This window comes from Trachinotus anak, unplaced genomic scaffold, assembly GCF_046630095.1.
Source record: "Trachinotus anak isolate AG129_WGS33_773 ecotype Australia unplaced genomic scaffold, CSIRO_AGI_Tana_v1 ptg000012l, whole genome shotgun sequence".
In the NCBI taxonomy this organism is placed as follows: Eukaryota; Metazoa; Chordata; class Actinopteri; order Carangiformes; family Carangidae; genus Trachinotus; species Trachinotus anak.
Window position 1 is genome coordinate 22,545,139 of NW_027273863.1, and position 1,111,279 is coordinate 23,656,417.

Below are 1,111,279 nucleotides of genomic sequence, written 5' to 3' on the forward strand. Positions count from 1 at the left end.
AGAAACTCAGCGTGTATGTCGAGCAGTTTGCTCGTCCGTCCAATCCTCTGAGGCAGCACTGATCTCTCTGGGGATTCTTGCTCTGCAGAGACAGAGAAGCTTTCAAAAGCCCCCTGAAAATTAGGTCTGTCCAAATCAATCACATATCGTGCAAGAATAATTCCACAAAAAAAAACAAAAAAAAAAACTGGTGCAGAACGATGAAAGGATTCATGGTTCTTCACCAGCAGAGCTGTCTATCTGTCTCACTGCTTCCTGCAGATATCTGAACATTCATGACAAGCTCTGGTTCTTCAGAACTGTGATCCCGGACAACAGGAAGTAGGAAACAACAAAATCTGAGAACTTCTTTTAAAAGTGACCTATATGCTTTTATAATGATTGACAGTGAATTGTTCTCTTTTGTGAGGACAAGTAAGAAGTCAAAGTGGTATTTTCACGCAAATTGCAAAACATATGTTCTCACTTGCCTCTAATGGTTTGTAGCCATGCAGATATTTTTGGTTTCATGTGCCCAGGTTTTGAACTACAGTGCTATATTTACAGAACAGGATTTGAGAGCAGTTTTCATTGGAATTACTTCTGACTGAAGAAATAAGTCACAGTGAAAGCAGTTAACAGTCTGTTCTTTGGACAGTGATGCTGTTTCTGAAAGAAATGCTCCTGCTGAGGTTTGTAAATGTAAAATTTCACAATGAAATTCTGAGTTATTGGACTCCAGTTAAACTTAAATGAAAAAAATGACCCAGGGATGATAATTACTCAAGTGAAGCAGGTGTTTTCCTCCATTTAATGCAGGAATTGTTCTTTTATCTCCTCTTTTGTGAAAAATGAGTAATCAACCATGAAGAGAGTGGTTGCATAAATTTGGTCCACAATCTCCTCAGCTGTGTTGAGAAGACAAGTCTGTACTATTACAACAGTTTTACGACAGTTGCCGGAGGGTTTTGTCACTTGAACATAAACATTTGTGGTTTTTTGGGGCCCTCTCTGAAATGACTGATTCTGTCATTTTTTCTATGAAATTTGTTTTTGGCCTTTTTCAACTTCTATAAGGAAGGAAATATAATTGTAAATATTCTTATTTTTACTGTGAAAATGTCTATGTTTTATTGTATTTTCTGTTGTATTGTATTTGTACCTTTTTTATGCTCATTGGTTTGTATTAGTTTATTTGTACAAGCTACTTTTATGTACCTGGATTTGTTCTGTTATCTGTTCTTCAGTGATTCATGATGTCTTGGTTTGTATTACGGTCGTTATATGTTGGAAAAGTTAATAAAATATGGAAATGCAATTTTCCCTAATCACAAATTGCTTTTCCCACTAACTGAGAGAAGCTCTGCCAAGAAATATCCTCTATCTTCTAACGTCTCCTGAGCAACAGAGATCAAGGACCGAGCAAAGCTAGTTTCATCTCTTATCACCGTATCTTCTGCCATTAAGAAGCAGAAATTAGTAAAGAGGAGAGCTGAACTCTTGACTGAGGTGAAATTACACAATTCTTCTTGTTGCCACTGAAAGTAAAAGAGATGTGCTGGGTGAAGGAAAAGAATTTTCAAAGAAGATTTTACATTTTAGAAATACTGAATGACACATTTCAGTATCATACACTCCTGAGAGAATGAGTGCCGTTTTAAAAAGGCAGGACTACCTTGGCTTTTGCACTGTGATACTATTACAAATGGTTACAGACTCTAATATTCGTCCCTCACTCCTAACCTCTGATAGCTTCCTCGTCACCAAGGACAACTTCCTGAGCATCTGGCACCACTTGCACCACCCCACAAGAGTGAAGCATGTCTGGGCAGACGAGTTTGCCTTTCTCCGGGCCCCGATGATGAAACGGCGCATTTACATTAGCCTAGTGAAGCAGGAGCAGTGGCACGCTGCCAGCACTGAAGCACAGAGCATGCAGCCAGAGCATCTGGTGAGTTTGTGCTAATGCAGCAGCACCAGCCCAGTCTGCCTTCAGACTGAGGAAGCACAAGCAGGCGGGCAGACAAACTGGCACACAGTCAGATCATAAAGTCAGATAAACAATCATATTCAGGAAGTTAATTAGCCATTACTCGTTCAGCCAAACCATTTGTCAGCCAAAGAGGGAGAGAGACTCCTGGCCTGTACCTCAGTCAGTTATAACTAGGGAGTGGATTAGAGAGGAGCAGGGACGGCTTCATTTATGTGGTGTGGCCTCCAGTCTCTTGGCTTGGATAGGGAGGAGACCAGGTTGCTCTGCTCACAGGGAAATTAGGCTGTAGGAATTTTCTTTGGATTTCATCGTGACTTTCAATAAAGATTCAAATGGAGGGAGCTGAGAATAGAACATCCGAGGGGCACTTTGAGAGAGGCACTTAGGTACACCAAATGTGAATTTCCATTAGCTGGAATGGAAAATGGACAAGTTAATGGCAGCGAGCACAGCAACATTTTGAGAAGAGTTGCATCACACCTAGATTTGATGCAACAGAGAGGAGAAATAATGCAGTCCTTTAGCGGAATGGGGTTAAAAATTGCTGTGCACTCTAGCTGAAATAAGCAATAAAAGTAGCACCAATAAGCATTTATTATACACCACAATGCAGCCCAAGCAGCAAAGCAGACAGACACAGTTTAGGGCCTTCTTGTTGAGGGTGTTGTTTACCTTCTCATAGCACGGACTAGTGCAAATACAGAAAGACTAAGATATCAAAATGGGCCTTTATACAAATACATAACTCAAAAGGAAACACATACAAAACAATACAAAACAAATACAGTAATGATCAATTTTGTGTTCCGCTGGTAAGAAGTTCCCTAATTGGGTGGATGTATAGATAAAGACATCTCTCCAAATAAAGTTCTCCCAAAGGACACTTAACAATACCCTGTAGATTCATCCGAAGTCACTGCAGAGATCATCTACCTTAAGAGCAGGACCAAGCATGACCAAGACTTTGCACAGTATCTTAGGTCTTAGAGCAGTTTGAAGAATAGAGTGGTATGCAATCAATGCAATATGTAAAAGCATATGTAAATGTCAACCATTTTTACATGTTTCTACAATTTTAGATGTGAATCTAACATGATACTGAGACATTTCATTTCTTAACCCTGTTGATTACATTGAGCAGTAATTTAACCCATTAACTATTGGATGAAAAGCTCATTGACATAGTGTTCTCAATGTTAAGCGTTAGAAATTAGTTTTCAAACCTACTACTCAGAGTATCATCTGCATGTAACTGAAAGTCAAGTCCTTGACATAATTCTGGTACAGTACTTATGTATAACCTGAACCGAAGTGGACCAAGAACAGAATCCTGTAGAACCATTTTCTTGTCACAAGTCAGGACAAAAAGTATTTAGAAAGTACCAAATACTTTTCTGTTGTTTTTAACTGAATTGTAACTAACTTGCTTACCTGGCTGCAAACCAAATTTTCTTAGGGGTCGTTAAAGATAGAAGAAAATGAGGAGCAATTGTTTTCTCTCTTGTCTCCAGGTTGGGAAGCATTGCTATGGAGTGGCACATAAACAGCCTATTTGTACTTGCGGTTGGTTGGTTGCACAAGTGGTGGTGGAACACTGAGTGCTTGTCTCACCTCCAGCTGAGAAACACAGCAAAGCCAGGGTTTCACAAGGCGTCGGGTCTCTCTCTGTAGCCGGGGCCCAGTCACCCCTGAAACTAGATTCCCTCTTCCATCATGCCTGAGGGAACTATTTAATTAAAGGCCGGCTCAGAGGAAAGAACACACATCACCCTATTCTTGACATGTCCACAGTCAACAAATATTGAGAGTGGACAATGTCCTGGCCTCGCTAGACTAACTGTAAATACACACCAAGTGAACAGATTGTGTTGTAATGACTGTAATTTAATGGGTAAGGGGCAGGATTATATCTTGCTCAAGCTTTGAGTTATTTTCATGAGTATGGTTCTGCTGATTGACGTTATTTAATTGAATCCGGTCCTGGAAACTGTTTTCTAATTTACCTGCAGTCCAACCTGAATGGGGTTCATTTTTTGGTCCCATCTGGTAATGCAGTCCATTCATTTCCCCCCTAATGACTTGTCAGCTGTTATTATCATGTTAACCATGTGTTTATTACACAAAGGGCCTGGACTATCACACAAGCCTGCAGAAATGAGAGGGGTCAAACTGATGTTTCAGCTTTAACTGCCACGACAAACACAAGGGAAACGACCATATCAGATTGCATGTGATGGTGATGATGGTGACATTGTTTTAACCATAAATGATTGGATGGGGTGATAATGGCTGGATGTGCTCCAAGTTTTATGTTATGATTTCACTAATGTGAATTGTTTTATGTGAGTGTGTGGGTCTCTCTCTCCCTTTAGCTCACTTTTTGGTGCCAAAAACTCTCAAGTAAAATCTGGCTCTTCATCTGTATGCTCCACTTTATTCAGCAGCTAGTTGTTTTTTCTCTGATGTTGGGTGCAGGTTGCATACAGTATGGTTATCAAAGCCTTTTTGCTGGAAACAGTTGCAGACTGTAAAACAATGAGCTAAAATGCAATGAAATGCACCACAGGGCTGGAGGGAGCTGGGGAGTGAGTATCTGTGGGTTTGTCACTACAAGCTCTCACATCACTCCCTGTACAGTCATCTGACCCATTGTGAAATATAAAAATATTGATGTGAATGCAGACCTGAGATTCACTGTGGTGGATTCAGCTTCAAGCATCTGTAACTGATTTATCATAAATAGAAACTGAACAACAAATGGCAATAAAAGAAATAAAAGAAATGGAAATCAGGGGCTGTCTAGAAGGTACAAAAATATTTTTTGAATCCAAAAGACAATATGATGGTTTGCAAAGTGTTCAGAAGAAATGTAAAGTATATGATTTAACAGGGCTAATGCATCCACTCAGATATTTTCTAAACGGGATGTGTGAAAAAAAAAACTCCGCTACATTTTGTGTAATACAGTTTGATAATTAAAGTACCTTGTGAATTTGTCTCCTGTCTCCCATTCTCTTGTATGCACTGTAGCTCATTCACCCCGAACAGGACATTCAGTGAGCCTGCATTAAAACAGGCCTCCTCATCATTTGTCACTGGGCCCAGGGGTAATGAACGGGGTGAATTGAATGTACTCTCTAATTATGGAAAGGACAAAAAGCCAGTCAGATTCCCTTGTCAAGGTCCCCCTGCTGCAGCACCACAGGGAGCAGCTTTCACTCATAAATCAGAGGTGGGATACAGATCAGCAGCAGATTAGAGAGAACATAAAAGGGAGAAATATAGGCCCGTGTGGACCCTAGACAATCAACCATGTAACGGCCTACGACAGGCAATAAGTGGGGGCCTGGTTCCTCCTGTGTGTTATAGGCATCGTAAACACCTGCTGATCAGCATCCGCCACTGTCCGTGTGCTAGGCAGCAGCCATCTTTCACAGTAACCTCACCCTCATCATCATCATCATCATGATCATTGAGTTGGCCCCCGGCGATCAGACGCTGCTCTGAAAGCACCGTAACCTCAGCATTAGGAGATTCATTCACAGTACATCGATCAACCTGCTCCCGCCGCTGCTGGTATGTTAGGTTTGCCTGTGTGGCGATTGCATTTTAAATTTGTATGACTGCTCATGGCCTGCACGTCATGGTTAAGATTATATAGAGCTGAGCCGCCCACACTGCTCTGATCTGCACTGGCCCCTCATGAATACTCATAGAGAAGCTTGTTTTAAAAATAACTTGAGTTAAAGAGCACTAAAACTGTAGGTTTTTTTTTTGGGGGGGGGGGGGGGGGGGGGGGGGGGGGTTGCACAATGTTCTTCCTTGGGTCTTTGAGTAAAGAGAGATTACTCCAGCTGCATTACAAGCACAGACTCTCAATAACAGAGTGACTACTGCAACTGACTTCTCTGTCTCTGGGTTTACAACAGTTTCCACAAACTCACCCTGGAGGTTTGATCCTTTTATCTTACAACAGTGTCATGCATAATGCAGAACATTCGAGCTGTAGTAATCGTGGTCATGTTATTTCTGGGACACCAGTATTAGGTGACGCCAGAGTGAAAAAAAATCCTTTCATTTAATCCTTTTTGAAGTATTAAATGACACAATAGACCACACTGATAATTATGTGGAATGTAGAAGCATTCAGTGGATCTGAGGCTGTATGAGACACAACTACCTCATGTTCATATTATGTTGCAAATTTAGATTCTTTTCCAGTTTCTAATTTTATTCTTTACCCCTGTCAAGGGACTGTAGATAAAAACCCGCAGTTTATCAATTCAAGGGGAATTAAAGTGCAGGTGTTGCCATGTCGAAGTCCTGTTTTCGACTAAGTGCTGGTTGAACTTTTGGTACACTTTAGTCCTGTTTCACAATCCCAAAAGGATCAGTGAACATAAAAACAGGCTGTGTTCTCTTTGAAACCCTTGGAAGTTACACTGAATGGTCTGCTCACTGGGGAGACTACAGTTTCATGTCACAAATATTAACTAGGTTTTACTCTAAAGTGTAAAAATCCTGCAGCACCATTCCGAAACAGCCACAGTGAGTTACCTCTGATGATGCCTGCTGCTGCCTATTTGGCAAATTCCCCACTTTTCCATAAATATCCCTGTTAGAGCTCAGAGATCCACATGCCCTTTCGCTGACCTTCACTAAGTGCGCACTTCAAAGATGGCCTTTCTTTGAAACTGCTTTTCTGATGTGCTGTTGTTGTTGTTATTGTTGTCGCTGATCCTTCCAACCTTATGCTGTGTTACCGCACATTATTCCCCAGTGACTCTGATGGCGACAGTGATGTGGATTATTGCTTCGAGGAAGTCTCTCTTGCTTCTCCCATGAGGGCCTGTTTTTTTCATAAGCAGATTATACACAATCACTGGCAAATGGGGGTGAAACATGCAGAAGCTCCAGTCCAGATGTAATGCACTGTTACATGTGCTTTAAGTATCCTTTGCGAACAGAAGCTGCAGTTATGGTGATCAGAGCTGATAGTGTAATTGTACTCTCATTAAAGTCTGCTAGCATCTATTTCTGAATGTCAGTAAAATCCATGGAAAGTTCAAAACCAACAGTAAATTGCTCCGACTAACATGTGTTGACCGTGTAGCCAAAGTCTGGCATAGTTTATTGCTCTGTACCATAGACCTCCACGTTGTCCAGAAACTATTAAAGAAGACATTAGCCAACACACTGTTGCACTGGGTGACAAACACATTCTCACAAGCTCTGTAGTTTGTATTGAACCAATCCCACAGTCTCCATGCTGGCGCTGTAAATACATTTCATATTTACATGCAGTGTTGGGGAGTAAGTGACAGCAACAGTAACATAGTTACGTATTTAAAATCGAAAATAAAATATGAGTGACCGTATTTAGTTAAGGTTATAATTAAATATATGGTAATCAAAATACAGTTACATTCTTAAAATCAACAGATTACATATAGACACACAAACTTGAGATAATGTATATTATGATTTGGCGTTATACAAATAAAATTGAATTGAATTGAATTGACATAGAAGAAATCACTTTTTAAAATAAATATATGCATTATTCACTCTGAAATTTAAAAGTAGTTGTAGTTTAGTTGAATGCTTACTAGTCAAATTACCCACCTAGCAAGCTAAGTACTTAGCCAAATTGCTAGCCAACTGACAATTGCAGTTTAACCTGTTAGCATTGTTGATATAGCTATCTTGCTAAACATATCTAGCTAACAAACAAACAACTGAGCGGAGATCAGCCAATTTACAACAAGTATGATATGTACTATATCTTTGCCAATTATTTCTATCCAATAACGTATATAACTACCTGGGAACTTTTGAACAACCATTTGGGAACAACAGTCTTTTGGTGCGCGAGCTAGCTTCCTCACTCTGTATAGCGTTGCAGATTTATGTTATTGTTATTTATGCTGTGGGAAAACAGAAGGTGAAAACTGCCTTTTCTGGTGCTATTTTTATTCTAAGAGGATTAGATGCAAGGCAACAAACTGAAAACAAAATGTTCTATGGGACTGTGAAGTCACATCATCTTGTTTACTGGTTTTCGCTCCATCATAATGCTGTGGAGAATAAAAGGTAAAGGAAAAACTGGGTCTTCCTCCTTTTTCCCGACAAAACATCACCATCAGAGTGACTCCCGTATTTAATCCAAAGGATTAATTATGTATTAAGGATACATTACTCACTTTGAGTAATCTAACAGAATACATTACAAATGGCATTTAGGGTGTGTATTCTGTAGAGAACCTCCCAGCACTCTTTACACATCCTCCCAAGAAGAACATGTGGTTGACTTGTGAATGATTTATGGCTTTTGTCCACTGAAAGCAAACAAGAAAGTGGTGTGATATTGTTTCACAGCCACAAAGTCTGCAGAGAGAGAAAACAGTGTGAGTCCTGCACAATTCTACAAGCCCTGAATTAGATTCATGACAACATTTTTAACATTCTTACCGTCCACAATATGTCAACATGACAATACTGTTAAAAATAGAGAAATATGGTGATAAAATAAATTATGGTTAGAGTTAGGAAACAAAATAATTTGGTTAAAGGTAGGGAAAGATCTTAGGTAGCAGAAGAGGAAGTGTTAACTGCAGGTCTGTGATGGGACAGATTCCAGTCACCTGCATGAAAGTCTGATGTGCCTCACACACATCCAACAACCTACAAACTACACATAGTGGACACTAATTCTTGCATTGGCTTTGAAAGTGGTTACTGTTTACAAGTTGAGTGTTGCAGAAATGTCCAATTTGAAAATATTTTGTAGGGATACTGGGCTGTTAAACACTCACCACTGTCCAGGAAATCAGTCCAGAAAACTGAAACTGTAGATTTGTATATTATCAGTGCAGCAACAAATGGGCCTGGGGCAGAGAGCCACAGAAAAGGGAAGGGAAATTTGAAAGTAATGAGAGACACATTGTTGGTTTTCTGGTCTGGTCTGACAATATTAAAAATGTAGACAATTCTTAGTCTTATCCTTTAATTGGGAGTTTTTGTAGTTAACTTTATTTTGCGCTCAGTGTCAAGAATTGTAACATGTTTTTCCTTTGGATTTCTGTCACTAAAATTTGAGGCTCTCATTTCTTTATCTATTGCTGCTTCATAAATTATTTCTTTCATACTCATTTCTTCAGAAAACCTCTAAAATACAGCTTTTTTCATTGATAGCTGACCTGGTAAAAGGTGAATTCTGTTAAAAATACAGATCTTTTAAAAATCTCTTTAAAAGGACCAGTAATACTTCATGCCTCTGTCAGTCAGATCCCTCTCCACAGTTAGTACAGACTGCAGCAGCAAGACTCCCAGCTAAATCTCCAGGACTCCATAACCTCTTCTTCACTGGTCAACTCTTAGAATTGTAATTTTTAACATTTCATTGATCATCTTTCAAGTCTTGGACACACGTATAGCAAACCTCTCTGACCTGCCTATAATCTTCAAGTAAAAATCCCAGAGAGAGAGCCTCGGGCAGAAGCCTACTGTTCCCTTTTGTTAATCCAGGAGTGAAGGGAGCTGATCTTCACTGGGAGGGCAAACCAGTAGTATGGATGAAACTGCCAAAAAGTGACATCGCTGTCTTTAAATCACTCTTTTACAAACTTACTGGTGATTTTATGTTTATATTATTGCTGCATAAGATAAGATAAGATAAGATAAGATAAGATAAGATAAGATAAGATAAGATCGCCTTTATCAGTCCCACAGTGGGGAAATTCACAGTGTTACAGCAGCAAAGTGGCAGAAAATAACAATATAATAATGTACAAAATATATAGATACAAAAAAATTACATACATTTGACATTATTTCTTATTAACATGGGTGATTGCATGATTGCATGAAATCACTTCTGCAGATGCTGCTGATCTCCTGTCCTACCACATCCCAAAGTTATTCTACTGGATTCAGATCGACCCTGGAGGTCACTGAAGTTCACTGAACTGAACTCATTGTCATGTTCATGAAACCAGTTTGGCATTAACATGCTGGAGGTCGCCATTAGAAGATGGTATATAGTCAGACAGGCTGTGGCATTTTAAACAATGTGTGATTGGTATCAAGGGGCCCAAAGCGTGCCAGGAAAACTTTCCCCACACCATTACACCAGCACCACCAGCCTGTGGACACAAGGCAGGTTTGGTCAGTGAATTCATGCCAAGCTCCAGCCCCCATCATCAGACCAGGCTATTTTTTTCCAGTCTCCAACTGACAAGTGTTGGTGAGCCTGAGCCCACTGCAGCCTCTGATTTCTGATCTTGGCTGACAGGAGCGAAGCCTGACGAGGCCTCCTGCTGTTGCAGGCCATTCACCTGAAGGTTTGACATGTTGCACATTCTGAGATGGTTTTCTGCAGACCTGCTCGGCCCCGTGTCAACAAACAGTCCCTGTGATTTTACTGCAGCTGCCGTCAGAAAGACGCTGTATAGTCCTGTTCCTGCTGTTTTTTGGTTTGGTAGTTTTCTCTCCCTGCTGCTCCGTGAAAACCTTTGGAAATGTGTTTTGAAAAAAATAAATGTGTTTTGAAAATAAAGTTTATTAATATTTATGTTAAACTGCGGTTGGTACAGCCTGAATCGTAAAATACATCACTTTCAGGACTCCACACAGAGTTTAGAGCCGCAAGTTTAAAATTTTAAGATGTGGATATTTGTTGTTTTACTATATCAGCTTATTGTGCTTCTGTGAGTCCTGCATCTGTTCGCACAGAGGACTTAATCAGAAAAAGGTCCCAGTTGCAGCATGTACACCAACACACACTGTACCTTTACCTCCACTCTTTTATATTTACCTCCGCTTTTTATATTTTGTACATTTGTATATTTTACTCTTTATATATTGTATATTTGTATAATTTGTAATTTTTTATGTACTTATTTATGTACGCTGTTTAGGCTGGGAGAAACAGTATTTCATTCTTGACTGTATGGAGTGCAGGAGACGATGACAATAAACAAACCTGAAATCCATAAAGTTTGTTTAGTTTCTTTAATGTTTAGTGTCAGGTTGAGACTGATGCAACCCAAAAAGGAATAAAAGATTTTCTAGCTTTTCTAGCAACAATGTACAGAGGATTACATTTAAAAGGAGGAATTACAAGATAAAAAATGAAAAGGTATCGGCACAGTATACATCAGTGGGTGTTTTCAGCACTGCAAGCAAACCTTATTTATACAGCACTTTTCAGTATAAAGGATAACGTAAGATTCAAAATGAGAGAACTAAATGTACAACCCATTAAAAACAGGAGAAACTTTAAATCAAGAGGAAGTGGATTCAAAGGTGATAAACTGTTAAATTAGGTCCCCAGTGCATTAAGATGTTTTCAGATATTTTATTTGAGCAAAAGTAGAAACCATTAAAAAGAAGACATACACTGGAAATGTTACTCAAGCGAATATATCTACAAAATACAAGTATAATCAGCAAAATGTATTTCAAGTATGAGAAGTAATTAGCCTGGAAGCAGATGCATGTGGAGCCACTTTGCGTGTTACATTTCATTATTATAAACTAAACTGTAGTGTGGTTTATCATGTTTAATATGTACCACATTTGATAAGTTATATTACGTTTCATATGTTAAATTCTAACTTCTAAAGCAGTGGCTCTCAAACGTTGTCATGTCAAGGACCCCGAAACTGGCACAAACTTCCATCCATTGTTTTACTTATGGATGGAATTATAGTAAATATAATTATTGCCCTACTCTGGGAACCCCCAGAAATCCCCTGAAGGACCCCTGGGGGTCCCTGCACAGCACTTTGAGAGCCACTGTTCCAGAGTAACTTGTGACTAAAGCTGCAGTGAAGTAAAAAGTGCAGCATGTCCCTCTGACATGCAGTGGAGGGGAAATATGAAGTGACTCAAGTACAAACACCTTTAAATTAGTACTTCACTTCAGAATTTGAGTCAATTCAAACTGGTTAACAGAGACTCAATGTTAGGTAGTTATACAGGTTATAATCAGCTCTGTGCAACGTCCCAAGCATTTATAGTCCACCTCATACTTTATGCCGCAGACGTCACAAGGTGCCATGTCGCGGGTTCACAGTAGTCCAGACTCATCCGAGCACAGATTCCCATCAAATATTGCTCAGCAGAAAATAACCATTAAACAAAACGGCCTTATCACCCTTTTGCAGGTACTCTCTTTAATTAACTGCGCCGCGCCTCCACCCTCAGCCCTCTCAAACTCGGGGGGCTTTAAGACCCAGCAGAGGTACAACAGTGAACATCTGTCTCCCCGTCCTCCACTGTGTGAACTGCGCCTGGGCTCCGGTCTGAAGACACACAGGCAGCGGCGGGCTGGCGCAGCGCAGCGCGGACAGAGCGGAGTGGATCCGGGATGCGGACGGACGGCGCCGGACCATGAGAGAAAGTGGAGTCAGACGCACTGAGCCGCAGCGATAAGACAGCGCGCCGCAAGATGAAGACACCTATGGTAAAGGTTCCTGCCGTGAAGCCCTGCAGGCAACTGTTAGTGCTCGCTTTGAAATCCAGCATTGTTCTGAGAAGTGCGCTCCAGCCGCCGTAACGCTGCTGTGTGTACATTGTCGGATCAAAAGATTAGGACCTGAACAATGGACGTCCAGCTGTGCGGGCTGTTTGGCACTAAAAGCTCTGGCTTTTCTCTTGATAAACACAACAGCGTGGACCCCAGCGCGCATGGATGTATGCTTTTCCCTGCGTGTTAATGCAGATGCATACATTTGTGCAAGTGCATGGCATTTTATTGCTTTAATATTAATTGTATCCATGCACGTTGCCCCAGTTTGTTCAGCTGTGGAGAAAAAAAAAAGATCCACACATCCAACAATCAGTGTTAGGCACTGTGCCACGAAACAAATCAAAAGGTGTCAGGAGCTGCTTATCTTATCAATCTGTAATTTAAAATGGGTTTATAAGGTGGCAGCTCAGACTGGCAGCCTACCCCTCTCGACTTCTGCAAGGTCAGGATATCGGTGTGAACTTTTACTTTACATCTCTGTGCGTCCTCCGAGGTGTGGCGCTCACTGTAAATGCGCCTGCAGATGTGCTCCTGAACGCACCGGAGCATTGAAATGCACGCTTGCAAACTCAGTAGCTGAAGGTGATCATTAACATCCTGACAGCCTGTCAATGTCATGAATATGCCTGCGCCCTTAAATTAAGTCGATAAGAGCTGTTTTGTTTTTTTTGTTTTTTTTTTAAGTTTCGGTCGCATGTGACATGAATTACAGGGAAGTTGGTGCTTTATTGACAAGTCAGCTGAGGATGATGTCTGTCACTGGGGGCAGGCTGCCTCTCAGCTGCTGTTCAGCCTGTGGGCGCAGCCTGCCCTCGGTTCAGTGCAGCCGGACTCATTTGTCAGCATCTGCTTGTGTCTCTGTCAGCGCCATGGGGTCGCCGTGCTTCTGGTGCTTCTCCTGTGCGCCAGCTTGTTCCTTGTGTACAACGGCAGCTTCAGCATCGCTTCCAGAGACTCTAACGACACACGCATCCGACAGCATGAGCAGCTGCGGCGGCCCACTGAAGCCTCCGTCAGGGTGGCCGAGCCTCATCCCCCGGTCCTCCAGGGATACAGCGGCATCATCGACCATAAGGTAAACAGATGTGGCTGTGCGCGTTTCCCGTGATGCAGGAAATAGCGCTCAAATGTGTTGCTAAAGCAAAGCAAAGCCTTTGAAAGTGAAGCCAGTTTTACTTTATCCCATTAGGAACCCATTTCTGCACTACATCTTCACTTTCTCCACCTGAAACTCTCTCTCTCTCTCACACTCACACACACACACATTCATGAACACACACCTTTTCTCCTGTCTAATGACCAGCAGTCCTGTGTACCTGCACTGCTCTGTGGAGAGAGAGAGCCTCCCCCCTGTCATTTATCACAATTTTCTCCAGCACAGTGTTGCGCCACACTCAGTACCCACCTGTCGTCACTAATAACAGCTCAGGCCACAAATGAAATCCTTGGCTGCATTCTTACGCTCTAATTGATAAGCCCAGGAGACCTGCAGCTAGGTGAACCCTGACGTCACTGTAGGGGTGTATTGACTTCCATCTATTTACCAAGCCAGGAGAAAACAATCAATGTGAGTACTGGGGAATGAAAGGCGCTGCAAGTAAAGCAGACCTAATCACCTTGTAGAGGTTTTTTTGTGGGTAACATATAATAACAGTTTGCTTCTCTGCAGGCAATTTGGTTGATGGACTGTTGGATGGTTTGTGTAGCGGTCTGCACCACTGACCCAAATGATGGATTTGGATTTGAGATGTTTGAAGTGTAGAGAAATGGGAAGTATGGAAGGACTCATGGAAGGATTGTGGGACAATGGTCTCCTGGGCACAGACACGTAACAGGTCCGTCACCCCTCCTACAAAAGGACCAACAAACCCAGAATGTGAGAGACACAAAACAACCACATGTAATGTGGCCACAGTTGTAGTTGTTTTGTGTCTGTTGTCTCTTTGTATTTCTCCTTCTAGTCATTTTCCATCTCTCTCGTTGTCTGTAGTTGTTTTGCATCTCTTTGTAGTTTTTTTTTTATTTTTATGACAGCCAGGGCTGGAGGCATTGTGTTTTCCAGTTGTCCATCTGTCCGTCCCATTCTCATGAACACGATAGCTCAGTAACGCTTTGAACGAGCTTCTTCAAATTTGACACAAACATTCATTTGGACTCAAGAATGAACTGATTAGAATTACATGGTCGAAGGTCAAAGGTCACATGACCTCTCAAAACATGTTTTTGGCCATAACTCAGAAAGTCATACACTAATTATGACACAATTCCATCCAAATGTCTATAAGGATAAAATTAAGTGATGTCATTTTGTGTCCCATCTGACATCATAATGTTCTGTAAAAACACCTCTGGCCATTATTCAGTGCTGTAACTCAGGAAGGGAAGATTGTGACCAAATGTCCTACAATTTGGCTGGTTGGTGGAGGTTTACAAACCATGAGACGTTAGCTCTAGTTGTCTCTTTGTGGTCACTTTGTTTCACTCTGTCAGAGTCTGGCATCGTGTTGTAGCCATCTGATTGACTTTTGAACAGGAAAGAAGCAGCCTCTTCAAACAGAGCCTCTCGCCCAGGGGTCCCCTGACCTCTCACACCGTGGGTTTGAGCCAGGTAGGCTCTTTGAGTAATGCGTCCATGGCAGAACTGACAACACTTTGAATGGCAGACCAATCAGTACTTCCATCTCTCTTTCACTATGTGTCATATGTTGATTTGCATATGAGTAATTTGACAGCCGCCTCCCTGCTGTCGCTGCATGGATGAGACAAACAAGCAGCATGAACAAGTATCAGCCAGACAGATCTGGAAGTCAACACATCGTTCTCGAACATCAGAAAAAGTAGCCTGGTTGGTAAATGAACTTTTGCTAAATTAAACACCAGGGGCTCTGAAGAGTCACTTAATCTTGTGACAAAGTGATGCAAGTTGGCAACAGAAGGCGGAACTATTATTCATTAAAAGAAATCTCACAGCCGCAGAAACCAACAAGTGTGGAAACCCGTAATGTTGGCTGCTGATAGCTGTGAAAAGATCAGCTGGCAGGGTTTTCTCAGGAGAAATGCTGCTTGTCTATCCACTTAGGTTTCCCTACCTGCAGCTCTACATGTTGCAATGTGTGCTGTGAATTCACTGTTCTCTTTGCAAGTTACATACTGTATGTGAGCAGCATTTTTTTATGGCCTTTTATTTATCTTATTTATGATTATGTTATAATAGCATTTTCCTCACCAGCAAACTATTAAAGCTGCAGTCTGGGGATTTGGTGATGCCACCAAAACAGAGTGCAGTAGGAAAGCAGCACAAGCCGTCAGATAAATAAACACATTGTGGCCAAATCCACAGTTTCTCTACATTATCCAAATGATGAGTCATTTATTAGACTTTGCACAACTACTTTCTGATTAAACATTAACATACACAGCACCCACTGATTAAGACCTCAAGAATGAGGACAGTTATAGAAATGGTGCAGTTACTGGGTATTTTATACAGAGACTTTAGAGACAGGAAGTGAGAGGATATAGAGGTGAGCTGGCTACCAGGAGGTTCCAGAAACAGAAGGCATTTTGCTCAGTCTTTGGTTCTGCAAAGTGCTATTTCAGGGTTAAGGTTTAAACTGGCTTTAGGTTGGAGTAATGGTTAAACATGCAGTTGTAATGGTTAAGATTAGGATGGTTATGCATAAATCATACATTACATGTCTGCACGGCTGCAAGCATTTACCATGGAGCGTTTGCGTGCCTCCAAAAATGAATAACTGGGCAGACATTGTCTGCTGACAACCATGTATGAATGCATCTCTTTATGCAGACACGCAATGCAATATAAATAGTACACGCATAAGCATAGGCTGCTCATGTCTGCATCTGCTTTGGAGAACATCCAGGCCTTTGGGGTCCTGGAGAAATGCATTATGTCAGTGAAGCCCGTCAAAAGTACATTGTAGAAGCTCAGCAATGCATATTTGTACAAACATGCATTTTTTTTCAGTGCAGTGCACAAAGATAACAAACATTTGACATGCATTCAACTTTATTTTAACTTCCAGATAATTTGGTTCAAATACTTGGTTTACACTGGAGATTTTCACAGCCTCTTTGTCACCCGGGTTGCATTAATGAACTCCACTGCAGAACTGTGTGGAGTGAGGCCGTCTTCCCCAGATCTCAGTAATTTAGTAATGACCAAGATTTGTTGTAACAACTGGAAATCATGCCCAAAAACTGCAAAAATAATTTAAAACAAATTAATTCTGTGAAAGTGTGAAAACCTCTACTGGTGTGAATTTGTATGTAGCACTGTGGGATGTGGATCGTTGACATGGCGTGGTACACACCATTAAAATCCAGTTAATTCTAGTTCAGAGCTGTCGTCAATATGCCAAAGGCTGTTCAGGTTTTGGTCTCTGAGTCCGAATTATCGCACAGCAGAGTCACACAGTTCTGTCACAAGTCGAGTGGAGCACAAATAAATACGAAATGAGTCAGTCATATTTGAAGACAGCTGATGGAGCACGCAGCGGCATCCTTTTACTCTCACTGCCTGAAATGCCAATAGTCAGTGACTGTGTTCGTTTTGATTTGATGAGGATTTGTCTGTAATGCGTCAGTAAACCCTGCTATGGATGAGAATTGATTTTCTCCCACTGACGGGAGCAGCTGAGCATTGTAAGTAAACCGCCAATTTATTTTTTCTCTTTGCAATAAACTTATTGACATTTTGGTGACAGGGGACATCAATTAAGGCCCTGGCTTCACTGAACATCATTCACGCTTCTTCAAAAATGCTGTTATGTCACCCTTCACATTCTGCCACCGCAAGCTGTAATCAATACTTTATGATTTGAATGCACTTTGCTACGACAGCATGTGGTAGTGCATAATGCAACACAACCTTCAAATACTTAGCATTCCCTTCTCTAAACCGTTGTATCCTCCCCGCAGTTTGACAACATGCAGGAGCTTTCGCTGTATATATATCGAGAGGTGTAAAAGTCGTGGGCCCTGCCTCGCGTTGGTTCTCCTGCAGTGCAGAATGATCGCTGTCTGACATGAACATTTGTCTTCTTCATCTTTGCTTGCTGACCTCTCTGCCATATTGATCTTTCTGAGATATCAGCTGGCTGGCACGCAGGGTGCAGTGCCAGTCAGCCTTTGACCATTTCGCTTTATCTTTCACCAGAGTATTAAACTCATCACAACCCAAAAACCGTTTTGAAGCCAAACTTTTGGCCAAGATGCTAAAACATTTCCCAGAACATGTCAGGTTATGAACTAAATTTTTTTGTATATTACAGACTTTATTTATGCATCTGCATCCATTAAATCTTACTTACCAAGTATTTTCAATGCAGCATATTTGATTTAGGTCAGAATAATGGCTAATTTATTTCTATCTGTGCAGCAGCTTTGGTTGGACTGAACTTGTGCTGTGAAGACTGTGGAGGAGAGGGACAAGATAAGGAAGCAAAGAAAGGAACTTAGGACAGAGATGAAAAGGCAGAAAAACTCTTGTGGAGTAAGGGCAAAGAGAATGAGGGAAGAGGACAAAACTAGGAAAGGGTTGGATGGAGAGAACGATAAAAGAGAATATAGGACCCAGGAAAGGTTCAGCTTGAGAGAATGAGGGAAGAAGGAGGCAGAAGCAGACACAATAGTGAAAGATAGAGACTGAAATCCCATTGGGCTTCCTTTCTTCTAGCACTATCCTGCTTTTTATTTTCTCGGTGAGCAGGAGGAGGAGGAGGAGGAGAGGAAACCGCTCTCCCCCGTCTCTCGGTGGAGATGCGAGGATGAGGCAGCGTAACCGTCTCCCTTTGATTGCCTCTCTGACACCAGAATCATGCAGATCCCTAACTGATATCCTGCAAGTCAGGTGGAGACGAAGTAATGGAGGAGATTTCTGTGCAGACGAGAGCGAGGCGCCTTATCAGACATGAGGGGCGCCCTGATGTCACGCTGGAGAGGAATGAACGAGGCCGACTTTTCCTGTTGAACAAGAGACAAGATGTTTTTTCATATGATTAAAAGTCAAACCTTTGGCTTCTTAACAAACAAGACTAAGAGTCTACAGCTTGCAGCTAGCAGCTCTGTGAGACTGTACTTAAAGGAGTGGTCCACGGCCCCGCCACGGTTTAAAAATAAAGGTGAAAATAAATGCAGCAGAATCAGCAATGTTTTGTTTAATTAGGTTGTCTGCATTACCCATGATGCAACTCCACCACTGACAGTCCAGTCAGAGATTGGGGTGTGTTATGTTAGTAGCGTCTAATGTAGCCTCAAGCCTCCAGCCTGAAGCAGAGATGAGGAGCGGGCTGCAGAGGTCTGGTAAGTTCACTTCTTCCTGTCTCCACGACAACAGATTTTTTACATTTTTATTTTACTTGGAGTCTTCAACCACAACCAATCACACAGCTGCTTCTGGAGGCATGAAAACCTTTATACACGTGTTTTAACATATGCAGTAGTGAACAGACTTTGATGCGCTCCCCTTTGTGTGGCTCTCTGAGGGATGCTAACACGTTCACAATGTCAATGCTAACATGTTGAAGTTAAGCATGTAATGTATTATATTTATTGTATTTGCCTTCTTAGCTTAGCGTGTAAGCGTGCTAACATTTGCCCATTCGCAGTACATGCAGTACAGCTGAGGCTAATTTGAATTTGGCATCGAGTCAAATGTATCTGACGAATTAAGATTTTGACCTCAAGTCAGAGGATCGACAACGTGATTACCAATCAGCCTCATAGCGGCGTAGAAGAAAAAGTCAGGGGATCCCGTTGGAGCAACGTCGCCCTCCTTAGAGAAGCTATCACGGCTTAAAGAAAAATGTCAGAAAAGGCTGTGCAGCTACAGACAATCCCACTGTGAGGGCACAAGAAATTCACAAAGCAGATTCTTCTGCACAAACCGTGGACAGGGTCGGTTTTTAGACATATCTGGGCTGGAAATCCTCTCTGACTAGGTACGCTTTGCTTGCAGGCATGAGCCAAGGAGAACGAAGCCGTCTGTGCCAAGGAGACATGACAAGGCGTCTTTCTCCCAGCCACAGCTTTAGTGACAGCTGGAGAAGTGAGATGTTTAATATTTCATCTCAGACAGCCACATCTTCTGCGGTTTTCTCCGAGCAACAAAACCATTTTTCACCGTTCATTAGGATTTTGCTATGCAGTCAGCCAGCTGATAGAGAGACAGAAAACTCCTCAATTAGACCATTATGGCCAAGGACTCTGTAGACATTTTATGCCAACCAACAGTGTTTGTGAAGTCTGCGGGGCTGTGTGTGTATGTGTATAACTCTGTGTGTGTGTGTGAGAGGTCTATCTTTGTGTTTTGTACCATTAAGAGTTTTTAAATTACAGTGAGAACGGCACAAAACATTACTGACAGATAACCGCTATTTTTATGCAGAGACCTTGTTAGAATGCTAAAAATGCTCCATTTGGACTGAAGAGAAGAGAATAGTGGTTTTGTTATATCTCAGTGGTCCCAACTGGGGCATAGTCTTGGATTTCAACTTATCTCCAGTGCATTCTGCTCCCGCCAAACATAACACAGCTTCAGGCTCTTTCCAGTGCAGGCCTGGAAAGCAATTATGGATGAAGGAGGGAGAGGGGGGGGGTGGACGCAGCCTCTCGATAAGCATTCCCTTGACGGAGTAATCTCACACTTGGTGCCTTTTGGCATTCTGTGGTTAGGGAATCACTGGTGAAGTCAAACATTTTCAACATAAAGGAAGTAGAGGGAAATTTCTTGAGGCGTGTGTCATGAGCAGAATGGTGATTTCATGCTTCTCCGTGTTTTAACCTTTGGTGCTTGGTAAGCTGTAGCCTGTGGGGCGCTCTCCTTATTTGGCCCCCGAGAGACCTGTGAAGGATGTGAAAAGGTTAAACTACGAGAAATGGATGACACCTTTTGGCACAACACCAGGAGATAGATGAGGGGCTGCCGCCGCCTTCCACATCACTGAGAGTGAATACAAAGAGACGGCTGGCAGGAAGCATCGCAATAAAACTCAATTTCTTTGCTTTTCCATCCTCTGGCTCCTCACACACGCAAGGCCGGCTACATTATTCAGCTCTTTAGGCGTGATTAATGAGCATGTCCTCCATGGTGGGAGAGGGGGGCGATCAAACTGTTATTTGTATTGTGGCGCAATCTCTGTCCGTATGCCCTGAGCACCCCCCCCCCCCCCCCCCCCCCACCCCCCCCCCCACCCCACACACCCCCCCCACCCCACACACACACACACACACACACACACACACACCCCAGATTAGAAACATGTTGGATGCCAGGGTTATTAATTATGGAGACCTGCAGTTTGCCAAAACATTGTGCTTCTTGGCCACAAGTGGAGAAAACTAGGAGCAGAGTCGTATTAAAGTTGGCAAAGTTTTAATATAAAAAAAAAGTGACGGTGTAAAAGTTGCAGCCACGGAGAAAGAAAGATTCTCTGTAGCCTTGTACTGTTTTGCTGATGTGACATTAAATCCCTGCCTGTACCACGTTGTCTGCCTTCAGTGGAAATACGCCCAATTACAGAACGGACTTTGATGTATATCCCATCATCCCCCACCCCCACTGAGAAGACAGTGTCATGGTTCTTCGTCGAAGGTTCTTTGGTCTCCCGCTCTCGCTGACGGGCCGACTGATCACACATCCAGAGATGTGAGCATTTTTCCTGGGTGCACACAGAGCCGCTCCTCTCCGCTGGGGACGCCACATTAATTCAGGTTATATCAACAGCGTGGTCTGTCATGGGAACCCAAATCATCATGGGTAAAACAGATACTGGAGAATAATTCCCGACTGACGCTTCATCCACCATGTTGAGGGTTAGCCACGCTGTCGATACAGACAGGTGAGAAATTAAAGGAAAAACCTGAAGAAACGATCATTGAGACTCACTTCAGAGGAAGTCGCTGGTTTGAGGAAAATAGCCACAAGATCTCAGGCTCAATTTTGGGCCAACGTGTCAGACAGCACTTTCCACTCGCTTCATAAAAACACCTCTTGGGGAATCTGTGCTAATCTGTGCTCAGTGGCACTGAAGCTGTTCTGACGGCTCATGGTGGACCATCAAACCTTTCTTTTAGGAGGTTTCCTGCTGAGCGGCGTCGGCAATTCAGTGATTTTCTCATGAGATTTGGTGACTTTTAAAACCCTTTAACTCCTTTTTTTTTCATAAAAGCAGCTGGTGACATATCTAACAGCTTTTTGGACAAACCTTATCTCCTCTCAGTGAAGAAGCTCTGATGCTGCTTTTGGTTGACTGTCACTGGGTGAGACAGAGCAGCAGCACATTCAGTCAACCAATCACCAGCCAGTAAAAGACATGAATGAGCTGTGAATGGCCGTACCTAACAACCAATCACTGATCCCCATTGTTTCTTCTGAGGGGGAGCCCCTTTAGGGAGGTTTCCTACAGAGATGAAGCTATGAATGAAGTTAACGGCGCACATTTCCACACAGTCTCTGCAGAAAGACATTCTTAATATTGAACTTCAGATGAAAAATGACAAAAATAAGTGACTCAGACAGAAAATTTCGAACCCTTTTCTCACTTCCACACGGCTCCAGTCACAGCTTCTCCCTAATCCAGGCCCTTGTAAAACGCAGATTGGCTGCTTTAGCCACTTCAGTCCTCTGGGGTGGCTTCCTATCAGATCTTAAAAAAAACTAAATGTAAATGCCACCAAGAAACATTTGAGACAGACTGATATCTGATTACATAAAGCACCTTGGGAGGTGGTGCATATTCAAGGCAGATTTAGAAAAAGTGTGAATACATTTGTCTCCTCCAGATGCTTATCTATAGTCCTCCCTAGTGTGGCCGCGTCAGTAAGGAGTCTGTGAAAATAGCCTCTAACAGGGACAGTCCCCTATAATAATAATGGCTCTATATAATGTTTTCAGCACAGTTACACAGAAGCTGTCACAGTGCTCATTTTATCCAGCAACCATTGAATGATCTGTGAGAGAGAGGGACCAGTTTGAGTGAGAACCCTGAACCCTGAAGACGAGCACAGTCTATTTTCTCTCTAGTCTCTCTGTTCACGCAAGTTAGTTTGAGGATAGTTGTTAACTTGTCATAACTAAATTGTTAAATTCCACAAGATCCTCTATTTGAGACATTTTGTTACCTCTCGGCTGGAGCAGGGCAAACGTAGCCTCAGGAAAAGCAATAGACAAACACTTGTCGCTCATATACACTCATTCGGAAGTTTATTAGGTACATATAGCTAAAACTAACGCAGTGTAATACAACAGTCCTGCTATAAATCTTCATGAAGGTTATAATGTTCAGTTTTTTGACTACATTAGTTTTAGCTTTAGTAGTGTACCTAATAAACAGGCAGCAAAGTATATGTGTAAATGTAAACCTGGACACCTTAAATGAAAAGTGAAAACTGGGTCCGATGCCACATTTATGTCACAAAGCCTGTGGCTGGAATGTCGCCAGGTCAATCCCTGGACCGGCAGGATTAAATGTGGAGATGAAAAGTGAAAGAGCAGCACTTACCCTCATCAACACCACTGTGGTGCCTTCCAGGTGTGAATGTGTTCAGGGCGTTCCTGTAAAAGAGAGCTTCCCTCTCAGTGAAACTACCCTGAATGAATAAAGGTTAAAAATAAATAAATAGACAGTAATAGATAAACCATACCCATAAAATCTGTGTTTATTTACACTGAACAACTTTTTTTCTGATGTAAGCAAGAATATTTGTTTTGTTTTTGGAGATTTCGATATTAGTAAGATAAATATATTTTCAGAAAAACTTGATTTTCCCAGTCGTAGCTACAGCTCAAGTCAACACTTTGTAATTACAACAAGTTTGATATGACATGAAGGTGGCATATAACTCTTTATGTTTGTTCTTCCTTTTACTTTTTTACCCATGTTTTCTTTTTTTTAGAGAAGCTACCTTTGAGAAAATCAAAATGTTCACTGACATAAGTGGATAATAGGCAGACTCCAGAATAAAGTACCTCATTTATTTTAGTTTATTTGCTTTATTTGTAAGGGACAAGTACAGAGAAACATTGACAGCTGCTGATGTACTGTACATGTGTGTACAGCCGGAGCTCATTTCAAACTCCAGTCCCTTGATGGGCATTTAGCAAACATGAAGAGCCATCTCCTGCTGTGTGTTGACGACTAGCTGTGGTTCAGAAACATGGAGTGGAGGTCAAAGCAGCAGCGTCTATCAGTTGGCAGTAATCTGCCCTGGTTGTTCTGTCACTTCTCTGATAAAACACTATCTCCATCGCTACCAGAGCAGAGGTGTTAGTGTGGCTCTGCAGTGAACACGGACAGTGGAGGAGGTGGTAATCTGAGGAGTGTGAGAGTTCGCCCTTGTGCTGGTGCAAACCTTGTCAGTCACAGTGGAAATCAAGTGTCTTAGTTGGTTTGTTTGTTGCAGAAAGTTAAAATTGGAGCATTTGACCAAACATCACCTGTGATAAAGTATATTTAATGTACCTGTCACTCCTGCACCATCCCAGAGAGATAGGGACGTTTATGTACACTGAAGATGAGGTTGTAATTTTGTTACTTGAGATCTCGGACAAGCCTCAGTAATAGCAAGTGGGTCACACTGACATGTAGGTCAACACTGGAAGTTTCCACAATTGTCAGTACAACTAAATTGATTTTAGGCGGGGAGGCACAGGGTGTAGCTGATGTGGTGTAACCCTCGCGGCCTCAGCATAATCTCATCAAAACAGCTCTCTGACTCAATTTCCTGCAGTTAGAAATAGATTATTATTGTTAATTGTATATTTAATCATGTTAAACATTTCCAGTACTGTTTAACTATAGCAAAGTTTAATTGCAGCCACAAGATATTCAAAACTCTCAACATCCAGACTGCATTGGAAAAAAAAACGGGTACATAAGAAGAAAAAAAACCCAGCACAGCTTTTCATCTTTCCTAATGTGCTATGAGCAGATTATGAGATTAACATGAATACTCTGTCAGAGGACACATATAATAATTTAAAAAACATCCAAAATATATAGAGAGTCAGATAATCTTCAGATGTTTCAGGGCTGCACAACATTTTTTATCACCCAAGTAAAAGTAGGTATTGCTATTGAGTCCTTGCTCCGCTCTCGGTTGCACTATTGTGGTGCTGCACAGCAAAATTAACCTTTACCGAACGCATAACAGATAGAGACTAAATTACAGCTCGACAGCATCTTTGCAGAATCAATGGATGTTTGTGTTCAGAGATAATAAGATAAAACTCAAGTGGGACTGTGAGCCAGGAGGCCAGTTACTTTAAAAAAGCTGCTCTAACTTTTTGTAAAGAAATAAATTAAATGCATTGTTTGCCAGCGACACAAAATCGGTGGAATTTCTTTCATGGTTAAACATGTGGAGCAGCACTTGTGAATCTCTCTGATCATGCCAGCAGGGATTAAATATTTGTCTAAAGCTACTCGGCTTGTTTAAGGATTGTTTTGAGGCGAGTGATCTTTTGAAACTTCTCCCTCGTCTCAAGCTGACAGTCATTTGTCAGGATAAACATATGGAACGATGAATGAAGTTTCTTTACTTTGGTGAATAGAGGCTTGACGTTGTCCCCAAATACACACATTTCCTCCAAGATCACTGCTGGTGCATTGAAACTCACCGAAATTAAGATTCAACACATTAATGCTGAGCTGAGAAGAAATTTTTGCAATTAGAAAAAAAAAAAAGTTTTCGCACTGAAAACACTCAGAAGAAGAACGATATCAGCACAGCTGGCCACAGCTAATGAAATGAACGGATGCACAAGCTCATTTCACTGATGCAAAGGAATATCTGTCTGTTCATAAGATGAAGATGATTCAATTTCCTCGACTCGTAATCACAGTGTTAATTCTGCCCTCCATCATCATCTCATTAAGAATGCATTGAAACCCTTGATGATGATGATGATGATGATGATGACAGCATCAGATGCTCAGCTAATAACCAAGAGGAACAGTATCGACCACACAGGCATTAATATCACACTTCTTCTTCTCTTGTACATTTGACTGGACTACATTTATCTGACTGCTGTGGACAGTGGTTACTTTCAGATTAGGTTTATATCTGTGTTATTTATTAAATGTATAACACATGAGCCGTGGGTCGACTGTTTACATGGGAAGTGATGTAATACAGTCTGGTGTTTACATGTGCCAAAGCATTTAACTGGAACAGCTGTGTGGTGGGTGATGAATATGTCATGTGTGGAGAAACATACGTCCTGTTTACAGACATCAGGTAAAATCGTGTACATTTGTACAATTTTGCCTTTTCATCTGTTTATGAAACTGCTTAAATGCCACTTGTTTTGGTCCTGTCGATTCTGACTGAGATGTTTATACGGAGCGTTTTGTATTCTTCGGCTTGTGTTTTACAGCTCCTCTCTAAACTTCTCAGATCAAGTCATTTCAGTCTTTGTTTGTCGCTCGAAATTATCCAAAATTTCACAAAACAGCAAAGATATGAAAAAGACCCCATTAATCATCTCACTACCTCTCAAATTTATCTTGTGACCCTTTAGAGGGCCTTCAACCCCATGTTTGGAACCATTGGCCTAGAATACACAGTGGTGTATAATCAGTCACAGGGGTCATTTTTGTGCAGAATGAATATTTATACTTTAAATTCATTTAGGTGATACCGCTTTGGTGTTTTTATCGAAGTAAAAATTTAAATGCAGGACTTTCACTTGCATGGGCGTATTTTCTATTGTTGTATTGGTGCTTTTAGTCTGTAAAGACTCTGAATGCTTCCTCCAGCACTGCAGCTACGTGACATTCACTTTCTCTTCAGCGCGTGATGGCCTGAACAAGGCTGATCAGGGCTCATTATGGGATAAAACAGTGTGGGAGCACCTCGCCGACAGAAAGCTGTTAGCATGCGTGCACACATTGTTCGTGTCTTTATGAATTCCTGCTAGACAGAATACACTCAGGATTAGACTAATGAGCCCTGTGTTTGTGGGGGAGGCTCATCACCTTGGTGAAAAGCTGAAAAAAAAAAGAAACAACCTCCAAACAGTCATTTATTGATGTGAGTTGGATCCAGAGCTGCTGGCAGGAGTGATTTCTTTCACTGTGAGGCTCAAACTGCATGTTCCTAATCACCAGTTTGGCTATTATCACATCTCAGGTGTTTATCCATTAAGTAAATGAATAGGCATTACCTTGGCACTACACATTACCATTGTGATTCATTTCATTAGCGTTTTCCTATTTAAAGTCTGTGTCTCTGCTAAAGCAGTGGGAAAATGCAAGTGCTCCTCTTCTGCATAAGTTCCACCTGGTTGCACAGGGAATTTAAGCTTTATTATACAGATGGCCTTTAGTTATTATTATTATTATTAATATTAATATTAGATCCTTTATTTAATTAAAAGTATCAATGGCACAATGTAGAAATACTCCAATACAAGTGAAAGTCCTACATTCAAAATTCTACTTCAGTAAAAGTACTTTCAAGTATTTGTTCTGCATAAAAATGAACTATGTGGCTGATATATTATTATAAATGACATTATTAGATGACACTGATGCATCAGTGTGCAAGCTTGTAGTTCTGAGTATTGTTAGCTTTGTCTGCTTTATCTACAGTTAGTTAGTTCGCTTTTCCTAACTTATTGGATCCCGAGGGTCGGGCCCCTCCAAAGGGGTCACCAGAGAAATCTGAAGGGTTGTGAGATGATTAATGTGAGAGGGGAGATGAAAAAACAAAGTTCTGCAGCTTTTCTCTAATCTTTGCTTTTTGTGAAACATTTCATACTTTTACCTCTTTGATCTTCTAATTCAGTGAAGTCATCTGAGAAGTTTGGAGGGGAAATCACTCTGTGGAGGAACAGCTAACAACTCATTAGTCAGGTCTCCATCCAAATGTAGCTCCAGTACTTCAACTGAACAACCACAAAATCTGGAAAAAAAAAATAAAGCAAATTCCACCCACTGCTGTTAAGCAAATATTAGGAGGTGGGAACAGCAATGTTTGTTTCATGTATTAATTTGAGGAACATTAGTGTCTCCTCATCAATCCACATATATTGCATCTTTCTCTGCCTTTTACATCATGATTACTCACTGAGTCTGTTTCCACATTTAGTGTTTATTTAGCTTCTTGGGCTATTTTTACTTTTTTTATTCAAATTCCTGGTGTTTTCACTGAAATGCAAAAGTATAGAATTGCACAAAACGTAAATATTCGAACAAAGTACAAGTACCTCCTAACTTTTCTGAGGTGCAGTATTTGGGTGAATGTGATTACTTAATTTCCGCCATTCATGCACATAAACACACTCAAGCACAGAGACACACTCACGTGTCCTGCTTGCCAGTATGAAATCTGCCACCTCCCAGGAGATCCTTCCTGCCTGACGAGTGTTGTCACTGGCAGCTGGTGTTTTATACACTCACACACACCCACACACACACATACCCATGAACACCCTTTTTGGTTACTGTCTCTCATTATCCTCTGTTCCAGCACATAATGGACTCACTCCAACTAGAATATTTACTATTGAAAATGTTTTCAGAGGGAAGCACAGCTTTCCCCCAACACACAGTCTGTAGTATTGCTGATGTATTATTGATGTCTCTCTTTTGTTTTTCTTGGGTTTGTTGTTATATTGTGAGAACGCAACAGTAATTGCTCCTTTGGGATTTAGCTCGATGGGATTTATTACACTCACACTCAAAGATTTAACAGGCAGTCTCCAGCCTGGAAGAAGAAGTTTTTGCATTGGTGGGAAAATTGCCTGTTTGCCCTTGTTCACAACAAACTTGTCATCTCGAGTTTGACGGTTAACAGTTCGTCTTGAGTGCCATATTCAAATTTCCTCCCGCTGTCCCTTCCCATGCATACATTTGGCTCCACGCTAGGATTATGCTGCACCTTTTATCTTTCAGTTTCATTTTCAACTCGCTCTGTCTCATGTAGAAGAGGGACTTCGGTGCTGCAGCAGTGGACGTGATGTGAAAATGAAACAGTGGCGCACACCTTTCGCTCAGACGTCTCTTCCAAGTCAATACTCTCACCAGACTCCTCTTAACAAGATCATCTTCTCGTCATCGATTCACTCCATTGTTTACCACCGGTAACCATGCCTATCACTCCCAACAACTGAGCCAAGAGGATTATGGGAACATATCAGCCCAGCGGATCAATGAGCGGAGTGCTGATGAAGGCTGCCGTGAGCTCACTTGTAAATGCGAAATCTCCTCCAACGCGTGATTGACTTCAGGCACCTGGAAGCACTCAGGAAGGGAAGTCTTGCAGATGTTTTTAATGATGTTTGTGAGATGGCCATTTTGCACTCATGTAATGACCTCATCAGATATCATAACTTCGGTGCAGCTGTGAAGTAGAAGAGTGTGCAAATTCGAAGTTTTCCCCATCAAAGGATGCCCCTGAAATCCCCCCGTGTCTCTGCGAAGGTCCTGCCCTACATTTCCTGTTCTCCAAAGTGCTTCTTTCTCTGACAGCCACTCCTTTTTCTTGTTCCCCTTTTTCATCTCTTTAAGATTGCCTTTCATTTTACCCCCCCCTCGGCCCGCCACTGTCTCTCACCGCCTCCTTCCCCCCTCTTTCTCTTCGTCTTTCTCCTATCTTTCTCCCTCCCTCTCTCTTCCTAATGTCCCCCTGTCATTTCCTCCGGGCTTTTTCCTCCTCTATCTTCTCCGCTTGCCACCTCCTGCTTCAATTTCAGAGCAAAAAAACAAGGGTAAGAAGGAGAGATTCTTTGACCTGGTAAATTGCACCTCGTCTTTTGTATTCATGCCAAGGCAATCGCTCCTACAGGGATGGGTCTGTGTGGTCCTCGCAGCAGCAGCTTGCTCCTCTTCTCTCTGGTTGGAGGTTATAGGGACAAGCAATGGCTGCATCACTGTACACTCTGCACCAGCGGCTAGTAGGCTGATATGGAGCCAATTAAGGCGAAGGAGTGTGTGTTGTAACAAGCTGCAACCCGATTGTCTCCACACTCCCACTGGCTTGACACATTGGGCAGCCTGGATCCAGTCTTTCTTTCCAGCTGCTCATACTAATAGAAACTCACAGCAAGAGGAGCTGTTTGTTCTCTTCTCCGGGTCACCCACACCAGACGAGGTGAGGGAGAGGAGGAGGAGGGGGTTCAACTTTTTTATCTGGGAGAAAAGAGCGAGAGAGGAACAAGGTGCTGCATTGTTCTTTTCACCTTTTCATGCCGGTGGTGAGGAGAGTTAAGGTTTAATGACACGGAGTCTTGCCCTCAGGGCAGAGCCGGGCTGCACACGAGCTGCAGAGGTGTTTGGGATACAAGAGCATTTTTGATTGGGGAGGCAGCGCAGGGAGTGAGAGACGGGAATCAAGCTGTGAATTCAGTGTGGGTGGACACAATAATAGCAACAGCTGTATAATAAGATGCACTCCAGTGTAGTTCTGTAGCACTGAGTTCAAGTTTTGTTGAGAAAGTGGTACAGAGATGATGCCAGAACTTTGTGGTCAGTTGTGTGGCCCTGAAAGCGCTGCATGTAAAAATTGATTCATTTCTAAAAGGGCTCCAGGATAAAAACAAAACACAGGGTCATTCAACAAAAAAGTTTAACTTGGCTCTACTTTTTTCACATCACAATGAAACATCATCCAGTAACACACGACATCAGCCTGTCAAACACATGCAAGTGCACACTCTACTCTGAAACATGAACAGGTTCATTCGTCTATGTGAGCTATAAAATATCTCCTTCGTATCATAAACCACTGCAGAGTTTTTTAGCCCACAAAAATTGAGAGTTTTGGAAACGCTGCTGGCCCCCTTTTAGTTTGAAAATCTGAGGTTGTGTTCTAGTCTGGACAGACAGAAGCAGAGACCTTTGGAAATGATGACGTAACAATGACAGTCGCTCCCTGATTGGTTCTCATCAACCTCAACTACCAGTGGTGAAAGCAACATGAGTGATGGAGGTGTTTTGCTGTTGTGCAGTTAAAATCTTCAGCGCAACACTACAACTGCCTTTACTCTTCCTGGTTCGTAGTGTTTTGTGCGACTAATGAACTGCAGAGCTTCCTGTTTACATGTGTGATGTGTTAGTATGGACGGAGATCGTTTCTGATACAGAGATAAAAACTTGTTTTTTCGTTTTGAAATGCTGCTTTAAAAGAAAAGTCTGTGGATGTGGCCTAATGCGGTGCAAGACTTTTTGCAGTAATATAACATTGCCACACTATTTATGCTTTTCATAACAGATAAAAAATATTACTGCTTAACATAAACAGGACTGTTTTTCTTAGCTCATGAAAAGTTTATGTTTTGGAGATACATGGCTTTCACAGGATAGCTTTTCTACTAAGTATTAAGTTGTATTGTAAGTATTGTGATGTTGGCATCCAGGAGAAATCACGTGTTATTTGAATAAATGACTAGGGCTGCTGCATTAGTCTGTTGCATTAGTCATTATTTTCATGACCCCAAGAGGCCACATGTCAGAAGAACACAAGCACAGGTCGCTTTTAAGAGCTTTAACACGCAACAAATGGTCCATCACTGTACCATGATGGGGATCTAATGGATTCCCTTCTCTTCTCCATTATCTTGAGTCTTCAACTGTCCAACTCTAAAAGCTGTACTGTATGTCTTCTGCCTGTTTACTTACTCCTGAGACTGTATGTGCAACCTAGGTCCAAATCCAAGGTGGCAGTCTGTTCTCTCCGAGATACAATTCAAAACACTCTGTTTCTGTGTTTGGTTGATATAAGATTCGTCACTGATGTGTCTGCGTGAAGTCTCTCTGGACGCCTCGAGTAGAACAGTGAATCCTATCATGCAGCTTCAGACAGTGAACGGTTTATTTGACAGCACCAGGCAGCCATCAATTCCTCAAGCAAGTTTTTATGAGCTGACATTGAAACTGTTTTTTTTTTTTTACTACTTTTAGTCTAATCAATGTTTTTGTTACCCACTCAGGCTACAACACTTATCTATTTGTTATCTGTTCAACCTGGTCCTTCACAACTGAACAGAAACAGCATGAAGCTCTGGTTCACACTTGTTGTGCTACTGAATAATTTGTGTCTTTGTCTGGATTTTTCTTTTTTGGCAGTGACAAAGTTGAAGTTCATAAGTGGCAGATGTATTTTCCAGTGGTGTGTTTTCGCTCTGTTAATGTGCGTGTGTGTGTGTGTGTGCATGAGAGAGAGAGAGAGAGAGAGAGAGAGAGAGAGAGAGACTCGGTTTGATGTCCTCTAAACTGTTGCATCCCTCTCCAGCAGCCGTACACTTTTACTTTGATCACAAACATGCACACAGACACACATTAAATTATTAGATCTTCTCTCTGTGGCACTGTCTGTGTTGAGTCTGTGTGTCTCTCTCTCTCTCTCTCTCTCTGCTCCACACAGACACACACACACACACACACACACACACACACACACACACACACACAGTGAAGAGCCCTCTTTACACCCCTGCTTGCTTTGAAGATCAGAGCTCCGCCGACAATCTCTCCTCTCCTTCAAACACTGTGGATGATATCAGCTCTTGTTTCAACCAGTGCCCTCCTAACAAGATCATCCCCCATGTCACTTATCCAAAAAAAAAAAAAATACACTCTCAACCTCCATCAATGAGTTTTCATCGACTTCTTTTTGGGTCAGATGCTATTTTTTTTCTGAGGTAGATAATTGTCCTCCATCAAAGACGTCTTCTTTTCAAGGTGCTCACAGAAAACTCTGCCCTAATTAAGACCAGAGCGTCAGAGCAGCAGGAGCTGTCAACCTGGAGTATGACTGCTGACCGCTGGAATCCCTAATTGCCCCTGTTTCGATATCCACTCCCTCCTTCTCCTTCCTCCTCCTCGTCTACCTCTTCCTCCTCTCCTCGTCTTCATTAGTTCTCAGCAGAGCCTGTTTCCCACCTCAGCTCTCTCTAATGACTGGCCAAACGTGCATGCTGGACAAACAGCTCCAAATAAGCCCCCCTCCACTGACTCTGCCCTGCAGCACTGAACCTGCCGGAGTGTGTGTGTGTGTGTGTGTGTGTGTGTGTGTGTGTGTGTGTGTGTGTGTGTGCCAACACTCATCAGCACAACAGAAGCAGACTTGATTCTCCACTAAATAGAGTACCTTTACTACCATGAATGCACCTTTCTCTCTCTGCTGTTGCCTCCAGCTGTTGAGACTTTAATCTGGTAACTGTCCTCGTTCAGCCCCTCCCATCTATTCTTCCTTTGCTGCCATTGACTCTAATTGGTGTTTTGTTCCTCCATTTGCTAATTCTGTATTCATTCGATCTTTTACTCTCTATCTGCCTGTTCTCTCTGTCCCTGTCCGTTTCATTTCTTCATCCTGGGATTTCTCCTTTCATTCCCCCCAACGTCCGTTTCCTTTTAATTATAATCATATCATAAATTGAACATTTTGGTTCCCACAGTAAGGAGCAGCTTAAGAAATTAACTTATTTTTACAAGGCATTTTTGTCCCTTTATCTGATTTAAAAGTTTTTTTTTTCATGGTCTTTTTCAGGCAGGCAATTTTACTGACTGATGAAATAATACATTAGCATTGCAAATATACGCTCAATTCATCCCAGTCAGATGTGTTTTAACTTAACCCTGCTGTTAGAAGAAGACTGTGGGTCCATTAGCTCCAACCAGACAGTTCATCACTCTGTACTGTTGTGTATTTTCTTTGAGGATTTTTTTATAACATGGTTTGTTTTATTTGTTACTACTACTGTTGCTTGCTGCTTAGGGTTTTTAGCCAGGCTAGGATCTGCTGTCACTTGGTTGGTCCACACTAAAATATATCTCACCACCAGTGGGGCAAAACTTTCACTCCTTTTGTGAAATATCTCAACATCGACCAGATGTAATATCATGTACTTACATTCAAGGTTTTTAGAGCAGTGCGTCCCAACCTGAGGGCAGGGGCCCACTTGTGGTCCATGAAGGTCTAGGCAGTGGGCCAACAAATAATTAGCAAAACAGTACAATTTTGGTAAAAACATGTGTGTGTGTGTGTGTGTGTGTGTGTGTGTGTGTGTGTGTGTGTGTGTGTGTGTGTGTGTGTGTGTGATGTTTTTAATGCTTTAAAATTAATTGATCTTTAAAACATGCAACTTGCTAAAAGATTACATCCATATCAGAATGGATAACAAGTGGTGGAAAAACTGAGTTTCACCAGCTTTTAGTTCCGTCATGAATGTTCCACCTTTATTAGAATAAAAAGTGTCTCTGTATTGGCAGGTGGTCAGAATTGGGCTGCCAACGTTTTTGAGATTTTCTTGTGGGCCATGAGTTGGGAAAGGTTGGGAACCACTGCTCTAGAGGATTCATGGCTGTGATGATCTAATGACTTTTCTCTAGCGCCACCCTGAGGCTGACATTTGTGGTTTGGAGCAAAATATCACCACAACTGTGGGATGGATTGCTGTGACATTTGGTTCTCCCATTCATCTTCCCCTCAGGATCCCCACTCTGTATCACAGCGACAAAAATACAGTGACGGCACAGAAACATCTCAAATTCACTAATGAGCCAGGCCAGACTTTTCCACCACTGCTGGCATCACAGTGTAAACACAGTCACTGTAGGGAATATAATAAAAGTGCAATACGACTGGACCACAAACAATAATGATGTGATGATGGTGCTATCAAAACTGGAAAATCAAAACCTACGCCCTGTGCTTCAAGTATAAATCTGGCTTTAGTCTTGTTTCTACAATTGATGCTGTGGTGCTAACAGTTTGTACAGCTACAGGCTGTGTATTTGATGTTTTCCCAGTGAAAACCTGCTTTGTTTTCTCACCCATATGACACTAGAAAGTATGACCTAACAATCAATCAATGGGCCACAGAAGATAAAAGCTGCATTCCCAACATTGTCAGTAACATATGAGCAGGGCGACATACCATGAAAGAAACTTATATGTGTATGTTTGGGTCAGAATTTCTCCTCCTTTTGTTTTTTTAAAGACCTTTCATGAGCAGTTTTGCCTCAAGCCCCTGTTAATTTCTGACTGTGGATAGAAATCTTATCTCAGAGGAAGCTATAGAAAACAAAGGTGTCTTTGACAAGACTAAAGGTCAGCCTGGAGGAGGCTGAACACGCTCTGTTCTGTTGTGGTATCTCTGGGTGATACTAGACAGCCAGACAGCATCCTGCTGGGCTGGATGATTGCCGCCTCTCAACGCTCACATTTACCGGCCATATCCTCCATTTCGCATCTTTGAAGACCCGGCATCCTCACTAAGCCCTCTCTCTATCCCTCTTCCCACCGCATTCGCCCACACAAAATCAATAACAACACTCAAATGCTATGTCTCCGCTCGGAGGGGGTATGGCATACGTCGAGCGTAATGGTTCACTGCAGTGAAAGCATGTCTTTCCTCAAGGGACCTTGCTGGTTGGGGAAAAGAAGGGAAGGGGTGGGGGGGTGGGGAGGGGGGTTCGGGTAAGAAATTAAAGCTGATTTCACACCCCCTTAAGACTCATGTGAGTTTTAACCACCAATTATTGCCTGTGTTAACTACGGGCAGCGAAGAGCTCTGAGTGCTGACCACGAAGCCAATCAGGCAAGCCAAACTGCACAATCCTTCCCATTTACGTTCACCTAGTAATAATGATGTGATTCATATTGTGATTATATGAATCCTCTATGGCTTTGCGTCCTCTCTGTTGTTTAATTACTCGCTCTTGTACACGGTCTCCAAGTACCACTCAATAAAGCCAGCCTTTTGACTCACACCTGACGTCTGAGACAGCCTAAAAAAAACACTTTGAATGGTGAACACACATATGCCGAACATGCTTATACACAACATCTCTCTTTGTTCACCAAACACCCACCCACCCCATCTCCCCCCGCCGCTCTCAAGGATACTGCCTCCCCAGGTGGTCCGGGACCGAGCTCCCTCTCCCTTTCATCCCTTCCACCATCTCTCAAGGTTAATCCCCGCTGCTCTGACAGGCGTGTTTTCCTCGGGTCAGGAAGTCAGGCAGGGTGAGCGGCGGGCAGGCAGTGATGGTTCATACAGCACGGTGAAGGACAGGCTCACTGGAAGCATAGGAGGGTTCAGATGCCGACAGAATGAGGAAACAGAGGAGGGCGGCCTGCACTGCCCAGGCTGTCGCTCCGGCAGGCGGAGCCGAGATGTGAGAGGCTGTTGTCTGTCTGCATGTTGGAGTGTTTGTACTTTTACTAGGCCACTGTGGATGGATGGATGGGCTTTATGAATCCAGGACAGGCTCCTGGTGTGCTCCACAAGTGGGACAAGGTTACGCCTCATCCCTCTTAGGCTGAGAATCTCACTGTGAAATGAGAAATGATTTTGTTCTGTGAGCTAATTTTAAATGGCTCGACAGTGCGTTCAGAAAGTGTTCAGACACCTGCAGTTTTTCACATTTTGTTATGTTGCAGCTTTATGCTAAAATCTTTTTTTTTCCACTCATCAATCTACACACAATACTCCATAATGACAAAGTGAAAACTGAATTTTAGAAATGTTTGCAAATTTATTGAAAAGGAAAAACTGACATCAATATTCAGACTCTTTGCTACAACACTTAAAATTCATCTCAGGTTCCTCCCATTTCTCTTGATCATCTTTGAGATGTTTCTGCACCTTGATTGGAGTCAACCTGTGGTCATTACAGCTGATTGGACATGATTTGGACAGACACACATGTCTACATACAATCTCACTGCTGACAGCTGATGTCAGAGCAAACCAAGCCATGAGAAGGAAGGAACTGTCTGCAGAGCTCAGAGACTCGATTGTTTTGTCTGCCATAAAGCCCAGATCATTGGAGTGCTGCAGTGATGGAACTGTTTAGCAACAACTTAAAAACATTTAATTTGACTGTAAAAAAGGTACATTTATCGAGGTTTACAATTAGTAAATTAATCCATTGGTTGACAGAAAAATTATCTGCCTCCATTTTGCTGATTTGTTTGGACTGTTATAATTTTTCTTCCTCTGAAATAACTTTCTATGGACTTTATGTTTGTACTTAATTTCCTTTTATTTTGAAAATACTTACTTTGTGCCTACTGTTTGTTTTATTCCCCGTGTTTGTCTTTGCCTCGTTTCCTGCTTCTGAGCCTAGGGCCCCGCCCTGATGTGTTCCACCTGTGTCCAATCATCCCAGCCTCCCTTGTGTATTTAAGGGTTAGGGTTAACACTTAACCTGTGATGGTGGACACTGGGATTGATCCCAAGTCTCTTGCTGCAGTTAGAAAGTGTTTTCTTTCCTCAGGAAGGTTCCTAACTGAGTGGAATGACCTGGAAGTGTCTAAGTGGGAGCCACAATAAGAGCTGGTCGAAGTCTCTAAACGATAAGGAAAGGAGCTTCGCTGCGTCCTATCTTATCTCCTTTAGCATAGGATACACTGGACCTTCCTTTACGAAAGGAGAGGAGACAATGCTATCCCACAGTTCCTCATTGCAGCAACATTTAAAATGACATACCATTGTAGTTTTACCAAGGCAGAGCCACATGAATGTAGAAACAACAGAGCAGCTGTTTTATGCTTGAGACACAATCCAAAACTTATGGAAATCCTTGTCTGATCAGCTGAGCTCCAGATCAATAAATATAGATTTATTCTCTTCTTATCTCAGTGCGGAGTCATCTTAAACAGCAGGCCTTTCTAGTAAACAATACCATCATCATAACAAAATACTTTATACATAAATGTATACACACACACTCTTAGCCCAGTGATAGATCTGTCCAAAGTGTACCCCACCCTCGCCCAATATTTGCTGGGATTGGCTGCAGCCCCCCTCCCCCTCCCCCGCGACTCTGTACGGATAAGGGGTATAGATAATGGTTGGACACACACCCCTGCAGAGTGTTTCCTGAAAACTGTCATTTTTCTTCTGTCTTATATCTATTTTTACACCTCCAGTAAGACAAAAAGCCAAACAGTTCTCACAATATATTATTTAGTTTGAGAAATCGCTGGGGTTGAATTGCTGATCAAAGCTTTGATCAGGTGTTATAACCAGACACTAATAGAATACACCTAAAAATAAATAAATAAACAGAAAAAAACAAACTTAACACTCACAGTTTAGATGTGGTGAATCTTTTTTAATTATGATCAAAGATATTTTTTTGGAAGAACAAAGGCAGTAATTTCAAATACATAAATGATAGATGTGTCTTGAATTATGAACCATTTAGTGCATGAATCATTGAGCATCAGTAAAACCCTGCTCAGTGGTTTTGTCGAGGATAAATTTTCAGTTTTTTGGAGTCAGGAAACAGCCAGTTCTGAGGTACACTACAGTTTACCCCGACTCCATTGCCTCAGACCAATCCACCATATTGGCTGGGTCACGTAATTCCGGCTGAAATGGAGAGCCTCGTCCAGACCATCCAGCCGATTTCTCGGTAATAGCCTGACCGCGCTCCCTGAAGAGGCCAATTCTGGCCAAGCAAGGCCCACTTAAATTCTCCGTGAGACAGGGGAAGAGAGAATAGGGTCTGCGCAGCCACTTAAAAGCCCCTGGGTGAAAATGGGATTTCTGACCTGCTCCACTGGTGCCGTAGCTCTATAGCCAGATTGGCTGTCAAGGTCCTGCCAGGTGGGAGAGGGAAGGGCAGGGGGAGATGGAAGGAAAGGATGGATGCTGCTGCTGCTGCTGGTGGTGATGCTGTAGACCGCCAGGACCTCATTAGCTCAACATTTCATCAAACACTTTGGCACCGGTGTGGCTCTCACTGGCTCCATATCTCTTTCACCATCTTTTTTTTCCCCCTCTTGTTTTTATCACTTCTCATTCAATCCTCCCCTTTTCTTGTCTCTGTCTCCTTTTCTTCCCCTCCTCTTCTTCATCCATCTCTCTTTCTTCCTTATCCTTGAAGTCTCGTTAACCAGATGAGCCAGTTCTGCTTGGTAATCTGCCACTAAGTCAAAGTCAGCAGATGAGGATGATAATGACACATCTCCCTCCCACACACACACACACACACACACACACACACACACACACACACACACACACACACACACACACACACACACACACACACACACACACACACTCATCCAGGCATCATTTGTTCTTGTTAATGCCACAAAAATGTAAATGTGTTATGGCTGTAAGAATGTAAATAACCACCATATTTCTTCTCGGGAGATATTTCAGGGCACATTAGTGGGCTCTCCACTCCTGGTATGCAAGTCATTGATTTTCAGTGCAGGCGTCTATGTGGAAGCAAGAAAAATCACACGCGCACACACACACACACACACACACACATACACTAACATAAAGGTAAGCTAAGCATACACAAATAGGTGTGTGTTAATGATTTATGAGCATGCACAGCCTCAACTGAGCATGCTACAAAGAAAAAGAGGCCACACACTTAATATACTGCAGCATATGTGCAGAAATGGGAGACCTCCAATGTCGCCTCAAACAGTGGTAATGTTGCATTTGGTGGAAGAGGCCAAGGACACATGTGCTGAAATTCTTGATTCAATCATGATCCTTTTTCTATTTTCACGTCTAATTGATTTGGTCTATAAAATGTCCAATTTGACATATTCAGATAGTTAGTTTGTTTTGTCCAAACAACAGTCTGAAACTCAAAGATATTCAATTTGCTTTCATGGAAAATAAAAATAAAACATGCAAATATTCAAAGATGTGAAGATTTTTGGCTTCTTTGCACTTTTTGTCATTTGTCTTTGTGGCCGTGGCAGTGATTCGCTCATTCTGTTTTTAACTTTTATATTTGACTTGGTGCATTGATGATTTCTTTTCAGTCTTTCTCCTCTTAAACCTGACCCAATGGTCGGGGCAGCTCACCCTGAGCCCGGTTCTGTTGGAGGTCTCGACCTGACCCTGTAAAGTGTCTTGAGATAATGTATATTATGATTTGGCGCAATACAAACAAAACTGAATTGAATTGAATAGTATGATAACAAGTTTTTTTTCTATAGGTTAAGAAAACAGTCACATGATTCACATTGATTCATCACTGTGTTATCATCAGTGGTATTGTTCATGAATTTCCTACAAAAACACACTCACAGAGTACCCTATAGAAACCTGCACACCTGCCTGTTTATGCAGTTATGCAGTCAGCCAATCATGTGGCAGCAGTGCAGTGCATGAAATCAGGTCAGGAGCCACAGTTAATGTTCACTTCAAACATCAGACTGGAGAAAAATGTGTGATTCACTGACTTTGACCATGACATGATTGTTGACTGAGTTTTTCTGTAACTGCTGATCTCCTGGGATTTTCACACACACTGGTCTCCAGAGTTTATTCACATTGCTGCCAAAGTGGTGCAGACTGAAGAATGGTGAGACTGGTTGGAGCTGACAGAGAGGCTACAGTAACTCAGACAGATAGAAACACATGTTGAACCTTTAGACAACAGCAGAAGACCATGTCTCCATGTCACTTGGCAAACTTTGGACCCCTTAATACCAATTCATGGTTTGAATGCCACAGTCTGTCTGTCTGAGTGTTTCTCTGACCATTTGTATCCCTTTATAAAGAGTGTGCAGCTGACAAATCTGCAGAAATGAAGAAATGAGGCTGCTTGAGAGCAAAGGGAGGAGCTACCCAGTGTTAAAATGGTTTTCCTAATGAACTGCTCAGTGTATTTTATGATAAATACTTTAAAGGTTCATATTTAATAAGAATTCCGCATGAATTCAATGCATCACAATGGTGGTTTTGGAGGAAGGCAAACACTCCTCTGTTGTGTGTAAGTGGGAGAAAGATTTAAGGTGAAGCCTTTGTAACACCCCGGGGGTTTCTACCTATCGCAAAGCAATATGACAAGTTACACATACCCAGGCGGCTCCGTCGCTCCCTATTTGTCAACAACGCATTTTCTGCCTCAAACACAGAGTGAAGCTTTTTTTACCAAAGTTCCCTTAGGTGTGCATTTCTGTCTGCTTCGCATATTCTGTATAAAGCAGGACTTTCAGAGCATTTTGACTTCTGAAAGAAAGTTTGTAGATTTTATTATAAATATGGTGCAAAACTAGCATAAAAATTCTGCTGGCAGAGCTGCCGGTGCCTCCACAAGGAGGAGGAGGCCAAATATTTGGATGCATTAGAGATCTGTAAGAAGAAGGACATTTTTTTCTCAGTTTACTTCACTGCTGTTTTTCCTCTCCTGTCTCCATCAATCAGCCTCTGAAGATGCACTGCCAGACCTGCGCCCTGGTGACCAGCTCGGGTCACCTCATCGGAGGCGGTCGGGGTGAAGAGATCGACCGGGCCGAGTGCGTCATCCGCATGAATGACGCCCCCACCGCCAGGGGTTACGCCCGGGACGTCGGCCGCCGCACCTCCCTCCGCGTCATTGCTCACTCCAGCATGCAGAGAGTCCTGCGGAGCCGCCACGAGCTGCTCAATGCCAGCCAGGACACGGTGTTCATCTTCTGGGGCCCCAGCAGCTACATGAGGCGTGACGGGAAGGGCCTGGTATACAACAACCTGAGGCTGATGAACCAGGTGCTGCCCAAACTCAAAGTCTACATCATCTCCTGGCAGAAGATGCTGCAGTTTGACGAGCTCTTCAAGAAGGAGACCGGCAAGGACAGGTGAGGGTGTCACTGCATCTGTCGCAACGAAAGTGCCTGAAGTCTGATTGAGGTTTCTGAGGTATCTCTGGATTTTAGACTGACAAAATATGCAATTTCACAATGTCACCTCAGGCTCAGGGAAATTGTAATTTGGTGTTTTTCACTATTTTTTGTGCATTTTAATGACTAAAAGAGTAATCCCATAACAGAAAAAAGCCACAGCAGACAAGTATATAATCTCCCACATAGCAAAATGAATCGGGCCCGTTCTTGGGCCACATGCTTGTTTTCCTCTGGTCCAGTATACACTCAGTGCCACAGCCCGAATCTGGCCGATATACAGCATGAATGTAAGATACTACTTCCATATCTGGACCAATTCTGGCACAGACACAGAAAATCTTCAGTCAGTTAATATCTGCCCAGATGTGGAAGTATATGGGCCAGAGTCAGGCCGAGGATACAGGCATATGTTGGGCCAGGAGTTTCATTTTGCTATCTAGGCTATAGCTGCACTCATGAGTGACAGTGGCATTACTACGCTGTGGTCCAGGACTGAGCCAGGATTTTCAGAGTCAACCCAGAGTGAACACTGATGCATCGACTCTGAGGTGGGGGTGGGAGGCGTCAGGTGCTTTCTTTAAATGCTCCAAATTGTTCCTGATGCCTTTTCTTCATTACACCGTATCTACATCAACAAATACATGGATATGTTTCACTCCTGTGCACATGTGTTGTCAGTTCGGTTTTTGGAAGCCTCCAAAATTAACGACATGAGAGTTGACTGTCGGAAATCTCGCCCTTGCACTCACATTCTGTGTTGCCTTTGAAAATCAAGCTTGAAAGACATCAGTAGTTAAACCTCGGCTGTCGTGAAAATGTGAGTGTGACGTGACTTTTGTTTGTTTCTTGCAAGAAGGAAGCTCTCAAGGTTAATGTTCAAGTTCAACATAAAATAGTAAGGTAACAAAAAAAGGAAAGAGTCTCGTCTGCCTGCCTGTGAAGAGCAGATGACTTAGTAAACACTGCTCCGAGCTCCTGTGTCTGCACCTTCTCTCAAGCTGAACAGTGTTAAAGGACTCAAATTGAATGAGTCCGAGCTGATTTCTCAGTCCTGTGGCTATCAATGCTTAATGAAAACACCACCATACACACACACACACACACACACACACACACACACACACACACACACACACACACACACACACACACACACTGTTTGTCTCTGCCGCTCTTTGTCTAAGCCTTTGTATCGGGTGTCAGTGGAGATTGAATCTGACTGCAGCTTAAGATAGATGTCAAGGGGGAAATTGCAGAGTAGAGGATTTGGTGACTAGCTCAGACATTCATCCCTCAGAATCTGAGCCTACAGTCATGGTAAATGTTTACAGTGAGCAAGCAGCTTCTGTCACTGTTCTTATTGACTGTTTCTCATCCTTTGTAGCATCAGGCTTTAGCATCTGTGAGGCTTATTTTAGGTCATTTCTGCTGTGGGGAGTGTGGGTGGAGAAAATAATATATTAGTTCCTTGAATGTATTAGTTCTGTATCTTTTTAATATTTGAGAAAAGTTTAAAGGAAGCTATCAGTGTGCAAAAATCGCTGTACTGTTATGAAATAACAATATTTTACTTAATTTATAAAATGAGTCCCATTGTCATTGAGGGTTTGGATCCTGTGGGAGAGAAGCATTAATAGAAGAGTTTCTGGGTAATCAGCTGTGCGATCAGCAACCCTGCAAGCCTGTAATTGTAATTATGGGTTATGCCATTTCAGTAAAGGTAATTAAGATGGTGTGGGATGATGCAATATCCACCCATTATAATCACACCGGCAGAGAAGCAATGGAAAAACGGTATCCCACTGCATCCTCTGTGTTAAATTGCAAAGCCGGAATGAGCCTCAACCGGTGATTAAAGGCAAATTAGCCTTTGGAACAACTTTTTTTTTTTTTTTTTTTTTTATATATTCAGTGTTTTATGTTTCTGTAATGCTTTATTATCATCACTAACTGCTCTTCTGTGGTGTGCTGCTGTGGTATAGTTTGCTGGAATCAAATGTGTGGCTTACAGGTCAGGTGGTTAGACATCACTCACTTAACAGAAGATTATAAGGTTGATCCCTTTAACAGCAAATCTACCTGTGGTGGAAAAGATGCAAGCTCATGCCTGGGCAGTCCTGGAAAAAATATTCTGTGGTAAGAAATGGTCAAAGCTGGGAAAAGAGAAGACTCAGCAGATGAACTGTGCAAAAGCTGCAGGAGAAGAACTATTGGCCAAAACAGGAGCCTTACTGAAATGGATCTGGAGTGATTAAAACCAGATCTCCTCTTAGACCACTGGGACTACATGTCACCAATACCTGAACCTGTATTAATCAAGGCTCCAAGAAGTAGGCTCAGGAATAATGTAGAGAGCCAGATTAGGAATGAAAAAAGTTCCTTTTCTTTTCATTTACCAACAAGTTCATTCCAACTTACAACAAAGTGTATGTGTATGGTCATGCACACCCCCACACATGTTTTCAGTTATCCCGGCTGATAACTCAGGTTTGCTCAGGTTGATGTTGAGCAAACCTGTGCAGGAAAATACAAGATGTCACCAGATTTTGAAAACCAATATAAATGAAATATTAAGGTGTGATTTGTCCCATCGAGTCAGGTGCAACAAAGCTAACAGGAGAGTCAGGGAGGAGTCCAACAATTATAAAGTGTGTAAATGTCCGCTTGTTTTAAGGAGCATTTCCTGTTTGTGCATTAAAAAAAACTGAGTGGAGAATCTTTATTTCTATTATCAATGACCGTTCAACAAAGATTACCACGTTGTCATTATTGTAACTATGACACCATCTTTTCCTAAATGTTGTGCCTTAATCTAACCAAGCCATGATATTATGCAACATAGGTGGTAATGCCATGTTTATTATTAGCTCCTATGGGGTTTAAACGACCTTTATGGTTGTTCAGGTTGGAGGACTTTGTAGAAGAACAGTGACAGATGAAAAGCAGCCTATCAAATCAGACACAAGGATTTAACCAACTTCTTCTCTACATTTTATACCATCTAAAAAATTCTAAGTTGACATAATAAATCTATCTCCAGTAGCGACTAATGGGATGAAATGCACAAGTAGCCTCCAACGATGTCAAGACGGAGGAAGAGGTTGGAAAATTAGACAAACTGTAAACAGAGTGAAAACCAAACTGAAGCAGGAGAGAAAGTCTGCTGCTGGTGGGGAAGAAACATCAGAGAGAACATATAATAAGACTCTGGTAGAAAAAATATGCATGAAAAGAGATTACAAACAAGGGTAAAGGAAGCTTTATTCTTGCCATTTTCACCCCTGAGGATCATAACAAAAAAAAAAAATCTGATGCAAAAAGAACAGGAGCTGTGATCAGACTGAAAGTATAATAAAGCAGATACAGACGGCCTTAGAAAAAAATGAAGGGCCTTAAATTAATAATCGATTGAAAACAACAAAATAAACACCTCTATAACAACCTCTGATCACTGGAGCCACTCAGGTCCAGTATAAACTTGACACTGTGTCTGCCTACTGGTGTTTCGAGTGCAGGAGGCAAATAAATAAATAAATAAATAACTCGTATGAAATAATAATCCACAACAAAAAAATTAAAATTTTTTACATTAATATGCAGCAGGGACATGTGCTGAAAAGATTACACTGATAATGATATTCAACAGGTGTTTCAGCTCGAACTAATTACACCTAATCACACCGTCATGTGACCTTTGTTTCTCAGCAGTTACATAACAGTTGTTACAATAAGCTCAATGACAACACACCTGCGCTTTAGAAATAACAACAATGCAACAACACAAACCCTCTCATCAGCTCCTGTTTTTCTAATTAGAGCTACTGTATATGTTTCTTTATGTTAACATGCCTTTATCTCTCTCTGCCCGCAGGAGCAACCAACATGATTGAGTTGTGTTCTTGTGGGAAGTGCTGTTGTTTTAAAATCAGTCACCTTTTTATGAAATTCAAGCAACATTTGAAAACAATCTCAGTTTTTTAATCGAAATAAGATTTTAAGGCTCAAGGATCAACGCACAATCAAACTACTCAGGTTCTTTTGCTTAGTGTCACAGAACCAAACTGTGCAAACAGGAGGAACCAGCACTGTTCCCATTCACAGGGATAAATCTGTCTTCCTACTCACAGCTTTCTTCTAGTTCTTTTAAAAGACAGCCATTGAAGCAGAGCTTGACATTTCACACCACATTATTCATCAGCATGTTCATAAACAAGGAAATGAGGAAGACTTCTTAAGTGAGATTAGCTGCATGCATCCTGACTAAGACCTCCACGCATCCACGCAGAGTGCTTGATGACAAAATGTCGTGCTTTGAACTTTGAAAGTTTTCTAATTTGCAGAGGGTGTGCGTTTGTGTGTGTGTGTGTGTGTGGTTGACTCACAGGGCTGTTGTCATATTAAAGCCCAGTGGCTGTGTTTGCATATCGCAACAAATCAATATGTTCCAGACAACCTGGCCCCTGTCTTAAAAGAAAATGAGAAATCTGTGCTTCAGCTACGATAGCATCACTTTGGACTGACACTGTTGTTTGTTGCGTGAACAGACTCTAATAGAGATGAAAGTTGCACAAAAGTGCATTGTCACTATTCATCAAGCTGTCACTCAACCAGCGCAGAGCGAATGATGCAAGAGGTTTGGAAACACAGGAAAACAGCAGGAACGGACCATTTGTACACACATTTCACCAGCGAACACAATGTTGTTGCGTCAAAGGTCAGATTGAGGAGGAATAACAGAGGGATGGAGCAGTAGAGTTGTTGTTTGCTTAATTCCTGAAAGAAAACAAAATTAAGGCTCACTCCCTATTTGATATTTAATACACACACACACACACACACACACACACACACACACAGTAATTACATTCAAAAAGTGAAACTTGTATATTATATTCATTCATTACACACAGACTGATATATTTCAAATGTTTATTTCTTTTAATTTTGATGATTATAACTGACAACTAATGAAAACCACAAATTCAGTATCTCAGAAAATTAGAATTTTACTTAAGACCAGTACAAAAAAAGGATTTTTAGAAATGTTAGCCAACTGAAAAGTATGAACATGAAAAGTACGAGCATTTACAGCACTCAATACTTGGTTGGGGCTCCTTTTGCCTGAATTACTGCAGCAATGCGGCGTGGCATGGAGTCGATCAGTCTGTGGCACTGCTCAGGTGTTATGAGAGCCCAGGTTGCTCTGATAGTGGCCTTCAGCTCTTCTGCATTGTTGGGTCTGGCATTTCGCATCTTCCTCTTCACAATACCCATAGATTTTCTATGGGGTTAAGGTCAGGCGAGTTTGCTGGCCAATTAAGAACAGGGATACCATGGTCCTTAAACCAGGTACTGGTAGCTTTGGCACTGTGTGCAGGAGCCAAGTCCTGTTGGAAAATGAAATCTGCATCTCCATAAAGTCTCCATAAACCTCTCTATTAATGTGCTTGGACACAGAGCCCTGTGAACAGCCAGCCTCTTTAGCAATGACCTTTTGTGTCTTGCCCTCCTTGTGCAAGATGTCAATGGTCGTCTTTTGGACAACTGTCAAGTCAGCAGTCTTCCCCATGATTGTGTAGCTACAGAACTAGACTGAGAGACCATTTAAAGGCCTTTGCAGGTGTCTTGAGTGAATTAGCTGATCAGAGTGTGGCACCAGGTGTCTTCAATATTGAACCTTTTCACAATATTCAAATTTTCTGAGATACTGAATTTGTGGTTTTCATTAGTTGTCAGTTATAATCATCAAAATTAAAAGAAATAAACAATTGAAATATATCAGTCTGTGTGGAATGAATGTATACATTATACAAGTTTCACTTTTTTAATGGAATTACTGAAATAAATAAATAAACTTTTTCATGATATTCTAATTATATGATCAGCACCTGTGTGTGTGTGTGTGTGTGTGTGTGTGTGTGTGTGTGTGTGTGTGTGTGTGTGTGTGTGTGTATATATATATATATATATATATATATATATATATATATATATATATATATATATATACGACTTTGTCCTAACAATCCCCCATTTTTGTTTTAGATGTATAGATGTAATAGATGTAAAAAAGAATAATTACAGTATATATACTATAAATAATAAGTGACTGAAATATTGATTTACTGCACATTATGAAGTAAAGTATTACGTGTCTGTAACAGGTAAAGGGAATGTATGTTAGCAAGTTCTGTCACAACTCTTTAAGGGAGGGCCGTAACAAATGTTGCAGCAAATTTCATGACTATCTCTCCCTGGTTTTTCCAGAGAATTCACTTTTGATCAAAGGGTTAGACAGACCAACACGGCAGCACAGCACCAGCATGGCTAAAAATACACAGAGGTGTGGACACAAAGCCTTGCCAGCCCATAACAGCAGAGTATATTTTAATTACACTCAGGGGTCTTGTATATAACGCCCCCCATGATCTCCCTTCAACAATCTGGTAATATTTCCTCACCTCCCTACAGGAGGATGCGTTTCTATTCCACCATCCCCAAAACAGGGGAAATGTTCAAAATACAAATGCTAAACAGGCCTTTTATTTCAAGGTTTTTTGCCTGACGTGTATCCCCCCGCACTGTTCTCTGTGAGAGAATAAAATAAAGAGAGTCTGAACGCCTTTTCAAACAACTGTGTAAACCTTCCACTCCAAATGTGTCACCCTCATCAGCCAGAGCAGAGCAGGGTGTCAAGGTGTCTGCCTGGTTATTCTTGTCAAGTCTTTTCTCATCAGGCCTGGGCTTTGTTTCTCTAACTAGCAGAGTTAAAACCTCAGCCACTGTGGATTTTAGTGTGTGTGGGGGAGCAGACAAGAGGCAGTAACAAGCTTTCTGAAAACAGCAGGGCGAGAGACAGATCATTTAAAATATATATATGTTGACATGTCCTGGAAAAATCACCCAAAAAAATATGATTATTGAGTAAATTACTAACTTTCACACATTTAAAGTCTTATTTGAAGTGTTTGAAGTCTAATTGAAATGAAAAATTATTTATTAGCCATGCAGGCAGCGTGCCTCAGTCGATCAGTCCATCGCTTCAGACTCAAGTATCTCAACAACTACTGGATGGCTTGTCATGAAATTTGGTATAGATGAATCCCGGAGAATGCAGCCTACTGCCTCTATTAATCGCTTAACATTTTATCAAGTCTCAAGTCTCCAGCTTTCAACAATAAATTGAAGACAGTACAGAATTGGTCATCCAGTATGTTCAGAATAAAATGCCAATAGTTCTATTTGCCAACCCATAAGGAAAAAGAACATAATATTTTCCTCTCTAAAAAATCATTTTCTCCCCATCACCCTTCATTTCTTCTGCCCTCTGACAAAGTAAAAGGAGTCTGACAGTCTGAGATTTTGTTTTCTGCTCCAGCCCATTTTCTGCAAAATTCAACAGGGCTTCTGTCAATAAAATAAAATATGTAGGTCAAATTTTTACTTTTAACTGACAGCACACAAATTATTGTGTTGTTCTTGTCCATACTGAATACATCATGAAAATATTCACAGTGTACGTTGGAAAAATGTATGTGAGCCCCTCAGCTAATGACATGAACAAAACCTAACTGGAGTCAGGAGTTAATAAATCTGGAGTCCAGTCAATGAAACGAGATTGGAGGTTTGGGTTGAAGCTACTATGATTTAAAGAAACATTTTGAGTTTGCTGTTCACAAGAAACATCTGCTGATGTGAAAGACAGATCTCAGAAGACCTGGGATCTAGGAGGAATTGTTTTGCATAAAAATGAAAGAGTTACAGAGTAATTCAAAGAGTTTAGATATTCATCAGTCCACAGTCAGACAAACTGTCTGGGCGTCCAGCTAAGATGACTTAAAAGGCACAACGCAGAATAATCAACAAGGTAAAAAAAAAAAAAAAAGAAGCCCAGAGGAACAGCTAAGGGTTTAAAGGTATCATTGGAGCTGGTTACCATCTCTGTTCAGACAACCATATATAGATTATGATGCATTGCTGCGTGGGGCATGGTGTCCATGGCAGGACATTCCAGAGGAAGCTTCTTCTCTCCACAAAACATCACATACATGACTGAAGTTTGTCAGATAGCACCCTGACACTCCACAAGACTACTGGGAAAATGTTTTGTGGACAGATGAAACTAAGGTTGAATAGCTTGGGAAGAAAAGGGGGCTGTACAAAGAGCACTGCATACTAACATGAAAAGAAGGTGAAGTGGGGGCATCATGGTTTGGAGCTGCTTTGCTGCCTCTGGGCCTGGACAGCTTGAGATCAGGGAGGGAAACTTTAAAACTACATTTTTTCAGCTGTTGAACCACCGTATTCCTATGCACCGATTCAAACAGCTGATCTGCAGAGTAACAGAGAGCACGCTGTTGTCACTCTTTTGCGTAGCATTACAGTTTTTCAACAGTTTGCATACTGCTGTTTCAGAGGAAAGGGCAATAATACCAAGGGTGTAGGTTTGCATATGGACGACATATATTTGAACGAACCTGTTTCCACTTTCTGGAGTGAAGCCATCACATCATTTCAATGTGCTCTCCCAGAGGCTACGTCTCCAAGACAACAGATTTAGGCATGCTAGCATTTGATTGGCTGAAAGGGCAGGGACTAACTGGAGGCTCATGTTATTATGTACAAATATTGGACTAACTACAGAGAGTGTAAGTAATAGGTGAACTCACTATCCAGTAGCCACAGTGATTTCAAATGAAAACCTGCTGGCTTCCCAACACCACCATTAGAAAATTAATACTAATGGTGGTAAAATTGACTTTTAATCTTTGATCTGTTCATTTATATTGTTTTATGTAAATACAAGTAAATACAGATCAAATGTTAATAAACCATTCGGTTGACGGCATTGAAAAGTGCTGTTTGTTTTGTTGTGGCCCTATCAATGTTTATATCAAAGCTACGCCCTCGGGTAACATACACTGACTATAGATAAGCACCTCACACAACCCCAAGTCAAATAAGCCCAACTATCACTTTAACCCTGAGATTCTATTGAATGATGTGAAGAGAGGCGCAGATATATTCCTGAGAAAATATCTGAGCTGCAGTAATTCTGGAGGAAGAATGGTGCTAAATTATAATTGTTTGTGTGTTATTAGCCGAAGCACATTGTGTTTGTCTACGCTTGTGACTTGTGAGGAAGATCAGATATTTTATGACCAATTAATGCAGAAAACCAGGTCATTTCAAAGGGTTCACGCACTTTTTCTTGTCACTGTAAATGAATGTGGCAGCAATTTACTGGTCTCGAAGCACTGCCAGTGGCACTACTACATCTTTAATTATTAAATAAGGAATTTAATTTAATGTAATTGCTGTGCTTTAAGTAGAATTGATTTTATTTCCCTCTTTCACTGTTATTTTTTTTCCCTTTTTTAAGTCTTTCCATGTTGTTAGCAACTTGGCGTGGGCAAATTGCAGCATGACAATGGTGCTTAGAAAATGACCCCGTTGGAACAATCATAATAAAGGTTGCAGGATAGAATATCAACATCCTATTTAATATTTCCAAAGGAGCCATGGTGTGGGGCCTGATGACTGATGCATGAATACATCTACTGGTCACCAGTCACAATCCCAGTCAGGCTGAGGTTGAGCTGTGCTGCAGCGGGAGCAGAAAGAGATGCACAGCTGTGCCTGAAGGGTTCAAATCCACCCCTGCTGAATCTTTCATTGTAAACCTGTTACATCAGCTCTTATTTGAATATTTTCACCCTGTGTCCGTGAACATAAGAGCACTTTTGATGCTTTATTTTTTTTTTTTTTTTTTCACTGAAACTAATTCATAAATTGATTTGATGACTATTGATTGTTCCAAAAATGCTTTGGACCACAGCAGCTAAACCCCCTGCTTGACAGTACTTGGCAGTGATTATAGCTGTGGCTACAGGCCAACAAGCTCAGAGATCAGCATCATGACATTTTCTGTCACTGCTGCATTGTGAAAACAAGAAAAAGAGTCTGCAGCCTTTGCTTGCAGCTCTTGAGGTTGTTAGGCACAGCGGTGCTTTGAGCTAAATGCTAATGCTAATCCTAAAATCATGTTGGCATGTCAAAAATGTAAGGTACTTAATTAAAAAAAAGAATTCCCCCAAAGGTTACTTTATATACTCCAATCTGAACAAAAGAAGCTAATCTTATCACCATTTCATGCTGTGTTGAGAATATGTCAGACTGTTCTCATCACCACAGATTTCAGTTAACTCTCAACAGACGTCGGCATTTTGCTGTGAAAAAATCCTCAGAAGAAGTTTTAGTTAATTTTGTTTCATTTTGATTAAAGTAGTTTTCACTTTAAACTGATGCTTTTCATGGCCCTTTATAAAATGTGCAAGTTTCATGACTCTGGAGCCCATTAAATCTGCTGAAAACCAACAAGGAATTCTTAAAAAATGCATGGTAGTCAGACTAGAGGGTTTTTTCATCTGACAGGAACCCTATGAGATGGACCACTCTGATGGGCATTTAGATTTAGAGATTTTTCTCATGCAATGTAAACACATTTCATGTTTCCTCAAAAAACAACATATCTTAAAAAAATATAATTAGCGCTCATCCCCAGCTAATCCTTAAAAAACTTGCCTGAAAGCTCAGCAGTTGAGGCAGGGCTACTTTCTGATTAAGGGTTTGATTATTTGACGTGGTTCATTTGTATCAGTCGATATGTTGGATGGATCTGTATTTTAATGAAGCTGTGTGGGAACTTGAATGATCTCACAGTCAGGGAAATCGACCTCTGGATTTAGATAAATCTATATTCTGCCATAATACACCAACATGAGATTTTCTGATTATCTACCCTCGTTAATCACATTAAAAAAAAAAAAAATCAAATATGGAGCTGTTTCCATCCTTGTGGTCTCCCACATATGAAATCCATCTAACTGTTTTTTTTTTTTTCTCAATCTCTCCTCCTCCACCTCCTCCTCTCCTCTGCAGGAGGATATCAAACTCCTGGCTGAGCACCGGCTGGTTCACTATGACCATCGCCTTGGAGCTGTGCGATAGGATCAATGTCTACGGCATGGTTGCCCCTGACTTCTGCAGGTGAGACAGCGGAGCTGAATGTAAAACATCATCATGAGCTCATCAGCAGGTTCCATCAGGAGTTTTTTAAAGCAGAGCCATATATGCGGCCGCCTCAAGTGTATACAAATTCATAGAGGCAGAGTACAGCCGCCTGATAAGAAAGATTAAAACTGTAAATATATTCAGGCAGCTGATAAATAAAATGTCAGAGTGGCTGGAGATGGTTTTGGAATGCTTAAATAAGTCAGTAAACAAGTCAGTAGAACATCTAGATTAAGGCATTCGATTAGATGTTGAAATTTCACACTGATTTTCATTTCCATGCTCATGTGATGCGTGAGAGGGAGAATAAGCAGAGGTCTCACCCTGGTTCCTTTCTCTGGCCACCACAAACATCAGCGTACAGTCAGCCAGAGTGTGTTAACAAGGCAAAAGTGGTGAAATATGGCTTTATCCTGCAGATATCGTATTGGGTATTACTGACAACACTACATACAAGGTTATTAGAAGAAAACAGCTTTTTTTTTTTTATCAGTAGACAGATTTCCCTCCATTGTGTCTTTTTACAAGAGCCTGGAGGATGGAGTCAGGCCATCAGAGAGATTCAGCTCACCTGGGCTAATTCCCTGCTGCTCTACTTAAGCTAGTGTCAGTCAAGCATCTCCCTTTGTCTCCTGTTGCCTCCACCGATTTGGTTTGGTTTTATTGGATTTTGTTGCTGTGAACAATGTCCCTGCAGCATGTTTTTCACTTTTCATTCAGTGCCCATGCCACAGAAGTGCTATCAGTAAAAACACAACTGACTGACACACAATGGATTATCAGCTACTGTGGGCTGTAAAGGACAAACAAGTTTTCTCTCCTGAAATTCAGGCAAAAGACGGCTGCATTTCTTTGCTACACTTTTTTGTTACCCTTTTTGTTACGATACAGTTTGGATTATTCAATATAGAGATGAACACTTGAGAGGATCCAGCCAATTAAGTGGAACACACTTAAACGAGAGAAATTACCACATGTGCAGCCCAATGGCAGGACTCTCACTTCAGCGATTCCTCTTTCAAAATGGTTTCTAAGGCCTTGTTCAGACCTGGCATTAACATCCATCTGGGGTGATCCAGTCACAAGTGGACAGCTCAAAGTTCAGGTGTGAACACACCTAAGTCGCATTGAGGACACATTAGAGATCCGATCACTCAGACCACATTCGGAGGTGGTCCGGGCCACATGTGGCCACATTCTTTTAGCAGTGTGAACATAAAAACGAGTCCACAGTCAAGTGGCAACCCACTGAGATGTCTCCCACTGGTTTGTGAACTGTCTTTTGCAATTTGGCTGCCACCATCTTCATTTTTGAAAACCAGAAGAAACCATATTTGGACAGAAAGGTGGAGCTGAGGAGGGGTGAGAGGTGGATCTGATCTGCTCTGTACTCAATCCGGATTGTCAGGCAGGTCGCTGTGTGTGGTTCAGGCTGTCAATCACACAGTAGCCCCGGCCTAATGCGTACCCCTCATTTCCTCTAAATAAGACCATAATTTAAAAAATGAACATAATGTTGTCACATAACATAATGAAGAAGACTTGAAACTAGCGACTGAGGCCCCTGATGGTCACTTTTCAGATCCAGAGTCTACGTCCATTTCATATACAGTCTATGGCCACAGTCTAATTAGTCCCCCCCCACAGTTTTATAATTAACCAAAAATATTTTACTAAAACCTATTTCATTATAGAGCTGTGAGCATTGCATTGAATCACTGAGAACCAATCACAAGTGGTCACTGTGGACTTAAAGCCAAGTGTGAACAGACGTACTTACAGCTGACCACTTGTGATGGACTTGTGATGGATCACTGAACAGGGCCTAAAAGTGTTTCTGGTCAGGACAACACATCCACTCTGATGCGGATTCTGTTTCGATGTTAAGAGGCCAACTTTCTCTGACATGAAGCAGACTCTGTGATAGCTCTTTCTCTCAGGTCAGTGCACTCCATGCACACAGTATCTTTCTGTTCCTGTTGTTTTGGGTTTCAGTGCAACAGCTAACACGAAGTGTCACCCTTAACCACATCAACACTTATTAAAAAGTGAAAAGCTGTTGATCACCTTGCACTTTATTTCCCTACATTTGGTTTGGCTAAACCCTTTTTTTGCAGCAAGTGCCTGCTAAATTTTGGAGAAGCATTAATTATTGAGCACATTAGTACATTGGCCTTGACAACTTTTCATGAAATAACCATCTTGTTTTTGAAGGCGTATTCCACTGCTTTACTGTTTCACATGTCATTAATGTGTTAAACTGGTGGAGTGGCCCACTAAGCTTTGACAATGCAGTTGTGAGTTAATTAAAATGAGTGTTTTTAGCCTAAGCAGTTTTTTTATCAACCCCTGAAGGAGGATTTGATCCTAAAAAAATAATCTTTACAAAATGTATTTGCAGCAAATTCAGAGATACATGGTTTTCAGTGGGTAGTGATGGCAACCAAATTTCAGCTTCTCTACATGTCAAGATTATTAGAAGCAGCTAAAAGGAAACTTTAAATAATGATCAAATTAATTGCAAATGTACACAGTACACAGAGGCCCTGAGAGATAACACATGCAAATAGACAAAACACAAACAATTTCAGAAAATATCTTCTACAATTTGACAACAAACGCACTGCAAATACACACAACACAATGGAAGGCTGGAATCTGTAACCATAAATGTATTACAGTACATCCATGTGCACTTGTTCAATTCTTTAAACTTTAAAAAAGTGCATCCCAGCCACAGTAGCATTAAGCATTTTGCTACGACACCACTGAATATGGAATAATAATAATAACAATAATAATAATATATATATATATATATATATATATGATATGATAGATATATAGATATACTTATCAATGAGCTGATGTATGATGATGACTTGGTTGTTATTCCCCCTACAGTGTTGGCTTACAGCAACTGCTCCGAGTATGTTCACAATATGGTTTGCAGTTTGACATCCAGTTTAACCCTAAAAAGAGTGCTGCTATGATTGTTAAAACCAAAGAGGATTTGAGGCACAAGTTTCCTAAATTTTATATGGTAGATCAAGAGCTAAATGTAGTAGACAAAGTAAGATATTTGGGTCATATCATCAGGGAGGACTTAAGTGATGATGACGATGTGTACAAGCCAATATGCTGGCACGGAAATTTCATATGTGCACAGACGATGTTAAGATCACCCTTTTTAGAGCCTACTGTACTCCACTCGATACAGCTCAGTTGTGGTGGAGTTACAGTAAAGCAGAAATGAAAAGGCTTCGGGTGGCATTTAATGACGTTCAGAATCCTGCTTAAGCTCCCAAGATGGACAAGTGGTAGTTGTACGTTTGTGATAAATGTCCCCACTTTTTATGCTGTAATAAGAAATTTTGTGTTTACATATATGGTTCAATTAACTGATTCAAGGAATGAAATCATAATTTCCTTAAGTGAACGTACAAAAAGTGACACAAGGTACTCCTCTTGTCTTCACTGGAATCACTGGAACAGATGTCTGTATGTATTATGATCATTTCCGTTGTTTATCTTATTATCTACTTTTTTATTTTTATTTTGTAACTGATATGGACCTTTCTGTCTGGAATAAAGTAAACATATAATACAACACAATACCAAAATGCAGAAGACAGGTCAGACTGATGGCTTGGCTGCCACAGTGACAAGAGTATTTGAAATAGTTTTACACACATATACATATACAGTGTATATACATAATTTTTGTAGGTGCTCATCTCTGAGCAAAGCCATGTAGAGAATTATTTCCCCTCTATATTCACTGTGCAGCGTACACTTGAAGAATCCACACTTTCCATGTCACTTGGCAACGCTGAGAATTAGCTTTTTTTAATGAGAGAACCACCATGACCACGATGCTACATGGTCCCGTGTCACAGAAATGCAAAGAACCACGGGATACATAACCGGTTCTGCCTCTGTCTTGCTCCTAGCAACCGACTCCTCCCGCCTCATTAGCGGAGTTTAATGGTTTGAATTACAGGTCGCGTCTCCAGCACCTCAGTCAACACTTAAATTGGGGGATTTTATTGGACAAGGAACAAATCTTATTAGATTTCTCAATAAAAAGAACAAACTGTAAAATGTTGAGTCTTTGTTTTATCCTCGTACTTAGCTCTCATTGATTCAAATAATTTTTTTATTTTGGGTTTTGGCACAAATTCAATCTTGATGATAATGAGGAGGGAAAGCCAGTTCATTCCTCCCAGCAGTTGCTGGCTTAAGCTGATACTTAGTAATCCTTTTAGCTCTCATAACGAGTCAAGTCTGTAGATTTTACTGGATGTGATCCAACTGAGAATTCAAAAACCCATCTCTCTCTCTCTCTAACGTCATGTCAAATATGCTTTATGGTGATGCATCAAGGGTTATAGTATCAGAGATATCTGGATTTTAAATTTTCAGTTTATTTTACTCACTTCCTTTTTGCTCTCTTAGCCTCAGAGGAATACAACTGTTCATGCTGCTTCTCAATGTTGCTGTTGCTAGCATTTAAAAAAAAAAAAAAAAAAAAAAAAGTACCATCCTTTTCTTTCTTTTAAAGAAAACATACTTGAAAAATGACTGGCATGATTAAAGCAGGGTTCTTATACAGAACACCAAACATTTACTGAGCCTCAATTCTGCAGTTTTGAACATTTTGGAGCAGAGTCGAGGTGCACATTTTCTCTGGCTGAAGCTTATTTTTGTGACATTTTTGCCTTTTTTTATTTCACTGTGAATACGTGCAGAGAGACTGGAGGATGACAAGAAACTATCCCTGCCCTCGGTTTTTTCATGACATTGTTTGGTATAAACCTTAGACCACCGAGCAATGTCATCGACCGAAAGTTTTACCAAAAGTACCTCAAATCTCTTGTCCGTGACATTTGGACAAACAAAGAAACAAAAGGAATATTCTCCCGCATGAGCTGCTGTAGACACTCACTGTTCCCAAAACCTCAACAAAACATGATTTGATGTCTCTGGAGAGAAGAATAAACAACCAGGACCGGCTTCTCTAGTGTCTGCAAATGAGAGACCACCACTTGTCCAAAAATATCCCCTTTTGCAGGGCTTCATGCTCTCATTTATTCACTTGCTGTTGAAGCATTTTGTGAGAAGCAAACATGCAATATTATTCTCTTGAGATTAATTTGTTCCTGCTAAAAGAAAATATTTAAAATTTAATGCACTCTGAAATGCATACAATCTAAGTCCTGAGATATTTGGGCTGGCTGTGCTGTATATAAAGATGCATAACTGATTCAGTTAAATATGCTGAAATGCAGAGAATGAAAAGCCTCATTAATATTACAGTAGCATCTGAGATATTACATGACAGATGGATCAGAGAACAGTGTGTGAACAGTGTTATCTGCTGGTCTAGGAAGGAAGGACGATTAACTGAATTAAAATAAACAAAATTGGTGGACCTAAATATTCTGAAATACAAGAGGTCTGGTTTTATCACCATGAAATTAATTCAAATGAAAAACCAAGGAGTTACTGCATTAAGGAAAATGAATTATGCCTTCAGAACCATTAGTGCTGTCTTTTCCAATTTAACAACCATATATGGGCAAAAGTGTGGGACACCCCTGTATGAGGGCCCCCATCTTTCTCAACATGACAATGTCCCAATACACGCATCCACATTTTTTTGGCCATGTCATGTCCCCTTTCCTATTCTGCCGATAGTTTAAAGTGAAGTTCAGGACGCTCACATTAAGGTTCTCAATATCTATTAAAATGCACATTGTAGTTTGTGTGTCATGTGATGCTCTGGAATAAATCTGATAAACTGGACACAATACTTATACTCAGCTCATACTAATACTCAGCAGAGACAAAATCCAATGACATGAGACTTTTGGATCTAAATCCCTTCGATGTGTGAGGGCTACAATCCGGATCAGCTCAGCACATGATGTGAAGTCTTCACAATCTATTAGTTTAAAAAAAAAAAAGAAGGTATAAACACATATTTAATCTCATGGAAAGCAAAGAGATGGATGAATGGATTTAGTATTTTAGTACAATCTGAATAATACCTTTTTACTGTATCTGCTATAATTAAATCTGCATGTCACAACTTTGTCAGTAATGTTGCCGAGGCACAGCAGTCCATTTATTACATTAATACTTGTTTTTATCCATTTCATTACATTCCTATTTCCAGAAACTATGAATTTAAGTGTCTTTCCCTCAGAGCCTTTTATCCCTTTTTGACAGTCTGGCCAATACATTACCAGTGCTCTGAAAATGCACATCATTCAATGTTCAGTTACCTGCTGATCCTTGATGACTGGGGTAAATCACAGTATTGCAGACTGGGCAGAATGCATGCTGGGGAAGTCTAGAGATGCAGCGGCATGGTCATCTCTCCTGGAATTTCTATATAGCAGGCACTCGGTGTGCCATGATCTGCTCCATTCATGATGATTATGGGTTTGGCTGCAATAGATAATATTATTAATACTATGAAAAGTCACTTTTAACCATCTGTGACACACAGACAATAAAACTTCATTTGCCAAAGTAAATGACTCATAAACAAACACACTCTCTTACAAATACATACATAATGTTAGACTTAACTTGACAAGTCTCACTCTTTCTCGTCTGTCCCTCTCCACTCCTGCAGGGAGCCTCAGCATCACTCCGTCCCCTACCACTACTACGAGCCTCGTGGTCCGGACGAGTGTGCCATGTACATTTCCCATGAGCGTGGGCGGCGGGGCAGCCACCACCGCTTCATCACAGAGAAGCGGGTCTTCGCCAAATGGGCACGGACGTTTGACATCCACTTCTACCAGCCAGATTGGAGCCCCCCGCCTCTCCCGGCCAACCGGACGCTGGAGGGAACGCTTACAGTGGCACCTCCGGTTACCCAGAAGACGTGACCGGTGTTGGGCTGAAGAAAATGCTGTAGAGATTCATGTCGGAAGGACTGAGGATGGGGTAATGGACCCTCAACGGGAAGGTTACAACATGAAGTAGGCATGAAAACTAGTTACCACAGACGTTGATCCTGCTGGACATTTGTTAGGGACGTTTCTCCAGCTCCACCACTGCAACTCCAGCAGTGTGTTTTGTTTACTGTACTGAACCAGTTCAAAGTTGTTCATCCTTTTCTGGAAATCCTTGTAAAGTGAGGTGGTATGAGAAAGCAAAGGCATCACACAATCCACTCTCAATGCATGCAGTGTCTTACTGTTGATCCTCCCTGTCTTTGTGCACGTGTGTGTGTGTGTGTGAGCGTGTATGCATATATTTACCAAAGGGAATCACATGGGATACAAGTTGGGCTCTCCACAAAGCCTCTGTTGGATGAAGGCTTACAGCTCGTTGAAAGAAAAATACCATTACAATGCCCATAATCTAAGAATGTAATGCTGGAGAAAGTCTGTGCCGAACAGTAATAACAGCCTGGTTTAAATTTGGCTATTTGAAATTATGATCTGTTCAGACGTCATATTCTTCTGTGGTTTTCAAAGATTGAGGTCAGTTTTGGTGCGATTCTTTTAGACTCCTGTGTCACGCATCAAGGCTCAAACTCCTTCAAAGGAGTCACAGACTTTCATTTACACTGCGCGTCAGATATGTGCATCGTAAGCCCACTAAAGGGTCACCACAGTTAAACTGAGCACTTCCTGGCTGAAAAACAAGTAACACTCACTGAGGTTTTATCTCATGCGTGTGCACCTCCTCTGGCCCCCTTATGATACGTGTTTATCATAAGGCCTGGTCGGCTCCTGTCACCAGTTAATAGTGCAATTTATATAGCTACAAGCTGGATTTCCATGTAAATACACAGCCATGTCACACAAGACAAGTGGGAGATTAAGATCGAGAGCAGGGATGCAGCAGCTGCATCCATCCTACTATATTCATCTGCTGCCGCTTGTGTGAGCCTGAATCACCTCGCAAGAGAATTACACCGTTTGGAAGAACACTGGGTTTTTTCTATTTTTGTTAAACTGATGAGTGGATGCATTGTCACTCTCTATTCTCTTGATTGTATTTTATGTGCACTCTGCCATCACTTGATGGAGTACATGCTACATGTACACTGCCCCTCTCTGAGCGCCTCACTTTTTCCTCCCCTCTGCTCCGTCTCCATGAATAAGAATCAGGTGTAAGAAAGTGATGAGACCTGTGATTATCTTGACGATACATCCTGGTTCTAAGTCCCTGTTGGTTTTGCCCTCATCTCTAATGTGAGTAATGAGAGGACAGATGCTGTGGGTCTGATACGTAGGTGCTCGGTCCATGAGAACATGATTCACATCATCTTTCCGCTGCGGAGACGAGGACTTGATTGCTCTTCACACTTCAGCAGCTGCAGGAGTGGCGCTACTGTACGTCGCCTGGTTCTGAGAGCTGCCGACTTTGTCCTGTCGCAGAGACCAATATATGTGTGAGGCTTCCAGAGATGCTGACTCATCTGCGAATGGCTGTGTGCAATTGTGTTTATTAACAAAGTGATAAGCAAAGTTCCTGCCTCATTAACTCTGTACTGAATCACAGTATGTTATTTAGGGCCGCAATTACTCCTTACTACTGTTTTCATTCTCTGTTAATCATTTGGTCTATAAAATGTCAGAAAACAGTAAAGAAATGCCCATCACAAGTACCCAGAGACCAAGGCGATAAGGTTCAAATTGAATTCCTAACCCAAAAGTATTCCATTTACAGTGATACAAAACAGAAATAGAATAAATAGCATCAAATCCTAACATTTCTAAAGGCGAAACCAGAGAAATATTCAACATTTTTTCAAGATAAATAACTTAAAGGAATACAGAAATACAGTTTCTTTCCGAGAGTTTGATGAAAACTAGATGCTTCTTTGATGTCTGTGCAGTAAAAATGTAAATGGAGCTAGTTAGCTTTGTAAAAAGCAAAAACCTACATGTAAAAATGACAGTTGGCCATTTTCTGGCACATAACCCCTAAATGTTGTTTCTACACCTCAGTTTGAGTGATGTGTTAATTAGTGAGATTCAAAGGTGCTGGTGGATCATTTTAGCTACTCTTGGACAGAGTGAGGCTAGCTGTTTTTCCCCGTTTCCACTCTTTATACTAATCTAACTGGCTATTGACTCCAGCCACATATTTACTGTACAGACATGATGCTAGCATCAATGTGAACATCTAACTCTTGGCCAGAAGGAGCATTTCTCAAAATATCATACAGTACCTTATAGCAATTAATCATGTTTCCCTGCTGATTAATTTTCTGTTCCTCAACTAATTGGTTGTGTCGGCACTGGTGTTAATCTGTTTTCTTGTCTTTTTGCATATGGAAAATGTCATTCCACTCAATAAAATAATTTTTATCAGTAATCTTGTGTCAGCTGTTTCCATAATTAACAGTAACTCAATGGTAAAAATGGGACAAATGAAATGAGAGTACTTCCTCTGTGTTTGTAAGCAGCAGCCCTGAGAAACGAAAATGAAACATGGAGGTTTTGAGGAGGATGGGAGGCCAGTGGCTCGCCTTCACCCTCCACTGATGGCAGCTTCCAGTTTTACTTTTCAATCTCTCTTCTTGTCTGCGCACGACATCGGGCTGTGTCATACTGAAATAATAATGAAAGACAGGCAGCGCTACAAGGTCTTCTCATTACTCCCCAGAGCTACAAATAGATCCCTGACCACATTCATAACCGAGCGCAGGGGCATTTTCTGAAGGTATAAAAGGAATAAAGATCAAGGTAACATTAGAAGAAGATGAAGGGAAACCAAGTATTCAGCAGAGAGTCATGAACACTTCAATTATTAGACAGCTTAGCCTTTGCCAGATCGATAAATTGTACTTAATATGCATTGAGGATTAATGGCTCATTATACACCAATCAGCCACAACATCAGAACAGGTTATTGGTTATAATGTTGTGGCTGATCGCTGTATTTTTTGACTTAAAGTAAAGCCATGGAAAATAATTGAAATTACAATTTTACAAAGTTATTGCAATACCAGGTCTGCAGCAAAATTATTTTCACACTTCTTTTTTGATTAGTCAACTAATTGTTTAATCTATAAATAGGTTTCCTGCAATGTTCACCAATTTGGATTTAAGATTTCTAAAGACCTTCTAAAGAAAGTGTGTTGAAAAACCAGTTTGGACTCCTGATGTTTTTTTTATTATTTTTATAATATATTTTCTTAGTATTTCTCAGCAGTATATAACAATAATTTCTAATGATAATTAAATAAACTTATAAATGATAAAATTAAGTTAATGCAAACTGGACCCAGATAAGAGATAAAAATGGATAGATAGATTAAGCCAATGATTAATTCAATTAAGGGAAATTAAGTTTTTGCTAAAATCTTACTTATTATGAGTTGTTGAGCCTGCTCCCTACTGTGCCTATAGCACAGCACAGTGTTTGCTACAGGTCTGATGGTGCTGACTGAAACTCAAAACAAAAAGTGCAGCACACTTTACCATCACAACAAATTCAGGTTATAGTTTTAACTGTTTAACATCTCCTGACAAATCAACACAAACATTTACCGTCTACATCAGGCAAGAGAAAATACTTAATTAAATTTGAGATTTTAATAACCTCTAAAGGTTTTTAGAGTAAAACTGAATTTAATGCATTTTAAACTCTCAGAAAGTAAAGACAAAATGACCCCAAATGACTCAAAACCCAAAGATAGTCAATTTATATTCACATAAAACAGGCAAGACCAGGATAATTAAAGCTGAAAGAAGCTGGAACCGGTGAATGTTTGCTTAAAAAAATTACTTAGTCCATCTGTTAATAGAATGATTATTCATGTCAGTACTACATGATACACTTATCTCACACCAATCTCTTTGAAACAAATGATCAAACTGGGAACAAAGCATGAAAGTTCATTCTTGACTGTGGAAATAGTAGTTTTACCAAAAATACCCAAAACGTGGAGCTTTCCATTTTTCTGAGCACTTCAAGGACATCGTGTTGACAGGAAGCGCATTCTTGATGTTGGAAACAGTAGCTGATAAAAAGGATAAACTGTTAGTAAAACTTCTGTCTCCAGGATCAAACAGCATCTCCAGTCTCATCAGTTTTAGTTTTTATCATTGGATCTAACATACAAACATCTCTTCCTATGCTCATAATACAAATGTCATTTATATCAAGCAGCCCTTCATTTGAATTCTCTTTGCTTTCTTAGTTTATTCATGGTGTAAAGTCAACTTTGCATAGATGAATGAATCTCAAACAAAGCAATCTGGACAGAGAAGACGAAGCTGTTCACATTTATTACTGGGTTTTCTGCCCAAGCAACCGTCAGAGTGTGAGCTTTCCTCTTCTCTCCTTTATTTTCGTCTTCCTAGTCAAAGTTTAAGAAAAAGCCACATGTTAAGTTTAAAAATACTGGAAACGCTGCTGAGCATGATTTATGCCACAGCTATTGTTGCAGATGAGAATGAAAATCTGTGACTGCTAAAATTACTATTATCATTCCTGGGAATGATTGACATGATAAAGGCTCGCTGACAGTCAAGCAGTGGGAAATCCAGAGTTTCCATGGAAATTGGACAACCTGTCAGGCACACACGCTGTCTCCAAACACCGTGAGTGCGCTTGTGTGTGTTTGTGCGTAAATCATTAAATTTAGCAAGCTGCCACAAGGGGCTAATGTCGATGCTCCAGTTCTAAAGACACGCAGCGTATGTGTGCGCTCACCGGAGAACAGCGGCGCCGCTTGACGTTTGAACAACCTGTGTGACATATTCAGATCATCCTGCCTGACATCTCTCTTCCTCTTTGGAAATGGCTGCTCTAATATTGTCCTGTGACTGGTTTCTCCCCACCTAAGTCAGGTGAGAAGGATGACAGACACTGATCTTTATTGTCATAAAGAAACCATAGTGACAGAGGAGACGGTAGAGTGCATCACCACACCGAGAGGCGGAGTGTATTCAATTCCATCTGCCAGTGCCAAAGTAGGAAGGAGAGGCTCAGAGGAGATGAAGTCAATTTTGAAGTGGGTTTAAGAACAAACAAATCCATCTGAGATAGGCTGGCTTTAATTTTTATTGTACCTGCTGCCAGCCTGATATACACACTGATTGTATACTGGGGCTTGGATTCACTGGCTGCCATGTCTTTTTGAAATACAAGACTGGAAGGGAAAGGAAACCGCTTTTAAAAATCTCCCTGGATTGTTTGAAATGTTTCCAGTAAGAGAACAACAGAGCAGGTGTGTAAGTCAACTCAAGCTGCACCAATTTCAAGGATGTCTTTGTGGTATAAAATAAGATTAGACTATCAGCTCTGCCAGGCATGCCTTAAAGGATGTAACAGTAAAGGCAGATCTCAACTTTAAACAGCATTACAGAGTAATTAAAGAGGCTCAATATCTTTTTAAAAAAAAAGGTAGTTAAAGACAAATGTATTCCTTTTGATTCCGTGTTTCATCTTTAATCGGAGCATCAAAATCCTACAAATTCAGGAAATAAAATGTGCTTGCAGTCTCTAAAAGTGGAGCAGGAGGGATGAGATTACAGGAAATAAGAAATAGGAGGGAAAAAGAAATGAGTGTTGCATAAATAATGTATAAGAAAAGGTACATGGTGGCTGACGCAGCAGCTGCCTCCCGATACTTATGGTTTCTACCTCCATCTATTTTCCACCTCAGACACGAGAGAGAGTGGCAGTGGGCACCCGATGGGCCCTTGCGCCAAGGAGCAAAGATAAACTACCAGCGGTTCAATTCAAATGAGTTGAGCATCAGTCACTCCCCCAACAATGACCCTAATGCAGAGTGGTTGTACATAGAGAGAAATGCAGAGGGAAAAAAAAGAAAAAAAAAAAAGGAGGAAAACACGTCCCGGCATAGACGAGATTCATTTGGGACAGCCAGCAGCTTACTTGGTTATCACTCACTTATCGCTGCTGTAGCGCGAGACGCAGAATGGCCAGGGAAATAGCTGTCCATCACCCAGAATACAATCAGCGGAGTACAAGGCTGGGGAGCTAATGGATGTTTCCACAGGGAGGGCAATTTGGTGAATGGGAAAGTGGATGGGTCCATCATGCGAGATGGGATTATGTGCGATTGTTATCCTTCACAAGCGTGATATGACGGTCAAGGGGTGTAATGTATATGGACAGGAGCGACATTAAATAGTAATCTCTCCACAGCCCACTCACAACCAATCAGCCTGCCCTCATCCCACATTTTCTTTTTCTGACCGAGCGGACGTTTCTGAGTAGCACTTAAACAAAAAGGCTGCTGCTGCTGAAATATGCAGAGCAGCGTGCTCTTGAAAATAAATTAAATTCTTATCTGCAGACTCAATTCAGTGCATTTATAACCAAATCAACTCAATTATGCAACGGCTTGACAAAACAGAACAGAACACAAAAAAATAAATAAGTTTCAGTCCCATTCAAAAGGACACAGTTAAGGAAACTGTTGAAAATGGCAGTACCGCTCATGGTATGACCATCCAGAGCAGGGGCTTTGCATATTTGATGCACCACTTTGAAGTATTTGTCCCTTCTCCCTTGTCACATCTGAAATAATACACAAATGTTTACATTTCATCAATAGAGAGCCATCATCCCAAAGTTAAAAAAAAAGCAGCAGGAGCATCACACATCAGCAGTTGAGGTGCCATACATCTTCTTTCTATTTTCAGGAAAATAATCCCGTCACAAACTGCACCTTCGCTCCAAGATTCCTTCAGTAAAAGCTCCTGCTCCGCAGCTTCAAGTCTTCAGGTATCCAGCAGTGTAAGTGCTGAGGCCTCAGAAGATGTGTTTGAGGTGCCTTACGCCGTAGGTCTTGAAAAACACCAGGAGGATTAGAGTCCACAGGCCCAGGATGAAGCCATCAGGAGGATGCCAGTCTTTCTGCTTTGGTTTCTGAGGGGAGGGGCGGGGGTGAGGCAAGGTAAGGTGAGGTGAGGTGAGGGTGTGGGGGAGGAAAGGGGAGAGGAGCGGGGAGAGATTGCAGGTTAGTAATAGTGTGTATATTTCTCCTGTTGAGTCCACGGCTGATTGTTCTGTCATTCACACAGGCAGGCAGGCGCAGAGTCACACATAGGCTCACTTTATCTCTACAAACACTTAATGTACACTATCTGTTGTCTCACACACACAAACACAAAGGTTCGCACAAAAAGCGGGTGGTAAAGCTCATCAGTACACCTCCCCTGTCTTATGTTTGTCCCATTCACTGCCACATCATCACTTTGTGTATGATTATACTTTTAAATCTCGGCCGTATTAAACATGCATCTCACAAGGAGCACATTTATATGCTAATGCGGCTGCAATATTCTGCGGAGAGATGAGATTTAACCTCTAAAAAATCTTTCTAACTCCTCCGCTGGCGACAAAGCTACAGATAGGCTGTGAGGACGCACTTAAGAGATTTCTGTTATCCGTCGCTATACAAGCTGTCATTATCCAGTCGGGAAATCACCAGTCAGAAAAGGCATCCCCTAAAGCCAAAACCCCAAGACTTGGCAAAGAAGATGAACGCTCAGCACGCGCTCCTAGTCTGCCTGAGTCATAAACTATACACACAATGGTAGATTGTCACACAGTACAGGAAAGCTTCTACACAACTACTTGAGAGATGTGTCCGTCTCTAGCTTGCCTCTGTGATACTACAGTACCCAGTGTATATTTTCTCCTCAAGCACATCCATATTGGCCTGACACACTCGCACACACTGCAGTAGGAGCTGCAGCCAGACTGACAGGCCCCGGAGGATTAGACGCAGGTGTGAAGGCCCAGCTCAGAGTCTCTCAGTCTGACTACATCCAAAAGACAAGACACAAAGTTACCTGCGTTGCTGCATTATCTACAACCTGTATTCATCATTAATGGTGATATTGAAATGATGATGAATTTCGGCCACTTTTTAGCCACTTTTAGCTCATTGTATTGGTTTTAAACAGTTCCTCAGTGAATGATTATGAGCTGCTGTTCAAATCCCCCATAGACTAGACAACCATCAGAGTTAAAATAATAGCCAATACCCTAATGAAAGAAAACTGTGAAGTAGTGCGAGCTGCTATCTCATATCTGGTCACATTTGTCTTCTGCTTTATTTATTTTATATTCATCTATTTCATGAATCTTAGTCATAAACTTATTTAAGTAAAGTCCATGTGCAGCTACTAACATTTAGAGAAACGGTCTTGTAGAAAAATGTACTGATTCCTCAAACTATGTCACTGAAAAAAGGTTTAAGTATCAGGACCAAAACACAGAAATATCATCTCCACAATGAAAAAATAATCTATAATACTCAGCCCTCGACTCACATTAATCAGGTGAACAGAAATACAACTTTTAACAAGTATAACTGTCAACTAGAAAATCAGACGTCAGGGATGTCTGTGCTGTATCCTTGTACTAGTTTGAGATTTTCTGCCCTATAGTGGACAAAAATCAATTAATGCACCTTATGATCCGATACCTAAGTATGCCTCATGTAGTTTTAGTGTCCAACAGCAGCCACAAATTCCTTAATTTCACCTACATCAGTATTTCACACTTCATCAGAAAGCTGGAAGAAAACCTCAGGACTTGGTGGCGCTGTTTGGTTCTATGGGCACCATAAAATAACAAGAGGATGTACCTTTTTTTTCCTGAGTTAATTGCAGTGCAGATAGAGTAGTATTTCATTTAATCCTGATGGCTCGTAGTATTTCAGCACTGAATCTGTCCAACTGCCTACATTTATACATAAATTGATCTGCACAACTCAAGCGGACATCTAATATTTTGCTGGATTTCACTTTTTAGAGAGTGATAACTGCTGAATTGGCGCAAGTACAGCACTAAAATATAAAATAAAAGACTGGCACGTACTGTAGAGTAGAGTGTGTTAATATGTGTCTGAAATCACCACCCACTAAGCACCAAATGCCAGCAAAATGTGTCCTTTGCAGCCAAAATCTCCACTGGCAGAGACTGTAACACTAACACCTCAGTTATTTTCAGTTCTTTCTCCCTGCTGACCACTGTATACTCTCTGTCTGTCAGCCAATTGAATCAAAGCACAACAATGGCTATGTTTCAAACAGGCTGTTCAATGGCTGACTGTAACGCTCCTGTTACACAAAGCAGCATTATCTCAGCTTGTGGAGTGGGGGATGATGATGAACGTGACCCACTGTATAAAACAGGGAGTCTTAAAATAACACGCTGCACCTGAGTCTAATCATAAAACAGCATTTAGAACAGGCACGATTATGTGTCTCCTAGAATAATGACTATAAACTGCTTTGGCAGGTGAAAATCATTGCAATTTCTTATTAGTTTAACAGCTCTTGGTAATTTAGGCAAAAACTTTCACAAATTGTGTGGTTGTGTACTCGTGCCTCTGTGTAACCTCTGTGTGCAGGGTTCTGTCTTCTGAAGGCTGTCTTTTCAATCCAAACTCCTGGTTATGTGAGAATGCTGCCAATTCCTAATGTAGAAAGACTGAGGACAGCGAGTAAAATTGGATTACGTCTGACACAAAATTTATTTAACAGCTCAATCAAGTCAAATCAATACAGCTGCACTGCCATTCAGAATGCTAAAGCAGAGACAGTGAGGCCTTTGGAGATGAAATCAGGCATAGCGTCGCACAGAGTCAAGGCTGGAGGTCCAAAGCAAAGAGGCTCTGATTTAAAACTGCATTCACACTGCAGATTCTAGTAATTTTTTTCAGCTTGCACTCATTTTTTATCGTTTAGCAATGTACAACAATAAGCACAGCTAAAAAGAATAAAACAGAAGACTGCAGTAATATTCAGGCTTATAATGGTCGGGCACATCAGTCACGTAGTGAAATGGACCAGTCCTTCCTGTAGCATACAGTGCATTCAGAAAGTTTTCAGAGCCCTACACTTTTCTCACATTTTATGTAGCAACCTAATGCTAAAATTCATTTTTCCCCTCATCAGTCAACACTTATCAATGACAAAGAGAAAACTGAATTTCAGAAATTTCTGAAAACTCATTAAAAAGGAAGAATGTTTTCAGACCCTTTGTTTTTACTCTTGAAATTTAGATGCCTCCCATTTCTCTTGATCATCACTGAGATGTTTCTACACCTTGATTGGAGTCAGTTCATTTGGAAAGACATACTCCATCTCTAAAAGGTCTCACAGCTGATGCTGCATAGCAGAGGCACAGATCTGGGGAAGGCGACAAAAACAAAAAATCCTGCCACACTGAAAGTTCCCAAGAGCACAGTGACTTCCATAATTCCTCAATGGAAGAAGTTTGGAACACCCAGGAGTCTACCTCGAGCAGGCCGACCAGTTCAGACCAATTCTCTGCTCTGATGAAACCAAGACTGAACAGTCTGGCCTGATTCTAAGCCTCATGTCTGGAGAAACCAGGCATCACTCATCACCTTCTCAAAAACATCCCAACGGTGAAGCACGGTGGTGGCAGCATCATGGTGTGGGGGTGTTTTCCTGAAGCAGCGACTGGGAGGATGGTCGAGAGCGACCAGCACCTCAGACTGGGCCAAAGCTTCACCCTCCAACAGGACAGTGACCCTCAGCACACAGCCAACACAGGCTCAGCCACCTGAACTCGATCAAACACCTCTGTTTTGGCTTTGTCATTATGGGGTATTGAGTGTAGATTGATGAGGTAACGATGAGGCAACAATTTTAACACAAGACTCCATCATAATAAAATGTGAAAAAAGTGACGGGGTGTGAACATTGTCTGAATGCACTGTATCTACAGTCGATTGTGTCAGACAGAAACCAAGCTGTCAACAGACAGTGACTTCACTGAACATCAGAGACAATGAAGCTCAAACTGTAAAGACATGGTTTCTGCGTCTGACTCAACGGTGCTTTTGTGAGAGTGACAGAAACTTCAGGAAGCAACATTAAAGATGGCCCGGAAACCTATTTCCCAAATTTTTTTTTAATTCATGAATAATGAGTCTTTGTGAACACATTTTTTATCTGACAGTTGGAGATTTATGGTTATTTTAGATGAGGGATTTGAAGTGGGCAGGACTAAGTCTGAAAATTGATGTACTTTCCACAAATCAATCAGGATTATGCATTATGAATCTGAATCAGGTTCTGGTAACACATGTGGACCTGTTTCCTTTTGTTGCCGGGCAACTGTTAATCAAGTCTGATCAAACCACACTCACACAATCCTCTTGAAGCAGTTTCTGAGTGTTAAATCCTTCATGAATAATACCTAAGGATGTTTTTGTGCCTACCTTTAAATTTGATTGTTGCTCATCTAGTCATGACTATTCTATGTTACACAAAAAATATTAAAAAAAAAAAAAAAAAAAAACAAGCCCCTCAATACCATGTTTTGAGGAGCTTTACAAAAAAGTTGATGCAGACAGCAGTGAGAAGATGAAATGTGTGGCCATTTTGAGAAACAGATCCATCAGTATAACTGCACAGTGGTTTATAAAATGGGATTTTACAACAGATGAACCAGGTTCAAACAGTGGTCTCACTGCACTGAATGAGGGAGCCACATTTTTTGACACAAACTGAAGTCTGTCAGCACAAAGACTGAGTTCATTGGTTGTACAAAGCCATATAATGTTTGACTATTTTAAGCAAGGATAAAAATGTTAATTAACATGTTAAGACAATTTTTTGTTGCCTTGCTACTATACCTGATGTAAATATCCACTAATGCTTGCACAGCACATAGAGCACCAGTTTTTAAACAATGAAACTAGACAGAATTGAGTTTCAATGATTAGTGCCTTTGCTCGTGGAGGTGAAGTAAAGCGTTTCTCTCTGAACTCAGTCCATGTGAACGTTTGTACTAAATTTGAAGAAACTCCCTCCAGGTGTTGCTGAGATATCAAGCTCACAAGAATGGGACTGATGTGTTTTCACGGTGTCTGTACATACAGTGTGTATGATGTCTGTTATCAACGTAAACAGCCTTCTATCCGCACTCAACTGGCAAAATCTTGTCAAGTTAACCAACAGCACGTTTGCAGGTTTTCAGGCTCTTGAGTTTTTGCTGTCTCTGTAAGGAGAACCCCTCAACATTTTGAACACGGGTCAATTTTAAAACGTTTGGTTTTGCTTTGTTGAAACACAGGCTTCATCAAAAATCCAAATTAAATTTGCCAGCATGCTTGAGCTGTCATTCTCCGTGTTGTCCTCTGTCAACAGGACACGCAGCTATCACTAAAGTGATCTGTCCTATGGAGACGCTGACATGGTCACATGAATACTGATCTGACAGTTCAGACACCCAGATGTGTCTCAGATGTATGTTTCATAACAAAATTGGAGTTAGGAGACTCGCAGCTGCAGCCATGGTGACGACGAGGCTGGCAGGAAGAAAAGAGGAGGAGCTAAGAGAGGAACACCTGGAGGTCATAAGAGGTGACTGTGAGCGTGTGGCCATCGGGGGGCAGTTGACCTCTGTGACAGTGGTAGGCAGAGGCGTGCGTGACAGGGAGTGAGTGTGTGGGTGTGTGAGAGAGTGTGTGAGAGTGTGTGTGCGTGTGCGTGTGCGTGTGTGTAAAGCCAAGTCCCTGGGGTAAGGAAGACCAGAGGGAGATGGATCGACTGTGACAGGAAGCCACGTCAGCACAGCCGGCAGAGAGAGGAGCATATGTCAGGAGGGAAATGAGGGAGAGAAACATTAGAAGAGAAGTAGGCAACATGAAGTCAAAGAAAAGACAGTGATACGGTTGAAGTGAAAGCAGTAAATACAACCCATGCACCAAACAGACATTTTTAAAAAGTCAGTCTTCAAATGTTTATACACTGTTAATTTTGATTTTAAAAAATGAAACTGTGATTGTGGCGCATGCTTCAGCACCAAGTCAAAATACTGCATGTGACTGTAACTACACATTTTTACAGTATGAAATATAATCTTTTTTTTTTTTTTTTAATGTAAACAGGCATTTTATTTAAGGATCCCTTAAATCTTTTTATTAAAGAACAGTGAGTATTATATGCACTGAGCTGGACATTTTACACATGAAAAATAAACTTGTCATTATTCTCTGGTGGACAAACTACGTCATGTTGACACTGTGTCTAAATGCTGTAAACTCTGCAATAGAAAGTAGGAATGAATCTCTTACACTGAAAGTTTAAAAAAAAAAAAATGGACTGAGGGAAAAAGGCAGTAGTCCTGGAGTTTTTATAGTCCAAAACAGCATCTTCAAATTACTTGTTTTTGTCTGTCCAAAAAGTTTTTTAAAAAATCACATAAAATAGAGAAAAGCAGATGCTGTCATTTAAGGAGGTGGAACGTGCAAATGTTTTACATTTTTGCTTGATAAATGACCCAGAATGTGCAAAATTAACATTTTAGATCTAGTAATTAATGTATTGATTGTTATCATAATTAAAATTAAATTAAAAATTCTTTCATTAACCAACTGATTAAATGACTAATTGATACAGCCAAGAATTTAGTAACCACTTGTTATTTTAAAGTTTGAGCAGCCTTGGATAGAAATCAAGACCACAGAAAAATTAAAACAAGCAGAAAAAAAAAACAAACAAAAAAAAAACACTGACATGATGACAGCTTCTTCTGACAAAGAAAACCAGACATGGAGGAGGTAGAAGAAAAAAAATATAAATATTAGGTTCAGAAAAGAGAGAGAGGAGATGAACAGCTGGGAGAGACAGAGAGCAGAAAAGAAGCAAGCTTTTGCTGACCTTCACTGACGGAGCCATTCACATCCCTCTGCCAAGGACAGGGACATACACTCAAGCAGCCTGCCTCCATTACACACGCTTTGTGTTGCGTATTCAATTCACCGGTAAAATCAATTAACAGCTACCCATTTGATTGATTGGAGCTAATTAACATGGTCATGGAGGATGCTAATGGTCATCGAGGGGGGTCTGAAATGCCCTGCCAAACACCAGTGCTCCAAGGTCAAAGCTGCAGCAAATTTACGTTGTGCAGAGCCAGATGACAGAACAGCAGCTATTGTATGCTGCCAGGACACTCCACTGTATTGTCTTCACACTCAAGCCTTCAGTGAAAGCAGTGGGAGGATTATTCTCTCATAATTTCTAGAAGATGATATTTGTAACTATTGAGCAGCAAAGCAAATACTAATTGATATTTGGTTAATTGGAGGGAGTTTGTGAGAGTGGGTTCAGCCTATGATCCACACAATCCCAACATCTACTTTTGATAATCGTCATTGTTGCAGCCTGAGTGAGGGGAATGGGGATTTGGCGAGGGATGGGAGGGAGGCAGAGCATTAATTTTCAACGTTTCCATTTTCGATTCTCTGGAGCCATATGGTGTGGCGGCAGGCTGGAAAAAGAACAAATAACAATTTGACGCCAGGGACCAGCACTCACAGCAGCGAAGGAAGAAAAAAAATAATAAACTCGAGAGCAAAAGAAAAAAAAAGAGCTCCTTCTAGTTATTTCCAGAACTGAACATATTGTGATTAGGCATTGGCAACGTGATGAGATGTGTGAGGCTGGGAACAGAAGGTGGCAGGAAGAGGGGACTCACCCTGTCACCACTAGCAAGACAACTGCCAACAGTGACAGGGCATTAATCAACTCCTCACATACACAATGGAGGGAAGTTTGTGTACAGATGCCATACAGCACAGCCTTATATACCCACTGTCAGTCACTCTGATGGCTTTCTTATTTACAGGGCAAGAAAAATGCTTTTCTTAGAAGATAAAACACAGCGAGAAGATTTGTTTTTGTTGTTGGCAGAATTGAAATCAGTTTCAGACAACTTGGGAATATTTTAGACATCAAATCTTATGAGATACGATCACATCTAGTTCTTCAGATGAGTGCAGCTGATCGGCGACAACAATGGGCGCTACCACATATATCTCACATCGCTACCTCAGAGCTCTGCGTCCAGCGTGACAGCTAATCAAAAACAGGAGAGCTGTCAATAGACTTGATGGACATTGGTCATTCTGCTGCAGTGCAGATGGACTGTGGTGAGGGGGAGCAAGATGACTCAGTCTATCAGGACTCCCATCTTCAACCCAGCAGGAGTGCTAGCTGATAATCGAAATCTGTGGCAGGGGTCGTCGGGTTGACGAGTGTGTTTGTGCGTGGTACGTGTGGGTGCATTTAAAAGGAGAGAGAGAGAAACATGAGAAAGACAGCAAAAAGATGTATGAAGATGAACAGACAGAGAAGGGGATAAAAAGAGACAAAAGATTGAGCCAAGACATGAAGCCAAGTAGCAGACGGCGGAGGCTTAATGGTGTGTGTTTGTGGGAGCGAGTGTTCGAGCTTCCAATAGTGTGATTGCTTCTGTATATTGAAACTTACATACGCAGTTGATGGGGCACTCTTACAGAAGCAACGGGCAGCAGATCTGAAACTGGCTTCTGAGGCCGTCCTCAACTAATTTCCCAGTGTGCCGCTGGGTGAGGAGACCCCCTTCTGTTTCCCATCACCATACTCAATAAGTGTCTGACTGGGCTCAGACCTGTGGTCAGCCTCGTTTCTCTGGACTACTTCTCTGTTCACACTAAAGTCGATGTCAGCCAGCCATCTTTCCAGCAGCAGGATCCAAGTTTTTTTATTTTTTTATTTTTCACCACTTACTTACTTCAGCTTGACTTTTGCTATTAACACCAATGGTTTAGTGTCCAACTACACACAGATGACAAAAATCATTTTAAAACCAAACATCTGCAACTCCAACTCTACAGTGACTAAACTGTGAACCAGGAGTATTTCAAACAAATCTGACCTAAACAAATGAATCATTTTTTGCCTCTTCATTTGATGCCTCTGTCTTTACTTACTTATCAGAAAGAGTCATGATCTCACTTCACCTCTTTTTAGAGAAGTGGTCTCCATTGTTCTGGAAACAAACCCCACAAAGCAGCTGCTCTAATCCTCTGCTTTGGCCTTAAAATGGCAAAGCTAGATTTGACACTTGGCATTACTTCAGCAACTGAAATTATTTGGCATCTGCTTAAGCATACAAAGTGAGAGAAGTGCCCAACTGTCACAGTTTCCTCAGCAAAAATACCACATCACATGGTCAGTCGTTGTTTTAATTTGAAATCATAATCCCTAGGAGGGACTGAAAAATGACATCCCACGAGTTTTAGATAGTGCTCCTATGGCTAAAACCAATTTACACTGTATGGGGGATCTAATGCTTGAATGTTAACAACAACTGTTATGAAAATGACAAAGACATACCCATTTAGCTTTGAATATGGACAAAACACAGCTAACTTTAAGGTGGGGTGGAAGCAGCTCTATATTTAAAACAAGAGAAACTGGCTTACAACAGTAAAACACTGAATACTTCCCCTGGTATCAGGATTGAGCTTTCCCACTGACATCACACAGAGAGGGCCCGTTAAGAGACCGACTTAGCCAGTAAAACCTTAAAAAGGTAAAAAACCTTTCTCGGTGAATTAAATTGTTTTTTTCCACTTAGCTTCTTTATTCATGATAAATCTGCAAAGAAATATTACAAAGCCAGTTTATTAAACCTGAACAGCTCGTGCTGCATCCACAGAGCCTGCTATGAACGAACGCTCGCTACGTTACGGTTTCATAGCCTTCATTTGTTTGGTACAAGTAAATGAAACCATTAAAAACACAGACCACTTGTGTTCATTCACCTACATTGCTCAATGACATGTCTGGCTGACTGCCGCATAATATTCTCAATATGATCAAACAATTCATGAAGTCACTAAAATTTGGTCGCGTAATCAGTTATAGTTGACTAATGTAAGTAAACTTGCCACTGGTTACACAACCTTTGAAACAATCCACAACTTAGCCATGTTTGTGCATGTGTGTGTCATAGGTGCACTCTGGGACTTAAACAAATAGCATTCTACCTCTGGTTACAGAGGCCGAGGTGCTCGCCGACTGTCCTGCGTCATGGGTTGACAAAGCGTTTTGACCAACAGATGTTTCCGGTGAGCTTTCACCCAAGCTACAAATTCCCTGATATGTAAGAAACAGCCCAGATCAGCAGCTGGTCTGCTCACCTCTGCATCGGACTCAGCTGCAGCTCAAGTTCCCAGACCACATTATGCTAACTTTGTTGAGGCCAGACGAGATACAATCATCAGCTTCTTCAAACTAGGAGCTCTTTATAGAGATGACAGTCCCCTGGAAGGACTATATGGACCGAGTAGAAGCGGTCCAAGTACCAGCAGCTTTAGGAGCAGTGCCAGAAGGTGGCTGGATAGAGCACTGTGAGCCCATTCAAATGGGGCATTGAGGCTTTGTTGGCCTTTCACTGTGTCTAAACTCTACTTGGCATCACTGGGCCTGCAAAAACAGGTCATCAAGTCCACCACGGAGGCTGCAGAGAGGGACTCCAGATGGCTTTGGATCAGGAGGAGTGATGTGTGGGCGAATGCTGCTGGGACTCAAGCCAGGGTCTGATCAACCGTGGCTGGGTCATCCAAGCCAGGCTGTATGATGATGAAAGACCCAAAACACCTGATGACCTCAGGTACATCACTGAGGATGTGTCCCAGCTCCTAGGATGTATTTGTGAATCACTACAGAGTTTCATCAACACTTCAACACTAAAGCAGCTAAAACATATTACCATAGGCTTCACAAACTTGGCAGTTACTACAGGGACATTGATAATACTGTGATGTTCATATTAAGGCGTCGACTCTATATTTTTAAGTATAGGTTTCTCAGAGCCGAATCCCAAATGTAAGTAACAATAATGACTGCTCTCGCCTGTGGCAAAGATTAAGGTTACTTTGTTACTTCTTTGAGGCACAAGTTGAAATGGAAGTGTAGAAATAGCATTTTTAATAGGCTCATAATAGGAAATCTTAAAAGAGTGATACAGGACCCGAGAACAGCTACTTTCAATGCAGAGCACACATTGTTAAGGTGGAATAAGGAGGAATAGGTGTTCATTTGTGAAGGTCGGCCGCCTGAGAGCCACATTCCATTTGAGAATGAGGTGAATACACAATTCCTTGCCACAATCATGCCTATCCATTCTGCTGGATTTCACGGTGGCCTCTCCGCACTGAGACCAGGAGGCACTTGCATTTCACACTTGGAGCCGTCACCATGGAAACGGCACAAAGACATCTGTTGGTGGATGTTGTACATAACTTTGTGTTCTGTGTCGAAAGTAAGGATGAGCGTGGACACACGTCAAATAATAAAAAATAAAAAAAAACACCAGAGCCCAAATAAATGCCAAGAAACACACAACACAAAAGATGAAAAGTCAATGTTCTATCACGACTAAACCGGACGTCAGAACTGTCTGGATAATGTCAACCTGGGCCCGTTCATGTGGCTTTGAGCGTCCACAACTGACCCTTGGGTTTTTGTTGGTCTCTTACCTGATGGATGATCTCAGACACTGGCAGCTGGTCTGCATACGAGTACGCCTCTTTCTGCAGCTCTCCATTCACAGCACTGAAAGGCAACACACACACACACACACACACACACACACACACACACACACACAAAACAGCGGTGTTTCAGCATTTATCTGAAGTGAGTAAATTGCACTTTGGAAACATTAAGCTTTTGTTATGTAAGACACCATTACTCAGTGATGAAGAAAAGCTGTCAGGAAGAGGAACAGACTCCAGTGTCTCTGCTGGCAGTGTGTATGTGTGTGTGTGCCTGTAGCAGAGGTGTGTGTGTGTGACTGACAGATCGTTTCAGAGCCAAGTCAATGATATGCAGTGCAAATTGATGCAAATGAACCCATTTTCTCCTCTTAATGAATGAAAAACAAAATCATCCTGAGGAACGATAAGAGCCAAAAATCATCTTGTACGTGGATGCATCCATTAGAAAACAGACAAAACACAATTTTGAAGTAAAACACCACCTACAAATCTATCTTTTAAGCAACTCACCACCTTTTTATTTTAATGATTTAAGAGGTGTTAGGAGACCTCCAAACCCCCAGGTCCCCTGTCCTACCCACAGTACACTTTGGTTAGTTTTTCCAAAGACTGGAGGAAACATCAATGCAGCAATCGCTGACAGTTACACAGAGCTACAGGGTCAACTTCAATACTCATACGGGGTTGCCATTAAATTTGTTGTACGGGTAAACGACCTCTGATAGCAGCTAATGTTTGTTGTTGATGCTACACAGCAGCTCTGCACAGCGTCTCATTCACACCCACCACTGCTCTCATTGTGCTTCTCTGGGTAGCTCCTTGCAAGTTTATTCACAAAGGAAATACAAATGAAACTTTGAAAGTGAAGTGTGCTAACTCTGGCTTTTGCTGGGTGGCACAAACTCAAGTGGTTGTTAATAGCACAAAGAAAGAATTAACTTAATGTAGGACAGTGAGAGAATTTAATATGCTCAATAAGTGCACAGACACAGGAACATAATGGAGGGAAGATCCCAAAAAAGCCTCAAACAACAGCTTGTCTGGTTTCCAACATGTTTCAAACTGCTGAGCTCTTCCCGAGTCAGTTTGTATTATCACCACTGGGTAGATACACGAGGCCTGGTTATCATATGCAGCCTCAGAAAATACTAGAGTATTTTAGTTTGGCGACAGGTGCGAACCTTGATATTTGTAATAGATTTTGATAAACATAAAAAAAACCTTATAGAACACAACGAAAGGAAAGAAAAATCATTGGGTTGTCATGGAAACCATGCATTTGTATTTGAGTTGTAGTTTTTTTTACATCTGCCACTGGAACATATTGAATAAAGAGTTATACATACACTCCATTGGACAACTTTATTGTGAGTCTCCCTGTAAACAAGGTCAGGATGTAATGACAGGTCTAAACTTTGCTCAGTTTTCAGAGGAAAGATGGGCCTGTCCCTTAGGAAAGCTGACACTAAACCACATTTGTTCTTGTGAATTCTCGGTGGCCATATGGGACATGATGGATAGACATTAGTTAATGTGCGATAAAATGTATTACGATTTTGACCAGATATGGAACTAGTTTCCAGTATCAGGGTTTTCCTGCTTCCGGTGTTTTTCAACTGTGTAGTTGTTGCGTGATCCTTCACTATGATGAACAGAGGCATTTGCTAAAAAGAAAAATATTTTCTCTGTATACATTAGAAAATTATTCAGCCTTTTTCAAAAATCAAAATATATATGTGTGACCCATTTTCACATTTCCTCAGTAGGAACAAATGGCTTTGAGCAGAAGAGCAGCAGACAGTCTGGAAGGTCGGATAGTATTAAGACTGACAAGACCATTTTTGGCATTGGTATTTTCATGGGATTGATTGACAAGAACAAAAATATAGAACGAGTCCAGCCTTATCCCTTAAAGATGTAGGGCAAGGTTTTCTCTTATCAGCATAAATCACAAATGGGGTTTGAACATGAAAAGTACAAAATAGAAAAATGTTCAGCTCTGGCTGATTTAGTCTACAGTACTACTCTCTGCCTTCAGCTTCTGGAATTCACCACCAAGTGATGAATTAAAACAACTACAACTCTGGAAAAAACCAAAACTACCTTCAATACAGCATTAACTAAATGACTTATATGAATTAGGATTGCTCTGAAGGACAAAACTGAGGATTTTAGAGCAATGTGGTCCCCCTCACTGACTTTCTGGATGAACTCCTTTCCAATTCAAATGCTATATCTTGCACACGCTTAACTATCGTGAATTTCCCAGAGGGATTAATAAAGTATTTCATCTATCTATCTATGTTACGTTCACGTTCTTGTAGGTTTGCCACTAAAGCATACAGCTGAAACAGTTTTATGAACTCTATCGGGGCTTCAACAAAAATACATATGACAAGAGAAAAAACATACAAGCAAGGAAACAAAACTGTCGAATGTTAAAGTTCAAACACTTCTCAAGCCTCTTACAACTGTGTAGATCCACCACCTAGCCACAATTGCCAAGGGCAGTTTTGAAATGCTTTTATGCTTCCATGTATATCTTTTTTGAAAGGTTGTTTGTCTCCAACATCACAGTCTGCTACAGAGTCAGAAAGAAGAGTCTCAGCTAAAGGTCACAGTCGAGTGGAGGCTGTTTTTGGATAATCAAAGAAAGTTCAGGTCAGACGGTTGCTGACAAAGTGGGCCATATCCTCCAGTGAGCCACTATGGCTCTCCTCCAGCCACTTGCTGAGTGAAGCAACCTGTTCTTCTCTTTCTTTTTGTCGCTTTCTTCTCTGAGTTACTTTGTGCTCAACATTTTTTCTCTCTGGCTTTTGCCCTTTTGCTCTTCCTTCTTTATTTTCCTGTCTTTATCCCTTTTCTATTCAGCTCCATTTCTCTTCCCCCTCTCTCTTCTCAACACGTGTATGTGGCAGGGGCAGAAGTTTCTTTGACAGACGGGAACACAGACTGAAGAAAACAGGCCGGGCCTGGCTGGCAGGGAGATGATCTCCTGCCGAGCCCTCCGTGTGCTCCGAGCTCTTTCTGCCACTGGAAGCATGTCACTGAGGGCACCAGCGCCTCACCCCCACAACCCTCACCCCTTTTCACTCAACACAAGATTCAATTCAAACCACTTTCCGCTTTATTTTCCATAAAGAGATTTTTGGAGAGGACTTAGCTGATTCTAATGGATGTGATTACACCTCCAGCTCTGGTATCACTGCTGTCTCTAGCTGCCATCTTAAAGTCAAAGAAATTTCCTCTTAACATCTGCTCTACTAATGACCAGTGAAGTAGTTTTTGTAGACTACCTAGTGCTGGAGGTCACAAATTAGACTGCATTTACTTTACAACTCAATTGGATATGAACTCGGCTTTAATTTGGTACTTGTAATTACTCTGGGAGTCGTGGGATCCACAGGAAGACGCCTTTTGGTCAACAACCAACTATCACTGGAAGTACATAACTGCACAATGTCATTAAACTGTTAAGCTTATGTATAATGAAGAGGACTGAGGTGGTCCTTTAAAATGTCTTCTCCATCAAGTGCAATCCACTTAATGGAAGAGCCTGTTCTGAGGAAAAAAGGCCGTTTGAGGGGGGTGAGAGGAGAAGAGAGAATAAGAGAGGAACGAGAGCGACAGGGGAGAGTGAGCCAGAGAATTAGTAAGAGACAGGCACACACGCATGCAGACACACATGTACCCATCTTCGCTGAATATCCTCCACCACTTGTCTGAGTGGCCGAATGAGCTGACAAAAGTGGATTTAAGCAGCACTATATTTAATAACAGCTTGTTTCAGAGGACATCTGTGGGAACACACAGGGCTCACTACAACCCATTTTCAAGTCTTACGAAATACTACTATTTAACTTTATGAGTGGCATCCTGACAGAGATCTCACAAAAATCCTGACCATTCGTCTCAATCTCAAACATTTTCAGTTTACTATCAAATATGACAGAGAAAAGCAGTGGAATCTCACATTTACAAACCTGTAATAAGGAAATGTTTGGAATTTTTCCTTTAAAAAAAATGAATCGTGACCTGTAAGTGATGTTTTTATCATATCCTGAGCACTGCTGTGATGTTTCACCCCATACTCCAATAATAATTACAGCCCCACTTACCATCTGTTTCATGGCACACTTGCTGATCTTCCCTATAATTGAAGTCCAGAGAGACAGCTTTGTATTTAAAAAATGTATCTCTGTGTTTCTGTGCATAAAGCTGGATCTTCTGATGCTGACTTTTATCAGCTATACACACAGTTTCAGTTTTATATGACAACTAAAAAGTCAAGACGGTTACCTTGTTGACAACAGCGTTCAGTCTATTTTAATTCTATTTTCAGCCAATTCTGTCACGGCTACTCTGTTACTGTACAGCCTGTCTGTTGTAACTATGCTAGCAACACTATTACCTTGCAAACACCAGTTCTTACAATCAGAAAGAGCCATTTGAGTAGTTTGCAACTGTTCAAATAATTCAATTACCAGTAAATGATTTATTAATGCTAATATAATGAAAACATTAAACTACATTATTTGATAAGCCCAGTAGTGATGAAGGGCATGGTTTTCCCACAGAATATTTTTGTGTACTACATCTTGCTATTTGGCCATGGCTAAAATCACTCTGTAATATTAATCTCGTCTGAATGGGGCTAAAGAAACACTAATTATCAGTCTCCCTAATATGTTTGAACTTTCACAAATTTTTTTTTTTTTTTCTTATTTTTAATCATTCTTAAAAGTAGAAAGATGCAACTAGTGCCTTGGTGCATCACTAAACTTCAACTCCATTACACATCAAATGAATCAGGGGATTGCTGCTTTCTTACATCAGAATTGGAGATAAAACATCTCTCTAGGACTGAATCGGGGCAACGGCAAGCTCAATAACAGCGGTGCTGTGTTTCTGTGTTGCATGGGGGGGATCAGCGAGCCTAATGTGTTGACCTCAATCAATAATAAAGTGATAGGGGAAGTCGTGCGCAATGACTAACTAGCCTAAGGCCAAAACAGCCAATGACTAAAATCGCTATGGCAATTGCCTTTAATTACTAATTAGCAGACGACCACATTGGATTATTTGATTATAATACCTCCTAGTGGTTCAATTAAAGCAAAGCTTAATGAAATTAACAGAAGTGGGGGGAGTGTTATCATGAATAAAGTTTTAATTTCTAACACGTGTTTGTAAAGCACCTAAATCTATTCGTTACCCACAGTTTAAAGAGCCAATATGAGGAGGATCGTTTGTATTTTAGTGCATTAGTTGTGTTTCCTATAACTCCTGGTGACTGTCCTTATTATGGGATTAGTGCATTTGTCTGAAAAGGCAAACAATAGATCACCAGACTCTGAATGTAGAAGCGTTTGATGCTACAGCCATCTAGTGGTTGAGTCCATTTATCACACCAAGAGCAAACGCAGTAAACTGGATTCAGATGCATGTGGCCCTGATCATCACAAGGTAGCGCCAGAGATAATCAATTAGAAACACTGCTGCTCACAGTGTTGTGACATAAAGCTTAATAAATATCAGTAGATACTATCTGAATGAGCTGCGCTATTACATCAAACAATAATGTTACCTACAAGGTAGTCATGCCAACATGCACAGTGTGGGTTAGTGTCTCGGTAACAGGCCACTCAACACATCATTAGTAGAAAAATCAATATCACTAATGAAAGATGTTCTAAACAGACATCAAAGCCAAGTTAGTTGGGAATCGAACATGGGACAAATGTGGCCCAAAGCACTTCAATGAAAACAAAGGGGGTGATGTCAATTAAGGCCTTTACATCCAGGCTGCCCCAAATCCCACTCAAAAAAAAAAATCACATCCCTTTAGAGCTAAATCTACCTACCGCAGGGCTTTACCAAGCTTATCAGTATTATTTGCATTATAATATCAGATTTACTCAGATATAGACTATATCTGAATATATAGAATATATTGTACTTGAGCATTTAACATTTTTTTGTAGCTAACTAGTGAAAATCCAGTTTAGACACATTTAAAAAGGAAGGTTTTTGACAGAGATTCAAGGGTAGGAACTAATTTCTCATGCCTTGTTGAGAGTAGCAGATTGTTACAGATGGCCCTCCCTGACAATGTCGGTCAACCTTTAATTTCACAGTTCGAGGAAAAGAGTATTTTCCTATGAAATGTTTCATACAGTCAAATATACAAAGTTTAGTGTTCTAACTAAACTTTTTAGGATCTAACAGATCATATTGTATTTGACAGATCTGGCTTTTTATCAAAGGCTGCTTTTTATATTATAATTACTGTCATATAGGAAAGTTAAACATGACTGAAATCATTCCACTAATGACAACAAGTATATTATTAATTCATCTTACTTCTCCTCCAATTGTTCGATAGGATCGGTCAAGTTGATAGTTTCCATGGTGATCTCCACTTTGCGGACACTACCGAAGAAATCTGTGATGAGGACGCTTCCTGGGTCCCTCAGGAACAGGTCAGTACGGTGGCCCGGAGTGGACACACATTGACTCTTGGGACACACTTTAAACTGGAAAAGCAGAGAACACACAGCTTAGTCCAAACAGGTTAGTGGCTCCAGGCTCATTAAAGCCATGCATGCAAAAAAAAAAAGAAAAAACAATTATATGTTTGAATTGTATTTGTAATTATATACAAATACTAATACTGTAGGTATCTACTCATGGTGCTGTGAGGAGGTTTAGCTGGAACCCAGAGTAGGTCAGTTTTAATGACAATAGTAAATAGTTTGTGTCTCCTCCTTTTCATGCGACCAGCAGCGGACTGTACGCTGTAGCCAGCTGTATCAAGTCAGAGCTGCAGTGGGAAGTGTTAAAATACATGACAATGTGGGGAGAACATTAGAGGCATAAAGCCTGACATTTGTGCATGTCATCATCAATTACAAATCTTTTGCTGCCTGGTGTAATACCACTTGTGGGTTAATCCTCTTAAGTGTGTGATTCATCAGTGTGTTGTCCAACTGGGCTCTTCATTTGAAAAGAGAAATAAAATCATTAAACCGGGTTGAACTTTATCGCTATCAGCCAAACAGACTTGAAAAACACATGATTGCTAAAGGATTTTGTGGTTAGGTGGAGGCAATTTCTGTATCATCAAAAGGGCAAGCCTTTGCAGTCTGGATTAAAAAAAAAAAGCTTGGCGGGTTTACCAGAGAAATCCATAGCATTGATCCTTAATTCCAGCAAATAGCACAAGAACAAAGCATGCATCTTGACGAACAGGAAAATTAGGCAGAATAATAAGGTGTAGTCAGAGCACACTGATTGAAGTCGAGCTGCATCCCCGAGTAAGGATTTGAGGTGTTTTGATTGTAACTCCAGGTGATGTAAGGTGGAGTAGGTGGTGGGGATGATGAGTGGTCCCTAGGGTCAGTGGATCTCAGCAGGGGTGTAAAAGATGAAAAGGGAGATGCTGCTGAGATTGAACCATGGCCCGCAGCAGCAGGAGCTCGCCATCACTACCATCATGTGTCAAAGGCCAACAACCTTAACACAGTATCAGACATTCTGTTTTAAGTGCAGAGTCCTGTGTGACTTTCATCTGGCTCGAGAAACCTCTGCACGAAAAACCTTATAATGTGAGACAGACGAAGAGGGCAGTGCAGGACAGACTCTGTTTCTATGGGAAAAAAGTCTCTCTGCCACAGTCCTGCAGGAATAATCGTTTTACTGTACTGTAATTTTTTTCCTTTTGATTAATCAAATAATTGTTAAATTTGTAAAATGACACTTTCACTGTTTCTTAGAACACAAAGCGATTTATTCAAATTTCTTCTGTTGTCTGACCAACAGCTCAAAACCCAAAGATAATCGTTTAATTTACTGTGACACAAAACAGAAAATCAGCGTCTTTGGCACTTTTTCTTATTGAATGACTCAGTCAGTTATTTGATTATCAAAACTGTTGTCAATGAATTCTCAGTCAAAGATTAGTGCAGTATGATGACCGGATTATTATTGAGCAAAAAATCATTTGTTTTTCTTGTTTACATCATCACTAGAACTTGGATTTCTTTGCTTTGGGACTGTTGGTTAAACTAAAATTTAAAAGGTGTCATCTTGGGCTCCGGAAAACTGATTTTAAAGACCAAATCACTACTTGATTAAACCAAAACTTCCTGGCTGACTAACTCATAATGAGAGTAAATGTTAGTTGCAGCTTTATGGGACAGATGAAGTCTCTGACAGGTTAAAGCACACACATCCTCACCAGGTCATTCATGTTGGTTTTGCTCGCAGGATGGATGTCTTCCAGGAACTCCAGCAGGTAGAAGGTGTACCGGTCCATCAAATGGACTCCGATGGCCAAATCTGGCTGGTGCTAGAAAGAGATGGGGTTTAAAAAAAAAAAATGTAAGAATAAGAATACTTAATATCCAACAGGATATTGTCAGCACAGGTGACAGCTCAGGTCAATTGGATGCTTCCATTAAAGATCATTTTCTTTGGATTATGAAAACAAAAGTCATGTCCCTCAATCAAAACAAATTCATTCCCCTCACAATGCATCACTAAAATGTCATTAAAGCTGCTGAACAAACAAATTTAGTCCAAACATTGTAACCGCACCTGTTTTTACTGTAAAGGAGGGATTACATCACTGTGGCTGGTATAATGTGCAACAGCCATCACCTTAAACTACTGAGTGGCTTTATTTTTTAATGCTCTCGAGACAGAGGTTGAGGAACAGGTCTTCTTTTTGTATTTTGTATACGAGTCATGTTTGAGGCCACCTGGAAAATCTGACTCCAGTATTCACTCTCATTTTGGTCTCTACTGACTCCTGAGGGAAATATGTGGCTATATGTGTTTCTAGCTGCTAAATGCTCCACTATGTTCACCAGCTAGTCTCTAACACTGTCTGCTGTTTTGTGCTGAGCAGGTGTATAGTGGGTTCTGGTTCATCAGTGCTAGCAACCCTTTTCACATTGTTATTTATAAAAAATTTAAAAAAAATACCCATTATTGCCGCTTTAACAGCTTCCACAATAATAGCTGTGAAGTCAGTTGACATTTTGAAGTGCTAATGAAATGAGACGCCATAGTTTGTCTTTAAAATAACACAGCTGAAGTAAACACCAAACTCCTTCCACAGAGTAACTCCTGGACTGTATATAAAGAAGCAAAGAATTGTTACTGAAGAAAATAAAGGAAGTTTGAAATCACTCTGTCATTCAGTCATTCACTACTGGATATGACAGACACTCAATAGTGAGCAGTAAATTGAGGTTTGGCAGATGTCACGTTACTTTACTCGTTTCATTCTCCAGTGGGGCACTATATAATGGATACATTCACAAACAATTCACTCAAATGAAATGGTCAAGCATACGTGTTTATGTAAAAACTGGACATTAGCAACTCACAATTCATTTGACTGTTCACTGTTATTGTTTTTTTTTCGTTATTACTGTGAAAAAAGACTTGAAAGCTGCATGTCCTCGACAGTCTATTAGAAGACATGGACTGTCTTGTGTTGAGGTGTAGATCTAGCCCTGCTATAATTAGTCTAATAAGGAAGATCACATTATAATATTATAATCGTAATAATAAACCTGGCACTTCTTTGGAAAGGGAAAGTTGGTCTTATGGGGCGATTATTCATGAACATATCACTCAAGCTTGGTCTGCAGCTGCAGCGTGCTATCAAACCACACTGCTTATTAGAAAACCTGACAAACTGATTGATGATTTTTATTTATCTCGTCCATATGAGGGCGGGTAACTCACCGACAGGGAGTCCTCTCCTACTTGACTGCTGGCCAAAGCCATGAGGTTTGGAGAGTAGAACCTCTCATACATGGAGGCGCCCTGACAGGTGTCAATGATGAAGAGCAGTTCATTGTACCTGGAGACACACACACACACACACACACACACACACACACACACACACACACACACACACACACACACACACACACACACACACACACACACACACACACACACACACACACACACACACTTATGTACATTCTCAAACAAAACTAATGAGAGAATCCACAGCTGGCATAACATTCATCCATTTGTTCCAATAAACTCTGGTATCACACAAGCCTTCTAACCATCTTTCATGCTGCAGTTGCCATGGTGACCGAGAAAAACCAACAGCTCCATTCAGCTCCTCTAACACACCCACACACTTCCTCCATTTCTTCCTCTATTAAGGAGAAATTTCACTACAAACTTTCCCCCCCCAGCTCAGACAAACGTGATGAGGCTTTTACATCCAGTTGACTGAATCAAGTTGGTTTGGGGAAAATGAGGTGAGGTGGCAAAGTCTCTATAGTGGCTAAGCTTTTATCTAGTAGCCTGAGGCCTGAGTGTAACCCAGACTCTCTATTGATAGGTTTGAAGGACGATATAGGTGCTAATAGCACAGAGCTGCTCATTTAGTGTCCTGCAATTCAAAACTTAAACACTGCAACACCTTGAATAGTAAAACAACTCCATTTATAAAAGAAAACAGTTCCTCCTTCATAGGAGGTTGTGTTAATATATGTAATAATAGTAATTCCCTCACTGTTTTACGGATATATGATGTGTTGTGTCCATGGAAATGAGTCAATTTCAACACCATTTCAACATAACTAACACTGACATATTCTGTTAAAACATTACTTATATAAAGCTGTTATAACCACTATTTTCAATCTGGTGTTAAGTTTCTTTTAAACAGCTCTGCATACAGAATACACTGTCATTCATCAGGCAGCACATTACAACCTAAAGACATTGACTTAAAGAGTGACTTAACCCCATCCTGAACACTTGGTTTCACTGGCCTCTTCTGGTAGAAAGTTTAATATCTGTTGCACCTCCAACCACATTCAACAGTGATACTGAAGTGTGTGTCACCATGACCTGACCACACTTCTGCATCACTGCAGTAGAGAAGAGAATTTCATCACTGGATGTTTTTCAAATACAATGTTTTGAGCTGGTTTTGGCTGCAAAGCACAGTTGCAGTCAAATGAGAGAATCAACACACAATCAACACCTTGCACCTGTGCAATGAGCAAAGAGCAGTGGACAGCAGTTAACAGCTAACTGGCCCTCAGGGAAAAGAAAGACCGAGTCAGGTGGTCTTGCAATAGGAGAGACACAATCTTTGATGTTACTTTGTGAAGCCCTGTTCCATTAATCATTTATGTTTCTTTCCGGTTTGTTTACCTTCTTTTCTGCCACATCTGTTCAAAAGCATCAGCCAGCTCCACGTTACTAATCTCCTCAGAGTCCTGGAACTTCAGAAAACCATTCCCGCCATGGCCTGTTAAACAAACACATATTATAAATAATTCATTTATCTCTGATTCATAATGCAAAACTATGATATGGACTGCAAAATAACAAGACACATGAAGAGGGCTGGCAGCTGTGTGCACTGTGTAGGAGAAACACGTGAAACACTGAAGGTCTGTGGTCACATTCAGCCACAGATGAAGATGACAAAGAAAATGGACTCAACTACATATCTTCACAATATATCACAAGAGTGTGCAGACACACATTACCTACTGGAAGATACTATAATGTGAACTACTCCATTGAATATGTGGTAAATAATTGTCAGTGTTACAGGTCATAAAAATACAGTTTCTTCATTTTGGTTTCCTTTAAAAAAATGTGAAGGTGCTGACATTATTTTTTAACCGTTTGCATTTTAACTGTGGTGAAACAAAGATTCCACCTAAAAACAAAATAGTGTTGATTTCAATATAATTATTTTGTGTAGATTTACAGTCAGGACTAACCAAAAAGACCTGAAGTCGTGTCAGGAAATGATATTTCGAAGCAAAACACTCCATCAACAGCTTAGTACCCTGAAATACAATGTAGTTCTGTGTGGGTTTACAATTGTCCCTTTTTCTCAAAAAGAAAACTGTTGTTCTCACTATGTGTGGTTTCCTGCAGTGTTTTATAGCAGAGGTGGGTTACTTGACCTGAAACAAAAAACCACCTTGGCTATCATCATAAAAAGTAGTTAACTGTAATTTTAAAAACCCATTAACCTTTAGGGGAAAAGAGCAGAGGCACAATTTCACTCAACAACTGCCATAAATTCAATGAGTATGGCTGTTGATGAGGTCATGATCTACAAACTACAATGAAGACCAGACAAGGTATTTCAAGATCTGAATGATTTGCAGCTTTCAACAAAATCATTTCCTGGTGGATACCCTGCTATGATCCTGCTCTCTTCACCTACAAATATAGCAGAAAGCCATCAGGAGTGCATTCACTTCCCTTTTCTGCGAGGTGTTGAAAGTCTAGGATATGTGGAGAATCTTTAACTGAAGTAGAGGTGCAGACACTGTAGGAAACGTGCCCACACACGGAAAATGAATCATAATACTTCAATCATAAAATAGCTCCTAGCACTGAGCATTACACACTCATTAAATTTAAGAGTAGTAGCTGCCGGTGGATTTGTCTTTTAATTACCTGTCAAGTATATGAGGATGTTGCTTCGGTCATCAGAGAGGAGGCGTTTGGAGCGTGGAGTGCTGGGTGGAAGCCTTCCAGTCAAAACCCGCAGGAAGTTCTCCACTGTTACCTGTAACACAGGCAGATACAAAACTCAATGATATTCATTAGCAAATTATGAAATGTACGTCTTCAAATGTAGGACTCCAGGTTTAATAAAACAGTGGGAAGACAGGCTGTCAAAAAGAGGATATGATTAAACTTTTCATCTGCATCAGTTGGGTCAGTTTAAGGTAACAGACAAATATTTTTACCCTGCTCTACTTATTCTTTAATGAAGTAAATGGAAAATCAATTAATCGTTGTATTATTTACTTCTTTTTTCTCCTCTTCAACTTTATCAGCTTTTCTTGTTAATGATTGCCATTTGACAGCAAACATAGAATGAAAGTGCGGAGTTTATTCGTTTTTAAATAACCAGCACAAAGCAGAGTAAATAATCAAAAAGCAAACTATGACAGAGAGTGGAAAAGCCAGCGTGGCTCTGCCATGGTCCGTAACAAACAAAACACTTGGGTGCTCCTCTGTGTAAGGACTCATATGACATCAAGTCATTTCCTGGTCAACAGACAGAGCAAACACTGGACAAACAGTGTTGACCATCCCCAGTCCAATTCCCTACTACACCTGTATATATATCACACATTTCAGATTTTAGCTAACACTAGTGCACACTCCTTTACAAACTTGTTTCACACCGAATTCAGACACGCATACAAACCTTTTGTGCATTGTACATTAGAGTGCAGTTGTGTGTTTAATCGAATACGATGAGAACCAACCTCATATCCTCGGTAGTCCACCTCCACATCGTCACCATACACATTCAGCTCCATGTTCTTGTGGCTAAACACTGTGGCAGGTTTGGGGTTTCTGTGGTTACAAGCCATATCATCAGCCAGCATCAGCACTATGTGGCTGCAGAAAGAGAAAATGACAAGTAAGAAAATGAGTGGATGGTATGAAGGTACGTGTCATTAGCCTGTCAATAAAACATTGCATTTATTTTTCAGATTCTTACTGTCCAAAGAAAAACACACTTTTTAACATAAACAAATAGAGGGATCAGTTTGGGATTCAGTGTCTTGCTCAAGGACACTTTGATGTGCGGACAGCAGGAGCTACCACCAGCCATACAAATTATTGGCTGACCAACTCTACCACCTGAACTAAAGCTGCTGTTAATGTGAGACTGTGTAACTCTGGAGAGCCAAGATTGATGTGATGAACCTTCTTAAGCCTGTAAGTTACAAAAATTGCATATGCATCTCCTCCAAATTGTATATTCTCTGTATAATGTGTGTTAAATGAAAAAAATAAATAAACCAGTTTAAAATAATAGAATACTCATTGTTTCACTGTTTTTGCTGAAAAATGACTGGAATTATTGATCTATTATCAAAATAGTTGGCAGTTTGTTTTCTGTTCACAGACTCGTCGATTAAGTGACTAATCCTTTCAGCTTTAATTTCAATACTACAGTTAGACAACTAGTTAAAGGCAGGTAGACAGAATATATATTGGCAATAGGTGTCCAAATTAATGTTTGGCAACCCCCAAATATATAAGCAGTGGAAACCATCACTGGTCAGTATCCTAAACATTAGTGCTTTATAACTATGAACTGTTCAGTACCTGTCTGTACTTTTGCTTATTATTACCATTCAAAAGCTCAAACTGACACAGTAAATGTGACACATTCAGAAACGCAGTTTCACCACAGTTACCTGTCAGGGATGCCAAGCCTCTTCACACTTCTGTACACAGACAGAGTATTGGCCACATGACGGTAGTTGAACCAGAATCTGGATGTACACACCTGAGTATCAAACATGGAGGACGCCAAAGGGAGAAAAGCCAATTAAGTTGGCACAATTAAGTTCCACCTGATCCCATTAAGAAAAAATCAAGCAGCATGTCCTCTAGCAAAGATGTAACATCAATTAATACTCACCAGAACAGCCCAGTTGTTAGTATGACCACTGCTAAAAAACTGTCCTGCGCTATCCTGAAAAACAAGTGAAAGAAGATAAATAAATACTCATGTGGTCTCAACTTGAATAAGCTACCAGGCTAACCATCAAAACAGCAGTTAACTGGCTAGCATACAAGGCTAACATGGGAACGACATTTCATGTAAAATTCGACGTAAAACACAAAAAAAGGTGGGATATTGAGGGCGGCATGCAATAATATACACTCACCTCGATGTTAACGCTGTCCGCTAACAGGTAGGTGGAAAATAAGATGATTAAATTAAGTATTTTCATTGTGCAGCAGTGATAGCAATGCAGATGTAGGAAGTGAAAACCGGTGGCTCCGCCCTGCTTGTGTTTCCGGTAAAAGACACTTCAAAATAAAAGTTCCGGCGCGGAGAACGTCCTTTAGGAAAAATCATCAATTTTTTACTGGTATAAAAAGGGCTTGTCAAGGTCTCACATAACGGCTCCCCCCACGGTCATACGCCAAGACATTTCAAGGCCCGAGCTGGAAAATCATCACTATTTAAAGATGCTACTGACATAAAGACCCACTGTAGATCATAAAACACAGTGTCAGTTTGTCCCTTTTGTGATGATTTATTTATTGTTTTATAATTTATAATAAAATAGAATATTTTTCCTGCTGTAGTACATGGTCATACCAATACCCAATACATAAAGTGCCCATATATATTGCTCAAACCTTGTTTAAGATTCTTATTAATTATCATTATTATTAATACACAAAGAGTATATGCAATACACAAATACATTTACATATGTAAATGTTAGTGAGAGAAAAACAAATAACTAGGTACATAAAAATACAAAACTCTTTTAGATACCTAATTGTAATACTAAAGCAGATTATTTGTGGTAAATATGCTTGTGCACATGAATGGATATAACTTAACTAATTGTTAATATAATATAAGGCAACTTGTCACTGTCATTGATCTGAACTTACACACATGCCCTGTGAAAGCAAAAAATATCATTTGTTTACTTGTGATCAAAATTCTTTGTTTTTTCTTTTTTTTGAAAAGTGTGTGGAAATAGTATATGTTTTTAAATAATGTAATACTGGTGGATCGGTGCTGAAAAGATTTCTGAGACTGAGTAGTAGCGGCCCTATGTGGTTATCAGATGTCTGTTTGTGCGAGAGGCTTATCATTGCATGAACAGATACAGAATTCATGAGAGAGTGAACTAATCGATTTCAAAGCTAAAATCCAAAGAACCGAGACTATAATCAATGCAGATTAAAGATACTTTAGATGCCCTCAGTGGGATATCATATGTTAATTATTTTATGGACTCAATGCAAAATTGATTTATTTCAGCATTTTATTTGATTTTAACCGACTGTAGACTGTGTTTATATTCCTTCAAGGTCACCATCCAGTCCCCTATACAATCATGTTTTCTTTGCTATTGCCACTAAAATGACAGATAATGGCTTTTTCATGTATGTTTTATTGTGGTGTTACAACAGACCTGTCTACTGCTGTGTGATTTTGTATTATGTGGCAAATCATGTTTACATATGATACTTCAGGGGTTTCACAACACAGATGACCACATGTCTAATTAGGCAAATCTTTGCTAAGATATGGCTGATACACTGACAAGAGAGAAAATATATACATTAGACATAAAATGGTTTTGACAGCTATGTGTTTCCCTCTCCAGCTAATGCATGTCATGCTCCTGCTGAAGTAGCCTAAGTGTCAGGGATCCCTGTAGTAAGGTGAAGCCATGAAAAAAACATATCCTTCATGCAATTCTAATGTAACATTACAGCACAGCAAGCAGACGGTCCGCTGGAAAAGCAGCAACCGAATCAGTTCTGACACACTGCCTCTCCAGGTCTGAAAACCACTTTAATCCTGCAGACAGCTCCTACTTCTGCCGCTCTCCGATCCGCAGCATCACTCTCTTCGCCTGCAGAGCTCATCACAGTAATGTCCTACTCCAAATGCATCACATTAGAAAATGAAATGCCAACTCCGTGCTCCAGCAAAACAGTTCTAAGTTCCATAAATCTAATTATTCTTCCATTTTCAATCCATAAATTAGCATCTTACAGTCAGTTTGCTGTGTCCTTATCTGTGGCTGATTCTTGGTCATGCATGAAATGTTATTCAGACAGAATGATCATCACTTTCTAACACGCTCATGTCTCTGAACTAATCTAATGTTGTTCTGTGATATAACAAGGACACTCAAAGTCAGCTGTCCAGTTGTCAAGAGGATTAGTGGCCTATAAGAATCAAATCCTATGGGACAAACCAGGAAATCAAACTGGCTTATTCCCGGGTTGCCTAAAAAAGCCTTGATTGTGTGACCAGAGGAATTCACCTTTTGCTGAGCTGTTTGTTTCCACGTATAACCCAAAGTAAAGACATTGTTATGCAAGTTAAGAGCCTGACCTGCAGCCAAACACATGCAGAAAGGTGGCACTGAATATCTGTTTAAAAACATTATGCACGACACAGCCTGTAAGGCATTTCATCAAATATTTTTGAGACACATTGGTTGTGATAATTAGGTGACAATAAAGTGAATTAGTTCACATTGGTTAGCTTACAATAAAACTTTACAATAACTAGTCTCAAAACTGTGAACTTAAAGGTTCATTTTGAACTTGGAAACAACAGCTTGACAAAAAAAGGGGGAATGAAATACGCTGAAGAAGGTCATGAGCAGTAAATGGACCCTTTGTTGACAGTATATATATATATTTTTTTTTCAAAATGGCTGAGGCGCAACTTTGCACATCTTTTTTTCAAATAGTGGAAAACCAAAAGTAAATAATTTGTGTAGACATCCACAAGGAGATCAAGTTGACTTACATTTATCACTGGAGTGGTGGAAGTATTCAGTGGCAAAATTAGTACTACTTAATTAAGTACAGTAATAAGTACTGGATGCGAATTCTATTTAGTAAAAGCAACCTACAGCAGTATTAGCAACAAACTACTTAAAATCTCAACAGTGAAGATGTTCATGTTGCAGAATGGCCCCGATAGTGTTATATCATTTTATTATTAGATCAATATTATTGATTCAATAATACAGTAATATACTGCTGGACAGTTAAAGCCATACAAATGCATCGCAGTGAATAAACTGATCGTAGGTTTTATATCCTAAATACACTTTAATGCAAAAAGTGTAAAAAACTAGTCGCTAACTGCAGCTGTCAGTAAAAAGTTGGCTCTGAATTATAGTGTAGAAGAATAAAGAAGCATTAGCCTGATTGAAAATATTCAGTTAAAAGTACAATGCTTAAGTAAAGGTATGCCACTTGGTGACTTTCCACCTCCGTGCACCACATGACTGTTTCCATGCTGACGCTGAAATGCAACTAGTAGAGGCGGTGCGCTTTTTTGGCACACACGGCGCGCAACCTCCGTGCCAACGTCCAGGCACACACACGCACACACGCACACGGCGAGTGGAGGAGGCAGAGCGCTGCGGGAGGGAGCACGGACGAGCCACGCATCCGCATCACCGAGGAGGGTGGCGCGGCGGCACTGCCTGCAGGAATCCGGCTGTAAAGTCCACACCAGAGGCGAAAAATGCGCTGAGGGGAAATCTGTCTGGAGCTCGGTTGTTAACCAAAGATCACCTCACGGCACTGAGACATCTGAAGAGAGAGAGAGAGAGAGAGAGGGAGGAAAAATAAAAAAACGAAATCCGACTGGAGATGAATACCAACGATGCCAAGGAGTATCTCGCACGCCGGGAGATACCTCAACTATTTGAGGTGAGAGCTGGTGTGCGCTTTGCGGGGGTGACATGTCCGGACAGTGCACATCTTGACCGTGTGTTTGACATCGATGCGTTGCGGCGCGTCAGACTCTTTATGATGTGAAGTGCATCTCGTTATGGCTGAGGAGCGAATTACTGCCTGACAGCGTATTTCTAAATTAAATAGTAGTTCAAATAAGAAGGGAAACCCTGGTGATTTATAATTTTTACAAACTGCTTCTTAAAGTTGTGTTTTTTTTTATATAGTGATATATAATCATGACTAAAGTGAGAGTATAAGGGTAATTAAACCAAGCAGACCTTCCTCTGCTCTCGCATAATTCGCTTTTAATTGAGCTGCTCGCAGCGGGAAACATTCTCTTATCACGAAGAATGAAAATGAGGGTGTAAGTAGTGTGACAGAGTAGGCTACAGAGAGAATATCAAAAGTTCAAAATACATCTTAGAATTATTACAGCGAAAATTAATTAATAAATAACATGACTCTTAACTCATCAAGTATGAGAGGTTGTCTTGAAATGACTGCTCCTCTAAACACTTCATTAATAGTTGTGTGAATGTTATACTATCAGAGCTAACGCTATAAGCTCCAATAACATATATACACAGTATGAGGACTTACAGGAATATAATGATGAAATATAATATTCATTTTCCTGAGGGGATAGTTAATTGGCTCATCCACTTAATTAGACTCCTTCTGAGTGCAGTGCATCTAATGTATGCCAGCAATCACTGCTTGTTTATTTACACCCAGTTCAAATTACATTGAGCAGTGAAGTGACACATTACCATCATAACTGCAGTGTCACTTTACTGCTCACAATAGCTGCTCATGTGAAAGTGTGTTCATTATCAATCAGCTCAGTGAGCACCTCAGATTGTTTCCAGCTGGGAGAAGCCTCGTGTTTTCGTGCTGCTGGCAGTGGAAGTTGTTTGTGAGGAGGGTGGAGATGAAGTCCCAGAGGAACGTATTGTTTTAAAACATTCAGGGTCAAGGGGACAAATGTCACGCAAACAAACACTTGACTTGTATTTTGGCACGGAGCCGGTTCTCACATCCATCACAGCCACTGGCTTCCTCCTCCACAAAAATAACAGGTCGTCAGAGTTCTGTGTTTATTTGCCGGGCTGAGTCCAATTTCATGGGCATCTGACAAAATGAGATGTTTTGTTCCCCCGGTGGAGCCAAGCCAAGGCAACCAGATCTGCACTTCAAAACTTCACCTCATTAAGGCGAGCTGCTCTTCGCCGCCACTCTGTCACAGAACAACACATCATTACAAGACGTAGCGATGGCAGAACAAACATCTCCTCCTCCCTCGCTCTTACTCTCCCTCTGTACCTTGTCGTGTTCACCTCCACTGTTTTCTCCAGAGCCTACTGACAGGTTTGATGTACTACCGGCCCGATGACCCCATCGACTACTTGGAGGGCTGTCTGAAGAAAGTCAGGGAGCTCGGAGGACCAGACAAGGTGCGATGGGATACCTTTGTAGGCCAGGAGAAGAAGTCCCTTCCCCCTCTCAACGGGGGCCAATCACGCAGGTCCCTCTTCAGAAATGGTGAGCGGTGAATGCTCATTGTGCAGTATAGTAAAACACATTAGAAATGAAAGAAACAGTCAGTTAACAAGTTAGTTGGTGAACTGAAATTTCATCGGCAAAAATTTTAGTTACTGGTTAATTGTTAAACTTTTGTTTCAAGTTAAAAAGCCAAAACTTTACTAGTTCCAGTCTCTGGAATGTGAAGACTTCCTGCTTTAGTTTGTTGTATGTGATAGTAAATGTTGTTTCTTTGGGTTTAGAACTTTTACAGACAAAACAGGACATCCCGTCAGTTTTTTACATTTTACAGGCTAAATGACTGATTGACAAGGTCCTCCTCTTTCCCCAGATTGAAGGCAATAATCATTAACTGCAGCCATAAAACAGCCAATCCAACACCCGCACCTGTGTTTTATCCATTGACTGGTTTTATCCCATTATGTTTATGGCACAACATCTGTTACTGGAGGCAAAGAAAAAGCTGCCAACTATGAGCCAAAATATATATAAAATATATACTGTGTGTTTATAGACCTTGTCAATCAAATATTTAATCTGTAAATGTCAAAAAATTTAAAATATATATAAACTGTATGTATATATTTTTAGCACTCCGCTTCTTTCTAAGGATGCTGGCAGCAGTACAACTTCCTCTCTCACACAGGATCACACTATCTCAGTGTTTGAACAGGAAAGCGTGTTAACATTTGCCTTATACCCTCACAAGCCCCATTGTATATACACTGTTAAAACTGCTACTCTAGAAGAGTTTGAGGGCGAGATGAGACAGGAGGCTTTTTTTTATCCTCCTACAGTGTGCGGCACAGCTGTCTGCATCACCTCTCGCAGATTGATTTGGTTTCCGAAACAGTGCCAGAAGCATTAGCTGGGACACCAGAGTGCCCTAAAAAGGCACACCGCGTCCAAAAGGCAGCCCCTTCCGCTTCCAAACCGCTGAAATCAACATGTTCAAAGACTGAATCCAGTGAGCAGTTCACAGCCTTGAACATGCCTGTGCTGCCTTCACTGACCTGTCACTTTGTTGGCTCTTACTGTACAATAAAAGACGAATGAGTATGCAAAATTAATTATTAATCTGCGTAGGGATACCAAAAGGCTCTCCATTCATCTCTTATCGATTCCAGCTGTGGCCTCCAGCAGGCTGGTGCAGATGCAAAACTTGGTTAGAATTTGCAAAGCAAAGTTCTCAGTTACGGCTCTCGTATGCAACTGACGTTTTCCATTTGCATTGTTTTGTCACATCTGTTTTAAATTCAGACGTTCACTTCTTTGCGTGACGATGCGAGTGAAGCATGGCAGCAGTGCACCCAGTTGCTAATTGTAAGAATAAAACAGAGCAGAGTTATGCATGCGCAAGTAAAATTTTGTATACTGGCACATCACTCACACCATGCAACTTCACAGATAATGTAGAGTCAGTATTTGAACTATTTAAAACAGAAGTCTCCCACAGTCAGAAAGATGATTTAAGAGACATTTACGTCTCGCGCGATAGCTGAAGCTCAGATCTTTCGTGCTGGAGGGAAATGCTGCTCTCGCTCCCTAAATGTCTTCTTCTTTTGGCCTGACTGTTTGATTTATGCGTTAGAAATGTCAGTAGGGCAAAAGTAAGTCCTTAGATTCAGGCAGGTGGTGCAGCATCAGTTGTAATGTGCAGTGTTTTTCCAAATTGTTTTCATCTTAACAAGAGCAAGTTTTTTTGTGTGTTTTGCTAAATCATTTGCATAAATTACAGTAGCTCCCCTGTTCTCTTCATATTCAACAAAATCTCCATTTCCATCTCTGATGCGTTTATTGTCAATGCTAAAATCGTCTGATCAGTACTAATCTCAGCGCTGTAATTTATGATACAGCGTAAAGAGATAATATTGGTGCTACAAGTAAATCATAGCAATTCTGCTCCCTTTGAAATCGCATGCTGTGATTATGTCTATCTTTGATGAATGTATTATATATCAATACATCATAAGAGGCAGTTGTATAATTGCCAAACTGTATCAACCATCTGTTTGAATTCATCACACTAATGAATTTATGTCAAGTTTGCTGTGTGATGGTTAAAACCGGCACCACTTCCTGATTGGCAGCATTTGAAATAATGTGACAGCTGCACCTATAAATTGACTGACAGCAAGAAATTACAGTTTGTTCTCATTTATACCTTTTTATGTGTGTGTGTGTGTGTGTGTGTGTGTGTGTGTGTGTGTGTCTGTGTGTGCCAACAGTGTTGCCCGACAGTCCCAATTTTCCCTACAGACGCTACGACCGCCTCCCTCCCATCAGCCAGTTCTCCATCGAGAGCGACTCAGACCTGTCGGAGACGGCGGAGCTCATAGAGGAGTACGAGGTGTTTGATCCATCAAGACCACGGCCCAAAGTCATCCTCGTCATCGGTAAAGGACCAGTACAACACACAAACGCCAAAACTGTAAACACATGCGTCCTTACACAGCACAAGAATAAGGAAACTCGGAGACATAAATGAAGGATGATCTATTGACTGTCTCTTCTACTGATGTTTCCGATTTGATCTGGATTTCCCCTGAGTCATGTCTTCCATTAGATAAGACACAGCAGCAAAGATCCATTTGTGTGTAAACATCGCAAAACAATGTGTATAAAAAGATCAACAAAAAATGCAAAATATAAGTTTATATTTGCGTCGCTCGTGATCTAAAAATACATGGCCTGGATAGGAAACTATGACTCGAGGAGAGTGTATGCGTGTGTTTGTGTGTGTTTGTGCAGCAGTATGTTTTTCCTGGTATTTTGAACGTAGCCCCACCTCTCTCTCTCTCTGTTAGTATCAGTGGGGGAGATCTTGTTGCATGTCACTCACTGTGTTAGACACTCACGCTCTCCTAATCTGATTTCCTTGATGGGCCAGCATTAACCTGTCAGATACATTCATTAATCTTAGAAATTAAGCACAGCAGCTGCACAGAAAGAGTAATGACAGTGGTTGAGCAGGACCGAAAATGGGCTGCTATTTATAAACCCTCTTTAAAATAGTTTATTTAAGGTTTTACATCAGCAAGAAAACGACTTCAGTGCCCATTAAAGGCTTCCCAAAAACCTTCTGACAGCCTTCTGCTACAGCATGTTCTCCTTTTGGTGTGTACCTGGGATGTTCCCACTGTCTGTGCTGTGGATGAGTTATTTGTCCTCGCAGCACAAAGCCACTTCCTATCTTGTCTATGTGAGCACATTGTGCCCTATTTTAAAGGGAGAACAGGACGGCAGCAGCTGTCATCTCTTTGGAGGATCATGGCAAATGTTTTGTCTGCCAGGTTCGCACAGAGAGAGAGACAGACTGACAAAGACACGTGTGGTCAGGAGCAGGCTGGGTGGGGACCTGGTCGAGCATTAGAAAACACTGCATGATAAAGCACACGTTTTGCTGAACACATAGGCATATTAGGGGATCTCTCGCCCTTTCTCTCCTCTGCAGAACTTTCATTTGACATGATCAACGTGACAAGAGTCTTTTGTTAAATCTCTGGTCTTTTTTCATGTCAGACATTTGACAGAATTATAGGCTAATAGCAGAAAAACACTCAGGTATAGTTGATATAAATGATAATGGTAGTTTGAGGGTGCTAAATATGTCTGTCGTGAAAAATGTGTCCCATTAATTTCCCTCATATTCTAACATAAAATTCAAATTTAAAATCTCAGCTTTGAACCCATCCTGGTAGGAAATGATTAACAGTTCTATGATAATAATCTTATACAGAAGGTCAGCGGGAGAAGACCGGCACTCTCTCTCTCATGTTAAATATGAAGCTACACCCAGGACACAGTTAGCTTAGCTTTGCATAAAGACTGTAAACAAAGGAAAGCGGCCAGCCTGGCTCTGTCCAAAGGAAACAAAATCAACAAAACACCTCTAATGCTAATGTTTAGGCAGAGCCAGGCTGTTTCCTTCCTTCCAAAGATAATCTATATATTAGTTAAAGGAGCTATTTGTAAGTTTTGCTATTGCTACATAGCTAACATTAGCATTAACAGCTGTTTACTTACCAGTCCAGAAGAAACACGGTGAGTTCAGCATCAAATTTCATTCCTTTACTCACTAAGCGATATCTCCAGCGGTGGAAAGTGAGCGTTTTGTTTTGCATCTATTTTTTTCACTTCTTTTCCTCCACTGAAGTTAGCATGCTAACCAGCTAGCCCCTTGCTCTGTCTTGTCACTTTCCGATAGCAATTCACCGTAGCCTCCAAACTGCCCTGAAGACGTAGCGCTGCTCAGAGGGCAGATTATAACCTCTTGTATTATGAAGACAAGAATGGCCGTCAAGTGACAGTCACCACCACATGCTCCTGGAAAGAAACCACATTCAGTAGCCCCTTTAAGCTGAGCCTCATATGGTTTCGTACTTGCAGACGAGGGAGTTGTATCAATCTTCTCTTTTAACGTTTTAAAGAAATAAGTGATTGAGGTCGCACACAGCATTGTGTGATGACATCCTCACTGCCCTTTTCATCATTTTCAGCAATGATATTAAATGTGGATGTCCTATGCTTTCTGCTGACGGAAAGCAGATATTCAGCACAGTTGCAGAGCAGCAGTTTTTCTGCTTTTCCACAGACCAAACAAACATGAACTTGAACTTATCCCAACTCTAAAAGCCTTAGTATGCTTCAAACAAACTAGGCTGTGTGTGTTGTCTGCCCACATCTAAAAGCTGAAGTGTTTATACCTGTTACAAATGACAGTTTCTCATTCATGCTGTTGAAGTATTTTTCACATCTGCACATCCAGCCAGTCGCTGCATAAAGTGGCCGAGGCTGTCAGAGCCCCTTCCCACTCAGTTTCTGACAACCACTTTGTTCAAAGCATGCTGAGGCCTCAACCCTAACTGTAAATCCTGTAAATCCTGTTTATTAATCCCAGCTGTAAGTCAGACACTGGTCTGGATACCTGCAGGACACTGGCATCACTTGGAGCTCAGCATACTTTATAGGGACACATTACAGTCACTAAGCTGAAACTTGTCTGTCAGAGATGGATGATCTAATTTAAATTCAACCAAATAATATATTAACAGTCACTGACTTGTAATGATTTTCTTCACTTGGGCGCATACTTTTCTCCTCATCCCTAAAAAATCATTTCTGACAGTAATGCCACGATGGAATAAATTACCAACGACACAGTTTGTTCTCCGACTAATTTCACTTCACTCTGGCCTGGCTGTCGACCAGGAGTGATTTTGGAGCGATTGACATTTCTATGGTAACAGCAACATCTCTGAAATCCTGGAGTGAGATTCACTGCAGTTGTCTGTCAGCAAAGCAGCATTCAGGCTGTCAGGTGGCTTTTATAGGCACTTATACAGGCCTTTCACAAACCAATAGTCCACACAGAAAGCCTATTTTACGACATTTAAGATAGTATTGCAAATAGTTGCAGATTCCCTGCGGTCAATTTAACTATATTATTAGAATATTATTGTTATTATTATTGTGATCTCTATTTTTTTATGAATTTTATAATTCATTTAAAATGCACTAAGATGTTAAAACAGGTACTAACATGACTAGGCTATTCATATTAATATTTACCAAATGACGCAGCATTAAAATGTGAGATCTGTCTCATCCTCTCATCATCCTCTGCTCATCCTTTTTCCCACTGAAATATCGAGATGTAGGAGGTTCACACATACCTGTTTCTACCCCCCCTTGCCCTTCTCCCCCACACACACAAAACACACATAAGCAGTAACACAGTCACAGAAAAACACACACAGTCACAAACACCCTCTCACACATGTGCAGACATGAGCATACACACACACAAAGTCTCACATAGTCTGGGATTCTCTCACCAATAAACACATGTGCCTACGCTAACACACCCACACACATAATGTTTCACACTCACACAGATATATTTCACGCACACACGCACACACACACACACACACACACACACACACACACACACACACACACACACACACACACACACACACACACACACACACACAATCTCTCCCAAAACATCAACAACTCTCCCTCTGTGCCTAGGTGGCCCTGGCAGCGGCAAAGGAACACAGTGCCTGAAGATCGCTGAGCGCTACAGCTTCCAGTACGTGTCCGTGGGCGAGCTGCTGAGGAAGAAGATGATCCACAATGCCACCAGCAATAGAAAGTGGAGCCTGATCGCTAAAATCATCACCAATGGAGAGCTGGCACCACAGGTAGCAGAGAAACAGAGAAGGAGAGGGGGACACGTGGGGGTTAGTGTGTCTGTGAAAGAGGGGAGGATATGAGAAGGAGGATGGATGAGCGCTGAGTGTGTCCAGTGGCTCGCCAGTCATTATCACAGTGTGCATGTAACAAGGGACTAATTAGCAGCATCCATATCACACGTGCACTGGAGAGAGGGATGCTGTTCCGTCTTATTAGTGTCCTTCTTTTCAAGATAATTAATCTGCCTGAGAAGAAAATGGGCACAGACCACCGCTGGTTGTTTTTGCTCCACTCTTTCAAACACTGTATAGAAAACACACATGGAGGCCTCACACTTTACAGTTCAGTGTGTGTGAAATTAAGATTGTTTCCTTGATTAAAATTTTAAATGTACATATCCAAGGACCAATCAATAACAATTATTATTTAAAAAATTATGTTTAAGCCCATTAACTAATTAATTCCCCCCTAATTCCTCCTGATGGTCAGGGCAGCACCCTGCATGGTGGCTCCATGCCATTCATGTGTTAGTGAAAGGATGAATAAGAGTAACGTTAAGTGCGTCGGATAACAGTGCTATGTAAACGCTTCCATTTTGGTATAAAAAAACAACTTGCAGAGACCAAGACCATTTCATTGCCTTGATGAAAGGATCGTCAGCACATGATGACTTCTTCAGAGGATGGAGCTGACTCTGGTGTCATCACAAAGGTCTATTGAATATGGTCAAGTTCTGGAAAAAGCTAGTAAATGAACCTTGAGTTAAGAATATTTTACACAGCGAGGCTGCTAGCGGAGGTTTGGTGTAGAGGTAGGTGGTGTGAGGTTGAGCTAAGACACACCATATATGATATAACTTTATTTAAAAATGTATTATATGGGGGTGACACAATAGCCCAGTGGTTAGGGTGAGTACCATGTGAGCGCAGATGCGCTTAGCAGGCGAGTCACGGTTCAACTCCTGACCAGCACGACTCTTTCCTGCATGTCATTCCCCCTCTCTCTGCGCCTTTCCTGTCACTCTCTACTATCCTATCCAATAAAGGTGAAATGCCCAAAAAATATCTTTAAAAAAAGTATTATATGCTAAAAAAATGTCACTGTTAATGTAAAGTTCTTTGACTTAAAGTTGTGGGTCCTTGTGCTCATCCATCCTGATCATTTTTATGTAAAGCTCCTGTGAGCCTCTTTTAGCTTTAGAACAGTGCAGTTTGAGAATACCTGAGAGAGGGGGGGGTCTTTGGAGTCAGCACGGGACCCGTGATGCACTGGGGATGCAGAGGGATTCAAGGCTGTGCCCCCACCTGCTTCGAGACTGGCAGGTCTAAGCTTGTGTCCCATTGTGAGGTATATTCAATAACTGTCCACCTCCCCATTTATCATCCCTTCATTGCATGTCTGGCATGACATTGCATCTTCCTTCTGGCCATTCACCAGGAGCCAGTGAGATAAACAGCAAAGTAGGCCAAGCTGCAGACATATTAGATATGATAAAGTGACTTGTGGCTGTTAGGCAATTAATTTCCTGCCATAATTAGTTTTGCAAAGCAGATTAGAATTTGGTTTCTTAATGATTTTGTGACGGTGAGAGGAAGATGATACCAAAATATGGCCCTGATGATTGACTGGATTGCATAAATATTGTTTTATGATGTTCTGAGAGGCATTCTGCTGATTCACAGCTTGTCTAGTTGGGGCGTAGTTGTTTACTATGGTGTTTACTTTGAGAGTTAAGATTTTCACAGCGAATTAAAGGAATAGTTTGACATTTTGGGAACTACGGTTCTCACCTTCTTGCTGAGAAACGGAAAAAAAGACACTTTGAGTTATTTCCTTTAACTGTGTCACATGGGTTTCTCCATCCCCCCTCAAATGGGTTGATCAGATAATAAGCTAACAGATAAAAACAAGCAGCGAAATCAGGTGCAAAGCCATACTGTATCCTGTACTGAATTGTTGACTTTGGTTTTTGATTAAACAAACGAGATAATCAAGATAAGATGTTCATTTGAGAGCATTAGAGGTGCAGGTAGGCAGATTTTCTGCTTTTGTTTAGAGCCAAAGTAGTTGTTTCCACCTGTTTCTGACTCTTGGCTAAACGTAACCAGCTTCAGCTCCAGCTTTTTTTAACAGAGTGGTATAAATCTTCCCATCTTACTCTTGGCAAGAGAGCAAACACAAAAATTACAACAAAAGTAATGCGTGCATTTCCTCTTGTCATCGAGTATGTAACTGTGCTCGTCTGTGAAGCCACTTCAGTGCTGCAGATGATTCAAAATGCAGCAGGCACACAGCCTCACTTTGCTGACCCTCAGCCAACCACCAAATCAACTTGAAGTTCTTGTTGTTTGTCTGTAACTCGCTGTGGGTCATGTGACTCAGTATATTTCTGACCCTGTGTTCTCTCAGAAATCCCACAGGTCTTCTCATAAGAGGCTCTTAGATGTTGGACAGTCTGGTCTAAAATTAACGACTGATAGCACTTTCACTTTTATATCCACAGACTGTGGAAAAATCTTCATGTTAAGATGGATTCAGCACAATCTAGTGCCTTTTTGTCAAAGCCAGCTGAAGATCCTCATACTAGATAGTAATATACAGTAACTTATTCATTATGTACTTATTTCCACAAGAAATAAATGCACTTTACTATTTGGTACCAACAAAAAAATGATGATATTTTTTTATGCCACTGTTTCACCACAATCCATATTCAATTTAATGTTTTTGGAGCTATTTCATTTTTGCAATGCATTCTGGGGTATTAGCATCCATCAACACCACACTAAAAGACCTCAGCTGGATTGGTCAGATCAATTTGTCAGTTTTGCTATTATGTAGCCAATGTTAGCATCAGCAGCTGTTTACTTACCAGTCACCACTTAAGTTCAGAATCAAGCTTCTTCCCTTTAAGCATCAAGAGCTGTCTCCAGTACTGGAGAGCAACACCTATGTTAACTCTCTTGTTTCTATCACATCTTTTCTTCTACTGAACTTAGCATGCTAACCAGCTAGCCCCAGCTAGCAGCATCACTTTCCTATAGCGACTCACTATAGCCTCCAATCAGCCCTGAAGAAGTAGCACTGCTCAGAGGGTGCATCTATAACCTCTTGGCAGAACTAGAGCTGGATTAATCAATTAATCAATTATTTGATGGATTATTTATCAGCAGCTATTTTCATTAACAAATAATCAAAAAAACTGAGCAAATATTTGCTATTTCCAGATTGTCTAATGTCATTTCTTTTGCTTTTCATTAAACTGAATCAGGGACTAATTCACTATCAAACTCACAGACTAGTTCAGTGAATTTCTTTGGTTTTCAGACTGTTGGTCGGAAAAAAACAAGGCTTTTGAAGACATCACCATGGTGTCTGTGGGACTGCTCCCTTTTGGCTCATACACAATATTTTATTTGTGCCATTTTGTTTAGGCATCCCTATTCTGAGTGTGAAATGTACAGTATGCTTTATACTGTATGGTATACTGTACTGTATGGTTTACAGGGTTCACTGGTACGAATATTACAATTGTGCAACACTACACAGGGAGTATATAAGGAGTGCATGTACATGTATTGGGAGTGGTGAACAAGGGAGAGGTTTGGGATAGAGCTTTAGTGATGATTCTCTCTAGCTGCTTGTCTGCTGTATGATTGGTGGTTTAGTGTTATAGATAGATTGTCTCAATTGGCGTCAGAGATAATTGTCTGATCTGGCATTCCAGCGAGAGCTCAGACGTCAAGCCATGCAGAGGATCAGAGGGCTTTTCTGAGATTAGCTTTTCTCATTTTATCATACATGCATACGATGAAACTGAGATTAGGTTTATTCTCTGGGTGGTCTGTCGGGCCACTGCTCACATTCTGTGGTTGGAAGGAAATTAAACGTTGTGTTAGTCAGTGTTGGCCACCACCACGGCCACAGACGTTATTTTTAGATCGGGGCATTGCTCGTGTATCGCTGCCATATCGCATCATGCGTTCAGCTTGCAGAGATACATTCGAACATGTTGACCTCCTCCAGCCATGAGGACGTGAGCGATGCTGAAAGATGCTCGCGCTCTCTGCCCTCAAGTGCTCTCAAGACAGTGGTTATACCGCATTCAGTAATATTAAAGTGCAATTGGATAAACAGACGAGTTATGTTGTGCAATTCTCCAATGTGCTGTTTTCCATTCACCTTATTTATGACTCTAAATCAGCTACTCATTATTAATTTTCAAGGGGTTTTAACTAATCTACAACCTTAATGAATCTACCGGGAATTGCAACAGAATTAACAAAGCTAATCTCCTCCTTCACACTCTTACTGGAAAAGCTAATTATAATTCAAACTATAAACTTTTTTGATTTATAATTTGTAGCTGAAATGACACCAGCTGTTCACTGGAAAAACATTTGGCATTTGAAATGTGACAAAGGAAAGTAGATGTGGGAGTGGAAAGCTGGAAATCAGAGCATCTCGCTAATTGTTGAGTTATTTGTATTGATCAAAAATCTAGTGAACTCCCTGCAGATATGGTAATTGTTTGCTATCAAGCAGCTTTGGACATTTACAAACAAACTGAGGTGCCAAGTGATGCTAAACATGAATCATGTTTCTGTTTTTTTTGTTTGTTTTTTTCCAGGAGACCACAATAACTGAAATTAAGCAGAAGATTATGAAGATCCCAGATGCTAATGGTATCGTCATAGATGGGTTCCCCCGAGACGTTGGACAGGCCTTGTCCTTTGAGGACCAGGTGAGTTTCTATCAGATCTATACAAATGCAGAAGATTACCTCTGAGGCATTTTCATACTTGATGCTACCGACTCCAGTCATTTGAGAGGGGGAGCCACTACTGTAGGGTTGCTTTCATACACAGAAATCTTGCAGAGCTGTGAACCCATTCTGTAACTTGTCTCAGTGACAAACCAATCAACACATCACTGAGTCAACACATCAGTGAGGTTCTGCAAACGTGGAGAATAGAGGGAGTCTTTTAGTGGTTTGTAGGTGCTCCTTAAATCCATGTCAGATTTACTTTTTTTGAAATTTAAACTAGACTATTACATTCACATGTGGTCTGACCCACTATGACTCCCATGTGGTACATTATGAATGTTGCTTGTAGTTTGTCAATGGGACAACTACTTTTATTGCACCACAAGCAATGGAATAATTATTACATGTCCTGGTAGTGCACCGCACCAGGGTCCAGTAGCTGTCAGGGGCCCATCACACTTACGGTCTTGAGTCATAGTCATTTTTATAAAGAGTATATATTATTTCTACCTACCACTTATGTAATTCAGTTACTTTATTATCAAGAGTTACGAAGTAAAGTCCGCTGGGAAATCGGAATTTGTCCAATAAGCTTGCTCCCTGTCATTTCTAATAACTTGCATGAGTGGATGTCAGTTTTTTTCTAAACCTTTTAGCAAGAAGTGAGTTCTTAAAATGGATGATTCAGTCAGCAGCATAATGTTTTCAAGCCCAAACAAAAAAGTGGCGCTCAGAAGAGGAAGGATAGAAGAGAACAGGAAGAGTTTACGGCTGAACTGACGACATTAGATAAGTTTTTACTCAACCTGCTTCAAGTTCATCGAATCATTGTTGACGTGCAGCAGGAGGCTAATGTTAGCTCACAGCTATACTCTCATTAGAGAACAGAAGAGAAGGAATGTGGGTGAGTACAGGTTTCTATTTATGGAGTGGGATCAGGGATTTAAATCTATAGCTATGTATTTGTTACCTCTCATACATTGGAAATTGCACAGCTACATAACATGTGTGTGTTATAACATGTAGCCGCTGTGTCATTGATGATGAATGATGAATTCTTTAATGCAAATTATTGTGTGGTCAGGTGTCCATCTATTCATACTGTGCAGATCTACAGTATAATGAGTTCTTGCGCTTTTCTTGATGGCTGTTTGTTTGATGCTTGCTGACACTGTGTAAACTACCTTTGAGTTGATCTATTAGTGTTGGCTGGTTAAAGCCAGTTCAGATTTTGATAGTTGCTGTGGTGGTTTGAGTCCAGGACAGGCTCTGATGTGCTGATCAAAGACTAGTTTGCATAATGGGAGTAATGGGGGGGTGCAAGAAACATATTTGCACCAGGCGAATCACAATTATGTGATGCTGCTGATAAGGAGCATCACATAATTGTTGGAACACATGATGTTTTTCTTTTGGCATCCAGACACAGGTGTGTCAGAGTCACTGTTGTTATTTTGTGATGTAGGCACAGCAAAAGTTCTTATCTGTGTCACCAACAGAGAGCTATTCAACCGGCGCCTGCCACAAGCCCAATACGTAAATGGCTTGTTTGCACACCACACACCGGAGCTGTTATCTTTCTGGTTTCACCTCCAGTCGTATGAGATCTAAGGATGGCAGTGTTGGTTGCTCGGTGGTTTGAGTCACATCGCCGGGGTTTGATGTGATATGAGAGGCTGCACGCTGTCTGGAGGTCACTGTCAGGGCATTTAGACTGTTTGGAAAGTTATAAATATACAATCAGTTGTATAAATTTATCTAAAAAGTTTTGCCCCCCGAATGAGCAATCTCCCAGATGTGCATTAAAATTCAGACTAATAAGGATTTTTGCATCTGTTTTACATCAGTGGGTGGCTTTTTTTAAAGTCTAACTGAGGTTTGAATTTTACTTTTTGTGTGGGGAAATGTGAAGTATGATGACAGCTAATGTGCATACTGGCTCATTTTTCAAAGTATAAACATGTCATATTCATGTCTAAGCTACACGCCTCTGGGTGGGTGTTTTCCATGGCAGCAGCTCACTGACATTTGAGAGCTGAAGTTGTTAGGAGACGTACTGTCAACTGATTGGAGCACACCGCTGCTGGCAAATTGAGCCATCTGTCCCTTAACTACTATTTAACAATAGCTGTGTTGCCGACTATTTTTGACTAAAAGCTAAAGCCTGCTCGAAAAGTCACAATGTCACACATTAATCTGCATATTAATGATGTCATGTCAACAGGCTGTAACTTTTCATTATTATTTTTCAAGGTGCTTTATTCACATCACTATCTCTGAATCCACCTAATTTCAAAAGCTTTTTATGTAGACTGCTGTACAGACTGTAGAAGTATCATGAATAGACAGAATCCAAACTCACAGTAGTGTATTTTTAGAAAAAATAAAACTTAAATAGATAAATGTAGGTTTTGATACTTCTTGGGTTAATTGCCCAGACATAGTCTGAACTAATAATTGACACCCCCTGGAGAACACTAATGGAAGGACTGCTATCACTGCAGAATATGTGCTATTTAAAGTGCTATTTCATCATCAGCACTGACCCTGAGTTCACACTGCTAATGCTAACAATGCCTTAAATCAGCATGTTTCAGCTGCTGCTCCTGCTGATAAGCTATTCAACAGTGAAACACTTGTTTTCCATTTCACTGCCAAGTCAATGCTCAGTGTTCCTGAAATGCGAAGGCGGTGGTACTCTGAGCGAGGACTCTGCCCTTTGACTGGCAGGCTGGGTCAGTCCTTTTGTTGTGAAGCATCTGCCCAAATAAAGTGTCCTTGAGCCAGACTAAGAATTGTCTGACAGCAGTCGCTCAAAATGTTTTGACCTGTTGCCTCAGGATCAAGTAATAAGCAGCATCTGCCAGTTTTGTCACACAAGAAAAGACTCTCATAAAACACATTGAAAACATCAATGTCAATGAGAATAAGCAAAGCAAGTAAGAGGGATGATAAAAGATGCTCATACAAACATTACCCTGACAACATGACAGCTTTAGTATATTGTTTATAGCAGTGTTTTTGTCTAAGCTGGAGTCCACTAATGGAAATATATCCTTTACACTTGAGTGCCCAATTCTGTGACACAACGGTCGATTGCTTTTAGAGGGATTGATTATCTTAATCACATTTTAACTCACGTAACATTTATCAACTTTTAAATGATCACTCAGTGACTTTCATGGGAATGGGTTGGGGTCAATCTGGGTCAAAGCAAGTATAGACTGACTTTTGTAATCGGGTTTATAATCTTTAGCTGCATTACATAAGATGAGAGGGATGGACGTCAGAGTCTCAAGCCCCTATATAACAAGAGGAGGTGAATATTTGATTTGTTCCACAGTAACTAAACTCGCTGTTCCAGTTTGGTGATGCAGCTGTTTCCAAATTACAATAGGTGGTTTGTTACAGACATGTTTTTTTTGTTTAGTTTTTTTTACACAGGAAAAGCATGTGTTACCTCGTCACAAGCTTATCAAATTGTTAGTAGTAGTATTATGAGTACTAAACTATTCAGTTTATTTAATATTAACAAACAAGTTCAGAAAGTTTATGTCATTGATCACTTTTGTTTGTACAAAACAATTGAAATGGCAGAAGCTTTTTTTGCACACTGTTGATGTGCCCTCACTTTGCTAACAAAGTTTCAGTCCTCTGACCTTTTTTTTTGTTGTTGTTTTTTCCCCATTTTTCACAGTATATGATCCAACACATTGGTCCTTAAGGTTTTCTGGAGTGCAAGAACTTTGCTGAGATGCTAAAATGAATGACTAAAATTTGTGTTAACAAAAACTGGGGAGCTATTTGTAAGTTTTGCTTTAGCTACATTGCCAGCGTTAGCATTAACAGCTGTTCATTTACCAGTCTTGGCAAAAGCTTCAGCCATCGTTGTGTTTAAAAGACAAGATTTGAAAGGATGGGCTCTAGGGGCAACAGTGAGTGTTTCTATCGACAGGCAATGGGTCTCGTTAATGTGTCACTTAAGGAAGCACTGAAGCAGAGCATGGGTGTAAATATCCAGCAGCATTATAGTCTACAAACTGCGGCTCCCCAGCGGCGCTGAATGGTGATTAAATGCGTGTTTGCGGGCTCCTGCAGAGGAAACCAGATGGGGCTCCTCTGGAGGTACCGTGTAGTGAAAGATGGTGTTGGGCGTTATCTTGTCATCTTTCTAGTTAACTCATGTGAATGGCTTGTTAACATAGGGACTCATGGACAAACAGCTGGCCGTATTGTGTCGAGCTTCTCCAGTCGGTAAACAAACAGTGAAAAAGGCAAAACCTGTCTCTGGCATAATGTTTCATATTCCTTCCACACATTCAGTAACACGCTGTATATATACTCTGCATGCTCACAATTATTGCGTGTATGTGCTCACACATGGACACTCCCTGAAACTTCCAGCCATGTCTGATCTATTGCACTGCAAACTGTTCCAGGCTTTATGTATAGATTCCCATCACACTAACCACTGTGGACGACAGATCCTCCCTCATGTCTTCATTATATTCTTTCGTCTCCCTGGTAATTGTACATTTTTTCCCTCTTTCTCTGAAGAGGCCGAGTCTCAGCCTAATGAGAGCTCATAATGTGGTTGCTGCTGTCTCCTGGTCCACCTCACCTGATGACAGATTCCTCTCAGTACTACAGCCCCTGTCTGAAAGCTGCCTCAGGAATCAAAACAAAGAGATGAGATGATATATGTGGCAAACTTGTGTACAGAGAGAGGGGTTTTGAACCACACAATTCCCACACAATCATCCCCCCTCTCACAATAGAGCTATTACTATGGTTATAATCAGCAATTCCAGCTGTTTCAGATATGGAGCAGATTAGATGTGATTATAGTACCTTCCCTTCATGTCTCCACATCAGCTGAGGCTGTAAACAGAAAAAATAAACGTACACCTAGTGATTAACTCACATTTGTTGCTGAACATTTGAGAATTAACATGCATTTTCACATCCAAGGGCCCTGGAAGTCTCATAATTAAAATGTCATCCCATCTCTCTTATAATTTGGTAAATTACATTACATAATAGATACTCAAAGAAATTTGATTCAGCTGAACAGATTTTTTTGTCACAATGTTATTTAAATGCTGAAAAAAATAAGGATTGCTAAAAAGGGTTGATGATAGTTTGCAAATGGGCCCCAGGGTTAGATAAGGGCCAGAGGAAGTTCACTGCAGATAAAATCACGTAGATAACACGTGTATACAGTTGTGTTTATAATCGTGTCCAGGCAACAGCTCAGAAACAGCTCAGACAGTCATTGATGCCACAGCCGTGGGATTTACAATCGCATAAAGTGACGACTGGTTGTTAAAGAGACTTAAGCTCAGCTCAGGGGCAAAGGGAGAAAATAATGGTGGTATGCTTCGACAAATGAGGTAATGAGACGTTGTGTTGTTGAGGATGTTGAGGATGAGGCCACTTGGCAGTGAGTGAGTCCAGATCTCATATCGTCAGCCCCCAGTTCAACTTAAAACCCATATATTACATATTAAAAATATATAATAAAACAAAAAAATACATAATAAACATAATTTAAAAACACACCAATAAACTAATCAACATTTGTCTGAATTTTAAATTTATCCAGCTCCAATCAGCTGTTAGATCTGTACAAAGTTACATCTCATGAAAAGCTCTTTTTTTTTTACAGCTGCTAATGTTAAACAAGTAGAAACTATATGCAAAACTATATCTGAAACTGCCATTTATTTTACCTATAGATTAATCTGCCAAAGACTGTGCTGATTGACTGATTAATCCTATAATCTTTAAAATGTCAGAAAAACATTTTTAAAAATTTTAAAAATTGCCATCACATTCTTGAATGATTTGTTTTGTCCTCACAACCATTTAAAACCTAAAAATGTCTAATTATCTATGATATAAGACAATGTTAAGCCAGAAACTGCATTTGAGGGCCTGGAACCAGCAGCATTGTTGCTTAAAAAATTACTTCAGTTATTTGATTATCAAAATTTTCTGTCAATTGTCTAATCAATTAATTGACTAATCATCAAACTCTACACAGACAGTCATTTCTACTGGACAGGCACAAAAGATCTGCACCTTAATAATGCTGCGTACTCCCTTTGCAAGCAGACCTGCTGTTAAGCGTCCCAGTGGGGCTGCTGGAGACTCCACCCAGAACTCCTCTCCTCATCATTAGCAGCAACACAACACCTAAGACCTGTGGACCCGGGCCAGAGACTAGAAGAAGAAAGGCTAAGACAGTGAAAGAGAGACCGCTGTGATTAAAGGTGAAGGCCTGAGGCAGATGGTGAGGGATAGAAAATAACACACTCAGCTCTGAAGTCACAGAGTCTGGAGTTGGATTCCTGGCAGGGAAATTAACGTTGATAGAGACACACTGAGTCTGAACACACTGACAATGGCTGAAAAATTATTTGGTGTTTCCAGTTGTTCACAACATGGATCTGTATGTAATTGTTTGATTTACACTGTGGAATTTAACACAATCAAGTAGGAAGCCTGGAATAAATATTAATATTGTTTGCTTATTTGTTTGTTTTAGCTACTGTTCACATGCCATGGTCCTCATTATATATTTACAGCACTTCAATTAAAATGAAAAAATAATTAAAAAAACAATACTAGAAACAGTACTAATGATAAACACAGAGACAAAACAACGCAATGATTCAAAACCTTTACACTACGATACTGCTCCGCAAAGGCAAAACACAGTGACTATATGTTTAATCAGTACTAGTTATAACTGGTGGTGCAGTAGTTAGCTCTGTCATCCTCACAGCAGGAAGGTTATCACGACCAGATAAGCTAATGGGTGAGTTACAACCTGGATCTGACTTTCTGACGTTTGTTTTAATATAATTTCCTTCTTCTGAGAAATTGCTTTTTCAGCTAACTTGCCTCAATCAGGGAGGTGCTGGAGGCTGTTTCCTGTTTCCTTATATACACAACACATTGGTTATTCATGTGATTGACATGTCATCATAGAGGTCATATATCATCTTTGTCTTTAAAAAATGACTTACAAACTATCATTGCCCTTAGCCGATAGAAAAATGTTTTATAGCCATCAATTCTATCAATTAAAATCTACATTTCATCATATTCTCCAATAAATACACTTATTCATTGCCCTCACCAATTTTGTCGACAAATCCAAGCAAGTCCATCGAACACATTCCTCCACTGAGTCATTTTCAAAAGAGTCTGCATTAAGTCTCTTAATGAAAAACAAGTATAATTCATAGGCACTACAGAAACGGCCCCCATTCTAATTCTACATTTAACCCTCTTGGGTGTAAAGTGCCCACTTTAAAAATCCAGAAAGGCTTCCTCCTCAGAAGGATTTGTTTGACTTTGTAAAAACATAATATTGCATATTAATGTCTAATATCTGTGAAACTAGATTTTTAAATTAGCTGTAACTTAGAAAACCAAGCTCAACCGCTGTACCTGCACTTTGTGCTGTGTCACCACTGCATCCTGCCTTTGTATCGCTGTGGGCTGAAGTTAGTGCTTGACGATGTGTGTGCTGTGCATCAATGCACCTTCTCTCTGTCTGTCAGACTGAGTCCCATCAAGCTGATATTAGCCTGCAGTTAAAATGGGCTGATTTGCAAACCATAAATTTCACAGGAGAGCTGTTTTGAGACTTTTTGTAAGACGGCAGCTTCACAAAAAATTGTGGAGTCCCTGAAATGTAAATCATTATAAATGACTTTCTAAATGACTTCCAAACACCCTCTGTGCTGCTTTAAACATCACACAGTGCAGTTAATATTCTGAAAAGGTCAGTATTTTTTTTTAGAACCAATATTCCCCAGCGTCGTGTGGGCTCAGGGGTGATCGAGTGATCCTCTGAGGACCCACAGTATCCATTTTCATTAGTCTCCTCTCACTCCATGCTGCTACTTTGCCCTTTACAACATCACAGCAGCCATTTCTGAGCCGCTCCTGTGGGCCGCTGCAACCATCTTGCTCTCCTTTAAAGCTGCCCAGAGAGACCGTCTATCCCTTCATCCTCCCCTCGAGCCTTTTTACAGACTCTCCTATTGACTATGGAGGTGTCCGTCTCTATTTATGCCTGTCAGTCTCCCTCCTTGGGCATCTGAGTCCACAATACACACATATATCTATCAATCATGGGTGATCATCAAGTCTTTTATCAACCAAAAAGACCAAACATGCACCTGTTCCCGTCTCAAATGTGAGGACTGGCTGCTTTTCTCTGATATTTTTCTCTGATAACTTTCTTTGATATCATCTAGTTGGACAAAACAAGCAAGTTTCTCATCAGCTGTGAGGCAGTGCCAGTCGGCCTTTGATCAGTTTGCTGCATGAATTGGTCACCTTGTCTTGTAAATAATGATGGTGGTGGTTATGAAAAAAGTGGCAGAACAGAGCAGCAGCTGTTCTGCTGTGCTGCAGCGTGTTTGGTGTGGACGTCATAACTCCCTCTGCGCATTCCTCACTTTGAGAAGATTTTGAAATTAATTACTGCATATTGCAAACCGCACATGGCTTCATCCACCTCCTCCTGTGAGATTTCTGGAGCCTTAAGGGGAAGTTGTAAAGAGGGTAATGTTATATAATTCTTCCTTTACCAGTCCAAAAAAAAGAAAAAAAAGGTTTTCACTCCTTTCATTTCCTGTGAGGTTACACCGAGACACATGTCCACTGTGAATAAGCAAAAAAAGTGAAGGTGACATTTACAGAATCTGTACAGGTTACAGATTCTTCACTGATTTCACAGATAAAAGCCTTGATTTCTTGTCACTTTGGGAGAGAATTCACAGATCTCAGTACTCAGTATAAAGGTGGATTAGTGGTTAAAGTAGAGTGGTAAAGCTTAGAAAGTAACTGATTAGTTATGCAAAAGAAAATGAATCTGCAACTATTTTGATAATCTGTTAATCTTTTCAGTCATTTTTTAAAGCAAAAAATGCAAAATATTTGTTGTTTTTTTTTTCACCTTGGGCTGTAGAAAACACTGATGGGCACTTAATTTAGATGTTTTATGCTAAAAATGATCATTCAACAAACTAAAAGATAATCTGCAGATTAATCAGTAATGAAAATAAACTGCTTGCTCAAGCATTATATGTCCATATGCTCTAAGTTAGTATGGTGAAATAACTCTGGATTTCCTGCGTGTGCACAGCTTTAGTTCTGTTTGTTTGGACACGTAAGATTAATGCCATTCAAACCTCGCTGAGACAGCTGAGAATGGAAGTCTGTTGTCCTCCATTAGACCTGCAGGGTGGCAGCTCGAGAGGAAACAACCCGCAGAACGGCTGGGTTTATGGAGACAGATTGAGACGTCTGATAGTCCACAGCTCCACATGCTTAGAGAGCTGAACAGGACAAAATTAACCAACGACAAACAGCGCTCTGGATTGATGTCCACATTCAGCCCTTTGTTTATGTACGAGCATTAACCAGTATGAACCCCAGAGAGGGTCAGTTTCAGAAAGAGTCCATAATTCTGAGCTGTACTTTGAAGAGCTACAATCAGATTTGTTTTTAAACCACCTCTTATCTTATACGAAGACTGGTTCATCAAACTAAACATAGAACTTGATAAAACCTGGTCCAAAAATATTTTACACAGAGGTTTCAACCAAACAAAATAAACAGTGTGAATGTGTTTGATAATTACCTCAGATATCAAAAACTACGCACGGGCATAAAGACTATTATATTTTGTGTGTGTGAGTATCAGTATTATGTAGCTATGGTTTTGCTTTATCAAGGATGTTGACTTTCCTCTGAAGCACAACAGGAAGCCACATTTTCTGCATTTCAGTACTTGAATCTCTGCCATCAGTATTTCTCAGCTTCTTTTTTTTTTCCTTTTGAGCATTTAGAAGAACTCGACTTGGCACAGTGATCAGGTCAACATCTGCCTCCTTATGTGCCTTTTTAGGACTGTGAGTGTGAACTGGCAGCATTAAAAACTGTCTTAAATAGACGCCTCTTTACTCACTGATGTGAGGATGCTACATTTCTGGAGACGCTTTCATAACTAACAGATTCTCATTAGAAGTAACTCTGACTGCTGCACATTTAACAGTAAAACCTGAGGAAAAAAAAAACAAGGACACAAGTGTGGTTACTATGGAAACGGAAACTTTGATTTACAAAGACTCAAAACTGAGTCCTTCTGCCGGAGTGGCGTGCGCCTGAATAAACAGCAAGGTTGGAGCTATTTTTGGCTCTGGCAGAGCGCCAGATCAAACGCAGACTCTGGTGTGTTCATCATGTGCATTTCATCTAACACAGGAGCAAAACAAACGGCAGAGTATGAATAGTAATAAACCACTTTAGGTGCTTTTTATAGAGGAAAGTCCCTGCTGGTGCTGAGCTGGGGGAGCAGATGTCAGGTCCAAGATGAGGAGAGTATTTAACACCCTGACCTCTTCATAAAACTTGAGGCTAGAACCATAGAAACCAAGTTAGCTCATTTTGCATTAGATAGATAACAACATCCTTCAGTGAACTTTAAATACAGAGCGCACACGTCAGTGGGTTTCAGGTTTACATACTCGATGGTTACTAAGGAATGTCTTTGTGTATTGGACTTTGTAAAATAGAAGCTCATTTGAGTGTCACAAATTAAACCTCTATTACTCAGATCAGTCAGCGCTGCTGCTGTCGCCTGACCTTTTCCTTTAAATTAGAATAGTTAGTGTTTATTTGCCCTCTATTATATCTTGGTAACAGGTGCTGTAGGCCTGTCGTAGTTACTTCATCATCTCCTGATTGTAGTAATTTGAGCAGAACAATATCACCTTGCTCAAAGCCTGTCTTTGATTTGTCCAAGGCAGTTGAAATTAGCTTATGCTTCCCTATTTACACACTCACTGGTTAGTGGTTCGGTTTCTATTAATAGCTCATATTACTGACAAACCAACCAACCTGTGGGCTGCGCCAGGAAAGTATCGCAAGTGGGCCAACAAATCATTTGCAAAACAGTACAAGTTTTTGTGAAAAGATAAAATTATATATTATATATTATCAAATGTTTTGAAATGAAAAAATGAAACTCCTAAAAGTCCTGTCACTGTAATAAGCCAATAAATTTTTATATTGTCAACGGCCAAAACACTTTGGCGCCGGACCACATCATATACTTGTTCACTATCTCAGTCTGATTGCGCTCTAAAAGATTTCATCCATGGCAATAACTGGAGTATTCAAATGGAAAGCTGGTTAGCAACAGGAAGAATTAAAAAGGAAAGAGAGTCAAGAGACAGATGGAGAATTGACAACTGATCCCTCCCAACAAACAAAGAAGAAAAATTGAGCTTCCCCTGCTTTCAGTTCAGTCCTGGATCTTCCATCATTATCATTCAAGTAAAAAGTGTCTTCATATTGTTGAGGGGTCAGATGTGGGTCACCAACTTTTTTGAGATTTTCAAGTGGGTCATAAGTTTGAAAAGGTTGGGAACCACTGATGTACAGCATTATACTGACAGATGTTTCTATTATTTCTCCCTCCTCATTATATCAATGGAGGTAGGCTAAATAATACACACACACACACACACACACACACACACACATATATATACACACACACACAGGTTGAAAAATCTTATTGTCAGTCTTTATTAAAGAAAAATAAAATTTAAAAAAAGTATTGTGGCGTTTCTTTAGCAAGGTTCAGTACATAAAATGTGAAAGGTGTCACTCGTGGTGACAGAACGGAAACTGATGTCTTGATTCTGTAGATCCCCTCGGCTCGACAGAGCATTTTAGCATTTTGCTTATACAGCACTTTAATGTTTTGGTTGACTCATCCTGCAGCAGACAGATAAACTACTTACTGTTCTTGGTGAACATATTGGGGCATTTAGCAGCTAAATGGCCAGATATTTTTCGGAGCAGTTGGCAGAAATGAAAACAAAGCTAAAAGGACAGTTAATGTGGACTTAAATTTGTCAGGTTACCAGAAAAATTAACACTAATGTTTTTTCCAGAGATGTAAACAGGAAGCTGTTTCCTAACATGTTCAGCATGTCAACTTTGTGAGGTGATGTCAGTGTTGTGCGTCGTCCCCTAGTGGCTAAAATATTCAAGTAATGCTGCTTTAAGCATCTGTCTGCATTAACAACAAGCTTTAAAATTAACCTCTGTGCAGCACAACAGGTGAAACAGAAAAACAAATGAACCAGAGGAGAATTATTTATATGCCAAGTTATCAGTTTTCTGGCAACGAAGAGTAATGAGCAATCACAGCATTATTCACACACACACAGATGAAATGAGTGAACGCTACATCTCAAGCTGTTGAATTACGCTTCATAACGGGCTCCTCTTCACGTTTGATCTCTAAATAGAAAGCTGTCGTCACAGTTACGGAGGAGGCTGCACGTGTGATCGCACTTTTAAAGTCATTTGCTGTTGCAAACTGATTTTTAAATACTTTGCTGTGATCGTCTGCAGCCTCATTCTCTTCTGTTGGTCAAACACAGCCAGTCAGCTGAAACAAAGACAAGCTGCCTGGTAGGTAATAATGTTCTCGTCTCCTGTTGGGAGCACCTGTATTAAAACTGCATCGTCAGAGGAGCAGCTGCAGACTATTTCACTGGCTTCAGTCTAAAATTCCAGTGAAATACAGCTGGTGGACTTTGCGTTAAAATTTAAAAACCACCCTGAAAAAAAAAAAAAAAGATATTTAATCTTTTCATACCTTACTGAGAGCAAAGTGTTTATTCTCCCATGAATTGAAGCGTTGACATTTTGACCTGGGTGCATAGAATTTCAAATTGAGACTGACCCTGCGCTAGTTCCCTGGTTTGGTGGAGTTTCCTCAGGGTCAGATCAAAATGGAAATTGCGTATGAATGAAAAATGAGCCGAGTGGTGAAGCATCGGCTGTAACGTCTCACACGTCTTCTCTCCTCTCCTCAGATCTGCACTCCTGACCTGGTGGTGTTCCTGGCCTGCACCAACCACCGTTTGAAGGAGAGGCTGCAGAAGCGAGCCGAGCAGCAGGGACGACCTGACGACAACCCGAAGGCCATCGACCGGCGCCTGACCAACTTCAAACAAAACACCATTCCTCTGGTCAAATACTTCCAGGAGAGGGGCCTCATTGTCACGGTAAGGCGGGTGGAATATTGTTTTTATTTGTATATGTGTGTGTGATTACATTATACATGCATGTCTTTTGAAAGAGCAGTCAAATATGTGTGTGCGTGATTTACATCTCAGTGCCAACACAGGAAGTGGGGTGCAGCAAGGCAGGAAGGAAGGGAGTGGAGGTGGGGTTTGTGGATGTGACTGACTTTTACGCCAGAGACAGGAGATCACGCTGCATTCACATCACGTGCGACAGAAAGGAGAGATGGGAAAGATTTTATCATTTACGACCCCAGGCATCATGTGTCACGAGGCTTATTACAAATGTGCAGATAGAACGAGGAACTCAAACACTACCTCACTAATTATTTTCTAAAAAAACACACTGTAATTTGAATGTGGTTGTGTGGTTATGTTAACCTGAAAGTGTATATTCAAACTTCATCATTAACACACACACACACACACACACACACACACACAGATAAAGTCATCAATCTTTCCAAACCATATCTGTTCAGCTGCTGATTCTTTTGTAAGATGAAAGGCAGGACTGTCGCTGTTGGAATAGAGGACTCAGTGTTAATTAGAGACCACTGGGATCTTCACTAGATTGTGTGATTTGGTGCAGAGGGGGGATTGAGTTACCCACAGTATGTGTGAGGCGGGGTGCTAATAGAGCTATTGACTCCTGCAGCCAACAGGAAGTGGCTGCCCACGCTGCCAGTGGGAGCCTTATTGATCTGTCTGAGTCTCAGCGCTGCGTCGTCTTCCTCGCAGCGGAGGGAATACTGACTAACCGCTCCGCTGTATCACTGTGAGGAGGAGAGTCTGTTTGCATGGTGTTAGACTGTTGTCTCAAGACATGTTGAAATCAAATACTCAGGCTGATCTCCAGTGTTTCTCACGTCAACGTTGAAAATGAGGAAAATGTAACTAGGTGTACTCCAGATGTCAAAGCCTGCAGTTTAAGGGGGAAAGTGAAAGTGCAAGTGAAGTGACTCCAGACACATTGAAATGAAATACTGTCTGAATTGTTATTGCAAAAACATACATTTTCCCTGGCATGATACTCTGTCTTTTCCAATATCTTTTAGTATATTGTCTTTTTTATAGTCTGCTTGTTGGATGATTGTCTGGCTGTGTGTTTCCTCCTGCTCCCATGTTTCGTCACAGTTTATAATTTCTGTATGTATGTTTGCGATGTTCCTGCTGAGCCTGTTAAGGTTTCTAAGATTATGTGCCAGCAAGCAATAAGCTTATACTGCTGCACACCTACAGGCAGTGCTTTTGTTTGATTCAAATTCACCCAATCTACATGAGTTTGGACTGTGGGAGGAAAGTGAAGCAGACCTGGGGAGTGTGTGTCTGCATGATTTCATTAATATACCTGAATGCTGCTTCTTGCTATCCCCCTGTGTGTGGTTCGCTGTTGTGGTCCAACCTTGGTGATGTTAATCTATGCTGCTCACCATCTGCCTTTTTACAAGTGGTTTCCTGCATTTTCAGTGTTGTGTATTGCAGCTCGGACTAAATTTTGTCAGGAGCACAGAGTGTGGAAAACTGTCAGGTATCAAAAGTTGGCAGCAAAAAAGTTTTCCCAGATTTATCCTTCTTTCGTTTTGATTAGTGTCTTTTTTAGAATCAGAATTTTGCCAATATTAGACAGATCCAGCCTGAGTTCAGACAACAGGGTGGCAACTAACAATTATTTTCATTATCAACTATCATGACCGGTATTTTCTTGACTAATAAATTAACTGTTTGGTCCTCAAAAAGTCAGAAAACAGCAAAAAAAATAAAAATAAAGGTCCATCCCAAGATGTCAACTCCAAATGTCTCTATTTGTCTGAGTAACAGTCCAAAATTCACGATCGGATATCAAAGATATTCACTTTACTCTCACAGGAGACTAAGAAAACCAGCAAATATTCACAGTCTGGAACAATAGTGAAATCATCATATAATTGTTTAAGTATAATGTACAAAAATAAATACTGCAAAAAAAGGCAAGATAAGTTAGAAAATGGGTGTTTAGTTTTCCAGTGTACAAACCATAAAGTGTATTACCGGATCTGTGTGGGCATTGTATTCATTATGAGTCTCAATTACAGTATTTAATTTTGGCTGTTCTGATTTATTTTCTGATTTATTCCCTTGTGGTGAAGCCATCCAAGTTAAAATTTGTCCTTTTTTGTTTGTGCTCCCTCAGACACTTCAGCCTCTGGGAGAACAGACATATCTACAGTCACACTCTAGAGCATGGTTATTATTATTTTATATTATTACCCAGCAGCCCTCTGTGTCAGCCTTCTTTCTAACAGAGTAATGAAAAACAATCCACCTCAGCATCAAGCTACAGTAAACCTCTGTCAGAGGTGAAGCCACAGACAATTGTGCCCCTTAAATTAAAGCACTTCAGACTGCCTTTGCCAAGAAAAGATGATAAACTTTATATATGCAGCACAAAGGTTACAAAGCACTTTATAGCAGAAATGCAAAAAGAAGACGGGATAAATGGGATTAAAGACTGTAACTTTGTAGATGTTATGAGTCGTGAATTACTTTATAAATTCTAAAACTGATTCTAACACGATCAGACAGCCAGCACAGGGAAGTTAAAGTAACATGATCCCATTTCTTACCTCTGGTTTGAAACCCAGTGGCTGAATCTGAACAGTTAATGCCTGTCGAAAGCTTTTTTTATTAAGACGAGAGAAGGGAAGCGTTTAGTGTCTTTAAAGGTGAGTGCAGGTCTCATCCTCTTGAGCAGATAAAAATGAGACTGAACCATCACAGCATTATAATGATGAAAAATAAAGATTTTTGGTGTGGGTTTAACTGGACTTGTCACTTCCTGTTCAGACAGATTCAGAGTTTAACTGTGAAAAAGCTCCAGCGCACAGTCTGGAGGTGACAGCGCAGAGTCAGACAGATTTACCAGCTAGCAGTGAATCATCAGCATAACAATGAAAAGAGACAGCAAGAAGACAACTAATGACGCCACATGAACTGATAAGGCGGGCAAAGGTCAAAGTTCAAGCTCACTGTGACCTCACGTTCCTGTGAATGTGATATATCAGGAACGCCCAGAGGGATTTTCATTACATCTGGCACAAACATTCACTTGGACTCAAGGATGAACTGATTAGAATTTGGTCATCAAAGGTCAAAGTTCAAGGTCACTGTGGACTCACAAAACACATTTTTGGCCATGACTCAAGCATTCACAGAATACACCAAATATGATACAATGGAACACAATTGTCTCATTGGATCAAATGAAGGAAGTGATGACATTTTATATCCAAATGGTCAAAGGTCAACTTCACTGTGACATCATAAACCCTTCTGACGATTATTCATTATAGCTCAGGAACAGAAGGGGAGATGGTGACCATATTTCCTGCAACTTGGCTGGTTGGTGGAGGCATAAAACCCTGAGGTGGTAATTCTAATTCTATATTATAATAAGATTTTATAATACAATAATTCAGAGACCAGGACACATCGGATACTGAACCCACTGGACCACTAAGCCCTGCTGGCACGACATGTCACTGAGAACTGAATCCACAAATGTGGGCTAACACTTCACTAATGATGTCATTTCATTCTTTATTTGAGTTTTCAGTGTATGTATTTACCGTGTACTGTACCGGATACCGTTCATACATGACCAGAATCTATCTGAACTGATGTAAATCTGAAGAGGAGATCAGATTTTTGCAGCCTGCTACCTGTTGTAACTCCCACCACCTCCTCCCTACATTCCCCGTGGAGTCAGTTTAATTTAGACACAGTGGCTGAATCAGTCTGAAGTACTGTGTTTTTCTTGCAGATGCAGACACATTACGCTGTAAAACTCTCCACAAGCCCGCATGGGCATTTTATCTTTCTATTAATTTGGTTCATTGTGGACATTTATCCACCTAAGCTAATCATAGATTACAGTTGCATGTAAATATTGATTAAACAATGATATCAGATTGTTTTTCAAAGCACTACTACCCTTATCTGTTGAGACAGCCTCTGTCCCTCAATGCTGGATTTTTACTTATTAGCATAATGTCAGTGGGATTCTGAGCGAAGTTTTCTTACTTCTGGAAGTTCCAGTTTCACTTCAGCTCTCTGTTACATACAGTATATTGTTTGGTTAGCTCCAACTACCAGCTCTACAGGGCTGTCCATGCTACAGTGATCAGTGGTCCGCAGCCATTGGTACAATCTTCTGTAAATGTGCAGTTAACGGTGCATAGATTTGTTGGTTTAAGGGCTTTAAATGTTTGCTCTCTAATACAGTTTATGGCTGTAGTAATAATCGCAGGTCAGTATAGCTGTAAATAATGACAGCTGACATATTACATCTGCCATAAACTACAGAAACAACATTTAAAGCTCTTAAACCAACCAAGATCACTAACAGGTACACTCCACCTCTCCAGATGATGAACACCCCCCACCCTCTTCCCCCTCCCCCGTGTAAATTGCTGTCGCCACTCTCTTTGTGGGCCTCAGCGTCAACAGGCAGAAACAGGAAGTCTCAAACAAACAGCGTCACACCCCCTTCACTCTCTGTGTGTCTTTTGCTTGTCAAATCATCCCAATGAAAGGTTGGCAGAGTCTGAAGCGTTATTAAAAAAAAAAAAAAAAAAAAAAAACACACACACAACTGCATGACAGTTGATGTCTGTGCTGAATACTTTGGCGGTTCTTGTCATGAAATATCAGACACAGTTAGAGACAAGCTGGTGAACGCAGTGGAGCGTTCGGGAGCCGGAAACTAGGGCTGAACGATATGCAAAAAAAAAGAAATAATAATCATATTGTGATCATTCTGACAGATGTTGAGATTGTAATATGAGTCACGATCTCAGTTGAAATGATCATTCTTGCATTTAATGTTCACTGAAAATTTTTTAAAATGATGATGATGAGATTTTTATCGGGGCTTGTACCAAACAAGCATGTTCCTTTACATTTAGGGAATATTATTTATAGGGCAGAACATCTCCGCAGCACCACAACACTTGCTCTGTGCTACCAATCCACGACAATGTTTTTACACATTTTACCTTGATCAAAAAAATTGCAGCTCCTATGTTTTTTGCAGCTCCTGCAATTTGGATGTTGCATTTGGCCATATTGCAGTTTTGATTATGTTTTGATTAACTGTGCAGCCCTACTGGATACAGGAGTTGGTGGAGACCCTAAACAGAGGTAAAAGAAAGTTTGCCATATAAACTAAAGTTGTGTTTGCAACGCCCCTTATAAACTGCCCCCAAATGACTCAGGTGTTTCCACTGAGGTGCCACACAGAAAAATTCCACTATGATATAGCACTATATATATATATATATATATATATATATATATATATATATATAAACTTTCATCCACTGTCTTTCAGTTGTGTTGTGTTGTTCTGTTGTAAACACCAAGCAGCTGTTTAATGAACTAAAACAAAATTTGTTAACAGTATTAAATTCAGTCTGACCTGAGCACAAGAATAAATTTGAAAGATTAGATTAAATTCGAATTCTGATTGGATAAGATTCCCTCTTGTTCTTCAGTAGTTATCCCAAGAGAAGGACTCAATACTTTCTTGACTAATGAATGCAATAACCTCTGAGGCTTAATTGCTTTTGCTCAGCAAAAGGCTTTTGTGTGAGAGTGCTCCTTTCATTTGAAATGTCAGCTTCAATATAGGACGACATAACTCTGTAAAATAACAACTACAGTGAGTCATTATGCCGCATCGTCAGCGCTAAATTGGAATGACTGAATTGTCAATACACACGTCTACAAGTCTATTAATTCTTGATGTTTCACTGAATTAACTCATTCCTCTCTGTGAGTTTGTTTTGTCACCTCTGAGCTGTTGTCACTTTTCTGTAATTTTCTGCAGGCATGTCTAATATTGACATTCAGAGTTTTGTGAAGGGGGAATGACTCAACTTATCAAAAACAGACTAACACGCACACCTCCACAACAAACCCTAACCGGAAATTGCATCGAGGAGAGATAATTGTTTGTTGTGCCCTCAACTGAAGCCGTCTCGTCATTCTAGGTAAAAGGAGCGATCTAATTAATTATTTGCTGAGTGAATTCAGCTTCGGTCCCACATGCTGCTTGATGCCACACAGATATAAACAAGAGACACCTTGCTCTGTCTTTCTGGGTCTCTCATCTCTGAGGTGTTTGTTCATTATTCCTGAAATATAAACGAGAAGTAACAAGAACGACAAAAACACAGAACTGACCTGGATTTCAAGATATCTCTCACTTTGAAGAGATGACCTTAAGTCACTACTGAATCTTCAGCTCCATTTCTCTTCCACCTCTCCTCTGTTTTCTCTGTCTTCTTCAAAAGAGAGTGACAACTTTACAACTTTTAGCTTCACATAACTTCAAAGAAAACCGGGCGTGTCTTGCAGGGAGAATCAGTTCTCAAACTCTTTTCAGCTGGACCTTTTGTAGACCTTCCAGAAGATGATCAAACGGATTACACTGAATGAACAGAATATTCTACAGAAAAGAGTTGCAGCCTCTTTTGCCGAGTGCAAATGGAGTCGCTGCGTTAACCCGCTTCAAAGCATAAGACTCCCTCTCCTCCTTTAATCTGCTTCTCCTTCTTGGAGATCTTTGAGATAATGGATGAGGGTTTTTATATATATAAATATGTCTTTTCTTATGTATACATGTTCAATACATGAAGGTAACGCAGTTCCTTGGAATGGATTTTGGCGAAAGGATGTACTTCTGTAGTCTGTAGGCTTGCACCCACTGATAATAGTATTGATGGAAGAAGATGTGAAGGCTAATTCATCTTCCCTCTGTCAATTTTAAGATTTAAATGTAGCACAAAGTGAGAAATTCAAGTGAGGATGCATTATTTTCGGATTAAGGTGGATTTAGTGCAGAGGCATCATTAGATTAAGATTAAGATTAAGATTAAAATAGCCTTTATTAGTTCCCCAGGGGGGAAATTTGCAGTATTACAGCAGCAAAGTGGACAGTGCAAAAGAAAAAACTGCAAATGTCAGTAACAGATACTTAAGAAAACATAAATAATAGATAAGAATATAATAATATATACTATTAGATATTTAGATATTAGATTGGATATTAGATATTAGTTATGATTATTGGGAGACAGGTGCACTTAACTGTGAGAGAAGTTAGTGACACTGAATCTCTCACACAACAGCGAAGCTTTCCCATCTGTCCTTGAAAAAATGACTCTCTCTCATGCAGCGTCTTGTAAGAATGAATGGATTTCACAGAGCCCCTCTGCTGGAGTAGGAGCACATTTAGGAAAGAAAGACACTACAGACACTTTCTCTGCTCTCGATGCCAGACGTGGTGAGATGTGAGTACCCTGATGGGTTTTTTTGAATGCCACACTCTCCAGGGAATCCTCAGTTTGATCCTCTTTGCCTCTTTTCTGCAGGTGCACTCACATGGCCCTCGAGGGCTCGGGGCACCGTCCTCTTTTTTTAGGTTGTTACCATGGCAACCCCAGGAGGAAGTGCTGGTTGTGGGCTATCCTTATCTTATATTTGTTTGACCTCCACTCGCACAGTTGACGTTGACTCATTTGTTTATTTCGCTTACTGCTGAGAATCACTCACCTGAAACTGAGAACAATTACGTCCAGTCTGTTTACTTTTACCTGTTTTTGTGTGCACAAGGTCTCCGTTCAGCCGCTTGTCATCGGCTGTGATGAGAACAGAAGGACGACAAAGAGCAGATTAGGGGGGAGGAGGAGTCTGCTTCAATCAGCTTCTACTTCATTCACAAAGCAGATTCTTCATGGCCAATTTGCCAGTTCTGTACGTGCGAAGGAAGGCGGCCGACCGCCAAATTATCTAAAGGGGACCAACCGACAGAGGGAGAGGATAATTAATCTAGTGTTATTAAAGCTCATAGTGTGTTGAATTCAAAATAACTCAAGTGTGTAGCTCCCAGGACCAGAGCTCATTTCTTATGTTTGATCTTATAATGAGGCTCATTCTGGATGTCACAGCAGCTTAACTCTGACCGAGCGTGTCCGTTTTACATATGATGTTGTGGGTTAAGGTCAGGACTTTTGAGTAGCCTGTGTCTGAAACTGTCACTTTTTTTTTTTTTTTTTTTTTTAAGATTTTATTCAAATGTAATATGTAACATAGATATTATATCCCTATATCAAGAGTGATGTTGCCATATATGTCACCTAAAAGGGGATATGTCATTATCACATATACAGTGTATACCCTCTGGATATATGAAGATATAAGTTTAAAATATTTATGAAATTCCCATTGTAAAATTATAAATGTATATCTATTAAAAATATTTCATGATTTTTTATATGGTATAACATGTTGCCATATTTTTTTAATAATATATATTTAATGCAAGTTTATTAAAACAAAAAACATATATATTCTATATTCTTATACATTTTTGCTCATTAGTTTGTCATAGTTCCTCAATTTTAAACATGTCTATCTTTTTATTCTGGGAAAGTGGTCTCAGACTTTTGACCCTACTGTATATGATATCAATATATACTGACAGGCTTTGGGATGGATATATATTTACATATGTCTACAATATAAGCATACATACGTGAACATAGATATTTGTATGGGCCAGACATAATGTCCATATATGAAATTGTATGAAATAAAAAGTTTGGATTTGATTTTATGTATCAGAGATAACTAAAATCAAACAGTCATCAAATTATGAATAAATAGATGGAGGATCAAATTTGAATTTTTTTTTTTCTTTTCCTTTCAGTTGGATGCCGACCGAGATGAAGAGGAGGTCTTCTGTGACATCAGCATGACTTTGGACAACAAGCTGTTTCCCTCCAAAGAGCCTGCAGCCGGTGAGATGAACTCTTATGTTATAAAACAGTGAGACATGTCATATCATTGACCATATCTTGGTCAATATTACAACCTTATACAGGTGGTGGGACATGACATAAGTACAGCTCATTGAGAACACACTGGACGACATTTTGCATACACTAGTCTTTGCATTGTACGTTTCTGAAATTATTGAAATTACCAAAGTCAGATGGAGGACAGGTAAAATAACCAGAAAAAAATAACTTAAAGTCTGACTTCTCTAAATCTTAACTATGATTTAGTTGCCTGGCAAAGATATTGTAGGGTAGAGCTGCAACGATAAGTTGATTAAACTTTTTTTTTTTTTTCTTATCTGTATATCTATATGCAGTACTGTAAATAGTTATTAGTATTTCTATTGGAGAGGCAAATATTGTACTTTTTACTCGGCTACATTTATTTGATTCAGATTAATAATACATTTACCTATAATATATTATTATAGGTTAAGATAAGACACTACTTATCCCTGGAAATTCACAAGCTAAACAGCAATATATAAAGTATAAGTACATTTTGATACAACTACTTTTGTAGATAGGCAATACTATAGGTTTTGTAAAAGACAGTCATAACAAATCAAAATCCATAATGTTACCCTGTGTCCATGCGTGTTTACATACATACAATGAAGCAGAGGGCATTTGGTGCAGTGGCTATGGGCCAAATAATGATGAAACATGATGCAGTCAGCAGCCCTCAGTCCTAACACCAGCATCAAAACAGCTACAGTCACAGTGGAGAACATCAAGAGGATTTACTGCCTTTTAACAGCTACCAATGCATGTGTGATGAAGAGCAGTGATGAAGAGCTTCTCCAAAACAGTCCACATACAGAAGAAGAGAGAACAAGTGAGAACCAAAAACATCACCCACCAGCTCCCTGGTTACCACAAGAGTTGGCATAGCAACCGGTGAAGCAGGGTTAGCCACGCTTTGTGAGAAATACAGAATCAACAAGGTTAGAATCAGTCTTTGATCCTCAGATGGCATGATGGAGACAACCAGTTATTATGTAAAAGCTGATCATTTACCGCTTTAAAAATGTACCAGACAGATCTGTTCTCCTCACCTTCAGCGAAGGTCTGACTGACACAGCCTCGCAACTGTCGACAAGATATGATCAGTCAGCGCTCTGCAGGGATTTTATAAGTGATATTGATCATAAAGGGTTTAGTGAAAGGAGAAAATATTACCGCTGGCACAGAATTGAGATGGCAAAATATCTGGCAATGCAGCCATTACTATTCATCATAATAATGTGCAACTTGTAAATGTGCCCACACAGCACAAAAACCCACAGTAGAGCATCCTCTGCTAACCGCAGCACATTTTGGTACAATTCTTTTTTCTTTTTTTTTTTTTTGAGGATGTCAAGTGGCAAAAAGAATTCTCTGTGCTTTTACTTTGCAGATCTGTTGATTTGCAGGTCCTGGTTTACAGCCTGGTGATACTTTTCTTGAGGATATTCTGTTCTTTTTTCCACAAGCACATAACATAAACAAACTCCTTTGTCCCTGAATTTGGCTCTTAAAGGAACAGTTCCACATTTTGAAAAATCACTTGTATGAGAAGATCAATACCCGTCTCATATTTGCTAATAAAATATAAGGCTGATTCTCTCAGCATAGCATTGTGGGGATTTCTGGCATAACTCCACTCACTTCCAGGGTACAAGGAGAATTTTCATTTAACAGCAAAACCTGCTGGAAATAACAATCCTCCATCCACTTACCAGCACGACTACAGCTCAGTGTTTAATACACTTTATCTCATTCTGTACAAAACTAAAGTGTTGGAAAATAAACTTTGCCATGCTTTCTGGTGGACAAACTATGTAATGGTGAAACTGTATGGCACCTCAGAATAGTTCAGGGGGACAAAATGTGTTTAGGTACAGAGTCGTTTCAATCAGAGGAGAGCTGCTGCCTCATGATATAATCAGTTACAATAAGTGAGGAGCCAATAAAAGCTTGTCATGGACATGTAGAGACCTTCTGCGTGTTGTGTTATTGTTCCACGAAATTCAATCTTTTTCTGCTTCGAGGGATTGATATTAAAGTCAAATTGACCCAGAAATCATCCATAAAAGCTTCAGCTTGTCTCCAGAATCCATACATCGGGTGATGAAGGCCATGCACGTAAAAGGACTGAAGCTCCCATTCTCACATCCTCGACATCGAAATTGGCTTGTGCTACTTGACAGCTATCTGACGCACTTCTGCACTTCCTCTCCTCACACTTGAGAGCGGTCTGCTTCATGACAAAACACAGAAATACCGAACAGGCAAAGGTGAGAAGAAAACCTGTGCACTTGAGCAACACAAATCCTGCCAAAAGCCACTGAACCTTTCTAATGGTCACTGATTTCTACCAAACCATCACACAGGAAGATCTCATTAGATTGTTCTTAAAATAAAATAGAACTCTTGTAGAATTGAGAAATTTAACAGATTGATCTTTTCCTCATCTACTGCACAACTGGCTGAGAGGGCTCCCCATCGACAGTCCACTTACATATATAGGGCCTGACATGTAGCTGCACTTTGAGATGCATTTGAGTACATTCGTCAAGATGTTCTTTCACATATGTTTTCCATAATGGAGCCTCACAATAGGTGTTCCACACAGGAATGAAGAGAGCAACATCCTGAGTGGAGTGCAATTTGAAAGGATCACTAAAAGGTCTATTTCTGCACTGTGAAACTCTTATATCCTCTCAGAGATCAAGTGATTTCCTTACATTGCGAAGAAAAAGTATAAGGAAAAGCTGCAGGAAACAAAAAAGATCAAGTGAGATTTAAAAATAGATTGGCAGTTGTTGTTACGGCAAACTCTTTGAGAGAAATTGCCTTCAGGTCCGTCTGCTGCTGCTGCTGCCAGTGCCACGTTTCTCCCACTGCCGCCTCTCTCCTCCAGCCTGGTCCATCCTCAGGCCGCGATAATCGCAGCAGCAATGAAGTGACTGCTGATAAACGCAGTCTCTGCCAACTGACATCACAGGCCTCAACAGCAAAAAACAAAAGTCTCCACACTGTCATACCTCAGTCCCCTCACTCTCCGAAGATGAGATGCACTCTGACGTGCTGCTGACTCTTTTAGGTTGTGAACTGTGGAGAGTACGCTGGGCAGTTTTTGTTTTTGTTTTTTTCTCTGTAAATCTGTAGATTATCATGCTTTTTTTCCATATAATGCATCGGAGGAATTCACAGCTGCTGCCTCTCTGGAATCTGCCTGAATGTTTGAAGCTGCATCCTCACAGAATCTAACCCAGTTCTCTAATCAGGAGGCTGTGGCGCGCAGGAAAGAAAGATTGTGCCGAGGGGAAGTGTTATTCACGACCCATTTCCACTGAGGAGACAGATAAAGATGCTAAAGATGCAGCGTGTTAGAATTGATCACGGCATCACTATCAGCAGCTTTCTGACAGGAAGAAGCTCAGGTTCACTTGAAGTTCGATTCAGGTTCAGGGGTTTACGAAGTTAATTAACCTTGATTTGTAGATATTCTGTTTCCCACGTTGCACTGCGTTGCTTAGACTGAACATCAAAGTGCAGATGTGCAGCTGTGTGATTACATCTACAAATGAGATGTTGCTTTGCACATTCTTGCGGTGCACATGGTACAGGGACAAAATTAGCTCCCATGTAATGCAAAGAGATCATGTAATATACATTGGTATAAGCAAATATCTACATATTCATCTGTGTACATCTACTGGCTGTGACAGCTACGACAGTACCAACATTATTTTTTTATAATGTCAGCTCAGAAACTGATCCAAGATTTCCTTTACGTTTCTAATGACATTTTCAGACATGAGATGTGAAAAAAAAAGTTTCAACCACATTTAAATATTTGTGCTACTGAAATTATTAACAGCTTCTTCGATTTTCTGTTTTTTTTTTAACATGAGGAATAATTCAACATATTTGGAAATATGCTTAAATGAGAAGCCTGATTGTTACAAATGTAGGAACACAATGTAAAAACAACAGTTTCTGGTCTTACAGGGCTGTAAATGTTTCTTGACAAATAACAGCAGAGCCCAGTGGCTTCCTGGAGTTTCGCCATCATTGCCAGGCAACCAGGCAACCCTGTCTCCTACTATTTATGTCTATATACAACTAATATAAAACAGCAAATACATTCTGAAGGAACGTAACATGTGACATTTTTTATTAAAGTAATGAAGATGTGTTGTTAATTCGGCAAGTCACCAATATGTTGACACTGAATGCGTCAGTGAAATGTTCACTGACATGTTCACTTCATGTCTTTTCTGCCAAAATATCTGCTCTTGCAGTACAACATCCACTTGTAGTGACTACAGCATCATTTAACATTTATATAGTTATGTTGAGGCACTGGCAGCACTCACAGGTCTAAGTTAGAGAAATACGGTCTGGTTTAATACAGAAAAAAAAATCACAGTGAGAAAACATTTAACCAAAACCACTTTAGCTAAACTTAACAGAGTGTTTCTGTTGCTTAAATCTAACCACAGACCGGAGTCATGATGTCAACATCCACCTGACCACCTGACTCTAGTGTAGTTCATAAATGCAATGCCTCAGTCATTCAAATATACACAATATCTAGGACAGGGTTGAATTAGGAGAGTCTTATCTCCTCTGATCTCTAGCTCCACACTTATCACACGGACATGATCTTCACATCAAAATCTCAGCCAGAAACCAAGATGTTGAAAAGTCCCCTCAGTCTGACTGCACTAAGTCTGTTGTGATTGTTATGGATTTTTCTGTCTTCAGGCCCCAGCGAGTTGGACCTCAGTCTACTGGGAGAGACCAGCAGTCTGGCAGATGCTGCTTGCAAGTACGATGAGGTGAGATTACATGAGATTCATTATTACCTGTTGAGTGTGGAGGGTCTTTCCTGAATTTTGGAGCACGTACAACCAAAACACTACAATCAGCACAAGCACTCTGACGGCTCTGTGGCTGCACAGGCTCGTATGCAGCAGGGTGTAATGCACATGTGTTGTCACACACTATACCTATAATCATTAAAAATGATTACAACTTGCACCACTGACAGGATAGCCTTCATTTGATGGTTCAGACCACTGTCCCTCTTTGCACCTCTGTCAGTAGGTGGTCACCTCTGCTGACAGAAATGCTCCGACGGTCATTCACCTGCATGTTTCTCCCACATCAATAAAAAACTGTCACTCACTGTCTAATATACTAAAACAAAAACATAAACGCAACACTTTTGTCTTTTCTCCCGTTTTTCACAAGCTGAAATGAAACATGCAAGACTTTTTTTAAAAACTCAAAAGATACACAAACACACACACATAACTTGACGGGATCCTGGGGCCTATTGTCGTGCCATTTATCTGCCGCCATCGCCCCATGTTGCGGCGTGATGCACACAATTCCTGGAGGCTTAAAACATCCCAGTTCTTTCGTGGCTCTTTCGTATCGTAGTTCTTTCATTCTGTCTTTTCTTCCACTTCCTGCCAATATCCAGCAACTTTGCAGAGTCTTTTTTTCAAAATAAAACTGCACATTTTAAAATGGGCTTTTATTGTGACCAGCCTGAGGCACACCTGGGCTACAATCATGATGTGTAATCACCATCTTAATCTTGTTTAAACACTTTTGTAAAGAAAATCTGAGTCTTTTGTGTGTTTAGGAAGAGTCTTAGTCTCATGAAAAATTGGAGAAAAAAAACAAAAGTGCCGCATAATTACAAGATAATCAGTGTTATTCACTTCATCTGTGAGTGGTCATAATGTTTTGGCTCATCAGTGTAAACCCAGTGTTCACTTACTGAGCCTTTGTTGAAGCTTTCAGCCACCACCACCTCCTGAAGAAGGCAGTGGAGTAGGGCTGAAAGCAGCAGCAAGGTAAAGATGGATCGTATTTGTTTTCGTGATACAAATCTTAATGCCAACCTTTCACCTCAATCGTCTTCCTAACAACCTTATTCGAGAACTGTCATCAGCATTAACTCACAATCCTATTGTCCTTTCGTAGTGACATTTTTATCCCATTACAGAAATTGAATTTTGAATTCGTCGCTAACGAGCAAAAACCCAAGTCCACGTCCTCCACTCTAACTCTGTCCCTTCTTTTTATTTGCAACACATAACTGACAATCTGCAAATTACCTTTTCAAAAATGGCAAATGGTGAACTCATTTCAAAGGCCAGATGATTCAGGCAGACACATGTCCAGAGATTCAGAACGCTGTTGTGCGACGCTCAGGCGATGGATGCAGACGAGCATCATTCCTCCACACAATCCTGCCGCTGCAGTGAAGAAGAAAAACCCTGAACTCTGTCTCATTTTCCACCCTAAGAGAGTCTAGACACAAATTGCTCATCTCTCTCTGCCTGCTTCTCCTTCTGCTTTTATTTTCCATTTCTTCTCTACTTTTTGTCTCAGGAGTATTGCAGCCTGGTGGAGGGTCTTTATTGTTTTTTTCGGTGTTCCAACCTGGCTGATTTTCAGGGCATAAACACGCTCTCAGCAGCACACCTCTTCGTTTATACAGTGCTCTGAATTCACACTTGGGAGCTGCTCTTGATAACTGAGTCTGTTTATTGTTGGCTGCTCAACAGTGGAGAAGTTTGGGTGTTTTGCTTGGCAGTAATTCACTGCTGGTTGCGTAAATAGCCCTCCTCTGTAGCATTTGCTATCATTTTTTCTCCTTCTCTCCTTATTCTCCTCAATAGTTATAGCTATAAACTTCATGTACTCTTCTTTTTTTTTATTGGAGTTTATCTTAAAAGTTGACATGGGCCAGAGTTAGAGCTTTGAATCAACAGAAATCTGTCTTTCAGGGTAGAGGTTTAATGTCCAGGCCTGGTCTTAATGCTGTTCTTCTAATTGAACCACTTCATTCCTGTACCTTTTAAATGAATGGATTCCACTTTTCCCTTGATTGTGGAGTTTGACATCTATATAAATGTGGGGTATCAGAAACCAAATACTGGTCTCAAACCAGTTCTTTTGTTTCTTTTTTAATTTAAAAAGAATTTTAAGTGTGTAACTGATCTGAATAACTCATGTACAAATGTAATTATATGAATCTAGAAAGTTTAGAATTTTCTTTTTTTATTTGCTTGAGTTGGTAAAGACCAAAAACAGAGCTAAAAGAGTATAAATATTGGACTCCCATTTACCAGATGGTCAGAAACACGACTCCAATGATGAGAAAATAAGCAACCGTTTGCTAACAAGGTCGAAATATCAAATTAAAATGTGATGATATGTCAATGTTGTGTTTGCAACAAGTTTCTGCTGCGCCCAAGTGGCCAAAAACGATGTGTTATTGCAGATATTCAGATTGAATATTTAACAGGTAATGTGGATTTTTCACATCTGGACAATACTTCAGAACAGCTACTGTTTAAAAGGTCAAGAATTAACTTTAGATCTCAACTGTTGAGCCAATGTGGGTGAGAAGTAGCAAAATTCAAAATTTGAACAACTACAGATAGCATTACAGACTGTGTGTATGAACAAAAGCTCCAGAATATCAATCATAATTAAGGGCCCTTGTTTAGTCAAATACTGAGCAGGGAAATGGTCACAATATCAGCACAAAATATCAAGTTGGTTGAAACCTAGAAGCACAATTAAGGGCGTTGCAATCCGGTTCCGGTATTGAAGATAACAGTGATATTTAAAATTTTAATTGAAATATTGTTTTTGGTTTAAAAATACACATATGATAATAATTGTAATTGTTCTTTTTGTTCACTTTTGTACAGTTATAGTTACATAGTCTTTCCATCTCCATTGGGTCTCATTCATTTGCCAAAAAGAGACAAAACACAATAAAGATTAATTTGACTGATAGCATTTATTATTATTATTATTATTATTATTATTATTATTATTATTATTATTATTATTATTTTCTATAGATATCACAATAGTTTTGTTGTGAAATCTTTTGGCCACAATAGTGAAGATCTGATATGATGACAGCCCTGAGAACAATGTGGAATTAAACTGCTGCAGAGTAGGTCTACTTGTCAAAGCACCTTCGTCATCTTCATACTCGAACTGACATTGATATGTTTTGACCATGTGTGGTGCTGTTTACAGAGATGACATTGTTTAATCTTCACCGGCCCTGGACACAAACAGCCGGGTGCTTTGTTACCTGCCAGCCGACGTCCTGCTGGGTGTCTCCTGTGCTTCGTGACCGGCTGTGATTTCCTAATAAAACACCCTTAGTCGTGCCTGATAAAAGTGAATTTTAAGTGAGGCCGGTCGATAATTATTGACCGACGTGACCTACTCATCATTATTCAGACACAATCAGACTGAGGGTAAAGCCTGCTCTGTCGATACGACACCGGGGGTAATCTTTGTGGAGGCTCGAGGACTGGGAGTGCAAACAAAAAGGGGGCAGCCAGCTCACTGGAGACGTCCCTGTGCAGCCCTTCCCGTGGAGAGCTGCGACCATCTTTTCTGTGAGGTGGAACAAAGACGCTGTGCTGCCTTGTCAGTCCATATTTGTGGCCTCAGATATGAGGCGGAGATGGATTTTGTTAGCGTGCTGATCCACAGAAGGTGGCAGAGACAGAAGGGCAGAGCAGCTATTTTGGAGCTCTGGTGTCAAATCTCATGGACATTTTCCTCCAATTATTTCTTACTATCCAGCACCTCCAGTTTAATCCCGATGATCTACAGCTGACAAAGCTTGTATTTGTGAGTCACTTTTCTTTTTGTGGCTTTGAAAACCTTTGTCGTTTGCTCTTTTATGTACAACGTCAACTGTATTTGAATCTATGTCAGTGTCAGCTGTAGATGTTCTTTCAACAGTAATTAATTAGAGGTGGTGTTTGGGATTCAGAGAGTAACGCACAGCAATTCTGCATTACAGCACGATATCTGCAAGTCAAGAGGAAAAATACCCAGAAAAAAGGCAAAAAGCAGGAATCATGTATTAATTCACTGTAGTGTGGTGTCAACTGAGATGAAACAATGTAAAAAATAAAAAATAAAAAGTGCATAGAGTTGTAGCTTAGCGCCTCTTTAGCAGGGAAATTCATTAAGAGTGCCTGCATGTTTTAATAATAATATTGATACTTGAAGCCAGTGTATGGATAAGGTACCACAGGAGGAAGTAATACAGTATATACCCCATATCGATATTTCCTCCCACCACTAATTTTTACACGTTCCTGTCTTTACATTCAGATGACAAACCCCTCTAGTGCCTGTAATACTTAGTCAAGTACTTTTAAGTACTTATTTTAACCTAAAGCAGGATCTTTCCCTAAATATAACCAGGCTGTTTTTGTGCACAAAAACTTGACCATAGCACTGTGGCGTCATAAAAAAGTAAATTATTTTTCCCTGTTCACTTTGTTCCAAACAGTCATGAATTACTCACATTACAACTAAATACATTATTTCTATGTCATGCTTCAAATAGCTCCCAAGCTCGGCTGGAAGTAGAGTATTTGGTAACTATGTATTTGTCCCCAGTTAAAACTATTTCCTGTTGTCAATCAGAGGAAGCACAGAAGCAGTGATTTGATGTGCACATGCCCAGAGCGAAGTCTGCTGGAGAGGCCAGTTTCACTCAGAAGAACTATGAAGTCACACAAAGTGAAACTGTAATATAAAGTGGAGCATCACTTACTGCACTTACTGTGGGAAGTTGGGGAATCATTCCTCAATACAAGATTGAGGAAGTTAAAAACTAAATCTGTCCTCTGCTTCAGTAAATGAGAAGATTAGTTCAAACAAGCTCCCATCATCTCAACACATACTGCTGCTTTCTGTGTGCTGATGATGATGATGACGAGCGTTCTTCGGCCCACCAGAGCGTCTCCAGGCTCATTTAGAGAGATGTGACAGTTCAGCACTGTGGTCCTGAGGCTTAATGAGTTGAGGGCAGCAGCCGCAGCTCATTTGATTAGAAAACACAGGTGACTCACCCGGACGACGACATTTCAACAATGTGGCTCATCATGTGAAAACTGACTAAAATCCAGTGAATTTTCCTTCTAATATTCATGTCAAACAAATGATAAATCATGATGATTTCAGATGATTTCAGTCACGATCTGACAAACTTTTTTAGACATTATAACTCCAAAGGCCAAACAGACACAATATTCACTGTTTCCCTGAGAGAGAACTGCTTTAATTTTGACCCCCTGAGCTCCCCATTATTTCCACTTGCACACCTCAGAATGGTTTACAAGGGTTTGGCAATGTAGCAGTCTTTACCATGACACTACAGATTCACCAGTCAGTGGAGATTTAGCCAGCAGTTATCCCCTTAGTACCTCTGCTTGTATTAGACCATTGTGGAAATTTCTGCATATTAAATTGCTGGACTGAAGCAATATTACATTACTGAAGAGTTGCATTAACGCGATGAAGACCATTGATTTACAAGGTTTTTTTTTTTAATTCACTGGATTAGTCAAAAACATCTGGTCACTTCATCACTTTGGTCCAGACTGAAATATCTCAAAATCTGTTGGCTGGATTGACATGAAATTTCCTAAACATTCAATGACAAAGTGTTATGTAATAACTTTCATTTACCACCATCCATCATCTGGTCATTGTTTTAATTTATCAAATACTTTCATTTACTGCAAAACTAATGATATTTCCATCAGCCTCAGCTGTACCTTGTGTTTAAACCAGCCAGCATTCGTGTCAGCACAAAGAGAGTATCATCGATATCAGATAGTCCCAGTATCTCCAGCTCAGAAGGGCAAGATAATGCAGGGTAAGTGCTAAATAACATATTAGCACAACTAACACACTCATTATCAGCAAAATATCTAAATGCTAAATGTCAGCATGTTAGCACGCTGATGTTAGCATTTAGCTCAAAGCACCGCTGTGTGCAAATACAGCCTCAGAGTAACACTAGAGTTACTTTGCAGGAATCTGCCAGAAACACTGGTAAACATTTTATCTACAATGTGCAGCTGAATCATAAACGATACAAACGCCTGATAGACTTCATCCATATCGCAACAGACTCTGTTCGTGATAAAGTGATAAAGATCTGAGAAAACCAAAGTCGCCTCCCCAGCATCCATCAACAGTTTCATTCCATGGTGTTAAATGAGCATTACAGCATCACTGGGCTGCTAACGTGGACGGAGACTTTAGGTGTTGTTATGTCATGTTTGCGTAGGAGTGTGTGTTTGTGAGTCTTCACGTGTTACTGTGTGTTTCACATACTGTCGTTCATCACCAGTATACAGTATCAACTTCCCAGGAATTAAGAAAAACAGACTTAATATTTGTGTGTGTGTGTGTGTGTGTGTGTGTGTGTGTGTGTGTCTGTGTGTGCATATCTTGTCTCCATCACGTGTAACCAATGTGTGCTGGTGATGTGTTTTTCTCTCTGAGTCATCAGACCAGTTGGTGTACCCACATGCCAAGGCTCTCGGTTGGCACCCAGCCCTCCCCCACACTGACGGCATTTAACTCCAACAGAGCCCTGCTTCACTTTGTTCTGCTTCTCCACTGATCTCCTATTGTGTGTATAACCGCAGCTCCACACTGACCCAGCCAGAGTCGCAGCCATTAGAGGCCAGTATCAGAGCGACGCGAGGCAATAGATGAAACTGTCACAGGAGGTCGTTTTTCTTCAGCTTCCATCTCTCTTTTCTTCCTCATCAGTCTGCAGATGATGACAGTCAGCTGGATCTGACTGCATCTCTCCAGACTGCAAACTGCTCCATAAAATTCAAAAACACTTCAGCTGTGGTCGGGCTTAGTACGAGGACAAGAAGAGCAATGTGTGTTCCAAGCATCGACATCGACACTGAGACTTGATTCATTGGAAATTTAAATCCTGAATAACAGATCTTCTCCTGGACTGAAAGGGGATTTCAACAGACTCATTTGTAATCTTCTCTGTCCTTTGTCCTCGTTGAGCTTTCACTGATGATTTATTATCAGCTACCACATTGCGTCACTGAGAGTTTGTTAAATTTTTTTTCACTTCCTTGTTAGTTTCAACTGTGAATAACAGTGAGTAATATTTTTGTGTAACCAAAATAAGAGTCTACAGCCGTGTTAGTGGTGCTAACAGTAAACAACGTCAACATGCTGATGCTTAGCAGATAGTACAGCTGAGGTCAAAGGGGATGTCACGGTCGTTTTGCTTTGTCTTTGATGCCATGATGATCAGAGGATGGTACTGGATTTAAAAGCCAGGGGATCAAAGTTATTACATTTCTTCCTCTGTAGACCATGAATGTGTGTCTCTAATTTCACTGCAGCAGTCCAGCAGCCAACAGCTGTAGAGATGTTTCAAATATCCTCTTGGGACCCTGAATATATGCAGCAAATTTTATGGCAAATGATCAAGTAGTTGTTGGAGACATTTCACTCTGGACCAAAGTTGTGGAAGACTGACCAACAAGTCAACCGACAGACTGACATTAGCGTCCTACAGCTGTGTCACTGTGTTCGCTCATGGTCAATATCATTAAAATCTTAAGTTATTTGTTTTAATCGGAAGTCTAAGAAGATTGAAGCCATATAATTTGAGAAAAAGAGATGTTTGACTAACTAAACTATAATGAAGTGAATATTAGAGAGCAAACTGCAACAAATGTCAGTAAAACCCTTCAGTAGTATTATTTTTTGTTTTTATTTTTAATATTTTTGTATGCCAGCCTTTATTTTTGGATGACAGATTCGATGCTCCTGGGCACGAAGTCTTACGCATATCTGTGGAGAGATGTTCCGCCATTCGTCACAGATGATTCTTTTCAGCTGCTCTTTGCCAGAGGGGATTTGCTGCTTGATCTTCGGCTTTAAAATACATTGGATCCGAGTCAGGAGACTTACTCAGTCGTAGTTTTCACTTCTTTCTTAAAAAACCTCTTGTGTGTTTGGGATCACTGTCATGCAGGAAAATTCCTCTCTTGTCAAGGCTCTTGAGAGTGGGAGTCATCTGTGCCTTCAGTATTTGGGTATATAAATTAGCATTCATAATGCCATCTATAAATGCCAGCTGCCCTACACCTTGTGCACTTCTGCAGCCTCATAACAGCACACTCCCACCTCCATGATTCATGCTTGGTGCTATGCTGTCACTGTGGTAGTCTCAGCCAGGTCTGCACAAAAACATGCTGAACACATTTATTTTGGTTTCATCTGACCAGTTTTGTCAGAAATTAGCCTAACCTTTGATCACTCACCGACACCGTGGGTTACACGTCTGATTTTATGGCAAGGTTGCATAAATGGCGAATTATGCATGGAGTCATTTTTTTGAGGATGACGACTGCGCCCTCTGTTATTGATAGTAAGGCTCCTCCTGTTCTCCTCCTCCTCACCACTGCTGCCATTGTTTCAGCCTCTGTTCAGTAGCAAACTGATGCTCTTGTTCCCTCACAAGCCGGACAATCTAGTTTCTTACTTGCTCATGCAATTAGCCTTAATGGTAAATCAGGTATAATCACTTTTATTGCATTGGTGTTGTGCCTGTCTTTTCGACGTAGTCTATCTAACCTCTTTGTTATTAACTATATATAAGGTCCAATGCCCTAAACTGTCGGACAATAGAAGCTTGAATCGTTTTTAGTGATATTGCACAGAGGTGTGAGTTTTGTTGTATACTCAGTGAGCAAACACTTTTTCTACATATTGTTTTTGCCAGAGCACCTAATATAATATTGTGGGATGTGTACATAGTACTTTGTGGCTTTATGAAAATACAAAAACAATTAGGTTAAATCACTTGGGCTCAGTAGGAATATGAGAAGAGCGATGTGTATTAATATCTGCACTCATGCTGTATCTATGGGCACATTAGATGTTTTTCTCTCAAGTTGATTTTCAGTTTTGACACATTCACGATGAGGTGCATAATGTAGTCTATTGTCTGGGCTCCTCTCTGACAGCTGCTCGCCTCAGACCTGCCTGTAGAGATAATAGATGCCCAGTTAGACAAATAGTATAAACTGAATAGTTTCTACTGCCACAAACATCATAGCGTTGTGAGCTGCGTTGGGTGATGCAGCCATGTCACAGTTTGTACTAAAAAACAGTGATGACATCAGTATCAGTAAGTTTTAAAGGAACATTCAGGTTGTTCATCCTGGTGAAAACCCAAAAACTTGGGAAACCTAATTTGTACTCTTGATTTACTCCCATTAATTGATATTTGCCATCTAAAAGATCCATTAACATTTTAATTTCAAACTCTCTCTACCTCGTTATCATTTGAATAGAAACGAGACAGCACTTAACTACTGAGTCCATTAGGTATAAATTGATTGTCCCAAATCAATTAACACATCATTCATTCAAACTATTAAACCATCCATCCTGTGTGATAATTATTTCGTTCACTTTATTCAGTCACTTATATCCTCAAATGATTTAATGCATTCAAGCAGTGGTAAGTTATCACCTTTGTCATTTGTCTTCATGCAATGGATGTGTTGTATTTGCAGTATTAAAGATTTATTCTGAGACTTAAATACACTATATACATGTAAACACATAAGATCAAGATAAAGATAAAGAAGTTTATTGACATTGTCACAACGAGATTCTGTTTGGCATCTCATCAAGGAAGAGCAGCAGGACTAACACATGTATATACATGTATATACTGTATTTGGCCGTTTTGATCATCTCTTAAACACCGATATTTAATGAGATGACAGATTGTTTGATGATACATGATGTCACCGAGCTCATAATCTCTCATTAAGCAGCACTTTATGGAAACAACTACTTAAGAAATATGAGGACACAATTTAGCAAATTAAGAGTGCACATTATTAAAACCAGGGAATAAGTTAAAGCTGCAGTGATCAATATTATTTTATTAACAAGTGGGGCAAATATGACTGGTAGAGACAAACCCACAGATGATCATCATCACCGTGACTCTGCAGTTCCCCTCACGTCTACAGAGCTTTTTAAACTTCTTTCAGCTCATTGTTTCGGTTTTACAGCCCACAGCCTGGATGTTAGCTTTACTCTCACCGCTCCTATTATTGTCTGCAGCTGTTTTCTGCATTAAAAAACCCACTGGACAATACCTACTATGACAGACAGTGTTAGCGACTAGCCGCTGAACATAAAGGTGCATTTAGCAGCTCCAGAAATATTGGACTGACATTCAACAGCAGTCAGGAAACATGACTCCAAATAAATGTTTATCTTGCTCTGTATTTGCTGGATGTGTTAATAAGCAACTGTTTCATTCATTAAAGACTGAATAATAATAAGATTCAATTCTTAAAGAGATAATATGTTGTGCTTACAGCGTGTTACACTGCCCTCAAGTGGCCAAAAATCCATCACTTCAGGTTTGATTTAGTTAAAATATTAGTAACTGATCCATAAATCTGAGGAGAAGTGCAGATTACAGTGATAATTCCACATTACACATTATTGTTTAATCCACTTCATATAACAATATTGATTATAGCAGCTTTAAATAATTTAATGGATCAAATCTTAATTCATGGAAGATATTATCTCCCTTTATTATAAAACAACGCTTATATTAAATGTTGATAAAAAATGAATGCCTCAGTCGTGGCTCTGAATATTATCCTCCTCTGTGCACACACACACACACACACACACACACACACACACTTCACAAAGATCAGCACTGATCCCAGTAGCCATCCCGGCTTTACACGTTCGCCTGTTTCTGCTGTGACCAGACTGTTGAATCATTAAATATAATTATTTTTTAATGCTACAACTCAAGTCATTAGCAGGTCATTTGTGCCAGAACGATGCAGATGGCCAAAGCTGAGGAGGATAACCATGGAAACCTGCAGCAATGAGACTTGGGGGGATTATTTTTGGAGGTGGTCTCAAATGTGTGAAATAGTAGACGTGCACTTGAATCAAATGAATCAGATTTTCTCTTGAAAGAGATTAAACGAAGAGGAAATAATCCTTAGCCAATTTTTCTGCCTCCGTTTGACTCTGACATGTGTTTGTAAATGTAATTATCATTCAGTGAACGAGGCTGCGGAGAGTTTCAGACCATGTGTTTGCTCCAGGGGGGTTTACTCAGCACTCAGTCTCATTCCCTCTTTCAACCTTTATTCTTTTCTCTGTCTCAGTCTCTATGCCTGTGCTCTTTTGACATATACTATAGACTCTCTCTTTTTCTCTGTGTCTGTATTTCCATGTCCTTTTCATTTCCACAACCCTGTGTTGCCAGAAAACATATGGACGCAATATTCCTCTGGTCTTAATGATACAGGATTCATTTATGATTTAAGTGTCCTTCCAACTTAATGTCAACAGTCTGAGTAAGGGCCTTCAACATGGCAATGCCCCCACGCACGAAGCCATGGTCTGGATTCACAAAGATATTTTCAACTAGTCTATGCATGGATGAATTATCGAACGGGCTGTCAGGGGCAGGCAAGGTCAGTTGGCCCCTGGGCCAGAGCCTCTGTATGAAGACACTGCTAATATTTCTTGTTTGAAATGAGCTCAGAATGAGCTTATAGACTGAAACAACCAGAAAAAGACATTAAAGGACCACAAACATACAAAATGAACACATAGAGATGGTAAACAACCACAAAGAGACACAAAATGATTGTAAAGAGATGTAAAAAGACAAGAACAACATGTAAAACAAATATAACCCATCCATGATGTCTGCAGTGTTAGTCGAGTCCTAAGTTGCTCTCAGATTAATCAAATGCAATTTAGACAGTTTCACCTACTTCAAGTTAGTGAGTCCAGAGCTCTGCTACTTTAAGATCCTATAACTGAGTGGATGTTTGCAGTGTTACACTTTTAACTTCATTTTCATAGTTAAATGTCTCTGTAGCTGTTGAAATCTTCCAGAGGGAAAAACGTTTCTGCTGGAGAGAAAGACCTGAGCAGTTTCAGAAGAAGACATCTGTTTTTTAAGCTAAAAAAAAGTCTCAATTTAACCAGAATTGATGGTAAATTAGTTGAGCTACCAGCTCCACAACAACTACACAGCTTTGAGCAGGGGAGACGTGTCTGAAGTCTCACTGCTTGATCAAAGTCATAGTCAAAGTGAAACTGCTCAGAAATGGTTTTCACAGTTGGTGACTGGCTTGAGAAAATATGCAAATTCGAGCTAAATAACTGGCAGAGAAAAACAATCATGCGTTGTTCATGTGACTCTCTCCTGTCTTTCCAGGTTGAGGAGGAGGAAGGAATTGGCTATGCTGAAGGAGCTGCAGAAAGTGAGTAGATAAAGTAAATGCTTTTTATCCATTGTCTGTAGAAACAGTCAGAGGATGAGAAAAACAAACGCTCTCCCTCTTTCTTCTGTAACACACAACACCACAGCAGTCACATGTTTATCCCCTTCTGCCTTCTTTCATAAACTAGCAGCCCACTCCATTCAGCATTTCATCACACACACACACACACACACACATCCCAGTAAATGCCACATGTCATGTTACTGTTATTCACCAGATGCCTGAATGAGCCTCACCCTGCTGCCTGTGTGCGTGTACATGTGTGTGTGTGTGTGTGTGTGCGCGCACGTGTGTTTTCATCAGCATGGTTCTGCATAAACATTATTGATTGTGTAATGGAGGGGGAGGAGAAGTCGTCCGTAGCTTCACTGTCATCAGTTGGACCTGATGTTTATCTCGTCAGCTAACTGCAGAGGACAGAGAGGAGGAGGAGGAGGAGGAGGAGGAAGAGGAGGAGGAGGGGGAGGGGGACACCTGTCTGATTAAAGGAGAACAAACCCTGCATTTAGTCAGCATGTAGGCCAGCAGATAGGTGTGGTCACTGCTGATGTAGTTTCACTGGCATCAACTCATCCGCCTGTTGTATAATTTCTGTTTGTGGCTGCGATTAACGATTATTGTCATAATCAATTAATTTACCAATTATGTTTCTGATGAATCAATCAAGTATTAGTCTATTAAATGTCAAAAGATGCTGAAAAATGCCCATTACAACCTGTTAGAGACCAAGGTGACGTCCTCAAATGTGTAATTTTTTTCCAAAAGATATTTACTTAACAATAATATTTAACAGAGAAAAGCAACAATTTTTACTTAAAAAATAAATGAAACAATCGATCATCAAAATAAGTCCTAATTATTTTTCTGTCAATCAACTAATCTATGAATCAACCAATCGTTTCAACCCTATTGCTGCACACAACACTAGGAAGATTAGCACATTAGACATTAAGAAACCGTGGTTCAAGTGGCTCCAGCCTTCAAATGAATTAATAATTACATATTATTATTATTATTATATTAGTGGTATAATTGTTGCTACTGTTATTTTACTAATTGTGAGAACACTCCCATTCATGCCTGATCCCCATTTAATGATCTAAATTATATTATAATAATAAATTATAATTTATATCAGACCAAATTACTCCTCACATCTTTAACTGTTGGTGAACATGCTCTGTCTTCATAAAGCTAATGTAATTAAATAATAAATCATGACAAATGTATTCAGAGGGGATGCCCCCTTTTTTTTTAAGCTACATGTCTGTGCACGTCTATCATCATTTACTCTGTAATACAGCCTGTTTCTTCTGAATATACTGCCAGCACATCTGGAAAGACCCTGTGAGTCCTGTGAGTTTTCCTGGAAATACTCTGAGCGAGTGTTTACTGCAAGAAATGTAATCTAAATGTAAATTAGAAGGAAAAAATTGGTTATTGGTTTCACCTTTTGTGTTAACACTGGGTAGAGCAGTGCAAGTTAGAACTGCAAGTTAGCCTGCAGGATAAAACACATTAAAAACATCCTCACACTGACACTTTTTAATCATGAAGTAGTTTAAATTGAGAAAGTCAGTTGATTATAATAAGCAGATCATCTACCTACAGACCAACAGACCGTTGTCACTGCAGAGATCTTGACTTAGTGCAACAGGAGAAGCTCCTTCTTCCTTTTGAAAAGAATCCAGAGTTTTATATAAAACACATTGCTCTGAACTAAACTGATTTGAGGTGAAGAGATTTAGATTTGAGCATATACATCAGCCAATAAATGACAAGAAATGACAGTTCAGAGATGCTAAAGATCTGTCTGTCACTTGGTAAATGTAGGCGTTATTGGCACATATCAGAGCTGCAACTAATGATTGTTTTCATTATCGATTAATCAACTGTTTCTCTATATAATGTCAGAAAATAGCAAAGTGATGTATTTAAAATGCTTGTTTTGTTCAATGAAGGATCCTAAATATATTTACTTTAAAATCATATATGACTAAGAAAAGCAGCAAAACACATTTGACAAGCTTCAACCAGACAAAAGGTTAAACTGATTAATAGATTAACAAAATAGCTGCTGATTAATCACTTCAATTCAGTCTCATTATAGTTCAGTCAAGATTATTACAGTGGTTTTACTGGATCTTAATTTTCTCATGTCAACTTAAATATATGTTTTGTTGATTACAATAATTTAATTTCTATTGAAGCTGGAAATGTAAAGCTTCAACCATTAAACGTTACATGCGTTCATCATCATCATCATGTTGTTCTCTAATCTTTATTTTATGTCATAAAAATTCTCCTTTTAGCTGCAGAGGCTCATTAACCTGCGCTGCACTCTTCACTGATTGGCCTGAATGTGACTACTCTACGTTTATATGTTCACCGATATCAGCGAATGTATTTGAGCACAGCAGCTTAAAAACAGCTTGAGCGTCAGTAAGAAAAAGTGTGTGTGTGTGTGTCTTTGTGTACATTATGCTACGTGTGTGCTGCTGATCGGCTCTGCATGTTAAACTCTGATTTTCTCTCCTCTGACAGGTTATAGTACAGAACAGAGGAAACCAAAGGTCATCTTCATGATGGGTACGTACATGTGGTGGAGCTCAGACACACACACACACACACACACACACACACACACACTCACACAGAATAATAATGAGCAGCTACTGATGTTCAGCTGGCTGTTAGTCTCATTCATGTACACACTGGCAGACACACACAGACACAGACAGAGGGGAAGTTAATGAAGTGATTTGAAGTGACTCCTGTAGAGTCACTAAAAGTCCTCATTCAAAACTTCACTTACAAAAGGCATCAAAATAATTGTTCTCACTGTAGTGACACAGCATGTTAGCTGAGTGTGTCACTGACTACCTCTCATTACTGCTGCTGAAAATCTCTTTCAACTGCTACTTTTTACAAGCACAGTATCTTTCTTTATAAAGTCCCACCCACCACTGATGGGTGTAGTTACATACACTGTTATTTTGAGATAATTGCTGCATTACCTTTGTCAGGTTTGATGGTTTTAACCCCAAATGTCAGGATCAAAATGTGGTCCGTCTGAGTAAGTCAGCGTGCAGGTGTGACTTTTTCATGTAATGTTGGTTTCCTGTAGTCTTGCATGTAATTACACTCCTTTGTTATTTTTTTCCTGTTCCGAGAACGAGCTCTGAATCTGTTGCCTGAGGTAAAAGCACAGAGCTGAAACTCGGCTGTTTCTCAGAATTCCTTCCAGAAGTTTATACAGGTGCTGAAACAATGTCGAGTCAGTAAATTAATAAAACTTAATTACTGACGGAAGTTTAGTCGACAGAAAATCAGTTATCAGAATAATAACTCATTATTTGTTAAGCAAATGTTTGCTCACCCCAACTTCTCTTGTGAGGATTTGCAGATTTTCTCTGCTTTATATCACTGTTAACTGAATATCTTTGTGTTTTGGGTTCTTAATCAGATGACGAGTCAATTAATTGATTAATTGATCAACAGAAAAAGAATCTACAACATAGCAATTAATTGTTTGGGGTTTTAAACAAAAATGGCAAACATTTGGTGGTTCCAGCTTCTTAAATGTGCAGATTTACTGTCTTTCTTCGTCATATACCATTATAAATTAAATACATTCAGATTTTGAAGACAAATAATTACAAGTAATCAAGACACAAGAGAAATTGATTGACAGATCAGTCATTAATGGAAATAATTATAGTTGCAGCCTTAAAGTTTTGGAGTTATAATAGTTTTATATCAACAATGCCAACATTTTATGAGCTCCTTAAATGTTTAATGTGAAATTTTCAATCTGCAGCCTGAGTATGACCACGGCCATTAGACAGGTTTATAATTAAAAATACATCAAATTAATTATCACCTGCATACATTCACCTAAAAACTGTGCTCAGGTGCAGCAGACGGGTAGAGGTACTTATTTACTTCACACCTCTGGAGGCGGAGGGTGGTGCATTTTTGTCATCAATTAGTATGCGGTGGTGGTATAGTGAGGCTGTGCAGCTCAGTCTGCTAATTGACAGGACAGAGAGCTGAAGGTTAATCAGAGAGCTGGGACACACAGAGTCTCCATTAACCACCATTCACTCTCCTACCATGGAAAAACACTAAAGATACAGTCATTAAAAGATTATTTCATAAGTACTGTGTGTGCGTTTGTGTGTGCGTTTGTGTGTGTGTGTTCCCTTTCACACCCATACAGATTATAGACCAGTCATGTGTATTAGTGTTAAAATCCCCTTCTCTGGAAACTAGCATGACAAATCCCCACTGATCTGTATTAACAGCAGTTTGTCTGATTATGTGAGAAACAGACGTGAAGACAGACCAGGAGCTTTTTCTCAGCAGCAGCGGATAATTGGAGGAAAATGCCAGCTGCATATATAACAACCGTCACCTAGACTCAGATCTGTCTCCTGAGCAGATTGTACTCCATGTAATGAAAGGATGGCCCATTCATGCTAACAGATTCATGATTTTACTCTGTTTACACCAAACTGTGATCATAGCGTCTGTGTGTTGCAACAGAAAGTGGGATCTATTAGAGCCAATAAATTGGATTTCACATCTCATCTTAGACCTGAGCAAAGCATCGGGTTACCCGCTTCAACTTTTGACTGTCGCTGTGATACAGAGCCGTTACCTACAGTATGTACAAGCATGTAGATTTTATCACCATCCTCCTCAGATCTGTCTCCAACCTTTCACCACCCACTGCTCTGCCTGCAGATTGCTGGTAGCACTGTGCGGAACAATTCACAGACTGATAGCTCAATGAAAGGTGTTTTTCCCCTTTGTGTATTCCCATGTGAGTATTTTGTTTAAATGATATCCTGACTTACTGTAACTGAATGCAGAAACCCAGGACTCTCCTGGATAATGTAATGATCCTATAGGTTTATGTTACAGTCACCAGTTTTAATTATTTAAATTTCATTTCTGAGAAATCATGCAGTCACCCAACATTTAAGACTTTAAAAGTGAATGATTTTAACTGCAGGTTGTGTTTTCATTTTTATCAGCGTCGTGACCTGTAGTTTACTTCCTGTAACAGATTTCTAAGCTCTGTGATTGGTTGTTCATTGCCAAAATGCACCTTGGGATTTGTAATTATTGTCTACGTTGAAGTTTTTATCTACACTAGACACAAAAAAACAATGAGTTCTTAATGTTTTGTGCTGATGATTGAACCAGGAGAGTTTCAGGCTGATCCAAGCTGTAGAGGTGCGAGTCATTGAACATCATCTATGGGAAAAATGCACAGAATAGCTCCTCCCACCTCACAATACATTAGACTCGTCTTGTTATTATTGTGGTTATTTTCAAAAAGAATGACCAATCATAAATCTAAATCACTGACAGACTGGTGATCGGTCCAGGGTGTAGCCTGCTCTCGCCCAATATCAGCTGGGATTAGCTCCATAAACCATAAATCTAGGTACAATACGTAACAGAGCACAGAACCAAATCCTTAAAGCTTCACTAATTGATTTTTGGCCCCTTGGGAGCTGTAAGCGCCACATCTGGTATATTATTAGCTTAAAATGTTTTTATATCTTTCTTATTTTCACATCCAACACACACACAACATTTATTTGGAGTCACATTTCTGCCCACCTGACAATTGTGAGTGCAACATTCACTTCGCTTTAAGCTCTCATTCAGTCTCCACCAACCCCTGAGAGAATGATCCAGCTGATCAGCTGTTAAATGTTTCACCAGCTAGTTGCTAGCTTTGTCTGCGTGCTGTTTGGTGCTGAGCAGGCAGAGGGGGTTTTTCAGAGCTGCTAGTGCTGAAAATGAAACTGATAAGAGCAGTGAGAGCGAGCCAAAGCCGTAAAGCCGCAGGCTGTAAAACCAAAACAAGGAGCTGAAAGATGCTAAAACACTCAGAAGAGCCACAAAGTCAAGTGGTGATTTTCTGTGTGCTCATCACTATGAGTAACACCTTTACATTACACAGTCATTTCATCTACTGTTAACATAAAAATAAGGACTGCTGCAGCTTTAAAAACAGTGTGTCTTTAACTTCAAAGCAGCCTGGCAATTCACTTCACTCTTTACAAGGATGTAACGACCAAGAATAGTCCATTTGTTTTAATTTAAGCAGAGCGCCCTCCTTGTTAATGGGCTCATTAGCATTGGTGTTTTGGACAAATCACTTTCACTGCACTACTCTAGGAAAACTGGTCTGAATGATTAATGAAAATCACACAGTGGGTTTATTTCAGAGATGCTGGAGCACACTTGTTTACAGCATTTTCCCCAGTTGTAATGTTTAGTCCAACATAATATGAATCCCTTAATTCTGCTTTATATACAGCATTTTCACATTTTGTCCACAAGTTGCAAAGTACTAAATTGAGCTGTACAAGTAAAACTAAACTTACTACTTAACTGTGTGATACAGTCTGTACAAGTGTAGTGCCTTTTTACACTATGACCCATTTTCTGAGGAAGTGAGTTATTTATGTGAACAGGAAGCCGTACCTGACTATGAAAAATTCTGTCACCGCAGAGGACATGTTTCTTGTCTTACCACTTCAGACGTCAAGCCTGACTTTGAAAACACCCTGACACAGCAATGATGAGTCCTCACTTCTGCATAAAAATGCTCATGTCCTCTTGCCGGCTCCGCCTCCCCCTGTCACGTTTTTCCAGCGCTGCTGATGCTGCTGCTTCAGGGGGAGACGCTGGTTATCTGTCAGACTCTGGTCTCTTCTCAGGTGGAAGACCGGCTCAGGGTGACTTGCTACAAATCTGTCGTCCTTGTTAAATGCTAATGTGAGCAAGTATCAGGTGCTCTTCAAGGACAGAAGCAGTAATATTGCGTAAGAGAAAAACAAAACAAAAAAAAAAACTGCATGGTTGCAATGTTTCTACTCAGAGACTATTTAAACTAGACCAAACTTTTATGTATTAAACTTACATCTGTCTGCTAATAACACACAGCATTTAAATATATGACCATTTAAATATATATGAAATATCATTCACAGTATTTATTCAAATGGAAGAATGCAGATATTGCAACTAAGTGCAACCCTGGGGATGGTTGCAACATATAAAAAAAACATTAAAATTCACAATACCTTCAGCTTTTTGTCTCAATAAGCATAGTTTTCTGAAAATATGCATTTTTTAATATTATGCAGTGTTGTTCATTTATTCATATGATAATAGTATTATTTATTCATTTAGTAATATCTATATTTATATTTGAACTAAAAATGTTGGAAAATACTGTTGTAGTTAAACGTATCTTTTGTCTTCCTGTTGGGGGGAGGGTCTAACAGAGCATTAGTGCAGTATTGCAGTATGAGTCTCATTGCTCTCGCATGTTTCCAATTGGAGGACTAGGACTTGTCTCAACCGTCCCTTGTTGCAACTGTCCCCAGTCTCTCCTACTCAAATTAGAATAAAGGAAACCCTACGGAGTCATTTGTTGAGGTACCAAACATACTGTTGCTAAATAAAAGTTGCACAGATACTGAAAATACATAAAATGTTCCTTTAATTAAGACACACTTGCCTGCTGGAAGCTGCTACGTGCCTTGGTCTGTTAAATCATTAAAATAAATGTTACATCTGTTCAGGAAGAACTATTATATGTTTATTTAAGTTCTAAACTGTTTTAATTAAAAGTTGGGAGAGAGGAGTTTTGGGTCGTGTCCTTTAATGTGGGTTTACCCATCCAGCACCTCCATGACCATAAAAACTTGTGGTAGAGTTGTAACAGTGTTGTGTAGTGGTGACTCAGAAAGAGGCAGTGATAATGCCGGAGGGAAATGCTAATGTGAGGTTTCACCTGTGTCCTCTCTCATTCATGTTCTCATCCCTCTGCTCCTCTCTCACTTCCATCTTCCTCTTTTCCATTTCCCTCCTCTCTGCAGAAAATTACCATTTTTACCCCTGTAATCAGACTTGAATTTAAATGGTGAATAAGCTGTCGTTCGTGAGAGAGGTAATGTCAGTTGTTTTGAATTGATGCAGTGGCAATTTTGCACTTAAGTAAAATTGGGTGGAAAACAGTTTATATAGTGTTAAAGGATGTGAGTAACAAGCAGTTTCACCAATGTGGAAGTTTCTAATTATTTTTTCCACTAGTTTTTTTTTAAGATTATTATAATTATTAAATGATGAATCAATAAATGGATGAACAAATGACCAAAATAATAATTTAATTACTTTATGTAATATATTAAATAAAAGGAAAATAACATTTTTAGGTTGTTTGGATTTGCAGGTTTTATTTCATGTTAATGAGAATTTAATTTCTGGGTTTTTAAACTGTGGCTCAGACAAATTAATTAACTGGAAGCTGAAGTAAACCCCAGCCCCCCTTTTTTACTATTGTTATGCCTGTTAAGAATTTAACAGGCACACACACATCACTGATAACAGCAGCTGTAATAATCTTATTTTTATTAGTTGTAGCTAGCTGACTAAATAACCTGAACCAAAAGGGTCTTAAAAATGTGTTTGATGGCTTCATACATATTATTATAGCTCAGTATAATTAATTAATAAAGCAGGTAATAAAAGGTTTGCTGGTGTCACTCAGGCTACATCCCACCGTCCACATTTGGAACTTGTGGCTCAAAATAAATGACCCGATGGTGACAAACATAAATCCAAAAGCCACGTCTCTGCAGAAAACCACTGGCTCCAGATCAGCCATCTCACTACAGTCTGTGCTCATTACTGAAAAATCTTTTACTGTGACCTCAGTGAACAGCAAGCTTGAAAGTGGATGTTGACACGGAAAAAAAAATCCCTTCAAAGCAGATTCAACCATCATTTGGGAATCAAGCACTCAAACACAACAGCCCTCAATCTTTAGTGTCTGCAAGAACATTTTTTTTCATTTTGTTTTCAGGCTTTGATTTGGCACTTCCTGTTCTACGACAGCTTCCTCCCAGTGATCCTCTGAAACTGAAGTTGATAACTTGAGGTGCCTCAATTAGTGGAGGCGAGAAGCTTGTTACCACTGCAGCCCATTTGTCATTTAGACTGATTTTATTTTTTACATCAAAATATTACCTGCTGGAACTTGAAGGAAAATGCAATTACGTAGCAGCGCTGCATGGGCAGATTAAATTACCAGAGAGAATTTCTTTCCCTCTGTGTGGTCATCTGCCCACTTTGCCTTGTTTCATGTTTTTCATCTTCATCTCTGTCTGCTGCGCCATCTCTTTCTAACATGTTCATCTGTCACTTTGGCTCTAATCAGGGACAGTGCTGCAACAGACCTGTTGACACATGGGAGGTGCTGGTCCCTAAACCTCCTCCCTGAACGCCAGTAGAGAAACTAAAAGATGCAAACATGTTTCCTCATTAGCAAACCTGCAGCTCTAACTTTCTCCTTTTTTTTCATGTTTTATTTTATGCAGATTTTCAATTTGCAAATAAAAATAGGAACACTGGAAATTCAAAAAAAAACAAAAAGGTGATTACACTTGGCTGAGGTGAAGTTGGTTTATCAAATGTGACAAAGTAGGTGACTCATGATGAACATGAAGCATGTCACTCGTGTGCATCATCTTGTTGCTCTCTCTTCCTCTGCAACGGTTTTAATGACACTCAACTGGAGAATCAGCGCCACCAGCTGTCATCTTGGAAAATCCTAATATTCACATAATAGCAAGCAGGTGGAAACGAGCTTTCATTTGCATTTTCTTTTGTGACAAATAAATAAATAATCCAGTTTCATCAATTTTTTTTTTTGTTGCAAATTTTATGGAATTTTTTGGACAAAATTTAACCTTTAGATGAACTAAAACAGGAAGTAAGGAGAAGTTTTATAGCTGTTTTTATTCCCATTTATTTCTAAAACAAAAAGGTGCTATTCCATTTTAAATTGTATTTATACACACTAGGTTTTGGTTTGTTTGTCTTTTTCTCATTTTACTTGTTCTTCATTGACTCACAGTCATATGTTGTCTTGTGATGTTATGTAATGTTGAACATACTACTATATGAAACTTTAATGGACAAAACAAAACTTAAAACAAAGGAACAAAATACAAAACCATTGCAGTAGAATAAAGAACAGCACAGAGGCCTTGCAGACACACTTCATCCTCTCTTAAGCCATGAGTCTCAAGGTCAGGGAATCTAAATTTCAGATGGTCTCAGAGAGAGAAACTATCTTTAGCTGACTCCTATAGTAGGTGCGAGTAACCAGGAGGGTCACTAACAAGCTTCTCAGGGTGTCGGCTTCAGCTCTGGTGGATCATTATTTTACTTCCTGGCAGAGGTGTTAAGCAGCAGAGGAATACTTTCATTGAGTAGGCATGTGTGTGTGTGTGTGTGTGTGTGTGTGTGTGGAGTGGAGGGGGGGGCATTTTGAAGCTGGTTGAAAAAAACAAGTCAGTGTAAATGTGCTGAATGTACAATGAGTGAATCCATAAACTTCCTCGATTCCTCATGGACCTCTTCTGACTTCCCGGTCGTCCCTGGGTGATCCCAGCTCACATCCATCCTCGCACTCTGAGGAAATGGTGATGAGGACGTTTGTTTATGAAGGCGGGCGGAGGGCAGCGACACTCACACTCGAGCGGCATACTGATGAATATGAAGCACCTCCTGAGTTTTATTACTGGGCTCAAGGCTGGCAATGATAAATCACCGCCTCCCACCGATGCTTCACACAGCTTCATGGCCAAGTAATGCAGTTAACCCGCAATAAAACCCCTGCAGACCTCACAGCACGGCGTTCGAGCAGATAGACAGGAACGTTTTCTGCTCTTAACAAGTGAAACCTGCCACAGAGTAGTTTCAAAATGGCAGCTGAATGTTAAAATACTGTGGTGTTCTTCCTGCTTTGGTTGCATTCTTAGGCTTAAAGTTGGGTTTAGTTCTACATCAGGGGTTAGGGTTTGGCGTGAATTGGTTTATGGTTAAGGCTACTTATGTTCTGTTTACATAAAAAATAGCTACGTCCATTTCAAACGATGCAACCATCGTTGGGGTGGATGTTAAGCACTATATCCACTAGAAGGCAGCTCAGAGTCCAACTCATTTGATTCCCCTCCAGTTTTTTCACAGCTGTTCTATAGAAACTGTTCGTCCTCGTATGTTTTAAATTTCTGATCAACTAACACAACCTCTCAGCAAACAATTCTGCCATATTTATTATACACTTTTTTATTTTTTCATCATGTCCCACGGTCTCACTTGAACTATTGGCTACACTGGCCCCATGACTTCCGGTGGTACTGCTAAGTCTAAGGCTGCGGGGCACTATGGAAGTCAATGCAATTTCCTAACAAGAGTAGCTGCACAAAAAGTGTGTGTGTGTGTGTGTGTGTGTGTGTGTGTGTGTGTGTGTGTGTGTGTGTGTGTGTGTGTGTGTGTGTGTGTGTGTGTGTGTGTGTGTGTGTGTGTGTGTGTGTGTGTTAAATCACTGCAGCAGGACAGATTCAGATAATCATCTGTGATAACCTGGCTCTGAGCCCCTGGCAATGAATCAGACCTGTGATGTGCAGGTACATACACACACACACACACACACACACACACACACACACAATGTATTTCCTATTGTCTCCTTCTGGCGCGCTCTTTTTTCACTTCTCAATTTCCTCCTCCTCATCCTCGCCTCACTTGTGCTCTGTCCCTGTTATTGGTTTGTCTGAGGACGGACGGATCCCTGTTGGTATCTGTGTACATGTCTGTCTGTGGCTGTGTGGGCAAATTCTGGTTTGAAACCATCGTTGTGGGGACATTTAGGCTGGTCCTCTAAGCTTCAAAGGTCAGACTTGGTTTTAAGGTCAGATTGAGGTGTAGAGTCAGGGTCAGGGTCAGCGTCAGGCATTCAGCTGTAATGGTTAAGGTTTGGGTAAGGGGCTGTACAGGGGAAAGCTGTACAAACGTGTGTGTGTGTGTGTGTGTGTGTGTGTGTGTGTGTGTGTGTGTGTGTGTGTGTGTGTGTGTGTGTGTGTGTGTGTGTGTGTGTGTGTGTGTGTTCTCAGGTGGTCCGGGCTCAGGGAAGGCTCTCCAGTGTGAGCGGATGGAGTACAGGTTCGGCCTGCGTCGGGTCACCCTGGGTGACCTGTTGTGTAACGAGCTGCAGTCTCACAGCGACAGAGGGCGCCACCTGCGGGACGTCCTGGAGAGAGGAGAGCAGCTGCCTGAGGTCAGTGTGGTCGTCCGGTTACACTGCCAAAGTTTTAGGGCTACAGTCACAACATGTAGAGGCCTGAAGTGACCGCAGAACTTGTTTATTCACTCATTCATCTTGTAATGAACAATACACAACAAACCTTCTGAGAACTGCTTTGCTTTTCCACGGCCAGAGAGCCACATCACTACATGACTCTGTACATCTGTGTACATCTCCGCTTTCCCAGCAACACTAGCAGCAAGCACAACAACAACAACAACAACGGTGGACTCTAAAGTATATCACTTTTATTTCACATCCATACAGGAGCTCACAAAGCTTTAGTTGGTCTTGTTGTAATCTCATGCATATCGATGTATAGAAGGGCCAGCGCTGCAGCCAAAGCTTTTTCAAAATGCTGGAGCTGCACGAGTGGTTGACATGAGCTGATGATGTGTCTTTTCTACTTACACCATAGTACGATTCACTCTGCACTGACTGACTGCACAATGTGACATGCCTCAAGCCAGTATCACACAGTCTGACACAGATTGTGAAGAAGGATTTTATAAGACCTCCAGCACCGTGTGGCATACAGAAATCTATGATTGTCGTTACCACATGGTCTAAAGCCGGTGGAGGAGCAGCTGCAGGAGCTGCTCGTCTGGGCGGCTCTGGAGACATTTTACAAACTTTAAATGTTTTAATTTAAAAAAAAGAAAAATTATAAAGATTTACTAACTGATCTTTTACGTTTCAAGTGTCTATGGAAATATGTTTTTGGCCCACAGGACATTTTTTGCTCCAGATGAGTTGGCAACAAATGAGATGAAGCCAAACTCAGACGTACAGCACTGTGAGAACATGATGTGCCTCTCTGGGCGACTAGACGGATCAAATATGCATTACATCATTTTTACACAGTTACAGAAACAAGCACCACATTTTACTGATAAATGTATCTGTAGTTCCGAAAAGTGCTTTTAAAAAAAAGTGAGAGGATGTGTTTGAAAAAGAGGGCATGTAAAAAAAAAAAAAAAAAGAAGACTTTAGAATGAATATAAGAGCAGGGTATTGCGTAGAAGCAGTGGCTGTAAGATCACTATGTCAATATGCCCCAACAGAAAATTAAATAAAGATGTCACACAACCGCCACCCACACTTTTTGATTGGCAGGCGATGTCTGAGCAGAGCGGTGCAAAAACATGACGGCACTGAGCACAGATGATTAAGTAAAGCAAGCCTCATTTAAAACAAGATCAGACGCATTATTATTTCAGAGAGACAGCTGATGTTGAATGAAGTTTAGTTATAGCAATGGCCTAAAGAAATAAATACAAGAGACGGGAAGGAGCTGAAATATTATACATTCAGTAGTGCTCATAAAGGCTTTCACAAAGACTGCACTCAGAGCTCACAAGGCTGTCTGACTCTCATGGAGCTGAAAATATCAATACACTGACAGAGTGTAAAACCATATAAATTATCTACAACTCCAAACGCGCTCAAAGAAAAACACATTTTCTGAGCAGACGTAAACAAGTTCCCTGGGGAAGTGAGTCGACCTACGCTAGTTGCTAAATGCAACTTGACTCCAGCAGGCAGTTGTTTTCAGTTCATAGAAGATGTGCAGAATCATTCAAATTCACTGTAGCTGTGTTAACAAGCTCACAATACTGTGAAAAGTGCCATTACTCTCAAAATAACAGCAGTCGTTTTCCAATTTGACAATCATCTATAACACTGTTGTTAATATGAGGGAGGTACTTGCGTAGATTATCCACAGAGGATTGAATGAGTCATTAATTGTTAAACATCCTCCCTGACATGTTTTAAGACATGTAAGAAAAAAAAAATCCCCTGCTTTAAATAATGACTCGTGTCTCATGTGGTTTTTCCACAAAAAAACGCCTCCACACAAAACAAGCAGCCAGAACAGGAGGAAGAGTTTTCAGGTTGTCTGTCTGTTCATCCCATTCTCATGAGCACGATACCTCACTAACACCTCGAGGGAATTTACTGAACTTTTGCACATTCACCTGGACTCAAGTGACTGAACTGTTTAGTTTCTGTGGTCAAAGGTCAAAGGTCAAGATCAGTGTGACCTCACAAAACACGGCTTTGGCCTTGTGAAGGTGATATCTGGGGAACTCCTCATGGGAATCCCTTCAAATTTGGCACAAGTGTCTATTTGGACTCAAGGATGAACTGATTAGAATTTTGTGGTCAAAGGTCATAGGTCAAGATCAGTGTGACCTCTCAAAACATGTTTTTGGCCATAAATCACTGATTCATAATCATCATTATGACACAATTAAACACAAATGTCTAATAGGATAAAATGATGAAGTGATGACATTTTGTATCCAAACGGTCAAAGGTCAACTTCACTGTGACATCACCATGTTCTACAAAAACGCTTCAGGTCAATGCTGTAATTCAAGAGGGAGAGATTGCGTCCATATTTCCTGCAGCTCGGCTGGTCAGCAGAGGCATACAAGCATGAGGCGGAAACTCTAGTAAAAAATTCACCACTTCACTGAAAAGCCCTTTTTGTGTCACAGATTCCTGCTCCTGAGTTCGCCTCAAGCTCAGATTTGAGGAGCGCACAGACAAACTTTCCCCCTTCAGCAGATAAATGTGAAAATAGCCTTATAGTTCCTCAGCACATACATCATCCTGCACTCCAACAAAATGATATTAATGCGATGGGATTCAGCACCAAGCTGTACACAGCGGAGGTGTGAGTGCATTTTGTCATTATCATAATCATACATTTTCACCCACGCTGACACGAGAAAGTCAGTCTGTGAGCCCCACAGTCCACAGTCAGCTTTCTCAACCACTAAAGGTTGGATCTACATGAAATCTGCTGCAGACGTTCACAGTCCCGAGGTGATACATCTTAATGACTGGTCCCTGAATTCTCATTTGCTGTCACCAAAAGGTCAGAATTTCCACTCGTCTAAAAGTAGCTAATGACTGTACAGCTGCACTTTGAGGGTGATGCTGACTGTGCTTGGTGGCACACTAACATTAACAAGCTCTCTTAAGTGTAAAAGGTTTAATACTGAATGTAAACATAACTTGTTTTGTTTACAAGGAAGCTCCTCAGGGCAACTTTTAAGATTCTGCTGGTGTGGTGGTCTGTGGTGAGGCGATGAATATTTACAGTCTTCTTTGTACTGATAGTGTTTACTGAGTCACTGAGTCATTCACCTGTTTTCTCTGAGAGACACAATATGTTGAAACTTTCAGTCCTCTGAGACTCAAACTATCATTTACCTCCACTGTACTGAGACGGCAGCACTCGTCAAATATCTACAAACCCACTGGAAGTAAAACAGATTTTTTTGAAATTTGGGTTAGCCAGCTCTTTGTCTTTTCTGCCCTTGAAAATGTCACAGACGAGACGGCAACAAACAACAGATACAACAGTAGAAGACACTAAGTGAAGAGAGGCAGGGGCGTTTAGGCTTTTCATCATTTCAAGATTAAAAAGTGGCGCGTGGAATTGAAAGCAACACATATGAAGACACCCACGCAGAGATTTACTTTAACTTTCTGTCATCTCAGTGGAGAAACCCGGTGGCTTTCAAGCAAGGCTCAGCTGTCTAAGCTTCTTACAGCACATTAAGGTCACGTCCCAATGCGTTCGCCAACACACTCAGTGCCAAACACTTATATTTATGTGTGTGAGTGAGACAGTTATGGAGAGAGAGAGAGACAATGATGAATAATCCCACATTGGGATTACTGAAGTGCACCTCAGCAGGTTTACAGCAGAACACATCACACAGGCTCCTGTAATAAAACAAATCACACCCACACTAGAGTTATGGTTTTTATCTCGACGTGAAATAAAACATTGTCATTTGTGGCCCATTGGTGAGCGTAAAACTGTAACATCCACGAGGTGAAAGTTGCTGCACTGTTGCCCGGCAACACAGAAAGAGCAATTTAATATTCTCTGTCAACTGTAATCCCGCTGCAGACCGTCAGCTCCCCGCCTGGCCACATGTGTGCCACCTGTACGTCTGCACATGAAGAGAGTACAGTCACAGAAGCTCAGTAAGACTTCACCACATGCAGCAATGAGACCCTACCCCCTACCCCCCCCCCCACCCCCCTCCCCGCAGGTGTGGTCTTCGTCTCACCATGCAGAGGTGGAATCACACTTCAGGGAGGAATTTACTCTCAGCTGCAAACTCTGAGCTGAGATCGAAGAGCAAACGTCCTCAATGTTTAACGTGTTAAACGACCGACAGCTTGCACAGGGCCTCAGCCCGGGTTGTAGAGTCGATCACAAACACTCAGTTAAGAGCATATCCACCTCTGGACAAGGTCAGGTCATGACTAATGACACTGCTGTGGCTCTTCCTTCCTGTGAGAGTTTCTCTCATGCTTATTTGGGCACATCAACAAATAGTTAATCCTGTTGCTCAGGAACTTATTGACTGGGGCGTCAAGCAGTTGACCTCCGATGACAGTATCTGACGGTATCTGAGCAATGAGGAGTTTGAACCTGAAATCAATAGTTCTGGATATTTTTGGATACATCCATCCATCCATCCACCCATTTTCATCTGTTTATCCGGGGTCGGGTCGCGGTGGCAGCAGGCTAAGCAGAGAATTCCAGGTATCCTTCTCCCTAGCAGCACTTTCCAGCCTGTTCCCAGGCCAGATGGGATATATAATCCCTCCTCCCAGTATGACTATTTTTGGATACAGTTAAATGTAAAAAAAAAAAAATTAAATAAACAAAAAAAAAAAATTCATGTTTACTCTGTTATATTTTTCTCCATCATTCCTGAACTTCTCAGCTGATGATGATCAAACAGACAAAATGCCACCAAAAAAAACCAAAAAACACTGTACTCCCTTTGAATGGTATTAAAGATTAAAAAAAAAAAAAAAAAACAGTTCAACACAGCTTGCATCTCTTATTAGGTACAATGGAGGGACTGTAAACTCAGTAATTTCTGCACCTGGCTCTATCAGTGCAGTCTAATACAACAGCCCCACAACAACCCACCTTCAAAGGTTAAAATGTTTGGTTCGGATTTATCACAGGGCCTGTACATTAGTTTTAGCCATATGTCTCTAATAAACCGACAGCTGAGTGTGAACTGACATCATCTAAACCCAGCTGATACGCAGCAGGCAGACGCATCAGCTGTGCAGCTAAATTATTCTTAACTTCAGCCCATTTCAATCCAAGCCCACGAGTTCCAGTCCAAGTTATGTAGCATTGATAAGCAGCAGATAAACGTCCATTAGAGACGAGAGCAGCTGAGCGCAGCTGCAGCATTACAGCAGATTTCATATCATTTGTTATGAAGAATGGCACACTATAGAAGAGTGCTGCATATACCAACAGGACTGCTGTGTCCAGTGCTCGGCTGGATAAAAAGGCTTGAATATAACTGTTCATTGTTAATGCAGCAGCAGTCCTGAGTTTCTAATAAAGTCAGTAATACAGGGAAATAATTACATGCAATCACTCACTCTATGTCCCAATGAAGTCAATGTACAATATTATTCTATCCAAGAGACTACAGTCTAAACTGGGCCAGTATGAAACCACCCAAAACAGCAGCAACAACACAGAAATCATGTCACGTCACACAGCAAGTCAAGCATGACTAGCATCATTAAACTCATGCTAAACAACCAGAATGAAGTGCAGCAGCATAAGAACCAGGTTAGCATAACTAGCACAGACAGCTGATGCCAACAAACAGCCACAAGCAGACTTTGGAAGGCAATAACCCACACAAACAGCGCCTGAGCAGAGCAAAGACACAGCAAACACTTACCAGGGTTTGGTGAGGCGAAGCAGTGTGAAGTGCTTCAGTGTTGGCTCCGAGCTAACACTGAAGCACTTCCTGGCTGAAGTGGCTGAAACAAATATGATGAAAGGAGCCAACAAACAAGTCTCCCCGATGTCAGCGGCAACAAGAAGCAACACAAACACAATCATTTCCTCCACAAGGTCCTTCTGATTCAACTTGATACGACTGTCGGCACAGCAGTTTTCACAGCAACATCAGCAGCAGGCCGGCAGAGCCAGGCGGCAGGTGGAGCCTCGCAGCCTTAAATAGGCCGGCTCATTGCAGAGGGTGCGCTTGATTTGTGTCCCAATAAGTAGAATATGTCACATGAGTGTGGTCGTGCCCAGTGTAATACAATCCAACTCTTTTTATGGAGATTTTTGCTGACACTTTGACACACGGCTGTTGATTAAACTCTATTGTCATCATGGAGGGATTAGAAGATCATTTTGCATGTGTTTAGTCCTTTTGTGCGTCTTCCTGGTCGTTTTGTGTCCCTTTGTAGCCATTTTTTAAATCTATTTTGACTCATTTTGTGTCTCTCTGTACTTATTTTGCATCTGTTTGTAGGTAGTTTGTATCTATGGTTACTAATTTTGTGTTTCTTTATAGTCATTTGACTGACTTTCCAACAGGAAATAACAGTAACTTCACACAGAAGCACTGGTCCAGGGCCCTCCTGATCCCTTGGGCCCCTGGACCTGTGCTCATTCAGTAATCAGTCATTTTTTGAAGCTGTAATTTGTCAAGATGTTGGATTATACTACATTGAAAGATCTCTGTTGTCTTGTAAACACCCTGCACACTGGTATCTGTCCAGGGCAACTACAGTCTCCTGTTGGTGCCCAGTGAGCATGAGAACCACCTCTCGCTCCCATCATACATTCAAACTAGCAGCCTCGCAGTCACAGACCTTACATACAGCACATAAATGTAATACCCGCCACTAGATACACCAGGATATAATGCATGAAGGTTATTTATGTACAGTAAAAAAGCTCATATCAATGCATACCAATGCACGTGCCTGATTAACCCACAAGGGGGTCTGTAGGAGACATGAGCTGAGAGGCTCCATTCCTCCACCTAGTTATGAATGTAGCGTGTTGCCTTCAGTGGCTCAGGAGGTAGAACGGAAGAACAACATTAAATATATTAAAAATCTTAAAACTACAAGGTTGAATAAATATTTAAAGAATCCTTTTCATGGCTCATCTTTCAGTTCACAGTGTGATTTAAGTCGAGCACATTGTCAAACTAATTTGCTGTCAATTGTTAACCTGCAGTTTTTGGGGCCCCTGGAGGCGCCTGCAGCAAGACCTCACAGGAATGTTATATATGAACACATGCATCCCTGCTTTTTCAGGTATGGATGGTGATTAATGCTCGTGCTGTGTGCGTGTTTTTGATCTCCAGGACACACTGCTGGAGCTGCTCTGTGATGCGGTGGCGTCGTCAGTACGGCAGGGGAAAGGTCTTGTGATCAGCAGCTTCCCCAGAGACCTGAGACAGGCGGAGGAGTACGAAGCCAAGGTCAGAGCGCCCCCATGTACCCACAAAAACGTAGATGAGCGTGAAGTGAGGAGAGGAGTCAGAGGGAGAGGAAACTCTCAGTTCATTCCATTCTGAAATGTGTTTGACATGCAGCACTGACATCAGTGTGAAAAACGGCAATTAAATATGACTCACGGCGTTCGTGAAGGAGCGACAAAAGTGTGGAAATAATGGCAGGAAATGAGGAGGCAGGACAAACAGAAGTGATGTGTTCATAATGACAAAGACTTGTTTGACAGTGAAGAAAAATGTCATTTATTTGATGCAGAGTTTACACACACAGACACACTCACTCTCACACTGATGGGACAACAGGATCGTGACACACAGGGGAAGAAGTGATGTAAGGTTCACTGTTGTAACTGCACTTTTCCTTCTTCCTGCGCCCTGTGCGTCAGATGGGTGAACCCACTGCAGTTCTTCTGCTCAGCTGCTCAGCTGACACCATGTCCAGCCGTCTGCAGTGCCGTGGCAGGTTCAGCTCCAGCTCCAGCTCGGGCTCCGGCTCCGGCTTCCATCTCGGCACAGACAGAGACGGCGCCGCGCAGAGACGGGCTGAGAGCTTCTGCAGCAGCAGCCAGGCGGTGGCAGCCCACTACGAACGCAAGAGGCTCCTGCACACGGTTAGATTAGAGAGGAATTGCTTTTCTGTTTGTGTGCGTGCAGCTCTCCCTGCCAGGGTTAGGGGTTCAATTCCCATTAAGGCTTACCGCTCAGCCCACCACTCAAATGAGCATTATCTCATTTAAATCTGTGATTGCTTGCATTTATAACACACATGCCCACCTTCTTTTACAGTAAATATGTGAACAGGGAAATTGTCCACAGGAATAATTATATTCACAAAAAGATCAGAGTGTATCCTACGAGTTCCTCAGGTGTTGTGCAGCTGACCAGATGCACTCTGGGTCCAAAAGTCTCCAATTTTTCTTTTTACCTGATTATTTTTCATATTTTTGAGCAAGAATCGAGCAAAACTTTGCCATTTAAGTCTTTGTTTATGAGCAGATTATGAAGTAAACTATAGGACAGTGGCACTCTGTAAAACACAATACAGAACACTTACATCAGGCTTCATGAGCTGTTTGGACAAATAACGCTTGTAATCAAATGATGCGGCAAACCACACATTCAAAAAGAACTTGCCTTCATGTCTACAGTCCTGAACGGATGCACCTGCACTTGTTTTTTCAGATTTTCCTTTTAGTTACATGGGAAAAATGGACATTAAGACTATGCAAATAGTTCATTTGTCTTCTCTTCTAAGCTTTTGACACAAAGTTCAAAGATAGATTCACATTTTTTCATGTATTTCTTAGAACAACACTGACGCAGGTTCTGTTTGCTGTAATCAAACAAAAACCTGTTGATTCTGGCCATGAAGTCCTCATTCTGTGCAAAAATGCATTCCAAACTTTATTTGACACTGAAATGAGGCTTCGGCTGTCCAAGTTTAAGTCAACTCAAGTGTTCTTCCAAAGTTTGTGTTTTCAGTACAAAGTGTTCTCTTTGTGTTACTACTCGTCCTCCGCAACTTAAAAGGCTGGAACTGAGGGTGATACCCACTTGACTTCTCTAACTCTCACTTCCAGAGCTTTAAATAAACTGAATTTCATTTTTGCACAGAACAAGAACAGTGAATTTTGTCCCCCGTCACTTCCATTGCTCACACCAGTTTCAGCGTTGATATGATCCTGATTATCGTTTTAAGAAAGTGAACCAATCCTTGAAACTAAAAACATTAAAAATCAAACAACTATGTAATTTCCACTCATCTTCACACCAGATACAGTTTTTCCTTGAATGTCAGGGGGGCGGCAGGTACAGCACAGTTTCTGGTTGGGCGTGACTCCCTTTAAAATGAGCCGTTTGAACATTTAAATACCACATCAGGTGTTTTGTGTGAGTGTGTGTGTGTGTGTGGAGACCCTGATGGCTTGTGAAAGGCCTCGTCTCAGCCACTTTGTCTCCGTCTGCAGATTGATGCTGAGAAGTCTCCGGATGAGGTGTTTGCCCAGATCTGCCAGGCGATGGAGTCCTCTCCCATCTTCTGATTTCCTCCCACAACACCACTCCCCGCCCTTCAACTCTGCTGCCCAGGAGGTGAAGACCATCCCCCCCCCCCCCCACACACACACACACACACACACACACTTCTCTCAGCCATATCACACCGAGGAGAAGCGCCCACATGACCTCACACCCGCACCAGACATATGCTCATGAACTCCAGCGGTTTGCATGTCCCTTCTCATGTTTTGAAATATTCCCAGCAATCAGTGAAAACCTCTCTCTGCTTTTGACACTGACGAAGCGCCTGGTTGTCACATCCTGCTTCACCTTCTTGCATTGTCTCTCTCTCTCTCTCTCTCTCTCTCTCTCTCTCACATCGACCTCGATATATGCTGCCAACTGCCGGATTGAGGCAAATAAATGTACGGAGAAAATTGCATTGCCTGCTGTGACTGAGAGCGTGTTTTCCAGCTGAATGTGAAATCTCTCTGCGACCCCCCCCCCCACCCAGAGGAGCTCAGAGAGGGTTCCTGCCATGTGAGAAAGTGAAAATGTCAGCGCGCGTTCATGCTCTCATGCACAGCAACATGCTTTACATTGTAACAAGCATGCAAGAATTACAATCAAGCTTAACTGCCTTCTGTGCATTGAATAAAAAAAAAAGCAGAGTATTGCTGAATATTGCATTTGTATGTTTCCAAGCTCATCGTACAAGTGCTTGTTGGAGTCTGGTATTTAACATCCAAATAAAGACAGTGCATTTGCTAAATGGAGGATTTCTGGAGTGTGTGCTTTGGTGTTTATGTGGAGATGTTCACAGCTGATCCGAGAGCCCCATCTGCTGGTGAGAAGCTAATAACAAAGAAGCTGGAATTACAGGAGAGGTAACCAAAGGGAAATCTGATTTAAAAAGCAAAATATAAAAAAAAAAAAAAAGATGATGATTCGTGTGTCCACCTTTAGACCATTGCAATACATGGAACCAACATCAGTGAATGACCTTTAGCTGCAGCAGTCAGTGCATCAGCGAGAGTCTGAAGTTCACACCAATGGTCTCGAGGGAAATGTTGGGAGCATAAATGGGGGAGACAAAGGAAATAAAGGATTGGATCATTTTCACATCTTCCTGACAACAGCTGAGGGTTTATAAATTGCTTTCATTCTATGAATAAGAAAAAAAGCTCTTCTTTTACACCGCGGAGGCACTTCAGCAGGTAGAATAGGTGATAAATTAGCTGTCGCTCATCGTGCTTCTCTGCTGATGAAAGGTAACCAGTCGGATGTTGTGGGAAGTGACTTTTTTTTTTTTCAACATATCCTGTTGTTTTCTTTTACTACAAAAACTCTGGCATACAAGAAAGTCTTATTGACAGGTGTGTGGGATCAAAACCTCTTGTCTGCTAATCTCTTTTCACAGATATCAAAATTACAAAGTATAGATTAGTTTGCACAGGACACTTCCCTCGGGACTCATGCCCGTCCTGAATTATTCAGCATCACTCATGAGGCTTCTTGTCTGTCTGCCAATATAACTCCTAAACAGTCACTGTACATCTTGATATAATTTTACAGCACAGTTCAATCTTATGTTATTGTCTGGAGTAGATTATAGAAATATTGATTAGTTGAGCAACACAAAATACTTGAACATTTGACGGCCACTGCAAGTCAAATGTGAGGATTTTGTGGTTTTGTGTTTTATACTGTCACAGTATCTTTGGGTTTGACGACATCAACTTTGAACTTGGGAAATTGGGATGGACATGAAATTTTCTGATCAAAGGACTAGTTGATTAATCAAGAAACTAACTGACAGATGAATTAATAAAAAATCTTTTTTGTTTATTAAATGATCTTCAGTTGATATTCTCGATGAAAACAACACAATACTGGAATATTGACAGTGTCAGCAAAAACTCTCCAAGTGTCAAGTTACTTATTCAAATGTTTTGTTTTGCTCAACCAACAATCTAATGCCAAAGATGTTCAGTTCAAAATAATATCAAACAGAGCCAATCCTCAGATTTCAGAAGCTGGAACAAGGGAACTACTTTTTCTTTCCTGATCGAGTCAGCTTTAGATTAAGACGACAAACAACTGCAGCTTGGGGAGAAATAATAATAATAATACTTCAGGAACCACATATGTAGAAACACTATTTTCACATACTTTTATTTCCACGGTTCTCCTCTAGCATTTTTTTTTACATTATTTTTTTATTTTTTACATAAGAACAGACTGTTATACACAGATATTGAAGCGGGGCAAAGGGGGTAAGGGAAGGAGACGAAAACCATACAAAATGGTGTCTACTCAAGCACAACAAAATCTATGTGTATAAAATTGTGTGGGTTGTTCCACAGTGGAGGCACCAACCACTACCTCAATTCTTTTTTTTTTTTAAATAGATTAATAAAAATACAATCTTTTAAATGGACCTTTTGAAGTGGACTGCAAAATTAAAGGTGGTCTAGAGGCATGATGACTGGATCGATAATGTAGGATAATGTGGGTCAATGGTGCCACACAAAAAGAGAGAAGTTGTGGCCAAGTTCGGAGGTGGACTTCCCCAAAAACAGAAAAAAATATTTCTTTTTAAAAATGGCACACAGCAACTAGCACTGGCTACTTTTCACCATATACTTGTACACTCAACATGATCAACAACGGCACACATTGGGGGAGGAGAAAAGAAAACAAAAACAAAAACACAGTCTTCTGTATTTTTCCATACGTTCCCAGTCGCCTGCCTTCAAAAACATTTGCTCTCCATGCTGTAGTGCTTCCTTTGTTAGACGTGTTTTAGTGGAGAGAGCACGGGGAAAGGAAATAGAGATGAAAGTGTGCAACTGTGTGTGTGTGTGTTTGTGCATGTGTTTGAAAGGTGAGGGGGTAGAGAGCAGCGTTGTGTGACAGTGGTAGTGACGACTCCATGGTGAAACATGGCGCGCAGTCCGTTAACACATACAGGTCTGTCTGCAGAACGTCATGTGGATCAGCAGAACTTCCTACAGTCTGCAGCCGTAAACACACCGGCCTCGACCTCAGTGTCCGTCTAACGTCTCTCACAGCAGCCCCCCCAACTCCCGCTGGGGAGGCTGCGACTCATAAATACTCAATCTACGGATACCTAGCTAGCACATTTTCCACTCTTGCATAACACGGAGACCACATACACACATACAAACCACCTGTGTGTATCGCAGCTGATGACTTCACAGTCCACTGTGACACACTGGTTGACCACACATCTCCATTCACCAGACTGATCGTCAATTCTCCAGTTTTGAAGCAGCACAGGGAGGTAACTGGAGGGCAATGACGGGAAGAGGGAAACAGGGAAAGCCCTCCTGGAGTCACAGAGCTCGGGAATGTCGGTGTGCCTTCGTTTTTTTTTTTGTTTGTTTGTTTGTTTGTTTTTAAAAATAGTGTATCATTTCCAATCACAGATCCATTGATTAACCTGGCTGAGGTGGAGCTGGGCCCCCTTGTTCTGAGGAACCAACATGGCCGCCCTTTGCTTGAGTCAGGGAGGCCAGTTTACCAACAGCCCCCCACCAGCAGCACTGTGGTCTGCTCTGAGGCCCCTGGCTGTCTGCCTGCCTGCTGGCCTTCCTGCCTGGCGGCGGGTTAAGCGGTTATCTTGGACTTGGAGGATGGAGCCATGCACAGAGTGGCCTGTGGGATATGTGGAGAGAGCCTGGAGCTAGGGGCGCCTGGTACCCTGTCATCTGTTGGCTGGGAAGTAGTTAGGGTCCAGGTAGTTGTAGCCTGTGCTCTGCGGCAGGCAGTAGTCCCTGTCCAGAAAGGTTTCTGGCTGGTACACCGGCTCCAAGTGGTGGTTAGGCTTGTGGGTCTCTGTCTTGAATAAGCTGGAAGACAAGAAGTGGGGAAAAATTAAAACACAATAGTCATGTAAGCACTCATGTCTTTGTGGTCAAACGATCTCATAGTGAGGGCAAAACTAAGTAATACATGTCAGTAATGCTGACCATAAATGTCTTGCTTTTTATATCCTTTAAAATACATATATCACAGAGCACATGTTGGATTATTACATATTCTGCTTTATTAACACTTCAGTATGTCACAAATAGGTACGAAATTTTCAGATAACGTTTTATTTAACTGGTCCCATATTTTCCAGCTAATTTCCTAGAAATGTTTCTCAGAATTACCTAAAAAATTAGCTGATACATTTCTGTAAATTCCTGATATATGTTATAACAGCCTTAAACAAAATCTTCCATAAGCTGAACAAACTTAAGATATAAAGGCTTAAGACAAAAGCCCTTAATATAAATAAACTAAAGACTACTACTACATATCATGATAATATTTACATTTATGGAAAATTCATTAAAAAAGAAAACAGACCGCTTGTTTGATGCAAATCTAAAAATGCAATGTTGTCATAAAGCAGTCATGCCCTCTCATTCACAACACTCCCTATAATGGCCTGACATGGCCACGATTTCAAAAGGGACAGCCAACACTGCATAAACCCCAAGCAGATGGTATGTGTCATCGTTTGGCTCCACCCTCAACACGAGATCTGCATGTGGCAAGTTTACTTTCATGACAGAGGTGGAGGATCTCACCAGTCGGAGCAGTTGGAGCAGAAATCGACCGAGTTGTCTGGTGGACAGTCCTGACAGTGCCATCGCACTCCCTGGATTGGCTCCGTGCCACAGACGTCACACTGCACAAAACACACACACACACACACACACACACACACACACACACACACACACACACACACACACACACACACACACACACACACACACACACCATCTTTAGAGCACAATATTGGACCAGTATAAAACTATTAGTGCTGGTAAAACCTGTCTGTAATGAACTGATTAATAACAGTCGCTGCAACATTTAAAAAACATTTTTTTTACTCTTTCTCTAAATAAAACTACTAAAGATCCATAAGGAAGCACATGCTAAATACTCAATACGCTGTTAGCATTGGTGTGTACTGAGACACAACCTGTCCCTGTTGACCAGCTGACAATCACTCAGGGTGTGATTTCATCTCCCCTCATACATTAACATTACACTTGTATGTGTAGAAGCATATGTGGCTTTATGTTGTGTCAATGATGTGCATAGTCTTCACCTTGTAGCCTAGATGCCGTACCCCGACCTTATCCTCCTGGATCTCCTGGAGCTTCTGTTTTTTCAGTCGCTTCAGTTCCAGAAGCTCTTTGTATTCTGGCAGGCTTCTCAACTCCACAGGTACACTCTCGTCATCCTGGGAGTGCAGGTAAGCAGGCAAACACACACGTACATACACATGCAAACACGGAAAGAAAGAGACAGAGGAGCATCAGGACATGCACACACAAAACATTTCTACAGGACTCCAGTGATCCATTCTGATAATGACATTCTCTAGATCTTTTAGACCCCACTAACAATTCTGCTGACAGTAGCGATCAGTCTAATTTTAGTACAGCAACATATCCGTGAACATCAGTATAGTTTTTCTCCTGTCTGAGCAACAATGTTGTCGTGTCTCTGTAGTGAGCAGAGATTGTCTTTCACCTCAGTGAACACAGGTGAAAACATGGACGTCCTTCACAAAGACAATGAATGTCTATCTCCAGCCTATACCAAACTCCACCGTCCTACAGAGAGGGCAAGTAACACTTCAGAAATGAAAAGAAGGGGCAGAGTGCAATATTTCGTTTTCAACAAAAAATATCACTCGCACTTCCAGGTCTTGACAGTGAATGGCTTTGTGAGCGTCCTGCTAAGCTGCCCACGCACTTGCCCTGAGAAGACTTTCAGTGCGACCCGCAAACACAGCCAAAGTAAAGGACAACCTGGTGAAGTGAAAAATTATTGTGGCCCATGCTGGCAACATCTTTGTGACTTCACTTCATACCGGCGGTGTCAGAGGTTTTGTTAACGCGCTGGTGGAGCCGGCAGCCTGTGTTCTCAGCAGGACACAGCAACCTGGTTTTACTTAAAGGTTACTGCCATCAAAGGGGGAGAAAGAAAATGTCAGTGCTTGGATAATGGCGAGCGTCAGGAGTTCAAATGGAAAAAGGCAAGGCTGGCCAGGCCCCCTGCTCTGATTTAGCAGTTTTCAACAGCACACACTGCCCTGGTAGGAGGAGGAGGATGGGGGGTGGGGGGGCAAGCATGATGCTTCATTTCATCCAAAGGTGTTAAAGGAGTTAGGAGGCAGAGGGACAGTGTGTCATCTGATACACATATAAGAAACAAGGCAGGGAGCATTTCGCCTTGTCTGAAATGGATTTAAATGAACTAGTCAGGTATAAAACAGTCTCCCAAAGGCACATAACATGCAGCTTTTACCAGTCTTTATCGCACAGGCCACTTCTTACATAAGGAGGAGAGGGTAAGACTGTGGATGGTGACAGAGAAGAGGACATGTGAGCTTGTGATTAGCTTAATTAAGCAGCAAAGTCCCACAGTCTGGTCAATGATCAGTGACACGAACAAGGTGAATGAGCTCAGTTACAAAAAAATCCCCCACAACAAATAAAATGGGAGGTGTGTGTGTGTGTGTGTGTGTGTGTGTGTGTGTGTGTGTGTGTGTGTGTGTGTGTGTAAACACAAGTATCCTTAAAGATAAAGACAAAGGCTTTGTGGCCTCCAGTAATTGATGCTCTGTGATGTAACAGATGACTGACCGAGTCGTCGGCAGAGGGGTCCTGCACGCTGCTGTAATACGCCGAGCGCTCGTCATCTTCATCCATGTAGACCGGAGGCTCATAGGAGGTCAAGAAGGTGGACGGCCGGTACAGGTGCTTATTAAGGTGGTGCTGCCTCTTACTGGATGCCTGGAGAACAGTTACAGTTACAATTACAAAAGGCAGACAGTCATTTTAAACATCCCCTTAACATGTACTGTAATAGGGCTGGGCAATATAGGTCAAATCAAAAAAAAAGTAGTAGTACAATGTGTGTTCTGTAAATCAATATTAAATATTAGAGTTGACAAAACTCTTCACTTTAATAACAAATTTTGCTAAAATAGCTGTTGAAATGCACATCGCAATTTGCAATTTGTTTTAGCCTAATAAATACAGACATGAAAAAAAAAGAGAAATGAGTGAAGAAACAGGATGAGAATAACTCATTAAAGAGGGGTCACTGAATGATTTGATGAGTATGAAAATGATGTGAATCATATGCTACGACTGATGCGTCAGAACGCCAAATGAGGGAATATCTCCAGTAGAGCTCAGAGACTTGGAGAATGGATCGGTGACAGGTGGTGGTCCAACATCTTACTACTACACTCTGCTGGTTTATCTTTCATTTAAGTCATCTGTGCAAGGTTCGTGGGATATGATCAGCTGATATGATCATGACTTTTCTCAAATATCCAGTGTAAATCACGCTCCACTCAAAATCACACTCATAACATCACAACACCATTCGACTGACATAGGTCGATATTGAATTCATTGCCCAGTCCTTACTTGAAGACACCTTACATTCATTAAGACGACCATTTGTCTTGATGAAATTAGTAAGTCAAGATGGTTAAAGCGTTTGTATTACATGAGTTAAGCGGTACCTTTTTAGTGTACATGCACAGGTTGGGTGTTCTTCCAGGCACAGGGATACCAGCTTTTGTCAGTTTGATGAAGTACTTTTGAACCCTACTGGCAACCTGGAAAGTTTTAAACAGGAAAATTGCTGCGTTAATTATTTCCAACTGAGGAACAGCTGCTTGAAGTAATTGAGGTCACACACAAACACGCATCATTCAGGTACTTGCAGGGAGTGCAGTTATCATACTAGTTGGTGTAAACTCTACACTTTTGCAATTTAATAGTCTGTTGCCATAGTTAAAGACTGTTAGACACTGACTTTTCAATGTCATGAAAAGCTAATAAAACCACAAGTAAACAGTGATACAACTGATTCACAGACGACTGGCAGCTAATTATTAGCCAATTCACTTTTTTCAGGTTTAGGTCATCATGAAGTTTGTTGCTGCTTTGAAGTGACTTCTTTCCAAAATCTGACCAGAAAATCCTGTAATTTGTTGCCAAGTTTTCATCATTTACAGATAAGTAACTAGATGGGTAATAAATGTGGATCACATAAACATGCATTTTTCTTCTAGTTATTCTGAGCTCTTTGTCACCTGTTTTGCTGTGCGATTTCCCAGCTCATCAGCAATCTTCTGCCATCTTCTGGACTCCACTTCCTCAGGAGGGAACTTAACAAGGAGCTGCTCCAGTTTTTTCTGGAAAATACACAAAACAACAGGTGAAAACCGACAAACTTCCTTATTGTACATATGATGACACTATGCAATGGTACGAAAGTATTCAGATGGACAGACACCAAAAATGAAAATGAGGTGAGTAGAAGAAATGAATAAACATCAGCTGCTTATAAACACGAAGGATGATAGAAATTATGATAGTTTGATAGTTTTGAGTGTAAATTTCAGATTTCTTTTTCTAAATATCAAAGTGGGAAATGGTTTTTATGATTTTTCTCTTTTTTTTTTATTATTTCCAAATAGCCTGTAAATGTTGCTATACCAGTGTCATCACACAATCCCCACACACACTTGGTTGTTCTCTCTCTGTTTATTTATGATGTTGTTTATAGTTTGTTTTGTGTTCCTGTGTTATGTGTAGGTTGTTTTTCCCCTGATGAAGGATGTCAGTCTGATCAAATACAGCGCAACATCTTACATGCTTACTACCTACCTGTTCCTCCACAGTCCACAGCTGGTTGAATGTATCAGGCTTGTTTGGGTGACAAATCCTCCCCCTGATCATCTGTCAGGAAAACAAGTGACAGGCATGTTAAAAGACTGACTCTATGCAAAACAAAAAGGGCAAAATGCTATTTGAAGAGATCTGTGCATATGAACTGCCTGGCACACTGAATCTGTCAGTTTGACAGAGAAAGCCCGGCTGTCAGATGTGACTCGAGACGTGTCATTGGGAAAACGCAGAAAAACAGCAACTCTTTTGAGTGACAAACAAAATCCTGTTAGAATTCAGACAGTGTAGTCCGGGGGAATGCAAATGTGTTTGCACAATATAAAGAGGGAGAGAGACGGAAATAATCAAGGAGTTGTCTGCTCCGTGCTAAATGCTTCGTGTTGTATAATCCCAACAATAAATTAAAAGTGAAACCTTACAGCCTTGAAAATGTGGAAAGAGACACACAGACACTAAAAAAAAAAGGAGGCCAAGAATAAGACATAATAATCAGACGTGTAGGAGAGGCGGTCCCCGCATGTTTCCATAGATACTATCTTTGTGCTCCCATTTCCTGTATGCTTAGAAGTAAGAAAAAGGGAGTTGAGGCTGGAGGAGGCCAGGCAGCGTAAAAATGGCAATAACCTGATGATTTGTAGGGCAAGATGCAGGAAATCAGGGACTCACCAGCTACAGTCAGAAACAGATGTAGCTGCATCTGCACTAATGATACACTGGGAGACAATCACCACTGTGATGACAGCAGCAGCTATTGTACAGAATATTTTAGTGAGGAGGCGGAGCTATACCTGCGTTTGCCTTCCGTTCTCTGGAGCATCACTAGTGGGCAGAGAGGAGTACATGGTGGAGGATTCGCCCTCTTTCTTGGGCTCTACTGGACTTTTTGGTCGAAGAGGCAAACCTGAAGGGAGGAGATAGACAGAACTATTATCTTTACAAGCTGTGAGACGACTAGAGTTTCTCTGGTGTGTGTTTTACTGTACACCCTTCAAAACAAAGAACTAATCTAAATTAAATAAAATTCACAGTCACTAAATTTATACGTGCCTTTGTCAAAGATCAGCTTTAGCCGCCGGGTTTTGCGTTTCTTGTCACAGAACTCTCTCTCAAAGTCACCAAGGCCTGAGGTGTACTGTTCCCACGCAATGTCAGGGAGCTGGACAACTCGCTGAGGACACGGCAGGCCCAAATTCACCTGAGGATCACAATAACCAGGGGTCACGAGCCATTAACAAATTAACACATAACCTCTAAAACTCTCACTGCAGTAATGTTACATATGTGACAACACAGGAGACCAAAAAACATTGCAAGACAAACTTCTATATTTCAGGATATTTCTACATTGGGTATATTTATACACTGGGTATGCTATATAATTTTTCTGAATAACTTCCTCAACAAGGGTTTTAAGTGATCCCTATATCTAGGCTCTGAGCTGAAACAAAAGGTTTCACCACTGTTTAAGCAAATACTTATAATACTTTCATTTTTACAGCAGGTGTCTTGATTGTATTTAGTGGTGTCACAACCTAGTTAAATCTAAATTTAACTGACAAAACTGGCTCATTTACTGATTTGCAAAAATCCTATAGAGTAAGCAGTCATCAAGATCCCAGTGTGCACATTCCAGCCCAGTTGACCTGCACATGCAGAGCAAACATCAGTCATACCATGGAAATGGAATAGCAGTCTGCACCCTGAATTTTAAAAGCTATCAAATATATTTATTCCAGCAACGTTTCAGCAAGCAAGGTATTCCTGAGGCAAAAACCAAACTCAATATCTCACATCTCAGAGAGTGGCTGATGCAGAGTAACTGAACATATCTTAAAATACAAACATGCACAGTGTATTTACACATTTTATGCAACTCCATCACCTCAGGTCTTTGTTGTAAAATTAAACATGACACATTTTTATCCTTGGCACTACTAAGCCTTATGCATGTTATTGAGTCAAGGACCCAGGGCTGTGTTTTGTTTTTTGTTTTTACCCGTTTCTGCAGCTGCTCCACAAAGCTGATGGGATCTGCGAGTGCCTCTCTCTGGTGACGAGCCAACGTCTCCAGGTCCAGGATGGCCTGCGTTCGCTGGGCCTCGAGAACTCCGATGGTCTGCAGCAGCCTCTGATAACTGACATGAAGGGAAGTGAGTTTAGACAAGAGTGGAATGAATGGACTGCTTACATTATTTAACCTGACACTTGCAATGCTGCAGTGCATCAAACTTTCAGACCCCAGACTATGCATAATTCAACCACGCTGCCCAGAACCTAAATGGTTGCACGAGACAGGAAGGGTTCTCCAGTCTTTTCCACCTATTTTGCCTATAACGTGTTTACAGGTGTCTGAGTGATACAAATCTTGCCAGTGGCTATAAAATATGCTCCTCTCTTGTCGTTTTGGCAAATACCTAACACCTTAAGAGTTACTAGTGCCTTCAAGAACTGCAGGTAAATAATAAAAGTTAGTCTGGTAAGAAAAAATGCTCTACAACACTGGTCTGATCTGTAATTATGCACAACACTCAGATTTCACAGCAAATATCAAAAACTTTGCAAGACTAACACTTGAGTTTTGCAGTGCTTGAGGAGTCTCCAGTGCTGGAGAAGTCTGACCTTTCCACTCCCACCCTCTGGGGCAACAAGAGAACTGAAAACTGAGCTGTCAATGACTAAGTGTGGTACTGACTCAGAGGCCTTACAGTGTGAGCAGAGCTGGAGGAATCGACAGGAGCGTGACAGCATCCTACATGGCTATAACCTAATGCAGGTGCTCAGTGGAGCCGAGTGGATCAATCCTTCCTAACAGGACATGAATGAAAATCAATGCACAGGACACAATTTATTCAATAGCTGCCGGTGGTTTGAAAATCCTCCACGTAAAAACATTCAAACAAGTCAACTGTCTTTAACCTCATATCCCTTGATTAGTTACAGACACCATCCATTTACACCAAGTGAGGCTCAGTTGACCTTGTACAGCTTCAGTTTGTACTGTGTTACAATACAAGCTGTAAATCTGTCTGCAATACGGGCACTAAAACATACTACTGCACAGTTTCTGTTCTGCAGTGATTCTGATTAAAATGTAAGATCTCTGCAAGAGAAAGCAGCACGCATGCTGACTTCTTCAGATGAACAGATGATCTGTGCATTAATCCGTTTTAGGGGAATGAGGAGAACTTGGCTCGGCTTCTCAGCACTCTGGACTCCCTCCAGGTGTCCAGGGACAAGTCTGGTGTTCCATTGCCACCTACTGGGCCTGAGGACCACTCACAAACACAGGTGCCAAATGAAAGGCTGGCCAGGACAATGGATTTGCTGTGTTAATGCCTGATAATTAAGGATTGAAGATTGAGTTTTGTTTTGTTTATATATATATATATATATATATATTTACATAATATAGGTAGAGGATAATTTGCCAAAATCCACAAAATTTTGAGGTGCAAACACAACATTTTATCTACACAGATCATCAATCGTGACAGTGTCAATTCTCCATATACAGTGGCCTTAAAATGCCTAGTCACACTTCCCTAAAAATGACTCCTCACTGCATTGATCTGCGCCTTCAAAAATCCCCCTTACTCAGCGCAATGAAACCTTGGCATGACAGAAACTTGATCAAATTACCAATACCAGTGCAGTGAAATCTTATTCTAAAGCCACTATCCAAATCTGAAACATTCACCAATGTTGTTGTCAAAGACAAAAGGACCTCAGCTGATGATGTCTCCAAGCCCCTAAAGCGCTCCACCCATCCTCCTATGAAGATGCATCACGAATCAGCTGACCTGCCACAGTGCAGTTAGCAGAGCCTGACTGCGCACAGCATGAGACCTGTCCACTAACATAAACATAATCTTGCATGACATCTGACAACAAAACTAGGAACAAAGCCCTACACTGAGAAAACCTTTTCCTCTAAAAAAAAAACCTCTTATTCTTATAAGGGAGAGAAGAGAAGCAATCAGAGCAGCAATTTTAACATCCATTTTCCTCAGGCTTTGGAACTGTGACAAATTGGCAGCAAATTCACACAATCACAGCACCAGATTGAAGGTGAAAATTAAATGCTGAAACATGTAAAACCTAAACAATAAGACAGGAGCTATAGTTAGATGCTCACTGATATTCCCATAATGACTGAGAAAAGACTCTAAAAATATAATGCAACATCCTGTCTATGTGTTGGCGGTGCAAAAACCCAGATACTCTTAGATCCCAATTCAGTGTTTTCTTACATTTGTTTTCAAAATAATGATTTTTTCCCATTATATTTACATTAAACCCTTACAAATTATGATAAAGAGTAAAATATAAAAAATAAAAATGATCTAGGTCATAACTCCTTCGCCTTTATCAACACAAGAACAAACAGGCACAGGTTTGCAAGTAGTGCTGCAACAACTAAGTCAATTAATCGATTAGTCCATGGACAAATTAATCAGTAGCAATTTTAATAATCAATTAGTAGTTTCAGTCATTTCTAAAGCAAAACAGCCAAGTATTCCCAGGATGCAGCATCTTCAATGTGAGGATTTGATGCTTTTCTTTTTTATATCATGAGAGTAAACCTATTGTACTTAAGGTATGGACTCCAATAAAACAAGCAATCATGAATATATGAACTTTGGCTGTGGGAAATTCTAACAGCCATTTTTCAATGTTTTCTGACATTTTAATAGACCAAACAATTAATTGAGAAAAAAACAACAGATTAATCAATAATGAAAAGAACTGTTAGTTGCAGCCCTAGTTGCAAGATAAATCTGAATGGTCATGAGATAATTAACCCGAATAGCAAAGAAAAGAAATATTGTTCTGCAACTCATATTTTGACTGTTTTCTTAATAACTTTCCTCTAATCTTGTCTATTGCTTATGAAATTTGGGGAGGTGTTACCTTTGCTCTTCGAACCTTTAACAGTTATTCAAATGAAGCTATCTGAGAGGTTCAGAGGACTGCTCACAACTCATTTACATATTTAGCCTTTAAGGAGGCATCACAAAACGTTTGAGAACTACTGCTGTACGATAATGTTTTGCACACAATAAGATTCTCATATGTACTAAAAATTGACCTAGGACTAAACTGAATAATACTTTAGGTTTTACAAGATGTACCAGTACCTTAAAAATATTCAATGCTTTGAGCACAAAGAAATTCACATTAACCGAAGTGCATCTCTGGTTCATTCAAAACCACAGACCAGAAGTAATGCAATGATCACAGAATGAAGTGATCAACATATGTGAGAGCTAAATCAACAAAAGATGAGGAGAAAGCAGAATCCCAGAGGAGATCCCACATACTCTTTATTGTGTTTAAGAGCCAGGTGGTCAGACTCAAAGTAATACACGTCTGGTTCCTCCTCTTCCTCCTCCTCCTCCTCCTCTGCAGCCTGGGTCTGTGTAAGGTCCTTGCTGCTCTCAGCTTCTTTGCCATCCACAGACACACCAACCTCGCCACCTGCCCTCTCTCCAGGATCCACGGACACTGGCTCCTCACTGGAGAGGCCAACAGAGTCTGATGGAGCAGGTTCCTCCACCATGGGGCAGTCCTCCTCCAGCCCAACCACCACCTCCCCCTCTTCCCTCAAAGGACCATTGTCTCTTGGAGGAGAGCTGGGCTTGGAGGAGGTGGCTTTGCCACCAGTGGCAGCCCTCCTGGGTGAAGTCCGTAGGGTGTATCTGTGTTCATAGAGCTCTGTGAAAGAGGGGGGCGTGCTGGATATTGAGGGGTTGCTCCCTGGCTCTGTGGGGGAGGGGGTTGTTGCTAGTGGGGGTGTAGTTTCTCCTGAGTTGCTGTTGTTGATTGGACTACTGTTCATGTTGGGTGTGTTGGAGGAGGTGGAGGCAGCAGCTCCCTGCACTGGTGTTAGTGGCCGGCCATTGGTATCACTCTCGCTCTCTGTCACCTGCTCCTCATGGGCCAGACACAAAGGCTCGCCCACCACGTCAACCTCCACCTCCTCTACCTCCTGCTCCTTGGCCACTATCAACTCAGGGACAGGATCCTCTGGAACAGCCTCAAGTGCCAGTGCAGATGAGGCTGGTGACTCCCCTGAACCAGAGACCTCCATCTGCCCAGGGACAGAGTTTCTACAAGGCACAGCAGGGTCAGGGGATGAGGGAGCCCCCGCCTGGCTACCATTGATAAGCGACAGGCAGTTGGTGGCAGAGGTGGGATTTGCACTAGGCTCTTCAGTGAGTGTGCTAGCTTCCTCTGCTTTATTCTCTCTGAGTCCATTAGAAGCTTTGTGAGCATTTGAGGGCTGAGGTGCCCCATCACACTCCACATGGCCATCCTCTGCCTTCGCCCCTGTCAGCTCACCTTCCTCTTTACTCAGGACAGGTGAGGAAGGAGCTGTATTAGCAGAGTTTTGGCAGGGAAATTCTTCACAAATGTTGTCCTTGCTAGGCTCTGGGACAGAGACTGGACTTTCAGGTTTCTGAGGCTCAGGGTGCTCTTCGTGTCCCTGAGGCTCTCCAGAGCGGGAGCACCGCTTGGCCCTTTTGATTTGAGGAGAGGCATCCCGCACCCCTTTCCCTCTATCACAGTTCTCAGGCTTCTCAGGAGTAATGTCTTTTTCTAAACAGGACACACCCCGCTTCCTGGAGCTGGTCCATTGCTCCACCTCAGCTGGGGAAGCATTTGAGTCAGTTTCCTTTCCCTGCAATGAGGCCTGTTGCTGGCCATCATGCTGAGTGTCCTGCTTGGCATCCTGCTTTGTATCATGTTTAGCGTCCTGCTTTGAATCCTGCTTAACGTCTTGCTTTGACTCCTGCTTTCCCTCCTGTTTGGTGTCCTGCTTCGATTCCTGCTTTGAATCCTGCTTGCCGTCCTGTTTCGACTCCTGTTTCGACTCCTGCTTGGCATCCTGCTTCGAGTCCTGCTTCTTCTTGGGTGAACGGGCCCTCGGTAGTGGAGACACCGAGGTCTCCTCCGGCTGGGCGATGCTGCGGTTCCTGAGGGTTCGACCACAAAAGTTCTCATCCAATCCATTGAGCCCCACTGATGACCTTGTGACACGCGAGGAACGAGACGCGGCCATACTACGGCGGGTGCCTACAGTCTCCTCATCCTGGTGCTCTCTCCTCTGCAGCAGAATGTGGGCACCTGCAAAACACACACAAACAGATACATGCACTTCATTAGGGTATTATAATGACTGAAGAGCTCAAGAGTTACGCTGTAGCACTAATATTGCAGTAGTTATAGGTTTGACTGTTTACACTGGCCAACCATGCTAAAAATGAATGCACGAGGTGTTTCAAACAAAAGCATCCCTCAAAAGGCCTTTGTTAAATACTGTTCGGGTCATTTCTCAGCTCACACCAGAGGGGTATTGATTTCTCCTGTCATTGTAGCTAAGCAACACCTTCTGGCCACAGGCAAAACAAGCTGTCTTATCCCAGGTGTGTGCTAAGGAAATACATTTGAAAGGTGTGTGATCAAAACAGGAAACGGTAATGTCAGATCTCCCATTTAGCCTAAATGACCAATCACACGGTTTCTTTCAACACTTCACAAAATGTCACAGCTTTGAGACTCATCTGTATGTGCGTGCTTACTCAGGAGATAAAGGTGACTACAGTGCACTGAGCATTTTCTGTGTAGAAAAGCCCAAAAGCAGGTAAGCTGGTGATTGAAAAAAAAAAATCGAAAGAACAAGTTATCATATATAATGTGTGTATTTCAGTGAGAGTATATTAATTTCCTCCCTGCAGAGATCACTGCTTATTCTGTCAGACAAAGAACAAATATGTTTCACTGTTTGATTGATTTCTGGCACAGAAGCTACACTGTAATTCTTAAATCCAATTCAGCAGAGATAACACTGCAGGTGTACGTTTGTCATCCCACACTGTAGTCTGTTTATCTCTTTATAACAGGTGTGCCAGAGGACCTACAGGCTACAATTCTTCCACAGTTTATTAGAACATAAAAAGATTGAAATGCTCCAACAACAAAAGTCCTACACAAGGCTTAAAGGCTTAAAGAGTGGACAAGCATGGAGGTTTAGGACATGATGATTAACTTCCAAACATAATTGAAGGTACAACAAAGCTTCCCAAAACACACTGTGTGTCGCTGATGAAGTGTAATAATGTGCATTACAGCAAAAACACAGTGTGAATTTGAAAATTAGCACTATCCAAATGCAACCACCACAGCAAAGTAGCTTTTATATTACAAATATCAATCCAAGAAACAGATTACATTACACGACATGAAATTCATCATCACAAAGGCCACTCAATACAAAAAATATCAAACTATTCATTTTAGTTGCCAAATCTGCAATTATAAACCATGTAAATACCTTAAATTAGTGATTGTAATGTAGGTATACAGTAATGAGCAATGATTAGCAATTATCTCTTATCACAAACAGTTAATTAAAGTAATTTTTGATGAAAGCAGTTGGATTAAAACAATCCCACCCTGGTTGGAATACATGTATTTATTCCCTAATTCCTGAGAGCATTCCCAATCAAGTCACACGCTTGCCACCACAGTATCCTCTAGATCATAGCTCCAACTAATAAATCTAACAACAGAGGACAATAAAAATGTGACGCAGTGAAGGTGATACTAAAGTGACATTCAGAGGGAGATGATCTCACTGGGTGTCCTTTTGCAGAAGATGGGACATAGTCTTAGACATTAATTGTAGAAGAGAGAAATTATTGCATCAATTAGCATTGGACATGCTGTTCATTTACATTAATTCCTAGCACATCAATCTGTGGTACGACCTCTGTCAAAACTAATTTAATACCTTGTTGCCAGGGACAATCTGTCCTTTCCCCTACACAGTGCTAACACAGCAACATCAAAGCCAAAGGCTACCCTGACAACACATACATTCCGATAATATTCCTTCAGGGAGATAACATAATAGTCACCTGGAATAAGCATTAACACATGCACATATTACTCACACTCCAGTAAAGACTCAAGCTGAGAAAGCTAATGTGATTTGTCCATCCATAAAATAAGAGAGAGAAAGAAAAACACAACGGGGGGAGCAGGGGGCAGGTTATTCAGAGTGAGCTCTCACCCTTAGACTCAACGCGACAGAACTAATTATCTGGCTCATGTGACTTGCTCTGAAAAACTAGAAAACTAATCACTTCTCCAAAATGATCAGGGTTACAGTTAAACAGAATAACTATATAAAATTTAGCCCACACTTCCTTATGCCAATAATTAACAAGTTCTTGGCATAGCTGGCAAGGCTTCAACTAATAATTAATAAATGAAAGTCCAACGTCACATTCAGGTGCCTGTAGGAAACATCAGAATAAGATTTATGTCTCTGTAACAATATAAAGCAAGTTGTGATTACTTGGCAAATGTGACTATCCTATCCAGGGGTACATCCACATTAAGCTGCTTAAATTTGTGCATGCATCTTTTTCTCTCCTTTTCAGCCCTCTGCCTAGACTAACACTGTTTTCCTCCCCCGAACACTGAGCTTTTCTAAAACAGCATCAGAACGTGTAAATCTGAAAAGACAACCTCTATTCACCAGTTTGTACAAGGTAAATAGAGCTATTCCGAAACCAGTAAAGTTAAGACAACCATTAGTCGCCACTAACCTTAACTGTGATCATTCTTTTTTTAAAAATGCCAATATAGCTAAAAAAAAAAAAAAAACACGACACAGTGTCATCAGCCTGGATTTATGGAGATTTTTTTCAGATGATGCTGCAATTATAACATACAGATTTTATCAATGCAGTAGATTCAGACTGCTGGTTAACATGTAGTGTTTATGGGCTGGAATTAAAACACTCTCATTCCATTGTCCAACAACAAAACCAAAATGAAACAAAACGTACATGAGAATTATATCATGAATTCAGCTGCGATAAAACACAGTGTAGGTGACCACAGAGAGCTGAAGGACACTGAACGGAGCCTCAAAATGATGTAACACACACCTAACAGAAGTGTAATGACTGCAATGGTGTACAATAAGGAGAATGCAGGTAGTTGGACAGGGTGTGAGATAGACTGCTATTTTTTCCAGTCCACACTGTTACAGAGTAGGTATGCAAGAACTTTTTTTATGGAGGGCTAATCATTAACACAAACCTCCTTGGCTGTTGATCATGTGGTGAATTAGCAACAAAACACACAGTACTGTGCAAAACAAAAGATGGAATTTTAGATGTATAGATTCTTATCCATCATGCAATACCATCGGGAAGGCATTGCATTGGTCCAAAATGAATTCAGCAGCAGGACAACGACTCCAAAAATACAGTCAGTCATAAAGAACCATCTTTAGTGACAAGAAGAACAAGGAGTCCTGCAACAGATGTTCTGACCCCCACAGAGTCCTGATCCCTAACATCATGGAGTCAGTCCTGGATTAGTGGAAGATACAGAAGACACTGAGACAGCCTGTATCCACAGAAGAACTACAACTACAAGATGCTCAGAACAACATACCTGACAAGTACTTTGAAAAACTGTGCGCAAGTGTACCACAGAGAGCTGGCAGCATTTTAAAGGGAACAAGTTGTCACAGCAAATATTAAGTTTTTTTTCAGTTAACTGCATTTGGTATGACCTTCATTGATAATGAAAATCTATTCATGGCTTTATTTTTGGAAGTATCCTAACTTTACTTTTAGTGCTTAAATCTTTTGCACAGTACTGTATATTATGACACTGGTTCATCTAAGTATACACGCTAGGAACATTAAAACATATATAATTTAAACCAGCAGTTGCCATTTTGGAAAAGACCAATTTGTGACACAGTTATATTTATTATTCTGACTTTATGTGAATTTTTTATTTTTTTACTATTGAAATATATCAGATGCTTTCTACTCTTCAAGCCTCTAAAAGTGCTTCAAATGAAAAAAATCTTACACAGATGCCTGACTCTTTGGTCGAGCTACATGTAATTCATGTCAACACTAAGGTCAAAGTGCCTGATCAGGGGTCTCAACTAGACACTGCTGTGTTTTATGGGGTCAAACAGCAATAAGGTCGGGAAACATTGCTTTGGACAACTTAGCTCTGTTTGATTGTTGCTCTCTCAAGTATTGATGGATAAATGACAGTGGCCCATCCTGATTTACTGAGCAATAATGTCATGTTTTAATGAGCAATTGTGTGTGAGACATAAACATTTAACTATGATTACTACTAATGAATAAAACACTACAAAGAATAAACTATTACTTCTTCAAGGAACATCACAACATACCATATCCGGGTAAACCTCACAAGTGCTAAGTTTCATTTTTGTAGTAGTGGGTTTGAGTGAGTTCATTCTTACCACAATATACTGCCATGCATGGTCACTGATGCCAACAAGGCTGAAAAAACAACAACTTCTGCTCATAGACTCTGCAGCTTAACCTTGCATTTTTAAAGCGGCAAAGCCAGAATATGTTATTAGTCAACACAGGTACCTCGACAGGACACATGTGTGACTTACCTCTCAATCAAACCACTTCCTGTTCTTCTCTAAAGCGCGTTTGGTTGTGAAGTTATGTTAAACACGTGCTGATAGCGTTACTATAATCATGACAAACCAGGGCTTACTTCTTGCTCGTTTGCTTTCATACATCAAACACTGGTTTCATTGAGATTTTGAGATTGTAAACGCAAGCTTTCCATAAGCAAACATACTCCTTACGAGCAAAGTGTGGCTAGTGTTGGGCAAACCAGCTAAGCTAAGTGAGTTTCGGGGGTGGCAAATTTGTCTTCTGATAAACAAGCAAGCTTTGAGCTGTTTTACCGTCGTGTTGGTCAGCTCGTCTCTGTTGCTGATCTGTAGTTCAACACTTCCACAGGGCCTACTGGCAACAAAAAATCCACGAAGTGGTGTTGGTATACATACCGACGAGAATCGCTCAGACCCCCACATCCCAGCTACTCAGCGCCGACAAAGTTGGAGGCATGAGGATGCTGTTAAACTACCGAGACTAGACAACGGTGCCGCCGCATGTGCCGCCGGTTAAGTTAGCCCTAGTTTGCGTCAGGTGAACTCTAAAGTTTACCCGTAAAAACTCCCGAACCACGTCCAGGCAAAACAACACAGGTGGTTCGCAGAGCTGGCGACCAGGGTAAACGTTAGCATGGACCAACTTCCAAGCAAACGTTACTTGACCTAGCTTGCTGCTAATCGAGCTAACCCCAGCAAACAAACTAACTTACCGTTAGCACTCATGGCTAAATATAAAACGTTAACGCTTAAGACACCAAACTGCAGACTGTTGCACCCGTGAAATTCACATTATCTTACACGCTTTCCATGACACCCAACTATCAAGTACACTACAATTTAACCAAGCCAATTTCATTTTAATGTTTTTTTTCTTGTGGACGACTAGTTAGCCAACTTGGCTAACGTTACCATGGCTAGTTTTCCAGTTAACCGCACCGCGCATAGAAGAAATCGTGGCGATTTCAGATGTAGCCGCTCTACTAACGTTACTAACATCGGGTACATGCTAGCTAGCTCGACCACTGACTCAGACGTTAAGTCCATCAACATCACAGAAAAGGAAGCGAATCGCCGCTAACATGATGTTTCGCCGAGGTTTACATTTCAACCTCCCGTACAGACAGGAGTAGCATGGTTAGCAGCTATTTCTATAACGGTAGTTGGTAACCAGTTAGCAGCTAGGGCTAGCCGCAGCAGGTTAATATTAGCTAGCCAAGCTAGCTGATTGTTCCGCGCATAACTTTGCCGATATATTTGTGTACTGCCAATAATGCATGTCGCAGACATTTTTTGGTGGGATATCAAATTCAGGTTTTGTCATTTACTGTGCTACAAGTACAGAATTGGAATCACACTTCTACATAGCTTTTGTAGCTCAAGAATTACACATACCTCACTTCCGTAAATTTGCTGCACGCTCGGCCGCAGCCATGTTTTCAGTCCAGTCAACTAGTCGGGGTGTGTGAGCCGATTCAGCCGCGCTTGTCAAAATGCAACACTATACATTTTTGCCCCTACCAGAAGTGCAGTCGGTCACATACTCTCTGGGCAACTCGATTAATTAATGACTGTTTGCTGACACTTTTTTTTTTTTTACAACGACAACACACACTGATTTACTTTTCTTGTCTACATTATCCCCCGTTTCGCACACAACAAACACTGCACTTAAGAGAAATCAGCAAAGGGTGAAACAATTAATGTGACCACGATGTTCAACATGTTTTCATCAAGTTTTAATAGTGTCAGCCAGCAAAAATCAGGGTAGATCTTACTCAAGTGACATCCATATGCAAAACCTTACAGTACAGCATTCTGTTTACCGCCTATCAGCCAACACATTAAGCAACACCATGCCCATACACAAAAATAATGCCTTTAATTAATTAGATTGCTGATGATGATGCTGATTACATACTGCAATATGCTTTCTATAGCTGTACAATTTAGTCAAGATAGATCCAGATCATGAGTTGCGTGCACATTTTATGAGCAGCTTTGCATTTACATGCAGTTACATGTGATGTTAAACTGGAATTGAGTGTTAAAGCATGCATTCTTAACAGACTCTGCCTGCCACTTATTTTCTACAAAAAATCTATGAACATCATATTAAATCACTCCCTTCTGTGATAAATAACCAAGTGCTGAATCTTGACCAACATACTGTCACAATCAGTACTGGTACATTCAAATACAAACCAGACATTTGCGTGAGCATGCCAATTTGTACGTATAAAGAACAGTGCAAAACACAAAATTCATTCCTGAGACTAGTCAGTAATTAGTCCCTTCATAACCTTCTGATTTTCATCACTTTAAGTGTCACATTTTGCTCTCCTTACCACTCATTGGACAATATTATAACAGGAAAAATGTGTGATATATCTACAGCAAGATGTATTATGATTCATCAATATCAGCAACACAAGACACTTGGACAAACAATATGTGCTCATTTGGTCAAGAAAAAAAAAAAGAAATATGGCATTCAGTGGAATTTTTAGCTGCACATACTTTAAATGCTTGGTTCTGAAAACAACCTGACACATGAATACTACAGTGCTAATAGAAATCGAAGAGCTCTTCGTACAGATTTGTACAAAATGACAAACCTTTTTAGACATGTTAATTCCCTCTGCCGTCAAAGGCTGTCATATAGCGGTAAAGATGAGGTCCTTTGCTTGAATGCTTTTGAAATAAAAGTCAAGTGCAAAATAAAAAGGCTTTTCAATTCTTAAATGTTTCCCATTGTTTGCTGTAGAGTGCTTGTCTAAAGAGAGCGCGTCTCCACCTCAATCTTCTCCTCTGACTGTGATGATTCGGCTTCCTGGTGGCTGACGTTTGGCCGCACCGTCACCAGCGGACCGCCGCCATAGATAGAGTGGAGGAAGTTCCACGTCTCTTCAGAGATCTGCCCCGAGTCAGCTCCTGCAGGGTCAGTTCAAGCACACACACTTAAATATCACAAATATCTGCATAGTACTGCATATCTACTGCAATCTGCAGAGGCTCTACAATACTTGCCCTAAGAAAAAGGATTTTGTTCTTTACAGGATCATCCTGATTTCATTAGTTTATATTTTCAGTTTACTTATGTCATGCTTCTTACAATCCCTAAATACAGATTAAAAACAACACTTTTCTGCAGTATAAAAGCAGAGAAATAAAAAGACAATATGACAATGATAATAGTAAAAGTACCTTGTTTGAGCGTTAAATGGCCGTTCTTGTTTACTGTAATCTTGGAATTATCAATGGGTCCTGGTGGATCTTAAAAGATGAAAAAAAAAAAAATCACTTAGTTGTGGTAATTATATAGAGCAGTAATATCAATGCCTATTTATTCAAGATATATTCTCATGCCTAATTGTTTCAAAGAGCAATGACGTTAAAATGTCAAATGTTTTTGTCACACTATGAAAAGCAATTTCTGCACCCCACTTGCTACAGAGAGAAACAAATATTAGAGGAGCAGAAGTCAGAGGAAAACAGACGTTTGCAGACGTGCCAGATGTAAGCTGTTATAAATAGATATGACAATACAAAGCAAGAGAAGAAAAAAAATGAGAACACGTGAAATGAAAAAGAAATACAGTTTGACGCTACACTTTGCTGTAGCAGGAGGGAAACTTGACTCGGGGGACTAAAGCAAACTCTTTGAAGATAAATCAAGACAAGAAATGGGACTTCACAGTTTCTTTTGAACACGAGCAGCTTTTCCTAACAAGAGGATGTCCTATTTAAAATAGTTTATTGTTTGGCATATTTTCTTGTCCATAAAAATTTATAGATGTGTGACATGTGCCATTCATGAAATAAGATAAATTTAAATCAGACAAAACTCACACCAGCTTTTCCATGAAAAATCATAACCAATCACCAGATACCAAATATGAGACGCAACGGTTAAGTGGGATAGATGTAGCTTTTTAATAAGACATTTAAACCAGACTGGGGGTGGAAAGGCAAGACTTCTGTCCAATTACCATTGTCTTTTCCTTTGACAAAGCCCTCCCACTCACGAAACCACTGCATGCTGATGCAGTATATGACCACTGGAGACTCCTCCTCCTGGAACGCCTTGTTCAGCTACAGAGAGGGAGCAGAAGGAGGCAAGGGGGAGAGGAAATGGGGGAGGAGTGAGCGGTAGAGACAAGAGGGAGGAGAAAGGACACAAACAGATGGGGAGGAGAAATGGGGAGGGGGGTTGGGTGGTTGGGTGTGGGGTGGGAGACAAAAAAAAAAAGAAGTGAGGATAAAAGGATTGAGAGGAGAGGAAATGGAAAAAAACCTAATCAATTCTCTCTGGTAGTTATTCCAATTAGAAGACAGTCTTAACACAACACTGCACCAATTTTCATCTTTCTTGGAAATGACACAATCCCTGCTCTTCTTGTTAGCTTACTGAGGCTAATAACAGGTGCATCTGTCCCAGTGCATTAATGACAAGGCTTTCATCAGGCTCACACCTCTCATCTCCTGCTGGGTGAGGAGCACCAACACATGCAGCCTATCAACTGGTTAAACAGATTGGAAAATGAATATAGGCTGCACACAGGCTCACTGACACACAATGCATTATCACTCACACTATTTCTTTTTTTTTTTTTTTTACTGTATCTGACTAAAGCTGGTCCTCATTACCTACTGCTCGTGGTTTTGCTGGTGAACGTACGGTTTACGAGGCTTACCCGGACAAACATGTCCAGCTCTGACTTGCGCCGTTTCTCCAGTTTCTCTATCTCAGTCTGGCACGTGTGGCAAACATACAGGTGGTTGACAGCTGGTCCCCCTCCATACCTGCAGGGGAGCAGCCCACGTGAACTCACACATTAAAATAAACAGTACAAAATAAATGATAATACACTTCTGAGAAAAAGTGGTGAATAAGAGATCTGAAAACATATTTAATCAATCTCTCAGCCAGTCTGTCTACTGTATGTACCTGCTGTAAAGGTGATCCCACACGTTCTGTGGCAGCATTATCACCAGGTCATCGATGAATGTGGCTTTGTTGGGTGGCACACCTGACGAAACACATCGAAACATCCATCACACATTAACAATGTAACATTTTAAAGGTAATAATAGTGATTCAAGACGTCACATAAAATACAGATCAGTGTTGGAAATATTGTTACTGGCATTATGTTAAATAGGCAAAAATATGTCAAACTCACAGCTCAAATTGTGTAACCTCTCCAATCAAACATCCAGCCCCCCCTCACTCTTTTCCCCGAACCCCTGTACCCATCATCAGAGCAGTGGTTCCCAACCCAAGAAGAATCTGAGGGGTCACAAAATTATTAAAGGGATCAAACAGAAAAGAAAGTTCTGTCTCGCAAAACTGTTCTCCCATTTTTTGCTTTTCCTTGTGAATTATTTTGGGCATTATCCCCCTTTTCATGCCTCTAAAACTCTTTGAATGAAGCAATCTGAGGAGGAACAATCACTCTTGTTTCCACACTGAAGCCATAACCTGTGACAAAAGGGTCACAAGTACACGTTGCCACATTTTAAAGGGTCACAAGACAAAAGAGGTTGGAATCCACTGTGTCAGAGGACAGACAGCTTTTTCTTCATTTCAGTGAGGATTTCAAATCTTGTCCTTTCCTCATCCTTGAAGCTAGATTACTCTAATCCTGCTCCAACATTATATTTCTGAAATGATTTATATATTATAGCTAAATCTGACTAATTCAAAACCAAAAGAAATTAGTATCCAGAGTTGATAGAGAGGATCCTTCATTTTTAGTGTAACCACAGCAGTGTATTTAAGTAGATTGGTGAATGGTAAAATTAGCAACTGGATTTATCAAGTGAGACAGATATGGTGTCCTCAAACATAACATTCACAGAATTCCAGCTGAAATAGTCTACTTGCTTTTTTAATGTTATGTTTATATCACAAAATATGAGGGATCCTAGAATCATAAGAAAGACAAGAAAGACTGGCAGTATGAGCAGAATGTGTGCATACAGAAAAGCTGCTTCAACACAGGGGACGGTGACAAGATAAGCTGATGAACTGTAGAATAAAAAGTGATGCTAAAAGGCTAAAATTCTAAAAATTCATATTAGTCATTCAGTGTAGCAGGTCCTTAAATTCTTTATATTAAACTTATTCAACATCTGATAAGCTTATATAAAAAATAAACAAATCAAATCAAATTATTGTTTGTTTTTTGGACTATTTCCTCTTGAAAAACTTAAAGCCAACAAGTTTTGGCCCTTTATTTGAAAAATCTCCGTTAATAAAAGGCTTTGCATACCGTATCTAATTATCCACTTCTGATGACACCCTTGGCGATGAATAGGAAAGTGAACATAAGGAAGGAGGAAACAACCTGTAGTTGCTTATTTACACCATTCACACATTCTTTACAGCCACTGTAGCCTAACAGCGTTATCATAAATTTACATTTTTCCCACTCAATCTTCAATTCCACAATTTCCAGCATGAATAGAGGAGAGAAAAGAAAACAGCTTGATTGGCACAAACCCTTTAAGAATCCTTCCCTCTTTGCTACAAAAAGGAGAAAGACGGATCCTCTGTACAAAGAGATGTAAAACCCCCTTTTGAAGTCTGCTATGTTGTGAAGGGAATACTCTGCAGTCTTTGTCAAAGTCAAAAATCCCCAGCAAAGATGAAAGCAAAAGCTTTGTGAAGGGAGGGCAGAGCACAGCTTTTCCTCTAACTGTTTGGACACAGGGCAAAGAAAAGGATTCCTGTTCAGAGACGCTTTGACCTCTGGGTGGTTTCGGAAAGAAAATGATTGCCACTGTACGTACCTCCATGCGAACACAGGAAGTCATCATTGGAAATTGGCCCCGGCTCAGCAAAGGTCTTGAACTTGTTAAGCCACTGGCGGGAGATGTAGAACTGCAGAAGGCTGGGCTCCATCATGCTGAATAAACCCGACACCCTCCTACGTTCTTTCACTGCGTCCTCGTTGCTCTTTCTGTGACAGGAACAGACCAATCAACAGTAATCAACAATAAGATGTGAGTAATGGATATCAAAGCAGCACAGGGGATCTTGAAATGTTACCGGGGAGACTGTGGTCACCATGTGATGACTTACTTATAGAAGAGCACATAAGCTTCGGCATTCTGGACGCAGGATTCAGACACCTCGGTCACACTTTGGTCATCGAATTCATACCACAGATTGTTTACATCGTTCCTGCAGTAGGCTATGTAGTGGCCGCCTGGAATCAGACAGAGGGATGTGTTAGAGCAGCATTCATAAACCTAACAAGTGCATGTGAAATTTCCCTACAGGCTAATGAATGCAGGACGCTCATATGTGCCAAATGATGGCAGATGCACCAGTCTGTTGCAGAAAGGGGAGGGGAGCGTGCCCACTCACTGCTGGCAGTGCCGTGGTGACAGATGACTGACAGCAGGTCATAGTTGGTGGTCTGGGCGGAGCTGTCTTTGGCCAGAAAAGGCTGCAGGTCCAGGCCCTCGAGCGGGAAAGAGACGTGGGTGCTTATCTTCGTGGAGAACATCAGTTCGTGTCTGAAGCGCTTCAAGTGGATGCACAGGATCTGGAGCAAACGGAACAAACAAAGATGTTTTATTTTAGAAACCAGGTGTGTGAAAAAACTGAGATTTATTCATGATATTAAGTCCAAGAGCTGGCATACCTCTGGCAAACTTTGCATTTTACAAAACTTGACTCCATTTCGTAATCTAAGAGGAAAAAAGATAAAGAAAGATGGGCGATCATTAGAGTTTGTTTTCTGTTTTTACTGTGAAATCAGTAGGTCAGCTCAATGTTCATCCCGTACTCACTTCTTGCATTTTTCACAGCTGTACATGTTGTCTCCTAGAAAACAACAAACACAGTTATTGAGGCATCAACCTGAGTGTTTGTGTTAGTAGAACAGATTCACACCCACATGCTTACCCTTTAGTTCATCTCTGGCAAAGAAAGCTGCAAGACAGTCTTGTAGCGTAACCACCGGACCCCAGAACCAACTAAATATGGAAACAGACACAAGAGGATTTTCATTTTGAACCAAAAAAAGCAAAGAGCTACTGATGCCTGGTGTGAAATTGTAAGTAAATATAGTGCTGCTATTACACACAAACACACACACACACCTCTTGATGTATTCCATGACAAAAGCAATCCAGCCCTGTGGTGCATAAGCTTCTCCACAGGAGCCTGCTTTTACCATGGAGGTCTGGTGGGTGGAGGAGTGGAGCTTGGCCAGGTCTTCCTTCCCCGGGATGGGCAACGAGATATCCTGGAAGTTCTCCAGGGTTACAGACACCTGCCAGACAGAGAACACACACAGAGGAAAGATTCATCTAAGGAGAACCACAGGGAAAAAGCCATGTTTCAAAAAAGGTATTTATATAGTTTAAGGATTAGTGACTTTGTTGTGGAATATTACTGTCATATGTGGCATGAAAGAGGGTCAACAAATACTCCAACAGTGCATAGGAACATCAGAACTGAGCCACAAAACAGACTGTCCAGAATATTCCTTTTTTTGGGGGGGCCTTGAAATGACTGAATGTCTTCTCTACTTCTGTTGCTCTCACACTCTCAGAAATCCTGTTATCTTTATACAGAACTAACCCGATCGCAGGTGAGGCACTGAACTGAGCTGACTATGGTCCCGTCGAACACATCTGAGATGACACTGCGGTATTTCTTCTGACGCTTGTTCTTTGGTGGAGAGAAGGTGGTCACTGCTGTGGGACAGCAGAGAGAAAAGAGAAACGTCAGGAAAGTGCTTCACAGTATGTCTGCAGAGACAGATGAAGGATTCAACTAAACTAGAAAAACTCTGACTTTTTAAACTTTCAATCTACATGTGACTGTGTCTGATTATTTTACCTTTCTTGTGTGCAGGATTTAGGCTGGGCCAGCCCGAGGCAGCTTTGGGCGGGCTGCTGGACATTTTAGGAATGTGTCCCTCCATCGGGACTGGACTCTGTGGTCTTGTGATGTTGGACATTTGGATGTCAGGGAATGAATCTAGAGGGCAGCAGGCAAAATATTCCATATAATACATTATAATAAAGTAAATATGAGGTTGAATATGAAAAAAAAAGTCAGATACACACAATTACCTGATGTTCTGCCCTGAACCTTGATGGCTCCCTGGCTGCTGATAATGGGTGTCGTCTCAGTGGTGGTGTCAACGTCTTTGTCCACGTCCCCTCCAGAGTTTCCACCCATAACACCGTGAACTCCGGCGCGATAAAGGTCATTAATCATGTTCTTCTCTTTCTGCCACTCCCTGTTGGCCTGGATCTCATCTTGCTCGGGAATCAGCATCTCGGCCTCGTTGGTGACGTCCATGTGCACGTTCCCGCCCTGCACCTCGTTGTCGGCCCGCTCGCTGCTGCCGCAGGACTCGCAGGACTGGAAGTCGTTGTCTGACTGGCTGTGGTTGTCCTCCTCGGGGCTGTCGTCCACTGTGATGGCGCTGGACTGGTCGTAGGGCTCGGGCAGCGGCTCCTTCAGCTCCTCGTGAAGCTGATCCATCAAGCAGCGCAGAAACTCCTGGGAGTCCTGGAGATCGCAAAAAGATTCACTTTCATCTAAATGTTAGTTGAGGCAGCACATCAGTTCTAACCAGTTATAAATCTAGATTTTTTTGCAGTTATTTTGGTCAGAGTTTTCCATGAGAGAAATAGCTAATTTCCTCTCCCCGAATAGAACATTAAAATATAATACATCACTAATTCTTCCTAAATAAAATCGAGCCTGACAGACGCAGCACAGATTTCCCAGAGCTAATTTTTCCCCAAATTACAAACAACAACTGCTTCACCTCGTTTATCCCAATTCTGCATCACAAAACCTGAGACCAAATGCTCATGAATGTGTAATCAAACTTAATGAACCTCAGACACCCAATCTCCCTCTCTAGCCAGATGAACTCTTCTCTCCCAGGACCTGGAATGTTAACCTCATTCATAGCAATGCTAATTTCGAGGCTGCGCAGCCCAGCGTGGCGTGACAAATGAATATTCCTCAGTTTCCTCCTCTGAATAAACACTGGCAAGCTGAGAGGAAACAGGCCCTTTTATCGTTTCTCCATTCAGGCATATAAATCCCTTATTTACAGACACTGGACAAAGACAAGACGCGCTTCAATAAAACACTCTTCGAAAATCCTTTACATGTATAGCGCATGAATCTTTTCATTCAAGCACCTCCTGGGATCAAATCGAGCAACTTACCTTTAGCTTTAATGTGAGCATTTGTGTGTGAATGAAAGTCTGCAGCTCTGGGTTAATAATTGCGAAGCAGAGGATTCAGTTTATCTGGCTGAGTGATTTGAGCTGGAGCTAAAGTAATTTCTGTGAAGAAATGAGCATTGAGGGTTATGGAGTGGAAGAGGAGAAAAAGGAGAGGCTGTATAATATCTGGGACAACTTTATAGTCTGGGCATCAGACCCATAATAACCTCATCTCAGCACAAAGTCAAACTCTGACAGAAATTCTCAAGCACAGAGTAAAGGTTTTTGTGACATGTTTGTGTTTCACACTAGACCTACTGTATTTCAGTGTAATCACAGCAAACACAAGCCAACGCATGACCCACACATCTCTGAACGCACCGAGGCGCCCAAACATCATTACAGATATGAGGACATCCCACAAACTGTACAGTGAAACCAATTCAACCTCATTATATATTTTATTTTACATTCAGATTTCATTTGCAAGAAGCAGTTTTATAAATATATCACTGGAACAAAGTCGCAAACAGCATCTCAAGTGTATTCATCTTGTTTTTATATGATGAATATGCACATGTTTCACCATCTGGGGCGACTCACCTGCTGAGAATATCCTCTGAACATGGGGTTTATGGCTTTGATCCCCTGAAACAAGTTGGTTGGGACCACGTAGGAGGGTCTGCAACATGAGAGGACATGGCCTCTTTAACAGAGCATTATACATACACTGTACCTTCATAAAGTTTAACATCATGTGGAGTGGAAAATGAATACTAGCCTCTACAGACATGTGAACTTCTACTACAACCTGGATCATAGTCTAAACACCACATTTGGCTCAGCACTGAATTTTGAAGTGAGCCGCAGGAAAAACGTTTGTGTTCTCTAAGAAAAAAAGAAGAGATGCCGACCTGTTCTTGTGCCACAGGTCTGACACTAGCTTCTGGTAGCTTTTGCAGAGTGCAGGTTTCTTGTCCGTCCTCACCAGGGCACCACATTCAAGGAAGAACTGTGTCAAAGGCGGGCTGCAGTGGATAGAGTGATAATATATCACATGGGGGGGACTGAACAAGCTTTTTCTGAATATATGTATTTAACAGAGGAGTTGTTACGTGATTACAGTTTCCAGATCTTGCGACTTGCAATTCTCAAAAAACCTTCATCTAAGTCTGAGAAAACTAGCTATAATTTGGTGAAGATTGTGTTATATTATCATAATCTGTTCTGTTTGTTTGATACCTTAAAATCTGCAAGTCATTTTAGGTTGAGTGTGTTTTTGCCTTCATATTCAGAGAGAGTTCACACAAAGCAGAAAAATACTGAAGAGGAAAGGAGATCCGGAGAGTGCAGTATTTCTACATTATGCCATCTTCTGCCTGCATTTTTGATTCATTCTATTTCATTAAATTCATGTTTTACTTCCAGAGTGATATCACAAATTCCCAGAGGTACTAGCTCATGCAGGAAAACTCCCCCCACAGCTGAGAGTTGAAGGACATTGGAAACAGCTGAAAAGGAAAAAAAAAACAGCTGAGGAGATTTCTTTTTTTTTTTTTTTTTTTTTTTTGATGGATACAGAATTGACAGGAATTTGCAAGAAAGAGACAAACTACAGGATGAACAAGGCATGGAGCGTGTTTTTTACCCTTGGCAAGAGAAAAGTCCTTCAAACTGAATAATGACCCGGCAGAGGCTGAAATAATCAGCGTTCACACAAACAGACATCAAAGGAAAAGTTTCCGAAACGCTCCCTCCTTCTGCAGCTGCATGACTCAGTTCCTCCTATTTCTGGAATGTGATTTAGATTGCAAATTTTGACCCACATCTTTTTTTTTTCCATTTTGACTTGTATCCAGACTAGGCATCATCAGTTTAATTTAAAAGTTTACCAGCCCCGGGGTAGAAAAAGGTACAAGATGAAAAGTAAGTAACAACACAGCCTTGGGCTCTGCTGCAGAGTCTTAATTCAAGTGACCTCACCAACAATCCAATCAGAAAGAATGAATCAGAAGTATTGGCAATTCAATTTACAATGTCAAAATGGGAGAGAAACAGTAAAGGGAGACACAAAAAGAGATGTGGTGGTAAAGGGGAAGAAAACAGGAGAAAGGGCAGAGCAGACAGGGAAAGAGTCGGTGTTCATTTGTAACAGAAGACCCTACTGGGATCCACTAAAGGCCATTTCTGCCGTCTCAAATGGTGCACTGCAGCAATTTCACTCAGCCTTCGTGCTCCCAAATAAGCATAGCCTTGGTCGTTTCTCACAGTCAACAAGGAGCAGGCAGGCAGGGAATACAACAGCAAATGGCTACTGAAAAGAAGCGTGCTCAAAGTGTGAGTAATGAGTAGAAAGTAACATGAAGGGAAAAAAAAAATACAGATGCAGTGTCAGAGAGAGGTGATGTGGGGTAGGCATGTTAGACAGGGGGGCAAGGTCTCACCAGTTGGACAGGGCCTGGAGGGCAGCGTTCATGTAGCAGGTGTTGCCTATGTTCTTCAGCCCCGTCAAGCCTGAGGGAGAGAGAACACAGCCGGGACATTAAACCCAGCCACTCATCAGACACTTGTAAATTTTGAAGCAGCCGCAACAACGCCTCTGCATTGTTAAGGAGACCCATTCCATTTCTGAATGAATATTTTATAGCAGGGGCAGAAAAAGTGGCTACCTGGTGTATTTTAAATCAGCTCCAATGGCCGATGGACTCAAATGTTATTTTGAGTCAGCGCAAATCAGAGATAACATAATCATCATCATCTTCTGCAGGGGTTGTAAAGTCTGACACTGTAGGACACCCCTTAGACAGAAATGAAGACTGCTGCCCCACCCGTCCACAACACAATTCAGTTAATATTCATGGATTCTCTCACTCCTACTATTATATTTATAGAAGGTATAATGTCGGTTAGTCAGCTACAAGCTAAAACCTGGCCCTGTTTTTTTTTTTTTTGCCTATATTTGTTGACATTTTTCTATTAAAAGTATATTGCATCAGCTATTATGGATGTACAGACAGTTATCACTGGATCACTCTTCAGAACTTGATGAATTCCAGGCTAATTCTGGAGTAGTAAGGAGCATCTGTGCTGTGATTTCTGGACAGATGAACATCAGGAATAATGGTATTTTCAGAAAGGGAGTGTCATACTTAATCTTAGTGTATGTGTATCATGTCTATGTGTTCAAATTTAACTCAGTTATGACTCTGCAAGAACCAGCAGTCAGTCTGAAGTACGTTCATTGGCACCATGAGGTGTTGGTCACCTCCACTGCTGTTTGTAAGCGAGCCAAATCAGCCAAACTACAATAACTACATCCCCAGAGGAACAAGTCACGCACCTGTCCCTTTCACCTCACACAGCATCTTTGCCTCCCGTCTCTCCCTCCCTGCGCCGTCCCTGCAACTCTCCCTCACTCTGTTGAGGAGGTGCAACTCACAGCTTGAGAACCTCTGGTCTTATATGATTAGACCTGTTCCGCAGACGTTACTCTCACAAAGCCTAATTACTCCGCCTCCTAATCATATGATCTGTATTCGTGACAAAAATAACCGAAGCGATGACTGGTGCCAAAGCATGAGCTGCACCTCAGGAGGTTTAACATGGCATATGCCATTTGGTGGAGCCCGTGTGTGTGTCTCACTGTGTTTCACTGAGTGAAAAGATTATTTGCATTGGTGGCTCCCGTTTGACTGAAGCACTCAGTGTGAGCTGCACAGAAGCAGCCTGTAGTGCTGCTTAGGGGCCACGTATGGCTTTCTACTGCCCATATGTTTGCGGTGTGTCCAGCAGCATTGGTTCAAGTCGGCTCTACGGGACAAACTATTTCAGTACTAGCTGTTTGTCTCTCTGATGATGTTTCCAGATGCTGACGCAGCCTTTGTGGTGCGTTCAAGTACTAACCTTTAACAGAAGACTCAAGGCGGAGTGAGGCCACACATCAGCCGGGGTTCGTACTTTGAAGTCTGCTTGGTGCGTCAGGGTCTTTAAAAACGTTCGTGTTGATGAACTCATTACCTGCTCTTCTTAATTCCAATCACAAGCTTCTCTTTGAACTAAACAAACTGCTGATTACTGAGCTCCGCTGTGTGAGGTGTTCATTTTTTTTTTTTTTGTCATACCTAGATTAAGAGGTGTTACATTGAATTATTTTACTTCAAAAGTTTATGATTTTCATTATTAAAATGACAATATAGGAAAATATGTCTGCTGCGGCAGATCTGAAAAATACACTTAAGTGCATGAATGCTTCATTTACAATATTTAGACTTTTATTTCCCCAATATAATCACTGACCTTGTAGCAGTTATTTGTGGGAAAAACGTGCATTATGCTTACACTGCATTTCTGTGACTGGACTGCAATTACCAGTGTCTCTAAAGGGAGAAGTTTGTTTTTAACATCTAATAGTTTATTTATATGGATATAATTTTGATTGACTTTTATACCTTCCTAAAATCAACTAATTATTTGTGGCGTCCATGTTGTGACGGGATGAACACTGACCTCTGGCTCGCAGGTCATCCTCTTCCTCTGTCTCCATGTCCAGGTCTTCACAGCCTCCATTAGGGGGCATTCTCAGAGAGGTTGGGCTCCCAGGGGCCCTGCTGGTTTCCTGGAGGAACAGCACAGCAGACACCAACCTCATCGTAAAAAGTCTTGTCTAGTAAATGAGTAACTATGCAATTTGACTTGGAGTTCAAACTGTAGCTCAGGATCGACTGGTGGAATTTATTTATCAGTATGACAAGAGAGTGCATGGTTATGTAAGTGAACGATAATGTGATAAGATGTAATGTAAAGTTGTCTATTCAAACAACACAGTCTGGCAAATCGATGACATTCATGATGTTTTTCATTTCTGTTCAACTTTACAACTTTTCCTCATTTTGCTGTATCATCAAACCTGCTTTATGACTCAGCAGCTCTGCAACTGTATCCGTAAGCTGGAAGGGAAATCTTGTGTAATAAAACATGATGACAAATAGGCGGCAGCCTGCTCTCACCTGACCAATGCTCTGTGAAGAGGGGAGGGGTTTGCTGTTGGCGTGGGGCGAGTGAGGACCTAGCTTACGCTCCAGGAAAACCTCCTTGCCGCAGGCGTAGCACCACACTCGAAGCGTGGTCAGGTTCACTGTCAGGTTGTGTCGTGTCTCCTGAAGATGTTAAAGAACAAAACATTTAGTGGACAGACACTGAAGTGTTAACGTTTCTCCAGGAACAGCTGACAGAGCACATGTGTGTTCTGTTATTGACAAGATGCTTTGTAATCTTCAACACAATCTACCAATCAGCATCTCGTTAGTAAATCTACATGTTGCTTTTGCTCTTATATAACAAATACAGGCGTGCCTGCTGGTGGTGCGTCTCTAAGTCTGAGGTGTACAAACTACACTAATATGAAGAATTCTGGCACAATTAACAGTCCAACTGAAATAAGCATTTTCACTCAAGCATAATGCAACTTTTCAGCCCAAATACTGTCTCATATTTCAGACTGTCTCTGTGATTTGACACTGATAGCAGCATAGAAGAAATATATAAAGAAATCCTCAGACAGTTGCAGAGGACTAACTAAATTAAAAAAAACTAAAATTAAAAAAAGAGAAAATCTGCAACATATATCAACCTCAATCTCCAAACAAACCAGTTAATTTGCTTTTACTCTGATTGTTGTTTTTTTTAAATATTGCAGGTCTCATAAATTTGCCATCTATATCACCTAAACAAGGTATTGAGGCTGCAATTACCAATATTTTTATTGAATATCTGCAGATTTCTGTCAATTAATAATTTGGTTCATAAAATGTCAGACAATGGTTGAAAAATGTCCATCTCAATTTGCTATTTTATATTTTCAAATTGCTTGTTTTATTTGACCAAATGTCCAACACTCAAAGATGTTCACTTTACTATCACATCAGCCAAAGAAAAGCTGCAAATCCTCACAACCTTACACACTAGAACAAGGTCATTTTGTGTGTTGTACATCTCCAACTATTAGCAAAGAGAAACCAAATCGAAATCTATAAAATCATGGCATGGGTGGGGCAGCTGTCTTGATTCTCCATTGATTTTCTTTTCTTTCTTGTTATTTATAAAGTTGATACTTGAGAAGCTGAAATTAAAACTAACACTTACTTCCCTTTTTATGAGAGCGCTTGTGGGTAAACAAAATAAACCTTCTAATTCTCTCAAATATAAAAAAAAGCAGTGCAGTGTTGAACCGTACACAGATTTTGGCCACCTCACAAAACATTTAACCACATCCAGATATGAGACTGAATCTAGACATCTCAGGTTACAGGTGGAGGGAGAGGCAGTTGGGGCTGCAGCAGGTCCAGACTTCTGCTGCTGTGGAAACATGGCCGAGTTCTGCTGACCCACTGCTGCTCTGACAAACACCAGCAGACTGGCAGGTTGACAGGAGACTGAACGTGAGCAGCTGCTGACCAGAAGACTCTGCATTATTCATCAGGGCTGTGTAAGCCTTCACACAGCGGGGCAGAGCCGAGCGGAGCAGAGGTGGAAGAGGGAACACGCCAGGCTGAGCACGACCATCAGACTACACCGTTTAAATCATTTATGAAGGGTAGGGTAGCAGGTAGGGCATTAATAACGAGCTGGATTTGTGGGGCTCACAAGATGTTTTTCCAACCCACATCATTTTTTGTTTTGTAGTTGAGACTGTTATATACTGTTACTGTTATGGCATGTCAGTTGGTCTTATCATGTGCTCAACATCGTAACTTCAACATATTCATACAAAGCAAATCCTTAATGTTGGTAGTGCAGACACTGACACACAATGAGAGCCTGTGTCCACAGGCAGCATCGAGTTTCTACACAAATCTGATCAAGTTCAGCGCTGACAGTGCTGAACATCCTGTACATCTGTTTTTTCTGCTTCTCTCACTTTCAGAACATACAGAGCTTTTCAATGTCACTTCTCTCTCACCAACCAATCCAAATCAAGAAGGGGACAGGGCTTACTATATCAACGCTCTCAATGATGTCACAAATAGCAGAGGAAAAAACTGTTAAACTGTAAATAACTGGGTTGTCAGTGACAGCCAGGAACACTGCAGGGATGCAGAAGTGCTAAAAGATGATTTTTGTCACCTAAAGGAAATAATTGATCTGACAGCATCTCATATCATGCTCCCAAATATTTTGGCCAGAATTTACAATGTAAAAACATTTATGTGAGTGGATTTCCAATATTTGCCCAAATGCATCTGAAAGTGGGGAATTGATCAGCACATTTAGTATTTTAAAAGAAACACAAGAAGCCTGGGAGCAGCTGTAAGACTGTGGTGGCCTTACAATCCTTTCTCTGCAAAATAAGATGGATTTCCACAGTTTACTCTTGACTGAATTTGCTTCAGAAGTCCTTTTTGGTGCATAATGCTGTTTGAAATATGATCTATGTGTAAACACTAATTAAATGTCCAATTTTGTTGCCGAAAGCACACACAGAAGTGGAGCTTCAACTTAGAACGAAATTAGCTGACCGAGCTGTAACTTTTAACTCCACACGATTCGCTCTTATTTACTCATAATATTTATGTTCGCATTGAGCCCTCATTCATACATGACTGTATCTGCTCCGATCCAGCAGCAGCAGTTTCTCTCATTGCATAGTCAAGAGATTAGAATGCCCCCCCCCCCCCAGGGCCTCCAGAGCACTAATTAAGCATGGCCCTCTTTCTTACAAGATTTAAAGATGGCTGCTGCTGGAAAAACACAAAAGGCAGCCCAGTGAGCTACACAGACTGATGTCCCAGATACAAGGCAGCAGATATCAAATTCACTGGTGATATCACTTAAAATCGGTCTGCTAATATTGAATTTCTTTACCAGCACGCTGTGTATCAGATATCTGTCTTTCATCTGGGAGGAGAGCTCCACTTCTGAAATGGTTTGCACTTTAACAGGCCCTCTCTCAACAAGGGATTGAGCAGCTGTACAATACGAATAACCAGAGCAAATTACATGTTTGCTTTTGTATTCCTCCTTCTCTCCTTCTAACCCCACTTGGCCCTTGCGTGCTGGAGGAAAAGCCTTAGTCAACACTGAGAACACTGCAGGCTGAGTAAAGCCTCAGAGCAGCGAGGAGGGGCAGATACTGTAACCATGGAACTGACAGTACTGGTGAATCTCTCCCACTTCCCAGGGGAATGGCAATTAATAATGGATGATCCACTGCTGAAACTGCACTGAATGTGGAGATGTAGGCAGACCGAACAGGCTTGGTGGTTTTAACAATGCATGCACTTCAAAAGCTAAAGGGTGCACGTGCAGGTTTGTTTGATGATGGAGAATAAAATGTAATAAAAAAATAAAAAATAAAAAAAAAGCAGTGCTGGAGGCAGTTCTCTTCCAAGTCATGGCTACTGGGACTACGAAGTCATATTCCTGTCCTGGACTGCCATCTGTGCCTCCTGTGCTTTTCTTCTGACATTTCCACTCCTCTTTGTGTTAAATCTTTTTTTTGAAATTCAACATCACAGTCAAGACTTCCCCACTTTTCAGTCCTATCCCTGTCTCTCTCGTTTCTGTGCATTAATTATAATTTCCAAGCTGAGATCTCTTACCTGCGAGTGGACAGTGCTGTGGTCAGTGTGAGATTCTCCACATCCTACATACGCACAGCCATTCTAGAGGAAAATTTCAGACACCAAATCACATGTCTCTGGTGGGAAAAAGTGTGACAAGGTAGTTTTTCAAACTGTCAAATACTCTTTTTGTCTTACCTCCAAACATGCCCACAAGTTTGGTCCTCCAACTTTACAGTCTTGGCACTGGCCCTAGAAAAATAGGAAGACACTCAGGTAAGAGTCTGATGTTTTGAAATAAAAATCAATGAGACAGCACCAAAGTTCAAGCTGAAAAACAAAAGAAATTATGTGTTGAATTCAGACTCTTTGAAGTGATATTAAAGGTCCCATATTGTATAAAGTGAGATTTCCATGTCTTTTTTTAAAATTATAAAGCAGTTCATTATTAATACTGTAAAAGTATAAAAGTGCTCAGTCCACAGAGAAATGCACACAGCCTGTATTCAGAAACTGAGCCTTAAAATGAGCCTTCAGGACTTTCGTAACTTTGTGATGTCACAAGAAAGCAGTTGCTGCTCTCAGCCCCAAGCCTAGCCCACCAGGACTGACCATCCAATCTTGCAGGATTTGGTTTCTCTGAGTGTTTGCCTGAAATCTGCTCTATTTTTATTCCATCACTCAGAAAACAGTCAAAAGAGAGGCTCAGAGCCTCTCTTCTGATTGGCTCGCTGATCTGGTGTTGCTAGGTCTCCAAAGAGAGGTGTGAAAGAGAAGATGTAAAAATACATTGAGATTGTTTTTTGGTGCTTAAAGCTACGACTATATCTTCTTCTCTATTCCAAAACTTCAAATAAAACACCAGAAATGTGTAAAATATGGGACCTTCAAATGAGTTATTAGGAGATTATTAAGTGGTAAGTTACAAGTAGGTCAAGAGGGAGGGTCACTCACGTGGGATTTCTGAATGAGTTCCTCCTTGGTGATTTCCCCCACGCAGTCCAGGTGGGGGCAGTCGCAGCTGGACATGGGCGGCATCGCTCACCCACAGGTCTGAGAGGGAAAGACGGAGAGGAAGGAACAAGACGGTGAGATTAATAGGTAAGATCTTGCATCAGGTGACTTCCTCTTTTAAAAGAATGTTTATCAAGCCCAGATCTGACACTTGACACACTGAGAGGAGATTCAACCAAACAACAGCACAGAGGACAAGTAAAAGAGTCAGCCAACTGTAACATGAGTCATCACCACACAACATAAGTTTTCCCATGCCTGCATGACTGACAAATTCCTTTTATTATCAGCCACTGACACGCTAAGCAGCACATCACACCACGGCTGCCAACAACTCGTGGAACCAGCATTGTATGAATAGTGAGGTGATAAAGATTTTAGTCGTGACTTGGTAGAAAAATGTAGCAATGCAGCAACTATGAGATGCAGAGCAAATTAGAACAAATCTTCTGCAAACCCACATGATTAAAATCTGCTTATCGACAAAGCTCAAAACGTGTCTGTCTTCATGTGACAGTGATTTTATTCCATTTGACAGCACGAAATAAAAGGGTGGCCTACACTGAGATGACCTCGCAAATGTGCGCAAATGTGGGTCATGTGCATAATTATTATCACTGACAGCAGCATTCAAGTGGAAGACACCTCTGTTGGAGTGGGGGATAATGAGTGTCTTCACATGCCTGCTAGTATCCCAGCTGTGTGTGTCGTGCAATAAAACATCAAACCCTGGTATCAGAAACCTGAATAAGCCCTTATCCTGATTTTGACGGATCCAACTATGCAAGCTGTGACACCACAGTGGAGCCTGTGAAACTGCGGTGCGTAAATACTTCACCGTCTGCCCTGTGTGCAGGTGCATCTTCAACTACAGTTGTGCAGCACTTTTTCAATAAAACAAGAAATTGTGATGATCAATGATGTATTGACAATAAGCGGACTTCAATGAAAGTGAAAGTCGAACCAGTTATAACTCAGAGCATAAATTTTATGGTTATTCTCAGTTCCCATTACTGGTAGTCAAACAATGTTTAATCCAGCAGAGCGGTAAATGCTGCAGAGTCAAGGCAGCCAGAAAACAAACTGTGTTCATCCTCTGCTACTGTTGCTCAGTCAGTAGAGAAGGAACGGAAATGTTGAGATATTAAAAACACCAAATCACGTTACTAATGTACTAATTAGCTCTGGCTGGCAGCCCCATTTACACTAGGAAAAAAGAAGAGCACAGCTGTCCAGTTTGGTCCACAAAGGCTTGTCTCTGAGGCAGTAATCTATACAGGTATGATGGTAAACACTTTCTGCAAGTCATTTTTATACTCCCTATTCATTTGTTATACAGTGTATTGGGGTAGTGGTAGCCAAGAGGGGTACGCCCATTCTCTACAGGGATGTCAAATTCATTGAGCTATGTTAACTGACTATAACTATTGATCAGTATTTAAAATTCTGATAATACATGAAATGTCACCACTAAGATGGCCAGCTTTGTGATATACTCACAATGTTTATCCCCCAAATATTCCTTAATCCTAATTTGAGAAAAACTCTGCACCAGATTACTTAGCATTCTCTAAGACTGATTCTGTCTACTTTGATATAAAATTGGACTCTTGTTGTGCTTCTATTTTCCAGTGTGTATGAAAAGAAGAAGAAGGGCAGCCACCCAACAAGCTCTGTACATTGGTATTACAGGAAACCACTGGTGTTTCCTATAATCATGCTTCTTGAGAAGGCCACAGTCCCGTCTCCCGAACAAAAAAAAACACACACTGCCTCAGATAGCCCTTAGGGGAGCAGGGGATTTGCTTGTAGAGTGACAGAGGACAAGGGTAAGTTGGGGTCTGTCTGTCAAGTGTCCTGTTTTTGAAAAACTGCTGCATCATATCATTCCTCTCAAGTTACAAATTATACAAACACGGTTTGTATAAATGGTTTTAAGACACTTCCTCTCAGGGGAGCAGGTGCATCTGATGGAAATAAAGCACACAATTACTCTACTGCGTAACACAAATAATAGTATTAAGCTTTAATCAACCCGTTGAATTATTGCAGGAGTCACTACAGCTGTTAATAATTAATTCTTTATCTGTTGTGTCATAAATGTGTAATAACACTCATTGATCATCATGACTATTTTTGTGTTTCTGAGCAAACTCTCTCTAGCTGCAAGGCCTCTTCAATTCTAAAATTTGTAATCTCAGTGTGTCTGTCACCCACCAAAAAACTAGATCATTGAATGTGTGACCACCTTGCCCATGGCAAAGATCCTAAGTGTGTTCCTTGTTAGATGTTGCACACTGACATTTGGGCTTTTGAGGAGTGTTCAGTTGTCAGTGGCGTAATGACAGCAGATCCTAGCTCATAGCTCTTTACTGTGCTGCATGTGATTCAGCACATTTAAACCACACCGACACAGTAAAAGCCACTTGCTCGGAGTGTCGTGGCATACACCAACCTTCTCTAGAACACAACTTTGGCTTGCCAACAAACACATAAGACAGCTGACAGCTGACAAGAGCAAATGTATCGGGAAAACAAACAAGCCCGATAATGCTCAGGGGTCCAGAAATGATGCTTGTTTGCAGACACAAGGCACTGATGTATCTAGAGCTGCAATGATTAGTTCATTAATCGATGGATAGAAAAGTAGTTAGCAACTATTTTGATAATCATTTAATCATTTAAGGGGTTTCTTGCTCTTATGTTATGGTAAATTGAATATTCTGTGATTTCAACTGTTGGTTTAACAAAACAACTAGTTTAATGACATCATCCCCTGCGTTAGGATGGATGATGCATTTTTTAAAAACTTTCCACTGTTTTGTAAACCAAACTTATATTTCTGCCATGCTAATAGGAGAAAGCATACATACATCTGGTATCCTGACAGCAGGTCAACTGAGAGATCAGTATGAATACAGGAAGAAGCCAAATCTCAGTTAAGTTCATGTTCAGTCTTGCACCAGTCATTATGCCTATTTCCTCACCTAATCGCTGCCATCTGTGAGGAACATACATAAACAAACTGATAAGACTCAAGGTCAACTACAATTCTATTTGTTTTACCAGGCTCCTATAATTAACCTGAACTTTGGAGGCATCCGTTCAAAAGGTCAACAAACTCTCTGTGCCTCAGTAAACATTATTACAGCCAGTAGTACGCATCAGGATAATCAAATTAGCCGGTGGTTCCACTGTCAAGCCTCCGGCGATTACGCAAAGCTGGCGAAAGAAAGAATAACTGTTCCTACTGTTTCTCTCCCGAAACCCATCCTCACCCTTTTACTGCTTTCAAAACCGATACAATAACTGTACTACAACAATAATTCAGGAGATTTAGATCCAAACAAAGAGGTGGTACAGTCAGGGTGTGGCGTTGACCCAAACCAGGCAGTGCTCATCAAACCAATGTTTACTGCCAGATTCCGTATTATCCTTAGCTAGCCTTGAAGCTACAAACTAATAAATTAACACAGTAAAACAAAAAATAGTCAGTCCAAGTGTCCTGCTAGCACAGTTTAGCAAGCAGCCCATTAGCCATTATATTGAAACGAAACATTACCTTGTAGTGGATGTTAGGCGCGTATAAAAGGTGAAAATACTTAATTAACTGCCAAATAGTTTCGCCCAGGTTTACAGCTAAGCAGCGAGTGTAGTCTGTGATAGATAAAGACAGGGTATGTTACAGATGTTTGTGGCTTTGGCCTTGTCCACTGAGCTGTCAAAACCAGGCGAGGCGCTGACAGCGTCACAGCCTGACTAGCAATCTTTTGCTGCTAGCATTAGCCTGTTGCCTAATAACCGGTCATCTAATTCATCTTTTGTTTTGCAAGCAAGCTGTAACACCGGTAATGGCGTACAAAGCTCATTCTGGGTGGATATAGCCACATAAGATGACGGTTCGCTATTGATAACCATCTCGTCAGTAACCTGCTAGCTAATGTTAGCCAGCTAATGCTCCTGTGTTATACGATCACCGTCGGTCCCACAGTGACTGCACAACTAGCTAGCTAGCATCAAATATAAATGTTATCATCGGTTCTTACCTGCGCGGTAGTAAGAAAGAAACGCTTCTCCCGTGTGTCCAACTCTACTCGGCGTCTAAAAGACGAATTCAGTCTGTTTTTAAAGACACATTTCAAAGAGCAATCCTTCACATGAACGATACCCTCCCTGTCGCTCAGCGTGGTTGCTAACGTTACAGCCGTCTCCGCCCCTTTCCGGTTAAAAAAAAAAAAGTCATAAAACCCTCCCCATCCTACTGTAAACATCTGATTTCATGTTAATTCCCTTTACAGTTCTACAGAATTATATTTGTTTCATATCATCAATATCATATTTTTTTACAAACATTGTCAGCGACAGCAATTAAAGACTAATTATGTGACAAGACAAGCCTGGCAGATGTGTATCACAGCAATGGGACTGACATGAAACAGCCTAAATTAGTCTAAAAATAATCTGCTTTGAATAATAATTTGTGTCACATGTGGGGGGGTTATGTGCTATATCTATATATGAAATTGTTCCAATTTTTAATAGGATTTGTATATAATTTTTACATGTATTTTTTTTATTTTATATTTACATATATTTCATATATGGAAATCCAGTATATGAGCATATATGACATTAGCTCATAGGAATATGCAAAAAAAGATACAGCATGTCTCCTGCACATAAGTGTACTTCTTCCAGAGCATGAGTGAGGAAACTGAATATTCACAGATCACATAATCGGGTTGAGGTTGAAATTCTTATAAATTCTTTGATTGCCAGTTTATACAGTCATATCTATCCAGTCTCAACGTCTTGGAAGATAGGTCTTCTCCCCCACTTGTGCTGAACACTTGTCTTTTTAAGTGAAGGAGGATTTCCCCCCTCATCACCTCTGGTCTGCAGGTGCTTGGTAAGAAAGTCATAACCACCACCTATAACTTGACCTTCAATAACATCTCTGAACGACAGAGGATAGCAGTCAAACTAAGCTGTTTCTTCCTTGGTGTTGGGCAGATGGTTAAGATCTCCCGTACAATCACATGAATCAGTTCATGTCTTTCACATCCTGTTGGCTGCTCTTTGTTTTAAGCTTTTCGGTAATCTCTGATGGCTTCTTCCTCAAGGGGATCTCGAAACTTAAGTGCCTGTTGTTGTCCACTGGAGTGTGTCTATGAGGAGTTGGGGGTGCCCTTGAGTTTGAGGTAGACAGTGGAGAGTTGGAAATGTATGCACCTGGAGAAGGCACACAAAAGTCTACAAGTAGTGATTCAATACATTTTTTACTCTGTATAAGCATCAGCTTTACCAGATGTATCTCTTCACGCCACTCTGTTGTTTTCAATAACCCTATTAGACCAGGTCACAAAGCCCAGTGACAGTAAATGGTTTATTGTGTCAGTGGTTTGATGCACACACCTGGAGCTCTTCTCTTAAATTCTATCCTAATTCTACTCTATTCATTTTTAAAACTGTACTTTTATGAACATAATGCATAACATAATAATAATAAATTAAATACTACTCATGGTATTATTTTTTAAAACATCCTCACAGTACTTTTAGTGGTTAAACCTTTTGCACAGTACTATATATCACTCTGCAAAGTAAAGTGAAGTAACGATAAGCAGAACACATTCTGAGTGGAGGGGAACTTTAAATAAGATTTTTTTTAAGACAACAAATTTAAAAAACAAGATTTAAATTGTAGAATTGCTTTTACCTAGCGTTAATTAAAATATCGAAGTACTTGTTATAACAGTTAAATGCTTTGTACAGAAGCTACTCGTGTATAAGTACAACTTTTATAATAAATAACTAATAAATAAAACACGTCCTTATTCTTAAAAAGATTTCTTTTACTGCCTAAAACTTTTGCACAGTGCTCTGGGAATGTATATATCTATGCATACATTTGAACCTCAAAGATGTCAATGTTTTTTCTGTTATGAAATCCCCATCAGTATTTGGTTGGAAAACCCCTACGGTAAAAAGTAAACCCTGAATATATTTGTAATACTTTAGAAAGCCGCGCAGGGGAGCAAAAACTCCATAAAGATGACAGGGAGCGTGCTTTTATTTTGAAATTCAAGCTACATGGTAGACGCTGTGGCCCGAGTCCTTCACTCTGCCGGCGCTGAGGTCAACCGGACGACCGGCTGGAGGACCGGCTGGACCACCGGGGACCGCAGTGGAGGGAACTTCTAAACGTAATGGTGATTTTGTCGATACTTTACGTTTGTCCCGTTCAGTTAGGAGAAAATCACTCAAGCTGACGAGTTTATTTTTGAGACTGTTTAATGCAAGGCTAATAACGGCTAACGTTGCTAGCCGTTATTAGCCTTGTTAGGTGAGTTAGCCGTTAGCTGCTCGGTTAGGCCAGTAACAGCTGGGAGCTCTCTCACTTTCTTACCATGTGTTAATATGATCAACCTGACAGACTGGTCCAGATCTAGGGTGCTGTTTTTTTTTTTTGTTTGTTTGTTTTTTTACCAATTTCAGCGATTTTGTCCCTAAAATATCCCGTGAAGTTGCTGAAACTCTTGTTCTCTCAAGATGTTTTTGGTGCTGTGCTGCTGAATGCAAGTATGAATGAACCTTTGTCCATAACCAGTGTCCAGGCAGCAAAGGAATTAACAAACATGACTATTATGTACAAGCAAGTAGGTGAAACCAAATTAAAAACGGACACACATAGCAACAGCAAACAATATACTATATCTTCATATAAGTCAAACAATTTCTGAAGCTGTAAACAGTGGTGCAGGTATGAAAGAGAGAAGGGAATTACTATTAAATAGGTCATGTAATAAGTTGCTTTATATACATCCAGTAGATGGTTATTTCAAGTCTTTGCTGTAGAGTAACATTCAAAACACTGAAGTAAATAAACTTAGAAAAATACATTAAAGTAGAATACAGTGATGTAAAATACAAAACATAACATACAAGTCGACTAAAAGGAATAGATTACTGAAAAGGATCTATCTGTGCAAAACTTTGCGATTGTAGTTTATAAAATGCAAAAAAAATGACATTAACAGTTCCTCTGAGCCCACAGTGATGTCTTCAGTTTGCCTGTTTTGGTCTGATCAACAGTCCAAAAGTTAAAAGGTATACTAAGTCCTAATTATGAAATAATAACATAAAATTTCGAGTTTTTAAATAAAAATTGTGAGAAAGTCAAAAGTGATAAGTTGAAATTTTGACTTAATTCTGAGAAAATGTTAAATTTTGATTAAGAGAAAAAGATTAAGACAAAAGTATCAGATACTAATAAACTATTTTGACTTGGTTATATCTTAGAATTGTAACTTAAAAGGTTGTGACTCAATAATATAACATGAAAGTTTAATAAAGGAAGTAAAAGCACAATAGAGAAGTGGTGTAACATTTGTATCTGGTATTTATTTCACTCATTCTTAAACATCGAAAATATATCTTCAAACTAGTGTGTGTCTTGATTTCCTTTTACTAACCCTAACCCCAGATTGTTAGTGGTTTAATGCCGACATAGGAAGAGAATTCATTTATAGCCAAATTCCCTGCTTCTTCAGTATTGTTACTGCTTATTTATCAATAGCATATCAATATTTTTAAGCCACTCTGTTGTCTGTGCTTCTACAAATCCCAATGCACACTGTCCCTCAGGATATGATACATCATTAATGTTAACAAAATTCAACCTGGAAAAGAAATTATATTCGAAGAGACAACAAAAACTGTAACATTACTTCATGAACAACATTAAATGACAAAGAAACTACATTTTATCAGGCTGAGACTCAGCTTCAGGAGGGATAATCATCCATGTGATGAGCCACATGAGTCTTGTGCAAACTTAATTGGATGTTGCATGCAGTCGTGTCAGGTGGATAAACAGCAGCTTAGAAGATGTGGTTCTGCAGTGTTGAACTGTGTTTAGAGAAAGCAATAGTGTGTTTGCAGAGAGATGAAACCTGCAGTCTACTCATGTCCTCAGACAGCCACTTTGTTCAGGCATGTACACAATGTTGAGTGAGGTTCGAAATGTTTCATGCCGTTGGTGGACGTGCTGGTAGTCATGTAGATCAGTGAATGACCCGTACATCTGACAGTCTGTCAGTTCTTTCATCTGTTTTCATGCAAGTAATAATTAGGATTGAAGTATTTTATGTAAGATTTTTTTTTTCCTGAGATATTTTAACAAATACATGGCTTATAAGCCCCACCGTACTCACACTGGGCAAGCACAGCTACTTGCAGTTACTGTATGTCAGAGGCTTTATGTAATAACGTCATTTTATCCCCTCCTGAGCCTCCAAGGTTAAACCCTTGCATGTCACTCACTCCTGTCATCCTGTTTAGTTCCAGCAGCATGGTGATGAGGAAAAGGGACCTGCCAAGTCATGGATAGACCGCCACAATGACACATGAGACCCTCACCAGCTCCCAGCTGTCTGTCAAGGCTGCTGCCCTGCGCATGGTTAACCTACCACTGTCCGTCTACAGCTCCCTGGCACAGGTGAGGGTGTGTTTGAGAGAGGCAGGCGTGTTGCAGCACCTTTGTTATACGGAGTTCTTAACTGATGTCTGTCTCTGGGTCATGAAAAGGCGAGGCTTTGCACTTCAAGGTTCTTTCCCCATTCTTTTAACTGCGTTGCAAACATTTGCTGTGTTGCTGTTAATATTTGATTTGTCTAGTCATGATACTGGCTTAAACAAGTAGAAGGAATGAAACATGGGTGCGTGCTCTTAGTCTTATATAATAATAGCTATTATAATATAATAGCTGTTTTACATGCTTTTGATAATATCTGAACCAAATAGCTACCCGGTCATCGTGTAACGTCTTGAGAAAATATAGTGCAGGGCAGCGTCACATGCAACTCATAGAACAGATTCTACAGATTCATCACACCTGTTTCTGAACACAACAAAACAGTGTCAACAATACAAACAACAGCAATGACAGGCAAGGGAAAAAAACAGTACAATTAGATAATTGCAGACTAACACAAAGTTTATGCTTATATTTTAAATGACAGAACAAGCCTGTTATATTGCAGTGCACCCTTTTATATCATAAATATGTGGATATGGGAGGCAATTATTTTTTGATCCTCTCAAAATATGTGAATGATCTACATCAAAAGAGCCACACTGTCTCCACCGTGGCTGATGTGGAACTTAATTTTCTGTTCTGTAGAATCTGTAGAATTTCGCCCACATTAGTGAATTATATTTTATTTCCCTCAGCTCGAACACTCAGACTCGGCTCAAACATCTGTGTCAGTTGGAGTGAGTGGACATAAGTTACATGATCTCACAAAAACCTCATTTATTGAATAGACCTTTGTTATTTAACTTGCAGTGTTTGGTTTGGAGAGGGGAAACTATAACCTCTCACCCCTGTGGTCCACTCACCAAAGCTCTCAGTGTTACAAAGTTGTCAAAAAAAATCCCTCTTGCTTTCTTTTAACCAGTTTTTTCCATGAGTTGTTCCTTTTTTTTTTTTTTTTTTTTTGATCAGAAATGTGTCTTTGCGTAGCACAAGAAGTTTCTTGGAGATCTGATCTTACAGAATTTGGCACAGCTCCATTCATAGTGTTCCCTCTAAGCCAATTAGATAAGCCTGTGGCTGTATCTGCTTGGATGTGAAGTGCTACTACCTGCTTGAGCAGTTAAGTTCTTTGGCTGAAGGCACTGTGTGATGGACAGATACAGTCCGGCAGCACAGCTTGGTAACTCGTGAGATAGTGTTTGTGTCAGACTGACTGGATATTTTACTTAAGTAGAAGCTGAAGTTCTACTGTAAAAATCTATATTAAATACACATGCAGATCTTAGCAAGTATATTAAGTAAGGAAGTAAATAAAGTGCACATTGAAATTACAGTGTAAAAATTTGCACAAAACTTCATTAAAACTCCCGGATCACTGCAACAGGACTCGATGGTTAACTGTTTCCGTCTTTGCACGTGAACATTTCAGTTGATTCCCACTGTCTGTCGTTGCCGGTCTTTGTGTCCTTTAGGGTTTTAACTGGTGTTTTCCTTGAGTGACCCTCAGGTTACTGCTGTGCACAGAGTCACGTAGCAGCGTATCTGATCTCTTCGAGGAGCATGTCTGCCATGTGGTGGAGGCAGAAACAGACACAGCGCAGCAACACTGCAGGCCTGGAGCAGCATTTAATCATCCCAGCCCATTCAGTAGCTTTAGAAAAAAAAAAGTCAATATTATGTCTGTTGTCATAGCTCCAAACTGAGCCTTTATGTAATCCTCATTTGTTGGGAATGTGCAGCAGTGGTGCCTGTGTGGATAATCGGCCCTCCATTCAGTGTTTCTATCTATAGACCAACAGGAGCTATGCATGCTATCTGAAATTGATTCCTTAAAATCTAGATGACAGGCTGGTAGCTGGTCCTCAGTGCTGCCTGTTGTGTAATCGGTATGCACTATATTCTGAGTTGTGTGTCCTCAGTTGAACGTTAAACAAGCAGAAAATGTGGGGTTTTTTTCAAGCGTTGCATTTAATGCATTTCCTCCCATTAGGTTTTTTCCAGCTCTTGTGCTGTTTGGTCATCAAACTATCACCAGTGTTCAGATAACCAGTCTTGGTGCAGAATTTCAAAGATCCATCCTCAGATGTTGGGGACTGTATCACTAATCTGGCAGTCACTGTATTGCCATTGTGAAACCTTTAGGAGTATGTGTTGTGTACAGCTGCTGTGCTCAGTCCTCTGTTTTTAACAATTTGTTTTTTTATCTACTTTAGAGAAAAGGTTTCTGCATTTCCCCAAATTTTTCTCACAATCCCGTTTTAATTTTCTCTGGGGTTTTGATTGATTGATTTCTCTCTGTGTGTTTGCAAAAGTTCAGCTCTGGAAAGAAGCTCCTGCCTTTTGATTCTGACGGGATAACTTCACATCCTCATTTTAACCGTTTATGTTTTATATCATGTTAATATATTCAGCCATTAATCTGCGTTATAGCTGCAGAGAATCAAAAGTCCTGTATCTGGATCTAATGTCACGTCATTTCAGTCTTGTCTGTCTGAATATTTAAAAAGAAAAAAACAACACAAAACATTACTGGAGGTTTTAACTGTGTTTAATTGTTTTAGGATAGATTTTTCTCATTTGACGTTTGGGTTGGGATCTGTTCTGGCTGGGCATCACTTGAAATTTTCTTGTGCTGATGCCAAAGATACTTGTGTTTTTGTGAAAACATGTTTTGTGGAGAATCCTTTCTTATATTAAAGGTGTTGAGCACTCAGTGCTGTGGGCACGTGCAGATTTGTATTGAAATTAGAGTCCCTAATGAAAGATTGTCTTCTTCCCCAGTCAGTTTTACATGTAACAGTCATTTAACAAAACAGTAACAGAGGGGAGACATGTGATGTGTGAGTTTTGAGACTTTATAATTCCCGTGGTTAGATAAACGGATCAGACTTTTATTATTTTGCCCTTCTCAGGCCAACCAAATAAGTCAGGAACCAACCTGCTGTACGGGTTTCTTGTTTAAAACGCATGAACTCTCCTCCCTCCACCTGTCCTCCAGGTGAGTGTCAGCACAGGCACCAAGAAGCTGGTGGCCGCCACTGCCTTTGGTGCCGTCTCGCTCCTCCTCCTTGCACGGCGCTTCCAGAGGAGGAAGGGCAGGAAGAAGGCTCTCTCTCCTCAGTGGGAGCAGGCTGGATTTGAGTTCTTCTCTCCAGCCTCAGCAGGGAACAGTAAGACTTCCTGTGATATTTTTTACCCTCAACCAGCAGCTCCACTTAGTGTTTTAGCCCGTTGCTAGTTGCAGTTTGTGATGTAATCAAACTGACATGTTAGTCTGCTCCTGTAAACAGCAGGTTCCAGATAAATGCTTTAATCTCATTTAGGAAGATTTACTCCTGATTAGCCCTAAAGAGAAATTAACAGAAATGTAGGATTAGATGACTGAACAGTGACTGGATAGATTTTTAAAAAAATCAGCTACAGAAAAAGTTAGTTACACAGTTGTGGTATTTGTGTCATTAAATTGGCAAACATGGCCTCTCCATCGCTGTATTCTGATCATAAATTTTTATCTGTCCAGATAATACCAGTCAAAACATCACTCTCTCCCTCAACTCCAAGAATGGCTACTCCTCTGGTCTGGTCCTCACCACAGCAGACTACAGGAAGCTGTCCGGCTCTCTGCTCAGCTTGGCCTCGGTAAGACAAAGACACGGATTCATTATGAGGAGTTTGGTTACAAATTTTTTTCTGAAATGGCAAAATCCAGAAACATAATGCAGTGAAAAAATTAAAGACAGACAAATATGCTGGTTTTACCTACAAATGGTTTGTCTAAACCTGGTTTATGGTTCCGGGTTGTTGTGGTTCACATTCTCCTAATATATACAAACCTGTGATGATTAAGATTTATCCAGATTGACCTTATTTCACTTCTGAGCTCTCCCACAGATTCAGAAGTCAATGATAAATGAACCCGGTGATTATGTAGGATAATGAGTTGGGTAAATTCCTTGTACATGTGATTTTAATAAGAAGAAATATTCACAGGTGTCAGTTTCATGACAACTTTTCTAGACTAAACACTGTGTAGACCCACATCTGGACTGCAGGAGGAATGGGGTTAACCTGCATTGTGCATGTATTACGATGCTGTTCCCGCTGCTTCAAAGTTAGGTATGGTCGTTTTCTGTCTTCGCAGGTGAAAAGCATGAACTCATCGAGCAGCAGCACCTGTGCTAATGAATCCACCTGTTGGGACAGGGTGGAGGACGCTGACATCTGCAGCGTGGTCAACTTACCAGTCACCACACCTGAAAACCTCTACCTCATGGGTAAAAACACTGATGTGTTTTAATGGGAGTATTCAGTCCACAGTCTGCCATTTTGATTCCTGTTAAAAATCAGTTTTTCGGTGCCTTGTTTTGTTTTGAATTTGTGATTTGTTGATTGTTTTGGGAAATTCAAAGTCTGTGCGTTGTGTTTGCAGGTATGGATTTGTTTGAAGAGGCTCTTCGGCGGTGGGAGGAAGCGCTGACGTTCAGGAGCAGGCAGGCTGAGGACGACGCAAGTTGTGCCTCCGTCAAAACAGGAGCTGGAGACGCCATCGCTGAGCAGAACAAGGAGGTGAGCACACAGACACACACGTTTAAACAGTGATGGGAATAAAGCAGTTCATCAGATGCTGCTTTTTAAGACGCTGTAAATGGCTGATGCAGAGTTCATTTTACCCAAACACTTCATAAAATGATTAGACAGCATCTACCTCAGCCTGAGACTCCAGAGCTGGTGTATTGATTGATTTTCTGTATGCGTCCTCTTTATACCAGAGGAGGGCTGAGAGGAGTAGATCGCCCACAAACACTGCATTACAGGTCACATATGAATAACCAGCTCTCTGACAGCCCACCGGTGTCACAGAGTTTGTTGTGTAACTCACTGGCTTCTGCTACCTGGTTTGAAGGGCTTTGGATTAGTGTGGGTCAAATAGTTAAGCCCGGGCACCCAAACAGACCTCCAGTCTGCTGCTGGGTCTTCTGTCGAGGAGATCCCCTGCACAGTTGGGCCTCTTTAGAAGGCTTATTGCAAATTAGGTCAAGTGGGGGCTCTCACAAAGGAACTGAAAAAGATCTTTGGAGTGAAGAAGCGTTTGAAATAAAAAGAGTATAAACATCTTCAATTTCTTTATTTTACCTCTGCCCTAGCTGGCACCGCCTACATTACTAGATGCATAACATTTGAGTTAGTTAGTCAGGAACTTTATTGTGGAAAATTGATTTTGGATTCATTACAAATTGCACAGCAGAGGACAAAGATGAGGACAAAGAGCAGGGACGTGATTTTAAAATAGGTAGTTATTGGTTTCTCCTGTTTCACCGTGGCTTGATACATGGGGAGCAGGTGTATAACGGGACCATCTGACTTCCCCCAGCAGAGGACAGGACACAGCTTTGTATCAGTGTCAGTCTTCATACTGCTGTAAAGGAGGAGGAAAACTTCCCAGATAACCAGAACTAACAGGTCAATGTTGTGGTAATGTAATAGGTCAATATGCACATATGAAAGTTTACTGAGATAAAGCATTAGGACCTGTCTATCCGAGCCATATTTCTCTCATTGATCTTGAATGTTTTGTGATCAGGACGTCATCAGCGCAGAGTTCATCCACCGGCTGAAGTCTCTGCTGCAGAGGGCTTACCGCCTCCAGGAGGAGTTTGAGGGAGTGTTGGGCATGTCAGAGCCCTCGTCCCACAGCAACAGCCTGGGTGAGTCACTGGTGCAATATTATGCCATTTTTCACAACCAGCACAGGAAAATGGGCACATCTATATCCTGCAATTCAAAGCCTTACAATAGCTTGGTGATAGAGTGCTTTGTAGGTGGACTTCATTATATAAACCACTGTTGTGTGAACATGGTTATTCTCCTTCCCAGATAAAATGGTAGATATTTTGTCCAGAGAGGAGCTGGACGATGTCTGTCTGAGAGACAGCATCAGCATCGCCTCCACTGACTCGTTCGTTTCTGCCGCAGAGGTAAGACAGGTTACGTGTGCAAAACAGAATCCACCTCTGGTAAAAATATACATAAATCACTCTTCTGATGATGATGCCGTACTAATCCGTACAATGTGATGCTGAATGTGTAGTAAAATATCCTAATCATTTGTTAGGATGTTGGTGTGTTCATCTTGCAAAATAATCTGGAAGAATAATCATGTAGCCGTCAGTTGTTGGGATAAAGATTAAGACTGTTGCTATAATATTGAGGTAGGATATGTAGAAGTGTAGTGTAATAAATAAAAGTCGAAGTTTTATTTTTACTTTGGGGGGGGGGGGGCTTTATTGCCTTTATTTGGTAGGACAGTGTGGAGTGACAGGAAATGAGGGGACAGAGTGAGGGGGAATGACATGCAGCAAAGAGTCGAACCAGCAACTCGCCTGCTCAGAGCATCGGCGCTCATGTTGTACCACAGCTATCAGGTCGCTCCACAAGCAAACACCTTAATCCCGAAAGTCCGACTGGTTTACAGCAGGAGTTTGATTCAAATAGCTCTGAGCTTCCTGTGGGTTCTCCACCTGGTGTTTAACGCCACTCGGCTTATCTGTTTTACTCATTAAGTCTCTGTAGGGGCTCGAGCTGTGTATCCGCTGCCACTGGTGCACTTGACCCACAAAGTACTAAAATAAACTGGTGCTTAAGAATCACTGACTTATTTACTGAAGCTACGTCTGAATTCCTTGAAATGAAATGTTCCGACGAGTTGAAGATGTTGCGAAGCTCTACCTGCTGTTACCCTGCACAGTCCACACCATCGATGTAAATAGCTGGTTAACAGATGAACTTAAGTGAGTAGCTAAGTACCTAAGAGCTTAAATAATGTAAATAGTAATATTTATGCCTAAATGGTGCTTAAACTGTTAAATGAATCATTCTTCATCATTTATAAAAGCATAAAATGAAGATACTTCAACCCTCAGACTTGTTTACCATTTCCTGACCAGTGAGCGGAAGGTGGAGGTCTCCGCAGTGAAACTGGGTCACTAATAATAGACCGTCCACATTCCTCCATCAGTGTACAACATACAGCTGCTTCTCTGCAGCTGTTTTCACTGTAACCTCCTCACTACAACAACATGGAGAAGTCTCTGCACTGTCAGGACTGGTTTTCTAATACAGGTCAAAACAGCACAGTTAGATTCGATAATGAATCAGGGTGAAAGCACAGAGGTCGGACGTGACATGAGATTTAACTCTGTCCAGAACATGGTGAACCTGCACTTATTTAGTACAAAAATATGTGCAACAAGAAGTCAGAGTTCACCATTTCTTTATATTGTCTTAAATAAACAACAACATTGTCAGGTTTAACTGTCAGGAAAAAAAAATACAGCAACAGTGAATAAAAAATGATTGTGGGAGCAGTCAGCCGTGTGTTCACCTCAAGCTTCATCTCTGACCTGTTTTAAAATGATCATTAATCATCCATAACTCGCTGTCTGTGTGTGTGCGTCAGCTGTCAGAGCACAGAGAGCTGAGGAGTGTCTTCGCTCTGGGTCACCACTTGTTCTACGAGGAGGCTCTTCAGATGGCCGAGGAAGGCAAGATCTCCTGCAGAGTGCTGCGGTGAATACACAAACAGATTTAACACCCATGAAGCACTAAGTGCATCAGAACATCACAGCGGCTGGACAGTGTTACATTAGTTTGTTTTTTTTTTTGCAGCCTGCGTTGTCACTTTAATGTGAGTGTTTTTCATCCTCAGGACTGAGATGCTGGAGTGTCTGGGGGACTTGGATTTCCTGGCCAAGTTGCACTGTGTGCGACAGGCATGCCAGGTACAGTCAAGCCTGACAAGTTGAAATCCAGAATTATAACATTCCTACTGAGGTGATAGGATTTCTGGAATATTGTGGAACACCAGGGAATTTCATAATTGGATCAAACACACCAGCAGATATATTAAAAGTTGCTCTGCTCTTAAATGGTTTGTGTTTCCCACCTGTGTTGGGGATACACAGCTGATATTCTGCAAGAATATTGAAAAAAAAAAAAAACAACTTCATTGTCTATATGAATAAATGTTGTGTTTTGGAATCTCTGTGCAGATGTAGCTTTGTTCATTAATGGAAAGGCAGCATAAAAACAAACAGGAGGGAATGAAATCTTGGAAGTCTTTGGATTGTGCCACTCCACTGAAGGAACATCATGTCACACAGTGGAAACCATGAAACCTGTTACTTGAACGCCACTTATGTGTAGAGATTGATTTTATATTAAAGTCCCGTTTTGTCTCCAGCTCATTTTGTGCGAGAGGGCGACCAGGATGTTTCTGGCCGAAACAGGAAAGAAAATACTGTCTTCCATTATCGTTAAAGCACAGAAGGTGAGACTGAAGCCACAGTGAGTGAATGAAATAATGGCCTGTGCGTTCATGAGTTGTTCCCCCTCCTGACTGTGACTGTTTGGGTTCCAGAGCCCAAAGAGATTTGAGGAGGTGTTTGAGGAGATGATTTCCTTCCTGGAGCACACGGAGCACTGGGAAAACACCGAGGTGGAGCTGGCCACACGAGGGGTAAGTGTGATGTTAAACTGCTCCGCCACATAGTGTCTGACTGCCCAGTCTTAAATAATAAACCTTTATACTCGCCCTCACCAGGTGAAGCACTTGAACTTCTACGATATAGTGCTGGACTTCATCCTGATGGATTCATTTGAGGACCTGGAGAATCCACCAATCTCCATCCAGAACGTGATCAACAACCGCTGGCTCAACAGCTCCTTCAAGGAAACGGTGAGTGAAACTGCAAGGTGAACAAGCTAAGTAAAATATACCAAGACAGAGAGAAGCGGGAAAACTGCTTCCACGTTTGGCTAAGAAACTTTACACTTTAAATATTTCAGCGTGTTCCAGTTTGAGAATTTTGTCTTTCTGCTCAGTCTGATCTGTGTGTATTTCACAGGCTGTGGCATCAAGCTGTTGGTCGGTGCTGAAGCAGAAGAGGCAGCACATGAAGGTACAAGTGCAACACCCTCACTTTGTTTTCTAGTGCACAGGAACATATGCTGTAGACAATCTGACAGTCCCTCAGTCTCTTCATATCTATCAATAGCTATTTATAGACAATGGAGCACAAATCCTATTCTTTGTTTTTTAAGATAATGAGCAGATAAAATGAACTAACGACCAGGTTAATCAGGTGTTTGATTTTCTCAGAGAGGACGGATAGTAGAGAATCGAATCCCCTCTCTAACCCCTCCTCTGTCTCAGGTGCCCGACGGCTTCATCGCTCATTTCTACGCCGTGTGTGAACAGATCAGCCCCGTCCTGGCCTGGGGCTTCCTGGGGCCCAAGAGCTCCCTGCACGACTTCTGCTGCTTCTTTAAGGTCAGACTCAGCACCAGAAAACGACACCAGGAGCACATGATATCTGTCAGGCCCCTGCTGTGATTATGATCCTCACTTTGTGTCTGTCTCACTCCTGACACCATTGTACTGATACTGGGTTGAACACCACAGCTGCCAGGGCCTGTGCACTGTCAGAAAAGTATTTCATATAAGGCAGATCTGAAATGAGTAGTCAATTAGTTGATCAGTTGATCGTCCAAAAAATAATTGTTTTAGTAATTTTTCAAGCAAAAGTTGTGAGAAAAAGCCAGCGTTTGCTGCCTTTCTCTGTCATCTATCACTGTAATCTGAATAATTGGGGGTTTTTACTTTTGAAAATGTCACCTTCAGATCAGCAAACGATCAGCAGAATAATCGATAATGAAGATTAATTGTAGCCTCATTATAAGGGAAGTGAATTTTGTTTACGTAGCACATTTCAGTTCAGGTAAAACTCAATGTGAATGCTTCACATCAAAGTCCCAAAAAATACAAGGAGAATTTCAAATCAGAGATGTTGGTACATTATCACATTGTGACCAATAAATAGGGCTCATCAACGTAGAATTTAATCCATTGTCACTGTTTATTTTAATTAATAACATCCAAAGTCATCATGTGAAAAGGGCAACTTAAAAATATGCCTTTTAAATTTCAGAACAAATTCCAGTCAAGCCCCACCCACCTTTTTTTTCCCTAAAATATCAAGTAGAGAATTATAAATCAGTTTTGAAAACTGTTGGCAGGGTGAGAATGTATTTGAGAGGTACCTTCCCCCGTTCTGAGAGAAGATGAAGCTGCTGACCTCAAGTTGAAATTCAGTTTTCATCCATTCACTCACGAGTCATGCTTCTCCTGCAGGACCAGGTGCTGTACTTCCTGAAGGACATTTTTGACCTGGACAAAGTGCGTTACACCTCAGTGGAGAGTCTGGCAGAGGACATGCTGCACCTGCTGCACCGCCGCTCCGAACTGCTGCTGGCCTACCTGGGAACCGACTCGCTGCGGCACATCAACGGCTGCAGTCCCCCGCGGGTGCAGCTGGTGCCCAGCGCCCTGCTGGAGGCGGGAGTGCAATGAGAGACGGGGAGAAATCTCCACACGTGGAAACCTCAGCATTTATTCTTGTGTAAGTTCACACCAACTGTGGGACCAAAGAAAGAAACTATCAGTGGGTGTGAATGCTTTTATCTGTGGGGGGTCAGAGCCAGAAGCTTGAGTCTTATGACTTTACCCTCTGACTTTACCTTGGTTAAACTTAATACTCACTGAAGAATTTTAATGTAAAACACGACTTCACCAAGGTCTGAAATCCACACGTCTCCCATCATGCCGTGTGCTCTCATTGCTTCGTGTCTGAGGATCCAGATAAACTGAACCAGCTGTCTGCCTTCACAGATGATCCTTATCTCCGGTGCCGCCTCCTCCTCCTCCTCCCTCCAGCCCCTTTTCACTGTGCCATGGCAGTGCACGTTAGTTTGAAAACATCAGAGCAATAATATGTAACTGAAACTCGCTGGGAGCCTGGCACTGACTCTCCTACAGTAGATATCACGCTTTGTAAATTAAGGCATATTTATTGCCACTAAGATATTTTACCATATTTATTTTATCATACAGCTAAATGATGCAAGATTTATTTTTTAGAAGTCGTAGTCGAGCCTGTTCGCATCAAAGGTTTTGTGATCAGCTTGTAAACTGAACTTTGTCAGATAGATATTTGTTCGATGTTTTTCCACATCCGACTTAACATCAGCAAAGCAAGACCATTAAATGTTGGTTACAAGCACATCTGAACAAAGAGACTCAGTCTGAGAAATGTAAAATGTGTTGACTGGAGTTATTTAAGGGAAGAAGTGGTTCAGGCTTTGCTCTGTCACTTTATTTAGTGACTTCAAAGGGAAAGATGTTGTTTTTTGGCACCAGGACTCACAAACCTTTATGCAGTATTAAATTAATCCCAGCACATTTGGCCCACTAAGACCATGATCCCATCAGCTACAGGAAATAAAAGATTACACACCACTGTTTCATAACCCTCCAGCTGTTTAACAACTGGTGCCCCTCTGTTTTTCACACAAGAAGCCTTACTGTCACATACATATTCAAGCCTTGTCTTCATCACTGAATGTCAGTCTGAAAAGTCTTGTTTTTCATGACCTGTGAGGTTTTGACAATACTAATCTATTATTATTAATGTCTGCTCTGCTGATCCGTCACTGCCATGTACAGAACATGCACAACATGAGAGCTTTGAGCAGTGGAGTCACTGCAGGACTAAATGTGTGTTGACGTTACAGTTTTAGGGCTGATGGACGAAGCGGAAGTGATTCACACCGTCAGCTGTTCTCAGCCCTTTTTGCAGGATGGACTTGAACAATGTGAACCTTAAACAATACTCACACCTCCAGTAAACGTACCCTGATAGTTATGAATCGCTATCATTATTTGTCCTGCTCAAACAGATCCATTCCTACAGGGCTAAAATCCACAGCCCTGCATCTGTGTAAGCATGAACTCTTCAGCTTCCAGAGCAATCTAGACAATCTAGACAAATCAAAGTTTGTTTCAGTTCAGATAATTAATCAGCAACTGGCCAGAATTCAGCTCAGACACGACCGTTTAGACTCTAGTAACTTTTGGTGGAGATGTTTTGATATTGGTTAACAGTCTTTGAGAAAATGATCTGTGAGTGAATCGGTAATAAAGATCATTTGTTGCAGACCTAGTTTCCTCACCGAGCTGTGATGGGTTTTGGCAGGTTTGTGATCATTTTGGTGGTTTTCACTTGAGAATATTAACCTGGGATCAGACTGAGATCGGTGTGAAATAACTGATACACAATGACAACTGAAACCAAATATCATTTCAGTTTCTTACAACTGTTTTCCTTTCAAATTACTCATGGCTCTGTGTTAGTGTCACTAATTTAACTGTGACCTTGACACGGAAGAGCAAAAGAAAATGAATGAATGGATTAACCAATTTTAAAACTGCAACAATCAATTGAGCAGTTGATTAGTTTTTGAGTCTGAGCAATTGTTTCAGAAAAAAATGTCAACATCTGCTTGTCATGAAATGGGATGTCCTTAATGAACATTTTGAATTGATACATTTTTGTGACTGAGCAGGTTCAGTATTTCTCTTTGTTAGTCAAACATGGCAACACCAAAGGGAATTTCATGTTCGACTTAACTTTGGAAAAGCCTTAATTTATTTCAGACACGTTTGATCATAATTTTATAAGGAATGGATCTGTCCCTGGCCAGTTCTGAACAGGATGAATAAATCAGTGTGTGGACACGTGAGTGGCTTTAAGACTTGTGAGACTATCCTTCAAGGTTTAACTCATTGTCGACACACAGGGAATAAAGTTCAACATTTGTGAGTTCACCTTGGTTTTGTGTATAAAATTAAGCAAATAAAGACTTTAATGTGTTTAATGGGTGTTTTTTGTCTTAACTTGAAGCATTGATCTAATAAAATTCAAACACATTAGTCCAGTTTATTTGTTACAACTTTATTAATGAACATGGCAACATCTCAAAAGTCAGAACAGTTACTTCAAAAAAACCAAAACCCAATAGATTTGATAATATACACAGCACATGAAACCTTTTTACCTCTAAGGCATGCTCCTTGTTTAGTCTTCTACACCCTCTCGAACTGTGTTGATGTACAGAGTGAACAGCCTCAAACAAAAACAGTATGTGACCTTTTAACTACAGAGAAGAGTCATTTACACCCCAAAATTACTGCCTATAGAAACAGTGCATATGTCATTGAAGTATATCAGTTCCTGTCCTCATCCAACTTTCTAATGCACATTCCTGTCTACTAAAGGTTACTGATGAAGGCATTCAAGCGATAAAACAACCATCAGACAACTCTATGGCATGGTTAAAACACAACTTAAGTCAATCCGAGCTGGAAAACATGTATCAGACCAACACTTTGTGCAATCACAGAATTTCAATTTCATTGCGTTGCTGTTTTTTTTTTGTTTTTTTTACCTTATCACTGGAGCTCTTGAACGGTCTACGTTCAGCAGTGGCATTGACTCAAAGGATTCCTCCTTTTGGGGACAAACTACGACAGGGCCTGACTCTACGACCTAAGCTTGCAGCATCCTCCAACACTGTGAGCGAGAAGTGAAGGCAGCAGCGTTTCAATAGCAGATTTGCACTGCACTTTGAGGGCAGATTCACACCACGACAGAAAATTATATTAAAAAAAGTATTCATGTATTTCACCGTTTGACCTAACAGTTGAGCACATTGCTAACTTCTGGCAACAGGTTTGCATGGCATGCAGTTTGTTACACCAGTGTCAAAGTTGTCTAAAGCATCGATTGAACATTTCACTGTCAGACTTACCGGGGTGCAAACATAAGGCTATTTCCAAATATTAAGCACATACGACAGTGACATTTCCTCAGTGAACCTACTACACAACAGCTTTTCTGGGTAAAGTCACTTTTTGAAACTTCATGTCATAACTCACATCATGCAGTTCATTCATGAAAGCAGATCTTAAAAGAAGGGCTTAACATATCCTGGACATTTCTTTGCGACTAAGCATGAATGCATTGAGGCATGTAATCGACACAGGTAAGCATTTCTTTGCATGGATATTGGTCATGTCACTGGACAAAAAAAAAAAAAAAAAACAAAAAAAACAAAAACACTGGTTTCCTTAGGTTTCGCTTACCTGTGTTATTGCAGCAGAACCTAAGGTGCAAGGTCTGGGATGACACTGCAAAGATCAGATATATTGCACTGTTTGCCATCAGTGAACAATGCAGTCAAAGATTGTTTTGACCTTTAAAAATCAACAGCCTTTCAACAACAGTGCTCATTCAGAAAATGTCATAAATCAATACTGAGCTAGTCAGAAGCACTTCCACTACTAGCATTCCACATGCTCATATAGGACATTAAAGAAATAACAGCAGAAACCTAAGCATGCTACTCTGGAGTTATGCAGTAGGACTTTTTCTAAAGCAATGTATTGCAATAAATGGCATTTTAAAAACATGAGTCTCAACTACACAATGGCACTTAGCAGGTCAGATATTCAAAAACGCAAAAAAAAAAGAGAAAATCCACATGGACATCCTTAAACATTTCCTACCAGCAGTGTAAGAGTGCTGACATTCAAGCCCTCAGTTCAGATCTCCACCTGGCACTGAAATGCTACCTACACGCAAAATCTATTACAATCTACAGAGAATCAACACACTGTAAAGATTCAGTCTCAGTGTTATGCAGTCAGGAGTCAAACAAGGGAAATAAAGTCTCAGAAACATGTGGTACAAGAGTCAGAGTCTAAAGCACTAAAGCCTCTCCTCAGAACATTTGATACTTACCCACAGACATGGGGAAAATGGCAATATTTGACAAAGAAATACTCCATCTGTTGCAGTTTATAAAGTAGCTCAATCTCAAAGTCAATCACAGTTTTGTACTTACAGTATAGGAGGGCTCAACTGATGGATGACGACTGCTTAGCCACCCCCGACCCTACAACATCTATGTTCTTATACTGGATAAACACTAACAGAATGGGCACAGCAAAAACTTTTTTTTTTGCAATGTTTTTATATTAAAAAAACATTCGTTTAAAAAGACAAATTTATACATGTGAGTTAGTTCACAACTGGAAATGGGCAAGACAAAAGGATTCAATGCATTTTCGATACAGTGGCAATTTACCTGACTGTCCTGGAAAAAGAACAGCACAAAAATATATATATATATATGTGTGTAACACTAAAAAATGCAACATTTCTTGCAACCATGTTTTCTGAGGAACATGTTAGGAAAAATACTTGCTTACCGCTTTTTCTAAACTTGCCTGTGGAGGAGGAAGTGTCTAATCAAGGCAAAATACAATGCATACTACCTCAACAATGTCAGCAAACCAGGCAAAACTTAGAGAGTGCCACAGCAACGCAGTTAATGCATGAGTGACGATACACAGATACCTTCAGCTTCCTAAGGACAAACATCTGTCTACAGCTGATGTCAGAGCAATGTCAAGAAACAGGAAGTGTAAAAAAATGTCTATCAACAAGAGGACGTTTGTTGGTCTGAACCACTTAGTATCATTGCACGCACATAATGTATCTAAGAGCCTTATAGACAGTTGGAGAGAGACAGGACAGCACAACTTTGAGTCATTCATTTTTGGACAAATAAACTGACGTAAGGCCTGCATTTCAAACTCCCTCCCACCCCACCCGGTAAAACAAAAAGGTACAGAGCTTCATCTCAACCCTCTTGGTTTCCAACCACCCCAACTTACCAACACAGGAGGTTTCAGTTTGTTTTATTGCAAAAACACAACAGGCAATAGCATTTTAAAACTGAGATGATTTACATGGTAATGTCAACAGTTCAATAAACATGAATTCTAACCACATTTAATGTAGATACAGGGCTGGAATGACCATATGTATAATTACCTCACTAAAAACAAAGCATTTACAAGAGAAAGAAAAACAAAACAAAAAAAGGAAGAGGACGTGTTCGCCGGGAAATCTGCCATCTATGTGAAACACTTTGAAACCAAGGAAATTTAAGATCTTCATCAAGGCGTCTGCATCCAAACATTTAACAAAGGATTTTGTTTCGACAATGTAGCATTTACTTTATGTCCACTTCACATTACTGGCCCTGTGCAGAAGAAATACATAGAAGATACATTGCATGTTAACAGCAGAAACAGTGGACTCAGCTTCCCAAAATAAAAAGCTAAAAACCTGTGTAGGGAGGAAATTGATTTGGTTAAAGTTTGTGCAGCTGCTGCAGCCACTGGAGCCCTGTAAAAACCTGAGGGAGCAAGGGGGTTATGGCACAAAACAACTGAGTATAAGTGAATGTGGAGGGCAGATTCTTATTGGGGGTGTACCTGAGGGGCTTGTGGTGCTGCGCCCATCGTCTGGGGGTTGGCTGTGCCATAGTAGGCAGCCTGCTGACGGTAGTACTCCGCCCAGGCAGCGCTGTAGTCTGGCTGGCCTCCAGGCTGGGAGGCGGCGGCTGCTGCTGCTGCCGTGGCCTGAGGGGCAGCTTGACCTGGAGGGTGAAACCACAGAAAACTCCTTTGAACAGCTGACAACCTCGAGGAAAACAATGTGCCAGTCACATGAGCTTATTACAAAGCGACGCTGTGATGGAGCTGCACTTTCCCTGCTTAAACCATGACGTACACAAACAGACCAGTTTTACTGCACCTCAGTTTTTCTAGTTTTTATTTAAATTTATAAACCTTAAAGTCTCAAATTACTCTGCAGAAAACAATTTTATATATATATATATATTTGTTTAACAAAACGTAATCTATATTTTTGCCTTTGAGTAGCAACCTTTTACTACATCTACAATAGAAATCAAATATTGTTTGGAAACATCATCCAAACACTGTTGCACAGGTTCAAACAAAGGCTTCCATCAACTTTCTATGTGGCTTTTGATGGTGAAAGAAACTGACACTTTGTCTTTCTTGGCAATTCCTCTAAAGAACTAAAGATCTAGACTTCAGGGTTTTAACTGTGCCTTTACTAATGGCCCTTTTTTAATAGTGAGTAATTGTGCAATATTCTGTTCTACTTCCTGCAGTTCCTGCTTCACAGGGTGCAGCAACACTCTGTTGAAACACTGCCTTTATACAACTGAAAAAGGCCTTCTGTTTTTTTACAACTCAGCTTTGGGTGACCTGAACTTTTTTTTTAAACCTAAGGCAGTTCACCACTCAACTCTAACATCTAGAATCATTCACTGGACTTGAGCTGCTCCCAGGTCAATAAAAGTGGAAATATGGAGCTGCTCTTAAACCTGTGATGTCACCATTTTTATCATGCTAGACATACAGCCACTGCTATAATTCTCACTTTTTAATTTTCAAGTATTTTGCATGTCTGGCCATGCCCCAGTAAGGTATGTAGAGCTGGTATTTTTACTGCTGCTTGCTGCTGAATAAAATCTTGTCCCATCACAGAATGGGGTGTGGCCACGAGCTTGAGGTTTTGAGCTCAGAGACGAGAGCAGCAGCTGCTATGCAAGATTTCAGACCAGCTGAACCAGAATACAAGAGGAAGGCTATTAGTCAACTGACAACATTAACAACCAATTAATCGTTTTAGTCATTATTCAGGCTGCTTCACAGATGAGAACATTTGTCGTTTTCTTCAACATGTAAGTCAGTGAACTGCATTCACTGCATTCGTCTTGCATTAGAGAAAATTGCTTTTCTGACATTTTTAACCAAAAATCAAAACAATTGAGAATAAGTGGTAGACTTATCAGTAATAAACAATCATCAGGTTGCATCTCTATTGGCATATAAGAAGGGGAACGAACCCACCACCGGTTTCTCAGGGTGAGAGGGTCAGAAACCTTCTGCCTTACTGTCGGGCGGCTGTAAGAGCAGCAACTCACTGACAGAGAGCTGCTAGAAGATGCAGCCTCCCTTAAACATCGACACCATCCACCTGCAGGGTTACTGCAGGTTTCATCATGATAGACCCAAAACTTTTTTCATACCATATTCCACTAAATTTTTAAAGCCAAAGTATGAAAATGGACAGACGAAAAGGCCCTGAACTGTTTATCAAGTGCTATCACATTTTTGTTTCTACTTCCCAATGTAACAATAATTCCTAATAATTAAACAAGACCTGACTAAGCATCAGAAAATGGGTGGATGACTAATAGGTTTGAGGTCCACATATAAATTTTAGAGGTCTGGAACAATATTACTGGGGATTTTCCAGACAGTTTCTCTAAAATCACATAGAGAAATATTATATATATATATATATATACTAATATTCAGGACTTTTTTTAGGGAAACTGGAGACTTTTAATGCTGTCTAAGGCCTTTTTGAGGAAACAAAGACTTAAAGACCGATTGCAAGATCTGATTGCACCTAGTTTCTCTTATGAATGACACATCTGCTTTTTTAATTCGACTGACTCAGGTTTCTATCGCAGCCTAAGTTTTTGGGATCACACTAAACCATTTGCCTCACATACACTGCAAACTCATTTCTGATTTTTTCGCCATGGAAACAAAAATGTGAGTTTAATGTGTACTCCATCTCCATTACAAGCCTATGCATCTGTAACAATAGATGAGAAGTCAAATTTTAAATCCTGTCATGACAACAAAAATGCTCAATGAATTGAGGACCAACCTTGTTTCTTGTAATATTCCTCCCAGGCTTTCGTGTAGTCCTGAGGTTGTTGACTCTGTTGACCTGCAATGAGAAGGGAAAAATGTGTCAATGCATTCAAGTGTTGTCACAAAGTGAAATCACAAAGAAGAAATTAACATTAATCCTACATTTTTTTTATTATACATGACCCAAAACCCCAACCCACAAATCAAACATGTTGCATCATTTAACTCTACACACGTTCAGTAGCAGTAACACATTCATGGCACATTGCAGTACTCTGCCATCAGTGTGGATAAAGCATAAACAAAGTCTAGAAAATAAGCTACTCTAAGCTCAGAAAAGGTGGTTCTGTGTCGACAGCTCAGTCCTGTAGACAGTCAAAGTGTTACAGTCTAAACAGCACAGGCAGCAAGTGTCAAACCAAGTGGAGGCACAGTGAAAACGCTCCACAGCAGGCCAGCAGTACTGACAAATACCCAGACCTGAAAAAGAAGCTGACTGAATGCCCAGTGGCTGTTTAGACTGTCTTGTGTCAATAGGTGTACACTGAAACTACGTTCATATACCCATTTTCTTGTAATATTCCTCCCAGGCCTTGGTGTAATCTGCCTGTCCACTCTGACCTGCAGCCTGTGGGTCACCTGTTAAAAAAAACGGTACTTGTAATTAGTGAATCATTCTCAGCAGTTTGTCCTCCACCTGCCTGGGTCGGGCTGTCAGCCTAGGGATGGTGGAGGAAAACTATCCTGTCCTTGGGGTAATATAAAAAAAAGTTTAAAAAGATGCTCTGGAAAAGCAAAGTCATTTAAAAAGGTGAAACCAAACCAACTTGTCTCCTGTTAAGAGACACCACGAAGACATGAGCAAAGGCCACTACTAAAGTAAAGCTAGTAAACTACACTGCTCTGCGCTTGTCTACAACAGTTTCTGCTTCTTCTAGAAGCACTGACACTTGGCTAATTGAGAAACTCTTCAGTTACCTTGGCCGTTGGTTTGAGTCGTGCCAGGAGCTCCACTTGTTGGGGTCATGGGAGCCTGCGGCTGCTGGCTGTACTGAGCATAGTAGGCTGCCCACGCCGCTGCGTTGGCGTCGGCTGCTGCTTTATCTGAACACAACAAACAAGTCTGGTTACAACACATAAAACATACAGTTTTAACAGTCCTACATATGATATGATCAGGGTCTCTTTTGTTATCTGATGAAAGACTTAAAGACCGTGTTAATAAAATGCAAGAACATGAATTTTTTTATCTTTGTATGTGTTCAGGTCTCAGATAAGTTTAGGGTTGGGGTTATACATCAGCTCTTCAGCGTGGTGCATGAGTTTTCATCATAGACCGTCCACATACTAACTGCATCTAAATGACTTTTGCATTTGACCGTGGTCGATTCTCGGGTCTCTTTTGTGACTAAGCAGGCTTCAGCGCTCACCTGGTTTGAACTGAATCCTGACGCCTGTGTCGTTCTAAATTTTCCTACATATAATATGATTGAGCTCTCTTTAGTGTTAAAATTAAATTTGATGAAAGACTTAAAGACCTTGTTAATACAATGCAATAAAATGCAGGGACAGTAAATCCCACAAATATTTATTAAGAACATGAATTTATGGACATGTATATCATGTTCAAACATCAAATATCCGGTGTATCAGCTACTAGCAGGTACTCACTTGGATCAGGTTGTCCCTGCTGCCAATGTGGGTAGCCATTGCCCCATCCCTGGGGCTGGTAAGGCGCAGGAGGGCCACTGATAAAAAAAAAATAATAATATATATTAATAATCAACTTACCAAACCCCTGTTTCAATCTTCTCATCAGCACTAAGAAATTTAAAAGTGAGGAAGAAACACAGGACAAATTGTACTTACTGAGGCCCTGGAGGTCCCTGGTTGTATGGTCCAGGGTTGTATGGGCCCATGGGAGCCCCTGGGGGTCCAGGTGGTCCAGGAGGACCATGTGGGCCTGGACCTCCATGTGGACCAGGAGGACCATGTGGGCCACCCATTGGCGTGACTGGTCCCTGAAAACACAGAGGAAAAAGTCAGGAAAGTTTAGAGTAGACAAACGTGTCTACTGAGGACCTGCACTCAAACACCCAGTATCTCACCCCGATTTTCTCCTCCACCAGCTGCCTGGCGTAGTCGATCTGTTGAGGAGAGCCCCTGACTGTGAACATTTTGATGTTGGGATCCGCGTTGGGTGGAGGATTCCTCTGCAGCTCGATCCGGGCTCCAGACTGCTGGCTGATGCCTTTGATTGTCTCACCACCTGGAAAAGATCACAAATATAATTTGAATTATAAACAGCCACATTCCTTAATCTCTAATGAACTTGATGACAAAACACAAACTGGATAAACATCTTACTGACTCTGTTATACTGTTAATGTGCTGAAGTTTGTTTAACTTTTCCAAGCTTCTCCCCCTTGTCTTAATCTGAACCAGTGGTTTTAATATGTTTTTGCTCTTTCATCCACATTACGTCATTACGTTACCTAAAAGAAATTAAATACCTCCAATACACTTATGTGGCTTTTAGAGAACGATAAGCTGACAAAATCGGTCCATCATTGTTTAAAAAGTAAAAGTGTTTCGGCTGTCTTTGTAGCATTCAACCTGTTGTTGAACAAACCCTGGTGTCGAGAAGCCACTTGCCTTTTCCAATGATGAGGCCGGTCTTCATAGTTGGGACAGTGAAGGTGAACTCCTGCAGGCCACCAGGGGGCCCCATGTTCCAGTTGCCCTGCCCACGACCACGGCCTCTGCCACCACCATGTCCCGGGGGTCCTCCAGCCTGGACACTCCTCAGCAGGTCAGATATGATTTCTGCTGCATGCTGAGCCTGGTCAGGAGGACCCATGATCTGTGCTATCCTGTCTGGTGTGCTGCCATCATCTGCAGGAGAAAATAAGGCGATTACAGACCAACCACACAGGATTTCTTCATTTCTGTTACTGGGACCAACATAAAGATATTTGCATTTACCAAAAATTAACACAAGTGTTGAAAACTGTGGTCTCCACAACTAACACTCCAAATTCTTTGTATGTGTTCAGGTCTCAGATAAGTTTAGGGTTGGGGTTATACATCAGCTCTTCAGCGTGGTGCATGCGTTTTCATCATAGACCGTCCACATTTTAACTGCATCTAAATGACTTTTGCATTTGTTGATTCTCAGATCTTTTTTGTGACTAAACCGGCTTCAGAACTCACCTGGTTTGAACTGAATCCTGACGCCTGTGTCGTTCTGTATTTTCTTGATCATCTCTCCATTTCTGCCGATGACAATTCCTACTGCGAACCGGGGGACGGGAACCTAAATGATGACATTTAAGACAATTATTTCATTTATTTAAGACACTGAATGAAACCTCATCTCCAAGCTTATAAATTAAACAGATTATGACAAACACTCACATCTAAACTGTCTCCTCCTCCTCCTCCAATCCTCGAACCATACTCGCCCCTCTGCTCCCTGAAGCCCTGGTCTCTGATCAGCTCCATCACCATCTCTTTGGCTTGCTGAAGAGAAAACAAACTCTTATTACAGAATTACTCCACCAGTCTCCATGGAGGCAAATAAGGAGGCAAGTAACAGGACTTTTATTGCTCCAGACATTGGTTTGCTCAACAGAGGTTTGAGAGCAGAAGTAGCTCGTACCAGTTAATGTAAAGGTCTGTCTTGTTTTATTATGTCCCAACTATAAAGATGTGCAAGCGCAATGGTCACATGGTCAAGGACCCACCTGGACTTTAAAGGGTTCTCCTGAAATGCGGAGTGGCTTGTCTGCGCCTGTGTTTTGGGGTCCGTCTTGGATCATGACCATCTTCACTCCTGCTCTCTCCTGCAGGTCAGGATCAACGAAAAACATTCATCAAGTGTTTTTGTGAGTCACACTTCACACTGCTACCACCCCCCTCTTTGCTTTTGGTTTTCCAACACTGGCCGAACACTCACCTGTAGGCTTTTGATGGTTTCTCCTCCCTTCCCAATGACAAGTCCGGCTTTAGAGGCAGGGACCATAATCTCCTGAACAGTCATTCCCGGGCCGTCGTTGTGGTGGAACGCTGGAGCTGGACGCCCCTTCTCAACTATCTCTGTTAGTAGCCTCTTTGCAGTCCTGATGGGAGAAAAATTACCATTATACACTGTCTGCAATGCAATTGCTTAGAAAGCTATTTAAAATGGGCGATTGACAGTTTGATTGACAGCATAATGAAAATCTTTCTAAGATTTGCTGCACATTCTTCAGGAGAGAAAGCGCTGATTACTCACTGGATTGACTCTGGTGGTCCTGTTAACGTCACCGACCTATCTGGCATCCCTCCGCTGTCTGAAACACAGAAGGAGCTGTTTAGACAAATCTTTAACAATAACAATCGAAACCAACAAAAATCATCACATCTGATATATTATTCTAAACTTACCAGGGGCGATCTGTATTTTACAACCAGACTCCTGCTGCAGACGTGATATTTGCTCGCCCCCTCTTCCAATAACTAGAAAGGAACAGGAAAAATGCGTTACACCCAAATACTCAACACTGACAACAGTGAAATTATGTTTTCGTCGTTTGCTGTTAAAATGAAAACTTACTGAATCCAACCATGCCATCTGGAACCTTGAATTCTTCTGATGCTGATCTGAGAATTAAAGAAATAAGTCAGTGTGGACATTATAATATGTGGACAAATGTCAAAGGTAAACATTTGAATTCCACTTGTGTGTTTACCTTGGGGGACCACCCATTCCTCCCATCGCTGAAAAGGCTGGGGGGGAAAGAAAGATTAAAATGCATGAGGGGGAAAAAAATAAAACAAAGTGTAACCCATGCACCAAATGTCCATTTAATGCCAACTGTAGGCCAAATACTTTAGGGGGGGAATTACCAAGTACTACCAAGATTACCAAGAATTACCAACAACTACCAACAACTACAGCTATGCCATCAAGTCACTTACCATCATTTGTAGCCACTTTCTTTGTCTCTGGTTGGTCTGTGACAACACAACACGATAACCAGCATAAGTATCTGACATTAAACCCTTTATCACATTACTTCTGGGGACTTAAAGTGCATTGCCTGAAATTTAAATGGTTAAGGCAAAAAGTGTTGAAAGTATTCAACTACAAAGGGCTGAAAAGCCACCAGTTTATTAGGTACACCTGGCTAAATTAACAGTTTGCGGTGCTGTTAAACTATACTACTTTACACCTAATAGTTTGATCATCCCATTCAAGCCAGTGAGGGCAGACTGCATATCTGTCTCTAACACAGTACACGTCTCCAGGAAAAGAACTGTCATGTGTGGATTTACTGCACTGCTGTTGTATTACATTACAGTTCTATATCCTATGTGTACCTAATAAAGTGGAAACAGTTTACAAATATGCTGATATATACTGAAACAGAATCAGGGATTCAACTTACAATCATTTACTTCACACTTGATTTTTTTCTAGCAAAGTGAAACCAGCAGTGACTCAATTAGCTTTGATATTATAACTCCTTGATTTCAGTTAAATCATGAAATCACATGTGTTCACAGCCAGAATAATAATAAAACAGCTGAGGACAGACAGTGAAAACATCATTTAAATACACACATGCTACAGCCGATGTATAACAAAGACAACATGGAAATAAACTGTGGAAACGTGGTTAGTAGTGATGTTAGAATTATTGTTGGAAATGCACATTGATATAAAAACATTACAGCAGATTAATAACATGTCTATGCAATTACGGTTTAGTAGCTGCTAAAACACACAGGCAAGCATTAACTGTAAAGACTTGCATTGAATCGATTTGAGCCACTGACCGATATTCAGGTTAGGCATGGGAAAATACCCACCAGCGTCCTCCAGGGGCCTTTTCTGGCCTCCGTAGCCAAATTCATTTGTTGGAGGTGCCGCAACTCCATCACCACCGATCTTCGCCGCGATCTGAAACGAAAACGATGAGAGAAAAGAAGAGTTTAGTTGATTTTGCTTTTTTTTTTTTCTCGTTGAATTCGTGTCACACGTATAATAAACACGCTGCCTGCGGCCTACACCTCTGTCCGGAAGTCAGAACCAACAAAGGACCGCTTAATCTTACGCTGCACCAACTGATTAATGTTATCACGATATAAAAAAAGCTTAGGGTTCCCGATAACTGGTCATGTTTATTTAATTACACCTGTGCTCGCAGGTATCCCAGCTTCTGTTTTCGCATCGTTTTTGCAGCGTGGCGTTCGCTTAGCTTAGCCTAGCCTAGCCTAGCCTGCCTCGACTCTCCCGTATGTAGCGGCTTAAAGCACAAAAACTCCCCATTTGCGACCGACTTGGAAATTATTTCTACACTTAACAACCTGGCGGGTCTTCTTACCTGTCGTGCTCGCTGCAGCGCGTCTTTAAAAGCATCGTTCATCCCGCCACCGGCGTTAGAGGACGGCGGAGCCACGCTGCTGTAGTCAGCCATATCTTCTTCTTTTTCTTCTTCTTCTGCTCGGCGCGACAAGATGGCGGGTTTCATTCACGGGATGTTGACGGGAAAACTCGCGGTCAAACGCGTATAACATCGCGATAACTGTGACACTTGTTTGTTTTTTTATATACAGCCTATGGTTTGACCACTGTCGAGTCAGGACAACATTGACCTAGATAAAGAATTGATTTTTTCTGTTTTCATAAATAGAATAAAGATTTAGCAAATATGAAATTTAAAAGTTTATATACTCTCCTTGGTAATCTAGATCAGGTGGAACAAGTCTAGTGTACTGGTTTTTGATCCAGACCTGGTTTAGTGTTGGCTGGATGAGGAAAAAAGTTGTGCGGTCACCCATATGCTGTCTTCATAACTAGAATAAAAATTTTGCAAATCTGAAAATGTGCTTTAAATGTGCTTCTTCACCCTCCTTGGAAAATCTAAATCAGATGTAACAAGTCAAGATATAGTGATTTTTTTATATCGACCCGGTCTGGTGTGGCCAATAAAGCGTGATTTCAGTTAAGCCTTTCATTTTTCTGTTATTGTGAAATTCAGTAATACAGCAACCCTTTCTCAGTGCAGGGCCAGAGTTAGATGACTGATCTTATCCTCAGAGTATAACGAAGATGATGGAAATAATCTTCTAAAACCTCACAGTGAAATATTCATCTGTGTCTAAGAGACATTAGAGTCAAAGTCAAAACAAAGAAACATCAACACTGTTTGATGATAAATGAAAAAGAAGATGCCTGACCCCTGTAATGAAGTGAAACGTGATATTTTATTATACATCTCACACTTCAACACATATCCTCATTGACACAGCTCAGTCTGAAGCAGGCAGTTATCACACTTTAGTCACATTGTAAATTTCAAGTCAACCATGTCTGAGCACTCAGTGAGGTTTACTGTAACTTCACCACGTCTCGTCGTCTTAATCAGAGGTAAACTGTTCACTTACCTCTTTGACAAAGCTAGAGAGGTATTAAAGGGTGAATCACACGACGGTCCAAGTCTGGAAGACTTGACTCTTGCTATTGTTTCAGGACTCCAGTTGTTTTAGGGAGACTCAGTTCACATTAATAAGAATTCACAGTTTTTGCATTTGTCTCTGTGTTCCTGATCACATCCCTGAAATGTGTTGTTTAAGAGCCACAGTTCAGCATGCAAAGAAAGCAACCTCTGCTAAATCTCAAGGCTCCATTGAGGAAAACAGATTTTCAAACTTCCTAGTTAAAGTGTAGTTTATCAAGGCACAGGGAACAGCCCTGACGAAGCTTGCCCCCATGCCGTTGTAATATCCTTTAATTCCACGTCTTTCATAAATCCCAATCAGTCCTTGTAAAACTCCTGAAGCTGGGCGTGAATCTGAGCTGAAAGCTGCAAAACATATGAATAATGATGAGGAAAACATGATCTCAGATTATTTCAAATCATCTCAACTGTGTTAAACCAAATAGAAGTGTTACCCTGAGCCTGCTGCTGGGTGCGAATCACTGCCAGCGGGTAACTGGTCATCTGTCCAGAGGCAAAGGCCACAAAACTGAAGAAAAACAGTTTGGAGTCACTGTTGTAGGCCGGATCACTCTTTGCCCAGTTCATAATTGACTGCAATAAGAAGCAAATAGTTACATTTAGCATCCGTAAGACGAACACGGTTTCAATCTTTGATGTTGAGTCTCACCTGATGAACTGCACACTCCACGCCTGCGTAGGGGATCATACAGAGGATGCTGGGCTTGAATCCTCGGTAAAAGGACGACAAAGACTCATGTCTGTAAATGGATCGGGCACAGGCCACCACGCCGTTGTATGTGCCAACTTGCTGCAGGTTCAGCCTCACTTTCAACACCTGAGGGGCAAATAAGAGGAGAGAGATGACTAAAATAAACTTCCACTTCCACGTTCACTGTCTCAAAGTCTTTTTCTTTGTAAAAAAAAAACTTTAAGTTTAGTGCTGTTCAAATAAAGTTGCATTATATTGTATCATTATTGAAAAACACCGCTAATGGCATGGGGATAATTAAGATTTTTAGATGTTATTGTGATTACTGCGAAGGAAAAAAGTCATCAATGAGAAAATATTAATGAATTGCTCTGAATTTTACAATACAGGCAGTTTTAATGTGGTTTACAGCACAGAAAACTGCTTTGTGGCACATCATGGAAAACAGGTGCCACAATCGTAAATAAATTCATAAAAGTTTGTGAAAGGAGAAGAAGAGGGTTTAACTCTCTCTCCCAACATTTTTCACCTCTTGAATGAAGATAAAATTAATTTATTTTATTAATTTATTCAGACAGGACAATATTTCAGTAGTAAATGTATGAGCAAACATATTTTTCATCTTTTCTGTAAAGATCATTAAAAGCCAGCATCTATGAAGATTGTGTGGATGCTTGTGAGCTGCCTCACGATGCTGGAATAGGTTGTTACTTGTTGTGAAGTAACTACCAAAAATTTCCCCAATGGTCTTATTTGTTTACAATAATTAAACCAAAGCATCACAATTAATGTGACGATGACACACTGACATTTAAAATTTGCAACAATCTCTACTTGTTATGGCTGAATATGACAGGACAGAGATGTTCGAGCACTCAGACCTGCCACCGATCTCTGATACCTCTAAAGGGTAGAAGGCAGCGTGAGCAACGGCGCCGGAGACGCAGCCCAACCCGAAACGCTGCTTCACCGTCAGAGTCTCCTGGGTTCTGTTCTGAGTGTACACCTTCATCTGGACAGAGCATGGCGATTAGAAATAGGAAACTGGCTCCTGAATTATTCATACTGCAGAGTCCGTCTGCTGCCATATGCTTCACCTGGGCGTAGATGAGACACTGTAGCGTCGACTGCGGCGTTCCTTTCAGCACGTTGACAGCGTTGCCTTGCCACATCGACCGCAGACCACCTGCTTTCATCTCCTGGAAGCCTTGGGAGAAGGCCTTGGATCCTTGAACCTGTGGAGTACAAAGGAAATAGTTTAAACTGAATCCCTTTCATAGCCAGCTGCAATAAATGTGCAATGTGAAGCTTTAGGTTTTAGGATGAATACAGATACAAAGATAACAGGCGAGTAGAAAGACACACAGTAGAAATTATGTTGTGCTGCTGTCAACCTCTTTTTTTTACTTTATTCATTCCGGGAGGTCAAAGGTCAGTGTCAGCTACATAGAAACATCACTAGGTGTTTGTCTTTGTTAATGATCCTTTAGCATTAAAGGTAGAAAGGAGGGGCACTGATCTAAAGCGGCTGCAAAAACAGCACTAAAGATATGACCCAAAGATAAGTCCCATAAATGATTTGGCCCATTCTCTTTCTCATACATGTCACTGATGAGCTGTAAACCGAATGCTCTTCCATTATCAGGGACAGACAGATTATGTGAAACAAGGCAGACTGGCTGATAACACCCTGAGACAGTCAAGTAAAACAACCTCTCAAATGTAACAACAGGTCTTTTATTATAAAAATCAGTTCCCTTCAGGTTTAAGTCTTTTGTTTGCGTTGGTAAAATGACCTACTGAGAGAAAGTAAGAACAGAATCCAGATGTTAAATGCTCCACTAAAGACAATAAATGATTTTATGTGAGTTTAACCCTGGCGGTTGATATCTCACCTTATCTTTAGGAACACTAACTGTAACACAATGATCTAAGCTCAAAGGACCAGTTTTACTTTTCAGAGCTTTAAAGCATCTCTCAGCAGATAGAACAAGTTTTACTGTGAGATGTGGTTGAAAGCTTTGGAAGTTCGGAAGCAGACCTCAGCTGAAAACTATGAATGAAATATACAGTAACTGGTACTGCACTTAGAAATCTGGAAATCATACCTGCAAGCTTTATGCACAATGAACTCTCCCACCAAAGTGATGCTTTAAACAAAACCGAGAACTTATTGACTTCAGAAGAAACTTCACCACGATAATAACAGTTGAGGCAGCTTCATGCCTGAGGTGTTTTCTTAGATGTGTTTGTTTTTTCTTGCACATGAGCTTAATCTAACTGACTGTCCCACTGAGGAGCATCACCAATCGAAGTGTTGTGAGTAACATGTTCTTGGGGAATCCATGCATGTATTTCACAGATCATATCAGATAAAGTGATGTATTTCACTAATGAAGTGGCACCTGTTCGTAGAGCTGACCTGAAGCTGGGTCTTAAGGCGGTCGATGGGTGCCGTCACAGTCCGGGACACAGCGTCTGCCAGTCCCGCTGCCAGAACAAACGTCCTCCATGCCCCGAAACCAGACGCCTCTTCGGGGAATTCGAGGGGCATCGCGCGGCTCTCCCCCACATCAAAAACCTGCAGACAGACAAAGAAGGAACTACATTCATCCTCCTTTGCAGTAACCTTTTAATCGTTGTGTTATTACATATGCTTAGGTTGCAAGGATGCAATAGTCTGTGACACTGCTGGACCACCTCTTCTTACCAGCTGGTGTTTCCACGAGGTCACCAGCTCGCCGATGTTGTCCACAGGGTTGAGGATGACATGGTGCAGGAATTCACCCCAGTCCACTGTCATTGAACTGTCCTTATCCATCCTGGCATGAGCAAACACAACAAACACAGCAAATATTCAGTGTGTTACTTTCATCATAACATAAAGAATCTTTATATATAAACATGTTTTCTCTAAAAAAATCATCCTAATATCACTTTACAAAAATCCATACTCGTAAAGGTTGCCAGTAATGTCTTCATTCATGATTAATAACTAATTGATTTGTTACAGAGCAGCAATAATCTATTATAATGCAGACATAAAAGAAACTCAGGTGCCAGGTTGTGAGCCCAAATTTAAGGATCCGTTTATTCTGATCTTCCTGCCGCCATAATAAAGAAGGCTGTAATTGTTTTGAACTTATAATGTCCATCATGTCCGCAGTTATAAAATCAGCTAGTATGTCATTAATAAATGGCTTGGGTGCTGTGCTGCCTTCTTGTTGAAGGGGAAATGCTGAATCCATAGAAGGGATGCCTCCACATTAGTCTAATTAAAGACCAAGAGGGATGCCTAAATCAAATAAAGGCTTACAATCTGGCAACCCAAATTTAACTTTGCTTGCACTAGGATGTGTAACTGATCAGCAACCGTGAATAGATGTATTACCATTAACACAGCTATCAATAACATCCTACCAACGAAGTAGGGATACCTTACTGTAAAGTGATACCAGAACCATTTGTTTGTAAAGTACTAATGTGTTGAATGTGCATCACAGCAGTGTGTTTTTTTTTAACTTAATCTGAACTCAACATGACTGTATAGTTAGATTTTTTCAGGCAAATGAGTATTAGTTCAAATATAATAACTGATCCATGAGGTAGTTGGCAAAAAAATCTTACATTTGTATTATTTTTTTTGCATTCGGCTTTGAAATGACCACTCCTAACTCCTTAAACAAACATATGATGTCCTCCTGGTCAATCACTCCTGATCAGAGAAGAAATGCACACAATTACAAACAGATACTGGGACTGCTCTTCCACTCATTGTCTGCAAACTGTCAAGTGATGACTGCACACTCTGAGTGCAAAGGTCACAGTCCGTAGCAGCGCTCAGTGTATTGTCTACAGTGTACCATAAACAGATCTAACTTTTGCATGTCAGCTGTTCCTGTCTGACCTTGAAAACACTGTTTATTGCCAAAAAAATAAAGAATATGTGCAGGTACAACCACACAGTAGTAGAACGCATTATATTCTGTAAAGGAGAACAAAACTGTAGGTGTAGTTCTTCAAAAACAGATGAATTAATATTTGTGTTTATAGTATCTATTCAACAAGCCTAATGTTTGAGGAATAAACATTTTTCAAGTGCCAAGACTCTCACTACTCACCACACTTGTTCTTGTCAAGGTCATGAAAGTAAATTTTCCATGTCCGCTCTCTGTCCATCATGTAGCTGAGGAACTCTGCATAATCCAACAGGCCATCTTTGTCTTTGTCATAAGAGTCCATGATATTCTAGGGGGACAGAAAAATCTTCTATCAGCTGGTTTGAGGTGACGATTGTTAAAATGAATGGATGAAATTAAGACCATGCACAAACACACAGTACCTACACGTTGTGAGATATAAGATAATGAGAATATTACCTGGACCTTGCCATCAGCTGAGAGGATCCCATGCTTCCTCATTTCGTCGTGGAGTTCTGCCACAGATATGAATCCATCTTTGTTTTGGTCCAATTTGACAAACAAACCACGAAACTGATCCATGGTCGGTTTGGAAAATATTTTCTAAAAAAATCGAGGTGTTAAAAAAAAAAAATGAAAAAATGCAGCCAGCTTTAGCGGATGTGGGCAGAGAAATAAAGCATCGACAGTCAGCAGAAATGATTGACCTGCAGCTTCGTACCGACGCTGACTCACGGCAGGGCCCAGAGCCAATGCGGAGAGAGGGCGACGAGCATCGGCTGCAAGAGGAGACCTCACCGTCCCTGCGGCGCAGCAGGTGGCGCTGCGGCTGCAGGAGAGCCGATCGCAGCCCCATCCTCCTCCTCCTCATCCTCCTCCTCATCCTCCTCCTCCTCCTCATCCTCACCCTCCTCATCCTCCTCATCCTCCTCCTCATCCTCCTCCTCATCCTCATCCTCCTCCTCATCCTCACCCTCCTCATCCTCCTCATCCTGCTCCTCCTCCTCCTCCTCACCCTCCTCATCCTCCTCATCCTGCTCCTCCTCATCCTCCTCCTCCTCCTCCTCATCGTCCTCCTCCTCCTCCTCCTCCTCCTCCTCATCCTCCTCCTCCTCCTCCTCCTCCTCATCCTCATCCTCATCCTCATCCTCCTCATCCTCACCCTCCTCATCCTGCTCCTCCTCATCCTCCTCATCCTCACCCTCCTCATTCTCCTCATCCTGCTCCTCCTCCTCCTCATCCTCCTCCTCCTCATCCTCATCCTCACCCTCCTCATCCTCCTCATCCTGCTCCTCCTCCTCCTCCTCCTCATCCTCCTCCTCCTCCTCATCCTCCTGCTCCTCCTCCTCCTCCTCATCCTCATCCTCCTCATCCTCACCCTCCTCATCCTGCTCCTGCTCCTCCTCCTCAGTCAAAAAAAAAAAGGTTAAATCTTCCATGTTTATGGTTTGAGGTGTTGAGCCAACAATAGGAATGGTCTGGATAGCACAGACACACACAAGCTGAAGAAGCCAAAACATACAAACAGTGCCCCAGGTACCTGAAACACACACACACACACACACACAGAGAGACATATAATATATGTCACAGTTTTTTACATGTAAAAAAATTCAGATTCTTCACATGTGTAATTGTTTCACTGAAGTGGCCCAAACCAAACCACATAGTGACCCTGCCTTGAGTCTGAACTGGAGAGTGAGCGACAGCAGCCTTTGTCACAGGGACCGGTTTGCTGTGTGATGCTGTCATCTTCATAATCTACATAAAACACAATGGGCTGGACTTTTCTCACCCCTCACCTGGGTGATGTGTAAAGGAGCCCGGTTTAGTGAATGACGCGCCTCAGTGTGTGCTTTCTAGAAAAAGCCGCTGGATTTCAGTGCGGGGTGTCAAGTTAGACTGGGTTGTGTAGAGCGAAACCGGATGTAATATTTCAAAATAAGATCATGTTTTTGTCTTACATGTCAAATCCATGAAAACATTAATAAAAACTTTTTGAAAAGGCCCAAAGGAAACGGGTCTGTAGAGATATTTTTTGTTACCACAGATTTGGTTTAACCTCATTTCCATTATTTGTGGCCATTAGGCTATTTGTGTTGTGATTTTATTTGGTGGCTTTATTTTCAGGTTAGTACTCTGACAATTTGAACTGCTTTCTTAGGTTGGGCTTTATAAGGTGATTTCAGCTGGATAGCTTATTATGTAGATTGAAGAAATAAAGAAATAAAGGGAAAAAAATAAAGGGTTCTCTCAGGAAGCAAGTATCTATCAGCAAAATAATGAGTAGCTAGTGTGAGTGTCCTCTGCAAACGTATACGGGGCAGTATGAGCTAAAAAATGATCAAAAACTTGGAAAAGTACATTTAAAGTCTCTTTTTCCAGTTTCTGGTTGATGTCACTATGACAGCAAGACTACAAGAGGTACTCTACTGTAACTCTCAACAAAGAACCAAATGAGCACTTTTCCCAAAATGCCAATTTATTGTCTCAACCTAAATACAGGACGCAGGCAGCGACCCCCCCCCCCCTGCTCCATTGGTGGAGATGAATAAATGTCAGGGTCTTTGAATGAAGTTTTCTTACTTGTGGAACAGAACCTAGAGGTTTCGGCTCCACAGGGTCCTGATTTGTGGATATTTAAGACCTTGATATTGTGAAAGTTGATCTTGTGCTTACATGGTGTATATTCCTATTAATCTGAAGGCAGTGGTGGTGGTGTAGGGGCCTTAAGTAGCCTATAAGTGATGATGATGATGATGATGATGATGATGATGAGAAATTACAGCCTCATCTTAAAACAACATTTCAACCTGATTCAAGCCACTCCATCATATTTCGCAGTCCACTCTGATAAATATCACACAGCCACCTGAGTAGACGAGAGCCCTCTTATTCTCCTGCCGGCTCATCCGGACAGAGCAGGTCCACGCACCGGATCCAGAATCTTTTATTGCGTCTGACTTGACTTTGGCGCTGTGGATGCAGGGGAGGGAGCCGTGGTTATTTAAAGAGGGTCATCCAGTCACGGATAAATAACAGAGGGTCCACGGCGTTGACGAACCGCCTCTAAATGGTCTTCATCCCGCACCGTGTGTCCGCCTGCGGCTGCTCATTGTGTCTGAGTCCAGACTGAGGACAGCCCTGCGCCGCCCAGACCCACACCACAATCAGCTCTTCTCTTAGGGCTAGTCCGTTTTTTTATTTATTTTTTTCTAATTTTATTTTATTTCTGGGATACGTGGAAAAATGGGTAAAGATTACTACAAAACCTTGGGTATCTCTAAAGGAGCCACAGAGGAGGATATAAAGAAAGCTTACAGAAAACAAGCGCTGAAATGGCACCCGGACAAAAACAAGTCTGCAGCCGCCGAGGAGAAATTCAAGGAAATCGCTGAGGCATATGAAGTCCTCAGCGACCCGAAGAAAAGGGAGATTTATGACCAGTATGGAGAGGAAGGTAATGTGTGCTTTAAATCGCACTCAAACGCATCTTTAACCTTGTGCGTCGGTTCTTATTTCAGCATTAATACCCGTTTATAAACCCGTTATAAACCTGGAGGGTCGGATGTAAAGCACAGCTGGCTTCAATTCAAGCAAACAGCTGTTCAGCAGACTTAGATTTTGTGCATTTTATTTTAAAGATTATCCTATTTTAACGTCTCTGCACTTATAGGCCCCTGTTACATAAAGAAATAAAGGCTTGTCACCATTTCCACAACGGATTTCCTCAAATATATGGATTCTTTAACAGAAAACAAAGAGTATTTTCATTATGTATTACTGTCTGCACAGTATTTGGTACCTACTGTGTAGATATCTGAACATGGGAGTTTAATTATCAGTCCAGATGGTTATGGGTGGGAAGCATGTCCGGATGTGAGGAAGGGAAGAAAAGATCACGGATCAAGTTTACATCCAAATATTCAAAATGAAAGGTGACACATGAAATTAACTTAAATTTTACTGTTGATGTGACAGGAGGTACACGAGGAACATTGCCAGAAAGGGCCAGTGTACCCAGTGTATTTTAAAAGTAAAGCATACAAAGGTCCAAGAAGAAGCCCAATCTAAAAATATGAACCTGGGAATGTGTCTCAGATGGCCTCTCTAAAGCTTTCTGATGAAATGTAACAAACAGAGCATGTAGATTTGTGCTTTTTTTGGTGATACAAAGACCTGAAACACTGCAGTTGGACAGACCCATTGAGGATTGAACCTATTGTAATGTCTTTAAGTCTCATTTGTAAAGTATTTTAAGGTCAGTATTTGACCTGATACTTATCCAGCCGGTTGGATTGTGCAGCCCTGTTGTCAAAGTAGGCATCACTTGTGGCGCAAAGCCATCCCACTGCTCAGTGTTAATGCCAGGATGACTGATGAGTCATTTCTGCCGTCCACCAGGTCTCAAGGGAGGAAATGGACCCACCACTGACGGACAGGGCAGCACTTTCACCTACACCTTCCATGGGGATCCTCACGCCACCTTCGCCACCTTCTTTGGTGGTTCAAACCCCTTCGAGATGTTCTTTGGGCGTAAAGCCAACGGGCGAGAGGACGAGGACATGGAGGTGGACGGAAACGACCCCTTCGGCTCCTTCACCAGCTTCAACCTGAACGGCTTCCCTCGGGACGGCCACATCGGCCTGGGAGGGCAGCAGCGCCGGAAACAGGACCCGGCTATCATCCATGAACTGAGGGTCTCCCTGGAGGAGGTCTTCCACGGCTGCACCAAGAGGATGAAAATCTCTCGCAAAAGGCTAAATCCAGATGGCAGGACCATGCGCAATGAGGATAAGATCCTCACTATCGAGATCAAGCGGGGCTGGAAAGAGGGAACCAAGATCACGTTCCCACGGGAGGGAGACGAGTCGCCAAACACCATTCCTGCTGACATTGTTTTCGTCATCAAGGACAAGCCACACCCTCACTTCAGGAGAGAAGGCTCCAACATTGTGTATCCTGTTCGCGTGAGCTTACGACAGGTGAGGCATTCGCTATTTTGGCACACTGTGACTGAGTGTGGTCGTATTAATAGTGTCTGATAGGTGGATGAGTCATACACAGGGGAGATTCAGAACAAGCTCACATTTACATCAGGTGCTGCTTTAAAGCTCTGAAAAGTCTGGACACTATAAAAAAATAAATTAAAAAAACCCAAGGTAGAGTGCCTCAAAAGTTCTCCCTGGAAAGTAGAGGCATGAGCATAGTACCGAACTACACACACACTCTGGATGTGCACTTATGTAATCTGGATCATCAGCATTGACAAATAGGTGCTGTATCACAGGGAGGTTAGAGAGGCGGCGGCCGCCCACACACACACACGGTGCAAGATGTACTTGTGTGGTTCCTCCTACTCTCCTCAGCACTCAGAAATCCATCTCTAAATATCTTAATGCTGCAGATCAGCTCTGCATGATGTGAATCATGCTGGAAAATCACGTTATATGAAATTAAATCGACTAGCTGGAAGTTTAGTTTTGATTTTAGTAACTGGAGTTTGATAAAAAAAAAAATGAATAAATGAATCCTTATCAAAAATGGCTGTTTAAATTTTGGCATTGATGACCATTATCAGATTTTCTAAATTCTCTAATAATGATAATGATATCGACTTCAGGAATCCAGCATCAGTTGTGTAATACCATCCAACAGTAGTGCTCTCAAAATCCTGCTTTCTGGGATGAAAGCCCACATGTACAGATTTACTAACATTAGTGTGGCCAGATTACTCATTATTATGGTGTATCAGTTTATTTCTGCTGTCCACATTATGTCCACATTGCATTGGCCTGAATATCAGTTTGATTATTTGATATGTGAATTAAACACATCAATTCTCATACAAATAAACATAAAATATGGGTCGCTGTTCTCCTGCTGATTCTTATATTCCTGTCTCTCCAGTCGTTGTGCGGATGCTCGGTTACCGTGTCGACGATAGACGGGAAGACGTGCAACATGAAGATCACAGACGTCATCAAGCCCGGCATGAGAAAGACTGTTGCCGGGCAGGGTCTCCCTTTCCCCAAAAACCCCGAGCAGAGAGGGGATCTGGTGGTGGAGTTTGACGTGAACTTTCCTGAAACGTTGCCCGGCAACGCCAAGGATGTCCTGAAACGGCATTTACCTGCTTAGGACGAAGGACGCGAACTGAATGAGGGGAGATAACCGCATGACAGCACTCACCCTCGTTACCAAACACACACACACACACACACACACACAAACACACAGGGACAGTTCTGACAGCTCACAGATGGACCCCCGACTGACAAATGTGCAATTTCTATTTTTGAGCTATCTGGTGTTTTTTTTATAAATACCGTGCATGCTGCCAAGGTGACACAGGTGAAAGACTGTCTGGGTTGTTGATATCTGAGAATACGCAATTTATGTATGTGGGTCTTTCCCACAATCACTTTATCTTTTTGTTTGTTGGAAGTGTTTGGTTGTGAATGAGTCTACGGTTGCCAGAAAAACTGCAGTGCCAAACAGTACAGTGTCCTGCTCTCATTTAGGTTTGACAGGCTTCATCGCTGACGTTTCAGCTGTCAGATCGGAGGCTGTCTTAACATTTGTGTACAAGTTATTCAGGAGGAAATTATCTGGATCGTCATGTGTGCATTTTAGAAACTTACATGTGAAGATACTGAAGCTGAATTTTAAAATAAATATTTCCACATGAACTGATCTTGAGCCGTTTCAGTCGTGGAGAGGCACTCGATGACTCCTCCTCCGTGAAATAAACAGTGCATTACCTATAATCACTTTAAAACCACTAATACTGCTTAGGCCTATTTATAGTCAGTCTGCATAGCAATATTACACTGAATGGGCTCTCTGCAGCTCCAGGAAATGATGTGGTTCTTCAGAAATACAGTATATTTTGGTAGTCAAATGTGAATATTTTGTTGTTGTAAAACATATGGTAAAATTTCAAAGATCAAAATTAAAAAATATGTTGTCTGAATTTAATGCTTAAAGTTACTAATGGCAAAACCATGACTGTGTAAATATAGCTGTCTGGTCCCAGCTGCTGGATATCAGCTGCCAACACATGGCCTTTACATTTTCCCACCAGGGGACGCCACATCACTCATCATGGCGTGGGGGGGCCCAGAGAAAGGAGTCCATGACAGACAGAGGGCATTAGAAACAGTGTTTCTCAGTGTGTGGCCTCTAGTGAAGCTGTATAATAGCTACAACGTGGATTTTAATTTACTATCACAGATAAGAATCATATTTTTAACACTTTTTGTCACCGTCCACCACCAATCTATCTAAACGTTACTCAGGTTATTAACTACGGCTCTGGTGACAACATCGTTCCTTTCGATTTGTGTGGTGCCGTCATCCCTAAAATACTTAGACGCACATTTGTGCAAATGATGAGTCACTATTATCCAGGGAGGGTGGAGAGTAAACACACCTGCTCCTGCTCAGTGTGAGTTTACCAGCCTGATGGAATCACTATATGAAAATCATCGTATCCATTATACTTATAGAAGATCAAACTCATGCTACGTCTTTTCTGGGGGAAAAAAAAAACAAACAAAAAACCATTTATGCACTTTTAACCATAGTTAATCTTTGGTTTCTGTCAGTGGTTGCTGGCCTAATTATGACCATTAATTCTAAAGATCGCAGCTTAATGTGATCATCTTTTTATCAGTAAATCACAACATCAACCGTTGTCATTTTCAACATGTGGTATGTGGTATAGCCTTTTTAATAGTTTCTCTTTTAAAAGTGTATAATTTTGAAAAAGGATAATAAGTCTGTATCTCTGTCTTACATTCAGTGAATACCCCACAGTTAAATGCAGTGTATTAAAAGTATTCATTCCAATAGGCCTATTTATAGTCAGTGAAAAGTGGCTAACACAATATGGCACATTTAGGAACCCCTCTTCACGTTAGATAAATAGGTACTAGTGAGCACCATGAAATGGTTCTTCAAAGAGGACTGCTGATATGTAGAAGGATTCTGAGAATCATATTATGATTTTATTATTCTTTTTAATATGCTATACGACGCTTTCATGTGGACTTCCATTCGTTCCCAATGGGTGTGGGGTCCTATTGTTAAACATAATAAGGAGCAGCTTCAATTCACAATTACACATGGGCAGTTCATTTGGACTTTACTCTCAATATATCTTCCCATGTTATACAGTAATAACAATTTACTACTACATTAAAAGCAACAAACACCAGCCTTCTAAAAAAAAGTATCTGCGAATCTGATTTGGATGTGTGTCACATCAAGGCTGTGACAAACCTACTTCTTGAGTTTGTGACCTCAAGTTTTTTTCCCATCTGTTGTCTGAATATCTGTAAATATTTCAAAGGGACATTTTTCTCTACTCAACTCTGCTTGTGTTTATTTTCTCTCTCTTAATCAACAATATGAAATAGTGGGCGTATGATGTGAAAACCTTAAATGCACTGACTGAAAATGACGGTGATGAGTGTCTGCTTGGATATATCCACCTTTAGTTATAGCTTGGACTCAACCGATTCTGTTATTATTGGGGTGAGAGGTGGTGATGCCTTGGGGAACAACACAAAAGTAATGGTCTTACCCTTAATTTGCTTGTTACCCCCATGGACTAAACTAAAGGATAGGTTCACAAGTTTGAACTTTGAAAAATAGTGAGGTGCCAATACTGTGTGTGCATTGAAACAGGCTTTACTTGATGTAATCGTTCCTCCTGCTCATACTGAACATTAGGTTCTCCCATCCTTATAGGCTAAATGGACAAGATCCACAGTCTTTCATCTGTGTAAAAATATATTTCAAAGTTAACCTGAACCTAATATGATGAGTTAGACAAATCAAGTGAGTAGCTTTCAAAATTACGGTATTTTCAGCACAGAATACCTTCTTTGTGCAGTCTCAACAAGGAAACGCTGTTTGTTTAGGAAATTTTACTGCAAAAATATTGTACCTTCGAAAGTTATCCACATGATTTGCCTAATTCAGACAGCTGAAGCTCGGAGAAACTGAGAATGAGGTTTGTGGATTCACTTACATTGAGCGTGCATTAGAACAGGATCCCCGAATGACCAGTATGAACAGGAGGAATGATTACAGGAAGCTAAATCTATTCAAATGGTCTCCATGGATGGACTATGAGAAATTGGGTCTTTGAGCAGACATGTAAAGCCCCCCCACTAGATGTTTTACATCTCTGTTGTATTTATTTTTATCTCTATAGTGGTTTTATGCCTCTCTGTAGATATTTCTTTGTCTCTTTGTGTCCCTTTCGGTTACATTTTGCAGGTAAACCACTCTCAGGTGCCACTGTTTATTACATGAAGTTCAGTATTTTGTTCCCCCCCTGTAGAAGAAGAGAGGTTACACATGCACACTGACATTACTCTGCACAGATTTAACACAAAATACAGCACACTTGACTAAAATTCAATAGGAAACCATCACAGAAATAAAACATATTGGATTGCATTTGCTTGAAGACAGTTCTACTCAATGTTAAAACACTAATACTTGTTTTGTGGGTGTAAGTACTTTAACTTATACTCTTTTGCAGCATGGATAACAGAGTAATAGTTTCAAGGTGCTGCTCCCCTGTGGCGCTGGGCAGGTGCACCGGGACTGACCCCGGGTCGTCCCACTGCGCCTGCGTCCCACGGCACGGAGAGACAAACAGAGCAGCTATTGTTAGCCGGGGACCGGTCAGCAGGTTGTGTCCAGAGTCTGTCTCCCACTCACCATCTACCTGTTGAATACTGACACCGTCGAAGAAGAAAGTCAACCCTCGGCAGGTGAGGAAAGGAAAAGTGTTCGCGGAGGAACGAAGGAAAGGAAGGAAGGGAGGGAGGAAGGAAGAAATCGAGGAAAGAAGGAAGTGAAGAGGGACAGCAGCCGTTGGGCTCGGGGAGGCAACAGGTACTTCAATGTTATAGCAGCGGTCGGACTTTTTGTTTTCGCTCCGAGAAAAACAAAGGAAAACGTGAGAGAAAATGCCGCTGGGACCGTGGAAGAAGAAAAACAAGGCGACGAAGGAACATTTGGTGGACAACGAGGAGGTCAGCGGCGGACACGCAGGTGCCGGGAGCCTGGGTAAATCCGCCGTGAACGGAGCGGGGCTCCCGCCTCCACCTGCCAGCCTGCGGCCCAAACTGGTCTTCCACACGCAGCTGGCTCACGGAAGTCCCACCGGCAGGATCGAGGGATTTAGCAACGTCAAAGAGCTGTACGCAAAAATAGCAGAGGCGTTCAATTTGAGCCCACCTGAGGTAAGAGCTCACCTGTTGTTTCAGGGGAGAAAACAGTCGTGTAAGTGATTTAATGTTGCGTTCAGGGGTTAAAGCTCGATTTTACTGAAAGTGCGTGAAGCACTCGAACGTACCTGTTTCCAGACTCCTGGAGCAGATTAACCTTGGTTTGAGGCCCAGGGGCAAATACTTGTTGATGTTGGGCCCCTGTTGACCCCCACTGCACATGGTAGTTTCATTACTCCCCCAAACACCCAGAAACCAACCAGCACTCTGGAGCTGACATGATTAATGCAATATATGATTCACAGAAAATTAATTTTGATGTCCATCCATTATCTCTGCGGCGAGGGCGGGGTACACCCTGGACAGGACCCCAGTCTGTCACAGGCCTGACATATAGAGACAAACAACCAGTCACGCTCACATTCACATCGACAGGCAAGTTATAATCTTCAATTAACCTAACATGCATGTCTGTGGACTGTGGGAGGAAGCCGGAGAACCCAGAGGGAACCCAGAGGGAACCCAGAGGGAACCCAGAGGGAACCCACACAGACACAGGGAGAACATCAGACTTCACACAGAGAGGCCTTCTAGCTGTGAGGCGACAGCGCTAACCACTGCTCCACTATTTTGAAAACTGATTATCAAAAAGATTATTTTTTTTTATCATTGATTACTGTGTTGATTATTTTCCTTAGTAGTTAAATAAAAATGATGCAAAAATTGTGAAAAACATCTTTCCCAAGATCTAAACTTTGCTATCATAGAGGACTTAGATAGAAGAAACCAGAAAATATACACGAGAGGCTTAAACCAGAGAATTTAACACATCTCCTCAAACATGACTCAAACTGATTGATTGATTATCAGAATAGTTGCTGACTATCATACCGTTGATTAGCTGATCATTGCAGCTCTAAATTGGACTATGTTTATCTGTATTTTTTGGCATTTGACATGCTGAACAATCAATCGATTGATAAACAAAAATAATCGTCAGATGTATTTGTAATTACATTACATTACATTTCTCCTGTGATATATTTATACAACTGTGCCGGAGATTTTCTGTGTCAATTACCTGAAACTACCTTAACTGTATGTTAAGTAGGTAAAACTGGTTCCACCTTAGCCAGCTACAACAGGAAAGTACTGCTTACATAGAATATTTTTCTTGCAAACAAGTATTACTTTTGATAATTTTTACATTTTGCTGATAACTTTTGCTTGATTAAAATTTTTATTCCCGTGGAGTAAATGTTTTCATAGTGTATTATTGCCACCTTTACATGAATTATCTAAATGACAGTGAAACATTTTCTAAAATAATGCACTTAAGCACAATTTTGCAGTACTTGTACTTCAGTATTTCCAATTCCAGTTTTCCATTTAATGCACTATATTTCAGAGACTTTTTACTCTCCTACATTTATTTGAATTTAAGCGCAGGACTCATAATGGAGTATTTGTATGATGTTGGTTCAAAGGTTTTACTTAAGTAAAGAAAGGTAATACTTCTTCCGCTACTGAAAATTGGATGAGACAGTAAAGGTTTGAGTAAACAGTTTTATAAGTGGTGCTTCTCTAAGAGCTCAGTCCCATGGTGGCCATTCAACTTTGCTTGTATTGTGTCAAGACGAGTTTGTGTTTATAATGGCACTCCCTGCCAACTCTCTGCCAGCCTGCACTCATCGATCCTACAGGACTGAGGAATAGCTGCATCTTCATTATTCAGTCACTGGATGTCTGACAAATTAATGTTGCCTCGATCGTTTGATACAGTTTTTCATGGCCGCTCAGAATCAAATTCCACTGGGAAGCAAGCACAAAGCTGCATGTCTCTGTGAAGGTGGAAAACAAAAGCAGCGTCTGTGTCCTCAACTGAGGCCAGACTGCTTGAGCTCTTCTTTTCAAAGGAAAGTGTGAGTGGCATGTTTGGTTTTTGTCAGCCTGAATATGACTAGATAGGCCGGCAGCATCAGCCTCGTTCTCTGCAGGAGCTGGAGACGAGAACTTCTCTCCCCTCTTAAAGCTCAGCAGAGCAGAGATTCATTCAACTAGTGTAAAAACTGGAAAGGTATTTGTCTCAGTTGAATTGGTACACAGCGACACATTTGTATGTACAAGTGGAGCACTTCTTCTGTGAAACTGCCCACTGTCTTTGTGACGTAATGATCCTTAATGAGACTCACGCTTGGCTGTTTTTTTTTTTTTTTGCTGAATGGGTCACCAGCCATTTTTCCACAGGTATTTGTTCCATCATGTCTCCACGTTACATTCATAAGGACTTTCTGTCTGTGTCTAGACCTGTTCCAGGACAGAAACTGCCTCACGGCATGTTCTTGTCCTGACACTAAGCACATTACCACAGAGGAGCTAAATAGATTTGGGGTTTTAGATGATTTTCAGCAGGGTGCATTTGAAGCTTGGATTCAAACTTCCATCTCTGCAAGCACTGATCTGTGTCCTTGAGCAAGACACTGATCATCTGCCATCCTCTCCGTAAGTGTTGTTCTGCATCTGATTTTGAACTTTGACCTCCGTGTAAAGGGGTCAAGAGAGAATTTACAGTAGAGGAATCGGTAAAGAATCACATTCCCTCTGTGCTTACTAAGAAGGTAGCAGAGAAAAATGACCCAAATGTGACTTTATCAAGTTTTCTCATTAATTTCACATTTGCATCCTTTTGTTTATAGTAGATACAGACAGTGTGTGTCACTTGGTACGTTGGCCCATTTGGAAATGTGGCCCAAATATCTATACAGAGAAAGAGTGAGGGGGTGTGATGTGATAATGTCAGATGTTGGACTCCACAGGAAGTCTTTCACTTCCTCCTCAGGCACAGCCTCAAATCTAACCAGATAACCCGTCCCAGCCACAGCCAGAGGGGTCCCAGAGGACCGAGGGGGTCAGCTCTGCCCAGGGCCTCCTCCCTCCATAAACACCACCAAACATCCCCGTGGTGCCCATCCGACTGCTGTGCCCATGTTGAGCGGTGGATGGTGTGAACTCATTGCAACATGGTCCCCGGTTGCTTTTAAACCCTTATCAAGTCTAATTTTAGATAGAAGTCAGTCAATAATTAAACTTATCTTTAAGCATGTAATCAACACAGAATGACTGAGTTAAGATGTTTAGGTAACTCTAGTCTTGATAAAAGGCCCAAAAAGAAACAAGTCAAAACATTTTCTCATAGACTTTACTGTGGTTCTAATTTGGTGGATATTACACACGTTTATTCTGTGACATTGTGAATAAGCTGTGGGGAATTTAGTGGAGCTAACTGTCTAAAGCAGCTGTCGTCTTATTAATCTTGGGCACAGCTGAGCAGAATTTTTTTTAACTTGTGACTGCTCCTGTGTAAACACAGATCTCTAACACTTGAATATGCAAATACTTTGCGTTGGTGATGCTTTAATTTGGCGTTTCTGTAAAGGATGTGGAGGACAAAGTAGTTGCACAGGGAGCCACACAGAAAACCATTAGTGTGGCTGTCTGTAAACCAGTGGCTGTGACGCTGATGATACATGAGTGCTTGGCTGAGCCTGATGAGAATTATGTAATTAATAACGGCATTGTCTTCCTCGGACTCGTTGCTTGAGATAGGTTACACATTTCTTTCCAAACAGACATGACTTTGAATCAAAGCATGTCTGGATAGACTGTGAGGGTGTATTGTTTCCCTTCGTTAGACAGTAGACCTTATGTCACAGTAAAACTCAGAGTTGGTCGCTTTATTTTGAAGGCAGAACTCATGGAAAGGAATTTGTCTTTGAGTAAAATAACCTTCAATTACGGCATTTACACTATAAATAAAGGGACTGAAGACTTTTCAGACAGTTCAGTCTCTTTTATCTCAGCCAGCAATACATACATGTGATGCTGCAGTGTTTCGTTGTAACATGACATGTTTATGTGCTGCTCCTGCTCAGGTCAAAGTCTGGTTATTGTCCCTACAGCTGTAGAGTTTTAGGTGTGGCTCTGTGACTTTGCTTCTTGTCCACCTGTTGCAGCGAGCGTGCTCCCTGCTCACAGAAAGCGCACACACCCATTTGCCTACAGTTTGAATATCTGAGCTGCGGTCGTGTGACAGAAACGCACGTCTTGTTTTTGTTTTGTAGTCTCCAGGTGGTTGTACTTCCATGTTTTGGAACCAGGCATTTCTTAATCAGGGGGTGGGGAGGGGGATTAGGTGAAACAATCTCATTTGATGGAGCTTGAGTCTGCTGGTTGTATTAGCTGAGCTCCTGCAGTCATTTCCTAGATGGTGTAAAAACCAAGCAAGCAGGGGTCAGGTTTAACTGCAGACAAGGCTACTCAGCTGTACACGTACTTTAGATTAAACTGTTTGGGTTGATTCTTCTCTCTCTGCGTGTGGAGACTGTTAGAGCTTCCTGCATCTATCAGGACTCGAGAGACAGCTTATGAGAGCAGCATGACTGAAATCAACATCACATCATATTCATAGTATTTTCTTGATACCAATATATGCTCTCAGGGCAGAGTTGGAAGTGGTGTTTTACTGGACTGCAATATATTGAAAATATATGATAATACAAATATTCTTTCCCTCCCCATGTTTGTAAATGGCTTGGGCAAAACATTAGAAACATCTGATTTAAATCCTGCAAACACTGCAAACTGCAACCTCACTAATAAACATGTAGTTAAATTAATATCTGTCTAACAACAGCGTCAACCAAACTGAACAGCATTGTCTTTGTGAAGGTAGAATTAATGGTTGACATGTTGTATTGGATTTCATTAGATTTTACAGGAGTACCATAAATATTAGCCACTGAGTTGATTTCACAATATAACAAATGGATGTAAAATTACATTATAGTCATATTGATGTTCAGTGCAGTGAAATATAATTTGCTTTTATGCATTACATTAGATAAAACTCTTCACATGTGATAAACAAGAACTTCAATTACTAAATACCAAAATATGGTCACATACAACCACAGTAAGTTGATACATGAAAATATCTCCTAATTATTATTTTAATTAATCAATTATTTGTTTATTCTATATCTAAAAAGTCCCCATCACAAGTTCACAGGACCCAGTTTGATGTTAGTATTCCTTTTTTTCTCCAAAGCTCCCAAGAGATAAAAGTTTTCCATCATTGACAATGATCTAAAACAGAAAAGCACCAAATCAACACAAACTGGAACCAGAGGATGTTTGACTTTAGTTATTGATGAATGGCCTATGCTGTGGTTTCCCAAATTTATTCTTTTTTCTCCTTGGTAGAAAAACTTTTGGGCTAAATTAATTTGTTCATTGTAATCTTGATAATTTTTTCCCCAGGCAACACAATTGTTTTCTTGTGTGTTAAATAGGTCCACTTATGTTATATTAGTGCCTAATAACATGTTGTGAAAGCAGGATTTCAGTGAACATGTGGTTACTGGTAATTGCACTTTATTACTCATGTGACAAGCAAATTCAGTATGAACGCTGCGTGCCTGTGTGCAAATCCATACGGCCGCAAGAAACAAATGTGGTGCTAACAAGGAGTGTGTGAGGCTGCAGGAACAGACCCCAGGTGTGTGTGTGTTCATCGCTGACTGGACTGGATCTGGTTTTATAGTGATTTAACTGGTTTTGTTTGTTTATCAGCAGTGATGCTGAGGAAAGCGTTACCACGACACCGCAGCCCACTGAACAACAGCTGCTTTTCAGAAGTGATTTCAGGTTTACGTTGGTCTCTCTGAGGATCAGCCTGACGGTGAAGACAAACAGCTGTGGATAGAAAGAGAAAACTAATTTAATCAGGCCTCTGTCTCCTGTGATAGTAAATAGTCTTTCGCAGGTCTGTAAGTCGCTGCTTTCTGTCTCTGAGGTAGTAGAACAATGCATTCATTTCAAGATTAAAGGAGGTTTAAATAACTCTGACTACTATATGACCATGGAAACATATCCTGCCACACCATCCTGGTGCTAAACCGGTGTTACAGAGTAAAACACTGAGTTTACTGCTGTGCTGTGATCACTTTTTTTTTTTTTTTTACATGTTGACATAAGCTATGTTTCTTTTGAACCTAAACTCTGAGCCTCACGTTTTGTTATTTAGGACCTAAAATCAAACCTTTTCAGTCTAAAGCATCTGTCCCATATTCCAGTAAACGTGCCGCGTGTGCTTTTAAGTGCAGCGATCACAGAAGTTGTTAACTACCTGTAGAAACTGTCATTCTGAAGAATCTCACATCCGCTAGTTCGATAATGATTACACTGGCTTAAACGCTGATGAGTGTGATTTCCTGTTTAAAACTTAGTCACACTGCAATATGCACAGCTTACATCAGCATTCCCCATCCACTACTAAAACACCCAGCACAGGAATAACAGTATATGAATACAGGCGATGGGAAAAACATTGCTTCGCTGTTGAATGACTCCCCACTGTACGCCTGATATTCTGTTTCATCTTTCCAACCCTCTTTTCTGCCATTAAAAGAGCAGTTGAAGAGGCTGTAAATGGACAGTGGTTCAGTTGCCAAAGAAACAGGTTTCCCAAGCTTTTAGTCACCACTGTTTCAATGCAGGGTATATTTCAGAGGGAGATCCAGTTTAAGGCAGTAATTATCTAGCTTTACCTTTCTTCCTATACAGGAAGAACTCGAATTTACCTGTAGAACCTGTATGATTATAACATTGTATTATAATATAATATAATATATATATATAATATTGCCTGCTTGACAAATCACTCTCATTTTGTTGAATCACAGATTATTTTTTAGAGCTGCTGAACTATTTGCACCATCCTGAAGGGATCAAAACTGTAATTGCAACTGAGTAGTTCTGTTGTGTTGTGCACTGGTGCAGTCAGAAGGCATTAGTTAAAATTAAAACAGCTTTGTTTGGTGAGTGGGGCAGCAGATTATTCTTGTAATTATTGATTAATCTGTTAATTATTTTTTTTGGTTTGATAAGTGAATCACAAACATTGCTCCTCACGGTTACCCAGAACAGGAAGTGTCTGCTTTTCTCTCATTGCACTTGAGAAGTGTTTCTGTTCTCGTGCTGAGATCAAACCATTTGAAATAAAATAATGAGTGATGTCTTAAAAGTTGGAAAATTAATACATAATAGCATCAATACAATAGCAAAGGTGATAAACATCCCCCCCTCTCTTTACCAACGTTATGTGACAGTTCAAATCCTGTGTTTAAGTTAATGTAAAAGCACCACACTCCATGAAAAGACAAACCTGCAATAGCTAATTTTTTGGGGGGGCATTGGAAGCAGATCATCACCTTTTAAATTGATATCGTGAACTTGTTAGTAAACAGCTGCTTGTGTGCACATGGAGAAACATTATCATTCATCCTAAGTCCAATATTCAGACTCTTCTAGCTCTGTTTTTGCTTTCCCCCAACCCCTGAGGGAAATATCCTGCTCTAATGCTGCGTAATGCTCCACTATGTTCACCAGCTTGTCTCTGACTGTGTCTGTTTGGTGTTTGGAGCTGAGCCGTTAGTGTCCAGCGACATATTAAAGGCTGTCACTGAAAACACCAGCCTCCTACGTCTGATAACAGTAGATTGTTTAGTCACAGAGCTAAACATTGAGCTGAAATGAGGGGAGCTAACAATTTTGGATAATTCTCTGCAGGTTCATCACTATGTGCTTCTCCTTTCACCTTGTTGCATTGTTTTAATATTGTAATTTGATACATTGATTTAGTAAAAATATCACATATAGCTGCTGTGTGTCAAAATTAAAAGTACTCCTTAAGCAGAGTCATTTATTTATATATGCAATATTATTGTATGGTTATGTGTGTACAATCTGAATTTACAAAATATGTGGTAACTGTAGATATAAAATAAAATAAATACAATATTTCCCTCTGAAATGTTAGAGGTAATAAGTAGCATAGCAAGTACAAATACCTCAGAATTATAATTAAGTAGAGAACTTGAGTAAATGGACTTAGTTAGATTTCATCTCTGTGCTTCAAACTGTTGATGTAATAAATCAAATGGTCACCTGCTGAGTAGAATCAGACCAATAATGCGTTTCATCTCATCATCAGTGGAGTTACTAAATTAGTTTAGACAGTTGCTTTACTCATTTGAATTTGTGGCCTTTGCTGTGTGATGTAGCGCCACAGCTTCTCAAAGCTTTAAAAGACTGATGGTCTATTTCAAAAAATGTATAATTCCTTCTGACATTAGCACAAACACTCTTTATTTCAGACAAAGTAGGTCACCCCTATTAGAAAATGCTGCCTGCAAATTTTCTCATCAATATCGGCTCAATACTCAAGTTTTTTTTTTTTGTCTGTTTACTTTCATTGGTCTTTTGAAAGCATTGACCCATAAAACGGCTCCGTCCTGGGTGATGCTGAACAGATTGCGGTGCCTCTACTTTCACTTGCCCTTGTCCATGTAGTTATCAAGGTTTTGGTCAGTGTGGTGCCGTCAGTGGGAGGTGTAGTGTCTGTTCTTGTGAGTCAGGTTGTCAGAGGAGAGGCAGTCTCTGCAGTGTGTGCGTCGCCGCTCGCTGCCTCCCAGCTACACCCGGCGGTGTGAGTGTGCTGTAGCTGTCAGCCCAGCAGGAAGAGAGGAGTGCTGAGAGCTGCGTGCGCCGCAGAGAAGCGGCTTAATGCAGTCGGCAGCCTTGGTAACCGGGTGTAGGCGTCCGCTGCTGTTACTCCCACTCACTCTTGGGTAATGCCCTGGCCCAGGCGGGAAGGCAAGGGAGGGTCTGTTATGGAAAAAGAGAGGAAGAGAGCCATCAGTTCGGCTACAGTACACCCCTCCCCTGCCACAGAGATCACTTCCTCTCTCCTCCATATTCTACCCTCCAGTTTCTCCTCTAGTGGCCTCCTCTCCATTATAATCCCATTCTTTATTAGTCTGGTAACCCAAGGCAACGCATGAGGCCGTGTCAGCCAATGTGTGTCTGTGAACAGCGCCTGTTGTTGCATGGAAAAAAAGCCCCAAACAAGCCAGGCCTCGCTGCCAGAGCCTGATTGGTGCACAAAGGTCATCCTCCTGATGAACCAGTACAAATCGGTCCCTTTCTAATGCACAACCCAGAAGTTAGTCACTAAATCCTGGTTCAGTATTTCTCAAAGCTCTTCGAGGAAGCTGATCCCACAACAGAAGTCAGATGCATGACTTAGATATGGGAATATCTGAGGAGGTTTATCTAAGTCCAACAGTTAATAAATAGCAATTAAAGTAGAACTTATAAATATCTCTGGTGCTCCGTCTAGGTGAGTTGGAACAGAATAAATGATTCACAGCCAGTCACCTCTTCGTCCTGGGTTTCACTGTCCTCTCTGTTTAAAGTGCTGTTAAATCTGGCCACTTGTGTATCATGTTCCGGGTGATCACATTTCCCTCTCTGTGACCTGCCAAGATGTGGCAGCCACAATGTGCGAAGCCAGATTTCTGCATTTCTGGCACAGGAGCAAAGGTCATTTTCCCCGGTTGGCTTCATCACAGGCTGGTCCTGCCCCGGGACTTTAAAAATGCACAAACATAGACTGATGACACCCTGGGGTAGAAGAGGACATAACTGCATAACTGAGCCTGCTGCAATAAAGGCAGAGCTCCCCCATGATTCCTGTATTTAGCATACTGACACAGCGCTCGGTCATCTACACTTTTATTTTTGAATCCGGCTCAGTTTTCACACTGAGACTAAAAACAGGGATTCTTTTTTTGATTGTGTATAAAAGATGCAGACTATTCCTTTAGATTTAGAGCCTCAAAAACAAACGACCAATAGTCTTAAAAAGCTTTTATTTTGTAAAATTAGTTTTCTAAACATTTATTTAAGTTTAGATCAAAATCATTTTTTGTTATTGTTGTACATATTTGTTAATGTGCTGCCTATGCCTACTGCATGTCTTTGTACAGATCCTGTTCTGCACCCTGAACACCCACAAGATTGACATGGACAAGCTGCTGGGGGGCCAGATCGGCCTCGAGGATTTTATCTTCGCTCACATTAAAGGGCTCAAGAAGGAAGTGGAAGTTTATAAATCTGAAGATGCTCTTGGCCTCACCATCACCGACAATGGAGCGGGCTACGCTTTCATAAAGGTGAGGACAGAAAGGAGCGTCTCACCTTGAGCGAATCCCAGAAAAGGACCCTCTGCTGTGTTTGCTGTTTGATAAACCTACAATGTGCAGCAACATGTATGTAGCTGTCTTCACATTTATTGTGCTCAGCCAAAGTTGGACTGGAAGAATCAGGTCAAGACAAGTAGATACCATGGACTTGCACACACTGAGCACTTTATTACTTTATAAGGACATACTAATGAAGGGTAGGGCCTCCCTCAGCTCTCAGAACAGCCTCAGTTGTTTGTGGCATGGATTCCACAAGATGTTGGATTGAGATTCTGGTCCTAATGTCCAAATTGACTAAATTCTGCAGAAATCAGACCAAGCTATGTTTTTCCAGTCTTCCAACTGTCCAGCGTTGGTGAGCCTGTGTCTACTGCAGCCTGAGATTTCTGTTCCTATCTGACAGAAGTGAAGTCTGATGTGGTCTCCTGCTGTTGTAGCTCATCCACCTCAAACTTTGATGTGTTGTTCATTCTGAGATGCTTTTCTGCTCTCCTCAGTTATAGAGAGTGGTTGTCTCAGTTACCCTAGCTTTTTGTCAGCTCCTACCAGTCCGACCATTCTCCTCTGAACTCCTTCATCAACAGGGTGTTTCTGACCACAGTGTTTTGGGCACCATCCTGAGTAAAAAGACTGTTGTGAGTGAAGATCCCAGGAGATCAGCAGTTCCAGAAACACTCAAACCGCAAACAATCACGCAACAGTCAAAGTCACTGAGATCACATTTCGTTCCCCCATCCTTATGTTTGGTGTGAACATTAACTGAAGCTCCTGACCTGTATCTCCAAGGTTCAATGCTCTGCTGCCACCTGATTCAGTGTTAATCATCATTGCAACTCATTGTTCATCAATCAATCACTCAGTTAAAAAAAGAAACCTAAAATAATGACGTTTACCGAAGTCTAAAGTGATTAGACTTAGTAGAGTTTCTTATTTGGTCTCAGTGATGTCGCTGCAGCAGGACAAACTGCTCACATGTGCCATCATGTGACTCTGAAGCTGCACTGCATCCTGACAACCTGACAGTGTTTATCACACAGTAAAGCCTCAGGTCAGTACTGCGATGCTGTGAAAGAGATGCTCCAACTTTGAAGAAAAACAAGTCTGATAAACTGGCCGGACCTCTGGAAAATGAAACTGCCGTAGCTCTTCACACATCACAATTTAAACTTTATCCACTTACAGACTGAAACATCCAGAATAATTCAGCTTCTCTGTCACATCTGCACTTTTTACACCTTCTCCTGCACTACATTGTTGACCAGAGGGGATTATAGAGCAAAATGTAGGTCAGGACAGGAAGCATTTACCAGGTTCTTCGTGGAGCTCAAGCTGAAAAAGAAGAGAAAATATAATGAATGAATCCATTCAACATTGTTTATATTAAAAAAAAAAACTCCCACACCGATCCAGTGCAGATGCTCCTGAGCTGCTGGAGCAGATACATTTGCATCACAATTGTTTGTTTCCTTTTTTGTGAAGCCTTTGAAGACCCATATGGAAATAAGCTGTGTTCTTTAGCTGTCCGTGGAAGCTTTTTTTAATAATATATTATTTTGTGTTCTGCTGAGTCCAGTGGTTTCACATCAGTGGGCTCACAAACAAGAAAAAAGGATTATATTGGCCTAATACACACACACGCACTCTCTGGTTTGTTTGTTCTCTTGTTCTGATCTGAGTTTGTCTTGTGCTGCTTGGAAAAGTCCCTCAAACAAACCTCTTTTTATGTGGCAGTTAAACTTTTGCTGTCTTTTAATTATATTTGTGACTGACGTCTTCTTTTTCTGTTCGCCGCTGGCAGCGTATCAAAGAGGGCAGCGTTGCGGACGGGGTGAAGGTGATCTGCATGGGCGACCACATAGAGTGCATCAACGGACGTAACATCGTCGGGACGCGGCATTATGAGGTCGCCCGCATGCTCAAAGAGCTGCCCAGAGACAGAACCTTCACCCTCAAACTGGTGGAGCCGATGAAGGCCTTCGGTGAGTGAGGAACAAGATACAGAGAAAGTGTAGGCGAAACTGACACTCATTCAGAGACACAGTGGCAAAAAAAACAGAAAATGGTCACATTTGAGAAGCTGAAACCAGATTACTTCTGTAGTTTTGGCTTGAAGAATAACTTACATGACTAAGCAATTAGTTGCTGCTCTCGTATATTCTTCTATATTGGAACTCTGAACAATTATTAACATGAATTGCAACCAAGAACTTGAGCGAGTGATCTGTGGGGGTCACTGTGATGTTTATGGTCTCATTTATGAGTTTGTTCAGCAACTGGACAGTCTGCAAAAAACTTGACTCCCTCATGTTGTTTCTCCTCTGATTGACAGAAATGCTTGAGCCCAGGTCAAAAGGTGCCAAACCTGCCAGCGACAACAAGATCGGCACAGGGAGGAGCACTCTGAGGCTCCGCTCCAAGGGCCCAGCCACTGTGGAGGAGGAGGTAAGTCCTTCCATGTCATTGTACCCCAGAGTTTGTATTGTGAATGTTTTTTCTTTTCCCCTGTGGACATGGAACTGTGGACTGTGGACATTATTATAAGGACAGCTTATGTATCCTTGAAGAAGATACACACAGATAACACTAAACAAACAAACAAACAAAAGATGGTACATACTCTTTCCTACATTCCCACCTAAAACATGTGTACTACTGAAATCTGTAATAAAAAGCAACTGTCAGACTGATCTCCTTTTCACATTTTGATGAAAATTCACAACATCCTGGGAGGTATTTTTGTAAGAAGCTTACAGCAGTGAGCCAACAAAATAGAGTAAAATGAGGAACTGAGTGACTGAAACCGAGTTGTTTGTGTTTTTTATAGCCAACAGAGTTTGAGGAGAAGGCAGTGAAGAAAGTGGATGACCTGCTAGAGAGCTACATGGGCATCAGAGACACTGAACTAGGTGAGTGATATTAACACTAGCAACACTAGTGCTACTCCCGTAGTGTCTCCTACGCAAACCCAAGTGGAAACATCATTTATTGTGTGACTCTGTGGCTCTGCAGGCTGGAGCAGTGACCACTGTAGTCTGCAGAAATATAGGATTAAAAGTTATAACACGGGCAAACATAATTCAGTGCAAATGGTGAACATCTGTGGGAGCATGAATATAACACTGAAGGTTAAACCTGCTGCTGGATATCAGATTTAAAAAAAATCCTTTGACTTCTTCTGCTAAAGTTTTGCATAGGGAATGATGTCACCAAATAAGAGTAACGTACAGTTTTTAGATGAACGTCTTTAACCTCAGTTTTATATGATCAAAATTCACGAACTATGGCATTTGAATGTCAGAAAAGGGGCCATATTGTGGCTGTGTTTTTTATGACATGTTAGATGTGTAGCCCAAAGGTAAGAGAGACTATATGGCTCTGAGAAAATGTGCAGCCATCAAGAAGTATGGAAAAGTACATGAAAACTGATCTATGTCTGGTGTGAGCAGCTGCTGACAATTCAGTCTTCATGGTTTTCAAACACAGGAAGTTGAATTTATGTTGTATCATAAATCCTCAGCTCCTCGGTTCTTCCTGTGGTGAAGTATCTGCTGTTCCCTCTCTCCACAGCCGCGACGATGGTTGAAGTTGGACGAGACAAGAAGAACCCGGATGAATTCGCCATGGCGTTAGACGAGACCCTCGGAGACTTCGCTTTCCCGGATGAGTTTGTTTTTGACGTCTGGGGCGCCATCGGAGACGCCAAGCAGGGAAGATTTTAAGTCGGCTCCTGCCTCCCAAACACACACACACACAAACACACACACACACACTCACACACACTCCATCCTTCCCCAGCTCACCTCGTGCTCTCCTCAGAAGTCGACTGGACAAACTTCAACCAGTACAAACAGGGGCGGATGAAATGTTCCTGCCTTCACTTTGTTGTTAGGTGTAGCTTTGCACTTGGATGGAGAATCTTTAAGTCAAGTTCAGTCAGGTGGGTCTACATGAGGAATTTCACATGTCAGGGTTTTGGTGAAATGAAATGCGGACTGCAGTTTCCAACACTGGACCTGCCTCCTACTTGCTGACACGTTGGTGATTTATTCCAGATGTTGTATAAACCTTTTGTCCGCCACCTTGGAGGCAGCGTAGCTCTAAATGCATCTCAGAAACTCATGACGCTGTTCTTCTGTCAGAACAGCTGACCTAGTCAACAGTGGTCTATTACACTGGTTTTAAATGGTACGTGCACAACTTTAAATTTTAAAACAATCACTCAGTTTAAATCACACTTTATAGCTGTGTAATTTTGAGTATACAGATGTATCACAGCTTTTTATAGGCTTTTTTTATATGTGAAAATGCTGCTGATTTTACAGCAGCAGCATTGTGTAATTATAGTGATTGTAGCAATATTTCTCTCTCAAGCAACCTTTTTATTTCCCTCCCATCTTTTGAAATCTTACAAATGACCTCATGGTTTAAAAAAAAAAAAATAGTCAGAGCTTTGACCACACTCACTTTGCTAATGTTCGTTTACTCTGTGATTTTCTTAAAAACTTTTCTCTGTGCCCTTAAACATCTCATCTTGAGCCTTGCGTCAATCTGTCAGCGACTGAGCAATACAGAGAAAAGATGGTTTTATCTCCAAATGCCTTTATTCAAGTTTAACGACACATTCCACCAACATTCCTTATGTTTCTCATGTAGGTATGGTCTGTTAGCACTGATAATGTGTCAGGAAATGAGGCAGATGTAGAGAAGCATGCTTATTTCTTTCCCTGTAATTTATTTTGTCATGAAAAAATCATATGCTGTATGACGTTTTGTATGAAGAGACACGGCTCCACAGGAGAGCCGTGTTGACGGCCGTGTCTGGAACGGGATCAATTGCAATCCAATGTCTTAACCGAATGCACTCGCATTAATGTACCTGCACTATTTAAATCACTGTCAAACTGAATTTAAATAGTGACTCGATTAGTGTCATCTACTGATGTCAACTGCTCACAGCGGTTGCATATTGTTTGACAAACCATAAGGGATCACTATTGTTGCATAGACAATAAAATTTGATATACTGTTATATTACTGCTGTGTCGTGAATGCATCTGGCTCACAGTGACGCAACAACACACACAAATTAGTCAATACAACAAACTTTATTTGCACACTTGACTGTGTACATGTATAAAATACATCAAGACACTTAACCAATGTTTCCATCCCTCATTCAAAGAGTTTAACAAGGCTGGTTCAAAAAAAAAAAAAAAAAACTACAGTGGTGTCACTAAACAAGCAGCAAAACAAATGAACAGAAACAGTTATTCAGATAGAGCTAAATAAGTTTAGATAAATTGGCAGGATTAAATGAACATTATTATTTTAAGGAAAGTGGGTAATAGAAATCAGAAGTACAGAGTCTGTCTAGTGGTGCAGGGTGAATATAGTCGCAGAGGATCTTTGGAAGCACATCACTGTAGGAGTTTATTTATCTTTACTAATATGAAAAAACTGCATCGTTGTTGCTGGGTGAAAACATTAAAACTCTACTGGTTCAACTGAAGGGATTTTTTTATATTCTACAGTGTGTTGGTGAAACTTTTCATGGCTGTCGAGGGACGAGCGAGGCATTTTACTTAGGTGGTAAAAACTTGGCATATTTAAAGATGTGAGGTTTGCATCCAACAACAGATGAGTTAATAAAACACTGCAGTTAACCTGGCTAGCTTGAGTTGTTTGTATCCTCTACAGACAGACAGTACAGTATATGGTGTTTAAGTAACAACAGTACATTATAAATATACATGTTTTAAAAACAAAGACGATGGTAGGAGAAGTGGAAAAAAACCGTATGAGACAAAAAAGAAATACTCAAGCACCGATGCCTTTTAATGATTGGCTTGGTTTGGTCAGTGAGACGGACCCCACTGTCTAAGGTATGAGTATAAATAGTGAAAGAGGTTGAGGGTGGGGGGAGTATTACAGGGCGCTCTGAAGCTCAGGCTCAGGTAGAGGAAGTGTAGCCCTTACAGCCTGATGCCCGTCCCCTCCTCCTCACAGCTCGTCTCCAGTGTGACCGTGCTTGAAGGCGTCGCCCGTCAGCTTCTCCTGCGCCTCCTTCATGCTGGACACAACTGAGGGAGGGAAAGAAAGATCATGGTCATCAGCTGCTTGTAAGGGACTTTACATACAGTCCATCCCATAAGGGTTCAGTTACACTTTTTTGGTTCTCCGGGCTCTGAGCTCCAGCACATCCAATTTGAAATGAAATAATGGATACTTCATTTAGATTGAGGGGGAGTAAAGAGGTGACCGTGCAGGTGAAGAAGATCATGATGGGATATATCAAAAGGTAGTTGGGTCCACAAAGCAGGCGAGCAGGGGAAAACTAGGAAACTGTAAACGAGCCGGTGAACAGGAGCTCGAGTCTCGCGGGTGAGCAGAAAATCATTTGCGTGGTGAAGAAAAGCCCCTTCGTGACCGCACAGTGGGTCAAGAATACTCTGCAGGATGTTTCCTCGTCTACGATCAAGAGGAGACTTCATGACCGTAACCTCACAGAATTCACCACAAGATGCATACCTTTGATAAACCTCAAAAAAAAAAAAAAAAAAGAAAGAAAGAAAAAGGCCAGGCTGCAGAGAGCTGGAACAAACTTCGATGGAATGATGAAGCAAAAATCAACCTCCATCAAAATGATGCAAAGAGGGAAGTATGGAGAGGAAAATGGAGCAGCTCATGACCCAGAGTCGCCTCCTGATATGTGCCCGTTGTTGCCTGAGCATGTATGGCCACCAGGGGAACTGACACTGTGGCATTTACAGAGGATTTCACTGCTGATGGAAGCACAGGAGGATTCTGTGGCTCAGATTGAGTAAAATCAACACTCATTGGAAGACATTTCATCATCAGCAGGGCGACAATCCTAAACATATCACCGACACAACCAAAGAGCTTTTGGGGGTGAAGTCAGTCATCTGATCTGAATCAGCTTTATTCCACTCACTGAGGACCAGACTAAGGCAGAGAGCATCACCAGGGAAGATGCAACGTGCTCGCTGAGTCTGAGTCCAAGACTGAAGGCACTCAGAGACCGCAAAGGATTTTCCAAAATATATTAAATAATATAATTTAGTTTGACTTAATGTGTGTCTGTCCAATTACTTTTGAACCCCTTAACTTTGGGCACTCATTGAACTCTTTCAGTAAACTCAAATTAAAGCTGCGACTTAGCACTTTGATAAATAATTATATTTAATAATAATATTTAATCCCAGCTATTATTCTGGAGAGGCCAGCAGCTGTAATGACATAATATTTTCCCCGAGTAAATGAGAGTTATTTGAATTGTTACCGTGCTCTGCGTTGCTGTAGAAGTACTTGTAGTTTGGATTCCCGTTCTTGTTGGTGATTTCAGGATGGACTTCGCCGCTGGGGTCTGTGCAGGGAATAAGAAGAGTCAAATAAAAGGGTTGTTTAGTTTAAATTAAAATCCAAACAACAAAGGGCTGTAACTAACCATTGCTTTCATTATGATGAATTAGTTGTTTGGTTCAAATAATATAAAATCTATGGAAACACCACTGTATTTAAGCTAAGAAATAAATTAAAATAAGCCAAACGTCCATGTAGCCTTATTCAAATGTACTGTTTGGTCAGACCCACAGTCCAAAATGTTGATGGATTTTAATACGGGTATCTTCTGACTCATTTATTGATTGTTTTGTCTGTAGAATAGTAAATTAAATGTCCACCGCAGTTTCCCAGGCTTCAAGTTGTCTTATTTCATCAGTCCAACAATCCAAAACCCAAAGAAATTCAATTTACAATTCTAGAAAACAGAGAAAAGCTGCAAATATTCACATCTGTGAGGCAGGTACCAGTGAATCTTTGGCATTTTTGCTTAGAAAATGCAACATCGTGGCATTTCCCCGTGTAAATCAAGCTTTATCAGCCAACGCATGTTATTCAGGAAGGCCGGCTGTGCAATCAGTCTCTCCAAAGGAATCCTAATATGTGTTTACATGCAGGGTGACTCAACCCCCTCCGTACCAAGGAAAAGAATCCGAGGAATGTATCCACCATCAGGGCTGAAGGCTTCATCCTTGGGCTCCTCCTCGTCCTGTTCAAAGCAGAGATGACTGATAATGAACACATCTCGAACGTGAGACACATATTAACACTGGCTCCCGGCACAATCAGAGCTCCCGCACTGTTCACAGCATTTCAGTCAAGACCGTTTTTATACAACACAAACACATAACAATAATTTAAAACATGGAGCCTCTTGGTAACTATACATTGAGTGAATTTCATCATACAGTGAACCTACACACACACTGCATACAGTTTATTCAGCGGGTCTGAGTGTGAATCCAATGTTTGAATGTTTCAGTGAAAAATACTCATGTACAGGTGCAAGTAAAAAAACCACACACACAACAAAGAAGACAACTGTCATCTGTCAAAGAAATGTAACCCTGACGTGAGCATTTCCTTACCTCCAGGTTGATCATAACAAAGTTGTGTGCAAGTTCAGAGATTTCCTTGGACTCAGCAAACTTGGGCTTCAGTGCTGATGTGAAAAGAAAACCACATTTATTCATTATCTTCTCGTCTTTTCAACCTGGGACAAATAATAGAGAATAGCTCCACAGTGCAGCTCTGGCCCTGCATCTTTAAAATGAAGCCTGCTCCAGACAAAAGCTGCTTCAGTCATTATGACTTTAAACACACATATAAAAACTTTGAGGTCATTACAGTTCAACTGGAGCAGCAGACCTTTAATTATCCTCAGGTGTCTCCAAATTCACACAGGAGAAACGTACGAGTGGTAGTTAAATTTATCAGCAACTATTTTCATAATCATATAACCACTTCGGTCATTTTTCCAAGCAAAGGTGCAAAATATTTGCTGATTCCAGCTCATCAGATGTGAGGATTAGCTGCTTTTCTTTGTTGTATTTGACAGTAAACAAAACCAGACATCTGCAGACGTCACCTCAGGGTGTGTTAAGATTGTATTGAGGATTTTTCACATATTTTCTGACACTTTATAAACAAAATGAATAATCGAGAAAATAACCTGCAGATTAATTCATAATGAATCATTAGTTGCAGCCCAAGTTTCCCCTTGAAGATGTCATCCTAAATATATATATATACAGTTGTATGAAAAAGTTTGGGCACCCCTCTAAGATTTCATGATAATTTGCTCTAACTTTATAAAAGAAGATCACAGCAACAAGATTTGATTTCCTACAGAGATGTAGACATTTAAGTGTTTTCCAGACCAAAATTCTCAGAGTAGCATTACATAGTTTTATTATGATAAATTAAAATGTAAAAAATGGTATGTGCAAAAGTTTAGGCACCCTTCTAATCACATTGATTTCAAGACCTGTAGGGATTTATAGCTGACAGGTTGCAGCACAGAATTGCTTTGACCAGCTTGTGAGACCTTCAATTACAAAGACAGGTGGAACCAATCATGAAAAAGGCTATTTAACAGAGGCAATTGCTGGTTGTGCTTGTCCTAGGTTCTTTTTGAGAGTGTGGCAACATGGAGGCATCGAAACAACTCTCCACTGACCAAAAAACTAAGATAATTCATTATCATGAATTAGGAGAAGGGTACAAGAAATTATCAAGAAGGTTTGGACTGTGTCTCCACAGTCAGAAATGTGGTGCAGAAATGGAAGGCCACAAGAACAGTCCTTGTGAAAGAAAGATGTGGTAGGCCAAAAAAAATACTGGAAAGGCACAGGCGAAGGATGGTTAGAATGGTCACAGACAAGCCACAGACTACCTCCAGAGAACTACAAGAACATCTGGCTACTGATGGTGTAGTTGTTCATCGTTCCACAATCCAGCGTACTTTGCACCAGGAAAAGCTCTTTGGAAGGCTGATGCGCAAAAAGCCTTTCCTGAGTGTTCATCACAAGAAGAGTCGCATGAGGTATGCAAAAGCACATCTGGACAAGCCAGAAGCATTTTGGAAAAAAATACTGTGGTCAGATGAGACTAAGAGAGAGTTATTTGGTCAGAACAAAAGGAGGTATGCATGGCGAAAAAAACACACTGAATTCCATGAGAAGAACTTATTGCCTACTGTGAAATTTGGTAGAGGGTCCATCATGTTATGGGGCTGTGTGGCTAGCACAGGGACTGGAAACCTTGTTAAAGTTGAGGGCCACATGAATTCCTCTCAGTATCAGCAGATTCTTGACAAGAATGTTCAAGAATCTGTCACAAAGTTGAAGCTACGCCGGGGTTGGATCTTTCAGCAGGACAATGATCCTAAGCACTGTTCAAAATCCACCAAGGAATTCATGCAGAAGCACAAGTACAATCTTCTGGAATGTTTCTGTTTCCATAAAGTATAACATATGTTAAAATAAAGTTGCTGCTTCAAAAGCTCAACAAGTAACAAACTGATGCAATGATTTTCCTAAGGGGTGCCCAAACTTTTTCATACAACTGTATGTATATATATATATATATATATATATATATATATATATATATATATATATATATATATATATATATATATATATATATATATATATATATATATATATATATATATATATATATATATATATATTCAGATATTAAAGTTTCATGTTTGGCATTTTTGCTTAAAAATGATTTAAACTATCAACCAATTATCCAAAGTCTGGATGAATAATTTCCCGTATTTCATTTCAGCTGAATTTGAGGAACACTTCTGCCCTTTGACCTGCTTTATTTCCATAACATTACCGGCTTCACCGGTCTGTTTAAGTGACGGCTTTTGGTCATTCACACATTACTGTTCACTGTGCAGCGGCTTTATTTAGAAAGTGTCATTGGAAAATCCTAACGAGAGCTTTTTTGTAGTAGAATGAAGGGAACATTGTTTTACCTTTGCAGGCTCCACACCAGGTCTTGTGGATGATCACCATGATCGGCAGCCCGCTGTCAACACACACACATGGAAAAAGTATAAACTGTGTGTGCTTGTCAGGCCCGCAACACACTAAATAAAAATATACACTCTGAAATGTGTTATACTTAAAAAACATTCAGTCAGAACGACTAATATCAACTTGTGAGGTCTGGTCACTGTGGATGTTGGGACTCAGGTCGGCTGTAGTTCTGCAGCCGTGAGTGTCTGTGATATTTCAGCTCTCGGTGTGAACCCACCTGGCCTCAGCTTCTTTCTTGCCGTCGTCCAGTGTCCTCCAGTGGATGTTATCTCCAAACCCTGCAGGGGGAACGAATTAATGAGCGCACCAGCTTTGTGTAACAGGTATTATATTTCTACAGCAGGGTGGGTCTGCCCTAAATACAGCATCAGCAGAGAGAAGCGTCAGGAAACCATAGTAAATAACAACTGAATGAGCAGTAATTCAATATCCAGCTGCAGGGGAACATCGACTTGATTAGCTTGTATCTTTAAATGCTAGCAGCAGGACAGATAATCAACACAGCAGTTAACTATATTGTGATGCAGATTCTCTTGTTAAACTGAAGAGAAAGATGAATCTTTCATTTCCTCTTTTGTGCTTTCTGGTGGTTCAGCTTTTTCTGTTTCACATTTGAATGATGTTTCCGTGTAAATGATTCTCTGTCTGTTAATCAGTGCTTTGTGCAATGTGATGTTACACAGTCAGCAGCTGCACAACATCTGGCTTTTAACATAAGTCACATTTCAGTACTTGTAATATATGGTTTTTACATAGGTGTCAATCATCATCAGGTATTTTTAAGCTTGAAGTGTGTAACACTGAGCATCAAAAGAAACTTTTCTTCTACTGTTTGGACTCATTATCTCGCAGCAGGTAACTACATACAGCTCTGCTTCCTGTAGCGCAGTATTGTGCCAGCACCACCTTTGTACAGAGGAGGTTTTAGGTCATCAACATAGGTTGGGTCACCAGTCAGACATGTTTGCATCTACTTTGAAGGTTTCATTTACTTCTGTTGGTGTGGGAAAGCTGTAACCCATTTCTTTGTACCATTAAAGGTAACTCACTAGACTTGAACTGCTAAAATTTAAAAAATCAAATATCCAAAATAGTCAGATGCTCTAAAAGTGGGGCACTAGAAGTGGGACTTTTAGATGTTCTTCAGAAAGTGTCTTCAAATGGATATATAACCCAATAAAGTCACTACATCACTGTATTTTCCTTTCGAATGGAGTCAGAGCACAGGAATTACACTTGTCATTGTGAATTACAACTGTACCTGCACTTTTATTCATATATGTATGTTTTATTCAACTATGAATGAATATATTTATTTGACTATCAAATCTTGAGTAGTTCTGGCATTAAAAAAAAAAAAAAAAGTTATATATTTTCTTCATGGAAACCATTAACAGTAAACTCAAAGGATGTTGTGTCTGCAGGGAAATGAAATAATGCAAATGAAGAATCATGCGTGGCTGTGATCCACCTGTCCGGGACCTGCGGGAACACCACCAATGACCCAGCTCTGAAGCTACACTCTCATCTCCTGCTCCACTTCACAAATGGAGCCCGGATGTGAACTCACCTCTGCTGCTGGACGCCTCCACAACGTCCTGAAGGCACGTCAGGGACAACAAGACGTGCAGGGACGAAAATAAAGCGAGGTTCACTAGAGATGTTTGCATTTTGTTTGGCCTCTTCCTCACAGCAGCGGGTGTGCAGGTAATGGCAGTGACTGTTCGCGAAGCAGTGACCCGGACGTGCAACCGCTACATTTCACAATAAAAGTCTGTTCAGTAAAGTTGAGAAATGTGTGTGCGGGTATGATAAGCGGGCTCCTCCCCCAGTGGTGGTTCTTTTTCCGGGGTGTTCACATGACATCACATCCACACAACCGCATGCTCCTACCTGCAGCTTCAACTAGTCAAGTTAGACGACGGTATGTTTAAGTGAGACCGGAAACTTGTGCGAAAACAAAAGTTTAAAAGCCACAAAGTCGAGGGCCCTAAAAAGCCTGAAATTACACGTTTGGTTTTACCCACAAACTTTAAATTTCACATTAAAAACACGTGGCTGTTGGCTGTATAAATAATTTGACAAACTTTTTTATAACCCTGATAAATTTGGCTTTCCACTTTTGCCTTGTGTTCAGGCTGTAATTATCTCACATGACCTAAAATGTTCTATATTGTCTTTTAACCTCATTGCAATAGCAGTTTATTGTTTATTATGTGAAATAATCGATGTATTAAGAGGAAGAAATACGTGTGAGTTAGTGCAAAGAGTGCTGGAATAAATTAGAGCTTAAATAGTCCAATAATCAATTAGAGTGACAGACAGATAACTACTATAACTAACTATTTTAATAATCGATTAATTGTTTCAGTCATTTGTATATAGGTATAGGTATTTCACGCATGAAATCCCACTTAAATATCTATGAATGTGTGTATATCGTGTTCTCCGTAGGTTAAGTCAAACTTGGTGGTTTTATTGTGAAAACCAGAAGCGGAAGTGTGTTTTATTGCTGCGGGTTTAAACTGCGCAGCCTCAGGCTCATTAGCAGCGTGAACGTTTCAACGGGCTGTCAGTGAACTCCTTTTCAAAGGTGACAAAAACAACGATAACACCGGCGATAATAATCTTATCTCGTGTTAAACATCTGAGTCTATTTGTTTCGTCGTTTGATTTGAAGTTGACGTTAGCAGTTTGCCTAGCCTTGCTGTTCCTGTTTCGTTAGCCACCATGCTAATATTAGCGGAATTAGCATCCTAGCTAGTTAGCGTCCCAACCCGTTACATTTATGTTAAACTTAAATGTCATTTTTAAGGCCGGCTCTAGACACTTTTCCTCTCCGTCTTTACTTCACCTGGTTCGGTGTTGTTAGTGTAGCTTGTGTATAACTGTCGGCTGAGGTGTCAGCAGTCTGCTAGCGGTGCTAATGCGAGGAAATGAGGATTATTGTACCTGTGATTGCTCAACTCTTGCTGTCTTCATTGCATTACAACAAGCCGTCACATGTGCTCCCTTAAACCCGGCTGTGGAAACCTGTGTTATCTGTGATCTGTAGCCATTTGCGCTGAAAAAATAATGTTAAAGTTGTGTTTTTTTTAATTTCCTAACAGAACACTATGAATCAAGAGAAGCTCGCCAAACTTCAGGCACAAGTCCGGATAGGAGGAAAGGTACAGTCTACTACCCTTATTTTTATTTATTTATTTATTGTCTTTTTTGTTTTATGGCTCTTTTATTTAATTCCTAAAGCAATAGACACGAGTGGCCCCAAAAGCCTCAGGTTTACTGTGTGTCCCTTGGGTTTGAACAATTTTTGGAAGGATCCTACACCAGAATGTAGTTATAAGACCTTAACATTGTTAAGTTAACTTAGTTTGAAAAAAGTCCAATCCATCCAAGATCTACTTAAAGCTTTTTCTCCTGAGCTTTCGACAGTTGGTACACGACACCTGCTCATTTGTCACAGAAGTGAATCAGTTGAATCAGTGGCTGTTATGGTTTCATGTATTTTTATTTTGTAACTCATTTCATTGATCAGGACCATGTGATGCATTTGATAGCATAAGACGAAGCGAGTAAGTGGATTTGTAACTCTATTCCCAAGGTCAAGTATGTCCTGCCAATCTTTATTTGTGTTTATAATTTAATGATAATAATTGGGATAGCACAAAAATAATATGGGCAAGTGTTAAAATCAGAATGGGCTCTCAGTTTTTCCCTGTCGTTGCCTCAGTCGTTGCTCGTTTTAAGGAGTGTGATGGCATCCAGCATCTGCCAGGTCTTTTCTCCTGACCTCAGCATTCCCTTTATAGGGTGGGGGCGGGGGCCCCTGGCCTCTTCATCTGCGGCCTCTGTAGCTTTGTTCCAGCTTATTGTGAGGTCTTCAGCCGCCCACTAGGTGGCATTATTTGTTGTTTTTCCTATCACAAAGGCTTCGTGCCAGATCACACCATTCTGTCATTCTCAAATACATTTTTCTTTTTCTGTATTTTACTAGAAGAAGCAAGAAGATCCCACACTCTGCCGATCACGTGTCAGAACGAGAGTAACTTATCAGGCAGGAGTTCTTGACATTGAGCATTTGTCTATGATCTTTGTTTGAGTCACCATTTGAGTGATGAGATCCCTGGTTCAAACATCTGGATCAGTTAAAAACGAACAACGAACAAAAAAAGAAAAAAGTTGGTTGATGGCTTTGACTTGCTACATTCTTGTTTTCAAACTAGTGGATAGGGAAATAAAGTGTCTAAACAAATTAAAGCAAGAGCTCTTTTTCTTTTCACTTTCTTTTCCTCCCTTTTAACTTTTAGTCTTGTTTCTAAACATGTGACCACGATGACACTATTTTAAAACTTTATATACTCTAACAACGCAGTGTGACTGGGACCTTTCAGGGGAATCAGTTCCCTTTCTTGTGGACTGCTGCATCAGGAGCACAGCTTTTTACTGTGTTAGGTTATCTCTGTGCTTTTAATTAATGGAGACTGATGAGCTTTAAAAAACTGGACAAATGAAGCATCTGTACAGTATCTTTGATTGTGATGTCACTTCTTGAATAAAATCTTCTAAATATTTCAAATCTTTTTCTTAAGTCAAATTGCTGAGGGTAAAATGACTCTGAGAAATTGAGTCGTTGATCATTTAGAATACAGATCGTATTGATTTCTTCTGTTTGTAACTGCTTCACCACAGTCTAGAAATGAGTAAATGATCCCAAAAAAGTGTCCCACATAGATTAAAAAAAAAAAGTCTGACACCATGGTATTAAACTGCCATGTTACTTCATTCAGTTCACCCTTTTTTGGCATCCACACCTGTTCTCTCCTCAGGGAACGGCCCGCAGGAAGAAAAAGGTTGTTCACAAAACGGCAACAGCTGACGACAAAAAACTCCAGGGCTCGCTGAAGAAACTGGCCGTGAACAACATCGCAGGGATCGAAGAGGTGAGGCACCTCCGACAAGATTAAAAGGGAAACTGATGTCATTGCTGTCCTGTGTGTTTTTTTTTTTTTGTTTTTTTTTTTTTTGTTTCTTTCTTTCTTTCTTTTCCCTGAGACTCCAGAATCTTTTATCAATGTCGTGTCATAGGAAAGACAAAAGACAGGGAGAGCCTAACTAAAGCGCTCACCAATCATGTCACCATCTAGATTATTTTTAGATTGCTTTGATCCAACAAGTTGCCACACAGAGTGTCAGATAAATAAAATCTCAATGTTGAAGCTTTATGCACAGAATTCCTTCAGTCTCATTCATTCATTCATGCATTCATTCATTCATGCATTCATGCCGTGGCTCAATTCACCTGTTGAATCTTCCAGGGAATTTTTTTCTCAGGGAACTTTTTTTGTGAACCAAGGGTCTGAGGAGGGTGTCATATGCTGTTAAGCCATTTTTCTCCCCCCACTTCCCTCTCAGGTGAACATGATAAAAGACGATGGGACGGTGATCCACTTCAACAACCCCAAAGTGCAGGCTTCTCTGTCTGCCAACACCTTCGCCATCACGGGCCACGCCGAGACCAAGCAGCTGACAGAGATGCTGCCAGGCATCCTGAGCCAGCTGGGAGCCGACAGCCTCAGCAGCCTGCGCAAGCTGGCCGAACAGTTCCCACGGCAATGTGAGAGCACACACACACACACACACACACACACACACACACACACACACACACACACACACACACACACACACACACACACACACACACACACGTAAACACTCAGTGTCAGGGTATCAGCCTGAATATGACAATATTTTTTTTTCCCCCTGGAAATTAGTTTTGAACAAGTTGGGGGTCATCTTATGTTCGAGGACGAGATCAGTGTAACACAATCTTCTACAGAGAGTGTTGAATTGTGGGTAATTTTTAGCCTCTCTGTAGCGAGTCGTTCAGAGTCAGTCCGCCCTTAAGAATGCTGTGTTAGTTCATTTTCGCCTGCAGGGGTTTCTGACGGCTGGTGTAACGTGTTCTGCTGCCGTGGAGGGAGGAAATTCATCACCAGTGAAAACAAGTTCACAGCGTCAGCAGCGTCTTTAATGCAGAAATGACCCTGGGAGAAAATCTCTCAAACAGCCAAGACTTAGATCTGTGACAGATGATGATGAGCTCAAACACACAAAAATGCAAATTGTCAGAGAAAATAATGTGAACAGCTCCGAAGCGTGTGGGTATGAAAGCTGTACAGATGTGGGGTTTTTACAAATTCTTCTGTGTCAAGTTTCACTTCACAATGATTGATTATATTAGTAGGAATAATATGTGCTATAATTCTTGGCCTTGTTTGTTTCCTGTCACACTTCAACTGGTACGACCATGAAAACCGTATTAAACTGTCTTTAAAAGTCTTAAATTCAATATGGTGAACGTTGCAGAAACCCTGTGGTTGATCTTTCCTAAAACAGAAACGCAGTCAAAAACAGTGCCCTGAACATGTCGGTGTACCTGCGCAGACTTGTGTGACGGCTGTGAACAGCAGTATTTTGTTTGTGTTGAATCACTGCAGAACTGGAGGTTAAATCTGTGAATGTGACCTAGAGAAACTGGTTGTGGCTGCGAGGTAAACGTAAGAGGAGCAAGGGGCGTGATGAAAGAGTGAAAACGGCAGCACGGAGATTGTGGAGATTGAGAGACAGACTGACAGGTGCAGGTCTTCTAGTCCAAGTCCACACTGAGGATCAGGACTCGGCTTGAAGTGGTTGGCCTCATGTAGGCAACACAAATAATTATCTGATGTAATATTGTGTAGAGTAAAAACCAAAATCAGGTTCATTTAGGAGCTGTTGTTCATACCACGTTCTTTTTCTTTCTTTTTTTCTGATTTCAGATGCTCTTTTTTTTTTTTTTTCATTTTACTGAGCACTTTAAGAACCTCACATCGTGAAGAGCAGCGCCTCTTTGTTTTTTACAAATGTGTCTGTTTCAGTGGCCAGGTTTTTATCAAAGGGTTTTAGCAGAATAAGAAACAGATCATTGACATCTTGACACAGTTTGGGGTCAGGAAATTTAATCCACACGAGAAAGCAACAATTTTAAAAGGAAGAATTTGATGGAAACAGAAGAACATTAACATAAGTTTACAGTAACTATCAAAGAATTTATTTTTGCCAATTTCCAGCTCAACTTTTGATTCACTTATGTTTTTTCTTTACATGTTTTGCAGCGATGGACATGAAAGCAGTGAAGGAGGAAAACGCAGAAGAGGAGGACGACGATGTACCAGGTACAGATGTGATAATTACTGCGTTAATGTTCATTATGGTTTTCAGGCTTCTCGATAAACAGTCCTTCTTTGTAGAAATCATCTTTGCTGATCTTCTGATATTAGTTTCCTAAATGATACACTACATCTGTTCGAGGTGGTGTTACCATTTTGTCGGCTAAGAAAAGGACTTTGGAGTTTGTCTGCTTCACTGTTATCAAATGGTTTTATTACAACTGTTCAGCAGGAAGATGTTCAGGAAAAAAATGAAATCAGCATCTTTCACTAATTGTGAGCGTCTTGTTTATCAGATAATGTGGCGACTGCTTTCAGAACAAACCCTGACGTACTTTGTTGTTCCTCTGTCTCACAGATCTCGTGGAGAACTTTGATGAAGCCTCAAAGAACGAAGCAAACTGATGAATCCTTCTCTTTCCTCCGTCAACCGTTCTATTTTTTACCTCCTGCGGACTCACAAAGGGCATTTCCTCTTGTGGGGAAACGGTTGTTAAAGGTGCAATGCATCATCTCCGGAGACGTGAACCACTTTGGTTCAGCCTGCCACTACAGCACGACGACGTCGACAACAACAACAACAACAACAACATGCAGATACAGTAGGTTTTGATTTCAGTAGGCGGTGATGCTGCAGACACACCGAGAAACGAGGATCTGTACGACTCTCTGCACCCAAAGGACTCAAACTTCTAAAGAAATACGATTTCTACATGGTTGAACATGGCTAGTATTTAAAAGATTGTTTATTAAATTACAATTAAGTGAATGAATAATTCATTTTACATATAGTGGTGATAATGAATTTAATAAAACATTTTTGGTCTATTGGTGGTCCTCTTTATTATTTGACATTTTTAGATTTGTTTTGGTTGTTGGAACAAAAGCGGCGAGGGAATCCAAAAAGCTTAAACAAGCAGCAGCATCGTATTTTCCTGCTTTGATGAGCAGTTCTGAAGCAGTGGCCAAAGCCTTCACATGTGAAGTATTTATTGATGCTCATTTTATAAAAAGCATGAACAGTTAAGCCACACAGTGCGCCTCTTGCTTTACACTTGCCTGGATTCATAGATATCTGAGCTGTTGTGTAGCACAGTAGTCCGGGGGGTAAATCGTGTACCACTTTGATATATCTGCCCATTGGTCACACTGCAGTAGTTGGGTTGAATTGATTAGAATCAAACAACATCATTCAACATCTATGGAAGACGTTACGACAAAAAAGTAGCAACAGAACAATATAAAATGACTGCAATACAAAGGCTGCACACTTCAAGTACGAAGGAAATATCAGCAAAATATACTTAGTGTTAAAGAATTATATAAAATATTTGATCAATATTATCATTATTAGTTGCATTTGAATGATGTATCTGGTTGAAATGGAGCTGATTTAATGACTATATTGTATTATTTTGCTGTTAACTTGAACTTTTATACTTTTGAGTGGTTGGATCTATCTCCAGCCAACGCACAAAGCCAACAGTAGCTCCAGCTGTCACATGGATGGAGTATGAAGCTCAGCATTTCCCTCCTTAATGCTCTGGAGTTCAAGTATGAAGAAGCAGAAAATGGGATAAACAGAATTTATCTTTCATCTTTGTTTTTCATCATTTATCAGGTAAAAAATCCCAGATGTTGCTGTTAAAACCCCACAAAGGCACTTTAGTTATCAAATAGATGAATTATGAATCAAAAATAAACATTTCTGTCAAACCAGAACTAGGTCTGTGCATGAGGAGGGGTTAACTGAGTTTGGGTGGCTTTTACACATCACTACACCCCCGCCAACGCTGTCACAACTCGTTTCATTGATCATCTGTGACGTTGCACTGCTGCATCGTGCACCTGATCAATGGGCCGCCGCTGTCCTCCCCTGTAGTGGCAGCAGAGGTCCGACAAGGTTACCGGGGATGAATGTGCCATTTTGGATCCAGGGGTGTCATGTCGTGAGCGGGATGGAGCCGCGGAGCCGCCCCGGGGCTCATCACACCACCTCCACCGGCCAGGCTTGAGCCAAAATGTCCCCGTCTCTGCTGCTGCTGCTGCGGCTGCTGCGGCTGGACCACAGCGCAGGAGCTGGATGGAGCCGAGCGTCTCCACTGCGTCAAGTTAGACAGGAAGAGCTGAATCAAAACAGGAAACGCCGTGTTGGCCCCTTGAAAATAAAAGCTCATAAATCGCAGCAGTTTGATTTGGTCCAGTTTTGATGCAAACAACCAAATTGACTTGATAAATTCTTAATGTGTGTGCAAACATGTCTCCTTATTTTGAGAACATTAGCAGAATGGCAACATGACTACAAATGACTTGTCTTGGATAAAAACAAGTGGTAGACACAGAACAAATAAGGAAACTGATGCAGGACAATCTCAACAAACATTTCAAAAGCTGTGAAATCAGACTCTAGACTTTGCCACCAGCTCTATTTACAGCAACATACAATATTCAATAGATACTGTTTTCAAAGGTAATTTGTACTTCTGACATTTTAAATAATGACTTTTGCATAAATTCCACATCTTTTGTTTTGTTACGAGGCTATTTGTGTAATCTTAAGAAAAAATTGAAAACAGTTCCCGTTTGACAATATTATTTGATATGGATCATTTAATTTTGCAGTGTGGCATTGATTTCAACATATAGTGTTGTGATGCTGATACCTGTGGTGTGATGTAGTATATAATAAAAAAAAAAAGAAGTCATTTAATAATTGTTTGCTTGTAGAATCTGTACATAGTTATGTGAGCGTGCGTATAGTTTTGCTTTTGGTAGTTAAAGGCATGTTTAATGTGAGGAAGGGGCCTTACGAGGTGTTCAAGTGAGGCAAACCTGCGGACACCTCTAACTACAGGTTGCAGCTCGATACACCTGTTGCTGATGAGTTTATTGCCGCTGAAAAATTAAAATGATCCGAGCATGAAGGACACTGAGGGGCTATTGTACCCTGGAGAGGGCTGAGCTGAAACCTGTCTGTGATCCTGTTTGATTATTAAAATAAATAAAAAGAACTACCGCACTGATATGTGGTGATACAGGCGTGATGATCATTTCTGTGCTGAGTACAGGTTCGTTTTATTTTGAAATCTATAACCGGAAGTTGCAGATGGACAGTGGCTACCTTGGCGCTGCTCTTTATTTTTCCCGGTATTAAAGCTTAGGGGAGGCACAGCTACGGTCGATCACAGGCTGAACTCTCCGACCTGTGCTGTCGGAGTCGGCCGGGCAGCGGTGGGTCTACACGGGGACACTCACCAAGAGCCTCCAGAGGGGACTGGTATGACGGATACTAACCGAGGGGCTCCGCCGGACTGTGCGTAAAGATGAGGATTCCTCCGGTGAGTGGCTGGATTTGTTTTCATGATATTTCTCAGCGATGCAAACGGCGGGTATGGACTCAGCCGAAGTCGCCGTGGATGGGGCTGTTGTGGTGTTTTCGTTTCGCTAGCTAAAGAGGTGAGGAGCGCCGAGGAGCTGGCGGTTACTCTTTATTTTACGGCAATTACACGACGCGTTAACGGCTCTCCTCGGCATTACAAGCCGTAACTAAACAGCCGCTGAAAGGCTAGCAGGAATTACTCTCAGTGAATATCAGAGAGACGGACCGACTTTTCCAAATCTCCTGTTGACCGTTAAAAACCGCCAGTTGGACACAAAGCCCAGCGAGTCGGTGACGCTGTGAGTGCCCGTCAGAGCGGCGGGTCGCTGCCGTCACTCGGCGCACGACTGCCCGCTGAACCGTCGGGGGCTAACATTAGCTTACTCCTGACACAGCCCGCTGCTATTCGGCGGCATTAAGCGGTGTGTAATCGTTAAAAAATTCACCGTAGTGTTCAGTGGACTTGGTGATAAATGTTTGAAAAACTTACTCTCGGCCTTTCGCTGATGTGGTGTGGACGTTGAATTCAGCTAGCAGCCCTGCTAATACAACTATCCAAGTTCTGCTGCAAACAAAACCTCAGCTGTAGAGGGTTTTTTTTTTTTTTTTAATTTGCAGCTGTTCCGTTTTATTTAACCCACTGCATTTAATTTCACAGTAGTTCTTGAGTAGTCTACCTGTGAGTAATGTTTACCATCTGAGGCTGTGTTTGGCCTGTAGGCAGCAGCCACAGTGCCACTTATGGTTGCATAATCCAAGCTAATGGTCATCTATCAGCTCTTCAGAGTTGGTCTGGTGAGGCTTGTTGGTGCCAGGTCTTTTGCATTTGCCTCATCATTTGGGTCTGCAGGCCTGAGTCAAGCTCTGGAGGTGGATTTATAAAGAAGTGGGGCCCATCCCAGTGCCAAGTTGGATAGTCATCATCAGTAAGATATTAAAAATGAATTTGTTGTTGAAGGGAAGGCCAGATCAGATAATATTAAAGTAGAGCTGAAGCTCTTAGTTGATTGATTGATTAGTTCATTGCCAGAAAAATAATCTGCAGCTATTTCGATGATTTATTAATCATTTTAGTCTCCCTTCATGCAGTAAATTCTGCACAATCCCAGTTTCCAGGTTCTCAAATGACAGTGTCTGCTTATCTTTATCATATATCATGGTAAACCAAATATCGTTTTGGATTTAAGGTCAGACAAATTAAGACATTTGAAGATGTCACCTTGGCTGCAAAGTTGGGTCTGTTTTTTCACTGGCAGCCTGATATTAAAGTGCATTTCCCCTTAAATCTGTGTAACATTCAGGTTTACGCTTTATAACGCTCATTATTATCTTGTCTGATCCTGTTTGGCGTTTTTTCAATCTGGACCGGCTCATTATCCATGATCCATGAAAGATTTTTACTCATAGAAAGAGAGGATGATATCCCACTCTATCTTCAAGTGGTGCTGAAACCCAGGGGGTTGATTGAGTAGACCGATCCAACAGGCTTCCATGTGTGCAGAGACTCCCCAGATGTAGGTTACTGTATGCTTTCAGAAAGTATTACAAGTCTCTCCCTGATGGCAGCCTGGCGGTCTGTCTCTTTTTCTGTCTTGTGGTGGTTAAATGTAGATCAAAACATAAAGGAGAAAGGAAGCTCATAATAGCTTTTGACACTCGCTGTGAAGCAGAGCAGCTCTTTGTAAGAGAAGGACAGCTACTCTCTTCTTTACCTTTCCTTCTTCAAACCTCAATGGATTTACCTCTCCAACCTCTCCTGTCAAAGAAATTATCTTCTCAGAAATTCTGAGGAAGTGTGACCTTTTGGAGGATACAGACCTGTGGCATGTTTTTCTTTTATATGTTCTTCTTTCATCTCTTTTATCTCTAGCAGATCTGGGAAATTTTAATGCAACAAAAACCTGCAGGAGGAGGGAGGAGAGCTCCCAGTGCACTCCCAGTCAGGGCGTTAAACGTTACATAAAGATGTGTCACTCAGTCATGCGATCATGTTGTTAAAAAGTGATGTCAGTCCATTCTTAAAGAGAGGAAGCGATCATTTGAGGTTTCCTGTGCTCACCCTGTGCAGACGGCGTCTGGAGCACGGCCGTGTTGCGTATTGATCTAAAGACACTGTTTATCAGGATGTGAGCTTGCAGCCATGGGAAGTTTGTAGCACCAGGAAAAAAGGAACAGTACAGATACTTGGTGTAGAGCCTTGAGTTCTTGAAGAACTATGTACAAGTTGCACAACCCTGCTCACTTTCACAAAGGGATTTTTCCTCAAGTCTAAAATCCCCAGTTCAGATAAGATGTCACAAAGTAGTGAAAAATTCCAATTATGATTTCTCAAGAGCCCAAGGTGACATGTTCCAGTGCCCTGTTTTATTCAACAAAGAGTCCAAAATAGAGCTGCAAGTAATGGTTATTTTCATTATTGGTGAATCTGCTGATTATTTTTCTAGATTGATTGTTTAGTTTCTAAAAATGTTTTTTTTAAAAAGGAAAAAATGTTAATTAGCTTTAATAAGCTAAATATTAATAGATACAATATTTTTGCTTTAAAAAAATGACTGAAACTGTTGTCAAAATAGATGAGATAGAACAGATATTTCACTTTATCAGCAAATCGTTTCAGGTCTATTTTGAATTTAGGTGATTTATTGATTGTCAGAAACTTCATCTGCAAATATTTTGATAATCAATGAATAATTAGTCATATTTTAAAGCAAAAATTCCAAACATTCTGTAGTTTAAGCTTGAGGATTTTTCCTTATTTTCTTTGTCGAATATGAGAGTAAATCGATATCCCACAAAAAAGGACATTAAAGACATCACAGTGGGCTTGGAGAAATTGTAAGTTTGGAATTTTACTTTTTTTTTTTTTTTTTACATTTTAACAGTAATGAATAATTGAGAAAATAATCGGCAGATTATTTCAGCGTACTTTTGTCAAAACTGTCTACCTGTAAGCAGATGTGTACTACAATACACTAAGAAAAATAACTTGGAACTGCTACCTCCTTTCCTATCCCACTGGCTGAAGTCAGTATTTATATAAAACTGTAATGAACCAATTCTTAGCAAAAAGAAGAACCAAGGCACTTTCAATGAAGACACTAAAACTTTCAGTCAAGTATAAGAATCATTCTCAAGCGCAGGCTTGAATGACGCAAATCAATGTGTTGTAATATAATGAGTATAGTGATGTCAAATACCGTCCCTCTACAAATCAGCCAATAACAGGCCTCCAAACATTATGCGTCAGGGCCTCATCATCCCATTCATCATGATTTAATGCAAAGCTTGTCATGATTAATCCTCCTGACAGACTCCTCATCCTCCTCATCACTCACTGTAACATTTATCCCTCAATACATTAAAGCGCACAACAAATAAGCTCATGATAAGATGTATGTAAACATGACACAAATACCAACTTAAGCTGGCAACATTAGAAATGTTATCTGAGAATTTTAAGCCTGAATAGGTTAAAAAAGGTTAGATCTTCAGTTTTAACTGATGATCAACTGCAGAGTTCTTTCCAAAATTATGTTCAGTTTTTTACGAATTAAATTTAATTCCTGAGCATTGGATCAGTATGTGACCACATGATTTGAACTCAACTACAAAGTCACATGTATATGCAGTTTGCATATAAACAAAATGTATTAGAACTGTAACTAACGATTATTTTAATTATCAGGTCATCTATTAATTAAGTTCTCGATTAAGTGAATTATTGTTGGTCTATAAAATGTCCTGAAATCTTGAAAATAGACCGTCACAATTTCCCAGAATTTCAATTCATGTCTTGTTTTGTCCCAACAAAACTGTCCAGACCCCAAAGAAATGTAATTTAGTTTCATATTAAACAGAGAAAAGCAGCAAATCCTCACATCTGAGGAGCTGCGCACCAAATGTTTGGCATTTTTTATTTTCATAATTAAGCTGCAATGATTAGATCAACAGAAAAATAATCAACAAGATTTTGTTGCTTTTTTTGTCATCTATCAGCAAACTGAACATCTTTGGACATCTGAAGACGGCGCCTTAGACTCTGGGAAGCTGTGATTGTAATCTTTCACTATTTTCTGACATTTAATAGACCAAACAATTAATTGAGTCATTGAAAATAAAATTTGCAGATTAATCAATAAGGAAAATAATCACGAGTTGCAGCCCTGATTCTCAACTCTGTCAGCTTGTTTGTTTTAGTTTATATAATCATATATTTCCAAAACATGTTGTGTCATTGGTGACTGTGTGGTTTCTGTTTCCATATGTGTAAATGCAGACATCAGCTGGTGACTCCTGGGCATTTCGTGAGCTCCCTTAAATACTAAAGTCTCAGTACTTAGGAAGGTTTATGCAGGACATTTATAATGTGAAGAAGAAATCTAATGTCATTCTTAAAAATTTAGACTTAATAAAAACCAAATTCTTACTACTAGATGGCTTCATGCACATTGAAATAGATTTCTTTTTTAATCACAGATTTTGACTTGTTATAGCAAAAAAAAAAAAAAAAACAGAATGCAGGTGGTCTTTAAGGGCCCATGCCAATGAGTCAGTGTGTTAATAATTGATTTCCTTATTGTTCTCAGGTAATTGAGAAATCATTTTATCTGTAAAATGTCAGTAACAGTAAGTGATGCCTGTTAGAACCCAGGGGACTTCAACTGTTTTGTCCAACCAACAGTCTAAAACTCAAGTCTCATGTGACAACAAAGAACCTTAAATCCTAGTGTGAAGCTCGGACCAGTAAATGTTTGGTATTTTTGCTACTTTTTGTCATTCGACTAATCGATTGTTGAATGATAATTGCAGCTACAGTGCACTTAAATGCTGTAATTTCCTTATTAAGCATATTAGATCTGTCATTTTCTTGCTGTGACATATCAAAATGTACAGTGTGAAAAGGACCTACAGCCAAAACCTGGTAGATCAGCACCATCCTAATGCAGGAAGTGGACCTCAGGAAATAATGATAAGAAATAAAAGGGAAAAGGAAACCAGAAACAATAGTCTTGAAGGAAAACATCCTCAAATGGACTAGAGACACTCAACTAAACCAGATGCAAAATTGAGTAAATGTGTATCTATTACATAACCAAAAGATGAATGTCAAACTACACTAATAACTGTGAGGGATTTCCAGCTGATTGGCCAGGAAGTGAGTGCGGCTCCCTCACAGGAAACAACAACAGGAAACAGTCTTGTTCTGACAGCAAGGACTTAACGAACTGCTTCAGCGTTCTAGTTTGTCCGAGCTTCCTCACTATTTATGTGCTTGTCTTATTTAATTATGCTGCCATGCCTGGATGTCCAGTCAGGCATGGTTTATTGTGTTAGTAGTCTGTTAGGCCATTTCATTATTAGCATGTCTGGCTTACAGTGGAAGCTGGAGCAGGACTGACAGTGGATGTGGGTGCAACTTCAATTTGCTTGATTTAAAAATAGAATAGAGTCTCTGGTGTGGTTGTGTTTGGTTCAGCATTATGTTTTATGCTTTTTATGTTTTAATCTTTAGATTTGCTTTTGTTATTATATCAGAGGGAGGTCACATTTTATACGTCTGTCTGCTGTGGTGTTGATCTAATCAATCCTCCACAAACAATATTGGTATTGGTGAAATAATTGGTCAGTTAATTTGTTAGTTGTAAGACAGAAAAGTTATTGACATAACAGTTTTGATAGTTGATTAACTGTTCAACTGATTCATCAAGTAAAAGTACTAAACAGTCTCTGGTTGAAGCTTCTATTATGATAGTTATTACTGTTTTTCTGTGTTTTATACCATATTAAAATAAATATATTTTGGTATTGGATAAAACAAGTAATTATCCCCTAGGATTTGTTACTGTATTGCAAGATTTTTTGGCTATTAGCTGTCAAATGAAGAAGCAGATTTAAGACCTAATAGTCGAGCTGAATCAGAGTCAGGAGTGTTGGATGCAGCTTTATGAGAGAGATGCATGTTTTGGGAGGACTACACAGTCTTGATGTTCTTGTTTTACTGCATGTAGTTGCTTGCCCTTCTGATAGTTTGAGATTAGTCATTAGTACATGAGTTGAAGGTCACATTGTTGGAGTAGCGTGTTTGAACGTTGTGTAGCTGAAGAGACCGGTATAGGCTCTGACTGACACTCTCTCTCGTGCACATATGTCTCCGCTAAAGCATCTTCCCAAGTTTACATGTCTAAAAATACAACTCCTTCACGTACTTTGACTAAAGATGCATTATTCAGCGCTTCTGCAGAGTAATTAAATCTTAATCAGGGACAGGCGCCTGTCGTCATGGAGGCGTGTCTGTGTGTGTGTGTGTCTGTGTGTGTGTGTTTGTTCACATGTATTTGTGTGTGTTCATGAGTGCACTCCCCTGCAGTCTACTGGAGCTTTTCTGAATTGTATCGTGCGAGACGATTTTGGAAGTCTTTGATTCAGTATAAGGCAGAAGTTGGACAGGGTTAAACTTCAGTGCTTAGATGTGTCTCTCATTCAGTGGTCAGTTCAGGTGATGTGAAGGTTATTTATTCTACACAAACTGGATCTCATCATGCACTGGTGGCTTCAGGTTTTTTCCTGTCGATCTTAAAAGCTCCTGGTTGTTTTCATGCCCTGTCCTGGTGAGGCAGTTGAAGTGGGACTTGCACAACACTGCATACACTGGCCTTGAGCTTGGAGTTGGTCAATAATTTAGTTTTTAATTTAAGTAATTTTTCTATGGTTCTGATTTGCTTCACTAAGTAGATATCATAAGAAGAACTAAGACATGAGCCTTTAGTGTTTTTGTTTTCCCAGAACCACTAAAGGTAATGTTAATCAGTTAATACAACAACAATTATTTCAGTCATGACTGAAATCATTTTGGTTGTATTAACTGATTAACAAATATATGGGTTTTTTTAGTTTTTTGATCAAATGGTTCCTGACTGAAATCAAAATTTAGCCAATTTCATTTAATCACTCAATCATCACTCAATCAACTAACTTCACAAATTATCATGATCAATTATTCTACTGATTATTTTTTTTGATTGTTTGGTGTACATAATGTCATAATGCTGCTAATTTCCAAAAGATACCCAACATGTAATAATTAAACTTAAGCTACATGGGTATGTTAAATGCACTACTCAAAATCTATTGGGTTAGCTGACTGGATGCATGTGCCTCATATCAGAAAGGTTTCTTTGAATTATTTGCAGTTATTAGTGTTTTTTACTTTAAAAATCTGAACAGAAAAGTTGAGTGACTAGAAATGAAATGTGAGAAATGAATTCCCTAACTTGAAGTTAGATTGTGATTTCATGGTTAGCAGCTGATCCTTGTGTTGGAGTCTCCCGTGCAGGCCAAGGTTTCATTAACTGGTACAAATGTCACTGCTTAGCTTTATATTAGCAAGTAAAATGAAGTTCACTCCTGTATTAACTGAGCAGTGACGTCACCTGGTGTGTTTTGTTCCTCAACTGAATCATCATACTCCATCTGGACTGTGCTTGCCTAAAGGGTTGTAGTGTGTTCTAATTAATGCACTGTTGATTTGTTTCATTCACTAGTGTTTTTAATAATTTTTGTGGATTTTCTTAATTCAAAGAAGTGGTCTGTGAAATTTTCTGTCTTGTTTGGCTCTGATGGCAGCGTTCTGCCTCAGCCTCATTCCTGCTGTGGATGAGATGGTATGACCCTACAATACAGGATACACACTACACATGTAGCCTCCTGTCCTGTCTCTTTACTGTTTTTGTGCTGACATCGTGCCCATGCTTGCATCTTAAACTAAGCGGAAAATGTGTTGACTCTGCTCCTTTCTCCGAAGCCCCTGCTCTGCGGAATATTTGGTCTCTGGTGTAATCCCTGGTCGCTCTCGTCCTTATGAGAGTGACCCTGAAGTTCAGCCTGGCTGTTACTCATTTGCAGCACTACACGCACATGCACACCCCCTCATGCCCCACCACATCACATCCTCTCTCCAAGGTCTCGTCATCAGACAAGGACAGACAAGGCAGGTTTACTGAGCAGTGATTCAGGCTTCAGCTGTTTTCTATTCATGGCTCTGATTGCCTTGTCGATCTTGCATGGCTAATGGCTAACTATGTTGTTCATGAAGTGTCCTCGACTGATCTAAGACTGTGTTCTGATTCATTATCAGTGTGATGGGTGGAGACATTTACTGTGAAATGTCTAATGCAATGCTATTTCAACACAACTGCGTCATGTTCTTGACTCTGGGCTGTAGCTTTTTATTTATTATTTATCAAATGTTTTATCTATAAAATGTCAGAAACAGGTTAAAATAAAAAAAAATCTACATTATAATTTTCGAGACACCAAGGTGAAATCTTCAGGTTGCCTGTTTTGTCTAACCAACAGTCTAAAACCTGCAGATATTCAGTTTACTGTAATATGGGGAAGATAAAGCATCCAATCCTTTCATTTGTGAAGCTGGAGCCAGTAAATGTGTGGCATTTTTACTTGACAGAATGGCTGAACAGTTAATCATAAGGCTGCAAGTAACAATTATTTTTATTATTGATTCATCTTCTAATTATTTTCTTGATTTAAATGATCATTAGGTTTATAAAATGTCAGATAATTATCCGTCACAAGTTCCCAGAGCCTACGGTTACATCCAACAGTCCAAAACCCAAAGATATTCAGTTTATTGTCACAGGAGAGTAAGAAAACCAGATACTGGCCCCTGTAAAAATTGCTGAGATCATCAGTTGATTATCAAAATACTTGCTGATTTCCAGCTATGGACTAATCAATTATTTGATTACAGACACTTCTCACCCACAAGAATTGAAATATTCAGTTCAGCTGGTTTTACTTTACTATAATCTGAAGTTCATATACTGTTAGCATGATGGGGAATGCACTGCTATTTTTGCTGTGGTGGTACTTAATGTGTCACTTTGCGGTATAACTAGCAGCATGCTTTGCTGCACAGGTTGAGAAGCAGCTCCTTAATGAATGGTGTTTCCCCTCTTTGCCTAAGGTGTGGGCGCTGGGCGCTTGCCAGACTGGGTGAAGTGATAGCTGAGAGGCAAACCTGCTGAGAAATAACACCACCTGGGACTGCTGAGGAGGACCTCTGTGCAGGTGAGGGCTGACAGAAAGGAGCATTATTTCAACTTTGATCTTAGTCGGGAATGTTTAGCAAAGAATGGAAAACCAGTTCCAGTACAGTACACTGAGTGAACACTGAGTAAACCCACATGAAAATATTTGCATTTTATGTTTTAAGATAATGATATTCAAACTAACCTAAGAAGGTTGTAGAAGGCATGTTTTAGTTGCTCGATCTACTTAAAAAACAGGGTTTGCAGACTAATGTCCTTGAAGTAATTATGTCCTTTCTTTCTCCTTTCTTAACCATTTTTTGATTTTAAAAAATGGTTAAAAGAGAAATCTGGACAAAAGCAATCACAGTACTGTGAAATGTTGGCTAAACTTCAGCTACGTAGTTATGCACCGTCACTGGTGGGTGTGTCATCTCGAGCTGAAACAATTGACAGAAAATTAATCTGCAATTATTTTGATAATTGATTTAATGTTTCAAAAGAAAAAAGACAAACATTCTCTTTCTTCTTCTCAAAGGTGTGGCTCCGAGTGTTGGTCAGAGAAAGAAAAATCTGGAGCACTAACATTTTTTGACCAAGTGATTAATTGGTTAATTGAGAGATTAATCAGAGTTATCAGAGTGAAATGCCTCCAATACTGCCTAAAACATGGTATCAGATATCGCCAAGTTTGTAAGATTATGCAGTGATGTGAAACCATGTAATTTATTAATAAACTTTATAGTTTATTTAGACATGTTACACTGAAAAGTCCCACCAGTAAAAAGGCAACGTGTGCAAGGCCCTAATTTGGAGGGGTGACCAGTGTTAGGATAACTATTGTAACTTTATTTTTTTATGATTGACAGTCAAATTAGATAATAAAAGAAAGATTCTTTGGCGATCATGTACCTGTTTATGTTTTACAAGGGGCTTAACCTGAGCCATGCCATATAGGAATGACAGCAATCATATCACATCCACACAGTTAATGTATACAGCTTTTTTTAATGCTATGTTATTGGATCAGTTCTCGTTATCGACCGATGCACTAGTTCAGCTATCGGAATTGGTATCGAGAAGGAAAAATGGTATCGGAATATCTCTCGTTAATTCAGGGGGGAACCTTTCTAATCAAGTGACAATACCCGTACTTCCCCTTTATTATCCCTGTGACCCCAGACTGATCATATAAGAGAGGATTGCTTGGAAGGGAAAGGAGAAGTGAGATTGAAAGAGAATGAGAGGGGATATTTCTGCTTAAACAAATCATATTAAACTGCGTGGAGGACAAAGATATGAAAAAGGAGATATGACTCAGGCCATTGGATACATCTGCATACTGTATGGAAATGAACAGCTTTGGTATTGAGGACACGCTCTCCCTGCTTCTAGGTTCACACGGCCGTCGGCAGGGTGGAGCTTCCTGACCCATGGAGAATTATTTCCAGGCCGAGGCCTTCAACCTGGACAAGGTGCTGGACGAGTTTGAGCAGAACGAAGGTGAGCTAGTGCATTCGATTTAATAAATGTGGAGCTGAGACGGGGACAGACAGTGAGTCATTGTGCTTGAGAAAAGACAGATGGGACAAGGTGTAGCCATGGGATTGAAGTTTCAGAAGAGCTGTGGTAAGGATGACATTATGTAACCCATGAGTAAAGCATCAAGGTGTCAGATCAGCAACAAGCAACCACCGCCCAATGAGTTTGAGTAACATTTACAGGTGGTAATTGAGGGTGTGCAGAGAGGGAATAGGACTAATTGGATTTACCTTTTCCCTTGGGTTTGTGTGAAACTGTGTAATTGGTGCAAGGCAAGAGCATTGTCTTTTTTTCACACTTAATGCTCACAATAGCTAAAAGAATTGAATTAGGACCTTTTTGAAACTGTGCTTTTACAGAGTGTATTTATCGTAATTGTAAAGCAAACACTTTATTACTGAGCTGTGTATCTGCAGACTCCCAGCTCTGCAGTATAAACAATCAGATTATAATAGAAGAAAGACTGTTTTTTTCCTGGATTTATTGTAGATGACCCCAGAAAAATGCAGGTCCTGCTGAAACACACACAGAATGTATTTTGATAGTACTGTGAGCTCAGTTTGTATTTTGGCGGAGTGATTATCTGTGTGTCCTTTGCCAGAGATCCAGCTTGGCAGATTAAGTGTGTGTGTGTGTGTGTGTCTCTGTCTGTGTGTGTGTGTTTTGAACCTAGTACAGCACATACTAAAACAGCTTAGCATGAATTCCAGGGAGGAGAGTGCCATGTAGTAGCTGCCACTGCTGTGTGAGAAAGTTGTTCTGAATAAATATAATAAGAATTTCCATTCGTATTACACAGCATTCATGTGTCAGCTTGACTGATGGCTCCCTGGGGTGATTGAGCCATTTGGCCCACTTTCTCAGAATTTCCCATTCCATCCACACACTAATTTCCCACTCCATGCCAACCTCATTTCTCAATTTGTCCCTTGATATCTTCTGCCATTTTTAGCTCTTTCGATCACCTGGGAGTGTGTGTCTTCACGGTCCACAGTTCTCTGTGGCAGTTCATTTGAGGCTTCCTGTTTTGTTGTTGAGGATCATGGTCTCTTTGCCTGTGGCCACTTCCTCTTGTTGTTTGTTTCATGTCTTAAATGTGATAAGAAACCTGCAAACTATACACAAAGGTTAGATAGCAAAGTCAATCAAAGTGCAGCTGAGCCACTATTGGATCTAGAGTTGAAACAAACAGTGGATTAATTTATTTAGTTGACTAACAGATGAGTGTGATCTTATTCCAGCTTTTCAAATGAAGTTGTGACGTACATGTTGTCACATTTCATAGCTTAAACGAATAATTAATCTAAACAATTTGTCTGCAATCTGTTGGTTGCAACCCTAACTGGATTTATTGATTTATTTTTCTTTGAAGTGACTAAGGTTTTATGACAAGTAGACAAAGTGAGAGCCAACTAATTCTTTGTTTTCCTCTCTTCTGTGTCTACCAGATGAGACGGACACTCCTATTCTCTCAGATGCCAAGTGGACCCAGATCCTGGCCCCGCCAGCCCACCTGCTCTCTCTGAACCCCGCCCTGGCCCACGCAGACCTCAGCCCCCGGGAGAGTCCGCTGACCTTCAAGACTCTCCCTGACTCCTCCTCCAGTGCCTCTCCGGGGGCAGACCCTAAAAGACATCCCGGTACTGAACTTCCGTCTTGGGTAGAGGAGAGGCCGGCAGACGTCCACAGCCCACCGCTCCCCCAGCCCAACATCGGCAAACTGGTGGGAACCGACGACGTCTCGCCGCCCCCTGTGACGGCATGTAGTGCCGTGGAGAACGGTTGCCCTGCAAGCCCACAACATGATGGGCTTAGCCAGGAGATAAGTTCTCCTCCAGGCAACCAGCCTGGAGCTTCTGGCCAGGCGGTTAAACCTCATCAGGAGGAGAGTGCTGCCTCAGCAGGAGGAGGAAGCTCCACTGTTAGTCACACTCATTTTACCTTTGAGCTTGGATTAGGACAGGAAGAAGCTCCATCTGAGAAGATTCATCCGAATGTGGAACCAGCAACACAAATTGGTGAAGGTGTCAAAGAGGAGGCTAGTACAGCTGTTTTACAGGACTATGGTCAAGAAAGGCAAACTGCAAACTCCAACGAGGAGCAGGGAGAAAGTGTCCTGAATGGGGGGAGAGATGTCCACAGTGGTTGTGAGGCAGAGGAGAATGGCGTATCTCCCCCTGACAGTGTTGGAGTGGAGAAGGAGAGGGAATGTGGCCCAGAGGGACAGATAGAACAGCTCCTCAGAATAACGAGCCTTCACAATGGTTTGGAGCAGGAGAGGAGTAGTCATTCCAAGCTGAAAGACACAGAAGAGAAACAAGAGGAGGAGGGTTTTTCTCCCTCTCCTGTCCCTTCCAAAGAGGACTCTGTGACTGAGGAGAAAGAAATGGAGGAGAGCAAGCAGGAGAGCAGTGAGGGAGGAGCAGTGGGGTCTGGTAGCATCCAACCAAAACTCAACAACAACCGGCTGCAGCCAGTCAGTGTTCCCTACGGAGGGGCACGACCGAAGCAGCCGGTCAGCCTCAAGCTCCAGATTCCACAGCCGCTGTCGGGCCAGGTCCAAAATCAGCTTGGCCCGTCCACCAAGAACAAGAACCTTGACAACCAGTGTTGGAGAGGCACACCGTCTGAATCAACGCAAAGTGGGACAGATCAGACTTCAGGGGTGAATGGAGATGGTGTTGTCCACTCTCCTTCCCTGATGCCTCCGGAGAGCCCAGACAATGACCTCCAGGCAGGCCAACAGGGCGCTCTGTGCAAGAAACCTGCCAGCTCTCTGGGAGAGGTTGCCCCTGTGTGGGTGCCCGACTCCCAGGCTCCCGTCTGTATGAAATGTGATGTCAAGTTCACCTTCACCAAGAGGAGGCACCACTGCAGGGCCTGCGGCAAGGTTAGAGGAATACTGCTTTAAAGGGAAAATCCAATCTGAAAACACTGTGACACACTTAAAAATAGGGATAATAGCAATTTGCCTGGCATTTCTGTTTTTTATTCTATTTTGCTAATTATAGGTTACAAATTATAACTGTGATAAGTAACCAGAAACGGACAGTGTCCTGTCACAATGTCACATGTGAAATATTTCCGGTAGTTGCACATATAATGATGACTCGTAGTATGCAAGGCAAGTTAATTTGTACCATAACACAGACGCAATCCAAAGAGCTTTACATGATGCAAAGATATGCAATAGGATGACATTTAAAAACACAGTATCATCATTTTAAGAAATCTGTCTAAAGCATCAACAGTAAAGGTTAGTTTTTGGGGTCAGCCCTTGAGAATAAAAGAAACTTTTGCACCAGTGTCATCTTGGTAGAAATGCTTTAGAAAAAGACAGGTTGCAGTTTCTCTAAGGATTCAGCTGATGCCTTCATGCTGGGTGCTCATGCTCTTAGGAGTGAGTAACCTTTTACTGTATGGACACTTATCAGGAATCATCAATGTTATGGGTGAGTGGTCTTCCACAAGGTCTTCCACAACATAGTTGGATAAGATACACTACTGCTGACAAAATAAGAAAAATATGCACTGAAGGAAAGGCAACATTTATGAGAACAAGAAGAAAAACAATAAGTAATAACTGCAAATTTTACAGAACAATATTTCATCAGTGACTTATAGAAGCTTTGTTGGACTCTCTGGAGTAAGGAGATAAATTAAATGCAGTGCTTTGATAGATGAGGTCCGTTTCTAGGCCTGTCTTTGCAGATAAACGCAGCGGATATGCAGGTAGCCTTCTAGCGTCATGGCCACCCACACATGCAGCGGGACGTCCGCACAGTGTTTTAAAGTGAAGATGCGGTCGCTGACACTGCACTGTAAAATCGCCGGACTGCTACTTAATTTCCCATGGTGGTAAACAAGCACACGCTCTGCCACTTGCGCAGGGAGGAGCTGGCACTGCAGTAATACTGACACCAGCACTGGGGCCACAAAAACAATAGACGCAGCGGGATCCTCAAAGCATCCACGACCAGTCTGGTAGATCCAGAAACCAGCTTATGTTCCTGTGAGGCTCTGAAATTAAAAGGATCCTCCACCCTTAGTCTAATCATTTACTAAATTCATGTTACTGGATAATGATGTATAATGAGGTGCTAATCTATTGAAAGTGCCCTGTACACAGCTGCAGCTTGTTGAAGCGCTGGCTAAGTACAGGAAATCAATATCCATAAAATGGTACATTTGCTGCACACTTAAAAAGTACGTCTTTTTACTTATTCTCCTTTTAAAATCTCTACAATAAATGTGAGACAATTTGGAGATAATGAAAACTTTTGTACGTGCGTGGCACAAATTACATGTTTCTGTGTGTCTGCTTGTTATTTTTAAGGTGTTCTGTGCTGCGTGCTGCAGTCTGAAGTGCAGGCTCACGTACATGGACAAGAAGGAGGCCCGCGTCTGTGTCACATGTCATTCTGCTTTGACAAGTGGTGAGAATCAATGCAAGTAGAAAGTTCGTTCTTTCCAGTTTATAGGTTGCTTTTATGTGTGCACTTCAGATTTTATTTGTTTAAAGTTTCAGGAGGAGAAAGCAAAAGTGAAACAAAACAGGTTTAGGATAATGAAATACTAGGATTGTTTGCTCCCTTAAAGCAATACTGAAAGGGTTGGTCCTGAGATTTATTGAAGCTATGGTAAAGCTTAACCTACAGCAGGTGTAGTTGTTCAGCACCAAAAATGTTGCAGTGTTGCAGCAGGAGGATTTTTGCTCTTTCATACACGTAGAGTGTTGTATGTAGTATGGCTACTGTAAAAATAGACCTTTTTGATGGCAGACAGTCTGACATGTGAAACCAAGAAAAGCGCAGGTGCAATTAATAACTTTAATTACAGCTGCATTTCATCACAAGAATGGTTTACTAGGCTCCTGACTGAAACAGAGCCCTCGTTAATGAAATTTGTTTCACACTGTAATTGTCATACCACGGAAAGCCAAAATGTCTGCTATGAAAAAATGTCCATTCAGAAGCATGTGGAAAAAGTTTATCTACCTATTGATTGACTTTAACTGCCAATATATTTCTGCCAGTACAGCTGGTATTTTTTGAGATTATTAATTTTTTTTTCCAAAAAAGCACACCTACCCATCGTGGACATCGAGCACCTGTTTATATGTAGAACTTGCATTAATTTTTAATCTGTATAGTTTTTAGACTTAACACACACACAGGCACATTTTTCCTAACTTTTAGTGATGATATTTTCTGTCTGTTAGCTCAATCATGGGAGACACCGGCCACTGGAAGCAACCAGAGTCCAAACCCCAACAACCCAGCAGAGTACTGCTCCACCATCCCCCCCCTCCAACAGGCTCAGGCCTCTGGGGTACTCAGCTCCCCTCCTCCCACCGTCATGGTGCCTGTGGGAGTCCTGAAACAGCCTGGCAACGAGGGTACGACCTTTACTAAGCATAAAAATACTCTTAGCACTTTATATTTCACCTTTACAGTGACATTCTGTCCCCACTGCTTTAAAGTACTAACTGCTTTTTTGCTATTCATAAGATTAACTTGCAGTTTTCCTACGTAAGCTCGGTTGGTGTTTCACTGTACCCTTATGAGTGTGGGTGTTCAACTGAGACGTTCAGGTAAAAATTAATTTTGTGTCGCTCATGTTTAGGGTCCCTGTCACGTGATCAGAGGAGGGTGTGGTTTGCTGATGGGGTTCTACCTAATGGAGACACAGCAGAGTCCCCCAAACCTCCGACTTCCAGCACAGCTCCCTCCCAGTCACTGGCCATCTCCACATGTTCAAACAAGTCCTCCACTTCGGATTCCTCAGAGGTAGGCTTGGCACGAAAAACATTCACCCACAGCTAATGCTATTAGGATAGTGTGTATGGTCATATTAGCTGAAGGAAGCCACAAAGAACTCTTTCTGTGGTATTCTCGGTGGCTCAAGGACTGCAATAAATGGCAGTAAACAGAGTTCAAAAGAAACATTCCTTGTGTGCGTAATCAGAAGTCGAAATCCCACAAATCCCAGCAGACTGAAATGCTCAAAGCTGGAACATACTATACTAGATTCCCTGTAAGTCAACATAAGTGACCACTACTTTCTCTCACAGCATTTAATAGAACTGCAAGCTGTGTTTGGTTGTTTGTGTTTGTGCCCCACGCTCATTGGACTTGAATGCCAACTGTCAGGATGATTCATGGCCTGGTGAACAGAGTGATTGTTGGAGCTTTCAAACAGCTTCGCCTGAGATAGCTTGCTGATGCTATGCAGACACAACTTGAGTATAAATTCTTAATTGTGAAAGTCATTCTGACTTGAACTCCATAATACATGGGTTTGAATTTACTGTCACCTTAAAATGTATCAAGAAAAGTGACTTAGAGGCAAAAGTGAAAGAACATCAGTTCAGTTCCATTAGTAATGCTCTACTCAGCCTGTGAAAACAGTTGAATGGTGACGTATGTTCTTCTGAAGGAGCTTCATCAAAACTGAGAAAATTACTCAACTGACGTCACGTAAGGAATCTCATTTTAGTCTTGGAGACATCAAATTTAGAATAGAAAGTTCGGTTACAAACTGGTTGCACGAAGTTGGAAAGCAGCATCCGAGACATTGAGGGTCAAACTAGCTAATTTGAACAAGCACACCTTTTATATCACGCTTAGTAATTTCTTTCCAATGTTAATATACAAATATTTTAGCTTTAAGGAAAAGTAATACTAAATTACTGGAGTGCCCTTTTAGGGACACCAATTCTGGGTGGGTTTTTTCCTCATTTGTTTATAAGCAAGAATTTTTTTCTTCAACACAACCTGATGTTGTGGCAGAGCTTTCCAACATTGAAATAACTGGCAGCAGTGTTTACCTAAATAAACTGGGTTAATAAAGAAGCTAGACAGCGACAGCTCTAGATTTCTCTTTTTTTTTTTTTTTTTTTAAATCCTTAAATTTCTACATAATCAATTGGATGTTACCTGTTCCATAAAGAACCCAGAGGTGCACATTTGACTGTGATTATAGGTGCTGAAGGCAGATTTGGCTGCTCATAATCACAGCCACAAACATGCTTTTTGATTCTGTCTCTGTACTATTACATCTCACTGTGTGTTATAACCTACAGTACCTATAACCCTGCACCCCCACCCCTCCTCTCCACCCTCAGGCAGCCCACACCCCTGTTGCCCCAGTGGGCAGCCCCGTGGGCAGCTCCCTCAGCCTGATTCCAGAGGACGGGCTCCCTCCCATCCTCATCTCCACCGGAGTCAAAGGAGGTACGGGAGGCCACATCACAGGTGCTTGCCCTCATCCTCACCATTCTGCTGCCTCGTCATTGCTCCGTCAGCTGCTGTGTTTGTGCTTGTTCTCATGTGCTTTATATCACGGCTCATGTTACGATCACTCACTGCCAGCAAGAGAAAGGGGGGGGTTTGTACATGGGAATGCTGGGATGATGTTTTTAATCATTCTGTGGGTCTCCAGCTGTTGTTAACTTGGTCTGAACATCATTTCCCTCGCCTACTTCACTTATAATTGCTTCTCCATCTTCACCTCCCCCCTGTTCTCACTCTGACATCTCCACCCTTTTTCATCCTCTCTTCTGTTTACCTAACTTAACCTCAACCCCTCCCTTCCTTCATCCTTGTCTCCTTCTTTTACCCCACCCAAACCCACCTGCAGACTACGCAGTGGAGGAGAGGCCGTCGGAGATAGTCCTCATGCAGCAGCTGGAGGAGGGAGGCCCAGACCCCCTGGTCTTCGTGCTCAATGCTAACCTGCTCGCCATGGTCAAGCTTGTTAACTGTGAGGACCCAGCTGGTGCCTTTCCACCATTTAACACACTGATTTGGAGGTTTTGACGATGCATAAAAATAGTTTTTAGAGGAACAGTAATGAGTGTGCAGACCTACTTTTAAATTTATAAGCTTATGATAGTCTAAGTGAAATATAAAAATACATATTTGTCTGCTATACATTTTTTATATGCCTGATGTCTTACTTCTTTTCTCTTACTATTCTTCTTGCTGAGTAACCATAGCCAAGTATACCCAAAACTCCCGAGCCCAAAAAGGTTGTAGCAGTGATGTATTTTAAAACTTATCTCACTTTGAAGCCTTATGTTGCTCAATTACTGACCAGTGTGGGTGGGAACGATGCTCTTCCACTGTTTCTCACTAATACAGTTTGCGTTTAATTTATCTTTTATTACACAGTTTTCCTGCCTAGTCAATCAGTGTAGAAGCACAGAGTGACAAGACCTTCACACATTAGTTCCTGTTTGCTAATGTCCTTTATCTAAAGCATTTTTGCTGTAGATTTTATTAGAAAATTGAAAATAGAGACAGCTGGTCTACTCTTTGCTTTAGCTGTACAAGATACCAGCACTGTGATGGGAAAAAATCACTTTCAAAGACTGACGTCACATCAGAAGGATTAAGTGATTTGTATTTTATCAAACTAATATTTGCACTTTGTAAATTTACCACTCAAATATCATCTTTGTTCAGAGTGGAACAAGACATTTAACGCATGTAATCTGTCTTTGTCCGTATTTAATCTTGTGCTGCTGTAACAGCGTACCACCATTCAATTCAGTCTTGTGCCAAGTTGGAAGTGTCATGAAAATATGACTAGGTCCATGACTTAATGACTAACACAGTAAAGTCTTCAGTTGTGTTTCCATTGTAGTCCTTGATGTTGAGACCCACTAATCCATACAACAAATCACCAGTGGAATCACTGCAGACCTCTGCTCTCTCGACCCACAGACGTAAACCGGAAGTGCTGGTATGTGACGACTAAAGGCATGCATGCTGTCGGCCAGGCGGAGGTGGTCATTCTGCTCCAGTGTCTCCCTGATGAAAAGACCATCCCTAAAGACATCTTCACCCACTTCGTGCAGCTCTACCAGGAGGCCCTCAGTGGTAAGAACACAATCAGCATCTCCACCAGGAGGCTTTCTGTGAAACTAGCCCACCTCCACTGTGGGCCCCTCTTGGGGGCGATAGCTGCTCATTACTGGTTGTATCTCGAGGTCCACAGGTGAGTCCACCTGTCTCAGTCAGGTGCTGACCAGTTAAAAATGAGGTAACCCGAATGTAATGCAAGGGGAAAATGTTCCAGCTCTACTTTTTGTTCCATTAGGGATGACATGTGCACCATGTCGTCCTCTATTTAGAAACCAGGTTACTCTCCGCTGAATTGTGTCTCTGCCTCTTTTATGAAAAATGGTCCAAATATTAGTGTCCTGCTGTCAGTGCTCTCCCTCCAGGCGTGACACCTCACCACCGCTTGCCTTGCGCTCTTAACTCCGTATGCTGCAGAGCAAATAAGGCTAATATCGGGTGACTTTGACGGCTTGCTCCCCTCAGGCTGTTTCCTTTTTCATATTCACACTGGAGCAGTCTCAGGCTGGTGGAACGGAGCCATATTGCGTGTGTCGTTCCTGATTAAGTTGCCGTCAGTCAGGGCCCGAGAAGTGCTGGCTTTAGCAAGTCTCAGCCACTGAGCTTTGTCTTGTCATTACTGTTATTGTGTTACATGCCATCCAAAGCCAGTGATCCCTCCCGTGGATAATTGGTAACATGAACCCTTTGTTGGTAATATGAGGTTGTAGGTCGAGCAGGCAAGTTTTCATTCACTGTTATAGAACTTGATACAGACCAAGCAGGGCTCTCTATCCGCACAGTAATCCAGTAAAATACACTGAGAGCCTCTGCCTCTCATATCTATCTCTTCTGTTTCTCTCTATTCTTTCCTCTGTTGCTTCTCATTTGTGTTCATTGTCAGCCTTGATGTTTTCTTCCACTTCATCCTTTCATTTTTAATCCTATCTGCTACGTCTCATTCCCTGCTTTTTCTACTTTGTGCCCCCAAACGCCGATTATATTACTTCTCTTACTCTCCCCACCTTCTCCCCCGCTACCCCACAGTGCCTCCCCTCTCCTGTTTCACCAACCCCTCCTCCTCCTCATATCTCTTATATCTCTAACCTCTCTCTTCTCTCCTCTCTCTCCTCTTCTCCCTCATCTCCTAAAGGCAACGTGCTGAGCCACCTGAGTCACTCCTTCTTCACGCAGAGCTTCCTGGGCAGTAGGGAGCATGGCGGCTTCCTCTACATTAGCCCCTCCTTTCAGTCGTTGCAGGACCTCCTGCTACCAAACCCGCCTTACCTCTTTGGCATCCTGATCCAGAAGTGGGAGACACCCTGGGCCAAGGTCTTCCCCATCCGCCTCATGCTGCGGCTGGGTGCAGAGTACCGATGTGAGTTTGCACAACTGGGGTTCACACTATAAACAGTGCACACACCAGCTGGAGCTTTCACTCACAATACATGATCTTCATTGGCAGATATTCCTTATTTTCTGAATGATGGCCAGCGGGATTGTATGTTTTGTTTTTTTTGGTTGTCTCTAGCTCAGTCTCCACCTCATCTCTTAAAATTTTAAAAACTAGTTCAGCCATGATAACTGAGATTCACAATTCTTGCCAATTTTTTTTTAGATACCTTATTTTAATAAATCTAAACATGTTTTTTTTTTTTCTACAAAACCCTTATATTAAACTTTTTTTTTTTTTTTTATCAACTTTTAATTGAACACTGCCACAAAGCTGGCAAAGTTTTCAGCATATGAAAGTTATTGATACTTGGCGCTGTGGGCACATTTTGGTCAGCACTAAGAAAGTAAGAGATTTAATACTTGGCTCTATCTCTGTAACTGTCCTGTGTAAAGTAGTTGCTCCTCTGTTCAGGTACGATCACATTCTCCGCGCACACAGCTCCAAAAAAGGAAATGGTGTCATGTTTCTGATGTGGATAATGTATAAATATTGATCCAAATGATCCCAAAGTGTAATCAGTCTGAGAGCAACGCTGCAGTTTAGAGTGCTGTGTAATGTTGCACTAAACATGATTATAAAACATGCTAAATTAATAACACAGTTTCTACATGTTTGTTGGAGCAGGAAATACATACTTGTAATCCTAGCTTTAGCTGGAGATTGACTGATGTTCAATTCATGTCAGAGTAATGTTACTAAAAAAAACAAACAAAAAAAAACAAAAAACAAAAGGACAGAGAGGCATTGTTCCAGTGTCAGATTTTCAGCTTCACTTTAAAACCATCATCAGGAGCAGTTTGGTGTGAGGGAACAACAACAGAAAGATACCAGCTGATGGCATGAGTTACCTGTGTGGCAAAATGGAGCCCTGGTTTCAAGGTCATTAGCAACCAAAACCCAAACATCACCAAGTTAAATTTGGTGAAAATGAGGCAAAGAACATGTACATCCTCTGATGGTTTCTTATGGTAAAATATATCTATAGAGCTTACTATTACAGTCTGCTTTTAGATTGCTCACAACTTCCCACATGAACGTGGACGTCTTGTGTGGGGTTTCTTATCAGAGAGGTTCCTCTCCACCAAATCCCCGTCTCTCACAGCCAGACCTGCCAGCACGGAGTGCCGCCTGGCTCCGTTAAGCCTCTTGCCTGCTTCCAGTGAGCAGGGATAGAATACATTAACAAAGCCACATAGAGCTGAAGCTCATAAACACTAAATGTTAGCATTACCATGAAATTAATCCACCACACAAACAGTGCAGTTCTCTACGCTCTCACCTCTTGCATTAAGCGCTGACCAGCAGAAGGTTGGGAGGCCTGTGAGCACACGAATCTCCGCTGAACCGTTGTTCCAGGCTGAGATTGGTTTTCATTGCTAATGAGAGTTTGTGGCGAGATCTTATATCCAGCTGTTTGCTGAGATAAGGCTAAAAATAGTCATCTAAGGAGCTTTGGTTGCTGCAGAAAAAAAGCAGCCTTATTTTTCACTTGTGGATTAGGAGCGTTCCTCCTAACTGCAGGCGCAGTTCACTGTATTTGATGTTAGCGTGTGGGGTCTCTTGTTCACTTCATTTGCATTTATGAATGATGAAGATGGGAAAACACAGAAACACAAGTTATGCAGTTAATAGGAATGTTACACATCCTGGAAACATCTCGTCCACAGAACAAAAGACCCACAACTAAGATACATATACATATACATATACATATATACATATACATATATACATATACATATACATATACATATACATATACATATACATATACATATACATATACACACACATATATATATATATATATATATATATATATATATATATATATATATATATATATATATATATATATATATATATATATATATAAAAATACTAAATCAAAATAACCTCCTCTGTGCCCACAGTTCTGCTCATTATTATAGTAATAATAATGATGAGCCCAAAATGCTGAAATAGTTTCCAAATTAGCTTCATTCTGCTGAAGTATTTGACACATTTCCATGACAACTGAATAAGACAGTTGATGAACAATAATAACTGGCCCTGACATTAAAAGTATGTTAGTGACAATACATTTATCAGTCACTGAACATTTTGTTTTGCAGTTTATCCGTGTCCGCTGTTCAGCGTTCGCTTCAGAAAACCACTCTTTGGAGAGACGGGTCACACCATCATGAACCTGCTCGCAGTAAGTGCTTTGTTTCCTCCTGTGCTCTGTTTCTGCTGTGCCATATGTTGTTGATGCGTAACATATGATAACATGAGTCTGTGCTAAGACGATGTTTTCAAATAAGGACGTCACTTACCAAACTTTTCTTTTATTTTGTAAAAATAAGAAGTCTGTTTTTAATTAGTTCATTTTACCAAAATTGCAAAGTATTTGCATTTAACCCCCCCCTTCTGTCCCTGTTGCAGGATTTCCGTAACTACCAGTACACGCTGCCGGTGGTGAAAGGGCTGGTTGTGGATATGGAGGTGAGGAAGACGAGCATCAAGATCCCCAGTAATCGCTACAATGAGGTGAGCTTCCTGCATCTAGTATCTCTGTTAACACCACACAACATCACATACTGGTTCAAGTAAGGTCACTTCCAGTCCTGTAGTTTGATTCAAATCGTCCAGACTGAGGGAAAAAGTTGTCTATTGTTGCCTTTATTCACTCTTTTTTTCCTACAAATAAACCAAAAGTTGTTAACATGAAGCTTCGCAGACTCACAGTAACTCATTCGCTGGTGGCTGTCAAAGTCCTGCAGTTGATCTGCTTTGCTTCCACACCACAAACAGAACAAGTGGAAGCAGACCTTCCTTTTCACACACTCACAGTCCAGTTGTTTTCATACTAGTCTAAATGAACCGAACCAAATGGGCAAATGTACCAGAGCTTGTTTTAACTGCACCAAACTTGTTGTCAAAGCAGCTAAAACTTCACACACTGAAGCATGAAAGCAGATTCTAGACACTGAGGGAAAGCAGAGCTGTTTGTCATGTGTTGCACATTTGAGCATGTTTTCCAGGATTATACATAAATTTTGAAGACGCTAACACAATAAAACCCTCCACCAGACTAATGACTTCAGTGGAGGAGGTTTTTTAAAGCTCTTCGATCATCAACACACACACATGTTCACTCTGTGTAGGTGATATGTGACAAACTCTCCAGGGTCCCTGCAGCTGAACATTAGGCGTAGGCTGCCGACTTGTTATAATGCTGCTGCCTCGAGGGTGTGAATGAACGTCCAACCAGAAGAGGTGATACACACCAAGCACCATTTGCCGGAGAAAATGAGCCATTGGTGAAGAGAGTTGTGCTGGTTGTAGCGTTTGGCTGCTGGAGCAGTAACAGATGGGAACCCAGTAATGTGAAGTGGGAAACCGTTTCTCAACAGCTTGCAGGCGAGCCTTTAGCGCAGCAAGTGGTTAAAGCCCTCCAGATTTTCAGTTTTATTTCTGATTTGCAAAGGACGACTTCAAAGAGATGCAGAGGCAGGGGATTTAGAGGAATTAATATGTGGAATCTTTCAACTATTGATATCCACCCGTGTCAGTGTCTTTCTCCACAATCTGTCATCTCAGCACCATCCCATTTAACTTGAAGACTTTACCCACAAGCCCACTGCAATTAGGCTTAACCAGGCAGCCTCTCTTAAGCCCATTTTCCTCAGCTCACACCCAAAGGGCAGCTTAATTAGACATGGATGTTATTTGTTCCTGCAGCTGATGAAGGCCATGAACAAGTCCAACGAACACGTGCTGGCCATGGGGGCGTGTTTCAACGACCGGGCCGACTCCCACCTGGTGTGCGTCCAGAACGATGATGGGAACTATCAGACGCAGGCCATCAGCATCCATCACCAGCCGCGCAAAGGTGCTGACACAGGAAGAGACTCATCACACTTAAGGCTTCCTTTACCTCTGCACTCTGTGTGGTTGTTACGGCCAGCTGTTTGCCTGTTTGACTGTTGTTATTTCCCTGCTCTGTTTGCCTGAAAATCATTTGCTCTCAGTCAATGTTTGACTTGTGAAGTTGAACTGAAGTTGTGATTATTTTTTTCTCTTTCTGTTTGTGTTTTTTTTTTTTTTACCAGTTACTGGAGCCTGCTTCTTCGTGTTCAGTGGTGCTTTGAAAGCCTCGTCAGGCTTCTTAGCCAAGACCAGCATTGTGGAAGGTGAGAGCTGTGACAACAAACCACATAATTAATAAGAAATATTAGTTGAGTATATTTGTATGAAACTACCACACAAAGGCCACAAAACCTACAAAGAACTATGGCCACGTCGCCACAATTTCATGATTACTGCTGCAACTAGAGGATGGAGTTGGAGATAAGATTTTGCTATAATTTATTCATTCACAACAATTAGTTTGAACACTACTCATGACTGATGTTCTTATTCTCCCACTCTTAGATGGTGTGATGATCCAGATCACAGCTGAGACCATGGACTCTCTACGGCAAGCCCTGAGGGACATGAAAGACTTCACCATCACGTGCGGTAAAGCCGACCAGGAGGAGAACCAGGAGCTGGTCCACATCCAGTGGACGGAGGACGACCACAACTTCAACAAGGGGTGAGAAAGGGAAGGACGGAGACCTCGTGAACAGCCGAGGAGAGGGATCAGGAGAGGAGGAGAGACCTGAGAGAGATGCATTTATGTCACGGACAATTGAACTGATAGCTTCCCGACCACTACATTTACTACTTAGCTATAAAAACTCATCATGCGTGCTGGTGGGATCCCTCTGGAGGAAACTCTTAGCAGCAGCAGGGTGGAATGATGAAGTCTGACGTGGCTCTGACTGAGATACAGACCAGCGCAATCAATTTTACAGCAGCCTGATAAAATCTCCAAATTTAAATGTGACTCTTCACCATTAAATATAATTGAGCTCTTTCAGCAGATACTACTACTACTACCACTAGCAGAAGACTCTCTGCACCGTAGCTGTTTTAACCCTTATCTCACCAGATAAGTGAATTTACTCTGCCGTCATGCTGTCGTCACATCACAGTAATTGAAGTATTTACTACGTCCATTATTTATCTCTACAGTACACTACACATCCTGTGTTTGTTCCACCTCCACTCTTTTGTTCCTTTTAAGCCACAAACAAAAAAAAACTTGACAAGAAAAACAAAAACATAGGATTTCAGTTTGTTTTAAACCAAAATTGAAAAAATGGAAAAACAGCAGCAGTTTTCAAAAATTTTTTTTTTTTTTAGTTTTTGCTTTCAGACTAAAGAAACCAGCCTGAAAGTGCACAGACCCGTCTTGCACTTTATTTTTGCTCTTAAGAGGAAGATGAGAATGAAAAATGGTGCCCACTAGAATTAGAAATTAGAATTGTCTTCAGCTCACTGAAACACAAAAGGCAGCACAAGAACACGCAGCATATCTAACAACACTATCTAGCAGCTGGCAGCTCAGTGCCTTGCTCAAGGGCATATTGACCATATCTCAGCACCCCCTCCTTTTCTTCTACCCTACATTTATGCCCTGTTGGTAAATACTCTAAAAAATTAGTTTAATCAGACACTGATGTTGTGTGTTTGATTATCCAGTGTGATCAGTCCGATCGATGGAAAGTCTATGGAGTCCATCATCAGCGTCAAGATCTTCCACGGCTCCGAGTTCAAAGCCAACGGCAAAGTCATCCGCTGGACAGAGGTACGACTCACACTGGTCCTTCTGCTGAGCACCAGTAAGAAAATCAAGAGCAACCAGGATCTTACTGGGCAAAATGTCAACGTCTCTTTAAAGGGAATTTAAGGGCAAAATAAAAAGCAGCATAATGGAGTCAGTTCTGTATTAACGTTTGATTCACCAACAATCTGATCAAATTTTATTTTTCTTACAAAAACACAATAAAATAAAAGGAAATTTAACTTCAAGAATTGTTGAGTTTACTGTAAGCAATTAACATAATTAAGCGTAAAACTGTCCAACTGTAGCTTTAACTGTAAAAAAACAGAAGAACTTTAAACTTAACATAAACTCGGTTTATCCAAAAGAAAGAGGAAGCTTCACCTAACTTGACTCTTTTTTTTTCTTCTGCTACCTCATCCTTATCAAATATTAAAAAAAAAAAACCAACACCTGCAGAAATCTCACTCAAGACCGTGTTTCTGTGATTTCCTCAGGTCTTCTTCCTCCAGAGTGAAGACCAACCCAATGGTCTGAGCGACCCGGCCGACCACAGCCGGCTGACGGAGAACGTGGCGAGAGCGTTCTGCATGGCGCTGTGTCCGCACCTGAAGCTGCTGAAGGAGGATGGCATGGCCAAGCTGGGACTGAGGGTCACGCTGGACTCAGACCAGGTACGGTGATGGAAGTTTGAGGGACAGAAGGCGGAGCTTTATTTACTCAGACTCAAAGAACAGAGGAACAGGCAGAGGAGGGTGGGTCTGGCATGAAATTTTAAATGTTCGGTGACTGAAGCCACTGATTTGTCACTAGAAACTGCAAATGAAACTTTAGTTGGTTTCAGCTTCACAGACTGTTTCGTGGCTATTGTAATTAGCATTTGTCATCCACTTAAAAATATATTGTAATATGTAGAAATTATTTAAAGCTGCAAATAATTATTATTTTCATTATCAGTTAACCTCTTTAATATCTTGATTTAACTGTTCAGTCTATAAAATATCAGAAAAAGCTGAAAATACCTGTTAGAATTTCCCTAAATGGAATCTCAAGTGTCTCCAAATAGTTTTTTTTTTTTTTTTTTTTTTTTTTTTTTCCCAGATCAACTGTCTAAAACCCAAAATTATCAGTTTCATACTACATAACACAAACACAAACAGCCACTCCTCACAACTGAGCAGCTGGAACTTGATTTATGTTTAACTAAATATTTTTTTACAATAAACCAACGTTATAGAATTACTGACAATATCATCGGCCTAAATTTACTCACATCACAATTTTTCTCTCTGTGTTTTTCAGTTTATGTTTTATGCCTTTTTTAATGTCACACCACAGGACATGATGTCATCATGCTGGCGTCTGTGACTCTGTAAACTTAACGCTTAAACCCCAGATGCTCCGTGTGAAGTAGATGATCTGATTAAAGTTTGAAGAAACCATATTAATAAGAAACACTGATTCCCACAAACTGCTGTAACTCTAACAAGTTGAAAGTGAGCAGGTTTGTCACACACAAGATAAACATGTTAGAATAAAAAAATCTTTGCTCATCAGTGAGATAATTATTTTAATGAGGAGAAAACATAATTCTTATGAAGAATATGTAGTAGAAACTTCTTACTTCCTTCACAGTGACCCCATATAGAGTAGATGATCTGATTAGATCTCAGTGTGCCTTACTGCATGAATTTGCATATTAATGAGATAAATCTGTTAAAAGTCACAAGAAGTTCTTTTGTCATGGAGATCATGGCGGGCCTCTTAATACAGACACACAGGGGAGAGATGAAGGGAGACAACAAAGCTTCCCAGTTGGACTGAAACCAGGGACGTTGTGGTTCATGTCCTGCGTATGAGCTTGTTGCAGCTGTTATCATGTTAGGACCCTTGAAACTGAGTTAGTGAGATTAACTGAGTTAAGAAAACTGATAAAATCATTTTTTTTTCTACTCCTCCTCTACACTGCAGTTAAATGACGTGTAAAAAAAAAAAAAAAAAAAAGATTATCATCCATTTACTGAAACTCTGCGTGGTTAGGATCCTGTCTAAGATCTGTCTTCGTTGTCACAGGTGGGTTACTTGGCAGGAAGTAACGGTCAGCCTCTCCTGCCTCAGTACCTGAGCGACCTGGACAGTGCTCTGATCCCCGTCATCCACAGCGGGGCGTGTCAGCTGAGCGAGGGCCCCGTGGTCATGGAGCTGGTCTTCTACATCCTGGAGATCATCTCCTAGGAGCCGGACACATCCCACCAACCTGGAGCTTCACCTCCGAGCATCTTTTTTTTTTTTTTTTTTTTTTTACCTTCTGACATCATCTCACAGCCTGGTCCTCCATCCCTCCGTCACCTCCCTTCAAACGTTTGCACTTCAAAAGAGCCTGAAAACTGTGCCGTGCCAGGTGGGGTAGCATTCCTCAAGTCAAACCTATGCATCCAACCACCGTCGTTTCTGCTCCGCAGGCCGCCTGGGGCCCGAGGAAGCTCAGAGCAGGATCATCTGTCACATGGCATCTTTCACCTCACCTATCAGGTGAGATCACACGGGGTCTGTCCTTTTACCCACACTGCACTGCAGTATTTGATTAGCCAGGTTAATATTAACCGATAATAATCTGTGGACCTTCTGCCAATAATGTGTAGTGTATGGACATGAGTAATAACAGGTCAATAGCACAAACCTCCTTCAGGCGAGTTGATTGTCGACCTTGAAGCAGCTTATTTGCACAGACAGTACTGACGGCAGACTGCGAGCTACTCTGAGTTGTTTCAGACCAGCACTTTTACATGTAGCACTGCCATCAGTAATTTTAAATGAACAAAACTAAAGCTGCAACTAACGATTATTTTCTTCATATGACCAATTATTCTATTCTTTTCTAGATTAACTGAAACTACGGTTAAAAATGAATACATTATATGTATTATATAATTTATATGAAAACATTAAATGTTTAATTTTGTTTGACCAACAGTCCAAAAGCCCCAGATATTCAGTTTACTGTAAAGTAAGACACATGTGAGAACATGAAAACATCAACTTTTGCTTGAAAACTGAATTAAACAATGAAGCGATTATTAAAATAATTGGCGCTTAATTTTCTTTCAGTTGTTTAATCGACTAACCTCTAAATGAAAACACGATTTGTGTGAGTGTTTCTCATAACTTGATGCTGAATGGCAGGGAAATGCATTAATCTGTTTTTTTAAACACTGCAGTTTCCCTGTCACTGTGAGATTGTGAGGACCTCGGTTATTGTGCGGAAAAAAACTAAAAGGCACTAAAAGTAAAGTGACTCGTTTTCAAAAACAACTCAATAAATAGTTTTTATTTATCAATTTAGATCATACAAAATGCAGTTAAGAGAAAAAACCTAAATCAGTATTTGCTGTGACCACCACAACGTGGTGACACAGCCGCAAGTGTGGGTATCTGGACGGACCCACAGTCCCACTCCAGTGTGGTGTTACGTAGCTCTTCGGCTTTCCAGTCACCCGTCAGTCCAACGTCACTGTGGCAGCCAGCGGTCCTGAAGCACTGAACTCTGTGGCCTCTGTGTAGCACGGATGCTCTTACAAGGGAGACTCATATCCACCTTGGAAAAGTTTGGACATTTTCTCCAAAGTTATGTGAACAAGGAAAACTACAAATCATCGAACGAGGAGGGAGAAGGCGTCGCTGTGTGGGGATTTAGGTTTTTTTGGGGGGTTTTTTTTGCACCGTGGTGCTCAGTGCCTGCAGCAACGATTCATCAAGGGGGAAAAAAAAAAAACAACCATCTCGGCTTCACCTCTTAAGCTTTACTCATCAATCACCAGATGCTTTACTTCATGGACAAATGCATTGACTTGCTGTACATATTTTTGTAGGCAGAGCGATTTCTCCTCCATTATATTATCTAGCATCTGTAGCCTCCAGAGATCCCACTGACAGACAGTATTATTGAAGTAAGCGGCACAGACCCGTGCTGTGAAAAAAGATAACATGTTACTCTGAAGTCAGAAAGAAGCCCTTTTGTCCTTAGATAGACAGCTGATAGAAAAGGTTCCAATGCTTTATTGATAAACTCAAACAATCTGTACATAAAGCTGAAGAAGCAGAAGAGGGAAAACTTTTTAATCTCATCAATCAACTTCAAAATCATCAGCGTGCGGTGTTCGTCCAGCAGTGGTTGGAAATAACCTCTCAAGTTATTTTGGTGTCTTTTTAATCATATAAAGAGAATAACTGTTGAAGATGTAAAGATATATATAAATATATATATAAACTGCAGAAGCAGTGCACTGGATTCTAAGCCATTAACAGGAGAGTTAAAGCGAGCATCGGGGTTACTGCCACTGTGTTCTGGAAGACAAGTTTTTCCAATCGAAAAGTTCAGTGTCTGTAAAGATCCAGGGTTCCTTGCAAGATCGACTTGAAGCTGAATGTATTTCATCTCACATTTTCTACGACTGATCATCCTTCCAAACCGTGAAATCATCACCATCCTGCTCCAGACTTTGCAGACCTGTGTAGGAAACCCTGTAGATCGCCGATATGTTGTCTTCAGAGGCCTCAACTGTTTGTGTATCTAAAAACAGATCAGACTGCTGGAGGTCTACCTGCAGCCCCCTCTCTCTGCTCTGCACTGTGCTCTCCCTCAGCAACGTGGACCTGGAAAATAATTAAGAATGTATTCCCCCCTGTTTCTGTTCAAATCTGCAAAATGTGTTTTTGTTTCCGACCGGACTAATCACCAAAAACCCACCAACAGTCATCATTCTGCATCTTTAATCATGCTAATGTAAAACCAGAAGGGGCTACGCAAAAAAAGTACTGTCATCGCAGTAAGAGAGGTTTCCTCGAGGCGTTTTATTGGAGAAAAACAATCTCGTCGTCACAAGTGAGAATCAGACAATCACATGAAAATCTGCAGAAGAGCCGACGCTTCCAGTTTAAATTAGACCCGTAGGTATTCTGTATTAATTTATTACTCAGTTTGAAGTATTTTAGGAGCTACTGTAGCAAAGTAATGCTAGTACAGCTGATTAAAATGTTGAGAGGTCAAAAGTCACCAGTTCTGGGTTAATTTACTGTGATCATACCAGAACTGGTGTCGCTGAATCACTGTGTCTTCACTGTGTGACGTTCAGCAGTTCTGTTTTTATAAATTAGCATAGATGAAGAGGAGACAAGTTTGTTTTTTTTTCAGACTCCCTGTTTTCTGTTAATTATTATTTTTGGTATTATCTGACGTGTGCAATATGTTCTGAATCCAAAAAAAGGTGCAATTTGTCTGACTGAAAGTAGCATTTTTTTTTTTTTCAGTTGTAAGATGTTACTATCCAAACATATAACACTGCATGCAAACAAAAACGAGCTTGAAAACAGTAAAGAGAGCAAATCAACTTTGCATTGTAACAGTTGTATCCTCTAGACTGTGGATGAAATGCTTCATTGACTGGGTTTTGTTACTTTTTTTTTTTTTTTTTTTTTTAAACAAACATTGGTCAAAAATGTTTGAAAAGCCAAAAACCCTGTACATCTTTTTTTTCTTTACACTACAAATGTCAAGAAAAGTGGTCTTTAAGAAAAAACTGTAGTATATGTAAAATAAAAACTTATAGAAAATTGAAATGAGTGGTTATGATTTTTCCTTGTCGATGAACAAAATTTTCTTTGCTGAATTAGATTTTTTTTTTTTTTTTTTTTTTTTTTTTTACTCAAAGAAAGCAACAAATATTAGAAAATACTTCAGTGCAAAATTAAAACAAGGTATTTTTAATGGAACATTTTTAAGCAGGATAGAGAAATTCAGTCCACAATTAAAAACAAAATAAATTCTCATTTCTGTTTCAGTATTTTGTAGCATTTCTGGAAATCTTTACAACGTGACATCATTGATCTTTGTAAACACGTATTTTAATTAGTTAGGACAATGTTTCGGGTAAACTCAATGTCAGTTGTCAGTTACGCTGATTCATGTTTTCCTAAAAGTGCACAGAATAAAAATTTAACAAAGAAGAGAAACAGAAATGTTGTGACCACAGTAACGTTTGGCAACTAAATCATGTTGCAGACGGTGTTGAGGTAAGCCTGTTTGAAATGGGATTCATGAAGTTGGCTCAGTATGTTTGTTATGGCTTCTTTTATCAGCATTTGTTACAACGCTATAGTTGAAACTTTTAAGGGTCAGTTCACTCAAATTACTTTAAAAAAAAAAAAAAAAAAGAAAAGAAAAAAAGTAAAAAAAAGTCCAAAGCTCACTCTCTTTTAGCTCTGTTTTTGATCTCCACCAACCCCTGATGGAAAAATGTGATCTCTCTTCAGCTGCTAAATGCCTGACTGTGTTCGCCAGCTGATCTCTAACTGTATCTGTCCGTTTGGTGCTGCTCAGGTAGTGCGGGTTTCAAAACAATTAGCTGAAAGAAGCTAAAACTGGGGCTAGATTTCAGTATCTAGTAACATTTTGGCTCCCTTATTGAATCTTTCACTTGTGTTCTCTGTTGACAAGATCTTTTAAATATATATCAACTGTCCACAACGTTGAAGTAAGAACTACAGCTACACTGTTTTCTGTGACCTGTAGCAGCGCAACAATGAGTTTCTGTGCTGAGTGAAATAAAAATGTTACCTTTTTTTTTTTTAACAGATTTCATTGCTCTCTAAACAATCTAGATTTGACAAGTGATTCAGATTCAATAACAACCTATAGAAATCCATCCCCACCTAAAAGTTTTAGAAACTAAAAATGTTCACGTTTTTTCTCCTGTAGGAAGTTGTTTTTTTTGTCTGCCTAATTAGTATTTTATAAGAAGTAAATAAACATTTAATAAATAGGTTGGAACACAGTATAATTCTTATGACATATTAAATATTAAATATCGTGATTATATTCTTAAACTCTTTTACTATATGGTCATTTTATTGCTTCCACTTCTGGGTGCACTTATAGGAGTTAGTTGTTGACAAACACATCACGACTTTTAACTACATATTTATTAAATTTCTTTTTGTAATTTGGGTGAACTGGCCCTTTAAAACAGTGAAGGCTTTATCCCAAGATTCAGTTTCCACCTTATGAGTGAACTGATGCATAGTTTAAAGAAAAAAAAAGTTTGACATTTTGGGAAATTCACCAGCCTGTAAAGATTAGGTAAATGCGATACGACGTGTCAGCTACTTAGTGTCAGAGGGGTTGGTATTTTTTAACTTTGGCGCAAGCTATCTGTGTTTATGCTAAGCTAAGCTAACTGTGTTCTGACTCCAGCTTCATATTTAACAGTCATGAGAGCAGTGTCGATATTCTCATCAAACAACGCAAGTGAATTTCCCAAAAGTTCAAACAATTACTTTAACTGAAATAAGTACAGGATGCTATAATAGTTGAGTCAGCCAATGGTGTTTACTTAGAAATCACCTTTTAACATAATCACCTGTGAAATAATGAATCTGAAGATAAAATTTATATTTAGCTTACTTTCTAGACTGAAACTCTTAAACTTTAGTTTCTCACAAACTTTGCTCAGACTTGTGCTATTCAGTGAAAACGAGACAAGACTAATGTAAGTCCAACACATTTAAAGCCACAGGTAAATAAGTGAACAGTCTCGGGACAAAGTAAAAGGTGCCAAAGAGGGAGTGTGGTCTTTAAAGTAATTATATAATCGTACCTTGTATAGTATCATCTCATTTCTTGGCTTACTCCTGTAACACATCTGTGTAGGTGCTGCTCTGCCTGATATTTTCACACTGAGAAACAGATGAATTGTTTGAAAAAAACAATTTAAAAAAAAAAAAAAAAAAACGTCCCATACATGAACCTCTCGTGTCATCAACTTTCACAGGTTTGGCAGCTAAAGACGATTTCAAATATGCAGGATTTTACAGCAACAGTGATTACTTTGGTATTAGTGCATAGATGCAGTTCTAGATACCAGAGCTGTATAATAAGAGGAATATGTACACATTCTTTGATATATTATATTAACTAAGGTCGTGTTGGGCAGCAGGATCAGGTTAGCTCGACACTGAGCCCCTTCAACATTAGCGCAGCTCACACTGCCGTCCTCCAGGAGCCGCACTGATGCCAGAGGAAAACTTTTTGGGAAACTGAATGTTTCTCTCTGACTTGCATCTTCAAGAGCATTCAGCTTGTTGCCCTAAAGTCTGCCTGAGGCATCACGACCCCACAGCAGCTCCTCAGACTGAAGACAGACTCGAGGTTCATGTCGCTGAGCCAGAGGCCAGCTGACCTACCGTAAACCGGCTCTGGGTCTCCTCCTGGTGGACTGCTGTGTGAAGGGGAGCTCTTGTGTCTTGCAAATGTGCAAAAGTTTTAGACCGGTCTGATTCCAATCTGAACCACGGACCGTCCTCATCAGATCAGAAACGCCTTCCTCTCCCCACCTCTTCCTCCTCTGAGTGTTTATGATTGAGTGCCTTTTATCTGGAAGACAAACACATCATCAATCAGGTGGAAATTTGGAGTAGAAAATCATCAAATTCACTCAAACATATTCTTGAATACATTTAAAGCAGTAGTTTGACATTTTGGGAAATGTGCTGATTTAATTTCTTGCTCAGAGTTGGATGAGAAGATCGATACCACTCTCATGTCCACAGGATAAATATGAAGCCAGCAGCCAGCTAGCTTAGCTTAGCATAATGCCTGGAAGCAGGGGGAAACAGCTAGCTTGGCTCTGTGCGGTATCGACCTTCTCGTCTAACTCTTGACAAAAAGCTTATTTCCCATCGTGTCAAATAAGTCCTTTAACTTAAATAATATTGTGCAGAATTTAACGTAGATAAATAATTACCTGTATCTTGTCAGTCATCTTTAATCTTCATCTACAGAAGAACCTTGAAGTTAAAAAAAACAAAACAAAAACATCAGGAGTTTTAAATAATCTCAGGTTTGTCCTTTGAGATATTCATGCTGCAAAAGCATCAGCGGGGTGTATTCAGTGCTACCTGTGACTGGTCGATCACCAGCCAGCGCTCTGTGTTCGTCTGTGTGTCCTGACCGCTCAGAGGCTCCCGCAGTCGGACCTTCACCTCCACACGACCTCCTGTGGGCTTACGACCATCCATCACCTGGCAGGACAAACACAACACTGATGTTTACAGGTAAACAGTTGTACAGGAGCATCTTTAATCTAAAGCGAGTCTGAGCTCTTTAGCTCAGATTTGCCGCTCACCTCTACGATCTCCCTGATTTCACTCTGCGACTCCAGTTTGTCCAGCTTCACGAGGGCCGTCCCAATCGGCTTGTCGCTCCGCAGGAAACCTCTGTGGGACGACACGACATCACTGTCACAGTCTCAACACGGTCACGCTTTCCTCTGACATAGAAGCATTTGTGACACAGTGAAATGAGCCACTGAACAGCCTTTAACTAAAATCTGAATGTTTTAAATTGTACTTCTGGTTATTTAAGAGAATAAAAGGTTTTAGACAGATTTCTTTGCTCGTCCTGTTTGGTCATTCTCTTCTTTTTTCCTTGATATGGTAACACTGTGACGAGACTCAGGGTTTAACTACAGCTCAGCTGAATGTGATCTGCGTCAGTGCAGGTTTACTTTGCTTCTGTTTTTACTGGAATAAACAGTCTACATGAAGCCTAAAAAGAAGCCAGCAACAGTAACAGCACAGCAAGACGCCAAACGAAAGACATTTGCATGTGGTATCAAATTTCCAGAGAAGTCAGGTCTTAATCACAAGAAAATGAGGGAGTTGTTCTCTACTTCCTGCAACTACTGCTCATGACCAGCTCTACACAGCTTTCTCCAGGGGAAAGAGACGTTATTGAAGGATAAACAGACAAATCAACTGCAAATCAACTGTCAACAAACCCTGAAGTTTTGTCGTCCTTTTTGTTTCTCTTTACCTCAGTAGTAGCTGATGCAGAGCTAAACTTCAATCATTTCTTTCCCTCTGTGTTAAAGGCATCAGATGCAATAACTGCATCTGCCACCATGATCAGATCAAATCTTTGGAGTGTGGGAGGAAACTGGAGAACCTGGATGAAACTCACATCGAGAACATGCAAATTGACTTTAAACAAGATCACATTCATATTTACATTGTGTAAACCTCGGGCAGGATGTTGCCCTGCAGTGTGAGCGAGCCGAGCCGTCTGTGACTCACCCTTTGTGCAGCAGCTCCAGTTTGAGGCCTTTAGACAACACCACCCTCCTGAAGCCGCGGTGGTTCCGGTTGATTGACAGCGTGAAGCTCTGGTTGTATTCTGGTTGAAAGAGATGACAGATGAAGAGATGCAGCTCCCCGCAGAGCTAACATTTAATCAGCAAACATTTAATGCTACAGCCTCACCTGGGGAGTTAGTGTTCTTGATGACAGCTGTTTTGTGTTTCTGAGGCTGCTCCTGGTGGTGACAAAATTTAAAAAAATAATCAGTGGCGTACATCATGTTGGCAGCCTGTGGTAGCTGTGAACAGAAAACAGACTCTTACGGTGCTGGGGTAGGGGAAGTCGAACTTGACGTAAGCATCCAGATCATTTGTTTGGATTCCTGAGAGAATAAGAAACGCGCATCACAACAAATCAAACTGTGTGTGCTTTTCCAACAATGTTTACATCAATTTTATTTTTAGTTTAGACCTTTTTCCAAACTGAATGTGAAGTATTTGGTTTAAAATAAACTGTAAGAGTCAACAACACCATAATGACATAAAGCTAAAAGGTGCAGCAACTTCTATGTGAGGCGTTTAAAGACTTTTTAATGGCACTTAAAATTGAAAATAAGACCAAATCTGAAGTTTTAAGGTTTAACAAAGCAAAAAAATCTACTTTTAAGGCTTCAAAACTGAATTTTAAGGATAAAACAGCACTTTTCAGTGTATTCAAAAACTTGTAAAACCTGGAGGTTCTTTCCAGGACTTCCAGTCCCTGTTTGGACATATTGTCCTGTGCTGATCTGACATGTTTAGACTGTTCTTTTACCACTTGGTGCAGGAAGATTCATCCCTTTCACGATAAAAACAACCATGTCAGTACTGCTCAGCTCTGGAAATATCCTGAAAGGGAGGGAAAGAGGAAGGAAGGAAGAAAAGAAAAAGACATGATGAGTGATTAATGAGTGATGGAGTACAGTCAGAGCACAGACAGTAGCAAAACCGCATCAGGACCAGAGATAACCATCAGTCTGCTCTGGAGAAGAGCTACTATTCACAGTATGATAACATTGTATATTTATTCTCCTCACGTTTTGAGACATGCAGTTCACCACGAGACAAAATAGTTTTTAGGTGAACTGGACATGATGCAAACTATACAACAGAAACAACAGCTGTATCTGCAACAGTGGCAGAAGGTGTCTGCTGTCTTCAAGCTAAATATTCAAAGTTACATTTTCGACCTTGGAGCAAAAGTTTGGACACTCGTGGGCCATTTTCATATTTTATTGATTTTTATTTTATTGAAAGAAGTAAACAACTCGTGCAGCAAACACTTTTCAAACATTTACTCATTTGGCAGACACCAGATGGATAATGCATAATCTTTCTATACCAGTGCTATTTTTCACAAAACAGTTTTAATGAACGTGCCCACCTGACAGTGTGAAACGGTCTCTCCTCAAAGTGATGTTTAGGAGGAGGCAGACCCCTCGACTGAGCCAGCTTCAGGACCTCCAGACTCTTCTTACAACTCTCCGCCATCTTCTCAAACCTGGAGGAGGCAAATGAACGCACACAGAAGGTGTCAGTGAACGCAGCATGTTCATTTTTCTGTATAACATCAGGCTACTGTTGGTCACTGTGTGTTTGAAGATGTAACTAATGAGCAAATGATTTAATCAAAGCATCAAAATGAAGAAAATAAATGAAACAAAAGATCTACAGATGGTTCACATCTTTTAAGTCTTCAATAAGCCAAAATCAACAACCTCAGACACTTTGGACTCTGGGAACTTCTGATTTTTTTCATTTCATAGACTAAATGATAATTTAATTCAGAAATATAAACAAATATATTAATAATAATGATATAACTCTTATTCTAAAGTTTCAAATGTTCAGTTTTTGGTGACATTGTCAGACATGTGTTTGTGTAAAATCATATATTTATTACTGAGGCTGTAGTTGAAGCTGGTGTTGTACTGGCCTGCATCACACTGAGAAATGTTTCTCATTTTATTCTCACCCCATTTACAAACATGAGGGGGGAGAATATTAGAAACTGAACATTACAGGTGTCATAAAGTAGACTTTGTGACAGAGCAGTTGTCCTGGACGACATCAGACTGTACATATGGGCTAATACAGTGGACGCTGTGTGTTTTAGTTCCAGCCTTAACCCAGAGTTAGAACTGAGCTTGGAGTTTGTATGTAAACCAAACCTGAATGAAAACTGTGAGTGACAAAGCAGTCTTACTTTGTAGTTTCGGAGACGTTCCCCAGGTGTGTGAATTGCTTGGAGTGAGTCATACATTTCTAAAAGGAGGAGAGCCAGGAGAATCACAAACAGTGCAGAGAAACCAGAACAGAACAGAAAAGCTGAGCTTTTTGTGGATCTGAATTCATTCTGAGATTTCTAAATATATCAGAGAGCTAAAAATGTTGGGTTCGAGAGAGATTAAAGTTTCTCCTGGCAATGAAAATTCTTATAATGGATACTGCCTCGGTGCTGGCAGAGAATATATGCACACACATTTAAAGAGATTTACTTGTGTAATAAATCATTTCAAAATAAAACATAGAAAACAGACAAACCACAGGTATTAATTTAAACCTGGTTTCAGATACGTGATGCAACATGATACGGTATAGGACAGTTCTGTTGTTGTGTTGTTGTTCAGTCTGTTGTTGTAAACCCTTCAATGGCTGTGATCCATATTTTATCCCCATATAATTAATGTGTAGGCATTCTAAGTTTTGTGTATTTATATAAAACATCCTGTTTCTATTTTATGATGATTTTTCTTCTCGTGTAGGTGTGAAAACATAAGCTCTGTTCAAAGAGTCAAATGTAGAGAGAATTAGTTTTTAGCAATATTATAAATTTTCTTCAAAATAAAAGTTTGGATAGACAACATCATGATAACCTGTAATCAGAGAAATATTTCAGCCAGAATCCTGCAGTTTTACCTCATACTGCTCTTTGAGGATCTTGGCCAGTTGTGTGTAAACCTGCTCAGCTTTCTCTGAGATCTGAACGTCGCTGTGATGAACCAGGATGAAGTCATCGTCTTCGTCACCAGGGGGCGACGGCACCTACAGTAACAGTACAGACAGGGTCACTACAGTGGGACACTACACTACAGTGTGATACCATCAACCATTGTTCATGTTCTGAGGAATAATAGCACTGTCAGTACAGCTCTTCTCAACACTGATCTCTTTTCATCATGATTTTACCAAAAGGACATAATATTTAATCAGAATCTCTTTAATGGCTGAGAAATTATAAATCCTGATACACTTCTTGATTTGCCTTTCTTAAACACATAATTTTATATTTTTCAGCAAAGCATTTTGCACCTATGGCTGCAGCAACATATTCTGTAGAAAACAGGTAAACTTGCCTTATATTAGGGCTAAAACATGAATCAAAGAATAGATTTTTTGGACTTGACTACCCACAAACAAGACATTTTTGCAACTGAGCAAATTCTAAATTGATTTTCTGTTCCTTTCACATTATAATGTCACATGTTCAATTACTGAACCAAAAACAAGGACTATCTTTGTCAACAATGTGACAAGTCCTATAATAATCACAACATTCAGAAGAAAAAAAATACTTTTCATTTCTTTCTGATTTTTACTGTGCGCCTCCTCTTCCGGTCCAAATCAGTTTCTACTGAGAGATATAAATACGACCCATTTCTACCAGTGAACCACGTGAAGGATTCAGTTGAAACCAGGACATAAACTGCCAGTAACACAGTAAATCTACTCCCTGCTCACCGTGCTGATGTCCACAGATTTTCCGCTGCGCGCTGCCTCAATCATGGGGTCGAAGCCCTTGGCGGTGCGGAGGAAAATCTTGGCCTGCTCCATGTCGTTCTTCTGCTTTGCCTGCAGAGCCGCCTTCATGTACTGCTTCTTCCGACCCTCCAGGAACTCCAGCTGCTGAACCGCTGGTGGACAAAGAAAGACAGGAAATTAAAGCTAAAACTGTTCTGAACGATTAGTTGTAGTTTTGAGTGGGGGTCACACTTAATGTTGCAGCTCTACTTTTAAACCCGACCTGTTGGCGAGAGTCCTTCCCTAGCAGCGGATCTGTCAGGAGAAGCTGAAGGAGTCCTCTTCCGTCCTTGACCTCCAGTGGAGACGTCTAACATCAGCTTCTTTGGCTCTTCTGGAACAGCGGCCTTCAACTACAACAGACACATGACACTAACAACAATTTATCCACAAAAACCTGACGAGAACAATCTTGGAATGCTAACACCCACCTCCTCCTCTTTCTCCTCATCGTCTTCCTCATCTGGTGCTTCAGCAGCATCAGTAGAGACGAGCTTATCGGCTGCCACCAGAGCGGCAACAAATCCCTGCTCAGCTCCTGTCGCCTTGTGGCCTGGGATTGGAGGAAAGCCTGTAAGAAAACACAACATTACGCAACAGCAACAACAATAACCACTACACTCAAGATTTTCTTTTTTGGTCAATTGCAAATGTCTTGTGGCACTGGTGCAGAGACTCACAATGTGCTGTGATATACTATAAGTAACACCCCAGGACTACAGAGCTGAAAACACATGCAAATCCAATTTCACAGAGCTACAGGTAACTTGAAAATTACACTGTCAACTCAGAAACATGAATCCCAAAAGAATCTCACCAGGGGGAACTGGCAGCTCATCAAAGTCGACTGCTTTTCCTGCTTTGTGAGCTCGGATGGCGCTCTGGTATTGCTGCAGGAGGGGAGACGTTAAATGGTTTAAAACAACGGAGGAAATGCTAAAATATTTGGTTTGTTCTTATCCATGCATGGTTTCAGGTCAGTGTCATTATAAACATGACAAATCTCTGCAACACTACGTTTAAAAATGAACTGTTATATGCACAAGAACTAAAAAGCAGCTAAACGATTGATCCTTTAACTCAAAGTTTTTCTCACTGTTAACTTTGCACTTTTCCCAGTTCCACAAAATTCACCCTGTATTTTGAATAGAGCTGAAATCATTCGTTGATTAATTGATTAGTCAACTGTTAAACAATCTCTGGTTTCAGCTTCTCAAATATGTGTATTTGCTTCTATTCCTTGTCATTTATGACAGTAAAAAATAACCTTTTTGATTATAGATTGGACAAAACAAGCAACCTGACCTCACTGTGGGCTTTCAGAAACAATATTTTAACTTTTAACTTTAAAGATTACACAGTTAAGAAAACAATCAGCAGATTAATTAATAATAAAAAACAATTGTTAGTTGCATCCTTAAAAAAAGAAAATCATTCATTTAGATGACACCAGCAAGCTTTTTTCCCTCTATGACACCTGTACCCACCGAGAGATAAAGAGAAGGATCAAACCTGTTCACAACATTTTATTTAAGCTCTCTAAACGATATCACCAGTAGATTCTAGTCTCAGCGTACCTTGGCAATGCGGTCGTGCATTCGGGCCTTGCGGTCATCTCCGCTGGCTTTAGCCTGAGCCGACGCCTCCACATACTTGGCTCGTCTCTGCTCGAGAGCCTCCAGCACGTCTTTGGGAGCTGCAGGGGCTGATGGGGCTGCAGGGGCTGACAGAGTAAGACAACACTTTTAGTATCTCAAATAGTTTGGAGATTTTAGGGGCAGCATTGCTAAAATGAACATGCTCACAATGACAATGGTGGTGTTTATATGGTGCAAGGTTAACCATGTCTACCATCTTAGTTTAGGATGTTAGAATGGTAACATTTACTAATTAAAATTAAGTACAGAGTACAAACCTTAAGATCTACTGACTTAACACTAAGCTTGGTTATTGTTTTAAATGTTCTCAAATGCATCAGTGCTGCCTTAATGCAAGAACTGTATCAAAGGTTTGCCACAAAGATATGATCAATATTATGATTTCAACCAGGAAGTATTTTACTGAGCAATAAGTAAATAAGAATCAGACTCAGTACACAAAAATACAAAATTTGTCTGGAATTCAAAAAGTATCAAGACCATTGTCTACTGGTGCGTGACAGTGAGACAGTGTGAATATAGACAAAGACTATTCAAATTAATGTTTCTTTTCTTCTTGTCAACTTGTTTGTGTCAGCTGGTTCACTTTCACACTGCTACAAGTAGCATGTAAACATGAATTCCCATTAGTTCTATTCATTCATAATATCCATATTATCATTGATTATCAGTTGTGTGAAATTTTGGTGAATTATTGTTTGCAGTTTTGTTTTTTTTAAAGTCTAGACAGTGTCTGTAGACGTTCTTATACATAACTATGCTGTGCACAACACGAACAGTGTGTTTCCATCTCTTTGAAGTCACTTCTTATGTAAAACCTCAAGGTGACATTCGCTGACTGATATAAATACTGTTAAGAGACGTGAGGGGGAACTTGAAACAGAACTGCGTGACAAGTCAAACCGAAACTTATTGCACCTCAACACAACAAGCTAGTACATAGTAACTAAATGTTGGAATTACTGTTACCTTGAGCTGCTGCAACCGGTTGGGTGACCTGTGTGTTTTGACCAGAGGAAAGTTCCTTTGCTGGAGCAGAGGTTCCTCCTGAACCTACAACACAATAACAGGAGATGAAGCGTATCACACACAAACAGATCCTGCAGGTTTCTGTTTACATCACTGTACCTTATTATTGCTATTACTTACTTATTTTATGAGATTTGAAAATATTTGTCGATTAAGTTGGTTTTCATTTACATTCCCCTCCTGGGAGTATATTGTGATCTCTGGTGGGGTTCTAGGCTAATTTCTTCTCATGTCTGTATTTTGTTAAAATATAATCAATTTTCTGATAAAAACTAAAAATCTTTTCTTTATTCTTCATTGTTTTTCACCCGAACAATTCAGTGTTTTTTTTTGTTACATTTTTTTTTTTAATAATTTACAAATTCTAAAGCTCATACACCATAGTCAGACATGTTTGTTTTTGGTTTTTTTTTGTAAACTACTACTCTTAGTCTAAGATAAGTCAAATTAGTAAACATCTTTTAAAAAGCATCTTAAAACCCATTTGTTTTCTTTAGCTTTTTCAAGATTTTTTACATTTTTTATTTGTGCTGTATTTCTCCTTCTTCTTTTCTGTCACTTATAGCTCACACTTTCCCTTTTATTCATCCTCCACCGAGTAAATTCTGTAATTTAAGTGCATATAAATAAGGTTTTCTTGCTAGTCTGTTACTAAAATAAAAACATGTTACACCAGGGTTCCTCACCCTGTTCTGGAGACGGAGGAAGACCACTCAGATCAACTGCTTGTCCTTTCTCCAACGCCTCAATCACTGCATCGAACCTCTGCACCAAAAAAAGACAAAACAAATCCCAAGAGTGTCAAACATAATGATGGTCTTTGTCAGCATCTAAATTGTTGGCATGTTTCACATATTTGAGAGAGAAATCCTGCAGTCAGAATGTGGAGCACCAGGCTCAGGCTGTGTTTAGCTCTTCATGATACACAGGTACATGAAAAGTAACAGACACAATCAAGGAAACCGTTATACTTTATCAACAGTTGTAGCTCAGCATCAATACATTTTATTTAATGATGAGGGAAAGTGTCCAGTGATTTATTCTACTGATATTGTATGTTGTCAATTTCAATATACAGATTGCATGCATAAAAAGAACTGCAAAGAACCATTTATTTTTTGCTCCAAACAAATAGAAACTGTACCATCCATTTCTCCTCCAGGTCCAGATTCTATAAGGCAGTGGTCAAGGTTATACACTAGTCTAGTGAACATCTATTCAGCAAATTTCCCCCCCTTACATTAGTTTCCTGACAAGGCTTATTTAAGGCTTTTGAATACCTTCTAAAGATTTTTGAAACCAGAAAATACTGTGTATACAAAACACAACACAGCTGAACAGGAAACAGTGTCTTAGTTTTAAACAAATCACAGTGGACTGCAGTCGTGTATCTCACCTTGCTGGTCCTGAAGTAAAGTTTAGCTTGCTCCACATCTCCCTGCTTCTTGGCTCTCAGAGCCGCCATCTTGTATTCTTTCTGCCTCTCCAAAAGCATGGTCTTGGTTGCCTCGTTGGCTGCAGATTCATGGGACACACAACAATGACCACAGAGAAAGGTCACATTCATCACATATTCAGAGGCTACTTTTTTTAATGAATGCCTCCAAGCAAAAATATTTAAACTAAAACGTTCTACAAGTGAGACTAAATTCCTCAATGTGTCAATATGTAATATCTATATATGATAAACATGATAAAGCCAAGAATTCCCATTGACTGTGACAATGTGTCAGTGTATGATATGTACAGTGTGCTGGAAAACAATGAGAATGTGCTTTGCTTTGACAGGTGAGAGAACAGAGTAGTGCTTTTAAATGGAAAACATGTTTCCTGCTTTTAATTTTCTATTCGAAGCTACTTTCTCTAATAAGCAGTGTGTAATCCACGACAAACTGACCATCTGTTGGAGTGGTCTGTGGCAGGTCAGCAGGTTCCTCTGTCTTCTCCTCTGGAGATGGGATGCTGCTCAGACTGGGTGCAGTGGTGGATGATGTGGAGGGCGTGACGATCTCTGGTACAGCAGCCGGTGGCGTTGTGGCCTCTGACTCCTCCTTTTGATCTGAGGGAGTGGATTCAGGACGCAATGGTACAGGGGGAGCAGGTCGTGCAGGAACTGCGGGCCGAGGGGCAGAGATGGAGGCTCCAGTGGCAACAGGAGGAGGGATTTCTGCCTCGTTCACAGGCCTCCCCTTTTTCACAGCAGCTAACATCGTCTCCAAAGTCTGCAGGGAGCAGCAGTAACAGTCGATTGAAAACAGAGTCCAGAAATACTTAATGCGTAGTAAATAAAGCATCACTGCAGTTCAATCCAAACAAATTAAAAACACAGCTGTAAAACAACAAAAAGAGTAAATACCACAAGTGGGCAGGCACAAATTATATGAAACATGTTATATAATGAAAATGAGAATCTGAGAATTGATTTAAAAGAGGATAAACAACATGAAGCCCTTCAGGGATCTGAACAGTGTGTTCAGACAAATGGACAACAAAAGACAAGCTATCTCTTGAGTTTGTATTAAATGTGTAGCTAAATCCTGACGATCCTGATGCTCTAAAAACAATTCAAAACTCATCAGCGTTGTGGGTGTTGCACTGAGTGACATGTTCCTTGATTACCATGGACTCACACTGTAGTTTATTTGGAGTCGTTACCTTATAAACCATCCTGCTGCAGAAAATACTCTCAACAACAATAAACTGACAGTGGCTGAAACAATGTTAGTGGCTGCGCTTATGCAAACTCTCACTCTCTGTACTGATAAGGTTTCAGTGACTGGTGAAAAGAGCATCAAGCATCCAGATGGTTAGCAGAGGAAGCATCAGAGAGACTCAGCCATGTGTTTTCACTGCAGTTCCACGGTAGAGATGCCCAGCCATGGCACTGACTGCTTATTTCTTGTATTATCTTAATCTTATTACATAAAAACATCTTATGCACATATTAACAAGGTTAAAAACTTGATTTTCATTTGAGATTTGAGGGGATCTTCAAGTTGTCATGCTGGCGTGCACCATCTAGAGTCTATACTGGATCTGTCATCTCCAGTTTTCTTTCTCAAGTTTTAAAGTAAATTTTATGAGGAATCTTACTTGTAAATAGAATGTATTGCCAACATATACAACACATCTTGTTTTAGAACAATAACAGACAATAAGTGATTGTGAAAACACTCCTGTAATTTGGCATCTTCTCATCAGGCAGTGGCGTGACTCACCTTCAGACCGCGATCGAATCTCCTGGCTTTGGAGGTCTCCCCTGCACTCTTGGCATTTTGTAAGGCCGTCTTGTACATGGCTATCCTCTCCTCCAGGGTGTGCTGGAGGCTGCCAGGGGCCGCTGAGGAGATCTTTCCTTCCTGCTTCTTCAGAAGTGCAACACCAAAACAAAAGGTAGGTGCTCTCAACATTGTCTGAGGACATCTGATACATCAATGTTAGGTCAAGAAATTACTCAGCACACAAAAATAGCGGGTTGCGGAAGGAAAGTATTTGTCAAGCATAAATAATACAAGGAAATTCAGCACTAACCACAATATCTGCACATTCATACCTTATCTTTAAATCACTTGTTTAAAATACACAGAGTGTTCAAAATGTGTTTGCAGGATTTACATGCAAATATTGACTAATTTTACCAGTCACATAAAAACTAAAAAAAAAATCCAATTGGCAGAGTTTAAGATAGACAAGAGGTATATAACGACAAGAAGAATGTCTGCCCTTTCCTGTTAGCTGCAGGCAAAAAATGATGCCAACTGACAGGAGTTGTGGTGACTGATGGTGTCAAGGCTGCATGTGCTGTACCTGTGGGGACTCTGGTGTTTCAACTTGAGGAGACTCAACAGCAGCAGAAGAAGCGGAGGAAATAGTTGCATCATCCTCAGCTTCCCCCTCACCCACCACTTCCTGTAGCTCTGCCTAATGAGGAAAAATACAGCAACTGATCAAAAGCCAACTGCTCTTATATGGCTACAGCTGGATTTCAGAGAACAGAGAGTGACACGTTTTCCATTAGCCAGTTTGGTAAATCATGCAGTTGTATGATGAATGACAGTTCTGTAAACCCAGATGTGCAGGTGAAATTAAGACCAACAAAACAATGAATCAACAGCAATTTGCAGCCCAGTTAAACCACAATGTGCGACCTGTAAAATCTGCTTGCACTGATTGCTATCGTAGTCACTGTTGTAGCTGCTCGGCTTGACCTTGAATAAGAGGAATTTGTTGGACGTCTGCACTGGGTTTGTAGAACTACAACAATTTATTCTAGCGAGTTTAAAACGTGTGTGGTAAATGGCCTCCTTGTCCAGAATCTTGAAATCTAAATAGGAACAAAGCCTGTTATGAGATCAGAGATGAATAAGCGCAAACACTAACCAACAGATCTTCATCGTCTTCCACATCATCATCATCTTCTTCCTCGTCCACATCCCTCATACATTCATCAGCCATCCTAGCGATGTCTTCCATGGGCAAAGGGCCTACAACACAAACACACAATTATATATCCAATTGACACCAGCTGCACATATCACATGACAAGACACTTAATACTAAAGTACACAATGGTGTCATCAGTTTCATAAATTTGCATATTATTAGTCCTTTCCCAGGACTATGAATCTGCAGAAACACATTGTTGTAAAAGGTTTTCAGCAACACACTTATATCATAATATACTATACGGCCAAACCCACAGAACTGGGATGTTTTAAAGGCAAAGGCTGATCACAACAAGTGTTGATTTGATTGAGTTTTTTTCCCGTTTAATATGCTTTGTATGAAGTTTGAACTATTCATTGTATTTTTTTGAAGGCATCCTAACTTTACTTATAATGCATAAAAACATTTCACAGTAGTGTATGTTATAGGTTGTGTAAAGGAAATGAATATCAGCTGATATGTCATTATCAGGCCTTTTTTTTTTTTTCTCTTGGGCATTTTTTGCCTTTATTGACAGGACAGTAGAGAGTGACAGGGAAGGGGCAGAGAGGGAGGGGGAATGACACGCAGGAAAGAGTCGGGCCGGTCGGGAGTCGAACCGGCACTCTCCTGCTAAGAGCATCCGCTCCTGTGGCTCTCCGCCATCGGGCTGCTCCATTATCAGGCCTTTTTAAACTCTCAAATATCAATACCACTATCAGCCTCTAAAATTCCATTTACATAGATCAGGTTTGTACTGACTCGATGGGAAAAGCTCCTCAGATCAGACCTTCAGGTTCATGAGGATATTAGTCCAATCCAGAGGCAAATAATACTGACTGATGGTTTAAATAAACTGTTTAGGACTAGACATCATAACCACTGCACTCACTCTTCCCCTTCTGCTTGGCTCTCCCTCTGGCAGCAGGTTTATTTCCAGTGATAGCAGCAAGTTCAGCCTCCAAGTCTTGGTCGTCCAGATTCTCCTCCATGCCCATCATCATCTCCTCAGGATCCAGGTCTACAAACAGACCCATCTGAAACCAGGAAGCAAAAGTTAAAACTTCCCTACCTTGCCGGAAATTAACTAAGTAGTTTTCGCAAGTACTAAACTTAAGTATCTTTTTGATGCAACTGTACTTAACTTTTACTAATATTTCTATTTTATCCTACTTCATGCTTACCCTACATTTCAGGATTAAAATCTGTGTATCACAACTTTGTTTTTTTCCCCCTACCCTACTAAAGCATCTCACAACTCCCTTGATTTTGTCTTGTGACTCTTTGGAAGGGCTGGACCTCTAGGTTAGGAGCCACTGGACTCAACTATCTAACTGTATAAACACTAATGAAAACTAGCTCCGCCTTGAATGGCTGGAATGGTAAAATGTAGCTCAAACATGTCATTAAAAAACATCACTAACAGGGACCACTTTTCTGCAGGATGAGTACTTTTTTAGTAACTCGCGTTAATGAATTTTCCAGGTTATATACAACAGAAGTCTCCCAACATACACAAGCATGCATAGAAAAACCTCAACATAATACACAATATACCAGCACTCTGAACCATTTCCACCCACCAAACCCACCCCTCCCTCTCCAAAAGGCTACAACAATAAATTCAATACTAAACAACAATACATTACAATACTAAACTATAAGAAATATAATATATTGAAAAAAACAAACCATTATAGTTGCAATAAATAATTGCAATATAGTTAAAAGGTATAATCTTTTGATGTGTTCTGTTCTTGGCTATTTGATTATTATATAAGATTAAATCTTAGTCTGAAAAGTGGCTGAAGAACACTGAGATCTGCTGACACTAAGCTTAAAGACACTGATTATGTGGCCAGCATTGTTGTACTGATGAGATATCCTTTCTTTAAATGATGTTCAGATTACTGATGGTATGTTCTCTAGTTGTTAACTAGTATCGTGTTTTCTGGTGTTTGTTTCTGAGTTGTTTTTCTTGCAAAACATGTCTGTTTTTCAAGATTTAACGTTTGCATTTACCACAACTGACTTTGTTTTTCTGCAGCCTGCACGTCACTGACAGCCTTTGCCAGGAACTACAGATGAGATTTAGCTTTCAGCTGCATCTGGTACAACAGTACCCCGTTAAATGAACAACAAATAAACACTTTGAGTACGTTTGGTGATAATACTTCTGCGCTTTTAATTAAATATGAGTTTGGATTGGATTATATATTGGATTGAAATGGATTGTTTTCATGCTGGTGTAGTGGGACTGTTATTTAAGTAAAGGATGTGAGTATGTCACCAGCCTGTGCTTTAATCTGAGTAGTTTTTACCTGCTTGGCTGCAGCAGCGCCCTGGCCTTTGGGCTGCGGGGCTCTCTTCTTTTTACCAAACATGTTGTTGTTGTTGTTGTTGTTGCTGTTTTGGCTTGTTGTTTAACAAGCCCCTCGATGACACTCTAGTGATCCAAACGACACCTAAAACACAAACACATTAGAGAAAATCTCTCCCCTGCTGTCGGCGGGAGCTGGTCGGTAGCTCTCATCATGTGAGCGGTTGTCAGGTGGCTCCCAAACAGACAGCGAGCTGCCAACTGACGGTTGTGTTAGCTAGCGGCTAGCCGCTAGCTAGCCGTGCCTCTCGTCTCTAACTCAAAAAGTTTATTTGTGACTAAGAAGACGACTGTCGCGCTCAGTGCTGGTCAGTGTTTCACAGAGTTTTATCAAGCTTGAAAAGCGTGCGTGTCTTTACCTGCTCGTTCACCACTTCATCTGGTAGTTTTCACAAGAACTGTTTCATTTCTGTGGTTTGACATGGTAATGGGTTTGTTTGAATACGCATGCGCAAAGCGAGGGAGCGTCCAGGGCTTGCAGTCGCCTTTGCCCGGGGCTGTGTCTGCCAGGCAGCCGTGACTCCCGCTGCGCCAGGAGGGATGAACGCATGAATCTGAAGCTGTTGTGCAAGAGCTATGCAGATCCTTTGTTGAAAATACCAGTACTACAACTGTAAAAAAAAAAAAAAAAAAAATTCCTACTTAAGTTGAAAAATATCACCCCCAAGTTGGAGTACCAAAAGTAAAATTACTCCTACAAAAGAGAGGCCTAAAATTATACTTATGTACAGTACCTGAGTAAGTAGTTATTTTTCACCACTGTCCGTAAAGTAACTGTGCATTTTAATTTAAACTACATCTATAAATATGTGACAAGTTCAAGTTCTATAGTTACTGGCAAAGAAAACGGCAGATATTTATACACTGACATTCTTGATCAAGGCACTAGAGTTTATATCACTGCAAATCAAAATTAAGTTATACAGTTATCTACTGGCTATTTGAGATTCACTACAACAATAATTCAGCACTGAATTCTTAGTGAGCACAAAGTAATAATTTATATTAACATTTATATTTCATCAGTAAGATGGATTTTTTAAGTAAACTTTGCTCTTTGATTGCAGAAAACAAGTTGTAAATTCTCAGAATAATCCCTAGATTCAGAATTATGGGAAAAGTGCTCTGAACAATGACTACGGTATGTCATCCACTTTTATCTTCCCCATTAGGGGAAAAACTGGAACTTTTAGTTTCATTTCAGCACTCAATAACTGCTGCCTGTGAGGATGTGTACCTTACAGACTAAAGTCAGGGCAAACTCCCCCATCGACCTCATATACAGTAAAAACATTTTTATAGATATCAGTAGAAATAACTCATTAACAGGGAAGAATAAAATGCAAAGATGAGTTTGTAAACAAAGAAAGTTTTATTTACTCCACAAATGTCTTTAGTAACAATTTATATTCCTTCCATTAATCCAGATCAGGAAGTTGAAGCTAGAATTCTTGCTTGTTATATGTAGTTAAAGCCTGATGTTTAGTGCAAAGAGAACCTGATCCAGGTTTGTTTTGAGATTATACTGCATAGAAATTAAGTCAAAATTTAACAAAAACATGCCGACAGCTTGAGCGGCGAAGTATTACAAATCCCTGTTGTTGCTGCTGAGCAGTTTAGGGAAAGATGTGCCGATGGATCGACCGTGCCGATACACAACCAGCTCCAGCATGTACTCATCCACCTTCACCACCACAGATGTCGTCTTCGAATTTGACATGAGGAAGATGATGGTGAAGAGAGCGACCTCGAACTCAGGGCTAACGCCGATGAAGGAGCCGCCGACCGGTTTCACCAAGCCCTTCCAGCTGAACTGCAGGTTCAGCACATGGTCGTCTTCATCAGGCTATAAAACAATGACAAAAAAAGTTAATTAAGGAACTCGTACTGTTCAGTGTGTTTAATGTCTCCACGGTGCATAAGGTGACAGAGTATTGTCGTACTGTGTCTTTGTTGTCTCTTGCTTTGTATCCTTTGTAGTCAACATGGTTGTGTTTTTCCTGCAGGTAGAACTGGACCCAGTTGTGAAGACCCATGATCTCCTGGCCAAATTTGGTTTCTCCAACAAACACATGTTCAAATCCACAAGAATCTTCACTGTAATGAAAATAAAGTCAGTATATGTTCAGCGACAGGTTTATTAAGTCTCCATTCTTCCTATTAGAGCTTTTTCCCCTTATCTACTATCCACTGTTCTTTGCTGCTTAAACAAAAGATGGTTCCGCTAGAAGGTGAAACAACCTGCTGCTCTCTTTTAAAGACCAGTCAAATGTACAAAGTTAACATGTGAAAATTATTTTCAATAAAACTAACGAAACTGATTAACTCCACCCAGTGAAGATAAACCCATACAATCAAATGTATCTTTAGAGTCAAACTGCTTTTGAGAAAAAAGTAAAGAAAGTTAAGAAAAAACAAACAACAAATTGTCAGATGATCACAGAGCACAACTCCGACAACTGATAGTGACTAAGCAAATGTAATTAAAAGCTCGAGAGAAATCTACTAATTGGATTAGATGCTGTTTTTGTTAAAGATTCATTGCATGCAGAAACAATAACTTAGCAGCAAAAAACAATGTAAAAAAAAAAAAATAGAACACACTGAGTAAATCTGGGGTTTAAATGCTGAATCATTGTATTTACTCATGTATATAATTTCTCATTTGTATTGATTCTCGGGCAGGAAATCCAGTCACCATGTCAGCTGGTTCATCTGCAGAAAAACCAGTCATGGGGCTGGTTAAGGCCAAACTCTATGAGCCAGTCTGTAGATGATTAAACCAGTTCTCTTTCCTCTAACCTGAAGCACAGCCTCTGCACACACAACAGTAGCTCCCCCTGCTGCTACAGTGAAACTCACCCTCCACTCCTCTCCCTGTGGTAGAGGCGGAACCAGATTTCATACAGCTGTCTTTTGAACTGTGCAGGGTCTGATGGCGACTGCCCCTTCCTGACCAGATACTTGTGAGCACACTGTAAAGAAGCAAAATAAACAACATCTGATGATTTTTCAGGCTTCCAAGTAACAAATGTGGTCACAAAAATGGCAAATAGAAACAGTTCTGAACATTTCTACTGTTTCCAAGGTCAAGAATGAACTTTCAAGCCAACGTGAATGAGAAAGTGCTCAGAAAAATGGAAATCTCAATATTATGTAATAAATGAAGATTGAGTGATGAGTGTAAAAACTCCAGAACAGCTAGTAAATGGACTTTGTTTGGATATTATTCTGTTGGATATTAATTCTTATTATCGAGCAATTTAATAAAATAAAATACATTCATACAGCAGACAAAATGTGCATACATAATCATAAGAAAACTTATTAATCATTTTGTCTTCATACTCTGGGGAAGGGAAACTCTTGTGTGCAGTCTATAGCTGATTTTTATATGAATGTTCAGTTTCTTTAAAATTTCAAGCCTGATGCTAAAACCTTTCAGTGTTAAAATGCTTCTTGTTATGGTCGGAAAGCCTCTGAAAAGAAATAACATCATGTTTTCGGGCAGGTGACTTATTTGGCCAGTAACTAAAGAATTATACAGTAGTTATGGGCCAAATCTACAATTCTTTGGTTATAATGGCTGACGGCTGTTTTTCTACGAAGTCACCTTCACATTAACGTCACATCCTCAAGCTCATCAATAAAGAACAGCTTGAAAACAGCTGTGCAAACAGCTGCTGCGTAGGTTCAGTGTGTTATAATTGTATTTGAACATTACAGTTTACGATGACAGATGTGTTTCGGAGGTGACTCCCTCTCTTAAAGTTACTGCACCTTCATGACATCTGTCTCCATCATGGCATCGATGAACAGCTTGTTCTCCTGAAGCTCCTCTGAAGTGACCGTCTCTGACACGCCTGTGGACGTCTCATAGTTGTCCAGCAAGTTGATGAAATCTGCACATAAAGGACACGTGCTTGTCAAAAGTGTAGAAACGTGGTTCTAGCAAAAGGGAAGTGTAATGGGGAAAAAAAGGGACATGAACTGCTACTTGTGCTACTTACGTGCATATGTTTCGATACTCTTGAGTTTGTCTTCGTTGACATATGTGAAGAGTGGAGCCCTGGCTCTGTCTCTGGCATAGTTACTGCCCTGAGCCACATATCCTGCCCTCCCCTGATTAAACACACAGACAGACAGTCATCAGCAAGCATGTTGTCAATACACAAGACAGGAAACCTGATTCAGAACTGATAATCTAAACTATCTAAGACTAAGAGTCTACAGCCATGCACATGGCTCTGTTGGGCAACGCTTACACACAATGTTGCTTTCATCTAGACGCTAATATGCTAAAGTTAACCAATTTAGTTAAGTGAAATTTTGCACATGGTTCCCAAAAGTTCACATTTGTGATTTCAGGACGATACAGAACGCCACAGTTCTGTTTGCATCCTGTAACTAACTTTTACAATGTGAAGCTCTATGCTCTGTGGTTTTGGTCCAGACGGAGTTTGCAAATAACACCTTTATCTTCAGCTGAAGGTTTTGCATTGCAATGAAGCGATGATGGAAGACTTCAAGTGCTGACCTGGAGGGAAATGATGTAATCAGTCCCCGGCTTGAGGCGGTTGGTATCCAGCTGCCAGAGCTGGTTTAGCACCTCAGTGAGCTCCTGGTCGGCCTGCTGACTGTGAAAAGGCAGAAAAGAAAACAATCAAAAAATATTTCCAAGAGGGTTATTTTCTTTTTGGTTTTTTTTTGGTTTTTTGCTCTTCAGAGAGGCAAGACAGAGATAAACATTTTTCACAGCAGATGTTTTGACTGGTCCAAGTAGGACAAACAGGTGTTTCTAATGACTTTAACGATGGCAAATGTCCCTGTTACCACGACAGTTTGACAGTGAGCCTTTTATTTCACTGGTACTGGAGATGGGATCTTTTTTTTTTTCATAAACTTTATTAAACGGCACAATAATATTACAGGAAAAACAACAGTTCTGAAATAAATTTCTGAATAAAAAATACAAAAACAAAAAAAAGAAAAGTACAACAGTCAGCCAGTTGTCTGTGAAAAAAAAGATTAACTTCTTTTCTCCATTCACAGACATGATTAACCAGGATGTGATATCCCTCTATTGACTCTTTATCCTTGACTGACCTGCTTGATCTTTTCCTTTCCAAATAATCACAACCACAGAAGATGCTTTTCCTCCAAAGCATCTACTTTACTCTACAGATTAGAAGTGATTATACACTGGGAGGACTTGATGATTAAGGGGAAGTGTGTCTGTTCTTCCTTGTTTTTCACAGCCATGGCTATGATTAATTTAGCAGCTAACAGAATCAAACACATGCTCCCTTCCCCTCATCTTGGTAGACTTTTCATAGATTGTGTCACTTGACTTATTCATTCAGATAACTCAATTTAACAGGGAGTTGCTGTAATATACAAAACCCTCCTTTTCTAAAAAGCTCATCCTGTGGCTCAAACGATAACAGCTTGAAAACCTGTATCCAACTGGATTTTCAACACATGTTTTGTTTGCAATTTTGAGCAAACCACATAAAAAGTTCCCCTTTTCAAGAATCAACATCCGCACAGACTAGTCTTTTGATCTTGTCCACAAGTATTTCACTAAAATTGATCTTTGCACACACAGGAACTCATAAATGTAAGAGACGTACACCTCAACACTGAAATCTGATCAACGTTGCTCTTAGATTCTCCAACACACGAGAGACAAACCCCCTAGAAAAGCTGTCATTTGCATTTTTAAAACAGTGTTACCTGAAGCCTTCTGTTGTTTTCTGTTTGTCTTGACAGGCCAGTGAGGAAAACCTTAGCTCCATTCAATGACCACATCGCCTCCATAATTAAGTTACACCTACATGGCTCTGTGCTCAGGTTGTAATCTGAGATGTAAATGTTATATCCCTGTTAAGTTTTTATATTTCCCCTAGCATTGGGCTGAATAAATATAATGCAGAATATAATCTGAAACTGTGTTTGAAACTTTTGTATCTGTTCAATCCCACCACACATGTATTGTCTTAAAAAAGGGTAATTGCAATTAAAAGTATCTCAAAAACCACAATAACGGACACACCCTTCCTGTCATAGAAAGAGGACAGATGACTGACACATCAGGAAAAAAAAAAAGGTTGAGTAAGAACCAAGTGACAGGAAGGGGCTCATACTGAGACAGAAACTCCTCTGTTCTTAATTTAGCTTGGGCACAGTTATGAATCTCACAAGGCAGAGCAGCTCAACAACGTTACTGCAGCAGACACAGTTCACTAATCACTCCCAGACCCTGCTGCTCTCACACCCAACAAACAACATGCAGACAGAACCCACTGTCCCAACCTGAGATCTGCACCCAGATCAGCTGTTGGTCGGAGCCAGTGGGACATGCACAGGTAAACTGGAGGAGCAAAAAAACACTACAAACCAAACATTTTTCACCTTATGATCATAAACCAGCAGGAGTGTCGTGTTACAGTGTGGCCATTGTTTACATCAAATATCTCTGTCCTGCATGGAGCCAGTGTCTTAAACAGTCCCACAGAGTGTCACCTCCCAAACCATGACAAACATGCATTAAAAAGAGGTCGAGAAAAACTTTTCCAGCATGAGTTATTCTCTTGTATCTCTTCGGCTTGGCTGTCACAACTTACCCTCTCGCCATGGCTCCGTTCCGTGGAAAAAGTTACTCTGACTTCTCGCATCCTCCTCCTCCTCCTCATCGTCAGCGTTTCAAGGGGGACAGTTATCTGAGACGTCAATCATGACGTTTGCAGGAGAATAAGCCAATCACAAGCCAGGAAAACGCCCCCGCCCCACCCATCTGACATTAGAGGGACAATCCTGTGGTTTTATTAATAATGAACACCGTGCTTACTGTGAATAAAGTGTGCTTTCATAGAGCTACACTCATTACTGTATCAGACATAATCTATCTATCTATCTATCAATCAATCAATCAATCAATCTATCTATCTATCTATCTATCTATCTATCTATCTATCTATCTATCTATCTATCTATCTATCTATCTATCTATCTATCTATCTATCTATCTCTATCTATCTATCTATCGACTCATTTATCCATTATATTTAAGCAAAGCACAAACAAATCCGTAATTCTAATCTATAATATTTAATCTGACTGAATTCAACATTTTTCAAAACATCAACATCAACTCCTCAAATTGCTCTAAATTAAAGAAATTACATGATACATTAGACTAGAAATAAATTTGGAAAGCTGTACATCATGTATGGAAATCAATGCAATCTGTCAGGTAAAAAAAAAAAAAAAACCTGCAGCGCACTTGTTTCACAACACCGGCTTTTATTTTGAAAACCACACTTTACCAGATGAACCGAAGTATACCTCTGCGCATGCGCAACAGCTGCACACGTTGTTTTGGGTTTGGGTGTGAGTGTAGCGACACCAGCCTCACATGTATTGATTAAAGACCTTCACCACGCCGCTTACGTTGTTTATTTCCTCAGAGTTTGTCTCTCAGGTCTCTGTTTGGACGTAAATTAGCTGTCGCTGAAAAAAAGCGACACATTTAGACCCAAAAAAAAGCGTAGTGTTTGAAGAAGGCTAACTGGCTAGCCTAGCCCGCTGCAGCTGTGAGTGGCAGCATGGCGGCTGTACTGGAGCTGATTGCTGGGAGCTACGAGCAGATTGCCTTCGGTTACCGAGTGAAAACAGATGAAGAGGTAAGTTGAGGTCTGTTGTGTTGTAGTGTCCAAGACTGGTCCGCATTGTGTTTTCTGTTCTCTGGCACCTACAAACTAAACTGAGCTGTCATTGGATCTGATGTGCAGTGCTACACAGCAATAACCTGTGAGTAATACTGTGAGGAAGGGTTTAATGTTTGGAGCATGATGGAAGACTATGTTGGTTTTAATGTATTTGCTGATTTTACCCTCTAAAACCTTTTTATAAACTGTTTTATAAACATTTTCTCCTACTTTCAGTATTTAGATGATTTCCCAGTCCCCTCATGTTTTTATGTGTCATGCAGGAGTGGACAGCCAAGGCAGACTTCACACATCACGCCCACACAGCATCCATATCAGCTGTGGCAGCCAGTGAGAGGTTTGTTGTCACAGGAAGCAAAGATGAGACCATTCAGCTGTACGACATGAAGAAGAGGACCGAGCACGGTGCTTTACTGCATCATGACGGTGGGTATCTCAAGTAGATCTTATGTTTAATATACAGAGGCAGCCCTCTCAATTGAAGAGAGTGACAAAAAAATGTAATCTCTTTTTAAACCCTTACATATAATTTTTTTTTTCTTCACTTGAAAAAAAAAAAAAAGCTATATTATTCCTGACATCATCTGACTTAAACCTCCCTGTAACCGCACAGGCACCATCACCTGCCTGGAGTTTTACGGATCGTCGCATTTACTGAGCGGAGGAGAGGACGGGCTCCTGTGCGTGTGGAGCACCAAGAAGTGGGAGTGCCTCAAGTCCATCAAAGCTCACAAGTACGTTCACACATAGAGGTGCCGCAGAAGCGCTCAGATGGTTGTGTTTGCGTGATTGCCGTCTCGTATTTTCTGGGATGTGGACAAGTCGGAGTAACCAGCCTCATTCTCTTGCTTTCTTCAGAGGCCACGTCACGTCGATGTCCGTCCATCCTTCTGGGAAACTTGCGCTTTCAGTGGGGACAGACAAGACTCTCAGGTAAAACCCACAGCTGCGCTCCACAGTCATTCAGGCAGGTGTTTCATTTAACAGGGAATCAGAAGTGACTGATGCATCTTTTTTATCCTTTTAGAACGTGGAATCTAATCGATGGAAGATCAGCCTTCATCAAAAACATAAAACAGAGTAAGTTTCATTGTGAAGTTAACGAACTGACTGCTCTTCAGAGATATTTGTATATTTTAAATGACCCGATTTTTTTTTTTTCTCTCCTCACTTTTAACAGATGCACATATAGTTAGATGGTCTCCAGACGGGAATAAATATGTGGTGGTGGCAAATGACAAGGTGAACATCTACGAGCTGGAGACAGCTTTAGTGACAGGAACAATTACAAACCCCAAAAGGATCTCGTCTATTAAGTTTGTAAATGTAAGTTCTTCGTCTATTACTCACACTTTTTTTGGAGAAACTTGCACAAATAATGACATTTTTAAGTGATAATTTGTATTTGTGTAGTAATCCCACCAAAAGATAACAGTAATTAATTTAGAATAACAACATCCCACCTGTAAATTTAAATGTATGTTGGAATATATATATTTTCTTTTTAAAGAACTCCATCCTGGCCGTTGCAGGAGACGATGAAGTTGTGAGGTTATGTGACATGGGCAAACAGGAATGGGTGTGTGAGTTCAAAGCTCATGAAACCAGGTAATTTCAAAGTTGTTTTTTTTTTTTTTACTTCACAGTTCCAATGTATTTCAATTAAAACATTAAACATATTTCTGATGATGAGCAGAGAAAACACGGAATTTTAAATCAAATGTAGTGAAATGTATTTATGTTTCATTGGTAGAAATTAAAACATAACAGCTATCTTTTTGTGATATTAGGGTGAAAGCAGTCGACAGTTTCATTATGGAGGATTACTGCGTGATGGTGACGGCTTCAAATGACGGATTCATCAAAATGTGGAAGCTCCATCTGAAAGAGGCGAGTCTCTGATGTAGCTTTGAACATATGAGTAGAAAAGATTTACTTGTAACTTTAACTAAATTTCTAAAACATTTACATTTTTAGCGACGTTTAAAAAATTTCCTTGAGGGTCATGACCTATTGACATAATATGTATCTACTTTGTAATACATAGAGTAATAAAGTTCTTTAACAGCAATAATGACTACAGTCAGATTGATGTGTTTAGATTTAATCAGATAAGTAGTAAAATGTCAGACACAATAAAACACGAATAAAGTTACATAGACAAAGACTAGCAAGATTACAGTGTTGTTACCTGCTGAGCTGCTGATTATCTGCTGATGTATCGTTGCTCTCCAACAGGAGCTGGAGCCTCCCACCCTCCTTGGGGAAGTGAACACAACAGCCCGGCTGACGTGCCTCGCTGTGTGGAAACCTTCATCAGTGCAGCAGAAAGCTGAGGAACCAGCAGCTGAGGCGACAACATCTGAAGGTGACATCCTGCAAACACTGACTTTCATTTCACTCTATTATCATGTTTGGAAAGAGACACTAGTGATGGATAAGAGCTGGTGTAGTGAGGACACTGATTATGGTCTTTTTTTGCTGAGTGACTTACTGGAAAGAAGAGTGAAATGAGGGTCAATTGGCTGCAGAAAAGATCTTAACCTTTATACCAAGCCGAACACGTCTCCACTTGGCAGCAGTCTGTATTTACAGTCAAAGCAGCATGAAGCTAGAGTAGCAATAACCCCAAGATGTTTACAGTGCGCAGTGGGAAAACTGGCTGTACTGGAAAACTTCCAAGCTCCGAAGAAGGATGTTTCTAAAGAAAACATGTTGTTTAACTATCTTCCTCTAAATAATTACAAAGCTTCAAGATTTCACATACTATTTTTTGTGTCCTGTTAACACCAACCATCTGTTTTTTTTGTCTGTCCATAGAACTTGCTCGAGAACTTTCAAAGACCAAGAAAGTCCGAATCGCAGAAGAAGTCATTCTAGAAGATGAGAGCAAACCCAAAAAGAAGAAAAAGGACAGTGGAAAATAAAAATGGGCAGCAACAAAAAATCTTTTTAAAGATCTTTCTATGCACTGTTTTAAATCTGGATTTTCAAACATGCCTTTACATGTTGTGAAGTGATAAAGCCCAGTTTGACAGTTTTCAAGTTCTGACTGTATTTTTGTGATTAAATATTTTTGATGTCAAAACCGAAAAGCAGAAAAAAATGGTGGAAAATGAGATGAGCAACAATAAATATGTTTTATAATCCATTTATTTATTAGTTATCAGTACTGAGTTAAATGTGCCCAAACTCTTTGACCTGAGTGAGCTTTCCTGTGTGGCTGTCTGTTAAAATCTGCTTGGCCTGATGAGAGGTGTCACCAATCTGTAGCCCCGACCTAATTTACCTTTAAACTGGCCAAACATACTTTTAAGCTGCTTTTACTTCTACTTTCATCCATGCAAAGAATACATAGTCAGTCAGTCCCACATCTGCATTGTGTTTGTTTAGGTGAAGCTACAGTGGCTGGCCTGGCTGGCTTCTTCTGCAGCTTCACCTCAGGTCCAGGCCTGGTCTCTTGTCCAACCACCATCACTGCATAATTGGTTCCACGAATGTTTTCATTGTTTTATATCTTCATTTTCACTTCATAGTCCAGCATACATTTGCTAATGGTTGCCATGAGTAGATGATGACGCAGATGCTCTCTGCTGATGCTATTCTTTAGAAAATGTCCTTACTCTGCTAAAAATATATTCACTAAGTCAGTTTATTAGGAACACCTAGCTAAAACTAATGCAGTCTCATAATACAATCCTGCAATAAAAATGTTCAAACTTTTGAAGAGAGGAGTTTCAACTGTAATAATTTTGGTGAATATAGTTAGTGGTGCAGTCGCATTATTCAGAGGCCTGTCTGTTATTTAGCCTACTCTGATAGAAATGGGGTGGACAAAGTCTAACAAACTTAAATCAGTGCCTCTCTAACACACGGAACATTATAACGAAACAGATTTATCCATTGATTATTGGGATTAAAAAAGGTTACATAAAGTTTGTATATATATATCCTGCCGAGCATTCTTTTATTTTGAAATTCTCTCACATGACTCCGGAAGTGTAAACGTCCAGGAAGTTTGGAAATTCAGGTTTGATCCTAGACTTCATTTAAAAGAGGGTGATTCATATTTCGAGCATATTTCTCGACAGTGAAACTTCAGCCAGGACCTGACAGACTCTCCCCAGGCCAACAGCTGCAGGTCCACCTGGACATGGCTGTGGACTGGGCTGGCTTCAGCTATGCTGCTCTGGTGTCAGCAGGAGGAATCACTGGGTATCTGAAAGCAGGTAAGGAGGACACACTGACAGTTTGATATGTAACTCTGATATAACTTTTGGTGTAAGTATGTTCATTAAGTTTTTCTAACTAAAACTAATGCAGCAGGAGATCTCAGTTTCTGGCTAACCTCTGATAGAAATGTGCTGGACAAAATATCTGAAGCACCACAGACTCCAGGCAACCATGTGTACAAGGCAGATAGTCAGATTTTAAGGTAAAAGTGGAGGGTTTATAAAAAGACAGTCCATTAAACTTAATTCAACGCTTCACTTAAAAATAAAAGCTTGTGTGTTTGCTCCACAGGCAGCGTCACCTCTCTGGCAGCAGGGCTCCTGTTCGGCCTGTTGGCTGCGGTCGGTGCTTATCTGGCATCTCAAAATCCCAAGAATGTCTGGCTCTCTCTAGGTGAGCAGCTGTGGTTTGTTCAACTGTGACAGTCCAAGTGCAGCTTTCACACACACACACACACGACAACAACTGTCTCCCTCCACTGTGGAAATGCAGGAACCTCAGGAACTCTGACTGTAGTGATGGGTCTGAGATTTCTCAACTCCTGGAAGTTCATGCCAGCGGGTTTAATGACTTTAGCCAGGTAAGAAAAAACATTATTCCACATTTTAAATCCCTCACTTTTAATAACTCGAGAATCTCTTTTCAACCATGTCCTGATATAAATGTTGTCGACTCTTTTCAGTGGACTGATGCTGGCGAAGATCATAACTGGGATGATGAAGAGGCCACGCAAATCTTGAAAGTACTTAAATGTTAATTATCTGGGTGTCTGTAAATATTTTGAACTTGAATAATCTAACATTCCCCTCTGTGTAGTTTTGTATCATGGTCTTCTGTAAAAACGATTATTTTTAAACCTGATTTAATAGGAAAATATCCTTAGACATCAAAACTAATAAAAGAGAATTTTCAATTTTCTGACATTTGAAAAAAAGTGTCTGTCTTTGAAAATAATACACTCACTTACTTAAATACAAAAAATAACTACTTTATTTCATTTTCTATTATTTAACAAATACTGATGGTAGAAGTCATGACAACACTGAACAATATTTGATATCGTGTTAGTAAGAAATGTTGCTGCACACTGTTGGCAGCCCGTCTGGTCTGAAGTCTGTGTTTCCTGGTAGAAGTGCAGTGGGGGTCCCTGGTGGAGCAGAGGGACCTGCTGTGCTACCGGTGACCTCCGTATTTGGCGGTCCAGTTGACTCGTCCGTGCACCGGCTGGATGTTTGTGCTCTGTGGGAAGGTTTTCTTCACCAAAGAGCTGGTGCTTGATCCAGGGATCTGAGGATGCAGAGATCTGCTCCTCCATCCTTCATACTCTGAAATCAGCGTGATAGTGAAGGAAAGGTGTGTTTAGGCGAGAATGAGAAAGCAACGTGAAGCTGCATTTCTTGTGCTCATAATGATGATATGTTTACCTTCGTTTGACGGTGCCAGTTTATTTGCAGAGATTTTGTTCTTACACGTTTTGACTTTAGAGTCAATTCGTAGATCAGCAGCTAAGGACAGGTCAACTAAAAGATTCCCAAAAGAAAAAGAAAGTAAAAGTTCAGTTAAAAACAAGACAAAATCATTAGATCATGTTCTGATAGTAGTAATTATTGAAAGCTCCTGAATCAGTAACAGTCTTCTCAGACTCTTTTGTCTTTAAGGAAAAATACTGATTCTTTTCCAACTCCAGGGGGCGCTTTGCTATAGTACGGTGAAAGAGAAAGTCAAACATGTTTTCCTTCCTTCCGTTTTTTCATTTCTTTGGTAGCATGAATGTATAGAGCTATGGGCTAATTACATGTAACAATGGTTCTTAGCCAGAATTGAACCAGGAATGATACAGTTACATGGTTTGTATCCTAAACCACTTGATCACAAGGACACTTCACAAAGTTACACTTGAACAAACTGCAACTTCAAACCTGAAGAATTATTTCCCCGTACTGTCTAACTCAGGCCTGATTGATCCAGAGCAACACTGAACCAATTTCAGTTTGTCTGACTCGACCAATGAGAAGCTGTCTGTTGTGACTCACTAGCAGAGGCGCCTTCAATCGGGGCCAGTGTGATCCTGTGTCGGGCTGCTCCTGTTTCGGGCTTCGGACAAGCTGATATATACGTCTTGGCTGGATTGTTGGTGTTGCTCATGAAGGAGTCTGGAAAGGACAAAGAAATCGATCACTGTTGATGTTCTTAACTCCAATGTGATTACTTAGAGATATTTTCAGAAGCTTTACTATTAAGACACAGGCTCTAGTTTGAACTGTGTTGTTGTCCACATGAATCCCAAGCAACATTTGTGTTTTTTTTTAATGAGCATTAATACTATTAATAAAATACTACATCACACATATCACATCTAATCCTACGAACCACACATCTTTCCAGTGGTAGGATAAGTATTCAGGTCCTTTTCTTAAATAAATTAAAATATTCAATTACAAGTGACCCTCAAAATCTTAAGTAAAAGCAGAGAAATATTATCAGAAACATATACTTAAACTATCAATTTAATTTTATTATTATATCTATCATATTCTTACTGATGACTTCATTTGTTTGTAAGCTAATATTAATTACTTATGAACAAATTCACATACTGTTTGGTAGTTTCATCAATAATAATGCATCATATTTCACAAGCTGATTATAAGTTTTGCTGTGTGTAAAATCCTTACTTTCAAAGTAACTAATAACTTTAGCTGTCAGATAAATGTAAAAAGTAAAACTATTTCCTTCAGAAATGTAGTGGTGTGGAAGTGTAAAGTAACAAAAAGTAAAATTCAAGTACCTTAAAACTGCACTCATACAGTACTTGGGTAAATCTACCACTGCCTCTTGCATTTGCAGGTGAATTTGAGTGATACCTTTGGAAAGATCGAGATCCTCCGGGGTCCTTTCCTTTAGAGACTGTCTGTCTCGTAGTTTAGGAAGACCAGCTTCTAGAACCACATCACAACAGAGAAAGAGAAGAGGAGGGTTGAGTGGATTGTTGGAGGCATTTTCTAACTTTGTTAAACCAGAATTCCTCACATGAGGACATTCCTTAATAATCTGTATATGAAATAACTTTTCAAATAATTAAAACAATAATCTTTAAACTGTTTGGAGTGTCAGGTGGGAAAAGTTTGTACATAGTCAGAACAATCAGAAAATTCACACCAGGGTCACAAATTAACACCATAAAGAGTCAAAAATGTTTTCTCCGATAAATCATTTGACTGTCAACTTTGATTACAAAGTGAATCCTTTGTATAATTCTGTATTATTTTGCAATTCAAATACAGAGCCATGGTTTGAGTGAAAGAATACAGATCAACATACAGGATTTCATAGGACAGGCACAACAAAATACTGTATGTGTAGGAGAGTTTTCAGCCAAGAAAAAAACACAATGGAAAGTAGTTTCTTTGGAGCCTTTGCCAGGTGACTCCAGAAGTTTATTTCCTCATTGACATTGCATCCTAGTCAACATAAGATCATTTCTACACTCATCTTCGACTCTTTCTTACCTTTATTAAGAGGGAACTCCAGGCCCTGTCCTCTGGCCCACAGGTTTCTGCCGGCCGCCTGGCTTCTTACTGAGGAGTTGCTTTTTGGATTTATGCCTGAAAAGGAGAGACGGGTCAGAGTGAACTCACTGTACCTGAGCCCACATGCAACACTTCAAACAACCCACATCTGATGAAACTCTGACATGTGCTATTTCGATTGAGTATTGCAGTATATGGAAAAGTATAGAACATCCAAAGAATCTATGATATACCATTTTTGAAAATTCCCATCATTTTTGGTCTGAGATGCCACTTTTTGATCCCACATAAGTAATATGTGATAAGACAGGTTTTTTCAGTTGTACTCAAGCTTCTGTCCTCCAGTCTACCACTAGACTGCAGAAGATCACTTTTCTCACCTGGCAGATATCTGGACTGGCGGAGGTAGTGCTGTTTGGCAGACAAGGTGGTGGAGTCAGTTCTGTTTAGCCTGGAGTTGCTCTGTAACTTTGCTACTGTATTGTTCTTTGACTCTGGAAATCTGGACAAAAAAAATGTATTATTATATTTTTTCCAAAACAAATGATGAAGAGGATTTTACATGAAAATGAAGATCTCTAACCGACTGCTGTGCCCATCCAGTGTCCTGTCTTTGACAGAGCTGATGGTGGGTTTTTTGGAGATGGAGGCTCCAGCGTCTGTGTCGTCACCATCGTCCCAGCTGTCGACTGACTTGAAAGACGTCTGACCCCATCGTCTACGTCCGGTCCTGACTCTGGATACAGCGTTCTCTGCTCCAGTAGCTGCTGCTCGCTGAAGCAGAGAGTAGTGGAGAGAGGACTTTTTATAATTCTTGCGGATGTTAAAACTAATCAGTATCAGTAATGAACATTTATCTGCCATTGTCTTTCTAAAACAACAGATCTTCCCTCCAAAAAAAAAATGTTTCAATTCAAATCATTACCAAAGCTGTAAAGACAAATCTGTGACAATTCTCTTTATAAAAAATAAAATAAATAAAACTGAACGAGTTTCACAGCATTAATGGGAAAGCTATAATTTTAAGGTCTTTGTATGGTTGGCTTTGATATGAACATTCAAGGTGTAAAACTGTTCTACAAGGCAAAGAAGCTGAGAAGCTGTAGCTGAGTGATACCTACAGTGTGCCAGCTCATCGGTTGCCTGTTCTTCACCAGGCTGAGCGGTTCCTGCTGCCCCACTGTTGCTTGTTGTGTGCTTGGCTCCATGTGGTCCTGAGGAAGAGCGATCTCCTGCAGAGGCTGGTGTGGAGATTGGGTGGAGGTCTGTGGCTCTGCCTGGGTCTTACTCGGCTCGCTGGACTCCAGGCTTGTCTTACAGAGGGGCAGGTGCTTTGGTTCTGTAGCTGCCTCAGACGTCTTTGCCTGGGCCTTGTGCTGCTCTGCGTACTTCAAAGGTGCACCGAGCACCTGGCCGACGTGAAAGTATGGATACCGCAGAGCCTGGAACACAAATGAGACAAACCAAAGGAAAAATATGTTCACTTACATCTTTTTAGCTCAAGTTCAAACCTCTTTCCACAAATGAGAAGCGTGCAACGTGGCACGAATCAACATATTACATATAATTGACCAAATTTTAAAAAATGAGATGCACTGAAATAAAAGAGTAGACAAGAACAAAGAAATTAGGCAAAGGATTCGAGTCTGTAAGACATAGAACATTATGCATGATCTTTTAAAGAATGAATGAGACCAGCTTCCACTGCACATTTCTCACAGTGAGAAGGCTGTTAATCATGAATATGAGGAACAGCACAAACAACATAGAGCACTGTTCTACTTTGATATTTTCAAGCTTCACTTGTAGTTAAAACTTTTCTGTTTCACACTTTGAATGAAGTCAGTGGATGTGCACTGCCTCAGTACATCTACATGTCAATCTGGCATTACAGAATCAGCCAGGGTAATCTGATTGACGCCCACTTGGGCCTCAAATGCTAAAAATAAGTGCACTCAACAATGTACTCAAAGGTGCTTGGGATAAAAGGATCCACTGAAGGACTTGTGTTACTTTGCAAACACACCTCAACATGAGTCGGTTGTCTTCACTCTAATCTTTGTATTAAACCTCAAGTACCTGAGCAGCACTTGGTCTTTTCTCAGGATCCCACTGCAGCATGTCGTTCATCAGCGTGATGGCCTCGTAGCTGGCGTTGGGGATCAGGGATCTGAGGCTGGTGGGGACACACTTTGGGAAGCGGAAGTTCATCGACATGGCCAGGTTGTAGCCCTCAGGCCAGTCCGACTGACGTAGCAAGGATCAGGAAGACGCAACAAACAGGTAATCTGTGAGTTTGTGTGCAGTCGTATGTGTGTGAATTCATGACAGTATCAAATACACAAAAAAGCATCAAAACGTCCAACAACAGCGAGCGTCACCATAGTCTAAGAAATATACATGGAGGTGATAAATTGAGTTTGGTTGCAGCCACCGTCACGGCAGAGGCAACACATATGACACCTGTTGTGATGGCTCACCTTCTTCAGTGTTCCCAGCACCTGACAGATCTTGAAGATCTCGTCCACCTCGCTGTTGCCGGGGAACAGGGGTCTGAGAGTGTAGAGCTCTGCCATGATGCAGCCCATGGCCCAGATGTCGATGGGTGAGCTGTAGGAGCTGGACTTGAGCAGAACCTCTGGGGCTCGGTACCTGGCACAACAACACGGTGCGATGTTTAAGGAACATGTGCATGTAGAGATTTAACTCTACTCTTGTTCATGTTTATCTGCCAATGTTCTACTTCTCCTGCCATATTTCAAAACTATACGTTGGTCAGTTATCTACATTTCATGATAAGGATCATTAACTTTATCTTATCTTATACACACTAAATGTTTGTGTCACTTAGTAGCACTTAATGCTAGATATGTTTGTTGGTTATTAAAGGGCCAGTTCCTTTATTATTATTTGCCCTGGTTTTAAAATATTCAAGACAGATTTCTGTACGCTCACTTTTAAACTTTTAAAATATTACATCAAAAAATTCAACAACAGCTGCAAGTCTTTCCAGAATCTCTGTCCCCGCTATGCTGAATAATCCTCAGACTTCTTAGCATAGCACTACTTTCTTGTGGGTTGAATTATGCAGTATGTCTGGAATAAGATGTTACTATTGAATCTTTAAAAACCAAATTTTAAAATGTTGTAAACACCACAAATGACGAAACCAGGAAAGTAACAAAATGCGTTTTACGAAATAAAAAAATGTGGACATGTAAATATTCTTACTAATTAAGTGAATGCATGAATAAATTTGTCATTTCTGTCACATCAATGGTGAAAAATCACAAATCATATTACAGATAGTATGACAAACTATACTGTATTATCAACAGAAAGATTAACATGAATTTATGAGTTTTAGAGGTAGTAGATTCATGTTAATTTCCAAATCAATAAAATCTTTTCTTATTTTTTAAGGTACACGCTCAGTGATATAACGGCAGCAGTTACTGTGAGTCAAAAGTCTGATTCTACACATCCCTCACATCTCATTAAGTAGAAGCCAGAAGGAGGAGAAGAGAAGTAGAAGTAGAAGTAGAAGAAGAAAGTCAGTCTCACCATCTCGTGGACACATAATCAGTGTAAGGTGGCTGGGAGCGGATTTCTCTTGCTAGTCCAAAATCAGCAATCTTAACCAGCTCTGGGCCCATGCAGAGCAGGTTCTCCGGTTTCATATCACGATGGAAATACCCTGAAAAACACCAGTCAGTCAAATAAAACTGTGCTGTTGCTGATATTTGTGTAGATTTGCTTTATTTTATGAAACACAATATTTATTGCCTCTAACTTCTACCACTATTGCAACCACTACCATTTATACTGCAACCAAGACACGACTCTCTATTGATGCATATCACAGTTTTATGCCTTTTTAGACATTTATTTTTATTGGAAACACAGAGTTAAAACATCTCTGGGGTAAAAAAGATGCTTTAACCTGACAAAACACAGTCAAGCCAAGCACAGAGAAAAGACAGGAGGAGTCTCTTACCGTGCTTATGCACAAATGCTAAGCCAGACAATATCTGGAACAGAATGTTCCTTATCTCATTTTCAGAAAACATCTTATCTTCCCTGGCAGCAGCAAAGTGGTAAAAGACAAAAGAAAAGAAAGAGGGGATAAAGGAAAAAAACACTCTGCAAACAATCATGCTGTATTGAAGTGGGAATAACACCAACACCCACATGCACTAAAAACAGTGTTGATTTTCTTTTTCTTTTTTTTTCCTGAGAAATAAAACTTTGTTCAGTTAGGCTTTGGTACCACTCACACCTCCTCTTCTCACTAAAACACACGAGAAATGAGTCATTTTTGGTTGTTGAAAATCCTGTGATGCCTGATGTCTTATCAACCGTCCAGCATTTCTATACTGTTTGGGTTTAGATATGTTGTTTTCTGTTTAGTCAATTAATTATGCGCACAAAGGCAGTGCTGACAGTTTGATAACACAGCATTTTACAGCAGAGAAAAGGCAGCAGAGGTATTTTTTTCTTCTATACCTTTCTACTGAAAGGCCGCGCTGAAGTCACCTACCATGTTCATGAATAAAGAACAGTCCCTGTAATATCTGAAATGTCATGTTTCTGATGACTGACTCAGGGAACAACTTGTTTCTGCAAAAACGAAGACTGACACATTATGACTCAAGCTGACCCACATAGTTCTCACATTCCCAATGGTAATGAAAACACACTGCAGGATTACATCACAGGAATAACTCTGTGCACATGACTGAAATTATGTATGAATGCACAAGTAACTTTGGTGTCAGGTGTGTTCTTACCTTTCTTTCATGAGCTGATAGAGGTTTTCTTTCATGTACTCAAAGACAAAGTAGAGGTAGTCATTTTCCCTGATGACTTCCTTCAGTTTCACCACGTTGGCGTGGTTCAGCTTCTTCAGAGACTAATAGCATGAAGTATTTGAGAAACAGTAAATTAGCTCAAATGCCCGGACATATTGTAGTGTCTGATCATGTTTACGTGCCATCAGTAGTTTCAGCTGCCAAAATAATTTGTCACACTACCCACTGTTAGTATTTTTTATGTACAGGCTATTGTCTTCATTTCAAACTTGCTCACTCACTGTGCAATGGATCAAGTAAGGTCATTTATCATGGGGCGCAACTGAGCTGAAGATGACAAAACGACATTTTGAAGTTGCCACCTTCACTAATTGTCTGTCAAAATCTTCATCTATATACGTGAATATACCTTTTATCTATATGGTGGAAGTTTTGTCTTAATCCAGAGGAATGTTGCAAAACTAAAAGGTGGATTTTGCAGGTTGAATCATTGGTGGTTTAAAACGTCAACAAAAAAAGTAGTTGGCTCGTTGATGTTACTGACTGGACATGAACATGATTCTCACCTTCACTTCTCTCAGATTCAAGCACTCATCCCAGGAATAAAACTTCCTCTTCATCCTGTTGAAAAAAAGATTTTCCTGATTATATTATTGTTAACACAGTAATCCTGCTTAGTGGCTCTACTGTAGGACCTGACAGTTGTCGGAAACTAAAATAAAAATAAAACAATTTTCAAGGTTTGACAAACACTGATAGCCAGAATTTATCTAATACAAAGTCCTCAGACTTTTCAGATTTGCTTTTTCATATTTGCCTTTATTGGACACTTCATATTACGGATATCGACAGGATATGGATATGATAAAGATACGGGGAGAGGCATGTTAACCACTGCAAATGAATTCACCTCTATGCGCTGAGCGCTCACTGTTTAGGGTTTAGGAGAACATTTTGTGTTTCATCCCTGTGTCACAGTATCTATCAGATACACAGCAAATGTATGTTGTAGGTTCCTCTTTTGTGGGGTTTGGATGCTGTTGCTTTGTGCAGCTACAATAAACATCTAGACCTGCTTTACTGATGACTGTGGCAACAAGGACCTGGTATTTTCCTGTTTTTACTCATATAACATATCTATTTTAACAAAAAAGCCACAAAATACAGTGAATGTGAGCTACACATTGAAACTGCTGCATTTTGGTAAAAAAAAAAAATAGCAGCCTAACTAAACTTTGATATATTCTATATTCTATATTTGTTGTGACCTCTTTTTCTTACTACTAGACTTTAATAATACCTTTCCCATACTCTTAGGGCTAACACTATGTGGTGTACTTTCACTCCTTTCACTGTCACCAGTAGTATCAGCTTGCACTATAACCTTACATTTACAAACAGTGCCTGGCGGAGCCTCGTAAAACATCCATTATTAATTTCTTGCCAAGGACAAATCCTCAAACAGCTCATTCTTAGATATGTGGCCTATCAGCAAATAAGGGATTTTGATAGATCGACAATAACTGTAATGTAAATTGTGTTGACAAGAAACCTGCATATGTGTATCGTCAAAATGATTCTAAACCTTTGTCATTTCAAGAGCTTACTTAAACACAGACAAAACCTTTGGCTTAAAATGGCAACATTTTCAATCATAATCTATTCTTTTAGTCATTTGTGCCCAGTCTAGAGCCTCAAAGCACGTTGCAGCAGCCACTCAGGGTTTAATCAGCTTAACAGTTTGAGACAAAACAGCAGAGTCTGTCCCTGGCGTGTTCATCGGAGCTACTCTCACCTCTTTATGGCCACCAGCTCCCCAGTCTCATTGCTCTTGCCCAGGAGCACGCTGCCGTAGGTGCCGTCCCCCAGCTGTTTCAGAGCGGTGTAGCGGTTCATCGTCCACAGAGAGCCCTGCCTCTCCTTCACCACGGAGCCTTGACAGTCCCACACAGTCCAACAGTTGGTCATTGTGAGCACAGCAACATCCTGCCACAGATCAACAGCCCTTCACTCTGCTCTACCCGTCTGCTACTGTGAGGCTACTCAAAGGCTTCTACTGCAGGAACACAGACATTAAACATGAGCGGTCACCCTTTACCTTGAGAGTGGAAAAGTGACGCTGTGTCAATCCTGCCTGTTGCACTGTGTCTCGCCTATCCTAAGTTAAGCCTTCACACCAGACAGAGGAAGGGCGATCCACTGCGAGGGGAAGTGGATTAAAGTTGACGTGAGCTTAAGAGTGTGTGCCAGGAAACAGACTAACAGGAGAAGCGGGAGATGTGGTTTTACCTCATGGAAAACAGATGTACCCGGCCGGCACATTTGTGCTTTGTAAGCTGTGATGATTTTGTAATCTTTCAAATCAAGACTACATTCGTGAATTTGATGCAGCAGCAGGGGGCTTTACCTGCTTTTGTCCAACACTGGTCACATAAACGTGAGCACGTGGTCCTGAAAACACTTCCGAGTACACGTCTTGGTGCCAAACATCCGGGATCACTGGACTAAACTTCCCTAAATCCAGGCCTGTTTTTGGTGATAAAGCTTCAAGTGCAGATCTGTTGGACAAATGTAATATAATTTATTCTACTAACGTGGTAGCGGAGGAGCACACCAACCCACTCAGCTCTGCTGAAAGATGTGATCCAACACCTCCAGCTAGAAAGATGGAGGCGGGCTCTTTCAGACGCAGATCCACGTAATGATGACCATTACACTTGTGCTATCAACCCTGATTTCATTCTTGAACAAAGCTATTTCTCCCGCTTTTCTTTTATATCCAGTCAGTCCACATTTTACAGTGGGCAGGACTAGAAAGTACACTTTAGCCGGACTTGAGTGATTAGGGGCAGCGTATTTATATCTGACATAAGAGTAGGTCAGAGTCAAACTGTAGAGTGCAAGTGTAGGAAGGTAGTAAGGAAAACTTACCACTTCTGAAGAAGAAATCCTTTATAAAGGGTTCATACATCATAACCAATGGCTTTATTAATGGTAATTAATTAATACATCTGCTAATGCTTTATTGATCAGTTAAAAGTCAATAAGGGTAGCAGCTTTTGGGTTATGTGGTTGTGAAAATCTTGGGCTGCAACAAACTCATTTTCACTCATTAATGTGACAAATTTTTTCTTCACTCTCCATCACAAGTTCCAAGACTCAAAAAACCACAGACACACACACACAAAACAGCAAATGCTGCCATTATATGGTCATTAAATGTCTAACTAAATGTCTAGATTAGATTTTCTGCCTATCAACTCATCGATTAACTAACAGTTGATCTGACTAACTGCTCAAACTATAGCTGGTTATACTTTAAGATCCTGAATACAGAATTTTTAATTTGACGTTTTTAAGTGTTTTTAAACTTTTAGTTGAACCAATGTTGACCAAGGCGTCAGAAATCCCAAAGTGCTGTTTCTGAATCTATCCATTATTCGCTTTTACACAACCTAACCACTGATTTTCATTTCTAACCATCGTTAAATAAACTGATTATAGCCTGAGCAGAAAACAAACAAGCCCGCTAAGAGCAGCCTTGACACAGGAGCTGGAGCTAAACTAAACTCACCCACCTGTCCATTAATCCTCAATGTCAAATAAGCAATTTTACCAAATATTTACCACGTCTAACATAATATAACCAACACTTAAGAAAGACATACGCACCACAGGAGACATTTCCGGACTGGTGAAGATAACACAGTGACGCGGAGAGATGCTGCTCCGTTTCCAAGGGCGGCCTCCTGTCTCCTAGGCAACGCGGAGACCTCCAAAATAAAATAAAATGAAATAAAATCATAACCACTCTAATATATAAAGTGCATGAAATGCAATTATAAAAACACATTTTTGATATCAATATTCAAAATACAATAGATATAATTAAAAAAAAAAAAAAGAGATAAGATAAAATTTATTTATGATCCGTTATGTTTTTACCCTAAAGCTCTGTAACTATTTTTGTTACAAACATGGAAAAATACACAAAAAAACACAAGGTCCAGTTGTATCACATGGAAAAGTCCTGAAGAAACTAGTGTAAGCAGTGAGAAAAGTTTAAAAGTGTGTAAACTCTGCATTAAGGAGGGAGGCAGCTGTTGGACCCCTGCACCAAGGAGCTAGTGCTGCGGTAAGGACTCAGAGATACAGGACAGGTGCATTTAGGAATGAAAAAAATCATATAAATTATGATTAATTTAAAAAAAGAATTATGACTTGCACAATTTTTGATTGAAATGGTAAAGGGAGTTATAGCTGTTAAATATCTATTAGTGACTACCACAAGGTATTTTGTAGAGGTTCAAATCTCTCCACATGCGTTTAACAAGTTCTCCATCTAGTGGTTCATTTTCATCCCTGCATCTGACTGTGACTTTGGCTCCTATAGCCCTGAGATTCCCAACTTTTTTCTGACCTTTAAATACGTGTCACTTAAAACCCTGATTAGTTCATGTTTCATTCAAATGATCCACAGCTGGAAAGCAGTATGTTGTTGGTTTTGATTTACTGTAGAGGTGTAGGTGAGGAGATCCAAATATTTTTCTATTTTAGACTGTAGGTTTGATTCAGGGGTAAATTAAAGAACTCCTTCTTCTCCCGGGAAGCCTCTGGGACCACCCTAAGGACCCCTAAAACCTCCCAGACCCCACATTTGAAGACCACAGATATGGTCTAACACGTTGAAGACTGTTGAACTTCTCTTTAAAAAGTGATCCCGTACATTATGATAATTGATAAATGACACTTGGATAATGGGAATTTCGAAAACATCACCTTGATAGAATAAGGAAGTAATTGCAATAATCAAAAGGCTGATATAAACAAATGATATTAGGCCTGTGTGTGAATGAGCCTGATTAAATCATCAGGACACTAGAATTAAGGGTTAAAGGATTTTACTGATTTGCGTGAGAATTAAATGAGAATCTCATTTTTTTGACAGACCAGCAGCAAATGTTTTAAAGAAACCTTTAATGGGCCAGGAGCAGAAATGCTGTGTTGTGTAATAATAAAGAGCAGGTTCACTATCTGCCGTGCAGTAGCCTAGACATGCAGGCATGAAATGTGAGGAATGAAAATCATGACCAGCATCCTCGAAATGGCCATACTGTAGAAACACGACGTGCCGCGCATTGCTCCTAACAGCTGTGCAGCCGGGTTGTTGGCTGTGTGCGCAGCGCATGACGCGTTTCTCCTCCCAGCTTGTGCTTTCGGGTACTTACGGTAAGGTGGACCCGCAGTGTCCACTCAGGGATCAGGTGATCCACCAACTACGAAGCGAAGGCTGACTGGGGAAAATGCAAAATGACATATAGCAAATGTCGGAGCATAATTCATTCACATTTTCGGCTCAGTTTCGGACTTGAATCGCGCCGCTGGAGCTCCAGTGTGACCATGGCTCGTTAGGGCTGGTGGCGCAACTGCGATTTTTTTGATATTTTAATTTATGAGAAATCACATTCACAGACAAATATTGGTTTCAACATGGGGCTGTGCTACAGTTTGCGTCCCCGGCTCTTCGGGGACCTGAGCGGGTCTATCTCCAACGCTACCTCGGACTCCGACCAGCCTCCGGACGCCGCCGTGCCGACCCGCGCCGGGGGAGCTCGCCAGGAGGACACCGGGGGATGCGGGGAGACTTCGTCGCTACGCGGCGGTGGCGGCGGCCCGGTGCGCCCCGGGGACCCGGCCAGGCTCCCGGCCGGGGAGCACCGCCGTGGAGACACCGGTACCGACGGTGTGCTCATACAAAACGGAGGTGGTGGTGGTGGAGGAGGAGGAGGAGGAGGAGGAGGAGGCGGTGGTGGAGGCGGCGGTAAGGGGACAGGGAAGGACCGCGGCCGACGCTTACAGCTTCTCCAAAAGACTAGCACCCAAAAGCAGAAAAACTGGGACAAATTGCTGGTGGAGGAGAAGGAGGCCGAGAAGGATGCGAAGAAAGTCAGTAAGAGTATTGACAAGGTGCTGAAGGAGCTCAAGCGGGAGTATAAACAGACGCATCGGCTGCTGCTGCTCGGTAGGTTGTGTCCCTCTCTGCTGTTGTTGGACTTGAAGGTGTTTTATTATTAGAAACCAAAACCTACTGGCCTTTCCAGAAATTATGTCACTGCTCTGGCGAGGCCTGCTGCCACATCTGTAGCTGGGCTGTGGAGACGACCCCCCGCGGCTGTCAATGACAAACGATGAGGATGGACGTTTAGACTCGCTGGGCCTGCTGTGCTGTCCCTGCTGCATTCAGGTCCAAAAGGATTTTCATCAGCCGGTCAAAGGCTGCATCCTGTAGACTGTCAAAATAGTCCAGGTTGCACAGGTTCATAGAGGCCACTTAGCTTTTGGCTACTGGGCCATGTTCCCATGAAAACTAGTACAGGAATACACAGTGTGGTGTTGTGCTCCTTTAGTACAGCTGGTGAGCTATGGTCTAGGACTATAGATGGGAAAATAGCCTTTTGGCTGACTGTGGCAAAGTACAGTAAATAAACAAATAAATGGAGCCTGTACTGTTATATAGTAGAGTATAATGTAGCATAGTGAACTGCAGCATAGTTAGTCTTATACAGAATATAATGTATTTGGCTTTACTGTACTAATACATACCAGACTACTCAGCTTTTTGCTATTGGGGCATGTTTTTGCTGAATATTATACCCGAGTCTGCCTTTCCAGGGACTTGTTACTGTGACACAACCGTAGTAACGTGTAGTGGCCTGCAGTAAAATATATCATAGCAGAGTGTTTTGTGTATAGTATAATGTAGAGTACAGTTTAGTAGGCTTTGGTGTACAAAGCTATATAGAGACAGCTTAGCTTTTGGCTTTTGGCAATGTGTACTATACTATAGTAGTATATTAGGCCTATAGTATTTTGAGCCGGCCTGTTGGACATCTGTCCAGGTGGAATAGAAATAGCCCTTTTGATTGACTGTGGCACATTTACAGTACAATGAATACTCTGTAAAATAGTATCATAGTATTGTATAGTTGCTTATGGTGTAGTGTGACAGTAGGGACAACAGAAAGAACAGCATTTTGACTAATTGTGGCACATGTACAATAAGGTATTTCAGTAAGAAGTGGAGCAGAATGTAGTGTAGTGACCTGTAGTTTAGTATAGTAGTGTATATGTATAGTGTTGCAGTGTAATGTGGAGTATGGTTTAGTGATCCAAACAACAGATGAAAAATAGCGAGTTATAGTATGTTATGACTGGGTGTAGAAAAGTATATGAGAGTGTTGTGTAATATGGCGTAATAAAAAGTGTAATTTAGCAGGCCCTAGAGTAAAGTAAAGTAAAGAACAAAGTTTATAGCACAGTAGAGAGCTTGTGGATAATGTGGAGAGACTGATTTCACTTCTTCACATTTCAGCTTCAATATGATGAAGATGCCAAACGTTTCACACATGCAAAGCACTGCCTGCTTTATTATTTGATATGAGCACAATTAGAAGTTTCTTCCAGCTGCTATACCAGTTCAGTCGAAAGAATCACTTATGGCTCCAATATTGTCGGCATTGGACTTCTTTAATAGATAAATTCATTTGTAATGAAAGTGTGAATATAAGTGGTTGCTCTGACAGGTTTATTTGCATCCTCATAAATCACTTAGTGATCCATTTGAGGTTATTAGTTTTATTACCTGATCTGCAGAAATGTCAGAATAACATGCAGCCGGTCAGTGGAGTCCTGTGGTTGATAGTTAATGTTATTTATTGAGAGAATTTACAAGTATCAGTCAGCAGCTTCCCAGTTTGGACCTCTACCACTGTTGCTCAGTACTTCATTAGAACGTATTTGCGTTATTCCACCACACATACCATCTCAATAGTGAACATGTAGACTAACACAGTCCTGTGGTTTTGACCAGAAACAGAAACGAAAGCGTCGTCACAGCCCTGACGAAGAAAACAATGTTTAAATGTCATAAAAATAGGCACTTTTGGTTTTGATAGTCTTATGTCACACTTATTACCATTTTGCATGTATTTGCTTTACGCTAAACAGTGCAATGCTTTATTACTCTATATAATAAATGGCTACCAGCTTAATTTCCTGAGTAAACAGCCCTCACTAATTACACACAGGAAGAAATGGCTCATCCTAATGAAGTCACACAAGGAAGTGCCATACATTCTTCCATGAGCCACCGTTGACAGCTATACACCATGCGTGACCTGTGTTACCGTGTGATTTCAGCATGTTATTAATGTTGTTATGGTTCGGGTGACTTCCTTCACCGTTACAGAATCACAATAATTTTGGGAGCTGTCCGTCCCGGTACACCCAGGAGCCTCTGCTCGAGCCACAGGCCACTTTTGGTTTCTCTTAAGAGGCCGTCGGTGCTTTATACCCTCCAGGTCTCCAGTATAGGACTCTTGTTGCATGCCAGAGGACTGAGGTGGTTTGTGTTCCTCTGAAAGTGGACACCTTTCAAATAGTGTTACATTTCAAGGCAACGTATGCTAGCTAATCTGGGTCACTTTATCTGTTTGTATTTGCTGCAGGTATTTAGTGGAACAGCGATAGCCACGAAGAACATTTTATTTTAACAGTTTTCCTGAATGGGCGGCCGTGTTTGGCGAGAGCTGGAGTCCGTCGGTTTGAGTCGTATTTATAGCCACTTAAACTTTTGTGTTTGATCGGGTCTGTGGTATGACACAAGCTGACAGTTGGTAATTTTAGACATAGTTACAACTCAGTGGAAAGAATCTGTAGAGTTCAGGGTAGGTTTTGTAAAACGCCTGTGCAAAATAATAAAAATCATTTACATTAAATGTTTCATATTGGTTCAGCTTTAGGGTTTTGTTTCAGTGGTTAGGTGCAGATATGATAAAGGATTATGCTTGTCAATAAACTCTACTCAGTGAAAACTATAGTCACTCAGTGAATACAGATGGGACAGTTGCTTTGCTGTAAAAAATCACACCTGATCTAATTCAAATCAGGTGCAGTAAACCTGAAGCATTAAAGCTTTATAAATCAAATGCTTGATTAAAGGATTTATGGTGGCGAGCAAATCTTCCAAAATCATCTTTTTTTTTTTTTTACAACGTTTTTTTAAACTTAACAAGACATGGCTTGAAAATCCAACAGGGTCATACATAACAAAATTAGATTTATGTTAGAGCTGAAACAATTAGACAACTAATCCATTCATCCATCTGCAGAAACTGTACTTTTACTAATTGTACAAGTCATTTTTCAACAAAAATACCTGGTTCTTTTCTAGTCAGAGTTTATGATCTGATTTCTGGGATGAAAGAGCTGAAAGAGATTTCTTAATCTTCTATAATAATAAACTGAATCTTTAGGTTTTTGACTGTCCGTCAAACAAAACTTTGAAGGAGATCATGTTGGGACCTGGGAAACTGTGATGAGCATTTTTCACTCAATCAGACAGTTTATTGATAATGAAAATATTGGTTGAAGCCCTAATTTTCATACATGACTGATGCTATCACAGAAGTAAATGTTCAGACCTTTAGCCGAGTCTTTAAAAAGATTCTCTCTCCATATTTATAAGATTAACGTAGTTCTTCATCCATCATCCTATGCAAAGCAAGAAGATTTATGTTGATCAAAATGAGGCCTAGCTGTGATGTGACTGGAATTTAGCTTCCTTCAAATGCAACTTGTGTTTCAGACATGGGAAGTCAAGTACATGATATATTTAAAGTAGATCGGAAGTGATGAAAGATATCAGAAATTTTCCACTAATTAAACCATGAATCACTGAGTCACTGGAACAGTGGGTTATTATAAGACTCCTCTAGTGAACACAATAATATTTTTCAAGGTGCTATTAGTGCAAAACTGCCTGTAAAAATGCAGTAACTTACAATAACAAAGGCATTATTAAACACGTTGGACCAGAAGGCAATTCAGAAAATCTAAATTCTTTTAATGGAGTTCTTATGGATTTTATATGTTCGTACATGAGTTCAGGGATGGGTACTGGAAGGCGAGTTCCTATTATTTCTTGGACAGGAAGTTGCTTTATTGTTAGGTCTCTTGGATCAGATTCTGTACAGGCCTGTGATAATATCTGTTACAGCTTTCCTAGAAGTCCTTAACTGGCTGCTTCATATCTCAGCCTTATCAGCCTTCATGAGCCTGAACAACAGGCTCCTAGCAATGTAGTACACTCCACAGAAATGATCACTGAAATCAGGTAGGCCATTAAATGGCTCGTTGGAAGTCACTGTTTGTCATGTCTCGTCAGTTTGGTTTTTTTTTTTCCCCCTTTGTTTTTTGAGCCACTATCCTTCACCCGAGACCATATTTTGGAAAAGCTTACTCATCCACAGAGGTGCACAGTGGAAGGAATAGCCCTGCCCCCCCCCCCCCTTTAAATGCAAGTAGAGTCGGGTGAACTTTGCTTCTGTCTAAATGGGTTTTATCATTGACTTGACTTCATTGAACTTTGCTACTAACTGCACAGAGTTCCCAGCGAAAGTAATGACCAACAGAACGTACTGGAGTTTGAATTATTGTCATACTGATAGCAGGGCTGCAATGTGAATTGTCCTGATACTTCACTCGGCTAAATCAGAGCCACACCACATCAGAAGGACATTGGACTGTGCTTGGTCTCCCGGTTTTGCTTACTGTATAATTCCTGCTTTATCAAGAGCCTCTGTCCCTCAAGAGACTGCTATAAAGTTCTTTCCGGCCTCAGGAAAAAAATTTCAAGGAGCCTAATTTTAGCTGGATATCATTTGGACGTGTGCCCCGTTTTTACAGTACATGCTTCAATTACAGTCAGGGCTAGTAAATAAGTGTGGGAGATTTATACATAGAAAAGGGCTCTTTCCAGTGTCAGATACTCTGAGATTTATTGTAACAGTTCACTGGCAGTTATAATCTTTACCCTGCCAGAAAGCCCATGTATTTGACTGCATTTAATGTATTTATTAAAAGGCAACACTTATGCAGAGCCTCTGTTGTATTTCCAAAATGCAACTTTACATTGTTGATAGTTGATTAGCATCTATTTTTAAGGGCCCTACACTGCCAGAGTAAGGACATCAAATCCCAAACCCTGGCAGTGTGGTTGGCACTTTTGCAGTACAGGTTTGCTATTGGCCTGAAAATACTAAAAATATCTTTGTCAGACTTTGAGAACAGATTTTTTTCCTGTAGTGGAGTATTTTTAGATTGTCTTATTGCTATGTTTACTTAAGAAAAGGATCTGAAAACGTCGTGCAACCCTGCACGTGCACACATACCAACAGAGGAGTTAATTATGGAATATTTCTGCTCTTATTTCCTACCAATGTTGTAACAATAGTTTGAAGCACTCTCCTCTCACGACATGTTGTTTTTCATTTCAAAAGTTTAACCACTTGACACAAGATGTCTCCTACTTCACTGTGAAGTACATTCTCAGTGTATGGGCTTCATGTTCCCACATTGCAAGTGTGTAAACTGCATATTGAACCATGATTCTTTTCCAGAGAAGTTGTTTATGTAAAAAAAAAAAAAAAAAAAAAAAATCCTGCTCATATGTGCACGTTTCAAACTCAGATTTAGGGGGAGCACGGAGAGAAGCTTTTCCCCCCTTCAGCAGATGAATGTGAAAACTGTTTTCAGGCATCAAACTCTGCACAGAGAAGCTCAAACATCCCGGGGAAGTAACAATAAGCGAAACATATTTTTGAGCTTGGGGAGCCTTTAAATGAAATTTGGCTGTTGAAAGGTCAAACTTTCACAAGTGCACACATTCTTCTAGTCTAGTTAAGAGGAAGCCATATGAAGCTAAATATACATATCAGACAGTACTTCCTAAAAAAAAAAAAGGAGGATAATTTATGCAACAAAACCCTGTTCTGTATCATTCATGGGAAACTGATAGTGGTCACAGCATGTGTTGCAATCCTGCCTCTGACCACTAGAGAGTGGTGTGGGCCAGTCACTTGTTTTGACCTTGCTCTCTGAGGTGGGGAGACAGGATTTCTTTTTTTTTTTTTTTTTTGTTATGGTAGGGGTGGGGCTGTGGTGGTACTATTTTCACACCACTATAGGTGAAGTGAGGGTTCCAGTATTGATTTGCATGCTGCACAACTTTGTTGCACTCATTTTACTACATGAAACTAGTATTTGCATTGTGTTTGCATAATGGACATAATAACAGCACACTCCTTGTCATATGTTACACAACAAATCATTCATGGTTGTCTCATGCTATTGAGTGATCTATGAGTGTTTGTAATATAAGCGTACAGCACAGCGTACATGAAATGATTGTTTTTGTCTTACCAGAGTGTAACAGTTTAGAGCTAATGGCAAGTTAGCTCACCATTAGCTCAATGTTAAGGCCGACCTAAGTTTTACCAGTTACTCTTGAATGAAATGTGCTGACAGAGTAGCAGTAATGTCAGTGCTACCGCTACCTACAAAGGGTAGTGTAAACGGAAAGTGCAGTGTTGGATAGTGAAGAGTCAGACCTTAACAAGTCCACACCCCCATTTTGGTCTGGTGGAGAGGAAGCCACAGCAAGCTAAACATAAATGTCAGACAATGCTCACAACAGTGACAGTTTTTCTATTTCCTCCTAAATGTCATAACCATAACTGCCATTGCCAGACTGTCGCTGATGCAGTACCTGTTCTGTGTTTCAGAAGTTTTTTAGGTACAACTTCATCACATGTCACAAACATATTTATTTGTCTGTGACAGTATAGTAAGTGTTATGTAATGTTTTTCATAATGTGAGGCCCTACAGTAGTGATCTGTGGTTGTAAGGAGGTGAGTTTACAGTATTTACTTGTCTTTTGCAGGTAAAAGCTGGTTAATTGTTGCAGAGTCAACAGAGTGGGCCTGCAGTGTGTTCACACTGAGTGGAATTGTTAAAACTATTTATCTTTAATATCACTTTTATTTACAGAAGTGGAGCAAGACAAGTATATTCACTGTAAGAGTGACAATGTGCTTAATATGGAGTGAACTTCATTATTATGTTTCTTTTTTACACCAAAGGTATCACTATAATGTTCTTGTATTATCCTTTTGGTGTAGGCCCAGTAATAACTGGATGATGACCTAACCAAACTGAATATTAGTTTTATTTCCTGTGGTACCATTACAATTTTACAGAAGGTATATGAATATACTGAAGATGATATACTGTGTATAGCTCATTACTTGACTGTGATATTTTGTATGATTTGAATCCAACCCACTTTTGTTTTGTTGAGGATTTGCAGGATGCAAAGTCCACATAAGCAACGACTTCCTATCTTGTTTGGCGTGTGATCCCGCCCCCTTCAACAAACTTTTAGAGGCTTGAAATGGTAAAATTATCCAGCAATTCACACAAAAGGTCTGAAAAAATAAATCTTATGACACCTTAAGGGGAGTCCCAGCCCTCAGGTTGGTAATTGCTGGTCTATAGGACAGATTCATGGTTGTCAAAGGAGCCTGAAATAGACACACATCAGGTGAGAGTCCCAGTTTCTCCTGCAGTGGTGGAAGAACTACTGAGATCCTTGACTACAGTAAAAGTACCAATACCATAGTTTAAAAATATTCAAGTAAAAGTCCTGTATTCAGATTTACTCAAGTATTGTACTGTACAAGGTGCTTGTACATGATCTTAGTAGTTCTATTAAACACTAGTTTATACTTCTACTTCATCTGGTAGCTGTAGTTACTAATTACTTTGCACATATAGATTTTACAAACAGAGAATATGACCAGTAAATACAACATGATGCAGAACTATAAACACCAGCAGTATATAAAGTAGTAGCTTAATTTGCTAATATATAAATGCAAGTATTCAGATCCTTAATGTAAGTAAAAGTTGAAATACTGCAGCATAGAAATACTCCATTACAAGCCCATCAAATTTGCTCCAGAACAACCATCTGCAACTTTAAAATGTTACTACAATAATCAGCAATAATCAGTTGTGGAAAGTAACAAAGCACATTTACTCAAATACTGTACTTGTACTTATTTTTATGTACATTTCCTGCTACTTTATACTTTTATTTCTCTACACTTCATAGGCAAGTAGTGTACTTTTTACTCCACTACATGTATTTCATTTCTTTAGTTAATTTACAGATTCATATTACTAATCCAAAATAAAATCAACAAATAAATTCTTATGTATGGTTATAGGTTAAGATAAGTCTTAACTGATCCTTAAGGGGGGATTTATAAGATACTCCACAGTATATAAAGTAAATATAATGACCCCCACCTTTCCAGCTACAACATTAAAGTGATAATATAACAATAATTATAATCCAATAATGAAATATTAGATATAGTAAAACATTATTCTGCAGTGGTGGAATGTACAGTAACTCAGTACATTTACTCAAGCAATCTACTTAGCATTAATTTGTGGTTCTCGCACAGTACCTTCGTATTTCCATTTCATCCCCCTTTATGCTTCTGCTCCTCAAAATTTCAGAGCACTTGTTTGTCCACTACATTGATTTGACAATTTAACAGCTACCGAAGGGATGTACAAGCACCTAAATGTTTATACAAAAGTACAATACTTAAGTAAATGTACTTAGTTACTTTTCATCACGGGGACTAGTTTAATGTCAGTATAATGTTATAAAAAAGCAGCCGATTGTAGCCACTAATTTACAGAATTAATGTCCCTCCTTCGCAATTTCCATTTGTACAGTATTGACATTTTTGCTAAACTAACGTGTCACAATTGCAGTTTCTTTATGTAAAGGAAATCAGAGGTGGACAGTAACTAAATACACTTACTCAAGTATTGAATTGAATTATAATTTTGACGTATTTGTACTTTATTTAATGCCATGAGGTATTTGTGATTGCGCTACTTTATACTTCTGCTTTACTGCATTTCAGAGGGAAATATTCCACTTGTTCTCCACTACTTTTATTTCACAGCTATAGATTTTACATTCCAAACATATGATCAGTTGATAAAATATGAAGCACTGTCATATTAAACCACCCGACAGTATATAAAGCAGTTACAATAATCTCCACCTTCACCACCTACATCAGTAAATTGCTTCTGACATATTTATGCAGCAATAATAACAGTTATTGAATAATACACAATAATATAACTGACAGGTGTCACTCTGGTGCATAATGACTGCTTTTACTTTTGATACATAATGTACATTTTGCTGATAGTACTTCCTTTAAAAGTAAAAATTCAAATCCTTGAAGTACTTGTAACTCTCACTTAGTGACAACCATGAAACTACCATATAGACCACAGATTTGAATATAGAACTGTCACTTTAATGGAGTATTTTTACACAGTGCTATTGCTGCTTTAACATAACTAACGGGTTCCCAGACTTATTTTAGTATTTAAAAAAAAAAAAAAAAAAAAATCCCTGAGATAGGTAAAGCCCAGCATACACACACATACACACACAAACACACTGTAAAAGGGTTGCCAGTTTGGGCCAGGGCCACCTCTCCGACTGGAGGCCAAGAAGAAGAAGAAGAAGAAGAAGAAGAAGGAGAAGAAGAAGAAGAAGAAGAGACCCAGCCCCTCCTGTAAACCAGCAGAGAGGCGACCGGGTCTCGGGTCTACTTTTGCCGATTAGTTTTGATGGTTCCTCTCCCTTCGCCACACAAGTTATAAAATGCTCTATCAGTGCGGGTTGTTAATGTTACAGTTTAACGGAGGTTTGTTTTCCACCTCCTCCTCCACGGTCCACGGCTACTTCCTGGTGCCACAGAGAGAGGCAGTGCTGAGTTAAAGAGACAGAAATACTGATAGAAATTCAGATAGAAAAAAATACGGAGAGAAGAGAGGGGTTGGAGACGCGACAGGAACAGTTGACTGGATTCCCGGGAATTGAAAACCCTCTCTCTCTCTTCTTATTTATATGTTTTTTGGGGGGTATTCCTCTGTTTAACCGAGTCGTCATTCTTCGGCGGTTGGTAAACTAGCAGGCGGTTTGGATGACGGTTGGCTGCGGCTGAAGCGGAATTGTAACGGGGAACGTATTCCTCCCTCCGACGGAGAAGCCTCGCAGAGATTTTTCCCCCCCTTTTTTATTTTTTTTATTTTTACAGCAGACTCGTTATTGTGATATTTTCAACCACAATATCATCCCCTGGTGTTATTTTCTACATACATTTTTTTTTTTTTAACGATTCCACAAGGAAGGGTTAGGGCGACGGAAGATGGGTTGTTTGGGCAACAGCAAGACTGAAGATCAACGCATCGACGAAAAGGCACAACGAGAGGCTAATAAAAAGATAGAAAAACAGCTGCAAAAGGAAAGACAAGCTTACAAAGCCACACACAGGCTCTTATTACTGGGTAAGGCTGATTTATGTGCGATAGGCTATGTGAAATGTAAGCTAACCGTAATCCCTTTCGTTTACCGAACACGTAGCCCCATTTGACAGCGCTAGCAATAATATGTCATGGGGGTGGATATTGATGGAAGCGAGGCTCCACCAGAGCCTACAATTAACTGGCTTCATTTCCAAAACATTTTTTTTTTTTTTTTTTTTTGGGTAGGGGGGTAGGAGGAGGAGGAGGAGGAGGTGGGGTGTGGGGGGGTAAGCTTTACGCTAACCAGGATATCCTCGTTTGTGGTGATATTTTTTTTTAAATATATATATATATATATATATATATTTTTTTTTTGGTCTATTTTCGAAGGTGCGGGAGAGTCCGGAAAAAGCACCATTGTGAAGCAGATGAGGATCCTACACGTCAACGGCTTCAACGCAGAGTGAGTCCTGCTCAGTGCACTTATCAAACAGCAACGCTAACGCCTCGACATTTACACCAAAGCTTATTTTATTTTATTTTATTTTTTTATTTTTTTATGGCTTCCCTCCTAATGAATAACACTGTCGAGGGCCGGAATATAGCCTGTGAATGGATTTTCCCCAGGCACTGCAGCGCCTGTTGGGCCCAGTATCCCATGCAAAGCAGCTAATATCTTTCCCCTCTTTCTCTCTCTCTCTTTCTCTCTCTTTCTTTCTCTTTTTTTCCCCTCCTTCTTCTTTTCGTGTACATGTACCGCTATCATACATATGCGAGGATCTCGGTGTCACACAGATGCCAAATAATTCACTGTTTCCTGTTTCATGTGAGAGGGTGAAAGGTTGTGATCGACACAGGCCTATTGATGATTTGTTTTGCTGCAAGGCCTTGCATGGCATTGATCTTACCAGTGGTCTATTTTAAACAGGCCGAGTACATGTCAGAGTCCTGTAACTGTATAAAAATCCTCTTTATGTATAAATTCAAAGTGTTTTTTTTTTTTTTTAGAAGAGGCTGGATTTTAGAGGATAGGAGGCATGATCTTGCATTTTTAAGATTAAAAAATGAGAAATCTTGACTACAGCACATCATATCTCTTTACTTTTGCATTTGAATGAACCTCATCTTGCATTTCACTGTTACACGTCCTCCACTGGCACATATCCCAAGCATCGACACCTTTAATGTATGTATACGTGCATTAAAATAAAGTCTAACCTCTTGTCTTACTCATAACCACCTTGATGATGAATCTTTTGTTGTCTGTTGTGGTTCTTGTTTTTTGTAAATGTTGCCTCACACATCTGTTCTCTCCCAACGCAGAGAAAAGAAACAGAAAATCCAAGATATTCGGAAAAACGTGAAGGATGCCATAGTGGTGAGTTTTATCTGTATTGCTTCCCCAAATGTGCTCAATGTCTGTGTTGTTACACTGAATCCCACAGCAATCCCATTTCACTGATTATTATACAGGCTTACCATCAGATTTTTTTGTCCTGTATTTATCCTGCTTAATGCTTGTGTGTTTTTGTTTTTTTTTGTTTCTCCCACAACTTCTGCTTTGTAGACTATAGTGTCTGCGATGAGCACTTTAATACCCCCTGTCCCGCTAGCCAACCCAGAGGACCAATTCAGAATCGAATACATCAAAAGCATAGCACCTCTCTCTGACTTTGACTATTCACAGGTAAGATGATCACTGAGTTTCTGTGAGAGTGTGTGTGTTTGCAGATGAGGATGTGTGTGTGTGTGTGTGAGAGAGAATGAAAGAAGGGATAGAATGGTATAGATGTGCTTTTTATGTCTTTCTTAATGTGTGTTTGTGTTTGCGTGGGTGTTGGATGGTATATGATAAGAGCATTTGCTTTTTTTTTTTATGGCCAACAATGTTGGTCTTAGGGATATAGCTTAGGGTTACAGATGTAATTTTGCTGTAAAGGCCTCATGATGCCTTTTTAAAAAATTTACTCCTTTTCATGAGTTTTTTTTTTTTTTTAAACAAACTAAAGCTAAAGGTCTTGTCTTTGCATTTAGAAGTTTGGAAGAATGAAAATGATGAATAACCTGTTTGAAATCAACAGTGTCAAGAGCTTGTTAATGGTTTGATCCCCCCTTCAGAGCCAAAGCAGATGCACGTACTGTATGTGGATTTGAATGCAAGTCGGAGCATATGGGATTCTCTTCAGTGTGTGATCAGCCATTCAATAGTGTGAGGTCATGTGTTGGAAATGTAGATAATGTTTTACATAATTTTGAAAGTGTTCCTTGTTTGACACTGATTGTGCAGCGCCGCCAAGCAGGAATGACATATCAATACAGAGCTATAGATAAACTCATGGAGGTTTGGATATTTTTAATTTTTTTATTGGTGAACTTTGGAACCAGGTTAATCTTCTTCTGGCGTATGGATCACCACCTTTGCTGTTGGTTGTACTGGAGTTGACAATGACCCCTTTTTCTCATCATGTTTTAACTGAGGTACCAAACACTATTGAAGATTCAGCTGTTACTTTCTAGGGCTGAAACGATCAGTCGATTAGTTGATCGACCAAAAATTACTGAGCAATAGTTTTGATAATTGATTAATTTTAAGTAATTTTACAAGCAAAAAATGGCAAAGATTCCCTAGTTCCAGCTTTTCCAATGTGAGAATTTGCTATTCTACTTTGTTTTTATATTACTGTAAACTGAATGTCTTTTAGTTTTGGACTGTTGTTTGGAAGAAACAAGACATTTGAATGCGTTAGCTGGGGCCTTAGTGATGGACATTTTCCACTATTTTGTGATACTTTTTAGACTAAATGATTAATTGATAAAGGCTTGGTTCATCTTAAGGAAAATATTTTATAAAGTTAGCAGTTCTTCACCATTTTAAAATAAGAAGTGGAATCAGTTTCATATGTGGTTTTGAACCTTTGCTATCATATGGTGTCTGACTTTTCCAACAAGGCCTCAAAGTTTGGATAATGCTGAGGCCTTGTTGACTGGGCACTCAGTGGGTTTTTTTGGTTCTTGCAGTCCTCAGGTCTGAACCAGGCCATGAAAACATTGCTGTGCTTTGTCAGTACAGTAGCACTGTTTTTGCATTGCTACTGTACATCTTAGCATGATGTTTCTCAGGATCCCTCTCAGCTATTTATTATTTAATGGCACATCTTAGGGATATTCATTAAAAGGGTTTGGGTGTTAATTTCCTGACAGGACCCAACAGTGTTAACAGGGCAGCAGTCGTCTGTGCTGCTGTGATGTTGTGTTGTGTGAGGGCCGGGGCCATGGGGAGAGCCGGCGTTGAGTTCCCAGGCCCGGCCAGGCCAACGGGAACAACATGGCTCTGTTTGGAGTGTCTGTGCTTGTCATCAGTCTCAGGCTTCACTTGTGCCGTCAGTGTCACCACTACATTGTCACTTAGTGCCACCAGGCATGATATCCAATACAGCAGGGCAGGAACACGGTCAATCAGTAACCTGTGGCTTTCACCTGTTGGCGCCGTTTTGAAAAGTGGAAGCACATTTTACCTGGAAACTTTTGGACAGATGATGTCATGGTGAACCAAAGTTCATTGATTTCTAATCTTAAGGGGAAAGCCAACTGTTGAGAAACATGGTGTTGCAATGAAATAAATTGTAGCAGTTATCTTGTGATAAGGTGTTGTGATGGGTGAGAAGAAGTAGACAATCATTTTTGACTTCCTACATTTCCCTGAATGACTTGCTGTATATGTGTAGGTGGAGAGAACGATGGTAATAGCTCAGCCTGTACTAGTTGGAAATTTTCTCCAGGGCTGCAACTATTGCAGTTATTTTTATTATCAGTTAATCTGCTGATAGTTGGTTTGGTAAATCTTATAGTCGATAAAATGTAAGAAAGTAGTGAAAAATGTCCGTCACGGCTTCCTGTAGTCCAATGTGATGTCTTCAGATATCAGTCCAGAAGTCAAGATAATTTGATTTATAATGATGTTAAATTTAAAAAAATCTGCAAATTGTCACACTGGAGAAGCTGAAACCAGCAGCTGTTTTGGTTTTTTTTTTTTTTTCTCAAGAAGTGGCTCAGATGATTTATTGATTATCAAAACTGTTGCAAATCACTGTCTCTCAATCGTCTGGTTGACTAAACAGCTAATTGATTTATATATTCAGTTTGCTTTCTTGGCTGCTGATACTCTTTGAAAATGTCCTCAACTCAATTTAATAGTTTTTTGTTTCTGCACATTTTTTTTAAAACTAATACAGAATCTGAGAACTTTGTATATTAATGGTTAAAAAAACATTTTAGCTGTTTTCTTTCTCTCTCAGCTGAGTAAACGTCGTGTTTTCTACCTTCTCCCATGATAAATGTGTATTATACTGCTGTGTCATTGTGATGGTTAATGCAGTATTGCAATAACGATTGAAATCATTACTTTTTAAAAACCAAATTATATTGGTTGGTATTGTGTATGGTCATCTGACGTGACAGCGTAGTAAGATTTTTCCAGCCACAAAAAATGAGAACACTGTGGTGGTGTGATGTGTCTGATTATTCAAATAAGAAGGTGACAAGCAGCAGAGGCCGTGGCTGCCTGGTGTCATGATCTACTGAGGATGTTTATGGTGGAGAAGTTGGTGCCGCTTCTCTAAAGCGACAGATTTCTCCCTTTATGTTTGTTGTATGTTGGTATGAAATTATGACATTTACTGTTGACACTGCTGTCTGAATTGGGTGAAGTATCTTTTTTTGGCATGATCAGTTTTGGGTGAGTCAAGTCAAACAGAACAGGACAGGCCGTGAAATGTCAGCCACACTGTCAGTAGTTTATAGTAAATTTAGGGTGGATTTTTCTCTCAAATTAAAAAAATTAAGATAGCATGTGTTTTCATGACTGGGAATGTTTGCAAGACAACAGTTTCCTGTTGTCCTGTATGCTAGCAGACATACTTAGTTTGATGGCCATCAGTCAATCATCAAAGTATCCCCTTTTCAAAAACTTTTTCCTACAGTAGCTTGGGATAACAGAAGGAAAAAAAAGCACAGATTCAAACGGTCGTCTATGCAAATGGAAACAAATGCCACTGCGGTGGCTATGCTAGCCGCCCAACAGTGTCTGTCAACTGAAGTGGAGCAAATTCAAATGAGCCCTGGCCCCTGTTTTGCACCATGTAGCTTTCCCTCTATCAGACATGTCAAAGCCTACATGTAAAGTTCTCCATTTGAAGCTAAAACAAGCAGGTCACTGTAAAAACGTGAGCAGAATTTGAGGAGCTCCTGTAACCCCTCCCAACAAGAAGACAAGGATTATGTCCACAAAAGTTGCTCTTCGCTTAAAGATATAAATTACAATCAGTTGTTGTATTGCTGCGGAAGGTGAGCTCACTGTATCCAGCCCCACCCTTTGCTGAACTGATCTACTTTTGTGTTTGGGTGCAGAATTACTGTACTGATGAGTTGTTCAAATTTAAATCTGTGGCTACATTTGCATCCATCAACGATTGCCAGTGTGTATGTGATTACAGGCCAACCTGTAATTATGACTTTCTGTTAGAGAACATGACCTGATTTGTGTTTCTTCTTCTTCTTCTTCTTCTTCTTCTTCTTCTTCTTCTTCTTCTTCTTCTTCTTCTTCTTCTTCTTCTTCTTCTTCTTCTTCTTTTTCTTCTTCTTCTTCTTCTGTTCTCCGCTACAACTGTGGGTAACACCTCTGTAGCATTCTCTTGTTGTTAGCCTCCTAGTGATTTCCTCATGACATTTTTTTTTTAGCTAAATTTGTCTGTACTCTTTAACTGAGGTAACCCATGAAAGTCAGGTCTCTCTGTGCTGGGTGACTGTTATCTAACACAGATATTCTATTCAAATCCAATAAATGAGATGATGGTGGTTTACAGAGGTGCTAGCTCGTTGTCCGGCTGGCTATGTATGGAGGGGTTTGGGGGTTATTGGCTATCGATGTGCATCCTCTAAATCCAAAGGTCCCATTACCCAAAGGAATTTCAGTGTCCTTTTCCGACTGAAGATTCAAGCCATTTGCTCCACAACTTTGTTTTGCTAAGTCGAATCAGATTTAGGCCATTTTGTTCTCTGTGTCAGCCTGACCTATATGATTCAAGTGAAATATTACATCACGCACACCCAGCTTGATTAACAGTGAAACTAAGGCTGGACTGAGAATCAGTTCAAGCAGAGCCGCCGGAGAATCGTTGGCGTCTGATGGCTGCTGATGGAGCGGAGGTGAACTGGGAAGAGCAGAGGAAAGAGTTAAAAAAGCTTGTGTTAAAACAAATTCCCTCCTGGTCTCTTTCTGTGTTATCAGTTCCTCTGTAGGGCACTGCAGCACACACTGCATTTATTCAAAGGCCCAGTGTCACACGCCTCTGTGGAAAAGAGCCCTGAGGACCATACTCTGCTTTTTTTTTTTTTTTTTTTTCCTCCCTTCTCTGCCCCTTCCACCCTCTACCCCTCGTCCTCCCTCCATCAAGTCCCAACGCTTGCTAGCTTCGTCAGGCCCGTCTCTGGGTTTTCAGGCCCCTCAGTGTCTGCTGGTGTTAAAGTTTGGAGAGAACTAATAGCAGAAGAATGTAATCAGCACTGTTGAATAGTATTGATATTAGTTGAGACGGGTGGTTAAGTTTGACTGTAACAGAAATGGAAGCAAATACAGGCAAGACAGCAAATATGGCCCCATTTTCTGTGTTAGTGGAGAGTTTGGTGCAATGGGTAAAACGTTACAGGAAACTGAACCTTGGTAGTTACATTGAAAATAATGTATGACCACACTTGCAGATTACATGATGGCATCATGGTGTTTAGGTTATTCCTGACTTATGCCTTTAGAGTGAGAATATATTCATCTGTAACAAAAAAGTAAATAAACATTAACGTCTCCCTCTCTCTCTCTGTGAGACTTTCTCTGTGGACTAGATCAGTGGATTTCCTCCATGTTGAACTTAATCACCGGATCTGCCGAGAGGAGCCCTCCCGAAGCATGTGATCATTTATCAGGCTCCTTCTCCCTCTCTCTCTGGTTCGGGGCTACTTTCACCCTCTCCCCAGTCAGAGCGCAGAGCCAGTGCTGAGTGCAGAGAGTCATGTGGTGGTTCCAGGCTAGAGGAGGAGCCCATCTGAAAGACATGTGCACAGGAGGCGACGAGGGATATTAGCCCAATCATCTTTGTTTGGGGCATACACAGAGAGTCCTGGGAAATGTCTCAAAGTCATTGATAAGATGAGCTCCCCTCATAATGCTCCCCATTGTCCAGGAGCAGGAAGTCAGCTGAAGCGCTCAGACTATGTATCGTTGTATAGTCATTTACGGCATCAGGTCTATGGATGGATTTTACTGGCTATATATGTATACTTTAGAGAACAATTTTTTTTATTCTGTAGTGTGATCTGAATTTGATCACAGTTAAGATCTAAGGTCCGAGTGTACCACCTTTTGTTGCTTTGGCTTAGAATTAAGAGAAGAGAGCTTGTGACCAGAAAGTCATGAGTTTGAATTCAGGAACTGTTGGATAAACCTGTATCGTAGAATTGAATCAAACTCCCTCTGCTACAGCTGACAGAGGTGTAAAGTAGGACTGCAACTAAAGGTTATTTTCATTTTCAGTTGATCTGGCAATTATTTACTCAATTTATGGATCAATCAGTTGGTATATAAAACAGAAAATGGTGAATAATACACACTTTCCTGGAGCACAAAATGGTAAAATGCCTTGTTTTGTACGGCCAACCGTCTGAAACCCACATTTGAGAGTCTGGAATCATCAGAATTATGTTAAACAATCAGTCAATTATCAAAATAGTTGGCAGTTAATTTTCTTTCAAGCAAATAAGCGATTAATTGACTAAGCATAACAGCTCTAGTGTAAAGCAACTGATTTCAAGTACACTCACTACTCCAGGCAGTATTAAACAGCTTTTCTTGTACTTTTTTGGAAATATAAAATCAAAATCACTATATCTGCTGGAAATGTAAACAGTCGTCAGTTGCAGCCTGAATGAGAGGAATAGGATGTTTAAGTTTACTGTGAACTTGTCTTACTCTGTACCTTCAGTAGGTGCTCTAATAAAACATAAAAAAACAAAAAAATGGCCGTCAGACAAATTAAAATATTTACAGTCAGTTGTCACCAGAGATGTGAGTCTGGGTTGAGAAGACTACAGCACAAGTGATTCTTTTTGTACTATTGATACGACCTCTGTAATACTTAAAGAAGTAGTTTTTCTGAGAGTGATATCAATGAAAGTCGATACATTAAGTAGGACGCTGGAGATGGGACGTGGTTAGCTTTGGTTAGCTTAGCATAAAGCCTGGTAGCAGGGAGGAACGGCTAGCCCCGCTCTGTCCACACACACCAACAGCGTTGTGCAGCGCGTCCTGCACAGGTCGCCGGATGAGGTCTGTAATCATGGGTTGTAGTGTACAGTAGGTTCAGTGGAAACATGCTTGATCGGACCAAACCTGACAAACTCCAGGAGGCTGCACACCGTCCCCTGTGCCCGTTACCTGTTTGTCTGGAAATAATACTAGTTTTTCTGCTCCTGCTGGTGGTGGAGCTGGAGCAAAACAATTCTTGAGACCCTTCTATACGGGCAGAGTGAGGCAATGTAATGGGCATGGTGTCGGCATTTGTGTGTATATTTTACATCAATGTGTGCTGTGACAGAGTAGTAGATGAGGACTCCCTTTTAAAACCAACCTAACACCATACAAAAGATCCTATATTACAACTCTAGGAGTCATACATTACATAAGCAAATGGTCATTAAATATGCTTTAAAGAAAGGCTAATATGTGTTCATGAAGCGAGTTTAGGTGGGTTTTCCCTCAATCAAAATGTCTGAGTATGTGCAGTGTTTGTCTCAGTGTCTACTTTAACAGTGTGAATATGATTTCAAGGCCCCTGACCTTTCCACAGTCTCTCTGTTTTCTATGTCTTTATGTTTTACACAATATATTACTGTCTGTTGTTTGTTTCATAACGATTTTGTTTCTTCCTCCTCAGGAGTTCTTTGATCACGCAAAGAAGCTGTGGGATGATGAAGGAGTGAAGGCATGCTTTGAGAGGTCCAATGAGTACCAGCTCATCGACTGCGCACAATAGTGAGTCCAAACTTTCGGATGCATTTTATGGTGTGATTTTGAGCCTTGGATACTTACAGAAGACTGTTCTGAAGTCCATGCTGTACTGTGAATGCACTTGTGCAGCTGTAAGACACTGAGAGGAGGATAGGTGAGCTGGTTTACTTTCGCAGCCTAGAAACTATTGTCACATCCCTGCTCCGTCTGTCCTCTTTGTGTCGTGTTTGAGGCGAAAGCTCTGCGGTGTGTGTGCTGGTGTCATGTCATACATGAATGTGGCTCAGATATGTTTACTCTGGGTGTGGCAAGGCAAGCAACAGTTGTATTCGTCCTTTGGAAAATTATACATATATCTTCTCACGTCTGTGTGTTTGACATTTCACCATGGCAATATGCAAAGCCTCCTCTGGCCTACATTAAAATGCCCAACTGTTCTATTCATTGGGATTGTATTGATGTAGTTTTTGTCTATAAAGCTGCTGTAGTGATGAAGCTTAAGTTGGTATTCATCATTTCAGAGTTGGGGGTGGAGTTAATAGATGAAATTTCAGTGTGTCTGGCTGGACAAAAGCTATTTGGGTCATGATTTGATTTTGGCTATCACCTGTATAAAGTGTTACATAATACAATTGTACTTCAGATACTGTAGTTATGAAATGTTGATAACTGCAGTGTGGCAAGGTGCAGAAACTGATGCCTCTTTGCACGGTGCCCCAGATTGTTTGGAAGGCTCCTACAGTACCTTGGGCCACCGTAGGGTGCTGGTTGTCCACAGCAGAGGGCCCCTCTGTTGCCTGTAAAAGGAAGTTTGGATATGCAAAGTGATTCACTGATTACAGTGCTCTCCTTCTGCTTCCTCTCTGACTCACCTCTGGATTCACATGTAAATATGAGGACATGCACATGGTACAGACTTAGGAGTGCAGCCCGCTGGAAATTGTCCCCTCCCATCCCAAAGGTTGGCTCCCTTTATCTCCCCGGGTTCGGTCAAAGGCACACTTTATCAGTGACTGGGGATATTGTCTCGTTGTCAGCGATTTGTGAGCCCATGTTACATGGGTGTAGAGCTGAGATGGTTTAAAGATGGTATAGCACATAGACAACCCGTCTCTGTGCTCTTTTCCTGAATATCTTCCGTTCCATGAACATAAATTAGACTTTGGGTGAAGTCTTCCCTGGTTGCCCTGCCTGAAAGCAGCTTCCATAGAAAGGAGAGAGATAGTCAGGTGATGGTTGGAGAGTCACATGAATCTGTAAGGTGGAGCTGTTACAGTCCAGGGCCTGTGTTTGTCTTTTCTGCTCTGTCTGTGTTTGTGTGTGGTATGACTGCACAATATGTTAAAAAAAAGCATCTTGTGTTTATATAAGTTAGTATTCCATAATCTTGAGGTATCATAAAATTTAAAATCTTTTACAACTCTGTGAATGCACCGCTCCTCTGAAGGCTGAAATAAGAAACTATACTGTACATTGTAAAAATTAAAACCACAGAGGCGTGCAACCGTCTGAAGCACTGAAAATACAGCTGTCCTGTGACATGAGTAAACATTAACAGAGAGAAATGAAGACAGCACACAGTATTTAAATTGAGTGCTGCTGGTTTACCGGTTTATGTGACTTTTCTGTATATTGGTTTTGAAATTGGTCGCTATGCTTCCTGCACTCCTCTGACTGCGCTTATGTCGTAAAGGGCAGCATCTTGTTCCTCTCAATCAAAAAATACTGCCAAATGACTGATGCTTAATTATTACTTTTAAGTCCTAGTTATCCTCTCCGTTTTCAGTCTTCTCCTCTTTTATATTATATTATATATATATATATATTATATTTTTTCCCCCCTTCTCCTGCTCTTCATGCTCTCGTCCATCTGGCTGTTACATTGCTGCTCCTGATTGGTTAACAGCTGGTGAGCAGTTGTATGTTTGGACAGTAAATCATAATTTTAGTGGTGTGTAAAGTTAGATAAATAGTGATAATAAGTTACAGTGTCATGTGGTTTCGTGTAGAAATGTACAAACTGCGATTTTAAGTCCAGATGTTTTGTGTTTTTCCTACTTGAATAGCAGTTAAGTTGGATGATAGTTATTGTGTTTTGTTGATCAGTCGCTCTTTCTTGAGGGCATGTGTGATTTAGTGCTGTGAGTTTACCAGAAAAAAAAACATTAAAAATCTTGAAAGAGTAGAGGAAAGACCAAGCATCTCAATACCTGCCATTATATATTTTTTCTGATCAGGAAAGATCAGGTTTCACATTTGCAATTCATTTTGTTCTGTAGAAACATCCACAACATGCCTCCATTGTCAGTGTCTTGTGTTTGATTGATATCTGGAATTTGTCAGACTACATGGCCTCTCACTTACTTCCTCTCTCAGTTTTAACCTCTGTATGAACTCTTTGGATTGAGGACATTCATAGATACTCTGTCCTACATGGCAGCAGACCTGTCTGTGTGTAAAGGACCCCCCCCTCCCCCCCCCCTCCCCCAACACACACACACACACACACATACGCACGCACGCACACATACACACACCCCTATTGTTGTTATGACCACTGTTCTCGGCCACTATCCTGGAAGTAGTGAAACACTGGCAGACGGTCTCAGCAGCCAACTGGGTTGAAAGTAAAGGAGCAGAGTTCATATATTTTGGTTCAGGCAGGGTTTTGGAGTGAATATTGTTTGGTGAATGTTTTGTTGTGACATGAAGAAAAGACATGATTGACTATAATGGTCTGATCTCATCCCACCTTCCTCTTATAATCCTATTGTGAGTCCAGGAAGTTGTCGTTTCATCTTTTGTTTTTGTCCTCTGCATCTGCGCTCTCTCATTTCATGTATTGAACTTCCACAGACTTGTGTTTGTGTAGCAAGCCATGTCTTGGATCACAAATGTGATAACAGTGCTTTCAGTCACACTGAGAGTGAATTAAAGAGGAAGTTGGCCTACATGTTGCTGGTTGTGGGAGGAACAGATTGGCAGGCAGCAACCTAACATGCTAACACTCTGAGACAGTAGATACACTGTCATGAAATCAGATCAAAGGGGAAGAAATTTTGGTCTGATATAGCTGTGTGTTGCATTTATATTTTAGTGAAGTCAGATTATATACCCCTGCCATTTTATCTGTGTTGTCCTTCACAGACCTTGCTCCACTGGCAGAATTTTTTTTTTTCCAGCAGGCCCAATGCTGGACGTCCCATTGGACAAAGGCACAGGAAACAAGTATGGGCCGATGGCGAGTGCTTGTTATGCCAAAGAGCATGTCCATATCGATGCTTTTGGAATCCTGTCACCCATTGATCCGCCCTCTGCATTGCACATTTATACGTTTTAAGAGCACAGATATGTGTCTGCCAGTTGATTGATTATGAGCTATTTTCAGCTGCAGTGGGATGGTTCCATTGCAATGCCTTGGATGTGTCAACGGCAAAATCAAACACTTTTTCACACGCAAATCATCCCAGGCCTCTCGCTTTTTCTGTTTTTTTTTTTTTGTTTTTGTTTTTTTTTTGTTTTTTTTTTTCTGTAGTGAGTTTGTGTACCAGTTCCCTAGACACAATTCATGACACAGCTCATAAACTAAAGGTATTTCTAACTACAGTGGATGATTGTTAACAGCATTAGATGCTGTTTGGGCTGGGGTGAAGCTCTCTCTCTGTGGCTGGGATGCCAGGCTGCAGCAGCGGGGACCTGGCCAGAGGAGAGCTGCCCCGGATGGAGATGGTGCTGGAGCTGGAGTTGGGAAATGTAGCTGAAGAAATGAGGCTATGAAACAGCTGGGCGATACAGCTGGGGTTTATTCCTGCAACCAGAACGAGGCGTGGGACAGAGATAGAGCTGATGCTGGGTTAGGCACAGGAGTGTGATGGGGCTGCAGTTTACTTTAGATGACACAAAAAAAATGTTTTAATTATTTATTTTTTTGGACAACCAAGGCCTGACTGACTATTTAGGAAACAGCATATGTTTTTGCCTAAGACACAATGCATTGTGGTCATTGTAGTTTACCAACATGCTTTCAGTGTTTGGCAGCATGAAATAAGTGATACTGGACGGAAACTTTTAATTTGCCAACTTGTGATTGAATTTAACCTGGATTCACTGTTATATGATGAACTTGGCTTTTCATACATTAGAGCTGTAACAGTGATTTGACTAGTTGATAAGTTAATTGACAGAAGAGTAGTCTGCAGCTATTTTGATAATTAATACGCTTTTCTTGGTGAACTGAATATCTTTGGATTTTGGACCACTGTTCAGACAAAAGAGAATAAGTGGCAGATGAATTGATAATAAATATAATTGTTAGTTGCAGCCCTGCTAGCCTTACCCAAATGTCACGTATACTTTTTTTATGTTCTTGTTTTTTCAGATCAAATGACCATCCCTCTGTATTTCACTAACTAAAGCCTTCTACAGTTATTAATTGCCAAAAATCCATCTAGACTGAACCTTGATCACGTCTTTCTACACACCGCACACACGCAAAAATACACACATGAATACAAAACAGATGAGACATACATTAATCCTAATGAGGATTATATAGAAGAGGCAAAGATCAGATCAAATGAGGAAAAGTGTTGGCTGTTCAGGGTGGATTGGTAAATGGGAATATTAAATATCACAACAACATGTCCTCCTGACTGCTGCTGGAACTGCAGTGGCAACTTTTTCACATGCACAACCCTGCACCTTTGAGCAGTTTGGACATCTGAAGTAGAGTCAGTCCAGAATGTGCTATAAAGTTGTTTTAATGATCATCTTATTGTTTGCTTTCATCCTTTAATGTTACAAGTCATGCCAAAATGTTTTGTGAAATTACAGTATTAATATAGTACTAATTAAATGTCAATCCACAGTTTGTCAGTGCTGAAAGTGACATCTTCAAATGTGTTGTTTCCTCTAACCAATGCTCCACAACAGAAAGATGTCCAATTCATAATGATATAAAATAGAAAAGCAGCGAATCTTCACATTGTAAAACCTGGAACCAGAGTTCAGAAATGAAGTTTGGAGATTTTTGCTTAAAAAATGACTTCAGTGTCAATAATTAATCAATTACCAAAAGTTTTTAAGTAATTCGTAGTATTAACTAATTGTTACAGCTGTAAAATACAGATTGTAAAGACTCCACCCTGTCAGAGGAGGGAATTTATTTCCATTAACTGACAGATGACAGTTACATTGTGTTTTAAATAAATTGAACCAGTCTTCATCTGCTCTTCTCTGGGCTTTAAGCATTTAAACTTAAAAAGATGAGTGAGTTTCATGCTGAATGACACTCATGGCATCACTGAAGTTTTTCCAAAGAGAAGGTGTAGTTCTGTGTAGACGGTCCTGGATGGAGACCTATGCTACGGCTGGGACGAGACAAGACTGCAGCAGGGCTGGAGATGGGACTGGGTTGTGGATAGACATAGCTGAGGCTGGGTCTGGTTCTTGGCCTAGGCTGAGGCTGGGGCTGGGGCTGGGGTGTAGTGCTGGTCACGGGACTCTGTCACCAGCCTGGGGGCCACTGACACAGTCATCTGGGGCAGTAAAGTGCTAAGAATGGCCGGCATTGTCAGCCAGCCCTGGCCCCTGAAGGGCCTACAGAGACAGAAGGGCTACGCTTCGCAAACAGTGGCTCTCCTCAATAAGGAGCCTCTTCTGTTCACGGAAGAGCCCGAGAGAGCGATATTTATACACCGGCTGCATGTCACCGCTGCTTTTTTCTGTCACCAATAGCTGATTTGATGTACAAACACAACACCAGGGGATGAGGCAGATTGGGACCATCTCCTGAGCTCTGGGTGTTTCTTAACATGTCTGAACTGATCTGTGCGTTTATATTTCAACGTAATAACTTTTTCAGATTGGTTATCAAGTTATTTTTAATGCATGAGGAATGGATTTTCCGATGGGATGTTTGTCTCACTGCAGCCAGAGCAGCATTTGAAATTGTGTTAAACCTTCATGGACTGCATTGTTTTGTCCACTTTAGGGCTTTGATGTAGGGTCTATGATGCTAACTTTAATGTTAGCTCAGTGATGGACATGTGTGGAGAGGAGGCAAAAACAAAAACAATTGAGAATTTTTACTGGATTATTAATTCTGGTCCAAAAAAGGCAAAAATGATGGATGAGGCAGCCACACAACCAACTTTGTCCACAAAGTTCAACAGTGCTACGAAGAATAAAATTAAAACCATTCAGTAAAAGTGTATCCTTATGTTGGATTAAAAAAAAGATTATGAAACAGCACCGTTTTTATTTAGAAAAGTGCTTTTAAATGCATGTCTAACTGATAATGCTTATCTATTTTTTATAGATATATCCATATCCATAGGTATATCCATATCTTATAGCTGTTGAGTGCTTTAGCCACTTCCAGTAAACAAACTCTTAAAAATAACCTAAATGGTTTCAGTTCAGCTAATTGAATGTCTTTATCTATATCAGTTTAATTCTGTGTCTGTGCTTTTAGCCTTTTAACAAGAGAACAAATTATGTTAACATAAATGTTTACTGTAGTAGAATTGTGATCATAATTAAAACTACACTAATTGTAAAAAACAAACAAAACAAAACACTTTATTCATAAAAAGAATCTTAAAGAGCCTTAATCCAGATTAACAAAAACCTTTGTGTCACTTGTTTAAATCAGATGACCCTGCTGTCAGCTGACTGAGAAATAATCAAAGGGGGCACTATGGAAGTGTGTGTGTGTTTGTGTGTGTGTTTGAATATATCTGTGAGTGTGTAGTTGTGTGTTTGTGTGCATGATTTCTGAGGAAGAGGAAGGAGTGGTTTTGAGCTGAACTGTAGAATCTGATCTACTGGAAGCTCAGTGGGACTCCATCTACACAAACCACTGTCCTTAAGGTTGTTAGAGCCCCCTGTGGGACTGACTCTCTCTCTCTCTCTCTCTCTCTCTCTCTCTCTCTCCACCCTGTCCCTCTTGCTCTCTCTCTCCCTCTCAGTCTGTCTATTCAGTCCTCTCTTGAGGCCAGAAAGCGACAGCAGAGAGGATGTTGCAGAACACATGAGAACACATGTCTTTCCCTATATGAAGTCTTTTTCAAAGTGTGTGTGTGTGTGTGTGTGTAAACCCTTTCCAGACAGGGCATCATTTAAACATTTAACATCCTCAAGTTGAACAGCGGGGCCTGAGATTCAGTGTTACTGTAACTGTTAATGGCTTTTTCTGTCCATTAGTGAAGTGTTTGAAAGTGCCCTGGATGTTGCAGAAGTTGTAGATGTGGGGTGTTGAATGTTCCCCGCCTGCCCGGGCTTTTGGAAACAGTTAAGAGAGCCTAAAGCTGCTCAGCATAGCATGCTACATGTCACAAGATTAGCTACACTGCCAGTGTGTTTTTATTTTGTTTCTAGAGACCAGAGGCTCTGACAGACTGTATTTAGTTAGTCAATGGGTTGGATTACATTAGAAAGACAGCACTGCTCCATGGATGGAAAAAGATATACGTTCAGGGGAGTGTATTCAAAATGTAAATCTACATTAAAATGAGTGAGAAACTAAAAATCAAATTAGCAAAAATTGTGTTATGTTTAGTTTGTTTGTAGGTTTGTGTTAATTGTTAGTGTTGTGGTGTTGCAGAGGAAAATGGGAATTTATGTTCCACTTAAAGAGGGAGAATTGTAGCTATAAATAGATTTTTATTTTTGGGTTAAAATGTGCGTCCATTTTAAAGGACAGACAGAGACACAGAGTGCGGCTGGTGAATGGCGGATATCTGCGAGTCTGTTACTGTGTGCTGACTACACACACACACACACACACACACACACACACATACATACCTCTCTCTCTCTCTCTCTCTCTCTCTCTCTCTCTCTCTCTCTCTCTCTCTCTCTCTCTCTCTCTCTCTCTCTCTCTCTCTCACACACACATACACACCCTGCTGTTGACCAGGAGTGTAAAGGCACAGACTGCTGGAGGACAGCAGTGGCGCTGCAGGTTCCCTGCTCAGAGATTGTGGAATGGTCGTCCATAGACCCCCTCCTCCTCCTCCTCCTCTCTCCCTCTCTCTCTCTTCACTGAGGCCCCCCCTCCTCCTCCTCTCTCCCCCTCTGTCGCTCCCTTTTCTCCCCCTCCCCTTCCACCCCCCACCCCCCTTAGAGCTTATGTAAACTAGCTGTGGAGCCAGGGCAAGCTGAGGCTATTTTTAGCAGCAGCACTGCAGAGCAGAAACTGGCGGAGGGTCACGTGTGCGCAGCCGAATCAAAGGGAGTATCCCGGCAATGCGCTGTAAACAAAGGGAAGGTCAGTAGCAGAAGGTGAGACACAAAACGCCTCTGTGTTGGTTTTGTGTGTGTGTCTGTGTGTGTGTGAGAGAGAGAGAGAGAGAGAGCGAGAGAGAGAGCGACTACGCACTGGCTGGCCATACCTTCTCTTCTCTTAATGCCCTGACATAAACAAATCATCACGAGTGTATGAATGCACCCATATGCTTCCCTGCTCGCTCTGTCTCCCCCTACTCCACGCACACACACACACACACACAGCTCAACCGTTTCTTCCACTGTTAGAGACAGAGAGGGGGGAGCTGAATTGATCAAAGCGGGATTTGACACACGAGGAGACATTTTGCTGTCTAATCATGACAGGGGCTCCCAGCTCCTCACTCCCTCCCTGTTTGCTATCAGTGTGAGCAACAGCAGACTTGGAGCCACGCTAAATCCACCAGAAAGCACATGACCACGTGCGTTTGCCGTTGACAGTAGCATGTTTTTGTATCACAGTTAATTGCAGACCCCTCTGTGTATGTTTGGCCTGGCTGTGTGTACTGTAGCTCTGTACGTTGTGTAGCCTGAGGGCCTGGCTAGCATAAGGGCTAGCAGTTAGCAGTGTCCAGCCACACCCAGGCAAAAGGTCTCCCTCCACCTCAGCCACTAGTCAAACAAGCCTCAACTTTCACCTCCTGTGGAATGTGGTGGAAGGGGGGGGGGGGCATGGAGCACGGATCTATTTATAGAAACCTTTTATATTTTTCTGTCAAGATGGTTTGTTTTCCTAGACAGATTGAGCTGTTGGCTTTTTCATCAGGCTAGCCTGAAGGAGGTAGCTCGGAGGCTAACTTAAGTAAACATCCGGCTCCAGCACAAGCCACGGTTCAGCGGTTCAGGTTGGATGAGTTATTGTGGGAGGGATTCTTAACCTGGGATTCAGTCAGTACTGATGACCACCAAATAAATACTGGTCCATCTGTATCTTAAAGTGTCCCGACAACATAAGTATCCAGTTCCTCTTTGAATGCCTTTGTGGTTCTTTTGAGTGATGGTCAGACAAAAAAAAAAGCAATGTGATAACATCACTTTGACCACTAAGATGAGCATTTTTCATTCTTTTCTGATATTTTAAAGACCCCATATATCTGTAAACCTGCAACCTATATACACTGTTGTCACCTTGTGTTTTCATAGACACACACCAGACACAAAACAGTTGTTGTATTAGTGGATGCTAATACTAATTATGCTTTCATTGGCTTCCACTAGCATTTTGCTATCAAATAAACTTGTACCATGTATATGTTGCATTAATTCTGCTATTTCTACTCCAGTGTAGATCTGTAGCTAATGATTATTTTTATTATCAATTAATCTACCCAGTACTTTCTCAGTTATTCAGTTGATACTTTTGCTCTAAAAAAATTAGAAAATTATGAAAATGCCCATCATATCCTGGAATCAAAAGGCCAAAGCTCAGTATTGTCAGAATAAAAGAGCAAAACCTAAAGATATTCAACTTAGTATCACATAAGACAAAGAAAAGATGCACAACCATAGTATGTTTGGCATTTTTGCTTGAAAAATGACTTAAACAGTGAATCAGTTTATCAGAACAGTTGACGATTCATATCTCTGTGTTGACCAACTAATCGATTTATCAGTGAATTGTTTCAGCTCTAGTCCAGTATATTCATGAAGTGGAGATGAAAGCAAAGGATCTCATGTTACTGAACAGCAATCTGATTAATATTATTTTACATTGAACCTCTGAAATAATCCGCAGTACCCGTGTGGGTCCTCTGACCCTGTAATGACACTGCACACTCATTACTCTGTAGCCCACTAATCACCAACACATCAAATCACTTCAAGTCCATTTCCCCTGATCTGCTGCTATCACAGAAACGACAGAGTAAAATAACTTCATGCACACTAGCTGCATTTTAAGCTCCTGTGAGTTTTTGATTTGGGTTGTTACAACACCATCACAACATCACAACAGTTACCACTTGGCCATAAAGGGTCATTTTCCGGTGTGTATTACTGCAGCCTGGCCCATCTCACGGGACTTCTATTGACTGCTCTGTGACTTGTAACATCCTTATCAATTATCCCCACAGCTCAGCCCTCAACTCATATAACCCTGTGCATCTAATTTATCACCACTGACACGGCGTCTGCCAGGTTGTGACAGAATTCAATAACTCTGTGTCTCTTTACATGCTGCACACTACACATCCCAGTCCTCCCCTCTCTGACAGTGAGACTTCTCTTTGGTTGTGTGCTTGAAAACGGTGACACTCTCCAAAATAATCTGTCTTCATAAGCCTAAATGTGCTGTGCCCTCCCACCGCACACACACACACACACACACACACGCACACACAAACACACACACACACACACTCAGTAACACACGTACAGTGTAGAAAGCTAGCACAGAGCATGGCTCTGCTTTGTGTTGATGTATGGGAGAGTCTGGGAATGGAAGGATACAAGTGCAGCCTGGCTTAGGAAGAGACAGGGGGATAGAGAGAGAGGGAGAGAGAGAGAGAGGGAGGAGTGGTATGGACTGACTGGGGTTGCCATGGGAACCCAGCTGCTAAAAGCAGGCAGGGTCAGTGTGGAAGAGAGGCTGTGTGCAGCAGGAGCGAAGGGATGCCACCCGGAGGCCTGTTGGTGAACTACACAAACAGCACTGAGGCCTTCATGGCTCCAGATCTGACTGAATTTCATCCATAGAATCTACATGTTTTCAATCTTAAAATCAGATTTAAAAGAAAAAAGAAGGAAACAAACAAACAAACTTGTTTTTACTGAGGATTTCTATCCTCCTGTGTAGTTTATGGTTGATTTCTAATCACCAGCCACTTGAGCCTGCACAGCTTGGTTCAGGCTTATGCAATCTACACTGATACAGTAGACTCCCATGCCTGATATTAGTCGTTGGGTATTGAGTTTTGATTAGGGGAAAAGAGGAAAAGCTCATTTTCACTGGGTCACCGGTTGACTTCCTGGCGGAACAACTAATTTGACATGGAGGCTGCGGTTGTTTGCGGGCGAGAGAATAGAAACCTGCTCGATAGTGTTGATTAGACTATTTTTACTTGGTTTTCTATTTTTGGCACAGACTAATTCAGTAGCTGACAGATAGTATATCGATGTTGGGCTTCAATATTATTTAGAGAAACCCATAAGTCAATTTCACTGCGAGAACTGTAAGTCAGGAGCTCCACATGGGACACGGTTCAGGCCCGAGTCCCCACTGTGGCTCAAACACTGAATTTGGGGGCTGAGTCTATTTTAAGCAGAGGTAATGTAATGGTCCACGTAGACACTGAACAGAGACAAAAGGGCATTACAATGTATTTTACATTTTTATACAACACCTTTCAAAACCATGACTTGATGCGGCCCTGGAAGGCGAATTGGCGGCCTTGAGATAAAGCAGGCACTTTTGTTTACACAAGTTTTGGTTTGACTTTCAGGAGTGTCTCCGTTCTTGCTCCTATATTTAGGAAGTACCCACTGAGCCGTTGATGGATTTGTCTAGTTTCAGATCCATCTCCCAAACTGCACAGTGTTCCTGTTTGGATGGATGAGTTGAACCCCGGCTCAGATCTTTCCACCAGGTGACCAGGATCCTGCACAGCTCCACCTTCAGTTGGTCCTGCTGCACGTGGCCGCGTGTGCTGCACCAGCTCAATACCTCCGACAGTCCGCGTTACGTGACGAGCTGTGTCTGTGCTGCCGGTTTTGCTCGGATACTGGGTGGTGTAGCAGGGGAAGACAGATGAAGCATGAAGGAAAAGTTTTCAAGCTGAGATATTAGATTACAGTTTGACAGGCAAATCATTTGAGGAATGATCCAAACGAGCTGAAAGGATTAGTCAAATAATTGATTCATCGGCAAAGTTTTCATAATTTGTATGAGCGGGAAAATACCAAACATTTGCTGTTTCCAGCTGCTCTAATATGAGGATAATTTGTTAATTATCTCTGTCTAATATCATAGTAAATTCAATATCTTTGGGTTGGGAAGAATATGTTACTTTGAAAATAATGAAAAATAAAATTTCCTTGACTTGACAAAATAATAAATGTTATAATCAAGGCAATAATTGACTGATAATGGAAGTGACTGTTAGTTTCAGCTCCAGACTGTCATGTTTAGTGATGAACAGTCATTGCTGTGACTGTCATCTTTCTGCTTTTTACATTTCCCAGACATCATTTGTTTGTGTGGTCAGAACAGTGATGCCATTTGCTCTCGATGTCCAGTAAATGAACTTTGAGTCACTTTAGGTGTGGTTTAAAATTGCTGCTCATGCTGCTTTTATTCTCCCAATTTATTCCACATAAATGTCATGAATCCTTGCTTGATATATGGAACAGAAAAAGATGCATTGGTATGTTTGTAAACTGACACATTGAAATAAAGCTTCAGCAGTGTGATGGTGCCGCTGCTGTGTCCAGCAGAGAGTTTCAAAGCGCTGTCACCAGTCAGTTGGAGACTAAAGTGAAAGTCCATTATGCTGGCCTGGGCGGCTCAAAATATGGAAACTATTGATCGGATCCTCTGCTCTGCTAATTAAAGATGGTCCACTATTTGTAAAAAGTCAACCCAATTATCAAATGAGCACATGAGGCCGGGTGCTGCTGGTTGGTGTGAAGGTTGACTGACTGTTGGAGGGGACTTTTTTCCAGCCTTTACTCCAGCATTGCTGCAACTTTTCACTGTCTTTTTTTCCCCTCTTCTACATGTTCACTAGTGGCTCTTTGTCTTCAGACACATGCTGTCATGATACATTCACTTTACTCTGGCACAAATCTGAGTGTTTTGCCAGTTGGCTACTTTATCTTGTTTGTAGCCTTATTTGTATTTAGGCCTGTTTGTTTGTTTGTTTGTTTGTTTGTTTGTTTGTTTGTTTGTTGTGGCTCTCTGAGCGACCTGGTGCAAGAGCATTGTATCGGTGCTCTGGTTCAGGAAGAAGCCCCTGTGAGCTGGGTGACCTATGTCCCCGAGCCCCGGCATGAAGCGTTTCAATACCTCCGCCTCTCCAGCACCATCACCACCACCACCATCTTCCCTCTACCCCCTTTCCTGCTCAATGGGCAGCAACATGTGACCTCAACCACGTGGGGGCTGAGGCCTGAGGCACCCCAGCATCAACTGTCCCTCAACATATTGGTGTGTGTTTGTGTGTGTAGTCATGCCCGTGTCTGTGTTTTATGGAAAGATGAGGCCAACAACACAGAAAGACCAGGCCAAGTCAAGTGATACTGTCCACAACAAAGCCTATACATAGCAACACAGACTGGCCCGCAGGACGAGTACAATGTGTTTTGGCTAAATACAGAGACAACCCAGCCCCGCAGACAGAGAGAGAGGGACTGTAATAGACAAGATAGTAGTGGACTTTTTAAATTTAACCTGCCAATTCAGAACAGACTGTCATGGAATAGTAAAAGGCCTCTTGATGTGGTGAGGTCAGTGTGTGAGGAGAAAAAGAAAAGTGAGAAATTACAGCTGGATTAATGTGGTTTGATGGTTGCAAACAGACTTTAAAGAGGGAAAAACAAAGGCAAATTCATAACAAATAATAAGTCTCAATATTCCATGTAGGTACAGTAGCCATACTAAGAGCAGAGTGAAAAACCACTGGCCTTTGATTTCTCAAATCCACTAATTTACCCAGAATGACCACATCACATAATGATGTGGAAACAGTTCTGGGAGGAAACTAAAGAGAAACCAGCACAAACCACAGATTTCCTTGGACCTGACACGCAGCTCATTTACTCGTAGCACTCGACCAGAACAGCTGGAGTTACTGAAAACTGCACTAAACCTTTGATAAGGCATTATCTGGACACTCGCTAATCAATGTTATCTTTTACGGTGTTTTTCCTGGATCCAGGACCCTTGTTCTTTTTTTTTTTGCTTGCTGGGTACAAGGACTATATTTGGCTCTCCAGAGCTCTACCAATAGTACTTCTGTCACATGGCAGTCACAAAGCGCTCAGTAATTATAACCTAGCTAGGTTTCTGCAAGGAAGGCTTACTAAAAATACTCCCACATTGTTGGAGTGATGGGGTAAAAGCTGGAGGTTTTTGGAGGTTTTTGCCTGTTTTTGTGTGTGAATACGTGTCTGTGTCTGCTCAGGAGAGATGAGTGTGTGTGAAACTCTATGTTGTGTCTTTTCAAACACAGTCTGATGGGTCTGCTGGTTGCGTTCATCTTGGTTCCAGAGAAGATCTAATTGAAAAAAATAGATGCCATTAATTGTGTGATTTTATTCTAAGTGCATCTCTTGAACCAGCTCGTTGTGCGACTGCAGAGCTGAGACACACTACACCTCTGCATGGTGCTGATTCCAGATGTGTGTTTTAGTCTCTGCTTAGAAAGAAAACTTGCACATCCTCTTTAAACAAACACTGTTCATTTCACATTAAAACAGTCAAACACTCTGTATATTTTATAAACAAAGAAACAAAAGATGGTGAACTGTTTAGTTCATCAGAGAAAAAATGAGCACCTAATATGGTTATTGATGAAACATCAGTTCAGCATGTCAGCATGGGTTGATTTCTCAGTTGTGAGAATTTGCTGCCTTTTTTGTCTCATGTGATGATCAATATTGGTTTTAGGAATATGTGGTAACTATTTATTATTTTTTTTTATTTTATAGAGTTTATTGATTAAACAATACATCAAAGAAATAATCAGCAGATGTTTTAGTTTTAGTTGCATTCCTAATGTGATGAAGAACAAACATTTTTCTCCGTAAAACATTTTGGAAAGCTGCATTGTTTACATCAGCTGCGGTTGCTAACCTGGATGTTGGGAAGCCAACAAGTGAGTTAACGAGATGAAGGTTGCAACAAATTATCACATTCATTATTGATTAATCAGTGGATCATATTTCATAAATCATTTAGTCTATGAAATGTAAAAAAAAATGCCCATCACAACTTTACAGAGCCGGAGCTGACATCTCCAAATGAGAATATTTGGTTCATATTGATACAAACAGCACATTCTTCATCATATGAGAGGCTGAAATCTGCATCTCTTTTTGTATGAAAACAAATAGTCAACTATCAAAATAGTTGATAATTTTTCTGTCAACTGACTAATCAATCAGTTGCAGCTCTAAAGACGATATCCTGGGTAAGAAATCAGACAAAAAAACTTAACTCTCATATAAATATTCTGTGTATGTCTTTATTTTTCTAACTTTTCTCTAATCTTTGATTCTGTCGTGTGAAATTTTTTATACTTTTACTTTTAAAATTATTGATGACCAGGAACTCAAACTTCAATCTAAGTCCCACAACTTGACAAGGCCACAGGATACAAATAAAATTAAAAAATTAAAAAGTAAATAAAAATAGAAGCTCCTGTTCCACAAAAAAAAAACATTTTACAGAGCCTGGGTGTGTTTAAGCTTCAGGCTCAGGTGTTCAGTGTCTGTAGAGAGGTTAAAGTTCAGGTCCATCAGTAACAACTGTTCAAAGGTCAGGCCTCCTCTGTAGCCAGAAAAGAATTGTGGAAATCTGACATAATAGATCAGACCTCTGATCAGCCTGTGGAGATGACTTAGCACATGCATCTCCTCTGGTTAATAATCACATAGTGTACTAAAATAATAAATGAGCAATTTTTAGATCCTCTCTTAAGGATGTGGTAACACTTGGCATGCACTTTCTATTTTTGTGACAGTTCAAGAACTCAACAACTCACCAACAGGTCAATAAAAAGGATTCAAAGAGCACTGAACATTTATGAAATGCTCCTTTCCTTTCCCCTGACTGCGTGTTGTGTCTGGAGATCCAGTACAGCTGCATCTGCCGCACATGAACATGAACTCTGTGTGAGAAAGTCGAGTGCTCTTTCAGAAATAGCCTTACTTCTTCTTTTGTGTGGACTGTGTGAGGCAGAAATAAAGTCGCTGTGATGAAAACATTGTTGTCAGAGCACATGAGTGGTGTCTCTGTTATCTAATGCTTCATAATGGAGCATTCATTCTCAGTCATGTCATCCCAGATGGGGGTGTGAGGTGGGCTCCTTTTTTAAGGTCTGGGTTGAACATGAACTGACAACTCTCCCAGGCTGAAGCCATCCAGAAACCCAGTCCACCCTGAGTACTAATCCTTTGTGCGTCAGGTTTCTTGATTGCCGCAGTCAGGCTGTGTTGTCTTGTGGCATCTTGAAGCTGCAGACGGTTTGGGTGAAAAATGAGGGATGGTGAGATGCAGTGGGCTGTTTGGTCCACATTTGTGTCCTACATACCAGAGTCACCCACCAACTTCTCCTCAAGAAGACGCACCTTCTTTTCCTCTGCTGTATCTTTCACTGAACTTACTCTCAGCACCTGTGTCTCTGTTGTACTTTTCTTCATTTTCCTTTAACAGTATTGTTGCCAGGTCACTAACACGGCTTTGATCTGGACTGTTCCCTGTTCCTTATTTTCCTATTTTGGGTTTAATTGAGGAATAATCCAGGGCAACAGTGGCCTGAAACTCACAACTTGTTGAAAATACCCATCACAATTTCCCAAAGCCCGACGTATTCACATACCTTGATTTGTCAAAAACAAACAAAACCCAAACATAATCTATTTACATTTACAGACAATGAAAAACTAAATCTTAAATCTTTTTTTTTTTTTTGCTGCATAATTTTCTGTTGATCCACTAATCGATAAACACATTCACCTGTAAGAGAGAGGTCTTCACATCCCTGATTGATGCTGGCAAACACTTTCATACCACCAGTATCTTCAGAGGTATTTTTACTTTGAGCCCCAGTTAATTTCTAACCCCGGTGTGGTCCACTGTTGCCCCCACATGAAGTCAGTTAAGGAAAGCCAAATGCCTAATCTGCACTGAAGAGACCTATTGAATGTGAAAGGACTCCTTTATTGATGTCTACATAACCAGTCACATCAAATACCTTTCTAAGTGCTTTTTCCTCAGCAGTGTATTAACACAATCTTTGGTGTGGCCTAGATGCGTTACAGCCCTTTACACTGGCCTTGTTGGGGTCTTTTCATGGCGTGATCCAGACCATCCAGGGGCCTGAGTAACCGCGTGTCCCCAGCCTCGGTGTCTTGAGCCTGCCTGCTGTGCTGCAGAGAGGCCCAGCTGCTGCTGCTGCTGCTGCTGCTGCTGCTACCGCTACCGCTACCACCGCTGCACATGCTCTCTCAGTAGTGAAGAGACGGCAACAGCAAGCTGTCTAACCTCCACAATAACTGCCTTATGTAATCACTCTGGCTAGAGACAGACCAAAATAGCTCAGACTGAGCAGCCCTGCCCTCTTGTGGTAACCATCTTTCTTAACACCGGCCTGTTGGGCCTCTACGGGGAGTCAGACATGGCGGCTGCCTCTTGCAGCATTCGCTCCGGCTCACAAGAACATGAACTAAATATTCATTACAGACTGGTGCAGGACAAGAGATGGATTTGTGACGTCACATTTTTGTTGTGATCAGATTTGAAGATTTGTGTTACAGTTGCAGTTAATGGATGTATTGATATAAATGATTGATTTGTTTGTGGATTGGTTTAGCATGAAAGTGTCTTTGGGTTTTTCTGTGAGATGAGCTGTTGCTCACTGCTTCCGGTTTGGTTTTGACTGTTGTGGAATCAGTATTAATGGAGACAAGTGTCATTTATTTCCTAGTTTTCTTATGTAGTGATGTTACATTTTTTATGTAGTTGAATCTTAATAACTTTGTTGTTCCTGCAGCCTATAAAAATAGATATACCTTAGTGCAAAATCTGAGTTTGTTCTCTTTCTCTTTGCAGTTTCCTGGACAGAATTGACTCTGTAAGACAGAGCGACTACACACCAACGGACCAGGTCAGTCCTCCTGTTCATCTGCTTGGTATAAAATCTGCAAATCACCCCCTAAACATTGCTTTTTGTAATTTCCCTCCATAACTGGATCTCTCCTCTGTTCCCATGTTTCACAGGACCTGTTACGCTGCCGAGTGTTAACTTCAGGGATTTTCGAGACGAGGTTCCAAGTAGACAAAGTGAACTTTCAGTAAGTCTCTGCTCAACTTTTACTGGGATGTAAAGCACACACGATAAAGACATGTTTGCTTCTAGTTTATTTTTTGGTTATTTAACTTTTTTTCTGACCTAGTTAAAAGAAAGGCTCCATCCATCCAGATAACCAAGCAGATCAACACTTTTGAAAAATGAGGCCGCCAAATAAATGTATCATGTAAATGCAAACTCAAAAAACAAGCAGTTTTGGAGCAAATACTTTTTGTGACTTTTGATTTTTATTCTGAAATCTAACGTCTGGACTGTAACTCAGATAAAATAATGTGTTTTATTCCCACCCAAACGCACAAACAAGACAGACAATCAAAATGTCTGCAGGTCTAATGTAAAAAGCCGTCAGCAGTTCAGTTATTTATAAAATGTTTCTGTCATTGATCTTTAGCAAAAACTTGCAAGATGATCTCCAGCACTATTGTTCCAGACCTTACTGTACATGACATTCATGTCCAGGCCTTAAACAGATTAGTCTTTATTAATCAATAAATTCTTCTCTCCATGTTTTGTTGCTCATGAAGTTCTGGGTCATGTTTAATGATTTTAGAGATTATTGTTATACACAGCTGGGAAACACTGACAAAATGACTTTGAGGCCTTTCATACTTTGCTCATCATGATTGTGAAACAAGTATTAAATCACGTTGTATGTGGTATTAAAAATGCCTTTAAAAGTCCTAATTTTACTTGGTCAACACTTCAGAAACCCTGCAGAACAAATAACGCCATAAATAACTCCCACATGGAAATCATGTCAGTGTGCTTCTACAATTATTTTTACACATAAAAAGAAAAGGAAAAAGCAGTCATGCCCCACAAAAGTTTTTCTGTTTTCAGTCCACATCCGGCATGACGTTCATTCTTATGCAGCAACTTGTCCGAACTCTTGTCTCCCAGTCCTAAAAAGGAGGCTCTCCAGGCGTTTCCTAGTTTCTGCGAATGATTTTCCTTTTTTAAAACACTTCTCAGTACCTCCGTATTGCATCACTGATGCACCAATAATCCCAGTTTTAAGAATGCCCTCTTGGGTGTTATTACTATATTTACTTTGGCCTCGTGTTAAGAGCCTGAAATGTCATAAGTTTGTGTCCCGCAACAGCAGTTTGTCCTTTTTGTACAAAACACTGAAGCCAAACCTGCTCAGCAGCTGGAAGCTGAGGCGGGAAAGAACGTCAGCTGTCACAGTTCAAGAAAGGGACCCGAGAACATGACTCAGGAGACAGATGAGAGAGAAAAGAGACTTAACTTAGGGGGAGAAAACTAACAAGGATACAAAAGTCCAAGTAAGCAAAATCCAAAAAGGCATGACCAGGTATACGGTTTGGTACATATATAAACAAGTGAGCTAATGAGGGAATGAGGAGAAGGTGAGTAGGGAGGAGGATGCAGGTCAGGTGATTCTACTGGCGGGAAAGGCAGGCAGGTGGAGTCTTGTATGAAAACACGTGTGCGTCAACAGCTGGGCCGCATGAATGTAAGGATTTAATGTGCAGACTGAAACTCAAAACTGTGACGCTCGTCTAAAATCTCAAATGAATCGTCTGTGGTGGACTGAGCCAGCTCAAACGTATTGACCGCTGGTTGCAGTTATAAGAGCTGCCGATAAAAGTTCGAGTAGATGTTCCGTAACTGCCTTGATGATGTCACATGAGCTGACCCATTTCCGCAGTTGCAGACACAACAGACTTATTCTACCATCTGAAACAGGCCTTTGTATCAAATTATATCATCCCGAATGATTGATAAAAAAGCTCTGGGAAGCCACTTCCCTTTGGGGGGTGCGTTTTACATTATTCATCTGTGATGACTCCCAAACATCCAGCCAGGGTCACGCAGGGTACCGGGTCTGTGCAAATACTGCTCTTCTTCATATTATTTATTCATTAATGGATTTATTCATGTGTCCAGACTGGGTCCATTAAGATCGAGAATCTCTGTTCGCAAACCAGACCTGAGGTCAGGAGCTGATTTGGCTCGAGACAGAGAACAGATCTTTGGTGTTGATCTAAATAAACGTGTCTTTATGTGAATAGTCATTAAAATAAACGTGGTGTGTAAAGGTTCTCAGGCCAGCCAGCTACAGTACAATATGTACCTGACGGCCTCAGTCCCGTCCCAGCAGAGGCATGGACTCTGTGACCACAAGAGGGCAGCAGCGAGTGTGTTGTTGTGTCTGAGTCTGACCCAGTATTTTTCTCCTCCACAGCATGTTTGATGTTGGGGGCCAGAGAGATGAAAGGAGAAAATGGATCCAGTGCTTTAACGGTGAGTCTCTCAGCCTCTTCTCCTCAGATAGTCACACTGTGCATCCTCGACCAACAACGCCGCCTCCTCCCTTCACACCTCGTCTGGCTTTAAGTATTTCCTGCCAGCTTCAGCTTCAGCATCACCTCGTCTCTTACCTGAGGGTCATTTCTACACACATGTTGGACGTAGAACAGCTGCTCTTGATTATTTAGACACATTTATCAAGTGACTTACTTCTACTTACAGCCAAGTGCAGTTCTCGAGTGACACTGATGACATGCATGCTCAGCAAAGGAATAGCCAATCAGAGATGTACTGTGGATTGTCCCTACAGCTGTCATATTGTACATCCTTAAAATAAAATCTTTCCAGTTTCAGTGGTTAGTTTGTCTGCAGGATATAATTCAAATTTCATAAAAAGTTTAGGAACTTGTGTGAAATCTTCAAAGAATAAATGACATGGGGACCATCTAATATATTTATCATACTATGTATATATTAATAATGTGTGATATCTAATATACTTATAATGTATTAATATAAACTGTAAATGAAATGATGAAATCATAGAAAATTGGCTGAAATGGAAACAAAAGCCTGATTCTGCTGTTGGTAGATGAGGTATGTAAATAAGGTCAGTGTCAGATTTTTGGTTGTTTGTTTGCACCACTGATGAATACCAAAAAGAAAAAGTGGTTTGCTGGTGGTGTTCCTATTTTTATATTCATTCTTATTCTCATTCTTTGTACTATTATTATAATTAATGGGACAGAAAACCGAGGTGTGTCCAGCTTGTTTCATGTTGGACCTTTAGAGCAGTGGTTCTCAAACTTTTCCACACCAGGGACCCTAAACTGACACAAATTAGACCACGGACCCCCATCTGATAAGATTTTTTCTTTTAGATGTTTTATTAGAGAAAGTGTTTGAAACCCATGACAAAGATAGTCATAGAGTCTGTCACTGTCTTACTTATGGATGAAATTTAGTGAATTATATTCTTTCCCTTTTTGCTGGGGACTTCCAGGAACCCGCTCAACGATCTCCTAACTTTCAGAGCATTTTTAAGTCAAAAGAAGTTTGATAAATAGTTTTTATTCCTAACTTTGTGAGCAGGTGTAAAAATGTGGGACCGAAGTGTAAAATTGAGCTTGTAGCAGTTTGATAAATACAGACCCTGATGTAGAACCTGTCCTCTTCCTTTTAGACGTCACTGCTATCATCTTTGTGGTGGCCAGCAGCAGCTACAACATGGTAATAAGGGAAGACAATAACACCAACAGGCTACGGGAAGCCCTGGACCTCTTCCGCAGTATTTGGAACAACAGGTGAGACAGAAACATGAGAGAAGGTTGAGCTGGGCGGAGGATTTCAGGCTTTTTCTGCTGTGTCATTCCTGCTGTCTCACTTTCTGCTTTGTTAGTGTTTATCTGTGAAGCTTCACCTCAAACATCCAGGTGGTGCCATGGAGTTTATTTCTGTTTTTTAGTTTTAATTCAACCTTAACTCCAGCGATTTAAGTTCACTTCTCAAGACATGTCCTAGTGTTTAAATAAAGAATAAAACTTCAATGAGGCAGAATTTCATCAATAAAGCAAATGTAATCTCTAAAACTCTCTAAAACAAACCGCTTGATACATCAGCAGCAGTGTTGTTGAGAGACTGCGAGGGCATATCGCTGCTAATCATTCCCGCATCCTCTGGTCATGTGAAAAGAATGATTCATCATGGGAAAATATGTAGTTAATCTTAGGATACGTTTTAGATGATGAGATTCCCAAAGACTGAGATATTTCATTTTGGACAGAAGAGGCCGTTTTAAGAAGTAACTTCATCTCAACCTGTTTGCTACTGATTGTCTGTTTAAAAAAAAAAAAAAAAAAAAGCACTAACTAAAAAGCTGCTGTAACACGACTTGGAGGATATGTTTGATGCAAAAACTGATTAGAAGGAAACATTTCTCATGAAAAAGGAAGAAATTGATCTCCCATTGTTGATAGTTGCAAGAAATTATTTGGATTAATTCTTGCATTTTTTAAGATTCATATTCTTGCAGATCCTGTGGACGACAGCGTTGACCAAATTCTGATATTTGTCTTAAATATATATGTGTGTAACTTTAATTGAAAGGAACAGTTCATGGAAAAATGTTAAAAAGTCATCAGAAACCTAACTGATGTTCAGAGGACCAGTTGTTCATCAGTCCAGATCAGACCACACACATACATGTCTAAATTCTAACAGCTTGTTGTTATAGGGAGCCATGATGCCTGTTGTTACACCCTCTGCATGCAGTGCTGCTGTTTCTCCTCTAATGGTGTTTGTGAATTTGTCTTTCAGATGGTTACGCACTATATCGGTCATATTATTCCTGAACAAGCAGGACATGCTGGCTGAGAAAGTATTAGCTGGAAAATCCAAAATTGAAGACTACTTCCCTGAATATGCTCGCTACACCATACCAAATGAAGGTTTGTGCCCCTCCGAACACACACCTCCCTTTACAGTGTTTAACCATATGACATCAATCCGTGTTAACTGTCCAAGTGTTTGTTCCCTCAGCAACTCCTGAACCTGGCGAGGACCCGAGAGTGACGAGAGCTAAGTTCTTCATCCGAGATGAGTTTCTTGTGAGTATATCTGGACTGTTTGAAGTGAGCTGAAGTTAATGAGTGTCCAGCCATGAACAGCCTCGTCCTGTTAATTCATGACTCAGTTCTCATCTGCTGGATTCAAGCCAAATATATCCACCTGTGCATTTTATGAACCTCCTCTGCTGATTAATACATTCTATACAGTGAACAATAAATAATCTGAACTCAAGGTCCAATTATTAACTTAGTAACTAATGTCTGCTTTGACATTTCATGAAAGTTACATATATCCTGATACTGTTTCCAAGATCAAGGAGAAACTTTGATGCTTAAATCACATCATCATTTATATTAATACTGTATTATTAGTACCGTATTTTCCTCACTATAGGGCGCACTGGATTATAAGGCGCACTGTCAATGAATGGTTGATTTTTCGAACTTTTTTCATATATAAAGCGCACCAGACTATAAGGCGCATTAAGCGAAACAAAACAGTCAGATAAGTCAGTCAAACTTTATTAAACGCGTTCACAATAACTCTCAACATTGTTCAAACGTTAATGAGCGTATTCACAATAACTCCCAACCTTGTTCAGTTGTAACACGTAAAAAAAACACAGTCTGATACCGCTAAATCAAACGTCAGCGTATTCACAATAACTCCTTATAGGTCCTTGTACACACACACCGTAATATTATGGTGAAGCACAGTATGTATTACTCCGCGACGCTCCTGACTACGATAGCCGTAATGCTGCAAGCGGTGTGGCTTTGTAGTTTACCAAAGTCGTACTGAAACATTTTGACAGAGCGCCGTGAGCGCCGTGTACCACACAAAATCGCTTCGAGGTCAGTAAGCACAACCAGAATTAATCCATATATAAGGCGCTCTGGATTTTGGTCGTTTTTTGAGAAAATTAAAGGCTTTTAAGTGCGCCTTATAGTCCGGAAAATACGGTAGTTTTATTGTAGTTAGTACAAAGTGCATAAAATAAAGATACGATACAGTCCACTCTGTTTACTAAATTACACGCACGCTAATTGATGATGCAAAATGATGATGACGATGATTAGAAAGTGTCCAAAACTGCAGTTTACTGCTGACTATTGTGTGAACTGTCAAGTGTCTGTTTTGGGGGAGTGGTGAATGAGTGAATGAGTGAATGAGGTAGTGATTTCAGACACAGCCGTCAGGGTTTTAAATGAAGCACCAGAGGATCTTGAGCCTCGGCTCCTGGTCATATCAGAGATTGAGTGACCCCTCCCCCCACTTAATCCGTGTCTGGTCTCTGTGCCCCCCAGCGGATCAGCACTGCGAGCGGCGACGGCAGACACTACTGCTACCCCCACTTCACCTGTGCCGTGGACACAGAGAACATCCGGCGGGTGTTCAACGACTGCCGGGACATCATCCAGAGAATGCACCTGCGGCAGTACGAACTCTTGTGATGGGAGACCGCCGCCGTCAGCCTTCTGTGTTTTTTCTTCACCATTCTGCATCCTTGACGAACCCTTCCTCCTCCTCCTCCTTCCTCCTGCTCCTCCTCCTCCTCTTCCTCCTCACCCCGAAAATTCTCCACCCTTCTCCTCCCCCCAAAGAAACCCTCAACAACCCCTGACCACCCCTCCTGTCGAGGACTATGAAGTACTACTGAAGTGTGTCAAATCCTCTTCCTCTTCTTAACTTCTTAGCTTTTTGTACTTCTTTTTTTTTTTCTTTCTCTGAGACAGATTCATCCCCATTTCACCAATGTAAAAGGAAGGTTGGGGAACAAAGTTAATGCGTGCCGCTTCTATTTTTATTTTTTTCTCTTTTTCTTTTACTCCTTCCTTTTGAATGCCTTGATTTTTGTCATTCCACTAAGCCTTGGGCTACCTCCTTTTTTTTTTTTTTTTTTGCCCCTTCATGTCCTTCTGTTTTTTGGCTTTTGTCATCGGACCTGAACTGGTGGGTGTGGATACATTAAAACACACCTGCAGGACCTCAGTGTAGAGGCAGTGTGTGTGTGTGTGTGTGTGTGTGTGTGTTTGTAATGAAGACTAGGAGGAATGCCATGTGAGCGAGTGTGTGTGTGTGTGTTTGTTTGTTTGTTTGTTTGTTTGTTTGTTTGTTTGTTTGTTTGTCACCTGCCGGTTAAAAGCTGGCATCACCACCTTGACCTTTGGCCCAGATTTTTTTTTTTTTTTTTTTTTGCCCCGTCACCCCCTCCAACCTGCTTCTTCTTCTCTCTGCGTGGAAGACGACTGGACGCTGGAGAAAGCGGAGAGGACGGAGGGGAAACCGAGTGGATGAAGAGATAAATGCACTTTGCATCAGGTTCCTGAATAACTTTTTTTTTTTTTTTTTTTTTTTTTTTTGTTGTTGTTGTTGTTGTTGTTGTTTTTTCTCCAGAGGAAGCATACACACAATGTAGCATCACAATATTTATTACCCTGTCACGATGTTAGCTTGCCGAGCTGCAGAAGGTGGACCGAGCAGCCAAGAGACATGTGGAGCGAAAGATTATACGACGTAAAATACGACGACAGGTAGAAGGATTTAAATGAAGGAAAGGGGACTGAGCTCTCTGCACCTTAGCCCTGCTGCCTCCACGGACTCGGACCTGCCTCCTTTTTTTTTTTTTTTTTTTTCACACAAACCATCCTTTTAGCTTAGAGATACTGATGGGAGGGGAGGGTGGGGTGGGAGGGGAGAGAAAAATGTATTGTTCTTTTTTTTTTCTTTTTTTCTTTTTTTTTGTTTTGTTTTTTTGTTAACTTGTACACTGTGCAAGGTTGAATTATCCTGTACAGACTGTAAAATGTAATATTATTTTGTACAACTTAATTGAAAGAAAAACAAATCTACTTGTAGATCTTTGTGCCTTGATTATGGCTGTACCTGTAAATGAGCTCAGATGTAAGTATGTTTTCGACTGCGCTGTACAGCTTGATGTCAAACTCTATCGGCAGCGGAAGACTGCGGGTAGGGGACTTTCTCTGTAGAGTTTAGTTTTTTCTGGTTTATAAAAAAAAAAAAAGGAAATGCTGTTTAGTAAAAAATAAAAAATAGGGAAAAAATCCTAAAAACCTGTATACATTATGCAAATTAACCACTTACCTGCAGTGAAGACCAGATGTTGCAGCGCCATGCCTTTTTTTTTTTTTGGTTTTTCTTCTATTGGTTTTATTTTTCCTCCTTTTATTTTATTTTATTATAATTATTTTTTTTGAATTTCACAGCTTTAAACAAACATTGGAAATTCATTGAAAGTGTCCAAATTGCAACCTGGTGTTGTTTTAATAGGAACCAACGTTTTTTCGATATGAAGTGTGTCTGAGATCTGTACTGATGTGCGTGCCTGTGCGCATGTGTACATAAAACAAACATAGACTCACAGACGCATTGTGTGTGTGTGTGTTTGAGGGCGAATGTGCGTTGTGTGTAAAATTTTATAAATGTATGTACATGTAAATTTATAGGTCTATATAAATATATATGTACAATTATACATGTTTAATTATGTGTGTGCCTAGGTGTACATACCTATGTATGTATACGGTAAATATGTATACATACACACATAGGAAAGCATGTTTAGAATGGAGATGAATAAATGAGAGCGTGCAATATTAGTAATTCTTTGGTCCTTTGGAGCCATACCCAATGGCACAGGCACTATGAATGTGTGAGCAGCACCCAACAAGACAAGCTCTTCTCCTTGTACAAACAGCATCAGCCTTTTCTTCTGCTACAGTACACGTCTATCCCCAAAAGAGAGTGAACTGACTGGAGGTGCAAAAACCTTGTTTGGCCTGGGAGGATGATTAAATGACATTTTTATTTTCTTTAAATAAAGAGGCACATTAGAGGACTTTGCTTTATTTCCATCTTGGTGTCCAGTTGTGTCCAGATTTGTTACCGATGAGGTGTTTTGTTTGTTTGTTTGGTTTTTTTTTTGTGTCTTTTTGGTTATTTTATTTTAATTTTTCCCTCTGTGGTGCTGCAGTGGCATTTATATGAAGGGATTCATCTGCTAATTTGCCAGTTTGTTAGGTACACTGAGCTAAAAATAGTGCAATCTGATACGACGCTCCTTGAAGGTTCATGAAGGTTACGCTGCTCAGTTTCTGTTGAAACTTTATCGGGGAGGTTGTTGATTCGACTGCATGAGGACGTAGTTTGTGGTGCTGTTTAGTTGTGTTGTGCTATGAGGACAGGTGTTTCTGTTATTTAGCCAACCCTAGAAAATATCAGCACCTCTTAAATGATCATACAATTGAATCAACACCTCTCTACAAGTTTGAACAAAAGCAGAACAGCGTACCCTTCACGAAGGCAGGATTTACTGCAGGACTGTTGCATTAGATTGTATCTTTATTGTGTTGCATCAGATTCTTTAAGCCATAATATTGAGATATCATGATACACAGTTTGTTTATTCAGATTTAGTGGCTCTGCACACCAACACCAACACAACTCAGGTTGAATTCAGTCAGCGAACTGAAGCCAGTTTAACTTGTGACAGTAGGAAAAGCACAGGAGTAGATAGTAAAATGAATAATGGCTGAAATGCTTTTAGCTGCTCTGTTTTCATGGTCCTGCTGTTGTTCCCGCCGCCTCACTGACATGTTGTCGTGGTTCACAGTGACTTGTGCTTTTCCTGCTATGAAGCCAAATGCCTGCTGCGAAAACAGGCCTCTGAGGGAAAATGAGCGAAAACACACCGGCTCGTTAATAAATGAATACAAAATGAGAAACTAGGGATTATATTTGAAAAATGGTTCTAATGCAATGAATATAGGTTTGACTGAACTGGATCTAGATAAAGATTAAGAACTTCTCACTGATGATTTAAATGCAGGTAAAGCATTTTATTCTTAACTTACTCCCCAGATTTAATGTTTATCAGTCACAGAGAGGTAAGGTAATGGGCAGTATGAATAAAACTCTGGTTGATATCATTTTAAATCGTTCTATTGAGATGTATCGTGATACATTTTCAGGCTAGTGGGAAATTGTAGGAACAACACAGGTGTTGGTGATGACATTAACGGTGGCTCTGCCGCAGTAAGTTGTGACAGTGAGGCAGCACAAACGACACCAAGCAGACAAAGTGCAGTTCAGTCATTCATTTTACTGTTTACACCTGAGCTGGGGGACATACTGGGGGGTCTATTTCCTGCTCTGACTTCAGCCTGAACAGTGGTCTGATCAACCAAAGGCCTCTGCTCAGGTTGGAGCTACGCCGGGAATAACGTGAGTTTACAGGACCACATGCATAAAATGAACCCATATTCCATCCTGAATATGTGGTGTGTTCACGCTGAAAGTTAAGTATAAATCAACAACTTAAACTGAGGGGCTGGAACAAAATTAAAGCTAATTGTTGGTGGCGATAAAACAAGAACAATCTGGCAGGTATTGTACTGCTATCATTATCTTATAGTATAAAACAAATGTTGGTTTCTTCTATAGCATTTGCAATGATGGTATATTTAAGAATATAAGATGTAATTTATTTAATTTATTCAACAGAGAGGCAGGGACATGTCCTGAGAGGACGTTAAAGTAAGTTAAATCACCTTTGCAGGTTTCTTTTGATGGATCCTTTAAAATGCAAATACTGACAAAATGTTTTGTACAAAATGAGGTGTGATTGAAAGAAAATGAGGGATATTTTAACAATACTTCAATCATACATTATATAACTTTACTTCTAATACAGCTGATATTGGTTCCAGTGACATGGAATATCAGGAGTGAGCTATATGGACAAAATCACGATATACGTAATTCTATATAAATATATGCATCATGATATAGAACATTTTCTGAAAATGAATTGAGAAGCAGACTAGAACTAACGATTTTTTTTTTTTCAAATATATATTAATCAATTTATTGATCAGATTGGCTTCTCAAATGTGAGGATTCTCTTTTTCTCTTTCTCTTACTTTAAATGAGTTATATTTTACTTTTGGTCAAACAAAGCACACAATTTGAAGATGTCACTTTGGCTTCTGAGAAACTTCCACAATTTTCAGACTAAATGATAAGCAAGGTAATCGAGAAAAAAAAATTAATTGATAAATTAACTGATGATGAAAATCTGATCTTATCTTGGCTACTTATGTAAGTTAAATACTAAAATTGTACAAAAATCCAACATTGCCATAAAGCAGTCATACTTATAATTAAACAACATGACCAGAAATGTCCCAACAGATGCTTAGATATCAAAGACAGAGCTACTGCAGTGTAAACAAAAACATCTCAGGTGGCTGATGAATTGATGTCTCAGTACACATCCTTGTGTCCATCTGTGTAGAAGACACAGATCAACAGAGAAACAGAATTTTTAAGCTTTGAGACAGATCTAATGTGAAGCTCCGTGTCTCTAAGACGTCCCTGATATTTTGTACTCACACTTTACTTCACAGGATTTTGCAAATACTAAATATTTGTGTTTACATGACTTTAATCTCTTTCGCCTACCGTGACATTTTGAAAAGTTGAACCATCTTACGATATTCAGCGTTTCACAGTGAAGTGAGGCTGTGGATGATCGATTATACCGAGTCAGGGTGCACGTCAGCCTCTGGAACACACCTTAAAGCTCAAAAACACACCTTAAGATTCTGATTTTATTATGTGCAGTTCATCAGAAACGTTTCAACAATTTGGCAAAAACCCTCACAAACATTTGGCACAGAAAGTCATAAATATATTCAGATATGCATCATAAAAACATGATCGGACGACAACAACAGAAACTAACAGTGTTTACACCGGGTCACAGTTAAACATCAGAGTGAAGTAAACTACCACCACATGTCTGACCTTACCACCTTAAATCAGATCAGGGACAGTTACTATTTACATATGTACTTTGTTTGATTTGTCGTTCTTTACGCCACATGTGTACTTTCTATTAAATCAGACAATCACAGTCAAACTTTGCCCGTCTGGTCTTCCTAGGGAAGGTAAAACTCATGATTTGTAACAACAATTTGGCCCAAATCTGCTTTGTCATCACAGGTTATAACCACAGCATCATCATCAATGTCAGAAGTGATAAACTTTAAATCCTTTAAAGACATTTAAAATATATAATCAGGTCCTTCACAGTGCCAGAAAAAACATCAGGACAAAAACAAATCGAGGTTGTATGAACACATTTTTGGCCCCTTCTGGAGGAGGGCAGTCACATCTTGCAAATCCTCACATCAAGTGTTTACCAGCTGCGGTGGAGCCCCACTTCATGGCTCTGCTCCGGAACGTGGTGCACCCTGGGTAACGTAGTTCACAGAGACTTGTGCTTCCCCAGCAGGCAGAGGCTGAGGCACTGCAGCAGGCCTTTCATCCACAGGCAGTGAGCCAGGAACAGCAGCAGCAGGCAGGCGCCGGCCGAGCAGTAGACGCCGATCACAGTGCTCTCCTCCGGCAGGAAACACTTGGACAGAGAGTAGCTGCCAGGCGACACCGACGCCTGAGGGGGACGTATTTTAAAATAATTACAAATAAGAAAGTTTGGGAGCCATCACATCATATAAACACCTTAAAAAAACAGTCTCACCATGAGGTCTTTGTATTGGCTGCTCTTTAAATCATTTCACACAAAAACCCAACACATGGGCAGCAACATTAGGTCAAAATAAATCTCACAGAATGATTTCTAAAGGCGGAAGGGACAAGTGCATAGACGTAAGGATGGAAATCAGTAGACTTTTCACAGGCATGATATCCTGTCACTTTACAGGGAGCCGAGTTGTTGGAGTTTAGGAGGGGTTGCTCCTTTATTTTGCTGCTCGCAGTCAGTCTGCATCACCATCACTCAGCCTCAGTACTGATACAAGGCACAAATAAGAGGCAGCAGATTGTTTATTACAAAAACCAACACTTCAGTGAATTAAAAAACAGCCACATGTTCACCAAACTTATTCATTTAATCCTGCGAGGACGATTACTTTGGCCACTTGGGGGCAGCAGAAACAAGCTGAGGATACAACACCGACACATCATCATGTTTCCAGTCGACACGGTGAACCTGTTAACGAACCGCTGTGTATTTACTCCTCCAGCAGATGTGGAGCAACATTATCTTTCATTCGCAGTCCTCTCTCTCTCTCTTTTAGCTCTGTTTTTGGTCTCTACCAACCCTTGATGGAAATATCTGGCTCTGTAGCTGCTAAATGCTCGGCTGCATCACCAGCTCATTTCTGTCTGTTTGGTGATGAGGAGGTTGTGTATATACAGAGGGGTTTCAGAGCCTAAACCCTGCTATGGAAGCAGTGACAGTGACCCAGAACAATAAAGTTGTGGCTGAGTTTCACTTCAAGGAACCTTAACCTGACACAAATTAGACCACGGATTCCAGTTTGATAAGATTTTGTCCCAGAGATTTTTGCCTTTAGATGTTTTATTACAGAAAGTGTTAGAAACCCGTGACCAAAATATTCATGTATTCTGTCACCGTGTTTCTTATGGATCTTATGGTACTATTAATTTTGAGAAGCACTGAGCCAAACAATGAGATTAAGGTGATAATTCTCTCTCCTCCTTCACATTGTCATTTATTACGTTGTGATGATAAAAATATTGATTATCGCTGCTTTAAAAATTCAGATTACAAACAGTGTCCATCATGTGTTTTTCACCATCATTTAATAACTGATTTTGGAGCAGAACTCAGATGCTTTAATCTTATTGCAAATCAAGAACAAACAAATAAAACATAAAGGTCACAGAGTCTAATGACACTGAGAGGATTTTTTAAGGCTCTGGTGTTTGTAAAATGCTGAATAGATTATATGTTCTTGTGCATTTCATTAAAAATATTACAGCATAAGTGGGATCATCACCTTGTCGGAGGAGTTTGACACAGACAGGTTGTGTCGTCACTCACCAGGATGAAGCTGGGGTTGTTCCTGTTCCTCCAGCTGAAGGACGGCACGCTGATTTCTGGGTACTTGTTGTCATGGAGAACCTCACATCCGCTGTGGGTGTGTCCGCTCAGGATGAGGCGGGGTTTAAACCACTGCAGCAGCTGAGGAGAGAAATCCACATCCACCTCAGAGAGCGGTTGCTGCTGGCTTACATCATCAGTTTCATCATTATCATCGTCATCCTCTGCTGTTTCCACACACAACTGTTTCTGACAGCCGGCTCTTGTACTGTATTTTAATTGGCTGAATCCGCTTCATAAGAGATCTGTGCTTTGAAAAACAATAATAAATAAAAAAAAAACTGAAACCCAGCAGAGGTGGAGTGATGGGACTGCAGAGCACTCACCCTCTGTGAGGCCTCCTTAGACAACACATCATACTTCTCTCTGAACAACAGGTGTCGCTCTTCAGGTGGTGCAGCGTCCTGTCCTGTGCAGCCGGCATCGCTCACCCTGTACAGAGGATAGTGCTGGAGAGCAGGACAGTCAGTCAGCAACAAATGATCTCATTTCTTCAGGTTTCAGGGGTTTTTATCATTACATTATGCTTGAATGCAATTTGAACATCTCAAAGAACAAACAGGAGAGAGAGCGACATGCAGCAAACATCCTGAGACGGGTGTGATAAAGAAGTAATTGTTTAAGCCATTTATCAAGAAGAATATTGGTTCCAACTTCTGAAATGTAAATATTTGCTGCTTTTTTCTGTTTTACATCATTGTAAATAACATTTCTGGGTTTTTGGACTGTTGGTTGAACAAAATTAGTGATCTGACGACCTCATTTTGGGTTTTCTGACACATTAAAGAGCAAATGATTAATAGATTTAAAGGAAATAAAGGACAGATTCATCAGTAGAGCTGAATAAAAAGTTAATTTTTCACCACCAAAAGACAAGATTGGCTGTGTAAAAAAATATTTTTTGTTTCCCCATAAAGTAGCTTTAAGGTTGATGATGATGATGCATTTTAAATAAACTTGATGCTGAGGGAGTTCAAACTTCTGTCTCTTATGTCCAAAGAACAGTTGAAATTTCCAGAGTTACAATGAATGAGAGAAAATCTGCAACCAACCAATTCATGGCTTTTTGTGTTTATGTCACAAAACCAACCAATGGACACAGACACAAAAAAATTACACTGAGACCAAAAAATGACAAATAAATATGCAAACTGACTAAAAAGAGACAGAAAACCAACACACTGGAGGCAGGAATGAACACAAAGACACAAAAATGAACATAAAAAACCCCCAAAATGACCAGAAAGAGATGCAAAATAATCAGACAGACATAAAACACACACAAAAAGAAGAAGCATTAAAACCCTCCAAGGCCATGAACTGAGGGGAACTGAATTCAAGGCTTTTTAAGACTGAGAGCAGCAGATCCCCAGGACGATGTCGGGTTTTCAGACGGAGGCGAGAGTACACCTGCAGTTTACCTGTAACATGATGGGCGGTGTGGGGGGGTAGAGCTGCGAGCCCTCACAGCTGTCAATCACTCCGCTGCTCGACTGCGAGTCCTGCAGAAAAGACAACATCAAGAATTCATCGGCTGTCTTTTCTCCTCGAACATCAGTCGGCTTTTTCATGTCACATCTCTCCCGTCCACCTGTTCGGAGGAAACGTGAGCGGTTTGCAGGAGGACGGAGGAGCAATCAGCTGCAGCTTCAGTGCACGTTCACAAACACTGCATCAGCAAAAAAGATCAAAACACCTGCTCCAAGCACAACTGAGCTCTGGGTGTATTTTTCTCAATTCAATTCAATTCAATTCGATTTTATTTGTATAGCACCAAATCATAATATACATTATCTGGAGGCTCTTTACAGGGTCAGGTCAAGACCTTACTTTGTTACAGAGAAAAACCCAACAGTTCCCACAAAGAGCAAGCGCTTGGCGACAGGGGGGAGGAAAAACTCCCTTTAACAGGAAGAAACCTCCAACAGAACCAGGCTCAGCGTGGGGGGGTCTGCCTCGACCGGTTGGGTTTAGGAGGAGAAAAAAAGGGGGGGTGGGGGGAGGAGAGAGGAGAAAAGAGAGAGAGAGACCAGGAACAGCTGTGTAGGTAATGGTGTGATCAATAATAATGACAGGTAACAGTGGTTAATAGTAAAGATGAGTAGTGGTGGATCTGGGTCCTGCTGCTCCAGAGGCAGAGAGACCTGCAGAATGAGGACAGAGAGAGGGAGAGAGAGAGAGAGAGAGAGAGAGTGAGAGAGAGAGCCCAGTGCATCATGGGAATCCCCCAGCAGTCTAGCCCTATAGCAGCATAGCTAAGGGATGGGTCAGGACATACCCGAGCCAGCCCTAACTATAAGCTTTACCAAACAGGACAGTTTGAAGCCTGATCTTAAAGGTACAGAGGGGGTCTGCCTCCTGAACCCACACTGGGAGCTGGTTCCACAGGAGAGGAGCCTGATAGCTGAAGGCTCTGCCCCCCATTCTGCTCTTACAAACTCTGGGAACCACGAGTAGACCTGCATTTCGAGAGTGAAGCGTCCTATTGGGAAAATAGGGAACTATAAACTCTCCAAGGTACGATGGTGCCTGACCATTAATGGCTTTGTAGGTGAGGACCTTCCTCACCTACAAAGGGACCTTTAAAAACTTTCAATAAATATAACCTTTAAGGCAAAAGGCAGTTTCCTCATCATCTGATATGATCATCCTTCCTCACATGACTTCACACTTCATGAGCAGCAGCAGTGTTCGAGGTGCTGACAGTGTGAGAGCGTGCGACCGACTTCCAGAAATGTGCTCCCACCTGAAGAGAGCAGTTGAGGTCCCGGGAGAGTTTGATCAGCTCCTTCTCCACCGACTGGCAGATGGGACACCCGTCACCGTGCAGGGCCACGCTGTTCACCAGCAGAAAGCTGACGGGAGAGAAACAGTCTCAGTCACTGCGCCGGGAAAAAAACAAGAGCTCTCAGTGAGGCTGCAGAGATGCATCATATCATTGTGTTTTTATTTTGAAAGTCTCAGTGAAATAGGGTTTGTCAGTGCTACTTCATCGATCACCTACAACTGGATCTTGTGTGGAGGAATAGCATTGCTGCGCCGATTTCTGTTTGAGAGGTTTAAAGGTGGACTGCTGAGCTCCTACCTGTCTGTGGGGTCAGCAGTGAACACAGCTATGATGTAACGTTGCACTGCAGCACAGAGCCGCCTCACTGCTAACCATCTAGCCACTGGTTCAGCAGCACAGACACCATTAGAAAATGACACACTGTTCAGTTCTCAGTTTGCACATATTTGTTATAATATCACTACAGGAGGCAAATTAAGTATTATTGGATTTTTTAATAAAAGGATCAATGGTATTTATGGACAATAATGTGGAAAAACAGAGGTTACACAAGTTTTATTAAATTATTTTGTTATAAATATAGAGTTTTTTTAATAAATATTTGATTCTGGTACAGATGTTTTGGTAAGAGTTCTATCTATTAAAATTACAAGTTAAAAAAAATATTTGTTTATTTAACATTTGTTTCTCTTTTTGTCTATTTTCCTAAATTTTTCAGAACAAATTATTTTTTTATTTTGGATAAATAAAGCAAAACATACTAATAAATAACACTAAGCTAAAAAGAATATTATTTTATTTAGACATTTATACATCTGTTACTTTCAGTTCTCTCTAGGCTTTAATAGTCTTTATTTCTAAATTCTACTCCTTTCTTTTCTTAAATTTTTTTGTGTAGATTTCTTGGTTTTATGTTTGTTATTTGTTGTTCATAAAACAAATCTCTCTGCGAAGCCTTCTCTTTTCAAGTAATTCAGATGTATATTGAAGCTCTCTAACCTTTTTTTCTTGAAATGTGTGAAAAACTTTTTACCTGTGTAGTAAGAATATTTCAGCTGGACTTGTTTTATTAAATAATTGAAACAAGTTGCTTTGTATTGGAAATAAAATGAAATATTGTGAGTGTATTGGCAGTTTTTTTTCCCCACTTGTTTTTAAGAAATTAAGATTTTAAAGACAAAAAACCTGATGAAAAGCAGATAGTTGCGAGTGTTTGCAGTGCTTCCTGTATGTGGATCCATACTGATAAATACATTTGTGCAAACTTGAGAGCAAAACATCTCTACAAATGTCTGCCGTCTTGTTATAAAACACTTTTTTTTTTTTGGCAGGGGCTGACTCAGGGGATTAAACCTGTGACCTCTCAGCCGGCTGAGTCACATGTTAGTCCTGCAGCTGGTGTCGCAGGTTATCACGTCGTGTTGGATCCTCCTGTCACTCACTTCACTCCCTTTTTGGTGACGATCCTGGTGGATGAAGCGTTGAAGACCTTCTCGAAGCGCTGCAGCTTGAACCAGTCCATCCTGCAGGGAGACACAACACCGCTCGTCACACAAAAAAAAAACCTAGACCTGCTGCTCAGTCTGTCACGTCTGTCTGCCGCACACTGTTACATAAGGGCCTCGCTTCCTGCTGCACGAGTCGAATCAAAGCACATATGAGCAGCTGCATGTCTGCATAATCCCACATTTCTGAGTCACAGGCATTAAATACTCAACTGTGGGATGGCAACATCTCTGCAATATAATGCAATCTATAACAACAATGCACAAACATACAGGCTCAGAAATGACCATAAATGGAGAGTGTGAAACAATCTTATCAAAGCAAAACACTCTGTATGAGCCGTGGATTATATATTGTACAGGTGCTTCTTTCAGGCCTTTTTCTTATACATGCGCTGATGTGAAGTCTCAGCTTATGTTCAATAAAAATAGCAAAAAAAAAATACTGTTGTATACAAAAAAGGCAAAAACAAAGAAGTTTATATAGTGTTGTTTAGTCGTTCTTCACTTTTCAGTAAATTCTGTGTCTTCATTTCTATATTTTATTGTTTTTTTATTATTTTGATTTATTTTTGACGTTATTTATTGTATATCAGTCATTTCACAACAAAAGTCTTAGTCATCCTGTGACTAAATCTAACTAGGATTTTGGAAATATTTAATTGATGAGTTCAAATCTGTTCTCGCTCTAAAACAGGTTTTGAAAGTTATCTCACAGATAACAGAAAAGTGTAACCTTTGATGAGGGCATGTGAGTTCGCTTGTTATTCTTTGAAAGGTTCACAGAAGCCAAAAAAAAAAAAAAAGAAGCTGGGAATCCAAATGCTTTCAAAGCCACCTCTGCACCACCAGTTTCAGAGAACTATACAATAAGTGGAATCCTTTTTATTGTCACAGAGCGCGTCCACGCCCAAGGTGTGTCCTCTGTTTTGTTTGGTGTTTGAATATATTTCCAGCTGCATTTGATGGTGCTGCCTCAAAACTAAAAAATAGTGAAGAGACTGAAAAAAGACTGAAATCACAAACTTTCAACCTCAACTTGTGTCAGAACCGATTGATGAAACTGATAAATCTGATGTCTTGACAAAATCAAATAAGGCTTTAACACCAATGATTCGTGGCTTCACATCAACGTGAGGAGACTTGCACTCGACCTGAGGGGACTTCATGACAAAGACCTGGGGCGTCCCAGTGACATCTCTGTTCATTTAAAGGTCAAAAATGATTCTGGCCTGTTTTATTTTGAAATGACTTGCGTGTCTGTCGGTTGTGTTAGTTGTGTTTGCGTTGGCCTGCCCTGCCCCAATTCGTTTCACCTGTTTCCAATTAGCCTCACCTTCCTTGTGCATTTAGTCTGTGTGTTCCCTTCACTGTGTCTCTTTGTTCCCCGGTGCTTCCTGGTGCATCTGCTACCTGATTTTGTTTCCTCGTGTTTTTCCCTTTGTGTCAGTCACCAGAGTTTTTTTTCTTTTTCCTGTTATCTGCTCCTGCTTATTTGCCTGCCAGCTCAGCTTCTCACCTTCATCCACCTGTCTGCCTGTGAGCTTGTCTTCATTTATTAAAGACTGCTCGGCTGAATCTGTCTGCCTCTCTGTGCTCGGCTCCTCTCAGCCTGCTCCGTGACAACAAGTTAAGTTTTTATGTAACTGTAGAGTGTAAACTCCTCCTCGGGTCCTTTAAGGATCAGGCTGGTGGGTTGTTTTTTTTTTTTTTCTGTTTAACAAATCCCATGAAAAGACCAAAACCAACAATGTGTTGGTCTCTCAGTGCTTTCCTACTACTAATGCAAATCTCTCAATTCATTCACAACTATAAAGATTCATAAAAATTTTAAAAACTCTTCATAATTTCCTAAATAAGCTGGGCACTGTAGTTTTTTGCAAGCTTCACTCAAACACTAGTAAATACTGTATTTGTTGGGGACTATTTTCACCTGTGGATTAATACAGATTTAGTACTCTAGTGAATATTTACACCAGCAGGAGGCTGAGTGCACACTTGATTTTGAAGGACACGTCACACGAAGTAGGCTCTTGATGTGTTTATAATTATAATAATGGAGCTCTGTGACACAGGAATAAGATGCACTATGTTCTTGCTGTACAGACGTTACTCGTTAGTCTGATTGTTTCATTGCTGTTTATCTTTTCATGGGATTTGTTGGCAGAATATAAATATAAAATATTGTCGTATCCTTTAAAAGCACCAAATTCCTACAAACAACACAGAAGGCATGACGTCAGTGTCCTTACAGGCACCTTCCGTACAGCCCTGACTGGATTGACTGCATCTAGCCCCTTGCATATTTCAGTAAATTTACTTCTGATTGGCTCATCATCAAATATTTTGAAGTTTGTGTAATGTGGACAAAGTCCTTTCATTCAAACGGTTTGCCGGCTCTGCAGGGTAACAGTGTGAGGCTTTTATTGACACTCCCCTGGCAGCCCACAAGTGTCTTCTCTAGTTTATAAAAACTTTGAGTCAAAGACAAACACAAATAGACGTCTGTTATCAGATATTTCTGTAACTAGGCCAGTGAATAAAACTTTAAAAACTCATCATCCTGAAGCGTCCTGAGGTCTAACAAGTGGCAGATAGGGAGGTGAAGATCTGCTCAAACGTTTCCTGAACCCTCCCATGATGCCGCTGAATCAGCCAGTATCTCTGAATGAAGGCTAAACAATGAGGCTGTAAATCATGTTCTTACTCGTAATGGAAACCAATGTCGTGGTTTCCAACCAGTACAACCAGTTCTGTGTCAGTGGAATGCCGGAACATCCTGTGGAAGCGGCGCACGTCGTCCTCCCAGTGCTGTAGAGACACAACAACACAAACGTAGCTGAGGCAGGTTTCACTGTAGGCCTTTAATAAAAAAAAAAAAACTCCCCAAGGAAGCTCATGAGAGTTAATGGGGTCTCTGAGGGTCACCCTGCAGCCCCCATGGGTGACCCAGGCTGCTTTGATTCAGACTCCAGATTCAGTTTTGTACCTGCAGGGGCTGAAGCCGCACACAGGGACCTTTTAATTACATCCGTGGTGTGGGTTTACATGTTTTTAACACTGATGTGACTATGAATGCTTCCCTAATGCTGCTTTTAATCAGCTGTGGAATGATTCATCAGAAGTTGATCATTTACACCATTTAATCATTAATGAACATTTGCAAAGCAAAAATACCAAAGGTTTGCTCCTTTCAGCCTCTCAAATGTGAGAATTTGCTGTTTTTTCTTTATTTTATATCAAAGCAACTTGAATATCTCTGGAATCTGGACAATTTTTCAGACTAGAGTCAAAATAATAAGTAATGGGAAAATATTCTGATAATTGATTAACCTTTGAAGTCACTCACCAGGCAGAAATGCCAAATATTTGATGGTTTTAGGTTCTAAAATGTGCTGGTTTGCTTCCTTTTCATGTTACATCTCACTTTAAATTGAACGTCCTTGAGCTTTCTGCCTGTTGGTTGCACAATATAATATATTAATATAATACATCAGGTATAAAGATGTAACTTTGGGATTTTAGGGAATGTTGGTGGTTATTTGTCACTATTTTCAAACATATATTGATCAGATGATTGATCAGTAAATGTTTGGAAATATTTTATTATTATGTTGCATCTATTCTTTTCTGTGAATTCAAAACTGAATTTCCCCATAGGAAGCTGATGATGATTAATCATTTTAATAATAGATGAAAATTATTATCAGGTAAAAAAAAAAGCCGAACCTGCTGGGTTTCCAGATAAAACAGCTCTGGGGTTTGGGAACTTGTAACTGTGATCACTTGATTTATTGAGAAAAATAAAGAATAGATGAATTGATACTGGAAATATTTGTTACTTTCAGACCTATTTCGGACAAAACAGGCTATTTAGAGTCATCATCTTGGATTCTGGTGACTCCAGAGGCATTTTATTCACTGTTGTAAATGGATCAGTCCAGAAAACAATTTGCAGCCCTGCTCTCACCTTTCCTCTCTCTGGAAAATCAAAGATATGAGCAAAAAAACTCCACAGAATGCAAATTAGATGGGATGCAAACCAGGTGTAAAAATGAGTGAGAAAAGCTGAAGAGGAACACAGTAGATTAGTGAAGACTGCACAGCCTGCGAGCTCCGTTTCCTTTTTTAATGAGGCTTTCTTTTTGTGCCGCACTTGCTCGTCTTGATGGATCCCTTCTGACAATCCAGTGAGGGATGTGTGAGAATTCCCAGGAGGAATTTTTTTTCCCCCCAAAGCAGGATGATGAGGGCTGAGAGGACGCAGGCTGCAGCTGCTGTTGTTGGTGTTTGCCACAAATCCTGCAGCCTCTCGGGCCTGGATGGTACAAGATCATGATGATGGTGATGATGATGATGATGGTGATGATGATGATGATGCTGACCGGAGAGCACTGGCCTCTGCTCTTCTTCCACATTCTGTTGTCTCACAAGCATCACCACCACCATCAGCACTGTGGGTTTGCAGACGCATCATGAAGAGGGGGGGGAATAAGCTGTACGTTACCTTCTGCGAGCTCCACTTGCCTTCATCGAAGATATCCCCGAGAATAAAGACTATTTCGGGCCTGAGCAGCCACAGAGCCGTCTGGAAAGCCCGCTCCATCTGCCATTCCCTGCGCGTTTGGATACACAAGCCAGCGTTATTTCTTGTTTTTGTTTACAAAGGACTCCTGCAAAGCCCAGACGGATGGACGCAGCCTCAGTGATGGGTTGCCCTATAAATAGAAATGAACCATGACATTACCTCCTCAGCTTGTCGAACCAGTGTCCCCCGACGGCTCCCAGGAGGTGGGTGTCCGACAGCACCATAGCGCGGACCGCTGAGTCCGTCGGCCGGCCGTCGATGCTCTCCCCGCCGCGTCCGTGGCTGATCTTCGGCCAGGCGCACTTGAGGATGGTCGGGAAGTAAATGAGATACTCGCAGAAGAAGAAAGCACCGCCGACCACAAGAATCAGCACCAGCGCAACCAGCCACCTGACGCTAAACCTCGGCATTTCTTTGTTACTCGGCGTTTGGGATGCCCTGAAGTGGCGCACTGGCGGCGATGGAGCGGTCCATGAGGCATCTTCACCTCTTCAGACCCGAGTGCTCAGGGCTCCGGCCGTGGGATGCTCATGGCAGGTTGTGAGGATGGAGAAAAGGGGCCGAGTCCGAGTGATTCGAGATATAACATTAAAAAAAAAAAAAAAAAAAAAAAAAAAGACAGAAAGATGAAGGGGGAGGGGGGGTCCTCTGCTGCTGGAGAGGGAGCAGAGGGAACAGTCACAAGCCGCTGTTTGATTATCACAGCACCGCTCAGCCTTAATGGTCAAGTTACAAACAACTCTTCCTCTGCTTGCTTTTCAAAATAAAACAGCCAAAATGGTACAACTGCACCTAATGAGTGTCTTAAAGCCCAAAGAGAGACCTTCACAATGCTTATTTAGTCCACACCTCAACATTATTACACATAAATTAAAATAGTTTACATAACTAAAAGGGAACACGGTAAATAGGCTTCTAACATTTGGGAGGCTGGAACCATGAAAAAATATTATTCAAAATAGTTACTAATTAATTTTCTGCCTAATTGATTAATATTAGTAATTGTTTCTGCTGTACTTGGAGCCGACATAATGATTGTAGTGCAGCAAAGAGTCTAACACTGATAAATGCAGAGTACAGGAGTAAAGCTGCATGGGCACCAGTACGAGGATGATACCTACTGTATTGTTACACTTTACTACTGGCAAAAGGTAAAGTAAAGAGAAAGTAATGAATAAATACAGAAGTTTAATCAGCTAAATGTACATAAAGTATTAACAGTAAAACTTTTTCTCCCAGCCTCAGGGTCAGGCCCCTCCTGAGGATTACGAGGTAAATCTTGAGTGGAGGGGTTGTGACATTAATGGGATTGGAACAAATAAAAAACAAACTAATGAATCTAGACTTTTCTCTCACCTTTGACTTTTTGGTGAAACATTAATTATGACACTTTTGCCTCTTTGGGCCTGAAACAGTTGTTAAACTGAAGTCTGGGAGGTCGAGTGGTGCAGATGTTTCTTTGACACGGAACAGTTTTTATAAGTGTTTAAGTGGCCAAAAGGCAAAAAGGTTGGGAGCCACTGTTTTATTTTATTATCTTATCATATGTATTTTGTGAGTGAAATTGTATCATGAAAGGCAACTAGAGACTGATCAATGCAGAGGAGTAAAGAAGTGTAAAGTAGCACATAATGGAAACACTCAAGTAAAGAACAAGTAGCCTATAATTAGTTGCCTACTTGAATAAAAGTACTGATTTACATTGCACTACAGGAAAACTTAAAAAAAAAAAATATATCAGAGCTTTGTCTGTTTTGTTTTGGCGAATTTAACTCAACTTAAAAGCAAAAATAGCAACTTCCGGTATTTTTCTTGCTCACACTTGCGAGCTTGACTACATGTTTTCTTCTTATGGTTTTTGTGGAGCAGAGGTGGAGGGGTGGGCAGGAGAAAACTAAAACTACTTGAACTCAAAGTTCTCTAAGTTATTGGCCCGAAAAACATTAAATTATTCTACTGATAAATCTGATAAGTGATCAGTAAACCTGGCATCGGCCCACACAGACACACAAATACTGACAGAGGGAAAAGCGCCAACAACTATGGGACAAATGAGATTAAGTGATTAGGAGCAGAAATCTAATCACCAGGAGCCTGAGTAATTGTGCAGCTCTCTGTCGGCTCTGGAGCTGGAACCAGCGAGAGGTTTCACACAGGAAACGGCTCGAACAGAACTGGCCTAATCGTGGCCCCAGAGTAGAGTTACCTGCTGAACCAGTTGGTTTGCAAGGGTCACGCACGTCTGCTCACTCATGCACAAGGAAGAGAAGGAATTTTTTACACCATACACATCTTTCCTGTCCTCACCCAGACATTCAGAGCTGAGGACTGACTCATGCGGAGTGAGGGAGCTGCAGGAGTGAAAAGTAGAGCACTGCAACAGCAGCAGCAGCGGCAGCAGCGCAGAGGGAAACTGAGGCATGGCAGCATGATTCAAGGGAAAGGCATCTGAGTTTTCATACTTCTATGAAAAACTTCAATTCTTCAACACTAGAATGAACACTTTTGTCTCTAGAAACCAAAAGGGTGGAGGCTCAAAGCTCTGCTCCCCTCCAGATGTGCAGCCTGGCTTTGCTCCACTCAGCTACACTTCCTGGACATGAAGAGTATTTGCCAAAATGCTCAAATTTAAACTGCACTGAAATTCCTTAACTCTCTCTGCTTTACACCTTGAAACTGATTAACAAAGCTGTCCTGCACATATCCTTGGTTTTAAGGCCAGGGGAGAAAGCACTGAGCCACACCACACAAAGGCACACCAGCGAGTTGAATCTCTAATTTGAAGCTTCTCTCCTTTGGGTGAAAACAATCAAGCCACACAATTTACAGTCCTTTGTATTACAAATCCTGCTTTCATTCACAGTCAGGATCATGGCTGGATTAGCCTCCTAGGGGCAAACCCCTGGGGCAAACATTTGTTGTTAGGCGCCTATTGACCCTCAATATACATGGCAGTTCCATTATTTCCCAGGCACCAAGAAAACAACCAGTGCCACACAGTGCTTGATTAGTCAATTTACAGAAAATTAATTACCACTAATTTTAATAATTGTTAATTCAATAAATTCAACATCTTTGGGTATTTGACCGTTGGCAAAACAGAAAAGCTATGAATATGTTAATGTGGGTGTCAGGGAATAATGATAGTAATTTAACCAATAAATCAATTATTAAAGAAAATTATTGTCAGATAATTGTTGTTTGGAGTCTTGCAGTTCTCCTGCGATAGAAGAATCCAACCTTGCCCAAGGTTTTGTGTGAATTTAATAACTTGACACAGAAAACATTTCACATATTTAATAAAACACAACTTCACAGCGAATGATCACAACTTAAACCAAAGCAATCGGGTTCTTAAAACTAGATGTTGACACAGGGGCCCCTCTACAAGACCAGGGCCCTAAGATGGACAGATGTGGACCCGTCATAGTTGATAATGTATTTTAGTGGTGATTTGTGATTCATCATGTTTAAGTTAGTGGATATTAACAGAAAAACACGATGCATACATGTTATGTAGAGATGTTGTGTTTTTTGTTTCAGTATTTGAATGTTTTCGTTCATGCAGCTTAAAGCTGTTTATATATTTTTAATATATTTTATTTCATTATCTCTGTACCCTTACTCTTCTGGATTTATGCACTTGTTCTTGGCTTTTCATTGTTTTCTACTTGCATTGTTAATTGTTTTGAGATGTTTATCCCTCTGAGCAGGTTGAATAACAAAGGAGAACTCAGGACTCACATGAGGTGTTTTTTAAAGAGCAGTCACAGTCTGTCCACACCTGCCTCTGCCAAGGTCACCATCTCCTCTTCCTGAGTTACAGCATTAAATCACGGCCAGAAGTGTTTTTGCAGAACATTATGATGTCTCAGTCAAGTTGACCTTTGACCATTTGGATATAAAATGCCATCAGTTCCTTTTATCCTTATAGATATTTGAGTTAAATTGTGTCATAATTAGTGTATGAATTCATGAGTTATGGCCAAAATTGTATTTTGTGAGGTCACAGTGGCCTTGAACTTTGACCTTTGACCACCAAAATTCAGTTCATCCTTGAATCCAATTGGACATTTGTACCAAATTTGAAAAAATAAAAAATAAATAAATAAAAAAATCGCATTCACGAGGATGGGACGGGGATGAAAACATGAGGCCTCTGGCCCTGGCTGTGTCTGGCGTAGAGGCATAAAAATACCTGACCTTGCATCTCCCATAATGCAACTCACTAGTGACGGGTGAAATCACAGAAGACTTACAACTGTTCTCAGGCTGAATAGTACTGAACTTAATGTGAGCAACTGATGGAGAGCCCCTTTAACCACTCCTGGTATCACAGAACCACTCAGCCTGTTGGTTTACTTGTAGGTGTGGTAACCAGTTTTTCAACATTTTCACATGATGCAGTGAACTTAGTTTCCAACATGAAGATCAACTTTTTACACGTTTTAAAATCTCCACACTGCTGGGAATAAAATTCTGGTGGTGGAATAAAAGGTTTAATCATTTAATTTTTTTCCTCAGCCTAGAAATACTTGAATTTAAATCTATTAGGTCTGCCATTAAAACAACCAGAGTGGTGCTTTGTAATTGCAGAATGTGAATTTGCTAAAACTCCCATTATCACAGACATAATGCTGATGATGTGACCTCGGTGTCCTTAACGGCCCTTTTTTTTACTTGAAATCTGCAGAAACACTGATTCATGCTGTCATTAACCTCACACATGAAGGCGACAAAGAACAATTTCCATGTGACTCACATTTGCATATAAGGGAGAGAAAAAGCATCCTGATCCTGTTAACGAGAGCTCTGTGATACTGTGTCAAACCAGATTTAATTCACGTTACATTAGTCTAACTGGTCGGCCTCCAGACGCTCATTAGAAGCTGTTTCTGCAGATCTTGCGCAGTGTGTCGGAGGGTCGGGATGTAACTGTACGCTTCCCTTTCTTCAGACCTGCCAACGCTGTTTCACCACAGGTGGATTTTAATGCAAGTGACTCAGCCCGCCTGTCGCGCAGAGGAGTCGTTTCCCTGAAATGTGTGATAGTGGATCTGAGGTGAAGAACCTGCATTTTCTTGCCGACTGAGTTTATTCAAGCTTAAAATTGAATTCAGGAGCAGGTCATCTGTTTAGGTGGCGCTTTCAGGCAAATGACGCACTGATACTTTGTCAGAATATTTATTTAAATTGAGTGTCTGAATGTGGTTCAGCTTGTGGAGAGCTGTAAACCTAGATCCTCCTTTAACTTACAGTAATAGCTGCAGAGAAAGATGAGAAGCTTGACTAAACTCTCATGTCTGTGTGTTAGTGTGAAGCTAGAGCTAGGGGATGATTAGCTTAGCTTTTCATGGCACAAAGAATGAAAACATGGAAACTGTTAGCCTGGATCTACCCGAAGGCAAATAAAAAAAACAACACCTACAGCCACATGTAAAGCTCACTAATCAACATGTTACTATTCCTTTTCCACATTATCCAAATCATCAACAGTTCATTTCAATAAACCCAACATGACAAACTACGGTCTACTAGTTTATTGAGGTGTCTATGTAACAATAGGATCTCCATATGCACAGTTTTTCTCAATACCCAGGTTGAACCAGTTGCCTTTTCCCCCTTTATAGGCACTGGTGACGATTCTCGCCCATCCGTGCTCGCCCTGAAAACAAAAACACAATGCAACATTATTTACCGTGCAAGCAAAAAGCACAACATCAGTGCAAATGACTTCAAAACACTGACTTTTCTTCCCTGAAACTTTTCTGCATGATCACCCTGTCTACGAGAAAGAAGCTTGCAAAGTACTGGAGTCAGTGCGCAAATTTTAGCCTCAGACTGAGGGCAGCATGTGAAGGCAGGGTGTGGTGCAGAGAGAGGAAAACCAACCCAAAACTCTCCCCAGGAGTTCCTGACAGTCCAGTACTCGGTCCCGTCCTGTGCCACACCCCAGCCAGCCACAGACACGATGTGATTTGGTAAAGACAGTGGGTGAAACTCTGAGAAAATCCCTCCAGAGTATTTCTCCAGGCCGTCTGTGGCCATCAGGGCACAACTGAAAGACAGAGAGAGGAGTTTTCTCAAGTTCTGCAACCACCTGAAGTAAAATGTCACTAAAATGTTGGGGTAACTCTTCAAAGGAGCATTTGTGCAGATTTAAAACTGAGCTTTTTTTGCTTTGCTTTTGGCTGTGCAATCCAAAATTTGTACTGTAAATTAAATGTGTCGTATGCAGTGTGGGAACCTTGAGCGCTGATTCTCACACATAATTTTCTGCTTTGAAGCTGCTCTCGTTTGTTCACTTAAGCAGTTCTTTTTCACGAAAGGTCTTTGAATAACTTAGTGCTGATATAGACTATATTCTTGTTTTCTTTCCAAAACTACAATCTACGTTCATGTTCACAAACTTGAATTTCTCTGCCATGTTTTTGTACAGGTTTAAGAAAGACTGAAACTACAGACTGACACATTAGTTCTGAAAATAAATCCACAAGTTCAAAATCTTTTTGATCCTAATTTGACCCCATACATTACAAGTTCTTGAAAATTTTGATCTTTCCTTTAAGTTAATGCTGCACAAAATTAAATGAAATACAATATAAAGCTGCCGAAGCCAAACCTTCACTAAAAGAATCACAGCTAGGTCAGGTTAGAAAATTATAAATGGGCAGGATTATGTAAAAAAACAATGGTGAACTGTTAAGTGACATAAAATTTAGCTGTGTTTATTAAAACAAATAAATTGTGAAAACCATAGGTCTGAGTTTATGATCATTTCAATGCATTGAGCCTTTGAATTCATGTATTTTAATACTTATCTGAGTGAAATAAAAGTACATTCAGTGCTGTAAAATATCCTCAAAGGTTTTAATACTATGAAATATACATAACTAATAAAAACTGAACTATGACTAAGAACTGCTCTGTGAAAAGTTTAGGCTGAATCTCCTCCTTCACACAGTGGATGTAGGTGGATGAATAATTAGAAATGACTGGGGAGGATGACTTACACTACCTGATGGGCCCGTTGGTGTAAATTTCAGCTTTCATCTTGTCTCTTCCAGAAACTTCTCCGTAGTCTCCCACTTTCCACACGGTGTAGTTCTTCACCACAGCGCACGACTCAAAGAAGGAGCAGGTGCCACACTGGTTAAACAGTTCACACTCTGTGGACCATTAAAAACAAAATGAACACAAGGCTGTTTTTAAATTATTTACAGTGCGGAGCAACATTCATTTCACACCTAATTCCATAACTTTTTAATGATGGCGATATTTCATTTAGAGTTAACAAATACCACATAAAGAGATATCTAGCTTTAAAATGAAAAATAAAAAACACTGCAGGCAACTTTAGATCATCAGTTATTTCCATTAAAATGGATATATGCCTCTGCACATGGCCCAAATTATGACACCAACTATTACAGTCTCACTCCAAACTCATAGCAGTAATATGCTACTAAAACAGACTCCACTTTTCTGGTTTCAGGCTTTCCACCAGATTTTGGAAGGGATTTGCTCCCATTTTAGCCACAAGAGCATTAGTGAGATAAGCCATTGATGATGGATGAAAAGCCCTGGCTTACACTCTGTGTCCCAGTTCACCCCAAAGGTGTTGAATGGGGTTGAAATCAGGGCTCTTTGCAGGCCAATCAAGTTCTTTCAGACTAAACTGGGAAAACCTTTTCTTTATGGAATTAGCTTTGTACTTGGGGGGGGGTACTGTCATGTTGAAACACAAACAGGTCTTCTGCAAACTGTTGCTGCAAAATTGGAAGCACACTTTGGTTGAACATAAAGTTGCCTGCAGTTTCTTTAAGATTTCCCTATATCAGAAATAACCATTAAAAATGAAAGACAGTGCCAGACCTAAAGTATCTGTCCACATACTTTTGGCGATGTGTGTTATGTTAACAGCAGACATAGTGATCATAGGAGACACTGTATATTTTTTTACTTTGGTTTTTGGCTTGGTAGTTGTTGCAGGTTTCATCAGGGATGCCCGTCTCGTGGGCGTAGGCGTAGACCCTCGTGTGATCTCCTCCATAACAAGAGCCCGCCCTCCCGCAGTCTATCACGTTCTGGACCGACAGGTAGGCTGACGGCCACGCGCCTCCACGCTTGATGTTGATACGGTCTTGGACAAAAGAATATAACCAATATTACCGAGCTGAAATGGTCAAATGTAGTCTTTTCTTTCTCCTGTGGATGCTGCTCTCCATCCTCACCGAAGAAACAAACTGTGTAATAAGCATATTTTGAAATGACATGATAACATATATATTGTATATGTATCATATTTATTCTATCCATCCCTCTTGTCTTATCTTGTTTCTTCTAGCCCTCACTCCTTCCCTCCCTCTGTTGTCATGGTTACCAGCTAACGCGCTTGTTGCTCCCATGGCCCAGCAGGAACCACAGTACTGGGGGATGTGTTGGTTCCTTGTGATGCTCACATAATTCTTCCCCTGGATGTTCCTCCAGTCCCACGACAGGGGAAGGTCGGACACCTCCACATACTCGTGCGGCCGGGCCTGTGTCCTGAAATAAGTGAGGGATAAGACTCTTATTTTGTTGCAATAACACAGGTGTTCTCACTTTTTCACTAATTAGTCAGGCAGAGTGCAAAACGCTCGATAGATAGAAACAGGCATGTGCATTTGGACATGTGACGTCTCCACATGTCACCGTGTGAAATTATCACGTTTCACACATTATGTATATAACACAGTGGGGTCCAAAAGTCTGAGACCACTTGAGTGTTAGTTATATATCGGTAAGAGTAAGGTATAAAAACCATGGATGGGTGACTGAGCAGGGCTACCAGGGCCCCTCTGACCTCTCGGGCCCCTGTATGAAGTATGAAGTGTTGGTGTTAGTGTTAATATTTCTTCTTGGATCGTTAAAAAACCCAAAATGATCATTAAGAAAGTCAAAACCATCCCAAAGATACACAACATTGCTCAATGAGACTCACAACAACCACAAGAACACAAAAACGAGTAGACATGCAAGATGAAGAGACTCAAAATGACCACAAAGGCAAATAAAGTGACCAAAAGGAGACACAACATTACCATGTAATAAAAAAGACTTAAATGTTTATAGATAGATTAAAATGACCACAAACATTTTGAGTCTCTCTTGGTCTGGGTCTGTGTGAGAGGGGCCCTTTTACCTGTCTGTGCCCAGGGGCCCGACGTCTCATTATCCATCCATGATAAAAACACAATCTTCAAGTTAACTGACCCATAAACACAAATGTTAGTGAATGCGGTTTACATTTTTCACCAGTAACAGTGTAATAACACCAGGACGAGTCACTAAGTTCCTGAATACCGGAAGAGTCTGTGGAAACACATTTCTGTTGCTATGTTACCGCTTCTCGAGCCCATCTCAGGAGCCAACAACGGAATGAAATCACTGAAATGTGTCGCTGTCAGGAGAAACTGTACATTTTCTCGTCACTTACTTGACATAATCTGGTCTGTCGTCTCTGATTGGTTTGTAACAAGGCTCAGATAGAAGTCTGGAGGAGCTAATTTGCAATGAAAACGATGCTAAACAAAGCAGCAGCGATAAAGTTGTGGTAGACGCCATATTGGCTTCCCCCCGCCTCCCTCCTTCTTCTGACGCAAACACGCACAGAGCGCCCCCTGTGCGTCAGAGCGATCACGTCATCCTCCACTGAACAGCACACACAGCAAAAACAAGGACAACAAAGCTGAGCAAGTGATGAGTAAACATAAACATATGACTATTGTTTTTGATCCATTATTTTTCTATCTGTCAAATTAATTATACATCGTAAAAAGATGTTTTATAACAGAACCCAACAGCTGTGGTATATGAAGTAAGTATATGAATTACATGACCATTTAATAAGTGGGTTATTCAAAGATTGAATGTCATAAGCAGATTTAAATATTAATTACTTTATCAACAACCATAACTCCACCTGTACACATGCACAAGTTGATTCTGGTGTATAAACAAATAATAAATGGCAATATAGTAAAACACAAAGAATTCTGAAATATGTCTTCACAAGAGAAGATACTGTAAAACAAAACAAAAAAATCTGTATGAAATAATAAACAACATACTTTTTTCACAGTTTGAATTTGATTTGCATAAATATGTACTGCAAAAAAAAGCTTTGCACACACACACACACACACACACACACACACACGTATCAGATAGTAAATAATAGATAATCCAATCTTCAAATTAAGGTGAGCATGTACTTTTTTCACCGTTAGCGATAACATTCTTGTTTGTACTGTTTTAAGTATTAATACGTATAACTTCTGCTTTAATATTAACATTCATACTTATATTATTGTCCCTTTCCTCTACAGACCCTTTTTTGCCTTTCACCACAGTGATCAATATGAGAATGTCTTCTAAACAAAAACAACGGAGTAGATTTTGCAGGCTCAGCAGGAAACTTTTAAACAACATAGTCAGTTCCCAGTTACAATCACATTAGCCTACACCTAATGCAGTACCTGATGATTGGTTGGGTTATCATGGATACTATGCAGCTCTTAACAAGGTTATTATATTACAGAATGAGGCTCAACTTCAATCAAGGTCTGGTTTTGTGAAGAGGAAGCACTATTGTTTGTGCTTTTAATGATTAAACTAGAATCAGATTAGATGTGCATTAGGCACGTAATGAAACCTAAACAGGAACACTAGATAAATCACTCACCAGTTGTTGTTTGTTGTGCAATCCATCTTCTGTTTGTGGTCTTCCTCCTGATGATGATGCCGGGCAGCTCATGTAAAAGCTGTCCAGCAGTAAGAGGAAAGGATGTTCATGTGTTGATGTCAGTGTTAGAGATTAGATGTCTTCTCCTGGGTCCCAACCCAGGATGGACTGATATGAAAAGAAATATATGGATTGAAAGCAACTAAGTACATTTACTCAAGTACGATACTAAATACAATTTTAGGTTTTTGTACTTTATTAATGCCAAGCTACTTTATACTTATACGTTTCAGATGGATAGATAGATAACATTTCAGAAAAATATCATATTGTACAGTAAATTTATTTAACACATGTTGTAACCAGTTACATTGCAAATGAAATGCTCTGCACACTCAGCCAGGTGTTTTCAATCACTCTGCCTGCTGGGAATCATGTAACTTCACCATATGTGTTTAAGTACCGGAGCACACCTATGACATGTAAGTTTCTTACTTTCTACGGTTCCTACCATGGCAAGTTTACACACATTAGTCAGCTATAACTGACCATACCATCAAGTCAGCCTGACTTTATGAAAAGATTATAAAGCCATCGTGTTGCAATTCAAAAAGAAGAGGTTACAGTAATTCTTCCATAGAGAATTATGTCCATATTGTCTCAATATGTTGTTATCAGTCCAAACATCGTGAACCACGTTTAAGCCATTTTTATATAAAAAAAATCTTCCACCAACTGGAAACTCATGAGGTTTAGGTGCCATTCAGAAAGAAAGCGTGGATGCTTATGTATTCATGCATATGAATACTGAGGCACTCAACAATCATCATGTGGGAAGAGACGGATCATTGATGAAGCAAGATAACCAATATCTCTTCTGACAGCATCTACTATTGACCTAAATAATTCCTGCTCATACTCTCAGCAGTAGAGGCAAGAAACAAAGTGCCTGTCTTTAGCTGAGCACAGGTAAAAATCTTGAGGCACTTGACTCAAGTGTTTCATTTTTCTGCTGGGGGGATGTTTAAAGTAATTCTTGTAAATCACTGGTTGCAGTAGGGGTCTTTGAGAGAGGCTGAGGTAGAGTTGGTACAACAATAATATAACCAGCGCTTTATCACAAAGTAAATACTGAATCATGACTGTGAACATCAGATAATGATGATGGATGTGGCAGCAAGGATCGAAAGGTTGTTCCCAGAAGGAGTCGCTAACCTCAAATAATTTATTACTCTGGGTTTAAAGCTTCTAAAACATGTACTCAACCAATCTGAAACCAGCCACTAGATGTAAAGTTAAAATAGCAACAATGCAAACAACTCTGTCCAAATCTTATTGACTAAAGCTCCACTGCATTTTAATCACAGACACTCAGCGTTCCTCCTCATTAAGTCACTTATTCTTTGTTTTCTCTCAGAGCTGACACCGTCCACTCCTCTTAAGAAGTCCATTGTGTTTTGCAACATAGAGACTGTTGTCTGCTGCAGGACCAGAGGATTGAAGTCCCGATGACCTTTGACCTCTTAGGTCATAGTTGTTGTGTTAAAAGCTCAACTCTTCCCCGCTTTGGGAGTTCTTCAGAGGCACAAGCAGTCTTCATTAATGCTCAGCCTAACAGCATAAGGCAGTCCTTCAATCTGAGTGCTGTAAATCTTTCGGGACCTAATGTAATGTTAGAAATAGCCCAGAGGTAATACAAGATGTTTGTCAACATATCACTTCTTTATGATGAGGCCGACATCCTGGGTATGTGCATTAACATGAGCATCTTCCTGCCTTCTAACGCTGAGATGACACCACTTCAGTCCTCAGTTAATGAATGCCATTATCCTGCAGTAGTAGCTTACAAAGCTGGTCTCTTGCATTCAGACCATTGACAAGACAATCATGCAGTCATTGCAAGTAAATAATTTCAGCTCAGTCCATTTGTGTTACCTTTCTAAAGGTCGGGCATCATGTCCATAACATTAGCAGAGAGTGCCCTTTGTAATTGGTATGAATATCTTTTAAGCAACAACAACATGATAGTTAGAGCTGAAGTTTGAGGTTTTAAGCCTAACCAGCCGCACAGCTCTGTGAATGGCAAAGTCGAGCCAGCCAGTCCGTCCAGACTGAAATATCTCAACAACTACCAGATGAAAAGGATTTAAATTTAATACAGAGATTTGTGGTTCCCAAGTGAGGGAGGTTCCTTCTCACCTTGGTCCCCTGACTTTTGGCCTAGAGCCACCAAAAGGTCAAACTTTTCACTTCTCTCTTGAAACATCTCAACTTCTATTAGATGGATTTGCACAAAAGTTTTCAAACACATTCATCGTCCCCAGATGATGAATCATACTGACTTGGGTGATCCTCTGACTTCCTGTGCCACCATGAGGTCGGCATTTTTTTCCTGCCTTTTATTCATAGTAGCAGTGAGAGAGAGACAGGAACGCTGAGGAAAGCGAGAGGGGATGAACTGCAGCAAAGGGTCAACGAGTTGGATTTGAACCCTGAGCCGCTGCGGTTAGAACTAAGTCTTAATGGTTCGCGCTTAACCAGGCGAGCCACCGAGCGCCCCAACATTTGTGGTTTTGAGTGAATTATGTTAACCACTATTGGATGATATTTGGTACAGACAAACATGTGCTACTTAAGATTGTTTATCATTATCTTTTCAAAATGTGAAATTGTTCTGTGAGGCACCTTGTCATTCCCATCAGACTCAGCTGTAATTGGCAAATGTAAAAAAACAGCATATTGGCAGTGTAATAGTGAGCATGCTAGCATGCTGATGTTAGCATTTAGCTCAAAGTCCCAAAGTCTGTGTCTACTGTATGTGCAGCTTCACAGAGCGTAGTGTATTTGTGGATACTTGGTCTTGTTACATAATCCCTAAAAAAAACGTTTATAATTTCAAATTGTCATGTTTTAAAGACAGAATTTTTTATATCCATATATATGATTTATATCCAATCAGTTGATGCAATTCTTAGAGCACAAAGATCACAGAATAAACCAACAGGAGGCAAATTCACATGTATGCAATTTACACATGACGGCAACCCAAACTGGATTCATCAGGTTTTCATATGACAGCACAGACAGGCTATATATCTGTCTAAATTCCTAAAGAGATGATCTGCCCGCAGCCACCACAGAAAGACACTAAAAAGCCCACTTAAGCAGCAGCACCTTTAGAGTGCATGGAAAGTGCATCCATGTGAATATTGAACACACACACAGACACACACACAGACACACCGAGTTTAGATTTCTCTCGTGGATCAATATTGAAGCAATCTGGACGTTAATCTCATTTGCGCTTCTGTTTTCTTCTTGGCGAATGCTGCTGCAGACCGGCTGCGTAGGCCCTTCAGTGAAATTACAAGAAATTCAGCATTGAGATAGATTTCCTCTGCTCACATGAATATTTTAGGCTGACAGGGTTTCTGCGCTATTAGATTTTAGAGAGATAATCAATACACTTTGTACACATAATTTATATATTTGTCCATATAATTTTCTACTTTTGCAAGTATCTTTATGATTTAGCTAAAAGGATGATTTTTGGAAAAGAACAATGTCATGTCTCCAGTTTAGTGTCTAATATCTAATAAATATCTGATATCTAAAATCAAGTTCAGCCAAGTTTGTGTTTATTTTTCAGAAGAATTACACAAAAAGTACTGAATGGATTTGCACAGAACTTGGTGGAGGGATGGGTTATGGGCCAGGGAGGAACCCAATCAAAATTCTGGGAATTTCAAGTCTGTCCTGTAAAAAACGAGCTCATAGGTTGTTTGTGCAGCAAGATGTTACGACCCATAGTTACATTTTGTTAGACGAAATCTAGTCACCCACGACGACAACGATTGTCTAATGTTGAGGAAATACTTTTTTTTAACCATAAATAATGATCTTTTCGTAAACCTAACCACGTAGTTTTATCTTTCCATTCTAGTTTCAGTATGATTGAAACAAGAAATCACACTGTCCCTTGTGTGCTGAAATTTTGAAACTCACTGTCACCACCTCTAGGCCAATTTTTGACACTATTCGCTTTGGAGGCCTCAGAAGATCAAGATTCAAATGTTGAAAACCAATAATTCCTGTTGCTTTTGTCCCATTAGAGATTAATGTGAGGCGGGTGAGTCAGGAGAAACTGACCTGAACCCCCACTGTTCACAACAGCGTAAAACTGTTGTGTTCATTTGGCCTGAGAGCTTATCAATAACTCTCTCTCAAGAATCGGATGAATAATGGATCAAAGACAAATGTTACTTAAAATTCACATCCATCTGAGGGATTAGATCAGCAGGACTGGACTTCAAACAGCAGAAACAAATCAAGGGCCGACATGTTTTGAGGTCGGTTATTGATCATTGCTGGCTGCAGTTCAGGGCCCTTGTGGTGACTCTCTGACTGCTCCCAGACCACCACTGCAGCAGAGCATCCAGCCAGTCTGGCTTTCCAGGGAAGAGTGAAGCTTCGGGGCAGGGGTGGGCAGCAAGTCTTTAGATGGTCTCCCAAAGTCAGCTTTTCCCTCAGCAGCACTGAGCTGTTTGTTTTTCTTACTTTCATAAACTGAATCCATTTTGGTGATTAGGCCAAACGATGATTCATCACATCACAAGCAGGACCTTTGCTACTTTAAGTGCCCTGTGTTTCCACGTGGAGGACTGACGACTCCCATCAAACCTTGCTTTTCTCCTGCCTAATGCACTTTGGAGGAAGTAACAGCACGGATCATTTCCTTGTCGATATAGTCTTTAAACATATCAAAGCATGCTTGATTGATTGTTTTTTATCGTATGTTAATGCTTCAGTAAAAACTTGGCTGCTCCTCTTTATCCATACACAACAAGTAAACATAAGGTCAGCGCTCCTTCGCTTGTTCTTAAACGCTCTTTCTTTTTTATAGGGGTGATAAACATCCTAAAGTGGAGTTTTTAGCGTTTTTATCTGGGAAATAAGGGGGAAACCATTTACAGTAATTTCTATATTCATCCCTTTGTTTTTAGTTTAATTTAGTGGATGTTCTCACTTCTTGGTTACTGCTCCTTCAGTGCTCGTAAATGCTCATCAAGACAATCAAAAACATACATTTTGTGCTAAATCAGATCATTTGGTAAGTGGGAGGATTAATTTGTGTCCCAGCAGAAAGGGAATAACCATCAAACATGTCTGTGATGTTATGCTAATGGAGAGCTTTAATGAAAATGGACTTGAAATGAGGAAAAAATGATAGTCAGCCTCTCAGAGAAATCTGGAACGTAATTATTTCCATTATTTAAAAAAAATAAGCTCACAAAGATGCGAGCAAATGTTATATGAGTCAACACCAGCTCCAGGCATCTAATGACATTTTACCTTAAATTTCCATGACTCATGAATGAATGAAAACAACATGATGAACGCAGGTGTTTCCTTACAATATATCATGCTCTGTGACATGCAATGAAATGCTGAGCGGACTCAGTTGAGCTTGATTTCGGAGCAAGAGGAAAAGACACTGAAAGTTTTGATGAGATTGAAAGTGAAGTGTAATATGGTCCACACAGTCACCAGATCACAACCCAACTGAACTTGAATATTTCCATTTTATTTTGCTTCATACTCCCACTCAACATTTGAAGTCTCTGGATTAGATTAGATTTTTACATATAAAAATATGAAGATCTTATACAATATGATGCTTTGGTAAAGATTAAACAACAGCAAATACAAGTGAAGCTGAGATGACATTGTTCAACCTTCTCAAATGAGATGATGAGCTGCTTTTGGTTGGAAAAAAAAAAAGATTGTGATAGTGTCACTTTTTTCTCTGGGTAACTGTGATGGACATTTCTCACTATTTTCTGACTTTTCACAAACCAAACAATCAATCAGTTAATCAAGTAAATAATCAGCAAATGATTCTACAATGAAATAATCCCTGATTGGCGGCCCATGTGGTGATGGTGCCATGATGGGGTCCTGTGTGACTCACATGAGCTGTTTCTGTCGTGCACAGTCAGTAAATTCATTTTATGCCACTAAATCTTTGGAAGAACGATGTTAGTCCCTCCAGTGGAGTCCCGCAGGCTTTGGGAAGCGCTGAGCTACAGACATGAGAGCAGTGTTGAATGCTGAAGAAAAGAAAAGAGGGAAAAAGTTTTTAAGTCAGAGTAATAGACATGAATTAGCCACGTTTGTGACAAAGTCAAGTTCTAGGCTATTCATTTTTGAGCGTTGTTCTCGATTGTAAAAACATTACTGATCACCTGAAGCAGATATGTGTCTTCTTGGTTGTAGTCAGGTCAGAAGGTCAGTCTCAGAGCTGAAGGGAAGCAGCGTCTTTCTTGCTTCAGGACACTTCAGCAGCAGTCACAAGGATTTAACCTCTGACCTTCATAGAATTCAGCAACTGACAACTAACACCACAATGATGCAAAACAACCTCTATGTCCCCAACATTTTTGATGGGGGGGGGGTGGGGGGGATTTTGGAAATTCATAAACAGATGGGAGCACTTCAGGGTTGAGGTTTGAGTCATGACATATGTCTCGTTTACGCAGCAAACAACTGGATTAAATGTAATCAGAGAAGATGCTTTTGAAACAGTGTCCGTAATCATTTCAAGAACTGGAAAGATTTAGGTAAAATGATTTTTCCTGCCTCCAAGGGGACATGTGACAGGCCTGTTTTTGTGGTGGCACCGACTGAAGATGATGTGGTGTTTGGTGCAGGCTGGTCTCAAAACAGTAGGTGTCGCTGTTTCTCTCTAATAAACAGCTGGATAGCAGACCTGAAGGGATGCAGCGCTGAGTGACTCTTTTAAAATTCATAAAATCTTCCGGGGGGTGGTCGTGCTTATTTGATTTTTTTTTTTAGATGTTATTTAAACATAAAACTGTAAAATAATATTTTGTGAAATCAAAGAAAATCTGAGTATTTGTGACACGTTATTTTTTTTAATACTTGTTGTATTCGCATCCATCCCTGCGTCCCACCTCTTGCTTCCAATTATCTCAGAGAGCCGGACCGGTTACCAGACGGAGACTTCTGATTGGCCGGGTCAGGTGTCAATCATAAACGTCGTGTAGCCTCCTGTTGGCGAATTCGGTCCACACCAGAAGTCAGAAAGTCAAATTTCACCAAGGGCACAAAGGGGAAGCGTGCATTTATCCGGCTACTCTGACTGCTCTCATCACGTTTCATAGTAAAGAAGTGGAATTTAACTGTCTAGTTGTTTGAACGCTGCTTGTTTGTGTGGTTTCATATTGGAAAAAAAGAGGGTTAATTGGACTTTAGGAGTTGTTGGCTCATTTCTCCGGCTTTTTTGCGCGCCGTCCCAGCGCAGCTGTTTGCGCACATGAGTCTGCGCCTCAGATTGCGCAGCGTCAACATGACTTTAACGCTCCTGAGCCACTGAACTCTGATGGTCACATCACCCACCGGTGACATGCCTGTCGTGGTGAGCCTCGGGAAACGCGCGACCTCTCACTGTGGAATAACCACCGGAGCCCAGGTGCCATCACCAGGGAGAGCTGATGTGGCCGCTTGGAGGAGCGCACCAGCAGTGTGATGCCTGCTGGGATTTGACAGAGCGCAGGAGTTTGGGATGCGAGAGAAACCTACTCTTACCTGGATTCAACACGGGCTGCCCAGAGCCATGGCCTCTGAGGTGGTGTGCGGGCTGGTCTTCAGGTTGCTGCTGCCAGTGTGTCTTGCAGCTGGTGAGTTTTCTTTTTCTTTTTTTTAAATCCACAATTTCTATACATCTTTATTGGCCTGAAGTGCTACGTGTTCTTCAGGTGGGATTGGCTGATTGATCAATTAATAGTTTATATATTATAAAGTTAATTCACTGTCCTGTGCATCTTGTTTATAATACTACAAAGAAAGGCTGTGGCTTAAACAATTTACTTTAATTTTGTTTTTATTTTGAAAAAAGACTTTTCAGAAATGATCTGTGGTTATTAATTCAAAATCTGACCCACCTTTAGTATTTGTGTATGCAGGATGTTCAGAGCAGCAGTGAAATTCATGGTTGTGTAAAAATGTAATTGAAATCTATGGTGATTTCTAAGACTGACCTCATGATGCTGGAGGTCACAGTTCATCCCTCCTCACTGTTGAGATCTGTGCCTTCAGCGCAGAGAATCATGCATCAGCTATTATATAAATTACAACTAGTGCACCAGCGCTGTTCCTCACTTAGCTGTCACCTTTTATTGGATTTAGTAAAGGAAACACAGCCGACAACAGAGTGAACCGTCACTGCAGAGTGTGCGTCAAAGGCAGCCTTTCCTACTCACTGCACACTGCTCAGGTTGATGTGTCAGTCTGGATGCTTAGATAAACAGGAAACTAATATCAAATTATTATTTTTTGTCTTTTCCATAGTGTTTGATACTAAAATCACCAAATCACAGACTTGTTCACTATTCTGTTTTATTCTAATTACTTTTATTTTAGAAAATTAAATTGCACAGATACTTAAAGTCCATTCACTGTACTGTGGTAATACTAAATACACATGCTTTATAGTATTGTTGATTTAAATCTTTGGTTTCCATTGTGGTTTCTGAGTTTTGCTTAATGGCCATTAATGAATCACCACTGTCGTTATTGATTGTTTAGCTGCTGACTGGACATAGAGTACAGGCCTGTAGTGTTAATATTATTAATTAACATTTATATTGCTTTGACAGGGTTAGAGCTGCATTTGTTCTTTCTCATTCCTCTGAGTTTCAGTCAGAACAAAGTTTGTAACTTTGTTAAGAAAAGTGCTCGACATAGATGGAGTTATTGTTGCCGGGTTATTCAGCGTTTTGCAGATTTGGATGATTCATTCTCAAACGTGGCAGCTGATTAGGTCACTTTTAGCAGCTTTAAGCAGAATGGAGGAGCTTCATCCTTGGAGCTCAGCTATTGCCAGTTTCACTGACAAAGAGGACTCACACTCAAATGCAGATTTGTGGAGATGATGCTCGAGGTCTGATCATGATCACTCCTCGGATGCAGACTCCATTAAATGTAGTTTACTTTGTGTGTAAAGCTGTAATTTTGTGGTAGGCCACAAGTGAAAAATGATTAGCGTCTAACTGCCACTGAGGTTCCACTTTGGTGTCTGTGTAAGACTTATTGCGCTGGCGTACTTTTAAAGCTAACAGCATGCTTTCTATAGATAAGACCCACTCAGTACCACCATAATGCATCACCTGACAGCCCGACGCCCCCTTTATTTCCAAAAGCTATTGCAAGGCCATGCATTGTCTCCATTAATTCGTGGAAAGTCGTTTTAACAGTATGAATTAGTAATGCGGTTGTGAGGGAGAGAAGAATTGCCTTCCCTTTTATCGTAAACATACCTTTTAATATTTTATGTTTTTTCAAAGTGCAAATGAGCACTTGTCATTCACTGCAGCTGTGCAGAGTAACTGACGGGATGGAGGAAATGTAAAGTGGAAAGAAGGGGACGTGTACGAGTGCAGACGGCGTTAGGGATGAGAGAAGGTGTTTCTGTTGTCAGCATCACCAGATTAGCTACTTGGTTTTCAGCATTGTCTCTGTTTTTGTCAGCCAAGGATCTCATCTTAATTAAAACTACCGAATGGATCTGATGTCCATCAATAACCATCAGCAAACAGCTGATAATTGTTTTTTCTCGATTATTTGTCACACTTGTAGCAAGGATCATTTCATTTGTCTCTTGTTTTGGGTCAAACTTTTAGTTTTTGGCTTTAATGTCATGTGTTTTATGGTAAAATAGGGTAACAAGGTATTTTCTGTCCTCTTCGTGCTGAAAAAACAGCACAGCAGATGTTTTCTGACTCACAGACACCTACACCTCTGTATATGTTCTGTGTAACATATGTAGCCGATCCTCGCTGTTCTCGTGTCCTAGTGAAAGACTTGTCTGCTGACGTTACATAGTCTGTGTTTCCTGTTGGCCATCTGACAGCACCTCTATTGAAAAGCACAGAACTGCTGGGCCCATGTGTACACAGTCCCTCTACTACCACACACACACACACACACACACACACACACACACACACACATTTGCACACAGTTACAGTTTCGCTGATCAAACAGGCCGCGGTTTATGTGTTTACTGGCAGAGTTTGGAGTGTGAACACGATCGTGAGCGTGCACTTTCCTAAATGTCTGATCTGATATCGAACATGTCGTGTGAATGTACAGACAGAGCAGCAGGTCAGCTGTGTTGAGGAGGCAGGTTGCAGCAGAGCAAAGCACAAATAAAAGGCAGACAGAGGTGGCAGTGGACGTGCAGATACTTAGCAGCTGGGAGCATCACTGGGACCATGATGCTCATTTCTGTTTGAGTTTTAATTTAATAAGACAAAATCAATTTCTGCCAACACACTGCACCATAGATGCTGTGCTGGTGCATCACACATCTACAAGCAGACACAGCACAAAGTGACAGCCTATTCTAATATTTTAATGGTTATAAACACATAGGAACAAAAACCTTTCAATCAAAACCACATTTAAAACAACATTTTAATGTGCACTTACTTCAAAAGTGCTTCTGCTTTTCATATGATTATGCAAAATAAATCAGAATCATATTTTAACACCAGACTTGGACGATATTCAAACTTTAATATCTTGACACAGTCCAGCCCAAATATCGGATATATGGTATTATCACAATATTTGGGTTATAATATAATTATAGTGTTCTATTTTATATTTCAGGTATAAGTGATACTGCCACTAAAAAGCTGTCCAAAATTTTATTTGTCACATGAACCTAACCCAAACCAATAAGCCACATCTTTACACAAACGTAGAGCAAATCGAGTTTCCGGCACAGATCGAGCAGCAACACAGGTTTACAGATAGATGCAGTGAAACAGAAAACAGAGGGGAAGAGTGAAACGTGGAGATGACAGCAAGAGGCAGTGGAGACTCTCACACTGAGCTGAAATGAAATGAGTGCACATTAATGAGGTAAATAACATTATTTTTCTTTTTTTTTCCCCCGGAGGCAATGGTAGGGGAAACACTGCTTCCTTTTCCTTTTCTGATAGAATATCTGTTCTCAAATTGGAGGTGACTGTGACATAAACAGCCTTGTCTTCAGTTAGCATGGCGCTAACCCCGGCTACTTCAGCTAGCAGGCTAATTTATCATCAGCCACTGGCATTTAATGTAAATCCTGAAAGAAGAAATAACACAGTCTAACTCTTACAAATGAAAACTTTAATTCATAAGCAATATAATATAATATAATATAATATAATATAATATAATATAATATAATATAATATAATATAATATAATATAAGTTTTTAGCAAACTGACATTTCATCATGAAATTGAATTAGAGCTGCAATGAAAAGTTGATTTTTCAGTTGCTCAAGTGAGATAAAAATTTATTTTGATAACTGATTTAATAATTTTTCAAGCAAGAATGGAAAAAAAATCACAGTTTTCAATGTGTGAAATGTGAATATTTTCAGGTTTTCTTCCTCTTCTGTGATGGTAAAGTGATCATGGTTGGGTTTAACTGTTAATCAGATGAAATAAGGTGTCCGAAGTTCTGGGAACCTGAAATGAGCATTTTTTTTTTTTTTTTTTTTACATTTTATTAACCATATTAATAGATTCATTGATAATGAAAGTAATAATTTCTCGCTAATGACATTAGATTTGACAGAGTTGAAGAACATGTCTCACTCCAATTGTTTTTGTCTGTTAAACTCAGTGTGTAGTTGGCAGAATTCAGGCGTCTATTAGCCATCTTGACTTTCACTATAAAAAGTTATTTCTCTAATAAAAAGAATAAACCTCTGCACTGCACAGTGGTGGTATAGTTGATGTGGTATGCTTTTTCAGAGGGGTTTAAATTCCTCTGTTATCTCCACCGTGCTCGGCCTGGCCAGGCACTGCACCACCTTATCTTCTATCACCACATTTATGTTTTTGGGCTCAAACTCTGAAGTTACTTGGCCCTGACTTCACATCTAAGGCTGGTTTGCTCCTCTTGTGCTGAGGCTCTCTGTGTCTGTAATAATAGCTTTTATTGGGAAAGACAAAAGCCTGATTCGCCCATGAATGGGGATTTTTGCAGTAATCTGATGTCTCAAAACAACAGCAGTTTATTTTCATTCCCTGTGTAAAAATCCTCAGATGGTGAGTCATACAGAGAAGGCAAATGGTCAGGAAGACTGCGGTCGAGTGTCTGCAGGCTAGCAGCTGGAGCAGAGCCATGCAGATACAGATCTCCACACAGTATAGATACAAAACGACTGCAATAGATTTGTAACTGAGCAGATGAATAATGGGGGCAGCAGATTCCAGACCGCCAACTTGGGGAAAGTAGGCAGGTTTAGAGCTTATTTAATGCAACATTTAACAGAGATGAAATGAAATGGGTGGGGATAGAAGTGGTGCAGCGAGACCAAAAATTAAAGATTGTGAGTCATTCCCTCCTTATTCACCGGACAGACTTAGGCATAAAAAAACGCTTTCACCTACTTGTTGAAAACATTCGACAAATTATAAACAAATTATGAACAATTATGACGAAGTGCTTTTTTATGTCATTATATTTGTATATTTGTCTGTCAGACCTCTCAAGCATTCATGCATAGTTGAAACTCAGTTGCAGAGATAATCTACAAATCTTTTGTGCTTTGCCCAAAGATGACAGCACCAACAACGTTTATTAACTTTTGTTAGTTTTGATTGGTCTGGAAGTGAGCATAGAGAAAACCAGGAGGTTCAAGTACTGCAGGGCTCCAGCATGGGAAAAGTCACTGCCGAGTCATACATCGATGAATGGGTCCATTGAGTGTGCAAACATAAATAAAAGCACCATTTTCAGCAGTTAAGTGTAATTTTTCAGTAGTTCAGTCGACCAGTAGCTGCCCAGAAGGGCTGATCTCTATGACTTAGACAGTAACTCACGTAGCAGAGCAGGTTGTAAACCTTGTGCTTGTTGATTTAACCGCAAGAAGAAATCTGGGAGGTCAGACTGTGTGTTCACTGCGTACGTTCCTCCCTGCTGCACTACCTACTGACCTACTAAAAATGTTCAAAGAAATGTAAGGACTTAGGCAGCTTATCACACATCTTTTTATGCACGCTTGAGAAAGAAACCTGAAAAACTGGGAGTTGTAAACCTCACGCGATCTGTTATTTGAGCTGTTCTCACAGATGTACTCAGTATTCAGGCTGTTAAAAAACTCAAGATGTGCTTCATGCATTGGCTTCATGTTGAGATGGTGTTTACTACTGAGTGCCTCATTTCGGATCCTTTAATTGATGTTCAGTCAGCAGGTGATGTGAGCTGTTTAACTGGTAAAAGCACCAATCAGGGCAGATGGTCAGCCTGACTCAGGGCGCTTCGGATCAATACATCAATTAATGGTTTTTTGGAAGTCATGTTTGCACTTAAGTGTTTTAACTTTCATCATCAAAAGACTTCCTTCATGTGCTGTGACAGGGTGTTTATATGTGTGTCTAGGGAGAGTGTTCGGGAAAGGGTGAGTGTGTGGAGTTACATAATCCACTGTCTTGTGTAGTTAGACAAAATACTAGATACTGAAACTGTGCATTAAATTCAAGCTTGACTGAATTCAAAGTAGCAATGAACAGTAAATTCTCAGTAAATCTGCTGATTATTTTCTTTGTTAATCTAATAATCAATAGGTCTATAAAACGACATTGCAGTCTGAAAGCTAAGGATATACAGTTTATACAACAAAATAAAAGCAAGAAAAGTGGCAAATATGTAGCTTAACCAATTTATTAATTATCAAAATTAATATAAAATGAATAAAATGCAGAGATTACAGTGAAAATATTACAAAAAGTACAAATTAATAAACATTATGAACAGCTCTCCCAGTAGTATTAAAAAAAAAAAAAAGAAAAGCCTAAAAAAACTGAAGTCTTCAGTCACAGGTCGTGACATTTCACTCTCTTCATGCTCATGTGGCCGTGTTCTGGCAGCAAAAAGTTATTTTCCTGTTTTCCAAACTCCGAGGTACATGATGCATTTTAGGGGCATCGGCTGCACGACGGCACTCTGCTGCAAACTCTCTGATATATTGTTTTCCCAGATTTTCATAATCGAAAAACGATCCCGTTTCAATAACGCTCACAGTCCGTGAAACGCTGCAGGATTCTTTCAAAATGAGATCTTCACATATGACACAAAGCTGCACTCTGTGAGGCATTAAACAGCACGGAGAGGCGTAGCAGATCTGACCGCCAGCAGCACAGTCACTTAATTGTCTCTTTTAACACCCTAGAAACTATCGGGTGATTATTGTACTTCAAAACAAATGTCAATTCCCTGAATGACTGAATTAAGCTCAGGCTCCTTTTGTGATGCAGGCCAGATACTGAACAGATAATGAGGCCTGTGAGTGTAAAGCTTAGTTAGAGGAATGTGCTGGCTTACACCAGGAACATTTTAACGACTTTCACCACATGTTTCTCTCAAATCGGTGTTTAGTTGATCTCAGTGACGACTCCTGACCAAGCAGCCTGTTGCCACTGCCAGCTTCTACTTTTTATTTGCCGTTAAAAGTTATGTAATGCAGTGCTACAAACCCAGCTATAGATATCCTCTTACAGCACTGGGTATAAATGGGGTTTTTGTTGTTTATTGTGATTAAAAGGTGGATTTGTAGCCTAACTCTTCACTCTGTTTTTCTCTCTCTGTTTCTCCAGCTTGCCTGTTCAGGTACAATGCCCTGTCCTTCGTCTACCTCATCTACCTCCTGCTTATCCCACTCTTCGCAGAGCCCACGAGCACGTCGATGCAGGGTAAGATCTGCAGCGTAACTCTCTTTGAAGCCTCACACGTTCGATGGCTTTGGCGTCGCCTGGAGAATCTTGACTGTTTCCCAAAAGCCTCCACTTTGAATTGCAATATTGTTCTCAGTAATACAAACCAGCCCTCCTTCAGGGGACTTGAATTTCCTAGAGATCAGGATGGATTTGGCACGTAGTTCAAACCATGAAAGGTAATATCGGCTGGTGCGTTCATGATTCCATCTGTAATAATAAAGAATTATCCACGGCTGGTCAGATCTGAGATAGAAAGCTACAGTCCGTCAGGGTCAGATCTCATGTCCACTTGATGAATATGATAATTTTCAGCTTAGGTTTGGTTTGTTTGCACAGATAATGTCCATGTGAATAAACTTAAAAGAGAAGAAAACTGAACACACAAGCTGCTCCAGCTGAGACCCACAGAAGCCTATAAAATATCCTTCAAGGAAAAAAAGAGAAAGTTGGGGTGAGGGCTGTTTTTGATAAAGTCTAACCACTTCAGTTTTTTAAAAGAGGGCTATAAAAGTTGCTCCTTAGATTCAAGTTTCATTTAGTAATACCCTGATCTGCCTGCGTTTGACAAGTGTTATTAGTTAATTTGGCTGAGGTGCAGTTTAGTATTTAAGCTCTTTGGTGTTTTGGTTCAGATAAGAGCTCAGCAAATGAAAGCCGCTCTCAGTGCTGGTGAGCTAGCACCCACATTGTCCTTCAGCGACCACATAGTGGCCACTCATCCTGTAAAGAAATGTCAATCACAATGGACCTCTGAGGTTTATGAGAGGTAAACGTTCTCCTTACGGGGTGATGAATGTGGGATTGTGGTCGCCAAGTTCAGCCACGCCTCTGTGCACTCCCACTCGCCGCAAAAATGCTAAACAGCACACCTCTCAGACCTCTCACAATATGGGCTTCTGCAGGAGACCACATGCAGTGTTTAATAATACATCAACCCATATTGACGGAGGGAACAACATCCAGTTCGAGAGCCGTCTCTGCTCGCTCGTCTCCAGCTGAAATAACAATCAGGAAGTAAAGGAGGAAGACAGGGAGAGGAGAGGAGAGGAGGAAGGGAAGAAAGTGGACCACTTACACTCTCATCAATAGTTAAAGAGAGAAGTCTTCTAGTAAAGCTGAATGCTCATGGATCTGATGGCTGTTGACTTCCACAGTTATGTCAGGGTTTACATGGTCTTTTTAGTTTATATGAAAACCAATCTGTCCTATCAGCCTTAAATATGGAGCGAAAAAACGCCCAGTCCCCGACTGAGATTATGTAATTTTACCCAAATTACAGTAGATTAGGTCATAGACACTTTGACACCATCCGGAAATTTAATTAAAACATTAAAAAAAAAATTTATTAAGATAAATAAAACGTTTTCCTGGATTACAAATAAGGCTGCAACTAATGACAGTGTTCATAGTAGGTTCACCTGCTGATTATTTTATTGATTAATTGATTAGTTATAAAACAGAGAAAAACAATAATGGTGTCTTTGCTAGAAAAATGACTCAAACTCTTAATCAGTTATCAAAATAGTTCATCAATGAGTTGGTGGTCTGTGTGTTCAGAAGTAATTTTGCTGCAGTTCTATAGCACATTCATTCTCCACCAGGCGATTGTGTTTAGGTAGTTGTGTATTTTTTTTAACATTGTATTAAGAAGGTTTGGAGTATTAACATATTCACTCCAGCAAAATCAATGATTAAAAACAGGCAAAGATATGAAGAAATTACCTGAACAGAAGTGAAATGTTTTTGCTTATCTGACTCTGATGCCAAATAATATAAATCATACTGATACTTTTTTCTTTTAATTACTGAATTTATATTCTTACATTTGAGAAAAAGAAGATACTGGTCTCCCAGATTATGTTATTATAATAGTTATGGATCATCTGATTCCCATCCAGGCCTTTACACCTTCCACTAATTTGGGGATTCTGGTTTTGCTAATCATACAGTTACATATGTTCTTGTGTTCTGCGTATTAAAAAAAAGTTTTATCACTCTTAAGAACTAATTTACATTTCTGGCCCCAATTCGTTGTTTTTGTTGCTGTTGCAGGCAGACGTAATATCAAAGTGCTGCATTGTGAACAAGGGACATCATTTGTTTCCTAAGTGAACAGCTGAAAGGATCCTGTTCTGCTGGAGCTGTCATACTTCATTTTGGTTCTTGGTTTACAGGAACTCACTAAAGCTTGCATGTCGAGTTGAGAATGCATGAATGAATGCATTCATCATCAAAAATGTTGCAGATCATCATTCAGATGAAAGCATTGTTTGGGCCCTGGAGCCCCCAGCAGGTGCTTCCTGATCAGTGAGCTGGAGTTTCCTCAGAAACTCCTCGATGCTAACTATTAACAGGCTGTTGTATCATTAAAAATAACTCACAGCTTTAAGGCATATTTGAATCAGACTGCTTCTTGTTTTCCGGTAGCATTTACTTTCCACAAAAGCTCACAAATGTCACAAAGCTTGAAGAAGGTGTGAGTAGAACAACCTCTTAAATGCCCTAAAACTTTCTTTCTTTTTGTTTAGAACAAGAAGTTCTCATCGAGGCACTCGGGCTCTTTTTTCCAGCTCGTGACCTAAAATTGATGCGATCAGTTTTTGCCACCTTCTGTTTATGTAACCTTTACACAGCCCTTTGTTGCTTTTACTATAAAGTTATCATGCAGAGGAGCAAAAACACAAAAGAAGTGAAGTTAATAGCCATAGGCGCCAGATAGCATGGAACACTTTTCTAGTCCAGCACCTGCCAGGACGTGAGTCCCATCTGTCTGCCTCACATGTCTGTCATCAGGGAGGAGGAGGAGTAGACAGCATGAGGAAGTTGCAGCAAACAGGGTCTTTGTAACAGGTTCATTCTGAAATGGATGGAAACTATAATCATGTCAAAACAAGCAGGTTATTTTGAGTAAATATCTGCTAAGGGGAGAAATGTTTAGTCTGGGCTCCACATGCTATTGTGAAATCTGAAATAATAGCTGTTTATAGTCGCACTGCAAAAACAAATTTGTATTGTAGTTTTAGCGTCAGTCAACTGTCCATACATTTATGGATGCGAGGTTGTTTAAAAGTAATTACTACATTGTGTTATTGTCTGAATTAATTGTGGTACTTATTATAATCCTAAGTAGATAACCACAGTCATACAGATTGTTCACTTCATTAATGTATGAATACACACACCGACAGTACAGACCTACAAAACACATCTTGCTGTGCAGAAAAGAGAAACACTACATTTTTAAAGTGATTTTGTTTTGATGGTCTGTTTCATTTTGTGCATCCAGACTTGAAGGACTCGCAGAAGTTAAATCGGTAAAGTTAATTTAAACCAAATGTTAGACATGAATAATTCATCAGATGTAAATTGCTTTAAAAAGCCAGGGCAGTACAGTATGCCCAAGGATACGACAACGTACGAGACTCCAGTCCTGTCTGGAGACAAACTTGTTGTTGTTGTTTGTGATTTACTCTCTAATGTTATAATTGGCAGTAATTGGCTCCACTCCCCTTGAAGGCATTCAATTCTCAGTGGAGGTGAACAAAATCTAAACTATTACTCTCATATGGGTAGCAGGCATTTTAAGAGGTTTTACAATAGGTGCCATACGCCTTGTTGAATGGGCACTGACATGACAGTTGCCCTCGGGGGGAGTCTTTTAGTACGGTTGCATGAATTTGTATAAATATTTGATGTTATGGGTGATTTGTTAGGTTTATGTTTTAGCTAGTAGACTTCTAATAGCGGGTGTCTGGCTTTAATGCATCTCCTAGTTTGGCCGAAAATCATCCATCTTCATCACACCTTTTTAAGACCCTGAGACTCTTTTTCTGCTCTTTTGTTGAGTCTGGCATGGGCTTCCTTAAACAGTTTCACTGCCGTTTTCTGAAACTTAACTTTGGCACGAGCGCGTCCTAATGTTGTCAAATGGATACAATTCTCTGATTGATTAGGGAAAAAAGCAGTAACTGTTTAATCGGAACAATGCCCTTGTTTTGGGAGCATTTAAAAAGGACTCTTGGGACGGTGTTTTCAGACTGAATAATGAAGCGAAGTGAAATACTTATTCAAGATGAGTGTCAGGAAACCAAGATAGATGGCTGTCACACCACAAAAATGTTCTATTAAATAGGAAAAAAGGGGGACGGAGCCAAAGCAGTCGCGTTGTCCAGAGCCTTCGCACCAATTTGGACGCAGAAGCTCGCTAACAGTCCTCATTCCTCATCTTTACAAGCATTCTTTTCCCTCTTTGTGAAAGCCCAGGGAATTGCAATGGGAAATTAGCACAAATTGTTTTTACTTCAACATTTAATAAGCCTGCCATGGTGTGCTGTGGCGCACAGTTGATAAGGTTAGCCTTCAGTGGCCTGAGGCTCAGCAGTAGTGCTTCACATTAGCCAGGATATTATGCCAAGCTATAGTAAAACTATAATTTGTTCCCCTGCAAGGATGCAGTCAATTTAATGAGATGGAGATGTTACCCCATGAAGAGCCAGTGGACCAAACTGTGGAGATATGCAAGACAGTTTAATCTCTCAGGGGTGACAGCACAGCAAAGGAGATCATTGTGAGTATTTGTCATCAGAAGAAGCTCATCCTTCCCTGAGGATGATTATTTTCAATTTAATAATAAGACGATGACAGAAAAACCTATTGTAGAGATTCATCACCATAACAACTACTGAAATTATCCCAAATACCTGTAGGTGCACTATAAAAAGGCCATGTGTTGAACAGCTGTGGCAGCTCCTCAGACTCCTCTCATCCATCCCTCCCAGGATCAGTAATACCCACTAACAGCTGTGTTCTTAACCTACATTAGAGGAAGACCCTGGGTCAGTTAATGCCTATATGTTACATTTCATTTCTTCATTTGTGGACTTGAGAACTCGAACCAGAAACAGGTCTGGTTTTACTCCTTCGAGGGTGAATTGGGGTCTTAGAGAGAATTAGAGGTCTTGTGGTCCACCAGAATGTTTATTTGGCTTTACAACCAAAATAAGCTTTGCTCTATGGTAGTGTTGGCAGTTCTTTACAAGGATATGTATCATGATACACAGAAAATCCCCCTTGGTTGCTCTCCCAGTCACCTTCACCTTCTTAACCAGTTCATTCAAAACAGCTCCACAGCTGATCACATGAATATGAAACATTGTTTTCTGAGTTCTGCCGTAGGAAGCAGCTGTCCATGTTCACATACATCCCTTGATTTGCCCTAAGAGTGCTATGAAAATGCAGAAATACCAGGTTGTTTTTAATGTTACCCAACTCAAAAAGGAGCTAAATTTCACCCATGTTATCTGTGACTAAAAACAAGAAACCAAACCAGCAATGTGACTTTTTCTGTGTCAAAGCGGCAGAAATAACATGTGGAAATCCTTAAACTGAGAGCTGGTGGTGGTGGTGGTTGTGAACTCACTGTGGCTGTTCTCCTCCTCTTCAGGCCACACAGGGCGACTGCTGCAGAGTCTCTGCTTCACCAGTATGTCCTTCCTGCTGCTCCACATCATCTATCAGATTACCGTCAACAGCCTCCTGGCCGGGAACTCCATCACCTCCGACTTCAACTGTGAGTACACTGCAGCCTTTATAGTCAAGGCCCGGAGGGTTGTGAGCTTTGTTAGGTAGGTGGGAACCAAAGCAAAGTTGTCTGTTTATAGTAAAGTTGAGGGACTTAAAAAGCCACAATCAACCCTGTTTTCATGTGGCATCATGTTCTTTCATTTGCTGTTGCAAATTTGTATATAAATATAATTTTTAGGAGACAGGGGCGGACACTTGATGCAGATCGCCATGAGTACATGCAATTAAGGTGGTCAAGCCGCCTGACTCAATGATAGCACTAAGTTGCTTTCTCAAAGACAACAACCCACTCACTCTGAGGAGTCATGTAAGACCAAAAGTTGAGAAATCTCTACTTGTTTTCACGACGCTGTGTGTGCACACATGTGTCCCATCCTTCACACAGGCCGTTCTTTGCTTAAACTCTGACCTGAGCTGTTGATTCAGTGTCACAGGGTTTTATGTCACTAGAGAAAGTGTAGCTTTTTCACAGCCTGATGCAAAGTTTCCAAATGAAACAAACTAAGTGAAGACATGCTCCATTTGCAGGAGTGGGTAAAATATGCTCTTTAATAATAATTCACAGTTTCCGCACATACCCTCACTCTTATTGCATTTTGTCACATCATGAAGATTTATGGATCTTATACATTTCTTAATGTAATTAGCTTCCTTGTGCCTTATGGGCGACTCAGAAAAAGAGAGATTGTTGCTGCCAGTAAAGCAAACACTGTTGCGAAGGTGTTAATACTTGGGCTTCTCATGAAACTCTGTATCGAACTGTAAAATTTGAATGTGTCTAGACAGGACAAACCCTGACCCTGTGTTGTAATGACTCGTTCTTTCTAATGTAAGTAAGGTGCTCTCCACTGTCGAAGTACAGCCAACTTTGCTCAGAAGGCAGAACGAACCTTATCGCCTCAGGCAGAAACACACTGAGCCATTCAGAGAGGGTAGACTAAATATTCACTCAAGGAAATCTTTATTACCGAGGTCTCGAGGGCTGCAGTTTTTGGCAGATCAAACCCTGGTGTGAAGAGACCATAAATTCTCTCCATCTACTGTAATCTAACTATGTGTTATCCATCTCTCTGTCTATTGATCTGATTGTTCATTTAAACAATAGTTACTCACATTAACAAGAGTGGAAGTTGTGAAACAAATTAACATATTTTGTTGCACAATTTGTACTTTGAACATTTTCAATTCCCTAACAACCAATTAACCAACTGATTGACTGGTTCACTGGTTTTTATATATAGACCAGATGATATAAAATCCAATGGATGGGAATTACTTATTAGAAAAATGGTTCAGAAGTATTAAAAACCAAAACAGGCAACAACACAAAACATGTAGACATTAATAAGAAAAGCACAATAAACAGCTTCAAATGATAAGGGGGCTGATAGTTTATATTTTTTCCTGTTGTTATTAAATCACAAACAAGACCAAAACCAGCATTTAATTGATCCTGCTAACAAGTGTTGTCTGTGTAGTCAAAGCCTGATATATCTCATTCCTCTGTGCCATAAAGCACCAAAACTATTAAAAACACATGAATGAGCCTCACTGTTGCCCTTGGTGAAATGTTCTTTCATTAACATGAACACACACACTCTAGTTTATTTTGAGCCAATCCCACGTTCCCTGTCCTAATACTCTAAATACTCACAAAAGCACCAAATGTGTATTAATCCGCAGCTGAAAATAGTCCCTACAATACAGTATTTACTTACTTTATGTAATGTTTGGTAAAAATGCCAGTGCCCAGCTGTCTTAGTAGCTGTTTGAGAAAATGAAAGTATGAAAGAGAAGTTTTAAGCCATGCCAGTAGCTAGTGGAGTTTTAAGTTATTATTATTAGCATGTTAGCATCGTCACTGAGGGCATGTTTGCATTCCCACATTAGCATTTGGCTCTAATCACTGCTGTGCCTATGTGCAGCATCACAGAATGAATTAGCATGACTGTAAATTTACTGTGTCCCTCACTGACTGTTCCCTACATAAGAAACTCAATATTTTACTTTATCGTCAGCAGTAAATTGAGATTTTGAACAATTACTTGTCATTATTTTGCATCATCACTAACCAACAGGCTTAGAGCTGAGTACAGCAGACATCTTAGGGGAAGTGGAGAGGTATTACCAGATGGACTAACCAATGCTGGTCTTTTCAAGGGATTTGCTGAGAATGATGAAATACAGAATATCAGCAGCCTTATCCTACACTGTGTTTGTAAATACCTATAAATATGATGTTAGCAACAACTAGGGCCAGGTATCAAATTTCAATACTGATATGGACTGAGGATCGATTGAAGTGCCTTATCCTTCGATACTAAATTTTGATGCCAAAGGACTAAATGAGTAAATCTCATCAGCGTCAGTGAGCCAATAAGCATGCGGCATGCCTGGACCAAGCTCTAATAATGCTGGTGATTGTCTGTTTATTTACACGAACACAGTTGAGTTTGTAAAGAGACCAAGCGTAAAAATAAAACTGAAGTGCAACTAAAATTTGTACTGTAATGTTAACTGTAATTTTCTTTTTTTTTTAATGAAATTGGTGTTGAAAAAAAGCATTGTTAAGAATTGGTATCAAAGTCAACATATTGGTATAAACGATACGCAGCCTTAGCAACAATAAACATTATCTTCATGACTAAAAGAATCTGAATAACACTAATAATAATCAGCGATCAGCTTTGTGGCTTTGGACAATTTGTGACTGTTTCGCTTTGTGTCAACATTGTTTACTCAGAGCTCTTAAATGCAGCCTGGCCCTGGTGTTAATAACATGTTGACTAAGGACTACAGTTATCTGTACTTTTTTGTTTCAGACTTCATATCATAAAGATCCATTGGCACTTGAATGAAAACCATATTGAGTCATTATCTGCAACATTTAACAACAGCGTTGCTGTGTGAGCACAGGACTGCTCACAATAGCCTCTTAGTGAACAGCTGCTGGCTTTTATTTAACAATTAATGAGGCACAGGATGGAGAAATATAATGTCACGCACTCATGATGATAAACTTTATATGGAGCTGAAGAGACACTAAAAAGAATCACGATCAAATGTCAGTGTTGTATTGTGAAGTAAACACTTTACAAGAGAGAACCTGCACCAGTGTTGCATAATATTTCACCTACAGAAACATCTGGAAATGTATGACTTTGCTCCTCTGTGATAATTTGTTTACATATTGTTGGGATTTCTACTTCCTGAAGTTAATGTTACTCTATTCCTATTTTTATTTTTGAGCCACATATGCAACAGGAAGCCAGACTTCTCTTTGTCCACTTGATCTGCTGCCTACATTCTGAGAAAATGCCTTATCTCAGGTTTCTATATCTGGTATTTAGCCCCTTGACACCCTTTTCCTTTTGGCAGCCAAGTATAAACAAGGAGTCCTCCTTCGCATTGAGGCGGTTATCCTTCACCCCTGGATAACTTCATATAATTTACTCTATTCGCTGTAGCCAAATGCACCATTAGAGGAGTAAACTGAATTGAGTATGAATGAGAAAACCCTTCCAAAAAAGCTAACACCTCCAGCTGTTGGAGCAGGTCAGTGACTGGTCACCAGATGAGCCGGAGCCGGCTTCCTTTGGAGTCATCCGTCATTCCTCTGTGCTGACTCAACGCGGTGGGAACTGCATTTACATTTACATTTACTTGTGGGAGTTTGTATTAACCGTCAGAGAGCCTCAGATGGGTGGAGCTGGCTCCGTTTCAGATAATATCAACTGAACTGTCAGATAGTGACAGAAAAATATACACTACACTGAGTTTTGCATACTTTCCTGTGATTGTCTCAACAATTTGGCAGTCATTGTCCTTCGTGAAAACCCCCACCCGTCTGGCCACTAAGTAGGTTAAAACAAACCGTAAAAAAGATGTGAAAGTTTGATTTGGCCCATATCTGATGGTAATGGATATTTCACCAGCTCATAAAGGCTAAACAGCCTGTTTTGTGACAAGCTCCTCAGGGATGGTCTTCATTAAGTCTTGTAATCAGTATTGTTGACCTTTACCGACCTCTGTGTCCACACTTATCCTGTCCGCCATTCCCCAAATGTAAGACATTTACTGAACTCTCCCTCGACATACAGATACTCAGATAATAATTATGATGCGCTGAAATGTTGACGCTGCATATCACCAGTCTCTGCGGAAAAGGGCAACTGGCATTAGGCCCCGGAGATAGAAGAGAGAGAGCGAAGAAATGCTGTGCTGAGAGGTTAACGGCCCAGCAAGTACAAAGGGTGTTTTATGATGTTCACATAAAATCTGAGGGCAGGTATTTTTGGTGCCCAGCTGGGGTGGAAAGCAGCTTTGCCTCGACTTGAAGAAAGCCTCACACACTGTATTACACAATATTCACCTCTTCATCCCATGGGTCAGACCGGCCTAACTTTACCTCTGGCTTTCCTCGTGTATGATTTCACAAGCAGGGTTTCCTCTGACACCTGCAGGCTCAGTTTGGGCTAGGTGAAGTTAGGTGTTGCAGATGTTTTGACTTGGGAATCACTGAAACGTGTACTGTTTTGCCTTTGGTCACGGGGCTGATATTTTAAGCTGAAGGGTTTCTATTTGGAGAATCAAATGGGGCATTGAGTAATTTATGAACTTTATCAACCTCTGTGGTCCATTCTTAGGGATTACAACAACTTCAGTGGACCTTATCTCCTCCTGTGCAAGTCTCTGGCTCTGCCCTGCATCCTGTCTACTTAATCTGCTTTGGCTTGTGAATGACACAAACACTAGTGGCTCACTAATTAGACTAGAAACCCAAAACTGTGTTGATAAGGGGTAATATTAGGCTGGCAGGCAACAAAAAACATTTTGTGTTGTTTTTAATTTAAAGATCCCTTTTGCACAAAGTGAGCTTCCCATGTCTTTTTTGATTATAAAGAAGGTCTAGGTTCTATTTTTAATACTGGGAAAGTATCAAAGTACTTAAGCCACGAAGAAATGCACGCGGCCCATATTCAGAAACTATGCCTTAACATGAGCCATCATGACTTCTGTAACTTTGTGATGTCACAACAAAACGGTCACTGCTCTCGGCCATGCCCCAAGCCCAGTCCGCCTGGACCCACCATCCAACCTTGCAGGGTTTAGTTTCTCTGAGAGTTTACCTAAAATCTGCATTATTTTTATTTAGTCATTCAGAAAACACTCAGCCAATCAGAAGAGAAGCTGAGAGCCTCTCTTCTGATTGGCTCACTGGCCTGTTGTTACTAGAGCCCCAGAGAGAGCAGATGTAAAACTACATTGAGATGGTTTTTGATACTTAAAAACAAGAAACATATATTTTTATGGATATCAACGCTTCAAATAAACACTGGAATAGTGTAAAATATGGGACCTTTAAGTTTCATTAAGCTGTTTTTTGAGCACTAAGGGGCACAAAAAAAACTTAGATATTGATAAAGAGAAGAATAAGGTCCCGATGCTTAAGAGGAATCAGTGTTTTAATACACAGTATTGTTATTGAGGTCCCTTTGTAAAATCATCATGATATGTTCATATTACCTTTCTCAAGTGTGTTGTCATATAATAGTAATAACAGCTTTGCATCTGGTGTTTTGTTATTTTTGGCTTTTACAGGGCTGACGTTTTGCAGCACAGTTCAGTCATAGCACCGTCTGCTGTCCATCACTGAGTAGGAGTAGATGTGCGGAGGCGGACAGAGGAGTCTGGTGTCTTAATATTTCAGCTGGAGGAGAACCGTGGGTGAAATGTTTGATGTCAGAGGTTATGTCAGGGGTTAGTCATGTAGGTTCCTCCCATCGCAGATGCTTTGCTAAATTTCCAGGTATTTCTCTTGTCACATAACCAAACTCCTCTCTTCTACGTCTACCTCAACCAAAATTTGTCTTATTTGTGATAATCTGTTGATCTTAGAAGGAGAAGGTGATGTTTGGCTGTCACACCTTCAGCCAGGCAGAAAGGATTTGGAAACATAACATCATGAATCTATTCTTGCAGCTGTTTTGTCATTGATGAGTAATAAAGAAACACAAGGATTTGTGATTTTATCCACCTTGAGTGGATCTCAGAGACTGTTTCCTGTTTCTAACAAAGTGCCTAATAGAGTGACTCACTTCTTTACTGGATACTTGGTGTGTGTGTGTGTGTGTGTGTGTGTGTCATTTAGGGGAAAAACCCTGAAGATTTTTTTTTTTTAGCCAATTTTCCCTTTTTCTGCTTAACACTGTATTTATTTGCTTCCATTTACAAATGAAGCTTTTCAATCCAAAGTGAAATTTAGTTAAAAAAAACACACCTAAACACATCTTGTTGAAAGATTGAAGGAACTTTTTAAGAGTTAATTCTGTAGAATACAGGTTATAAAAATAGTTTTACAGTCTGAATTTCATATTTCAGACATATTGAACCATCATCCCAAAATTATGGGTTTATGTGCTGTCTGTCCTTAAAATTGAATATTTAACTAAATGTTTTAATAAGCAAACAGATTATAACCTTAACAGCCTCCTAAAAGTGGCTGTGGTTTGCACACAGGTGACACAGTAGATCAAATCTGTCTAATAAAGTACTTTGTTTGCTGTCTGTGTTGACTCGAGCTTGTCACTGGCGCTGAAGTGTGTTAAACATCTTCACTCTCCTCACCGCGCTCCATAAAGCAGAAACTTCAGCGCTGCAGCACTTCAGCAGCCAGTTAGTCTCCTAACACACCACCAGAACAAGCCGGATCTATCAATATGTCAGGGAGTCGAGATCCTCAAGTCACAACCTGAAGCCATGTTTTCTCTGGCAGTAGAAGAAAAGGTTAATCAGCCTTGGTTGGTTCTTCTCAGCGTGCAAGTTGAATACCTGGAAATCTCTCTCTGAGCTCTGGAGTGACGTTCAGGAACACTTCAAACAGTACGAGCAGTGGAAACAAAGCTCACATGAGATGTTTTTATTTTCTTCTTCTCACATGTAGATTATCCCAACAGTGAGCTCAGAGAAATGATTTTTCTTCACCAGGAAACTAAATATCAGCTGAAATGAAAAAAAAAAATCATCGACTTAAAGCAGGATTTTATGACTTTTATGGTTTTGTGGTAGCAGTGGCAGCTCTTTCAGACTAGTCACTCCTCATATTATAGTGATGCTGAATAAGAAACAGCTGTTATAAGCTGCTGAAGGATATGATATACCCTTGTGAGTTGTGTATAACAGCTCTGCTTCTTGTCTGTCCACCTGTTACACCACTGTTTGTTTTCAGTGACTCTTATATAAAAGTGATATTAAAGGTCTTAAGGTGTATGTCAGTGTCTATATCCACTAATTTACTTCTTATTTGTCTGTCCACAGGTTCCACGTGGGAGAAATCCATCAGACAAATTGGCTTTGAGAGGTAAGATAGTAACGAATTCTGTGCTTTCACAACCAGTGCATTCATTAAGGTAATTTGTGCAACTAATAATGACATTGTAATATATTTTGACTGTATATTTATTTCATTTTATCATTAATTTAGCACGACACGGGTTCAAATCTGCGTTGTGCCTGACAATCAAGCAGCATAAAATATGCAAGTGTGGATTTTGTTAAGCTGAGCATTAACCTTTCTCCCAGTTGGGCAATTCAGGAGCTTTTTCAGCAGGTGATAGGACTCAGCTCGGTGATTGTTGGCCGATGGTCGGCAATATCATAACCCTTATGCAACAAATACTGACAGCCTTTATGGTACTTTTTTAAAGTAGGTTTTTCTTTTAAAGTCGACACCAAAAAAAAAAAAAAGAAATTGAGTTACTTCTGTCAGAGATCCTCTGTCCTCTGCAGCCCCATATGAACAATAAACACCATTTTTTGCCTTTAGCCACACCGGCTCGTCATCTGACAAGGTTTCTAAACGCTCCTGACCTGTCCCTGTGTGGATTCTTGATGAACGCTAAACCCAGTTATGTCTGACAATCAGTTGACAGGCCTATTTTTCAAAGCTTTTGCCGTTGCGTCTGTCTCCTCACACCCTCCCCCCTGTGATCGTATTAGATGTGGTTTCCTAAGTACGGGAATGTCCAAACTCAGCCACGTCCTTTTTCCAGTACTCAACGGCCCTCGGTGGATAGTACGCTGTAAGTGGCGGAAGTAGAGCCATAAACATTTTATCCCGCCTGCATTTACCTGTTTGTGTTGAGGGCCATACGCAGTATATACAGTGTTTACAGCTGCACTTGCTGCTGAGGCGGATGCTTTCTCCCTTTTACTGGCTGTGTGGAGGAGAAAACAGAACCCAGGTCAGATGTAGAGGAGTCTAAAGCAAAGTCAGAGCTGTGGTGTGGATTTTCACAGAGAGATACTTTTGTTTCCTCAAGCGTGACCTTTTCAAACTCTCGATGAATACCAAATGTTTATAGTGGTAGGGAGTATTTTGTTGTCTCCCTGTTTTTGTTACCACTGCAGCTTGAGGCAGTGAGGACAGATCTTAGCTGCTGGTGTTATTATAATTCTCTCACATGATCGCAGGGGAAAGTAGGAGTCATTAAAGTTGCTGGCTGAACCTCGCCTGGCTCTGGAGGTTTCCATCTCTTTCATCCATGAGGATGCACAAAGCTCCACAACAATAAAGCACATGGAAACAGACGTCCTTGATTAGATTAAACTCGCCAACAGCAGCCAAAGACCCAACTATTTATCTGAGTGTGGGTTTTCCATCGTCTTTGATTAGCACTCTGTTTTCAACTTGTTACCTTTTATAAGCTTTATATCCAGTCAAGGCCACAATGAGATTGCTTCTGTTAGAAAGGAGCAGTTGTTTTTTATATCTCCATCCAAACATTCGGTCAGCTTTTTCTCTGCAGCCTGCGCCGCAGCATCGCCAGTATGTTTTGTTTATTGTAAACAGTTTAATTACGCTTTGAGCTCAGCATGAAATGTAAAGAAAACATTGCAGTGGCCCAACACAGGATGCAGTGTGAGTGCTGTAAAAGCCAAAATAGAAATTGGTTTGGATGATAAAAGTGAGTTTTAAAGCTTTTTGAAACCTGTTAGCCATTTCAAGGACAATTTTTATTTGCTTCAATTGCACATATAATCATGGCACCTCATAAAGCTCGTCCTCAGGCAGCACAAATGCATCATTCGAAGCCTGTAGCTGTCAAGGCAACCGTCGTCCGCCACAGTCTGCTTCCTGTTTGAACAAACCTTTTGGTATTTAGTTAGAGGTGAGCAAACAGTCAAATCACAAATGTTACAAAAGCTTTGTTTGCCCAGAGATATAACTACACTACTTCAGATGATGTCGTATTTTAGTGGATTAATGAAAAACACACACTGTGTTGACCCAGCTGGGATAAATATATATTCAGTGATTGTTATAACATGATCATCACATTCAATCTGGAAAAAACCAAACCAGCCTCAGTTCTTTTAACTTCATTTCATGCACTTTCATGAGAAAACTGGGCTAATTGTTTACTCTACCTTATTATGAACAAAGGTTGCTTTTCTCAGGGAGTAAACATGTTTTTCACAGTTTAGTGAAAAAAAAAAAAAAAAATTTACCACGCTCTCTCATGGCCTTTTTGTTTGAATGGAATTTCACTCACTTGTTAACAGCAATACATTTAAAACCGGCAAGCCTGATTTCATTAAAGTGGGTGGTACGCCATATAAAAGCTGAAGCGTTCAACGCAACAACACATATTAAAAGAACAGTTGAATCACGGAAAAAACCCAGATTCCCATGCATTCATGTGAACAGGTAGAGTTTCTCTGAGAGACAAGAGCTGCTGCACTAACATCTGCTCCCGTGAGTCTGAGGGAGATGACACTCAGAGATGATTTATTTGCAAGATTGCTGAACCGTTCGTGGCTTTTTAAATGAAAGGCTGGGGCAGACAGAGGGAGGTGACACGTGACACGAGCTATTTGTGGGCCGTGTCCAAGTGAATGAAATGAGCAACCGCAAGTCCCTGGATTTCTCAGAAAAACTGTTTCGTATTAGCAGGGATCGTCCATGAGAAGTTAATTTTGTTGTACTCCGTCCCATTTTCCATCATTTGGTCATGATCCTCACCTGCGAGGTTGCTCCTCATTACAATTTGGTGGAAGATATTGGGATTCATCCGTACTTTCAGGAAACGAGCGTCTGCTTTCTGTCAGCCTGTATCCTCTGCTTTTCTGTTTGTCCCCAGTGTGATCGGTGCAGATGCGGGGAACGGCATCCGAGTGTTCATCCCCGACATCGGCATGTTCGTGGTCGGCTTGGCCATCTGGCTGCTGTGTCGCAGTCTGGTCCAGAAGAGGCCGCCTGAGGACATGGCCCAGTACAACGCTGACTTTGACGCAGAGGAACAAGTGGGTTTCATCTGTGGTGACTTGAAAACAGTGTCTTACTTTCAAACGTTCACTCGGACTCAGGGATGAACTGGTTAGATTTTGGTGGTCAAAGGTCAAGGTCAGTGCTCATACTGTCAGATATGGGTAAGGCAGTGTATTTCAATAAATATCTAAAATATCTAGTGTCCATAAAACTAAACTGAGGAACTGAGGAAATTTAAAGAGGAAATATCAAAATTTGGTTGGAATAAATTTCTCCAAACACCTCAGTTGGCCACAAACTCCAGTACAAACACAAACTGATTTTGGATTTCTGGACTAGTAAAAGGACTAATTCTTTTTCAAACTAGAAGCTCGTCAACATTTCCAGACAGCACTTTGTGTCTCCGACGGTCGTAATAGACGACATTTAATTCTGCCCTCTGACATCTGATGCCGTCACACAGAAAGCGCTGCCCTTTTGGGACCATCATTAATCAGATTTAGTTAATAATGTGACAGTTTTTTCAGCTCCGAAAGTGTTTCTACTTTCTGAAGTGGCCAGCAGAGTGGACAGTCTCTTGTCCTGCTCTACACATACTGTCCACATTCAGCTCCGAGGAGCGGAGCAGGCGTTTCAATAGAGAGTTCCCTGTGGGTGTTGATGACTTGGAGTACTGCCCCCATCCCCTGGCAAGTCCTCCCTTCTCTTTATGACTCAGTGTTAATTAAATCCACATTCACTTTCTCTTCGACTGTGCTGCTTACACTGGCACAGATGGCATCGCTCGCCATTACTGAGAAACACCAGAAATTTCATCTATAGAGCCTGCGTTGTGTTCAGGCTTTTATTCACCATCTGAGCTGAAACTGTTGTTTGATTCAGAACGGGACTTGTACCACCTGCTACGTCCTTTGTCTGGTGCCTTATGTGTCTTATATAAATCACGGTGAATGGCCTTCTTGTAATCATTTTCTCTATTTTATTGAGACTGTTGGAAAAGAAGGATGCATAGTTGGTTAGAGGCAGGAGCCAAGGAAGAACTGACTGGATTGGATTTCAAGCCAACATGTGTTTCCAGATGAAAACATCTGGAAACGACGGCTAATAACTTCTCAGGCAGCCACGCAGAGCACATATATGTTGAAATACGCTGCGACGCATGTTAAACATGCTATAAAATCCTCTCAGCTGAAAGCAGAGTCAGGAATATTCACCCACAGGTTGGACACAGTCTACTTTGTATCATAGTTGATTACACACAGGGATTGTCGTGGTTGTGTTACCTGTAGGAAACAGTTTTCAGCACCATGGAGAGCTCTGACCTCCAAACTGCACCATTCATCACTCAATACTGAAATGTGTTTGTCACTCAGGAAGAGGAGGAGAAGCTGAGCCTGGACGACAACATCCTGCTCGAGGAGGACTTTGAAGCGGGGTACGAGGCCGAGGAGGACGAGGAGCTGGATGACGAGGAAGAAGATGAGGAGGAGGATGAGGAGGAGGAAGAAAAGGAGAGCACAAAGATGAAGGTCCTGCGAATCCTGGCGGAGGTTGCAAATAAAGTGAAGGACATCATCGGGAACTTGATCACCACTGCGGGGAAGGTGGTGGTCACCATCTTGTTGGGCATGACAGGTGAGGAAGTACATACTGTGTGTGAAGTGTACGGTTTGACACGTTAAAGTAAACTTTACTGTATGAACTCCTGTGAATCTGCCGGGTGAAATAACCTCGGACAGATCATTAAACCTCAGTTTTGCGTTTGCAGGCGTCATGTTGCCCTCGTTGACCTCGGCCGTTTACTTCTTCATCTTCCTCTTCCTGTGCACCTGGTGGTCCCTGTGCCGGACCTTCGACACACTCATCTTCAGCTGCATGTGCGTCCTGATGGCCATCTTCAGCGCTGGACACCTCATCGTCCTCTACCTCTACCAGTTCCAGTTCTTCCAGGAGTCCATCCCACCAGGAGACGGCTACATCAGGTCAGACACACGTGGAGTTCGGTCCTGTATATCACCTGGTTTTAAATCAGTAGCTTTGTGCTGTTTGTCTTTTTAGAGTAGTTGCAGGGGTCAAATCTTATTCTTTCAACAATATAAATCAAGAAGTATTATATTAGCAGTGTCTATGCTGATTGAGCTGCTGTAGATGAAACTGCAGACTAAACTTTGCTGGTACACTTGAGCACTGCTCTTCCCACAGACAGAGATAAATCGCACCTTAGCAACAAAATAAAACCCGTCTCCCAAACAGCAGTAAACTTACCAGCTTTAGCTCTGCCTCTGTCATCACACTGATGGATTTGGGAAATAGATTTTTTTTTTCGGTTAAACAGCACAAGCCGACACTAACGCTATCTGACTCCTTAATAATGTGAAAATACATGACGTGATGACAGAGCTCAGCGGCCAGAGCTCCTCTGACTCAAGGATATTTATTGCGCCCAGGGCAAGATTGTTTAAACGTTAATAAATATTTACTGTTGTTACAAACAAGAAGGCAAAGGAAAAGGCAAACCCAGCTGAAGGGGAGATATATCAAACTCCTACACACAGCACATCAATATCAGAAGCCGAGCTTTTAGGCTCCTCACTACAACCAGTGGTGTTTTATTATGCATGAGCGAGGAGACAATCAGCCGTCTGTGGCCGCAGCGCTGAAACGTTGTGGTTGGAGTAAAGCCACATCGTTGCACGTCTTGCCAACACACGATAGTCACGGCTGTAATGAATGCAGACTCAGTAGTGGTGACTAGCAAGGTCACTAAGCTCACTGTGTTTGATTGACAGCTTGGAATGCCAGGAATGCTGTTTATTTAATAAAATAAAAAATACACATCTGGGCTGCAGCTCTGTTTGACAGCTTCCTGCTACAGCAGCAATGTTTAGTCAAATGAGATTTTATAGAGATATAATTATTTAGAATAATAAAGGGTTATAATTTTTAACCACTCCATAAAAGTTAGACAATGCGGTGTTAGTGTAGTTAATACCTCATCCAAGACTTCAAAGTACTTTAAAGTTGATTCTATTTTCATATAATTTTTTATCTGCACTTTGTTCTAAATCTTCTTCAGAATAAATAGTATTAGTAGATAAACAGTTTTTGGATACAGGCGTGGTAAGTTCATGAGGAAATTGTGATAAGCTTAAAAAATGCCCCATATGTCATTATTATTATTACATTTATTTTAATGACATTTCTTAATGTTTTCTTACTTTACTTGTGGCACTGAAGCCGTTGTTAAGCTGTAGCTGTTGTCTCGGTGCCCTTGGTGTTGCAGGGTTTTATTGATCTCATGGTTTCTCATTTGAAAGCTGTGCTGCTGCGTGTCAGGACCGAGGCTATTTACAGCTATGTATAGCTGAGGCTGCCTTGGACAAACCTTGTGTCCTCTCATCCTTCTCCTGCCCCCGACGGCAGATAAGGTGTGAATACAGTGTTGCATTGACAGGTTTTCTCGTTCGAAAACTCATCAGAATGAATGGACTCCTCTCACACCGTCTGCACAGGCAGTAATAGTGTGCATGCTGTAATGACCATACAGTAGGAGCAAATCTAAATCAGTGGGACCCAAGATAAATCTGAAGGATTACCAAATGATTAAATGGATTTAAAAAAAAAATCTGTTACAGAAAATTTCTTTTCTCTTTTGAAATACTGGAATACTTTGACCTCTAAAAAGCCTTTAGGTTAGTATTAAAGTATTAAAGTTAGTGAAATACTAGATACTTTCACCTATTCTAACTTTTAAAAATCTATAAACTTAGTGAAATACTGGAAACTTAACTTATTTGGGCTCTAGAATTAGAAAATATAAATCTTACCAAAATAAAGCTGAATTTTCAACCAAACACGACCAAACTCGACATTTGCCTTTTTTAGTTTCTAGCTGTGAAAATGGGAGAGTGTGTGTAATTCTTTTTAAACAGTCCAATCTCATTTTGGAAAGAAGCTCTTCATTTGTGTATCTGAAGGCCTCAATTTTGCCTAAACAGCTCTTTATTCTTGTTTGGTAGCTCTCTTCACGAACAGTCCAACTATTTCATCATCTGCTGACTCCTCATGTGGTCGTGTTGACTTTCCACAGTGTGGAGGTATTTTTCTGTCCACCGCTGCGTGAAAACTGAGGCCCAATATGACGTTAGAAGGAACGCGTTCTCCTCTGCTCTGCCCTGTTTCCTCTCTGCAGAACCTCAGAGGGAAACTCTTACGGCTGTAAATATGTATGATATACCCACTGGACAATAGGCCACCACGGTGCCTGTCCTAATTGTGCTTGTTGACAGTGACTTGGCCTTGCTGTGGGGCCGGCGCTGAGTGAGACTGTTGAGAGGCCTGGCTTCCACTCTGCTTCCTGCCTCCCCGCCTTACAATGGAAGTCCCCAGTCATGTGACCAGCAGGCCTTCCCCAGCTGTAAGAAGAAACCGTTCAGGAAGTGTGGTGGGGTCAGAGGAGGTGCTCCCTCCTCCATATGGCACAAAAAGAAAAGACTCAGGAGGCTTCTAAATCTGTGTGGCTGTCACTGGAATACGTCAGTGTGGTTCCTGTTGGGTAGATGACCTTTGTTCTGAGCTGAGGAAAAGCGCTGAATCACATGACATCCTCCGTGGTACAAACAGGTTTTTAGCGTCAGTGCATTGTCCAGATTCTTCGGTTGTCCACCCAGCATGACATTTATCATTGACAGTGGTGGAAGAAGTACTCAGGACCTTTACTTAAGCACTGACACTGTTTTGTGCTGCGGGAGGTGTTTAATCCTTTTTCATAGAGGCTCAGGGTGCTCTCACACCCACCTTGTCTGGACTGACCCGTCAGACTTTTCAGTTTGGTCTTAATCAACATAGCAGGAGTGAAAGGTGCCTCTTACTGTGGTCCAGACCAAAGGAGATGGTCCTGGTCTGGATCAAACTGAACCAGGTTTGTTTGCAGCGTGAAAACACTTTTTTTTTTGGATGGTCTGGTCTTTTGGACCAATTACAGGAAGTTGAGGCAGATTCATTATGCATTAAACAATAGAAGAAAAAAAAAATAACTGGAGGAGAAGTAAAGATCAGCTTCGGTAGCACATGAGGGGAGGAGAAGATGAAATATTTGGTCCGACAACAAAATCAAAAATCAACTTGAAAAATGGTGGTAATTACACAATAAAAGTGGCAACGAAATGAATCTGTTTTTCCATTCAAACAGAAAGGCTACCGGCCTGTCCATAAATCAATCAATGCCAAGTATAGGGTGACGCAGCACATGTAGGTGATGATGATAGGATGTAGGATGTGGGTACGTCATACAAATGGCATTTTTCCTCTAAAAAAGAATCATTTATCATTGGTTGGTTGCTGGGGATTCAGGATAAGAATGAAACTGTGCAATCCAGGCAAATAGGGGTCCAGCAACAAATTTTCGTCCTGGGGGCTCATAGGCAGTTAATCCAGGCACAGGCATATTAATGTGTCTCCTGACAGAAGCCTCGAAACCTGAGTAACATGCTTGATTGAGGAAATCAATTCTCTGTTTTCTCATCTGGAATACATGTTCATATCGTACATGTACCATCAGTTTTAGTGTTCTCTTCTCTTTGGGTTAAACCAAAAAGTGATCCTTAATTTAGAGTAAACTAATATAATGACTGAGAGAAAAGTAAATAAAACTTTGGAGCTTATTATCATTATTATCATAGTTGTTTTGTAAACCCAATCATGACCTCTCCAGTTTAACTTGGGACCACTTGAGAGGTCTCGACCTCGAGGTTGGACACCAGTTGTGCAGCGACAGCATGACTCTGCACTTCCCACAAGCTCTGTTGTAATGTTTACATGATCTCATCCATCACCGGCTTTGTTTCTGGAATCGATAATTAGGTACAAAGATGAAGAACCCAAGGACTCCTACGCTGAATTGAAAGTAATGAATTGAACAATACACTTATCTCTATGAGAACAGTCAAATCCACTGATTGATGATGCTGGGCCAGTTCGCAAAAGATCTCAGCTCCTCTATCCCTCTCTCATCTATTTTATCAACTGCTATAGATTTAAAAAGACGCCAAGTTAAATTGTAAACTTGCCGAAAATAAAGAATTTAAGTTCTATTTTTTTTCAAATTCTAAAGCACCGTTATAATTTAGAATAGTGATTAAAACTGTAAACTGATTGAAACTAAAACACCAATTAATGATTATTTTTATTATCAGTTATTCTGCCCAGATGTTTGGTTTTGTTGACCAACTGACCAAAGTATCCAATACACCGCTGTGAAAAACAGAAACAGAAATATCTTATGGGGATAAAATTGTATGATCTTATTTATAAATGACGCTCTTACGACTGTTGCTGATCTCCATGATCAAAACTTTAAGCTTTGTTAAAATTTCAATATCTATGTTGATATGTAGTGTTACTGTAATTCATACCCAAAGTTCCTGTTTACTACTTAAACCCTGGTACAAGTGGCTGTTCCTATCCTCATCCACCCGTCTGCCTGTCTCTGTAGCACGTTCGGCATCTCCCCCATCGTCCAGAGCAACTGCTCCTACACGTGGAAGCTCATCGTGCACCCGGAGCGTAAGTGGTACCACTTTGTGAATCCCATCATGCTGCTGATTCTCTACTACACTCTGGCCACACTCATCCGCCTCTGGCTGCAGGAACCCATCGACCAGCTGACGGTGAGCACCGCAGACTGAAAGCACACGAGTGACTCTTTCAGTTCACAACATTGTGACATTTACTGTTCAGTGTGTCAGTGATTTGAATGATACAGGTTCATTCTATAAGGTGATCACATGGTTGTACAGGATATCTGTGGGTCATGAACAGACAAAAGGACAAAGAATGTATTGAAAAGTGTTGAATATGTTCAGGTGGAAGAGGAAGTATCCTCAATTGATAGATATTGCAATGTGGTCTCATGTTTGCATTTTAAATAACTGTTGTTTTTGTCATTCAGTTTTCACAAACTCTCTCTTTGGCACTTTCTTCATGTCTATTTTTTGTCAAAAACAAAAACACAGAACAGCAACATCGCTGCCAGGCGTCATGACACCCACAACATACACATCATAAACATAATCCATTATGGATTATAGGCAACAGGTATTTCAGTAGCTCTTTGTAATTTGCATTATTCATGACTGGCAAAGTAATAAAGCAAAAGGAAGGTAAATGAGATTTTAAGCAGAGAGGAGGATGGGGACAAACCACCAACCACCGTCCTTAATTATTCCAGCAAATACATTTATTTAACCATGCAATTTATAAATCATTTATTAATTGGAGACAGAGAGTCTGTCTTTCTGTCTATCACACGAATTCCTGGGAATTCTGGGAGATGTAGAACTAGACAGATAAAGACAAGACAAAACAAGACAAGAGAGTAAATTACAACACCTGATCACAAAATTGCAGCTAAAAAGTTTTATACACTATTGAATAATGTCAGTATTGGAGCATCTGAAGGTAACTTTGTTTTTCTAATTACATCCTTGAAGCTAAACAAAAGGGGGAAATGCAGAGAAGGAACCTAGATTATCAAATAAATTCCCCTCCATGAGTTCTAACCTGCAGTCAGTGGGTATCAAAGACGTTTAGTTGAATTCAGCGCAGACACACCTCCGTCACACTCCACAGTAAATTCCAGACAGTGAACTGAAATAGATCCAGATTGAATTAAATGGGCAGCCAGGTGGCCTCGTGATCAGAGAAACTGTATCGATGGAAGATTCCAGGACGATCGATCGACGGCTGCATCTGTCCGCTGTACGTAGCTCAGGTGTTATCTGCGGAAGTTTAGTCTAGTTTGACAAAGCATGAAGGGAGGATGCATTTTGCACTGTTTTCCAGAGTTTCAGTGCTGCCTGTAAGAAACCACTGGTTGCAATTAATGATGCATAAATAGATCTTCTACACCGCGCTGCTGTTGGTTGGAATTGATTTATCTAGCTCAGACTGCTGAAGCCTCTTTCAGAGAAACGTTGGAGAGCATCTTTGTCCAGAATGTGGCACAACTGTGTATTTTTTTGTTTGATCTGACACTGAAGGTGCATCAGAAATTCATCTTTTAAATGATTACAACCTGTTTCTGTGTTCATCATGGCACCTGAGTATCATTTTAAGACAGACTTAAAAATAGTGTGACCCTATCATTTAATACAGTGAGTACAAGTGACAGGATGCAGGATTTATTTATTTTTGTTTACAATTAAAACTGGGGATAAATTCACTCTAATTAACTTGATGAGGAAGGTGTTATTAACAGCTTATCGTAATCTCTTAAAGTTTTAAACCATAAAAGACCAGAACTCCAACGCCACTTGGTTCTGATTGACTGTGAAGCCTCAGTTCACCCAAATGACAAAGCACGCGTTCAAAAATTTTTATAGGAAACGTGTCTTTGATAGAAAGCAGTTCCATTAAAATCAGTTCAGTGTGTTTTGTGGATTTTTTGTACTGGGGATTAACTAGGGATGTTATTGTTTATGTTGTGTGGCCCACTAACAAAATTCCATTCATCTTGAAAATCTCTGAGACAAATAAAACAAAACCGGGTAAATAAAACCAAAACTATCTACATGACCAAACACCAAAATGAGAAAATGTTTTGCCTTTGGGTGAACTGAACCTTTAAAACACTGTTTTATCTTCTAACTCACTGACCTAAGAAGTGCCTAATCGTTATTGAAGACTTTATTTGATACAAGCTCTCTAATACAAACTGCTGCAATAATTAATGAAAAGTGGCAATGACTAGACTTTAATGTGAAAAAAGACCCTCGCTCCTGAATTCACCCAGTCCTCCGTTACCTCAGACCTCGAGGCTCAGCTCCTCTGTCCTGTAATGGAGTTATAGATTAGTGTTTTTATAGAGGGGTCAATACTTCCCTGTAAACCTGTGGGGCTGTATGCATTATTGATCCCTCCACAGAAGGGTATGTGTGTGTTTTCACCTACTCTTACACTTTAGCAGACGCTAATAATAAAACATGATTACGACATAAATCGACAGCTGACAGGTTTGTCCGATAGTGGAGATGCCAGATTATGATGGACGTCATCTTCGCCAAAAATCTGCATGTGCTGTCACCGTTTCTCACTTAATTTAACGCTTGACTTGTAGGACATCGTCTGTGTTTATTCAGCAGTTGTTCACCAATGCAACAAAACCGAGAAAAGCAGAATTATTCAATCAGATATTAATAAATGTACCTTAAGGAATGAGACACGAGGAATCTATATGTAATTGCCGCCTAGCGTCAATAGCATCAGTGTTATAATTAGTTTATAGAGCAAACGTTTAGTTTGTGCAGTCTGAGCTCCATGTTGGTTTGATTGATACTTTTTTGTACTGAATCCACAGATGTGTTTGTTGTGCTGGTTCTGGTGCTAAATAAGTTTTTCTTAGAGCAACCACACAACTAGAAACAAACTGAGAACCAATAATGCAAACTGGAATTCTTACTGCCACTTCAACCTGCAGTGTGTGAAAGTCAAAAATCAGATGTTTCAATAATTATATATAAAAGATTGCACTGAGAACCATAGAAAATATGTCTTAAAGGAGCAATTTCTAGGTTTTGCCATTGCTACATAGCCAGTGTTAGCAAACAGCTGTTTACTCACCAGTCTAGAAGAAAAGTTGCTAGTTCAGCATCCAACTTAATTCCTGTTCTCGCCACGAGCTGTCTCTAGACGTGGAAACCAACAAAATTGTTAACTGTTGCTTCTATCTTTTTCTTCTACTGAAGTTAGCATGCTAACCAGCTAACCCTGGCCCGTCTCATCTCTTTCTTTTTATAACATCCTGTCTTTTAAACCCAAGGCTGAAGCTCCTGTTGAGCCCCAGTTATCACCACCTGCTCCACCATGTTTGGCAGCAGAGAAAACTTACAAAAAGCTCCTTCCAAGATAAGATAAGATAAGATAAAGAATGAAGGGATTGCGAGCACATTATTTTTCGTGGAGTTTTTTTTCTTTATTTTGTGGTATTTGAGCCACCTGGACACTGCCAAAACAAATGCATTGGAAACAAGTGCAGATAATTTACAGTAAACCGCCTAATTTCCTCTTTTTAAAAGGTCACCCTGCTCCTCCTCAGATACTGCACTCCTACACTGTAAAACAACGCTCAATAGAAGCTGATTAAAACTGTCATACATGAGAGTATCATCTCTGCTGTGTAACGGTAGACTGAGCTAACAGTCCAGCGTGTGAGATATGCGTCCTCCAAACTGTCTATCTTTGTTTTTTCAGGACGACAAGGACAGCGACATATGTGAGGAGGAGGATCTGGTCGGAAACAGAACGAGTTACTCAGCCAACAGGAAGAGGCAGCTGTGGTGGGAATCACGCCGAGGCACTGATGAGAAAAACGTACGTGACGGTTAAATTACACATGACTAACAAAGTACAGATTACTGGACAGGTCATGAAGTAATCCTCCTTTGGTTAGGACAACATTGCACAATATGGATCCCATTGTAAAAAAACATGACTGCATTGCTTAAGGAAGGACATGGGTAAAAACATCCTTGAAAATATCTTGAAGATCTGTTTAGAATAGTTTTCCTCAACTTCTGAAATGTTTAACTTCTTTCAACAGAATTTGGCTGCTAAAACCCCAAACAACACATTTCCTTGTTGCATTCTTACAAAGGGTAACTAATGTCCTCTCCAACAATTTGATTCAGTTGAGCTGTTAAACAACAACAGAGTGCAATGGGAAAATGCTGTAACATTTTAGTGCTGCAATTGTTTAAAATAACAGGAAACCGACTCTTTGTTAAACTGTAAACTCCAGCTGTATCTGTTGACTGTGTTCACAAGCTTGCATCTTGTTTTACCCGAGCTTTCACCTTCATAATAGACTCATCCCTGGGAAGATTTCAGCTGGAAATGCACATGCACACGCTGACCTTGTTCCCATATTAAGGTCCGTAGTCTGCCTCCACCGGCCACCTCCTGAGGTTTAAAAGCTTTTAGGGTGTGCAGACACAGATGAGTGATGGGCTCGATTTACAGAGTAGTGCTGCTCTGCTTTGTTCCTGCTTATTAGCGACTATAAAGAACAAGGAGGCCTTTGACTTCAGCAGCTCATCGATAACACACCTTGTCTTGTATGCTCTTTTCTCCTCCTAGCTCCTCTCCACCCAGGATGGCATCAGTACAACTGAGGTGGGGGCTGCTCTGGATGTGTCTAAAACATGTGCATTTTATGCCCATTCACCCCTCAGCCCTGCTGCAAGAAAAGGAATCTCTGCAAAGTGCTTTTCACACTGCAGCCTCATAGACTGGAGCCTGTGTTTAAGAGTTTAACTGAGTCTCCACAGAGCAATCACAGCATTTAGGGTTAATCCTGCTCCAATTCAGCTCACAGTGGTGAGGAGGTCAGGAAGATAAAAATGTTGTTTCAAAATAAAGCCAAAGGAAACATATTTAGTAATAATGTAATAAAGCTATATAAACCATGATTTATTATAATAGGTTAGATTAAATTAAGCCAAAGAATGTGCAGTGTGAAAAGTAGAAATCTCTTCCTCTACTGCCCTAAAAGACAAAGAGAAGTAACAAAGTGGAAACTGAGACTTAAGCAAAAACCTTTCCTGGTTGAAAAGCAGAACATACAACTGTTAAATCACTAAATCACACAAAATGAGTTACTCCTGTTTATCTTTGTGGGGCAGAAAGCTATATAGATGTGTGATCCCATAACACATCAGTTCCTTAGTCGTAGAAATTTTATTTGTAATTTTTAATGATGATCTACAGGTTGTGCCCACCTCCAACGGGACGTCCTTTGACTTTGTCACGGCCGAGAATGGACCAGTCTGTCTGGACTTGTATTCCACCCCCCAGTATAAAATGGACCAGCCCAGTGACGGTACAGGTGAGGTAAATTTTTATTAATGTACTTAATGTACAACTACACAGTTGCTAAAATAAAGAATATGGCTTCACAGGAGGAGCTGCAATTGAGGATAAACACTGTGCATTAATAAACACTTAAAATGACCTTATAGTGCGTTGTAAACCATTTATTACATGTTTGTGTACTGTTTATAAAATGCTAAATGGGGTCTTAAAGTAAAGTGTTACTCTGTCTTAAAAAGACAGAGACAAAGAAGAGACAAAGAAGAGTTAAACTTGAGTAGAACTACAGTTGTAGGAACCTTAACTGAATTACTATAAAATAATAAAATTACAGCTCACTCTGTGTCCTTACATGTGTGTCAGAGTTAAGTCACAGAAGCATTTAATTATGCTGCTTTTGTATCATATGTTTGGATATTGGAAACGAGTCCTGCTCTCTAGATATTTAGTTTAATTTTATCTAAATTCTTTTCTTTGTGGTTTGAGACAAACTCTGAAACTCATGTTGATAAACTTCCTTTAAAGCCAGGTAGATCAGTCAAATGTTGTTTGAAAGTTAACACTGAAGAAGCTGAATAAATGTACAAAAAGATAAAATTACCATTTTGCAGATTAATAAACTGTATATGATTAATAAACTGCACTGTAAATTGCATTTTTGTAATCATAGTGAAATTTAACTGTGTCAGGAATCAATTAATTAGTTTGCTATAATCACAGAGACAATTCCAATAAATAACATTGTGATACAGTTAATGAAACCACCCAACAGGACATAAAATTAATAAATTAGCTCCATTTCCATCAGTTCCAATATTAAAATGTTGCTTATATATGGCTTCATTAATATTATTAATCCAGCAGGATCATATATAATCTCTTCTGCTGCTCTGGATTAGTTTTGTAAAGTCTGAGAAAATCACTTGTTTTGCTTGGAGGCTACAACTTTAACAAAAGTCCTGTGTTATGTGTGTTATGAATTGGGTGTGTGGAGTTTGAAAAATGTGATCCAAAAAAGATTCAATGTTTTTACTTTTTCTTTCTTGATACTCGGGGCTAAAGTCAGGAAGTCTAGGCCTCTCATTCTTTTTAAAATTGGATTTTTGCAGTTGCCCCCAAAGTGCAACACCAAATCACAGGAGTGCCTGACTTAACTGAGGAGACGAGGGCACTGTAACTATTTTATTGTGTTTCTGTGTCCGACCAGAGAAGAAGAATGAGTGCGTGTACGAAGTGTGTTTGCCCCCGGAGGACTCGGCGCTGGACGGAGGAGAGGAGAAGTCTGAGGGAGGCGAGGATGGGATGAAGAAAAGAGGAGTCGGTGCGATGGTCAAAGTCTTCCACTTCATCATGAAACAGAGCTACATCTGTGCTCTCATAGCCATGATGGTGAGTAATGCAACCCACAGGTGGTGTAACGTAAGAGTTACAGAAAGTGGCTTATGCTGCATTTGTGTCAAGTATTTGTTGGATGCTGCAAAGGAAAACATCCAAAATCACTTTAATATGTGAAATCAAGCTCGACCTTAAACAACCTGTTGCTGTTTTTTTAATAGAGTTGCCTGTGTTAGTGTGAATGAATGTGAAAAAAAAATCCCCAAAAACAGATCCTCCCTCAAGACTGTAGCGATGAAGATGTGACTGTTGTTTTCCAGCATGTGGTTTGTGTTCATAGTTTAATCTGATGGGACATGAATGCAGCATTATAGCCAGAAAGTAACAAGCTGAAACTCTCAGACCTCCTGGAAAAATTCTGGCATGGTTAGTAAATACTTCCTTAATCAACTTCAATTTAGATGCCCTCGAGCAAGGCACCAAACCCCTCTGTGCTCCAGTGGGACTGTTGGCTGAGCAACAGGCAGGGAGCTGTGGTTGTACTGGTCCAGCGTGTGGCAGGGTGTTGCTAAAAAGAGCATCTGTTCCCAGTTGAAACATTCCTGGATGAATCATAGTTTAAAGAAATGAGAAACAGTTGCTTACTTTGACTTTTATTATGACTTAGTAATAGAATCTAATGTTTTCTTTTATTGCAGTTCAGAAATACAAGTAAGCAAGTCAGTCTTATTTGTAGTGAGTCACAAGTGAGTGTTTTTATTTCTACACAGCTGCATAAAACTAATATGGAATAAAACCAAATGAAACCTTGTCTCCCAGTTGATGCATTTCACCCTGAATGCTGCATCTCTTCTCCTCACAGTCTTCACTGTCTCCTATGTTGATGAGACGTCCAGAAATCTGTTTAGAAAAAAAAAAGAAATGTAGAAAAAAAAGTAGAAAAAGAGTAAAAAAAAAAGAGCCACCATTGAGGACGCTTTAGGTCAGAGGTTAAGCAAGGGGAGTTTTACAGTAAAAAAACGTAATGCTCTATTTTACATGTCTGCAAATTCCAGTTTATTTCCAAATAATCTCCTGGGATGGATGGAATAGAGAGTGAGGAGTTGGTACACTTCCAGTTATCACTAAATGCTAAGCTAGCACAACCTTGAGACTTCTATTTAGAGGATAGTGGATGAGCTGAACACGCAAAAGGTGAAATGTTTCTACAAACAAACAGACAATTCAGCATAAATGAAGAATAAAGCTTCTACTTATAAACGAATGAGTAATAAATATTTCCTGTGGTTTAAATGGAACAATCTCTTTCATGGAAATTCGTCTGGAAAACAGTAATAAACTCATCACAACTAATCAAATCAACTAAAATAACAGTGTCAGAACTTTCTCTCTATTTTTCCTGCAATTAGCACCAAACTACAAGTTTCTCCCCAGGAAACCTTCAAGAAAATATTTGGAAATATTTGACCTGAAAATAAAATGTCAAACCTTCTTTTTTCCAGTATGTATTCCAGTATTTTTGACCCAGTATCTCTCCACAAAGATTCAGTATTTCTACAACTGAATTTTACTCCTAGGACCATGAAAAGGTTTTAGACATTTAGACTTTCATTTTGAGAAATGTAATAACCTTTATTTCACAGGTAACCATAACAGTTTCCTCAGGAAGCCTCCTACAAAGAACTAAATGATGTGGTAGTAATTATGGGAGAAATAGAGGCAAAACTCTCTTATTTTAGTTAGTTGTGCTTGCAAGCAGTTGATTTTCAGCAGAATTTCACTGAAAGAACAGCTCGGTTTGAATAAATCTTACTATTACACAGAGATTTGTTTTTGATGTCTTGGGTTGAGCTTTTCAGGACTCAGAAAATCTGTGTTTCTAAAATCCTGGCTACAGCCCTGCTCCTCATACAATCAGCTCAAAATGATCAAGTTATGAAATTTACATTTTTTCTTCTTTATCAAAAGTTTTGGTGCACTCACGGTCCATCTCTGACTGAAAGGCAGCAATACACATAAAACCACAGCATGTTCTCCTCTGTCCATTCATACACAGAAATTGTTGCAAACCTGTGGAGACACAGGTAAGAAATCCCAGGTGATTGTATAAAATTTGAAACATGAAAAGAACTGTGCACAGGCCAAATGATGCTGTTTCTGAGTAGCTGAATGTATGTGGAAGTATATGACATGTTAGCTATATCATAAGTCCTGTTGTGCCTCTGTAAATAAAGGGAGCGAAAACTGAGGGTCACTCCACACGCCCTTGTATGTGGCCTTCATTCGTCACTCAGCTACAGTGAAGTTGCAGCATTAAACTGTCTGTGACTTGTTTCTCCTCAGGCTTGGAGCATCACGTACGTCAGCTGGCTGACGTTCGTCTTCCTCATCTGGTCTTGCATGCTGTGGATGGTGAGGGACCGCAGGCGTTACGCCATGCTGTCGTCTCCCTTCATGGTGGCCTACGGAAACCTGGTGATAGTTCTGCAGTACATTTTCAGTTTTGAGAACATGCCTGAAGTCTCGGGGTTCTTTGTGAAGAAGCAAAACCCATTCCACTCACTTTCATCCAAGGTTTGTGAAGTGAAATGAACAGACATACAAAACAACACGTTTGCCCTATTTTTCTGTCTATTACAAATCCATGATACCTTTAAAACTGATGGGATTTAATATGTGCAGTGATTTCTTATGCAACAGATTTACTTTCTGCAGCTAATAGGATTTATTTTAGACTGTGAAACTATATTAGGCTGTCAAACTGTGTCTCTTATTTCATTAAATAAGAAAGGGCAGTCATGTACTCCTGAGGGAGAAGGTCAGGTTTGCAGTATCCTGACATATTTTGGAATTGTCTTTCATCTCGGCAGCTGCTGAACCTGAGCTATTTGTGTTTAGAGAATACATCAGAGGGTAACCACAGACTTGCAGTGGTCTGGCCTTTGCCCCTTTTTTAATCACCCATACCACTGTTTTATTAAACAGTGCACATGTTCTTCCTCACAGAAGTGGAGATGCATTTATATTCCCCACCAGGGTCTTACTGTATTTTAAAGTTTATTCTAAGTCCCAGATGAACTCAAGACATGTCTGAAGGTTTAGACAATTCAATTCAACTTCAGAAGCTCAAATCTGATTTACTACATATACATTTAGTGTATCTGTACCTGTACTGTACTGTCTCAGCAGGCTAAAGTAAATGCAAATGATTTGTTGGTTCGCCTTGTCTTTTCTTGCCGGTCATGTGTATGTCTAAACATTTTATTTATTGTGTGTAGGTCCTGTGTCTGCTGAGCTTCTGGCTGCTGCTGAGACAGACGCTTACAGAGAGATGGGAAAAACAAAATGAGGACAGTGCTGGTCTCTCAGATGTTCATGTGGAGGATCAGGAGAGGAAGGGTAAGCCCCAGGCTCTTATTGTGTTTAGATTACAGTAGAAATACTCTGTGATATTGGTTACAGTATAAATAATTTTGGAAATTACCACCAGCTACTAGCGTCACCCGTCCTGTGAAAATGTTATGTTGGTTGGAACATTTATAAATTGTACCAGCCACAACTATTATTTGCGGGTATCTGAAGGAGCACATAATAGGGCTGGTGACTTTCAGCACTTACCAACATTTATAAATGGTGGATAGAAAAGATTGCAGTTTCTTGTTTTTGTTTGGAAGCCTCCAGGTTTATTTGAGTTTGTTTCCACTGTACACATTATACTCTCTAGTTTCATTTGACAGTGAGGGAGGAATGTTGAGGCTGTTTTGCAATTGATCCACCTCCCTGCTCACGAAGGCAAAAGGTCTGATTACCAGACTTTTCAAACAAATAAAGTTATTCAGTCATACTCCACCGGGCAGTCTAAACATGTTCACCTTCCAGTGTGTTTCCAGCGTTTACATATAGAGGCACTGTTTTGTGGAAGATAGTGTTCACTGTGTACCATCCTTACTTTAACCCACCTATTTAACAAATGTAAGCAGTATATACACATTTGATAGAGTTTATCAAATCTACAAAAAAATACAAAACTACATTACAGTGTGTTGTAAACCGTAGATTAAATGTGTATATACTGCTTGTAAATATTAAAGTGTTATTGTATCATATATATAGTTAAATTAAAGTATTTTAATGTCCTTACTTTGGGTTAGTTTTATTTGTGTATATGTAGGTGTGATGGTGTTTGTTTGCAGTGCATGTGTGTGGATTTTTATGTGTATTGTGTTTAATATTTGAGCATCATATTTCATATTTGACCTCGATAAAATAATGTCAACTCAAGGTGCACTTACAGGGTTTTTCTGGGACTTTCAATCACATTGCATGGTTAAAAGCTGATGGGAATAGAACTGGCTCAGTTGTCAGCTCTGGGGGGAAAAAACTAGTAAGTGGACCTTGAGTTATGCTTTTATGTAACAAGGCTGCAACCAATGATTATTTTCATTGTCAATTCATATGATGATTATTTTCTTGATTAATTGATTAACTGACAGTGAAAAATGCCCATCGCAATTTTCTAGAGCACAATGTGATGCCACTAAATGTCCAAGCAAAATTGCTTGGAAAAATGAAATAGGTAGAAGTCAATTAATTTTCAATTGATGTATTAATTGATTAATTGACTAATCGTTGTAGCTGTAATACGTAATACGATTCACATTGCTGTGTTCATTATGTACAAAATGAATAGTTTCTGTAACCAGGGAGCTCAGTTGACTGACTTGACCACTGGGAAGTTGGTCAGTTTTAGTCAGTTGGTGCATTTTACTGATTCGCTGCTGTGTTTTATAGAGGAGGAGGAGTCTGAGGAGGGAGGCGAGCAGGACATCATGCAGGTTCTGGGCAACATGGTCATGGCTCTGCTGGTCAAATACTGGATCTACATCTGTGGAGGGATGTTCTTCTTTGTCAGCTTCGAGGGAACCATTGTCATGTACAAGATCATCTACATGATGATGTTCCTCTCCTGTGTGGCGCTCTACCAGGTACAGAAACACACCAGTGACTGAGAGCATTCATACACATTTCCAAAAATACAGTACACATTTATATTAAATTAAAGATAGACATTTTTTATATTTATGAATTTTTTTGGATATTAAAATAAAATTATCTTTAATTTGCATAAACTACAGGCCAAAACAGTTTGATGACTTCCTATATGCTTATAAAGCCCTTTGAAAGTAAATTAAGTGTATTGATTAAAGGAGTTATGCTATCGCTACATTGCCAACAGCTGTTTACTTCTCAGTTCTAGAAGAAATTTGCGAGTTCAGCATCAAACTAAATTCCTTTACTCATCTAGAACTGTCCCTTCATTTCTTCTTCTGAAGTTAGCATGCTAACCAGCTAGTTGAAGCCCGTCTTGTCACTTTCTGATAGCAACTGACTGTGGCCTCCAATCTGCCCTGAAGACATAGCACTGCTCAGAGGGCAGATTATAACCTCTTGTAACATAAAGACAACAACAACAAGCTTAAGTGACAGTCACCACCTGCTGCCAGCAAGAAGCCGCACAGAGAAAACTTCCAAATGGCCCCTTTAATGTATTGTCACCATTTAAAATCAGGCTAGAATAAGTGTTAGGTCAGAGTTTATGCCATGTTTTTATTTATATGGGTAGCATGCTGTTAAGATTCCAAATTCAATTTCCTAAAAACAGAAGGTGCTGACAATTTTAGTAGTGTCATAAAGTTTGTATACAGCAGGCTCATAATCCACAGTGTATTCTTGACTGTTTTATAACCCCAGCCACAATAAAAGGGAGCTGTCTCCCTAAATCCTGCTGTCCTCTGGCCACTGTGTGCAGATGAATGCATTGTACCTGTTAATGTCAGATAAATCACAACCTCTGTAAAACAATTACTACAATTATTTTTATCCAGGTTCACTATGAGCGGTGGCGAAGTATCCTGAAGTACTTCTGGATGTCGGTGGTGATGTACACCATGCTGGTCCTCACTCTGGTCTACACCTTCCAGTTTAAAAGCTCAAAGAGAATCTGGTCCAATATGACGGGCATGGATGAACAGAGGTGAGCTCCGCTGAGCGACTGCAGCTCTGAGAAGCAGGTTACTCTTTCACAGGCAACAGGGACGCTTGGATTTTAAGCTTTCCACCAACCTAAACATCAAAACATCTTGTCTCTCTTTAATTTTAACTTGTAGGTATTGAAAACACTGCCTGCATTATAGGTACACTGGTATTTTAGATAATGGAAAAATGTGTGTCCATGAAAATACTGGTGGTTGCTCCAACACATAGTTTACAGATAATGTTTCACGCCTCCCAAATGTGAAAGCCACATGTTTGACTCAACAAAGAGCAGATGACAGAAGTTATACAGGATTAAAACAATGAATAATACAAGAGAAAAAAAACACGATACAGCTGTAAGCAATGTAGGATTTGGTTAAATAGGTTTGATTTAAAAAAAAAAAAGTGTATGAGGGTTGTGGTTGTTAAAAAAAAAAAAAAGTTGTTTTTCAGGGACTTAGTATCTGGTAACATGTATTTATAAGGATCAAAATTTCATTTTAGCCTTAGTTTGTAAACAGTGTATTGTTTTATATGTACATGCACTATGTGTGCTTTGTGTAGCAATATATACATTAGAGGGAATCAGTGAGTGATATATAACAATAATACACAAATCCCAGTTGTACGCCAGCAGCAATGAAAGAAAAGCATTTGATTCCTGCTTGAACTTTTAACTGCTGACAGAGTTTTGACTTTTTATTGATGTTCACCTTTTGTTATCAATCTTCTATTTACTGAAACTGTTGTAAACATTCACATCTTAGAGCTTCCTCACCCACAGGTACCACAAACAGACTGTAACCTCTGTTTGTTTTCTTTGTTTCCTCTAAATGTTTCCGTCGATGCAGCTTGAAGGACCTGGGCCTGGAGGAGTTCTCTGTGTCCGAGCTGTTCACCAGGATTTTCATTCCTACTTCCTTCCTGCTGGCGTGTATTCTCCATCTGCACTACTTCCACGACCGCTTCCTCCAGCTCACCGACCTCCAGGCTGTAATAGCCAAAGAGCAGAGCACTATCTACAGGTGAGACACGGTCTCTTTGTTTTTCTTTGACCCCAGTTTTCATTGAAAAGTTGACTTCTTTGGGTTTTTTGTATTTGGTTTGACTAAGTTCAAACGACTGAATTATAAACTGTAAAGTTTCAACAAAAGTCAAATAGAAAGTGCTTCATATAAAAGTTATGATCACCTGCCTTATTGGAAACTTGTGAGAATATGCTTAACTTTAATGTAATTGCAGTCACTTTTTTACTTGCTCAGCAAGATTTGTCTTTGGTGTTAAACATCCTCTGAAATGGGGATTTGAACTCCTGGGAAAACATTGTATCTTGTGTGGATGACTCTACATGCAAATACTCCAGGGCTGCAGCTCACGATCATTTTCATTATCAATTATTCCCTCACTCAGTCAGTTGGTCTATAAAACGTTTATCCCCATCTCCATCATATTCAAATGTCTTGTTTTGACCAAGAGTCAGAAACTCTGAAATGTTAAGTTTGCAACTTTAAAATGACGCATAATGATTATTCAGTTATCAGACCTGTTGCTTATCTATTTTCTAATGAGCAACTAATGGATTAACTGTTTTTTTCTCCCTTTTATTTCTTCAAATTACACAAAATGTCAGTAACGACACATGTTTACCTGTGACGAGGTTAACTCGGACCTGCATCAAACCAAACTCTGAATAATGAAAAGTTCAGTAACTAATTCTGTTAGTTTCGTTTTTTCTTTTTTTTAACAACTTGCTCATAATCACAAATTTGAACTTTTCAAACTGATCACATGATCAGAATTAACTCCAGCTTCTTGCTTCTTGTGTGTGAGTTGCAACTCGAGAAATTAGTTGAAAATCTTTTTTTAATTTATTTATCAGACAGAATATTCATCCTCATCCAGGTGGTTCAAGACAGCAGTTAAAAAAACAAACAAACAAAAAAAAACTGTCTGTGTTTCTATAAAAGATCAGAAAAAATTAAATCTGTCTTTCTCTCATCGACTCGAATGTGATGAAACACAAGAGGCACAAACTGGGGTTACTTCATAATAACAAGACTCCGCTCACAGATGAACAATGATTCTGAATTATTACCTAAGAGTACCCATTCCTCAACAACAGTAAATGAAACCCAGCAAAGACAAAAACATTCATCCCGTTTCATCACACACTGTTCTGGACGATCACACCCTGTTGAACGCCCATTACACCCACTATCATGCAGCAGTCGTTGTTTTGCAGCTCAGTGTTATAACATTCACATGTTGGCAGTCTGCGGTGTGCTGTGTTTAACTTTATTGTCTTGTTGTTGTGGATTTTCCGCCGCTTGCTCTGCTTCTCCCTGTGACCCGTCGCCATCTCTCCTCTGCCACCATTTTCTCACAGCCATGCTAAAGTCAATGAGCGTGTCTATCTGATCATGAATAGGTGGGTATTTGCTCGCTTTCTGTGGCATCCAACAACATCCCAGTTCACCTCGGAGTCTGAACATCCTTGTCCTACATCCTTCCTCCCTCTACACTGATGTTTCCCCTTTTACCCTTTGATGATCTTGTGGAATATTTTAATTCCTGTGGTGTCAACATGTCACTCATGTGGTTGATGTTCTTCAGGTTTTGTATTGTATTATTTTGCCTGTAGCCTTCTCTTCTTGTCCTCTCTGTTACATTTCTGGGTCTTTAACCCCCCCCTCCAAACCCAAACCCCTCTACTTCTCTCCAATAGTTTTCACGAACTGTCCGACCTTTGTGGCGAACAACTTCTTTCTCAAGCATGTTTGAATCTGCAAGAACTGTTTTTCCCTTTGAGTATCTTGCCAATGATCTTCACCCCCTCTGTGCACTGAGCTCCCTTCCTGAAAAAAGCTCGTCTCCCCCAAACCACAGGAGTCTGTTGGCCAGTTTTCATGCATTTTAAAATGGATATCTTAAAGCGGTTTTTGTGTCAGTCTCTGTCCTCACTGTTCATCTTGACTTCTGTGTAACTTTATTACTCTGAGCAGCATCAAGCAAAAAATTCCCCCTCAAAAGAGCAAGTAAGTATGACCACTGGATAATGAAATGCCTGCCTTGATGTGCAGCCGGTTCATGCAAGCCAAACCTGACCTTTGACCTTGCTCCACTGCCTGAGAAGATTTTTAAAGGGTTAATGCCTCCCTTCAGCTATTACCATTTATCTACTGCAAGAAAAAAAAACAACTCAGATGCTAAAAAACAAGAGATTGTTTGAAAGAATGCAGAAGGAATGTGCACTGCTTTTCATTTACATTTACAATGCCTGACCAAACGGTGCTATGCTGTTCAGTTAGCCGACACGGAGATGACAACTTCCATCCGAATGTTTGCATTGGAGCCTCTTGAGAATCACCTGGACCATGTGTGTGAGTGTGTGTTGTGTTTATATACTTATGAGGACACAGAGTAAGATGGGATTGGTCGAAGAGTCTTACCTGGCTCTATTTCTTTAAGCTCCTCTGCTGGGGTTAGGATGTAGGTTCAGGCTGAGTTAATAATGCAGAAGTGCCACACTGACCAAGCAAACACAGACGTCTCCTGTCAGTCAAAGTTCATCATCCAAGGTAAATAAAGCCAAATTTACCAGATATTAAAATAGATACAGTAAACTGCCTTGAGTTGTTCAGTTACCTGGATGTTGACAGGATGAATCTCTCCCTTCTTCACAGTCAGAGTGATACAAATGCAGCTTAAGAGATGCTTCAAGTCAAAATGATAAAGCAGTAGGTCACATCCAGGGCAAATAAAGGCAAAGGAGGGTTATAGACGTAGCAATAACACCTTCAAAAGTTTCAGGAATAGTCCTGAAGTAAAAAATAAGTGGCCAAAATGCCCTGAAGTTTAGGAATACAGCAATCCTTTCACCTGTTTGCATTTTATTTCATGGATTTATGGGACACAGTCCCACATTGGCCACTACAGGTAATTTGCTAAAGCTTTTGACTGCATGGTTTCAAGTGTGTGAGCAAAAGATCCCAAAACACCCCCTGCATGTTTACATTTCAGTCTGAGACGCCACCGTCCAGGAGCCGACCATCTGATGCACAAACACACACATGCACATCACATCTTAGTGAAGTCCACAATACTGAAAGCTGAACACATAGGAGGAAGCTGAGCTGGTGAACGGAGCTGTGACAGTAAAGGGTGTTGTCTAAAAGATATTCGTAGTCTGTGAGGAAGACCAGGATATAAAGGCTGCCCTCTACAAATGCAAATGACTGTGATTGGATGTTATTAGTCAGCTGGTGGCCAAGCCGCTGATGAATGAGCCACTCATGGTGAAGCATGAGTGAAGCAGATGATGGTAATCAGCTAATGCAGGCATGAATTCAACGTTCTGCCAAAACTAATGCATTGCTCCACATATTAAACAAGTCTTTTGCCATTTCATTTAACATTTAGTAATGGAATTGAATTAAAACAATATTTATTACTACAAATATGGAGTATGAATGTGCTACTTAAGTTTTATTCATGAACTTAGGCAGTCATGGATAAGAAGTGCTAAGAAAATGTCAATTTGAACATTTCTATATTTCCATTATAACTGAGCTAACTCCTGCCGAGGAAGATTATGTGATTTGATCAAAAGCCTCACAACAGCTACTAAATGGACCTTATGGTGAACTGTTATTTACAGATTAAAACCAACAGCTAAATACACCTAAAAAAAATTACTGAAAGTCCTCACAAGTATAGAAATACAACTGGGTGTGAGTCTGCGTGCAGGTGTGTTTATGTGTAACACTTCCTCACCTGTCTTCAGACTGGTGCACCCAGACAGTCTGGCAGACCTTACCATGCTCAGCGCCACCTCGGTGGAAGCAGTCCTGCCCAGAGAGGAGGAGGAGGAGGAGCTGCAGGGGGAGCCGGAGGAGCAGGGGGAGTGGGGGACGGAGAAGGAGAAGAACCAGGCCCTGGTGGTGGTGATGGATGACGCCGACCTGATTGGCGAGAAGCCCAGGAGCTTCTCCGACCCGCGGCAGTCCAGTACAGAGGAGAGCCACCACTGCAGTGCGGGGACCGAGCCAGAACCGAGCACGGAGCAGAGCTCAGGTACTGGAGCTGATGATGCAGTGAAGCATTTCAGACCTGCAACTATTGTCTGTTTTCATTATTAATTCATCTGTTGACTATTCACAAAAATCCCAGCGGCCGTGGCTCAAACCCAGAGATTTACACTCGATGGTGTAAAACAGAAAAACACAAGCCTCACATTTGAGAAGGTGAAACCAGCAAATTCAAGAATCAAGACTCAAGTGATCAATCAGTTATCATTTCTGTTAATTAACTGACTGTGAGCCAACTAATTAATTCATCTAATCATTTCAGCACAAAATCACCTACTGGCCACACCCATGTTAAACTCCCAAAGACACTGCTGCAGGGCACCTTAACCACAACTCAGGCACAAATAGACAAAACAAAGGGACAAACTGATTCATATTTCAAATGAAGATGAAGTTATTGTTGAGCTGCTGGTCTCAAGGCTGTGTGGCTGATTACATCGTAGAGTTTTATTCAAACACCTCAGCGTCTCATGTGACCTATTGCTCGGACTATTTCCACACTGCTGGCCACGTTCACCCCTCCCACATGTACTGTTGTGTAACACACAGAGCTCTCTTGGTCCTGAGCGTCGAGACGTTTTCTCTCAGATCTCTCTCGGCCTGCAGCTCTTCACTCTGCTCTGAAGACATATGTTGCACACAATCTTTAAAGGCCGACGCTCTCTTTAAGAAGCTCAGTCTGCTGCCCAAGTGGCTGCTGCCTGCACTCTCTCCAGCCGGCCGTTAATCATGTCACGCAAAGTTGTAAAAATCTGTTGTATTGCACATTTTTTGGGTTCAGTGAGATTTATCTCCAGTTTTTTTGGTTGTGACACAGTGCGTAGCTCGAGCGTTCACTTTCACCCATTACATCTCCCAGCGAACGCTAACTGAAGCTGCACCATTAGCATATTTACACAGACAGTCAAACGGCTCTTAAATTAAAATGTTGTTTATATACACAGAAAATAAAATAGGTGATAAAACACAACCCCACAAGGCCTCTCGGTTAATAATGAGCTGCAGGCTATACGAGCTATATGCTCTCAGTGTCTCTCATCCAAACAATGAGGCCTCTATTAAAAACCTGAGATAATATGGCTTTTGTAAAAACTTACGTCCACCAAATTGTGGCTGGAGGTTTTATATCCTTTGTGAGAATATAAAACCAAATATGAAGTCTTCATTCTCAGGTAATTAAAGCAACAGTTACAGATTTTAGGTTTGTTTCCATCCATCTTGATCTTATGTGGGGGGAAAAAAATGACATAAACAAACATTTAACAGCTTCAGAATCCATATAAAACACATGTTTGGCTTTTACACTGACCCCAGTTAAACTTGGAGTGGACTGATATACATGCAGCATTATAATTTCTCTGTCCCTCACCTCTTTCATTTGGATCCTTCAACACACACACAGTAAAAACCTATGTTCTTCCCTAATTCGCATGTTGACTGCTTGGATTAACTTTCCATCTACACACCTTTCATAAACTCTAATAGAGCTGCCACTCAGGACCATTTTACCATATTAATTTCTCAATTTATTGATCATTGGTTTATAAAATGTCAGCAAACAATAAAAAAAGTTTGTAAATGTTTGTTTTTCTTTTTATAAATATTATTTTTCTAAATTGTTTTATAAACATTTATAAATACTATAAAACTCAAGAGAATTTAGTTGACTGTCGTAGAGGAAAAAGAAAACCAAAAGGATTTTTCTTTTTTTGCATTTCTGCTGTAATAGTGAGCATCTTAACTGTTTATTGTTTGTTAATTGACAAATTGATTAATTGACAAATTGTTTCAGCTCTCATGATGTGTATTTATTATTTATGGCTCTTGTGGTGAAATGTGTCTCTGACAACTTCAAGATGCAGCTTTATCAGATCTTTAGTGTATCACTCTTCTCTTTGTGTGACTATGATCTAAGTCTACACGGTGCATTTGTTTGGGGACTATTTTCACCCACGGATTAATACGCATTTATCGCAGCAGGATGGTGCTATTTGTGGTGTAACTACAGTGATGACATGGTAGAGGAAGGAACATGTCACCTAGAGCTACGTTGTGGCTCATTAAAGTGTTTTTAGAAGTTTTGGCTGAACATGCCTTTCTTAGTATTATTTTTATTAGCTTTATTGACAAATAAATCACTGATGTATCTCTGCAATATCTGCTAATGTTTTGTTGCCTATTTATTTGTAGTAGTATAAATATATGTATGTTTTTTTTTTCTTTTTCCATTTTTTCTATTCAAAGCTGGTGACCAATGATTAATGGTCAAAAACGACTAATGGAATTAATGAAACTAGTGTAACTGAACTATCAAACTAAATTGTTGAATCTTCCAAAATAAAAGAAGGAGAAAGGTCATGAAGTTAAAAAGCCTTCAGGTAGATGCATCGACCTCTTTTAACTGGGGAGGCGTCACACATTCTTAAAGCAATAACTGACAGACATAAACATGTTGAATATGTTCAGACTTATTTCTGAAGTGTAAAGAGGGAATCACATTATCAGTCAGTTCCAGCTTGAGTTGGTGAATTAGAGGACACCTGAGCAAAATGCCAGGAGTTGGATAATAATGTTTAGACAGAGGACACACTGGTGAAATTGGGACGTGAAACCTGGAAACAATTTCCATTTGTGCCTCTTCACTCTTTGCTTTCCTTCCGTTTAAAGTGTGTCTGGTTTGTATCTCTCCTTCTTCAGATCTGAAGAATAAGTGGCACCTGGTGGTCGACCGTCTGACTGTGCTCTTCCTCAAGTTCCTGGAGTATTTCCACAAACTGCAGCTGTTTATCTGGTGGTTGCTGGAGATCCACATCATCAAGATTGTGTCCTGCTACATCGTTCTGGTCTCTGTCAACGAGGTAAGAAAGCTTGGGATCACTCTAAAGAAAGAAAAGTGTCTCAACTGACTTCCACTTGTCATTCAAATTCTACTTTGATTTGAGCTCTACAGTTACCTCTCATCAAAGGTGATAACGTGAAAGGCTTCCAGATGTTCCTGCTTTTCATTTTCTTGCCCTTGAATCTTGATCAACCAAAATCATAAAAATAAATCATCTGTAAATTGTATCAATAATACAAGAGAGAGCCCTTCTCTTTGACTGTCTGTCAAACAGAGAAATGGAAGAAATAGTCTTGAGTTTGACTGTATTGTTAATTCCACTATGGACATGTTTTTCTCACTGTGTTGCTGTGATCAACTTCCAAAATGCAGTCTCAAAAACACAAATCAGTATATCCTTGCAACATGTTGCTGTGTATATTAGTAGTTGTTTCTTTTATCTCAAATGAAAATGATTCTCAGATGTTCAGAGTGGACTATATTCTGGGTTTGATATCGTTCTTAAACTAAAAGTGCTGCAGGATTTTGGCCCTTTAAGAAAGCTTTTCCTTTTCTGAGCATCTTACAAGTACAGAAGCTAGTGCCAGAAACTCTGACTCTGCATAACTTTGATATCAAGTCAAGTGTTTTTACTGTCTGGTTCACTGTGCTACACTGGAATAATGTGAGCCAGCTTCTGATTAGACTCAACATGTAAAACCAATAACAGCGGTATCCTGAGTGCGTTTATTTGTTTGTATATCGATGACCATCATTGCTTTCTAGCTTTTATGTTAATAACCACAGGTGCAGGAGTCCACTGCTCAAACATTTGTGTTTGATTTTCTTGCTTAGACGCAGTTTAAATAAAGTCGATCAGGATTTTCTACTACACCACAGACTGGTCAGATAATAATCTGCGGTTATTTGGGCAGACTGTGACGGCAGACTGTGAGTTACTGAATGGAAACAAGTCTTACTCAGGACTCTTTGAGTTTGGAACAAACTGCCTGCTCAGACTCAGTCTGTTAGATTCTTATTCAAAGTCACTTAAAGATTTAAATAATTATAAGTAATTTTTAAAATTTTTATTTATAAATCTTGACCCACAGTTTTATGTGTGCATTGTTATGTTTTCGGTTACTTCACATTCTTCTTTGCTTTTTCACCCACTTTTTATTTACACAACTCTTACAATTGGCATTTAATAAAATAAATAATAATATTGGTAATATATAAATCTGATTACCAGTAGTAGTAGGACAAAGAGGATATCAGTGGAAAAAGGATTGACGTGAGCTGTTTTTTAGTCCTCATCGCCTGTATTATCTCCTCTCCAGGTGTCTTTGTTCAACTGTGTGTTCCTGGCGTCCTGGGCCTTCGCGCTGCCCTACAGCCAGTATCGGCCCCTTGCCTCCAGTGTTTGCACTGTGTGGACGTGTGTCATCATCGTATGTAAAATGTTGTACCAGCTGAAGTCCATCAATCCCCCATCCTACTCCAAGAACTGCACTATGGTGAATATAATCAGGATATGTTTCTCAACCCAGCGTATAGAGTTTGTACATCTTCTAAACCTTTTATTTGCTCAGAGCCGACATCATTTATTATTTCCGTCCACAGCCGGAGTACTACTCAGAGCAAGAGAAGACTGTGTTGGAGGAGTCTCTGCTGTATAAAGGACTCGTGGATCCGGCCAACTGGGTGGGCTTGAATAAGTCTGATGACATGCTGGGCTACCTCAGGGTGAGGACTGGAAACATTCATTGACCCATAGTTTGCAGGACACAGCTAGGGAAAAACCATCTAAGCTGTGAACATGAAAACACAAATTTAAAGTGGCAAAAAAGAAAAGACCAGAAGGGGCTGCAGTGTTATGTTAATAAATGGAGTTGAGATGAAGGGGCACATCAGTAAAAGTTTGATTACACTTTGTTCAAACTGAACGTCTGGGTGAAACAATATGACAAATTCCCATCACAAGTTGCACAGATCCCAACTTAAAATGTGTTTTTTAATCAAAAATAAGAAAATATCTGTTTTTACTTTGATAAAATTACTAATTTGATATACAATATATATTGATATATGATATAAAATAATTGGAATCATTAAATTTTCTGTACTATATCTTAGGCTAATTACTGAACCGTAGAATACACATTTTACACACGCCTCTATGTTTTTTTACATGTCAGTAATTTCCTTTTCTATTATTTTCTATTCTCGTGTCCCGAATTTCTGTGTTTCATATCTCATGTTCTATATCCACTGTTACACTACTTTTTTTTAAACTTCCTTTTGCTTAAAACTAATGTTAACAATGTAAAAAAATCCTTTGTATTTTGCTCTTCACTGCTTACATTATGCACAATCTGTGCAATTGGTAATCAAGCATCACTGCACTGTAAATAATTGTGTATGTGAGGAATAAATGTTTGAGTCTTTCCGACTTTCCATGCATGTTCAACAAAAGAAATAAATATCTCCCTCAGTAAAATCCTCTCTCTGCCACCATCTGTGCAGAACAACCTCTTGATGTTGGCTCTCTTGGCGTTCGAGGTGACCATCTACCGCCATCAGGAATTCTTCAGACTGAGGAACAAGCTGCTGCCTCCCGCCGCCCGCATCATCTTCCATGACATCACGCGGCAGCACCTGGACATCGGCATCATCAGCTTCATCAAATACTTCATCAACTACTTCTTCTACAAGTTTGGACTTGAGGTAGAGGCAGTTGGGAAAAGCTGTCACAGACCTGTGGACCCCGCTGATGTGTTTTCCATGTGTTTATTCTTCCTGTGTTTCCCACAGACGTGTCTGCTGTTGGGGGTCAATGTGATCGGGCAGCGCATGGACTTCTATGCCATGCTTCATGCCTTCGCCCTGATAGCCGTCATGTATAGACGAAGGAGGAAAGCCATCGCTGAGATCTGGCCCAAGTACTGCTGCTTCCTGGCCTCCATACTGACCTTCCAGTACTTCATCTGCATCGGGATCCCACCTGCAGCCTGTAAAGGTCGGTGCCGTCAATCAGGTCGTCCTCTCAGGAAAATCAGTTACATTGCTATAATATCACCCTGCAACTAATGATTGTTTTCATTATCAATTAATGTAGCGATTATTTTTTTTCAGTCAATAGCGTTATCTTTTAGTAAAAAATGTAGAAATTGATCATTACATCCAAGGTGACATCTTCAGATTGCTTGTTTTGTTCAGTCAACTGTCTGAAACCTAAAGTTTTTAATTTATAATGATATAAATAGCAGAAAAGCAGTTAATCCTAACGTTTGAGCATCCCAGCTTTGGCATTTTTGCTTGACAAATGACATAAATGATTGACGGAGAATCTAAAATGCTGTTTGTCTCTGTTGTTTTAAGGTGATATCCCCTGGTGCTCTAAGTCTCACCTTAATGTGCATGTTACTTGTACAGGCAATTATATTCTAGTAGAATATAACTACTGTGGTACTCTGAGGCCTTGAATAGTTTTCTGGGTTTTATTTGTTACCATGTCAATGCTCTTATTTCCTTATTTTGTCCTTTTAAAGTGCTCCACAAATAAACATTTTTTTTGTTGTGCATGTCTGATGATAATGGTGCACGTTTCATTTCAGACTATCCCTGGAGGTTTCCCAACTCTACTACAGACTCCAATGTTGTCAAGTGGCTCTATGTTCCAGATTTCCACACCAAGCCTAATCCATGGTTCCTCATCTGTAGGTGTCTTAGATTAGTTTGAAGGAAAAATAAAAGTATTCAGATCCTTTACTTGAGTGAAAGAAACATTACTGTACTATAAACAACTCCAGTACAAGAAAAAGTCCTGTATTTAAAATCTATATAAAATCTAAAGTAAGAAAATCTTTCATTAACAAAATGCACTTGTATTTAAATGAGTATTTATTATTCAGAAAAATGCTTCCTGCCCATGTTAAAATGTTAGAGATTAGTTATGAATCATTGTGTTAGAAGCACTTTATTGTTGTATTTGGTTAAAATTGAGCTAATTTTAACAGTTTTATATAATGTTGAATAGTTTAATCTGCACCAAAGCATCAAATTTAATTAGCTCATCATGTGTGTAAAATCTTAATCTGCAGGGTAACTCAAATAAATATTGTGACGTAAAAAAATACTTAATATTTACCTCAAATAGAAGTATGAAACAGCATTAAATAGAAATATTCAAATAAAGCACAAGTACCTAAAACTTGTGACTCGAGTTACAATAGTTAAGTATATCTACATATGTACACAGCTAATTTCAAGCTAAATATAACTGAGCTAATTTTGTTGTTCACATTGTTCATAGGCAAAAAGAAAAAACTGCATGTTTATTATAGAGAAATAGTTGTTCTAAATGTTATAATACATACTGAAGAATTCATTGTGGAATAAGAATTACAAACGATATCTCTCCTCGTCTTTTCCAGATGACTTCATGCTGCTGCTGTGCGCCTCTCTTCAGAGGCAGGTGTTTGATGATGAGAACAAGGCGGCAGTTCGCCTCATGGCTGGAGACAACGTGGAGATCTGCAGAGACCTGGATGCAGCCTCCTTCAGCGTCCACAACCCCGTCCCTGACTTCATCCACTGCAGGTACAACAACTCACACTACTGCAGCAGGCCTTATTTATTCCTATTACAGCTATATGGATACAGTATATGGCAATGGCTCCCATGCTTGTGTTTCAACGCTTAAATTAGATCTTACATTAGATTCACTTGAAACAGTTGTCGTAATTTTAGTGCCACTGGAGCCTGAGTGAAGCAGCATTAACACAGAGGACGACAACACACACAGGAAGTGAAGTAGCCAGCTTAATTGATGCTTAATGATGTTAGATAGTTACAATAAAGCCAAAACTGGACTGTATTCAAAGCAAGCAGAGCTTTTAAAGCTGTTATATGTTTATTACATTCAGATTACTTCTGAGAATATAATTAGACATCTTGAAAAATAAAATAGGAGCAGCAGTTTGAAATTAAGCCTGAAGATCTGTGGTGTCGATGATGTTTTCATAGTAAAATATTAACCGTTGTTCAGAATGATCAGAAAGGATCTGACTATTACGTGATGAAAATGTTTGATTCTTGTCCTCACAAATATGTATGATTGGTCTATGATGATGATGATGATTATGATGTTATTATTATTATAAATTTAGTCAAATACGAAAAATAAATATTTTAAAAGCATCTTCTGAAAACAGACTTCAGATAAAAATTAATGTCTAAATTTTAATTTTTGCATTTTATTCTTTGTCTTTATGATAATATCACTGGTTGTGACACATTTCCTTGACAGTGTCACCTTCTCTTGTATTATATTTTTCTCTTGTATGTATTTTTTCATTGTAAGTATATGTATGTATATCATCTCATTCTTATCTGGGTTAAAGTTGATACGAGTGTAGTTGTTCTCTGTGGTATTTATCATTGCCATCGTGTGTGTAGGTGGTATTGATTTGTATTGGACCTTAGGATGAAATAGCTGGTGGATACAACATAAACTAGGGATCTAAATAAGTTAGCAAACAAAGTGTTTTGGGTAAATCTGCAGTGAAAATGTGAATAGGTTCCAATATTTCTCACAAAATTTCAGCAACAGCACTCGCTGTGTGCCCACGTCTCTGCAGTGCAGCTGCTCTGAGGCCAGCTCAGTGAAAAGCTGTTGTTGTTTTTGGCTGCTAACTGTGTAACTGTAGAAATCTTAAGAGGGGTGGAGCTGAATGAGAACATTCTCGCTCAGCAAATCCTTTATCCTTGGTAAATAAAGGTAAGAAAGAACTGGCAGATGACAGTAGCTCATGTCAGTAGCTTAGTGAGCGATGTTATTGAATACCCACTGTGTACATAATTCAGAATTTTGGCCGTTGTCCAGTATTTGAATCCAGAGCTTCATACTGACTTTGCACATTAAAAAGGAGTGAACACAGGGTTTAGAGAGGCAGGGAAATAAAGAGCGAGTTAGAAAGACAGCGAGAGCATCCTGACCTGTCCACAGTCATTGATTATGTGCTCTTCACATTCCACTGTTTTGATGTGCAAAGTGGACAAGTCTTTTATTAACGCACTCTGTGTCCATCAACAAGCCCTAGTCGAGAGAAAGAGAGCTGTACAGCCCGTCTGTCCACGCCACAGCAGCTCTGCACTTATTCCATCGTTTCCCTCCAGGATCAAATTACGGATACAGGGTGGGGGAGAAATCCATAATCCACAAAAACACTCTGTCCGTCACTCCGCGACTCAGACGCTTTTGCCCTGTACTCTAACTCAATAAATAGCTTTTAAGTATGGAAAAGGTATTTTCTCCCCCTGATGAAGAAGGACTCTCACTCAGCTATTCCGGCCCATCAACGCGTCGTCCGCTCCAAACCCACTTCATCAGAGCCGCTTCCTCGACAGTGCAGCTGTTGTTGTGGTCCCATGTTTTCCCCAGGTCCATCAAATTAGTGCAGGTTTGCTTCCTATGTTTTCACTGTACACATCACAGTAATGGTGTCTCACATGCTAACACAGGATCCATACACATGTGTTTAGCATGTCAGACACACAGGACATGCAGCAGCGTGTACCTGTGCTGAGTGACAGGAGTCAGGTTTCAGCTCTGGCTCCCATTCATTGATTAGACTCTTACCGGTGCCCTGTCACTGAGTGATACACTAAGTGTGACTGATGGGCAGATTATGTGTGCAGCAACAAAATGAACTGAAATGTTGTTTTGACTGAAATTATCTGGTAACCATGCATCTTTATTGGCAACTTAGCTCAACTGGCTGGGGTCCATATTATGCTATATTATGCTCTCTCTCTCGGTATGATATAGCTGTCTCTGCGGTGCTCCGTTATCATCTGTCTAAAAGCTTTAAGTGAGATCTGAGCATCTTTATTCATCTTTGGAACAATAATCTTTACAAAATGTTTTATCTCGACGTTCATTTGCTAGATTTTTCTGGTGCTTTCAACCACATCTCAGACTCTTCATCAACAAATAGCGTATGCTCAGGTGTCTGTTATCATCAGGTGATCCAACATGGTCTTTATCTGCTGATTAATACTATGAGAGTACACCTTGAATTAAGATTTTATATTAAGCTAATTAAGAAGCTGTATATTGAAACTTAAATGGGTGGTTTGTAGTATGGTTTGGAAAACCCACTGCCCACAGAAATTCATAGAAAGAAATATGAAAGAGCAAAAATATTCCTTCTTTATAGCAACACGTGAGCACTTGATGTTAACTGGACATCACAGACATTTCAATGAAAAAAGAAAAAAATGGACAGGGAACCACTGATAATGACAATCATCTTTATTTACAAAGGAGTTTTCAGAACTCAAGTTACAAAGTGTTTTACACAAGGCAGCAGATTAAGATCAATAAATCTTTATATTTTATGATAAAATAATTTAAGTATTGTGAAAACAGATGAACGACATAAAAATTCAGGAGTGAAACAGATATTTTTAGCGAGCTCAGTCCTGCTGGATGTTGACGAGCTGCTCTTCCAAGCCTTTTTATGTTCTGTATTTATATTCATTTAACCCCCTTTAATATGTACAGCTGATCACTTGTTGGGAAGCGGATTTCTCCGCTGCTTCTATCTGGATTTCAGTGTAAATAAAATCCAATAGAAACACTGACACAATTACATATATAAATATGTGCAATGCAAGTTTCCGTTGATCAGGTGTAAATACAGGGTCGAGAACCGTCTTGGAGAAATTTGTGAATGCTTACGCGTAATAACAATGTAGTGGTTTATTCCCATTCTGCTAGCGTGACCTGAACGCAGCACGAGGACCCTGTACACAGTATGTTGTGTGTCATTTTTTCTTGCATTCCTTATTGGTTTCCTTTCACAATCAGCTTTCCTCCCTCGTCCCGCAGGTCCTACCTCGACATGCTGAAGGTCATCATGTTCAGTTACCTCTTCTGGTTCGTCCTCACCATCATCTTCATCACGGGAACCACACGCATCAGCGTCTTCTGTATGGGGTACCTGGTCGCGTGCTTCTACTTCCTGCTCTTTGGTGGAGAGCTGTTACTGAAGCCAATCAAAAAGATCCTGCACTACTGGGACTTTCTGATTGCCTACAATATCTTTGTCATCACCATGAAGAACATTTTGTCTGTGAGTTGTCGACCGCAAATTCTTTTCTGAAGACGACTTGATTGACTACGTTAGATTTTCAAATGAACTACTTTGTTAAAAATCTGTATAAACTTCTCTGTTCTCACTATTTTTGGATACAGAGATCATAATAACACGATCCGTGCATTATGTGCTATCAAAGATATTTCATAATTTATGCTGTATTTATTATTTTCTTTTACTTAATCATCTTTTATTTTCATATATTTTTATTATTTTTTATTCTATGTAAAATTAAATTGTTAAATATTCTAGGACACAATGAAGGATTGTTTTCTTTTTGACTTGTCTACAGATCCTGGCTTGTGGCTACATCAACTCTCTGATAGAGAAGCAGTGCTGGTTAATCCAGCTGTTCAGTTTGGCCTGCACCATTAAAGAATACAACATCGACACAACCCAGACGGGTCTGCGTAAGTGAATTCAACATGTAACGTCTTGTGTTGTGGAATTGCTATTTATTCATCCACCCATCCCTTTCTTCTGCTTATCTTGCGGTGGCAGCAGCTCAAGCAAGTTTCCAGACATCTCTCTCCCCATTTTCTATCTCCTCCTGGGAGATCCTGAGGCATCCCCAGAATGTAGAGTGGCCTTTTTTTTTTTTTTTTTTGCAATAGGAGGAGCATAAATCCCCATTTTAACAACAACTACTTGTCATATCATAACACATGGGAGAGATTTGCAGCAGCAGATTGTGTGTCCAAGAGCATTTCCCAAGAAGTGGAAATTGACGCCACATCCGTGTTTATTTTCATCTTTCAGGCCAATTTAACTCAGTACATCCCACTGGCAAACTCATTTACAGTGAATAGACAGAAAGCTGCCACAACACTCAGTGAAACTGTGGATTTATGCAAATACAGAAAACAGTCTGCATCAATGTGCTTCAGAGTCTGTGCAGTTCGTCACTTTCTTGTGTCATTAGAGTCAATCAATCGACAACACTGCCTTTCACAATAATATTCTAGCTGCTCACATTATAAGAGATGACCTGTTGTACCTGCTGAGGATGCTCATCACACTGCAGATTATTGGTTTTGGTCCAGCTACTAATTAATCTACTGTGCCCTGAAAAGTCCTTAAGTCAGACACTTATAATTACAGTGTGTATGATTGTGTACTGTTCCAGCTGCTGATCAGCGCTGCGAGCTGCCCAGGAACGAGGCCGGGATCATCTGGGACAGCATCTGCTTCGCCTTCCTGCTGCTGCAGAGACGAGTCTTTATGAGCTACTACTTCCTCCATGTGGTGGCTGATATCAGAGCGTCGCAGATCCTCGCATCCAGGTACGCAGCTTTGATACTGGGCCAGGGATGTTTTCTCCATATTCATACCCCCCTCTTGTGAAGTATTCTTAGTGTACGTTTCTGTGGAAAAACAAGTTTCTTATTAAGCCAGTAAAGACTACTGAAAATACTTTTTTTAACAGCTTATATTTTTATGTGTGTAACTAAAATATTAGTTATTGCACCAGAATAGTGTCATTAATGTTTTTAGTTCCACCTGTGGTTTTCCGCTGTTACTTGAAAAGTCATTTGTGGAAAAGGTCTATGAATATGTTTCATTTGGGAACTATAAGGAAACAGAAGTGCTGTCATGCTGCAAGGCTATCAAGATTCAGGTTAGCAAGGTTTATTCAGAGAGCAAAACAACATGCAAATTAAAACATAGGCTTTTGGCAGAAAGAGAAATTGATGATTTGCATCAAGCAAACACGTTGTCAAAATCCAAAATATGAAAAAAAAAATCTTACTTACTCTTGAGTTAACCGTGAGTCTAGAGTAACGGGAGAACTTCTTGTCTTTTGTGTGTAAAAACTTGGCCCCCTTGGAAAAATTGTAACTTTCATTGCACTGTTCAACTTTGCACAATAGAAATTAATTGGAAACATACAGTTAATGTTAAGTCATAGTTATAGTTCCTGTTTCGGTGGGGGGGGTGCAATAATAATAATAATAATAATAATAATAATAATTCTGTTGGTGCAATAATGTTTCTTTTTGGTCATTAAATACTAAAATAAAGTCAAACCTGCACATGTTTTATTGGTTACTGATGTGTGTCTGTGTGTTTCAGAGGAGCTGAGCTTTTCCAGGCCACTATAGTGAAGGCGGTGAGGGCCAGACTGGAGGAGGAGCGCAAATCTGTGGAGCAGCTGAAAAGACAGTGAGACTCTAAATATTTACCTGACTTCATGTTGTGTGATACTGTGGTTTTGGTTTTGATCATATAAATCTGACACATTATTGTGCAAGACTTGGATATACCTTTAAAGAAGCAATTTGTAAGTTTAGCTGTTGCTACATAGCCAACGTTAACCACACAGCTGTTTACTTACTAATCTAGTTCAGCATCGAACTTTATTCCTTTACTTTATTGAAACCACCTTCAATGTCAACTCTTATCTCTATCACGTCTTTTCTTCTGCTGAAGTTAGCATGCTAACCAGCGAGCCTGTTTCGTCACTTTCTGATAGCGACTCAGTGTAGCCTCCAGTCTCCCTAAAGACATAGCGCTGTTCACGAGGTGTATTACAACAGCTTGTCTTGTAAACGCAATGATGGCTGAAGCTCTTGTCCTGTCTGCTGGGGAGAAACCACATTCAGCAGCAGAGAAACCTTACAAATAGCCCCTTTAAGAGTTATGTGTTTTTACATACACATTATTTAAAAAAACTGTCTTCTTCTGGTTTAGATTAATCAGAAATAAGCAGCAGGATTCTTAAGAGCCACTACAGCATTAGTTCAGAAGATGTTTGCTCAACAAATAACAACAAACAGCCTCAAAAATATATGATTAGTTTTCAGATTTTCTTTGTAAAAAAAAATTATTTACAAGATCTTAATTCTTTAAACATTTTCACTACAGTTCATGCTGCCCAATACTTGTTAGCTCGTGGTTACATCCATTTCAGTGTTGGAGAATCTCTGATGAGTCCCATGAGGTCTAATTGAGTCATTCAGTAAGAAAAGATGATTCAGAAAATGTAAACATGTAACTGGATTAAAAGCAACGTCTGGCTGAGTCTTTATTGTTTCCTGGGAGTCTCCTCTCAGTGTATCATACCACATAAAGCCAACCACTTACACTTACCTCAGGAGTTACTCATGAGCTCTGATTATATCCACTCACCCACTCCAATGAGCACTTCGCTGTTACGTAACGTGCACTAATTTCCATATGAAGCCTGGAGATGTTTATGGTCAGTCAGTTAGGCCGCCGGTGATGTTCCTCTGTGTCGATACTTTGTGTCTCTTCACCGTCTCTCTGATCTAATCAGGATGGAGCGCATTAAAGTGAGGCAGCAAAAGTTTAAGAGGGGCAAGGAGAAGATGCTGAGCATGGCGCAGGAGTCTGGAGATGGACAGACCCTCGTCCAGCCCGAGGACGACGATGATGATGGTATGATGGAGACTGCCAGGGCCTCTCACTGTGCAGTCAATATGGAAAAAAAGTTTGTGTAATTAATAACAGAATGCAACCATGTTGTGTAATCATGTCTTTTCATTGGTATTTGAGCTAAAAGAGCAGCTTCATGCAGTAGAAATATGGCTTGAAGTTTATAGAAAAAACTGATTTTCTTATGAAATGTTGCACTGATGTATTTGTGAAATTTTAGGAGCACAGCGAACGAAAACCAAGACCAAAAAAAAGCAGTGGTGGAGGCCGTGGGTTGACCATGCTTCCAGTAGGTTGACCCCCCAACCCTCTCATTTCTCTTCCTCCACTCTGATCGGCCCTTGTGTCCTTGACCAGAACGCTGAGGATTCCCATACTGCCCCTGGGCTCTGAAGGCACAGACGTACAGTAGCTTTTCTCCATCCAGACTTTAGTCCTTTTCTGTCTCTATTCAAGGGCCCTCTGTTACCTGCTGCTCTCATGTTGTGGAGAGCCACTTCAGTTTTAAGATGATCTTTAAAACTGTGTCAGTATCGGTGCAGCCCAGGGTTTCCTTAAATAGACACAATGAGACGATGAAGACAGAGAAAATGACTAACGACTGGAGGTTCGCACTCAACGTTCTTTAAAACATGAGCACGGGTCTCACCTAAGGAGCCCACAGTAGAGAATCACTATGTGTAAGACGCAAAGATATGAAGTCGACTCACCTTTATTCTCAGTACTGGAATAAAGGATGCAGGGTTCACATTCTTTGCATGTAGACATGATCACCAAACAGGGCAGAGTAAAAGAGCAGGAGCCATGTGATCGAGCACATTAAAAGACGACCTTTACAGTCACTTTGTGGTAAATACAAAAATAGCAGCATCTCTCTGAGTCAATACAGCGGTTGGCCTGTTTGGTTTGAACTCATGTCTCTTATCGTACTCCATCCCCACATGACATTTTCAAATTATTTCTCCATTTTTATCTCTTTGTCATTTGATGTTTCATCTCCATTTCCCAGCATCCTCCCTCACCTCCCACCCACTGCGGTTCTGTTCAAGGACATAAGTCAGCCTTGTCTATCTCAATGCTGCTGACACTTAACCACTGGAGTCTGGAGTCACTTGCTCTGTCAAGTAGCTTAAAGGCGACTGTGCGTACTGGAATAAACAATCCTACATTATAACTTGTGCTCATAGTTATATCAGTCATACTAACGTTCCCGATATGTTGTGTGTGTGTGTGTGTGTGTTTTCTATTTCATCCTCTCATGACCCTGATGTTTTTAAATGTGTGTCTATTTCATGTGTCACTGTAGATTCAGTTCAATGTTTAATATATAATGAAAGAAACAGAATTCGATGTTATTGTGGTTTGATTTTCCAGCATCTTTATCTCAGCAGGGAACCTTCACTGTGCCTTATATTTCCGTTAACTGTGAAAACACGATGACTGACTTCAGCCTCTGTTTGACTGAATGTAACAACACTTAAACCCTCTGCCCCTCAGTGGTTAGAAGTGGAGACTATTACTTGTTTGAAACCGACAGTGAGGAGGAAGAGGAGGAGGAGGAGAAAAAAGACGAGGAGCCCCCAAAGAAGTCAGCATTTCAGGTGACTCCGGCGTGAAGCGAGTTTTTAATTCTCCACACGGTCGCAGCTGTTTAATCAGTTGATGTCATGATTTTAGTATCGATGAGCTTGTGACTCTCAGCAGAGGTGAAGTATAATGATGTGTTTTTACTGAAGTGCAGCCAGTCATTAATACAGATTAATTTTCATCAGTGTGTGAACAGCCTTTACTGTTGTATCTAGTCAAGGTGGAACATTAAAGTTTTAACTACTTTATTTAGTATTAGATAGTTGAGTCCAGTCCAACTGGGGGGTCAGGCTCCCTCCAGAGGGTCACAAGATAAATCTGTGGGGTTGTGAGATAATTAATGAGAAAGGAAAGAGGAAAAAACAAAGTTCAATCATTTTGTTGATATTTAATATTTTCTTAGTTGTGAAATATTGGGTAATTTAACTTCTTTGAACTTCAAACTGTTATTTAAATGAAATCATGCGGAAAGTTTTAATGGGCCTGAATTTTTGGTGGAGCTGCTGACAACTCATAGTCATCTTAAACGAGACAAAAAGCCCCAACGTGGCACTGCTTTCAGTCAACAGTGTTGTATTTTATGAGCTGATCATATGTTTTTTTAATGTAAAGCTTAAGTCCAGAAAGTAACTTGTACCTGCTGCTGCCAGTTAAATGTAGTGGAGTAAAACTGAACTTTTAATTTGTATTTGTGGTCATTTTTACCATGAATTAAAGGAGTAAAGGCTTTAAATGCTAACATTCAGGAGAACGTAGTGAACTGTGTATATTCACCTGCATGGTTTCCTGGGCCACTAAATCCTCTCTTGTTCAGTGTCTCCAAACATAAACCTGTGATGTTTCTAACCACGTGAAATGTTTCTACTAACCCTCTCCCACTCTGTTCCCTCTCTGTAGCGAGCTATTGGGAAGTTTGTCTCTGCTGTCCTGGCTTTGCCCAGGTCTATCATTAAACTGCCTAGAACTATTCTGCACTATGTAGTGAAGGCAGGCAAGGTACTCACCACCACAACTAACACAGCGTGCTTTCTGCTCCAGTAACAGCTAACGCCTCATCACACTGAACTTTCCAGCTTTTGCTCAGCTTCACTTCAAATAACAAAGTGTTCCACATATTAAAGGGCACTAATTTGACATAAATCATATCAAATCTGATTTGGAGTGGAAATACTTTGACCTTTGCTTTTTTTTTTTTTTTCTACTGCACATTGTTCTTGTCTGACTGCCTGCCTTTAAGTCGTTTGCATGAACTGGAGCTTTAATCTGAAATGTGTTGGACATGTGTTAGTGTTTCCTGTTTGTTTTAATCCTTTTCTCAGCCTGATGATCACACAAATTCTCATTTATATCATGATCAATGAAGCAACAGAAGTAGCATTTAGTGTTATGTGTTGTTCCTGCACATGTCAGAGCTTTTGTAAAAAGTATACTGCAAGTATACTGCTGTTTTCCTCAGTAACCTGTACTATATGTTTTTAGATAGATTTCCTACATTTCATGCAGTCATTGACAACTTCTTTTGTACCTCACTGTAAAATCAACTTGCAGATATAAAAAAAGTCTGCTACATTTACAAGCAGTAAAATCCCAAAAAGACTCAGGTAAATTTAGTTGTGCTCTCAGCAACCATCTCTTCAATTAGGGATATTTGAGTTTTCACAAGCACTTGAACGTACCATCAGGCCCAAAATGGAACCCAAGATGCTCCTAACAGCATTACCTTAATGATAATGCCTTTTCAGAAAGTGAAACTAAATGAATGAATAATTAATTAAAGGAGAGTTCCTTGTGATTAATTACCTGTGTCATGGTTGAAGCGCCTGCCTTCATACAGAACCGAAACCATTTGCTAACTCACAAGTAGGAAATCATTTTAAAAGGTCACGGTTTCTTTAGGAACGCTGTGCACGCTGTGATTTGCCTCCTCGACTTCACATCCTTTCACTGATACTAAACTGCTGCCCTCTGTTCTCCAGTTTCTGTACCACGCCTGGATCACAGACCCCAAGGCTGCACTGAGGGCACGCGGCAAAGAGAAGCGCAAATTTTGGAAGAAATACACAAAGGGAGTTAGACACAAGAAAAGCAAGAAAGATGGTAAACAAGTTCAAGAGACAAAAAGCTCACAGGACAAACTGTAATATGAGTCATGAGTGTGGATGAAGTTCATGTTCTTTTAACTGTAGTAAAGTCACCTCACTGTTCCTTCCTGCAGGTCACGTGGCCATAGAGGTCGGTGAGCTATCTGATGGGCAAGAGAAGGGAGAGGAGAACAAGCAGTCTAGTGGTCAAGGTGGGTTTATAAACACCTCTCTGCTCACAGGAAGTGATGAGGGGAAATTTTTAGCAGGTGATTTGCAAACTGTTTTCCAAATCACAGCAACCAGGTGCCCCATCCAGAGAAAGTTGGACTTAATGAACCTTGGATATGTTGCTTTTCTTGTCACTTTTGATATTTGACCTGGTAATGATAATTATCAGTTTGCTGTGAAATTTACTCACGTCGTTTTGCCTGATTTCCATCATTAAAAATCTACTTTTCATTGCCGGTTTGGAGCTACGTTCTTAAGCGCAGAGCCAAAGACGTTGAATTTCTGTGACTGATTTTTTCTTCCCTCAGACAACATCATCAAACGAGTGTTCAACATCATAAAGTTCACCTGGGTGCTCTTCCAGACGACGGTGGACAGCTTCACCAAGTGGATGAACGAAATGTGCAGAGAGTACATCGACATCTCCACTGTGCTGCGTATAGAGCGCTGCATGCTGACGCGAGAGGTCAAAAAGGTACGTGATCCCCCACGCTGACCTTTGACATGTAGAAGAAGAGTCATATTAACTTAAATTTAAACTTAGGTTTATTAGTGTCTTTAGTGAGACTTTTTATAGTGCTACCAGGGAGTCAAGTTTTTATTTTGCCCTTTTCTTTGGCTTATGACCAACTAATGATATTTCCATCAACCTCTGCTGGACTTTATGTTTTCTTCCAAAATAAAAGTGCTTGTTATGCAGAATAGCCCTTTTCAGAATAATGCATATTATGTTATCTGACTGTAGAGCTTAAAGTGAGAGGGAGAAGAAGAAAGTAATGAATTCCTCTCCTCCCACCAGGGTAACGTGCCGTCCAGAGAGAGCATCCATGTCTACTACCGGAAGGCCATGAGGCTCAACATGTCCAGGCAGGCCAGTTTAGATGAGCTCAGCGAGGACGAGTTGGCCTCCGGCTCCTCCAGAGTCCGAAAGAGGCGAGTAGGCCACTGCATGGAGAGCCAGGACTCGACAGCCTCCAGAGACAGCATGTCCAGGTACACAGAGCCTGACGGTGGTCATCAGCAATGCAGCATGGGAGACTGAATGAGTCCCCATCATGAAATATTTGAAGGGAAGGTTTAAAAGAATTAGATTCTAGCCTCATGGCAGGGTCCTCTCTGAACTTAAAGCCTTGTTTGGCATTTGTTTTTTTTTCTGGATTCCCGATTAAATCAAATATGAGAGAAGCAATGAAAACTTGAATGCAATAAATGAATATATATATTTTATTATTATTATTATTATTTATTTTATTATGAAGGACGGAGCAGTGAAAATATATCCTATGCTTTTATCGTAAAAACAAGACTTATTACCTGGAGGTGTATGTGCCATGAGCCACACATTAAAGGGCCCCTTCATCCCAATGACTAAAAACTTGTGCCGTTACTTCTTGGCAGAGCTGTGTTCAGTGCATTGATTCGCTCAGCCCCTCCTCTCCCCCACAGAGCTGCTGTATGTCAGGACCGGGCTCAATATGTAATCAACTCGCCACAAATAGAATTTAATTCCATGTGAAACACTGCGCCATTACAATAGCAACCTACCAAGTTGCAAGCATGCCTAGCTTTTAAAGGGAACGGGAGACGGCGCTCGCCCAAAACACTCCCATGATTAATTAAGAGTCAAATACAACCCTTCTGAACCGTGCACCTGGCGCAGAGGCAAAAAATGATATGGACACGCCCTAAATGCATTTGAGCCACGCGCTTTACACTGTGTTCCTTGGACCATTAAAACAGAGCCGCTTGTTGTCATCAACTCACTGAGCAAATTTCATCCACATTCTTTGGCTGAATCCAGATGTTTGGACTTCACCACACATGCAGACTGGGACTTCACAGACACATTCCTGGGAATTCAGGAAGTCAGTGCTCGAGGGGCCTGAAGTTCACTCTTTTAAAAAAAATATTTTATTATTTTTAACATTTTTTCATTTTTGTTGCAAAAGTTTGTTGCTGTAGTAATATTCATATTGCACATATACAATATGAATATGCTGAAGAATTTGGATTTGTTATAATTTGCAAAACTTTGGGCAAAAGTTGTTTTTTTGTCCATCTTTGGTGTAAAGATGCTCATAATATTGTGTTTGGCTGCTCATGTATAAGGAAAATTCTACTGTGCACTTTGACCAAATCTCTTATGACTACTATGTAAAGCAGGAGACCTGTACAAGTTGTGAGTATCAGTACAGTTAGGAACCATTCAGAAAAATCCTTTGAAATGAGTAACAGGTTGAGGAATTTCAGGTAATCTCCATGGAAACACATGAGGTCTTAAAGCTTTTCATCCCTTGTGGTCCAGCAGGGAAGATGCACATCTGGATTCAGCCTTTGCTGCATTTCATTTTCTGTATGGTCATGTGACACGGTAAACAGGGAGATCATTTCCCCGCTCATTATGAATGTTCAAGTTGATTTAAATGCTTTTATCACACAGAAGATGGGGATCTCTCTGTCTGTGTAACCTAACATCGATCCCATCTCATCTTTCTCACCACTGCTCGTTCCACCTGTCACTCTCACCACCTCTCAGTGCCTTCACTGAGGCCACCACGCTGTTTTCTCGCCAATCCACGCTGGAAGACCTCGATGTGATGCCTGAGTGCATTCCCAAAACCAGCGAGCGTGCCAGGCCCAAACTGCGTAAGATGTGCGGCCTGGATGTGTCCAATTCATCAATGGACAGCGCCAGCAGCTTCATATCCAGGTGCCTGGCCTCTGCATCACCCATATACACACCTGTGTCACTGACATGATTAGTATCCGTGCCTCTCCTGACTCATGTTTGTTTCTTTTTTATTTCTAACTTCAGCTGAATCATTGCATAACTTTTATATAACCCTTTTGTTTATTACATTCTGTCAAACACCCTGAAAAATGCATGTCTCTATTTTCATTTTGAGATTTTTGTCCAAGAACAGTCATATGAAAAGTGTTTCTTTCAAATGTATGATCTGTTCCTTCTCAGCAATCACCTCTATGTTGTTTAGGTTTTGTATAAACATCACTTTTTCATCCTTTATACATATTTCAGGAAGCGTTTATTCGGTTATACTTTACGGTAAATCCCTCTATTTAGCCTTTACAAGCAGCATCTTAATATTTAACAAATGTTTTACAAGTCATTGTTATGTAGTTGTAAGCAGATTTAAGTGTTTATTCATGTGTTAACTACTATCACTCCTCCTGTGGTCACCTATATGTAGAGGCATATGATATGATAATGACAATGTCATAATATATAATGTCTTCAACTTTATACTTGAAGACAAAAACCTTTCATTAATAAACACTTAAAAGTTCCTTATATCTGACTACATTGTACCGAGTTATGAACAATTTATTCGTTTTTTTTTAACTGCTGGAAAAATAATTTCAACAGACACACTAATGGTATCCTTAAGTAATTTTTAAAAGGGAAAAAATCTCATCCATGGTTAGGGTGTGGCAGTTCCAGTCAATTAAGTGGATTGTTATAAATATGAGCTAGTACATTATAAAAATACACCAATGCACCCGGAGGGAGGCAAGTGTGCAGACTGTTTTTTATTTATTCTGCAGAAACTGGGAAACTGACTTCCTGTTACAGACTTCCAGTTTTCCAGTTCCATCCGAACAGATTCCCTGTTGTTTCTGTCCCCTGCAGTGAACCCACCCAGTGCATCTCACTCTACTCCAGACAGGGCACCACAGACACCATAGAAGAAGTGGAGGATGAGCAGGATCAAGGGGAAGACATGCAGCAGGTTCCCTGGGACTCCCAACAGCTGGACGACAGTCAGGGGCCCGAGGGTGGTCCCTGGAGTGATGGAGAATCCGGGGAGAAACAGGAGGAGGATGGTGAGGAACAGGAGGGGATGGAAGGTGAGGAGGTTGAGGAGGAATTAGAGCTACCAAAGAATCAGCAGAGAGAGGAGAGAGAAGAGGCTCCCTGGGAGTCTTTTGGCCCAGGTGAGGGCCCCTCCTGCAGGCTGGAGGAGGCAGAGTGTGCTCCTTCTGTCCAGGACAAAGACTTGATCACTGAGAGTGAAGACGGGGGAGGACAGAGGGACTTCACGCAGACAGAGGGGCGAGCAGGGCTGCTCTACACCCCCGATACAGATGCTTCCAAAACGTCTGACGCCGACGTGCCTCCCAGCTACAGCAAGGCGGTCAGCTTCGACCGCCTGGAAGTCAGCGATGACGAGAGTGACTCGTACAGGAAGCGGCATATGATTATGACCTCTGACAGCCGCTCAGACAGCAGGTCAGACATCATGTTGCCCTCTATGACCACTGAGCTGACTGCCAGCGAGCTGCTGCTCAACAAGTAAGTCCAAAAACACCTGAAGCCTGTTTAGCTTGAAGCCTCACAGGAATTAGCTGCTTGTTTCAGATGCTTTGCTGCAGATTCATCACAATCATTTTTAAATAGCACCTGCTCCATTGTTAAAGTTGTAAATGGTCGAAGCTGCTATTAAACACTATTTTATTACCTGATTTTAATTGTTTTTAATCGTCTTTGACAAAATCATATCACGATTTTGACTATTACAATTTGGCAGCTATACTAGAATTACTAATATAAAAAATAGTAAATAAAATGGTATTGGTAACTAAATTCAGGTAATGCATTGATATTCAAAAGCCTTTTCATCTCTTTGTGGTTGTTTTTTGTCTTTTTGTGGTTATTTTGTGTCTCTTTGTGGTTGTTTGTTGTCTTTGTGGACATATCCATCTCCTTCATAGTCATATTGTGTCTCTTTGTAGTTTGTAGTTGTAGTGTGGTCACTTTGCTTGTCTTAGGCCCCTGAGCCTGTATAATAATCCATCTGTGACTGTAGGACTTTCTCTCCAATAATCTCCAAGTTTGTAATAACACAACGCGATACTGTTTATTCACGTTATAGAATCAAACACCGATCGGTCCATCTCTCTTTGTCTCTGTGTCCAGGATGTTTTATGATGAGGAGCTGGAGCAGTCAGATAGGTTCTACTACAGCCAACCTCTGATACTCCAGCTGTGCTACGCCCTCTACAACATGCTGGTGGCCCACTCAGAGATGGTGTGCTACCTGGTCATCATCATCAACCACATGGTGTCGGCCTCCTGCGCCACCCTGGTCCTCCCCATCACCATCTTCCTCTGGGCCATGCTGTCTGTGCCTCGACCCAGCAAGCGCTACTGGATGACAGCCATCGTCTATACTGAGGTACAGTCACAGATGAAGATGACGTGTGCGCAACAAGTCAGATCTGCAAATGGTGAATGTGTCAGTTGGGAATTAAAATCCAGTACAGGCCTGAACCAAACTATTTCTGTTAAAGATCAATGTATTATGTTTTAAACACTTTTTGACAATAACAATTTATCATAGAGTACAAGATGAATGTGTCAATTTAATGCTGATACTGAGCATAAAACAAGAAAACAGAAAGATAATTACATTATAGTCTTACAGTAAAATCACATTCAGTATTTTTCATACTTATACGACATTTTCTCTCAGGTTTCAGTGTAAATCTTCTGTCCGTAGTCCGGAAAGCTTCACTGACACTGGTGTCGTTTTCTCTCTAGGTCACCATCGTCATCAAATACTTCTTCCAGTTTGGCTTCTTCCCCTTCAACCAGAACAAGATGGATAAGAACAAACCGTATCACCCTCCCAACATCATCGGTGTGGAGAAGAAGGACGGTTACGTCCACTACGACCTGGTGCAGTTACTGGCTCTCTTCTTCCACAGATCCATCCTGAAGGTGCCTGCAAACAGAACATGTGAACAATGTTAACCTGGGTGTCTGTGTCATATGAAGGAGATAAGTCTAGTAGTGATATTTAATTATTTTCTTATTGTCAACAAATTCCTCGAGAAGAGAAAAGCCAACAGTTGGTATTGTGTCATTGGACTCCACTGTTGTCCAGACTCTATTAAAACACATGAGTGAGGGGCGGCTCACCAGGTGTGTGTACCATGTGCTAAGGCTGAATCTTCACCCCGGCATTAGTTACTCTCTCTCTCTCTCTTTCCACTGACTTTCTAGCTCTACCATCACTTAAAATAAAGCAGAAATGCCAAAAAAAAACACTTCAGTGAGCCACAGCTGTTGCACTGAGTAGTTTATTTTGAGTCGCTCGCACACGCCATCCTGCTGATGTAAACCCACTAAAATGCCAGTTGTGTTTTAACCCACAGCTGAAAATAGTCCCTAACAAATACACTACTTATCCCTGTTTGAGTAACTTTTGCTACAGTGCAGCTGAAAAGTGTTGAGAGACAAACACACCACTGGCTTTGGTTTCAAAACTCAAATCGAAACACCAGCTACTGAAATAGTGTTTGCTTCACACATATTCAGTTGTGCTGCTTTTAGAGTTAAATAGGAATTTATTTACAGAGAATTTTATCCAATAGAAAATGTGTAAAAAAAATTTGCAGAGAAGACTGCAGGTTTTGTGTCTCAGAGGATCCTTCTACATATGAGCGTTTGCAGCTTGTAACACTCACTGTCTGATACCCAGCGCTGAATAAAAGACCAGCACTGACCTGATGTAGATTTGTGTGTCCCTGCTGCACTCAGATTGAATCATTTCAGACAGAATCTATTTCTGGAAATTTTCCTTCTTTCTCAGCAAATGAACAAAACTCATTAGAGTGCAGTGTTACCTCTTTACGGGACAAGCGCTGTGACTGTGTTTGTTTGGGATGTGCTCTGAAATTTTATCCATACGACTGCACTCACTCTACCAGACTCTCATTTGATTTGGGCATAAAATCTGACATCTCCTCCATGAATCCCTGCATTGTCCCTCTTATTCTCATTTCCAGTGCCACGGTCTGTGGGATGAGGACGACCCCAAGGACAAGAAAGCGCCCCCTCGTCAGAGTGAGACCGAGGACCAGGTAAAAGACAAGGAGGGGAGCGAGAAGGAGTCTGAACCTTCCTCCTCAGTCATCAGTGAGGGGAGGGGCTCCACTCACACCTTAAAGTCCATAAACTTTGGGACCTCCATAGATTCAGGGCATGTCCAGGTGCACTTCCCACAACAGCAGACCTACCAGCGCCGCAAGAGCTCCAGCGGAGGCTCGCACATCTCCCACCGATCTCTTCACTCCTCCACGAGGTCAAAGAGAGGTGAGGATCCTTTTCTATTGGCTGTTCCCTGCTGCTAAATGGTAGTTTATGGTGATTCAAACATGAGACTGACTGGGGAGAGTCAACAATTAACACGCCATCTCTGCAAAATCACTACTCCTCCAGCAAAAATAAATAGAAGGAATCCTCTGGACTTTCGTCTCACAGAACAACAATGTCTTGTGCTGTCTCTCTCTCTCTCTCTCTCTCTCTCTCTCTGTCCCCCCCTCCCTGACCCTTGGATGTGGTCTCTGTGTGGGGCTGTATCAGTGACTCACGGTTCATTTACAGCTCGAAATGTAAATTGTTTCCACAGGAAGTACCGCCTCCCACAACAGCAGCCGCAAGGATGGCAGCGAGGCCAGCGTCCAGCAGAAGACCCGCAAGCAGATGATCATGGAGAAGCTGAGAGAGCAGCTCTACAAAGGGAAAGCTTTCATCATAAAGCGGTATGATGAAGCGCTCTTAGTTTTTTTTGTTTTTGTAAAACTCCACCCACAGCTGCTCACTTGCGCAACACTTTTAAATGTGGTTGTACAAGGAAGTGTGGAACTTCATGAGGCAGATATTCTGGAGGAATAATGGAGGATGCACCGTGGAAAATCACATCAGGGCTACACCAGCTAAAACCTTTCAAAGGTCTAAATTTAGACCTTTAATTACAGCATTCCCGTCAGGCCAGTCAGTGTCATTTTTGTAAGTGCTACCACAAACAATCAAAAACATTATTGCTCTAAATTTAATCAGAGTCGAAGAAGTGGTTTCTGAGATATCACGTCTAAAACTGTCACTGAAACACAGCAAAATGATACTTGATGCACATAACACACAAATATCCAAATATCCACAAAAACAAAAAAGAAAAATGAAAGAAAATGAAAACAAAACAAAAAAAACATAGATTCAGACATGTAAACAGAAAAAAGAAATAAAAGAAAACATACTATGAATAGCATGTAACACAAACAGGTGTTGATGAACTCCTGTTCTTTGTAGGTTCATGGAGCTCTACCTTCCCATGAGGCAGTTCTTCTACAACCTGATCCACCCAGAGTACAGTGCTGTCACCGACGTCTATGTGCTGATGTTCCTCGCCGACACCGTCGACTTCATCATCATTGTGTTCGGATTCTGGGCGTTTGGTGTAGGTGCATTTAGATACAGATGGAGTTTAATTCTTCTTTCTGATAAACAAAATCAAAATTAACAACCCTGTTCACCTTCACCCTGTAGAAACACTCAGCGGCAGACATCACCTCGTCTCTGTCAGAGGACCAGGTGCCAGGACCCTTTTTGGTCATGGTCCTGATCCAGTTTGGGACCATGGTGGTGGACCGGGCCCTCTACCTCAGAAAGTCTGTTATGGGCAAAGTCATCTTCCAGGTCTTCCTGGTCTTTGGCATCCACTTCTGGATGTTCTTCATCCTGCCAGGAGTCACAAAGAAGTAAGAAGCTAATCTTCCCTCGCATCAGATTGAGTCATTAAGTGACCTGATGAGTCACTGAGGAGCCTCGACGACACAGAATCTGGATCTCCTGAAGAGAAACCTGCTCAAAATATGTTTTAAATCATTGTTAATTTTCAAACAATTAGTTTATAATTGATTAGTCACTTATCAAAAAATAATAGGCAACAATTTTGATAATCAATTAATTGTCTAAGTCATTGTTTGAATGAAGCTTCTCTTGTGTCACAATTTTTTCACTGCTTTTCATCATGATATATGAGTCTTTATTGTTGCTCAGAGAAAATCAGTGATTTGAAGCTTGTGATGCACATTTTTCCTTTTTTTGGACATGTTAAAAAAATCAATAATGAAATTAATCATTAGATTAGAACCCTTATTTTCTCATTTTTAGAGTTTAGAATTCCTCAAAGCCTCCATTTATACTTCGTATGACTCAGAGTGGTTCACAGCTGGCAGGAATTTGTCTAGTGAAGTTACTTTGTTTGTAAACCGTGACAAAATCTGAAATTTTTATGTCATGTGAGGAGTTTTTAAACCATTTGTGGTTTAAAAAAGGGACAAAAAGTCATTCTTTATCCATGTTTACACAGTGTGCTTCTGTTTTCTCTTCCCCTCACAGGCGTTTCAGTGAGAACACAGTCGCTCAGATGTGGTATTTTGTCAAGTGCATCTACTTCGGGCTGTCGGCCTATCAGATCCGCTGCGGTTATCCCACCCGCGTTCTGGGAAACTTCCTCACCAAGAGCTACAATTATGTCAACCTCTTCCTGTTTCAAGGGTGAGTGACGCTGGGAAAGTATCATTTCTTCCAGCTGGGCAAACAGGTCCAAGGCCCCGGTCACGTCAGGATGAGTCAGTCAGCTGCTGCAAAAACATCACACCTGGATTTATTTGTCTCCGAAATGTGGAAACAAAATACTTGTTAAGAGGAGAATAAACATTTCTAATTGTTAGTTTGTCTTTTGCAAAAGTTTGTGTTCAGCTCTTTGTTAGATAATTGTCACTTGCAGAGTCTTACATGTGAAGATTTGCTGCCTCTCTCAGTTTTAACGTCGTTGTAAATTGTATCTTTGGGTTTTGGACAAAACAAGCACATTATAGACGTGCGCACAGTACATTTTAATGACTAAACAATCTTGCGATTAATTGTAGAAAAAAGATAAATTCAAATAATCATTGTATGCAGGTAGAGTCATGCCATGTTTTCTCTAATGCTAAATAGTTTCACTGTAGATATGGGATAAACCTCTGCTTTGTGAAGGTCACTGGAGAAAATCTCATAGAAAAAAGTCTGGATAACTAAATCTGGGACCAAAGGCCCTCCCCTGCTCCTTCACTTATTAGATTATTACATTTCTGTTGAGGTGAAAGAGGAGAAAAAGTTCTCCAGAGCACGCTGTGTAGAATATATGTTTCCAGGGTCACTAACACAGACCACTGTGTTTTCTACTATTTGAACTGACTTTGCTCCAAACACTCAAGAGATCCGGCTACACAAGATTATATAAGATTATATAAGTAAAAAGTAATCTAACAATAAGTATTAGTCAATAGTTGTTCAGTCATACACTTAATTACATTGAAATCATTACAAATGTTTATAATAATAATAAAAACAAAAATGAAATGTGTTCACACAGCAACATAGTAAATGAATATGTTGGAAGATGTGGAAATTTGACTGACAAATAAATAAAAAACATCTTTTTTTCACTTGGTAGCTTTTTCCAGTTCAGTAGTTCACTGTAGTAGCAGTAGTCGTTGTGTAACCTCGTCCACTGAGCCAAACTGTAAGATACTGTTGAAAGTGCCAGAAAAAAATCAAGAAGAAGAAGAATCAAGTCAAGATGTGTTTGTTCCAGAATGAACCTTCACACTAACTGAAAAGCAGTTATCAGACAGATACAGGTGGAAGCCTGTTACATGAGCATGACTCTGTGATTTAAATCCGATTTTGTCTCAGTCTCTTATTTTTACTGTTATAACTGTTGTTTCCAGTTTCCGCCTGGTGCCGTTTCTGACGGAGCTGCGAGCCGTGATGGACTGGGTTTGGACCGACACCTCTCTGTCTCTGTCCAGCTGGATCTGTGTGGAGGACATCTACGCTCACATCTTCATCCTCAAATGCTGGAGAGAGTCTGAGAAGGTGTTTTTCACTGTGGCGTCAGTCTGGTGTGAAAAGAATTACCTTCAGAGCCAAAGCCTGTCATGTTGGAATTGTTTTTTTTTTTAAGTGGCTGATTTTTCTAAAACTCCTTCCTGCTTCTGATCAGCATCAGCTGGGCGATGGCTGAAAATTAAATTTATGGGCTCTTATTATATTAAATAGCAAAGATATATTGTTCCTTTTATGCACATTATTATTCCTGAACACACACTAAACACATCTTTATTCTCTGCCTTGTTCTTGTTCTCTTTTTGTTCCATCTTTACTGATATAACCATGAGCCAGTGAATTTCAGAAATAGTCCTGGCTTAAAAAACCTCCAGCGTCAGGTCTGCTGGATTAAAGATGGCACAAAGTTTCAGGAGCACTGTGAAAACAACAGCTCTCCTTTATCTCACCCTTCTGCAGAGGTACCCCCAGCCGCGAGGCCAGAAGAAGAAGAAGGTGGTGAAGTACGGGATGGGAGGGATGATCGTGGTGCTGCTGATCTGTATCATCTGGTTCCCGCTGCTTTTTATGTCCCTTGTAAAATCTGTAGCTGGAGTCGTCAACCCGCCGCTGGATGTCTCGCTCAAAATCACGCTGGCCGGCTTTCAGGTTTGGACACCGTTTCTTTTATCAAATCATTTATAGCAAAACGAGCTCGCCAGGTGCTTTACTGAGAAACAGAAAAGGCCACAGAGGAATAACGAGACCAAAGGGATGCTCTGCCAGAAGCCAAAGGCTTTTAATGTGACAAGAAATCCTGCTTCTGCTTTCTCCTTTGAGAAGAGTTCAACAGATTTTGATGAAGTAAATAAATCTGTGGCTCATTCTACGGCTCGAGCCCAGGGTTTTTATTTGAACGACACGAACAAGAACTTTTTCTGATCGGGTTATCAGGTTCTGGTGGCCTCAGACGGGAGAGAGAAACCAGATGAATGTGATAATATTTTTTCAGTTGTGAGAGTGATTCTGGTTTCAGGGTCCTTTGACAAATTAAGTGCAGCTAAGTTCAAGTCAAGTTTATGTAGGTTTACACAAGGCTAATGGTACAGAATTATTATTAGAGATAATAGAGTAAATAATAATAATAATATGAAGTAAAAATATAAATAAAGTTTGTGTATGATGCGCATAAGAATAAGTAAAAGTGACAAGTGTTATACACTTCACAAGACTTTGCTTTTTTTCCCTCCCTCCCCTTTTCCTCCCTCCTCCTCCCACAGCCCATCTTCACCATGAGCGCTCAGCAGAAACAGCTGCAGAATGTGACGCCGGCCGAATTAGAAAAATTTACCAAGAGATATTTTGGTAACGATGTAAGTAACACAACACAAATGTCTGTAATGTGCGACGTGTCAGTGAGTTTGAAATGTTTTTATAATCCACTGTGGTGAAAAGGAGCAGCGGGGATCACACTGATGTTTCTCCTAGGGTTCAGCATAATCCACACTGCTCCTTCTCTGACCGTGACCAAGCTTTAAGATAATTATTTACTTGTCAAGTTTCCCCGGAAGATGGAGCTTGTGTAGATATGTGCTAAACTTAACCGTAAAACCCTTTTTAAACACATTTTGTTGTGGCCTCGTGTATAATTGCTGACGTTTGCCATTTAATTCTGATGTGAAACAAGACAAACGGCCTACAGCCATGCTAGCAGCTCTGAGGCTGATGAAAAGTCAGTGGATGACCAAAGGTGAAGGAGACATGAACATCAATGCAAAATATCATGGCAATCTATCTAATAAAGACAAAGTCAGGAGGTCACGTTCTTGCAGTTAATTCTGTCCCAAATTTTGTGCACATTCATTAAATACTGTAGATGTGTAGATATGACCACTAGATAAAATTTGCTTCGCCATTGAATTGAAACATTACTCATTAGTGTAAAATGGAGATGGTGAGATTCTCTTCAGTTCTGTGTGTCAGTGACGTGTTGTGTCGGGGTTAGGAAGCCTTGCAGTGGCTGGAGGGCTACATGCCAGAGGACCTGGTCATCGCTGAGCTGAAAGGCAGCTCCAACTCTTTGTGGACCATCAGCCCACCCAGCAGAGCCAACCTGATAGAGATGTTGAACTCCACTGAGGATTTCCCCCTCACTGCGTCCTGGTCTGTGCAAAGGTACGCAACGATTCCTGTTATTTATGTTATCCAATCACCATTTGTACCTGTAGCTAACTAAGTGACAGTCAGTAGCAGTTTGTATCGTTTAAAATCACCAGTTAATCGTTCAAATATAAAAATGAAGCACACGTACAGACAACTGCAGTCAGTTTAGTATATGTTTCCTCTTGTTGTGATCTCAGAAACCTCAGTCTTGGTGCCAAGGCTGAAACAGCGTCTGGAAAACAAACAACGTCTCTCAACACACAAACAAAGCAGGAGCTCATCATGCTCCTGACCGGGACGGGGCGCATCTCACAAGTGTGAGTACATCAGCTGCTGCTCTGTGCTTTTCCACTGTGAAGTCCAGCATCAGAGATGAGACAGTTTCCTCCCTTTTCATTTACTTTTTGTAGCTTCAGAATATTTAGTTGAGTGCTGTGTGTGAGTGTTGTGGTAGGACATTTTAAACGTCCTAAGGTTGTGTGTTATTCCTTCTAGTCTTGTATTTAACGTAGCAACTCCAGAACAAAAGGAGAAACTGTGACCATATTTCCCATCAACTGCAAAAAGTTGGTTGGAAATTGCTGCTATTTTCTATATAAGGGGAAGTCGCAAAGTGTTAGATTGGTGAACACACACACATGAGCGGAGTCATATTCATCTTTTGGAATTACTTTTTCAACACATTTTCTTGCAATGAATTCACAGCCTTTACTTTGATAGGGTCCCAGGACAACAATGAATATAAAAACTACAGTGTACCGTAATATCAGCCCCCGAGTCTGTCTTTTCACAGAAATAAGCACGAACGACAAACAAAAAGCTGTTCATCGTTTTCGCAGTTATGCTCCAACACATTGAGAACTGAAGGGACACAAACAGTAACAGCCTCTTCTCCTCTGCAGGACCCTGTCGAATGTCTTACCTCGTTACATTCGAGCCCCCAGTGACTCAGAAGCCAGTCATGTCGAGCAGCTTCAAGAAGGTGAATGCCGCCGTCTTTACCACTGCATGGACTGTGACTTTTACATAGTTGTTACTTGACTTGGTCATAGCAGAGTAAAACTTAGGAGCCTCTATTTTAAGTAGAAATTCCACTTGGCGGTAAACTAACACATTTTGTTACAGCTCTTGCACTGATTCATCTTTGTTCATTTACTTTAAGCCACTAAGTATAGAGTTTGAACATTTCTGAATATTCTTCCTCTGTGGTTAAAAAAGCTGCGGCATTAGTATAATCTGATTTTGAATCTAATTTTACTCATAGTGGTTTAAATATTTTCAGCTTTTTTCACAACCGTTACATAATATTTAGTAATACAGTCTTTCTCTTCTCCTCTGAAATGTCTCATTGATTTTTAATGATATGTTTTTTTTGTTTCTCCATTTACATTTGGTCACTGGTGATGGGAGACTGTTCTGTTCTTTTGTTTCAAAAGTCTGACAAAGTCTTCACTCTGATTCGACTCAGTAGCATCATGTCATTCTTTACTGCTGTAGGTAAGGACATGCTGAACATAACCGTGAAGTTGAAGCGAGCTGAGAATGTGTCAGGTCAGGTCCAGGAATGGTGGATCGTCAACCAGACGGAGCTCGGCCCGATCGATAAGAGGACTCAAAAGTACAAGTATGAAGCAGGTCTGGAGATCTACGTGTTCAGTGACCAAGTCAGCCCGCCCAGTCTGGGCTTCCTGGCTGGATACGGGTAAGTGGTGATTGATGTTAGAAATCACGATGATAAATAAAAAAATAAAAAAAGATAGTACTTTGGTGTTTCAGTGAAATCTCAGTACTTTCCTCTTTCCACTCCATCAACTGGGGAAATCCGGTTATAAAGAATCTGAAACCTGAACATATCTCTCCCTCTCCTCCTCTTCTAGCATCATGGGCCTGTACGCTTCGGTGGTTCTGGTCATCAGCAAGTTTGTGCGCGAGTTCTTCAGCGGTATTTCCCACACCATCATGTTTGAGGAGCTGCCCAACGTGGACCGGATCCTCAAGCTGTGCACCGACATCTTCCTGGTCCGAGAGACGGGGGAGCTGGACCTGGAGGAGGACATGTATGCCAAACTCATCTTCCTCTACCGCTCACCAGAAACTATGATAAAGTGGACCCGGGAGAAAACTCAGTGAAACTCAGCGAGGGGGACGTTGAATTGTGAAGGCGAGTCGACGCTGTTTCGGAGACGCCGGGTGGTCGCTCTGTTGGTGTGAGCCACGATTTCAGCCCATTGACCAGCTGAGGGAGCACAAAGCAGCTGAGGACCAACTCTGTCCTCCTCAACCGAGCTCTGATGGCAGTGACGCAGTGTTAGCTCCACACAAAAACACTTTTTTTGAGTTACAAACTGGTATTTTTTACTCCTAACAACAGATTGCAGTCATATTATTAACAATAGAGCACAAAATTTGCCGGTGCTGTATTTATTTTACAAAACCTGGCTCAGTTTGGCATCCGGTGGATATAATAAGCAGCTGGTGTTCAGTTGGAGATGGAGAAATCTTTTAGGACGTTTTTCCTAAGATATAAAAAAGTCTTATCCTTAACATAAAGGGAGATTTTTAAACTATTGTCTTAACTTGTTCCCAGTTGCACAGCAGGCAGAGAGAAGCTCGAACTGGCTGCAACATTAATCTTTAAGGGCTTCCCACCAACAAATAAGTGCACAACAACGACCACATGAGCACAATCTCATATTTTCTCCAACTGGAACACTTTGATTGTGGGACTGTGCAATATCGAGCTCTCGTTTCTCCACGTGGACCGAAAGAAAAGGCCGGTTCTGACCAAGACACATGAACATAGCCCCACCAGTTTTTTCTGTTTTTTTTTAAATCGTCAGAGGCAACACGAGGGCCTCTCCAGAGACACAACGCAGAAAACATTATATCAGACGATCTTTACTTGCCTTATTTTGTTTGTATGAGAAGAACTGAAACTCTTATCAACTACATATCTTTCTCAGGAAGAGCTGTTTCCACAGATATTCATTGTATGAGTTCTATGTTACGATACGTAGGCTTTGATGGAATTTAAAAGAATATGAGGTTGTAGAGAAGATGATTTACTATTTAAATGGCATGAAATTTAATGTGGATATTGTTCAGATGGACTGAGGGTGTTTACTGCACATGGACGCAGTTTAAGGCTGAATATTGAGAGTGAATTTATCGCTGTGGACTTTCTTTCCTCACACCGAATGAGATTAATTGCCAATCATCCACGTTCTGAATCATCTACAGGTTGGCTAGAGTCGCAACCAGCAGAGGGCTGTTTCTGAATCAGGGTAACGTGCATCAGGTGGGAGACTCTTGCACAGCACTTGTGAACCTCTCGCTGTTTTTAACATTCACACTTACGGACACTGTGGCGACCACAGCTGTGCATCAAGATCGTCATCGAGATAAAAAATAATGAGACACAAAAAAAGATTCCTCACGTGAAGGGCTGCAACATGAAGCCCTTTGGTCCAAACTATGCATTAGAGGACACTGTAGCATGAAAGAGAAACTTCATTATTAATTTTCATTACGTGTACATTCAAGTTTTAAGGGGACAGGACACGTCACGGGGGAATGAAATGTGAAATTGTACCTGTATGTTAAGGTAACGTGGTATGACAGAGGTCCAGAGATCTGCAAATAAAACATCTGGAAAGGTGTTGAGTTTTTGTATTACACTGTTGTTTGCTTGTGGAGACTGTGAGTGAGCAGTTAGTGAGTCTGTGTGTTGGTCGACAGTGTTTCAACAGGATTTGGACGGAAAACAACCTTGGATCCTCTGGTTTTGAAGATGGCCACCATCACTAACCAAACCAAACCTACCACATCAACCTCATTTTTAAAATTTCTATCTTATTTTGATTTTATTTTTATTTTTAATTTTTTTACACAATGCAGTACAACTTCAATTGAACATTTTAACATATATTTTCTCTTGCTCAATTGTTTTTTACCAATACTAATTATAATATAGTTGTTAATATGATTTGTATATTAACTATTATAACTTATAATAATAATTTTATATATAATTTTTTTTTTAATCAACCAACATAGCAAAGTTATAGTGCTCTAACAGATTACGTGAATGGAAAGTAAAGAAAAAAATGCAATTGGAAAATAAATAAATTAAACAGTGATAGTACACTATATTACCTAGGTAGTACACTATATTACCTTATATATATATATATATATATATATATAAGGTAATATAGTGTAACTTTAATATACATATAGTGCATTCAGTATGCATTTAGACCCATTCAATTTTTTCACATTTTGTTATGTTGCAGTCTTTATAGTAAATTCAAGTAAAATCATCTTCCTCTTGTCAATCTACACCCAATATCCCATAATGACAAAGTGAAAACAGTTTTAGAAAATGTTATCACATTGACATAAGTCAAAAGACTTATGTCTCAGAAGTTTTAAACTGAATTATTCAGCCTCTTTGCTATGACACTTGAAATTTAGCTCAGCTTCCTCCCATTTCTCTTGATCATCTCTGAGATGTTTCTATGCCTCGATTGGAGTCAAGCTGTGGTGACTTCAGCTGATTGGACCTGATTTGGGAAGACACACACCTGTCTGTATAAGATCTCACAGCTGACAGGGCTTAGAGCAGCTGACCATGAGGTGAAGGAACTGCCTGCAGAGCTCCGACACAGATCTGGGGAAAAGTAAAAAAGAAATTTCTGCTGCACTGAAGGTGCATTATTCTTAAATGGAAGATGTTTGGAACAACCTGGACTCTTCAGAGCTGGCCGCCCAGCCAATCTGAGCAAACAGTGGAGAAGCAAATCCCCAAATCCAGGTGAGCAAAACTTGGTGCATCATACCCAAGACTTTAGGTTGTAATCACTGCCAAAGGTGCTTCAGCCAGGTACTGAGTTAGGAGTGTGAAGACTTATGTCAGTGTGAGATTACGTTTTTCCTTTTTAATAAATTTATGAACATTTAAATTCTGTATTTTGTCATCGTGGGGCATTGAGTGTAGATTGACTTTTGAAAATTGTTTAATTTTAGCGCAAGGCTGCAAAATAAATACAATTTTTTTTTTTTTTTTTTTTTTTTTTTTTTTGAGTTAAGGTTTTCAGTACCTGTGGTTTGAGTGTAGAATGGGTTGCAGGACTCCACCTCTTTATAGATTTGGGCCTTTGAACCATACCACATATATAAACATACACATGAAGTTTCATTTGAAATGTTATTTAATGAGTTGAGTGAACTCTCAGCAGTTCATTGGATCAACTCTTCATTTTAAGTTAAAAGACTTTGAGTCTGAAATTTTAAGTTGAATTAACCTGAAATTAATAAAACTTGTTTGTTAATGAAAAAAATATTATTTGATTAGACTAAATACCTTCAGGTCTATTTTATCAGTTGTAGAAAACTATATAATTGATATACTAGTTTATAATATATAATAGTTTAAAGTGGTGAACTCTAGTACAGTGTTGCCTCACACATTGCTCAATCAAATCAAGTCTTTCACAAATACTGTTCACACAACTTCATGCTACATTTTAGGTTAATAACCCACAGGAGGAGCAGTTTTATCATCACCCGTGCTGGAATTTACTCATGTCCAGATTTGGTCTTGCTGATGTACAGATGCTTTGCAGAGTCCTTCAGAATGGAGGGGCAACACACAAGCAGCACAAATGTGTGCGCATTAAATATCGCTTAACAGAGAGAGAGCATTAGGCTCATCAAACATAAATAGGTCCTAGGAAGCTACACAGTCATTACATGTCTGTCAGAGGCCGGTTTGGTGCAGACATCTGCAGCTGCTGTTAGTATCTCTGATGTGGAAACTGTCTGCTAACTCGTTTAAGAAAATGTACAGAGACCATAAAATGCCACACAACGGAAATGTTTATTGATGCATGGGCAAAGTTTGGAGATTTGCTTTTGAGGAATATACAAGAAGTGGACAATGGCATAAATAAAAATGTAAACAGTCCCTTTTATTTTAAGTGATAATTTTAATTGGCATCTAAATGATCTTGTCCTTTTTATGGAAGGCTAATACACAAGTTCAGCATTTAAAAAAGGAGGAGAAAAAAAAACAAAACTTCATGGTCCCTTTTTGTTTTAGTTCCTTTAATTTAAGGATTGTACTGTGGGAATTGTAATTAAGACACAGCCACGAGTGTTTTATCTGAAGGTGGATGACACACACCTCGAGGTAGACGAATGGAAACAGTCTACGATGGCTACAAGCTGCGTCATCAGGAGTTGTGCGGTTCCTTTAGTTTTCTTGAATAAGCGCTTATGTTGAAGACAATGTGCAAACCATCTTTAAGCATTAATATTAACAAATTCATCACAGCATTGGTTTTGATTAACCATTCATTATTCCAAACATGCACTACCAGACTGACTGCATTTTGTTTCAGTACTTTTAGTCAAGACTGTCGCCATTAATACTGAATAAATTAACTCAGTACAAATAAACACCTATACATTGATCAATTTATTAGACATATTTCTTATAGTATTTCTGATTTTAATATACCTATAGTAACTTTTCCACAAGCAATAACGGCAAAATGTACAGCTTCACAGAGACGAGAAATAATAAAACATTTACATACAACAGGCTTTCATACATTATTGAACATTGAAGAGTGATTTTCCATTACACTGAGGATCCAGCTCAAAGAAACACAAATTAAAAGGCTGTTTAAACTCGACTCTTCAGCAACACCTACTGTAACTGTTGGGGGTTTTAATTTTTCCTTTTTTTTCTTTTTGCACAATACAGATCAAAACTGTCGCCCATCAGGGCTTCAGAGCTGAGAGGGTTTGTCAAGGTTTTGGACTTGTAGACAGAGGGTGTAGTGGTGGAGCAGTGGCTGGGTAGAGTCAGCACGCCGGCAGCTGGAGGCTAACACAGCCCGCCCTCATAATCATCCTCCTCATCGGCAGCAGCTGGTGCCCCACTAGCACCACCCTGTGGAGCAGCTGCAGCCTTCTTCTTCTTGCCTCCTCCCCCAGGTACCCGCAGGGAAATGGCCAGCTTGGCGTACTGCAAGGCAGCGGAGAATAAAATGTGTCCTCAGATCTCAGATTTAAAGGCTGTGAAAACTTTATTTCTCAGCTGTTTACTGTGAATGATACGGTCCTCCATGATGACAACATTTTCAGAAGGGGTTAGAGCAGTTCTGCTTATTGAATGAGATTTCTGAATTTCTGTGCACAGGTCAAGTCCCTAGTCAAGTTTAGACAATTTCACATCAAAATCTAATTAGAGTTGTGGGGCTATTTGCTCATATTAATCACATCTAATCAAACCAGACTCACACGGTCCTGAAGAGGCGGATAATTAAGTATTAAACTCTTCACTGGATTTATGTCTCAAGGTGAAGGGTAAATTTTTTTTTTTTTTTTTTTTTTTTAAGTGAAAAGAAGTAAATATAACCCCTGCAGCAAACAGACATTAGAAAATGAGCCTTTCTTCAAATTTTAATGCACTGTTACTTTATTTCATATAAATAAAATAACAGTAATTGTGACATGTAAAGGTTTGGACAATGCTTTAGGAACAACCCCTGACTTTCACATATTGAAAATCTGTGGGTGGATTTTAAACATGCTGTTTAAATCTGCAGGGAGAGTGGAGGAGAATTCCTAAATCAAAACTATAAAGACTCTTTGCAAGCTATGCCCAAAGGGGATTCGCAAAGCCCTGATTTAGTCGGGCGCCCAAACCTTTGTACTAGCCACAGTTACTGTTTTTTGAGTTCATGAACTCAAAGGTAACTATGCATTAAAATTTGAAGAAAGGCTGAAGCTTTAATGTCTGTTTTCTGCAGGGTTTGAATTAACTACTTTTCACTTAAAAAAAAAAAAAAAAAAAAAAAGTATGTAATTTGCTCACACTGCATACATGGGTAACGCATGGGAAGAAATTCCCTCTAGGTGTTCCTGAGATATTGTGCTCATGGGAATGGGACAGATGACAGTAAACATACCGCCTCCAGCCTCGGCCGTTGCAGGAGTGGAGGCATAAAAAGTAGACGCTGCTCAAAGAGCTCCAACTCAGCAGACCACAAATATAGTCAGTAGTGTCATAGCTGTGTGTGTGTGTATATTATATATATATATATATATATATATATATATATATATATATATATATATATATATAAATCTTAATCCATCTAACATATAAAACTTTAGTGCATTACCAGAGTGAAGCCAAGTGCTTGACACACACTGTTGATAAAATAAGAGTCACTTTAAAAAAATGACTTGAATTACTGCCTCACAGTAGTTTGCCTCAGTGACCATATTTCCTGTGACTGGGCTTGTTGGCCATGTCCCCCTCTGTTCTTTAGTTACAGAGATGAATAATAGCCAGAAGTGTTTTTGTAGAACATTGTGATGTCACAGTGAAGTTGACCTTTGACCACTTGGATATAAAATGTCATTTCATCCTATTAGATGCTTGTGTTAAATTGTGTCATAATTAGCGTATGTATTTGTGAGTGGGTCAAATGCATGTTTTGTGACCTTTGGAGTTCAAGTGAGTGTTTGACAGATGTGCTGAAATTCAAGGTGTCCCTGATAGATATATCGTGCTCACAAGAACGTGAGGTCATCGTGACCTTTGAGTGCCAAAATCTAATCAGTTCATCCTTGAGTTCAAGTGAACATTTGTGCCAAATTTGAAGAAATTCCCTCAAAGTGTTACTGAGGTATTGTGTTCACGAGAACAGGATGGAGGGATAGCTCTGGCTGTCGCTTGCGCTGAGACATTTAAAAACAAACCTCACTTATTATCGCTTAAGATAAAACCATCTGCCAAACGAGTAAATGTCTGTAATTTGTAGTTGTGTGTCAGCAGTACTCACGTCATTGTCCATGTACTTCAGTAAAGGTGAATTGCACACGCGGTAGACCTGGTCCTCGTCCTGCTCATCGTAACCCTGCAGTAGCGTCTCCATGGCAACGCAATCTTCGCTTCCACTGTAGCCAGGCAGACTGGTGGAGATCAAGCAGCACTTCATGTAATGATCCTCAGTGTAAGTGGCAGCAGTTTTACACCATGAAGAGGTGTATATCATCGATAAACAAAGTCACAAGAGAGCCAAGCACAACTGTGCGTTTTTGTTGGGTTTTTTTTTCCTTGGATAAATTTTGACGGGGAAGCATGATGATTTTCCTGTGACCCTTTCTCAAGGAAACATTGTCTCCTTGCAGTTTCAGTAGGCTCTGGATTACAGATGGTAAAGAAACATACTTGAATTCTCGTACCTGTAACTTTCTCTGACACATTTATCAGCTGCTACGTAATCCCCTCGGTGAAGGTGAATCAGCACTTGGGCAGTTGTTTTCTACAGAAAGAGAGGAAGACATCAACTTATGAATTATTTCTATTCACAATTTCCATAAAAAGACAATAAAACAACTTAATCTATTCTACCAACACACATTTGCAGGCCAGCCACCCAGTTTCATTTGATGTGTCATTTATTTTGTAGCAACCTCACGAAAGCATCTTTTATCTCTGCTGCAGTACACTGACAAGCCAAGAGACATAAACTACACCGGCTGTTTTCAACCGATACAGTAAAATCTCCTGAGAAACCATAACAGTGTCTACTCTGTAAATTAAATTCTAACTGACTACAGTAACTCATTAAGTTTTAGCTAGTGTGCATGGAGAATTTAATGACATAAAAACCCACCTTGAAGCACATGGGGAAGTTCTCAATCTCTTTGTACATGTTCTTCTCTTTCTGCAGAGCGACTGCTGCTTCATCCAGCCTGGTTAGAAAGATGAGAACACAGTGAGGACTGAGGAGGAGCAGGTACTGAAGTTCAACGTGATAACATACGATCCAAATATCTGAAATTAAATGCATGAATTTAATACTATTGAGAAGGATAGGAAAGACACAAGTGACAACTCACCTCTGTTTTAATATTACACCATTATAAAGTGGTGAACACTTCTCCACACACAGTCAGAAGTAAACTCATTAAAGAAGCTATGTTGTGGTTATAGTCCTACATTGGGTAAAGTATGTTTTATTTTTTAATGTTTTATTCTTTCATTGAATTTCACATCAAACTAAATTTAAAACTGTCTACAAGTTTTTATTACTGAATAAAATAATACACTGAAATGACCAAACTCATCATCCCAAATACCTTTTGTCTTAAGATTTAAGATTTCTGAACAAAAGTTCTGGGCGAACTTCAGCTCTCTACATCAGCATTCACCTAATGACAGCTGGAACTGATAGTTTGGCAGTGCAGGTGATTAATAGTAACCCCTTTACCTTTTTAACCTGACCAGAAGCCTGGAGGCTTTACCCAGCAGTTCAACAGCCTGACGCAGACGGTCCTCATTCTACAGTCAGAAAACAAGGACGTATTGACTCAATTGAATAAAAGCAACAATAGTTAAATGATTCCGTTATTGCCAGCAGCTCGTCGTTACCTCAAACACACCAGCTGCCTTCTGATACAGGTCCACAGCTTTCTCCAGGTTTATGGGCTCGATCAGTCTGAGGAGAAAAAACATTGTTAGTCCGAGGAAGAATCTCATTCATGCGTGATTAACAACGTGCGTAGAAATTCTAAAACTATTCTCAAAACTGGCAATGCAAAATCAATACAATATAGTGTGTAGTGAAAGAATGCCTCAGCATAATTATAAATTTATCAAATATGTTTCTTGTTAAGAGCTGAGGGATTTCAGTTTGAGCTAATGCCTCAAGTGTGAAATAGAAAGGTATTGTGTTTACTTTCCAGCCCTGTCCAGAGCCATTGCAGCAGTGTCGGGGGTCCCGTTCTCCATGTACATCATACAGGCTTTCTCTATGTACTGGATGGCCTCTGGCATCTTCTTTTGTTCCTGTTGCAGAGCAAACACAGTCAAGTTACAACTCTGCTGCAGACACATTACCTCTGTTAACCTGATATTAATGTCTTCAGTGGCTGCACTCACCTTCATCATCATACCTGCCTGTTCAATAGCCCTGAGGAAGAAAAAGAGTCAGAGTAAAACAAGTGTTTTCATGTTGTTTCCTGCTGACTCAGTATCAGGGGTATACAGCGGTGATACTTACTTTGCAGCGTGAAAAAGGCTGAAGGGAAAGTTAAGGAAATGAGAATACACACTCAAACAATAGTAATGTCTTGTGACAGGACTGCAGAGAGAGTACAGAGAGGATACGCCTTGTTTTCTGTGTGATATTCAGCTTCCTTCAGGTAAGCATCCTTTGCCTGCTCATACTGCTTGGCATTCTTGAAGCACACAGCTAAACACAGGACAAAAGCAGTAAGTAAACTGTGGGTTATCTGTTAAAGGATTAGATTATAGAAAGGCATAACATTGATTTTTATGTTACCTGCTTTGGCGTATTCTGATGCAGCACTGTCATAATCAGGCTTCCACTTTGTCAGACTTGTCTTTAAGCTATAAAAACACATAATTATATGCAAATTACAAATTGCTAAAACAGGCAGAATCAGCTACATTATACGTATATTGTCAATTACAGAACAAGTCAAAAATAGAGGCTAATGTGTTGTCTATGTCGCATTAAATGCCTCAGTGGCCTTACAGCTAGCTAACATCAGTGGTGAAGCAAACTGGTTTTCTGAGCAAGAAATAAACGAGATTTTCGTCGTAACTCACCATTTTTCCGCTTTAGCTATGTGCTCATGAGCTTCATTTATCTTCTGAGCAGCCATGCTGGCGCTGAAGTCGACGGGATTTAACCAATTTGTTGTCGATAAGTCGCCGTGGACGTTGTTACCTCCGTGTTTGGATTAATATGAACTCCTCCTCGGCCGCAACGTCATGGGATGTCGCAGGCTACGGGCGCCGCCGAGGACAAAAAACAAGAAGCGCAGCAAGAGGGGGGTGTTTTACCCCGGTGAGAAAAAGGGCTTTTAGTCAGTCTGCTTTCTATGTAAAAGGTACACAAGCAATGAGCAGATATTAGAGAAATTCACACACATAGTTCAGTTGGACCTCATTTAAATGAATTGATTATCAGCACTAAAAATCTATTTCACCTTGATGTCCCAAGCCTGTCTGCTGTCCCCTGTCCCTACCTTGGTGTAAGAAGTCTGTCCCTAAGTACCTGTACACTGCAAAACACAGCACAGGAATTTAGTGCAATCGGCAAATCTTCTCTCATTAGCCGAATATAAATATGTAAGGTTTGTTAATTTCAGTTTAATTCAACTACAAAGATCTAGTTTTAATTTCCAGACCACTTTCTAACTTGTAAACGTGAGCCGCTCTAACTAAATGATGAATGAATGAACTCATTACATTAATTTTTTTTTAATAAATAATACTAACACATCAACAGACTTCCCAGCATGCATTGTTTTGAGAGTATTATGACTATTTTATTATTATCACTATTACTTTACTAATTTTACTGATACCTTATATACATTAGGCTACATTAAGCTAGATACTACCTAGAGACTAACAGTAAGCTACTGAATATAGGACTTATAATGAGGTATATTTACATTGTTGTATTTATGCTTTTGCTCAAAGAAAACATCTAAATACATTATAATTTTTTGGTGGCTTAACTTTTCACTTTACTGCAGTGATTTTCAGGTGTCCAGCTGGGACATATTTGAGGATGTGAAAATTATGTGCAGCACTTAGGTAAAGTTGCTGTAATAGCTGTAATGTGTAATTGTACTATAGCAAACGTCATGTGGTTACCTTCCGACCACCGTTTGAAAATAAGTCAGAAATCTGCAAAACTCATGAAGGGTGTAAATTGTGATGCGTGAAAAAAACTTCCAGAAGTGATGAGCAGTGATTTTAGAACAGTTGGCTTTTTTTTTTTTTTTTTTTTTTTTTTTGCTAATTCTTCACAGCTGTTCTGGTAAAACAAACAAACAAATAAATAACTAAATAAATAAATAAATAAATTAATTAATAATACAGATATATACTTTATGACAAGAGTTTGCGGCGGAAGCGGAAATGTTTTACAGCGTGGTTAATGACGTCATCGCGGCTCCGGTGTCTAATGGCTGAACAACAACAACCGTCGGCGAGCGACAAACTTTCACAAACTTCCACAGAGACGAGAGAAAGTTGGAAATAGCACATTGTTTCGACTGTGTAACAGTTAAGGCGTATTTGTCTGTTTTTCGGGTTGTCACAAATGTGGAATTACTGATGGATCCGAGATATGATATACCGCGGAGGGCCGCCGGTGGTGGCGGGGGCTCGGCGAACTCGTCTCCCGCTCTGGGAGCTCAGTCGCGCCGCAGGAAGATGCCTCCCAGACCCGCTGATTTTAAACTTCAGATTATCATTATTGGCTCCCGTGGTGTTGGTAAAACCAGCCTCATGGAGAGATACACAGACGACACTTTCTGCGAAGCTTGCAAGTCGACAGTAGGTGAGGACAGGAGGCGTTTACGGGACATGTTTTTGTCAACTTTATATTGACATACAGCAGGGCCCCGTCTACTTACTGGACGGAAGACACCTAAACTACCATGGGGTGGACGGTGTTAGCATTCCGCCTTCTACTCTTTGTGAAATGGGGCTGAGCAGAGGTTACAGCACCGGCTGTAACTGGCCAATTCAAGCTAACTGCAACAACAACACCGCTCAAGCTAACAAAACTGTCCTAGCAACTTGACTGTGTTGCTAAGAAATGTTTTCCTTCTTCTCACACGTTTGAAGCTTGAATTGATTTTAGCTGGTTGTTGTATATTTAAAGCTGTTAGAATAATTTTAGCGTCCAACACAGCATTTTTTAAGTTTTTTAATTTTTTGAAAAGTTGAATTAGAACAGCTGCAAAAACATAGAGGTACACAATAGGTTCAGCATTTGTAAAGTTTGAATATCACAGCCTCAAAATATGATAAAATTATAGTTTGAATAAAGATAAAATAGGCAAAAATGAACAGTAACACGCAATAAAAACAGTCAAACTCAATAAGAAAACATAAGATAGAGCCACATACTGCACAAATGAGGTGCAAATCAAAAAGCAGAATGATAAATTAGTCATTCTTCGCTAAAATAAAAGCTGTATGTGTCAATTAGGTTGTTTTTTTTCAGATTTCTTATTCTTAAGCAGTTTATCAGAGGTGAGTAAAGAGTCTATCTGATACACTGAAAATGTCTCTGAGGCTAAAGGAGTATGGAGCTGACACTGGCAAACCAATAAAGATAATCCCATAATTTCAAGGTTTTCTTGCAGGTGAAGATCAGACAAATAGAAGTTTCTACATATTTTACAGAGAGGGTTGTCACTGTCTGTAAAGTTAGCTGGAGATGAGAGTTTAAAGTCGGTTTCCATTACTTTGCACACAGCACAGCAGGGATCTGCAGCTGTTCAGTAATAGTATAACTTAATTTACAACTGGTGACCCTGTTTGTGTAATTAGATGAGGATAAAATTATGCCCCATCGAATGCCATTCCTCACACCCATTTTTCATATTTCTACTCAAAGAACTGGCACATAATACATATTTCTACACAGTCACTTAAACTCATTGATCACTAGTATCTGAACTCATTGAAAAGTTGCTGTGCTATGATTATAGATGCTGCCATCTTGAAATACATGAGGTCTGTTTATATGTGGAATTGGGTAAACAGTCCTGTGACCAACACAGCAGCCAGCCATAGTGTCCAAACCCAAAATAGTCGCACACAGGCAGCTGCCATGGCAGAGCTCCATTTTGTGCCCTGTCATTCCTGTGACACAGCTCGCAGGTTGTGTGAGCTGCGCGTCATTAACATTGTGCTCCTTTGATCACAGATAATACAGAGGGAATAATCTGACAATCAAGTCTGTGAAAATATTGTCTTTTAATAGATCATAGATTGGTGTTGTCATTGTGCACAGCTTTTATAAGTATGACACAAGTATTAGTAATTTCCTCAGTCATTGTTCAGCAGCTGTCAAACCAAGGAAACCTACCATTCTCATGTAGAAATATAATTTTACCAGACACACGCCCTTAATGCAGAGAAGGGATGTCGGTTTTCTTCATGCAGTTTGATGTAGAACCAACCAACCAAAGTACTAACTTAAATAATACCAACATAAAGGCAAAGCAACACAGGAAATGCTGGTGCATGTACACATTCACATGTGTGTTTTTAATTCCCCTCATAGGTGTTGACTTCAAAATCAAGACCGTTGAGCTGAGAGGGAAGAAGATCAGGCTACAGATATGGTGAGTAATTGTACAGAATATTCCAGAAGTTTCCTTTACTCCTCTACATGGTGCATTTCCTCTGTCTGTCCTATCATGGAGTGTTTCCTCTGTCCTTTCATGCTGCAAACTGCTCTAACAAAAAGCTACTGGTGGCTCAGTCGGTGCATATCAGCTCTGTGTAGTGGGTGAGGCATGTGCAAAAAGAAATACCTTAAATTTGTGGCTAATGAGAAAATATAGTAAAATAATAGCATGTATATATTTTTCAAAACATGTTTTTATCCAATGAGCATGTTGCTCCAGTGGGAATCTAACGTAACTTCTACCTACAGAGCAACAAGGGATCATACTGTCCAATGTTGATATCTAAACAGCTGCTGTGGTCTTGGTGACAACAGCTGATGGTGTATTTGTAACCTTCACATGTAATTCTTGTAATGACTTACACTTACATGTAATTCTGTCCTGCAATAAATTCTCCTTCATGAAGTTTATAATGTTCAGTTTCTTCAGTGAGTTGAGGTTAAATAACAAACACCTTTCTGTATAACACACTGCAGTTCAACAGCACCGCTGACTACATCCTCAAATGATGATGTTGCTGAATTAACACCACCACATTTTAAACTTCATGAAACAAGAATTTATTATGGGACATTTTATTAGCCTGTATTAGTTATAGCCAGGTTTACCTAATAAACTAGCAACTGGGTATATTTTTTAAAGTAAAACCAAGGTCTAAGGGTAAAACACTGCTACTGCTGCAGAAACTGTGGTCCAGACTCAGGCAGCACTACATGCAATTTGCAATTTGGTTATGCATTTAAACCCCTTAAGCCCCTTGCAGGAATGCCAGAGATACCATGTATATTAGAGGAACCACATGGTTGTCTACACCTAAATTTAAATAATTAAGTAGCGCCACTCAAGCCCACCATTTTTTTTAGTGACATCTACTTTACTTTTTCCATCTGATCTAATCTGACAAACCTGATTCATAGTCCAAAATACGAACTAACACCCTTCAGAGTCATTTAAATGTACTAATAATTAGCAGTAATTTGATTTTAATTTAATTTGAGAATTAACAGATTTCTCTTAAATCTTTCTTGCAATAGTACAAATAAGACATGAAAGGAAAAAAAACTCTTGACATGATATTAATCAGTAAGTGATGGATGTCTGTGACTTAAAGTTGTCAGTTAATAGTGAATTGTACAGTAACTGGTCTCTGGAGACATACTGTGTCATTGTTGCTTGGTAATCAGACTCAACTGCCTTTTTGTTTCACTTCATTATTCTAATATATTATTTAAATGGCTGAAATTTGCTCAGAGACATGAGCAGCTATTCAGAAGTCTGAAACCGGTCTTGTAGTGTAATTGCTCAAACAGACCCCCAGTGATGGGGATGATGTTATTTGATTTTCCTGTTCCTCTACTTGTGTCTTGTGACTTTGACTTGGCTTTAATTACATTTTGAAAACATCTAAAACATCCAGTGTTCTTGTCCAACGATTGAAAAACATGCCACAAACTACAGTTAGGAAAGCTTGTATATGCCTTTGTGTGACTGTGTTGGGCTTAAATGTGGGAACTCCATTGCTTATCTCACTAACACATCTGACCTCTTCACTAACCCCCCCCCCCCCCCCCCCCCCAAATCCACCCTCCCACCCCCACATCACATCTGCCGTTTACCACGTCCCATTTTGTTCCCGCTTCTCTCCCCCGTCCTCGACCTGTCCGATCAGGAAGGCCGTCCCCACTGTGTCTTGTCTCTCATTTTGAACTGCTCGCATCAAGCTCCATCACTGCCGCGCCCGGCCTTACCTAACCCTGCCATTGTGCTGCTGTGTCTCTGTCTGCTCTCTTGCTCATAAGCCTGACTGTGACTCACAGGGGGAACAGGGAGAGACTAGCTGGCTGAAGGTACAGTAACACTGCACTGTGAGTGGAGCTCAAACTGCTTGTCATTCTGCTAACCCAGACTCAGATGATCAGCTGAATCATAACATAACCTGAAAAAAATCACATTCAGTTTGAGTAGATGTAATTTCAAGTGTCTGTGATTCTTAGTGATTAACTACTGCTTTTAAAAAAGACTGTCATTTTAATTTGAAGTTGATTGTAAGACTTGGTTTCCAACACCATAATGTAGCTGCCATTGCCATTTTCAACTGTTTATTAATGCAGGATTCTCAACAACTGTAGAGTAACTTCTACTATGAAAACTCATTTTATATAACTACAGCACTATATTGTCAGTAGCTGTCTGTTTATATACCGGCCTTGACTCATGGGTGCCTACAGGAGGCATTATAGTTGTTGACAAATACATTAATAAACACTTATTTCTGCTCACAGCTACATTAAAGTGTGTTTAAAGCCATTTATGAAGTGTAAAAGTAAAGTGTTAGCATTTTTTAGCTAGATACAAGAAGATGATGATTATGTGGGTCCTCATAAAGAGAGATTAAAAATGAATGATGTGTAAAGAAATGAATGTTAATGAGTAAAATTACATTGATAATATGTTCATAGAAGCTAATTCTTCTTTCCCTTTTGTTGTTTGATTTTGATTTAGTGTTCAGATTCACTAATATATTATAAAGATTAATTTCCTTTTTTAATTATGAGCCTATTAGTCACATTCATCCTTGTTGAAAGCAAAATATTGTAAATCATTCAATCAGTATTTTGGTATTCCCAAATGATTGGAGACCCTGCACTGCTCTGACAAATGAAAGCCTTTGTTGTTTTGATGATACTGGATTTCATTTCTTTCGTCCAGGGACACTGCTGGCCAGGAGAGGTTCAACAGCATCACATCAGCCTACTACAGAGGTGCCAAGGGAATAGTGCTAGTGTATGATATCACGAAGCAGGAGACCTTTGACGACCTTCCAAAATGGATGAAAATGATAGACAAGGTAAACAAACACTGTGGACGGTTCCATTTTTCTGAAGAGTCTCATTAGATGAAATATGCCTCTTCCTTGTTGTCCTTGGGTGTGTTCCTCTGCCATTATTCCAACATATCAGAGAGCAGCTGTTTCTCTTGTACAATGACAAAACAGTTCCTCGGGTTGTGCCATGCATCTAGCACTAATGTTTACATAAACATTCGCTAACAGCGCCAACCCAGCCAACATCCTGTAATATCCACGCTTCAGCTCTAACTTTGTCTTTAGGCTCGTTAGCACTGGCAGCAGGTACATGAGCTGGAGGTGTGTTTGGAGGTGTCGCTCTGCAGGGACACTTACAGCCTGACTCATACTGGATCTATTTGAGAGTTTTAGAACTCTGATCATGATACATCAGTTGATACTGAATTTCTTTACACAACATCGGTAAACATTTTTGATTGGGTTTTCCTAAATTAGTTTAACAATTGTGACCAATAAGTGAGAACTGAGCTTTTATTCACTTTAATGGAGGTGGTACATGCGATGAACAGTCATTTTATGTTGACAGTAATATTTAATATTCATTGCAAGTCTCACTTCAGCATCATGCAGAAATAGATCACCCTTGCCCTGTACCTGTGCAGGTAAATTCACCAGAACTTAACAGTTTTCAAGGTGTCAGTACGCTGAACAGATTTCATTGCAGTTATGTAGAATTACTTTTATGAAATGTGAGGGTGCTGATTTCCTGATTTGCCCCCCCCCCCCGTCACTGTTTTGTGTCAGTATGCCTCAGAGGAAGCAGAGCTTCTCCTGGTCGGGAACAAGCTGGACTGTGAGACCGATCGTATCATCTCCAGACAGCAGGGAGAGAGGGTGAGTCCAACACACAACTGCACCCTTTCACCGTATCACAGAACCACATCTACGTTTTCTGTAAATATGAACAGGTCAAAGTACAGAGCTATGTCACTTGAAGTCTAGCTCAGGTGCCATTTCAGTCTTAGAAGCACACAAAGTCCGTGTTCCCTACAGCACAATCCATTGGCACAATGAAATTTGAGAAAACATAATTTTTTGTATTAACTGGACTGTGAGACTTAATTCCTTACAATTTTTATTTATCTATTCTCTAATTATTTATTCTGAACTTTAATTTCTTCTCCTATGAAACGATGCAGTTGTTCTAATTTCACACTTTATCATGTTACAGTTTGCCTCTCGAATAAGTGGAATGCGCTTCTGCGAAGCTAGTGCCAAGGACAACTTTAATGTGGATGAGATCTTCCTGAAGCTTGTGGATGACATTCTTAGCAAGGTTGGTGTAGTATAATTTCCAGTTTTTTTTTTTTTTTTCTGTAAAAATCAACATGCAAGCACACAAGCTGTTTTGAATTTGATGTTTTGACTAAACTAAGTCACCTGTGGTTATTCCACCTGCACCTGGCACAACAGTCTGCTCTGTCCCGCCTTGTTCAGTAGTGTCATTAAATTTCATACAATCTGTCTAAATGACTGAATGAATAAATAGATTAAACCCTGTCCCAACTCTGCCCAATACAACACCTTAACACTTCTTCTAACTATTAGTGAATTCCCACAAAACTCAACCTAAATTCTGATAATGACAAACAGGTGGAAACTGGATGAAAAAATATGTCCCAGCAGAGCTAATTACTATGTGTTCATCATGTTTTTCTCAGTTTTTAATGAGGAACTGTCAAAATACAGAGTAGGACACAAGTACAACACAAGTCTCTTTTATTGTTTGGTCTATGAAATATGAGAAGATAATAAAAAATATACAAATTATTTAAGATAAATAGTTTTCCATCAAAGTTCCAGGAACTTAATTTCACATCATTTGTACATGTGTGAAGTGTTGTCCTCTTCAAAAACAAAGCCTGGCCTTCGGTTTTGGTCCATCAGTTGAAAAATCTCTTGAGCTGCTCCATAATGATCGTTGTGGCCCACAAACTACAAACAAAACATATTTGCAGTTGTGGGTTTTGAAGAATGTCGGCTGTATCACAATGCTGTAGAAAATGCTGGCGTACTGCCACAGTTAGCAACGTTTACCTACACTGAAAAAAATGAACCCTCACCTGAACCCTGACAAAGTACCACCCCCCAAGCAGGGCATTTTTTCACATTAAAACAAAGTCTCTTGATTAAAGTTCTTATGTTGGAAATGCCTGATGTAAAACAAAGAACGCACAGGAGAAGCTGAAGCCAGAGGATATTTGGCACTGATAATATTATTAAAACTGTTGCTTGTATGTTGGTGATTACTGTAAAAATGAATGTCTCTAATTTTCCACTGTACGCTGATTGTACCTATGTGGCTCTTGTTCTGCCTGCACTAGTTGGTGGAAGATTTTATCTTAGTTATCTACTAAATGAGACCTACTCAACAGTCAGTAAGTTGCCCGCTATCTAAAAATTCTACATATTAACCCTGTGTTTTCTGATTTTTTTTTTTCGTCCTGATACAACAGATGCCTCTGGAAGTTGCCAACAAGGAGCTTTCCAACAGTGTCCTGTCTCTGCAGCCTGAACCGGAAGTGCCTCCGGAGTTGCCTCCACCTCGCATGCGCTGTTGCTGAGAGTCAGAGTGGTCCCCCATCCATACACACACACACACACACACACACACACACACACACACACACACACACACACACACACACGCACACACGCACACACAGATGCACAGACATGCACACACTCTCACACATGCAGAGCATCAATCTGGCCACTAGGGGGCAGGACACAGCAGCAGTTTGGAGATATCGAGTACTGCTGTTCCAATGCATGGACTCTCTTTAACAACCAGTATTATCTTCCCCTGTTTCTTCTCTTGTTTTGTAACTGCTGCCACACTAACACTTACGCCTGGCGAATCACCCACTTCCTACCACCTTTCTGTCTACACTTGACCCAGACTACCTCATTCCTCGGACCGCTAGGCTAGCCGTGCCCCACAGGTGCCTTCAAGGTAGAGAGCCCTCTGGTAGCAGTTGCACATTTTCTATGGAGGGGGATTACTGAGGGCCTTACAGCGTGTTCTCTTCCTGTTTTCTTTAGTCATCACACACACTGTACACTATGATTAACATTGTCTGAGTTGCCCTGATGGTGTGTTATCTGCATTTTCTAGCTCAGAGAAAAGGGATAACGATATCTCATGTCTTTTCAGCTTAGGTTGAATTCTGGGTCTGGTACAGTAGTTTTATATTCTTCTTCATAGGTATTATTACCAAGTGACGAGTTGACTTGAGGTAAACAAAAGCACATGATGTAAATATGGTGTGTTGCTGTAATGACTGGACAAGGTGCAGATATTTGTTGCCAGCAGAAGGTGGTTTTGTGGTGGTGATCATATCAGTTTGTATTCCTTTGCCTTAAAGTATTAAAGTGGCTGGAACGGCTCTTTTCACATTTGTATAAATTGTAATGTTTTGCACTACAATCCATCTAAACTAGTTAAGCTGACAAGCAGTAGAAGAAAGTACACAAGTTGTAGTTTAGCACTAATAAAGATCAATGCCGCCACAGTAGTGGCTGCTCAGAACTGCTCTTCCACATCCTGTTAAAGTGGGCTGGAGACGCAAGGAGAGATGGGTAATGTAGTCTTTGAGGGACTGGTGTTTTTCACAGGGACATTTTCCATGTGTGTTACTGGCTTTTCAGAGGGAATAGAGGCAGTAAGAAGCTACACAGACACATGGTTTTAGCCTTCATTTTAATATTTCTAAGTGTTTTGTTTTGACGTTTTTCCTTTGAATTCAGATACAGTTTAGAGAAGACTGTGTGAGTCTCTTTTTTTGGGGGGAAAAGTGCAGGAAGGTTTGTGTAGTATTTGAATGACTCAGGAAACTTCGATTGGCTCATTTTGTCTGGCTTTTTACTGCAGACTTGCTTTGAGTTTCATATCAAATTAATAAAGGAACATCTTCATAAAAAAATCCTGCGTGAAGGGGACTTTTGTGTTTTATAGAGGAGGTTAGCGGCTTTGAATTTATGATTTGGCAGTTTGTTATGGACCAGTATGGTGATTATGCACATTTTCAAAAATACTAGGCTATGCATGTTAAGCCCTCCTTCCGTCATAGATATTGATCATGATTTCAATTCTTCCATCTTTGTTGTGGAACTAATGTCGTAGGAGAAATGTAGCACTGTGGATGTTTCTGATTTGTTGTTACACGTCGAAGTAAAAGCCCAAGTCTGAGGCTGAGGAAGGACGAGATTTGGATTGAATTAAACTGACTTTCTGTAAATTCATTTTATTTTTCGCTGAAGTTTTATGTTAAGTTCAAGCTTTTGTGGACTTAAAAAGGCACATGATGTATTTCTAACAAATGAATAGTTTCATGCCAAAAGAAAAATGTTGAAAATGTGAGACTTTTGCCAACAGAACAGTCACTGACACCTGCGCACAGCGACCTTCGCATACAAATTATGTCCAATTCAGCAATTTGATCACTTGTATTTTTGAAATGGTGAGCGGTGAGCATTTCTTCAGACATTGTTTTTTTGGAATGAAACCTTTCATCCCCCTGCCTCCCCTCCCCCTGACTTTTAGCATTTGCCACTAACCCTGTGGGCTTTGTTTTAGTAGCCAAGCCTCTTGCTACTCAGTGTTTTAAATATACATTTTAAAAAAATGCTTTTATTTGAAATGTGTATCCTTCAAGATGGAAGACTGTACTTTGTATTAAACCTGTTTTAAGTCTTTGGGAAGTTTTGGCACGTTCAAAGCAGATTTGTGGTATTTATAACTTGTGGCATTCTTGAACTAATGAAATGCAATTAAAGATATCTATATTTATTACCAGATTAAGGTCTTGATTTAAATGTGTGGCTGTGTGTTTTGCTTCAAAATGTGGATCTCACTGACGGAAGATAGACAGAGGACTTGCTGCTTCCTCCTTGGTGCGTCTTTGCACATCATGTGAGGGGGTTCAACAGCTGATAGTGTGTGTAAACTGTATATGTGTGTGTGTGTCATTAGGACATGCGCACCAAAGCGTGTCAGACCTGGTCCCGCCTGGTCCCGGAGAAAACAAGGGGGGTGTGCTTGGGTTACTTGTGAGGCAGCAGCGCATGCGCCCCGCAGAAAATCACGGCCGAGCCTCAAACCGCAGCGACTGCAGATCCTACATGTCAGATAGGAAGGAGTGGGAAGGGGGTACGAGACACGGGGGCTCAACACGGTCAGCCCGGTGAAGCAGGGGGATGGAGACCCGGCGTGCAGGGGAGGAGGAAGAGGGCTGACGCGGCTCCGACTGATTCCTCTCTTTCTAACTTGAGCCCTGTCTGCAGATGCAACCTGTCTGCCAGCCCATCCGTCCCGGTAATCCTTTTTTTATTGAAGCGTTTCCCCCAAGGGGGCTAGAGGCAGAGGGGACTACAATGACAACCTGGTGAACGCAGACAGGGATGGAGTAAAACATCCAGCGCAACGCAGGATGCGCATCCCCAGCCCGACGAGGAAGAAGGTAGAGAAACCTGTCTGTTCCCCTGGTGTCGTATGTCAGAGATTTTCCGCGCTGCTGTGGATTGATCGTTTCCTTCAACGCCCTCCTGCTGCCGGTGTCGGTGTATAATGGAGAGCTCCAATGGCTCTGGCAGCGACACCAAACCGCAGAACCACCAGTTGGAGAAGAAGAGACTGAACCGAGCGCCTTCTCCGGCCAGACCTTTCCTCAAGGATGTGCACTCCCGCTCCACCAAACCACCTGCCATCGTACCGAAATCCCCCAAACTCAGCAAGCAGCAGCAGTCTGCCTCAGTGCCCTTAGCCCATCCGAACCGCAGCTCCAGACGCAACACCACCGGGGCGAAGGAGAAGCCGGCCACGGTCAAAAGTAACACCAAGTCTACTGTCGCGAAAAAGCCCACAAAGGTGCCCCAGCATGCAGCCGCCAGCACCAGACCGGACAGCACCAGCAGTCCGACTCTCGCCAAAGGCAAGAAGGGGAAACTAACCTCGGGGTCCCCGGGCCCTCACATCCATGGATCCCCGATTCGGGTGCCGACCGGAGCGCCTCTCGGCCGCGTCAGCCAAACCGACAGCAGCTCAGACCTGTCAGACTGCCCGTCCGAGCCGCTGTCGGACGAGCAGAGGCTGGCACCGGCCGCTAGTAGCGACGCAGAGTCCGGTACCGGCTCCAGTGACCGGGATCAGACCGGGGGAGATAATCCCCTGCGGGCAGAAGCTACCGGAGCCGCCGCCGCTGCTCCTCCGCTGCGCACAACAGAGGCTTCCGCCGCCAAGGGAAGCATGTCTCAGGCTCAGCCCGCTCCGGGGGCGCACGGAGAAAAACACAAGCAGGAGAAACCCTCAACAAGCGCACAATTCAAACTGCCAGGCACCAAGGATGTAACCGAGGAAGACCTGCTGCGGGAAATCGAAGATTTGAGATCTGAAAACGACTACCTCAAGGTAAGACGGCGCTGTCTCAACAAGTAACAGGGGCACCAGCGGAGGCAGTGATGCTTGTTTGTTGCATATGCTTGATATCAGCACCTAGTGACCAATTTTCATTTAAAACACACACAGTTTTTGTGGTGCATCATTTAATCTAATACCAGAGGGGATGGTTTCTAAAGACTGTCCCGGTACAGGAGGGTCCCGGGTTCAGTCCTCACCATCACCTTTTTTTAAAGTGTCCTTGAGCAGCTCCCACCTGCTCAATAATTGAAAGCATAATCTTTCTGAATAAATTACCACAATCTAAACACAGTCCTCTTTGAGGGCAGCTGTTATCCCCATGTAGACTTACTCTCCATCCATCATGCTGTCTTTTTCACCTTCCTGGGCATCCCCCTGGGTTTGACCTTTATTGATGGGAGATGTATTGATAGTGGCTTCACCCTGTGTGTCCTTTAAATTGCAATTAAAAAAAAATATATATATATATATATATATTGTTGCTGTCAAGTCACTAAAGCCTGTTTTAACAGAAAGACTCATCATTTTGGGACACATTGTCTCCATGTGAACAGATTGTACACAGGGACACACTTTGGTTTAACGTTTGATTTTTATCATTGAACTCATAACATACATAACATACATAACATTTTGAAGTTAGTGTATCATCTGTACGAGGACATTAACTGTTGTGCTGACATCAGCCAGACTCAAATATGGGCTGTTTAAGGTGGAAAATAATGGATCTACAACGTGCCACCGTTGTATGTTTGCATGAAGATCCTGCTTGAAGATTTCATGCAGAACCCCCCCCCACCCACCATTCCCCCCTTCTATAAGTAGGCTATCCCCATAAGTTGGGGAGGGGAGGCAAACAGATAATGCGGCAAACAATCTTGCAGGGAGACAGGTTTATTTGCATTTTGCTGCGAGTATTATTTCAAACTTGATCACGCATGTCTGGGTCTCTCTCTGTGGCTCGGTGAAAACACAAGAGAGTTAATCAGCTTTACTGGCTCTCGCTGTAATGGCTTTATCCCACAGGACTCGATAACAGTCAGATGTCCCATGTGTGTGGGGTTCAAACGTCCTCCTGCCTGGCTGTCAGGCTGCCAGCTGGGTCTCTGAGGTGGACAACACCCCCCCATGTCCCAAAATGTCTGGGGAGTCCCCGCCACTGCTGCCTCCTCTGCTCCTGGAAAAACATGTTTATCATATTCATTTTATTTTTCTCAGAGATGACACTTCTCAGTGAAATCCTAGTATTATTCGATTGTAGCATCACTTATCCTCTTATATTCCAGGTATTTTTGCTTGTTTTGATGCATGAAGAGAACAGTGAAAGAAAAGATGGGCTGATGTGTGACAAAGGTCATGAAGGGGATGTAAACCTTTGTTATTGTGTCTACATCACACTAACAGGTTGATGCCAAGAAACAGATTATCGGGGCTTCAGATAACCATTATTTTTATGACTGGATAGAAGAACTAGAACATTTTGGGATTTTATATCTTGAAAAATTCATCATCATCAAAATGATTGCCACTTGAATTTTTTTCTCATTTAGGTGATAGATTAATAAACATTGTTTCAGATTTTCGGAAGCCTGTGACTGCAGCGTATTTGATTTTTGATCAATCAACTGAATTAACTGAGATGAATCTGCATATATTTTCATATTTCATATTTTAAATTCACTGATACCAGTTGTTTGCTGTCAGCTTCTGTAGCGTTTATAACTGAATATGTCTGGATTGTTGGTCAGCCAAAACAAAGCATTAACTAATTTTATTTAACATTATATTGATAAGTAACTATTCAGTGAATCGAGAAAATAATCGTCAGATTAATTGATAATAAAAATAATTGATAGTTGCAGCCCTGATTATTTTCATGATCATACTTTTTGGTTAATAAAGTAATTGTTTGGGCTATAAATTATCAGAAATGATTTTTTTTTTTTAAAAGCTGGTGTCTACAGCTGAAACCGTTAGTTGATTATAGATTACTTAATTCACAGAAATCAATTAATTTGGATTTTGTCCTTTAGATCAAAAATACCAAACATTTGCTGTCTCCTGCTTTTCAGATGTGGGAAATTGCTGCTTTTTTATTGGTTGGACAGAGCTCACTGTATGGAAACGTCACCTATATGAATAATTGGCAGAGAGATCTACTGTATGATGAATGATGATTATTAGTTGCCTGCCTGTGTCCTACCATGATTGCAGCTGGAGCTCAGGAGCAAAAATATTCATTTTCCAATTAGTTACAGCGACTGCTCAGTAAAGATAACCACACTTAACTTCCTTAAAGAAATGACTAAGTGCTGGTGAGGACTCGGTTACACACTGTCCATAAAGATCAGTGACGTTCTCTAAATATACCTGCTCCCAGGATGCTGCTCTGCCTCTGGTTCTGCTTTTAACCTGTCCATCGATTGGACTGACCCTGTGCGAGGTCATTAGCTCCTTCCTCCAGGGCCCTCCTCAGATAACAACGGGCTCTGTGCCTTTCCAAATGAGGATGGATTTAGTTTTCATTAATTGACACACTCTTCTCTCCCTCCCCTCTCAGCATCCAATTGTCTTTTCATCAGGTGCCAGTCAAGGAATATCCATCCCAGGGGAAATCTGCTGAGCAAACTGATTCCCCAGTATAGCAGACAAACAGATGTCCCCTGAGGTTAACAACAAACTATTGTAGTATCTCAGCACAGACTGGGTTGTTTCATGTTGATGGGAGATGGGGAATATGAATGCATCCCATCCAAAAGATAAGATGCTTAGAGCTGTTACTAGTGATGTTACATCATCAGCACTAAAGAGTACTTGTATTACTGGAACTCATATGTAATCATATGAAAGTATTAGCATAATCTACAAAAGTATATTTATATATATATTGTACTTTCTAACAGCTTTAAACCTGAAGCAAAAAAACATGTTGTGGATTGAATGTACTAAAACAGTCCGTCTGCTGTTCTTAAATATTTAGTGCTAAAATCACTGCTTGGGAAAACTAAACTTTTTCCTGTAACAAAGTAATAAAAATACCAGTTTATCTGTCTTTCTCATAGAGCCGTCATCATCTTTAGGTCCTGTCTGTTGTTTTTTTCCAAGTTGTCTGTTGATATGTTTTTTTTATTCCAAGACTCTCTCTCACTCACCAGAAAGATTTGTAAAATGACTTTTTGCCGACATGCTCTGAGCTTTTATCTCGTGCTGCTCTCTGGTCAAGTCATTTTCATTGATGTAGTCCAAAATTACAAATCACAAATTCACATCAGAAGTCTTATACAATCTGTACAACACACAAAACCCCATATCCAGTTTGCATTTGTGAAGACGCTCGGATGAATCTTGCTGTTTTAGGTGATCAAACGATCTGTCCTATAATGTCTCTACTAGCATTTTATGCTTTTTCATATAAAATATCAAGATCTTCTGAATGCTCTGACATTTGAAAGTCAAAGACGGCACACACAAACATGCACAATGTAAAAAAGGAGGCAAAATCTCATGATTGACAAAAAAAAAAAGATATTTTATATCCCCATGGCCTTTTCTTTAGCATCATCTTTAGCATAAGTCATTGAATTGCAGCCGCTCCTCTAGTTTCAGTGAGTTATTTGTTTGAAGGGGGCAGTAAACCTTTAGTTCTGTAGTTCTATGTCAAAACTTTTCCATGACTGTGGAGCTGCTGAATGATAACTCTCTATCGTATCATTGTAACTACAGGACAGTTTATCATGTATAGCAATAGCACTTAAATGTAGATGTTTCCTTCGACCTAAACTCAACTGATCACCTTTAACCTTTATACACAGAAACTCTAATGTACTCGCTGCAAAGAAGAACGATAACATCAAATAGAATAAAACCAGAACAGTCAGCACACCTCTGTCAGGTGTTTTTAGTTTTCACATTTGTTGAACGTGTCAGCTTTAAAAAAGGAGAAATTCTGGACAAAATTGTTGAATGATTTGATGTTTTTCAAGTCTCACAATTACAGAGTTATACTAGAAGCCAAGCAACGTATTGGTGCAAGTGTTGGATATTAAGATTGTAACTGAAGTAACAGCTGGGCCCTGTTTCCTCTCTGTCTGTCAGGATGAAGTGGACGAGCTGCGAGCCGAGATGGAGGAGATGCGAGACAGCTACCTGGAGGAGGAGGTCTACCAGCTCCAGGAGCTGCGGAGGGAACTCGACCGATCCAACAAGAACTGCCGCATCCTGCAATACCGTCTGCGAAAGGCCGAGCAGAAGAGCCTGCGTGTCGCCCAGACCGGCCACGTGGACGGAGAGCTGCTGCGTAGTCTGGAGCAGGACCTGAAGGTCTGTGTCTTTGCTTTTGTCAGAATTCACTGTATGTTTGTTTCCTTGCATTACGCTTTGACCAGTCACCTTATTTGTGCTTTTATTTCATGTTTTTACGTTTGACAGTTTCAATGCCAGTATTCCCTCAGAATTGTGTCATTGCTACCTGGTGACGCCTTCAAAACAGAACATGGAGTCGTCTTGAAACACTGAAGCTCTTCACTGAACCCAGACTAATAAAACACAGTTTTAACTGGTTTCTTAAAGAGCTGATCCATAGCACTCTGTCATTGTTTGTGAAGCCATCGGAACCAGTGTGACTTATAATTTCATTTGATAATAATTTAATAATTTAAATCAGGAAATAAAAATAATGAAAATAATGACTATATCATCATTTTCCACAGTCCAAAACCTGAAGATATTCAGTTTACAATTATTGAAAAACTACAGTTTTAAAATTAGCAGATTGTGTATATTTGTGATTTACATTATATATTAGTGATATTTAGTGATTTTTAACACAGCTATAGGCCGGATATGTTGGTCTAATGTGTGTGCTGGTGTGTATACGTAAATAGGTAAATACATTGATGGTGTATCTTGTGTGTTGAAGGCACGTCTAATTAAATTTTCATGTACTCGCTTTGTACGATGTAGATAAACGCCACGTGTTTGTTCTCCATCTCAGGTGGCCAAAGACGTGTCGGTGCGTCTGCACAACGAGCTGGAGAGCGTGGAGGACAAGCGCAGCAGAGCCGAGGACGAGAACGAGCTGCTCAGACAGAAGATCATCGAGGTGGAGATTTCCAAACAGGCGCTGCACAACGAGCTGGAGAGGACCAAAGAGGTAAGGGGGTGAAGATGGTTACGACGACGTTGGTGCAGGTCGCCACCGCACGTTTGCTTTTGTGCACACTGAGGCCACGTTTTCATCTCAAAAATGATTGTTTTGTTCACGTAGGAAACAAAATCATTAAAAGAATCCAAGAAATTCAATTTTAAGGAAGATGAACAAAACTACCTCAGTCAATGTGAAATAACACTGGTGACATGATTTCAGTACAGTAGTGAAAATGACTGTATTGGTGGATGTGATCATAACTAATTGAATTCTGTTGCCTTTTCAATTAATGCATGTTGGACATTAAAATCCATGGGGATCACCAGCCTGATCAGCAGGGTCATTGCAGTGAATTAATCTCATCAATTGCTTAAATGCTCCTTGACAGCCCCTTCAAAACAACCTTTATTTACAGGCATGTCAATTTTAACACCTCAAGATAATCACTATCGTAACTACAGGTAGGTTGTGTGTCAGCTGCCGAGTTCTACCTGAGCACTGCTACTCGATACTACCTGAAGTAGCAACCCGCCCTCCCCCTCACAGCTCAGGTGTGTTCACAGACTCCAGGCCAAAAATGAAAATTCAGTGTCTGTGAAAGAAAGAGGTTCAGCCGCGACTCATTCCTCCTGCTTTGCTCTGCAGAATTAAAGAGCTCGAGGCCAATCTACATCAGCCAGTTCAGACCAGGATCTTTTACAGTTTTTAAGCTATGTAAACAGAGACCTGGAGCCATCGTTGCCGGGGTTTGATTCCCTTTATTTACAGGCTGATGTCACAGTCACTGCATGTCCTTACCAGGCTTGTCATGTGTTGTTATTCTCAGAATGAGAGGCTGCTCAGAAATCCAATCATTTGGCATCTTAGTAGCACTGAATATAATCCAGGACAGTTTTATGAAAAAACATTTTACGTAGTTTGAAATTATGTAAAACACACTATAAGTTTTATTATTTGGGTATTTTGCCTTTACACAGCAAATATCTGCATATGAATAAAGGAGCATGTCAGTGTTGCACTGATATGCATTAGACTGTAGATTAATAACAGGGCCTATAATGTTGCCACGGCTTCTATAAGTTAAAGTAGCTGCGAGCTACTTCTAGGCTGCTTTTTTCAGCCTGTTTGTTTACAATCTGGTTAATCTGCATAGATGCAGAGACACTTCTTGTTTTTAGTAAATTTTAGCCTTTTGAATTAATCCATAAAAGAGGACTGGAGGTTTTTTCAGTCCCACTTTATAGTTCAGACTTTTATGTATGAAGTTTTGTTTCACTCCCGTGTTGCTCAGCGGAGAGAATATTTGCTTTGGTAGAAGTGGAGGAAGGTCTTCTCACAGGTAATAAGATGAGCGCAGGCTATTCTCAGTGCTGCTCAGGTTCAGCTGCTTAGACTAATCGATTTTGACAACAGCAGGTAACCTGCCGTCTGGCAACAAAGAGAAAGTAGGCTAATACCCGACCAGTCAGCGTGGAGACGGGGCTTTCTCTTGGCAATTGGATGACACTGTTTCTCTTTCACCGCCACAGCGTCTCCGTACAGACCCTCTCTGTTTCTGCCTCTGTCTGCTCTCCAGGCCTTTTCACTCTTTGAAAATCTGTATTCTGAGGCCATTTGTGACCTCAGTTATCGCTGCTTGCAACATTGTTGTTTTCAAAGGCGACTTATCAGCACCTGACCAAGCTGCATGTGCTGAGACAAGGACAGAAAATCCATGTCTACTCTGGATGTGCCAATGCAGCAAATACAAACTCCAGTTTTTGTTGCCGTCGCTCTGCACTGGCAGCCTTTTGAAAGGAAATAACTGGTGAACAGTATGACTGAAGCGACACGATACTGCACATGAGGAGTTTTTCTAATTTGAGCAGCAGTTATAACTTTGCTGTTGGCTCCAGACCCTTAACTCCGAGCGGGATTGTGGCACATGCGACCACAGAGTGACACACAGACGTAGTGTGGAGGGAGTAGGAGAGAGGCTGAGGTAGCGGCTGCTCTAAATGATTGCAGATTTTTTCTTTGTGTGTGTGTGTTCCCCTGAGCTTTGTCCCAGAAAAACAAAAGCCATCTCTGAATCTGCACCTCCAAATCATTTTGTTGCATGGAATCCACACTTTCGTTGGTAGAGTTAGTAACCATGCACTCAATTTGAAAGTCTTTAATTTCTGTGAAATTCATAATGCGCAGCGGGAACCTGTTTATTCTTTTTTTATTGTTGATAGCAGGGGATGATAAGAGTGTTTATGAAGATGCTAAAAGCATTTAGTCAGGGGTAAATTCAATTGACTGAATCTCACAATCTGCCCTCTGCTCTTAGAGTTGCTCAGTCACCGAGATAAACATCAGGGACAGAAGAGAGGAGGAGCACGCTTGATGATAAGAATGTAGTTCAGCTGGACTGAAAGGTGGTTCTCTCCTGAACTACTTTAAATAGTGTAATGTAATGCAGCGAAAAGCGCAAAATCCTCCAGACTTTTTTTTGCTGTCTTTTAATTCATTTTTTTAAAAGGTCTTTTTCAGATCCTCATCACTAACACGTGAATACAAACAAGCTGCTTTAAGATTTCACAATGAAACAAGGTGTTGTTATTGATTTATTTATTGTGTCATGCACATACAAGTGTCCAACCCACATAGAAAATACCATTGCAGTGATGAAGCATTTCTCAGGCATGAACATAACTTACATTACAGTACAAACAAAGGCCTTTGTCTTCTGTGCCAGGCTCTACAAATGCAATTAGCCACATAAAAGGTTCCATCACTAAAACACAGCTCAAGTTTTTTATTTTTTATTTTTTTTATAATAATCATTCATGCAGAAGAACCCACTGGAAATTCAGGACATTTTACTAAAAATGACTCTTAAATCATCATAAAATCAGCAGTGAATATGAAACAGACTTCATCTACAATCTCACATAAATCACATAACAAATAAAGTGTGTCCTCTGCAGTAAAGCAGTAAACCTGCCTGTTTCTGTGCATAGAGACCTTTGACCTTTCTCTGAATTCTGCTGCACATAAAGCTCTTCACTGTAGCTGCTTTTCATCAACTACATAAAAAAAAAAGAAAAATTCTGTTGAACTTTTTTTTTACCATAGTGGTAAAAGGGCAACTGACCTCAGATAGTTTGAACGTGTCTGACCTTTAGAGCCCATCTCCTCCTGTCCCTGCGCCCGCTCTCTGCTATCAGAGGCTACACGGAGTGACTCTGGCTCAGAGATTGGCACCCCTGCTCGGATTAATCCAACAAGAAGGCCTGTTATAAAACAGCCTGGCACGTTTTCATTGGTTCTGACGGGAGGGGAGAGGAGAGGAGGGACGGGGAGAATGCTGCAGCGCCACAGCTCACAGACCTGAGCTGATATTAAACTGTTTAGCAGAGCTGGTTGCTGGACCTTCTGTTGCGACATTACTGGCCTGGGGAGCAAATTACTGCTGCTGCAGCTCCTGTGTGGTCACTGCGACGGCGAGCAGCAGCCGGTCGAGAGATTTTTTCATTCCTCTGACATTTGAAGAAAGGCCCACTGATACGAGTAATGAAATGGAACTAATGAAACGTCAACGTGCATAACACGAGCATCAGGTGATTTATTAGGTGTTTTCCAGTCCCCTGTGATAAACTCATCTTTCATTACGGCAAAATTCAAGTCCTTTGTGCTCAGCGTTTCCTCTACAGTGAGCAGCAGGTATGTCTCATGTCAGATGTCCTCTGCTGACACACACAAGCATCTCATGAGGACAATATGCAGGGAAAAAAAAAAAAAAAAGCCAAAACCTACACATTATGTAACGTATTGTGAAGACGACCATCCTCGGCGGAGGTGTGAGGGTATTTCACTGTGCTAACCCATCTGATTATGCTGGTCAGATTATGCTGGTGTGGGTGTGATTGCACCATCACATATGGAGCGCTCTCTTTTCACTGGCACCAGTCAGAGCATTTATACATCTGAGTCGTTTTATTTAACGGCTGTGAGTCACCCAAATCATCAGACACATCTTTTCTCATTTCCCGTGGCGGTGACTGGCCGTGTGGACAGTTTTCATCAGGACCTCTGTATAAAATAGAGTTCCAATGAAAACTGCTCACAGCAAGGTCTGAGGATGATACTGAGCAAACAGGACAGTGCTTCTGGAGACCCACATAGTTACTGACATTTTTTAAATGTCGTTTTTTTTTTCGTGTAGGTAAAATTCCATTCACTGCTGTTGTATTGTGGTGGAGGCAGAAGTCTCAGGTATAAGTATCTGAAAGCCTACATGTAATACTGCATGATTAGCAGGACTACAATTAAAGATTATTCTCATTGATAATTAATCTTTCTATTACTTTGTAAGTCTATAAGATGTCGGAAATATTAAGAAATTCCCATCAAAGTTTTCCTGAAATTTCTTGTTTTGTCAAAGCAACAAGACCAAACACAAATGATATAAAACAGAACTGAGCGGAAACAGTTAATTAATCAATGTATTGATCACACCTTTGACAGAAGAATATTTTGCTAATTGATTTTTTTAAGCGTAAATGGTGAAAAAGATGCTCAATCCTTTCTGGATTCTGGATGTATCCATCCTCTGAACATTTAAAACGTTAACTGGAGCCAGAGATGGCAGTTATTTGCATTTTCTGCACACATGCAAGAAGATAGGAATCGACGGTGTCTTCCAAGAGGCTCCCATCCTGAGTCTCTTGTCGCGTGTCACTACTACAGAGGTTTGAGAGGGGAATGCCTGCATTGTTAATAAGTCACTCCAACGATGCCTGAGTGAGCGTCACTGCAGACATCATTTGTTTCATGTGAGAGCAGCAGCCGCCTCGTGCTCCTCTCTTCCCTACAAGAGAAGAAGCAGCAGAAGAAACGTTGGCTTTGAAGAATCTCCAGATTCCTCCTCCTCCTCCTCCTCCTCCTCTTCTTCTCATATCTCGCTTCTCACCTCTCCTTCATATCGTACCCTCTCTCCTCTCCTCTGCTGTGCTTCCCTGTTGGAGGAGTGGGAAGGAATCTCATTGACCTATTTAATATCTTGTGTTTGACTGCACCAATGGGAAGGAGAGCAGGCGTGAGGAGAGGAGCAGCGTAGGGACTCTGCTGTAAGTCGAAATCTGCTGCAGTGACACACATCCATATAAAGCTTCTCCATTTACATAATGAACAGCAGAAGGGTAAATATTACTGTTATTCAGGTAGAGACCACATAACTGAAACTTCAGCTCTGGGGATTTTCACATTTTCACTGAAATGAAAAGATGAAAAGGACACACCTGTGTTGTGACAATTAGAAAATTAATTGACTGTATCATAAAAACATCAAAGTCAATTTAAGAATATTCCCTGAAGAAGGAATATAATGTTTATATTTGATGACAGATATATCTATATAGTTCTTAAAGTGAGCAAGATTTGAAAGAGGCCAAACCTGAACCATGTGGTCAGGAAGCATCTTAGCAGCAATGATGCTGCGACTCTATTGGCCGACAAAAAAGGAAATGGGGAAATCATTAATTCAGCAGGAAACCCTGGAGTGATGTGTTATAATTCTGAAGCAGCGTCTTTTGAAGTTGAAACCCTTGAAATGAAATGAAATTTGTTTTTTTTTATGCATACAAACATGTATTGCAACTGTTTCAATTTAAAGAAGCATCAGTGCCGTCACTTTAATAATCATAAAACATCCTGAAGCATTCGCAGTTGCAACGATCAAAGACAAGACAAGGAGCATTTTAAAACATTTAAAAAACACATTTGTAGTCGTCTGAAATCTTGACGGGATGAAGCCCGACTTATGTTTTGAATTTAGATTTAAATCACCACTTTTATGGAAGAGAGCTGACAGAATGCTACGTCCATTTGGCTTTTTGGCAGAAAGCCTGTCAGGAAATTTGTCTTTAAGTATCGTGCTCAATTACAGTAAATAGAGTTTTTATCATGTCTACAAATTAGGCAATTAAGTCATCATTTGTGAAAGCAAGAAACACCTGGGAGCTGCTTTCTGCATGATCGACTTGCTTGTGGGACACACAAATATTTCTGTTTCCGGCGTTGGTATCTTGACTGCTGCAAGTTCAGGTCTATCTGAAGTGATGTTTGTAGCTCCAAAAAATCACTATGAAAGCAAATGTAATCCAGCATCTTTGCTCTGACCCAATAATTATTTTGGATTATGCATATTTAATGTGCTGCAGAAAGATGAATCATATCTAAAAAGGATCATTAAAATCCCATTAATGTTGCCATTGAAGCAGCTGCAGACAGAATTTGAGGTGCTGCAGTAGACACCTATCACAGATATACTCTTTAAATGTGGTGGCCAAGAATACAGTTGAAAGAGCAAACTGAAATTAAGTCTGGAGAAACATCATCTCATCATCCCACAGTTTGCTGCTCAGCTTAACCTAGATCTGAAAACAGTGGAACATACACAGTTCTCCTCTCCACTGTAACAAATGGTATTAGCAGTTATATTTAGGCAGGTTGACAGCAGCTTGGCAGGCTGTAGCTCAGGCTGAGTCACTGTGTTTCTCACCTCTCCTCCAAACACAAGGAACAGACAGGACATCAGAAAAATCCAGCTCCCAGTTTAAAGCTTGGGGCCAAAGCCTTGAGGGAAATACTCCTCAACAAAAGTGTTTTTGGCGTCTGTAAAAGTTGTGTAGAGTAAGAAGATGTTGGTCTTGATCTCTGTTGTGCAGCTGAGTTATATATGAGGAAGGATTTTGGAATCACCTCCAAGCTGTTGGGATTTCTGCCAAGTGGGGGAAAGAGGAGGAACAGTAGGGGTCTGGTTCTAATGAGGCTGTATTAATCAATATTTTTATATCAGCAATGGATCAGATGACCACGTGTGAAGTGAAAGGGGTCACACGTTGACAAACCCACAGATAATTATCACCCCACTCTGTAGATCCTCTCAGCCCTACTTAGATTCATATGTCTCTTTTAGCAGCAGGCTGCACCGCTACACTCTGATTGGACTGACATTCATCAGCCGGGCAGAAACGCGTCAGGAGCATAGACTGTATCTGAAGATGGGTGGAGCCTCTGTGACATCACCCATAGGTTTCTGAAGAGTGGGCTGCTCCGCTGTCACCATCTTGGCAGTGCCTGACTCCCAACTAATCCAGAAATGAGCAAAGAGGTGGGGCCTGCATGGATCCTGGACTCTGGTGCATGCCAGTTTGTGGCAAGCATACCTGTCACTCAAACAGCCTCAATTATACATAAATTAATATAAATTAAAGGCCTTAATAGAATTTAAACAGGTGAGTTCTATGAAGATTCACCCCTTGTACAGTTGTCATGAAGGGGAAAATTAGCTATAGACACCAAAGCTCTTTTGTTCCAGGCTGGAAACATGTTTATTTCTGTTGTTCTGCATTTTAACATGAGAGACTTTGAGGACTGAGTCGCCTGTGGAGCCAGACTCTAGTGGTCATTAGGGGAAATGCAGTTTTTGTGAGGTTGCTGCTTGGTCAGATGTGTGTCTTTCAGCTTTTTCTAGATTTCCTCTGCCCCCTAAAACAAAAATCAACAACTTCAGCTTAAACTGCTCAGTAGAAAGGTGAGTTAATATTGTAAGTGAAGCTGCAACTATTTCATAAGACTCACAATTTATCTAATTTAAATACAAAATTTATCTGCAGCTATACTTGTAATTGATTCATCTTTTAGGTCATTTGTTCAAGAAAAAACTTCAAATATTTCCTGGTTCGTTTATGATAGTAATGTAGTAATATACATCACCTGGGGTTGTGGGGTAATGGGCATTTTTTCAGGATTTTTAGACATTTTACAGAAAATGTATTTATCAATTTATCGAGGAAATAATGTGCAGATAAAAATTAATAAAAATTGCATTAAGTTATCTGACAAATACTTTGCCAACTAAATGAGTCATTAGTTGGAAAAGGATAATTCAGAAATCATCACAGCATCCCTTCATTTCCAAAGGATGCTGCTGTAATCATCAGTTCTGAAGTCTCTATAATAATCCAAGCCCAGTCACATGCTCTCCATCAGACCACAGACCTTTATGTCAAAAACTGTGTGTACCCCTGTTTATAGATGAGACTACAGGGTGTGTGTGGAGTCAGTGAGTCGGCCACTGTACCCTGATGGACTAAAAGAGTTCATTTGATGTGGCAGGGGTCAGAGACTGTCTGAGTCACAGAGGGCTGGCCCACAGCAGCAGAGCCATACAGAGAGGTGAAGTAGAAGAGAGTAGGGTCTAGACAGGATGCCTGGTTGTGTAAAATATCATCACATTTGTCAGGAACAATACATGTTACATACTGGGCACCGCTACATGGGTATTGATTGAACTGGGCACAGAGAACCAAAAACTGTGAAGTACTGAAAGCTGGCAACAGATTTTTTTTGGCCACTGGGGACCAGAAATAAGCTGTAAACACAACACTGGTTCGGTATAGTAGCACCTTTTAATTTGAAATGGTGGACTTGTTAGCAAACAGTTGCCTTTTTACAAATCAGAGCAACATTTTGCTTTAATTGGATTTGTGAAGCCCTGGAGTTCTCTCCTTTATCTGTCTGGGGGAGGTAGGGACAGTTGGATTTTAGACCTTTTTTTTTGCCTGTTGTTGATGATACTGGATCAAAATTATGAGCATCACCTTTCATGTAGAAGTGGTCACATTATCTTAGATTATAAAATATAGATTTTATCTTGTAAGAATTGTGTTTTGCTACAACTGACGATGCTTTTAACTTCAAGAGCACAATAAGCTCGGTGATAAAGTACAGGGCTGTGCCTGGTCAAGCTTGCAGTATCCCTCTGCGTCCGCTGTCATATTCAGAGTGCTCTATTTTGGGCAATATACTGGTCTTGGAGGCTGCGTGAGCAAAACCCCCTGAGTATTTCCTCCATAAAGCAGATGCAGCAGCATGTGTTTGAGCATTATTGCGGAAACCTATAGACAAGTTAGTTTCTCTCGTTTGAAGTGAGGTGTGCTTGTTGTAGAAGAAAAGAAGAAGGGGGGGGGGGGGGGGGCAGACAGAAGCTGGCAGTCTCATTTCTCTGGGGTTGTATGTTGCATGCAAACAGTCATGATTAAATGATGACTTCAGCAATAAAGACAGATTTGCCTACACAGCTTGTTACACTCCAAGGCAAGACTTCATCAAAAGCTGTGACATCTTACTGAGTCTCATCCTTCAGGCTTCCACCTCCTCTGCTTGCTCTCAGTGGCTCTCATTTCACACAGAAACTGACACAATGGCTGAGTGACTTTCAACGGCTCCACGCGCTTCATTCTGTATGCATATGTTATAAAATCAGACCATTCATCCGTCTAAAATAAAAGATTTGAGTAACAAAAACAAAAATCTGTGGGAAAATATCAATGATTATTTTCATTTACTCATTTAGCAGATGCTTTTATCCAAAGCAACTTACAGGTGAAGGACAACACTAAAGCTCCAGTGCATTAGGAGACCTTGAAGTGAGTACAAAATCTATTCAATAAAGTAAAGTGCCAGGAGATCAGGTAAAGAAATGCACGGAAAGTGGATGGTAAGTGCCAGTTAGGCATGTTAGGGTGTTAGAGGTGTTAGGAGAGGAGGTGGATGCCCCCGTTCTGATTGTTCCACCGCCAGGGAACCACACACACGGCGGCTGAGAAGGGAGATCAGTTTGTGTGATGGAGTTATGGTGGATGGTGCACACCCAGAGGTCGCTCTGTAGACAGGAGCTGTCTGTTAACTCTCGTCTCTATCACGTCTTCTCCTTCCACTAAAGTTAGCATGCTAACCAGCTAGCCGCAGCCTGTCTCCTCACTTTCCGATAGCGACTCACTGTAGCCTCCATTCTGCCCTGAAGGTGTAGCGCTGCTCAGAGGGAGAATTATAACCTCTTGTCATGTAAACACAACGATGGGCGAAGCTTCCTTCAATCCATTAAAAAACCAAATTGCTTTTATTGCATAAAAGTAACCACAGACTGGCCTATGGATTCCAAACCTGGTTTCTGGTGTTGCCACCACAACGTAAAACAGTGTAATAAACATGAGTTCTAGGAGCCGTGAGAGAAGCTGATGCTCCAGCTCATGTAAAAAAAAAAAAGATAAATAAATAAAAAGTTTCACAGCTCCAGAAAATCCACTTTAGCTGGTAGCTGTGGCACCTGCTGTACAAGCACAACCCCCCCCCCCCGATGTGGACCCCCCTCTGGGTTCACAACAAGTCTCAGGATTCTCTAGATTGCTGTGGGCCTCTGCTGCCACCTGAGCTCAGATTTCGTTATCTTTTACAATACTCCGTGGCAGCTCGCTTGTCTGTTGGGATCCGATAATAACGCAATATTTCAAATCTCACTTTCCTCCTTTATTGGCTCCCCTCCCACCCTTTTCAAGCCACAAAGACGGCATGTGTGCAGAGGGGAAGGCCCCTCCTGCTTATTACCAAACCTATTGTGAGCCATTTGACACACACAAGGGGACAGTGAAATCCTGAGTGGCGGAAAGTGGCGCGGGGGTGAAGACGACCTCATTATCGGCCAGCTGGGCAGCCCCGCCGTCCACTTCTACTCCCCTTTTTAACCCTCATCCCCCATCCCACACCGTGCCCCCCCCCCCCTCCCATCCAGGCTCCAGTCACAAATGAGGATAACGAGAATCTGTTGTCTGGTTCCCATTAGTGAGCAGAGGAAACTTGGCTAGAGATCTCTGATACAAGTCTGTGATCATAGGATTATTATTATTCATTAAGCTCTTATTACAATAAACCCGTACTTAATGGTCACAGAGTGAAAACCCAGGCTCTTGTAAAACAGCTTGGCTCATGCTAATCATGAATAGCAGAGGATGTTAGAAGTGGCTGCAGTCCCTCGCTATCGTGACCGATGATTATCATGGGCTGAAGGACAATAAGCTGCTGATAAAGGCTCTAATTAAAGCCCCGCAGCCATCTTGAGGTTGTTTACAGAAACAATCAGTCATAGCAGAGACTAAAGAAACTTGTTGTGTTTTTCATTGTATCACTGGAGATTTGATTTGATGAGACGTATTTTCCTGCGTCTACATCACCAATGCACAGGACGCCCTGACAAACCCCCTGTTCCTTCTATGAGATATTCCTAAATTCTAACGTTGCACCCGTCCTTTCTCTCTATTCATTTCCTGTCACCTCTTCCCTCAAAGACGTGAGGACTGCTCCTTACTGAGCTCATGATCTGTTAATGCTCCCCTCTGTAGAATTTCATTTCCTAGGTCATTTTTATATATCATCATGTTTAAGTCACAAATAAAGAGAAATAGGCAGATGAAGATGCTTCTGTTGTTAAAAACGCTCCCTGTAGCTCACTTGTTAATAACGTCACCACACCCTGTTGCTCAGGTAAACGCTTCCTGCCAAAACTGAGGAAAAAGGCTGAAAATCAATCCTTGTTGAATGGATCAGCTAAGAAACGTCAAGAGGCAGCAAACCAGCAACCACACAGACTCCATCAGACTGGTTTAATGTCTCCTTTTCTACGCGTTCGAGTGATAGTTAGAATTTTAAATGAACAGTGAAATTTAGTATTGGTTTTGGTCTTTTCATAGGATCAGTCTACAGAAACAAACAGACAAAGGGATTCGTGTGTGTGTCTGTTTGGATAATTGAATGAATGTAAAGATGAAATGACACCAGCTTTATCCTTTAAGTCTCCTATAAAAGAGGAATTCGTAATCTCGGCAGGACCAACTGGTTCAAGACAGGTTTCGTCAAAAAAAAAAAAAAAAAAAAAGAGATGATTCTCGGTTCTTTCCGTGTCTGAGCCGGTGATATTTGTTGCGGCAGGAACAGTATGGGAAATGCAGTATCTCTTTCCATTTGTGATTCGTCAGCATTATTTCGCCCGGGGGCTGTGGTCGAGTGTAGCTCTCCCATCTTATCCGTCTCCTCTGCACATGATGAGTGCAGAGCGACATTTGCCTTCCCTGCCCTCCCCACATGGCTCCCTCTCTCTCTCTCTCTTATCGCTGCACATTACACACGACTGGCATGCCGCCAGCCCGTCATCCCAGAATACTCGGCGGACCTGCTGAGGAGTTTTGCAGGCAGATGACACGGCAGCTCTTCCCTCCTCCTGGCCTGTCTGAGCCACAGTGTCATTTATAGCTGTTAGTGTTGCTCCACAAATGGGACGGCTCCTATGACACATTGATTTTTTTTCTTCTGTTTTTTTTTTTTTTTTTTTAATAGCCTCCTTTTAGACTCATGGGTGTGAGCTGTCATTGAGAGCGCAGGCTTTTTAGACTGCTTCAGATGACCTCCAGACAGAGCAGCAGAGTAAATGCGTTTCAGATATATTGGCCTCTTTTGGTCACCTGTGTCTCCCCCGGGGGGGTGACGGCTTCTGCTGAGGCTGCATGCTCTTTTTAAAGCACCATCCTGCAGCTCATTGCAACATTTACGCACATCCCCACCTGGGACCTGCCCACTACAGTCTCCTGGCTTCACCAAGGGCTCATTCATCGCTCTCATTTTCAGAGTTGATCTCAAAACAAATACTTTTCTAACCTTGAGGCTGTTGTTGCCTCCCACACTTTATTGTTATGTTGTACTTGCAGCATTCCAGTGAAATGAATAACAACGCCACACTTTTTGTACAAAGGAGTCTTGTTTTCAGTCAGTTGATTAGTCGATTAATCAATTAGTTGACAGTTGATTGACTGAAAAATAATCTGCAATTATTTTGATAAGTGAATAATTTTCTCTTGGTTTCCGTTGGTGGTGTAAAACCAAGCGGTGACCTTTTTTATATAACCCACCTGTTTAAGTTTTATTAAGGCGTGATGCTTTGAGTGACAGGTAAGGGAAAGTATGCTTTCCACAAACCCAACACACCAAACCTCTTTGCCCATATTTGGATTAGCTGGGAGTTAGAGGCGGAGTCAGATGGCGGCAGTGGAGCAGCCCACTCCGAGCTTTAAAACCACTTCAGAAACCTATGAACGACGTCACGGAGGCTACGCCCATCTTTATTTACAACCTATGTTTAAAAAGCTGCTGCAAATGCTTTTCCATCCCTTCGTGGCCATGTAACCATGGAAACAGTTAAATTCAGTTTTAACATTTTACAATACTTTGCTGCCCAATTCAAAAACTTAAATTCAGAAATATCTCTATTAGTCCACATTCAACAGTTTAAACTGTCTGTTTTTCACAAGGTATTTAGTACAAATGGTATTTTAAATAGAGTGGCTGACAAGAGCACACTGTCCACATTGTCACGTTACAGAAAACTTTAGCCATGCAACACAAAAACACACTATAACAAAATAATAAGAGCAGTTTGGAAAAGGTCTCAGGGCTGGATTCAGGGTTTTCAAACTGTTCTTGTTCACTGATGTGGGTTCATCCTGCCCGACCGTCTCCTCATGTCCCTTTTATAACAGAAATATCAATCACCACCTCCCCCTTCTGGCCCCTAGCAGTCCAGGACCTGTCTCCCTGTTTGACTCCACCACCAGCTCCCTCACAGAGCCTCGGGCGGGGGCCGCACTTGTCAACCCTCCACATGAGCGAGGGGGCTAAATCAGGCCCACAGCAGCTCACTGTTTATCATGGCTGCATCCAGTCTGCCAGTTTGCTCTTACAAGCCACAGTGTTTTATGAGACCACATATTGCAAGCAGTTCAGAAATGATTCATAAGAGTACAAGCAGGATCCATCTGCAGTCGCCTGTCACTGAGAGTCAAGAACATTACCAACAGTAACTGTCGAGTAAAAGTCAATTTTTTTAAGTTTAAAATGTACCTGTGATGTTAAATCAATGATTCAGTTCTCTGTTACAGAGGCTCTGTTCCTCGTCTCGGTCTTTCTATTTCCAGGTCAGATTTTTCGATTTGTCCATCTCAAACCATCTGTTACCATGGCAGCCAGTGATGGACAGCCCAGCCAGGCAATGGGTCATTAATTACTGTGAGAAGATTTCCTGGTTTTACGACTGTTCACACGGCAACCGACCAGTGTAGTGTCTGACTCTCTGGAGATGATGTAGTATTTTGTATTTGTATTTAATTAATACAGGTTTTCCTTTTGGTTCCCAACCTGAGGGTCAGGAGTCCTCTAAAGGGCACAAGATGAACCTGAGGGGTCTCAATGTAATTTGTGGACTAGAAAAGAAGATAAAACAGGTCTGTGATACTGTATTTCTTCTGTTTTTTTTATCAAAGTTTTTCTTTTTTCTTGTGAAAACTGGACACTTTTACTTCTTCAGGACTCAGAATTTGTAAATCGGAGAATGAAAATCCAGAATTTGTGAAATCGGACAAAAGGTCACCAGTCGACAGTGCTTTATTTTAAGTGGTACGCAGGTAAAAATCAGTGGGTACCACTAGTTTAGATTATAATTCGCAAAGAATATCCAAAGGGAAAATCTAAATAAATAAAAGTCAGAGGGTTTTGATATTATCATCATTCAAAATAACCTTTTAATTACTTTTACATACATCTTCTATATAATAAAAAACTATGTTAATAATAAGTTATTTATCAAACTCACAGCATTGCTTTTTTATCCTCAACAACAAATATAGAAAACAAAAACAAAAAAGTTATATAATAGTAATGATATAATAAAACATTCATTAAATTTGTAGAAAATATATATTGTACTCGTCCACTGCACTGACAAAACAACAGGAAATTACAGCTCGTTACAGAGGGTGATCAGTAAGCCCATCACTTAATTACCTGAAGATATGACAGGCTGCTAAATAACCTTTTTTCTTTATACATAATATGATTAGAATTTCAACCAAATACATCCTGCATATTTCTTATATTTTGTCTCATTGTCTTATTCCCAAAAGATTTGACTGAAATATTAGTGTCAGGGCAGTATCCATAGAAACAGCTGCTTATCACACATATCTTTTTTGGTGTAGACTCAGTTGTGTTTACAGATCATACACCCCAGGAGCCCGATACTATACAAGAGGACTCTACATGGCCTCCTTCTTATCTGCCTCTGTCTGGTTTAATATGCTCTTATCTTGACGAAGATAACACACAACCCTCGCTGCCTCTCTCCTTACTTTATTTAATGCCAGATATATTGGGATTAAATAACTGCTCCCAAATATATTGCTAAAGCAGAACTCTGTGTCACTGGTTACTGATGCTGATACATGAATATGCAGCCAATACTGCTGCTTTATGCACTGTAAGACACGCTAAAAATGACAGAATAGGAATGAATGTGGCCAGGCTGGGTGTCATGAAGGGACCCTGAGGTGGAGCTGGTTGTAATTATACATTTCAGAGAAGGTGAAGCTGCGAAGGGAAGTGTTCACTGAGGTGAACGCTCTCCTCTCTCTCCTGCTGCCTTCTCACTGTGGGATCTGCAGATTCAGCATTACACGCTCGAGGCGCGCGAGAACCAGTTTGCCAGCAAGTGCACACACACAACATGCACATACACACACATGCACACACAGTGACTTATCACAAAGCTGATGTTGTGTCATCTGACTCATTGTGGAGGAACACACTTTGTAGCCACTCTAACACCCACTTCTTTGAATTCGCTAAGTAGTTTAGCCTTTATCGTCTCATTAGGAAATGTTATTATTAGCAGTTAATTACCGACTCCTGTTGTTTATATAAAATCAGCATGAAACAACAACATTGCTCTGTACTGTACAAGGGATTAGAAGAAAAACTCCTGGGGAATTTCTTGTTTCACCTAAAAGTGGTCTCAACCTTGTGTCTTTGGTTTGTGCCAGTTGGCAGCGCGGCGTCGTGTTTTCTGCACGCAGCGTGCCAGGCTGTCGGGTTGTTCAGGGAGATTTGTAAAGCATGAGTGAAAGCGGAGTGACACGCCCCATAAAAGCTCTATTGTGCTGCTCTTAATGCATGTTGGGTCTCAGACTGAGGTCAGGGCTGGCTTAGTGAAGAGGAACAGTATGGGAGTGACCCTCCGCTGCTCACACGCGACCTCCCGCAGACACGCACGTACACAAACACTCATTTATACACACACACACAGAGGCAGGCATACTGCGCTCATGCTGCTGTATGGGAGGATATATAACCTGTGCTTGTCAGCGTAGGTCTCTATAGCTACCAGTGTCGATTCCTGAGAGAATTACTGTTTTCTCGATCTATCGGCTGCTGTAGGACCTAAAGTCTCTAGTGGGGAACCAAGAATAGAAGCACTGTTGACACCTCGCATAACTCACCTGCCTTTATTTCCACAGGTTAATTGCAAAAGCGGTAACAAGTATTTTACAATGCAAATATGCTTCTTAGGTTGTTTTTCCTCTTAGTTTGAAAACATGAAAATGTATAATTCGATTTGTGTGAAATACAGTTGACAGATGTTCCTTAATCCAATAATCAGTTAATTAGATTTCTGCAATGATATGGATCGAGCATTTCCCATATTATATGACTATAACATACAGCTGCAAACGTGGAAGACGGACCTGAAACCAAGAAACATCTTTATTGCTTATTTTGGTTTTTATTTGGAGCAAAGGTACAGTTGTGCTTGTTATACAGCATAACCAGTTGTTCCCACCACATTCCTGTTTTTGACATTTGCACTTATGCACACCCATCTACACATTGGGTGTATGTGTGTAAAAAACAATTGGATAAAAATAACATTACAAGAAAAGAGAGGAAGAGCAGACAGATAAAAGAAGGAAAAAATATACAAATAAATAAATAAATGTCAGCTAGGATTGGCTCCAGCCCCCCACGACCTTATAAGGATGAGTGGTGTGGATAATGAATGAATGAGCTTATTTTTACCTTAATTTAAGGAAGAGGGAAATAAATCGGAACAGACAATGATACTAAGGCAGCTTGAGAGCTAAAGGGAATTTATTGGTTTCCTTAAAATCTAAATGGTGACGCATAATCAATCCAGGATTTGCAGCAGCTCTCAAACCTCACTTCGTAAATCAAATGTTCATTTCTCCATCACAAAAGCATCATGAAACAATGAGCTGAAAGATGTAAGTAGAAGAAGAACTGAGAGGAACTGCCCGAAAAGCAACCCCTTTCACATCACACACAGTCATTTGATCCATTATTAATATAAAGATATTGATAAGTGCAGAACACATGTATAAACCTTATGACTAAGCTTGCTGTGCAGTCAGTCAGGTGCCTGGCATCCTCTGCAGAGCTCAGCTCCTGCATCCAGGGTTTCACATCCACCACAGGGGCGGAGAGCAATCGCGGGACAGCTATTGATGTCTAGAAGCAGGAGCCATAGAGAGGCCAGAGTCTGTTTACAAGATGCTCACATCCGCTGGGGATGGCCTGACATTGGGATGACCTCAGAGTGCTGCATGCTGCTGCCTGTCTCACCGCCAAATACCGTATGTGCTCGCACCGACAGTGATGCTTGGACCCACAAATGCCTCGTTCACACATGCATCGGGATACATTGACAAATGCGCAAAAACACACACACCCACATGTGGGAGACTGATGCCTGCAGATATACAGCCGTGTACACGCAAACATGCGTGTGTGCACATTATCTGAGCAGCGCACTCTACTGGATTACTCTAATTCAGTCAGCTTTGATTGGTTTAGGGCTTTTTTTGAAATATGCAGCAGCGGTAGCTTCGCTGCAGCCAGCCTGGAGGTCAGTGCTCCGTTTTCAGCAGCAAATTGAATTTCAGTGGGTTGCCTGGTTCATATTTGGCTGGTGGAGCATATCCAGTTGTAGTATATTTAGACCTCTGCAGGTGCTACAAGCCAAAGATTGATCGTCCTTATAAAAATAACACAGCGCTGTAAATCATGTTGCAGCAGCAGCTTTAAAAGAAAAACGCTTGCATACATCAGAACGTGTCCTTGGATGGAGGGAAAATTAAATTAAATGATTCAAAGAGAGGGTTTGACACTTATATGCATCCAGTCAAGCGTGTGTGTGCGCTGTATTAATTAATTTATTGAAACGGATTAGAGTCCAGATTGAGGGCTCATTCATCCAGATCTCACTAATATAATCTGCCTCTAAACATTTCACAGCGACTTATCTCCCCGAGCTCTCCCCCCGGGTGAGCGATATTTATTCTGTTGTGCTGGAGTCTCAGGCTCCTCTGTCAGGGTTGAGAGGGGGTTTATCTGCATCCAGTGGCCATCGCAGCTCCTTTTGTGCTCCACTCCCCTTAGTCCTCCACCAACAACCCACCCCCACCCCTCCAATCCGCCCCCTTTTCGCTGGTCACACCACACTTCCTGTTAAATCCCATTACCAGAGCCAGACGCCACCCTCTGCACTGTAATATGGTCTTTGAGTGAAATCGTAAATAGGCCAAGCTGTTGAGTACAGATGCTGCTGAAAATACACTTGCTGTGTTCCCATTCTTACACATCCTCCACCCCCAAAATATGTTGGGTTTTTTTTTTCCCTCCCTCCCCTTTGGGATTTTTTTCTTTGGTGATGTCACTGTACGATGTCATCTGGCACTTGTTCCAAAAAATGCCTCAGTGTCTTACGCAAACAGGCGTGTCAGAGTACACAGTATTCTCCTGCTCCCTTGTGAGCGCACCAGTTTTTCCAAGATTATGTAGAGAGGCTGCAGCAGCAGTACAGTGTGTTTTCCTTCAGTCTCAGAGCTTCGCTGTGCAAATGTTACCTATCGAGCGATTTTCTTTTACTCATCTCTTGATGAGTCCCCTGAGGCTCGGACTGACACTAATGGCTGACAGAACACACCTAGGAACACACACCGTGATGGCAGCTTCTGACACTTCACTGGTTGTAGCGGAGAGTAGGGCGAAGCTGGAAGCAGCTGTTGAACATAAACACACTCTTTCAGTGAGGCTGCTGCATCAGTGCAGAGGAGGGAATAGGCAAAAAAATTAACCCGGCTCAACCACTGTCGCATCTTGTTATCATAAGACAACATGACAACATTATCCAGCTGTGCACTTGGTTGGCAAATCAAATATACGACGGCCCTGAAGCTCAGCACGCTGCAGTTAAAAAAAACACATGCAAATAGTTTAGTTTTCCCACGTTGCAGCTTTGCAGGAGAAAGAGACGAGTGACATTCTGTACAACAAGTCCTCGACTGGACTCAGACTGGAGACGAGATGATAAAACCCTCCTCGCGCTTCTTTTCTAATGCAGTGCTGTTTTGGGTGAGAACACTGCCTTACCCCTAAACTACAAACTGATCTAAATCTTCGCCATGAAATGCTGACACGGGATCCTTATCCTGTCATAAACCTTCTCCTAAGTCCAACCTTCATTTTAAAGCCAAACATTTAAACATTATCAGATCCTCACTCTCATTTTAACCTTCAACTTTAATCCTCACCTTAAAATTTAGGGCTTTGAAGGTGTTTTTAGTGGCGACATGACCTCATTTCGATGGTCTGAAGTCCAGCCGGTCCTCAGAGGGACGGGACAACACATTAGTGAGCACACACACACTTCCATTAGCCGTCCCCTACATTTCACATGTCCTTCACGGGTGACGAGTGAGTGAGTGAGTGAGTGAGTGAGTGAGTGAGTGAGTGAGTGAGGGCCCACAGCGCCTGCTTCACTCGGTCCCAGCAGGGTAACGACTGTGTAACTACAATCTGCTAATCCCGCAGGCTGGCAGATGCCCAGGGGAGTAAAACCAGCCACACCAGTACTACAGCCAGCTCTGACACCAGCTGGAGCAGCCTGCCAGCCTGACTGCATGACTGCCTGCTCCGAACGCAGGCAAACAGGCGTGAGAGAGCAGCGCGTTCAAATGATGACGAGGAGAGATGCAAGTGTGTGTCTGCGTGTGCATGAGTGCATTTGGGTGTTTAAGTGGAAGAAATGCAATCACACTAAGATGGTGACAGTTTCTTTTAAAAACCCACAGATGTTTAATTTACAGTGATAAAAAAACTGCAACCACAAAGAGCAATTTTTAGCATTTCTGCTTCATAAGTGACTGAAATGACAGATATCAAAAGTATTGTGTTAATATTTATTGGATATATAAATGGATTCAGCATTTTTGACAGCAACTCAATATCAGTTCATATCTTGTAACATGATGACATTCTGACGTCTAAATGAATCATAACAAGCAAATGAAATTAAACTAACAAATAGTTTTATGCAAAAATGCAAAAAAGCTCTGCTTTATTATAATATTAAATACAAATATATATAAAAAAAAATTTAAAAAAAAACTCTTGTTAATGTTGCAATATTGATCCCTGATATCAGGTAACTCTTAAAGGGGAAATCTGTTAACAGGTGTTGGGGAGTACGACACGCACAAATATCCAACCTGGACTGTGGACACTTGAGTTGCATTGTGGGAGATGTAGGCGCCAGGTTTTGACAAGGAGGAAGAATGTGTGGAGAGAAAAAAAAGGATGATATATGTGGGGAAAAGGAAGGAGAAAAAAAGGACAAACAATAGCACTGTCACACACACGTACTGCTTTTATCTCACCACGCAGCAGGTGCCAAAGGGCGACGCCCGAGAGCGGTGGTGACTCAGGAGGCCGAGGTTTAGTGTTAAGCTTGAAGGTGCTTCGCCTCAGAGAGGCACCATCTGCTACAGGGATAAAACCTGTGACCCACAGTTACGACCTCTCCGCTGCACTTCTGCATCTCCCGTTGCACTGTTTGTGTGACCTTGCTTTGTAAAATGCTAATCTCATTGGTCCTGTACAGAGCGAGTAGGATTGTGGGTTCCCCCACTAAAACATACGTCCTCTCTCTCATCTACGCTTACATTCAGGAAGATTTCTGTCACTGGTCACAGGGCTCAGAGTACACGATGTGTTGGCTATTAAAGCAGTTTAAGTGTTGGCAGCACTGTGACTCAGTGACTGGCAATAACAATAGATATGTCCTTATTGTATTTCCAATCAAACTGATTTTGCTTGTTTTCAGAATATAAGTGAAGGGTAAATATCATGTCATTAATAACAACATTAAAGAAGGTGACTTCCCACTCGAAGGCATCGTTAAACAGCTTGACAACTTTCAGACACAAACACTCATCATGAAATGTCTTTATTAATGCAACAAGGTTATTTATTCTATTTCATGCTCGTTGACACTGTTCACATTTGATCTATTCATATTCTGCCTTTCGCTTCCATTTTTCTCCCCCAACGCTTCCTCACCCCTTTTTCTGTTTTCTCTTTGTTGCACAATGTGTTTTGTTCATTTGATTTGTTTTCGTAAGACGGTTTAAATGTCAAGGCAGTGTAAATCAAAATATCAAAATATGCATTAACTTTAAATTTCTACAGCATTTTATGAGATGCTGAAGTTAAAATAATATTCATTAACCAGAAAAAGACCAGAAAATGTGTCAGTATATATTTTTTAACATATTGAATCAAAATAATTACCAAACAAATATTTAGAGGCCTTTTTGGATCAGCGCTAACCAGCATTTGCAGGTGAATTTGCACAGTTGTATTTGCAGGTTAATGGACAAATTATTTGATTGGTCTTTCAATTCCTTTACTCTGTGATCACACTGTTGTTGTCTGTCTGAGCCTCTGACTGACTTCTGTACACAGTCAGCAGGGATCCCTGGTTGTGGCGGTCTGGGGTTCAGAGGAGCTTTGCACAAGATGTCGTCTAATCCGCTGTCTCCCCGGGGAGATTAGCTCTGTCACCAGAGCTGGGAATTAAACCTTGACTGGTGTTGGAGATACTGGACTGGGGGGGAGGGAGAGGGAGGGGCCGGGATTGAGCTGGGACGTGTGTGGATTCACATGTCTGATGTAGCTGTGAATAACGAGAGTAAACAATGAATTACATGATCAAGTTAAAGCAGTTGTAGCCTTGGAGAGGATTCCTGCGGTTGAGGTGGGTTAGAGGTGGAGGGATTATGGGAAAAGACGAGCAGTGGTGCAGTTTGCAAAAGGCAAACAACAGCGACGTGACATCGCTCTCAGTTACTTTGACACGTAACTTCGTGGAAGATCGAAAATCTGAATTTGACAAGTTAAATATGAGGATAAACAAATCTGTTTACTTTACTTTGAGGGGAAAACCAGTCAGTTTGTGCTGTAACTGGATTAAAAAAACATGTCAGACTCATCATGTAACGATGAGTTTTAATATCTACCAGGCAAGGGTTGCCCCAGAAAACTGCATTCAGCTCAAAGCAGAGTGATCTGTTTGAGTGCAGAGGTTGAGTTTGGATCTGACACAGAGACTTTAAACACTGTGAAGGCAAAAAGAGGGAAGGAAGAAGCCTGAAGCTCCTCTGTGTCAGAAATCCAGAGTTTTCTACAGAAATGTGGAAAAGACTGATCACACATTAGCAACTGGAGATCTATGTCAGTAAATCTGTTTGAGTGCTGCAGAAACCTCATCATCAGAAAATTCCAAGGTGAAAGACGCTCTTTCTGTAGCTCTCACTGCCCACAGTTTGGTTATGTTCATGTTTTGGTGCCGTTTCTAAGTAGGCGCTCTCTTCCTGTCACAGAGCCAGCGACTGAGTCAAAGTCGGTCCCTGCTCCGGGCAAAACAGGTTCACCCTCACACTTTCCAGCCGTCTGGCCATGAATGATTCACGCTGGTCTGCTGGTCTTATTTTGGCTGGCAACAGAGCTCGTACAGTGAAGAGTTTGCTTTGCACCAAGTGAAAATGAGAGTGAAGCAGAAGAAGCACATTGTTTACTAAAACAGCAGCAGCTGAAACTGATGAATAATATTCTGTTCTTCACAAAAATGCAAATTAACTCAAAATATTTGTTTCGTTTCTCAAGTGGCACTTTGGGGCAAGCAAGCAGTTCATTCATATTCATAAAATGCTAATGCAGTAGCCAGTCCACAGCTGACCAGCAGCATCCAACACTACAAAGCACAGCTGAACAGAGAGGTGCTGCTCTGCTCCCTCTAACTTCCCTGACAGGAAGAAATCAAGTCCTCATCTTTATCGTCCCGGTAATAAAACGCCACAAAACTGCTGATGATGTAGACATGCAAATGAAATCCTTAAATACACACAGTGAGTGTTCTTTTATGACAACATAAAACAATTTTATGAGTTGATATAAAGGGTGCAGGGGCAGTGGTGGTGCAGTGGTTAGCGCTGTCACCTCAAAGCAAAAGGTTCTGGGTTTGAACCCCGGGCCGGGGTTCTCCGGGTTCCTCCCACAGTCCAAAGAACATGCACGTTATGTTGATTGGTGACTCTAAATTGCCCATAGGTGTGTGTGTGTGTGTGTGTGTGTGGTTGTTGGTCTCAATGTGTTGGCCCTGCAATGGACTGGTGACCTGTCCAGGGTGTACCCTGCGACCTGGTTTTGTTTTTTAATTTGATAGGGACAATGCATGTCAATGAACACCAGTATAAGATTCACAATGTAAAAATGCTGTATTGTAGCAAAAATGCTAATTTGCATCCTTAATCCTGAGGCAGGTAACATAAAACAAAAACAAGCAAACAAAAAAACATTATGAATAACAATACACAAACACAAATATAAAATACACAAATAAAAACACAGATCTGGCTTGACAATATTATTTTTTTTGGAATTAAACCTCTTTATTGGTTTTACTGAAGCAGTTTACAAACATATACTAAACACAAGATTCACACATGAAATAGAAGGTAATAAAAAAGAAAATAAATAACAATCAAAAATAAGAACACAACATGCACATTTGTCAGTGCAGTGAAGTTATTCTTACACAGCAGGCAGGTCTGAAATTCTGTTTAGACATAAGCATGAGCTGGGATTTGAATGGTTGGTTTTTAATAAACAAAAGAAGATAATTAGTGTTAAAATCCATTGTCCTGCTGACTCATCCTTGAAAGAACAAATTATGTAAAACCAGATACAGTAAACTTACATTTCTATGGTGCACACACTTTGTAAATACATATTGCACCTCAACATTGTTACTCAATTCTGAGAAAATCCTATTTATTGACAGGCTACTATGAATCATCACATAAAAACAAGCAAGGATCAAAATTCACTTTTTCACGAAATGATTATCCGACGGTTGAGCTGAGCAGTGGTCAGTTCTACGTCGCTCTCCTCTTCTTCTGTGGCGATTTCATGTTCAACATCAGAGAAGCGTTTGAGTGGGGATGATGTTTATTCAGGACAGTGGCAGTCTGAAAGCCATGAAAGATGAGGATTCAAAATCATTTCCACCATCGCTTTCATCAACACTTGTTACACCAACTCGCAGTCTTCAGAGTTTAGATCGGTGACAGCTGTTTATGGACTAAGATGATTCTGCTAACAACGGTGCTGTTTCCCTGCTTAACTTTGCAGTTTTAGCTGTAAACTTTTTTCTAATTTAATCTTGTGATGTTCTCAGTTTTCTGATTCCTCTGACCATAGCATTTCTTTTTGTACGGTCGTGTAGCATAGCCTCACAGTGCGTCAACATACCTTCATAACCACTTATTTTGTGTATTTATATTTAGGCTTTTTTTTTAAAGTGGTTTTTTGACTCTTACTCTTTGTACCAAGGGTGTGTTGAGCTGGACCTCGTCCCAGTCTGTGAGTTCAACCAGTCCATTCAGTCTGAAAGCTCCTTGGCTGCAGAGTGAGTTACTACAGTGTTTCCAGTGGTTGTCGAGTCCACTGCATCTCTCAAGTCCTGAGGCTTGGCATGATCCTCTACTGTTGGGTCATCCTCAGGCCGGGGAAAGTCGGCCTTGTGTTGCTCAACACAGGTCTCACAGAGGTTGTTGATGAATTGACATTTGCGTGAGTTGGAGGTTTGACGGGATTTGTTTCTGCAGAAGGAACAATAAAGTTTTCTTAGAATCTCATGTTTCAATTGTTTAAAGAAAAGGAATCAGACAGACATCTTGACACCTTTTAAAATAGCATTTCAAATGAAGTTTTGTAAATACTCACTGGATACCACCTCTACCAGGTCTGAACAGGGCAGCAAGGTAAAAGGACAAATTGAATCCCAGGTTTCCCTGAATAAGTCAGTTTGCACCTCAGTGTTACCTGGATTGATGTTTTGTAATGACAAAAGAGAAGAAGTTGGAAAAGCTGCTGAGACTCTAGAGGAAGTTGAGATCCGATGTGAGTTAAGGTGTGACTCCTTGCAGAGGAGAGGGATTAAGGTGTAGCACCTCTCTATTCAGCCAGAGCTAATCACAGCCCCTGGGAAATACAAACAAATGGAGTTTTTTTTATCACACACATTTTTTTTTTTTTATATCACTTTGTATATTGTTTTTTGAATTAACAGCGAGAATGTAGAGACACTATCACACGTTTAGGGTGAAAAAATTATTGATTGTTGTTTATTATTGATTAAACTGCTTAAAAAAATCAACAGATCATCCGCGAATGAAAAGAATCGTTAGTCACAGCCTTAGTGAAATTGATATTGCTGGATTTTCCTGTTTGAAATCTCATGAAGTATGGCTACAGTGAAATGTGATGCAAGTCTGAGATCGGAAATATTAATATCAAATTATGCTTCCTAGAAAGGAGCCTGGCTGTGGCTTAACTTATCATCAGTACCTTTAAATAACTGTGCCGGGGCAGCAATCTGTTCCTGGAGCTCTGCACTCTGCTCTTATAGAGGGGGATTTCTTCTTCTCCCCCTCTCTCACTCCTCCTCTCTCCTCTCTTCATTTCCTCCCTCCTTTTTTCTCACTGCTTGTCTGTCTTGTCTTATGGTTCTGCAGCTGACGTTATAAGAAACTTGATAAAAATGAATGATTTCATATCGTGGGTGAGGCTATAAGCTGGAGTGCAGAGGGCCATCTTTTATCCAGGCTTTGCGTGCGATGCCGACTGTAGTATTAGCTGCGGGACAGATTTCCCCACTGGACGGGCAGATGCTTTCCCTCAGAGCGCTGTGGAAGCGCCATGTGTCACTGAATCTGAGCCGGGATAAGACGTCTGTCACACCGAGCTCTCAATGGGATCTGAAGCGCCCTGTTGCATCATACAACAAAAAGCACGACAGAGCATCCTCATCATCTGAGCTCAGAAGTTTCTCTGAATTTAATGCTGAGCAGAATTTACTTCACAACGTACAAATCACATGGTGGCCGGATGTTGGCCTTTGATTCGGGCTGTTACCACGACTATGTGCAGGAATCAGACAGTAATTATGTCATGTGATCTGCCCTTTGTATCAGAGTAAATGCCTCCTCCATGAGGTGCCATCATTACTGTGAGTTATTATTACTGATTATGATTATTATTATTATCACCAATTGTCAGTTATTGCACAAGCTTGTATAAACTCTGGCTTTATGATGTATGGAAATATCAAAACTGCAGAGATCCTCACTATTCGATTCACCAAACCTCTTTTATTGCTTTAACCAGTGCGTCGTAAAATTGGTGTTTTGAATTTTCCCTCTCCGTCACGCAGCAACAGCAACAGCAACAGCAGCGATGGTTGGAGGAGAACTGATGTGTCAAGATCAGTGAAGTGTCTGTGTTCAGTTACATGTTTTACATCCTTCCTCTTTGCTCTTTTACAGACTGCTCTGAGGAGACGAGGAAGCCGGGAAGCATTTAAAGAGAAGAAGTCCACCAGTCAGGTACAGAATATCTGAACATAAAATCTTCTGCATTTCAGTATCAGAGAATATTTTATGTTGAAGGATGCGTCCTGACTAAACACACTGCTGTTGTACTTGGTTACGTGTTCCTTCATTACAATCAACGTGAGCACTTGACTCAAACCCACTTACATCAGCCTGCTGAAATAAATGCTCACTAGAGCACCAAATGTGTATTAATCCATGGCTGAAAATAGTCTCCAGCGAATGCTCCATTTGCTCCTGTTTTAACTTTATATCCGTGACCTGTTTTTAATAGTTTCCACTTCACTGAGAATGAATGAGCTTGAGGTTGAGAGCCACAGTCAGGCTGGGGAAGTCAAAGTGTTGAGAGAGAAAGAGAGAGTAGAAAACGTGGCAGTGTGAAAGGGGCTGCATGTATCAATGCACCTACAGAGAGTTATCATCTGAATCTGCAGCCCGGCTCGGTCTCGAGAAGCTCCATGGCGAGTTTCAGCTCTCTCTTAAGCTATCTGGCCCGAAGCTTTACTGTGTTGATTCACTCTCTGCTCTGATAACGTCATTTTTGGCTGCAGCAGGGAGATGTTTTCAGTTAAAAACCTGCTGTGCATCACCTTCTCAGCGCCAAACAGCAAACACACACAGTTAGAGATGAGCTGGTGAACAAAGAGAGGCCAGATATTTTCCTCAGGGGCTGGTAAAGACCAGAAACAGAGCTAAAAAAGTTGAGAGCCACAGACTCTCCAGGTTCCCAGACTCAATTCTCCAAATGAATAGTGATGTTTCTCCATAACTGCTACATGTCTGGTTCACAATAGCAGCTTAGAGGGTGATATATCAGTGTTGTATTCACACCTTCTTCCCACTTCCCCCATCAGCCAAAAAATCTGTTACTGCAGTTTAGTTTTTTAGTTTGAGTTTTATATTGTGTCATTCTCATCTCTACCACACAGGAGGACAGTGCAGACCTCAGGTGCCAACTCCAGTTTGCCAAGGAGGAGTCCGGCCTGATGAGGAAAAAGATGGCGAAGCTGGGTCGGGAGAAGGATGAACTGGAGCAGGAGCTGCAAAAGTACAAGTCCATTTACGGGGACGTGGACAGTCCCCTTCCTCTGGCTGAATGCTCTGGCGGGGGCCCTCATACCACTCGAGAGGCTGAGCTGCGATTACGGCTGAAGCTGGTGGAGGAGGAGGCTAACATCCTGGGCAGGAAGATTGTGGAGCTGGAGGTGGAGAACCGCAGCCTGAGGGCAGAAAACGATGACATCCGGTGTCAGTATGAAAGGGACTGCTTCGGGCGGGAACCCTTCTCCAGCATGCCCTCGTCGCCATATGGTGGTGACGCGCTGGAGTCAGCCAGTGAGCTACGTCGCCATCTCCAGTTTGTTGAGGAGGAGGCCGAGCTGTTGCGCCGCTCCATCTCAGAGATTGAGGACCACAACAGGCAGCTGACATCTGAACTCAATCGCTTCAAATTCGGCCCCAGCAGCAGCTCCGGACCAGTCGGCGAGGAAGGTGGTGATGGAGGACTGTTTAAACCCGGTAACGGGGGGAACGGAAATGGCTCCAGTAGTGGGATGATGATGGAGGAGCTCAAGTCAGCCAGGATGCAGATCAACGAGCTGAGTGGAAAGGTGATGAAGCTGCAGTACGAGAACCGTGTCCTCATGTCAAACGTCCAGCGCTGCGACCTGGCCGCACACCTCGGCCTGCGCACCGGCAGCCCTCGAGACAGCGATGCAGACAGTGATGCAGGCCGGCGAGAAGCCGCTGAGGACGAGGAGGCCGGGCGACTTCTTCTTCTTCATCCCAAGAGAGAGGGCCCTATCGGAGGCGAGAGCGACTCTGAAGACATGTTTGAGAAAACAACAACCACCTCAGGGTTCGGAAGCATCAAACCATCAGATGGCAGCGAGCTCAGCGCCACCGAACTGGCCAGTCGCAGGCGGGAAGAGCGGGAGTCGTTCAGCAACGTGAAACGGGAGGCAGAGCGGCTCGGGAAGACGGTTGACCGACTGATCACAGACACTGACAGCCTGGTCTTTGAGGGCAGGCTGCTGGTGACCACAGGAGAGAGCCTGGATGGAGGGTCGGCGTCTGGATCCAAACCAGACACCCAGGTCCTTGACACCATCAACACTCGCATGAAGGCTTTCCGCACTGAGCTCCACATCTTCATGGAGAAGTTGGACCATGTTGGGGAGGGGCTGAGAGAAAGGACAGATGATCTGTCGCCCATGCCAAACCTCACAGAGTCCAGCAGCTTCCTGTCCACAGTCACCTCCATGTCCCGCGACTCTCCCATCGGCACCTTTGGAAGAGACCTGGTGACCGACTTCCAGGTAAGTGCAGTGAATAGACGACCTGTGACCTTTTCTACTGGTTTCAAGGTTACATCTCTATATTTAGATGTTTTTTTTATATATATGAGAAAAGAGAAGGCATGTTAGCCAGTTAACCAAGTCAATACTTCAGTTTTTCTTTTGGCCATTGCAAACAGGATGTTCTTGAAAAATCTTGCATAAAAACAATGATGAGCCTTCAACTGCAAAATCATCCCACCTGGGCGTCCAGATGATTTCATGCCACAGGAAAGAAAGGCTGAAGACAAGAAAAACATCATGCCAGATGGCTTCATTGCTTTATAGCAGCAGTTGGCAAAATGAAATTGTTTGCAAAATTATGTTAAGTATTCGACATAATCCAGATATAGAGATAGCAGCAAGCAAACCCACTGGTGTATTTGTAATTGTGAGAATTCATTTAGGTTTGATTTAAATGGCCCTAAGTGTGCAGTCATTAGTAGACCATTTACAGCCAAAATAAACTAAATGAGATCCTAAGTCAGCAGTGTGCGCAAAAAAAATCGGCTCTAATTAAAGAAAGTGGCAGCGCCATACATCTGAAGCGCACACACACTATCCACTGTCAATGGGAATCTCATTAAGTTGGCTTAAAGGATAGGTTCGGATTTTTTTCAAGTTTGTCTTAATACAAAATGTATGTTGAGAGAGTAATGGGTCACTGTAATCTGTCCCATCCTGCATACTCAATGTAGTGCGACTCCACTGTAAGAAATGATGGACAAAATCCACAGTGCTTGTTCTGGGCAAAAATGTGCTCTTGAAGGGAAAGTGCACAGATTTTACACAGTTTGTTTACAGGTCTTGGGGAGAAATACTACATACATGTATGTGAAAAAGTCTTTTGTGACTCCAGAGTGAACTGAAGTTTGAAAATGTAAGAAATATGAGCATCTGGAGTTAGAAAGAAGTCGTAAAGTTGCTAGCTGCCACTAGCAGTAACACCTGAATCTCTAACTGAACTGTTGGTCGTCAAGGTGCATTTTGGGGGATGTAGGCTTCAGGTTTTGGCAGGGAAGAATAATGTAAAAAGGACAGTATCTTTGGTTCTGTGGCATCAATTTTCCATCGGGGTGCTCCTTTAATTTTAGCCAAAACTAATATGAGGCTTCAGTAGGTGTTTTTGTACAAAATTCCCTGTGTTTTTCCCTAAACAGTGTTTCTTTGCTGAGTTGTGATGGAGGGATACGTCCTCCCAGGATGAAGATACCCACTTGATTCGGCTAACCCAGATTGCTGAAGCCTCATATTAGCTTTGGCTAAACTTAAAACTATATTTTTACACAGAGTGAGCACTGTCGATTTTGTCCACCATCTCTTACAGTAGCGTTGTCCTGCAGCAGGTGAGGATTGTGACTGGGGTGGTAGACCAGTCGAATGATAACACAAGGCTCTGATGTTGGTTTTCAGCATCAATACACACAGTCCTTCTAACTTTCGATGTTCCTGTCATTGTGAGGCAGATTTCACCCAGTGTTGGACTGGTCACCCAGTAACAGGGAAGCTCATGAGAGGTTAGATTGACATGAAAAAGTCCGAACCTATCCTTTAAAGCTTCAACGGGAAATAGGGTTTGTGAGATTCCATAGTTCCTCCCAGATGCCCAGTGCCAGCACAGGGTGACATATCAGGCCCCCCGCTCCACCATGAGCCACCCAGCTCTACCACATTGGCACCACCGCCACTGCCACTGCCACTGCCACCGCCACCGCCACCCCTCCCCTGAACCACCGCCACCGCCATCGCTTCCTGCTGCTGTCACATTCACATCTGCATCTCCATGCACACCCTCATAGCCAGCAGCCCTGCCTGCCTGCCTCCTTCTCCCTGCACTCACTGTCTGCAGCCGCCCTGCTTCCAGTCAGCCAGGGCCAGGGGAGGGTGCCTGGAAGGGTGCTTAGGAGGGTGCTTGAAAGGGTGCTTGGTATGAATGGAGTAAGTACTGAGGAGTTACGGCAGCTTCCTCCATTTGGCTTGATTCAAAAATGTTTCTTGACATAGTAAATTGTTGCATGATGAAGTAAAATCTGTTTCCCTTTACAGCTGAGCTACACCATGCTATCACTTGTATGACTCATTATGACACATAAATGGTGTAGCTGTTGTTTGCACAACATATCATCTCACACACACACACACCCAGAAACACGTGGGACTGGTTACTCCACAGTGTTGCCAAGGAAACAAGCCATAAAAATGTGTGCACCGACTAAAATAACCTCTGTTCAACAAAAAAAAGAGGCTAAAGCAGAGTTGCATGGCGCTGTGTCAGTTGCCTGTGGAAGAACCTCGCTGGCTGGCATCCTGCTTTCTGTCCTTGTTTTATTGCAGCTTAGTATAAGTCAACATGTCAACATACTGTGTACTCTGCCAATGCAGGTCCATTATCTCTGTGCTGCATGATCAGGCAGACATCTTGGATTTCTTTTCTAATCAGCCAGACTGCCGTATGGAACAAAACAAACAGCTATTCAAACATTTCTCACTTCAAGAACCCAGTCTGCTTTGTAGAGATAATAGACTGAAGCTGCCTCCATACTCATTCTATCCAATGACTTGTGTCTGCTTTGCTCCTCTGCCTGTAGGACTCACTGGTTAGTCTGGGTGAAGCTGGGTGGTTTAGTCAAAGCTAACCACTGCACTAACTACTCACACCTGTTTAAAGCAATAAGGCCTTTGTCCATTGAGAGTTGTTGAGGAAAGGCATTGAACACAGTTGCAGAGCGTTAGGGTTTTAAATGTAAAAGGCCGCTCTGCAGCAGCAAAGGGTAGGGTGTGCAGTAGGTGCAAATACAATAAAAAGGTAAAGATACTGTATGTGTGGAAATGCATTCACAAGAGAAAAAAATTACAGATGTTCTCTCGTAATTATAACTTCTGAATCTCTCCTAGCATCTTGTAATTATAAGATGTTTATCAGGTTAATAACAAGAGTTGTATCGTACAAGATTTTTATCTGGAAATTATGTCATTAAGAATTGAAAATATTTTCTAATTATAGTAATTACAGATTTGATATGTTTATATTGTATTTATGAGATCTATGGCTCTTTATTACAAGACTTTTATGTGGAAATTATCTTGTAAAAAAATTTCCAGTACCTTATAGTTATAACTCCTCATCTGGTATCTGTTTATCTTGTAATAAAAAACATCTGTATCACATAATATTTTTATCTTTGATCAAAGAATTGTATTATTTTTCATGCAATGATGACTTCTGTATCTTGTAATTATGTAATTATGGTTATGTTATGTAATTATCTTATCAAGAGCTTGACATTTTTTCCAGCAGTTATGGCTTTCAAACTTAGCATCATGTAATTATCAGAAACTATCTCATAGTTATGTTGACCTTGTAATAACAAGATCTGATTTAAATCTTTTGAGTATCCTGTACACAGGATACTTAAGGTCAAATTCAAGCTATGTCTTGTCTCTTCATTACAATATTTTTAACTCATAATTATCATGTAAAGAAATAGAAGAGAAGTATTTTCTTTCATATCTTATTATTAAGGGAAAAACTTGCTTTTGAAGAAACCAAAGAATTCTGCACTCTGCTGATATTTTTACTCACTTTAGTTGTGATGTTTTGGTTCATAGAGCTTCAGACCATCAGGTGAAATGTTAAAATACAGATCTTGAGAGATGAGTTATAAGATACAGAAGTCAAAATTAGCAGAGAAAACCATCCCAACATTTTTTTCCTTTGGCGAATGCTCAACCCTTATGTATGTATTTACATGAGCGTATTCAGTTCCTGTTAGCTAAGTAGAATCTCAGTACATGAATAAAATGTGGGCACTGCTGCAAAGGGGAGCAGCTAGCATGGCGCTAGCTTAAAGCTCGACTGAAGCCTTAAATGCCTCCAGTGTATTTTAAATGTTGTAATGTCTGAAAAGGAAAAAAAACAACAATGTGCATCGTACAGGCTCAAGATTCAACTTTTCTTTAGTTAACTGCTTCTACAACACACACGGCTGTGCACGGGCATGTGTTGACAACCTTTAGCGTGCTAGCTCTCGCTCTGCAGTTTGCCGTGGTATCTCTCAGCTGTTGGTTTGGACTCATGTATCCCTCATTGCATGCGCTTCATAACAAGTGTTTTGCATTCTTTTCCCCCCCGATTCCCTCTCTTTGTTCCTCTTTCTGTTCCCGCCAGATGTTTCAGCCCATGATTTTGTTCATCCTCATTCTCGTTCTCTTCTCATCTCTCTCATACGCCGTCATCTTTAAGTTGGTCTTTCTCTTTGCGCTTTTCTTCGTACTCTAGTCCGTTTGTTCTTCTCCACACCGTGTAGTCTGCTAGTTAATTTTTCCCCGCTCTGCTTATATTCTTTACCCATCTTCTCTTTTATTTTTTGTTTGTTTCCCCCGCCCACTTTCTTTCCTCGTCCCCTCACCCCGTTGGTTGTCTTCTGTCTGTTTTGTCCACAATCCACCTCACACATCTCCCCCCTTAAATACCACCACCACCACTACCTGCACCCCTGTATCCTGCACCCATCGCCCATCCCCTTAATCCTTCACACCCATCGTCCACACTCGCCCCCCTCACCCCTTTCGTTCCCCTTTCCCACCCCACGTCACTCACAGTCCGGTCAGAGGGATGAGCTGGAGTGGCGTCTAGGACAGGAGCGAGGCGTGGAGCCCCAGAGCCAGAGCCAGGGTGGGGGCCAGGCCCAGAGCAGGGGAGCCACGGGACTCACTAGGTACCACAGGCCCCTGGCTTTAAGAGCAGAGGTCAGTGCCTCCTCCCTCCTCCATCTCCCCTTCCACCTGTGGGACTGAGTTAACACTGGCTCCACCGTGAGCCCCACACAGCACATGGGCCTTCTGTGTAGAGTCTAAAGCATTAATCTGGACACTACTTTCTTACAATTCCTCCCTCAAACCAAAATCTTAACACTTTCTCAACTGTAGAGCAACAAAAATGCAGCTCCACAGGGTGAACGGACACTCCAAAAATCAACCCAAAACTAACTGAAGCATGTAACTTTCAATATACTGATGCATGCACACTGATCAACTGGGATGCGCCCATCTGACTTTCCCTCTTCCAGAACCTCAGCTCTTGGTTTCTGCAATAACATTTGAAATCTGTGAACTTGTGAGGAACTCTACAGGGTCATTTTTTATCTAAGGTAACATGAGGCCAGAAATTGCTTTGGTGCTAAAATTGGTTGCCCACCGTGAAGGACTGAATGTAGCTGATAGCAGCGGAAAGGCTGAATTTTAAAATGACGCAGGTAAATATAAAGAAGCTGTATTTAATGTGGCTCGGTCACATCTGGCCGATAACAGATGCAGTGGAAAGAAATAGTGCATCCCAGCTAGTCCCAGCACAGAATTAGTCTTCTGGCGTTTATTCTTGGAGTGTTTGTTTGTCTATTTGTAAGCAGCAAAAAATAAATCTTGCTCAACAGCAAAGTAATTGATAGACTTTACAGGTACAGGTCAGATGTGAGAAGTTTGACTTTACACATGTATATATATATGTTTTTCAAAATAAATTCTGAAAACGATGATCACGTCATAAACTCTCTGAGGTGTTTTTGCAATATGAATTCTCTCATTTTGAATAACAGGGGGCTGAATTTTCACACAGTTTCCTAAAGGGGTTTTTTATTTGATATCAGAAGGCCGTTCAGTCACTCAGACACTCCAGCCACTGTCACTTTTTTAATGCTGAACACGATTTCACTTCATTCACTTGCTCTACCTTCACACTAAATATCCACTTCCACGGCCACCGGTGTTTATTTTCAACTTTAATTTAGCATTTTCTTTTTGCTTTTTGTAATTTGTACCATGTGCCCCTGGACATTTTGTGACTGACTTACTTCTTAAAGAAGAAGGTAGATTGCATAGTACTTCAGAGTTAAGAAAGTTAAACTGTATTCTACCAAATCTGGAAACTTTAGCTCATTTATTTTGCCAAATTTGTTGATCGTGTGTTGTGTTCTGCAAAACTGATCTGTTTGTTGACAGTTTGTTTCCCTCTGTCTCTGTGAGACTGCAGCCATGCACAGCTACAGTGCATGAACATGACTTGTGAGGCTTATTCATGCAATTCAGGGCTGCAACTAATGATTATTTTCCTTATTGATTAATCTGCAAATTATTTTTTCAATGTATAGATTCATTGTTTTGCCTATTAAATTTCAGACAACAGTAAAATGTCATGATTTCCCACAGACCAAGGTGATCTTCAGATGGACGTATTGGACATTCTGCATAAAATTTGAATAATGATTATTTGCTTGTCAAAACAGTTGCAGCCCTGATGCACTCAGTGTCTCACAGCTGCGTCTGCACACAGTACACGTCTAAGTGATGCCCTGACTCAGGAGATTAAACATACGTAAAAGTGCAGCCTACACACAAGTGTCACACACACACACACACACACACACACACACACACACACACACACACACACAGAAAGTCAGAGAGGCGAGTGGTAGCGTTGCTGCAGGTCTGTTAAACCCTCCAGTGACTCGGCTGTTTAATAAACCGGCTGTGTAATCGCAGGACACTGTGATTCATAATCGCTGCCTCATGCTTGTTTTCAGAGAGAAGTTGCCCGCTGTTATGTAATGCAAAGTGCTGGCAGCAGTGATGTGACACATAACTATTACAGTTACAGTTATGGCACATTCGTGTGGATTCCTTTTTTGTCCCTGTGCTTTCTGCCGCAATGTAATCTGTGAGGTGAAATTAATGAATGGGAAAGCAGCTTGGATATGGCAGGATTAGTGCTGCACTGTAGGCCTGTGTGATTTGCATTTGACATTGGGCTGACAGGGAGGTGATCCAGGGTCAGTACACACTGAACAGCTCAACTTGCTGCCGGAGAGGACAGGAAATGCCCAGCAACGGATAGAGAAAAGAAATCATGTTATAAACTGCTGCAATTTCCTAAATTATGAGTCTGCACTTTGGCTTTTTTTTTGTCAAGAAAGAAAGAGTCTCCAGGGATGTCTTCAAAACAAGTTGACAAGTGTCATTACATTCAATACCATAAACACGAGCATCTCATTTCCCTTTGAGCATTTTTTCACCTGTAAAAACAATCAGACATGACATCCCTTAAGTTCTTACTTCAACTGTTGCATTTTTTGCATTTATGATTTTCTGTTAATTAAATGCACTTTTGGAGCTAATACCTGATACAAGACAACTAATAGCATATTATTAATGTTTAGCAAGTTTAATTTCCATAATATGAGCCATTTTTAGGTGAGACAAAGTTTTAAAGCTGCAGTAAATGCTTCATATGTCTTGTCAGATTCATATTTCTTCTCCGGGAATTATGGCCAAGCTCCCAGCGGAGACTCCAGGAGGTTAAAGTCCAGCACATAACCCACTGTAAAATGACAAATTCTCATCCTGACACTTTGTTTCTATATGGACCAAACAAACAAGATATAACATTTTCATCAGTCAACTAAACGTACTGGTAGCCTGATCTTTGGACAGGTGTTTCCCCTTGTTTCTTGATGCTTAGCTAAGCTAACAAGCTGCTGGCTCCATCTACACATTTACTATACAGACATATATACGGACATGAGAGTGCTATCAATCTTCTCATCTAACTCTCAGTGAAACAGTAAACAAGCATCCTTTACAACTTTGATGTCGGTAGATAAAGAAATGCTGCATTATTCAATAATGACCATTTCCTGAGATGTTGCAGAAGAAGTTATAATTGATTTCTACTAAAGTGAAAATTTGAGTTTTTTCAGTCCTGATCTGTGAGTTTCTGTTTAGCTGCAGAAAATGAAGAGAGCAAATATAATCAAGTCCAGCCGTCTCATACACAAATCCCTGCTTGTGTTGTGGTGAGATGTCAACATTTGATGTAACTTATCGAAAGTGCTTGTAAAGTAACTGTGGACTGTGCTGTTGTGGGTTCAGCTCCGGGACACGCCTGCTTCTGACATCCAGTTTCGCCTGGATCACGAACGAAGGCTGAGAGCTGCGGCAGAGGAGCGGGAGGCTGTCGTGTCCCTGCCTCAGGTACAATAAGACCGTTAGTCACGCCACATTTGAGCTTCTTTAGATTATGAACGTGCCCAGCAGTATCTCACTTCACTGGCTCTGCTATCTTAATGCTAAAGTTGGGACATACTTTTAATTAAGTCCACCACTTGGGAGGGAGGAAAGTTCTGGATTTCAGCTCTGATATTCATACCTTTAATTTGATGTAGACAGGAATTTAAATGACACTGTCTTCAATCTGACACGTGCAATTTCCATAAAACTGCTGATTTGTTCTTGCAGCGTGCCAACCTGACATAAACATGAGATTCAAAATATAATAAACATGACATCCACTCTATCTGAATAAACCCAAAAAGCAACAGCATGTGCAAGTAGCTCAGTTTTTAAATGCTTTTTGTTATCTTAAGCTCACAAAATGAACAGCATCACTTCAGTCAGTTAACAGAAGATCATCCACAACAATCATGTCTTTTTTTTTGCAGCCTTCTGATATTAAACTAAACGTGTTAGAGCTAAATAATTGCATATAATACAACTGACATGAAACATTTTTGTAAGAACTTTAAATGAAAGCTTCATGAGTGATTAGAGAAAAAAAGTCATTTTGAAGTGGTGATAAGTATCATATAAGCTACTCTAAATCCAATAATCCTAGAGACACAGCAGATCCAAAATGTTGTAAATGACAGGATACATTATTCACACGTCACTTATCTAATGTGAGTATTAGACAGTTTTTAATTAAATCCTTTGTCCAGTGTGTTTCTCAGTTTCTTCCCTGATACGTCTCACAACAGGAAGATGACCTTTTGCGTCTGGAGGCCCAGCGTGGAGGCCTGGAGCTACAGGGACTTCAGAGTCACGAGGGGCCCTGGGCTCAGGAGAGGGCCATGCTGCAGCAAGAGGTTCGCCTCTTCAGACGCAACACCATCATCTTCTACATGAAGCTCAGGTGGATCCTTATGCACTGGAGGCTCAGCCGCAAGGACGACTCCGGGGAGGAGACGGCGCAGCCAGAGGTGGGTCAGAGGTTTGATAAGTTGGGCTGGATTTCCTAATTATATGATTGTGTTTCTATTCACCTTCTATTGTGCACGTTCTGCAGGGAGAATTTGGGTTTTTACAAGAGCAGCTCTGAAAGATGAAATGAAAAAATTCACCAATGGATTCTACAGAGAGTTGTATCAACAGGTGCACGGGATTAGGTAAAAGAACATGATGATGTAAGAATTTATGAATGAGAGGAACTCTGATAGTGAGGGAAGCCAAAGTAAAGGAGATAATCAGAGAGGGCAGAGGAAAAAATGAAAAACCTGAGAGAAAAGTGAAGTTTCATTTGCAAGTTGTTGCAGCTGATTCCTGGGGAGTTCCTTCCTTCCTTCCTTGTATTTTTCTGTATTCATACATATTTATTTACGGGAATTGTCTTCAAAAATGAGCAAGATTTATAGTGAGAGAAGTTCTGAAGACAGACAGACTCTAACTTCACTTGTGCTTCATTTTGCATCAGCCATTAAAATACGCAGATATTCTTTGTGTCAGATGTGTCTGTGCTGTTCACTGTTGTGTGGATGGATGCTTCACTTTGTTCTCATCATAATTCTCGGGTCTTCCCAGTATTCACTTTAGATATGTTGAATTGTGGATAAACTTCCTCTGTTTCTTTGTTTCCTCTTTGAGAAGAAATGTTCTTTCGCCTCTATATATTGTGTCAAATGTCAGAATAACCCTCAGTCTATAGGATACATTCAGTTACCAGTTTATTAGGAACACCCAGCTAAAACTAATGCAGTCTAATCCAACAGTCCTGCAATAAATCCTGGTTGTTATGTTCAGTTTTTGTGGAAACTGTTTTAGAGAGGTGTTGATTTAACTTTATGTACGTTGTTGGAGGTTGAATTGTACTGACTGATGTTTCTATTATTTTGTCCACCCTAGTTACATCAGTGAGTGCAGGCTAAATAACAGCAACACCTCTTGTAGGACTGTAGTATTAGATTGCATCAGTTTTAGCTGGATGTACCAAATAAACTGGCAGCTGAGTTTATATTTAAGGTTGTGACCCTTAAAATAAAAACTGTTGCAAATACAGTACAAATATAAAAACAAATAGAGTAGCTGGTCCGCTACAGTTCAAGCACCAGAGCTTGTCAGGTTAAAGTTTGAGTCGATCATTGGGGATGAGAGGGTGGAAATGGCACCAAACAGGTGACTCATCCTGGATCACTTCCAATCCTGTGCCACTGTGAGGTGTGTACTTCCCACCGGGATGCAGGTACAACTGCAGGTACTGAGCGATAGTCCGGTCAACTGGTTTCCTGGCTCATGAAGCAACTCCATCTGTTGTTGGCTCGTTGATCCAGCGGTCGATGAACCACTTTTTCTGCTCAGGCTTCTGGTTGACTAAACTTGTAATTTGTGAGATTCATGTTGTGCTTTGCTCGATCACAGAGCAGTTTGGTGATTTTCCTGTTGATGGACATTGAGTTTCTGTAATTACTGATCTTTTCTCAGCTGTGCTGGATATGACTGCTCACACTGCCCACAAAGCTCCTCCTGTTTATTCCTCACAAACTCTTTATGCCACAGACTTTATTTAATTTTGGGTCGAGTTTCAACAGAATGTAATATTTCTTGATTCAGTGCTGACTCATCAGTTTATTCATGCAGTATCTTGTCAGGAAACCTGGTTTGTGTCTGCAGGTGGTGCAGCAGTGAGCACATCTACCTTGTTGGATGTTCACCACGCGGCCTTGACACTGAATACACACCCAGCAGAGCATTTTCTCAAGTCAGGCTTATTTTTAAAGGCCTTAATCACAGTGCAGTCTGAACGTGCTTCACAGTTCTCACACTTACAAACACAGAATTTAAATGATGCCTCTCAGTTTTATAAACTTGGTAAAAACAAGAAAGAATGGCCCGATTCAAACGCCCTCCCATATGGACTGGCTCTGTGATGGACTGGTAAAAGACTGAAAACTCGTCCAGGGTGTCTTTGTGCCTTTTACCCATTGCATGCTGGGATAGGCTCAGCGACTGTGGGGCTGGAACAGAATGTGTTGGTACAGAAAAACTGAGTGCATGATTTGAAACACAGCTTTTCATGGCGGTATCATCTGTTCCAGTTTGAGAAGTTGGAGGGCATCCCAGAGCTGGGAGTGATAACGGAGCAGGCAGAGGGGGAGTCAGATCGAGACGACAGACTGTGTTTACCACAAACTCCAGGGGACGTCCCGGATCCGGCGCCCATCATCCCTCTGTCGTCACCTGATCAGCACCTGCAGCATCAAAGACAGGTACCCGATCATTTACTCATTTGCTCTTTAGAATTTAACATATTATTATTAATGTTGGTTCATGGTGAAAACTAAATTACAGAGTATATAATCATTCTGAAAAAACAGCACTCAGCTTTTCCAACAGCTTGGAATCGATCATTTGTTTACAGTGGTCTGAATTTTATTTTATTTCACTCTGCTTTAGAAACAGTATATTCTTTCATTTATATTGTGTTTTAAAAGAGGCTGACATGCAAACTCCTCCTCCGCTCACTTTGTTTGTATTTTCTTGAAAAATATTCCTTTGAAAGTTTTTTACTTTTGCTAATTATTTTATGGCAAAGACACTTGTTTTCTTCCCTGTATCTTCAGCTACACAGCTCTTCCAATTTTCACAAATCCATCACCCAAATTTAAATAATTAGAAAACATTGTGGCCAGTTTGGGCCATTTGGACACCGGCACCCTTACTCATTCTTACCAGAATACTGGGACATGCACACTTCCCTCCTTGGTGTTTGGTTGAGCCATTTTTGTCTTAATTAGAAAACTACAGCTACAAACGTTTGCGTTTGGCTGCATATTTTTATTTTTGCTTTTACCTGAAACTCTTCAGATTCAAGAAAACATTCGACTCAATCAAAAATTTCATATAATTGTTTTACTTTTTTACGTTTTTTTTCTTCCATCATTAATCTTTATTGTCATTTTACAATTCAGGATTACATAATTAAATGAAGATGGAGCCCCTCCATACAACACATATAGAAAGTGTATAAAGATGACCAAAACTTATATTAAACTACAATAGAAACACTAATAGCAGGGTAGAATACTCTGCTACATTTACAAAAGAAAACATTATGCAGTTACATATACATATTTATATATACACATAATGAACATTACAATTACATAATGTAACTGTAAAGAAACGATGTAGCAATAACTTGTATTTTCTCCAGTTAATTGATGTATTTAGTGGCTTTGGACATCTATGCCTTTAATTATTTCTCTCATTCATTTTCATTGTGCACAAATGGCTGTTTGGCAGCCGTTTATTAGAGCTGTTTGGCATGGTATGCAGATGAGAATTTTTGACCCAGATAACTATTTAGACCACAAGCAGTAATTATTTTGTCTATGGACAGTTTCATGGTTATTGTTCAAAGAAAAAAACGGACTCTCAGTTACAGTAGAAAAGGGACAAAAGGAGCTGTGTTGTTGAGGCTGACGAGCGTTTCCACCCAGACGTGGTGTGTGTTGAGATCAGTTTTCAGTACCTCTGTCGACCACTTTGCTTTCTGTTAAAGTAAAGAATTTTGGGTGGGATGAATTATTAAACAGCCCTAAGTGCTCTACTTTGTCTTGTGTTTTGATTTTTCGACAACATCGTAAAATTGTGCAATGATCTGACATGGTTGCTTCACTCTGTGAGCAGTTTTTAAACAAGCCTGCCCAGTAGACTACATTAAGCTTAATGCATGAGAGCAGAACTGCAGACTTGCTTTAGTAAGCATTTGCACACGTGGCTACTACAGCAGAGCAGAGCAAGCACCGATGATAATTCCTGCAGCCCAAGTGAGATAATAGTATGTTAAGTCGTAAAGAGGTCATTGAAAGTTTTCAGTGAGGACTTGGAGAGAATTTAGGGATGAACTGCTGAGGGAAAATCCTGATTCATTCGTCCAGGGACTGCCAGTGTCTGATACTGCTGAGGTGTTGAAGTATATTTAAATCCTGTAAGTAGTAGATAAAATGTTTTTCCCACTGTGGTGGTGAACTCTCATCACTTTTGGTGCAGTGAACTCTCCTCAGTGTATTAGAATACATGTAAAACTGGTTTAATGAGGACGTCACAATGACGACAGCTCTCAAATCAGCTTGAACTGTTGAGAGCAGCCCTTTCAGTGGCTTGACTTCAGCAGGAAACTTATGAAGCCAGGCGTCTCAGTGACCCGGAGGATCAGCACTGTCACATCACTGCAGCAAAAAGCACGCGGGCGGGTTTCCTCTGAGTGCTCTGGTTCCCTCCCGTATCAAAATGTGCATGTGATGTGTTAAGAATACACCTGACAAAACTGGAGTTGGTTTCTGGGAGCTGCCTGTTCTTCTGGATTAATTGACCCAATAGATGTTTCTTCACAGGGATGTTAGCTAGCTAGCTTCCAGGCTACATTACTACTAATGATATTCCTTGTGAAGGGGAATCAGAAGAGACTCTATGAAATGTAAAATGTCTGATATCATATGTCATATTGTGTTTATTCAGATACACAGCAGCTGAACTTTAGAAGAATAATGAGGTTCTGTGTTTCGCTGTCGTATCTGCCTTGTTAAAGAAATACACCTCGTGAGTTCCCCTTTTTCCTGGTAAGAGTGGACTGACGTGCTCTGGCCTTTTGGCTGCTGAGCTCACATCGTGCTCTCTGCTGGGGCTGTCAGAGCCAGCAGCACCGTAGTGATTCCTTGCAGTGATGTTTTACTCTCAGAGTCCTTTGTGCTTCGCTACCTCCTGCCAAAAACCTGAAGACTCTCCGCAGCGGGGCCACCAGAGGCGAACAACCCTCCGCACACCTCTCTGAGCACACACTTCAGGGAAAACATGCTGTTCTTTTCTCTCTGACCCATTGCATGTCGCTGCTCATACAGCCTCCAGCCTTATGAATCCAAATCCAGACCGTAGGTGGAACTGTTTCAACTTTCTTGAACCACCTGCTTTTTAATCGGACTAACATAAATTAGATTTCCAGTTGTCCTGCAGCTTTTTTCCTGCAGCTTTACAGATGTTACTGTGTGCATATTCTCTTCAATGCCAGGAGCTGAGACGGGATATATGGGAAAGGACAAGGCAGATCGGAGACAGGAAGTTCAGGTCAAATTGATTTATAAAGCACTTACAAAGCAGGTTCATCCAGGAGCGCTTTAAGGAGAAACAAGATACAGGACACAGATAAAAACTAAAGACAAGCTCATCTCTAATGTAAAGATAAGGAAAGATCTTGCAGAACTTGCTGTGTGTCTAAGTGTGTTGATTAACCTTTTCTACATGTGTGTTTTTGCTGATCGTCTCCGTGCAGTTCGGGGAGAACCGCCGGGTGCTGCAGGCCCTGAGGACACTGCTGGAGGAGTTTCGAGAGGAGCTGCGCGAGGAGGAGGCGCGGCGATGGCAACTGCAGCAGTCCTACGCCAATGACAAAGCCGCCTGGGAGGTCAAGTGGGCAGAGATGAAGTGCCAGGTTGCCCAGGTACAGATGGCGTCTCAGCGCCCATCTTTAAAGGGACAGGACACAATCTGGTGCAGGACACTAGCGGTGCATTCGATAAGCAGCAAGACGACAGTAAACACATTTCCTCCTCCACGGATGAAATCCCACTTAGGGCAAAAATATCCAAATCTTTCCACCTGTAGTTTTAGCTCCCCCGTCGGGCCAATCAGTGTCATTTTAAAATGTAATAACAAGATGAGTAACAGCTCAAAGTTGTGGTTCATTTGTCAAACAAATGGACAGATTTCAATTCATAATCACCCCTCAGCCATTAAATTGAAAGGACAGCATCCTAGAAAATAACAATGAATCACTTTCCTGGCACTTTACAGTGGGAATAATCATTCATTGTGAAAACCAATGAATTCATCTTTGTGCCTCATTTTTCTGTGTTCAGCAAAGTATTTCTTACTCTACTGAAGACGGCAGTTAAAGTGCTCTCTTATATTCTTAGTGGGAGTGTAAAGACTTTTCAGATAAGAAACAAACTATCTTCATCTTGGCTTTCACAAAATCATGGGACACTAACACTCAACACAGACACACAAAACACCAAAACCAGCACACCAGGGTCCTGGGCTGATGATGTACAGACCAGTACAGTCCAGAAAGGCCAGTTTCAGTAACAGATCCATGAGATTGAGGGTTTAAAATACTGTTGGATGGGATTTTACAGTGTCATCATTTGCAGTGACTGCTGGGTAGACAGGTGAGGAACCCTGCTCATGTTACAACGTAATCTACCAGGAGTCTGTGCTTTAAGGATAATGCTGCATTGTTGGCAGCAAAAGTTAAGCGTGGTTGAACTTTACAAGACGACCCAGCTTTATTTTTGTTTTGGTCTGTTTTTTCAGGAGCCTGATGTGACAGCACAAGTGCTTTGTGGCAACACAACAGACAACGTGAAATGAATAAATCATTCTCATACATTTTTTCACAGGGTCTGTCTGAACACAGGTGTCAAAGGCAGGAAAATCACAGGTCATTCATTCAGTCATTCAGTCTTTCAGTCTTTAAGAACATTATTAAAGCCACTGAATGTTTTTTATGTTTCATTTTCATGTCATTATAGCAGTGATCCTGATCCGAGTTACAGTCAGTGTTGTGTGTTTCTAATATTTAGCCTCTCCTCATCAATGTGAGTGGGGGGGGGGGGGGGATTTGTTGCAGGATTTTTGTATTTGACAACTTTGGTTAAAATTAATCTTCTGGCCCAGTATACAGCCTGGTTCCACGGCCCGAGTCCGGCCCATATACTTCCACATCTGGGCAGATTCTGGCTGTTATCCTCTGGTGTTGACTGACAGCTGGATGATTTTCTGTGTGTGTGCCAGAGTTGGTCCAGATGTGGAGGTAGCATCTGACAGTCATTCTGTATATGGGCCAGACTTGGGCCATGGAACCGGGACGTACGCTGGGCCAGAAGAAACACAAGCAAGTGGCCCAAGTATAGGCCAGATGTATCTTCCTATCTGGGTAATAAACTGGCAACTGAGTGTATATTGGTAGTGGACAACATGACTGGATGATATCTGCTGTGTATTTATTTGAAGTGTATATTAGTGCATCATGGAGGGATATTGATTCAGAGTGAGTTCTGTGGTACAGATGGACGATCAGTTTGCAGATGCTGAACATGTTGTTTCTTGACTGTTGGGTCGGAGCAGTGTCTCCTCTCTGCTTCATCTGATATAAAAGGAAACTGCAGCTTTGGGAACCAATTAAAAGGTCTGAGTTATAGGAGGAAGATTATCTCTTTATCTCTCATGCTTTTAATCTGCAGAGCTCTTACATGGTTCATATCCGTCCACAGAGCAGAGGTCGCTCAGGGCCTCAATGAGAACTAATTTACTTAGTTTCTTTTGTTCTGTTAATTCTGGCTCCACAGTTCTGATTAAGACTTCAGAAATATTCTCTAAATTTGCTGTTTACACAGACCAGCAGAGCAGAGCAGATTTGGGAATTACCCTCATCTGTGTATTTATATGTGGATATAAGTAGTGATTGTTTTTTTTAATCACCATCACCAGATGTTAATATCGTTGCTCAGGCCGCCTCCTGTTTCACGCTCCTAAATAACAGTCTATATTTATAATGTCTCACATCTCGGCTCTTAACGTTCAGTCAGCAGCTATTACTGTACATGTCACCCTCTCCGGTGTGTAATCAGACAGTTTTAAAACCCGAGATAAAAGAAGACAAACATTTGTGAATGGGAGTGCTACGAGCTGATGTTTGAAGGCAGCCTTGACTTGCTCTTCACACAGCTTCTATTCTGCAGACTCTAGTTTGTACCATTGTCATGTTTGTGGGATGAAAAGCCCGTCTGCAGATTGCAACAGTCTGTTCTGCCCGGGAAAGGGAAGCTTCGTGAGTGGCTTCCCTCTTGTGGCTCTGCAGCTTTGAAGATTTCTGCAGCACATCTGAACACTCAGTTCAGATTTCCCTGCAAGTGCTCGGTTTGAAATATACATTTTTGAGGGCAGCCCCCGCTCACGTTATCACTGTGTGTCTCTGTCGGCTGCAAAACAACCAGCAGTACTTTGGGATACCTTCTCATCATCTCACCTCGTTTCATACTGTGATTTTTACTGTGCATTAGCATTTCTGTTTGTTCTCTTTATGTTCACTTGTGCTCTTTACCTTGAGTTGAAATAGTTTTGACCCCTTAGCATCTAGTTTTTTCAATGTCTTGTTTCCCTTATGTAGATTAAGGTTGTTAGAGGAGAGGTTAATATTTTGGGAAATACGCTAATTTTCTTGCTGAGAGTTAGCTGAGAAAACTCTCAGGTCTGCAGGGTAATTGTGTGCGATAAATAACCTAGCAGCAGGTTAGCTGAGCGTAATATAAATACTGGAAACAGGCTGGAAGCAGCCACCCTGGCCCTGTCCAGCACCTCTAAAACTCACTGATTTACACATTATAACTCGTTTGTTTCATCTGTACAAAAACTAAAATGTAAAAATTACCTGTAAATCCACAAATAGTTTTTTTTACTTTCTAATTTTTGCACAGATTAAACAAATGAGTTAGAACAGCTACGAGCCAGTGAGCTTCAGAGGCGCTGCAAATGATGTCACCTTTAGACTTTGGCTAGCTGTTTCCCCCTGTTTCCAGTCTTTATGCTAAGCTAAGCTAACTGCCGCCTGGCTCCAGCTTCATATTGAATGGACAGATATGACAGTGGCAATTTTTCTATCTAATGCTAAATCTAAGAAATTAATTAATTATGCATCAGTGGAACCAAGTGTACACAATTTGTTTTTAATAGAATACAATGTACAAAAATCCTCTTTTTCCACTCTTTCTCTCAGACAGTTGCTCATATACAGTCTGTCTAATCTTGTTCCATCTCTTCATTAAACCAAAATGACGCGTGAAACTGAATGAAATACTCAAACTTAAGATTCTGGGAATAGGCCTCATGCATCATTTAAGACACATTTCCCCCTAAAGTTAGCCTGATGTATCTGGTGTCTTTGGGGAATTTTAGATTTTCTCTGGAATTATAAATAAAAAACTGTGGGTTTGAACAAAGTTTAGAAAAACAACTTGAGTTTGTAAAGACTGACTCAGCAGCTGCAGGCAGCAGGCTTTGTTATTGATGGAGATGTGTAATTAATCCTTTTCTATAAATGTGTTTGGTTGTTTGTTTGTTCATCCAAAACTCATAATGTCACAGGCAGACGCTGATTGATTAGTTTCTAATAAACCATCTACATATGACTTCCAGCATTTTTAAATCTACACTGATCAGTCCTGATAATAATTTATAGTGTGAGGAGGTTTGTATGTAACAAGCTATAGCTCTAGTCCACAACTTTTCAGTCAATGCTGTTTTAATATTTATTTATTGTGGGTGTGTGAGCACTTGGTTTAACTTTTGTATTCATTTTTTTATCATTATGTTGAACTCCAAAATCAAATTAAAGACTAAAAGTTCAAAAATGAAGATCAAACAAAAGAAAAAGATCATTAATATGTCATGTACTGTTTGTGAAGTGATGCCGTACTTTGATCATCTCTTTAAAAACATATTGATCCATGGGTGGAGGAGACAGAAACAGATCTAAACAAGTTTGCTATAGACTCTTTTTATCATCTGAAAAAAGTGTGTTGGGATCAATCTGTTTATTCTCATCTTGTTTTCTTTCTTTTAAACTTTTTGTGCCTTCAAATTGACCAGGAATGAGATTTTGGTTTCCATAATGATGCAGTGGAAACAAATGGAATTTCAAATAGGATCCTGCAGCATCTTTTCACAGAAACAATGTCTCAGTTATAGTTTTTAATCCACAGACTCACTGCACCACGTTTTCGTAGGGACAATTTCTTTGGTAGAAAGTATTTCCAATGAAAGTTGTTTTGTAATTTGGGTGAACTGACCCTTTAAGTGCAACCTTTTCCACACATACTGGTCCAGATTATATATCTTATACTATATTCATTATGTCTTTGTAATATACTGTGCAGGTGAATGACTTTAACATTCCTGTGTCTTTGCTCTCTGGCCAGTTGGAGGAGGAGGCGGGAGGCAAGGTGCGAGGTGAAGCGCAGGGAGGTGAAGGGGAACCCGCTGCAGACCCAGAGTGGGCCTTGAAGCAGGAGCGGGAGGAGCACCGGCGTCTGCTGGCCGAGAGCCACAGCACCTCCTTGGACCTCCGCTGGAAGCTGCAGCACGGGGAGAAGAGGTGGAGCCGCGAGAGGGCGGAGCTCTTGGAACACTTCGACCGGGAGCGTCAGGAGTGGGACGGCAGCATGAGAGAGCTCCACCGCAAGATGGAGAGGGTAAGGAAAGAGCGAGAGAGATGGAGATGAAGGGGTTAATTTAGGAGCTATTTTGACGAAATCTTCCTCAGTGTCATGGAATTGCAGATGTTCAAATTTCCATTTTTCCGAGTGCATTCGACACATTCGTGTTGATTTGACAATTTCATACTTGACCTTGGAAACAGAAGCTGAAAAAACAATCTCAACCCAAGGGCCATTGAGTAGCTGTTCTGGAGCTCTCCACCGAATCACACATCTGTTCCCAAGATCAAGATCCAAAGTGTAAAAATAGAACATTTTAAATCTGAGCAGCGACACAACAACAAGCCAACTCCATTTAGTGAGGATAACATCATGTATCACAACAGCTACTCAATGGACCCTGCAATGTGACCATCAACAGCTGCTTCCAAGGTCAGGAACGTATTTTCATTCACAAATGAATCAACCAGTCAAAGGTTTTGCTCAGAGCTGCAACTAATAATTATTTTCAATCTGTCAATTATCAATCTGTCTTAATATTTTTCTTCTATAATATGTAAGGAGATCATAAAAACACTGGCAATCACAACTTCCCAGAGCCTGAGGTGACTTCATCTGAAACCCAAAGATTTTCATTTTACAATCACACACAACAGAAAAACAGAAAATCTGGAGTTTGACTTTTTTTGCTTGATAATAAAACCTGATCAATGGATTATTCAAATCACTTTCCTGACAGTCATTGATTTTCTGCTTTGTGCTTGATATCATTGTGATTGTTGATGAGACCAAACAAATGATTTAAAGTCCTTAAGCTTTAGACCGTTTAATTTTTTTTTTTTTTACCTCCATTTTCTTCTTGAATTTTATTTTATTGTAATTTTTAAGATATTTTTGTGTGTGTTTAGATTTGAGAGAGAAAAAGTGACCAAAGGCGATTATCTTCTCTGTTGTTCGGTTCTTTAGAATTGTGAAGGCGAGATACAATAAACTCTGAGGATTATTAAACAATTGACGTCCGCTGTGAGATTTCATCAGACGAACTGCAGCATCTCACCTCGTGTGTGTCTGAAGTTTAGGGCAGGAAGTGGGAACATGCACCAGTTAATATAATATGAGTGTGAGAGTATGAACATATAAAGCAGGGCCTCTGTCTGAACGCAGCTCACGTTTACCAGCACAGAAAAAAAGAAGAAAAAAAACTGCTGATGCACCGCTGAGGAGTCGCACACAGCAGGAAGCAGAGATGCATTATTCAGCGATGTTGCAGCAAACTACAAAGCTCAGGTCACAGCAGAGCCGCTCACACTGGCAGGGTGGAAGTGAATGAGCAGTGGCTTAACTCCTTTAACCTTAGCAAGGCGCTTAACACTGAATATTACAGGTCGGTTGCTGAGTGTCGAGGAAAACACATGAAGAGAACAGATTGTGTGTCAGTTTAATTCCAGGAAAGCGAACTGTTGCATATTTGGCTTAAACCTGACGCTGCTTAATGAATTATAGTGTAAATCTAGAGAACCACACCAGAGCCTTTGATACATCACCCAGGATGGTTAGCAGGTGATACTAGCTTATTGCATATGTCACCTTATAAATTCACAAAAAATTGTCATAGTGAGATGTTTGAGGTAATGTAGAAGGAGTGTTTGTCCACTTGAGAACATGGCAGCAGTTTCTTTTTTTTTGTTTTTTTTTAGACCATTAACTCAGTTTTAAGATTTATTTCCCCCCTTGAGTGGATACATTTGGACACTGTATCAAGACAAAACCTGCTAAATTATGATCTAACCCTTTAAAAAAGTAAATATGTAAACTTGTCGATCACCAGAGATAAAACAGATACTCTACTGATTTAATTTAGGTTTTGATTTAACCTTTATTTAACCATCAAAGCCTCTTTGAGATGAACAGACTAAGGCAGGCTTTGAATCATATTGATGTTTAACAGGTATAATATTTACCATTAGCTGTAGTTTTAGCATGCTAGCATTAGCTGATTAGCACTAAACACAATGTTTATGACAAAATGACATTTTGACTTGATGGTGGAGCTAAATGAAAACAGCACAAAATATCTGCCACAGTTAAGAAATATAGACATTTTTCTGTTTTAATCCTCAGGAGGAGCAAACCACTTTTACCTACTGTTTGCTGACTGTGTTTGAAGTTTGGGCCTCTAATTTAACAAACTCATACCTGTAGTGTTATTAAAGCCCAGTCTATGATGATGTCATCCTCTGCTCGTCACCAGTAAATCCTCTGACCGGTCGCTTCATGTGTACCTCTGTCTCTTCTCCATGCAGATGCAGAGAGAGCTGAACTCCCGGCGTGGCGAGGGCATCGACATCAAAGACGGCAGCTCGGGCCACAGAGGCGTCTTCTCCCCTCAGGACAGTCCCTGCAGCGCCCCCCGCTCACCTCGCTCCCCACGCTCCCCCTGTACGTCCACCCCTGTGCTGGTCCCCACCACGCGCTCCCACTCTGACTCTGAGGCCATGTTGGAGGGGCAGGGGGCTGCCATGAGGCTGAAAGGTCCGACGGAGAACCTGTTCCTGGACGCACTAACTCTGGACCCCCTCAGCGGCCTGGAGGTGCCCCCACCCTCCAGACTGGAGAGTGAGAAGAGGTTCCCCTGCATGAAGGAGGTAACACACACATCAGTCAAGACAAGTCACCTTTATTAATGCAGCGCTTTAACACATAAAACCAGTTTGCACCGAGATGCTTCACGGAATAAGAACAGTGTGTTACACAGCAGTGAGGAGGAGGCAGAGCTCTGAACAGCAGCACAAACACAGGAGCAGGGTTCAAACTGAAGCTGAAGTGATGGGTCAGTGACTGGCATCATTGATCAATCCATCAGTTTGATCCAGACTGAAACATCTCAACAACTATTAGACGAATTGCCATGAAATCTTTGTAAAGACATTCATGGTTCCCAGAGGATGAATCCTGAATGTGGGTAAAATATCTTTACAAGTATTGGATGGAAGCCCGTGACATTAGGTACACACATTCACGTCCGCCTTAGTAGTTTTTTATCATCCCTGAAATTTTCATCCAATGTGAAATGTGATGCTTGGTAATGGAAGTAATGGCAGTTTATCATTATTTTGTGACATTTTCCAGACAAAGTGATGAATGAATTAATGTTTATTAGTCAATAACTAATGGCAGCTTCATTAGTTGCAGCCCTGGTTCAAACCACTCAATGAAATGATGATAAATGAACAAAAGAACATCTCGGACACAATCAAACACTAACCTGTCCTGACACGACTGTTGGCTGGACGTTGAACCCAGAGCCTCTGTCTTTCACCTCAGCCTGAAGGATTAAAACTGAAGAACTGCACAACTCCAAGCAAACATGAAACATCCATAACATTCATCCAAAGAAAGCTTGACCAGGTTTCTTTTTGTATCCACTACGGGAAAAAAGAAACTGACTATTACTGTAGGTGCTCAGGTGGAAACTCATCCACTTAATGGAAATTCATCTAAATGTAAATTATGATTAAAATGTGTTCACTTTGGAACAGCAGCCTTACACCATGTTTTAATTTTAGCTGAGAGAAGTATCTTCATTACCAAATGTGCATTCATTACATAACAGATTTATTTCTTCTCATTTTATCCTTATTACACAGAATTGCACCAGCTTTACCAAAATAAACCAAAGTAACTCATAATCTTGAGGTTTTTATCTTGAAATGTTTGGTAGAAGCTTTGAATATCAAGTGAGACTTCAATGAATTATATTTAAAGACTATTATGAACTGATACAGTCTCACAAATTCATTATTCTTTCAAATATCCCAAAGAAGATGTAGAATATTTAGCATAAATTGTAGTGAGCCAAAACTCTGTGATATAAGTTGTATAATTTGTTTTAATTTAGTGTTAATAGGTTTCCCAGTTTTCAAATTACATTCACTTATTTTAGAAAAAGCTATTATTATTATTATTAATATTATCTTATTATTCTTTTTTTCAAGAAGCTGCTTATAATTTTAAATAATTTTACACTGATGTGTTTCAGGCCCTGAATGAGATTTCGGAGAGAGAGGCTGATCCTGCATACCCAGAGGAAGAGATGGGCGGTGGGAGTCTGCTCAGGTAACCTGTGTGAACAAGCTTCCAGTCAAATTCAGTTCAAAGAGTCTGTTCACGGGCAAACTGTAAAGTAAAAAGCTGCTGCGTTGTAACAGATGCCAGCGGTGAATAGATGATCCAGCCTCCTGCTGCATTTTTGCTGCTCATACATACACATCCATCCCTTGGGAAATCGGCCATTGAATTTATTAACTGTTACTTGAAGTGACAGTGAGTTTCCCCCTGGTGATTTGTCGGTGAAGTGTCTCTTATGGTGAGGAAGTGATCCAGCTCACTATGCTGCTAAATAATTCAGACACTTTTAAAATGTTAAAAAGAAATGAGTTTCTTTCCAAAAAAATATAAAGCCACACTCTTTCTGTGGAGGGACTATAAAGGCGATGAGATCATGATTGGGTTGTTATGTTTGGTTTTAATGTGTGTTTTGTGTGTGTGTGTTCTCTCCAGAGCCAAGTCCGTGTGCTCCATGAGTGATTTCCAGAGGCTAATGGACAGCTCGCCGTTCCTCCCCGACAAAACTCGCCATGGGGATCAAGGCCAAGACGACGTCACTCCGCCTCTGTCTCCAGACGACCTCAAGTACATTGAGGAGTTCAACAACAAGGGCTGGGACTTCCCATCATCCGCCGCTGGCCCCGGTCCTGCCCGGGAAGTGTGGACAGACAAAACCTCCGAGGCCCGGGGAGGGGAGCCTGTTCCTGATCCATTCCAGCCAGCCTCCTGGTTCCTCACCACCAGCGCCACGTTGACCACCAGCACCCTGAGCAGCCCTGAGCACTGCCACAAGTCCCCGCTGAGGGGCAACGGAGCAGGGGGGGCAGGGGTGGGAGTGGAGCACTATGGGATGCACATCCTCCACAGCCCCACCAGACCTGGGGCAGCTGAGCGCCCAACTGCCCAAGACCCAGACTTCCTGTACGCCAAGGGGACCAAAGCTCGGGGCGGAGGAGAGGCTGGGGTGGGAGCCAGCGGGTCAGAGGAGGTGTTTGGCAGCGGGAGGTGGCCATGTGGGCTTCTGGAGGCTGGTGGGCTGAGGACTTCTCCTAGTCAGTCCCCTATCTGCCCCACGGTAGGCTACGCCTCCTCTCTGGAGCTTCAGCTCTCCAGAAACATGAGTGATGACATGAAGGAGGTGGCCATCTCTGTGAGAAACGCCATCCGCTCGCCACCAGGGCCTGTAGTCCGGGACAGCGCCTGCCAGACCAACGGGTTCACCACGCGAGGCACTCAGACCACCCAGACCATCAGTGTGGGTCTGCAGACGGATTTGCTGAGGAACCTGACCAGCAGCCCCCACCGCTGCCTCACCCCAAAAGGTGGCAGCACGCCCATCTCTTCCCCGTCGCGCAGCCTGAGGAAGGTTCAGTACTCTCCTGTGGTCCAGAGCAAGTTTGAGCGACCCTGCTGCTCACCAAAGTACGGCTCCCCCAAACTCCAGCGCAAACTGTCCACGTCCAGTAAGACTGAGCTACCCAATACCACCCGCGCCCCCACCCCCACCACACCCCAGAAGGGCAACAATGAGTCGGCATGGGCCCGCTCCACCACCACGCGCGACAGCCCCGTCCACACCACCATCAACGACGGCCTCTCCAGCCTCTTCAATATCATCGACCACACCCCCGTGGTCTATGACTCCATGCAGAAGTTCAACAAGTCTCCCAGTCGCTCTCGCCCCACCCCGCCCTCCACCAGTGAGCCCAGCCCTGCTCACGGGGCCCTCGCCACAGACCCCAGGAATGTGCAGGAGTGCTTGCGGACTGCTCGAGGGCGCTCGCCCAGCCCTGTGCAGCTGATAGTGGAGACGCAGGGGGACAAAAATCCAGAGGTGGTGAGCATACGGCAGGACCTGTCAGCCCCGCCGGGCTACACGCTGGCTGAGAACGCAGCCCGCATCCTCAATAAGAAGCTGCAGGAGCAGAACTTTAGGGAGGAGAGGAGGCTGCAGGCTGGAGGACAGAGCAGCCACAGCAGAGACAGCGGCAGGCAGGCCGACTCAGACAGAGGACAGTCTGGATGTATGGAGGTAAATATACAGTCGCACTGGATTCATCGCTTCATCATTCATTTGATCTGGGGCCCATGTTTTATGACACAGTGATATTTATGACTTTGCCTCGGATTTGCCTTTTAATGGTTGACGACAAACTTTAAAGGATGTTTGATTGATCAGAAAAAAAAGCTAAGCAAGAAATCAGCCGTATTATATTGTGCAAGATCACTAAAATGTTCATGCTTTTTTCTCAGATCGAAAGCACTGACTGATGCAATGGTAATGTTAAAATATTTAACCCTCCTCAGTAATACTGAACTTTCCTTCAGCTCTGCACATAGACTCTTAAAGGTTTCTTCTTCTTCTTCTTCTTCTTCTTCGTGTGTATTTTCTTCTTCACTGTAGTGACCTCCTTGTAGTTTGGCTTTTATTTCTGTGCTTTCTGTGCATGATTCATGAATATAGCTGCAGAAGTGAAATCAATGATCTCACAGTTACGGAATCATAGTTACAAAGTTGCATATTTAATCATTATCAGCTCCTTCTGTTTCATGCTTCGACCAGAATTTTGAGAGGGTACCGATCTGATTTTCCCTTTACCAAACTAAACCGAGAAAAGCGCAAATTTTACTTGATGAAATCAGCGCTCTGACTCATCGGTCGGGCCCTTTCCACCACCCATTCAGCTGACCTGCGTGAAAAATAAATGATACATCCATCCAACCATCTTTCTGGTCATGTTTAAATGATGAAACAGAAAGAAAAATGCTTTCAGCGTGGTGTATGTGCTGACACGCCTCTTATTTGGCTCTACATAGAAAGATTAAAACTCCAGAAAAGTATGTCACGCTGTATTAAAGCCGTACATTAAAACAATGTACCCCAGACGGGCTGTATATTTAAAACCACCACATGTGCAGTAAGCAACATAATCCCACACGTGCCGACTTATATGCCCACTAACATCAAGTTGTCACCAGCTGCTGCTCACTGATCTGCAGAACAGACAGAGTAAGATCAGAGTCTGGTATATATTTATATATATTTTTAATGGATGATAGTGGAGTGTGTGTTTCCTGCAGTCATTCGCTGAGTGATGCTGTGACTTCTGTGGACATTCGTTCCAACAGAGCAAAATAATGGTTTGCAATCGTAGTTAAGCACGCGATATGTCAGTATTGGGATATAGTTCTGGATTTGGATGATATTTTACTGTTGCTTTGTGTGTGCTTTCAGTGGATGGACACACACAGAAAACCCAAGATCCCCAACAAAACCATTTTAAAAATTCATTTGGTTTAGGGATGGGCCATATGACTTAGACCATGTATGATGGTCTATGTAATTTAATATTACAATGTCAGTATGTATTTTGATACAGTAAATGATACAGAAACCATTTATAGGTAAATGATCAGATGCGAATGTCTCCTGAATTAGGCCTGCAACAAGCAATTATTTACGATTACGTTTAAACATCAGAGTGTATTTTCAGGTCTTGAGACGTTCTATTGCATACGTGAAAGACTTGTACAAAGCTCCAGCTCCAGAGGGAACTCCTCATCTCTGCTGAAAGCTAGCTGCTCAAAGCTACATTAGCCGCCACATCGGCTAATGCATAACACACCCGAATCTCAGACCGAACTGTCGGTGGTTGAGTTGTAGCGCGGGCAAAAATGTGACATCTCTGGTTCTGTTGCATCAGTTTAGATTTTTTTTTCACAGTTGTAAATCTGGGGTTAATCTTTTAATCATGTAGCTTTAAACGTATGAAAATTGTGATTCATCATGATTCCCTGGAGCTCCCAGTGACACCTTTAAAATTTTTTTTTTTTCTCACCTTTTGTCGATCTCAAACAGAGCTATTCAATTTCCAATCATATACAAGCCCCAACATTTGAGAAACAACTGTAGAACCTCAGAATAATTGACATTTTTGCCGCCCCCAATTCTTATGCTAAGCTAAGCTAAGCTAACCGGCTGCTGATTCAGCTTCATGTGGCATGACTAATGAAATAATGAAATACCTCTTAAATCAATGTACTTCATCTTATTCAAGTAAATGAAATGTAAAACATCCTCCTGCACGTTGAATTGCAGCATTGCACAGTAAATAACCAGAAACATCACAGAGCTGCCTCAGCAGAAATGAACAAAGTGTATATTGTCATATTGCCCAACCCTATTTTGGTGTATTTTTGGCTGTGATCTGTGAAACTGCCTGGCCGGACTGTGTCTATCTGCACCAGGCTGTTTTTTCCAGGGCTAAAGTGAAGGGGTGTGTGCTTACTGCTCCCTGTGTGGTCTGCAGGCTGAAATCAGCCGCCTCACTTCTCCTGGTCAGCCTCTCTGCCTTTGACATGCCAGACTTATCGTGTATCTCCTCTTCCTCTTTGCCTGATTTTACCGATTAACATTTCCCGCTCTATCTTCCCTCCCCCCCCTCTCTCTTCCCCTCTGGGCTTTTCCTCTCCCTCCTCCTCCTACCTGTCCGCTGTGCTCTGATCCAGAACCACACTGTCATACTAACAACTCCTTGGGGACTCTAATTCTGCTTGTCTCCGTGATGTAAGTTCCTCCTCTTCCTCCTCCTCTTCCTCTACGACCTTTGGCGGTGGGTTCACCAACCACATGGACCTCTCACCTCACGCCCTGCAGACCTCGCCCTCCTCACCCTGTTCATTAATGCATGCTTCACAGGGCAGCAGAGTGACAGTGTGTGAAGCCGTCGGGGTCGTGTCAGAAGTTGTGGATGGTCATGCATCTGTTTCGTTGTGTTAATGTACGCATGCTCAGTTTATTTGATATATGTAGACCATCTGTTTTTTTAAAGGACCATACTGGTATTTTTGCATGTTTTAGTCCATTAACCATAAATCACGTCGACTGTTTTCCAAAACCATACCATACATTTTTAGATTATTTGATTTAAATCAAATTTCCACCAGTATGGTATGAAAATCAACCTCTACAGATTTGCATGAGATTACAGGCAAATTACAGTGAACAGTTATTAAGCTGTATTGGTATCAGTGAGCACCATCGCAGCTGAGTGCAGCAGCCGTCTGGATATCTCTTTGTGTTGACGACAGCACAGCTTCATTAGCTATAGTCAAGTTTACATTCAAATTTAGTGCCAGTTTGAACTGAATTCCCAGAGAAATTGGCAAAAGAAAATGCAAATGAATATGTTTCCATCTACTATTGTTATATGAATATGTAAGACCGAGAGAGTCAGTGGCAGCGGTTCTCCAGTCAGGTGCATTAAATCATTGCAGGAGAAAAGAGAGTGAAACATGTCGTCATTAAAAGAAAGCCAGTCAAACCTCTAACAACCAAAAATAACATGGAAAACAGAAATATTAATGTTTTTTGTGTAATAATTTACATTAAAGGAACATTATAATTTCAGTCGGAGGCTTCATGTACGTCACAATTTATTCGCTGTTTCCTCTGCACTTTTATGGATACACCAACCCAAACGCAAAAAAGCGTAAAAAGCATAAAAACTTTTGAGATATTTCTCCTAATTTTTTTGTTTCTGTAACTTCCTCAGCTCCCGTTTGTTTGTAACGATAAAACCCATTAAATATATCCTAGTGAGCTGATGTTGACATGCTGCGCGCAATTTTACAAAGAATATTTGGACAAATGTGAATTTCGGCTTAGTGTCAAATGTTAGCTCAGGCTGCTTGTTGTTAGTTTACCTGAGGGGAGCTAATACTCAGGCTAACTGAATTACCGTGGTTAAAAAGTTGATCCAAAAACATCAGCTAGCAGGTGAGCTGATGCTAACGTAGGCTGCTAACACTGACCAACGCTCCTTCTTAAAAACAAACCTTTAATATTGTGACAAAATACTGTGAATTTGAAGTTTCTAGTTATCATATATACTTTATTTTAATGTGGCGTTTTCCAATGAGCACTTAAAATTACAAAAACGACCTTTCAGTACAACTCTTGCTCTCTGCGTCGGATTAATGTGTGAAGTTGTGATGGCACCATTACTTTGACAAATCAGCCACAACATTAAAACTGGTCACTGGTTGTACTGTACGTATACAATCTGTGTACAATTTGTCATTAATTGGATCCAATGAAACCACTGGTATGGTCCTTTAAAAGCAAACTCATAAAAAAGACAACTGTTTTGGATGTTTTCACACATTCCTCAGCACAGGTTGACGGTTGTCTTTTTGGGCTGCTTTCAGCCTTTTCTGGATTATTCTAACGCTGTGTTTCTACCAGGTCCTCCTCTGTTTGTCAACATGTGTGCGACTGGATGGGCTGTGATTATGTTTTCTTGTGATGTTTTACTTCTTTGTTTTTCACTTATTTATCCATACGGTGTTTTCTTTCCTCTTCTTACAGTTCCCCCCTCACCATTTCCTCTCACACTAACCAGAGATTAACTGATGAAGACGACTGCTAACACTCATCACTTCCTGTGCACTCTCATTTCTCGGTTATATCTGTAATTTCTGGTGGAGATTAACTGAATTCTGGTTCACTTTGCATGCTTAGAGGAAAAATCCACCTTGGGATACACTTTTATGCAGTTAAATCCTCACCATGGAATACACTCCAGGAGCTATTTTGGGATAAAGTGCTGGAAATTAGTTTTCTGGTGGACCCACTCACCAATTCTGATATTTCCCAGAATGCCTTTGACAAAATATGAGAAAATCTGCCTGAATTTTTTGCCTGTAGTCATGGATTACAGAAATATCAGAACTCCTGGTTACAGTTATGCAAATTCCTGTTTGCTCTATTTCTGGAGACATGATGGGAAATTTAAATCGAAAAATATATAGTGTTGTTATTTATTGAATATTCTTGTTTATATTGGCCTTGAACACCATTTCTCATAAGTCTGAGGTGAGTTAAACAGGATCAAAGTTGACAGACTGAGGCCAGATGAGAGACTCTTAGTCTAAACATGGGGTTAAAACATCGCACAGTGTCCGTGGGAGCTCAACACACTACAACTTAAGAAAACATGCAAATAGACAAAACACAAATTTCATTCATCAATTTGACAACAGATGTGCTGCAAGTACTCACAACGCAACCAAATACAGAAACGAGCTGCAAGTAGCACTGACGACAACAGAGGTGTTTCCAGGGGACACAAAAAAGTGATGAACCCGCCTGGGTCGACTTGTTGTTCACTGCTTTGGTACTTTTGAAGTTAAAAGAACTGAACAATAAGTGCGTCCCAGTCAGGTTGGTCAATTTTTTGTGTCCAATAGAAACAATTCTGTCGTCGTCAGTGCTACTTGCAGCTCGTTTCTGTATTTGGTTGTATTGTGAGAATTTGCAGCACATGTGTTGATTAAATTGATGAAGTTTTCAGAATTTTCTTGTGTTTTGTCTGTTTGCATGTTTACTTAAGTTGCAGTGCGTTGACCTCTCAGGGCCACCGTACCTTCTTACTTTTCTCAAAAGCGTAGAAAGAGGCAAAGAGGAGCGTGTGGGTGGAAATGCAAACAAAGTAATCATGTAACGTTGCTGTGATCACAAAGGATGATTTTGTGGAGGTGAAGAGTTCATCTTAGAGAGAAATGCTCGCTGAAACCTGATACTCAACAATGATTTAGCCCAATATTTTACAAAGTCAGAATATTCATGACCGTCAGAGTCCAACGTCTCAACACTTGCAGAGTCAAAGTGTTTTAAGGTGGATTTTTCTTTTAAGGCCAAAGCCTCCACGGAGAAGTCAGGGTCGATGTGAATTTGTTCATGTTGCTGTTTTCAGTAGCCACTCTGCTGCACACTGACTTCCTGTACACATTACTGGTGCATGATCTGTGGTGTTGTGTGACATGATGTACTAGCATCACATGGGAAATCTTGTATTAACCCACAAGCCACCCATTAAACGACGACTGTATTTCCGGTGTGCACACTATGATTTATTGACGGAGACGTCTGTTAGACGCAGGCGCCTCCCATTCATCTCTTTGACTTGTTTTCCTGCCAGTTCATGAGGACTTCCTGCAGATTGTGTAGCACACCAGTCACTGGTGGATCCATCTGTCTGTCCATCTGACTTATTTTTCCTCCGTCTCGTCCTCTCATGCCACCGCAGCCTGACTGCTGTGTATTTTTAGCAGAACTAGATTGTTGCTTTGTGGGCTCAGTGTCCCCCATCCTTCAGCTGAAATCTAACGCCTGGAGATGAACTATTTATAAATCAGGCCAGTGGTGTGATGTCCCGGCGTGATCGCTCACCCAGTCACACTCTGACATCATTCTGAGTGGGGAACACAAAAAAAAAAACTCACCCACAGACACTTTCCTCTCTTCTTCTCGCCCTCTTTTCCACACTTTCTCTTGTTCATCCAGGGGACGAATGCGTAAAGCTCTCTGTGGTTGAATCTGTGCACGTACCACAGTGGAAATATGCACACGCAGCACTGAACCGGATTTATAAACCCCTTCGTTTGCATTGTTCTGTGTTAAACATCCCAGTCATCATGAAATTGTGCTCACGTGCATAAAACATAACAGCATGTGGATGCATCCATGTTTCCACAGACAGTTACTGTGTCTTTACACCTGTAGTTGCTGTGAGCAAGCTGACGGAAAAGTGTCGATTCAGCTGTTTGGTCATTTGTGAGGCTGTAGTTTGTGGCAGTGTTGTGCTCGACTGAATTCTGCTGTGAAAATGCTGCTTCCTTCGCATTTCATGAATCCTGTAGAGTCACGTGGGGTGGATGGCAGTGCCTATTTCCTTGTGTGTAATATTGTGTGTATTTAAAAGCCTGGCAGTAGAAGATCTAAGAGCTCGTGAAGGATTATAAAACGACAGAGACTTTTTTTTAGAAAAAAAAAAAAGTTGTAATTATGACTTCAACTTTGACGTCGATGCTATTTTCAAGTTGGAAACTGGACATTATGATTATGTCAGTTGGACGTGTACGTGGTGTTTCTGCCAGGTCGTCTGGTAATTTAATAGTTAAGTTATGCAAATAACAGAGTAGAGGTTTGTATAAGTTGTGTAGTCTTAGTTGTGTTTCACGCAGTTGTGATCTGTTGAATTGTTTTTTCTCCTGTTGCGCAGCTCGTGGTGTCAGTGCAGGTTGTCTCAATCAGCGGTCGTGAAAACAGGTGTGAGTGAGCAGGTCCTCCGCGTGATGCAGTGATTGTGAAGGGAAAGATGAAGCTGGTCTGCAGCAGAAGACAGACTGTACATCTTTTTTTCACAGCAGGCACCTGTACTTGTCACAGGGAGGGAAAAAAATAATCATTTCAAAACGATGGCTCCATCAAGTGTCTCAGTCAGCCATGACACCACGACCCTGGAACTGAAGAAACAGAAACAGCTGTTTTTTAATGTTGTCAGTCACTTTTTCCTGCTGTGAAAAAAAAGTTTATTAAAGTCAAGGCTCTTGTGTGTGTGTGTGGGTAAAGTTTCAGCAACGTGTCGTTCAAGGTGTCGAGTTTCATTTGTTGATTTTGCTTCAGTTTTCAGTTGATTTATTTGTTCTTTTTGTTTCGTGTCAGCAGAGCACCACTCCTGTTTCCCTGCTCATAGATGTCAGCGTCATGTCTGTTTAAACTGAAGTAATGAAACTAGACTGTGGCACAGCCCCGCTCCACAACACAGGACCTGCTTTAGTTGATACTGTAATTCAGCTAATGCAGCCAATTGATAATGTAGTGATTAGGGACACTTTTCAAAATCGTTCATGGCGATACAACACCACCACTAAATGCAGCCTCATAAATTACCATCGATCTGAGCTGAAGACATCTAGTTTCCATTTCACTGTTGTTTCAACATCGTTTCAGCCATTTTCCAAACATGCATGGGGTCTAATGACAACTTTAAATATAGTCAGTGAAATTCAGTCAAAGCAACAGTTATATGTAACTATGACCTTTTCAACCAGATGTAGCTGCAGCAGCAACTCTCTTCTTTGTTCCCACCACTGAGTTTAAGTCAGCAGCAGTGAGTCTGATGTGTCGGTAACATCGAGATTTCAAAGATTTACCACATTGGTGAAGAGAAGTTTCAAATTAAAATTACCCTCAGATTCCCTCTTGATCATTATCATCAGATTTTACGTTTTTCATCACTTCAGGTCTGCGTTCACCTGCGATCACACCTAAAAACACATTTTGTGAAAGATAATTTTCTATGTCCACAGTGAAACATTCATTCATTCATTTTTGTTTGTGCACCTCATTTTATACATTTGGCCCCTGTTGTCTCTTTTCTTGCTGTTTCATTCACGTTTCCCTGGGCGTCGATCAGCTGCAGGCGCCTCGCCGCTCTCCCCTCTCTCTCTCTGACAGCTCCTTGTCATTGGCAGGACCTGCCTCGCTCTCCGGTGGCTCCGCCCCTGGACTCCTGCTTCCTGAGACCGGCCCGCCCGGCCAACCGCAGACCCCCCTCGCGCTGGGCCGCCCGCTCTCCCTCCTCCTCCCCCAAGTGGAGCGAGGGCTCGAAGAGGAGGTTCACCTTTCCGCCGCCGGGACAACGGAAGACCATCCTGGAGGGCGAGGAGCCGGCATGAGTCCGTCCTCTACCTCCTCTCGCCCTCTTCCACCTCAGCCTAAAAAGACCCAGTACCTCAGAAACCCCCCCCAAATCTAGAGACTCCCTATAAACGGAGCCTGACGGAGGGGGGGGGTGGGATCCACCCAGTAGCACCAGCTGATCATCGGGGAACCAGAACTTCTTTTTAGAAGAACCTGGAATGTACTGTAATCATCATCAAAAAAGACATAAAAAAAACTACATTTCCATAAGAGGTGCCTGCACACACTTGAGTTAATCATCACCCCACATGTGTGTATATATGTATTTAATACATATATATATATATTTTAGTACCTTTAGTAACTGTAGTTCTGCTGTTGCATTTGTATGAAGTTTACACCATTTTTTTCTCATCTGTTTATACTTTTCTTTTCTATGTCGTTTACGTCGTCCTGCATCAATTCATGCAAAAACAATTTTTTAAAAAGAGCATATGTTCTTTTCTTTTTTTTTTTGAAGCTCTGAAGCTTGACTTGTCTGTTTTGTTTCAAGGAGAGGGGGAAAGACAACACAAACAAGCAAACAAACACACAAACAAACAAAAAACAACTTCTGCTTCATCGGGTCTGAAGCGGAGACACATGATGTCATTTCTGATGCTAAATGTCCGTATTTATTTTTACGTTGGGATGAATGTTTGACTCTGTAAACACGTAGACGATGGGTGACAACAAACTTTAACCTTATGCATATTTGGAAGGCAGTTGTACAAATATCAGTCAAATATTTGCATGCCTTTTGAACACTAGCATGTACATATGAGCTCTAGTCATTTTGTGATCACTCAGCTCCACCGTGGGGGAATAAGAAAAAATGTTGTGACGGGAAATCTCGAGCTGTCGTTTTTGTTGTCACATGATTTGCAATGACGAAAAATAAAAACAGTTTTTAAGTAAATTATTGTACCTACCAGACTGTCTTTGTATAGTTGTTACTATTGGATATGAATAACTTTTTCTTTTGACAAGAAAAAGGGATTGTGGAAAAAATATGAATGTTTTAAACAAAAAGTCTATGTCAAAAAGTCTAACGATCTATAGTCTTATGTAAATAATAAATGGTAATAAACATGAATGTGTATTTACAAGACCTCTGTGTGGTCGTGTTTTATATTTATCTCCATGATAAAGTTCAGATACAGCTCATGATAGATTACACGCTCTTTCATTAGACCTGAGTTTGTGTTCTTGGCAGGGACGGATGCTGACCGTGTGTGTGTGTGGATTACAGTGCGGACCACAGGATTACAGTGGGTCAGGGGGCACAGACACACAAACACACACAGTGAATGTGAATAAGAAGATTGTGTCCTCCCAGAAGTCAAATCCTCTTGCATCATGGTCATACATGTGCCACCTTACTCGTGTTTCCCGGCTTGTCACGCAAGAGGAAGATCGGTAGTAAAACCCTGAACTAGTTTATTTAAAGGTCTAAAAAAAACACACACTCATTTCTAGTTGTGCCTGAGCGTGCAGATAATGAATGCAACTCATGGTTTTCAAGTTATCAATTCATTGTTTAGTATAGAAATATCAGAAAATAGATAAAAATGTCCTTTATAAGTTGCTGTCCTTCAATTACTTTTTTTTTTCTAACCAAACCCCCAAAATGTTCAATTCACAATGATAGAAAACAAACCTGTCTCTTAGAAATTACATTAACTGTACAACTATTTGTAACAGCAAATATCTTTTGTAGGAAACATAACTGTGACTGGATTAAATTTTCTTTTAAAGTAAGGAGTCTACAGTGTGTTGTTAATTTACATTATTGGCAAGTCATAAATATGTTGACACTACACGTATCAGTAAAATGTTCAGAGGCAACAGATTTTTTTTTCCGCCAGAATATCTGATCCTGCAGCACGACATCCGCTCGTTGTGACCACAGCATTATTAAACATTTTACGGCTGTTTCTCACAGCACTTGGGGGAGATTGAGGTCTGTTTTAACACAGAAAAAAATCACATTGATGAAACATGAAATGAAATATGTTTATTTGCATTTAACCAAAACCACAATCTTTACCTAATCTAAGCACTTTTGTTGCCTGAACCTAACTTCAGATGGGAGCCCCGGAATCATGGCCTATATTTATGTTCCTCTAAGACTTGACTTTACAATTACATGAGAAAAACAGCCAAGAAACCAGAAAGGATTTAGGTTTTAATCAACCTGCACAATCTACTTGGCAAGAGACAATTACACTTAAAGGAAAAATGTCTTTTTTAAATTTAGGTGAACTGGCCCTTTAAAAAAAAAGTGTATAAAAAATGCTTATGGTGCAGGATCCTCTTAAGAGTGATGCTGCTGCCACCTAATAGAGACAAACGCCCCAATCTTTCTCCTGGTTATTAGACTCATTTTCAGCTTTTCCTCTTTACAGAAAAAATACTTTCGAAGAATTAAATCTGTAAACTGTTGACTTGTACTGCAGAACTCCACGCCTTTAGTGGCTCTGAGGGAGAACGACTGATGGAGGGAGAGAGGGACGGAGGGAGCAATAAAGAGGCAGAGGCAGAGAGCTGAGGCCTCGTATACCTTTCACAGTCCTGACGATGAATCATTAATGCGGCCCGACTGCACGCTGGGAGCTGCTGATGGCACAGAGTGGGTCAGCGGAGGGAAGAGGAAGATGCTCTGCTTTTACTTCCATCCGACCCACCACTGCTGAATAATTTACACCAGCCCTGAAAACACACACACACACACACACACACACACACATATACAACACACACTCTCTATACACCGGACTCTGCTTTAATGTCTGCAGCAAGAACGCTGTGAAATAGAAGTCACACCCAAGTACAGTAGACGTCCTGAAGCAAAGACGGAGAAGGACGAAGGTAAAGTTTGAGCCACTCAGGCTGAATACCCACCTCATCACAAACAAACCCCTGCTGCTGTTTTTGAACTAAAACCTTTGGTCATTTTTGGTGCAGGATTTTAAGCCAACATTACTCTTACAGGAGGAAATAGCTCACCTGTTCGGGACTATTTCGAGCGGTGGATCAACACACATTTGGGCCGTGTTTAGTGACCACGGCAGCAGGACGTAGGTGGGATTAACACCAAATAAACTACAGTGTGTGTGTGTGTCTGTATATCAGGCTTTGGCTATATTCTGTACACAGCAGTAAGACACGTTTATTTTCGGGTTTGGTATTTTTATGGAAATTCTTAACAGTAAGAAAAGTGAAGAGCATCACCAAAATTAGCCTTTAATTGTTTAATTTAAATTTAATTTAAATTTAATAGTAATATCCTCCCTGAAATCAAAGAATACAAATTATGACATAAAAAGTGTTCACTGAATCACCTCTTCACTTTCCTGACCGCTTTATTCTTTGAGTCAGTGCAGATATAAACACTATAGTAACACTGACACTGTTTTTATTTCCCTGTGATCTGTGATTAAATCACAGGGTTTTAGGGTTGACTCAGGGCCGGACCTATAACTTCACAGCCAATTACTTGAGATTTTCTTGTGACGTTCATCATCACCTGGTCCCCAGTGATGCACACCTGCTTCCAGTCCCCTCATCAGCTCAGGTGTATAAAGCTGCCCTTTAGCCCCAACGCTGAGCCAGAGAGTCTGTTCAGTCAGTGTGGTCAGCACACTCCAACTCGTCGCTCCAGTTTTTCCTGAATCTCGCTCGTGCTCTACCTGTTCGGCTCGTTACTTGTTTTACTCTGTATCTCGTTTTATTGAGCCGACCCTAATAAAGTTTAACTGAGCGACTGTAGTCTGATGAGAAGCTCAGGAGTTTCCCTGGAAAAGATTCATGTCTCTGGAACTACAAGTGTCAAATGTTTGGAGGTAGACAGAGCTCAACACACTGTGTCTTCACAGGTTCCACAATAAATTGCAGACTGGTTTGAGATCAGTCTTAACCTTTTAAAATATGCCTTCGCACCTGTGGGGAGCTCTGGCCTTGGCAGCACCACTTTAGGTGTGTTTTGGTTTGTACGGCACTAACTCTTCACACAACCTTGACAAATTATACATTGAAAGCTCCAAGTCTCCTGATTCTGCTTGTGAAAAAAGGATTTTATGATCTCCATCTCACTGCAACAGCTGTTGACACAGAAGTGGTTCAGACTTGTGGCAATGGCTCCAAAGTGTCAAGTTCTTTTACTGCAAGTTTGGCAAAAATAAATTGACTGTTTCAGTGGAAACAGTCAGTAAGCTCTTGTGACCAGTGGCACAAAGACAAGCAAACCTTTGCTCATACATCAATGGTCTGTTGACAAAGTTGTAGAGTGAGTAATGAGAAGAGAGTTACACTCTCGACTGAGTTTTCATGGTAAAATTGCCTTGAAAATGTGAAATGTGTCCTTAAGGGCAAATATTTTCTGCCGGAGTGAAGGAGCTGAGTGGTTTGATGCAATTTGTTTGGTCATGTTGGTTTCTTTTTTTTTTTTTTTTTTACCCAGAATTTATATTCCTATTTAAGATAGATGAATACTAGACAGCTTTGTGCAACAGCTACACTCAGAAAACCACCTGAAGCCTGACTATTAGTTAGAGCTAAGATATAATCAAAGTCTGTCTCTATGAAACCAGACCCAGAAAATGCACACAAAATCTACCATGATCATCAGTGTTTACTAGAAACTTCCTTATGGTTGTAACCTAGTTCAGTTTGCTTTGTACATCTCTGCAGGATTTCAGCATGTGTGTGTGCTTCCTGTATTCGCTGCACGTATCTTTATGTGACTCGGGTGTCGTCAAATTAGTGAAGAGTTTTTCTCAAGTTGCTTGTGTCAACTTTAGTTAAGTGGCATGTTGAGCTTTATCCACAACAGCAAGTACCAATGTCAGCATGTCCTCCTCTGAAAATGTGACAAATAGCTTCCTTCATGTTCTTCTTTCGGAGCACCCATCTTGCTGTTCCACCAATTCTAACATTTTTATGCCACAATATCCATTTCAAAAGAAATACTGGATCTAAAGAATCATCCTGATTATATGAAGGATAAAGTGCTGACATCCCATGACCCTCTTTGTTGAACTCCTAAGAAGATTTTCAGTTTGATGTCATCACCTCCTTTTTCATAATATATATAAAGCTCCTCCTGAATTGAAAATGCACCAGGCTCCAATTCAATATTGCACCGTGACATAAAAATAGGATTATGCTTGTGATTTACGTCTGACATCACCTCACAGTTCATCCCATCTCTGAAATTGCACGTCACTTTTCAAAGTCACTTGTAACAGATTCAATTAACTGATAAGAGAAATGAATCAGACAGAGGCATCAGATGGGATACTGGATGTTTGTCAGGACAGTTGCTGACAAATATCTGCTGGTCTGAAGTGATTGTTGTGTCTTTAACGGGAACCAACCAGTCGTCTAAAAACCAAGTCCCGTAGAATAGAATCAGATTCGTAGAAACTTTCTAACTGTGGTGTTTTCCCTGCATCGCATCTGTTCTCTGACCAAAACACTGGTAGCAAATAGTTCAGATGGGTTTTTGAAGTAAATTGAGTTTGGATGTTTATCGCCCCTCTGCACCACCACTTTACATAAAGCTGCTTTTCAATAGTTTCTCTGATGTGTGACTGAGTGAAAAAGATAAAAAGAGCCACGTTTCCCTCCCCAGCTGTGACGAATAATGCAGCAGCGGCTGTCTGGGCATCTCTGTCAGACTGTTTAGAGCAGTTTCCCCTCGTGTTCCCAAATCTCGGCGTGTTTGACTAACCAGATGAGACGAGCCTGTTGTTGCAGCTGCTGTTTGAGGACTCAGCTGACAGTCGGATCTAAACACTGTGGATCAGTGGAAGGGGTTGAAATCTAAAGGGTATCAAACCACAAACCAAGTGAGGTCCGCAGAGGGGGAGACAGATGTGTTTCACTTGCAGATGTGTCCAAAGAGAAGTTTGTGAAGATGGATTTGTTTGCCAAAGATTCTCATGCAGAAATGAACCAGTTTGAATAATTTGAAATGACCTGAAATGAAGCTGCAGATGAGAAAGGTTTCCCCTCACTCCGTTTTGAAGGGACACACTCAGGTGTGGTCACTGGGTTAAGACTTTATCGCTGCAAAATGTATGAAAATATGAAACTTTTTTCTGTTTCTTTAAGTTTTTCTATTTCACAGCTGTTTACTCATCAGTCTTGAAGAAACGCTGCGAGCTCAGCGTCAAACTTCTTCCTTTTCTGACTGAGAGAACCATCACCAGTGTTAACTCTTGTCTCCATCACATCCTTTCTTCTGCTGAAGTTAGCATGCTAACCAGCTAGCCCCAGCCTGTCTCGTCACTTTCTGATAGCGACGTCTTGTAAAAGCAACAATGGGGGAAGCTCTTGTCGAGTGACCATCACCACCACCACCTGCTCCCAGCTAGAAACCACGTTTAGCGGCAGAGAAAACGTAGAAATAACCTTTTTAAACTTTTCAAAATTAACATTTGTTTCTGACACTGGCCAAAGTATAAAACATTTAAACATGACAGAGTTGAATTTGTTTTTCACTTGGATAACTTAAAATTACTGGCATTGTTTCACAAAAATCCACCACTTCCCTCTTACTCAGTGGAAGGTCAAAGGTAATAACGTAACCACAGTGTCCCTGGTTCGATTCCCACCAGGGACCTTTGTTGCATGTATTGAAGAATGAACTTTCATGCTTAATTGGCTCTACTGTCTAATAAGACAGGCCTTAAAGAGGCTCTATATGCTGTAATTAATGGTTTATTAATGGTTAATGATTCAGTACTTTACAGATCTATAATAAACCATTTAAGAGAAAGACAGAATTTATCATGCAAACCTGTTTTGTCTTTTTATGTAGCTCTTAAATTCAGCAGCAAACAACTTTTTCACAACTTTAACCTTTTGTCATGGCTTATTACTCTTCTATAATATTAACCATCACTAATAAACCATTACTTTACAACTTAAACACCTTTTTACAAAGGTTTCCTCACTGAAAATTTGCACCAAAATATCAAGAAATCCTGAACATCCTCTGAACAGTGAATGAAAGTGTCTTTGTTCACGGGTTGAAACCTGCTGTCAAGACAGTTAAGTAACAGCATGTACAGTCTGACAAGGATAAAGACGTATTTTAATCAGTTTTTCTGAAGTGCACTCATTCTCCATGTGTCCTGCTGACAGAATTAACCTTTTGGAGGCTCCACGCTGCCTTGTTCGGCGTGCAATCTGTCAAAAATTGGACCCCAAACCGCACATGCCTGCAGCTGTGTGCAAAGGCCTCAAACAGACAATGAGCGACACAATGGGCCCGGCTGTGCCATTAGCTGAGAGGTTGTCATGCCAACGTTACAAAAAGCCCCTCTCTCAGCTCAGGCAAAAGGTTTGGCCCCGAGGAGAATTCATATTGAGTGAGAGCTTTGCCTGCAGGCCCTTTATTTCGCTTCACTTTCTGTTACATCATTATTCATGTGAGAAAAAAAGCCCGTCCTGCTCCTGAGGCTCCTGTCGGTGTCCGAAGACCAGAACGGTGGCAGCTACCAGTGTGTTCAAGCTGGGGAAACAGAGTGGCAGAGGCCGGGTGTCCATTTTTATTTTTTTTTTTGGGGGGGGGGGGGGTTAGCTCCACAAGAAATACACTATTGTGTCAGTAAACAGAAAGTCCCATTGTGTGAGGGAGTGTGACGACCATTTGAACTCTGAACTAAACCAGCAGGGCCGTCGCTCCGGCTGGCAGCAATATCAGAAACAATAGGTCCATCAAAAAATAGCATTTGAAGAAAATACATCAGATGTAGAGAAATATGGAGAATACATTGTGGTGCAGGAAGTATTCAGATCCTCTAGATACTTGAGTAAATGTATCACAACAACAATCTAAAAATACTGCAATACAAAGTGTTGCATTTAGAATTATATTTAAGTAAAAGTACAGAAGTATTATCAGCAAAATGTAAATCATCATTTCATCTTAACCTATAATAATCACTATTTATTTGTTGACCACATTTAACATTATTAATATGAATCTACAAAGGAATTATGCACTTGGTTACTTCCCACCACTGATTAAAATGTATAATAAATATACCATGATTTCTGCCACTTGTTCAGTATAAAGACTTAAACACTTTAACCACTGGCTTCATTTTTTTTTTTTTTTTTTTTTTTTTTTGACCCGTAGTTGACCTCCACCTGGTTATCTCAAAACCTACTCTTCAACATACAGTTTAAAAAAAAAAAAAAAAGTCCAACAGGCTTCAAGTTCAGTTACACCATCTGTCTGTCTTTTGAAGAGCAAAAACAAAAAGATGCCATTCATTTGGTGCCTCCTTGGTTCCTCTTTTGTCCGCATAATTTCTTTTGGACGTGCCCAGTCTTCTTCGTGGCACTGGCACAAACAAACACACACAAGAGAACTCACATCTTTGTGTCACTCGCAGCGGGCCTCTGCCTCCACACAGGCTGGGATGTATAGTGGCGAAACCTCTGGGTAACACACGGCATCTGAGGCTCGCTGTCTGTCTGTCTGAGTCTGGTGTGATACCACATCAAAAACAATGACTGAGGATTTGGGGCCGTAATCCTCCTGAGGCTCCGGGTTGAGGAAGCCTGGAGAGGAGTTACAGGCATTTACACACATTAACTCTCTGCTTCTAGATTAATGTGGGAATAGTAAGATTTTTAGCAGTATTCACTATTTTCTATATGTTGTCATGTAGAAGTCTAAGGAGACTTATTTATTTATATACTTCACCCATAAAGTTACGTTACATTTACCCTACAATATCTACCCCACCACTCTTCACACTCCCATACACTCTTGCACAGTCTATTCACAGTTGATAACTGCAGTTTGACCTCTCTATAGACATTGTGTGTTGTTGTCCATTTGTTGTTTATACACATCTATTATATATATACATCTATTTTATGTTAGAAAATTGTCTTTATCTTTATGTTTGTGTTTACTTATCTGTATTTGCTTTGTTCTTTTCTCAGCTGTGTGTATCTTCCTGTACATGTGTTTAAGTACAGTGCATCGAGATCTATTGGAAATTAGAGTCAAATTTCTTGTATACCAACACCGACATACTTGGCAAATAATAATAATAATAATAAAGCTGATTCTGACTGTTACCCTAACCTTAAAGGAGCTATTTGTAAGTTTAGCACAGCTGTTTACTTACTAGTCTAGAAAAAAGGTGAGTTCAGCATCAAACTTTCATTTTACTTACAGAGAGCTGTCTCCAGCAGAGGAGGTAACTTTTTTGTTTTTGCTTCTATCACTTCTTTTTTTTTCTCCTGAAGTTAGCATGCTAACCAGCTAGCTCCAGCACTTTCTGATACTGAGTCAGTGTAGCATCCAGTCGGCCCTGAAGATGTAGCTGTTAATGCTAACAATGGCTAAATAGCAATTGCAAAAGACTCCATACTGCAACTGTGTGAACACAGTCCCCACAGTGTCAATAATACAAGTGCGTACACACACACACACACACACACACAAACACACGCGCTACTTTGAATCAGTGTACCTCAACAGAAATGATACATGCCAAGTTTAGGAGGTTTGTATTTTGTGGGGTGTCTGAAATGTTTTGCTCAAACATCTATAATCTGTTTGAGAAAAACTTTTTTTTCCAAACAGATTATATTTCATCAAAAGATACAAAATCAAAACAGACTGCAGCAACCACAGAAAAAGAAAAAGGACAGTCTGCCACAAAAATGCTTGTATTATGACAGCAACAAACACAAGGCCAAAGCTGAAAGAGACACAAATAAGATGACACACAGAATATCAAGCATCCATTTCCACAAAATCTTTCAATAGCTGACAAGACTCCAACAACCAGGAATGAGGGCAGAAACCCACAGGATGGGATTAGTAAACTGTGGTATGGGTTAAAACAATGAATGATGAAGTAAACCCAATGATTCTGCATCCCCATGATGATTTGTGTGTTATTAGTCTTTATAATTCTGGAGCAGTTCATTAATAATTCAGACTGTCGCTTTGTCAGACCACTCTGTCAGCACTGACCAGCTCCGTCTTGCAGCCATCAGTGCTTTAAGGTCGGAGTTTGTGAAATTCAATCTCCGTAATTCAGTTATGAATACAAAACTGCTGTGTGTCAGACTGATATCTGAGAGCTGATATTTGATTCTAAAAAATCAATAAATTGCTGTCTGGTAACAGTGTTGTTCCCCTTTTGATAAGATGCATCTCATTACATATTTAATGTGTTTTCTATCAATATCAGGTTTCATCTGCCCTGAATCTGAAATGATGCTCAGATCCTGTCTCCTATATACATAGTTACAGTAACATTATATTTGCATGTAAACCACTCAGATCTTTCAAAATGTTTGAGTGTTTTTATGAATGAAAATATCTCTAACTCCCAACTCCAATCTGGTTTCAGTGAACTGGACTCCGGGATCAATAAATCCTGACCCCAGGTAGCTTTTGTAGATGTCATTAACTGGGGGCTTCACATACAACTTCCAACCTATGCTGTGAATGCTTGAATGGTGTTTTCACTATGAACAAGAACAATACAATGATTGTGTCTTATTAGATTGTGTTTTTTCATAATTGTGAGCTAGATGAAGCTCAGACCATATTTTTAAGACTAATTTATATACAAAGGGTTCACTTACTTCACTTTGCCACTGTCGCTCTACACAGCTAACGGTGCATTTGTGCCAGTTTAGAGCTTGTTGTATCCACCACTGGGTCAAAACATTTTAGTTTAAGTGTGAGGAGCCCAAAAGTAATATAAAGAATAAAATATTACAAACACTAGATCAAAACGACACATTGGCACAGGGTAAAGTCAACCCAGTACTGTGGTGCAGCTATTTTGAAATAAATGTTAAACCAAGTGATTTTCAGTCTGCACAGGTTGCAGATGGGACAGGATTGATTTTACCTTCTCACATTGTTTCATTAGAAAAACTTTTCAGATGTAAAAGGAGGCAGTTGATTCACAAGCACTGACCACAAAAGAAGTTAGAAACATTGATACAAATACATTTTGTAGCTAAAACATTTATTTTTTTCAGGTTACAAAACATCTGCAGACTGCTGTTGTGACCAGAGGAAGATGGAGGAGGAGGAGGAGGAGGAGGAGGAGGAGGAGGAGGAGATGGAGGGTAGGGTGCTGGTGGTCGGGGAATGAAGATGTTGTCATGGTAACCACTCCTCTGCTGCTGGGGGTGATGATGTAACACTGCCCATTGCTGTGTTTCTGGGCTCCGTTCTCCTTGTCCTCCTCACCTACACACACACACACACACACACACACACACACACACCGCTGCATGCATGTGACAGAGAGGCAGACTCTGACTCAACATGGCCCAACATTAACGGTATGATAAGAAAACAGTCCCTCTGAGCTACTTTTATGACAACATGCTGCAGCGTAATGTCTTTATTCTCCTTTTCAAGATCACTGATGCTTTTAATTTCAAAAGAACCAAGTGCACTTAAGATAAAACAACCCGCCTTTCTCCTCCTCTGTCTCTGATAATTGCTGCTCCCCGCCGCGCTGATCACACCATCAAAGCCGTGTGTGTTTGTGCTCCGTGCATCATTAGACGACAAAAGGCGGAAAGCCTCTGCAGGAGAGTAAAAAAAAAAAAAAAAATGCTTTTACAGTGAGTGTGAGAAGAGCAGCATCAGAGAGCAGCCGCAGAGGACGAGTCCTGCCACATGAGGGCGTCCAACAGCTGCTCTGTTTGAAGGTAAAAGGACAAAAGCAACAAAACAGATTAAACACTTTTATTTTCAGGTCATAGAAATGTGTCACAGATTGAAAATATACATCAGTCGTCAGTCGAAAACAAAGCTGTGCAAAGCTGACTTCACTATTTCAGGATTAAATCAGATGAGAGAGATTCACTTCCCCCTCCAGACATAAAAAGATTTTTACGATAATATAAAAGATAATAATTCTATGTTTGATATTTTGGCATAAACAGCCCCATATCAGTACGTCTACATTAAAAACAACCCCTGATTTGACTTTTTCCATCATTTTCAATTTTTTTTTCTCCACATAAAACAACATTTTCTGATCCCAGCCCCTTCATTCAGTCCCAAAGAGTGCACACAAACACTCGCTGATGCTGATCCAGAACCAGCAGTTTGTGACAGTCTTCATTTGTGCTGTTGCATAGTTAGAAGAGGGAAAGAGATGGAGGTGTTTGTTCAGGCTGCAGCCTCACATCTCTGGCTGAACAGCACCTCCACCACCTTTGGGTCGGCCAGAGTGGAGAGGTCGCCCAGGTCCTTCTCGTTGCGGGCGATCTGCCGGAGGATACGCCTCATGATCTTCCCTGAATGGATGAAAGAAGAAGAAGAAGAAGAGGAGAAGGGTGAGGAGGAGGAGGGGGAGTAGATGTCGGTTTCAAGAGGTGCTGAGCTGTTTACCTGAGCGAGTTTTTGGGAGCGCCGGGGCATTCTGGATGAAGTCTGGCGTGGCGATTGGACCGATTTTCTCTCTCACTGATTAAAGGATACAGAAAAGAAATCAGCACCATGCAGGATACAGCTCGATTGGACTGAAATTAAACTCCATTGTGGGCTTCAAACACCTTCCAAAAACCTAACCTGGCTGCTCTCCCTCAGAGGTGCCTGTGTGAGCAGTTTGTGAACAATGAGGCAGCTGCACCATCTCCTCAAACTGCACTGAGGCAACTGATGATAACACTAACACTGCCTCCTCTACGTGATTTTCTTTTTCTGAGCTGCTTCTTTGATGTGAGAGATCGACATTAGAAAAATCTGTATTTTTCTTTCTCTGTCTTTCTTTTTTATGATTTTATGATTTAATTTTCCTTTATTTTTCTCTGTCTATTTTTACTTCTACCCTATTTTTTCTTTTTTTTTCTGTCTCTTCTTGGTGTTTTCTCTTTTGTTATATACAGTTTCTAGAAATTGTACTTGTTTTTTAATTACTATCACCCGTGACAATATTTCATTGTAGTGTATACAGCAGCATCAATCAGTCAATTAATAATTGACTGAACAATGGAAAAATAACACAGCATCTATTTTTGCCTATCTATCTGTGAGAATAACTACATTTACTGTCAAGCTGCATAATGCACATTCGAATTAAAGTAACTTCACCAGTAACTGTATTTTTAACAGCACAGACTTTGCATTATAGTAGACTTTTTCTTTGGCTCTAAAAATCAAATTCTAAATAAAATTGCTGAGATAAAAATCTTTAAATCAAAAAAAATTGCAGCATTTTGAGTGAGGATTTTTCCTTTAACCCTCACAAGCCCCCTGAGTCTGAGTCTCACCCAGTCTCTTGAGCTCCTCGATCATTGTGTGGTTAAACTCCCTGCTGTCTTTGAGGGTGACGAAGCAGTAGAGACACTCGCCCTTCACCTTGTGAGGCCGGCTCACCACTGCAGCCTCCGCCACGGCCGGGTGCTCCGTCAGAGCCGCCTCCACCTCTGCTGTGCTCATCAGGTGTCCTGGAGAGCAACGAAACCACACCAAGTCATGAGTTTCATCGGTGATAAGTCATAGAAATATAAGGGATGAATCAGGCGAAAGGGTTTCAGGAGAATAAAATGAAAAATGTTCTCAAGCGGCTGCCAGTTGTAATATTGCACAACAGAGAAAAAATAACTCTGTGTGGTGTTGTAATAACCTTTCTGAAGGTTTTGAGAAGCAGCTGCATTATCAGACAGTAACATCACTTAGTACGGTACCTGACACATTCAGCATGTCGTCTATTCTTCCTGTGATCCAGTAATAGCCGTCTTTATCTCGCCTGCAGCCTGAGAGAGGACAAAACAAGTTGCGTAACCCCAAGAAGAGTTTTTATAGCATTTTCTCTCCCTCAAGAGGCTCTTCAGTATTTTAGTGAGAGACCAACGTGTACATTTTTGGTGCTCAGACTGTTGCTTAATCCAGAGTGATACACAGTCTGTGTGATTGCAGGGTGAACTTGATTTTTCTGGTCTCTTACCGTCACCAGTCACATAAAAGCCTGGGAATTTCTTGAAGTAGGTGTTTTCAAAGCGCTCCTGGTTTCTGTACAAAGTTCGCATTATTCCAGGCCAGGGCCTCCTGAATACCTGCAGCAACACACAGAGAACATACGCAAACCGTAAGAGAAGTGCTGCTACTGCTACCGCTGCCATTAATGACAATAAACCTTTCACAGCACCTTTCAAATCAAAGTGTTTCACATGGCACTTAATATAATTAAACCCATTCAGAACTTTAACATTTCATTAAACTAAATTATGTGAATAAAAGCAGAGACAATTAAATATAATAAAATATACCACAATAAAATAAGATTTAAAAAAAATGTACAAAGAAATTAACAAACAAGGCAAATAAGAATTATAAAACTTCTAGTGTAATCCCATTTACTAGCATTAAACTGAACACAACAATATAACTGCTAAGTGCAAGAGAAAAAACTGCAAATGTCAGTAACAGATACTTGAGAAAAAGATAAATAATAGATGAGAATATTATAATATATACAATTAGATATTTACAAAAATATACAACAGTAATAATAATAATAGTCACTAAAACAAAAACGAATGCCAACAAGCAGAGGAAGATAGAAAAACAAAGACAAAAAGCAAAGATGCTTGTGTATGTTTAGACAACAAAATGAGGTGAACTTACTTAAAAGGTATTTATCAGTGTTTTTATGATCAACTGCACATAACACTTTTTCATCTTACAGCCTTTGAGTGTTTTTAATTTTGTGAATAAGTGCATAAAGATACAGTATTTATCTTTCTTATGTGATGTGTGTGTGTCTGTTGATCAGGCTGCTGCATGTAGTGGCCTTTACAGGTGCACTGAATTGAGTCGAGTTGAAACTTACCAGATAACCCTCAGCCTCACCTTCCAGTTCCTCTCCGTGTTCGTTGAGGATGGTCGGCTGCACCCCGAAGAAAGGGAAGGTCTGAAACAGGAGGCGCGGATTTAATGCAGCGTCTGCTCCAGATCACAACCTGAATCATAATCCTGTCGTGGGAATGAAGAGATGCTGCATCTCCTACAGACTCTCACATACAGAGGTGAAACCCTTCCTTACCAGCATGACTGTTATAGGTTATGTTTAAAGGTAACATAGATTTGTCAGATTGTGAGGGAAACAGTGTTGAAGGAGATGTTTTCACTTACAGCAGAGCCGGGTTTCAGCGGCGTGGCAGCAGGCAGAGGAGTCAACACATGACCTCCCTACAGCGACAGGAAGACACACATTACAGTAACTGATAACTGGTTTTAAAGCGACTCTTCTGAAGTTACACTGATCTTCAACAGACATGGTTCTGAATGTGTGTATATATATATATATATATATATATACACATTCAGAACCATGTCTATATATATATATATATATACATATATATATATATATATATGTATATATATATATAAAACCAAGGCTGGATTACCAAAGTGGTAAAGCAGGAAACTGCCCTGAAAACTCTACTCTATTTCTATTTCTGTCTGCATGATTTTATTAATTGCAAATTTATTTGAATGGAAGTCAAATATTAACTATGATTTGAATTTTTGGCATTTTTTTGTTTAGAAAATGTTTTTAAAAAACACTTTAACATTAAACCAGTTATCAAAATTTACTGTCAATCAACGAAATGACTGATCAACTTATCATTTCAGGTGTCACTGGAGGTGACTAAAACACAGCAATCCATGTTTGTACTCTGGGGCCAACCCTGACACAGTCATGTGTATAACCAGTTGAGGTGTGTGTTCATTACCGTCTCTGTCTGCCAGAAAGTGTCGACCACAGGACACCTGCCCTGACCCACCACCTCGTGGTACCACTGCCACGCCTCTGGGTTGATCGGCTCACCCACCGTACCCAAAATCCTCAGGCTGGAGAGGTCGTACCTGGGGGAGGCAAGTGAGAAGAGTTCCCTCAGATATTCTCACATTCCCTCACTATGTGGTTCTCATCAGTACGATCTGTATCACAAAGCAGGAAGGAAGAGGAGTCATCATCTCATGATGATTGTCTATAAAGCTCTCATCTCACTACACTACACAACCCAATAACCTCGGCAGAACTTGTAGCAGATACTCTGAGGCCTTGGAAATTTAAAGCTGATTTTCTATGACCCTTGTTGTTGTCTGTATTAACTCTATTTGTGGCTGCAATTGCTGGTTTTCTATCCTCACTTTGTGTTGTCTTTATATACTTGTTGTGTGGTTGTGTGGATGAAAATGTTTTCTGATCTCCAGTTTCTCAGAAAGACTAGATCTTGCTCTCACTGGGACTAACAGATACAATAATGATAAAAATGAATCTGTGATGTTAACTATATTCTCCCATATCTGCCTGACTTGTAATTAGTGATTTGCTTCATCTCTATAGATTTCACAGCAAAAGCAAAGATCAGCCACATGCACTGGGGCTAAATTGCAATCTGGTTTCATCATTCATCATTTCATCAGAGCAGAGTGATGCATCCAGGAAGATGGCTTTACACATTTACTACCCCTCCTCCACAAGTGGCATTTTACATGTTTTCTGTTGTTGTTTTAGATTAAAGTTTGATATTATGGGGGAATTATTTATTTGTTTTCTTGTGAGTTAGACAAAAACTTGAAAATTGACAGCCAAGAAGCAATTAGCTTAGCTTAGCATAAAGACTGGAAACAGAGGGAATCAGCCCACTTCAGTCCAAAGTTGACACCACCTCTAAAGCTCACTACCTGACACTGTATATGCCTTCTTCTAAAAATACCAGGGTAGTTGTGTCCCCTGTTTCCAGTTTAATGCTATGCTAACTTTTTTTGCCAAGTTCTAGTGTTATACTGACGAGCTGATGTGAATTCAGACTCTCAAAAACCATCAGTCGAGGGATAATGTCCTCTATTTCCACTGTGAAGCTTACAAGATGAGGTTCAGACGGTTTCTAGTTACATGTGACACTTTACAGTGAGTGTTGATGTACTAAAGAAAAAAGAAGTTCCTGCATCTGTGTTTGACAGATAACCCTGTTTGAAGTTTAAGAATTCTTGCAAATCCACCATAGGAAATGCATGTTCACACGGTTCCAGTCACATCATTACTCTTACAGTTTGGTTTCTTCCGGGCTGAGCAAAACTGTTACATAACAAGTGAGGTCTTTGAAAATCTAAGGTGAAAATTTCCATATGAAAGGTGGGAAAACCCAGATGCAAAAATACACTAGAGACACCTCCCAGGTGAAGCTGTGCTTTGAAAGTCAGACTCTTCCTGTAGCTTTTGGAAAAACCTCTAAAAAATCAAGGACCCTTCTGAACTGCTGTGACTTCAGCAGATGCAGGCGCTTACTTCTGCAGCGGTTCCCGTCCGTACTTCATCAGCAGGCGGATGGCTGTGGGAGCTGTGTAGAACTTGGTCACTTTGTACTTCTCAATAATCTCCCAGAACCGGCCGACATGAGGGTGGACAGGAATACCTTCAAACTGGAAAAAACACACACGTGTCTCTAAGAAGGGCGATACACACCACCACGCCCCTGTGAGGGTCATCTAACCCAGTGGCACTGTGGTGTTTTTTAATCAAAATAACAGGAACAAAGTCTTTTTCCGACTCACTAGGACACCTGTAGCGCCGTTTGCAAGGGGGCCGTAGGTGATGTAGGAGTGGCCGGTGATCCAGCCGATGTCGGCCGTGCACCAGTACACATCGTCATGGTGATGATCAAAAACATACTTGAAGGTCAGCGCCGTGTAGAGTAGATACCCAGCAACAGTGTGAAGAACACCCTGTACCATACACAAGGACAGGAACACGAATGAGGAGATAATTGGTCAACACAAAGACAGCAGATAGCAAAAATAAGGTGCTCTCAAAGCCAGCAGAAGGGACACGCAGGTGTGTGTGCGTGTTTACACAGTCACATTGTGGGGACCGAGGACAAAAGCAAGTCCCCATAAGGTAAACCTTTAATTCTAGGGTGAAGAGTTAGAGTAAATGTGTGTGTAGTGCATGGGTGCACATGTATCTGTTTGAGGCAAAGACAGAGAAATGATTTCATATTATTTGATGCTCTCAGTGCTTTGTTTTGTGCAATAATAAAATATAATTCACACTAATATACGAAACAGAGATGCAGATGCGGAGTTTTCAGAGAGCAGATACATTTCTAGGATTGGAGTTATGCCTCTTAGCATTAGAAAACCATGAATTCTCTCTCAAGACTGAGAGCAGATTATGTAAAAAACCAGCATGCTTAACATCATTACAGGCTCATCAGGGTAGAAAATAGATGCTGTGATTTGTTGTTAAGATGTGGTTTCAGGGAGAATCAGAGAGATGTGTGTGTTTCTGCTCTAAAACTGGTTTCTACCTGCAGCTGTGTCTTACTTTGGGTTTGCCCGTGGAGCCGCTGGTGTAGAGGATGAACAGTGGGTCCTCAGCGTCCAGCCACTCGGGTTCACACTCTTCAGGAGAGTCTCTCATCGCCTCATCCCACCACACATCACACTCTGAGTCCCAGGGGGTCTGAACGCACCAGAGCAACAAAGAACGAACACCTCGCATGAAACCCCTCATCACATCTGCTTAGATCGTGTGCCAGAAGTTCAGGCAGCAGCACACTATGTCAGTTTTGAACTGGCCGTAATTTACTGTGCCCCTCGGAGGCATAGTCTGAATACAGAATTTGTAGAGACCATGTTTTTGGGTTATATTTGTTTTTGTTTTTGCCTTCAACTGAAAGAACCTTAATTCTAAAAAGCTCAAATTTACACACAGAATGGTTTGATGGGTCATTAAATTGAATGCAAGAATCTCAAGCATATTTTTGTAATTTTTCTATGAAAACATTGTGCAAACAAACTTGAGCTAAGAGCTATGAGCTCTGTGATGTGCAGACATTCCAATGGGGTTTTCAATTGCTTATGTCATATAAATAGAAGCAGAATTTTCTGAAATTAAAAATCATTAAATTTGAGCATTCATTTGTGCATTTGAGTTTTTACAACTTCATCTAACAACAAACAAAGTAAAATACATTACACCTTATTAATTGTATGTCCTTTTTATGTATGCATTTACTTTGTCATATAACAAAGATATGTTAAAGGACAATTATTTAGCTTTTTGTCTTTTTAATTGTTCAGATTAAAAACTTTTTTTTCTATTGGCATGTTTAAGCTGCCCTGTGTGGGACAACACTGACATGCATTACACCTTTTACTTTGTTTGTGTATAATTGTACTGTATTTTAACAGAAAAAATGTATTTAATTCTGTCATCATACATGGTTTGTTTTAATTTAGATTTAAGAATAAAGCTGTAAACCAAAATATTAGGTGCTAGTGTTTCATAGTTTTTTTACCTGTAGTTTATTGCATGCAGCTCCACTCTTTGTCCTCAGTGCATGGTGCTTGACGACGAGGCATTTAGTGACACTAGATGACGCTCTGTGAGGAAATGGAAAAATATGTGAAGGTCAGTATAAGGCATAAAACATCATGCCATGGGGACAGAGTGCTTGTGTTACCCCACTTTTCGAGAATTTAAAACATATTTGGATCATGTGAGCCCTTGAGATCTGGTGGTTCCCACATGGGACAATTTTTCTTAAATTTTAAATTATTTTTTTTTATTCTGGCATCTTGTGACAATTTTCACTTGAATATTTTAATTTAAAGTTTTAACTTTATTTCTAGAAAATGTTTGAATCTTTACTTTTTTTTTTTTTTTTTTTACATTTTACCATGCACAGGTGTTATAATTTGGTGCAACACACTGTACAAGTACTCAGGTGATATTTTTTTCATATAAAATACATATATAGCAGCTTTAACATGTATCCTATTATGTAACTTTTTCTTAGTTTCTTTCCCACTGGACTTCTTTTTAGTGATGTTTCAAGATTACCTGATTTTGGACATTTACTATACAGTGTGAGCCAAAATGTGTAAACTCAATAAACTAAGTCAAAAAATGTTTACCAGTAGCTGGTAAGAGTATGCTCCTTTCTCTAATATAAAAAAATATCAATCAAAATCAAGCTGTGGTGTCTCACATGTCTCATATATGACTTGTAACTTCAGTTTACAACCAGAGCCAGAGACACTTCACTCACAAATCGGAATTTAAGTTTAGTTTTTCCACATAAGGCTCGTAAGGTAAAACAGATACCAATTCCCAGCATGCCTCATTTCTCTGCTCTCATCACTCTCAGGCTCATGTTGCCATGGGAGACAAGCAGCTTGGGCTTCCCTGGTGAATCTGAGTGCTCCATGTTGCCCGGCAACCCTGTACTGTGGAAACCAGCCGGTATGTTTCCTCAATGTACCTGATAACAGCTGATAGGGCTTTGCAGTGTGTGTGTTTGTGTGTCCAGTGACTCATATGCCAGGGTTTGAGTCCCATTACCAACTAGTGTAAACAAGGGTGGTTGCTGAGAAGTGGGAAACTGCTGGCCTTGTAAGCAGGACCTACTTTTCCCTGCACTTCTCCAGAGCCTCGTCCGCAATCTGTTTCAGGTTGATCAGCTTGTCCCCTCTGTAAACACCATCTGTATATTACAAAAGGACAGAGGGAGAGAGCGCGACAGATGATATATAGATGATGAGGTGTATCAACCAGCAGGGAGAAGGTGTTTAAACACAGGGTCACTTTACAACTTGAGCATCATCTTTTACAGCCCCTGAGCGCTACAACACATCACATCCTGATGTTGTTGTGTCTCCAAACAGTGTGGTCAAAGGTTATAGGCTGGACCGACCTGCTGTCACCAGGACGCTGCTCTGCGCATCCATTATCCTCTCACACAGAGACTCCGAGGAGAAACCTGCAAACTGAGCGTGCAAAGAGAAAGACAGAGAAGAAGAGATGAAGTAGGAGGTGAGGTGGAACTCATAGCATTCAGAGTGATCCTGATTCATCACAGCTTGGGTCTTATTTTCATGGTCCATCATTTGCATTGCCACCACAAAGACACAAAAATGACTGTAAAGAGACACAAAAAAAACACAAAGAGATGTAAAATCGCCAGAAAGAGACACAAACCATCTACAAAGAGACAAAATAACATACAAAGAGATGCAAAACATCTGCAAAGACACCCAAAAGGACCACAATGGGATGTTAAACAATCACAAAGAGACACAAAATAACCATAAAGAAATGCAATAGGACCACAAAGAGATTTCAGATAACTGCAAAGAGATGATGCAAGACTACAGACAAACCTAACATGACCAGGGAGTGACACAAAACAACTACAAAGAGACATAAGGCGTCTGCAAAGCTCGATGGGTGGTGACCATTTTGTGCCTCTTTCAGTCTGGGTGTCCTGCTCCCATGTAGGAGGGTGTGGGGCCTTTTGCATGTCTGTGCCAACTCACAAGTCCAACAGGGCAAGAAAGAAAAAAAATTAAACTGGTTTAGCCACATTATCTAAACCACTTTATTTGCATTTAAAACCAATGGTGGATACAACTGTAATGTTGGTAATAATCTCTCATTGCACAGGAAAACTTTCTCTTCTGAATAAAGTAAAGCTAACCAGGCTTTGGCTAACCAGCTGGCGGTGTAAAGATTCAAGAGTCAATGTATTTGTAGCCTAGCTCACATTTTTCTAAGCTTAAAATATGTAACACAACAAAAAAAAAAAAACAAATCTAATTTAGGCTTTTTATCCGGTGTAGCTACAGAGTTAGCACTAGGGCTAACCACCTTGAAACTATTCTGCTTGAACTGTTACACTATATTTTAGCTTCTATCATTATTTCTTAGTAGTTACTTGTGGCCATATTGGCTGCTGCTCAGCAAAGGTTTGCTTTAAAGTTCAGACAGACATGGTGATGATGCATACTGCTCCCTCTCAACACCATGTGTGGAGGGGTCACTTTGTTCAACATTACACAATGAACAAGACATTTATTATTTCTGTTTTATTTGATTGTCATTTGTTGCAGTTGCTGCCAGACATTTGTGTTCTGGCCAAGGTTAATAGTTCACAGGGTGTAAAGTTTCAGTGTTCATGACAGCATTATTAATCAGGTCATTGAGGACTCAGCAAAATGTCACTGCATGAGAGGTGTTGGCAGTCCTGTGTAGCTATCTATGACTGGATTTTATGCCAAGATAATTTCTGATAAATATAGTTACATGAGAATCTAAAAAGCTGGTGCTATCCCAACAATTGTGTTGCTAAGTGATGTTCATATCAAATATGATTTTAAAAAAATAGAGCTGGAAAAAATACAACAATGACCATGCACAGACAAGGTCGCTTATACTCAAGTCTGCCAAAAACAGGCCTTAGCAAGCTATAAAAGGAACTCACGTTGGAGCAGCCTGGAGATATTTTTAACAAGGCTGCCAGCCTTTGCATAGATGGGTAAAGTTTAATAGCTAAATTTGTGCTGGCTTTCCTGCAAAACTACACTGACCCTGATGTCTTCCCAAGCTGGATAGAGCCAGTAAATGTCTGACCCATATATTGAGTGCAGGTGCTGCTGTGTTCACACACACGACAGCTGATAACCGCGGGCGCAGAGTAAGTCTGGACTAACAGAAGCAAGAGCTCAGGTTCAGCAGATGTTTTTCCAAGGAAAAGGGTCAGAGCAACAAACACAGCTAACAAACATGTAGATTGACTTAATTTGAACCAAATTCAGATTGATTTCATGCTGAAATTATATGACACCGCATAAAGTAAACTCAAATGATGTGTTGCTTTAAGCAGTACAGAATAAAACTGAATCATGGTTCTTATCTGACTCTTTAAATCCTATGCTAGGACTTAGAAATATAAATATTAAAAATATGGTATATATTTGCTTTGGGAAAAGGGCAAATGCCAAATGAATGTAATAAAAATGCAGAAAAAAATTAAATTTTAAATTCTATGAAGTCAGTGAGTGCTTCATCAAACCACTTACCACAATGGAGTGAACAGCACCTATCCTGGCACAGGCCAGCATAGTGTAGACCAGCTCTGGGATCATGGGAAGGTAGATAGACACCCTGTCTCCCTTTTTCACACCTTGATCAAGGACAAAAGGGCAATTTTAGGCTGAGTTTCGGCATGTTAATTTATGGGCTACATACCATACGGGATGTTCTATATGCAACAAGTACATTGGACATACTGTACAGAGCCATATCTGGTGACTTGTGGCATGCTGGATATGGGCCAAAGGACAATGACAATACAGTGTCATTTCAGGAGAAACTTTGATTTTAGATGATACTTTTATGGTTCAACTTGATAGTTCCCCACTGTGGGACTAATAAAGGCTATCTTATCTTATCTTATCTTATCTTATCTTATCTTATCTTATCTTATCTTATCTTTTCTAGTTGAAAATATGTTAGATCTATACTAATGATATAGACTGGCATGAGAGTAGAAAGCTAGTGATAACACTATTTTAACATTTTGTCAAGGTCAAAGAGGTGGTTGTCCTTTGTACACTCTACAAGGGACAAGCCAAAACCAGTTGCAGTTAAGAACTAAAGATCAACAAGAGTCAGTGGTTTCAGTATGTGTTCTTGCTCCTGACAGTAATTTCTGGTGATTGAATCATACATTTGAGCTATTAAGCAACTCATCTTCAGCTCATCTCATCAGTAGCTAAAGAAGTTTTCAGGTTCTCACCCATTTGCTTGAGGACATTAGCACAGCGGCACACCTGGCTCAACAGCTGGCTGTAGGTGATGGTCATGTGGTGGTCAGGTGAGTTTCCCTCCCTGGGAAGACAGAATACAAGAGGAGAAACACAACCAGGATCTGTCACTGTAATGTAAATCCTATATCAGGTTGCATGAAGCTCTGTATGTATCTGTTGCTTTTTTTATACCACCACATACACTGCTTCATACCACAGTACACCATGAAGTTGTTGAGTTCATTGCGGAGATAACCTGTTCCTGTGTCTATATTAGGTTTGGATGTCTGTCAGGACTTTATGGCACAATGTTTCACAGGGCAGCAGACAGCATGGTAGCAAGCTTCTGGAGTGAGACTGAAGCCAAAACATTGCAAAAACCTGGCATCCACCTTATCACAAGCCAGGGAATGGTGCAATGCATGTGAAAGATCCCACATAGTATTCTCTATGAATTTAAATGAATTCTCCTTATCAGCTCACTCCCATGTTATTTTTTTTTACCATTAATATTAGAACAGCCATCATCAGAGAATGTGATGCCCAGTTAGTGAGCACAGGCCCAAACCAACCTGATCCTAAAATTATTTGGAAAAAGTGTTTTCCAACAACTTTTTCTAGCCTAACTGGCAGAATTACAGCCTTCATTTTATTATTCCTGGGTGCTGTTGAGTAGCGTATTGTACAGATGAAAAAACTAACATTATTTTATTGATCACCTGTGGAATTCCCCTGGTGTCAGTCCTTGGATTTCTGTTATTCAACTGTTACAACCTCCCATTGCTCACATTGTGCAATATTTTTAAAAAATCCTAAATTTAAATAAGAATAAAACTGATAAAACAGTTTTTATGGTGTTTGGTGCCAAATAACAAGACTGAAAGTCAGTGCTCATCATAATTCTCTGTTGCTAAAACACAAGTGAGAAATCTTGGTTTAGCCATGCAATTAGACCCAAACATGAACAGCCATGTTGACAATAACAAAATAACCTATGACCACCTTAAAATATAGCATGAATTAGAGAATCCATGTACAAAAAGATTTTTAGGAAACATTCTTTGTGTCTTTTTCTCAAGTAGATTAGATTTCCTGAGGTTGTCTAAGAAAAACCCTGAATGCTGCTGCTCATTCAGAATGCTGCTGCTTAAGTTCTGAAAAAGACCAAAAAGGCTGAGCACACAGAAATACTACTTCTACATTTAAAAATCACTGAATTGTTTTGAGGCTCTGTGCCATTATATCCAAACATGGTGAAGCAGCTTTAAACTGCTGTGCTGCAGATATCTTGAACAAATTACAGAATATTTCAGACATGACTCATCTATTATGAATCAAAGCTGGAGATGCAATCTATATTTATTATTGCTTTAATCAGACTTTGTTCTGTTTTTCTTTTAATACCTATGCTATTTCATTTACTTGATTTTTTTCTTTGTTTTTCTTTTAGTCTTCTATATAATTTATTTTATGTCATTTATTCAGTCTTGGCGTCGTATTTTTCCCAGTGTCCTACCATTTCAGATAGTTTTCTAAATGCTCGTTGCACAACATGTGCGCTACAGTCATATAAGTGTTTGACAGGCCAAACCAAACCATCTGGTCACTGACAACTTTCATATAAATGCAGTATCAACACAGATGATACTCTATATCCTCCTGACATTGTTGCTGCTGAAACAGGCGTGGGCAAACACTTGAACAGATATATTACATAAGAGCTTTAATGTAGTGCAAACAGTGTTAAGACACTAAGACACATGTGGGTGATGGTTGGTCTGTAATGTGCCCGGTTCCATTGAACCCTTATTACTGCTGAGCTTGCAGAGCAACTATATCTTGTTTGCTAAGATTCTTCAGTTGACAGAACAAATACACTATGTGTCATAACATAAAGTCAAAAAACATTTAGTAAAGCCTTAATGGTGAATTATTGAAGGTGTGAGATTCTTTTAAAGGGTTTAGAAGTCAGAAGTTGGAAAGAGAAGAGTTGTGAAATCTATGAGCTAACATTCAAAATATGCAACTGCAGTTAGTCTTATTCTGTAAACAACTTAGTAGACTCTTATTGGACTTTTATTATCCTAGAAGTCTGTCAAGATTCAAGTAGACACAGGTTTTGTACAAAACATCATAAATGTGCTTTATGAGTTTTGCAGGACTCTTATAATCTGCTGCATTCCTAGAATGTAAAATGTGTTGGACCCAAATCATGGATTCTGGGAAAACTTCGCAACCATCCTGTTAAATGCTTTCTTTTTTATTGTGGCAGCAGAGAGACTGAAACACTGACATTGTGTTGCAGTGACTGTGGTTTGTTTTGGTGCACTGGGGTTGCAACTGGGGACACAGCAGTTGTTATTGACTGGAATACCTGACATAACTCCAGGCAGTATTTCCCATCAAAGCCATCATTCATTCGGTGCACGCGTTGTTGCTTACCAGTAATAGGCAACCTTTTCACCGAGGTTCCTCTCCCTCACATGCCTGTCCAGGACATTATAGCATATGTTGGTTTTGGCCCCCTCCATGCATTTGACATATATGTTCCCTTTTGTCACATCAAAGTTGTACTGCAGCATTGGCCCTGTTGGTGGCTTCTTCCAAAAGAATTCATCAGCAATCTCTTTCCAGAAAGCTGAAATAAAGTGCATTGTTACAGGCTGCAAACAGGGCAGATAAACACTAAGAGATACTGCGCACAGACAGGTTTAGAGGTCGATGAAATGCAAGGAAACACTGCAAGTACTGCACTAAAAATACAGACACGTTTGACCTACCTTCTGGATTCTCAAGAGACTTCCTGTACCGTGTCAGATAAGAGTTAAAATCAGGCACATGAGCATCCCTCTGCAGGTCATCAGAAGGGTAGTACATTTTGCCCTGAGACTCAGGAACAACCATTGTGGAAGGACAGATGTAGACAGGCCTATATCATCTGAGGTTGAGTCAAAAAAAATGGGTTAATCTGGAGTCACTGCTGATCTGTCTGGATCCTCCCGGGTAAGGTAAGAACACTACAAGGCCTTCTGTACTGAAGCAACACAATTCAGCATGCATAAAGACCCACCTCTAATCCCTGAGCTGGAGGCTGTCTCCAGTCTGCTTAGTGCCAGGGCAGCCAATCGGCTCGCAGGGTGCGGCACTCCCACTTTTTCATTGGATGAGCCCTCCCTGGCCTGTTGATAGCATTATTTTTCCAAGCAAGGAAGTGGAGGAGGAAGGGGGAGTGGTGGTGGTGATGGAGGTGGGGGTTGATGAATGCTTGGGATTCAGGCAGGAACAGGAAGGTTTGATTTGACAGAGAGGGTGATCTGTGTTCTAAGATTTAAGAAAAAAAAAAAAAACAAAATCCTTCACTCCACAATATTTTTACTATGGCAGACTGTAGTTACATTTGTTTTAACAGGACTTTAGGCCAGATCAATATATAACCATTGTTAAATTTGTATTCTCTGAATCTGTCAACATGTCATTGTCACATTGTACAATTTATACACATTTTTGTTTTGTCATGTCGAATTTCACCAATTTAAGAATGACATGACAAAAAAAGAAAGATAAAAAGAAATATAAGAAGGAAAAAAATAATTCTTTAAGACTATTACAAATAATTAGAATGCCCAAATCTTTAAAGAACAGCTTGCATTTTTATTCTATATAATTGTATAATTACCTGTGGATAGAGTATCCACTACATATATCTATTTTTTCATATGATTTGTCATATAATTTATTTATCATTTGCCCTCTCCTAACTGACCGCAGTCTTTTGTAATTATGTTAATTAGCATCTCATTTTATCTTATTTGGATTTTATCCTACCTTTACTGAGAAGCACTTTGTAGCTTTAAGTGTTAAACAAAGGTAACCATCAGTATTACATTTCATTGTTATGATAAGTAATAATGCATCATTAAAAATATGAGCTCTTTTTTATAAGTTGGATTATCTGTCCCTAACGGGTGAACATGCAACGTGAACCATCGTTTAGGTTACGTAACACAGCTCAGACGAAATGTCCAAATGGCTGTTGGCATCATTTGTTTTTGATCTCAAACTCCTATCTGGGATCGATTGAGTGACGTCGCGGCTGAAGCGACGTCAGACCGTCCTAATCGAGCGTGATAACTCTTGTGTTGATGTCGACCGCTGCTGTCCCGTCCATCTTTAGACGTGCCGGGACCAAACTTCAAGCCCCAAGATGTTTTTGTCTGCTGTTGTTCGCTCTGCAGTGTCGCAGACGGTAAGGTTGTGATGTTCTTGATGATTCTGGGTAAAGGTGTAAATGCTCTTTTGGGTTATTTGTAGAGAACATGCTGTGACTCCTCACAAGGGCAAGCAGCAGTGGAGGCCGCTAAACCGTACGTTGGGTAACGTTAGCATGCTAGCTAGATTAGCTTTCCCACTGTCAAACGTTTACAAGGTGATTTTTGGACAAATGAGCAATGCAAAAGATGTCTCTTAGGATTTAAATATCTATCTGGTGGAATTAGCTTTCGGTTTTCACAATCGCCTGACATTTACTACCACTTTTATATAAGATATTGCGACTGAAGTGTGAGTTCTGTATGGAAACACGTAACTGTTAGTTCATGTTGCAGCTGTTTATGTCCAAGTATTTAAATCACCTGCTGTATTTAGTAAAACACGGAATTTAGAAAGGTTAAGTTGCCTTATACTATTTTATGACTGTACTATATTTCTGTCGAGTGCCATATAAAGATGTAATTTACTACTAATCTACGACCTTTATTCCCTAAAATGGTAAACGTTAATGAAAATGGACACGTATGTGATTCTGCAGGTAACTTATGTAAATACTCTTTTGTAGCCAATTCAAACTAGTGCACAAGCTATGTTGTGTTGTTTTAAGCATCTTATAGTTAGTCACATACCATGACGAGAACAGTCAGAGTATTAATATTATTAATAATTATAATATTATTAATTAGTATTACATATTTTTGTAAAATTTAGGATATTACACACACTCTGTAGTAAACAATGGCAACATCAGTTTTTTTTCTATTTAAACTCTCCATTTTCACAGTCCTTTCAGGTAGGTAAGTAAATGTCTTCTTTCTCTCTGTGTTTTCAGGCCAGGCAGGTGAGGAGTCTGCATCGGTCAGCTGCACGCGCTGGAGCTGGTGGCATCTTTGTGGTGAGTTGCTATGTCTTTGCCAAAAAAAATAAAGAAGGTGGATATAGAATAGCCACCAGACCAGTGTAATCAGGCTTACATGTTAAATGTCTGTTGATCACCTCACAATTGGCTTTCAGAGTTGAACTGTACATCGTTGGTTACAAAGAATCATCAGCTAATGAGGGAACTTAATATTGTATTAAGAGTTTATTGTCATTTGTACTGCTTAATTGTCATTTTCAGTTCTACCAGGCAGATTTCATTATGGCTCTGAAATCACAGATGAGTCTTGCACGGGAAAGCAGTAAATATACTGAGCAATGAGGTGGAATAGAAATCAGAACTAAAGGACCACTGTAATGGAAACATCAGATTTTTCTTTGTGGCGCTCAAAACATTCTGAAAAATATGCAATTTGGTCTAGATCTGTTAATTTTCCTTATTGCTGACCTGCATAGCCCTCTATCAGTGCAGTCTGTCCAACTAGCTGAAGCATTTCAAATGGGCAAATAAAACAAATGCTGGTACTGGGTCTCATAAAATTGGATTAAACAACTGGAGTAAATCATATCAGCTTTCTTCTCTTGATTCGTTCTGCCATAATTGGGGGAGTGAGGATGTGATGTTCATCTAATGTAGTTATTCCTAATGAAATAAGCCAGTTTTATTGAGATGTTTACACACAATACCAAAGCTAATATTTCACCGCCACAAATTTAGGAAGACTTTTTTTTAAGTATTTGCCTGTGATTACACCAATTGCATTTGTTTCTAAATTAATTACCTTGTAAATTTAATGTGTAAATGTGATCAATGCATAACTCAGTTTCTGCTTCCATGCTTGCTTAAATAATCCCAAAGGTATGTTTTCCAAAAGCTATTATTCACCCAGGGAGTTACCTTTACAGCCTGGTAGAAGCATGCTGTGCAAAAAAACAAAAAAAACAAAAAACATCACATGTGATATTCACGTGTAATGGAAACATGCCATGGTTTCATACTCCCTTGGTAGTAAAACTGTTTTTGATCTGTGATTGGACAAAAAAGGTATGGCTGCATTCTCTTTGAATCACTTCTCTTATATTTTTGACATCTTTAACATCAAACACTATTAAAGTTGTTTTTTTTAATTGCTCAAAGGATAATTTCTGTTCACAAGGGGGCAGTGTGTACAGGAATGTTATCTGTGTTGAGTCTTTTGAATGGTGTGAAATAAGCACCGCTTTGGCCTCTAGGCTCACTCGATGGCCTCACTCGATGGGTTATATTTAACAGATACTATTAGATGCTGCTCGCCTCTTACTCGCACATGAAAGTGGTTACTGTTGAGTAAAGATTTATCTCTAATAGCATCTTCAGATTTTTGATACATATTACTCAAAGATGACTAAGGATAATTATACATTTGGTGTAAATAATATAAGCTGTCCATTACCACCGTGATCTTTCTTTCTGTTTTAGCACAGAGATACTCCTGACAACAATCCTGATATTCCTTTTGAGTTCACTGAGGAGAACAAAAAGGTAAGACATCTGTGCTGAGCTGTACATGTGGGGGGTACACTGATGTGTTTTTATGTCTCCACACTGGCGACAGCTGGGCCAGGGCATTTTATCTTCAACTGATTGATAGTCTACTGATCTCTTGTAAATATCTGAGAGGGCAAAGCTTTTATATGAACATTGCTTTACATTAGTTTAAATGTATCTTGCTGTCAAATAATTTAAGTCCAATGGAGGAACGCAATGATTCAGTTATTTTAAGCTGCAAGCACGTTCACATTCAATGGTAAAATATATTCTTTCCCTCTTTCCCCTGTAGAGGATTGAGGCAATCATTTCAATGTACCCTGAAGGACACAAGCAAGCAGCCACCATCCCGGTGTTGGATTTAGCCCAGAGGCAACATGGGTGGCTCCCCATCTCCGCCATGAACAAGGCACAGTGATTCTTCTGGAATTTGTTTTACAGCTGCGTGATGACAATTTTCCTTAGAAATATCAATTACACAATAGTTTTACTAAGGACCTTTCAACAACCGGTCCTTTGTGTCATTGAATGTAATTGCTTTCATTCAGGTTGCTGAGGTGCTGGAAGTCGCTCCGATGAGAGTGTATGAAGTAGCGACATTCTATACGATGTTCCTGCGTCAGCCCGTGGGAAAATACTTCATTCAGATCTGCACCACAACACCCTGCATGCTCTGCAACTCAGACAGCATCCTGGAGGCCATCCAAAACAAACTGGGTGAGAGAGCCATTTTCCATTTTTACAGCGGAACACAGATGAAGAGATGACAACGCAGATTTTTTAAAATTGTGTATATTTCAGATAAACAGAGATTGTGAACAAACATGTAAATATACAGTTGTCTGTGCTATTCAAACAACAAGCTGTAGCAGCACATGAAGAAATCAAGCCAAACGACAACTAACATACTTCAGTGTGTGTGGGATACTCCTGTTTGTTAATTCTTTCAGTCAACCAAATAATGAGGTTTTATTTTTGGTTATAACTGGCATGTAGTGTAACAGATGTGTATTAGTAGTACGTAGTACTGCTTGAGTTCAGTAACACTATCTGCTGGTTGTCAGGAGATTAGCTACATATATAACATGTCTTCATTTGTTTCTCTACAGGTATCAAGGTTGGAGAGACTACTCCTGACAAGATGTTCTCACTAATAGAAGTGGAATGCCTAGGTGCCTGTGTGAATGCCCCAATGGTCCAGATCAATGACAACTATTATGTGAGTGCAGATGGTGCCCTTACTGAACGTTTTAACCAAGTTAGCAAAATTAGGTTAAAGCCTGAAATTAGTTTTGCAAAGAATGTCTGCAGAGAATTTATCTTTCAGTCCTGTTTGTGGAATGCAAACTCCCCCCCCCCGTTTGGAAGCCAGCGTAGGTGTGGCACAGTGTACAAATGCACAGGCCTGAAAGAAATGAATGTTAGGAAATGGAAACTAATCCATCTTAAATTAATAATAATATGGCTGGGATAACAATGTAGTCACATCTGTGAACTGAAAATAGATTAACTTTATGAGTCAGATGTGATGTGAAAAACTTGCTTTATTTGTGGTTAAATATTATCTGAAGCTATTTCTGCACTTAATTGCCATAGGAAATTCAGTTATTGTAAATTGAGCACAAGTGAATGACCCTGTTAAAGTAAATGTGACTGGGAAAGGATACATTTTCTCTTCACTCCTCAAAATGCAGAGGTATGATCATTAGAGGTGGAAAAGGTACAATGTCTTAACAGCAAAAGTGAGGCTTTAATGAATTTAGCATTTTGTGTGAATTGTCAGAAATACTTGCAGTCTTTGGCTATGAAATGAATTTGGTCACCGATTACATGCATTTAGTTAAATATTAGATGAAACAGTTTGTAAAGAAGCACTTGAACATGTGTCAGATTGTTAATGGTTTCTAAATCTGTGGGTAGACGCTCAGGAGCAGCACCAAAGCAACATTAATGTAGCTGTTAAGATCGGCATGTTAAACAGTATGATACAAAATACTGCAATAACCGAGCCCTTTTTAACACAAGTGTTGTTTCAGGTCTGTCATAGGGCAGACTAGTTATCTAGGTCTTCAACAGGTTGAAGGATGTGAAATAAAAAACTGTTAAGACCTTAATATTCCAGCACAAGACCACTAGCAATGTAAAGCAGTGCATTATGCTGCTTAATCTCATTTATCCTGCTCTCCTGTTGTTTCCAGGAGGACCTTACACCTAAGGACATTGAAGATATTATCGATGAACTTAAAGCAGGCAGAGTCCCTCCACCAGGCCCCAGGTACCAATAATCTATATATTATTCATCTCACTGACACAGTTATATGTACGCTGGCTGCACATTAAGACATATTTTCTTTCCCTTTATCTACAGGGGCGGGCGTTTCTCCTGTGAGCCTGCGGGAGGGTTGACTTCTCTGACCGAGCCTCCTAAAGGACCAGGCTTCGGTGTAAGAGCGGACTTGTAGACATTTTCGGCTACCATCTTGCTTTTTTCAAAAGCAACTTGTCCCTGAAGCTGATATTTTGTTTGACGCAAACATATTGTGTAAATAAATTGTTCATGTACCTGTGCTCTAGGTGTCAGTGTGTCACTTAACAGGGATTCAAACAAGGAGAAGATAATGTAACTGTAAACAGATATAATGATTTATATATTTATATTTTACCCTATTAAGACAGCTACAGAACCTATCAGGTGCACTGGACAAACAACTGAAACTAGGTATCATAAGTATTTTCTGAAATCATTAATAATCTGGTATTCCACTATATGAGACCATTTTCCTAACTGGAACTATTGTAGCTGACTAAAATAAATTACAAATTACAGAAACATACTGTGATACAAGGACACCAAGCTTTACCACATGATGTGGTCAATTGTCAATGCGACTTACATGAGGGCCAACTCTGGCAACAAAGCACCCTCAAATGCATTTTGAAGACTCATTGTAACAATGCCATCAGTCAGAAATCATGTAATAAAAACTCTGTCACAAAAAAGAATATATCCAATTACATTTGTACTTTTCAGAACCACATTTAAAAACACAAATTACATCTGGCCAGTTTATCATATAGGGCTGCCACTGAATATTATTTTCGTTATTGATTAATTTGTAGATTATTTTCCTGATAAATTGGTAAAAATATTGAATGGTGTCTACTATAATTTCCTAAAGCCGAGTGATGTATTGATGTATTCAGATTGCTTGTTTTATTAAACAAACGAGCAACGAAAAAGATTAAATTTGACAAAGAAAAACTGCAAATATTCACATTTGAGACCATTTAAACTGCTAATATTTGGCATAATTGCTCAAAAAATGACTGTAGTAGTTAAAAATATCTCTAATCAAAGTAAGATATCTTTTATTGTTAAAAATGTGATGTTTCTTAGTGTAAAAACAGTCAGAACTAACTTGAAGAAACCTTGAACTTGTGCTTTAGCTACGCCTGATTTAAATGAAGATGTTTACAGATCAGAAATCAAAATTAAACTGTGGACATGATTAAATGGAGGCCACAACTTACTAGCAAAGTAACTCCAATCTTTGACAAATCAAAATGTAATCATAGCCATGTTGCAGCAATATTTTGAGTAGTTATACATGAATTACAGATATATTAACAGTTAATCGACTCAAGCTATCATATGATAAACCCTCCTGCATTGCATTCAACAACAGAGCTCCCTTCCTACAACAGCCTGTGTCATTTCCATCCCGCCCCGGTGGCGTTTTCGTGTCTCGCCGGTGCCCCTCCCCCACTCCGGTTTCCTCTTGCGACTTTCAAGCCTGCTCTGCAACATGTAACGTTTTGCACCACAGCGCATGCGCGTAGTATCCACCATGATGCAAATGTCACTGCGCAACCAATTCAAAGCTGGCCGATACAAAGAACTGGCGGGCAAAGAGGGCGACATAAAGCGTCGGCTTCATGAATAAAGCCGAGGCGAAAATGTGTGGCTGTGTCGAGGAAAAGGGAAAGCAGCCGCCATTCCGCCGATAACCTATATCCGCCGTGATCTTCGAGAAAGTTCGCACTGACCGCAACACAGCAACGGAAAAGATGACGTCAAGTGTCCATTACTGTTCTCCCTCTCTTTAGTCCTGTCGGGCTCAAAAACACGCCAGAGACCGTCTGCACATGTTCACACACGCCGCTAACTGACACAGTGTGACGGCGCGGAGGATATTCTTAACATTAAAGTCGCGGATTTACCGGCAGCATCGCTAAAATGAGAGTTTAAATCGTTTGACACATACCCATCTACAGTCTATCCAGCAGACGGAGACCTTATAAGCTCGGTGGGGCTCAGCTGGTCACATGACTCCGCTCAGCCAATGAGAGCGATGCTTGCATGTTTTGCTGGCTTTTCTCGGAGAGGACGGGCGACGAACGGCTGGGATGTTTTCAAAACCAGCGATGAACGTCACACAGCCGTAGGCTACGGTTAACGTCCAATATTTAGGAAATAACTGTTTATATTGCGCAATATTCACACAACAGAGAAACCGAATGAGTCGGTGGGACCGTGTAACCCCGTTTAAAGGTAAGCACAGAGCGAGGTTTGTTGTTTTATTGCGTCGGAACGTGAGGAGTAAAAAGCCTAGTTAACGTTAGCCATCTGGCTACAGCGAGCAGGGCTAACGCTAAGCTAACTTGACGTAAACTGCGTGCGAAAACTGGAGGTTATGTGTTTGCGTGGGCTCGGTATAGTTGTGCGCCACGTGCGTTACACACATTTAGCACTTTTCTCTGATGTTTCAGCCGATATCTGCTTTTCATTAGCATCTGCCTTTCAGACGAGAGTACACAGAGCCGATGGGGGAAAATGTCGGGGCGAGCAGGGCGAGCTGTTTCAGCCCCAGCCAGCCAGCGAGGCTGTGGAGGGCTGGGGACGAGCTAGCTAGCTATTAAGCGCTGGGGAGGGGAGGGGGGGACGTGGTGAGGGCAGCGAAGGGGCTGCAGTGGGCTTTTGTCTCAGGCTGTACTGTGCTCTAGTGTTGAATATTGCCATTAAAACAAAAAAACATGAACTTGGTCACTTTTCACGTTTGGCCACGCAGTGACACTAAACAACGTGTTTACATGTGGGACCAATTTCTGGACGTAAAAATTAGCGTTACCTTATGTTTACTATACATTGCTAAGTTGAAAATTTGCGCTCAACAACATATTGCTGGCTGTGTATTGAAGGCAAACAGGAGCGGCATTACCGTGAGGTGGGTGGTGTTGTCTGCAATGATCTAGCCAACGCCACAGTTTATTTACACCCAGCACAGTTTAAGACATAATTAGCATCAAATCTAGTTTATAATATAGTTATGATTTGTTCATGCATATAAGGAACTAGCATAGCTTGAATAACCAGGAGCTTGTGCGCCTCCCAGCCAGTAACTGTGACATCTTGGGGGTGTGTTGCCTGATACAAAAGCTGCCTGTTTTTAGATGGCTGTCTGTGCAACGATCGCTCTGAACCAACAAAACGTCAGCCTAAAATTTAATATACCTCAAGTGAATGTGCTATTTCGTAAAGACAGAATTTATATACACTTAAACTGAAAACCACCCATACACCACAATACCAGATTGTGGTATTATTATCAGTATTTTTAATGCTATTCTGACCCTATATATATATATATATATATATATATATATATTAGGGAAAAAGAGAACTATTGTGCCATGAAACTGTAATACATTTTACATAAATATATTAGCATATAGGAGTATAAGCAGTTAATAACCCAGCTTAGTTAGATGTGAAATATATGTAATGTATTGTCTAAGCAAATGGCAGAGAAAGCCTAAAAATATACATCCATGCTGGCATGGTCAGGAAAAGGTAGGCAGCAGTAAACCTTAATGTTCTCTTCTATTTATAAAATAATTGTTTTGTGATTTCAGTATTGAGAACAGTTCACCTTTTTGTGGTGAACACTAATTGTAATCACAAAATAATCATGGCAGATGAAAAGTTTCACATAGAAAAACATGCCATAATTGGTGAATGAATATTTTATTAAATCAATTATATCATGAAAACGAGCTTGTTATACTGGCATCAAAATATTTCTCTTTTAACCACAAAAATGCAACAATGAAAAATGTTAACCCATGCTCTTTCTGGTCCCCATATTAGAATTAATGAAAAATTAACATTTGACCAGTCACTGAAGGCATTAACAGCCACTGGAGGTGTTTGAATACAACAGATCATCTTGATATCTCAAAAGGCAAACTGCCTTTTGGCTTGTGAAATTTGACATTCATCAGAATCAGCCAACCAACATTTGGCCATTTGCTGTTGCTTTTGAATGGTAACCTACATACTTTCAGTCATCCATGAGACATCATGTTTTGACATTACTAATCTAAGACACAGGGCTGACTACCCATCATATTTAGTCCTTGATGATGACTAAATGTGTATGCGCTATAATTACAAACTGCTTTAGAAGTAATCTTGTTAATTGTGCTATAATTACAACCTGCTCTGAAAGTAATATTTTTCTAAAACCCAACAGCTATTTAGATTAACTTTCAATAAGTGTTGTCATCAATGTATCATATCATATACATATATCATATATGCATGCATATATATATATATATATATATATATATATATATATATATATATATATATGCGTGTGTGTTACTAGCACAAACTATAGACTGATTTGTATAAATGTATCTTATACGTTTATATATACGTTTCAGCCCCATATCAGAGAGAATCTCCGTTCTCACTAACATACTCGAAAATGCAAATAACTTGAAAATTCTGTTTGCTTTCTTCCGGAAAAGGGTCATGTGATAGGAGTATGACATATAACATATAACAGCCTGACTTTTTGACTAGATGACGGATAATCCCCCATCAAGAACCAAACGTTGGTGTCCGTGTCATTGTTTCTAAAAGTGTCTGTTTCTGCCCATCTGGACTAAAATGCAACTCCGGAGTCTTTAAAATAAAACAGGCCCAACAGCATATACAAAATTATCCGTACTAGGGGCTCAAAAACTCTGGATGCCTGGGAGCAAGGCGTAAATGTAGTAAAAGCGATGCGTTTTAAAACTAAAGCATATTAGTGTGGATGTAGCCTTATTGTTCTCCTATTAGCATAATGGTGTTTCAGGTGTAAGCATGGTGTCTGCTGCCAGGGTTGATGGTCTGCACAGCCACTTTAAAGTTAATTGTATCAGGTGAGATTAGCAGGCATTTCATTAATGTGCCAATGTAATTAGACTCACTCACTTTACCAAACATGTTTTATGGGTCACTTTAGTTAGGTAGTCTTTTATTGTCCATAATGAGTTTGTGCTAATGTCCAAATACTACTAATATTCAAAAAAGAGAACACAAGGATGGACAAAGACTCCGCAAGTGTACTTGGCAACTGAGGATGCATCAGATAGTGATTTGGCTGAGAATGAATGAGACCACCCACAGGACTAAAGGTTGTAGTGTGAGGGGTAGGGTTAGGACAAATAATTACCTCCACCAAGGCAGTTATGTTTTCACCCATGTCTATTTATTAGTTTATTTGTCAGCAGGATTATACCAGAAGTACTCAACCAATTTACACCAGACTTTGTGGACAAATAGGGCATAGGCCAGGAAAGAAGCCATTAAATTTTGGTGCCCATTTGGTTAAAGGGGCAGATAAAGGATTTTTTTTATCACTTTCCTCAACATTGTTAGATTCTGGATTTTTCACCATTTTTTTATCAGTTTCTCAGGAAATAATGTATGGAACTTGATGTTAAAACATTTGTTGTGGTGGATTTGGTTGAAGAAAATGCCTAATCCACATAACACCTTTATGTGCATTATACATTAATTATACATTATACATTAGTGTTGTATAATGCTGATGTTATCATTTCACACAAAATATAAAACCATACAGTGGTTGTGTGTAAGGATCAAAAACAATAAATAAATAAAGCTATACTTGAGAACAAGAGACTTGTAGGATTGTGTGGCCTTGGCAGAGGTATGCGTTCTGAGTGTCATTCTAGTTGATATTGCAATATACCACCAGTTTCTTGCAATGCATTATGGATACTCTGGCATCAGTACTGCAGTACTTTTTTTGATGTGTCATTGAAATATTTTGCTTTCTGGCGGTTTACTCCTCTGCCAGTTAATGGGTGTGTGAGATTGAAATTAAGGCACTCGTGTTTATGTTACCTTGTGGGTAGAGAAGGCTACATTTCTCTTTATAAGTCTTTGTGGAATTGAAAGCTCTACAGAATGCAGTGAATGAATAGTATCAATATCACGATGCATATTATATCTGTGTATGTATCAGATTTTCATTCAATTCTCTGGAAAATATTTGACAACAAACTATATTATTGACTGATATGGGATTGTCATATCAAGTTAGCACAACAAAAAAAGGCACATTTATGTTTAATTTCATATATAGATATCAAGGGCTGCAACAATTATGAAGCTAACTTTTATTACAGGCCCACTGTGCTGAAATACAGTGGTATTACAGTGCAATGTAATACCATTGTACATAGTTGTACTGTATGTGTTATTAAATGTATACATTTACATATTGCGTAGTTAGATGGCAAATTCTCAGTTATTATTACTAGTGCTTAGAGATGAAACGGTATAAAAATTTAATATTACAATTGTAGTGACAAATTATCATGGTTATCAGTATTATCGTGGTATTGTTAAAATGTGCTGAGAACTATTAAGAATGTTTGCATTTAAACATTAAAATAGTAACATTGCCAACACATCTGTATCACAGATGAGGACAAGGGACTAGTAGCAGTACTGGGTTAGCCTGCAGCATGTCCACACTTCATAAAAAGGGAACAGCAAATGTATTATTATTATTATTATTATTATTATTATTATTTTCCAAGCTGTGACGTCTTTCAGAACACACACCCTGTAAACAGACCTGTTACTTGCCCAGCACGGTGCTGCTAAACCAGAAACACCGCAGCTACACTGCTCTCGGGGATGAAAGAATGAGCTGCAGTCCTGACGTAAGTTTTAAAAACGCACAATCACTGATCGAAGCGTCTCACACGGAGGCTCCGACACTGAGAGAAGCATCAACCTAGGGATGAGACGCCACAGAGCTGTATTATCCAGTTTGCAGGTGACTAGCAGCTCACTCTTTCCCCACAGTGTCTGTGTCTGCTCTGTGTGCAGTTGTGTGTATGTATCCTCTCCGAACAAAAAGGCAAACTCGTCTGGGAGCGTAAAAGCAGTCAGTCGCCTTTTTTAGTGGGTTTACCAACATTTCAAAACGCACTTATACCTAGTCATTTTTCATCTGAAGGGCAGTTTCACTGCCTTCAGCCATGTTTTGACTGACACAAACAAACCCATGTTGCTTGCTGTGCATGTGTAAGGGAGGCTATTGCTGGTTGATGCTGTACAGTAATTAACATGAGTTAAATAAACCACGGCAATTGACTACGGTTATAGTGATAATTAAAATTTAACCGATAATACTAACCGTCTGGCAGTTTTACTGTGATTTAACGTGAAACTGGTAACTGTTTCATCTCTACTGTGGCTCCAACTAACGATTATTTTCGTCATTGATTCATCTTTTTATTTTCTAGATTCCATTAATCCCTACACAATACTATAAAGTATCAGAAAATAATTAACAATACCGATCACATTTTCCTGGGCCTTACAGTGAGTTAGTCAAATTGCACGTTTTCAAGGAACAACTCTCGAAAAGCCAAAAATACTCAGTTTAATATTCACTAAGACAAATAACAGTGGCAGATATTCACAATTCAGAAGCTGAAACATCTCTGAGAAAACGTACGAAACTGAAATATGCCACTGTTGCTCGAAACTTTACTTGAACAATTTTTTGATCAAAATAGGTGGCAATTACCTTTCTGTTGTCTTACTAATCGGCTAAGTGTTTCAGCTCTAGGATACACAGCTCACATGTAACCAGGTGGAGGTTGTGCCACACATTGAGGCATTGCCCATTTAATCTAGGAGGCTGCCACTGTGTGTCATTACAGACAATTTTTCAGTCAAACTCTGAGCAGCAGGTACTTTCTGGCAGTCTCAATTGCCTTGATAGCTTCATCATATTGTATTTTAAAGCCATATTACAGTGCTGTATGGTGCTGCACCTACTGCTAAATATTGCTTTCATGGCCAACTGACTAATGCCAGCATTAAATCTCTATGCACACCACTTGTATAGGGTGAGTTCAACAGCAGCTGATGTTGACCTTGACTGATGACCGTCAATTTGAAGTCCAACATATTCCCACAATAGAGTGTGACCTATTTTTGCATTTGTGTCAGAGTTTGTGTTGGATAAGTTAATTTCCTCCTCCTCATCATCATTTCTAGCAGCGTTTCCTTGGCTGACTCATTTTGTGTTTTTGTTGCTGCTCTAAAGCCTTCTCTTTCACTATTACCCATCTCTTTCTCTCTCATGTTAGATTTGTTTTTACTACCCACATTGCCTGTGCACAGTTAGTCACTTGACGAAACACAGTCTTGTCATTTGTTGGTGCAACTTGGAGATAAATTATGATTTGGTTTGATGGAAGGATTTGGTTTGACGGAAGGATCACCCTGCTGATGTGAAAGCCCTGTAATTGTTGTCATGTACAAGTGAAATTGCATAGATGCATAGATGGAAATTGAAAACCCAAGGAAAATTAATCAGCTATTCAACATGTGACACGTTCTCCTCCACAATGTGGTTGGCCACTGGGTCTGGGATTCCTCTTTCTGTCTAACTTGGTCTTATAATGTAGTGCAGACATTAATAATTCACTAATTTGTGAGTTGATCAAGTAAAAAATTAAAATATTTGTCAGTTGCAGCTTCATAGAAACTAAGAATATGTATATATTTTTTTTTTTGGCTGCTAGTTGAGGTTATTCTGTATTTCAGTAAAATTATTAGCCTATTAATCAATCAATTGCGGAACAGGATAAATGAAATGAAAGCTGATGATGTAGACGGTGATGAATAGTTGTTTGTTCCAACATTTGTGGCTACATCAGATGGATTGAGTGACAGGTCTAAATGAGCAAAAATCAGATATTCCTTTAATTCCTGCTAGATCATGAAAATCACATGAGGGAGGGTCTGCATCACATCAATTTTACACATGCATTCAACTCAGATGTTCATACAAGCAGAGGATGGCAAAAAAGCAAAAGAAATGCACCCTCAAGTGGTGCAGTTTCATTTGGAGGATGTACCATTAACACTGCCTTCATAACCTCATGTATCGTCACATAAAATGGCAAATTTGCTAAATTATTTTAAAACCATTTCAAGATTTCCTTGCTTGATAAACACTATAAGAGAGAGGACCAACTGTACGTGTAACTGGGAAACCATACCATGGCTGCTTTAGCCTTTTCAGACACACTATAAAGCCTTTTAAAGAATAATGTATTGACCAAGGTGCTGCACAGCAGGAACAATTATGTAAGGACATACAGTACTCTCACTAATGTGTATTCTTCACTGTGATGATTTATTTTCCTTAAGTTTTCAGTATTGATTGATGGATACATGCTTTGCCATCTTACTTTTTATGTCATTAGTTTGCTTTTCGTATCCAACAAAATACCAGTTTTAACAGCTTTTGTAATTTATTGAATGAACAGACCAATGGATATGTCCCTGTCAAAAGTTTTGCACTTGAGATATTTTTTGGTGGTACAAGTAACTAAAGTTAAAAAAGAAGATGGCAGTGTAGGACAGTGACCTTCACAATGGGATGGAGGAGGTGGGGTATGCAGATCAGTGGAATTGAAAAGAAAACAATTTAATTCATTATTCTGTATGAAAAGATACAGACGCTTTTGAGTATCACATATAATGGTCTATAATGGTGGACTTAAACCTCCAGTGTGTGGTTCACTGAAGCTCACTTAATGTTTAGGCTCTTTTTTCTGCGAACCATAACAGGAGTCTGAGAAGGTGGTGCCTTTTGTGCATCAGACTTGTCTCATGAGAGTCTTAGCTTTGCTGGCCATGAGGTATTTGGAGTTTTGTCTACAGGGCCTAATTTTTATGTCATCTTGCAGCATTTCACCAGCAACATAGAACTGTTATTAATTCTGCCTCTTGTAAAGCTATGAAATTATTGCAAGTGTATTGACATTTTACCCTAACCCTATGAATGCAGTTCCTCTTTTTTTGTTTTGAGTGATCACACCAGGGCCGTATCTTCAGGGAAACCCCCCAAAACGGTCAGTTTTTGTTTTACTCTTCTTCACTCTTCTCAGTCCCTGTTTAGTTTTGTCAGTTTACTGTTAATCATTGAGGCTTGTGCAGCTCTTGTCTAACATGGTCATGTTAAAGGTAAATTGGCCTAGAAGGTAGAGAGAAATTTGGGAAGGTTGTATTAAACACAAACATGGAGAGCCAAGGGCAGAAATCATCTATTTCCACTGATTTAGGCAGCTTAACATTTTACTTTGTAACACTTTCTCTTCCAAGTTGTCACCCACATTCATTGTGTTGCAGCTCAACCGGACAGTGAGAAAAGCAATAGTGCCGTTTATGATATGAAGTGCTTCTACCCAGGCATGAGCCTATCTGCAGTTGGCTCCATCAGCTGAGTATCTGTGTCTTCGAGAGGCCCAGCAAGTGTTCGTTTTTGCATGTGTGTGTATTTGTGTGTGAAGAGGGTGGAGCCTCCTGATTACACAACATGTGCTAGCCTTTGCCAGCAGCTGAATGTGGGCTGAGCGTTGTTTTTGTTTGGTACGTTGAGTGCAGTATCTCTGTGTGTAACGGCTGATGTTGCGTTGATAAGCCACCATGTGCTTTTAAAGACTGACGATTTGAGAGTTTGTGACCTTTCTACAGGACTCTGAATACAACAAGATAAAGCAGAAGGAAAGAAGGAGGAAGGAAAAGCTGCGCTGTAAATTTACAACATTCAGTGTTTTTAATTTAAAATGAGCCCTTAAAGTTTCCCTTTATGAATGAGCAATGAGAGAGATAAGAGTGTCTGTTGATAGTTTAGGGGGGAAAAGACAATTTGACAATGGGCGTGAGGTTTGCATTCTTTATTACTGGGCTGCTTTCACTTTACTAATGCCAAAGAAAGCGGTCATATCCTGTTTACTCTGGCTCTGTTAGTGACCATGGTTTCTGAGTCCGAAGGGTCCTACTGCTGTAAAATAGGTGAACAAGTATTTGGTGAACAGGACAATTTCTGTGTATGTCTTTTGATTGATTTAGTTGCATCTCCATTTCTGTGTAAAATTAAGCATGCCATTGCTCTAACCTTGAAATTTTTTTTAAAATGTAAAAATTTGGTTCATCATCGACAGTGGAATGGTTTACTGTTCATGCTGCTTCAGTACTATGCATGCCTGTGCTTGTTTTTGTTTACATAGGTTTAGACCTAAGTTAAAAACAACACAGCCACATCTATGAATAGTTCATTTGCAACTTGTTTCTGGAATAGATTATTGGTTTAGACTTACAGTCTTATCAGTTAACACAAATATGTTAACGCAAATATGTTTTAATTTGGACTATTACAGTTGTATGTTTCATTCTCATTTGCACAAAATAATGACTAATATTGAGAGAAGACAACCTTGAAACAGAAAAATACACAGAAAGGATTTAAAGAAACTCCTGCATATATCCAGGATAATGTGGACAGACCTCAGTTAGCTTCAAATTTTTATTTTCTTGTAGTTTATGTTGTCATTCCAGTGCAGAGAACAGTGGTGGTAAACATTCATGTGATATCAGTATTAACATGATGATGACACATTCTTTAGCATTGTTTAGGGCAATTTTGTGTAGCTGCTCTACAAAGTAGGAGTATTTGTTTCACAACTGGTCGCACATTTTCTTATATCCCAGGGCCAGAAATGTATTTTTCAAAATGGGATTCCCCCCTTCAATGCTCCACATAGAGGGGATTTATAAACTTTTTGAGGGGTGGGTCTACTACTTGTGAGTTCAACTACAGGTCTTACCTTCTCCTATTCTTGACTCAGATAGCATTTCAACACACTCTTTATGCCTGTCATTCGAGGTGCTCATGAAAGCATGCAATGCGTGTGGTCAGGACCCGGTTCCAAAATTGAGGAAATTAAAAATTTGTAGTTCACATAATCGGTTGAAATGCATGTCATGTAAGAGAGCCAATAAAAATGGTGTCTTGATTTATTCACAATATCAACACAAGAAAACATTCCAACCAAAAGTTGCAAGAAGCTGCCGGTAGCTTTTAAGCAGCACAGTGAATAAAATTATTTTTTCTTCTTCGCTATCATTAATTACTGAAGATAAAAGGCAGCGAAAGATGAAGAAGCAGGCACTCTTCTGACGGTTTCTTTATTTGTGATGCATTTGCAAAGAAACATTACAAAGGCAGCCTATTAAACTGGGGACAGCTTGAGCTGCATCCACAGTGCCTGCTGGAAATGAAAGCTTGCTTGTAATATTCTCAACATGATGAAACTATTCATACAATCTGTAACATTTGATCATGTGGTCAGTTAAAGTTAACTAAGGTGTGTAAAACCATGTGCAAGTCATATCTGCATCACTGTCCCTAGTCTGTCTTTTCGTGGCTCCCTCCATGCTTTATTCCTTCCCTGTACTTTGTCTCCTACATTCATCTTTTTCCACTTAATGGCAACGTTGTTAAAAAAAAAAATTAAACTGCTCTTGGTCAGGGCCAAGTTGTGAAATGAGTATCAGATTGGTGAGGTGTGTATTGCTCACTGAATTTATGAATTTAGTTTAATAAACTCTTGTGTGCTTTATTCACAATCACACAACATCAGTCTTTGCTGAATATGCCTCATGCTGTTTTTTTTTAAAAGGCTGCTGAATGGGAAACGCCATCGAGTGGCGACTTAGAGTTGATGTTTTGTAACATGTGCGGTAACATGGGCGGTAAAAGGTGCAGTACTGTACATTTTATAAATTAAGTGGCTCACGTTAAAGTTCAGCCACGGATATATTCTGAGCCACTTGGCCTGAAACTTGTCTTCAAAATGGTGCTTCAGCTTAGTAACGATTCTGTCACCGTTCTGAACATCCTGAGGGTTTATGTTGTTAACGTTTGCCATCACTGGCACTACTATTTGTGCTAGTCTTTCCAGGTTCCGTTGGGTTTATTGTTTTTTCTGAGCGGGTTACATCAGATGATGTTTGGGTTGATGATGGTTTTAGTTTTTTAGGGGTCGTCAATAGCCATGTATTGCAGGAGAGAGAGCACCACAGGTGTTTTCATCCACATCAGTGCAGCTGTTGGCTGGATATTAGCAGACATCACTGTAAATGTGTGTGGGACTTTCCCACATTACTAGATTTACAGGCATCTATTAAGTTAGGCGCAATACCTGCAATCTGGCATTGAAATTTAAGTCCGTCATCCACAGGCCTTGAATTTCAGATGGATTATCTTTTTGGCCAGCTCTCCCACCTGACTAAAAGATGGTGAAAAATATATATCTATATTCAGAGCAACCTCTAGTGAGAACAAAGTCAGCCTTTAGTGGCTTTGTGTACAACAATTTAATATGCCTTGTGCCTGCAGCTCCTTCACAGTAAAAACCAGTGCAGCCAATGGTTACTATGTCATGTATTTATTTGCTGACTAACAGTGAAAAAAGTTTTTTTGACTATATATTTAGATGAGGGTTGCTATACTGAGATAAGACAAGCTGATATCATCCACCTCAGCAACACACAAAGCGCAGACGGTCTAAAATCACAATCAAGTTGCTTTTGTCTTAAGTGTTTATTGTGTCTTTTATACACTGAGTGCACATGAGTGTTAATGTGAGGTAGTCAGACCAGCTGTCTACAGTCTGTAATTTACGTAAGTACGTAAGTATCGAAAGCAGTTGGAATAAATTACGCTCAAGGTTTCCTGTTTAAAATGCAGGTACTGTAAAACTGTGAAAAGAAGATAAAGCTCAAACTCCCGATACAGCAATGTTCACAGTAATCTTGTGTTAAATTGGCCTTTTTGACTGGCTTCGTGTCCTTAAGCCCCACACAGCCTCACATTTTAAATGCAGCGCTTACAATATAAATCAATATGGAGAAATTGATATGAATATGCTGTTTCAGAATCAGTGTTGACTATAGAAATACATCAACTCAAAAATGCTAGCATGGCTGGAAATAGTTGTAGTGAATGAGTCGTTGCCTCCAGGAAAGGGTTGTATTTTCACTATTGCTTTGCATTAAGACTATAGTTGGAAATACACACATTAAAAGGTGTAACCCATACTTAATCCAGTCATTTCAGGTCTACTTTTATGATCAATTATCAGTTTACAAGATTATTCATTCATTATTATTTCTTAGTCTTCTATGGCAATAGAGTAAATACCTTTTAGATTTGAACTGGTGGTTGGACAAAAAAAAGCTATGTAAAGATGACACCTTGAGATCTAGAACATTTTATTAATTAATAAAAAAAAAATCAATAGTCACAGCCCTTACTATTTCTTAATGTCACTAAATTGTCTAAGATACGCAGTGAGAAAACTAAGAGAAAAGATGGGATGGTATTGTGTTTATACCAGCTTAAAATGTTTCTATCCTTTTGTTTTCTTCCCTAACAGCGAGCATAATCTTTTTGGTCAGATTTTTTGGTACCATCATGCAACAAGAACATGAGGGGAAGGTTTTTTTGTATTATTAATGTGCACAACAAGGAAGTAGTAGTTTACTTGCTGAGTGTGTTCTGTAGACTGTATCCCTTGTAAATGTGCACCAATTTAAAAGCCCCCATGGTGAATACACCTAAATAAAACTGCTGCATGACTGTTGATCAAAGACTTGTTTGCTCAGTGCTCCATGTATTTCTCCCAGTCTGAAGATGGAGATGCTGTGTCAACCTTTACACACCGGCCTCACCAATGCTTACTCTGGCACTGCAAAGCTGTGGTTTTGGCACAGCACAGGCAGCCATGTGTCGAGCCTATGATCGGATCGACAACTCATCAAGCCTAATAGGATGTGGCAGGTGTAGATGGAGTCATGTCTTGAATGACATAATGAAAACTGACACAACATTTCCCTGATGGTTTATTTTTCAGACTGAGGCCTGCTCGTTGCTCATATGGAACCCAGTGGATGGGGATTTCTTGTGGTTGTGACACCTTGTTAGCAGCTGATGTTTTATTTTATTGTCATGTAGGGGGCTTTTCTGCCTCTAGGAGCTTCAAACACTTCCCACAACTTGTCCTTTGTTGAAAGGAAATTGGGGTGGGTGTTGTTTGTAAGGAAGGTAAATGGGTCCAGAGATGACAAGGCAATTTTATGAATTCATTTTGTACAATATATTGGTATCAAAATATCAGTATTTTGAGTTAGTACATTGTGTCTGCACATTACTTGGAGAGTAATTGTGTTTTTCCACAAAAACATGATGAAAATAAGAAGCATATCTGTCATTTGTATCTCACTGTAATTCGTGCCAATTCAAGTATTTTACTAATTTTGAATTTGATTTTGAATCCTCATGTCCTCTGAGGCTATCAACGTTTCCTTGAAAGTTGAACAGCAACAGTTCACCAGTGTTTGGTTCAGTCATGTGAGCTTGTCACTGTGGTGGAAATAAGAACAAGATCCACGCCTAGGTCCTAACCTTTGCTCTAATCCCTCCCTCATTCCCTACCCCCTCCTTTTTAACCCATAATCAGCAGTAAAGGCTTCATTGTTCTTGTCCGCTGCTTGGGTATCTGATCATTAACCTACATACAGAGCAGTGGCGGTAGGCTTCTTAGGGCTCTCAGACTCGGACCAGTTTAATGGGCGTGTTTGAGTGAGTCCTGGGCTGAGCCTTATTCTCCTGCCAGCAAAGTTAACCCTGTTGACGCCTCTTGCATACAAACATTAGGCTATTTTATGAGGCTTTTGATTTGTGTGCGAGCCATGCCCTGAGCCTCTCCCTTGTAAATTTAGGGCTATTCCTGTTTTATGGAAGCTTTTAAGTGATGGATGAGGCTGTGAAACAGTTCAGCACTCAATCTTACATAAGAATACACATTTAGGACGCATAAAGTACATTATGTCTGGGTCTTACGACAGCTTAATGCTTGGATTATTATGAATTAGGCTTGAAAATTTGGCATCCTGTCAGTATCTTTACCAAACTAACATGATTTGTCCTGAGATAAACTACAGGAGTATGCTCAATGTACTACAGAGTGGGCAGAAAATAACATAACAGGTTATGCCCCTTAAAATAACCAAATTGACCATTTTACTTGCCAGTTTAATTTGGGTCTCTAAATAGCAAGATTTTAATCTGTAAGAGTGGCTGGCACCTTGAAAAAGCTTCTGTGAAATATTGGCAGCAGTTCAGTGGTGTGTAGTCTAACATTTACTCACCTTTATTGGCAATAGTAGCTCATGCCTTTCCCATGTGGAAGAGGTGGAACCAGATCTTTGGCTGATGCATTTATGCAACCTAACAACAACTGTATCGAAGGCCAGACTCTCTGGTTGGAGGAGGCATGTTTTGTCTGTCTGGGGTTAGGGTAGAGAGAGGTGAACTGACGCCTTGAGGGATCCAGTGTCACTTGCTGTTTGTTTGTCCATGTCGAAATATGCCTTCAGTTCAGATGAGCCAGTGACGGGAGGAGGAGAAGTGCACTTATTTTGTGCTGGAAGTTTTATGCTTTAGAATTTGGTTGCACAGTTAGGTTGAATGGATTGCATGAATGTGGCCAAAGAGCAACACTAGACATGACTTATATTTTTTAAAGTAATTTTTTTAGGCTTGTGATTTTGGGCACTTGTTTTAATATGGCATTTTACACAGGTATCGATCTGTACTTCTGGTTTAATGTTACTTTCATCAGTAATTAATCCACAATTGTTTTATTGAATGAATCATTTGCTCCATTAAATATAACAATAATAACTAGGGCTGAACAGTTAATCAAAATATTACCGTAATTGCAATATGGCCAATTGTAATACCAAATGTGCAGGAGCAGCACAAGGTATGTGCTGCGGAGATTCCCTGGCCTATAAATCATATTTTCCTTGATGTAAGGGAACATGCGTATTTGGTACACACCCCAACAAAAATTACATCATTTTCAGATTGTTTTTTTCAGTGAGAATGAAATACAAAAATGACCATTCCAACTGGGATGGTGACTCGTATCAAAATCACAATATCTGCAGATATGATTGTTTTTGCATATTGTTCAGCTCTAATAAAAACACAAGTTACCAAATCTTTAATATAATATGTTAAAATTGCTCACTTTCTCTTACAGTCAAAGCCCCATTGTTCAGTTTATAAAGACATTAAGAATAAACTCAACCAGCACAAATAAACAAATATGATTAATCATGGGAATAATTGAAAATAGGAACTGATCAGTGTTAAATCATTTTAATACTGATCAGTTCAATTTGCATTATAACATGTTGGAGAATAGGGGTTTCCTTTTGTTTTGTCTACAGGAATAAAATTGGACTGTACATTTCTAGGGCACATTACAGAGTTGGTGAACGTAGTGTGTGGTATGTATTTGTTGCCAGCATATAAATAGATTTATAATATAAGCGTGTAAACTGGTAGACTTAGTATGTGATCACGCTGGCTCTTTGCTGGTTATTGTTGCCTCCTCTGCTCGTCTTCTGTAGTCTGTAATCGGGCCTTTGCGTCTGGCTTTGTCCTGCTCCTCTTTTGGGAGGAGGAGGAGGAGGAGACGAAGGCTTGGAGTAGATGCGCAGCTGAGAGAGACCTCCCCCATCATTTAGCCTGACGGCATACAGGACCACAACCACGTGACCGGCTGTTTACTGTCGCAGCAAGTGTAGTGTGTATCTATTAGCATGTTTAACGATATTTGTAGGGAAAATCAGACAATGGCTTTATCATAGATTTCAGATACTCTTCTGGATAATTCAGAACTGGTAATTATTTGTACTTTTGTACCTTTTTGAACAGAGAAATACATTCAGAGCTTGTTTTTCAGGAGGTTCCTTTGTGTGTGCAGTCGTAAGAGCAGCCACATGGGAGACCAGGGGAAAATCACATGTATTTTCCACATGGTGTGTCTGAGAGCTCGCAGCAGGCTGTACTCTGACTGGAAGCTGGAGTAATCGCTGCTGCTTCTGCTGCTGCTGTTGGTGGAGGTGACGGCGGTGGCGTACTGTGTGTCAGACTCAGTGCTATTCTTAGCCCTCCTCCCTCCTTGTCCCATCCTGCAGCCAGTGGATCAGGTTACCGTACTCTGTGTGCTTTTCATCCATCTCAGCTACAACCCCCCACACATGCTTCCCCACCCCCCCAATGTACAGCTCCACACCAGCCCCCACCCAACTCCTCAAACCCCCAAACTGCTACACTCACGCAAGGGCACACACTGAGGCAGGCGCTCTGCTGTCAGGGCCAACATGGTCCAGCTCTACAGGGAAATGGTTGTTATTGTTGTTAGTCAGGAACCAATGGAGTTTAAGTGCAGGAGCACCAAGTTATAAATAAATACAGGGACATCTGCTTCCACACTGACTTAGTTCAGATAGCACAGGTGGATATTTAGAAATTGAAAAATTTATATTTTTTCAGGTCAAGGCTTCAAGAGGATAATTTATAAACATTGTTATAGTTTTAATTCACCAAATCTGACAAGTAGTTTGACCTCCAGCCCTGATAACCAACACGTTTTTGTCATCTAATAAAACTACTTACAATAATGTGGCTACAACATGATTTCATTTACCTAGACAGAAGGATGGTATGTTTAAAAAAAAGGCTCTCAGCTGTTGGAACTTACTGCCGTTCTGTTTTCATGTCATAGTAAACTGAACATCTTTGGTTTTGAGACTGATGTTTGGATAAATCAGGACATTTGAATGTGTCACCTTAGGTTCTGGAAAATTATAAGACATTAGATTTTTCAATATTTCCCGATGTTTTTTAGAGGAAAAAGGATATTCGCTCAGTTGAGAAAAGAATTGGCAGATGAACCAATAATGAAAATAATCATTAGTGGTAGTCCTAGTATATTTTAGTTTTTCTCTTCAGTGTGTTCTCCTCGGCTGCTGAATTATTTACCACATCACTGATGTTTAGACTGAGGGAAGCAGCCATCCTGAGTGTCTCGAGTGTCACATCTTTCTCTGTAGTACATCTCTAAACCTTTCTACAGTTGTGATTCTGCAGTTTGATAGTTTGTTTCTTTGGTATTAAGTGGGTTAGATAATTGTTGCTATCACTTAGATTTCATTGTACGGGATCCCATGCCAAACTAATCTGGTCTTTAGTCTGTGTGAACTCTAGTAGTCATCAAGGCAGGGGTTTGAGCTACACTTGAAACAGCCCAAGGTTAATGGCAGAGCTCGCAGAGGCTTATGCAGCCCTGAGCTGCTCATGAAACGCAGTGAATGTGAATGCCGAACTGGCGAGTGCCCAAATACCTCTGTAATTATAGTCACACCCTCCTCGCCTCGTCTTTGGGCCAGATTGGAGTCCTGTCAGCGTTTGTTTTCTGGTCTGGTCCCGGACTGTCCATACTGCTTTAATACCCCCGATACACTAGCCTCTTTACACCACCGTATTCACTGTGGGCTGCTCAATTCTTCCTTTCAGCTGGCTGAATGACAATGTTGCTGCATACTGGCTATCTGCTGACTAATGATGGACCTCTCACTGGCCTCAGCTGTGCAGCAGGGCTGTGTGTTGGAAAAACGATACCTGTCAACACTTTGCTATTACTTGGGATCAGCAAAGGTTGTAAAGGTATTCGAAGAAACAAAGCGTTGGATTCAAGAAGTCTAGTTGTCTTATTCATGGTGATTCAGTGCTGAAAACAAGTATGACTGAATTCTGTCTGGAAAGGCAAGTGGTATGTGTAACTATTTAAATTTTCCCTGCTGTCTAATAAAGATTAGATAATTTAATAGTGTTGTAGTGTTTATATGTGTTTTTAATCCCAAAAGCATCATTAAATGCAATTTTTATTCACAAAGTAAAATATAATGATAAATGGCATGGCTGCGACTTACAGTTGTTTTATTATAGATTAATTAGCTGTTTCTTTTCTTTCCCCCTTGATTTATTGATATGTCAGTTAAGTATCAGAAAATGGTGGAAAAAGGCCCATTAAAATTTCCCAGAGCTGAAGGTAACAACTTAGATTTTTACTAGCAGCTCAAAACCCAAATATTTATTTAGATTGAAAAAAAGTAGAGAAAAGCAGAAACCGTAACAAAATAGAGTTTGGTGACTTAAAATATGAATCAGTAATCAAAATAGTTGCATATATGCTGTAGATTGGAAAAAATAGTTTAATCATCTCACCTCTAAAAAAAAAAAAGCATGCACTGTATCCAAAACCTATACATACTATACTAGGTCACTAGGAATATTCTGAAAATGTATGATAAAATGAGATGCAGACAGAGGCATCATGTTCTTAGATGTCTGTCTGTCCCATTCTCATGAACGCAATATCTCAGAAACTTGAGGGAATTTCTTCAGATTTGGCCCTAACGTTCACTTGGACTCAAAGACGAACTGATTGGATCTTGGTGGTCGAAGTTCAGGGTCAGCGGGATCTCACATCCGTCCCACTCTTATGAAGGCAATATATTAGGAACCCCTGGAGAGAAATTCATTACACATGGCACAAACATCCACTTGGACTCAAGGATGAACTGATCAAAGTTTTGTGGTCAGTGGTCAAGGTCGCAATGACTTCACAAAACACTCAAGAATTCATATGCTAATTATGACGAAATTTCATATAAATGTCTGAAGGATAAACCAACGGTGGTGACATATCCAAAAGGTCAAAGGTCAACTTCACTGTGACATCATAATGTTCTGCAAAGACACTTAATACCTTTTTATTAAATTCCTTCAAAGTCTTCACTACACATGTTAAGAGTCTGAACAGAGATGAATATAAACTGTTACTTGACTGGTAGACAAAGGCCTACAACCACAAGGCGTCGATTTGGAGCAGTTGCTTTGTTTATGTCTCTGTCTTTGAAGACTTGTGGCTTTCACATAAGTCCTCGACAGGCGTGAAAGTAATGTGTATGAAATGCCGGATCCTTCTTGCAGTCAGGTTGATATCTCGTTATTAAAGGCCTGCAGTCTGTTATGATCCGTTAAGGTACATTTGTAGTATGTTTTTATTTTTGTCTTGTCTTCAATGACATGAAGTCAAATATTTTTGCATTTTTGACTCCTGGTCGATAATGACATTTCATATCCAAATGGTCAAAGGTCGAGTTCACTGTGACATCATAATGTTCTGCAAAAACACTTTTGGCTATTATTTAATGCTGTAACCCTGCAACTTGACTGGTGATGGAGACAAACAACTGTGAGAGGACAGGAACTCTCAGAACAAGTGTCGGTGACCTTTTATGTTTAGCAGACTATGATAGAAACAGAATCATTTTATTCCAGAAAAGGGAATCATGTTATCCTCAACAGCAACAGTAATATCTGTCACTATCTCATAATGTTGATTTTCATTATTTTATAAAAACAATGCCCAGCCTTGGCAGAGGAAACATGCTGCAGATTGGAAGAAATTTCCAAAAATGATGGGAAAGTTTGTACTGCACTTTTTAGCAAAGTAGGTTAACCTAATTAGAAGTGTACAAAAGAAACAATGCTAGTTCTCCTGTGATAGGTTTAATGTTTACTATAGAAATTACTATAGTTAAGTTGGAATTGGATGCATAGAGAGTAATGGGGCTGTCCCATTCATTTTGGTGGCTGCTTAATATCTTATCAGTGGCTCTCAGGTTTGTTAATATAGAGTAAACTGTGGGGGACTTTCATTGGGTGAAGAGATGCTACTTCTGTTGAATTAGATGCTCTTTATACTCTAAAGTGTGTGTGGAAAAAAAAAAGGCAGGGAAAGTTTGTTGGAAGTACTTGAGAAGAAGGTCTTATGACTGAAAATCGTCATGTGACAAGATAACTGACACATGCCGCGTCGGCTTCATGAGCATGTTCAGCTGAGTGTTGTACTTTCTCCCCTCACTGCAGGCATCCACAGTGCCTCTGTTGACGCTGCAGCATGTGTTACTACACTGACACAAACCACATCAGAGGGAAGCTTGGTTACACTGATGAGTAGGCCAGAGTGACAACATGCAGGGGGACGTTTTCCTCTCAGAAACTTAAAGAGTCCCTAAAGCTGTGATTCATGCTGCCTTGTGTAGTTATTTCCTGCCTGTTTTCAAAGGTCGGTCTCGAGAAGCGGAATGGAAATTTCAATAAAAAAATCCCTGATTACTGATCCACTCAACCTACATCATGAAAGCTGAGTAACTCTTTGCAGCAGTACTGTTTTATACACTGCCACTCCTCTCTGGGGTGAAGTGACTTGTCTTAACTTAGCTCTGGTTTCCTCTGTGATGCAGACACTTGCTTAAAGCCTAGCCTGTAAACAGTCTCTATGAAGGATTGTCATTTAATTGTACCTGTATTTAAAAATGTCTTCACAGTGTCTGCTGCACACACCACCTGTTTATACCAAGTCTGAAGAAACGCTAAGCTAGTCATTCGCTCAGACTGTGATGTGGCAGAGTAGAAATCCTTCTCATTGTCTGTCTGTTGTCTGTCTCCAGGTGCATGATGACCATACTGTGCTGTAGCTGTCACAGCTAGTCAGGTGCCGCACCATGGCCAAACCTGGGAGCGACAGAGATGGAGCCATGGTGGATAAGCAGGCGGGGAAGAAGGTATGTGAGCACAGACATACAGTAGCACTGAGGGTAACACATAAGCAGAAGCGTCACAAATGTAAATGTGTATTTTAAATAGTTATAGTTGGATAAACAGTAGAGAATTAGATCTCAGGCTGAGATTCAATGGCCATTCTTGCTTTTGTCTGTTGTGTACTGTTCCTTGCACAAAAACCCAGCTTTTAATTGAAAAAATTAAATCAATATGCAGAAGTAATTAAATGCAGTAAAACATTGTATTGGCTCAGATATGGGATAACTCTGATTATGAGACAACACTCCCTTTTCCAACAGCTGTTTTTGAGAAAAAGAGTCTTTGAGGAAAGCACTTTTCTACTCGTCCTGCTGAGTCCTCATTTTTGAAGACTTTTCTCTTTGTATAACTGAAACTGGAAATTCAGTAATATGTAAATCCCACCTTAGTGTATCTTGTCTATCAGTTAAAGACTCACTCTCTCCTGCCAGAGTGTTGAAGCAGTCAACATCATTTTCTCTGACAGTCTCAGCTGTAATTCTTGGTTGTTTGACAGATTTTTCTCCCTGGTTCATTTCTGCATTAGAGATGTTGGAGAAGCTGTGAAGCTGTTGCTTGTCTTTTTTTTTTTTTATTTCCCCTATCGCTGCAAAACAACATTACTCCTGCAAAACTCCTGCGGCTGATACTGGGCAAACCAAACACTTAGAGGGCTGACTATCCGAAAGACTTACTATTTTCAGCCTTAAAACTCTTGGTTGCTTAGCAGCATTAGGGCTGTAAATGACCCATAATGCAACACTCTGTAGAAAACCTTTTCGCCCTGGTGCTCTCTCTTTTATAAGTATCTGATGTTGTGAACACATAGTTGTGTAGTCCTCGAAATGCTTTTTCAAACATAATCTCCAGGGAAAAACACATCAGTATACTCTGAATATGTCCGTGAATACCTGAATACAACAAAAACATTTTCATTAGTTTTAAGAAATTCAAGAGTTTATTTTTGATTTGGAAAACAGCAGTTGACAAAATGATTTCACATCAAGGTCCAAGCTGCTTTCTGTCATATCTCACGTTCTTCATCAGCAGATGTTTGCCCAGTTGTCATGGAATTGCAGATTTTGGACCATGTTGGTCCATGTTAGCTTCAAAGTTGAGGTTGAGTTCATTTTTGATGTTGGATACTGCTGGTACCAAGATAGTCTCCCCTCAAAGTCCATTTAGTAGCTGCTCTGGATCCCAAATCATCTCATATGTGACCTGCATGTAATTTCAGTGCTTCAGTTACGATTTGTTAGCAATGCCAATAAATAAATCCAGCATTATCTTCTTGAGGCAGTGGTCATAATTTTAGCACTTTTGCTTAGTCACTATGAGATGCAACAATGTCGAGCAGATTTTTCCTCAGTGCTGAAATATCTGATTTTGAGTGTGTTTTCTCTCATAGCACATTTCTGCACCTGGTCACTTGTTGCTTGGTCTTGGTGATGAAGTTTTCTTTCACAAACATTAGCATGAGAGTTTTATACACAAACATTTGGGTCCTGTAAGGGACTATATTTCACCGCCTAGCTACACTATTCTCTGCTATGTTTTGTGGATTCTGAGAGCTGTGCATGTACATGTTGAACACAAATGCTATCATGTTAGACAAACATTGATTTGATCAGATAATATGACAGAACAAATCTATATGTGATAGACCAGAAGTTCACTCATGCAAGTCTTTTTTGACCCAACAAGCAGACTGAGGACTGCTCATTAAATATTTACATATGATGAACTGTACTGGCCTAATATAAAACAACAGTTTGTTTTAACTCCCCAACACTACTTGATTATCCCTTTCTCTGTAAATGAGAGAGACAATCTACATCTGCTTTTATTTTTAAAGCAGAAGTGCCTCTCATCCTCTCTCCTCTACTTTCAACACCGCCAGACACTCCAGCTTTGCACAGCTGGCACATTGCTTCACTGAGATCAAAGAAGCACCACACTGCAGACATTTTTTCTCCTGCCAGAAATGTATTTTCATGCACTAAAGTGCAGCTCACTAAAAGTAATGGTACTGAAAATGCTTTGTATGCAGATCAGGGTACAAGATCCCTGTAACTGGAACTGTAAAACACTGCTCGAACAGATTTACTGGTGTTGCTGGTTAGGCCCGTGCCCCCCCCCCCCCCCCCAATTCCTACCATATTTTAAGGATTGTCTGCAGAATCCAGGTACCCCCTCCATGCACATTCACAGCCAATTTTTGCTGATCTAGTGAAAATACGTTATATTCATAAAAATAAATTGCAGTTCTTCTGTTTTATGAAGTGGGAGTTGTTCTGTTTGCAGCTTAATTATGACCCAGGCTTTGGACACCAAAACAAATGCAGCTAACACTTATGTGGCAGTACATTTGTTTAGCATTAAGCCTATATAGACAAGATTGTATTCAGTGTATATAGAGGTTATTTAGGCCTTTATTTAGTTAGATGAAGTTAGATGAAATCTTGAGTTGATTATTGAGTGATGTTAGACCTCCCGTTTTGTACTTCTGTAGTACATTATGTTTTATTTTTACACCTAAAGATTTGGCTAGCTGTATTTTCTACATTCTTTTTCTATTGTAACATCTGTGTGAAATTTTTGCTTCAGAATGAAATTAGATCTGCAATGTTTCTTTCCATTTAGAGCTGAAATGATTAATTGACGAATTAGTTGACTGAAAGAAAAATTATGAGCATCATCACGTCATCATTTACATCCATTTTATGGTTGTATCTTATTGTGAGGATTTTCTACTTTTTTCAGACTAATATTATAGTAAACTAAATGTCTTTGAGTTTGGACCATTAGTATTAAACGCTATTCTTGGAATGGGATTCACAGTACTGTGAGTCCTACTTCTAACACTGAAACCGTGGACTTTCTTTTCCATGTCTTTATTTCTGTGTGTAAGCAGAGAAAAAAACTAGTCACTCCTGGTCCTTTACTCTTCACTGGGTAGAGATCCTGCCTTGGGACTAAGATTTTAGTGAGTCATGCAGGCAAACCTGCTGCCTGCAAGACCCAAACAATATGTTGCAGAGACACAACACAGCCTGTAATGTAACCATGTGCAGTTTATGTTAGTGTCAAGTTTTAGCAACCGAAACACTGCCCACATGCTAATCTCAACCGATTTGCTATCAAGCCTGTTTTTAAATGGGGCTGCCTCTGTCGTGACTGTGTTGTTTACATATGCAGGCAGACACACATATACCTCACAAATGTGGCCACACCTTTGCTGTATTTCACATATCTAATTTTTCTTGTGTTTTATTTTCTCCTTGCTTCTGACAGAGCAAAGACAAGTTGTCCCCTTTCACCAAAACTCCGAAGCTGGACCGGAGTGAATTACTGGGGAAGGAAGGGAAAGCCAAGTCTTCCATGAAGCGCAAGCTCTCCTTCACTACGAGTCCGCCGCGGACAGACGAGCGAGACTCAGACACCGGTAAGGACCGTTGATGCTCCTCCTTTCTCCTCCTCCTCCTCCAACAGCCATGCTGCTGGCTTGCTGCCATGTCCTCACAGTGCCCCCTGGTGGCCTGGTGTTAAGCCAGGCCACCAGGGGGCCTTTTCTATAGGGACAGTCTATAGGTCAAAGGGTTTGGACTTATTTGGCTACAATATCCAAACCTGACCACGTTGATGAAGTTGAGTTTTTTTGTTTTGTTTTGTTTTTTCTCCTTAATGAGGCAATGGAAAAAGAGTGTAGATGGAGACAAATAATTCTAAACATAGATACATGTATAAAAATAAACATTTGAGCTTCCAAACCTTTTAGGCTTGAGATTTTCCATATATTTTTTTTTTAATAATTGCCAACCAATCCCATGAAAAGACCAAGGCAACAGCAAACTGATCCTGTATCCAAAGCCTGGGGTTGTCTTGGGGATGAGAGCCACAGACTGTAGGAAAGTACTTAAAAACATTTTTGATTTTGATCCTTTTATGGCATTTGACAATATAATGTAAAACATAAATACAATGGTACCCTTCTCCTTTAAAACCTGTTATTGTCCATGCAGTTTTAAGGAAATGTGCAATGATGTTGGAGACATCATGCTTTCATCTTACATCTTTTACTTGTATAATTAGACTATTCTGCTTCCATCACTTAGAGAGATGTTTAACTGTATGTTTACATCAGATTTGAGACCTGAAAATAGTTTATTTGGTTGTCCAGCTGTAATTACAGTAAATGAAATACAGTAATGCATTTGACAGACTGCACGTTTGCCTTCATCTCCTCTGCAGAGAAAAGCTCAACGTAATGATTTTCATTGTGTGGTCCTGTGTCATTTTAACAGTCAAGAACCCTCAGTTTTGAATTCATCAAGTATAATTTATGTTGCACAGGTTGTAAACCTAAACTAGCATGGAGGGTGGTTTTGCCCTCCCAACTTTCCCATAGTGCCTCTCAGGTCCTGTGTTGAGCAGCTGTGAGCAGAAGGGAAGTAATGACTCCACTGACCACCATCTCAGACTGGATCTTCTCTCCTGTCTCTTGTGTTGCCATGACTCATAATCTGTGCGTGGAGTGAGAGTCTGCCTTTGTGCCTGTCTGTATTTGAGTACATGCGAGATGCAGAGGGTGAGAGAGAGAGAGAGAGAGTGTGAGCGAGTGAGCGTTAATGCAGTGCTTTCCCACCCTTCCACCCCCCCTCCTCCCCTTGCTCTCCCCTCCTTCCTGTCTCCCCTTCCCATCCTCTCTGCTTTGCACTGTAGATGACTCAGACCCAGGCCAGTCGAGTGAGACCTGGGGAGAGAGATTAGTGCCTCCCTGCAGGATATACGCAGGTAATCGCTGCAGCCCGATCCTCGGCCCCCGTATCCTCTTCAAGTCTCATCACCCACTTTGCGCTACAGTGCTGCCGTAAACACACATACACACATGCACGTGTGTGTGTTTTCGCCCTGCATCTGCCCCTTTTTACAGCTCACGCATGTCTGTGTTTAGTATCAACTGACCGACGGAGACGGGTGGGGGGAGGGCCCAAGGAGTGCCGCCTGCACTTGGCTGGCTTAAGAGAATGCTGTCTTTTTTTTGTCCCTTTTTCAAACCTCATGCTTGTCATCTGTTTCCTCACGTGCTCAACAGATACAAGGGGAGGAGGAAAACACTGTGACGATTAAATTGCTGTTATAAAGGACTTTTCTTTGGACTCATATCTAAAATTCTTCCTTGGTTTTGTTGCAGATAAAGATGGACCAGACAAGAAGAAGGTGAAAAAGGAAGCTGGGGGCAAGAAGTCCCAGGCTCCCAACCTTTTGTTTGGGTATCCTCTGTCAGAGCGCAAGCAGATGGCTCTCCTAATGCAGATGACTGCCAACAGTCCAGGTTTGTGTTTCTGCCCTCTCACCTTAACCACGTCTCCAACATGGCTCAGAGTATATTTACTGTTGGATGAATCACGCTTCCGAACATTTTACAAGCTTATACTCTAAAATTTCAAGGTTGAAAATAGGGCAATGTTTAATATTTACTGAAGCTGCTCAACTAGAGAGAAAGCTTCTCTGTGGTTTTTAAAAGGGTTTTTACAGTTATTGAATTGTTTCCCTTCAGTACGTAACCAAGCTAAATGACTCAGGTTATTGTTTTTTAAATGAAATGTTCTGAGTAGTTGTAAGTCAATGATTAATACCTGCTGGAACTAAACAGACAAACACAGGAAAGTACAGGTTATTAGGTTTCTAGTAAAACCTGTCTCAGGGTGGTTGCCCAATCTTGTGCCAGGCTTGTTAAAGGAACAGTCTGATAGGACTGTAGACTTTGGCTTTCTGTATACTCAGTAGGTCGGGATGGTAATTTTTCCTTTTTAAATGTTGGTTTATTTTAAAGGTTTGTTGTGTTTCCCGTCTTCGTTAACACAGGTTGCTCACATACCATGTGACAGATGTGTGACCTTTCTTTTCACTACAGTTTCCTCATCTTGTGCAGACGTTTGACTCTCCTCCTCTCCTGTTTGCATATTTTTTATTTTTTTTTGCTGTACATTTGTCAGCTATGTAACAGGAGTCCACACTGATTTTCTGTATACTGTATTTTTCTGGGCCTGAAGGGGGGCTATTAAACCCCGCCTTATGGCCGAGTTGACTGCCGCACCATCCGCTCCCATGGCCACTGTCCTCTCTAACCACCCTGTCTCTGTCACTAGGTGACGAAAGACGTCTTTGGTAGCATCGTAGATGAATAGAAAATCTGTAATTGCCATGCACAATTAAATATGAACTGGAATTGGCGTGTACTGTTCAGTCATGCTCTAAACCTAATCTATGATGTTACTGTGTTAAATGTTTCTTTTGTTCATTGTGCCTGGGGTGAGGCCAAAGATGATTTTCAGGCCGTGGTTGGTACTAGTAATTTTAATCTCCTTTTCCTGATTAATAATATACGTTCCATGGCCTGATATTGTAATTAACAGAGCTTTGAGCTTTCACCAATCCTTTATCATTTCGCTGGTCTTCATTTTCACTGAATCTGCGATAACTACAATCAACTGCACAAATGCTGTGTTGTTGCTGTAAGTCAGATTCACCAGTAAACGTTGGGCCACACAGAGAGCTTTGCTTCTAATACATGCTGTTCCTGTCTTTGCAGTGTCTCAGCCACATAAAGACAAAATAACGTGCTCACTCCTCTTCTGAATGGTCCTCATCAGAAATATTGGGGTGTCATGGCACAGGAGGATCTGAATGATATTTTCTTCTGAAAGATGAATTGATAGTTTGTTTCATTGTCTCTACATGGTCCCCATCCTGCACTATCACACATACACTAGTTTCCCTCCTGGTGTTTTATATGAGATAAGATGGTGATTTAAAAAAGAGGGCCAACAGGGGACATATTTGCAAGTTGCACTAGTGCTCCTAGTTATGAACTTTTAGTAGCACTGTCTCCAAAACTGGTTACAAAATGTGAGTAAATGATCACCCTATAACCCTGTAACCCTATGACTGTAGCCTAATAATGTGATTGTGTAGGTGAAGGTTGACTCAAATGCAGAACAGTTGTACGATTGGTATCAAGCTTCTCATCAAACCCAACAAGAGGGCAAATAAGCATATTACCCAAAATGCTGAACTGCTCCTTTAATTAATGCCTCCTGAAAGACTTTCAGGTTCCCAGTAACAGGAGTTTCACTGTGATTGCTCAGTCTGTTGCTTTGCCTAATGTAGGTTGTCTCAGCATGGGACAGACATTTGCTTTTAGCATCAATTAAGCTGTTTTCTCTCTGCCTGTGCCCAGACTCTACACCCAGTCACCCCTCTCAAACGACCCCTGTGCAGAAGAAAGTCCCCAGCAGCGCCTCATCCAGACAAAAGGACAAGGTCAACAAGAGGAACGAGCGAGGGGAGACGCCCCTTCACATGGCAGCCATCCGGGGAGACGCCAAGCAAGTTAAAGAGCTCATTAGCCTGGGAGCTGATGTCAACGTCAAAGACTTTGCAGGTACGATGCCCCAGGAGGTGATATTCTAACAGCTTTCATCATGTCTGTTTGGTCGCTATTAATGACATAAAACTAACTAACGACTAATGATTCAACATTAATATCTCATGATGAGCTAACAAAAGCAGACATCAGTGTGTAGATTATTACCTTCTGTGCTGGTTTTGTGTGCAGCTAAATTCTCATTCTTTATTTCTTCGTTTTACCTCCATCTGCCTAATTTCCCAACACAGATGGCTGCTAACATTTGAATTTAGTTGCAACTGTACCCCACCTGTAAAGTAAAGGTCCTGTTAATTCTGAAGCCTGTTTGCCGTTTTTGTTTATGTGCCCTCGCCAGGCTGGACTCCTCTCCATGAAGCCTGTAATCTAGGTTACTATGATGTGGCCAAGGTCTTAATAGGAGCAGGCGCAGAGGTTAACACGCAGGGTCTGGATGACGACACGCCGCTCCATGATGCCTCCAGCAGCGGGCACAAAGATGTAAGAGCTCAACCTGAAGGTTGTTCTGCCACAGTAATGTAGGACATGAAAGTTTACATTTATGAACTGTGGTCAAGGTCTTTGCACAGGTTTGAACATATATTGACAAGATTGTTACAGAACAAAAGAAGAAGAAATACTGTACCCACATCCATATGTAGACATGAATTTAGTCATGTCTTGTCATAATGTTGGATGGCAGAAAGATTTATTTCCATCAAGACTATTGATTGTTGGTATATTATTGCAAATGTAGATTGTCTATAGCATTTTCTCACAAGATCACAGTGTCAGTTATTATAATGTTTATACAATTAGACTGTTTTGAATAGTTTATGAAAAATTTCAATGGTCATATTTAAAATATTTGTTTGAAATTAGTTGTTTTAAAGCACATGTTTTCACAATAAATCAAACATTTAAGTTTTTGTTTTTGATTGCATTTTCATATAATAAGTAGCATATTTTCCTACAAACGTGATGTTTATCTTTACAATTCTGTTGGAGAGATTCTCAGTATCAATTTTTGTTATGTTATGTGTAGATTGTGAAGCTGCTTCTACGTCACGGTGGAAACGCCTTCCAGGCCAATAAGCGTGGGGAGCGTCCAGTGGATGTGGCAGACTCCCAGGAGCTGGAGCAGCTATTAAAGGGAGAGGTGCCACTGTCGGACCAAGATGACAGCTCTTCAGGTATGCAGACAATGCAGCGGTGCTTTGCTGAACCTATTTTTTTTGTTACATATTAACATCCTAAGTGTAATATTACTGGACTTTCCTACACACTGCACCTCGTAGCACAATGGGTACACGTGTTTTCACTGTAGTGGGACCAGATGGGGTTTAAAAATTAAATATCAGCAGTTTCATAGGCTTTACTCTACGCATATGCAGTCAGTTTAAAGTCAGTTCATTTTTCTTCTCCTCTCCAGAGTCTGAAGACCCACCGTCTGTTAATCCATCCAGCGTGGATGACAACATGGAAGACTCTGATACTGAAAAGGACTCAGATGGCAAACCAGCCACGAAAGCGTCATCGTCCATGCCAGGGCTGGATGAGTACGAGTTCAAGGATGAGGAAGAGGAGGAGGATCTCAGTAAAGCCCTGAACGACAGACACATCCTCCGGAGGGAACTACGGCAGCGGGAGAAGGAGGACAAAGATAGGAATCATGTGGCAGGAAAGCAGAGTGGCAAGGGAGATTCCTCCTCCAAGTCGAAAAAGCAGAAGACTTCTCGTGTCCACTGCAGTTCGGATACCTCCAGCGATGAAATGGAGAGCCTTTCAGAGAAAAGGAACTCACCCACCTGCTCTCAGAGCTCAGATAGCCTCAAGGCAGAAACAAGGTCTAAAAAGGACAATGCTGAGCAAAAGGATAAGGGCAAAGTAAAGAGGAAGAGCAAGAGTCAGAATAAAAACAAGGAAAACCAAGAGGACGGGAAAGAGAACAGCAAAACGTTGGTCCTCTCTTTAGCAACTGTGTCAGAGAGCACAGAAAAGGGTCGGGAGGAAGACTCCTTTAAGATGTCTTTCAGTCCTAAAGATGACTCATCCGTCCACCTCTTCCATTTGTCATCCATCAAATCTCCTAAACTGAACCACAGCATGACGGATAAACAAACACCACTCAAACAAGAAAATACTAAGATGTGTGTTTCCATCAGTGACAGCTCATGTCCGGTGGACAGTGTCAAATACAACCACTACACAGACGCAGAGTACTGCACTGAAGGCTCCAGTACAAAGGGGTGTAAGCACAAGGAAAAGAGCAAACATCAACAGAAAGACTCCAGTGTAGAGGGGGAGGACGGTCATTCGAGCCCTTACAAAGACGGCAGCATAGGAAACAGTATAGACAGCACTGAAGGTGCCTTACGGAAGACCGACTTAGACGGCAAAGTAGTGAAGAAGCATAAACTTAAACACAAGGAGAAAGACAAACACAGGAGGGAATATGAGGCAGAGCGGAGCCGACATAGGCAGAAGGAGGCCAGAAAAGACAGCCACAGGAATTTGGAGTTTGACAGAGAGTTCTGGAAAGAAAATTTTTTCAAAAGTGATGAGACAGATGAACCCCTGCCAGTGAAAAAGGAAGGTGAAGATACAAGCACGCTTCAGAAGACCTCTGATTCCTCTCCTGTCAAAGATGAGAGAAACACAAAAGAAAAACACTCCAGTAGTAAGGATAAGAGGCCAAGAGAGGAGCGTGAAAAAGACAAGGCCGTGAAAAAAGAGCGGAAGGACGCTGCTGGTAAAGAGGAGAAGGTAAAGGATTCAAAGCCGAGTGAGCGTGACGAGAGGGTGGACTGCCACAGCTCAGGGCGGATTCCTGAGGAGTCGCTGCAGAGCAACAGCATGAAAGAAGAGACAGAAGAGAAACCCATAAGTGGGATCACAGCTGATCAAGAACAGCTGGAGCCTTCTGAGAAAGGCTCACGCGAAAAAACTGAGAAGAGGCTCCCAGGAAAGGAGAAGGATTCCGAAAAAATGGAAAAAAGGCATCCTGACAAGGAAAAAAAGATTAAAATTGAGCACTCTGACAAAGCTGAACCACAGAATTCAGTGGATCGTTGGAAGGAAAAAGAAAGAACGGGAGCCATTTCTTCTCACTCGCCTGGAGATAAAAACTACAAAGAGAATGAAAAACTGAAATCTTTATCCACAACAAAAAAGCACGAAGACAGCAGGAAAAATAAAGATAAGTTTGACAAACGGTCTGATAGGGAGAAGCCGGACAGAGAGTATAGTGTCGGGGATCACAGAGAGAAGGATCGCACAAACTCTGATAAGAAAGGAAAACCTCTGGAGAAGACTACAGATCATAGTAAATCTGATCGCTCCAAAGAAAAGGACTGCGACAGGAAGAAGAGAGATAAAATAAAAGACGGAGCTCTTTCCTCAAGTTCCAATTTGAAATTACTTTTAGAAGAGAAGAAGAGCTATCTGTCTGAGAGCAGCAAGTCCTTATCCACAAAATCAAAGGACGAGGTTGTGAGAACACCAGAGAAGGACCGCGACCGGAGAGACCGTGACAGAGACTCAGAGAGACACAAGGACAAGGATAAAGATAGGCACAAAGACCGCTCCCAGCAGGCCAAGATCAGCAAAGTGAAACCCAACGAGACGGATGCAGACAAGGCCAAGTCGAAAGCCTCGCCAGCAACACGGGACACAAAGCCAAAAGAAAAGAGGCTTGTAAACGACGACTTGATGCAGACCAGCTTTGAGCGCATGCTCAGCATGAAGGACCAGGAGATTGAGCAGTGGCACCGGAAACACCTGGAGAAAATCAAACAGAAAGAGCGGGAAAGGCTTAAACAGCGACCTCTGGCAGACCCAGGGAAACCCAAGCCTAAAGACAGAACAAAAACTGAACCATGTTTGAGTAAGGAGCTAATGCGCTCAAAAAGCTCCGAAGCCTCTGATGTCCACAGCAGAGATAAACCTCTGAAGGACGGCACCAGTCCCAGAACAATGTCGCTTGATGGCAAGAGTCTGCCCTCCATCAGCGCAAAGGTCATGTCAGCGGTGGAAAACTGTCTGAGCAGATCACCCAGACCAGAGAGTGAACGCTGTGGCCTCATGTCCAGGTCTGTATCTCTAGTTTCTGTTGCCAGCTCAGAGGATTCATGTCAGGCTGCAACATTAACACCGAGACACGTTGAATATGACTCTGACATGAATCTGGAAGCCTCAGACTCTCAACCTGCATTCCTCCAGTCTTCCCTTGTTATTCAGGCCACCAGATCTCCGTCTGTTCATGACAAAGATTGCAACAGTCTTCCAGATGCACCGCAAAGTAATCGGACGCTGCTGTCCGGCAGACATGAATCTCCCTACCTCAGGGCTATTCTGGACGAGGACGCCAACTCATCGACTGAAGGTAAAACAGTTGAAAATCTGCCAAAATCCAGCCTGCCGCCTGAGGAGTTGAGAACAAAGGAGACCTCAACAGAAACAGAGGAGAACCTCAATAGTCAACAACATGTGAATTCAGTGGCTGATTCATTCTCAGAGAGAGACGGGAGCACTCCTGGCTGCTTGACCCCTCAAATGTCAAACAAAGATCCTCTGAATAAAAACCTGATTCCGCAGTCCAGCCTCTCACAGTGTAGTGGCTCTCAAACAGGGTCAACAGAGCAGAAAGCTCTTCCCACCTCTGAATCTCCTGTTGTGAAGGACGTCCAGTGTCTGACAGAAAACTCACAGGCAGAATGCAGCAACAAGGATTCTGATCAAACATCAGTACCTACAGCTTCTGTCTCTGCTGAACCATCAGCCCTCACAAACACGAAAACCTTCCAGCAGAGAGAACCACTCCCACCCTCTGGCGTGGAGAGCCAGCAGCAGACAGAAACAGGTGCCACACAGGTTTCTGAGCACAAAGAGAAACTTCCTGAGGACGCTGATAGACCAGAACCAGAGAGCATGGAAATCGTTTCCGAAAGCTTGAGAACAGAAGGAATGGGAAGTCCTGTACCGTCCACCAGCTCACACATTCCCAGCTCCGCTGCGGGAGAGTCTTTGCCAGGTCTTAGCAAAACTAACACAGAGTCCAAATGTTCTCAAGAGGATATGGATGTAAGTAACCAAGACTGCAAGAAAGCAAAAGCTTCCAGTGACACTGCAGGCCCATGTCTTGATGTCCAGCTGGAGAAAAAAGACAGCGTGCCCTGTGTGAGCCCTGAGCACAAGGCTGAAGAGATGACTGACGTCCCACAGAACCCAGAGAACAACAGCAGCGCTGCCGTTTCTGTTACAACAGAAAATCTGTCAGTCGAGGGCAGTGTGGCTACCGAGGGCTCGTTTGACTCAAAAGGAGAGTCCTCCTCAGAACCGATGGAGGTGACGCCTTCTGACGAGAAACCCGAGTCATCTTCAGCCGGAGACGAGTCGAGTCAAAGCACCGTCCAGCAGGCAGCTCAGAGTGACATCAGCACCAGCACTTCAGGGAGCTCCTCTCCACAGTCTGGAGACCGGGAATCTGATTCCTCAGGGGCTAAGGTCAAGGTTCGCTCTACAGACGAGGAAGTGGACATCCACGTTCCCCATCCACGCAAGAGAAAGATGCCTAAAGTGTCGAACTCCCAGCCCTGCTCCACGACTCAGCAGGAGAAGGAGAGGGGCCAGCAGTCCCTGGCTGCGATTGTGGACTCTGTGAAGCTGGAGGAGATTGAACCCTACCAGACAGAGAGGGCCAACCCTTACTACGAGTTCCTGCACATCAGAAAGAAGATCGAGGAGAAGCGCAAAGTGTTGTGCAGCGTCACCCCCCAGCCACCACAGTATTATGATGAATATGTGACCTTCAATGGATCCTACCTCTTAGATGGGAACCCACTCAGCAAACTCTGTATACCGACAGTGAGTGTCCTCACCTCTTTCTGATCTTCTCTGGTTGTGGTCAAGCTGTGTCAAGGAATTCTTGATTGAACTACCTACTCTAATGCGAAAAGCCCCTAATTGTGCTGCACAGTGTGTAATCTGTATTTGTAGGATTCGACACATTTTATGAAGCTTATAGTTCTGTGCTCAAGCATTTTGGATTCACTGAGAGTTGCTCACAATCAGCTGTAGTTTGACTGTACTGAAGTGATCGTTGGGGTTATGTGAGTTGTGACGTGGGGTTGTGTTGAGGTACTTGTACATAGACGGTGTATTACCTGCAGTAGATTCAGATCAGCACCCTCAGAAGCTGAATGATGTACTGCTGTGGACAGGACCAGCCACAAAAATGTTTTAGTTTTTTTTTTTTTTTTTTTAAATACCCCCCCAAAAAAACAGTATCAGTTTCAGTGTATGCTTTATTTTGAATATTTTAAGGCTTCATCTTGCCTTCAAACAGCCCTTTTCTTTTGGAGCTACAATTTCTCAAATGTTGAACTACTGTATTTTAGGATCATATCACTAAGGTTGGGTTAGTGGAAAAAAAAAAGATGAGGGAAAAATTAAACACGACACGCGCAGTGGAGACTCATCGCTAGAGAAACTGCAGCTCACAATTCAGTTGATTTTGGGAAAATCTCCCAGTTAAACATTTATGCACATCATTTGAATGTTTTAGGTCAACAGTTCAGCAGTTGTGAATCAGGATCTTCGATATTTGGATCAAAGCTTGTGAAATTCATTTGATTAGGCTGCAGCTGTTTAATCAGCATTTCTTTCTAATGGTGCTCATCTCATCTTCAGTTTGTAGATACAGGTTGTCAACATGAACTTGGTTGAGGTTGAAGTTGGATTTTAGTCATTTAAAACTTAAATAACTTGCAAATATTGAAAGCTGAACATAATTAGATTTGATAAGAGATTTCAGATTTGATATAATGCTTCCAAACCCCAACCCTGCATTTCACCAAGCTGATTCTCAGCCTGTATTTGAAGTCGCTCAGTGTCATTAACAGTTTATGTCATGTTAATGTTCAATTATAGAAAAGTAAACAAAGTGACGTGCAGTGTCTCATAACCTACATGGAGACTGTATCTAGACATCAGGCTGCAGTGTTGATAAAGTGTTTTGAACCGTTTCTGTCTCTATTGTTGTGCAGATAACTCCACCCCCGTCATTACCTGAGCAGCTGAAAGAGATGTTCAAACAACAAGAGGTCGTCCGCATGAAACTCAGACTACAACACAGCATCGAAAGGGTATGTAGTTTACTCTTGGAGCTTTGTGTTTAAATTCTGTCGTGCCATGGTTAGTTTGAGTACCTTTACACATTTATAGCTGAAGTAGCACAAGTTGTGTTGAGTTGTGTTATGTTTAACTGACTTTGACTTAAACAGGATATCAGTGCTGCAGTTGCATCTTAAAGATGTTTTGTAATATCTTGTTTATTATTACTCTAGTTTTGTATACACAGAAAGATTGTATGCACAATAGTAACTTGACTTTCTTCTTATCTTCCTCTTTCAGGAAAAGCTGATTGTTTCAAACGAGCAGGAAGTCTTACGAGTCCATTACCGGGCAGCAAGAACACTAGCCAATCAGACTCTGCCTTTCAGTGCCTGTACAGTTTTACTGGATGCTGAGGTGTATAACATGCCTCAGGACGTCCAGGTAAGTGGCACGGGTCACACCAGCCCAGCGTGTTCCCTTCAGTCAGTTGCTTGATGACAATGTCGCTGTAATGTGTGGAGATTCAGTGTGTTATTGTGTGTGTCCTTCACAGAGCGATGATGGCAAAACTTCAGTCAGAGACCGATTCAACGCTCGGCAGTTTATGTCCTGGTTACAAGATGTCGACGACAAGTTTGATAAACTGAAGGTAAGATCGCTGTGGTTGTTTTTCATTGCATCTGTTGAATCAGATATTGAATCTAAAGCCTAAGTTAATTAATTGATTAGATGATTTTGGTCCATTTTAGTCATTTTTTTTAAGCATAAATGCCAACCAATAGATGTTACGAATTTCTAGCTTGTCTCTCAGTTCTGTATCATTGTGAATTTAATACTTTGAGTTTTGAACTGTTGGTTGAACCAAGCAAGTCATTTACATACATCATCTTGGTCTGTGGGAAATTATAATGGGCATTTATCATTATTTATTTTGGATTAATTAATAATGAAAGTAATTGTTAGTTGCAGCTCTAGTTACAAGTGGCATATATCTATGAAATCCCACTAAATTAAAAAAATAAATATAAAAATTGTGCAGCAGAACATGTTTTCCTTGTTTTTATCAACTTCATTATTTGTCACCTATTTGTACCAGTTTAAATATTTCACAGGAGAAAGAGGGAAAACAAACAAACATCAACAAAACCTGGGAACCAAGTGTGGCATACGTTTCTTGGCCGACCATCTTAATGTCATTATTGATCTTGGATTTATTCAGAACGAGATGTGATGGTGTCCTTGTTGTTTTTTGTTCAATTTCTCCCATTTTCTAGGAGGTTTCTGGAAAAACATCAGTTTCTCAGTCACATATTTGACCCTTAGATGATTGTTTTGATACTAGTTTTTGGTTGTTTTTTTGCAACTAGGTTTTTACAGATTAATATGACTCCTAACATCTCAAATTTATCTTGTGACCCCTTGGTTTTGATCTCCATGTGCAGGGTCTTGACCATTGACCTGTTTTAACAAAAGACTGTGACGCTACAGAAATCAAGTTAATTCCAAGTTTTTTGTGGGGGCGGGTTAGTTTTCACGGTCGAAGGATCAGTTTAACTTTACCAGCTGTCTCTTTTGGTTCGACAGCAGGTTGGAGAATTGTTCATCTCTGACAAAACTTCTGTTTGTTTTTTTGTTGCCTTTGCACGTTTATGGGTTTTTCTCTGTACTCTTTCCTTGACCAATTGTTTCTTGGAAATAGACATTCTTGATCTAAATGAAAACATCTGGCTGGATAAAATAATGATGTTGTTTTTTTCCCCCTCGGCAGACGTGTCTTCTGATGAGGCAGCAGCACGAGGCGGCGGCCCTGAATGCCGTCCAGCGTCTGGAGTGGCAGCTCAAACTGCAAGAGCTGGACCCAGCCACCTACAAGTCCACCAGCATCTTCGAGATCCCCGAGTTCTACATCCCGCTCGTGGAGGTCAATGACGACTTTGACCTCACCCCGATATGAACTGTAGGACGTGTGCTTTGCCACAGCGGCGGCCATATCACGGACATGAGCGGCAGCCGGCGCATTCGAGGAAGAGGAAGGAAAAATGTGAAGCACTTAGAATGGGGCGGCAATACAAAAGAGCACTTAGAAAAGAGACGATTTTACTCCAGAGCTCTTAGGAGTCCAGACAGGCACGCCCACCACGACGAGGGGGATCGTGGACCGACCAGGAAAAAGGGGGTCCAGGCCACAGATGAAGCCCGGGGAGCAGAGACCAAAAGCTGGGCCAGGAGCTGCAGCAAGAAGCGAAGTGTGGACAACAACTACCGGCTACTGCACCTCATCAAGCAGGGTCACACAGCCGCAAGATTTCAATTGTTTTCAAAGTGAGTGTTCATACATTGTGTACAGATTGTGCTCTTAATTTTTTAACTTATTTTATACATAAAAAATTGTGCATTTGTAAATAGCCATGTAATTATTGTTTTAAACTTGTAAAAACAAAAAATAATAGATATTTTGATTGTAAACTTGTTCTGTCTCATGTTTTAATGGACCAAAGTTGGTTTTTATATCGAGTGTCCTCTTTGTCTGTGATGTTCTTGTTGTTGTTGGCTTAAAATCTTAAGCATGTGTTGGCTTTTGTTGTGTTTTTTGTTTTTACCGTTTCTTCCTTCCTCATCTGGAGTTCCACGCCACAGCTGGTGTTTTTTGACTTTGGCAATTAAATGCTGTGCATGCGTTGCGTTGTTTGTACTTTTTTCCTAAAGAGCTGTACTGTGGACTTAATTGTGAGGTTTACTGAAGTGTTCCAACTTTTTTTTTTTGCGCCATTGTGTTATGTCCTTTTTGCAGCTTCACTCCTCATGTGTTGTCCATTGTGTCTCGCGCACATTAAAGTCTGCTGTGGCTTCCAAGGAGAAAAAAACATACTTTTACAGTTTCAATGTGAGATCACAACAAATCCTATTTTTTCAACATAATGCCTTTTGAACGATAGTTCTAAAAAATGTCTATTTTAATATTTACTTGTTACATGACTTGTACATATTTGTAATATATAATTGAATAAATTTTATTTGTTGTGAAATTAAAACTCTTGGTTTTGGTGTCATTTATTTTAATGTTGCATAAAGATTACAGCTGAGAAATGAGTTGATTAATCAGCTCAATCAGATGTAAGGATTTGTTTGTTTTTAATCATTGCAAACTGAATATTTATTTATTTATTTATTTGGGTTTTACACAGTATGATGACATCACCTCAGATTCTGAGACATTTTTCCCTATTATGACATTTATGCATTAAATAAAACATAGGAACAGATTAATCCATAAGATATTAGAAGTTAGAAAATATTAGTGGTTAATAACAGACATCTGCTTTGGGCTCTGGGAAAATGTAAATCTCTCTATTAGAAAACTGTGAAGTTTTCAAATAGAGAGATGATTAATGGAAAAAATAAAGAGAGTAGTGATTTATGATTTGCTCCAGATTTGTACCAATGTGATCATTCTCTGGGAGCCGTGTGATTCTCAGCCAGTAGATGTCACTGTACGCAGCAACGCACAACCAACCAACAACAATGTGGTGAAAGATGTGATGGTTTTAATGAAGTGATATCGGTGCAGCTCACAGGTAGTCGGTCAGTTATTGAGAAATTACAGTGACGGCTGAGGAGTTTGTCTTGAGACAGATGCACTGATGGTAAAGATGTGAGAAAAGGAAATGAAAACATATTGAACACAGCTTCTTATATATGAAATAGTAAAATCTAGCAGTGGAAAATACATGTATTTAAGTTCAGTACTTTAGATGCTCAGTACTTCATTTATTTCATGGCCTAGTTACTTTTTTAATATTTTACCTGTGAAACATGATTAATCCATAAAATAAACGGATCTCACACAGCAGCAGATACAGTTACTGAATGTACCTCCACCTTGACATGACTGGTGTTATTTTGCATGTGAATCGCACAAGAACTTTTGCTTTTTATACTTAAAGTACATTTTGCAGTTGATACTGAGATTACAGGGATTAAATTCATGGTGAAGTACTCTGATAGGGTGGCACTGCCTCTGGCCTGAGTACTTCCTCTAACACACAAAAGGCAGGAAAAATAAATCAAAGCTGAATCCTTCAAAACAGCAGCAGCTCTCCTGGGTACGCTAACACTCAGGGCCTCCTCAGCACTCAGCAGGTAGGTTACTTCTGCGTCTTAGCCACAGTTCCTCTGTGTGGTGATTTATTCTGTCTCTGTATCTTCATGTGATCCCAGACTGACTCCATGACGTCGAGATCAGAGCTCCGTGTAACATCTGCTGCAGGACTCTTGCAGGTTCTTCCTGTGTCTGGAGAGAGCTCTTTATGACTCTGGCTCCATGTTTGGGCTCATTGTCCTGCTGCAGACTGAATTCACGACTCATCAGCCTCCTGTTCATTATGTGTAATGGATAAGAATCTAAACATGGCAGCTTTTGCATCGTGCTGTTATTAACTATATGTATTGGAACATTTTCAGCACCCAGAACAGTTTGATGAATATTAATTATTTATTTTTTCTTGCTCTTGGTCTTTTGGCTGAAACAAAACACAGGGAGATTGACCTTTCACCTTCCAGTAAAATTACTTATGTTTGCTTCAACATAACTTTTTTTTTTTTTACCCCGTTTATACAATAAACAATTCATGAGTTTGAGATGTATTGTATTAAACTGCATTAGTTTAAACTAAGTGTTCCCAATAAGCTGATAACTGTATTTTCAGGAGGAGAATGATACACAGCTTTTTCTCTTCCTGCAAAGTCACTCAATCTTCTGATCACCTCAGAAAACACAGTAAGAGTCTTAAGCTGAGTAAACTCATCCACGAGCACCAACTTCTCTTTGAATATAAGAATTAAGCCTCAGTCTAACTTCTGATGTGTGGACCCCATGTTTAAGTCATGTGACCTTTGCCCTCTTTGTTGAAACCAATCCCGATCAGTCCTGAATCTGATGGAAATTGAAATGTTCCCGCCTCGATTGAAGGCGTGCCCCCCCCCCCCCCCCCCCCCCCCTGCGGGCTGGAAGCCGGGGCCTGACTGATGTTGTGGCTTTGATGCTGTCTTATGAAAACACATGTAAACACCTGTGGAGGTAAACGACCCATCAGAGCGTTTTCTTGTGCTACTAAATGAGCGCGGGGGGGGGCGCGTCTCAGCGGGACGTCTGCGCAGCCTCACAGCTTCCGAATCGCCCTAATGAGCGCAGCCACAAGTCCGCTGATAAGACCCCAGACAAAGGAGGGTGTTTAATGGAGTGAGGGGGTGGGCCCGCTTGTGCAAAGGGAGCCCTACAGATCTCGCAGGAGTTGGCCACCAATAGCGGGAGCGTTGACTCAAGGGAGAGTTTTACGCACCAGGCTTTTACGCACAGGTCTCCACTGGCAGAGGCTGTGAATTTAACCCCCCCTTGCTAATATCTCCTGTTTGATAAGGCGGCGGAGCATTCATGCCCGCCCCTCTGAGGACACTGAGCCGGAGTGTGAGCGACCTGAGGCCCGGTGTTTTCCTCCACAGGCGCTGGGCAGAAAATGGAGTGTGTGCCTTTAAGGCGCCCGACTGCCTGTCGCTTTGTGCTGCGGAGAGACTGACGCCCTCTGGACACAGTGGACACTCGAGCGGCGGCGCAGCACCATCCTGGAGCGGCTCAAAGGGAGAACAGCCTCGGCCCCTTCAGGAAACAGAAGTCGTGAACTTGTTAACAGCGCTGAGGTAAGTGTCGGACTCCGTCTATCTCCTCCGTCTTTGGTTTTTTATTTTTTATTTTTGCACTCGATCTTGTTTTGGCTGCGCTCGAGTGAAACAAAGTTTGAGCTTAGCCCCCCCCCCCTTAAAAAAAAAAAAAAAAAAGCAAAGTAAAGAAGAGGAGGTGAAGAAACGCGTCCATGACTGCGGGAGCTAATGTCCCTCACATGTTTCCACTGCCTCATGCGGGACGCAGCGACGTGCCGCGGCTGCTGGGCTCGGACGCGGAGATCAGGAGATCAGAGGTGGATTCACCAGATTTCACACCAGACAGTGCTCAAGCGCCGCTGGGGGGAGGAAAAAGCACTAGGTGAAGAAAGCTGATGTTGCCAGATGTGTGTGAGAGTTGGCTTTGAATGAAACGTGACGCAGGCCCTTTTTAGAAATCTGCTGTCTGCATGTCAGAAGGTTTCTCTTCACATTTCCACCTATTCTGATGTGATGTCGCGGCCCAGGTGTGAGAGCTGTGGTTTCAGGTGTCACACTGACACCACATGTGATCTGGCTGGTTCTGTAAAGCAACATGTTGGAGCAGTGAAGCTGTGTCCATCTCCTCCCTGCTGTGTGTTTCACTGTCATCACGCACCTCCTGTTCTGTCCCATTGTCTGTTTGCAGCTCTGAACTTTTCCTCTTGTGGAATTTCAGTGATGAAGGTTTGTTTATTTGTGAGGTCTGGGTCCTGTGCTCTTGTGTTGATGTAGGTGTTTCCAGTGTCGTGCTGGTGAGCCGTCAGGATGAGGCCTGGTCAGCTGATCCTTCCCACCGCCGCCGCCACCACTGCTGCTTTCCTCTTCCTCCTGTCAGGACTGTCTCTGACCTCCGGCTGCAACAAGGCCCTCTGCGCGAGCGACGTCAGCAAGTGCCTCATACAGGTGAGGGGCTTTCACGCTGTCCTCTGAGAGCGCTGGAGGCTGAATTTACACAACAGTTGCACCGTGAACAACCCAAACCCAGCTTAACTAGCTTTGTTTGTACCTTTCTGCTCTGAAATCGAGCCCACTGCACCATCAGATTCGATTTTTCACACCTTAAATTGTGTCAGTCGGTGGTTAAACTACATAAAAATGTGGTCTGCACCTTTTAAAATCCTGTGTTCACTGTGATTTTTTTATTCTGCTGCTGTGAAACAAGCCTCACCTTGCTCAGGCCACTTTGTGTTTGCAGACAGATAATCTCTCTGCTGAGAGCTGGACACAGTCCCTGAGTGTGATGTTCTTCCCTGCAGATTAAAGCTGCAAATCTCTGTGTGAACACATCCAAGTTCAGGCTTTCCATCCTTCAGTGTTCCAGCTGTTTTTGTGTAAACACAGACCGGAGAAGAGCACGGATGAAATGTCGTCTGCAGCTGAAGTCTTTTGCCTCTTATATCTGCATGAAACTTGGCAGGACCGACTGAAAAATGCAACGTTCTTCCTTCCGTAAGCGTCTCTGCAAGTTTCGTACAAATACTTCACATGAAAACAAATATTCAGCGGTAGCCAGAGTCGAGCTAAGATCTTGCCCCGAGTCGAGGACACGATGGATATTTGGACCCGAGAACAAAGATGGAATCTGTTGTGAAGAATGCAGATACATTCCTTCGATAAGCCAGAGAAACGTCTGGAAGGAGGGAGCGAGTCCCGCCTCACAGACACCTGCTCTGTTCTCTACCTGTCAGACTGTGGCTGCTTCGCTTCAGAGTTACTCTTTGATTTATTTTCATTTCGACTGCTCTGACTTTTTTTTTTTTTTTTTTGTCTGTCTAACATCACTTCCTCTGTGTCACATTTTCCCTCCCGTCTGGAGCCCAGTGGGCGATGGGGTGAGGGGTGGTGCCCCCTGGTTAACACACACTCTGGCATCAGTCTTGTTGTTTTAAAGGAGAAGTTGGAAAAAAAAAAAAACGGTGTCGGCCTGTCGAGTTAAATCTGAGCTGCTGCTTGTCCTCTGTCCTCCCTGTGTGTGTGTGTGTGTGTGTGTGTGTGTGTGTGTGTGTGTGTGTGTGTGTGTGTGCGTGCGCGCGCTGTATTTGACCTCTGGCTGTTGTCTGACCTCGGTCACTGTTTTGTAGGAAGGTGAGGTTGACGTGTTGGCGTCACGCAGGAAGCGGAGCTCTGAATGCAGATCTTTGCTCGGGACTGAGAGATGACGTCTATAGATGGAACACATTTGAAGTAAAGCAGATGTAGGAACAATTCGTCGATTGATCTGCAGCGATACTGATAATCAATAAATGATTTAAAATGATCAAACGTTCACTGGTTCCAGCCTCTGGAACGTGAGGAGCTGCTGCTTTTCTTTTTTTTTTTTTTATAGAATTGTGAATTTGACATATTTAGTTTGAAGACTGTCAGTTTGACACAACAAACTTTTTGAAGACGTCACTTTGAACTCTGGGAAACTGTGATGAGCATTGTTTGCTATTTTCTGATTTTATAAATGATTAAGTTGGAAACAAGAACATGTAAACCCTAATTTGAACCAAATTAAGGTAGCCTTGGTTTTGTGGGCATGAGTAATTCCTGTCCGTGGTTAACCCGTGAAGGGGCCCCTGGGCGAACGTAGCTGTTGGCCTCCGTTGTGATGATTTGGTTAAACGCCACTTCATGTAGGAATGTGATGTTTGAGCCCCTCCTCAAGACAGTGCCACACAGTGAGCTAATACTGCAGGGCCTCCTTACTAACAAACAACTGGGGTGCAGTGAATCTGGGGCATTTGGGGCCCTAAAAGAGTTTTTGGACCCCTGGACAGTCGCCCGCTTTCTGCAGTTGGTAATGCGGCCTTGTTGCTGTCTGACCTTTTATATTTCAAGAGAACGTCGCCGTGCAGCAGCCGCTGAATGTGTTACGACAGGACGAGGAATAAATTCAGGCGTCAACGTTAGAAATGCAACAGAAGAGTTAGAGAAGTTACAGGAGAGTAGTTGTATCTGTGGCTTTAAGGGTAAAAGCTGATATTTTTCCTTCATGTGATTTGGACCATAATGCATCTGGATTTGCATTGGATCTGTTGCGACGTCCAAAAGCCTGGAGCTGCAACTAATGGTTCATTTAATTATTGATTCATCAGTCAAGTATTTTTACAATTAACTAATTGATAAATTTTCCTGCCGCGATGATTAAGAAACAGAAATGCTGACATTTGAAAAGCTACAAGCAGCACATGTTTGTTTTTATTATTATTTTTACTTTTCTTATAGATAATTGAATTATCAAATGGTCAGTGATTTCTTTTCATCTCAGCCTTTGCAGTCGACCTCCTCTTGCAGACAGATTAACGTCCTGAACACGGGAGATTTAAAAAAAAATCTTCAAGTCTACTTTTGTTTTACTTTTCTTTGGTCTTTTTTCACAGACTGAATTTTCACAGTGAATTCTATCTTATTAAATCATTACACTCTATATGTTCAGCCTTTTTTTTACCCATTTCTAGCCAACAACCAACATCTGCAGCTTCTGGCTTCAGTTTCTGTGAAGATTCAAACATCCTGTTATCAACACAACGTTTTTTTCCTCCTCGGTACGTCCAGGTGGCTTATTTCGCCTGATGGATCATTGCTCAGGACAACAAGCTCTGTAGCTTCCGCGACCCCGCCGACACCAACTCGCTAGCTGTCAGAGGCGAGAGCGATGGTGCGTGTGCCGTGAAGGAGAAACTTTTCCGCCTCTGGCTCCTCTGTCGAAGCTCCATGTTGCTCGTGATTAGTGGGGATCTGCTGTCTGACGCTCGCTCTTTACGCTCTGCTGCCATCTCAAGTCATTTGTCTGAATTCCCCAAAACCCCTGAGGGTGGGAGAACATGAGAGGAGGAGGAGGAGGAGGAGAGGGAGGGGAGGCTAAGGTCAGGAGGAGGTGTGTGTGTGTATGTGTGTGTCTACTGGGGGAGGTTGGTTGAGGGATGCATACAGTTGGGGACCTGTGAAGTGTGCAGAGATTACCAGGCCGCGCTGTGGAGCAGGGTGGGGCAGCAGAAGTGAACACACACACACACACTTGTACTTCCATCTTTTTGAGGACACTCATTGACATAATGCATTCCCTAGCCCCTTACCCCAACCTTAACCATCACAACTGAGTGCCCAACCCTGACCCTGACCTTAACCTAAACCTAATTCTAACCATAACTCTAAAACCAAGTCTTAACCCTCAACATGTGATTTGAAGGTGTCTCAAAAAGTGAGGACCGGCCAAAATGTCCTCACTTTCCCACAATGTCCTCACTCTGTTAGTAAAATACTTTTTTTGGTCCTTACTATGTAGCAAGTACAACACACACGCACACAGCGGCGGCGGCGGCAGCGGTCGCCCGGCACATGTTCACTTTCTCTCCAGAGCAGCTGGTTTTGACTGATTGCAGTTTCCTCTGTGTAGCAGGAGGAGGCTAATCAGAGCTGTGGAGGTGGTCGCGATAACCTCGTCCATCTCGTCGAGGAAACGCTTGTTTGTGAGGCTGCAACTAAAGATTATCGCTGTTAGTCTGTCGATTAGTGACGTCTTTAAATTGCTTCTGTTGACCGAGCAGCAGTTCAAGAGCTCAAACAAGTTCAGTTTACAGTCACAGGTGAGAAAAGTCACAAGCGTTCACATCAGAGAAGCTGGAAGAAGAAGCTGAATATTTAAAATTTTTGGTCGATAAATGATTAAGCGATGGTCAGAGTTGCAGTTGTTGTTTGCAGGCTCCAGCAGACGATCTGTTTCTGTGACTGTGGATCGAGACCCTGTGGTTTACAGTTTAGTCTCTTGTACCGTTTTTGTTTATTTAATTTATTTAGTCTGAGTTGTATTTATATAGAATCTTCTTTAGAGCGCTAACAGCCAAAGATCCATGAAGTTCACAAATACGTAACGAGAGGTCACAAGTTTTATCTTCTTGCTTTTTCCTTGAATGAAAAGAATCGTCTTGACATTTCTTGCAGACGTGGCTGAGAAGATCGATGCCACTCTCATGAACGGAAGCGTTTAGCTTAGCTTAGCATAGAGAGTGGCAGCAGAGGGAAACAGCTGGCCTCACTCTCTCCTAAACTGAAGAATAATCAAATCCAACTCTAAGTCTGAACATTTAACACCACAGACGCCTGAGCACAGCCATGTTAAAGCCCCCCCCCCTCCCTACAGAAGACCAAAACCCACACATTTTCTTTGTGGTCATTTAGTGTCGTCTTGTACTCAATTTATGTTTCTTTTGTGTGTCCTCTGGGCCCCCTGACACCATGGGCCCCTGGGCCAGTGCCCAGTCGGCCTGTTTAGTAACCTGTGGTAATATTTTAAGTCTGTACAGAGCCGGGCTGTTGCTGCCCCCCCCCCCCCCATGGTAAACCAAGCTAAAATAAAGGCGCTGGTTGGTGGATTTTTAAAACAGATGAGCAGTTTTCACCTGCTAGGCTAAGCTAACAGCTCCACGTCTGATAAAAGAAATTCTGTTTCCATGAGATGGTTTGGAAAAAGTACATTTTTGCCTGATTTGTGAAATGCGAGCTGCATGTTTCCCCCCAGGCAGCTGTTTAGTTTCTTATAATTCCACCTTTGAGAGTCATAATTACTCATGGGATCAGATCTTGATCAGAGGTTTGGGGATTGAGAGGCTGGTGATTAAGTGAGCTGTGTGTGGTTTTGCAATCCCTCACTGGTGAGTCATTGGAGAGTCTTTTATCACCGCTGAAGACTGTTTATGTGTAGGAGACGACTTCTGCAAAGATATAATAGAGGAGCGGGGGGGGGACGAAATTTAAAAGGGAGAGAGTATAAAAGGAAGGGAGGAGAGAGGCTGAACAGAGAGGGGGAAAAAAACGAGGGAGAAAGGGAGGTAAGGAGGGGGAAAGTGTGTTGTTGCGGGGGGAGCAGCCGTGTTCTGTTCTCCAGGTGTTTTCTTCTCCGCCTCCCCCATCGCGCTGACCTTGACTTGGAGGAATGTGCTCCCTGTTCGGGGGGGGAGGAGGGGAGAGAGGAACTCCTCTGGCAGTCTCACCCACTTTTCAATCCCACCTACACATTTCGGTTTGGTTTCCTTCGCTGCGTCTCCGTCCCCAGGGACGAGCTGCGCCGAAGCTGAGGAATGAGGCTGTTCTTCGTCGTGTTTGTGGAAGAGTTGTGGGATCGGCGGAGGTTCGTGTTCTTGGATGTTTGCAGAAGCTCTTGTGATAATATTACCTTCCTTCCATAAAAAGCAACATGAGAAGCGTGTGTGTGTGTGTGTGTGCAGGGAGCAAAGTGAACCCAGTGAACTAGATTATCATCACAAATGTTTCTCATAAATCCTCTAAAATGAAACTACATTTTTATGTCTCCGTGCCGGCGACAGCCAGGGCCGGAGGCTTTATGTTTTCCATTCGTCCCATTTTCATGAACACGATATCTCGGGAACGCCCGCAGGGAATTTCTTCAGATTTGGCACTAACGTTCACTTGGACTCAAGGATGAACTGATTAGTTTTTTGGTGGTCAAAGGTCAAAGGTCAAGCTCACTGTGACCCCCACAAAACACGTTTTTGGCCATGACTCAATAAACCATACGCTGATAATGACACAGTTTAACACAAATTCATGAAACGATGAAGCAAGGCAGTAATTCTAGTCAGTAACAGTATGTAAACTTTTAGCTTTCTTCTATTTCTTCTATTGTTTTTACTTTTTTTTTTTTTTTTTTTTTTTTATCGTGTCTTATTTTTAGTCACAGGTTGTTTTACTCATGACTGGATTACCAACCAGGCAAAGCAGGAAAACTGCCCAGGGGCCCAAAACCAAGGCTTCTCTTATATCATGTGAATCTCCATAATTTGATAAATTGCACATTTGCACAGTTTGCAGCACTGAAGTATAATCAACTACGATGGCTCCTCCCTACAGACCTCATGTTTTTAGTTTAAATTCAATCATTTGTTGAGTCATCAACACACAGAAAACCTTGATCGAAGTTCAGCATTGTTCCATCAGAGCTGCAATTATTTTCATTATATCAATATGTCTGACAGTTATTTTCTTCACTAATCTGTTGATTGTTCAGTGTATAAATTATTAGAAAATATGAAATAATCTCTATCATTATTCCCTGATGCCAAAGTTAACATTGCTTTTGTCGTCCGAACAAAAATCAAAAACCCAAAGATGTGACAACTGACAAATATTCATATTATATTCAATATATTTGAGAAGCTGCTACCAGTTAACATTTGCTCAGAAGTGCCATCAACAATTGATAAATTATCACAATTGTCAATTAATTGTCTGTCAGTGGACTAATCAACTAATAAACAAATCATTTCGGGTCTAGAGAACTGGTCAGGGCCCCTCAGGATGTAAATCCAGCCGTGGCTCGACTCAGTGGCTCAGAGCTGCAGACTCCATTCTTAAACATAAAGGATTTGAGACATAACTTCTTTAGACTTGCTCAACACTTGACTCCTTTAAGGCTTGGCCTGGTGAAAAAGGAACAGTTGTAAGAACACAAACTAGCACTGAACAGGAAAATGTGATGCCATTTTAATCGTCAGCAGTCAAACCTGAAAGCATCTTACATCTTCTGAAGATTTGTTTTGGGCCTAAATCTGCTCCGGACTCCTCTCCCACACGTTCATTCGGCGCCCTGAGCTCAGCCTCTGCTTCGGTGTAAAACCATTCAAGAAGTTACACTTGAGCGGTTTAGACTCTAACGTGTCAGAACCTGCTCCGTTCATGAATAGAAGCACAGCGGAGTTATCACAGTGTCTGTTTTGTGAACGCGATAACACACTTGGAGAAATACCACCAGGGTCATGTGCAGTGTGCGGTTGCTCCGTCTTGTAACGGCTTGTGTGTAATAGTCGCTGTACGTGGAGCGAAGCTGCTGTTGCTCTCTGTGCTGATGTTTTAATGGCACGTCTCCTGTTTGCACAGTATGTCTACATGTTGCCTTCTGCCTGCTGCCTGATGTGTTTTTACTACTGCACCCGGTGCTTTTATTTTGAAAAATATTCTTTGTGTACTTTTATTGTGAGATGAACGAGAGTGAATATTAAATAAATAAATATTAAAAATTAGAAATCCATAGATGCGATATATCTGTATGGGATTTATTGTTTGGGACACTTATTGTTTTATCACCTTGATACTTCATGACTTTTCCTAATTGTATGAAAATGGCTTATTAACATGATTTTGAACTGATGACAGGTTTCAGTTCTGATTTCAGACTTTTCACGCTGCAGCTGTAAAACCCGGTTAGATAAAGCGGGTTTTCATATTCTCTCTATATATGTGGTTGGTGTTGACAGTGTTGTTGATGCAGCTCTTCTCTTGTGTTATGGTCATTTCTTCATTTTATCACCTTCATCATCTCTGAGTCCAGTGAGAGACTGCTCCTTCAGTAATTCACTACATAATGGGTTTAAATAAATAAAAGAAAGATAGATTTAAAGAAAAATAAGATCTAAAGAAAAATAAGATTTAAAGGAAAAACTGGTTGCTTTTGCTATTATTATTATTATTATTATTATTATAAGACATAAAGCAGTCAGACTCCAGTTAAGAACCTGAATAGGCTAAAATACACAGAGACAGTATCACGTAACCGTGTATCAGGTCTGATATCTGCTCCTCAGCCTGCCTCCACTCTGTTTTATCAACACTTCAAATCGTGATGAAGTGAAACAAATCTAATTATCAGGCTGTCGTACATTATTATCCGCAGCACTGCGGCGTCGAGGATCTGTTCGGTGTTGCTTCTGTTTTTGCGTCTTTGCGTTTTGCTGATGCACCTTCGTGTCCTGCAGGAGCTGTGCCAGTGTCGTCCGTCTGACGGGAACTGCTCCTGCTGTAAGGAGTGCATGCTGTGCCTGGGGAACCTCTGGGAGGAGTGCTGCGACTGCGTGGGTGAGTGCTCGTCTCTTAGCCAGTGTTATTTTTAAAGCTGACGGTGAGTTCGTCGGTGTTATCTTGTGTTTGGAAAACTTTACACGCTCCCCGTCCACGCTGACGTTCAGTGACTGAGCAGGTTCAGACGGGCGGCTCGGCAGGACGCACGGCCGCTGAGCTGAACACCTGTAAAACACATCAGGGGCAGCAAAGATTACATTTGAGTTGTGGAAACCTGAATTCATCAGGTTTGTGCTGCATTGCTGCGTTTTAAAAATCTTTAAACAGTTTATAGTTTATAATTTGTAGGTGCAGTGGATGTTTTAGTGATCGCTCTCTCTCATCACATGATTTAACTGATGCTGCTGCATGTTTTCACCTGCACCTGGTGACACTACTGAAATAAAACAAGAACAAAAAAAAAAAACAGTAGTACCTACATGTGCTCTCTTGTTGAATTTAGAAAATGCATAAACAGCCACATTTGGTTTTAATAAGATCTTGTATTCCTGTTTAATTGTTGTCATAAAAACTAATTTCCTACATTAATTTATACAGAATTAATACATTTTTTTAGACTTAAGCAGTTTGTGACTGTGACGGATCCTCTTTAGTGTTATCATCCGTTTAATATATTCAGCATAAACCAGTAATAGAAAATGCAGTTTAGCATCTGACCAGGTAGAACAAACATTAGTCAACTGTGTAAAGATGTACATGAAGATGAACAGTAACATTTTGTTCGCCCCCATATTTTGCATTTATAAGCAGTATATGAATATTGAATAGTTTATCTTTCACTAATATGTTTGTACACAGCAGTTAGGACATTTAAAGAGTTCATAAATGTACAGTATTTGTTAATAATGAGTACTTTTCCTTTGATTACATATTTTATGTTGTATAATACAGCTGTGTTTTACTGTGTTGTTAATCATCATCTGTTTATACAGCAGCCTCCACTTATGGCCTCACAGGAGGAATTGTAGTTGTTGACAGTTACATTAATAAACACTGAAATCTGCTTACAACTGCCTTATGGTGCGTTATAAACTATTTATTACATGTTTATATACGGCTTATAAATAGGGGAAGGTAGCAAGTGAAGAATGTACCAGTGAGGTGATGTAGTCTGAAGAGATGTAACTGTGATTATATACAAAATGAATATAAAACATATCAAAAATATATATATTCTGTGTGTAGTATGGACAGAACCAGTATATATACAGTAGAAAGAAGTTATAGTATAAACAATAGGAAATGAACCAACCAAAAGGAACCATATAATTGTCCAAGCTGTAACTTTAATTTTTTTCAAAATGATTTTGGCCCTCATCTCTTCCCGTACATTCAGTCATGTCTCAGTCCTGTTGTTGAAAACCTCCTCCCTGTAAAAAGCCTGTGAAAAATGAGGCCGTGGCTTTAATGCACTTGGCAGGTTTGGGTTTGTTCAGAGTGTTGGTTGCTCTGATACGAGACGAGTGTGAGGTGAGTGAAGCCAGACACCGAACGTGTCTCTGAGACGGGACGGCGTGGAGGTCGATGCTGAGCAGAGCCGAGACGAGCGGCGCTCATCAGAGCTCAGGAAATTAAAGGAATATCGCCCCTGCTACGTGATGCTGACACACATGTACAGGCGGCCTCAAGGTTTTGCAGGAGATCAAAGGATGAAGGAGCCAGGGAGTGGGGGGAGTGGGGTCAACCTACCAAAATGAACTTTGACCTCCAGCCTCTTCCCAAGGTGCAGTGGGGGTGTAAATCCGCGGGAGATCCAAAACAACCGGATTTGTGAAACAGGAAAACATTTGGCTGTTAAAGTCCTCCTCATCTGGGTCCCACCTCGAACCAGCAGGGGCGGGTTTGAAGATCACCTGATTACATCACCTGATTAGATTTTTGGGGTCAAAGATCAAACGTCACTGTGAAAACACAATTCATACTCATTAATTAGGACAAAATACGCTCGATACCGTTTATGAAATTCTTTTAAAGTCTTCACTAAATACATGAGTCGTGCTTGTTGCATCTCTTGGTGGTCAGTTTGTGTGTCGTCGTGTCTTTTTTGTAGTTTTTTACGTCATTTCTTTAGTTGTTTTTGCCCTTTTGCACGTCTATGTGTTCGATCTATGTTTCTTTATAAGCCACGACAGCGACTCTTTAGTTTTACGACTTGTAAAATGACACATAAAATCTGTTGGTGCGTGTCCTTTGCCGTGGTTGCTTTATGTCTTGTTTTGTGTCTCATATTTTGTCTCTGTCTTTTGTCGTTTTGTGTTATTTGTGTATGTCTTTGTAGTCATTTTGTGCCTCTTTTGGTCGTCTTGTGCCTCTGTGGTTGCTTTATGTCTCTTTGGAGTCATTTTGCGTGTCGCTGTGGTTTTGTGTCTGTTTCTGATGCAGCTCTTCCTGTTTGTTTTACTTCTCTCTGGTTATTTTGTGTCTCTTCACACTTGTTTTGAGTCTCTGTGTCGTCACTTAATTGACTTTCCAACAAGAGCCATCACTTCACACAGAGGTTCTGGTCCCGATCCTGGCGCTGTGGTCCTGAACTTGTAGACCTGCTCCTACACATATTAACAAGCTAAATAACTGTCACCTTCTGACTCTGGTAGCTGGGAGCTGTGGGGGGGCCAAGCCACACCACCCATCCCCTCTGGCCCTGCCCCTGCAAACCAGCAGGCTCTCGGGTCAGCTGTGAGAGACAGATATTGCTCCACGTCCTGACAAGGAGGCTTTATTAAAGCTCTTTCATGCATCTGACTCTGCCGCTGCGGCACAGATGTTGTGGCCGTGGACTTTTCCTCCTGGACAGGCCTCTTACAATATACTGAAGACAACCTGCAGCTTGGAGCATGTGTAGATTTCTCCTTTTTTTCTCATTTTTCATTTTTCTCTGACAACTCTAGCCTTATGACCACTTTAAGTAAGTTTCCACGTTATCTATGCCAAACGCTGGCCGCTTTGAAGTGTGTATCTGCGAGTGGTTAGAGCAGCCCAGCCAGTGGAGGAGGAGAGGACAGTTTGTGTTTCAGAGGAAGGGAGGAGGAGGGAGGGAGGACACGCAGGGAGGACCCATGTGTACGCTTTATCTGAAACAGCTGCTCTGGCTCTGCTGTCCGCGCTGGTTTGTAATCCAATTCCTCTGTCAGACTCCGTTCCTCATTAAATGATTTACCCGTTAGCTATAATTCACTTTGACTCATTTAAAGGGTTAGAGAGATCATATCTGAGGTTGTGGGGACTTTGTCAAGTGATTACTACTGTATTTGGAAATTAAATGAAGTGTTAAAAAGACCCTAATGGAGACAAGATACTGTGACAGTGGTGTGGTTTGGCAGAACTTCCCTCATGAGCTGAAATAATGTTTGAAATAAGCCTCTTTATCTTCAGTAAAATTATGATTTGCAAATAAACTATCCTAGCCTTGCCGATGTGCCTGGAAAGGGTCAGTCCACTAAATTACAACAGAAGAAGAAGTCAGGGCTGGAGCTAGCATTGAGCAGCAGGGTCGTGTTGTTGGTAATATGTCTGGGAGGTTTAATGACAGGAAGACACATATTACACATGTTGGGTTTTAAAAGCTGATTCTGATATTTTTCAGACTAAATGTCTCAAGTTTTTACAGGCAAAATAAATTAAAATGTTATTAAATATGAATAAATAAAATGTGAAACTTTGTGTATAATATTTTTTAAAGAACACGAACATTTGAATAATGTTACAGACTTGAAATGCCGTGGAGAGATTTGAATTTATAGCCTCAGTATTTCCAAATATTGGCTGCAGACTTGACCCCAGTGCAGTGGAGGTGAATGGAATTTGTTTTGTGGAGCTCACTGCACTGAAAATTACTTTTTCTGTTATTAAGTAGTGTTGAAATAAACAGCAATCACAGTTTTTTATTCGGGAAAATCTTGTAACTGCTTTGAACCAGAGTAAAAGTGATATTGTTTCTGGAAATACATTTTGTTGTTTAATATTTTAAAGTGTAATTTATCAGTGTTTTGAACCCCACAAAGCAAATTCTATTTTATTTTATTCCATTGTATTGGGGTGGCAGTGGATATCAGTCAACAGATGAAAATCAAAACCGCTCAACAAAAACCCAAACTAAAATATTTCTAACACTGTGGATGAAGTGACTCTTTACTGTCTCTCTCCATCTCTGTGTGTCAGGGATGTGTAACCCCAAGAACTACAGCGACTCCCCGGCCACGTCGAAGAGCACCGTGGAGGAGCTCCACCGGCCCATCCCCTCGCTGTTCCGTGCCCTCACGGAAGGCGACGCGCCGATCAACATGATGGTCGTGTCATTCCCCGTGGCCGAGGAGCTCTCACATCACGAGAACCTGGTGTCCTTCCTGGAGTCGCTCGACAGCCAGCACCAGAACGTGTCCGTGCCCGGCAACAGCATCCACACCAGCTACGACACTCAAGGTAACGCCAAACTCCCGGAGGGTTATTTCAGCTCACAAAAATGCATTTGTTCCCACTTCTCATGAGCTCATCGTATTAATATTGATCCATAAATTGCACAGGAAAGTGGAGACTCAGTTTTTCAGATTAAAATAGAGGTTCTCATGGGTCTACAAATTGTGTCTATCCTCATATCAGATCAGCAGCAGGAGTGATAGATAGATAGATAGATAGATAGATAGATAGATAGATAGATAGATAGATAATAACCTAACCTTGTACATCTATTACAATATTTCACAGGGAAATGTTGTCGGGCTGCAACGGACAATTATTTTTCTTACTGCTTCATTTTTTAAATTTTATTCTTTTGTTAATAAAATGTCAGATCATGGTAAAAAATGAAGTACTCAAAAAAAAAAAAAAAAAAAATAATAATAGCATTTTAAAAAAGTAACTTGAAGATGTCTCCTGGGAAATCTTGGTAATTTTGATTTTAACATTTTATGACATTTTATAAAATGAACATTAAAGACCGATTTGATTATATGCTGCTTAATATTGGTTTTGAGCCTTTGTGTCATTGCTTGCGTCAAATCCACATGACTAATAAAGTTTTTGAATGAGTTACACATGAATAACACCAGATGAGAAAATTCATGCTTTTCTCACATTTCTTGTCATTGCATAGTTTTCTGGTCCTTTTCGGGCCCAGTCAGATTTTTCACTTGCATCAATGAGGTAATACGATCAGGCCTGACCCAGAGCTGAAGCAGACTACAGAGTCTTCAAATGAGAGCAGTTTGGGTTGGGTCAGATTTTCATGGTTTCAGGGCGACAGTGCTGCCAGAAGGTCTCCACTTTAGGGAATTGTAACTGGGTTGAAGGTTTTGTTCTGCTGCCATTTTTTTATTTTCATTTGCGGCTGTTTTGGCTCTCTCTCTCTCTCTCTCTCTCTCTCTCTCTCTCGCTCTCTCGCTCTCTTGCTCTCTCGCTCTCTCAACCAGGCCTATTTGCTATAAAGACATGCTCATAATAGGAGCGTTCCCGCAGAGCTGAGCAGTTAACTCATTAAGCTCACCAAAACATATGGTCATACTTAGCTGCAGCAAATTCATTTCATCCCTGCAGTAAAAAGCAGGAACATTGAGGGTTAAAGGTAATTACTTTAAAACGCTGCTTGTTTTCATAAACCACATTTACTGGATTTGTGACTCACGTCTTCTGCTTTGCCTGTTTTCTTTTTTTTTTGTTTTGTTTTTTTTTTTAGAAAACATGTGCACAGTGGTCTACTTTGACGACTGCGTGTCTATTCGTCAGTGTAAACTTTACTGTGAGGCAATGGGAGGATCCAAGTACCGCTGGTTTCACAACGCCTGCTGCCAGTGCATCGGACCTGAGTGCGTAGACTACGGCAGCAAGGCTGTGAAGTGCATGAACTGTCTCTTCTGAAGTGCGCGACATATTGGTACCAAATGTCTGGGCTCCACCAGAGGACTGAGGGCAGAGGAAACTATGACTGTTATGTGTTAGCATTCCTCGGTTACCTTGTAAAATACCCCCTACACCCCTCCTCCTACCCCTGCAAATTGTTTTTATTCTGCTGTTATATTTCACTGTATATTTTTAGATATGTTTTCAATAGTGTTTTTTACTAGAGGTGTATATGAATAATGTATTTTTACAATTACGGTCTGCTAAACCCCAGTCTCATGCCAAATAAAGAAAAGTTTGGTGACGTGGACTGCTTTGTCTCACAGAAAGAAGTCTGATTTTCAAATGTCTTTTGTTCCTTTACTATATTTTGTTTGAAAATGTTTGTAAAAAAAAAAAAAAGGCACAGTGGAATAGTAAATGTTTGTCTTCTCCGTGGCCCGTCTCCTGCTCTAATCTTAGCCTAGTGTTGCTTGACTCAGGAAACACATCATTTCCTGAGGGAAACAAAGTTGTTATTATACCATTCTGGTCGACAGGTGTTCCAGTGCTCACTGACCGTCTCATGCAAGCGGAGGGGAAAGGGAACATTTGTTGATGCCAATCTCTCACCGCCACACACAAATGCTCTTTGTAATGCCAGTGCATTTTCAAAAGGCAGCGGGGTGCCCTATCACTGATTCTGTTCCCAATTGGCATGCAACAGCAGTTTGCACAGACTAAATGTACCAGATGCACAATGAGACCTTGTTTGTCTTTTTTTTTTTTTTTATGATATTGAGTCACGACCTCATTTTGCTACTGCAGCTGTGGGTTTGGTGCAGACGGTGCCAAAAAAGATCAGAGGACCAGTGGTGGAAGAAGTATTCAGATCCTTTTAATTAGGGTAAAAGCACAAATGCAACAATGCAAAAATGCTCTATTACAAATAAAAGTCCTGCATGAAATAACCCGCCGAGGTAACAGTGTGGAAATATTATCAGCAAAAGGTACTTTTAATATGAAAGTAAATGTTATTGTTCTCCTATGACTGCTATTTGATTCTATTTGACAATGTGGTGTATTTTATATGCTCATACTTTTCTTTATATAAAATCTTTATGTCAACTAAATATAGCTGTAAAATAAATGGAGTGGAGTAAAAGGTACAATATTTCCCCCTGAAATGTAGTCTAATGTGTGTAGGGCTGCATAAAATGGAAATACTCAAGTAAGGTACAAGTACCTCAAAATTGTACTTAGAGGAAAGTACTTGAGTAAGTGTTGGCTACTTGTAGCACCACTGCAGAGAGCTAATGTGTTTCATATGTCGGGATGACCACCAGTCCTCTGGGTCCAACCACAGCGTTTGGGAAAGTACACATGGTCCAGAATAACAAGTGGTTTCACCAAATTTAGATTATAGTTGCTTTTCAAAACATAGTTTGACAGTTTCTCGTGTGTAACAGAGAACTCGGGGTTAAGAAACAAAACGACACCACAGCCTAAACATCCCTCATTAGTTCCAGATCGGTCTTGGCCAGAAAACTTCATAGATTGTACGTTTGCGGTGCGAGCTCCGTGCAACCGAAGCGTTCTCTGTCGAACTACATCCCCCGTCGTGCACTTTTCCCCCGCGCAAGCGCAGATGGGTTTATTTGGTATACAGACAGCCGGAAGCTCCACTCTGAAATTCACCGAACGGGATAGTGCGGGGTAAAGTTTCTTGTCTTTTGTATTTTGCTTGTTCTGCGACAGTACAGCGGTTGCAAAATAGAGTTTAGCACCTGTAGCTAACTTTATATCTCATGTGGGTTTCGTTTGCACGACACAGCGGTTTCAGTCCTAACGGACAGCCTGGCTATTCAGCTAGCTGCTAAGCTAACGTTAGCATATGGGCCCTTCCATTCAGAGGACAGAATCTATTTTATGACAGATTTTAATATAAATATGCTTAAATTCAATCGTTCACCAACTAATCTTAATATTTTAACAGCAGGTTGATGCTATGTGTGGTTGTATTTGGCTAGTTTTCCTCTGGGAACAGGACAGAGCAAGAAAATGGTGAGGATAATCTTCCCACAGCGAAGGAAGATTAAGATATCAGACAGACAAAGAGACTTTATTGATAGTTTTATATTTAGAGTTCAATAAAGACCGTGTTAGTGAATACGTTACTGTTGTGTTGCTTCAGTTATCACGTCTATCTTCTTGGCCCTCAGCGTAACTTATTGTGAAAAACTGTCCACTTCAAGTTAAGAGCTGTTTCCAGTATCAGTATGTAAGAGTTAGCTCTCCAGCTAGCTGAAGTTTGAGAAGCATTTTACTGTAAACAGCAGGGGAAGTTAAAGCTTTCCCTTTTTAATGTGAACTTAATAAAACGTAAACAAACAAAATGAAAAAAAGCAGCATCAATAAATGAAGTAACCACGACTCCAGATCACAAAATGTATTCAGAAAGACAACATTTGGACGCAACACACATAGATCACCATTATACAGTATTATCCATTGGCACATAGACGCTTTCATGACAGTGTAATTAATCCTTTAACTTCCCCATGTGCTAAACATCTCAAACTACAATGCAACTCAGTTAAAAGTGCATTAATCCCAAGGAGAGGGAGCGCAGAGGCAATAAGAAACATGTGGAGTAAAGCATGTAATTTAATGTCATATTAGATTTATTTATGATATACAATATATTCTTGGATCTTTAGATACATTCATTTAAATATGTTAATAGAAACATGTCATGCAAACATTTTTCATTCATATATGAGACAAAACATTTTCTTTCTTTTAATTTAATTTATTAATTAATTTAATAGACATTTCTGATGTACTTTATTTTTCCGTGGCTTTATGATGACAGGTGTGCCCACTGTGATAAACTCAGAGAACAGCAGTGTGTTATGGTCAGGGACATGATAAGATAGCAGGAAGTTATACTTTAAATAAGTCTAAATTTGAATTTACATAAAATATTTCATATTCCTTATTATCAAATGCCTGTGAGAACATCAGGTTCATCAGATTAACAATTATATTCAATTCAATTCAGTTTTGTTTGTATAACTCCAAATCATAATCTATCTCAAGGCACTTTACAGGGTAAGGTCGAGACCTTACTTTATTATAGAGAAAAACCCAGCAGTTCCCACAAAGAGCAGCACTTGGCTTGTATTTATATTCTTATCTACACTCATCAGTGCTGTTTCTGATAAATAACAGTGTCTATGGCTGGTGGGGTGGACTGTAGCTTTGTTTTTGCTGACTGTGGATGTCAGAAGTAGGACAGGGAAGATGTGTTTGTTGGTATGGCAGAGCCCCATCTGGTGGGTGGACTTCACTGCTGCAGTTGTTCTATTCATGCAGTCATCATCAAAATATTTTAGATTGAAAATTACGTATTTTGAAGACATTATCACAGCTTTTCTGACGATATAATGTATGTTAGTTGTAGCTTAGCTTTAGTATATTTGGGTTTATTTTTCAAATTGTGTAACAGCTGTGTTTTCACTTTGTTCATTTTGTCTGAAATAGCTTATAAATTTCTGTACATAGTCTGTCTTTTCAGTAACACTTAACTGTAAGCCATTAGCAGTGCATAATAAACATGTAATAAATGGCTTATAACACAATGTAATGTATTAATACAGACATGTGGACATTCTTAAGTGTTTATTATTGTAAAGTAATAGTCAACTATATAATATCTCCTATAAAGTTATATTATTACAACTATGTTTTACTGTATTGTAATTCATTATCTGTTTATAGCAGCGAAAACTGTTACTTGCGATTTGATGGTGCACATTCTGTGAAGGAAATGAATAGTGTTTGATTTGATTTTCTGTGTTGCTGTTTGTTTTGCTATAAGGTCCTGTTACTATGTTGATTAATAGTGGTAGAGTACTCTGCATTTTTTTAACCTTTATTTAATCAGATAAATAAGAGACTGAGATCCCTTCTGTGAGTAAAACAATTACAAACATTTCTAAATAGATTAGTTAAAAGTTTAATAATCATTGAGTAATTGATTACATCTCAATGATGAAAAGTACTGGCTGGTTTTCCAAGTTCAGGTCATTGTATCATCTATAGTCATATCATATCTGTTCTATATTAATATAAGTCAACACAAAAATAAATGTACAAATTAATAAAACTAAAAGCCTTGAAATCCTCACGGACCTGGCTACTGTCACATAAATTACACCTTGATACTAACTGAAAAGATGTAGACCTGCTCTGATCAGAAGGATTATTGACAGAATCTATGTGAAAGCTGATCCAGATTATCTGAGAGCTCTGGTTTGTGTTGTGTCAGTATCTTACATTTCTGCTCACTGCAGGTGTGATGGAGAGGTGATGTGTCCACAGCCAGAGGAGTGACAAGGCCAGAGCAGCCATGACTGAGTGCTTCCTGCCCCCCAGCAGCAGCCCCGCCGAGCAGCGCAGGGCTGAGCACCCAGGGGGCGTGGCGCGCACCCCTAGCTCCGAGGAGATCAGCCCCACCAAGTTCCCCGGGTTGTACCGCACCGGCGAACCGTCACCACCTCATGATGGCCATCATCACGAGGCACCTGACACCTATGTCTCAGATGATGACAAAGAGCACAGCAAGAAGAAGAACAAGTTCAAGAAGAAGGAGAAAAGGAGTAAGACATCATCCTGTATTTCAAACTTGAAGGTTTATTATTGAACTTAGACAAAATATTCTTAGCACTCGGTCACTTACTGGACGTTTTGTGAACCTCTGGACCAGAGAGCTCGAGAATTAAAACAATGGTTTGTGGATATGTTAAGGTGACCTCCAGTGGAACTTTTTTATGTCACATTGCTCAAATCTTAATAGAAATCACTGAATTTTTAGTTTATTTTCAGGTAAAGCCACATGTTTGGTTTTTATTCACCGAGGACAGTGACACTCTGTTTACAACAGAGCAACTGAGAACTGAATACTACTGTGATGTTGCTTAATGCCTCCTCACTCGTAGCTGTTGAGTAAAGGAGGAGCTTCCCATTTTTCCATCCTGTTGGCTGTTTTTGTCTGTAGCAGTGAGAAATCGTCCTTCACTGAAAACATTTTTCACTGAGTGGTCGTCAGTCCCTTTGTCCACTTTGTGTCAGGATTTTTCCATGTCTGTATTTAGCTCTCACACCAGAGTACGGTGGGAGAGAGGAAGAGATGTGCAGTTTCAGGGCACACCCAGGGAGCTCTGTGAAGGTGTGTCTCAGGCAGAGATCTGATATACAGTGCCCGTTCTGGGGGAAACCCAGAGTAGAGATAATTTGAGGAGAAAAAAAACAGACTGTCTTTGACACTATCCTGTAGCTGTTTGCTCTGAGGAAGAATATTTAAATCGAGCTGTTTCTGGAGAGGAGAGGCGTAAGGTGCAGTGGGAGCTATGCTAAATCGGTGGCTGACCTCTTTTCCAAGTCCCTATTCTCCCCCTGCTCTGCTGTCTTCTCTCTCTTTCACACATCTCCCTTCCTGTTACTATTTCACTGCTATCACAGTTCTGTCGTCAGAGGAGGATAAGAAAACAGGGGTGTTTCTTCTTTCAGATCTAACCCTATTTCTGCTTCTTCTTACTCTTTCTTTACTTTCACAGCGGAAGGCTACGCTGCCTTCCAGGAGGACAGTTCAGCAGATGAAGCTGAGAGCCCATCCAAGATGAAGCGCTCCAAAGGAATCCATGTGTTCAAGAAGCCGAGCTTCTCCAAGAAGAAAGAAAAGGACTTCAAGGTGAAGGAGAAGGGCCCCAAAGAAGACAAGGCCAAGGATAAGAAATCTAAGGACCTGACGGCTGCAGACGTGGTTAAACAGTGGAAAGAGAAGAAGAAGAAGAAGAAACCAGCAACAGAAGCAGAGCCAGTCCCAGTGGAGACCCCCACCTTCAGGCCTATCTTTGGAGCTCCTCTGGCTGAAGCAGTGAAGAGGACAGCTCTGTATGATGGCATTCAGCTGCCTGCCATCTTCAGAGAGTGTGTGGACTACATTGAAAGTTATGGCATGAAGTGTGAGGGAATCTACCGGGTCTCAGGTATAGAAACTTTGGGATGTTGTTGACTTTTTTTTTTTCTTGTGAAAATAGTTTTGGACTGTGCAAAAAGTGAAAAACGAGTATATAAGGCAGTCTAATTATGTGTATGTGTGATTGATGAAGGTATGAAGTCAAAGGTGGATGAACTGAAAGCAGCATATGACCGCGAGGAGTGCCCCTGCCTGGAGGAGTATGACCCCCACACGGTTGCCAGTCTACTGAAGCAGTACCTCCGCGAGCTGCCAGAGAACCTGTTGGGCCGAGACCTGGCCCAGCGCTTCGAGGACGCCTGCGGGCGACAGGTGGAGGCCGAGAAGGTGACAGAGTTCCAGAGGCTGTTGTCCGAGGTGTCGCCGGACAGCCGACTTCTTCTCTCCTGGCTCATCACGCACATGGACCACGTCATCGCCAGGGAGGCTGAGACCAAGATGAATATTCAGAATATCTCCATCGTCCTCAACCCAACCATACAGGTCAGAGGGGGACGTTAGAAAAAGCAGAGTAAATGGAAATTTTAGATTAATGGAAGAAAAAAGAATAACAAAAAAGGAAATGGGCAGAAAGATGATGAAATGTTGCACAGAGAGCAGTAATTCAACAGCAACAGGCAGACTACACATCAAATAGAAAAATGGAAATTTGGCTGAGGCTCAGCTGTACCTAAAAGATAAGAAACCTCCCCTTAGCAACAAACCAAGCCAGTTTTTATTGGATCAAACACTCAGTTCATCTCAGAAACCCTGGCCCAGTTTAGTGAAGCTCATTTATTCCCACAGGGTACAATATGTGTGGCTGCTCCACTTATTGCGAACCAACAGCAGCAGTAGCCACAGCACTGTAAAATAAACAGTTCTTCCCATTAATGAGTTGGGGTAAAAATGCAGGAATTTGTGATGTGGGGAAACTGGTGCAGAGACAATGCACACCTCATTCTTACACAAAATACAAAGACTACCTCACGTGCGCTGTGAGGCTAGTTGCAGCTTCTGCAGCGCTCTCTCGCTGTGCTGGGTGTTCCATATCTGGGTGTTCACTGATTTGTTTACCTTGTTTTTTTAGATTGGGAACCGTGTTCTTTACATCTTCTTCACACACGTGAGGGAGCTGTTTGGAGACGTGGTGCTGAAGCCGGTGGTGCGACCGCTCCGCTGGTCCAACATGGCAACAATGCCGGCGCTGCCTGAGACCCAGGAGAGCATCAAAGAGGAGATCCGACGACAGGTGGGTTCAGTCTTAATGCAGCCTGTGGTTCAATTTTAGTTCATTATTGATCGATGAAAAATTAAAGGAATAATTTGACTTTCTGGAAAAGAAAATTTGCTTGTTCTAGTTCTTGCCAGGATGAATGATCCATCTCATGTTTGTGTGTTTGATATGAAGCAGAACCAGAGACAAAAAAAAAAAAAAAGCCCAGCACTAAACCCTCTGTAAAACTGCAACTTTGATTTTACACTGTGGCTGTTGTATGGATTAAACAAACCAGATGTAACATGATTTGTAGGGTTTAGAGCTGTTGTTAGGCATATTTTTTTTAATATAGAACTTCTGATGAACCTTTATTTAGACTTTTTTTCAGACATTTGTCGACAAAAATTGTTAATTAATCATAAAAATGTTGTACAGATCGATGGACAATGAGTCATTAGTTGAAGCCCTAATCCATTTCCTGCCAATGAGGCCTTGAACGCTGGACCCTAAACACCTGTTCTCTGATGCCTTTTGTAACATTTAAACATTTGCTGTACATCTTCAGAGAAATATGTGAAGATTTAAAAAGTCCTGACGACAGTGGGCATGTTGCTGTTTCTAAGTTCTGTAAATATTTACACATCTTTTTTTGAAGTAATCAGATGATAAATTGTTATCACTTTAAGCAGGGATTAAAATGTTACAGGGTACAAACATAGTAATGCAGCAGGAATTTATCAAAATAAGCTGCCTGTGTTTATAGTACATCGTCTTGTCAGCACTACAAATCTTTATCTTTGCTGTTTAGTTTATATGCCAGCTCATGCATCACACTGCAATATAAACAAACATTTCACTTTCACTGGTGCAGATGTTCTTAACTTCACATGTTCTTCAGTGAAATGAAATATCATACTTGTTTTATGAAAAAGGGGTTCAAACATGAAAGACTTTTGCATTTGTTTTAGATATGAGTATCAACCTGTAACATAAATGTGTGTGTGTGTGTGTGTGTGTGTGTGTTTTAGGAGTTCCTATTGAACTGCCTGCACAGGGACCTGCAGGCAGGGGTGAAGGACTTGTCCAAAGAGGAGCGACTCTGGGAGGTTCAGCGAATCCTGACGGCCCTTAAACGCAAACTGAGGGAGGCCAAACGTCAGGTGAGTTGTGTCTGGATATTATCTGGATATATATGTCTATATCTTTCTTCTTTGTAAATCTCTGTTTAGGGCGGATTGAATCATACTTCATTACTAATTTACCTTTAGGTGCTTGTTCTGATGTAAAAATGATGGTTAGTTGCTCTTTTTTAGGAACACACTTCTTTGCTGGGAACTGAGCTCTAGATATTTTGTCAAAGAGAACTTGACATATAATTCAGTCTAGTACAACTTCACCACTAACCATGGCTGCAAGATTAACAGAGAGTCTATATTGTTGTTGTGTTTGTGTATGTTTCCTCTGCGCGCCTTCAGGAGTGTGAGAGTAAAATAGCCCAGGAGATAGCAAGCCTGTCGAAGGAAGATGTTTCAAAAGAGGAAATGACCGAGAATGAGGAGGAAGTTATCAACCTCCTCTTAACACAGGCGAGTCATTCATATAAATGGTACATTATATATTTGTAAAGAATGTGCTCAGAACAAAAAAATGATACCAAACCTGGTGCGACAGCCTGAATTGTTTTTAAAAAATCCTCTGAAGTCTCACTCCATGCCAATCTGTGATGGAATAATTTTGTCATTTCCCCACTTCTGTTCCATAATCAGGAAAACGAGATCCTGACAGAGCAGGAGGAGCTGATCTCTCTCGAACAAGTGCTTCGTCGACAAATAGCTACTGAGAAAGAAGAAATCGAGAGACTGAGAGCAGAGATCGCAGACATACAGAGGTAGGAGAAGCCTGAGATCATTCTGAGTATGAAATGTGTTGTAATTTGATGAGAAACTGACATGACTTACCCTGTAAGTCCGTAATCCAGCAATGTTTTCCTCAGTCGGCAGCAGGGTCGCAGTGAGACCGAGGAATATTCATCAGATAGTGAAAGTGAGAGTGAAGATGAGGAAGAGCTGCAGATGATTTTGGAGGATCTGCAGAAGCAAAACGAGGAACTGGAGGTGAGAAAAACATTCAGAAATCACTGGCCACCAAGTATCATCTCTCAGTTGAGCTGTCACAGACTAAAATCTAGAAACTACATCTATAACATAGAGACACTGAGTTTAAGAATTACAGGCTTTCTTTCTCTGGAGGCTTTCTTAAAGGTGGACTTAAACAATATAGAATAAAATCATTTATCTATTCTTAGTGGCATAGCACAAAAATCTGGTCCCCTACATTTGTCGGCTCTCTCCCTGTTTTAATCTCCCATTTTTTAACCAGTATTAATAACTCAATCTTTAAGTAACCAGTAGTTATTTGGGTTTATAACGCTTTTAAGAAAGTTAACATACTGTAAATACTGTGTGAAACTTCACTGGGAGGTTTTAACATTTACATTGTCCAACATTATTACTGTTACAGTTTCCTCAGGTCTTCATTATAATGTTTTATTTGCAAAATTAAGATGAATTAGTTTTTAACCAGTGCAAACTTGATGCAGCACAGAAAGTAGCTCCTAGAAACCTAAAGACACAATCCTTAATAGAAGGAGTAATGTTAAAGGAGGTTTGTGATTTGCTATTGCATAGCCAACATTAGCATTAACAGCTGTTTAGTTTCCAGTTTTGCCAAGAGCTTCAGCCGTCGTTGCTTTTACAACACAAGAGGTTATAATAGGTACGTATACCTCTGAGCAGCGCTACTTCTTCAGGGCAGACTGAACACGCCAGTGATTACATATAGGAAAATGATGAGACAGTCTGTCCAGGCAGGGACTAGCTAGTTATCTTGCTAACTTCCTGTAGAAGTAAAGAAGTGATAGAAATAGAAGCGAAACAAAAGGGTTGCCTTCCACTGCTGGAGACAGCTCTCAATGAAGGAAAGGAAACTTGAAAGCAATAACAAAACTCACAAATGGCTCCTTTAATGAACAGTTCCAATGCTGTTGGTTTTACATTCAAGAAATAGAAAAAATAGAAATAGTAAAAAAAATTGCGAAAGAAAACAAACTTCTAATTCCAGATTTCTTGAGGGCCCTTCCCATGTTGGGGCCCTGTATATTCTCTCTATGAATATTGCCAAATGAACTCATAGGTTTCTTAAGCCCTGTCTGTATTTTGTTGCCCTGTAGAACAAAAACACCCACCTGAACCAGGCCATCCATGAGGAGCAGGAAGCCATCTTGGAGCTCCGCGTCCAGCTTCGCCTCCTGCAGAGCCACAAACTGCAGCAGGAAATGACTGTTCAGCCACCAGCTGAGCAAGCGCCGCCCACACAGCCGAGCCCGGAGGCTCGTAGCGAAGAGCAATCCAAACGCTCCATCGTCACCACGGTGGCCGCCGGCGCAGACCCGGCTGCCTCGGCCAACGGAAAGGCAGCTAAGGATCCTTCAAAACCCTCACCGAGCAAAGACAGGAGAGACACCAACATGTGACAGGTCAGCGATGTGCTTGGTGGCTGTTTGTCTCTGCCGCTGGTCAGTCGTCCTGTAGTGTCACTCGTTATCCACTGGAGATTTCACATTACTGGATCTGTGAGTTCATTAGTGATTGTGTCCACAAAGTGGCAGCCTTGTAAAAAATCTCTTATGTCTAATATCTTTGGCGTCCCGACACGGTCGGCACAAATCAATTACATTGTTTACCATTTTCCCACACAGAACACAAACATAAAAGAACTAGAGATAGATTTGCAGCTGTAGCGGACAACTGGCTACTAATGTGGGAGACGAGGTGGGGTGGGGGGGTGGGGGGGGGTCATATTCTCAAATCCACAGTGCCAAGCCTGTATGAAGGAAGAGGAGCGGGGGAACAAGGCATGAACGGGGATTTATAAAGCATGTAAGGGAAATGGAAGAGAGAGTAGATTACGGAAAGTTTATTTTTCACAGGTAAGGACTTGAGAAATAATCGCTAGATACAATCTCAGTCTCTGTAACTCGCTTTGTCCTTTACCTAGATGCAAATTGGTCATGTAAGGACAGAGACCACTGTGCCATACCTGACGATGCCGGACTGGACAAGTTTCCCCAGAAAACCACTATTACAAAAAGCTCTTTGAAAAATGAAGAATTTATGATTGGTCTATCTATATATTATATATTTAAGTAGTATTCTGAAGAATACAAATGCCTATTCAAGAAAAACATTGATTTTAAATTACAGCTTTTTACTAATATATGACTATATGTATAAATATATTGTAGATGCTTTCTTTTCTTTGAACAGCAGTGGTGTTGTACGTCGCAGCTGACCGGTGGATGAAAACATGAACCGCAAACAAATATGCAGAAAAAGTATATTCATCACTGCAAAATGTTGACAAACAACTGGAGGCAGTTTGCTCTGTCGTGCAGTCATCGTTTCTGTTATCTCTGCCTCTTGCACAAACAGGGAAACACGGGAAAATGACATTTCTCCTGTGTTGTGATGGCATAACAAATCTGTAGTGATGACTTTTGTCTCCAGAATGTGTGCAGAGACACGTGGGAGGCTTATTTAGTTTTGTTGTATATTTGATTGTGTTTTTTTTTTTTTTTTAACTCTCGCAGTGTGGAGTTATAATTCATGGAATCAGTTGGCAGCAAGTGAACACAGCATTAGTCAATCATTTCATTTCACAACTGATCCATGACTATTGCTAAGTACTGTCAGTAGCATGGCCTGACTTACTTACTGTGTCTGTATATTATTGTAAAATTGCAAACATACTGTATTTTCAGCTCATATCGTTTGTCATGTTTTTTTTGTTTTTTTTCTATTAATGACTTGTATGAACTGTGCTAGTGTGACTGCGTCTGCTTTGGTCACGGGTAAATCGAAGCAATCTCATCTGGACTCATGATTCAGTGTGTTAATTAATCCTGTGACTGAAACAGATAAATGCTAGATCGGGCTCAGAAGCTTCTCATAAGGTTATTTTCTTATTGTTCCAGGCTTTTGTAGCTTATTGTTGCAGACAGAATAATGCTGTGAAGAATAAAGTGTCAATCTGAATAATTTCTCTCAATCTCTTGTCTCTTTTTTTGACACAAAGCCCAACTATGTTTGACTGAAAGTGTAGTCCATATTTAGTGCTTCCCATTTTCCATTACACATTCTTTGAATACCTTCCCCTCTCGCAGCCTAATGAGACTGTAAATAAAACATTTGCATACTTTTTGATGAAGTTAGCTGTGTAATTGGTGAGTTTTGACCCAGAGTCAAGGCTCCAGTGTTTAAGAGATAGTGGAAACACCCGAGTTTTTGTCATTGCTGTAACTGGTTTCCGATTTGGAAAGTAGCCTCATCAAGTGGGACAAAAACAGCCAAAAAGACCGGATATAGGCAAATGGTGTTTCAAAGTTAAAGCATATTTTTTTGATTTTATGACTGACTTGTGAAATGAATGAATTCACTTAGTGTAGTGACCCTTTTGACTTGGCATTTGTAGTGATGGAATATAATTAAGGACATTTTCAAATACTTGATAATCATCTTAATCATCATCAGTAACAAATTATAACTTTTGATACTTTAAGCCCATTTTGCTGAAAGTACTTAACATACAAACTATTTTTACTTGAGTACAATTTTGAATGCAAGACTTTCTATGTTATGGAGTATTTTTATTATTATGTTGTTTTTTTTTTGGTGATGTTGTACTCCCACGTTTAAGTAATAGGTTTGAACACTTTTATGACTGGGTGCATGTTTGTTGCGTTTTGTTTCTGCAAGACAAAATGATTATAACCAAAGCAAAAATGTGTTGTACAATTACATCTTGAAATGTTTCTTTTCCAAAAACACAAACCACTATATATCATTAATTAATGGTGGAAGAAGTATGTAGACCCTCCACTTAAGTGCCAGTATATCAATGTAAATACACACTGATGATACAAATTCATTTCAAGTAAAATTACAGTATTATCAGTAAAATGTGCCTAAAATATCAAAGTAAAAATACTCATTGTCCTGTGATTGATATTTGATTCTATGTGATTTTACTAAATGATATATACGAATTTGAAAAGTAACTATAAGTTTAAAATTATAAGTAACTATAGCTGTTATGCAGTAAAAAGTATATTTTCCCTCCGAAATGTACTTAATAAGTATAAAGTAGCATATGTACTTGAACAAATGTAATTTCCACCTTTATGAATTCAGCGTTGAGGGCAATGCGAGTTTTATTTTGAAAGTCGCCACCGGATGTTGTGCTTGCTACTAATATCGCCTGACGCTCGTTTCGGAAAGATGGTCAGTGTGTCCGTGTGAGGGGCTGGGTTTCTCTTCTCCCCCAGAAGAGGAAAAAAATCAGAGTTTCAAGCATGACGAGACAAAGACACTGACTGAATCATTAACAAATAATGATCTAAAAACTTTAACAACTCACCATGGCTATCAGGGAGCTCAAAGTCTGCCTTTTAGGGGTAAGTTGCAGATGTTTTTGTTGATCCGTTTTGGGGGAAAATTCCTGTAGCCTGCTGCGAGTGTAACCAACTAACTAACCGACCACGTTTAACACTGTGAACAGCACAATAATAGAGGCTAGCCGTCTCCAGTCGACTTGCTGTAGCTGCCTTTTCCTCAGCGCGTTGCTCTCGGTTAGAAAACTTTGAATCGACGGCTCGTTGACTGAGAGCTCGTCGCCATCGACCGGTGGGCGCAGCCGTCGTTTTCCTGGGTATGTTTCCTCATCGTCTGCGTCTAATTTCCATCTTTAAACGGACTAAATCTGCTCTCTTGTGTGTGTGTGTGTGTGTGTGTGTTTTTTTTTTTTTTGTTTTTTTTTGTCCAATTTATTTATTTATTTTTTCAACGGCTCTGACAGTTTATCATCCATGACGTCATAGTTAGCCGTTGGGTTCCTGCTGCGTTAGCAAAACACGCTCTCTGTGCAGATGGTGGCAGAGGTGCTCACAGGCGGACAGGCTGCAGACTTGCAGTTTATCAATGGGGTAAAGGGGAACTGGGAATTTGTACGAGCTGCATAACGTTTTACCAGGCCTGTGCATGCAGCCGCAGGCCACTGACACAGTGTGCACCAACCCCTGCTTGTAGATTTGTGCTTTAACTATATACAGGCAGAATGAGAGCTGTCATAATAACCACAAAAAAAAAAACATGAAATCAAGCAAAAAGAAAAAAAAAATAAATAAAAGTATGTCACAAACTTGAAATAGTTCTTTACAGAGTGTGAGCAAGAAAACACATACTCCTACTTACAGAACATATACATTTACAATAAGAAAAAAAAGAGGTTAATCTATTTGTGTGAAATCTTTAAGTCTCTAAGAATAATTACCACAAGGGATTTCTTTTTTATTTCTTTTTTATTTTATTTATTTGCACAAAGTTAAAAGAATACAACATAAAACATGATAGGTAACAATAGGACAGTGCAAGGAGATTAAGATCAGTCTAATCTAAACAATATTTATAACGTATACGTTAACGTATATACGTATAACGTATATAAATCGAGATGAAATAATTGGCTGAAATGGAAACACAAGTCTGCTGCGAGACATCCTGCTGTTGATGAATGAGGTGTGTCAGAGAAATCATATAATAAGGAAATATGCATTTAGTGCCACAATGGCAACCGCAGACAATCAAGATGCTCAGACAGTGCTCGTCACGCTTCACTTGTCTGTGTGATATGTGTGGGTCGTCTTGTGACAAAACCAAACAGGACAAAAAAGGCCCTTAAAGCTCTTAACCTTTTTTTTTTTTTTTTTAAGTTAATAATCTTGTTTTGTCAGTGACAGATAAATGATGTTGTCTTGAACAAATAAGTTATATTGACAATAAATACAGGGCTAGTTGTTGCTGGATTCATGGAATAGCAGGAACCTGTCTGATGGGGTTGGCATGTGACCAGACGGTTGCATAATCAGTAGCGTTCAATAGTGAGCACTGACTCTGTTTACGTGTGTGTTTGGTGTGCTATTAACCATGTGTAACCCTCTGCTTTCAGGACACGGGAGTTGGAAAATCCAGTATTGTTTGCCGGTTCGTTCAGGATCATTTTGACCACAACATTAGTCCCACAATAGGGTAAGAGCATCACAGTACAAATCATGACAGACCATAACAGCAGGAAACGAATCAGTCACATGCAGGTATATTTGTTCCAGACTTTCTGAATTTTATTATTATAATTAACCCATTTTACAGGAGAGAAGAGAATGTGTTTCAGTTTCTTTAGTTAATTTAGCCCAAAAACATACATAAACATATATTTTATGTAATTGTTCATGTCTCTATCGGCAGATATTTAAAACTAACTAACTAAACTAATTATGATTTTTTTTTTTCTTTCTAATTATAACAGTGACCATTACAGTAATTTAATGCCTACTTGGTTTTGCTTAACCTTAGGGGTAAACACAAAATAACATCAGTCCCTGGCCTGTAGGGAGCAGTATTATGCAAAAAGTAAACATGTTGCAAATACAAATGAGTGTACTGCACTGTAGAAAAATGTCAAACTTTAACACTTACAGTAGAGTTTACAAAATGTGGAACATATCTGGGATCAGATTCTTCACAGGGAAACATTAGGCTGAGGTAGATTTTTACAGTTATTATATTATTTTGCTTTGAGATGATGCAGAAACTGAGGATGAATGTAAATGTAAATCCCACCAACAGTCTAGTTTGAGCTAGAGTGTCTGTGTATCCCTGGGGGGGCAGGATCAAACGAGGCAAGGCAAGTTTATTTATATGGACTGTTCAGACACAGGGCGATTCAAAGCGCTTTGCAGACAAACAAACGTCTTTGTTCTCAGTGTTATAGGTCTGCTGCTGACTTGCACTGGCTTGTTTCCTGTGTCTTTTAAAGAACATGCTTACAAAACAAAAAGTAAAAATGCACTATATCATCCACAGAGCGTCATTCCTGACCAAGACAGTGCCATGTGGCAATGAATTACACAAATTTCTGATCTGGGATACAGCCGGACAGGAAAGGGTGAGTGCTTCCACAACAGAAGTTCTTCATCTACATAAAAACTGTTTAGCTTTAAGTTTACACACATGACTCTCTGAGTCACGTTTTTTAAAACGAAGTCAATTTTCTGTTACGTTTCGCATCAGGAAGCTAACAGTGACACAATCGCTTCACTGTCAGGGGTCCTCATGACATGGAGTTATCATCGGGCGTGAAACAGGATGATTCACACAGGGTTCAAAGGTCACAGGACCGTGGTGTCTTCATTGTGATTCATTCGATGGGGGGTGGGGTGGTTGGTGTGTGTGCTTGAAGCTTGGCAGACTTGCTTACAGCATGGAAAAAACCAACAAGTATTTCCTGCGTGTGTGTTAAAATGATACCTTGAAACCTCTGTTACCAGGGTTCATAGTTCTCTTTATCTGTGAGGGGTATGATCTCACTGCAGCTGATCAACAGTGATGATGTGATTATGATTTCTGGAAGAAGGCAAAATAAAGACACTGTGTGAAGTTTTTGACCACGAGTAGCGCTCTCTGGTGGCCAAAGTATGTAATGGAGATGCACTTTCTACACGATTTGGAACCTAGTTTGACATTTCTTTATTGCAAACATCAGCTGACGTATTCACTGACACATCCGCACGAAGCAGATGTCGGCTGATTTGTCAGCTTGAAACATTAAAAAGGTTTTAAAATAGTTTCAATAGGAAATACATTTAAAAAGAAAGAATTTTAACCCGATTGCTAGATCAAAATGAGTGAGAAATGGTGAGAAATGTTGAATGTACTGTAGCCTAAACTCTTGTATACTGAGTATTACATGTACCACAGTTTGTTGTTTTGCTTTTTCAGAATCGGTATCAGGTTTATTGCCAACTAGGTTTTCATATGCAGGGAATTTGCCTTGGTGCATAATGGTCAGAATATACAACGTAAGAGGAAATACAAGTATTAAAGAACTATACAGTGTTTCAGATGAAGGGGATGGATAAATAGAAAATATTGACTAAGGGATGTGCAAATATTCACAGTATAAACAATAGGTGCAGTATGTGGAGGGTTTACTAACGTGCAGATAATGAAGATTTTACGTTAATGTGATGTGTAGTGTCCATGGGGCAGGATAAGAGTCTGTGTCTTCCTTCTAAACACTGGAACAACCTTCAGATTGTGTTGAAAGTGTGAGGAAGTAGCTTTTTTCCATCAGCCGCTCATCACTTAAGAATGTATGGACACAGTGTCCTCACACTACAGCACACTGTGTTAGTTTCTTATGAGTTAACACAACATTTTTAGTTCTGTGAGATGGTTTAACATGTAAGATTAGTTTAGTTATGAAGGTCATGGAGTGTTTTTGAAGTCAGTTTTGTAATGTACCCAGGGTGATACTGCTATGACTTTGCTTTGAAATAAGATGTGGTGTGATAAATTGATCTTGTGAGCTGCTATCAATATGTTCAATGTTGTCTTTTTATAGTTTCACTCATTAGCTCCTATGTACTACCGAGGATCGGCCGCTGCTGTCATTGTCTATGACATAACTAAACTGGTAAGAATAACACAACACTCATCATCTCGATTAAACTTGGGTTGGTTGGTTGGATTGGGTGGTGACGTAGTCAGTGGTTTAAAGCTTCAGAGCTGTTGGCAGAATCCCAGAAGGCAAAAAGAATAATGAACAACTGTTGTTGAAGTGTTCTTGAGCAATGCCCTTCACCCCTAACTGCACCAGTGGAGCTGCTGATGTGTTCAGCTACTTCCTGGTGTATTAAATGTGTGTAAGTGAAGAAGCTGGTTTCACACTAAGGGCTTGATCTAAAATTCAATTACTTTTCCATCGGTCTAGGATGCTTTGCTTCCATGACTACAAATGTCATTCTTTCCTGGTCTGTTAATGGAAACTTGTCTGAAAAAAACTCCGTCTAATGAAATGAATATGTGACACCACTTGAAGAAAATGTGGGGCACATTCTCATAAAGTACCTATCCCAGAATTGACCATGATGTGTTCTTGTTGTTCAGGACTCTTTCCAGACACTGAAGAAGTGGGTGAAGGAGCTGAAGGAACATGGTCCAGAGGACATTGTTGTAGCCATAGCAGGAAACAAGAATGATTTAGGAGACATCAGGTGGGCTAATTTTCTTTTCTTAGCTGTAAAAGAATTTTATTTATATATATATATGTATATATAGGCCCCTTTCAAGACACTGAAGGACGCCTTACAACACACAGTAAACAATAAAATGCAAGAACAAGGCATAAAATACAACTATACAAAATAAATTACAATAAATAATTGTATAAAATAAGTATGAATAAACACTAGTGAGCTAAACAGAAGAAGTGAGCTAGAAGAGGTGTGTTTTGTGGTGGGGTTTGAAAATAATTATAATGTTGCAGATGTCTTGTGGGAGTGAACTCCAGAGGTGAAGGGCAACACGGCTGAAGGCTCTAGACCCCATGGCGGTCAGATGGGCAGAGAAGACAAAGGCCCATTGTTGTAAACAAAACAATAAAGTCACCTTCTTGGTTATGTAGCTTATGTCAAGCTACATCGGTAATGAGACTATAAGAAGACTGCACCACAGCTGGTAGCACAGATCAGTTGAGGGTTTAGGAGTACATTTATTTGTTGGCCTGTAACTGTTCTGTCATTGGCTGTAATTTGTTCTGTACAAACTCGTAAGTTTCATTAATAAGAAAATATAAGTTCAATTAGTTTTTTCCACAATATTGATAAAACACACACGTTCAAAAGCAACAGTCAGACCATACAGAAATAATAAAATGAAAAAAAAAAACAAACAAACAACAAAACACTGTTAAAAAAACACCATAAACATATATGTCATTTCATAGTGTTTTAGTTCAACCAACATTTCTTATTTATTCTGTTGGAGGCTTTTGACTGCAGTATCTAAATTAACACCTCAAATACACACCCAGATCATTTTCCTGTATCTTTTTGAGTCAATCATCTTTGATTTAATCAAAGCACAGCAGTGGATTTGTACCCTGGCTCCTATTTGGGCACATCTGTTCTGATTGCTTGCCCATGCTCATATCAATGAGGAGAATCTGTAAAGTTTGTGTCAAGAATCTTTATGAATTGTCATGCAGTGGCAGGAGCAGCACCATTTTGGTACAGTTTTACCTTTTCATAAACACCTTGACCCCTCCTCCTCCTTCATGTATCATCTTCTCCAACAGTCATCCAGAGCAAACTAGTTAGAGATGGACTGGATGAAAGTCACTGATGAAAATTGAGATTTTTCATGGAACCTTTAACTGTGGACTCCACACTAACTTTAGTGTCCTTCTCTTTTGCAGGGAAGTTCCTATGAAGGAAGCTAAGGAGTTTGCTGAATCAATTGCAGCTATTTTCATCGAGACTAGTGCCAGAAATGCTGTCAACGTTGAGGAGCTCTTCCAGAAAATCAGTAGGTTTCGTGCCTTAATGTTATGCCTCTATCATGTGTGTCAGTGTATTGCCTGAGAGAAAAGAGAGATTTGTGCAACTGAGGAAATGTAGTCAAAGAAACGACTGAAGAAACAGGCCTGTATACAACTAAATATAACTTGTACTGTTTATGAAACATGTCCTGACTTTTGCCTCTAGTGTGGGTCAAGCCCTAAATATGCTGGATCCCACATTTCCCTTAATGCACCTCAGCAGTGCCTTTACTCTCTGCCTCCTTAATGCCCACTCCTTTAAATCCCACACATACAATTTGTAATGCTAAGTTTCTATTAAAAATCTCTTTCCCTCTAGACATGTTTTAAGACATACAAAATTACCCCGCTTGAATGTTCTGATATGTTTTTTTGACAGTTTCCCCTTCAGCACATCATTCTGCACAAACATCCAAGTCATGTAACAATAGCTGAAACACATTTTTCAGCAGAGGGTGGAGGTTTTAACTTCTGCAATAATGTGAGGCAGACAAATTTTAGTGTATTTTTAGTGCATCGGACGATGTTGCAGTGATAAAATCAGCTTTTTAGCAGGAGCAGAGCAGCAGCTTGGAAATTGCTTGGAAGTTAACATGTAGTCTTAATGGGCTGCGTTTAGGTCATTATTACAATTCATGCTCTGTTGTCTGACATCAGAAACAGAAAAACAGGTAAATGAGAACAGCTGTATTGGAAATTCGGCTGTATAAAATTATAGTGCATGTGAGCACAGAGAGTTGGAGAGAAGGAAACAGATTAAGGGCTGAAAGTGGCTGACATGAAGAATTCAAAGAGGACGCATCAGTAGCTCATAGCAGTTTTCAACAATGCCCACAGTTTCACACAATGACTTGACCATGGCCTTGTTTGTTTAATGTATGATAGTACTGGTTGTAATCACAATGCACTGCCAAATAAGTGGAAATATTAACGTCAAACATGGCTTGACTGCTTTGTAAATGACCCGGTGCTGTGTGTGTGTTTAGGTAAACAGATTCCGCCCCTGGAAAATCCTGAGGTCGACAGCAACGAGTCCTTTAAACTCACCCGGCAGCCGGCTTTGTCCACCAGGAGATGCTGCTAGTATCAGCAGTGGCAGATGAGATCACCTCCTTCAGCACCAGGGACCGCACCAGCGCAGCACAGCACAAAGTCCACAATGCACACAGCGTCTTACTCCAGGGACAGACGAGACGGTGGACAGACAGATGTTAGCTTGCACATGTGGTCACCTGCAACATGAAACAGAAAACCTGCCAACAGTATTATATGGGTCAGTGGACGTTCATTTCATTTAATTGTAGCAGTTTCAAGTCTGATGAGGTTACAAAGCAGAAAGCTGTAAGCGTGTCCCCCTCAAGTGGCGTTTTGCCTGAATTGCATTAAGATTTCTGTCTGTGTGGCGTGACACAAAAGCTCATTACAAAAAGGCAGTTTTATCCCACTATCTATGGTAACTATAAAATTAAGCACAAATTAATAACAGGTCATCTGGCTGATGTGCTCATTACAGCTGGGTTTTGATTGTAGATGCAACTACATTCTCATTGCAAGAGTCAACGGCTCTGTAGATTTTCATTGCACTGTGGCTCTTCAGTTTCACACCTTAAATGAGAGTTTTTTCATATTCATTTTTACCAAGAGTACACTTTTTCCTCTGGTGGAGCTTTTGTGCTCATGTATGTGTCACTATAGAACAAGAGGTTGTTCAGATTGAACTTTAGACAAGCATTCAGTTGTATAGCTCAGATGCTGCGGCTTTACATTCCACTTTGTCATGTGTTTTCACACACATTTGCTGCATAAGGGTTTAACTGTAACGCTGCAGAATGAACAGCTTAGAGGCCTAAATTGTAATTGTAGTATGACACCCCCTGTTGAGACACTGTGACCAATACTAGAATTGTTTACATAGTGATTTGTTAAAGATGTTTTCTACATACTAAAATGTGTTGAGATGTCACTACAGGGAATGACTGTAAAAGACTGCCAAACATAAGTTTTTTTTGGTTTTTTTTTCATTCATAACAATAAGAAGAGAAAAGACCAGCATCTATTTTACTCTTAACATGTCTGCAGCTGTTAAAGTTCCAAAAAGGTTGTGTTGTATATACTGACCAAACTTTAAAAGAACTATTGGAATATCATCCTGAATTTTGGTCTTGCAAAAAAGTGGAAAAAATGGTAACAATGGAGATGGTCCTCAGCCCAACTGTGTAAAATGAGATTATGAATTGTATTTGCTAGTGATTCTTTGGCAGCAGTACCTTTGGATTTGACCACTGAAGACATTTATAACAGCACTTTTGTAAACATTGACCACAGTATTAATTCTGACTGACTTTTTAAATGCTGAAACCGTTACAGTATGATGAAAGATTGAAACAGACGTGAAAGTTAACTTTGATAGATACAACATGCTTTCCTGTGTTAACAGTATTCTAGTTCCACATTCCCATAGTATAAAACATGTTTACATTTGTAACTTGTCAGTTAGAAAATGTACAGTTTATCCACTTCTATGGGTTACTGAAGCTTAGTTTATTATGCAAATATAGTCTAACTTTGCCAATAGGTACTGTTCCCTGTATGGAAAGACACACCAAACTCCATTCAAAAATCTACCAATCATTGTGGCTGTGCTTACTGGAAAAAAAAACATACAGTACATTCTTCCCAGAATGTGATCTGGCCCAACTTTGTTTTTAATCCTGCGGTTTTCTTGGGTAAATGTGTCACACATATAATCCACCAATGATCTTTCTCGACAAGCAAATGTCAACCATATGACTGCAATCTTCTGCAAAAAAGCAGGGCAGTGATTAACTGAAACTGAATTAGGAGCTCCTTCATGAGCCAAATGTACAGCACAGCATATCAAATTTTATCACAAGATTGAGAAAAACTCAAAAAAAAGCTGATTTTTCAATGGAGTCTGGCCTGACGCTACCTCCATACAAGAGACAATGACATATTGAGAAAACAAATTTTATTAGCGGTTACATGTTGCCATTTCCAACAAGTATTATGTGTCACCACACAAGTGCCTTTTTATGTTTTTCTAAACAAATGTATGACATGGCTAAAAAAGTGCATACTGCTAGAATAATGCATGAATTACTAGTCTAAATCTGTACAGACTAACTGTACGCATAACAGTCAACTTTGAAACTACCAGTTACCTGCAGCAATCCTTATACTGTATGCCTTAGTCATGCTTCCCTGTATCCTCTGTAGACCAGATTAACTTTTGTATATTAATCCATGTAATAAAGAAATAATTATTCTATTTTTCTCTTGGGTTTGTGTTACCTTTCCCACTGGAAAGATGAAGTATATGTTTTGAAATGTGCATCAAACACACTAGAATGCTCTTAAAGGATTAAAATGAGGCCTTTCTAACTTTATACTTTACACATTGATAGAGACCAGAGAAGAAAGATGAGTGAGAGCAGAGGGTACTCACTGACATAAGGTAGTGATGTGATGCATCTCCACTTAGCCACCTTGACACCTCATAAAGCGAAAGTCACTGTGAAAAAAAACACTTCAGTATAGGAGAAGCCTTCACTCCAGTCACTGCAAACCACATTATGTGAAAAAGAATTCCTTCCTTTATTCACTTCGGCCAAAACAGTCTAAATTTAAAGTTTTGCTCTCCTTTATGTAAGAAACTCCTCCCTTGTTAAAGTTGTATCACTCTCTCTCTCTCTCACACACAACTTTTAGCTTTAATCCCAAAATAGGAAATCATTTACAAATTAGTTTTAAATTAGATTAAATTAGTGTTATTTTGCTCATAGACTCCTGTGGTGGTAGGGTGGTGTCGTATATGATTAACATGTCATTTAGACAAGTTGCAAACAGCACATATTACTTGCAGAATGGAGCTTGCCACAGGGTCCTGTTCAGCACACTGCAGTGGATTACGTCTTCAGGAGCTTACAGAGGGGAGGTCTGCACTTCTTGTCATAAAGACGGATTTAACAACAGCCACAGTTGTCAGCAGTATGAAAACACTCTGTATGAAACATCAGGATTCCTCTCCATAAAAAAATTACCACGTATTCTCTTTTCCTTTAAGTTTTATTGTTATAAAGGTGCAAACTCACATCCATCAGCATCACCTTCATGTTTTTGAAGCCGGCCCCTAGCACTCATTTGGGGAATCGTATGTTGAGGCTCTTCTGCACTGGCTTCAGCATTAAGATATGGCAGTCAGACGTGTTTGATCGTTTATAACTAGAATCTAAACAAAGCCTAAACTGATTCTATAGTTTGACCTGCCCAGCTATGGTAATGTAAACACAATATGCTTGTTTGCAACTCTAATATAAGTCCTCAAAGTCACACAAATGAAAATTATATTTTTATTTATACTGTTTTTTTCATCTGGCTTTGTCAACTCCAACACCTACATTGATTACTTCTTATAATCAGACATCTGAGCTAGTCAGTCCAACATAATGTGTGCCTTTGAAGAGTGAATGTGTTAATAATGTAGGCTACTGATTGACAACATGTCTCTTGTTCTTCTGAGAGGGTAAACAGAGTTAATAATAGTCAAGTGTGGGAGAGAGGAATAGAAAACCTATTCAGCTAAAGTGGTAAATCGTGCTGATGGCACTGGAAGTCATTTCAAGTAAATAAAATATAAAAATCACATATATTTTATGCTTTGATTTTCAGAAAGGTTTTAGTTCATGTTACAAAGATCCTGCAACTAATGATTATTTTCATTATCAATTAATCTGCTGATTATTTGTTTATTAACTAATTAAGCATTCTGTAGTACTAGTAAAAAGTGATAATTATGATTATAGTCATAATTTCTTGAAGATGACATCTTCAGCGGTTTTGTCTGACTAACAGTCCAAAATCCAAATGATTATTTGATTATCAAAATAGTTGTCAATCACCCTGTCGATTGATCGACTAATCAACTCTAAATTATATATGATGTGTCCTTATGAAAGCTATAATCATTGGCAAATTCTGTACATTAATAAACACTTTAAAATGTTCTTATATCTGCTTAAAACTATATTATAGTGTGTTATAAACCATTTATTAAACGTTTATATAGTGGTTATAAATGTGAAATAAGGGCTTTAAAGTAAAGTGTTACCAATATTAGATAATTACCAGTTGCTGATAACATGTGATTTTAAGTGGAGGACCTAACTGAAAGACAAATGAGACCAAATGAGAAACAAATGAGTCCCACATGTTTAGCCCAACATTTTCTTGTGTATAAAATAGCCTCATAGTGTGTAGTTGCTATTTAAACCACAAACACAGACCAGGTGGATTAGCAACTGGCTCTAGATCATCAGGGGCATCAAAAGCCTCAGGTTTATTATATAGGTTTACTATTTATTGTGCCTGTCTACAAAATTTGAGTAATCACAAATTTGATTAAACCTATAGGCTCAAATTATATTGAGTAAACCTGAGGCTTCTGGGGACCTTGAGGATCTGAGGCCCCGGGCAGTTCCTTTTAGTAATCCAGCCTTCATACTTGAACCTGGCATGGTCAGATTAACCTCCTGGGCCCCTAGCAACCTCCACTCTACATGGATGCATCGTTATTTCCCCAGACGCTCAGAAACCAACGAGTAGGCTACTCTGGGGCTGAAATGACTAATTCATTGACAGGAAGTTGATTGGTTTGTCAGTTTTCTATGATGGTAAACTCATAGTTTGAGTCTTTTTTGACTGTTGTCCATATGAGATGAAACAGTTTGAATATGTTAATTTAAGCATCAGGCAATAATGAAGGGCATATTTCACTAAACAATTAATAGATGATTATAATAATGCAGATAATTGCTGGTGGCAGCTTTACAGCTAATCTCAGCTAATTTGCATGTTAATTACTTCACTCAAAGAAAAAAAAATGGGAGCAGTTTCATAAAACACAATTTTAAAGCAAATGAGATCAATGTAAACTGAAACAATTCAGGTTTTTAAACTAGATTTTAACACTGAGTCTCTCGAGTAGATTGGGATGAAAGACTCACAGAGTCAATCTTCTAAGAAAGGTGTGACATTTGATTAAATTAATCAAATCATTGGGGGGCTGACTGTTTCTGCAACAGAAATCTGTAAATAAACATAACATAAGGTTTAAAATAAAAAAATCAAGAGTCGCATCATTTCATATGACTTTTGCCTGTAGTGTGGGTCAAGCCCTAAAAATGCTGGATCCCACATGTCCCTTTACTCTCTGCCTCCTTAATGCCCACTTCATTTCAATCCCACACATACAATTTGTAATGCTAGGTTTGGATGAAAAATCTCTCTCTCTCCCTCTAGACATGTTTTAAGACATACAAAATTATATTGAAATAATAATTTGTATCTGACATGGTTTTTCGACAGGTTCCCCTTCAGCACATCATTCTGCACAAACATCCAAGTCATGTAACAATGGGTTAAACACATTTTTCAGCAGAAAGTGGAGGTTTTACCTTCTGCAATAATGTGGGGCAAACTGAAACAATTTCAGGTTTTAACACTGAGTCTCTCTGGTAGACTGGGATGGAAGACTCACAGATTCAATCTTCTAAGGAAGGTGTGAAATTTAATTAAATTAATCAAATCATGTAAACCCAGATTATATGGAGTAAAACCTGGGTCTTTATGTGTGTGTAAATAAACAACAAGTCCGCTGTAGACAGAAGTAGAACACAAGATTCAAAAAAAAAAAAAAAAAAAAATCCTGATAAGGATTTCATAAGGTGTTTTTTTCCTCTTAAGTATTTCAGAGCGGTCGCGGTATAATTAGTTTACTGTACTATAATCACATCTGAGCGACGGGGGCGCGCAACAGGGTCGTGCACCCGCGCGTTCAAGTATTTGTACCCACATGCTCGTTCACGGAGCTCAGTCAGCATTTGACTCAGTGGTGGCAGGGGATCCAGGATTTCCACTTGTCAGTTACTCCCCGATACCGAAATCAAGTGCATCCCCCCCTTCAGCTAAAAATGTCAAAGTTGGATCAGATCCTTGTCCTTGACCCTCCCTCCGACCTCAGATTTAAAGGTAGGTGGATGAAAATCTCTTGAATGAAGTTGGGAGTAATGTCTGACTGAAGCGATTTCACACTCCCTCAAGCGAATTTCGCTGCTAGCGAGCTAGCTAGCATTCACCGCCATTTTAAGTTAGCCAGGGACGAGACGGGCCGCTGTGTAGCCTCGCAGTGTAGTGACGTGGATAAGCCGGCGTGGCGTGCATCTGGACGGTATCCCGTTCGTGACAACACCTAGCAAAGTGGTGGGAGAATGTGGGGCAGCTGTCTGTGGTTGTGAAACGAAATTAAAGTGAACACCGTGTTTGCCAACACCCCCACTTTAGCAGCAACGTAAGCTAATATGCTGCAGTTGTAGTGTTAGCACCAGCAAACTGTTGTTTCCTTGGGGCTTAGCCTGTTCCTTGAAATGCTCACTGCTCATAACCCGGACGTTATATGGAAGGAAATTAACTTCTTCTTTTTTTTTTTTAATGACAAATGGAGTGCACAACTTGACACACCTCTTTGAGACACTTTGCCATGTCAAGCTGCTGTAGTGACTGACAGCTTGGGTGACAAACTTGGCTAGCCAACGGACACTGTAACGGTAACAACCTGCAGTTTCAGCAACATAAAGAAACGTTTCTGTATGTGTGGGGCTAGCCTTGTTTCGTTTCTCCTCACTCCATTAGCTGTATACACTCAGCAAAATATGTAAACGTGTCCCAGACGACATTGTTGTTTTCATACTCATTGGAAACCAAAGGAATCTAAACATTGGATTACCACTGATTTCTTTGCCAGGCAGTGATAACGTTCAGCGATGTGTCAGTCAACCGTTGGCTAACGGTAGCTAGGCTAGCTTGCTAATTGTAAGAGTTGATGACTAACTAACGACATTGTTGGTTAATCTGCAACAACAAACTGTCTTCTTTTGGATTTGACAGACCACACATCAGCCACATCTCATCAATTAAGAAAGTCACAGATGGAGTTGCTTTAAGTTTGTGACATTTGTGATTCCAACTGTTGCCGTCATTAGTTAAGTGACCATAACAAGTGATTGGGGTAACAGTAAAACTGAATTATCCTGATGTACCTTGAACGTTTCAGTGTAGCTAGTGGTATTGTATAACAATCCCAGCAGCTGATCTATTTATCATAACCACTATTAATTTTGACCCAGAATTTCTCTCTACATTTTTTTTTTAAATTTGTCCCAGTTATTAATCTATGTCTCTGCTGCAGGCATTACTGCCAGTAAGTCACTGTTTTATTGTTGCTGAATGTACCACTGTCTTAGAACCAAGAATCTTTCAGCCTATTGTCTTGCTGACTCTAAGAGGCTGATTGTTAGTCAGCACTAGGTTTGGGTGGGTACTGGTTGTAGCCTGGACCTGACAGGATTGTTAGAAATGTCACCAGCTCAAATACCAGACCCACAGGATAGCTTTGGGTGGGGTGTAGTCATTGTGATGTTTTGATGATGAGGTGTACTATGTGAAACTGATTTGTCACACCTTAATGTACCATTACATAATTCAGAGCCTAAACTTGGCTACAGGCTAAGAAGAAGCAACCTATAAATATTCTACTTACTTTATTAAACTGGTCATGATTTGATTTGTTTCAGAACAGGAAACGTGTTATCTTCTGCCTCTGTCAGGTCTGTGGATGCATCACTTGGTGCAGGACTTGTGGTGATGAATAGATTGCGTCTTCCACGTGAACTGAGTAGTCGGAATTTTTCCTAGTTCCTAGTTGAAAAGTCTAACTGGAACACTCCCTTAAGTGAGATTTGTGACTTGGAAAGTTGAAAGACCCTCACCAGCCCCGACCTCAAAATCCAATATGGCTGCTCTGTGCATCAACAGAAGTGAAAACTGGAGTAATACACTCTTTATTAGCGCTTCTTATTTGTGTCTCATTAAACAAGTTGGACCGGGTACTGTCAAACCTCTATCTGTTTGACATGTTTCTACGGTGTGTCTGTGGGCAAAATACTGTGTAATGTGATGTTATCAACTGGTATTGCTAACATTAACAACAATAAGGAAGCAACAACAATAAAAAGCTTCAGACTTGTTGTACTTGAATGTGGTCACTGCAGGTTTGACATCATTCCCAGCTCCAACATCTGATTTCTGAGGTAAATGGAATGTTACAATAGTCTTTAGGAAGATGCTGACAATTTTTGCATTGGCCTATGGGCACTTCATGAAACTATATATGTCACTTCATGAAACTGCAACAGGATAAAACTGAAAATACATTAGCTCATTTTGAGTTAAGTTCAAAACCAGCTATTTAAAATGTAGCAGCTAGTAGTACTGACTTTAAACTTCAGCTTCTGATCAAGGTTGCCTTTAGTTTGTGCAACAGGTTACTTTTGCTTTAATGGTCAACTTCTTCAGTCAGATTGTTGAAAAGCTAACAGTAGATGTCTCGCTGCAGTGGTCAGCTCAGTCAGTTTGTTTTTGATACATAGAGGTTAAAAAAGGGGGATCAAGAGTAAAATCCAAGCACATAAATTAATGTTTGTCCTTTACCTGAACCTTAGATTGATATTGACAGTCTGATACCAGAGACATGGTTCATCATAATCTGATCATGAACCTCCTCATTTTACCTGATTTAAGACATTCAGATGTAATTTCTGATTATCGATGAGTCACACGGTCTACATTTTCCCTCATCAGATTAAACTTTTACCCTGTTGTGTTCTGGATTGGATACAAGGCTAAATTGCAAAGTTATGACAAAGGTAATGTTGATGCTGATAATAATTAATGAATGACTCATTCTCTTCTATTGCACTGTCAACAAAACATATATAATCTAAGGCATGAGGAAGGAAATCCCAGTGGCTGCGTTTTAAACCCATGCTAATAGCTTAATATGAAAATGTAAATCATAATGCAAAACAGTTGCAAATATTGTTTTTTCTGCTTAGTAGGAGGAAAACTAGCAAGTTATCTTGGCAAGCTCTAGAACATTTTGAGTAGTCCTGGTTTTAACCTCTTGTTTGAATAGTGTGTTATGCACAGACTTTGGTTTTTGCCCCTTGGCACAGACTTATTGTTTACCCGTGGTATGATCCAGCATGAAATGTGAGAGTAATCAAATCTAAACCAAACCCCTAAATTGAAAGAGAAGGGATCATGCCACTTGGACAGGAACACAGAGCAAAATGAAGTGGTTCCTGTGTGGTCTTTGAGAGGCAATATGAGGAGAAGAAAGATGACCAGAGCTCCTCTGCTGTCACAGAGACAGAGCTAAATCGGTCTGCATGTATCTGAGAGCTGGTCTGTTTTAGAGCCTCTGCTGGGATTCCTCCAGCAAGCTAGAGGGGGCAGCCCTCTTTTCCTTGGCTGGTATTTTTAGAATAGGACTGGCCTGGGGGACCCTAACTCAGCATACATGCAACAAGATGAGAGAAACGGTGCTAACGCTGCTTGAGCAAAGGTGGCATCTCAGAGTTAGGCAATGGATGCAGGCAATGTGGGTGTATATCTGATGTGTGCAACTGCTTTCCAGTATTATATCTGTTTTCAGTTTTGGTTTTAGTAATGCTCACATTGTATAAAATACATGTAGTGTAGAAATATATCTGTCAACGTTTTTTTTTTTGTTTGAAGAAGCAATTTCTTAGATGTCTTAATTCTGTGTGTCTTTATTGAGTATGTTTGACAGTACAGGGTCTGACAAATAAATTGAGTCAGTATTTTTATCTCCTCAGTGTTTCTTGTTTAAAGAGCAGGTACTGCTCTCATGTGTGGTGCATTATCCAAAGGTACCCCTTTCCTCTTTGTCCCACCAGCAGGTACAGGACTTCAAAACGGCAGACAAGCAATACAATATATATCTTAAAGATCATTTTTGGACTGACATTACTTCACTGAGTCAACGATATGGACACTGATTTACTATGCAGCAGCACTGTTACTAGTTTCTTCATTTGTGTTTACTAGGGGTAGGATGATGGTAGATGAAGCAGTGCATCTTAAGAAACAACAATCATGGTAATCACACTTTAACAATGTTATAATACTGCGCCTTTGTTACAATAAACAGGTATAGCCATGGCAGGAAGAACCTCATAGTTTTTTTTTTTTATACAACTTTCATAAAACAATTGCCATGAAATAAGATGTTGGAAGCAGAGCTTGCTGGAAAAAAAATATAGCAGATGTTACAAACACAGTACCAGTGACAAGGTTTTTCAGGTTTTCAGGAATGCCTTTGTGACGCACCTGTGCTGAAAACACCGCCCCAGTCATCTCCGTAAAGCCACATGTTAGCTTTTGCTGGGTGGAGCCACTCCAATCTGGTCATGCATTGCTTCTTATCTCTCTGAGCACTGGTTGTGAAGGACGACTGAATGTAGGCTTTGTGAACTCCAGAGCTCCAAACAAGCTGTAATTGGTATAGAAAGTAGTAAGGATATTTTGAACATTTTAATATATGAAAACGATGTAAAGGAGTTAGTACTCTGGGCAAATCACCACCACATTGTGAATTTGTTGACCCTGAATAAAACAGTATGTTGTGTATTAAAACTTTTTTTTTTTTTTTTTTTTTTGATACTTGTACTGCAGGCCAGGGTACAGGAGGCACCTGAGGATGATTAAGTATTTTAAGTTTTCATTTTGAAGTATCATACAGTTGGCTTAACTGAGAAATTGAATTAATTAATTCTAAGAATTGGAACCCAGCATTTAGTGGGTATAATATTTGATAATTTTGCACAAGATCTGTAATTTGTTTAATGATGACAAATCATTCAGCATTCATTAAAAACTTATCTATTAGATTTAGAGGGTTTCAAAGGTAAAAAAGTTTAACTTCATATCTTTTTATTAGATTTATTTATATCGGGGACAGTGTACAAAATATTAATCTAAAAAAAAGGAAAGATTCTTTGAACCAGATTTAGCTTCTAGCTATTTTGCATATCTTGGTCCAAAATCAAAATAAAACTGTATTAAACCCAAGCAATCTAAAACCCAAACACATCTAAAAGCAAAAATCTGGGGCAAAATCATATCAAGTGGGGGTCCATGGTTTAAATTTGTGTTAGTTTAGGGGTCCTTGATATGAAAAAGTTTGAGAACCACTGCTCTATAGGATGCATCCTATAAAAGTGGACCCCTCAAAGGATCTGTATAAAAGTGGATCCCCCAGAGGATCTGGCTTAACCAGGACTTCCCCTCTAAAATCAGATGGTCTAGCCTCACAGACAAAACCAAATTTTCCATTTGTGCGCTCCCTTAGAGCTCAAGTACCATGAAACCCAACTTCTACAGAGAATTTTTGAGATCAAAATAAATGATTGATGGACAGTTGTCAAATACTGTTGCAGGTAAAATCAGTAGACCTCACCCATAGCATGCATGGTGTGATGTCAACTAACCGTGAATCACGGGGCATGTTTTTCTTTTCCAGGCTCCCAGGCTAATTGTGCTGATCGAATTTAGGGTACCTCTGACTTGGCGTCCAGTTTTGTTTTTGACATGTCATGGCTCATCAAAGCTGGATGGTGCTGACCATGGTTAAGGACCTAATTTGAAGCCAGCTCTGTCACAAGATGGAGACCCAACTATTGATCTCCTGATATATGACCTGACTAGGACAGGACCTTAATTTCCAATATGAACATGGGACATCTATATGAAATTAGCTGTCTGGGGAAAATCGTAATTGATTCAGGTGGTTTGGCCCATTGCTTCTGGAAGCATATGCAGGGCCTTGGGGAAGTTTTGTAGATCCAGATCTTCAAGAACTTTTCATGTGAAGCTATGCATTTATAGGTAGTAATACCCTTCCCTCACTTCCATCAGGGTTGATGAAATATTTAAAGATTGATTTTTAATATTGCAACAGGCAGCACTTTTTAGGAGGACAGTTATCTCCATAAACAAGGTGCTCTTAAGCAATGCATTGATTTGTCTTACAAATGAGTTTGAAGTAGCTGAAAAGTCTCTTCAGTAAAACAAACATAATCCTTGGCAAAATGTTTTTAACACAAGAAAAGTAAAATTGATACATTGCAGGTCATCATTGAATCAAATGTATAGCAGTAACTGCTAATATATCAGTGTTGTACTGCCTACAGGTTTTTCATCTATGCTGTTTTTAGAATATTTACAAAATAACTATCCTGAATTCCAGCTTCAAGCCAAGGAACTCATTATTCAGTTAGGCTTCTTAATTATGCAAGCCTAATTGAGTTGCAGCCTGACATTACTTTTTAACTCAATCTTTTTAATGTTCTTTTTGAACCATGCCATCAAAACACTGCAGGCTGTCATCTGTCATCCAGGGATGAGGTACAACTTGAAACACTGAATTTCCCCTACCTAAGCAATTTCACTGTAAACATACAACATATTCACCCTCCATTGTCTGGTATTCTGAATTCAGCCAATTCACTGAAAAATTGTGTTTAGTTTGGATTTTCTTGCTGCTGCATGAAACCATCAGCCCTTCTTTAGTGCAACTAGTACAGGATGTGCTGCCAGAAAAATGTTCCTTAAATGCTGTTTCAATCATTAATCATAGAAGACATACCTTTTTAAAGTAGAGAGCTGCACTGCTTTGTATTTTCTTAAAGAGAAATATGGCTTTTAGAGTATTTTTGTTGCTTTTTATATTTTTTCACTTTTCGGTGCAGCCACAGGGAGAGTGTACTCAAAAATACACAAATAATAATCCACTTGTTTTTTTTTTTCATTCTGTCCATCAGGTCCTTTCACAGATGTAGTCACCACCAACCTCAAACTGAAGAACCCCTCTGACAGAAGAGTGTGTTTCAAAGTGAAGACGACGGCACCGCGCAGGTACTGTGTACGGCCAAACAGTGGTGTCATCGAGGCCGGAGCTTCTGTCAACATCTCTGGTAAGTTTATCCAGACACTTTTTTACAAAATATCTTTTTAATCATTGTCTGTTTTTTCTCTGCAAACTTTGCCTTGGCCTACTAAAGTTTGTTGTTGATTGGAGAGAGATAGCAGAAAACTTGAGAAGCAAACTGGGTCATAGAAATATAGCACAGTTTGGTCACAATTCAACAAGGCCATGTGAAAAGTTGAAGCCACTGACTGTTTAAAAAAAAAAAAACCCGCAGTTCACAAACCAATGGGTGACAACACCATGGGCTGCCACTTGGTTGAAGCTGAGGTGTTAAAAACCCAAGCTGTGATTTGTGAAAGCATTTTTTTATCTAGTCCACACAATCTCTATTCTGATTGTGGCCCATGTAGTGTTGTGTCCAGATACTGACCTGTACAGCAGTTATAGAGTAGACCGTGACCACCTACACCATCAGTGGACACTATAATGGACAAATTCCCTAACTTAAAAACAGAAAAGCGGTCTTGAATCACCTGCTGCAGAATACATTCATCAAAAAGACTGTAGAGACGAGGCTCATTGCCAAAAAAGAAATGACTGTAGAGGATGATGTCGTTAACTCTTAAAATAGACTTGAGAGGAAATTACTTTAAATATGTAATTTCTGTCTAAGCAAAACAACTGAGAAACAACTTTTGGACAGTTATTTGCTACATTTATATGCCATCATGCCATAGTACAATAAAGGCAGTCAGGCTTGGTGGCCTCTTACTTGACCTAACCTTTTCCTCACCTAGGAAAGTCTCACCTTAGTCTCAGTAATGCCTTGAGGGAATTTCTTCAAATTTCATACAAATGTTCACATGTACTCAAGGATGAACTGTTGAGATTTTGGTGGTCAAATGTCAAGGCCACTTACCTTGCAAAACATGTTTTTGGCCTTGTTAATGAATTAATTTCTTCAAAATTGGCACAAACATTCACTTGGACTCAAAGATGAACTGATTAGATTTTGATGGTCAAAGGTCAAAGTCATTGTGACCCCAGAAAAACACATTTCCGGCCATTACTCAAGTACTCACAAGCTAATTAACTCCAACTGCACTGGTTGGTGGCAACATACAACCACGAGGCGGTAGTCGACAAAGATGGCCACAAGGGCCTAACGCAGTAGAGTCGTGACAGAAATATTGGATTTAGATTAAATACAACTGCTGCATAAAACTGGAATGTTAATGGAACTGACCTTAAAGGGCCTGAAAAAAAATACCTTAGTTGGAGGATGTCCTTACCTGCCTTTGAGTTGTGGAGATTATTTGATTATTATGCATGTAAATATAGCTGCTGGCAAATAAGGTTTTCATTCAGTTTTTGAAGGTCAAATTAGCCTCAATTCTGGCTACTATAACTTGGTATTTGGTTCAAGATGGATTCTTATTCAGGCTAGTTGTCTGGCAAATTGTCTGAGGTTACTGAACTAAAATGGTTTCTTTGTTTTAAAATGGTGGCTGTTAAAATTGAATTCATGCAAGGGACAAGGTACTTCACAGATGGCCTTTTTAGAGTGGAGAAAAAACATCGCACACAGACACCTCTCAGCCCATCCCTGCAGCATACTTCACTTCTTTGTCTGTTCACCATGTTATTTGTCCAAAATATGGGCACACAACTTCCTTTTGTTGTTTGTATAGTGATTAAACGGCTGCTTTGAAAACACAACAGTGGAATACATTCTAAGTGACATTTATTCAAGCTGACTACGAACACTGTTCTCTTAGGAGTAGCCAGTCATCAAGGCTACACACGGGATTTCTTTGATTTTATACATTTTGATGGAGTATTAAAGGTACACTTTGTGACTTCACATTCAAATTTCTAAAAATGACTGGACTGATTTTTATAGATATTGTTGAATTGTGTACAATTTCAAACCAAAAGAAATCTAGAATTTTTATCGAGGCAACAGTGCTTATTATTTGGTCTTGTGTAAAAAGCATCATATTCCCTTTGCGCATACGTCAGCATTGTGGTATTCTGTCAACTTTTTATCCAGTTTTAGATCTTGGTTGTTTTTACCTATACATTTTAATAAAATAATTTAATAATATATCTTGATATTATTAGAACTGGATGCAAGATTTTAGTGTTAAGGCAGGTTTTTTCTGTGGACTGTTTGGATATCTGCTCATTTTAACTTATCTTTTTAACTTTCGTTCACAGTCATGCTGCAGCCCTTTGACTATGACCCCAATGAGAAAAGTAAACACAAATTTATGGTGCAGACGATTTTTGCCCCACCAAATGTTTCTGACATGGATGCGCTGGTGAGTGTTTTTAATTTTTAATTTTTTTATTAATTATTTTTTGATTGACTTCATGAAACTCTGCAAAGATGATTTTTAAAATGCATGCGAAAAATCACACTAGCAGTTTTTTTGTACATTATCTGTTGTGGTAGTCACCTTGCCTCCACAAAAATAAATAACCCAAACAGAAGCAGCTAACACAGTTGTCCATGCATGAAGCTCTTTGATTTCTTTTTTTTTTTTTTTTTTTTTTCATATACAAAAGTTTGTTTTTCCTGCTACAAAAAGACACCGTTCATGTATAACCTGGCACTTTTTTGGATCGTCTTAAAATAAATGGGAAGAGCGCTTAAATGGAAATGTTTCAGATGCAATTTACTCATCATTCATTTGTCAACGGCGTGCTGTTGACTGCTCAGAGTTCAGATTGTCTAGAATTAGAGCAGAATTAGATTCTACATGTGACAGATGCAAGCAAGCCCCTGCAAGCCTATTACATATGTTCTGGACATGTCCTAGACTACCTCAGCTCTGGCAGTCAATTTCTAATACTCTCTAAAATACTAACGGAGCCCTTGAATCCATCTGCTCTTATTGCTTTATTTGGTGTTGCACCACAGGGTGCGCATCTAAGCAATCATAAGTGCAACATGCTGACTTTCTGCACTTTGTTGCCCCCCCCCCAATGTGTTCTGTTTGGATCAGAGAGGTTATGCAATATCTCAAGCTAGAGAAGATACTCTCTCCAGGGGTCTGCTCTAAGATTCTGTGCAATTTGGCTGCCATTCTTGACATTTAGAGAAAAAAATGGAAGCAGAGAATGTAATCCTAATTTATTTGTTTCTGCCTCTTTGACAATCATGTAAAATGACTGACTTTGGGATTGGACTGTCTACAGTGTAACGTTTATATTTTGTATATTGTGGAAATCTTCAATAAATAGTAATAATTGATTGAAAAAAACAGTAATGTACAGCCTCCTGTAGCAGCACTGCTCAGTGTGCTTTAGGTAACAGAGAGTGAAGAGCAAAGTGTAAAATCCCTTTTCAACAGGATTTGGTATATTATATATATATATATATATATATATTATACCAAATCCTGTTATATATATTATATATATATATATATATATATATTATACCAAATCCTGTTGAAAAGGGATTTTACACTTTGCTCTTCACTCTCTGTTACCTAAAGCACACTGAGCAGTGTATATATATATATATATATATATATATATATATATATATATATATATATATATATATATACACAAACACAGATTATTATCTTTTTATCTTTTTTGTTGATTCAACAGAGCACTGTTTGTAGATGGAAATGCTTCCGAAATCACCTCCACTAGTGCACATAATGTAGGAATCACTGAAAACTTGTCATCCACAGTGCAAGAGGTATTTGATCATTGACTGTGGCGTGGTTATTGACATTCTGCTGAGATACTTAACCAAGCAGGGTTCTGTGCCTCTGGAGAAGGCTGTTGGTGGAACATTAAACAAATTGAGATGTATTCTCTGGTCATCCACCAGAGGACAGCAAAGGCTGAGTCAGTCAATAAAACATGCACATACCCTGTAAGTGCTGTTCATGAACTGGCTTGTCTTGAATGAGAAGGAAAATCCAGGAAGTGTAGAGGAACAAAGGTCTGACTGATTCTGATAAGTAAACTGGAATCCAGCAAGGTTACTGATCTGTGTTAGATAAATTCGTTCCACGGCATTGCTCTACCCATTTGCAGTTCTGTGTTATACTTTTCTCCAGTGACTCAAATTATTCCCTTTACTCGACCATTAAGAAATTCTGTGCTTCATGAGCACTTTTTAATACACGCACATTTATCATTGTGTTTATAAAATCACATGTTTCTGAGTTAAGGAGCTGACTTTGTGGAAATTTGCCATTTTAAAAATACAGACCTAAAACCAATGTAAAATGGAAAAATGTATACTTAAAATGGTTTGAGGCTATTTTGTGTAGGAAAATGTGTCTGTGGTTATAACTGTTTTTAAATGAAAAGCGGTGCATGTTTTATGTTTTTGTAATTCTTAAAGCTTCAAGGCCGCATTGCATGTGAACAGTATGAAGTAGGTTGAAGTCTATGGGTATGTGTGTGTGGATGGATTCCAGCTGCTAGCAGTTTGAGTTGATGAATAACATGCCCATTTTTCATCTCCACCAGTGGAAAGATGCAAAACCCGATGATCTCATGGATTCCAAGCTGAGATGTGTCTTCGAACTGCCTTCTGAAAACGATAAAGTGGTAAGAGGTGCTGCTGTACATTAAAAACAGCTCATTTCCACATAACTTTAATCATAACCTTTATTTTGTTGAAGGGCTTATTTTGAATGCTAAACTTTGCCAGAAATTGCCAGAGAGGCAAAAACATTGGAAAGATTCCCTGCTATAATGTGAACTAAGTAGAAAGTGTAGTACCAGTGGAAAAACTGGCAAAGACATTGTGTCTCGTGAAAAAATATAGAAACCATAGCTCCATCAGTTTTTCGACTACATGTGCACTTCTCTCACATTCTCACTATCTGATAAATCAAAGCCTCACCTAAAATACTTAATTGTGTCTTTTATGTCATAAGTTTTTTAGATGTTGAAAAATTAATATTGCCGGGCTGATCATGAGACTTTTCACTGTTCGGTAATCGTATGGCAACTTCAGGTGTTTCAGAGGTGGTAAATGGCAGTCCAGATGTTCAGCAAAGTTTGTGATACAGTTGGAAAAGGTGGAAAAATTGGAACAACCACCAAAAATGCCAAATAAAGTTTGATCAACTTTTATTTCCAGCTGGTATTCACTGAAACTCTGTGCTTCATATTTAAAAAGTGTCCATTGTTTCATTGTTTCAACACACAAATCTGCTCGAGTAGTAATTGTTTTGAAAATTACAAACAACATTAACATTCAGCATAATCAGAATTCCCACTGTATGATATGTAACTGTTCCGTCATGGGATGCATAAATTCTTTGCGTGCACGTTGCTGTTGCGGAGCACAAGAGCTGCAGCCGGAGGGTGCCTTTTGCACCCCATTTTGCATTTTAACGACTCACGACACCTATGCCACCTACATCAAGGACGAGTGTGAATAACAACTGCAGCTGCTGTGAAACTTTTTCAAGGTGAGGAAAGAGGTTGAAAGATGTGGGTAAAGTGTAAACAGTGGTTGTTATGTGAGTGAGTAGTAGCTGGTTGCTTCAGCCTCTACAGACTGTGGTAACTAACATTGAAGTGTGTGTACGATGAAGTAGCCCAGTACTAGTTCTGACTTAAGAGTTTTTTTTTTTTTTGTTTAGTTTTTTTTTTTTTTAACCAACTCAGCTTTAAAATGACCATATAGCTGAATAAATACTTGACTAAATTCATTACAGTATCAGCGTTTCAGAGATGACAGGATTTATTATAGGATAGCATTAAGTTTTAGCTAACTGTGAACACTGGGAGCCTGTATTAACGGAGCCCTCAGTGTAATCAGGATTTAGATAAGCAGTGCTGCTGGACAGCTCAACAGGCCCATACAGTCCAGGTGAGACTGCCACCGGGAGCAGCCAGCTTTAGCTTCCACTAAGCTGCTACAGTGCGGATATGTGGATTGCTGAGTCAGCACGTTATCTGTTCTCTGCTTAGGCACGTGTAGCATGCGTGTAATGTGTGTCATGTAAACTTTGGAACTTTATATGATGGAGATGTATTGTCAGGTGTAATATTCTAACGCTGAAATGCAGGATGAGGTGCAACATTTTTGTAGAGTAAAAAAGGCGAAGTATAAAATTTTTACCCCACCCTGTGAGTGTGTGGCTCCAAGTATAAGAAACTAATACTCATAGCAGGTAGCAATTACTATAGAGTTGCACAGTAGGTCAAGACCTTACAACATAATAATGAGAAACCCAACAGTTCCCACCATGAGCAAGCACTTGGCGACAGTGGAGATCAGTAACAGCTATTTAGTAACAGCGTCCAAGCACTAACTGACTGGCTGTCAGAATGAGAAGGGTATTAATGATTTATTTATTTTAATATTAACAATGCTCATCATTTGTTATGATGATGATGATGATGATGAATGTTGAATAGTAGTGGCAGATCCTGATGCTGAAGCTCCGGAGTCAGATACCTGCAGAATTGTCTGTATTGATTAGTGTTTTTTCGTCAAATGAATAAACAGGACTTGTAGAAAAACATCTCAATATTCCTTAGAATAAAGTATCAAAGTATTGTTTTGGTATGGTAAATTTTCAAAAGATGCCCAACCCAATGTGTAAGTACTGTTGGTAACATTCAGCAAGTGCATCAGAGGTGCTTTGTTATTAGTGTTATGGGATGCTTAAATACACTCGAGTTAAAAAAATTAAATGAACAGAACTGCCCACTAGAGTAGGTGGGTGTGGGCCTACACCCACTCTTCTGTCAGACAGGAAAGATCAGTGTCGATCATAACAGTCCTGTTAATTTAAGATTGAACATCCTGATGTTTTCTGTACCACCTAGACAATGAGTCTAAAAATCACATGTATATAAATGCTTGCCTTGGGTTTTGGCACAAGGGAAAATAACATATACTGTCTGTCTGCTGATTGTCATCCATCACCAACAATACAGTTGTTGTATTTTTATTACAAAGCACCCACCGTTTCTCCATGCCGTCATGTTGTCTGCTCCTCAAAACAAAGCCACATCAAACATGACTTCTGGAGGGATATTTCCTCCCTGGTCTCTTTGATCTGGCACTGTGAGCTTCTGGGCCTCAGGACAACGCTGCCTTTCTTTGGCACAGGCTCCCGTCTAGAGGCTAACCTCCCTACTTAGCTGAGGGCATGCTGGATTTCACTTCAGTGGTTCTCTCCCTCTCCTTGTCGGGCAGAATGACGTGGAGGCGACCAAAGCGGCCCCGGTGATGAACTCTGCAAAGGCCGACCCAGCAGCAGCCACGGTGCCTGTCACTGCCCAACTGGACGATACAGAGATGAAGAAAGTGCAGGAGAAGTGCAAGAGGCTGCAAACTGAGATGAACAAGCTGGTTGAGGAGAACCGGCAACTAAAGGTCAGACTTGCTGAAAAAGTAATATTTGTAATGTGATGAAAAATTGTGGCTTTGTTGCACTTTTCATTTTGTACAGGATCCAACTGAAACCTGTTGTGAAAATCAGGAAGCCGTGTCGTATAGCAAAATGAAACTCAGAGCAAGTAATTAGAGTGAATCCGCAGTAAATAAATGTGGGCAGAAAAAGGATCTTTACAAGTTTAGATTTCACTGATTCTATCAACATCGTTCTGTGTTGTGACGTCACCAAAAGTTGTAATCACACAAGACAGAAGGTGGCTGCTACACTGTCTGAGTTTGGTGAGGATTTACTGTCTAAGCCTTTTGACCCCATTTACATTTGGTATTAATAAGCAACCAGTCATCAGGATGTTGAGGATAACATCAGATCATTGTGTTATCACCTAATGTTCTTATTATCTCGATTCGACCTGTGCCTCATTGGATCTCAATATGCTAATTAGGTTGGCACAGCGCCCGGACTTGTTAGCCATCATGGCATGTATGAGGTCAAAGGATGCCCCGCTGAATACTGTTGAAGTACTGTAAGAAAATGCAAGACAAAAGTCACGTGACAGACAGACAGAGCTGAGGCCTCACTAACAGGACTAACGGTACTTGTATAGCTGGAAGTCTAAACCTGGATTATGAATGGTCCAATACAAAATAGACCCTACATGACGTCATGTAACCACAGCTAGAGGCAAAAGTGTATATCTGTTCCAAAGGGGGACACAAAAGCCGGCCGTCGTAGAGAGATGATACACAATAACTGTTCAAATAGGGTTAATTACACACAGTTTTCTCTCCTCAAAAGCATTAATTGTGTTGCACTTGTTATACATGACATGAAAAGGGATGAAGGTGGAAGAGAGAATATTTAAAAAACAGAGCATTTGAGAGAGAAGTTTAAACCATGCTTATTTTACCACCCTCATACAGCTGACCAGTCACCAGGAGAACAGAATGTGCTCATTGGATTGCCTGTTTTGACAACATCGGTCACAGCCCACTCAAATGTCAGAAAAAAGTAAAGGGGGAAGTGGGTTTCAGACTTCTTAAACAATATGACAAACTAGTGCCGTGGCCGATCTGATTCTTTCTGCTTCCTTTTCCCCCTGGCATATTGTCCTCCTTATCCAGATACTGATCACATGTTAATAGCAGTGTGATTGGGGTCTATATGTGCCCTCATTGACTGATCTATTTCAGCTCATTACTGTGTTTTTGCTATATGAATATTTGTGGACATGCTTGGTGAGCACTTGTAAACTTGCCCTACACTGCACTGATCTTTTTTCTGCTCTTCAGTGAAAATCTTCCTTCATACTATGTCATCTATTTTACAGGAGGATGGTATTAGAATGAGAAAGGTACCCCGCTCAGACCACATGACATCAAACTCAACCAGCCTCCTCGGCCGAGAAGCCTCCACCGCCTCCCTGCCCTCCCTTCTTGTTGTCATAGCAGCCATCTTCATCGGTTTCTTCCTAGGGAAGTTCATCTTGTAGACTGGGAGATGCATGCCAGCCGTATCACCCGCCCCAGCTCCGGAATCAAAAAGGCCTGGAAAAACCAACAAGTCTTTCTGTTGACTTTGCCATATCATTGGTAGTGTGGCCGACAGTGAACACATCTGTACAGCATCATTTGAAGGCGTCGCCTTTTTACAATCTCACACGGTTAGTATACACAGAGTTGAGAAGAGAAAGGCGACAAAAAAAAGTGATTGCTCCCCCCCTTTTTTTTGTTTTCTATTTTTTTGATGGCTGGATTATACAGGTAATATGGCGGGACAATGAAAGATGTATACTATCAGTCAACATGGAAGATGCGCCTAGAGTGAACCATGGGCACGAGGCAGTCAAAAGATTAGATTTTTTTCTCTCTCTGTTGTTTTTAATAGGATTTGAATGGAATGTTAGGTGTCTTGTAAATGTTGTTTTAAATCCTTTTAAACAAAAAAAGGAAAGAACTTCCATCAAAATGACATTGCTACCTGTTGCTGGATTGCCTCTGAAGTAAATTTGTTCAGTTTGTAATTTCTACTTCTTGTCTTGGAATGTTCAGAATGTTCAGGTCCAGCTGGGGATATAGGTGCCTCCTCCTTGTACATTTCTATCCTTTCCTTTTCCTCACAAAAACCAATGCAGACTTTATATATTATTATTATTATTGTTATTATTGTTGTTATTATTATTATTATTATTATTATTATTATTATTATTATACAAAGCATATATTCATTCTGAGGCAAATATTGACTGAAATAAAGTCTCCATTCTTAAAATCCTGTCCCATGGTATTAAGCATTGAAGAAATAAAAATGAAAAAATGTGGTTTTGATAGCCGTCTTTTCCTGTGTCTCTCTTCAATGATACACCTCAAAAATTCATTATATCGTGCCAGAAAATGAGTTTACTGTGATTGTGTGCCATGTTTTCCATAAGCGTGACTGCCAGAATTTGTAGTGGATAGTGCTTTTTTTTTTTTTTTTTTTTCTTCCCTCAGTACAATATGAGCTAACCATGTGCTTTAAATACACTTGACATTTCAGTTATTATGATTATTTGGCCTTCAGTTATAAGTTGCCAAGAGTCACAAAAGGAAAAAAATGCTTCTAAACCTCCAACATCTGCTTTTTTTATGAGTTGGAAATGAAGTTCATTCTCTATGTTGTAGTGTAAAGTTATTTTACATGGTTTTTTTATTGACCAGATGAATTAAGGTGGAAGCTTGGATTTAGTCTGGAAGCTACTTAATTAAATTTAGTTAGAAAGGAGAGGGATTTTTATACATTTTAATGATTTAATCTTGCACAGGAGCTGTTACTCTGGATTTTTGGGCTTGTTCCTCCAAGGTAATATTATACAGTTTTCTGGATGACAAAATCAGCTGTGGTCATTTGGCCCTAATTTAACTCAATTCAGCCTGATGAGTAAAGTACAGAACCTTCTTTACAAGAAGCTTGATTTCCCCAAAAAGCAAAGCCTACAATCATTTTATTAAAGCATAAAGTTATATGATTCCTACTGACTCTTTGAGGATGGGGTCTCACGGGAAGAGACCACTGGCTTTTTAGGGTTTTTTTTTTTCTACTTGGAAGTAAAGTAATTACATGTTCTATGCCTTACTGTGACTTTATGGCACCACTTTCAGACATATATTTTTTTTTTTTCACTCTGTAAATTTGATTATCTCCAGTTCATTAACGCCCACATTTAAGGGATCTTTTCTCTAATTTTGACCTCATCAAATCTATTATTGGTTGGGCTCTTGTTGGAATTGTTTATTAAATAGAGTAGACATGTTAAATAAGATCTGTGCACCTAAATTTGATCTGTGGAGCATTTCAAATTGGGGGGAGGGGTTTTCTCTTTCTAGGTGCTGTTATTGGTGGAGGCTCTTTAATTTATTTGCCATTTTTTGTTGTTCCGTGTGAATAAGCGTCGCGAGACATTTGGATTACGCAAAATCCATACTATACTGTCTTGTAGGGATAAATTCAACATACATTTTACTCTAACATGTTAAAATGGTGGTTTACAACCTGTGGGCGGCAAAGGTATTGCAAGTGGGACGACAAATCATTTGCAAAACAGTGCAATTTCTGTTAAACAAAGTCAATTAGAAAATAAAAATATAAATACTAATTTAAATGATAATGAACAAATGATCTTCAAAAACATGAAAAATGTTTAAAATTTCTATCAGTTTGTTTTTTTCTCCTTTCTTGTGTTAAGGCCAGTGATAGCAAGTCTTACATCGCATACTATCTAGTGTTGTTTACTATCTAGTAATCAGTCTAATTGTAGTATCCTGATGGATAGCGGGTTAGCAGTGGGAATAATTCAGAGGAGAGTCAACAGACAGATGGTGAATCGTGATCTCCCCCCTGTCAGACAGAAAAGAAAAACCCTGCTTTCGCTTCAATCCTGAATGTTCGCTCGTTACCATTAAAATAAAAAGTGCTCAGACAAAGTATTATTTGGCCTCCGGATTGTTTTGGAGTCAGATGTGGGTCCCAAACATTTTTGAGATTTTCAAGTCGGCCATGAGTTAAATTCAAAGTTTGGAAACCACAGTGTTAAATCAACCATTGTGCACTTAATTTTGTCACTTTAGCAATGTGATCATGCCACATGCTGAAAACCAGCTTGGAGTTAGTAAGTATGTATGTATGTATGTATGTATGTATGTATGTATGTCTTAGTATGGATTTTGGACACACCATTACATGTTGTTTTGTCATTTTAAGATAAATGGCTCACAGCTGCAGTAGATACAGGCGGTAAATATAAGAAAAATATTGTTTTGGTGTCAGACTTCCATTAACAGAGATTTCCTCTGCCATGTGCCACCATTGTACATCAGAAATCCTCAGTCCCACTCTAACTGCCTCCACTCGCACTTTGTCGCCTCAAAACAGATTTATTTTCATTTATTTAGTTATTCATTTTTTGCTTGCTTTTCTTTTTGTGATTAGATTTTTTAAGGAGGATGCTCTGGAGCCCACCTGGGCTTCTGTCTTCTCCTGCACAGCTGTTTGTTGAGTATTTTTTATCCAATTTTCTTTTTCATGTTATAGCTTCTGTGCTTATTATCAAAACAGGCAGACCTCAGTTTATCCATTAGTGACCTCAGCAGGATGTCAGAGGAAATAAAAGTGAGACATCAGTGAATGAAGTGGAAGTGGCTGCTTGAGAGAACGTGTTCACATTAGTGCTACTTCACAAAACTCCTGAATTGCACTGAACACAAAAGGATGATGATATCTGAAGGTGTTAGCAGTATGGAGGCAGATTTGGCCTCCAGCTGCTCCTGTAGAGCTCCTTAGGTTCCTCCAGCACAGGAATGGTTGTTCTTGGCAGCTTCCATATGTAACTCCCTCGTACACCTACTCCCAAAATCCATAAAAGACGAGGCATTTTAAATGCTCTATCGGGCACCATAAAATCTCATAAAGGGATTAACAGAAATATGTTCTCTGTTAAATGTTCAATACACAAAATCTACCATGTCTGTTAGAAAAGGAATGTGTAATAATAGATCAACAATGAAAAGTATCAAATTTTTAATCTACATGTATTCAGTTACAAAGACATTTCTTGGAGCCTAATAAAGGTTCTTTAGTCTGGGTAGACTGAACAAACCGACCCTTAGAAAGTACTGTCATTTAGTTTTCCCATTGCAGGAATAAAGTATTCTCTCTGTTGAGCACAGCGGTGAAGGTTTTTGTGAGCTACACAGGTACTGGTGACGGCATCTTCAAGCTGAGGACATCCCTGCGACCTCTGTGATCTCACTGGGGAACCGATGGGTGCTGATCCTGTGCCACAACCTGACGACCTTCTTTCCCAGTGGAGGTATTTTGAATTTATTTCCGCTCTCAGATTCAGAAACCACCTGGAGCAGCAAAGAGCACTAAATCTGTTCTTATTTCCTGTCACAGATTCCTCGCTGTAAGACTCAGGGATTCAGGGGGCCACACATCTGGACATCTGGACAGGTAATGTGTGGCATACTATACTTAATTACCATAGTCCAACTGCTTTCCCTATTTCATAGGGTTTACACAGAGTCACTCCAGTTATTCATGCAAGATCCCTGAGGTGAATTTGTTTATTTGTTATTCACTACTGCTTAAAGTGGCAATCTCGAAAATCTCCGTTGTGTAATCTTTGGCGACACATGTGGCGATACATGGTAATCACAGGTTTTTTTTTTTTAACCACCCGAGACACTAACTTTTTTTTCACTAACCCAGTTTTTTTTTTGTTTTTTTATGTCATGAGTGGGTCATAGGCTCAATCACCATTGTTAGACCTCAATCTACGATAGATAGTGACTTAAAAGACACGGCATGTTACCTAAAATGAAGATCTTCGAGGTTGCCACGTTAACAAATAACTTTAGCAGAGACACGACGATCCCACACTGTAAAACATCACGTAAATGGAGGAGCTGCAGGATTTAAAGGTAAAAGTAAATTAAAGGCAGACGTTGATGAATAGTTCTGGAAAAACTCAAAATTATCGAGGGAACAAGAAAAATAAAATGACAACAGCAGGTTGAATTCTGATATGTCCACTTAATCATGCAACCTCTGCATAATTTGCTGTTTGCACAGGTGTATTTTTTTTTGTATTATTGTTTTTTTCAGTAATGTACGTTGACTACCAGTTTTGTTTACTGTGGAAATTGAGAGTGTAAACATTTTTCATGGCCAAATTTAGCCCCAAATCAGTAGCTGAATATTTGTATTTTTTTGCAGGTATTCTTTAACTTTAATGTGCACAAAGCTTCACTGTGATATATAAACAGTGTAACAGCTATGGATGCGTAAAAGACTAGATTCAATTCAACAGTTCAATATTCATATTGTGGTATTGTTTTCCAAAATTCTGCTGCTCCTCCGCTGATTCCAAACAAACTGTAATTTAACATGTTTTCCATGTGAAAAGACAGAGCACAATTTGTTGTATATGATTGTTATTTGCATATATTTACTATGCTTATATCAGATAATTATTCTCATTAATATGATCTTGTCCTAATTGAAGGTTAGGTTGCTTTAATTTTTCAAATTTTACAGTGTCTCTCAAGTCAAGTACAGTTTCCCATAATTTCAAAATAGCCCCGATGGAAACAAGGTCAGGTGTCGACCAGTGAAGATGCAGCTATGAGCAGGAGATGAAAGAGTTTTATTGTATCCAAATTAACAGTATGACCTTTATGTGGAATAGATGACAGAAAATTGCTGCTGCGTTCAGGCTATATTTAAACAAAATGCTGTAGTATAAGTATGGTGGTTCCTTTTTACTGTGAACAGTGACTCACAAGCAGATCTCCTCAAAACAAGGAGCTTATTGTTAGAGTTCAATGTAGAAAATGTTTCCATGAATCAAATTGTTTTGTTTTTTTTGTAGTACCAAACCCAGAAACAACTTGACAGTTGTAGGTAAATACAATGTATAAAACATAGGCCTGTGAGGATATATAGACATCTTTGTATATTTGTGGAAACACAAACAAGTCGCTCTTTGGTTCCACTGTAAAGTGCAGTTTCTGTGGTGCAGCAGTGTTGGAGTCTTTGGAGCTGGGGAGGAGTTCAGAGGATCAGGGGCACCAGTTTTCATCCTCCTCATCAAAGAGGGAAAGTTAAAAGTTTACATATGCTGTTTTTAAAAAAGCAGTCTCCCAGTCTGCTCTTGTAATCCACACTCTTGTTTTGTGTCTTTGTGTAGAAAAAGCTCAAACTGCTCTCTAGCTTTGCCAGAAAAGGAGCGCAGACATGACGAACGCAACCAAAGCCACAGTGACGCGCTTCTCGCTGCCTCTGTGCCATCCCGTGCAGTCATTGTGGTGCAGCAGAGGCCTGTAGCTGTCGTCCCCTTGGCTGTAGTCGGACGTCTGGCTGCTCGCCGAGCACTGGACCAGCGGCATCTGGTAGGACGTGGCCCGCTTCTCCGGCCGGTCCGGGCTGGAGCCGTCGCTGGGACGCTGGCCGTTGTAGAGCAGGTAGCGGCCGTGGGCATCCTGCTCCATGCGGAAGAGCTCGTACTCTGTGTGGGGGAGCCGGATGCCCAGCGCCACACAGCCGTTTGTTACGGTGACATCCTGCTCCACCCCGACCTGCCAGGACCCCTGCGCTCCACACTCGTTACCGTTGAAGACGTTGAGGAGGGAGGTGGTGGCCAAGTCCATGGGCGTCACCCTCATGTGGTTCACTAGAGGAAGGATGACACAAGAAGACGTGATGTAATGCTGTAGGGTTAACGGTGTTACAAACGCCCTGAGACTCTACACTTTAACCTGGACAAGTCAATGAAACAATGGGCCTCATGTTAAAACCACTGGTATGAACAGATGTGTAACATATGAGTGTAAGAATCTCAAGACGTTCCTGCGTGAGGCTCATTGTTTCTCTGCTTATTGTTATAACTTGAGCCTTAGTTTTGGCAGATGTCTCTGTTGATTATGATAATATTGTACTCAGCAAGTTAAACGCAGAGATTTCTGGAACAGTGGAGATGAGAGAATATCCCTCAGTTACCTTTGAAGACAAAGTCTGTCCCACCCATGACTCGAGTGGAGTGAAGCCCTCGGCTGTAGCGTCCACGGGCGTAGATGGTGAAGGTGGGGTGTTTACAGACGGGGTCAGAGTAGTGGTAATAGTGGCCCTCCCAGGTGTGATTGTTGTCATGGAAGATGAAGTGGCGGGTGAGGAAGAGGACCTCAGGGCGGACTTCGCAGCGCTGGCTCACCCACTGGCCGTACAAACCCACGGTCAGGTCGGCCCGCGGCGGCAGGATTGGAGGGTGGAACTCGTCGGAGCGGAAGATGATACGACAGGCGATGCAGCCGTGGTCGTGGTTCTGGAGATAAAGAGAGGGGAAGGTGTGATGAAAAACAGGAGCTTGAAGTAACTCAAAGTAGTTATTTATCAAAATGGGATAAACTGTCAGGTAACATGCCTTTAAGAAATTAATAAAAACTTCAAATAACATTAAAAACTGTGTCAGCTACTTTTACACAACACTTTCTTTAAGTCCCCTAATTTAGAATAAATAAGCAGCTACAGTAACACAACATTTATTTATCAACAAATAAATGGTTTATTACACACTATACTAGAAAAAATAAGTACTTTAAATACTGAAGAAAAAAAATGTATAAATTAAAATCTAAATAAAAAAACTTTCACAGCAAATTCATTTTGGTGGTGGAGGTATTACATTGGCCAGATTTTGTCATATTTTTAAAACTGACAACATTAATACATTGTGATTAGCACAGAGCTGAAAGCAGGACATTAAAACCACCATGTGTAGGATCTGAACATTTCTTGTTTCAGTGAAACACGTGGGATGAAAGCAAAGCGTCGACTGCACTCATTCTCACCAGGGTTGCCTGATTTCAACAGAAGTAAAATTATGTCATCAGAATAATTTAAACTAATAATCAGACAAACTGTACACATGATGGTTTCAAAGCCAATGAGGAAGTCAGTAGATTTTTAAGTAGGTTTAGTGAATTGCACTGTGAATAAAACCTGAAACAATAAATCATGGTGATAACGGACACTAGAAAACGATACATTGGCCTTTTTTTTTAATTTTTTTTTTTTTATATCAAACATAAAACGAAACATTTTTGATAAAGATCCTTAAATTAAGCTGAGTTTTGGCGTTTTGATATCAGCAAAAAACAAGCTGTGAACACAAAACTGACATCATATTTTAAGTTGAATCAGTGAACGTGTTAGCAAACAGTTGCCTATTTACACATCCAGCAGTTGTACAACAATAATACTCTTTTACCCCCGTTTTTCTGACCACCTGGTGAATATAAGTCCAAATTCATTCTCTCTTAGCTCTGTTTTTGTTTTGTACCAACTCCGGAGGGAAACAGCTGCTTCTTTAGCTGCTAAACGCTTCACTATGTTCTACTGCTGTTTTGAGAATTTCATATAGTGGCTTTAACACTAAGTTATCAGATTTTCAGCATTATGTATAATTTGGTGGGTCATTTTATATATATATATATATATATATATATATATATATATATATGTAGAGCAGCAAGTTAGACCAATTTTAATATTTAATTATAATTAGCTATACTTTAACTTTTATTTACAATAAAATGCATCATATACAAACCTTTACATATGGACTAAACTACATATATGAACTAAGAGGGGCATTTTACTGTGAAAAATTAACTTTTAAGTTCTCTCTAGTGGACAATGTAAAGACGACACGCCCTGAATTAGTTACAGAACAAATCTCAGCATTTCTGTTGCTATATCAATCACACACACACACACACACACGAATACATGAGAAAAGCTGGGTCACAAAACCTGAGGTTTACTGACAAACCTGAATCAATGAGCTGCTGAGGCTGTAAAATGTTTACAAACTCAAGAGTTCAAGTTGCCACTCAGCATCACCGTATGAAAATCCAGCACGTTCAATGAAACCCGTCACTGGTGAGCGGTTTTTTAATCCATCACCAGGATATTGTGTCATGAATTTCACATAAAGGACGGCTGGCGTCTGTTCAGAGGTGAAGGAGGAAAAACTATTTCCTTCAGTCTAAACCTCTGGAGCGTTGGAAGCCAGACAACGTTCCAGCATTTTCTCAGAGTGATCACATCATTTTACAGTAAAAGACAGATGTCTGCTCGAACAAAAGCCATGACACAGGAAACAGCGAGTCGAGCTTTCACGCTCCTTACAAACAACACTAGGAATCCTTTGTTCGCCCTGTTATTGACAAGCGAGGGTCTGTAAATCCGTTAGTGTCTATTAATCATATTCAGTTCACATCGTTTCTGGTTTGGTGGAGCCCCAGAGCAGCATGTGATCACAGCGTCCACAGACAGGACAGCTGTGGTGTCTCTGGCTGCAGGAACGACTTGAGGTCCTGGTGGATTCTGAGTTGGAAGCCTTCGAACTGTAATCCGCAAAACTTTTTCCAAAAGACCAAACTCCAGGGAGGCGGTGGAGTTTTTGTTATTTGAGGGTGGTCAAAATTTAAGACCTAACCCTCCTGACCCCATCACTCCTTTTCCCAGACAACATTATGCCTGCAGGAGATTTATGGAGAGTTTAAAAAAAAAAAAACAGGAGTATCACTACTTCCTACAGATGAGATAATCCCAGTGCAGCTCTATCAGCCCTCAGAGCGAGAGGTTAATGGGACGACTGGAGGAGAGAGAGTGATTTTATACACTGGTGCATATCTCAGCACTTATGCATATGAGTAAGGAAGGTATATGTAAAGGGGGAAATAAATACAGCACGCAGCGAGAAAAATATGTCTGTATATTTTTGCATACATACACAATTTATACACTACAGGTTTAAAGTTTTAGAACGCCTCCATCTTTCCAGCTGTTTAAATTTACATGATTCACTGTTTCAATGTACAGTCACTGTTTCTGAAATTAAATCATAGAACAAACAAACAACTGAGATTTTAAAGTAATCACAGAATCTTCTTGTTGAACCAGAATTAATCTCAATTCTTTGACTCATTCAGCTCAGCTTCAAGAGTTTGTCCCAACGCTGCCTCTGTACAGAGGGCTTGTGAGTTTATGTGGGTGTTTGCATTAACTTTCAAGACTTCATTTACCTCCACTGCTGCAGGAACTAATTAATCTTAATCCCAGGAGAAGGCCTGTTTTCTATGAGACTGACATGATTTTTCAGTTTTTGGTGACGTAAACTTTTTAGGATGAGGAGAGAGTTTCTGTAAACGACTCTGAGATCTGCAGGAACTCCCGGCCCATAAAACACAGACAGTCTGTCTGAGCGGAGAAAAAACACGGTCCAACTATGAACATGTTTTCCTTCTATGGATGATGATCATCTAAGACTGTGATTAGTGTGTATGTGTGTGTTGGAGGTGGGTGGAGGTGGTGAACACAAGGTAATGTCCTTCTCTAAGTAACTTAAATGTTCCAGCTCCATGCTTGTGCATTATCCATATTTACAGCGTCATATATCCATTTTTATCTCAGATAACAAACCAAGAATTGCATCGAAGTCATTTTCTTTATCATTCAGGCAGTACATCGAACAAATCCGCTTTTCTTCTGACTGGTTTTAACAGCTAAAATACTTAATCTTAGCTGGACACACAGAAATCTTTGCTTTTTAGATAAATTAACATAATTCTCAGGACCGTATTAATTTTTATTATCCTACATGTACACAGTTTTGGTTCAGTCTGTAAATCCTCAGCCCACTAAGCTTTCCTTTAAGCAAACACACATTCTCTGAACAAACGAATGTTAAGCTTTTCATTATTAAAAGTGAGTCAGCAAACCCAGAGTGTGCATACATCTTTTGACCAACAGCCAATAACTTATCCCTGATAAATATTTTTCTTGTCAGCCTCAGAAAATCAAAGCCATAAACTGAGCTTTGATTATCTTTCTACAAGCCTCATAGATATATATATCTTTTTATTTTCATGCATTCATATATGTATTTAAATTAACTGAGCAAATAACTAATTATAATAAAGCTGGTTATTACGTTTTCCAAAATAATGGTAGCATAGCAGAAAAAATAGAAATCCTATGTAAACTTCTATATCGTAACTATTTTTCAAATCCTTTAGTTTCCTAAACCTGATACTTTGTCATAAATAATGTTGTATTTCTACAACACTTCTGACAGATGTTTAATTCTAGTGTCTTTTTATGAGGATATTAACAGTCAATCAATTAAACAGATTAAGTGATTTCATATCCGAAAATGTTATTTTCAGTCCTAAGTAGTGTCTGCAAGGTTTTATTTTTGCCCCAACAACTACAACAATATGTACGTAGCATGAACCCAGGGCGAAAAAACCTGTTTTTAAACCACTAGCTGTTGCTCCTTAAGTTTATTGCTCTGAGCGCATGATAATGACTGAGGGTAACAGCAGGATAGTTAGATTTTATTAAGAAAAATCAAAGGGACAAAACCAGAATCCCAGTGTGTGGTTTGTAATTAGAAAATTTGCACAAACTTGGAGTCGATCTGTGTAAAACGAAACTAAAAAAGTAAAAGGAAAGACTATAAACTTCTCTTAAATATTTAAATTTAACACATTCTTAACATATTTTTCAATATAGTATTTGAGTCATGCTTATTTGCTCTTAATTTATGTGTATATACTCAGTGTGTCAACAATTACACAAAGAATTTGTTAAAGAATGGTTCAAGTTTTTGGGAAACATGCTTATTAACTTATTAACTATGAAGCTGCCAGGCACAGAAAAAGCCTGCAACATAACTCCAGTTCAAAAACACAATTTGATATTCTTTCACTTTACTTTTGGCTTCATATTTAACAAACACATGAGAGTAGTTTCGTCTCCTGATCTCACTCTCAGCGAGGACGCCTATAAGCATATTTCCCCAAAATGTCTAATTATATCTTTGGGGTTTCAGACGGGTGTGTTTGCCTTGGTTAAAAAGTCTCATACTTCAACTTTTGGCCATGGCGGTTGCAATTTGCTTGCATCATCTCTGTTCCATCTTTTTTTTTTTTTTTTTTTTTTAAACTCTAACCGCAAACAAAATCACAGTAAGCGTTAAACCGAACTCTAGGCTTGCAATCAGTTTCACATTAGCTCAACGTCTTTCCTTCAGTGAGCCTCCTCGGGAAAACTGATGTAAAATAGGTACGGGAACATGGCAGGGGATTTGAGCTGCAACTAATGATCATTTTTATTACTGATAAATCTGTGGATTATTCTTTTGAATAAACTAATTCTTTGGTCTATTAAATGTCTGAAAACAGTGAAAAATTCCTATCACAATTCAACAACATATGTCGGTTGTTTGATTCACACAAAAACAAAAAAAATGTTCAGTTTAATCTAATAAGAAAAACTGCAAATCTGCCAGACTACGCTGGAAGCAAAGGATAGTTCTGCTTGAACAATGACTTGAAAAACTGACTGAGTATTAAAAAAAACAGTTGCCAGTTATTCATCTGTGAACTGACTGAATCGATTGTTTTATTGTTTAATTCCTACAAGGTTTAAACGCCTCCACAGCCCAAACACAGCAGAGCCGCTTTAACGAACTTTCATCCATTTGAGTGGATTTAAAAACTGTAAACGCACAAACAATGACAGTACAAACTTTACATTTGAGAGGGAAGCATTAGTAGGGAGGTTTTCTTGCCATAGAGCACCTACAGTGTCTGACTTGTACAAGCTTGTGTTGTGTTGATGACTTGTTGGACACAGTTTTTTCTGGAAACATTTTATACTCTTACTGGAAGTGAGGAAACACGAGGATATAAGGGAGGACATTACTGCCTTTGCTTCATATAAATTACCTTCATTCATTCCAGTTTTTACTACACTGGGCAGAGGCTTTTGTCTGAAGCGACATACAAGTGAGGTACAATCCAAGCCACAGCAGATCAAGGAGAATTAGAAGTTAATTTCACTTTGTTTGGCAGCCATCTTTCATTTGAACATTTTGGGGATTACTGCCTATAGTCCCAAAGCCAACATTTTACAAGGAACAGAAACCACGTCAGGCTTTAAACTGCTTCTCTAGAGAGAAGCCTGTTGGTGATAGCATAAATACTACACCCATGTTTTTCTAGGTGCTTCTCCTTTAAGTTAGAGATGACTTCCCAGAAATTCATAATAAGAGTCTCATATTAGACTGAGTGGCTTCATTGCTGAAGTTTTGAATGTATTTCAGTAGCTTATAGATTACAAAGACCAAAACAAGACCGAGGGAAGCAGCATCATCACAAATGAAGCTCAACATGAAGGAAACGTGGAAAAACTTAAGAAACCACTTTAACACTTTACTAACAACAACAATATAAAGACACACATCCCCTCCTAACAAGGGTCATTATCAAGTGGTGATGCCTCAGTGACGCAGCAGCGGACCGGCGACAAAAAAACCAGAAACACGTAAAAACAAAGTTTGCTGCCTTGCTCTTGCATCACTGCTGAGGTTCGCCCTATAACCACAAATTGCTGGCACCAGCAAGTTCTGGACTGGGACCAGCTCCAGGATCACATTTTAAGATTGATGGATTGGATAGTCACCATGGCAATAAAAAAAAAATCCCTGAAAAGAAACCATTACAACCTCAAGTAATGGTCAAGTGGAGAGTACTCTGGGCAGGAAGGAGTGAGGTATTTTCTACTGAAAAATATAGATTTTAAAACATAATTTACAGAATATGTTGAGTTGATGACCAACTGGGTCCAAAATTGAGCAAAGCTATAGAACTACTCAACATGTAGGATGTTAATTCTGACTTGTATTATTATAAAAGCATATTGCCAAGCTTAAAGGGTTAGTTCAACCAAATTACAATATAACACATTTCTTCACTTATTTCCACTATGATACAAATGCAAATCGTTCTGGGTCTATGTATATGCTGCAGTTTAGAGTCATCTCCACTTCCATTCAAATAAAATAGAGGCAAATAGGTTTCCATTAAGTTGCTCATAGCATTAAAAAAACAAAACAAACTACATTTAAAGCTGTATTATTGTTATTATATATTGGCCACTTGGGGGCAGCGCAACAAAGTGTAAGCAACACTTATAAAGCTGATGTGACATGTTATCTTATTTACACTTCCAGCAGACCAGGCCATGTAATGAATGCAAGTATAATTTTAACTTCTTTTTGCTCTGTTTTTGGTCTGAACCATCTCCTGAGGGAGAAATATCTGCTCTTAAGCTGCTACAGGCTCCACTTCTGTTCACCAGCTAGTCGCTCACTCAGTCTGTTTGTGAGCTACTTTTCCAGCGTAGGTAGCGTAGAATCAGCATATGAGAGCATTTACGCCAAAAAAGAAAAACAACTGCCTGCTACTTATAACAAGGTTGATGAGACTGAACCAAAAATTTAAAGTTGCAGGTTGTAAAACAGAAACAGTGAGCTGAAAGAAGCTAAAATGTTCCCTACAGCTGTGAGGAACTGTAGAGTTGGGCGATAACTCTGAGTTTGTCACGACATGGAAACCTTTCAAATTAAACAGTTATTTGAACCATTGTTTATATAAAAATATTGATTACTGCAGCTTTTTAAAGAAAAAAAAACAGCAGTGTCTCCTTCCAGAAACAATGCCACAGTTACTCATAAAAACACACTGAACAGTTTACATTGGAACTATTACATCTACTTTCTGCCAAAGTGATTGTCCAAATAAAACAAACAACACAACACAAACAAAAACAGCATTATTGTTCACTTAAATACTAAGTAAAAAAGTTTCCTGTACTCAAAATTTCACTTCAGTAAAAGTACAGAAAGGTTCTGGCAGAAAAATGATCTAAGATGATCAAAAATAAAAGTACTAATGACGCAGAAGAATGGCCCCTGTAAGTGTTGTAATATTCAATGATTACTGATGCTTTTATCCTGACATTTGGTCAAGTTTGCAATGTGGAATAAATGTTATAGTAGTTTATAACAAATCTGAACCTATTGAAGTCATAACCTGAAATGTAACTGGTGCTATTACTTAAGTGGAATCAAAGTGTAAAGTAACATAAAATGGAAATACTAAGTGAAGTGCAAGGACCTCGAGCCTGTACTTAAGTGCCATATTTAAGTAAATATACTCTCACAACAGTGCACGGCTAGAAGAGGAGACCAGAAGAGAGATTATTTGGAATTTAGATGAACTGACCCTTGCTGTAATTACGCTTGACTTTCAGCTCCACCAACACCTCCTCTTCCTTTTTTTTTTTTTAATTCAGAAAAGATGGAGGAGCAAAAGAGCACATGCAACGCTCCGACGTAAGCCTCAGGCATGCATGAGATCAGACCTGGTATGTGCTCACTGGAATAATTCATATGGCTGCATGATTCCAAATTCTAGGAATACCACATGTTGATCGCTCCCAGAGATAGGCCGGGTTTCACGTTGCGCCTCTGTGGGCCGGAGGGGCTTAAAGAGAGAAGCCCTGGTCATTACAGCGCCACAGGGGAGCTTGTCTGATCACAGCTCCTCACTCCGCGCTCTGTTTACATTCTGATCAGCAACACCAAGCCTCATCATCCCCGTACAAATGGATGTTTGTTTAGACAGTGGACCTGAACGGGATTTCATTGTAATCTCTGTGGAGGGTGACAGTGAAAACATCACTCTTGGGTTTCACCCAGCGGGGAAACTGCTGTTCAGCAGTGTAAATAGAGAAATTACATCCCGTACGCACAGTGGAGGGAAGAAAGGGCTTTTTCTTTAGACTAGATTTGAGAGAAGAAATGAGCGTCTGCATAGTTTCTGGTTTGGTAGAGCAAATGTTTAGCGTATAAAGGGTTTAAAAGGCATAATTCTTAACTTTACCCTGATCCTTAATGAGATTTTGATCAAAGAGTGTTTAAAGTTTCAAGTGTTTTAATCCATTTGGTGCGACAGATGGGTGGAGATTACAGATCACAAGTTCTCAATCGCAGAGAATTACAATGAATTGACATTGCTGCAGTTTACTCTCGTTGGGAATTCATTGCTTTTTCCGATTAGTCCGCCACTCTGAACACTTACTTTCAAATACTGTTGTACCCAGGTCTGCTCACTGCCTTGAGGAGAATATGCTTAAGATAACTCCCATGAAAAAAACGTCTTTAGGGTCAGTTCAAGCTCGTTTACGTGTGTGGTCTTTGCAGCGTGGAGGCTCAGCACAGTGGGAGCAGGGTTCAGCTGGTTATTCACTGAGCCACACACTCGGGACAGAATATAGAAGTCTACCTCCGGCCTGGTCATGTGTTCCAACAAACACAAAAGGCAGTTTGGGGGATACAGAGGATGCTCATCCTGCTTGCTGCACTAGCGACTCGTACTGGTAAGTATATCTGCACCTAGACAGTCGGGGGTTTTCTGTCTGTTTGAAACCCTCCTTGGGGCCAAAGCAAACTTTGTGAAGGTGTTCACAAATGCTTGACTGTCAGTTCAGACATCCTGATTGGTTAATGGTTGGCTTGATTGTCATTAGCAGCAGTTTTAATTGGCAAAAAAAGGAAACATTTACCTTGAATGCCATCCTCCTCCTCACAAACGATCACGAAATGTCGCAGTCACTGAAACTTAAAGCTGCCGTGTGCAGTTTTTGACCACTAGGAGCGCTATGGAGCAATGTTTTTAGGAGTGGGTATCTGATCGTAACATCATGCCTCAAATATAGCAATGCACCAAAGATGGTGAAGAAAGAGTCCAAGCAAAAATGGACTGAAAAAATAGGCTTTGCAAATGTTTTATGAGGAAGGAAGAAAGGAAGGAAGGAAGGAAGGAAGGAAGGAAGGAAGGAAGGAAATTCATTAAATCACATTCATAAGACTAAGGATACACTGAGTCTAAATACAACGCCACAGGGCACCTTTAAGCTGAACAAAGTTAATATCTACAGCAGTCTCGCAACTATTTTAGCTTGTGACCTCCTAATACAAAGAAATGTCTACTGATGGTTTGTGAGAAGTTCAACCAAACATTCCCCCTCTCAGACCATTTTATTCAAATAGTTTTCAATGGCTTGCACAGGTGAAACTATCCAGCAGTTGACAAGAAATTAGCAAAAAGTAAAGACTGGAGAAAAAGCTCAAAAAAAAAAAAAAAAAAAAAAAAGCTTAATGTTCTGTTTGAATTCAGTTTTTTTTTGTTTCCTATTCCAGTAGTAATATCACAGCCTTTACATCCTTTATCTTGCGACCTCTTATTTAGTCTACAAGTTTCCAACAGCTCTGAAATATATTCCTGAATTGCCCCAGAGGCCGACTCTCCCTGACTGCCCTAAACTCCAAAAGAGAGATGACATAAGGGACTGACCTTGGCGTTTTGCAGGGCGGTCTGGTAGCTGGACGGCTTGTAGTACAGCCTCTGTGACGGCTCGGTGTGGATATCTCCTAGAAACAGCTCCTCCACCAGGTGATCCAGGTTGTGGTGCAGGTACTGCTTCTCCACCCTCAGCAGCTGCAGCTCGTGCATGGCAAAGTTAAGCTCCCTGGAGCAGTCGTATCCACCCTCCTCACTCCACAGCTCATAGATCACACTGGGCTCCCAGGGGCCCTTCACTGCCCCTCGGCAGCTGTGGTTGAGCCTCTGGCTGAGCTCTTTGGCCACGCTGGCTGTGTGACACACCATCTGGACGCGGTGGAGGTGGTACTCTGCCTCTGTGCCGCCGCGGATGATCCAGGAGGCCTGGCGCAGGCGCAGCCGACCCCGGATCACCAGGGTGTAGGTGGGTTTGGTGCAGTGGTTGTCCTCGTAGTAGAACTGGTGAGCCTGGAAGGTGTTGTTGGCGTAGAAACTGTAGGAGCGCGTCAAGAACTCTGGTCCTGGTCTCACCTCACAGCTGCAACAGAAAACAGAGAAGTTCAGAAACAGTTTGCTCATCAAATGTTGTTTATGATCAGTTATTGCATGAACAATTTCCTAAGTCTTACTTTGCTACAGGGATATTCTTGCAGTTTGCGAGTTTTCAGCCTGTTGGCACTGCTATTGATCAGGGCAAACCGTCAGATTTAAGGTGGATGAATGATTGTTTGTACTTCCCAGCCAGTCACTGTTTTTAGTTCATTCAAGTTGTGTAGTTAAATCAATTTGCAGAGAATTAAAACCTTGGAGAGCACTGTAATCCATTACAGTGAACTTGGGTCAAAGTCATATTATGTTCATGCAGCAGTATCACAGTCTTCTCAGTTGCCATCAGGGGCCATTTTGAAGAATGTTGCTCTGTGGTGCATTCAAAGAACCTCAGAAATTCAAGATTTAATAGTAAGCTGACTCAAAGCAACTGTTTTAGGGAAAAAAAGACAAACCAAATGCAAAAACAGGACACTGAAAACAATCATGTGAATTTGGTCATTAAAAGTAGAATTACTGCCTCACAGCTGTCAAGTTGGAGGAAATACAACGTTGAATAATGACCAGAAGTGTTTTTGCAAAACATTATGATGTCACAGTGAAGTTGACTTTTGACCGTCTGTCATCACTTCATCATTTTATCTTATTCAACTAATAAGACTAGATTTGAGTTAAATTGTGTCATAATTAGCGTATTTCTTTTTTGATGTGTTTTGTGAGGTCAGAGTGACCTTCACCTTTGACCTCTGACCACCAAATTCTATTAAGTAAATCCTTGACTCCAAGTGAAAGTTTCTGCCAAATTTGAAGAAATTCCCTCAAGGTGTTACTGAGATATTGGGTTGAATAGATAATAAGACTGGGACAGACCCAAACATAATGCTGACTTGGAAGCACAAATAGATGGTGTTCGGATGATTCAGCCACAAACGTACCATCAAAACAAGTTAAAACAGCGCCTGCTCCATCTACACAAAGACAATGATGAACCTCTGCCAATAAAACAACCTCTGCAAGTTGATTTTCTTCCTGTATGGTCATGAAATTACAGTAATTGCTACTTGAAAAGTAAGAAATCACTCGATGAGCTCATAGTATGTTTGGAATGATGGACCACAGCAGCCACAAGTACCACAGTATGGTCTTTTAAATATCTATGAGATAGGAGAGGGCCTAATTCCTTTATGCATTATGTCAAAACTTCCTCAAAACATAAGGCTGTAAGTCTGTAGTCGTTTACCTGGTGGACACCCAGTGACCCTCTACATTGGGAGGCATCTGCACAGTGATCCGGGCTCCATTGTGAAGGTGCTTCAGCATGTGTTGGCACTTGGAGTCTTTGACCGACCGACCGAAGGTTTTCTCCAGGGAGAGACGGCTGGAGCGGCCGTCTGAGTAGTGGAGAGAGGAACCTTCAGCGCAGCCTGTTGGAACAACGACGACAGTGAAGATTGAACTCAGTGGAGATTTAAAAAAAACAAAAAAAAAACAAGTAAATGAATAAAGGGATGATTGTTTGGAAAAAACATGAGGAGATTCAGTTACGTGGGAACATTTCAGGATTCAAAGAAGGTGAGAAATTTTCATGATGAGAAAGCAGAGATGGCAAAAACCACAGTGGTGAAATGACTCAAATGTCAAGAATCAGTTTAGTTTGGCAGAAATTTTTCTTTTAGATCTTTATGTCCCGATAAATTACGACTCTTTTCAAAGCAACTAATAAGAAAGTTAATTATAGTCGGCTCAAGTAGAAAAAGCAGTGGCTCTAATGTTTTCAATGTGCTACGCCTCTTTGAAGTGTTTAGAAGATTTATTTCAATCATTTTAACTCATGTTATCGCCCAGGGGTGACAGAGCTTCATCAGTGACCTCCAGCGCCTGGCGTGAGTGAAGTATATATATAAATATTCGCTGATCACATGATGAAGATGCCAAAGTTGAAGAACTAACAGGTGACTTTCTGCTCTCGCATCTGACTTGAACAAATGCTCCAACAAAGCAACTGCAGGCAAAAGTTTAAAGGACATGAGCTGCACTGACATTCAAAAACCCTCAGCTCGCGTTCCTATCTGCGCATACCCTCGATGCACCACATGAAATAACAATACCTTCAACAATGAGCCGAGATCAGGGGGATAAAATATCGGAAATGAAAGCATTTTCAAAGCCTGGAGCCAAAGAAAAGCCTTGAAGCTCACATTCCAGGGAGGATTTATTCCATGTAATACTCCAATATCATCAAAATCTACCTTGAAATATGAAGACTTTGGCTTGAAATATCATTTAACGCCGAAGGAATGCCGCCGCGGTCGGCTGTGTGCTTTTAATTTGAGACTAATAACGTCCAGCGGAGGAACACAAACATCTCATTAAAAGAAGCCAGAAGCTCCATGAAGAACAAAGATATATCCAGCTGTTTTACACCCAGTGAGGCAGCTCCTATGTGTGTTAGCCGAGGCTTGTGTGTAAATCACCACATCACAGCGCTGCTCAGTGGAAACGCTGGACAGTTGATCCCCTGACTCAGCTGGTGGCATTAGTAACGCTGCTCTGCTGGCTGGAGCTGTGCTAAAAATCAAAGAAAAAAGGCTTCATAGTTTCCTGCATGTTGTGTGTGTGTGTGTGTGTTGGAGGGGCTTTTTTTTTTTGCACCTGCAGTAAGCTTGGACTAGGGGGAAAGACCCTGAGCGGCTGCCAACAGCTTGTTTTCACAGTGAGCAGAGCAGAAACTAGCAGCGTGTGTGTGTGAATTTTAAAAAGGAAACCTGGTGAGATGTGCAGTACAAACACACTTATAACCTCGCTGATGTTTCCGCCGGTCAAATACCACCGCAGGTTTAATGGCAGGTGAATCTCGGGGCAGGACAGACACACACAAACGCACAAAACAAAACAAGGCATCTACATATTGAGAACAAATGTGAGAGTATCTGCATGGAACAGATGCACTCATTCATTTTCCTCAATGGTGAAGGATAGAAAAATAAACAACTGGGGCTGGATAACGTGCAAAATTTGTCAGATTACTGACATTATGACTCATGTTAACTTAAATTTTTTCATGCTGCAATTTTCTAGAGCTGAAACCTTTCATTAGTCTGTCAATCAGCAGACACTGTATTGGCAGCAGTTTTAAGAATAAAGACATGAATTGAGTCAAAAATTCCTGGTTCTCTGACACAAATGTTTTCTGCTTTTCTAAGCTTTCTATGTAAAATGAAAGATTTTGCTTCACGTCTGCTCACAAGCGAGGTTAACTGCATGGAATCATTTGGGGTATTTTGGTCCGAATTTACACTAAAATATGAGGATGAGGAGTTGAAAAGTTTAAGGTGGAGCAGATAACCAGAACCCAGTCAAGCGATGTTTCCTTTACAACAGACTGTGGACGTAAAGGAGCTTCCTGGGGATTCTGAGTAGTGTAGTCAGTAGAGATGCTGTGGAACACTTTGGATGCATAAAAAGCACTTTGGAAAAGCACTTGTGATGCTTTATAAAGTCTGAAAAAGGTTCAGAAACCCTAAAATCCAAAAACCTCTCTCCTGCATCTCCAATATTTCATTAGTTTCCTTCCCAGCATTCAAACTGCAGAGTCTTTCCTCTCACTTGAAGTAGAAAGGTTAGCATGCATCTGATTCATCTGTTTCTAATGGGAGAGCGATGCTGTGTGTGTTTGATTTGATATTAAACTGTGCAGCAGCGACTGCGCTGATCCAGAGTCAGCAGCATCAGACCAACACTTGTTTAAGAATCATTTGCGGCATGGTGAAAATATCAGAATTATAATGAAACATGAGCTTTATTTAGAACAGTTTTAAACACAGTTACAAATCTTTTTACAGAGAGTTATGTTAGATCAAAGCCAGGAGTGAACCAGCTCAAAATGGAAAACAGGCTGACGGGGAAATAAATGGGAAAATGATTAAAAGGAGGTTGTGTGTAGCCTGTTTGTAGAAATTACTTTTAAGAGGAAGCGTCATACATCGCTCTGTGTAGACATTTTAACGAGTGTTGAATGTGTGAGTAGTGGGAGTTTCTTCCATTAGCTTTCTTCACACACGTAAAAAAACAAAGCTCCTCCCTCATTAGGGCAATCATCAGAAACGGCTCGACTCAAACCCTGTGCTCCCTCGCTGCCGCCGCTGCTGCTGCTTTCCCAAAGTGCTGCTCTCTATCTGAATCAAAGCGCCCACAAAACTCCCAGAGCCCTAAACCACAGAGAACATTTCCAGTTGGCCTGATCCCACTGGTGAGGTAACAGCCCTGGGACCCCTGACAAGCAGAGAGACTCCACATCGTTTATGGGAAGAGAAAAAAAAACTCCCGAAGTGCCAGAGCAGAGACCAGACAAAGGACTGTTCTTTGTGTTATCTCACAGTTTGGCAGCGCCTACGCAGGACTTAAAGGGGGTAAAGAAAATAACAGGTTTAAGTAACTAAATCCAGAGGTGGGAAATAACTAAGTACAGTAGTGGAGTTTTTTAAAGAGTTTTTTTTTTCTTTTCTTTCTGTGTTTGCTTCTCTGGATTTCAGAGGATATTGTACTTTGTGTTCTCCAGTCCACATGTATCTGACAGCTGCAGCTGTGAGTCACTTCGCCCAGATTAGGATTTGACATTCATCCTCTAATAAGGTCATAAAATACTACTTTTGTTTTTTTAGGGAGGGAAATGAGTTTACAGCCGAGCTAGCAGATCTGTGAGGCTGAATGCTAACATCGGGGGCGCTCACAACAACAATGCTCATCTCTAAAACTGAACTTCATCCTCCAGGCACCGTGGATATCCTTTATCCAATAGATGTTGAGATGCTTCACTAAAAGCCAATAAAATTCAGTGGCAGTGATATTTGTTTCGGAGTGGACCAGAGGGTCGGACCGGACGCCGCTGCCCTCGAAGCGTGGCTCAGCGTCCCAGCAGCTCTGGAAATATCTTGTGTTTGAGCTTCATGATGTGTTTCAGGGTCCGTTCAGTCTCACCCCAAAGTCCATTTAGTAGAGGCTCCGGAGCTTTCAAGCTTTTCGGAGGCTTCGTGATTGAAACTCAACTTTTAAGCCAACGTGGACAAAAAAAAAAATTTAAGTCTGTCAGGAAATAAATGGAAAGACGAACATCTGCATTTCCGCGACAACTGGAGAACTTCATCTGCTGAACAGTTAGTAAATTGACCTTGAGGTGTGACTGCTGTTGTTGAGAGTCCTTCTCAGCACTGTCACAATAAAGAATATACATTTTCAGCTATGTCAATGATTTGAGTTCTTCTTCACCCTCTGAAACTCTGCTGATTCATCTGTCCGTCCTCTGCTGGTCTCAACTCGTGGTCGACATCATTTTCACTTTGACTGTTCCCGCTGACATGAAATTATTTGACCAGTTTTCTGACTGACGCCTCTGCAAACTCCGCACTGGTTATTTGGCCTTGTTGGAGCTCTGTTAACTGTATCATGTTACTTTTAAAAAGTCACACAAAGTGTAGATTTCCAGTCAACTTTAAGAGCTGGTTTAATTTGTATTCAACACAAAATATGACCAAAACTTGAAGCAATGTTTGTAAAAGAGCCTGAAAAACATCAGCAGCCGATATTATTGTCAGATATCGTCTTATAGTGACAGTGTATGACGGAGTTTGTTTTCTCTGTTTGGGTTGAGATGATTTTAAGCATATATGCAAGTATATTATATATGCAAGTTCTAAATATTTTCCTGTATTATAATAAATGTAACATACAGTTTGTACATTTGTAGTGAAGGTTACTGTATAAAGTTTGCTGTGATCTCATATTTAGTATTACTTTCACCTTTGATAGTATGTTTTGCTATTGAACTGTTAAATATCTTGCCTCACTTCATGTCTAAGCTCCTTTATAACTAAATCTGAGTGTACATTGCTAAAAATATCTCCTAATGTAAACTGTTTGAAGAAAAAAAACAAAAGCTCAAATACCAGCATCTGGATCAGCCTCAGAGATGCAGTATTAGTTGAGTTCTTGCTTGTAATTGTGATGAAAATGGCTAAAAACCTTTTCTATGAAGTGTTTTTCCTCTTTTTGTTGCCATAGTCTGGTGGTTTTTGTCTATTTTCTGTGCTGGAAATGACCAAACCTTCTGAGAAACTCCTACATATCTTCAATTCCAACTCACTAAAGGAAAAAAAGAAAAAAATCCATCACAGGGATGAACAGAAAGAGTCGTAGGATAATCTATTACTAGAGCAAACAGTTGGAGCATTCACATACATTTTAAAATAGCTGATTGTGGTAAAACTTAAAGGGCCTGTTGAGGGCCAGCAGAGGATTCACAGCAGTGAAAAGGTGAAGCACAAGCAGCTGCTGCTCCATGTGAGTCTTTTTCAAACTTTGCTGCTTCGCTCTCCGATGAGGATTTCTCCCCCAGAAAATTTACAACACTCACTAATCTCAGCTGACAGTGCGTTTCCATTGCCACTATGAAAGGCTGCAATACACACACCACTTAATTGAACGTTACATTCCCTTAAACACACTTAAGGATAAGTGGAAAGTCGAAATACTGCAGCCTATCGTTTTATCTCAACCCCTTCATTTGAAGCTGCAGCCAAATGTTGCCTTCCACTGTCAGTGGCAGCAGATGGATCGGGTCAACTGCAGTCCCATAATCCTCTGCTGCTCAGACAGGGTTTTCATCAAGAATGGGTGTTTTAAGTGGCTCTTAACTCTCCCACTGCTTTCATCTGCCTCGTTGCCCCCAGGGAAGCTTTTTATTGCCTTCTATCTATAGCCTTCAAACATTTACATCACAGTGGCATAAGAGAATATTATCATGATCCCTGCTGGACACACACACACACACACACACACACACACAGCCATGATGGTAAACAGGTGTGCTGAGGTGAACAGAGGGACACCTGACAAACATGCTGCACAGAAGAAGCATTTAAAGATTTTAAAGATCTAAGTTTTACATATAACTTGATTGATTTTTTTTCCTTACAAATGTTCTGTCACAGGCTGTATGGGCGTTTTGTTTTTTTCCACGCACACCGTGGAACCGTGAACGCCGCAGAGCTCCACACTTGTTGCACCGCCGTGAACATCACACTCAGACTGATAAACCCCACAAAACACAGGGAAAGTTTCTTACCCAGAACAGCGGCGAGCAGCAGAGCAGCCGCCGGCCCCATCCCGCTCTCTGAGGGGCTAGAAACGAGCTTCACTGGCCTCACCGGGGAGCTGAGCTTCTCCTTTTACGCGGCGTCCTTGTTTATTCCGACACAAATCCTCACATTATGGAGCCGCAGCGTGGAGCACACACTCCTGTGATGTGTGCGCATCATAGGAAACACACCTCCGCTCTGCTGGAGAGGAGAGAAATCCCGCCGTGCCGGAGGTTCAAGACAAAGAATCGCTCAAAAGGAAAACAAAAAAAAAAAAGTCCAAACTTTTTCTCTGCGGGGATTAAAGCCTCTGTCACTGCAGCGTCCTCCCTGCGTCCTGCGCCCCGGAGGAGTGTTTGTCCGTGTGTTCAGACTCCAGACTGCGTTCACCTCCCCTCCTCCTCCTCCTCCTCTCCTCTGCAGAGGCCTGGTGGGCGTGGGGTGTGTTGGAGTTAGGTGCACACTGATGAAACGCCCATGTGCACAAGGTGTGCTGGTCCACTGCTGAGGCTGGAGATGCTTTCAGGTTTTAAGTATCTTCCGTCAAATTTCAAAGAACTTCAGTCATTTCACTGTCACCTAATGCAAAGTTGCAAAAGCTGCAGCAACATCATGAAATCATAGCTCCAAATCTCTTTCTACATGTTTTTTTAACAGTAACCCCTCAAAATAAGACTTAACATTTAAAACTAAATTCTTTCTTTCGGGTTTGAAAGAATAGATTTTTGACTTCTGAGACTCAGTTTTTGCAATAAAGATATTTTACACAAGTTAAACAAAAAAAGCTGTAAAAACCCTTAAACATCACCCTTTTTTGTGCACAAGCGTAAAATAAAATGGTTATTGTTTTTAACTCTTTGGATCACATTCCTGAACCTGGTCTCTTCTCAAAGGTACATTTTAGGATGTATTAGCTAAAAGGCAGAATTAGTCTCAGAGCCAAGAAGGAGCCAAACAGAGGCACCAGCACGGTGAAATGTGGGGGCTTTTGTTCCAATAAGCTGCTGTTGTTGCAGCGAGTTTAAATGGTTCACACATCCTGATGGAGTCGAGTTGCCAGATTGGATTCAAACTTGTGTTACTTGGAATTAACTAATGGTTTAGTGGTCCTGAGACCAAACAGAGCCTTCACTGCTGAGAGTTTTCTTTCATTTCATTTGTTTCCAACATCCTCCTTGTTATCACTCATGATGGATGCTGTAAATTTTTCATGACTGTGGCTCTCAAATTATCCACCTTCTCATCATAGTCGTAGTCTGCCCGGAGGGAAGAACAACAACAGAGCCCCAGCAACACCTGTTGTGTGTGTGTGTGTGTGAGTGTGTGAGTGAGAGAGAGAGAGAGAGAGAGAGACCTTGGCCTTGAGTGTCTGCCTCTGTTCAACTTATGTTTCTTTGCTGTTTTCTCTCTGATCTTCTGACCCGCAGGCGACTCTCCGGCTCCTCTTCTTTCATCCAGTCTGAGACGGAGCCTTTGAACACCGAGAAGCTCCAACCCTACTGGTCTCTTTCATCATAAGACATTTTTTATTATGTCAATTTAAACCTACATTTACTGTTTATGACTTTCATCAGTTCAATCAGGTTTAACTTAAAATTGTGAAGAAAAATATGACACAGCGTTTGCATTGTGCGTTTCCCCGGCAGAAATCTCCTGCTCTCCTTGTTTCTATGTATTCAGAGGATAGAGAATAAGATCCTGCTCAAGCTCCAGTTCAACTTGACCACTGACAGTTTGGTTGTGGAGATTTGGGTGTGTTATGGTAATCAAGGCCATTGTAGTGTCAGGCTGTTGGCCTGCGGCAGAGATGAGGAGCAGGCCACAGAGGTCTAGAAAACTTCTTCTTCTTCCTAACACCACACCCTCAGACTTGTTTCAGTTTTAAACTTACAGTCTTCAGCCCCAGCAGAGTCAAGTGACACAATTGATTATACAACTGATTTCACATTTCAGAGCCCTAGTGCAGAGCCCAACATCTCCAATGATATGAAGCATTACAGGGAGAGCTTGGGGGTGAAAACTGTGAAAAATGATGCACGATACATCTACAATATTTTCATTTGATGGAGCCGTGCTGCCATTAACACGTGCAGTCTGGAGTTTGAATATTTCACTGAGTGTAAACATCAAATAACTTCAATGAAGACCTGGAGCAAGAACTAACACATACTCCTTCGTGATGATTGTCCTAGCTGTCAAATAGTCGATTAATCATTTAGTCTATGAAATGTTGGAAAATGCCCATCACAAACTCCCAGAGTACAAAGTGAGGCCACAACCCAGTAATAGTTGATTCAGAGGGATATAAAACAGAGGAAGATGGTGAATGCTTACGATTAAAAATCTGGAACCAATTAATATTTGGAATATAAAAATGGTCAGTGAATATTTTTCTGTCAGTCAACAATTTTTTAAGACTCTTTTTTTCCAACCTTGAACTTCCTCAAGAGAAAAAAGGAAGGAAACTTGGTTGGAAACAGGATCGCAGTTCTGTTACAGCCAATTTAGGTTTAGGTTTTTAAATCCTCTAATACTTTTTGCTGTGTAAAGTTTGTATCCATGCTTTCACACATGGAGAGCAGTGATAGTGAAGGGGGCCCCACCATACACAAAAACAGTATTTCATGTGCTTATCCAATAATCCTCCAATCCTTCATCAGCAGAGCAATGCTCCACTGAGGGAGCTCTAATTAATTTCTATTGTTTGGAGTCTTAACCCTCGCGGCTTCCTCCCTCAGTTCTCCTCCATGGTATTTGCTCTTTTCCGCCTAATCCTGGATCCACGCTCTGCGAGAGTAACTCCAGCCCTCCTCCGTCTCTCTCAACTCAATTCCTTCTTTTCTCAGGATCCGGAAAAAAGCCGCAGAGCGAGATCCGGACAAACAGACTGATGGGATTTGGAAGAAGCCCCGGAAGGGGTATTATTAAGGCAGCTGTATAGAAGAGAGGCTGGAGGCAAGGGGGTGAAACTGGGAGGCTTGTTCTGGTGTGTTGACCCCTGTGTTGTCCTGTGTGGCTAATCAAAGCATCGCTGCACTCTCTTTGTGTCCCCGCAGGAATGTGATCTATGTGAGGAGGGAATAAGGCTGCTTTGATTGTCAAAAGGCTCAGTGAGACAGTAAAACCGGTCAAAATGTGTATCTAAGTTATTTTTCCATCACATTTCCTACAAGAAGTGTTGATAATATCTCATAAAAAAACTGTCATTGTGTGACATGGTCATGATTTTGCCTGTAAACGCAGAAATGTGTTGTTTTCTCTTAAAACAGTGAGGGATCTTTCTAACATGCTTTTTGCATTAGGCCTTTATCGTCTGTGTCCCTAAACATGTCAGAGCAGATGAATGTGAGCGGGGACATTTCAAAGTGGCTGTCTGCCTGCTCCTGATTAAAGCCGTGTTCTGAAGATCTGGATGACTGCGCTGTTTTCTGTTTGCCTCTCTCTCCGTGTCTCCCTGCAGACGTTTGTGTCATTTCCACAGGGTGCTGTAAAAGCTCCGAGCGAGAAGGGAGTGGCGCACAATGAAACATAAACCTCATGCTGAGTTATGGGATGTTAATTGTTCAACTGTTGATTGTTCGTTACTGTACATCAGGCCAGAGGAGTTTTCAGCGACATGTTGTCGTCTTGAGTTGAACCTCTCCCCGGTCAGTCAGTACGGATCCACACTGTTCAGCTAAACTAAAGACACATGGGATTTTATTTTAAAACACTGGTGGAGATCCCAAAGCTTCTAAATATACCAAATATATTCAGGCTGACTTCTCAGGAACAGTGTGGAATAAAGTCATTTTCCACCTTAAAGCTGCTTCGGGAGAAACAAAGAGAGGAAAAAACCTTTTGCATCTTAGCCAGGTGCCATGCAGTTGAAGCAGCTCTTCGGCATATTGGTATAATTTTTCTTTGGTATTACCGACTTCTCTTTTTAAGACAGCTGAAAATTTTTTTCCATGTCACGGGAAGGTGTGATGCAAGTTTTATCATGCTGGGGTCGAGAGCATCCTCAGTTTCGGACCAACTCTCTGGTTTGGAAACACCTCGGCACAGACTCACAGGCCAGGAGCTGAAATCTGCAGACTGAGAAGCAACAGCTAACAGCTAACAGCTTAATTCCTGAATCTCTGGTGCTGCTGTTATTCCTGTCCCTGAGACACTGTAGGGGCTTTTATACAATGTTCATGTTAGCTGGTTGTGGTACAACTAGCATCGCATTAAGAATGCTGCTCTTAATTATTTAATTACTTATTGTTATTACTGCTTTTTACTTTTACCACTTCTCTTTCTCTTTCTCTTTTCTTTTTGTTGTATGTCCTGGTGTGCTACTGTTTATGATGTGTGTGTTTTTTTTTGTTTTTGTTTGTTTTTGTGTTGTGTGAGCTCACCAAACCAAATTCCAATCTATTCCCAAATTCAGTTGGGAAATTTTGAGAGACAGATTAAAAATGGTCAAAATCTGTGCACCAGAAACTGAGATATCCTGACTTTTAGTCCCTGGTATGACTTAACCCCCCCCAAAAAAAACACTGGATCCTACATTTCCCATAATGCCACTAATAGCATCCTGTTAGATCTCACCTGTCCTGGGTGAGTACTGCTATAGAAACCCAGTGTTAGCTCAGTGCTGGCCCACAGATCTTTGCAGTAAAACTTTGAAGTCTTTCACAGTGAGTTAACCCTGATGACATGTTAAGGGTTTATTTTCTCAGACAGAAGAAATTCCTCCAGAGGAGACGTTAAACAACTGTTTTCACAGGCTGAGTGCAGCTTTTCATCAGTAAGTAAACCGATCTTGTGAGATAAAACGCATAAAATACACTTCCAAACACATCACAGCCCACTCTGGCTCCAAGTGCAGAACGGTGATCCTCCTCCACCACCTCTGCTGCCCCCCTCCCTCCGCCCGGCCAAACAATGAGTCAAACATGTGAAGTAGCTCAGAGCCCAGTCGTGAAGGCCTCGCTCCAAGTTCAGCTTCAGTATGGCCGACATCTGCTGCTGCACAGACAGTTGAAACGGTACAGTTAAATCAATCCAGACTGCGAGCGGGAAGCAGAAAGACAGAAACGGGGGTGGGGGGTGGAGAAGAGGAGGGGAGCGAGGTCTTTTCATCTGTGTTGCGTTGGTAAATACTCCCATGTGCAATGAGAGGTCCCATTGTGAGGGAGTCCTTTGAAATAAAGTGGCCCGCAGGGTCAAGGTGAAATTGTCCCTGCAAAAAAAAAAAAAAAGTCCCAGATACAAGTGGGAGAAAGGGGACAATAATATAATGAAGGGAGGACCTGCTTAGGAGACATTGTCTTCATCTTGTTCTCTTTTCCCTCAGTCATTTAGCAAACACTTTTATATCACTTACAAACCCAGACGTTCATGTCCAACTTCCAGTAGCCTGAAATAAATCACCCCGAGGAAAGACCCAGATGTTACAGTTTCCTTTGTGAGGCAACGAGCTTTCGAGCGAGTACTTCCTCCAGTAGAGCTCCAGGTCTCCCTGTGGCTGTGAGGTGACTGACAGCAAGCGGAGTGAATGTAAGGCAGCGCTGATAGGAAAACACTGTGCTCGGCTCAGAGGGATAATGATAAAGCTGAAACACTGACAGAGCCCATAAGCTGTCATGTTTTCTGTGATGGATTGTTTACCTTGGGCGGTTTTCAGGACTGCTGAGGTTGTTTTTCACAGTGGACGAGAATGAGCTGCTGCAGCCAATGACTCCCGAGGGAAGGAAAACAACAAAGTGAGGACAATGAAAAGCAAAGAGAGAAGCTTAATCTGTGGCAGACACCAAAAAAAGATTGAAATCCTTAAAAATGAACAGAAACCCATGATGCAGCATGACCATTTCTCCCTCGAAACCAACCTTAAAAGAGGCCTGAGCTGCTGCGCCGCCATGCCAGAGTCAGGATTCTTGTGGTTTTTGTGGCCTCTGGCCTCCTCTGACAGGCCCCTGTTTGTCCTCAGCGGTGCCAGCTGCTTGGTGAACACACAGACTGACTCGGCACCGTCCTGCTCTGTTTGAAGCAGGCAGAGGAAGCAGAGGTCTTCGGCCGACTGAAGCTGAAGTGATTTGCGCTAAAAGCACGACCATAATCATAAATATACAGGAAGAATCAGATGTTTGGAAAGAGAGCATACAAGAAAGAAACTGGAGAAAGTAAAACTGTGAGTGTGTTTCATCAGAAGAGCTTGTCAGGTGGTTGAACAGCTTTTGAAACTCTCCCTCCAACATAGGTTTAGAGGCTGCGTCTGACAGTTTCTGCAGTTTCCTGAAACCAATAACGCAACATTCACATCCACGTCGCGCTGTGATTGGTCAGCTGTACAGAAGTGAGACAATATGCTGAGTTTGGGATCATCTCTTCAACTGTTTTTTTTTTTTTTTCATTTGCTACACAATTATTTGTGCCACTTTGCATGTGAACGACTGAGTGTCTGAAAATGTGCATCGTTATCCCCATAGTTCAACAATATCACATCTCATCCTTCTCTGTGTCCTAGTTTCCATCAGCATCTAACAAAAGTTACATAAAACACTTTTTTTTTTTTTTATGAAAATGTGCATTTCCTTTAACTGTCACATCAAAAATTAACAGCGTTGTCCCTAAATCTCCAGTCAGGTGCCATTAAACCATTGCAGAAGAACACAGGAGACTTGGGACAAACAGAATAGATCTGCATAATCTGATGGAAATATTGCGTCTATGTTTGTGTCATATATAAATCTGAGGAAGGTTGGAGCCTCCTCATCACTTCACACAGATCTGATGTTTTTATCTGCTGCTACTCTTCACCTCTCCAGTTGATATTTAAGTCACATGAACACACATAAATACTTTTTTGTGATATTGTGACAATATTTTTTTTTTTTTATGTGTGTTTCCACTTTATGTGCAAATTAAAAATGTGCATAGAAACAGGTGGAAATGCAAGTCATGAAGATTTCATGTCATCTTCAAGTGGTTGCTAACTCATCCGGCACGGCAGAGCTGGAGGCCACGGCTCCAAGGCTTTGATAACCAGCTACAGTAAAACGGTATAGGTGACACTTAAAAAATATGTTTGAGTTGTGTTTGGGGAAATCCAAATATGTTGTGTGCCAGGTAAAGTGAACATCTGACGAAATATGGAGAAAAAATGTATTGTTGAAAAAAAAAAACAACCACCGATGTCACATTTCTAGGACACATGATCTCCAAGACTCATGTAAAACTTTCTCCCACTGTTGTAACACAGTCAGAGAGACCGCCCAACTTTTCAAGACAATTGATTAGGATGTCGTGGTCAATCGTATCAAACACTGGGCTGTGAGGACACACTTTCAGCAGAGTTTTGCTGATTCTTTTAGTAAGAGCAGTATCAATGCTGTGGTAAGAGAGGAGCTTATTTTCACTTTTCTCTTTTTATATATCTCACTAATGAATGCACGGCAGGGTTTCAGCTTACAGCTGGTCAGAGCAGTAGTGTCCAGGTTGGGTTTCTTTACTATCTCTCCAAATTTAGTTTTGGCACACTGTATAGCATTTATAGTTTTTGAGATATTTGATATTTTCTATTGATTCCCTACAGAAATTGCTGGGGTTTTTTTTACAATTTACTTGAAGACTGTGTTGGATCACTTCAAGTCATTGCACACTGATTTAATGTAGGTTTTGTGTCCAAGAGTTTGATGGACTGGGACAAAATGTTCACATTGTTGTGAGAGTTGAAAACAGATGCCGTCCCAGCTTCATTTTGGTACTACTTAATAACACATTAATGGCATTTGTTCAAAATAATAATGTTTGCAGGGTAAAACTGCACCAGCTGGCAACTTGTAAACAAAAAACATGAAAAAAGAACAAAGAATAATGAACAGTTCTAGTGGAGCGTTGCCACAAACGCAGATATAGAGATTGAATTTTATTCCTGTTAAAGTGGTTTTCCCCTGGGTGTGACAGGCAGCTGCATGCACCAAAGGCTCCGGCGAGGAGGAGGAACCGTAAGCTGTGAAACGCTCCCTGACCCTCTGCCCACAGGTGGCAGGAAGATGACTGCAGCCTCGCAAATCAGGCGTCTCACTGAGGATCCTGTTGATGCTCGAGGATGCAGCCAAATCTGGGTCCGTCATCGCCTTTTCAAGTCATGCCATTGCTTTTAAGTTAATAGACTTTTTTTTTAGACCTCGATGACATTATTACTCATGGCCGGGATTTAGGGAGGTGGAAGTTGAAAGTCATAAAAAGATTTTTTCATGTGAACGGATGCTTGTTTCGACAGCTAGCGCCAGTTTATTCAGGTTTTGAGTTTGCACGCTGCAGAGGTGCATTTCGTGAGTATGGAAGCAGTTTGTAATTAGTACAACAGATACAAGACCATGCAAGAAACACACAAGGTCAAAGTTTTAACAAAGCAATCCATCATCAGTGTTTAATAGCTTTTGATTGAATCACACAATCTTTCTCATCAGAGGGAGTTGCCTGCTTGTCACTGAATTGCAGATGTTCAGATAAACACTTTGAGACTGGAATTTAACTCCTTTTTGTCCAAAGTCAAGAGTGAACTTCCAATCTCATATTCACCGAACTTTCAAAAATAAATCTTATCAGTTTAAATTCAGAGGATAAACTCACTGAAATTGAGTTGTTGAAAAAATGTCACTTCTTAAGAGCGATGTAATCAATAATAATCAAATACTGCAATTAAAAGGATGTGATTAAATAAAGATCCAGACTTTTAAGGGAGCAAACAAGCAATCAGTTATTAGTGCATTACTGAAAGTCTAAACTGATTGATGTTTGTATGGGCGGCTGTTGCCTCCTTGACTGGAGGCAGTAGTTTAATGATGGTGCAACCACAGATATGTTGCGTGTTGTATGTCATGCTCCAGGGAACCTAAAAGGCAGCTGTTGCATGATTGTGTCCACCCAGCCTAAATATGTCCAGTTATTATGCAGCACTTCATGTTGATACATGTATTTATAAGAGCAAACCTACAGTGCTTACTATGTTGCATTTTCTGAGGCTATGTGAGCTTTCATTTTGGTATTAACCTGAGGTTTTCCCTTGACTCCGTTGGTCTGGTTCGTCTAAGCTTTATCCCCTCGGCCTGAGAACTGACAGGTGGATTTGACCTCTGCACCCACAGTCTCTCTTGCTCGCCTGGGGCGGGGGACAGTTTGACCCGTCATTGGCTTTTCAGAGCGAGAAGGTCACTCCGCACTGATGTTGTGTGGCCGGCATATTTATTTCACACCACAGCTCTGCAGCTGCGAGAAAACCAATCTTTTATCACGGTATGTTGCATAAATCCACAAAGTTCAGGCCTCATCTCTGGAGGTTGTCAAAAAGCGTTCTGGGAGAAAATACCTTATTCATGTAGAAAAAGATGAAGCAAGGTGAAAACACCTCCTCTCAATACTTAATATCACTATGTTATAATGAATAACAGTGTAACTTTTAGCTTTTAGCTCTTGAGAAAAGTCTGCCATTATCAGAGAGGGCAACAATGATGCGGATCAAGTAATAGTAAATAAACAGTTTTTTTTTAATGATCTATAGCAGATAATTTCACATTATTCCAAACATGAATCTTCACTCCACCTTGACAAACTGTAAATTATCCGAAAGCACAAAACTTCTCAATATCAAAAAACCAACATCACTGCAACCACAGGTTTTTAATGGTAAAACAAAGATAGTTGAGGCAAAATGTGACATTTGACCATGTTTCACTCAGAGTGGTTCTGACTGGTTTTCCAAGTTATCAATCACAAGGGTCAAGGGTCTTCACCGTAATCAAAAGGGTTCAAGATCAGGGACCATTGGTCATTTCTGGGTTTGTGCACAAAAAGGCGAGTTGCTTGATAAGGGATTGAAAAATCCATCTGTGTTGGTGAGCGGAAAGTGTCTAGATGTAAACTCCTAACTCCTAAAACAACAGCTCCGGTTGGTTTGATCTGATAACATTTTCACCACCAGCCGGCCTGGCTAACCAACTCCCCACCCTCCTGGCCCACATTACGTTCATCTGGTACTAATATAACTGCCCCAGAGCGAGGACTAAATGTAATTTAACGGTAATTCATTACCCCTCACATCACTTGTCAAAACATGTCTGTGCAGAGTGAAAATTGTTGTTTGAGGTCTCAGCTGTCAGACACAAAGAGCGGCAGGAAGCGGCAGGTACGCTCATGTTTGTGTTTTTGTGCCTTTAAGTGACGGGGAAATGACTAGAAGGTCACATTTCAAAAACGTACCATCACGCCCCCTCAACATTCGATCTTCTTTTGTGTGGGTCTGTGTGAGTTTGTGTGTGTGCATGTCCCAGCCTGAAGAAAGGGAAGGCATCAAGAGGATTTTTGATCACCGCTGATCTTTCTCACGGTACGGCTTTGTTTGTTCTGGGACTCCTAAGTACGCGCATTGAACACAGAGGTCGATCTCAAGTCTCGTCATCACAGTTTCATTGACATAATTGTATAAAAATGTAAAAATGATGTAACACTAGTACAATACAACATTAAAATGTCTCGCCAAAGCCTCTAGAGCAGTGAAAGGATGAGCGTGGGACCCAAAGTCAGACTATCTGTGCAAGTGAAGCGGTCAGGGCACAGAGATTGATGGATCCTCAACGCAACACCACTGATGCGCTGCAATTTTTCCATGAGCAAAGACAGATTTGTGGTGTGTGTGTGAAACTGAATTTGTCCCAGATTTCCTCTCTTCTTCTTCTTCTTCTTCTTCTTCTTCCTCTCTCTTTGCTCTCCTCTCTTCTCTGTGGGCTGGATGGAAGGAGCTTTGATGTGGCAGTCTCTCAGTGTTGTGACCGCAGGCCCAAGAGGAACCAGATGCTCTTTGGACTGGCTTGTGGTGGAGAGGCATATATATATATATAAATATATATATATAAATATATATATATATATATATATATATATATAAAGAAGGGGGGGTGGGGGTGGGGGGGGGGGGGCATGTTTACAGTATAGTGTCCCGCACCAAAGCAGACAGAGAGGGGTGTCTTTGTCTCGTATCAATCTACAGAAATCATCAGAGATGATCTGAAAATGTTGAAACAAAACGATGACTATCATGTAAGATCTCATCAACATCAAGTCATCAGCAGAGTATTTTAGGCTCACACCCCCAAGAACAGCAGCAGGCTGTGAGCATAGAGGCCACGCTGATATTGTCACATGATGCACTGGGTCCAGAGAGACTTTTTCCCCCATACACAAGAAAAGTCTCTGAGATGAAACTAAATATAAGTGATCCCCAGGAGGGAAATGTATCAATGTTATCTCTTTGCTTTTGCTTTCATCAGACTAAAAAAGCCTCTAAAACATTTTGACCAACAATTATTTTTACATTTCTCGTCAGTTCATTCTGTCAGTGAATTCATTTACATCATAATTCTTCCTTATAAATTCAAGTTTTCTTTCAGAACAAGTTTCTACAGATAAAGAAAATTTGTTGTATTGACCCTTTGGGAGGAAAGAGCCCTTCCTTTAAGAGAGCCAGGCTGCGTTTTGGCTGAAGGAAAAGACGTTCTTGTATTGGACTTTGGGAATTTGTCATGAAAAGTGGCTGAAATGAAGATGTGATGTGAATATGTGTTTTTGGGCTGTTCATTTTTTTTTGTTCACAAAAACTGTTCGCCAAAACAATTTAGCAGCTGGTTGGCTCACCCTTATTAAAACACATGACTGCTGCTGCTAAACTCTCAAATAAAATTTAACTTAATTGTAGTATTTATTGGCTGTTTAAGGTCGCTGTGGTCAGAACAAAAGACTAATATTGACAGTGGATGACATGACTTGCTGATGTAAGTTTTTTTTCCTGAAATCCCTCGATATGACTTAACAGTGAACAATAAAAAGCAGATAGTGTCGCTACCACAAAAACAAATGAATCAGAATCATGAAGTCATGAGTCATATTCAGGCAGACAGGAAATTTTTATGGAGGAAAACTGTTGTGTTTAATATCCAGGATTGTGATTTAATGAGGAAGGTAACGTCCAGATCCTGACAAAGCCAGCTCCGAATCACATTGTCAATGACACGTTTCAAGGAATTTGATTAAAGCTAATTTGCGATTGTTATATTTTATTTACTTCCCCCATTAATCCTATTAACATTTTACTTCAGTTTCCTACATTTCCCAGAATGACTTGTGCCGACGCTCTGGAGAACATGCCTGAACTTGCTCCTTTCAGCTGTGGATTTTTTCTGTGTAGGTGGAGGGAGTGGTGGCTGCAGTAAAAGCAACACAGCAAGAGTTATTCTGGTCAAAAATGGCTGCTACACAAAAGCACGTTTTGTTGTCTGTTGTGGTTTTACTGCACAAACGGCCTGCTGAAGTATATTGAGATCAGTGGCTCTGATGTTTCACTTAAGCAAAAGTAGAAATACCATGGTCTGTCATTAAAAACTTCAGAGTAAAGTAAAAGTACATCATGTCAGATATACAATGGTTTCATAAAGTATTCAGAACCCTTACAATTTTTGCACATTTTTGTGTTCTTTCTATTCTAAATGCATTGCAATTTTTCCCATCAAGCTACCTTCAGTCATTCATGATGACTCCATAATGAATTTTTTGTTTGCAGATTTATGAAAAATCAAAAGCTAAAATCTCTCATTTACAAAAGTGTTCAGACCCTTTACTGCAGCTCTCTAAACTGTGGTCAGGTGACTCCTCTGTGCCTTCATGTTTTTGATATGTATCTACAATTTGAGTCCACCTGTGGGAAACTGAATTGATTGGATATAGTTTACAGAGGTACACAACTGTACACACTGTATGTCAGGACAAAAACCAAGCCATGAGGTCCAAGGAATTCTCTGTAGACCTTCGTGATAACACTGAGGTACGGATTAGAGCGAGGGTATGAAACACTTCTAAAGCGTTGAGTGCTTTGGGGCCTCAATAATTGTGAAATGGGGGAAGTTTGGAACAAGGACTCTTCCTAGAGTTGGTTGAGTAACTGGGAGAGAAGAGCCTTCATCAGGGAGGTGACAAAAAACCCGACCGTCCCTTTAACATTACAACTGAAGTCCTCTGCAGAGATGGGAGAACCTGCCGGAAGGACGACCATCTCAGCAGCACTTTGAAAGGACTCAGAGAACATGAGGAAACAGATTCTCTGGTCTGTCGAGACTCAGAGCTCCAGACACTATGAAAGAAATCTGCTCCTGAGTGCATGTGACCTGAAACTGGGGTGATGGTTCACCTTTCAGCACGACAATGACCCAAAGCATACAGCAAAGTCCGCACTGGAGTGGCTTCAGGACAAGTCTCTGACTATCCTCGAGTAGCCCAGCCGAAGCCCAGGCTTAAACCCTACAGAGCATCTGTGCAGAGACCTGAAGACTGAGTTCACAGACGCTTCCTTTCCAGTCTGACAGGATTTGACTGGAAGAATGTGGTAAACAGTCAAATCCAGGTGTGCAAAGCTTGTAACATCTAGCATCTGTAGTTTCTGCCATTGGTGCTTCAACAAAGAACTGAATTAAGGGTCTGAGTACTTTTGTAAATGCGAGATCTCAGTGTTTGATGTTTTAAAATAAATCAGCAAACATTTTAAAAAACTCATTTTTATAGAGTATAGATTATTTGGTGTAGATTGATGGGCAAAAATGGCTAAATTAAATCTACAACACAACAAAGTGTGCAAAAAATGAACTTTCTGAAGACTGTGTATCTACTTTCATTATTAAAAGTAACAGAACTAATTTAGGAAGAATGCCTCATTTCATAGTGTTACGTTATAATGTGTATTTATTGTTATTCTTGGCACCTTATTGTGTAAACAGCATTTTAGTGTTAGTGTAATGTTAGAGTATTCTCTGACAAATGTGGTAAAGTGAAGAGTAAACCTGTATAAAATGGATATACTGCAGTAAACCACTAACTGAGTTCATGGAGAAATTTGTGTCTCAGCCCGTCATGCAATGAATTTCTAGAGGGAAGCTGAAGCCTGGAGTTTACAGATTTAGAATTAAGATAATTGTGAATGATTCTAGTGTCAAACTCCATCATTAGCCGTGCTGGAAATGTGGAAACGACGTGATCTTTATCTACATTTGCCCAGTTACCAGAACAAGACAAAGCCACAAAACAATCAAAACCGACCGTCTTAAATCCACCGTACATCACCACTGTACGTTTTCTCATGCAGACTTTTCCTCTAAGTAAACTTCAGCAGTCTGAATATTTTGCTGACGTAGCGGGTTTTCAACGCTGCTCCTGTGTTTGAAGGACAGTCTGTCTGACCACTGGGCCACCAGCAACCACACCAGCATCAGCAGCACAATCTGAAACAAGTGCGCCTCCTCCACAGCTCTCTATGACTGCCCTCGCTGTACCATTACACAAACCTCATAATAGTTTTGATTTATGACCCCCATGTGACACGGGAGAGTTTGGCAGGAAGCCTACGGAGCTCCGTCTTCAGCTTCCACCACAAAAACATAAAGACGTGCATTAAGAACTTCCCTTGGGTCGCTGGTCACCGAGACAATGATGTAGCTGAGAGGACATGAAAAGAAATGAAAGCTGCAGACAGAAAGATTAATCTGACCTCTTTATAATGATGTTTTCCCATCTCTGTCTGCTTGGAGAGGAAGGAAGGATTATAACAGCGAAAAAACTCAGTCTTTCCATCACCCTACTCTCCCTCTGCTTCTATTCTCTGCTCCTGTGTTTCTCCATCTCTCTGTGAGGCAAACATGACATGAGCTGTTTATCTTATATGTCAGATAACTGTTTATGCAGAAAACCAAAGCAGGGCAATACAATGACTGGGTAATGGATCTGAGACGCTAGGAAGCACAATGGAGTGATCCAACTGTTTTGATTGGACGCAATTGGAGCCGGCAAACAAAAACAACACGGAGCTGATTTTGTTTATTAAAGATGAAGATGAATGCTCTGTAGTAGCTCTGTGAGTGGCAGTGTTTGAGTCTGCGTCTGGGGAATTTCTAGAGGTTTTCCCTGAGCTGCAGGATCAGTATCACTTTAATCGTCAAGTGTGACAAACATAGAGTTTATCTTGGTGATGTTGGTGCAGAGCAGAGGTGAATTTACATCTTAGAGATTTACAATAGAAGCTGACTCGCTGGTACAAGCACAACACGACAATGTCGCACTGGAGACATATTATGACACTGTACAATACAATCAGAAGCAGCGCTGCTCTGCGGGTACAGGTGACCTGAATGGTTGAAATGAAGCTGAGCAGAGCCACAACAGCAGCTATGGTGATAGAGAAAGACGATGATATGTAACATGAGGCCTCACAGGCATTTTTATTTGATTCTTATTTTAAATGTGGTCTTCCTGGTGGGGTGGAGGCAGGTGTCAGTGAGTGGCAGCAGGATTATATTTCACGGTGCGCACAAGAACTGCCTATCTGCTTGCAGGCTACCTTTAGGTTTCCAACACACGCACAAATGTCAAATGTTCATCAAGTGAGTGAGCGAGCAAGAGAGAGAGAGAGATTGATTCATGTTTTTAGTTTAATAGTTATGACACAACACACCCATAAAACTCTGATTAGCCCACCACGTGCATTTCAAAGACCAACCAACAGGCCTGAAAAACAACAAAAGCCAGCTGAATAATAGGCTACAATATACTATTATAAACTGTATTGAATATCCCGGAGAAACATGCAGTAAAAGTTTGTGGACAGTAGAAGAGCAGATGGAGGCACCACAACATCAAGGTCTTACTTAAAATTCAGCTTCTGCAGGCCCATGTTGCATTTCTGTCTTTTGATACGCCAACTTTTACATCTGAGACAAGCATTTTTAACAAGTTCTGTTGCTTCCACTTAATGTGTAAATTAAAGATGCACACAAAAGCACATGGATGGCGCCATGCTTAATGTGGTTATAATAGTGTTAGATAATGAAAATACTGAAGAACACATTCAGTCTAGCCTTACTAAAGCTGGTGTTAGAGCTCTGCACATAGATCACTGAGGAGCTGAATCTCTCAGCCTGGCCAGGTAACTCTGCCCACTTATATCTGCCTCATCCAAAAAATGTTTCCTGCCTCATGTACATGGGTGTTTATTAGAAAATTTATGCGTTTTGGCCTTTTCGTCCACATGCAAACTTTATCTGAGGTCAGTGAAAACTGATCTTTTGCAAAACTGCTTCCAGGATCAAGATGTTTTCAGGGCTGACGTGTTGACAGGGAAAAGTTTTTGGCTGGTTGTGTTGGCTCCGTGCTGGTTTCGACCTTGCTAACAGGACTTTTTATATGTTTACACATAAATGTACAGTTACTCCTCCACTGTATTGAGGAACAGGGGCGTCAGAATGTGAGTTTAGTGCTGCGTTCAACACTCAAGAATGAGGGAGAGGATTTTTGTTTGCATACTCTTGACAGCTTTTGTTTTTGTATTGTGGATGAATACTTTTTAAAACAGTGCTTGTGTGGATGGGATTTTTTTTTTTAAGAACTAAGGAGAAAACCCAAGTTTTAATGTGTGGACAAGGTCTCAAACAAATCATTGTGTTTCTAAACCTACAAAGTGCTGGTTTATGAGTTTTAAAAAGCAAACTTTTCCTGCAAGCGACGACAGGAAAGCTCCCAAACTATGCCAGTGGCTTGTTTTATGTGGAAAAGTGGTGCCAATTTAAGGATCCTCTTTGGTTTCCCTCTTAAAGATCAAAGGATCTTGGGTAATCTATTTGACTGGGGCCTGCTGTCTCCACGACAACAAGATCACAGACAGGAAGCCTGTCCTTCCTTCACGGGCCCTTGTCATCAACAATGCAACCACTCAGCGGTGTCTGACTCTCCCATAAGTCACCGTGTATGTGCGCGAAAGCCCGTTTGTGGATTTGTGCGTAATTCAACTCCACAAAACGTGAAACCTTTCTCGTCTTCCTCCTGTGCTTGTGCACAAGGACATGTTTGTAGAAATCTTTTTGTTTATGTAGCGATACACAATCTCTGCTACCTTTGCTTTTATCTTCAGGTGTGTGTGTGATATAAATGAGAGTGTTGAGTTCTGCTTCAGTGACCCAGGATACGTCTTTAAATGCTGCCTTCTTAGGTCACTATGGAGCCCCCCGTGTTTGCCCAACACAGGATTAGAAACTAAGACTAAGCTTTTTTTCTTTGGCTTGGAGAAGGGACGGAGCATTACCACATCATCAATATCATCTTTTGGAAAAATCAAGCAATGTCTATGATGGGATTCTTACATAAAAACTCTCTACAAATTATTTTTATATGAACTCTGAGCAAGTTTATAGCTTTAAAGATGTGAAAACAAAAATCGCACCAAACTAAAGGCTAACAAGTTTGTGCAAACTGTTGTCTGAACACTCATTTAAGCAAAAATATTTCCTAATGGCCGCACCCAAAGCTTTTACGCTTGGCTGAGGTGGAAAAGTTTGTGTACTGAGCAGAACAAAATGCGACAAATTGAGTGATGGAAGAAGACTTTGAGGATAAATCATGATGTACATGAAGCATGTGACATATTTGTCTCTCAAGTCACTGGAGAGATGAAAAGTATTTGTATCGTTTCTACTTTGGTTTCATTAGTGTGAGGTTTGAATAGCACTCTCTTAATTATGTCATCTCATGTTGGGTGGGGGTGGGGTGGAGGGGGCGGGGGGGGGGGGGGGCATAAGCAGTTTGATAATAAACACACATTTGAAATATCGTGACGCTTTAAAGGATGGCTTCAATTTTTTTTCAAGTCTTTCTTAATGCAATACTCACAAACCATATGCTGAGAGAGTTATTAGTCACTGTAATCATTCATCTTCTCCTCACTGGCCAGACAGAGACGCCATCTGCCACGACTACACTGTAAAAAATGGAGAACAAAATCCACAGTTGTTGTTTGTGCAAAAACGCAACCAGAGCCAAAGCTAACATGAGGCTTCAGCAGTCTCTAATCAATTCAGTATCTCCAACATCGCTGTGTGTAGGTTTGGTGTCAGTCTTACAACTGCCAGGACCTCTCCTTTTGCCACGGGTCAACAAAAGCAAGATAACACTGTCCGGGCGAACACACTTAGGGAATTTTACGTTTAAAAGATTTGCAAAACACTCACTAAATTTGGATAACACAAACAATCTCTCTCTGGTAACCAACAGTCATTTACCAAATTGAAAACTAAACTGGATGGAAAGCATTGCGGGAAATCTCAATCTAAAATTTCCAAAGATCAAACTTGATTTCCTCAGAGTATATTTCCCAACCGAAGATTACAACCCAATGTCCCTCTCATGTTCATTTGTGCTCCTTAACGTTCACAGTTACCAGAAGAGCTGTGAGCACAATGTGCAGATCATCACCTCGCACTCCTCCCGGCTGGGGCCTGATGAGAACAGTGTGTGGATATGAATATGTGTGTGTCACAGGCTTCTTGTCATCTTCATTTCAGTCTCAAGCTGAATGTGAACAATATGATTTGGATGCCCATAGGCCTTTACGGACTCAGGGAATGTGGAGTCTGTATCTTATTAAGAATCTGTTATAATCTTATGATTGAAAGATGGAATGAGGCCGTGAAAGCTGGGGGGATCAGCTGCAGCACATTAGGACTTATAACCTGACAGATCTCTCTCTTCAGGGTTGCAGAAATAGATTCCATCGTGTCCAACTAACCAGATTTTTTCCCCTCTCCACTCCATCTTGTTTGCATAACATCAAGAGCTGGGCAAATTCAAAAGATAATACCCATTCTTTTATGTGTTACTGTAGGAAGATTTGAGCTCTGAACACTGAATGTAAAGCAGAAACAGTTGGTGTCTATAGGCAACATAAAATATGAGCCTAATTTGTGAGCTCGATCAAACTGCATCCACAATGTCTTTAGGGCTTTTTTTTTTTTTTTTTTTTTTTAGGAACATGGTTTTAATTTACCCGTGAGACCATAAACATTTAGCACCACTTTTAATCAACTTTTCTGGGGTTTATAAGTCGGTAGTAATGGCTTTAAAATGGCTAATAATGCTTTACAGATCAACAAAAGACAACATTAGGGTTGTAAAAACAGGTCCCTTTAGCTGGTGTAGCATGATCTGTGCTATCTTTTTAGCTAAGTAATTTAATTCATCTCGGTGGCAATTTAGAAAGTAAGAAACCACGGCCTGTTGTTATTGAGTGATGCTGACATAACTACAAATTAATTGCTTATTGTAACGTGAGAGACCAGGACCTCCTATTAAAGCTACCACAACGAATTAGCCAAAACCTTATTAGTCATTAGACCTAGCAAGAATGACTAAAGAGTTAGCTGAAGCTGGTCACGCTAGAGGGAGAGGCCAAGCAGAAAAATCTAAACGCTGCTTGTTTGTTGGAATACAATCTATGTTTTTGTGCTGCAACGTGGGAATTATTTTAGCTATGTGCCATCCCTTTGTTTTGGACAAATGATATTGTACAGAAGACAACGTTGTTCTGGCGTACAAAGTGTCTGAAACCTGTGTTGCCAGATTTGACTGACAAAAATTAGCCCAATCAGAGTCCAGCTCCTGGCAAACCACCAGAAAAGTAGCACAATTTTTAGTTTTTATTTGGGAAACCGTTTTGTGCTTGTCAGTCCCAACTCCATTCATTCTTCTGTTTTATTGTTACAATTAGGACCATGGTTGATAATAAAAATAGGAGACATAAAATTAAAGTTGATGATGAACTGGGAAGTGGTCAAAATCATCAGCTAGGAGTCAATCCTCGAACAGAGACAGGGGTTGTGATCTTTCTCCATATACAACCATCTGTTATTAAGTGAGCCAGTTTCATTCCCTGATGAAAACTATCAGATGCTGTTGAAAGCTCTAAAACCTAGTTAGTGGACCTTTGAGATTCGGATATTCTGTTAGATAACCCATCATCTTGCCATTCAGATATAAAGACAAGTTCCACATGTTATGAACATAAAATATGAAGCCATATAAAGTATGCCCTGATAGAAAGTGGTGCACCAGCCAATCGCAAGAACGCAGAGTTAATCATAACTGATAAACCTCTGGTGAACTCTACCATTTGCTTTATTTTCATCCCTTAATCACTTAATTTCAACTACAGAACATCTTGTGGTTTACTTGAGTGACCCAACACTGTCCACCCATCAGAGAGTCCAGATGCGATTCCCTCACCGTCACCATCTAAAGTGAAATACTGAGTAAAGTCTGACTGTCATGTTAGAAGACGCTGATTAAGAAAAGTGTCTCAGAGCCTCAGACTTGAGTTTATTAATGGTCGGACCAAAGTGTTGTATGACTCTTTCAGCCATTAGAAACCTGCAGAGGATTTGTCACAGAGCCTGAAACCGCCTCATTCCTCCCCTCCTCCTCTCCAACCCGCTCTGTTTCAAACACTTCATTACTGATGAGTTGTGAGGCAATGGACTTTCAAACATTTCACTGACTCCATCTCTTGGCAGGGCCGTTTTTTTGTCTGGTCACTGCAGCAGGTTGGAAACAGATGGAGGAGCGACCGAGGAAAATGTCATACAATATCTAAACTATCTCGAACACTTGCCTCATAATCTGTCAGAGAGCCTGCTATCTGCAATCTGTGAAGAAATCTCACAAGTGCAGCTACAGATTTTAGTGAACACAAAATACCTTTGATAGTCTGCATCTTTTTACACCCTTTTCCAGTTTGTCTTCACTTCTTTAAGTGAGGAAATCTCCATTTTGAAGGAAAACTATGTGTGTTTAGCTTAAAATAAATAAACAGATTTAGATTAATACCATTTCAGCTGCGCTAAACCACATAATCATTACTGTAAGGCAAAAACAATCCCCTCACAATTTTTCTATTTACTGCTATTTAAAGAGAGCTCCTCAGAAGTAGCGGGCACCATCAGAAAATTGCCTCGGGCTGTTTTGAATGGACACAGTCATGTTTCCGTCAAGTTTTATGGAGAACTGGTGTTATAATTTTCATGCGGCTTTCCATCATTATCCCTCACTTTTTTGCCCTTTAATTTATAAAGCTTATCCAGTGCCATGCAGATAAAGACATGACTGTTTAGTGTTAAATCTTTTTTCTTGCGTGCAGTTTGTTGCACAGTGCTGGAGAAGGAATGCATTTATCTGATTCTGCGACACATATGCTAGTGGCTAAGGCCAAGTAATTCATCATTTATACACATTTGGTTTCCATTTTATAAATGCATATCAGATTCATGTAAAGCACAAATGAGTCCCCAACCTTTGTCAGAAGTGACTGTTTCTCCAAACGAAGCATTTTTTGTGTGCATGCTTTGTGAATTAAGAACACAGTTGAATTTTGGTTCCAAACAGTGTTGTCCCGATTCTGTATATCAGATATTTTCACACATGTTTCTTTGCAGACATGTATTCTTACAACTTTAACCTACTGTGAGGTCATTATACTGTCCTAAATTCAGTTTATCTCCAGGACAGATCTAACACTGGTAAACTGCAGGTAGAGGATAGACTGTGTGTACCTCATTCTTGAAAAACATTTTAAAACTTTTTAAAAGTTAATGAGTGGAAGCCCTAAAATGCAGATTACACATATGTGCATTATTCTTTGCGGGAAGCAGGTTGTGGTGATTGTGGAGCTTCAGCCATCGCTGTGTTTATAATACGCTCTCTTATCAGCGATACGTCTTCAGGGGGAGATTGGAGGCTACAGTGAGTCACCATTGGAGACAGGCTGGGGCTAGCTGGTTACATTGGTGTTGCTTTCCACCGCTGGAGACGGCTCATGGTGAGTAAAGGAATTAGGTTTCATGCTAAACGTGCAAACGTGTTAATGCTAACACTGGCTATGTAGCGATAGCAAAGCTTACCAATAGCTTCTTTAATGAACCAGTGGGAAAAGTGTGTGAGTTTTTTGCTAACAACTCAGAAACTGTAGACCAGGTTGTTTGGAGAAAGATGAGTTCTGTGCGACAGCTTTAGTTTTGTGGCGAGGGAACGTCTATCTCTCACTTTAAATCAAACCTGTTTGTCTCTGCCTTAATGTCACTGAGCAAGGCACTGCACCACTTCCTGTCTTCAGTCACTGCTCTTACCTTTGCCTGTGTAAATAAAAGGAGGAACTGGCAGGATTTGATAGTTTAAGTAGAGTTTTATGTTGTGAGGTTGTAAAAAAACCTCATTATTAGCATATATGTATGTTCAGATTTTATAGTAGTTATAAAGATTTTATGATGACCTTGAGGTTCCTAAAGCCTTTACTTGATTTAGGTAAACTCCTCCGTGTTTTCCACCCACGGTCATGCTGTTTTACGCTGCATTTATCTGATCAGCGGTTTTTATTTTGACATCTGGGATGCAAGGTGGATGTCTAAGCTTGAGGAGAAGAACCTGAAGTCGAAAGACAAATTCCAGGTCAGCTAGATAAAGTATGTCCCACTGTTGTCAGTTTACAATAGTAGAAATTCATGGATCACAAAAAAACTAAAGACTCAAAGGTTCACATTAAGGTCGTCTCAAATGTTATTCATTAAAAACATTTCAGAGCTCAAAGAGAAGTATGTTTAAGAGCCTGTTTGTGTGAATCACACATTCACTCTACCCTCAGCTTTTTGCCTTTCACCTACATTAGCTTCTTCATCAGAACAGAGGCAACTCTTCCTGGAGGGGCAATTATAAACTTTTATGTGTACAACTGGTGTGTGTGTGTGTGTGTGTGTGTGTGTGTGTGTGAGTGTGAACGGTCCACTAAAGGCTGCTCTTTTAGCCACGCAGCCTGGTGATCACACCCTAACTGTGTTCACATACTGAACAGAAGCTGCACCAGCTTTGAACCTGTCATCATACTTTATTTCAGGGGCGATTGTCAACGACATGTGTCGATTTCTCCAGTACAGTCACAGCAGAGGCAGGTTGAATGATTAATTTGGGGGTAGAAGGCATGTGGTTGTGTAGAATTTTGGTCCCACAAAGTGGCACTTTTAAAAGGTGCGCCTTGAATCAATATCTCAAAAAACTTTTCTGTAGTGTTGATATTGTGTGAGCAAAAGGTCAGAGGTCGGGTGACAATGAGGTAACACAGAATGAAAACATATTACTTTGATCTGGTGGCATCTTAAAAAAATGGAAATGCCAATGTATAAAAAATGAATATGCAAATAAAGAGATACATGAAGATTCGTGGCTCTCATTTTAGGCTAAACCACCAGTTATGGATTCATGTCTAGGGCCTAAAATTTTATCCTTTCACTTGTGTCAAAATCATCTCCATTTAATATTACCTCATTATAAAAATCAGTGCTTTTGTTCAGCTGAATGTGTCAATTTTCAAAAAAAGAAACAGAATCTCTTAAATTTTTTAATTGCCCAGAATCTTCACCTTGACTTTCTTTTTACGCTAAAGAATACTGAGAATTGTTATAGGATTGTAAAGCAAAGACTACTCGGGTCATGTGAAATTATGATGTATTAATGAATTAATACAAAGATGCATTTAGCACAGCTTGAAGGTCCAACACGCATGTTTGCAGGTGGTGAGGTTTAGGCTTTGAGGGCCAAATCAGATACAGAGCGACAGAGCAATCTGTATGAGCTCAAAGGCAAACTCTCAGCATTCCTCTTTCAGGGGTGGACCACCCAAAAAGACCCCCACGCCACCTCTCCCCCGCCCTCCCTCCCTCCCAGCTCACCCAACCCTCCCCTCTGTCTCGGGTTACAAGGCATCGCTGGTCTCCAAAAGAAAATGTCGCAAAAAAGGAACTTGAACTTCAAAAGGCGACTAATCTGAAGTAGCTCGAGTTAATCGTGTGCATCTGTTCCACAGCTCTGAGGCTTCTGACCTGCAGGAGTCCTGCTCTGCTGGCTGCCTCGCCATGCAGCCAGCAGCGAACAGTAACCCAAACACTGTTAAAATTATTACTCCTCAGTGTTTGGACGAAGACGCTCTCTGGTAAATTTTGTTGACAAGGCCACATGGAGAGATAGACTGTCATTTGGAGGTTGCAGAGGCTGATATTCCCTCCAAAAAGTCTGATTTCATGAGACTGTTGTCTCATGACCTCAGTGGAGTATTTTACTTTAACCAGACACTAAAGTCAGTTTCTTAGGGGGAAAATCAAACCTAGCGGTCATTTACTAATATTTCACTTATAATTTTGCCAACCCTGAAGTTAGGTAACTTCCAATCCTTGAAGAAATACAATCAATTATTCATTTTCTTTGTCTATTTTTTGCAATGTGTAACTTGTCATGTTTCAAATTACAGCTCTCTCAGTTGAACATAAACAGAAATTATTAATTCACTTCCAGCCCGAAGCAGCATTTATTTGTTTCTTCAGCCACATGGAGTCAGTATAACAAGGTGTAAGTATAATGCTGACATATTATCACCTCATAAAGTTGAATGTTTGAGCAAACAGTCGCTGATTTTCACATCCAGTGGACACAAAACAATAGCATTCATTTGGAGTTGTGTTTCTGGCCTCACAACAAAGCTGCTAAATGCTCCACTAAGTTGTTAGGTAGGTAGTGTGCAGTTTTTTTTTTGGTATGTTTTTTGCAGAAACCAGTTGTGTGCTGAAGCAGAAAAATGTGCTGAAGCTCCAAAACAATGAGCTGAAAGATGCTAAAACAGTCTGTTACTGAATATCTGTGATGTGAACTCCTTTCACACTGCACATAGTAAGTTGACTGAATGTTGAACATTGAACATGAAAACATTGATTAATGCAGTGTTATGTTTCAACAGATTTGCAGCACAACTACACTTAATACCTCATTTCTTACGCACCTCTCAACTGTCCAACAAACTCACACTGCAGAGTCAAAAATATCAGGTGGAAAGTTCAGTGCTTTTGTTCAAACACAACCCAACACAACAAACTTTGAAACAAGTCCACACCTGAAATGCTTCAGTTACCTAATACCTTAATCTTGGTAAACAAAACAGAGACATAGTCAAATGTTTGCACAAAACCCGGCTGCAAACAATCTTTTTGGCTGCAAAATGTTCAACATCTGGGTCAGTGTCTAAGAACGATGAGAACTGTCCTGACAAAACTCTCTCTTCAGGCAGATGCCAAGCAACCAAGCCCAGATGTTCCTCTCTACAAGCACTGGACTGGACAATAAGCCACTGGGATAAAGGACACTCAGAACTAACTGAACAGAAGCTGCTCATGGCTACTGACACGAGCAATTAAACATTAAAGTTTCATCATTGATTAATATTGGAAATATCAATTTGACATAACTATCTCAGAGTTTTCAATAATTCATGATACAGTTGAAAGGTCTGGTAAAAGCTTGCAAGTGAATGTATAATGTTTTAAAAATACAACATAAAAAATTACAGTAATACGCTTTAAAATCTAAAACAAACTGAGGGTCAAAGTTCATTCTTGACCTTTCAAACAGCAGAGGACTAAACATTTAGTTGCAGATGCATCATTCCTTCATGTTTTGTTGTGATGCTTTTATCTAACATCTATGCACAAACGGCCAAATGTAGAGAGTGTGAAGTGTTTCATCGTTCTGAAAAGTCAAACAGCAAACAGGACATTTTGGTTTCAAACACTCAAAATCAAAGAACAAGGACTTTTTTCAAAGACTCAACATTTTGCACTTAACATTCAGCAACTGCACAAAGATGAAGTGACCGTAGAAAACTTGATATTTACCTTGATGTAGTGCAGCTGCAAGACATGTTGTGTTATGAGTTTCCATCAGCGTGACTTGATTGGAAAACCTCCCAAAACACCTGTAGCACCACCGCTGACTGGAGCAAATCTGGGCAAAATGCACTCTGGGAAATGTAGGATATTCATGTAAACCATGACAAAACAGGTTAGAGGTCCAACAGAAAACACACATTTGAGCAGTTCATCATAGAATGACAGTGAATAATGAAACAGATTGATATATAATAGCACACAATGATACAAAATGTTTAATTAAATGTGCTTTTTGTTAACAACATATTTGGACAAAATTTTCATTAGATCTAATTCCTCTAGTCTGAAATTTCCATCATTGGCACAAATTGGGACTTTATGTATTTCAGTGTAATTGAAGAGCATTTTATGGGCTTTTATAAAAAATGTATATCAATTAGACTCCTCTTCACCAGCCCTGCTGCAACTCCTGTTGTGTGGCCAAGCACTGTTCAAACCCAGAGCAACTGTTCAGTGATTAGTTATTTTATGCCACCATACGTTCTCCTGTTCTGCGCTGCATGGACCTGTCTGCCTTTCATAGGACATGACACACAGGAGCCAGACATCACTGACATCAGTTAGGGCAACATTAGATTCCTCTCCATTTGGGAGTAATGACATATCCCCAACCAAACTGTCTGCATTCCTCACTGTGGGACAGCGGCAGAAAAAACAGCACCTATCACATTTCATCTGCAGCACCACCTTTGCCAAGCAGATAGCAACTCCAGTAACATGTGGCCTGCCCTTGAAGGCTACCCAAAACCACATGTGTGAATCCCCCACCCCCTCAGACACACACACACACACACACACACACACACACACACACACAGGCAACCTGGTGTTGTTGGAGTGGGGTGATTAGGGGGAAGCCAAAATCAAAGGTACAAATCTTGAAAATTAAAGGACTTGCAGACCGGCCATCTTTTCCTCTTTCTCAGGCAGGAATGCTTCTCATTAGACGACCGCCTCAATGTGAACCAGCAGCCCACAGATGCAGATTGGAGTGGGCGTTTGCTTTTCAAAACCTCTTCAGAAAAGTGAAACAAAAAAAAAAAAAAGGGCTCAAACACTTAATGTTTTCAGTGTGTTTGAATGGGTTCAGCTCTGGATCAATAACAGGATGTGTTGCATGTGTTTTTTTTGCACAATGAGGCTCGTTGCTGATAAATTAAATCATTCCACTGAAGGGTCAGTTCTCCAAAATCACTAAAAAACATATTGTCAATTAACTATAGTAGTTTCTAGCCATGGAAATAGTTTTTGCAAAGGTTTCGAGATATGTCTGCAGAGATCCTAATACAATGGAGGTGAATTCAAACAGAGCAAAAAAAAAGTGTCTTTTCAGAAACAATGTCAGAGTTGGGGCTCCACACACTGAGCAATAAAGGTTGAAACTGTGAGGAAAAGGTGGTGTGATCTCGGAAAGTAGCTCATATTTAGGACCAAATTTTCATGGTGTAACTGCTGCTGCAACCACATCGACAAAACAACTAAGTGGAGTATCACATAAAATGAAACAGGGTGAACTGGAAGACTTTATGTTGTAAGTGTCAGTTTTGAAAAGTAAAAAAAAAAAGCACCAGCTTTTTGGCTAAAGCTTGTTGTTCGTTTTATCGCACGTTCAGAGGAGAGCAGATGTCTGACATGAGTCTCTGCTTATGTTTTTTTTCTTTTTGTAACACTGTGATTCACTAGATATCAACCATGCAAACTGACATACCTCAAAGTTTTATCTCAGTCAGGCTGACACAGATTGTGGTCGAGATTTTACGAGACCCATCTTTCATAGTGTTTACGCACAGCCATCCAATAAAGGTTGAGTCAGGTCTCTGATAGTTGAGAAATCTGATTCTATTCTTCAGAATCTATCCATTCATCAATTATCTATCTGACAATCAGAATCTACAACAAAACAGAGAAAAAAGATGATATAGCATAAACAAAGGTTACATCAGATATAGTCTTAAAATCACTTAGTGAGTAACAATGAAATTGGATTCACAAGAGTACGAGCTAGTAACATGTACTTCATGGCAGGAAGAAACAAGTATCACCAGTAAAAGATCTGCATTGAGTACAACACTGTAATTAATCTAGTAAATGTACACTAAGAGTCCACAATGGACAGTGATGAATGAGAGTGGGTTAAAGAAGTAACACAATAATAATTAATGATATTCATCCATTAACTCGCTCACTTCAGTAACAATGACAAGACATTCCTCGTGTCAAAGTCAGAAAGATGAATCGCTCTCATCTCTGGGAAAAGTCCTTTTTTCTTTTACCTTACCTTGGGGAAAACAAAACAATAGTTTCACATCTGAAATAGTGAAGGTGTGGAAAGTCATAAAGGAGGTGTCAATACATCACACCCCTCCCTCCGCCCTCCTCACCCCTCAGCATGACACGATACGCAGGAAACACTTGAGATCACGTGTTTATGTTTAAAGTATGTCAGATATCAGACCCGTCGCCCAACACCTATGCACATGTTTAGTTTATGTGTGTATCTGTGTCTGTGTGTGTGCGGAAGGCGGTGTTGATGGGTGAGCAGGAAGTGCACATTCAAAGTTTATCCACTTTTTTTTTTGGGCCCTTGACTCGCATCAGCTTTATCGAGCTGGTGAATTATTCACAGAGGGTGCCGTTTAATCAACGTTTCTCGAAGCTCTCAGAGGGCCTGCCTGACAGCCAACAGGGCTGTGTCATAGGTGTGTGTACACTGGAGGGAAAGGCATGCGCTAAGTGAGTGTGTGTATAGAATTAGAGTCAGCTCTGTATCCTGTTTACATTCACACGCTCCACTCCCATAAGCCGGTTTGCAGTCCAGTATAAGTCAGGCTAATGTCCACTCGCCCCTGGTTCTTGTTGCACTTAAGCTGCATTATCTTTAACTGTAGTCTCGCAGATGTGTAGGAAAATAGGTCACCACATGACCCCCACCCCCGCCTCCGCTCGCCTTTTAGCCCCCTGTAATGGCATCGTCATCGTCGCTCCACCTGTTCCCTGCACAGCGTGTCCATTTTGTGCCGAAACAGCAACTGCTGGGCCAGAGGGGATTGAAGTCCCTCTGAACGCGTCCCGCCGACCTTCTGCCTTCGAGGTGTTTATGGCAGCAGGTTGGATTTTAGGCACTTGAGCTATGCGACCCCCCCTGATCCCAGACTCAAATGTTAAAACAGTGCATTCATTCCTCGGCTGGAGCCCCCACCATTGCTAAGCCTCGGTTTGAAATCTTAGATTGTGGGAATATGGCAAAGAAATGTCCACTTTTCATCTCCGTTTGAGCCTGTAAGTGTAAAGAACTTGAAGGCACTTCTTCTTTGATGCAGATAAACGCGGCTTCAGATGATTTCCTGCGAAGTATGTGCATGTGACAACTGCAAACTACTGATATCTTTCCACTACTATCTTTCAATCATTCAGTGGGCTGGCAGGCACTACCTGGAAAATAAAGAGGTTTCCTTTGAAAACAACAGCCTCATTGAATAAAAGCTTAACCATCTAAACCACCGCGTTACATGAGGTCGGACGCTTGTGGCCTGATAGTGAGGTCAAAACCTTTGGCTGCGGTGCTGTTGACCACTTGTGATGTTTTTGAGACAAGGCCTCCACTGTTCACGGAGCAGCTCTCTGTGGATCACAGCAGACGGAGGAGGCCACAGCTGCTGATAACGTCGGCTCTGGGCTGATTTGAGTCATGTGTGGGGGGATGAAAGCAGACGCACTGAGGGTGAAGTTTACAGCAGTAATCTCCCAGAATCTCCCAGATTGGTGTTGCTTTGATTTTAGTGACATCTGTGGTGCAACGTGGTCATTGCTGCGATGCTTTTTTTTTTTTTTCACTACACTTCCCAGCGATCACTTGTCAAACTGAGACTTTAATTGCTGCGATGGTTGAATGTTTTGAATCTAGAAAAAGTAAGAAAAGCAAAGCGATGTTTTATAAGATGTGAGAGTCGTACACAGAGCACAGTCGGTGAACAATGGCTTCTGCACTTATGTCAAGTAACAGGTGCTAAAGTCAGGTGTATTATACAAAGTCAAAATCATCATAAAAGCTGTTCTAAATCAATATTTTTTATACTAACAATATTTTAATTAGATAAATGACCATGTGTAGTGCAAAAGATGTTCCTCACAGTGATGAAGCCACAAAGAATCTGTCGCTCAGTCCCCTGAGCTTTGCAGAGCTCATCCACCCTGCTTAGCTTTAGCAGCAAGGTTAGCAACTAGCTGGTGGAGAGAGTGGAGCATTTAGCGGCTAATGAGCCAGATATTCCCCTCAGGAGATGATGGAGAGCAAAACAGAGCTAAGCAAGAATATTTCACTTACATTCATCAGGTGTCCATGATGAATGTAAGTGAATGATTATAGATGATGAATGATTGATGATTGATGATGATGTGTCAGCTGGATGTTTGACAAAACAACTTCACGAGATGCTAATATGTCTGCTCTTTGTCAGCAGGTTTCATCTTATTTGTGTGTGTGGCCAAAAAAATACAGTCAAGGGCTTCAGCTTTTACTTTTTTCAATCAGGTTTATACAGAGACTTACGTTGGCTGATTGTTTTGTCTTGTGTGTTGGTGTTATGTCTATCTGTACATATTTTACAGTACATATTTATATATTTATGTTCTGCTTATCTTGTGTTGTATTTTTTATGAATTTCCCTTAAACTGACAATAAAGTGAAGTGAAGCCAGTGCTGCTGTGTCTGTCTCCTCTGATTTACTGCAAAAAGGTTTGTGTTTCCTTAGATGATGATCTGTTCTTTGGCTGTTCACATCCCAAACAAGGAATAAACAAGTAACAGAGAAAGACAGGTTTTTTTCCTGGAAAGGCCGATGAGACAGATCCCAGACTCTGGATCACGCTAACCTCTGATAAAGAGTATCCAAGATGGAAATGTGTTCAGTTTTCTTTGAACTTAATGACTTTCAGACTCTGTAATAATATAGGGGGAAAAATTAAACAGCAGAACCTCTAACAGTAGCAGGCTTTATTCTTTCACTTTTCATTTAAACAACCAAGTGTAACAATGACTGAATGAGAGACTGAAAATCTGCACCATTATCTCCATATTTAAATGATATAAACCCCCCCCCCCCCCCCCCCCCCCCCCCCCCCCCCCCCCGTTGCTGAGATCAATATCACCCCTCATAGTTATCCAGAAATGCTACACTAGAGCAAGGAGATGTTAGCCTAGCTTAGCATGAAGAGCAAAAACAGGGGGGAAAAGCTAGCATATTGTTACTTTTGATTTCTTTTCTTTTTCTATTCTATTGAAGAAACAAAACTTCTATGTAAAAGAAACCATTTAACACACATGCTTTAGTGATGAGTCAATATTTTCAGGGACTCGCTGTAACTTTGTGCATTGCCCAGTGAGGGTCCTGTGGTCCGAGTGTCTGGCAGGAGAAAACAGAGGCCCCTCTCATGAACCCAGACAGACATCAAAGTTTTCCCCCATGCTTTAGACACAGACAAGACACGGAGAGGCCAAGCGGAAAAAGATCGAAGCGATACCTTTAATCATTTATTTTCTCTCAGTGGGGACGTCCTCAGATTAAACATCAAAACAAAAAGCACTCCTGGAGACGCAGACCGAGGAAGCAGCCGCTGATAATTGATATTTGAACACCTGCTGAGCAAAAAAGGACGACAAGGCTCTCCACTTCAGGCCAACGCACACACAGCGATGTTTTAACACGGCTATTGTTCTCTGAGGATGCACTTAATATTCAGCTGAGTGAGATGTTTGCTTCACCTCTGTCTCCGCTCTGACAGACCTCTGTGGTAATATCGTCCAGGTTGTCCAGGTTGACAGGGAGCATCAGTGGAGACGCCAAGAATAACACACACTTCACCTGAAAGACTGGTGCCTGTTCCCCTCAGGGAAAAACCACAGAAGAGCACATTATGGTGGAGTCATAATGTGGGAGGTGGAAGAAGACAAGAAAAGTGGGCTCTCTTCCCCCTGTGTTTCGTCTGGCAATGATTACAAAGCTGATTTGGAAATGGATCTGACTTTTCCAAAAAGCTTTTAAGTGAAATGCTATTTGTATAATTTCTTATGTCATGCAAGTAAATCAAGGTTGTCTGCACAGTCTTCCACAGGAGACTACAGTGTGAGGTCGCAGGGGCAATCACTCAAATCCTATCACTGGTTAAACTCACTGTGTTTATGTGTCGGCTTAAATGCTCTACTGGGGATTCATCATTGATTCTTTCTCAGTTTCACATAAAATACTCTTGACAGGAATATTCTTCTTTGAAAAAAAAAATCTTCTACACTGTGAGGAATAACTTGTGGTACCTTTATTTCTAAGATGTGAACCATCTGTGTGAGAATATAATGATGAGGTCAAACAGACCAGATAAATTTAAATTGAAATTCAAAAGCCCATTTACATTTCCAGTTTTTTGTGTTTGGAGGATTGTCAAACACTAATATTGATACAATAGCGTGGTTACAACATTATTTTAACACAGGAATCTAGAGCCTGACAACGTTCATATGTTTCATGGGTGTATTTCTAAGTTTACAGGCAAGTGTAACTCTATCTCTCTATCTATCTCTCTCTTGAAAAAGATTTTAATCTCAACATGACTTTTATCTGGTTTCATAAAGGAAAATGAAACAAAAAATTGTGTTTTATTCTGTTATACATTATTTTTGTCTGCAAAAAAATCTGCAAAATATTAATGTCTACTTTAGTTTATGTGTATTTTTTGCATCTAGTATCTTAATTATCTCATGTAATACCTCTGCATCTTAAAAATTAAATATCTCAATCTAGAATTTGTATTTTCTCCTTAATAGAAATAAAATGAGATTCTACTTCCAGTGTAATGAATGAGCACAACGTCGCTATACAGTGTGCATTAAATGTAAAATTATATACAATCAAAATACAAGATGAAAGGCAGGATTTTAGGAGTACTGAGGTCAGTCAAGGGTCCCCCCCATACACCACCAAGAAAGTTATGACATGGCAACAAAAAGTCTCTAAATTTATAATGAGGCAGGATATTTAGCATTTTCTGTGTTCGACTGTATATTCTTTACATTCTTTCTATAAAAATTACCATCACAAACCTTCTCAGCACTACCAAGAAAATAGTGAATCCATTATCCCTGTCTTTATTTCGCCGTCTTAAAAGTGGTCAAATGTTTTACAAAATCTAAAAATATTGATATCACCAACATGTAATTTGTAATTTTTTTAACTGCAGAACATCCAGGTTGTTACAGCTTAAGGAAACATGCAGAGGACATGACCTCAGAGTCCACAAATATATTGTAATCTGCTAAATGTTTACGTCTGAGTAACAGATTCCAGATCGGGACAGATTACAGGTAACATTTTTTTATCATCTGATTACAGCTGTTTTTCCTTATCATGCCCTCAGCTACTCCCCAGATGTGCTCTCCCAACATTCGCTGCCTTTAGATCCGTCACTGTGATCAGCGGGGGAATTTCATTAGAGTGAGACCTCCCTGGATGAGGCTGATAAGAGCAGAGGAGGAGGGCGGGAGGAAGGAGGGAAAGGAGAACAGCGTGCGCTGTGTTTGACCAAAGACAGCCCTCAGTTGTTATCTCTGCTGGAGGGTGAGGAGGAGAGGAGGTAAGGAGAGGGCAGAGCGGAGGGGAGGAGATTAAAAAATGAAGAGGAGAAGAGATGGAAGGCAGCTAGAGAAAAAAAAGGGAGAAAAAGAGATGATGAAGGGAATAAAGGACAAAAGTCAGAGGAGAGGGAAAGATAAAAGAAGATGGCAGGGGAAAGGAAAGGAAATGAGGAAAGAGGAGAAGAGAGGTGATGGGAACAAAAGGAGAGGAGGAGATTAAGGGGAGTAGTGAAGGAAGAAGAGGAGTGGACAGGAGAAGTGGAAGAAGGGGACAAGAAAGAAGCATCTCTCACATTCTCTGTATCCAGTTGTTCATTTAAGAAGGATAAAGGGAGGGGAGGAGAAAAAAGGAGGGCGGGGAGAAAGACATAGATGAGAGATGATGAAGAAGGAAAGGAGAGAGGAGAAAGATGTAGAGGAAACAGAGCAGGTGGTAGAGGTGGAGAGATAAGAGGAGAGGAGGAGCAGACAGGTAAAAGGAGAGGAGGATACAGTGACACAGGAGAGGGGGGGGCAGGCCTGGACTCCCCACTGAGGAGTGATATGATTGTAATCTCTCAGCTGGAACATCTGGTCCGGCCCTGAATAATGACTCCTGCGGGCAGATTGCAGCGATGCAGCCCGGCTGTCCCGGACCTGCGGAGATGGCCTGATAACCCAGCCCCACCGGTCAGCGTCACGCAGACCAACAAAGACAGACCTTGTGTGCGGACGCACCGGGTCACAGTTAATAAACCTGTCTGATGGGAAAGGAAGAAGCTGGTCAGATAGGAGCTGCTATGTTCTAGGTGGTGAGTGAACCGCCCCCCTCCCTGGAAAACATTCCTCAGAGATCCTCTTTGCATTAATGTGACGATCACTCTGAAGATGAGCCATTAATCGAGTGTTATTTTACAGTTGTGTCACACTTTAAGTGCTGCCTCACAAATCATTTTAATAGCCCGAGTGTGTGTAACTGGAAATATTCACATGGATGGTTTACTTAACGGGCTACCAGGCCCAGGCCCAACAGACGGACCACAAAAAAGATGCAGAACTACGACAAACGGAAACAAACGAATTACAAAGAGACACAAAACAACCACAAAGAGACACAAAATGATCTCAAAGATATATCACACTACAACAAAAAAGCACAAAACGACAACAGAGACACAAAATGACCTCACAGATGCAAAACTACAACCAAGGGACACAGAACGATACAGATTGACCACAAAGAAATATGGAAGCATGACAAGCCGACACAAAACAATCACGAGATTATTCCGAAACTACAAGGACAAAACAAGTGCAAAGACATAAAACAACTACAAAAAGATGCAAAAAGAGACACGCATGACCACAAAGATACAAAACAACTATGAAGACAAACACAATGACGACACACAGACGCAAAACGACCACAAAGAGACACAAAATTATGACAAAGAGACATAGAATGACTAAAAACAGACAAAAAAATAATACAAGGAGACTAAAAACAACATAAAAGCCACATTGTTTGCAGTCATTTTGTGTCTCTTTCAGTGTGGGGAGTCTTGTTGCTGTGTAAGAAGACTGGTGGTTGGGAGGGGGGGGGGGGGGTGTACATGTCTGTGCACAGGGGCCTGTTGGCTCATAATCTGTCCATATATATGTAGATGATTTATGCCTTTTAGGTTTAAGACGCCTTGGAGATCAGATCAAGGACATGAAAAGACAGTGGAGTGCAGAGAGACACCACGGTTATGAAGTCCTTAAGTGTAAGACGACATCACAGGAGACTGTACGGCTCATGGATGTCAACAACTCTGATTAAAAGCCGCTCCACTGAGGGGAAAAAAAAACTGCTGGCTTTGACTTTCATGCCCATTTATCACATGGAATTGTTTGTATACAGTTGTTTTATTCTCCCGAGTGTGTGTGTGTGTGTGTGTGTGTGTGTGTGTGTGTGTGTGTGTGTGTGTGTGTGTGTGTGAGAGAGAGATGAGATGAATGTAATTAAAGTTTTTTAATTAGACGCTGTTCTTTTCTGGGAAGCCTGTGGCAGCGCTGGGTGGAGCCAGAGTGGAGACAGGAGGTTTGTGGTCTGGCTGAGGGAACCACGCCGGCCGGGGTAATGGAAACCGGGTGTTCACTGTACACATATACACATACATGCAAACGCACTCGCGCCCACACACACACATTAACCAAAGCTGAAGAGGGAATACACACACATATAGTGAGCCACATAAACTTATGCAGACTTGAATCTGAATACACAGCCCCCACAACACACACACACACACACAAACACACACACACACACATAATATTCAAATGCATTCATGTGACTACCTGCATTATAGAATCCAGCCTGCTGACACGTAAATTCCCTAAATAGTGATGATGTGTGCATTTGCATGCACATGCATGTGTGCAAGCTCATGCATACATAAAACAAATAAGGAGTGACACACACACACACACACACACTCCTCCATACTGATACACAATCCACAGGCACGGATGAGAACACGCAGAGAAGCACATGCATGAATGCACACTCACTCACCGCCTGTCACTCACACACGTATGTGCGTGTGCAAACACAGAACTCATTGTGGATTCATACAGTGTTCATATGCACACAAACATATAAACACTCTCCGATGCACGCACGCACACACACGCATGAGTGCACACTCTCCACCACCGCCCCCCCGCTCCCAGTCATTACACATGCGTACACACGCACACATGCATGCACACACATATAAATGCGCTTAGGCACATGCTTGAGCACACACATACACGCACACAATAAGCCCTCATCGCTCAAATCCCATGGCGCACACACACACACACACACACACCCCAAACATTTCAGACCTTCTTTACAAATACACACACACACAGGCAGTCACGACACAAAGGCACACACACCCAGCCCCAGTCAGTCCAACAATGTGATACCAACCCATATCCTGCATCATTCACACACACACACACACACACACACATACAGTACAGCAGGGCCAGGAAATGCAGAAAACAGATCTCAGGCATCTACTGACATCAGTGAGGCAAGGCCCGCCTTTTCCATTAGACACTGACGTCAGTTTTCCACAAAACTGTTTCACCCCAAATTACAGGAGATCAAACTCTTCCTCTGTTGACAGTTAAGAATAGATCAGTGTAAGATACAAGCAGCACACAGGACCAGAGCCGAGGATGTTCTCCCTCCAAGGCCGTGTGGTCAAACTGTCTTTACAGAGCATCTCCATCTGACTGTCAACACACACACACACACTCACGGCAGCGATGGTGAAACCCTGATACTACACAGGCCCCACGGCAACCGCTGGAGTCAGACACACGTTACCATGTAAAACACAGAGGTGTGAGAGCGCATACGTTTAACTCAGCCACCACATGTGCTTTGCAGTGAGCTCGTCCTCCATTAATAAACCCCAGGAACTTTTATCCTCCTGGTTCCACTGGTGTCATCGGCTCTTCCTCCCCCAGCCCTGGACAGTCAGCACGAGGCAGGTCAACTTGGGCAGCAACAGGTCAGTCACTATGAACAGGGCACCATCTAGTGTTGCATGCAGAGTATAGGAGAGCTGCTGAGAAGTTTTACCAGATGAAGCAGCACAGCCATGTTGGGTGTGTGTGTGTGTGTGTGTTTGCTGGATTTATGTCTGTTACCCTCATGAAACACTGAGGTCGCCGAGAGGTTAGTTTCACGTCAGAGTCAAAATAAAGAGGCGACACGGAGCTGGACAAACCTAAGGTGCAGTGGACGGCAGGGTTGAGTGTGGGGGTGGGGGGGGATGGGCAGCAGTTGTGATCGTTTGCATAGGTCGAGCTCATAATCAAAGCAAAGCCTGATGTAGCACCACTGCATCTCTGGCTGGAGGAAAGTTCCAACTTGAACTAGAGTCATTATAATGAGCTGGGCTGAAGCTCCAATCAGATGATCGTTACAGTCCCTGTTATTATCAATACTTCACTTAATCAATCAGTCAGTCAACAGAAAATTACTCTGCAACTAGTTTTGATGATCCAGTTAAAGGTTAATATGTTGTTTTCTTTTGAAGTCACCTCGAATCTCTGCAGGTTTAGGACAAAATGACATTTGAAGACGTCACCTTAGGAAAACCGAGGCAGACATTTTTCTGACCAAAAGATTTATCAGAGAAATAACAATTGGCAGATTAATCATTAATCAATCATTAGCTTCAGTCCTGGTTGTTATGTTTTTGTCCCAGGTAGATCTCAGTCGGTGTTGCCACACACACCTGCAGCTCTGACCTCACTGTTTGACTGTTAACAGGTCTTGTAAACAGTGGAAAAATTTCACTTTGTTCCAAGTTCAGTTAAAAATCCAGGTACAAACCGGGTTCAATGCTTTTTAAGTATTCTTATCATTTTACTCAGCTGGATGCAAATGTCACAAGTAGATTAATTAAGGTCAACAAACACTTTGTGACCACAACACAACAAATACATCAACAACTGATCCAGTTAAGCAAGATAAAAACTCCTCTGATCTCCACAGAATCTAAAATTAGCTTTTTACTTATTGAGTTGCAAAATTTTGTTGTGATAGAGAAATATCTAAGATTTGAAAGCAGTTTTCTTTTTGTGTTTAAAGGCTGATTTTTGGATGTGGCAGGTAAACCGTAATATGATCCAGACCTTGAATTCAACAAAAACCAAACTTTGCAAAAACAATAAAACACAGCAAATGGTGTTTATTGTCAAAGTGTAGGAGTAGGACAATGTTATATGTGCATATTTCATTATTGTGTACTCTAATTGTGCAACAAACTAAGCTACAGTATATACAGACATCTATCATTAACTGTTGATAGCTGGATGACAGTTATACTGTATAACAGTAAATCTAGTTGGCCGGCTGCTTGGGCAGGACAGCCTCGAAAAGACAATCCGTCAAAGGCCCAAGACTTTGGTAGCATCTGTGTCAAATGCAAAATGGTGACTCTTACTCTTACAGTGTAATATCAATCAATACAACTAAACACGTCCATTAAAAACATCCACATGAATATACTCAATGCAACAAATGTTATGCAGAAAAATCTTTTTTTCCCCCTCCCACTCTGCTCCTCTCTTTAATCTCCATAAAATCCAGTAAAGGTTAAACAAACATTTAAATGTTACATATCCCATAAAAGTAAAAGAGGATAACGTTATGAGAACCCCCAGTCTAGATAGCAACGATGCTTTGTGAAAAATATATGTATAGTAGAGTGAACTAAACATTTACATGATTTTACAGGTGGAAAGAAAACATTGTTTTGACATAAGTTTTTAGAATAATAATACAGCCCCACAGTCTTATGAACATGCTATGATCTCTCGTTACTCACTCCGATCATTGTCCTTGTGATGTCAGGCCCTCAGCCTGTCACAGGGTTGTGGTTGTGTCAGTGTGTTTACATGTTTTTAAGTGTGCGTGTCTGTGTGTCAGTATGTGTTTGCGTGTTTTGTGCGTTTTTTGGGCTTAACAGTCCCCCGAGTTGTGCGAATGTGGCCCGGTCTCCATTTTCCAGTCTCTCTGGTCGGTCGCGTCTCCCTGGCCCCCGTGCTGGGAGGCGGCGGGAGACAGGGACATCTGTCTGCGGGGGTTGCCGCTGTGCATGGTGTTCCAGTGGCGCTTCAGATCCGACGCTTTGATGAAGGCTTTGTCGCAGGAGCCGCAGTTGAACGGCCGCTCACCTCGGTGCTGCCGTTCGTGGTCTTTCAGGTGGGACTTGTGCTTGAAGGCCTTTTCGCACATTTGGCACGCGAAGGGCCGCTCGTTGCTGTGAACCCTCTCGTGCCTCTTCAGGTCGGGGCCCCTGATGAAGGCCTTGCCGCAGACCACGCAGCGGTGAGGCTTGAAGCCTGAGTGGATCTTCAGGTGCTCCTTTAGGTGGGCGGCGGTGGTGAAGGCTTTGGGGCAGTGCTCGCAGCCGTAAGGGCGGTTGGCGGTGAGCAGCCGCTCCTTCTTGGCGTTGTGGTCCATGGGCTTCGCTCCCGTGCTCTGGCATGAGCCGTGGTCACGGTGGCCGTACAGCAAGTACTCCAGCTTCATGTCGCTGGAGGAGGAGGAGCCCCAGCCGTGGCTGTGAGGATCTTTACTCATGTTGGTGTTGTAGTTGTGCGGCTGAGACACGTGGGAGCCGCCTGGCCCCATGCCATCCATCCCCTGGTCGTAGAAGCTGTTCTTCCTCACCTCCTCCATGGCCAGCTCCTTCAGGATGGCGTCCTGAGCTCTCATCCCGTGGTCGCCTGGAGCCTGGTTCTCCCGGGTCTTCATGTTAGTCAGCTCGCGTTTCTGGGTGCACAGGTTATCCAGGAAGTTGATCCCCAAGATCTGGCCGGATGACATCATCATATTGATGTCCTTCTTCCTCACAGCGAGCCTGGCCGTGTACATGTAATTGAGCACCTCTTCGAAGATGTCAGAGCGGATGAAGTCCAACTCCACGATGGAGTTGTCTTCGTCGCTCTGCTTCTTGAAGAGCTTTTTAAAGTAGTTGCTGCAGGCTGCCAGGACGCAGCGGTGAGCCCTGAACTCTATGTTCTCCACCACCACCACCACATCACAGTGCTCACCTTCCATCCTCTGCTGGTTGAGCATCTTCAGAAAGGTGGCTTTGTGGTCATAGTCGATATATCTCAGTAAATCAGACATGTTGCAGGTCAAATAGGAGGAACCTGCAGGGGGGGAGCACAGCACACAGTCAAATATTTTCATTTCCACAACACAACTGGGGATATAGCCGAGGTGCACAGCTGAGGGTGGAGCTCTGTTTGCGCGGATCTTATGAGACTGTACACACGTTGAGTTCGCACCACCCGTTTATAAACAGCTACAGGAGAAGCCTGCGACAAATACCGCGTTGGTTCGTTGTGTTTTTCTACACCTGACAGGCGGAAGCGAAGAGAGTAAACAAAAGTGGCTAAATCAATCATGCAGAAAGCCTCTGGAAGAAGGTACGACAGGCCCGACAGCGATAAATCCGCAGTAATGTTAATATAAAAAAATGCAAACACCATCAGAAACCAACAGACGCACTTTCCCCAACTTGAGCGGCGTGTTTTCGCCGCCGTGTTCGCCTGACAGTCGCGTCGCCCGTGGAAAGGATAACCTTAGCAAGAATATTTCACATTTCACTGCGCCCAGCCATTTTGGTCAGCAAGCCTCCATTGGCATGTTTCTGGAGCCTTTAGAGCAGTTCACACACAGCGGAGAACACGGCGGCGAACAGGGCGCAGGCGCCTCGACGAAACGCCGCGTCGTTTTCTGCGCCGTCCGCCGCGACAAAGAGAAAATAAAAATGTTAATACCTGAAGCCTGAACGCGATCCCTGTGTTGTCACGCAAGGCAGTCGACGACGACCCAGAGCTGTCGTTTTTCCTCTTCCTCTTCTTGTTGTGACTGCTGGGCTCCACAGGAAACGCCGCATTGTTCTGCTGCCGCCTACCGCACCGGAGCAGGTACTCCACCGAGATCCTCTATGTTCGAGACGAGGACCCACTCCGCAGGAGGAAAAAAAAAAAGTTGTAGTTCAACAGGCGGCAAGATCACAATCTCCCTGGTTTATCATATTGTGTACTTTATTACAAATGCAAATGACGTGTTACTGTAAAAGTGAAAATAAATGATTATTCCTATTATTTTTGCAGGGAGCCACCTCAAGGACCCCTGGGGACCCCACTGAGAAGCACTGGTATACTGTATTATTATTATTATCATTATTATTATTAGCAGACAGCTGCTTTAGGGGCCACAAAAACCTCCACATCATTTCTGCCTACATTATTTGATTTATCACATTTGTTTTTTTTATAAAGTTGCACCACTGAAGTGACACCGGTCTTGTAGAGGGGCCCTGTGTAAAAATCCAGTTTTAATAATTTGCTTCTATATTTTCTGTTAAGGTTACGACCAACAGTTATTGTCATAAACAATAAGTCTGACATTTATTGTCTGAATGTTCAGTGTCAGTTCACATCATTACTCTCTAAAGATCAAATTATGTTCAAATAGCTTTTTTTTTATCTGATCAACAATTGGTTGTTTACTGTCATAGAAAACTGGAAAACTCACGTTTTTTTGAAACTGGTATTATTGAATTTTTGGCTTTGTTGCCTATAAAAAAAGTGACTCAAATGCTTAATTAGTAATCTAATGTTTGCCAATGAATTTTCCATGAATCAGCTAATCCTCTCAGCTGTAGGGAGCTGCCTGGTTTCTGGGTGCCATGGGAAGTGATTAAATGTCATGTACAGTGGAGGTCAGTGGGGGATCAACAACAAATTCTTGCCCCAGGGCCCCTCAGGAGCTTAATCCAGCCATGACCATATATCAAGTGTTTTTGGTAAGTACATTTTTTTTTTTTTTTTTTGGAAGCAGTGTTGGGGAACATGCTCTGCTCTGATCCTCACCCACGCACCCACCTTTCACTACTGTCAGGCAATACATTACATGATAACTTACCATGGGTGGGAAATTCCAATAAACACCAAAACACAAAATAGAAAACAGAAAATAAAACAAATCTTAAAAAAAGCCTGAGTTCAGCCTGTTAGTTCACACTGTTGGGGCCATAACTGAGGCAGCAGTTTCTCCTGTTTGAAATGTTTGCTTCTACCATTGTTTTTTTTTTTTTTTCATGAATTTATAAAGAACAACTTGCGTGACACACCGCACGTCTCAAGCTGAGCTTTCTCATCTTTGATTCACTTGCACCCAGCAACAGAAACAGAGTGAGAGCTCTTACCTTTCGCTTATCTCTGAGGGACACGGACTTACCCAGCGGGGGGCGGGGCTTCTCAAGCCTCGGCGCATTCAACGTAATTACCAGCAACAGTAAAGATCCTGCCTTAATTACCCGCGGGTGCCCCTATTAACAGATCAATTAAGTGTTTAGAGCATTTGGTTTAATGAATAATAGATAAACTACAGTTTATAGATTCAACCAACTCTTATTAATTTATTTATTTATCTTTACAACCACAGTTTACGCTTTGAGGATTTAATAATAAGAACTTCTTCCTGAGGATATGAAACCTGTTCAGTCTCTTGTAGCTCAGGTTGTTTCTTGGTCTCATTCATTTTTTCACTGGTTGATGGATTTTTTTTTAAATCTTTCAATTAAGATCGAACTAATTACCCTGAATTTAGAACATTAAATTTTACGTAGCAGCCCCCAGGAGTGTCCCATAGCAACACCTTTATAAGTCATTATTGTGATATAAATCTTGAGATAATTAATGTTTTGTTTTTTTATTCATAACAGGTAATTGTAAAATCAGCAAAACCCTTATCGCTGAGTTTTTTTTGTGACTAAATGTATTTGGCACCGGTTCAACAACACTCAACCAAGTTTCAGTACTGTGGTCGACATTTTATTATTAGAGAAGAAAACAGCAAATTAAAAACAAATGCATTTGCCACTTTTATTCCACCGGTTTTAGGAAAACATGGCTGTACATGAACAATACTTGGTTATTCAGATACAGTAAAACAGATGAGGGAGGCATACAGATGACAAGTTCAGGAAGTGGGAGGGATGGGAGCGTCGGGGTTGACAGATCTCTTTTGGCTTTGCATCTAGTTTGGGCAGAGCTCGGCAGTCTGAGCCCTTTGCCTCACAGTCACACAAACCTGGGACTTGTGCTGCAGCCGATCATCTACCCTGGGAAACATTCAAAGCCTGCACAGGCACATAAAAATCTACTTCTTGCACAGAAATCTTGATTCCTTGGCGTTTGCCAAAGTAGACCTCCTCCAAAAAAAAGGTGTTGCAAAGTGTTGGAATCAATCGATGAGAAACAATAAAATACTGAAATGATCATAAAAAGGAAAACACAATTCAAGTAGACATGACAAAAATCAACTGTGAAAGATAATTTGCTATTTTCCTAGGGAAGCTTTGATATGTACAGTACTGGGCTGTAGTGATTTCTGTTGTGACGCACCTCACGGAAAATCATTGGGTAGTTTGAGTGAGTGAGGCGATGCTTGCTGGCAAATGAGGTTGGCACTTCTACAGCAAGGTTAAATAGTGTATGCTCTCTAACATATACAGCCTATGGCGATTTAAAGTTTCTGGAGTGATGGCTTTATTTCATAAATAAAATGTTGCTACAATAATTTTTCTCAATAATCATAAAAATGCATCAAAGTCATAAGGCAGTGAAAGCAAAAAGGTTTGCTTGCTGCACACAGGGATTCGGCGTGCAGATGGATCGAGAACCTTTTTTTTTTTTTTTTTTAATCGTACGGTTTTCTGTATATTCTTGCCATTTGTTTGATAATGCAACATTGCGTCCTTCTCATGCAAAATGCATTTATTTATTTTGCAGGTGATGGCTGTGACTAGCGGCGAGCTGCAGCATTTGGAGAGTAAGGAGCCTTTCTAGTCTTCTGAGAGTCCCCGGCGTAATATGAGGAGTTCTGGATGTTGGATTGTGGGAGGTTGAACAGAAACAGCCCCTCAGTGCTACTCCTGGAAGAGCAGAGGAAACAGCAGTCAGTGCATCCTGCACACGTAGACATGTCTGTACCTTTAAGTGGCACAGTGCAGCCTGCCAAAGACTGAAAATGAGCCTGATGTAAGGTTATGGCAGTTTTACCCCCATAAAAAGATGCACTGAGGGACTACTGAGTTACAAAAACACAAATACACAACATAGTTACACACAGGTTTCGTGGGCACTTTCTGGCTGTAATTTATCAATAATGCTCCCAGTTGCAGCCCATCTGCAACACTGTAGTTTTGAATTTCAATTTTATTCCGAAGTTAAAACACACAGCTCCTCTCCAGTAAACAACACTTTATACACTACATGTTTTTGTCTTCATCAAAGACTTGGGGGGGGGGGAATTCTGTTCCTGTAAGACAGAGACAGTGTGGATTTCTAAATTGGGCACCTTAAGCCTCAGAGGGCTAAAGTAGACTTGAAGCCACTTTTGCAGAGTCTACTGAATTATATCTGAGCTGAAATGAAAAAAAATCCTTTAAAAACAATTGGAAATTTAGTTCATGGACGGATGTGTTAAGGGCAAATGCAACTGGACTTTAAAATTAATTTGGGTTATTCATAAATGTTAAGTGATGGATGGAATTAGCTTATTATACTGTGTTATGAAACATGAATCTGAATAATAAGGTTGAAAGGATCCAGTTGGTGCCTTATAACGAAGGATGGATATTCAACCTTTTCACTCACTGACGAGCTCAGATGAAAGATTGTGTTTGCTACAGAAAACTGTGGTCATTTTATTTTAAACTAAGAGTAATGACATTTTATTAATAGTACTTCTCAAGACAAGGATGTTGAGAATGTTGCTCTTTATAAATAGTATTTATTTATGGTGATTTATCAGTCAAATGATTGATCAATGAATTGTGTATATATAGAAACCCCCCAAAAACTGATGAAGACACCTCGACACCCTGAGGAAGAGAAGAAGATACTGTTTGGTGAATAAAGCATGGTGCACTGGAGAACAGTGGTGTAACAAGGCTGAATTTTAATATTCTTTACATTTTGTTCTTTAATTTCAAAGTTTCAATTTTCCAATTTTTCCGATCTGTGTGTATCTACTGCGACAAAAGACCACAGAGAAAACATTTAGTATCATGTTAACAGTGCTACTCAGAGGCGCTGCTGTTCTGAGACAGGTATTAGACATAACACACAGACACACAGACACACACACACACAATACTGAGGGCAAGGCTGCGGAAACAAAGCCAAGCATTCCCATCTGGTGAGTCCCACAAGTACACACATGCACGCCTGCTCATCCCCACACCCTGCACCCTGGCTCGTTTCAGTCAGAAGCCAATGAGACAACAAGCTTCAGAGCCAAAAGGTGAATTAGAATAAACTGGACGATGAGTAGTTTCCAGAGACAAAAAAAGGATGCTTGAGAGAGAAGGTGGTGGGGGGGGTTATAAGGACATGCCGTGGTACAGTGGAATGAGAGGTTCCCTCACGCAGCTCCACACCTGACGTAACCCTGACATTACTGACAGCCGACAAGTTGAAACACAAATGGCTACATTTGTGAAGTTTGTGGAAACACTGCTACAAGGACCGCTGACCTATTTACCCCCCCCCAAACACAGAGAGGAAGAGTGCAGCTGAAAGGAGTAGTTATATATTATAAGCACAGTCAACATTTCGGTGATACACCCCAAGCTTGAATATTGAACTTATAAACACGGCCCAGTTAAAGCTGCTGTGTGAATAGTGTTACACCTGTTTTGAATCTGACATGAATTATTACTCTTATATTAATTTTTATTCTATAACAAATTCCCTGCTACATCTTAGGTATAAAACTGATGCTACATGTATTAGCAATTGTAGCAATTTCATGCAAAACAAAAGGAGTTTCTGCCATTATAATTCATTTTTGAGCATAGCACTGGTGCAGTTGGTTGCACAGTTAAACTGCATTATTGTTCATGTATGAACAGAGTTGAAAATAGACTGAAGCACGACTGTGTACTCAAGATCAGATTTCAGTCCATATGGGTGCACGTACGGCACAGAGCGAGCGCTCTGAGAAGCAGAAGCCGGTTGAGCCGGTATTTAATCGCTCATCAATGCCATCCTTTGTGAGGCTGCATAATGTAGACACAACAATGCATGGAAAATGCTTCACATAATATTGCACGGCATGAAGGCATAACTATTTCAACAGCCTGTTTTTCTGCACGTAGCAGATTAAAGAAAAACATCATCTCCAGTTTTCCACCACAGCTTTTATTTTCTAAATGAAGGCAGCAGTTTTAACATAGGCCAGAAGATCAGTGCTGCAATTTAGATTTTTTTTTTTTTGAGAGAGAAACCAATTGTCTATATAAAGGAGAGAGAGGTCTGTGTTACATGTAAGGTACACACAGCAGCTCTCTCATAAAAAGGGATCGTGCTTCTTTCCAGCAGGGGGGAGTGATGCAGCCAAATTGCACGAGATTGCATGAGACTTCCAGCAGCATTACTGCAAAGGTTTTTAAGCCTTGTCATTATGACTTGAGACTGTAATATCCGTTCTGTGCGCACACACGCACCAGTCGACCTTTTCCCTGCAGGGGGAGTGGAGCTGGAATGACAACAGCATGATGCATTAGCTGTAAGTGCTACAGAAGCAGGGCTGTCTGTGGCAGTGAGAAGAAGTGCTGATGGGAAAGCAGCATGCCCGAGTATGGAGCTTGAAGAAGCCCAGTCCAACTACATTAAAACCAAACCAGACCAGACTAAACCGGACAGTGCCGGCAGGACCAGGACTGGGGCCACGTTGTCTTACCTGGGTCAGTCCTCCCCCTCCTCTGGTGTGATCTCTGTCTCTTTATGTACCACTACTTTGGTCACTGACATGTCTGGATGCTGTTCTTTAGCCTCCTTTATAGCCTGAGCCAGAGCCTATATAAGGGAGTGTAGTGCCAGGGGGGATCACCAGGGGGAGACAGAGAACGGGAAGGGCAGGGAGGGAGCGGGATGTTGGATTGTAAGTCAGTATGCCAACAGGGAAGTCACTTTCAGTTACACTTATCATACTTCCAGTATTTGTTAAAGGTCACATCACGAGTTAATACTGTTTTGTTTCAAATGTCACATGCTGGACCACTCTGTGTCATCTGTCTGAACTTTGCTTGAAGAGTGAAAGTTAAGGTCCTGGGGGATCACTACGGTCAGAACTTTACTTATTCACGGTCACTGCTCAATTTCAATCACTGACTTTAAAGGCAAATAAAAAATAAGGACAATAGCGGATTAAAGAAAAAAACGAATGAGAAGATAAAAACTGTAAGAGACCTGATCGTGGTCGATGTCTGCGTCTCCTGTGATGACGATCCTCTTCTCGATTCTTGTCTCTGATACTCCTCCTTTCACCGTCTGACCCACAGAGAACAGGGAGACACTTCAGTCAGTTCATATGCAAACGTATTCATCTAGTTTTATTAGGCACATTATTTTATGTTTAACTACACAATATTTTTATGTAAAAGGTGCCATTTTCTCATCAACCTAAATTATCAAATAAGGAGAGATTTATGTAAATATAATGATGAAATTCTGGCATAAAGCTCTCAAACAGTAAGAAATAACAAAATATGGAGCTGATTAAAAATACTGTAGCTTGAACAGCTGATGAAAATAATCAATTGCAGCACTACATTGATTTAACAGTTGTTTGACGTAAAATTAATAGTAATTTATTTTAATAATGGATTCATCTTTCAAGTTTTTCCAGGAGATTAATGGATAATGAAAATTAACTTTCAATTATATAGAATACTGTATGAGTGAAATCCTAAACAGCAGTAAAACACTTCAAACCCTCTTTTGCAGATTTTTTTTTGTTGAAGTTATCACTTTGTGTTCAGAATAATAAACCTCAAGCTGCAGTGTGTGTGTGTGTATATGTATATATATATATATATATATATATATATATATATATATATATATACATACATATATATACACATACACACACATACATACATACATACATATCTCCACACCACAGATATTACTTCCCACTTCTCAGCTACTTTCACACGCACCATCGGCATGTCTGACGCTTCAGGTGTTAAAAGGCCAAAGGGACAAGAGATGAACGCTGACCTTTGTGATGTGTGTGGTTGTCGTGGTGCTGGTGGTCTCCGAGGTGATGGTCTGGGCGCTCAGCAACACCCCGGGGTCTGCGTCACCATTAGTGTCGACCTATTGATAAGCAAAGCACATTTTCATTTTGTGCTCTGGATTGAGTCAAAATGATGTTGATTATGAACTTTTGGCTACTGGGGGGCAGATGAGCTCCTCAACAGGCTGAAAACATGTTCTCACATAAAGATGTTAAAGCTCAACTGTTAAATAACAACAGACCAAGAGCAACATTAGCATTCGCCCATTATATCTGTGTCCACCTGGTGAATGCAAATCCAATATTCACCTCCTTCTATCTCTCCTGAGAGAAAACACCTGTCCTTTAACTGTGACTTCTTAACCAGCTACTGTGGAGAGTGTGCAGTGGGTTAATCAGAGCTTCATTTGGCTGATTACAGCTGTTCAATGTGGCTAAACACAGGATTAATGGTGGACATTCAAATCAAATCAAATCCAAAACAATGAGATAAAAAAGTAGAACTGAGGGGGGACTGCAAAGTTGGATGATAACTGTCTGTGTTACAACCAGTATAAACCTTCACACTAAAAATACAACTGTCATTTGATCCATTAATACAAAAAAACATTGCTTAATGCAGCTATGAAGCAGCTATAATCTGTATCTTTATGAACCCACACTGTCATCTCTCACTGCAGGTCACCTCAGTCCTACAGAGCTTCATAACATCTTTCCGCTCACTGCTTTGGTTTTTATTACTTATAACTGCACTGTTTTGATTCACTCTCGCTGCTCTCATCAGCAGCAGAGCTGTGAGCACTAAGCTACCTGCTCCGTCACCGATCAGCAGACGAGCTGGTGATCATAGTCGATAAAGATAAAATAATCTGTTGGTGGAGACCAAAGCAGAGCTAAAAGAGAGTGAATTTTAGATTTACATTTATCAGGTGGACACAAATATGACTCAAAATGAATGTGCATGTTGCTCTGTATCTACTAAGTATGTAAAGAAGTAATTATTGCTTCCAATATCATCTTAAACTGTTGTGTTTAATTATTATTTCCACTGTCAGAAAAAGACACTTTGTTTAGTCATCATCAACTGTCACATCCAAAAAATAGTTCAAAATGTAAAACTGTGTTCATTTGTACCTCTGCAGCCTCATAGGTGATGGTTTTTGTCTCTGTGTGGATCACAGGCATCTCTTTGGCAGTCACCTCACTGACCTCAAGAGTCTAGAGGGCAAAAAAATATATAAATAAAAACAGGCACAAATAAAATATTCACAGGGGGAGAACAGCTCTACCAAAACCATCTGTGCTCTTAAGTCAATTAAGATGTCGAGTCTGAAACGAATTACTGTAGGTGTTCACCGTTAACTGTACGTCTTTGTTCTTAAAACAGCACTGCACAAAATTAAATTCACAGAATTTTGCTGATAAACTAAACCAAAGACACTCATTGAAGGCCTTAAATCTATCAACCAGCATGCAGTCATGCATTAGAGTCCCTAATCCAGTGACAGAGAAGATACTGGAGAATGCAAATCACAAGGTTTTCGATCATGAGTGTGCACCACATCATATTACAGGTCCCCTGATCTGCACAGTGACAAACTGTTACGTGATGCATGTCCATGCTTTTTGGTGGAGTTTTGCTCTTGATTATTAGCAGCAGATTGTGTCAGCAGGAGAGGAGGGCGGTGGTGAGGTTACAGGGCCGAGGCGTAGGCCGCTGGAGCCATTGCGGGGTTACCTCCGACTGAGACGGGGTTGGAGGTGAATGGGTGAGTGGGTTGGCTGAGGTCGGGGGTTCAGTTAGAGTTGCTTCATGACGGCTGGACTTCCAGTCTTGTTTCTGCATTTCCTCTTCCTCTGACACCAGAATGTCTGTCCTTTCTGAAGCCCTGTCTTCTTCTGGGTTCAAATTCAGCTCTTTGTCATCGTCTTCGTTCTTCTCCTCTTCTCCCTCCATTCTCTCCATTTCATCTTCTGAGCTGTCCACCTGTACGTGGTAGTATTTCTCTTTTTCAAAGGGCAAAGGTTTCAAGACTGCTGGAAAGCTGTGTCCATCTTCCGTTGGTGAACATTCATCCACCTCTTCGATACTACCTTCTAACTCTCTGGGGGACTCCTCTTCCTCGAAATACTGCACCTCATCGGAGAACTGGACTCTCTTGCCGTCTACTTCTGTCTGCTCTCCCTCCCTTGTACGGTTTAAACCTGTTAATTCATCCTCTGAAGCCTCCAAACACCTTTCTGCTGCTCCCTCTGTGTTGTGTTCCTGCTTCTCTTCCTTTTCACAACCTCTGGTGTAAGCAGGATTTACAGTGAAAATGAGACTCTTTTTTTCACTTTTCAACATCAGTGTCTCCCCCTCAACACCTGCTTCCTCTCCCAGCTCATCTATAACTTCCTTATTTTCCTTTTCTGCTGCTAAGTTGAGAACTGCAAACTTTGGCAAAGCACTATGGTCAGACAGACTCTCATCAAACCCCGAAGTCGCTGCTGCTGGCTGCATTTCTGCTTTCACAGATGCACACTGCTGAACTTGCTCTAAAGATGGTTCAGAGCCAGGAATAACAGATTTTTCACCATTATCAGAGTCAGCTGGTGGATCTCCGGAGCTATTGTCACTAATATCCCTGTGTAACATCACCGCACAGTCTAGCTCCCCCCCTGCAGGCTCTGCTGACATTGTTTTGACTATGAGCTCCGATGTGGTGTGCACTGGTTCGGCCTTTGCGGTCTGGATATTCACCGTTGGCCCTGTCGACTCAGCTGGTGCTGCCTCTGTCTCCGTGGCAACCACTGCTTTCTCCTCTGGATCAGCCGATGTCTGTGAATGATAATGGTACCATTAAATGATATTTTTGTATCACTGTGATAAAAACCAAAACCCACACAGAACAGGGCAGTTTCACATCAAACCTGGTGGAGAAAAACACGTTGGTTAGCATTTTGAGACTTTACAACCTGACAGGATTAAACATTAACAGGCACAAAATACTTAATAATTTATGAGCACCAGAGGAGTGGTCACCTTTTGAGAGGAGGAAACCCATCCCAGCGTAGACTGATGGGACGGAAGGATGGACGGACACAAGAACAGAGAGAAAGGACAAGAGAGGATAGTCAAAGGTCACAGTGAGCACCAGACAAAGAGCGAAGGGAGAGAGGGAGGGAAAATGAAAAGGTCGGAAAAGTAGATATTTTATGGAATGTATGGAACACCGTTATATATCTGATTAAACCTGCTGAACCAAATGGGATTTTAGAGTCGCTGAACTAAACAGCACATTTCAGCCAATCTGCTTTTAAAAAATTTTTCCTTAAGAACAGTAAAATCTCTTTTTCAGGTAGATCCATACATTTTTATTTCCTCCTGACTCGTTACCGAGGCAGAAGCAGACTTTGGAGGATGAAGGTGGGGAAAGCTGCAGCGGTGGCACTGAGCCAGGGCTATGAAGTCACCACTTCCAGAAAACTGATAACAGCTGAGAGAAAGGGATGGTGCAGCTGAACAAAAGGATAAAAAAAAAAAAATTAAACATTATCTCCCTATCAGCTGTGGGAAGCAGCTGCTAAGGCAACGTGAGTTTGTCAACAAACCGAAAAACAAATCCAATGCAGTTGTTTCAGAAAAGAAGCTGGAGGCTTGACTGCAACACAAATTAGCGGTTTGGCGAGTGTGAGAGGAAACGCTGGTGTTAAGGGGCCGTTAGCCATGCAGAGCTTGATTACACTGGTTAGACTGGTTTGGCTGTTGCTGAGGGGGGAGGCAATGGGCGCAGGCTGCAGGTGGTGGTGGAGATAATGGAGGCAGGCTGCCAATACCAGTTTGCTGGTTTTAATTTTCATACAGTACCATTGCTAAGGATGAGGTTGAAGATTCAGAAACTGTAATTTGAGTCAGGCTGGACTTTGACTGTTTGCTCTGGACTTCTTCAAAGGTGAAGATTCCTGCCTCCTGGTGCAGACCGCCACACGTCCTCATCTCTCTGACCTCCGTCGCAGACACACTGATGACCTCCGACGCCTTGGCCTTCACTTCCTCAGAAATCCACGACGCCATGGCCTTTTTAGGCGAGTCAATACCTTTAATCTGAGTCATGTCATCAGTTTTTATCTCCATCTTCGGACTCAGTGTTTTGACTACCATGGTTTGGGCTTCCAAGACAACAGCAGTGTCTTCTTTCATACTTTCTTTCTCTTTAGAAGGAGACAGCAATTCCTTCCCCTCAGTGTCAGCCTCTCCAGGGACCATGGGCTCCGCTTTTTCACTCGTCTCTTCTCCCTCAGTGTCCACTTTATCCTCTGCCTCCTTCAAGATAATGAGCCTCCCTTTCTTGTCACTGATGGCCTGGGACACTTCCTGTCTGACGGCTCCGGGGCTGACCTTCAGCATCGACCTCTCCGACACATCTTCATGGGAGTCGGGCGTCTTCTCCTCCACCTCCCTGAGGGTCCCGTCCATGAAGACGTCGTCGTCCATAGTGGTTGACAGGCTAATCCCGTGAGGCCCCGAGGAGGTGGCCCCATCGGTTACCATACTATCCACCACGTATTTCACCAGATATCCTGTCGCCTGAGGAGACACTTGGCTTATTGGAACTGGATCGTTCAGGTTAATAAACAGAGGGCGTCACACAGCCAAGAATAAGCTCAAGAGACAATTCATGTAAAAATGACACACAGAGAGCTCCACAGGTACAGGGACAGAGATGCACCATTTAGAAAAAGCTTTGTTTGCCTGCACAAGTATCATCATTACAAGAACTGTGACAGTAAAGAGTAATGTTTGAATCTATATCAGGAAGTGATAACATGGTAGAATTATAATCAGAAATCATTGTAGCCCTTGTATGTTTTTTCCTCCGAACAAAGGACATTTTGAGCTTTAATTTTAATATCAGAGTTTTGAGAAAAAGGAGATAAGGGAAAGAAAAGTGGCAGAAACTCTGTTCTTTTACTGTACATGTGAAGTAATAAGAGCGTAAATACCAAACACTGTTCTTGTGTCCACGTACGTCTGGAGCGAGGTTGATACAAAGGGCAACAAACACCACGGTCGCGAAAAACACGTTTCCAAGAGTGACAAACTAACTGGAAGCAACATTTACCTCAGTGGCTTTAGGCTCCACCTCCTCCTTTGTCTCACCTCCTGCAGGCTGCTCATCTTTAGTCTGCAAAAGAAATAAGAATTGAAATGTCACACATATTGAGACGGACACAAAAGAAAGGGTGTCATCAGTGTTACTGTGTGTTCAAATGGACAAGATCTGGATCCCGAAGCTCCTCCACAGAATCAGCTTCCTTTCATTTGAGTCAGTCAGACACGTTTGATGTCAGTAATTAGTCTTCAGAGGCTTCAATTAGCGTTGCTCAGTCCTGCGTTAGTTCGTCAGATTGTGTTACACCACACAAGTAAAGAAGAAACGCTGATAAAACTGCAAGTAATGTCACCGAGCACATCAATCATATTACTGATTAGGGACTTCACCATCCATTACAGAGACAAATTAACATGTTAATCAGCTGCTGATGAGATACAATGAAGACATAAGGTGATGGTGGCAAAGAGGAACACACTCGCTGGATTAAATTTTTATTCACACACTAACTTTGAATGACTTCAGGAGCTAATTTCCTTCATCAAGGTTTAATATGCATTTGGAGCATAAATATCCTGCACCAGACTCATTTTCATGTTAAAAATGTGACTTTAGCCCCATTATGAATATTGGATTTCCTGCACTATGACTCATTAAGCAACAACTCCTCCTGATGTCTTTGTTTATACAAAAATCTCCTGGGTGATGTCATGCTTCACACACACACGCCGTCACTCAGTCAGCTGTGGGCTGCAGCTTACATCCTGCGGCTCCAGAGGTTCTATCATTGGTGGTTCGTCTGCTCTGGGTGAGCGAGCGGGGGACGAGGAGAGCCTCTTCTCCCATTCTGTCAGGCCCGGCGTGCTGCCGCCGCCGGTCTCAAGGAAGGAGCGCTTCAGCTCGCTGATGTTGGTTTGGTGCTTGACCATCTCTGCTGGAGGCTCGGTGTCCTGCAGTGGCCGGTCAACCATGATACAGAGACATGAGGGCAGGAGCAGCGTGGCGGAGAACGACGGCCATGCTTTATGTACGCAATGGTAGCTTGCATATCCAATGAATTACCCCACCAGGAAATGTTGGGTGGCATAAAATGCAGCTCTGAAAAAGGTCTGGAACCAAAACGCAAACCGATGCAGACCTAAATCAGTTGCATTATGCACTTCATAATTCTTTACGTCTCGTTCACAGGCCTGTTGAGGAGGCTGTGCAGGCTACCTGTGCAACAGCTCAGACAAAACGGCAAAATAACAGCAAAACGTCCACCCACATGGCAGCTGTAACTTAGAGAGGAGCAGCTTGTGCTTAAATGCTGAGGAAGCATTTAGGACCAGCTTAATTCAATGAAAATAAACGGCGTCATGCATTTATTCGCAGATTTAGTTTTACAGGTTTAATTAAGCACAACACTCCCAAATCTCATTAGAAGTTAAGATCTCTACAAACACTGATATAATTCAGTTGAATTTCTGTTGCTTTATTTCTCACAAAAAACAATTTATGCTCACAGCAAAAAAAACTTTGTTAGACAAAAGTATAATAATAATAATAATAATAATAATAATAATAATGACTCCCATTCACACAGGAACTCCAGAAAACAGGGTCCAACACTGGCAGAGCTACGAGCAGGTTAGATAGAAATATTATAAATCCTGTTACTACAAAAGCACCTGCATGCATATTTCAGTCATGCATTTTTTTTTCTTACCAACCTCTAGCATCAGATTACTATGCTTGATAAAAACGTTCTCCCCTCTTACTCGTCTTATGAAACTATACTGTAAAGAAAAAAGAGGGGAGAGGAGCTGGAGTTAAGGTTGCTATGGCATGATAAATTTAGACTCTTGTTAGGAGAGCTGGGAGCTTCTTAGACATGGCTGTCAATGACATGATGGCAAAAGTCACAGAAAAAAAAAAAAAAACCTTGAAAACTGTGAAATCTGACCCGTGGGTGCAGCAGCAGCAGCAGCAGCAGCAGCAGCAGGAAAAGAAATCTGAAAATGACACCACCATTTACAAACAAAAGCTCTTGAGAAATGAGCAGGAATGGTGTGTTTAGAAGCAGCGGCAGCTTTGCAGCAGCAGTCTGTGAGGTGAATTCAGGCGAGAGCGAATGGTCAGTGTGGTGTGTGTGTGGTGTGATGGTGAGTGCGTCAACAGCAGCGGCAGCACCAGGCAAGCCAAGGCAGAGGGGACGACACAAAGTGAATGATGGCTGATGTCTGAGAGGCTCAGTGCATCTGATGGTGGTGGTGGTGGTGGTGGTGGTGGCTGTGTGATGCACTGAGCAGGGGCATGAGGCGAGCCCAGTGTACCTGAGTCCGCATCTCAGAGTCCTCATCCGCTTCCGACTGACGGCAAGTAAAGAGGGAGAGGACAGAGAGTGTGAGACAAGGAGGAAAGGAGCCATTATAGAGAAGAGACGCAGACGGACAATCAAGCGAAGGGGAAGAAAAGGAGCAACAAGGAATGGGCAAACAGACAGACGAGAGAAACTGACTGTTTGCTAAACCGCTCCCGTGAAGAGCACTCGTCCAATCTTGGTTAGCAACATTAGGCTAGACACAGCAGGCCTGTTAAGATTGACATGGCGTGCACAGAGTTAAAGTTAGAGTGATAGTCTGCACTTAAAGAGCGATGACAGTAAAATGTGTGTTTTTATGGTAAAACATTAAAATTAGCATGTCCAGCTAGCTTTTTTATTTGTGTGACGTCATCATAATGTGAAGTCTACGGACCACAACACAATGAAACACAAATGTACATGTGCAGTGGACCACGCAGCCTGGAAGCTTGACAACATTTCTGGCTAATGAGCCAGTAAAACAATTTTCATTCAAACGAACGGTTGCTTTTCAATCCAGTATCCAGCTCCTTTACAGCACCCATGGGTTAGGGTTAGGTTAAAAAACAAAACAAAAAAGCCCTTTTCACATGTTCTTACATTTCTTAAATGTCAGTCAAGTATTTTGTGACTGTGTGAAAGCTGGTCCTGGATGCTGTAAGAGTTAGGCCAATGTTATCTTTTACTGTAATGCGAATCCAGAAACTTTCACTCTTTTAAAGTCAAAGCAAACTGTTTGAAAATATAAACAATTTAAGCTAAGCAGCCAAGTATTCCTAGCCAAGTATTTCCTTTTAATATTTATAAAACAAGGCTGCCTTTCACAAGACTCTTTTTTTTTTAAAGTCACCCTAGAGTCAGCTGACGTCAGTATTCGCATTCATTCAACTCATGGAGCTAATGTTAGCTTCATTAGCGAGATTTTGTCTACCAGTCTAAGAAATAAAGGACCTGCTGTTTCAAACTTGAGTGACAAATGACAAATTTGAGTGGTAATCCTCTAATGTTGCCAGTGTAAACTCTATTACGTGCTGTGCAAGAACAAAAAACTTGACAGGCTTAGCATCAGTATCTAAGGGGGCGGGGCTTGGCAAACAGTCAATTGTTACCGGCAGAAAAGACATTGATACGGAGGAGAGGGCATCAACTGCATTGTTTAAAGTGTGTTTTCAATACATTAAAAAAAGAGAAAAAAAACCACAAGAACTAATCGGGCATAATAGGATGCAATGCGTACGCAACATGCAGCTCTTTAAGTGCACAAACTCCTCTGAACGTTTCACATTCCACCTATGACCCAGCATCACTTTCTTTCTCCTCTCCGTCAGTACGCCCTTCATGCCTTAAACATCACATCTTTCCCTGATGTACAAACCTCTGTGGCAGTCAGCTCTCCATCAAAGGCAAAGTCGGTTTGTTCGCTGTCAGTCTGCGTTCACACACAGACCGAAACCGTTCCGAGTGGCAGGCAAGGAAATGAGAAGAACCCAACTTGTAAACCCATGAAAGTGCATTACTCATCAACACAGATATTTCTCATAACCACAAATGGAACGAATGGAAATGCACTGATTGTTTCTGTGGGCTTCACCTCACAGTTTCAGACAACACTACAGATAAGGTTAGCAGAAGGAGAACACAAAGAAAAAGAAAATAAAATGCAAAGTAAGCAAGCAAAACAGACTCAGAGGAAGTTGAAACCTTCGGTCAGTCACTTTGACATTTGAGGAGCATATCATTAAATTTGCTTTCCATTTGAAAAAGGCTAATTCCAGGTATGGATTTGATGAAATTCAGTCAAGGTAGATAAAATATTTGCTGTGTTGTCACTGTGCAAAAAAAATACAATATATACATGGTTATAAAAATTTGGTTTGACAAGTTTGTTGGTGAACAGTAACCTGACTTTCAGGCCCTCCCCCCTCCTCTCCATGCATGTTGACACTGAAGGTGATCTAGATGCTTTTAGGTGTCACAGTCTCTCTGCGTCACAGTGTGTGTTGCATTACTCAGACTTGTGAGTGCAAAGGGTTTCGCTGGAGGGAAAAAATATCACACTCCTCAGGAAGCTACTTCATTGAAAAGCTAAGAGCCCTTTTCAGCAGAAGTTCCATTTAAATGATTCATTTTAATTTGTGATGCTTTGCTTGAGTCACAGAGCAATGCAGAGAGACTGAGTGCTTGAGATTAGTATGGAAGTGTTTCCATGCAGCTGGCGGTGATCTTGTAACAGTCACTTTCTAAACTATAAAGACATGAATGTGGATGATAACACGGAGATGGGTTAGGCACAAAGCTATGTTTTTAAATATGAGGTTTGGTGAGGGATTAGTAGCTAAATGAAGACAGGTGACTTCTTCAAATCCTCATTATCGCTCATAAACAGGTTCAGTCAAATATTTAAATATTTGCACAATGAATCATTTTACCCTGCAGTGATATTTCATGGTGACGTTTGTCATGTTTGTTAGTGACTCACAGATGTGGTAAAATGTTTCAAAGAGATGTTTGATTTCAAGTCCCCCATGGTGCTCGCTATTTGTGTCTAACCCTCTCATAAAGTACATACAAGCCAATCAAATATGAAATGGTGAAACTTGCAGGTTCATCTCTGTATACTGTTGATGTTGATGGAGATGTAGTCTACAGGATGAGAGTGTGACTGGGCAGAGATGAGGTTCTGAAAGTAGGAGAACTGACAGACACTGGGACAGACACAGTCTCCAGGTCGGCTCTGAACTGGTGAAACAGCAGAGCGAGATACAGGACAGGATAAGGGGTTAACCGTTATAATGAACTGTCATTTCTAAGCCAGAGGCGGGTACTGGAACATAAAGGCACACACACCTCCTCTTCCTCTGAACTGTCATGGTCATGGTAGCCCTGGGCTATGGAGGCGGTCAGGGAGGCTGCCTTGGGCTCCAGGTAGCAGAGGCACAGCGCCAAGGGGAAGGAAAGGGTGAGGGCGTAGGGGACGGAAAAGGAAGTGGAGAGCAGGAAGAAGAAGATGAAGAGGAAGCAGGGGATGAGTGAAGGTGACTTAATGGGGAGAAAGTTCTGCGCGCACATAGGGAGGAAGCGCATCTCTGACAGGTCGGGGAAGGTGATATAGCCGTCCTCATCCAGGATGGAGGACAGGTCGGGCAGGTGCAGGGAGAAGGAGAAGAGTGTGCCGCCGCGGCTCTTGCCCTGCTCCAGCCTCTGCTTGCGGGCTGAGAGCAGCAGCGCCTGCTCCTCCAGCAGGGCGGCTTTGCGGTCGGCGTGGGCTTGCCGGCGGCGGCACCCAGCGCTGCTCTTGGCTGGACTGACTGATGAGGCCCGTTTGCGTGCGTTCTCCCTGCGCCTCCGCCGCACTTTAGTGGATGAAACAGGAGATGAGGGGAGTGAGAGCTCGGAGCGGAGGGGGTCGGTTGTGTATACACGAGGGGAGTTCTGATGGAGGGTAATGTCAACGAAAGGATGACGTGTGTGTAAAGTGAGAGGAGCGAAGGGGAAGGGAGGGGGTGGGGGCAAATACGCATGAGCACACACGAGTATAGTGTGGGGTCAAAGGAAGGACAAGAAAAGAAAAGCTAATTAGTAAAGCGCACACAAGATGAAAGCACTTAGGCCTAGTCTACTGCAGAGGGTTAAGCTGAAAGCAACTGGGAAATTCTCATCAGCCATTAAGAAGTTATTAAGAAAGAAAGTTCATTAAGAACGAAAAATAAAACTAAAATCCTAAAAAGGACTTAAAAGACAAAGACGCAGCAGCTTCTAAGAAACACGATCCACTTCTTTGAAAATCCAGTGGCATATTTATATATATTACCTCTTTGAACCAAACACAACACACATCAAAGCCTCTCAAAGGTTCTTTTATCCAAATTAAACGCAGGTGCGACTCCTCTGACGGCGTCTGTGGACAGTGGTTTACCTTTGTGTCTTGTCTGAGCGGTGTCGTGGCGGTGGGCTCCAGTGTCTCTGCAGCGTCCATCTGAGCGTCCTCTTGCTCCGCCTTCTCTTCCTCCGCTTTCTTCTCCGTCGTTACCGTGGTGATGATGTCTCCCTTGGCAATGACTTTGGCTGCCCCGTCAGCAGCACTGTCCTTCATCAGAGTCTCGTGGTTCTCCATTATAGGAGCTGAAACACCAGAGGACAAAGACGGATGTGAGGGATTGGACTCAGTGGCGTTTTATAGACACTAATGCTCTCGGAAGAGTAAAAAAATTAAAGGTTCAACTTGCTCCTGCACATTGTTGTTATAATAACATCCTTTGTGGCTTTGTTGCTGCGCTACGAAAGTGCAACAGACATTTTAGCTTTGCCAGCTTTCGAGTAGCAAACACATTTTTCTTCCTTTTGATAGAAACAATAGGAGCAAAAATTTCATTTGCACTTCTAACAAAGGAAATGTCCTGTCACAGAAAGCAGCAGTGTCATCTTTTAACAGGGGACATTTTTTTCCACTAGTTTAGAAAAGACACATTGTGTGAAACTGACTGGCTTATTTTTGTCCAATTAAAATCTGTCATTTATTCAACAAAAGATTGTGCAGTTGACAAAAACAGGGCATCAAAAAAAAAAAAAAAATTCTCCTCAAAGTGAACTGGATAAATAAATGTAAGACCTGGGTTAATAGCTTTTCAACTTGGGTGGCACTCGTGGCCAGCCATTAATCACAACCAGTAGCAGCTCCCTCACCTCCATCTAAGCTGCGGGACATGTTGTAGCGTTTGCTGGAGGAGCGTTCGAAGAACGGAGCAGGTCTGATGATCTGAGAGCTGGCCCTGCGGGTCTGAGCCTGCGTTCTGCCGCTGTAGCGAAACTTGGAGCCGAGGCTCAGGAACTTCTTTGGAGGGGCCTCGGGGGATACCAGCCTGTCATAATTTACACACGCTCACATTAATCACACCAGAAACAAAACACAGATTTAAGCCTTGCACTGTAAAAAAAGAAAATTAGAAGGCCTACTCATTTGAAAAGTCTCCTGAGAGCCCTCGGGCTGGGCTCGCTACATGAAAAAACCCAGGAGACCATTTTTTTGCTTAAACCAGCACAAAGCGACTTTGCACGTTGTCCAATTGGCAACAACTACTAACAGACTGAACATTGTTTCACTACAATGAAATCATTTGAGGTAATTATCAGTAAACACATGTTTACAAGGCTGGTATGATTGTGATCACCGATAATCAAAGTATCTTGTGTTTGGACAAAATGCTCAGATTCTCAATGATCACTCATTGTTGGGAGGAATGAAATTACTCTACTCTGTTGAACTAACATGCCAGATAGATTTTTTTTTAAATTAAAAAACTATTTGAAAATAAGTTTCCTGTCATAGCCAAAGGTCCTCTGTGACTTCTCACCTGAAGAAGGTGTGGTGTTCAACGCAGACCTTCCACAGCCTTTTGGCAGCGCGATGATTGGGCAGCTTGAAGCCGATCGTGCTTTCAAACTGCTCAAACTGCAACACAGACAAAACACTGTGTTCAGATTCACTATACAGGTAACTTGAACTTGTTTAGTCATTTACTCCACTTACTTTTAATTCCCCTTATGTTAATATATGTTGTATTGTTAATAACTTACATTTTACCAGTTGTTTTAATACACATTTTTCAGAAAAAAACTCCTTTATTTACCTAAATTTAATTACAGCATTACATAAACAGTGATATCCCAATTTCCTATTATTCTTGCCACAGATCATTCATTTATTCATCTCCTGATTCCATGTCCCAATCCAATATTCATATTTTCCTACAAGCAGCAGCACACTAAAAAAATAAAACCCTCCAGTTTATATAAGATGTCTGACAGCTCTTCATTATGAAAATATGTCTGCATAACAGATTTGCCTTTCTGTAATGTCAGTAAAGATATGTCGGGTTAGGACATTTTAGACAGGAGTAGGACACCATCTCTTCATCTCCAGAAAGCTGTGAACTTCAGAAACTTTTAACCAACAGCAGCACTTTACAGTTTGTGGTGCGCCTGTAAAATGTTGCTGAAACAGAAGGAATTTGTCGGCTGCTGCAGTGAGAGCTCAGTGTGTTCAAACAATGTGTTGAGAAATGGATCTGGGCTTTACAGCAGATACCAATCCAACAACGCCTCGACACTGACCCAGGAGATCAGCTTTGCACATCCCTGTGAATAAATATTCATAAATTTATCGTCTCCTGAATTCATCACTAACGCTCTGTTCACCTCGCCGGGCCGGATCTTGATGTAGAAGTTGTTCCTCTTGTAGGAGATCTTGAGGATTTTGGGCCAGGCGAACCTGTTGATCCGCAACCTGTCCCTGTAGATGAGGAGGCCACTCGCACAAACTCCCAACATGATCTCCACGCCCTCAGAGTCCTGGGAACATCACACACACATCAAAGTAACGACAAAGAAAAAACACAAGAAGTAGAAAATTTGTTTAATGAAACTCCTACATGTGTCACTTTGAGGTTGTCAGGGATTTTGTGTTGCTCTACCAAAGTAGAAGCCACTAAGAACTTCCTGTTCTGCAAAACATAAAACTCTTATTCCATCAACTCTAAGGCAAATGGTGTATGGGAGGTTTTCAGGAGCCAGTGCAGAGCGGGGTGAAGTAGACGTTAACAGAGTCAGGTGTGTGGTAATAACAGGGTAAAAGCAGGCAGGTGGAGAATGGAATCAGGCATACTCTAATCTTGTGTACGCAGGCTGTGCTAACGTTGAACAATGACGCAAAAGGGGAATAAAGTGAGTGAGAGTGGCGAAAGCGACAGTGAAGTCTTGGGAAAATGGTGGATGAAGCACAAGACGATGCTCTTCACTGCACAAAGCATGAGGTGACGTTTTGAGAGGGAAGCGCTGGTCCAAAGCAGGAACAGCCAGTCGTAAACAACTTGTATAATTTGTATGAAACCATGCACAACTACGAACCACACACACGCACACACTCGGGTAAGCACGTGTGATGTAGCCTCTTACCTCTCCCTCAGCTGGAGCCAAGCATTCATAGAGACTCCCTACCAACTTTGCATTTAATGAGAGAGGAGAGAAGACAAAAGAGGGATGCTGGTCTGATATGTACATATTTCTTTTTTCTTGTGTATCAAAACTATGACTCACAGAACCAACACTGAGCATTGATGTCTACTCAGTTTGATCAAGGCCGCTTCCTCATCTCTGTCATCTCCTCTATTCTGATCTAAATCTGCAGAGGCAATATCCTCCCCATCACTCACATCTACACCCATTTTGACTTTCAAAGCGCTTTTGATAACTGGATTCATATCACGACTGATGACTGTAATTTTCGTTTACGATGACAGCCGTCCTGCTGTCGTACTCCAGCTCTCTCTTTGCTGCCTGGGCTCTAATGATGTGTTTGATCCCATCTGGCCCGGCGGATTAGAAAGAGCGAAAAAAAAAAAGAAAAATACATCATTCAAGTCGAGCTGGGCTCCAGAACCCTCCCCATCCTGCCCCATCCTCCCTCCACCCTTCAGCCCCAAATCCACGGAGGCAGCGGTGATATAATGTCAGTCAATCAGCGGTGCAGCAGAGGCATGTTAAACGGAGGCGGTACTGTGGCAGCCATGATGTTTCTGAAGCAGCGGTGTTGTGGTGGCAAGCGTCACTACTGACTGCATGATTAGCATGTGTTGGTTTTAGATTTTATTTAGAGAATACAGAACATTAAATTTCACCCCCAACCCTTGAACACTTCTTAATGCATCTTGGAGACACGATTCATTCATGGAAACTACTTACAAGCAACAGTTCAGACATTAATACAATTATTCACATTCTTGCCTTGAGCTGAAGGAGAAGACTGACACCACTCTTGTTTCTGTACGGTAAATATGCAGCTACACTACACAGCAGCTGGTTAGCTTAGCTTAGCATCAAGGCTGGAAACAGAAACTCTAGTTTGACGAAGGAAGTAATAACTGCCTGATTTTTAAAGACAAAAAAGAAACCTGACATCTACAGCTATGATGAGCCGTCTCCAATTCTTTAATTTAATTCCACTTCTGAGAGACAATACATTTATAAACTCTATACGAGGAGTTAAAGGTTTGTAGAGACTTGTTACCTTGGCGTGGTGGAGGTCCACACCATACATGGACAGCTTCTTGGCGTTTTCCAGGAAGTGCATCTCTGCTTCAGCTGGTGTCATCCCCCTGATACAACAGGACACATCGGACACAAAAAGGGTCGATGACAGAGGACAGAGTTGATGCTTTTAGACTAACGTGAATATGCAAGACTTCAGAGATCGAAAACAGAGATAATTTATTGCATAAAAGCCTTTTGATATATGGTTGTTTTTATGGATGCTTTTAACCGAGGAGCCAGAGAATAGCATGAGTGCATCCATTTTTAGCATAGATGGCCTTCAGAGGGACCCTTCTCCAGGCAATGTCATTGGCTCGCTCCACCCACTGGGTGAGACAGGCTCGCATCAAATTACACACAAATCACTGTAATACAGGGAGAATGGTGGGGCTCAGACAGAAGCACAGACAGCTAGATCCATTTATAGAAAACACAAATCCAGTGGATATTAACATCACTCAGGTAGCCGGACTTCCTGACTTTAGGATGAAAACCTGTTTTCCCAATCAGCTTCATATTATGAGCAACAGGGTGCCAAAGTTCAATCTGGTTGTCTTGGTTGTGAAGTCTTACTAAAGCTGAGTTTTGGATGTTACACTCTTAATAAACAATATCAAAAATATAATTTTTACCCTCTACCTTTGATGTTAGCTTGTTTACTCATGATTTTTTAATGCTTAATATAAATATTTTAAACTGAAAACAGATTTTCTGAGGCTTTAAAAGAAGAACTCTACATAGAAATCAGATTAAACTTCACTTTTAAAACTGCAAAACTTGATTGAGAAAAATCATCCAGGTCCGGCTCTGTATAAAAAGTTGAGCTCTACATTTAAAGCTCAGTATAAAAAGAGTTTTAGGAATATGTCGAGACGAACTTGTAGGTCTTGTGGAGTTCCATGACCTTCTCCTCTAGCTCTTTGGTCTGGTTGGGTGCAAAGCGCAGTTCGCTGATGTAGTCGCTGCCCAAATCCTCAGGGTCGTAGTCTCCCAGTTCAGACTGCACCGTGTAGGAGCCCAGCACTGTGTGGGTGGCAAAGGAGCAGGGCAGCCGACCTGAAACCACGTCATCTCTGAGCTGCAGGCACAGGTAGTACCTGTGAGAGGGGACAAAACAGTCAAATTATTCTGTCTGAAACTGTCATTTCATCTACATAATCAACCAGTTTCCCTTTTAAAATGACATTTTTAGGCATCCAATCCTTTAAGAAGGACCGAAGAAACAAATGTTCACCAACATTCACAGCGAGCTCACCTTGTGATATCCTCGGTCAGCTGGGCGGGGTCTGGAGGGTAAAACTTTACGTTGAATGCAAAGTTCCAGGGACCAGCTGAGATGCGGAAAGAACATTTGATTATTAAAAGCAGCATTTTTCAGTTGAATCAGCCTCATTTGACCACTTTACACCAGGACAAAAATATTCTGCTGCCGTCATCAGGATGTAAGACTTACTCCTAATCTGCTTCTTCAGCTCCTTGGAGGGGTCCAGCCAATTCTGCATCAGACAACCACAGATGAAAAGAATTAATCATCAACCATTCGCAACAACCACAGTTGGACAACAGTAAAAGTTGGACATCTTAACTGTCCGAGGACAGAAAATCCAAGGGATGAATCATTGTCACTGTGAAGACACTTGGCTTGTTTAGCAAAATCATCTTGTAAAGAAACTCTTACACAAGGAGTGTTTCAGAGTTTAATATTACAATTGAGATGATTATTAGCACAGTACATTTTTTGATTACCTTCTGGTTCTCTACATCTCTGTACGTGATTCCAAAGTAGTCTTTCTCCAGAAGATTGAGGTGATCACACACTTTATCAAAGAGCACTTGTCCCTTGGCTCGTTTCTGTGAGAGGAAGGAAAAAAAAAAAAAAAAACCAAACCATAAATGTTATTCGTTAAGTTTGAAAGTGAAATTTAAAAAGGATTATAATACCAAAAACTGAAGCAGGATGTTATTTTGCATGAGAAAAGTGTTTATTATATCTACTGCTTTTTTGTTTTTCTTAATTTTATTTCAGGAATCAAGGATTGTTAAAATCCTAAAACCTTCAAAAATGGATTGTGTGAATTTGCAGAAAATTTTTTGTAAAGTTGTAAAATTTCTTTATCCTAACTATAGTCAACAATTAAAAAAATATTTACATTAAAAAAAAAAAAGAAAAAAAAGAAACAAGAAATTTAAACTTTAGAAATCTATGGCTGTTGAATTTGCTGATGCAATACATTCCCATTCATCTTCAGATAATGAAATGTAAATGAACTGAAAACTCATTTTTGCTGAGCAGCAATGTGACATTTTTCAATTACAATAACAGCACGATGACACAGCACATCGCACCGCTGCATGACAGAGCCTCTTATGCACGGGCTAACCCTTGAGACACTGGAGCTGCATTCGACCATCTAGGCCACTATGAATCAATTCCCTCTGAAGCTTTTTAGATGCACCTTCAAAATCCTGAGCTCAAGGTGAACATCAGCTACGTGAAGGCTCAACACCGATCGATTGCACATCTATAACTGAGTGTCCGATGTCATCATCTGGAGCTCTGTCATCCACCCCCTCCCCCCAGACTCATTTGGCCAGCTCACATGGGATATTTTAAGACCTGAGTTACCACAACACAGACGCCTCCCGCCTCAACAGAGCCTAAGCCAGCTCTGGATACGCTGAACGCCACAGCCAGGAGTCATAACATGTCCATGCATCTGTCAGATTCACATGCAGGCAGAGTATCGCCCCCACATACTCCGTGACATGAAGGCCCACATGGATATGAACACACACACACACACATCTGGCAGGTGTGTTACACAAGTAGCAGCAATACAGTCTTTGTTCGAGCATCCACACACATAAAGGAAGCGCGCACACACATCCTGTTTATGAGAAAACTGGAGTGTACGTGTGCGATTTCAACAGAGCCATAAAGCTGCTGGTAGCAGGGAGTTAATCCTATCAGAACATCTCAGGGGGAATTAGCAGAGTCATGTCAGACTACTGCAGCCTTGCTGTGACAAGTGTCTTCTCGATGCAACACTTTAACTATGGCTTTACTGACAGAGCCTCCACACACATACAGGACAGATTGTGATCAGCGAGCCTCTGTTCAGCGCTTAGTCACATAGTTGTCTAACACATATGGCTGCGGTAGCCAGAGCAAATATGTTCAGAGTGCAACAGATGTATCTGACTGATCCGGCATGTACTCTGCTCTCCCTGGTGTTGTTAAGGAGAAACTGAAAGGAAAACTGAGATTCCTAATGATTTTATACAGGAAATGGAACTTACATCATCAGACCACGTTTTAAAAGTTGGTCTGCAACTAACGACTAGTTTCACTGTTGAATAACCTGCAGACGACCTTCTCTATCAATCATTTGCTCTATAATATTTCAGAAATGATTTTTTCACATTTCATTTTTTAGTTCAGATCATGTTTTGTTCAACCAAAAATCCAAAGAAATTCAGTTTACAATCAAATAAAACAGGGGGAAAACAGCACCAAAAAAATTGGAGAAACTGCAAACACAGAATCTTTTTTGCTTAAAAAAAAAAAAATACTTAAATGATGAACAGATTATCACAATAGTTGCAGATTAATCAACTAATTCTCAAAAAGACAGATTTAAACATGCACTGTCATGTGGTTTAGAAGTCGGATTTTCAAAAATGTGGCTGTGATTCATAACAACAACAAAGTGAGATGAGGGACTTTTCCCCTCCACTGAGACGTAACACCCTCTGAAGTGAGGTGGAGGAGGTTCAACGGCTCTGTGCCTCAGAAAATGATAGGAAACGATTAGCACAGACATTTTTCCCCAGAGGAGAAAACTGAGTTGAGCCGGAAAACTACAAGGTCAGGAGGATAAAAATGTTAAATCTTGACATTCTGGACTAGTTTCAAATGGGATTTGGGGGGAGGATGAGGACTCCCTGGCAATTATCCGAGAATCCTCTGACCTAAATTGTATCACTGTGTCAAACACAGTGAGCCGGCCTAGCGTAGCTCATGTGTGCTGCTTTTCACCCTCGCTGTTAGGACACTTTCATACTGATTATTTTTTTTGTTTTTTTGTTTCAGGCAGGCAGAATTTGTGCCTTACCGGTTGCTATGACAACTCCTCTGGGAAGCAGGCAACCAAGCAGCCGTTGTTTGATGTCGCTTGCTTTTTAATGTGATTGATGTTTTTTAATGAAACCCTTTGATTCAGTATTAGTAACTATTGTAGAAAATATACCTGAAGACATTGTTACTGTGATTTGGGGTATTGTCCAACTATCAGCACCATCCAGGTATGACGTGTGCCTCACAGCATCAATTGGCTTGATTTTCCATTTTCGCTCCTTAAAAAGATGCCTGGTTGTGTCACAAATATGTGAGGAAGCAGATGAGACGGTTGTGTAACTAACAATATGAAAAGCCTGCTGAAGTGTCCTTAGAACGGCTGCATCTGAATGTAATTTTGAATTTCGGGCTATTGTTGGTCAGATGAAGGATTTAAAGACAACACCTTGGATTTGTGGTGGGCATTTTTTCACAATGTGCTCATGTTATAGACCAGATGATTCGTGGCAGCCCTAAATAATAATTTGTGCTTGATAATTTTAGGTAGATCTTTATTGAGCCTTGTGGACGTTTTAGTGTTGCAGACAGATAATCATCCCAGTTCCTCTGCCAGTACCTTAGGCTCACACTTTAATCCGAGGTTAGCTCTCTAAGTATTCCTCATCTAATGGGTGTAGGTGTCGGGACAGAGTGAAGTGGGGTGACGCCCAGGTCGCCTTGGCGGGGGGCGGGGGGTGGGGGGTTGGGGCAAGACTGGAGATTACAGTATAGTGAACAGATGGCACTTGGTGATTCAATACCTCAACTATTAGACACAAATACACACTGTGTAGTGGTGATGTTAACATTTCTTCAGTGTGTTTTTGTAAGAGTCACATTAACACAGATTAGTCAGATCGATTATATAAAGGATGAATCCCTGGAGAGGTGTAATCTTGCTTCTAAGGGAAACCTAATAGATTAAATGATAATTAAAAACTCAACTGTAGTGTATATAATGTAACATAATCTAGTCTACACTGCATATCCTGGGGATAATTAATCAACTTTCTTTCTGAGAAATATGTTCTCCCAGAAACTGAAATAATTAGATGCACTCAGAAGGCCAAGTATTGATTTTCTGCTCATACCATGTTCAAGTAAATTCACTTAGATAATTGAAGGAACTAACCCCAAAATGAAAAATAAGCTTTACTGTAACTATAATAACATAGACCAGAGAGACCACTGTTAACAATAAATGGCAGATAAAATAATATTTATTTGTTATTTAGTGTTATCCATCACACCAAGGGATAGTACTTTTGTTTGTTTGTTTTTTTTAAACAAAAAACAAAAAAAATTAAAAAAGTTGACCTTGTGGATTGCAGAGGACATTCACATTTACCAGACAGGGAGGGTCTAACTAAAGACACTATAATACTGCATCATGGGAAATGTAGGACCAAGTGTCTTTGGAACTTGACCGACATTAGGGACTGAAACTCATGGACGTCTTGGCTTTTGCTGCATTTATTTTGACAGGTCTTTAAAAAAAAAAAAAAAAATCTTTCTCTTTATGGAAATACAAAAATAAATTGGCGGAGTGCCCCTTTAAATTACCTTTCTAGGTTTGATTCCCATATTGTGAAGTGTTTTTTTTGGTTCAGACAAAGCTTTTATTTTATACTCAGATAAAGGACGATGCCTTTAAATTAAGGGAATATTCTCATTATCTTGTTTGAACCTCAATCTTTTGCTGTGTTACTACTTTCAGAGCATAAACCTCCAAAACCAACAGCACTGCAGAGACACACTGAGTCTATCTCAAGGGTAAGAAGTCCAGACTGACCCCCCCCCCCATTTCCAGATCACTGTCCTTAAGAATCTTTGCTCGGCCACAGTGGGACATCAAGTACCGTAATCATGCCAACGCACAGAGTCGATGACACTGATTCCCTCCAACAAATGCTCCCATTTCACGGTCAGAACCCTTCACCTCACCACCAACACCACCACCCAAACAGCCGGCTAATCCCTCTATCCAAACCCCTGGTGTGGAGGAATCTGCTCAAAGGAGATTTGCGGAGAAGGGTCTGTTTCTCTCTTTCAGCCCGCACACATTTTGGGAAAAGTACAAAGTTGAAAATCTCATAACTTTGAGAGAAGGCTCAACTTTGTTTTATTAGAAAGGAAATATGCAAGGGTGAAATGTCAGATAAGTTCACTGGTCCGATTTATTCCTGAATTCATTATGTTCCAAGAAAGAAAGATTGTTTGAAGGCAGAAAGCAGCTATTATTCTGAGGAGCTCCAACACTTATAATTACAAGAAAAAGACATTTTCCTTGACTGATCGTGGGCTCTACTTTGATTATTTGTGAATACTGGAAACATAAGAGCTGTGGATAATCAGAATGATTGTTCTAGTCAAGGCCACACGGAGCTGCTTTGGGAAAGAAATAACCTTACGCATCAATTTGCCACAATACAAATGTAAATGTGCAGTGAAATCAATCAAAACCAAACAAGACTTATGTTACTGGCTGTCAGAGCTTTGTTCTATAGCAATGCAACTAAGTCTTGGTCAATTAAATTTACTTTCACCTCATTGTCCAGCCCTGAAAATAATGAATCCATTTAACACCTCACCCTGTTCTCTCATTCTAACCAATTATGGTTAACACCCAACTCCTTCTCTAGCTCCTCTCCTCACTAAACACCCCACCTCCACATTGCATTTTCTCACATTATGATAAAAGCCACACTGCAGCAACGGTGGGGTTGGGAGCTTCATAAGCTTTACAACACAAGACACATGTTCTTCACTGATGCTCGGCCTCCTCCTCCTTCCCTCTCAGGGTTTATTTCTGTGTAGCGCGTGAGCTTTGAGGTAAGAGCTAAACATTGAAGAGGCGTTATATGAATGATTTCTTTCTCTCAGGACTACATAAAGAAGAAGCTGTGGTGGAAAAACAACCCCCCCCCCCAAAAGCAATTTCACACAACGCAAATGTAAATGCACGGTGAAATCCATGAAATCCCTACTTCTAAGAAGGGTTTCCAGAATAGCACATTTTCATTCCATTTTATTACAGCAGGCTGTGTTTCACAAGCCTAATATACAGAGAAATCCAGGCACAACTCTCAAGGTTTTCAGCTCCTTATAATGAAGTCTCTGTAGGACACATTTTTGTATTTAAATGAGACAGAAATTGAAGTTTCAGTCCTCTGTGCACCATAATTTTAATGTTTTGGAGCCCAGCTTTAAATAGAGCCACATGTTGAATTATTTGTTTTTTGAAATGAAGATAACTTTTCCATGAACCCTGCTACTCCCTTTTTGCAAACAAAAAGTGCTTATGGTTTTACTTTGCATGCACAAAGCCTTGTTAATTAAAACAGCAAATATCAAACAGGCCTCCAGACTTCAGATTAAAAAAGTGAAAACTGAAACAAGGACTTGTTTTTACTTGAGCCTGAACACCTAACCAGGGACAGGGACTACAAATGACGTCCTATGTAAATTACATCTGTTGCGTTCCTTTTTTCCATGTAACAATGTCAATGTGTTCTGTCTCTGTTAAATACAAACAAATAAAATCTGTAAATAAAAAAAGATCCCAATGGTGCCATAAAGAAAATAACAAATCCTGAAAACGCCTTCACTTACAAATCAGTGGATTAAGTTAGAAATACTTGTTCTAAATAAAACTGGTAAATAAAAAAAAAAAAAAAAAAGACACATTTCAGCCTTGCTTCAATTCTCGCCATTATGAGCTAATATACTGCAAATATCATTAGTGCTGCTGCATTGCTGCAAGGCGATTCAAAAGGCCAAGTGATAAGCAGTGGCAGTTTAATTTCAACTATCACTTCAGACTGAAACAGCACTAATTAACCTTTAACAATGAAGAAAAACAATCTCAATACTCTGTTTTCCTCTTTTCCTTTTTCCTTTGCCTTTAGCTCTTAACTGTTTCCATGTGCATTTCATCTTCTTCAGATTAACGTGCTGTAAAACAACAACGAGACAAAGCTGGTGGAACCTTATGTTATGTTAAAATGCTACATGAAACCTCACCTCCACATTGAGCGTGTAGTCGGAGCCGTCCAACAGGGTGACTTTACACTGCATGATCTTCACCTTCTTCACTCCTCTCAAAGGAGACCTGGACAGACGACTGGTGGATGACCTGTGGGAGACCTGGTCCTCTTCCTGCTGCTCCTGAGAGGAAGAGAGCAAGTGTCACTCAACACCAATAATTAATTTCTGTGTATGATAACAACTGATCTGTGAGAAGTCTCTGCATTTACTTTCCTGTATGAAGGGATTTAATACTTTTACTGTGAATGTGTTCACAGACCAGAAATGAAAAATACCCTCTGCACATCATTTCCTTACCTAACTGCCCCAGACTGCCCTACATGTCAGTTACTTAATGTAGTCATCTTTGACAAAACCACCGGCTCCGTCACATGTCTGAAACCTAAAAATAAAGACCTGGACCCTGAGTGAATGTAACCAAGTCCCACTGAGAAGACCTAGAGGTGTACCGCCATTTTGTCTTAAACAGAGAAAATCCAATTTTCCACTTGGCTGAAAACAAAGCCTTCCTGACTGACTTTATGCAAAAAAAAAAGAAAAAAAAAGAAGCCTCTGGCTCTGAGACATTTTTCCTTCTTACTCACTCACAAAGTGGATTTAATGCCTCTTTTCATTCCTATATTGAAATTTTCTTATCTTATTCTTCAGGTTATATCCATCGCATTGTCCCTACAGCATCTACTGTAGCTCATGTGGACCAGTTCTCCCTGTGGACCCAATGAGATGTAACCATACAAGAAATTTATGAGAGCATGAGATTTACAGTGACAACTTAATGTAGATTTAATTTACTTTGAATTTCCAAGAAATACCAAAGGATGTATTTCAAACATTTACGGATGATTTATGAACGATGAAGACAAGCAGCACAGATGTATGAAACCACAGTGGAGAAAGTGTAAACAGAGGCCACTTCATCCATGGGAGCGCACAGCAAAGAGTGACAGCGTTGTGTCACAGTGTTGTGATTCCTCTGTCATGTTTCTGCCAATTCCCACAGTTCTGACAATGACAGGGCATCATCCATCACCCTCAGTGTGACATGACGACAACTGTGCAGTCATGATAAATGGATCAAAGGGATAGGAAGTAAACTACACATTGAAAAGAATTACACAAACATTGCTCCCAGGCCTAGAGCAGTGTCACGAGGCTGGTTAAAAAATGTTCCCTGCAGTCTATGGATGTCTGTGAGTTGTTCGGTCAAGACTGAAATATCTCAACAACTATTGGATGGACTGCAATGAAATTTAAAGATACTTATTGTCCCCAGAGGATGACCTGTAATGACTTTGATCTCTGATCACCTAACACCATCATCAGGTGTTGTTTGTTTGTTCAATACTAATGACATTCCCATCAGCCTCAGCTGTACTTTGTGTTTAGAGCTAATTAGCAAATGTTAGCATGCTAACATGCTAAACATAATACCTACCTGGCATCCACGTCATTGTGAGCGTGTCTGCATGCCGACATTAGCATTTAGCTCAAAGCATCGCTGTGTGCAGCACAACGCAGCGTCACAGAGCTGCTAGCACAGTCCAGTTTACATAACAAAAGTATCAAGGATAAATGTGGGCTGTTTGGCTGCTGTTTACAGTCATGTTTAAGAGTGAGCATTACTGATAAATGGTATGAGTAATTTCATATTTCCCCTGTTGACATATCTTGATATATATATTACATTTTCTGGAAATTAAATTGAAAAGAGATAAAATGAGTTTAAATCTGACACTGTCATAAGGCAGTGGTGGTCTGATACAAGCAGTAAATGCATCATCATCATCATCATCATCATCAGGCCCAGGCCCGGTTACCCAAGTGTAACTTTAACGTTACATGTTGTTATGATTTGTTGCTACATTGCCCCATCCGAGACATAACGACTCTATCCCATCACCTCGCCCTGCCTCTGCCGCTCTCTCATTACAGCCCGTTATGATTCACGTCTAAACCTCATGCTCTATTTCTCCTCTTCATCAAACAGCCCATTTCAACACTTCATTTTTCCACATCATGATATACGCCTCACTTCTAGGTCGGCAGGGTCGAGAGCCTGCGCGTGCTCAAACTGCAGTGACATGCTCGAACACGAGGCAGATCAGAAGAAACATCTTAAAACCAACTCTGCTTTGCTCAACACTTCCACATCAGGCTGTCGTGACTTCTGACCTTTTGACCTCTTGATATTGGCTTCTTGTAAATGGTGGACATTTACAAGTTTGAAGTTAATCCAGTGTCGCAGTCCCATAAACCCATCAGCTACATGCCTGCGATGTCACGTAAAAGCAAAAATAATAAGACAGGACAGCTCAGAGCTAATCCCTGCTCTAATGCAGTCTGAGAATTTACACACACTGAACATCGGTCAAAGCTCTTACAACTTTTTCTCATTTGGATTTCGAAAAATATTTTCTGCTCTCCAAGTTACAACCATCGACACAGCAACTTTGTCCTGATGAAAAAGAAACATAAATGGGTTTCAAACCTTGTGCAACACATCCTACAACTAAGCTTTTATTTCAAGCTTGTGCACAAAAGGTTCTTTAAAGCAACACACCAGGAAGATACTTCAGTTCTAAAGTGCTGTGGGTAATTCAGACTTCAATTGTAAGTGATTTGTTTGGGATGAAGAGCTCCATCAGAAACAGATTTGTGATATTCGTGGCTGCCCATACTGAAGACTGGATCTGTATGCGTGTACAGCAGGCCAAAATGTTTTCCTTTCAAGTAGTAAATCAGGGAACAGGCAAGAATCTGTCTGAGACTGCAGCAGCATTGGAAATTCAATCTACAAAATCGACTAGATATAGAGCCCAGGAGGTTGTTTGAGCCAAAATCTGCAGATAAGCACTTAAGTGTTCAGATAACATCAGAGGCTACCTGGGCTGTCTGCCTCTATATAACATGGACAAGCCACAGGCTACACTTTTATTCATGACAGAGAGGAAAACACAGGCTTGAAAAACACCAAACCGGGTTTTCCACTGTTCTACACCAGATATAAAAATACCCATTAAATCCAAAAGCCTGCTGGATCATGTTTCTTTGTTCATTAAATTTAAACAGAAAATAATCATCAAATCATTGCAGATGGGAATTTTAACATCAACTATCTTACAAGAAAAACAAGACATTTACCTTGTTTTCCAAACATACTGAGTCAATTTGGAAATGACAGTTTTCTAAAGAAATGTTTGTTTTGTTCTTTTCCATCATAGCTCAGCAGAGTTAACCATAGCAATTAAACTCCACTGACATTTGCTTATTTCTGTTAATTTCATAATATAACCACTAAAAGCTGTGAGGTTTTCCTTCCTGTCAACCTCAGTAGCTCGGTTTACTCTTCGTTCCCACAGCTGTGTGAAGTCGCGCTAATCACTACAATCAGCTGACGTCACGACGGCAATGAAAACATCCACACTTTGTTGACGGCTTTCTCAATCTGTGTTTTTCCAAAATAAAAGCACAGAGCAGGGATAAGGACTAGTCTGTTTGTCGACAGATGCAATAGTTGCGGGGTCGTGACCTCCACTGAAGACACTGAGGCCATGTTGTCAGTATTTTTTCCCCCATGTTTGTTTCCATTTTTCACACAAAGATACAATTCATTCAGGAGAGGGATGAATAGTGCGTATTGTTTTTGTTTGTATTTTATTTTTTCCAGTGTTTACACCATGAAAATTCATCCTCCATCAAAAATACTAAAGAGCATTTTCCAAACTAAAATACGGGAAGGCGTGTTAAAGAGTGTATTATGCTGGATGATATTTCCCTGAATTCCAGATGTCCATGACAACTGTCTGGATAATTTTGAAGGCCCAGTTCACACAGGAAAGAAAGGGTGGATGTGGTGCTGGAGAGGCTGACCTGTTCTTTCCGGGCCGGGGTGCTGTGTCCAGCGGCGGCTGGAAACTGCTCCGGCTGGTTCTGAGGTGAGGCGGGTTCGGCTGCTGCAGCTTTCCCCTTCTCCGACTCTTTGTTCTCCTGCGGCTGCTTGGCCTCCGAGTCTGCGCCTGATTCAGTTGTCATGGTAAATCACACTGGAGTGGAGAGAGGGAGAGGATAAAGAGGAGAAATAGATGAGTCAGCTGACTTGCTATGAATTGATCTACAGTTGCTTTTTCTAGTCGTACGTACAAATGATGTAAATGCAGAGGTGTGGATATTGTCTGACAGTGGAATAAAAAGAGAAATTAACATAAGTGGCTTAGGTGCACTCTAGTCTCTTCTTTAATAATGTCAGTGGTGTCAGGGGCTGATAATGGAAAGTGCTTAGAGTGCTGGTTCTCTGACGCCCACTAATTCTAAGATATACGTTTTTTTCACATATACTCGGGGGCTGGATTAAATTGGTTCTAAAACAATTTCATCCAGAGCTGCAATTGAGGATTGTTTTCATTGCTGGTTAATCTGTTGATTACATTCTTGCGCTCTAGTTTCACCCTCTGGTAAAAGCATCTACACATTTAGAGGAACACATAATTAAAAAAAATAATAAAATTACGACTGATACTATTAGCTGATTAATTTTTTAATTAGATTAGACCAATCAGATGATTCAGAGGAAATGAAAGGACAGAATTTATCCACCTGTTAACAATTTGAAGTAATTTTTCAAGTGAAAATACAAAGCAGCTGTATATGGCAGCATCTCTAATGTGGAGATCTGTAACTGATCTTGTAACAGTAAAAACTGAATCCTTTTGTTACTTTAAATTTTAAGACTTAAATTTTTGATGATTATTTTCACTCTGGATTAATCTGCCGGTTAGTTTTTGATGAATTAATTAATGATTTAGTTTATAAAATATTAGAAAAGTGACAAATGTCCATTGCTGTTTCCTGAAGCCCAAAACGACGTCTTCAGGTGTCATCTTGCTTTGTCTTTGACCAAAAGTAAAAACCAAAATATGTTCAGTTTACAGGGAAAAAAAGGCTGCAAATCCTCACATTAGAGAAAAAGAGAATAATCTGAATTTGGCTTTTAAAAATTACCTAAACAATCAATGAAGAAAGAATCATGAAGGAAAATAAAGAGAACTGCAGGTTGTTCAGTGGTTCCCCCAGTTCCTCTGCAGAGTATTTACACACAAGCATCCAAACTATGTGCACAGCACCAGTACCCGTCTTTCATAACATGACCTTCTCCCTCTGTGAATAGCAGCACACCAACAGATGTGGTCCCAGGAGCCGAAAACTGGGTAATGAGGGGAAACATCTAATGGCCAGCTCTGCCAAACAGAAATGACAGATAGGACAGATCACACTGGGGGCCCCGTGCTGACCGTGCCACAGGCCCTGACGTTGGGATGTGGGGTTTGCAGGGTGTTTCGTGCAGGACAGCACACTGGGCCTCTGCAGAGGAGTCTGTGGTGCGTAGTACGGATGCCTGTCATTCTGCTGTTGACTTGCCTCTCCCTGAGCTCTATTTATAGGGCCGTGTTTACTCCGGGGTGGGATGATTCAGGGGAGGATCTGTGACTTGCAGCCGTGGCTGGGGACAGCAGCCTCTGGATCAACAAAGCCAACAGTGTGGGCTGAGGTGATCCCCAAACTTCTAGCATGTTGGTGAACAGCTGAAACAAGCCCAACGGAGAGCTGTGGCTCTCACAGACAAAAAGGAAAACACCAGGTATTGATTGTCTGTGAATGCAACAAGCTTTCTGGAGGGGGGGTCAACATAGTTTACAATCTGTAAGAAGAAAACTGTCTCAGTCAGAAGCTTAAACTGACACTGGCTTTTTCAAGAACTAAATCTGGCCCACATGCCTGACTCCTTGTGTCCCGCTGTGAGCAGCACTGGCAGACACATAGCTGGACCATTAACAGCTGGAGTCCATGCCCTCATCATGCCTCCATGTTGTTTGGTTCATCTTTCACCTTGAGACAGACACATTACTTGAAAATACTGAACAGAATTTAATGTTTTATAGTTTCTGAAAGGTGCAATTACTAGTGTGTAGACTTGGCAAACAAGAACAACAAAAAACCTCTTGATTCAATAGCATTAGGTTTGCCACATATTGTAATGCAGAATAATACAGTTCTTAAGTAGGAAATTGCTTTTCGAAAGCCAAAGGGGTTTTTTATATTTGCTAATGAGCAGTGGATTTGAATCCACATGGAATTACTTAAAGGATTACAATATAAAGTCACATCACGCTTTGCCAAGTAACAAAAAAAAACACGCCAGAATAGATGGTTGTTAGTTTGATTAATTAAATGGATCAGAATGATGTTGACTCAAAACAGTTGGGAGTCTTAAAGGTTTTTCAGTATTTCAGTAAGACATCGGGAGTGTCGGTTCGAAGCATCAAGGGTCACTGACCATGATGTGCTGATCAAACTCTTTCCAACATTCAATTCGTAACTTAAGGTGCTATAAAGTGGCTGTAAAGATTACCAGGTCTAGATTACAGGCCTGAGTAGTAGCAAAGTGAATCAAGGGATGTAGTCACAAGATCCAAACTCCAACCCTGACTTTTCCCTGACTGTTTCCCAATTCAAAAAAAAAAAAAAAGCCACTGAGCTAAAAACTCAACCAGAATCCTGTCAAAACCTCTCTGCTGTGACTTTATTGCACCGTGTGTGGTAAAGTTGAGGAGTGGTTCAGTAATCAGCTGACGAGTGATGGCTGCACAGCTAACCTTTGCTTCTCTTTACCCCCCCCCCCCCTTGCTATGAAACAGGAACTATGGTAGGAGGGGAAGAAAGGAACATCTTAGCACCATAGAAATGGAGGAAGAATACGTTCAGTCACTGGTGACAGGCACTCTTCACAGGGCCACACAACAGCCCACACAGTGGCCTTGTGTGTGACCCTCACCATGGACTGGCACATACATTATGCATTCAGAAAGCTGTATTCACAACTCATTTAGTGCCCTGCATTACTGCTGGTATACAGCACCATGAGCTGTTTGGCAGAGCTGGCCATTAGATGTTTCCCCTCATTACCCAGTTTTCGACCCAGATCGAAAATGGAAAATTTAATCAAAACTCATCCCTTATTAAATTAAATGTATGTTTCTTGCATCAGTAAATTAATAAAAGTGGAACTCAGCATTTAGAATGAAAGCTGCTATGACTGAAGGGAGAGAAGAAAGCTGAGAGAAGAAAGTTAATCTACAGAAAATGCTTTAAAAAAAAAACCAAACCACAACAGTGTGCACCTGATGTCAAAGGCGTCATCAAAAGCCGCTCTCACATTAGCTCTAGGAAAACAGCTTTTAGGTCAACTGTCACCTGATGTTTCTCTCTGTTATTTGCAGATAGAAACTGATGTTCTCAGTAAGGAGAGACAAGCAGACACCGTCTACCTACTGGACTCCCTCCAGAAACAAACCAACTGATCGAATCAGGAGTTAAATCACATTCAGACATAATGCAAAGGGAACCCATCGCAGTGGATGTTGACGTCAACGCTAAAAGCTCAGCAGAGGCTTATCAGTATGTAGCTACATTACATAATTGATCACTGACACTAAATGCTGTGGTGCTGCCCCACAGATGCAAATCTCCATTTTAAAATGGTCCATTTGTGATTGTGATGCCTGCTGTTGGAGAGCGGCCTGTGGACATGGAGTCACACTCACACACACACACACACACACACACGGGAGGATGAGGGCCTGCCATCTGTGCTGAGTGCTATTAGCCAGAGTACACAGCTGGGTCCATCCCCGCCACCCCTGCCCCCGCACCCATTACCCACCCTGGGGGCTTATGGAGGTTACATGGAGAGGAATGGTTGGCGTTTTTTGACACGTCAAGACCCATCCCGAGCAGGCCTGCTGTATATGATGCGACCCCTCTTACATGGCTGTGGGGCTGACAGCTGTCACACAGAAACCCAGCTTCTGTAACAGGATACCATGTAGCTGGTCAGGCCACTCAAATGAGACACCTCTGCTGTGTGGTTACAGATCCCCTAAGTGTTTTTATCTGTCCGGACTTCAGGACCAAACTAAATTATTGATATGTTTTGTCATAAATGTGTTGTCCCCTCATAATCAAACAATGTCCTTCATTTTTCTTATTGTCGTTTTACATTTACAGTAGATTTGAGGCGTTGAATGAACACCGTTAACCGCAGTAACTTATAATAGATGCAACATTATATTCAGCTCTGCATGCGTAGAGTGGCACCGTTTGTGGCAGCTACTGGTTAGAGGTTGTACTGTCACAAGAACAGTACCTGGCATTAGATTTTCGAGAAGACACTCTTGATACTTTTTTTATATAAATCCTAAATTTTTGTTGATAAGTCAATTTATCAGCATCAATAATGACAACTGAACAATTGTTTTAAGTCTTTTCCAAGAAAAGTTGTCATTGTTTTCATGGTTCCAGCTTCTTTAATGTGAGGATTTCCTTCTGTTCTTCATCTCACATCATTATAACTTTAATTTTTGGGGATTTGGACTGTTAGATTTGGATCTGAAAACACTGATAAGGCATGTTTCAGACATTTTTAAGACAAGTGTTATGAAACATATAAAAGCCAAACGACTAACTGATTAATCAAGAAAACTATTTCCATATTAAAATCAATAATAATAATAACAATAATAATAATAATCATCATCATCTTTAGTTGCTGCCCTGAAATTGTATAAACCTTTCAACACCTCTGTCAAACATGCTCTCCAGCGTCATCCCCAAAGAGCCCAGAGTTGAACAGTTAAAACAAGAAAAACTGGAATGGACAGAGCTAAAACGTAACTGTACTCGACAGCAGAATGGATGGCTTGACACTGACTCTGTGTTTACCTGATTGTCAGTCCACCTAAACTGGTATAACAAGCAACACGAGGAACTAATTGTTTACACGAGTGAGACTCTCGCTTTTTCAGCGAGAAACAGTAACAAATGTCCGACATTTAATTTGACATGAGGCATCTGCAAAATGTTCCTCAATAACATGTAGCACTTCACAGCTGAGGACAGTCAGTCCCGTCCATAACAATTCAAGATTTCAAACAACCCCGGTCTGTTTTCTAACGCCGTGTGTTCAGCCAGAACATTCTCCAGCTCTGGTAACGCACAAACTAAACATGGACTCCAGCATCAGTGACTCAGCAAAACATCAACACTGATGATTTGTGGCATTTCTTTTTGTATTTTGCATAAACACTCAGTTGACAATTTATTGGGAACCCCTGTCTAAAACTAATGCAGTCTAATACAACAGTTCTGCTACCTTATGAAGCTTGTAATGTTTTAGACAGATGTTGACGCAACTGTTTAGGGTGGGACTGTGTTGTTGAACTTAAAGTCATTATATCAACAGGTCATTTTGTCCACCCTATTTACATCATGGTGCATGATGAGCTAAATAACAGGAATATTTACCACAAACTACTTCCCCAAAATGATCACACAGTTTCAACACAAACTGATCAGTACAATCTTTATGAAAGCAGGGTTTCTTGTAGGACTGTTGTATTAAATTGCATTAGCTTTAGCCCAGTGTATCTAATAAACTGGCAACTTCTTGTATTAGCCATTTATATCATCCACTGCTAAAACTATGGAGGTTCTTTCATGAAAACAGTCTCATAACAGCTAAAACTAAAATGTATTAGCACATTTACTTGTTTTTAATGTAGCTACCTTTCATTCATTCAGTACTATCAATTGTCAAAAATTACCTCTGGACCAAAGCAGACTAGACTACGCAATCCAGACTAGAATTTAGGGAAGGACTGGTCACATGAAGGTGACTCCATGCAGAGAGCATTTTTGCTGAGGAGGCCATAAATCCTGTCAGCTAGCCGTGTTTACATTCTTAGCATTACTGTCTCTAGCAGTGAGACACTCAGGGATACAACAGACAGACCAGCTAACTTACTGTCACCTCAACTCCACTGCTCCTCATTGTGCGACACGATTGTGTGTCTTTGTTGCCGTGCTGTCATTTTAGGCCACGGTGGATTCCCTTGAAACCCTGGAACAAACATCACCGATGTGGCTGGAAAAGGAAAAGTGATTCCTGGTATACATGTTTGTGTAGAGTTAGCACTCAATCCAGCTGCACTGCTCCTTTGACAAAGGGAAAATCCCTTATTAATGGAAAAGATTAGAACTAAATCTTGGTAGCTTGATGAGAAGCTAATAACGTCTTACAGGAGCAACTGTGACTGGCCAGTAGGGATTAAGCATTTTATGAGATTAGCTATAGGTAATCAGTAAATCAGCTGCAACTTGATTACCAATAACGTCTGCAGGGAATGCATAAATAAGGGTCAAAGCAGTTTATATTTTATAAGTGAAGCTCCAAAACATATCTTAATGTTGAGAGGTGCTGTCAATGGCTTCTGTGAGCCAGACTCACATTACAGCCAGGCAGCAGTGCAGATATATTCCCCTGTTGTTTAGATATTCCCTAAAGTTTTTGAGCGAGCCTCGCCCTTCTAACCAATCCGAGAAGGCTAAAATTGAGGCTGGGAGCTCACAGGCTTCTGGTATGATACTCCTCTTGCACCGAGGCTTTCAAGCTAGTATTAGCTGCTGGAAGGGGTCTCTATGTCTGACTGATGGGCTAGCAAGCTCCCAGTTACCTCCATTAGCCAAGACGGCAAACACAGTGAGGATGTAGGAGAAGGGCTGGGTGGAGCAGGGAGAGGGAGGGGCAGGAGGAGCTGCTCTGATGATTCTCCTCTCAGTTAATAGTTTTTTCTTCACTAAGTTGGAAAAACTCTAAAACACATGTCATGCATATCCTGAAGCTTGAGTTGATGTCATCAAGTTGCTTGTCTTGTACAACCAAAAATATCCAGTTTACAATTTCTATAGACTTGAAAAGCAGCCAATCCTCACATTTGAGAAGCTGGAGAACTATTAAAAAAAATAATATTTTGTTCTATTGGGGCCTGTGTAACTCTACAATGAGCAGTCACAGTTTGAGCGGATGACATATTGTTTTTATGGCATTTTTAGCTAAAATATGTGTCACCCTTGTTGACCTTTTGCAGATAGAAGAGGCTGTTGCTACTATATTAGCCTGTATATGACTCAATATTGTCTCTGCAGCGTTCAACAAAGTTTACAGTGAACTAATCATATATTTAGGGTGTGTCCTTGTATACATCAAGCGTCTAAGAATATGTAAGTTGAGATTTTGGGGTGTAAGAACAGATCATGCAAAGCTACAGTATTTCTTCTCATATTAGGTGTTGCCAATAGATCTTCCTATTTCATATTAAAAGATGTGAGTATTTATTTTTGCAGAGGTGGGATAGAAAGACAACTATCGACACTGAAGACAAGCTGAAGTAAAGACAGGTTGCACTCAAAAGGTGCCCCCCCAATGAATAAACTGTGAAGCCCTGCAAGCAAGGCCCACGGTGTTGCTGCCTTCCAATGCTACTGCAACAACAGCTTACTGTGCATCTTAATTAAATTGTCAAGTCAGACTCCAGCCATTGCAAACCGAGGATGTGAGGATGCTAAAAGCAGATCCAGACCCGTGTCACCCAGCCCCTTAACCACGCCTACCGCACTGCAGATCAAAAACACCCAACTATGTCGCCTGAAGACCCGACAATGTGCCGATTTCACCCCGTGAATCGTCCTCAATCGTTGCCGTGTGTGCCAGTGACTCAGCGCTGCCCTTCCCCGACGTAAAAACAGCTGGATTAAAGCTTGGAAAAGCATCTCTACCGCGTCGGCCCCCCCCCCCCCCCCGCATTTTCCACTTTCTGCCTCGAAACTAGAGCATGTTAGCTTACTGTACCTTGAGCCGTTAGTTTCTTTGCAATATCAGTGCAAGCTTTGGCTCTTAGCTGCTGGATCCCATTCAGCAAAAAGAAATGCAGAATAAAAACATCCACATGTCGCGACAGTGTTGCGCACCGAAAGGCTACAAATGCAAAACCTCAGCGGGATCCATAAGGTTGACCACGGTTAGCCACGTCCCCCCCCCGACTTTTCCGCCTGAGTGGATCCAAGCATTAGTGTATCCTTAATGTTAATTATCTGTCAGCGGTGTTGTGGTCTGAGGAGGCCAATTGTGGCAAAAGACAAGCGATAAAACGGGGAATACTACAAACCGGGAAGCAAGCACCCCCACTGAGAAAGCCCCGGTGTTACAGAAGCGAAGAAAAGCAGTAAAAAAAGGAGGTTTATTACCAGGTACACCGTCTCCGTTCAGCTGGGTATGCGACTTGCATTCGTAGTGGGCTTGTTTCCTGACAGCGGTGCTACTCTGCTGCAGTTCCCCTCTCCACCAGCCTATCAGACTCCACTATGCAGCCGAGAGTAGAATTGTGGGATATCAGCACAGCCGGGGCATTATTTTAACAGCACACCCTCCCCATCCCTCACACACACACACACACACACACAGCATGGCAATTAATGACACAAGGTTTGTTGTTTTTCCTGAAGAAAGCCAGTGCGAGTAATGTCTATTTAAGGAAATGTGATTAAATGAAACGGAATCAGCGGTGGAATGTAACAAAGTACAATTACTTCAATTCTGTATTTGGAAACTGTACTTAAAAATAAATAAATACATAAAAATTAGACAGCCTACTTGTTCTTTAAAATTAACTTCGTGCAAACAGCTGTGCCCAGGCCCACACTGCTGCTGAAGCTGATTTATCAATTACTGGAAAGGCAAATAATAATTTTAGTAATCCATGAATTGAAACATTTCCTGGTTCCAGCTTCTCATCTGTGAGGATTTGTTGCTATTTTCAGCTTTTGGACAGCTGGTTGGACAAAACATGCATTTTGAAGACATCACCATGTGCTTTAAAAAAAAAAACATTTGTACATAATTTGATTGAAAACTAATTAAGAAGTCAATCTTCCTTTCTCTCCAGGGCTTTGAGAAATTGTTAGCCAACTTAAACACATCAAAATTAAACATCCCTTTTCAAGTTCTGATCATCTTCACAGCAGAACTTTTCAGAATTACTGAATGGGAAATTGACCATTTACATGACAAAAGAAAAAGGGACTCAAATCACCCAGTTCACACACTTTGAGGAAGAGTACCAGCTCTCAGCTGTTTATGTTTTTACTTCTCTTTTTTAAATGCATTTCAGTAATGTAATTGTTTTTACTTCCCTGCATTTGTTTGACAGCTGTAGCAACTTTGCAGATGGAGATTTTACATCTAAAACCTGTGGTGACTTTGCAAAATATGATGCAATGTTATAGATTTAGTATTTACAGCAGTTAAAGTTAGCTTGCCCTTTACAAGCCCCACTGTTTCTGTGTTACAGCAGCAGTGTAGTAATGTAATATAACACTGTCGGAAACCCTTCTGCTGCATAATGAGCAATTTTACTTTTGATTCTTTAAATATGTTTCACTGTTCATACTTTAACTTTAGCATTTTTGCATTATCATATTGCTACTTTTCCTGGAGTAAAGGATCTGAATACTACTTCCATCACTGTTCTGAATACAATACAAAACAGTTGAACTGTGGCTACTGAATTTCAAGCAGACTTCTCAAAGACTTCCTTACTCTTCAACCCAGTCTAGAGCACTTTATGATTTTCTCCAAATTGGAAAATATAATCCAGGACATATTAAAAGAAGTCAATAGGAAGTAACATGGACACACACACACACACACACACACACACACACACACACACACACACACACACACATACGTATATGTTCGTGTACACAAACACAGGCATAAAAGCAAGTTTTAAATTAGTGTCTGGGTTGTTCCCTCCAGGGATTTGTGGGTTTTGCCTCCCGCCTCCCAGCGGGAACTTGACCCAACTCGGTCACCCATTTGACTTTTATTTCATCTAATTGCTCTCATACTCTCAGTAGTAGGCTACACCACATGCCAACACTTACTGTACACTATGCAAATACAAAACACGCAGTTATGCACGTTACGTCTACAGAGGATTTTCTGCTGCAGTCGCACATGGATTCCCTAAATAGTGAGGGAGACATGGCAGGAATGCTTTACAGACAGCACAGGGTAAATGTAATAACACACACAGTGCAGCTCTTATGTACAGCAGCCAGACAGCTGGCTCCTCGTTCAGCCGTTAGCTAATTGTAGCGCAGCTCGTAAAACAAACTCAATGACAACGACAATGAATGTTTTACACTGAAGACATGTAATTCACATTAGAATAAGAGGTGATTCAGCTGCTTCACATGCAAGTTTAAATTCCTAAACACCAACCTTACAAACAGCCAGCAATAAGGAGAGAGAGAGAGAGAGAGGGAGAGAGAGGTTTAGAGCTACAGTTGGCTGACAATAGATGTAACTAAATATTCCTGTAACCTTCAATGCTTGGAGGAGAAATAATGGCTGAGGGAGGCTGCTAAAAGGACACTTTCTTCACTGTGCTCTCATACACTGCAATAACTTACTGAGCTGTCAGCCCGAGCCTTAATGTGATACCTCCATTAACCATAAAAAAGTCCAAGTCCACGTGTGACATTTACACAGTTGGCAATAATGATTCAGTGTTGTGTGGCTTTTTAACGTGACTGTAATTCTTTCATTTCTCCAGAGTTACATGCTTTCACTTCCCCCATCATTTCTTGTTTTTAAAGCAGGACCATTATTGTAATGATAGACTTCAGTGAGTCCAAAAAAATGTCATGTACATGACCACAGTGAGGCTCTGTGAGAAGATATACCATTGAAAAGGCAGTTACAACTACCCAGTATGTCTGTTCTCTGCTCAGCCAAACAATAGTTATCTACATTTAGAGCAGGTGGAGTCTGGCACAGTACAGTCATGAAGCCAACTGATCGTCTCAGACATTGCTCATCAGGGCCTGTCTGGCCAGTGGGTGGTGACTGTGCGCCTGTAATGCAATAAACAGTCTTAAATTAGACGTCAGGGGTTATATAGTAGTTTCTCTGCAAAGGAAATATCAGTTCCTACGTGTTTGTATTGTTAAAAAATGGCAGATTACAATGAGTTAAGATTTATAATTTCTTCCTTTTTTTGTTATATGTTCTGACTTTTACATCGAGTCAGGACAATTTCATCTTAAAAGCATGTCTTTACAGAACAAATGTGCTATACCTGATTCTAATGAAAACTGAATGCAATAGTATAGGCCAACCAAAACAGCATGGCAGAGTCAAGTGCATTTTATACTATCAACCTTTATCCCCATTTGAGAATAAGAACCAACTCCCAAGAGATTAAGAAAGTCAGTGTACTCTGCAATTTGGAAAGTCCACATGGGCTCAAATCTTGGGCCGGTTGAAGATGTCTGAACAGGGTCCAGCAGAACTCTGTGCACTTGGGCAGATGACGAGGTGAATGTCATGCAGAGACACATGGACACTTCCAAGCATAACCATGAACTGGTATTAATGTGTCTTTTCCCTTTAAAGCAAAAAAGTCATTTCTGACCTCTAGGAGGCAAAAGATCCACAAATAAACTGAGCTAATAGGACAGTTTTTTATTTGATTGTCAAAGCCATCATCGGGCCTTTCAGGTTTTTATGGCTATTGATTTTCCAAACAGCTTCCTATTTACTTAGTGCAAACAGAACAACACAGGCATCTGCTGGAAGTCCTTTTTGTCCACCTGTTAAATTTAGGTTGAACATTCACTTGTGTTTTTTCCCTGTCTGGTTTCGTGAGAAAAATATTTCACTCTTTGATTTGTCCGCTTTCCAACTTTCTACTCTCAACTCTAATCGATTTTGCTGCGGTGTACAGTTGCCTTGTGTGACCTCCTGTGCTGGGAAGCTGGTTCTTACAGTTTTAAATTTTACACTTTTATATTTCTTAGCATTGGTTTGGTTTTGTCAGTCTGGAGAATCAACACAGTGATTCACACTGCAAAAAGCTGCTGCAAAGTGTTGATTCTCAGTGGCACTGGTAGTACAAACAAAGCTTTCACTAAACCAAAAGACATTAGATTTAACAATAATAATAATACATTTTATTTATAGGCGCCTTCCAAGGCACTCAGAACAATATTAATAAATTAAAAAATTAGTTATTATAAGCAAAGACGGTATGAGAAGTAGAGGTTAATATAAAACAGGCAGCACAGTCCTCAGAGTTTAACTGCTGACCAGTTTTATTCTGTCTAATGCAAGTAAAAGGTTTTTTTTTTTTTTTTTTTATCCTTGTCAGTTCATGTAATATGTTGACTAATTACATCACTATTAGGAAAAAGGGTTCCATTGCACAGGCAGTAATGTTTAGATCTTAATATCTCCCACTCGACTGACAAGTTTAGATGAATTGGAAAAACAGATTACCGATGCTTTAGGAAAATGTTTGCAAAACTAAAATATCTGACTTCTACAGAGATACCGGACGTTCTGAATTTCTATTGTCTAAAAGTTTTCACTGTCTGTACGTAAAGTGACTTGCAGATAAGTGTGAGTGCAGATCTATGACTCCTCAGAGCGTCCAGAACAGCCCGTGGTTGGCAGAATGATTAAAACCACCCGAGACAAACAACATGTGATCTCTGGACTCTACTTAGCTTATGTGGCTGCTTAAGTCTTCACTTTTTTCTGCTGTGTACTGACTCTTACTTCCTGTGCAGCTCATCTGCTCCGAAGCCCAACCATGAACTTCATTAACCTTGAGTTCACCACCTTTGCTCACAATTTTAACAAGTATTAGCATAACTGGGGAACATAAGGTTATATTTTCCTTCTCACACAACATTAACAAGCTTCTTTTATTTTATTTTTTAATTTTAGCCCCAGGTTGTGGAAAAACAACCTGGGGCTATAAACAGCTAAACCTGGTGAGTATGAATATGTGCATTTGCCAAGTCTCTAAAACCAGTAACCTTATGTACCTCATCACAGCAATCCAATTTCCAGTGCTGCAGTCAGAACAAGCAAGCTGGCACTTCATCAATACATAATTACATTGCAGCACATCCCTTACAATACATGGCAAATCACCCATGTGATCTAATTAAAATAACATAAAAAAACAAGTCCTGACCAGCATTCCCTGCTACCCCCTGGGCCTACGGGGAAATAATTGCTGATGTAAAAGGATCTTTGCCCAAACATAGAGTCACATTTCCCTTTTATCTTCAGGCTTTCACACACAGAGCCACTATGATCAGGGAGTTTACAACACTGGATCATATGTACCACATTTATGAAGTCATCTCTAGTTAAAGCACTTCCAGGTTGATGTTTCCATCTAAAAACGCTGAGTCTTTTTGGTTATTATTGTACCCTCTTTGCAGTGCATTGGCTCTAACTCTGTTCTGTTCTTCACCTCTGACTAACCAAGGCTACTATTCCCTGCTGTCCAGCTCCGCTCAGCTGTGGCTGCCTTCGCTCCCAAAGGGCTGCAGGTCAGCAAGCACACATACCAAGTTAGTGTCTGATTCAGACACCCCAGACTGGGCTAAAGCTCCCAAATCAACACCCTACCTTCTCATCACACTACATCTCCTGTTAGAAACCCTCATTCTTCTCGGTGTGAAAAGATATTTGGACAAAGTGATGAGGACCACTCCTTCCTTGTTTTTTTGCTTATAAGAAGCACATCTTATCTTGAGGAATCATAAATGCAGTCTGTGTTTCTAACCTTTGGAAAGTGGCAGGCTAATGATTGTGTCTTTCAAATAACTGCAGACAAGGATGTTTTAGAGGACACCTGGTTGAAAAGAAAACTCTTCCCTTTTAGGGTTTTCTGCGGGTATTAATATTTCAGCTTTGGGAGAAAAATTAAATATAGCCTGATGACCAAGCAGCTGCGTGTGAAGCGGCTGAGGTAGTGACATCACTTCATTGATTTCATATTGACCTGTATAGTCCAAGGCACTGGATCATGTCTCCTTTCTTGTAAATCCAAAAGAACATATTATGATGAATGATGTTAAAACAAGGTTACGAGACAAGACAAGGGGAAAAAATATATAATCCTTAAATCTGCTGTATGCAATTGTTAGATTTTCTTTGTTTAGTTGGTAATAAGACACATGGTAGGTTGGATACAGTTAAGTGTCTGAATGTTGATAGCAATACCCTGTGGAAATACACTGGAAGCAGTTTAACACAGCGTTTGGCACCCACACAAAAAAAGTTCCTGCACAATAGCACATTTGAAGAGGACTTTGCATGGAGCCCAGTTTGAGACTAACCCCAACTCCTCACTATAAATACCATGTGACAGTCAAGGTGCCACGCCGGGAGGTGAAGCTTTATAAGGCAAAGGCAGTCCCATACCTCTCTCAAGTGATCAGGAATCACTCGGAGATAACAAGGCTCCCAACAAGCTTATCTATCCACTCAACAAGATTGAGTCATACGCGTTATCTCCTCCAGCCCCCGAAGGCTTCGGTGATCACAAGCAGCCCAACGCTCACGTGTCGAGTTCAGCTCACGTCAACTGACTGTGAACCACTGTACTCCCGAGGGTAAAAGAAATCTGTGTTGATGCCTCAGGCTTAAGCTCTTCATGTAACAGTAAGAATAACAATCAAGGAGGCGGCTACTGTGAGACTGCAATGGAATGGATTCAAGTTCAGAAATTCTCTCTAAGGCAACAACTCTCCATCGTCTTCATTATCAGTGAATCTTCGGATTATTTCATTATTTGTTTAACTGCTTAGTATCGGAAATAAAAAAGTATATAACAATATCACAATTTAATATCTCCAAGCTGAAAATAGTCGCAGATCTGTTGATCAACTTCGCTCTAATTTTCTCAATTTAATCAAATGAAATAGATTAGCTCCAGACATTAGGATGTGAACATGGTGTCTGACAGAGATCAGGATGTTTGGTTGTAACTGTGTCCCAGGAGGTTTTATATGCATAAAATAATAATATTTTTCTTGCCTAAAAATATCAAAGTTTCACTTTCTCAGATCTGAATATTTAATACTTTTGTAATTTTTTTTCTTTTTTTCCTGACATTTTATAGACAAAATAAATATTTTATTTTCCTATAAGTACAACAGTTTGCAAAATGAGATTCTGCTTTCTAAGAAATTGATAAATGCGATTTAAGCAAAAATAATTATATTAAAAAAATACTAAATTTTGTGTTTATTGTGAAAAGGCAGACATTCTTTGCTGAGGAGCTCAAAAAAGTAATATCTTATTCTACTGTGAATTCAATGAATGCTCCACCTCCTAACATACCATGTGTGCACTGTGGGAAGGTTGTGGGTGTAACGTAATAACTCAAACACTTGGCTCAGCCCTTTTAATTCAAAGAATGACTGCAGATTTTACTTTACTCCAACCTTTGCATGTCTTATCACTAAATCGTGATAATGGCAGAGATCTTCAGACTTTCTTTTAACCTTTAACCCCTTATTTCTGACTCACTCACATGCATGCATGGCCCATCCATATACCTCATGTTGCCACACGCAGCGGGTAAAATAATGTCTTCTCCTGCAGTACAGTGCCAGTGCTATTGATCATGAACTAAACTGACAGTAATATTGATTCAAATTCCTGAGATGAATAGCGGGAGATAGTCGTTATCACTGGTAATATCACATCAAAACAACAGAGGGAAGTCTGCTCTGTAGAGCCCCTTAGATGTCTGCAGCAGGAGAAGCAACAGTTGTGAACGTGAATGACTCTTTCCTTGAGCCACAGAAATTAGATTTAATCTTGTTACGCCATGCTGTATGGGGTGAGGAATGTAAAAACATGCAGGGCCAGTTTCTCAGAGGAGATCCTTTTCTCTTTCTGAGCAAAGGTCATAGGGGTCACAAGATGACCCCCCTGCAGGCCATTCAATCCTAACCTCTAAACCACTTCTACAGACTCTACACCTGATCAACCCTACAGTTTTTGTACATATCCCACATTCCACTCAAAGTCAGAATTTGGAAATTCCCCTCTGCTTGCCCATAATTACAACCTTCCTGTGTTCCAGTGGCCCAGCTAGGAAAAACCAGGCAAGAAACAAGGTCACCCACAAAATTTAAATTCACTCTCCCATGTTAAGAGTTGGTGTCACCTAATTTACAGCATATACTGTACGACAATGTTTACTATCTAGTCTGGAAGTGCAACTGCATTTTGAATTTAAAGCAATGAGATAATAACATTTGAACGGCGCAGCTTTCTAGTGAACGCTGCCAGTTTATGTGCTGTGAGACATCGTCTTGGAAGCCTCTTGTCTGGAAATAATGCCTGAGTTTCCTGAATGGAATTCCACTTTAAAAAAGGCCCTGAAAACCTTTTTTCCCCCCACAGTCAACTTCTTATTCTGAGTGAAAGGATCCTACATGATTCTGCCAAACTCTAAAACAGTTTTTGGTTCAGTCTCGCCGATCTAATAATGTAATATTTCTGGCCACTGCAGGCAGATGTTCTTTGTAGAAATTTAGTCAGACAGTTAGGAGCTAAAGAGCCAAACAATTCCCTCAGAGCTTTAAGAGAAGAGGCCACGAAACTCATCTCCAAATGATTGGCAACGTTGGCCCGTAACTGCCAGATGTGTAAATGAGCAACTGTCACATCAACTTAAGAGCCGATGATATGTCAGTGTTGTGTCTTATTTAAGGTTTAAGATTTGCAGGGGTTTTAAGGGGCTGTTGAACAGTCAGTTATACTGCAGGAGAAAACTAATGTTTTGACTTTGTTGCACGATGCAGCACATGAGCTTTGTTTGTTTGTGGCTCTGTCGGAGATTTGACTGTGCTGGGGTACAATTTCAAGGAGTAATCCAACGCTTTTCTTTCTGGGAATCGGCCGCCTTTGGTCCCGGCTCTCAGTGCAGGCAACTGTAAATTACATAAGACAACTATGGGATGACATAACACTAAATGCTGTGACATCTATCAAGTACATTTCACTCCTTAGGGTCTCAGCTAAACTCCCGGATCAGATCAGGAGGGCTGCAGATGGTCCATGAATGAACGAACAAACGAACATCGCACAGAGAAACGTGCAGGACTGAACATGTCTCCACCAGCTAATGAACATGACAAGACCCACGGACTTTGTCCCGGCCTTATCTCCCTGGTCCTGTACATTCACCTTCATCATTCAACCTCATAAACCGGATAAAACCACTGAGCTGGAAGAACAGCAATAATGAGCAATAATTCATCATAAAAATATACGTTTTAAACACTAGATATCAAATAAAACTTGATTACAGCCATATGGGCCTTTAGGGCGTGAGAGAATTACAAAATTGACCATGCAGGAAAAGCGTTGATGTATCTCTGCCGGTCTTAATGTGCAGTTCAGGGTCCATGAAAGAGAGATTTAAAACAAAGAGCTCTTCCCTCTTTGATTCATTCACATTTCTATTCTGGGGAGAACATAAACAGAAACACATGCTGTGACAACTTCCCATTTCCGAACTGCCTGCATGTGCCCAGCAAACCTTTGATCAGGTGTGTGTGTGTGTGTGTGTGTGTGTGTGTCAGAGAAAACAAGCTGTGCAGGCTCAGCAGTTATGAGGAGAACAGAGTTGAGAAACAGCCAAAGGAAAATGCTGATGAGGAGTCTGTGGACATGTCACCATGACACAAGACAATCAGAGGGTTAGTGAGAAATAATCAGTGGGTTAGTTTTGTCATTTTGACACCAGAAAAGGAAATAGTGGCCCTGCTGCTGATCACTCTACCAACCCTTAACCCTCAATCACATGCTGGCCGTATGTTTGGCCCTGTGGCCTCATTCAGACGAGTTTGATGTGTCGCACTTCCCGCCTTTGTGAATGAACGCATGTACTCACCATTTCACATTTCAGGTTGGCAGGAGCGCGTTGGAAAAGGCCCGTGGTCGCCACAGAAAAGAGAAACGAAACATGAGACAAAAACTGTTACAGAGCGAAAACACATTGTGTCACATTCTGGTTTACAGCCTCTGACAGTGGAGACAGCTCTGCCCAAACTGTGCACAACAAACTTCAGTCACTGCCCTGAGACAGAGCAAGTATGTAACCGCACAAACACAGCGGGACACTTTACCTGACTCGAACAAGCGGAGACAGAAAGTCCCTCAGCACCAGCTGAGACCTGAGTGTGTTACCGGACACCAGGAATCCCGACGCGGGGCTCGCCCGTTTGGAAAGGACCGGACACCTGTAAGCGCCTGCTTAGGCAAACCTCCCCAGAGCTGCCCCTGCGCTAACCCCGCCCCTCCCGCCTCCTAAACGGCCCCCAGCGTATTCATAAACGGGCACGCCCACGATCACCAGTCAACCGGCATTGACCCAGCGCCACCTGGTGGCAGCCTGCAGGGAGAGGTTTGATCATGATCTGACCACTAGAGGGCCACCTTAGATGCCTTTATGACATCTCTGCAAACCCAAAGGTCGGGGTCCATAGAAGGTGACATGGTTTTTTATTACAGAGTGACATAAATGTGAAAAATAGTGGCTGAAGAAATATCCAGAGCCCTTACTGCAAGTAAGAGTTGCACTATTAGAATATAAATATACACTAATACAAGATCCACTGTCATGTTACCTCAGTAAAAGTTTGTAGGTGTTGTCAGAAAAATAAGCTTCAAAGCATCAAACGTCTTCATTATGACCCCTGTGACTGTGATATTATTATAGGATTGGATTATTTTTTATTAGAGTATAAACAGCATTTTAATGTTGTAAACAATCGCAATGCAGCTAATTCAAGCCATTTATAGTCTATGCTGTTCATGTCTTATGCTATCTGGTACTTTAGCTCTGTAAAAATATAGAGCGTATATAATATGTGCTCATCTTAAAAATATATAACACAAAATAACTCGTAACTCACTACAGCTGTCAAATAATTAGTAAGTTAAAGATAGATATAGAGTTAAAAGTACAATATTATCATCAGAAACATGGAATTACTTAATGTAAAGTACCTGAGTAAATGTTCTTAGTTACTTTCCACCACTTGCTCAGTGTTTCTACTCCAGTTTTTGTAGCCACACTTGAAACCTCTCAAAGATCCTCAACGGTTCAGGTACCACATTCAGATAACCACTCTCTGAGGTAGAAAGCAGTGTCGAAAATATTTCTATATGTCATGAAAACATACATGAGTGTTAAACTAAAGGAACAAATAGAATAAATGAGTAGAAAAACATATGCAGACGTTTCCCCACAGGTAGGAGGAGGAGTATGAAAATGATAGGAATACTGTGCTACAACCTTTGAACACCTGCGGATGAACTGATGCTTTCCACCACCGTCATCAAAACACCATGAGGAGATATTAAGAAATTAAAGAGACTTTTGTGAAATCTCAGCCGAGGAGCAGTGAAGCTTTTCTAGAGGCTTGTGGTGACCAAACATCCTCACATCCTTTATATTTGTTTCCCCTTGTGTTTATTGACAGTCTGAATCAGCTGATAGGCCTCTGCTAATTCCCCCTTTAATAGCAAAGCCAGTTATTAAGAAGACTGTTACAAAGGTCGCTTATAGGTTATTGCTCTCAGTTCAGTTAACACAGATAATGTACCATCAATACCGGTGCAGTCTTCCCCAGTAATGAGAAATGCAAGAAAACAAAATCTATATCTATTGGTCCACCACACACTTTATCACACATAGTCCCATTGGTTTTAGATTTTCTTCTTAAATGCAGGTAAAAAATAATTATTTAATCTGATACCACACACGGACATTTACAAGACCCAGCAGGAGGTGTTACAGTCAAGTTTATTCAACCATGAATGTTTCATATAAACAAGTGTGCACATAGGGAAGACCTTGTCCTCAAGGTCCTGATCCTAAACCAAACGTCTACCTGAGATTCAAATCAGTTCACCTATTCACATGGTATTCACACAACAATGTAGAGAAATAAATCTAGACTATTTTCTGTTTTCTGTGGCATGTATTGATGCTACAGTACAACATGTCAGACAGAAGTTCTCAGTGACGGTTTTGGCAATTCTACAAGCTACAATATTTGCCTGTTTTATTTACTGTTTTACAAAAGAAAAGTTAAAACTCGTCAGATCAGATTTTCTTTTCTTATCTTTTTTCTTTTTTCTTTTTTTTTTTTTTACAAACCTTTACTAAATCTTCTTACAAGTCTTTAGTATTGCTCTTGCTACATTGAAAAAAATAGAAAAATTACATCTGAATATTGAGCTATGGATGTGGTATTTATAAAGAACCTTGCTCTTGAGTGTTCATGGCTATGTTTCAATAGTCCTTAGCTGCTTACTCTCCACATTTCCTTTCCTGTGTAATGGCCAGCTTCACATAAGCAGTCGGAGAAAACGGTACGAAGCAAAGAACAAGACATCAAAGAGTTTTAAGAGGCTCATCAACCAGAAAAAAAAAACCAAAATTAGTCTAATATTCTGCAGAGGTGCTGGGTGTCACCAGGTCATCCTCTCCCTGAGCTTCTTCCTCTGCTGCTGCTGCTGCTGCGCCTGTTGCTACTTCCCGTTCAGTGGCCACTAAAGAAGTGTCTGTGTCGGGGGCTTCGAAGGACTCGCCCCCCAGATCAGTCAGTTTGATGTAGCCCTTACTGTTGGTGCGCTCCAGACGGGGGCAGCTGAAGCGCCTGGCTCTGTCGCCTTGACTACACACAGACACAGACAGGCTGCAGCGTCGCGCAGACCTGGGCTGATCCGTGAGGGAGTTGAGCGACAGCCGTGACCCCATCGTCCTGGCAACAGGTGATGGAGGAAACAGCTGGGTCCACTGTGGTTGAGGCTGAGCCTGCGGTGCCCCCTGTTGGTCAGCTGTGTCTGTGGATATGTCCTCATGGCTCTGATGCTGTGGGGGAGGGTCTGACGTAGAGGCGTCTTTCTCCTTGGTGTCAGTCTCGTCAGTCTGGCTGCTGCTGGCCTGTCCTTCCTCAATAATGTTTGCAGCAGCAGCCTCAATTACGACCCCTTCCCCTGAGCGTCCCTCTGCCTCCGCTCTCTCAGACTCCTCCACCTCACAGTTGTTGAGTTTGATCACAGGGAGGGTGAAGGCGTTCACAGAGGAGGTGACGATGGAGGTGGTCTCCCACTGTCGGGGCTGTGGCGCCTGCTTGCTGCTATTGCTGTAGTCTTTATAGATGCTGTAGACAGTGTCTGTGAAGGTCTGGACATCTCTGGACCAGCTACGAGGCCTGCTGGCTAAAGATGGGTGTCTGAAGACCTCCTCGCCGCCTAACTCGCCCTGGAAACCCAGTCCAGTGGAGGGCCAGGAGCTGCGAGTAAGCATCCCACTCGGAGGGAAGGAGCCCGACGGGCCCTCAGCGCTCCTCGACTGAGTGTAGTTCACCAAACCGTTCAGAGGTGAGTACTCCTTCGACCGTATGCTGTGTAGATCTATCACTGTGGAGTAGATATCCCTCAGGTTGATGATCTTAGTTTTCTTGTCTCGGTTTTCATGGAGGACTGCATTGGCGCAGATGAAGAGGAAAATGCCGATTCCCATCACCAGCGGTCCGAAGACTTTCAGATTGTCTGAGTACAGGTAATTATCCAGGAAGTCACAGAGGAAGCCACAGTGAGGGGAGGGGTTGGGGGCGCTGCTGTTAGCATGGCTCTGGTTGAATACATTTCTCTGGCCGGAGGACGGCTTATCACGGGTCAAGTTTGAGGGAACAGGTGGACTTTTGGAGTAGCTCACCCTGTTGGCGTGGTATACCCCAGTTCTGCGGCGCTCCTGGTACCCGTGCTGGTTCTGGCTCGGCCAGTAGCCCAGTACGGCCATAGAAATCCCCACCATGAGAACTATAACTCCAACAGCGGCCACCAAACCGGCCGGGGAGCACAGATTGAGCTTCCCCTTCACCACCACCACATCGTTCTTCTTCTTTTTCTTGGATTTCCGCTTCCTTTTGTTTTCCGCTCGGTTTTTAGAGCGGAGGGAATCCTGGCGCCTGTTCATGCGCAGCAGGCCACCGGTGGCTATCATGGTGGTGATGGGACAGCAGGCTTGTCACTCAACCTGGTGGGACACAAATCAGAACAGAGAGAGTATTAAGTTAATGATATATATGATGAGCAGAAGGTTTGGCCACATAGAAACAGCCACAGAGAAAATATGTTCATTCCATGACAGATTACACATGTAATCCAGATTTATTATATGTACAAGGCTGGATTACCCACCACGCAAAGCTGGCGACTGACCCTTAGGGAACATGGCCCTACGATCACTCTGTGATTAAATTCAAATTGGTTACTAAAACACAACATTAACTAAAATGTTAGGGGTCTTAAGGTGTAACAATCAATCAAAAAACACTTTTATCAACCATCTTCTTACTATGAAGGATGGAGTCTAACATGAAAACACATTTCTACCAAAGTTAGTTTTGGTTATTTCACATGGGAGACTTCTGTATTTCCTGTTTTCTCTGTCTTCTTCTGACTATTTTTAAAGTGGTCAGGAAATCTAGTATCTCACATACTTCAGGAGTTTTTTTTTAAAACTTTGATATTGCTTATTTTAGTCAAGAATATTTAATGTTATAGAGAAATACTTAAAATTTGAAGATAAGTTTTCAGGGGCTTTAATAGGAATGTCGGGAAGGGGGGTTTTAATGGGTTCTTTTTCGCCCCAGGATCCACTAGTGGTTTATCTGGTCCTGTATCGGAGACTATCCGACAGGTAGAGCAAACGCCGCTTCTTTGCACAAATCCAGCTGAAGGCAGACACAATATTAGTCATCAGATGGACACTAAACCACCAGATAACATCCATCTGCTGCTGCTGCTGCTGCTGCTGAATCTATAAATACGATGATGTAAGCGAAACAGAGACAAATACCCAGGTTGACAGCAGGGAACAAGGAGTGCTATTTATCTACATTCAGCTGTGCCGGTGCGATATCAGCCTATGAAAATGTAATGTGTCCAGACAGGAGGCCAGCAGGCATGTTCTCTCCACCTCACCCTTGCCTCCTCACTCTCCCTCTCTTCCTGCTTCTCCTCTCTCCCACCAATGTCTCCTACCAGCGCTCTCCCTCCTGCCTTCCACCCAAATCCCTCTCAGCGTCAACCAACGCAGCTGCGCGTCAAGATGACAGCACCCCTCGCATGCAGCAACATCACCAAGGCAGACATGAGCTATTAGCCATTTGTTTACACACCGGCACAATCTCTGCCACGCAAGATGTTTGCATTTGTTTTTGCTTTGCTGATTACGCTGCAAAGACCAGTCAGTGGTGCGTGAGAGCAGGAGCTGTGGTCCAACAGCACTCATCATGATTACAGACATCTGCTGATGACTTTCAGCCACATGTGGTGAATAATAATCACAGGATAAGGCTGATGAATTAGACAGAGTCTGGCTTGATTGTGCTGGTAGCTATGTATTTAATTTGACTAATCACGCCTAATTGTGTATGACATAGGGCTCACAGGTTCATGAATAACTTATTCCACAAATTCCTTTCAGAGCAGCAATTAATAAGAGGTTTTCAAAGGTTGCTCTGGGTTGAAATAATGACGGTGAAGGTCCCTCGCAATCCCTTTATGATCCAAGTTATTACAAGCAGAAAGTGAGCCAGAACACGGAGCTCTGCACCTGAGCTTCTGCAAACAACACGCCGGTGCTCAGCTGCTGTTTATAGCGTCGTTCTCCGTGTATCACATCCAATAACCACTCAAATGCCTCCCGGGTGAGAGCAAGTCAACCTGCACTAAAGCTGATAAAGCGTAGGAGGACCTCTCCCTCTCTCTCTCTCTCTCTCTCTCTCTGTGTGTGTGTGTCTGGGAAGAGAAGGGCAGCGGTAACGTGGACCGGGAGTGGGTGTAGACAAGTCGGCTTGTGTCTCTGTCTGCGGTGCTGAACAGGAAGCTGCCAGCTCCTCGGGTTTTGTCTCCCATGAAAGCTGCACGTCTGGCAGGATGGAGAGGGAGGAGGAGGAGGAGGAGGAGGAAGGAGGGGCTGGTCGGTTGTGACCGCGCGCAGTCCGTCCGAGCTGCGGGGGCGCATATTTTTCGCGCAATGTTGCGTGAGTAATCGACTGTTGACATTACAGCGCATCTGTTTCCCTTCTGCTGGATAAAGCCCGTGAAGTATATATATATAAAAAGAAATGTATGAGGCGCCGTGGAGCCGGAGCTGCCCTGAAAATGTCCAGAGCCACAGCGACGCATCGCGCTCGAACACAAAGCAGAAACACTGTGGGGGGTTTTTTTTTTGGGCTCACAAGGTGCAGACAGATGACAAACATCCACACCTCTTCCACGGCCTGACGAAGCCCATGCTTTCACGACTACCACTACAACTCAGGGCTGTGTGGTAATCATTAAACCGCTGTATAAACGGGTCGCACTAACTTATTAGTAATGGCCGCATCACAGCCATAAAAAAGTTTAACTGGATAAAATAGAGCTGCGTCTAAAATATTGATGTGTTCTCATCCCACTGCCTTTTTCCACTTTATGCCCCTCACAGATGACGGATAAGAAACCGGATGTGTCAGACAAACCGAGATATCTCCAACAAATATGCAGCAAAATCCTCATTTTAGTCTCACCGGTAAAAGTGAAAGGGCTTGAGTGCGTATTGCTTCAAGTCCAACGCCTCCCTGACATCAAAACTCTTGTCCGTCGATTTACCCAGGATCGAAAACACTCTCCAACTAAACCGACCTGTCACAAAATGAAAAATGAAAGACTCCTCAAACCTCCTTTCACCTCGATCCTTGGAGTCTGCGAGGAATCAGACGCGACTATAAAAAGACACAAAAGAAGCTCGAATATTCAGCAGGAGGTGAAGGCGCAGGAGGAAGTGATGGTGGCACACGTACAAAATAAAATGACCGTAAAAACCAGCAGCAGCAGCAGCACAACAGCAGCGACAGCAGCGCATCTCTTACCAGAAACTGTGGCTTGACGATCGAGCATCTTCAGGGGCGCGCTCCCCGCTCAGCTCCGCATGTCGCGGTGCGCCACTGTGGCTCCAGGGCTGGAAGAGTGGCTTCCACTTCAGCGCGGATTCACGGTGGAGCGGCAGGGGCGGGCCGACTGCGCTTCCATTGGTGGCGATTATTGGGCAACGTGATAAACGAGAGCTGCTCAGGACATCCATCATACTGCACGTTATACTCCAAACACTTCCAGATGTTTGTTTTTCCAATCTATTTTCTCACCAAGTCACCAACTGCGCTTGATTGTTTATGTTATAGTATATGTCAGGTGTGTTTTTTTTTTTGTGTTTTTTTTTTTTGGCACAATGTCCAGGGAATTTTCATGCTAACAATGAAAAAATGCCAAACACAAGCTACTTATTTCCATGTGCACACCTGTGATAAATGGCCTAGAAAAATACAATGCATGGAAAAAAGAAAAAAAAATGCTGTTAAGGGTTTGAAATTGCACATAGTGTAAGGTGAAGTCAGAGAAAGGCAAATTTAAATATATCCCATTCATCATCTCTTGTGTCATGTCCCTCCCTCTCCCTACCCCCCTTGGGTTGCATTTTCATAATTGCTGATATGCTGCATCCCCATGTTCAACAAAATGAAATATGACAGAGTCCAGATGTGTTTCAGTGATGGGAGACTAGGGACAGAGGCAGCAGCTATACACTGGGCGGGGGGGGGGGGGGGGGGGGGGGGGGGGGGGGGGCTGAATAAAGCTTGGTGCTGATGCTCCAGAGAGTTCACTGTGAATTCATGACCCAGAATTTAGTTTTGTTTATGGCATAAATTAGAAGAAGGAACAGGGAAGACTCCAGTGTGCATGCCGCAGTCAGAGTCAATGTATACATGGACATGGGAAATAATCCAGGGGAGGGTTTTAAAGAGCCGTCTTTAATCCGTGGTGTTAACGGTGCTCTGGAGGTCTGGAGGTCTGGGCCAGCTTTCAGTGTGGCTCTAAGCTTGTGCAATATAGGAATATACAGTGAAACACAACAGATGTCTCTGAGCCTCTGACAGAGGCTTATAACGTCTTAGGACTCTGTTACTGTGAACAACTGTTCCAAAATATGCTGTTCAAGGATATCCAAGAGAGAAAGACAGCAGCTAGTATAATACACAATCACTGAGTTAAATGCATCTTTACTGTCGTTCCTGGAGGAGCACAGCATCACCAGCCTGTCCAAGTGTTCTTACACCTTTAACTTGCTTATTTTAAGTAGCTATGGATCAGCTCGGGGCCATAAATGTAATATATACTGCATATATTTCAATCTTACACTTCCTAAATATGAACATTGAAGTGAACACCTCAGTTTTAGTGGTTGAATCCGACCAAAACCACGCCAGTCAACACCGTCACTTCCATCGTCATCGGCTCATCATTCCCCGAGTACTATTCGAGAGATTACTCCCCCCTCCTCAGCATCTCTTGATTCCAATCAGCAATCAGCGTGAGAACGCACTCTCGGATTCACAGCGACTTTACACTGAAACATGCCCTAGTTCCTCTGCGTTTCAAACAGAGCCTGGTTTCACTTCTCTACCCACCGAACCAGGCCCGGGACTCGCCATGAGCTCCCTCAAATGGATCTATGTTGAAGGGGGCTAATGCGGTCTGTGCCAAAGACTTGTCAGTACCTGTTCTGTCTAATTAATCAAATATATTAAAGATGAGGAAAAAAAACTTGAATTCATTATTTTTTTACACAATGAGAAATATTCAGATAATTGGAAGTATGGTTTCGATGAACTGCAGGTGAAAGAGACAAGTGCAGACACTCACAGAAGCTGCAGAATTTTACATGATTTCTATCCTGCCTTAATTACTTTACCTCACATACTTAATCACTTCTTATCAAGACCTCCCCAGGTAATTAAACTCACCTAGAGCTGGCTGATAAATTAGGGGGTTCACTTTCACAAAGAAAGACACAAAGAATATCAAGAAGAGAAAAGAGGGGAATGAAAAGCAGAGGGACTAGATAGATGCTGAGCTTTCGTTATGTTACACTCTCATAATACTGGAGGTTTCATCCGTGGGAGGGGCGTTCCCATCTATCCTGCAGCAGTAATTAAATAATTCAATTTGGTCCTTAGTGATCATATCATGTCTGTCACAGTTATTTTAGACACCCCTCTCCCATCCTGGCCGCTGTGAACCGTGTATTTCCTAAACACAGTCCTATTCAAGCGGGATCAGATCTGCTCCTGTACCATTTTCTGATGCTTATCAAAAAATAGATCATCCCTCACACATTGCACGACCAGGCATCCGAGGAGGTAATGCACCACAGTGGGGCTCACATATACCGTCGTGTCAAAAATAGTTCCGCCGGAGCTCCTTCTCAAATATCTTTGTTACCGTATCTGCACAGCCACAGCACAGAAGAGGACAACTCAGGCCGATTCACTTTGTGCTCTTGTTTCCTTCAGTTGTCAGACATTCTTTTCTCTCAGTAATATGCTAGTTAACAGCTACAGGATCTCTCTGTAACAGCACTGGGGGCTGCAGGGGGTTTCATTTCATTTCTTAGGCCCGGGCTCTGATGGCTAATTGGGAATGTGAAAACTTGGAGTACGGGCTCAGTGAGAGATCAACTCCCTCCAGGAAACGCTGCCTTCATTACTGCTGTAGTTGCTGCAGGAGTCAGAGGGCTTCACAGCGGGGAGAGATAAAAGCTGTGCTGCCTTCTGAGGCCCTAGAAATGAAGACATAGTAGCGGAGAGTGTTTTAGAGATTTGTGGGAAATGAAGGGTCATCAATTACACTGAAAACAACAGCCACGAGTTGTCAGGGAGTGAAGAACCTGCCTCCTCTCTGGTTAGACATGCAATTAACGCCTAAAGTATAATACTGGCATTATTCTATATTTTTCTTATATTTCCCATGAAAAGACCAAATTAAAGGGCCTTATGTAAGTTTCAATGGCTGCTGAATGTGGTTTCTTGCCGGTAGTTGGTGGTACAGATTTGTCACTTGACAAGACCTTCAGCCATCATCAGCTCTGTAATAAAAGAGGTTGTAAATATGCCATCTGAGCAGTGCTACGTCTTCAGGACAGATTGAAGGCTACAGTGAGTCACTATTGGACAGTGAGGAGACTGGTAAAAAAGGAAGTGATGGAAACAAGAGTTACGCTTGTGTTGGTTTCCACCACTGGTGACAGTGTAATGTTTATTCTAGACGGATAAGTAAACAGCTGTTAATGCAAATGTTGGCTATGTAGCAATAGTAAATCTTACCAATAGCTCCTTCGGTTGTTAGTCTGTCTTCCTCACTCAAGAACATGGATTCCTACTGAAATCATAAATCTTTAAAAATGGGTCAATCAAGGCTCCATACTATCCTAAAACATCTGGGCACTGTAGTTTTTAGCAAACACGACTCAAAGAGGAGCAAATGATGCATTTGTTGAGGACTATTTTCAGCTGTGGATTATACACATTTGGTGCCCTAGTGTGTATTTAAAGCAGTAGAGTGGACTCAAAATGAACTACACAGCCCACGTTCATGGTAACAAAGAAACACGTCACCTGGAGCATCTGTGCAGCTCAGTCCTGTGTTTTTAATAGTTTTTGGACAACAGTGGAAATCTATGGAACAGAGGAATTATTGATCAGCTGATTCTTGATTGTGGTCTTTTAATGGGATTTGTTGATAATAAGAAAAATATTGAATTTTGCCAGACTTATCCTGTAAGAATAATAACCATTTGTTTTACACCTGACATATTTTATAACATGGTTATCCATTAAAACCCAAATCACACCATCAAGCTCCAGTATTTTTATATGTAAATCACTACAAATGCTATCAGTGTGTACCAAACAAACAGAGGCAAGAAGACATGATAGCTTTTAAAACCCAAATTGTTCTTCTCCCCCAAACCAAAATGCAATTAATAATAATTAAAGCCAACAACATCAATCAGTCTGCTGACCTTCAGTTTTAGACTGAGGCTACAACATGTTCATTATCTTGCACAGTGGAAGCTCAAACAGTAGGAAGGAGAACCTCCTCATAAATCACACCAGAGTTTCCCACACCAACCATCACCTGCACCATTGTTGGCTTAGCTACTGTGGGGAGAAGATAGAGAGAAGACCTTCCTTTGATGAATGACCATTAGGGTCCATCTGCAGCTTCTGGTTGTGGCTAATGAGATGCATGACAGCGTAGCGACTGATACAGGTCATGGAGACATATGGGCATTTCTGGTCCATTCATTTCCGTGTTCGGCAGCCATATGTCTCTGACATCATGTGGAGCACTGGAAATGGAACGAGATAACCAGTTGTTGCCGACACAGGGACCGGTAGCTGGGTTACCGAGGAGAGAGGGATCAGGAGAGTGTCGGCAGGTGGAGGAGGGTGGGTGTGGAGAGCAGCAGGTGAGCACTTGCTCCCAGCAGGTAGCTGGTTCCCACCGGTGACCTTGTTTCATTTCCACAGTATAAATGGCTGATGAATAGGCAACCGAGGACCCGAACACAAATAGAGGCCACATATCATCAGCTGCTACCACTAATGGGAATTCATGGGTAAAATATGGAGGTAATGCCTTCCTGTAATGGAGTAGAGCCCTAGATAAGGGACTCAGACAACTCTTTTAGTTTTGAACTGAGCTGAAACAAAATGTAAGAACCACTTTCTCTGAATATACTTATGAAGTGGATAATAAACAGCAATGAGCGGAGCTTGCATTATCTCAAGAAAAGACAGTAATTACAATCCTCAACATCAAAAGCTCTGCTCCTCCTAAACTGCAGGATCATGAATCCTGTAGGCTGAGCAGCTACAAAGAAGCTGTTTTTTCCACTGTTTAGCTTCATGGCCACATTTTCCAGTGCAGCGAGGCAGTTGCGCAACAAGGGCTGATTCTCGGGGCTTGTAAGATGCAAGCTTTCATTGGATCACAGTGAGAAAGCTTTCTTTGATCTCCCATCCTAGATAATATAGGTCATCTCTTCAGGGGGAAACAACAAAGACCGAATGAGACGGAAAATACCATTCAACCTACCTCTGTGGAGCAAGAAGCAAACAGCCCCTGAAATGCAGCCGTAGTGACCACAGCAATTAGCCTTACAGACCTATTTACAGGGTCTTGATCTCTGGTGTTTTTAACACAACGCTCCAGCAGCTTTTGTGTTGCTGACGAGAGAGAAAAGGCAATTTTTTTTCAAATGTGAAATATTGCTTCTGTCATTTCCTACTCTGCTGCCTGTATGTGGAGCCTGTTCAGAGTGGGTATCCATGGCAACCGTTTTATAATGCTTTGCGAAACACCTTAGAAGAGGTTCCTTTTTATCTGGGCTGCAGGGCTGGGGCAGAGCCAGCGGAGAATCAAATCAGAGGGCAAAAGTGACGGCTGACGGGGTTGTACATCAACTGTTTGTTTGTTTTTTCAGCTTATGTGCCTGTAAGTCTCCCCCCTCAAAAGGTTCGGCTTGCGAAGAGGCAACAGATATAGGGGAAGTAATGAAAACAGCTCACCCTGAGGGACCGGAGGAAATATGATGACATTGGGATATGTCAGTTTTTCATAGCAGTGCCAAGATGTCATGAAAAACTTCCCGTGGTTGCAGATTTAGAGATTCTGCTGCTGCTAATGCTTATTTTTTTATAGAAACATTTGTGGCAAATACATAGAACGACCGCTATCACTGCACGTGATTCCATGTGATTCTGGCTTCAACACTCACTGTGCAGGAGCTTGGACTCCAGATCCTGGAGGACAAGTCCAGTCATGTGGAATACAGCAGGCGTGAGCATGACGGGAGGGGGGCATACAGCCAGCTGGGTCTTCTGCAGGGGTAAGCCAGAGCCCATGCCAGGAGCTGACAGGGCCAATCAGGGAAGAGCTCAGGCCTCATCCATGCATGCTAATCAGCCCGTCGGAGGAGCCCAGGTCGAGGGCACCTGCAGGTGTTCATTGCCATGGATACAGCAGCAGTCACACAATATTACCTGAGCAGGTAAAACCAAGTGGAAGGAATGTGGTGTCTTAGCATTGGCTGCACAAGGATCCATGACCTTCAAGTTATGTCGCCGCTTCTCAGAAGAGTCAAAGGCTGCAGAGCGAGGAAGCAAAAAGGTCGATAATTTTCATGTATACAGTATATCTATATATTTGGCTGCTGTACAGCTAAAGCATTGTTTGATTAGTAGTAGAATGCAAATCTGAATAGTATCCATTGTTCCCTTACAGTTGGGGAGAAAACAAGAACACTGTGTCTGAAAACAAAATTAAAAAAGGAGAAAAGTGTACAGAGTCTTAAAAACATGTAGGCTATAGCAAAAAAAAATCATCATTTCAGCACAGTTTTAAGCTAATGTGACCACTTTGTATTTTTGTCACAGCTCTGCTCCTTTTTCTATTTTCAGTTGTGACACATAAGGTGTTACCTCAACTTTGTGTCAGGTGACTTTGGAGATGTGCGATGGCAGACCAACAAGCAAATTCCCTCAGTGTTTTATTCCTTGGATAAGCTTGTTAATCATGTTAAAAGGCTCCACTGAGTCACCAGAGCAAGTGACACAAAGACATCAATAAATGATGGACAGATATGACTGCCGGGAGGGGAGACGTAATTATATTATTTCGCCTTTAAGGAATTAAATGTGCAGTAAACTTGACGACGTGGACTCTCTCCAAAACTGATTTTCTCATTCATCCTACAACACACTCTTTTACAGTTCATATATTTAGCACATTAATCACACAACTTTCACAGTCGTGTAGCAACTGCTGGAAACGTATCTCCAATCAAAAGGGTTTCATTTTGGTGGTCGACCTAACACGACCACTTTTGACTGCTTTTATCCAGAGCATCTTTGAGGTCATTCGTCTTTTCATATGCTAATGATTTAATCAACATTTTCCAATGAATTAAGCTTTCGCAGGGCTCGGACTCATTTGTGTTATTGGGCAAATTAACCTTTACTGCTGGAAGGACAGTTGAAAATCCCAACTGTCCGAGTGTATTCAAGAGATACTTGTTTCCCCTATGCAAATTGAAAGCTGTGAATAGAGTAAGGGCAAATTGTTGTGGGTGTATTTTGATTAGCAATTCAGCTTTAAGCTCAGTTTCAAAACACAATGACCTATTTAGACTCTTTTTTACCATGAATAATGAAGGAACAATAGAATAAAAAAGGCATCGTAAAGAGAATGATTCAGACCTCACTTTAATGCACTGGCAGCGATATGGTCTAATAAATATTGATTTTCTGTTATCTTCATATCTCTGAGGTTCAGAAAAAAAGGTCGTAGTTCTCCCTCTGTCTTCTGTATTAAAAGGTGAAAATTGGTCAGGAAGAGACACAAAGCAAAGCAGAGGGAAGAAAAGTTTTGATGAAAGAGCAAGAAAACTAAACTTTTATAAGACATTTAATTCCTGCAGAGATACACTGTGCTTCACAGGGAAGCAACAACCTTTTAGGAAAGGAACGTAACCCACGTAAACCACATTATTATTATTATTTTTTTTTATCACTTGGCAATCGTGCAACAAGCTGCACATGGAGTACAATTAAAGTTTATTTTAAGTCATGTTTCTGGCCACCTGACGAAAGTAAGTCCAATATTCACTCTTCCTCCAGCTCTGTTATTGCTCTGCAGTGCACCGTCTCCTGAGGGAAATATCTGGATCTTTAGCTGCTAGTTGCTCCACTATGTTCACCAGTTAGCTAGTTGCTTACTTTGCCTCGCTGCTGTTTGGTGCTTGGACAGTAACATACAGTGTGTTTATCAGAGCTTTTTATTAAAACAGCTGCATGCTGCATCTGGAAACAACACTGAGACACGCTGTGCAACCAAAACTAAAGCTTCTGAGGGGAGTCAGCTGATAAAGTTTCTGTAGGATTTGTCACTACATGTGACCCCTTTTAACATACACATAGTCATTTGAGCCATCTTTAATATAAAAATATTGATTATAGCAGCTTTTATGTTGCAGCTAATTCAGTCTGGCAAAATGTTACTGAAGTTATGACCATATAAAAATAAAATCAGCCTCAACATCTTTTGCTTTGGCCTAAGAGCAACATTATTATTCAATAAGCAGGATGGGGAGGTACTGTGGAGCAAAGCCATACAGAGCACTACAGACAAGAAGTACCATTTAAATTTTTAATTTTAATATTAAACAGAAGTCTATGCAGAGATCTGGGAACAAGTGTGGTGAGATGAAAATAGTTCTTTTTTATGTTAGGACCCAGGCAGTGGCATTTTGAATTAACTGCACTTATCCCACAGCCTTTTTTTTTTTTTTTTTTTTTTTTTTTAACAGTAAGCAGACTAGTAACGAACAAGTTGCAGTGGTACAAAAGACAAGAGATAAATGAAAGAGGCTCCAGAGATGCCAGTCTCAGTCTGTCAGTCGCTGCATTTTTGTTCGGTCATTTGTTTCATTCCATCTGATCTATCTATTTATCTACTGGATGGATCGCCATGAAATTTAGTATAGACATTCATGTTCCCCAGAGAATTAATTCGTTTGTGGCTTTGAGAGAAACATCTTAATAACTACTGATGGACTGTCATGACTCTTTAGTGTCATCGTCAAGTAAAAAATTTTGATTTGTCCAATACTTTAGTTTTTACTTTTAACCAAATACCTGCAAAACTGATTACACCCCCGTCATTGTCAGCTGTACTCAGTGGAGTTTATTATCATTTTTAGCATTTAGCTCAAATTGTGCGCTTAAGCACAGCCACACAGAGCTGTTAGTGTGGCTGCTGACTCCTGTTTTACATAATGAAAGTGTGTCTTTGTTACTTCGGTGACATGCCTGTGCCAAGCAAGGCCACACTCAACAATCACACCCAAATCTCTGACCTGTTTTGAAGACTTAATCATCATATTTCCTGGAAACAAGGCCAAAAAAAAAACACATTTTGTCACAGTACTGCTCATTATAGTAAATATTGTGCACTGCCAAAAAGCCTCCTAGCATTATGAGGGCAGGCAGCAGAACATGTTGTGTAAAATCACTCAGACATACTGTACGCTCTACCATCATCACCTTCTGCTGCTGCTGCTGGGGAGAGCATGAGTGGGAGCGGAGGAAAATGGAAAGGAGAGGAAAACGCAACAACAAAGCAGAGTGTACATTGGCCAAAGACCAAACTGTCCAGCGAGAGCGCCTACTCATCACTTTCCTGTGTCTCTGAAACTGCACTGAGAGCAGCAGAGTGTGGCAGGAGAGTGACTGATGGCCTCCTTTGTTTTAACTACTTTATCGACACAGGCAGGGCAGTGCTTAGCGGATGCTTATGTGCTCCGACTGCGTTTATTTTAATGCACACAGGCACCTTCGTTGTGCATCGTCAACTCTTCACTAAAACAATGGATGTATTGTATATAAAAATCAATGGACAGGAAGAGACCCACACATCTTGTTTATGGAATATGCTCTTTCACAGATAAACCACCAGTTTGCAGTTGCCATGATTTGAGCCAGTCACTGGAAATATATACTCTTAAATGTTGTTTTTTTGTTTGATCTAGACATGTTTTGTCTCATATCCTATCCTTATTTTCTTTACAAACTGCTTTATATTTTAGTTTGTGCAATTTATTTTAAACCTACAAGCCCCAAAACCTCTGAAACTGGGTTTAAATTTGTTGTTGATGAATTATTTTTCCTGCAGCACTGTCACGATCGCACTGACGGCATCATGGGGAAATTAAGACACTCAGTAATCCAGAACAGCTTGAATTGTTTCACTATATGGTGACTGAAATGTTCCACTGGTGTCTTTGTTCAGCCTGATTTGATATCATCGCTGACATCTGGCAGATTTTTCAGCAGCAAATTTATGCAGTTCCCTTTTATATCTTACCTCAGTGATGCTTTGAATTAAAAATAAATCAAATAAATAAGAATAAGTCACTGTCATGTTCCTGAATCCATTAATGAAGCCGCACACCCAGTCAACAAGCACATTTCTAAAAGCTGTGCGCATTCAATTAATGCAAAGTTGTTACTGAGGGGCCTACTGTGTGCCAAGACAAGCTATTACACACCAGCCAAAAGCCTTTATGTTTGACACAAGGCTGGATGGATCAACTGGTTCATACTGTTAACAGCTAATTGTGACCCTGACATCAGCATCTTGTGACTTGTTTTGTAATTCATCAAACCAGCAAAACGTTTTCCACTCAGTTCTGCAAGTCTTGCTTTATCTATATGTTCTTAGCTTAAAGATGAGATCAGCTCTGCAGCAGCAGTTCATCCACTGGTGGCAGATTTGCCTGAAGGGATTAAAGAGCTCCTTTTAGAGGGAGGAGTTCCTGAAGGCAGCACCCACTGAGGAGCAGAGGAGTGTAGCATCTGAAAAGAGATGCTACCAGACAGACTGGCCCAAGGACCCACCACCCCTCCAAAGCCTGACATGACAAGAACAGATTGCTGACACATGCATTTGATAATGGGATGTGTCACTTTTAGCCCCGCGGGTTCTAATGATGGATGGATGTGGATACACATGGAGATCAAATTGACAACAAGGAAAGCACAGAGAAGTTTTCATGAATATGGTAAGAACCACCCCCAGGGGCAATACATGCTCAGGCCAAAACAGAGGACTTGAAACGTTTTCTACTCTTGTGCATTTCTCTTCTCTTTAGCCTCATTTTAAGGGAAAGCAGAAGACACTTGAGTTCAAATTTTGCTTCCTATATAAGATGTCAGTTGTGGGCAGACCCATGACAGCAGTTGCAGCCCTGAAAAGAAAGTCATAGCTCAACAAGTCTTTGGTTTAATGTTCAAAATAACACCTATAGGAGTTTTCTGATGGTAAAGGTCTGGTTAGGTTTTGGTATAAAAACAATTTTAGGCAAAGATCGTAGTTTTGGTTTAAATAAGTATCTCTTTAAGGTTAGGAACATTCATCATCATGGTTGCAATACTAACCATGGGTAGGGATTTACATTTTAAGGCTGCAGAACCAGAGATGGGAGTCCTTACAGAGGAAGGTTCTCGTCATGTTACAACCAGAGTCTGATGAACCTCAGGAGAATGAACATTGGCTTGCTTACCACATGTAAACCTTTAACAAATATCTGCCTGTGAAGACCTGGAGGAAGAAGCTCATCACCAGTGGAGTAAGACATTGTTCTGCAGAGCAGTGTAGGGTTGTCTGTCTTCTCTGAAAGGGTAAGCAGCAGTAGCAACAGCAGTTGGTCTGGGAAGGGGTCAGACGAGCCAAACATGATTCACCACTCTCAACCACTTTGTCCTCACAGCGTGGTTACCAAATGTCGGGAGTAATGGATGCAGTCCCAGCATTGCCATCGTCTCACCACAGGCAGAGCCTGGCAGTCCTCACAGGCTGGCTCTGGATCCATGGTAGGGAACAAGCAGAGTGAGACAGATTATACAGACATCTATTTGTACTAGTTGTGTCTGATGCGATAGTGCACCTGTTGTATATAAAGGCAGGCTCCATTAGGTTGCATAGGGTTATCCTGATTCATCAAATTGATGAGATAACAAAATGAAGAACTCCACTTACAAAAAACAGCTCTCTTCATCTCAAGGTGAACAGTTATATAATGTACCATGAATGCTTCATCCATCACCAATTAAACTGAAAAGCCTTGAAGTACGTTCTCTTTTCATTGCTCATCTTTCATTTATTTTTTAATTTTTTGTGTAGAACATTAATCTGGGAGTTCATCCAAATTGCAAAAATTCATATTTTCACATTGCAAATGCAGGTAGATTTAATTTAGTTTTATTTGCAGAGGTTTTTGAAACATTAGTCTCCAACCCAATACAATGGAAGGGATAAGAATTTCTTTTACAGTGCTCCAAGCATTAAAAAATTACATACTGTATGAAAAATTAAACAGCTTCATCTCCTTCCAAAAACGGCAGCACAGTTAATCTGTATAATCCCTAGAACACAATGCATACGTGTCACTGGTGTTCTTCAGTTTTTTCTTTTTTTCATTGTCTTTTCCCTTTTAAGTTAAGACTGATTGTCCTCATTTAAACATCCAGCAGTTATGGAGCAATGTTCTCATTTATTTGGAGTTATGTTCCTGTCCCTCTGGCAGATCTTTTAGTTTTTGGTCTCTCCCAACTCCTGAGAGAAATATCTGGCAGCAAAATGCTCCACTATGTTCACCAGCACATCTCTAACACGGCGTCTCGTCTGTTTGGTGCTGAGCAGGTAACATACAGTAGATTTTCAGAGCTTTTCCTGCCTGCTGCAGCCACAAACGACACTATGAGAACAGTGAAAGTGAATCATAACAGAAGTTATAGGTGGGAGAGCTGAACAATGAGGTGAAACTCACTATAAATCACAATAAAACAAGAGAGAAGCTGCAGATTCAGGTGATAATTTTCAGTAGTTTCATCACTATGAGTGAGACCTTCTTACTTTGTCACACTATTTTCACATTTTTATTATAAAAATTTAATTACAGTCGCTGTGGAGACGCTTTGCTCTCTGACTTCCTTGTTGCGTGCACACATTGGACTTGGTTCAGTACGTCATCGCTGTGAGCGCACTGTATGACTGCACAGTCATTCTAATACAAAATGAGTAATGTGGAGGGTCCACTCCAGGTTACCTCGTCGAGCATGTCTCTCTAACATCCACCATCTCTATGTACCACCTAATTAGCGCCCTCTGAGCACACCGCACATCTAAGTGCAGCAGCGTTCTAGATCTCAATATAGATACACTATCTTGACATCTACCTTCTCCCCCTTCGGCTCCCTTTGTCTGCTCATCATGTTGCGAGCACCGAACACAGGCAAGCTCGGCTCGATATAATGCGTTGGAAGATAAAGGAACTGACTCCCTGCCATGCCAAATCTATCCAGAACGCTATTACGGTGCCATGGCAACAGATGAAGACATGCAGGCCTCTCTGGATGGGGGCACCGCTGGTTCACTCATCTTCTCTGTTAGACTGACTGGCAGGAAAGCTCCACAGGGCTGCTATGGCAACAGACTGATCATATGCAGAGAGGGGCTGTTGGCTTCCACGGCAGCATGGGGGATAAGTCGTCAGTTTCCCCCTGAGTTGCAGGAAATTAGATTGACTTTGATGAGGACTTGACCTCGGGCACATTCCCAATATCGTTTTGCATCTTGAGGGTTTTGGACATGCTGGAGATTTTTTTGGGGGGGGGGGGGGGGGGGTACACACATTTTGGTGTGTTGGACCTGCGGAAAAGACAGCAAAAAAAGTGATGCAATATGCCAGCCATACACCAAACTAGGCTATCCACTTGTGGGTTGACACTAAGCTTGCAACTTCTAAAATATGTAGTCTCAAACTACTGAAATATGTATGCCACGTCTGTGCCCAGGAACACTGTTTCTCCAGCCTCCCCACATCCACCCTCCAACCAAGAGCACTACAGCACCAGCAGACTCAGAGGGCTGACAATGCAATCACATCAAAGTGTCAGGGGGATTGAAACGATGTCAGGAGAGCAGAGACATCTTACTCTCCCCCGTCTCTCCTCCATCTGCATGAAAATGGAGGAAATATGAGATATGGATTTGCCTCAGATGTGAGAGCTCAACGGGGGCGCTTTTTGTATGTTGAGCTGATCCACTGATTGATCGCTCCCTCCCTCCCAGCTTTGGCAAACGCTCGATGGCAGGACTGCTAACCGAAAGGAAATACGCCGAATTATTGGAAGTCAGCTCAAAACAGCTGCTGCATCACTCTCCAGGAGAATAACAAGGGCACAGGAGCGATTGGAAGCTTTTAAAATGTTAGAGATCGCTGGCAAAACTTGAAATATTTGAGCCAGTGGTAATTTATTTTCACACGAAGACCTCTCTGTTGCAGCCAAGTAAAATATGCAGGACAGAAAGCCACACAGGGGGCAACTGAAGATGACTGCCACTTCTGCTCTCTCAGAGATTTCCAGTCCAATCTGTGCAATCATTTGTGGTAGAAAAGCAAAGGAAGGAGGGTTGGGAGGGGTGGGTGGTTGATGAAGGCAGGGAGAGTGAAAGAGGAAAAGAAAAAGAGAATAATCCATTCCCTGGAGATGGAAGCAGGCTGTTGTGCTCCAGTTGCTTCAGCTGCCCTTTGACCTGTGCGTGGATCCGTGTTGCATGTGTGTGACAATCTGCAGCCATGTATCTGAGGGCACCGCAGGGTTGCTGGCCTGCGATTCAGCGAGCGCCTTGATTATGAGAAAACACACCACTTAATCTTTCATCGGCAATTGCAGGGCGATTAATTATTCATGGGTTTATTCATTACATTGTTACATCAGCACAGAGGAGACGGAGTGTGAGAAAATATCATGGTCATGACTTCAATATGCATATGCAGGGCGGGGAGATGGCACAGATGTGGTCCTATACACCAGCGATATCCAACTATCATTCTGTGTATCTGTGACAGACATGTAGAAGTGCTGAATCACTGGTGTCAATACAGCCTGACATATCTGCTCCTATCATCATCATCATCATCATCATCATTATTGGGTCATTGTAAAAATTAACCAACCTTCTATAAATTGCAGTACGTTGTCTTGACATATTGAGTTTATGTTAATGATCTGAACTGAATATGAGCTTTCGGGTGAGGATTTAAGTTAAAGTGCGTCTGGAACAGGGTGAAGTGTGAACTACACAGGTTGCTGAGGACTGATCGCTGACACTGTGAGGCTGAGAGCATCGGCTGCTCTACACCGCCATCTCCTGGACATGCAGTGCCACGACCGCAGCGCTCAGGGCCAACGCATCTGCAGCAGCAGCAGCAGAAGCAGCAACCTTTGCTGCTCTTCTCAGTTGCAGCTCATAAAATATTCATTCACTCCTCATGTAATGCATACCATTTTGGAAAATGTGAAACTTGATTCTTGAAAGTTAAACTCACTGTCAAATTATAATTGAGGCTGTGGAATCGATCCGTGGGCTTCAATACATTTTCTTCTGCATATTTTCAGATGGTTTGTGTCACTTAGGAGTCATTCTGTGTCATTCTGTGATTGTTGTCAATGTCTCTGTAGTCATTTTGAATCTGTTTGTGATCATATTTAGTCTCTTTGTAGTTTTTTTTCAGTCTCTGTAGTCATTTTGCATCTCTTTGTGATTGCTGTCAAGTCTTTTTGAGTCTCTCTATGGTTGTTTTGCATTGCTTTGTGGTCACTTTGAGTCTCTTTTGTCCAGTTGTGCCTCTTTGTGGTTGTTCTGCATCTCTGGTCTTTTTGAGTCTATTTGAGGTTGTTCAGCAGTTTGTGGTGGTTTGAATCTCTCTGTCGCAGGTAGGTTTGAGTGTTCTTGAAGGCATTTTGAGTCTTTGTGGCCTGTTAGAGGCTCTTCATAGTTGTTTCAAGCCCACTGGGTCATTTCGAAACCTTTTGTGGTTGTTTTGCTTCTCATTGTGATTGTCTTAAGTCTCTGTGGTTTGTCTTGCTGACTCCTCTGCACAGACGTTATACTACAGCACACAACACAAACTATGGCTAGCAGGCCTGTTCAGTATTCTACCAAGCAAACAGCAAATAATTGATTTATATGATCTAACGATCTTTCTCATTTTCTCAGCTTGACTCATTCATTCAAACTGGCTTTGTTTGTAATCTTGTGTCTTTTACTGTCTTCCTGTTACTTATGATTTATTGCTTGTTTTCTTTCTTTACTACTTTTAAGGTGCCATCTTTAATAAATTTTACTTTTGTGGAGCACTGGTGCTAAACTAAATAAACTTTACTTACTTCCTTTCCATTCATTTTTAAACTGTGAGTGATACAAATCTCTGCTGCAGATTGGACATAAATTAGTCTACAGCTCTGTGCATGTGTTTACGTCTCCATATGTTGTCCCCATGCTTCTGGACTTTAACTCAGGGAACATCTGGCGTGGACTCTCCCTGTAGCTCAACTCACATCAAGCATAAGCAGCAGGAGCTGCTCCCTGCCTCCTGCATATCTCCCTTCCCTTCACTCTGACTCACCAGCTCCCCTGGTCCCCATGTGTGAACAGAGGAATAATTCACCAACAGTATTGCATTGAAATATGAAACCATCCCTGGTGCCACAGCGCCCGAAGCTCTGACCAGATGGAACAGTCAGTAAAGGGAAAAGATGAGACCTCCGGCTTCCATGAAGCACTGCCAGAGACTCCTTCCTCCTGTCCTACAGAGTCTTCAAGGCACTGGCACAGCCAACAGAGACACACGAGTGAGTTAACAGCCAGTAAAAGTAAAATATCATATGTTTTAGGAATTTTAGGATGCTATCAGCTGTTTCTCTTTTTGAATGTACAGTATGTAACACAGGGAAAGATGGAAACTGTGCACATAGTGAGTCGCTAATTAGCTGTTGAAGTCCGCACTCGAACCTCTGGGCCGTATAACAGGAGAACTGCCAAGAGATGCATAGTCTTTGCATAATATAGGCTCAATTATAAACAACCTTATTTCACAAGGGCAGAGTCAAAGGCTCCATCAGTTACTGACCTCTTGTGGTTGAAAACGTCAACTCAGTTGCAGCATGTGGTCCACAGTTGCCCCTTGCTGTAACCCACCTGACAATGATCTGAACTTCCACACGACTGCAGGAAGAAAAAAAAAACCAAACACTTAAGATTTCATCATGTGTCAGTTTTCATCTTTTCCTCGGCAGAGAAAGATCAAACTATCACTGTTTTCATTTAACCACCCACTTGATCAAAACCCCACAGTGCTGTGCTGATTCATCACAGCTACAAGTGTCAGTTGTTCATCACATAATGTTTTGTAAGCTGTGTATTCTCAATCCTGCCCACAGGGGTGTAAGAACAAAAGCAGTAATCTGCAGCTCATGTGCGTGAGTGTGACGGGAGGTTTGTCGGTGTGAGTCTTTTCGAGCGAAGCTGTAAAGTATCTGCTGAAGATCAGCGATTCTCTGCTTCCAACTGATGCTGATGTGCCCTTCAGCAAACAACGCAGAGCATCTGCTGGAAACGTGCACAGCAGAAAGAACTAGAGTTATTTAGTCTGTGTTAAACATTACAAACCAAGGGTGCCAGTGAAATCCAGAGACCAGAGGGATCGATGTGTGTGTGTTAAAGTGCACGGCTGTGTCCGAAATGACTCACTCCCTTCTTACTATCTCGTTGGTTCTGTGCAGAGGACAATATAATGAGCTCACTGACAAAATGACAGAAACACTTTCAGACATTACTCAGGTCATTTTCTTTGTGTGCACTGCATGATGGTATATACTGCTTGTTAAGTGACAATTGACACTACACAATGCATTGTGAGATACTATGAGTCTAGTAGGGCATAATAATATTCACTATACATCCCCTATATAGTGAACCTTAGGGGAGTAGTGAGTGATTTCAGACACATCCCATGAGTTGTCTGCTGTTTTTTTTCATTTCTTTCACTGATGTGTCCTTAACTAAGACAGACTGTGACCCCCCCAAACTCTCAGCTGAGCAACTCATTGGCTAGATGATCAGATTGTGATTAAAGCAGGGAGCTTCAAAATGTTTTTTCTGATTTGACAACGTCAGATAAGATGGAGAAAGCTTCAGTTGAGTGTGAAAATTGTTACTGAGATACTTAAATAGCAGCATGAGAGGTCAGAGTCAGGAAATGATCAAATCAAGCTTGTGTTGTGAATTTCTTTTTTTTTGTTTGTTTGTTTTAAAACTTTAGTTGCACGGACAGTCACAGCAACAAGACACTTTAATACAGATATTTTCCTGCATGAGCTCAAACATCAATCTGTCAGCATAACTGGAGCCTTTACTTTATACACAGCAATATTTACCCTGAACACACTATGTATGAGTATTGATTATATAATGTGTGGTCAACAAATCAATTACCAGCAGTCTTAGAAGTGGTCATGAAGTGGACGACTTCTATGGTCATGATCATAGCATTTTTGGAGCAGCAACTGTTTCTTTTTTTTTTTCAACGTATGTATGAAGAATGAAATTTTCTTTGGACAGAAGTTTTTGGACAGAAAATCCTACTTTTCTTAAACACTGACATGATTATATCTGCTGGCCAGCAGTTAATAACTGTATGTATTTGTATTTAATATTACAAGCACCTTACCTACTCAGTTGTAAAAGCTATTGTTTATTCTGGCCACAGTAACCTAAATAAATTAAATGTTATGTTACCATGAATCACTTCCTTTCAGCTTTTGCAGTGCATTAGTGATGCTAGGAGAAGGTTGATGTAAAGTTCTCAGGGAAACCACTAGAGGGAGAAAAACCCAAATAAATCAGAGGCCTCCAATCTGAACAGTGGTTCAATGAATGCCAGATTTGACTGATATTAGCTTAGTTGGAATTATTTCATTAAAATAAAAAAAAATATATATATATATATAAGTTTTCATAATATATTTGCAGTTAGTATATTAAAAACATGTGTACTTCACCTTTTATTTTACAGACTTTTGGCAATGGACACCCATCAAATAAGCCCTCAACTCCAAACCTTTAGTGATTTTGAGAAGCCACTCTCAGTCCAACTTCATACACAGAGAGTTAAATGTGTTTCCAGACACAAAGTACGTAATAGTAGTTTTGTTCTTATTTCTGAGGCGTTCACTCCTCTCCTATATGCATTGTAGGAGAATAATGTAAATGAACAACACATTCAGAAATTGATTTAATTTGCGAAGTGACATTTTTCCAGTGTGAGCACACTGCATACTCAATAACTTAGAGGTTAGAGCAACTCTGCGGTGCTGAGATGGGCCACATCTATTGTTGTTGTTCTGCAGCCAGTTTGCTAACTGTTTGTCACTGTGCTGCAAGTGCTTCACAGGGTTTTTAGAAGTCAGACTTTGTGTAAACTCTGAGAACAAGTTCAGGCCTAAAAGTCTGATGTCATAATGGTTTGTTTGCCTCGCTTTGAAATTAAATAATTTGTAAGAAATGTTAACATGTCAGTTTTGATTCTAACACACTTAACCTGTGTACAGGTGAGCCAAATGAGAAGACTGAAATATTTGTTCAAGGTGCTGTGAATCTTTTTTTTTCATAAATGGAAAAAACTTATTATACTATATATACTATATAATGCATCCAAATACACCATCACTTACTACAGGCTCAAAAAACTGCTGGGCTGCTTTATTGGATTGCATAATATTATTAAGTGTTCACATTATTGTGTCCACTTTTCAATTTTCACCACAATAATTTGAAATTAATTTTGGACTTTAATTTAAAAAATAAGGTAAAGAAGATTAAAGATAACTCTGAACTGCAACTCTGCATTTATACTGTAACATTAAAGGGCCATATTATAGGGTTTTGAATATTCCTAAGTGTGTTTATATACAATATGTGGTCTAAGATTTTAAATAAATTCAGAGTTCAGAGACTGACAGTTCACCTTTTTAAACTGGCGTTATCCTCCAAATGATGGTCCAGCATCACGATTTCTCTGCCTGTGAGGACTTAGATTTCAAATTTATTCGAGAAATATTCCTCCAAATGAAAATACTTCTTAGTACAACTGCAAAAACAGTCACCATTGTCATCTTAAGACAATGTAATGGAAGACAAAATTCATGAAAAGTGATAATACTGTGCCACCTTTAAAAGCTCTGAACATGGAGGTGACTGTGTTTTTTCTCTTCTCTCCAACAGATGTCGCCCTAACGTCATCTTTTCCAGCTCCACTCAGAAAAGAGGCAGAAATACAGAATCCAATGTTTATATTGTAGATACATTTATATAATATCTTTTTTTTCTTTACAATGGAATTGATCTGTCATATAAGATGACCAAAAAAAGCACACAATACAGTCAATAAATCAAACCTATAGAACATATGATTGTCACTTACTGAGAGTCACAAAAAAAGTACATACTGCGAATAAATAATCTACAGAAATATGTACAATATGCACAACAAGAATTCAATGGAAGTGCAAATAAAGCTTTGGATCCCTGTACAGGAAATAAGGTAAGCAGATGTAGACTGAGCCAGCTGTCCCCAACACACAGTATGAAGCAATAATCATCTAGAAGTCATAAATTTACAGGACATTTAGTAACATTTAGGCTTTGAGCTCCTGCATTTAATGACTTTTAATAATGAGTTGAGCAAAAAAACAAAGCAAAAAAAAAACAAAAACCAGAGATCAGACTGAATAAAATGAACACATTACATTATGTACAGTGTATCGCATTCCACAGAAAACTGGAGAGTATTTAATGCTTGTTGTCCAATGAGGATGAAGGCAACAACCACGGGACTACAGGCGGCTGAGAGCGATAGAGACAGAGAGAAAGAGGGATCCAGAGAGGAGGCGACTCACTGCAGAGGAACAAAACAAAAAAAAAAACAAAAGAAACAAAAAAAAAAACAAACTGACTGTGCTCCTTCTGGCTTCCTTAGCCGGTACTGACAGAAACAGGCTGCGATATTTAACACTGTACAACTCTGCTACCTTTCCCATCTACATTAACTCGAAGACCAGAAGAAGAAACGAGCTGGTCAAAGGAGTTGCATGTATGGTTGTGTGTGTACCTCGTTCCAGTCGGGTTGATAACACACACACACACTTAGCACAATGCACACATGTGAGCTGCAGTCGTCTGTAATGTCCCAAACTTTAAGTCTCTGGTGGTGCTCAGTAGCTCTGAGTTTACCCAGAGTTCAAGTACTCCAGTGCCACTTCATAGCAAAACTTGTACTGGTCCTAGAAGACAAGATGAGACACAAGAAACATTAGAGAAAATGAAAAGAGCAGCAGCCCGACTATTAAGCCGAGGTCTGCTGCATGGTAATTTGATTAAACACAGATTATTTTAGGAATATCAATCATACAAACACAATATAAACTGAAATAATGGTCCTGAAACGACATTTTGACAGAGGACACCTCTTCAACACATATCCCGTCAGCTGATATCATGCTTTAGTAGAGCATATTTCCATATTAGCACAGTTACACATAATCACATTACCAAAAAACATTTGCATGACAGTGAAGCTGGGGCTTGTGGTGCCCTGGGCTTGTTGTCCTGCTTTTTCCTAATCAAGGCGTAATAAAACCAATTTTGAAGCAAATCACAAAAACTTGCAGATAGCTTTTTTTAAAAATCATCTTTTTGTTTTCTTGTGTAGAAGAAAGCTGACAGAAAATAAGGGGAGAGGAGAAGGGGTGATGAAATTCAACAGAAGTCCAACCAAAGACTTACGGCTGTACTTCACCAGAAGAGGCTGCAGAGAGCTTTAAACTATAATCTCAGTTTTATTTATACAAAAAAAAAAGTCCAGCAAATCTTATTTCACTGTGAATAATAAATTACACGCTATGGAAGGGTTCAAAAAAGACTTTCATAAAATGTTGGAGTGGCCCTTTAAAAACCATTCAGTCCTCTCGGGAAGTTATAAACCACTAACAACAATTTTAAAATACTATATTTTCAGGCTCCTCACCAGTAGGTCCACCATGTTGGGTTTATTGTTCCTCAGTGTTTTGACGGCGTGGAAAACGTCCACAGAGCGCTGGTGCTGAAGCATCTCACACACGATGCTGATGGCACAAAACGTTCCACTGCGGCCGCCTCCATTCCTGCAGTTGTAACAGAAGAGTCAAGCGTTAGAAAAATGAGTTAAGATTAACTTTAGTTTCATATAGAAGGTTTAGGTTTGAGAGGAAAGCTCCTGATGGACTGAGAAGTGTCACAGTTCAGTTTTTTTAATGCAGTAAAGCCCTTCAGTCAGTAGGTGGAGATGTTTCATTTTTAATGCCAGCGTTGACTGAACTTCCTCCTGCACTGAGTGTTGGGGGAAACTTACAGGCAGTGGACCACGGTGCGTCCCTCGCCCCCGTCGTACTCCTCCTGCCACTTGTCCACCTGTCGAATCAGCTTGAGGAAGGAGCGTTTGGACATGGGCGTGTCTCTGTACATGGGCCACCCCAAGAACTGGAACTGCTGCACCATCCGGTAGCCGTCCTGAGGCTGGAGGGGAAGGACACACTGGTCATCCCAGGTTAACACACACACACACACACACGCCAGGGAGGAGGGCTGGGGGTTAATCGCCGCTGTGCGAAGATGCAATCGGACTGTAAAGATGCAGGGCTGAGCTAAGCCTCGATGGCGACAAGTGGGACAAGAGATGGATAAGGGGACAAAGAGTCAGTGAAGAGATGAACGGGCAGATAGACGTTTTGATAGATGAGCACAGTTACTGCTGGAGACAGACAGATAAGCAATCTGAGATACGGACTCTCTCAATCACACTCAGACACACTGATCAATAACACTTGTCGGTGATCATGTGTGATTAGACTGTATTGCACTTAACATGCTGGTGGTGCCTCTGCCGGCCACAGGACGCAACATGTAAATGTGACCCGTGATTATTGACAACCCTCGGCAGACTGTTGAGGTAAGGAGCTTACGCAGGTGAGTGCAGGTGACGCTGGCACAGCGCAGCGACGTCTGGAAGGGTCAGTTCACCCAAATCAAAAAATAAATCTGTGCTGTAGCTGTAGTGATACAGTGTCTACATGGCAGATAGTTTTGATTTGTGAGATGCCCATCTCTGAGTTTTGTTCCACCGCTCCAATAAACAGCAAGTGCGCTGAATTTGTGCTGCTCACAGCTATTTCAAATATGAAACTTAAAAACTTGTTGCTACAAATCAGAAATGGCTACTTAGTTTGTCTGGATCATCCACACAACACGCTGCCAACAGCATTCAAAGGAACTAGTTCTTCAGTAGAAAGTTACAGTAACCAGATTATCAAGAGCAGTGGTTCCCAAACAGGAGGTCAGGACTCCCCATGGGGGTCCCAAGACAAATCTGAGGGGTCACAGGGTGATTAAAGGGATTGGAACCAAAAAAAAACCATATATTTCTCTTTTTTCCTCACTAATGTTTCTCTAATATTTGCTTTTTGCTTTTGAAATAATAGACTGTAATTCAAATTAAATGATCTGACAAGGAAAATTTGGTTGAACTGCTCACTACTAAACACTACGAACAGCCTTAACCTGTGACCTGGGGTTACAAGTAGACACTGTTTCCTTTCAGAGGGTCGAAAACCAAATGGGTTGGGGTCAACTGATCTAGAGTGGTGGTTTCCAACCTTTAAAACCAAGCATGTGAACATGTGAGCATCTGTCACAGGTTCAGTTGGTCTGAGTTGTAAAAAAGTGATTTGTCTACTTCAAATGTTTCATTTTAACATTTTGTGGATGCCTGAAAGTGTGAAACTATCCAGAACGCAACAATAGTAAAATGTATAACTAGAGAAAAGTCAGATAAACACACATAATTTGGTTTAAATGAAATAAATTTTCAATTCTCCTCTATCTCATGAATCATCTTGTGACCCTTCAACACTGATCCAGGCTAACAGGGAAATTCTTTTTGAAAAAACAAGTTATTTATTGTGCATTGTATGTAAAACCAAAATTATTTATACAAAAATGATTTATGCAGCTATATGTAGGCCACTTTTAAATGAGAAAATGTGTTTTTTTTTTTTTGTCATTTGGATGAAACAACCCTTGGAGACAGATTCCTGCTGTACCCAAAAGGTGTTGATTGATGGGAAACTCAGAGAGTTGAACTTGGTTTCTACCTTTTTAACTACATGTGAAGATTTCACAAGCTCTCTAAAGACATGTGACTTGGTCCAATCACAGGTGCTGAGGCATAGTTCAAGAACATAATGGCTCTGCCACTGCACAGCTTGAATGGACAGGCCAGCATATGAGTGGGATGTGTGAGGTGTGGAGTCACAGAATAAACTGGCTGTTGTGATCACCGCAGGGAAGACAAGCAAGTTACTGAAAGTACAAAAGAATGGGCAGCAGAGCAGAAAAACAATGTGTCAAGCTACTCACATAAATGCAGTTTGTTCCTTTCCCCTAAACAAGTGCTTTTCTGTTTGAAGCATGACCCTACTGTGTCACCGTACCCGTGCCGCATTGTAGATCCTAAATATTCTGCTGATGATGTCTTCCTCCAAGTCGGCGGAGACGAACTCCACCTGGATCGGTCCGTGGCGGTGGACTCCGTTTTCTGGCCAGTACTGTGGGCACAACTAAACAAAATAGGCAAGTACACACACATACATTCGCACACAGATAAATGCAGGTAAACCAGCACACACACACACGCACGGACAAAAAAAAAAAGGAAAAAAAACAAACACACAACAAAAACAGAAAATGGAAGATGATTCATTAGTTTCGGAATCCAGACTTCACTCACTGAAGCCTGTGACATTCACTTCAGCTCATCATACATTAAAAAGGTTTATGTGGGATTACAAAGTTCGAGGACGCCAACGATAAGGTACAAGAGGTAAAGAAGAAAGAAGGTGATTGATGTGTGAGTGTGAAGTGCTTTCTTTTTACAGTAGGTTGAATTGCTGCTTCAGTTGGAGAACTTCAAACAACAGCTGGAATTTCTGATCACACCATCAAACTAAACACAGATGTGCTGTTAGTATGAGAGCCTCTACTAATCGTCTGACGCTTTGTTCAGCAAATCAAACAGAAATGCCTCAAAAACCTTGGCTAACTGCTTATACCTCCTCAGTAAAGACTTTTTACTGCGTTTTTCAGACTGATAAAAAATTAGCAAATTGGCTCTATGAAGAAAAACTTAATAAAGTTAAGTTCATAACAGGTTATTAATATAAGTTATTGTTCCCAATCGGCACAGTCAGATGAACTCCAGCATTTACTTTTAATTTAATGAAATTCAATACACACATGTAACAATAAAGAGGTGGACATTGTTGGAGTAGATTTGCATGCAGGTGACCTGTCAACGTTTAGGGTGCTTCAAGTTTGCATCTGTATCACTATTGGCAGAAGCCGCTACCGTTAGCTATCCATTACTTCCAGCTAACAACATTCGTTTCTTTAAGATCGTGTTTCAGGTGATTAACAGTTGAAATAGGATAAAAGTAATAAATACACTTTATCTGCTAATTTTATCTTTTTATTTCTGACTGTTGAAATATTCAAAAGCAGTGTCTGCTACTTTTAGCTAACTTTCAACTGTTTATCCGTTAGGCTGCTTTTAGCTTTTTTACTATTTCAACTATCCATGGTTTGTTATTAAGCTATTTCGTCTGTTTCTGATAAACTGTTGAAATATCTAGTTAAAAGGCAGCTGGTAAACTTTCAGCTGTTCATTCAGTGGGCTACTTTTAGCTAACTATTTCAACTATCCATGACTTGCATGACTTACGCCAACTCTTTCAACCATTTATCCAGTTAGCTAACCATTTCAACTGCTAATTCATTATGTATCTATTTAAACTATTTACGATTACTTTTAATTGTTTCACAATGTATCCATTAGCCTACTTTTACCAGACTGTTTATTCACTACTTTTCTCATTACTCATTTACGTCTGTATTTCCACTGTTTTCACACCTTCAGTTGGAACCCACAGGGTTCTCATCTTTCTGCTGACACAGTCGTCTGCTTTTCTTTGTTTTAGATTAATTCTAAATTCAGTACTTATGACTTTTGAAGCGTTTAATGGACAAATTTAAAAATGTTCCCTTGGGCTCTGGGTAATTTTATTTATTTATTTTTTTTTTTGTGACAGTTTACAGAGAATACAAATGGTAAATTATACAAAAATACAATCAACTGTATTAATATAAAAATACAAATAATTTATAGTTGGATCCCTAAATAACAGTATTAAGAAGCAGGTATTGACGGCTCTGACAACAGTGATGAGAACTACAGAGGGAGAAATAAACCCCTGGGACAGCTTCATAAGAGCAGCAAAATCTCCCCTATTTCCGCTCCTCAGGAGAGAAAGCCCAGTTAAGAACATGCACCTGCCGAGCACACTGCCAGCCTCATAGCACCAAATCAGACGACTGGAAGTGTATACACACCAAATGAACAGATTCTGCACCGACACACACACATGCCCACATGCAGAGGCACACAGTCATGAACAAACAAGGGGGAAAAAAAGAAACTGAACCTGAAAAGAAGACAAATAACAGGCCTGGGTACATGCATACAGATGGACAAACAAATCTATGCTCACTTTCTTTCTCTAACATGCAAAAAAGCACAAACACATATGCAGTCTGTCTGGCAGCTAAAGCGCCTCTCACTAGCTTCCTTTGAGAGTGCGTCAAAACCTGACAAATTCAACAGATGCAAAAACAAAGGAGCTGATGGAGAAGATAGTACACCACCACCTCCCTCGCCTCCATCTACGCCTCCCCGCCTTCCTCCCATCCCACCTGTGCTGTTTCCTCGGCTGGATGACTGGCTGCCTACAGTGAGAATATTGAATGAAAGGCCTTTTCTATCCAGCCAGTCAGCCAGTCAGTCAGTCACCGAGGGAAAGAGGATTTGGATGGGGAGAGCAGCCTGGCTTCAGGCTTTGATCCCCGGGTGTTATGACAGAGCCTCGGGCTGAGAAATCTGGAGAGTCTATTCCACAGGCCTGTCTCTCCATCTACCCATGCTTTTATGGCAAGTCCTCTTCCACACCGCAGCATCTACCTCATTTCAAACGCATTCTGTGTACACAAATATATGTGTTTGCCAGTGCAGATACATCCTCGGGTTCATACTTGGAGGAGAAAAAAAAGCAATCTTTCCCTGAATCCAGTTCCCACGCTGTTTGTGTAACTTTATTAGATATAGACTTGTGATGAAAGGAACTGCTCTGTGTGTCATCTCTTTGTGAGCCTACCTCTTGCAATATCGCTCGAGGATTATTTGGTATATTCTCTGTGTGCGAGTGTTTGTGCACATGTATCAGGTCGGGTTTACCTGGGCTGGGTCAACGTCATTGAGCATTACTATGGAAGTGCAGTGGTAGTCCAGCACCAATCTCCAGAAGTCCTTTACTGTGTTTGGCAAAGGGTGCTGGGTAACTATGAATGCAGAAGGCTGCTTGTAACTCTGGAGGAAAGGGAGGAAAATAGAGACAGAAGCAAAAGCATTAGTTAAAAACATATCACTGAATAAACCTCATGCATATTATACAGTATGTAAGCTGATCTACGCAAAAATAAAACTGTAACCATTTCTAAAATGACCTCCATCCTTTGACCTGTCTCTCACTGAGCGTTGTTTTCTAATGGAAATTCCATGTCCAGGGAGATTATAATAGGAAGCTGCACTTTTAATGTGGTTTCTGGCTCCCAGAGGTAGCCCATGTTAACTGAGAGGATCCTGTACCTAAGAGGTCACCCACTCAATTCAGGCAAGAGCCAAGAAGTCCATCACTTGTCAAGGTGTTCTTTGTTAGGTCCATCCTGAATAAATTTATCACTTGAAAATTGCTTTACATTGCATTTTCTGTTGTCTCATGATTCATTTTAGTAAGCATGACATATAACTGCTCCACCACAGACAATTTGACTTGACCACATGACAGAGATGTCTTTAAGTAGTTTTGGGGGGCAAGTCTGTCAGAGCAATTCAAGTCATGTCTTAAGTACAGTAGGTCCTTGAGGGCCTTGAGGGAAGTATCTCAGGGCTGAGATACTGGAAAAAATATTGGAAATTTAAAAATCTATAGCTCTATGACAACTATGTGATATGATCCTAAGCTCAAGAACAGCTACTCAATGGACCTTGAAGTGAGTTGATTATGTCAGCTGCTGTTACCAAAGTAAAAAAGAAAAAAAAAAAAAGAAAAACCCAACTACAAACATGAAATTTAATATTTTTGCTTTCAAGTGTTGAGCCAAGTCTGTTTAGAGTCATACCCAAGTCTTTAGATTTGCACATATTATTTCCATGTAGTATTTACTTTTAGCTGTTCTTGTTGCACTTTGTTCAAGACCTGCTGTCAGCACAATAAACTTTAATTAACATAGTTTTTGTTTGTTTATGCCTGCTCTTTTATGGGTGTGTGGCCAGAAGGGAGGGGGTGGGGGTTGTACATATGTGAGAACTAAAAGTCACTGAATCCACGACCTGAACGTTTGGTCTCAAGGTAATAACTCTGCCTTAACATATACACTCAGTGCTCACTTTGCAAGTGACAATTGTAAAACCTAATGCAATCAAACACAACACCTCAGCCATAAGCTCAACCTTAAACTATATGTTTATTACTGGGACTGTAGTTTGCAGTGGTTTTGAACTGGACTGCACCATAGTGAGAGGTGTTCCTATTTTTTTGCCCACCGCAGTCCAGAACAATTCTTCCACTAACTACGACCTCAGTAATAAACATGTAGTTGATTTGGCAACAGAAACTGAATATCACTCTCTCCGTCATGTTGACTTCATGGTAGATTTGTTGTGTTGGATTGTATTAAACTGTATACATACCTAATAGAGTGGCCAGGAAGTGTATTTAAAAAGAGATAAGTCAATGTTGAATAATGACACAAAGAAAAAGTCATTAGCCTCATTAAACTCATGAAGATGTTCTACATTAATTCTCAAAAGCAAAATACCTGCTTTGACAATACTGATTAGCGTTTGACAGGAAAATGTACACATGGGAATGTTTCTGTTCACACAGACAGGGGCAGCTGCGATTTCCTGCCTTGTAAGTCACTGTCAGTTTACCACATTAAATTACAGTGATGCAATTAGGAAGAATCCAGATCACGCTCCTTTAAGTGACCCTGCACAGGAATGTGAGCAAACCGGCTCCAAATCTGAAATGCTCTTTTCTGTGTTTGACTCTTACATCCATGAGCGCGGCGTTGATGTAATTGGAGCTCTCCCCATCGATGGTGATCAGGAAGGGGAGGCAGCGGTCCGGGGGCAGGACGTCCATGCAGCGGTTCTTCTCGTGGTTCCTGGGCAGCAGGGCAATGCTGCAGTCTTCTACCCGCAGCGTGGGAGTCACCATATTCAGAGTCTGGTGGGTCGGAGCAGAATTATTACACAGTGTCATACCAACACTGGAAGGTACGCACTTGGGTGTCGAGTGTGCTAATTATCTCCCGATATGGTAATTAACAATGCAATTCTTTAATCAGTTACGTTAGCGACAGCTCTGACTCCCCTGATGTGACTGTGATGAAACTTAGAGGGACGATGCATCTCATACAAGACTGATTGGTCCAAGGAGGGGTGCTACTATTACCGATTAAAGTGATATATTTGCTCCTGATTGGCCCAGTGGGGGACTGTGCCATTCATCAAGAGACAACATGTTTACTGTTGTTGTGAACTCATCCTGCACTTGAGATAATGCTTTGTTATTCACATACACTGCTTATTTTAAATGCCCTATTATATCAAAACGTTCTTACCCTGAACTCCTCCTTGATGGGGCTGGAATTGGTCTGTGGGTCCAGGCGGTTCATATCATAGTACACGGAGCGGAGTTGGCTGGCGGGTATAGTGGTGTCGCCACAGAGACATGCCTCCAAAATGGCATCATGGATGAAGACATACTGCTCCTGCAAAAAACAGCATCCTCATTGCGGATCTATCAAAGGTCTTCAACTCTTCACAACGGACAACATTATGCAGAATACACCAATATGATATGGTTTTTTTTTTGTTTTTTTTAAATGAAAGAAGCAGCAGAAATACATGAGCCAGTGTTCCTCTGCATTTTGCTGGAAGAATTCAGTGACCTTTCAACCACCTTACCATGATTATTCTTAACTCCTAAGGCAGTTCCTATGACTAATATTTGTCATTGTCTATGTTCAAAGGTTACATTACATATTTTTGCATTTTTTGGGACACAGCTGATTAAATTTTTTCTTATAAAACTCCTGAATTCCATGACATTTTAAAAAATGTACACTATTTAGAAGCCAGAATAAAAGGTATTTCCTTTAAATACTTGGCCTTTTCAGGTTTGTCATCACTCTATCAAACCGTGGTGACCCTAGCAAGGTTGAGATTTCATCATCAATGTTGTCAGGATCAAGGCATGAACAAGGTTGATGTCTGAACAACAAAGACAACCCCCGCTGCAGAGTGAAACAGGAAATCGCGACACATTTCCTCCTCCTCACATCAGTCAGTCAAGCAGTCGACATGGTGACACGGCTTGAGGCTTGATGTAAATCTCTTCTGAAGTGACATTTTCAGCTGACACTCCCCTGTCACTTCGGACCAAAATCTGCACACATTCACAGGGGTCACTGATTTGCAGATTTACAGAGAAACATGTGTTGCCATTTGTTAAGTCCAGAGCCCAATGCGAACTGTTGACCCAAGAGTTTGACTAGCCCGGGCTGGGTCAGCAGGTCGGTGGCGACAGGCGGTCAGACCAGAAACCACATCCGAGCTCGCAAACTATAAACAACAACAACAAGGCTTTTCATTTCCGCGGACAGATTAAACCACGGCAGAGAGTTAGTGTCTGGCCGCAGGCTGAGGAGCCGTGCCAATGAGCCTGAACACCTGCGAGGGAAAACACACACATACACACACTTTGAAGGTCACTGAACTTGAGGAGAGTGACTCAGGGTGAACAACATTTGGTCTCCAGTTACTCAAATCCCAATTCGGACGTCAACAATGAAACATTTGCCCATTAAGTCCAATGACGCTTGTGATTTAAAGGGAATTACGGTGAAATGATGCATTCAGTGCGACTATGGACACCTCCAGATGGCCGGTGTTCAGAAAAGCGCAAAGTCCTTCGCTGGTCCACACTGGCATAAAGCTGGAGGATGAGCCAGGGATGTTTTCAGCCATCAATATGAGCTAAATGCTGTCAGTTACAAGCCTCTAAACCCTTTTATTATAGCATGTCGTGCCAAGTATGTGAGCTTAGCACCCTGGGAAATAGTTGGGTGTGCACTTCAATAAACGTCTTTTGTGTGAAAATGATCTCTAAAAATGTAAAAGGTGGCATGAATGACGACTACATCGTGTATAATAAAATCCAAGAGCACATCTGCTGTACATATAAACACCAGAGAGTTCAAACAGGCTAAAACAGAGCACTTACTTTACAGACATTAGACCGAGGTTTATTAATATTTTGATTCTTTTGGTACTTAATGAACTATATTCTCACACTTTGAAATATGCAAGACTTGAACTGGCACTTGCAAGTGACTGACAGCAAAGGAATAAAATTAATTAGGCTGCATTTTAAAAGATAATGGGCATCATTAGTCACTGGCAAAGTGATTAACAACCTTTACCTTCTGGATCACCTAAGCTGCAGAATTAATGACTAATAAATGACAGGCAATGATTTATTTTTCCCAATAATAATACATGCTTTTGGTGAAAGTGCTCCTTTGCTATTAATTCTGAGCTTTTGTTTTGGAGCACCAGAGAAGTGGGGCTTTATGCTGAGAATTACTTAGCACACACTAGTTAATCCACCTTTGATGACAACAGCCTGTCAAGCTGCATCCCTGCTCTTCCATATTTTACTGAGGAGTGTCTGTGGACAGGCCCAGCTCTGCTGAGGCCCCTGTGGGACCAGATTTGCTGTACCTCAGTCTGGACCATGTTGACCCTCCGTGAGCGCAGCTCCCTCACGCAGTTGTAAATGTCTACCACACCCTCTCGCTCCGCCATGTCCAGCATGATGTCGATGACGATGAAGCAGCCCGTCCGGCCGGCTCCAGCGCTGCAGGCAAGCACACAAATCAGAGGCTTTAGCGTGAGACATCTGAAGATGGACATTTTAAGTGTAGCATGTTTTTTTCATATGTTTTTATTAGTGATGTTTTTCTATGATTGTGACAGGGAAAGCTCTTCATACTTTTTTGCCTTTTTTTTGCAACTAACAGCACCATGTAACTTTTGTAAGTAAAATAAAAAGATGAACTCATGAGTAATTCCCTCCACTCAGAGATTTTACAGCTGCAGCCTGACTTGGTCTGTTATGGCCCCTGTTAAACGTTACATAGCCTAAGTTGCAGGTATCTGCCTGTCAGATTTGTCTGCCTCTGCTTTAATACACTAGAAACGAATGGGATTTCGGTTGTGGTGTTAACAGCAATAACATATTCTTATTCCGTAGATACTTTTCCAGATATGCAAAACAATCCACATATTTTGCAGTCAACACTTCTTTTTGGGATTATGTCTCCGGTAAAAAGTTCTGATGAAAAATAGTGTTAACTACTTGTTAGGACAGAGAACCGGTACAAACATACACTAACTGGTTAGACAGAAAACAGAGCGGTCAGTTCCAGTGCACACCCACCTGCAGTGAACCACCATGGGCCCAGCATTGGTCAGGGTCTTGGACTTGACTCTCCTGATAAATCCCAGCAGGCCGGTGGCGTGATAGGGCACGCCGTGGTCCGGCCAGCCCGTGAAGTGAAACTGCCGAATCTCCCGGATCTCATGAGCTCCCCTCTGAGGAGCAGAGTCATCATGTTACACAGAAGAGAGACGGGGGTGGGTGGGTGTGTGTGTGTGTGTGTGTGTGTGTGTGTGTGTGTGTGTGTGTGTGTGTGTGTGTGTGTGTGTGTGTGTGTGTGTGTGTATGTGTGTGAAGACAGAGGCTGCAGTGTACAGACAATGTGAGAGGTCCTTCTGAAGCAAATACAGAGCTGGATTGAATACAAACACTCACTTCATGGACAAGGTCAAGGAGGCAGTTGAGCAAAGTTTCTATTATCTTACAGCAAACTGGATGTTCGAGGCTGCGGTGCCCTTATTTCTTTACCTACTGTGACACTTCTCAGTCTTGCCCGGTCCTTCCAGGGACACAGGATTATTACCAGGCACAACAGCGTGACTGGTATTGTTTTCACCTTGTGTGTCTGTGTGTCTAAACTGTGTTCATGGAGACAGCAAGTGTAGCGGGAACTACCACAGAGGCAGCTTTGAGTGCTTTGGGAGGTGTTTATATGTCTGTCGGTCTCTGGACAGATTTTGTCAATGCACGATGCAGCTAGAAACTTTGCAGGTGTGAGGTTAAGATCAAAATAAAGGCTGGGTGTGAAGATGGGTGCGGTCTGACCCATGAGAGCTGAGCGGTGTGGTGATGATATAATAACTGAGGTGGTCTCTAGTATGTGACATGTATGATCTGGGCACCGTGGATTTAGTTCCTGCAGTTTCAGGAAGCTGGAATTTCAGTTTATTCTGTGGGTGGATCCATTTACCTGTAGCTGTACCTAATAACAAGTCTAAGACTTAAAATGTCATTGTACCCTACATCACTAACTGGTTGTTCTTCAACATTAATGAACCAACATTTAAAGTTAAACAGTGGGAACCTAATGGCTGGAGCGGCTCCACTGGGAAAGCTTTCACTAGATAAAGTGAACAGTATGTGCTATCCTTCCTTAGCAGCAGTGCTGAGGCTAACCTCTGAGAAATGAATTACTCTGACAACACGGTCTGTTCCTCTTTATATTTTCTTAGAATTACTTACTCTTCATGTTATTATATTTCATATTATTCTGGGAGCACAACCTTTTGTTCAAATATCAATACAACAACAAATAGTGGCTTAAAAATATGTAATTATGTGCTTGTTTGGAAAAAGTAGAGAAAAACTAACAATGCTCATATTGTAGGTGTTGCGGGTTGAAAGGTGTGGAATGTAAATCATTCTAGAACAACAGCAACATAAGGTATTTGTTTTGACCTTGATGAGTAATTTTTAATCAAGTGTATGTCTGAGACAGAAATGAGTCATTTTTAATCAAGTGACATTAGAAAAGAAACTTTTAAAGACAACCCTCCTCCTGGACCACTTAGCAACTACTCTCACAGCCAAACACACAACCCGTAACTTCTTCAGTTGAGCTTCCTCAAAGGCCGAAGGTTGACGTCTCGCACTGAGCATCTCTGAGCCGTGTGAGAGCGCAGTGGGCTGATGATGAAAAGATAAGCATGCTGTTTGAAAAGAATAAAAAAAATGTACCTTCTCCACCGCAAACGTCCTGATGACGTACTCTGACAGCAGCTCGGTCTCTATCAGCGTCACCTTGATGTCTCGGTAGATCTCGGTGTCATCGGGCCAGTACTTACAGCACTTCACCTGAGAGCGACAAAAGCAAGTGTTTCACAACCACATGCACACATACTGCAAATGCATTTACATAAAAAAAAAAATGCTGTCTTCGCACTGCACACACCCGTGCAAACGATTTGAATGTCTGCAAGTTGCTAGGCCATCACTTTTTCTCCCCAATAAAGATAATTGTCACATAACGTTACCTCCCATTTGCCACCTGATATTTCAGTTTCTGAAGCGTTTCTTTCAAGTCAAAATGAGATTCGCTTCGTATTAGTTTCGGCCCGCGGTCAAGGATCTGCTGTAAATGGGAATCTTATGTATCGATGGAGAGCTCATTCTCACATTATTGCTTTTTCATTCTCACGTCGATAATGTGAAAATGAGTGTAAAGGTAGACTGTAAAGAAACCTGGAACAAAGCAGGGTAGGCACGGAGGGGGTGTTAGCTTTCTCCACCTTAAAATTTTAAGCACCAGTGCAGAGAAATAGGACAAAACATTAAAAAAATAGCATACTACAATTGGACGAGGGACATATAATGACAATCCAGTAATGATATGAAATAATAAACCTGCAGCTATTTAAAACAGATTTCCCAACAGAAATCTAAAACACCCCACTGAAAATATTACTTGTATTAGGTATCATAAGAGTGCAAAATTACCCCCCCCCCCCCCCCCACCCCACCCTCCCTCTCGTTCAATTAAACTGTTGATACTGAGGGAGTGAGGCTGGTAATAGAGACTCAGATCATGGAGGTATATCAGAGAATGATAATTTTTGATGAGGGATAAATGCGACATCAGCCTCAACTTGATTCAATTTTCATTTCTGGAGTCTGTGCGCTGATTAGGAATGAAATGAGATTTTGGTTTGTGGAGTGACACAGACAGAGGGGGACTTTCAGGTCCCTCTCTCTGACACCCCCGATGACTAATCCCCGATGACAATCACAAATCCACCGTCCGCTTCCAGCCAGATTGAATTAGGCAAAAGCCATTACCTTATTAGATCACTCTGAATCAGGCGCCTGGTTTGTGGGAGGGGGGGGAATTAGCCTTTGGGCTAAATTATGCCAGCATATACACAGATGTTGCTTTGGAGTATGTGACTGTGTGTACACAGCTCTTGAACTCACCTGCTCTTAAGGATAAAGTGTAAGGAAGAGACGCCCGTGCAGCATCACCTCATCACACACATCAGCAACACCACCTTCCAAACCAAATCTCTCATACATCAAAGTGTGCTGAGCACCGCCCCTGTGTGTGATACCGGCAGGACAGAGTTTGTGTGTGTGTGTGTGTGTGTGTGTGCCAGGATTTCCCAGAGTTCATCAGCAACTGTGCCGAGCAGATGGCCCACTGTGATATGGCGGAGTGATTTTATGGGGCCCTCTGTGGAGCCGCCACCACTGTGACCAACTGTGCCTACCGCCCGCCATTGGACAAGGATCATATAACAGACGGTTTGGGGGCCCGGGGCCCGCCGAGGACGCCGCCGCAGCTAAGCAGGTGTGGAGAAGGTGTGGGGCGGGGCGGGCTAGGCTCAGCTACTGTAGAGGAACGGCCTAATGAGGTACCTAGAGATGGGCCCATGAATCATTATCAGCTCTGCTACATTTAAGCCCCACCAAAAATGCACATCAGCGAAATCAAGGTGTGCCCATGATTAAGGGGCTTTCAGTGTGAATGTGTTTAAAATTCTCAGAGAAAGTCCCCCGGCAGTCAAAGCATTACACTGTATGTTAAGACCTTCATTTTCTCTTGATTATAACCTAACCAGGAGGAACTACAGTGTGAGTTAAGTGGAACAAATTAGGACTGAAGTAGGGCTGTGGGATGGATTTTTTTTAAGGGCACATGCTGTGGTGTGCAAAAAAAAAAAGTCACAGCTCTACCATTAGCTTGAACATTATGAACCGTCAACACCACTCTATAACAGTCCCCTTTTGTCCAATGAGGACAATATTAAGAGATGTTTCTGCTCAGAGGAGCCTGGTAGGACCTGGCGGCTACAGCAGAGTATAATCTCCTGTTATAGAGCCACTCAGATGAAACAGTAGTCAGTCGCCTGGATGCCTCTCTGGTAATGAAGGCCATCAATCAGTTTCTTCTCACTTCTCACTGATCAGATAGATGGAAAAAGAGCTGGCGGCACGCGAGACCCATGCCTCACTAAGCCAGAACACACACACACACACACACACACACACACACAAACATCTGGGCACTGATGTTAAAAGACACACACGCACTAAAAAAAATCTGTTTGCCTTGAGATACAATCAGACTGTCAGTCGACTGGGGGCAAGGTAATCTTATTTGAGATCTGCGGTTATAGTCAACATGTATTTAATACCCACCCTGCCCACTTCCACCAGGTTGGTCACCATGACGATAGCTGCCGTGTTCTCCTGCCAGACCATCCTCCAGAAGTCAAAGACCGTCTCCTGCATGGGGCCTTTAAGAGACAGAGAGTGAATGAAATTTTAGTTAATTTTTTACAGATTTACTCGGCACATTTCAGAGACGAGCACATTCAAACGTCTCTTGATGAAACTGTTCATCAGGCAGAACTGTCAGGGAAATATATAACTGCTTGTCATAAAGCCAGGCATAGTTTCCTTTCCATTTAACACCTACCCCGCTCTCGAGAGTGGGCCACATAAATTTAAATTAAAATGCCTTTTTTGGTCATTAGACCCTTGTAATAAATTAGGAAATAAAGTTTTCATTACATTCTTGAACTGCCAGACAACTCTGAAGGCAGGAAGACAACATATATTTAAGGGTTATTGTTACTGCTCCATCATGCATTGCTAATCCATCAATACCATCAATCAATAAATATCAAACAGTCAACTCCAACACAAACTTCTTTAAAAAAAAATCTTCAGATTCAATGTTTTAACTATTTGCTAAGTGTCTTAGATGTTATTTTTTATGGAATCTATGTAAAGTAATAGTATATGCATGAAAAGTGTCACACAAACAACATTTATTATCATCATTAATCACACATAGTATGGCAGTATGGCCAAAAGTATGTGGACACCAAAGCATTACACCTGTATGTGTTCTTATCACATATTGTTGAGCATCTCATTCCAAACTCTGAGGCATTTTTTGCTGTTTTAACTGTAACTAAGTCTTTGGTTGACAGGGTTTTGTTTGGCTGCAGGTATTTGTTCCCACTGAGGCCCACAAGCATCAGTGATGGTCGGCCACTGACGTGGGCGAGCTCAGAGTCGGCGTTTTATTTCATGACAAGCGTGTCTGGTGGCGCTGAGGTCACTGATCACTGATTTTACCTCAGTTGGAACTAAGGCACCGAGCCCCAGTCACGCAAAAACTACTTTTCATTGTATTTTGCATGTCGTGTGTATTCCATGTCATAGTACTAGCATTTTGTGGAAAGATTTGCATAACATAAGCATCCCATAGACAAGAGAGTGGATGGTAAAAGGTTCATTTTAAATACACAATAATAATTTCCCTCAGTCTTTTTCTCATTCTGTTTATCCCTCACTATGTTTATTACAGAAGTAACGATATCTGTTTAATTCAGTGTGATATTCATCACTACATTTTTCTTAATCTACTTTACTCTGTGCATGTACGCGCTGTGGCAACATGCTTTTTTCATCATCGCATCATGCCAATAAAGCTCGTGTGTCTGTTTTCAGAGGCAGACTGACTGTCAGATCAACTCACACACAATATAAACACAGGGGATTTGGAGGTATTACTGTTCTACATCAACAATACAGTTTAGAGAGCATTTTCCCCTCCACTTTTACTCCTCGGATGGAGCGCTGGAAAACACGTCAAGTCAGATTTATTTATAGAACTTTCTACAACAGATTCACCGCAAAGTGCTTACTCCACAGCAGAAAGCTTAAACACAGATGAAAACAAGACAGTGCAAATTAATCACAGATTTTTAAGATGAGGCTAAAGCCCACGCCTTGAGTGTGTGTGTCTTTGTGTGTGTGTGTGTGTGTGTGTGTGTGTGTGTGTGTGTGTGTGTGTGTGTGTGTGGCAAAGCTCAAAGTAATTACCACAACACCTCATCTGTTCAACACCAACCTTTCCACCGAACCGACCCAAACATGTCTGGTGAACATCGAAATAAATGAGCAGAGAGCCATTCAATGCCTCCAATATTTAAAACTTCACTGAGCAATAATTGTGGTTTGATGGGAATTTAATTATTATTCTGGTTAATTAAAATTATTAATATTAGTTTTAATCAAGCACCAAGCCGAATAAAAAAAAAAATTACTTCTGACAAATTAATTAGTAAATGCAAATCTCGGCAGTTGTGCATTCTCCAGCGTTGGCCCGAATTACCTGGAGACATGACAATTTATGCAGAAACACACAGACACAAGCTAGAGACACAATATGGCATACACACAAACTGTTAGTGCTTTTCTTCCTTGTCATTTATGAATTAAGTGAATTAAATAACCTTTAGTCGGGCACAGACCTATTAAAAAAAAGGTTGTGTCAAAACAATCACAGTGCCTGCCAACAACTGCTCTTTACATTTTGTCAGCTTCTTAAGTTTTGATGTCCAATTCACAACACTGACATTTATCATTTAAAAAAATGAGATTTCCATATTTATGGCAGATTTTTTTCCAGCTTTTTTTGGGGGGAATTTCTGTTTCTATGCGACAGTGGACAGTTGAGAAGGGCTGGGAACAAAGGGAGAGACAAACTTCCCCAGTGGAAATCGAACTTCGATCACAGTACTTGTTATGCGCCTTAACCACAAGGCTTCCATTATAAATAGTGTTTACAGTGGAATATTATTGAATCCTCACTACTTGAGCAGACTGCTCCATAATGCATTCACTTAGTCAAACACATACAAGGCAATGGCCCGGCCATCAGGGACAATATGAGGATCACTGTCTTGCCCAAGGACAATATGGGATAACTTGCCTTGAAAGATTTGTTTAGAGATGAACACCATTATACAAGATATCGAATTTAGGAAAAAACGTAGAAAAGTCGTGTTCGTTCTGGATACTTAGTTCACTGTAGTTGAGTTAAATATCAAAAGCATGCTCACTGTTTATACTGGTTTTGTGAAATGAAGCACTGAGGTTGGCCTTGTATACGGTGGCCCTGACAGCTCAACGCACCGCAGCTTAATAAAACACGTGCAAATCGACAAAACACAAGCAAATTCAATTTGAAACCACATGCGCAGGAAATACTACAAATGTGCTGCAAATACACACAACGCATCAGAAGTGTTTCCAGGGGACACTAAAGACTGATGGACCTGACTGGGAAGCACCTGTTCAATGTCCAGTTGTGACTTCTGAAGTTTTTGACGCCTCCATTGTATTGTGAGTATTTGCACCAAGTTCGTATATTTGGTTGTGTTTTCTCAAGTTGCAGGGGGTTGAGCTCTCAGGGCCACCGTACTTGTATTAGCTGTTTGATACATGCATCATGGTCACCGGCTGATTCAGCTGCGCGGCTGGTAACATTCAGTCACAGTCATGCAGATGTACGTCGCGGACATTATAACCCGACACCCGTCACTGTAACCGTGCTCATAGAATACGCTACAGTTCACTCTCTGCTTATAACTTTACTTTAGTATTGTTTGTTCAACAGAGATTCGTGCATGTTCGTGCACAGATTCCTTGAGACCTTTTCTGCCACAACTAATCCTATAACCATTTTCTATAAATCATCAGTTTCTTGATGCGTTTCTGACATTGCAGCACTGCTCGCTTTGCAGAGGGAACACATTTCGTCTTAAAATAAAGGTTTTACGTGTGATCGGGAGCCAAGTGGTTAAGATGCATACTATTACCACAACATCATTGGTTGGGGACCTCTGTTGCTTGTCCTTGTCCTCCTCCTCCTCCTCCTCCTCTCTCTCTCTCTCTCCATTTGCATTTTCTGTCTGTATCTCTACTATCACTATCAAAAGAATGAAGGGTTTTATTGGATATAAAATGAACATATTCGTTTGATAACTTACAGGAGAAGCTATTAGACACCAGTTGCAGCAACTTCTGCATCCTTTTCTATCATTGCACTGTTTGTGCTCTTTATTGGCTTATGTCTTCTGCAACAACCTAATTTCCCTCAGGGCATCAACAAAGTGTCATCAGCATTTTACTCACTTGATTGATCAAGCCATGTTTGATCTGCTTTCTGTGTCGCATAAACAGCTCTTGTCTCTCTAGCCTCTAATCGTACCCAACTACAGCCTCATGTGACACAGTTTAAATCACTTCTATTTGTCATAAACTCCACGATGAAATTCAGGAGACTTCTGGCTGGGAAAAAAAGATTCAAAATGAACCATCATTTCTACAATCATGTTTCTGCTGCCAGCCTGTTTGTGCGTCTCTCCTCGGAAAACAAGAACATTTTGCAGAGTACAATAGTTGCATTTTTGAAAAATTGAGAAATGAACTTCTGCCGACTTCCCAATTGGATATCTCGAAAATTTGGAACAAAACTCCTCAATATCTTCCATTTGTATTCCCTCAGTTTCTCTGCTACGCGTGTGGTGGTTCGTCTTGATTTTAACTGTAGGACCTCAATCTTCAATTCCACTCACTTCCATTCTCTCCAATAGCTACCCAACCTGATTGAGCCGCCCACTCTGCTACCTCCTACACTTGTCCCCGAGGGAGGATACACACTGCTGAGAAGTTTGAGAGAGGGAGACTGAGAAGCAGGACAGCTGGTGTGTAGGACTTCAGTAACACAATAACACTTGGCATTATATGGTAAATCATCCAAAGGAAGACGCCTGCCAAGCTTCAGCCAGCCAATTTATGTTTCCATATGCATGCAGAGATGGAGAATAGGTGAGGAGGAGGTGCCGGGCGGCACTGAACTTGATGACACTCGAAAGGAAGTGAGCATGGCTGATGATGAATAGGTGGCTGTGAACAAATGTATCTCAAACACAAACAACAGCTTTCACGACAGAGGGAAGTTTGATAAATTAAAGTCTCAATCTCAGATCAGTTCGGAAATGACTTTTACACACATGTGGATCCAAAAGTTGAAGTGTGCAAGTTGGCATTGATCACTGCAGTTAATGAATAGTAAATAAGGTTCTTTTGTGATAGTTTTATCAAAGAAAATGCTTCAGGGAATAGATAGTGAAGCATGAAAGCATTCTGAAAAACAGTAGCACTGGTTGATTCTTCAAACTCTTCGTTTTAATCTCTTCAATCTCTTTAATGATCTCTTGTGTTTATGTCAATAACGACTTGTCTGTCAGGAGGTAGTGTTACGTTCTAAGAGCGTCACAAAACCTCTTATTTTGGACATAAGGGCAGATGAATAAAGTGTGTGACCTTGTGACTGCTGCTCGCAACCAGTCTCTTGCCAAAGGTCATGATCATGATCCTTCTCTGATCTTATCCGAGTAGTTCTAGTTTCGTTAACTTGTTACTTTGTGACTGGCAGTGGCTGAAGCAGTGTTAGAGGTTATGCTAATGCTAATAATTGCTCTCTGTTTGGGTTTTTAATTGCTGCCCCCCATGCCGCAAGCTGTCGGGATTGGTTCCTTAAGTTTGTGAAGTTTGAAGCCCTGTCATTGGTACAGTACATTTTCAGTGTGGAAATACTCAGCTACGGTATTGACTGCTTATTTTGCTCATGATGTGATGACAGTATGATCTTGTATCATATAAAAATCAAAATAACAAGGTTAAAAACAATGTTTCAGAGGCGGTCTTTAAAAAACAAATCAACACGTATAGATTTAAATCAAAGCCATCGTCTTTGTAAAGAGCCCCTGCTGAGTGTCTGCTCACAGTGTCAAAGACTTCAGCCACAGCTTATTGGAGAGAAACCGGCTGGAGGAGCTAGAGAGAGCAGTGTTTGGAGTTCGGCGTGCACGGAGCTGAGCTGGAGAAGTTTGGAGGAGTCACTTCACAGAGGAAGAACACCAGTAGGAGCTTCACTTCCAGCTGTCAGAGAGCTAATACTGCTGCAGCCGACTCTGTGTTTTGGGACCGGGCCTGTTCTTCCTTTAAGCGGCGAGGAGTGTGACAGCTGCAGAAATCCCCCAGCCAGGTACGCCGCAGCACTCCTGGTGAACGTGCGTGCATACACACTCACAGGCAAACACGGGCTACGTTCCCCTCTTGCCCATTAATATTACATGCAGCAGACTCTGGCATAATGTACACTCACTTATCATTGATTTGCTCTCTCCCTTTCTATCTGCCAGCCCCCCCCCCACACACACACACACCCCGCTGGGGTTTGAGATGTTAACCTGTAAATAATAAAACTTTTGCGCTGCTGGTGACATTTGCTGCTTGTAAGGGAGGGAAGAGCAGAGGAGGCTGGAGGGGAGAGCTTGATGAAATTGAACCCCTTCCTGCATCATGAATATTTTCCACATCACCAGGAGGATGCGGGCACTTATCAGAGCTGTTTGTACCCTGGCTTCAGAGTAATTCACAGTCTCCACCAGGAAGAGGCTCATGTCTGATCGGTATTTAAACGATCCGCAGGACATAAAAATGGACAGAGGCAAAGCAGCTAACTGAGAGGGGCTGCGCCGCGTGCATGCACTCAATCTGCTAAGTAGGCGAGCTGCTGTTGGTGTTGGTGAATTACTGAGAGTCGGTTGTTGTAGTGCTGCAGCAAAAAAAAAAAGTCCTGGATGAGAGAATGACCTACATAATGACGAGCAGAGCTTGTGTGATGAGGCTTTTATGGAGTGACAGCTGTTCTACCTGCCATTGTCACCTTGACAGAGCAAAGGGACTCATCAATAAACCCCAAACTAATGAGCGCCATTGTAGTTTATAGCATAAGAGAACAGGGACAACATTATCCCACACGTCTGTCATATTAAGCGAACCCTCAACCACCTCCACAACCAATTTATGACAAAGATTTTTTAGCTTATCCAGCACTATTGCGGGTCTCATCATTTTCTGGGCTCCCGCTGGTCCCTGTGGGCTTGAGTGGAAGTGTCACTCACTGAAAAACTTTACTGGGAGGGAGAGAACAGACCCCCCCCCCATTTTCAGGCAACTGTGCCAATGCCCAGGTGCTCTTTTCAGGTGCTACAGTATGCAGTTTGTCTGACTGAGAGAGACAGGTCTGTGTCTGGCTTTCCTATCATCTCTGGCTGCTCTTTGCCTCAGTGTCAGCAGACTGAGCCTTCCTTCCTGTCAGTCTGCCGGAGCTGATGATGAATTATAAAAGGGCCCGCTCTCCCAGAGAATACAGATGTTTCCACACACACATACACACACACTTCCACTCTTTCGCACTGGATGGCTCTACACAGTGAAAAGCCTTATCGTGCTTGCGATACAGTCAATGGAAAATGAGGACTTATTATGCAAGCTCAATGAGAAAGCAGGGGCTAATTAACTTGAATGGAAACACGTTTGGCTTCTTGAGCTTTTCATCTCAAAGAGGGCTTCTGTTTGCAATGTTTCTTTGACTGCTAAACTCCATAGGCATATTTTTAAATGAAATATAGAACGCTCTTAATGACTATAGGACAGTTATAGGAGTCATTATAATCCATCTGAAATCCTTTCAGGGGTGAACGTGCCCGTTAAAGCTGCTTGTTTTTGTGAACTGACGCCCCGCAGGAGAGAGTCGGCACTTGACAGACGGCTTGGTTTTGAGAGTTTGACTCGTTGGTCAGTATATACCAGGTGCCGTGCACACAAGCAGACTGAGCGGCCGCTGCCTTATTGGTATGCCATCTCTTTCTGGAGTAAGAGCAAACAGAGGGTTGTTTTAATTGAGACACTGAGGAAGAGAAGCAATGCACTAATAAACAGGTAATTATGCAACTCCCAGCTCCGCCAAAGCAGATTGTGAATCCATTAAGGCCTCTTCGCAAAAACGCCTCTTCCCTTTTTTTTTTTTTTTTTTTTTTCCCCCTCCACTGATTTTTTTTCTTTTTTCTTTTTCTAAAGTGGTATGCAAAAGCTCAATGCGTGCAGCCCTCTTGTTGGGGAGCGAGGCTCTCGACGCAAAATTCATAACAATTAACCATCAATCAGACTTAACCTCTGGGGTCATGGTAAGTGCTCCTCGCCCTGCGAATCTGCTGGCCAGATTAACACAGTGACAAAATGTGCCTGTACATGTCAGCTAATCCATTTATTTATTCAGCTTTCTCCCAGACTGCCTGATTAATCGCTCCCACACCACTGATGGAAGGAAAGGGGGGAAAGAGACAGAGAGAGAAGGCATGCTGCTCTGCTGGCTCAGAGGTGTGTAAAAGTGTGTGTGTGTTTATGTGTGTGTGCGTATGTGTGTGTGCACTGAGTGGCAACAGATTCCCCGAACGCACACTTGACTGAGCATCAAAGAACAGTTTGCAAGAGAGTATGTAAACAACGACGGGGATGTTCAGAGAGATATTTGCGAACACCTGCAACCCCCCCCCCCCCCCCCCCCCGCAAACGAGCAGGCAACCTTATATTCTCCCACACATTCCAACCCCGGCGTGCCTCACAGTTTTAAGAAAGTTTCATTCTTACCTTGAGTGGCGATGTAGTGATTTGGCCTGTGGTAGCCCTGAAAGCAGAAAAAAAAGTGGGAGAACGTGAGAATCACTTCACTTCCCTCCTACTCGTAAAAGACCAGATGCCGTCAGGTCATTTCTCCCAGAAAACACACACTGACTTTGATACTCTGTCTGTTTTCTGACAGTGAAGGTTAACCCCTTATCGCGCAAACTCACAGCAAACTCACAAACAATACACTTTACGTCGCTGAACAGAACAGATTTCAACTGTATGGCATCCCAGTCAACAGCTGTTGTTGTTTCAGACGCCCTCTTAGAGCACTGCTGCTCCACCTTAAGAGGAATGGTTGGAGAAATGTTTCTTCTGCTCATAAAACACTGTGCACAGTCAGGCTGCCAGCTGTTTGCTTGCTACTGTACGCCCATTCACTTCCTGGTTTCAGCATCTGACTGGCTCATGATGGAGCCTCCTGGATCCAGGACGCATAAATACTCTCCATCACACACTCTATATGCAGCACACCTCTGGAGTAAGCAGCCAAAGTGTTGATAATCCCCAAGATACAACTAACAGCACTGATCTTCACAACAGGCCCCTAGTCTCACGGATTACTCTAATCCCTTCAAGTTTTTATTTGTGCAATTCCTTGTCTTCTCTCCAGAGATATGAGGCAGGAAACAAAACATTAGGACTTAAAGGCTCTTCCTCAGCCCTGCCTCCTCTTGATTTGCCCCCCCCCCCAAACCACCCCGCTCCCACCCCTGCTGCTCTGCTTATCTCACTCATATTCAATTTAACTTGGACTGTGATTAACGCTCCTCCAATGAAGGGAGAAAGACACAAAGGATATTTTCCTCACTCGCTCTCTCTCATCCACAGGGCTCCTTCAGCTATTCAGCTGTCCTCCATTTTTAATGACTTCTTTATCTCTGGACTGAGGAGGAGATTTGTTTGTGCTTTCATGTATGTTCTGTCAAGTAAAGTGGAGGCCCAGTACGGCGTCGGATTAGAGAGGGAGAGACAGAGAGAAAGCAAAGGGCCCTGACAGTGACTGTCAGGTGAGTAGAGCTTACTATAAACGGACTTGCAGCTTTTTCTAAGCACCATGCATTAGGTGCACAAGAGTGTTTCTTCGACACGAAGATAAATGCAGAAATGTCAGTGCTGAACTTATTAATTGAACGGGATTTGTTTTCCAGGGATGTGTAAATTACTAAAGAGGAATCAAATATGTGTTCTGCTCTTTGTATTTTGCAGCATTGCTTATTACAATGATCATTTACATTAATTTTTTTCCCAGTAACAGTAGGGTGTTGAGTGTCTAAAATATGCAGCATGAAGTGTTTTTGCCCGTGGGCATGAATTTGTATTTTCAGTCTGAATATCATTATACAGCCCACTTTTGCGAGTATTGGGTGCCAACCCTCTGACCTGGAAAATTCATTTATATACTACTTGCTTTCCCAGATTCACTTACACAAGGAAAGGAGGAAGTGCTTCCTTCATCACTGGCAATGTTTCATCCTCGTGCTGTACTACAAAGTCACAGAGAGGGGTAAGGCCAGATTACTCACAGGGCAAAGCAAGATTTGTGTGTCACTTGTATTGTGGTAATTTTAATTTACTGCAATAAGCATAACAAGCTCAATATCAACTTAATTATAAGGGCCTTAATGTGCTTCACTGGCTAGATTGCCCTCCCATCTTGAATAGCAGTGGTACCCGAGCTAATGATATGATCAGTTAAAGGTATAATTTCAAATATATGTGTTTATTTTTCTGTAACTTTGCATTTCTGTTTATTTTTACATAATTTGTGATTTTTTCTTCAAATACTAACGTGGGTTGAAATGCTCAAAGCTCATGTTAACTCCAGGCCGGAACCTGTGACCAGACGTTTTCTGGTAGACACAGATTTGTGTTTGAAGGGGCCACGAACCAAAAAGGCTAAAAAAAAAAACAAACAAGAAAACATTGTTGTAGACGGCTGGGTGCCAAAATTTACAAGCTGCACTTAACTCAATGAAACTGTGTTTAACCAAATAACCATAAGCTGTGGGTCAGTAGGGGTTCAGTTCAGTCCCCCCCGCCCCAGTGCTGGATTAATCTCACCAGGGGAGGTGATGGTTGGGTGTACAAAGTGCAAGACCGTGTTTTGTCTCCTGTGTTGTTAGTCTTAGGCTGTAAACGCACTTGGAAAAATCATGGTTTTGGTTAAATATTGAAAGATTATCCTCCTCAAGTCTGTGAGGTTTTACTAATGTTTAACCAAGACCAAAACCTTTCCCTTTGCCAAAACAAAACCATGCACATCCTGCTTAAGTTTCCAGGCCCAGCTTTTGTAAGGGAAAACAAATAAAATACATTTCCTCATTATGTTGATAAAAGATGTAATCTTGATGGTTTTATGTTTTTTATGAGGCATATCTGCCTGATGAAAATTAGTTGTAAATGAACATGAACATTTTGGAGACAGGGGGTCGCGCTCGCAAATGTTATGGCAGCACTGCATTACTTCAGTGTATGATTCCCAAACTCAGCAAACCTTTTTGTGCCCCGCGTGCACGCAAACAGAACTGTGCAGACAACAGGCCATTACGCTGTGTCTCCTAAATGCTTATGAAAATACTCAATCAACTGTGGAGAGGGGAAACATACCCGGCTGCCTCTGCTTACTCATACATGACTCCAAATAATCGGCAGTATAAGAGAGCACAATAACAAACACTGTGGGAAATGTTCTACACATAAGAGTTTATTGGGCAGGACAAGCTTTTAGATGGGTTAAAAAGCTTTCTGAAGAGCAAAAACATCATTACCCATCTGCCTGCATTTCTACTAAGTACTTTTCCCAATGAAGCTGGCAGAGCAGTGCAAATCCTTTTTTTTTTCCATCCTTTTTAATATGCGTATATTCTTATCTTATAATGGGGCGCTCTCTATTGTGAGAGTCTTCTCCGCAGCATCCCTTTTCGCAGCATAATGGACCATAAACTGAATAGTAGGAAAGGTAAATAATTTAAGCCCCCTGCATTTGCCGTGGCACACCTTGCATTATGAATTTATGTTTGAAGGCGTAACAAGAGATTACAAATTACCACATTAGAGGGGCGGGGGGAAGAGAAGATGGGAGACGGAGTGAGTTCTCTCCTAAGCAGAAAACCACTTAGGGAGTCAGGTACATCACCAGCCCATTACACATGGAGTGGAAGCATCTGCTCAAAGAGGCCAATGAGCGGCTGTGATTGGTCACATCCTGCTACTAACACTGCTATTAACAGCAAATCAGGTCAGATCAGCAGGTTCCATACTGTCTGAGATAAGTGAGTTAGATCTGTTTTCAACGGGAGGCATGTCTCATGCCACTTTTTAATGACTTTTACTTACTGTAAAGGTATGCCGTGTCACCTAAGTGCATGTAAAAGCTGTGCTTGCAAGTGCTCTCCTGTGGTAGGAAGTATAACTAAACCTCTGTACAGGAGGTAACTGCTGCATCGGGTTTGATTCACTATGCTATTGAGGAGGTTTTCAGGTGGAGGAGAAGGCAGCTGGGAAGCAGAAGAGATGCTGATACAGCTCTGTGATCCTTCCACGCTGCCCTCGCTTGACGAATGACAACGATGGGTTGTTTGTTCAAATGCTTCAAAATCACCTATGTTTACATTTCTCTTACCAGGGACCACTTAACCACAGCAGAAGCAAAGGCAGCAGTAGCAGTGACTTTGTTATTGTGCAGAGAGACATCTTAGGAAGGGGAAGGGGGTGGAGAGCTGGGCGTGCAAATAGTCTGTCTTTGTCACCAGAGATCACAGTTTCCATGACAGTTACCGCTGCTTGTCTTTTAACCAAGACCACAACTCTCCCTGAGCCTCCACCGAGTGGTTTTAGTTGCCTCAGCTTAACCAAACCTAACCTATACATCCATTTGGTTGTTTTAGGTATGTGGAGACATGAAATTGTATTTGACAGATAAAAATCTAACAAAGATCAATGATTCAATAAAGCAGCAAAACAATTATAAAAAGCCATAGTAATGATTTTAACTTGTTTAATCTGTGTATGTGCTTTGTTTCTAACTGTGATGTTCAAGGCAACATGTTGTGATTCTCTTTGTGTATCTTGTGTTCTTGTTTCAGTTTTATCCGTCGTTATAACTTCGCTAATTAATCCTCCATGACACTTCTCCCCCTTTTCTTCTCATTTCTGGTTCTCAAAATGTGCTCGTGCTGTTGTTCAAAGCGAAATCCAAAACTATAACCTCAGTTTCCCCTGTGTGCCCGTTTGCCTTTTCTCTCACCCAGCGCTGTCAGCCTCTGATCTTTATTCCTCTTAATATATCCAATGAATAGAGTCAAACAGAAGCCCCTCTAAAGTTGAATATAAAGGCAATGTGTGCGTGTATGACTGTCCCTGTGTGTGTGTGTGTGTGTGTGTGTGTGTGTGTGTGTGTGTGTGTGTGATGGGCAGGCAGCAGGGGATGCGTAGTCCCCAAGGCTCCCCGTGACGGCGGCACCAGCGCCCTCTCTCTCCCTGAGAGGAAGCGCAGTGACCTTTGCGTCGGTGGCGCTGGCTGGTGTGTGTACTTACATCAACGTAATTTGCATTAATGTAATCGGAGCTCTGTTCCCCCTCCAGGGCCTGCAGCCTGACACGGGAGTGATCATCTGGAAGAGAGGCAGAGAGGAAGAAACCAGCATTGAATTAATCATATTAACGAGAGCATCAGGAGAAGAAAAGGGGGCGAGGGACAGAGACAGACAGTAAAACACAGCAGTAACGACAGAGAGTGGTGGTGGAAGAATGACCAGAGTGTACGTTACACACTGTGGGAGCTGTAGTGATGCAACATGGCTACGGTCACGTGACTGTTTGTGTCAAATGACAAACACAGTGATGCTGCTGTCAGTTTAAAACCTTGATCATTTGAACCAAATGAAAATAAAATTGCATTTTTGGAGGGTTGCTGGAAGACATGAAAAACCACAACTAATGTACTTTGAACATGGACTGATGCAGACCTAACTGCTAAAACTCATATCCCTTATTCAAATGCAAATGAAAACGTCGATCTGTTTTCTTAAGTTATCAACAAGTAACGAGAGTCACCAAAAGTTGATCTTCAAGGTTTTAAAGCGACAGTAGTGATTGGAATGAGAGGAGAGTTAAAATGACATTTCCAATCAGCATTAATGGACAAATTTGTATCATGGCTCAGCTCAAGTTTGGATAAGTAATGTGAATTAATTAGAAAATCAAATTTTACATTTTTACAAACACTGCTGAGGCTACATGTTATGTGCCGCACAGCTTATTTCTCATAACTGAGAAAGACGCTGCAGGAAGATGAATATAAAAGTAGATTGGAAAGGTCAAAGCTGCTCTCGTTGGCTGATAATAAAACTCTGTTTGAGCAGCTTATAGTTATCCAGAGTCACAAGACTGGCCAATAAATCAGCCGGAAGAATGGGAACGGCACACAAAAATTCATGAGCTCTGAGGAGGTGCTTTGTACACACATGCAATAATATTCCCATATCGGTTCTTCATGCGGTTCTCATCCTTCTTGGCAGAGTCCCATGGTGCTGACTGTCCTTCAAAAAAGCTCTGAAAAGACAGAAAACAGAGAACAGAGAAGGGGGGGGATGAAATATGGTGTCATGTGTGAGCACTGTAAATGATAACCAGGCTAAAGCACACAGTCTTCCTCTTTCAGCTCAAAAAAAAAAAAAAAAAAAACAGAGGAAGGGAACATTGCAACGGAAAGGAAGACACACCGAGAGAGAGATATATTCACATAATTATTAGACATGAAACACAGGGAGGATGGTGTATCCCGGGAAGCTGTGTCAAACAGCGAGTGCCATTAGGGCAGAGGCGGCGGGAGTCACGCTCAAACCTCTCCCCCTGCGCCGCTCTGCCGGGCGGAGCCACCGCAGCGGCTGCCTGTCTGCCTCATCTGAAGGACTCAATCAGCTCGTGGCGGGGAAAAATAAAGCCAGCTCATCATCCGCAGATCAAAACTGCTCCGCTCAGATTACCCTCATGAAATATTTATCATCTCTCGCTGGGGAGATTTCCATTCTGATGGCACACCAGGCACAATTAAGCCAAATTATCAAAAATACATCTCCACTGCCAGTCCACTGCTGTTCGGCAGGGGCGGGCGGGTTTGGCTCCAAGCAGACTAGCCTGAACAAAAACATGTTATTGTTCTGCCTTTTTGTTTTTTGAAAGGTAGCTAATGCACGTTTAAGAAGTCAGCTGATCCACCAGAATGCAGGCCATCTGCAAATAAAGATCTGAGAGCATTTGTCGAAGGTTAAACAGATTGTTTGCAGAGTTCTTTTAGTGTGATTAGCCCGTCTGAGACAGCTGCACGCACTGTCTTCAATCATCACTGCTCTAGGACTTGATGGTTTCATTCATCTCTGTGCTATGGCAGGCAGCAGGCCATTTGTCTAGCAAATAAAGGCCTTTCAGACACCACACAAGGACATATTCCTGTATGAAGTCCTAAGGATTAGTGATTTCACTGAGAAACAGCTTTAATATGCTAAAAATACGTCCCATCCTGCCAGTGGAGATGGAAGCATGTCTCAGAGATAGATTACATAAGCCTCTCCTCCTGTGGCAGTATGTCTTGAGTAAATGCACAGGCCAATGTCATTCTCTCTGCCAGTCTGAAGGATACAGGTCTAATATTAAGCACCTGAAGACAAATCATCTTCAAGCTGAAAGGCGTTACCTGGCAACTTTATAATCGCTCTCTCTTAAACTGAGTGACCCTGCCTGTCTCAGATGCTACAGTCTCATTCCTCCAGCTGTTTGAATCCTAAACTCAGAAAAAAAAACAAAAAAACAATTATGGTGATAAAGTAGTTTGTGTCCAAAGAGACAGAAACTATATAAAGGTTTTAAATTTAAAGGCAAACACACCCACAGTGGGAATAATTGGCTACCTGAGATTCACCAGACAGTGATAGAAAAACAACGGATGGCTCAATGTGTTAAAACTTCTTTTTTTTTTCTTATGTAGCAAAGGTCTGCGATGTGTTTTACTTCACTACATCTGCACGTAGTTTTCCACCATCCTCAAATTATTCCCACTGGCCCAGATCCAACTTAGTACGTTTTTAATTACAGACTACCTGCTGTACTCCAGTCCCAGCGCAGTTTGTCAGTGCATTGCTGTTTCTTTGCCCTCGACCACATATTGAAAGTGTAAAGCACATTGCTTTCTCTGCATACAACCACTATGGGAAAACCTACACAAGGCGGGAACAGAGCACTTGACATACACACCATGGCAAAAAAAAAAAAAAAAAAAAGAAATACAAAAGGGTGGTAACACAAAGAAGCAGAATTGTTTCTTCTGAATGAATTAATCATCTACTGTGTGAGAAAAGGAGACTCATTCAAACTGACTAGTGCTCATTTGTGGTGGGAGTTTTGAGAACTTCAGGTTTCTCACTGTGGGATAAAAGCAACACACCCCCCCCACACTGAAACAAGCTGAAAACAAGTGGAACACAACGACAACATCACATTTTTTCGATGCAGTTGAAAGTTGTTGTCTGCTTCCTGTTTGCTCACTGTGTGTCAACGTGCAAAAGAATTTACACATGCAAAATATTTTATATTTTCTTCTAGCTCATACCAAACATGGCTTCATAAAGCTTTTGCAAAAGTATACACCATGAGTTTGCAAAATGGGAAGTAACATTTCCCTAATACCAATCATATTATCGATTCAGTAGTCCACACTGCATATAAACTTGGTTGCTTTGGCTATGTGATAATGAAACACACTAAAACATTTGTTGACCAACACCTCAACTGTCAGAAATTGCTTGTTTGAGTCATTAACATCCCCCAAATCAATCAGTTTTTACATTATATTAGTTTTGAGTTACTCTGGACGTATTGGTAGCACGCATGCTTTTGAAAAGCTTTGTAAAGCAACATCTGGATTAAGTCGTGGAGCATTTATGGATCTCACCGTTCCTGATTGAGAGAGGAGATTTCATAAACACATTCTCAAGACATGACATGACAAAGGCTAAAAAGAAAGATGTCACCGTTTCACACATTTCATCAGTTTGGCAACTTTGCATAGCTTCTGTTGGTAAATGCCCTTTTCAGATGTGATCATATCTGTGAGATGTTTTAATCCCACAGGGCCCTAAAAAAAAAAAAAAAAACAGCCAACAAGCACCATCAATCTGTCAGGTTTGTGATATCATCTACAGGTCTACAAAAAAAAAGCAAAAAAAAAAAAAAAACTCACAAATAACCAAAAGTATTGGCTTACCTCGTTTATCTGATCCAAAGTTAACGTACAGATTAACAAGAAGCATGGGTCAGAGAGAGATATAGTACAGTGTAAGTCAACAGCTTTAGAGGTGCACTAGGCTCCAATCTTATCAGCAAAAATAAACGGTTAAAAAGGGCATTGACCTTAGGACAGATTGATGTAGAGAAGACAGCAGCCGAACACAACATACAAATGAATCGCTCTAGCCAAGAGAGAATGAGCTCCGTTATACACTGTGAGCATTTCTTTTGCAGCAGGCTGTGGACAGCTAGGTGACAGCAGGGTGAAGGGACGGAGGCCAATCGTTCGGCGCGCCGTTGCTTCCTCTTGATTGACTGTTATGCGTCAGTGCAATGCTGGCCGCGTGAACCCAAAACACCTTTATCCATAATGGATTAGGCCCGGAGGGCAGCCCAAAGCGCTCCAGCCCTTCAATGATCTGATGCTACAGGTAGCAATGGGAGGCTGCATTATTTAATTCTGTGGTCATGAGGGGGAAGAGGGGAGTTAATTACTGATAAATCTGGCCCACACATAGTAAAAAATAAGCAGGGAGGGAGATGACGGGCGGGAAAGGAAAGCAAGGAAGGAATGCAGGAGGTGTAGATAAGTGAGCGACTGAAGAAAAGGCAGGACAGACAGGAGAACACATAAGAGGTAAAGGATGTAAGCTGAGAGGATGGAAGGAGATCTGATGCAAGTTAAGAAGAGAGAGGGTGAAGATGGGGAGAGGTGATGAAGAGAGAAAGAGGTATAAGTATAAAAAAGTGGGAAAGCTATCAGTGAGAAGGGCCAGTGTGACGTGAGATAGACAGACTGAAGTGATACGGATTAGATTTTTAAAAAGACGGATTTAAAAAGTATAGCTTGAAGCCACTCTGTTACAACCTGGCGTCGGGGTGAGATGAGGCTGTCTGGTGTGGTGCTGAGGGACGGCGAGGAGGCTGGAGCGCCGCCAGACCCTGCCAGCCTCCCCCACACTAATGAGAGGAAATGAGAGTGATGCTCTTCTGGGGAAGAATCTTTTGTTTTGGTGTCAGATTATGGATGCTGTTGTGTGACAACAGTCTTCAGAGAGCAGCAGGCTGCCATCGCCGGTTGCCTAATCGGACCTGATTCAGACGAAGGAGGGAGAGGGCATGGGCTAACACGTAGCTAGCTGCTCCTCACACCTTTTTGGAGGAGGGCGATTTTTTATTTTTTATTTTTTTTGCATTTCATATTAGTCTATGGCTGAGACTCCAAGGGGAACTGGAACAACAGCATTTGACACAAACACACACACACAGACGCGAAAATGCACAGTCGCTGCAAACAACATGGAACAGATGAACAACAAAACGAATCACACCGTAAACACACTGAGACGGGTACATTAACAATTTATCATAAAAGTGCATCTGGGGAGAAACAAAACAGCTCTGCTGCGTGGTGCAAAACAGACAGAGAGACAGACAGAAAGAGAGAGAGAGAGAGAGACAGACACAGAGAGAGAAACACAGATTAAGCCTCGTATTAGACTGATAAACATCTCCACTCAAGAATCTCCATGGAGACGTTACAAGTCTACTACGAGGCTTTATTTGTGTTCGCAACCTTTACAGCAGGGGGAAGGAGCGGGGCCGACAGCTTGGTCCACGTCCTACCTCATACTCCTCCTTGAAGCCGTAGCCCTCGGCGCACTTCATCTGGGTGATGTGCTGGAGGAGGTCTGCCACGCGGATGGCCGGGTGCAGCTGACCCGTCTGGTACGGCACGTCGACGGGCTCGCGCTTTCTGAGAGAGTGAGTGTGGGACTGCACCAGGCTGCTGGTGTCGCTGCCCATGTTCTGGCTCTCGTCTGCGGGAGACAAACACAGGGACAGGCCAGGGCAGGTCAGGATGGAGAGGTAGGAGCTCACCTTGCGTGACTTATTAGTAGATTGTTATAAGACATGTACGGGTGACATAATGCTTGAAGCAGTAAATGTCAGCGTCAGTTTACGAGCGTGTTGTCATATAAGACTGAGAGAAGTTCTCTTGGGGTTGTCAGTCTTCCACCAGTCCATATCTCAATTGCAATTGTCCCCGTTGACAGATGGCACATTACCTCATTTACTGTTAAGCATTATGTCACCACCCTCCAGATTGACAAACAACTCTCAGCTAGTAATCTGTTTGTTATGGATGGTCATAACAACACAACATCATTGAGTAATATGATGAGTCATGTGGTGAGAAGGTTCAGGTCCATCTGTCTCAGTGTGTGGCTGGAAGATATTTAATATCGTAAGCCTACTGTACTGTACAAAAGCCTATAGCCATTCAAATAGGAGGCTCTTTAAGTAAAGCGCTTACACTATGAGCATTCAATATGGCTACTGTCAGAATAAAATGCACCTGTGTGCCCTCAACTGCAAGAAACAGTGCAGAGCAAAATTCCACATGAAGATACTGTACAACTTTTTTTTTTGTTTTTTTTGTTTGTTCACTGGCAGTACAGTATGTCGGTTTGGGCTGCAGCTCATGTTGCGAGTCAGAGTCCATTCCAGCTCTTTCATACTGTAATCCAGTCAGTGGCAGACATGAGGCACAGATGCTGTGGGGAGCCAGCGGACGATGGAGGGTGTCCATAAACATGGAGGAGGAGGATGTGAGGGGGTGCGGTGGGCCACAGTGAGCATGTTGCAGCAGGCACCGTCAGAAGCATCACACAGACACAGCGTGAATTCGACCCCCCCCACCCCACCCCACCACCACCACCACCCGTTCATCCCCCGGAAAATGAAAATAAAAAAAAGAAAAAACAGAAATTCAAACCTATAAAAAGAAATTAAAAAAAAAAACAACCCAGAAGGGAAGCGGAGATGGGAGGAGAATGCATGGGGTGATGCTGCCATGGGGCACTGTACGTACTTTGACCATGCTAGGCTAATGGTGGCTTGGTGGCACGGTACGGAGGGTGGTGAAATGCTAACATGTCCACTGGTCATGCAATAAATGTCGTAATGTCCATGTCAGAAGCAGCCTCTGACTGTTGGCTCGCTTTCTGAGTAAACACCACCTCCTTCCCCCAACCCAGGGCCCACTTGGGAAAACTTACCATTAATGGGCACTTTTTAGATAGCAGATACATAAGAGGTTACGTGTGTAAAGAGAAAGAGAGGAGAAGAGAGAGGAGAGAGGGGATAAGCAACAATACAGCATGAGAACCTGTTACAGTAGAGTGTTTTAGAGCTACGCTATCGGGCAAGATCACATGCCTTCCCTAGTCCAAACTGCCTCGCTAGAAAGCCTAGTCAAGGGGGGATGTTGAGTGGATGGATGGGGCAATTTCAACAGTGCAAGACAAAAGTAAAAGAACAAAAAGAGGGAAGTCATGGATTTCAAGGGAGAAAATAATGGTGAAATACTGGTTGTCTTTGGAACAAGCTCTAATTGTTTCCGATCCGTAACCTGCACATTCTAATGAAGCCAATTATTTTTTGAGTATTCTGACATTTTGAATTTCTTTCTCTAATTGCTATAATTATAATTGCATGTGCTGGTGGTGACACCTGTATTTATACCAATTTTTTTCTTAAAAAAAAAATAAATAAATAAAAAAAATCGGAACGTGCGATGAAATCAAAAACATTACCAATCCTCTATGATCTAATCAGTTTTGATCATTAACCTCAACTGATGAGACAATGCTGTGACTGAATGTGTCACAACTGAAAGCATGTAACCTTTTCTGGCTGCTGTAATTTCATGTTAATTGTTTCATGCTTTATTAAATGTGGAACTAACATAAGCAGCTGTCACAGCAGCGATGATGAAAGACGCTGCTCCGAGTTACACTAATGTGAAAAAAGAAAGAAAAAAAATATAAATATATATATGCCCTAACTGTAAGTTGTATACTTAAAAATGCAGTTGTGGTGCTTATGGTGAAGCTGGAGTAGTGTTGCTTATTGCGTCTTTCTTCTTGGCCTTGAGTATTAAATTATTAGAGTTCTAGTGCCCCACTTAGTAGCAACATTATGTGCTCCGCTGGTAGGAAAGCATCTGCTCGTATAAGATGCTGCACTTTGGGCTGCTCTGCATATTCAACAAAGCCCAGCAATAATTAACAGAAGAACAAAATGCTTTTTTATAATTCTATTTTATCACTGAACAGGATGAATAAACACTGGCAAAACCAAAACAAAAACAAGTAGGTCACTAGCAGTTAGCCAAAGGCAGGGGGAGCGACATTAAAAAGAATAATAGAAAAGGTTGTTGTTTTGGAGGGAGGGAGGGGAGTTAAATGCGTAGTGAGGAGAGAGGGGAGGGAGGGAGGGAGGGCAGCACAGCTAATGCTAGACTTTACATGTTTAGACCGAACGCAACCCGTTTTGAAAATTTTTGGTGAGGGGGGGCTTAGAGAGACTGTTCTTTTTTTTTTTCCCCCCGTCTCCCTCTCACACTGATTTCTGTTTGTGTCTCAGTGCAGCTGCTATGGCTTCAGCACACTGTAGCCTTGGCGCTGGGGCAAACTGCCCCCCACCCCCCCCAATTCCCCGTGCCCCCCTTCGACACTCCCCCACATCCAGTCCACATGTCTGTCCATGCATATGAGAGGTCAAACACGTATGTGACATCACACGCACGACACGCAATGCGGATGGGATGGAGTGAAGCCAGCCTCAGCCCAGGAGAGCCCCTCGTTGGACGGGGAGGGGGAGGGAGAGGAAGAGGGGAGGAAGGAGGAAGGGGGGGAGAGGAGGAGGAGGAGGAGGAGGAGGAGGAGAGGAAGAGAAGCAGCAGGCAGGTATGAAGGTGAGGAAGCCATCTTTAGAAAAAGAGCCAACCAAAACCAAAAATGGAAAAAAAAAAGTCTGTGCTTTTTTCTTTTTTTTTTTTTGTCCTCACAGTAACGTCTTCAAGCAGCCATCTTATGAATGTAATGTACTGTAATTCTCTTTAACATTGAAGTAAGAATAAATAATCAACAGCAATGGGAAAAGAAAATGTGTCTCACCTAAGATAGCAGTTGGCACAAAGGGATCTGCTCATACCCCCATAACAAGTGCAGAAGTTGGAGGAGGAAAGAGAGTTGCAGTAAATAAAAGAAGCCAAGATAAGTCCACAAAAAAAACAATAGAAAAAAAATAACAGACAGTTTTTTGGTTTCTTGCCAAGCTGCATAACAAGAAACGTATCATATTTTCTAGAAAGAAAAAAAAAAAAAGCTAATTATACAGTAAGTTTAGTTGATTATAAATCTAGCTGCCCTTTGCTCCATCTAATCAATGAGCTGTGATCTGATTACATAAGACATACAATTATGGATACTATTTGGAGAAATTGAAGTCATAATTGAACAGCTAAATTCCATCTTGGCAAAGTGATAGAAAACATTTTCTGTTATAACCAGAGATGTAGCAGCGTGCAAACCCATCTAAAGTCAATTTATCTACCTTCTCATTTGTGAAATTGTTGTCTAATTTTTAAAGCACATATGAACTCTATTAGGTAAATTCATATCACACATAACAGCCTTAGTCTGTACTTTACATAATAAAGAAGTCGCACTGAGAACTTAAAAAAACAAATTCATATTTGTTTGAAAGTATTGTCCCATATTAAATAATCCCACAGCTTTTGCAGGTTGCATGATGACTGAATTTGACACCTTCTGGTTTCACTCAACATCACTGCTCATGTAGTAAGTACTTCTTTGTTGACATACGGGATAAGCGTGAGGAAATACAGTGTATGTTTACCTGGGTAGTAGGAGTTGGTGGGGATGGAAGTACTGAGGGTGTTGGCTTTAGGCAGCGTGAAGGAAGAGGGTGATGATCCAGCTACAGATGGAAAACAAAGAACACAACACATCAATAATTTAGCATCACTTAATAGTGGACAGGGTATTTAGCACTTTAACTCTGAGTAAAAATAGCAATACCACTGTATAAAAATACCCCAGTACATTCCCGCTTTCAAAACTACACTTACAGGAACTTGTCACTGAAATTACAAGAAAACCTGTTTACTCACATACCATAGGGCAAATTGTATTTTTCAGAGCACAAATAAAATTCCATTCACCTCCATTGTATGGCAGTGGCAGCTGAAATCTCAAGAGACCTTGAGCAAATTAAACTACTTTACTAGAGGTGGGAAAGAAATGTGTTTCTTTGTGACTTCGGTGAATGGAGCCTTCACATAAAAGCACAAAAGTATTAGATGTAAAATTTACTCAGCCCTCTGGAATCCAGGTTGAATTGCATTAATTTTTCCTGACTGACCGTGCATTCATTTTTGTCTATGTTTGATACCATCTAAACCACATTCATGGTTTCCTGCTTTTTTTCCAGCAGAAACTCATCTGTAAGTCTTACATCTCATGTTGTCAATCTCACAATGTATAAAGCTGCAAGGAGCACAAAACACATAAAAGTTGACATATACATATATCTTATTTTGTTACCAACAATCCATAACCAAAAGATGGCTGAAGCTCTCAGCAACACTGGTAAGTAAACAGCTGCTACTTATAATTAATACTGACTAACTAGTACTACTGACTTAAAGTACTTTATATACTATTGGGTCTTTATTTGATAAGGATATTACATATTTTACGAGATAATAGTATGATTTATATATAAACATATATATAACTGTGGCTGTCCAACGAATTTGGGCCTCTAAAAAGTACAGCAGTGTAAAGTAGCATAAAATAGAAGTGGTTAAGAAGTGTTATTGGAAATTTCCCAGTAGTGCTTTAGCTGCAGAGCAGAGCAGTTCTCATATGGACAATGGAGTAAATGCCCATTTTGCCATTTGGCAACCCGGTCTGTCACCTGGTCTCACAACATAATAAGGGCTTCTCGTGCAACATCAACAGAGCCAACTGTCACTAACAGGGTTTGGGTTATGAGTGCAGTATGTTCAGGAGTAGGCTATAATCTGCCAGCCATGATGTTTGGAGCCAAAATGACACTATTGACAGTCATGTAAGGTCATGGAGAGCTTGACGGAGCTTAAAGTACAATAAAGACGACATTACACTGACAGCCAGAGTACGAAGTCATGCATTTGAATCATGTGCGCTGGCAGACAGATTTGAACATCCACACTAACAGACAGTTAATCAAGGTCAGAGCATCTTTGGGGCTCATCCCCTGCAGGGGTGCGGAGACAGAAGCTGCTGTAGAGTTTTAATCTGATGGTTTTGCCTGGGATTATACCAGGTCAAGCCCTGGGTGCAGACTTAGCCGAGCTGTCCATCAGCAAAGTATTAACTTTAACCTGGGACGGAGAGAATTAATAGGTTATCGCACCGCAGCACATCTAGTACGTGTTGTGTGTTTCCTCCATGAATTGAAAACAGAACGGGGAGTTGAGCACCTCACGACAGACCTCTAGAAGCTTTGAGCTCAGTTTTAGGTTTTCAAGATGTCTTGCTGTCTTGTTGATCAGAATACCAGACCCCTTTCTGGCTATTAACCAGCATTTACACAACTATTTCCACAGCTGACCAACTATAGTGCAGGTTTCAGCAATGGAATCCTTTTAGTAAATCATTAATTTGCTGATTTAAGTTTACTTTTACCTAATTCAACAAAAATTAATTGGAGAAACTTAAGAAATTTGAATGTGTAAAATGGGTAGGATACACCCTTGAGGGCTTGTGAAGGAGGATGAATCTCTAATTGAGGAAAAAAAAAAATCATATCAAAGTCTTTTCTGTCCAATGAAAGTAAATTCTCTTTTTTGAAGAAGCCGTTTCCCTACTGACTTCCACCAGCTCTGGTAACAACAGGCAGTTTTTTCAAAGGCGACAAAATTACTGTCAAATCGTTTGCACGGACTGAATAAACTTGTGGGTAGAACAAGGCAAAAACAGAAAAACAATTGGGTATGAAGACAGTTCTTCATTAAAAATCCATTTTCAAAACTAATTTCTGCAGCTAGTTGTGGTAAGAGATAAAAAAGAAAATAAAACACCTTTATAAAAACAGTTTTGATGCCCATTGTTCCGCAAAATTTGAGATTTTACATAGGAGAAAGTCAAAACAATTATGATTCCATGTCACATACGTTCAAATAATAATAATTAAAAAAACCAAGAATAAGTTGTTTTTCTTTTTTCTTTTCCTGAAAATGTTCCTAAAGTTCACTTGGAAGAAGACCAAGATTCACATTTTCATCCTGCCCCAGTGTGAATACATCCTGTGCAGCCAAGTCTGATTCCTTTCTCACCTGACCAAACCAAATAAATTGCTTCCAGCCTGCTCGGCGTGTGTGACTGCAAAAAGGCAGGTAGGCTGATGCTGAACCCATCTTACCTCGGCCGTTGAGCGTGAGGGTACACTCGCTGCGGCCATTGAGTGTGAGCGCACACTCGCTGCGGGTGTTCAGCGTGTGGTTGTGCGTGTCCATGAAGGAGAGCGCCTCGTCACAGTTGGTGCCCTGCTCCGTGTAGCTCTTGTCCATGGAGTTGACCATCACTGTCATTTCCTGGCGGGTGCTGTTCAGTGTCTCCTTACGCTTCTTAGCCAATTTCCTTCACAAGGGGGAGATATAAAAACAAACAATCAGACAAAAACCACCAATGACTGCGCCTGAATTGATCTGATATGATACTGGCAGCGATGACTCATAGATGTAATGAGATGGCTGAGCTAATGTGCCCCAGGTTGTGGTCACATTAGGGTTTATTAGGCTCCAGATGCTTTTTGACGCAGTGAAATATAAATCCTTGAGAATGTGGAAAGGTGTGACACCCTAACCCAAATACATCAGAGGCCCTGATTTAAAATTAGCTTATATAGTATTTGGGGGGCGGAAGAATTAGAGTTGTGAACGGTGAACTGAAACAGTCAACCTGCTTTTATTGACCTACTTGGAGTTGATGTGCCGGAGCCTACAAGCAATCTGCTCCTGATCAAACACCATTACAGCATTGTGTATGGAGTAAACACACAGACACACACACATGCACAAATTCACATGTATGCGCATACAGACACCGTCAGGAGGCTGATTCTTATGTAAAAGCAGCTGCAATGCTCACATTTCACCTGCCCTGGCTTCAATTCACTGCCTCATGATGAAACGCAGAATCAGATGTCAGAGTTTGCTCATCACCCGGACCCTTCACAATCAAGCCCCCACATACATTCAAGAATGGTTAACTCCTCACTCTCTAACATCTTGTGACCAGGGCTTGTTGTCTGTCCTCTGGTCAAAACACAGAACTAAGTGTGAGGAGTGTTTGCTGTTGTGACACCGGCTTTCAAACAGTTGGTCAGTCGGTCCACCACTTTGGTCTTGATTTAAATATATTACAGTGTAATTTTGTGCAGTCATTCATAGTCCAGAGAGGATGAATACCAATGATTTTGGCGATTCTCTGACTTTTCTTCAAGTCAAAAATGTAGCATGTTAGCATGCTAACACCCTAAACTGAGATGGTGAATATGCTAAATAGCAGTGTTAGCATTGTCACAGTGAGCACGTTAGCATCCTGATGTTAGCAGTTATATAAAAATAATGATAATAACTTTCGTACTTTTATTACTTTCCTAGATGTCATCAGCATATGTAGTATTGCTTTTTCTTAAATGGTCTAGTGGTCTTCTGTATTTTGTGTGTCAAGTGTGTCATGTTACTTCTGGTTGGACAGAGGTGTCAGCTGCAGGGACACTTTTGTACGACTGCTGCATTGTAAATGAATGTACACCAAAAGAAATTTTAAAACTCTCCTCCACTAACTTTGCTCAAGTAAGGCTCTGAATCCCTGAAGTTGTGGCGCTCTGACGCTAACCCTCACCTCTGACCTCCTAGAGGAAGGAGCCACTGACATAAGAGAATTATCCCTATGGTGATAAATAATGCATCACATTATCACTCTGAGGGAGTTAACCCTCCTATACTTCCACAGAGGTTGCGCTACAGAAAAATGGCAAACAGCTTGAGCGGGACCATACTGTAGCTACGGCTGTATCTGATGGCTGCCGCTGCTCTGTAGCTGGAGGGGAGCGAGCGGTGTAAAAATTAACTATGGCAGCCCTCACACTGATCCTCGCACTTTGTTACTCTCTGTGTGACCCCTCTGCCTGTTTGGATTGCAGTCTCTCTCGCGGACAACTGCTGTCTAATGACGCACTCCTGCTGCTTTGTTTTCGCAAATCTCCTCTGTTTATTCAATTCTGTCGCTGTCTTGTGCCATATGGCAACAGGCCCCTGCTGCCTTCAAACAGTCATTTGCTCTGAAGGCCGCGACGTGAGGCTAATAGTGGAGCCGTTCTTCAGAAAGGAAAGTGACAAAGTAGTGACATTTTCATCTGCCGGACCCACTTTTTGTCTTTAATCTGCAATTAGAGTCGGGAACAAAATGGCAATCTTGTCTCTTTTTTTTTCCATTATAGCTTCATATTGTAATAAGAAGGAGTGAGGAGGGGAGGGGGAGGGGGAGCCGTATGTACCCCAGGCAATGATTCGGCACTGTGTGAACTCATTGGAAGGACTGTTTAGAACCACTATATTCCTGGTTTTAATACTGTATCACTGGTCTTATATCTGCATCTGGCCTTCCACTTTCCTGGCCTGTGTAACAGCTGAAGTCGGAGCACCGGAGATAAACGAGGCTGCACAGACACCAGTGCCAAAATAAGGAAAGCAACAGCAATACTGGGATGTTTGCTAGGCACGGTGGGTGTTAGATGAAGATTAATTGGCATGCTATTCTCTCCTCATTTGTAAGACGGGAAAATTTAATGATAGATGACTATATCGCAGGATCTGATGTGCTGAGAGATAGTACAAGGAAGTGTACAGTAGAGTGTTTGTGCGTGGTGATGAATGTGACCATTTATCATATCCCCTGATAGTTAGCGTAACGCTGCACATGGAAAAATCCCAACAAAAAATTTGTAGCACTGATTGCTCGCAGGCATGCCCAACAATAAAATCACAAATTTCTCTGAACAGCACTGAACGTGCATATTAAGGGGGCGAGACAGACAGATGGCAGAGATCTCTGTAGAGGTAAAGACTGAGCTAACATGCCAGGTATCTATAACGGGCAACTCTCATTAGAGATTTTGTCTGCAGTTCAGTACATGACAGGCCTGGCATATCTGGGATCTAAGTGAGCAGAGCTCCCAACTCCACGAGTTCAGCTACAACAAAAAGGAAGCTGCTCAGATTGTATGTCTGAGTGCGTTTGCCAGAATGTCTGTTCTGTGGGAGGTGACGCTGCTGCAGCTTCTAAAACAAGAGCTTCAAAACCTCAAGCTCAGCATGGTGGGCCTCATTTCAGCACCGGAGCAGCCTAAACCTTGTGACACTGGGACAAAGGAGGCTTCATTAGAGGATCCACACACATCTGCGGTGTGTGTGCGTGTTAGATGACTGACACCCAGCTGGGAGGGGCAACAGAAGCGTCTTTGATTAACCCAGTGGGGGCATTTCAGAAGTTGTTTGCTGTCTTATTTCAAACTTGTCTCCATCTTTAACACATTCCTCCACGAGGTTGTCAGTTCAGCCCTCATCTGTATACTTACGTTAGAAGCCAAAACAACACACAAACTGAAAAACTATTTCCTGATGCAGACTCTATTCAGTGACTCACAATGCAATTTATCTGCTAACTTGATTGCTTCATTGATTCGGTAAAACAGTGTCTTTTAAACAAACAATAAAATAAAGATTATCCTTCATAACTCCTCTCATTTTTTGGCTCCTAAAAAATAAAATAATGAAAAACACAAACAAAAACAAAAAAAAAGGAGCCACGAGTATTAGGACTGAAGAAGTTTAACTTAAATAAGAAAACAATATAAAAAACTGCAACACTGGGGCGACCTGATGGCTGAATGGTTAGGGTGCAAACCACAAGGGTTTAAAATGCCCTGAGCAGCAGATCCGACTGGACTGTTAACTGCACTCCCCCAACTCACTCTCTCTCTCTTTGCATTTCCTGTCTGTCTCCACTTTCACCGTCAAATAAAAGGATAAAAATTACATATGATATATATGAAGTAACACACTTACACCAATTACATTCTCTAATATTGTAGTAATCTCTACGAACCATTTTGTTGGCTGCAATGCCTCTAAAACTCTTATTCTGACAGTGTTAGAAGAACATGCATGAATCTTCTTTTTGCTCTCCGGTCGCTTTATTCCTAAATTATAGTTATAGTTATTTAAAGTCTATTACTGTAGTTATTAATCAGAAAATATATTTAATTCTTGTTTAAAATTAAATTTTTTTAACCCATATACCTGTACATTGTATGGTATATAAAACATACTAAAACCTATATTAACATGATTTTCCCTCTATTGTAATGCTACTGTTTGTATTATGCCAAAAATTATGTGCAACTGTGAATTGAGCCAAACATCATTTTTAAATGTATCTACTTAAACTTCATTATTCCCTGCATGACATTCCTCCACTCTGCTCGAGCTGTTCTTCCTCTTTCCCCATCCTCATCAACATGCAGAGCTCGTAGGTGCAAAAATCTGCAAGGCTTGTACCAATTAAAGTGATTCTTGCTGCATGTTCGGCTTGTAAGGTTTAATCAAGGTGTTTGCCCTGAGCACATTGTGTTATACATGGTACATTTAGTAGGCCTCCCATTCTGACACTGAGTGCAATAGAGCTGATTATGGAAAGTAAGATTTATAAAGAATGGTGATGATGATTTATATATCTGTCTGCCTGTGTTTCATTTTTTAACAACAGGGGAAGCTATTTAGATATTAAAAGTTCATTAAAAAATACTAACAGTGGCTGATTCTATTTCAGCTTTTCTCAGGTTTTCTTACTGATAAAACACTGCAGAGACGGTGTCAAGCATGCAGATGTGTTTACCATTCGGGCCACTCAATAAAATGTATGAACTCCCAATACCTTAAGGGATTTATGATATAAGTGACCACCTGTCAGATGGAAATGGAACATGTCACTCCTGAATAGTGTTAGGAATTTACAATTTTTATGAGCTGATACAATAAAACCTCTGGCAGGAACATCAAGCATGACACCAATATTTATAGACCGTGTGAACATGTGTGTCTTCAGATTTTTATAATTTTATGTCACACCCCGTCTGCTGTGTTATCCTTAAACAGCATTCAGGAGGCCCTGTTCACGGGTAACAACTACATAAATTAGTCCTAACTAATGATTTTCAAAAATAATTCATCAAAGCTGAAGGAATACATTTTTTGGTTGTTCAGTGGAACAAGTTGTATAGCAGCTTATGAAGTTGTTATGGCACACGTGTTAGCAAATCAAATGTCTCTGGTAACTTGACGAATGTAAGTCTAACGCTAACTCTTCTTTTATCTCAGTTTTGGTCTCCACCAACTCCTGAGCAAACTTTCTGACTCTTTAGCTGCTAAATGCCCCAAAATATTCACCAGCTGGCTGCTAAATTTGCATGTCTTCTGTTTGGTGCTGGGCAGGTAGTGTACAGTCAGGGTTTTAAAGCTTTTATATATATAGGAAAACAGCTACTTGCTGTGACCACAGAGAGTGGTGAGTGAAGCAGGATGTTAATGTTGTGGGCCATGAAACCAAAACAACCAGTCTAAACTTGCTAAAAAGCTCTGTAGAACTGAGGAGAACTGCAGGCACATCAATACGAGCAAACATGTTCACGTTTGACATAGTAATTCAATCCATCCTCAATACAGTAGTAGTAGTAAAGTATTAATAATGCAACATATTACAAGTGATACAAGAGAGATAAATGTCTAGATTGATTTAGCAGTCTATACCTTGTAGTTTAAGTAATGTGCACCAAATATTTCAGAATGTTGTCTAGTTCTAAATTGAGAAACTGTCTTTAGCTGTACTGTGGAAACTTTTGGTTTTCATGTTTATAGGTTTTTATCTGAGAGATTCGTTTAATGTTATGTTACATGATAAAATAAGTATGGGTTGGGTTAATTTATAATTTATATTACACATCACATACCTGAGGTTTGGGGAGCACTTGGCAAGCCTGAAAAATCAGTCAGAAAGCAATTCGCTAAGTGTGTTTCTACTTAACATGCCTGCAGCTTGATGGATGAATCCGATTCTCACGGGAACAAAGACCCAATCGCAACCCTTGCCCTATGCCAATTGATCTCTCTCTTGTCCCCAGCAGCAGCAGGCACAGCGGCCGGTGCAGCCACCTGATTAAAGAACGGTCATATATTTGATCACACATGTAACCGCATCCCTAATGAGCGCCCTGACTGATGTTGTGTGGCGCGCTAGCCCCCGCAGCCACCTCTGGCAATATACCTAAAGTGCATATTTTGGCGACTGCAGAATGTTCTCATGCCTTTAAAAGACTTTGATGAATGCATGAGAGCATTAATGGGGTTCATCAATCATAGAGGTGTTGTAATCTCATGGCCGGCAACGAGGCTGTCATCAGAACACTTCAGAGAACGCTCCAGAGGAGAGCTTCTTAAGGATGCAGTCCATAATTAATTTGACAATATAAACTTTGGATATATGCAGCATATTAGTTATATCTGCTCATGAGCTGAGCTTAGACACCCAGAAAGGAGCAAGAGAAAAGGGGAAGAGGACTAAACATCTGTGGTGAGATGCAACAATTTTCACCTTCTGCCTTAGCCAACATGATTCTGTGCTTCCCTCACCTGCATTGTACCTTCGTTCTCCCAACACCAGAGACAGACACAAGATAAAGATTGTAAGAAGGGGGATTGTATCACTAAATGGGGCTTCCTCGCTCCCTTGATGCACAGCTGTACCGCCTCTTAATGGCTTCGGAGAAAGATCTTCTGGTTTTACTTGGTGGCACAGGCCTAGTGTTGAACATTCTGATGTACTCGGATGAAAGGTTATTATAACACACCTTTTTTTTTTAATTAATTTACTCCAGCAAAACATGTCAGAAGGGCAAATAAGTATTATGTATACTGCCTGAATCCGTACAACTACAAGGTAGGTGAATGCGAATCAATCAAATCATCATTAAAATCATTGTCATGTAAATTCTAGGTTTTGCATGTATGTATGACTCCTTCAAGCCATTCATGAATATAAAAATAAATGAGCATTGTGCATGAAAACGTTGAATGGAGTTGTTATAGATTCTCCATCACAACAGTTGCACAGGGGTCAGTAACACTTGTTGCAGCGATCCTACAACTTCAATGAAAAAAGAATCTGAGGGAAATCACTTTTTCTTCTTCCACACGTTCAACCCAGCTTGGTCTGGTCTTATTTACTCCCACATTCCCAGAGTGTGTTTTATTATCTGTTAGTATTTGCTGCTGTCATGGCACATTTACACACGGGCATCATTAATCCGCATCTAACTGTTATATTATGTTGTTATCTTGTCAGCTTTAGAGAGGAGCCACAACAGTTGCAGCCCTGTGGTTCCCGTCTTTTCATATCTTAACAGCAAACCCTCAATTCATTTTGACACGTCAGACTGTAGAGAAACATGGACGCGGTTGATACTGAGGATGGCTCTGCAACTCAGAACCACCCTGTCAATTGTTTGAAGCCCAAATATCCAACAAACTCACCTCCAAACAAACCTTCATCTAAGACTTAATGTCCTGTTTACGGAAGAATACAACAACCAAAATATAAAATTAGCTATCAAATCCCTAACTTCTTAGAGGGACAGAAAATTTAGATCTTTCCCACTTTCTATTTTGGTGCCAGCTTTTAGCAGCTACAAAAACTATAGTACAGCTTATAAATTTCTGTTGTGGTCGCTTTAATACAACCACATGCACACTGGTATTAAGCCAAGAAAGCGACGCATACACACACACACACACACACACACGTAATAATTAAAATAACAAAAACAATATTTTGATTGTTTCAGTCAGTCTCGTCTTTCCCTGCTAAGCTCGGCCAACGTGTGTTCACAGCTTTGATGACACCACTCCTCCAAGTCATTGGGCTTTCCTTTCAAGACAGCTGTGATCTAATATGAGTGACACACTGAGTATTCAGAGTAGTATTATCTCCAGGTGTATTCTAAGATGTTCTTTGATGCGAGGCAGCCTCCATTCTCTCCTCTGATCACAGTCATCTCAAGACAGATTAGTTGGCATCCGTCACAAAGAGCGTACAGAGGGAGCCTATGAGCTGCAGCAGAGAAGGCAGAGCTGCAGAATAAGCTTCTTTACCATTCAGAGGTGTGATGCGGAAGGCGTCTGTTATATTAAGAGCGAAACAAGCAGCGCTACGGCTATTGTTTTATGTTGTTGGAGACATCTAAATAGAAAGGAGGCTAGTCTGTGATCACATTAGCTTGTTCGCTTCGTGATGCAAACGTCTTATCAGCTAAAGACACAACTCCACCATCACCATAGAATCAATGGGATGGACGTGCAATAACCCAAAAAACATGCTTGGAAAAAGAAGAAGAAAAAAAAAGCAGGAAGAAGCTGAGAGAGAGAGAGAGCTTGAGGTGGTCTGATGACACAGTGAGAGGATGGAGCAGGGGTAGAGAAAGACTAGAAATTATCACATGCATATGGAGCCAAATTGGTACGGTCACTGTGTTAGCTCATGCTTAAAATTTCAGCATAATACCTATAAATGTGGTCAGTTCTGCAGAGTTATTGATTGCATTTTTTGGCATTTGCAGAGTGTATACATGAGTGTACGAAATGTGAAGTATTTGAACAACCTCATTGAGGTTCAGGGCACAACTAAAGCATAGATGCACTGTGATAGGCACTTCAAAAAAATCTAACTTTGACAAGTCGACAGATGAAATCATTGGAGGCGAATGAAAAATTCACACTCAGTAAAAATGCAGTAGCTGCTGCATTGATTTTTTTTTCTTCTTTCGCAAGATGAGCTTGGCAGCCGTACAGTCATTAAGGCAGTTTAGTTCATCATTTGATAAACAAACCCCTTAAAAGTCTTGCAGAAATTATGTCTGCAATAACCAACATGCTTCTGTGCCCCCCTCACTTGACAGTTTAGATTTTGTGGGGGTGCAGCTGCGTGTGTCTGCTTTTCGTCAGAAGTCGTGCCAACGTGACATACAGTGTGATGCGCTCGTGGCGTGGAGATGCATTGGAGTGGTGTCCTCCGTCCCCCCAGCAGAGATTACAGTTGGGCCTCTGTAATAGCTCTGGCCGGGGTGGAGAAATGACATGGCTCTTTGCATGCATGGGAAACAGCGTGTGGGTGAGAAGCATGGCACTAACATTACACAAAGTGGTTACTTACAGGTAGTAAGTGTAGGAGTGATAGGTTCTTCTGCCGAGTGGGGTGGTGGTAGGATTTAAGCAGTGGAGGAGGGGGAGGGGATGGAATGAAAAGGAAAGAAAAAGTAAAAATATATTAATGTTTGAAAAAAGAGTAGAAATGAACAAAATCAGATATGGTGGCATACGTGGAGGTAAACTAGTGATCGTGAGGGCAAAGGTGATCGCTTGGAGTCATGTCATGCTTTGCGAGGGGGGACGAAGGGGGAAGGGCCTCAGTACAGTACAGTACAAAAACTCTTAATTGAATTCATATTGAGCTAGTCTGCATCATGAGATTGCAAATCAGAAGCAACCAGGTTGTCGCTAAATCACCCCCTTTTATGGACACATAATTCTATCCACCTATAAAAATTACCATATCTGACCTCCAAGGCTGAAACCTAATGAGTGGTTTGAATGTCTAAACACAACTCCGATTCCCCTGTTGGTAACAGTAAATTACACCAAATTTAACCAATGAAGTCATCTCCATCTCCGCTTTGATTAAAGCTAATTGAAAACAATTCCATTAGTGTGTGCTGATTTTCGCACCCACCCACTGAAGGCTGAGCTACACAGACAGGCCCTGCTGCAGAAAATGAAGAATCATATATTACTGTCAAAAATAAACATGGAACATAGTGAACTTATTAGTACACAACTAAGGCTTCCCACTCAGCTACATCTACTTCATCGACTGCACTGACCTTTACTCTTCAATTCAAGACAATTAATCTAAAATTGAAAAGAAGAAAGTACAGTAAAGTACAGCTAACATACACTATTTTTTTGTTTCCTAGTGTTTCATAGTCGAGATATTAAAAGAATTTGTGCCCAAAAACAAAAATCTCTGCAGAAACTGTTTTATTTCAAGCCTTGGTGTGGACAAAGGGGGGGTTGATATTTGCTGAGCTTTAGCTTCTCTGATTGCTGGGATATGTACAGAGGACCTCTCTCCAGTATGGGGTCCACGGCTAATGTAAACTTAGCCTTCAGCTATGCGGCCATCCTCTTTTTCTTTTGAGCCTTTCATCATATTTTCTTTCTTATCTCCTCCCTGCCTCCTCCCATACCACAGGCCTCAAAAACATTTCTTTCCTATTCCCATTCCAATGTCATTGAATCGCTGCTCATTTGTTTGAGGGTGCTGTGGAAAGGGATTAATTTTTCATGCCACACTGTATCTCATGGCTGTAAACAGCCTTAATGGGGCGTATCAACATAATCAAATTAATTATTAACCACAACGCTGACAATACTACTGTTTGAGGGAGGAATGTACAAAATGACAGAACAGAAACTATGTATTTGTGAGCACTCCGCAACAAGTTCAACCTCCTCTTCCACGAATGTGAATGAGTATTTCAGCAAGTAAGAAAAAAAACGCTTACCTCTTCTTCATGAGGAGTACGACTCCTAGGAAGATGATGACGAAGAGGAGGATGCCGGCAATGACGCCCGCGATCTTCACTGTGTGGTCGGTTTGTTTTTCCGGCTCCACCGCGTCAGGTTTGTGAGTGGCTGCTCCTGAAATAAAAAATAAAAAAACACAAAAAACAACACAATGCATAAAGATCAAACTAAGAAAGTGTGGTTAATAGAGCAGAGTGTTTGAGTGTTTTCCTATTGTTCTGCATGAAGCAAACAGCAGAGAAGACGTCTATATTTTCAGTATTATTGATTTTGACTGTGTGGAGGACTGAGGTTGATTAATCAATACACTGGTATTCTGTGGCATTCTGTGGACCAGAAATATCAATACACATGTATTGCCTCAGAGTAATGTTTATTTCTGAAAGTAAAAGACTCCCTATTGTCCTGAAGACTCCACCTTTAGCTCCGTCCTTAGTGGGCATCAGTGCTCTGTGGACGGAGCTGCACTGAGAGAGATAAGTGCTCAGCATCTTTACCCTTGGTTAATCATGTTTGGGGCAAATGGTTGCTGGGCTGTAGAAAAATGTAGGATGCGGGACGGGAAAGATAATACCCAAGAAGATAAAAAAGCCTGAAATAACCAAAACATTAAATATCAGCTCGTGCGGAGATAGCCAACAACGAGAGGAGAGAAAGAGAGAGGGGGAGAGGGGAATAAAAAAGAGCAGCTTGTTTTAACAGCATCTGCTCCCTGGGAAGTGATAAGAAGCACTCTGAGGAAGACAACGCTGCTGGAATCACAACTGTCCACCTCAACAACACCATTATTCCTTGTCACCAGAGGTAAATTTAGAATGATAAATTGTTATGTCAGACAAATCTGTTCTCCTCACTCCTCAGCGTTGCCATTTTCTCTCCCTATCAAAAAGGTAAATATCCATCCCAGGGTGGTTGTGACATATTGTTCTTGCGCTGGGGTGTTGTTATCAACAGCCATGCTTTTATTTAGATATTGGTTTTTAAGGCAGGGCGGTGGAGGATTTCAAGAGTGGTGACACATTAACAATCATGTCTGGACTGATGGAGTTGATTTTGTCTCAATATACTGTCACAGGCTAATCTTACAGAAATGCTTGTCGGGGACAAATCTCCATTAAAGTGTCCAGAGATGTGCGTTCGCTCTTCCATTCAAACCCAGGAAAACTTTTCGCACACAACAAGTAGAAGCTGAGTTGAATTTTGATAGTTAGATGCTACGCTCGTGAAAATACTCCAGATCTTCACGTTGAGCACTTTCAGCATCCTTTTGTGTGTTTACAGTTGTCACAACTGCAGCAATCAGCCACTTAATCTCCCAGAAATAATGAGAAATATTTATGAAAGGGGATTAACTCCTGTCAGAAATCTCCAACATTGACACATCAAATGACGATGGCACCTCAAACAGATTCTTTCAAGTCCAGTAATGCTGAGAAGATAAAGGTAGTAGACAATGTCTGCAAGTCTTTGATTTAATCTCACTGGTTCTATGCAAATAGGAAGACAATAAAGAAAAAAAAAAGAACAAAAAAAAAATCACACACACATGCAATATTCCACTTGTTTGTTTTCCTGTTGAGGGAATCGTCAGTATGGCTGCAACATTGAAACCAGAACAACTGAGATGGTCAGAGAATGTGCAGGAGGCTATAGGCCTGACCTGTTAGTTGGTTGTCGCCGGCTGCTGGGGCGATGCGGATGTACGGGGTTGTGAGCTGAGTCACGAGTATGGCGGCTGAGTATAGTCAGTGGATCCAGGATGGCATGCAGTAGAGAGAGAGAGAGAGAGAGAGAGAGAGAGAGAGAGAGAGAGAGAGAGAGAGAGAGAGAGAGAGAGAGAGAGAGAGAGAGGCCACACTGAAGCTGAAAACAGCCAGACCAACAGTTTCCATCATCATGCAACACTGAGGCAGAGAGAGACAACCGTTACAATATTAGACAGCATTTCTATCGTCAAGTCACACACACTTTGTATGTCTGCCTAATGTAATGCATAAAAATGTGTCCCCCTCAGGTGATAAATTGAACCTTTGATCCCTCCACTTCTTGTATATGCTATTTGACTTCAGCCTATTGAGCCATGTAGATGGAGATATCTGGAACTCCCCAAGAAATCCATAGCGGAGCTGCATGCAAACTTCCACCATATACCAGACTGTTGAGGCGTGTGACAGGACCTCCCACGGCTCAGAACAGAGTGTGACTAGGGCTCCCTCTGGCCTTATCAATTCTGCTCCCCGATCAATGGTGCTTAGACTTCATCACCCCTAATGTGTGGAGCAGGATGCACAGGCAGCATAGCTAAGTACCTACAGACCTTGGTGGGCGCACAGGCTGCCTCCCCGTCATGGAAAAACACATGTTCTTGATCAATCTATCGACCAAATTCACGTGAAGAGCATATCACGCACTCTCGCCTTTTAGGGCGACTACAGTGGAGCCCAACCTATTTCTACAGTGTTAGAGTGGAGCTAAGATGTGGTCGTCAGTATATATTGATTTCAAAAACATGTTAATTTTGTTAGTTCTCAGAAATCAAACACAAGTGATGTTACATGTGGCAAACACTCTCATTCACGCAATTGGATCCAGCCCTACCTTTGGTGGCGACTCGAACGCAGTCGATTTTGGTCTCCTGTGCAAACAGATAAATGAAAAGGAGGAAAGGGGGGAAGAGAAGGAAAGAAAAGGAGGAGGATCAGAGATCATTATAACACACATGCACGGACAGGAGACACACACACACAAAGGCACACTTAACGGCAGCAGCAACACCTATCTAAGAACCCGTGGTTACAACAAAACAGCTCGACCAGCTCCATGCTGTCCCCTATCATCTGTTGAGCTCAATGACTGTGACACAAAACGCAGTTAGGCGAGAGGGCCCATAGCACAGATTAGTGGTGCTGAGCCGCTGATTTGTCAGCCAACAGTGATCTGTCGGCAGCCCGCGGCTCAAGGTGGTCAGCCACTGTGGAGAAACCAGAGCCCTGTGACAAGCGGCACCAGCGCAGCGTGCGGGGCTCCAAAATGACACGTCAGGGAGCCTTTCTGAATATGTAATGGAGTTTCAGCTCTGACAACAGCCTTCAACAACATGAGAAAAAAAACCAAAACAAAAAAAAAAAAAACCACACACACGTCACTTGCTTGCTGTTGCCGGAGAAGTTTCTTGTCAACAATGGTCTGGTGAACAGGAAAAAGGACACAGAGAGGAACAGGGACGCAATGAGTAATACAACACAAAAAGACATGAGTGCTGTGTCCCTGTGTTTGACCCAGCTAAGCTGCCCAATGAGCAACGAGCACACATGAGAGAGACGGCATTTAGAGACCATGAGAGGCATAATGAGGAGAAGAAAGGAAGAGAAAACACATCAACATTCATGTGATCCTGGGTGCATGTGCATTCCCATTACTGCAGCTTTTAAGCTGTCAGATGGTCCTTTTGTTAAAGGCGCCGTTACAAGAAGTCATATTAGAATTTTATTTGAATAAAGGAATAAAAAAAAATCTAGGTATGGATGGCACTCACCTTCTCTAAGTGCTAATTTTGTTTAAGAGGCCCAAACAAAGCACTCCAACATCATTAGACATTAATTAAAGCCTGCAGTTTTATCCATTGACAGTGATGGCTTAATGAAAGAGAGTGCATTTGGCCAATGTAAATCAAAACACTGAATATAAAATTAATGTGAGAAATGTCTCCATCAGAGGGACAGAGCTTTATGCTGTGTCAACAGGGGACTCTTTCATTTTGTTTGTTCAGGGAAGAGTATTATGAACCGATTCATACCACTCACCCATTCGCCCCAGAAAAGTTTCAGACCGCCGATGCTTTACTCTCAAGAGCAAACTCGCTAATTGCATTCGGCCCTGCCTCACGTTTTACCTCTGTTGCCTCCTTAAGGACGTGCTGGTGTTTCTCAAGGAGGCTGTTTATGGTGATTCTCATTCAGGACCACAATCGGTGGGGCTCTTGAAGTGGCCGCTGAGCTGTCTGTCTGCCGCGGCTCTGTGGAGGGAGGGCCCGGCCAAGTGCCACTTGACGACAGAGGCTGCGACCCGTACGATCGGTAACCCTGTTGTTGTCGCCTGCCTCCCATACTTAACCGCCACTGGGGCGACTGCCTCTCCTAAATGCCGTTGATCAAAGGCTCGTCTGGCATTTGGCATAAAGCTCCATTGGAAAAGGCAGGAGAACGGGGGCCACGGTAATGGAGGGAAAGAGCATGTCACTGCATGGAGCTCCGCATTCTGAGCTTGACCCTGCTGTAGCCTATTAAGAGTGCAGACAGTGGTGTTGGTGCACCCCCCTCCACCCACCACAGTACTGACATCTACCAGAGGCCACATGCAATTGTGCTGCTGCATGTTTTTGCCTCTTTGCTCAGTTCCTGTGTAGAGTTCTGCACTTTACTTCAGTCACCTTGTCACCAAGTCAGTCAGTCGGCCTTTCAACTCTCATTAAACCCAACATTATATTTATCAGTTTTGTGTTACATCTTAAATGGCAAGTGCATATGATTTAAAAGAAGATGCATATTACAATATGTCAAATACATATAGTTACACAACTACATTTATTTGGCAGTACAAGTAAAGTAAACTACAATATTTCATTATAATATTTAGTGGAGAACAACTATAAAGTACCACAGCAAAGTAAAGCATAAGATCCTCAAAATTTGATTGAAGAAATGTACTTGGTTACTTTCTAAAGTGGAAAAACATTCTGGACAGATTTTTAAATATTTCTCATTTGGAGCCATGATGAAGCTTCAGTGCAACTAACTCAAATTATATGAAGAAAATAAAAACGTGAGAAACACCCACCCCGTTGGCTGTGCTGACAGCCTGGTAATAGATGCTGTAGCTCTTCTGGGGCAGCAGAGGGGCGTTCCAATAGCTGTTGTAGGTCTTGTTGTCCCCCACAGTGAAGGGCTGGGGCGAGTGGATGCCGCCGGCAGGGAACTGTGCAGTAAAGTAGTACTGCGAGTTTAGGAGCGTGGCGTTCTGGAAGTGAATGGGAACTGGGTAGCAGCGCAGGATTTCTGCTGTGCCTCGTGCTCTGCGTGGACGTTCCTCCTCCACCACCACCTGGTACGCACTGCAAACACGGGACACAAACAGAGTTAACAGACTCCACTCGTAGACCGCTGCTGCTAATGCTGGCAAGTTTCTATTAACATTACCCAGTATAAAAATGGCCTCTCTCCGACAGGCACAGAAATGCATGTGTGCAAAGCTCCAAGTCCGACAAGGCTCAAGAAGCTATTCCTTATTTAGACGTGATATTGAAGTTGTTAAAAGATTAAAATCTAAGTTCTAAGATAGGAAGCATAATGGTGTGAATGTCCTCTCATATACAGAGGACATTTTGAAACTTTTCTTTGATTTCTTTTGGTGTATAAAAGTCAGAAAATAGGCTGAAGCTTGATTCACTGAAGCAGCAGTTACAGGAAGTGTCAGTGGGTGAAACTTTCACCAATAACATCACATGACTGTGGATAAAAGAAACTGTAAAATGATAAACAGTGTTCATAAAAATGCTTAATGAACTGTACTGACATTAAAAAACAAAACCTATCTTTCTTAAATTAACAAATTAAAATTTAAATCTAAGTGAACAGGATAGACTCAATAATACAGTGCAGGAGAAATGGGCAGGGACGCAGGACCAGGCCTGACGTTATTTGCTTTTTCATTATTCAACAACTGAAAAGGTTAACGGCTCTTTCCATTTCCTCCCTTTCCAAGCCTTGTGTTTAGCTAGATCAAAACTGCAGCCCTCTGTGCCTCTGACAGAGATGACATTGTCTCTGAGCCGACCACTTAGCTCGAGGGGGAGACTGACTGTCTTATAGGCGTTCATGTTAGTATGCATCTCGCATCCACCTGTTAAATCTATTGAGTCGCTGAGTGACAAAGAGTCTGTTTACAGCTGCCACGGAGAATAACCAGCCATGATTGGGGACTAGTGTTCCATTTCCAAAAGAGTCACACAAACAACAAGTTATTATCACAGAAGATGGAGCAGAAGTTGCACTGCTCAGTGAGTGAATGCATGAATAAACCTGTCAGTGAATGAATGAATACTATGATGTGACATGCTCTGGTGCTCTAGTTCTGGAAAGCTGATTTCTGATTTTAGAACAATTTTCTTTTCCATAACGGGATAATATATATAATAAAAAATAATTTGCACATTGTATTATTGAAATTAATTTATCTAAAAGTTACCCTGCAGCGGTTTTAACCATTCGTAACACGATGGAGCAATGTTTTAAGACGTACATCCTCATGCACGTGCATGAGAGAACCCGTTTTGGTTGTATCATGCATCTACACACGCGAAAGATTTTTCATTTTTACTGCGATGGATTTTTATTTGTACATATATATATATACACACACTGTGGTGACCTCAGCTACTGTACAATCTGCTCGACAGGGAGCTCACGAGGATCCATGCTCTCTACATCACTCATGTTCTCATGGAACTATAGTTTATGGCAGTTCAAAGCTATGAAGAAACAAAATAAGGAATTTTTGGAAACTCCCATTGACATTAACGCCAGTTTGATAATGATGTTTCACATACTTACTGCATAATTTCCATTACATCTTACAACCATTACAGTCATTGTGAAGCATTCATATCTATCTAATATAAAAAATGAGTGGGCAAGGCTGGAAAGAATGTGGAGCTTGGATGAAACCAAACTTTTACTCTTATCCAACATTATTAGAACAACAAGTGGAAAAAAATATCTTTGTCTAAAAGATCTGCACTGTTTTGTACCCTTTAGCTGTATTGTTGCAGTACAAACAACCCTGGAGATGATCAATTGTTCCCTGCGGTTGGTACTGGATGATTAAGTGTCCCCTTGTGTGTACAGCATATGCTCTTTAACCCTATAGTTTATCATAAGATGCTTGCAGTGTCATTAGAAAATCCCCCTTTGCTCCTATTGGGTGTGTCCCAATTCCTCAGAGCTCGCCTGTTTAGTGCTGGGTTGGGAGGTGATGAAATATTTAATCCTGCAGAGAGTCTGCAGGAGAAATCAGCCGTTAATTACTGTTCCCTACTGAGAGCAGAGGTCAAAGGGCAGGTGGAGACGGTGCACGGGAGCCACTTAAGTAGCTCCAGAGCAGAAGAGAACTGAGTGATGAGGCTGTGTGCAGGCCTGAGCCAAAACACTGCAGATCCGATGTCATCAGGTTTGATGAATATGACAATACGTATTGTTTCAGGATGTAACCTGACAACAGATTCTTTCTAGAGCTGAAAATTCTGTTAAATCCTGCATGAACTGTGTCCACAATAAGCTACAGAATAACGAACAATGATTTTGTTTTCACTTCTCTGTAGAAAACCCACTCACATCTTGCCTATTTTGGTACTTTATATTCCAAATCAATCTGCAGATAGTGAAATAAAAACAAAAGCCTGCTCCCCCCGGGTGGCTCCTTATGATATGATGATGTGGCTGTGCCATGACTTAATGATAGACACAGTATGAATGGGACTGGTTTCCTTTCCTCAGGCAAAATACCAAGTGCCAAAGGCTATGAGGCTCCGAGGGTAAGAACTCTTGTAATGTGGAAATCTAAACCACTGCTGCAGTTTTTACAGAATATTCACTGCAGCAAGAAACTGAAAACTTGCTCACAATAAATTTACAATTTAATAAAAGTGTTTTGTTCATCTTTGAGAGTGATAGAGACTATAATATCTCCTTTACTGGTTTTCACAAGTATTTTTCAGCAGTAAGTTGCTGTATGCTTATAAAATATTAAAGAGGCACCATTCTACGGTGTCTGAAAAATATACTATTTTCACCTCCCTCTGCCTGCTCATAAAATGTAAAACTCTGTGACTCATGATTTGAAAACGGAGGGATTTCTTTATTTTTCTGTAATTACTGCTGTCATGTTAATGTGCCTTTGAGCACTGACACCTTGTCACCTCATGCTGAGTTCACAATTTACAGTATGAGTCATTTTGACAGACCAGAGTGATTCAGTCATATTCTTGATTTAATATGACACGAATGAGCAATGAAATAACAACAAAACAACAGATGAACAACAACGGCTTGATAGCGAGAGCGAAACTCCTTCATGGCTGGTGTTTCATTTGATCTGATACCCACCAGAGAATTGTAACATACTTGCATTCATATTAATGATGACTATCCAGTGATGGTGTTGGAATACTCTGCACTGAAAATGCTACTTAAGTGAAAGTACAAAAGTATTAGCAACAAAAAGTATAAAAAGTACAAGTACTCAAGCAGAATGGTCTCTATCAATGTTCATATTAATATATTACTGCACCATTTTTAATGATGCATTATTATGTAAGTGGTACTTTTATGTAGTAGCTGTTTAAGGTGGAACTAATTTAAACGGTTTCTTAACACTGCTAGTTACTATCCAAGCATCTATTAGCTCCAGCCAGCTCACATTGGGTGAGGACAGTCTGGACAGGTTCCCAGTCAATCTCAGGGCTATAACTGGTCATAGATATATTTAAATCTTACAAAAGTAACTAGCTGTTAAATAAATTCAGTGAGATAAAAATGGATGAGATTGAGTAGCAAAACATTTAATGGCAAATGTAATCCCCCCCATACACAAACACCACCACCCACCCACCCACGCTGCTGAAATCCTCAACTTCTCTTCCTGAGAAGAAGATGGAAAGACACGGAGAGAAGGAGGAATGAAGGCAGATGCTGGACGTTAAGAATGGTATAAGCTGTTAAAAGTGGTCTGCCAGAGGGGCCGCAGAGCAGACCTGTATTCCTGCAGTAGTGCTGCAACCTGAGCTGACACCAATTAGGCCTCCTCCAGCCTCGCTGCCCGATAGATTTCTGCTCTGCCGCCATGTGACGCCAACCAATTATGGCGGATTGACTCGGAATCGACTGGATTGTGACCTGAAACTCAGATTTATTTTTCATGTGGGCTGATAGGAGGAGAACTGCGGGCTGTTTGAGCAGATGAGGGAAGGGGTATGGGGAGCATTTCAATCACTGTCTCTCTCTCTCTAATGCTAATCGGTTGGCTCTATATGCCTATATGTCTGATTTAAGAGCAGTTGTAAGTAACACACTTCTCCTGACCCAGCATCCTTCCTCCTTGCCTCTATCTTCTTGCTCTTTATATTTCCCCGGTGTCCATAAAGCTATAAAGCAAACAAATTAGAAGGCGCCATAGATTACATTTGCCATTAGATCGTAAAAAGCATCGAGTTGTGTCACGTTTAGGCACAGCTATTAGCGTTTGCTATGCCGTGATCAAAGAAAGTTAGTGCTTATTTTAGAACTGTAGAAAATCACTTAACTGATTTCAGGCCATGGTTGACAGATAATCTAATGCTACAGGGTAGAAGCTACACTGGAACTCCGTTTCCTCAATATGCTTCTTACAAGGCTGGAAACTGCTGTATTTTATAGCTTTTTCTGTTCATGTACATGTGTGTGAGCTTGCTCAAGGCAGAGGTTATGGCAGGAAAAGAGAGAAGAGCTGATTTAGTGGTTTGAATGATAAGGAAAGCATCTCAAATCATTTATTTCTGCAGAAGCATGTAAACATTTATTTCGATTGCTACGGAGTGAGGAGGCGTATTCTGGCCCTGACGAGGGGCCATTGCAAACATTAGTTTAACACGACATGACTGATAGACAGTTCACTAATCCTCTTAAAGGAACAGTGTCCCCTCTGGTAAAAACTGTTCCCGGCTACGCGTGTCGTCCCCAGAGATTAGAAGCCAAATCCAAGTTGGAAATGTTATACTGATTAGCAATTACACAAATATGACAAATTGACTGCCTCCCTCAGCAGTGACAACGTCTGCCCAGATCTATCTAAAATATGATTTGACTTCAGCATGACCGCAGGACGCTGAAGTGAAATGGACATTTGCCGTCTGTTTTTTTTTTTTTTTTTAAACAAACCAGCACTATCGTGTCATCTTCCAGTACGCTCCCCTTCCTGTATTACAGCAAAACATCTGCTGTTTGAAACTCAAATGTCTGGAGCTCTATTACCTCCCAGACCCAATCAGCGTGCAAGACTGCCTTATCAAATCAAGCTTCATGCTGCTCCGCTCTGCAGTGCTGTGTGTTCTCCCTTGTCAAATCCCTATTTCATAGGGGCTTTAAAACTGATTTCCTAAAGTATTCAATTTCAAAATGAGCTACCCACCGCTCCAGAAAAGTGATGGCTAGCCTTGCCACATGAGCAGCAGCACATACCTTAATCTAACTGTGGTGTGAAATTTCAAGTCGTTGGTTGACAAAATGCAAACTCTTCAATAGACTGACTGGATCAGCTATGTTGGCTCTTTCCAGGACTCCAGGTCCTGAACATTTTGGAAAACACTGATATGTGCCTTGACTGAAAATGTCACTTAGTCATGCATCTCAAAACTCTAACCCAAAACAGATTACAGATGTTGTTGCTTGGGAAATTCAGATGACTACATTTATCATTATTGGCCAGACAGCAGATCCCTACAGACAGCCTAACTCAACTCGACTGAATAGGCGCTACTTTATAGTCACCTTAAATTTTCAAAGGCATCGTGTGTCACTCGGGGTGGAGGTGGAAAACACCTTCAAACGCCTGCCATATCTCGTCTTGGGCCTGCATCGTAATCTCTCCTGTATGCTGCCCCTCCGCCACCTCCTTTCTTTTGCAATTCATATTTTTCGAGACACCGGGCACACACATGAAGGCGGTGCACTGGCCTTTATGTCCTGCGAGACTTGAGAGAAGTGAGGAGGTGGGGAGAGAAAAGTGTACCTGAAAACCTCCAAAGTTCAGATATGAAGAGGCTCTGCTGTGATCAAAGGATGCCTCAATTAGTTTTGAGGTGTAGTTGTGCCATATACTGAACTTCACTGATGAATGGTGATAAATTTTTTTAATGGATTAACTTGAGAGACTCATTAAACATATATGATCCTTAAAACTAAATGTCTGTATCAAAACACACTATTTTCTCTTTATTTAACAAGCACTCAGCGTCTAAAGAAAGGATTATGTCATAACGCATTAGTGCACGGTTACGTCTCAGCTCAGTCAAACAGAATGAAATGGGTCTCAAACTAAAGTTTATATCTCCAAATCTCTCCAAATCTCTTTCATCTGCTCCTGAGGTGAGCTTGCTTTCCAACAATAAACAAAAGAGGAGCCCAGCATGCTAATTAATGGAAGCTCCGATTCACGGCACTCTGTTAATTATAATTAGGGATTTGTAATTAGCCCACTGAAAGAATGGCAGCCTGAGTAAGGCCTTCTGAATTGTACCTGCGAGAAGATTAAAAAACGATCACGCTGTCTTTCTTGCTCAGGCCTCTCCGTTCGGCGCGGGGGCATTACTCTGGGCAGCTGCACATACAGTAAACATAAGCTGACAAGCCTGACTAAAGATCTCCAGGCTGTAATCTTTAAAGGACTCAGATGAGTTGATAGTGTAAAATTGAGTTTTACAGCAAGAACAAGTGTTTATCACTCCTCATACGAAGAAGTTAACCCCGTCACAAAAAGCACAAGCTGTCATAGGCCAAGAAAAAAAAATGGTAATAAAACAACTCATAAAATAGACCTTTTTAAAATATTGGAATGGCCAATTCAGTACGCGCTGCTAACTTCCAATGATGGCCTAGTAAGGATGTAGAAAGGCAGTTGTCTTCTCTGATAGAAATTAAATTCATAGTTCTTCTTGTAACCTGCAACCATGGAGCTACTTTCCAAAGAAGAAACATATGTGAATCCCAGTCAATGCCCAAATCTACCAGCGGGAGCCACAAGAGCTGCTCTTGTGGATACAATCCCTCACCGGCTTCCCACTGAAAGTGTTGTCGATGGGGCAACACAGTAAAAAAATGGCAAAATAGTAAATTAATGGAGTACTTTTAAATTTTGGGAAATATGCATATTTGCTGTTTTGCAGAGAGCTAAGAAGATCAATGCTAAACTCATATCTGTACATTAAATGTGATGCTACATCCATCTACCAGTACCCCTAAATAGCTAATGAAGACATTATACCTCATTAGTGCCAGCAGGTGGAGTTTTGTTTACGTTTGGACAGCACTTCTAGCCTCAATGCTAAGCTAAGCTAATGGTCTCCTGGTCGTAGCTTCATATTTAATGAAAATATATGAGTGTGGTATCAGTCTTCTCATCGAACTCTGGTCAAGAAAGCAAACAAGTGTAAATGCAAAATGATGAAACTATTCCTTCAATATGTAGAAATGTACACTCCAAAACATCACACTGCAAACCAATTTTGGAAGAAACTATTCGGAAAAACCAGATGAATTTAAGAATTTAACATTGGCTTAAACTGTCAAGAAAATTAAGCACTTTTTTCTTACTTTATTCCTAATATCATTACTTAGAGCTTACTTAGAGCAATAATTTGTTGCAATAATCTAATAAAAAGCACCAAGAAACCTTTCTTAAAAACTCTTAATACTGCATTAGCTGAATAGTGGTGCAGCTCCACAACTAATGAGTAACAAAAAGATGATCAAACCAGCAGAATTCCTGCCAGAAGCCCACAGTGGCCTTGAGTAAACCAAAATGATGACTTTTGCTAAACAATTTGGCATTTAAACAGAACAGCTGTACTGCTTCCATAATAATGACTAATAAATGCAGCATCAAGCAGGCAGAATTGCTCCGCTCCCCCAGAAGCCCATGGTGGTTCGGGCTGGGCAGCCTAGTACATAAAAGGCACGTAAAGGCAAGAGATCCTGAAGCTAGCCTTGGCTGCACCGGAGCTTTGTTCTCATCTTCAAAGGCTATGCTTCTTTTTCACAGGATCAAAATCCACAAACAAATAAAGCTCAGAAAATGAGATACATACAGTAAGGTACTGAATTCCCTTGCAACTTTCCTTCACGGTGGGGTATTGATAAACACAGTCTCTTTGATAATTTTTTTGTTGCTGATGGCGGTTCCTGGTGTTTTAATTCTCTGTTTTGTTGTGTTTAGCGTCTGTGCTCTGTGTGTGTGTGTGTGTGTGTGTGTGTGTGTCCTTATTGTGATAGCCTCACCTCACAGGTGCACCTCTGCTCTGGGCAGGTTTCAGCAGTACAGTGACTGTGCTGTCTGTCTGGTTCAGAGACGTCTCCTGGTCGTATGCCGGCATGGAGGGAGCTGAGGAGAAAACCAAACACAGAGGGGTTTGACAACACAGCACGGCAAAGTCAATCTTCAAAATCTTCAAAGTATTGCACAGACAATGGAATAAAACTGTAGAGGGTAAGAAAATTTGCAGACTTGCCTCATGGTCATCATCTAAATCAATCCAAGTTTTTTTATTACGTACAACCAGCCATAGTTTATGGAGACTGAAAGTACTAAGCCAGTGACCAATCAAGCTGAATCTAGTGTAACAGCCATACAAATAGCCCAGATTTACAAAAACATCTTGGCTGAGCTCATATTTTAGTGGATGAGGCAGCACATGCACACACTGTCTGTTGGTTCATTTCATGTCTTGCATAACAAAAGGTGGGATTTACCCTGTGGAACAAGAGGATATCAGTAAAGTAAAACCAGCAGCACATTCATTCACACATCTGGACATTATGAACGACTTACTGGTACACTACTTATTCAATATCATCCACACACTAACTGGCCAAGCTGCTGACCCTGCTGACCTGAAATCTTGGTGGTGAACTGGGTGATGACAGGGGGGCCGTAGCCCTTGGCTGTGCTAGCGCGCAGGGTGAAGGAGTACGTGGAGCCCGGGTAGAGGCCTGTGAACATGTGGGTGGTCTCGTTGCCCAGCTTCACTACCTTCCCACTCTGGTTGGAGAGGTCCAGCTCAGGGTCAAAGGAGCTCACCGCCTTGTAGGAGATCTAGGAGTGAAGGGAATGAATATTCTGATTGTGGCCTCTGGTACTCCAAGTTTAGCTTCTCTCCTGCCAAGGAGGATTTGTATTCATACAATGAAAACGTTTCATGTTGGAGGCATCCAAGTGGCTCAGTGAGCTGAAGCATTTACTGTACTCACTGTGTTTGTATCCCACTCATTGTGGTGTGAGTTAGCCTATCTCATTTTTCCTCTCTGCACTACTCAGTAAGGCCAAAATGTCATGAAGTGAGCTTGAAAGTCTTGTGTTGCACTTCCTCATGTGTAAATATTATTTATATACACCTTTGCAAAAGAATGAAATCCATTCAATAATCCAGCAAGTAGAGCTGGACAACAGTTTTTCTGTATTGATATATATCATTATATGGCAAATGTTCAAGATTACATATAAAACACAAATGTATGTTTAATAAACTTATGTTGACTAAACCCTTTACATATTAGAAACACTTAATGTATTCCAAAACAACATTAAAAAGGCTTCATATATGTATCTTAGAAATGATATTTTAATATATGACTAATTTGCAACAGCAAAGACAAAGAAAACATTATGTTGGTCAAATTATGTTTATAATCAAACAATAACAATAACATCTGCTAATAGCAACTAAAACATAATTACATTTTTTTATGGTCATAGTTAGACAATCAAAGAACATAACTTAGGCTATGGTAAGATCGCTATCTTGCACATAATAATCGTCTTGTGTCTTCCAGTATCTAAATAATAGCTTTGTTTGCATAGAGATTATTTCAAAATCTAAAGTGTTTCATGCGAAGCAGCAAATTAAACCCAACAAAATAGAAAAAAACTAAAATAAGTAAAAATCATTAGATCTCAGTTTAAAATAGAAAAAGTCCAGAGTCACTTGAAGCATGAGGCACATCATGTTAATTTATAAACTGAACTCTACAAATTTGGAGCCATCAACACACAATATTAGCAAACTATCCCCTCTGTACTACCCAGTCAAGACAAAAGCCACAAAGCAATATTTAAAATGTCATTTGCTCTCTCTCTCTCTCTCTCTTCATGAGTGAGTTTGACTACATGACAACCAGGCGTTTGCAAAATTAGTGAGGATGGGAAATGCTGTGGAGTGGGACTGTCTAGTAGCAGGGGTTGGATCCATCTGTAACAGCACAGGTACCAGTTTTTCAACTAGAGCTGATGCAAGCTTGCGGGTTTCAAGGAGAGAGGAAATACTCTTAATGTATTCCTTGTCCATTAATAAACACAGGGAGCTCTGGAGGGAAGCATTAAGGTGAGTGTTTTTTCTAATATCCATTTTGAATAACTCTAAAGTCCCACTTTAAGAAAATGCCTCTGCTCGTACAGGAAAACCTTCATTATAATTCCAATTAAGGAACACAAAGGGAGTTTGAAGTACTACATAATTTGTGTCCATCAAGTTTTGAAATGCTTCGAGGCCTTCTCATTTAGTCTTTGTCTGTGAAATGAGTCTGTGACGCCAAATCCTATATCATAACATTTCAGGGAGAGGAATTGGAAATGACTTGTCAAAAGTGGGCGCATGGACAAGCTTTTACAATTTTAATGGAACTGACGGGAAAAATAATAGTGAACATTTGAGCAAATTAATTTGGGCTTGCTTGTAACTGTTACTCCACCTGATGTATTAATCTTATTATATCACACTGGTTTACATTTTTCTGTACGTGTCAATGAAGTTTTCATAAAATATAAATGCCTGTATAATCTCCAGCACCTTTACCTGTGATCTAATGAAGTACAGTGGAAAAGAAAACCCACTTAAACTATATTTAACATCTTTATTTGCTCAAGAGTTTTAACCTTCTTCGGCTGACCTTCAGTAAATATTAATCTTAATTCAAGTAATTCAAAAAGGCTGCAGGTTTTATAAGAATAGCTGCTTTTAAGGGAAATAAGTCTTACCTAATAGTACTTTTGCTTTTCAGGAAACCAATGCAATTAAATTTTTAATAATACTGGCTATTTTTCAGAAAAAAGTAAAGGGATGCAGAGCTTTTATTTCATAAACAAGAAATGCTACTTCAGAATTAATTTGTATTGCTAAATACGGCTGATGAACAGGAAATAAATGGAAAATCTGCTGTGTAGCTTCAAAGCTGCTGGTTCATGTCTGTCTGAGAAGTTGTCAGTTAAATGGCATTCACCGAGCTTGGTCAGAAAGGAATGGAGCTGAAATCTCTTTGATATCAGGCCTTGTCAGACGTATTCCTTTGATAATGTCAATTCAAAGCAACGTCCTGACTTATAAGAAGTAACTTCTGGGGAATACCACCAGTATTACATCGTGGGTTACTTTCTTAAACCGGAGACTCAGACTGTAGCGGTGTGAGGGGGGAGACACCTGGAGCAAGCTGCTGGCTCGCTAGACTTGCCTCATCTGTCACCTTGTTTAAGACAGGGTGATGTGAATATTAATACTCTATATTTATTCAAATAAAACCTGTGATTCTAGACTAAAACCCAAAAATACCAAGATGTCATTGACTTATTGCTTATTTTAACTAGACACATTAGTATATTGTTACAGCTCTCTAGACAGAGAGAAGCAACCACTGCAGCATATGAATATAAACCCCGAGGTGGGTATTTTAAAGTGAAACACATTTGCCTCAACATAAATATGATTGAACGTGACAAAGCAGCAATGCAAACCAGACCACTTGCCCTGAATGCTTTTACTTGTACCATGAAATTTTAAAAAGATAAACAACTAAAACATGTTGCTCTAAAAGTGATTAAGTGTGCGCTAAACCCACCATTTTTATGGACACTGTTTTCCTGCACCTCTAAGTGCCACAGGGCTGCGCGCAGGATACTGTGCCGCACACGCTTGAATAAACAGGACCGTATTATGATCCTGACTTTAGGACTCCGGCTTTGATTGAAATGTCTGTGTGCTGCCGAGAGAATATCTATTCCATATTTCATTCACCTCAGTCACCTGGTGTCACAGCAGCGGATGGAGCAGTGTTTGCGTTGCTTTTACCATTCAATCTGCTCTCCTTGTATGAGCAGTCTTGTCAATGATGGCAAACCTACTCAAAATACCAAGTGTGAGCAAACGGTGACAAGAGGGAGAATCAACAGAGGAGAATCAATCTGTGGGAAAAGCTGGAGGATTACTTCCACCTTAAGATGGTTAAGATCAATGTATGTGTGTATATATATATATATATATATATATATATATATATAGATATAGATATAGTGTGTGTGTGTGTGTGTGTATGTGTGCAGAGACTGTTTCTATTACTGAAGACTCAACCCGGCTCCCAGACAAGGCTGGCAGGAGCTGTGTGGAGCCTTATGTCAACATTTGCTTGGTGCTGAATCGTGATATGTGTTCCAGGTGTGTTTCAGAGATTCTGTTTGTTTTTTGTTTTTTTCAGAGGTCACATGTGTCAAAGGACAAAAGATGGCAGCGGCTTGCTGGTGATTCTTTCCTAGTAACACGTCAAACTACAGTGAGGCATGCTTGTGTTGTATTTCATAAAGGAGGCTTAGAAAAGAAAAAAACTGAGCTGACTCAAGTGAATCCGACAAACTGATTCAGGTTTGAGCAGTTTTACAAATATAACTTTGAGTTACTGTGATCAGGCTAATTAAAGCCTGGTTTTTATGATTACATCTCCTCTGTTTCACACAGATTACACAGACATAAGAGGATACTGAAACATGATACTGATGATGCTTATGGCCATGTAAATATTCAGCCTTCATTAATGCAGAGTAACAACACTACCAGTCTGCCGCCATGCTAGCAGCTCTGTGAGGCCGTGCTCAGACACAGCGGTACTTCAAGCTAAATGCTCATTTTATGCTCACAATGAAAATGTTAACATGTGGATGTTTAGCAGCAGGTATAATGTTTATCCATGTTCACCGACTTAGTTTAGCATGTCAGCATGCTAGTGTTTGCTAATTAGCAGAAAACACAAAGTGCAGCTGAGGCTGATGGGAAGGTCATTGGTCATTTAGTCATAAACCAGAGAACTGGGCCTGATGATGGTGCTGGAGGAAAAGTGAGGAAAGATATCACAGTTCATCCTGTGGGAGACGTGAACATGGCAAACCGACCGACTGGGACATTGTTATCCCTAGAGCCGCAGACTAAAGATATTACAGCAAAAATGGGAAAACCCCTGCTGTAATGACAAAGATGAACTGAACTTCAGATGCTATTTGTGGAGCAACACGGCGCACGGACTGACAACAACTGCTTGACCCCAACCTGCTGAATTCTGCTGTCTGATCACTTTGCTCACCTTTCTACATTTAACCTACTTTCCAATATAAAGCTGATTTATTTTACGGTGTATTTTCTATGATGAAGGGCTGCACAGGGAGAACTTCGGAGCATTCACTCTTCTTTTAGTCTGGTAGGAAGATTGTAAAACTTGTAAAGCTTGAAGTGAACCTTAGACTGAAAACTATCCTGAGCAGGTCCAGGTTGATCTGACAGGATTTGTTTCCAACCACATGTAAATGTATACGAGTAAGCCTGGTTTAATTTATAATCTCATTTTATGATACTGCTTCGTTGTGTGGGCTGTCCATAAATTAGCAGATGCAAAAAGTCCCCAGCCTTAGCTGAAGAAAACAAAATGATTCACATGATTAAAAAATCACTTTGAACATTTTTCTGGCAGCTCTGCACACTACTGTCCATCTTAGCTGTGGAGAAACGGGACTTAAAAAGATGCAGACAATCCACTGAGAGATGGAGGAGAGACAAAAGGGCTTAATGTCTGTTTAACCCTGTTGCATGTGTACCTCATACTGGGTGATGATCCCATAAGTCTGCGCTGGTTCTCTCCACTTCAGGATGATCTTCTCCTCGTAGGCGCTGCCCTGAATGGAGTCCAGAGGAACAGCTCCTGGCACTGTGGGAAATCATCACAGACACGTTTGTTCCTCAAAAACACTGGTGGTAATTTCCAAGGTAGAAAGTAAGAAGCCTAAACAGTAGGATGTCCTTGATACTTATTTTTTTGATTTTTTTTTTTTTTTTCTCCATCTGTTGTTCGTTAAGTTAAAATGTTGTCAATACAAATTGGATGAAAGCCGTTCCCTACTTAGAAGCTTTGGACTTTTCTATTATGATTTACCCAGCCCAGCACCTCATGCTGATGTGCATAAAACAATCAATAAAAGAGCTTTTCAAGGACCTACGGTACACAAATGGCCATGAGCCAAAGTCAAACATATGATATTAGGAGCATGTGAGTTTATTTGAAGTCATTGTCACTGAAAACACAATGTGAAACATGTTTTACAGCAAAACTGCACACTTTCCATGCAGATCAAAAACGTGTTACAAAGATGAACTAGTAACCCCATGGGAATAGTGGGAATCTTAATCTTTCCACAATGTTTACTCGTACTGAGATGCTGCCACAGAGATCTGGTCCTTTAACCCCCTCATGTGAATTGCTTTCATTCTATAAGTGAAACAGAATGATGTAGAGATGTCTTTTTACGAGAGTTATCTTCAAGAATGCAACTACCGCTACACCCTGTCTGTACACTTTTTCCCATGGGATGCTAAACACACAGATCCACACACACACACACACACACACACACACACACACACACACACACACACACACACACACACACACACACACACACACACACACACACAGTGAGTGAGAAACAGTTGCCACTTTCAAGTTTCCAACCAGAGATATCTGAGCCAGACATGACAAGACTCCCTTTTCGTCAGCTGAGCCTGTTTGTTATCTGGCGGCCGGGGGTTCCTTGAGACTTCTATAGAGTTCATTTCCTGTGTCTGCTGAGGCAACACACAGGATCTTTCATCTTTGGAGGAGGTGAAACAACGATACAACACACAGGCTTGCCATCTGACTTCTGTGCTCTCCTGAAAAATATTTGGAAAATCCCAAACTTGTCCTTGGTGCAAGAAGGTGAGAATCATCCACCCAGATCTAAACATTACAACTTTAAAAATAAAAATTTGCTATTTTTACTCCGGCTTTATGTTAATTGCTCATGTGAGTTTAATGGTTTCATCGATGATACATATTTCACTTTGCTTGATATCATCCTACTGAATTTTAGGTTACACTTCTCTTAACATTTAACACTTAATTGGTTTATAGCTAATTATAATGGAGTTGTGATTAAATACAATTGCATCTGTCAAGTGTTTATTGATGCATTTGTCAACAATTATGACACCTCCTACGAGCATCTATAACTGGTGTCTAAACAGCAATGACTATTTGATAACACAATCTAACATGGATGTAACCATGTATAATTACCCAAATGAATAAGTAAACAATACAACATTTTTTATTAATTTAATTTATTAATAAACTAATTTAAGATTAGTGTATCTACACCATGTGTTATATTTGTGTTGTAACCCTGCACCACACTTACCGTCCTCATCGGTCTGAACCTCGAGCTCCGTGCTCTCCTTGACCCCCTCTGGATTGCGCAGCACCAGCTTGACACTGAGGTTGGTGAAGGGCGTCAAGTTGTGGATGGTGTGCTGAGGATCACGGCTCTGGGTGTCATAACACACCTCCTCCCGCATCTCCTCCTTGCCGGCCACCCTGGAGCGGTACTGGACGGTCAGGTTGTAGCTGTGGCAACGGGTCACGTTGTAGCCCAGAGGCTCCCAGCGCACTGTCACCTGCTTGGACTGGATGTCCACCACTTCCAGCCTTCGCGGGCCGTGCATGGGCTCTGGTGGGATGGACAGAGAGCGGAGTGTGAGCGTACATCAAGATATTCAATTAGGCCACATGAAATGATAGTTTCAATAAAATCAAGGAAATGACTAAGGTCTATGCTGGGGCACAGAGACGGCGGTGTTCCTTCAGATCAAAAATAATACCACTACCAGATTTTTCATAACACTTGAGACCCGGTCAATACTTTTATTCATATTGAAATACTATTTCCTGTGTTTGGAGATCTTATTCCCAGAAAATATTTTTACAATTTCAAAGCCACAGCCTGATACTGAGCATTGCCACATCCCATCACCGTTGCTAACTAGGTCTCACAGCAGCTGCACACACCAGGACACCACAGGTCTGTTGGTGGAAACCCTCAGCAGGAGGTGTATCATCCCTTCAGAGCGTGCCGTTCCTCTGCTCCTTCTACCTTGTCCTCTGCCTTTTCCTCTCTCTTTTCCATCTCGCCCAGTGGCGGTCAGCTATTAGCACCACACTGATACAGAGTCAGCCAGCCTGTCAATCCAGGCAGGACACAACCCCCACTGCCATCCTATCACCACTAATCATATACACTGTGTCTCCTTGCCTTTTCTTTTCTACTTTCTCCACCCCCGCCCCCCCACCCCCCCATCCTTCTACCTCCTCTCCCTCCATGTCTTTTCTCTCCATTCCCCTTCTCCATTTCCTCTCTCTCTATCCATCTCTTTTTCTGTGGCTTCCCCATTTTCCATCCCTCTCTCTCTCTCTCTCTCTCTCTCTCTCTCTCACTCTTTTTCACCTCATCTCTGCTCTCTGCTTTTCCACCCCGATCTATTTTCCCCTCTCGCTCTCTCCCTCTCTCTCCCTCTTCCTTTCCTACGGGAGGAAAGCAGCCCAAGCACAAGGTAATGGGATCAATTTCCATTCCAGGTTAAATTCGCAGTCCATTTCTCTGGAACTTAACACTTTACCACCTATTAGGAAGAGCCAGGGCTCAATTTCCCCGTTCCCCAGGAGACACAGTCCAGCAATTCAGAGGCAGCCACGGCAGCCATGTTTAACATTCTGGAGGTGCATGGGGGGGGTCTACAGACTGTGCAAAGGACATAACAAACAAGCACAATCAGCCAACAACGCTGTTAAAATTGTGCCCCTAAATTCTTTTTGTCATGTTCCTACATCCAGTGGATTCCTACTGAAATGAAACGGCGAGAATCCTTACAAATTAACTTAAAGGGATATGAGATTAAATCCTGTGTAGTGCTACAGAAGAGCTACAAGGTATATTGATGGTTTTCAGGAAATTAGGTCATGAAATGTGACGTATGACAGAAGCTTGTACAAGTTAGGACGGATAATGCAAAAAGAAAAATCAGTGACAGAGAGAAAAAAGGCAACCTGCTAGTTGAATGAAAGATGGAACACTTGGATTTCACAAGGAGAAACAACGGATGTGATCTCTCCTGCGCTTTCATAGAGCAGATGAAATAGCATTATAAGGGCCTGAGAGAAGCAGAGGAAGAGCTGGTGAAGACGGATGAGGGAAGGGATGGCAATGTGCAGTGTACACTACATGAAGGATACACAAAGGCCTACAAATGATAAAGCACAGTCTGGAAAATGGAGCCACATCTTTTTGATAAAAGAAGAAAAATGGCAATTAGCCTCTGTTTAGGAGGGATTTTTCATTATAGGTCTACACAGAGGGCAAGAAATCATCAAAATCCTTGACAGAACACGTATGTCAATCAGCTTTTACAAACATTTACACAATAGCTGAAGAAAATATATCAGCTTTTTGACTGATTGAGAGGTTAGAGAGATGTTTTGGCTTGCAAAAAAGTGCTTAATGTTCTTTGAGAAACTTTTCTCTGAAATGCTTTGTTGGAGTACTTCTTTGAATTTGTGTGGAATCTTTAATAAAAGGCGGTAGTACTGACCTTCTCTGATTGTTAAAACTTGAAAGAAATGTTCATCTTTGGTGGATACTGGTATGTAAGACATCTACCTTCAAAGTGATTAGCTGCAAAGTCAAACATTCAAAGTGCTAACAAACAATAAGTAAGCCAGCTCCACCAAACTTGCAAAACTATGTAGATAAATGTTATAATTCACAGAGTGGTCCACCGTTTGAAACAAATTTAATCAGACCAAAAAAAAAAAAAAAAGAGAGAGAGAGAGAGAATCTAACCCAGAACTGGGGAGAATTGGCGAAGGCAAACAGGCCTTTTCAAATCGGTTGCAATGTTGGGAGAGCCATCCAGAAAATAGAAGTTTAAACCCTTTTATTTGCGGAACTATCTGTTGGCCGCACTCAGTAGGCAATGGTTACACTAAAAGCACAGAGAATTGCAGGGTGGCCAGGCACAGAAATCAAATTAAACCAGATGCTCTCAAAGTGACAAATGCACCAAAGTGTGAATCTCAAGCAGACGTGCACATGAAGCTGGGAGGGAAGTCTCATTTCTGGAGAAGCGTTCAAGGAGAATGTCACACTCCCATCTTTGTGGAGCATCACAGATCCACGGATCCACAGGTCCGCTGCAGCCTAATGCTGGCCAATGGAGAGATGCCAGCAAGAATGGTGAAGCACTTGGGGAAAATGGGATTGTGTGGAGAAGTGGACCATAAAAAATAAAGAAAAAATTCAATAAGAGGAAGCAATACATTCATATGTAAATTTAAATGTGTCTTTTATAGGCACGTGGTAAGAACATTAGACACATTTCTGCTGCTTCACCAACAGTAATAGTTGGGTACATAAAGGAATATTGTCCATTTAGTAAACAGCTCCTATGACTGTTTTACAGCCTCTCCCTGGAGTTTTGTTGAGAAAAGGCTAATTGTTTGTTGCCCCATTGGCTCCCTGTAGTGCAAATGCCAGCTGTCTGAGGGAGGCAGTAAAATGTGAGGATCTGTGGCAGATGCCCAATCACAACTTGTACCCCATGACTCAGGATGACATCATCTGTTTGCATGAACAACAAGGTGCCTCATCCATTTCAGAGCCTGGTCATGGTTGACTTTGAAAAGGGAGCGAAGAGAAGAAGAAAAACACCCCGTATCCTCCTCTGCCACTTAATCTGAAACCAACAGGTCGCACTGAATGACTGGTATCCTTTAAAAATCCTTTTGTGCATAGATGGATGCTACGCAGCCATTTTCAAATAGGCCCATGAATGACAGCTGATGAGATGAGCCTATTACGCGAGTCTACTGTGACTGCTAGTTGTGTTTTATTGACCGAGCAGTAAGAGGTTCAGTATCAAAAGCACAAGCACAGATCACAACATGAAATACCAGGGCTACCACTTGAAATCCATACCATTTGTTTTTTTACACTTCTCACAAGCCATCACACACCAAGGGCGACACTGGGGCAAAAGTACTGAAAATATGACTCTAATATCTCTCCACTATGGCAGATATTTCTAGTGGAATAGAGTTATAATAATGGCTATGAAAGCATCCCTTGGAGCAGGAAATTACTGAGGTCTATCTTACGCCAGGGCACACAGATGAGCTCCAGTCAGAGCCAGATTGGTATTCCAAGCGGTGGACAAATTATCACCTGCCCCACACTCACTGATGTAATTGAATAATTTGAATTTGACATTTACATTGAACTATTAGTGATTTTTTCATCATTACAGCATGACATTTAAATAATGTTTTAGAAATTATCAGCACATTATTGCCTCTTGTTAATTTGAATGGGGCCCTGTTTGCAGCGGGCAGCGCCGACAGCATGATTTCCCAAAACGTAAAACAAAAACAACAAATAACCGCATGTTGCAGCCGTCTGTCCTGGAGGGGGCTTCAAATGGTGCACTTAGCCCCCGGGCAGAGCGAGACATTAGTCCTGGATGAAGGGAAACAAATTGGGCATGTCCGGAGCACAGCCACTTTAATGTGAGACAAGTGTGTGGCGAGCGTGTGTGTGTGTGTGTGTGTGTGTGTGTGTGTGTGTGTGTGTGTGTGTGTGTGTGTGTGTATAAGGGGGACAATGTGAGTTTTCCGGCGTGTTTACGGTCTTATGCGTAGTCATTTGGAAAGCCGGGATCTTTATCAGATCGGCATCGATTAAGAACAGAAAAGCCTGGTGCTGACACTTCCATCTCCCTGCTCAGCAAACTGAACCAGGAGGGGGTGGGGGGGTGGGGAAGGGGGAGGGGGGACTACTTCCCCAATGATTAGAAACCCCCAGTGAATCAATGTGGCCCCTGAGCCCCAGCCGCTGTCTCACAGGGATGAAATGGCGCACAGGTTTAGAAGAAGGGGGGGGGGATTGGTGTTTATAGAGGAAAAAAAAGAGAAATGCCTCAACTTTCACAGGATGGCATGTAGACTGTCAGATTCCTTGCTGGAGAATGACAGTCAAAGACAGAACCAAAACAACACAACGACGGCGAAGATTAAATCCTGGTCGGAGGCCTGTTTTCATGTAAAGTGCTCCATTCCAGGCAGTGAGGCCTGGTATTGCCATCACTTATCTCTCCGTTGCTGTGTGTTTTTCCCTCTGTTCTGTTTGAGCTGGGCGGGCTGGGAGGCGAACACATTTGTTTGCCTCTTTCTATTACATCTCAGTGATAGCACTGAGGCCATTGAGGTAATGACATGGGTTTTACACTTAGGAAATCATTTTCATATCCCACAGAAGCGAGCTGTAATGATAGCTTTTGATAACCGACAATCAAAGCTCCATCACCCTCCTAGAGTGCTCCTCTATGCAATCCTCTGGAGGAAGACAAAGAGAGGAGGGAGGGGGTTAAGAGGGAGATGTGGAAGGAGTCATGTGTGGGTGGGTGGGTGGTGGGAGAAAGAAAGCTGAGACACAAGAGGGGGAGGGCAGAATGGGCAAAGTTTTTGTTGCCATCAAAAGCAACAAGTCAAACCAGGCCATGGGGTTGACGCATGTACACATGATATAATTGATAGCACTTAAAAGACACTGTACATGGACCTCTTGTGTTCCAACACCACCCGCTACACCCATTACAAAGTCAGAGACAAATGCCCACAGGCTCCGGACACACACACACACACACACACACACACACACACAGGCACTTTGCCCATACACCTTAGAGGCGTGGATAATCACAAGGATTTATTGAATGGTGGTGGTCGCTACTCACTCTATCAAGTCCTTCTTTATAGGTCTCGTGATAAATGGGACTGCCACGATGGGTGAGGATGAGGGGCGGAGGGAGCCTCCAACACGCTGGATCGAATTGAAATCACAGAATGAGTCCCGGTGCTGGACCGGGCTCGGCTGCCACCTTGCGTGATGGACGCCCCGAAGCTGTAGGGGTGGAGATGAATGGGTGAACGCCTTCCTTCTCACAGCACTGGCCTCTCTCTCTCTCTCTCTCTCTCTCTCTCTCTCTCTCTCTCTCTCTCTCTCTCTCTCTCTCTCTCTCTCTCTCTCTCTCTCTCTCTCTCTCTCTCTCTCTCTCTCTCTCTCTCTCTCTCTCTCTCTCTCTCTCTCTCTCTCTCTCTCTCCCTCCCCCTTGCCCCCTCTTTATCCTCCCTCCAACATTTCTCTCCTCTTAACCCAACTGGTTGAGACAGACGGCCGCCCACTCAGAGTCCAGTTGGAGGTTGCTTCCTATTAAGAGGGAGTTTTTCCTCTCCTCTCTCGCCAACTGTTTGCTCCTGGTGGGAACTGTTGGGTTTCAGTAACACTGTAAGGTCTCGACCTCACCCTGTAAAGTGCCTTGAGATGATATATGTAAGATTCTGCATTTTATAAATGAAACTGAACTCAGCCCTGAATAGAAAGGGAGAGTGAGAGCATCAGAGGGGAAGTAAGACAAACTTTACCAGCACAGGAGGGTGATGCACGACAAGACCCGAGACTGTCACGTCATACCAAGTGGGTGCTTGTCTCTGCTTACGATCGACCCCCCCATGCTGCACAACAGAGCCACCTAACAACAGTGTGGGTGCTACACTGGAAAAAGGGCTTATCATTTATTCTGTTTTATTTAGCTTTATTTATTTAGCTAGTTTGCAACATTTCATCCTTGCCTTTCTTGCCTAAACAAAAAGGCAACTCTATACTAAGGCAGGCCATGCTGCATTAGCAGCTCTTGTTTGCATGAATATCTAGACTTTTGATAAAGAGGAAAATCTAAAAAAATTTGATGATTGTGACACAAAACCCTACATAATAAGGAGTGTCTTTTTTGGTTCATCTCCAAATGGGTTTACGCTCAATGGTTCCTGTTTGATTTGATATGCTGAGAATAAGGGGCGCAATTTTCTGGCAGAAAATATGCCAAACAGGGCATCATGGTGGCCTGGGAGCGCCTGTCCAAAAATATACCTACTAAAATGAGTGGTTCGGGTGGTGGAGGGTTAAAACACACACAGAAATTATTGGGTACCCTTTTCTGTCTTTGTATGACAGCATGGAGGCACACCACTCACTGTGAATCATCCACTATCACGCCTGATAATCCATATATATTGTATTTGTATTTTTACATGGAATCAGTAATTTCATGAATTAACAATGGTCACTTACTTCCATCATGTTTTGTAATATACTAGGCATTGCAGTAGATTAAAGCCCACAAAAGCTAAAAGGGGTTCTACAGTTTATTCATCATGATAGAGGCATTTAGTGGGGTGCAGATGAAGTAAGTTTGATGCTGCACAAAACATTTGTGAAGCACTTGAGGTGATGTTCGCTTTAAATACCGTGCACCTGCAGTTGCAAGACATAAAAAGTTAAACTTGTTGGTTGAATTATCTAAAAAAAGAATGGAGAATAAATAAATAAACCATTAAATAACATGTCAGGAAGTAGCCTTTCCTTTCACTGATCATTTAGAGGAATTAAAAGAACAAACCTGGCAAGTGTGTCTCAGGGGCAAAAGGTGAAGGGAAGTGCAAGTCCACCGACCAGATGAAAACAAATGGGCAGCCAGTTGATGGGAAGAGCAGAGGCAGGGGAGGTGGAACTGGTTAAATCAATCTTTCATTTTGTTTTCACCAATATGCTGTGTGGTGATTGGGGTCAGAGTGACAGGTAGAATGACCCCCCCCCACCACTTCCCCTCAACCCCCATCTGTCTTAACACATATACACGCCCACACACACCCATCTCTGCTGTCAGAGCAGGCTTTTGTCTTTTATGTGCAGGTTCCTGGGGAAAGTGCCTGTGGTTAGGGCTTACAAACTGGAAGAACACAAGCCCTCATTTACCGACGGGGACACAATCTCTACAGGAGCAGTGGGAGGTTACCGGGGTGATTCTTCAACTTCAACACTCCCCAGATGGCCTGCGTGGCATTGTCATTTGTCGCCAAAAAACCTGCATGTGTCGCACTCAACTCAGGGTGTTACCTGGAGTGTAAATCAAAGTGAGGCCCTTGACTTTGTGAAATGGCTGCTGTGTTTTCTGAGCCACCTACTTAGGAGATATATGAGGTCTAAGATCCAGCTATCTAGGTGGGGGAATTATAGGGAATAAATCGCAGCCTTCCTGACATTCCCGTCCTTTAGCTGAGGAGGAGATGCAAAAATGCTCTTGAGTTAGAGTTATACAATTCGACTGAATGAGTGCTTCCTGGACGCCTAGCAAGGGGAATGGGACATCTATAATTCAGCAAAAGGATGGAGAAAATCTGTGACAAAAATTACAGCAGATAGACCATGAATAATTAAACATGGAGAATAGAAACATTTAAAGACCTTGAGAAGCATTTCAATTCAAATTTAAAAACAGCAGGAAAAAAAAAGGACCTTCCCAAGTCTGACTAAACTACCGCTATTTATCGCTCTCCTGAGGCTTAAGAGTTGAGGATACAAACAACCTTGGTGATAACTGTTTGCGAGGAGCTGAAGAGGCAGCTCTAAAATAAGTCGAAACCAAGTTTATGCGGATGTCACCAGAGTAGTGTTTTTTTTTTTTTTTTTCGGTGCACATCTGTTCTCAGAGTGTCAGTTCTTCCGTGTTTGGAGAACAGATAGATGGAGTGATGGAGATGGGGGAAATAATAATAATGAAACAGCTATAAATGCAGAGTCTCTCTCACTTTCTCTATCCTTTTCCTTTCCAACAGCAATTGTTTGAGGATGTGTCCTTGAGAAGAACACAAATTGCCTTTTGCGGAGCCAATATCATAGAACACAATTCGCCATTCTACTTGCAACCGCCTGCAATAAAAAAAGACTTTTATTGTGGTCGTCCTATAACCTTCCTGCACACCACAAACTCAATCTACCCTGTTTTCTCTGACTGACAATAGAACACAAATTCAATGGGCCTCAAACCAATGCTTTTCATTTGCGGTGCCACGGGCAATACATAAACCTTATAGGTCACGTGACTGCCAGCTATTGTGGGTGGCAAACCATGACCAATGCTATCTGAGATAGTGAGGTGAAGAGGTGAGGTTCTATTCACGGCTCAAGGCAACAATAGTATTAATTAGACACATCAAATCCCAGCAAACAATGTCCTTTCCTTTTAGACCCAGAGAGACGGATCAGCTCCATCTAAGCCTTAAAAGAAAAACAAAACAAAAAGCAGCGACCATCATTTAGGTTTAGATCTCACTGAGGCAGTTTGATCTGTAGAAAGATATGCATTAGGCGATAGAGGGGAAAAAAACTGTTGTTATAGGTGAAATGTCATTATTCTCCCTTTGTTAATAAAATGTTATGGCTTGGTGAGAGAAGAATTAGCAAGGCCAAATATACCGACGCACTGGAAAAAATGTAAACTGATGACACTAACCAGGTCAGCAGGCTTACAATTTCTGTCCTATGTATGTCCTTCGACGAAACTACGCAGCATCCTTCCTACTCTACTTCTTTTAGTCGTTAACTAGACAGTTTGAGTGTATATATATATAGGTTTACATATGTATAAAAGCTTAATCATTCACTTGCTTTCAGAACAACTGGGGGAATCTCCGTAATTTGTTAAAATCACTAAATTGAAATTTGAATTTAACTGAGCACCAAAACCTCAATTTCTACAGAGTGGATAAGAATATTCACAGATGTTATGGAAGAGGTAGCGACTCCAAACTGTCCTTACGTCAGGTCGATTTTCTTGTCTATCACAGTGAAGGTTTTCTTGACAAATTAAGAATACATTGAAAAAAAAGGGCCTTAATAGTGTAAATGGTGCTTTTTAAAACCCTCTTTGACAGGTGGACAATGGTAGAAAAAAAAGGAATAGCTTTAAGTCACATTAATCAGTTTGATCATTATTCACCACTTTATAAGTTTTAAAAGAAAAAATAGTGAAAGGAGAGGTTAATTTATCAGTAAAAGACTGTGCAGTTTATATGATTTCTATTATGACCACGATGCTGGTGTCTAGTGTTTGCATGGGATTGAGGAACGTTTCAAAGTCTGGCAGTAATGGAAATGTTCAGATTGAACTTCTATAGATAATAGCGATCTACACAAAAGCAACATTTTAACAATATAGTTAATGTATGATGTTCTCTTTAGAACAACATCCTCAGGTTACACTGCACAATGACTGCACTCCTCGCTCCTTATGCAGCTGAGCCATATTTGTGACACTAGTGACACTATATAGAGAGGCATGTTTTAAAGGATCATCCTAGTGATTTTATAAAGCTAATCTATTTTTTAACCTTTAAGCCTGACAAGATATTACCAAGTGGGATGTTAGCGATCGTGACATGTGATGAAGAGTTTTTGCTAGCTGAGCAGGTCATGTTAGCATTGGGAAATTAATATTATATTTCTTTGAATTTCAACAAAAAAGACAACTGTAAGCTACCTGCTTTAAAAAAAAGCATTTTTATTAAAGCTGCTGATGCACATAAAGTCAGCGACAAATGGATCTCGTGTGTCAACACAATGGTTGACAATCTGCAAGTTTTGTTGCAGAAACTCTGGCATCCATTTGGTGCATTAGAAGCTTTAGTGCATATTTGGAATTTATTTTAATCTTTTCACAGGAAAGAAGCCTTGAATTTTCCTTTTTTCTTTTTTCTTTTTCTTTCTATGCATGTCTGGAATCCCCCTTTTCCCCACTGTACATGAAGTGTTTATTGGATGTTACAATACTGTTTAAAAAAGCATGGCTGCTATAATGCTTTATCTGTTTCCAGGTTCCAGCTTTTACAGTTTCATTACGTCACAGACACGCCAACTCTGGTATTACACAAGCAATAAGAGCTTATTTATTTAAAAAAACATAAAAACATAAAACAATAAGTGTCATGTCCCTGCACCAGTGTCTCTGAGAAAAGATGATTGTTTTTGACAAATAAAGAGATTCTACCACCACTACCTTCTCCATGTTGCCAGACGATTCTTATTTGCATCAAAACAGACCTGGTCTTTCACAAATTTACCAGGAGACTAAATGCAAATAACCAACCTTGGTGTGGGTGCACATTAATTGCGCAGCTCCTCCCTGCTCTCCACTGTTATAAACGACTGTTTAAACGAAGGCTGATCCCTGATTAACGCCGATTCCCTTGTGTTTAATAGCACTCAGCGCAACAGAATGGCAAAGTAAAAACAAACAGATGAGACTACACCCACGTGGTACCACAGCGCAGATGGAGACAACTTATAGATGGAGATGTGGAGTTGGCAGAGGCTGGAGTCTGAGCAGGTGTTCGGACCCAGCATGGACATCATGTACTGCCATTTTTAAAGCGCCCGAGAGCCAGTGGGACAGCAAAGGCCATAGGGTGGAGATGAAGCCCTCTGGACAGACTGTTCCTCTACCATGGAAACTAGCATGAAATTATCTCTGCTGCATTGTAAACAAGTGCTGTGTGGAAAAACCATACCATGCAGAGACCTTCCAGTGGCTCAGTCAGCTTCAAATGATTTGAGTTGATTGATTGATACATTGTTTAAGTGACAAAACTAACTGTCATCATTTGATGTGTGCTGAATAGACAACTCTGAGAATAACTGTTTTATTTATAACAAAGTGCTCCAAATGTTGTGTCCCTTCAGATGAAGTGTTGCTGCAACAAAACCACATTCAATGTGTCTGCGATTGTTTTAACCCAAAGCAGAGCGCGACAGAAAAGCTCCAGCAAATACTTTTTCCACACATGACTCAGACTACTTGTTTAAGGGTTGCCTATCTGCCTTCCTAGTGTGGGCTGGAAATGGTTTCTCTGTGTGAGATGGACTCTCAGTAGTGCTGCTGAAATGTGGAGCACCCTGCTGTGATCCTAGGGCATCACCTGATATTACAGTGTCTTCCTTCAAGTAGCACTTACCAAGTGTGGAGCACTCTGAAGTGGTAAACAACTTCACACGGACACAAATTTCTCATGGAACGGGCGCGCAGCTTCCAAATGCTTTTCTCTTTTAGCTCCAAAATGTTTGGCAAGTAATATTTGGCCAGTAGGAAAACAGGAAAATAACAAATTGTAACAAGTTGTGAAATTCGACAGTCCAAAGACATGAGGATATGCAAAAGCAAAATGTTGTTTGAATCACTCTGCAAACCCTTGAAACCCACAAATAAACCCCCGAAAGCAATCACAGAGCCTTGGATAAGACACTCTTTTGATGTTCACTAGGAAAGTAATGAAAGTGCTTCATGGGAAAGAAAACCTTTCAAGGCTACCCCTTTCTTCCTCCTGCTTCTGAATTGAATTGGTGGTGTCCTTGCATTATACATTCCCCATTTTACAGAAGATTGAATTAAAACATCCTTTGTCATCAGAAACATTGCTCAGTTTGCGAAGTGACCAAGGCATGGCTATGAATAATTATGTGAGAGACAGTGCTCTAAAGTGGCCACAGATTTTCATTAGCGCCTCCAGACAGCAGAGCGGGGAGAGGGGAAGCGAGTCCCTCGGCCTGTATCAACAGTGATGTATAACACAGCCCTGTGAGTCTTAACCGTTCAATTAGGAGCTCTGCTGAGGCCCAGCCTGTCAGTGGGGAAGAGCAGCAGAGAGCCGGACAAGATCAAGAGCTGCTTCCTCAAACACACTTCAGGAGCCCGGGCCATCAATCTCCCCGACTGTGACCGGCAGGGTGGCCAAGGGGCAGGACCCCCGCAGAAGCTGGGCCTGGCTCCGAAGGCCGCACAGGTAGGGCCATTCATCCCTATCAGCCAGACTAAAAATGAATAAGCTCGTGACCTTCACAGTGGGGAGAGGGGGTTACACCCTGGGCAGGGAAGGGAGGAAAATCTCATTTTCATCAGCATTTCTCTGGACACCAAACAGCATTAGCCTGGGAAACTGCTGAGCCTGGGTTTGTTTTGTTCCCCGAGTTGGCATCCAAGTACAGCATGGGAATTTAGCTGGTTAATGTTGTGAGAAGGGCAATTTGTACAATATCATCAGGCATTCTCAAAGTGTTTATGTACATGTTTGAGTTTGAACGGCCCACAGTACAACAGCAATATAATGACCCAAATTTAAGGTGCCAGTCTGCTTCACACATGATATCAATCTGTGTTGCTGATGGATTAAGAAGCTTGCAGGGCATTTGGAAAGAGAATTAGGCTGAATAAACAAGTAGTTATAAAGTTAACCATGTGGCAGGGCAGTTTTCAGCCAACTATAAATCATATCAGTTATTGTGACACACAGCTGCTCCAAATAGTGAGAGAAGTTAAGCGCTAAACATGCTTTTCCATTGGTTTCCACAGGTTTTATCTGTTTTTCTCTTACATGTAAAACTTAAAGTATGCACAGCTCTAATTGGTCCAGATGCCCACTTTGAAATACATTGCTTAGAAAAGAGACAATTTATGTCCATCTGCCAAAAATCTTAATGAAGATCTATAGGTGCAAACAATGGAAGCATAGAGGGTTTGTCTTCTATAAAAAAATAATTACCTAAGTAAACTGGCAAAGATATATGTTGGGCAATTGTGAGCTGCAGTTATTTGCTTCACATGCAATGAGGCTTTAGAGAAAACACAATGCAGCTTTACCAACAATGCAGCCCTGATGGCTATTTATTGTATGCAAGGGGGTGATTTGTAAAATTAGAAATCTTTTTGAAATGTTTTGTTTGTAAGAGTAAATTAGGAGCAGGGCAAACTCAAACTCAACAAGCAGAAGGCAGCGGTAATAAAATGATTTAAAAAGAAGCTGAATGAATAGGCTGCTCGAACTGCTTTGACCACTCTTTTCACATGATTGTTGTAAATTTCAGTATCTCTATCTTTAGTTATTGAAGTGGGGTACTTTTGTTCTCTGTTGTATCAGCCGGTCATTGTGTTTGGACTGTGCAAAGAGCCGACAGTGAAAGCGAACCTCGTTTTTCAGCTGTTAGCTGTAACAGAGACGTTGTTATCTTTGTTTCTAGATGCAAGGCAGCTAATGGTGCTACATTGTAGCTCTCTTACAAACTCATTCATTCGGATCAAAGAGACTGGAGATTCTCCATGGAGGTGGGTTCAGTTAGGTCAGTTATACACGTACCAACTCAGTGGTATGTCAGTGTCGCCTCACACAGACAAAGAAAACACTATTTTAACCAGTTACCTACAGGAAATTATACCTAAAACTGAAGCCTTTTTCACTTTAAAGGCCCAGTTTGTAGCTTCTGCTGCCAGGGGATCTCACCGTCAAAACAATAACAAAAGATGGCATTTGGTGATGTTGGAAAGTAGCATGGGATCATGGGAGTTGATGTCTTCATCACATTGTTGTCATTTTCTCCCGGTGTCAGATATTTAGGAGGTTTTCAGCAGCAGCCGAGGATCAGACAAACAGACCAGGTGATTAAAACCAGCAGAAAGAAAGTTTCGTGTTAAAAATCACGTGGCTCGGTGGGCACAGCACATCTCGGAGGAGCTGGGAGCTGAGCTGCCAAACATTTCCTTGGCTTTTAAAACAGACTCATCATGGACTTCTCTAGTTTTCTCTTGCTTGAAACATTAGGGATAATTATGCACATAATGCAACAATATATATAGTATAGGTCTTGTCATTTTCAGACAAAAGTTGAAAAGTTACATATTATACCTTTAATAGCAGCTGTTTTCTCTTTGTATCTGTCCGATTTCATTATGACCTTAATGCTGAATGTCGTGTACATGCCTTGACGTAGTGATAATGGATTTGGTTGGACTTGAAGTGGTTTGCATTGTGTACATGTCCTTCAGATGCCTTGCAGAGAACAAGGTAACTACGCTTCCATTATGTTAAGTGTAGGCCAAACTTACAAAAAAACACTATTTTCCTCTCACAGTACATTTCACATTTGAATATGAATGGATGAATGACAGCGGTTACAAAGGTTAAGAAAAATCTCTTTGTGATATTTAAGTTTGTTGGATTCCATATTCATGTATGTTGCATAATATTCACAACCATATTGTATGAAGCCTGTTCATGTGACACTGTAAAACAACAAAATGTATCATTTCAGTAGTGCTCTGTAAGTAATTGTATTTTTGGCCTCACCAGCGCATTTGGTCCTGGCCCTCAGAGGGGGTCCTGGGGCTCCGGTTCCACCCTCCAGAGGTCTGGTCAGCAGAACGCTGATCTCATACTCGGTGTCTGGGTCCAGGTGGCCGATCTTGTGCGTGGTCTTGTCTACAGGCTGCAGGTCGTACATGGTGCCTGACACTGTGCGGTACTCCACCTCCCTGTCGATGATCGGGCCGTCCCCGTTGATGGAGTTGGCGTTCAACTGGATCCAGAGATAGGTGGCACCAACAGCCGTCAGCTGCGGGGGTGCAATAGGCACAGGGGGCTCTAGGGAAACAAAAAGTTTTTGATTGATGTAGGATAACCACAGTATGGGGTGAAATGATGGAAAGTCTTCACAATACAGAAAACAATTATGTATTTTTAATTTGTGTAAAAAGCATCAACATTCCAGAGAAAATATCTGGCGGTAAATGCTCGTACCAAGCAAACAAGATGCTCAAAATCTATTTGTTCTTTTAGGCAATCAACCACAATCAAAATTCTCCTGAGGCACAGGAGGAATATCTTCATGTTTTCCAGTAAACAAGGTATTCAAGGAGATCCATGTAACGATCAATAGTTCCAGCTTGGTGAATGGAATATCTCATCAACAGCAGTACACCGACTGACTCATGTAATCACATGCGTTTGACGGCAACTCCTAACAGAGGTGTGAGCGAAGTCACTTGGCAAATGGTGCTCCCATTGAACAACTTATTGATTTCAATCACAGGCCTTGTATGGAAAAACCTGTGGTAATTGACAGTTACTGTAGTTGTCACCTGTCTTTTCTAAATCAGGAGCTGGCTTAATCTCTCAACTCAAGACTGTCGCAGAATTTTGTGAATCTATTTAAAGCTAAAAAGCTGAGAGGAAAGCCTTAAATATCACTGCAGAGTTTGTGAACTATGTTAACTGTTCTTACTTTTACAAGACAAATCACTTTAGTTGCCACTTGTGGATATTGTAACAACCAATTCCATTTTTGGCAGTGAATGATTTAATAAATTTTCTGTCGGTATGTTTGTGTCTGAAAAATGTGATCCATGCAGCGCTGATTTTTTGCTCCAAACAGAACTGCTAATGCAAAAAACCTGCGTATAAATGTAATCTGTGTGTTTACTCTGCACCTGTTGTTGGCCTTTGAGGTGTATGCTCCACTTCCTTTGAGGGACAAAGTCATTCTGTGGACAGTGATCTCAAGTGCAGTTGCAGAGATCCATTCAACAATGAAGGAAGGTCCCAGCTCTTTTATTTAGGTAAAAAATATCACCATCTGAAGCTTGAAGCTAATTCCAACTATTTAAATACTGTTGGGGAGTTCCGCATTATATCTTAAAAGTCCATCATATTTCAAACCTTACTTTTTAAAGTAACTAGAAATTATGGTTGTCAAATAAACGTAGTGGACTATAAAGGAGAAGAACTACAGAGTAAAAGATTCTGTTACAACCCTGTTCAAAAGCAGGTCAATAGGAGACAAAGTAATTCAGACAAATAATTGCACTACTTCAAACAGTTTCAAAAATGTTGTCGACAATTTGCTCACTCAGTAAGGCCAATAGTGTGAGGATGGTTTCAAATGATGTTTGCAAATAGGAGAAACATGTTTTCTGGCTCTATTCTACAGATATTAAATGAAAGTCAGGCTTTTTTCTCTTCAAAATGACATGAATTACAATTGGAATTAATCTATTCCCCAGGCCCTCTCAACCTTCATTGTGTCTCTCAAGTTCTTCTCCATCATAAGTTCATCTCTTTCCAAAAAAATGTGGTGTTCAATGCCAGGCTTGAAGCTGACCTTTTTTTCTCTGTTATGTCACCAATATTTGTCTAATCTTTGCCTAAACCTTGTGCCATTTCTGGTTTAATGAGGCTCCTCGAAATGTCAGACATGTTATTTCAACTGTGGGATATTTTCAGGATCACATTATTATAAAACGCAGTGAGGGGACAATACAGTAACACTTGAGAAGGTGTTAATATACACTTGTGAAGACTGTAAGAACAGTTTTATACTGATGTGTTCACTGTTTTCACATCACCTTTGACAGACACACATATAAAAGGCCACAGCGACTTTCTGAACATGCAAAGTTTCCTTTCAGTATTTCAGTAACACACAAATGTATTCTTCAATTCACTCCATGCTCTATTTTGTTCCAGTTTATGGGGACAACAAAACAAGTCTTCCTCTACTATCTCACCTCGATGTCTTTCATGCTTCAGACACTGTCTCCTGGTGTAACCACAAACTTGCCACTGCCAACAAAGAGTTATGACCCAGAGCTAAAGCATTGCTTAGGAATCTGCCCTTGTCACGTACTACAATGGTTACATGTCCCAGAGGCCACGGTGAGCAGCTCTAATGAGCACACATGTAACAGAATAATGCCATTAGTCGCCTGGCTGCTTCTCCTGGAGTTGTCATGGAGAGGGAGAAGTCTGCAGGCACATTAGGAGCTGGCCGAGGTGTCCTACAGAGAATTGGAGGCTCTCCCTCAGCAGATGGTTACCCCACGGTGACCTCCGCTGCAGGTCCCTAAACTCCCACTAATCCAAGCTTCCAGTGTTGCTGTCAAACATCACCTAAAGCGAACCAGCTAATCCAGCAGGTCCTCAACCTGCACTTACAGGCGGCGCACCAGTCTGTGTGCTGGAGCCAGACAGGAGAGTGAGGTGATCCAAAATCTGGGCTGAACAACAGGCTTGTTTTGATGGTTTTTTATGGTCTGTTTTTATGTCTTAAAAGGGGTTTAACTGAGTTAAGTGGCAATATGCTCAAATTAATTTAAACAACAGAGAACAGCACAGGCTCATACTGTAATATCATCCCTCATGCTATGGTAGTGCATCAAAAAAGACTGATATTGTAATGGTGTTTGGTGTTTTACCTATGTTGGTTTCAGAGAGCAGATAACTTTTCTTGTAGCTCTGTGGCTTTGTTTTTTTTCTCTTCAGAAAAGCAGATGGCACTTGCAACCAAAGGACCTGATGTAATTTGTCTTATTAGTTAAAAAACTGTCTTTATTCATTAAAGAACCAAATTAAAATTAAGAACTTTGTAAAGAAACTTACTTAAAGTACAAGTGAGAAATCTGAATAAATTATCACTGTTGTTTTTAATAAGAAAAATACAGTCGATCGAGTGTAATGTAGGTTTTTACCAGGTTTTATTGAGGCATTTGTGAATAGACTCATTCTGTGATGACACTTTGTGATGCACAGGACCAAATGGCGCTCGAAATATGAAAAAGGTTTCTAGCTGCTGGCTCAATCATGACTGATTCTCAGGGTTACAAACTTGTCAACACAAAATTCAATTCAAGATAAGTTATGACACTGGATCTTAACAGTATCTGGTTCCTCTGTCATTATCTTAAATGATTATCTGTCCGACTGAAGGATACACATGTCCAAGGTATCAGCTAGGAGCTCTTCAGTTATCCAATCGGTCTTTATACTCTACAGGGAACATGCTTTTCGTGCACTGTGATGCATGGATGTCACTGCTGCCATTCAATCCTACTTTTGCTGTTAACTCCTGAGACCATTTCTGCAACAATACGACCGAGTAGCATGACGTATTATCGCAATAAGCATTTCATTTAACTTCGAGAAGTTCCAGCTTCACAAAACCAACAGCAGGTTATGGTGATGAAATTATTCCTGTAGGTGCAGCAATCCCCCCTGTTCAACAGCCGCAGCAGACGGATTACCGGCGTGAAATACACTCAAGTGCTGGAACACTTTAGGATATTAACAACTCAATTCCCACTGTTTAAGCCTCGCGAGGCAGCGTCGCAACGGAGGGGCCCTGGAAGTGGCACTGAACTGAGCTCTGTGCTGGCTGGAGTTTGGGCGACAGCGAGCAGATGACAGCGGCGGCCATACGCGGGGTCAGCGAGCAGCTGTTGTCGTGATGTTGACCAGATAGGCAAACGGCCTGGCAGACAGCTGCGTCCTCCTCTACCACAGCACCTGCCTGCCTGCCAGAACACAATCACACAAAGCACACAAATGCACATGAAACAGCACACACACACACACACACACACACACACACTCTCTGGCATACCCATGGAACCAGTACTAAATGACATTATGAGAAGTAGAAGAAGAACATAGTCGAGCTGCAACTACAACAATTATTTTTATCATCATTAAATGTGTGACAGGCTGGAAACCAATTAATCTTTGGCTTTTTGCCACTTCACTGATGAATCATTTCTCAAAATTGTCCTTTAATTTTCTTGCCACTGACTTATTGATTAATCAAGTAATCGTTTCAGCTCTGCAAAACATACACAAATAGCACATACAATTGCAAACACACATCATGCCACCCACTTGCTATTCAGCACACAGGGAGCAATAAGAAGAGCTGCCACTCTGCTGTGTTCTTAGATTAGTTAGACCTGACTGTTTATAAGTCCTTCTTTCATTCGCCCGTTACATCTGCTGAGCTTCTCTTGTTAAGATGCAAGAGGTCCTCATTACATCACGCGCTCTCTTAATTGGGCTGCTATGAGTAAAGAATTGATCTGCTCCTGATATGAGAGGAGGTGGCCACGGGAAAATGACGAGCTCAACTGGCCGACCTTCGATTTTTGGTGGCTATTCTCATTAGCGCTGACACGGCTTCGCCTCAGCAGCCTTGAGTTGATAGCGTGGCCCAGAATACTATGTTGGAGCAGAGCGAATGCTTTGTGGGCTCCAGGTGATTCCAACCAGGCCAAGAAAAGAGCCAGCACTTGGACAGGGAGTAATTACCCCCCCTTTCAGAACCACTGGCTGCACTACAGGAGAGCCCATCACAAGTTGTGGGGGTGGGGGTCGTAAAAAGGAAGCTGCGCTCAGCCAATCCTACAACGCTCTGGAAATACATGCAGTGCACTTCCACATTGGCACATAAATCTGACTGAATACTGGCATGAAAGCAGAAGTGATTATCTGGGATAATCAAGCATTCACTCTCCTCATGTTGAAGAAAAAGGCAGTGTATGGTAATGAGGGGTGGGGGACGAGCCGGCGTGTGACTGTAGCAGCCTCATAATCCACAGAATCGCTCCATGGTCACTCCTCCAAAAACGAGTCACGGAACGTGGCGAACACACATTTAAGGAGGATTTACGATGCAGACACTATGCTAGGAGGGTTAAGCTCTTGTTTTATTGCTGCTACGATAAGAGGAGATATCAGCTTTTTTTTATGTCTGACACTCATAACCGTGAAAACGCCTCTTTTCTGCCTTTGACGAGTTAGCTTATGTCGGAGCCATTGAGGTGTGAAATCTCTGCAGAATTTAAAGTGGGTTGTATTACAAGAGTCGATGAATTCCTAAATCTAGACAATTACTGTACGTTAAATATTTATGATAAAAGCACTTAACACTTAACTGGCTTGACTTCTGTAAAATATATATATATATTATAACAAGTATCAAATAGGAAATTGAAAGCAGTGATCAGCAAAAATATTGCTGTCTAGTGAGTATGTGTAAGTGCGAGGACGTGCGGGTGATTGTGCTGCTGAATTTATGCACGAGTGTGGTTCAGAAAGTCTCCAGCGTGTCAGTAAATTTTCTTTGAGTACACCACTGAAACCCACTGATACACTCGGGCAGAGAGACTTTATCTCCCTCTTCACTCTGCTGTGTCTGGGCCCGGCCATTCTCACATGATTGACAGACCTCGATCTGGACAGCCAGGATTAAACCTATCAATCACATAAAGCTTGGAGACAAAAAAAAAAAAAAAAAAAAAAAAAAGAAAGAAAAAAAATCGGAGCAGTAAATTCAATTGAGAGCACGGGGAGAAAATTGAGGTGAAGAAATATAGAAGGCCATTACCGGGCTATAGGGCTGTAGGAAAGTGAGGCCTTGCAGGATTTAGTTTCAGACGACTCCATAAATTCATATCAAATGACTGCAGGAGTGAAATATCAGGGAGGTTACTGTAAACCCTGGTGCCTCTTGCCTTTGTGATCTTTTTGGGGGAATTGTGCTCAGTCAAGGACGGCCTTTACAGGGGAAGTTATTAAAGTCCTCTGGATAACAAATCAACATAAAAAGCTAGTATTTTTAGTAACGCCTGAGAGGACATTTTCATCCATGCACATGCAACATATCCTGTTTATTTCCTGTTGACATTGCTGTGTGCATGGAGGTCATGCAGATAGGAAAAACTGTTGCCATCTTGAGCTGTGCTCATTCAGATAGACTGTGTTTGTGTCTTCTCTGCTCTGGGACCAATACTTACGTTTTATGGTTAGCTCCCCATAATTGGACACTCCAACCCCTTTGTCAGAGTGGACAATGCAGCGGTAGCGACCCGAGTCACCCTTGGTTGTGTTCTCCACATCGAAAGTGCCTATGAAGCGCCGGTTGTTCCAAGGTTTAGTGGCTTTCATCGGGGCCTCCCGTCCGGCGATTCCCTGTTTGGACCCGAGACAAACACACGAGTGAGCCTCCAAAATGGAAAAGGTTTAATAAGCAAAGTGGGCTGACCTTGTGTGTTTCAGAAACTCTGGTTGAGTGTACTTGTTGTCTGCTCTTGTGCATGTTTGTTTGTGTCCTATCATTCCCAACGGTGGCTGATAGTAGGGAAACATTTATCACACGAGGATGCACGCACACACATACGCACAAACGCGCAGTGGGCTCTCCCCAGCTGTCACCCCTCACAGCAGGCAGATGGGGGACATTTGCTCATTAGAAATATTTCTTCATTACTGTCATCGGGGGACTTCACTTAATGTTTGTTTTCCAGCTCCTGTGCTAATGAGGACGTGTTTGTTAAAATGATGGAGTACCTGGCAGAGGACCTTTACCCGGCGTCATGCTCCCACTGATCACATGCGTGACAGTGTGCTTAGCAGCAGAGCCGGCAGGGTTATGTCTGCCAGATGCACTACCTTCGCTGCTCAGAACAAGGTCAGTTCAAGACTGCTGCGCAACTCAGTTGTGCCGGATATAGTACAGAGTATCCACAGAGCCAGCGTCTATATGGGTTAAGTCCATACTGCGGTGATCTGAAACACCTGTAATCCCCTGCCTTTCAGACGCAGAGGTCTCAGGAAAATGTGTTGAGCAGGTGAAATCTTAAACACAAAGGAACTGTGAATGTTTTAGCTTGAATTCATTTATACAGAGGATTACAAATAAATCTACTTGCGTTTCCTGAGAGTAACTTTTAAAATTGGTAGTGAGGTTGGAAAAAAGACTTCAGCTTTGATTCTTAAATGAAGAAAAATCATTTCTATTCTTTAAAGTAAAATTGATACATGATATGAGAAGATCAATAACACATTAATATGATTTCATGTGCACTGTGGCACTTACAGTTTGACTGTAGTAAGTTTAATCTATGGTAAAGTTGGTTTCACCTTTAAGTTATCTGGTAAGAGAGCATGAAGCATAGGTAATATTAATTAATTTAACACTGATTTACAGTTGTGGTTATTTATATAACACGGTGCTCTTGCTTGCTTTTGATCTAATAATGCAACATTATCTCAGTTTCAGCAGTGTTATAGTTTATTCTGTGATTTTGATGGCTTATATTAACTGATACTGCATCTTACTTTGGTTTTAGACTAGTTGACAGTTGTTACCATCTGGCCTCATTTCACTGAGACAAAATGTCGATTTAGGAACTTTTTTCTATCCCTTTGGTGACTGACTGGAGAACCTGCTCGACTGAAGAAAGACACAGGCCTGCAGGCCTCATGGACCTGATGGCACAACAGGTGCACCGCTGACTCCAGATCAGAGGATTACATCTGTTCTGGATGGCAAATTCATTTCCAAAGGGCCCAGTTCTGATGCTGATTCAAGACTTAAGCAGGGAGATGAAAGCAGCTCTCACCTGCAGCCACAGGCGGAAGTTGTCCCTTTTGCGTCCGTTGACGGTGCAGTGAAAAGAGGCGGTCTGTCCAGCGTTGACCTCCACCCCCTTTATAGTCAGGAAGTGAGGTGTGTTCACTAATAAAAATGAGAAAATATTACTCAGGCAGCGGCCGAGAAGTTCAATGACATTACATGAGATGTGTCCCCAGATTTCACTGTTACCCACTCCGCTACTCTTTATATGTAAAATTGGAGAACTGAGAGAAGTTGCCTTGAATGGACACTGTGACTTATTTCACTATCTTAATACACCTCACTGCCAAATTCTGGCATCATTTTGTATATATATTTCAACTCAATCTTCAAAATGAATAAAATGACACCTGAGGCCAAATTTGCGCCAACCTAAAAACCCAATTTCTGCTGTCTCTTAACTGCATCCTTTCATTGATTGAGTGGATTTTTTTCCAAAAGCATTATTCTCTTTCTAACTGTGCTCATTATCAGCACGCTCGCTGACTGGGATTGTCCACAGAAAGTAACTTATGTAGAACATTTTTGATTAGTACCGCTATTCTGCATAGGAAAATAGGGCAATTCAGTCGAGCGACCTTGATTCGAAACACAACCAAATCTCTAAAGACTTGGCAAAAGCTAATTCTATCACTTTCATCATCGAGATTTTCACTCCTACTTAATATTTTATAACCTCCTCCTCGAACTGTACCTCCTTTGTAACTTTGTCCTGTCAATCCTCCCAGTGCCAAACAAGACAAATCTACTTTCCTCATTGCTAATGTCTTCTTTAATGATGGAAAGAGCGGCAGACCACCCAGTGGCATAATCACACCTTTGTGCTAAATATTCCACACGCTCGTATAAATAGAAAATTAATTGGCTGTGCTCCACTGAGGAGTCGCTCTGATCACATTGCTTATCACTCACAGAAACCCAATTGCCACTGAGCGGGTTATTGATCAACTTGCACTTTTACACATTTAAACATTGATCACGTCACAAGGCCTCATTGATTTACTCAAATACATTTATATGCAACACCTATCGTTATATAAATCCATCTTATTGACGTAACATTTGTAGGAATTCAGCTGCTTTCAAATGGTTACCAGGTCATTAGCGCCTAACAATCAGAGCTTGATACTTAAGCTATGAGTGGTGGAGTAAAGTATAAATCAATTGGTGAAAACCCATGTGGTATTGATTTAGACTTTAGACTGTAGAGTGTGAAAACCTCTTAGTACAAACTTAAGGAGCGCCATATGGACTAACATGACTCCCAGCACTCAAAAGCATAGACTCGAGGAATCCTGGAGAGCTCTCATCTTGTACTCCCTCAGCAGCAGCCTATCCCAAAAGCTGAAGCAGAAAAATTCTAAATATGCTGGCGATTACATGTTAATTTGCTCTGCGGTGCACTCTGAAGTGCTCGTACTTCTATCCAGCGCGGGTAGCAGAACTCTGAACATCTGAGAGATGAGATGCTTTACTGAATATCCTGAAGCGAGGAGAGAGATAGTGGAACCCAAACACAAACAGCAGCCTACTGAATGGTGGTATTTGTTTTTCATCCTCTTTTTTTTTTTTTTTTTTTTTTGCACTATTTCTCCCATTTCTCATAGGAGAGATTTAACACAGCCACTCTAACATTATATCCTGAGCACACTCCAGCATGTCAACTGTATGCTCATAAATCTTCAGGGAGCTAGGAGGAGGGAGGTTTACACTTTGGATTGACTGTAGCATACTCTTTGAAGGCCTTTTGTTTGACTCGGAGACCTTGAATAGAACAACGATGCAGGTATTTGGGAGAGTGTCATGGAAAGGACAATGACTGCTTGATGATTTTCTTTTATGGGGAAGGGAAAAAGGACTTACTGCACTGGTGGCCCTGGACCGCGACGTCTTTGATGGCCAGCAAGCCACGCTGCCCTGAGGTTACGGCTTCAAACACAATCTGAGGAGGAGAAAGGAGACTCATAACACCAGTGATAAATGAGCGCGTGTCTTCAAATGGCACTTGAGTGAGGCTGCCCGTGTACACAGAGAAGTCCAGCTCCTGCTAATGCGATCTGCTCTTAGCTGAGCCGCAGCTGGTCACACAGCTGCGGGCCACTGACATTATTTCCACAATATGTCACAGTTGATAGGTGTTATGACATGCAAGTGTTAAATTAAGTTTGAGCCCTGAGACGATTAGCACAGTCTGTGACAAGCCCGTGGTGTATGGGAGGTGAAACACCTAACATGTTGAGCGAAGTTTAAAGGGTCAGCTCATGCAAATTTGAAAAAAAAAAAAAAAAAAAAAAAAAAAAAAAAAGGGTTTTCCGCACAGTCATTTGATTTAATTTGCGCAGGATTTGTGGTACGTGTCACTGAGATTTTTGCCTTCATCCAAATGCAATATGGATTAAATGGAATTTTGTTTGTGCTGTGGATAATGAAATAAAAATTCAACAGCAGCGTCTCTTTCCACATCAGTGCTCAGGACTGTGATGCTTTAGTTATTAGTAAATCAATCACTTTGTTTTTAATAAGTACAACTTAGTTTCAAACTAGTGAATTACTCATTTGGGTTGCACCATAAAACTTATTAAAGGTTTTATCTGGGAAATAAATTCTGCGTTAACCGTGTGGTTATTAGAAAAATCTTTAGTAGCTTTTGTAAATGTAGGTGCTTAGTTTTGTCTATATATGCAAACATGGGGAGAAATTAGTTTTTAGAGTTTTTTATTGACAGTGAGTAAGAAAATGCAGATTTCTCTAACTTAACCAACATAATTTCATCTAAAACTATTGACATAAATATGAAATGTCATTCAAAATCTTTGCAGTTTACACCATCATTAAACAGTACTTTAATCAGAAATCGTGTCAGGTCAAAGGTCAACCATATTCTGTTACTCCACTTACTGTTCAGTCTAAAAAAGGTCATATGTTAGCAAGTTAATGTTTTACTTACTTACTTACAGTTACTGGGTGTCAATATTTTAAAACAACTTCTCTCTACGTAAGAAAAACTTTGTGTGGTGCAAACTCTTTAATTCAGTGATGCATAAATCTCCATCTAGTGAACTCATTATAACTTAAGATTAGTTGGTGCCAGTGGCTCATGGTTACTTGAATTTTTTCATTGGTATTATCTGTCATTATCATGGGTGAATACCTCAAAACCTAAAAAAAACCAAACCATCTGCATGGTTACATGCCACTAGAAGTGTGAACATATGCTTTATTTTAAATAACCCTTTAATGCATATCTAAAAAACTATCTCCTCCATGGCTGCTGTTGCATTTCACAGTTGCTCTGTATCAAGTGTTACTTGCTCGACATGTCTGTTGCCATTTCTGACAACACAAAACCTGAAATCAAGTGCAACTGTGCTGTGTAGGGCTAACATGATCCTATTTAAGGGGCAAGTTCTCCTGCAAAACAAATGGTCCTAAGCTGTGACAGAGGGCGTGTCCCAGCAGAATGTCAGAGTTATGTACTCCACAGTCTGCAGTGTGATAAAAAGGGAAACAGAATGCCCGTCCCTTCCCAAACACAGGGCGTGGTGCAGAGACCCATTACACCACACGCATTACTGCTACACATGTTTTGCATGCCATTATTCCCTAAATATATGTCTATATATTCCAGTGAATGGTATATATTAATGGATATGTTCCGTATAAGGTGTCACCCAGAAGCTTGTGTCCCGTCAGCTGTAGCGAAGCTGCACACACGCGCATCTGAGATTCCTTTTGTAGCCTAGGAATGTGGAGGCAGAGATAGTTACCATTGTCATCTGGGAGGCAGGATGCCTTCAGATAAGGCTGTCTAATTATAAATTTCTTTTTTTGTCTCATGAAATATGAAAGTGAATGTCTTGGGTGCCAATTATGGCCTCATTACAGGCTAATTTAAAGGAAATTAAAAGGGCAACCACTCCATATATCGCCACCAGACAAATGAACTGGCCCCCACTCTCTAATTGAAATCCTTTGTTTGTGTAACAGACATCAGTCAGCCTGCCTAATAGCTGTGATATAATTGATTCCAACATCAATGATAGTGCAGTGCATAATTGGGCCTGACCCACAGAGTGAAAATATTCACATGGGACGAAAGCTGTTGATGTCACGGGAAAGTTCACTGTTCTCATTTGTCAGAGAGACAGACAGTGAACCCAACATTCAATGTCTACATCACTACACTGGCCGGCCCTGAGGGACTGGGATAAGTACTACATTACAGCAGGATTGATTAGCTCTGCCATAGGCTGTACTGTATTGAAATCAAGATAGATGAGAACATTAAGGTTTTTCTTTCTCAACGGTGCACTGCTGCATACCACAATAAATAATGGGTTTTTTCATCTTATGCACAAAGTACATATTTTAAATAGTATGTGCAGGACATGTATAGATTGTGCATTACGTTTAATGAAAACTGTTGTGTTTACCACAGTGTGAAGCAATTTTTTGGAAAAGCATGACAATCTCGATTAAAAGTTTTTAGGGATGACCTGACAGAAGAGTAATTATCAAAGACTGAAAGGCTCATGATGACTAAAAGCCTTACGGGTAATTAAAAAATAATTTCCAAGTATCAGGTGGCTTCCCTTTGACAATTGCGGAGGTTACTATGCAATTAAAGATACCTATAATTAGTGCCATGTTGTTAATTAGTGACAATTTCAAGCATTGGTCTTTCTTTTCTTGACTGAGAGTGGTGCTAGGATCATTAGCATCCTCACATTTACCCATGTTGTCACTTTGGGTCTGGAACAATTACAAACAGAGACAGACCTTCCGCTGGGGTTTGAAAGGCAACAGATGCTGGGAGTTTCCCTGAACACACTGGAAAGCATAATACGTCATTTGGGGTCTAAATGCTCACCACGAAGAGCATATCAAAAAGCCCCAGTAATACTGAGCTTCACTTAGAGTCTAAAAGCAACACACTGTTCTGTTTAAAGGTGCAGATTTGTTTGTCACATTGAAGCTAGAATTGAAGTCAAAAATGTCTGAAGTTCAGAGAGAAAAGCTGGGTAAAAGTTTTTTTTTTTTTCTTTTTAAAAGAGACAGTGACAGTTAGCGGTTGGACTTGGATTTGCATTTCGCTTAAACCACAAATGTCTGCATGTAGGATCCAAACATAACAAGCTGTGCCTCTACTACAGTCAAAAGTCCTTCAATCCTTAAGTGTCTTGAGGCAAACTGGAAACATTTGACCCGACTGGCTTTGCATCATTATATCACACAAGGGTCAGCACCATGTCAACAGCGAGCAGTGACTATTAGTGCTAGCTGCAGCTCATTTGGTCCTTCTCAACTGTTCCCAACCGTCCTTCCCCCTCCTATGTCTTTCTTTTGTCCATGTGCCTCTCATTAAACTTCCTATCTTGCATTCAGGAGTGAAAGGCTCAGCAGTGTGCCTTGTTAACTAAGTTATCAGGGTGGCTATGATGAGCAGGCACGAGGACACCCCTCAGCTCCACTGTGGACCGGCTCTGCCAGGCCATAATGAAATAATTCACCAGGGGACGGTCTCCCATTGGGAGGTTAAGGGGTTGCTCTGCATCAATTAACATTTGGTGGACTCGTGGAACAAGCCCAGTAAAGACTAATAGCCAGGCAAGTGTGAAATCACCTTGCCCCAGCCAGCAGTCATGTGCATTGGTAAGTGAAAATGAGTTTTCAGAATTGGAAAAAGAGAAGTGGCTCAGATGGAAGGGAGAGAGAACAGATTACCAAGGATACCGCGGTAGCCCCAGAAATCAATAATCTTAGGTGTTTTGAATGGGCTATTGTGTGATTGTTTAGACCTTCTCAAGTTATAAATTTGTCATACTCCACCCAGTGAACAGGCTTTAATGACTTTGGCTCGAGTATAAAGGCTGCTTACAATGACTAACCTAGATTTGTAATGAGACATTATGCAAAAGAGAGCTGGATTCAGACCACATTTAATTTCCTCACCTGGTAGAAGTTGGGCCAGTAGGTGCTGATGGCCAGCTCCACCTGCGCCCAGGAGCGAGTAGCCGGCCCTGACACGTTCCAGACGGGCATCCCCATGGGACTGTTGTTTTCTTTGATATAGACATTTAGGTGACCTGGGTGGCTGCTGTCTCTGCCTCCTATATAGTAGTGGAAGATAACGCAGTGAGTGTCGTTCTCCTTCAGCTGGGGCGTCAGCAGTAAGGCTTTCTGCCCTGCAAACCGTCCCGAAGTGTTCACCATCATGAAGGCTGAACCTGCAACATAAACAAGAGTTTTGTGTCACCATCAAATTACACTTTCAAACATTTTCAGGTACATTGATATTCATAGAAGAAGTCCTGCAATAGTCTAGAATCACACAGTGTCCTGTACACGACTGCAACACACAGGGAGAAGCAAGTCTGTCAACTGTGAGACCCACGGCAGAGATGATACTGACATCCCAGGAACTGATCGTATTGATCGGTCAAAATTCTTATTGTCCATTAAAGGTTAAGCAGTTAACTATGAACAACCCTACTTTGGGTACAACGTAGGGTTAACTTCAGTTAATACTTTCCCCAGTGTGTGTGTTTATGAACTGTCCCCTTGAAAAAATACTACCTTGTGTTCAGTAACATGTCACATCCAGCTAATGTTAGTTTGTGTTCACTCCGAGCAAAGCTGGCGATGGATGACACAAGCATGAGCACTGAGAATACATTTTAGTTTTAAAAGCTATCCATCACTTTTACTACGTTTTACGCCTGGCGTCCACTACTCCAGAGTCTTCGAGCCCCTAAAAACTGAGACTTTTGGAAACGCTGCTGGATCAGTTTTAGGTTGAAAACTCCAGGGTTGCGCTGAGGTCTGGACTGCACAGGCAGAAACTTTTGGAAACACTGACGCAGACACCTGCCTCGCCTCCTGATTGGACGACAATCACATCGTTGAATATGAAGCGTGCATGGTTCAAAAAGAGAGCGCACCAGAGTAATCGTTCATGTAATCAAGGTGAAATAATTGTGATTTTCTTTTTCTTTTTCTCCCTGATTCTCCATTTGAACATGAACTGTACTGAGTTTCAAAACATCAACATCAGTGAGGTACTCACTCAAATCATGACATGCAAATTTAAAATAAAGACTAATCTATGAGAACTAAGATGCTGTTATTTCATAAATTACATAAGACTTTGCAGTACATTTGGTAGAATAATGGTGGCTATGTTTATTATAAAATTTGATTCTTTTGCATGTGTTGGTTTTAGAGGCAACTTGTTATTAATAGAGCAGAAAGATATCACAGACAAGCACCAGATTATCAGCAGCAGTCAGGTCCTGAGGTTTGATGGTAACTAAATAAAAGCCATAATCTTTTAAGAGTAGGCAGAAAGCAGGTAAATGACTGTGCTGAGACCTTTCCTATTAGCACTGAGAATTGTAGCACGTGACTCCTAATGAGAAAATACTCTTATCTTGGATTGATGGAAACTCTCTAACCATTATCATTCATCAAAATATGAGGACAGAGAAAGACTAGTCCTAAGAACGCTGGATGTTTGAGGAGAGCCTTTTTTCCGACATGATAGAGAGAAGGAAAATGATGCGAAATCAATAAGTTAAAATCTATTTGCCAAGCAACCCCCATTTAGATTTTATCGCTTTGGTTCAATATTAAAGGTTAATCTAATTCTCTCCCCTCTTGCCAATGAAACACAAGTGAGAATTATTATATTGGCAAACTTTCAAGGAGACGCAGAACACATTCTATTTGTCATCATCCTATTTAACTTGGCTTGGTAATGAGATGGCACAAATTGTAACAGCATTTGAGAGACAGCCAAGAGAGACTCAGTTTATGTTGAAATACATGTTGTTTTTTTCTGAAGTGTGGTAATGACTGGGAGGCACATTTTGCTCAGAGGTGAGACAAACAACCTGTAAGCGAAAAAGCTCCACTCTCCTGTATGTGAGGCAGAGGATGAGAATCACTGTCAATAAATTTAACATCTGGTGATTCATTCAGATGTGGCGTTAAAAAGGGTAAATAACGTCAACTAAATCGGCAGGCTTGGTCCCCAGAGTGTGTCAGCCAAACAGCCTCTCACAAAACCCTATTTGTTCCATCAACGACTCAAGCTTGCCCACTTGTCTTGTTGTGCTGCACTTGTAACGCTCACCAATTCCATCTGTCTCCAGCTTCAGATAACGAGAGGGGAGGGGGGGGGGGGGCTCTGTCATGTTTACACAATGAAACAGGAGGAGAGGGAGCAGAGGAGGAGGAGGAGCAGTGAGTTGCGATGACACCGAGTCGGCCTCCTTGGTTTTGTTTGTTAGGTACAAGTGAGCTGTCGCTTTAAAGGACCTTAACATGTTTTGGATCATGTGAGCATCATATCTTATGAGGGACTGTGTTGTAATGTAAACTCACAATAACTCTCCCACACGTAACACGAACCAGTTAAACCATGCAGCCCTGTGGTGAAAGAATGCATGTTAAGTGCGCATGATCCCATTTTAAATGTGGATCACAGGGAACAACTGGAATACAGGATACGTGGGCCAGATCTATAATAAACTGAGGCTAAAACTGGTCTCTGATCAGTTCTTACTGGTGAGGAAAAAAGGAAGCTGATTTATTTTTTGTTTTATTTTTTAAAAACATTCAATAAAATACTGTAATGATTACGAAATTACCTGCTTGTTCCCTTAATCACGGCTCCCTGTGTAAAAGACACTCAATACTTTCAACACTTGCTACTCATCATTTTTCTGTCATCACTGTAATCTATAACGCAGAGCATTGCATTGTGGGAATTTTAGCAGAAAGTACTGTATTGGACTATACAGAGTACAGAGAGCAGAAAGTGCAAGTGCACGACTCTACAGCTGATGATGCAAAACGATGATAATGATGAATTTCTCAATGTGCTGCTCACTAACGAGTTAACTGTTGAGTGTCTGTCACAGAGGGAGGGGTGAATGAGTGAGGGAGGGAGGGGTTTCAGACACAGCCATGCCCTTTGTGGCTTTCTCAGCGGATGGACCTCGCTCAGTTGTCATGGAGATATCTCAGTTGTCATCACGTGACCTGAAGTGTGGAACTTCGGAACCTACGGAACTGTCTCCATGACAGCGTTCCCTCCCCATCACATGATGACAACTGAGATATCACCGTGACGATAGTGTGGGATGCAGCTAAAACTCCAGAAAAAAAAAACTGTATACATCATTCAAATGAATAAATTTGAGTTATATAGTTAAATAGCTTTTTTTTAATGTGTTTTTTTTACTAGTATGTACATGGTTTCATCATAAGTATAGGAGCATTAATGTTTCAGTGATGTCATACGAGGCTATACATAATATCTCATTGTGTTTAATACCAGGCACCTTTTCAAGTTGTGATTAGCTATTTATGATGGTGGTTGATGTGGTTTTTCTGTGTTACAGATTTTCCTGCACAGCATGATCACTCTGTTATGATTCACCATTGTGAACAGCACACTGCTGTTCTCTCTGTGCTTTTTAATGTATTATTCACCTTCAGTTTGTCTCTGATTCTAGTGCTGGGGCTAATTATTTTTGAGGCTATGCAGGAAGTTGTGTAACGTACATGTAGAAGGGCAGGGGATAAGTCGACTTTGAGACACTTGTTTGTCCAACCTCAATCAGGTGCCTCCATATGAGGGCTCCAAGGTCTCTTTAATAACATTCAGCCACCTGCTCAGGTGCCCACAACTGTTTTGTTTTTTCCCTTTGAAACATCAGCAACCCTTGGTGTGATGCGAACCAGCACTAATAATCAGTTGATGAATTGTTCAGTTGTAGCTGATGTTACAAAGACTAAGATGCCGGCACCACTGCTTTTCTCTATGATTAAAACAGGCGGATTACTATTCATTTCAAACAGCCACTCTGTGACAGTGTTGCACAGAAGATTTATGCACAGCACTGCTCTTTGTTGGTAATTAGAAATGAAAATATTAGGTCCCTCGAGCAGCATCTGTATTATTATTATTTTTTAAATTCCAAGTTAATTAAATAGTAATAAAACAATAGGTATCTTTGGTACGCAGTCACTTCTTGTTTAATAAAGCCAAATGCAGTGGCTGTTAGTATTTAGGTGCAAGTACTTGATAGAAATACATGTATATATCAGAGCATTTCTTCTTCACTGTCAGGAAGGCTGCAGAACTGTGGCGATGAGGCTGTGAAATTCTTGTCACCGAATTTGAAGCCTGCAAATCGTCTTGATTTGGGTCAGTGAACCCGAACACAACAAGGGGGGAAAAAGTCTCTCCTTTCGTCATTATTGACCACCATAAAATATAAGAATACAGCATTTCAAGTGACAGGGTGACGCCTCATCGTGCTGCTATTGTCACTGTCTAACAAAAGATGACGGGAGAACAGTGATTGTCATTCAGTTTCTATGCTGTCTGAGCCTAATGACCACATACTGTGCAGGACCTGCTGCACCATGACAAACTAATTAGCCAGCGAGACTAAGAGCAAATTATAATGACACTGTGTTAGTGCTGTGCTAATGTGCTAGTGATGCACAAGGGCTTTTTTTCTCTCCATCTTTCTTCCTTTTTTCTCTATCTCTTGTGCCTAAACAATGGTGCGTTCAAGACCAATTAAAAATAGAGAGCTCTCGGCACACTCAAGGCCTGTCTCTGCAACTCCGTAAAGGCCAGAGCTCTGAGGTATTCAGAGGAACAGATTTATTATTATTTCAATGTAGGCCAACTTCACCTTAAATTACAATGATGACTGTAGATGGAGAACATGAAAAAATGAATTAGTAAGAAGATGAAATGTTCCTGTTGCAGATGCTACATACACTCAAGTAGTTCATTATACTGAAATATTTTAGACATTATTAAAAAGGACACTGTGCATGAATGATGGCTTCTGCATCACAAAAAAACATTAACCATACATTGATTATCAGACAATTTGTCGGCAGAGGTCACAATTCAAGAGGTGTTTTTTTAAATGGTTCACATTTGGTTGTGGCCCCAAATCTCTTGAGCCAAATTCTGTAAACTTCTGTCATTAGTCAAGTGTCATGAGGAGTGTTACTGCAAACTGTATGAGGGAAAATAAAGTATAATTGTGTTGCAAAAAGCCTTTTGTAGCTTGTAGAAGTGTGAAGTCTGATAAGCCGCCTCACATAATGTCACTAGAGTCAGAGTCAGGCAGGGCTGAAGACTACAAAGTTATAAAAGAAAGTTATCTCTCCTACATTAGCCACTACTAGCATAACACACTTGAATGTCTGAACTGTAAGTTGTCAGACTGCATTCTGGGTAATGTAGGGACCCGGTTCTGACAAAGAAGATGAATGGGAGGGATCTCTGGTTCTGCTGCATTGGTTTTTATACTTGTTTAGTTGGATGCAATGCTAAATGAAAGAAATAACACCCAAAATTTTCCTAGTCGGCTGCTTAAAATCCACCAAATTAATGCAGTATTTTCTCTAAAAGTCTAGAATAGAAAGCGTCAATATAACCGGTGCTTTCTACGAGGATAAAATCTTTTCTAGTGAGTGCAAGCCCACAAATGTTCAGCTGGACATTGAGTAATCCAAAATAACAGCCTTAGTGGTTTAATGGTATTATGAGCCATTGAGAGAGAACCATGGACATACTCTAGGGGAAGGCTTCCATCAGGTTAATCCTTTACCCTGTCAGGTCACTCACACTGGCAGAGCAGCTGGGAGTTGGTCACAGCTTGTGTCAGTCCATATGGGAAGAAAAGTCCCTTCAGCTAAGACAAGACGCTGGTGACAAACTAGAAATGGCTAAAGAACTAAACGCTTTAATTTCATGGATTTTTTAGCACCTAATCATTCACTAAAATAACTTTTTGGTGCCCATCAGAACTCTGGTCTTTGTGTTGAAGCAATGGGTCTTGTACATTAAAGCCTATTTATCTGAGGATAACTACTCTGACATTATCCTGAGGAACTAGGCAAAGGGTAATGACCATAATCCTTTGAAAGACTAACAAAGTCTTTTACGAAACAATCAAACTCAATTTGGAAATGACAGCTTTTCAGGATTACAACAATTTGACAGGACCACATCCTAATTTTATCATTCTCTGCCCATGTCTTCAGAGGCTGTCTTTTTTTTTTTCTTCCACAGTTATTGTAGAAAGCAGGAGGAGGTTCAGGGTTGGCAGAGAGGCAGACCTGAGACAAATGTCAGATGAATCCTATTAACCCCCTTCTGTCGAATTCATACTTCCTAGTTTGACTGTAGGAATGAAAATCTCTGAAGACACTGCTAAAAAAGTTAACCAGCTTCTAATGTCTAAATCTGATTTTCCTTTAACACATATGGATCTCCAAAAACACCAGAGTAACCAGATAAAATGCACTGCACAGTGGGAAGACCAAGCAAAATAATCTGAATTTAGTAAGTGCCTACATTTGTACATATTGGTATATATATCTGTTCTTTTTCTTAAAAAAAGTCTTTTTAATGGAGATACAGTCTGATAATTAAGTTCGCACACATAGGGTACTGTCTAATCCTAAGCATCAAAGTCTATAGGTTGAAGGTATTTAGATTAATTATGAGTTGAGTGATGGTCTGAGCAGAGGATATAATTTGCAATAATGACTAGCGCTCATTATTTCTCCTCCATTCAGGTCCTGAACTCTGTGAAAATCATTATGTGGGGGAAATCAGAATGAAGGGGCGCTCTTTAAACCCAAACCCTCAAGGTCTCATTTGCTAATAAAATTCACAGAGGTCACCGCCGCAGAAAAGCACGGCGGCTGCTTCGGAAATGTCAATGAAGACAGGGCTATTCTCACTGTCTGCCACCAATCAAAAATGCTCTCGCTGTGAGGGTTAGGCTGTTAATGTGAACGTCCGTGGCCTCCACTCAATTTTCCAGAACTTTCCCTGTGTCCTTTGAAACATGAAAGGAGCCTGATAAAATAACACTGAATAAGTTTGGGCTCTCCATATGAAGGACCTGGCAGGTTTCTTTGACAGTGTCAAATGGATTCACCTAAAACCATCCATCATGCGCAACACGTTTCAGCCCTGTCATTTTAGTGAGGTGGAACAACTGACCCTTATTATGTTCCCTGGCAGCATCCTTTGTTGCTGCATGTCAATCAACGGCAATTCTTAATGGCTTAATATGTCATCTTAATATGCAGTACGCACTGGTGGCGCTCCACTGCAATAAATGGGTCATATAATGGCCCATTTGCCTGGTACAAACCCATTACACAACAGAGAGTTTTCACGTGAGTCACCTAGCTGCATCATTAGCCTTAATTGCACATACCATGCATGCTAATGGAAAAAGATACAGATACAAATATGTCCTCCATCATCACAGGACGGTGTGCTGTCATGATCCTGTTTATAGTAATGGGTGCAATCCTGTTTACCCGGACCATGGTTCACTCTTTAAGCCCACAAACATCCGTCAACCCCCCCAGGAATTAATTCACGAATTGATCACACATTGTAATTTGCTGTTCTGTTTCGTCCCCTAATCATATAATGGGGTCTCTCCTTAACCCCACAACCTTGCCTACACCGGGCAAGGTGCGGTTTTCACACAAAGTTGTGAATGGCTCAAAAGCAATTAGCTTATTTTCACAACACGGCGCCCCTCCCTCACCAACGGCAAATCTCATCTTTTGCTGATGTGATTTAAATTCTGATTAAATTTCTCACGTCCTTCAGTCAGTGGGTGCTCTCTCCTCTCGAGTGGCCATAGCCTTCTCTTGAACAGCTAATACGGCACCATAAACAACACTGGTTGTCCAGGTGAGGCGCAGGAGCTTTGTCAATTCATTACCTCCTGATTGAAACGGTCAAAAAGGTGAACAGTTTGCCTTTTAAAATGATCCATCTTATCCATATGCAGCAGCCGCCCCCTCTGAGAAAGGCACCCATCTGGGTTCAAGAGTGAGCAGCATTTGCATGAACGCATTATGAGTCTGACAAGAAAGAACCAGGAAGAGAGAAGATCACCGTTACCCTCTGAAGAACCTCATTCTGCCAGTCCTTCACGATTGTCTAGGTGTCATTATCGACTAAGGGCGTGCTATCAAAACAAAAGACCCTGTGCAACAGTGAGACAAAAACATTCAATTTCTCTCCTGCAACATATTTAGAGCAGACACTAAGAATAAAACAATAAGTAATTTAGCCTGAGCTGCATTTGCCATTGTGCCTGGCATAATACAAAAACCCTAATTAATCTCAGTTAGAGGACCTTCTTTCTCCTCCTACTGTTGCCATTATTCCCCAGAACGAGTCTCAAGGGAGAGTCAGGGAGCAGCAGCCTACTGCTGGCAACATCCATGACACTATCAGAGGAGAGCCAGCCTCTGCACCAGCTGGGGCACACTAAAATCAGCCTCCTTCTTCATTGCATCTGGACACCCCCACCACCACTCCCCACAGCACCACACCACTGCAAACTTCTCCAAGCTGTCAGCTTCATCCATTCTTCTCTGAGACTGCTGTACCACATTGGGGAGATCATTACAACAGAGAGGAGGGTGGAAACTACAGAAATCATTTTTTTTACAACATGATATGAATGTTTTTGACTCAAGTGTTGTAATTTTCTCATCAAATAATATGCAATCAAGCCAATATCTGATTCTGACGGAAGTGCGTCCAGCTCCATTCTCCAAGGCTGAGTGAGTGTTGTCTTGGCTGGGATGGTTCTATTATCATTGCCCAGGACAGACGAGTCTTGTTGGTAATAACAGGACTGATAGTGACAGTTCTGCCGGGGGTTTCTCCAGTTGGCGTGGGGGAGGGAACACACTGGGGAGTGCCCAAGCAGACATGCAGAGCCTCAGAACTGGGCTGAGACTCCCTAGGAGAGCCAAAGCATGCAATCAGAGCTGCACAGAGGCATAAACACGGCTACTCTCTGTCCAGACGTAGCAATTAGGTTGGGAGCGGATCATCGTAAACAACCAAGAGTTTTAGGCGCTGCTCGTCTCCTCTTCTTCGTGTGACCAGAAGGCTTGTTGTTTTCCCTGTTGCATTTCATTTCACTTTTCTGTTTTGGTACTCTTTTATTTACATGTCAGGATGGAATCAGGCCAGTTTGGTCTTTGGTTGTAGTGTGAGCTTTGCAGGATAAAGGAGAGTCCTCAGCGGGCTGACATCAAACTCTGCTCAAGGCCTCTCATGAGTGAATTCTCCACACTCACTACACTGACACAGCATCTTAATTCACGATGTTTCCTATTGATTTCACAGGACTTTGATACAATTTTTTTTCAGCTTTCAGGTCAAAATTCAGGGCCAACCTCTAATAAAATGAAGAAATCATATTACTGCAAAGTGAACTTGACATTTTATTCTTACAGAAAGTTTTCTCAATGAGGATATTCACACATTCCGATATCTGATGCGGGTGCGTTGGAGAATGTCGTCTTGAAAGAAAGAAACGCACACTGCTCTTGCTCAGCATCACAATTTTTTAGCCATTGTAATATTTCAGTCTCTCTAAACCTTTCTTCAGAAGAAAATGAAATAATTCCTATAACTACAATCTTAAAAAGGTGCTCCACTGCTTTTGTGTGGCCAGGCTTTTAAAGAAAATCATTTTATAGCATTTTATATTATCAACTTCTGACATATATGGTATCTAATTACAAATAATGGAGTTTTACCCCCTGACAGACAAGAAGATCAATGCTGGACAATTTTGCAAAAATTTGGCATTTTTACAATACTCTCCTTCTACCTAATATCTGCACATGGCAGCTACGTTATGGTTATGGTTGGGAAAGACTGTGGTTGTGGCAATAAACTATAGGCTAGACAACTGGAACACTTGGCTAAAGGTCAGGGACAGATAGTGGTTTTGTTTAATTAAAAGTCCAGAAATGACAGAAAGTGATCCAGGAGAAGTCAGACGTGTTGCACACCCAATGAACATAGGCAACAGTATAAATCATAAGGTGCAGAATTGTCCAATATGGAGCTCATTCTTCGCATAAGCGGTATGTTTAAATTTTTTTTTTTATTTACTGTGAAAACATAGCCACAGTCATCATTTAACATTCATAACATAACTTTAACATTCAAATTGACATTAAGAAAACTCAGTGTATTTGGACAAATACCATCTGCAACCAATTTTGAAAGAGGTTTGAGGTGGTAATGCCTTCTGTTTGGAGCCTGCTTCTATTCCATTTCCATCCCAGTATACCAGGAAGGATAACAATCTGCTCTGTGAGTATGATAAGGTCGTTTTGTGAAGATTCATAAGTACAGGTTGAGAGTGAGACAGCAATCAAAGGTGTGATAGCTTTTTCCACCAGTGTGGCTTTCACCTAAATGCATTTCTACCCATCAACCTCCTCTCCAGTAGCCCTAAAACAATTTCAGCCGTCAAGTACTCTACATTTCACATCCCTTTCAATGCGGTCAAAGAGGGGAGATTACAATTTTGTGTGGCAGGTTGAGTGCTCACGCTGAGACATGGAGAAAGAGCTGCAACCTGTTAATTATGCACAATTCAAGGTGCACAGGTAGAAAACAAGCCCCTCTGAAGTGTACTCAGACTAGGAAGCACAATCAGGGACGCCTCTTAACCAGACATGGGTTTTTAATCAGATATGTTAAATTTAGAACATGTGCGACGTGTTAATTTGTAGGTCAAGGCTTTTCCAGATTTCGCTGTAACCTTTGCTCAGCCTCTATGTGTCCCGACATTAATCAATTGCGATGGAAAAAGTAGACACTTCCCCCTCCATGGAAAGTAATTTCTCCGGGGCGGTTCACCACACATCATCCTGATGTACACACAAACAGGTCTGGGCACTGGCTGCTTAAAATTAGTGAGGGCCTGCTAATTAATTCCCCCTCTGTCACTGGGGGGGCCCAGTGCAATCTATCTGTGATGCAGCCTTTGTGAGATTAGGCGTCAGATAGGGGAGGAAAACAATATCCATTAGTTTGCAACGCTACCTTTGTTATAACATGAAAACAAAAAAACAAAACAAAAAAGAAACGTCATTCCATTAGTCTAATTCCTTAGGTACCTTCTGCTCAGTGGTGGTGATATCTCTGCATTTCAAATGAAATGAAAAGCAATCAATGGAACATTAAAGAGACAAATTGTGTGCGACAGACACAAAATGCAGGGAAGGCATTTTAACGAATTTCAATATGTGGCTGATGGAGAGACTTCTTTAATTAAAATGGATCTGAGTATTTTGACATCGAATGCTGCTTTTGTCTGAGTTCAGACCAAAGATCCTGGAAAGAGGTTGCATCAAAACAAAAGAGAAGAAAATAGTGTTTGAACTCCAGTGAAGAACATAGAAATATTGTTTCGTCTTTAAAGTTTATGCTCACAATAAACAGTAGCGCATGAACATATAAGCTGCAATCAATATTTATTAGTCTCTAAAGCTAACTTTGTTTACATGGAGCCTCATAGTATATTCTAATTATAGTCAGATTTATAGCTCAATTAGAAAAAATGGCCCATGTAAGCACAAATATCAGCAGACTCAACTGGTTATTCAGAGATAAATTTCATTCTATGGACATAACAGATAAAAATGTGTGTATCATGGTGGATATCATAGGCAACTCATCTTATCTCATCTACTTTATTCTGATTGGAGCCATATTAATTTGACCTTTAGTAAATTAGTGCATACAGATGGAGCTGTGTCGTATGAAGTCAAACTTTGAACATTTGGAAGTGTCCACTATGTGATTTTATAGTTTCTTTAAGGAATTCAATACCATTTTGAAAAGTGGGTTCTCCCTATTCAGAAAATACTCCAGTATGTAAAAAGAATCTTTGTTGAGGGTAGAATATGGCTTCTTACATGAAACAGACCATGTCAAAAGGTGCAGACTACTGCAATGATGTATTCTCTGTATGGTGATAGAATCACTTCACTTCACTTCACTGAGCCACTGTCACTGTCCTTACCTGAGGGTATCCATGGATCTGATGAAGGTTTCTCTCTAGTATTGCCTTGCTCCCAGTCAAGGTCATCGTCTCTGCCTTGGCTGTACCCACAAGCTGCCAGAGGCTTCTCAAAGTTACAATCGCCTGTGACAAAAGGAAGAAATTTATATGGTTATACAGTTTTTCCATTAACTTGCTGCTCAAATGAATGAATAAATTAAATTCTCCTCTTTTTTTCTCCCCAGCGGTATTCATAATGCAATATGCCAGACAATGAGATGCATTTAAGTGAGACAGAGTGAAGGATTACTGTAGTAGGCGAGGCACAACATACATTACCATCATTAGCAACACGGCAGTCCAATTTCACAATGACAAGTATGAAGTGTCCAAACTCCATCATCGTTAGGCATTATGTTCCCAAACTGCACCACCATCAGGGATAAACTGATTTATTTTCCTTTGCGGCCACAGAACTTTGCTGTTCATGCGCCCTTACTCCACAGAGCCACTCTAATCCTTTTTACAAGCTGCTTGCAAAATGACAGCAAGCAACCATTAAGGCCAGGCTTCAACCAGGCTTGGCGTGTGATCGATTAATACAAATACCCCTTTATTCCTCGCACCTTAAAGGCCACACAGAGAATGTGAGAGTTGAGCTTTTTTTCCCCCCCAAAGTGCTTTTCAGTCCACTCATAAATCTACAAAAAAGGCATGTCAAAACAATATGTGGCTGGAAAGGAGTTCGTACAAAGAAAATAAATGTAAAATGTAAAGGTCGCTTTTACACTATGGGAGGTCACTTTCAGAGAAGTCAGGCGACTTAGAGAAGAAATGGACAAAACAGTATAGCATCAAATACATGATTACACAGATTTTTTGTTGATAACAGATGTGCAGCATATTGCCCTGCTCCTCGCCAGAAATGAATCCAAATAGTGAATCTGAAAATGTTTGCTTGCACATTGCTAATAAATTTCTAAACACAGATGACATACAAATTTTATTGCCTCTGGGAATGTCCTTTGAGCCAGAATCTGTGCCAGGCCAAAACCAATATCTCATCTCTTACAAGCTCCCTCTGACATTCTGCTGCATAAAGGCTACGAGCTGGGGTTTTTGTTTTCCCATTTATCTCTCTGGTGACATTTACAGTACAAGTGCAAATGAGTGGCCAAACTAGGAGAACACAGGATAATTAATATCCAGCTCCATAGGGCAGCTGCTAATGATATATTTGCTGCTTTGTCTGTTTTTCGAGGGGGTGGACATAGAAAAGGGAGTGATTGCCAGAGCGTCACAGGTAAAAAGGTTGAAGAACTGTTGAGAGCTTGTGCAGAAACTCATTGCTTCCTATGGCTAACACATCACCATGGCAACTTGTTAGCAGTTAACTGTACCTGTGTGTCAGGAGAGGTAAGTTGCAAAGTGCAAACTGCAAAGTGTGAAACACCGAAGAGAAGCTAACAAGTGACAGAGCCAAAAGAAAAAAGAACCCCAGAGAGACAGATATAATTATCAAGAGTTAGCACATCAACCAAATAATAGACAGCAAGAGTTCAGAGAGCTCTGTTTAAAATACAGCTAAATGTACAGAGTCGTTTGCTAATATGTTAGCCAGAGCACAGTGACATGCTGAATGCTTACTGCAGTGAGTTTGTTTTGGAGTCGGGGCCTGTGACAACCGACTAAGCAGTCAAAAACCGCCTAATGTAACTTTAACTGAATCTTCACTTATTGAATTTTCCATTTAACCCCTCCACACAGGCCTACATTTAATGGTGGTACACAGACTGCTAAGCTAACATCTATTGAAGTCAGCCTGCTAGCAATAGTTTAAATAACATTTGAAACTTATGAGCACACAATGGGCTTTAGTCACAGGAGAAGAAGCACAGCTATAAATAACACAATTAATGATGGCTGTCATGCCTTCTTAGCACAATTTAACAGAACAGAGCCACTGTTCATGTTTTTCATAAAACCTGTGCTTGTGCCACTCTAACAAGTCAAATTCATTTTAAAGTTTGAAAGCTCATATTTTATACTATACTTAATGGAAATGTTTGCGCTATAAATCAGTTGTTATTTTTTTGTTAACTTTAACTCCAGTGGTTTGTCTTTGTGTTTGTTTTGCATATCTTTATAGGCATTTTGTGTCTTTTAACTGAGCTCTATGACTTTCAAACAAGAAATCAAGAAATATCAACATCAGCAGATTCACTTTAGTAACATGGAAATACAATCAACAAATAATATACATATATATATATATATATATTTATATATATATATAGATTAAGCTAGCCAGCAGTATATAAAACAGATGGCATTTGATGCTAATACTAATGTATGTAGTTTTACTTAAGTAAAATTTTGAACACATTACTTTTATTTTGTGTATTTTGGTATTGTTACTTTAACTTAAGTAAGAGGTCTGGACACTTTTGCCACCCCTGTTAAGTTAGTGGTTGGAACAGTATTAAGCTGTTATTTTAATTTACATCTTGATATTCAGAACCATGAACATATGCAGAATATTTCATTGTTTACATTTGTAAGCATACAAGATTCTTGTATGTAAAAATGTGATTCATCTCCACACATTTACCTCCTTATACAGTAGTTTTTCCCTCCGAGCTATAATGCTAAGCTCATTAGCATTTTAACAGCTGTCAACTGCCATTGTATAATTGGGTGCCAGTTCTGTGGAGGAAGCTAAACAATGGATCCACCCACTGTATAACAGCATAATATACAGCCTGTGGAAGCTGTAATGTTAATTGTTGATTACATGTGAAGCAACAGTAACAGGTGGCCTAAAACTTACTCTCACGACTAACTGAATTACCACCAACATGCCCTTAAGCAAGACTCTAACCTCCAACAGTTCAGTTGGAGCTGTTCAGTGGCCACAAGTAGGAAGCTGTTCTCCACCTTGCTGAGTGAAACTATAGGCATATGAAGGTGGTGCTGAAAAAGAGCTTGCACTCCATGCTCAGTCAGCTTTCTCTCTAAATAAATAAAAATCTCTGTGTTGCCAAATTGTAACTTGGGGAACATTAACATGAGTCTTTGGCTGCAGCGTCACAGGGACTGGCTCCATTCCATCAATATTTTGACTCAATAGTTCCAAGATCCTTCGCCCCGTGCCGCCCACCTCCCTCTCACAGCCCGGTGGAGCTCAAACAAACCGAAAGAGGTGGCTTTTTATTGGTGTTTGATATTCAAATCGATGGAGGAGCAAAATGGATTCTGACTCAGTGGGTGACGGGAGAATTTCGAATGCTGAAGGAAAAAAGCCATCAGAAAGAATATGCATAAAGCAGAGCCCATTGCTTGTTTAATTTTGAGAGGTTTAATTTTTTTTAAATGTCAACTCTGTTCAATAATAAATCAGGGAAATGAGAGGGGTGAGGTCTCAATTTGAAGCTTCATCCCTTCAAAGACATCATTAACAGATCTGCTCTATTAATGATCCTCTTGTTGCTGAGTTAATTTGAATACAAAAGACATTAAGGAGAAACACTTAGGTTTCAGTTGCATACATTTTCAGATGGAGGCAGTAAGAGATTAGCAAAAAAAATACATTATGAATATTGCACACATAACAAATATGTTGTTTTGAAATAGTTTAATTCACTCATTTAAAGCAAGGACCAACACTGCAGTCTGACTTTTTCGGAATATGTAATGATAGAAATTGTTACAATGACGATCAAAAGACTTGACATTTAGCAAGGTAATAAAAAATAAAAAAATCAAATACTATATAAGAATGTATAGCAACCATTAAGACAGGGTAAAATGGTGTGAACAAGCAATAAGTCAATTTGCATTGGTACACAAGGCCCTTGGTATCAGATTCCAGTATTGGGAAATTCGCCAATAATGCCTACAACTTGTTATTGATCTGCTATTGAACTGTTTATACTGAAGTAAACATTCAAGCATCTTGACCTAGAGAAATTCCACAGCACCACATGTGACTTCACCACTAAAACCAAAAGTGCATCACCAATCACATGTTGCATGCCATCAATACCAACTGCTGCTTCTGAGTCAAGAGACTGTACACATGCATGCAGACGAACGCATCAATCAATAGCATCATAATAGTCCTTCTCTCTGGAGGAGGTTTATATCGCTGCCAGTGTGTGGCACAACCCCCATATAATCAGCTCCGACAGCTGCTGAAATAGATATCCCTACGAGAGGCTGCCAACTCTCTGAAGGAGATTTAACTTTCAATAAAAGCTGCTATGAGGTGTGGGTAGTCTGGGAGTACAGATGAATGTGCTCCACCCTGTCAACATTCGCCTTTCAAGAGAAGCAGGCAGCTTTAGCTAAAAAGGTGGCCCCAGATATGTCATGAAACAATTTATTCCTGAGTGAGAACACACAATACTCTTTATATTCTCACGCAGAGTGCATTTCAAAGAAATCTATCCATCTTTTCCTGGACTGAGCCAGAGGCCAGAATCAATACCTCAACCCCTCAATGCTGGAGCCAATTTCTCCTAAAGATTTTCAAGTCAGACTTAAAAGGCCCTTTGTTATTGCACCTGTAACAAAAGTAAACTTTCAGCATTAAAAGCTTGTGTGTGTAGAAGTTTGGTACTGTAGTGCAGTGCCATGCACGTAGCGCTCTCCCTGAATGCCAGTGAATGAGTGTGGGAGGCATTGTAAGGGTGAAAACAGAATATTGTTAAGGTGGATATGTGGTAAGGTATTCAATGAAAAAATGAGGCATTTCAGAACATGTTCAAAATACAGCTATTTGATGAGGTGGGCAGTTTTTTTTTTTTTTGCTTTTGTAGACTGTTATCCTAATTTTGCTGTCTTTATTTATTTATTTTAAAGAAAATATTTTGATTTAATATCAAATTCAGAGATGCTGATCTGGTACCAACATTTTAATGTCCTCGACTTCATGCAGAGAGTTACATCAGAAGGTCCACTCTACAATGCCTGTCTGTTCAATATGAAGCCAGTTAGCTTAGCTTAGCATGACGACTGAAAAGAGGGGCAAACAGGCTCAAACCTGGCTCATTCTCAAGGTAACAGAATTCACCTACCAGTAGCCTTAACATTGACTAATTAACATGTTATATCTTTGTTTGTTTGTTTGCAAGGAGGCAAATAAAAAAAAAAGTTGAATTATTTTTGAAATACTTTTAATCTTTTTTTTTTTTGACACGACACAGAGAAAGAAGGCCGGAAAGTTTCTAAGCGGATGATGAACTCACGACTTTGAAAGTACAGAACGTGGTTGGCACCTTCCCCACAAGAGCACCTGTACAACAGATACAAGCTCTGACATAATTACTGGTCATTTTCTACCCAGTAATTTTGAGAGTTACATATTACAAAGCAAGCAGATGAACAGCAGTGCCATTAGTGTGGTGTGCACTGCAGCTTCTATGGCATCAGAGAGAATACCCTCCAAGGGAGAAAACTGAGCCCTTTTCCAGCATCACCACTGCTTCAGTCCCAGTGGCAGATATCATTGCTGCAAGACCTCCTTAGCCCCTCTGCCAATTCTGCAATTACCAGCCATCCAACCTGTTCTGTCTGGGCAGGAAATCGCAGGTCTGCTCTTCGCCCCAATCTGCCTCCACCGCTGCACTTGTTTTAACAAACATCTTGTCGGCTGGCGTCCCCACAGACTGAAACCACAAGGCAATCTTGGGTAATTTAAAACCAATGTCGACTATCTCCCTCCACCATGGCCAGTTTAGAGCTTCAGAATCCTGCAGCTAAGCCCCTTAGGGACTGATAGGCCTTTTCACTCTGGCCCTATTTCACTTATCTATTGGCAGCTCCTGCCAAGTCCTATCTCTGTACTGAATTGCATGTATATATACTATCTGTTTGGGGACTTTGAACTGTGGGAAGGGATTTAGACAATCAATCTCAATATCATTATCAATCACGTCTTGCTGTTCACCACATTGATTCGAGGCGAAATAAAGAAGTTGGAGTGGAGATTTCCACTGATAATCTGCCTGGCTGAGCCTTGCACTTGTCAGCAATGTTTTGCAAAACAAAACTGACAAACCACATCTAGCGTAACCGAACCAAATCGGGGCAAAAAGAGAACGTCGCATTTTTAAGTAAAGACGGTGGAATGTGCCTGACGATGTATGAAGCTATGAATATTTTGTTTTTAAAATACAGTGCACAAATTCATTATTTAAAAAACCCTTTGGCACTATGTTTAGTTCAAAACCATCTCATTATAACAACCTCTTTGCCATTCCAGGGCATTTTTTTTTTGTCTTGTCAGCCAAATATCAACTTGATGAATGTGCTTTACATCAGGAGTACAACATAGTTCCTGATCAAATCCACCCTTGTGCACAGTTAGATGTACATCGAAGATGACAGGCAGCCTTCTCCTTAGATATGCTAAAATTTGACAGATGATTTTCAAGCTCTGTATGCCAGCACCGAGCTTGACGTTCTCTGCTACCGTGCCTGTCAAGAATTTCCAGTAAATGACTTCAAATCCATCTCCATTCTGTATAACCTGCCAGGGCACCAATTAAGATGAATATGGAATCTAACTCAGAGACATGGAAGATCCTTATTGTCATTTTTTCTCTAAGTAATAAAAATTAGGTCTACAGGTTTGTCTACATAGAAGTATCCTGTTGATGATGATGATGATGATGATGATGATGATGAGTAGTAGTAGTAGTAGTAGTAGTAGTAGTAGTAGTAGTAGTAGTAGTAGTATTATTATCATCATCATGTAGACTTTTTTAAATTTTGATTAACAGAATTTTTCAGTGAGTTTAATGTCAAATTGCATAAAACCTCAGTTATACACAAAAAAACAGAAGAGCTCCCAAATGCTGAAGATCAGATTAAATCAATTTTGATATGTTCAGTATGCAGAGAGGTGGCTCATGCACATCCTGACTCCGACTTGACAGCAACAAGCCTGGTTAACAATGGCTTTTCCTCCTATTGTTCCCAGCGTCCTCATTCTTGTCTCTATCCACAGAGAGAGCTACAGTCTGTCTCTCGGTGTCGTTGCCCTCCAGAGAAAGAGAGAGAAAATAAGGCTGTTTCCTATTCAGCTTAGTGCCTGTTGATACATTGAATGGCAGAATGAAATAGGCTTGTTTGGCTTCCCACTTTCCCGCACTGAACATGCCCCCCCCCCCGAAATGATATGGTGACTGAGCATAAAAGGCGCTCTATTAAAATCACTTTATTTGTTGCCCAAGTTAAAGCTGCACTGAGGAGATGATGCGTTTTGATCAGTGAGGTGAGGAAAGGCTGTGAAAAATGCAAAGACTTAACTTGTCAAATATCCTAAATGAAAAACAAAACAGTATCCCGCTATGTCTGAACGTCCCACTATCGTTGACGTGTCTCCTGTGCTGCTGAATCAACTCGTGGAGATCGTTTAAAGTGGAATTAATCCTCTGGATTGCTTCACAACATAGTTCAATACTGTTGGACTGGAAATTAAAACTTCCTCCAGCTTGGTTTAACATTTGATCCAGGTTTGATGGGCCACTGGCCAGAGCTTCAATCAATGAAAGACAGTATCAGAGAGGAGAGAACTCCCTAGTTTCCGGTAGAAAAATAGACCAAGGCCTGGACAGGGAAGAGAAAAAGGAGTAAGGGCCCCGTCTGTGCTAAAGCCCCCTTGGCTCACTCCAACAGAAAACAGCATCCCTATACCACAGTGGATGACCCTTCAAGACTGAACTACTTCAATCCTCTCAAAATCTGCTAAGTCAACAAACCTTTGAATTCTGCCTGAAGAGTGTAACAAAGACGGGCTGAAATGCTAATGTCAGTATCAGTGGCTTTACCCCTGTGAGTTTCCCAGAGTCTAATTTGTCAAACATGCAAGTAACAATGCCCGAAATTAGCCCAAAGGGAGATTTCCTCCAGAGGAGAGAATGATTATGTTTGATCAGAGAATAAACAAGAACATTAACATGCTTTGTTGGTTTTCCAGAACTGGAACAAATGCTTGTTTTTATGTGTGGAGGAGGGAATAATTCAAGGTTGAATGTCAAAGAATTAGGAGATCGCTAAAGCTAATTAGAAAATGTAGAAGAATAGAAGAAAGGTTGAATCAATCCCTCTTGAGAAGGAGAGAAAATCTAGGCCACAAGGCGACGCTTGCGCATTCAGGCAGAATTATCAGCTTGATGAAATATCATTACTTTGCTTTTGGTGTCATGACATATCGTCAATCACACATGTGGTGCGTTTAATCCCTTCGCCACACACACACACACACACACACAAAGCGGTGTCGCGCTTGGCAAGTCTGACCAACACGAGGACCGCCAGAGCACAGGTGGAGGGTGGAATCCGAGCCCAGGTGAAAGGTTACCCTGAGGATCTGAGCGTTGCCTTGACAGGTGTGGCTGAAGAGATTTCGATCCCAGTGGGAGCTTTTTCAAAGTGCCGTCTTAGGGTCTTCACCTGCACACTTCAAACATATTCAGACCCTTTGTTTCTCTGCTGAAGCCCCATAAATCAGCTACCTGAAAGAAGAAAACCCCGTGGCCAGGCTTAATCCTCCAGGGTCGAGGAGCCAGTCTGGAAAGCTTGAGGCATATGAGCCCTGCTTTTTGTTTTTTTACTGCGTGTGCTCTTGTTGTGCTTGGCAACAGGAGAGTCTGCAGACTGGTCAGTGTGAGTCTCAAAATAAGTGGGAGGGATCTTGTCTTCCTGTGTTTAACTACAGCCTCAGTTCTTAACAGCCATGACATTTAAAGACAATGCAGATAATTACACCAATAAATATCACCAACAGCATTTACCATGACATTTCTCCCTTTATGTAAAGCAGCTAACAGAATCATCCACATGGTTTTTTTCTCCTGCAGCCTGAAGTCATTTTGGAAACTGACATTACAGCACATTTCCACTGTGTCTAACACAGCTGATTGGCAGGTAGACCGTCTCTAATTAGGGATGCACCATCAAGATAGTTATTTTATTATAATCAGAAGATAAAAGGTAAATATAATCATTGATGAGCAATGTGTTAGTAATTCCTGCCAGGTTCCATTGTTTATCACTTTTGTATTTTTTATTTGGTTTGTACTCTTCTCCATGAAACTGGGGTCTTGAGTCACTAAAATATAAATCAGAGTCTGACAGTTTTCCTCTCCCAGCGTCGAGTCTGATTCTCCAGCACAGGATATCTGCTGATTTTGAGTACTGATGTGATAGTGCTCTCCTTTCTCCCCAAGTCTCTCTACCTAAATGTGTGAAACTCATTGGCATACCTCTCAAGAAAGGCGGCATGAGGCCAGGGATAGATAGCCATGGCAGACCACCACGAACAAATGAACGCCACTGATATTCATTAGGATTGAAGCGATATAGCCACCAGCCAGTTAGCTTAGCTTAGCTTAGCTTATGAAAACAGGTGAAAAGAGCTAACAGATAACCAGCTGCTGGTTCTAGCTTCATTTTAACCGTACAGACAGACGACTCTCACCCTGCATTTTTAAAGTAGTAGTGGAGATAATAGCTGTATTTTACTGATAGTTAACACTGGTTTTCAAGTCTATTACAGTCTATTTAAATAAATACACTGTCCACAATAAAAGGCTTTAGAACATGTTAAAAATTCAGTTTTTTTGTCTGCCGTTTGTTTGTTTGATCCGTCAGTCCAAACGTTTGGAGAGTGAAAAATGAAATGACTAACTGATTATCAAAATACTTGCCAATTTTCTTTTGAAGGACTAATCAACTGACTGATCATTGCAGCTCCAAAAATAATTCATTATTTTTAAATGATTAATCCATCCATTCATTCTGCTGTTTATCCAGGTCCAGGTCACATACATTTAATTCATTATATCATTAGGAATTATTGTTACATTCTGCTGTGACACCACTAACATGTGATATTACAATGATAAATAATTGTAGTGTATAATGTCCCTGCTGATTTTCTTTCACACTATCACTACAATGGTAAAAGGGGGATTAAATTGTATTCTATGTCAGTGAACCCTGCAAAAACCCTGATTACTCACATTAAATAATAGTAATAATTATATTACCAACAATAGTACCACAGAGGAAAACATCAAATAACTTAAATCAGACAAATAAATGAAAATATCCACTCTGTACGAGTCTTTGCAGCTAACCCACTTTTAATATGAAAATAATTAATGTACAGGTCACCTCTGTGCAGTGAGTGACAGAATACCACGAGACAAGGGAGACTTTTCAGCTGGTTAGTTATCAGTTCAGACAGTAAAGTGGTATGAATAAGTCAAGGAAACAAAGGAATTCCCTAAGTCTCATTAATATTATTAATTTTTAAATCCAATTATTGTATGATGGCTTGTGACCTATTTTCTGATTTATGTGTCCTATCAAAACCTTACACATCACCGAGTGGAGAGGAACCTTTAAGATGGTTCTCAAGCTCCTGCAGGGTTCTCCTTTAGGAGATTTTGGGTTTCCAGACTCTTCCGCCTTCTGTCGTATCCCCTGCAGGAGAATATTTCGATCTAGCTACTGTAACATCCAGGTGAATTATCGCAGGTATTAGTGCGGAGGACACAAACTTCCAAGGTACAGCAACTCTCTGATCTCTCGTTACACTGCAGGTTTTTTCATTAACAGCGTGACAAACGTCCGTATAAAAACATAGTGCAAGCACATTTCAGCCCCGCAGTGGAAGGAATTTACACTGGACCAGTGTGAACAGAAATCAGGCCAGAGAAGAGAGTGAATGTGCAAAATAATCTGAAAGGTTCAGTGCAATAATAGAGAACCTGTGTCAAGCATGAAAAGCAAGGATGGAGCTCTACTCTAACTATAGATGGAAAAAAAATGGCAATGATTTCTGTTGCTCATTCTTGACAATGGCATTCATGATCTTGCTAGTTCAGCATCGTAGACCTACTTTAGACCTACTTTATGGCTAATCCAGGTTTGCTATCTGAGATATGTTTTTACTGTACTGTGTATGTGTTAGTTCCAAATGTGATGAAATGTGTTCAAATGCCTCTCAAACAGACATTTGAGGTCAGTTGTCCAATCAGCTGTTGTGTTGGCCTAGCTGTTGTTGGCCTAGCTGTCATTGCTATTAACAAATACTGATGGACTCTTGGTGCTTCCTATCTTACTGTAACTTGATGAAATCTACTGTATGTTAGATGGTTTTAGGTATCTTTATATTGCATTACTTATTTATGATGTGTATTGGTTGTTTTGGCTACTGTTGCAAACCTAATTGCCCCACAAGGACAATAGACTTTGTAATGTAATCTATTGTAATATAATGTAATGTTGCTGTAGAATGTTTAAAAAGAGCGATGGAAATAAAATACAAATACAAATAGTAGTACTAGAATAAATCAAATTGGCAATATAATTTATAACACATATAAAATCAGCAACATATTTTTGTCCTCTCCACTTTAGATCTTCTTGAATGTTATGATTTCCTGCTTCTCTCTGATTTATATTGTATACTCTCAATTTTAATCTCATTTATTAAATGTCTTCAGTTGTTGGTCTGTTGGTCATACAAAACAACACACTGTGGACATTGCTCTGGAAAATTGTGATTTAGTCATTTTTATCTGGTTAATTAAGAAAAATCATTAACATTAATTAATGATGAAAATAATTGTTAGTTGCAGCCATGTGCAGTGTAGCGCCACACGTGTATGACAACTTCTGTGTCCACTCAGAGACAGTGACCTCATCAGCTTAGAGCACAGGAATAATCCTGTATTCCCTCTAAAGGTCATACATATATGCAACAACACATCTGTAAATGTGCCCACACAACCACGTCAAGGCTGTGTTGAAAAGGTCAAATCAGTCTGATTCACTGTAGGAATACTGGACTAAAAAAGGGATGTGGTAAGATTTCGTTTTAAAGTGTCAAGTCTATTCAAAGGGTGATGCTTTGAGTACCGCAATCACAAAAACTGCTTCCCTACAAGCTTTGGTCCTGGTCCACAGAAACACTTGACCGGCCGACAATGAAGGATGGAAAAGTCTAAAAGGAAAATATTGTAGGATGAAAACCCTAAAATAGTCTAATGACACATATTCAAGTGCTAATTCACAGAACAACAGAAGCTTAAACTCTAAAAGCAACCGCCAAGCAACAAAGAGACTTAAAAATAGATGTAATGTTCACTTTCTTCTTCTGGGTCTGGTCAGCGCACGTGCTACTGCATTTTGAATGATCTGTCATTTGTCGAAAGCTTCCTCAGATCAGTGAAAAAAGAGCTTTAGCAAGTACGCTAAGTGATAAAGGCGATAGAGTATCTGCTTTGGAAGTGTAAGTCAACAGAAATATTTCCGTGACATTTACATTCCCTCAGTTCAATGTGGAACGGTGAACAGAATTCTTCATCGTGTCATGATCACTGCCTGGTTCCGTGAATAAATACATTGTAGGGCTCAGTATCTATAATTACATACCGCTGTATAAGCTGCATACAGGTGAGTAGTCAAGTAGCTGAATATAAGATGTTGTTAGTCATCAGTCACTTCATGTTGTCTCAGCTTGAAATGCCACTTGTGTAATTTAGTGAATGCACTGTCATTTTTCAAAACAGTAAGTAACTCTCTCATCAAACCTAAGCATTGTAAATATACCAGAATAGTTTCAATAAAAACTTTTTTTCTGCAGTGTCTGGAGGCCAATTACTCACAAAAACAGTGACATCTGTCAATCTGTCGATCTGATCCCACAGGTCTTTCTAAAAAAAAAAAAAAGTGTCATCATCTGAATGACCACAGAGGTCTTGACACTCATGATACTCGTACATATGAGTAAAACGTCTGATCCAGTCAAACATCACTCTGAGATGTCTGCTCTGCTTGACCATGCCGGAGGCCTTTCAAGCCTATATTGGTTTGGCCAGAAGACCTAAATCAATCATGAAACCAGGAGAGCTGCCAAAGCGTTCTTTCACACCCCGACACTGCAACACTCACTTCCATGTTTAGGCTATTTTGACATGGTCTCAGAAATGTCACGGACATCAACGGGGACAACACGCAAATGCCGTGGGGCGAGTGGCTGTCATGAATTTGAGCTCGAGAAGATCGAAAAAGGACGAGACAGAGGAGGGGGACAATGAAAAAGAGATGATAAAATATTTAATGACACTTGGAACAAAGAAACTCTTAATGACTCGTTTATGGCAAAAGCAATAACAACCAGAAAAGTTTCAGTTTATATGAAACCAGCTACATATTCTCCAGTCAGGTTTACATCAAATGCTGCTAATCCAGCACAGTGAACGAAATGATCCCTTTGAGGGAATCTCGCTGTAGCACAGATCAACAAATTGAACTAAACCACAAAACACACAAAAGTGCCTCCAGGCACTGTGAGATTAGTGAGCGAGAGTGGGGGGGGGGGGTGTTTGCAGACGGAGGATAAAGACGGGGAAAGTAGGTGGGTGGTGGGGGTGGGAGGGTCGCTCGATCCCACCAAAAAACTGCCAGCTTCAAGACTGCTGAAGAATCGATCAGAACCACAGGCATCGTCTTCGATGCTAATATACCAAGATGCACAAAACAGACGCTAACAAAAGCACATCATCGTTCTCATTTACACATGGATATGAATATATTAGACAGACAGGAAGATACAGTGCACATATAGACAAAGAGATAGAAACAGGTGACAAATTAAAAAGGAAATCATAAATAAATGAGTGGGAAAATGCAAAGCCTCCTTACAGAGCATGATGGCTCACATGAGAGTGGTTTGATGGGTATAAAAACAAAGTGAATCCTATGCTGTGGTTTTCACAGTCCACCCCCTGTTTGTGCCTTTCATGTACAGTGTTACCATTACATTCAAGTCACAGATTTAAAAAAAATAAAACATTTACCTGACGATTTTTGGGAAAATCCAGGAAAATCCAGCTGCTTATTTCTGTGACTGGAGAGTAATGATGATCCATGAGAGACCCAAACTGGGGCTGGGCCCACCATCTTACTGAGACACTTCATGTTGCTTTTTCCTTCAATTTGTCACCCATCTGTAGATCAGCAGCCATCATCTGTCCCTTGCTTTTATTGGATTTCATGTAATTTGGAAGTTGTCCACTTCAATTTGCCTTTCTCGTAGGCTGGTATGGCAAGTCACACACAAGGAAAACAAAGCAGCAAACAGCAGTAGAAAGGTATACATGATACAGATGGTACTGCTGTGTATCTTTTATATGTAGATCCCAGTGATAATAATCATCAGATGCCCTGAGTAAAGAGAGGAATAAAAAAAAAGGATGGTTTAATGTTCCTGTGTTTTACTGTACTGTATATAAATGTTATTTTGTCTCTTTGCATGGAGACAGGAAGAAAATCAGAAAGTTATTTTCCCACTCGCGAACACTGAAAGGAAATTGGAAGCTTCTTAATTTGACCTTCTGAAGCCCACTTCCATATGGCAAAGTGAATCTGAGAAAGTACATGGTGTGATTACGCAAAATATGGTCAGCTAGATGTAACTCCAATATCCAGATGTTTAAGTGAAAAGCCGACAAGGAATTTTACACTATGACCATCTGTAGAGCTGACCTGACACTACAGGAAAAAAAAAAGGCTGCTGGCTTTGAAAGCATCTGAATTTGCATCTCCAGCAATTAAAACTGCACTTATTCAAAATACAAACATGGATTCTGTGAAGCACAAACATTGGAAACTTTTAACTACCACTCTGGCACTCGGGATAAACCATATGCATACACAAACAAACAATGCACAAAACACAAACTTATCCAACAGATTGAGAGTTGGCAAACTTCCCGCAGCTTCCACACGACAAATCTGAATATGATGATAACTGGCGCCTGGGAAGCATTTGCTCCTTAAAAAGGAAAATGTGAACATTCAGCTGTATTTCCAAAAGGATTTGTGCATAAATGCACTATCCATCTTGTGCATAAAATTAACAAGCTGTGCCTCATTTTGACATTCACAGGCTTTCATTTTCTAATGATTAAGGTGCAAAGTTGCAAAGTAAGTGGTAAATTTAGTGCTGGATCATTTTTGTGGATTGTGCCTCCGGCTTCGGCTCGTAATGAATCAGATGTGTGAAACTTTTCAAGAAGCATCTTCCATTTCACACACACATTTCATTAACCTGGAGTTCATTCATTATTGCTGTGGGTGTGGAGGAAAGTAGCAGCCCCAGATATAATTGCATTACTGGGGTTGTAGGGCCGTGGCTAATTACTGGCTGAGAACACAACATAGGCACTTAGACATCAGTCTGATGGAACAAACCACAATGGTTTGTGACAAGAGCTGTCCTCCCTGGAGTTTCAGGAGAAGACATGATAGCACAGTAATTCATGACTCATAACAGAATCACATCATCTCCATAGCATGGAAGATGACACAAGGACACTGAAATAATTTGACAAGTTTACTACAACTAAACTGGAAGACCAGATCTGACAGCAAACAGCTAAAACCCAAGGAACATTTTACAAGAAGTCAAAATTTAGAAGTATTTTAATCAGCACGTTCAAGAAATCCACAGCAAATTGTGGTGGTGATGCAGGTGCTGCAACACGGTTACGCTATTCACCGAGTAAACTGGCTGTGAGCCACAGAGACGCTAAGGTCTTTTTTCAGTTAATCTGTTTACAGGGGCCTTTGATTTCCTGCAACTGGGTGTTGTGATTGCCAGAATATTCCAGTAAAATGTGCAGCCTCCCGTCCACACAGAGAACTGTTTACCTACAACAAAGGTCTTATCCAGTCACTTTTATCTTTACAACCTTAAGCTTTATAATCAGTGCAGCAGCCTGATTGTACACCAGCAGGTAGGTAAAAAATACTGTTGCCATCTCAATTTAGTGTGTTAGCATGCTATCATTGTCTACTTGGCACTAAACACAAACTAGAGCTGAGGCCTAGAGAAGTGCCATTAATTTTGTAGGTATTTGGTCATGAAGTATTTAATAAACTGACCTGATGATGGCACTTGATGAAGATACTATTTTTTACGGTTTACCTTGAACACGAACGTCTGTACTAAATTTCTTGGAGGTATTTAACTTCAATCCATGAATATCAACCTCACGTTGCTAGAAAAAAAACTCTAGCGATCCTCAAAGCCCGTAAGATTCATCCTCTTGGTGTCATGAATCTCTTTACAACATTTCGTGGCAATCCACCCAACAGTTGTTGAGATATTTCAGCCTCAACCAAAGCGGAGAAGCTCGCTCTGAGCTTCAAAAGCCGCTCTTAAGAAACCTGTGGGTGATGTCAGAGAGGTTGTATATACAGTCTATGGTTGAACCAAAACCAGATTCCTAAATAACTGGGCTCTCTGTGCATTTGGATGTAATCTCTGACAGCTGGTGTAGCCCAGTGATACACCTGTTATATGGACAACACAACTCCAACATAACTCCAATACAGTGAAACGCAAAGTTCCTTTTCAGCCCATTCGTGTAAAAACCAAAGTGAATGGCCTGACATGAACAGCACTTATCCCACAAGTCACAGAAAGCTGAGGCATTGTCTGTCACCTGGCCTCCCTTATCTTCTGGCCAACACAATGTCTGACTCATTGCAGCTCTGAAACTTTCACAGCTCATGAAAAGCGTTTTGGACGAGACATCCGCAGCAGCATATTTCTTCACAATCAAAGCTTTACAAAGGAAGAAAAGGGGAGCGCAGACGCTGGAGAGTTATCCTCATGAATCTTTGGCAGGGTTTTTTTTCCCCTTTATCCTCCCACCGACAGCTTGTCTGATTCTTATAAAACCCATCCGTCACTCATGTTTTGAATTGGCTGGAGATATCTTCTCCACTCATTGACCTTGAGAAACAAACTAAGAGTTTTCCACTCTTCATACATTTCAAGAGGGAAATGTTCAACTTAAGGCAAATATTTATTTTTTAACACAAGGGAGAAATAATTGGAAAATGAGAAATGAAAAAGGAAGGTGTACAAATTCTCAATCTGCCTTCCTCCGGAAACCTCTCTGCAAAGCTCACGAGCCCTGAAGATTCTGGTGTCGGGGAGCCAGGCTAGACTCCGAGCCTGACTAGTTTATTTTCCCTCTGCCATTTTTATCTCTCTGTTCACATGCTGTTCAGTGTCCATTTATCCGTGGTGAGGGCTTCTCCTTGGCAGGAACGATCACTTTCAACAACAGTCCCCGCGAATCAGAGCGACGTGTCACATCGTTCCAGTGACAACTAACGACTACCAATGTATCCGGGCAGGCTGCCAGTGCTGCTGGGTTAGGAACAGCCGCGGGGGGGAGGGAGGGAGGGAGGGAGGGGGAGCGGAGGAGATGGTGGAGGTGGGGGCTGCACGCTCCAAGGAGACAGAGGTTTAGCTCACCAGTGGCAGCATCAAAACCTCACATCACATCCCTTCAGTCAACAAAGTCCCTTACACATCATGTGCCGAGAGATGAAATCAATCTGCTTTGAGAGGCTGACTCTGATACTGTATGTCTGGAGGCCGGCGGAGACAGGAGTCAGAGAGTCCAATAACACCACTGAAAGGGGGGGGCGGGGGCAGCAGAGACATGGGGGTCATCCGATTTATCCAACAGTCCAGTCAAACCCTCTTTTCCTCCCCTCCCTTCTCCTCATTTGCCTTCCCAAGGTCAGAGGGGTCACTAAAACTTTACTTTTCATATATATTTTTTTGGCATTAAGATTAAGGGTAAAACACACTATCCCCATAAATAAACACTAATTGGTAGTTAATTTTCTTAGTTCTTGCCTGGATGATCCATTGCCTCTGGGCTGCTATGAATTATTCATCCAAGTGGCAAAACAGCTTTATGTAGAAACCTACAAGGCACCGCATTCATTATGCTATCATGCCGAGTAATTCCAGGCACTGACGGCTGGTATTAGAATAATATGCATATTGGGTATTCTTTTTTTTTCCCGGGGCATTGGCAGGCAGTAATAGCGCTTCCGTTGGCAGGGACTGAGAGGGATGCAACACCCCTCATGGCTGACAAAACCCCCTTGTTTTGACAGAGGATTGAGCGAGGAGGGGAACGAGTGTTTCAGCTCTGCCCTCGCAGGGAGAGGATTAAGCTGTGTGGTCGTGCTGCCGGGTGGCGCGGGGAGTTGGTAGGATGTGTTATCATGTCAATCCTCCCTCCCGTGGTACGGCAGGATCTTGCGCTGCCCCCGTGACTCCGAAAAGAAGCACCTGGCCTGGCTGCGGGGAGCTCATCAGGTTCACCGGTCTCCCTTGGGAGGGAGGCTGCATAGCGCTTTCCTCAGTATCCCAAGTCTTGCTGACTGCAGAAGGACAATTCAAAGACATGTATACTGCGAGGCTACAGGTTCTGTTTGTGCTCAGGAATAAGCTTTCGCTCCCTGCTATCACATCTAGAGCCCTGTGTTTTTCCTGTACACAAGTTTATGGCGACAGCAGCAGAGCGGGGGCGATGAGTTGGACGAGAGATGGTAAAACAGAGCTGTCAGTTCGGAGTAGGGTGAGACTGTTAAATGGCAGCAGGCGCCTGGCTGAGGTATCCGTCTTCCCAAGTGCTCCCTGTCTCTGCAGATAGGTCTCTGCTCCGGAGATACCTCGCCTCCGGAGGCCCATGTCATGTCCTCAGGCTATGGAAACAACATCATGAGGAGAACACGCAGGGAACACGGGTAGGCTACAGCTGGTTTCCCCTGCCATATTCACATCACAGGCCGGACTAGAAGCTTCCTAATAAGCAAAGATTTGGTGATTGTAGGTCAGAGAAACTATTTCCCACTAAAATATCCTCAAATACTTTTGAAACCACATTGATCTTGACAAATTAACTTCTCAACCAAAGGCTGCCTGGAAAGCTTTGGAAAAAGTGGGGGAAGAATTTTTCCTCAATCTTATGCATCCAAAATCACGCCTCAATTTTTATTCTCAAACAGACCAGATTTGACCAAGACCTCTTTCATTATCTTGAATAGAGATTTGCCTTTTATGAATCAGGTCTAAGGATAGAGGTTGCCAGAAGATTGTGAAATTCACTTGACTAGAAATCACTGATTTGATAATTCACCTATGGCTCTGTGAAAGTATTATTATTCTATAAACCAAAGAACCTAAACCAATCCTACAACAAGCTGATTACTGTACAATTCCCACAGCGAGTAAAGCAGCAGGGGGTAAGTACAAAAAATACAGGCTAATTGCAGCCTGTTTGCCATTGCCTGGTATCATTTCAGAGATCTCTGGTCAATGTGTCATTGTTTTGATGGCACTAAAAATCACTTGGTCAGCCCGGACCTCACACTGAGCAACAATAAAATGTGATCTGTCTGATAGAGCGTGCACGTTTTGGGGAATTATCTGTATTTCAAGTGTTTTCCTCATTATACCGAGTATCAAACTGTGTGCTGCCAGATATTAAGGAGCATTATCATCATACATGCCAGCTGGGGTGGAATTCAGCACGTCTATGGACCCAAAGTGGGAGCTGTTTTATATGACATTCATTTCAAGAAATTAGACAACCCAGAGCTAGGTCAGGTTTGGCCCTGCTTTACATCTCTAATCTAAAGCAAGTTTTAACCATATCCTCAGATTCAGGGACCACTTCTATCAAAGGACCGTGCTTTTCAGTATTTTTTGATTCAAGAACACACACACACACACACACACACACACAATGAAGGACAAGATTTGACGGCTAAGAAAATGTTCTTGGAAAAATCAAGCCTGCAAGACAGCTGCTGTTGACTGTCTCCTATGAGAGCAATACTGTAGATATATTAAACACGTTAAGCAAATCTCTACATATTCCCAAGTAAATTGAAAAGATGTTTAAAAACTTATTAACGGGCAAAGGATAATATCCCTCCTGGAATTAGGGATTGACAGAATTGGAGCAACTCAGGCGAAACATTAATTAAAACGCAGGGTTTGAATGTACCACGGCTGCAGCCAGCGGACTGTCTGGTATGCGGTCCAACGTCATGGCAAGAGGCCATGATGCAGGCCTAATGCGCGCGTCTAAAATGTCAATTCATATCTTCAACATGATTGCATTTTAAGAAACATCAGCGATGCACGACCAAACTATTCAGACAACTCATTTTTCACTCTCTGAGGGCAAACCTTACAAGCCATGACACAAAGTCACACACTGCTAGAGTACAACAGTAATGAAAAATTGTGATGGAATCAAGATAAGAGCGATATCGTAAATCCAGAGGCAGAAACCAAAGGTGAATTTTCAGAGTAAATGTCAGCTCCTCCCACAGGAGGATAAGCCTCTATGCCTCGCCACCGTCGCTGCTCTGCAGTGTGTGCGTGCGAGTGTATTAGTGTGAGATAAGGTGTGCACCTCCGAGGGCGTCCCATTTAATTTCTGAAAATAGTACCCTTTTACAACTGTACAAGATGAACTTCCACCTCGCCGCGCTACTTACAACGATTAGAATGAAATTTCATAAATTGTCTTCTTCCGCAATTCGAGATAATAGTCCAATGAGCACACAAAACAATGTGACCCCTTCTGCTGACCCTCTTTGTGGCATGGAAATTGCCTGTAATGACATGCTGTAGCACAGACACATTAAAAAGATTTCTCTTACAGCTTTGCCAATTGACACATCCTCAGAAAAATTCTCCACATGCAATAAATACGGTTACCCACTGTAGCAATGAGTAGCAAAAATCCATCTTTGCCTACAGCAATGATCTTGCATCACTCACTCTAAACCACAATGTGGTACCCTGATGTAATATGACAGCTACACCTAATTTTGAATGGAATCTGGAGGGTGAAATAACCTAATTTTTAGGATGCAGGATGGAGTTCGGGGGAGTGTGTTTAAGAGATATACACTGCAGCAGTACACATGGGCATATGAAATTAAGAGGCCAGCCATCAAAGTAAAATTCATAATTATCTTGGATGAAATGAATGTGCATGAATGCATTAACAAAAATTAATAAGACTAATCCTAATCTATCTTTTTTTTTTTGAGTCAGGTGCTCCTGGAAAAGCTGGACAATCTCTGGGGATTTCTTCAATTAAAAATGTGACACTAAAGCTCAGACCTGGTTATTATGAATCTCATCCCACCTTCGTTTCATCTCCCAGCCCAAATCACATATTTTTCTGTTGTCACTGCTGAGGCAGGCACTAATTACGACTCATACATAATCTTTTATGTAAATGCTTTTTGCCTTGTTTGATCTCCCCGTGTAGTCGAGGACAGCCAGATCACAGACTTGGGCGAGATCTGTCACTTGAGTCAGAAGGAGAGAAGTGAAGTGGAAAGAAATCTGATTTGTTGTGATGCTTGTCAGCCCATGAGCACAGACGATGTTTGATCAGGTCATTACATGTAGGGCCTAAAACAACATGGTCAAACCACCCGGATCTTTCATCCCGATCTTCTGGGACGAGCGAGCTTAGCCACAGATGTGAAGCAGCGAGGATGGAGGACAGACGGGGATTTGAACACCTTTTAGTCTCAGGATTAATCTTTCCTAAGCTGCAATGCAATCACCTCTTTATACAGTTCTTTAACTTAATGAAATGCTGGCTGTATGTTAGAGTAAGTCAATCTTCATAATGAACGTTTAAATGGCTCATATAATTCTGAATTTCAATGGCAGATAATGATTGGTGATAGAAATAAATGGGGCAAAAAGCAGCCGTCAGTAGGAGACCAGCAGAGCAACACAACTCGTGCTGTATCTCATTTGCCATTACTCCAACATAACATAAGAGTTGGCCCCTGTGGTCCTTTCTGAGGCATAAACACAACTGGGAGCGTGACAGATAGAGGCCGGCTGTATGCTACTCCTCCTACCAACAGAGAAAGGTCAGCTCTGACACACTGGAAGGAGCCCTCAAGCTCTGGTGGACATAAGGGAGCCGAACAAGCTTTCTGTGAGGCGCAGCGGTCAGACAGGAAGCCCAGTGCGAGGCAGGAAGAACTACAGACAGCCTCAGGCACGTCAATCCACTCGAGGCTTAGAGGGGTGATTAACCGAATTACGAAAGAAACATATTTACTCACTTACAACTGGTGGTATCTAACTGGTGCAGGTAAGGTTAGTTTTATTTGCCCAGGTTTTGGGATATTTGTGTGAAACGTCTGCACTGTTCATGTTACATCATTTCAAAAGATTCTTATTACTTTTTTACAAAGAGGTCTGTGGACCAATCAGGACATTGTCTCCAGGAAAGACACGTTGTTGTTGAATTTTTTAAATGATGTGAGCCCCACAAATAAATTCCATCCACTGTATTGAGGAGGCAGCAGAAATCTCTGCGATGAACAAAACCCAGCAAATGGAACGGATGATTTCTATGTGGCTATATACTAAACTAGTTGTGGGAAAATATGCTTTTTTATATTATCTGGGCAAACAGACCTCTTAATGCAAGTATATACGACTTGTGAATGGAAGTGGGAATTAATGGTTAATGCTAATGCTAAATGTTAAAATGTATTGTAGCACAAATAGGAGTCATAAAGTCAGTGAACTGAAACAGTACTGTATGTTGTACAGCAATAACAAGCTAAATATTAGCCACCATACACATATTGTCTCATACTGGTCATATAAGCCCATGCACAGCGTAAGATGCTTATTTTACCACTGTAATGAGAATATTGTTTACGATCTTAACCTTTTCTTTCAAAAGTAGCCTCACTTTAAATTCAACTTGCTTTTCCTACAAACACAACTCCAGTAGGTAATTTTACTTAAATAGAGTACATGCCAATCCACGATAAAACCAACCACCATGAAGAAAAGAGACAAAGGTTCATCCTAGTCACTCCTGACTCTTTGAAAGTGGGAGCAAAAGAGAATGACTTGACGAGGCATAATGAAAAGGAGAAGACTGAAAACTCTGCTCTGTGGTTACTGGGGCTATCTTTGGTCAACAGCAGGGAGCTCAGGATTTTGATTAGGAGGGTGGAGGTGTTTCCTCCTTCTGCGTGTTCTGCAAACGAACATGACGGGCTTAATTCACTGGTGTGAGGGCCGGACCCGCTATCCTCTCCTTTCGTCCTGCCAGTCTGGTTACTGCCTCTCTCATTCCCTCGCGCCATGGTGTCACCAATTAGCCAGGGCCCAGGTTTCATTAAGGCGTCGGCGCTGCTGCCTGCCGCCTTCTGTCACATCCCTGATAATAAGCCGGAGATGGGTCTGCTACCTGACACGCGGGGAAGAGGAGGAAAGAACAGCGCACACATGCGTGACACATAGACACAAGATACCAAACCCTGACTGGCACACACATCCAAGTGCACACTTGTGGAAAGTGGCCACCGTGAGAGATTCACACACTATAAACACTGTCCATGTGTTTATGTGCACAAACGCCTACACACATGCATGCCTGGACGCAGTCGTTCTGTCAGCACTCGGGCGCCTTTTGTTCAGATAAATATAGAAATGAAGGCAGAATGATGAAATGCAGAAAGACTGGAAGAGGGGAAGAAAATTCAGTGGGTTGATCTCAAACAAATGTCATTTCAGTGTTGCCATTATCATGCATAAAATAATAACATGATAAAATTATGACACCTGACTACAAAACCAAAGCTACCTGCATTTGGGTGATAATGATAAAATACTGTACATAAGCACAAGGTCCGTTTAGTAGCTGTTTGGGAGCTTTCAATCGTATAAAATGAACTTCATCTTAAATTTTCAACCAATATAGAGGAGAAATCACTAAAGCGTTGAAAGAAAATTTTAAATTTGAATATCTGTAATTCCATCACACCTGGGAAAACTGCATCTGCTGATGGGGACGCAGTGACTAAATGAATCTTGTCCTAAGAGTGATTTCAGAAAATGGTTAAATCAGGGGCTGCAAGGTCAGAGAATAAGCAGACATTCAATGCCAGTTTTTTTTATTTCCAATATTCAGTTCAGGGTACCTCAAAAGTATTGATGTTCAATACTCCGCCATAATAATGTCCAAACTTTTCTCAGTATTTCTGAGTCCAGTCACACAGTAGCCTACTGTAGACTGAACTACATCTCTTCTCTACATTTCTGTCCCCCCATCACAGCATTTCAGCCACAGCAGTGCTATTCTGACAGTTTGGAGGGAGCACAGCTGGGGTGATGCAGGGGTGAAGTTTTCCCCAGGGAAAGGAACCTGTGGGTTGAAGGGGGGAGATTTTCAGACACACAGGTGCTGTTGAATATTAGTCTTATGGCAAGAAGTCTGGGCTCATGGGAGTGAATTATTCATCCTCTGAACCCAGCCAGCGTGCTTCTGCCTCACCAGACCACTGCAGTCCTGATCTGCACTGCTTGATGCTGCTGCTGCATCTTCCCAGTGACTAAATGGGGCTGTGGAGCTACTCCAGAGATGAGCCACATTGGCCTGTCCAAGGGAGGACTGAGTGGTACAGGGAAAATTCACACACTTTTTTCCTCACATTTATATGTTCAATAAAGTTTCCCCTGCTGTTTTCTCTGAAGGCACTACAGTGTATGCAGCAACATCCATCTAATGTCAGTCTCAAGTTAGGCAAAGTGGGCATATTACAGGGCTAATATACAAGAAAAATATAACATTTTTCTACCATTTCTGACAGTAGACATGGAATTATTTAAGAAATGAATTATTTAATTAAGTCATGAGGCTGACAAGGACATGAGTAGGTTGGATATAAGTTCTGGCACTGAAATGATTCACCTTCGGGTTCATTTTGGCTTCGACAAATGTGATGCAGAATGGAGTGATATACATGCTCGGAAAACAGTGCCAGCTATCGAAGGGAACACAAGCAATTTGTTAAATTACTTGTACTATACATCTAAGTGACCAAATAAATGGGAAATGAGAGACATATTGATTTTTTTTAAATTAGTGTTAAAAGGTCAACTTGTTTTAAAGGAGCTATTTGTGAGTTTTCTCTGCTGCAAAACTGGGCTTTTTTTTGGTGCTGGTGATTGTCATTGACAAAAGCTTCGGCCATTGTTGTCTTTATAATCCAAGAGGAATACACCCTCTGAGCAGTGAAGACTGGAGGCTACAGTAAGTCACTATCGGAAAGTGACAAGACAGGCCAGGGCTAACTGGTTAGCATGCTAACTTCGGTAGAGGAAAAGACGTGATAGAGACAAGAGTTAACATTGGTGTCTGCGCTGTAGAAAGCTCTTGGTGAGTAAAGACATGAAGTCTGATACTGACAACTGTTAATGCTAATGTTAGCTATGTAGCAATAGCAAAACTTACAAATAGCGCCTCAGAAAAACCTCCGCTACCGTAAAATGTGTCATCTGATGGGGATCATGCTGAATTACAGCTGCAACTCCTCTGTTGAGAAGTGAACGTTGAGACGATGAATATGCCAACCTAACTGTGGCAGGTTAACAAAATGACAAAACAGGAATAAATGGCCAATTAAAATTATAAATACACTGGGTAGCATTTTAGCACTACCACAAGTCAGTGGGTTTTTTTAAAGGGTTTTTGGTTAGATCCCTGAAATAAGACCTGTGGTTAACACAAGCTCAAGACATTTTCACATCTTATTATATGACGTGGAATATGTCAATAATGACCCCAGTTGTGATTTCTTTTGCGTCTCTTAAAGAAGGAGATAGCTGAGACTATGGAGGCTGTTGGGTACTTCAAACATCATCTCGCTGAACACAAAAACCGATTTACTCACCTGTCTGCTTTGACAGCCTCGTAAATACTTTTTTAAAAACTATTTCTAACTTTGTAAGAGGATAGGCTTTTGCAGAAATTGAAAGTCTAGGAGCGGTGACAGTGAAGTCATGCGACCGTGGTGTAGTTTGTTTATAGGCCAACATTAGCTTTTTACTTCTGGCAGTTGTATTTAGGCTTCAGAAATCATTAAAGTGGTGTCATTTGTGAAGATTATGCTGCTGAACAAAACGTGTCAGTATCATAATCTTTTGTTTGTAACAGGGCTTCTTTTCTGCAGTAATCCGAAAGCCAATGTAAAAATCCCATTGGCTTTTTGTCGAGGGAATCAGCTAAGTTCTGGGTTGGGATAGAAAAATACATCATCACTGCATCACTCTATTAGCAGCCAACAGGCTTTCTTAATTTGAATAAAGGCTACAAATCCTGACCATTTACACAATTTGTAGGAAGAGAGTGGAGAATTATGAGTACAGCAGCCAACACCATGATACGCAATAGAAAATGAAATACACAAAGACGGATTTAGATGTAAAATATATACTTTTTGGTGTGAATCCAGCAGCTCAAGGTTTTTTCTTTTCCCTGCCTCTTTTTATAACAGTTTCTACAGCCTACCTTCAGCCGGGATCCTATTATGAATAATGCCCCATTTAGAGATCTGGGAATGGCAATAGGGAAATCCTTGGTTAGCCTTGGGACTTGCTCAAAGACTTAGTAGGACAGGGAAAAGATATGTTTGCAAACCTTAGCTTCAACGGTGGGTAATGCTATTCACACTACAGAAAAATATTCACATTGTGTTCAGAGCATTTTAGTTGCAACTGTCCAAGCTAGTATGCAAAAGAACGACTTGACAGACTGATTTAAAACTGAAAATCCAACAAAGTAAGGTTGTTTGACTTTAATGTGATAGGGCCTAAGAAATATAACAATCATGTCAAGTTAATTCTATTCTACCTTGTTTAAGTCGGGTGCTATTTGTCATGGTATGTGAAGCTGAGGCGGCAGGAGTGATGATAACGTTGGTGTTAAACCAACTGGTGCTCGAGGCTTTCCACATTAATTACTCCTTCTTACACCCTGATACCAAGAAGTGTCACATCCAAGCGAATTTATCTTCCTGGCGGGCAGTGTACTATCACTGCAATCAACTTGTCAGGTTTTCACCGGTTTGTTTATTCAGATGTGCATTATTCCAAAAACATGTGTTTTCAACCTTGTTTCCGTTTGCAATGCAGAGCTGCACCCACACTTCTAATGACTCCTGTGCCCTGTAATTTCTTTAGCGTGGAAAACTCTGATTACAGGGTGGGAGTCAAGCTTCAAGCCAAGCATCATCTTTTCCAGTTATTGTTTTGTGTTTGCTCCGTCTTTAACACGGGCCCTGCAGCTGTGTGTCTCAATAGCTGTTTCGATGAGGCAGTGTTTAACACAAGTGATTTGGTACAACAGTTTTGCTGCACTACAGCCCATGGCTACTGATTTTCAATGCATTGTTTGCTCAGGCATGTTGGCAAATTAAACAAGGAATGTGTTAGGAACTGAGCAGACATCAGTGGTGCTGACTGATGGCCCCTGATAGTGGATGGTCCAGCAGTTAGCCAAGTTGTCCCCAGAAGAGCTATTAATGCACGTGACTCATGTCAGACTTCAGTGAGTTAACAGACTGTCACAGCGAGAAGCACAAGTGAGAATATAATTTATGTTGTGATAAGAGGTTTGCCACTTGGTTAAAAACTAAAATTGTGATTGACAGTAAAGGAAAACATTTCTGTACCATCTGATAATTCCATTCCCACAAGCTACTTCCGAGTTTAAGGGCATGACAGGGGTCGTTCACATTATCATCCTCATTTTCCGAACGTTGCTCAAGACACAACAGCACATCTTTTCTCCATCATCGTTCCCACCGTCTTATTCTCCCCGCTTCCCCTCTGCTTCTGAAGGCATGGCCACCCCCCTCCGGCTGTGACAGCTCCGGAGTGACCACCCTGCGCGGTGCGGAGCGTACAGTAATGCCATTAAACCTCCCCCCTGGGGAATCAGTCACGCGGAGGTATGAGCTCAGGGCCAATACAAAAGAGGCCCATTTGAAAAGGAGCCAAGCCCAGCCTGAGGAGGTCAGAGGGCTGTTTACAGAACAACAGTCTCTTATCGGCTGTATGCTTCCCCGAGGAGTCTCCAGCACAAACAGATAACTGGCTCCAAATAGGCGCCAGAGTGTGACCGATAGGAGTATAATCAGGTACATTCTGCTTTGGGAGGAAGAAGTGGAGGATAAATGTGGATAATAGTGTACTCGACTGTTAGGGGTAAGATCATGTGCTACAGGAATACAGCTGCGTTAAAATATACAGTAAGGTAGGTAAATAAAAGTTCAAATTTGCTCCACGTCCCCGTTAAAAGGTCATAAAAATGTATGCAATGGTTCATTTTGGGTTTTTTTCACGTCCTAATAACCGTTATTCAACAACACCACTGGGGCCTAATTCATCCTCAGGGATCGCTTCATTATTGAACAGTTAAATGGTCAACAGGTTCAGCCAAGGCAGCTTTTAGCACAAGGGCAAATAGACAGTGTAAAAGCCAATTCAAATAACTGGCACTCAAACAAGGCCTAATGCATTAATGACTGGATGACGTGCGCTAATGTGACGGCAACAGATTCAGACTGACAGTAATGGAGAATTTTGCCCCTGGTTATACTCATAAGGCCTGAATTGGGAGAGAGGAGGGGGATGAGGAGGAGGAGGAGGAGGGATGTACACCTGCCTACTGCCTGAGCCTTGACAGAAGCCTAATAAATAACAGGAGACAAGGTGAAACAGCAGTAGCAGCGCCCCCCCCCCCCCCCCCCACAACCCCCTCCCATCCAGCTCCACCACCTACACTTGCACGAGTTGTGTGAAGGAACAGCAGCCTGTACCGACAGCCTTTTGGCATGAAACACAGTCTCCTCTAAGTTAGCAAGTGCACTTGTCCCATGAAAGAGGCAACTTGAGTTATTCGTGAAATTACAGAAGAAACTTTAGGCCTTGTCAACTGCGCGACTCCGGCATCAAAGCGGAGGCAGTGGGGTTTTATGTGACAGATTTGAAATTAAGCCCCACATTTCAGGTCAAGGCCAGATGCTCACATGAACCAAATATCAAAGTGCGCTCTATCAGAATCAATTTCTATTCACATAATAACCTGTGGGTTATAGGCGGCAATGCTGAACAGAAACCAGCTGATTGAACAGCAGGTTCTGAAGATATGTGAGGAGTGTGCCAGGGTCGGGGGTCAACTCAATCTGAGCGTTAAAAACCATCTGTGTGGCTGCCAATCGTCGGTCACTGATACAGATTTAATCCTCAAGACAGCAGGAGTGAACTATTTGAATAAAGAAGAGAATGTGAGTACAAGTGAGCTGATATCTGCCCTGCTATGCAGAGAGGAGGCCTAACAATCAATCGAGTAGACACACTGTAATGTCCTGATTTAAACTGCTTCTCCCACTCCTCCCTGCTTCCCCTCCTCCTTCTCGTCACCATTAATAACAATTGAGACCCTTGGAGCATTAATTAGTGAAATTTTCCTGTGTGCCTGGACTCACTGAGCCACCTACAACGAATGCAGACTTCTGTAAACATGATCCGCTGCATAGTAAGTTGTTTTTCTACTGTGGATATTTTTTTTTTTTTTTAAGACATGGTGATGAGATCACAGAATTGTTGGAGCATGCCAAACACACACAAACACTCTCTCTCTCTCACACAACACACCATCCCCCTGTCTGTCTCTCACCCTCTCTTCATTAGGCAGCCCCTGTGCTGGCCTGTGTGCGATTCATTAGCTTTTATCCTCTTCATTTGAAGAAGGAGCTGTGTATAATTAGAGCATCTCTGTTTGTCCAGCATCCTTCACACAGTCACATCTCAAGGCCAATTATCATTCCACTGCAGAGCTCCCGGATAACATAGCCACATCAGCCGCCTCGAGAATGAACTTCAAACTATTACTACCTCTCAAGAATGTAAATAAAATCACTTGCAAATCAACAGCTAATGATTGAGTGTGGAGTGGCACTCCTGGGATATGAAGATGATGAACCATATTGGTAGAGTTTGCGTCCCAAGCTTTTACTCACTTTCTTTTGCTGGAAAGTGCTCGTGATAGGCCGACACTTAACAAATTTCCATACTTGCAGTCTGTACTCACACAGTCACATGTTTGCTGTTGTGTTGGCTCCGTCGTCCAACCCTTAAACTTGATGGGGATTGTTTCATGTCAGATTGTTTTCTGCTTTAATGTGTGCTTTACGCTTTTAATTTGACTTTAATTTCACAGCCATTTTGGCTGAAATGTACAGTAAATGCAGATATTTTAAACAAAGTCTCCCCCCAATTTTAGGACAATGCAGAATCCTAAACAGACAGTCAAAACAACCACAGAGCTTTTTATGGTCAAACAGTGGAATGTTCTTGAGCGGCCAGGTCAGTCATCTGACTGGGTCCAAATTATCATGTGAAACTGAAGGCAAAAAAAAACCAAAAACAAGAAAGAAGTGAAGATAGCTGCAGAACAGGGATGATACAGAGACTCTGCTGATGTCTAGGAAAGGATTTGACACTAAATATTAAATATTATGACAGAAAAAAAGAGGCATTCTCCAGGCTGAGACAGAAAAGTTATATCAGAAGTCTTTATTTTGTCAGTCAGCCTACAAGTTCTGACTTTGCAGGGTCTTCATCAGGGCAGAGGCATATCGATTACACCCTGTGCTCCATATAAACAACTCACCAGACATTATTCCCTCATGTAATGAAATGACAAATACATTTTCATGAGCACCTCACTGAACTTGCTTCATGCAAAACACACTGATTCAGTGTTTGGCTTTTGCATTCATTTTGCATTTGGAGGAATAAGTGCGATGACTTTATTTATGTTCATCAGAACTTCTCCAGTTACTTTCTGTGCTCTACAACAGGCGTCTGTCTATTAAAAGAGCTACAGTTGCTACAAGTGGATTTAAAAAACACACAAATTAAAAAGGTGACAGTCAAGACTTTAACCTCGGAGTCACTGTTTGATTTTAGATCTAATGTGCGGGAGTAGGGAGCCAACAAAACAAAAATGTGTCACTCTGCAAATACGCACTGCACTTTCTGTCAGCTTCTTAAGCCTACGTATGATACCACTTTGATTAATTTTTAGTTTTGTTGTCACAGCAGTTACATTTCAAACGTGACGACAACACAATAACAAGGTGAAGAAACAAGAAATGACCAAGATATCCATGATATCAATCTCTGTCACAATGTCCGCCTTTGATAACTCAATGATGACTATTTTGTGATGACATGTTTACTTTTTTTTTTTTTGGCGTGTTAATTTTCCCTCATCTTCCCTTTATCTTCCCCCTCAGTCAGTGTCTTCCTTCCAGAGAGCAGATGCTGACTTTTCCCATGGAAACACAGCTGAATAATGTGTCAAGCTGTGCGACCTTTACTCAGAATGCAACGTGTTTTGTTTTTCTGTTATAATAAGTCTAATGGGGATCGCAAACTGTTAGATAACCTTCTCTTACACGATGGCGTCCTCCTGGTACGACTCTTGAGTCCAGAATCACGATGATGATCTTTAATTCTGAGACAATTGACGTTATACATTTTGACCCGTGATGCTAATGCTTCAGATACTGGGTTTTATTTTGAAATGCGGACGGCCTTAGGAACAGCTTGATATGATATCATGCTGTCTGTGTTTGATCAGTGATCTGTGCGAAGAAGAAAAGGACCTGCACAAGGAATATCACCAGTGGCTGTTTAGGGTGTAATTTTCCTTTAAGACCTGCACTGTTTTGTTTTTTTTATTGGATGTAAAACTAAGATGCACAGATACTGACACTACATAGGCCAGATACTGTGTAAAACAGGGGACTGAAGTCTTGCACCAAGACATGTTAGAAATCATTGGACATGCTGTCAGTCTAGTCACTTCAAACAAACGGTCTAAGCCTATACAGCAGCACTTCATGTTTGCAGGTTCTTGATGTTAATTTTTTTAAGTAACACCCCTCCTCTTCCTCCCAATATCTATCAGCCATGATCGGTCTGAGACAGCTATGCTGACAAACTCAGCAGACCCCTTTCGAGGCAGTCGCACATGTACCCGCAGTGTTTGAACAGCTTCAGTAAATCCTTGTGTTTCCACCGCCTTCATTATCATCATAATGAAAGTGTCTGAAAAGCAAAGTTACAGAAGAATGTAGACACCTCACTTTCTGCTTTGTACTATCATCAATCACCATGGAGCTTTTTTTTTTCTCTTACAACATTGGTTGAAGCCATCATATAAGAAGAAAAAAAAACCACATGCATATTTAATTTCATTCTCCACTGGCTCACACAAAAGGAACTGCCACCCATCAGGACACCTTTCGGAAAAGTCTCTATTAAATCTGAGTCAGCTGGGAGAAAACAAAAGGAGAAAAAAAAAAGAAACATTTCATGAGTGAAAAACTATCTAAATTATTGCCAGACTTCAAATGAAGTGCTCTTTATCTTCCCAAGCAGCCAATGTGTTGTTTTACTCCTTAGTCACAGCTTGGATGGCAATCAGGATCGGTCAACCAGGACACTATCAGCAGCAGTCACTCTGCAATGACAAACTGCAGCTCTACACTCCGAGCATGGGCATTATTCTCAACACACGGCTCACCCCTATCAGAAAACAAGGCAGGTTTTATGGCTGCTGGAAAAGGTGGTAAACATAACAAAGCGCACAGCTCCCTGGAATTTAATGTGCTCGGTCAAAAGACGGAGTATAGATATCAAAGGCCAGGCCCTCTTTAAAAAAAAAAAAAAAAAAAAAATGCTGTCCTCATAATGTAGAAAACAGAAGCACTGGCCATACACAACAAGTGATTTATAGTGTTGATTTCTTTTTTTTTTATTTTCTCTCTGAACCTATAGCATCCAGTGGGCATTGTAAATGCACAAAGAGATGGGGGGGGGGGCAAAAGAGTAGTTTGTCTCTACAATGCCACTGGGAACAGATATACAGCTGCATTAACAAGTTCACAGAGGAAGGAGAGCAGGAAAGTGATACAGTGTGATCCTGATTATGGAGTCAGTTTTGTTTTTCTATGTGTAAATTAAAAGGCTTCCGAAGGACCGCTCTCTGTGATCGAATTGAGGCTGCACAGTCACAAGGTGCTGATACTGCTCGCTGAAGTGGACGGACGCGCTGGTTACCTCAGTGATCTAATTATCACAGGAGCTGTTAGCACATACTCTCCATAACAAATGTCTCGAGCTGCATGCACAGGCTCATATTTAGCCCCTACCTCTCCATCCGTGTGTGGCTAATCCGTCACCTAGCCTGAGAGAGTAAAAACACATCCAATTGATTTCTTCCTGGTTTACATATTTACACACACACTCATGCAATTAGGAGCACATTTATCGACAGTTTCGGCACCACTGGGAGCCCTGCAGTGCAGCCCACTCCAATAAATCTCCGAGTCCTGAGGCTGCCAGCGGGCAAGACTGATAAACTTCACACAAAAGTGGGCTGGGAATAGTTTGAGCTTCAGGGTATGAGTGTTCTCAGTCACAAAAATTGACCCATGGCATCCAGACTACCTGATAAACACTATTTATTCATCACAAAATGTTTTCTTTAGGTCTCTGAATAAGTCACATCCCCTCTGTGAAAACATCCCTGATAGGGACAAGACCAGATTGTTGGAAGTAGGGACACATAAACTAAATAAAAAGGTCATTTTTTTCTAGCAGCTAAGTTATTTTGTTGCCTCAAGAGTTGTGATTAAACTGCAATTTTGTCACAGCAAAGACTCAGACAGTTTCCACGGTGCATCTGAATTCTGATCCATGAGTCTGACGCGTGGCCCTCCACCCTGAGCGGCTTAACTTCATCATCTGAGTATCATATTATATGTGTACCATGCTGCCCCCCACAGGTGCTCTGAAAAATGCACCAGCTGTCTGTAGAGACCCACAGCATCCAACCAGAGCTGGAACCACACATCCTACTACAACTCCAACTCACACCCCACTTCCCCAGAGTGAAAGCAGCAAATGTTCACGTATGGAGCCAGTTCATTTCATATTATTATGAGTTTTTTTTTAAAGTGCAGCTCTAATTGTATTGGCAGTATGGATCACCTTCGGTCCGGACATCCATTGTCTATCCATTGATTGGCATGAATATAGGCTAATGTGCCTTTTTTCCACTTATAATGCCATGATCGAGACAGTAGAAATGACCCCTTCAGGGGCTAAATTAGACTCCGAATGTTAAGTCCCCTGCAGCCATTACCACTGGGGGTGAAAGTCTGCACTATTATGTGAGTAATTCCAATAAGTCAAATCACTATCTGGCACTAATCCTTGAACTTTTTCTCTCCACAAAGCTCTGAATAGACTTATAAAATGAAGTTGCCTATGTATATGAAAAGCTATAATTTGAGCAGGAGTGGGGGGGGGGGGGGGGGGGGGGCTGCATGAACAACCTATCAAAGGGTGAAACAACAAATCCTTCAGATTTAGGGTAAACAAAAAGCACTTTTCTGAAACATCCTAATGCTTATATTCTCAGCTGCCAGGGGAACGGTTCTATTCAAAACAATAAAGAGACTGATTGACTTTTTTTATACAATTAACCTTAACAGAAACAGCCTTTTTTAGCGGGGACAGAGCAGCTCTATAAAAACACAAATTGTTTTTATGAATTATCCATGATTTTAGAATAATGCAAGAGGGGAAAAAAGACAGTGAGTCATTTAAAAAGATACGTCATATAGGTTAGTGTATATAGATCACAGTAGGTGCATGACATAGTTTAACACCACAGACAAAAGTTGAATTATTTTTGCACTTTAGCTGAAGCAGCAATAAAGGAAGGGATGAGAAGAGCCCTGCGCAGCAAACATAATTCACATTGTGCATGTCTGGGTGGGAAGTGGACTCTGAGGTGACTGCAGCCCGTGTCTACGTGGGGTCTGGCCGGGACCTTAGAGATGAAGTTCGCACGGAGTTCACGGTGGAATAATGACAGTAGGTCCCGTTTGGCTTATCACCTCGCCGGTATACAACCCGGCAGCAGCGCACGGTGACTCTCGGTCCTTGAAGCTCTTGGGGTTAATCACATTAGACGGCAACTTATCAAGATAAAGTTAGACACCAACACTGAACTCCTTAAACTTGCGGTCATATAAATCGCGGCGGAGCGGAGCTGCTGCGGCGCCTGTGGCGCACCTGCCCGCTGCGCGCAGCCCCTCCGGAGGTGAGGCACCGGGCACCGGGCACCGGGCACCGACCACTGCCGCGGCTGTGGCCCTAAACTGAGACACTCAGTTTCATGTGAATCAAATGTGATTTTTTTAAAAATCATGTTTTTAACTTTGTCTGCAAAATTCCCGCCCTAGAATAACTCCCGCTGCTTCCACGGTGCCACGTATGCTCGAATTTACTCCACAAACATTAGTTAAAGCCGTAAAATTGCGGCTCAACTATCACCAGGCTGAATAGTGGCCAAACTGAGTTGAAGCGCAGTCCCCCTCCACTTCGTCCCCGGCGGTGGCAGAGGCTGAAACAAGACGGCACAGACCCCCTGCGCGTACAGACATCTGCAGGTGATCGCCCTTACCTTTGAAAACTTCCCCCCGGGCGGACAACAGCAGCGTTATCGCAGCAAACCAGCAACTGATAACTTTATCCATGTCGACGGCGCCGTCGCAGCGTTAACCCCCGGCCGCGGGGTTAACTGGCAACTCTGCTTTTCTTTATTGCAACTTGAATCCTACCTAGACTTTTAGGAGTGTTATACCTAAAGTCTTCTCCCTGCCCTCCGTCCCTTGGCGTGCTGTCCGAGGGGAGGGGGGGTGAGAGGACACTGTCGCCGACACGGCTGCTCCTTGCCGGTTTGCTCCACACTTGGAGGAGGAATGTGTGAGTGAGTCCTGATTCCTGAATTACGCCTGGATTGAGTGGTCCGGCAGCTCCAGGAGAGCAGCGGCTGCGTACGCGCTGTCTGCCCGGTAGAGGGCACTTGTGAGCCCCGCCTGTGAGTGAGGGGACAGGCGGAGATGTCCCCTCCTCCTCCTCCTCCTCCTCCTGCCTCTGACTGTGACTCTATTGGTGTTTATTTGGACCAGCTGTGGAGACTGAAATTGGTTAAGGTATAGTGAACCCGGGCCATGTAGAAATCTGTGGGCTGTTAACCCAGTCAGCCATCATTCATTTAAGGTGGCAATCAATGGCTCAGTCTGATATTGTGATTATGACCAATTTAACTGAAATCAATTACATTAGAATTTAGATTTTGTTGTTTAAATAGTCTTTTGTTGACGGTTCCTTTATTTCCTCATTGTTTGGCTTCCTACAAACCATTAAATATATTTTTTCTTTTTCCTCTGACTTAATAAAAAAACAAATATGTAGAAAGTTACTGAACTTTTAACCTTTGTCTTTGCCAAAGACTCGGCTTGAACATGTGCTGAGAGGGACAAAATATTCAAAATACATACAAGTAATGTTAGTTCAACAAATAAGAGAATATTTAGGCTAATATTTTATATGCCATAAGAGATATATACAAGCAAATATAAATGGATTTTGTTTGGAAAAAAAGTCATTTGCAAATTAAGAAATATACAGTATGTTATTCTATATAGTGATACATCAGTTAGAGCCCTCAAACTGAACAAGCTGTTGTCAAACTCCAAAACATTAAATCAAACAGACTTATCTGAGTCCAATATGGAGCATTCACTGTATTTAGCCATGTTCTATAACAGAAGTAACATGACATTTTCTGTAGCTGACTCCTGAATCATGTCTTGGCTCAAAATAATGTTTGTCATGGAGCAATATTTGGAGCTGTTAAAGAGGGTCATAGGGTCAAGAGCCAGTGTTTACGCAGCTGTCATCGTTTTTATGATAAGACTGGAAGACAGGAACCTGTGGTCTGCCCTTGTTTTTATCAGGTTGTTTTGTAAAATAAAATGAATAAACCTCCAACCGGTGATCATCCTATCACTAAAATGAATGTATTTTCAGAAAACCTCACATTTGGGAAAAATAAAATCACTGTTCTGATGAAGATCATGTAATATGATGTGAACTGTGGTGGATTCTCATACACCTAAAATGAAGATAGTGTTTCCTAAAATATGCTGTTTATTACATTTATTCACTTTGGACCCAGCCAGGTTAGCCATTTACCAACTGTTTTCCAACTATTTTCTTTATGCTTTATAGAAGAAAGTGAATAAGCATATTTACCAAACTTTTTCACTGTTCCTTTATGACTAATGTCAGCCTGTATAAAAAACCTTCACATAGAAATATGGGTAAAATCAGTATGGAGTATCTGTCCCTGTAATGTAAAAGTTTTTTTTATCATGGCTGAAATCCAGTTCCTCCACTGAATAAGCTGTATGAGCATTTTTCATGCTCAATTTGACACCTTCATTTATGAATTTCATATAATTTGTAAACCTAAGATCTTTTCCAGTTGGATTCCTGATCATGGTTCATCCTGTTTGCCTCTCTGATCAAATTCAGACTTTGATCCCATTACAGGGAAACCGAGGCTGACATTCAAGAGGACCTCATCAGTTGACCTGACAAAACAGAACCACATCAGTACAGTTGTTTTTTTTTTTTTTTGTTTTTTATCTTCGATGAATCAATAATGATGCTTTAACTTTAATATATGCAAATATTTGTTGCATATATTGGTGCAAACAGCACCAGGGTATTCTCACAGCAATATCAAACACAAAGATGGAGTGGCAACTAATGACAAAGTCAACCAATGTCGTTCCCTTATTGTTTTTGCATGCATAAACAGACATGGCTATTTCACTTGTACCAGCAGTTTTCATGGCTAATTAAAATGGAGCCAGATTGACATGGGTCCACATTTAGTTTCAAAATGACCTTCTGTTGTATATCAAGGGTATACGGCACCCGCGGTTGTTTCACTACACATAAGTACGCCAAACAATGGCTGAAGCATTTCACAGAAACGCCTCACGTCTCTTTGTGGTCTTTAGGTATTGTCTCGGCTTCAGCAGTTGTGTTGCCAGGAATGCATGAATACCAGTCTGAGCAAAACTGTCACGGGAATTGGAGAGAATGTGACTGCTCCAATTGGATGAAGGAATGAATGGATAACATCATTGTCTGCAATGAAAGAGAGAGAGTGATTGAGGGGTAGGTTCTCCATAAACACAGTCCTAAGTCTTGTTCAATAAATAAATCATAATAAAACCCTTCACCGGTGGTTCTAACCATTTATCACTTTTAGCTGCCCTTTTCAACCCTTTTCCATTGATCTATCTATTTCAACCTTTTATTTGTTAATTTTATTTATCAGTTGTGTTTATTCAGATTTCTCTTCTAACACATTAACCATTTTTTCATGCACTCTCAATCACAAAATGTAGTGTTCAGGGGATAAAGCTTCCTTAGATTCAAAGCAGAATTTCCATTTTGTCAAATGAGTTATATCTCTTAAACTAACCCTTCACAGCTGCTGTTTGTCTGCAGCTGCTGGTGAGGAGTCATGTGGTGAAGGCAAAAACAAGCCCATCTACCACTTACATTACTGGAAATACCTTATGTTGGCCTCACACTTTTTTTTTCTTTTTTAAGCCAGGAACATTTCACGAGCTTACTTTCCATCACACTCTCAAAGCTTTGACATTCCACTGATTGGATGGGAAGGATCAGACCAGCATCAAAAGAGTCCATATTTAGGCCTCAAAGGTTGCGACAGTGGCCCAGCGTTTCAGTGACTCACAGTTGCTGATTTCTGAACAACATCCTGAGCTTCTGAATAGCTGATATTGACATTTCATCACGGAGAGCTGCCACCAGCAGGGGACAAACCTTCAGCAGATCTATTCTCCTTCATATCTCTCCCTGCAGGGATGGTTCGAATCAGTTAAACGTAAGAACGATGAGATAAATAACCCTTTGTAGCCATTGACACAAGTGGCAGTGTAATGCTGTTTGTCAATAAATGCCAATAACCTCACCTTACGTGAGGAGTCTCAGTGTGACTGAATAAATCGCACAACTTAAACTGCAGTACAAAGGAAGACTTATTAAGTCTCTCCTCGTGTGGCTGCCCGACAACAGTGATTTTGTCATTTAATTCCATTGTGATTATCCTGCGCCTTGATTGTCACAAGCTCAATACGCAATTGATTAGCTGTCCTTCATTATGGGAAGTCACTCGCCGCTGGTGATGCTAAAACTGTTTTCTAAGCTTTGGCTTATAAATGCATAATACCTTCGAATGAAGAACACGGGTGCCATGTCTGTGTTCGCCCACTGGTTGTATCTTGCACAGGGTCTCATTATAAAGCAAAGTTATCAGAGCACGCAGCAATTAAATAAGATCAGAAAATACTACAAAGTCTGGTAACTGCAGTCATGGGTGATCCCCGGTGTACAGCTGACCACCAGTGAGTGAGCACTGTTTGCTGCAATGAGGCTGATTGCCACACAGCAAAGGATCACTTTAATTAATTGTCATAGTGGTTAAAGTGTGTTCTACTTGACTGTGCACAAGAGACCCCAAACACCACTCTGTTTCTCTAAATTACAAATACATTTATTTTATTCTATTAGTTACTTTAACAGCTTTAGGAAAATGTCTTTTTCTCTCTATGTAGAGTGATTATTTCGTCTTAAACAAGTGATACAAGTAGTCAAAGTCAGCGTATATTGTATTATCACTAGAATAGTAACATCACCACAGAACACTATTACCTGAATTCAGGTCATCTGACTCACACTGAATATCTTTATAGGTGCTTTATTTGACAACATGTCCCATGATCGCTATCTGGGACAAAGACTTATTCAGGAGGGGTTCATCCATCATGAATGCGTGGGTTGTGTGTGTGTATGTGAGTGAGAGAGAGAGAGAGAGAGAGAGAGAGAGAGGATATCTCAGCATTCACTTTGACTAATGTAGTAACGGGTTCACACCAACAGAGGTCACTTTTTTTGTCTTTTCTACAGCACATTCAATCTTCACTGTGACCGGTTAAACATGCACATGACCTTCTCAAAGGTGGTGAGATACATGTAAACCTCATTAATGTTCAATGTTCTTTTGCCAAGAAACATTTATTTTGGAAAACAGGGATCACTAATCTTTCAGAATAAACCTTCCTCTGTGCAACAATGACTACAGAGTACTGGAACAGGAGCTGGTTAATGTGCTATCATGATGTTTTGGGTTAACATCTGTTGAGAGGAAAGAATCTGGATGAATAAATGAGAGCCAGACTCACACAGTGGTCACTCAGGGGTCACAGTAGAGCTGTGTGACAAGATTGAATCCACTATTACAACAGTAAGAAGAAAAAACTGTCATATCTATATGTGGTACGTAGCAATATGGAAAATTCATTTAAACACATATAAAATGATCACTGATTTTCAACTGATTATCACTCAGTACACTGTTAGGTTTCACATGTGAAAAAATTTCACATTGTCATACAAAACTTCAATGCTTTATTTATTTATCTGTAATTTCAGTTTGACCACATTATTTTTAAAACTGTAAATGTTTGATCATTATTAGAATTTGATTCCTGTAAAAGTCACTTAACAATAATTTTGAGTTACTGTATTTTACATCTTGAACCAGTTGAATATGTACAAAAGGATTAATGCATGATTTGCATGATGTTGGGTCATGCAGCAAGTATTTTATCTTATTTTTTTAATTGTTTTATTTACCCATATTATAACTCCTTTACAACTTTTGACATTTCATTTCAACCAAGTTTGGCATGATGACTAATGTATTTAATTGTTTATCTTCTTTTGCTTCTTTGTGATGCTATAGTAAGTGCTTTTGCTTAATATTATTGCAATTTTATGTCTTCCACAGCTACAGTGCATATCATCATGTTTTTTTTTCCATAACTGTTTTCAAATTGTTGGTATTACAACACCCAACAACTCAGAGGAGATGTCATCCAGCAGCCCTGCTCTGATCTGTGGCAGCAGAACAAGATTTAATCAGAGTCTAAGTCCGTGTTGTGTTTTGTTTTTGTGGATCTTAAGCCCCCCTCCACTGTTCTTTCCACTGACCTTACCCACCTGATCCCAATGTCCTGAATACAACAAACAGTGGCCTGTGGCTGAATGTACGCCCGTGTTTCCTCACTCACAGAGTCAAACAAGATCAACTGATTAGTAATCAGCCAACAAACGTAGTCCTGTGAGTTTTTGTCTGATCTGGGTGACTTGTCCTGACCCCTCTACTGTGGATTAACAAATGTTTTGACATGACACAGCGGTTCCTAGTTTTTTATTTATATCCAAACTTTTGTATTACATTAAAAAATGGAAAGTCTATCTAAAATATCCGGTCTTGCATCATAATATCTTTGCCCGACAGTTTGTGGTAACAGAGGACTATGCATGACTACCACGTGCCAGGGGTCATATTTGTGCCAACATCCCATTACGACATACTCTTTTAGACACGCACAGACACAGTGGTAGTCCCTCACGTGGGTTTGAGGTAGTTATAGAGGGCGCTGAGTCCTCCTTGCAGCACCTCCTGAATAGGCTTGAGGAGGGGGTTGTGGATAATATGAAGTCCTTTATCCAGTGGGTGGCAGGCCAACCTCCTGAGCCTGCTCAGTAGATACATTTCCACCGGTACATTTTGCAGGTCATTGAAGTCAACATTGAGGAGTTCTAAAGACTCAAGAAAACACAGTGTCTTGGGCAGTGTGTGGATGCTGTTTCCCTCCACAATGAGGATCTTCAGGTTAACTAGGTCCTGGATCTGGTCCGCAATTGTCTCCAGACGGTTGCAGGCCAGGTGGAGGAAGACCAGACCTCTCATGCTGTAGACACAGGTGGGGATGTGAGCGATGCGGTTGTGGCTAAGGTTGAGTTTGGTCAGATTGTGCATGGCTGCCAAGCTGCCAGGGAGGCCTGTGATCTGGTTGTTGGCCAGACTGAGCACCTCCAGACAGGTGCAGGAGCCCAGCTCCTCCGGGACCTCGCTCAGGCGGTTGCGACAAGCAAAGAGCACACGCAGCTTCTTCAGGAGGCCAATCTCGGGTGGGAGGCTGGACAGGTTGTTGCCCCAAAGGTTGAGGATCACGAGATTGTCCAGAGTGCCCAGGGCAGGGGGCAGAGAGCACAGGCAGTTCATGGACAAGTTTAGCTTCTGAAGCTCCCTGAGTTCCCACAGCTCAGCTGGGGTTTCATCAAGCCCCCTCATGGCTAAACTCAGGGTGCTGTAACCAAAGTGCACCATGGTGTGTCTGCGGATCCTCTCGGCAGCCGAGGACAGGCTGGGCTGATCGTCTCTCGAAGCACTCCTCCTCCTTTGACTCATATTCACCTCATTCAACTCCTTGTTGGAAAAACTGCGAGACTGCTTCCCACCCATCGTCCTCGCAGTAATGTTGATTCTATCGCCTATAACAGGATGTCAGCATGCGATTAGCTGAATCACCAGCACTTGGAGCATTGAGAGGATTGCTAAGGATAACGGCTGCTGATTGATATCCAGGGTTCTCTAACATGCCACACAGACCATGATCTGCTCCAGTGGCACTGTGGTGTCTGGTTGTTGTAGAACTCCTGATGTTTGGCAGCAGATACACTGAATCCTGGCTTGGTTTTTCCGAGTGGAGTTGTAGGCTGCTGTAACTGAGCAGCAGTTGGTCTCCCAGACCAACTGCCTGTCTTACTGGATTTCATTCCCCAGCTGGTCCTGTCACTTTTCAAGTCCACAGATAGCACTATGCTCCCCACCCACTCCAGGAGGGGTGGACTGGGGATAGGATGCTGTGTGAGCTCAATCACTTGAAGTCACTGACATGATCTCATAGCCCAACACACAGAAATACATCGGTGTTCACAAACACTGCCACACATGGTATACAACCATATTTATTCTGTTACCTACAACTGCTATCGTTTGTATTATATTCTGCATTTTAAATGATTCAGATATTTAACATACCACCTCTAGCTGACCATAATCTCTTCTCACTTTTTTTTCTCACGTCGCCCCTGCATCTTTGTGCATGTTCCCCTTCTCTCAGCTTAAATATGGCACCAAGCTGGCAGCCGTGAAAACACTGAATCATCTCTCAAAAAAGTAACAGTTCTTAGGAGATTTAGAGCAAACTTATGCACAGACATGCGCTGGTTTAATTTCAAGTGCAAAAGGACATAGAATATTCCAATACATTCCTAGAAAACTCTTCTGCTGTTCATAATTTCAATCATGCGTCCCTGAGGGGTGAAGCTGTCTTTATATAAAAGAATATACTGTAGTGCATTTACATCTTAGACTGTCTTTCCCCCCAGCAACATACACACTGAGGGAAAAAAGCTTCTAAATGCATTACCCCTAAAGAGTTCTTTAGGTATCTTTCTAGCAGTTCCCCACTGAAAGCTATTTGTCCCACTTCCTTTTAAAATGAAAAGAAAAAAAATTTAATATTTACTTTGATTTGTGTGAATAGTCTCTACGTGGGCCTAATTGGTTCAGAGCTGTAGGGCAGGGCAGCTATCCCATCATGCATTTGAGCTACTTGTATACTTGTACTGTATTACAAGTCAAAACAAGAATATTGTACTTTTTACTTCACTACATTTATTTGATAATTAAATGTTTTACAGTCAAACTATAAAATATAAAACTATCCAACAATGTATAGAGCTGTTAAAATGAGCTAATAATCTAAAAAGCCATCATGAAAAAGCTATAAAAACCTACTGTACACTACAACAGACACACAAAGTTAGTGAATAGCTGGTGAAAATAGTGAAGCATTCAGCAGCTTAAGAGTCAGACATCTCCCTCAGGAGGTAGAGACCAAACACTGAGCTATATGTCATATATGTCAATGCTGTATCCACAGCTTGTGGCCAGAAATAAAGAAATAAATAACTTTGTGCAGATTTAAGTAAAGTCTGTGAATACTTCATCCACCAGTGTCCATTTCATGTAATCAGCCTGTGTTTGGATTGTAGGAGTAAAATGGAAGTATCCAGAGGAAACCCCACCAGACACAGGAGAACATTCAGACTCCTCATAAAAAGAGCATAACTAGCTGGTTTGCACTCGCTGCCTTCCCGCTGTGAGGCGATAGTGCCACTCTTCACAAGTTTGCTCCAAAGGGCTTCACAGTCTATACAGTATTTGACACGCTCTCCTTTGAGCATCAATAAATATGAGATATCTTCATGGAAAATCCTTTATCAGGGGAAAAAAATGTGAGAAACCTCTGGAAGAGACACAGAGGAGAGACACCTCCGTCAGACATGTGATAGGTGGAGAATGTACTGCATGTACAGTACTGCATGTACAATGAGCTGCTGTGCCAGCCACGTTGTTAATTTGTAGGTCGAGTCACTATCTCTCTATCATTTTCTGTTTTTATGTCTAAATAGGCCTTTAACACTTTATTTCAACCTATCTATCTATCTATCTATCTATCTATCTATCTATCTATCTATCTATGGTACAGTTACAGATGTTTCAGTGAGTTCAAATTGTTGCATCAATTTAACATTTAAAACACCTTATATCTACTTATAGCTACATTAAAGTATGTTTAATACTTCATATCAAATGTTTATATATTGTTTATAAATGCTGAATAGTGGGGGTTCAAATAAAGTGTAATCTTGTTCTCTATAATTTGTAGAAGTGAAGTAAAAAAATGTAAAACTGTGATTTTGTCAAATAATGAGAGAAACTGACTTTTATCTCTCAAAATAAACAGTTTTTGTTCGTATTTACTTGATGGTATTCGTCATTTTCTAAGAGGCGTCAATCAAATGATTCAACTGGTCTTTGAAACAGGAGAAGTCTACACTCATACGCTGCAAACACATTATAAAAACGTTACGGGTGTAAATGGGTCCTTGGACTTGATCCACTTTCCTCGGCAGCCTCACAGAGTCTGAGCAGGACTTATAGTGGCCTTAGTCATCATTCTTCTCCCAGTCCAGTAATCAAAGTACTCGGATGACAGTTAGCAGTGATATCCAACTCTGGGGACTCAGTGGCTCTACTCTGAGCATGGCTACATCAGCACTTACGAATGACGGGTTGAATCATGTGTTTGCTGAATTGGACACTTGAGATAGGTTTACTGGAGAGCATTGCCCATTCAGGCAGCTGCTTGTGCAGCAGGTCTCATCTGGACAGTTTTAGTAAATGGTAATACCTTCATATCACAGTAAGTTTGTGTTTGACTGGCACATATCTTGTGTGTGTGTTAGCAGTAGCAACACTTCATCACAGTCTTTAAACGGCCCTCAGTTTTAGGAGGAGATCTGTGCTACTGGTTTTGTGTGGATGTGTGCAACAGCTAATTTCACAAACAGCAGGATTGCTATATCCTGCCATCCTCTATTTACATGAAAAATGACACCTCAGCTGTAACCGTCAGAGCACTCCCCCCCATATGCAAACATATCCACGGAGTGGCAACACGAGGCTGAGAACACATGCTGTCAAATATGCGGAAGAAACTTGGCTTCATATGCATATGGGTTAACTGTAGCATTGCAATACCTGGATAAAGCCGGGATGGATGGACAGATAGAGGGAGGGAGTGGGATAGAAGGTAGATAGGTAGGTGGATGAATGAGCAGAAGGAATAATGCTCATTTCTGCGACAGAGAGATGTCATCATGACATACCTCTCCATAACACACCTTCGTCTAACACTTTGTCATAATCTTGTGTGGCATGAATCTTCATTAAATAGTCCTTTTTTATCCCATGCATGTTGTTTTTTCCAGATGAATCCTCTTCTCTATCAGAGGAACAGATGTGTGGAAACAGCTTGAGATTTAAATTACAAGAAAATGGGATTTACCATTCCTCTTGCATTCGCACAACACCTTAATACAGAGTCCCATTAGCACCAAATGAGGATGAGTTATTCACTCTGAGAACAGTTACACCCTCCAGTCCTCAGGGTGACAAAAATGATCTCATTTGAGAAAGCTCATCTGGTTATGTGGCACAATAATGACTCTGGATGAGCTACCTTTAGAGACTCAAGTTCAAGATATATACCATTATTACTTGTTCATTACTGTGGAGGCTTCTGGCGATGACAGATGATATATGGCCTTGCTGCCAGAGTATCTGCCGTAGGTGTCTCTGTCCCGTTGAAATGTAAGGAGTACCTGCCAAGACCCGAGGCTCTTTGCGGCCTATATTGCAGACATTACTCCCTGAAGCCAGCACTCTTACTGAGGAATATGTTCCCTCTTTAGACAGAATACAAGACAAAATCAAGTATGGGAGACAAGGAATATGCATTTTTGCAAGCCTATTGAGTATTCCAGACAAAATTAGCCCCATGAAATGGGAGAGAGCTTGTGAACAGGGGCGGATGGCGAGCCACCTGAGCTGATAATCGTCTATTATTCAGCAGGTGCAGATGTGAATATTCACACCACCGGACACTTTCCACTTTCCATTTGTGCATGCACGCGTACACACACCCCCCCCCCCCAGCTAATGGTATCTGCAGAAGTGCCTGTGCATTTTTGTCAAAAAACTGAGGATATGTCACAGATTTGAATTGCCATCTGGAAATTGGCTGCAACACTGCTCTGCCCAAACCTCCAGGTGACACAAAGGACCTACTCAGCAATGCAAATTAGCGGGGAGGAAATTTAAGGGAGTGTCCAAAAAGTCAGCTTGGAGGCTGAATACGAGGCCAAGAACATTTCATTTCAATGTTTTAAATGTTCATTTATTTACCAGATTGGACACACTGAGGTCGCCCCTGGCTGGTTGTGGAAATTGTCACCATGGAAATTATTGTATATCAAGGTGGTTTTAGCATGTTGGAGACTGCTTTGAAGACAAATTGGTGCTTAAAGCGCACAAACACAAATTCATAACCATTCTACATCGTCTTAGAATATTTTTCATCTTCTTATCAACTCTAAGTGAAGCGCCTCTTCTGAGTATCTTGTAATCTACTAATCTCTTTCCCCAGGCCACACGCCAGGTATCTGTAGTTAGATCTGTAGTGAAGCAGATTCATCTTGAGATAAACTGGGACAACATGATGAATAGATAATAAAGGCACCCAGGGGAGAGCACTATCCGGGTTAACTCCACCGCATAAAGATACCATTTGTAATGATGGCTGGAATCAACAGGGAAGTGCGGTGAGCAAAGCTAACGGGGCTCAGAAGTGACCAAATCAGCCCTGACTTTGCTGATGCAGCAGATGTGGAGTACAAACCAATTGTGGCTGTGACAACAACAAGCAGGGTGATAAAGTACCACCGAGCAGGCTATCTGGGTCTCACCTGCTCACAGCTAATGCTATAGGCTACTGAGTGCTAAACAAAACAGTTGCACAGTGAGCACTGCTGTAGAGCAATCGTGATGAGATAAAATGTCAGTGCCTTGGGATGGCACTGAGATTGACTGATTGATCTCTAGTCCAGGCTGTGACCTCGTCACTTCATGCAACCTCTGCAGCCACCCATGAGAGATAATAATGAACTTCTCCTCCAAAGCTGCATTAGAGTCAGAGCCCGGTAATATGTGTGGTATCTAATGTGTGTGGCCAGGCACGAGCCACCACTCCACTGCTAGGCACCTCAGACCACTGAGGTAATACAGTATTATCTCTCTAACAACTCACAGAGGACCTCCCAGATAATGTCATGGGTTTCCTTAAAAGTCACAAGAAAATTTCTAGTAAATTCACGGGACCTTGAAGCATCCTATTGCTCTTTTCCAAAGTAAAAGAAATTCTTCTTGAAGATTGAGAGTTTGTAGTTCTCTGACAAATTACAGATTTTATGTGATGAATCAAATGTCTTTCATTCATGCTGCATGGAGAGAAAACCTTAGCATGGTTGTTCTCTGGCAGGACTTTCTCCTCGCTCTATATACAATCAAGCAAACAAAAGAATTACAGACACTGACTCATGACAAGGTTGATTCAATCAGTCATACATTCAGGTGTCGATCGGGCCTCCCTCAGTACAATGGCAATTTAATGTTAACTCTCATTCTTCCTCCAAGCCCAGCATCATATAGAGCGATTAATAACCCTTCCTTCCATAGCATGTCCAACACTTTTTCAAAGTCGAGAAATACTGATGCTACAATTTCTTTATTAGCTATAGCTTTTGTTGATATCAATATTTTTTCCAGCATCTGTTCCAGTGTGCTTTTTATCTATTTAACAATGATACTTTGCCATGACCAAAAGTAATTAAAATGACAGAAAATACTGCTACTTTTATCAATTAAGAATACTTTAATTTAAAGGTTAGTTTTGGTAAAATTAAAAGCTGTTAGAAAAAAAATCTTAATGTATTCCATTTGGGCATTTTTTTTTTTTTTTGTTAAATCACATGATACACATGTCAATAAACTGGGGAAAACTGTACAATTTAAAAACAACAATATAGCAGCAAACAACTATCGTAAAGATACTGTGAAGTAATGGCAAGTTTCTCTGTTCCTTGTTTTGGTAATTGGTCTAGCTGTACATGCATGTTAGCGCACGCATTTGTACATGTTAGTACATGTACTTGTACATGTAAATCCATGTGAGCCCCTCCTGTTAAACCAATAGCCTCTCGTTTATAAACACAGGGACCTCCCACAGGTGAGATGGCACAGTGCAGTAAGCAGTTTTCATGTGAAAAACCTCCTATCACAATTTACTCCACTCAAGAAAGAGATAAGACCAGAGCACAGGTAGACTGGTCATGGGGACCACCGGTCCCAGTTGGTTGACCATCAAAACATCCATACATTTTTTAAAGTTTTTACCTGCTCCTTCAGCATCATTCATGCAGCCAGTCCAAGGCTGAATTTCTCTCCCAGTCCGATCATGGAGCCAATGCTGGTCTGGCCGAGATGGAGAGACCTACAAGCTGCTAAATGACTGCAGCTCGACTTGGAACTGGCTTTTCTTCTCCATGTGTTGATGCCACATAATGTTATATGTTTGTTTTCACTAGTGACCACCTTCATTAGCACGATAACCTTAGCTAACTTGATATTGAACTAATATTATGAACGTGTTCTGCAAATGTTGCTATGGCTAGCTAGCACTGCTAGCTTTGCTAGCTTGCTGTGGCTAGATAGATTTTTGTTGGCTCTCATGTACACAGGGTAACATTATTCACTAACTTCTTGTTGTGCGTTCAGTGGGCACTTTCACTGGGCTTCCTAACGCTTTGCTGACTGAGATCCTGAAGGGAGGGTAACGGGACTGTAGCCAAACGGAGGCCGGAAGTGCAGCCGACAAAGCGTTTGTGTTGGTCCACAATGCTGGTGGTGAAGTGCGACATCTAGTGGTTGTGAAGATCATTTGCAGAACCTTTAAAAAATTTTAATTCAATTTGCATTTTTGTACTTTTGCCAGTTAATTTTATAAGCATTTTGTTCTTAAATTGTCATACGAATTTTCACCGACTATAGTGCATCAACATTAATTAAGACTACTTTTTCTACTAGTTGTAGCCTACTATCAGTAAATTACAAAATAATACGAAAAAAATTACTTTAGATTTATTTGAAGCCTTTATCTGATTCATTACTACAGTGTTATGGAGAAACAAAGCCACATTGCAACTCATTTATCCACAAAAAATGGCTTAAAGTTATAGTATTATTATTATTATTATTATGTATGTAAACTCCCCATACCGACTTTGATTACATAACCATGAGATACTTAAAAATATTCATCATCAATAATAGGCTGGTTTAATCAGAGTTAAAAGAAATGCCAATTCAGGCAAATCATGAAGCCATGAAATGCCCCATAAGGTGCAGCGGTTGCAGCAAGTGTTGGCATTATAGAGTAACAACAGAGTTAGCAAATAAGCAGTGCAGCAGGACAGCAGAGTATAAGAGAGGAAGTAGCTCTGCCAGTATGAATTGGCCGCCTTATTATAAAGAGTGTGTTTCAATATATATTATGTGAGCTGTCTGCTTGAACTAGGCTTGGTGGTTTGTCAGGTGTGCTGGAGACACTTATGTTTCCAAGTTCTCATCGTGGGCTGATGATTTTTATGTCTATGCCACCAGAGGTAGAGACAATAGCATCTGACAAGCTCTGTTCTAGAAATTAGGATGCTTGCCAGACTATCACTGCCAGCAAGCCATAAATGTTTCATGTGGTGCTGATATGGTAATCATTGGATCCCTACAATGACACCTTGTGAGAGTTGGATAACGATGGCTGTCTTTCAGGCCTGTGTGACTCTGGACACTGTCCAGCAGCTGAGGCAGCGCCTGAAGTGTGAATCTGTCAGTTAAAAAGGCCACATTGCATCCACTAGATAGGTAAAAGTCTCAAAGAAGAGCAAAATAAAGGTGCAGTGGGTGTCCTCCGTGCACCACACAGCTGTACAGACTCACTGGTGAAAGATGCCACGCAAATACATTCCTCTGAGTTAAATATGCATTCCATTTCATGAGGTTTGCAAGTGGGTCCAGGTGCCCGTTGGTGGCACAGACCCAGCTGGAGGATGTGGCTGACTCGCTCCGCTGGCGCACAGGCTGGCATACTAACAGAGCCAGGGGTGCTTTCACAGTGAGTTGAAAGAGACTGGCGCCGGTGCCACACACCCAGGGTTCAGAGACACAGGCTCCAGCTGCATGTCCACTAGCTCACATATAGCTAAAGAAATCAAAGACTGGAAATCTAAAGTGTATTTTCAACCTGCAACATGGTTCGTGGCAGGAATATTGATCTCATGACATTAGCAATCACGCATAACACCACCACGCCGCTCACATCTGTGACTTGTTGCACGCAAGACCGTCACAGATTAATTGTTGGGGTGAAAAAAAGACATTTTCCAATCACAAGGGATGAAGCCGTAAAAGGCTGACATGTCTAAAAGAGCTTAATGTATTATTTCTCTGAGGCTTGAGTAAGCCTTTTATTAAAGTAAAACAATCTTGTCAGACACCTGTTGTTCTTGCAGGGGGTATTTATTGTTGGCCTATGTCAGCGCACTGTAATCCCTGGCTAGAACATGGCCGTATTACCAATGTGACCTATTCTTGGTCATCGTAATTTCCCGAGAGCATGTATGGGTGTGTGTGTGTGTGTGTGAGGGAGAGGCAGAGAAAGTGACAAGTGACAATGTCCATGCATGTGTGTGTGTATTTGTGTGTGTGTACGCAGTGATTGCAGGCATCCTTCAGCCATTTCAGTTGCTTTTTTTTTTTTTTTTTTTTTTTGACACCCAATGTCATGCAGAACAAATCGCCTATTGCTGACACCAGTGATTTCTTGTCTCCCGCGCTGAGAAGTGTATGTGCAGGCAAAACAGTTGGGTCTTACTGACGGGGAGTTGGACATTTCTGTGATTAAGTATAAATGGCCCGGGATGTGACGGGGGAAACAGGGGATTTCGTCGGTCGCAGCACAGGAAAAACTGCACACCCTTGGGCCCGTGGGCTATTTTAGAGAGAGTATATAATTATTTCAAGAGTTTTTTGCTACCAAAACTCTGACATACTGGCATTTAAGCTGTGAGAAAATGTAAAGATTTCAGCAGTTTTAAGACCACTGTCAAGAAAATGCATCGTCACAGACTGCATCGCTTGTGTTTCTCAAGTAATAAGAAATGATTGACATGCATGAGTAGTATTAGAGTTTAAAAGCAAAGAGGACTCTCATCATCTCACCACCTTCACCACGCCTGCCTTGAATTCCAGTGTCTGCCTATAGGCTTAACCCACTAATTGTGGCTTTAGTTCCTATGGTATTGCTGCATGCCTGTGGCTTGGTTTAAGGCCTCAGTTATATTAGGACCCGGGTATTTTAACTTCTGTAAAGCAATACACCATCATCTGGGATAATCGAGGATGTGTGTAGTCTGATTTATGTGTGAGGTTGTTGAGGGAGAGTGTCTATGGGTTTTGGGGGGAGTGTCTTATTGCAAAGCACAGCTTGAGAAATAGTTCTTCATGCATCTCTGGGTCAGAACCAAAAACAAGAGATTGAAATAAACAGTAATTAGGAGTTGATATTTCTATGGGAATAAATGAGCACTTACACACAGTCATCTGGTCCTGTAAGTGGGTTCTGTCTGAGATATAAATGGTACTATGGGGACATCTACTGGCCAGTGTTAAACAAGCACAAGAGGTTTTTTTGTTGTTGTTTTTTTTTGCTGTTGAACAGCCTGTTAATTAAAATCATGTGGTTATATTAGAGAAATATCCCTCTGGGGAGCAGCACATGTGTCTGACTGTGTCTGTAGTATGGGTTTGTTGTGCTCTTGTTGTATTTCCTATTTAAGTATTTCTTAAATATTTATATTGGGACCATGTTGCTCCAGCGCTAGTATTTCTTCTGTAGAGGGCAGTATCAGGATTGTAGAGAAGTATTGTGTTAAATGTCCCTCATTTTAGTCATACATTCAACTCACCAGTTATACATTAATTATCTCCATAAATGATGGATAAAATGATATTTCAAGACCTTCCTCACACTGTCAGGGTCTAATTCTAGTAAAAATGTTTTAAATCCATTTATTACAGTTTATTATCATTTTATGGGATATAAAACAAGCTAATTTAAAGAGGCTTAGTCTATACTACAATGGAATTAGCAATCTAAATCTACCATGTGTAATTTGTGTTAAATTATGGGATATAAATACTTCTCCTCAGGTTGTTAAAACAACCAGATTTTCAAAAACAATACAGAGAACCAGACCACTCAAAATATTCATTATATGTTGCGTAATGGCTCCTTTAAGGGTGTCACTCATCTGTTGATCTAGGCAATATTTTAATGTTGGTCAAAGTGGACGCTAATTTTAACTTTAGCACCTTTAGCACCTTATCTCAAGGTCCATTGAGTGGCTTTTGTGCAGCCTTTGATCACAATACATGATCTTCATCAGCAGGTGGAATTTGCTCAGTTGACAACTGCACTTAAAGGACGTCTCATTCATGTTGACCTGATTGTACTTTTAATCCAACATCTAAGAGAAATCCATATATTGGAAATTGAATCTACAACTCCATGATACCATGATACAACCTCCATTTGCTTATGAGGACTGTGTGATGTCATCCAAAGCTAAAGAAACTCTTGGGTAGTTTAAACAATAAAAAAAGTCATATTTTGGTAGCTCATGTGTTTTGAATGTAAAGTCTTTATTTGTAAATCAGCTGTAACTGTAAAAATCAGTGTAGTGAGATTTTGCAAAAACTATTGTAGTGAAGAAGAAAGTAGCAGAAAATGGAAATATTCAAGTAAAGTATAACTGCTCCTGTGAACCTATGCACTTACCTTCCACCGCAGCTATTTCCTATTATTAATATTCCCATAAAGACTTGAGCTGTAGTTATAGGTCCTAAGTTTATAGCCTATTACAGCCTATATTTCTAATGGTGTCAGTTATGAGTTTATTTTCATTTTTTAAGCCCGTTTTAAATGTAGTCACCTTAAAACTACTTAGATTTATCATATTTTTACACATATCTTGCAGTTTTCATAGTAGAATTACTACACTGTGAATGTATATTAAAGAAATAAGGGGGTCCTCCTCAGTCAGGCCAGTTTTCCTGCCCCCTGACCCTAAACATATGAATGACATTGCATCCGGCAAACCCAGCACGTCATAGTGCCTGTAACAGCCAATCATATTTCAGAAACTGTGCACCGTTGCTAGACGAACAGCTGTCTGATCCAATCAGAGTTTTACAAGAGGCATCAGTGCCCGCCTCCACTCGGCGTGCAGCCAATCAATAAGGAGCAGTAATTACTAATTCATTACATTGCAAAGGGGAGTGACGCAGTTATTGTAGATCTATAGATACTCCATGCTTTTTTCACATGACCTGAAATAACATTTTTATTCCAAGCTCTGGTCGTGAAATTCCCCGAAAAACCCCGCAAATCAGAAGGACCCCAGCTGTTATCTGGAGGCTGTATGTCGAATCTCTGCTTCCCTTGAATTTGGATGCCATTCCGGTTGGAGGTTGCGGTGCACCCCGAGGACTAGATGCGATAACCAGGACGAGATATGCCGCAGCCGAAATCACGAAAAATCGCCATCCTCGGGTACAGATCCGTAGGTGAGTCCCGACCAGATGAGGTGCGGGGGAAATCACACCTGAAGGGCCTCGGATCTGACGCTGAGGCCAGATTTCAGCGGCCTTTCGGGTCAATTTAGGTCCATTATGAGGACGGTTTACGCCTCCTATAATAGACTTAAATTATAGGGAGTAGGATCTGTCACGCAACATCTCGGGGGGGGGGGGGGGGGGGGGGATGAGCGCCACCAGGTGAGACACGGCCTTGTCGCTTCCAGCACATGGGGCCTCCCATGATGTGTTCAAGAAAGATATTTCACTGTAACACGTCGTCTTATTGATTCGTTGATGTCAGTGAGCTCAACCCCGGCTGCCAGAGGCTGCCATGCCCGTCGAGGCCCGGCGGACCCCCGGGCTCGACGCATTACTCCGCACTTCATTTTATCGCATCTGAAAAACCAAAGAAGCGCAGTTTGTGTGCGGTAAAAGGATGTTGGGGGTAGCAAGATGGCCCTGACAGATAGCACCAGGACTGCAGGCCCAGCCAGCCAGCCAGCATGCCAGCACTAACAAAAAACCCGTGGAATATTCCCATGGAGACCTCTATTGTGTTTCGGGTTGTCTACTCTATAGAGAGTTGATACAATCGCTGTACAATTTGCAAGTATCTCCCACGGTATTACTGCAGGGCTTTGTGTATTATGTGACCTCAGTGGGTGCGTTTTAGCTTTACTGGTATTATTATAGGATTTCTATATTATCATTATTATGTGGATATGGTAAATAGTCCCTCTCTTCTTCATCTTCTTGCTGAGTACACTGAACATGATCTTCAGCTGTGAATGAGCAAATACCAATATATTGAAAACTTATGAAGCTTTTAACAATAATTTTCCCTACATGTGAATGATCACGGTTTGTAATTGTTATTATTGTTTTTGTTTGTCTGTTTTTTTGCAGGAAAGTCCTCTTTGACAATTCAGTTTGTGGAGGGCCAGTTTGTTGACTCCTATGACCCAACAATAGAAAACAGTAAGTGGAGATTGAGTGGACTGTTGCACAGTGACACAGGGTTTCCCCCAGGAAACTGTTTAGCTGAGGTGTTGAACCACCCAGATCCTGTGCGTCTCTTTGATCTGTTACATGGGTTGAGTTGTTGTCTCAACAACAGCCACAATAAATACAGTGGCTTTTGAAAGGTTCAATCTTACATTCCCTGTCCTTTTCTTATATATTCACCAACATTTACACCTATTAATTTATTATGATTTTAGAGGTGGTGGTCTTTGTTTCAAGTGCCTCTGCTTTAAAATACTGTGGGGAAACCCTGACTAATAACTTGACACTCAGGTGCCAGTTTATTAGGACCGCCTAGATAGACCTAATAGAGGATTTATTGACTGTTGTATTTGACTGCATTAGTTTTGCTAAGGTGTACCTAATAAACTGGCAGCTGAGTGTATCTGTCAAGGGTTGCAACTAACTATTATTTCTTTATCAGTTCATCTGTAGAGACAAAGTAAGGTTTCTGGCACAACTTCACCTATTTCCAAGGTCCACGGAGAAGGACATGTTTTAGCATGTGGCCCTCAACAGGGTCATCACAGAACACATCACAGGTAACTTGATGTGTTTCGTGATGACCCCGATGAAGCCCACAAGCCGAATAGCGTTGGTCTAATAGTTCTTACATTTACTGCAAGTGTTGCTGGAGTATTGACCTCTTTAACAATTCATCTGTCATTCATTTTCTCAATTAAGTAATTAGTTGATTCAGACAGTAGGAAAAAAATGTCAAAATTGTGAAAAACTATTTCTTAAAGCCCAAAGTCGTAATCTCCAACCAACACTCCAAAACCTAAAGATATATTTAATTTATGGTCAAAGTCGAACAGCACTGATTATACATGGTCAAAACACACAAGACTGGGCAGTGCGATTGCAATCAATATGATTGCTGTTTGAAAAAAAAAAAAAACTTCTCACAATAAGGTTCACTTACTTGTAGCTTTCCGATACATCATGTGGCTTTCCTAAGTGGATGGGGTTACTCAGCTTTCTCAGTTGCCATGGAGACGGTTTTAGTTGTTATCACGTGCAACAGACAGATACCAGATACCACATTTTTGGGTTTTGCGTAAAAATAACCTCAATAATGAATCACTTATCAAAGTAGTTTAGGTTGATCACTTTATCAATGAATCATTGCAGCTCTAATACCTTATCACAATATCATTTTAAAATCAATATTCTATAATCAAATAACTTAGATTTCATATTGTACTGATTCAAACCTACGTTACTCACATTGAACCTGATGATGAATGGATGGAAAGTGTGACGCGTGACAAAATTGCAGACAATAATCTTCTTAAATTGTTTTATCATGCCACATGTTGTTTGTTTCGTTTGCACTGTTATAACTCAGATATAATTTAACTGAAAGATTTGAAATGATATGACTGAATTGTTACCCAGCAGGGTGCAATGTTCCCTCTAAACCAATGTGTTCACAACACTACACCAGCTGATTTCACCAGTTTCCACAGTTTCAGTCACAAGACCCTTGTTTTGAGAAACTTTTCAGAAATCCATTAGTATAATGTTGGGTCCAAATGAAACCCTGCTGACTCTCTGACTGCTGTATTGCATGGACTTGTCTGGCTTAGAGAGGGATTGTGCTTGAAGGCACTTTAACATTACATCTTGCTGAAGAAGAGAACATATAATAAACCATCAACCCTCTAAACACATATATTCCCAGACTCTATAGAGAATTGAATCTAAACTTTTACCTGTAGGCTGTTTCTCTTTGTGCCAACATGTTTTCACTCACATACCACACTGCCTCTCTCCAACGTGTGCCCTGTGTCTATAAATAATCCATGGATGGTTAACATAAAGTGTAGTATCAGCGTTATCAGCGAGATGCTGCAGGCAGTGCTATCCCTGAGTCCCGCTGTAGATAGTATGACCCATCTCCAGGCAGATATTGACATTCCTGTGCTGAATGAACTCAGTGGTCCCAAGCAAACCAAAATGGATCCATAACTGGGTTGTGTCTCGTACATCTCGAGATCTGCAGACTGAAAACATAAGAGTAATGAGGGAGCAGTAGGCTGTATAACAGATGAGTTTTTCGTACTGTATTTGTTGCTTTTGGCTGTGTTATTTTGAAATTGTATTTCTTGCTCTCCAGCCGTTAATACATGAATTTGTCATATCTATTGGTCAATTTGTGATTTCTCTTTTCTCTCAACTGCAGCATTTACTAAAATGATCACAATAAATGGACAAGAGTACCATCTTCAGCTGGTAGACACAGCAGGACAGGTAGGAAGCAGTGCACTTGTTATCAGCCTGTCAGTGGTTTATTGATTTTTTTAATGTAAATATGTAGTGCGATTGGTGTGATGATGCTATTTCAACGTTTGTTGTTAATTTTGCTTTATAACATCTGATTTCTTCAACTTCAAACCTGTACAAATCTTTTTCTGCCTCCATAGGATGAGTACTCCATCTTCCCACAGACTTACTCCATAGATATCAACGGTTACATTCTGGTCTATTCAGTTACATCTAATAAAAGGTATGCTTTTTACATCCCCTTTTTTAAAAGACAACAAATATCTGTTACCTTCTGTATAATGAGTTGCACTGCGTTAAGTCTATGAATGCTGAAGAAAAAACTTTGGCCTCATTTCTTCCAGCTTTGAAGTTGTACAGGTTATCCATGAAAAACTGTTGGACATGGTGGGAAAAGTTCAGTGAGTGTCACCTGTTCTTCTTTTACTGTCTAATGCACTCCAAGACCTACAGTATGTAATGTATCACGCATAAATGACATTTTGCCATTTACTTTCCGTCCAATGCAGAGTACCAATTATGCTCGTCGGAAACAAGAACGACCTACATATGGAGCGGTATGTCCTAACACACTTAAATTGTACATTAGGTCCACTATACAGTAGGTAAACACACAGTTTTAATCATCATTTCTGTTCAGTTTCTCGTCTTTTTAGAGGCTCCCAGAGGCAGAAATGCAAAACTCCATATTTCTGACATATGAGACCAAAACAAAACTACAGAGCAGATGTTAATATTTGGTTCAGGGATGACCTAAATAAAAACCGCAGCCAATTGCAGCAAGCTAGCATGTTGGAGCTGGTCTCTGTGTGTTTGTACTCAGTATACCAGGTCAACAGTATCAGAGCAGAACAGTTTCTTCAAGGAATTAAACTCTGTGGGTTTGTCCGAGCTCACACTGCAGCCTTACTGTGAAATATTTATGCGTTTTATCCTGACTCTCTTGCTGTCTATGGGATTTGTTCTTCTTTAGAGTAATCAGTTGTGAAGAGGGAAAAGCATTAGCCGAATCCTGGAACGCTGCCTTCATGGAGTCCTCAGCTAAAGAGAACCAGGTAAGAGCCGCGGCTGTACAGGTAATTTTCACCTGGAAGTAGTTTTGTATTTGATTGTTGTCAAAGCTTACTTATCTATCTATTTGAAAAAAAAAGAAACAAAGACAGTTATAATTACATTTTAGGCTCAAAAAATGAATAGTACTTTTTGATAAAGAGCGGCACGTGGTTAGCATGAAGGTGCAAACCTAAACCTGTGGCCTTTAAGTGTGGACTTCACATGTTCTCTCTGTAATTGCGTGGGTTTCCTCCCACAGTCCAAAGACATTCAGGTCAGGTTTACTGGCAGCTCTAAATTGCCCGTAGGTGTGAATGTGAGCATGAATGGTTGTCTGACTCTACGTGTGATTGTCTGGCAACCTGCCCCCCCCAACCCTCCCACCCCCACGAGGAATGGATGGATGGATGGATGGATGGATGACAAAGACCTAGGTCTCATGTAAAGTTATAATCCTTAAGGAGGTCGTGGGGAGTTACTACACAGCGTGTAAAAATAGCTGCACAATGTCTTCTGTGGCTCTGAAGGGAGTTTTCCAAAGTCTAAAAATAATACCACAGGGAGACTTGGAGACTACAAATTTGTAACAGAAAACCTGTCTTACAGTTTGAGGACATGGAAATCGAAAGACCTTTACCAGATATCAAGTTGCGTTATGGGTGTAGGAAGTGTAGGATGTAGCATTTTTATAGCTTGACCCAAACTAGGGATTGAAGGTCAGGATATCTCTGCGTCCGTTGAATAAATTTTGACCATTCTTGTTGTCTTTCTGTAAAGTTGCAATCTGCACTGGATTCAAAAGGCGTACCCACACATATATTTAAATAGATCTGTTTGTGTGTGCTGCAAACCAATACAAGTTGCTCTTCTTCTGTTCCATTTCTCACACCACTGACCCCAGCAGTGGATAAACATGTCCTATCAAGAGAAAATATGGAGCCTGTCATTTAAACAGACTGCAACCCACTGCCAGTAATTACAGGTGTTGCCAGAACTGAAATATTTCAGAACTGCAAATAATTTTAAAGATGCACTAATCAATATTTTCATATCAACAATGGATCAGTTGAGAGGTGTCAACACTGACGAGGTTTAAAGTTTGGTTCCCCCATTGTTTCCAGCTGCAGTGGGCAGCTCTTTACAGGGAAAAAACCCACTGTATGCTAGCTAGCCTCCCAGCACCAAACAGCACACAGAGCTAGGAGCTATCGAGGGAACACAGCAGAGCATTTAGCAGCTAAAGAGACAGATATTTACCTCAGGAGTTGATGAGAACAAACCAAAGCTAAAGGAAGAGTGAATCTTGGACTTGAAGTTGCCAGGTGGACACAAACACAAATGCTAATGTTGCTCCATGTCTCCTCCATGTGTAAACAAGCCACTGTTTGCTGACAAGTTCTCCGTATCACCTTTATAACACAATGATACTGATCATGTCAGTGTTATATCTTCAGCTTGTTATGCTGCCCCCAAGTGGCCAAGAATGCAGCTTTAACAATTGTAAGAAAGTTTATCCACCACAGCTTCAAAGAAACAGCACACTGTATCCACTGTTCCTTAGATTTTATTCATTTACATCCAGGGTAAGCAATGAAGCCAACACATGCTAATAGTTAACAACAAACTTAAGAAATGTGCAACAGAAATTGATTTTTGATCCCCTCTTTCCCGTTTCTGGTGGATGTGTTTCCTTCCACAAATAAATTTCACATTCAGGAAGTCAGCTAATCTGCTTAAAATCAAGTTAGCAAGCAGATTTGCTCAGCTGTGTGTAAATACACATAAAAACAATGCCAGCTCTTGTTGTACCCAACACCAGCGAGTCTCCACTGGATGTAGTGTGTGTGCTGCTGGAAAATTCAAAGTGGTGTGTGACTGAGACATGTGACGGCCTCTTGTGTGTGTCCCGTTTTTTTCTCAGACGGCCGTGGAGGTTTTCCGGAGGATGATCCTGGAGGCAGAGAAGATGGACGGCGGCGTGCAGCCAGGAAAAACCTCCTGCTCCATGATGTAGAGCCGCCCAATCAACACACAGGACACTGCACTGGGATATCCCGTTACTTGAAGGCTAGCTGCCAGTTCTCCTCCACCTCAGCTGACTCCACCCCCCAGGGTCCTAAATATCCAATACTGTCTATTTATGGCTCTGAATCCACTGTTATTTATCAGTATTTCCTCTTCCTTTTGTCATCCTTGTTTTTTTTTGTGTGTTTGATAAAAAAAAGGATGAGTGGTGGTTCCCTTGTCTAATATTTCACACAGTCCAGCCCTCCTCCATCTCTGTGCTCAGCACTGATGCAAAACATAGAACATCATTTGGGTGTATCAGAAAAAAATGTTTTCCTGTGCACAGTAATGACGACAAGCGTAAGCCCAGAGACAGTAATGGCTTGATGCATCTCAGCTTCTCATTATGCCGCTCCCATATGGGCTATGGGCCCTTATCTGTTTAAATAACACGAGATAGGAGAAGAAGAGGAGAAATGTCATGTCTGTCATGCATACGCTCTGAAAATGGTGAAGTAAACACGGACGTTTCTTCTGATACATCACCAGCTGTTTGGTCCTTCCAACATACAGCTCTTTTTCTACTTCATCTCCACGCAGTATCCACCTCTCTGTCCCTAAGTTTGTTTTCATAGCAGTTACTGTCAGCCAAAAAAATCTGCATCCATTTTCTAATGTTGAAAATGTTGTACAAATGTTTTTGATTGTAATCATTAAAGCAAAAAGTGGTTATGTAAAGCAGGCTTGAGTGTGGATCATTAGTTTTGCTCATGTTTATTTAGTATTTATCGAAGATAATTGAATGTGCTTTGCAGGATTAATGTAAAGACTAATAAATCCAGTAGACGTGCAAGTTTTAAATAAATCGAAGAGAGTGCAAGATTCAAGTGCAGGGAGGAATCTAATGAGTCAGTGCAATAAAGAAAACAAAGGGCTTACTGTGAAGAGAAACAGGATAAACAAAGGAAAGCAGGAAGCAAATTTTCTATAAAATTATGGTTTAGTTTTCTGTGGTGACTCAGTAAAGTAAAAGGGAATAGATATAATTTCTGTAGTTGTAAATTATAGACAGTACGACTGCTTTTGATGCACCAGGCATCAAAAACTAGCAGGATTTTAACCAGATGCTGCACCACTGGCACCTTTTGTTTGCAAGCTAAACCTCCACACTAGCAATTACTCTGGGAGCTTGTGCCTGTGCTGTTCAGCCTTCACTTTAGGCTTTTTACTCCAAAAATTGGAAAAAGGATCAAACCCACAGCCGTGCAGTGTTATCAGGTTAAAGACACATGGGCCCTTTCTTGAGAGTCATTTGTGTTCAATTTCAAAATTCACAAAAGACTGAACCCACAACCTCAAGCAAAATTTTTTAGAGCATTTCAGTGTGTCTGACTCTACTTCAGTGAGTCTAATAAGGATTGAACCCACATCCTCAACACTTCCAGGCACTCCTCAAACACCCTGACCTTGATGTCAAAAGACAAGACTTTGTTAGGGCCCTTGAATGTTTTCTTTCGGTGCATGGTCCTCTCACATCGGGAGTTATTTGACCAGACACAACATACTATTTGTCAAAGCTTTTGACTTTTGTCTTTGGACATTGGACTTCAGTATTTAATGGGCATCACGATTATTGTACCCTTGACCTCAAAACTTGCCAATAGTCCTTTGTCTCCTTGAGCCATGTGGTCGGGACTATTTGAGCAGTGTTTCTTTGACCTTTTGTCTCTGTCAAAAGTCACAATTCACTAAGTTGTATCCACTACCTTAAATTTAAAAAGAGCCATCTAACATCCTGAGCCATTTGGTCAGACAAATATAAGATATATTATACTTTACTGTCTTTGAGTCTTTGAGTGTTGGTCTTCAAAATTCACAGAACTTCATAATCAGAACGTCCAAGCAGTCCTCTAAAATGTTGAGCTAGTTGGTTAAGGACAGTTTCACACTTCTTCTATGAGCTTTTGACTCTTTCCCTTTGGTGCTGTCCAAAGGGAGAGTTGGGACAAGCATTGGTAGATCATGGTGGCCAGCAGGTATGAGTAACAGTACCATCCATTGGTTTGATCCTGAGGAAACTTCTTGTTCTTTGAAATCGCACACTCAGAGGAAAGACTCAACAGAAAGTAAGAAAGTTGTGCTGGTGAGGTAGCTCGGGGAGTTTGAGGACTGTGTGGTAGCTTTGGGGTTGTGGGTTTGGTCCCTATGAGGTGCATTAAATATTAAAGTCCGATGGAAAGAGTCAAAATTTCTAAGAACTAGAGCTCAAGTGTTTCTGTTTAAACAGCAGAGGGAGGCATGAACTATATATAGTAAAGTTGAACTCACAAATACATACACAATGAGCTATTTGGTCTGACAACTGACCCTTCTTTCCCAGAGCCTGCAAATATTCACTTTGAGCATTGGACTTCAACATTCACTGCAGAGGAGAACCCAAGACCTCAAAGTCCAGAGAAGTCCTCCTACTCCTTCTGCTATTTGAACAGAAACACTCAAGCTTGGTTTCTTAGAGATTGTGAATACTTCCACTGGACACTGACCTATGTCTTGGATCTAAGTCCAGTGCCTTCTGGAAGTTTGTTCCAGCTCTTTGTAGTAAAACTAAATGCAGCCTCTTTGTGTTTTCTAATGATTTAGGAACAGCTGACTAACAGATGATGCGAGTGGTTGAGGATCCATCATGTTAAAAGATGTATTTTGCTCTTATACTGATTAGAAATGTTGGAGCCCCCTTAAGAGACTGTTCTGTGGAAACGACCACCACAATAAACCAACCTGCTGGAAATGAGAGTATAAATAACTCCTGAACATGAAGCCTCTGATTCCTTCTATTTTTTATGACCATTACAGGCAGATTTTGTTATTTACTTAAAAGAAACTGGAGAAGTCAAAGATTTTCAAACATAAGAATGAGCACATGACAGGAGATGAGGTTCACGGTGTTTATTTTCTTTGATTTGATTTTTTAAATGTTGCTTCTTTGAATTCATACATGCGCTCACACACTAGGAAGCTGCCTGCAGCAGCTCGGAGCTTGCAGAAGTCACTGGGGGATGAATTCCTCGCACAAGCCTACTCCCACTCCAACAGATTGTAATGCTCTTTGATTTTCATATTGAATGTTAGAAGGTGTTGCACATGTCATCGCCGCAACACTTTATATCGATGTAGGAATTCATCTTCAGCATTTCGCAGTCTGACAGAGCCATGCATTTCTGGTACTGGCCATCTAAGAAAGTAAACAAAGGAGTGTGTTCTCACATATTTGCACGATTCACAAACATTTCACATTCAGTGGACGTTCTGCTTACCTTTCCTGATACTGTTTAAGCAATTTTAAGGAAGTTACTGTCAAATCTTCCTTGAGATATACTAGTGGAAGTTTTTCAAAACAATTAACTTAATTCGCCATGACCGCAATTACCTTTGTCCTCTTCAGCAAACTACACCTTTAACTTAACTAGTATTCACAACAAAGATAATATTTATGTTTTACTGTAGTTTATATACTGCCAGTCTTGAGTCCATGTATTGGTTAATGATAGAATAGTTAAGTAATTTGAGAAACCTACATGGTTCTCTGAGGAACCTGGCAGCAGCACAGCCATCCTTCCCTGGTTTACATGTCTCCATGCTGAGCTCACAGGCATCTCCGGCCCTTTTGGGGACACAGCGGTGGCAGTTCAGGGTTTCACCTGGGAATAAAAACAGCAAGAAATGATTCCAGTCATTGTTTTTTTTTTCAGGCCTTAGTGATTCTTGTTCGGTTATGTTAAAATGTGGCCGGTAAGGTTGCACAGTATTAAGGTTTGTTTCAGTCAACTTAGATGTTACAGGAAGAGGAAAGAGAGACTCAGGATGCCACTGTGCTCTGATCATCAGTAGTCACTCAACTGCTTTTTACATAATTACTTTCATTTCTCTGATAAGAAGTGAAAAGACCTGTCTTTGAGTTTCTGACAGGTCTGCTGTGATTTTGCTCCTGTGCAGTGGAAAGAGAAGGCAGATCTCCCAGCAGAGGTTGTGTTTATTCAGTGGAGAATCAGTGACAGACTCACCAGCTGTAAACAGCAGAGCGATGGTTAAAGCCAAGACCAACAGCTTCATTGTTCTGTTCAATAATGCAGCCTGTGAGAGATAAAGCACAGATTTGATTATACAATATGTTCTGTACTTTGAGCGCTCATGATTTCACATCACCTATTGCGTATGAGTTTTTTAGCATCTGACATATTAATATAATATAATATAATATTTTTTTAAATATTGAGTTTAAATAATTGAAACAACTTCTGATCTTATGATAGTGATATTGACATTTGATCGAAAATACCTAGAAATGTCTAGCACATATTCATTTTATATTGATTGTTATTACACTTTTTTTTTTTAAAAGCACTGAAAATGTTGAATTAACAAAATAAGAAAGAAAACATGTTGTTCCATCTGCACATACCTGACTGATTTGTCTGTCTTGGTTTCTGCCAATGACTGAGACGTATTCATCGACTTTGCCTCGTTTTATACCTGTTCATACTTTGTCCTGTCATGGCAACGTCCCATTAAGTGGTGTATCTCTGTTAAGTCTATATACTTAGCACCTCTCTCACCTTGGGTACACTGTGTTCAGGGGTTAGAGTTTCCCAATGTTCAGATTCCTGCATTATGCAAGAGCTGTCCGCCTTTTGTCAACTACTGTTCATAATTTATGAGACTTTTGTAAATATTAATGTATTCGTTTGTCACAGACTCAAATAAAGATTTAAATGAGTGGGATCTGTACCTTAAGAGGACAAGAGTATATTTGTCAAAGGTACAGTATGTTTGCTTTAGGTGGATTATGTCTGACCCATATGAGGTATAATACCTTTGGCTTAGTAGTCTTTATTGACAGCAGGCATGAATAGACTCACTAAATACAAAGCATAGTGTCTGAATTGACTTGAGGTAGCACTTGATTTTAAAACTAATGAAAGAGAATAAAACAGAAAAATGATCAAATACAATAAAAATAAAATAAAGAATCTATTTTAAATCCTAAAATCTACTGCACAGACTCTACACCTCTTCAGGTGTAATTGCTGCCAATAGTCTGTTAAAAAGACCAAACACAAAAACCCCAATCTCACTAATCTGTGAAATGCCATTTTCAAATTTCTTTTATCTCTGCTACTGTACATGGAGAGATGGAGATACAGGACGTGAAGGCTTTATCTGGTTTTTTGTAACCTGCTCCACCTGCCTGACCTTAAATCTGTTGGTGTGTCACATTGTAACTGAGACTCTCCTCCCAGATTTTCAGGAATCCAATGATCCTCTCTGGATCAGCAGCAGAGAAACAACAACAACAACAACAACAACAACAACAACAACAACAACAACAACAACAACAACAACAACAACAACAACAACAACAACAACAACAGAGAGGCATCCAAAAAGAGAAAGCTGCAGTGAAATCTGCTTGGTGAGTGAGTATGACATTTGGGCTGCCGTGCTCACCCTGCTGTCAATAAAACTCAGACATGGATAAGTAGCTCGAAATCCACCATAGGACCACACATCGTTTTTCTTTCACATGTTCCCATTTTATTTACACTTTCCCTCCCTGTGTTTGTTTTGCTCCTCGCCTCCCCTACTCTGGACACAACCCAAATATTACTCTGCAGCCCGGACTCAGTGCAACATCACCCTCAAAGCCCAATCAAAGCAAAATCTCTCCCACTCTATTGTTCTGCCGTCTAGAGCAGAAGTCCAATATCAGCACTGGCACATGTAAGGGAAACTGTCCATGTGGCAAAATGTCTAAACCCCCCATTGTTGTGCTTTTGTTGCCGCGGCCTCGCGATACCACCACGCTCTCTGTTGGCCATATATATCTGGGTGTCCAAAATATTTCCACTCTTAGACTGTGTCAGTAGTTTGGAACAGCTAACAGTGGAAAATGTCTCAGTACTCAGGAAAGGTGAGTACCACAACAAGGATGCAGCCACAGAGGGGGCTTTCCAAAAACCTATGCAGTGTGTTTCACAAACAAAAGTCAATCACAAAAAGACAGTGATGTAGACGACTGGTCCAACCTCAGATATTACATTTAACCATGTTTCTTCATCTTTCTGATTGTATCTCAGTGTTAATCAGAAATAACCCTTTTTCCATACAAGTGTCTATCAGGGGGAAAAAAAATCTTATTCTTCACTGTTGTGGCACAAAAAAAAAAAAAAACAGATCGTGTTCTATGAGGGAAAATGTTTCACTGGGAGGAAGCTGGAGATCTGCAGCGACTGCGACAACTTTCAGGACCGGGGCTTCATGAACAGGGTCAACTCTGTCCGTGTGGAGAGCGGGGCCTTCGTCTGCTTTGACCACCCAGACTTCAAGGGCCAACAGTACATTCTGGAGCATGGAGAGTACCCTGAATTCCAGCGCTGGAATGCCCATAATGATCACATGGGCTCCTGTAGGCCAATCAGGATGGTAAGAGTGTCTGTATGTGAGACTCCAGGGACAGACAAATATTTGGTTGGTTAAAAAAAAAAAAAGCATGGCAGACTGGCAAATGTGGAGGCTCATTTGTGCACATCTGTTTTTTAGATAAAGTTAGAATTATTTTAATTCCTTGATTTTAGGATGATGAATTTCTCTGGCAGCAACTTGCAGCTTTTCACAAGATGTGCATACACCATGAAAGAGAAGCCATACACCTTCTCATCCAAATGTATATTTAACCTTTAGATTTCTATAGGTGCAAGTGTTTCCGCACAATACAGTCCTTGTTACATCAAGGAAAAGGCCTTGGTTCTTTGCAATGAGGTGAGACCAAACACTGTTGCCATGACTCAGCGAGCTGGCATGTCATTATCCTCCCCAGCATGGAGAGCACTACAGGATGGAGCTGTTTGAGGGAGACAACTTCTCAGGCCAATGTGTGGAGCTGTGCGACGACTGTCCATTCCTGCAGGCACGAGGCCTGACCAAGAGCTGCGTCAACTCCCTCAAGGTTTACGGAGACGGAGCGTATGTGTCCCTGCAGCAAGTGTTTGATTCAACACACAAAACACAAGACAGAGGAACACAAGACTTTTCAACATCTGCTAGAATATTGATGGGTCATTTTACTTCACTGATGGATGTACTTTTGTGAACTTTAGCACTTGTGTGACCTTAGCTCAAACGGTAAAGAGTCAGGTCACACACTAAAAAAATGCATATTTTCTCACATGCCTCTTTTGGTATTTAACCATGCAGATAGTTGAATATATGGCACATTCAGCTGTGAGGACGAATGAATTTTGTCTGTGGTGGTTACATGGTCACCATCTCTGATATTTAAAAAACTAAATTAGCAGCATCTGTTTCAGGAAACGGTGTCCCTGTTACTCTGCACGTCACTAAACAAAATGGGGACTATTTCTTTGGTAAATAAGGAAGTACACTGAAAACTGTTCACAGTGAGGTCTTAATATTGGGTTTTAATTGCTTTTACTTGTTTTCATATTTAAAAAAATGTCATAATTGTTACATTTACAATACATGTTCTCATTTAGCAGACGCTTTTCTCCAAAGCCACTTACAAGTGAGGGACAACACTAAAGCTTTTGTACGAGACCTTGTTGTAAGTACTTAGTACATCTATTCAATAAGTGCAAGAAGATCAAGTGAAGAATTGAACCGATAGTGCATATAACAGTGCGTGTAATAGATATGATATGTAGACATTCCCTATATACAAACACACTTTTACCTCAATTTAAAGTGAAGAAAAGCTTGTGCTTGGACAGGTAGGAAGACCTCTCCTTATAACTCAAGGCAAGATAAACAGAATTACATTAAACAAAAATAATGAGAAAAATAAAGTAACTGGGAAATTGTTTTTACATGTAATTTTTCAAAAAGAGTTTTGTGCCACAAACAAAATTCCACTCACACTCATCCTGTTGCGGTGGGATCAGAAATGTCAAAGTTTGGATGTTGTGGTGGCCAAGGTGCTGACCACCAACTGCAATGTCCCTGGGTTGGATCCAGGTGGAGGGTCGTGTCATCTCTCCACTCTCAGCACTTAACATAACCCCCTCCACCCCCCACCCCACCCCCACCCCCACCCACCCAATAGTTGCTTTAAAATATCTATCTGCACGACTACATACCACAAAAGTTGTGTGAGAAAATGTGTCATTTATTGTTTTTAGTCATTAAACTTGCCCTTTAAACCATAAACATGAATTTAGATGTGTATAAGCCAAGTCAGGAAGTCCTTAAAGCACTCTGAAACCACCTCATATACACATTTCTTATCCCCTGTCTTGCACTAAATATTGCATATTTAAACATCATTATTTTTATTTATTTTTCCCAACAGCTGGGTGCTTTATGAGGAGCCTAACTACCGTGGCCGCATGTACATCGTGGAGAGAGGAAACTACTGCACCCACATGGAGTGGCAGGCAGAGAACCCAAACATCCAGTCTGTCCGCAGGGTGGCAAACTACTTTTAAAAGCATCTCACTTGTCAACACTGACAGCGAGACTGCGGGGATGGAAACATCCACTGAGGGGAAAAAGAAAACACTGTCAAGTAATCTCACGCTGACTCTGTGGGGCTGTAAAATAATAAAAGATGAAGAAAATGTTTGACATTGCTTGTTGTTTTATTTTTGTACTGAATTATTCAAAGGCTGAAATAAAGTAGTGATCCTACAATATCTTCAATTTCCATTTTTTCTCCCTTTACGCCAACTCGGTGTGAAACTCCCACCTTAGACATCACATTTCATTGGAGAAATAGCTGCAGGCTGTGATTCAGGTAATTGCTTTCTATTATACACCATAAATACAGCACCTTTAAGTGCTGTGCTTTTCCTCATACTAATGGATTCATGACTGAGTTATACAAAGTATTCTGGATAACACTGGGCACAGATTATCAGATAGGTGGATGGTCATTTTATCCATCCAGGAGGTGAATTAAAAGATTTTGATATTAAAAAAAACATGTAGCCCAAAAATCAACAAAACAAAATGCCTTAATTAAAACTTACAAGGACTCAAAAAGCACTCACCCAGCCTTTTAATGGACTCATTCCTTCATACAAATGACTCCTTGGCATTCAGCAGTGAACAATAGAAGCTGCGAATCCTCTCTATATATACAGTGTATAAATCAAGAGTGAAAGAGACATATTGCACAGGTTGAAGCAGTATATCGGCACCTGCCCGAGGGAGCTCTGCTACCACCTAGTGTCATTTATCTATTTTACTGAGAAGTCGTGACTCTCACCTCAGGGTTTTCAAAGGGTGCACAATGGAGACTTTTTTCAGCTGCAGTGACACAAACACATAAAAATATACGAACGCTTTTGGACACATAAGAATAAAAAAAGCCGTTAACGTAAATACAAACTCAGAATCATTCACTGATTTATGAATTTCAATTTGGAGTTTATCCAATGATCTTATCACATGCCAGCTCTTATGCATTGTGCGTTGATGCTGTGTACAGTGCAGTGTAAGCACATGCTGGCATATGTTGCATTTAATAGCTTTTTTTTACAACAGCATCAGCTGATACTTTCATGTTTAAGTACCACTGCATCGCCTCACCCTGTGCTCTCATTCTTCTAGGAATGTCACACCACGGTTGGACCTTTAATGAGCACCTGAGCTCTCGCTTCCAACTGTCATGACAACAGAACATCTATCTTTACAAGGTTTCGCTCATGGCCTCTATTGAGTTACAGGGTCAATATAGGATAGCTTAATGAGGAAATGCTTTGTCTTGAGTTACACTCAATGGCACTAGTTTAACAGCGATTACCTATGGCTAACCTTATTCCTCAGCCATTTGCTGCATGAATTGGCTGGGTGTCACCAACATGCCATTAGTCTGGATGTCAAAGACGAGAAAGGGAGAGGGACCTGCGAGCGAGGCTTAATGGCTTTTTAACAATGTCACTGTTGATTTTCTGTGATAATGGGATTCATTATTTTACACAGAGGAGTTGTGTTTTTTTCAAAAAAGTGTGTCTTAAATGCGACAAAGCCGACTATGAGCAAGGACACTTTATTATTGTTGGCAACTATTCTATTTCAGAGACCTAGACTACTTCTAATGAAGGCAAGAGCTCCTTAAGAGAGGAGATTACAAAAGAGGAACATGCCCAATTAGCCAGAGGAAAAGAACTTGAACCTAAACTCTTTTAGGCGAATACTTGTACAGGTGACCGTCTGTAGACTGGGAGACCGGTGGAGTGGGCAGGCCAGTCTTTTCTTCTTCTTCTTTTCTTTTTAATGCAGTGTCAGATTAACTGGAAACTATCAACAGAAATACCACAGACTATGAAAAGAACATCATGTTTGGAAATGATGGAAAACTGGTGTCATACATTTCTTGTTTTATAATAAGAATAAAATGATTTTTGCTGTGTGGGATCTATTTTATATTTAACTCTGCATGGTGGTGGTGAAATGAGTAATTAGAACGAATAAATTTTAAATAGCATTTATTGTATCCTGTTACTCCAAATTAGGTCAGCTATTTTTAGCACTGCCACTTATGCATAAAAGATCATTCAGATAGAAAAAAAACACCTAAGAATTTATCATACCACTTGTGGGGCTGTAAGAGATATTTCTCATTGAAATAGACAAAAGCTATACTATATTACATACATATAGTGGGAGCTGATACATTTAGATTTTGAATATGTAAGTGCTGGTTCATTGAATTAGTATACTCTAAATAAAAATAGAAATACAGTCTGTATCTATAGCCTGATTATGATTTTATATGATGTTATTTCAATAACACTATTCTTAAAAACGAGTCAAACGCTCCGCTCTAGTTTATGTGTAACAGGATCTGGCAAAAAAAAAAACTATCGCTTCAACCTTTGGCTAAAATGATAAGAACAGAAAAGTAGGCTACACTATAAAATACCAACTCTGACGACAGAAAGTGCAAGTGTTATATCAGCTGGAACCGGGACTGACACTAACATGGAAAACACACAGCTCCCCCCCCCCCCCCCCCCCCCCAAACACATCGCATTCCTTTTGTTGGGAATTTATCTGATTAAAATAACGCAATAATTATCTCCACGGTGGCTGGACTAAAGTCAGCCCAGGCGTGTATATGTGCGGTGTCGCGGTAAGGTCACTCGCTGGCTGCCTGAATTCCCCTCTTTGTGTTTACACATCCGGGTTTCCCTGTTTGCAGCCCATTCCCCATTTAGAAGCCATTTTGGACACAGATCAGTAACATGCATGTAAACCCCGACCGACCTCCCGACGCAGCGGTGCTACTATTCAAGTGAAGAACCTCAAAAAGAGCGCTGGGTTTTCGCCTCGGATGGTTTCAGCGGCTTCTCCTTCGGTGTTTGGATCCTGTTTCCGATGCGAAAGGCTGCACAGATAATGGACTGAACAGCCCGACGGTCAATTAGTCGCTCCTGTTTTTCCTTTCCTCGCAACATTGTTGCACCGTCGCGGCTGCTGACACGCGCTGTGGCGGCGGCGGCGGAGAGGCTGCTGGAGGGACCGAGGCCTGTGGTCCTTTTGATCCTGGACTCATGTTTCGGACAAGCTGAGTTTTAATGTTCGCGTCGGAAAGCGGGGGAAATCTCTGTCCTGTATTTAAAACGGAACATGTCTTTTTCATGGCTGACTTGTTCACTTCTTCTGGGAACTTTATGCGCAGGTAAGCAGCTGTTGTAGGTGTAGAAATCGCAACAGTTTTTTTTTTCTTCTTCTTCTTCTTTTCGAGTCGTTCGTTCATCTAGAGGCAGACACATTTTCGTGTGTGTGTGTGTGTGTGTGTGTGTGTGTGTGTGTGTAATTGTCTGCGTTTGAAATTTCGACCCGCGAACGAGTTTAGATTTGCCAGTAGTTTAAACTTTGTTGGCAGTGGCTGCTATCGTTCAGCTGTGGGGGGGTTGTTCTCTCCACCATAATCGGCTTTTCTCCGTTTGTCGCTTAAACACATATATTTCCCCCCTCGGGATTTATCATAGCAGTAGCTGCTAATTTTATATATATATATATATATATATATATATGTATATGTATATTTTAAAAAGACATTTCAGTGTCATTAAATGTTGTATTAATGCTGAGAAATGTAAAAAAATATTCATCCACATTTAAAACTGTTGCGTCCCCCCCTCGCCTTTCTTAACAGTGGCAGAAATAGAAGGCAGCAGCTGCATCAACATCCTGAAACCTTATAGGCTGCATCTCAGGTCCGCACTCTTGTTTTGTGGTAACAGCCTGAACAAGAGCCACTCTCCCTCCTTTTGTGTTTTAATTTCAATAAATCAGTGGAGTTTGATTTGAAGAGACATCAGCTGTTGGTCTGGAGTCAGGTTGCTGTTACACACAGCTCTGATCCCAGAGCCTGTGACTCGGTACCCACTTGAAATTGAGCATGAGGGTTGTTTTTCTTTTGTTTGGCTTTTTTGTGTGTGTGTGTGTGCAACTCATATGGGTGATTGTGTTGTGTTTCACACACTGACACGCACTTACCTTGGCTCAACATGAGAAAATAGTTATTTTGAAAACAATAAGATCCACTTTCCCCCTAGTGAAATGTTTTTTTAGTTTTTCTTCGAACTGGTATAAAAATTTGATTGAGGCACAGCTGTCTCCTGTGTGGCAAATAGCTCTGTGGCTAATGCCTTTATGGTTTATAGATTAGGACTAGGAGTGTATAGTATAAGCTGCTTCTCCAGAATTCATGTTGTTGTGGTGTAAGCCTCAGTAAGTGACAGAGGGAGGGGGGCGGTTAGGGAATGATCTTGTAGTAAAAGTCCTCCCGGATCATGTGACCACAGATATCAGAAATGCCATCTTGGCTCAATGGAGCATTGAGGACCACTGCTGTGTGTGTGTGTGTGTGTGTGTGTGTGTGTGAGAGAGAGAATTATTTGTATTTACTACCTTCCTTCCTTAATTAATTAGCATGATGTTAAGTCATTGCATACATCCCTATATTACCATAATGAAGTCCATTGTATGCTGCTGGACAACTAAATGCATGGATGTGTAAGTGGATGTGTGCCTGTGAGTGTGTGTGTGTGTAATGGGTTGGTGGGGGTAACACTGGGGGATGGGCAGCCTCCTATAGGCAGGGATTTAAAGAGACAGGCACTATTTTTTTCTGTGAACAAAGATTAGCCACGAATGTCCATAAGATATTGTGAATGACGCGCACAGTCCGTGTTATCTGCTTTAGTGTTCATCTGAAACATGTCTCCTATTTGTCCCCTGAGTGTGTCCAACATTAAATCCACTGAGAGGAATAATAAAACCCTTTTCTATAAGGTATTCAACATCAGGAAACTGACAGCTATTGTTACATTTGGGCTTGGTTCCCCCTTAAAGAAGAAGGTCTTATCTGTCTTTGCAGATGTGTCATACTCCAGGAGGATGCAGGAGTCCTTATCTATAGAAGTGGCATGCTGTGTGTGTGTGTGTGTGTGTGTGTGTGTGTGTGTGTGTATATATATATATGTGTGTGTGTGTGTGTGTGTGTGTGGTGTTTCTATACCACAGCAGGGTAGATCATTGTTCTCCTATTGCCAATTAATTCCTGTCATTTTCCTCTTTTTCACTTGTTACTCCCTGAAAAGATTTTTTCGTGAATGGTTTTATGCTCAGCCACTATTCAGCAACAATTTCTTAGCCCAGAGGAACTCCCTTTTTACTACAGAGAGCTCCCAAACTTGGCCATGTGCCAGAGTGATGATAGAGGCTCTGCTTAGATATGTTTTCTTCGTGCCACTGAACGGATCCTGTGCCATATGTCTTCGTTTCCACCACTGAGTTTCAATTCATTACGTTGTGAGCTGACTGAGGCCTTCTGTCCATCTCAGGGTACAGTCTGGGCGAAGCAGAGACCCGGGAGTGTGTGTACTACAATGATAACTGGCGTACGGAGAGGACCAACCAGAGCGGCTTCGAGCGCTGCGAGGGGGAGAAGGACAAGCGACTGCACTGTTATGCCTCTTGGCTCAACTCCTCAGGGACCATCAAGCTGGTGAAGAAAGGCTGCTGGCTGGACGACTTCAACTGCTATGACAGGTCAGGTCACTGAGTGAGGTCATCCCGACCGTGCTTTTACATCTATATTCTAGGTATCTGGCTCATACCCAGATTGACTGGCAGCCTCAGCACCCACATGTAGTTCAGTGCATCTTTATTTCTATGACCTGGGGCAATTTCAGGGCCAGGCATAGCAGAGCTAGTGCTATAACAATTTGTCAATTAGCCAATAAACTGACAAAATGGCAACATTTGCTATTTGAAGCTTCTCAAATGTGACAATTAGATGTTTTCCTCATTTGCACTTGAATATCTTTCGGTTTTCACCGAGTGATCAGACAAAACAAGCAATTTAAAGATGTCACCTCACACTCTGGGAACAGCAGTTTTCACCTTTTTCTGACACTTCTAAATGAACCAAGGGATCAACAAATTTGTTAATATGGAAAATCTGCAGTTGCATCTCTTAAAATATCCCAGCTTAACAAAAACAATGACCCAAAACAAAGAGGTGAAGGATATGCACATTACCAGATTAACTGTGGCCATTTGCATATTGATTGAAAAGCTTATTTACAGTCCTTTATCTCCAACATTAGTCTCCATACACATTATTTACTTTTAATATACATGGCCCCACTTAACACGCTGCACAGGACACTGAGAATAGACTGATATCAGGCAGCAACTAATGATTATTTTCATCATCGATTAAACTATAAAATGTCAAAAAAAAAAAAAGCCCAAGGTGACCTATTCCAGTTGCTCATTTTAATGATCAATGCTTAAAACCTCACAGATATTCAATTCACAATGATATGAAACAGAAAATCAGAAAAATACACACATTTGAGAAGCTGATACTAGCAAACTTTTGCTTGTAAAGTGACTCAAAAGATAACTGGTCATCAAAAAAAAATTCACATTCATTTTCTGTCGCTACATAAATCGAATAATTGCTTCATTTTATGTATAAAACCAAACATGAACCAGAGGGCATACAGCTCACTGTGCCCACACATCTATACACACACACAAAATACACAACACAGAGTGTAAATAATTTATATGTTATGTAATACAAACTGTAGGGCCAGCCAAACAGGTTGAAGGTAGAGGAAAGTGACTTCAAAATTAAGTTTCCAATCTTGATATAAAAGCACTGATAGAAGCAGATGGGGGAGGTGGTATCCACAAGTAGAGGTTTATTTTTGGAAAATGCTTTGCAACCAGCACAGCTCCCATTTATTCTCTCAGGAAATAACCAGGTAGTCTGCAGCTCGGTGTCCGCAGCCCGCTGATGGCGGAGAGATTCGGTGGTGCCACTCAGGATTTTCTAAGTCAGGAGGAGTATTTCAAACTGGCCTTCATCATCATCAGCCAGTGCAGAGTTGTGCGGCACAATCCAACTATCTAGTCTCTGATATTCAAGCCACAGCATTTTAAATAAGCTGGAGACCTGTGGTGGCTCATGAACACGGGCTGGAGAAAAGGGGAGCTGCAACAATAGATCCGAGGTGACACAGCTGTGTATGAATTCGTGTTTTTTTTTCTTTTTGGCAGCCTTTCTGGTGTTTAATGTAAAAGTAGTTGTGAGATTGACCTGCAGTGTCTGAGTATTTCAGGGTCAAGACTGGAGTTGTTGAATAGCCGTTAAAGGACAGCTGTTTTCAGTGACTCAGTGGCTGTTGAATGGTGATCAGCATGTGACGGCGTTAAATGAAAAGCAGGTTTAAAAAAAGAAATAGCTAGAATAGGACGCATACAAATTGTAGGTTTGGACGCAGCTGCAAATATGTTGACGGTTTCCAGGGAAATTGCTCCGGCCTGAAGTGCTGTTGGCTGTAATTACACAGAGGGAATATAATGGGACCTGGGAGAGTGAATGTGCTCCCGGTCAGTTTAATCTGAGAGAAAAGCCCAGTAAAATAATGGCAGTAAATGAAAGGTGATGAACGGGTGGGCAGGTCTTAGTAAGTTAAGAGACAGTGTCACAAAGATTAATTGTGGTATTAAAGAGTTATGTTTGTGTGGTGCGAGAAATCCTGTGCTTCCTCTGAGTTTGGAACATTTGCTGACTTGATAAGAGTAATGAGGTAAAATATTCTCAATTAAAAAAAGATTTGTATCACTCTACCTTACAAAATGGAGTCTTTGCTGGTTCAAACATTGTGCAGGAGCCAACACCAAGGAGTGAAAAGGTTAAAGACATTTCAGAGAATAAATGGGGCAAATATTAAATAGTTTATATACAACAGAAGCAGAAGAGAGACACACTCATGGATTAGGTCCTTCAAGTTAAAGTCTAGGTCCTGAAATGCTGTGTTGGTTTTACTCTCATGATAGTTTGGTTCTGTTGTTAATTATTAAAACAGTTTGACATGTGTCTTGTTGCAGCATTTGGTTATCAGAGCAATAATGTAGTGTGTGTGTGTGTGTGTGTGTGTGTGTGTGTGTGTGTGTGTGTGTGTGTGTCATCTGCTGTTTTTAGGCAAGAGTGTGTCTCCATGGAGGAAAACCCTCAGGTCTTCTTCTGCTGCTGCGAGGGCAACTACTGCAATGAACGATTCACCCACCTTCCTGACATGATTGGCAGTGGCAACCGAGGTGAGCAGCAAACACATCCTACATATAGTGCAAGCACAAAAATGGGTCTTTGCTTTTCCCCTTCGATTAGTGAGAGCTGAGCTTAGTAAAAAAAAAAGAAAACAAAAAATGATTGTGACGTTATGTTTCCTTTTTACACCAGGGCTCACCAAAGATTTTTCCTGTTTGACCAGTGGTCATTACTTCAAACTAATAGTCGTCTATCCATTGTAACATTTATAATATGAATTTGATTATCTAAATGTATATCTTTGGATCATCAGAAAAGGGTTTGAGTCCCAGGCTGAGAGAGAGTGTGAGTTGCTAACACCATGCTACATTACAGAGAAATACGAAACCATAATAATGAGCTGATAACATATAAATTTTAGAAGCACACGCACAAAGACAGCTGCCTGTTAATGACACCGGCAAAAGCGGAAATGTTTGAACATGTCGGAACAACCAGACACGTTAGAGCGGGCAGCCACGCTAAGTGGCTAACGTTAGGCTGCTGAAATATTTCAAATGAGCCATGTCTTGTTGGCGGCTTCCCGCTTGTGACATCGTTTATTCGTCCTGTTTATTACATTACTACTTGGTAACATTACTGTCAAATAAACAAATTTTACTGCGACCAACCATTTGATGATCATCTTCTCATTGACTTAAGTTTGGTCAACTATCAGGGGGCAGCCCTACTTCACACATACTTTGATTTTTTTCCCTTCAAATGTTGCTAAATTATTCCTTGTTAACTTTTCAATCTCTTGCAATCTCTCTCACTGACATTGAAGTATTTTTCAATGGAAATTGAGACTAAAACCGAAGCAGTAACACAAGGTTATTTGACTTTGATGTGTGTGATATTGCAGCGTTCAGTATTTTCATGTGCACAATCCAGCTCTTATTTTCAGCCGACTTTTAAAAGACGGTCACTTGCCTGTTGTCTGTATTTCTATAGACTCTAGACATTTGTCGGTCGAGGATCAGGGTCGGCCAGTCTTGATAAAACCTTACCTTGCTCTTTTAAAATCAGTTCTCAGTCTGTGAGGGACATCTGTGATGCCGTTAACAACCTACACGCTGTAAAAACCGACATGCTATAATTATTCTGTTCCTCCTTGACAGTGAAAATCCGGCCTCCACCCCGTGTGCCGTCCCTGCTCAATGTGCTGGTGTACTCCCTGCTGCCTCTCTGTGTGCTGTCCCTGGCCCTTGTCCTGGCCTTGTGGATGTACCGCCACCGCAAACCTCCCTATGGCCATGTCGACCTTAGCGAGGTGAGACAGGCCCTGCTCAACTCTGACTGTCATCACCAGTGGCAATCTGTGACATCAGTCTTTCACTGCATGCATGTTGGGAATTTCCTCTCTGCTCATCAACCATGTCAGCTGCTTGTATTCATGCTAGCTACCCAGTTCTTTTATTTCAGTTTTTTAATATTCATGTAATATTTTAGTAGTAAGGGAAGTCAAAGTGTCACATCTTTGAGTTGAATTTGGCAGAGGAATGAGACGTTTTCCTCGTCTGTTGTTTAGGATCCAGGACCTACTCCTCCATCCCCCTTGGTGGGTCTGAAACCTCTGCAACTGCTGGAAATCAAAGCCAGGGGGCGCTTTGGTTGTGTTTGGAAGGCCCAGCTGATGAGTGAATATGTTGCTGTAAAAATCTTCCCTGTTCAGGTATGACGGCAACACTGATTGAAAGAATTTTTTTTTTTTTTTTGTTGTTGAATTTATCTTGTTTGTCGTCTCAGTTTGTGCCTGTCATGTTTTTACTTCATGTTTGAGACACGGTACTAAGAAAAACATTTATCCTGCAAACTTTGAGAAATACAGTTGTTAATTAACATTTACTGCTGTTCTGAAGGTTTTCCCAGAATCCTTAAAGGCTCACCTCTCCATCTGGATCCATCTGTTGTGTGATTTAAAGGATTTGCAGCCTGTTTCTCAAATTGCATCTGATTTTCCTCAACCAGTCAGCCGCTAACGACACATGGTTTTCCTGTTTCCTGTAATACAAGCAGAAGTGTCATTTTGTATGAAATTATAAAATAGTGGAAAGTAACTTGAGTATATACCATTATGATTATTATTGTTATCTTGATTCACATTTATCATAATTTCTGGGCACCGTCTTTGTTTAGAAAAAGAGGTGCCACTCGGGAAATGGGTTTAAATACCATTTTTTCTTTCTTTGAGGATTCTGGAAATACCTTAAAAATTTCAGGGTGTTTTCATAGATTGTCATTATCAGTTTTAAGTTGTCACTTGATTTTAATGAGAATATATAAGAGGCACAAACTGAGGCTTCCAGCTTTGTGTAACTTATAAGGGGAAGATCCCATTATTTTCCTAATAGCTTATATAAGTCATCAAGACCTAAACATACCTCTCTGTTTTGTGCATGTTCTTGTAGGATAAGCAGTCATGGCAAAATGAGCGGGACATTTTCCTGACTCCGGGGATGCGACATGAGAACATCTTGCGTTACATCGCTGCAGAAAAACACGGAAGCAACCTGGAGACGGAGCTGTGGCTCATCACAGAGTTTCATGAGAGGGTGAGGGCACGTCGACTCTTATATATCCACATACAGCAGATTAATGGTGAGGTTATAGGGCTGCTATGTTGACCAGAACTGCTTTCCAATAAAGGCAGAGGCCTTTTATTTACCTCAGCAAAAGATCCCCACAGCTTTTATTAAAGATTGGATTTTATTACTTATGACAGGTTTGCAGTACCCAGCGTCCTTTAAAGACATAGAACTGAGTTGGTTGGATTTATATAGTTTATTTTTAAGCACATAGTGTAAAAAATATAAAAGTGTGTACATCAAATGCTACTAGTATTGAAAATAGCACTAATAATACTTCAAGACCAACAGAACGTTCTATTCATTAGTCGCGTCTTAAACAATAAATGCTATAACTACAAATGTAGCATTATCATTCTGCAATGAGTTTCAAGGCTTCTCCTCACAGCACCTGTTGATCAATGGCAGTTTGTGACAAACAGTGACAAACATTAACTCAAATTGAGCCCCCTTAAAAATGTCAGTCAATTCAGTAAAAAAATGTATTCAGTCAATTGTGCTCCATCAAACACCAAAATCATTTATTTAAAAATAATCAGTAACACCATGCACACACATATGTCTGAGTGTTTGACAAACAAAGGAGGAGAAACATGTAAATATGTGAATTTACTTGTGCTGGTGGGTGGTGCAGCATGTGAGTGATGCTGATGCAGAGCCTTGTGCAGAGAGGGACTTTGCAACCCAGGTTATTTTCTGTAGCTGCAATTTACAGATGTTCCCTAAATGCCTCACATGTAGAGTATGGGTAGAGCTAGCTAGGTGGCTGCACACAGGGAAGCCTTTAGTCCCCACTCACTCACTGCAGTGCAGGTACCTCAGACCGGTGTGTGGCCAGATTATAGTTAGTTTGAAAAGAGTGAAATAAGGTGCTCTAATGTTAGCTGTTCTCAGATTTACCAAAGATGAAACAGAGATTTTATCCACCTGGACAGGTCCTAATCTACCTGGGCAGCCACCCAAATGGAGCCTGTGTATGGGAAACGCTGTGTTGGCAAACTCTTTCTTGGGGAGACAAACACATGATCAGGGGCCCCACTTAGGGGGTTTTTAGGGCAGCGGCGGTACACTGCATTCTGCCTATATGGGAGTTTTCAGTGGGTTTATAGTTGTCATTGCAAAATGTGCCAATGCGAGGGGCCATTGGGGGCCCCCTCCCAAATTTTTTTGCAGGGCCCCAACTATATTTGCATGGTTTGCTTCTGGAAACAAACACACTTGTGTCTTCTGTTTACTTGAATGTTTCCATTTTTTATCAACACTTGTAATGATACAGTATATTATATGAATTTTGACTCCTGGTGATTCTTTACCCAGCTGGCAACATGGGACCAAAATAAATGATCTATTCCCGCTCAAACAACCGTTGTCAGGGTCATACGAGACCAAGAAATGGATCAGAAATTTGATTCCTGTTCAGGTGTTAATCTTGAAAAGTGTGTGTGTGTGTGTGTGTGTGTGTGTGTGTGTGTGTGCGTGCGTGTGTGCGTGTGTGTGTGCGTGCGCGTGCGTGTGTGTGCGCGTGTGCGTGTGCGTGTGCGCAGGGCTCACTGACAGACCACCTGAAGGGTAACACTGTGACCTGGACTGAGCTGTGCCACATAGCAGAGACCATGTCCCGCGGACTGGCTTACCTTCATGAGGACATTCCCAGCTACAAGGGAGAGGGGCCAAAACCCACTATTGCACACAGGTAGGAGAATCATTAACTGGTTCTGGCTTCCTTGAATCTTGCACTAGTGCATTTTTGTGACTGTGCTCGATTTAGCAATCTTGCCCTGGAAATTCACTGACTAATTTGTGTGACTTAACGTCTCTATAATTACTGCACTGTAATGACTTTTAAAATGATTTTCCCAGGGACTTCAAGAGTAAGAATGTGATGCTTCGAGATGATTTATCTGCAATCATTGGAGACTTTGGGCTCGCTGTACGATTTGAACCAGGAAAACCTCCAGGAGACACTCATGGCCAGGTATGAAATAACCTATGTTACTACTATGATGCATGTCCAGGTAACTGTCCTCTTGATTTTGCTGATACATTCATAAAGAACTCATGCAGTTTATATCAATTTACATGTGCTGTAGTATATAATGACTTGAAGGGAGTGAAATATTTATGCAGTTGAATCATCTTTTTGTGGTCATGTGTCAAATGCCTTAAAAAACCCAGTGTTATTTATTATTATTAATGATTCATCATGGCAAGAATTCAAAACCGGCAAGAGGGGAACAGGACAAGTTTGGAGACTGCATTGCTTTAATTGGCTTGTGGTTACATAATATTAAATTGTCCTGGGGCTAGCAAGTTTCAAAACAGGCAAAACCCACAAACGTGATCCTGGTATTTATAAAAAAAAAAAAAGTTTCCAACCAACGTGACAGTATTTGCTGGGTTCCCATTAAGACATGTCTACATGTGCCCTACACTAATGCACACACTCACCTAGACTGGAATCTGTTGTCCTGCCAGGTGGGTACGAGGCGTTACATGGCTCCAGAGGTGCTGGAGGGAGCCATCAACTTCCAGCGAGACTCCTTCTTGAGGATAGACATGTATGCCATGGGCTTGGTGCTTTGGGAGCTGGTGTCCCGCTGCTCAGAGACCGACGGTGAGTCAAACAGTGCAGGAATGCGGCTTCACCCACAGGTGATAGGTCACTGTGCTTCAGGCTGACCTAATAAACAAAGGATTAGCTTTTGTTTTTGTCTGGGGAAGCCATCTGATCCAGGTCAAAGGTGCAATTTGGGTAAAGTTACTGTTTAAATACAGAACTAGTTGTTATTTTTCTATAGCCTTTCAAAATCCAAATGCGACACTATATACTTGACTTGATCTAATTTGTAATGCTTTCCATCCTGTGTCTTTAACTGTCTCTCCTCAGGTACAGTTGGTGAGTACATGCTGCCGTTCGAGGATGAAATAGGCCAGCATCCCTCCCTGGAGGATCTGCAGGACGTGGTCGTGCACAAGAAGATGCGTCCAGTCATCAAGGAGTGCTGGCTCAAACATCCCGTGAGTAACAGAGGAAGAAAAGCTCCTGTAGTTTGAACAGCGATACCAGGATGCCATGCATTTTTCCTCCAGTGAATACAGCTCGATCATTCGAGGTCATAGTTGCATGAATGAGTTATGTTTTTGTTGTTTCTGAAACTCAGTCAGTTATGTCTAAAACATTAGGCCATGGAGAGAGTGAGGAATTTCTGCCCTATTGGATTCATCTTTACTTAACGTTTGCACAAAATTTTTTTCATAAAACTGGAACATAGATCTACAAACTTACTCTCCTGTAATTCCTGGTTTGTGACGACAGGGTTTGAGCCAGATGAGCGAGACCATTGAGGAATGCTGGGACCATGACGCCGAGGCAAGATTGTCGGCCGGCTGCGTGGAGGAGCGCATCGGCCAAATCGCCAGGATGATCAGCAGCACTACCTCAGACAGCCCCGTCTCCATTGTTACGTCTCTCACCAACGAGGACCTACCTCCCAAAGAGTCCAGCACCTGAACGGGTGACACCATCCTATCACCTGAGCTCCTGACTTTTTATTTTTCAAACCCAAACTCAGCGGATCTCCGTGAATATTTAAAAACATAAGAAAACAACTAGCAACTTGAATGCAGCTGCTATTTTATCCCAATACTGGTATTTTTTTTTTCTTCCTGTTTTTAATGTTTTCAGTGTTTAAAGTCGGATCTTACTAACACATCCACCTGCTGTAGTTTTGAAGTAGTAATAAGCTATGCGATGGGCACATCTGATAACACCCATGTGTCAAATCTTAAATGTTGTCATTACCTCATGTATTTCATTTGTGTTAGTCTGTTTTTATTACCTCATGAGTTGTTCTCGTTTTCATTTTCCTGTCTTGGTCATGATCGTCTGCGGCCAAATGAAATGAATCTTTGCTCCAAACCTCGGACGACCTGCTGCACACCTCGGAGGAACCGTTTTGAGACTGTTAGAAAAATATATTCATCTTCCTCAGGGGTTGAAGCTTCTCTGTTTTTTTTTTTTTTTTTTTTTTTTCCCCAACTCGAGTGTCCTCCCTTATTTTAAACTCATGAATGCGTCAGAATGGGAAAAAAAAGGATCAAAAACATCGGAGCACAGCTGTTTTATTGTAAGGGAGGGAGCTGGAACGGAAGCTGAGCAGTTGTATTGGACATTTTGAACTTTTTGAAGATTTGGGACGAGTGTCTTGTCCCCCGGGGAACTACCTCTCAGGTATCCAGTAGGCTTCTTTGAAATATTTTCTCTAATTTGAGAGCCAAGCTATCCAGCTAGCTATCATGGACATATTCCTGGATTTTTCTTTTGTTTTGTTTTTTAATTGTAAAAATTCAGAGTTACTCCTTTGCCAGTGCCAGGGGCATTGACGGATGCTGTCTGGAGTTGCAATGTTACACATTCTTGATTTTAACTGTCTGCGTGAGTGTGTGTGTGTGTGTGCGTGTGTGCGTGCATGTGGGCAAGAATTGAAGACTAAATGATATGAGATGGATAGAAGGTGTTTTTAAAGTAAGAATCATGGACAGGTATTTGGGCTTTATCCTTGCGAGGGCCATACTTGAGTAAGCAACATGTCTGTTTTTAATTTTCATGGGTGTTTGTTCAGTTGACTCAGCCGGACACCAGTCCCCCAGATACCTCAGTCACTGTACGTCATGCAAGGAGAGCTCAAATGGTTGCCTTTGTCTCAAATGCAATGCCATAGTTGTACCATAACATGAATACCATACATTGAATGTCCGTTATGCTGCTGTGACTATTCCAGGATACTCAAGGATTTGTAGATGTACATGTATTCTTTGTTAATATAACGCTAACAGGTGATAACTATCCATGATATTATGTGAGGCTAATATTCTGTTTTTGTGTTTTTTGACTGGGTAAGCCCTCAGCTGCTTACTCCTCCAGACTGACCTCAGATATTCTGACAAGTACCTCAGGCTTTTTCTACATGTATATCAAGTTGTGTTATGTATTTTATTGTGTTTTTAGTAGTTGAGATATTTTATTGCCGGTTGGGCCTCTTTGTCTGTGGAGATTTTTTTTTTTTTTTTTTTTTTTTTTTTTTTTTAAAAAGAGCCTGACCAGTTGTCACGGTGTTAATGCTGTACAAACCTAAAAGAAGAGAGGCAGATTCTTGTAAATAGACGTGCACACACAGTTGCAGAACACTGATCTGTTTTATTAAAAAAAAAAAACAAAATCAGGGCATTACAGTTCTCATTTCACAGAAACAGAAAGGGATTTCTCAGTTCCACCTCTACATATTTGAAACTAGCCCTGTGAGAGAGAGAATGGTGGTTCTGTTACTGATTTCTATGAATAATGGTATCAGTTCTCTGGATCAGAAGCTGTGTAGGTAGCACTTGCATCAGAAATATTTAGTGAAAAAAAAAAAAAAAAAAAAAAAAATCCTAATGGTTCGGGGCAGGTGGCTTCTGTGATTGTCCACTTGTTTGTAATGCCAGTTTGAACAGTATTACCTCAATATTAACCCGCTGATGTGATGTTCAGACCTGTTCAGTGATAGTTTAGCCACATTGGACAACACACAGGCTCATCTGTTGTGGTTTGATTAGTGCTGTGGAAAGATGGTGATTTTTTTTTTTTTATTTTTGACCGTGGTCTGTAACGCTTGCTCCTGTGCAGTTTTGGTAAAGAACATGTGGAACAAAAAACATCAGTCAATACAGAACAATGTTTTTAGTGTTTGGAAATCATCGAAGTGTCTATAACCACATGATTGATTGACTTTGATAATGCAGCCCCATTAGGACTAATATAAACAGTGGCATGCACGTGGTCCAAGGGTCCAGCAATATTTATTATACAGCAATATTTGAATCTCACAAGTCATTAAACTCAGCTGTGACTTAGCAGTTTTCTCTGCGGATCAATGACATACATCTCACCACGACTGGATCATGTTCTGATGAGGACACATGTCCAAGATGTGTCCTCGTAGACATGTCCTGATAGAAAAAAAAAATGCTGCGGGTTGAATTTTTTTGTGTGTGAGCTGAACGTGAGCCAGGTGCTTTCACGTATTGTGCCAGAAAAACAACGATCGCGTAGGAAAATGCTGCTGTGATCTTGTGGTAACCTCCAAATGCTGTCTTACACCCAGCTCTTCTGAACAGAAAAACCAGTTACCTCATGCAGTACTTCGTTAGTAACACTAACATGGAGTCAGTCTCATCTTCAAAATAAAATTTAAAAAAAAAAAAAAAAAAACAAAACAAAAAAAAAAAGAAAGTATCAATTATTGTGTATATATCAACTTGACAAATGTTAAGGGTTTCTTCCTTCTCATGTGTGAATCCTGTGAAAGCAAAGCCTGTTTTTTTGATTTACAGTCAACATATTGTTCATTTCTTGTAGTGTGAATGGATGTTGGACTGAATCGTGTGACCTTCCCTGTTTATATGTGAACTGTGTGTGCGCGCGTGAGAGTGTGTGTTAAGTGAATGTTGGTTGGTTTCACTAAAACAGTACGAATGGTAACTTTATCTGTGAGTTGAAATGCTTAGAAATATAAACTAGATGAGAATACATCCATCTTTTGTATATTAAAATAAAGACAAACACTGATTAACCATGAAAATGGAATTCTTTGATTTTTATTTATTTATATTTTTGAGTTCACATCTGTTTTGCCATGTTTACACACTCTTACACAACGTCACCTCAACATAAAAACAAGTTTCAACTGATAAAACCAAGAGAGAGGTTGGTATTTTGATGAATCAGATTAAAATACAGAAAGCTTTATATATATATATATATATATATATATATATATATATATAACCAGGGGTGAAAGTAGTTTTAAATTCAAAACTTCATGCATTTTAAAAAAGCAAAGTCAAAAACCAAACAAGCAAATAAAAACATTTCAATATTTTACTGTACTCCCAGTACAATAAATCAAACGCACCGATCCCCTCTGCAGCCGCTGTGTTGCGGAAGTAGACGCGCATGCGCAGTCACGTACTGCTGAGAGCGGGCCCGGATCCGTCGCTCACAGTTTGTTCCAGCTGTTTCTCTGCGCTGTCGAGATTGAACGAAACGACATGAAACACAGCTGCTTATGCTGCTGTTGGTTTTATTTGGGGCGTTTTGCAATGAATGGAAAGACATTAAACGAATAAGCGAATAATTTTACTTTAAAGTATTTAGTTATTTAGTTTTGCAAGATTTTATTTTACTTTTTTCTATTTTCTATTTCAAGTTTTTAAATTTTGCTCATGAATTAAATTCCCATTTAAAAGTGGTCTGAATTGAGGCACATGTGCCCTACCCCTCCCTCTGCGGCTCCCCTCCCCGGCCACCGTAGTTGCGCAGATCGGGAGGACAGCGGAGCAGCGCTTCTGTCTCACCTGTCCTCACCGGGGACAGGTAAGGATTGTGTTTGTCCTAAGCCTCTTTTGGTCACTGTTGTGAAGTTAAACTACTAATAAAACAGCTCACAGACAGCCGGACTCGGGCAATAGCCCTCCATTAGGCCTAACACCAGACTAGGTCAAAATATGCGCGGACCCACGGTCAAATCCTGATTTTATAACCGCGACGTCGTCTGACAAAATAACCGAGCGCATAAATTAAAGACAAAGACGGTGCTGTGAGTTCGGCTGTATGCACTTACAAGATAACTTCTTAGAGGGAAAGTTAGAAGAGACAGACTGTTTATTTTGTCACTGGAAGAGAGCACAGCCTCCCTCTGCAATTTAGCCTTAATTTACCTCAACTCCACAACTTTTACTTTTACTAGAGGCAGGTCTTTATTTCTAATTCCCTCTGTTTAATGTATAGACTTGGCCATTTTTTAGTATTAAGTGTTGTTTTAATTTGCTCCTGTTTGCCGTGTTAAAGTTACTATTTTACCTGTTAATACAAATTCATCTCTTCCAGTAAGCGTTTCAAATTAAAAGCCCTCCAGCGTTTTAGTGGACAGATACTTTCTTAACAGGGCTTTTATTGCGGTGCTGCAGTCAGCATTGTGTCATTTTCTGTCACTGGTTTTCTCTCCAGAGATGTTGTATACTGTGTAAAATACTCTGCTATGATTTAATATTTAGTTTAACATGGTTTTCCCACATAAAAAATAAAAAAGATCAAAAACTGGGGCTGTAAGCACATCTATGCTTAATTTGTCTTTGAAAAATCTGGATCAGGCTTTAAGCCCCGCCCACCACCGGGGCTTAAGTTGGGTTACTAGTCAAAGTACTATTAATAGGATCAAACAGTTTTTTTCTTTTTTAAACCCACCCTATAAATATTCAGACACATTCCCCACCTTCTTTATATTATTGATAGGACATGGGATTATAATTACTTTAATCAGATTTCATTGCAGGTGATTGTATTTCACAAATAAACTGTTAAATAAATGAATGAATAAATTAAGAACAAATTTATTTTTAAGAACTCTAACCTCAGCAATCTGCTAGCTCCTGCTCCGCTGGCTCCTTCGTGCTATCTCTAACACAGAAGATAAGCGATTGTCAGAAGAGTTATAGAGATATAAGTGCTTTATTGAAAACATCATTTTACCCCCAAATAGCCCCCAAGTCAAGGGCTGTAATGATCCACCACTTCAGCTGCCTGTGGGGGCGCACACTTCAGGGCCATACCAATGTTGCGGTGATGTTTTCAAAAATTTTCTGACAGATAGATGTAGATTTTTATTCAGTAAAAGCTTTTATATATTCAATGATTTTACTGCCAATGTTCATTTGTGCTTCTCGAGCATATCAAGATAATTAGTGTAGGAAACGTCAGAGAGACACAGCCACATGTTTGAGCCTCAGTTGGACCCAGACTCCAGAGTTTTTCAGGAGTTTATTGTGAACCAAAATCAGCGACTAGAAGATGTATCAGTACAGTAAGCATAATTGGCATCTATTATTTGTTTATGCTGTTTGTTAGCTTGCAACTAGCAGTGGCTGACACAGTGTTAGTGGGTAATAAACACTCTGTTCCTTAGTAAAGTTAAATATGAAACCCTGGCTGTCTGATTTGATGTTTCATGACACTGTCATTGGTTCACTGCACTTCCAAGGATGGAAAACCACAGCCATGGTGTTGACTGCTTATTTTTTCATATTATACTTAAAAAAAACAACATATGGACATGTTAACAAGGTTAAAAACTTGATTTTCATCAGACCGGGTTTTTAAAATATTGCCAAGTGACAAATAGCCTGTTGAAGTTCAGCTGTAGCAGTATAATCAGGCACTCGAGGTTGGGCTACTGGTGGTAACAGTCTGGTGAGTCTGACAGTTGTCATGCATCAGCCGTGCAGCCTTTGTCAAATAAACATCCTAGTCCTCTGTTGGTATATTTTTGGGGGAGATTAACCCTTAATTATCATGAACAAAATTGATTTTGCTCACAATAACAGCATAATGCCCCCCTTCAACTCAGTAAACAACACACTTCACTAAATTGTTGCAACAGGACAGAGGCCTACATCGTAGTTTAGAAGGTAAATTGGTTGGTTTACTATTTTATTTAGAGAACAACTTTTCTCTGTGTAAATATGTAATATTAAATTATGTTATAGACCATGAGCAAACAAACTTTAAACACCCTAAAGCATGCAGTGTGGCATTTTTTCATCTTGTGATGAATGTAGAAATGGCTGGTGCTAAAGAGCATTGTCTCTGTGTAAATTGCTAATTTTGTTGAAATGTGTTGACTATTAAACATTTGCAAGTGTATGGTATTGAAAAGAATAAATATGTAACTCATTTTATTTAGTAATTAGGGAGGAGATGCCCCTTTTTTTTCAGCTTGAGTACCTGCCCTCCCAAATGTCTGTGCATGTAGCATAGTATGAGTGTTTTACTTTCATATTATATATATACATATATATATATATATATATATACACACACACACACACACACACACACACACACACACATAAGGGCAACCATAATGTAATTATTTTAAACTTTAATATTTAAACTTTAAGATTCTCTTCGACCCTGAGACCTTGATGCTGAGATTACAACATGTAAAAAAACAAGATCAACAAACAAAATAAGTTGAAATTGTTACCATGGAAGTAACTACAATAAAAATCCAACAAAATCCATAAAATAGTCACAGGCAGGTTATCAGCAGTTATTACGGGTTCCAATGCAACATATTTGTGATCATTTTCCAAATTACTTTTAATGTCACCCAGCAGATGCAGAGTTTGATGTGGCAGCTGCAGCAGGAGCAGAGGTGGAGGGGGCAGGAGCAGGATGAGCAGGAGCAGCAGCTCACCCTCTCAGTGGTGAGTCTCAGGTTATTCACAGCTGATTCACAGATTATAACCTTTACTATCTTCAAAAGTTGCTGCTGACACACAAACATCACATATGATGTAACAGCTGTGTTCACTCTGCAGGCATGGACGGTTCACAGCTGCTCAGGAGAACTGCACGCTGCACGCTGCCCTCCCCACACAGCAGGCCTGTTTTTAGGGCGCCACAGCAAGGTCAGCGAGGGACAGGGCAAAGGAGAGTCTGCAGCTTGCTCCCAGCATCTCCATTCATGATGAGGAGAAGGCTACAGCTGGGCCATCCAGGGACGGTTCACTGTGAACAGCTGGAGGTTTGTTCTGTTTCTGAGGGCCGGGTGCACGGTCATCTCATTCCAGATGAGGTTGTAGTCCCTTAGAACCAGGCTCCAGTGGGTCAAAAGGCAGCCACATAGCAGGATGAAGGTTGCCTCCACCAGCCAGCTGATGTCAGGCCACTCCTTGACCCTCATCAGGCAGACACGCCCTCCCTGTCCCACTCAAATATGCAGCAAGAGAGCCGCCGTACAAAGTCTGTCCCGCCATCCTTCCTGCAGCAGCCCTCATCCATGTCCCTCCTGGCTCTTAGAAAACATCTGAAGAAATTACACACATGCTTAAGATGTTTTGGTAAATTTGGCATATAAATACTAATCAAAGTAACACTTAATTTAGGTATTATTACAACTTTTAGGATCTGTTTACAGTGCTCACAGTGGTCCTCTGTTGTGTATTCTGATACACAACTGTAGGACTAACAATGGTCCCAAAAATAGTGGGATTTTATTAAAATGAAAGCTCTCTGGGCGTCAGTTTTATGCTGAATTATAAAGTCTAAACCAGGATGGAAAAGTGTTAAATGTTCACCTTTCATTAATGTAGTTTAGTGAATTCTTTGTATAATGCATAATGGTAAGCTTTGTGCTGAATTTTGGTTAAACAATGCAACAGTTTTCATTAAATGCATATAAATGTAAATCAAATGTTTGCCATTAATGTTTGATATTCTGTGTTTCTCCCCTCACCACACAGACTGGTCATACACTGGCGCCTGGTGGTGAGTCTGGGGAACTGCAGCTGAATTTCATGAGTGGGGACAAAAGCAGCAGGAAGAGGATTGCATTTGTTTTTGCAATCATCGAAAAAAATAACTAAAAATAGCAGAATGCAATTTGTTGGATTAAAATATATATATATATATAAATATATGTTGGTGGGTTTTCAAAAGCACCGGTTGTTTGCAAAGAGCGAGATCTCTTCCTCGTAACTCACCTACTTTCCCTTCGGGGATGAATAAAGTCATCTCTCTGTCTGACTCTTGTCCTGTTAATGTTTGGGTACAAACCAGGTCAGATCTGAAAGTTTATTTTTTTAAATTCCGTTTAACTTCCACCGAAGGACCGAGACATGCGCGTCCTCTTCACAAAATACTTCCAACAACAACAACAACAACAACAACAACGGTGAGAACACGGCGCCTACGCTGCGTTCAGGGTACATCAGGCGTTTGTGTCCCCACCCACCCACCGGGGGCTGCCGGGGGTCTCCAGCGGGGGGAAGGGGGCTAGTGGGGTAGGGAGGAGTGAAGTGGGAGAGCTTTTGTTCTCCGGTCTGCAGCCCACCAATCCTCGCTGTGGGTCTGAAAGGCTCTTTGCATAAATTTCCCATCATGCACCTGAAGTCCTCTGCAGGGCGAACTGGACCCAAATCTTGGCTAAATCACGTCACGGTAAATCACCGAAGGCACCGGGATCACAACAGACACCCCGAACTCAGTATAACGGAATTATTTTATTTATTTTTGCCTTGAAAAACGTCACAAGGAGCCACTTCACTTCCTGAACGCCACAGCGAAACCGGCACCGTGGATGAGACGCCATGTTGGAGGGGGCGGTATAAAAACCGGTCAATGTGCAGGAGACTCTCGTGTTATTTCGATAACACATATACTAAAATTGGAACGATACAGAGAAGATTAGCATGGCCCCTGCGCAAGGATGACACGCAAATTCGTGAAGCGTTCCTCATTTTGAATAGATTTATAGACAGAAAAATTGGAAACAAAAATATATATTCTTTTAAATTGTAGTTCAACAGCGCCCCCACGGCCGGGAGCGGTACTGCACGGTTTCAGCGGCACTGTCATGAAGTGCTTCAGGGGAACATTTATGCAAGATTAAGACAATAACCATAAAATGTTTTAACTCCATGTGTAGTAAGTTATACATTATATTTCATTATATTATATTAAGTCATTTTATCATTTACTAGTGCAGGAAACATCAGCGTCTGTTTCAAACTATCTGAGGAAAATTAAAAAGAAAACCACTCAAATCTTATCTTTTCTGTCTGCAAGAAAAGAGCAGATACTTGGGCTGTTTTCAAGTCGTTATATGGTCTAAAGCTTAATTCACATGTCGCGTCTAAACTTACATGTTGACTTGGAAACGTCCTGTATGCGCCTCTATAAGCCTCACGTATGAGTTTATCCAGACGTGGCGGCATTTGCAGTGAAATAAAAAGACACCATGCATGTGGAGCAAGGCCGGTTTAAAAGCTGCTAAAAGCTGTTATTACTGACTGGTTTGTGGTAATGTTCCTCCAGGATGCTGGTGTGTTGGACCTGACACACAGGACCCCCATCACAGCACCACCTGCAGGACACATGCAGACCTGCAAACGCTGACGTAAACAGTCAAGTTCACCTCCAATGTAAAGGTGACTTCAGGTGACATCCTTTTAAATAAAAGCTCCAGACTGTTAAGTTCTTCTGTTTTGCAACTGTGTTTTCATTGAAAATGTTGAAATTGATTTACTATATAATATAATTGAGTATTCAATTATCTTATATTTATTGTTTTGTTCTGTACTGTGTTAAAAAAAAACAAAAACATGGCAAATTTTGGTTGGGAAAGACATGATGCAGTTTCTGAGTCAACAGCATTGAATTCAGTCTCAGAGAAATATAACACTGGGGAACACAGTTTTTGTTGAGTTAGGTCTGACAGCTGTTTTTAACTAATTTTTGGGTGCAGAATCCAAAACTGATCTCACTTTTTCTCTATCACGTCAAGTTTTTGAACTATAGGATCCCCTTTTCTTAAAACATATGAAAAATACTGTACTTAACAGATATGTGCTTGTTTTATAAAAAATTACAAATATTGACATACAATGAAATATGAAAGAAACAGGCATGACTGCAATGTTTATTTAACACTATTATGTTTTTACAAAGGATATGGCTACTGTCATTATAATCGTGTGCAGACATGATCTGGAACAAAGGAAATATATACCTATGTAAATAAAACACTTAGTTACAAGCTTTGAAAACTAAAAAAAACAGCATAAAACGAAATAGATCTTACAACGGTATGCCCATGGTTACAAGGTTCAGAGAAAAGCCAGAACAAATCCTCTTAATTCCTACTATGCCAGCTTTCTGTTTGCAGATATTGATAATACTGACCTATTGGGAGCTGCACAAACAAGCTGCCATGTAGCTGCTGATGAGTCCAGTCGTGATCAGCTGGCAAGTCTGACTACAGCTGATCAGTGGAACTTTGCTCATCTGGAGGCTAAGCTGTGGAGAAAAAACTGGACGTGCTAGAAAAAAACTGACTGCAATTTTGGAATCAGCTGCCAATTTTAGTTTTAATCAGCATAAAAATCGAACTCAACAGAAATTTTTTTTTTCAAATTGTTCCCCAGTTTTTCCCATAAACTGAAGCAGAGAGTGAAGGAATGTTCAGTGTCCATAAGCTGCAGCAGCAGGTGAAGGTAAACTGCAAGTGAAAGTCCAACTACGCTCAAAGTTGAAGTTAGTCATGTCGGGGGTCTCCAGCGGGGGGAAGGGGGCTAGTGGGGTAGGGAGGAGTGAAGTGGGAGAGCTTTAGTTCTCCGGTCTGCAGCCCACCAATCCTCGCTGTGGGTCTGAAAGGCTCTTTGCATAAATTTCCCATCATGCACCTGAAGTCCTCTGCAGGGCGAACTGGACCCAAATCTTGGCTAAATCACGTCACGGTAAATCACCGAAGGCACCGGGATCACAACAGACACCCCGAACTCAGTATAACGGAATTATTTTATTTATTTTTGCCTTGAAAAACGTCACAAGGAGCCACTTCACTTCCTGAACGCCACAGCGAAACCGGCACCGTGGATGAGACGCCATGTTGGAGGGGGCGGTATAAAAACCGGTCAATGTGCAGGAGACTCTCGTGTTATTTCGATAACACATATACTAAAATTGGAACGATACAGAGAAGATTAGCATGGCCCCTGCGCAAGGATGACACGCAAATTCGTGAAGCGTTCCTCATTTTGAATAGATTTATAGACAGAAAAATTGGAAACAAAAATATATATTCTTTTAAATTGTAGTTCAACAGCGCCCCCACGGCCGGGAGCGGTACTGCACGGTTTCAGCGGCACTGTCATGAAGTGCTTCAGGGGAACAGTCATTTATGCAAGATTAAGACAATAACCATAAAATGTTTTAACTCCATGTGTAGTAAGTTATACATTATATTTCATTATATTATATTAAGTCATTTTATCATTTACTAGTGCAGGAAACATCAGCGTCTGTTTCAAACTATCTGAGGAAAATTAAAAAGAAAACCACTCAAATCTTATCTTTTCTGTCTGCAAGAAAAGAGCAGATACTTGGGCTGTTTTCAAATCGTTATATGGTCTAAAGCTTAATTCACATGTCGCGTCTAAACTTACATGTTGACTTGGAAACGTCCTGTATGCGCCTCTATGAGCCTCACGTATGAGTTTATCCAGACGTGGCGGCGTTTGCAGTGAAATGAAAGGACACCATGCATGTGGAGCAAGGCCGGTTTAACCCTCCTGTTATGTTCCGGGTCAAATTGACCCGTTTTAAAGTTTGAAGATCTTGGAAAAATAGTTAAAAGTATTTTTTCAGTATGAAACTTCTTCTGCTTGCCTTAATTAGTGTAATCAACATATAATATGAAAATGGTTCATCTCACATATTTGCAGCCACCCCCTGCATGTTTATATCAACATTTAAATGTTATGTCTCAATGTTATGTAAAACTACTGTGTTTCATATGTTGGTCTTTCAAAAGCAATAAAGTGGTGAAACATTTAAAAAAGTTTGAACATGCATTTTTTTTTATGAAAAACGAGTGAATTATCCTGATTGAACCATCACCTGTTAGAGGTAAGGAACACCACTGCACTAAATATTGATAGAATAGTTAGTAATGAAATATTCACAGTGCTTGTTAGGATGTTTTTGGTTTCGGACATCTTTTGGATAATTAAACATGCACTGGGTCAAACTGACCCGGGAACACCACTGCTGTTCCTGACAAATGAACATAACAGGAGGGTTAAAAGCTGCTAAAAGCTGTTATTACTGACTGGTTTGTGGTAATGTTCCTCCAGGATGCTGGTGTGTTGGACCTGACACACAGGACCCCCATCACAGCACCACCTGCAGGACACATGCAGACCTGCAAACGCTGACGTAAACAGTCAAGTTCACCTCCAATGTAAAGGTGACTTCAGGTGACATCCTTTTAAATAAAAGCTCCAGACTGTTAAGTTCTTCTGTTTTGCAACTGTGTTTTCATTGAAAATGTTGAAATTGATTTACTATATAATATAATTGAGTATTCAATTATCTTATATTTATTGTTTTGTTCTGTACTGTGTTAAAAAAAAACAAAAACATGGCAAATTTTGGTTGGGAAAGACATGATGCAGTTTCTGAGTCAACAGCATTGAATTCAGTCTCAGAGAAATATAACACTGGGGAACACAGTTTTTGTTGAGTTAGGTCTGACAGCTGTTTTTAACTAATTTTTGGGTGCAGAATCCAAAACTGATCTCACTTTTTCTCTATCACGTCAAGTTTTTGAACTATAGGATCCCCTTTTCTTAAAACATATGAAAAATACTGTACTTAACAGATATGTGCTTGTTTTATAAAAATGTACAAATATTGACATACAATGAAATATGAAGGAAACAGGCATGACTGCAATGTTTATTTAACACTATTATGTTTTTACAAAGGATATGGCTACTGTCATTATAATCGTGTGCAGACATGATCTGGAACAAAGGAAATATATACCTATGTAAATAAAACACTTAGTTACAAGCTTTGAAAACTAAAAAAAACAGCATAAAACGAAATAGATCTTACAACGGTATGCCCATTGTTACAAGGTTCAGAGAAAAGCCAGAACAAATCCTCTTAATTCCTACTATGCCAGCTTTCTGTTTGCAGATATTGATAATACTGACCTATTGGGAGCTGCACAAACAAGCTGCCATGTAGCTGCTGATGAGTCCAGTCGTGATCAGCTGGCAAGTCTGACTACAGCTGATCAGTGGAACTTTGCTCATCTGGAGGCTAAGCTGTGGAGAAAAAACTGGACGTGCTAGAAAAAAACTGACTGCAATTTTGGAATCAGCTGCCAATTTTAGTTTTAATCAGCATAAAAATCGAACTCAACAGAAATTTTTTTTTTCAAATTGTTCCCCAGTTTTTCCCATAAACTGAAGCAGAGAGTGAAGGAATGTTCAGTGTCCATAAGCTGCAGCAGCAGGTGAAGGTAAACTGCAAGTGAAAGTCCAACTACGCTCAAAGTTGAAGTTAGTCATGTCGGGGGTCTCCAGCGGGGGGAAGGGGGCTAGTGGGGTAGGGAGGAGTGAAGTGGGAGAGCTTTAGTTCTCCGGTCTGCAGCCCACCAATCCTCGCTGTGGGTCTAAAAGGCTCTTTGCATAAATTTCCCATCATGCACCTGAAGTCCTCTGCAGGGCGAACTGGACCCAAATCTTGGCTAAATCACGTCACGGTAAATCACCGAAGGCACCGGGATCACAACAGACACCCCGAACTCAGTATAACGGAATTATTTTATTTATTTATGCCTTGAAAAACGTCACAAGGAGCCACTTCACTTCCTGAACGCCACCGCGAAACCGGCACCGTGGATGAGACGCCATGTTGGAGGGGGCGGTATAAAAACCGGTCAATGTGCAGGAGACTCTCGTGTTATTTCGATAACACATATACTAAAATTGGAACGATACAGAGAAGATTAGCATGGCCCCTGCGCAAGGATGACACGCAAATTCGTGAAGCGTTCCTCATTTTGAATTTGATTTACAGACAGAAAAATTGGAAACAAAAATATATATATTTAAATTGTAGTTCAACAGCGCCCCCACGGCCGGGAGCGGTACTGCACGGTTTCAGCGGCACTGTCATGAAGTGCTTCAGGGGAACAGTCATTTATGCAAGATTAAGACAATAACCATAAATGTTTTAACTCCATGTGTAGTAAGTTATACATTATATTTCATTATATTATATTAAGTCATTTTATCATTTACTAGTGCAGGAAACATCAGCGTCTGTTTCAAACTATCTGAGGAAAATTAAAAAGAAAACCACTCAAATCTTATCTTTTCTGTCTGCAAGAAAAGAGCAGATACTTGGGCTGTTTTCAAGTCGTTATATGGTCTAAAGCTTAATTCACATGTTGCGTCTAAACTTACATGTTGACTTGGAAACGTCCTGTATGCGCCTCTATAAGCCTCACGTATGAGTTTATCCAGACGTGGCGGCGTTTGCAGTGAAATAAAAGGACACCATGCCAAGTGGCAACCCACCGTGACGTCACCCATTGGTTTGTGAATTGCCGTTTTGAAGCCTGGAGTTTGCAATTTGGCCGCCGCCATCTTGATTTTTTGAAACCAGAAGAAACCGTATTTGGAGAAGAGGGTGGAGCTGAGGAAGAGCGAGGGGTGGAGCTGAGGAAGAGCCGAGGTCACTGTACCCGCCCACCTAAACTGTCGACCTGACAACGGCATCAATCTTTCGGCTACGCAGCGCTGCTGAATCCGAAGTCATTTTCCATAAGTCGAGGTAAACTTTTAAATATTTCAATTTAAATACCATTGGTTCTGTGAAAAGGGACTGCTCTTGATTGACAAGCCAAAATGTGTCAATCATACGTTAGCCACGCCCCAATGCATACCCTACTTTATCGTCTATTTTAAATTAAATGGGACTATAATTTTAAAAATGAACATCATGTTATATTGAAGAAGACTTGGAACTAGCGATTGAGACCATAAACTCGTTATGAAAACGTTTACTGGGGTCATAAACCAAATGAGAAGTAGGGTCATTTTCTCATTGACTTCCATACAATCGGACTTCTTTTTGCAACCAGTGGTGTCGCCCCCTGATGGCCATTCGATAGAATGCAGGACCTGGCAGGACCTGTCCTCCTAGGACCTGGCGTCCACATGTGTGGACATCACATTTTGGGTTGTCTAGACCACAACACTAAATTTTGCTCTGCAAGGGCCTGGTGTCCACTTCATGCAATGTTCAGAAATTTAAATGAACAGTAACAAGACAAATTGTTTATGTTTTTTACTTTGTTATGTCTTCGTGCAACTGTGGAAGCAGCACTTCAAATGAGCCATATTGTTCAAAGGGGCACAATTGTTGTTTCTACTTTTGTTTTGCACTCAGGAAAAATGCTGCTGTGTTCAGGCACAAAATACAAGTTTTGCACATCAGTACTTAATTGTGACTTCATTGTGTTCTATTGAAATCTAAAACTAAAGTCCTCATGTGTGGACATCATTTTCCCAGAAACTACGTCATGTAAAAAGAGAATTCTTTGTTTTTACACTCATCAGGTGCCAATCAGCCCAAATAGCAAAGAGAAATTAAAAATGCATGCCATGCAAGAGTTCGGGTCTTGGGAGGTGAAGGCACTTCCACATTGGCTTCATTTCCTGGAGCCGGCGTCGACGTCCATTTTTATATACAGTCTATGGTAGGGGGCTAGTGGGGTAGGGAGGAGTGAAGTGGGAGAGCTCTAGTTCTCCGGTCTGCAGCCCACCAATCCTTGCTGTGGGTCTGAAAAGCTCTTTGCATAAATTTCCCATCATCCTCTGCAGGGCGAACTGGACCCAAATCTTGGCTAAATTGCGTCATGGTAAGTCACCGTAGGCACCGGGATCACAACAGACACCCCGAACTCAGTATAACGGAATTATTTTATTTATTTTTGCCTTGAAAAACGTCACAAGGAGCCACTTCACTTCCTGAACGCCACCGCGAAACCGGCACCGTGGATGAGACGCCATGTTGGAGGGGGCGGTATAAAAACCGGTCAATGTGCAGGAGACTCTCGTGTTATTTCGATAACACATATACTAAAATTGGAACGATACAGAGAAGATTAGCATGGCCCCTGCGCAAGGATGACACGCAAATTCGTGAAGCGTTCCTCATTTTGAATAGATTTATAGACAGAAAAATTGGAAACAAAAATATATATATTTAAATTGTAGTTCAACAGCGCCCCCACGGCCGGGAGCGGTACTGCACGGTTTCAGCGGCACTGTCATGAAGTGCTTCAGGGGAACATTTATGCAAGATTAAGACAATAACCATAAAATGTTTTAACTCCATGTGTAGTAAGTTATACATTATATTTCATTATATTATATTAAGTCATTTTATCATTTACTAGTGCAGGAAACATCAGCGTCTGTTTCAAACTATCTGAGAAAAATTAAAAAGAAAACCACTCAAATCTTATCTTTTCTGTCTGCAAGAAAAGAGCAGATACTTGGGCTGTTTTCAAATCGTTATATGGTCTAAAACTTAATTCACATGTCGCGTCTAAACTTACATGTTGACTTGGAAACGTCCTGTATGCGCCTCTATAAGCCTCACGTATGAGTTTATCCAGACGTGGCGGCATTTGCAGTGAAATAAAAAGACACCATGCATGTGGAGCAAGGCCGGTTTAAAAGCTGCTAAAAGCTGTTATTACTGACTGGTTTGTGGTAATGTTCCTCCAGGATGCTGGTGTGTTGGACCTGACACACAGGACCCCCATCACAGCACCACCTGCAGGACACATGCAGACCTGCAAACGCTGACGTAAACGGTCGAATTAACCTCCAATGTAAAGGTGACTTCAGGTGACATCCTTTTAAATAAAAGCTCCAGACTGTTAAGTTCTTCTGTTTTGCAACTGTGTTTTCATTGAAAATGTTGAAATTGATTTACTATATAATATAATTGAGTATTCAATTATCTTATATTTATTGTTTTGTTCTGTACTGTGTTAAAAAAAAACAAAAACATGGCAAATTTTGGTTGGGAAAGACATGATGCAGTTTCTGAGTCAACAGCATTGAATTCAGTCTCAGAGAAATATAACACTGGGGAACACAGTTTTTGTTGAGTTAGGTCTGACAGCTGTTTTTAACTAATTTTTGGGTGCAGAATCCAAAACTGATCTCACTTTTTCTCTATCACGTCAAGTTTTTGAACTATAGGATCCCCTTTTCTTAAAACATATGAAAAATACTGTACTTAACAGATATGTGCTTGTTTTATAAAAAATTACAAATATTGACATACAATGAAATATGAAAGAAACAGGCATGACTGCAATGTTTATTTAACACTATTATGTTTTTACAAAGGATATGGCTACTGTCATTATAATCGTGTGCAGACATGATCTGGAACAAAGGAAATATATACCTATGTAAATAAAACACTTAGTTACAAGCTTTGAAAACTAAAAAAAACAGCATAAAACGAAATAGATCTTACAACAGTATGCCCATTGTTACAAGGTTAAGAGAAAAGCCAGCACAAATCCTCTTAATTCCTACTATGCCAGCTTTCTGTTTGCAGATATTGATAATACTGACCTATTGGGAGCTGCACACACCTCTCACTGCACTGTCTCAATTGTGACTGCACAAACAAGTTGCCAATTGTAATCAGATGGCAAGTCTTACTACAGCTAATCAGTGGAACTTTGCTCATCTGGAGGCTAAGCTGTGGAGAAAAAACTGGACGTGCTAGAAAAAAACTGACTGCAATTTTGGAATCAGCTGCCAATTTTAGTTTTAATCAGCATAAAAATCTAACTCAACAGAGAAGTTTTTTCAAATTGTTCCCCAGTGTAATACATCCATGGTTGGGACTTCCAGGTGAACTGCCTAGGTACACGGCCTGTCCAACCGGATGTAATTAATTATGCGCTCTTTTCCTGTCCCCCTCCTGCCAAAACTGTAACAGGAAGGACGAACATCACAACAAATAAAATGACCTCAAGTCCACAACAACACAACCTCTCTTGTCTTATGTGCGTCAGGACTCCACTCAACTTCTTCACACTAAAACTTAGTGTGAAACTAAGTAAAGTAACTCTCAACATTTTTCCAGGTTTTGAAGCAACAAGTGAAAGAAAACTCTGCTCGTTTCTCTGTGACAAATGTGTTTTAGTGAAGGAAGCTGAAAGGACAGAGACTGACTGACAAATGTTCCTCTGCCCTGAACATCAACACTGTAACACTGTAGTTTTTGCTGCTTTGCCTTATATTAGTTTCACATTTTCTCCATCAGCTTTGAATCAGATCCTGGAATGAAGACACAAGAAAACATTTGATTGATTATTGAGGAAAATCAACTTTATTGATGATGTGAAGCTTCAGTTTGTTCCCACATTGAATCAGTAAAGTCTGTTCAATGACTCTTGTTCAGTGATTTCATGAACAGATTGACTTCATCCACACAATCAGTTTGTTTCATCTGAATCTCAGAGACGGAAAAGAAAAGAATCAATCACCTCCTCATTGATTATTATCATGATAAAGACACTTTGATAAAACCTCATAGACCTTATTTGTAAGTTGATTTGAACAACAACAACATTTGTTCTGACAAACACATCAATGTAAATGTAATTATAGATTTGTGTCTTTACACAGTGAGAATAAAACATCAGTGATAAAGGAAGGTCTGCTGATTTCTCTGTTAAGGCCCATGCAGTGGAAGAGAAACAACAACACACAAATACATCAACACAAATATCCAACAAACATTTAGAGCACAGACAAGTTTGTGTTTTCATGTGGACAAATGTGAGTTTAGGTCAAACAAACATGATGATGAGCAGTGATATCCTCCATGGCTCCAGCTCCACCTGAACAAACTCAAACATCAACACAACCAGAAATGAGAAGAGGTCAAAGTACCATCCACAATGTTTGATTGACACTGGCACTGAGCTTTTAGCAACAAACATGGAGACAAAATAAACTGATGAAGTAAAATACAGTTTTTAACCAACTGCACCTTAAATGACCTTTGACTATTAGAGTTTACACAACTCAGCAGTGGCTCCATAATAACCATAAAACCAAAGTCCAGCATGTAGAGGCTGAGTGAATGTGGTCTGGACTCTGTGGAGGAGAGTCATGGTTTCAGAGACACTGTAGAAGGACAGAATACCTGCACTGTGATCCAGGTACACTCCTACTCTGGAGGACCAAGGACCTGAGACTGTAGTTTTAATATTGTTGTAGTAAAATATAAAGCTGTTTTGATAACAATCTAACGCCCAGGATTTGTCATTGTATCCAAATCCACATTCATTAAAGCTCCCTGTTCTGCTGATATTCTTGTATGCGACTGCTACAGAAACTCCTCTTCCTCTCCACTCCACCTCCCAGTAACAACGTCCAGTCAGACTCTCTCTACTCAGGACCTGATAATATGATGTGAATCTGTCTGGATGACTAGAATAAGACTGTGGTTGACCTAGTGTTACTTTTCTGTTTCCCTCAGATAATAACAGCCATGTGTTTACTGTGTTTGGATCCAGTGTGATTTCCTGTGAATATTTTAAGAATCCAGCTCTGGTCTTGGGCTCTGGTTGTGGCAGTAAAACGTCCACTTGAGTCACTGTCAGTGAGATGTTTGTCCATGTCTCTCTCAGAGTGTCCTGTAGTTTATCTCTGAGCTCTGACACAGCTGCTGTCACATCCTCAAAGTACCTCAGAGGATGGATATTGATGCTGGATGAGTCTGTAGATTGACTGAGTGGTAACAGTGAGGGGTAGTTGCGTAGAAACTGGGTGTGATCCTCTGTGTGTGAGAGCTGCTTCAGCTCAGCGTCTTTCCTCTTCAGCTGAGTGATCTCCTGCTCCAGCTTCTCCTGAAGCTCTTTGACTCGACTCACTTCAGTTTCCTGCTGGGATCTGATCTGCTGCTTCACATCAGAGCTTCTTTTCTCCATGAGACGGATCAGCTGAGTGAAGATCTTCTCACTGTGCTCCACTGCTTTATCAGCAGAGCCATTGATAGCCTCCACCTCCTGTTGCAGCAGCTTCACATCTTTCTCTCTGTCCTGGATTCTCTGCTGGATGTTTTGTCGACTCAGCTGGAGCTCTCTCTGCCTCTCAGTCCTTTCTGCTGCAGCTGAGACTGTGTCGTGGCCTTTATGTTCATTCTTGTCGCAGAGATAACAGATACACTGCTGATCAGTGCAGCAGAACATCTTCATCACCTCATCATGACGAGAGCAGATGTTCTCCTGGAGCTTCTTGGAGGGCTCCACCAGCTTGTGTTTCTTTAATGGAGCTGCTTCATAATGAGGCTGAAGGTGTTTCTCACAGTAAGAAGCCAAACAAACCAAACAGGATTTGACAGCTTTCAGTTTTCTCCCAGTGCAGACATCACAGGCCACATCTTCAGGTGCAGCATAGCAGTGATCAGCAGGAGCAGCTTGGAGTCCAGTCTTCTTCAGCTCCTCCACTAAATCTGCGAACATGGTGCTTTTCACCAGGACAGGCCTCGGTATGAAGGTCTGCCTACAGTGAGGGCAGCTGTAGATTTTCTTCTGATCCTGTTCATCCCAGAAGCTTTTAATACAGTTCATGCAGTAGCTGTGTCCACAGGGAATAGTCACCGGATCCTTCAGTAGATCCAGACAGATAGAACAACAGAATTTTTCTCGGCCCAGCTGATTTCCTTGCTGCGCCATTTCCTGAGAGTCACTGTCACACAGGTTCACTTTCTCTTAACAGAAACAATCTCTTGGCTCTGGAGGAAACCAGATCTCTGCTCTCGTTCACCTGCTGCAGTGAGTGAGACTCGTCATCTCCTGCAGTTCACAACATGTTGTTTACACCCATCCTCATACTTACAGAAAAAGAGGAGAAAAGAGGGAAGTGTCTTTCGGTCTGTTCTGCGCTCCACAAAGAGGAGCTGTTTGTGAGAGACAGGGTGTGTTATCTGTCATTTACAACATGCAATCAGAATGATAAAGTGGAATAGTTTCACTTAGAGCTTTTATATTCAGCTCCCAACATCTAGGCAGCTAATATTATTCATATTTACTAAGTTTCCAGCAAAGTTAATGGAGTTCTGCAGAAGAATAAAAACAGAGCTTCTCATTCTGAAGTTCTGTAAACCTTGATTCTATAACTGATTCCTTAGGCCTGGTGACTGTGATTGTTATTGTTATTAACAATCTGACAGTGAACTAGATCACATTATTTTAAAGTCAACTTGTTTACAAAAGACGTCATCAGAATATTTTAAACAACAGTGAGTCCAACACTACATCAGATCTTTCATCATATGTGTTCAACCTGATCATTGCTGCAGCTGTAACTCCACTGATCCCAGATTTATTTAGGACAATATCAACATTTACCACAGTGAACATAAGTCTTGGACTTTACTGTGTTAACCTTCACATTTTATAGATATATGTGACTTGGCCTCCTCTGTCTCATGTCAGTTAAATTAAATTGAACAGTTAAAAATATCCAGGACACTTTTTAACATAAACATAAAAACTCTTCACAAACATATCTAAAGTACTATCTAAATATAAAAATCTGATTATTGATTGATTATTGATCAAAACATAAACGTTGTTCTGAAACAGCAGTAAGACTCTCACACTCAGTGTTTCCATCTCTGTGTTTATTTCCACTCTCACAGTCAGTTACAAAGTTCACACTCACAGCTACAAAACCAGCATCTAAACACTGTGCAGGAGGAAAATGGTCAAACTGATCACAACATCACAGGTTTGATGATTTCATGTGAACAAATGTACACATGGCAGAGGATATGGAACAATAGTTAATGAACCTACATTTATCAGGTAGCTGTAGTAATCTGATACTTTTCAAATCAAGATTTTACATTAATAAAAACACAATGAGTTTATAAAATACAATGTATTGTTAAAGATGAACCCACTGGTTCAAAAACTTTTCAGCTCATGGCTCCAAACAAAAACACAGCTGTGGCTCTTTGTAATGTTTCATGCATATAAAGGCAAAAATAAAACACAAAGAAGATAATCACTGGCTTATCACTGAGCAGAAAGTCCATTCAGTCCATATGAAGTCCAAAGGTAGTGTTACTGTGACAGTGTTATCAGACTTTGCCATGTTCCAGGATGAGGAGCAGCACGGTGAATTTAAACAAACACACTGACACATCTGCCAATGTGATGTTAGTGACGCTCAATGAAATAAAAGAAAACCTCTCTATTTGTTACAGTCAGTGGTGTAGACACACTAATCTGGGCCCCACACATGTGCAGCCTCTGTGGTCCCCCTCCTCTTCTAATATATTGAGTGATACGTCTGTTCATTGAGCTGAATCAACAAGTAACTGACTCTGGCCCCTAAACTGAGAAAGGATTATTGTGTTACACAAAGACTTCACTGGAATCAGGTTTTATTTGCAGAATTAACAACAGATGAATAACAAGAGAAATTAAATTAATTTCTAAAGAAAAAAATCAAATCACTGTGTAATAATTTTCAGACTTAAAAAAAAAAGACTTTGACACATTTGTTATAAAATAGATCAAATCCATCAAAGATATAAACAAACATAATTGAATCAAGGAGGTCAGTCCAGAAGGACGTGGATGGACCAGAACACTTTTAGGAAACATGATGATTTGAAGTTGAAATAAAAGAGACAAAACTAAAATCAAACATCCAGTGAATGAGCATCATGACAAAGGCCATAATTTAATTTTTTTTTTTTTTTTTTTTTACAAGAGGTGACGACTCTGACAACAAGTGACCCACACAATGTGACATTT

At 40.9% G+C, this 1,111,279-nt stretch overlaps 43 protein-coding genes, 2 long non-coding RNA genes and 4 other non-coding genes across 110 annotated transcripts; 27 read left to right on the forward strand and 22 right to left on the reverse strand.

Annotated features, from left to right (window-relative positions):
• Positions 1–12,293: 12,293 nt before the first annotated feature.
• st6galnac5a (ST6 (alpha-N-acetyl-neuraminyl-2,3-beta-galactosyl-1,3)-N-acetylgalactosaminide alpha-2,6-sialyltransferase 5a) lies at positions 12,294–61,559 on the forward strand. The gene is made up of 5 exons (XM_071491458.1): positions 12,294–12,440; positions 13,372–13,581; positions 40,678–41,090; positions 52,077–52,184; positions 58,855–61,559. The coding sequence occupies exons 1-5, from the start codon at positions 12,426–12,428 to the stop codon at positions 59,111–59,113; spliced, it is 1,005 nt and encodes a 334-aa protein (XP_071347559.1). The 5' UTR covers positions 12,294–12,425; the 3' UTR covers positions 59,114–61,559.
• Positions 61,560–62,876: 1,317 nt separating this feature from the next.
• Positions 62,877–92,424, reverse strand: pigk (phosphatidylinositol glycan anchor biosynthesis, class K). 2 transcript variants are annotated; one of them, XR_011692904.1, is made up of 12 exons: positions 92,274–92,424; positions 92,024–92,077; positions 91,797–91,888; positions 90,852–90,987; positions 90,028–90,139; positions 88,756–88,852; positions 87,310–87,427; positions 85,790–85,900; positions 83,914–84,086; positions 77,530–77,605; positions 65,893–66,092; positions 65,519–65,741 (listed from the first exon to the last, which is right to left on the reverse strand). XR_011692904.1 is itself a non-coding variant. In XM_071491456.1 (11 exons), exons 1-11 carry the CDS (start codon positions 92,337–92,339, stop codon positions 65,976–65,978), a joined length of 1,152 nt encoding a protein of 383 aa, XP_071347557.1. In that variant the 5' UTR covers positions 92,340–92,424; the 3' UTR covers positions 62,877–65,975. The 2 variants fall into 2 exon arrangements, 1 of the variants encoding a protein (XP_071347557.1); XM_071491456.1 differs by having other exon boundaries at positions 62,877–66,092.
• Positions 92,425–95,522: 3,098 nt separating this feature from the next.
• On the forward strand, positions 95,523–169,887 carry ak5 (adenylate kinase 5). The gene is made up of 14 exons (XM_071491455.1): positions 95,523–95,823; positions 97,206–97,392; positions 99,621–99,788; positions 103,432–103,604; positions 108,227–108,340; positions 121,288–121,479; positions 130,250–130,340; positions 135,138–135,211; positions 147,520–147,565; positions 150,131–150,175; positions 159,583–159,746; positions 166,964–167,080; positions 167,500–167,724; positions 169,081–169,887. The coding sequence occupies exons 1-14, from the start codon at positions 95,764–95,766 to the stop codon at positions 169,153–169,155; spliced, it is 1,731 nt and encodes a 576-aa protein (XP_071347556.1). The 5' UTR covers positions 95,523–95,763; the 3' UTR covers positions 169,156–169,887.
• A 1,383-nt stretch (positions 169,888–171,270) lies between these two features.
• On the reverse strand, positions 171,271–190,873 carry zzz3 (zinc finger, ZZ-type containing 3). Of its 5 annotated transcripts, none has more exons than XM_071491449.1 (12): positions 190,742–190,873; positions 183,180–184,986; positions 179,855–179,993; positions 178,906–179,053; positions 178,647–178,759; positions 177,838–177,909; positions 177,261–177,362; positions 176,685–176,780; positions 175,792–175,941; positions 174,246–174,380; positions 173,716–173,816; positions 171,271–172,986 (listed from the first exon to the last, which is right to left on the reverse strand). In XM_071491449.1, the coding sequence occupies exons 2-12, from the start codon at positions 184,919–184,921 to the stop codon at positions 172,842–172,844; spliced, it is 2,943 nt and encodes a 980-aa protein (XP_071347550.1). In that variant the 5' UTR covers positions 184,922–184,986; positions 190,742–190,873; the 3' UTR covers positions 171,271–172,841. The 5 variants fall into 5 exon arrangements, with proteins under 5 accessions (XP_071347550.1, XP_071347551.1, XP_071347552.1 ...); XM_071491450.1 differs by lacking the exon at positions 190,742–190,873 and adding an exon at positions 189,743–189,877; XM_071491451.1 differs by lacking the exon at positions 190,742–190,873 and adding an exon at positions 189,641–189,778.
• Positions 190,874–191,070: 197 nt separating this feature from the next.
• On the reverse strand, positions 191,071–213,330 carry usp33 (ubiquitin specific peptidase 33). 2 transcript variants are annotated; one of them, XM_071491454.1, is made up of 24 exons: positions 213,183–213,330; positions 209,077–209,175; positions 208,321–208,374; positions 208,162–208,224; positions 204,571–204,720; positions 204,071–204,179; positions 202,009–202,078; positions 200,479–200,592; positions 200,168–200,246; positions 198,446–198,890; positions 198,210–198,350; positions 197,949–198,064; positions 197,465–197,637; positions 197,268–197,338; positions 197,153–197,186; positions 197,005–197,050; positions 196,725–196,905; positions 196,437–196,563; positions 196,145–196,314; positions 194,298–194,379; positions 194,044–194,152; positions 193,339–193,441; positions 192,554–192,622; positions 191,071–192,280 (listed from the first exon to the last, which is right to left on the reverse strand). In XM_071491454.1, exons 2-24 carry the CDS (start codon positions 209,158–209,160, stop codon positions 192,123–192,125), a joined length of 2,748 nt encoding a protein of 915 aa, XP_071347555.1. In that variant the 5' UTR covers positions 209,161–209,175; positions 213,183–213,330; the 3' UTR covers positions 191,071–192,122. The 2 variants fall into 2 exon arrangements, with proteins under 2 accessions (XP_071347555.1, XP_071347554.1); XM_071491453.1 differs by having other exon boundaries at positions 198,440–198,890; positions 213,183–213,325.
• Positions 213,331–215,210: 1,880 nt separating this feature from the next.
• miga1 (mitoguardin 1) lies at positions 215,211–230,441 on the forward strand. Of its 3 annotated transcripts, XR_011693054.1 has the most exons (17): positions 215,211–215,342; positions 217,480–217,636; positions 220,674–220,845; positions 221,196–221,314; positions 221,817–221,949; positions 222,105–222,241; positions 223,257–223,380; positions 223,550–223,650; positions 225,132–225,241; positions 225,381–225,453; positions 225,915–226,001; positions 226,092–226,190; positions 226,275–226,409; positions 226,579–226,632; positions 226,887–227,003; positions 227,865–229,430; positions 229,515–230,441. XR_011693054.1 is itself a non-coding variant. In XM_071492732.1 (16 exons), exons 2-16 carry the CDS (start codon positions 217,538–217,540, stop codon positions 228,081–228,083), a joined length of 1,779 nt encoding a protein of 592 aa, XP_071348833.1. In that variant the 5' UTR covers positions 215,211–215,342; positions 217,480–217,537; the 3' UTR covers positions 228,084–230,441. The 3 variants fall into 3 exon arrangements, 2 of the variants coding, with proteins under 2 accessions (XP_071348833.1, XP_071348834.1); XM_071492732.1 differs by having other exon boundaries at positions 227,865–230,441; XM_071492733.1 differs by having other exon boundaries at positions 215,219–215,348; positions 227,865–230,441.
• Positions 230,442–230,619: 178 nt separating this feature from the next.
• fubp1 (far upstream element (FUSE) binding protein 1) lies at positions 230,620–242,724 on the reverse strand. Of its 9 annotated transcripts, none has more exons than XR_011693053.1 (21): positions 242,558–242,717; positions 242,010–242,133; positions 241,149–241,184; positions 240,920–240,956; positions 240,784–240,830; positions 240,615–240,686; positions 240,463–240,520; positions 240,145–240,307; positions 239,933–240,031; positions 239,604–239,708; positions 239,400–239,502; positions 238,842–239,081; positions 238,295–238,455; positions 238,056–238,207; positions 237,858–237,934; positions 237,165–237,290; positions 236,751–236,825; positions 236,200–236,262; positions 233,916–234,079; positions 231,714–233,680; positions 230,620–231,141 (listed from the first exon to the last, which is right to left on the reverse strand). XR_011693053.1 is itself a non-coding variant. In XM_071492724.1 (21 exons), exons 1-21 carry the CDS (start codon positions 242,702–242,704, stop codon positions 231,118–231,120), a joined length of 2,085 nt encoding a protein of 694 aa, XP_071348825.1. In that variant the 5' UTR covers positions 242,705–242,717; the 3' UTR covers positions 230,620–231,117. The 9 variants fall into 9 exon arrangements, 8 of the variants coding, with proteins under 8 accessions (XP_071348825.1, XP_071348824.1, XP_071348830.1 ...); XM_071492724.1 differs by having other exon boundaries at positions 231,714–231,758; positions 242,043–242,133; XM_071492723.1 differs by having other exon boundaries at positions 231,714–231,758.
• Positions 242,725–242,859: 135 nt separating this feature from the next.
• On the reverse strand, positions 242,860–249,142 carry slc25a24l (solute carrier family 25 member 24, like). Its single transcript, XM_071492734.1, has 10 exons — positions 248,765–249,142; positions 248,507–248,633; positions 248,013–248,100; positions 247,096–247,207; positions 246,808–246,966; positions 245,483–245,620; positions 245,287–245,397; positions 244,344–244,511; positions 244,129–244,267; positions 242,860–244,039 (listed from the first exon to the last, which is right to left on the reverse strand). Exons 1-10 carry the CDS (start codon positions 248,885–248,887, stop codon positions 243,852–243,854), a joined length of 1,353 nt encoding a protein of 450 aa, XP_071348835.1. The 5' UTR covers positions 248,888–249,142; the 3' UTR covers positions 242,860–243,851.
• A 2,118-nt stretch (positions 249,143–251,260) lies between these two features.
• On the forward strand, positions 251,261–255,281 carry dnajb4 (DnaJ heat shock protein family (Hsp40) member B4). The gene is made up of 3 exons (XM_071492227.1): positions 251,261–251,765; positions 252,710–253,290; positions 254,216–255,281. Exons 1-3 carry the CDS (start codon positions 251,555–251,557, stop codon positions 254,444–254,446), a joined length of 1,023 nt encoding a protein of 340 aa, XP_071348328.1. The 5' UTR covers positions 251,261–251,554; the 3' UTR covers positions 254,447–255,281.
• Positions 255,282–257,954: 2,673 nt separating this feature from the next.
• gipc2 (GIPC PDZ domain containing family, member 2) lies at positions 257,955–273,693 on the forward strand. The gene is made up of 6 exons (XM_071491912.1): positions 257,955–258,573; positions 268,449–268,634; positions 270,463–270,643; positions 270,994–271,106; positions 271,489–271,570; positions 272,232–273,693. The coding sequence occupies exons 1-6, from the start codon at positions 258,298–258,300 to the stop codon at positions 272,381–272,383; spliced, it is 990 nt and encodes a 329-aa protein (XP_071348013.1). The 5' UTR covers positions 257,955–258,297; the 3' UTR covers positions 272,384–273,693.
• Positions 273,694–273,750: 57 nt separating this feature from the next.
• Positions 273,751–281,341, reverse strand: txndc12 (thioredoxin domain containing 12 (endoplasmic reticulum)). Its single transcript, XM_071491913.1, has 7 exons — positions 281,154–281,341; positions 279,801–279,861; positions 279,520–279,572; positions 277,112–277,185; positions 276,663–276,732; positions 275,965–276,048; positions 273,751–274,744 (listed from the first exon to the last, which is right to left on the reverse strand). The coding sequence occupies exons 1-7, from the start codon at positions 281,251–281,253 to the stop codon at positions 274,665–274,667; spliced, it is 522 nt and encodes a 173-aa protein (XP_071348014.1). The 5' UTR covers positions 281,254–281,341; the 3' UTR covers positions 273,751–274,664.
• A 711-nt stretch (positions 281,342–282,052) lies between these two features.
• On the forward strand, positions 282,053–287,625 carry LOC139629353 (transcription factor BTF3 homolog 4-like). Of its 2 annotated transcripts, none has more exons than XM_071491915.1 (6): positions 282,053–282,176; positions 282,694–282,753; positions 284,413–284,526; positions 284,999–285,200; positions 286,741–286,803; positions 287,156–287,625. In XM_071491915.1, the coding sequence occupies exons 2-6, from the start codon at positions 282,700–282,702 to the stop codon at positions 287,200–287,202; spliced, it is 480 nt and encodes a 159-aa protein (XP_071348016.1). In that variant the 5' UTR covers positions 282,053–282,176; positions 282,694–282,699; the 3' UTR covers positions 287,203–287,625. The 2 variants fall into 2 exon arrangements, with proteins under 2 accessions (XP_071348016.1, XP_071348017.1); XM_071491916.1 differs by having other exon boundaries at positions 282,064–282,176; positions 286,744–286,803.
• On the reverse strand, positions 287,420–291,112 carry LOC139629354 (uncharacterized). The gene is made up of 2 exons (XR_011692949.1): positions 290,667–291,112; positions 287,420–288,923 (listed from the first exon to the last, which is right to left on the reverse strand). It is a non-coding gene; the product is annotated as an uncharacterized lncRNA (long non-coding RNA).
• On the forward strand, positions 289,914–322,189 carry zfyve9a (zinc finger, FYVE domain containing 9a). Of its 4 annotated transcripts, none has more exons than XM_071491907.1 (19): positions 289,914–290,135; positions 299,160–299,263; positions 300,619–300,726; positions 302,214–303,655; positions 305,102–305,213; positions 305,987–306,163; positions 306,391–306,554; positions 307,892–308,000; positions 308,407–308,529; positions 309,495–309,650; positions 310,765–310,989; positions 313,182–313,264; positions 313,492–313,596; positions 314,791–314,941; positions 315,162–315,242; positions 315,484–315,646; positions 316,639–316,744; positions 317,218–317,394; positions 318,794–322,189. In XM_071491907.1, the coding sequence occupies exons 3-19, from the start codon at positions 300,657–300,659 to the stop codon at positions 318,953–318,955; spliced, it is 3,606 nt and encodes a 1,201-aa protein (XP_071348008.1). In that variant the 5' UTR covers positions 289,914–290,135; positions 299,160–299,263; positions 300,619–300,656; the 3' UTR covers positions 318,956–322,189. The 4 variants fall into 4 exon arrangements, with proteins under 4 accessions (XP_071348008.1, XP_071348005.1, XP_071348009.1 ...); XM_071491904.1 differs by having other exon boundaries at positions 289,915–290,135; positions 307,892–308,021; XM_071491908.1 differs by having other exon boundaries at positions 289,915–290,135; positions 305,102–305,201.
• A 270-nt stretch (positions 322,190–322,459) lies between these two features.
• Positions 322,460–340,687, reverse strand: cc2d1b (coiled-coil and C2 domain containing 1B). 4 transcript variants are annotated; one of them, XM_071491910.1, is made up of 26 exons: positions 340,542–340,687; positions 340,124–340,267; positions 338,695–338,839; positions 337,758–337,861; positions 337,185–337,298; positions 336,596–336,742; positions 335,275–335,599; positions 334,774–334,892; positions 334,064–334,142; positions 333,318–333,401; positions 332,268–332,413; positions 331,508–331,580; positions 331,122–331,261; positions 330,914–331,043; positions 330,631–330,803; positions 329,809–329,934; positions 329,096–329,154; positions 328,274–328,390; positions 327,665–327,738; positions 327,175–327,233; positions 327,035–327,086; positions 326,849–326,948; positions 325,900–325,990; positions 325,673–325,795; positions 325,519–325,561; positions 322,460–325,141 (listed from the first exon to the last, which is right to left on the reverse strand). In XM_071491910.1, the coding sequence occupies exons 2-25, from the start codon at positions 340,184–340,186 to the stop codon at positions 325,550–325,552; spliced, it is 2,655 nt and encodes an 884-aa protein (XP_071348011.1). In that variant the 5' UTR covers positions 340,187–340,267; positions 340,542–340,687; the 3' UTR covers positions 322,460–325,141; positions 325,519–325,549. The 4 variants fall into 4 exon arrangements, 3 of the variants coding, with proteins under 3 accessions (XP_071348011.1, XP_071348010.1, XP_071348012.1); XM_071491909.1 differs by having other exon boundaries at positions 322,460–325,148; XR_011692948.1 differs by lacking the exons at positions 322,460–325,141; positions 325,519–325,561 and adding an exon at positions 326,589–326,720 and having other exon boundaries at positions 325,748–325,795.
• Positions 340,688–341,531: 844 nt separating this feature from the next.
• Positions 341,532–346,951, reverse strand: LOC139629019 (uridylate-specific endoribonuclease C-like). Its single transcript, XM_071491350.1, has 7 exons — positions 346,809–346,951; positions 344,720–344,819; positions 344,193–344,304; positions 343,963–344,084; positions 343,045–343,157; positions 342,126–342,279; positions 341,532–342,028 (listed from the first exon to the last, which is right to left on the reverse strand). Exons 1-7 carry the CDS (start codon positions 346,817–346,819, stop codon positions 341,768–341,770), a joined length of 873 nt encoding a protein of 290 aa, XP_071347451.1. The 5' UTR covers positions 346,820–346,951; the 3' UTR covers positions 341,532–341,767.
• Positions 346,952–347,539: 588 nt separating this feature from the next.
• On the forward strand, positions 347,540–351,641 carry pak1ip1 (PAK1 interacting protein 1). The gene is made up of 10 exons (XM_071491349.1): positions 347,540–347,867; positions 348,176–348,338; positions 348,526–348,646; positions 348,771–348,845; positions 348,940–348,992; positions 349,093–349,238; positions 349,423–349,520; positions 349,703–349,802; positions 350,151–350,280; positions 350,733–351,641. The coding sequence occupies exons 1-10, from the start codon at positions 347,790–347,792 to the stop codon at positions 350,837–350,839; spliced, it is 1,071 nt and encodes a 356-aa protein (XP_071347450.1). The 5' UTR covers positions 347,540–347,789; the 3' UTR covers positions 350,840–351,641.
• A 249-nt stretch (positions 351,642–351,890) lies between these two features.
• On the forward strand, positions 351,891–353,066 carry LOC139629021 (transmembrane protein 14C-like). Its single transcript, XM_071491351.1, has 4 exons — positions 351,891–352,141; positions 352,437–352,538; positions 352,638–352,725; positions 352,828–353,066. Exons 1-4 carry the CDS (start codon positions 352,066–352,068, stop codon positions 352,883–352,885), a joined length of 324 nt encoding a protein of 107 aa, XP_071347452.1. The 5' UTR covers positions 351,891–352,065; the 3' UTR covers positions 352,886–353,066.
• A 51-nt stretch (positions 353,067–353,117) lies between these two features.
• On the reverse strand, positions 353,118–364,241 carry LOC139629017 (serine/threonine-protein kinase MAK-like). Of its 5 annotated transcripts, none has more exons than XM_071491345.1 (17): positions 364,159–364,202; positions 362,585–362,685; positions 362,282–362,472; positions 361,053–361,107; positions 360,466–360,587; positions 360,216–360,310; positions 359,240–359,372; positions 358,156–358,327; positions 357,755–357,922; positions 356,797–357,117; positions 356,259–356,449; positions 356,056–356,177; positions 355,655–355,750; positions 355,010–355,084; positions 354,179–354,298; positions 353,570–353,665; positions 353,118–353,470 (listed from the first exon to the last, which is right to left on the reverse strand). In XM_071491345.1, the coding sequence occupies exons 3-17, from the start codon at positions 362,452–362,454 to the stop codon at positions 353,319–353,321; spliced, it is 2,091 nt and encodes a 696-aa protein (XP_071347446.1). In that variant the 5' UTR covers positions 362,455–362,472; positions 362,585–362,685; positions 364,159–364,202; the 3' UTR covers positions 353,118–353,318. The 5 variants fall into 5 exon arrangements, with proteins under 5 accessions (XP_071347446.1, XP_071347449.1, XP_071347447.1 ...); XM_071491348.1 differs by having other exon boundaries at positions 362,282–362,420; positions 364,159–364,201; XM_071491346.1 differs by lacking the exons at positions 360,216–360,310; positions 362,585–362,685 and adding an exon at positions 359,673–359,755 and having other exon boundaries at positions 362,282–362,542; positions 364,159–364,241.
• A 1,512-nt stretch (positions 364,242–365,753) lies between these two features.
• gnal2 (guanine nucleotide binding protein (G protein), alpha activating activity polypeptide, olfactory type 2) lies at positions 365,754–412,827 on the forward strand. Of its 2 annotated transcripts, none has more exons than XM_071491356.1 (12): positions 365,754–366,508; positions 377,129–377,201; positions 378,062–378,116; positions 378,306–378,425; positions 385,720–385,817; positions 403,852–403,906; positions 404,020–404,093; positions 406,320–406,378; positions 407,568–407,688; positions 408,701–408,831; positions 408,923–408,990; positions 410,260–412,827. In XM_071491356.1, the coding sequence occupies exons 1-12, from the start codon at positions 365,977–365,979 to the stop codon at positions 410,404–410,406; spliced, it is 1,533 nt and encodes a 510-aa protein (XP_071347457.1). In that variant the 5' UTR covers positions 365,754–365,976; the 3' UTR covers positions 410,407–412,827. The 2 variants fall into 2 exon arrangements, with proteins under 2 accessions (XP_071347457.1, XP_071347458.1); XM_071491357.1 differs by lacking the exon at positions 365,754–366,508 and adding an exon at positions 375,859–376,780.
• A 2,743-nt stretch (positions 412,828–415,570) lies between these two features.
• Positions 415,571–427,475, reverse strand: mppe1 (metallophosphoesterase 1). 2 transcript variants are annotated; one of them, XM_071491353.1, is made up of 10 exons: positions 426,946–427,459; positions 426,706–426,814; positions 426,169–426,516; positions 424,906–425,009; positions 422,136–422,216; positions 420,652–420,760; positions 419,327–419,407; positions 418,232–418,354; positions 417,846–417,986; positions 415,571–416,429 (listed from the first exon to the last, which is right to left on the reverse strand). In XM_071491353.1, exons 1-10 carry the CDS (start codon positions 427,194–427,196, stop codon positions 416,244–416,246), a joined length of 1,533 nt encoding a protein of 510 aa, XP_071347454.1. In that variant the 5' UTR covers positions 427,197–427,459; the 3' UTR covers positions 415,571–416,243. The 2 variants fall into 2 exon arrangements, with proteins under 2 accessions (XP_071347454.1, XP_071347456.1); XM_071491355.1 differs by lacking the exon at positions 426,169–426,516 and having other exon boundaries at positions 426,946–427,475.
• A 4,836-nt stretch (positions 427,476–432,311) lies between these two features.
• LOC139629025 (cathepsin Z) lies at positions 432,312–436,429 on the reverse strand. Of its 2 annotated transcripts, none has more exons than XM_071491358.1 (6): positions 436,265–436,429; positions 435,170–435,333; positions 434,750–434,929; positions 433,805–433,955; positions 432,679–432,844; positions 432,312–432,451 (listed from the first exon to the last, which is right to left on the reverse strand). In XM_071491358.1, the coding sequence occupies exons 1-6, from the start codon at positions 436,390–436,392 to the stop codon at positions 432,338–432,340; spliced, it is 903 nt and encodes a 300-aa protein (XP_071347459.1). In that variant the 5' UTR covers positions 436,393–436,429; the 3' UTR covers positions 432,312–432,337. The 2 variants fall into 2 exon arrangements, with proteins under 2 accessions (XP_071347459.1, XP_071347460.1); XM_071491359.1 differs by lacking the exon at positions 436,265–436,429 and adding an exon at positions 435,971–436,144.
• Positions 436,430–444,606: 8,177 nt separating this feature from the next.
• Positions 444,607–527,273, forward strand: LOC139629070 (piezo-type mechanosensitive ion channel component 2). Of its 4 annotated transcripts, none has more exons than XM_071491429.1 (54): positions 444,607–445,212; positions 452,198–452,293; positions 457,761–457,886; positions 465,218–465,260; positions 468,043–468,205; positions 469,544–469,805; positions 469,939–470,152; positions 474,664–474,838; positions 478,419–478,538; positions 479,304–479,339; positions 479,934–480,051; positions 481,243–481,424; positions 483,714–483,944; positions 484,649–484,769; positions 486,162–486,355; positions 487,256–487,404; positions 488,258–488,431; positions 492,190–492,479; positions 495,191–495,351; positions 496,652–496,828; positions 496,935–497,057; positions 497,838–498,038; positions 498,126–498,330; positions 498,929–499,030; positions 499,748–499,913; positions 503,209–503,452; positions 503,769–503,886; positions 504,603–504,759; positions 505,550–505,639; positions 506,754–506,875; positions 507,093–507,161; positions 508,370–508,473; positions 509,357–509,455; positions 510,436–510,556; positions 510,675–510,752; positions 511,080–511,246; positions 511,571–511,764; positions 513,308–513,481; positions 514,421–515,083; positions 515,708–515,966; positions 516,332–516,511; positions 517,582–517,888; positions 518,205–518,337; positions 518,885–519,032; positions 519,122–519,333; positions 519,977–520,135; positions 521,356–521,503; positions 521,933–522,121; positions 522,733–522,825; positions 523,458–523,627; positions 523,813–523,932; positions 524,518–524,597; positions 525,113–525,317; positions 525,493–527,273. In XM_071491429.1, the coding sequence occupies exons 1-54, from the start codon at positions 445,098–445,100 to the stop codon at positions 525,743–525,745; spliced, it is 9,000 nt and encodes a 2,999-aa protein (XP_071347530.1). In that variant the 5' UTR covers positions 444,607–445,097; the 3' UTR covers positions 525,746–527,273. The 4 variants fall into 4 exon arrangements, with proteins under 4 accessions (XP_071347530.1, XP_071347531.1, XP_071347533.1 ...); XM_071491430.1 differs by having other exon boundaries at positions 514,454–515,083; XM_071491432.1 differs by lacking the exon at positions 509,357–509,455.
• Positions 527,274–529,477: 2,204 nt separating this feature from the next.
• napgb (N-ethylmaleimide-sensitive factor attachment protein, gamma b) lies at positions 529,478–535,436 on the reverse strand. Its single transcript, XM_071490995.1, has 12 exons — positions 535,278–535,436; positions 534,988–535,055; positions 534,813–534,897; positions 534,706–534,723; positions 534,585–534,615; positions 534,382–534,491; positions 534,075–534,141; positions 533,914–533,984; positions 533,317–533,395; positions 532,883–532,962; positions 532,480–532,609; positions 529,478–530,651 (listed from the first exon to the last, which is right to left on the reverse strand). The coding sequence occupies exons 1-12, from the start codon at positions 535,331–535,333 to the stop codon at positions 530,511–530,513; spliced, it is 936 nt and encodes a 311-aa protein (XP_071347096.1). The 5' UTR covers positions 535,334–535,436; the 3' UTR covers positions 529,478–530,510.
• Positions 535,437–536,611: 1,175 nt separating this feature from the next.
• On the forward strand, positions 536,612–546,560 carry rab12 (RAB12, member RAS oncogene family). Its single transcript, XM_071490996.1, has 6 exons — positions 536,612–537,027; positions 538,768–538,828; positions 541,604–541,742; positions 542,505–542,594; positions 542,932–543,036; positions 544,217–546,560. The coding sequence occupies exons 1-6, from the start codon at positions 536,802–536,804 to the stop codon at positions 544,322–544,324; spliced, it is 729 nt and encodes a 242-aa protein (XP_071347097.1). The 5' UTR covers positions 536,612–536,801; the 3' UTR covers positions 544,325–546,560.
• A 272-nt stretch (positions 546,561–546,832) lies between these two features.
• Positions 546,833–617,220, forward strand: LOC139629061 (microtubule cross-linking factor 1). Of its 4 annotated transcripts, XR_011692900.1 has the most exons (17): positions 546,833–548,169; positions 552,274–552,498; positions 553,172–553,330; positions 579,757–579,816; positions 580,752–582,140; positions 586,761–586,907; positions 590,085–590,186; positions 590,969–591,190; positions 593,300–593,470; positions 596,533–596,700; positions 601,238–601,510; positions 603,778–604,119; positions 605,514–605,590; positions 606,035–607,613; positions 607,835–607,859; positions 610,091–610,148; positions 615,902–615,922. XR_011692900.1 is itself a non-coding variant. In XM_071491416.1 (16 exons), the coding sequence occupies exons 1-15, from the start codon at positions 547,330–547,332 to the stop codon at positions 607,850–607,852; spliced, it is 5,772 nt and encodes a 1,923-aa protein (XP_071347517.1). In that variant the 5' UTR covers positions 546,833–547,329; the 3' UTR covers positions 607,853–607,859; positions 615,902–616,040. The 4 variants fall into 4 exon arrangements, 3 of the variants coding, with proteins under 3 accessions (XP_071347517.1, XP_071347515.1, XP_071347516.1); XM_071491416.1 differs by lacking the exon at positions 610,091–610,148 and having other exon boundaries at positions 615,902–616,040; XM_071491414.1 differs by lacking the exons at positions 607,835–607,859; positions 610,091–610,148 and having other exon boundaries at positions 546,834–548,169; positions 615,902–617,220.
• Positions 617,221–627,856: 10,636 nt separating this feature from the next.
• On the reverse strand, positions 627,857–642,809 carry acss2l (acyl-CoA synthetase short chain family member 2 like). Its single transcript, XM_071490788.1, has 18 exons — positions 642,522–642,809; positions 642,184–642,379; positions 639,732–639,823; positions 639,013–639,116; positions 636,849–636,921; positions 636,563–636,638; positions 635,451–635,535; positions 634,475–634,612; positions 633,703–633,873; positions 633,437–633,570; positions 631,875–632,007; positions 631,267–631,323; positions 630,965–631,045; positions 630,080–630,188; positions 629,820–629,888; positions 629,403–629,579; positions 628,522–628,596; positions 627,857–628,427 (listed from the first exon to the last, which is right to left on the reverse strand). The coding sequence occupies exons 1-18, from the start codon at positions 642,643–642,645 to the stop codon at positions 628,300–628,302; spliced, it is 2,022 nt and encodes a 673-aa protein (XP_071346889.1). The 5' UTR covers positions 642,646–642,809; the 3' UTR covers positions 627,857–628,299.
• A 1,022-nt stretch (positions 642,810–643,831) lies between these two features.
• On the forward strand, positions 643,832–648,985 carry ndufv2 (NADH:ubiquinone oxidoreductase core subunit V2). Its single transcript, XM_071490792.1, has 8 exons — positions 643,832–643,987; positions 644,843–644,905; positions 646,349–646,411; positions 646,710–646,826; positions 646,966–647,134; positions 647,527–647,636; positions 648,616–648,692; positions 648,786–648,985. Exons 1-8 carry the CDS (start codon positions 643,946–643,948, stop codon positions 648,877–648,879), a joined length of 735 nt encoding a protein of 244 aa, XP_071346893.1. The 5' UTR covers positions 643,832–643,945; the 3' UTR covers positions 648,880–648,985.
• Positions 648,986–650,810: 1,825 nt separating this feature from the next.
• On the forward strand, positions 650,811–688,746 carry ankrd12 (ankyrin repeat domain 12). 2 transcript variants are annotated; one of them, XM_071490785.1, is made up of 13 exons: positions 650,818–650,969; positions 671,040–671,153; positions 674,464–674,614; positions 675,892–675,963; positions 676,364–676,504; positions 678,413–678,616; positions 678,957–679,099; positions 679,644–679,791; positions 680,031–684,463; positions 685,645–685,743; positions 686,012–686,155; positions 686,268–686,363; positions 687,483–688,746. In XM_071490785.1, exons 2-13 carry the CDS (start codon positions 671,094–671,096, stop codon positions 687,666–687,668), a joined length of 5,877 nt encoding a protein of 1,958 aa, XP_071346886.1. In that variant the 5' UTR covers positions 650,818–650,969; positions 671,040–671,093; the 3' UTR covers positions 687,669–688,746. The 2 variants fall into 2 exon arrangements, with proteins under 2 accessions (XP_071346887.1, XP_071346886.1); XM_071490786.1 differs by lacking the exon at positions 675,892–675,963 and having other exon boundaries at positions 650,811–650,969.
• A 2,232-nt stretch (positions 688,747–690,978) lies between these two features.
• Positions 690,979–706,409, forward strand: twsg1a (twisted gastrulation BMP signaling modulator 1a). 2 transcript variants are annotated; one of them, XM_071490793.1, is made up of 5 exons: positions 690,979–691,408; positions 692,144–692,314; positions 700,165–700,264; positions 704,426–704,686; positions 705,936–706,409. In XM_071490793.1, exons 2-5 carry the CDS (start codon positions 692,177–692,179, stop codon positions 706,115–706,117), a joined length of 681 nt encoding a protein of 226 aa, XP_071346894.1. In that variant the 5' UTR covers positions 690,979–691,408; positions 692,144–692,176; the 3' UTR covers positions 706,118–706,409. The 2 variants fall into 2 exon arrangements, with proteins under 2 accessions (XP_071346894.1, XP_071346895.1); XM_071490794.1 differs by lacking the exon at positions 690,979–691,408 and adding an exon at positions 691,618–691,751 and having other exon boundaries at positions 705,936–706,265.
• A 1,280-nt stretch (positions 706,410–707,689) lies between these two features.
• Positions 707,690–718,419, forward strand: ralbp1 (ralA binding protein 1). Of its 3 annotated transcripts, none has more exons than XM_071490791.1 (11): positions 707,690–707,794; positions 710,437–710,742; positions 711,700–712,131; positions 712,255–712,604; positions 713,191–713,352; positions 714,348–714,479; positions 714,795–714,905; positions 715,086–715,207; positions 715,313–715,433; positions 716,549–716,854; positions 717,376–718,419. In XM_071490791.1, exons 2-10 carry the CDS (start codon positions 710,493–710,495, stop codon positions 716,849–716,851), a joined length of 1,983 nt encoding a protein of 660 aa, XP_071346892.1. In that variant the 5' UTR covers positions 707,690–707,794; positions 710,437–710,492; the 3' UTR covers positions 716,852–716,854; positions 717,376–718,419. The 3 variants fall into 3 exon arrangements, with proteins under 3 accessions (XP_071346892.1, XP_071346891.1, XP_071346890.1); XM_071490790.1 differs by having other exon boundaries at positions 715,298–715,433; positions 717,376–717,513; XM_071490789.1 differs by lacking the exon at positions 717,376–718,419 and having other exon boundaries at positions 715,298–715,433; positions 716,549–716,998.
• Positions 718,420–719,649: 1,230 nt separating this feature from the next.
• On the forward strand, positions 719,650–729,100 carry rab31 (RAB31, member RAS oncogene family). The gene is made up of 7 exons (XM_071490795.1): positions 719,650–719,830; positions 721,381–721,460; positions 722,295–722,376; positions 723,835–723,906; positions 724,380–724,486; positions 725,689–725,798; positions 726,798–729,100. Exons 1-7 carry the CDS (start codon positions 719,795–719,797, stop codon positions 726,893–726,895), a joined length of 585 nt encoding a protein of 194 aa, XP_071346896.1. The 5' UTR covers positions 719,650–719,794; the 3' UTR covers positions 726,896–729,100.
• Positions 729,101–732,690: 3,590 nt separating this feature from the next.
• On the forward strand, positions 732,691–749,398 carry vapal (VAMP (vesicle-associated membrane protein)-associated protein A, like). Its single transcript, XM_071491360.1, has 6 exons — positions 732,691–732,858; positions 739,572–739,724; positions 741,899–742,002; positions 744,185–744,265; positions 746,880–747,059; positions 748,409–749,398. The coding sequence occupies exons 1-6, from the start codon at positions 732,801–732,803 to the stop codon at positions 748,568–748,570; spliced, it is 738 nt and encodes a 245-aa protein (XP_071347461.1). The 5' UTR covers positions 732,691–732,800; the 3' UTR covers positions 748,571–749,398.
• Positions 749,399–751,302: 1,904 nt separating this feature from the next.
• LOC139629027 (uncharacterized) lies at positions 751,303–752,568 on the forward strand. The gene is made up of 2 exons (XR_011692895.1): positions 751,303–752,425; positions 752,512–752,568. It is a non-coding gene; the product is annotated as an uncharacterized lncRNA (long non-coding RNA).
• Positions 752,569–753,742: 1,174 nt separating this feature from the next.
• Positions 753,743–773,754, reverse strand: LOC139629022 (protein APCDD1). Its single transcript, XM_071491352.1, has 5 exons — positions 773,044–773,754; positions 767,164–767,347; positions 765,387–765,912; positions 755,116–755,437; positions 753,743–754,789 (listed from the first exon to the last, which is right to left on the reverse strand). The coding sequence occupies exons 1-5, from the start codon at positions 773,081–773,083 to the stop codon at positions 754,326–754,328; spliced, it is 1,536 nt and encodes a 511-aa protein (XP_071347453.1). The 5' UTR covers positions 773,084–773,754; the 3' UTR covers positions 753,743–754,325.
• Positions 773,755–811,027: 37,273 nt separating this feature from the next.
• Positions 811,028–813,789, reverse strand: LOC139629280 (zinc finger and BTB domain-containing protein 14-like). Its single transcript, XM_071491817.1, has 2 exons — positions 813,653–813,789; positions 811,028–813,019 (listed from the first exon to the last, which is right to left on the reverse strand). The coding sequence occupies exon 2, from the start codon at positions 812,994–812,996 to the stop codon at positions 811,821–811,823; it is 1,176 nt and encodes a 391-aa protein (XP_071347918.1). The 5' UTR covers positions 812,997–813,019; positions 813,653–813,789; the 3' UTR covers positions 811,028–811,820.
• A 1,914-nt stretch (positions 813,790–815,703) lies between these two features.
• LOC139628590 (band 4.1-like protein 3) lies at positions 815,704–866,730 on the reverse strand. Of its 16 annotated transcripts, XM_071490394.1 has the most exons (25): positions 856,801–856,971; positions 848,536–848,708; positions 844,642–844,785; positions 838,248–838,352; positions 837,955–837,997; positions 837,757–837,832; positions 837,380–837,598; positions 836,479–836,566; positions 834,612–834,764; positions 833,768–833,865; positions 833,100–833,275; positions 832,333–832,538; positions 831,264–831,848; positions 829,792–829,845; positions 828,388–828,423; positions 826,834–827,022; positions 826,076–826,144; positions 824,827–825,546; positions 824,002–824,034; positions 823,720–823,797; positions 822,111–822,185; positions 820,958–821,056; positions 820,142–820,222; positions 819,633–819,748; positions 815,704–816,819 (listed from the first exon to the last, which is right to left on the reverse strand). In XM_071490394.1, exons 2-24 carry the CDS (start codon positions 848,695–848,697, stop codon positions 819,638–819,640), a joined length of 3,600 nt encoding a protein of 1,199 aa, XP_071346495.1. In that variant the 5' UTR covers positions 848,698–848,708; positions 856,801–856,971; the 3' UTR covers positions 815,704–816,819; positions 819,633–819,637. The 16 variants fall into 16 exon arrangements, with proteins under 16 accessions (XP_071346495.1, XP_071346491.1, XP_071346485.1 ...); XM_071490390.1 differs by lacking the exons at positions 824,827–825,546; positions 831,264–831,848 and adding an exon at positions 827,785–827,850 and having other exon boundaries at positions 822,111–822,194; positions 826,082–826,144; positions 856,801–856,954; XM_071490384.1 differs by lacking the exons at positions 819,633–819,748; positions 824,827–825,546; positions 831,264–831,848; positions 856,801–856,971 and adding exons at positions 827,785–827,850; positions 866,572–866,730 and having other exon boundaries at positions 822,111–822,194; positions 822,715–823,797; positions 826,082–826,144; positions 848,536–848,681.
• A 1,508-nt stretch (positions 866,731–868,238) lies between these two features.
• Positions 868,239–873,589, reverse strand: LOC139629638 (transmembrane protein 200C). Of its 2 annotated transcripts, none has more exons than XM_071492381.1 (2): positions 873,382–873,589; positions 868,239–870,497 (listed from the first exon to the last, which is right to left on the reverse strand). In XM_071492381.1, the coding sequence occupies exon 2, from the start codon at positions 870,462–870,464 to the stop codon at positions 868,899–868,901; it is 1,566 nt and encodes a 521-aa protein (XP_071348482.1). In that variant the 5' UTR covers positions 870,465–870,497; positions 873,382–873,589; the 3' UTR covers positions 868,239–868,898. The 2 variants fall into 2 exon arrangements, with proteins under 2 accessions (XP_071348482.1, XP_071348483.1); XM_071492382.1 differs by lacking the exon at positions 873,382–873,589 and adding an exon at positions 873,040–873,199.
• Positions 873,590–893,098: 19,509 nt separating this feature from the next.
• LOC139628582 (receptor-type tyrosine-protein phosphatase mu-like) lies at positions 893,099–1,041,277 on the reverse strand. 6 transcript variants are annotated; one of them, XM_071490361.1, is made up of 34 exons: positions 1,040,904–1,041,277; positions 1,005,616–1,005,738; positions 993,644–993,918; positions 989,555–989,633; positions 987,678–987,793; positions 986,070–986,244; positions 979,801–980,094; positions 965,108–965,416; positions 963,470–963,579; positions 958,459–958,660; positions 957,847–957,949; positions 949,601–949,874; positions 947,363–947,399; positions 946,425–946,499; positions 944,743–944,878; positions 943,332–943,361; positions 934,426–934,643; positions 931,855–931,935; positions 931,110–931,136; positions 927,772–927,965; positions 923,328–923,415; positions 922,399–922,475; positions 917,824–917,860; positions 909,661–909,758; positions 907,204–907,320; positions 905,527–905,681; positions 904,809–904,944; positions 902,645–902,788; positions 902,074–902,247; positions 900,192–900,323; positions 897,340–897,465; positions 895,203–895,366; positions 894,840–894,975; positions 893,099–894,096 (listed from the first exon to the last, which is right to left on the reverse strand). In XM_071490361.1, the coding sequence occupies exons 1-34, from the start codon at positions 1,040,974–1,040,976 to the stop codon at positions 894,043–894,045; spliced, it is 4,569 nt and encodes a 1,522-aa protein (XP_071346462.1). In that variant the 5' UTR covers positions 1,040,977–1,041,277; the 3' UTR covers positions 893,099–894,042. The 6 variants fall into 6 exon arrangements, with proteins under 6 accessions (XP_071346462.1, XP_071346464.1, XP_071346461.1 ...); XM_071490363.1 differs by having other exon boundaries at positions 897,340–897,453; positions 902,645–902,794; XM_071490360.1 differs by having other exon boundaries at positions 902,645–902,794.
• A 5,311-nt stretch (positions 1,041,278–1,046,588) lies between these two features.
• LOC139628583 (leucine-rich repeat-containing protein 30-like) lies at positions 1,046,589–1,048,002 on the reverse strand. Its single transcript, XM_071490367.1, has one exon. The coding sequence runs from the start codon at positions 1,047,702–1,047,704 to the stop codon at positions 1,046,805–1,046,807; it is 900 nt and encodes a 299-aa protein (XP_071346468.1). The 5' UTR covers positions 1,047,705–1,048,002; the 3' UTR covers positions 1,046,589–1,046,804.
• Positions 1,048,003–1,059,107: 11,105 nt separating this feature from the next.
• On the forward strand, positions 1,059,108–1,066,514 carry LOC139629053 (GTP-binding protein Rheb). The gene is made up of 8 exons (XM_071491400.1): positions 1,059,108–1,059,392; positions 1,060,311–1,060,382; positions 1,062,616–1,062,683; positions 1,062,857–1,062,939; positions 1,063,061–1,063,117; positions 1,063,226–1,063,273; positions 1,063,690–1,063,771; positions 1,065,691–1,066,514. Exons 1-8 carry the CDS (start codon positions 1,059,341–1,059,343, stop codon positions 1,065,781–1,065,783), a joined length of 555 nt encoding a protein of 184 aa, XP_071347501.1. The 5' UTR covers positions 1,059,108–1,059,340; the 3' UTR covers positions 1,065,784–1,066,514.
• A 2,193-nt stretch (positions 1,066,515–1,068,707) lies between these two features.
• On the reverse strand, positions 1,068,708–1,070,330 carry ly97.3 (lymphocyte antigen 97, tandem duplicate 3). Its single transcript, XM_071491401.1, has 4 exons — positions 1,070,236–1,070,330; positions 1,069,838–1,069,907; positions 1,069,352–1,069,474; positions 1,068,708–1,069,008 (listed from the first exon to the last, which is right to left on the reverse strand). The coding sequence occupies exons 2-4, from the start codon at positions 1,069,884–1,069,886 to the stop codon at positions 1,068,902–1,068,904; spliced, it is 279 nt and encodes a 92-aa protein (XP_071347502.1). The 5' UTR covers positions 1,069,887–1,069,907; positions 1,070,236–1,070,330; the 3' UTR covers positions 1,068,708–1,068,901.
• A 1,355-nt stretch (positions 1,070,331–1,071,685) lies between these two features.
• On the forward strand, positions 1,071,686–1,074,413 carry LOC139629055 (gamma-crystallin N-A-like). Its single transcript, XM_071491403.1, has 4 exons — positions 1,071,686–1,071,744; positions 1,072,008–1,072,256; positions 1,072,651–1,072,796; positions 1,074,139–1,074,413. The coding sequence occupies exons 1-4, from the start codon at positions 1,071,724–1,071,726 to the stop codon at positions 1,074,272–1,074,274; spliced, it is 552 nt and encodes a 183-aa protein (XP_071347504.1). The 5' UTR covers positions 1,071,686–1,071,723; the 3' UTR covers positions 1,074,275–1,074,413.
• Positions 1,074,414–1,076,993: 2,580 nt separating this feature from the next.
• On the forward strand, positions 1,076,994–1,091,228 carry LOC139629135 (activin receptor type-2B-like). Its single transcript, XM_071491553.1, has 11 exons — positions 1,076,994–1,077,474; positions 1,079,648–1,079,855; positions 1,082,308–1,082,423; positions 1,083,534–1,083,685; positions 1,083,944–1,084,087; positions 1,084,824–1,084,967; positions 1,086,545–1,086,693; positions 1,086,861–1,086,975; positions 1,087,476–1,087,614; positions 1,087,888–1,088,018; positions 1,088,317–1,091,228. The coding sequence occupies exons 1-11, from the start codon at positions 1,077,423–1,077,425 to the stop codon at positions 1,088,509–1,088,511; spliced, it is 1,545 nt and encodes a 514-aa protein (XP_071347654.1). The 5' UTR covers positions 1,076,994–1,077,422; the 3' UTR covers positions 1,088,512–1,091,228.
• A 6,009-nt stretch (positions 1,091,229–1,097,237) lies between these two features.
• On the forward strand, positions 1,097,238–1,097,343 carry LOC139629931 (U6 spliceosomal RNA). Its single transcript, XR_011693073.1, has one exon. It is a non-coding gene; the product is annotated as a U6 spliceosomal RNA (small nuclear RNA).
• Positions 1,097,344–1,099,534: 2,191 nt separating this feature from the next.
• LOC139629942 (U6 spliceosomal RNA) lies at positions 1,099,535–1,099,640 on the forward strand. Its single transcript, XR_011693083.1, has one exon. It is a non-coding gene; the product is annotated as a U6 spliceosomal RNA (small nuclear RNA).
• A 2,713-nt stretch (positions 1,099,641–1,102,353) lies between these two features.
• On the forward strand, positions 1,102,354–1,102,459 carry LOC139629943 (U6 spliceosomal RNA). Its single transcript, XR_011693084.1, has one exon. It is a non-coding gene; the product is annotated as a U6 spliceosomal RNA (small nuclear RNA).
• A 2,060-nt stretch (positions 1,102,460–1,104,519) lies between these two features.
• LOC139629944 (U6 spliceosomal RNA) lies at positions 1,104,520–1,104,625 on the forward strand. The gene has a single exon (XR_011693085.1). It is a non-coding gene; the product is annotated as a U6 spliceosomal RNA (small nuclear RNA).
• Positions 1,104,626–1,107,514: 2,889 nt separating this feature from the next.
• LOC139629078 (tripartite motif-containing protein 16-like) lies at positions 1,107,515–1,109,185 on the reverse strand. The gene has a single exon (XM_071491441.1). The coding sequence runs from the start codon at positions 1,109,183–1,109,185 to the stop codon at positions 1,107,515–1,107,517; it is 1,671 nt and encodes a 556-aa protein (XP_071347542.1).
• Positions 1,109,186–1,111,279: the final 2,094 nt, after the last annotated feature.

Coding starts and splice junctions, on each gene's coding strand:
- st6galnac5a (XM_071491458.1), top strand. Junction 13,582..40,677: donor GCGGCATCATCGACCATAAG/GTAAACAGATGT, acceptor TCCATCAATCAG/CCTCTGAAGATGCACTGCCA. Junction 41,091..52,076: donor AAGGAGACCGGCAAGGACAG/GTGAGGGTGTCA, acceptor TCTCCTCTGCAG/GAGGATATCAAACTCCTGGC.
- pigk (XM_071491456.1), bottom strand. CDS start 92,339: ATGAAAATACTTAATTTAATCATCTTATTTTCCACCTACCTGTTAGCG. Junction 88,853..90,027: donor CATCCTCATATACTTGACAG/GTAATTAAAAGA, acceptor TTTGTTTAACAG/GCCATGGCGGGAATGGTTTT. Junction 66,093..77,529: donor TGTCTGAGATCATCCATCAG/GTAAGAGACCAA, acceptor CCCTCCCCTCAG/AAACCAAAGCAGAAAGACTG.
- ak5 (XM_071491455.1), top strand. CDS start 95,764: ATGAATACCAACGATGCCAAGGAGTATCTCGCACGCCGGGAGATACCT. Junction 95,824..97,205: donor AGATACCTCAACTATTTGAG/GTGAGAGCTGGT, acceptor TGTTTTCTCCAG/AGCCTACTGACAGGTTTGAT. Junction 135,212..147,519: donor CTGCTTGCAAGTACGATGAG/GTGAGATTACAT, acceptor CTGTCTTTCCAG/GTTGAGGAGGAGGAAGGAAT.
- zzz3 (XM_071491448.1), bottom strand. Junction 179,054..179,854: donor TGGAGCAGCTGCAGAAACGG/GTAAAAACAAAA, acceptor TGTGATCCTCAG/GTGAATTTGGGCCTGCCGTG. Junction 176,781..177,260: donor GAAATCGCACAGCAAAACAG/GTGACAAAGAGC, acceptor AAAACTTTCCAG/GTTGCCAGTAGGGTTCAAAA.
- usp33 (XM_071491453.1), bottom strand. CDS start 209,160: ATGCCGCCCATGTCCAGCTGCGACTGCCCCCACCTGGACTGCGTGGGG. Junction 196,564..196,724: donor TCACCACGGCACTGCCAGCA/GTGAGTGGGCAC, acceptor GTCTGATTCCAG/GCGGCCACTACATAGCCTAC. Junction 194,153..194,297: donor TGGGATCACCTTTACAGCAG/GTACATACAGTA, acceptor GCTCCCCTGCAG/GTATGGAGGGGGACCAGCTG.
- miga1 (XM_071492732.1), top strand. CDS start 217,538: ATGACACATGAGACCCTCACCAGCTCCCAGCTGTCTGTCAAGGCTGCT. Junction 225,454..225,914: donor GTGTGCGACAGGCATGCCAG/GTACAGTCAAGC, acceptor TTTTGTCTCCAG/CTCATTTTGTGCGAGAGGGC. Junction 226,410..226,578: donor ACAGCTCCTTCAAGGAAACG/GTGAGTGAAACT, acceptor TGTATTTCACAG/GCTGTGGCATCAAGCTGTTG.
- fubp1 (XM_071492723.1), bottom strand. CDS start 242,704: ATGAAACCCGCCATCTTGTCGCGCCGAGCAGAAGAAGAAGAAAAAGAA. Junction 240,687..240,783: donor AGATGGCATGGTTGGATTCA/GTAAGTTTTCAT, acceptor GTTCCTTTCTAG/TTATTGGAAGAGGGGGCGAG. Junction 231,142..231,713: donor GTTCTGCTGCAATAACACAG/GTAAGCGAAACC, acceptor TCTCGCTCACAG/TGTTGGAGGATGCTGCAAGC.
- slc25a24l (XM_071492734.1), bottom strand. CDS start 248,887: ATGGATCAGTTTCGTGGTTTGTTTGTCAAATTGGACCAAAACAAAGAT. Junction 248,101..248,506: donor CCTTGACAAGAACAAGTGTG/GTGAGTAGTGAG, acceptor TTCTCTGATCAG/GAGTGATTGACCAGGAGGAC. Junction 244,268..244,343: donor TGGAGTGTGCAGTTCATCAG/GTGAGACTCAAC, acceptor TTCTTATTGCAG/TCAATTATGAACTGGGCAAA.
- dnajb4 (XM_071492227.1), top strand. CDS start 251,555: ATGGGTAAAGATTACTACAAAACCTTGGGTATCTCTAAAGGAGCCACA. Junction 251,766..252,709: donor TGACCAGTATGGAGAGGAAG/GTAATGTGTGCT, acceptor GCCGTCCACCAG/GTCTCAAGGGAGGAAATGGA. Junction 253,291..254,215: donor TTCGCGTGAGCTTACGACAG/GTGAGGCATTCG, acceptor CTGTCTCTCCAG/TCGTTGTGCGGATGCTCGGT.
- gipc2 (XM_071491912.1), top strand. CDS start 258,298: ATGCCGCTGGGACCGTGGAAGAAGAAAAACAAGGCGACGAAGGAACAT. Junction 271,107..271,488: donor CAGCCACTGTGGAGGAGGAG/GTAAGTCCTTCC, acceptor TGTTTTTTATAG/CCAACAGAGTTTGAGGAGAA. Junction 271,571..272,231: donor CATCAGAGACACTGAACTAG/GTGAGTGATATT, acceptor CTCTCTCCACAG/CCGCGACGATGGTTGAAGTT.
- txndc12 (XM_071491913.1), bottom strand. CDS start 281,253: ATGCAAACATCTCTAGTGAACCTCGCTTTATTTTCGTCCCTGCACGTC. Junction 279,862..281,153: donor GGAGGCGTCCAGCAGCAGAG/GTGAGTTCACAT, acceptor TTCCCCCTGCAG/GGTTTGGAGATAACATCCAC. Junction 277,186..279,519: donor CTGGTGTGGAGCCTGCAAAG/GTAAAACAATGT, acceptor TTTTCACATCAG/CACTGAAGCCCAAGTTTGCT.
- LOC139629353 (XM_071491915.1), top strand. CDS start 282,700: ATGAATCAAGAGAAGCTCGCCAAACTTCAGGCACAAGTCCGGATAGGA. Junction 284,527..284,998: donor ACATCGCAGGGATCGAAGAG/GTGAGGCACCTC, acceptor CTTCCCTCTCAG/GTGAACATGATAAAAGACGA. Junction 285,201..286,740: donor CGAACAGTTCCCACGGCAAT/GTGAGAGCACAC, acceptor TTACATGTTTTG/CAGCGATGGACATGAAAGCA.
- zfyve9a (XM_071491904.1), top strand. CDS start 300,657: ATGGAGAATTATTTCCAGGCCGAGGCCTTCAACCTGGACAAGGTGCTG. Junction 310,990..313,181: donor GCTGGGTGCAGAGTACCGAT/GTGAGTTTGCAC, acceptor TTTGTTTTGCAG/TTTATCCGTGTCCGCTGTTC. Junction 315,243..315,483: donor CAAGACCAGCATTGTGGAAG/GTGAGAGCTGTG, acceptor TCCCACTCTTAG/ATGGTGTGATGATCCAGATC.
- cc2d1b (XM_071491910.1), bottom strand. CDS start 340,186: ATGTTTGGTAAAAAGAAGAGAGCCCCGCAGCCCAAAGGCCAGGGCGCT. Junction 334,893..335,274: donor ACAGACCACTCCAACAGATG/GTCAGTTTGTCG, acceptor ATGAATCTGCAG/CCAACGAGGCAACCAAGACC. Junction 327,234..327,664: donor GAATCTTCCTGCACCAAGTG/GTAAAAGAACAG, acceptor TTATTCTCTCAG/GAATCCAAACAAATGATCTG.
- LOC139629019 (XM_071491350.1), bottom strand. Junction 343,158..343,962: donor TGGAGACAGATGTCATGAAG/GTGCAGTAACTT, acceptor GCTTCTTTACAG/TGTGCTCACAAGTATCTGGT. Junction 342,029..342,125: donor CAAGAGACAACAAAGACACA/GTACGACAATAC, acceptor ATTGTTTTATAG/CCTGATGAAGACGACCATGT.
- pak1ip1 (XM_071491349.1), top strand. CDS start 347,790: ATGGCGGCTGTACTGGAGCTGATTGCTGGGAGCTACGAGCAGATTGCC. Junction 348,339..348,525: donor TGCTTTACTGCATCATGACG/GTGGGTATCTCA, acceptor GTAACCGCACAG/GCACCATCACCTGCCTGGAG. Junction 349,521..349,702: donor TTCAAAGCTCATGAAACCAG/GTAATTTCAAAG, acceptor TTGTGATATTAG/GGTGAAAGCAGTCGACAGTT.
- LOC139629021 (XM_071491351.1), top strand. CDS start 352,066: ATGGCTGTGGACTGGGCTGGCTTCAGCTATGCTGCTCTGGTGTCAGCA. Junction 352,142..352,436: donor CACTGGGTATCTGAAAGCAG/GTAAGGAGGACA, acceptor TTTGCTCCACAG/GCAGCGTCACCTCTCTGGCA. Junction 352,726..352,827: donor GGTTTAATGACTTTAGCCAG/GTAAGAAAAAAC, acceptor GACTCTTTTCAG/TGGACTGATGCTGGCGAAGA.
- LOC139629017 (XM_071491344.1), bottom strand. CDS start 362,454: ATGACCAACTGTTGGACTGTGTGGGACTGTCAAGGCTCCGTGGTGAAG. Junction 359,373..360,215: donor GTTCTTTATTCATGAACATG/GTAGGTGACTTC, acceptor GGTGTTTTTCAG/GGTATTTCCATCGTGATATG. Junction 354,299..355,009: donor GGATCTCGATCTTTCCAAAG/GTATCACTCAAA, acceptor TGTCCTTTCCAG/ACTCCTTCATGAGCAACACC.
- gnal2 (XM_071491356.1), top strand. CDS start 365,977: ATGGGGCTGTGCTACAGTTTGCGTCCCCGGCTCTTCGGGGACCTGAGC. Junction 366,509..377,128: donor GCATCGGCTGCTGCTGCTCG/GTAGGTTGTGTC, acceptor CTATTTTCGAAG/GTGCGGGAGAGTCCGGAAAA. Junction 377,202..378,061: donor GTCAACGGCTTCAACGCAGA/GTGAGTCCTGCT, acceptor CTCCCAACGCAG/AGAAAAGAAACAGAAAATCC.
- mppe1 (XM_071491353.1), bottom strand. CDS start 427,196: ATGCCGAGGTTTAGCGTCAGGTGGCTGGTTGCGCTGGTGCTGATTCTT. Junction 425,010..426,168: donor ATTTTCCAGAGAGAGGAAAG/GTGAGAGCAGGG, acceptor GTGTCTCTACAG/CACTGGGAGGACGACGTGCG. Junction 418,355..419,326: donor CACCGCCCATCATGTTACAG/GTAAACTGCAGG, acceptor CCTGCTCTCCAG/CACTATCCTCTGTACAGGGT.
- LOC139629025 (XM_071491358.1), bottom strand. CDS start 436,392: ATGGCGTCTACCACAACTTTATCGCTGCTGCTTTGTTTAGCATCGTTT. Junction 435,334..436,264: donor GACAGACCAGATTATGTCAA/GTAAGTGACGAG, acceptor CACTTATTTCAG/GACACAGGCCCGGCCGCACG. Junction 432,845..433,804: donor TACACCAACGGGCCCATCAG/GTAGTGTAAGTC, acceptor TCTGTCTTTCAG/TTGTGCCCTGATGGCCACAG.
- LOC139629070 (XM_071491429.1), top strand. CDS start 445,098: ATGCGAGAGAAACCTACTCTTACCTGGATTCAACACGGGCTGCCCAGA. Junction 457,887..465,217: donor CATCACCTCCGACTTCAACT/GTGAGTACACTG, acceptor GTCTGTCCACAG/GTTCCACGTGGGAGAAATCC. Junction 519,033..519,121: donor TCGGATTCTGGGCGTTTGGT/GTAGGTGCATTT, acceptor TTCACCCTGTAG/AAACACTCAGCGGCAGACAT.
- napgb (XM_071490995.1), bottom strand. CDS start 535,333: ATGGCTGCTCAGAAGATAAATGAAGCTCATGAGCACATAGCTAAAGCG. Junction 534,898..534,987: donor ATCAGAATACGCCAAAGCAG/GTAACATAAAAA, acceptor TCCTGTGTTTAG/CTGTGTGCTTCAAGAATGCC. Junction 534,492..534,584: donor AGGCAGGTATGATGATGAAG/GTGAGTGCAGCC, acceptor GCTCTGCAACAG/GAACAAAAGAAGATGCCAGA.
- rab12 (XM_071490996.1), top strand. CDS start 536,802: ATGGATCCGAGATATGATATACCGCGGAGGGCCGCCGGTGGTGGCGGG. Junction 537,028..538,767: donor AGCTTGCAAGTCGACAGTAG/GTGAGGACAGGA, acceptor TTCCCCTCATAG/GTGTTGACTTCAAAATCAAG. Junction 543,037..544,216: donor TGGATGACATTCTTAGCAAG/GTTGGTGTAGTA, acceptor CTGATACAACAG/ATGCCTCTGGAAGTTGCCAA.
- LOC139629061 (XM_071491414.1), top strand. CDS start 547,330: ATGGAGAGCTCCAATGGCTCTGGCAGCGACACCAAACCGCAGAACCAC. Junction 579,817..580,751: donor AGAAGAAGTCCACCAGTCAG/GTACAGAATATC, acceptor TCTACCACACAG/GAGGACAGTGCAGACCTCAG. Junction 605,591..606,034: donor GGCGGTGGGAGTCTGCTCAG/GTAACCTGTGTG, acceptor TGTTCTCTCCAG/AGCCAAGTCCGTGTGCTCCA.
- acss2l (XM_071490788.1), bottom strand. CDS start 642,645: ATGGTTGTTCCTGAGTCTCAGGGCAAAATGTACTACCCTTCTGATGAC. Junction 635,536..636,562: donor CTGGAGAAGTGCAGGGAAAA/GTAGGTCCTGCT, acceptor ATTTCCTCACAG/AGCGTCATCTAGTGTCACTA. Junction 632,008..633,436: donor GGACGGGAACCGCTGCAGAA/GTAAGCGCCTGC, acceptor TGCCTCCCCCAG/GTACGACCTCTCCAGCCTGA.
- ndufv2 (XM_071490792.1), top strand. CDS start 643,946: ATGTTTTTGTCTGCTGTTGTTCGCTCTGCAGTGTCGCAGACG. Junction 643,988..644,842: donor GCTCTGCAGTGTCGCAGACG/GTAAGGTTGTGA, acceptor CTGTGTTTTCAG/GCCAGGCAGGTGAGGAGTCT. Junction 647,637..648,615: donor AGATCAATGACAACTATTAT/GTGAGTGCAGAT, acceptor TGTTGTTTCCAG/GAGGACCTTACACCTAAGGA.
- ankrd12 (XM_071490785.1), top strand. CDS start 671,094: ATGGCCAAACCTGGGAGCGACAGAGATGGAGCCATGGTGGATAAGCAG. Junction 679,100..679,643: donor CCAGCAGCGGGCACAAAGAT/GTAAGAGCTCAA, acceptor TGTTATGTGTAG/ATTGTGAAGCTGCTTCTACG. Junction 686,156..686,267: donor ACATGCCTCAGGACGTCCAG/GTAAGTGGCACG, acceptor TGTCCTTCACAG/AGCGATGATGGCAAAACTTC.
- twsg1a (XM_071490793.1), top strand. CDS start 692,177: ATGAGGCCTGGTCAGCTGATCCTTCCCACCGCCGCCGCCACCACTGCT. Junction 692,315..700,164: donor TCAGCAAGTGCCTCATACAG/GTGAGGGGCTTT, acceptor CGTGTCCTGCAG/GAGCTGTGCCAGTGTCGTCC. Junction 700,265..704,425: donor GGAGTGCTGCGACTGCGTGG/GTGAGTGCTCGT, acceptor TCTGTGTGTCAG/GGATGTGTAACCCCAAGAAC.
- ralbp1 (XM_071490790.1), top strand. CDS start 710,493: ATGACTGAGTGCTTCCTGCCCCCCAGCAGCAGCCCCGCCGAGCAGCGC. Junction 715,208..715,297: donor GAGATCGCAGACATACAGAG/GTAGGAGAAGCC, acceptor TCCGTAATCCAG/CAATGTTTTCCTCAGTCGGC. Junction 715,434..716,548: donor AGCAAAACGAGGAACTGGAG/GTGAGAAAAACA, acceptor GTTGCCCTGTAG/AACAAAAACACCCACCTGAA.
- rab31 (XM_071490795.1), top strand. CDS start 719,795: ATGGCTATCAGGGAGCTCAAAGTCTGCCTTTTAGGG. Junction 722,377..723,834: donor ATACAGCCGGACAGGAAAGG/GTGAGTGCTTCC, acceptor GTCTTTTTATAG/TTTCACTCATTAGCTCCTAT. Junction 723,907..724,379: donor TCTATGACATAACTAAACTG/GTAAGAATAACA, acceptor CTTGTTGTTCAG/GACTCTTTCCAGACACTGAA.
- vapal (XM_071491360.1), top strand. CDS start 732,801: ATGTCAAAGTTGGATCAGATCCTTGTCCTTGACCCTCCCTCCGACCTC. Junction 744,266..746,879: donor CTTCTGAAAACGATAAAGTG/GTAAGAGGTGCT, acceptor CTTGTCGGGCAG/AATGACGTGGAGGCGACCAA. Junction 747,060..748,408: donor AGGAGAACCGGCAACTAAAG/GTCAGACTTGCT, acceptor TCTATTTTACAG/GAGGATGGTATTAGAATGAG.
- LOC139629022 (XM_071491352.1), bottom strand. CDS start 773,083: ATGGGGCCGGCGGCTGCTCTGCTGCTCGCCGCTGTTCTGG. Junction 767,348..773,043: donor GCTGCTCGCCGCTGTTCTGG/GTAAGAAACTTT, acceptor TTGTTCCAACAG/GCTGCGCTGAAGGTTCCTCT. Junction 754,790..755,115: donor GACAGACTTTGTCTTCAAAG/GTAACTGAGGGA, acceptor TCCTTCCTCTAG/TGAACCACATGAGGGTGACG.
- LOC139629280 (XM_071491817.1), bottom strand. CDS start 812,996: ATGTCTGATTTACTGAGATATATCGACTATGACCACAAAGCCACCTTT.
- LOC139628590 (XM_071490394.1), bottom strand. CDS start 848,697: ATGACAACTGAATCAGGCGCAGACTCGGAGGCCAAGCAGCCGCAGGAG. Junction 837,833..837,954: donor GCTGAAGAAGCAGATTAGGA/GTAAGTCTTACA, acceptor TCCGCATCTCAG/CTGGTCCCTGGAACTTTGCA. Junction 825,547..826,075: donor CTAAAGCCACTGAGGTAAAT/GTTGCTTCCAGT, acceptor GTGTCTCCTCAG/GCGACAGGATATCTGGTGAA.
- LOC139629638 (XM_071492381.1), bottom strand. CDS start 870,464: ATGATAGCCACCGGTGGCCTGCTGCGCATGAACAGGCGCCAGGATTCC.
- LOC139628582 (XM_071490360.1), bottom strand. CDS start 1,040,976: ATGGATAAAGTTATCAGTTGCTGGTTTGCTGCGATAACGCTGCTGTTG. Junction 980,095..986,069: donor TGGGGAGCTAACCATAAAAC/GTAAGTATTGGT, acceptor TTGTTTCCCTAG/AGCCCCCTGTGCCTATTGCA. Junction 905,682..907,203: donor GGACGTTTGCGGTGGAGAAG/GTACATTTTTTT, acceptor TCTGCTCCTCAG/AGGGGAGCTCATGAGATCCG.
- LOC139628583 (XM_071490367.1), bottom strand. CDS start 1,047,704: ATGGGTGGGAAGCAGTCTCGCAGTTTTTCCAACAAGGAGTTGAATGAG.
- LOC139629053 (XM_071491400.1), top strand. CDS start 1,059,341: ATGCCGCAGCCGAAATCACGAAAAATCGCCATCCTCGGGTACAGATCC. Junction 1,060,383..1,062,615: donor TGACCCAACAATAGAAAACA/GTAAGTGGAGAT, acceptor TCTCAACTGCAG/CATTTACTAAAATGATCACA. Junction 1,062,684..1,062,856: donor TGGTAGACACAGCAGGACAG/GTAGGAAGCAGT, acceptor CTGCCTCCATAG/GATGAGTACTCCATCTTCCC.
- ly97.3 (XM_071491401.1), bottom strand. CDS start 1,069,886: ATGAAGCTGTTGGTCTTGGCTTTAACCATCGCTCTGCTGTTTACAGCT. Junction 1,069,475..1,069,837: donor CGCTCTGCTGTTTACAGCTG/GTGAGTCTGTCA, acceptor TTTTATTCCCAG/GTGAAACCCTGAACTGCCAC. Junction 1,069,009..1,069,351: donor CAGGTTCCTCAGAGAACCAT/GTAGGTTTCTCA, acceptor TTACTTTCTTAG/ATGGCCAGTACCAGAAATGC.
- LOC139629055 (XM_071491403.1), top strand. CDS start 1,071,724: ATGTCTCAGTACTCAGGAAAG. Junction 1,071,745..1,072,007: donor TGTCTCAGTACTCAGGAAAG/GTGAGTACCACA, acceptor AAAAAAAAACAG/ATCGTGTTCTATGAGGGAAA. Junction 1,072,257..1,072,650: donor CCTGTAGGCCAATCAGGATG/GTAAGAGTGTCT, acceptor TATCCTCCCCAG/CATGGAGAGCACTACAGGAT.
- LOC139629135 (XM_071491553.1), top strand. CDS start 1,077,423: ATGTCTTTTTCATGGCTGACTTGTTCACTTCTTCTGGGAACTTTATGC. Junction 1,077,475..1,079,647: donor TCTGGGAACTTTATGCGCAG/GTAAGCAGCTGT, acceptor TGTCCATCTCAG/GGTACAGTCTGGGCGAAGCA. Junction 1,088,019..1,088,316: donor AGTGCTGGCTCAAACATCCC/GTGAGTAACAGA, acceptor TTGTGACGACAG/GGTTTGAGCCAGATGAGCGA.
- LOC139629078 (XM_071491441.1), bottom strand. CDS start 1,109,185: ATGGCGCAGCAAGGAAATCAGCTGGGCCGAGAAAAATTCTGTTGTTCT.